At 46.1% G+C, this 1054580-nt stretch overlaps 1 protein-coding gene across 1 annotated transcript; it reads right to left on the minus strand.

Moving 5' to 3' along the window:
• Positions 1–115198: 115198 nt before the first annotated feature.
• Positions 115199–888107, minus strand: LOC138566777 (cytochrome P450 2G1-like). The gene is made up of 9 exons (XM_069644428.1): positions 887848–888107; positions 775845–776007; positions 775523–775672; positions 610972–611132; positions 566691–566867; positions 534611–534752; positions 392062–392249; positions 192433–192574; positions 115199–117615 (listed from the first exon to the last, which is right to left on the minus strand). Exons 1-9 carry the CDS (start codon positions 888022–888024, stop codon positions 117434–117436), a joined length of 1482 nt encoding a protein of 493 aa, XP_069500529.1. The 5' UTR covers positions 888025–888107; the 3' UTR covers positions 115199–117433.
• Between the last annotated feature and the right edge of the window lie 166473 nt (positions 888108–1054580).

The raw sequence follows: 1054580 nt of genomic DNA on the forward strand, positions 1-1054580 counted from the left end.
TGGAGCAATATTTTTATTACTCATTTATAGTGAAAATTACTCTATTTTTTGATAGATTAACGTGTTTAAGAGATAATATGGAATACTGATGTGAGTATTACTAATAGAGGTTGTTAATTATGATTTTGTCAAACCATACATTTTTAAATGTGATTTAATAGAAATAAAGCTGTGAGGGTCGTTTTGCATTAGCATTCATCTGCAACTGCAGTGTCGTGGTCTGTCACTGTTGATCGTTGATTGTTAATGCCAACATGGGATTACAGAACTCGAGGTGCTGAGTCAGTAATGAGAACATGGAAAACAAAGACAGCTTCAGAAGGCCTTTGTGGGTCTAATCCTATGGCAATAGTGACGGATGCCACCAACATCTCTGCCAGAGACGAATAGCATTTGCTCACGAATAAAGCCTGCTCTGAGCAGTGTGTAACCAGGAACATGATTCAGAATGAAACACGACGTTGCGCAAAACAAGAAAAGAAAAAGTGAGTGGTGCAGTGTGAACATATATTCATTGCAAATTGTCAATTTACAGTATTTGACATGCTACACAATCATTATTATTTTTATTTTTATTTTACTTGCAACATATAGTTTGAACACAAACTTCAATTACAATTCTCTTCAGCAATTTGTTCATTTTTTCTTAAACATGATCACTACTCCATATAAAAAAATTCAGATAAAAGGTGATTGCATGCAAAACAACTACAATGGTAACAGAGACAGATCTGAATCAAAACAGAGAAGGAAGATCAGTAGAGCCATCGTAGAAGTGGCTAGATAAAGAAAAAAGATAGCTCAGATGATCTACATATTACCGTATGTTTAACACCATCTGCAGGGAAATATCTCGGTTATCTAGCTAACTGTCAAGATTGTAAGTAGTCAACAAAATCTTTCCTAGAAAATTCACAACGGCACATGTCAGAGGAATGAGATTGCTTGATAACACATAAAACCACCACTCATCCAAATTCCCATTCAATGGAGCAAATGTGCCCAAAAATGAGGATTTTAACTGTGATAATTCTAAATTATGATCAAATGTTTTAAGGACTCCACTGCATCTCCACAATACCGACAGATGTTGTGAAATGTTTCCTTATACTTTCTGTGAAACACAATTTCTTTCGTTTTGCATGCATTCAACCATACCCTTAAAAATTGATTTTGGTGGGTTCTCGTCGGAAATTGTGATACTTAGGTAAATGATCAAGGCCATTTTCTGCAATCATTATTATACCGAAAAAAGGTGTTTTTCATCTGAGCCAATGCATACGGATGAGAATAGGAAAAAGCTAGTGTCAGGCGTCCACGTGGTCTTACAACACTAGTTTTCATCAAGCCAAACAAAAAGGGTCTTAACCTTTCAGTGAAACCATCCACTTAAAGTGTATTTGTGAATTTGTGCCTACAACACAAAGTACGACATTTGTAATTTCAAAATGAGCCCACAAATGTTAATAAAAGTGACAACATTTACAAAGAAAACTTTAGTGTTGCTTTCGAAAATTAGATGTTCACAACTATACCGGGTCGTTTTCTTAAAACATGAATTGCCTGCAGTGGAACACTAAATTTAGACGTGTTTTGGTTCCCTACCTGCAAACAATTTTAAACGTTTACAAGGCAAAGGTGAAAACTCTTTAATTTTCCTCTCTGACTCATGAAGAAGTAAATGCCACTTGCTAATTACACTTTGCAGACAGTGGTTACTAATAGATTTGAATGGAATCCACCTACTTTTCAGTAGATGCAAAACCAAGGCGGATTCCTTAGGAATACATATGTTTCACACTTGCATGAAAATGTCATCACTTTGTCACTGCTCAAACATTGTATAGAAGAAGAAACAGTGGCAATAAAAGCATTAGGCCTCATTTTCTGTCCAGCTTTATTTAAAATGAAATCCACTCATGGCTTGAGCAAAGGAGGGTGCACTCGCCTGGCCTTTTTTGATTTTTTGTAAATTAAATGAATGATGGAAGATCAACCTCCAAAAATGTGTCAGCACACATTTTCCCTGATCACTGCACACCAAACGCATAGTCACGTGTATGAAGGACAGTGAATGGCATTTCTGGGTCCACTATTTACCGTATGAAAGCCCTGCAGAGCGGACCCCTTTCAGAGGGATGAAGTATGTGATTTAAGCGAGAAAGGAAGTCTGCTCTCGTCACAAGCTTCAAATGAGACCTGCACTTTGTTGAAGAGCCACAGATGGCTTAGTTAACCAAGGAGACTCTTTGATCTACAACAGACAGGAACATGGGTGGGACTTAGGAGTACATGTTGTCACCTCTTACCTTTCCTGTTGCACAGCACTCTGGTACTGACCTCACACATAACAGAAGATTATAGGTAGGGTCCCAGGATTGGTTCATTGAGGTAGGCTTAGCCTGCACCAATCACTGGGGCCAATTTGGCTTTAAAAGAGGACTGAGCTCCTCACTTAGCAGATCATCTTATGACTTTGAAAGGAGTAAGAAGAAAGACTCATTGGACCCTGGCTGAAGGTACAGTTTTCCTTAAAGCATCCACCAGTGAAGGCAGGCCAGGATTTATAGAAGATTATAGGTAGGGTCCCAGGATTGGTTCATTGAGGTAGGCTTAGCCTGCACCAATCACTGGGGCCAATTTGGCTTTAAAAGAGGACTGAGCTCCTCACTTAGCAGATCATCTTATGACTTTGAAAGGAGTAAGAAGAAAGACTCATTGGACCCTGGCTGAAGGTACAGTTTTCCTTAAAGCATCCACGAGTGAAGGCAGGCCAGGATTTCCAAGAGGGAAGCAAGATCCCTCCCCTGAACATCTCCCATGGAACAGAGGGAGTTACCAGACTCAGAGGACACATCCAACAGTTTCAGAACTGTTACCCCGCCAGAACACAGCGTACCCTAATACGTTCTGCCAGCAGGATTCCTAGGTGGGAAGTGCCAGAGAGTCTCCGAACAAAGGGCAAGGCTTTTGCCTGCAAACACACTCCTCAGCTTTGGGCCATCGCCTTAAAGGATGACACAAGCCCTGCGAAGAAGCTAGGAAGAGTGCCACAACAAGCATCAACCACATCCATCTTTTAAGGACATTTTTGAGACAGTCAAGCCCTTGAACCGCGAACGGGTGCACGTTGTAGTCACCAAAGCAGTCTGAGATGCCTCGACCAGTGTTCCAGATCTGCCAAACAGAAAAGAGACAAAGATTCTTGACCCCGAGCCACTGTGTAGGCCAGCCTGCAGCTGTCCGTCCAGTCTTGCTTGCGGAACTGCCTGCCGCCTGATCCCTGCAGGTGTCTCTCGTCTTGTTCTCTGTCGCATGAGTTGCAAAGCATCCTGGAACCGACTCGATGCTGTCGAGCATCAAGATCATTTCAAGAACCAGCTACATTGTGGTTCTATCCCTTCTCCGGAGGTCCCTAGTGACATTTACGACCCTTTGCTCCATTGGTGCTAAAAACCAAATAACCTTGAACAGTTAAGACTGATTGCTTTGCCGACTACCCTTCTGTCAGTGTCCAGAGTGCATCACTTTCCTTCGTGAAATTGTCTGTTCTCTGTGTTTCGTTACAGGGTTGGATGTATTTTCTAGTGTGCTAGAACTGTCTGTTGTAATAATAATAAAGTAGACATTTTTATACAACCTTGACTGGACAGTCCCTTTTATCATTGGGTAATAATTGTATTTTCTCTGTGTTGCAACTAACCAACCACCCACGAGCCAGATTTATAATTTACTTCTATTCCAATCTGTTCGGATCCCTTCTGGTGTACTAGAGGTGTGGGGCCGATTGATGGTTTAGAAACCTATATTCATCCCTTGACCACTGATGCTACGGAGCTTGATTAGTCACAAGCAGCTTACTCAGTTAAACGTAGTTTCAATCAGCAAAGCATCAACACATTTATGGTGGATTTAAAAAAGCTTGAACAAACCATTTCACCTGAAAAATGAAAGTAGAACAATCCATTTCAGCCAGGTCACACATGCCACAGCGCCACCCATCACTGGAATTTTACCTCCAGTTCAGCGAAACACCAGCAATGCATTGTGCGTATGGCAATTAGTCCAAAGGCAAGTGTGCTCTTACAAGGCTGTTCTTCTTCATACATAGCATTCAAATACATTGCTTTAACAAAGTCTGAAATGGTCATTGTATTCATAGCAGTCAGATACATATTTGTTTTGTCACCTGGGCCGCTGGGGGAAATCTTTTACTGTTACTTTTTTTATTATGATTATTAGTAGTTCATTTTTATAATGCGCCCCAAGCCAGTAAACCACATGGGGCACACAAAACAAACAATTATAGAAGCCTAACAGTTAGGAGCAGGAAGATGGACCAGAGAGTGACTTTTCAGTCTGGTTGTGAGGTAAAAAGGCAGGTTTTGATGGCTCTTTTAAATTGTGCCAGGGATAGGGACATCATTATGGAGAGAGCTAAGGCATTCCCTTGGTGCTTGTACATCAAAGCAGGGTCTTCCAAGTTTGGTCAGTGTGAAACGTGGCTGAGCCAGTGTATGATGGTCATTAGAGCATAATATACGCGTGGGGTTCTTAGGGATGAATCGATCAGATTGGGGAGCAACCATACTCCAAAGGGTATAGGGTAGGGAGAGTATGTGTATGTATTTGCCTTCTTAAATGTTATTTTGTCAACCTGCAGCCACACAATTACACGATTTGTACAACGCTGTTTTGTAGCAAGGAAGATATTTGGCATGCTACCTAATTACAGAGGTATTTACCAAGGTAGGTTGTATCAGGAATTGCCAAACATAATATAGAATGACAATCTGCACTCAATCCAGGTAAGAGTAACTACAAATATATTTGCTTGTATGGAGGGATGGGTGGGTTTTTCAATGAGTTCCTATTTCATGCAGCATGAAAATGCATGCCTTCACCATTTAAGGGGACGGGGATGGGTTAAATCAAGACAGGACCTGATCCCATATCCTTCTAGATAGAGTGCTACCAAAGTACTCAATATAACAGAAAAGACCATGCTCCAGTTTTAGGCTTTCTTCTTACACATTCATAGCAAATGGGCACAAATGTAGTGAACCGAATTTGACAGCCCCCACAATTTATGTTTGGTTGTTGAATGAAACTTTCAATTATAAATATTAGAATTGATGCCCAGTGTGACAATGAGCCATCTGATGACCGTATATTTAGTGGTATTTCAATATGGTAGATGTTACGACTGACACCTGTGTTTCATTTCTTGGAAACAACAATTAATGGTAGTGTCTCACCGTCATGGACCAAGTACATGAGTACCCATCTAAGCAAATAATCATTGTTAATAACACATATAGGAAAGTATAATACACAAATATATTAGCTACATGGGTTGTTGTGCCTTGGAGTGGACCTTAAAACAACTGCTACTATTTGAATTGAATAAGGGCTCTATCATGATTTGGGTGGTATCCGGGCACTAATTGTGCCAGGATAACGTTCAACGCAATTAGCGTTACCACAACTCAGTCCAGTGAAATTTGCTCCGGATCCCATGTTGCAGGGAGGCACGAAGTCCCCATTCCCATTGGGTGGACCAATGGGGTTGGGGTGCGATATTACCACTGGCGATAATAGCACCGAAAATGGTCTTGAACCCGGCGCATTCACCTCCAGCTCAGAGCTGGAAGTGAATACCCCGGAACACGGGATTGGGTGGATCGGGAAAATGTGGCAGTAATAGCATTTTACCACTCTGGCCAACTTGTTATGACCCTCTAAGGTTTTAATGTGGACTAGGCCATGTTTCATGGCAACTTTCCAGAAGCTAGTTATCTTGCCCAAAAGGGCTGGCTCCAAGAAATTGAAAATGTCCTTAAATTGAAATAGAGCAACTGTTGTTAAAAACGTTGCGCCCCTGAATTAAATACTGGTCATGATTCCAGCATCTGCTCTACCTGGAGACTCAGTCAGAGTCTTATAGGGGCACTATTATGTAGCATTTTCTATTTCACACACTTAAGTAATCACCAGTGCAACCACATAGAGTAGCAACACATTTTAATAAGCATTGACAATTACAATAGGTTTTGGTTGTCAAATGTACATTGCAGTGACAAATGCTCTTAATCACCAGTGCAACCACAGAGAGTAGCAACACATTTTAACAAGCAGTGACAATTACAATAGGTTTTAGTTGTCAAATGTACATTGCAGTTTCAAATGCTCTAATAATGCCACACTATGCCTGGTACAGCCACACTATGTATGCATATGTTGTCCTTATATTTGCACCCTGCACCTTCACTGTTCCAATTATGAATTAATATTACTGGAACTGTCATTATTTGTAAGGTATAGGCCCCAGGTGTTATGCCAACTGTAGCTTAATATGCACCAATAGTGCCATCATATGCATGACAGGTCACCTGTTGGATGTTGCTATCACGTGCCAGGTGTAGTATCAAATGTCTAGCTCTAACATAGGAAGAAAGGCTCTTGAATAAACACTACAGCTCTACGATTTTGATTTTGATTTCGATTTTGAACACGTTTACCGTGCTCCAAACAGACTTAACTGTGGGCAGGCGCAGATGGATAGAGCCTCAAGATGAGGTACTAGACAGCACGTGTACAGATGCGGATCCTGAGCTGAGAAAATCTATTTGAACAGGTAGGTTTGAAGATCCTTCCTAAACTGCAATAGTGACTGGCAAGATCTAATCTCCACAGGGAGGGTGTTCTAAAGTTTGGGCCCGAAAACTCAAAATCTCCCATTACCTCTGGAGACAAATTTTGTAGGTGTAATATTCAGCAGAAGCTTATCTTCTGAGCGTAATGCTCAGGCAGGGTGATATTGATGACATTTGGCACTGAGATACTCTGGGGCGAGCCCATTGACACATTTTTAAATTAAAAGGCTTACTTTAAATTTAATTTGGTCCTCAAACGCCAGCCAATGCAGAGATCTTTGAAGCGGTGACACCTGCTATTTTTTACCAAGCCACCCGACCAGTCTCACTGCAGCATTCTGAGCCTTCTGCAGTCTATATATCTGCTTGGTATACTCAACATCAGACTATTGCAGTAGTCCAGTTGGGTATTCGTCATGACCTCCCACAACAACTGCATGATCTACTGATGGTAGGAATGGTAATACGTTCCTAAGCATCTGTAGCAAGCAGTAAACTGGCTTGACCTTAATCTCCACCTGGGCTTTACTGCCTAGTTTCTCCTGCCAGACAAAATCCAAGTTCTTTAATTTTTTTTGGCAAATTGTAGTTTCTTATCAAGAATATATGGAGAGAAAGATTCCTTGGCATACGCAACTCGCTGCTTGTGACCAAGCAAAATGATCTCCGTTTTTGCTGCGTTCAGCTGGAGCTGATTGTTAGCCATCCAGCGATCAATGTCGACCTGGCACAGATTAAATCTGGTAAATGCGTCCTCAATGATCTTAGTCTCAATATAGATTTGCGTATCATCAGTGTATGAGTGAAAACTCAATCCATTACACCTTACTATATTTAGGACTGGCATACAGAGATTAAAGATCAGGGGGGAAAGTGATGATCCCTGAAGGACCCCACATCTAAGAACGATCGGTTCAGAAGTGTAACACTCAAATAGTACCCACTGGGTTCTGTCCGCCAGGAAGGCTCAGAACCATTATCCGTCATTCTATCTTCTGCAGGAGTTTCAAAAAATGTTGCTTGTGCTGATTAGCAGTTATTTTTGTTTATCCTCGTGCACATGTAAATAGACAAAAATAGTATTCCTATGCACATAACCAAAAATAAAATTAAATGTTAATTAACATTTTGTTTCATGCTTTAAAGTACCATGTCAGTGCTGTTTAACGTAGGAAGCATTCTATTACTAAAATAAAAGGGGACACGTTCACTGGCTAGTACATTTAGGTACCAGGACCCAGGAACATCCCCCTTGGTCTTACACTAGGTGAAAGATGTGTGCTCTGATAAAAAAAAAAAAAACATACATCTATCACTTAGCACTGCCCCTGCAGCAGAATGATCATCATGAACATTCTTCACGCATGGTGGTCCAGGCCGGCCTGGAGGTTTGTGGGTTCCATTTTTTGTTGGAGGGCATGGCATGGAGGGGGGGAGTTCAGCATGGCTTGCATTGTTCACCCAAAGTTTATGTTACAGCACTTATCATGGTGGTAGGTTTAGCACATTGCACTGGATTCAAACTTGTGCCAAACATTTGCGGAGCTTTTCTGTCTAGTTCAGGGCACAGGCTTGGTACTGTATGGTTAGGAAGTCAGGGCAGGCACTCAGTGTTGTAATGGGTAGGCTTAGAGTGACAGGGACAAGGGAACTGGGGATTTAGGTTGCTTCACTGTTGCTTCAGAGGGGTCCGCTCATTCCCTCAGAACCCTAATGTGGGCACTGGGAAGATAGGCAGAACACCCCACCCCCCACTCATGACTATGGGACTGGGATGGGACTGAATTGACTTGTAGGATGTTGATTATGTGTCATGTCATTAATTTCACTACTGTTTGTCAATGAATGTGGCCAATATGCCTTCCAAAATTATTCATGCGTTATGTCCCTCTGTTTGCCTTGCCATCTCCATCGGCAATCCCATGCACACATGGCTTGGTGAAAAGCCCAAGCTGTCTCCCACTAATTCACCACTTGAGCACTTCACCTATGTGGCCCTTAATAGTATGTCAATGAGGCAGCATGCAACTCAGTTGTTTCACAACATGCACCTAATGTTTGATTACTCTCTTGCTCCCTTAATGTACCATCATCCATGAAATTGTTACTTTACTGTAATGTTTTCCCTCTGTTTACCTCTTAGCAGCTTTGATCCAGGGCTGCAGCTCAAAGACCTAAATGCACCTTCTCCAGGATCTGGAGCTGAAGTGATGTTACCCAATGTCGGTCCTCAGAGTGCTCCTCGACAGTGGTTATGATTTCAATGGTTCCTCATGTGTCCCAGTGACTCTTGATTTTCTTGATTGTATACACTGCCAACCCCTCTGCATTGATGGCAGCCGTAATGTCTTCCCATACCCAATGATGGGCAGAGGCCCCAGGCTGCTTGTCTGTATCAAAGATAATGCATCAGGACCTGTGCACCCAAGATGGCAACTTCAGTGGCAGAAAAATTGTGCTGTTGAACATGGTGGGGTGCACGTGGGTCCTTACAGTACCTCTACAGAGGATTTGTGATGGTACTAGGGAGGTGTGGTAGTACTAATGAGTTAGTTGAGGTGCTCAGAGTGTATCAAGAGATATGCTGCTCAGGGGACCTGCATAAGTTGACAGGCTGGTGGCGGGAAAGCAGGTACTCCAACACAGTGCAAGTGGACACCAACCAGCGACACACTCGCAGTCAGTGGAAATTATGCATATCACGCGCTGCGCATGCATGATGTAAGTGCATGGAATTTTTCGCAAAGGACAAAGACGATGCAAAGGTTTATGGATATGGTGCACACATGCAGGATATCTGTGACATTGTGAGTGTACTGAGGCAATTGCAGGTTGAGTGAGGGGGAGTCATGAGAGGTGAAAGGCCACAGAAGGAGAAGGGGACACCAACAACATATGGGTATAAAAGTTACAGAAGCCCCCAGTACCACCACAGCACACCAAAGAGAAAAATCCCCCAAAACACGCACAGGTCTCGGAAGAAATGCATTACTAATGACTAACACTAACTCATGAATTTTGTGGATGAACATCATGGTAATCTCTATATTTGAGCTGGCAGTACCCTGGCTATTGCCCAGTGGTGGAAAATGTGGCAGGAGATAACCGATAACCAAAATGACTAATGCCTGTGTGGCTGGGAAATACACCTGAAGATGGGTGGGCAAATCTGGTCCTTATGCCCGCCACATGACTTTCAACATGAAGGCAGAGAAACAACAGGTGTGCCTTACTTTTAGGCCCATCGCCACAAACTTCCTTGCAGGTGTGAGAAACGTTATTCGCTCAGACAGACGTTCAGACCATACCCATTCGTTGCCTTGGCTGACATGGAAATGACATTGATCGAGCAAGTCGACTGACTGCAAAACCAGAAATCAATGACGTCATTGCTGACATCACGACATAGCTGCATTATTTATGAAGTACATTTATTTCCATTCATTAAGTTAGACGAACATGCACTTGTATATTGAATATAAGCATGAAGCACATGTTTATGACTAATGTAGGTAGAGGATGGATACAAATACATATCTTTATACTCGTATCTTTCGCCAAAGCTGAAACTGCAAGATGCAAAGTACTTATATATTTAGCTTGCACATGATTGACTGCTACTAACATGGAGAAGCCATAAGGAATGATATAGAAGCAATCGGTCTCTAATATGGATGGCAAAGGAGAGACATGCATTAAGTACATGGAAAAGATGACATGATCACCAGAGGCGATCAGAAACAAGGCGCTGAGCCAAGGACAAGTGGAGATGGGAAAGTTCCAGTTACCAAGACAATGAGCCACCTGAAGAAAATCAGGCTACAATCCTTATAATCTCATGCAGGACAGCTTCATTTTGTGGTCCTCACACAAATGACCCAGCCAAACAGGACTCTTCCTGTGGAACCAGAGGAAAATAAGCTACAAACAGCTAACCGAATGCACTCTCCCACGCTTAGGTGATCAGGGATGGCAATATTAGGGAACACTTTGCACCTCCATGTTAATTTCCATTGCCTTGGAAAAAGGTGCACTCGGTCTGGTAATTGTCCAGGGTCCCAGGGATGGGACGACACACTATGGCCAAAACAGATTCAACTTTCAAGTGGGGATATCATTTGTTTCAAGAGCCAATGGTCTCTCTGCGACCCTGCAACACTGACGATCAACATTAGTAGAGGGGGTCCTAGGAGGAACCACAAAGTATGGCTTTCCAATTGCAGAACTAACATGTATATGTTCTATATGTATCCTACCAAAACTGACCAATGCAAATGTGTGATAGGTTTCTGGGGTGGATCCTGGATTTGTGAAGTCACACTGGGATAAAACCGGGTGACGCATGCTTAGAAGACAAGAGCTTTGGAGGATACATGTTCATCTGGTGTGATCCATGTCATTTTGTTTGTTAATAAAAGCTTTGGCCCAAGGCTGAGTCTTCAGTGCTTGTGGCGGGCTCAAGTGTTCTCTGCTGATAATTGAGGTGACTGCTGTAAGGAAGAAAGGGTCTTTTTTTCAACCCCCCTCCCCTATATTCCAGTTCAAATACGCACACTATACTCACACCCAGGCTGACCATGTGCCCCCGGCCAGGGTGCTGGACTGCCCCGGGGTGATCCGTATGTGTTTAGCTAACATAGTTAGGACCAACTACAACTCCATTTTGTATTAGGCCTAGGCAGGCCCATAGAAACACCAAGCTGCAGACGGGCACCTCTCCGCATCAGCGTTCGCGCAAGGCCCGAAGGCCAACCCCCCTACACCTCCCCTCTGCTGTCCCTGTGACTGTCCCTTTTCTCACGGAAAATGGGGCCTGAAAAGCTACAAACTAAACACTGTATCTCTTGCCTTCCTCCTTGCATCACTGCCCTGTGAACGACCAGGCCAGGGCCTGGTCCTGAAAAAAAACATCCATCTCCAACAACCTGCCTCTGAACTTGTAGACCCTACTTGAAAGACATCCTACCCACACAACCCTTAACCTCACACCTTCTTTGGTGTAACAGATGTATGCCCCCCAACTATGTGCCACTCAGATTCACCCCTATCACTAATCCTGCGTGTGATCATATACCCTACCTTGTACTAATATATGATAACGTAGCCTTCACGAGATCTAACTGAGTGCTTGATCAATGTGTTAATTGACTTATTGTAGTAGATAAGCTGAATTCGAGCCCAGGTGCCCTTGCCTCATGGTTCAGGTCAGCTAAGTTTAACATAGTGTATGCATATGTACATTGTTAGAAGAATCATGTGACATGATGTAAATTATGTAGCCCAACGGGCAGAAGTTGCCCAGAACGTTTGTGCTGCAAATTGGACATTGTTAGACTTATGTACTATATTGTATAATGCACATGAAGATGCAACCCCAGCCCTAATTGAACCTCTCACTTGCTCTATACAGACAAGGCCCATGCAAAACCCACCGAGACCCCGGTTTTGTTTTCCTCCAATCCCACTGTTTAGGCTAGGCCATGCTCTGACAACCACAGGGCCTCCTTTTCCCCACAGAAGTGCCACGCACAGCAAGCACAGACGTCCCCCTCCTTTTTCCCTCCCACATCTGTGCTGCCAAAGCTCATGTTCTACAGATGTCTCAATGCAACAAATGTGTCCTTTCATCCCTCCACTGGGTCCGTGCTCCCATTCCCCCTGAAAGAGGTGACCCCCACACCCTTCACCTGGTCAAAAATAAACTACTTAAAGGGAACATGCAAAATATAGTTTTCTCATAAATAAAACTGACATTTGTTTATTGCATATTCTGAAGTGATGTGTAGATTAGAGAGTTAGCACCAGTCACCTCACCCAGAACCAACATGACCTTCACCTCGCATTGACCAGCCCTGCTGATGCACGTGATGTCCGCCGTCCCATCAAGCCACCTTCCAATCACATGAAGATGGCGTCTAAGGACATATACTGGGCCTGCTACCCCACCAATTGACATGTAACTTTTGTACTGTCTGTTTTTCATCATCAATGATGTTCTAACCCCTTAAAATGTAATGACAGTGTATTGTTTGGCAGAGCACTCTCAGAGTAAGCAGAGTGCTCTGCATGCCCTATCTTGTCTAGATACAGTTTACCTTTTTACATTCACCCGCACTTGGTCTTGGTCTCATTCCCTATTGGGGTGTTTCCGTTATTGACTCTCATTGGGGAGTTTGTATTGTATTTTGGGGAACTTCTCACTTTCACTGCCAAAGGACCCCGTCCACGTAGACACAACGCTGGAGAGGCACACAAATGTATGGGTGATATGACTAGGCAGATGATGGCCAAGCTGAGTCACAATCTTAGCTCTTTCCAGGCTACAGATGGCAAAGCTAACCACCTTTCCAGATGTGGCTAGTTTGGACTCAATAGAAGTGAGCAGTTTTTGGGTGTGTGAGGCATTGTTATCTATGCTGGAACACCAAGTGAAGAACATTTGTGCATGATGCATTGGTTGTTATTACCACATTCAATGCATGTGAATGGTCAATTTGCCTGTGCCATTTTCTTCCTGCCCTCGATTCTCCTATAATATATTCACAGCACGTTCCATTGCATGGGGTGCTATGGCCATGGTGGAGGCATAATCCCAGGGTCCTTTTGACATACCTGTTTTTTGACACAACTGTTTTGTTTAACCATTAGAATGGGAGTGAACGATAATGTGTTTATTGGATACAACACATATGGTACAGCAGAGAATCCCAGTGTTATGCCTGTGAATAGGCATGTGGCCTCCACAACAGATGCCTTTTCATGGCTCACACTTTGCAGCGGTTAATATATGAGACATTTCTTCATTGCCCCTGGCAGAGACTAGCCGAGTAAGGGGTATACTGCATGTAACATGTGGCATGTGTGTTCTCTTGTTTGGCAAAATGTCTAGTTGCGCCAGCAAAGGAATTTCTGTGATCATCCCTTCTAAACATTTAGATTTTGATGCATATAGGGTGTTAGAAAGTACACTCTGAGTAGATTTTTTATATATATATATAAAACTTGTTACAGGTGCATAGGAACATGGGCAAGGACACCAATTTACTTAGGCATGAAGGAAAACAGGGTATTGAGGATGTCTGTCCCACATTAGGCAAATCATTGATGTGTCATAATGCCATTGCCTTTTGTTGCAAGTGCCATACATATGGATGTACATATGGTGAGGTACACCTCCTATAAGTGGGCTAGTGCAGGCCCATAGTCGGCTCACAGGATGATATTGAGTCTTCTATACAATGTCACTATATTTGGACATTATATTGGGTGTGTTTAGATGGTGTGCAGTACATGTACGTACCTCTGCAACAACTTACCTTACATTGTACAAGTCAAATCATTGATATGGTGTACACATTGAGGAGTTACTGCTGTTCAACCAACCACAGACTGGGATGTGTTGTTGCTGCAGTCAGCACACATATATGGGCATCATTACGAGTTTGCCGGTCCAGAAATAAGGGTGCCAGTAGCAAGGTACCAGCACCCTTTCCCGACCAGCAAACTCTAAGTATGCCAGAAGGGACAACAGAACTGCGGGCAGGCCTGACCGGTTGGAAATTCAGGCCCCTACTGGCAGATTTCTCACTGAAGCACCGGCACCGTTACAACCATTCCGCTGCAACTTGTGATATCCCTGTGGCACTGGGATGGCAGCGGGATATCAGGAGGTGGAATCAGTGTTATGGGGTTGGTGGCAACCCGCCGGTAGCACCGGCAGGTTACATACCATCCTCATAATGAGGCAATAGTGTTGCTCAGTGTCTGAGACGAGATGTGTCATGTCACATTAGTAGCCATGAATGATCTTAAAGTAAAGAGAGTGACAGGGTTATGATCATGGAATGACTCAAATAATCTGATGCTCAAAAGGGAGGCAATATCATGCTGTAGGCACCAGAGAGCTGTCATGGGCTCTTGAAATCTGTGTTTGTGCATGATTGGCATTTTTGTTCCACTGTAACTTTGGCATGGTGTGTATGAACTTGACATTCACAATACATTACATATTGCATATTAAATGGTTTATTAGGCTGTGAGAGTTGGTCATTTGTAAGAGTCGTAAGTGGGCATTAGGGTGTTCCAATGCATATGTGGCTTGCCCGTTTTGGGCATATGTATTGTCATTGTTGCATACATGCAAGCCTGTAGAGGTGTCTGATAGTTGTTGTCTGTCATTTTACAGGTGACGAGGCAGCAGTAGATGAAGAGGCTGGAGCATCCACCAGAGGTGGCCAGGCAGCTGCGACCGGGGAGAATCCATTCTGCTTACAGGCCATTATCAGCAGGCTTGAGGACTCTTCATATCTGCAGATGGTGGTAAATCAGAAGTTGGGGGTTTCCTCAGGGACATGATGTATGGGCCTGACCTTAGTAGTTGGAGCAACTCCACTTCCTTTAAGCAGTTGATTCTGAATCTTGCCCTTGTCTGTTTGCGAACACTGCAACATTGTCTGCTTTGTTGTCAGCATCTTTGAGATTTCTCATCTTGGAGCTCTGGTGGGTGATGGCAGTAGCTCTGGTGTGGAATGGCTGTCACTGACAGTGGGATCCCTGAGACAGGGCCTGTCCTTTCATTCATAGGTAGAGCATGTACACTTGGGAGCTATTTGCCTGCCAGACTCTTGAAATGGGAGGATGGGTTGCTTCAGGCAAGTGCCAGACACGCCAAAGTCCTCCACAAATTATCCAGGAACATCTGCCAGATGGCCAATGGTGTGATTTCAATCCAATGTCGACATTGAGGGTGAATACAGCTTTTGAAACAGGAGAGAAAAGAGGACATGTTGAAAATGTGGCAGTGCATTTGCCAGGAAATGTTGGCCCCAAGGGTTGCCCTTCATGAGTAGTTGTAAGCCTTGAGTCAATCCCTGCATGAGGAGATGTTGGCCTAAAGGGACACTCTCCAGCAAGAGATGTCAGCCTTGAGACAAACACTTAACATGCAAATTATGTATTCAAGGGACAGCATGCACGGGGACATGATGTCCTCCAGAGAAAACATGCATCAGGACATAGCTTCGTTTGGGGCTGTGATGCATTCCTCACTCTCAGGATTGGCACTGTCTAATGAGTACCAGGCATTGGCCAAGCATGGTCTGAGTGGACCCCCAGTTCAGGGTCCAACACTGGATGGTGGACTGCAGTGAAATACAAATGATGGTAAGCTTCATGGCCATGTCCCCACAAACACCCCTTCTGCAGCCCACCCCTCCATTTAACTTCACCTTCAGTTTACATTTGTGAAAGTGTTGTGTTTCCCAAATACATGGTGACCATGATCCAGTGGATGCACTGGATGGCATATGTTGACATTTGTCCACCCAGGACATCGTTTTCATTTGATGAGGGAGTCATTGTGCTCCATATCCCAGTTAGACAACGTGGTGTTAAACTGTGCCGAAAAGCATCAGCTGGGTGACCTTGTTTGTCAAAGTTCAGTGACATTAAAAGACTTAAGTAAACATGTAAACCAACAATGGGTATTATATTTGTTGTTTGTTGGGCACAACCCTCTAGATCCTCTAAATGAATCTCCACTTTCATTTCAGGTCTCATTGCACATCTGGCAAACACCTTGACAACACCTTCCAACTTTTGCATTGCTATTGAAATCAAGTTACAGAGAATGGACTGATGTAGCACTCATAAGGGTGCCTATATATGTGTTATGCTGTTTCATGTTGGTTGATGGTCGCTTGCACTGATATAAGAAGTTGTCATCCAGAAAGAAGTGTGCTCATATGATTTTTTTTTCATGTTCATGGGATTTATGTTCTTGTTTTTCAGTCTGGGCCTCTACAACATGTTGGTTGAAGGCGTGCCTTTGCCTGATGTACCTGTGCTACTGTTGTTTATGCAAGCTGGTGCAAATCTAGGTGATTTGGTGGGTGCTATGTTATGTTCACTTCTGTGATGTTATGCTTGCATACCATCTCTTGCCATATGTCATGGCATGTACGAACTGTATGATGCATAATAATGCAGCACACCATACTCCTCAGAAGCTACCAGAGATGAACAGCCAGATGCATGCAGCTGAATATGTGTTTTCCCACCGTCCCGTATGCTGAGAGGTAAAATATGATGTCTTTTGCAGGCTAAGTGAGGATGGAGAAGAGGCATCGTGTATATGTCTGTAGATAGCAGTTCTGTTGCAGCTGTGTTGCATTTGTTGAAACATGCTTTCACTTTCTTATAGATAAACAATGTATTTATTGCATTCATGTAACACCCAAATCCTGGTCTACCACAGCATTTGTAAACAAGTAAGAAAACAATATGTACAGCAGGTGAAATATTATTCATATTTGTTGAACAACCAAGTTTTCACTTTTACATGACGCCTAATGCATTAAACCCATGTCAGTTTAATTTGGTTTGCAAGTAAAATACCTAACTTGTGAAGTAAATATTGTTATTTAAGCACTATTTAAATACTGAACAATAAAAACACATTTTATTTACAGAGTTTATCTATTTACTTTACATATTAAGCCACTCAAAAGACCTTGCAGGACAAGGCCGCAGTATTGAGCAATGCAGGTGCGCTTGCGATGCTGTCTGACAATTTGTAGCACGCAACTCTATGTCCACACTTCTGAGCCTTTAAGAACTGAGGATTGGACCCTCTGAGACAAAGACTTCGCAGGACAAGGCAGGGGTGTTAAGCGACAGAAGTGCGCAGGAGACTCTGCCGTGCAACGCTATGTCCATGCTGCTGAGCCTTTAAGAAACAAGGATCTGGCCCTCTGTGGCAAAGCCCTTGCAGGACAAGGGCATGGTATTGTGCGATGTAGGTGTTTGGTGGTGATGGGGTAGCGGCACAAATTGTGAGCGCAGACGACTTCACCCTCCATCTGCAGCGGCAAGGTAAGAAGGTGCGGGGAGGGAGAGTAGCATTGCTACACTACATGCAACACCCTGACCATACGCGTCTGTTCCAATTTCCCTCTTGCACATGCCTTGTATCCCCTGCAACTGTGCGATGCTTCCCCAGCCCGCGTGTCTTCCCTTTTCACCCTATCATGCTCGCTCCCTTTGCAAGCCACGTGTGATGGCTCGCAACTTGGCCCATTCCCCCCACGCCACATACATCCCCACGTAACCTGTCCTTGCTCCCCTCGCGCATCCCCCTCAGCAATGCTCCCCATGCAATGGCCAGACTCCCACAAACTAGCACATCCCTCTATGCATTGCCCCCCAAGTAGCTTTTCCCTGTAACCTTGGACTAGTACACCTCTCTGTGCATTGCACCCCAGATAACTGGTACCCGCCCCCCTGATCTAGCACATCCTGTTCTGCGCTGCTCCCTGTGCAACTGCTTAGACTCCCCTGGCTTAGTGCATCCCTCTCTGCATTGCCCCCCATGCAACTGCCCCGCTCCCCTGGCCTAGTGCTTCCCTCTCTGCGCTGCTCCCCACACATCTGCCCATGCTCCTCTGGCTTAGTGCATCCCTCTCTGCATTGCTCCCCACGCAACTGCCCCTACTCCCCTGGCCAAGTGCATCCCTCTGTGCGTTGCTCCCCACGTAACTTGTCCCCGCTCCCCAGGACTTGTGCATCCTTCTCTGTGTTGCTCCCCACACAGCTGCTCCCGCTCCACTGGCCTAGTGTATCCCTCTTCCGCATTGCTCCTCACGTAACTTGTTCCTGCTCCCCCGGCCTTGCACATCCTTCTCAACATTGCTCCCCACTTAACCCAGGCCTGGTTCCCACATCTTCTCCTCTCCCTCCTCGTATTGTGGTTTTCATTTGTAATGTTACTTATGTATATGTGCTGCATCACTTGCATTTCTCTTGTTCTCCCCTAGCGCCCCGTGACTACAAACTTTGTATTATGTACTGCACTTGCATTCTCATGCCTTTGAATTCCATTGTAGTGTATTCTTGCTTTCATTCTTTGTTTTCTCCACTCATGTCAGTGCCCCACAAGTCTCCAGTGATCTTGTTCTGTGGTGTACTTACTTGCTGTCCCTTGTTTGTGTTATTATCCCCTGTGTGCCTAGCTCCTGATTTCCCCTAGCCTGTGCCCCCCTCCCTGCTTGGGCTGCCATGCTTACTCTCCGCCCACATCCTCTAGGGTGCTCTCTGTCTCCCCTATCTTCTCTAACTGATATTCTATCGACTATCCTATCCCTCTCATTAAGTCTGAAGAGAAGAAGCACAAAAGGGACCTCCAACCCAGGTCTCCCTATCGCTGATACCACCACCAGTACTTCCTCCAGACAGACCCTCACCGACATCCTCTTTGTTATTCCCTCTCCAGGCCAATGGACCCCCCATATGGTCTCTGTTCTCTCTCCTTTTTACTCCTCTCCCATTAATGGTGGAACTCGGTGGGAGGCCCTCCTGGCCCACTTTCACACCTCCAAGACCATCATTAATGTCTACTTAAATGGTACTGTCTTGGTCCAGGGCCCTCAGTCCAATCTCCTCCTTTTCATTAGATGCTTCCTGTGTCTTATCAACTTCCTTTCCTCTCCTGCTACTCCCATCTACACTTCACTGGCTCCTCTGCCTCCTCCTTCCTCTGCCACCTCTCTGGAAACCTCCCCGGCTTCTCTGTCAGCTCTCCCCCATCCTCCCTTCACCACTTCTCTGGAACTCTCTGCTTCCTCTCTGACAGACTTGTCAGCTCCTCCTTCCTACTCTGACCATTCTCGGGCACCTCTAACACTTCCGCAGGGCAAATCTCATGCCTGTACCACTCCACAGAAGTTTTGCAAAGGAGTCAGTCTGTTCACATCGCTACTCTTAACTCTCGATCTGCTGTCAAACACTCATTGGATATCTGCCATCTCCTGTAAGAGCTTGATTTGGATGTACTCAGTCTAAACAAGACCTGATTCAGGGACAGCTCTTTCACAAGTTTTGACAGAAGATCCTCTCTGAACCCAGAACCAACCATTGTGGTGCGGGAGTAGCCCAGATATTTCCGGAGTGGATCCCTTCTTCTGTTATTCATACGCAGAGCTACTCCTCCTTTCAATGCCTGGTCTACAGGCTCTCTATCTCTCCTGGCCTCTCTCACCGTGGCCACCATCAACAGTCAGCATGGCCAGGTCGCCCTCCTCACCTCTGAGTGGGCTGACCTCTTCTCCTCCATCCTTGCCTCTAACTCTCACCTTCTCCTCCTCAGAGACCTTAACATCCATTTGGATGCTGCTAACCCCTCCTCGGGGCACTATTGCAAGCTCTGTGACTCTCTCTCTCTCTCTCTCTCTCTCTCTCTCTCTCTCTCTCTCTCTCTCTCTCTCTCTCTCTCTCTTCTACCCACTGTCCCGACTCACTCTGCAAGACACACCTTGGATGTTCTGATCTTGCCAGACCTCCCCCAATCAAACCCTCTCACCACTCCCATCTTGGGCTGACCACTTTCCTCTCTCCTCTCACGTGTCACTCTCTGCCCCACAGTTTAATCCAACTCCAGCACTGCCATCCACCTTGTTGGTCATCCAGTTCACACAGTGTGTGTCAGTGAAGGCTTTTGCCGCTACTTTCTTTCCCCTTCCTACACATTTGGCTGACTCACACTCTGACACAGCCCTTTCCAAACTTCATCTCTGAATCTCTAACACTCTTGAAGTCCTGTCATCTTTCATGAGAATCCGTATGAAGCCTGCATCGAAGTGCAACTCTAGGTACAATTCCAACCTTGCCACCCTTAAGCAGAAGTGTAGGGTGGCTTAGATGAAGTGGAGGGCATCAGGCACATTCTCTGACAAACTGGCCTGCTACCTGATCCCAAGGCAATACATACTCTCTGTCCTCTCTAAGAAGAGCACCTACCTCCAAGCACCCATCTCGAGGGCCTCTAAAAACTCAGCCAAACTTTTCAAAATCTACCAATTGAGCTGGCCAATTGTGCTGCAGTCTTTACCTCACCTGTTCCCTCCCAGGATCTTTTCACGTCTTTGGCATTTCATCTCACCACTAAAACTCAGAACATCTGTCCACTCTCGCTTCCTCTACCTCCTCTTCTTCTCCCTCTACCATTCCAGGCTCCTCTCTGCCCGTATCTCCTCTTCCTTTCTTCTCCTTCCTGCTGTTCACTCCCGACAATATTTCTAGACAATTCCGATCTATGAAAGTCTCGCCAAAGCAGGTGCTCCCCTGCTCAGATCCAGAACCAATAATAACCACATCAACGCCCTTGCTCCAGCCTTGGCTAATTACTACACTTACTCTTTTGCCATTATAACCTTCTACCGTCCCCTTAACCACTCCCTTGTGAACCCCTTCTTAAGAAGCCCTTTGCCTGCCGTTCCTTCCTTTCCAGCAAACTATTGCCCGATCTCCAGCAACCCTTTCCTGGGCAAACTCCTGGAAAAGCTGCCCATCTCCCAGCTTAATATACATACTGAATCTGTTGGTTGTATCCATGACCACCATTCTGGCTTCAGAGCAGACAGAAGCACATAAACTGCTCTACTAAACACTTTTGAAGACTTGCTCCCCAATCTTGCCTCTAACCTTCCTTCTGTCCACATTCCCCTTGATCTATCCTCTACTTTCCACATGGTCAATCATGCCATCCTGCTCAGTCATCTCCGTGGCAACCTGGGTATCTCTGGTCAAGCCATTGCCTGGTTGACCGCCTATTTCACTGATCAACCTTCCCAGGTCCAACTTGGGTCTTTCCTCTCTTCTATCTCTCTCTTTACTTGTGGTGTTCCCAAGGGTCTAACCTCTCTCCCTGACTCTTTAACCACTAGCTGGCACCTCTGTCCCATTGCATCTCTACCTTCTTCTCTAACGTTCAGTGTAATACAGATGGCACCCAGCTCTCCTTCAGGCTCCCCTCATTCTCTTCTGCCCGTTCTCGCATACCAGACTGTCTGCCTGCAGTTCAGGAATGGTGTGCATTCAACAATCTCTGCCTTAATGACAGTAACACTGAGATCCTCCTCATTAGGACACCGGCTCCTGCCTTTCCTCTATTGCGCTGGCAGCCCACCCTTGGCCCTCTACCTGATCCTTCTTGTGAGGCTAAGAACCTTGGTGTCATCTTTGACTCCACTGTCTCCTTCTCTCCTCACATCTCTGACATCTCTAAGAAGTCACACTATCTGCTGCACCTCCTCAGAGCTATTCTTTCTTTTCTCATTTTCCCCCAGAAGCTCATTGATTCCAGAGCCCTGGTCATCTGTAGGCTAAACTACACCAGCCTCTTTCTAAATCTGCCTGCCTCTTCTCTTCGTCCTTTACAACTAACCCCGAAGAAGACTGCAAGACTTTTACTTGGCCTCAAGCCAGGGGGATCGTATCTCTCCAGCCCTGAAATCTCTCCACTGCCTCCCTGTGGCTGCGACAATCAACTGCAAGACCCTATGCAAAATCCACAAGGCCTTCTGGGGTCAGGCACCACACTACATACAACGTTCTCTTCTTAAGCATCTTCCTTCTCAAGCCCTTTGCTTATCTACCTCCAACTCTCCGAGGGTCAGACACTTCCCAAGGTCGAGAGTGGTGGGTAGATCACTGTCCTCGGCTGGGGCATCCCTCTGGAACAGTCTCCCTGCCTCTCTCAAACCTGAGCAGGGCTATCTAAGGTTCCAGAAGCAACTCAAGACCTTCTTTTTCGCTTCCACTTTCTCTCCCCCTTTCCCATGCTGTGCCCCTGTCTGCTGCGCAAACTGGTTACTTGGTCGCCCACTGAACCTACTGGACCAGGATCCTGCATGACCAGTTGCCACTCACTGCCTCTGCGCCTCCCAACTGCTTAAGGTACTGAATCTGCAACCCTACAGTCCCCTGACTCCTTGCACTGATGAGCCACCTCCCGGCAGCACTTTGCACTCTCCCTTCCCCCCCACCCCGCTAGCACTTCTTCATCACCCTCTCCCCAGCACTTGAGCGATCTGAATGACACAAGACCTAGTGTCTTGCACTCCTTTTGTCCTCCCTCCCTTGTCTTGCTGCGCCTAGAAACACTTGTGTACAAGCACATTAAAAATCATTAATAAAAGTAACATTTTTACTTCACCAACAAAACTCCAAAACATATATTGCAACTACTGCTATATGCTAATAGCCCTACAGACCTCACAAGCAGTCATCATCACTTGGGATAGTGACCCTTCCCCAATTTATGACTCTCTGCTTTTCCTTGGTCCATAACTTGGTGATGGGTCATTATCCTAAAATAAGGACCCCCTCCCACGGTCTATAAGGCTATATGATTTTAGAAATATGATTCTAGCAGACCTGGCTTCAAAAAGCAATGGAGTGCTTTACAATCATAGGGTGAAGAACACAGTGAACACAGTTGGGAGGCGCAGAGGCAGTGAGTGGCAACTGCATGACCAGTTGCCACTCACTGCCTCTGCGCCTCCCAACTGCTTAAGGTACTGAATCTGCAACCCTTCAAAAAGCAATGGAGTGCTTTACAATCATAGGGTGAAGAACACAGTGAGGGTAGCATAAACATGCATACGCTTGGAGCTAACAGGGGAAGGGTATGGCAGCCAATTGTCAGCAATGAATGTACAATCAACCAGTGGATGAAGCAGGATGGAGCTGCTCACACAGTATCTGGTAGGGTGTTGAGTGGAGGGTGTGTGGACCTAAGTGTTAGAGAGGAGTCTTTTCTTGAAGAGGGGGATCTTGATCTCCTTCTTGAAAGGAAGGGGGCATGTCTGATGTTGACGGGGAGGACATTCCAGAGTCTTGGGCATAGAATAATAATGTTTGTCTTCTAGTTCTTTCCTTCATGCACCGGCTGAGACCAAGTCTGCGGAGATGCTGAGTTTCTCATTGAGATAGCTAGAGGACGTCCGGGTAAACACCTTGTAGATGATGCAGCAAGATTTGGAGATTATTCCTGATTGCAGTGAGAGCCAGTGCAGTTTGATGAGGGTCAGGGTGATATGGTCTCATTTGCAAAGTCCTTTTATGCGTCACAGAGCGGCATGCAGGACACATCTCCGGGGTACCAAGTTACTCATCAAAAAGCCTTCCAAAAGAGCATTGCCACTCTCCAAGCAGGAGAAGACCAAGGCTTGGACGGTAGATTTTAAGTTGCTTTCTGGTATGAAGTGATTCACTTTCCACAGTAGCAAAAGTTGGTTCCAGGCCATTTGTGTCTTCCTTGCATTCTGCTGTTTGAAGGAGAGATATGTGTCAATATTGGCTTTAAAAGGTGCTAGGCTGTGAAGCCCTCAATGCATATTGCAGAGAGCCAGGTGCCAATGTCAAGGTGTTTTGGTTTTGTTGGTCAACTGTAGGAATTCAGTCTTGGAGGGGTTTTACTTCAGGTGAGCACTAGACCTCCGCAATTGAATTAATGTGAGGAAGGGATTGGGCCTGTGCATGTCTTCAATAGAGGAAGTCATGAGAGACATCTGCATTGCATCTGCATATTGAGGATGTGGTGGTTGTGTGGAGCAAGGACGTTTCCAAGCAGTACCATGTGAACATTCCAGATCACAGGGGAAAGCATGTATCCTTGTGGGACTCCACAGGTGATGAGTACAGTTGGCAAACTGGAGTAATCCATTTTGTAGGAACTGGTGGTGATGAGCAAGGTTGAATTTGGACCAGCAAAAAACGACTTTGCAGATCCCCATTTTGCAATGTAGGTTTGCTGTGAGTTTCTGGTGGTCTACTGTGTCGAATATATGCAGTGTTTGTGCACAGTGGATGTTATGGTCTTACATGCAATTGCGTTTGATCTGTTCTCTTTCCTTGGCTAAGCACTTTTGTTGATGCACACCATTATGTTGTGGACTGAACACTGCCCTCAGAGCATTGTACAAAAGTGTGTGTTGAAAGTATTGTCCGTAATACGTGATTCAAATAATCATTTACTTCATAGTGAAACTTGGGAGCATGTTTTTCCCTAGGGAGGGGGGATAATCTGATAGTGTCCCGCAGTGTGGGTGTGGTTGGCTCCTTGTGTGGTGTGATTGATAGGGCCGATGAAAGGATTTGTTCATGGTTATATTTGTATTCTTGTGCTAATGGATCAGGATGTGTCTGGCATTGGGGGTGTATCTATGTATAGTTTAAGGCAGTGGGCGATGTTATTGGGGAGTTGGCCAGCCAAGGAAACAGGGGATTGGACCGTCCAATGATAAACTATTATAGTAAGCCTACATCCCCAACGCTGGCCTGTTGCAGACTGGTAGACCTATGACCAGGGGCTAGATCCCCTACTACTGTCTGTTCCCTTGCAAATATATTGCCACTAGATTATTCAACTTTAGTTTTCTTCAAATAAATGCAGAAGGGTCCACATATGAGCAACGCAATTCAAATTATTTTTTAAATTAAAAAACATTTTTAATAAGGAAAGTAAATTAGGAAAAACAAAAGTCCAATACATTTTGGACTGTAAGAAGTCCTTTGTCAGGGACCAAATCAATGTATTTCCTAGTCACTCACTTTCATCAGTCCATTAGCTGATAAGACATCTGAGAGACAGCACATGCTGTCATAACATAAAGCCCTCAAGCTATTTATCTGTTTCTCCCAGTGACAGCATTAACAGGCAGAGCAACATTGGGTAGCTTATTGACTAGAAGAAAGATGACGTTCGTCCCTGATAAAGAACTTCTTGCAAATGCATTGGATTTCTGTTTTTCATAGTTTTATCTCCTGATTAAAAATGTATATATATTTTTTGGGGAAAAAAACATTTGAATTTTCTCGCACATATGTGGATAACAAAAGTTTAATAATCTAGCTGCAATATATTTGCATGGGAGCAGACAGCACTATGGGATCTCACCCCTGGTGTCAGGTCTATAAGTGATTGCTCAGCTACAGTCTGCGATGGTGAGTTGCTATCGTGGCCCAAGTGTATACAAAAAGAATCAAATTAACAAGAAAGTTTTCATTTTCATATTTTGTTTCTTCACATTTAATAGGTGGTGCCCAGTTCTCAGAGGGAATTATTGCAGACTGGTCCCATTATTGGACAATCTCTCTCTCTCTCTCTCTCTCTCTCTCTCTCTCTCTCTCTCTCTCTCTCTCTGCAACATGAGCAATACTCATTTGCATGAGCTGCATGCAAAGGTGTTCGTGAGGCAAGTTCCTTTAGTTTTGATAAAGTGTTACCGTAAATCTGAGTCCACAGTCACCTAGTTCGCTGTTTTGAGTATGTTGTTTTGCAGGATGATGGAAAACTCAGAAGGCTGTCTGGCATGCTCATGTGGTGCAATCATTGACATGCTGGTAATTGTATGCCTCAGGAACAGGGCTGCTCTTCTGCTTGGCTCTTGCATTTGTCTGGCATTCATAATGTGGACAGGGCCGTGCCCTGAATCCCTATTCGCTTCTCCTAGCATTCTCCCCTTCTGGGGCAGTAGGGGAGAACATCCCAGAAGGATCAACTGTCTTTCCATTCACTCCAGGCCACACAACCAGTTATCTACATGTTGTGAGGGGTCTCCAGGACGTGTGCATCAGAGAGATGCTGCAGTGGGTTTCAAAATGGAAAGAGAGGAATCATAGATGGAAGGTGCAACTGCAGCGGTGTGTTTGCCAGTTATGGGGCGAACCAGGTGGACAGCCCATGGGAAATGGAAACAATAATTGTGTATTTCATGTGCTCCTTACTAAGTAAGGGTGTATGTCCCATATCCGGAAAAAAGATTTGCAGCAGTCAGAGCAAGATAAAAACAGCCATGGTTCATTGATGTAGATATAATGGGCCTCATTAGGACCCAGGTGGTAAGGGGTTTACGGCGGCGTAAACAGCGCCGACCCTTACCGCCTGATTCCGAGGTCCCTTAGCGCCATGGAGGATTTAACACCTGCAGGTGTTAAAATCCATGGCGCTAAGGGACCATGTTGTTAATTACGCCACCGTAATTTACGGTGGCGTAATTAACGCCTTCCCCACTCCCATTATGCCCTATGGGGCAAAAATGGGAATGGGGAAGGGTAAATGGGGATTGGGGACTTACCGCCCCGCCAACCTCGGAATGGGGCGGTAAGTCCGCCAACCACCATGGCGTAAACGTAGTTTACGCCATGGTGGTAAAGGTACGACCCAGGCGGTAACTTACCGCCTGGGTCGTAATGAGGCCCAATGTGTTGTCTTTCCCTGGTGAGGACAGGGCGGGATTATGATATGACCAAGGTGTGAGGTCCTCCACACAAGAGTTTCTGCAGCGGGATGGTTTAGCCTCAAACATTCTGTTGTACATGCCGCACAAAAGGATCAGAAAGGAATCCTTTGAACATGTTCATGTGCTGTCGAAGGAGGAGTTAATGTCAATGGCGTGTATTGTCTTCCTCAGGCAAGTGTTACCTTTCAGCGCATTTGTTGGGTATTTGGGCTGGCATGTAGCCCTTGTGTTTTGTGGCTAGTGATGTGATGAGGCATGTGTAATTGTCATCTTTTGTGTGCTGGTGTGTGATTGCAATGCATGGATGTAGATGGGCTTGCATTGTCTGTTTTTAATTAAACAGGGTGTTATGTATGGGCAAGCATGCCCTTTGTCATCAGTGAAGCTCATCAGGGATATAGTGTGCGTGCACAACCCTGAATGTGATTTATGGGAAGTAGTTTAACATAACATGGTTGTGTGTGTACTGTCCCCACGCCTTTTGCACTGCTTAGGGTATGGGTGCTGCCCAATGAAATGTTTCACCCCTATGCAACTTATATGGCGCCAAACCCACTAACCTATCCCTGTAGGTTTTGTAAAGTGAGATTATGTTATGACATTAATGACACTGTATCACGGTTTAAGCTATTGTTTTTTTTATGAACATCCCAACGCCGACAATATTTCAATGCTTGTATGATCTCCCTAATTTATTTTGATGATAATAAAGCTGGGTTTTGCCTTGCACTTTGTCTTCTCCGTCATTGAGTGTGGTTTAGACTGACTCTAATTCCTCTGGGGATATTTGGGACAGTGAGACCAACTTAACAAATGTTTGGCCCTTTTAAGCTTTTTCTGTGAGTTTGCTGAGGTTTTCACTTGAAGGGAGTGTTTATAGGTGTGCACAGTGCCTCCCCATCCACACCCATGTTGTTTCCCATTTTCCTCTTTTAATGAGGCTCTTTGCACATTCCAACCCATTCTCATGCTTTGTTCTGGCCTTTCCATCATGGTAATGTGTTGATAGCGCTATGTGCTAGGGCCATAAAAAAGTAAGCTCTGTCAATCTACTTCAGTAATTCATTTTACAATGATTGCAATGTGGGAAAAATGAATAGCATTTCTGGACTGCCAATTCTGGAGGCAAGATGAGGCAAGATGTGGCCTGGTTTCGGAATTCTTTGTGAAAGTTGAATGCAGTTGGAGAACAGTTGGGTATGAAGGGGTTTTGTGTATCTTCAAACTTATTCTATGATAGATGCAAGCCTGACACTAATAAAGGGACAGGCGATCATTTCATATTATGATAATATATAGTCCGTACATTTAGAGAGGTGTGTGTGCTATGTGACAGTTAATATAAGTTCAACAAGGCAGAAAGAGGCTGGAGACCACAGCGCTTGTACAGGCAATAGTCAAATACAAACGTATCAAGAACAAATAATTTGGTAGCTGGTGGTGAGGCTTCAGCGGGTGATTGCGTGTGGACGTGGGAACCCTGCCCAGGAACTCCATCAATTGGTAAACTAAAGGAATGATGCAATCACACTGTGCATGTTCACCAACAGTTTTTACATGAGTAAGATCAGTAAATTAGTTAAAGCCCGACAGGTGTTTCGACCACAGGTCTTCTTCTGAGGCTGAAATTAACCAATGTATGTATTTCATCATACAATTGCTGTTACATTTGAAACAAAAGTCACACAATATGTATCATCTAAATGATAAAAAAACAAGAATTCACAGTACCCAACAGAACCCCAGTATGCAACAGGAGTCCATTATCAATCAAATATTAATAATAAAAGACAGCAGAAATTATTCAAACAAATTCATGCATAGTACATATGCATGTTCAAATCACTGCATCATTGGATGCTAAAAGGATACGTTGCTAATCTAAAAAAACATAATGCAATAAGGAATTGGGTAAAAGTGTGGGGGGTGGTTAATCACAGAATTACTTTACCATCACATGTCAAAACTCGAATTTCACATATAAGGTATCCAACAATTTGTAAGTGACCATGCTCAATCACATTTTAAATTATGCATGTTAAACAGATTGGGTCACACCATAACATTCAGTTATAAACCTTATTGGTCTCAGCATCCCACGATCACTAATCCAAACCCATAAAAGTAACAATCTCATTCTGAATGAAAGAAATGTAAAAGGTGCATACCTTAACCAATGTGTCACTCCCACTCATGTTGGATAGATACTGAAATTACATGAGCCTAGCATGATCTACATTAACCTAAACCTTGTGTTAGGAAAAAATAGTAGTAGTATGAATTGCTAAACTGGTTCGCCTCACATGATAATACTCATTCTGACCATGTCATCCACTTACCTAATACCATTAGCAATTATTGCCAGTCTGCATTTGCAAATCTGAAAGAATTATTATCCACAATGTTTCCAGTTAGCCTTATTTATATTGTGAAATATGAAACGCATTTACAAACCCCTCCTGGGGCGTCATGTGCAATGTCTGCCGGCGAGCTCTTACCTCAGTTAACAAGAATATATATCCCCAGGCAATTGCGGAATACCGGTCTGGTGTTGTTAAAGGACAAGAGGGAACCACATGCAGCATGGGTGAGGGAAAAGAAGAGAAAGGGAAATAATGTTAGTACCAGTGTTAGAACGCCCACCTACCAGATCAGCTAACCTATCCGGCTCATTGAGTGTGACACGACCTTACCTAGTGAAAGCTTTTCAGCCGCAACATTATCAAACAAGCTGCGCCTGCCTACAACATCTGTATTCAAACTTCTTTATACTTATACTGTTTTTATTACACTAGACCAGGTGTCTTTTAGGCTGGACTAAACCTAACATGCCCGCCATCTTGGTGAGGTATATACCAGACTACTACAGTCTAAGCTCACAATTCTAACACCTATTTCCAAACATGTTTTGTAAACATCGGGATTCTGACTTGTAATTACAAAGGCAGCAATTTGCAAACAAGTTTACACCCATCTCAACCCCACACTCATTTATTGGCAGATTACGCCAAGTGGTTCTCAGTAGATGTCCGAGAGGTTCCCAATCACATTTATTCAATTACTATGTTCCATTTTCTGTAGAGCTACTGTGATGCTGGAAATGCATTAGCGGGAGAGGGCCTCTGCATCCTTGTCCTTTATTGCCTTATCATGTATGTTCTGACTTTTTGATATGTGCCAGAGTTCATGTGGGACTCTGGCGGTGCAGCTCTTCCTGTGTTTGGTTTGGTGAACAGACCCTTGGGATACCCTTATGGCACCCATGGGTGGGAGTACGACCCTGTACTCCTAGTGTATGCTTTTGGGCACCTGTGTGTGGCCAACAGAGCAGGGTATGGGCTGGTGGCAGCTCTGTGCTAAATTGACAGGTGCCCTGAGTGTCCTCCATTTTGGGATACCCAGGCCTTATCATTGGAATCAGTGGATTCCTGATGGAGACAAGATGGCCCCTGTGGCCTCTTGCCATCCATCGCCTGTTAGCTTGGTTTTCCCGCACTCTCGGGAAGCCCTGACTCTGTCCCTTCCCCCTGACTGGCTGTTGGGTGGAAGTTCCATATATGGTGTTGTGGGGAAGTCCAGGCCAGACTGGCTAGAGCCTTCCCAATGACTGTATGCTGTGGGTACACCTGTGTGGTGGGACCTAGGTGAAAGAGTGTGTGACGAATATGCATTCTGTGTTATGGGTGTCTAGTATCTGCACTATATGAAAGGCTGCCAACCGGAGAAGGGGACCGGGAGGAGAACGAAGTGAAGCACCAGACAGCCGTCCACCATCAACGGCCGCCGTCGCCGACCGGAGCCGTAGGGCTCCAGTTTGCCTAAGAACATTTGATCCAAGGAATCCCTTGTTCATCACCATCGAATGCTTTCGTCCTGCTGGAGGGAATTAAGGTCATCGACGACCGAGGAGAATCCGCAAGTGGGTTGGTTTCCGCCACCCGAAGACCTCAGAGACACTGACGAAGCTACTGAAGCCTGCCATGGTCATGTCCCTTTTGTGGACGTCAGACACCGATGACTCGACGCGCTTGCTGGGCCAAAGTTCTTCACTAACTCTTTGCAGCAGCGAACCATCATTGTCGAGGTGTAGCGCATGCCTCACCTGTTGCAGGACGTTTTTGATCACTGGTCAACGAGCATCGCAAGGAGCCAAGCTGTGGCCTCAATGACAATGTTCACCCTTTCTTCATCTTGGAAGTTCGACGACCCGTGGCTCCCGCTTGAAAGGGAGCACACTCAAGAAGGGCCAGTCTACAACACAAGGTACATTTGGGTTGCAGAACTATAGAAGAAGATAAGACTCTAGTAGACAATATATTGACTGGACGTGTAGTGCATCTTCATTTACAGGTTGCCAAGGTGGGGGGATCCTCACACAGTACTGTGTCTAGGTAAAAGGGCCAGTATTCTGCCAATTGTCTAAACAACTTGTCTTCCTCCTAAGTCTATGGTTGGGTTTCGAAGGAAATGTCAGAATAAAAATTACTGACCCCACCTAAAGACCTAAAACAGACACCACGAAAAATTCTAACTACCAAAAGTTCAAACTTTTCATGGTATGTGTTTAGGTGTTTAGGTGGGGGTCAGTATGGCGCTGGGGGCTGGTCCCCCGCAACACCCCACTCACTAGAGTGAGCAGGGGTTGTGAGGGGTACCCCCACCCAGCCCCCCACCAGAAGAAAAAAAAAAGAAAAAGCTGGGGGCTGCAGGGGCGTCCCCCGCAACACCCCGCTCTCTATACAATACAGTATAGTGAGCGGGGTGTTGCAGGGAACACAGCAGCAGCTCACCCGAGCAAAAAAAAAAAAAAGCTGGGGGCTGCAGGGGTGTCCCATGCAACTCTGCGCTCACTATACTGTACAGTATAGTGAGCAGGGTTGTGGGGGAAACCCCTGCAGCTGCCAAAAATAAATAAATAAATACATTAAAAAAAAGAAAAAGACCCTGTGGAGCTGGTTCCTGATCACTGAAGTGAAAGGGAACCAGTGCTGCAGGGACACAGCGCAAAGGAAGGAAAGGTAAGTAGGGTGATGGGGGTATGTTGGGTGTATGGGTCGGGGTGTGTTCTGGGTGTGTTCTCGGTGTGTTGTGGGTGTTGGTGTATGTATGGTTTTCTATTGGATGTTCACATGGGAAATGTATGAACATTTGTAGTGCGTACATTTCCCATGCAAACTTTTCCGTCGCTGACTTTTCAGCGACGGAAATATCACACAGATCCTATGGTTGATAGCATTTTGCTGTGTTGATTCATATGCTATGTGAACTGAGTACATTTTAATGGAATCAGAGTAATCGTGGTACCACCTAGGAATGTATATATTTACCATTGTAGAATTGTCAGAGCACAAAGTGTATTATCGTGATAGTGTATATAGCATTGAACCTTATTTATTTAAAGAGCTGTGTTTTAACTAACATAGCGTGTGGACATTCCGTTGTGGGTGCTGTTCTTAATAACCAGCCTGGATTACCTCCTGAGAGGCTAGGCCTTGATTGCTCTCCATTGCTACCAACAATAGAGAATCTTGTCTGGGGTACTCTGCGCCTCCTCTCTGCCGTATAGAGATCAGGAATACAGACAGCCCCTTCCAGTCTATACAGCTACTATTCAATTACCACGTGCATGCATGTATCCCCATAATTTGATAAAGGTACCAATTGTATACATCAATGCTGAATAATAAAGGGGGGGTTCCCAATTAATCCCCTGCTACCTGATATTTATTTTGTGCACTATGTACATGTGCACTGTTGTATTATTTCTGGTGTGACTCCATACAGTACATGATATGATATGATATGGCATTTGTAACGCGCCTATCCACAAGTGTTTCAAGGTGCGGAATGCCCTTAGTACCACAGTAATAACCGTCTGTCTGGGTGGAGTGGTGTAAAACAATGCATTGAATATCCTTGAAGAGATACGTTGCATAGTACATCCACAAATGGTACACTACAGTTCAAAGGAATAACATTGGGCTTCATTATGAGTCTGGCAGTAGCTGCCGCTGGAATATTTTTTTTTCGATGCCTAGGAATTGGCAATTACCAGGGCATTACGGCCCCGGTGGACCCGGTAATTGCCCATTCCCGGGCGAATGCCCCGGTGGACCCGGTAATTGCCCATTCCCGGGCGCTGGAAAATATTAGTCCACATTCCCATTTGAGTCCCATTGGACTCAATGGGATTGGGGAGGACGGATGCACCGGCACCATTTGTGAATGGTGCCGGTGCATCCGACCTGGTCTGCTCGCGGATGCCAGTACGCCCACCAGGTCAGGCCTGGCTGGTGGAAAGGCACCCGCGAGCAGACCTCATAGTTTGCCATTCCGGTAACAAAGGTACCAGCAAGCTAACCCGTACTGTTGTTACCGGGCCGTCAAGCTTATAATGAAGCCCAATGTCTCAAAACGCCTTACAATTACAATTAACTTAGTTCACTGCCAAGGCAGCGTTTTTGCAATTTGACAATTTTTAACATATATGATGGTCCCAATGCGTCAGTTACAAAACAAAACGAGTGTTCATGATCCGTGTTCAGCCCAGTATCGGTCGTTATATGCTTGCATATAAAACGTGCCTCTAATTGTCATGTAGTCTTGAATAATAAGTTACACCACCTCTAGGTACCTCTAGCTAACAAAGTGACTTTGGCAATACCAACAAAGCATATGTCCTTTGTATCATCCATTTGATGATATTGTTGCCAATGAGTGGCAAGTGGGTATTTGCAATCCTGGCTAGAGATGGTGCTCAATTGCTCTCTAATCCTAATCTAAAGTGCTCTGATTGTGCTGCCAATGTAATGTGCTCTGCGTGTGTAGATGATACAGTAAACTACACATTCTGAATTACAGTTGATGAAAGCATCTACATAATGTGTGCCCATCACCCCAAAGTTAACCTTCTTGGTCTCTAGCACATAAGGGCAGATGGAACATCCAGCACATTTATGAAAACCCAAGTATTTCATGCATTGTAATCAATTACCTTAATTGCTTGGGTTACTCATAAATGAAGGGCAAAGTATACTCCTGAGTGTGTGTGTGCCTTGCAATAGGTTTGTTTGTTTGTTTGTTTGATTGTTTGTTTGTTTATTGATTTATATAGCGCATCAAACTCCGGGATCTGGGTGCATTACTGCAAAGTTACAACTTCGCATAAGCAAAAATGACCGGCAGTGTATAGAGAGAATGTACAACGTATAAAGAGCAGGCATTAAACAGGCAATGTATACAGCATGAAGAACACAGAAACAGCATGGTGAACTAAATTGTCAGTGGAGGTTATGGTATCCTAACCTCATCATTGGTCCATCTTGGACAACCAGGTTATAGAATTTCTCCTAAAGTTAGGGAAATACTGGTTAGTTCTTAGGGTGGATGGGAGTGAGTTCCAGAACTGGGCTGCCATAACTGGGAAGCTGCTCCCCCATGTTTTTTTTTAGTTTGTACCTGGGAACAAACAGGCAGGAAGAGTTTGATGACCTGGTGACGCGAGAGGAAGATTTTAAGAAAAATGTCTGTTAGGTATGATGGGGCAACATGATTAAGACATTTATGGGTAAGAGACATCATTTTAAACAGAATCGTATCCTTGATAGAGAGCCATTTATTCTGTCTCCTTGACTCAGAGATGTGTTCTCTCCTAGATATGCTCCGAACAGTCCTCAGTGCATTATTTTGAAAAATGTGGAGTTTATTGACAACGTACTTTCTTGCACCTAAGTAGAGTGTGTTGCAATAATCCAGTTTTGACAAGATGAGGGCTCTGACTAGGATGAGGCAACTCTCTTTAGAGAAAAAGGGTTTGCATGCCCGTATCAACTTGCAAGTATATGCTGTTGCTGAGGCCGTGGAGTTAACTTGTTTGCGTAGGTTAAGTGCTGAGTCTAGGTAAAAGCCTAGCGTTATTACCTCTTTACCCACTTTAATGTTGTTGCCATCAATGTTAAAGAGGAATATTTTTTACTAAGTTTGTTTAGGTTAGCTGTGGAGCCTAGAATCAGGAGCTCCCTTTTATCGTCATTCAGGCAGAGGGCACAGGTGGCCATCCATGCCTGAATGATTAGATACATTGTATTCACTATCACTACATCAGTGTCATAGTTTCCAGTGAGCAGTAAGAAGTTCTGGGCGTCATCTGCATAATTAATGTAGATGACACCCAGATGATCAAGATCGTCAAACAGATTCTTTGTGAAAATGTTATACATTGTCGGTAACACACACGAACCTTGTGGTACTCTGCATGTAATTGGGATAGCGTTGGCTGCCGCCAATGGGGAGAAGACTCTCATGGTCCTATTGTTCAGGAATGATTGGATCCATGCTATAGCATCCTGGGAGAAATGGACTCTTGAGGCAAGGTGATTGCACAGCACTTTGTGGTCCACCAGATCAAAGGTGTCCGATAGATCCAAGAGTCTATTTCACCTTGTCTTTGAGTTCATCAATATGGGTCTTTAGGTGAATCAACACCGTTTCGGTGCCATGTTGAGGCCTAAAGCCAGACTGTCGAACTTCTAAGAGATGATTGGCCTCAAGGTATTCCTGGATGTGAAGGTATGCAACCCTGTCTAGTATCTTCAATAAGAACAGGACTGTTGTGATTGGCCTGTAATTAGTGGGGAAGTAGGGTCCAGGCATTGTTTTTTAGGAGAGATAGGACCCATGACTCCTTTAGGTTGCTAGGGATGGTGCCAGATGAGAAAGAGACATTGGTTAGTTTAGAAATGAAAGAAGCCAGGTCTCTGGCAGCCTCTTTGATTATCTGAGCCGGACAGCTATCTCCTTGGCACCTTGAAGGAGAATTTGAAGCCTTGAGGAGGTTTTGTGGAGTGCCCCTGGGTTGTATGGGAGGTACCTATGTTAGGTACGTTCAATCTTTTGACAGCTATTTCGTTTTGGAGGGTGACAATCTTGTTAGTGCATTCGGGATAGTACACCAGAGTTTATCCTTTAAACTGGTGTCAGTAGGGGGTATAGATGGGCCTACATTTCTCTAAGGATAACAAAGAGTTCTTTATTACTAGAACTAGCTTTGTTTATCCAATTCTTGTAGGTCTCATGTTTGTTAAGTAATATTTCTTGTTTATTTATTTTTAGCTAAGAGATTCAGCAGGTTTGTTTTATTCTCTGCAGATGGGATGTGTTTCCATAAGCCTTCCAATTTTCTTTTTTCCGTTCGCATGGCTTTTAGTTGAGGTGTGAACCATGAGTTTAGGTGAGCTCTTGGTTTGCCTTCGCGCATTTTAAGTGGGGCAATGATGTCTAGGGCTTTAGTCATTGTTGAGTTGCAGACATCTACTAGAATGTCTGGATTAGCTGTATCCTTCAAAGAGTTGAGGATAGGGATTGCATGTGGTAAGATAGTCTCCACCGTAATGTTCCGTTTATTCCTAGTAGGGAGTGGAGGCACTGTGGGGTTAGACTTATTTATGAGGATATTGGCTGAGAGAGTAAAGGACAGACATAGTGGTCTGTCCAGGATTGTGGTACAATTGACGTGATTACTGTTTCGCAGTTAAGATCATCTACCCAATCTAAGGGCCTCCCTTTATCATGAGTAGGCTGAGTAATTCTTTAAGGCCATATTCAGTAAGGGTATTGGATACTGCTACTGCTTGGTGGTCATTAGGGTTGTTACATCCTAAGTTAAAATCTCCTAACAGTAATATTTGAGAGGAGGCTTTATTGTTAACCGATAATAGGGTCATAATATTTTCCCCGAAGCTGCCTATCGGCCCTGGAGGTCTATAGATAATGTGAACAGTTAAGGTACAGGAGTTAGAGATGGGTATTTTAGCAGTGAGTCATTCACATGATTTGAGTGTTTGGTGAGATGGCTACTATTAAGTTTAAGTTGGCCTTAGCAATGAGGGCTATGCCTCCGCCTCTATAGTCTCCTCTATCTGCTCTTATGATAGTGTACTTGTCTGGTACTGTAAGAAGGAGTGGGGGACGTGCTGCTTCATGAAGCCAGTATTCTGTCATTGCTAAGAAGTTGAGGTTTTCGCTGTGAAGAGGTCAGCAATGTCAGTGGCATGTGCAACCACTGATATAGCATTGATTAATATACCTTTAATTGTTTGTGTGGGGGAGTTTGCGGGGACAACACTCAGTTTATTCTGTTGCCGTCTCTTACTAATGTTGTCCAAGGTTTTGGGCATATGTTTGCTATGTGCAATTCCGTTATCATTGGTGGCAGTGATTTTAGATCTATGGTTATTCATCGTAGGTGCTGGATAGCTTTTATGTAGGGTATTGAGCAGCGGCTCATGGTATTTAAGTAATCTAGAGCTGAGTTTGTTATTTCTATGTGGTGTGGTAAAGGCTTTGTTAGGTGCAGGTTGGATATGAGGACAGTTCATTCTTTGTTTAGAAGATAGCAGAGGGCCAGGGCTTCTGCAGCTAGTGTGGACTTTTTTGGAAGACTTGGTATCTGGATGTAATTTTGGTAGGAACTTATTGGGCCTTATTATATTCAAGTGGTCATATTTAAGCGATGGTAAGAAGGTTGTTGGTTTGATCCCAGGTATCGACCATGTGAGATTCGACATAGTTATATACTGAGGATTAGTATGTGTTGAATAAGCAACTTTAGGTTGCTGATTAGTCTCCAGAAGGTAGCATATCACACATGTCAGTAGTCTGGTAGCGGCATATATATTGTATGTAGTAGGCCAGTGTGATTGGCTAGGACCTAGTGAATCAGGTGTCTAGTCAGAGTATATACAACATGATATCAAAGGCATACTAGACATTTAGGCAACAAAAAACCTGGTACAAATGTGACATCGTTGGCATGTTAGATTACAGTAATGTAAACACCAGATATGGTCATAAGGCAGTAGGTCTATGAGGGGCTAGTACATAGGTGAAAGCATAGGCATGCTAGGTGGTGTTGGCTATATACATATGAGACAGTTAGAGGTAATGGTCACCATAGACGGCAGTGCAGTGATGCGTGCAGGTGAACGTTTATAATTAGAGTCAGCCTGGCCTACTCAGAGATAGTAATGAGGAACACACTACACACAATGCCGTGTTTAACCATAGGGATCGTGGCCTCAGAGGTAGAGTGAAATACACAGTCCATAGTGATCCTATGGTCTGCACCGTTAAATGTTTACTATTAGACTCATTGCAGCACAAGACACGTGGCAACGTTGGGCCCATTTGGGCCGATTATAGTGAAACATGTGATATGGTAGAATTAATAAAAGTGGTCATGGCATAGCAAGGCACGCAACAGAAGAAGGCACAATCAAGAGTAAACTCCACAGAGCACAACATGTAGTATTGGAGATGTTGTCTCAACCTCATTCGGCGGGAGGATAAACGCAATGCAAACAACGGTGGTACTATGAATCGCACTGTGCAGATTATGCATGGTTTCTTGTCAATGCAGTCACCGAGATCTTTGTGTAGTTGCAAATGGTGCCATTGTCTGCTGATAATCTTAAATAGCCTCTGGCTTTCTGCATCGTACCTTGTGATGAACATGAGTTTGTTGAATGTACATTCTGGTAGCTTGTCTTTCGATGTCAAAACATCAGCTCTCTCCATCTTATTAACTTGTTGTTGTGCCTTGTCCAATATCGCTATTTTAGAGCCTCTTGCCTAAAAACTCCTTCTGATATCTTCACATTCAGTGAGAAAATCACAAATATGGCTGCAATCACGTCTATCCCTTATATATTCCCCCTTGGGGATATTAGATATAACTGACTTTTTATGGCAGCTGGATGTGTGTAACACTGCATTAAGAGATGTACTTTTCCTGAATGTATGTGTCAATTACGCTGTTGGTGTCAAAGAAATGTTAAGTCTAAAAAATCAATACTGGTGTTGCTATATGTATGAGTGAAGGAAAGCCAATCATTGGAGTAAAGCTTGTCAAGGGTTTTGACCCATGTTGAATCAATAGACTGGGTAGATGTGGGGATGAGCTGTCGCCCATTATTCTATCCCAGAACAAACTAAATGAATAGACTGGGTGGATGTGGGGATGAGCTGTCGCCGCCCACATTCACGCCACAATCCAGGAGAACTGCGCAGTTTGCGCACACCAAAATGGTCACCTAATCTGCCACCCACCAGTGCAAAGAAAGGTGGTTCTGTTCAAAATCTGTTTTTTTTTAATGTCAAAAAGTTGCTAATATCATGGGCACAAGACCACTCTAAAGATACAACCTTCTTGTGGGGGGTCCCACATCACCACTCTACTGTAAGGATGCCATCAAAACAATGTTAAGCAAGGGTCCTATACTATCAAGCAAAAGACCACTCTATTGAAATGCATTAATTCAAGACAGATCCCAAAAATGGGTGCAGTACCAGCTTTGTCCACAAACCGGCGCTAGTGGTCTAAACTCTGACAGTAGAACTGTATCTCAGGAGTGCAAGAGGATCCAGCCTAACTGGGACTTCAAAGCCTGTTGGTTAATTAAAAATCTTAGCCACCTGCTGTTCCCAGAAGCCAAGAGGCTGAGAACTCTTAACACCCCAGATACTCACAACAGGAGGCAGGATATCACATGGCCCTTCTGAGTGAGAGGGAATCGGTTTCCCCTTCAGCCTGGAGGAGAGAGACAATAGCCCCTTTCAGTTGAATGGGGTATGTTAATTTTGAATGTTGACAGAGAGCTGCCTGTGAGCAGAGACATGTGATCCCTGACCCACCAGCTTGAGGGGGCGGGCCAGACTTGAGTGTGGATTCCTATTGCAGCAAATATATATTTTATAGAAACATTGACAACTTATTGTAACCAAATGACAGGAATGTACAACTTTGAGATTCTTAGTATGAAAAATGCCCTCACGATTTGAGTCCAAACTCCTATTTCTACGGTGTTCTAGGACAAAACCCCACTATTTATTGATATTACAGACACCAGGTTTATGCTAGAAACCTAGTAAATAGCTGGAATGTGTGTAGAAGGAGGGTGTACATTGGTGTAATTTTTTATACAGATTTAACATTGGTAAACCAATTAAAAACGAAATTAAGTTGTCATTTTTTAATGCAAGCCCCCAGAAAGATCAGGGTCGGACAAGCATGGACCATAAGGAATCTGTAATATGTACATGTAATTTCAACAAATTGTGTATCTAGGAAATATGTATTTGGGTCAGAAATAGATTTGTGTGCAATTTGACAAGGGGAGGTTCCTCTGACCATAAAACCTACAGCATCACTCTGACACTCCATTTCTTCCCCCCAATCAAGGGAGAGAGGAAAGCTTGGCCAATGACAAGTGAGAGGGGCAGGCTTAGCTAGGCCCGGGCACACACCCATTTTCAAAACACATAAAAAGTGCCACTGAAACCCAGGTAGAGAGATTCACTTTCCACTTTCTTGCGGGACGCTTTGCCGGGAGACTTCAGACTTCACATCCAGAGATCCAGACTTCAAATCCATCAATCTCCAGAGACCAGAAATTAACTCCAGAATTTGTAGCAGAGAGGCCTGAATCCACAAGCTGAATCCTCTTCAGCAGGCCTCAGAACCAACCAAACTATTCAACAGCCGGGCGAGCTGTTTGCATTCTTTGCCAAGAACTTTTGCAGGAACCTCTAGCAGTATCCAGAAGGCAGTGCTGTATCCGGAACCAGAGAGAACCACAAACCAGACCGTTTTGAGCAGAACCGGTGCTTGACAGACCCAGAGAGCAGAGCTGACCCAGATAGCCGGGACTTCAGAACCACCCGCCGGAAGTCCCGTCCAACCTGACCAGACCTTGACAGCTTATGTCAAAAATATAGTGTGAGTACTCACTGTGCAAAACCAATCTCTTAGTTTAAAATAATCTAATCCAAACTATTTTAGCCTATTAGAACTGCCTCATAAAATTGTGTCATTCTGTCATTTTTAAAACTGAAAACTGTCATCTGTCATTCTAAGCTTTAAAATTTTAAATCCGAAAAACTACCTTTACTAAATCGGCCGTATCTCCGGAACCGTTTGGGCTAGGAGAGAGTTTTGCACAATTTCAGCCACATGTATAAATCAGCAGCTCTTTGCTTTCCTTTGCTAAAATTCGTTTTAACCTGCTAGTTACTCATAGAGCATTGCTAAAGTGAGCCTGAACTAATATAAACTAGATATCATCCACCCTGAACCTCTAGAGGGAAATAAAAGCATTTTTAGCACATTTGTCACTTCATTGTCATCACATTCAAAGCATTTTGGGCCTGTGTTTCAAACTTCTACCTGTTTTCCTCTAAGCTTGCTGGGGGGGAATTGAATTTCGTATTGTATTTGATTGCATTCCTGAGAACTGTGTGCTCTCCTTTCCATCTCCTTATATGGCATAAAGGGGGGGGGGGGGTGAATTATCAAGGAAAAGTGATTTCATTGTCTTTTGTTGAAGCCATTTCCAGTTATTTCTGTACTGCATTTCATTCATCATTGTGTTTCCTTGAACCATATAAAGCATTCTTTCCCACCTTATTCTTCTGTTCGTATTCATAAGTAACCAAGAACTGTGCTACTGTAGGATTACCTCTTGCTGATTACTGCTCATATTCACAAGTGTACTATCCATTATCAATTTATTTATAGAAGTGTGATATATATATATATATATATATATATTGTTTAATTTTCAAATAAACCTTTTAAATTTGCAAAACAAACCTACTTCTTGGCTCAGCGGGGTCAAGGGGGATTCTAAGAGAGGGGTGTTATACAAGGGTTCATCATCCAGATTATAACTTGCCATAAAATACATAAATATGGGCTTCCCTTGGGCATCCCAGACAAGGCACTGACTTAGTGGGATTGCTTGATCGTAATCACTTACAAAGTGGGGGCTCGTCAGAGATATTCTGGGTTAGAGTTACCACTTGTGCAGCTTAATACAGTGTGCCAACTGACCGGATACACATACCCGGTTAGATCACCACGCTGTTTTACACTGTGAAAGCACCCCTCAAAGGAACGCTCTAAGGAAACGGTCTGTTTTGCAAAATAAAATACAAACTTCGGTAAGTCAGGAAGGAACTCAAATCTCCAGAATGACGACACTGGTAGACATCAAAATAGCCAGAGAACACTTCTTACATAAGCTATTTGTGAGAGGTGAGTGGACTCATCAGGACCAAACGGTCTGGTTGCAGGCAATCGCGCAACAGATCACTGAAACAGGGTCAGCTATATGGAGAGATCCGGGTCCATTACATGTGGCCCTGAGTGAATTATATATGGCCCCTAAAGCCAAAGATGAACACAATAAGATTGTTAGGATAGCGGCATATTTGTATCTATATATGGGAGCCATGCACTATAAATGTGCTGAAGGCCAAGATCTGGCAAATAGGCCACAGATTGCGTTAGAGAAGGCCCAATCTGACCTGGACTCTTCTGAGCAGAGGCTGCTCAGGAGCCAGGAGTCAGAAAATGACAGCAGACAGTACATCACTAAAATAAAGGAGGATATGGATATGCTGCAACAGGAAAAGGCTGACCAGGATACCAGATTTCTGGCCTTGCAGAAGGAGTACCAAGAAGGTTTGGACTCCCTACTGCAGAGCCAGAAAAAGCTGGAGCAACATCTGGACTTCAACAGGGCATGCACAGAGCAGGTAGCCACCCTGCGAATTCCATTAGACAGAGAGAAAGAGGAAAGCAATAAATTGATTCTGAAAGACCTGGATACCCAGGCAGAGTTTGATCAGGAACGCCAGAAAGCTGGTGCCTTCCAAAGGCAAAGGGACGACCTGGTGGCACAGATGCAGACTCTTAGTCAGGAAAGGGACACCTTAGGCCAAGAAGTCTGCCATTTAAAAAGAAAAACTGCAGAAAATCACGTGGCCCTCCGGGGGCTGGGTGACCTCCAAAAAGAGCATCAGAACCAGGAGGGTGGAAGAGGCTCTGGCAAGAAAGGAGCAGTCCAGTAGGGATGGGACTCAGGAGGTAACCCCTCCTGCAGCAAAGACTGGCCCAGTACTCCAGGACCAATCAGGAGGCAGAGAGAGAGAATGAGGCTCTCCGCCAGCACAATGATAGGCTCCAGCAACAGGTAGCGATGAAGGAGAGACTGATAGAGTCTAGTAAGGCCTTAACTGAGGAACTGAAGGCGCAGGCTCTTGCATTGCATTGCAACAGGGAGCAGGGGCTGACAGAGATGAAGTTCGCTGGGAAAGGGAAACGCCTGAGCATAACCTCAGGAGCCCTAGTACCGGAGGCCTTCATCTCTCTCAGTCCCTGGATACTGCCGCCCCCATGTCCCCTGGCGCACATGAGCACAGGGCCACAGGGATGGCAGATTACTATCCAGCCAAAAGTATGGGGCTCATAAACCAGTACCACCCAGGAATGGAGGGGCGGGCATCCGGGTATGGGCACCCAAGCACAGTGCAATTTAGTGGGGAACCCCAGGAGAGTAGGCCCATTAAGGGCATCCTGAAACCTCTGCCCAGTTAGGTCAGTGGGGGGGTACCCATCAAATCCTGGCAGCAAGGAGGGATCTGAAGACTCTTCTGAGCGTCACAGGACACAGGAGACCAGGTTCCCACATTCTGCCAGCCATTCCCAGGCGTGCAGAATCCGGGAAAACCTGCAAGATCAGACGGGCACTTCTGAGAGCAGTGCTTCTGAGTCGGAGGATGAATGGACCAGGGTTACCCGAACCAAAAAGGCCAATAAGGCAAAAAGGGTCTTGCTTAAGGACCCATTGAAACAAATAAAGGCAATAAGGAGTGCCATCCTTATCAGAACACCAAGTATTCTGTTTGGGAACACTTGGAGGTCTATGAGCAAATGGTGGAGACTTTCCATTTGAAGGACAGCGGTAGCTGCATCCAGTACGTCAAATGGACATTCTCCCCAGAATACTCCAGTTTCTTTGCAGGGCTGGAGGACCGAAACCATTCAAGATGGTCCGCATATACGGCGGCCATCTTGAAACATTTTTCTGTTCATAGAAATCCCCAAGAGGCTTGCAAGGCAGCCTACAATTTGCAATGTGGGGAGGATTAGGCCCCACAAGAATTTGTGCAAGAATTGAAGCGTGCCTTTGCGCAGACCACCAAAAGGGTGCGCACAGACAGCAAAGAGTTTGTCAATACTTTTTTCCATGCCTTGCCCAAATACATCATGACCCAGCTAGTGAGAGATTTTCACAAGAAGAGGTCACTAGACTGGGTCATTAAACAGGCTACCCGGATCTATGAGGTGCAGAAGCCCATAGAAAATAAAAAGAATGCGCAGAAAAACCCCAAAACCAACAGCACCCCTGCTGCTGCCAAGGTGGCAGAGGTAAAGGTTTCCCCTGTTTTACATTTGGAGAAGGGGGGGGCCTAGAAACCTGCCTGTACCAAATAATTCACAGCCCAGAAGCCCCTCAGGCCAGTCACAGACAGGGAGTCGAGAAGGTAGTCCCACAAATGGGGTCCGCCGCTCCCCTGACTATGTAAGTCCCCGCTACAAGGGAAACAGACCAATCCTGGGTTATGTGTGGACTCCCCCAGCCCAAGGGGGGGGATCCAGCCAAGCACCTGACCCAGGGAACTTCCCTCCTAACTTCCCACAGGAGGGCAGAAATTCCCCAAACACTGGGCAGAACTTTTTTCCCAGTTATCCACCCAATTTCCAACCCCAAAACCATCCATCCTTCTTTCCCCAATTCCCTGAGCCCAGACCACCTAATCCGGGAGAGGGGAGGCCAAGGGTGGAGGGGTACCCAAATCTTCCCAACCCAGGGTATTACCAGAGAAGGGATAGCTACCCTTCACGGGATCAGCCCAGGGCGGGAAAACAGAACCCTGTATCAATCTGAGCGGGTTTCCCCACTTGAGCGCCAGGTCCAAAATATGGCACGGGATCTGGGTCACATACTGAGGGCTCAACAGAACCCTCAGATGAGAATGCCACCGCAGAATGCCCCAAACTCTGGGCCTGGTGCTCCAGAACAATGACAGGGGCAGCACCCCGATAACCCACCGGTTCCCAGTGAGGAGGCACAAGGGGAAGAGGGGTGTAAAGCCTTGGAGGAAGCTTCCTTCCCAACTTGTAAACAGCCCCTGGAAAAGCAGGAACCGGAAACAAAATCTCCTGCCCCTGAAAGTCTGCCACCCAAGGAGCAGAGAGGAGGTAGGAGAAACAAAGGACCCAAACAGACCCACTTTGTGGAAGAGGGATCCTCAGAGGACGCTGGGAAAAGGATCTTCTCCTTCAGAGATGGGGGAACTCCTCCCAAGGAAAAATGGGTCCCAAGAGATTCCAATCCAGACTGGGTGGATGTGGGGATTGAGCTGTCGCCGCCCATCATCCTATCCCAGAACCAACAATACCAAAAGCCCCTGGTTCAAACCGATCCTGGTGACTGCCTCCAAAGAGCGGGGGGCGGCCCAGAACCGGAACCAGGGGAACCTAAAACCGAATCAATAGACTGGGTAGATGTGGGGATTGAGCTGTTGTCGCCCATCATTCTATCCCTGAACCAACAATACCAAAATCCCATGGGTCAAACCCATCCTGATGACTGCCTCCAAAAAGGGGGGGCAGCCCAGAACCCGAAACCATTTCCAGTTGCCAACTTTTTCTTTCAGATTCCCCTGGCTCTCCACAGAATTCTGCCCAAATCTCTTCTCTCGCCATGTCCAAAACCAGAAAATTAGCCCACCAGTTGTCCAAAAATGTGCATTATCTGTGCCCCCTTGAGGAGAAGGAGGGAAGATACTATGCCCCAGTACAAGTATCGGGGCAGGGTACAATTTTAGCACTGGTGGACACTGGATCCCATGCTACCCTTTTGTCCAAAAGCGCCTTTGATGAACTAAATGCAGGAAGGGGGGAGAATTACCGTATTCCTCTCACCTCTCTTCCTGGACAACTGCAGAACTTTGACGGGAAGGAAATTCCTGTCAATGGGAACGGCAGATTTGGACATCAAAATTGGGCGACACAAGGTGAAACACCCGGTCATAGTAGTGACTCCAGAGGGCACCCCTTGTTTACTAGGGAATGACCTCCTGAGAAGGTTGTCACCCCTAATAGATTGCATAAACAAGGTCCTCTGGACCCAGACTAGCCGACCAATAAAATTAAAACATGTTAGTTTAAATGGCACCTGCCACATGGTTGAACAAAAATCTGACCAAGTAGAATTTCACTTCCAGAACAACCAATTCCAGACGTGACAGTAATAGCAGTAGGACAACAGACTGGTGATGGGGGGTCCTCTCTATTTCTGAAAATCAACCTTCCTTCCAGTTTAAGGTGGTATTCCACACTGGAAGGAAACACTCTGAAATTCTTTACCAATCCACAATCCGACGCTCCCACTCCTATAGTCCAGAAAGATGTGAAATCAGCTCAGAGCCTGGCTGATATTCAGCAAATTGGAGAGCAGTTGTTCATCCCTGTTCAGTTAAATGATGGGAAGGTCTCTGTTCTCGCCCGAGTGTGTGTGAACAACAGTAAGAGCTTTATCAGCGAAGCCATGTTCCGCCAACTCCCAAAAGATCCAGCCATTCCCACATTCAAACTGATAGACAAATGGGAAATGGATCTGGAAACACCCAATTCCAAACATCTCCTGCCAAGCAGGTGTATGCTCAAAATCTCCATTGGCAACAAGAGCATAGTCCATAATTCTTGGGTCGTGGGAGACGTCACTGCCGCCTTTTACTTAGGCAATGACATTCTCAATCGCTTCGCCATTGGTTTGGACCTAATAAACTTCAAAGCTTGGTCCCGATTAGCGGATAATCCCATGGGTTTTGATGATCAAGAAAAAGCATTTAGGTCAGCTCAATTGCTACCTTATGCAGTTGAAATTTAGCTTAAAGAGGAAGTTACCATCCCAGAAAGGACCCAACAATTCTCCCTGCAAGTGAAAGTTAAAAGAGGACAAAAATTGAAAAACCCTGATGCTTATATTCATCTAAATGTTTCTCTCCAACAACAAGGTTTAGGGGTAAACCCAACACCATTAGTCAACATAGAACATGACACCATTCCAATAGAGGTGGATAACAGTGACTTACAGAGTATTACTCTAGCCGCAGGCACCATCATTGGAATGGCGGTTGATGACCGACATTTCTCCATTGATTTAGGAAATGAACTGTTAGGACAAATCCCCAAGGACTGTTTTGACAATGACAGTGATGACAATACAACACCAGACAGGATTTTCACCCGGCATGGGGGAACTTCCTGGTGTACACTTCTTGCCCTTATGGTAAGGAAGATGTGACTTGTGACTTCAGGAGGGATGAGGTGATTTTCCAGGTCCATGAGGGCTGCCTTTCCCACCTGAAGCCTCCAGTCCAAATCAGCACTCTGACCAGGGACTTCTCCACCCAGCTGGAGGAGGCTGCTGAGATAGCCAAACCAGAAGTCTTTCCAGGCTTCAGGCAGATGGTGGAAGAGAGAGTCAACCTAGCTGATGCCTGTGTGACTCTGGAACAGAAGCAAAAGTTGAAACAAGTTTTCTTGGATTTCCAAGACCTCTTTGCGGTAGACTCACATGACTGTAGTCGCATCGACATCCACACAACAACAATTCCCACGGACCCTGGAATGACTCCAGTGTTTGTGAAGCAATATCGTTTGCCTCTCGCATCCATGGAGTCCCTTACTGAAATAATTAAGAACCTTGAGTCCCGGGGAATAATCCGTCCAGTACACAGCACTTTCAATAATCCGGTGCTGGGAATATTGAAGCCAAACGGCCAGTGGAGACTCTGCGCTGACCTTAGGGAGCTCAACAAACGGGTCCATACTTCCTTATGGCGTCTGCCCTACATTGACCAAGGGCTGGCCCAGATCCAGGGGTCACAGGTATTCACTGCAATAGACCTGACCAATGGATACTGGACAATGCCTGTCAGTAGGGAGGACCAATACAAACTGGCTTTTACCTTTGGGGGCCAGCAGTACACATGGACCCGGACTCCCTTCGGATACCTCAACTCCGGCAATGAATGCAACATTTTCCTACATAAGCCCATGCCCGACCTGGGTGCGAGAGGTAACCTGTCTTATGTAGATGATGTCCTCATCAAAAGTTCATCTGTGGAGGAACACATAGCGGAGATCCGTTATGTTCTGACGCAGTTGAGGGCCGCCGGAGCAAAACTTTCCTTTCAGAAGGCACAGTGGTGTAGAACCCATATTAATTTCTTAGGGCATGAGATTACTCCTCAGGGTCTCTGTCCCCAAAAAAAGAAAGTGGAAGCACTTCAGAAACTGAAGGATCCCACAACTCTGCGGGAACTAAGGAGCCTCCTTGGACTGACTAATTACAGCAGAAAGTTCATTGAGGGCTACGCAGGGATCACTAGACCCCTGATTCATCTCCTGAAGGGGGGGTCAAGTGGGAATGGGGTCCAGAACAATCCGAGGCAGTAAGACAACTCAAAAGAAGCCTCTCACAAGCGCCTTACCTAGCTTACCCTGACAGAAACAAGGAGTTCTTCCTAGAGACAGGGTTCTCTAATACGTGCTTGACGGCAGTATTATACCAAAAGCATGACAAGATCAATAAAGTAATCTCCTATGCGAGCAAAACTTTATCCTCTGTGGAGGAAAAATTCAACGATTGTGAGAAGGCACTCCTGGCAACGGTGCGGGCATTGAAGAATTACCCCCCGTTTATCCAGGGGGAACACATCATAGTGGAGACTCCACACCAGCCTCTGCAATGTCTCCAAAGTGACAGAATCCGGGCCGGAAATGTGAGTAATTCCCGAATTACTTCATGGATTCTGCCAATGCAAGGCTTTCCTGTGGAGGTCAGATATGGCCAAAACAAGAAGAGTCCCCTCGCGCAATGTCTGGCTGACTTGCATGATTGTGCCAGAGGAAACTGTCTCGCGGACGAAAGTCTTAAAAATCAAGGACAACATGGAGGCATACCTTAATTACCCCCGCAAAGTCTTTGAAGAAGACCAGTGTGAGGGAATGCCCACTGTCTATGAGGATGGATGCTCTTACCATGTTGACAACAACGGGGAGAAAGAACTGGTGGCCGGCATAGAGAATGCATGGGTGAATGAGTTTCCGGAACCCTCCGCTGGGTACAAAATTGGTCCCTGAAGTAGTCAGGTGGCAGATTTGATGGCTGTGCATCAGGCCATCCTCACTGCTGTCCAACATCAACTCCATGAACTGGTCATAATCACAGATTCGGATTATGTACGGAACGGGTTCATGGAGCACCTGGTTAATTGGAAAACCAGAGGCATGTTATGTGCTAATAACAAACCCCTGAAACATGGGAAGTTAATCCAAAACATTGATGATCTGGTCACATCGAATGGGATGACCATCTACTGGAAAAAGATCAAGGGTCATTCCAAAGTAGAGGGACCAGACAAAACTGGAAATGACTTAGCTGATCAGCTGGCCAAAACCGGGGCCATCCGAAGGGATCTAATAGAAATAGAGTCCCTGTTGGGGGAAATCCAGGTCACTGCTATCACTAGGTCCCAGACAAATGCTCACAATGATCTTTCAACTGCACAATGGAGTAAGGAGACCCCTGATGCTGATTTAATTACGGCTCAAAAGGGGGATCCAATAATTGGTAAGTTTTACCAACACATCGAGGACTTTCCCCTGACGGATACCGATTACATTGGGAAAGAGGACCTAAGAGTGTTGATGAAATGTCCAAAAAGGTTCCGAATCCAAGACGGTTTGTTGGTAAGGAAATCCCAAGCTGGCCATGATCAGTGGGTGGTCCCTACCTCATTCCAAAACCTGATGTTAAGTCACGCCCATGATGCGGCCACGACCGGTCATAGGGGGTTTCACACAACTCTTGAGATCTTGAGAGAGGTTGCATACTGGCCACACATGGGGCAGGACCTCGACCAATACTTGAAGGGGTGTCTTGTGTGTGCACAATTTCAGCCATCATCCCTCACACACCGTGCGCCTCTCCAAAAGAGGGGGATGACACTGCCATGGTCAGATTTGCAAATCGACTTCGTAGGCCCAGTAATTCGCTTGTCTAGAGGAAACAAGTACATGTTGACCGTCACATGCTTGTTTACCAAGTGGGTGGAATGTCTTCTGGCCCCAAACTGCAAGGCAGAAACAGCAGCTGCCCTGATGATTAACCACATCTTTTCCCGTTTTGGTCTACCTCAAAGGATTGAGTCAGACAGAGGTAGACATTTCACCAGTGAGGTAATGACAAAGATGTGGGAGATACTGGGGGTCAAAAGGAAGCTACATATTGCTTACCGGCCAGCTTCTTCTGGAGCAGTAGAGAGATACAACCGAACCATTGTGAGCATATTAAAAAAGTTTGTGGCAGATTCTGGGCCAAGTTGGGATATCCGATTACCTCTGGTCCTAATGGCCATCAGATCTACCCCTTCATCTGCAACTAAAATGTCACCATTTGAGTTGATGACCGGATGCAAGATGGTGCTTCCCCAGCATTTGCTCTACAGGACCCAAGCGCAGACACTGATAAATGCCTCCACAACTCATGAGTATGTGGAGAATTTAAGGAAACACCTCCAACATGCTTTTGCCTATGCTCAGCGGAATCTAGAAAGATCAGCTGATATCATGAAAACACACTACAACCTGAAGACCACCAGGAAGGAATATAACCTGGGGGACCGGGTCTATCTATACAATTTCCAAAGGAACCAGGCCAAACAGCGAACATTTTTGCCCACATGGAAGGGACTATTTGAAATTATAGACAAGATCTCCCCTGTAGCGTATAAGATCTGCATCCGCAAAGGTAGTCTGGCGGAAGGGGAAGACAAGTGGGTACATATAAATCAGCTAAAGTGTTGCCATCCCAGGCACACTCTGCAACAACTGGAGGAGTCCTCTGCAATACCAGAGGGGACCGCTCCAGATTAATTCAGTTCCCATCCTAAAATATCCCACATATAGTCTCTAAAATATTATGATTTGAAAAAAAAATAATGTTTCATATTATATCTTGTTTTTCAAAATAAGAATGCTATGTCTCTTGAGTTATAAAATGTACATGCCGCCCCACTAGATCAATAGTGGTGGAAAAATGTCTATGAATAGGTATTGCCGCTTTTGCTTTATCATCCTAGGAAAGAGGAAACCATGGAGACTGACCAAGGAGGACGACTGGGGAGCAGGAGCAGAGACCCGAGGGGCCCGGGGTACCGCCCAAAATTCCCATCAGGACAGGCGAGGAGAACCGAATGATCCAACCGGATGGAGGAAAAGATGCTGAACTGTGCCACCTATGGAATTGGAACAAGATGATGCGGACATACAAGCGCGTGGATCAAAACATCCTTTGCACCTGACTCACCCTCGACTAGAAATCAAAGCGCAGTCGGGCGGGGGGGCTTGTCAAGGGTTTTGACCCAGGTTGAATCAATAGACTGGGTAGATGTGGGGATGAGCTGTCGCCGCCCATTATTCTATCCCAGAACAAGCTAAATCAATAGACTGGGTGGATGTGGGGATGAGCTGTCGCCGCCCACATTCACGCCACAATCCAGGAGAACTGCGCAGTTTGGGCACACCAAAATGGTCACCTAATCTGCCACCCACCAGTGCAAAGAAATGTGGTTCTGTTCAAAATCCGTTTTTTTAATGTCAAAAAGTTGCTAAAATCATGGGCACAAGACCACTCTAAAGATACAACCTTCTTGTGGGGGGTTCCACATCACCACTCTACTGTAAGGATGCCATCAAAACAATGTTAAGCAAGGGTCCTATACTATCAAGCAAAAGACCACTCTATTGAAATGTATTAATTCAAGACAGATCCCAAAAATGGGTGCAGTACCAGCTTTGTCCACAAACCGGTGCTAGCGGTCTAAACTCTGACAGTAGGACTGTATCGCAGGAGTGCAAGAGGATCCAGCCTAACTGGGACTTCAAAGCCTGTTGGTTAATTAAAAATCTTAGCCACCTGCTGTTCCCAGAGGCCAAGAGGCTGAGAACTCTTAACACCCCAGATACTCACAACAGGAGGCAGGATATCACATGGCCCTTCTGAGTGAGAGGGAGAGGGTTTCCCCTTCAGCCTGGAGGAGAGAGACAATAGCCCCTTTCAGTTGAATGGGGTATGTTAATTTTGAATGTTGACTGTAAACAGAGAGCTGCCTGTGAGCAGAGACATGTGATCCCTGATCCACCCAGCTTCAAGGGGCGGTCCAGACTTGAGTGTGGATTCCTATTGCAGCAAATATATATTTTATAGAAACATTGATAACTTATTGTAACCAAATGACAGGAATGTACAACTTTGAGATTCTTAGTATGAAAAATGCCCTCACGATTTGAGTCCAAACTCCAATTTCTACGGTGTTCTAGGACCAAACCCCACTATTTATTGATATTACAGACACCGGGTTTATGCTAGAAACCTAGTAAATAGCTGGAATGTGTTTAGAAGGAGGGTGTACATTGGTGTAATTTTTTATACAGATTTAACATTGGTAAACCAATTAAAAACGAAATTAAGTTGTCATTTTTTAATGCAAGCCCCCAGGAAGATCAGGGTGGGACAAGCATGGACCATAAGGAATCTGTAATATGTACATGTAATTTCAACAGATTGTGTATCTAGGAAATATGTATTTGGGGCAGAAATAGATTTGTGTGCAATTTGACAAGGGGAGGTTCCTCTGACCATAAAACCTACAGCATCATTCTGACACTCCATTTCTGCCCCCCAATCAAGGGAGAGAGGCAGGCTTGGCCAATGACAAGTGAGAGGGGCAGGCTTAGCTAGGCCCAGGCACACACCCATTTTCAAAACACATAAAAAGTGCCACTGAAACCCAGGTAGAGAGATTCACTTTCCACTTTCTTGCGGGACGCTTTGCCGGGAGACTTCAGACTTCACATCCAGAGATCCAGACTTCAAATCCATCAATCTCCAGAGACCAGAAATTAACTCCAGAATTTGTAGCAGAGAGGCCTGAATCCACAAGCTGAATCCTCTTCAGCAGGCCTCAGAACCAACCAAACTATTCAACAGCCCGGCGAGCTGTTTGAATTCTTTGCCAAGAACTTTTGCAAGAACCTGTAGCAGTATCCAGAAGGCAGTGCTGTATCCGGAAAAAGAGAGAACCACAAACCAGACCGTTGTGAGCAGAACCAGTGCTTGACAGACCCAGAGAGTAGAGCTGACCCAGATAGCCGGGACTTCAGAACCACCCGCCGGAAGTCCCGTCCAACCTGACCAGACCTTGACGGCTTATGTCAAAAATATAGTGTGAGTACTCACTGTGCAAAACCAATCTCTTAGTTTAAAATAATCTAATCCAAACTATTTTAGCCTATTAGAACTGCCTCTTAAAATCGTGTCATTCTGTCATTTTTAAACCTGAAAACATTCATCTGTCATTCTAAGCTTTAAAATTTTAAATCCAAAAAACTACCTTTACTAAATCGGCCGTATCTCTGGAACTGTTTGGGCTAGGAGCAAGTTTTAACTGTCATCTTAAAGCTAAGAGTCTAAGCTTTCCAAAGAGCCTAGAACCGACTTCATATATACTCCTTAAAGTACCTCCATAATTGCGCTCGACGCACGTGACTAAATTTGTCGCGATTTGACATTTTGCACAATTTCAGCCACGTGTAAAGATCAGCAGCTCCTTGCTTTCCTTTGCTAAAATTCGTTTTAACCTGCTAGTTACTCATAGAGCATTGCTAAAGTGAGCCTGGACTAATATAAACTAGATATCACCCACCCTGAACCTCTAGAGGGAATTAAAAGCATTTTTAGCACATTTCTCACTTCATTCTCATCACATTCAAAGCATTTTGGGCCTGTGTTTCAAACTTCTACCTGTTTTCCTCTAAGCTTGCTGGGGGGGAACTGAATTTCGTATTGTATTTGATTGCATTCCTGAGAACTGTGTGCTCTTCTTTCCATCTCCTTATATGGCATAAAGGGGGGGAGTGAATTGTCAAGGAAAAGTGATTACATTGTCTTTTGTTGAAGCCATATCCAGTTATTTCTGTACTGCATTTCATTCATCATTGTGTTTCCTTGAACCATATAAAGCATTCTTTCCCACCTTATTCTTCTGGTCCTATTCATAAGTAACCAAGAACTGTGCTACTGTAGGATTACCTCTTGCTGATTACTGCTCATATTCACAAGTGTACTATCCATTATCAATTTATTTATAGAAGTGTGATATATATATATATATTGTTTAATTTTCAAATAAACCTTTTAAATTTGCAAAACAAACCTACTTCTTGGCTCAGCGGGGTCAAGGAGGATTCTAAGAGAGGGGTGTTATACAAGGGTTTATCATCCAGATTATAACTTGCCATAAAATACATAAATAAGGGCTTCCCTTGGGCATCCCAGACAAGGCACTGACTTAGTGGGATTGCTTGATCGGAGTCACTTACAAGATATACAACAAATTCCATTAGAAGCTCTGTTGAGCCGGACCAGACCATGATCACATCATCTATATAGTGTCATCATAAATTAATTTGAAAATTAAAAACATGGTGACTCAGTGCAAATTGCTGCTCGAAATGATGCATGAAGATATTGGCCCGTGTCAAGGCAAAACTTATAGCTATGCCCACTTCTTGCTTGTAATACACATTGTTAAACAGAAACACATTATTTTCTAGAGTGAATGACAACAGTTCTTTCAACTTTTCAATATGAACATAGTATGATGCAAACATGTCCCTGTAAGTATAGTTAACACTGCCAATTGCTCGTACATGATTAATTGTATTATAAAGGGTTCTAACATCCAGTGGCCCTAGCACATGCAGTTGTTCTATAGTAAGATCTTGAAAAATCTGCAGTACATGCATAGTTTCCCAAATATATGTGGGTGTATGCAGTACTGCAAGCATCAGATATTCATTAATGTATACAGCCAAAGGCTCCATAGCCCCTCCTTTCCCACGGACAATCGGTCTCTCTTCTGTTATTTGATCAAATTGTTTGTGTATTTTGGGGAGAAAGTAAATGGTGGGCGTTGTGGGGCAATTAACCAGTCAAAATGGTTTCTCTACATCTGTCAAAAGACCTTTCTTGTGCCACTTATTAATTGAGGAGCTGCAGCAATGATACTTTTGATCGTATTGGCCGGTAAAACGGAATAACAGCCTGGTGTGTTGAGGTGATTAAGCACCATTCGCACATATTCTAATTTCTCTACGATCACCACATTCCCTCCTTTGTCAGATTCTTTAATAATAAGGGCTGGATTGACCATGAGTTTTTGAATAGCTTGTGATACTGCCAATGTAAGGTTAAAACCTTTTTTACAGTTTAAACTACCTGCTAATGTATGCATGCCCCCGGGCACTGCCTTATATAAAGTATCAATGACATTTTCACTAGAAAAAACCTGTATGAAGCCTGATATTTTTGTTAATTATTTAATCTGCAAATACTGTTCTATATTAAGATCATGAAATATATCATGTACGGTAATTTCAGGCTTGCACCTCCTGTCCTCCTTGGACATTAATACATATGTGGGAGGCATTGCAGTTTGTGGTGTTGTAAATGATTTGACTTTTGTTGCAAAAAACCTTTTAAGCTTAAGTTTCCTTATGAATTTGTACAGATCTATTTGAATATCGACAAAACCTGCAGGAGCAAATGACAAACCCTTATTAAGAACCGCAGTTTCTTGTGGTGAGAGCTGATAAGTTGACAAAGTAAACACTAGTTTGGTCATCTCTATTGACTCTGTTGTTGTTGTTGTGGCACTCTCGTCACTCTGCGAGCGATTGAATGTGCGTTTTTGCCTACAGTGTTTCCTCACTCCTGTTGCCCCTGGGTTTATGCCTGGTATGATAAGATATGATATGATATGGCATTTATAACACACCTATACACAAGTGTTTCAAGGCACAACGAGGCAAGGGATGGGAAAACAAAAGGGACGTCAAAACAACGATCTTACTAGGCCTGGTGTCATTCAGATCGCGCAAGTGCATGGGAAGGGGGAAATGGGAAAAGTGTGAGGGGGGATGGGAGAGAGGAAAGTGCAGTGAGGGGTAGTAGAATAAATAAGATAATAAAACAGCCCGGTGGTGGCTAGTGCAAGGTAAGTGCAGGCATAAGTGCTGGTAGAGGCACTGTAGGGAGACAGAAAACTGAGCCTAAATGCAAGGGTTGCCAGGGAGGCAGTACAGGTGTGTAACTTGCGGTGTCTGCGCCAGAGATCACACAGATTGGCCAGGTAGTATTGACCAGTGCAGTTTCAGCCAGAAATTCAGCAGTTGAGAGAGGGAGAGAAAACAGAAGCAAAGAGGAAGGTTTTGAGGTGCTTACGGAATCGGAGATGGTTCTCTTCAAATTTCTGGAAGGCAGGAAGGTTGTTCCAGAGGGAGGCCCCTGCCGAAGGAAAGAGATCTACCACCAACTCGTTGCTTAGAAAAGCGACTGACCCTGAGGGAGTTGGAGGCGATGAGCGAAGAGCTCGAGAAGGAAGATATTTGGGAAGAGAGAGTTGAAAGTATTTCAGGCCCAGGCCCCAGAAGGCCTTGTGGACAATGCAGAGGGTTTTGAAATTAATCCTCGCAGCCACTGGGAGCCAGTGCAGAGATTTCAGTCCTGAAGAGATACGAGCTTGAGGCCAAGGACAAGTCTCGCAGTCCTGTTCTGGATAAGTTGCAGAGGGCGGAGAGTAGAGGCAGGCAGATTTAGATAGAGGTTGTTACAATAGTCCAGCCTAGAGAGAACCAGGGCTCTGGAGACAGTGAGCTTCTGGGCGAAGGAGAGGAAAGGAAGAATACCTCTGAGGAGGTGCAGCTGGTAGTGTGACTTCTTAGAGACATCAGAGATGTGTGGTGAGAAGGATAGTGTGGAGTCGAAGATGACCCCAAGGTTAGCCTTGAAGGTGGGAACAGGAAATGGGCCCAGAGAGGTTGGCCAGAGAGCTGCAGGGAAGGAGGGAGTGGGTGTGCCGATGAGTGGAATCTCAGTCTTACTGGCATTAAGTCAGAGGACATTGGCGGCACACCAATCCTGGATAACAGACAGACAGTCAGAGATGAGGGGAGGAGGAGGCCGAGGGTAGCCTGAAAATGAGCTGTGTATCATCCGCATAGCACTGAAAGTTGGGGCAGAGAGCGGCAATGCGGTGGGCAAGGAGTGCCAGGTACTGGTTGAACAGCCAGGGAGAGAGGTCAGATCCCTGGGGGAAAACACAGATAGAGAAAAAGATATCGGAGAGGAAGGACCCAAGTTGGACCTGGGGGCGTCAGTCGGAGAGGAAAGAAGTCTGCCACGCTAGAGCCTGACCGGTGATACCCAGGTTATAACCGAGACAGTTGAGGAGGATGGCATGATTGACAGTGTCAAAGGCAGAAGAGATATCAAGCAAGATGAGGACGCAAGGGGTATTGGAGTGAAGGTTAGAGCGCAGGTCTTCATGGATGTTTAGGAGAGCAGGTTCTGTGCTTCTGGCCGCTCTGAGGCCTGACTGAGTTCATGGAGACAACCAACAGATTCGGTGTGAAGATTTCGCTGGGAGATGGCCGGTTTCTCAAGGTGCTTGCCCAGGAAGGGAGTGATGGAGATTGGGCGATAGTTAGCCGGGCAGTTAATTAGTTAATACCATACTATTGGTATTAAAATATTGGTGACAACGGGATCTTGAAACCTCACTTGTTTTACAGGTACTCTGCAATTGCCTTGTTTGAAGCGCCAAATTAGCTCCAAAAATGGCGAGATTGCAGGTATGACAGCTATACCTAATTCTGTAGAGGGAACTGTCACTGAACCACTTGTGCCAGCTTGTTGGGAATCAGGGTCACTCTCTACATCCGAGCTGGCGGGTGAAGATGCAACACTGCTGGTCCTGGATCTGGACACATCATCATATTTGGGTTGGTAGGTGTAGACTCTATTGTCACTATAATCACGATCATCCCTTGAAAATTTTGGAGATTTGTGAAGTTTAACCCCTTAAGTGCCAAGGACGAGAAACCTCCTCCTTTTTAGCACTTTGTGTGATCCAACCCCCGGGCGATGTAAGGAAGAGGTTGCTCCTCAAGCTCCTGGGGTTGGATTTCCGTCAGAAATAAAAGGTGAATTTCCTTCTTTCCCTCCCTCGATCTCCGGCACTATTGTACCGTTCAGATCAAGTAATGTGCCATTGGAAAGAGGAGACTTCCCCTTTCTAACGGCACCTTCTTTGAAGTATTGTTGGGCACGGGTTGGGCACGGATCAGGCGTGGGCTACTTGATCCTCGCTCAGCAATGCCACTAGACAAAAAGGGATCTGTTTGTGAAGAGGGGGGTGGGGGATGCTTACTATGTAAGCGGCCACCCCAGCCCCCTGGCCCCCAAAGCATGGGCCAGCATTTTTCTGCCTATTCTGGGGCAAAACAAAAACAAACCAAAACAAATCTGTTTAGGGTGGGGGTTGGGTGCGGGGACACTAAACCACCAGTGATTATATTCAATGAAGAGGGTGTAGCCCCCCACTCCAAGTGGATGGGGGTAACAAATGTAGCCCTCCCTGGGGGCAGATGGCTAGTGCAAGTGCAGCAGCATTCCAAGGGAGCTCCAGCAAGGTCCCTGACCTTTACAGGAGGAAGAAGCTGTAATTCAGGCCAGTCAGAGCTCCAGGATAGTCAGGGGTAATGTGCCCAGCCTTGAGTGGCGGTTCCTCATGTGTGTTGACCATCCACAAGCCCAGCAGCGACTCCATGGAGCACGTCATGGTCCTTGTCCTTTCCCACAGGGAAAAGCTCTAACGAAACCCAGCCAATATCCAGTGTGGTAGGGGTCACATCCCTGGCCTTTGTTGGCTGACTCCCATGTGGATTGAACGTCCCCAAGCCCAGTGGTGGTTCCAGGGAGGCCCGGGACATTCTCCTTCCTTTCCTGGAGGGATTGGGGATGGTAGACTCACATGGGAGACAGGTGCCCAAGGCCAGGGACATTGCCCTCAACTGTCCTGGAGGTCTGGCTGGGATGTGTTACAGAATCTACCTCTGCAAAGGGAGGAGGGCCCTGCCGGGGCTCCCTGGGAATGCTGCTGCACTTGGGGATGGTCAACCCACATCAGAGATGGGTGCCCAAGGCCAGGGACATGACCCCCAACCATCCTGGTATTCTGGCTGGCCTGGGTTACAGCTTCTCCCTCCGGGAAAGGTTGGGGACCCTTCCGGTGCTCCCTGGAACCACTTCTGGGCTTAGGGACAGTCAAACCACATGGGAGACAGCCAACCAATGCCAGGGAAACCCCCACCTACCCTGGAGCACTCGCTGGGCTGCATTACAGAATTTCCCTCGTGGAACGGACGGGCACCCTGCCGGGGCTCACTGGGACTGCCGTTGGACTTGTGGACGGTTGACACTTTATCTTTTCCTCCCAGGTAGGTGCTATTAGGGAGAATTCTCAAGAATGTGCTAATTTCCCTTACCTTTTGAGACCCCCAGGAACTTTGCTGGATTTCTAGGATTTTATTTTTTCCTGGGAAGAGTGTGAGCCTTTTTTCCACTCTTCCATGTGTTTTGATGTGTGCTGTGTGCTTTATGTTTGTGTTCTTTGGTTATGGAGTTTTAAAACAACTCCATAGGGATCATCTGTTTCTGTGTGTCACACAGCGCTTTCAGTGCAGTGGCACAGGGATGTCTTTCAGATTTCCCAAGGTTTAAATACCTTCTCTGGGACTGACTACTGTCTCCCAAAGCATGTAAAGTTAAATTGACTTTACTAGTCTCTTTAAATTTACACACCCAGCACACGCTATGTTCCTAGAGAGTGCAGGCGGGGTTGCCTAGCATCCCCTGACTCAAAACACTCATGTAACAGTCAAATGTTACCCTTTCCTACTTGAAATGACTGGTGGCAGTGGTTTAGATCAAACTACCATGATTTATCCCGACCGCAAACAACGGTAGCAAAAAATCGGGGCAGCCATGTTATTCAAGGTGGCGCCCAAGACCTTTTTGTAAAAACAGACTCTGGTCAATTTTTTCCACCATTTCTTTTAGGAAAGTTCCTTCTTGTGTTTGTCTCTGCGCGCCAAATCAGGTTTGGTCCCTTTGTTCGCTGGTGTTTGGCAGGCTTCAGTGCTGAAGCTCTCCTCTAGCGCCTGAGTGTCTGGGATGGACAGGAAGTGAGGGAGGTGCCCGAAACTCCCTGTGCTTATTCTTCTATGAGACCTGAATGCACTCTGTCATGATTGGCCAGCTGGCTGTCCGGCAAGAACAGCTACCCTGCTGTGTGTTAGGCAATCCTCTGCACACCGATCCACTGCACACCAGAACACTGCTCGCATTTCCCCAGCACCTCCCTCCAGGGTTTGAGGCTCATGTGATTCGGTTAACCCAAAGGACCGAAAGCTCCGTACCAGGTATGGTGTACGGGCTCGATTGCAACCCTTCCTGCACTGGCAGTTGCCATGGAGAACATACAGCAGAAGGGGCGGCGTTACATCTCCACGCCGATCACGTGATCCAGAGTGGCGTTCCTCACGTGACCTTGGTGGACGTCACATGACCCAGAAACGTCACATGACCCAGAAACGCACAGTATATAAGGCTTGAGACACAGAACACTCATTGCTTCTCAGCTGTCTTCAGACCCTGTTTGGCGTTACGTTTTGCTCTACTGTTTACCTTGATCTCGAAACTCTATCTCGGACTCCTTCGGATACTCCTTTGTACCTTTGCTTGGAACTGTTTACCTGTTGCTGGATTTTGGACACAACCCTGACTTGCCTTTGGATCATCCCTTGGTACCTTGCTGAACTCCTACGCCATTTCCCTTTGGGATTCAAGTCACGCCTTCAGTCCTACAGGTGGCTTATCCTGCATCCACGCTATTCTGCGGTTCTACTGTTCTAGGGACCACCTCATCTGAGTCTCGAACCTCCCTCCTAGGTTTCCTGGGTTTTCCTAACACCAGATAGGTAAGACTATTCAGATCCTTTGGTTAACGTGATATATTGTAATTGCCTGGTACTTAGCCTCGTTCCTTTTTGACAGCAGCATCGGTGTTCCAGAGGTTCCGTGGATCCGGGAAATAACATCTCCCACCTGTGGCCCCAAAGGTCGCAAAGCGGGTTTCTTTTAGTTCCCCTGTGCGTCACTTGAGGACGGAGGTTTTAACGGTCTACACGAAACTCAAGTCAGAACAGACTGAGAAGCCGTATAGTCGTGTTAGACAATGCAGGGATCCACGGAAGAACCCATAGCTGCTTTAGTCCAGGCGATTACAGTATTAAGGGCAGATATGGCCGCCACGAATACGGTGATTCACCAGAGATTAGATTCCATACAGAGTGGTCAGCATTCTCTTCCTGCAGACCCCGAATTCGGAGATGCTAGCACTTCAACCACACCTCCTCCCTTGGCAAATACCCCAGCTCCAACTCCAGTGGTCCTCCCAACCCCTTCCCCCCTGGCCGCTCCTGAACGTTATCAAGGTGACCCCAAGAAATTCAGGACCTTCATCAATCAGTGCAAATTACATTTCTTGTGCAGACCTCTGGCCTTTCCTAATTCCACTGCTAAAGCCGCCTTTGCCCTTTCCCATTTGGCTGGGACTGCTGCCGCTTGGGCTAATCCTTTATTGGAGAATAATAGCCTGGTTCTTTATGATTTTGATTTGTTAGTTCTAGAAATGTCTCGAGTCTTTGATACCAGACCCAAGGCACAGTCTAGGGATTTGGAGTTGTTAGAACTAACTCAGGGCAGAGGGACTTTGATAGATTACATCACCCGGTTCAATCAATTGGTTGCTGAGACATCATGGCCAGAAAGCAAGCGGGCAGTTATCTTTTATAGGGGGTTGAGTAACGTAATGAAAGATGCTTTAGCAGTGATACCTTCCATGCCCACTCAGTATCAGGAACTAGTGGATCTTGCTCTGCAGGTAGATGCACGGCGATCGGAGCGTAGAGCTGAGTTCGGGGTTTCTTCCCACCCTACATTCGTCAGTACCCCTGCTTCTAGTACGGAAGAACCTATGCAAGTAGGAGTTTTATGTAGCCCTATTACAACATCTGAGAGAGAACGTAGAAGGGTGGATAATGCATGCTTTTATTGTGGCACCACGGGACATTATGTGAAGGAATGTCCTCGACGTCCCAAGAAGAGTCAGGTTTTTCGGACAGCTCGACCTTAGATCCGGAGATCAGATCGAGTGTTCAGTCTTCATCTCCGGGTACCCCTCTTGCCTTTGCTCGTGTTCAACCCATCTTTGTAAAGGCCACTCTTTGTCCCTCTACAGGTGTTTTTCATGCAGTCACGATCTTCATTGACTCAGGTGCTACTGGGAACTACATAGACATTGCGTTAGCCCATTCCCTCAATCTACCTTTAGTGGTAAAAACCCGACCTGAACCTGTTCAGGCCGTAGATGGCACTGCATTGGTCTCTGGACCTGTTAGACACCAAACTGCACCTCTATTGTTGACCATACAAGACATTCACACAGAGACGTTAAGTTTTGACTTGATTACCACACCTCAATTCGGTATCATATTAGGAATACCATGGTTACGGGAACACAATCCTCTGATTAATTGGCAATCAGGCACAGTGCTCTTCGAGTCTGAGATTTGTCAGAACTATTGTCTCCCAACCCATCAAGCAACCAATACTCCTTCTCGGGCCTTGGGAGCCTTAGCTCAACTCATGCTGAATGATGATGGATCAGAGGTTGTGAATTCCCATACCATTGGGGGGGTGGTGTCAGGGATTCCATCTGAGTATAAAGCATTCGAATCAGTTTTCAATCGTGGTTCTTCCGAGGTACTTCCTCCACACAGACCATATGACTGCCCAACTGAATTAATCCCTGATTCCACCATTCCTTCGGGCAGGATTTATTCCTTGTCTCCTTCGGAAGAACAAGCATTGAAACAGTATGTACAGAACGCCCTACGATTAGGACACATCCGCCCCTCTACTTCACCAGCTGCAAGCCCTATATTTTTTGTGCCTAAGAAAGAGGGGGATTTACGTCCTTGTGTGGATTATCGGCGTCTTAATGTTATCACGAAAAAGGATAGATATCCAATTCCGTTAATCACACCCCTTCTGGATCATTTATCTCATGCTTCTGTTTTCACCAAGCTGGATCTTCGCGGCGCATACAATATAGTGCGCGTTCGCGAGGGCGATGAGTGGAAAACTGCTTTTTGTACCCGTTAAGGCTTGTATGAATACCTAGTCATGCCCTTCGGCCTATGTAATGCCCCGGCCACATTCCAGCGTTTTATGAATGACATATTCAGGGACATTCTGGATGTATACATGGTTGTGTATTTGGACGACATCTTGATCTTTTCACATAATCTTGATGACCATGTAAAGCATGTCCGAGAAGTATTATCCCGTCTGAGGGAACATTCCCTATTTGCCAAACCCGAGAAATGTCAGTTCCATAAAACGTCTGTTGAGTTTCTGGGATTCCACATCACCCCTGGGGCGTTATCCATGAACTAATCCAAGGTTAAAGCAGTCCTAGATTGGCCAGTACCTCAAACACTCAAGTCCTTCTAGGCCTTTTTGGGCTTTGCCAACTTTTATAGGCGTTTTATTTCCTCCTTTTCCACAATTGTTGCCCCGCTCACGGCCCTGACCAGCCCTCAGGTACCCTATCGATGGCAGAGGGAACATCAGGAATCTTTTGAGGCTTTGAAAACCACTTTCACTACTGCACCGGTGCTCCAGCACCCCAATCCTGATCTTCCGTTCATAGTTGAGGCCGATGCCTCTTCTTTTGCTCTTGGTGCGGTATTGTCTCAGACATGTCCTACAACAGGCAAATTGCACCCGGTGGCATACCATTCCCGTAAGTTCTCCAATACTGAGACCCATTATACCGTAACGGAGAAGGAACTCCTGGCTGTCATGGACGCCTTTCGTGTCTGGCGCCATCATCTTCTGGGGGCTAAGCATCCAATCACTGTATACTCAGATCATCGAAATCTACAGGATCTGGCCTCATTGAAGTGCATCAATAGCAGACAGGTCCGCTGGCATCTTTTCTTTTCCTCTTTTGATTTCCATATTATGCATCGTCCTGGAACCTCTCATGGAAAAGCGGACGCCTTGTCACGTTCCCCGGGTGGGGGCGAGTTGCCAACCTTCCCTGACACTGTTCTCGGAAAGAGTCATGTGATTTGTCTCTGCACTCCCTCTTTGTCATTGTTAGATTCTGTACGATCTTGGACTAGCAATCATTCCGACCAATTATGAGATTGGGACCCTGTGTATTCTGATGGTTTGCCTTTCGTGCATGAACGTCTGTTTCTTCCCACACCTGACACTCGTAATTTGGCCCTTGAGTGGTCTCATGATGCTCCCTTCAATGCCCATCCGGTCAAGAGCGTACTTTGGATCTCCTAAAGCGCTGGTGTTGGTGGCCCTCTATGAAGCGCGATGTGGAATGCTATGTCAATTCATGCGCTGTTTGTGCTCAGGCTAAACATCGAAGAGGACGACCGGTTGGGCTGCTGCTTCCGCTTCCGGTACCTCCAAAACCTTGGCATACACTAAGAATGGATTTCTTAACCGATCTCCCCAAGTTACAAGGTTTTGACACCATCTGGGTGGTGGTGGACACGTTCACAAAAATGGCTCGTTGTGTTCCTTGTAAGGCTATTCCTTCGGCCCCGATCTTGGCAGACTTGTTTTTTGAGCATGTGTTCGTGTTATTTGGACTTCCTTCGGTCATCGTATCGGATCGAGGGTCACAGTTCACCTCTCGTTTTTGGAGGTCATTGACTAAATTACTGGGCATCGATACCAGTTATTCTTCGGCCTATCATCCTGAGACTGATGGGCAGACCGAAAGGACGAATCAATCTATGGAGCAGTATCTTCGGTGTCTTATATTGCAACAACAGACCTCCTGGTTGACCATTTTACGGCTTGCTGAGTTCGCATACAATAACGCGGCTCATTCTGCTACAGGTTTTTCTCCATTTTACGCCCTCTACGGTCAACATCCCAAGGTCTTGCCTGTCCCTGATGCTTCTGTTTCTTCGAATCCGGCGGCCACGGCTTGTTTTAGGGATCTGTCTGCTGTTCATGCTAGTACTGTGGTCCATCTCACTGAAGCAAAGGCTTCTATGAAGGCCCGTGTTGACGGCAAGCGTCTGGCTGCTCCTCCCCTGGTGGTGGGTTCTAGAGTGTGGTTGTCTTCACGTCACCTTCGCCTAGTGGGTTGCCGGAAACTACTACCTCGTTTCGTTGGCCCGTATGTGATCTCTCAGGTTGTGAATCCGGTGGCTTTTCGTCTAGTTCTCCCAAGTTCTTGGCGTATCCATCCTGTATGTCATGTCTCTCTCCTCAAGCCTTGTCCTGATTCTTTCCGCCTCCGAGCCCCTGTTGCTCCGGTGTCCCTGGCCTCTCCTGATGTTTTTGAAGTGTCGGCCATTTTGGGTTCCCGTTGGTTTAGGGGTAGGCTCCAGTATTTGGTTGATTGGAAGGGTTACGGACCGGAGGAACGTTCTTGGGTTTCCGCCTTGGATCTTGACGCCCCTCGGTTGGTAGCTCGCTTCCATAGGGATCACCCGTTCTGCCCACGGGGTCGTGGGCCGTTGGGGGGGGCTATGTTAGGCGATCCTCTGCACACCGATCCACTGCACACCAGAACACTGCTCGCATTTCCCCAACACCTCCCTCCAGGGTTCGAGGCTCATGTGATTCGGTTAACCCAAAGGACCGAAAGCTCCATAACAGGTATGGTGTACGGGCTCGATTGCAACCCTTCCTGCACTGGCAGTTGCCATGGAGAACGTACAGCAGAAGGGGCGGCGTTACATCTCCACGCCGATCACGTGATCCAGAGTGGCGTTCCTCACGTGACCTTGGTGGACGTCACATGACCCAGAAACGTCACATGACCCAGAAACGCACAGTATATAAGGCTTGAGACACAGAACACTCATTGCTTCTCAGCTGTCTTCAGACCCTGTTTGGCGTTACGTTTTGCTCTACTGTTTACCTTGATCTCGGAACTCTATCTCGGACTCCTTCGGATAATCCTTTGTACCTTTGCTTGGAACTGTTTACCTGTTGCTGGATTTTGGACACAACCCTGATTTGTCTTTGGATCATCCCTTGGTACCTTGCGGAACTCCTACGCCATTTCCCTCTTGGGATTCAAGTCACGCCTTCAGTCCCACAGGTGGCTTATCCTGCATCCACGCTATTCTGCGGTTCTACTGTTCTAGGGACCACCTCATCTGAGTCTCGAACCTCCCTCCTAGGTTTCCTGGGTTTTCCTAACACCAGATAGGTAAGACTATTCAGATCATTTGGTTAACGTGATATATTGTAATTGCCTGGTACTTAACCTTGTTCCTTTTTGACAGCAGCATCGGTGTTCCAGAGGTTCCGTGGATCCGGGAAATAACATCTCCCACCTGTGGCCCCAAAGGTCGCACAGCGGGTTTCTTTTAGTTCCCCTGTGCGTCACTTGAGGACAGAGGTTTCAACGGTCTACACGACACTCAAGTCAGAACACTGTGTGAGAGTTGACCACTGAAACGAAAGAACTGTAACGAGCTGAAGGAAGAGGACTGCAGCAACTCCTGGACAACCGGTGAAGCCCTGCTGCAGGCCCGAATTGCCTGAAACTCCATCGACAGAGAAGCACTTCAAGATTAACTTCTTCCCTTGATTTTGGTGGGAACAACCAACTCGCATGCCACCTGGACACCATCGCCATCCTGGTCGAATTTTCTTCAGAGTGCTGTTGAAAACCAGATAGCCAGGGGGAAGGAAACCAGTTTGTGGTCTTTAAGGCACTCACACCTTAAACCTACGCTTTGCCAAGCTTGTGGCCTCATCCCTGGGCAGTGCAGGAACATCCTGACGTCCTCCTTCTTGTCCCCACGACTGAAGCTCAGGAACAGCGAGATCTGCTCAAACTGCCAGGAACAACTGCCTCAACTACTGCTCTTCTTCACTTTAAAGGTACTGTGCAAACGCGGTCCGTAAATCCTTTCGGCCACGGTGAAAGTTTGTGAAACTTTCCTGACTTCGAAGGCTTGTCCTTCCCTAAACATTTGTCTAACTTTTCACCTGACCAAATTCTTCTAAGATGCGTGGCAAAGACTTAACTGTTTACTTCCAGAACTGTGCTATCCTATACAAAGACTCTGAACCATTGACTTTGGCCCAGGCCTATGAACTGAATTGCTAGTTGTAGTTTGCTGAAACCCTTTGCCCTGCCTACGAAACGTATTTGTGTTGTTGATTCTTATAACCTTGTCTTTTTACCCCTTTTTAAAGTATTTGAAGTGCCATTTTGCTCCCACTTTTGGGGGAGCTGAACTTGTTCAGTAACTTATTGGGTGTGTATTTGTAGTATATTATTATATGATATTGAGCTGCTCTTGCTAGTGTAATGTTTTCAAACTGACTGTGTAAATGAATGTATGTTCTTTTACCAAGAAACCTTGAGTAACTATTTGTTTGAATCACTGTATTTGTTGGCCCTTTGTCTAATTTGTTCCTCTACTCACTCAACTCTTGAGATAAGTCTGGCTGCTCAGCCACTGCTACCACATTACTGTGTTGTACAGGCTTGTACCAAAGGTGAAATTGTACTGACACATGTAGTCTAAATTACCCAAGGGTACTGCATGTGATTCTGCCTAAAAGGGGCACCCACACATGTGAGGTACTGTTTTCATCCGGACAACTGTGGGAATGTGGGAAGGTAGGACATGTTTTATTGGCTGTGTGTTTCAGTATTTTCCATATGGGAAATGTCTGAAAATTGTGTTTTGTTTCCTAAATTTGGGACTTTGCCGGAGCTTTTGGGTGATACATTCTAAGGTGATTCGCTCAAGTCAGTCCTATGTGGATTCCCACAGGTGCCTTCTTTTCGTAAATGCATGGGGTGCCCTGTTTTCCTTGGTGGCTGCAATACCCCATACCCAAATCTGTAGGTTGTCTACAAAAGCAAAATCCTGCAAAATCTGCTCTGCCGAAAGGCTTGGGCTTACCAGTGGTTTATCCTTTTCCCTTTGCGCCCAGGTAGGTGCACCCAAACAAGTGAGGTACCGTTTTTGTTGGGACACCTGTGGGAACGCTGGAAGGTATGACATGTTTTGTTGGCAGCATGTTTCGGTGGATGAGCAGTGGCAAATATCTGAAAATTTTGTTTTTTTTGTGCAAAATTTCAGACTTTGACTGGGCTTCTGGGAAATAAATTGTGGGGCGATTCGAGCAAGTCAGACCTCTATGAATTCCCATGGGTACCTTCTTTTTGAAATGCATGGGGTTACCTGTTTTCCTTGGTGGCTGCGACAGGCCCAAATCTGTGGGTTGTCCACAAAAGCAAAATCCCGCAAAATCTGCTTTGCCGAAAGACTTGGGGTTACCATTGGTTTAGCCTTTTCCCTTTGCGCTCAGGTAGGTGCACCCACACATGTGAGGTACTGTTTTCATCGAGACACTTGTGGGACATATGTTGTTGGCAGGGTGTTTTGGTGGGTTGGCGCTGGGAAATGTCTGAAAATTAGATTTTTTGTCACCAAATTCTGGATTTTGCCTGGGCTTCTGGGTAATACATTTTGGGTTGATTTGCGCAAGTCAGACCTCCGTGGATTCCATGGGTCTCTACTTTTCAGAAATGCATGGGTTCACTGTTTTCCTTGGTGGCTACGACACCCCATGCCCAAATCTTTAGGTTGTCCACAAGAGAAAATCCAGCAAAATCTGCTCTGCCGAAAGACTAGAGGATACCAGTGGTTTAGCCTTTTCCCTTTGCACCCAGGTAGGTGCACCCACACATGTGAGGTACCGTTTTCGTCTGGACATCTGTAGTAACATGGAAAGATAAGACATTAGTTGTTTGCTTGGTTTTCATAACGTTTTCATACATTTTCTGCTGCACTTTGTCACACAACCCTTTCATTTCCGAAATGTGACCTACATTTAGTCACTGCTTTAGCCACTATACGCTTTAGTAACCTGCACAAGTCACCTACTCTTTAAAGGGTCTGCCTGTGCTCTTTCAAAAAATGTATGCTTGCCATTCCTCACTGTAAAGACTGGAGGGGGGTATCTGTACTCCTGCTCTCTATATGGCAGAGTACAAGCACAGAGCACCCCATTCAAGATTCTCTATATGGTAACGTTGGATGAGCAATCAAGGCTTAAGCTCTCAGGAGGTGATGCAGGTGGGTTCTTAAGTACAGTGTCCAAGCCCCCACAAAGCAATGAGCCTCATTACGGGTCTGGTGGTAGCCGGGCCTGTAACAAAGGCAAGTATGCTGCCGGACCAGGTGCTGGCAATAAGGGTGCTGGCAATAAGGGACTCCCCACCACCAATCGGCCCCATAGGTCTGAATGGGAATGGGGAAGGTGGTAGCACTGGTATCGTTAATAACGGTACCAGTGCTATAGTGCTGTTCTGCTTGCTGGTGCCGGTACGGCCACCAGGTCAGACCTGGTCGCTGGAAGGGCACCCGCGAGCAGAACTCGTAGGATGGTGGTACGGTAGCAACGGTGCCTGTAGCGCTACCGGCACCGTTGTTGCCTTACCACTGTTAGGCAGAATTATATGCAGTACCCTTTGGGAACACCACACACAATTAAGACTACAAGTGACAGTACAATGTCACCTTTGGTACAAGCCTGTACTACACAATTAAAGTGGTAGAAGTAGCGGAGCAGCCAGACTTATCTCAAGAGTAGGTGAGCAGTATCAAATAATTACACAAGGGACAGCAATTACTATGATTCGGGCACCACTGACTCAAGGTTTCTAAGTAAAAGAATATATATTTATTTACTCAATAGTTGTATAACATTTCACTATTATAAGATGAACACCCCGTGAAAAGTGAAAGATTAAGGAAGATCCGCCTGAGATTCAAGAACTGGTGCAAGAGTAGGAGGGCCATCAGATCACAAAATGACGCTGAACAAGTATTAAGAGCAGACTGTGCAAAAAAGTCAAAAGATAACTGGGAGCTAATCAACAATGGGGGTCTTTTTCAAGAAGCAAATATGTTGAACATGGTCTCTGAAGACGACTGGGTTAAACATTATTCTTCCTTCCGAATAGGAGGGAGCAGGTAGAGCCCAAGTGTCCCTGCAATAGATGGAACTTTGTATTTGATGACCATGACGCGGACATGATGATAGGCAATTTGAGCTTATCTCGAGCAGCAGGCCCAGACGGCCTATCAAATAAAGAACTGAAAAAGAACAGAGCTCGATGGGCCAAATTGCTTGTCGCCATGTTCTTGCAGATCATGGAAAGTAGGGTGTTTCCAGCATCCTGGAGAGAGGCCATATTGTTCCAATCTTTAAAAAAGGGGAACGGGCAAACCCCTGGAATTATCGCCTGATTGCCCTGTTAGATTCCATAGGGAAGAGCTTTTCTACAGTTCTTCTGAGAGTACTTATGGCATGGGCAGGAAAGAGTGGTATTCTAGATCCCCATCAAGCTGAGTTTGTGAAGCGGGTGGGTACTTCACTAAATCTCTTCATATTAAATCTACTAAAGAAGAGGCCATTGGACACAGGGAACCACTATATCTATCGTTTATGGACCTAGAACAGGCCTTTGATGGTGTTATCAGGGGGAAATTGTGGGCTAAACTATGGAAATGGGGCAGTCCAGAGGATTTAGTTGAAGCCATGGAAGCCCTTTATACCGGTACATCTGTTAGGATCCACCTAGCTAACAAAGGGAATTTATCAGACAAAATAAATACATCTAGGGGATTAAAGCAGGGGTGTGCATTGGCACCTCTACTATTTTTCCTATATATAGTGGGTGTGGCAGAATCACAAGAATTAATAAGGGTCTTCCCGCCAAGGATCAATGGGAAGGAGGTTTCATGGGTCCTTTTTGCGGCGATCTGGTCTTTCTAGATGAGATGCAAATAGGTCTGCAAAGGAGGTTAACTGAATTTGTGTCCTTCCTTAGCTGGCATGAAGATCAATGCCAAAACACCAAAAGACATGATGATGAAAGCACTAGGTAAAAGAAGGTGTAACAGATTTACCTGGTCAGTAGAGGGAATCCCCTTAGAGATTGTTGACACCATTATATATCTATCTGTAAATATTAATAAGAGCAGAAGTGAACAAGATCATTACCTTTATCTCAGATCCAGGCTCTCAATATTAATAAAAAAGGGAAGCACCGTTCAGAAGAAATATGGGAAATTTACATTGAAACCAATAATTGCTTTTTTATAAGCAGAAAGTTGCTCAAATATTAATTTATGAGCAGAAGCAATCCTCCATCTGTCCTTTTCCTTATGAGATAAGCTCGAGGGTCTGTTCTGGCAGAAGGTTTTGGGGCTTCCTACTAGCTTGCCAACCGGAGTGTTAAGGCTAGAATTGAAACTACAATCCCTCGAGTCCATGGTGGTATGGAAGACGATGGTTCTATACCGTAAGTGTACTGAAAATCATACTACTCGCCCGTTTGAATTATTGAAAGGGGAGCATGTGATCTGCAATGAATATCTGGGCTATTGGAAACAGAAAGTAGAGAATATTCTGAAGGAGAGGTACATTGAGATTGGAGATCTATTGACAAACCCCTGCAAGGTGAAGAAACATCTCCAGGCTTGTGACTGGATTGATACTGAAGAGCGATGCTGGAAAGATAAATTGGGGCGTTTGGTGATTGAGGATGGCAAGGGTATGAATGTGTTCCCAACCTACTTGCAGAAATCCCCCTCTCCTAAGATCCGTGACCTCCTACTCTGCTGCCATCTAAACATATTGGAAACAAGGGAAGTACAGTGCAGAGGAAGATGACGGGTGTCTTAAACACATGGTGTAGGTTTTGTAAGATGCCGGAAATGGTGGAATGTCCAATGCATTTGATAATGATCTGTCAATCGCTGGTCCAAGTAAGGATTTTTTTAAAAATACTATTTGTATTTGTTCTTGATTTCTAATGTTTTTTTAAGCCAATAAAACATTACAAAAAACTTATATATATATTCTACTACCTCAACGTCCCGGGTTTAGCAGAGTTGGATGACGGGTCGTCAACGGATCCTTCTTGATTGCACTCCCTTTAAGGCCGAAACTATTGATCATCGAGATTCCTCAAAGAAATGGGTGAACAATGTCATTGAGGCAGCAGCTTGGTCCTGGCAATGCTTGTTGAAGATCAGTCGTGGACGTCCTGCGAAGATGTGTCATTCGGTGCACCTCGATGCCAAGTTTGTTGTCGCAACGAGTCAATGAAGAACGTAGGCCCAGCCAGGGTGTCGGGTCATCATCGTTTGGTGTCGGCGATTGAGACTCGACCACAGATGGCTTTCAGATCTACGTCAGCAACTTTTTGGACTTCGGGTGGTGGGAAACCCACTGGCAGATTCTCCTCGGTTTATTGGCGACCTTGACTTTCTGCGGCAGGACAAAGTGGTCGATGGTGATGAGTAAGGGAGTCCTTGATTAAAAGTGTTTTTAGGCAATGGAGCATTGCGGCTCCGGTCGATGATGATGGTCATCGATGGCGATGGACTTCAATGTCCGGATGCTTTGCTTCAGATTCCTCTGCGGTCCCCGTCTCCGGTCGACAGTCTTTCGAAGGCTGACTTCCAGGGAGCCTTGGTGAAGGTTAGCTGGTGCACGATGGTCCCTCGTAGCTCGGGAAGAGGTCTCCTATCCAGGTCCTCTCTCTCGTTTTGCTCTACTGTTTACCTTGATCTCGGAACTCTATCTCGGACTCCTTCGGATACTCCTTTGTACCTTTGCTTGGAACTGTTTACCTGTTGCTGGATTTTGGACACGACCCTGATTTGTCTTTGGATCATCCCTTGGTACCTTGCGGAACTCCTACGCCATTTCCCTCTTGGGATTCAAGTCACGCCTTCAGTCCTACAGGTGGCTTATCCTGCATCCACGCTATTCTGCGGTTCTACTGTTCTAGGGACCACCTCATCTGAGTCTCGAACCTCCCTCCTAGGTTTCCTGGGTTTTCCTAACACCAGATAGGTAAGACTATTCAGATCATTTGGTTAACGTGATATATTGTAATTGCCTGGTACTTAACCTCGTTCCTTTTTGACAGCAGCATCGGTGTTCCAGAGGTTCCGTGGATCCGGGAAATAACATCTCCCACCTGTGGCCCCAAAGGTCGCACAGCGGGTTTCTTTTAGTTCCCCTGTGCGTCACTTGAGGACAGAGGTTTCAACGGTCTACACGACACTCAAGTCAGAACACTGTGTGAGAGTTGACCACTGAAACGAAAGAACTGAAACGAGCTGAAGGAAGAGGACTGCAGCAACTCCTGGACAACCGGTGAAGCCCTGCTGCAGGCCCGAATTGCCTGAAACTCCATCGACAGAGAAGCACTTCAAGATTAACTTCTTCCCTTGATTTTGGTGGGAACAACCAACTCGCATGCCACCTGGACACCATCGCCATCCTGGTCGAATTTTCTTCAGAGTGCTGTTGAAAACCAGATAGCCAGGGGGAAGGAAACCAGTTTGTGGTCTTTAAGGCACTCACACCTTAAACCTACGCTTTGCCAAGCTTGTGGCCTCATCCCTGGGCAGTGCAGGAACATCCTGACGTCCTCCTTCTTGTCCCCACGACTGAAGCTCAGGAACAGCGAGATCTGCTCAAACTGCCAGGAACAACTGCCTCAACTACTGCTCTTCTTCACTTTAAAGGTACTGTGCAAACGCGGTCCGTAAATCCTTTCGGCCACGGTGAAAGTTTGTGAAACTTTCCTGACTTCGAAGGCTTGTCCTTCCCTAAACATTTGTCTAACTTTTCACCTGACCAAATTCTTCTAAGATGCGTGGCAAAGACTTAACTGTTTACTTCCAGAACTGTGCTATCCTATACAAAGACTCTGAACCATTGACTTTGGCCCAGGCCTATGAACTGAATTGCTAGTTGTAGTTTGCTGAAACCCTTTGCCCTGCCTACGAAACGTATTTGTGTTGTTGATTCTTATAACCTTGTCTTTTTACCCCTTTTTAAAGTATTTGAAGTGCCATTTTGCTCCCACTTTTGGGGGAGCTGAACTTGTTCAGTAACTTATTGGGTGTGTATTTGTAGTATATTATTATATGATATTGAGCTGCTCTTGCTAGTGTAATGTTTTCAAACTGACTGTGTAAATGAATGTATATTCTTTTACCAAGAAACCTTGAGTAACTATTTGTTTGAATCACTGTATTTGTTGGCCCTTTGTCTAATTTGTTCCTCTACTCACTCAACTCTTGAGATAAGTCTGGCTGCTCAGCCACTGCTACCACATTACTGTGTTGTACAGGCTTGTACCAAAGGTGAAATTGTACTGACACATGTAGTCTAAATTACCCAAGGGTACTGCATGTGATTCTGCCTAAAAGGGGCACCCACACATGTGAGGTACTGTTTTCATCCGGACAACTGTGGGAATGTGGGAAGGTAGGACATGTTTTATTGGCTGTGTGTTTCAGTATTTTCCATATGGGAAATGTCTGAAAATTGTGTTTTGTTTCCTAAATTTGGGACTTTGCCGGAGCTTTTGGGTGATACATTCTAAGGTGATTCGCTCAAGTCAGTCCTATGTGGATTCCCACAGGTGCCTTCTTTTCGTAAATGCATGGGGTGCCCTGTTTTCCTTGGTGGCTGCAATACCCCATACCCAAATCTGTAGGTTGTCTACAAAAGCAAAATCCTGCAAAATCTGCTCTGCCGAAAGGCTTGGGCTTACCAGTGGTTTATCCTTTTCCCTTTGCGCCCAGGTAGGTGCACCCAAACAAGTGAGGTACCGTTTTTGTTGGGACACCTGTGGGAACGCTGGAAGGTATGACATGTTTTGTTGGCAGCATGTTTCGGTGGATGAGCAGTGGCAAATATCTGAAAATTTTGTTTTTTTTGTGCAAAATTTCAGACTTTGACTGGGCTTCTGGGAAATAAATTGTGGGGCGATTCGAGCAAGTCAGACCTCTATGAATTCCCATGGGTACCTTCTTTTTGAAATGCATGGGGTTACCTGTTTTCCTTGGTGGCTGCGACAGGCCCAAATCTGTGGGTTGTCCACAAAAGCAAAATCCCACAAAATCTGCTTTGCCAAAAGACTTGGGGTTACCATTGGTTTAGCCTTTTCCCTTTGCGCTCAGGTAGGTGCACCCACACATGTGAGGTACTGTTTTCATCGAGACACTTGTGGGACATATGTTGTTGGCAGGGTGTTTTGGTGGGTTGGCGCTGGGAAATGTCTGAAAATTAGATTTTTTGTCACCAAATTCTGGATTTTGCCTGGGCTTCTGGGTAATACATTTTGGGTTGATTTGCGCAAGTCAGACCTCCGTGGATTCCATGGGTCTCTACTTTTCAGAAATGCATGGGTTCACTGTTTTCCTTGGTGGCTACGACACCCCATGCCCAAATCTTTAGGTTGTCCACAAGAGAAAATCCAGCAAAATCTGCTCTGCCGAAAGACTAGAGGATACCAGTGGTTTAGCCTTTTCCCTTTGCACCCAGGTAGGTGCACCCACACATGTGAGGTACCGTTTTCGTCTGGACATCTGTAGTAACATGGAAAGATAAGACATTAGTTGTTTGCTTGGTTTTCATAACGTTTTCATACATTTTCTGCTGCACTTTGTCACACAACCCTTTCATTTCCCAAATGTGACCTACATTTAGTCACTGCTTTAGCCACTATACGCTTTAGTAACCTGCACAAGTCACCTACTCTTCAAAGGGTCTGCCTGTGCTCTTTCAAAAAATGTATGCTTGCCATTCCTCACTGTAAAGACTGGAGGGGGGTATCTGTACTCCTGCTCTCTATATGGCAGAGTACAAGCACAGAGCACCCCATTCAAGATTCTCTATATGGTAACGTTGGATGAGCAATCAAGGCTTAAGCTCTCAGGAGGTGATGCAGGTGGGTTCTTAAGTACAGTGTCCAAGCCCCCACAAAGCAATGAGCCTCATTACGGGTCTGGTGGTAGCCGGGCCTGTAACAAAGGCAAGTATGCTGCCGGACCAGGTGCTGGCAATAAGGGTGCTGGCAATAAGGGACTCCCCACCACCAATCGGCCCCATAGGTCTGAATGGGAATGGGGAAGGTGGTAGCACTGGTATCGTTAATAACGGTACCAGTGCTATAGTGCTGTTCTGCTTGCTGGTGCCGGTACGGCCACCAGGTCAGACCTGGTCGCTGGAAGGGCACCCGCGAGCAGAACTCGTAGGATGGTGGTACGGTAGCAACGGTGCCTGTAGCGCTACCGGCACCGTTGTTGCCTTACCACTGTTAGGCAGAATTATATGCAGTACCCTTTGGGAACACCACACACAATTAAGACTACAAGTGACAGTACAATGTCACCTTTGGTACAAGCCTGTACTACACAATTAAAGTGGTAGAAGTAGCGGAGCAGCCAGACTTATCTCAAGAGTAGGTGAGCAGTATCAAATAATTACACAAGGGACAGCAATTACTATGATTCGGGCAAACACTGACTCAAGGTTTCTAAGTAAAAGAATATATATTTATTTACTCAATAGTTGTATAACATTTCACTATTATAAGATGAACACCCCGTGAAAAGTGAAAGATTAAGGAAGATCCGCCTGAGATTCAAGAACTGGTGCAAGAGTAGGAGGGCCATCAGATCACAAAATGACGCTGAACAAGTATTAAGAGCAGACTGTGCAAAAAAGTCAAAAGATAACTGGGAGCTAATCAACAATGGGGGTCTTTTTCAAGAAGCAAATATGTTGAACATGGTCTCTGAAGACGACTGGGTTAAACATTATTCTTCCTTCCGAATAGGAGGGAGCAGGTAGAGCCCAAGTGTCCCTGCAATAGATGGAACTTTGTATTTGATGACCATGACGCGGACATGATGATAGGCAATTTGAGCTTATCTCGAGCAGCAGGCCCAGACGGCCTATCAAATAAAGAACTGAAAAAGAACAGAGCTCGATGGGCCAAATTGCTTGTCGCCATGTTCTTGCAGATCATGGAAAGTAGGGTGTTTCCAGCATCCTGGAGAGAGGCCATATTGTTCCAATCTTTAAAAAAGGGGAACGGGCAAACCCCTGGAATTATCGCCTGATTGCCCTGTTAGATTCCATAGGGAAGAGCTTTTCTACAGTTCTTCTGAGAGTACTTATGGCATGGGCAGGAAAGAGTGGTATTCTAGATCCCCATCAAGCTGAGTTTGTGAAGCGGGTGGGTACTTCACTAAATCTCTTCATATTAAATCTACTAAAGAAGAGGCCATTGGACACAGGGAACCACTATATCTATCGTTTATGGACCTAGAACAGGCCTTTGATGGTGTTATCAGGGGGAAATTGTGGGCTAAACTATGGAAATGGGGCAGTCCAGAGGATTTAGTTGAAGCCATGGAAGCCCTTTATACCGGTACATCTGTTAGGATCCACCTAGCTAACAAAGGGAATTTATCAGACAAAATAAATACATCTAGGGGATTAAAGCAGGGGTGTGCATTGGCACCTCTACTATTTTTCCTATATATAGTGGGTGTGGCAGAATCACAAGAATTAATAAGGGTCTTCCCGCCAAGGATCAATGGGAAGGAGGTTTCATGGGTCCTTTTTGCGGCGATCTGGTCTTTCTAGATGAGATGCAAATAGGTCTGCAAAGGAGGTTAACTGAATTTGTGTCCTTCCTTAGCTGGCATGAAGATCAATGCCAAAACACCAAAAGACATGATGATGAAAGCACTAGGTAAAAGAAGGTGTAACAGATTTACCTGGTCAGTAGAGGGAATCCCCTTAGAGATTGTTGACACCATTATATATCTATCTGTAAATATTAATAAGAGCAGAAGTGAACAAGATCATTACCTTTATCTCAGATCCAGGCTCTCAATATTAATAAAAAAGGGAAGCACCGTTCAGAAGAAATATGGGAAATTTACATTGAAACCAATAATTGCTTTTTTATAAGCAGAAAGTTGCTCAAATATTAATTTATGAGCAGAAGCAATCCTCCATCTGTCCTTTTCCTTATGAGATAAGCTCGAGGGTCTGTTCTGGCAGAAGGTTTTGGGGCTTCCTACTAGCTTGCCAACCGGAGTGTTAAGGCTAGAATTGAAACTACAATCCCTCGAGTCCATGGTGGTATGGAAGACGATGGTTCTATACCGTAAGTGTACTGAAAATCATACTACTCGCCCGTTTGAATTATTGAAAGGGGAGCATGTGATCTGCAATGAATATCTGGGCTATTGGAAACAGAAAGTAGAGAATATTCTGAAGGAGAGGTACATTGAGATTGGAGATCTATTGACAAACCCCTGTAAGGTGAAGAAACATCTCCAGGCTTGTGACTGGATTGATACTGAAGAGCGATGCTGGAAAGATAAATTGGGGCGTTTGGTGATTGAGGATGGCAAGGGTATGAATGTGTTCCCAACCTACTTGCAGAAATCCCCCTCTCCTAAGATCCGTGACCTCCTACTCTGCTGCCATCTAAACATATTGGAAACAAGGGAAGTACAGTGCAGAGGAAGATGACGGGTGTCTTAAACACATGGTGTAGGTTTTGTAAGATGCCGGAAATGGTGGAATGTCCAATGCATTTGATAATGATCTGTCAATCGCTGGTCCAAGTAAGGATTTTTTTAAAAATACTATTTGTATTTGTTCTTGATTTCTAATGTTTTTTTAAGCCAATAAAACATTACAAAAAACTTATATATATATTCTACTACCTCAACGTCCCTGGTTTAGCAGAGTTGGATGACGGGTCGTCAACGGATCCTTCTTGATTGCACTCCCTTTAAGGCCGAAACTATTGATCATCGAGATTCCTCAAAGAAATGGGTGAACAATGTCATTGAGGCAGCAGCTTGGTCCTGGCAATGCTTGTTGAAGATCAGTCGTGGACGTCCTGCGAAGATGTGTCATTCGGTGCACCTCGATGCCAAGTTTGTTGTCGCAACGAGTCAATGAAGAACGTAGGCCCAGCCAGGGTGTCGGGTCATCATCGTTTGGTGTCGGCGATTGAGACTCGACCACAGATGGCTTTCAGATCTACGTCAGCAACTTTGTGGACTTCGGGTGGTGGGAAACCCACTGGCAGATTCTCCTCGGTTTATTGGCGACCTTGACTTTCTGCGGCGGGACAAAGTGGTCGATGGTGATGAGTAAGGGAGTCCTTGATTAAAAGTGTTTTTAGGCAATGGAGCATTGCGGCTCCGGTCGATGATGATGGTCATCGATGGCGATGGACTTCAATGTCCGGATGCTTTGCTTCAGATTCCTCTGCGGTCCCCGTCTCCGGTCGACAGTCTTTCGAAGGCTGACTTCCAGGGAGCCTTGGTGAAGGTTAGCTGGTGCACGATGGTCCCTCGTAGCTCGGGAAGAGGTCTCCTATCCAGGTCCTCTCTCGGATCAGTTCTTGGAGACACGACAGCTTTCGAATTGTGTCAAAGGAAAGCAGCAACAAAGCCTTCTTCCAGCTGGGCTTCAAGGTTAAGCATCAAGATTCGACTTCAGCTTCTGAATGATTCCAGTAAGTGAGAGGTCCCCAGATATATTGTTCTGTCTCTCATTCATACTGCTGAGCCAGGCTCAGGCAGCAAATAATTCAGAAGGTCATTCAGCAGGCAGGGATCCAATCAGGCTCATAATGCATTCAGGCCATTCTTCTCCATCCAGACACTCACAACAAGGAATGCGGATTGGGACAAACACCCAGCCATTCAGCACTCCACACTGCATTCAGACAAGTTTCAGGTAGGGCTCACTCATTCATTGTGTTACACACCAGAAACCAGCCACCCATATAAAATGTGTATTTTTCACACACTCCATTCACCCAGGTCCCACCCCAAGGGTGTACCCACAACATACAGTCATTGGGAAGGATCCAGCCAGTCTGGCATGGACTTCCGCCCCAATACCATAATTGGAACTTCCACCCAACAGCCAGTCAGGGGAAGGGACAGAGCCAGGGCTCCCCATGACTTTGGGAAAACAAGGTAACAGGCAATAGAAAGCAAGAGGCCTGAGGGGCCATCTTGTATCCTATCAGCAATCAACTGATTCCTATGGCAGGGCCTGGGTATCCCAAAATGGAGAATACTCAGAGCACATGTCAAATTCAGCATGGAGCTGCCACCAGCCCGTACCCTGCTCTGTGGGCCACACACAGGTGCCCAAAAACATGCACTAGGGTTACAGGTCTGTACCCCCACCCATGGGTGCCATAAGGGTATGCTCTGCCAGGAGTCCCACATGCACTTCGGTGCAGAAAATAACACAGAACATACATGATAAAAGGAGTGTAGGACAAATACAGGGAGTGTCCCTCCAATGCATTTCCAGCATGACACTCGCTACATTTGTTTTCCTTATTTACACATGCTAAGTACGTCTGTTTAGGCCGTAAGCATAACAATCCTGTGTGTCATGGCCCAGTTTTTGGCTTGTGGTATTGCTTGTTTTGTGAAACATTATGAAAAATGTGTGATATCCTAACTGAAAGAATCAGGGGAATGTAGCGCAGAATAGCTTTTCTCAAAATTCACAGAATTCATTTCCATACAGGGCCAACCATGTTCACCACATACCTTTTTTATCTGTCATTTTTCTATTTTTTCCCCAAACGATGAGAATCTTCCCTACATACTTGTAGCCTGACCTGCGCAAATCACCCAATCTAAACTTGGAATTTTGTCTACTTTTCAGAAATGTATGCATTTCTGTCTTCCCATTCAGCTTTCATACCCTCCTCTTCCATTCCGGCAGTGCATTGGAAAAAAAGGTCAACGTCGTCTACGTCTCACAAAACGGATGGAAACCATATAAAAATGTTTTTTTGGTTTCTACTCAACCTGTTATTGAAAGACTGGAAAACGGCAAATTAAGCAGAGCAAACCATTTGGTCCAAGCTCTTACAGGAACTAAAAAAGACACAGGCTTCTTTGTACATCATTGTATTGGCATTTGAATTTTGTCTACTTTTCAGAAATGTATGCATTTCTGTCTTCCCATTCAGCTTTCATACCCTCCTCTTCCATTCCGGCAGTGCATGTCCTATTGGAAAAAAAGGTCAACGTCGTCTACGTCTCACAAAACGGATGGTAACCATATAAAAATGTTTTTTTGGTTTCTACTCAACCTGTTATTGAAAGACTGGAAAACGGCAAATTAAGCAGAGCAAACCATTTGGTCCAAGCTCTTACAGGAACTAAAAAAGACACAGGCTTCTTTGTACATCATTGTATTGGCATTTGAATTTTGTCTACTTTTCAGAAATGTATGCATTTCTGTCTTCCCATTCAGCTTTCATACCCTCCTCTTCCATTCCGGCAGTGCATGTCCTATTGGAAAAAAAGGTCTACGTCGTCTACGTCTCACAAAACGGATGGTAACCATATAAAAATGTTTTTTTGGTTTCTACTCAACCTGTTATTGAAAGACTGGAAAACGGCAAATTAAGCAGAGCAAACCATTTGGTCCAAGCTCTTGCAGGAACTAAAAAAGACACAGGCTTCTTTGTACATCATTGTATTGGCATTTTCTGAAAAAACACAAAATTGCTCACTTTTCTGGTTATTTTCTCTCATCCCCATACAGCAAACTAGGATTCCTTAGTGTCGTTATGACCGGCGACAAGTGGTAAGAAAAGGGGCCAAACTTGCCCGAGATATCTCATGTAACAAAAAGGTTGCAAGGGATTGAACAGCGACATACCGAAATCGTCAAAAAAGTCCTTGGCACTGGGGGGAAAACCCTTGGCAGTTAAGGGGTTAACTTCATCTTGGTGTTGACGCAAGATAGAATACATGGTTCTAAATTTGTTTTCCTTAGTCGCTATTGGTGCACCAAAGGCTTCAATTTCCTGTTTAAGAAGATCTATTTGAGTAATAATGCGCAAATACTCACGTTCCGCAAATTCGATTTACCTCATGATCATGTTTTTAGAACTAGTTGATAAATTCTCTACCCATTGTGTGGCTAGGTCACTATCCAATGGGCTTTCAAAATCTGGTGACATTAGAATACAGAGACCTCTGGGCATTTTATGCTGTTCAATGTAGTGCTTAAGCGTCATCATTTCCCAAAATGTGTTGATTTCTTTAAAACTTGTAACGAGTCCTCATTAGTAGAAGCTAACCTTTTAAAAGGATTCAGTGTGGATCCTTGTGTTGGGAAGAGTATTTTTATGTCATCAATACGAGTCCGTAAATGTTCTGTAGTTTGTGCCATCTTTGTGTGTAGAATCAAATACTAATGTTAGTGAATTGGTAGAGCTGCTGGATTTTACTGCTAAGAATGATATACGGTCGAACAAGACAGAAAGAGGCTGGAGAGCAGCGCTTGTACAGGTAATAGTCAAATACAAACGTATCAAGAACAAACAATTTGGTAGTTGGTGGTGAAGCTGCAGCAGGTGATTACATCTGGACATGGGACCCCTGCCCAGGAACTCCTCCAATTGGTAAACTAAAGGAATGATAACAATCACACTGCGCATGTTCACAAACAGTTTTTATGTGAGTAAGATCAGCAAATTAGTTACAGCCCGACACGTGTTTCGACCACAGGTCACTTTCTGAGGCTGATATTAAGCAATATGTGTATTTCATCATAAAATTGTTGTCACATTTGAAACGAAAGTCATACAATAAGTATCATTTAAATGATAAAAAACAAGAAATCACAGTACCCGTCATAAACCCAGTATACAACAGGAGTGCATTATCCATCATACATTAATAATACAACACAACAAAAATGAGTCCAACAAATTCATGCATAGTACATATGCATGTTCAAAATCACTGCTTTTATATTGGAAATGTATCATTTTTGCATGCAATGATAATACATATTGTGTGACTTTTGTTTCAAATGTGACAACAATTGTATGACCAAATACACACATTGGTAAATATCAGACTCAGGTGAAGACCTGTGGTCGAAACACGTGTCAGGCTGTAACTAATGCACTGATCTTACTCGCATAAAAACTGTTGGTGAACATGCGCAGTGTGATTGTATCATTTATTCAGTCTACTTGAGGAGAACCATCTCTGGTTCCGGAAGCACCATAAAAACCTTCCTCTTTGCCTCTGCTTTCTCCCCCCTTCTACACTGCTGAATTCCTGGCAGAAACTGCACTGGTTACCTGGCCACCCTTTCTGATTCCCGGGCCCTCCCAGTTGCCCTCCTGCACTGACTCCCTGGCACTCCTTGCACAGGGGGACTGTTTTCTGTATCCCTACAGTGCCCCTACCAGCACTTATATCTGCACTTACCTTGCACTTGCCACCATTGGCCGTTTTTATTTATCTTATTTATTCAATTATCCCATGCACTGCACTTTCCCCTCTCCCTTCCCCCACACACTTTTCCCTTTCCCCCTCCCCTGCACTTGCACGATCTGAATGACACCTGGCCTAGTAGGATCGCTGTTCTGTCTTCCCCTTTGTTCCCCCGCCCTTGCCTTGTTGTGCCTTGAAACACTTGTGTATAGGCACGTTATGAATGCCATATCATATCATATCATATCATACAGCTTTTAACACCACAGCATGGACACTTCACAGGACTGCGATGATGATATGTAATTGTAGCATTCTGTGATGCTACTGGGAATGTTGTATATGATTAAATGAGAATGTAAGTGTTTATCTGGTCAGTTGAAAGGAGCTGTGGACAAGGCCAGTGGGGCATATTGCAGATCTTAAGTTTATGTAAATAAATAATCTTCACTGCCCTTCTCTGTGAGAAGAATCATTACACTGGCGATGAGAATCAAAGGAGTTGATGTTTCACCACAGCAGCCCCACTGAGTAGCCGTGATGCCAGGATTTTATGGATCAAGTAACTGTATCTTCTTTCATCAAGGACTAGAGAGTAAATACCAACCTGCAATCAAGAAGGTGAGATTGCTGCCAGTGTGCTAAACTGCTAAGTGTAAATGCAGCCCAAGTTCCCTATACAGCGTAGTTAAAGTGTGCTGTCCCCAAAGAGTATTTCTCAAATAAAAAAGACTTTCATTTATTCACAGAGTGAAAATGCCATCTGCAGAACAACTTGCGCCTAGATGCCTGAGCGTTGGGTGCGCACTACAAATGTAATAATAAAGCTTTATCACTGCTGTGTTGTTAAAGAAAAAGATAGCATTGCTTTCACAAATCCATTACAAAGACAAACCCAGCGTGACTGTTTCCACTAGCCATTTTAAAGTAAACAGTGAGTCCTCCTGAAAAGCACCTGTATGGTTCTATGTGTTCAGATTAAGTTGCCCAGCAATCATACTTCAAGAACAACAAATGGACCTCTACATTCCACTAGCATCAGCATAAGCTAGAAATAACTCTTACATGTCATAGTGAGGGAAAGGAATGTTCAATTCCAGTTTATGTCACAGATAGACAAAATAACTTTCAAGACTGTTAATATTATTTTCAAGGAATGTCCAGTGCCAACCCATGTCACAGATAGGCACAGGAACTTTCAAGTCTGGTAATATTCCTTTCAATTGTTACATTGTCCATAATAGTAAAGGAATTTGTGTCTTCTTAGTATTCCTTTGAGAATGGAATGTTCAAGCCAGCACACACCACACATAAATAAAGGAACCTCATAGACTTGAGAGTGTTCATCACTCATGGGACTAAAACCCATTCTGAGCGCAAGTCACAAGGGGAGAAAGGAGCTTCAACGTATCTCTACTGTTTCAGGGTGCTTACAAATATATCCAAGTCTTTGTCACCTGGATACAAAGAAAACTGTTATTACCAATTAAGAACCTACTCCTTTTGTGTGCAAACATTGCCGTACTGCTCTCAGACATTCTGAAACATAAGAGGATCCAAGAAGATGTTGGTTCTACAAGTGTGTAAAGTGCACACTTACACTCACAGAGTGTCAACATGAAAAGCTTCATTTTATAAGAGCCACACATCAACTGATCACAGCAAAGGGTGCCAATACAACCAACACTGCAATATTGCAGTACAATTAAAAGCCAGCCACAGTGCCAGCATCAGAGTGAGCATCTCTATTTTCAAGACTCAGCGAGCAAACCCAGTTGCAAAATCAGTACTCCTACACCACAGACAGAATGGCTTTACAAGGAGTACCACAGCCTAACTATTTTATGGGAGAGGCAAGGAGAGCCAAGTATACCTCGGAAGAGGTGGAAGAAGAGGTTTGATCACTATGTTTTACCTATGCATGGAGTAAACCTTGAAGGAGAAAGGAAGAAATGTCTCCTCATGCACTGTTTTGGAAATTATGGACAAGAGAAATTTGAAAACCTACCCGCTCTACTGGAAAAAGAAGCCATTTGCTTATCAGAATATGAGAAATGCATCAAGATGTTGGACAAACACTATGACAAATGCACACATATTATATTAGAAAGATATCACTTTGGAAAAAGGAAACAGGGAAAGGGTGAGTCATTGGAACAATATATCATGGCCCTGAGAAGATTAGCTGCTTCGTGTGAATTTGGTCACACTTTGAATGAAAGGTTGCATGATCAATGAATGCTTGAATGTTGCAATGAAAAGGTGAGAGAAACACTATGGGCCAAGAACAACCCAAACAACCCAACCATTGACAAGGTCATAAGGGTAGTGAATGAAGTGGAGCATACCCATGGATGTGTCAAGGAGTTGGAGAACCAAGTTGAAAGATATGAGAAGAAACCGGTAGAGGACCGGGTCATGGAAGAGACCAACGGTCAGTACAACAAGAAACAGAATCTTCAGAAGGATAATGGAAAAAGGAGAAATACAGGGAGCAGGGGTAGAAAGGATGAATCCGGCAAGAAAAGATGTTTTCGTTGTGATAGTCCTTCCCATTTTGCAAGCAGTGACAGTTGCCTGGCAATTAAAGCCAAATGCAAAAGGTGCAACAGGCGTGGAATTTTACCTCTTGTTGCAGGACAAAAAGTGAGAATATTGCTCTGTTGGATGAACTATGTGAGGACATGGAGGACTGCACATGTCTCATTGACTTTACCTCGGATGATGTCACTATAGTACAGGATGATGATGCTGACACCGAAAAACCCATGGCTGCCATTGAACTTCAAGGGATGCATCTTAATATGGTGATAGATTCAGGGACAAAGTATACGTTACTACCCAATCTTTTGTTTGAAAAGGGCTTTCGAAGTTCCATATCTCTCAATGCAGTTTATATCTGCCCTGTTGCCTATGGTGGAAAGAGAATAGATTTGGAGGGTTGGTTCAGGGCTTTATTGAAGATCAAAGACAGGTCAGCAAAGTGCAAAGCGTACTTTTCTATGAAAGGTAGCAATCCTCTACTTAGTTGGGCCCATCAGAAATGGTTTTATATAAAATGAGGTCCTAATGCTGAGGAAACTGTGTATACTGTAGAAGGCAATGTTGATATGTCCCAACATGCTGTGTTTTGTGATGAGTTAGCCAGCCTCAAGGGTTTTATTCACAAAATAAGAGTAAAACCAGAATCTGTTCCTGTTGTACTGTTATGCTTGAGCTAAAACATGGCGCTGGTGCGCAGTGTATTCTGGGAGCACTCAGAGCCGTAATGGATATTTACTTCATGCCGCAGTGAAAAGCTGTACTCATTTTGCTGAGAGCTGGATTTACTATGCTGAAGAAAACATGCTTTCCAAACCTGGTATGCAGTCAAGGACATTCTGCTGGGAAAGCTGGCTTTGTTATGTCTTGTTATGAGTTATGGGACTGTTTTCCGTGGCGCTTGTTTTTAGAGGAGGGAAGCACTTTGCTCCTTGAGGTTACTATCGGTTGACCCAGCTGGCAACCAATGGTTGCCCATCAATGCGCAAGTGCGTTGCCAGAAGGTTTGAGAAATTACCACCCCTTTTTGAGGCGTGCATATATGCGGAACCCCTTAACGGTCAGACGGGACCTCAGTCGGAGGGAAGACGCTTCCGTCCAGCATACCTGTGGGCTGTTGTGCTCACAGCCTGGCTGTTATCGGGGTGTTCCAGCCGCTTCTGGCGAGATGAGGGATTCAGTTACGCCCACGGTGATGTATTTTCTTTTGAATTCTCTGTTTTTTCTGTGATTTATTTCTGTGTTATCACTTGTTGCTTCCAAGCTTTGAATAAATAGCCGTATAAGTGCTCATTATTTTCTAAGAGTGTGTGTGGTTGTAAGTCATTGCATCATCTACCTGCGTTTAAAGTATTGGCTCCGTAATTGCACTGGTGATTAATGACTGTCCATGCACTCTGGGCGAGCAATACATTTTGGTGTCACGAACAGGATATTTGTGATGAATTGTTCCAAATATTAAAGAATCTGTTTGAACGCAGATAGGATTTGTTTACATTGCAAGCAAAAGAAATTTGCCAGTGAGTGTTGAACTGTGTTAAGCTGTTGTTTTTTTTTCCTCCTTTGTTGGTGTGTGCGTGCCTGCGCGAGTGACTGCAGTGTGGAAAGAAAAAAAATATAGATATAAAGAGGTTTTGTACAGTATTGCAATGATGAATTGTTTGTTCAGGAAAAAGAGCGTTCCCGCTGGCGGTGAATGTTCTGATATTATCATTCCAGGCTGGACTAAGAGCCCATACGATAAATTGGCCCAGGTGTGGGCATGCAGCGCGGGGCTAAGTGAAACATGGGATCAGGGATTGGGAGATGCTGATCCGTCTGATGTAATGTTGTGCTTACAACAAGTTTCAGTGGAACGGGGCAGGATATGCGCTGCGCTGGGTAGACGGGGCTGGGTCCTCCTGCATGCCTATAGGAAAATACATCAAAGGAATTTGGAAATGAAAAATGAGATTTTGCAGTTGGAAAGAGAGCTGGCTGCAGAAAGGCAGACTGCGTTAATGCAGCAGATTCAAATGAAACTTTTTAAAGATAAGGTTGACACATACCAGGCTATGGCCGAGAGGGCAGCAGTCAGAGTAGCCCGGTATAAGTATAGGAAAAGACAGGGAGGGGTCAACCAAAGAAAGGTGGCAGCTGTAATCGCTACCGCCGGTGTGGACTGGGATCCGGATAATTGGGATGGTGACATTTTTGACTCAACCAGTCCAGAGTGTAGTTCAGCAAATGAGTAAGACCCCAAAATGGAAATTAAGCAGAAGACAGTGGTTGCTAAGCCAGTTAGAAGACGGCAAGTCAGGCCCCACCCACAGAATCCTGCAGGCGGGGTTGTGGATTTAACCACACTGGAGGATTACACCTAGCAGGAGGTTGGGGAAATTATTACCCATTTGAGGCAAAAATCTGGGGAACCTTTTTTGACATGGATGGTGAGGTTGCTAGATGGGGGCGCTGCGGGGTTGTTGGTAGATTCCACGGACTCACCGCGCTTTCTACCATTGTCAAATGGCACCAATGTACAGGAGGTCTTAAGGGCAGGGCCGCCCCCTGATGAGAATGGTCACGATTCACAGGTGTCTTTGTTGCACCTAGCAGCCCAAGCATGTAACCGTAAATACCCCATTACCACAGATTGGCCTAGCGAGGAAACAAAGTGGTATACTTTGAAAGAGGCAATTCAAAAGGTCAGAGAGCATGCTTTGAAAGAGGCAATTCACGTAGATGCTCCAGGACACATGGGGGCCGTGCCGCTCTCAGTTTCAACTAGAAACATGGTGATCAGAACTGCACCACCCGCATACAAAAGTGTCATTATGACTTTGCTCGTAGGTATGACGGGCAAACCCACTGATGAGGTAGTGGATGCCATTCGGCAACTGGCAGATTAAGGGGAGTGGGACAAGAGTGATGACAAGCCACGGGAGAGAGAGGGGCGTAGTGAGAGAAGAACTGAAGGCAGGAGGCAAGATGGTAGAGACTCCCGAGTGTCCAGAAAGGACATGTTTTTGGCTTTGTTAAAAGATGGTGTGCACGATAAGAAATTGATGGCATTGAAACTAGGGTAATGTATGAATTACACAAAAAGAGAGGGCTTGCAGCCAAAGAGCGCTATAAACAGGTTAAGAAACTGGTAGTAACCAAGCCACAGGGAGAAACCTCACCTTCCGCTCCTCCTGAGGAAGAACAAGAAGAAGGGTCTATGGGGACACCTTCCCCGTACCAGCCAACATACGCTGATTTGAGGAAGGTGGTGAGTGCAATGCTAGAGGCAGAGTCAAGTCACACTCATTCAAAATTTGACTAGGGTTACGGCCAAGCTCCGGCAGCGTCTGCTCGCATAAAAGTTGATAGGCGGCCCCATGTTAATGTTAAGATTTTTTGGGGGCCAGGAAATACGCAAGGGGTGCGAGCATTGATAGACACCGGGGCGGAGGCCTCTCTGATTCATGGCAATCCAGCACGATTCAAAGGCAGACAATTTACTATTACAGGTCTCAGGGGAAAGGAGACCCCCGCAGTACAAACGGAAGTGGAGATGAAAATAGGCAATTTGAATAGGCAGAAATACCAAGTGTTGATTGTCCCGATACCTGAGTACATAATTGGCTTTGACATTCTGGAAGGGTTGACTTTGGGACTTGGAGGTAAAACGTACCAGTTTGGGGTGAGTGCATTGATCTGCACACCCATTACGTAGGCAAATTGAAGATGCCCCCAGTGCAAGTGCCTGTGGTAATCAAGCGGGTAGCAATGAAGCAATACCGCATTCCTTGGCGGACAAAAGGACATTTCAGACACCATCAAAGGGTATGTGGAGGCGGGTGTGTTACGCCCTATCACCACTGCATGGAACAATCCGTTCTCTGGCCTATTAAAAAAGGGGATGGGTCTTGGAGGATGACGGTGGATTACCGTGAGTTGAATAAACACACTCCTCCCTTAGTGCCCGCGGTCCCAGATGCCATTACCTTGATTGAGAATGTCCAAAAGTTTGAAGGGACTTGGTATGCAGTGGTAGATTTATCCAATGCATTTTTCTCTGTGCCAATTGCTGAAGAGTGCCAAGAGCAGTTTGCATTTTCTTGGAACGGGCGTCAGTACACCTTTACAAGGTTACCTACAGGGTACATACATAGCCCGACTATCTGTCACCGGCTGGTGGCAGCGCACTTAGACAAGATACCGTGTAAACCTGACATACAAATCTCTCACTACATTGATGGTATTTTGATTCAGGGCAAGGATGAGCACAGTGTGCAAAACCAGTTAGAAGTCATTATGGAAGGATTGAAGAAGGAAGGGTGGGAGATTAACCGAATAAAATTCAAGGCCCAGCTGAAACAGTGATATTCCTAGGGATTCAGTGGCACAATGGGCATCGAGAAATGGTGCCGAAGGCCCGACAGAAAATACTTGAGTTCACCACTCCAATGAACAAAAAGCAAGCTCAGCAGTTTATAGGGCTGTTTGGGTTCTGGAGACAGCACATTCCCCATTTAGGGCAGATACTGGCCCCCCTCTACAAAGTGACACCAAAGAAATATGAGTTTCAGTGGGGGGAAGAGCAGCAGAAAGCATTTGATTTGGCGAAAGACACTGTGCAGCAGGTGCTTGATTTATGGCCATTGAAGGAAGGCGAAGAGCAATTGAACAAGACAATTATGCTAACTGGAGTGTGTGGTAGAAACAGGACAGGAAATGTGTGCCATTGGGGTTCTGGAGTCGTAAATTACCCGATGCGGGTAACTCATACACTCCGTTTGAGAAGCAGTTGCTGGCATGTTATTGGGCCCTTGTTGATACCGAGCAAATGACAGTGGGCCATGATGTATTGATAAGGCCAGAAATACTGATCATGCACTGGGTACTGAGCTCTGCTAAAACACATAGAATAGGACATGCTCAAGAAGCCAGCATAATTAAATGGAAATGGTACATTCAAGACAGAGCCAAATCAGGGAAGGGTGGAGTTGCGAAATTACATGAGCATGTAGCCAACATACCGCCCTCAGATTACATACCACCGGAAGTGCCTGAAAAACGCGAGTCTCCCGTGAAATGGGGAGTACCTTATGGCGATTTGACCGTGGAGTAAGCAGAGCATGCCTGGTTCACGGATGGCTCAGCCCGATATGTGGGAACTGAGCGATACTGGAAAGCAGTGTCGTACAATCCCAAGACAAAAAAGATTTTGACAACGTCAGGGAAAGGGAAGAGCAGACAGTTTGCAGAGCTTTACGCAGTTTACCAGGCATTGAAACAAGAGACCCCTGGTCGATGTCATGTGTACACGGATTCATGGTCAGTGGCGAATGGGTTGGCGGTGTGGTTGCCAACCTGGCAAAAGAATGGGTGGAAGATTCATTCAAAAGAGTTGTGGGGAAATGAACTGTGGCAAGATATTGCAGAAATGTTATCACAAAGTGAAGTCACTGTGTATCATGTGGACGCGCATTGTGCTACAGACTCATTAGAACGTTGGTTTAATTCTGTTGCAGATGAACACACCAAGATTTCATCTGTGGATGCGGAGGCTCAGGAAGACGATTTGGAGGGTTTGGCCAAGTGGGCTCACCAGAAATGTGGGCACCTTGGAGAAAAGGCTACTATCAGGTGGGCACAAGCTCGAGGAATCAGTATTCCTTTAGAGGTAGTGAAAACGATAATTTTGAAATGTCCAGTGTGCCAACACCAACAGCATAGGCCTATCCCTCAGATTGTTCGGGGTACATTGCAAAGAGGAAAACTACCAGATCAAATTTGGCAGATTGATTATATCGGTCCCCTGCCAATCAGTAAAGGTTGTCAGTATGCATGCACTATTGTGGATACATACTCAGGATACATGATGGTTTTGCCGTTCAAGCGTGCCACAAAACTGAACACCATAGGTTTGTTAGATCAGATCATATTGCATTACGGAGTGCCTTTGCAGATTCAAAGTGACAATGGGTCACACTTCAAAGACAAATTGATACAGGAATATTGTCAGGGAAAGAGCATTGAGTGGCTCTACCATGTGCCTTATTACCCTGCTGCTTCAGGGCTGATTGAACGAATGAATGGGTTGTTGAAAGAACAGCTGCGTAAATCTGGAGATGGCAATTTGGCAGGCTGGCGTGATCGTGTGTTTGATGTGGTGCAAGTGCTAAACAATAGGTCTGTGAATGAGCATGAAACTCCTTTGATGCGGCTAATGACTCATGCTTTACAGATTCAACCCAATTCAGTCAGAGAAACCCTATTGTACTGGGAAATTACCCCGGGTTCTTTAGCTCCCTATCGGGCGATTCCAGAGTCAGCAGGGGTAGACTTGCATTCCCATGAGGAAATCAGATTAGACCCAAGAGGGATTATTGTACAAATTCCCACAGAGCATATGGGATGGATTGCCCCTAGATCTGGCCTAGCATTGAAGGGAGTTCAAGTGTTGGGAGGGGTAATTGATGTCGATTACCAAGGCGAGATCAAAGTCATCCTGATGAATAGTGGGGACCAATTGTTACCGATCCACAAGGGCAATCGGGTGGCCCAACTGATTATTATCCCCGTTAAGTTGTCCATGATTAAGAAGGCGGAGCCTCCTACAGTGTTAACTACCCGTGGGGATCGTGGTTTTGGCTCTTCAGACAGTATGGTACCGGGTGCGAAGGTGTGGGTAGAAAGGCAAAGTGGCCCACCAGTGCCCGCAGATGTCATTGCATCAGGCAAAGACCGAGTAGTTTTAGTAATGGATCCTGGTAGAAAGAAATGGCAACATGTGCCCGCAGACAAATGTTCCCTGAGAGAGTGATGTGCAACACTGATATCTCTTTTCTGGGTTTGCCTTGTAGACCCTGTGTCTGGCTGGTGTAATTGTGGGACTAAATGGTCTCCGTTCGGGAGAGTTAAACGGCATGCTGCTACCAATGAAAAATGTCACATCTGTGCCAGAGATCAAGGAGAAGCTGATAATGATGAGCAATGATGTCCAAAAGCAGCCCTATGCCGATGCCGAAAAGCCAGCCAGACCTGAGACATGGATTTGTGAAATGCGGCAAACACGTCAGGCGCAAGTGAAAACAATATTGATGCCAGTTATGCGAGAGGCATCATCAGGACGGCGAAAACATTCTCCCATAATCACCCAAACGGAGAATATGTGGATATACCTGGCACAACAGGTGCTCAACATTACGTACTTTTGCCTTACTGACGTGCCCAATGCTGAAGCCTTACTGACTACGTGCTTAGTAGCAGTGCCGACGCCAGTTCCGGTTCTAAAGCATATTTTCGGTGTCACGCACAATGATTCTTTGGTTCAAGATTCTGATTTTAGGCAATCCTTTTCCGTCTACGAGTACTGCAGGTTTTGCCAGGAAACAGATCGCAAATGGAGAAATTTGACACGTATTATAACCTATAATATAACTCAAGGTGATGTGTGTTACCTTATGACATGCAATGCAAAAGAAATTGGCAAATGCCAACAGCTCAATTTAACCAAACAGCAAAATCAAACTCTGTTCGAGAAACAATTGTGTTCGCGAGTTCCACGCACATGTACCAGTGTGAATAACACTATGTCTTGTAATCATACAGTGATAGCTGCCAGTCATTTGAATCATGTGAAACTTCCAACAGGATGGCTCTTTTCATGTGGCAACATCACATACACTTATATTCCAGCTAACATTTCCGGAGGTCCATGTGCCTTAACTCGATTAGAACTAATGATGTTACACTCAGCGATAGCTCGAGGCAAAAGGTCAACTTTTGAGTCTGTGGGTCTATCCCCTGATTGTGATTCACATGTGCATTTGCTATCAGAAGTTGAGGTCCTAGCATTAACCCTTTCATTAGTGGGAGTTTGGGGTTTAGCTGCTGGGGGTTACAAATCTTTGATCAAATTAGCATGTTTAGTAGTCAAAGGACTCAATCATACTTCTCCGGCATTAAAAGAGTTACTCCTTGATAGCAAAGTTATTAGAAAAGCAACTTTGCAAAACAGGGCTGCTGTTGATTATCTATTGCTAAAGCATAATTTAGGTTGCAACGCAGTTGAAGGTATGTGTTGTTTCAATCTAAGTGACCATTCACGATCCATTGAAAGTCATATTCGAGGTTTGAGGGATCTCATTTCTCAAGTGTCCCAAGATCATACTGGGAATGGGTGGGATTGGTTATTTTCATGGATTCCTGATATTGGGGGTAGACTGTGTTACGCTTTTGCTTGTATTTGCATTATATTAGCTATCATAATAGCTTGTTGTTGTTGTATTCAATGCATTCCCAATTTAGTTTTGATATTTTGTCGGTTTCAGAGACCGGCTCCTCTGACCCTGGGCTATGGAAGATAAATATCCAAGGGTGGAATTGTTATGCTTGAGCTAAAACATGGCGCTGGTGCGCAGTGTATTCTGGGAGCATTCAGAGCCATAATGGATATTTACTTCATGCCGCAGTGAAAAGCTGTACTCATTTTGCTGAGAGATGGATTTACTATGCTGAAGAAAACATGCTTTCCAAACCTGGTATGCAGTCAAGGACATTCTGCTGGGAAAGCTGGCTTTGTTATGTCTTGTTATGATTTATGGGACTGTTTTCCGTGGGGCTTGTTCTTAGAGGAGGGAAGCACTTTGCTCCTTGAGGTTACTGTCGGTTGACCCAGCTGGCAACCAATGGTTGCCCATCAATGCGCAAGTGCGTTGCCAGAAGGTTCGAGAAATTACCACCCCTTTTTGAGAAGTCCATGTATGCGGAACCCCTTAATGGTCAGATGGGACCTCAGTCGGAGGGGGGACGCTTCCGTCCGGCATACCTTTGGGCTGTTGTGCTCTCGGCCTGGCTTTTACCGGGGTCTTCCAGCCGCTTCTGGCGAGATGAGGGATTCAGTTACGCCAACTGTGATGTATTTTCTTTTGAATTATCTGTTTTTTCTGTGATTTATTTCTGTGTTATCACTTGTTGCTTCCAAGCTTTGAATAAATAGCCGTATAGGTGCTCATTATTTTCTAAGAGTGTCTGTGGTTGTAAGTCATTGCGTCGACTACCTGCGTTTAAAGTATTGGCTCCGTAATTGCACTGGTGATTAATGACTGTCCGTGCACTCTGGGTGAGCAATACATGTACATAAACTCAGGAGTGTGTCACTAGCCATAAGGGATGCAGTTAAAGGGTAATTGCTTACCATGGGGAAGAATTATGTTATTGAAAATGTAGAGGCTGCTCAACAGGTGTCTCCTTTAGTAGTGGTGCATAAGCCTAATGGAAAACCGAGATTATGCATTGCTTTAAGATCTGTTAATCGTTGTATAATCCCAGATAGATATCCCTTACCCAACATCTCAGAAATGCTGGGTACCATCAAAGAAGCAAAGATTATGAGCACATTAGATTTGAGGTCTGCCTATGATCAGATTGTACTCCATCCTTATTCCAGGAATATGACAGCACTAATTACGCCGGAAGGCCTATTCTAATGCAAACACATGCCTTTCATTAGTTTCATCTGCATCAGTCTTTTAACGCATCATGTACCAGTTATTTAACAATATGAATGGCGTTCTGTGTTTCCAGGTTGATGTGTTGGTATATGGTAAAGATCATGAGGAACATGGTAAGAGGTTGAAGAAAGTATTAAATATTTTTATGGAAGCAGGTTTAAGCTTGAGTAAGGACAAATGTAAGTTTAGTAAGACTGCTATCCAATATGTGGGACTTACTCTATCTGAAAGGGGCATTGAGCCTAAGGCTGAGCCAGTGGACAATATTGTAAATTTCCCCAGTCCTTCTGACAAGGAGAAAATAGTATCTTTTTTAGGCATGGTGGAATACTATTCCAAGTTTGTGCCAGGTCTAGGGCGCAAACCCACTCACATGAGGGAATTAGTAAAGAAAGGGGTAAGATTCCATTGGTCCGATCAATGTGAAAGAATTCCAAGAGCATAAGCTTGCTCTCACCAAGGCACCCATTTTGAAGAACTTTGATTCTAGGAGAAGTACTATAATCACCACTGATGCTAGTAACCATGGTCTGGGTGCAGTGCTGTCACGAAAGGGTCCCAAAGAGGAGTACACTATTGCATTTGCATCTAGGATGTTGAGGGCTGCTGAAATAAAAATGACTCCACAATAGAGAAAGACATTTTAGCCATAAAATGGCTAATAGAGAAGTGTTGTCCCTTTTTGTGGGGATAAGGTTGTCAGTAGATTGGACCATAAGCCTTTGAAGGAAATTCTTATGTATAAGGGATTGGATAAGGTGCCATCCAGGATGCACAAGTGGGTGGCTGGATTACAAGACTTTAATTGGGATGTTGAGTACCTACCTGGTGTTAAGAATAAGACAGCAGATTGTTTATCAAAGTTCACTAATGTGGTTGAGAATGAGGAAGATCATGAGGAAAGAGATTAACACATTTTGAGCATAGACCAGGCTGTAGTGACACATGATGATTGGTGTGAGGCTATGTTGGCTGATGAGGTCCTCATCAATGTTAAGGAAATGTTGGAGATTGCTATGAAAGGTGCTGAATTAAGAAAAGGGGTGGTGCTTGATCTCTTTAGGCATGTTTTCGATGAATTCTGCACAAATAGGGATTTGATTTTAAGGGGTGATAAGATATTACCCCCAACAGGTGTTAGGAAGAACTTTCTTGAAATGGCTCACGAAGGCCATCAAGGAATGACTAAAACTAAACAATTGGTTTGATTGGACTATTACTAATAATGTATTAATCTGTCACAGTTTATAAATAAACTTTTCACATAATTGCATATTGTATAAACACATTCGAACAATGAGAAACTATTTAAATATTCAGAATTAGTACTCATAATACTTTCTAAAACCATATCAAAATGCCTAAAATACAATAAATACACTAAAATATATAAAATGAGACATTATCCTATGTGCGCCCATGAATATCCCTTCTACATTCAATTCCCAAAGCCACCTACTATACATGAGAATACTTCCCAAGCACAACAGTTGTATGAAATAGAGATACCTAATCATCTCTCGATCACTAACCACACATTATACATTGCTATTAAGCATTTCAAATTTGTGGAATTCAGATTCCACCTCCAGAATATTTCTTCCTTTATATGCTCTATATTATGTACATATTTCTCATAATGTCTTTTATCGGTATTTATCATTCTTGGGCAGCAGGTCAACACATGTTGCCCTGATTCAATTGTTTCTTTATCTTCACATAATCTACAGCATCGCTCCTCATCAGTTAGTTTATTTATTACTCCGGTGTTTTCCAGAACTGGCAAATAATTAATTCTAATAAGTAAAATAAATCGTCTCAGTCTAATACCTGGACATAAATGTAAATACTGTTGAGGCTTTTTGTGTGTATAAAGAATGTACTTCACAAATTGATATTTATTCAGTTGTTCAAGGTGAGCATAGTTATCTATCCAGTCCTCCAAGTCGATTTTCCTTGACAGAGCAGATTTAACTGCTAGGGAAAATTTACCCTGGCGACAGCTCCAGTTTATAGTGTACAACATATTCTCAATGCAGCTTTTTAGGAGCGACCTCTTGGATTCCATACACAGTTCTTGCCACAAAGAGACCAGTAGTTGGTTACTGGAGGTACTATCAAGCTTCAGAAAAAGTTCTGTCCTTTGAGCACCATTGATTTCAGAGATTGCAACCCCAGTTCGAGTCTGATGTTGGCCATCGGAATACAGGTGGGGAGGCCCACAACTTTTTTCCAAAATTTGCCCTCCACCACCTGTAGCACTTAAGATCGATTTTTTGGAGCACCTCGAGGCCGTAGATCATCATGGGGGTAAAAACCTGTTGAAAAAATAGTCGAGCCGCCCAAATACTAAATCCCCATGGGACAGAGTAAAACGATACACCAGAGCCATGATTTGAGCTGCTCTAATTTTGCGAGCTTAAATACAGCGCAAATAGTCGTTGGACATCTCAAACTCAATGCCCAGATATCTGTAGGAAGGTGTATATGATATGACCAATTCTTGCACTTCAAGTCTTATACGAGCAATCTTTTTGCTGGAGGAGACCATCACTTGGGTTTTTTCCAGATTAATTATTAGCTCGTTCCTCTTACTATATGAGAAAATTGCTTCCGCAGATCGTCGCAGACCACTAAATGTGTGGTCAAGAATGACAAGATTGTCTGCGTATGCAAGTACCGGGCATTTATCCTCTCCTATACAAGGAGGGCAGTTATGTACCTCCAAAATCACCTCGGGGAGGTCATAAACAAAGATATTGTATACAGTTGGTACAGTAACACAACCTTGTTTAACCCCTCGATTCTGTTCCTCTTGTGCAGTCATGTTACCTTGTGAATCAAGCTTTAGGCAAACTGTATTCTTATCATGAAGAAGTCTTAAATAATAAAGAAGACCTTGCAGACAACCAAGCTTTTCTAATTTAGCCCAAAGTAGCTCTCTTCGTACTCAGTCAAAATCTGCTTTGAAGTCGACAAATAGGCTGAAATAGGAGGGGTCCCATTTTTCCTTACTTTCATGCGCAAGGTATCCAAAACAAACACGTTGTACGTAGTGGAATAACCCTGCCTGAAGCCACTTTTAAGGATTAAGGATTCCCCTCAGATCTATCCATCTTTGCAGTTCATTTAATAAGAAACTGGCAAAAATGTTGCCAGTACAGTCAAGCATAGAAAATAACCTATAGTTTGCAGGCTCTAGCTTGTCACCCTTTTTATGTTTAGGTATTAATATTGCCTTCTACCATGAATTTGGGATTTTCCCTTCGCAAAATACTTTTTCGAACAGAATCTTTAGGAGCTCTGCCCAGAATCTAGGCTTATTTTTCAGTGTAACATTAACCAATCCATTCGGCCCAGCTGCACAAGATGATTTTAGTTATTTATTTTATTAATAAGTTGGTCAGCCGTGACAGAGAAAGGAGGATCTGGGTGGATAGGCATCCTTGTGGAACTACCTTGCTCTCCCACAGTGATATTATGTTCCAACAGAAATCTTTCCCAAGTCCGAGCACCAATTGGATTAATCAAGGAGGTTACCCTGTTACCCCGTGCTTCCCCCAGTATTGCCCATATGTTACAGGTATTCTTAGTACATAATACCCGTACAGTATCCTGCCATTGCTTGAGTTTATTTAAGTATCTTTTTCGCTTAATCCAAGCTTTATATTTATTCTTAAGCAGTCTACTCAAAGTATGGTAGGACAGTATAGTGAGACGTGACTTCTTGGCATTACAGATTGCTGTTCTAAGTGATCTTTTAGGGTCCCTAATTTCCATATCATACCTGTTTGTCTTAAATTGTTCAGTCCAAGCTAGCCCCATGCTCGATGAAGCATGTTCGATGAAAAATGCAGATATCCATTTCTCAATGTTATCTATTGTCCTTTCCTGGAAAATGGCTATATCTGGATGACACGTCTTTGCTATGGCCAGGGCATCTTTAGCTATGTTTTTCTCAGACCAGCTGATCCGTGTGGCCACATGATTTACCCTCAAGTTCCCCAGCGATTTAAGAGTATGTTTAGTATTATACAGGGCTACTGTCAATGAGAGCAATGCATGATCACTCCAGTTATTTTCTAACACCACAAAATCTTTAACATAGGCTGCCAATTCCGGGGTGACAAAGGTATAATCCAGAGTGCTCTTACATTTACCATTTACCCACGTTTCGTTACCAGGATTATCACCCAATTATCTTCCATTTATCATTTCCATATCCCAAAGTTAAAAAAAAACTCAACCATTGCTGTCCCACCAAGTCACTTCTCTTCTGACACATGTAACTCTCAGCTCTCAAAAGAGGATTACTAGAAGACCATTTCCCTCCCCACATGTGACAATTATACATGATAGCAATAGACATGATAACAATAGATTTATTTCCCTGCTTTATAGACCATTTTATCATGATCTCATCCAGGGATTCTTGGATTGCTTCATTATTGGCAGCACCCAGCGGGGAATAAAGAGTGATTAACAAGATGTTTTCTATATGATCAGCAGACCGTAGTTCAAATTCCCCTGCAACAAGAAATTTTTCCAAGTTAGACTCAATCTGTCAGGATTTGATATTATGCTTAATTCCCATAATCATCCCCACATAAGGTCTCCCACAAGGTCCCTTATTAGCCATGGATTGATACACTGTGTATCCATTTAGCACAACTTGAGAGGTTAGCCAAGTTTCCTGCAAGCAAAAACATGGGTACTTAGGTACCCTAGATAATGAGCCTCCTACTTGAAACAGGTGGTTAAAACCCCTGCAATTCCAGGACATAATAGTGAAATTTCATTCTTTATTGAGAACCAATAGTAGTGCTTCCACCAACCACTTCAAAACATTCTGAATGTCCTCTATCTTAGAAGATTTCTCTTTGGTACCACAGGCGTCATAGTCCTGTTCTTGGTCTCTATAATCTTCTTCCTAGGGCACGTATAGTCTTCCTTTTCCGGATCTGCGTCCAATTGCACATCAACCTCAGTTAAGTTGTCTTTATGCACTCTCATCAATTGTATGGTAGATTGAAATTTACAGTGGACAGCAGATACATTGGTATTCATACAAATCAGTGGTTCGATAAATTCAAAATCCTCAGATCTTAACACTCTCAGTTGTGGAATTCAATACAATCTCGTTAGAAATTCTGATCTCGAGAGTCAGTCAGATTCAGTCTTTTGATAGCGTTTCTTAATAATGCATATGTTCCTCTTGATCCCTGTCTGACTAGGGTCAGCCTCATTCATTGTTAAACTAACATTTTCTCTTGTGTGGGAGGTCATACTTCTACTGCAACGAATAGAAGAGATCTTGTCTGGGTCTTCCTCCATTAATGAATCTGAAAGCACAATTGAGTTTTCCTCGACCGTCTTAACTTCGTTGACGTTCTCAGTGATCAACCAGCTGGCTAAGTGCCCCTCCTTTGCTAACATTCACTTCTTTGCCCGTATCAATTTTTTCTTAGCTTTTTTTGTACTCTTAATAGGTGCAGCAGTCACAGGAAGTGGTGAGGCCACAACACACAGTCTCTTCCTCATGGTTGCCCTTCTTGCCAATCTCCTCTGTTTACGGGAGAAGAAAATCTCAGATTCAATAGGGGCATTGATTTCCTGAACAGAGTTCTCTGCCTCCACCACATTCAAGACAATGGAAAGATTGTTCTCTGCATCATCCGTCACATTGCAATTTGCCTCATTTACCGCAGCAATACTAATGGTATTCTCCAAAATACACCCACACATTTTTAATAATATTTCAAGTGCAAATTGCAGTGACGCTCCTGAGGCCTATAGCTTCTTAACCCCACCCGTCGTAGTATAGGAGTCGCTAGTTGGTTCCAATGCGGAATGATCAACTAGTGCCTCCAAATTGGGTGAGGCAGATAACCTAGCTGCCACATTCAGTGGCTGCTTCAAATTTGGAGACAAGGTATTCGAGACATGGCATTCCGACACTCTCGATACAGCTTGAGTCATTTGCCTCTGCATTGAGAGACACAACTCTGAGAGGGAGTTATTATCAATCTCTCCAACATTAGTCTGATCCAGGGAGTGGTTATTTAGCTCAATGGGTGGTACCACAGATTGTTCTTGTGTCCAATTGTTCTCTACTGGTGGATTGGATTAAAAAAAAAGTAATGGCTCCCATTGTTACAGGGACTGGTTTCTTGGTTTTACCTTTTCCCATCTTACTGGCCAATCCCACTGTAAGTACTTTGTCTTTCGTTCTGCATAGGTTGTAACTTACTCCTGCCGGACTGGTACTCATTGTCTCTCCTGAAGTTCCCTTTAGCGGTCCCCACAGGGATAATAGCTATGTCGTCCAACTGTCTACAGCCGTTTACTTAATTGCTAGCACCTCAGTTAGGTGGTGCGTCAATCTGTTTCAACATACCTAGCATAACCATAAAGAGGAAATAAGCAGAAAAGAGTAGGTAGACTGCGAGAGCCAAGAACTCGCCCCCGTCAATTACAATTGATGCTTGATAGGGTTAATCCCTTGCAAAAACGTGTTACAAGCCAAGTCACTACACTATGTCCAAAATAAGGCAAAAGGAACAGCACAGCCCACTATATTGCAAGAGGGAGACAAAAGCTCTTACTCTTCATTCACTCACTGCTGTGTGCCCATTGTGCCAAATGCTGGCATACCCGGACTCCAAAATAGGGGCCCGCGGTCTTACAATTGCAGTTTCAAATTACTGCTCAATAAAACCACTCTGCCTCTAGCTGGCGCAAAAATCCAGCGCCGTACCTCCGAGGCTGGCCACGACGAGTAAAAGAGCTCTCCCATCCCTCTCTCGATGCCGGTGTTTAGAGTAGAGGACCCTGGGCACTGGAGAAGGAAGCAGTCACAAGCCTTCCAGCTGACGTTGCGTGTCAAGCCACACCTCTCCACCGGTCAGCGGTGGAGTGGATAGGACTATTGGTGGCCAGGGATGGACATACATATAGAAATGATTATCAGGGAATTTAGTGTCTGTGAAGAAGCAGCAAAAGGGTGTGTTTCTAGAGCTGAACCTATGACCCTTATCTCTATTCCCTCTGTTCCCTGGGAAAGAGTAGGTTTTGATATCATTGGTCCTGCAAGGTCTCAAGGAGTCAATCGTTTCGGTATAGTACTAGTTGGTATGCTGTCTCACTGGGTGGAATTGTCATGGGTTCGAAATGTGTGTGCCATGGACTTTATTGCATTTTTGGATAATATATTTAGGAGGGAGGGCTATCCCACTTCCATTGTCACTAATAATGGAGTGCAGTTAGAAGATGATGAGACAAAAGAGTAGCTAAGGACCAATGCATTGAACATATGACAAGTTCCATTTACCACCCCGAAACCAATGGGGTAGTCGAACGGTTTAAGAGAGTTATTAAGAACAGTATAAGGGTGGATATCTCGGAAGGCCGGGATTGGAAGCAGGCTGCAGAGCACACTGTGGTAGCATACAGGTTCACACCCCATGTTACAACAGGTATCTCTCCTTTTGAAATGTTAAGAGGAAGGAAGCCTAACACAAGAATCTGGCCAGTTTGGTTAGGTAGGGCATGTCAAAGGAATATTGATTTAGATAATGTCAAGGAGAGACTAACTGCTAGAACATTGAGCAATAAGGCTAGATTTGATTTGAGTAAATAGACCGAGCAGGTTGTTGTTAAAGAAGGTGAGTGGGTGTGCATAAATCTCCCTGATCATAGCATGGAAGGGGGTTTGAGATGGTCAGTGCCCACAAAGTTTATTAAGAAATTACATGGCACCGTGAAGGTGTCTGATGGGTGAGTGTGGAACTTGAATAGGGTATGTAAAGTCAACAAGGAGGTTAAGGAGAAGGAGATGGTGAGTGATTCAATAATTACTAAGCCATATGGCGTGAGCAAACGTTCTTATTTGTTGCACCAGACTGACAATTTGAAGTGTTTCAGTAAGAGGGTTCTCCCCAGTAGGAAGTGTGGGTTACTATCCCATTTAAAAGATTATGTGGAATGAGAAACAGTATCTTTATCTTTGTGTTCAGATGAGCTTTCACGAAGTACCTCTCAGTATTCATGGCTGTTAGTTATTTACCTATTTGTGCATCACTGCAGTTATTCAGTTCCAATGTATTGTTCTTAGATAAGTTCTTCATTTTTGGTTGTTGCTTTTAATAAGGCTCAGGCATCTGTTCATTTCATTTTCTGCTTTTCTTCTTCATTATTATTATTATTATTATCTTTGCTGTTATGGAAAAAAGGGAGATGTGTAGCATCATGTGAGGCTACTGGTAATGTTGTGTATGTAATATGTGGAATGTGGAACTGACAAAGGTGGAAGGAGAATGCCAGTGTTTATCTGGCCAGTTGAAAGAAGCTGTGGACAAGGCCGGTGGATCATATTGTAGATCTTAAGTTTATGTAAATAAATAATCTTCACTACCCTCCTTTGTCAGAAGAATTATTTCAGTAAATGTTTCAAGCTGCAAGCCAACAGCATTAACCTCAGTGCACCCAGAGATTATTACTGAAGGACCCTCAATCAGCCACCAAATGTAGGGAGAAAATTAATGAAAGAATTGGTGAGTTGGGCAGCTTGTACACCTAAAACCCGTTTTAATAACAACAATCTTGAGTGGTTGTATGTTACAATTGTGAATTGGTCATATTCGTGAATACCTCCAAAATGTGCAACATATTTAATGTAACTTTTTTTATTTTATGTCACTACGTTTTTAAAGAGTACCAAATCGCTGCCATGGTTGTATCACCAACATACTCATTTCAGGGCACCTAGGCTTGCCAATGTAATGGCATACTGTGCCCCACCAGGGGTATACAGACATTGGCCCTCATTACAACCCTGGCGTTGGACCATTGTGCTAATAGCACCATGGTCCATACCGGTAATTTACCGACTCCGCCATGGCGGAATGGGGAATTACCGCCCCATTCTGAGGTTGGCGGGGCAGTAATTCCCCTTGCCGCCATGGCCCTTCCCCATTCCCATTTTTGCCCCATAGGGCTCAATGGGAATGGGGAAGGCGCTAAGTACGGTGCCGCAAATTGCGGCACCGCACTTAGCACCAAGGTCCCTTTGTGGGTTGGTTTTTAACGCCTGCAAAAAGCAGACGTTAAAATTGCCAACCCGCAAAGGGACCTCGTAATCAGGCGTTAAGGGGTTAACGGCACCGCCACCTTTTACAGCGCCGTTAACCCCTTAATGCCAGGGTTGTAATGAGGGCCATTGTCCTTAGCCGGAGGAAAGAACGTGGAAGATAAGAAGATCGGAGAGCGGGAAACATGTACTGCAAACACAGGGTGGTATGGATGCAGCAGGGCAAGAATATTGTATAATGGCATGTTTGCGTGACAATCCTGTTAGAAGGGCTATATTACTGCCACAGGGAGGAGGCGGATATGTCTTCACGGGTTGTGTTTAATAGGATGTTTTCCCAGGGCAGATTTGGAGAACTGTAAATTAGTCCACAAGGTAAAGTTGGATGAATGAGGTGCCTGAAAGTAGGCTCAGTCAAACTCCAGAATGCTAATTCTGAGACTGCCAAGCCTGATCCAAGAGTGGCATAGTCAAGGAGCCATAGCCAAGGATAAACTCTGTATACATGTAAGTGTTGTTAGTAACAACATGTGAGGGAATGGACGACTCAACTAGTATGTCAAAACTGAAAACAACTATCACCTTGATATAAACAAGTTTAATATTAATTGTTTGTTCTGTGGTATATCATGCTGGACTTTATTGTAATGCACAGCGAGAATATATGCCCTGACTTCCATTGCATCCGTGGTCGATGTGAAACAGACAGGGAAGATAAGTAGAGAAGGGATGATGTCTGTACTTCTGTCTGTCTGCAGTGACAGTCTAGCACCCTTCTGGCATGTTATGTTACTAAGCTTTTGAACTATGCCAAATCACGACAATAGTAGTTTCAAAGTGTGAATCCCTGTCTGTGGCATATTATGCACTTGACTGGGGAAGCAAGATCTTAGTCTGGTGGAGAAGAGCACGAACAATAGTGAAGTAAGGCAGTTTTTAAACTGAATATTCTGTTTACTTAAAATAATAAATGAAAATGAATAGCTGTCCCCTACTTTGAAAGATTTGCTGTAATGGAAGTACAGACAGAGTTTGTACATGCATGTAAGGAGTTAGGCAGGGGAAATACTTTTTTATAATTGTAGTTTATGTTAGTTCACTATATATGCAGAACCTTTGAGATATTGGAGCAGGACATTTAAAATGAGGCAAAAAAGGAATAATATGTGGCACATTTGTATTTATTGCAGCATTTCGGTGGCACATTTTATATTAACTGGGGGTTAGAAGATTGGTAGGTACAATAATTAGGCATGTGTGTGAGACTACAAGAGAAACAGTTTGTAATTATATTCACCTTTTGTATTAATTTAATAGGAAGAGTTAAAGATGTTCCTGGCTTGACAGAACAGTGCATGATTTGCACTACCTTTTCAGTTTATACTGCGTGTCTATTTAAAATGATTAACTTTATTTATCATTATCTGTTTTAATTGTCAAAATATATCATTTCTATATTCTCCACTCTGCGATTAATCATGCAGACCTCACTAACACCTCAATACACTCACCAATTCCCATTCACAACACACACTCCTAAACCTCTTACTCTGCCGGTCATGTGCAAATTCACATGCTCTGCCATCCTGCATAGTCACAGTCTCCAGTACCTGCCACATTCCCAACCATACTCACAGCTCACACATGATGCTCACCAGTTCCTTGTGCAGTTTACAGTCCTTCATGTCAATCTGCTTGTTAGGCAGAATTATATGCAGTACCATTTGGGAACACCACACACAATTAGGACTACAAGTGACAGTACAAATTCACCTTTGGTACAAGCCTGCACTACACAGTTAAGTGGTAGCGATGGCTGAGCAGCCAGATTTATCTCAAGAGTAACGTGAGCAGTATCAATAGTTACACAAAGGGCAGCAATTGCTATGATTCAAACAAACACTGACTCAAGGTTTCTGAGTAAAAGAATATACATTTATTTACACATCAGTTATAAAACAGTTCACTATTATCAAGCAGTCGAACAATCACAATCTTACTACACTACACTACACCCAATAGATTCTGGACAAGTTAGGCTCAAAATGAAGTGTGAGCAAAATGGCACTCCAGTGATTTAAAAGGGAGGGAAAGACAAAGTTAGACAGAAGTTGAGCAGCACCAACAAGTAAGTAAGCAGGGCAATCTACAATAAGGTTAATTGTAGGTAGAGATGCACACTACTATTCTTAAGTCTGTTCCAACTACCCGTTTCCAAGCAATTGCATATAGTAAGAATACTCGAGTCTATACTTAAGGTGCGCCCAGTTAGTAAAGTGCTACCTTCACTGTATCAACTATAGAGACTGGGGAGGTTCACCGCTAGACCACGATGAATAAACTGGGGCACAGCAATCAGCAAATAAATTGCACTCATTTCATAGATATATATATAGGGCCTCATTCCGGGTTTGGAGCTAACCATGGAGTAATTAGCTCCATGGTTGCCTCTGAAACCGTCCCAAATCCGGCATGGTGAATGGAGTAATTACCGGTCCATTCCAGGGTTGAAGGGGCCGTAATTCCCCATTCACCTTTTGCCCTTCCCCATTCCCATTTCTGCCACATAGGGCTCAATGGGAATGGGGAAGGAGGTAATTACGGCACCATAAATTATGGTACCGTAATTACCTCCGAAGTACCTTTGCGGGTCCCGTACTTAACTCCTGCTAAAAGCAGGAGGTAAGGAAGGACCCGCAAAGGGAACTCGGAATACGGAGGTAAGGGATTACTGGCATTGGCACCCTTACCGGTGCCAGTAATTCCTTACCTCCAACCTCGGAATGACCCTCATAGTTTCAATAATTCAAGAGTCACACAAAATCAACTTTTCTCAAGATACTCTTGCACCTACACATTTTTCAGTATATTGACTAAAGGATTACTTTCAAGGAATATTCATTTAGTTTTTAATTATTGATTACAGGCGATACATTAAAGAACAGTCATCCAATATTCAAACCTGAAGAAGTGCGGCATAACGCCTGAAACGCGTAGTTAGACGAGAGGACTACGGTTACAACAATATCAGATAACTGATTCCTACTCAAATATTTGGACTTAAATACAAAACTTTATGAGAATTTGATATGTGAATGATATATTTAAGTGATGTTCAAAGAAAACAATTTATGTTGTAACATTGGAGTATATTTTTATTGAATTAGAACCTGTGTATGACATTGAGAAATACACGAATATTATGATTTAAAACATAATTTACAGAAAAATTGATTTTGTGTGACTATTGAATTATTGAAACTTTATATATATCTATGAAATTAGTGCAATTCATTTGCTGATTGCAGTGCCCCAGTTTATTCATTGTGATCTAGCGGTAAAACTCACCAGTCAATCTAGAATAAGGAACTACAGTGTGGAAATCAAATCAAGAGGCCAGGGCCAAAGTCAATGGACCAAAGTCTTTGCAGAGGATCACACAGTTCCGGGTAGTTCGCGGTTAAGTCTTTGCCAAGAGTTCAGAACGAAGTTGGTCAGACTAAAAGTTACTTTAAAGGATAAAGATGGACAAGCCCTCAGATTGGCGAAAGATTTCACACACTTTCACCACGGCTGGACTAAACGAACAACAGGGTATGCACAGTACCTTTAGAGCAGAAGAATGCTGTAGCTGAGGCACATGTTCCTGGCAGGTCCTGCAGGCTCACGTTTCCTGAAGCGACTGTTGGACTGACAAGAAGGAGGAATGCTGGAGGGTCCTGCACTGCCCAGGGAAGAAACCAGCAGCGGAGCAAAGCGACAAATAAAAGGTGCGCTCCTTAAAACCCAAGCAGGATCTGTTCCTCCTGGCTACCCGGGTCACTGTAGCTGTGCACAGCAAATTCGACCAGAGGATGGAGGCCTGGCTTGCAGTTTGGCAAACTGGTTGTTCCCACCAGCTCAAGTGGAGAAGATTTCTTGCAGATCTTCCCTGTCCTCGAAGTTTGGAGATTCAGACCCGCAGCAGGACTTCACTGGGAGGTTCAGTCGTCGTAGAGGTCCTCTTTTGTCAGCTTCTCTTCAGTTCTCTCGATCCAGTGGCGACTCTGCCTTCTCTGTTTCTACGAGAATCTTGCTTTTTATGTAGTTTTCCCCCATTCACACAGCCAGGCTGTCAATCACACAGCAGGGTGGCTGTCCTGGTGGGACAGTCACCTAGCCAATCAAACAGGAGTGCGACTTGGGTTACCAAGGGAACCCATGGCAGGGGTCCTAAAACCCCTCCCAAACATCTTACCTACCCAGACTTTCAGACACCTAAGGAGACCCACCAAAGGTCAGCGAACAAAGGGACCAAACCTGGTTTGGCGCGCAGAGTAATACATGAGAAAGACTTTTACAAAAATAAATGGTGAATAAACACAGCCGGAACCATATAAAAACATATATGGTCCAGTGGGTTTAAGTTCGAAGCTACTAAGATAGCCTAAAACAATACCAAGGCTTTTTAAAATAACTGCGGTAGGAAAAATAGGGTAGTTACCATTGCCACCAGCCAAATCTTAATGAAAAGAAATGAAAGAATGTTCTATGAGAAACAGACAAAAAGGGATGGCTATTAACTCTTTTTATTACTCTATGGAAGATAGTTTGTACTGTGTCTGTGGTTTTAAAAAGACTAATAAAGCCAATGGCATCTTTACAGTTTCTGGCAGACAGTAGTCAGTCCCAGAAAATTGAGTCTTGAGTTGGGAAGTCTAAAAGGAAAACCCTGTATTACTGCACTGAAGCTGCTGTGTAACACACAGTAAAAAGATGATGTCTATGGAATAAGTGAGGCTCCACAGTCTATGAACACAAAAATGTTAAACACACACAGCAAAACACATGTAAGAGTGGAATAAAAGGCTCACACTCTTACCAGGTGAAACAAATAAATCCTAGAAATCCAGCAAAGCTGCTGAGGGGCTCAGTAGGTAAGGGAAATTAGCCATTTTGGAGAATTCTCCCTGACACGGCTCCTTCTGCATCTTGCATCCTTTCTCCCAGGCGTTCACCTCATTCATCCAATCAGCAGCTGGCTGCCACTTTCGGGACAATCTCTCCCTCTCTTCTTTTTTGCCCACTGTTCCCCTTCTAGCCTGCTGCTTCCTCTGCTTTCTAGCCCACTTCTTCTCTTTCTGGTTTACATCCTTGCCCTTCTTTCTGGTCCACCGCCCCCAGCTCTAGCCCATTGCTCCCTCTCCGGTCTCTTGTCCACCGCTATCCCCCTCTGGCCGACTGTTCTACCACATGCTTTCCTACACATGACGCCCCATCTGGCTACCACTCCCACTCACTCTCTTTTCCCTCTCATATTGTGACTATTTCTTAATTTATTTTAAGTATATATTTTGGGCATGTTTCTTAAAAAATGGATCATCTAAAAATAGAGCGCAGGATGTGCTGTTTTTTGATGCTCCTATTTTTTAAATAAGCAGGTCCCCTCATTCTCAAAGGTGACGTGCACATTTCCAGGGGGCTGAGCTGTAGTGCAAATGATCCGGTGGCCAGCCGGCTTGAATATATCAATGTCAGGACCATGCACCTGACATTAAAGTTCTATAGGCTCCCAAAACGCATTTCACTTTGATAGGCCCCTAAAGGGCCTGTAAATATAAAATGCAATCCAAGCTACATATTTATATCCCTGTTCGAGAAATAGAAATGGAAGTCAGACAGCAGCACAGCAGCAGTTCATACTTATATTCTCACACTTAAAAATATGTTATATGATGGGGTCAGGAAAGACCCTGGGCCTCATTCCGAGTATGGAGGTAGTCATGACGCTACTTGCGCCATGACTACCTCCCATACCGGGTCTGACCTGGTCCAATGGGGACTTACCGGTCCATTTCGACCCTGGAGGGACCGGTAAGTCCCCATTGAAAAATCCATTCCCCATTTCCATTTGAGCCCCCATAGGCCTCAATGGGAATGGGGAAGTAGCTAATAACGGTACCGCAATTTGTGTTACCGTTATTAGCTCTCTGGTCCCTTAGTGGCTCCCGCTAAGGGCGCCTGGTAAAACCAGACGCCCATTGCGGGACCCGCGAAGGGACCTTGGAATAGGGCGCAAAGATATTACTGGCACCAATGTCCTTAACGGTGCCCAGTCAGGGCCGGTGCTATCACTAGGCAAGGTTAGGCGCTTGCCTATATGTGTAAACGGTAGAGTGGCAAAATGTTGCTTTAACTCCTCCACACTAACTGTATAATACTAACTCTCTTGCCTGTGATAGCACTGGCCCTGACTGTCTGCAGGCTGAGGCTGACTGGAGCAGCAGCAGACCAGGTGGCGCCGTCACGCTGCAAAGTTTGGGGTCGGGTCAGTGTCATGAGTGGCATGGGCGGGCAGCGCTGGTAATGTCCGGCACATGCGCATTTGCACTCCACATGCCAGGCCATGAACGAAGCACCATACGTGCCTCCTCGAGTCTCGACTGATCATCGGGATGGTCATGGTGTGAGTCTATCAGGGAATGCTGCAGTGCACTGTTCAGCCTGGCTGAGCACCCTGCCCTGAGCCTGTTAACCTGAATTGGTCCACCGTTCTGGACCGTCCATCAGATGTGGTGGCCTGCATATCCTGGCTGGACGCCAGCAGCAGCCTTTTGCTGTGCGGCGCCGGTGTACCAGGCCAGTGAGTACCTGTCACTTAGGCCATCCCATCCTGGAAGCAGCAGCCCCTGCTGTGCTGTGAGAGCAGCCCTGGGGATGGGCCTTGCCTGTACTGGAGCCTGTGCTGAGAACAGTCCGACGTCATGCAGGTGAGGACTCCACACTAATTTTATACTGCCTTGCCTTGATAGGATCAACCCTGCTTCCTTCTCACACTCCCTCCTCCTCTTCAAATCCCCCTAGCAGGAACTGGTAGCTGCGTTAACATGTGTGCTCTGCTGGACTGCGCGTGCAACACTAGAAGACTGACAATGTGCAGATTGCATGCTCGTGTGTGCCCTGTGTCTCTTTCCCACTCCACTACACAAGTCAGTGCAAACACCTTTAAAACATAGTTCAGGTTGCACGCCCATTTGTACCCTTAATCTAAATGCACTGACAATAACAGTGGAAAATAGCACAGAGTGTAGGCAGAGGTGCATGTGTGCAATATATCATGCATTAACTTAGCTCACTTTGTTAACACGCCTGCTGTAGACGCCCTGCCTGTGTGCAGTGCAAACCCTTCCTGTCAACGGCACTGATGCAAGCAGGACCGACTCCACCTTTCAACCTTCCAAGGTCAATCAATAACATGGCTGCCATTTCCATCCTTGGAGCAACATTTGGTCTTGACAGAGCCAGGACCTCAAATAATGTAGCCAGTCCCCCTCCTTTCCTGTCACTCTCTGGCCGGCCCTCTTCCTGCTCCCACCTGTGAGGCGAAAAACCTCAGGGTCATGTTCGACTCCACACTCTCCTTCTCTCCTCACATCTCTGACGTCTCTAAGAAGCCACACTACCAGCTACACCTCCTCAGAGGTATTCTTCCTTTCCTCTCCTTCGTCCAGAAGCTCACTGTCTCCAGAGCTCCGGTTCCCTCTAGGCTGGACTATTTCAACAGCCTCTTTCTAAATCTGCCTGCTTCAACTCTCCGCCCTCTGCAACTCATCCAGAACAGGACTGCAAGACATGTCCTCGGCCTCAAGCCCAGGGATCGTATCTCTCCAGGACTGAAATCACTTCACTCGCTCCCAGTGGCTGAAAGGATTAAGTTCGAAACCCTCTGCATTGTCCACCAGGCCTTCTGGGGCCTGGGGCCTTAATACCTTCAACTCCCTTCCTAAATATCTTCCTTCTTGAGCTCTTTGCTCATCCGCCTCCAACTCCCTCAGGGTCAGTCGCTTCCACAAGCAAAGAGTTGGTGGTAGTTCTCTTTCTTCGGCTGGGGCCTCCCTCTGGAACAGCCTCCCTGCCTCCATGAAACTTGAGGAGAATCATCTCTGGTTCCTTAAACACCCCAAAACCTTTCTCTTTGCTTCTGCTTTTTCTCCTCTTTCCCTTGCTGAATTCCTCGCTGAAACTGAAACTGCACTGGTTACCTGGCCACCCTCTGATCTCGGGCCCAGGTCCCCACCCCTGCCAGTAGCACTCCTGCACTGCCTTCCAGGCAACCCCTGCACTTGGGGACTGTCTTCTGTATCCCTTCAGACCCACTTCCAGCACTTGACACCCGGTGTCTGCACTTACCCATGCACTTGCCACCAGCTGGCCGCACTTTTACCTATTGTTATTTATTCTTTTATTCCATGACTGCACTGTCCCCTCCCCCCGCACTTTTCCCTTCCCCCTTGCACTTGAGTAATCTGAATGACACCTGGCCAAGTAGGATCGTTGTCTTGGTCTTCCCTCTGTTCCCCCTCCCTTGCCTCCTCATGCCTTGAAACACTTGTGTATAGGCCCGTTATAAATGCCATATCATATCATACCACGCTACCCATTTGGGGATTCAGAATATAGCTGTTAAATGCTTCCAGGGGAGCTGGAGGCAAGACATTCACGGAATGCCTCACGTGGAATATATATGGGATGTTTACTGAGACCCTGGAATGCAGGCAACCCCAGTGCCCCTGCAGGTCGCAGAGTCTGCCTGATTCTCAGACATTGTTTTGGTGATTACATCAAATGCGAGGAACATGGACGGGCCGAGTTGCCCCATCTGCCTTCGTGGGACACTTGTGCCCATTTGAGATTGCATGCTAATCCCTATGGCCAGCCATTCCCACCCAATTCCTGCCCAAAACGCATCCACTCCTGGGATGTCTTTGAGCTCGCTTTACTCAAGCCAATAGCTCCATATCGCCTGAGGTCATCTCAGTCAGCCTTCGGCCCCATCAGTCAGGCTGCACCAACGGCAAAAGATGTTTTGAGTAAGTGCAGTTCAATACTGCTCGGTTACAGCTCTGCTCAAGTAGGTCACTTTGAAATACAGTTGTTGCTTAAAAAAGAAAAAGGGGAGCTGGGGGCTGTGAGGGGCTGTGAGGAGTGCCGGCTCATCACACTTCCTCTAGTACTGGAGTGCAAGGTAACCTATTTAAGGGAACATCATGACATTATTTGTACTTATTTTATTGTTTGTTTACACAGCGCTTATACACAGGTGGAGTGCTTCAAAGTGCTTCAAGTCGGGAAAGGAACAAGGAAATACAGTAATCACTCTTAGGCTTTGAAGTTTCCGCGAGATTGACAGAAAAACTAGCATACTCAACCTGACGGCATTTCAACTAGTGCAAGTGCATTAAGTGTTACAGTAGCGACCAAGTTAGGGAGAAGGGACAGAAAAGGGGGCTGGGGGGACAGGACAGTATGCAGTGATTATCATGAATACCAAAAATAATAAATACCATTACAACAACCCTAAAATAACAAATTCTTAAAATATTAATTTTGGAGCAAAAAAACGAAAAGAGGGGTTGGGAGAGGGAATAGTGGTTTTGGGGTTGGGGGAAAAGTATTAAGAACAAACATATGGTGGGGTTTTGGGGCGGAACCCCCCCAAAAAGAATAATGAAGGCATTTGTTATTTGGGAATTCGTTATTATGGTATTTGTTATTATAATATTAGTTATTTTGGATTTGGTATAATTACATGTAACCAACAGCACAGACAAAATAACTAGTCCTGGTACATTTAGGTCATGCATGCAAACTGATGGAGGAGCGAGGAAGGTTGCCATGGAGGAACAAATGAGTCCAGTCCAGCAGGGCCCTGGGTTAAGTGCAGAGAGGTCGCCACGCTCATGGAGCATGATCTGAAAGTGCAGTAATGGTGAACATAGTGCAGTAGCCCGGAGGCAAGTGCAAAAGAATGGAGGGGGAGCCTGGGACCTGTAAGGTTCTGGAGGTGAACCAGGCAACGAGTCAGCAAAACTGAACTATGTTAGTTAGGAGATGGAGGGTGGAGAGAAAAAGAACAGCTTTTAGCAGGGGAGAGGGAGAGAGAAGGAGGAAGAGAAGAGGAAGGTCTTGAGGAGTTTACAGAAATTAAGGTGCTCTGGATCAAGACGGAGAGAGGCAGGGAGGCTGTTCCAGAGGGAGGCACCTGCAGAGGATAGAGATCTACCCCCAAATCTCTGTTTGTGAAAGTGGCTCATCCGCAGAGATTTGGAGGATGACGAGTGGAGGACTCTAGAGAGAGAGTATTTAGGAAGAGAACATTGTAGATAGTGCAGGCCCCAGAAAGCATTGTGGATTATGCAGAGGGTCTCGAACTTGATCCTTGCAGCCACGGGGAGCCAGTGGATGCATTACAGTGCCGGAAAGATGCAGTCCCTGGGCTTGAGTCCAAGGATATGTCTTGCGGTTCTGTTCTGGATGCATTCTAGTGGACAGAGAGTACAGGTAGGAAGATTGAGAAAGAGACTGTTGCAATAGTCCTGCCTAGATAGAACCAGGGCTTGCAAGGTGGTGAGTCTATGGGGGAAAGTGAGAAAAGGCAGAATACCTCTCAGGAGGTGAAGTTGGTGGTGGGACTTTTTAGAGATGTCTGAGATGTGAGAGGAGAAGGAGAATCCTCCTGATGACCCCTAGATGGTTTGCCTCATTGGTAGGTGAGGGCGCAGGGCCTACGAAGGTCGGCCAGTGTGAGAGTGCTAAAGCGGCAGCAGGGGTCCCAATGAGCACAATCTCTGTCTTACTGGCATTCAGGCAAAGATTGTTAGCGGCAAACCAAGACTGACCTGCAGATAGACCATCAGGAATGAGCATGGAGGAGGAGGAGGCCTGAAAGAGATCTGCGTGCCATCCACATAATACTGAAAGTTAGAGGTAAAGGTAGAGATCTTGTTGGCCAAGGGGGCCTGAAAAACCAGGGGGATAGGTTACATCCCTGGGGGACACCACAAGTAGAGAGAGTAATAGAGGAGTTAAAGGACCCAAGGTCCACCTGGGAGGGCCGGTTAGAGAGAAAGGAGGTGAGTCACACCAGGACCTGATCTGTGATGCCCAGGGTATCACGGAGACAGGTGATCAGGATGTTGAGGGTTACCAAATTGAAAACAAAAGAGAGGTTGAGAAGAATGAGGACAGAGGGAGAGTTAGAGTCAAGATTTGAGAGCAGGTCTTCACAGGTGTTCAGAAGAGCATTTTCTGTGCCTCGGGATGCTCTAAAGCCAGACTGATGGTCACTGAGACAACCAACATATTCAGTGTGGAGGGTAAATTGAGTGACAACAAAACAAAAGAAAGCCAGACTGTGTTTACTTTACTTTATCAGCAGCATCAGTCATCAATACAAGCTAAGCATCCCTGTGTACAAGAAGTGTCACACTGACATGAATGCTCCATGCACTTTGAAAGAGGCCCTTTGAATAATAATCCTTTACAAGCGATTAGCTCTCGGTTGCTGTTCCTGGCCATCTCCCGCTGCAAGCATGTGTTCAGCTGATAAACAACTGCATCCAAGAGCCTTCACAAGGCAGCCAGCCTGCCTGGATACAGTGTACCAGCGGCGTGCTAGTGCCCTTGGAGTTTAATGTGAAGAAAGTGCATTGGAATCCATACAGAGCAGAAGACGTGAGCAATGTGTTATGTGAGGGTAATGTAATGGGTTGCAGCAATCAGTAACATTGATGGTTGGGGGTGCCAATCTGACAGTTTGCCTAGGGTGGCTAAATTCCTTGCACTGGCCCTTTGCCCAGTATCCCTTTGCGCCCACCTCGGAATGAGACCCCCTGTCATGCAATGCATAGCCCCTGCGCCTATGCCAAGCAGGCTGATGGGATGTCTTAGTTTTCTAAACATTTAAAAGTGTATCCTGTTTATGAATTCAGGATGCACTATTAAATTAATAGAAACACTCCCTGATTTGCACAAATGTGCAAAGGGGTGAAAAAGAACCTCCTCATGGCTGCATATAAGACGCGCCCATTTACATGTCTTTTGTGGCTAGGGCTGCTCAAAATCAGTTTTGGAACCTTTTAAAAGGGCCTTTTTATTGGTGTTTTTGAACAACAACAGAAATGTCGACCGTGAAATTGCAATAAAAGGGAAGGTCTGATATACGGTCTATCATCTAGAGAGATAAGAACCTGGATAGTTCGTGTTGTGTTTCTATTTTTATTGGGATTCCACTAAAGCTTTGGACACATTGTAGGTTAGAGATCAGGTGGCTGTGTGAAGGGCACAGGAGTCTGCGTAAGAAATTCTGCCAGATATGCTGGCTTAAAATACCTGCACTTTCTGTTTGTGGTACCACATGTGCGTTCACAAATGTATTTCTTGAGACTGACAGGCCAACTCCAGAAGGTGACCTAATCCAAGATTAGAACGTGTAAGAAGGTGAATGTTGTTTGTAACAAAAGTAAAGGGCGTAGGATCAACGGATTTATAAAAGTAAAATATGAGCATCCATTGCCCATAGATGTGGAGGTAATCGATTTTTACGGGTTCATTGTTCTTCTCATTTGATTTACAAAGTAATGCCTTAATGCAGCTGGGATTTTTCAAAAGGGTAAGACTCCCCTAAAAAAGAAACCATTTAATGTGGTTACAAGATCACAATTGGGTGCAGCAGGGTTAGGTTTAGCTGCAGAAGGGTATACGGTGCACATGAAAAACATGCATTCCAGTTAACAAGCATGTTGACATAGGAACAAAACACATATTGACCAACAAATACTTGGAGAGTAAACATGACATGGTGTTGCATAACATGCACAAACAAGGGGGGGTCCTGGGAGTGTCTTTCTACCAGCCTATATCCCGGGTTAGAGTCTCAACCCGAGTCTTTAGCTCACCATCCTTTCACAGAAGATAATTTTCCACTACATATCAGTCTTTGTCCTGCTGAAGGGCAGTCCAGAAATGCCAGGCAATTCTCTTCTGAACAAGAGTACCAACAGCAACCCCAGACACCTGTTTCAGCCTAGTTGGGATGGACATTTGCCTCTCTAAGAACAGTGAGAAAGGGTTCCACTTAACAGTGTTGGAGTGGGGGTGTGGGGCATGTCAAATCCAACAGAGCACAGAATTTCAAAGCAGGGCAGAGCATGGAGAAGCTAGGATAGTACAGCCACATAGTAAAAACATGAATATTCATAGCATAACATAAGAAATTAGAGTGGGGGATTAGTGGTGGGCAATCCTGCCTTCTATCCACAACTGCAACCAGACAGTGCTTTGTTAGAAAATCCAAATCCCTTGACCAATTAATTTTCGAAAAACCATTCAGTGCTGAAACAGTAGTAAATATACCCATTCAATGTCGCTTAATATGTATTCTGAAAAAGAGTCAGTTTAAAAATAAAATGTATTTCCAATATAGCCTAGTCATATGTTTGAGCAAAAGCAATTATTGATTATCTGGTGAACAATTTTTTGTATACCTATATTCAAAATGCATAGTAACATTATATGATATAGTCCAATATCTGAAGCCGTTTCCTTTCAGTCAGTCCAATGTGCAGCGCACGCTGTTCAAATCATGCCACTCACAGTGTACTACGTTCCTAACGAGGAATGAAACATAACTCATATGGTGGTGGCAGATTTTCAAACCCACTCTCAATGGGAGTGAGGTCAAGTTCATTTAGGTCAGTGAGAGATTTTAGGTGGAAGTTCTTGAGGATGGAGGTTAGGAGTAGAAAAAGCTCGGTTTGAGCCAAGGATATTCCTGGACAATTCCGTTTACCTGGAAGGAAACAAAAATGAAAAGTATGAGTGTATATTTATTTTTTGAAGGCCCATCAAATTACCCTATTCTTAACATTCTTATGTCAAGATGTCGCTTGATATTTAAATATAGATTTATAAAAAACCTGCCATTTACCATATCGCTAAAAAGTTATAAGTCAAGGTTCATATTTCAACTTTTTATTGAGCAAATTCTGTGCACGTTTTTCCATGTAAAATAAATAGGGCAAACATAAAGTGCATATAAGATATGAAAATGTAGACGCAAGTAATGCCAAAGTTTTCTATCACCCCGTTTGTGCAAAGGCTATCTAGATGAGGTTACAGGAATGCTCTCTTTCTGAAAGCTTATTTAGCTCAGTAGTCATGTGGGTAGGTGGGATGTTTTGCCTATCTGTTTAGTGTTGCTTGATTCTTTCAGAAGGTTGCTGCCACATTGCAAACTAACTTAGCCTTCATCCTGCAAATGGAGTTTTCAGTGCCTTTTAGGTCCTTGCCATAGTATGTTTGTATGTATTTATTTTATTAATTTTTTTTTATATGTGTCCATACACAATGGGCCTCAATAGGACTCTGGCAGCTGCGGAATGAACGGTGCCAGTAAGGGACTGGCACTGTTCATTCCGGGCTGCCTTATTATGAGGTCTGCTGCGGGTCCCGCTCAGATCACCTGGCCAGACCAGGCGTCCTTATCGGGACCTGCTAGCAGACCAGGATGCTAACAACGGGCCCATCATTAACGGGCCCGTTGTTAGCATCCTCCCCATTCTCATTGAGCCCTACGGGGCTCAAATGAGAATGGAGATTAATTTTTACCGGAGCCTAGAAAAGGGCAATTACCGGGTCCACCAAGGTCGGCATGACCCGGTTATTGTCCTTTTCTGGGCTCCGGTAAAATAATAAGGGCACGGCTACTGCAAGGGTCGTAATGAGGCCCAATGTGTTTCAAGGCGCAACAAGGAGGGGGGCGGGAATGACAAAACAAAATGTTGCTAATTCTTGTGACATTCAGATTGTGCAAGTGCAGTAACAGAAGTGCATGGGAGAGGAGGGAAGTGCTGGACGGTTACAAGGGGTGCCTGGGTAGGCTAGGTGGACACAGAGCTCGGGAAGAAGAGAGTGCAGGGCAGAAGGTCCACGTATTACGAGGAACGTGACTGGAAGGGCTCAAGGGGGGAGGCCCAGCTGGGCTAGTGCAAGGGGCAGGAGGGCAGAAGGGCAAGTACAGGTGGGGTGAGTCAGAGGAGACCAAGCAGAGGGTAGACTGGTCGGGGAGGGCAAGGTGCCTGTAAGAATCTTAAGGAAACAGGTAGCCAATCAAGAGGCAGATGAGGAGCATTAGCTTGAAAGGGAAGGAGGAAGAGATAAGGAGGGTCTTGAGAAGCTTCCAGAACTTAAGGAAATCCGGCTCAAGTCTTAGAGGGGCAGGGAGGCCATTCCAGAGGGAAGCACCTGCGGAGGAGAGAGATCTACCCCCGACTCTCTGCTTGGAGAAGCATCTGATCTGCAGATTGTTGGAACAAGAAGACCTAGGTGTCTAGCAGAGAGGTATTTAGGAAGAGATAATGTACTGGATGTAGTGGAGTCCAAGGCCCCAGAAAGCCTTGTCGATGATGCAGATGGTTTTGAACTTGATTCTCGCAGCAACCGGGAGCCAGTGAAGAGATTTTAAGATTTTAAGGCAGGAGAAATGCGACCAAAAATAAGTAATGCATCCTATTCTGGATTAGTCGAAAGGGGCAAAAGGAGGAGCTAGGCAGGTTGAGGAAGAGGCAGTTATAGTAGTCCAGCCTGGAGAGGACCAGAGCTCTGGAGATATTGAGTTTCTGGGGAAGGTGGAGGAAAAGGAGAATGCTTCTGAGGAGGTGCATTTGAAAGTGGGCCTTCTTAGCAAGGTCTGTGATGTGTGGAAAGAAGGATAGAGAGGTTGAAGATGACACCAAGGTTTCTTGTCTCACATGAGGGTGAGGGGAGGGGCCCTTGGAGGGCAGCCATAGTGTTGGAGGGAAGGAATGAGCTGGGGCACCGGTGAGAAGGATCTCAGTCTTACTTGTATTAAGGCACAGATCATTAGCAGTGCACCATGCCTGGATAGGAGCAGACAGTCTGGAATGAGAGAGGAAGAGGATGAGGCAGAGAAGAGAATCTTGAGCAAGAGTTGTGGGTCATCCTCAAAACACTGAAAGTTAGAAGAGAAGGCAGAGATCAGATGGGCTAGGGATTTGGGGTAGATGTTGAAAAGCCAATGCGAGAGAATAGAGGCCTGTGGGACACCACAAGTCGAGAATGAGATGGAGGAGTGCAAAGGGCCCAGTTAATCCTGTGAGGCTGGTTCAGAGACGAATGAGGTCAGCCAGCCCAGAGACAGGTCTGTGATGCCAAGGTTACCACGCTGTCGATTTATAAGGGTGGCATGATAGACCATAACAAAGGCAGAGGAAAGGTCAAGAAGGATCAAGACGGAAGAAGAGTTGGAATCAAGATTAGGGAACAAGTCTTCACAGGCGTTCAGAAATGCAGTTTCCGTGCCTCTGGCTCCGGCAGCTCTGAAGCCAGACTGTTGGTTGTAGACAGACAGCTTGCACTAAAGCAAGTAAAAAAAGAGATGACAGAAAACCAATGTTGTCAATCAGGCCCAGGAGGAGTCACGAGCAAGGGAGCTGAGCAGCGAGAGACAAATAGCTGCAGACGAGACACCCGAGAAGCAGCAATGGTATCCCTTGCAGGTTTTAAGGAAGAAGCCCTAACTGAAGGCTCACCAAGCAGAAGATCAGTAACGCGAGGAAGGCATCCAGCGTGGTCTTGGAGAGACCTGATGAATGTGAGATGCCAGAGGCTGTGGAAGCCCCAGAGCGTCCCAGAAGACCACAGAAGCTCAAAAAGGACAGAACAGACATAGGGCTGTGGCCAACATCTGCATGGATCAGAGTATCAAACACTCCATGCAGGGACAGGCAAGAAGGCCCATAAGAAAGTGAACCCAGTGGGAGTAACCCAGAGAAGGGAATTTGCAAATAGGGGTCAGCAGTAAGACCCTATACTGAAACTGAGAATTAAGGAGAGAGATTGAGGACATCTTTCTTATCTGAGTTGGCAAGAGGATACATGGAACAGCAAAGAAGGGGCAGACACCCCCATAAACAAGAATGCATAGGGTAACAGAGAAAAACGAACACTTAGCAAGTTAGCAAACCAACCAGCATAGCTTTGGGCAGAAGAGAAGACCTTAATTACCTCGTGTTTTTGTAAACTGTAAAATCAAGTCTGAGGAAGACCAGGGGAACGGAGACATTGCCCCTGGTGTTGGTGGACACTGAAACCAAACAGAAGGAAAGCCTAGGCAATGGAGATATTCCTCCAGGTTAAGGGAATTACAGTGAAAAGAGTATACCAGGAGAAGGGAAACATTATCTTGGAAGTGTCAAGCCTGCAGAACTGTGGTGTGTGAAACCCATATACCAGGAGAGAGGAGGAGATCTCCTGATAGTGTTAAGATTGCAGAAAATGGCCAAGAGACCTGGGGAAGGATGTCATTCCCAAAGTTGAAGAAAAGCTACATTCAAGGGGAGGGGAGTCACCTCTTTGATTACCAGGAAGACTGCATATAAAGTCTTGCGACCAAGGAAAGGGCGGAACAAGTACTGTGTTGTGAGATAAAGTGATCCAAGGAGAAGGGAGTCATTTCCCCTAGAGTGAAGTGAACTTTCTGATATAAAAGTGTTATACGATTAGAAATCCTTTGTTGTAGAATACTGTGGCCAGTCATTCCCCCTGTGAAGACCCTATAAAAAGAACAAGGCTACCCAGTTCATTCTCTTGTATCAAGAACATTGAAGAAGCAAATACACCCTTATTGACATGCTGTCTAGCTTCTTCCATTTCAAGTTTGGACATCTCCATATTTGAATTTGATGGATTTCAGAAAAGATAACTTTGCAGCTGGAAACAGTTCCATTTGGCTTTTCAACATGTCCTGTATGGCAAACTGCAAAGATCCTGCAGTCATATAGCCCAAACTGTTGCCTCCACAATGCACAATAATGATATCTGGACATTTAAGTTGAGAGATACTCTCACAGAATGGTAACCAAGTCACCCACTTTAATCCACAATCTGCATACCACAAAACTTTCACTTCTTCCGATCCAATAGTAGCAGAGATGCCATGATCCTTCAGTGAATGGATTCAAGAATTTCCCACAATACAAACACTCTGCTTCTTCATAGCCATAGCCATCTTCACTACCACAACACACTTGCTATCCTGTACTCCTGTACACTTCAACTCCTCCTCCACAACATCCAAAATCTGATTGGCTAGTCCCGTGATATCATCTTTCCATGCCAGGCATCCTTAATAGACCAAGTTGCTGATGTCATGTGTATTAGTCCTTGCAGTGCACAGTGGTAGCGTGAGTTATGGTTGCGTAGCGTACCATTACTTGTGAATTTCTGGGGGTTTTAGGTTTTACCTGTAACCATAACGTTCCTGTAGCAACGTTTTTCCATTGAATTTCATAGGTTTTGTAGTGGAGCAACTTAACCATAACGTCCCTTTAACAAGGTTTTTTGCTAGTGAATTTCATAGGTTTTTAGTAGGGCACTTTAAGCATAACGTTGCTTTAGGGTCGTTTTTTAGTAAAGGGAAAAGGTTTTTAGTACTTGGTTGGCGGATGTGCAATTACACGGTGAAGTGGGAGAATGGAAGAACAGACTCCCGCCCTTCCCCTCTCGCGCTTGGCCTAGAGGATCACGGCCTAGACACCCGCCACGAGAGGAGTTTGCCTATCTACCAGACGACCAAATACCCTGGTACAGGAACATACGGATGTGCCCACCTACCTGCCCAGCAGCCCGCCCTGTCCATGCCGACACCTGCGGCATGGATCAACTCGACTAAACCTACACGACGTTAGAGATGCCATGACGACCTAGCCAACGGTCAGCACACCTGTGCACACATGCACACCGGACACTCCCACACCAATCCACACGAAGAACATACTCAGTGCTATGACATAGGCGACAGACATACCCACGGACGTGCATCTTTATTATTTTCCACATAGGCTCTCAAAATGCAGAAACGCAAGACGCATAATGAACTTATCTAAAAAGGCTTGCTCACGCTTCTTCTAAGAACCATGTACCATAATGAAGAATATAACGGAGACACGATACTGAGGATAGAGCAATATGATACCGTAACCTAAAGCGCTCTGCATCAAACGGTTCCACCTATGCACCAGGCCCAAGTAGGCCGCAAGCAAAAGCTTCCATGAACATTGAATAAGCAAGAGCTCGGTTGCTGACCCTGCAGAATGAGCCCGGCGAAAGCACACAGCCAAGGGCATGATGTTGCAATCTCGCACGCCGCAAGCCGACGCCAAGGTCGCACCTGCAAGATAAACCAGGCACACAGTGGGAAAAACAATATTAATTGTGCTGAATTCTGCCTCAAACACGGTCCCACCTCACGTGACAAAGCCAAACCTGACAGGATGCCAAGCCCAGGAGGAAGGAGACGCCTGAATCCCACGTTTCAAGACACAGGCAGATACAATTAAAAGACTCATTGGACATCTGCAGCAGTGGGAGTAGTCGACCTCCCAACATATGAATAAATCCTCACATTGTTTACACCTACCCATAATAAAACATTGTTGCAAATTACAGGTGCACCGCGAGCTGGGAACAGACTGGGAGGCTCGCGAGTGGACGAATCAGAACATGGGGCTCTTATCACTGACGCCATTAACATTGACCAATCCTCAGAGGTCTTCATGTAACAATTTTCATGTATCAAATTGAAGGGACAGCCCAAGTATATCACCTGACTAACCCTCAACCACTAACACCGTTCTCTATATGTATGCTATACTAACCCTACCACTCAAGTAACCAATCCAGAGTGGAAATAGGTTTTTTGCTAAACTTTGTAAGATGACGCAAGTAGCGCGTCATACTAAGGTAAAAAGGGCCTGCGAGCCCCACGATTGTGTGTGTGTCAGGACGGACGCGTACGATCCTTGACCCATCCCTGCCGGTTTGTCTAATAAACAGCAGAGTCAACTTGCTTCTTGCGTGTGTCTCATACTCTATCTCTTTTGGGATATACGGGAGGAGTTGGGGCCTCCCTGCCCAGAGGTCTACGGACGGCCCGGCCGACCCCAGCAGAATTTCCCCCCGACAAGTTGGAGGCACTGCTGAGATCTGTTTAAGATCTGCTTTTTTATTTTTATTTTTTTCCAGGTACTCCCGTTGCGATTAGGCCCGGCGGCGCGGCCCCCTCTGCCGTTGCACCCTTCTGAGGACTACAGGAACATCGCGGAACTGCGAGAAGACCGGACAGCGCAATCCGGATATTGGCCTTCGGGAGCCGGTTGAGAAGTATCCCGACCGCGGTTGGCGAGTGTCCAGACGTGGTCCAGACGAGGGGAGGTGGCGAGCCGCTTGGAGGGGTGCATGCAGTCGAGCGGCCCCGCATCAAGAGAACTTGGTGAGCATGCCACGCACAACAAGCAATGTGAAATTGTGAGGGAGGGGGGAGGAATTAAATACGGGAGGTGGGAGGTGTTGCACAGGTGCGCAGCGAAGGTTTGACAATTTAGTGTTGGCAATGAAATGAATGGTAGCCGAACGAGTGCGAGAGCAGTCGGCTACGTTACGCGAGAGAGGGGGGTTGAGCACGAAAACATCACGTGCGGCCGCTCGTAGACACTGATTGGCCTAGGTCGCGACTACGTGTAAGGGTGTGTGTGTGTGGTTTCCTACGATTTGGCATTTATTGATCAATGAGTAGATGAGGATCCCTATTGTTCGAGCAAGAAACTCGATAGGTAGATGACGTTTCCCTGTAGGCGGTAGCTAGTTAGTTGCCCAATACGGAAGATAATTGGCTGGTTAAGCCCTCCTGTCGAGGGGCGTATCACACGCGAGGCGACGCAGCGTGCGCAGTCCGATTATATTATTGATTAACTTGTTCCAGGAGTGACAGGAAGACCGCTGTGAGGTTAACGGGGGTAGATTACAAGTGTATTTTGGACTTAAAGAATATATGAAGAACTTACCAGTAGCTCGAAGAGATCGGTGACGTCACCAGTAGGGCTTTCATAGGATATCCCGAGCACAAGGCATCTTTCTTTCTGAGAGTGGTGGGGAAGAGAACTGTGGTAAGGGAGTGGAAACGGAGATAAACGGTAATGAGTTGATCGGGGAAAGGTGAAACGGGGGACGTGGCTGCGCACAGAGAATGCCGGCCACGGCAGTTGTAGAAGAGGGAGGAGGAGCAAGTGACAATAGGGCGGCAGTATAAGAATGTCACAAGGGGCACGCAGCCGCAGGGGGCTGCGTGCGCCTCGGCCGCAGCGGGCTGTAAGGGTGTTGTGTAAAGGAAGAAAGAAAGAAGAAAATATACAAATGTAAATACTATATTTTAATAATTTTCCTTAGCGGACTATCGCACGTCCCCAAACTTACGGGGCCAGGTAAAGATATAAGGCTGTATATTGTAAACTGCTAGTGAGATAACCGCTACCAAATAGGGGAAGGGTAACAAGTGGGGCGCTACTATGTCACACGGGACAGGATCGGGAGGGTGGGGGAACACCCTCACTACCCCACTACAACACATATGTACCACACTGTCACCCCATAGGGAGAAACTGATCAAGTATAGCATAGAATGGACACAGGGGACGGACAACAAAATGATAACACCATGGCCGCCTAATGGTAGCTTCGATCCATATACCCAACATTCACTATTAAACCATCTGCATAATACATACAAAGGGAAGAAGTTGACAAACCACGTGGAGGTGTTTAACTTATGGAGGATGTTCCAAGGGACCCGACCAGGACCAAATGGAATGTTCACTGTGGGGGAAATACCGGAAGAAAAAGAGATTAAGGAGGAAGGAGAGAATGGGAAAAAGGGGAGTGAAGACCCAAAGAACACGGGGAACGGACAAGAGGGAGGAGAAAAGAATAATAACTCAAAAGAAAATGAAATAAAAAAGGAACAGAGCAACGATATACCCCTAGCAAAGGTAGTGAAAACAGAGGGAGGGGGGTTGTACCCTTTAAGAGAATTAGGAGAAATAGAAAGAGGACAGTTAAGGGCAGCTGAGGGGTACTCGAACCCGGCATACAGCCCGCCAACATGTGTGGCTCATAGGAAGATGCCAGCAGGGGAGGGGAGGACTGGAGAAGAACAAACTGTGGAAATAGGACATGATGAGTGGGTAGCTGCGCAGATACTATTAAAATTACGAGGTTCATTAACAGGAGAAGAGAAGGAGGTAGTAAGGAAAGTAGACGAGGATAATACCAGGGAGAGTGGAATGAGAGGGGAAGAGCTGTAACGACAAAAGGAAGAGATTTTGGAGGAACGACTAGCAGAGTTAAGGGATGAGCAGAATGAACTGATAAAACAGCTCGAGAGGGAGGAAAGAGAGAGAGCGAGGGAAAGGAAAGAAGGTAAGAACGAATTGGAAAAAATAAGGGAACGAACTGAGGAACAAAGGAGAGAAGCTGAAAGGGTAAAAGCAGCAGCAGAAAGGGTATCAAGAGCAGTACTACGAGAGAGGAAAAAGGAAGAAGAAGAGAAAGAAAAAGAAATGACAATGTGGAAGAAGAGATTACTATCAGAAACGACTAGGAAATACGAAGAAGGGAGGGTGATAGAGAGTATATTAGAAAGGGAGAGGGTGAGATGGGAAAGGAAGAAAGAGAATGAAAGGATATTGGAAAAAATGAGTAGTGAAGTAATAGAGGAATTAAAAAGGAAAAGGGAGGAAATTGGTAGAGAGATGGAGGAGAGAAATGAAGGGGAAAGAGAAGGTAGGAGAGGGGAGAGTGAAGTAAGGGGGTATGTATATAGAGACACAGAAGTAGCAACAACATCAGCGCAGAGGGGAGCGGTTGGTAAAGGAGAAAAGGGAGAACCGGACCTAATAGACTTAAAAACAGTAACAATCAAGGGGAAAAAGGCAGAGTGGGGACTGCCATTTACGAATGACTTTTGTAGTGAGGAAGAAGAAGGAATGGAGAAGGAAGGAAGACACAGTGAAAGGGAAAGCCTACATAAACTATACACCACCCGGACCAACACAGACTCACCATGGATCTGTAGGAGAAAGGGTGAACTGGAGAGAAGTGAGGAGGAAGAGCAAGGAATAGCGGAAAGACAGACACATGAAGCCACACCGTCACCATCACACCCTCTCCCATCCCACCCTACATGCTAAACCACCTCACGCTCATTACGTACAATCAAACTTGCGCCCTTCACAAACGATCTGACACCCTATGCAGGTCGGCTTAGAGACCTCCCTAGACGCAGGCAGGAAGGACGAATACACACGCCCACATTAAATACAGGAAATGATGGAAGAAGGGGAAAAGATGGAGAAGAAAGAGTTACGAACAGGGGAGATACGAATGAAATTGACGATGTAGGAGAGAGGGAAGAAGAGGAGGGGTGTGAGGACTCGATTTTATGGGACCCAAGGGGTAAAACGAGACACAACTTAATGCCACTTCTGGAGAGGGGAGGGGTTAGACCGCAGTACGTCCCTTGGAAGCATACAGACAAAGAAAATATAAAGTGCAGGCTCCCATCATTAAGTGGAGGTGCGGGTAAATGGATATATGAAATGGAAAAACACACCGCAGGACAGAAACTGGCAGTGGGAGATGTAAAGGGCCTTCTAATATCGATATTAGGGGATGCAGCGGATGACATTTGGAAGAGAGCGGGATTCCCTGGGGTAACAATAGCAAACACATCGCATGATGGGGCACCATTCGCAAACTGCAGACATGCACTATGGCAGGCACTGAGGGTACAGTACCCAGACACATCAGACATAGGAGCAATTACCTCACGCAAGATGCGTGAGAACGAAGATCCTGTTGATTATATCCAGGAAATCCAAGAGAAGTGGCGCATGGAAACTAGAGAACAATGGGACAAAACACCAGCAATATTTTATCATATACTAGTACAAGGGCTCCCAGAAGGAGTTCAGAAACAACTGAAGAAAGTAGTGGGAATGGAAGCAAAAGCATGGCCAGAAATACAACTGACAATAGTGCATCATTCAGGACATGGCAAGGAAAAATGAAACAAAAGGAAGAGGACAGAAAAACGGAAGAGGCTAAACTAGTACAGAAAAAACTTACTAAATACACAATGGAAGGGGCACTAATAACTACACCTACAACAATGACCCAAAGCCCCACACAAGTAGTGGCTGCACAAGATCCCTCCCAAATACCACCTTCACAGACTATAACACAACAGGTGCCGCCACTCCAACCATACACGACCAACATGGGAGGAGGATACTCAATGCCAGGAGCTGGGTATTATAATTACAACAGTGGAAGAGGAGGAATTATGAGAGGGAGAGGATACGGATATAACACACAACAGCAGGTGGGAGGACTTAGAAATTCCTACCCCACCGGACAACCAGTATACCAGGACAACACAGGAAGCTTTCCATGGCAGAGTAGGGAACCACCGGTGTGTTGGAGTTGTGGGTTAGTAGGGCACATATCACGCACGTGTAGAGTAAGACCAGGAACACCATCATGGAGTGAACAGGGACAACCAAGGCCCACACAGGAACAGCAGGGCATACAGCAACAGCAGACGTTGCAACAAGGAAATGAACAGCAACAACTAATAACACAACAACAGCCACAGACATATTCACTGCCGCAACAACAGGTAGCGATAACACAACAACCCCAAGCACAACAAACACAACTGGGTAGGGTGACGGTCCTGGGACACAACCCTTACACAGGAAATGGTCAATCGTTGTACCCTCAATAGGACAGCCCACAGACGGCCTTGGTGTGTCCCATCCTGTCAGTAACACCTAATAGTGCGGAGGAACCACGCATAGAGGTAACGATAGGTGACAAAAAATTATCATTCCTTGTTGACACCGGGGCGACCCGGTCTTGCATAAGGGAAGGTAAATTTAAGATGTCGGGCGAAGCCATGAACACCCAAGGATTCTCTGGGGCTAGAGGGTTGGTTCCCTTTACTGATAACATTCCTTTATCTATAGGAGATTATGACATGTCAGTCCCACTTTTATATTATAGTGCCTCACCAGTAAATATACTGGGGAGAGACATCATGAACAGGTTGAATATGACGATCTCCTTTACGGAGGACGGCATCATTTGCTCTACTCCAGGAATTAACATTCTCACAGCACGACAGATTATGCAAGCATACTGCGGACAGACAGCGATTATGGCTGAGCCAGTAGATGGTAAACTATTCCAGTACGGGACAGACATGGCATTTGCATGGATGCCAGGGATAGAGGGAAAGATATGCAGGAGGCCAGCCGCCTATTTGTTCAGACCAGAAACACCAGTCAATGAATCAGAAGGAAAGGTGGTTCCAGTGGACATTGAGAGCATTATAGCAACAGCTGATTACATTGTGGTACATGCCCAAGACAGAGAAGGAAGAGCATGGAGGGCAGTGATAGCACTAGCAGAAGGATGTAGACTCACCCAGGTGTCAGATGAGGAGCTGTTCTCAGAAGAAAAGGAGGAAGGTGAAATGGTGTTTATGATGAGTGTGGAAATATGGCTAAGAGTGGCGTACAAACAAGTGGCACAGAAAATTGCAATGGCACTTGAGACACCCACATCCACCCCAGTTCCCTTCTTTGAGGAGGATATGACAAAAGTACCCACATCATTATGGACTACCGGCCCCTATGACGTGGGGTGCATAAAAAATATAGGGGGAGTAAGGATAAAATTGAAGAAAGGTGCAATACTCCCCAGAGTGAAACAGTACCCACTATCAAAAGAGGCAGATGAGGGCATATATGAAACCATAACGGCCCTTATAAATAATGGCATATTGGTCCCCTCAGAATCACCATGTAACACGGCTGTATACCCAGTGCGCAAGGCTAGAGGGGGGTCTTGGCGCTTCATACAGGATCTCAGGCCCTTGAACAACATAGTAGAAGCAGAATACCCCATAGCCGCAAACCCGGCCACAATATTGTGTGGCATTCCGGCAGAAGCATCACGATTTACAGTGATCGACCTTAAAAATGCTTTTTTCTCAATACCATTGCACCCAGACGCACAAGATCTGACAAGCTTTACTTAAAGAAACACAAAGTGGAAACACACCAGATTGCCACAAGGGTACTGCGAATCACCCTCAATATTCAACAGAGTAATGCAGATGGATTTGGGTAACATTGAAGTGGAAAGCACAGTGTTGCAGTATGTCGACGACATAATAATTTGCAGTACAAACGAAAGAACATGCAGAGAGGACTCATTAAAGATGCTGACAATATTGGCTGAAAAAGGTTACAAGGTAGACATGGAAAAGTTACAGTACTGTCAAGAACAGGTACTTTACATTGGTCAGCTCATATCCCAACATGGAAGAAAGATTGCACCACAAAGAGCACAGGCCATTTCAAAAACGCCAGTGCCACAAACAGTGAGGGAACTGCAGCAGTTCCTGGGTCTGTGCAACTACTGTAGAGCATGGGTATTTGATTACAGCTCATACATAGGACCCCTGCTTGAGGCGTTAAAGGAAGCTAATAAAGGGGAGAAAAAGTTGGGGTGGACAATGGAAATGAAAGAGGCTTTTGATGAACTGAAAGATGCGATATCAACTGCTCCGGTACTGGCAACCCCAGACTATGAGCGACAATTCTTTATATTTTCACATTGCGACTCAGCAGTAATGAAAGCGGTGTTGGCTCAAAAAACAAGCATGGGCTACAAACCAGTAGCATTTTACAGCGGCCACTTAGATCCTGTGATGTTAGGTCATTTCCCTTGCGAACAAGGTCTCGCCGCAGCTGCTTTTGCGGTAGAGAAAGCATCAGCAATCACCATGGGGTACCCAACCACACTGTTTGCTGTTTGTGGAACATGCACTATTTGCAATATTGAATAAACCTAAGTCCACCCTAACCACGCAAAGGGCATCAGGTTATGAGATCATCTTATCCAGAGCTGAACTATCAGCACGGTCAACCCTGCAAGGTTCCTAGCAGAAGTACTTGAGGAAGGTGATTATGCACACGATTGTACGCAAATCACTGAAATGTACTCATGTACTAGAAAGATTGAAGAGAACGCACTAGAGGGAGGTGAGCTCCTGTTCATTGTTGGGTCATCAACTATCGACCAAAGGGATGGTATAAGGAGGACTGGGGCAGCAATGGTAAAAATGATGGAGGTACCAGTGTGTGTGGCAATGAAATGTGTACAACTACCACAGCATTATTCCGCTCAGGCAGCAGAATTAATTGCACTAATCTTGGCGTTGAAGGAAAGCTTTGACAAACGAGTGACCATATATTCCGACAGTGCATATGTTACGTCCACTGTCCACTCAGGGCTGTCGAAATGGAGAAGAAGAGGGTTTAGGAGAGCTGATGGCACTCCAGTGCAACATGCCCTCCTATTGGCTGAACTAATTGAAGCAATAAATGACCCCCAATAATTAGCCTTGGTCAAATGCACCACACACACCAATGGTGAAGACCACATTTCAAAAGGGAATGCAGCAGCGGACGCACATGCGTAGTATACTGCATATTTTGGTGAGATATGGAACCCCCCAGAGTCAGAGAGAGGGAGAGGGAGGGGAATGGCTAAGGAGATGTTGATAAGAGAAGGGTACACCCATCTCCCAGCCACACAGATAATGGATCTACAAGCGGCTGCACCAATGGCAGAAAAAGAATTATGGGTAAAAAGAGGATGCACAATGTCACCAACTGACGCACCATGGCGCCAGGGTGACACTGGAAAGATTGTAATACCACTGGCACTATTGAACACTGCCCTGAGCCAACTACACCACCCAGCCCACACAGGCAAGGAAGTAATTGCAGCACGAATTAGGGAAGACTGGTTCTGCCCTGAGTTAAATTCTCATGTGTCATATTTTATCAGCAATTGTCTCACATGTCAACAGTTTACGGCCGGTCACACTCTGAAGGTGATAAGAGGTACTATGCCACGGCCAGAGGGACCCTTCCGACATCTCCATATTGACTATGTTGATATGATCAACGTATGTCAAGGAAATAGGTATATGATTGTAGTAGTATGCCCATTCTCAAGGTGGATTGAAGCAGGGCCCTGTTCACACCCAGATGCATTCAGAGCAGCTAAATTCCTAGTGAGGGAGGTCTTCCACAGGTGGGGAGTGTGCGAGGTACTGCGGTCAGATAATGGCCCACATTTCGCAAACGAAATGTTCCAGCACATCACATCCTTACTGAATATCAAGCACAAATTTGCATGTGCATACCACCCACAGGCCAACGGTGTATGTGAACGCCTGAATGGCCTATTAAAGGAGGCAATTGCAAAAATACAGCAAACAACAAAGAAGAGTTGGTTGTATTGCCTTCCACTAGCCCTATTTGAGCTAAGGAATAGACCAGGTTCCGACCACCACCTCACCCCTCACGAGGTGGTTACCGGACGCCAAATGCGCCTTCCCCTAACGCCAACATCAAGAGCATTTACCGACCACGAGAGTACTGCAAATGTCCTTGGTGATGAAATGTACCAATATGTGTCTTCTTTGATTACTAGTTTAGTGTTTGTGTCGCAACAGCTCGAGCGCACGCGGGGCGGGTCTAACAGCGATCAACAAGAAGACGCGGATAAAGAATTGGAAAAGGAAAGACTGTGCAAAGTTGCTAAAGGTGACCACGTACTACTTCGCAATTTCAACAGAAAGTGGAACAGCCCACGCTTCACTGGTCCCCATCTGGTAGAGGAGGTATCAACGAGAGCAGTAAAGCTACAGGACAAACGTGCCTGGAACCACCTACACGACGTAAAGATCTACAAACTCCAGACCCGCCCCAGCGACACCGACAGGGCCACTGGAAGAACAACAACAGCGTCACCAACGGAGGAAGAGACTTCTACCACAACTAACGGCCTAAGTGTCCCCATACCCTGCCACCCCTCAGATTCCCCAGAGACAACTACTAGAAAAGAAAGGGGTGATCCCCATACCGCCCACCCCATGGTTACACGATTAAAGAGTAAAGAGACCTCCGCCAGTTGAGCCCCAAGCCCTCTGCCCATTGACCCCCTACCCACTGTAGTAATAACTGAACTGAAGGACATTGTCGTGCACATATACACATGTAAACACCTGAATGTTCTCTTTCTTTTCTCTCGCACATGCAGGTACAGCGTATTATTGTACTACTAAGAAAGTAGATAACTAACCAATTCACTGCCCAAGAGTAGATGGTACCCTCAGACGATAATTACCTGGAAGAATTGTCACACCAATTTGTATATGAAATAAAAAGGCCAACGTACCTGAAAAGAAGGAGGGTACGTGTCTACTACACAGCATTCCTCTTGGCCATAGAACATTCAATGCCCCACCTCCAACCATACTTGCCTGCCCTAAGAGATAGATCGCTTAGATTGGCGTAGGAACAGGTCTTTGCCTGGGCACTGAATGACTACTTGATAGGGAGAGCTTAAAAACAACAACTAACACTAATAACAAGCATATTAAGACTTTTCAGGCGGGCAACTGTAACGTCGCAAGAATAAGCTGCCGGACTGCAGCGAGGTAAGAGCAAAATGCCGGTGAAATTAGCATTTGTAATAAAATTGATAGGGCTTTTAATGATCACCGGATTCTTGGCTGCCTCTGTATGGCAGTACAGTTATGCTATCAATATTGTTGCTGTACCCAAACCTAATACACCCCCACCCCCAGCTGCAACAGGTGTTACGTCAGGTGGTACTAGTAAAATCCCACACAAGGAAAATAGAGTTAAACGCAACACATACTCAGATAATAAAGGTATTGACAACTACATACAAGATTCAGCACACGTCTCAAACAACATATGGTACCAACACATGACCCACATAGGTAAGCAGACAACAGAAGACAGCTGCTACGTTTGCTCATTAATCCCATACGCCATGAGCGCTTCTCGAACATTTGTTGCCACGGAGATAGATGAAAAAGTAGCACAATGTATAATATACCTGGCACTGTTCCAGACGAAAGGAAGATTTCAAGGGACAGTGGTGCAACTGGTGTGGAAAACATGAGATACATATCCATATGAAAACAACTTCCTCAAGACTTATTTGAGTTACCACAAGAGCAGTTTACATGCTGAAGGATTCAGATACATAACAAGTGGTCCTGAAAAAGGAGAAACAAAGAAAGTAACACTACAGTACCTACCATGTGATTGGTACGCCACTGAAGTCCCTGGTAAGAACGGATGTTGGGAAAGACCACTGGTGATAATAACAGGGAAGGTGTACATGAACAACAAATTGGACATAGGAGTGGTTGGCAGCAACATGGTAACAAGAGAAAATATTTCAACTATTGATGAACACAACCATAGATGTTGGATGACTTGGGTCAAGTACGTACCCATGCTCACGTGGATGGAGAAGGATGAAGACCCAATAACAATACTGCCGCTAACTGCGCCTAAGGTATGCTACCAACATAGAGGGAAGGTGGACGTAGGATACAACACCAACTGTGCAAGCGTGATGGAGTTACCTGAGGGGGGAGCAGGAACAGCAGTAGTAATGGACCATTACTGGGCCTGTGGAGAAAAAGCATACCACACACTGCCCCCTCTGTGGAATGGTATATGCACAATGGTGGACGTTAATGTACCATCACTAGTGGTACCCCAGAAACATGTCAATGTGGCGAACCTCCCCAAAATGGATGAAGGGAACAAGAGGAACAAGAGATCTGTACAACCTCAGAAGGGGCCAGAGAGCAAAACCAACGGCAATAATACTGTCCTGAATAGAAAGAAAAGACAAGGAGAACCTCTGACAGGAAATTACCTATGGGGAAGGTCGGAAACAGCACTCACTTCAATTCCACCAGAGCACAGACTATTCAGCAGAGCAGCAATGTTCTTCTCCTCAATAATACATCCAGGACTACAGGCTTACGCAAATGCAAAATGGCTCCATATAACTCGATGGGAACTAATGATGACTATTAATTCTACGGTAAATGGATTCAACGCAATAAAAGAGGAACTGCGAGCTGTGAGGATGGTAGCACTTCAGAACAGATATGTACTGGACCTCCTCACAGCAATGGAAGGAGGAGTTTGTGCTAAGATAGGACAATCATGCTGCACATTCACCCTGCCAACGATGCTGACAATGGTACACTGACAGAAGCAGTTTTACAATTGGCCCAGATGCATTCAAAAATGATGGATGAAAGTAAAGGTGTGAAAAAGGATGAGAGCTGGTTTTCAATATTATGGTCATGGATGCCATCTTGGCTGTCAGATGGACTGAAGATTATAGTTGGATGTACTATTTTGGCTGGAGCTACACTGATCATAATAAGATTTTGGAAGGCCCGGAAGGCACGCACCACAGACGAGATGATCAAAATGGTTGGTATGCACCTCTTGATGCCAACAGACGATGGCCAACACACAGGCACAATCATAAAAGAGAGAGAGAAGTTGCGCAACCAGATCATCACAAACCACCTGGACCCACCATCTGTGAAGCTCGAAAACCCAAGAAACCCAAGGAGCTACATAGGGAAATGGGTATACTGCACTCCTGGAGGAACCTGTGCATATATGTATTGGTCATTTGAAGACCATGTTAACCACTATGGACATTTGGGAGGAATAACTAAAATATGGAGAGTGGGAGGAGATAAAGAAAAGGATATGTTTGTGGTCGACAAGTCGACCAGAGGGGGGACTGAAGTGGGAGAATGGAAGAACAGACTCCCGCCCTTCCCCTCTCGCGCTTGGCCTAGAGGATCACGGCCTAGACACCCGCCACGAGAGGAGTTTGCCTATCTACCAGACGACCAAATACCCTGGTACAGGAACATACGGATGTGCCCACCTACCTGCCCAGCAGCCCGCCCTGTCCATGCCGACACCATCGGCATGGATCAACTCGACTAAACCTACACGTCGTTAGAGATGCCATGACGACCTAGCCAACGGTCAGTACACCTGTGCACGCATGCACACCGGACACTCCCACACCAATCCACACGAAGAACATACTCAGTGCTATGACGTAGGCGACAGACATACCCACGGACGTGCATCTTTATTATTTTCCACATAGGCTCTCAAAATGCAGAAACGCAAGACGCATAATGAACTTATCTAAAAAGGCTTGCTCACGCTTCTTCTAAGAACCATGTACCATAATGAAGAATATAACGGAGACACGATACTGAGGATAGAGCAATATGATACTGTAACCTAAAGCGCTCTGCATCAAACGGTTCCACCTATGCACCAGGCCCAAGTAGGCCGCAAGCAAAAGCTTCCATGAACATTGAATAAGCAAGAGCTCGGTTGCTGACCCTGCAGAATGAGCCCGGCGAAAGCACACAGCCAAGGGCACGATGTTGCAATCTCGCACGCCGCAAGCCGACGCCAAGGTCGCACCTGCAAGATAAACCAGGCACACAGTGGGAAAAACAATATTAATTGTGCTGAATTCTGCCTCAAACACGGTCCCACCTCACGTGACAAAGCCAAACCTGACAGGATGCCAAGCCCAGGAGGAAGGAGACGCTTGAATCCCACGTTTCAAGACACAGGCAGATACAATTAAAAGACTCATTGGACATCTGCAGTAGTGGTAGTAGTCGACCTCCCAACATATGAATAAATCCTCACATTGTTTACACCTACCCATAACAAAACATTGTTGCAAATTACAGGTGCACCGCGAGCTGGGAACAGCGATAGTCCCAGACTGGGAGGCTCGCGAGTGGACCAATCAGAACATGGGGCTCTTATCACTGACGCCATTAACATTGACCAATCCTCAGAGGTCTTCAAGTAACAATTTTCATGTATCAAATTGAAGGGACAGCCCAAGTATATCACCTGACTAACCCTCAACCACAAACACCGTTCTCTATATGTATGCTATACTAACCCTACCACTCAAGTAACCAATCCAGAGTGGAAATAGGTTTTTTGCTAAACTTTGTAAGATGACGCAAGTAGCGCGTCATACTAAGGTAAAAAGGGCCTGCGAGCCCCACGATTGTGTGCGTGTCAGGACGGACGCGTACGATCCTTGACCCATCCCTGACGTTTTGTCTAATAAACAGCAGAGTCACCTTGCTTCTTGCGTGTGTCTCATACTCTATCTCTTTTGGGATATACGGGAGGAGTTGGGGCCTCCCTGCCCGGAGGTCTACGGACGGCCCGGCCGACCCCGGCAGAATTTCCCCCCGACAACGGCAAGTATCCATAGGACTCCATTAGTGACTGCACGTCTGCATCTTCAAATGAACTTTTAAGTAGTTGTGGAAGTGCACGTGTTTAAGTTCCACACCTAGACCCATGCATAGGTCATGCACTGTATGCTGTTGACACAGCCCCTGCTGCCAGCCCTACGTAGTCATGCAGTACGCTACTGCATTTAAGTATTGCTGTCCACTCCGTGGGTGGCTCTGAAAATTTAGCAATGTGTGGCTAAAGTACTCCTAACTGTATAACGGCCACTGGTAAACAAAATACAGCGACCTGCACTGTGACGTGGGCGTGTTAAATGTGGCATTACTTTGATTTATCTGCTGCTTACCTTTCCATCACCCGTGAAACAGATACATTGTGTGTGCACTCAGCAGTGTGACAGAAAGTATGAACAGGTTGTGTGCCAGTTATACAGTTGAAGAAAACATGTAACTGCAAGTGGGATAGTTTGTAGTAAGGCTGCAAAATTGCAAAGCTGGTGCACCTTCCTCACATACATCCTGGTGCATGTAAAGGCAAGTAAGGAAACAGCAGAATATGCAGAGCGCAAACAATCTTACTGGTGGTTAGAAAAGTGCTGTATGTGCATGCATTGCACAGAATAAATGGCTTTGTGGTATACGTAAAGAAGCTGTGGTTGGCGTTGTTGTAAACATTCTTGTATTCCACAATGTATGTGTATCCGTGAATGGTACCGCTAACACTAATGGCATAGCATAAAGTGTTTGTATTGCATGTGACGACAAATCAAATGAAAGGACAAAGGAGCAGTGGGCCAGCTACTGCCTTTCTAAGAATGACGTTGGGTACTTTCATGTATAGCATTTGCCACGTCTGCTGCGGGCAACAAGAAGGGCACTCCTGTAGGGCAGCGGAGCTGTAAAACAACCTTTCCAAAGCATATGCTGCGCTACAGACCCTTACCCAGAAAAGGGCATTGCATTGTACATGTAGTGCAATGCGCTTCTGTACACAGAGAAGGTGCTTGGAAGAATGCTCGTTACAGGAGCATTGCAATGAGTGCCGCCTATATAGGCGAGGCCCACCCAAATAATTCCACCTTCCAGCACGTTCCCTATAGTATCTAGGCAGGTCCTGCCCCTTCTGTACTAGACCTTTCTTGGCTTTCCTTCTGTGGCATTTGTGAGAACACAATAATAAATAAAAATGCACTGGGGAACAAAAAAAGGTAAAAAAAAGAAAGCACCTTTCACAGATGAACAACGGAATTTCGAATGCACGCATGCAGGGAGGGAGGCGTGGCATTGTGGAGAACACTGTAGTGCAATCAGTTAGAAAGGAGGGTGCTGTTCAAAAAGGTTTCTTTACGTGTTGCAGAGCATTTTCAAGAGAGTCACAGCGCAACATTTACTACAAGAAAATATCACTACTTGCAAGAAAGGCACCAAGCCAGTTTAGATGGGGTGTGCAGAAATCGAGATAGCTGGCACAGTAAGATGAACGTTGTAGCTAGGGAAATGTATTTGTGCTGTGAAACATCATAATGCCATGGGTGAAGTATGCCATTGGCACATGAAAAACAAATGCACAAATACACTTCTTTGCAATGTACCGCACTGTCTCCATTGACAGACCAAATATAAAATTACGCTGCCACATCGGTAGCTGCATACTGCGATATAAAGTTATGCAAGAGATTGCAAAGAAACGCATGAACTGGGCAAATGCCTCCTTCATCGCAAATGGCACTGAAACTCGTGTAAGATGCTGTGCAATGTTCCCTGCACAATGAACAACAATAATATCATCATGATTGCGTATCACACACATAAACCAAAATCAGGCACTTCATTGTACCTACTCCATAGCACTACACATGCACATCACAGATTAGGAAATGAGTGCTGAGTGCAGTGTTTTGCTTTCACTTTCACTGAATGTATGTCGGCATACCCTGCAATCCGCATGCTGTGCATTGTAAAACACACAGCCACAATGGCACCCTCTGCATTCTGTGAACAAATACAGAGTGTAGCACCTTTGGTCCATACACACCACACCCACAAACATTATTGCCCAATCCCATAGCCTCTGCAGGCCCGTTTCTATGGGCAACTTAAATACAAAAAGGAGGTGAGGGATACATTTTTAAACTGCTACACCAAGAGCAATAACCCCAAGATGGGTAGAACCTATAAATCAACACGACGAGTGCTGATGAGCAGTGTTCAACTACAAGTGGGAACACTCGGACTCTCTACTACACAGAGAGGGAACAAAAATATGAAACATTCCACAACCAAATGATATGTGGTGACCAAATGTTCTAACAAAGAAAAATTAAACCAACTGTTAGACCACACAAATAATTAAAAAAAATACAATTGTATTCAAACACATCAGTTAAAATCTCAAAGTCACAACACAATATAATTCAATATAAATTGCATTTTCTGTTGATTTAACAAACATTTAACATGCAAAAAAGAATGCACAGGGAGACAAACCAAATTAAAAAGGTTTTCAGGCTTGACAAAACAGTATGTCAATCTCCTCAGTGAACTAAGAGTTTCAATAGTTAACCAAAAGTGTGCTAAAATCTCAAATATCCATTTATTGCCATTCCACTCAATTCCCATTCAGCCCAACATGTTTCATTCCTCACTCACTTCTTATACACTAAAATCAGGGGAAATTCTTCAGGAGCGCTAGTTTTCCTGTGAAGAATTTGCAATGTGTCATATGACGAAAACGAAAACCACAATGATCTTCAAATTAAAGACCATAATGTGAGTCAAGGAGTAGGTAATCCAGCAGCGCAGTCCGCTTGTTCCTACTGTGACGACCCTTGTCGTTTGGTCGGCTAGAGAGAGGACATTTTCCAACCTGTGGGAGGATAGGACAGGGGTAAATATAGAGCCTATTGTCCTATGGAGCTGATAAATCGGCCATCTATTGGGGGGGTTGATTATGACTATCAACCTTAATAATGGAGTACTTAATACGCTAAGGCCACAAAGGTTACCAACTTGCTGCATCAGATTGTAATGTAGGAAAACAGTCCCTCATTTGTTCACATACTACTGATACGTTAGCTTCAATCAACTGTGTGTCTTACAATAAAGACAATGTAATGGAGAAATACATTGGATGTAAAGAACAATATGTTTCTAGAAATTGTCAGGCTTGAACCAGTTGGTTGGCGAGTTCATCTGTTTGAAAAGCTTCCTTAACCTTGTTGCCCTGCTTACACAGTGGAGATACATATAGGTCTTCACTCACCGGCAAGATTCTCAGTGAGGAGTGCCGTTGAGGTGGAGTGTGCTGCTGTACTTAGAGGCCTCACAGAACTTAGCTCGGCTGACGCCGTACAAGGCGTCTTTGGCTAGGACTGGTTCTGTCCCTAGTTAGTAATGAAAGAAGCAAGCATGGCAAAAACACTTTAGTGGGACAGTCCATCCATGTACAGCTGTTAACTGTTAATGCAAGACAATCACTCAGCGGCATTACCTAAAGCTGCGCACGCTGGTTCGCAATCTCATTCTCAAATAAAGTAGGGCGGCGGTGTGCCGACAAGGTCACACCTGGTTTGTGGTCCAGACTGAAAATGGAGAATGTCGGGAAACATACACCAGAAACGTGTTAAATTGTATCGTCAGGACAAGAGTATCGGAGTGAAAACATGAGTTTCTGAAAAAGCATTTTATAGGAAAAGGCAAACAAAATGTTTATTCATGAATGACCAGCGTTGAAAAAAGGAGAAGAATATGCTGGCCGTGATCTGTGTAGTCGGCTGTTCATTGCTGTTGGCGCGAGTCTGTCTAGGGCACCGTCAAATGGGAGGGCGCCTAAAATTAACCCAAGTCAATAATTTAGATCGAAGCAGTTGCTCAAGGGGGCCCCCCTACATTCGCATTGGACTCTGCCGGGCCGGGATGTAGCCCAGACCCAGCACACTGTGTACGCACTAGCTACTGAGGCAGGGATCGCATTGCGCTTACCGTTGGTCCAATGTAAATTGTGAATCACAGATCATACACCCTCCGTCAATCACAGTTACCAGAGGTAGCTGCACAGCTGTGTTCGGTATCATGTCACTCGTACTCTGTTCATGATCATCTATGAGGTCGGTGTTGGCTTAGTTATTTATACCCTACTGTCCTACACATGACATTCTGTTGCTCGGCAACCAATGTAATGCACGTGAATAGCCAAGATACTGCTTGGTTAGAGTCGTAAGGCCTGATAGTATCTGTAGTTTACAATGGACACACCTTTTCATCGCCATTACGGTACTAGTTACTTGTGAGGGAAAACCTGTATCTTGTTGAGAATCAGCACATAACACGGGAAATCACTTGCAGAAAACAATCTCTGCGCAATCTGCCTTAGGAACCAAAGGTAAATAAACTGAAAGCTACAGACAGGAAATGAGTAAGTGGCTCAATCGTACAAACAGCTGATTGGAACATTTCATGGGATTTGCTGGTCGATGAACATTCATTATGCCTCAAACAGTCCAGTCAAATTTTTCGTTTAGCCCGTTAACCGAGCATTTGGTCAAAAGATGAGCTGCTGTTCTCTTTTCAACAGTGTGACATTATCTCTGTTCCCATCGCTAGACGGGTTCAATTTCCAAATAACTGTCCAACGTAGATCCTCTACTTTGTGGACATGTTCAACCCAATGGTCTACCTATGGGCGTCATCTGCAAGAAGGGCGTATGTACCACATGCCACCCTGCAACTATCGTGATATTTGCTGACTTTTTGTGCTGCGTGCATGCAGGAGTGGGGTAATAACTTGCTCTTTTCTGTAACGTACACCCTGACCACCTGATTAGCCAAAGGGTATAGTCCAATTTTCATTGGGCAGCATGGTGAGAAGGGCAGAATGTAGCATGTGTTTTTCTCCAAGTACTGCGAGCGATGCGCCCTAGTGAAGCAGGAATAGTCCTTCTTCCTATTGGTGCGCTTTCCTGTGATGCACACCCTGATAAAACAATCGCTACAGTCCCATTGCTAGGGCTGCTGGTTGAGAAGCGCCAAATATGGCATGTGCCGATCCCCAAGTATGTTAAGGGCCAGCCCTGAGTGAAGCAGTAGTCCCTCTTGCTATTGCCAGACAACGTAAGCATGTGCATGGACAATCCCCATCATTTTGTTTAGATGTCCGCCACCTGCATATTCCCCGGATATGGCTTTCATGTTGCGTGCATGCGTGGGGGAATAACTTGCAACCAGGGTAAGGGGAGGTTGAGGTAAAGAGCGGCTCTTACAAGAGGCTGTGTGTTTTTTGTAATGCTTCTACAGAAACACCTTTGTTTCTGTTTTTATTAGCTTTTGTGCTGTCTTGTGCTACCATTAGTACAGTAAACTCTTCACAGCATCCTGTACAGGAGCAAACAAAACTTCTTTCGCAATTTGTGTCAATAAAATGCCATTTTGTTTGAGAAACTCTGAATTTCCACAACTAATGAGGTTAGTATTGCAGAACAACATTGCAGGAGCACACAAAAAAGTAAACACGCTTCTGTTGATGAGACACCTTCCTACATGAGCCTTGGAACAATATCCATGAGCAGTTGCCCATACTCTTTGTCGTATTATGGATGAGAAAAGCACATTGGTGGTGGGAAAATGTGTCCTCACGACAGCTAGCAATCTCCTCAGTCTACGGAATAAATGTAAGCAAGCCAGGTAACCCATATGCACAGCACCGTAGTAGATGATTATAACATCTACTACTGCAAAATTGGCAAGGTCTTTGCAAAGTGCATGCATATTGGTGAAATTGCACTCATAAACATTGTTCCACAATCCGTCCACTCCTTCCAAACGAAAAATGCTGTCTACATGTCTTTTCAGGGCCTAGTTGTGCAGATGTATCACAACGTGATTACCTATAGTGAACACAATGCCTTTCGCTATGTCAGCCACCCTCAGTACGCACAATATAATGTACTGCACTTTCACCTCCCCTTCCTGTTAACCACACCCACAATACCTCATTGGCTAATCCCCCCACTGCCATGTCAATTAGCCAAGGTGGTGTAAAGGGCAGGTTTTGGCACGTGCACCTCCCAAAGTAGCGTGAGAGCCACACCCCTCTAAAGCTAAAACAGTCCTTCTTCCCTATCCACTATCTTCTCTGCAGCTGTACTACATTGGGTTACGCGTAAATAGGCACATGCATCCACCAATCACATTGACAAAGCCGCCATCACCCTATAGAGCCACTCCTATAGACCACTTCTAGTATACCATTACACATTTACAGTACAAATGGTGTTCCATTCCAAAGCACATGCATTACAAAGTTCAATGAAAGTATGCACTATTTCTCCATTCCCATACATACACATAGCCACCCATCATGTGGCACGTGTAATCCTGAATATACCCCATAATGCACATCTTTTTCCTGATAGTTAGGGTTTGGGGGGTGTTGGCAGGTGAAGCAATATCGAGCAGGATAGGGCATTCAGTCTTCCATTGTAGTTGTAGAAAGGTTTTTCTTTTTATTTGTGTGCCCGCAACCTTTTTGTTTTTTTCTCTTTATATGCGTTTCTGTTTTGCTCTCCTCACATTTTCACCATATTCTGCTCAAGGCTTTTTGCACAGTGTGCAAGAAAACGGCATTGCCACTGAAATAAATGCCATTTCTACAGAACCACTGCATGCTTTGCAACCTCATAATCTCATATTGCGTGGAGAACATGCCAGAAGTTTCCATAAATTCAGACATGCTTCTATTTATAACACACCTTCTGACCTCTGTCTGGGTACAAATAACACCGACATGTGCCCATACTCTACTTGGTGGTATGCATGAGAAAACTACCTTTGCAGTAGGAAAAATCTGCATCATTGTGTTCAGCAACCTCTCCAGATTAAACCTGGAGGATTAAACGTCCACACAACAATAATCCAAATGTACACTTCCATAGCGCACCACGACACAGTCAATGTTCATTACAGAGGCCACATATCTGCAAAGGTCAACCATCCCGCCGAAACTGCAGTTATATTTACAACCCCAAAGAGTGTCCACTCCTTCCAACCCGAAATTACCAGCTATGCCTCTTTCCACACAACACCTGTGCAAATGGCGCACAAACGTATCACCGACGATAAGCACTGTTCATCTCTCCATGTCCACTACCTTCACAACACAGTATTGGGACGATTTCATACCGCCCCTTCCTGTCAACCACACAGTAAACTCCTAATTGCCTATTTCCCACAATTCCATTTCCCTTTCCACCCAGTTCATAATGGCAGGATGTGGCATGTATGTTTTCCCATCTACAGGGAAGGGCATGGGCCAGTAAAGCACACACAATACGTCTTTTGTTTGCACAGTCATTTTTGCAGCACTGCCCCATTGGGTGCTGTTAAAATTTCAAACACACATGCACCAATGACATACAACACCTCTGCGTTGCACACTGTAATGTCTATGCAGCCCTCCATATTTACTGTTACACGCTCTCGGTACACGTTCCTTTTCATTGCAAAGCCCCTCCAGTGGAAACTTCTTATAAATAATGCACACATGCAGCATCCACACACATCCTAATACGCACCCAGCACACCTTTAGCCATTTACACAACCGTGCAGCCCTTTGCACACCCACCACAACAGTATACATCCAAGCAATCAGCCATGTGGGCACCTAACATTATGCAGAAACGTAATATACATAGCAGCAGTTCTACCAAACTCCCCTACACCATAAAACACCCATTCACGAAAACGTGTCACACTTAGCAAAAATCCACAAACATACCACAGCCTGCACCACACCTACGCACTGCCATTCAGAACGGATTGTTTTACTAGCAACCTATGCACAACACCTTCACAACATTAGGCCTACTTCAATATATCTGCGCACAACAGAGTAACCAACCACATGAAAGCTGGACTTCAAGCATACCCACTTCCATACTCACATTACACACACACACTGCACCCTGTGACCACACTACACACCTTCTCATTGCCCAATCTCCTACTGCACAGTAAATATTGTAGCATGTTGCAAGTATCACCACAACCATGGAATGCACAATGCATGCTTTGCAACTCACTTGTAGTGCTCTAGCAGGTTGACAATGTACTCCACACCCATTCTCCAAACATCACTACCCTGTGCCTCGGGCACTATCAAACCTACATTGCTGCAGTGGCTGTGCTACTTGCACACATTCCCCACACCGTAATGCAACCATACATTTCAGCATGTCACCAACTACCACTATGCACATACGCTCAACTGGCACCAGCACTCCTAACCAACCTCCACACTGCAATGGACATGCACAGTGTTACATGCAACAAGTACCATAATGTATACACATTTCACTGTCTCCGGCACCCCTATGCCCTTTCATTCACATACATTTGTGTTACCCACTTCCACTCAGAAAGTATTGTGTGACTGCCAACTCAACCACAAAATGTTTACAACATTGGCCACAATGCAAGCATTGTGCACACAGCACACTATCCAAACCCATACAAGCTGCCCTTCAACCATACCCTGTACCATACTGACAGTATTCAACAGTGCACCCATTGGCCACACTGCATTACTTTTCACTGCTGCATTTCCAACCGCAATGCACCGCCATGGAGCTATGCAGCAACAAATTGCAACAGTTACCATAATCCCAAAAAAAACACTCTGTCCTGCACCCCTGTGCACTTTCAATCACATACTATTGGCGTACCCTCTTCCATGCACAAAGTATTGTGCCACTGCCAATGTACCCACATTATCTTTGCAACACTGGCCTATAATGCCTGAAATGTGAGCTACAACCATTCCCTACATCTCAGCACCATCTAACAGATGCACAGTTAAAAATGCATTACTGCCGTGGGTGTCATCAAGGCCTCGGCTCATGAGTGCCTGGCCTACAGCCTACACCCTTCACCCATGCACCCAATAGCCTATTCCTTCAACACACCCAGTAAAATGCAATAGAGGCATGCAAAGTACCATGTGGCCATGTAACTTTGCTGCCTACCGGTACGTATGCGTACACTAATAAAGTCAGAGCACGCTACATTCTCCAACTTACTTCCAACCAGTGGGCAGCATAAAGACACATGACCACTTAGCTATTCTGTCCAAAAGTACATATGTGTACAGTAATGTACCCATTGAAGGCAACTTTCTGTTACCTATCTCCAATCAGTGCCTACCCTGGTCCAAGGGCCCCAGCCATGCCCACAAAGCAATATGGGTTTTAGAGGCACAATACAAAATATCACTCTGACTGCAAATTTCATCTCCAATGCACTCACCATCCTCCATGTACTCTTCCAGCACTCACCCAAAAAAAGGAAGTCACCTCCACCACTACCCACCAATAAAGTATATGTCAGTACCTGTGTACACATTCCTTCCATGTTTCAATGTCTCACTGCCGTCCCTAAAGCAAGTCTGTGACCAAGCCCTAGCCTCTACATAGCACTCTGAGTGCAAATACCCTCATATGGTCTCCAATGCACTCCCCATCCCTAATGGAGTCTCCCTACACTCACCATATAAATTATAGACGCATCCACAACTGCCCACGTAAGTACCTGCATACAAATTCCTTCCATGTACCAATCTCTGACTAGCCCCCCTAAAGAAGGCTGTGGCCAAGCCCTATGGCCTCCGTCCATGGACCCAATTGCCCAGTCCTGCTACCAACCGAATGGAACCCAATAGAGGCATTCATGGTAACATTTCCCACTGTGCTTCCTGCCTACAAGTACATATAACTACACGAACAGACTCAAACAAGGCAACATTCTCACACCTACTTCCAACTTCACACAATGCAGAAGGGCCTTTGCAGGCACAACACAACATAATACACCAACTGAAAATACCCTCATATTATCTCTAATGCACTCCGCTTCCCCTACTTAGTCTGCCTACACTGACCAACATATCATCGTCCCCTGTGCACCTAACCACCAATGCAGTGTATGTCATTAGCTGCGACATTGGTCCATATTGTTACAGTGTGCTGGCAAACAAGTCTTCCATTTCTCCATGTTGTTGTCGCTTCACTTGCAGCAACGGTGTGACCAAACTCGACCGGATACCTAACCACTAAGTGCCTCACTGCTCTCCAATGCATGGAGGCATTACATTGTGGGGAGTGGTGGTCAAGCCCTAGGCTCTTCCTACATACCATACCCATGCTGTAAAAAGGCTACGCCTTACCCACAACCACTACAAGGCAAGTCACAGAAGCATGGGAACATTTCGCCACAAACCCACCGCCGCAAAACAATGCAAACACAGTATGTCAACATAACCACCGGCAGCCTATGGCATCCACCCATGCACCCAATATCCTACTTCTTCAACACACCCTGTAAAATGCAGTAGAGGCATGCATAGTAGCATGTGGCCACGTACCTTTGCTGCCTACTGGTACTTATGGGTACACTAACAAAGTCACACCACGCTACATTCTCCAACCTACTTCCAACCAGTGGGCAGCATAAAAACATGTGGCCACTTACCTTTTCTGTCTACAAGTACATATGTGTACATTAATGTACCCATTGAAGAAAACTTTCTGTTACCTTCTTCCAACCACTGCCTACCCTGTTATGTCTAAGGGCCCAAGCCATGCACACAAAGCAATATGGGTTTTACAGGCACAATACAACATAGCACTCCGACAGCACATATCATATTGGGCCTCATTACACGGTAGGCAGTAACCAATGGCCTATTAGCGCCATGGTTGCCGCCGATATTTTACCATGTCTGCCTTGGTGGATGGTGGAATTACCGCCCTACTCCAAGGTGAGCGGGGGCGGTAATTCCCCTTTCACCAAGGCCCTTCCCCATTCCCATTTTTGCCCCCATAGGGCATAATGGGAATGGGGAAGCCGCTAATTACGGTACCGCAAATTGCGGTACCGTAATTAGCACCAAGGTCCCTTTGCGGCACCCTACTTTAACGGCTGGTAAAACCAGCTATTAAAGTCGGGTCCAGCAAAGGGAACTCGTAGTAAGGCGGTAAGGGTTAACGGTCACCAGTAGCATTAGCGGTGACTGTTAACCCTTACCGCCTTCCGTGTAATGAGGCCCATTGTCTCCAATGCACTCACCATCCCCAATGGACTCTCCCTGCACTCACCCAAAAAATGACAGTCTCCTCGACAACTGCCCACCAATAAAGTGCATGTGAGCACCTGCGTACACATTCCTTTCATGTGCCAATGTCTCACTGCCCTCCCTAACGCAAGTCTGTGCCAGGCTTTAGCCTCTACATAGCATTCCGACTGCAAATACCCCCATATTGTCTCCAGTGTACTCCCCATCCCTAATGGAGTCTCCCTGCACTCACCAAATAATGATAGATGCGTCCACACCTGCCCACCAATAAAGTATATTTAAGTTCCTGCATACTTGTCCTACTACACACCCACTTGAACCCAATAGAGGCATTCATAGTAACATTTCCCACTGTGTGTTACTGCCTACAAGTGCATATAGCTATACTAACCACCCAAGCAAGGCAACATTCTCACACCTACTTCCAACATGCACACAATGCAGTAGGGCTTTTGCAGGCACAACACAACATAGTACACAGACTGAAAATACCCTCATATTATCTCCAATGCACTACCCATCCCCTACATATTCTGCCTACACTGACCAACATATCATCGTCCCCTGTGCACGTAACCACGAATGCAGTGTATGTCATTAGCTGCGACATCGGTCCATATTTCTACAGTGTGCTGCCAAACAATCCTTTCATTCCTCCATGTCATTGTCACCTCCCTTGCAGCAACGGTGTGAGAAAACTTGGCTGCATACCTAACCGCTAAGTACCTCACTGCTCTCCCAGGCATGGCCGCATTACATTGGGGGGGTGGTGGCCAAGCCCTAGGCTCTTCCTACTTACCATACCATGCAGTAAAAAAGAATACGCCTTACCCACAACCACTACAAGGCAAGTCACAGAAGCATGGAAACATTTTGCCCCCCACCCGCATGAAACCAAGCCCAAATTGGCGAAAACATTCAGAGCCAGCCACACACTTGTTTTGCAAAGTTTGGTGGGTGTCCGTCCAGGGGGAGCAAAGTTATAATCCACTGAAAAAGTGCTCTTCCTATGAGTTTAGCAACTTAACCATAACTACACAGCCGCTACCGCAGGTCGTGTAATATATATGGAAGAGAGAGGGGGGATTGATGAGCTTTTTCTTGCTGATGAAAATGATGAATTGCTTAGTTACAGTCAAATTCATGGAACAATCAGCACTATTGTTAGCCCCATTAAATGATATGAAAAAGTTTAAGGGTGATCTGAAAGGGAAAATGAAATAGTCGCTGGATGAAATACTGTTTAATTATCTCTGCTCCAGGTGAACCATTAGTCTTTCCTTTCGTAATAGATTGATAATTTGCATCAGGTACTGAAAGAAATCCAGGGAATTCATCCCATCTCCCCAAGAGGGATCCATCCCCTTTTAGACCAGGAAGGTTAGCCTGCTCTGCTTAACACCCCCTAGAGGATAGGGCAAGTAGGATTTCACTGGGGGTGAACCCATTTAGGGTCCCCAGGTAAAGATTTGTTTACACTTCCCTTGCAAAACGAAAGTGAAATGTTTTTGGACTACATGGTAATGGACAATGTAATACTGTGCAGGGGCCCATGAATGTGAATGGCTTGGTTTCTGACCCCAATCATTTGACATTGATTCCTGAAGCTCAAAACCTATGGTGTTTCCTCTCTTGTTTCAGCTTGTTTCAGCGAGTACCATAAAAAGGCCAAGGCCAATGCATACTGTGGAAAAACCAGCCTGAGAGTGCAAAGCCTTCTTTTTACTTTGATGAAACTGAGTTACTGAGAATATGTATTCTTGTCCGTCTCCGATGTCTGACTTACCACAGTACTTGTATACATTTTAAAGTTTAGCAGAGTGACATTTGGATGAAATGAAATATGAAACCAATTCATTATGATATTTACTATACATTTAATTAATTTGGGGTTACAGAAAGTAGTATCTTAAAATAAAATTACAATGAATATGGAATGTGAAGAAAAAGATAGACACTACTGAAGCTCTGGCAAATTCACAAGACACATATAGTGAGGTAGTCTGTGAGAAAGAACATCAATAGTCGAACATCATTAACAGAACAAGTCTATTTTGAATGAATGTGCAGGAGACAATTTAATAAGTAAAACCCAATACGTAACCAGAATAACTCCAGACAGGAAGTGTGTAGGAGATGAAGAGGCATCAGAAGAGATAATAATAGTAAACAAGAAGATAATAATTGCAATTTAAAGTCACTAATATTGAACTAAGTGTAATGGAATATGAGGATATATTGCAAGATATGGCAGCATTGTTTTTCTAAGACCCAGTAGAAGAAAGACAATGTAAATAAAAAGCCAAAGTTGGCCAGATACTTGGAAAAACTTCACGAAAATGAAAAAGGTACATAGAGTTAATTTCTTCTCATCCTTTTTTATAGAAATAAAGAAGACAAAAGGGTAAGAAGAAAAAGTCCAAAGTGCAATCAAGAATCGATAACGCTAACATTATAGTAAAGAAGAATCTAGAAACGATAATGGCAAAGCAAATTAGAAATCAAAGTATAACGAAAAAGTCAATACTGATTAATAAAAATCAGACTATTTTGTAAAATAATATAAATATGTGCTGATATAATAGTTTATTTATGTAGCACCTATACACAATGGGCCTCATTACGAGTCCAGCGGTAACCGAGTCGGAAAAACCGACAGGTTAGCGCCGGACTCGTATTATCATTCCGCCTCCGTGATTCCCGGAATTACCGGGGCATTATAACCCCGGTGACTCGGGAATTCACCCATTTCCCCATGGGAAAGTCCCCATTCCCATTGTGTCCCATAGGACTCCATAGGAGTGGGGAAGTGGAAACACTGGCACCATGTTGTAATGGTGCCAGTGTTTCAATGTCCACCTGCAGGCGGGTGGTGTTAAACCCGCCAGGTCAGACCTAGCGGGAGTGACACCTCCCGCCTGCAGAATTCGAGATCGGCCGGTCCAGAAAGAACAGTGGTGGCAGATTTACCACCACCTGTCTTTCCGGACCGGATGACTCGTAATGAGGCCCAATGTGTTTCAAAGCGCTTCAAGACAAGGGAGGGAACAAGGGAAAATACAATGACATTCTTACAGGCCATGAACAATAAGGATGTGAAATTAGCTATCATACTCGGCCTGACGACATTTCAGATAGTGCAAGGTTTAAGACATAGATAAGGAAGGGAGGGGGAGAGTGGGAAGGAATTGGAAACAGACAGGCGCCTACCGTACTAGGCCTGATGACATTGCTGGTAGAGCCAGAGAAAATCAAAAGGTGAGGGAGAAGGGTGCAGAAAAGGAGGGGAGGAACAAAACAAGCAACTATTGTACTAAGCCTGACGGCATTTCAGATAGTGCTGGAGGGAACTGGGGGTTCAAAAAAACTAGTAAGGGGAGGAGGAAGGAGACAGCCGAGGTTGCTATCATACTAGGACCAGGGAAAATTCTGATAGAGTAAGTGCATAGACGAAAGCAAAAAGTATTATAAATATGCATCTAACAAGTAATAATAATAATAATAATAATAATAATAATAATAATAATAATAATAATAGTGTGACCTCAGGAAAGGATTTAATTTGAAATGTCACAGAGATGCTTGCTGTTATTCCTATCTTTATTTGAAGGTATAATATCCTGCAGTTTCTATTCAAGGTACATTTACTAAGAGTGGTTTCCTCAAAGTATTTGCTCTGGGTGTGTTTCACCTATGTGAAAGGAGCCTCGGATCTGGCAAGAAGAACCAGCAAGAACCTTGGTGGAATTATCGTCAAAGTAGATTTGGAATCGTATTTACAATATGAAGGCAAGTATCAGGCAACCTGATTTGATTGCAGGTTAGGAAATAGCATTTTGACTCATACAAAATTACATTCATACATTCACAGCAGAAGAGCGAGGAATCATTTTGGAAATTTTGGAAATTGAATGGCAGATTTCCCTTTAATGAAATTGCAAAAAGAGATGGCACCAGACATATAATTAGTATGATATCATTTTATTTATATCATTATCCAATAAAACAATGGATAAGGTAAAGAACTGGGCATGGATAGACAGCACACTTCAACCTCACATCATCAATCATCCCAGCACACACAAAATGAAAATACAAAATAATTGTTGGCTTTTGCATTTTGGTATGTAGGTGGTGACTAAATGCTAGTGAACAATGATATTGAACAGTTGTTGTACAGATATGAGATGTGTTGCTTTGCAGGAGGCTTGGCTCACAGCAGAAAGTACTGTTGGCATGCTGTATTCATATTCTTCCTGTGCTGTACCAAAACGTGGATGATTAACTATGAGAAACTGTGATAAGATAGCATTCTACTAATGTCTTTAAGCAGAGTAATAAACTGTACAATAATTGGGCTTGCTGTGGGCAATATTTATATATCATCAAGACAATTTGAGATGTTGGCACTCTCCACTTTGCCAGTGTCATGTAGTAATCACTTTGTTAGAATGTTTGTGTTATGGTTCATCAAACTTTGTGACTTATCATCTATGGGTTCCAACTTTGCTATTCAACATCAGTGAGCCCTTCTCACTATTCCCTTGGATGACTTCAAGTTTGTCTTGTCTCTCGGCGAGTACAATGTTTGGTGCAATCTATTTCTAGAAGAGTGTCAAATGGTATTTCAAGTCGCTGTTGATTGACATTCACCTGCCAATACATTAAATAATATAAGCCTTTCAAAACCTGTACAGACCAAAATTAAAAACCATGAATCAAGATTTGAGAAGAAAAGAAAGACATTGATGATGATCTCCAAACTCCCAGTCACTATCACACATTAAAGAGGCATTCCAATCTACAATAATATATATAACTAATGGCACATGACTATTTCTTCATGAACGGGTTCACCATGCCTTGAACAAGTCTGAAAGGGCTGTTCTCTATAATCAAATGTATAGTTAACCAAAGGTTCCTGTTGTTAAGGCCACCCTTTGTTACAATTGGCAAATTATTGGAATGTGTATTTTATAGAAACAAATCGATTTAAACTGAAAGAACCTTCAAAGGGATATCTTGTTACCCATGGTAGAGGATGTGGGACATATGCCCTTGCCAGCTTCCGATTTAACTTACAAGAAGTAACAGAGAACACAGTTCTTCAATTATTACAAACCCTTAATGTGACTCTCTCTACATGTAAAACATGCTACATTGGATCCCGTTGTACTGAACAACTGCTACCCTATTGCAAGCTCCAACTGAATTGCCAAGATCTAGAGAAAGTAGTTACCACAAAACTTTCACAATTTGTAAAACAAAATCATTTTTTAGGTACCCATCAATCAAGTTTTCATTCCAAACTTGAAATAAAGTCATAGTTGGTTTAAGTTTGGGACGATTTTCAGAGAAATGCTGATGAACATCATCTGTCCCTGCTAGTTATTTTGGACCTCTCTGCAGAGTTTGAAAGTGTAGTTTTTCTGCAGTTTTTTGGAAGGTAGATTCCAAAGCATCATAACAGATGCATTTGTGTCCCATCCCAACTCTATTATGTGTGAAGTGACACAGCAAACTCCCTTATTTCCACTACTATTTAGGGGGTAATTCATAGAATTCAGCGCACAAGTGGCACACGCGGCTGGCGCACAGTGTGCGCGTGCGAATCCCTGCGCCAGCCGCGTGCGCCAAAACCCATTTCCGCGCACAGCGTATTCATGGATTCCAGCTACCAAAACCAGCCGTGGTGCACAGAGGCGCAGCAACCCTGCAGCAGCGCCAGTTACGCCCCCAAGAACGCCTCTCGCGCAGGGAAAAGCCATCAAAATCCCCAATCCAGCGCAAAGGGCTGCGCTAACCCTGTACAAGCACGGCAAGCAGGCTACGTGTATCACTGGGGTGCGCGGGAAGTACCTCACGTCATATAAGCTGGGTACGTGCATTTCAGGGGTGCGCGGGAAATTTCACACGCGATTCCATCAGGGTACGTGTATTTCAGGGGTGCGCGGGAAGTTCCACACGCGATTTCAGCATGGTACGTGTATTTCAGGGGTGCGCGGGAAGTTCCACACGCGATTTCAGCAGGGTACTTGTATTACAGGGGTGCGCTTGAAGTTCCACACGCGATTCCATCAGGGCACGTGTACATCAGGGGTGCGCGGGAATTTTCACACGTGAATTCAGCAGGGTACATGTATATCAGGGGTGCGCGGGAAGTTCCACACGCGAATGTACAGGCTACGTGTATTTCGGGGTGCGCGGGAAGTTTCACACGCGATATCAGCAGGGTACGTGTATTCCAGGGGTGCGCGGGAAGTTCCACACGCGAATGTCCAGGCTACATGTATTTCGGGGTGCGCGGGAAGTTTCACACGCGATATCAGCAGGGTACGTGTATTCCAGGGGTGCGCGGGAAGTTCCACACGCGAATGTCCTGGCTACGTGTATTTTGGGGTGCGCGGGAAGTTCCACACGCGAATCTCCTGGCTACGTGTATTTCGGGGTGTGCGGGAAGTTACACACGTGAATCTCCTGGCTACGTGTATCTTGGGGTGCGTGGGAAGTTTCACACGCGAAGTCAGCAGGGTACATGTATATCAGGGGTGCGCGGGAAGTTACACACGCAAATCTCCTGGCTACGTGTATCTTGTGGTGCGTGGGAAGTTTCACACGCAAAGTCAGTAGGGTACATGTATATCAGGGGAGCGCGTGAAGTTCCACACGCGAATGTCCTGGCTGCATGTATTTCGGGGTGCGCGGGAAGTTTCACACGCGATATCAGCAGGGTACGTGCATATCAGGGGTGCGCGGAAAGTATCACACGCGATTCCATCAGGGTACGTGTATTACAGGGGTGCGCGGGGAGCACCACACGTGAATTGCACGTGTGGGTCCTCCCAGGTGTTCCCTCTACACCCTCCACGGCCCCAGCAGGTGGCTCACACCACAGGGGCCTACCCTGCACATGTCCTGCAGGCACCCTATCCACCATGGCCATGCCCTCCAGCCAACCCACATGTCAACTTGCACTACTGCCCACCAACGCATGTCCCCCTGCACCCCCAGCCACCAGGGGCACCCTCCACCAGGCCCCCACCCATGTCTCCCACCACCCCCACCCCCCAGCAGTGCAGGGGCAGCCTCCACCAGGCCCCCACCCATGTCCAACTCATGTCCCCACCACCCCCACCCCCCAGCACTGTGGGGCACCTGCCAGCAGGCCCCCACCCATGTCCAACGCATGTTCCCCACCACCCCCACCCCCCAGCACTGTGGGGCACCTGCCAGCAGGCCCCCACCCATGTCCAACTCATGTTCCCCACCACCCCCACCGCCCTGCAGTGCAGGGGCACCCTCCACCAGGCGCCCACCCATGTCTCCCACCCCCCCACCGCCCAGCAGTGCAGGGGCACCCTCCACCAGGCCCCCACCCATGTCTCCCACCACCCCCACCCCCCAGCAGTGCAGGGGCACCCTCCACCAGGCCCCCACCCATGTCCAACTCATGTCCCCACCACCCCCACCCCCCAGCAGTGCAGGGGCAGCCTCCACCAGGCCCCCACCCATGTCTCCCACCACCCCCACCCCCCAGCAGTGCAGGGGCACCCTCCACCAGGCCCCCACCCATGTCTCCCACCACCCCCACCCCCCAGCAGTGCAGGGGCACCCTCCACCAGGCCCCCACCCATGTCCAACTCATGTCCCCACCACCCCCACCCCCCAGCAGTGCAGGGGCAGCCTCCACCAGGCCCCCACCCATGTCCAACTCATGTCCCCACCACCCCCACCCCCCAGCAGTGCAGGGGCACCCTCCACCAGGCCTCCACCCATGTCTCCCACCACCCCCACCCCCCAGCAGTGCAGGGGCAGCCTCCACCAGGCCCCCACCCATGTCCAACTCATGTCCCCACCACCCCCACCCCCCAGCAGTGCAGGGGCAGCCTCCACCAGGCCCCCACCCATGTCCAACTCATGTCCCCACCACCCCCACCCCCCAGAACTGTGGGGCACCTGCCAGCAGGCCCCCACCCATGTCCAACACATGTTCCCCACCACCCCCCCAGCACTGTGGGGCACCTGCCAGCAGGCCCCCACCCATGTCCAACTCATGTTCCCCACCACCCCCACCCCCCAACACTGTGGGGCACCTGCCAGCAGGCCCCCACCCATGTCTCCCACCACCCCCACCCCCCAGCAGTGCAGGGGCACCCTCCACCAGGCCCCCACCCATGTCCAACTCATGTCCCCACCACCCCCACCCCCCAGCACTGTGGGGCACCTGCCAGCAGGCCCCCACCCATGTCCAACTCATGTTCCCCACCACCCCCACCCCCCAGCACTGTGGGGCACCTGCCAGCAGGCCCCCACCCATGTCCAACTCATGTTCCCCACCACCCCCACCCCCCAGCAGTGCAGGGGCACCCTCCACCAGGCCCCCACCCATGTCTCCCACCACCCCCACCCCCCAGCAGTGCAGGGGCACCCTCCACCAGGCCCCCACCCATGTCCAACTCATGTTCCCCACCACCCCCACCCCCCAGCAGTGCAGGGGCAGCCTCCACCAGGCCCCCACCCATGTCCAACTCATGTCCCCACCACCCCCACCCCCCAGCAGTGCAGGGGCAGCCTCCACCAGGCCCCCACCCATGTCCAACTCATGTCCCCACCACCCCCACCCCCAGAACTGTGGGGCACCTGCCAGCAGGCCCCCACCCATGTCCAACTCATGTTCCCCACCACCCCCCCAGCACTGTGGGGCACCTGCCAGCAGGCCCCCACCCATGTCCAACTCATGTTCCCCACCACCCCCACCCCCCAACACTGTGGGGCACCTGCCAGCAGGCCCCCACCCATGTCTCCCACCACCCCCACCCCCCAGCAGTGCAGGGGCAGCCTCCACCAGGCCCCCACCCATGTCCAACTCATGTCCCCACCACCCCCACCCCCCAGCACTGTGGGGCACCTGCCAGCAGGCCCCCTCCCATGTCCAACTCATGTTCCCCACCACCCCCACCCCCCAGCACTGTGGGGCACCTGCCAGCAGGCCCCCACCCATGTCCAACTCATGATCCCCACCACCCCCACCCCCCAGCAGTGCAGGGGCACCCTCCACCAGGCCCCCACCCATGTCTCCCACCACCCCCACCCCTCAGCAGTGCAGGGGCACCCTCTACCAGGCCCCCACCCATGTCCAACTCATGTTCCCCACCACCCCCACCCCCCAGCAGTGCAGGGGCACCCTCCACCAGGCCCCCACCCATGTCCAACTCATGTTCCCCACCACCCCCACCCCCCAGCACTGTGGGGCACCTGCCAGCAGGCCCCAACTCATGTTCCCCAGCCAACATGTCATCACAATCTAGATCCCTGGTCCCTATGTTCAGCCTCCAAATGCAAAACACCCACCCAAGTATTGCATCTACCCACTCAGAAATGGCAATTACATGACAGAACACCAATTGCAAGTTTCGAAACAAACACATGTCCCTCACATACACCCAATGGGTGTCAGTGAATCTCAAAACCCATATCATGATATGCATGAAACCAATGAGATGATACTACACATTGAAGTTCGATAAAAAAATATGTATTAAAGGAAACATAAATAGATTCAAAAATAAAGAAACAGAAATGGGAATGTACAAAAATGAAAAGAAGCATGTCCGTGAAAACAAGCAAAACCAAAAAATCATAATCCAAAGTAATGGTGTCCAAAGTCACTGTCCACAAAAGAAAATCCAATGGGAAATAATAATTGAAAGCCATTGCTCCATGGGTAAATTGTGAAAGAAAAATAAAATCCAACAGTGAACTATGTACAGACGAACAAGCCAGGGTCCATTATCCCAACAAAAGAAATGAAACCTATCTAACAACACTAACTAATAAAATAAACTATATACAAAAATGTGGCCAATGTCTAAAAGGTCCAAAATAAATCAAAAAACAAAGGAAACCTAACACTAACTACATAACTATGTACAAGGGCAGCGGGCTAGTCTGACGGCTCACTTTTGGATGTCCCGGGCCAGGGCATCATCGAACTCCTGCTCAATGTCCCGGAGGCAGTCCTCCTCCATGGCCCCGAGGTTCTGCAGGGCCGTCGACGTGTCCACCTCCAACCCCCTGCGGATTGCCAATAGAGGCATTCATGGTAACATTTCCCACTGTGCTTCCTGCCTACAAGTACATATAACTACACGAACAGACTCAAGCAAGGCAACATTCTCACACCTACTTCCAACTTCACACAATGCAGAAGGGCCTTTGCAGGCACAACACAACATAATACACCAACTGAAAATACCCTCATATTATCTCTAATGGACTCCGCTTCCCCTACTTAGTCTGCCTACACTGACCAACATATCATCGTCCCCTGTGCACCTAACCACCAATGCAGTGTATGTCATTAGCTGCGACATTGGTCCATATTGTTACAGTGTGCTGGCAAACAAGTCTTCCATTTCTCCATGTTGTTGTCGCTTCACTTGCAGCAACGGTGTGACCAAACTCGACCGGATACCTAACCACTAAGTGCCTCACTGCTCTCCAATGCATGGAGGCATTACATTGTGGGGAGTGGTGGTCAAGCCCTAGGCTCTTCCTACATACCATACCCATGCTGTAAAAAGGCTACGCCTTACCCACAACCACTACAAGGCAAGTCACAGAAGCATGGGAACATTTCGCCACAAACCCACCGCCGCAAAACAATGCAAACACAGTATGTCAACATAACCACCGGCAGCCTATGGCATCCACCCATGCACCCAATATCCTACTTCTTCAACACACCCTGTAAAATGCAGTAGAGGCATGCATAGTAGCATGTGGCCACGTACCTTTGCTGCCTACTGGTACTTATGGGTACACTAACAAAGTCACACCACGCTACATTCTCCAACCTACTTCCAACCAGTGGGCAGCATAAAAACATGTGGCCACTTACCTTTTCTGTCTCCAAGTACATATGTGTACATTAATGTACCCATTGAAGAAAACTTTCTGTTACCTTCTTCCAACCACTGCCTACCCTGTTATGTCTAAGGGCCCAAGCCATGCACACAAAGCAATATGGGTTTTACAGGCACAATACAACATAGCACTCCGACAGCACATATCATATTGGGCCTCATTACACGGTAGGCAGTAACCAATGGCCTATTAGCGCCATGGTTGCCGCCGATATTTTACCATGTCTGCCTTGGTGGATGGTGGAATTACCGCCCTACTCCAAGGTGAGCGGGGGCGGTAATTCCCCTTTCACCAAGGCCCTTCCCCATTCCCATTTTTGCCCCCATAGGGCATAATGGGAATGGGGAAGCCGCTAATTACGGTACCGCAAATTGCGGTACCGTAATTAGCACCAAGGTCCCTTTGCGGCACCCTACTTTAACGGCTGGTAAAACCAGCTATTAAAGTCGGGTCCAGCAAAGGGAACTCGTAGTAAGGCGGTAAGGGTTAACGGTCACCAGTAGCATTAGCGGTGACTGTTAACCCTTACCGCCTTCCGTGTAATGAGGCCCATTGTCTCCAATGCACTCACCATCCCCAATGGACTCTCCCTGCACTCACCCAAAAAATGACAGTCTCCTCGACAACTGCCCACCAATAAAGTGCATGTGAGCACCTGCGTACACATTCCTTTCATGTGCCAATGTCTCACTGCCCTCCCTAACGCAAGTCTGTGCCAGGCTTTAGCCTCTACATAGCATTCCGACTGCAAATACCCCCATATTGTCTCCAGTGTACTCCCCATCCCTAATGGAGTCTCCCTGCACTCACCAAATAATGATAGATGCGTCCACACCTGCCCACCAATAAAGTATATTTAAGTTCCTGCATACTTGTCCTACTACACACCCACTTGAACCCAATAGAGGCATTCATAGTAACATTTCCCACTGTGTGTTACTGCCTACAAGTGCATATAGCTATACTAACCACCCAAGCAAGGCAACATTCTCACACCTACTTCCAACATGCACACAATGCAGCAGGGCTTTTGCAGGCACAACACAACATAGTACACAGACTGAAAATACCCTCATATTATCTCCAATGCACTACCCATCCCCTACATATTCTGCCTACACTGACCAACATATCATCGTCCCCTGTGCACGTAACCACGAATGCAGTGTATGTCATTAGCTGCGACATCGGTCCATATTTCTACAGTGTGCTGCCAAACAATCCTTTCATTCCTCCATGTCATTGTCACCTCCCTTGCAGCAACGGTGTGAGAAAACTTGGCTGCATACCTAACCGCTAAGTACCTCACTGCTCTCCCAGGCATGGCCGCATTACATTGGGGGGGTGGTGGCCAAGCCCTAGGCTCTTCCTACTTACCATACCATGCAGTAAAAAAGAATACGCCTTACCCACAACCACTACAAGGCAAGTCACAGAAGCATGGAAACATTTTGCCCCCCACCCGCATGAAACCAAGCCCAAATTGGCGAAAACATTCAGAGCCAGCCACACACTTGTTTTGCAAAGTTTGGTGGGTGTCCGTCCAGGGGGAGCAAAGTTATAATCCACTGAAAAAGTGCTCTTCCTATGAGTTTAGCAACTTAACCATAACTACACAGCCGCTACCGCAGGTCGTGTAATATATATGGAAGAGAGAGGGGGGATTGATGAGCTTTTTCTTGCTGATGAAAATGATGAATTGCTTAGTTACAGTCAAATTCATGGAACAATCAGCACTATTGTTAGCCCCATTAAATGATATGAAAAAGTTTAAGGGTGATCTGAAAGGGAAAATGAAATAGTCGCTGGATGAAATACTGTTTAATTATCTCTGCTCCAGGTGAACCATTAGTCTTTCCTTTCGTAATAGATTGATAATTTGCATCAGGTACTGAAAGAAATCCAGGGAATTCATCCCATCTCCCCAAGAGGGATCCATCCCCTTTTAGACCAGGAAGGTTAGCCTGCTCTGCTTAACACCCCCTAGAGGATAGGGCAAGTAGGATTTCACTGGGGGTGAACCCATTTAGGGTCCCCAGGTAAAGATTTGTTTACACTTCCCTTGCAAAACGAAAGTGAAATGTTTTTGGACTACATGGTAATGGACAATGTAATACTGTGCAGGGGCCCATGAATGTGAATGGCTTGGTTTCTGACCCCAATCATTTGACATTGATTCCTGAAGCTCAAAACCTATGGTGTTTCCTCTCTTGTTTCAGCTTGTTTCAGCGAGTACCATAAAAAGGCCAAGGCCAATGCATACTGTGGAAAAACCAGCCTGAGAGTGCAAAGCCTTCTTTTTACTTTGATGAAACTGAGTTACTGAGAATATGTATTCTTGTCCGTCTCCGATGTCTGACTTACCACAGTACTTGTATACATTTTAAAGTTTAGCAGAGTGACATTTGGATGAAATGAAATATGAAACCAATTCATTATGATATTTACTATACATTTAATTAATTTGGGGTTACAGAAAGTAGTATCTTAAAATAAAATTACAATGAATATGGAATGTGAAGAAAAAGATAGACACTACTGAAGCTCTGGCAAATTCACAAGACACATATAGTGAGGTAGTCTGTGAGAAAGAACATCAATAGTCGAACATCATTAACAGAACAAGTCTATTTTGAATGAATGTGCAGGAGACAATTTAATAAGTAAAACCCAATACGTAACCAGAATAACTCCAGACAGGAAGTGTGTAGGAGATGAAGAGGCATCAGAAGAGATAATAATAGTAAACAAGAAGATAATAATTGCAATTTAAAGTCACTAATATTGAACTAAGTGTAATGGAATATGAGGATATATTGCAAGATATGGCAGCATTGTTTTTCTAAGACCCAGTAGAAGAAAGACAATGTAAATAAAAAGTCAAAGTTGGCCAGATACTTGGAAAAACTTCACGAAAATGAAAAAGGTACATAGAGTTAATTTCTTCTCATCCTTTTTTATAGAAATAAAGAAGACAAAAGGGTAAGAAGAAAAAGTCCAAAGTGCAATCAAGAATCGATAACGCTAACATTATAGTAAAGAAGAATCTAGAAACGATAATGGCAAAGCAAATTAGAAATCAAAGTATAACGAAAAAGTCAATACTGATTAATAAAAATCAGACTATTTTGTAAAATAATATAAATATGTGCTGATATAATAGTTTATTTATGTAGCACCTATACACAATGGGCCTCATTACGAGTCCAGCGGTAACCGAGTCGGAAAAACCGACAGGTTAGCGCCGGACTCGTATTATCATTCCGCCTCCGTGATTCCCGGAATTACCGGGGCATTATAACCCCGGTGACTCGGGAATTCACCCATTTCCCCATGGGAAAGTCCCCATTCCCATTGTGTCCCATAGGACTCCATAGGAGTGGGGAAGTGGAAACACTGGCACCATGTTGTAATGGTGCCAGTGTTTCAATGTCCACCTGCAGGCGGGTGGTGTTAAACCCGCCAGGTCAGACCTAGCGGGAGTGACACCTCCCGCCTGCAGAATTCGAGATCGGCCGGTCCAGAAAGAACAGTGGTGGCAGATTTACCACCACCTGTCTTTCCGGACCGGATGACTCGTAATGAGGCCCAATGTGTTTCAAAGCGCTTCAAGACAAGGGAGGGAACAAGGGAAAATACAATGACATTCTTACAGGCCATGAACAATAAGGATGTGAAATTAGCTATCATACTCGGCCTGACGACATTTCAGATAGTGCAAGGTTTAAGACATAGATAAGGAAGGGAGGGGGAGAGTGGGAAGGAATTGGAAACAGACAGGCGCCTACCGTACTAGGCCTGATGACATTGCTGGTAGAGCCAGAGAAAATCAAAAGGTGAGGGAGAAGGGTGCAGAAAAGGAGGGGAGGAACAAAACAAGCAACTATTGTACTAAGCCTGACGGCATTTCAGATAGTGCTGGAGGGAACTGGGGGTTCAAAAAAACTAGTAAGGGGAGGAGGAAGGAGACAGCCGAGGTTGCTATCATACTAGGACCAGGGAAAATTCTGATAGAGTAAGTGCATAGACGAAAGCAAAAAGTATTATAAATATGCATCTAACAAGTAATAATAATAATAATAATAATAATAATAATAATAATAATAATAATAATAGTGTGACCTCAGGAAAGGATTTAATTTGAAATGTCACAGAGATGCTTGCTGTTATTCCTATCTTTATTTGAAGGTATAATATCCTGCAGTTTCTATTCAAGGTACATTTACTAAGAGTGGTTTCCTCAAAGTATTTGCTCTGGGTGTGTTTCACCTATGTGAAAGGAGCCTCGGATCTGGCAAGAAGAACCAGCAAGAACCTTGGTGGAATTATCGTCAAAGTAGATTTGGAATCGTATTTACAATATGAAGGCAAGTATCAGGCAACCTGATTTGATTGCAGGTTAGGAAATAGCATTTTGACTCATACAAAATTACATTCATACATTCACAGCAGAAGAGCGAGGAATCATTTTGGAAATTTTGGAAATTGAATGGCAGATTTCCCTTTAATGAAATTGCAAGAAGAGATGGCACCAGACATATAATTAGTATGATATCATTTTATTTATATCATTATCCAATAAAACAATGGATAAGGTCAAGAACTGGGCATGGATAGACAGCACACTTCAACCTCACATCATCAATCATCCCAGCACACACAAAATGAAAATACAAAATAATTGTTGGCTTTTGCATTTTGGTATGTAGGTGGTGACTAAATGCTAGTGAACAATGATATTGAACAGTTGTTGTACAGATATGAGATGTGTTGCTTTGCAGGAGGCTTGGCTCACAGCAGAAAGTACTGTTGGCATGCTGTATTCATATTCTTCCTGTGCTGTACCAAAACGTGGATGATTAACTATGAGAAACTGTGATAAGATAGCATTCTACTAATGTCTTTAAGCAGAGTAATAAACTGTACAATAATTGGGCTTGCTGTGGGCAATATTTATATATCATCAAGACAATTTGAGATGTTGGCACTCTCCACTTTGCCAGTGTCATGTAGTAATCACTTTGTTAGAATGTTTGTGTTATGGTTCATCAAACTTTGTGACTTATCATCTATGGGTTCCAACTTTGCTATTCAACATCAGTGAGCCCTTCTCACTATTCCCTTGGATGACTTCAAGTTTGTCTTGTCTCTCGGCGAGTACAATGTTTGGTGCAATCTATTTCTAGAAGAGTGTCAAATGGTATTTCAAGTCGCTGTTGATTGACATTCACCTGCCAATACATTAAATAATATAAGCCTTTCAAAACCTGTACAGACCAAAATTAAAAACCATGAATCAAGATTTGAGAAGAAAAGAAAGACATTGATGATGATCTCCAAACTCCCAGTCACTATCACACATTAAAGAGGCATTCCAATCTACAATAATATATATAACTAATGGCACATGACTATTTCTTCATGAACGGGTTCACCATGCCTTGAACAAGTCTGAAAGGGCTGTTCTCTATAATCAAATGTATAGTTAACCAAAGGTTCCTGTTGTTAAGGCCACCCTTTGTTACAATTGGCAAATTATTGGAATGTGTATTTTATAGAAACAAATCGATTTAAACTGAAAGAACCTTCAAAGGGATATCTTGTTACCCATGGTAGAGGATGTGGGACATATGCCCTTGCCAGCTTCCGATTTAACTTACAAGAAGTAACAGAGAACACAGTTCTTCAATTATTACAAACCCTTAATGTGACTCTCTCTACATGTAAAACATGCTACATTGGATCCCGTTGTACTGAACAACTGCTACCCTATTGCAAGCTCCAACTGAATTGCCAAGATCTAGAGAAAGTAGTTACCACAAAACTTTCACAATTTGTAAAACAAAATCATTTTTTAGGTACCCATCAATCAAGTTTTCATTCCAAACTTGAAATAAAGTCATAGTTGGTTTAAGTTTGGGACGATTTTCAGAGAAATGCTGATGAACATCATCTGTCCCTGCTAGTTATTTTGGACCTCTCTGCAGAGTTTGAAAGTGTAGTTTTTCTGCAGTTTTTTGGAAGGTAGATTCCAAAGCATCATAACAGATGCATTTGTGTCCCATCCCAACTCTATTATGTGTGAAGTGACACAGCAAACTCCCTTATTTCCACTACTATTTAGGGGGTAATTCATAGAATTCAGCGCACAAGTGGCACACGCGGCTGGCGCACAGTGTGCGCGTGCGAATCCCTGCGCCAGCCGCGTGCGCCAAAACCCATTTCCGCGCACAGCGTATTCATGGATTCCAGCTACCAAAACCAGCCGTGGTGCACAGAGGCGCAGCAACCCTGCAGCAGCGCCAGTTACGCCCCCAAGAACGCCTCTCGCGCAGGGAAAAGCCATCAAAATCCCCAATCCAGCGCAAAGGGCTGCGCTAACCCTGTACAAGCACGGCAAGCGGGCTACGTGTATCACTGGGGTGCGCGGGAAGTACCTCACGTCATATAAGCTGGGTACGTGCATTTCAGGGGTGCGCGGGAAATTTCACACGCGATTCCATCAGGGTACGTGTATTTCAGGGGTGCGCGGGAAGTTCCACACGCGATTTCAGCATGGTACGTGTATTTCAGGGGTGCGCGGGAAGTTCCACACGCGATTTCAGCAGGGTACTTGTATTACAGGGGTGCGCTTGAAGTTCCACACGCGATTCCATCAGGGCACGTGTACATCAGGGGTGCGCGGGAATTTTCACACGTGAATTCAGCAGGGTACATGTATATCAGGGGTGCGCGGGAAGTTCCACACGCGAATGTCCAGGCTACGTGTATTTCGGGGTGCGCGGGAAGTTTCACACGCGATATCAGCAGGGTACGTGTATTCCAGGGGTGCGCGGGAAGTTCCACACGCGAATGTCCAGGCTACATGTATTTCGGGGTGCGCGGGAAGTTTCACACGCGATATCAGCAGGGTACGTGTATTCCAGGGGTGCGCGGGAAGTTCCACACGCGAATGTCCTGGCTACGTGTATTTTGGGGTGCGCGGGAAGTTCCACACGCGAATCTCCTGGCTACGTGTATTTCGGGGTGTGCGGGAAGTTACACACGTGAATCTCCTGGCTACGTGTATCTTGGGGTGCGTGGGAAGTTTCACACGCGAAGTCAGCAGGGTACATGTATATCAGGGGTGCGCGGGAAGTTACACACGCGAATCTCCTGGCTACGTGTATCTTGTGGTGCGTGGGAAGTTTCACACGCAAAGTCAGTAGGGTACATGTATATCAGGGGAGCGCGTGAAGTTCCACACGCGAATGTCCTGGCTGCATGTATTTCGGGGTGCGCGGGAAGTTTCACACGCGATATCAGCAGGGTACGTGCATATCAGGGGTGCGCGGAAAGTATCACACGCGATTCCATCAGGGGACGTGTATTACAGGGGTGCGCGGGGAGCACCACACGTGAATTGCACGTGTGGGTCCTCCCAGGTGTTCCCTCTACACCCTCCACGGCCCCTGCAGGTGGCTCACACCACAGGGGCCTACCCTGCACATGTCCTGCAGGCACCCTATCCACCATGGCCATGCCCTCCAGCCAACCCACATGTCAACTTGCACTACTGCCCACCAACGCATGTCCCCCTGCACCCCCAGCCACCAGGGGCACCCTCCACCAGGCCCCCACCCATGTCTCCCACCACCCCCACCCCCCAGCAGTGCAGGGGCAGCCTCCACCAGGCCCCCACCCATGTCCAACTCATGTCCCCACCACCCCCACCCCCCAGCACTGTGGGGCACCTGCCAGCAGGCCCCCACCCATGTCCAACTCATGTTCCCCACCACCCCCACCCCCCAGCACTGTGGGGCACCTGCCAGCAGGCCCCCACCCATGTCCAACTCATGTTCCCCACCACCCCCACCGCCCTGCAGTGCAGGGGCACCCTCCACCAGGCGCCCACCCATGTCTCCCACCCCCCCACCGCCCAGCAGTGCAGGAGCACCCTCCACCAGGCCCCCACCCATGTCCAATTCATGTCCCCACCACCCCCACCCCCCAGCAGTGCAGGGGCACCCTCCACCAGGCCCCCACCCATGTCTCCCACCACCCCCACCCCCCAGCAGTGCAGGGGCAGCCTCCACCAGGCCCCCACCCATGTCCAACTCATGTCCCCACCACCCCCACCCCCCAGCAGTGCAGGGGCAGCCTCCACCAGGCCCCCACCCATGTCTCCCACCACCCCCACCCCCCAGCAGTGCAGGGGCACCCTCCACCAGGCCCCCACCCATGTCTCCCACCACCCCCACCCCCCAGCAGTGCAGGGGCACCCTCCACCAGGCCCCCACCCATGTCCAACTCATGTCCCCACCACCCCCACCCCCCAGCAGTGCAGGGGCAGCCTCCACCAGGCCCCCACCCATGTCCAACTCATGTCCCCACCACCCCCACCCCCCAGCAGTGCAGGGGCACCCTCCACCAGGCCTCCACCCATGTCTCCCACCACCCCCACCCCCCAGCAGTGCAGGGGCAGCCTCCACCAGGCCCCCACCCATGTCCAACTCATGTCCCCACCACCCCCACCCCCCAGCAGTGCAGGGGCAGCCTCCACCAGGCCCCCACCCATGTCCAACTCATGTCCCCACCACCCCCACCCCCCAGAACTGTGGGGCACCTGCCAGCAGGCCCCCACCCATGTCCAACACATGTTCCCCACCACCCCCCCAGCACTGTGGGGCACCTGCCAGCAGGCCCCCACCCATGTCCAACTCATGTTCCCCACCACCCCCACCCCCCAACACTGTGGGGCACCTGCCAGCAGGCCCCCACCCATGTCTCCCACCACCCCCACCCCCCAGCAGTGCAGGGGCACCCTCCACCAGGCCCCCACCCATGTCCAACTCATGTCCCCACCACCCCCACCCCCCAGCACTGTGGGGCACCTGCCAGCAGGCCCCCACCCATGTCCAACTCATGTTCCCCACCACCCCCACCCCCCAGCACTGTGGGGCACCTGCCAGCAGGCCCCCACCCATGTCCAACTCATGTTCCCCACCACCCCCACCCCCCAGCAGTGCAGGGGCACCCTCCACCAGGCCCCCACCCATGTCTCCCACCACCCCCACCCCCCAGCAGTGCAGGGGCACCCTCCACCAGGCCCCCACCCATGTCCAACTCATGTTCCCCACCACCCCCACCCCCCAGCAGTGCAGGGGCAGCCTCCACCAGGCCCCCACCCATGTCCAACTCATGTCCCCACCACCCCCACCCCCCAGCAGTGCAGGGGCAGCCTCCACCAGGCCCCCACCCATGTCCAACTCATGTCCCCACCACCCCCACCCCCAGAACTGTGGGGCACCTGCCAGCAGGCCCCCACCCATGTCCAACTCATGTTCCCCACCACCCCCCCAGCACTGTGGGGCACCTGCCAGCAGGCCCCCACCCATGTCCAACTCATGTTCCCCACCACCCCCACCCCCCAACACTGTGGGGCACCTGCCAGCAGGCCCCCACCCATGTCTCCCACCACCCCCACCCCCCAGCAGTGCAGGGGCAGCCTCCACCAGGCCCCCACCCATGTCCAACTCATGTCCCCACCACCCCCACCCCCCAGCACTGTGGGGCACCTGCCAGCAGGCCCCCTCCCATGTCCAACTCATGTTCCCCACCACCCCCACCCCCCAGCACTGTGGGGCACCTGCCAGCAGGCCCCCACCCATGTCCAACTCATGATCCCCACCACCCCCACCCCCCAGCAGTGCAGGGGCACCCTCCACCAGGCCCCCACCCATGTCTCCCACCACCCCCACCCCTCAGCAGTGCAGGGGCACCCTCTACCAGGCCCCCACCCATGTCCAACTCATGTTCCCCACCACCCCCACCCCCCAGCAGTGCAGGGGCACCCTCCACCAGGCCCCCACCCATGTCCAACTCATGTTCCCCACCACCCCCACCCCCCAGCACTGTGGGGCACCTGCCAGCAGGCCCCAACTCATGTTCCCCAGCCAACATGTCATAACAATCTAGATCCCTGGTCCCTATGTTCAGCCTCCAAATGCAAAACACCCACCCAAGTATTGCATCTACCCACTCAGAAATGGCAATTACATGACAGAACACCAATTGCAAGTTTCGAAACAAACACATGTCCCTCACATACACCCAATGGGTGTCAGTGAATCTCAAAACCCATATCATGATATGCATGAAACCAATGAGATGATACTACACATTGAAGTTCGATAAAAAAATATGTATTAAAGGAAACATAAATAGATTCAAAAATAAAGAAACAGAAATGGGAATGTACAAAAATGAAAAGAAGCATGTCCGTGAAAAAAAGCAAAACCAAAAAATCATAATCCAAAGTAATGGTGTCCAAAGTCACTGTCCACAAAAGAAAATCCAATGGGAAATAATAATTGAAAGCCATTGCTCCATGGGTAAATTGTGAAAGAAAAATAAAATCCAACAGTGAACTATGTACAGACGAACAAGCCAGGGTCCATTATCCCAACAAAAGAAATGAAACCTATCTAACAACACTAACTAATAAAATAAACTATATACAAAAATGTGGCCAATGTCCAAAAGGTCCAAAATAAATCAAAAAACAAAGGAAACCTAACACTAACTACATAACTATGTACAAGGGCAGCGGGCTAGTCTGACGGCTCACTTTTGGATGTCCCGGGCCAGGGCATCATCGAACTCCTGCTCAATGTCCCGGAGGCAGTCCTCCTCCATGGCCCCGAGGTTCTGCAGGGCCGTCGACGTGTCCACCTCCAACCCCCTGCGGATTGCCTCGAGGCACTCGGCCCGCCTCAGGGCCCTCCGCATGGAGTTCTCCACCCTGACCATTGTGAGCCGTGCCTCTTCCGCCCGCTGCCGCTCCGCATCTATGGCGTGGCCCAACCGCTGCCACACGGAAGACACTCTCTGTCCTGGGTCCTCCTGCCCTCCGGCCGATGCCTGCCCCTCTGATGTTGAAGGCCCCGAGCCTTCATGGCTCCCACCACGTTGCTGCTGCTGCTGTGCCTCTGCCCGTGCACTGCCTCCTGCTGCCTGCACATCCTCCGCCGGCTGGGGTGCAGTCGTTGATGTGGCCACCCCTGCTGGACGTCCGACTCCCGACTGTGGCAGGGATGCCTCCTCCACCAGCCTGGCCGCACCGTCAGAGGCAGCTCCACAGGGCACCCAGGTGACTGATGGGTGGGAAGATGGCACGGAGGACGACTGGCGTGTAGGGGGTTCAGTTGAGGAGGGGGTCGTAGCAAGCCCCATCAAACGGAGGAATCCAGCCTGGGTGACCTGTCCCAGTAGGCTGACGTGGTCAACGAGCCATTAGAGATGACGTGCAGTCTCCTCATGAAAAGACTGCAGGTCAACTCGCATGGCCCGTTGACGCAACGCCACACCAGTCAGGACAGGCTCAACCCGGACCCGGATAGCCACATCCGCAGGCAGAGGAAGGCCAGTTGTCGTTTGCTCATCCCCTGCCTGAAAACGGGTCTGGACGTAGGCATCCCTGCTGGTGCAAGATGATGCACGGACAGGATCAGGGACAGGATTGCACACAGGCACCTCCGCGGCGGCCTGTGCTGCCTCCTGTCCCTGGTCCTGCACTGCACCACTAGCACCAGTGGGATCCCCACCTCCAGGCCCCGTCTCTGTTGCTTGCACGGCCTCCTCCTCCACCAATCCCCCCACCAACCTGGATGACTCCGTGCCATCTTACCCCGTTGGGCCCTGTGGGGTCCCAGCTGCCCCTTCTGCTGCCGAGGAGTACAACTCCAACCTCTGCCTCTTGGACCTCCCCCCGGCAGCTGCGGCCTGGGACGCTCCACCGGACTCCTCACTCCCCGACGAGATGACAACATGGGAGGGGAGCCGGGCCTTGGGTCTCCGGCTGGCGGTGGGATCCCCGCCGCTGTGCTCCACAGCACCTTCTCCGCCCTCTTCATCAGTTGACGCTGCAGACATGGAGAAATAAAACACAGGCATCAGGGCACTGTACAATGGACACATACACACATGACAGTTGTACATGAGTGGCATTGGCAAACTTCAGACATGCCATCACAATCCCCAACACACATGTCATTTCAACTCGCACACATGAGCCATACCACAGCCATATCGCAACTGCCAGCACCATCCATACACATACAACAGCATGAGCAGGCAAAGCTGAGCCAGACATCACATGCAACACAGGAAGTGCACCACACATGTACACACACCACCACACTTGCATGCATGTGTACACCTCTGCCAAGTGTCGCAGTGTTCAGATGGGCATCCATGTCACATCTGCCAATCAGGCTTCCACATCCCGCTGTCACATGCATCCATGTTGCATCACTGTTGCACCCTTGTCAAATACACACAAATGCACATGTACACAGTGCTGATACATCAGCTGAAAACAACATACATGCGTGACATCACCGACATGTCTACTTACATACACATTCATCCAAACATGTGTGCCCACACAACTGCATTTGGCATGCAAGCCTACACACACAAGCACCATCCATGTCTCACACATTACAGCCCTCGCATGTGTTAGCCCCATGGCCCTGTACACCCCCACCCATACTCGACCCCATACAAACAGATGTGCAACCTGCACACTACTGAAACATCACCACACGCACAGCTCACATTCAGGATGCATGTACACTTACCGCTCGACTCCAGACGGGTCTGCCTCTCAAGGACCTGGACGTGGAGCGCTGGGGATATGCGTTCCAGGACCCTCATCTGATCTTCCGACAAGTGGCCCCGGCGCCCCTTGGCATCCGCTGCCTACAAGAGGCGCCGGTCCTTGTTCAGGGTCCTGGACCTGAAGTCCTCCCAGCGCTTCTTGACATGTTGGAAGTCGCGGACTGCCACCCCCTCCGCGTTGATGGCAGTCACGATATCAGTCCAGATCCGAGTCCGTCCTTCCTTGTCGGCGCGGGAACTTCCGAAGAGGGCATCATATTGCCCCAGGACTTGCTCCACCAGGACACCAACTTCCCTGGCACTGAAGCTGGTGCCCCTCTGCCTCTCCGGCCTGGGGTTGTCAGTGGTGCCAGATGTTGCAGTGCCCAACATGACAACCCCAGAGGCAGGAGTGGGTGGGCAACTGGGTCCTGGGGCTGGGCTGTGGAGCGATGGAATCCCAGTCGGGAGTCTTCGGTTCCAGCAGTGGTGGTCACAGCAACAGCACCCCTGGCTGATGTGCAGGCAGCAAATGACAGGGCACGTGGGCAGCAGGCAGTCAGGCAGCAGCAGATGGCAGGTGGGAGCGTGCTCGGTGCTCTGGGGGGCAGTAGTTCGGCCTTCTGGGCAAGAGCGTGGTCTTCCGTGTGCTTACGCGTGGCCAGCTTGATACGGAGTGATTTGGCACGTGAACATTTGGCACGCCAGCGTGTAATTCGAGGAAAGGCCCTTAGCGTATAAGCGCGTCTGCACGCATACGCAATTTCATTGGACAGAAGGCCCCTAAAGCGCAAGCGCCCCTGTGACGTGACGCGCACAGGCGTGCATGGGCATTTCAGCGCGCGTGAAAAACTGCACGTCCGCGTGTAATACGAGGAAAGGGCCCATGCGCGTAAGTGACGTGACGCGCGCGTGCATTTCCCTCAGCACGGGTTAAAGGGGAGCGGGCCCAGCAGTTCGCTGTACGTGCCTTTCGTGGAGACCGACGTGTGTTGCTGCTTCCTGTTGTTTCGCGCGCCATCACAACTTCACAGCTATCAAGGACGTATCTCTTCTTTTGGCGGGGGTATTGGCTACGCATGTTTCTCTGCATCGCGCTAGTCAGACGGTGAGTCGCACATGCTCTTTTTCCCACTGCGGGTGTATCGCACCCATTTTCTATGTCATAGTAGCCTGCGTGTCCCACGCATACGCGTTATTCGTGTTACTGGGTGCCACCGCGTACTACGGGAGGTTGAATCCACGCACGTAGGCTGCAGGGTTGTGTGCACGGTTTTACTGCAGTTTTGGGGTGCCTGAGCGTTGTGTGACCTGTCACTACATCACCGGGATCACATACAGCCTTGCAGGTGCAGGGGGGCTGTTAACATCTTGCTTCCCACCCCCTTCACCCCAATTGCCCAGGTCAATTGTGGTGTACACCTCCCATTGGCACCACTCCATCTGTGCCAGCACTACTACATCTGTGCCATGGTTGGGAGGCCACCAAAGGTGAGGGGCGCCTCAGCTGGGCGTCCTCCTCGTGGCGGGCGTGGTCGGGGATGTGGCCGTGGTGGCCAGGGAGTAGGGGGACTCCAGGGTGTCCAGGGCGGCCACAGAGGGGGAAGAGGCAGGGGTGCGCCACTTGAGCACAATGTTGTGCCATGTGTCGGTGCAGTCATGCCACCACCCCCTGTGGTTCCGGGGGATGCAGCTTCTGCATCTGGCACTGGCGCCCATGTGACCCGGCAGTCCGTTCCATCGACTGCCACGGGCCCAAGGGTAGTGGTAGCTGCAGGTGCAGCTGTGGACACCGCCACCCAGGCTCGGGGTCTGTCATCGCAGGCTGCGTTGGCACTTGAAGAGCCCTTGGTAGATCTCCAACAGGCCAGGGGGGAAACCATAGGGGCAGGCCGGGCTGCTCAGACCAAGACACGTGTCCCTGGGGCAGTCATGTCATCTGCTGCCCCGAACAGCCGGGTGTTGGCAAGTGCAGGGGCAGATGCACTCAAGAGCACCCCGGTTGTGAGTCTGCCAACCAGGACCATTGCGATCAATGACCCTGCCACAGCTGATGTTGCTGCGCAGTGTCCATTAGTGGGCACCCAGCTGCCACTGACACAAGTCAGGCCTTTGGTCATCCCTCCACCTGCCACTCCCTTGGCTCAATCCACCGAACCCACTGGCCATACAGGTCAGGGCGGCATTAGCCAGCCAGGGTCTGCGCCACAGTCCAAGAGGACGAAGGTTGCACCTGCAGCACAGGCTGGGACCCCACACACAGCCACGACCTCCTGCACGTCGAGGAAGAAGCCTTTCTGTAAGCAGGAACTGGACTTCCTCGTGGACTACGTGCGGGGCCACAGCCGTGACATGCTAGTGGGTGCCAATAGTCAGACTACGGCTGCCCAATGTGACACCCACTGGAAGCATGTTGCGGAACATGTCAGTTCATTCGGCCATGAGGTGCGCACGGCGCAAGAGTGCAAAAAGCGTTGGAATGACATCAAACGCAGCACTAAGGCTAAGCGTGCCTCTAATTACAACTTGACTCTGGTGACTGGCGGTGGGCCTGCACCAGAGGAGGAAGAGCTCACTCCGCATGAGGCACTCGTTGCAGAGTTTATACCACCTGAATTGGTCGAAGGAGTGGGAGAGATGCTGGACTTTGATGCCCAGTCCAGTGAGTGTTGATGCGTGTTTGTTGAGGACGTGTGTGTTTCACTTGTGGGATGTGTTGTGCATGATTGCCGCTACATGTGACGTGTACATGGTTCTGATGTGTAAGTAATGCAATGCTTCCGTCATGCATGTCTCCTCTGCCTGCATGCGGGGACTACATGTAGGCATGCTCCCTTGCCCCTCCTCTGCCACTCTGCACCCCAGTTCCACCTTTGCACTGGTGTTCTTCAATCTTGCCAATGTGTACTTTCTTGTTCATGTGTCCTGTGTAGATGCTTACTTCCAGCGTAGAATCTGCCAAACATATGCCGTGTGGTACAGCCTTAGTACTTGATGCAGGGTATCTCACTTGTACTGTGCATAGGTCAGATGTCCCGCAGGGACATGAGTGCCCATTCATGCTCCATGTGCATTGCACGCATGCCCCTATGTGTCCTTGAATGGATGATCACTGTAATACAAGTCCTTGGTTACATACATTGCCTGCCATCTCATCAGCCTTCCCATGTCAACTCTGGCTCAGTCTTGCGTTGCACACATGTTTAGGGTCTGACAATCTGTGTGGCTCACAGGCCTCAGCCTGTTCAATGGCCAATGACTCTGTCCAACTGTTGTTGTGTCTTCTTCACACATGGGCGGAATCCAGGGTTTTCATCATGTGTCCTGCTTACTGTCCCAGCATCATTTGCAGTGTTGTCACTTGAATCACATTAAGCTGTTGATGCCAGCCAAAACTGCCTGTCAATACACAGGTGTATGGTCAGCCTTTTGATACCATGCTAGGCATCCCTGCTTTGGTACTGGGGTGGAGGGGTGCTTGGCTTCTAGATATGGTACACATTGAATGCACAATGCACGTGATGTCTGAATTTGACATTGCACTGCCTTCACATTTCCTGGCACACACCATGGAGTCCTTGTACATGTCGGTAGTGAGTGGCGTACACATTTTCTGCACTGCATAGACCCACTTCCATGGAAACTGCCACCTTTCAACAGGTCTGATCACAGAAGCAATTCAAAATTGACCCAGCATGCATGCCAGGTTATATGTTGTGTGTCACATGTCTGCCTGATGCGTTTGCTGTCGGTGTGTGTGTGTTGTGTGCTTCTGACATGTGTAGTGACCTTTTTTCTCTCTATTTTTCAGGTGATGACGCAATGGAGGCGGCGGATGGTGTTGTCATGCCAGACACAGGGTTGTTACCACTACATCAACCCGGCACTAGTGGGGGTCGTGGGGTGGTAGGCCACGAAAACCCCCAAGTTCTACAGTCCATCTTGTCTCTGGCTGCCTATGAGTCCAGCCTTGATGACGACTCTGACGTCCATGTTGAGTTGGATGAGCATCAAGTCCATGTGTCAGGGGTGAGTGATTCTGATGTGGACACTCCTCTGTCTGCGACACCTGCACTGAGGGATCAGACAGTCTTGGTTCCTCCGCCCGTGGTGGATCGGGACGCAGGGTCACCCTCCACACCAGTCACTGATGTGCCTGGGACATCACGCCGATGGGGGCATGTAGTCGTGCAGCCGCGGGCGGTGCCAACACAGCGAGGACCCCCGGTCCTTGGGTCCCGCAGGGGTCAAGCCCGGCAACGCGGTCGCCGTGCGCAACCGCAGTATACTGAGTGGGAGCAAGACATGACTGCCAATTCAGAACGGCAGGGGGCAGCAATGGAGAACATCGCTGAGAGCATGGAGCGTGTGGCCCGATCTGTGCTCCCCCCTGCTAGGCAGGTGCTTCTCCAGCAGCAGGCGGCACGGTCCACGGCCCGCTCGCTCAGGCTGGGCATGGCGGCCTCAGACAGGGCACGCCAGGCTGAAATGTCGTCTCTGCGTCAAGCAATTGCTGCTCACGCAGAGGCGCACATGGATGCCCTGAGGGAGGAGTATGCTTCCCTCAGATCCACTCTGGGTGTCCTTATGATGTCCCAGAGGCAGCAGGCAGAGGAGAGGTTTGCACAGCTTGAGCGTACCATCTCGGCTGAGCTACAGGCTTGCCGGGAGGTGCAGCGGTTGTCCAGCCAGGCATTGCAGGAGGAACTCCGTGTTACACGTGCTACCTTGCAAGAGGAAGCACGTGTATCACGTGAGGTTCTGCATGCAGACCTACGTCACATCGTCACACAGAACCAGGCTCACCCGTCCGGCAGACTTGCTGCCGACGAGGGGCAACCTGCGGCTATGTGTGGCAAGGCTACTGTGCCACGTCCTCCTTTCCAGGATGAGCCAGACTCGGACGACCATCTATCTCCCACATAGGTCGGGCTGTGCAGGCTTTGAGCCCATGGAGGTTTTTTTTTTTGCTCAGCATCATCGCATGTGGATGTTGAGCAGCACCCTGTACCTCCCCCCTCCTGGGTGCCTCCCCTCCCCCCCGGGTCGTATGTGGCCATTTTTGATTTTTCTTTTAGTTTAGTTAGTTAAGTTTCTGTTTGATAGTTAGTTTAATTAGGTAATGTAGGTTTTCCGTAGTTAGTGTAATTAGTCAATAGTTACTATAGTTTAAAATTGCTTGTCTATTCTGCTTTCATGTGACGGTGTGGTGCTTTGTGGCTTTTGAAGGCATCCACTGTCTGTTCCAGCTGGGCCCTTCAGGCTTGTCTTGTGTATGTGTTTGCTGCTTGGGGTCCTTGACTCACATATGCCACTCCTGCCTCCCTTATCCATGGGCTCGCAAGGATGGTTCGGTGTCACAAACTTTTACACAAGGGCTTTGGACTGTCATATCTGTGGCATGACTGGTGCTGTGTGACTTGTGTTTACACCCCTAGTGGGGATGATTTCGGTGTTATTGTCCACTGTTCAGCTTTTGCTAGATGGGGTGTTTCATGATTAATGTGTACATTAATTGCTATGCATTGTGTAGTATGTTTCTTATCTTTACTGTACACGTGCTTGTTGCAATTCATGCTGTAGATAGTGTTCCACACTTTGGATGTGAAAGACGGACTGATGGTGTGATTTATGATGTGACTCTCTGACATGGTCAAGTAATGAGATGCCTGAAGAGACACACACAGATGACTTTGAAGCATTAAGCATGTGTTTCATGCCCTTTCTGCAGGGGGATGAGCCTCCAGAGCACCTTTGCCAGCAGACATGGCCCATTGGACGACGGAATTCTGGACACGTTTGTTGGTGCCCACATGCACATGTGTGCACAAGCAGAGGCACAGGGATTGCAGACCTACATCCTAGAACTGCTGACGTGTTCCAAGGAACTCCAGGCAAGGTGAGCAGCACAGGGGGGGCCACAACACAGCAAAGCTTGCACCAGGCGAGTTGCACATGCAGGCTTAGTCACAGCACTGAGGGTGAGCTTGGGCGAATATTGGTGTTGAAGCACACAATGCAGCTCAGATGTGTTGGTGGACTGATGGCTGTTGATTGTAAGGTTGTCTGGGACACCTGCAGGGGCAGTGGCACATACCCTCCGGTACACCAAGGTCCATTGAGGCACTTGTATCAGCCATGTAGCCTTCCGAGACATGGAGAGGGGCAGCTCACAGGGACATACAGCAAGGGACATACTCGGGTGCAGTGCATTTCATTTCCATGTACTTTATGATAAATGCACTGCCAACTTTGTTTCGGTCATGGTGGTACGCAACTTGCTCTGAAGTCATGGCTTGCTATATGGGTCTGTCTACTTACCCAGGGAACATTGCATGTTGTGTGAATTGTGACACATTGTTGTTCCATTTGCCACGCACCCACCGGCGGCTGACTTACTGCATTGACTGTGTATGACCCGTCACAGGGGTAATGTTATATATGGGTATGAAGCATCTACACCAGATTGTCTGTTTGTAGAGTAGTTTGTTGCTATGGGGCATGTTTGGTGGTGTGTTTTTGTGTAATTGGCACGTACAGGTTGTTGACTGTGGCTCTCTTTGCAGCATTGCAGTGCTCCTGTAACCGGACCTGAGAGTGCGCAGGCAGGAGGCCAGCACTCAAAACCAGAGCTAAGTGTCTTGTTGTTTTTCTTTCAAACTGCTCTGCATAGGCTTGCTGGGGGGTGCACTAATGCATGGATGTATGTGTGATTCAATTTGGTATGTTTTTTTCCCCCTAATCACCCGGAATCCTATGCAATTTTGAAACCTGTACCCTCTACCCGGTGTTCCTGCTTTTAGTACCTATCCAAGCAAGGTTCCCTAACCCTCTTTCCCCGCTGGGGTTGTGGATGCCTGTGTAAGCCCCAAACTTGCAGGCGCCAAAACCCTAGAGGGGGTGGTTGGTTCGTGCCACTCCTACGCCTGGACTACAGAAGGCCATGACAATGATGTCCAAGTTTGTTTGGATTGTGTATGTGTTCATGCAGGTAGTACATTTTCGTGCATTCCCTACTTTCATGTGTCATTCCTCCTCCCCTCTCCTGCCACTCATTCCAGTTATCCAGTGTGCCAACACCTGTCCCGACTGCATATCCCTGAACCTCCTTCCCCACCAGGGTCTCAGGGGCCTGTGTGAGTTTGACCTTGCAGGCACCCGGGACACGGTGGGGGTGGTTGTTTCGTGACACTCCCGCGCCTGTACACGGGACCTGTGACAGTAGACATCCGTTCATGGTGCATCATCCTATGTTATGTACCACACATGGTTCACATCCTGTTGTGAAATTGTTTTACTGTGCTACCTTGGTTGTTGCATCATTGTGGTAGTACTTGGCCTTTGTGAGGTACTGCTACGTCAAGTCATCTACTGGAGGGTGTTCGGGTTCGTTTTTATGCCTTGGATTTTGTGATTTTGGAAATGAGTGTGGATTCTGAGGGTGCAGGCACCTTTTTACACACAAGGTGGGAGATGGTGAGGAAGGGTACAGGTGATCCTGTGGCCAGGCGGAATTGAGGGTTGAAGGTTCCATGACCCAGGTGCAGTTGTTCAGTGGGTCATGGTCATTTGTGAGGGAGGGGGGGTTGTTGTTGATAGTTGCCTTGCCCTGCAGTGTGATGGGAACTCTGACATTGTAATGGTGGTATCCTATGTACATGTTGTGTTCTGCTGATCAATGCCTGTTCATGTGTTGTGTTTACCTTTCAGGTGCGAGGGGATAGTTGTGGTTTGACATGCTGGGGTGTACACATGGTGAATGTTCACATGTGATGTGTAGAGAACACTGATGGTCACTTGAGTGCACATGCATATGTTGAGTGCATGTCCTTGCAGACCCCCACACTTGCACTCTGATGCACTACATGTACTCCCACCCTTGCATATCCACGTGTACACTGTTTGCCTTCTGGAGGCCACTGTGTCCCTGCAGCACATGTTCTGTGACCAATTATGGATCCTGTACATGCCTAATTTGCTTTTTGATGTGGTCTGTCGCTTAGATGTGATGCTCAGGGTGTTCATCATACACAATGGCTGTTCACTGTGCTGTGCGCTGAGCAGTGTGTTGCAGGAGTAGGACACAGCACACAGAAGCTGCAGTGTTGATTTTGCAATGCACAATGTGCATGTAGACAGGCATTCATTGTTATGTTACGTCTACAACTGTAACGCTCACCTGATTCCCGTAGAGGCGCCGGTCTTGACTGGGCGTATACCGTATCTTCAAAGGTGATGTGTAACACACGGCTGGCTCTTTGGGCTTGACCTCTGTGCACTGTATGTCTGGCTCGAAGGGTAAGATGTCTTAGGTAAGTGAACGCCATGCTCTCCATCTGCCTCGAGGCAGGGTGCTGTAACCAGTTTCTTCACTGGATAAGGGGAGCAGGCCTCTTGACTTCAGAGGACTGCTGTCCGTCGTTTACTGCACGAACGGTAAGTTTCGAGTAATTCTAATGTCTTTAAAGTCTTTAGTAATGATGTCTCTTGTTTTGCAGGGTTCCGGCGATGGCGGATGGCGGGCTGAAGTGAGTTGAAGATGGAGCCCGTGTGATGAATAGAAGCGCCTGAAAGCACGTAAGTAAGCGCTTGTTGCCTGCTTCACGATGCGCTCTAACTGTCTTTTTATTTTGCAGGTACAAGTTCGGGGCGGCTGCAGGGTGCCGGAATACCCACTGGGTTAGATGTGGAAAGGAGTAATGGCACGTGAGTATTAAAGTTCCCCAATGTCTTTAAACGCACCTTGTTTTGTCTTTCAGATGCGGGATGCAGCCCCGAAGGCCTCCGGAGCGTGCAAAGAGTTGGTAAGCTTTTGTCTTTCAGATGCCGGAATGCAGTGTGAAGACCTCCGGAGCGCACGAAGAGTAGGTAAGCCTTTGTCTTTCAGATGCTGGAATGCAGCGCGAGGCGTTGGTGACAGCCGATGGACCAGGTAAGTGAAGAGCTGTCACTGAAGACCGTAATGCTAACCTGTTCTTTCTTGTCTTTATAGGCGTTGCTGAAGACTGGATTCAGAATGGTAAGCCTTTTTCCTTAGGCCCAGGATCAGATGCAGAAGACACGATGAGCGTTCTGCTGCTGAGGATGCAGAATAATGCAAAGCAAGATTCATCCATCGGGTGTGGTTTAAATAGCCTCCTGTAGTGCTTAGGTGTCTCCTTCCACAGCCACGCCTAAGAAAAGAGTTCCTGCTTTCCAGAAGAGTTCCAGTGTTCTGAATCTAGGGAGTGGCTCCTGCCCCACCCAACAGGAAAAGTAGTTCCAAACAGAAGAGGATCAGAGACTCAACTGGCGGGCAAGTAAGCAGCATGGTCTGCTGGAGGTAAGTCCACCCAAGCATTATGAGCCCGGCGCTTCCAGCGCTGGGACTGGGCATATTTATGAGCCTGGTGCCACTGGCGCCAGGACTGGGTCCAAAAGGTCCCAATTGGGACTGATTGGCACTCGGAACCTGGGTTATGGATCTGCTTCCAACGGAGTTGGGAAAACCCTGACCTTTTGGAAGCAGAGATCATGACAGTACCCCCCCTCAAGGCCCCTCCCAAACCGGGCTTCTCCGGGGGTTTTGGCTTGTCAGGAAATGTTCGGTGAAATCTTTTGATTAGGCGAGGAGCGTGGACATATTCAGCAGGTTCCCAGGATCTCTCTTGGGGGCCGTAGCCTTTCCAGTCAATTAGGTAGAATAGTTTAGATTTGGAGATCTTGGAGTCCAGAATGCTTTTGACTTCAAACTCGATTTCTCCATCAACTAGGATAGGTTTTGGAGATTTGGTTAGTCGGGTTTGAGGTTGCACGGGTTTTAATAGAGAGACGTGGAAGACCGGATGCATCTTCATGTGCGGGGGCAAGTCCAACTTGACTGCTACTGGGTTTACTATGGTAGTGATGGAATAGGGACCAAGGTATCTTGGGTTGAATGTGCGTGGCCCTTTTAGAGGTAGATATTTGGTGGATAACCAGACTTGATCCCCTACTTGATATTGAGGGGCTTCCTTCCGATGTTGATCTGCTCCTTTCTTGTATTGTTCTTTAGCCCTTTGAAGGTGAGAAACAGCTTCCTTAAAGGCTTGGGTGATTGTAGAATGCAGGTAGTCTACTGCTGGTGTTTCAAGATCTTGGAGGGGATCCAACTCCGAGGTTCGAGGGTGACTGCCGTACAAAAGAAAAAACGGGTTTTCCCAGTTCCCGAATGGACAGAGTTATTGTAGGCATATTCGGCTATCCAAAGGATGTCTTTCCAAGTTTTTTCAGTTTGTTGCAGCATGCAGCGTAAATACTGTTCCATAGTTTGATTGGTCCTCTCGGTTTGTCCGTCGGTCTGAGGGTGGTGACTGGTCGATAGTCTCACATCAATTTGAGCCGACCAACAGCAACTTCGCCAAAAATGAGAAATAAATTGACTACCTCGATCCGAAATTAGAACTGAAGGAAAACCGTGCAGTCGGACGATGTTTTCGAGAAATTCTCGGGCCAGAGTTGCTGCTGTTGGCAAGCCTTTGAGCGGAATGAAATGCGCCATCTTGGAGAATAAGTCCACGATTACTAGAATCGTATTGTATCCGGAGCATGGAGGTAGATCGGTGATGAAGTCCATAGAAAGCGTATGCCAAGGGCGAGGTGGGATGTCAATAGGGCGTAAGAGGCCTGCTGGTCTTTCCTTTTGACTCTTGTTTTGGGCGCATACTCCACAGGACATTATAAAGTCTCTGATATCTTTTTTCCAAGACGGCCACCAGAAGTAGCGCTTGATCTTTTCTGAGGTCTTGGCTATACCGGGATGTCCTTCCATTAAAGAATCGTGATAACAAGAGATTACTTTTTTCTGTAAATCTGTACTGGGTAGGTATAATCGTTCTTGGAAATACAATAAGTTGTCCTTTACTGCAAAGTCCTTTCCCTGCAGATGCCAATTCTGTATGTCTGCTGGAGTTACAAGTTGCCTGGCTTTATCCTTAACTTCCTCTATGGATTCTGTGGCGATTACACCCAGAATTCTTTGTTCGGGAATGATTGGTACAGGTTTAGGGTTGATCAAGTGTTCTTCCACTCCCATCCGAGAAAGGGCATCAGCTTTACCGTTTTTTGTACCAGGTCGATAGGTAATTATGAAGTCAAACTCGGCAAAGAATAATGCCCAACGGAGTTGTCTAGAGGATTGGGCTTTTGCGGTTTTCAAATATTGCAGGTTTCGGTGATCCGTAATCACAGTAAGGGTGTGTCGGGCCCCCAGCAGATAATGCCGCCAAGCCTTAAAGGCAGACTTGATAGCCAGAAGTTCCTTGTCAGTAATCGTGTAATTGATTTCAGGAGGCGAGAATTTGCGGGACCAAAATGCCACGGGATGCAACTGATTGGTTACCGGGTCCTTTTGTGATAGAACTGCCCCCATGGCAAGGCTTGAAGCATCAGTTTCCACGATGTAGGGGAGTTCGGGGCGAGGGTGTTTTAAGATTGGTGCAGAGATAAATTTAGTCTTCAAATCCTGGAAAGCTTGTTCCGCCTCGGTAGACCATTCAAAACGTTTGTTTTTCTTTAACAAGGCAGTGATGGGCTGGACTATTCGAGAGAATTCGGGGATAAAACTGCGGTAAAAGTTAGCGAAGCCTAACATGCTTTGCACACCTTTTACGGAGGATGGTGATGGCCATTTGAGAACTGCATCGACCTTCTTTGAATCCATACGCACTCCGCCAGGTGATAATATGAATCCCAAGAATTCAACTTCAGTCACGTTGAAAACACATTTTTCCAACTTAGCGAAAAGTTTGTGTTGACGCAATCTTTCGAGGACCATTTTCACGTGTTTCCGATGTTCAGATTCCGATGAAGAATAAACGAGGATGTCGTCAATGTAAACAACAACACACACATCTATGAGCTCTCTGAGGACATCGTTCATAAAATATTGAAAGGCGGCCGGGGCATTTCAAAGTACGAAGGGCATGACCTGATATTCAAATAGCCCATATTTGGTGCGGAAGGCCGTCTTCCATTCATCGCCCTCTTTTACTCGTACCAAGTGGTAAGCTCCTCTAAGATCCAGCTTTGTATATATGCATGCTTTTCTGACTTGGTCCAGGAGTTCAGGGATCAAAGGTAACGGATATCTATTCTTAACGGTGATCTGATTCAGGGAGCGATAATCTATACAAGTTCTAAGGTCTCCTTCCTTTTTTGGAACGAAGAACAAAGCTGAAGAAGCAGGGGACTTGGAAGGACGAATAAACCCATTTGCCAGGTATTGATCCAGGTATTGTCGAAGGTGAAGGTTCTCAGGCTCGGTGAGGGCATAAATTCTACTACAAGGAGGAGTAGATCCAGGTATCAGGTCGATCTGGCAGTCATAAGACCTATGAGGAGGTAGAGAGTTAGCCTGATCCTTCCGGAAAACATCTTGGTATTCTAGGTATTCGGGAGGTAACTGGGGAGTCTCTGAAGAAATTGCTGCCAGTGCAACACCAGGTGGAGGGTGACAAGTAGAGACACATTCTGGAAACTGGACCGTTCTTGCTCGCCAATCGATCAGAGGATTGTGTTTCTCTAACCAAGGTATTCCTAGAATAATCTGAAACTGAGGGGCCTTGATCACATCGAACACGATCTTCTCATGGTGTCCATCTTGACTTACTAGCGTCACTTCTTGAGTGGTATGCGTTACTGGCCCTGAGGCTATCTCCGTACCATCCACCGTAGTAATGACGTCCTTTACAGCCTTGGGACAAAGAGTTAGATTCATCCTCAAAACCATTTCATGATCCACATAATTGCCGATGGCACCGCTGTCGACGTAAGCTTCAATTGCATGTAATCGATCCGGATTATCAGGGCTAATGAGGACCATAGGTATCACGAAATGCGAGGTCACGGAACTGGTTTTCACGCTCGGCAAGAGGACCTCTATTCTTGTCGGGCGAGGTCGTTTCCCTGCTCAGAGTTTGTAACTTTGGTAACTGCAGCTCCTACTGCCTTCTTGGCAGGCTTCACCGGACAGTCTCGAAGAAAGTGCCCTGAGTTTCCGCAATAGAGGCATAATTGCAACTGTTTTCTCCTTTCCCGCTCCTTTTGTGTTAGAGGACCTTTCAGACCCCCTTTTTGCATGGGTTCCCCGGAGTCTACTCCTTTGGAAGGAGTTGGCGGTTTGGAAAATACTCGAGCATCAAACTTGGAACGATCGGCCTTCCTGTTCTGCAGTCTGTGATCTATTTGAACGACTAAGTCTATATAGTCCGAACAATCTTGTGGGGGATTCACTACTTGGGCTAACACATCTTTGAGCTCTCCGCGTAGACCTCTATAAAACAGCGTAATCCTTTTGTCCTCAGGCCAGTGAGTTTCCACTATCAGTCTGTTGAAAGACGCAATATAAGCCAAAAGGTCTTGATTACCTTGTCGCAACGAAAGAAGCTCATTGTCCAAGGCCTGCCCCTGTGAATGTCTTGCGAACAGTTTTTCCATACTGAGCTGAAAAGCTTGAAAATCATGGAGGACCGGATCATCTTGATTTACTAGAGGGATCGACCAGTCTGCCGCATTGCCACTAAGGTACGAAAGCACGAAAGCTACTTTAGCTTGATCAGTTGGAAAGGCTGCTGGCCGGCATAAGAAATGCAACCGGCACTGATTGATGAATACTGCAAACCTCTTTGGGTCACCAGAAAATCGTTCGGGCGGAGCCAGAGGTACATTCCCAGGTAGGTTGATCTGCACTGGATTCATAGAGGATGTAGAAGGAAGATTTCCCCCAGATGCGGGTAACGGGGTCTGTCCGGCTTGTGACTGTAGCAATTGTCTAGCGAGATCATCTGTTCGCTCCTTGGAAATAATCAGTTCCCTTCTTAGAGCGTTCGTTTCCTGACGGGCTGCATGCACTTCTGCCCTTAGTTCCCCAAGTAACTGGGCTAGCTGGTCGGTATCCGAGGTTTCCATAGCGCCTGGACGGGAGTTTTGTGGTAGGCTTTGCGTTCTGTAACGCTCACCTGATTCCCGTAGAGGCGCCGGTCTTGACTGGGCGTATACCGTATCTTCAAAGGTGATGTGTAACACACGGCTGGCTCTTTGGGCTGGACCTCTGTGCACTGTATGTCTGGCTCGAAGGGTAAGATGTCTTAGGTAAGTGAACGCCGTGCTCTCCATCTGCCTCGAGGCAGGGTGCTGTAACCAGTTTCTTCACTGGATAAGGGGAGCAGGCCTCTTGACTTCAGAGGACTGCTGTCCGTCGTTTACTGCACGAACGGTAAGTTTCGAGTAATTCTAATGTCTTTAAAGTCTTTAGTAATGATGTCTCTTGTTTTGCAGGGTTCCGGCGATGGCGGATGGCGGGCTGAAGTGAGTTGAAGATGGAGCCCGTGTGATGAATAGAAGCGCCTGAAAGCACGTAAGTAAGCGCTTGTTGCCTGCTTCACGATGCGCTCTAACTGTCTTTTTATTTTGCAGGTACAAGTTCGGGGCGGCTGCAGGGTGCCGGAATACCCACTGGGTTAGATGTGGAAAGGAGTAATGGCACGTGAGTATTAAAGTTCCCCAATGTCTTTAAACGCACCTTGTTTTGTCTTTCAGATGCGGGATGCAGCGCCGAAGGCCTCCGGAGCGTGCAAAGAGTTGGTAAGCTTTTGTCTTTCAGATGCCGGAATGCAGTGTGAAGACCTCCGGAGCGCACGAAGAGTAGGTAAGCCTTTGTCTTTCAGATGCCGGAATGCAGCGCGAGGCGTTGGTGACAGCCGATGGACCAGGTAAGTGAAGAGCTGTCACTGAAGACCGTAATGCTAACCTGTTCTTTCTTGTCTTTATAGGCGTTGCTGAAGACTGGATTCAGAATGGTAAGCCTTTTTCCTTAGGCCCAGGATCAGATGCAGAAGACACGATGAGCGTTCTGCTGCTGAGGATGCAGAATAATGCAAAGCAAGATTCATCCATCGGGTGTGGTTTAAATAGCCTCCTGTAGTGCTTAGGTGTCTCCTTCCACAGCCACGCCTAAGAAAAGAGTTCCTGCTTTCCAGAAGAGTTCCAGTGTTCTGAATCTCGGGAGTGGCTCCTGCCCCACCCAACAGGAAAAGTAGTTCCAAACAGAAGAGGATCAGAGACTCAACTGGCAGGCAAGTAAGCAGCATGGTCTGCTGCAGGTAAGTCCACCCAAGCATTATGAGCCCGGCGCTTCCAGCGCTGGGACTGGGCATATTTATGAGCCTGGTGCCACTGGCGCCAGGACTGGGTCCAAAAGGTCCCAATTGGGACTGGTTGGCACTCGGAACCTGGGTTATGGATCTGCTTCCAAGGGAGTTGGGAAAACCCTGACCTTTTGGAAGCAGAGATCATGACAACAACTCTTGTAATTCATTTGAAAATGACTTATTTTGGGTGGGAGGTTGTTGGTCTGTCATTTCATCTGATTCCAGGTCAGGCATCATTGTCTGATGCCACTGTACATTTGGACATGGCAATGTGTACCTTATTGTTACTGTGTTGGTGTATGGGTATTGCTTGCCATGTCATGTTGTGGTTTGGGAGGATTTGGGTGACATAACAGTGATGGCCATGGCCTGTTTTGCAGGTGTGTGTGATGCACACCTTGCATGTCAGGGTCATCCGCTTCTCACAGCAACTAGCTGGTGGTAGATCTCTCTCTGCGGCAGGGTCCTCCCTCTGGAACAGCCTTCCTGCCTCACTTGAACTTGAGGGGAACCATCTCCGGTTCAGGAAGCACCTCAAGACCTTCCTCTTTGCTTCTGCTTTCTCTCTGCCTCTCCCTTGCGGAATTCTTCACTGGAACTGCACTGGATCTGCAACTGGGCCACTCTCACCGACCTCGGTCCCTGGCCCAGCCACTCTCCACTTGCACTGCCTCCCTGGCAACCCCTGCACTGCGGTACTGTCTCTCTATCCCTACACCCCCCCCTTCCCAGCACTTGTCTGCACTTACCTTTGCAGTTGCCACCAGCTGACCTATGTATTTGTTTTTTGGTCTACTTCCCCTGTACTGCACTCCCCCCCTCCCCTTCCCCTTGCACTTTTCCCTTCCCCCTACCCCTGCACTTGCACAATCTAAATGACACCTGGCCTAGTAGTACCGTTGTCTGTCTTCCCTTGTTCCCCCCTCCCTGCCTCATCGCACCTTGAAATACTTGTGTATAGGCCATATCATGTCATATGTCATATGTGTGCCTTTTGGTCACACAGGATAGCTTGTGTTTAAGCAGCTAGGGATGCAGACGATGTGGCACTTCCATGGCAACTATCTCAGGGTGGTAGGGTTGTGACAGTTGACTGTCTCTTTGTCATCATCGATTGTCACCTGGTATGTGCCAGGCCTGCGTGCACTCCGCAGGAGTGGGAGTTTAGGTGAAAAATGTGGCCACAAGCTGGGTCCGGGCTTCCTCGCCACGTGCCCTGTCCCCTCCCATGGGCAGCGGCTGCGCCTGTGGTTGAGGATGTGGGGGCACCACCATGTCCACCGGGACGCCCTGCCGTGTTGCAACATTGTGCAGGACACATGCTGCCACAATGATCCTGCACACAACTGGTGGTGCATAGAGTAGTTGCCCGCCAGAGCGGTCAAGGGAGCGGAAACGTGACTTGAGCACTCCGAAATGTGCGCTCCACTATGGCCCTGGTTGCAATATGGGCGGCGTTGTATCTTACCTGGGGTGGGGTGGTGGGGTTCCAGATTGGCGTCATCATGTGGTTGCTCAGAGGGTAGGCACTTCCTAGGTGGACGTAGGGCCACATGGGTGCAATCTATGGCACCGAGCACTTTGGGGAAGTGTGCCACCCTGAAAAAATCCAGGACAACGGCCTGCCTTTCTGCGGGTGTTCTGGGCATGTATATGTGCCTGCGGACTGTGGGGCGCGCTGTCATGATTGCCAGTACCTGGTGTAGGCAGCGTGACTGCGTGGCCTGTGAGACCGCCCCCACTATGGCAGTAGTCCGCTGAAATGACCCAGTGGCCAAAAAATGCAGAACATTGAGCACCTTCTCCAAGGGGCTCAATGCTTGGGAGCAAACGGTGGGGGATGTAAGGTCATCTTCCCACGCCCTGACCAGGTCTAGGATGATGTGGGGTGGAAACCTATACCTGCCATAGACCTGGTCGTCAGGCATCCCAAAAAGGGTTGTCCGTGGTGCGAAAATGCGTGCCCTGGCTATTCTCCTCCTCCTGCGGTGTCCCACGATCAGTGCTGCGACAAATGGGGCATTCATCGTAGCTGTATATATGTGTTTGTTGTTTGCGCGCACTTTTGTACTGTGCGCGGGGACGCTTCCGCCTGCCTTCGTGTGGCGGACGCGTTGACGCCTGTGTGCGTCTTTTGCCGTGCACGGGTTTCCCGTATTCGGATCCATGAATACGGGTTGTTCGCGTGCATGTGGGCGTTCCGTGTAGTTCCCTGCAGTACTTCCCCAGTTATGCCTTCTTTTTCACGCGTTGTTCCCCATTCCGCGTGTTACGCCCACTGTTCCGCCCACTTTGGTTGTGGGCGCCACGCTATGTGTGCTTTTGCTGTGCGCGTAGCGCACGCCGTGTATGCCTGCGTGTGCCATGGCTGGATTGGGCGCACGGACAGCGGGAAACACGTGCAGCGTCTTCCTTGAATCGCACACATGCGCGTGCGCTGCATTTCTCACACTTGCGCTCCCTTGCGCCTGCTTGCGCATGGATTTTCGGCGCACGTTTGTTCCATGAATCGGCCCCTTAATGTTTATCTGCAACATTTTAGGAATATCTTTTGGAAATATCATCTGCCCTTCCACACTTAAGCCGTTGATACACAGATTTATATAAAAACAACTGATCCAAAATTGAATTTTTCTCAATTAGAGGCGTCTCTTTGTGAGGTCAAGCAGAGGATGACCACTAACACACTCAAATTAAATCCCTACAAAACAGAGCTGATGTTACTGAGGCCAAAACAACTACTGATGAAGCCCCTCTCAACTGAAGCTGTTTGTGTTGCCCACTCCTTTTTTTTAGGAAGATTAAGAACCTGAGGGTAATTTGGTAGCCCAATCTCTCACCTACTGCTTAGATAAATGAAGTAGTTAAATCCGGTTTTTTTTCATATCCAATACTTACAAGTATTCTTTGTGACGTACCAGGAGACCAGCAAGCCACAGGGATGGAGCAAGGCTTGATTTCTAGTATTTAAATGTATTCAAAATCTTGCCTTAGTCTTTCTCAGGTCCAAGATGTTGCTCTACATCAAGCGTGATGCCTTCATTCTACATAAAAATACTTGCTGTCCATCCCTCAGAAATTGACGTGGTACTGCAGTGTGAGTGAGTATGTTTGTTTGGTGAGTGGTAGAATGTATAGTGTAGGGAGTGACTGTGAAGGGTATGGTTCAAAGTGAAAGGTGAGTGGTTTTGTAGAAGTAGTAGTGTTTAGGAGGGAGTAGTAGTGTGGTGGATCAACAAAGGGTGCAAGGAAGGTTTAAAAGGAATGAGAGACAACAAAGGGACAGGCAAGTAGAGGGAGGGGAGAAGAGAGGTGGGTGGAGTTGAAGGAGGAGGTACAGAGAACGCAAGGCAGAGGTGAGCATTGTGTGACATATTCAAGAACAAAGTTCGCACAATATCTGCAAGGCACATTGCCTTTCCCTGTAGAAGACAAATCGCTGGATAGAGTAGGGACAGTTTTGGGAATTCCTGAGGGAGTCTAGTTAGAAAAGGCACCTTGCCTTTAGGTCCCCACAACTAGTATAAGGCCGTGATTAGACAGTTGGGGTTAGCATTTGCTATCTACTTATCTGGTGCCAGGGACATCTGGTTTATGAAGTAATAAACATGTACCGTATTCAACTGCGCTTGTCCTATTGTAATCTCTTCAAAGTTATAGTATGGAGTCAGTCTGGATTCATTTGATGTTTAATTGACACAGACTGATAATACAATGAGTTCTTGAGTGTTAAGGTCTTCAAAACTTAAACAATGTGCACAAATTGTCACAGCCACAGCCAGCATGTGTTTCGACCACCGGTCCTTGTCAGGGCTAACAATTGGCATAAATCCCAAGTCTAATATGAGTGATGTTCAGTGCTTCTGTTGAATGGTCCTACATATTGCTTTTGTCCCTTGACGAGTGAAGTGTCTCCTATTGTTCTTCATACAGTTTATATGGTTTTAGTATTCAAAGATGAAAGAAGAATCTTTCTTGTATTTGAGGATAAACCCTTGAGATTTGAAATACAGAGTGTTCGGCAAGGAATCAATTGCACAGTGGAAGAGGTGTTTCTCAAGATGAGATAGAGAGGGAAGTCTGTATGGGCCCTTGAAAAAAAAACAAGTTAAACCTCTTGAACTGTGTCTTGAAGATTCCTGTGACACAAATCAGAATATGTGTCTTCACATTTTGAATGACTATGTTACCACTCTGGGAAAGAGAATGGACATGGCATGGGTTGACTGGATTTTGCACTCTCTGCACTTTTCAAATACAATCAACAATACACATGTTTTAGAACGCACTGAGCTCAAAGTGGCTGGAGGAATTTGATAGTCTATATTTGATTGTAACCAATTCATGAAAATGATTTAAACAAAGGGAAAATCGTGCAATCATAGATTGAGGATTTTCCTTTCCTGTATGCATTGTTTTAGATGAATGGTCTGTTTTAAACCTGATATCATTTCAAATAAATACATTCATTTATACATGCCTGCCAGCATTATCTATATGTTTTCCATAGAACGGGTAATTGATAGTTTTTTGGTGTGTTGTTTGTGTAGGAGTAACGTGTATATTCTTTAGGACCTTGCTTAGAAATTCCTTTTTTTTTTAATTTTATTTTTACATATGATGCACTCTAATTATCTGGAAACTTCAGATGCTGGCTCAAAGCTTTGAAAAGTATACATGCTTGTGATATAGAAGCGAAGGATGTACACTATTTGCTTTAAATCTGTTTTACCTTTATTAATGGAACATCTTTGAGGCAAGTCCTGGTGCAAAGAGCGGACATGTGCAGAGGAATTTTTTCCTCACCCATGTACTTCTCCTGGCTAGTTTACAAATTCATCACACACCCTGGGCTTCTTGTAATGATTCTTCTTGATCTGATCTTTTGGAACTTCAACTGCGACTGTTCAATGCTTAATGTGCTGTCCATAACATGCTGTATTTGAGCCTTTTCAAAGGTTATGCTTGTTTTCAATTATTTTGTATGTAGCCGAATACATTAATTTCTTATATTGCTATCAAAATGAAGTTGTGTCGATCCTTCTCCCTCTGTGGTGTTATAGACTGAAAGCAGATTGTGTTCCAAACGAAAGTAACCAGGCTATCTCATATTGATGGCTGGAAATGAGTGCATCAAGATGGGGATTGGCCATGCTTTTCTCTTGGTTGTGTAGACCTCCTCTTTTCCTGTTGTCTGTTCTATGTTCTTAGATCCCCACAGAGACACATGGATGTATTCGTGGTTGCTGCATCACTCACAATGTCTGATGACCTTTACTGTGCATCCTTCAGTAGGATCAACATATTGCCATTAACATTGGAGAACATCTAGATGAATTGCATGTCAACCCTCCGTTTTTAAAAGTAGGGCACACTCTATTGAGCAACAGTCGCCACATAACATCACATTTATTAGCATGACATGTCAGTTAAGCAGTCTAGCCTAATAATAATATATATGAGAATATTACATTGTTGTGAGGAAACAATACCTTCCTGCCATGTCAAGAAAACACGTACTGATACCTCATTGGTGACACACTGGGCAGTAAGTTACATGCAACAGAGTAGATGTCAGCTTGGAACAACACTCGTCCAATGCTAAATGAAATAACAGCTTCAGAATGGATACATACCAATTGAGAAGGGCATAAAAGCATCATTTTTCATGAAGTTCCCTTTGTCATCCAGAAAGTGTTCAGGGTTGAAGTTGTTTGGGTCACGAAAATATGTGGGATCTTTGTGTGCGGTGGTCAGCATTGGGAAGATATCTGTTCCCTTAAAAGCAAATACAGGCATATTAAAAAACAAACACTGAAACCATTTTCGTTGCAGCAGAGGATAACATTATTCTGATTTCAAGGTAGAAGGTTGTACACACCTAACATGTCCTTGATTACTCCACTGTTTATGTATTTCATTTTCTTGTACAAAAGAAGCAGAATAAAGAATGTCTTAAGCGATCCCAAATAATTGTTGAAGAATGTCATGGAACCACCTTTTAACTGTATTTTGTTTATATATATTAGGAAAAGGTAACTTGGTGAACTTCTATGTGAGAGGATGTGGATCTCTGGAGGACAGGGTAGGCCACCTGCTCTGTGATGCTACACACTGATGTGGTAAATTGTGGAACCCCTAGAGATCTCCAGTCCATTCATGGAGGTGACCCTAGATGTCAGGGCAACCAAGGGCAATCCAATATCCATATAATAGTTGTAAATATACAAAATATGGTCTGGGAGCCCCTCTACCAAGAACGAACACACCCAAATAACCTGTTCTCTGGGAAGGTGCCTACTCAGGCGGTTGTACAACCAAGTTTTAGCACACTGTGGGCCTCATTACGACCCTGGCGCTAAGGGATTACCGGTACCGGTAAGGGTACCCGTACCGGTAATCCCTTAGCGCCTGATTACGAGGTCCCTTTGCGGGTTGGGGAATTTAACGCCTTCTTTTTGCAGGCGTTAAAAACCAACCCGCAAAGGGACCTTGGTGCTAAGTACGGTGCCGCAATTTGCGGCACCATACTTAGCGCCTTCCCCATTTCCATTGAGCCCTATGGGGCAAAAATGGGAATGGGGAAGGGCCATGGCGGCATGGGGAATTACCGCCCCGCCAACCTCGGAATGGGGTGGTAATTCCCCATTCCGCCATGACGGAGTCGGTAAGTTACCGGCATGGACCATGGTGCTATTAGCACCATGGTCCAACGCCAGGATCGTAATGAGGGCCTGTATCTTTCACAGAGGATATATATGCTAGGCAATTCTCCTCTGATCTAGTGTACCAAGAGCAACCTCAGGCATGTGTTTCGGCATAGTCGGGCCTCATTAGTGAGGTGAAGCTGTGCCTCTCTAGACTGATATGCTAATGGATATTTCTCCTCTGTGAAGGGTGCAGTGAGCCAAAACGTGGTTGTAAACCGTCCTGAGTAGGAGGAATTCCATAGAACAGGGTATTTGACCCGTGTTCGTTCTCAGTAGAGGGGCTCCCCCACTCATATTTAATTTGTAATAGAGATAACCCAAGATCAATAGAAAAACAGGAGACTCAGAACATAGCCCCATGTTTAAAGGAGGAAATGACACCAATTAGAAACACCAGGGAGGTGTGTGCACACCACAACTTAACACTCTTTCATTCACAGTACAAAAATGTGTGGACTGCACATTTTGTCCATGAATTTACGAGTGAGGTACAGACTAAGCACCTTTGGGTGTCTTGAGCAGCATGCACTTGTGTATTCCGCTCGAAGCAAAGAGAGGAGAGCAGAATGCAGTGGGGCTCAGTTGTGAGCAAGGAACCACTGACAGACTTTTTTCCAAATCTTGAAAGTAACCAGAGAGTTCCCAGAGAGCCAGAAGCGAAGGATGTGATCGTCTTGAGACCACTTGTAACCAACATGACAGATGCCTCATTTAAAGCATCAGCTCATGGAGACATTGCAAATGACACACAGCTGATACATCGTGAATGTAGAAAGAGTCGTCATCTAATAGGAGGTACAGATAAAGATGGGAGAAGGTGGTACTGCTTAAACAGTACCAATCATGCACGTTGGCACTGGCAAGGAAGTTTACCCAGCATTCATGGAGCTAATTACATGTTTGCTGGTATCCCACCGGTCAGACCGGCGGGATACTGGCATACTTACCGTTCTCGTTGCCTTATATCCCGGTATTATCAGGACATTTCAGGTGCCTGTAAGGGCCGCTTTCCCCATTCCATGGAGTCCCAAAGGACTCCATGGATGGTAATACCAAAAATGCTTTGCCGGTGGGAGACTGATTTAGCTCCAGCAAATCAGTGAACCCCACTGGCAAACCTGTAGTTTGGCACTGTGGTAAAAGTGACTGTAATGTATTTACTGCCACTTCGATATTCCCATTTTTGGTCCAGTGTTACCATTAACATTAATAGATTTTGTAGTTAAATGCCACCTATACTATAAGCAGCAAAATGTGTCTGTACTGTTACAAAATATACTAGAGGATTACAAAATGTGTCTCGCACAAATAAAGGATATCTTTATTTAAAAAACGGTTGCCATCCCCTGCTTGTCCACTGACATATAATAGTGTAGGTTTAAAGTAAATCTCTATTTCATGTATCAAATTGATTCAACTGTTTCTAGCAACTTGGTAAAAATGTCTTTTTGTTCAGAGTTTAACTGGCCAACTAGTTGTTCTAAACTATGTTTTTGTTTACCATCTTGTTACATTGCAGCAACTACATACTGCTTTGCTAATTCTACATAATTTCATTATATCAGTTCTATTAGTGGTTCTATTGTATTGCATGTGAATTTGTTTTGAGTTCTTGAATATATGTTTCTGGTTATGTTTGGGATACCGCCCAACTTGTGACAGAGCCCCTAGGTCTCTTTTTCTCTGGCTAACTCCTGGCTGTCAGTAGTGTTTGCACTCTGGTGGTCCAGGTGGTTCCCTGAACACGCCTGGCATCTTCCTGTACTCAGGGAGATTGTCAAACTCTGTCCCCCCTGTCTCCATACTCTCCTCCAAACCTGGGTTGGAACTGGTGGCAGGGCTGCAACAATGACTTCTTCCAAACCCAGTGAACGGGTTCCAACCATCCTACGCTGAAATAGGATATTTGGAAATAGCACTGCCCACTCTCCCTCAGAAGAGTGTTCCACTGGGGAACAGCAGACTGGCAATCTATAGTGGCCAGGCCATATTCTAATCAAGTGGGGGTGTACGTTTCCTTTTGTGTTTCCTGAAGCCAACCCTCTCTCAGTGCTTGCTCATCAGATTTGCTCCAGGTTAGAGTAACCATTCCTTCCAAGCCAAAGTCTAACTACCTAGGTCACTCTAACTGGGAGTTGATCAGTTATCCTCATAGAGCGGAGTGAAGCAATAAAATCCTTCTCAGAAGCCTTTGGGGTACAGGTTCATCATCTAAGTTCCTAACTTCCAGATCTATCATTGTCCAGGTTAAGGGAACACATGCAGGATGATTCTACAAGGCCTCACTACCCTCCACATGCTGTCCCACCACTAATGTAAGTAGCAGTAGCAATTTGTGTTGGGGTCTCTTTAAAAGAGATCCCTGTGGTTCACAAACCATCCTCTCATCTGATAGACCACAATACAGTGATCCTTCCCAGGGCTCACAGCCATATATATCCATTTGGACACCGAGATAGATGGATATAAGTACACATCGGGCAACTAAATACTTCCTTATGTGTTGTAGACATATTGAAATTTCAGACATGAGGACAGAAATTTCTCAGTGAGTCATGTCACAAGTGAAAAAACAGGAAACATTTGCCTGACCTAAAGCTGATTTCTCCGCACAGGTTTGTAAAAGGTTTATATAACAGTAACATATGGAATGATTTCCACTCTGCAATCTAGATAGGACTATAAAAATCCATTTGCATTTACATGTAGGTTAACATTTTTTTCACGGAAAATACTGACAAGTATGTTCCCATATGAAATAACCAATGGTGAATATTTCAAAATAGCGCAGACAATGCTTTATCTTTTTAATAATGTAATGCTTCAGCATTCTTTCTAAAAGCTATACATTTGATTATTCCTAAAGAAATATGAGATTCTTTACAAAATACTATTGCATGGGGCGGAAGTAAACCGCAGTTCTGGAATACAATGTGGGAAAGATGTTCTTGGGCTACCAATGTGCCTTTCAATGTTTAACATCAGATTTGAACTGGGTTTAAGATCTTTGAAAGGGCAAATGGTTTGGAAATTAGTCTCACTCTTTCGCTTCATAACAAAAGCACAAGAAGGAACACTCTATGCAGACATAAGGAACATGTCTATGCAAACATAAAGGTCGATATGGACAATAACAAATCAAAAAGGCTGAGAAATCTATATGCACAAGTGAAAGTTTGCATAGCTGAGGCAAATATTGAGATCCAAACATTAATTTACAATCGGCTGAAAGCTAAAAAAAATGGGGTGAGATGGATTGGATCAAAACGATTGAGGTAAGTGTTTTCCACACCCCGCCCCACAAACCACCAAACAATCCCCTAACCGCCCTCCCAACCCCCCTTACCTTTTTTTCTTCTGTTTTCGAGAGCAAACACGCTGTGAACAGTTCTGTCCCCAGCGCGTCCGTTCTGTACCCAGATGTACAGGGTCTGGGTACCTGGAATGGGGAAATACCGGGCCCTCCAAGGTCAGAATGGCCCGGTATTTCCCCATTCCAGGAACCCGGACCCGGTACCCAGAATGGGGGTAGCCATGCCGCAAATAGCACCATGGCTACCTCCAGGGTCTTAATGACCCCCAAAGTCCCCATTCCCATTGAGGCATACGGCTCAATGGGAATGGGGAGGATGCAAACAACGGGCCCATTAATGACGGGCCCGTTGTTTGCATCCTGGTGTGCTCGCAGGACCCGCTAAGGACGCCTGGTAAAACCAGATGTCCTTAGCGGGTCCCGTGAGGAGACCTCGTAATGAGGTGGTAGGGGGTTAACGGGGGCGCCAACTCTACCCGCCCCGTTAACCCCCTACCGCCAGGTTCGTAATGACACCCTATGTTTTGTTCTCAATAAAAAATATGTTTTTGTAATAGGTGTGTGCTGACATATTAGGCAATATATCTTTAGCCTTAAATGTTTTCTTAGAAAGACTTGTTTGATCTGAAATTATTGATTAATAGTGGTTTTGGATCCGCTCTATTAGAGAAAGGTTCCAAAAGGTATTAGGGTTTAAAATTGAGTTGTCTTGACACTGGCCCTCATTAGGACCCTGGCGGATTTTTTCCGCCATCCACGGACTTTCCGGCCATGGCGCAAAGTCCCTTTACGCCATGGCCGATGGCGGACTTACCGCCCCATTCCGAGGTCGGCGGGGCGGTAAGTCCCCATTGTCCCATTTACCCTTCCCCATTCCCATTTCGGCCCCATAGGGCTCAATGGGAGTGGGGAAGGAGTTAATTACGCCACCGTAAAATACGGTGGCGTAATTAACACCAAGGTCCCAGAGCGCCATGGTTTTTTCCGCCCGCAAAAAGCGGGCGGAAAAGTGTCCTTGACGCTCTGGAATCTCGTAGTTGGCGGTAAGGGGTCGGCGCAGCTAACGCTGGCGCAAACCCCTTACCGCCAGGGTCCTAATGAGGCCCACTGTGTTTTACAAATATTTGGATCTGGCTGGAGAGTCAAGACAGATTACTAGGTACCTCACCTATGTTTGCCCTGCCTTACAGCTATGCAACAACAGTAACCTCAACACTGGTGCGACTTCCACATTGTGGTGGCAAAGTTTCCATTTGAAGCACTTTTTCCCTCCTGGTCGCCAGTATATATGGTTAGTGTTATAGATGGCTGCTGGTAGGTTCAATTAGGAACCAATAGCCTGCAGGCCCATCTGGCAAAGGTTCAATTAGGAACCAATAGCCTGCAGGCCCATCTGACAAAAACCCAACAATGCCAGTTTGGAAAACACAGAGTGATGTCTAAAATTGAGACTGTTTAGCAGACCTGATTTTCATGGCAGAATCCATTTACTAGAGGTTCTAAAATATCATACAAACTAGGAGACTGCCCCTATCATAAGTAAATCTGTCACAGTTTGCGCCTGCCACCTGGCCTTTCTCCAAATTGTCCCTTTTCACCTTTTTCACCTTTTTACTCTTCACCGCCTTTTACTTCTCCTCCCCCTCTGTTCACCTTTCCTTAGCCTCCTTCATCCTAATGCAACACTTTCCTTTCTACTCTCACCTTGAATTATATCCAAAGCAACTGCTACCACTCCTACAAATACCTGAACACAGAGCCTGAGATAGATATTCTCTTTATACTGGCCAAGCCCTGATTCCTGGGAAGTAACTCTTTGTATTTTGAATGGCTATATAGCATAATTCTACGCCAATTACCATACTGCGACATGAACTAGCGATCAACTCGCTGCATATGAAAATGGTTTGGAATTCTATCGCAACAATGAGGAAAATGCAACTATCATCACCGGCCCCAGCCTACAAATTCTTTGCCAACAATCAGTTGCCGAACAATCATGATCTTCTCAGCATATGGTTTTGTAAATTGTCGGCCTTTCTCTCTGCAGCAAATATCACCAGCAAGGAGTTGATAAACCGCTCACAATATGCAAAAAAGAAATTTGATAACTGGGCTTGGACTACCAACAATGATGCGAGATCTAAATTAAAATCGATGAAACTAATGGAAGGTGTGCATAGGAAGCTAAATGAACCAGCACGTTATCTACTGCACTGTCCCTCGAGGCATCATCGAGCCCAATTTCTTAGGTTTCTAATAAATGCTCTAAAGACCAAAGAAATTCTTTGGCAAAGAAAGGACAATGCCATCAAAGACAATCTTTGCCGCTTCTGTAATCAGTCGATCGAATCAGCTAAACATCTGTTAATCGAATGCACCAAGACGATTACTCAACGCACACTACATCTGGGTAATTTTGCACCAGTAGATGGAGACATGGAGCGAAGGTGGGGGCGGATCATCACTGGTCACAATATAAAACTTGTATGTGCCACTGTGAATTATTTTGACTCGATACTGAAAGAAGAGAGCTAAAGCTAAATTTTTGTATCGGGTGGAAGGACGGTGTGGAATCTTGATGGTGTCGGTTACTGAATACTTGCATCTGCATTTTTTGCTTGTAATACTGTATCTTGTTTCTTGCTTGTTTTTTTCTTTTTCTTCCTTTCTCCTGTTTTTGATGGATTTTGATTACTCTTATGATGTGAGAATTGAGGTCTTGTTTGAAACAAAAGTTTGTTTCTTGAATTCAAACTGTAGTTTTTCAATTAAAAAAAAATATAGCATAATTCTATGCTCATAAATATTGGCTCCATGGTTGGCAGGATCCAATGTGCTCAATGATTGGGCACCACCTTGCCCAGCAAAACAAGCCATGGCTATTTTAGGCTAAGACATTAACTGTGATTCCTTGATGCTTATCACTCCTCTGATCCATACATTCTCCTATGTGCCTTCTGGCAGAGCAGCAAAAACTCACCATGCAGTACAATTTGATGGGTTCAGAAATGGTTGACTGGATGTTGGTCTAAGCCATATTGTATAATAACGATACTGTTGCTCATTGTTAAATGCTGCCTCCACGTTTTCATTAACCTCTTATCAGTGGGATATTTGAATATCTGACCTTCATCCTGTATTCTGTTGAGATTTTCTCTGAACAGTGGATTGAATGCATGTTCTACTGTAGTATATTTTGCAGTGTTTTTACCATAGGGTTGCCTAGTCTTGCCTAAGGTGACAAGCTCTGCCAGCCTATTATGGCATGGTGTGGTAGACCAGGGGGTCATCCTTGAACTGCCCACCATATTGGATGCTGATAGCCATCCACTTGGCCACCTCATCCTCTATTCTAATGTTAAGTCAGAGAACATTGTCTCTACTATCCTTGCCATGCAACTCTACAATGTGCTACTAAGGTCAACTCCTTATGGGTGTTTTCTGTAATGAGGATAGAGTTGATGATTTTACTCCAAAATCAAATTCCCATTCCCAGATCCTCAGCGACTTTCCCAGCCAACAATCATCCTTTTTTTTCTGAATCCTTAGTGGATTTTCAAGCTCTTCTCTTGACTTTGGTCAAACCACTTAGGTCAGTTGGTCGTGCGTTGTCCTCCTCTGATAACCCTGACATAACCATCATTTCAGCTTTGAGCTGTTGCATGCATGTATAGAATGTCAGCTGGATCTTGGAATAAAATGCCTGCTGTACATGGACACACAACATAGGTATCAACCAGCAACTGCTCCTTGTAGACAACGTCCACACAGATAGCCATCACAGTTGGCTCCCTGAGTCTAAAGATCTAAGTGCAGTTAATATGTGCCCTTACTGATCCCCTGGGCTTACATGTTCCACTTGCTATAATCTTCTCAGTCCTCCCAGAACTCTGTGTCTGACCACCAAGAATACTCATAATTCCTGTGCTCTGACAGGTAGAGAGTAGCTGTAAACATTGTTTTTGGTGGTGAGTTATTTTGTCGAGAATTCCATTATTATTCAGATATTTCATTTCACAAGGAAGTTCTAGTGTTGGAGACACTGGTTTCTTGGTTGTGGGTGTGATTGGTAGTCAAGATAAATGACTCAAATGCTTGTTGGGCTTGTTGAGAGGCCCCTGTGTAGAAATGGATAACAGGGTTGACCACATTGAATCACAACAGGGAGTATGTGCAATTTTCTTTGTTATATATTGATAGCAAGTCACAATTCACAGCCTGTGATAAGTAAGCCTTGCTTCAGGTTCTTCAGCACTTTCATTGTTCTGTCGTCTCAAAGCACGTTGAATTCCTTCAGCTACCTGGTCTTGAGAACTTCTTTCTTCATAATGCTGATCATGTTTCAGGTTTTGATATTTTCTTTTGATTAGGGTGGGATAATGTCATCTTCATATTGTTTCAATTTCCCATTTGATGTCATGAAGGTGAAGTACCTGTCTGTTACAAAATGTAGCGATATAAATTAATCAGTTGTTGATCATGCTTCAGTTTCAAGGTGCGATAATGACCTTTAAATTGCAGTGTAGCACCACAAAATGTAATCTATAAAAACAAAGCCGTATAACAAAAAAGAAGAATCATCTTGGGAGCGGGATGACCTATCGAGCCAGATATTATTATTGACACCAGACCTCACTGTTTATGAGGAGATACGTCCCCACGAACACCACATACAAACCCACAAACTCACAAGCAAACACATCTATATTTTATATATATATATATATGTATATATAGATTTGTGGTACATTATTGTGTGGCAGACTGTTCTATTGACATGGTCATTGGGGAAAAGTCCATAAAGGATTAAAAAGAAATATTCTAATTGTGTGAGTGTAACTGTGATAGTATGTTTGCTGGAAGTGTGTTGTAATTAGAGCAATGTTTTAAGTATGTAGATACCTAAATAATAAATAAAATAAACAAATAAATAAAATACCTGTTGGCGTATTCTAACTATAATGGACTTTAGAAGATGTGATGCATATTGGAAGCGCATTGTAATTAAGGGTATTTTGGAAATAGTTAGATACCTATTGAATGTTGTTAGATACCAGGTTGGTGTATTCTAGCTGTTCATTATACTATAGTTTAGTGAGAAAATGTGGGGTGAAGGAATATTAAGGATGCATTTTTTACATTTGGTGTTAATGTTGGCGTATTGTAATTATATGGGATTTTATATAAAGTATTGTAGAAACAAAAAGTGTGATGGCATGTTTGAAATGTATTGCAATGAAGGGTATTTTTGAAGTAGTACGATAGCTGTTGGCATATTCTAACTATCTTGCCTTCTAAAAGTACCTTGTAGAATTAAGTATGTAGTTTGATACCCGTTGGTGTATTCTGTTTCTTGTGCTACCGTTTAGTGACTAAATTTGGGTTGAACTAATATTAAATAGGGATGTGTTAGATTTGCTGCCAATCTATGTTTTGGAGTAACCAAGGTGTTATTACATTCAAGCCAACCACTTTTTTCTTACATATTCAGTATATTGGCCTGAAGTGGTTGTAGCACCAGTGTGGTAGATTATGCCGACTGTTGTAAATGTTTTCTTGCCAATAGATAATTGCCTGTGTGTGAAACTAGTAAGTGTACAATTGATTTTGGTTCCATTTGCATTGTACCTTAGAAGCATTAGTATGACATATTGGCTATGTGAGTTTATTTGTATGTTTGACCAATTGTCTGAATTGGAAAAAGTCCATAATATGCTATGATTTGCATTCTCAGGAAGCTGTTGAAATGGAATCGATTCAGAATTTTTTATGGATACATACACAAATCATTAATTAGGGATGTGCTCTAGGAAAACATGGCTGCACAGAGTGCATGCATATTTCCACGTGTATAGAATCTGTAATAATGCATTAATAGGGATGTTTTTTGTTTCCAGTGTTTGTAGTAAGTACATTTTACCATTACTGTACGGTAGTCCAATTCTTGCCTTATACTTTGAGACACTGTACATGCTGTCAGGATTATTTGTGGCATATCTATGAAGGACAAGCATTTGCAAACACAACTGATCTGAACCGTTTAAGTAAATGCTGTGAACAATTGTTGGCAATTGGAAGAGAAGATTGATTGCTACATTTGCATAGCAATTTACTCCAGTTGTGTTGCTGTATTTAAATGGACCAGAGAGTTGTGCCTCTGTGTCCTCTGATAGGCCTGCAGTTGTTTTTTGAAAAGAGACATTTCTCTCTTTGTATTCTCATGGACGTGCAGTTCATTTTGTACTGGACAGTTTTGTGGTTGTATAATTTGGTGGAGCAGTAGTTGATCTTTGTTTCTTCAGTGGTATTGTTAGGAGATCTGTAATAGGTTCTGTTTGTATTAGATTTCTTTTTAAAGGTTCTATTTTCCAGGTACCGGGTACATATCTAGATGGGGTGTACAGTGCAAATAGCCTATTGTATTCTAGAATGCAAGGAATGTCAGCATTGACTTTGTTATTTGCATCAAAGTTAACTAGGAATAGACCATTGAATGTTCGCCGACGCGAAAGTGCTATGTAACTCATACCTTATTTAAATACTGTGCTGCCAATATCAATCCATGCCTGATCTTGGGTTAAACCTTGTGATTTGTGAATAGTGACAGCATATGTAAGAGATAGAGAGAATTGTTCTCTGCGTATGTACATGTATTTGAAAAGAAGGAAACTTGCTATTGGGGGGCCAATTTATTTTAATTCTGCAAGTTTGTCAAAGTGGATGTTGACAAACTGAATGTTGTTGTCATGTGGATATGTTTGTAAGCCAACAAGTGTACCAATAGCTCCATTGACTACACCTTGTTCTAAGTAAAGGTTACATTTTAGAATTACTCTGCAGTTTATACACAAAGTTAATACTTTTTCTAAACAAGCGGCCCTAGAGATACATTTTTTATAAGCTATTTTGTCATGTTGTTGCTTGTTGACACATAGGGAGTGTCATGCTATGCACTTTTAGTTTGTCTGTGGAGCTGAAATACAGTATGGATTGAATTTATTTTTTTAACACAGTATCATTAAATTGACAGCTTGCAAGGGATGGCATTAAAGACATGCATTTTTTTATTTTGCTGAGCTAATTGTTCCATGACATGCAGCGCAGATGTGCTTTGCCCATAGAGCTCATGGATTAGTCTAGTATTTAAGATGCTCAAGAAAAGATCTTGGCTTGGAAGGTTTGGTCTAACTTGGCGACATCTTATAGTAGTAAATAAGAAAGAAAGAAGTTGATTCAATCAATACATTGAGTCCCATGAGTCCATTGAGTCACGTCTCACCAGGTATGGGGTTTAGCCAAGTACAAGACCCCTTGATAGCTAGTAGGAAGTATAAGTAACCTGGAAAAAGACTGCGCCAAATCCTTGTAGAGTAAATTTATTGCTCAAAAAGAAATTGCCCTTATAACTGATGACACGTTTTTCGGTCCTCCAAGGACTTTTTTCAAATCAGGGCTAGTGATTTGTCTTGTAGTCATGTAAGGTGCCCCATCACATAATGTGAAAAATGAGCTTCCATATATTGAATGGGTAAATCCCTGCTGTTCACAATAAAAGCGTCCGATCTCGAGATTCTTAGCAACTTTGCGATCGGACACTTTTATTGTGAACAGCAGGGATTTACCCGTTCAATATATGGAAGCTCATTTACAAGACAAATCAATAGCCCTGATTTGAAAAAGGTCCTTGGAGGACCAAAATGCGTGTCATCAGTTATAAGGGCAATTTCTTTTTGAGCAATAAATTTACTCTACAAGGATTTGGCGCAGTCTTTTTCCAGGTTACTTATACTTCATACCAGTATTTAAGATGGATTTTGCATCTTTTCCATCTTTTGGAAGCAGACCATGTCTAATGCTTTTTAAAATGTTAGCGTAGGTGAGATCTGCAGATTGACACATGTTTTGAGTTAGTTTTCTGTAGCGAAAACATTGCCAGAGATTTACATTTCCAATGCTGCCGAATGTGTTACAGCATTGTTTGTGTCCTAATGTTTTATAAATAGGTTGACCTTTTGCTGGGGTTAACTGTAGGAGGCCTCCAAAAAATAATGTGCATTCCTCCAAGCAGTTCTTTGTAGTCAAATTGTAGGACTTCCTGCATTCTGAGATGAATTAAAGCCAACATGAGGTTGGAAACCATGCTTACTCTATCTTTCATTTGTTTCAGCATTCTGCGCACTTCAGTAGGAGATTCTGCTGATAATTTGTAGTATTCTAATTTGTTTTGATGTTCTACTGGGAAGTGCAGTAGTCAGTATAAAGTCACACCTCCTATATTGTAGTCAGCTAAACCTGTGGAGGCTGTTACCAACGCCGAAAGGTTGTTGTTGGTTAAGTCTTGTAGAAATGTTCTGATTATTTTAATTAAGTACATTTTGACAGAACCATCTTCACCACTTACATACAGAAGCACATGTTTATAATGTTTACAGCTGCAAGTTTTAGTGTCATGTTTAAAATCATGTTCAATTTCTTCAATGACTTCTAGATAAATGGTTGATCATCATTTAGCTGTGATTTGATCATTGACAAGATTGTTTAGATTGATAAATGATATTATCTACCTCAGTCATGGCTATCTCTGCCTCATTTGAAATGAGTGGTTCTCCAAGTTGTTCTTGGCTTCCATTAAGGAAGGTTGACTGCCATCAGGAGTATCTTTATCTAGTAGAACTTCAATGTATTATTCTTGTTGGCATTCATTGTCCAACATTATTTTGTATTTTTTGAAATTGACATGTTGGCATGACATCTTTTCATAATGAAAATATCAAATTTGATATTGTCAATATTTTTTGAATGGATGGAGTGTATCTGACTGATGTGGGCAATCAGAAACGTTCAAAATGCATTGCAGCACATTTTGGGAACAAATACAAGATGTTGGGTGGGCACCAAATTTAAGGTAGGTCGCTGTGTTTCTTGCGCTCCGTGCCCACAGCCTCAAAAGCACTTCCCAACTGCGGTACAAACATAGTATTGTGAACCTCAAAATGTAAGGGTCAACAGCATTCCGTATGGCCTGGCAGGCAGCTACTGGGATCCTCTGCCCCAAAGGAGTAGCCAGTGTGGTTGCAGGAGCGGTCGAGGAAGGTGGAGTAGAGGCAATCAACCTGCTTCTCCCTGAGAAAGGAACAGCCTTTCTCAGAGCACTGAGTTGTTGGATCTGGTGTGGTGGCACATGGAGGTGGTAAGCCAGGTTTTCCGTGACTGAGTACGACCCTGCACTCAGTGCATCTCACTCTAGCTACCCAAGCCTTTGGTACACCCCCAATGGTGGTAAAAAACCATCAAACCCAGGACTCACTTCGGATATTAGAGGTAGGCACTTCATGTACCTCATCTTCCTCTTCCTCTTCAAACTTGTCTGCATCTCTGCACCTGTTCCTCTTTCCAAGCCCTCCAGATGGTTTGGTGGTGGTGGTGGGAGCATCTGAGGAGGAGGAATGGCCATAGAAGATGCCATTTTCCAGGTATATGGAAGATTGGTGAATTTCTGCAATGCAGGTCTTTACTGAATAGCCAGATTGAGAATAATTGAAACGAACGGGTGGGTCCCTACAGGGGAAATACCTGTGGACTGTGTGACTGTCCATGGACTATCAAATTGAAAAAGGCCATGGAAAGTTGTAAAAAGTTGCCAGATGAACTAAGGTTGGGTGTAGGAGCTCTGTAAGGATAAGCTTTCAACTTGAAATACCCTAGATTTGCATAAAAGCAGCTTTAAACTGTCTGTGGTGACAGACACTGTTCACAGACAAATGTTCACACCACACAGGTGCATTGGATGGGAGACATCTGGGCGCATGCTCCTGGGTGTCCGCAAATGGGAAAGCTGCATGCAGACTAACTAAAAGTGTGTGATGTAAAACCAGACATGTCTGGACAAAGAGCAATGTCTGCGGACACCCCATATTGTGCACGGACACCCCCGACAGTCATATGGTCCACCAACTATTAATTGGTGTTTAAAAAAACATGATGACATACCAATACACAACATATTTATAGTACACAAAATAAATGTATTGTATATGAGGGATGGTGTGTCGGAATCGGAAACATAAATAGGAGAATTTGGAATTACTATACAATTATCATCAGGGGAGGGAGGGAGTGAAGTTTCATCAAAGCATTTTTTATTTACAATTTGGGAATTTTATGGGGGTGAATGCTGGAGGCAAGGAGGACAGGTACAAGAATGTCAGTGATAATGAACATTTCTAATAACATGATTTTTAACATAATTTCATTCATTATGTACAGTTGGGGAGATATATTGGGCCTCATTCTGACTCTGGCGCTAAATACCGGCACGGCTGCCATCGGAGTCATGAATTTTCCAGGGCCAGGGAATGGGCAATTACCTTGGCATTACAGCCCCAGCAGACCCGGTAATTGCCCATTCCCGGGCACCAGAATATATTTTTCCCCATTCCCATTTCAGTCCTATTGGACTCAGTGTGAATGGAGAGGATGGATGCACCGGCACCATTCATGAATGGTGCCGGTGCATCCGTCAAGGTCTGCAAGTGGGTGCCATTTCTTCCCACCAGGTCAGACCTGCTGGGCTGAAAGACACCCGCTCGCAGACTCATAGTTTTCCGGTCCGTAAACAACAGTAATGGCAAGCTTACCAGTAACGTTGTTTCCGGACCGGCAAACATATAATGACCCCCCCTTGTCTTTGTGATTCTTGTAAAGTATGTTATGTAAGAAAAGAAGATAATATTTATTTGTATTGATTAGTTATAGTTCACATGGAACTTTTCACATATACACACAATAAACTTTGAAAAAACAAATCTATTACAGACAAGGTTAAAACATGCTTCAGCACTTATCAAATAAAAGAACCTGTTACAGGTGAGGTTAAAACACACACTTGCACTTTGCACGTACAATAACAAGGACTCTTTACCAAAAGAAAAAACCTTCCAATTTATCTTCCCAATGCAGACATAATAAAAACACACACAAATCTGCAATTTACAATAACAATATTTTAGTGGCTTATCACGATCCTCAGCCACGACAGCTGCAAAAATGATAATTATTATAAGTCAGGTTAAAACACAAGTAAAACAAAATTAAGACCAGTAAAATAATTCAATATATACCCATAGAAAATGTACCCCTTACAGAGACAAATAGGAGTTGCAACAGTTCATGAAAAGCTGTAGGAATAAAGTTTTCTCAAGGTTTTTGTCGCAAATCCCAATAAATAGCTAATCAGCTAGAACAAATGTGGCTGCAAGGCTAAAAGACATAAACCCACAGCCACCGCCCCGCCACAACACAATCGACATGGTCATAGAGGAACACAAGTCACTTTGCTCCTGTGCTCGTCCACGAGTAAGTACTCAGGACTCCCAAGCCGGCCGACCCCACCTCTGATGTTCAGCACACTTCCAATGGCCAACACTGTAAAACGGCAGGCCTCTTCCTTCCACACTGCCTCCTACCAATTAAAGAGATGGTTCAAAGGTAATGTACCTCTGTGGTAATACCCGCAGTCACTGCTCTACTTCACCATCACACACAGGGAAAGTGCTTGCAGCAGTCACTTGAGGGGAAATTTCAGTCAAGATAAAGGGCAGCAATCCAAACAGTTCAAGTGCGGGCCTCCACCCCCTGCTTTGTCCGTTTTAAGGAAACACTATAAAGTGCTGGTGTAAATTGTTTTTGTTATTACCCACAAACAATAAAGCTGGAGGCCAGGGGCTCACACAACATATATAACGTGTTGATTACTGGGCAGTGAAAATTGAGGCAACTCTTTCACTTCCACTAGAGGGTCTCCCCTCAGTCACACGAGCAGCATCGCAGGAGCAGCGGGAAGTCAACAGAAATCAGGTCAAATCAGCGGCATGCCGCACAGCCTGCAGCCAGCACAGACTGCACAGACTGCTTCAACTCTCTTTCGAACTCTGCTCCGCTATGGGGTAGGAGAGGGTTTTTCAAGGAAAGCTCCTCCTACTTCAATAAAGATAGGAAAAACACTCAGGGTACTCCAGCTGCACAGACTGCTCAGCTGTCTCTCCAACCGAAATATTATTTCAATGAGCTCTGTATAAATTACATTATTTGTTTATATTTAAAGATGTATTGTTTACCATCAGAGATGTTATCATCAAGCATTTCTTCTTTTGGGAAGTTTTCTTCCAACCACTGAAGTGTGTTTGACATTTTTGTTAAAATAAAGAAAAGGAGTGCTTTACGCTTATAAGCAATGTTTATATAATGAATGGTAATAATAGAGATATAAATTCAGTGTGCTTACTATTTGGTAAGAGGTTGTTTTTGAATTACCGCCCAATGTATGTGAGTCTGTATGAAGAGTTGTACTAAAGTGGTAAAATGAGGTGTACAGTTATGCTTTGTGCTTGGTGCATTCCATTATATTGTGTGCTAAATAAAAAACATAACTCGCACCATCACTGTGCACTGCTAAGACAAACACCCAGGACATTAAAGATGACATCACAAATGTCATTGATGACATCACTGATGGCATCACATATGCAATTCATTTTGATGAAAAGTCCCTACAACTGGTTGTGTTTATAATGTTGGTTACAAGATGTCCGTGGCGATCGATCGGGAGACCTATCATGAACTACTTCATTTATTAAAGAATGTACTCATCGAAACAAATATCATATTGGAGTTTTGTTGTTAATACAGGGACCTAATCATACACACAGATATGCAATGGCTGCAGCATGCACCATAGAAGTACAATATATTTAATCTGGTAATTTTGGCCTGTAAAATAATGAATGCTACCGTATCAGAGTTTCGAGTAATGTTAAACATGGAAATAATATTTCATAATTCAAGACGTACTACATACTTGTGTTAGTACAAACAATACATATGAAGACCCACAATGCATACACATCAGAGGCACATTCAGGGAAACTAAAGTAAGGAAGAATGAAACAACATGACCAGAAAATGTAAATAACATTAAAGTTCACCATCATTTATACAAATGAATTGTGTGTTTGAGGCCAGCTTATCGCTCCATATATGTGCACCATAAGTTAAGACCAAACCATAAGGAAAGTACTTTAAGAACATACAAGAAAGTTAACGTCTAGATACATAGCACCTTTTCAATTTTCATATGTTGACTGTCAGTGAACAACACCACCTCAATTACATATGTCAGTGAACACAAACAAGTGGCACAGATATGTGATGTCATCAGTGATGTCATCAATTGCATTCGTGATGTCACCTTTGATGTCCTGGGTGTTAGTCTTTTCAGTGGATGGTGGAGGTGCGAGTTATGGTTGCTTAGCTTATCATAACTTGTGAATTACTGGGGGTTTTCGGTTTTACTTGTAACCATAATGTGCCTTTAACAAAGTGTTTTCACCGAATATATATTACATGGCCTGCGGTAGTGGCCGTGTAGTTATGGTTAAGTTGCTCAACTCATAGGAAGAGCAATATTTGGGTGGCTTATGACTTCACTCACCCTGGATGAACCTTACCAAGCTTTGTAAAAAAAAGTATATGGCCCGCTCTGTTGGCAAGTTTGGTGACGTTCCGTCAAGAGGGTGCAAAGTTATAGGGGGGTCCCACATTTGGCTTTTTCCAAAGACATGATGGAAATAACCTTTTTCTCATGGCTACAGCCAAAACCGCTGGACGGAGTTTCACCAAATGCGTGGCAGGAGCAGCGGCTTGGTCCTGAATGCATGCTTTTGTAAATTTGGTGTAAATCAGACCAGTAATTTTCTTTAAAACAGGCAAAATGTAGGTCCCAAAAAATTAGTGATATCTCGGTGCGCTATGTGGACTCATTTCCCTGTTTGCTCCGCGGACAGGACTCCGATTGGTTGTGAGGGCTGTGTGATGTCTGTGTACAACCAACAAACCTGCTGATTGGCTGGTGAAAAGCATGATGCGCGTCATATTTTTGTGAAACACCCGCCATGTTCTATCCCCGAACAGCCACGGCTGTCCGTGGATAGCGAAGTGGGAACAGGGCGGAAAAACATGTTTCTGGGGCATCTGCTGTTGGGAAGAGGAGCTGGGAAAGGTGTGGGAGTTAAAGATGGTTGAGATGATGTATTTGTTTAGGTGGAAGAAGACTGTGCTGGGTGTGGCAGTCTGTGGACACTGCGGTAGTACGCGGACAGGGCTTTGGGCAGACAACTTATCTACTGATTGCAGGCAGGCTTCATTAGGGTAGGGAAGTGGAATGTAGATGATATGAGGATGTTTGTAAAGGTTAAAAATAGGCCATGCACTGAAGAATCAAGGCTCTGCCACAACTACTGCATTATCATATGACCATGCAACCCAAGAATTTGCCAACAACTATTGTACTAGTTAGTGTTTGGTGGGCACTTGGAGGAACATGTTTGGGGTTATTTGGTGAGTGCACGCCAGCTTGTTAGACTAGGGGAGTGGAATCTAGATGATATGGTGATATTGGCATTGGTGAAAAAGGGCAAATTATCATGTGTTGGCCAGATTGTTGGGTGCATAGGCGTATTATGCTGTGGTGGTTGTGGGCAAACCTTTGACTCTTAGGTGCATGGCCAGAGGCCATAGGTCATAGGCCATGCACCCAAGAGTTTAGGGACTGGCCACAACCACCACAGCATAATATGCACATGCACCCAAGTATCTGGCTCTGGCTGAAAGTACTGTAATAATATGTATACAGAAGTGGAATTTGGCCATTTGAAAAGACCATTACAATAATATGTGTATATTAGTCCATAGACCAGGCCTTCAGACACATAGCTTATGTGGTGAGTGCCGGCAGGCTTTATTAGGGTGTGGAGTGGAATTTAGATGATAGGAGGATGCTTGCATAGGTTATAAATAGGACATACACCCATGAATCCAGGCACTGTCAGAACGACTGCAGTATCATACGGCCATGAAACCAAGACTTTACCCACAACCATTGCAGTAGGTAGTGTTTGGTGGGCAGCTCGAGAAACATGTTTGGGTTTGTTTGGTGACTGTATGAGTGTGTCTTACAGTAGGGGAGTGGAGTCTGGATGATAAGGTGAAATTGGCATTGGGGAAAAATAGGGTTGGTGGTCTACTTCAATATGTGCAGATGGTGTTCAAATTGGGAAGGTAAGGCACATTGTTATATGTGGGTTGTGGCCACTGCCCAGATTCTTGGGTGCATGGCCATATTATGCTGTGTTGGTTGTGGCCAGCCCTTAGACTCTTGGGTGCATGGCCAGAGACCGTAGGCCACTGGCACAAACGTTGCACTAATATGTGTATAACAATGCAATCTGCCCATTGGAAATAAGCATGACACTAATATGTGTATACTTATTATATATACTGTCCAGGCACTGTATAGTTTTTGGAACTCAGTGACAGAATACCATCAAAGTGGAAATAACACTTTTAATTGATGTGCCACTGCGGGCAAACATTCTGTTTCTTGTACATGGTAATATAGGAGACATTTTTGCTTCTTTCTCTGTGAAAAAAAACTGAATAATATGTTAGGTAAGGTACTTCATAATGTCGTATTCTACACAATTTCACATATTCATGTACTTTGTAGACCCTCATAATTAGTACATTACAAGCACTGTACGTCAAACAATTTGACTGTGCAATGTGCACAGTTCATGTGTTTGGTTGCATAATCATTGGGTCATTTTTTTTAAAACCTAGTACATTTGTTTGACGTTACGTATCACACTATGTTTCATTGAAGTGTGCAGTACTTACAGAAATGTTTAAGGTGCACAACTACATGCTTTTGCTGTTATAAGCACTGTTGCAGTAGTAGGAATTGGAATGGCGTATGTGTTTTGCTTTTCGAAAGTGGTGGTACTATGGTTGCAGTTAGATTCCAGTTGGCATATTCTAACTGTTCATCGTTTTGTAATTTTTAACACTATCCCTTGATGGACTTTGATTCCTGTCAGTGAATTGCAAGTAATGCACTATTGAAAACTAATATTGCAGTACTGTGGGGGCAGTTAGATACATGTTGGCATATTCTAACTATTGCTAGTTTTACAGTTCTCAGGGGTATGAAGTAGTTTGATTCCAGAAGGTGGATTTTAGCAATTTCACTACTGGAAGTAATATTGCAGTACTATGGGTGCACTGAGAAAGCAGTTGGCGTATTCTGACTGTTGATACTTTGCGAGTCTTGGAGGGCATCTTCAGAAGTACTTTCATTTTTGCTGGTGGATTTTACCTTTCATAGTAATGGAAAGTAATATTGCAGTATTATGGGTGCAGTAAGATACCAGTTGACGTATTCTCACTGTTCATAGTTTCACAGTTTTGCAGGGTATGTTTCAAAGCACTTTCATTCCCATTGGTGGATTTAAAGTTTTTCACTATTGCAAGTGATATTTCAGTATTATGGGTGCAGCTAGATGACAGTTGCCATATTCATTGGAATGGTATGGGCACAGGTAGACAGCAGTTGGCAAATTTTAACAGTTGCTAGTTTTACAGGTTAGTGAATACAGTTTGTAGACCCTTATGCTAAGTACCGTTTAAGTACAATGGGTGTAACAATATTAGTGCGTGTTTCCACAGTTGTTGTTTCGGTGTCTGTAATCATTGGGTCATTAGGGAAAAAAACTGTACAGCATTATGGAAAATGTACAACATGCACATCTGTTGCCATATTCAAACTGTTTTCCATTTCAGAAACAGCATTCTAGCACTATGGATGTACTCTTGTACCAGCTTGTGTATGCTAAATTGTTACAGTTTAAGAGGTCAGAAGGGTATTTTTCTTTTGCACTTACATAACTGTTGATGTCTATCGGGCAGCCGATTATGTTTTTACAGGTCAGTCAGTAAATTTAGGTTTGAGCAATGTTAAGTAGACCTTTGTTAGATTTGCTGGTAATCTCTTTTTCAGAGTAACAAAAGTATCATTGCATTCAAAACACCCACATTTCTTTTAAATGTATGCAGTATAGTGACCTGCACTCGTTGTGGCCCCCGTGTGGTAGATTATGCCTATTGTTGTGAAGGTTTTCTTGCCAAGCAATACTTGCCCGTATGTGAAGCTAGTAAGCTTGCAGTTGTTTTTGGCACCATCTGTGTTGTATTTTAAAAGCATTACTATTATGTATTGGCTATGTGAGTTTATGTGTAAGGTTGAACGGTTGTCTGAATTGCAAACAGTGCATAATATGCCTTGATTATTCATTTTGCACCAGCTGGTGTAATGGAATGGATTTACAATTAGGTATATATACATACACAAAACGGACGTGCTCCTGCGCAACATGGTTGCAGAGTGCATATATGTTTCCACATATGAAATCTGGAATATTTCATTTATAGGTATATTTTTGCTGTCTAGCAGTTGCAGTAAGTACATTAAATATTCATGTGGCTCTTCTTGTGTGTTTATGGTAAATCTCACCATTCCCACACTGTAGTCCAATTCCAGCCTTATTCCTGAGACACTAAGAGGCCGATTCATGGAATAATTAGCGCGGCGCAAGTGGGCAAAAACGTGCGAATCGCAGTGGAATAGCGAAAATCGCAGTGCAAGTGCGAAAATCGCACGAAAAGCAGCGCACGTCGATTCATGGAAGGCCGTGCGCGAGAAAACCAGCGGATGTGCGATAAAAAAGTGCGCGGCGCACGTTGGCGCACAGGCCATCTATCAGCGTGCGCCAGGTCACAGCGAAAATCGCACAGGCCACAGCGAAATTCGCACATAGCGCGGCGCACGCAACAAAAGTAGGCGGAACACGGGCGTAACACTGGGAATGGGGAACAACTTGCCAAAACGTGGGCGTCACGGGGGAAGTACAGGGCACAAGTGCGCGGAACGCCCACATGCTCGCCTACAACACGTATTCATGGAATAGAATAGGGGAAAAAAGCGCATGCTCAAACCAGCGCACAGGCACAAACACGACCGCCACAAGAAAGCAGGCGGTAGCGTCTCTGCGGCTGTAAGAAATGTGCGCCAAAAGGTGCACCAACAAATAGCACCTATATACTGCCATGATGAATGTCCCATACTGTGGCCCTCCAGGAAAAATGACGTGCAAAGGGGTACCCACAAACACGGACACCCGCTGACAAAAAATACGTGTGCGTGTATACCGGGGTGCGCGGGAAGTCTCACACGCGATTTGCAGGGTACGTGCATCACAGGGGTTCGCGTGAAGTTATTCACGCGATCGGGCCTGGGGGAGCGGGCTACGTGTATTTCAGGGGTTCGCGTGAAGTTTCTCACGCGATCGGGCCTGGGGGAGCGTGCTACGTGTATTTCAGGGGTTCGCGTGAAGTTTCACACGGGTTCGCGTGAAGTTCCTCACGCGATCGGGCCTGGGGGAGTGGGCTACGTGTATTCCAGGGGTGCGCGGGAAGTTCCACACGCGAATAGCCTGGGCGCGTGTATTTGAGGGGTGCGCGGGAAGTTCCACACGCGAATAGCCTGGGCGCGTGTATTTCAGGGGTGCGCGGGGAGTTCCACACACGAATAGCCTGGGCACGTGTATTTCAGGGGTGCGCGGGAAGTTCCACACGCGAATAGCCTGGGGTCGCGTGTATTTCAGGGGTGCGCGGGGAATTCCACACGCGAATAGCCTGTGTGCGTGTATTTCAGGGGTGCGCGGGAAGTTCCACACGCGAATAGCCTGGGCGCGTGTATTTCAGGGGTGCGCGGGAAGTTCCACACGCGAATAGCCTGGGCGCGTGTATTTCAGGGGTGCGCGGGAAGTTCCACACGCGAATAGCCTGGACGTGTGTATTTCAGGGGTGCGCGGGGAGTTCCACACGCGAATAGCCTGGGCGTGTGTATTTCAGGGGTGCGCGGGAAGTTCCACACGCGAATAGCCTGGGCGCGTGTATTTCAGGGGTGCGCGGGAAGTTCCACACGCGAATAGCCTGGGCGCGTGTATTTCAGGGGTGCGCGGGAAGTTCCACACGCGAATAGCCTGGGCGCGTGTATTTCAGGGGTGCGCGGGAAGTTTTACACGCGAATAGCCTGGGCGCGTGTATTTCAGGGGTGCGCGGGAAGTTCCACACGCGAATAGCCTGGGCGCGTGTATTTCAGGGGTGCGCGGGAAGTTTTACACGCGATTTCTGCACGGTACGTGTATTTCAGGGGTGCCGGGGAGTCCCACATGTGATTTGACAGTGTGGGTCCTCCCAGGTGTACCCTGTACACCCTCCACTGCCCCTGCAGGCAGCCCACACCACAGGGGACTACCCTGCATCCCTGGTCATGTCCCGCAGGCAGCCCACCCAACATGGGCATGCCCCCCAGCAAAGGCACATGTCTCCTTGAACTAATGAACACCAACTCATGTCCCCTTGCACCCCCACCCCCCAGCACTGTGGGGCACCTGCCAGCAGGCCCCCACCCATGTCCAACTCATGTCCCCCACCACCCCCACCCCCCAGCACTGTGGGGCACCTGCCAGCAGGCCCCCACCCATGTCCAACTCATGTCTCCCACCACCCCCACCCCCCAGCCACCAGGGTCACCCTCCACCAGGCCCCCACTCATGTCTCCCACCACCCCCACACCCCAGCAGTGCAGGGGCACCCTCCACCAGGCCCCCACTCATGTCTACCACCACCCCCACCCCCCCAGCCACCAGGGGCACCCTCCACCAGGCCCCCACTCATGTCTCCCACCACCCCCACACCCCAGCAGTGCAGGGGCAGCCTCCACCAGGCCCCCACTCATGTCACCCACCACCCCCACCCCCCAGCCACCAGGGGCACCCTCCACCAGGCCCCCACTCATGTCTCCCACCACCCCCACACCCCAGCCACCAGGGGCACCCCCACCAGGCCCCCACCCATGTCTCCCACCACCCCCACCCCCCAGCCACCAGGGTCACCCTCCACCAGGCCCCCACTCATGTCTCCCACCACCCCCACACCCCAGCAGTGCAGGGGCACCCTCCACCAGGCCCCCACTCATGTCTACCACCACCCCCACACCCCAGCAGTGCAGGGGCAGCCTCCACCAGGCCCCCACTCATGTCACCCACCACCCCCACCCCCCAGCCAACAGGGGCACCCTCCACCAGGCCCCCACTCATGTCTCCCACCACCCCCACACCCCAGCCACCAGGGGCACCCTCCACCAGGCCCCCACTCATGTCTCCCACCACCCCCACACCCCAGCCGTGCAGGGGCACCCTCCACCAGGCCCCCACTCATGTCTACCACCACCCCCACCCCCCCAGCCACCAGGGGCACCCTCCACCAGGCCCCCACTCATGTCTCCCACCACCCCCACACCCCAGCAGTGCAGGGTCACCCTCCACCAGGCCCCCACTCATGTCTCCCACCACCCCCACACCCCAGCAGTGCAGGGGCAGCCTCCACCAGGCCCCCACTCATGTCACCCACCACCCCCACCCCCCAGCCACCAGGGGCACCCTCCACCAGGCCCCCACTCATGTCTCCCACCACCCCCACACCCCAGCCACCAGGGGCACCCCCCACCAGGCCCCCACCCATGTCTCCCACCACCCCCACCCCCCCAGCCACCAGGGTCACCCTCCACCAGGCCCCCACTCATGTCTCCCACCACCCCCACACCCCAGCAGTGCAGGGGCACCCTCCACCAGGCCCCCACTCATGTCTCCCACCACCTCCACACCCCAGCAGTGCAGGGGCAGCCTCCACCAGGCCCCCACTCATGTCACCCACCACCCCCACCCCCCAGCCACCAGGGGCACCCTCCACCAGGCCCCCACTCATGTCTCCCACCACCCCCACACCCCAGCCACCAGGGGCACCCTCCACCAAGCCCCCACTCATGTCTCCCACCACCCCCACACCCCAGCAGTGCAGGGGCACCCTCCACCAGGCCCCCACTCATGTCTCCCACCACCCCCACACCCCAGCAGTGCAGGGGCACCCTCCACCAGGCCCCCACCCATGTCTCCCACCACCCCCACCCCCCAGCCACCAAGGTCACCCTCCACCAGGCCCCCACTCATGTCTCCCACCACCCCCACACCCCAGCAGTGCAGGGTCACCCTCCACCAGGCCCCCACTCATGTCTCCCACCACCCCCACACCCCAGCAGTGCAGGGGCAGCCTCCACCAGGCCCCCACTCATTTCACCCACCACCCCCACCCCCCAGCCACCAGGGGCACCCTCCACCAGGCCCCCACTCATGTCTCCCACCACCCCCACACCCCAGCCACCGGGGGCACCCTCCACCAGGCCCCCACTCATGTCTCCCACCACCTCCACACCCCAGCAGTGCAGGGGCACCCTCCACCAGGCCCCCACTCATGTCACCCACCACCCCCACCCCCCAGCCACCAGGGGCACCCTCCACCAGGCCCCCACTCATGTCTCCCACCACCCCCACACCCCAGCAGTGCAGGGGCACCCTCCACCAGGCCCCCACTCATGTCTCCCACCGCCCCCACCCCCCAGCCACCAGGGGCACCCTCCACCAGGCCCCCACTCATGTCACCCACCACCCCCACCCCCCAGCCACCAGGGGCACCCTCCACCAGGCCCCCACTCATGTCTCCCACCACCCCCACACCCCAGCAGTGCAGGGTCACCCTCCACCAGGCCCCCACTCATGTCTCCCACCACCCCCACCCCCCAGCAGTGCAGGGGCAGCCTCCACCAGGCACCCACACATGTCCCCCTGCCCCCAGGTCCTGACGATACTCAATCATGGCAGTAATGGGCAGCATACCCAGCACAAACACCCAGGCAAGGATTGCATCCACCCACATAGTGAATGCAATTACATGATACAACCCCAATGGCAAGTCTGTAAATGAACACATGTCCGTCACACACACATACACAATGGGTGCAAGTCAATGTCAAAACCCATATCATGACATGTATGAAACCAATGAGAAAATACCACAAGTGAAAGTTAAAAAGAACATGCATTAAAGATGAAAAATAAGTAAAAAAATCAAACATACAACAATGGGGATAACAAAATAAATGGTCCATGTCCGAGAACAAATGTAAAAATTAAAAAAACAAAGTAATCCAAAAACAAATGTTGTCCAAAGCAAAATCATGTGGAAGTAAAATAATGAAAAACCATTTCCTCATGGTGAACACAATAATTAATAAAAAAATGTTTCTTCAAAAAGCAAACTATATACACGAAAATTCCAGGGTCCATGAGCCCAACACCATAAATGAAACCTACTACTACCTAATGAAAATAATATATACAAAAAAGTGGCCATTGTCCGAGCGGTCCAAAAAAAAAAAAAATTAATAAAGGAAACCTAACACTAACTAACTAAATAACTATATACAAAGGCAGCGGGCAAGTCCTGCGGCTCACTCGGTGATGTTGCTGGCCAGGGCATCATCGAACTCCATGTCGATGTCCTGGAGGCGGGACTCTGTCCTGGCCCCGAGGTCTCGCAGGGATAACCCCATGTCCAGCTCAAACTCCCTGCGAGCTTCCTCGAGGCACTCAGCCCGCCTCAACGCCCGACGCATGGAGAACTCCGCCCTGACCATGGTGAGCCGCTCCTTTTCCGCCCGCTGCCGCTCCGCACCTATCCGCTGGACCAACTGCTCCCACACGGAAGACACCACCATCCCAGGGTTGCCCTGCCCTCCGGCCGATGCCTGCCCCTCTGATCTTGAAGGCCCCGAGCCATGATGCCTCCCATGTCGAGCCTGCTGCTGCCTCCGACGCCACTGCCTCTGCCAGCACGACGGCATCCAGGCTGATGGAAACCACCGACGCCGTCGTGCACGTGCCCTGCCTGATGATGCTGTCACATCTTCCACCTGCTGGGGTCCAGTTGCTGTGTTGTCCACCCCTGCTGGAACTCCGACTCCCAACTGTGGCAGGGATGGGATCCCCACCGAGCTGGCTGCATTGGTCGGGGCAGGTCCACAGGGGGCCCTGGTGGCATCTGGGCCGGAAGACGGCAAGGAGAACGACTGGTGTATAGCCTGCACAGAGGAGGAGAGGGCCGCCAGATTGGACAACACATGCAGAAAACCCCCGAACATGGCCAATCCCAATTGGGCCACGTCGGCACGGTGCACTTCGTGATGACGTGCGTCGTCCTCCCGGGAAGCACGCACGGCATCACGAATCAAAGCCGTGCGCATCGCGACCCCAATCAGGACCTTCTCCACACGGCCAGGGGTTCCCACATCCGCAGGTGGAGGGAAGTCAGGTGACATGGACATCCCCTCTACCTGCGGACGGGCCTGGGACGGGGCATCCCTGCTGGTGCATGGTGGTGCACTCACAGGGTCAGGGACAGCGACATGCACAGGCCCCTCCACGGTGACCCGTGCTGCCTCCTGCCCCTGGCCCTGGACTGCACCACTTGCACCAGCAGGGATGCCCCCACCAGGCCCCATGTGTGCCCCAGTGGCGGCCTCCTCCTCCTCTGTGCAAACCACCAACCTGGATGGCTCCTCACCGTCTCCCACCATAGCAGGCCCCTGTGGGGGCTCACCCACCCCTTCCGCTGCAGCCGTGGGGGCATCCCCGCCGCTTTGCTCCACAGCGCCGTCTCCGCCCTCTTCTTCACTAGCCGCTGCGTAGAGGGAGACAAAGAACACAAGCATCAGGGCACTGTACAATGGTCCCCTAGACAGGAAGCAATAGCAGATGAGCACCACTGTCAAAGTACATTTCCATCATGTCCCTCCACAACACATGGGTCAGTCCAGGCAAAACACACACAGTAACAGTCATGGTGCATGCCATGGACATTTCCATGCATGCCCAATGGACTCTTGAAACATTCAATGATATGTAACTCACATGCATCATGGCTCATGCCTATCACATGCACACACTTCACCTCAGTCACATCCATCTGGCCCCAAACACACCAAACACAGCGGATACAAGGGTAATTTGGCTGCTTCACTGAATCTGTGCATTGTCACACACATGTGTCATGCATCCATGGCATGCACAAGTCACAGACACGCAGGTCAGGCACACAGACATGGCTACCATATATGTACCTGGCATCAGCACCCATCCCTCACCCCCACCCATGTCCAAGTACAGAGACTGGCATGCTCTCATGTTCAAAAAACTGCATAGGGCTCCCCATGCGGCATTTGAACACATGCAACAACCATGTGGGTCACACATCACTGGTCGCACATGCATTACCATGATGTCCCTGCACACATACATGCATACATGGCCTATGGCACACATACAGGCAAGTATCATAGAATCAGCACACCGCAACATGCCCTGTCTCACACAGTAATGCTTGGACACTTATCGATCAACTCCAGACGGGCCTCCCTCTCAAGGATCTGGGCGTGGAGCGCTGGGCGTACGCGTTCCAGGACCCTCATCTGGATGGAACTCATGCGGCCCCGGCCCCCCTCCACGAGGCGCCGGGCCTTCACAAGGGTCCTGGACCTCAAGTCCTCCCAGCGCTTCTTGATCTTCAGGACGTCGCGGGTTGCCACCCCCTCCGCGTTGATGGCAACCACACAGTCGGCCCAGATCCTCTCCCGTCCTTCCTTGCTGGCGCGGGACGATCCAAAGAGGGCATCATACTGCCCCAGGACATGCTCCACCAGGGCACCAACTTCGGTGTCAGTGAAGCTGGTGCCCCTCTGCCCCTCTGGCCTGGGGTTGCCACTGGTGCCAGATGTGGAAGTGCCCGACATGGCAACCCCAGAGGCAGGTGTGGGTGGGCAACTGGGTCCTGGGGCTGGGCTGTGGAGCGATGTAATCCCAGTCGGGAGTCTTCAGTTCCAGCAGGGGTGGACACAGCAACTGGACCCCTGCAGATGGCTGATGTGCAGGCACCAAATGGCAGGGCACGGTGGCAGCAGGCAGGCAGGCAGGCAGGCAGCAGCAGATGGCACGTGGGAGGCTGCTCGGGGCACTGGGGGGCAGTAACTCGGCCTTCTGGGCAGGAGCGTGGTCTTCCGTGTGTTTTCGCGTGGCCAGCTTGATACGGAGTGATTTGGCACGTGAAAATCCTGCACGTCAGCGTGAAATCCGAGGAAAGGCCCTTAGCGCGTAAGCGCGTCAGCACGCATACGCGATTCTATTGGACCAGAGTCCCTCAGCGCATAAGCGCGTCTGTGACGTGACCCGCACGGGTGTTCCCCACTCAGCACGTGATGACGGGGCACACGTGGAAATACTGCACGTCAGAGTGTCATCGCGTGTAATTGGACAAAAGTGCGCGTACACGCGATTGGCCTATGTACGTGTATTTCATGGGTGCGCGGGCACTTACACACGCAAGTACGTCAGCGAACCTGTATCCCGTGGTGCGTGTGAATTTCCACACGCTATTGGACTGGGAACTGGATTCCAGGGGTGCGCGGGTCACACGCTCGCCTAGAACACGCGCAAAGCATAAATTTGCGCACTTTAACAATAACAAGCTCAGACGCCAGGATGAACATACCGTTCCTAGCAGCAGTGGCAGTGGGCTACCAAAGGAGGAGGAGGTGGATAGTCAGGGCCAGAATATTCACACCCAGAACCAGCCTTTTCGGGATGCCTGATGACCAGGTGTATGGGAGGTACAGGTTTCCACCACACATTATACTGGACCTGGTGAGTGAGTGGGAGGATGACCTCACATCACCCACCCTGTGCTCCCAAGCACTCAGCCCCCTGGAGAAGGTCCTCAATGTAGTGCACTTCTTAGCCACTGGATCATTTAAGCGGACAAGTGCCATAGTGGGTGGGGTGTCACAGGCCACCCAGTCACGCTGCCTACACCAGGTCTTGAACATCATGACTGCACGCCCATCAGTCCGCAGGCACATATACCTGCCCAGAACACCTGCAGAAAGGCATGCTGCCGCCCTGGATTTTTACGGTGTGGCACGATTCCCCAAAGTGCTAGGTGCCATCGACTGCACCCATGTGGCTCTACGTCCCCCCAGGGCATCTGAGCACATCTATAGGAACCGCAAGCACTGGCATTCCATCAACGTGCAGGTAGCATGTAATGCCAAGGGAATCATCACCTCAGTATATGCCAACTATCCCGGCTCCACCCACGACAGCTTCATTTACCGAATGTCCACCCTAAGCCGGGACCTAGAAACTGGGCGGCATGGCGATACATGGCTGCTTGGTGAGTATGTATGCCACTGCACATGCATGCATGTTGGATACTGAGCAAGGTCACAACCCCACCAATGATACCAATCACCACCTCCACAGGGGACAGTGCCTACCCTCTCAGCCCCCACATGATGACGCCAATTCGGAACCCCACCACGCCACCCGAGGTAAGATATAACACAGCCCACATTACGACCCGGGGCATAGTGGAGCGCACATTCGGAGTGCTAAAGTCACGCTTTCGCTCCCTTGACCGTTCTGGCGGGCTGCTGTTATACGCTCCCCCAGTAGTGTGCAGGATCATAGTGGCAGCATGTGTCCTGCACAACGTTGCAACATGCCGGGGCCTGCCCGTGGACATGGTGGTGGCCCCACATCCCCAACCACATGCACAGCCGCTGCGCATGGGAGGGGAAAGGGCACGGGGGGAGGCAGCCCGTACACAGCTAGTGGCTAATTACTTCACATAGAAATCACACCCCTGTGGAGTGCACACTGCCCTGGCACATTCCATCTGACAATCAATGATGACTCAACCTGACACTGATCCTGAATGTCTGGAGAATGAACCGTGAATACCATATCAGCCTGAGATTGTTCACCTGGAAGTGTCACAATGTGTTCATCCCTACCCACACAGACACCACCAATGCAGTTTTGTGAAGTTACACATTCAAGCAGCTAAAATGAATACCCACTTGCAAAATGCAACAAGAGGACAGTGCCATGTCAGCCAACCCAACCCCAGCACCGCCACATGACACACCGTGCCATGTCATGCTAATTGCAGGTAAACAAAGTAATCCCCACAACATGACACTAGTCTCACTATGTACAGTGTCCCTATTAGAAACCTGCAACACCTGAAATGCTCACAGCAATGCCGGACCAACAACATACTTGAGCACGTAGTACCATTAACATGACATCACAAATGTTACATATTAGTAGTCTCACCACCTGGAAATGCCTGCACTCCCACCACTACCAACTGTGCAGTGTTGGCGCCATGTAGAGTTGTAGGTGCACTGCTGCCAACATGGACCCCATCTCCAGACTAGAGGTCCTTGTGTAGACATGAGGAAGGGACCTGCAAATTGGGAGGTAGACACAGAAGAAGAGTTACACATCAATGCAACATGCAGTGTACAACACAACAGCAATATGCACTAGGAATGTATACACAGTATTGACTACAGACTGCCCACACAGCTCATGGGTGTCCAACGTCACTGTGTAATTCACTGTCACTTGGGCACACCCTTTGCAAGCCCATGGAAACGGGAAGCAGGAGGGGTGTGTGTGACTCAAACCCAAGCATCTGAACCAAATACATTACAAGCCTGCATGTGCCCAGCCACAATGCAGCGTATGCCCACAGTAACCACGGAAGCCAACAAATCGTCCCAAAAAAATTGGGAATAAAAGAAATCAAAATAAAAATAAAAATAAGAAACAATCAAAAATGGCCATTGATGGGCCCGGGGGGGTTGGGGAGGCCACCCAGGAGGTCCGAGGACAGGATGCACCCCAGAACCCACCTGCGTGGATCCTGGGAAGATAAAACACCTCCATGGGCTCATGGCCCACACGGCTATCCTATTGTGGGAGTATCACTGCTCCATCCGGAGGTGGTTGCACTATGGGAGGCAGCCCACGCAAGGCCCTAGTCTGCTCCTCCAGGGCTGCAAGCATGCGGGTGTGGTAGGTCTGGTTCTGGAGGATGAGTGTGCGGAGGTCCCCATGCAACAACTCACGGGATGCCCGGACCTCCGCCCTCGTTACCTGCATCTCAGCTGAGAGCGTACGGGTGAGACGCTCCAGCTGCTGTTCTGTCCTTTGGTGTGTTGAAGCCTCAAGCTCAACAAGAGTCGTCCTGAGGTGAAGGAGCTCCTGCCTCAGGGCTTCCCTGTGGCCCTGGGACTCAATGGAGATGGCCTCCTGCAGAGTCGCCAGTGCCGCCCGCCTGTCCCTGTTGGACCCCAACATGTCCTCCCTGTGTGACTGGCAGATGGAGTCGGTTGCCTGCTCTAGTCGCTCCATCAGCCTTTCTGGGGGGACAATGGAAGTGGCCACCCTATCCATGGCCTGAGCCATCATCTCGGATGATGCAGCCTGTTGGGTTGCCATACCGTAAATGGATTGCTCCCATGCGGTATTGCCGGGTGGCGTACGGCCACCACGTCGGCAGGCACCACACCTGTCTGGGGCAAGGCGAACTGCGCCTTGCTGTGCCGGCACTGCCTGAGGCTGCAGGACTGCATTCCACCTCTGATCTGCTGGCCCAGGAACAGGATCAGATGTCGCGGAGTGTGACCCTGCATCCGTAACCACCGAAGGCGTAGCTGCCAACACTGACATCCCCATGGAGGGTTCTGACCCTGGTGCAGGTGGGTGAGACAGAACAGAATCCCTCCCTGGAACACTCACCTGCGATGGCACGTAGGTCTCATCCGAATCAACACCTGAGTACAGCTCGGGGGAGGTGCAGCCAGAGACACCCCTTGAGAGCACGACCTGCAGCACTTGTGGGTTCTCCCCCACCACCACACCACGTCCCTCACTGGTGGTTGGTCGGCCCTCGGACCCCTCCTGGGTCTGCACCATCTCCACAACCCCAGCAGTATCAGGTGCGTCTTCCCCTGCAAAGACATGAAAACAAAGAAAGGGAAACAGGCATTAGCACCATGGCACACAATGAGGGCTGAGAAGCAAGAGAACCAGTACTTGATTGACACATGTCCCACATGACTGAAACCCTCCCATGCATGCACCCTCACTGCGTATGAAGTGCAGGCAAATGGCACACACTGATGACACCAAGATGGAAGATGAACACATTTTCTGCATGCTGCCTGGCAGTAGCATCACACATTGGCCTGTGATTGCCAGGTGATACACACATGCCATCACACAGATGGCATGTACCATTGCTATTGAGTGAAGATGGAGAGGAGGGCAGCACCTATTCATTCAGTCCAGTTCCCGCATGTAATCGCTTTTCTAATTCTAACAGGTCAGATTTTTCACCTGGAGCTGCCAGTCTGAAATGGTCCAATTGCACAGGGACATGTGTGTACAAATTATATCCAGGTAACAAAGTCACTCCACATGTCAGACATGTGACTAGTGGACAGCGACATGCCTAGTGAAAGTGGTGGAATGCAAACAAACTGACTGAATGAACTGTGAAAAATAAGCAACTATGTTGTGGCAAGGTGACACTTCAAGGGCAACTGGCGTGCACTTGGGCTAGATGTCTACTGTTGGCAGAAGGGATACTGCTATGGCCAAATGCAGCTGCGCAGGAAGTATTGCATGAAGCACATGGCTGACCCATACGACTCAGGCGCACACACTCTCACCTGGCACACAAACAGAAGTCCTCACACACACACCATGCACATGGATGACACACACATGCATGTGCACTCACCGGACAATGCCTCGTAATCAGCCAGATCTCCCACGCCTTGGATCTGTTCCTCCGTGACGTAGGTCCCAGCGACTGACTCATGTGGAGTGAGTTCCATGTCTACTACTGGAGACCCACCTCCAGTCACTAGAGTTGCGGCATGACTTGAGGCCAGCTTACTCTTTGCCCTGCGCTTTAGGTCATTCCAGCGCTTATAGCAATCATTGGCTGTGCGCCTCACGATTCCAAGGGCACTTACGATGTCCGCAACGGTCTGCCAGTGTGCCTGGCGTTGTGCAGGTGTGGTCTTGGATCCTGCAACAATGACCATCTCGTTGTCATGTCCGGACACATACTCGACAAGTGCATTCAGTTCGTCATCCGTGAAGCTGGGCTTCCTGGATGGGCCGGACTGTGTAGCCGTGTCTGGGGCATCAGCCTGTGCCGGACGAGCACTCTTCCTGTTCCGCTTGGAAGGTGGTGGTGATCCTGAGTGTCCTGCGCAGCTCTGGACACTAGGGGCAGGAGCCCTGGTGGACTCTGTATCAGGAGTGTGGGATTGCACACTCAGCATGGGAGTTGGTGCAGGCATTGGCTCTAGTGTGATGGTGTCAGGGGGAATGTCATCAGCATGGACTAGGACCGACACTGTCCTGGCTGGGTGTGTGAGGGCTGGGGTGGATGGAGCCGCAGCTGCCCCTGCAGCCTCTCCGCCCTGCCTCCTTGGTGCAGCAGATGACCTTGCTGGCCCAGATGCACGTGGCATGGTGACATCAACGTGCACCAGCGCACGTGTCATAGGCCTGCTGACCTGGAAGTCAGAAATGGAGTCAGCCAGATCTGGTGCCACAATGGGCTGGTCCAACAAGGGCTGAGCATGGATGGTGTCAGCCACATCAGCCTCAACGGGAGGGGGGGGGATTATGGGTGCCCTTGACTGGTCCTCCACACATGGGGGGACAGGCTCACCCTGCAAGTAACGACCACGTCCCCTACCGGATCCACCACGGCCACCACTTGTGGCTCTTCCACCTTTGCCACCCTTACAGAATCCTCGCCTCCTAGCCATGGCACTGATGTAAATGTGCGTATGGGAGTGGCTGTAAACTATTGTCCTGGGCAATTGGGGGTCAAAGGGGTTGGGTACCAGATGGTTATTGTACCCTAGTGCTCTTGCAAGGCTGATTGTAACCCCTGGGGAAAGATGACGGGTCACGCTACGCACAGGAGCCCCAAAAAAGGGAGATGACGTGCACGCAACCCCTCCTAGACCACGTGTGCAGAAAGAAAAACCTGCACTACGCTGTGGCACCCAGTAACACAAGAATGAACGTATGCGTGTCACACGCAGCCTTGAGTGACCTCTGAAGGGGTAGGCTACACACGGGGCAAGCACAGATGTTAGATACGTGCGTGACTCACCGTCTGCCTGGTAAACGAGCGTGTAAAAGGAGCACGTTTGGTTGGCAACACCCCCGCCAAAAGAAGATTTGTACGCTGTCTGAGGAGACAGGACAACAGTAGAAGGGAACACTGTTTGAGGGAACAGGCCCAGGTAAACCAGTAAAAGCGAAAAAAGAGAAAAAGCTGTCAGAGGTAACAGGGAATACGAACTTGAAACGCCGTGAAGTAAATCGCGTGTGAAACGACAAGAAGTACAGAATTCACCCACTCGCTCTCCACGAAAAGCACGTACAAGGAAAACGTGTTCTACACATACCTTTTATACAGGGCCACACGTCCAGCGTCACTTACGCGGCGTGTACGCGCTAGGGCCATTTCCACCAATTACACGCTTTGTCACTTCTGCGTGTAGGGCCATTTCCACCAATTACACGCTTTGTCACTTCTGCGTGTAGGGCCATTTCCACCAATCACACGCAATTACACTCTGACGTGCAGTCTTTCCACGTGTGCTCTGTCATCACGTGCTGTGTGGGAAACACCCGTGCAGGTCACGTCACAGACGCGCTTACGCGCTGAGGGCCTTTCCTCAGTTTTCACGCTGACGTGCAGGATTTTCACGTGCAAAATCACTCCCCAAGCTGGCCACGCCTACGCACACGGAATACCATGCTCCAGCCCGGAAGGCCGAACTTCTGCCCCCCAGAGCCCCGAGCATGCTCCCACCTGCTGCTGCCTGACTGCCTGCTGCCCCTGCACTGCTGGGGGGTGGGGGTGATAGGGGACATGGGTGGGGGCCTGGTGGAGGGTGCCCCTGGTGGCTGGGGGGTGGGGGTGATAGGGGACATGGGTGGGGGCCTGGTGGAGGGTGCCCCTGGTGGCGGGGGGGTTGGGGTGATAGGGGACATGAGTGGGGGCCTGGTGGAGGGTGCCCCTGGTGGCTGGGGGGTGGGGGTGGTGGGTGACATGAGTGGGGGCCTGGTGGAGGCTGCCCCTGCACTGGTGGGGTGTGGGGGTGGTGGGAGACATGAGTGGGGGCCTGGTGACGGGTGCCCCTGCACTGCTGGGGTGTGGGGGTGGTGGGAGACATGAGTGGGAACCTGGTGGAGGGTGCCCCTGCACTGCTGGGGTGTGGGGGTGGTGGGAGACATGAGTGGGGGCCTGGTGGAGGGTGCCCCTGGTGGCTGGGGGGTGGGGGTGGTGGGTGACATGAGGGGGGCCTGGTGGAGGCTGCCCCTGCACTGCTGGGGTGTGGGGGTGGTGGTAGACATGAGTGGGGGCCTGGTGGAGGGTGCCCCTGCACTGCTGGGGTGTGAGGGTGGTGGGAGACATGAGTGGGGGCCTGGTGGAGGGTGCCCCTGCACTGCTGGGGTGTGGGGGTGGTGGGAGACATGAGTGGGGGCCTGGTGGAGGGTGCCCCTGGTGGCTGGGGGGTGGGGGTGGTGGGTGACATGAGTGGGGGCCTGGTGGAGGGTGCCCCTGGTGGCTGGGGGTGGGGGTGATAGGGGACATGGGTGGGGGCCTGGTGGAGGGTGCCCCTGCACTGCTGGGGTGTGGGGGTGATAGGGGACATGGGTGGGGGCCTGGTGGAGGGTGCCCGTGCACTGCTGGGGGGGTGGGGGTGATAGGGGACATGGGTGGGGGCCTGGTGGAGGGTGCCCCTGCACTGCTGGGGGGTGGGGGTGATAGGGGACATGGGTGGGGGCCTGGTGGAGGGTGCCCCTGGTGGCGGGGGGGTGGGGGTGATAGGGGACATGAGTGGGGGCCTGGTGGAGGGTGCCCCTGGTGGCTGGGGGGTATGGGTGATAGGGGGCATGGGTGGGGGCCTGGTGGAGGGTGTCCCTGGTGGCGGGGGGGTGGGGGTGATAGGGGACATGAGTGGGGGCCTGGTGGAGGGTGCCCCTGGTGGCTGGGGGGTGGGGGTGATAGGGGACATGGGTGGGGGCCTGGTGGAGGGTGCCCCTGGTGGCGGGGGGGTGGGGGTGATAGGGGACATGGGTGGGGGCCTGGTGGAGGGTGCCCCTGTTGGCGGGGGGGTGGGGGTGATAGGGGACATGGGTGGGGGCCTGGTGGAGGGTGCCCCTGGTGGCGGGGGGGTGGGGGTGATAGGGGACATGGGTGGGGGCCTGGTGGAGGGTGCCCCTGCACTGCTGGGGGGTGGGGGTGATAGGGGACATGGGTGGGGGCCTGGTGGAGGGTGCCCCTGGTGGCTGGGGGGTGGGGGTGGTGGGAGACATGAGTGGGGGCCTGGTGGAGGGTGCCCCTGCACTGCTGGGGGGTGGGGGTGATAGGGGACATGGGTGGGGGCCTGGTGGAGGGTGCCCCTGGTGGCTGGGGGGTGGGGGTGGTGGGAGACATGAGTGGGGGCCTGGTGGAGGGTGCCCCTGCACTTCTGGGGGGTGGGGGTGTTGGGAGACATGGGTGGGGGCCTGGTGGAGGGTGCCCCTGGTGGCTGGGGGGTGGGGGTGGTGGGAGACATGAGTGGGGGCCTGGTGGAGGGTGCCCCTGCACTGCTGGGGGGTGGGGGTGTTGGGAGACATGGGTGGGGGCCTGGTGGAGGGTGCCCCTGGTGGCTGGGGGGTGGGGGTGATAGAGGACATGGGTGGGGGCCTGGTGGAGGGTGCCCCTGCACTGCTGGGGGGTGGGGGTGCAGGGGGACATGAGCATGTGTGCAGGGTAGTCCCCTGTTTTGTGGGCTGCCTGCAGGGGCCGTGGAGGGTGTACAGGGAACACCTGTGAGGACCCACCCAGCCTAATTGCGTGTGATAATTCCCGCACACCCCTGTAATACACGTACCTGGCCAAATCGCGTGTGATAATTCCCGCGCACCCCTGTAATACACGTACCTGGCCAAATCGCATGTGAGAATTCCCGCGCACCCCTGTAATACACGTACCCAGCCGAATCGCGTGTAGAACTTCCCGCACACCCCTGTAATACACGTACCCTGGCCAATCGCGTGTAGAACTTCCCACGCACCCCTGTAATACACGTAGCAAGCCAAATCACGTGTGATAATTCCCGCGCACCCCTGTAATTCACGTACCCTGGCCAATCGCGTGTAGAACTTCCCACGCACCCCTGTAATACACGTACCAGGCCACATCACGTGTGATTATTCCCGCGCACCCCTGTAATACACGTACCCAGCCGAATCGCGTGTACAACTTCCCGCACACCCCTGTAATACACGTACCTGGCCAAATCGCATGTGAGAATTCCAGCGCACCCCTGTAATACACGTACCCTGGCCAATCGCGTGTAGAACTTCCCACGCACCCCTGTAATACACGTACCAGGCCAAATCGCGTGTGATAATTCCCGCGCACCCCTGTAATACACGTACCTGGCCAAATCGCATGTGAGAATTACCGCGCACCCCTGTAATACACGTACCCAGCCGAATCGCGTGTAGAACTTCCCGCACACCCCTGTAATACACGTACCCTGCCCAACCGCGTGTAGTACTTCCCGCGTACCCCTGTAGTACACGTACCCTGGCTAATCGCGTGTATGACTTCACGCGTACCCCTGATATGCACGTTACCCGCTTTGCGTTCCTTGTTTGGCAGCCCTGTAGACTGGTCCAGGGTTAGCACAGCCCTTTGCGATGATTTAGCGATTTTGATGGCTTTTCCTTGCGTGAGGGCGTTCTTGGGGGCGTTACTGGCGCTGCTGCAGGGTCGCTGCGATACTCTGCGCCATGGCTGGTTTGGGAGCCTGAAATCCATGAATACGCTGTGCGCGGAAATCGGTTTTAGCGCACGTGCCTGGCGCAGGCAATCGCACGCGGACACTCTGCGCCAGCCGCTTGCGACACTTTTCTGCGAAATTCTATGAATTACCCTGTATGTGTTGTCAGGATTGTTTGTTGCATTTCGATGAAGGAGGAGCATTTGCAAACACAACTGGTATGCGCCGTTCAGGTACATGTGGCAAGTGGAACAGAACATTGATTGCTACATTTGCATAACAATTTACACCAGTTGTGTTGGAAAATTTAAATGGACCTGAGAGTTCTGTGTCTGTGTCATTTGATGAAGCTCCACTTGTTTTTTAGAAGATATAGTTCTCTCTGTTTGTGCTGTTGGATGTGGACATGCGTTTGCACTATGTCCTTTTGTGGTTGTGCAACTAGGTGGAGTAGTAGCTGCTTTTACTTTCTTGGTGGTACTGTTGGGAGATCTCTTATAAGTTCAGTTTGCATTACTTTCCTTTTAACAAGGTTTCATTTTTGAGGAACAGGGTACATATTGAGATGGGGTGTATAGAGTGCACATAGTCTGTTGTACTCCACGATGCAATGAATGTCAGCCTTGACTTTGCTTATATCATAATTGACTAGAAATAGTCCTTCCAGTGCTACGTAATACATACCTTCTTTAAAGACTGTGCTGCCAATGTCAATCAATGCCTATCTCGGGTTAGACCTTGATTTATGAATAGTGACTGCAGATGCAAGAGACAGAGAAAATTGTTCTCTGCGTACATACATGTCTTTGAAAAGAAGGAATCCTGCAGTTGAGTGGCCTATCCTTTTAACTTCGGAAAGTTTGTGAAAGTGGATGTTGACAAACTGAATATTGTGGCCACGTGACTATGTCTGGAAGCCAACAGGTTACGTATTTTAATTACTCTACAGTTGAAACACAATGCTAACATTCTCTCCAAACCAGTTGTTTTGGAGATGCAGTTTTCAAAGCTATTTAGTCGTGCTGTGGCTTGTTGAGACATAGGGAGTGTCATGCTCTGCACTTCCAGTTTGTCTGTGGCGTTAATTTGCACTATTGGTTGCATTTCTTTTTCTAACATTGGGCCTCATTCCGAGGTTGGAGGTAGTCATGGCGCTATTAGCGCCTTGACTACCTCCAATACCGGTACCGAGTCCACCCTCGTTCAATGGGGACTTACCGGTCTATTCCGACCTTTGCGGGACCGGTAAGTCCCCATTGAAAAAGCCATTCCCCATTCCCATTTCATCCCCATAGGGCTCAATGGGAAGGCGCTAATAACGGTACCGCAAATTGCGGTACCTTTATTAGCTCTGAAGTCCATTAACAGGCCCCGTCCATAACGCCTGGTGAAACAAGGCGTTAAGGAAGGGACCCGCTAAGGGACCTCGGAATAGAGCACAAAGGGATTACCGGCACCAATGTCCTTAACGATGCTCGGTATCCCTTTGCGCCCACCTTGTAATGAGGCCCATTGTCTAATTGAATTGTGTACAGCTTGCTTGGGTTGGCATTAAGGACATACATTTTACATTTTTGTATGCTAATTGTTCCATGACATCAGCAGCAGATGTGTTATGCCTGTATAGCTCATGAATTAATCTACTATTTAAGATATATTGTGCATCCATAGAAAGTAGACCAATCCGAATGCTTTTTAAAATGTTGACATAGGTGCCATCTGCAGACTGGCACATGTTTTGAGTTAGTTCTCTGTATTGGAAATCCTGCCAGAGATTTACATTTCCTATGCTGCCAAGTGTGTTACGGCACAGTTTGTGTCCTAAGGTTTTAAAAATGGGTTCACCTTTCACTGGTGTTAATTGTAGGAGATCTCTGTAAATCAATAACATGTTTTCCTCCAAACCATTATTTGTAGTTTGTTTTAAGGATCTCTTGCAATCTGAGGTGAATTAAAGCCAATATTAGGTTGGACACCATGGTCACCTCATCTATTAGGAGCATTTTCATTTATTTGAGAATTATGTATAGCTCCATAGCAGCTTCTGTTGAAAGTTTGTGGTACTCTAATTTGTTTTGCTGTTCTACTGGAAGGAGCAGCAGTCGGTGTAAAGTAAGACCACTTATGTTGTAGGCAGTTAAACCTGTGAGGGATGTTAGAACAGCTGAAAGCTTGTTGTTTGTTAATTTTTGGAGGAACTCGATGATGATTTTTTTAAATAATGTTTTGCCTGAACCAGCTTCTCCACTTACATACACTAGTACTAGTACAGGTTTATAATTTTGACAGCTACAAGTTTTAGTTTCGTGCTCACAACATGTTCAATTTCTTTAGTTACTTCCAGGAAAATGCTACATTGCTCATCATTCAGTTGTGATTTCAGCAGAGCAAAGTTTTCTTCAGATTCCTCATATTGACACATGGTGTTTTCTACTTCAATCATGGCTAATTCGGCTCCATTTGCTATGAGTGGTTCTCCAAGTGGTTATTGCTTTCCTGTAACAGTATGTTGACTGCCCTGAGAAGTGTCTTAAATTAATTGTGCTGGAACCTCTTCCTCTTGTTGGCGTTCATTGACCAACATCTTTTTTTACTGCTTGAACTTGATATTTGTTATACTGCTTTTATTTGCATTGAAAACATCTTCATCGGAGTCATGGGTGCCTAATAAACCCTCTTCTTTTCTCTATGGTTTAAAAAGTTGGAGTATGGCCATGTAGTGAAGGTCTCTATGTTAAGGAGTTTTACATGATAGCTTCATATGATTACTAAAGCTGGGTATGGTAAGTTTACCAAGGCTGCCTTTACAAGTTTGACTATGTATTTACTTTTTTTTTCATCAGCATTAATGTTATTCTTGTATGAGACATTTGGGATATGTGGTATAGGCACATGTTTTCCAAAGCAGTAATCCTGTTTGGGTAGTATGTGTCCAATACATTCTTTTTAAAAATGTCCAGGCTGTTGGAATCGTTTTTGGCTATTGTTTCTATGTCTTGTTACGATTTGAGCACTCTGTTTCTGGATGCAGCAGGACCAATGCTTAGCCAGACTATGTTTTCTGATTCCCATATAAGGCTGTGCCTGTCGAATGGTCTGCAGCTTTGTAACAAAACAATTTCCATGGGAGAGTATTTTTCTGCCAAAGCTGTATCATTTTTGTGTCAGTGTTTTGTCAGATGATATTTCATCCCAGAAGTCTTTCAGCTCTGTTTTCTCAGCTTGGTTAGGTGAGCTATGACATATCGTGCCACAACAGTACAACTGTCTTCAATGTACTGTATATCTTGCATTCCATAAGAGGGCAATGACTGCATTATAATCATTGAAGTACTTTGAAGCTTCGCTTCTTTAAATGCAGTTTGTGTTCTTAGGTGATTTGCATTTCACACTGTTTCTAACAGAAGACATGACACTGTTTACTTGTCTTTTTTCTGAAATTGGTCTAGGGAAACCAAAGTGGCATTTGGTGTAGTATTTTCGAGATGTTTTTCTATCTGCGTTGACAATATTTGCCACATGTATGTCTTTGATACTGTAAAATGTGTGTATGTATCTCACTATGTGTGCTTTTGAAGGATTGTTGCAAGTTACATTTTTGTGAATGAACTGCAAAACAGTGGCATCACTGTCCTGACCAAATTTTGGAGCATATTTTATCCACAAAAGCATGTGGATGGGTGGTGCTCCTCTGAATTGATATTCTTTTATCTGAAAGAAGTGTTGCACTTCTCTGAGGGGAGGAATTGCATTATTACAGATGAAGTGCAGCATGGCAATAAAGCAGTCGTGGAATTACCTTGATACATTTACAGGGTCAAGAAAATAGAGTTCTCCTGGTGTTTTTTTTTATGTCTTTCCCTGCATTGTTTTAGTTTTGAATGCGTAGAAAGTCGTGCAAGTCTTCCCGTGCATACTCTGCACAACTTAAAGTGACAAACCATATAGGAGGGCCAAGGTTCCGTGGCATACACCGTACATCTGCGTGATGTTGGAACCAGTATTCTTTTGTACCACGCATGTTTGTCAAGAGATTTGTGATACTTGACTGCAAAACTTCATCTTTGTCTCATACCTTTTGAAGTAGTTGCTTAGCAGACATATTAAAAACATTGGAACCTGTTTCCAATGTGTGTGTGTAACTCCGTAACATAGAGTTGCTAGTTCACAACTGCAGGTGGAATATGTATTCAACGTTTTGTCTGAATTTGGGGTATTCAAAATATATTTGTAAAGAGCGGTATTCAGATGCTGTTATTTGCATGCATCTTTCATCCTACCTTCCCCCTTTTCCAGTAGGAAAGAGCAGTTGAAAGGCTTATGCTGCTACACTTTTTTCTCATATGCTGATTGGAGATCCTTTGGCTTGCCTCATTTGATATGTTTCTAGTGCATCGTCAATGCTGTCTTTGGAGTGCAGTGGGTGAATTGTCTACTGGTCTGTAATATTGGATGCTGTTATAGGATCTACACATTCAAATGGGCCTGCTGATAAGGAATCCTGAATTATTTTGTGGTTTCCCTTAGGTTTTCCTCAATGTTTATTCATTTGTAGTATTCATTGTTCACTTTATGTTAGTGTAGGGCTTCTCTAACTTAGTTTAAGTCTACTCGTAGCTGCCAATTATTTTTGTCTTTCATATGTACACCATTTACTAGAATAATCAAAGATTGATCTATTGGCCGTTGCACTCCTAGAGTGTCTACATTTTCTTTAAAATCTAATGGCAAATAAACTATTTTGCCACTAATGCCTTTTGGTAATTCAGAAGGAGGCAACTTGGCTGTTTTAGGTTGAAGGTGTATTATAGCTTGAAATGGATGTACTGTTTGGATTATAATGCTCTCATACAAATTAAGCTGTTGGAACGGTTTTGGAAGTGGGAATATTTCCAAGTTATCAGTGATGCCCGTGAAGACATTTGGTTATTATCAAGCTTTGTAGTGCAGTATGTGAAAAGTATTGAAGCTTTAGTAATTTCATATGTGTTTACTGGTGTAAGGTCGAGAGCTAATTGGAACCATTGGTATTCCTAATTGTCTTCTATTTTGTATATTATATCTACAGTTTTGGTGCTCTTTGTATAAAAAGTTCTGCGACAAAACACACATAATTGGTTTTGTACTTCAGCAGATGTGCTTTTAACCATTCCTATTTCTTTTTTGTACATGTGTTTTAGAAGGTTGTTGCTACTCTTCTCTAAATTTACTGGATTTGTTAACTGCTCTTCACTTCCAAAATATTTGCTTTGAATGTGGTCTATTTCTTCAAGGAGTTTTTGGCTGTGCTGTGTAGGAGAATGTGATTAAAATGTTCCAGTTCTAAAGCAGGAATTGTTGCATAGTACAGTCTCTGGACAAGATTCTGTATAGTGGAATGGTGTGTCGCTAACATTTTGATGTGGTGGAAGGTGCTTGTCCAAGCAGGCCCAGAAATGCAGGCTAATGAATGTCCTTGCAGTCCTGTGTATTTGCGCACTGGACAGAAGTCCATGGTTTGCAACATTTTCATTCTCATTTTATCTTTTGCTTTTACATAATAATTGAGGAATTGCCGTACAGATTTGAAGGATTGTTTTCGTACATTACACATTGAGGTGCAGGGCCATTTGTAGATGGGACGGATTGGTTCGATGGAATGGGGAGTTGTTTGTAAGTTTGTTGAGGACATTCTTTCAATGAAGGTTTCTTCTGCCATAATGGTGTTGTCTACACTTTCCTTCCCTAGGCCACTGCTATGTATGGCAATTGGGTTTGTCTGCTCTTGTTTGTATGCCTCTTCATTGAAATATGGCTCTGTGCCTGTTGTGTGAATTCACCCACCTGCACAGAAGTTTGCAAAGGTATCTATGTTGATATTGCACATTTTGCCTAGTACTTTTTGTAGTTTAAAGATTAATTTTGTTATTTGTTTCATTCTGTTTAAAATGTAATATAAACAATTTCCTTTTGAGGAGCATTGCACTGTCAATACGAGATTCCAAGATTAGTTTTCTGCGATAAGTTTTAAGGTTTGAGCTTGATTTCTCTGCTGTTTTTATAAGATTCTGAAGGACGCTACGTTGTTACACTTTTAGTCAAATTAATTTTGGGAATGCTTCACTGTGGCTATGTTAACAGTGCTAGCCCTACTGGTAGTTTTATTCTTCTTAATACATTTCTTTTTATTTTGATATTTTGGAGAGGGGCTATTGAGATGACTATTGTGCATGCTTTTAGTTTTATCTGCTCTATTTTTTAGTTGTTTTGTACGTAGTTGCTTTTTGGTAGGCATTCTCCTTTGGCTGTTGGAGAAAAAAGGAAAGTGTGCGTTTCAAAGTTATTCAATGTATTTGTGTGCACTGTGCATGAGTGTCTGAATATCAGGGTGGGCATACATAGAGGGGTGTATGATTATGAAATGGGATGTTAGTTCTGGTTGGGAAGGTTGTACATGTGTGTTGATGTGTGAAAAGTTTGTTTCAGTGTGTATTACAGTGTACTGTGCATGAATAAGTAAGGACAGTACAATGTTTTCACAATAATAGACGGTGTTACGATACTAGTGTTCAGATGAGAATAGAAAGAGTGTACCTGCTGAGGCGCAATGACTAAGAGTGAAGCAAATGCTGTTGGATTGGATAGAATTTTGTAGGCTACTATACAACAACACTGCACTGTATGAGTAACAGGAAAAATACTACTACACTACTGCACTTACTTTGTTGGATGTGAAGAGTAGTTTTCTTCAGAATTTTATCTTCTAGTAGAGACGTTAGTGGCTTTCAGAAGGCTGTTCTTCACTGCAATTGTGAATGAAGAGAATTAGTGGGTATGTGTTTTATTGGCAAAATAATTGTAGTAGGAGAACACATTATTTTACACCAGGATCATTTTTTGGGAAGAAGAGTTAGTAACATTGGATGTGATTATGAATGTGGTTGTAAATCTGCGGTTGGTGCAGACCTGTTACCACTAGATTCCTAATACTTGTTTGACAGCAAGCTCCCCAGTGTCACTAGGATATTACAGGCCATGTTGGCCTGGAAAGACAGGCGTTGCAAAATGTTAGTCTGTATGTGTGTGCAGCACTGTATAGGAATTGGGACTTGGGAGCATAAGCATTGTTGGTATTGGGGCTGGTGGTCCTTTGATAAGTATGCCCTACTGGGCTGCAGTTTTTCAAGTGTGAGAGTTGTTGTTGGATGGTTTGTATTGGAAATGGAGTAGGCTGAAAAAAGGCAGAAGCTCAGAATGATATGCAGATTAGAAAGAAGAATGTTAGTGTGTGCAATTTAATTAACTTTCCCACACATGGATGCTGATACATGAGCCCTACTGCAGTATGTTAGAGAAATCCTTTCCTGTTCCTTTCTTTTATTTATTCAGATTTACAGACAGCAGTGTTGTAAATGTACACATGCATTAATTTGGTTTTCCTTTAAACAGTGCTGAAATGAGTAGTTGTAAGCGCAGTGCATTTTGTTAATTTTTCAATCCATGTCCCTGGCATGCTTTGGTAACAAACATGCACTTTTAGTTTTCTGTGTGCATTGTGGGAGTTTTACTGCGGGTGTGTTAGTGGGAGAAGTGGTTTTAAAAGTGACAAAATTCAAGAAAAAAATAAGAGTTTGCACATTAGAATGGGTGAGGTGGGCAATGCATGCTTGCAATGGTGAGGTGGGCAATGCATGCATATTGTGATAATATATTGAAGTTTCACATAATACCTGGCACTTGAACATGCACTGGAAATGTTCTTTCTTTTGACAAAATAATCACTAGAGTGCAGCTAAAATTGAAATATGTGGTTTCAAACTGTTATGAAATTGGGCATTAAAAGAACATTTTTAAAGCACACAGCATTGTAAGTGACTGCCACTTGATGTCAGGAGATGGGACAAATGAGAGTAGGATTATTGAGTAGGTTATGTGGAGTAAGTGGCAGGAACCCTGCTCAAATGCATTTGTAAAAGAGTTAGAAATGTACTGTACAGAATATCTGTATACCTGTCATTTGTGTTGATGGATGCAGATGTGGATGAATCTGGAAGTAGAATTCTTGGAGAGTTTTACAGTAGTTTTTGATGGAGGTGCTTTGGAATAACGGGAGACTTGTACTCTGATTGTTGAACAGTAGAAAGTGTTGAACTGTGATGACAGAGTTAGATGTAGAGTTCTTGGATGTTCTTGGATGTGATTGGTGGATGGATGTGTTAATACTGAACAATAGCTAATGAGGGAGTGCTGCAAAAGGTGAAGTGGAAAGGAAAGAAGGGCTGCCCTGCGTTATGGGGTCCGCAGACACCGCAGTAGTATGTGGACAGGGCGTGTCACATCCAGGTCTTCTCCGCATGCCTGGCATGGAAATGAGAATGCAGTGATTAGCCAATCAGGTGTTCAGGTTCTGCTTTATAGGAAGAGAGGGTAATATTTTTTTTCATTGCTGTGTGCAGTGACGATGGCAGAGATGCAGAGAGTCAATGTGTTGATGGTGGGAGATTCCTTTGTAATTTATCTGCAGAGGTTTGCGGAGGGAAGAGCATTTCTTCCAATCGTGGATTTCAAGGAGCAGAGGCTTTGTTTTGTGGGTGCGAGAGAAGTAGCGTGTCGGAAACTACTTGGAAAAGCGAGTTAAGCAAGCATTGGTAGCTCTACATTTGAATGTCATTGATGATGTGTGCATTCTACTAAGGCTGGAAGACATCTACCAGCACTTGTCCTGTCCACAAAGCACCACTCTGTATGTGGAAAAATTCCTTTTGGACACACGCAATAAGGACCCACAAAAGGTGAGGGCGAGATCCACTTGGATGGACATAGGAAACACCCTGTGGAGGCAACATTCACGCTGAACGAACCATTGGGGCAGGGTGACACCAACCTGAAAGGAATTGGTTATAGCCAGAAGGCGGAAACAAACTGCCCAAGAGGGAAGTCCCGGCAGGCATTGTCAGCTAGCACAGATTCAGTACACGAAGTGCATCAAATTGATAACGCTTTGGCCCCCAGTGTGCCCAGTCTCAATCTAGCCATTCCTCTTCTTCCTCCGCTGTGGAGACTCTCACAGTGTGACCGACCGAAGCATGAAACTCTGCTGAAAATAGAAAGAAGTTATATTTTGAGCACCTAGATGACACACATTACATATCGAAATGAACTATGTTGATATGAACTGATGTTTTTTGGTATCTAACAATGTATATGTCCTGATGAGGTGTACCAGATAGAAACAGTATATGTCTATTGTGGTGCCCGAAACTCGAGCAGACAACATCATAGAGCCCACCTCGTGGAGTTGGGTCTCTTTGAGTTTCTGTAGAGTATATAGGCATTTAATAACATGCTCATGAGTAAGTTCTTTTTGAACATTTGTCTTGTTTAACCACATGAAAAGAGAAAAAAAGTAAAAAAATGTTTAGTGTCAAATAGGCTTTGTAATCTTATAATAACAATCGAGTCCTAACAGATGGATGTTCTACTTCTAGAACAGAGTGATTAGAACGGCGATTTTTTGCACAGTACGAATGGTGCATGGTATGGATGTGGATGTGAGTAAAGGATGGGTGAAATGTGATCACTGTTTTTTGATATGATAGGTGTTTTTTCTAGATGTGACATGTGTATCTTCAAAATTGGTTTTTAAAATATGAAATGTCATTGTGCTATGTGTGGTTTTTCTATAACTGGATATGTTATAATGAATTTTGAGCAATAAATGCAATAAATAAATACAAAGCATACATATTGTTATTTGTCTACAACACTTGCCCTTTGAGTAGGGCTCGTCTTTTGGAAAGGATGTTTGTCAGCTTTACCTGGCATGGAAATGAGACTGCAGTGATTAGCCAATCAGGTGTTCAGGTTCTGCTTTATAGGAAGAGCGGGTAATACTTTTTTCTTTGCTGTGTGCAGTGACGATGGCAGAGATGCAAGAGTCAATGTGTTGATGGTGGGAGATTCCTTTTTAAGTTATCTGCAGAGGTTTGCGGAGGGAAGAACATTTCTTCCAATTGTGGATTTCAAGGAGCAGAGGCTTTGTTTTGTGGTGTGCCTGGCTGCAATTTGCAAGGAGTGCTTGCACTTTGCGGAGATATGGCCACGTTCAGTACTCCTGATGTTGTAGCGGTGCATTGTGGAGCACTTCATTTTGGGTATATAAGTGCTCCAAGTTTGCTCAGTGCACTGAAGGACTTGGTGAAGGCACTTATGCTGTTTATTTTTCCAGTGAAAAGGTGGTTTTATCATACATATCGCCTAGAGCAGATTGGAACAACCCCAATGTCTTCTGTCCTTAGCAAGATGCCGGAAGGGTTCTTGTAAACAGAGGCATGTCCGCGTGTTTGCGTAGTGCTGGGATGTCTCTTTCCACAGTGAGAACATAAACTCTTTTAGTGTGAAGTTTTTCACTGCAGATGGCATTTCTTTGTCCACCGTTGGAAATACCATTTTCTTTTACAAAACTAAGGGATACTTTAAAGAGGTTCATGTAAGACTGTAAGGAAGAAAAGAAGAGAAAATGCCACAATAAAATACAAAACACAAGGTATTTGTTTCCAAGCAACAAAAAAGGCTCTTTTCATAGCCACCATTAAAGAGGACATCTCCTACCCTGGGTTACATTTCTGTCCCCACCCCCTTGAATTGGCAGATGTATCCCTAGACATCGCTGAAGTTGGCGGATCACAGATGCCAAATTCAGGGCTATTGAGGATGGCAGGCATGGAAATTGGTCTGTGGAGGCCAGGTGATTGGCCAATAAGGTTCCCTGGCGTGGTGTACAAGGAGAGAGTGTGGCAGAAGGTCTGTTTGCTGAGAGGAGTGCAGATGGCTATGGCTATGGCTGTGTCTTTCAGGAGGCAGCGTGTCTGGATTTTTGGGGGATGTGTGGATACATTGGTTGCAGGTGTGTGCAGAGCACTGTGGAGTGTCCACACATCTTGGATTTGATAATGTGGATGTGCACTTATGTGGAGTGCGCGGCATGAAGTGGGTGGACTTGCTTCACTTTTCTGCCACGCCATTATCCAGCCATTATAATAGTTCATTGTCGAGGGAACGGTTTAGGCCATGTTACCGGAATCTCACTGCAGTTCGCGATGGGGGAGGCATTTGGGAAAGTCATGGACATGTTTCCTAACTCCCAAGTCATTTTTTCTTCGCATTTCCCAGACAGATGTAGCTGCGCTCCTCTTCATTTGGTCCCTAAATTGAGAAAGCGAGGTGCAATGTCAACAAGGCTGTATGCAAAAAAGTGTAATTGTTCAGATGGTGCCACCACCCACATTTTTTAGATGTTCGCTGAATAACGCGCTGTCTGCGGACTTCGCAGGCTGCACAGGGGCCTGCACCATTTTTTTGGTACTTCTGTTTTTCAACTGTGAAAAGTGGCTCTGAAAAGAGTTGTTTTTTCTTTAGATTTTTGTGTTTAGTACATTTGTGTGGCTTTTTTTTTACATGGCAGAGAAGGGAGAGAAGGGAAGAAAGGGTAGGGAAGCAGCACCAACCACAAGCATGAAGGAGCAGGTTGAGAGAGGAAATGTTGGGGGTGCTCACTTAGGTTGGTGGCAGTCTTTCTCGTTCTCCCAGACTGTAGCCTTGAAAGCACTTTAAAGTTGCTCCCCTTGCAGAGTACTGCATCACAGTACATACACATTACAGTCACCGTCGAAGGTAAGGGTCCACTGCATTGTGTATGGCCTGTGAGGCCTAGTCAGGGATTTGCTGCCCCACAGGAATGTCTCTTTTGGTGACACGAGCAGATGTGCAGGATATGATAGAGGAACTCAACCTACTTCCGCCTTCGAAGGGGACGACCCTCCAAACTGCTGCCTTGTGGTTTGACCTCAGATGTCACCGCATGGAGGTGGTCCCGTAGCTGTAAAGCCCAGCCTTGCTGTGACTGAGTACTCAGTGCAGTGAACCATGGGCGCACGTGCCTTGGGTACGCCTCCAACAGTGGTAAAGAGCCTCCACACCCAAGACTCACGTTGGAAGCTGGTAGTAGGGACTTACACCACCTCATCCTCTCGCTCTTCCTCTTCTTGATCCCCCTCTAGATCACCATGCCTGTTCTCGTCTTCAGACCCTCCATAAGATGGTGGTGTTGGTGGTGAGGGTGGTGCTGAGACAGAGCAGGAGCAGCCATGGATGCCATAATCCAAGTAATCAGGAAACCAGCAACACAGCAATCTGGATATCAGCAAAACAGAAAGCTGTAGCAGTGCTCAGTAGTCCTGGTCAGCAGAAACAGAATGAGGAGCAGCAATGGGGTGTGGCCTTTTCTAGGATGCAGGGGAGCACTCCATGGACAATTCAAGCCCTGAAAAATTGCAAAATGTCTCTAGATCAACCAGGGTATGGTCTAGGACCTCTGAAGTTTGAGCTTAAAACGGCTTGGATTTGCTAAAAAAGCACTTTTTAGGTTTTCAGGGGTACAAACAGTGTCCGCAGATATGGACTGATGGTGAGCATGGGTGCGGTCACATGGTGACGTCACAAATGTTTTCTGGTGGGACGGCTGTCCGCAGGACAGCTATTGCCTGGGGTGCAGTGTGCGCATACGCCCAGGTGTCCATGGGACAGGGTCGGGATCCCAAAATTAATTAAAAGTGCAACATGTGCAGCAGACAGTTCCGGGCAGGCGCGTTGTTCGGATGGCTCGGATGCGCATGCGCTAAGGTGTCCATAGGACTGGTGCGGGACCCCCAAACTGATCATAGTATGTCACATTTGTACTGACATCTGAGACAAGCGCAGTGTTCAGAGGGCACAGGGGATGACATGCGCATTCGCGCAGGTATCCATAGGAAAGGGGCGGCATCCCCAAAACTAATTAAACGTGTACCACAACTTTAAAAACATCTGCAGAAAGGTGTGATATTCAGAGGGCACTGAGGATTGGATGCGCATTCGCCCAGATGCCAGCAGGACAGAGTCTTGGTCCCTGAACCATATAAAGGGGCATCATGATTTTGCAGACATGTCCGGACAGGCGTGCTGTTTGAGGTTACCTCCATTTTGATTCCAGACAGGCAGGACAGTTGCTTTGTAAAAGAAAAACACACACAGCAACAGTAAACATGTAGAAATGTATTAACACAGACCAAAACATGCAATTAGGAAAGGGAAGGTGAAGCAGAATGCGAAACATATACAGGGTAATTGGGGGTTTGCACAGGCTGGTCATCAGGGGAGGCAGGGAGTGAAGTCTCATCATAGCATCTTTGACTAAAGGGAATTTGTTGGGATTGTTGGCTGGGACAGGGGGAAGGGGCACAGTTACAAGTGGGGCAGTGTTACTTAATAGTGTACAATATATGCTTTTCTACAAATAATTTCAAGTCTGCAAAATTGGTGTTCAGCTGACCCATTTTTGCACACATGCTTATCAGTTAATTTCCCACATTTGCACTTTGGGTCTCTCTGTGCTCATCTTCTTGCACATTGGGTGGTGCTTGTGGCCCATTTTCTTCATTTGCAGTACTGTTAAAAAAGAAGCATGTTTCAGTCACATGTGTAGCAATGTGCATTACATTTCCTTCTTTAGAAATTGTACTGTGTACCATTAGAGTTGCTATCTTCACTAATTTCATCATGGGGGAAATATTCCTCCAGCCACTCCAGGCTGCTTGCCATTTCTGTGTAAAAAATTAATGCTTTTTAATAGTCATATACACGCAACAAACTACACTGTTAAAGGCAGAAATATAGTGTACTTACTATTTTTTGTATGGTTCTCTTCTTAGTACGTTGCACTTCCTTGTGACAGTTCCTTCTCACTGTGTATGCTAAGCTGCACTGAGGCAATATTGTTAGATGCACAATTTATTTTTCGGCTTGGTGCATTCCATTTTGTTGCACAACCTATGTAATTGCACTTCTGCTTTTATAAGTACTGAGTTTGTAGAATTACTTAATTTTTTCTTCAAGTATACATATGTGTCGCTCTTTAAACATCTTCTGTTTGTTAGTTGCACGCTACAACAATGTGAGATAACCCCTGGGCTTTTGGGCAGTGTGGATGTTGCCCGAAGTGCGCAGACAGTCGCACAGTCCTTGGACTCTGTGGCTATCACCTTGGGCCAGATTGTTCAGTATGTTGTATGGCACATGTACACAAATTAAGGGTATCCTGGTAAAAACCTGTGAAATTCAGTGAAAAAAACGTTGATAAAGGGACGTTATGGTTAAGGTCTCTGTCGATGGAGTTTCAGGCAATTCGGACCTGCAGCAGGGCTTCACCGGCCATCCAGGAGTTGCAGCAGTCCTCCTCCTTCAGCTTGTCTTCGTTTCTTTCGTTCCAGTGGTCAACCCTGCTTTCCAAGTCCCAGAGACCTGCTTTTAAACAGTTTTCCCCCATTCATTCCAGCCTGGCTGCCACTCACACAACAGGGTGGCTGTCCTTGACAGACATCCAGCCAGCCAAATACGCCAGAGTGCATTCAGGTCTCCTAGGAGACTAAGCACAGGGAGTTTCAAGCACCTCCCTCACATCCTGTCCATCCCAGACACCCTCGCACCAGAGGAGGGATTCAGCACTGAAGCCGCCAAAGGCCAACGAACAAAGGGACCAGACCTGGTTTGGCGCACAGCGACAAACACAAGAAGGACCTTTCCTAAAAGAAATGGCGAAAAAAGATGACCTGAGTATGTTTTTACAGCTAGGTCTTGGGCACCATGATGAAAAACATGGCTCACCTGATTTTTACCTACCGTTAGCGGTCGGGTAAAATCACGGTAGTTGATCTAAACCACTGCCACCAGCCATTTAAAGTAGGAAAGGGTAACCATTTACTGTTACATGAGTGTTCTGACTCAGGGGAAGCTAGGCAACCCCTCCAGCACTCTATAGGAAGATAGTGTGTGCTGGGTCAGTACATTTAAAGAGACTAGTAAAGTGAATTTAACTTTGCCTGTTCTGGGAGACAGTAGTCAGTCCCAGAGAAGGTATTTAAACCTTGGGAAGTCTGAAAGACAACCCTGTGCCACTGCACTGAAGGTCCTTTGTGACACACAGAAAAAGATGATGCCTATGGAGTTGTTTTAAAACTCCAAAACCAAAGATCACATAAGTAAAACACACATAAAAATGCATGAAAGAGTGGGAAAAAGGCTCACACTCTTTCCAGGTAAAAAAAAAAATCCTAGAAATCCAGCAAAGTTGCTGGGGGTCTCAAAAGGCAAGGGACATTAGCAATCCCCTAACTCCAGTTGGTCAAACATCCTGGAGAGACCATCAGCATGTTGGTGGTGTCACCCTGACCTGTGATCAGTGGTATAATCAAACCCTTGCAGGCTGATTGACCATCTCAGTAGTTTTGGATTTTCCCCTTTCATTTGCATCAACCATCTCAAGGGTTGGTGTTCAGTCTGACTCACAAACGTAGATCCATACAAGTATGGCCTAAACTTCTTCAGTGACCAACCAATAGCAAAGCACTCATGCTCTATGGTTGCCCACCTCTTTTCTGGTTCCTTCATCTTCCTGCTGATGAAGCAAACGGGGTGCTCCCTACCTTTCTCATCCAGTTGACTAAGGACTGCACCTATACCTGTATTTGAAGCATCTGTCTCCACGATGAAGGTTTGGTTATAGTCAGGAGCTCTTAGGACTGGAGTGTGACAAAGGGCTTTCTTTAGGCCTTCAAATGCTTGAGTGCACCCCTCACTCCACCTGACCCTTTTAGGGAATTTGGGAGAGGAGATCACATTCAAGGGAGAAGCTATGGTTCCATAGTTCTCAATGAAGTTCCTATTGTACCCAGTGAGGCCCAAAAAGCCTCTCACTTGGGTTTGAATGGAAGGGGTGGCCCCACTTTGTACAGCTTGTACTTTGCTCAGCAATGGCCTGATATTACCTCCTCCTACCTCATGTCCAAGGTAGACCACTTTACTCTGACCAATTTGACATTTAATAGCCTTTATGATCAGATGGACCTGCTCAGGAGCCTGAAAAATATATCCTAAGTGGTCAACATGTTCTTTCCAAGTAGGGCTGAACACTGCAAGGTCATCCATGTATGCCATGTAGAAGTCCTCCATTCTATTCAGAACTTGATTAACCATCCTTTGGAATGTAGCAGGTGCATTCGTTAGTCCAAAAGGCATTACCTTAGACTGGTAGAGGCCTGCTAGGGTGGAGAATGCTGTATACTCCTTGGCATGGTTTGACAGTGTTATTTGCCAATAGCCTGAAGTGAGATGAAATGTACTGAGGTACTTGGTTGAACCAAGTTTATCCACCAGTTCATCTGTCCTTGCTAAAGGATGGGTATCAGTCTAGGTGACTGTATTAAGAGCTCTATAGTCCACACAGAATCTCAACTACTTGGATTCTGCCTTTGGTACTAGAACAACTGGACCAGACCGTAAACTGGTAGATGGCTCTATTACCCTGAGATCAAGCATCTTGTTGACCTCCTCCTTTATATGGGATCTTACAAGATCTGACATCCTGCAACCTCTGTTCTTGACAGGTAAACAGTCACCAGTTTGAATATGATGCAGGGCGCAAGGGGTCAAGCCTGGTGATAGTGAAGACAGGGAGGCAAACTGATTTTACAGAAACTTGCACTCTTCCAGTTGTTCAGGTATCAAATTAGAAGAGAGATTAACTCCTTCTATTTTCTCATCTAAAGGCCGGCCTTCTGAGAAGGTCAGGAGGAGGTTCACTCTCCTCCTCCGCTTGAGCTGAAGCTAGAAGCAAAGTTTCCACTTCTGGTCTTGAGACATAAGCTTTTAAACAGTTGGGGTGAAAGACTCTGGGAGCCTCCTTAGGAGTCCACCAGATAGTTGACCTCTCCAAGTTTACCCACAACCTTGAAGGGTAATATCCACCTATTCTGTAAGGCCCTCTGCCTTGTAGGTACCATAACTAGAACTAGCTGGTCTTGAGAAAACTCAGCCATGTTGGCCTTCTGGTCAGGCCTATGCTTCACCAGAATCTGACCTGCTTTCAAGTTGTCTGATGCTTCTGCCATCATGTGTGACATTCTCCTCTGGAGACATATTACATAGTGAGTGACTCTATGTGGCTTGGGGGAAGGAACACTCTCCAACCTCTCCTTAATTAGGGCCAAGGGGCCTCTAACTGGATGGCCATAAAGAGGTTCAAAGGGATTATATGCAACTCCCTCCTGAGGGACTTCTCTATATGCAAAGAGAAGGCATGGCAGTAGAAGGTCCCACTTTCTTCTAAGGGGTTCCTCTAAAGCACCTATCATGCTCTTCATTGTACGGTTAAACCTCTCTACCAATCCATTCGTCTGAGGATGGTAGGCAGTTTAGAACTTGTAAGTTACTCCACAGTTTTTCCACATGGCCTGCGTGTAGTGGGACATAAAAGTGGTTCCCCTGTCAGAGATAACCTCCTTAGGAAAACCTACCCTGGTAAAAATACCAAGAAGGGCCATAGCAACAGCCTGAGCTGTAACAGTTTTCATAGGTATTGCTTCGGGATACCTAGTAGCATGGTCTACTACAACCATAATAAACCTGTTTCCTGAAGATGTTGGAGGGTCTAAGGGACCAACAGTGTCGATTCCTACCCTCTCAAAAGGGACGCCCAAAACTGGGAGGGGCACCAAGGGTGCTACATTCTTGGCTCCACTCTTGCCAGATGTTTGGCAAGTGCGAGAGCTTCTACAGAACTTATCTACATCAGACCCCAAATTAGGCCAGTAGAAATATATAGAGAGCCTTTCCTTGGTCTCCTTGAATCACAAGTGACCAGCCAAAGGTATCTCGTGGGTTAACTGTAGGAACTGGAGTCTGCTTTCAAGAGACACTAAAGTCTTCTGTAGTACCCTGGGATAGACTCAGTCGGTTCACTGTAGAAGAGGCCATCTTCACAGTACAACCTATGCTTCCTGGCTCTTGCCCATCCAGCAGGGAAGCTGCCTGTTGGCAAAGACCTTCAAGAGGAGGACACTCTCTTTGACCTCTGCTGAAGTCTGCCCTATGGGGTCCACCTTCTGCCAGTAAAGACTGCAGCTCAGGGTGGTCTTCAGGATCCAGATCTCCAACAGGAGCAAGGTCCTCTTCCAGCTCTGATTCCTCAGCAGCTAATTCAACCACACAAGGTTGTTCCACACATTCAGCCTCAGTTGGTGGAGGAGTCACAGGTGTGACTTTGGACAGTCCTCTCGGGGATATCCTTGTTTGTAGCACAGGAGTGCTGGCTGATTTCTTCCTGGAGGTTTTAGGTTGCCCCTTTTCCTCCATCTTCTTTGAAATTGCAGTCAGTGAGTCCTGTGGACTGGAAGTTATAGTTCGCCCTATAATCTCCTCTGGAGAGCACCTTAAGGTACTCTCTCTGGCCTTCCTAGTCTGCTCCAGTTTCCTTTAGCTGGGAGGCCTGGGGGTGCTTGATACAACTCCTTAGCAACATCTTCTTCCTTGAAAAATGGTTCATCAACTACAGTTATGCTGGCCCCAGTGTCTCTGATGGCAGGGTTCTCCTGGCCATTTTCAAAAACATTGTCTTTGAAATACTCTTTAGTATTGCCTGGGATAGAGTTATACACATCTAAGTTCTGTTGTTCCCACAGACCCAGGGATACTAAAGAAACACTGGCTGAGCCTTTCATGGATTTCCACTTTCCATTGGTACTTCATCCACTGGGGAGAAGGCGAAGGTGACAGTGCGGACCCCTGAAGGTTTACCCTTACATCTGGGATCCCCTTTCACATGGTCATTTGACCCCCAAACATAACATTTACCAAATGTTTTTTATGAATGGGGGTTTGTTCTGACCTCCTTCTGGTTTGTCCGCAGAAGGTACACTAGCCTGATTTGTGTTCCCTTGTGGCTTACCCTTGTTATGTTTGTGGCCCTCTTTTGGAGTGGAAGTATTTGAATTCTCTTTGGTATCTTTCTTCTGCTGCTTCCCCTCATCCTTCTTCTGATTTACCCCAGAATCCTTGTGAGTAGCCCTGTTGGCAACCCACAAGTCAGCAGCCCTTGCCAACTTCTTTGGATCAATTTTCTTAGAGTCAGCCAAGTGCTGTCTCAGCCCAGGAGAGCAGGCATCATAAAACGATTCCAACATAAACAGATTTCCCATACCTTCATAAGTGTTCACTCTGTAACCCGTAACCCATCCCTCTAAATTTTTCAAACATTCAGTGTCCCAGGTAGCCCAATTGGTACCATCATGCTTTTTTGAGGGTTCTAAACCTCTTAAGATACAGAGAAGAGGTCTTCCCAAATGTAGCTTCACAGTTTCATACTCCTTTCTGTCTATATCCCCCAACTCCATTACCACATCAGTTGCAACAGAGGGTTGTCTAGAAAAAAGCCAAGGAATCAAATGATTCCCTGTAATGTCGTGAATCCCATGGTTATATTCAAAAGCAGGAAAACTATTTGGCAGAGAAAGTCTCTAATCAACAGTGCTTGTATCTTGAGAGTTAAGAAGGAGGCACCAAAGCTGCTGGTGTCTGGGAATTGTGGTTATACTGCCAGTATAGATCCACTAAAGTAAGTACAAATTCAACACGAGCGGGCCCCAGTCACAGTGTGCCAAGGAAGAATGCAATTATGGGTTGTAGTCCAAAAGATTTATTCAACACAGTGAATTGAAGAGCTGGTTCAGGCCTGACACGTGTTTCGGGCCTGAACCAGCTCTTCAATTCCAGTTAAAAAAGAATAAAATAATCAAACAAAGAGTGGCATAACATACAGGGGCAGGATCAAGGAGTAAGTATGCCAGGTTGCATGAATACATTATACACATAAGTTAGTGCAAAAGCAATAAACATAAACAGTTAACAAGCAGAAACAGAAAAAAATCAGCACCGCATTAAGTCGAAGTTCATTAGTTGGTAAGTGTTCAATAACCGAAGGAAGAAAAGAGGAACAAAAAATGCTAAATTACAATGTGTGTGACTTCAGCAGCGCAATCAAAAGACAAGAAACCTATTAGGTATTTGGATTTCAACTTATATTGGAAACAACATGAGCCCAAGGGTATTACCTTGACTTGAATTAATAAACTTGTAATTGCAATATGTGGATAGTGCCAAGATACCATAAACTGTTAACAAGCAGAAACAGAAAAAATCTGTACCGCATTAAGTTGAAGTTCATTAGTTGGTAAGTGTTCAATAACTGAAGGAAGAAAAGAGGAACAAAAAATGCTAAATTACAATGTGTGTGAGTTCAGCAGCGCAATCAAAATACAAGAAACATATTGGGTATTTGGATTTCAACTTATATTGGAAATAACATGAGCTCAAGGGTATTACCTTGACTTGAATTAATAAACTTGTAATTGCAATATGTGGATAGTGCCAATATACCTCTGCAGAAAAAAAATGCCATAAGGGAATTACCAAATTGAATGAACCAATGTAAAATAGAGTAGCAAGAGAAGTAATACAAAAGCATACCACAATGCTTTGCAATTGCGGTCGTGCTAAAATGAGAATTGGAAAATAAAAGGAACAAGAAATCTATGTCGATATACTTAAAACAACCCATTACATGGTGATTTGTAATTAGGTTTAAAAATGCAATGAAAGTCACGGCATCATAGAAGACTAAGTAGGAATACCAATAATTGAATAAGTCAAGGCACGTAACAACAATGCGTATCAATTGCCAGGCAGAAATTGATTGATTGAGTGAACTGAATATACCATTTGAACTAGATTATAGATGCAAAGACCACAAGGAATGTACAAAAACGTCTTACCTAGACGGCCGTGGGAGATTAGCAGCAAGGAATGAAACACAACAATTGCGAACATGGAAAAGGCACTTAAAAAACAAAGCCTCTGAAAGGGAGGCAGTAAGGTATGGGTTTTACGTTGCCGCATAGTGACTGCAATTGGCCGCCATGTTGGGTGTACCAAAAAGATGAGTAGGATTCAAATGGTATGCCAAGCCTTGTGCCAAATTGAAACCATAAATACTACCATAACCGGGAATTAGAGAGATAAATGAAATGACAAATCTAATATAAATTGAACCTTGATAATTGAAAAAGAAAAAATAAGAAGGACGTCAATTCCTAAAAATTAAAAGTTACACTTGTAATTACGTGCACATGAAAATGCCAAAGTAGAGACTTTGAAAAAGAAGATTGAATTCAGGAAATACTCAAGATTACTAAGTGTGACTGAAACCGCAACAAAGAGGATTATGAAGGCAAAAATGAAGGGGGAAAACATGGTGTGGGGGTAATAACCCCAGCTCAGACAAAAGGCACTGTTTTTGAGTGTGCTGCTGAAAGCCAAGCAAATTATGTACATAGAAAATTCAAATACAGTGATTACACTGACACCAGTGAACATAAACAATGAAACAAAAATAGTTTAAAGGAAAGTGGCGAATTCATGGTCCGAATTTAATCCAAGATATACAGTTCAATATTTGCATATTAATCTGGCTTCTAATAGTCATAATTTCAAGGTTAAATTACCGCATATAGGGGGCAGTGTAACTTTACATAAACTCACAAAACGAATTTCATCCTTACAGTCCAGTTGCTGTGATTGTTGCCAATGATTGGCGAGAAGGTATTTCGCATCTTGACTGCCAATAGTAGCTAGATGTTCACGGATGTGTATCTTGAGTGGTCTAATAGTACTGCCAATATATTTAAGGCCACACGTACAATGATGCAATAAACTACAAATTTGGAATTGCAATTAATGAACAACTTGATTTCATGATCACCTCTTGTTCCAAAGGAGACCTTAAATGTTTCCAATGTAAACTTGCACATATTACAGCATCCACATTTGTGAAAGCCTGTAACTCATGCAGAGTGCAACCAGGTAGTAGTCAGAGTTGGCATACTCATGAATGAAGGACAGAGTTTGTTTTTGAGAGACTTCCCTTTGCTGAACGTTATACTGACGTGAGGATCAAGCCAATTAGCTATATCTGAGTCAAGATGTAACAGGTGACATATTTTTCCGCAAAATATTGTGGATTTTATGGCTGTCCAAATTGAACCTTGTAATCAACCTGATTTTATGAGGACTGATGACTTATCACGATTTTTAGGCACTAACAAATCCGATCTCTTAAGCTGATGTACTGTAGCAGATACTTTGTCAAGGAAGTTATTGTGATAGCCTCTCTCAAGGAATCGTGATTTGATAAGAGTACTTTCATGATTAAAATCCTGCAAATTAGAGCAATTTCTCATGGCGCAAATAAACTCTCCTTTTGGGATATTCGCTAGTACATGATTTTTGAGGCAACTTTCTGCATACAGTGTTGAATTAACAGATGTAGATTTATGAAAAGTTTTGGTAACCAGGTCATTTGGAGTTAAATGAATGGAAAGATCCAAAAAATCAATGTGTGTTTGGCTAAAGGTTGACGTAAATTGTAAGCCCCAATCATTATTGTTCAAGAAGGAAACAAATTCAAGAAGCAGATCTTGTGTAACTGTCCAAATCAAAATAACGTCATCTATATAACGTTTCCATAGATGTATAAATGGAAGATAGACAGAGTTAGCAAACACAAATGACTGTTTAAAATAATGCATGAAGGCATTCACAAGCCCTGGTGCAAACCTTGTCCCATTGCCACACCAATCAATTGCTTGAAATACAGATTGTTGAATACAAAGACATTGTTTTGCAAAGTAAATATCAAAAGTTCTTACACCATTTCAATGTGATCAAAGTAAGATGCAGAGAATTCACAAAATAGGAAAGCTACACTTTGTAGTGCTTTTGAGTGGTCTATCGAAGTATATAATGCTTTAACATTTAAGGTGACCAACCAGCATTTGTTATGAAAATTGAGATTGTCAAGAATGTCTTATGTGTGCATTGTATCTCTGATAAATGTGGGGGTCTTCAGTACAACTTGTAACAATAATTAATTAATGTAGACCGAAATAGGCTCCAACACACCACCACCTCCACTGACTATTGGTCTCCCTTCTGGAATATCTTCAAATTCTTTATGAATTTTTGGGAGAACATCTCCACATCAGTGAGCAGACCCAATTTATGCCATTTCAAGATTACTTGGTTAGCTGCTGCGTGGATTGTCTGCAAAGGATTATTGGGAAGTATGGAATAGCACCCTACTGAGTTAAGGTGCCGCATGCCCATAGTAATATAATCGAGTCTGTTCATAACAACAACATTGCCACCCTTATCAGCCTCTTTGATGATTAAATCAGTATTCAATTATTGGTATTCCTACTTAGTCTTCTAAGGTCTTATTTCAAGTGAAGGTAATACCCTTGGGCTCATGTTATTTCCAATATAAATTGAAATCCAAATACCTAATAGGTTTCTTGTCTTTTGATTGCACTGCTGCAGTCACACACATTGAGCCTCATTACAACCCAGGCGGTAAGTTACCGCCTGGGTCGTACCTTTACCACCATGGCGTAAACTATGTTTACGCCATTGTGGTTGGCGGATTTACCGCCCATTCCGAGGTTGGCGGGGCGGTAAGTCCCCAATCCCCATTTACCCTTCCCCATTCCCATTTTTGCCCCATAGGGCATAATGGGAGTGGGGAAGGCGTTAATTACGCCACCGTAAATTACGGTGGCGTAATTAACAACATGGTCCCTTAACGCCATGGATTTTAACACCTGCTAAAAGCAGGTGTTAAATCCACCATGGCGCTAAGGGACCTCGGAATCAGGCTGTAAGGGTCGGCGCTGTTTACGCCGCCGTAAACCCCTTACCGCCTGGGTCCTAATGAGGCCCATTGTAATTTTGCATTTTTTGTTCATCTTTTCTTTTTTCCTTCGGTTATTGAACACTTACCAACTAATGAACTTCGACTTCATATGGTACTGACTTTTTCTGTTTCTGCTTGTTAACTGTTTATGTTTATTTCCTTTGCACTAACTTATGTGTAAAATGTATTCATGCAACTTGGCATACTTCCTCCTTCGTCCTGCCCCTGTATGTTATGCCACTCTTTGTTTGATTATTTTATTCCTTTTTAACTGGAATTTCCTAATAACAATGTTTATTGTGATTTTTGTTTGTGGCAAACCAATAAGTTTCGCAATTGTAGTCAAGCCTCAGATGAAGAGCTGGTTCAGGCTTGAAATACGTGTCAGGCTGTTCCTGTGTTGAATAAATCTTTTGGACTACAAACCCATAATTGCATACTTCCTTGGCGCAGTGTGACTGGGGCCCGCTCGTGTTGAATTTATATGGAAAAGCAGCCAACCAATCCAAAATAGCAAGCTTAACCTCATACATACTTACTGCATCTATGGGCATGTGAGGCCTCTTAGGACTGGAAGACCTACAGGACTCTGGGAGAGAACCAGATTCAAGAGGCAACTTTTTCATTTCATGTGCATGATCCAATTCCATTTCTAAGCTCTTGATGCTTTGTCTCATTTTGAGCTTGGATTCTTTTAAATTCTAACTCCAGTCTCATCTTTTCAAGTGAGACAAATTCAGGGCATCGATTTGGACCTGATGGGGTCCCTGTTCAAAGGTTTAGGCCTATGAGCAGGTAGAGGTAAGACAGGGCCGACATTCTGAGTCTCTTCTGCCTCATCTAACTCATCCACAATATTACAGCTGGGCTCTGACATATTATCATCCTCACCAACATCAACATATTCTATATTTGCTGCAGGTGTGGGCGTTTCAGACCCACTCCTCAGACTTTGGTATTCTAATAACTTTTCTATCAATTCAACCTTTTTGCCTTTTACAGTGAGATTCCTAGCTTCACAAATATCTCTCAATTGATCAACAGTTAAAGTCACTAGGGTCTCCTGTCTGTAGCTTTCCATATCAGTCATGATAAAACAATTGCTTTACTAGTTTTGCTTTGCCTTGAGAGGATTACTTGAACAAAGGTAAAAGTAGCACTCTAAATGTAACATGTACACTTTATCCTCACTGCTGTACACTAGTGTTAGGAAGAATCACCTGCAGTACCCTTGAGGAACACAACAGGCAATTAGGACCACAAGTATAAGCACAATTTCACCTTTGGTAAAAGCCTGTACTACACAGTAAAGTGGTAGCGATGGCTGAGCAGCCAGACTTATCTCAAGAGTTTAAGTGAGCAGTAGAACAAGTTACAAAAAGGACCAACTAATACAGTGATTCAAGTAAACACTTACTCAAGGTTTCTTGGTAAAAGAATATACATGTATTTACTCAGTCAGTTAGAAACCTAGCATAAGCAGCTCAATATCACACACTAATAAACCACAAAAATCCAACCGGAAAGTAAATGAACAAGTTTAGCTCCTAATGAAGTGCGAGCAAACTGGCACTTCAGATACTTAATAAAGGAGGGAAAAGACAAGGTTATAAGAATAGACAGGCCAAATAGATTCATAGGCAGGGCAAAGGGTTTCAGTTAAATACAACCAGCAATTCCTCTCACTAGGATAGCACAGTTCTGGTAAGTAACGGTTAAGTCTTTGCTACAGAGATTAGAAGAATTTGGCTAGGCGAAAAGTTTGATGAATGTCTAGGGAAGGACAAGTCTTCGTAGTTGAGGAAAGTTTCACACACTTTCACAATGCCAAAATGATTTCTGGACCGTGTTTGCACAGTACCTTGTCAATGAAGAAAGCTGTAGCTGAGGCATTTGTTCCTGGCAGTTCGAACAGATCTTGCTGTTCCTGAGCTTCAGTCGTGGGGACAAGAAGGAGGACATCGGGCGGTTTCTGCACTGCCCAGGGAAGAGGCCAAAAGCTGTACCAAGACATTGGTTTACAATGTGAGTGCCTTAAAGTCCACAAGCTGGTTTCCTTCCCTCTGGCTATCTGGTTTTCAACAGCACTCTGATGAAAATTCGACCAGAATAGGATGGTGTCCAGGTGGCTTGCGAGATGGTTGTTCCCACCAAACTCAAGGGAAGAAGTTAACCTTACAGGGCTTCTCTGTCGATGGAGTTTCAGGCAATTTGGACCTGCAGCAGGGCTTCACCGGTCGTCCAGGTGTTGCAGCAGTCCTATTCCTTCAGCTCGTCTTCGGTTCTTTCATTCCAGTGGTCGACTCTGCGTTCCAAGTCCCAGAGACCTGCTTTTAAACAGTTTTCCCCCATTCCTTCCATCCTGGCTGTCACTCAGCAGGGTCGCTGTCCTTGCTGGACAGCCAGCCGGCCAATCATGCCAGAGTACATTCAGGTATGTTAGGAGAATATGAACAGGGAGTTTCAAGCACCTCCCTAACATCATGTCCACCACAGACACCCTGGCACCAGAGGAGGGCTTCAGCACTGAAGCCCGCCAAAGGCCAACAAACAAAGGGACCAAACCTGGTTTGGCGCGCAGAGACAAACACAAGAAGGACCTTTCCTAAACCATTGCCACCAGTCATTTAAACTAGGAAAGTGTAACATTTTACTGCTACATGAGTGTTTTGACTCAGGGGAAGCTAGGCAACCCCTTCAGCACTCTATAGAAAGATAGTGTGTGCTAGGTTAGTAAATTTAAAGAGACTAGCAAAGTCAATTTAACTTTACCTGTTCTGGGAGACAGTAGTCAGTCCCAGAGAAGGTATTTAAATCATGGGAAGTCTGAAAGACAACCCTATGCCACTGCACTGAAGGTGCTGTGTGACACACAGAAAAAGGTAATGCCTATGGAGTTGTTTTAAAACTCCATAACCAAATAACACAAAAGTAAAACATGCATCAAAATACATGAAAGAGTGGGGAATAAAGGCTCACACTCTTTCCAGGTAAAAAATAAAATCCTGGAAATCCAGCAAAGTTGCTGGGGGACTCAAAAGTTAAGGGAAATTAGCACATTTTGAGAACTCTCCCTAACAGCCAGCATCAGTAAGATGGCCTCCATCTCTGCGAAAATGTTGGTACTACGAAACGTAATGTTTTCATTGTGGAAGGAGAACATGGCAACATATCGCAAAAAGGTGCAAACAGCCTTGTTCACATTGTGTCTCGCTTCCTCCATTTGCGGACCAAATGAGGAAGAGCGCTGCCACATCTGTCACTGGGCAATGCAAGAAAAAATTACTCGAGACTTTGGAAACATGTCCATGACTTGCTGAAGTGTCTCCTTCATCGCAAACTGCAGGGAGATTCCCGTAACATGTCCTAAACTGTTCCCTCCACAATGAATAATAATAATGTCTGGATGATCGAGCATCACCAAAGTGGCACAAATAGGAACCACATGCAGCCACTTCATCTCACGTACTCCGTACCAGTGGACATTCACATGATGGAACCCAAGGTGTGCAGCCACTCCACAGTATTCTGCATGCACTTCCAACCAATGTATCCAGGAGTTGCCCAAAAGCCATAGACTATGCCTCCTGAATGACACAGCCATAAACATAGCCATCTGCACTCCTATTTGCAAACACACCTTCTGCCACAATCTCTCCTTACACACCACACCCATGAAACCTTATTGACCAATCCCCATGCCTCCACTGTCCCATTTCCATTCCTGAGACCCTCAAATGACCTGCATGTGGCACGTGCACTCCTCCAACTGCTGCGGTGTCCACTGACATATTGTCCTTTGTGCGTGGGTGCAGGAGCACATTTCAACCAGGGTAGAGGATCCCCTGTCTATTGGTAGCTCTGAAAAGATTTTTTTTAAATGTCCTTCTAATCAAACACTACTTTTTGCAATTTTTGGGGATTCTTCTCTTCTTCTCGTCCTTACATCATTACATGAGCTTCTCCAAAATAGATTTTAGATTCTGCAACACAAGAACATTTTCAATCTGGGCCAAAACTAAATCAGCTCCACCGAAAAACCCCACATTAAAAGCACTAGGGTTCTCATGGGCACAGAAGAACATCCCAGCAACAAACAGAAATGCAGAAATGCCACTGTTTACAAGACACCTTTCCTTCTTTACCTTGGAAGAAAGTACATTGGGATTGTTCCACACTGGTCTAGGTGGTATGCATGAGAAAATCACTGTTGCAGTGGGAAAAATACACATCACTGCTTTTATCAACTCCGTTAGTTCTCAGAGAAAACTTGCAGCAGTGCTCTACAATGCAGAACTAGTATGTCAACAGTACTCCAAGTGGCCACATCTCGGCACTCTGCAATCATAGATTGCAAACTCGGCAGAGTCACACTGTGCCACAAAGCGTGCACACTTTCCAGACCAAAATTCTAATCAACGTTGCTACCCTGGGCATATCTCTGCAGATCACCCACAAACAAATCACTGACGATGGATACTCTGACTCTCTGCATCTCTGTCATCATTACGGTACACAGCAATAAAAAAGGTATTACCACCCCTTCCTGTTAAGCACACCCTCAACACCTGATTGGATAATCTGCAGTCCCATTTCCATGCTAAGCATACTAAGAAGGACAACATTTGGCACGTGCGCTTCCCCAACTACCAGTAAAGCAGGGGCCATCCTTCTTCACTTTCTACTACTCTTTTTCCAGCACTCCTTGATTGGGTACTGTTAAACAGTCACACACGCATCCACCAATCACATCCAAGACCTTTGCTTCCAACACTATCATCTCTGTTCAACACTCCATACTTATCGTTAAACACTCAGAGTACACGTCTCTTGTGATTGAAAAGCACCTCCACTGAAATGTACTGTAAAACTATCCAAGATTTCTGCATCCAGATTCATTCACATCACCACCCATCACCACAATCTACAGGTATCAATATTTTTTATACAGTACATTTGCAACTCTGTTTTAAGTGCCTCTCAACAGGGTACCTGCAACTGAACCTCCATAATGTACTCAAAAAGGATACTGTTATTTCTCCCATCACCTACCATCAAATGCCACCTAAAATGGTATTTGCTTTCAAAGTTTGCATTTATCCATATCAGCCATTGTAGTATCCAAACGGTTACTCTCTTCTTTTTTTTCTGTCAATTTTATGACCTTTCCCCCACTAACGCAACTCCTATAAAATTTATAAAATTCTCACTGAAAAGGATCACTGAATGTATCTTACCAAACTAAACCAAGTACATTCATTACATGCATACCAACAGGGTGCCTGCCACTTACCTTGCACACTTCACAGAATGCAACATTACTTAAAACCCCAAAAAATGTATGTGTGCATTGACATTAACACATGTGGATAAATACATCAAACAACTGTAATAATTGCTCCACTCATGTAGCAAGTATATATCTGTACAAAAGTAAATGGAATTGCAAACATGAAAACACTCTCCTTTCCAATCTGTTAATCTGTCTGAACCTTTTTCTCACCCTTCTACAATTAGGACTAATCCATTTTCAAACTAAATAGTTTTACACCAATGCTCACACTTGCTAAAGTGCACGTCATACAACAAACTTACAAATAAATCACTTACCCCCTTGCCAAACATGCTGATGCTACCAAGTCCCCATTCATATACAAAGCCATCCAATTACACACACACACTAACTCTTCCTGCCAAGACCCCCCTACACTTTTAAATAATGTATTCTCCAAATGCAATCACTATGCCATTGATAAACATATTTTCTTACGATCTTCTTGTACAGTTGCAGGACCCGCCTCTGTCCTGAAAGCCACTAGTGCGTGAACTTGAAAATACAACCTAGAATAAACCTACTCTCAACAACCAACAAAGTAAATACAATACCATCATAGTGTTTTACAGCTTACTGAGAGAGTGCAGTGTTCTTGTATTGTAAGATACACAATTCCAGCAACCCCCCGGTTTTTGCTTAATTCTTACTCATTACATCTCTACAGTTCCTCACTTTGTATTATCATTGCGCCATAGAAACCCCACATAGCAATATAGCGTTCCCAACCTAAAGTTACAGCCCTCTTACACAATGACACACCTCTATGTATATGCCTATCCTCATATTCAAACACCCATGCCCATTGCACACATATACATTTATAAATCTGCACACCCACACTTTCCTTTTTTCTCCAACAGCTACTACAGAATGCCTACCAAACAGCAACTCCATAGAAACAACACAGAAATAGATCAGCTCAACCTAAAAGCATAGAAAGTAGCCATCCAACCCTAGAAGAATTTGTACAGAAAGTTCAATGAGAAGAGCTAATACAGTCACTAATGAAAATGAAAGCACATACCAGTAAGGAAGAAATGAAAAGAAATTTACTAATAAGAGTGCAACTCACACTACTGCTAACAGAGCACATACAAATGGTAATGTCACCACAAGGAAGCATTCCAAAAAATGTATTTTACAAAAAAATTCCACCACACAGTCCTTCAGAACCTTATCAATAGAGGGGAGAAATCACGCACAACCCTTAAAACTTACTGCAGAAAAGTAATACTGGAAACTCTTGTAAACAGTGCAATGCTTGCCAAACGGAAATTGTTTATATTAATTTTAAACAGAATGAAACCACTAACAAAATTAATTTGTAAACTGCAACCACTACTTTTAAACACATGCAATATCAGCATAGATATCTTTGGCAACATCTGTGCAGGTGAGTGGAGTCACACCACCAGCACAGAGCCATACTTCAATGAAGAATCATACAAACAAGAGCAAACAAACCAAATTGCCATACAAAATGGTGAACGAGGGTATGAAACGGTAGACAATACCATAATGGAAGAAGAAACACTGCTTTTACAAATATCCCCATCAAACTTCGATTCCACTCTCCATCCCACCGAACCAATACGCCCCATCTACAAATGGCCTTGCATATCAATGTGTAACGTTTGCCGAAATTCTATCAAATCTTTGCAGCAGTTCCTAAATCACTATGTGAAAGCCAACGACAAAGGAAAAATTAAAATACTTCAAACTATGGACTCCTGCCCAGTGCGCAATTACACAAGACTACAAGGACATTCCTTAGCCTGCATTTCTGGACCTGCTTGCAAAAGCACCTTCCACCATATCAAAATGTTAGCAACACACAATTCTACTGTAAGAAATCTCGTTTACAAACTGTACTATGTAAAAAGTCCAGCTTTAGCACTAGAACATCTAAATGATATTCTCCTACACGGTACAGCCAAGCAGCTGCTCAAAGAAATATACCACATCCGCAGGAAATATTTTGGAACAGAAGAGGACTTATAAACTCCAGCACTTTCAGAAAACAGTAGCAACAACTTTGAGATGTCAACTTTCTATGTCACACAAACAAAAAAGAAATACGAAAGTTCAAAAGCACATCTGCTGAAGTGCCAAACCAAGTATGTGTGTGTTGTCGCAGAACTTTCTATAGAAAGAGCATGAAAACTATAGATATAATGCACAAAATAGAAGACAATGAAGAATCCCAATGGTTTCAATTAGCTTTCTACCTTATAGCTGAAACAAATACGAAATTACTAACACCTCCATACTGTACACATACTGCACTGCAAAACTTGACAATAACCAAATGCCTTCACGGGCTATTAGTAATAATTTGCAAATATGCCCACTGCCAAATGCACTATAGCAGCTTAATTTGTATGAGAGCATTATAATCCAAACAGTACACCCATTTCAAGCAATAATATGACAAACAAAAAAACGCAAAATTGCATCCCACCAAATTACTATGAGGCATTGGTGGGAAAGTAGTTTATTAACCATTAGATTTCAAAGACAATGTAGACACGTTACGGGTGCAAAGGACAATAGAACAATCTTTGATTATCCTGGTAAATGGCGTACCTACAAAAGGCAAAAGAAAATGGCAGCAACTAGTGGACTTAAACAAAGTTAGGAAAGCCTTGCAATACCTTAAAGTCAACAATGAATACTACAAAGAAATAAACGTTGAAGAAAACCTGAGAGAAACTACCGAAATAATTCCGAACTCCTCAACAACTGGCCAATTTGAACTTCTAGATCCTACTGCAGCCTCCAATATTTTAGTTCACTATACAATTCACCCCCTACACTCCAAAGACCTCATAGACAATTCACTGGGAACATATCAAATGCGGCAAGCCAAAGGATCGCCAATCAGTATATGGGAAAAAACTGTAGAAGCACAAGCCTTTCCTCTAGTCTTTCCGACTGGAAAAGGTACAAGATACAATGAAAGATGCACACAAATAACAGCATCAGAATACCGCTCTTTTCGAATGCATTCTGAAGACACTAGATTTAGACAAAACATGTAATACGTATTCCACCTCGTCTTTGAAAGTGAACTAGCAACGCTGTGTTATGGAGTTGCACATACATTGAAAAAAGGTTACCATTTTCAAAACATGTAAGCTACTTCAAAAGGTGCAAGACAAAGACAACGTTTTACAGTCAGGTATTACAAATCTCTTAGCAAACATGCGTGGTACAAAAGAGTAGTGGTTTTGATGGCACGCAGATGTACAGTTTATGCTATGCAACCTTGGCCCACCCACATGGTTTGTCACTTTAGGTTGTGCAAAGTATGCATGGGAAGACTTGCACACTTTCCTACGCATAGCAAACAAAAAGTAAACAGGCATAGACATGAAAACACCAGGAGAACTCTCTTGATCCTGTACATGTATCAAGGTACTTACATCATTGCGTCATTGCCATGCTGCACTTCATTTGCAATAAAGCAGTTCCTCCCCTCAGAGAAGTGGAACACTTCTTTTGGTGAAGAGAATATCAAGCCAGAGGAGCACCACACATCCACATGCTTTTGAGGATTAAAAATGCTCCTATATTTGGTGAGGACAGTGATGCAACTGTTTTGCAGTTCACTCACACATATGTCACTTTTGAAATCCCTTCAGAAAGTACACATAGTGACCTACATGCACACATTATGCAGTTTCAAAGACACAAGTGTGCTAAGCATTGTCGGCGCAAATATAAAAACAAAGGCAAATACTACACCAGTTGCCACTTTGGTTTCCTTAGACCAGTTTCAGCAACAGGGCAAGTACACAGCTTCATTTCTTTGGTTAGACACAGTGTGAATGGGAAATCTCCTGGGAACACATACTGCATAAAACAAACCCAAGCATCAAAGTACATCAATGATTATAATGCAATAATTGTCCTCTTATGGAATGTAAATGTAGATATACAGTACATTGCAGACAATTCCACTGCACTTGCACGATATGTCACAGCCTACATAACCAAAGCAGAGCAAACGGAGCTCAAAGACCTCTGGGATGACATATCATCTGACAAAACACTCTCACAGAAATTGTACAGCTGTCATGATCTCTGCTTCCAAAAGGTCAGGGTTTTCCCAACTCCCTTGGAAGCAGATCCATAACCCAGGTTCCGAGTGCCAACCAGTCCCAATTGGGACCTTTTGGACCCAGTCCTGGCGCCAGTGGCACCAGGCTCATAAATATGCCCAGTCCCAGCGCTGGAAGCGCCGGGCTCATAATGCTTGGGTGGACTTACCTGCAGCAGACCATGCTGCTTACTTGCCTGCCAGTTGAGCCTCTGATCCTCTTCTGTTTGGAACTACTTTTCCTGTTGGGTGGGGCTGGAGCCACTCCCTAGATTCAGAACACTGGAACTCTTCTGGAAGGCAGGAACTCTTTTCTTACCAGGAACTCTTTTCTTACTTAGGCGTGGCTGTGGAAGGAGAGACCTAAGCACTACAGGAGGCTATTTAAACCAATGAATCTTGCTTTGCGTTATTCTGCACCCTCTGCAGCAGAACGCTCATCGTGTCTTCTGCATCCGGTCCTGGGCCTAAGGAAAAAGGCTTACCATCCTGAATCCAGTCTTCAGCAACACCTATAAAGACAAGAAAGAACAGGTTAGCATTCCGGCATCTGAAAGGCAAAGGCTTACCTACTCTTCGTGCGCTCCAGAGGTCTTCACACTGCATTCCGGCATCTGAAAGACAAAAGCTTACCAACTCTTTGCACGCTCCGGAGGCCGTCGGCGCTGCATCCCGCATCTGAAAGACAAAACAAGGTGCGTTTAAAGACATTGGGGAACTTTAATACTCACGTGCCATTACTCCTTTCCACATCTAACCCAGTGGGTATCCCGGCACCCTGCAGCCGCTCCGAACTTGTACCTGCAAAATAAAAAGACAGTTAGAGCGCATCGTGAAGCAGGCAACAAGCGCTTACTTACGTGCTTCCAGGCGCTTCTATCCATCACACGGGCTCCATCTTCAACTCACTTCAGCCCGTCATCCGCCATCGCCGGAACCCTGCAAAACAAGAGACATCATTATTAAAGACTTTAAAGACATTTGAGTTACTCGAAACTTACCGTTCGTGCAGTAAACGACGGACAGCAGTCCTCTGAAGTCAAGAGGCCTGCGCTACCTATCCAGTGAAGAAACTGGTTACAGCACCCTGCCCCGAGGCAGATGGAGAGCTCGGCATTCACTTACCTAAGGTGAGAGCGTTAACCTGTGGGGGTCTACAGGAGAGGAGAAGGGGAAAGAGATAGGGACACCCCAATAACCCCAGTTCATTAACCCCGTATTTTCTATCTGCAGACATCTTACTCTGCACGTCAGGCATACAGGGCACAGAGGTCCAGCCCAAAGAGCCAACCGGGTGCTGCACATCACCTTTGAGGATACGGTAGTCGCCCAGTCAAGACCGGCGCCTCTGCGAGAATCAGGTGAGCGTTTGCAAAACTCTCGCCCAGGCGCTATGGAAACCTCGGATACTGACCACCTAGCCCGGTTACTTGGGGAACTAAGGGCAGAAGTGCATGCAGCTCGTCAGGAAACGAACGCTCTAAGAAGGGAACTAATTATTTCCAAGGAGAGAACTGATGATCTTGCTAGACAATTGCTACAGTCACAAGCCGGACAGACCCCGCTACCCGCATCAGGGGCAAATCTTCCTTCAACATCCTCTATGAATCCAGTGCAGATCAACCTACCTGGGAATGTACCTCTGGCTCCGCCCGAACGATTTTCTGGTGACCCAAAGAGGTTTGCGGTATTTATCAATCAGTGCCGGTTGCACTTCTTATGCCGGCCAGCAGCCTTTCCAACTGATCAAGCTAAAGTAGCTTTTGTACTTTCGTACCTTAGTGGCAATGCGGCAGACTGGTCGATCCCTCTAGTTACTCAAGATGATCCGGTTCTCCATGATTTTCAAGCCTTTCAGCTTAGTATGGAAAAACTGTTCGCAAGACATGCACAGGGGCAGGCCTTGGACAATGAGCTTCTTTCGTTGCGACAGGGTAATCAAGACCTTTTGGCTTATATTGCATCTTTCAATAGACTAATAGTGGAAACTCAATGGCCTGAGGACAAAAGGATTACGCTGTTTTATAGAGGTCTACGTGGAGAGCTCAAAGACGTTTTAGCCCAAGTAGTGAATCCCCCACAAGACTGTTCGGATTATATAGACTTGGTCGTTCAAATAGATCACAGACTGCAGAACAGGAAGGCCGATCGTTCCAAGTTTGATGCTGGAGTATTTTCCAAACCGCCAACTCCTTCCAAAGGAGTAGACTCCGGGGAACCCATGCAAATAGGGGGTCTGAAAGGTCCTCTAACACAAAGGGAGCGGGAAAGGAGAAAACAGTTGCAATTATGCCTATATTGCAGAAACTCAGGGCACTTTCTTCGAGACTGTCCGGTGAAACCTGCCAAGAAGGCAGTAGGAGCTGCAGTTACCACAGTTACAAACTCTGAGCAGGGAAACGACCTCTCCGACAAGAATAGAGGTCCTCTTGCCGAGCGTGAAAACCAGTTCCGTGACCTCGCATTTCGTGATACCTATGGTCCTCATTAGCCCTGATAATCCGGATCGATTACATGCAATTGAAGCTTACGTCGACAGCGGTGCCATCGGCAATTATGTGGATCATGAAATGGTTTTGAGGATGAATCTAACTCTTTGTCCCAAGGCTGTAAAGGACGTCATTACTACGGTGGATGGTACGGAGATAGCCTCCGGGCCAGTAACGCATACCACTCAAGAGGTGACGCTAGTAAGTCAAGATGGACACCATGAGAAGATCGTGTTCGATGTGATCAAGGCCCCTCAGTTCCAGATTATTCTAGGAATACCTTGGTTAGAGAAACACAATCCTCTGATCGATTGGCGAGCAAGAACGGTCCAGTTTCCAGAATGTGTCTCTACTTGTCACCCTCCACCTGGTGTTGCACTGGCAGCAATTTCTTCAGAGACTCCCCAGTTACCTCCCGAATACCTAGAATACCAAGATGTTTTCCGGAAGGAGCAGGCTAACTCTCTACCTCCTCATAGGTCTTATGACTGCCAGATAGACCTGATACCTGGATCTACTCCTCCTTGTAGTAGAATGTATGCCCTCACCGAGCCTGAGAACCTTCACCTTCGACAATACCTGGATCAATACCTGGCAAATGGGTTTATTCGTCCTTCCAAGTCCCCTGCCTCTTCAGCTTTGTTCTTCGTTCCAAAAAAGGAAGGAGACCTTAGAACTTGTATCGATTATCGCTCCCTGAACCAGATCACCGTTAAGAATAGATATCCGTTACCTTTGATCCCTGAACTCCTAGACCAAGTAAGAAAAGCATGCATATATACAAAGCTGGATCTTAGAGGAGCTTACCACTTGGTACGAGTAAAAGAGGGCGATGAATGGAAGACGGCCTTCCGCACCAAGTATGGGCTATTTGAATATCAGGTCATGCCCTTCGGACTTTGCAATGCCCCGGCCGCCTTTCAATATTTTATGAACGATGTCCTCAGAGAGCTCATAGATGTGTGTGTTGTTGTTTACATCGACGACATTCTCGTTTATTCTTCATCGGAATCTGAACATCGGAAACACGTGAAAATGGTCCTCGAAAGATTGCGTCAACACAAACTTTTCGCTAAGTTGGAAAAATGTGTTTTCAACGTGAATGAAGTTGAATTTTTGGGATTCATATTATCACCTGGCGGAGTGCGTATGGATTCAAAGAAGGTCGATGCAGTTCTCAAATGGCCATCACCATCCTCCGTAAAAAGGTGTGCAAAGCATGTTAGGCTTCGCTAACTTTTACCGCAGGTTTATCCCCGAGTTCTCTCGAATAGTCCAGCCCATCACTGCCTTGTTAAAGAAAAACAAACATTTTGAATGGTCTACCGAGGCGGAACAAGCTTTCCAGGATTTGAAGACTAAATTTATCTCTGCACCAATCTTAAAACACCCTCGCCCCGAACTCCCCTACATCGTGGAAACTGATGCTTCAAGCCTTGCCATGGGGACAGTTCTATCACAAAAGGACCCGGTAACCAATCAGTTGCATCCCGTGGCATTTTGGTCCCGCAAATTCTCGCCTCCTGAAGTCAATTACACGATTACTGACAAGGAACTTCTGGCTATCAAGTCTGCCTTTAAGGCTTGGCGGCATTATCTGCTGGGGGCCCGACACACCATTACTGTGATTACGGATCACCGAAACCTGCAATATTTGAAAACCGCAAAAGCCCAATCCTCTAGACAACTCCGTTGGGCATTATTCTTTGCCGAGTTTGACTTCATAATTACCTATCGACCTGGTACAAAGAACGGTAAAGCCGATGCCCTTTCTCGGATGGGAGTGGAAGAACACTTGATCAACCCTAAACCTGTACCAATCATTCCCGAACAAAGAATTCTGGGTGTAATCGCCACAGAATCCATAGAGGAAGTTAAGGATAAAGCCAGGCAACTTGTAACTCCAGCAGACATACAGAATTGGCATCTGCAGGGAAAGGACTTTGCAGTAAAGGACAACTTATTGTATTTCCAAGAACGATTATACCTACCCAGCACAGATTTACAGAAAAAAGTAATCTCTTGTTATCACGACTCTTTAATGGAAGGTCATCCCGGTATAGCGAAGACCTCAGAAAAGATCAAGCGCTACTTCTGGTGGCCGTCTTGGAAAAAAGATATCTGAGACTTTATAATGTCCTGTGGAGTATGCGCCCAAAACAAGAGTCAAAAGGAAAGACCAGCAGGCCTCTTACGCCCTATTGACATCCCACCTCGCCCTTGGCATACGCTTTCTATGGACTTCATCACCGATCTACCTCCATGCTCCGGATACAATACGATTCTAGTAATCGTGGACTTATTCTCCAAGATGGCGCATTTCATTCCGCTCAAAGGCTTGCCAACAGCAGCAACTCTGGCCCGAGAATTTCTCGAAAACATCGTCCGACTGCACGGTTTTCCTTCGGTTCTAATTTCGGATCGAGGTAGTCAATTTATTTCTCATTTTTTGCGAAGTTGCTGTCGGTCGGCTCAAATTGATGTGAGACTATCGACCAGTCACCACCCTCAGACCGACGGACAAACCGAGAGGACCAATCAAACTCTGGAACAGTATTTACGCTGCATGCTGCAACAAACTGAAAAAACTTGGAAAGATATCCTTTGGATAGCCGAGTATGCCTACAATAACTCTGTCCATTCGGGAACTGGGAAAACCCCGTTTTTTCTTTTGTACGGCAGTCACCCTCGAACCTCGGAGTTGGATCCCCTCCAAGATCTTGAAACACCAGCAGTAGACTACCTGCATTCTACAATCACCCAAGCCTTTAAGGAAGCTGTTTCTCACCATCAAAGGGCTAAAGAACAATACAAGAAAGGAGCAGATCAACATCGGAAGGAAGCCCCTCACTATCAAGTAGGGGATCAAGTCTGGTTATCCACCAAATATCTATCTCTAAAAGGGCCACGCACATTCAACCCAAGATACCTTGGTCCCTATTCCAGCACTACCATAGTAAACCCAGTAGCGGTCAAGTTGGACTTGCCCCCGCACATGAAGATACATCCGGTCTTCCACGTCTCTCTATTAAAACCCGTGCAACCTCAAACCCGACTAACCAAATCTCCAAAACCTATCCTAGTTGATGGAGAACTCGAGTTTGAAGTCAAAAGCATTCTGGACTCCAAGATCTCCAAATCTAAACTATTCTACCTAATTGACTGGAAAGGCTACGGCCCCCAAGAGAGATCCTGGGAACCTGCTGAATATGTCCACGCTCCTCGCCTAATCAAAAGATTTCACCGAACATTTCCTGACAAGCCAAAACCCCCGGAGAAGCCCGGTTTGGGAGGGGCCTTGAGGGGGGGTACTGTCATGATCTCTGCTTCCAAAAGGTCAGGGTTTTCCCAACTCCCTTGGAAGCAGATCCATAACCCAGGTTCCGAGTGCTAACCAGTCCCAATTGGGACCTTTTAGACCCAGTCCTGGCGCCAGTGGCACCAGGCTCATAAATATGCCCAGTCCCAGCGCTGGAAGCGCCGGGCTCATAATGCTTGGGTGGACTTACCTGCAGCAGACCATGCTGCTTACTTGCCTGCCAGTTGAGCCTCTGATCCTCTTCTGTTTGGAACTACTTTTCCTGTTGGGTGGGGCTGGAGCCACTCCCTAGATTCAGAACACTGGAACTCTTCTGGAAGGCAGGAACTCTTTTCTTACCAGGAACTCTTTTCTTACTTAGGCGTGGCTGTGGAAGGAGAGACCTAAGCACTACAGGAGGCTATTTAAACCACACCCGGTGGATGAATCTTGCTTTGCGTTATTCTGCACCCTCTGCAGCAGAACACTCATCGTGTCTTCTGCATCCGGTCCTGGGCCTAAGGAAAAAGGCTTACCATCCTGAATCCAGTCTTCAGCAACACCTATAAAGACAAGAAAGAACAGGTTAGCATTCCGGCATCTGAAAGGCAAAGGCTTACCTACTCTTCGTGCGCTCCGGAGGTCTTCACACTGCATTCCGGCATCTGAAAGACAAAAGCTTACCAACTCTTCGCACGCTCCGGAGGCCGTCGGCGCTGCATCCCGCATCTGAAAGACAAAACAAGGTGCGTTTAAAGACATTGGGGAACTTTAATACTCACATGCCATTACTCCTTTCCACATCTAACCCAGTGGGTATCCCGGCACCCTGCAGCCGCTCCGAACTTGTACCTGCAAAATAAAAAGACAGTTAGAGCGCATCGTGAACCTGGCAACAAGCGCTTACTTACGTGCTTCCAGGCGCTTCTATCCATCACACGGGCTCCATCTTCAACTCACTTCAGCCCGTCATCCGCCATCGCCGGAACCCTGCAAAACAAGAGACATCATTATTAAAGACTTTAAAGACATTTGAGTTACTCGCAACTTACCGTTCGTGCAGTAAACGACGGACAGCAGTCCTCTGATGTCAAGAGGCCTGTGCTACCTATCCAGTGAAGAAACTGGTTACAGCACCCTGCCCCGAGGCAGATGGAGAGCTCGGCATTCACTTACCTAAGGTGAGAGCGTTAACCTGTGGGGTTCTACAGGAGAGGAGAAGGGGAAAGAGATAGGGACACCCCAATAACCCCAGTTCATTAACCCCGTATTTTCTATCTGCAGACATCTTACTCTGCACGTCAGGCATACAGGGCACAGAGGTCCAGCCCAAAGAGCCAACCGGGTGCTGCACATCACCTTTGAGGATACGGTAGTCGCCCAGTCAAGACCGGCGCCTCTGCGAGAATCAGGTGAGCGTTACAACAGCTTTGGCATAAAAATGCTGTCGCATGGAGAATGTGGCTGCTACGAAGCCGCAGACCATTTGAACAGCACCGCCTTATATGGGAAATCTGAAAACATAGTGTGGCTAAGCCTTGGTCCTGCTGCATCCACATAAAGAGTTCTGAAATCGTACGAAGACATAGAAACAATAGCGAAAAACAATCCCAACAGCCAGGACATTTTGAAAAACCACTTATTGGACACATACCACCCAAACAGGAGTATTACTTTAGAAACCTGGTGCCTGCACCATGTAGCCCACAACATCTCATACAAAAATAACATTAATCCAGATGAGAAAAAGGGTAGAAACAGAGTTGAAATTTGTGAAGGAAGCCTTGTGAAACTTACCAAATGCAGCCTGATTAATCATATGAAATTGTCATTAAAAACTCCTCAACACAAAGAACTATACTAGATGGCTCTACTGCAACTTTTCAAACCATGGAGAAAAGAAGAAGATTTATTAGATACCCATTCCTCCTATGAATATGCTTTCAATGCAAGTGAAAGTACCATAACAGATATAGGAGGTCATTCCGAGTATGGAGGTAGCCATGCCACTTAGCGGCATGGCTACCCCCATACTGGGTACCAGGTCCGGGTTACCTGAATGGGGAAATACCAGGCCATTCTGACCTTGGAGGGCCCGGTATTTCCCAATTCAGGGAACCCAGACACTGTGCATCCCCATTCCCATTCAAGCCCCCGTAGGTAAAACTGGCAAGGCTACCTCCAAACTCGCATCTGGGTCTGGCTCCCGTGAATGGGCAATTACTGGGCTATTCTGGCCCAGCCAAACCCATTAATTGCCCTTTCATGGCTGCTGGGCCCGGTACATCCCCATTCTCTTTTGAGCCCCATAGGCTCAATGGGAATGGGGCTGGTGGTAGCACCGGCACCGTTAAATAACGGTACCGGTGCTACCATCATGTTCTCCTCACGGGTGCCGGTACGGCCAACAGGTCAGACCTGGTGGCTGCAAGGGAACCTGCGAGCAGAACTCATGCAGAACTTGTAGTATGGCAGTACGGTAGCAATGATGCCAGTAGCGATACCGGCGCCTTTTTTGCCTTACTGCCATACTTGTAATGAAGCCCCATGTGTCAGTATGAGCAATCTGTAGAAGACTTTGCTCTACTAAAATCACAACTAAACAATGAGCAGTGTACCATTTTTCTAGAAATAAGTAAAGAAATTGAACATGGTATACAGCACAAAACTAAAACTTGTACCTGTGCACACTACAAACCTGTACTGCTAAATCCTACTGGTGAAGCTGGTTCAGGGAAAACATTCTTAATACAATTCATCAGTAAATTCCTCCAACAATTAAAACCAACAACCTTTCAGCTGTTGTAACCGCCCCCACAGGTTTAGCTGCCTACAACATAGGTGGTATCACTTTACACTGATTAGTACTCCTTCCAGTAGAACACTAACACACATGGGAGTACCACAAACTTTCAGCAGAAGCTGCTATGGAGCTACGCAGAGTTTTGAAACAAATGAAAATGCTCCTAATGAATGAGGTGAGCATGGTTTCCAACCTAATGTAAGCTTTGATTCACCTCAGATTGCAAGAGGTCCTCAAAACAGACTACGAAGAACTCTTTGGGGGAAAACGTGTCATTGTTTTCAGAGATCTCCTTCAATTAATACCAGTGAAAGGTGAACCTACCTTTAAAACCTTAGGACACAAACTGTGCTGTAAAAGTCTTGGAAGGATCAAGAATGTAAATCTCTGGCAACATTTTGAATACACAGAACTAACTGAAAACATGTGTCAGTCTGCAGACCTCAGCTAAGCCAACATATAAATAAAACATGCAGATTGGTGTACTATTGAAGGAAGTGCAGTCTACCCTAAATACCAGACGCATCCATGAGTTGCACGGCCATAACACATGTGCTACTGCTGTCATAGAACAATTAGCACACACAAATGTCAACTGTATGTCCTTAATGCCAATTCTAGCAAGTAGTGCACAATTCATGCTATAATGCTGAAAAAAATCCAACTACTAGTGGAAATTCACTCCACAGTAAACTGGACATACACGGTATGACAATACTTATGTGCCAACAAGCCATAGCACAGCTAAATACCTTAGAAAGCTCTATCTCCAACACAGCTGGTTTGGAGAAAATGTTAACATTATGTGTAAACTGTAGAGTAATGCTAAAACATAACCTTGATGTAGAGCAAGGTTTAGTTAATGGAGCACTTGGTACAGTTGTTGACTTCCAGACATACCAATGTGACAACACCATTCAGTTTGTCAACATCCAGTTTGACAAACTTTCAGAAGTTAACAGGATAGGATGCAAAACAGCTTCATTCCTTCTTTTCAAAGACATGTATGTACACAGAGAACAGTTTTCTCTGTCGCTAGCTTACGCAGTGACTATTCATAAATCGCAAGGTCTAACCTTAGATCAAGAATTAATTGATATTGGCAGCACAGTTTTTAAAGAAGGCATGAGTTACGTGGCACTGTCACGCCTACGTACACTTGAAGGACTATATCTAGTCCATTTTGATGGTAGTGCAGTCAGTGCTGACATTCCTTGAATCATAGAGTACAATAGACTACGCGCACTCTACACACCCTATCTCAAAATGTATTCTGTTCCTCAAAAACACAAAGGTTTTGAAAGAAAACTCTGCAATCAGAAGTTCTAAATGATCTCCCAACAGTACCACCAAATAAATTAAAATCAGCTCATACTACATCAACTACCAAAAAACACAGAAGAACTGACTGAAAAGGGCAACACATTCCCAACTCCACACACAAAGAGAAGTACTTCTTCAAAGAAACCACGTGCACTTTGATCAAAGTACTCAGACACAGAACTTCCTGGTCCATTCAAATTTTACAATACACTGGTGTAAATTGCTATGCAAATGTAGCAATTAATGTTCTATTCCAAATGCCAGCAATTGTTGAAAACATGTATTTAAACAGCTTGGACCAGTTGTATTTACAAATGCTAAGCCTTCACAGAAATGCAGCAAACAATCCTAAAACACTTACAGTGTCTCAGCAATAAGGCATGATTTTGAACTACTGTGCTGGAATGGTGAAATTCACGTTACAAAGACAAAAAGATCCACAGGAATGTCTAATGCACTTACTACAAACAATGGAAAGCAAAAACATACCCATAAATGAAGTAGCCATAATCTACCACACAGGCGATCTAGTGCAGGTCACGATACTGTATACATTAGAAAGCAAAGGTCATGGTTTGAATGCAATGATATACCATTACTCCAAAGAGGACGTACATGAAGGGACATCCTTGGATTCAGAGAGCTTTGCTTTCTATGCATTAAATGGTTATGGTATCTCCACCAGAGAGAGGGTGGCTGGCCAGTCTTCTCCCAGGTCTTGGATTGTAGGAAAATATCCCATTCTGATTGTCAGATTTGCCCTCATTATGAGTTTCCCAGAAAAAAGTTGGTAATTCCCTCAAGCCGGTAGGACCGTTACAAGCCGGAAATTACCAGCAAAAAGCATCATTGCAGGAACGGGAAGCTATCTGGTGGCCATTTTGAAAAACATAATCCACTTAAAACTAGCTACTTCCTGCTACCGTCCACCTCATCTGACACAGCAGACATGCCAGGAAGTGGTAAATCCAGATTGGCCGAGGTCTGTCTTCACAAGCCATGTTTCACCGAGCCCGACCTGCCTGCCCTCACAGACAATTTGGTGGCAAATGCAGAGGCACACTTTGGGTCTGGCAATCACAGGATCAACTAGAGGAGGAAGATGCCCATCTGGCAGGAGGTGGCCAATCAGATGACTTCAGTGGGTCCCATCCCATGCATGCCACATAATTGCACAAACACTGGATGGCTTGCGGCTGAAGGTCAGGAACATCCTGGCCAACCATCAGAGGGAATCTGCTGCCACAAGAGGAGGGACAGAGGAACCCCTGACCCTGATTCCCTGGGAGAAGTTGTGCAGCTCCATCCTACACATGGAGGGGATTGAGGGAGTTGGGGCAGTAGAGGCTGTAACCGGGATTCAAGGCTATGGTGGTAAGTACAGCAAACCTCATGTAAATGCCAATTTTGTGTCCAAATTAATACATCCCCAGGCATAGAAACATTAAATTGGGAAGGGAACCGGTCTAACACATGTCAGTCACAGCAAGAGCGCCAATATCACACACATATGCCTTGTACGTAGTCATGTACAAGTTCCATAGAAACAATACGCTGCCCCACGCATGGACACATGATGAGCGCCTCTGTGCAAGCTATCTTGGCAGACCAACAGTCAATGTGAACTCCCACAACCCTCATGTAGAAGCACACATTGGAGCAAACAGACCAAATGAATAGCATGACAAGAGCAGGGCAAACACAGTGTAGCATGAGTGTAATGCAAGCCCGCAGATGTGACTCAGGCTAGGCATGTGCAGACTTGAGGGCCGCACCACCACCTCTGGCAGCTCAAACACCACCACATGTTGTGGCAGCTGCACAGCCGGCACCACCGCTGCCACCTGGTCGCAAGACCACACCTGTCACCAGTGGCACCGCCATCCCTCCCATGCCCTACACAACAACATTGATACACCCGCCACTGCCTTATCATGGCAGGTACGGCACAGAGGTAGAGGAGGATGAGGATGAGCGCACCCCCTACCCAACCCCATCGTTTAGCCTGGCCACTCTGCACAGCACCCCTCCAACTCCCATGCCCAACATTCAGGACATGGACGTGTGACTCAGTTCCATGGAGGACCAGCAGGTGGCAATGGCAAAACTGTCCTGAAACAGCTGAATGAGTTGCAGCTCCTGCGGAGTGCATACAGGCCAGCAGCTGCAGGAACACACAGGCCCTGGGACATACCACCGCTGCCCTGGTAATGTTTACCCACATGGCCCGAGAGGGGAATGAAGTGATCTCAGCCATGTCTGAGTCCCTCTCCCACACCCTGCAGGTCACCCTGGAGTACAGGGGGCCAGGGGTCTGACCCACTGCAATCATCACCACCTCATGGAGCTCACAGCAGGGCAGCCTGAGGTGCTGCTCCCAGCTGATTGCAACCACACCTCGGCGATCCAAGGGCTACATGTCCAAGAGGCAAAGAAATGACTCCTGCAGTGACACTTTCATGTTTGACACTTTCACTTTTGGGTGTTTGGGGTGTGTAGGGAGGGGGTGGGGGTATGCGGGGACAGGGTGTGTGTGGATAGGGTGGTGGAACATGGTGTTTGTGTTTTGTGGGTACAGGGTGTGAACGGAGGGGGAAGGGGCACAGGGTGTTTTAATTCCAATACATAATAGTTTACACTTGAAACAATGAGTGGACATTCCTTATGTTTGTATTTATTGTGTGTGTGTGGATCATATGCAGTAAGCTGCAAGGGAAGTGCAGAATGAAAGGGGTACTCAGAAAAAGTTCTCTATTAGTTGTTGAACGCTCATGCACCCATTCCTGGCTTCCATACGCCTGTGTATGGGCATGCTTGCCACTGCATCATCAGCGTCAACATCCTCTGTTGGAGGAATGTCAAGATCTGGGGGCAGGGGTATGTTGCATTGGACGCATATGTTATGCAACATTGCATAGGCCAGGACTATCTGCCCCGCCTTCTCTGGCCTGCACATGAGTGCACCCCCATACCAATGTAGGCATCTGAAACGTACCTTCAAGAGAATGAAGGTACGCTCGATGGTCACCCTGGTCCTCACATGCGCCCTGTTGTATGCCATTTCCTCTTGCATCTGGGGATCCCTCAGAGGGGTCATCAGCCACAGAAGCAGTCAGTATCCTGAGTCACCTGCAAGGGGAAAGGACACAAGGTTAGCCTTATCTTGCATGTAGTCAAACTGTGCGTAGGTTAGCCACATTGTGCATCTGGTCTGATAGTATAGCTAGGCCTTAAGCTCCCTGCTGCACCATGAGACAAGCACGGTGAAACATCTATATCATGCTGAGTTCTGCTCCCTGAAACATTTTGTTGAGGACTCGAAATGTATCACATCTAGATGGAGTGTTTCTGGGTGGCAAGTGTGTCACACTTGGATGGATTGCTGGGGGTTGGAAATGTATTACACTAACTAACCATACATAAAAGTAATCATTCTGCATACGCACCCTCAAACTCTCGACTGAACACAAACATACCACTACCGCATCACTGACCGCATGCAATTCACACTGCCTGACATGAATACAAACCATACCCAATCATGCACAAAAACCACATTCCAGCTACCAACCATAAATGCTGCAAGGCTCAGTGACCGGTTTGTCCGAACTGAAGCACCAAACCTCTCTTGCTCTTCTCCCTCTCAATCCCACTGACAGTCGACCCCAACATTCTTTCCCTTCTAGACTCGTCAGGCAACAGTGCACGATACAAGAACCATTAATATTGACATTGACTTTTACATGTGCATAATGATACTCGGCAGTGATGTTGCATATGATAGCAGAATCTCAACAGTCAGTCTATGCATGCACGCCCTATGTCTCAACAGGAGATACATTCATGGCCCCAGATGGCCTAGTCTACAGATAAACTGGCATTTGAAGGGGGTGGGTGTTGCATTCTGGTACCTGTAGTATATTACACGTGGATGTCCTTTTGGTTATGAAATGGCCTGGTCAGTGACTGCCTCATCTCCAGTCATGTGCTACTCCTGTCTGTTGTGTCCTGTCAACTGAGGCGTGCGCTGGTTGGTCGGGCATGAGCACGGTGCTTGCTGAATATTCATTTGTGACATACCCCCGCCCCCTGTCCATGTGACCCAGAGTGCAGTTCTGCAGGACTATGCAGTCGTGAGTTGATCCTGGGAACTGGGCACAGCAGTGCATGATGGTCAGCTCTGCATCCCAGGTCATCTGGACTTTGAGGGACTGGAACTGCTTCCAATTCCTGTAGACCTCCTCTGAGGCGTGGATGGCCACCAGCTCTACATGCATGCAGTGCAACGCTTCCAACACATCGGTCATGCCCGCAATTGCATAGAAGCGGTCCTTAGTGGTTTATACCTGTGCCTTAGTGGTTGGGAGAATGATGTGCTAGCCCAATGGTGCAGGATGGCCTCCAGTACCTGAACCAGCACTCTGGAGAAGGCAGGCTGTAAAATGTCATGGTGGTGGTGATATGGCTGTCCTGATGCCGATCCAGATTCCAATGCCATCCTGGATTAGGATCAGGAGGTCATAAATTGTCTCCCTGTTTAGGCAGTACAGGGTGTGGATCTGGCTGTCTGTGAGGGAACAGGGTGTGACCTTGCTTGAAGGATCACAGCACGTCTATGCCTCGCCACCTGCATCACCTGTTTCCCCATCATCATCCACCTCCTCCTCTTCTTCCACCTTTTACCCCTGGCCTCCTGTTACCACTGCTGCTTCTTCAGCACTATCAGGTGCACATCAGCATGCAACGCCTCCAGGTCCATTATAGCTACAATGAATGACAGCGTGTTCTTGGGGTGGGTGTGGTGCTTTAGTCGTGTTCCTGTGTGCATTAGGTGCACCTAGATGGATTGGGTGCACCTGTGCCATTATTTCTTTCACCTGGGTCTATTTTCCAGCAGCTTTGAGGTGGTGGTAATACTGGCTTGAATCTGCTAGTAATACCTGCAATGTTCTGCCAGTATTACTGGCCAGTCTATGCTCAGAAATGCTGGTGATACAATTGCCCCGGTATTGCCAGCAATTGTTTCCAGCATTGCAGTACATCTTTGGCCTGTGTTACAGTGATTCACGCAACTGAGTTCCATTGAAATCCTACTTGTTACGGACCGTTAAAAGTGCCTGTAAATGCTATTATCCAGGACTTTTAAAGGATAGCGGCAAACTCATAATGGGATCCATTGTCTTTAATTTAAACTTTGTCTTCTGTATTGGATGTTAGAGTAATGTATTCCACGTGAAGCATTGCAGATAGAGCCACCATTTGTCAGTGTCAATGTCGATTTTGCCCACATTCGAATTTCAAATATACTGATTCTACTGTATTCACACATTTTGTGCTGCACAAACTAGTATTGTATTGTATCTTATTTCTAAAGCACGAAACCAAGACCCAAAGGCATCGGGGCACTGACAGCATTTGTGAGGCAATAGGATATCATATCTTAACAAATAAAGGTTTTAATAGATTTTCAAAAGAGCAGGTTATCAGAGATCCCTCGCAGTTGTGGGGGTTGACAATTCGACAGTACCAGAGTGAGGACCAGAAAAAAAGTCCTCCAGGCCTTGGCTTGCGAAAACCCGGGACTACCAATACATTTTGGGTGGCCGATCGCAGATGTTGTGAGGGGACATAGCAGATGAGCTTTTCTCGAAGACAAAAAGGGCTGACAGAGTGGAGAGCTGGGTGCGCAATACACAGAACCTTCAGCTTGATACGCATTCTCACTGGAAACCAGTGAAGCTCAGTCAGCAGTGTAGTAAAATGGGCAAGCCTAGGAGCATGTAGGAATAAGCATGCTGCAAAAATGTGTAAAACATGGAGCTTCTAGACTAGGAATACAGACTGCCCAAGGTAAATGCCATTGGAATAGTCCAGAAAGCCCATAATAGAAGCAGCAACTACCAAGGAGTGACATTGAAATGGCAAGAAAGGAAGATTTTTTCTCAGAAGTTTCAGCCCAAGAGACCCGGTGTTACAAACAGAAGCAATCTACGCCTCATGTGAACGTGTAGGGAGAAGCTGTATCCCTGGACTCTTCACAAAGCACTGGGGGCTGGACAGGGGTCCAAGGAGTCTGGCCAAAAGGCTGAGTTTCACAGAGAGCTGGGATTTGGAGAACTGACCACCAAGATCTCAGTTGTCTGCCTGTTAAGTTTCAGCTAGTTTCTCGACATCCAGCTCCCAATCTCAGTTAAACACTCCTTATATTTGAAGGGAGGATCTGAGACCGGGCCCCCAAGATGAAAAACCAACTGGGTATCATTGGAATATGTGTAAAGGTGAATACCATAAGAGGAGACATGGTCAGCAAGAGGCCATAAGTAAAGGTTAAAAATTAGAGTCAACAAGGAAGACCCTTGAGGCACCCTGCAAGAGATAGAGGATGATCCCTACAGAAAGGAAAAAGAAGGACAGTCTATTGGCGCTCAGAAAGGAAAGAGGTCAACCAATCTTAACATCCCAGAGTCCTCCATGCATAAGTGGCTTCAATCCTGCTTGAAATGGATGTAGGTGGTCTTCTGTCTCCAGAAATCTAGATAACTGGGGGGTAACAATAACCTATATAAGTTTCATAAGAGCAACAAGCAGCAAAATGGGGCAATAACTGTCAGGTACTGCAGGATTGAGTTGGGGCTTTTTTAAAAGAGGTGAGACAATTTCGTGTTTTAAAGATGCAGGGACCACACCATTTTAAAAAGAAAAATGGAGAGCTGCTGTAAACTGCTCAACACAATCAAGAGAGAGAGCTTGAATCAGATGCAAAGGGATAGGGTCAGAGGGCGATGCCGATTTAAGTTTGCAGTCTGCTTTAGAAACAATCTAATCGGTAACCTGGTCCTAATCTTGGAAATCCTGTCCAGAAAAAAATTAAGTAATTTGATCACAGATCTCCTGGGAGCGTGAAGGGTCAATCAAAAGGGGAGAGCACCTCAGAAAGTTCTTAGACCACTTTGAAAAGTTACTGAGAAGGACAAGTGGCTGAAATTATACGATCAGTGGCTGTGATGTGGCTATCTTAATAGCCTTCTGATAGGCTAGGAGAGCTTGCTTATATCTAGACCTAGACTCGAGCTCCAGGGCAAGGCATCACTTATCTTCAGCACGATGAGAAGTTTGCTTCAGCAGTCGCAGACCAGGAGAGAACCAAGGGGCGGGTGGCTTAGCACAGCAAGTTCCCGAATTAACAGGAGCCAAAGTGTCGGCTGTAGTCACCATGGCTTTGATCAAAGCTGAACAAGGGTTAAAGGGGCCTTCTTTAGAACATTAAGCTTTGACATGGTGTATTTAAGACACCCTGCTCGTTGGTCATAGGCGACCTTAGACAAATAATGTAGATTAGTATGTATGCATGATTTCAATTTGGACAAGGATGGAGAAAAAATAAGAAAAGGAAGGAGGTAATGGTCTGACCATGAAACAGGTTTAAAGTGGTCGATAGTTAGTCAGTAGAAAAAATGAGATCAATTCTGTTTCCTCTGTTATGCATAGGGAGAAAGTTTGTGAATGCAGATGAAGATCAGCAAAACCTGATGAACATGTAGATGCCTGAGCATCATTAACATCATTCAAATGCACATAAAAATCCCTGTAGTGTGCGTTCGCTTTGTGTTCACTCCCCTTGAGACATAAGTGCCTGTTGTCACATGGGAGGGTGTCGCTTCAGTGGACAACAATGGAAGAGAGACTTCCCGATGTTGTAAAAGGTTAAAAAACAAAACAATATTTGCACATCTAAAATTTAAAATCCCCAAGTATGGATAATATCATTAAATCAGTTTAAAATACGGCAGGCACTGTCTACAAAGTAAGTGCAATACAATACATGAAGCACAACTAAAACATGCGGCGCCCTAATATAAGGATAGCCTCAGGAATTTCCCAAATTTGTGGTGGTTCAGAGTACTTTTGAATTTTTAACAACTATTTCAGGTGATTTGTCTAGAAACATATGAGGTTACCCACTGGTAAAAAATCAGAGACATGAGGGTCCATTCCCGACCTCATGTTGCACACTCTAATTACAGTTGCAAGCGGCACATACCGCAGAGTGTGAAGAATCAGCGTCAATCATTTCTGCTACATGTGTTTGCTGTTATGTGAAATCCTATATGCAGGGGAAAGGCTCGATTCTGTCACATACAAAGAGGAACAACAACACATTATACAGAGCAGTGATTACATTTGATGACATTTGGTAAACATTGATTTGGAAAACATTGATTACATTTGGCCAATCAATGTAAATTTGTTTCAGACAGCATTTTTTTTGTATTGCTGTCTTTTATATAGGTGCCCAATTCTATTAGTGCTGCAAGGCACCAACGTCATCTGCTCACAACCAGAATGTAAAAGCATGAACAGACCATTGACATTTAATTAGGGTTAGTAAGCAAATATTTTCAAGGCACAAGAGCGTATGCTCCAGAATTGCTAAGGAGATTTAGAGGTGGGAAGGGAGAGTTGGTGGACAGGGAGAGAAGCACTGAAGGTTGCAATGAAAGTAAGTGCAGTTTACTGAAGAGGCAAAAGGTCACAGGTGAGCTGGAAGGAGGGTGAGAACGGGTTGGAGGGAAAGTGTAACGAAGGTAGAAGGAGGGGGAGTAGGGATGGGTATCCAAGGTGTCTAACTGATTAATAGTTGAAAAAGTGATGTTTACAGAGGGTGTGGAGTTTGGAGTAATGCAGGTGAAGTGTTAGGTGTATGAAGGTTGGAGCAGTTGGTGTTTTAGGTTTGTCGTTGAAGGTGGGCAGTTTGAAGGTGTTGAATAAGGGTTCTTGGGAGATGTAGCCTGGTAGTTTGTTTCATAGGGTGGGGTAAATAGAAGAAAATGATTTGCCTGTGAGTTTTTTGTGGCAACATTTGAGAGGTGTCAGTTTCGATTTTTTATGACTGTAGGTATCCGTTTGGGATGGCAAGATTAAGGAAGGATTGGAGGCCCGGAGCTAGAAAAGTGGATAGTCTTCTGGGTAATGTTTAGGATTTTTTGTTCTATTTTAGTGTTGATGGGTAACAAGTTTAATGTTTGTAGAGCTGGAGTGATGTGATAATAAGGTTTGAGGTTTAGCATGCAGTTTTATTTTGAATAATTTCCAGTGATTTTATTGGCATAAAATCTAACATTGCTTTAAAGCTAACATTCTTTAGAAAAGTGTCTGCCGGCCACATCCTTCTGTTCCCATATTATAAACATGGATGTCAGTACTGTGATGCATCAACCCTTCATGAACTCATTTAAATTGTGTAGGGTTGGTGCCATACAGGTTATTGTAGGAGGGGAAATGAAGGCCCTGCATTAAGAAATAGAAGCAGTTATTGCTTTTCTGAAAATGGAGAGTCTTTTATAGATTGACCTCTCCCTCTTTGAGTAGACGTATTTGAGCAATTTTGAATCCAGCTGTGTTGAAGAGACATTGGGCCTCATTTTGATTTTGGCGGTGTGATAGAAAAGTGACAGTAATTCTGTTATTGACACTTTTACCGCACTGCCAAATTAAAAGAACACAAAACAAGCTGTAATTTCACCAGCGGAATTAGCGCTGGCAGAATTACCATTAAGAAAACCTGTCATAATTCCGTCAGTGCCAAATCCGCCGGAAGAATTACTGCTGAAAAAAGCAATGGTAATTCCACCAAATTACAAACTAGAATACTGCTAATTGCCAACAAAAATAGGCAGTTATATACTTTTCAGTTCCTCCACCTCAGAGGTAGAGGTAAATGAATGCAGGTGTGCAAAATAAGCCATAGATTCATATAATTCCATCACAAAGAATATTTAAGGCACACACACTCCACTAAACCCACTTCGAAGCACAATGCAGCTTCCTGCAGACATTAATTATGGGTTCCACAACATGATGTAATATATTGAGCTGAAGAAGCATGCATTGCTGCTGCTGCCAAGGAGACAGCCTCAGCAAAAGCATTGGAAGCGTGCCATGAGGAGACAAGCCAGACCCCGAGTCAGACCCTCACCCTGGACAATGATGGATGACCAAATAACAACACTCTACCAGCTGAATAGGGACACCATCGCTGACCTGCTTAGACTCATACTGCTAGATCTCCACACTGGGATCCGAATGTGGACAGCAATCCCACTGCTGAAGCTGGTGGCAGTCCTGCACTTTCTAGCTATGGGCATGTATCAGCACACCATTGGGATGCTACAAGGCTTGTCGCAGCCTACTTTTTCTAGATTATTGGCACAGGTGCTTGATGCATTAATGTGACATGCACCAAATCACATTGCTATGCCCACATCCCACAGCAGGTGCATGTGGGATGTAGAAACACTTGATGTACATGCACGTTATAAATTACTTAACATGTCATATCCGGCAACCAAGATTTCTATGCCACTGCAGACTTCCCCAATGTGATTGCCGCTCTAGACTGCATGCATGTGGCCTTGGTATCACCACTGGCACAGGATCAAATACACCTCAACAGAAAGCCGTACCACTCCATGAAATCCATGAATGTACAAATGACACGCAATGCTGGTCTGACAGCGAGACTCTGCTGCACCCATTTTCCAAGTTCAAGACATGATGCCATGGTTCTGAAGAACATCGCTCTGCACGTGTTCATAGACTCCAATAGGGAGCATCATGGATAATTGGTAAGTAGCAACTGTGTAAAAGCTATGCACAATGTGGGCCAAAACATGTGAAGAGGTGAAAGGGGGGGGGGGTGTCATCGGAGTACTGCAATACAAATAAGACACATATAAAAACAAATGCAAGAACATGATACATGAAAGTGCATCATTGCAAGCGGACATGTTACACAAGCTCTGCAATCCAGATTGAACAGCCCTTTGCCCACATCACACCATCCCATTGGAACAGTGACATGAGTGGCCCTCACTGATGCACACCCCTTGATCCCTGACAATGACCACATCACAAAAACAAACACAAAGTCATACAATTGACAAGACTGCCCAACTATGCCCACTCAATGCCTTATCCAAAGTAGCAGTAGGCCAGTGTTAGTTTGTGAAAAGGAAGCAACAAAGGAGACAGACCCATTCACCATGCAACTGGATCAACAGCACTCCTCTACCATCAACCTTTGTAGGGTCGACAAACCCCTAATGTCATGAATAGAGAGGCTCCCTGTATTCCCGATGATGTACCTGATGTAATTGTTTCACATGCTGCAATGATCAATGAGGCATGTGTACATAACAATAAATGCCATCATTAATTACGACCCTTACCTATTGAAGGTGACAGGCTATCCTGTGCTGCCATGGCTAATGACACACATCATAATGCCAGGAACTAAACAGGAGATGACATACATCAAGGCACATGCACAGACATGGGTGTGCATTGAGTGCACATTTGGACTGCTCAAGGGGAGATTCTGGTGCCTCCATCGGACAAGTGGGGCAGTCATGTACAGTTCTAAGAAGGTGGGGAAGAGGGTCATGGTCTGTGCAATGAAGCACAACATGTTCATTCAGAGGAATGTCCCTATGCCTCCTGAGGAAGACATTGGTCACCCAAAATCTGACTCTAACACTTATGATGCAAGTAATCAGAGGTTACTTTGGGGTGGGTGTAGGGATGCAAGGGAGGGATGCATCATCCATCATGAACTGATTCAGATCTTTTTTGATTACACCTATGTATGCACTGTAACATAATAATAATAATAATAATGTTAGTACACTGAATGACTACTGTACTCATTTGCTAGAGTGAAGTATTCTGCTGTATGTTAACAGTCCCTTGCCCACCCACCACCCACACACACACTGTCTTGTTTCCAGAGGAAATTGACTCTGTCAACTCCTGCACCCTGTGGCCCACTACTGTCACTGCCGCTGTGGCTTCAGCAACCCTCCTGCTCTGCCTCTCCACAGCAGTGGCTACCCTTCTTGAGGCACCCTGAATGGTATTCCGTATGACCTGAGTATGACCCCGGTGCTCCTGTGTGATAGCCCCATTCATTCTTGCTTCTGCTCAGTCTGGCTCAGTCTTTGCCATATAACATCCAGTGTTGTTGTGGGGACTGGTGATGATAGGTCATGGGGCTTTGCCCCCCAGATACACTTGGTCCACCATCGACAGAGTCATCATCATTAGGAGTGGAATCACTCTCCCAATCATGATGCCACTGTAGAGGCTGTCCAGTGTATATGGGGTAAGACATGTTGGTGAGAGGGAGAGGGAGGGAAGTGGTGGAGAGTCAAGTTGATGGGGTAGGAGTGTTGGTAATGTTTGCCTCAGTTTCACTACCAGCCTTGTTGCAGAGCTGTGCATTAACCCACTTGTGGTCTGAGGCAGCTGTGCAGGTGGCCGCCACTATGTCTGTCATCGAGCCACACATGCCAGAGGTGGGGATGGCACTGATGACACCAGTGCTGCCAAACACAGCTGCGGTTGCTGTGAGGGCACCAGGCACTATAGTGGCTGAAGCAGATGTTCTGCCTTTTTTCTCTTGCCAGCAGTCTGGACTGCATTGCTCTATGTGTGCTGGGAGGGAGGTGCTGAGGTTGAAGTAGTGGTACCAGAGCTGCCTGCTGTGCTGCTGCTGTCCTCTTCCTGCTGGCTGCCATGGCTACCTTTGATGAGATAGGTGACATGTCATCAGGTTCAATGTACAAAAGGGGTTGTTTGTGCAGTGCATTACAGTGTTGTTCTTAGCCCAAACACCCAATACATTACTTCTGGGGAAGGGTGTAGGGGTTTTACATGTGGGAAGAGGGTATTGCAGTTACTGCACTAGACTTGTTTCAGGCATTCTTAAACTTGCGTATCCAGTCGGTCTCTGTCTGTCCTTTTAGATCTGCACCATCCGCTATTACATGTGGGGTGTGTTCAACCGTTAGCCAGCCTCATTCATTCTTATGGATTCTGCTTCTACTCTTATGCTGATGATACACAACTGCTTCTCATGCTTGATCTAGATCATGAGAGCTCTGCAAAATTTCTCACAGACTGTCTTGAAGCAGTAGTTAACTGGATTAATTCCAACTGGCTCAAGCTTAATACCGACAAGACTGAGACTGAGTTGTTGATTGTGGGTCCTGCACATTGTGTACTTCTGACTTTTGGCCTTCTTTTGGCCTTCTTCCTTAAGTCCCTTGCCTACTCCTGTGTAAGTGGTGAAAAACCTGGGTGTTAAGATAATGTTATCACTCGCACATGATGCCACGATTGATGCGGTTTCTAGTTCTGGATTTTTCAAACTTAAATTGTTGAAAAGGGTGCTCAATTTGTTCACAGGTTCAACACTCTGATCATTGCTGATACTATCAATGGCAGCCGCGATTACTGCAATGCTGTGCTGCTGAGCCAACCTTCCGTTCAGCTGAACCATCTCCAGGTTTGGCAAAATGCGGGTGTCAGATTGGCCTTTGGAATTCCTTCTCTTTTTTTTTTATTTTATTGAAAAACTACAGTTTTAACATACAGAAAAAACTTTTGTTTCAAGACATTGTCACATCATTTCTATACAGCGGCACCATCGATTGCTGAGTACATGAGTACATGTCTCATGCTCATCGGAAGCTGTACTGCCTTCCTGTCTGTGCCCGTATTCATTTCAAGGTACTGATTCATCAAGGTTTTCCTCATAGTGGCTGCCCCTCTCTTTAGAACAAAGTCAGAAAGTCAGGCCATAGATTCCTTCTTGTTCACTTTGATCAGCAAATCTAGCACTTTTAGCTGTTCCTCGCTACCATCTAGAACACTTTGAAGGTCGAGCATTCTCTGTTTGAGGGCCTAAACTATGGAACTCCCTCCCCGACACTCTGCATGCTCTCTCTGATTTTAAAATTTGTAAAATCAAGCTTAACTCCTTTATTTCTGTTTAACTGACCACCTCTATCAGTTTTGTTGGTTTGGCATCCTTTTAGCACTTTGATACCTCTGGTGTACGATTCTGCATGTTACAAATGCGAAATAGATAGTCAGATGTGACATCAGTGACTTGAAAGCTTTTCCCCATGCAACTGGTGAATGTGATGTGTCTTCACTAACTCAATACAATAGGTGGTGTGGCCATAAAGGGATTGTGTAGTGACAACCAGAAGTGATCATATCAGTGAGTCTGGTTGCAGCGTTTCATTTGGGTAGTCTTTTACTGATGTGTACAGCATTCCTACAGCCCTTCATGAGACTTGCTTGTGCGTGGATAGGAGGCATATGCCCCACATATGTTTTTCTGACCTATTGCATTGCATGTTTTCCTATGTCTTTTTTATTTAAAAATGTTTCAGTTTAAAATAAACTTTTCATTTTATCTTATCAAACTTCTTACATTTAAGTTATACATTTCACTCAATTCACATTTTCAATTCTTTCCATAATCTTCTTCCAAAAATGAAAGATTATGTAGATCATTTGTTTCTCAGTACCTGACAGTATCCAGGCCCATCTTTGCTCCGGGCTCATTGTCTTATGTGCGCACTCAAAGAAGGAACGACATACATTTCTTTCTTGGTCAGGGACAGGACATAACATTGTAAGATGATACAAGCTTTCTGTTTCCATCTGATTTTTGCATATCCGACAAGAGATTTCTTTGTTTTCTTGCTGTTTAGTTCTTACTAATCTTTCCTATGTCTCTGTGTGTGAGGGTGATGCTGTGTGCCCATGCACCAGAGAATTGTTGGTTCATTCACAGTACATATGGCAATGTACATGTTACACATACAGTAGTTGTTTACACTGTCATCTCGTTGCCCGTTAAGTGTTCTTTGGAATGAGCTGCCAGGTGGTCTGTTTATTGATGCGAACCATTGGGCATTGTATTTCCAGGCCCATAGTAAGCAGGTTGAAAAGCAGTGGAGGCCTTGTGCTCTATGTTGTGAGTCTGATGTTTCACATTGCACGTACCAGCCTCAGGTTGGCTGGCAGCTACACACTGAGCTACGTGCCTCTTACTGTGGCAGCTGTCTCGCTGTGGTGTTGTGCAAGGAGACTGCGCACTCTGGCCTTCAGTGCATTCCATTATTTTGTATGGCCTCAACGTCCCTGGGTAGTTTTCCCACTGCCACCACCTAGTCACAGAACTCTGACTAGATGGAGAACGGTTCATAGACATAATTTCGAATACAAAATATTCGAAAGTCAAAAAGTCGGAAAAAAAACGTCGAAAAAAAAAATGTCGAATTTTTTTTTAATGACGTTTTTTTTCGATTCGAAAAAAAAACAATTCGACATTTTTTTTTTCGACATTTTTGATTCGACTTTTTTTACTTTCGAAATTATGTTTTCGAAATTATGACTGGACACCATGGAGAACATACGCTGCAGTTTAGTCTTCCTGCTGCTGTCCCCATACAACACATCTATTTTATGCATTTATAAAGCACACAAACAGCCCTTGGGCATTGTGGCACTGTTACAGGATGCTTACTTAGTTACGTAAGTGCTTACAGAAACATACATGGTGCCTAACCCCATGTTGCAGGCCGGCAGCGGCATAGAAGTGCAAAGTCAATTAGGCAGCAGATACATGGTGCCTAACTTCATGCTGCAGGTTGGCAGCAGCATAGAAATGCAAAGCCAATTAGGCGGCAGATAGAAGGTACCTAACCCCATGTTGCAGGGCAGCAGCAGCATACAAGTGCAAAGTCAATTAGGGGGCATATACATGGTGCCTAACCCCATGTTGGAGGGCAACAGCAGCATACTGTTGCAAACTCAACTAGGCGGCAGATACATGGAGCCTAACTCCTTGATAAGGGCGGTAGAAGCATACAAGTGTGCAAAGGTCAATTAAGCGGCAGATAGGTGGTGCCTAACCCCATGTTGCAGGGCGGCAGCAGCATTAAAGTGTGCAAAGGTCAGTTAGGCGGCAGATACATGGGGCCTGATCACGACTTTGGCGGTAACCCTTAAATCTGGCGGTAGCGCTATTACCGCTGGATTTAAGGGTCCGCCAAATCAGGACTTCGGCGGATTTCGCCCCAGCTCTGAGCTGAGATGAAGAAAGTCAATTAGGTGGCAGGTACATGGTGTCTTGACGTATTGCAGGGCAGCAGCAGCAGCATACAAGTGCAAAGTCAATTAGGGGGCATATACATGGTGTCTAAACCGAAGCTGGAGGGTGGCAGCAGCATACAATTGCAAAGTCAATTAGGAGGCAGATACATGGAGCCTAACCCATGAATCAGGATGATACAAGCATACATGTGTGCAAAGATCAATTAAGCAGCAGATAGGTGTTATCTAGCCCCATGATGCAGGGTAGCAGCAGCATAAAAGTGTGCAAAGGTCGGTTAGGTGGCAGATACATGGTGCCTAACCCCATGTTGCAGTGCAGCAGCACCATACAGATGATAAAGTCAATTAGGTGGCAGGTACATGGTACCTGGCCCCATGTTGCAGGGACTTCAGCAGCATACAGATGAAGAAAGTCAATTAGGCAGCAGGTACATGGTGCCTGGCCTCATGTTGCAGGGTGGCAACAGCAGACAAAGGCAAAGAGTCAATTAGGAGACAGATACATGGTGCCTAACCCCAAGATGCAGGGTGGCAGCAGCATTCAAGTGCAACGTCAATTAGGCAGCAGATACATGTTGCACAACCCCATGTTGCAGGTCGGCAGCAGCATACAAATGCAAAGTCAATTAGGCGGAAGATGCATGGTGCCTAACCCCATGTTGCAAGGCAGCAGCAGCATACAAATTCGAAAAGTCAATTAGGGGGCAGATGCATGGTGCCTAACCCCATGTTGCAGGGTGGCAGCAGCATACAGTTGCAAAGTCAATTAGGTGGCAGATACATGGAGCCTAACCCCATGATGCAGGGTGGCAGCAGCATACAAATGCAAAGAGTCAATTAGGAGACAGATACATAGTGCCTAACCACATGATGCAGTGCAGCAGCAGCATACAAGTGCAAAGTCAATTAGGCAGCAGATACACGGTGCCTAAACCCATTTTGTAGGGCTGCAGCAGCATACAAATGCAAAGTCAATTAGGTGGCAGATACAGGGTGCCTAACCCCATGTTGCAAGGCGGCAGCAACATACAAATGCAAAAAGTTAATTAGGCGGCAGATACATCGTGCCTGACCCCATGTTTCAGGGCAGCAGCAGCATACAAGTGCAAAGTAAATTAGGTGGCAGATACATGGTACCTAACCCCATGTTGCAGGGCATCAGCAGCATACAAATGCAAAGTCAATTAGGCGGAAGATAGATGGTGCCTAACCCCATGTTGCAGGTCGGCAGCAGCATACAAATGCAAAGTCAATTAGGCGGAAGATAGATGGTGCCTAACTCCATGTTGCAGGGCAGCAGCCGCATACAAGTGCAAAGTCAATTGGGGCAGATGCATGGTGCCTAACCCCATGATGCAAGGCGGCAGCAGCAGACAGTTGCAAAGTCAATTAGGTGGCAGATACATGGAGCCTAACCCCATGATGCAGGGTGGCAGCAAAATACACATGCATAGAGTCAATTAGGAGACAGATATATAGTGCCTAACCCCATGATGCAGGGCAGCAGCAGCATACAAGTGCAAAGTCAATTAGGCAGCAGATACAGGGTGCCTAACCCCATGTTGCAGGGCAGCAGCAGCATACAAATGCAACAAGATTAATTAGGCGGCAGATACGTGGTGCCTAACCCCATGTTGCAGGGCAGCAGCAGCATACAAGTGCAAAGTCAATTAGGCAGCAGATACATGGTGCCTAACCCCATGTTGCAGGGCTGCAGCAGCATACAAATGCAAAGTCAATTAGGCGGCAGATACAGGGTGCCTAACCCCATGTTGCAGGGCAGCAGCAGCATACAAATGCAACAAGTTTAATTAGGCGGCAGATACATGGTGCCTAACCCCATGATGCAAGGCAGAAGCAGCATACAGTTGCAAAGTCAATTAGGTGGCCGATACATGGAGCCTAACCCCATGATGCAGGGTGGCAACAGCACACAATTGCAAAGTCAATTAGGAGGCAGATACAAGGAGCCTAACCCTATTGTGGAATCAGAAAAATACAATATTAAGGCTTTTACACCATGCGAAAGGAAAATACACCGACACGGGCTTGTAAAGATTCCCAGAATCATTATTACAAAACTGAACAGTTATAAAACAAAGTACACAAATAGCTATTTGGCCGTCAATACATCACAGAGACCACCAGCAGGGTTCAATATGAGCAGTGAGCAGGATTTGCTAGGTGGACATCGGTGTATTTATACATTTTCGTTATAACGATGTCCAGCCTCTTTCAAGTTAATCATGTACTGGGCTAGGGTCACGCCAGGTTCGTTCCTAATTTACATATCTCGTGCATGCGGTATACTTTTCAATACATTTACTAACAAACGTTATTATTCTCTAAGTTTATAATTACACATTACTTTTATACAGATTCAAACAAATGTTTCGCATGTCATATTTGGATAGCGTTATTGTTCTTGTATACATGTAGGTTAACATCGCTGATTCAAGTAATCCCCTTTTTTATTTTACATTTATAAAGCGCTCACACAGCCCGCAGGCATCGAGGCGCTGTTACAGGAATTGTTTGTTTTTCTTAGTTGCGTATTGTGTTTTTTTTTTTGACTTAGTTACGTATTTATAACGCGCTTAAACACTCAGAGGTTTCTAAGCGCAGACCTGTTGTTGCTTCGTGTCGTCTTGCTTCCAAGATGCGCACGCTGCCGTTGAGCTATCCTCCGGGGACTCCCTGATCCCGAGGTCAACAAAGGACAAGGTATACATGACCCTAACATGTAGCCTGAAGGCAGGTTGAACATTAACTCTCCTGTAGAGGTTGAAGAGGTTAAGGCAAGAACAAGAGCACACAAGACGGCCATTTTAGGCCACAGGGTGACTTTGTATAATAAACTAAAATGGCGGCTCTAACCTAAAATGGAGGCTTGATTCACTTGAGGTCACGACCTTGTAATACGAATTTCCTCGCAAAGCGACTGGGCATAGGCCAACATATACAACGAGAGCGAAACAATATTATATCAGTTCTAACACCATGATGCAGGACGATAGAAGCATACATGTGTGCAAAGATCAATTAAACGGAAGATAGGTGGTGTCTAGCACCATGATGCAGGGTAGCAGCAGCATAAAAGTGTGCAAAGGTCAGTTAGGTGGCAGATACATGGTGCCTAACCCCATGTTGCAGTGCAGCAGCACCAGACAGATGAAGAAAGTCAATTAGGTGGCAGGTACATGGTGCCTGCCCCCATGTTGCAGGGCTTCAGCAGCATACAGATGAAGAAAGTCAATTAGGCAGCAGGTACGTGGTGCCTGGCCTCATGTTGCAGGGTGGCAACAGCATACAAAGGCAAAGAGTCAATTAGGATACAGATACATGGTGCCTAACCCCAAGATGCAGGGTGGCAGCGGCATACAAGTGCAACATCAATTAGGCGGCAGATACATGTTGCATAACCCCATGTTGCAGCTCAGCAGCAGCATACAAATGCAAAGTCAATTAGGCGGAAGATACATGGGGCCTCATTACAACCCTGGCGTTAAGGGGTTAACGGCACCGTAAAAGGCTGCGGCGCCGTTAAACCCTTAACGCCAGATTCACACTTTAACGACTGCTTTTTACAGGCATTAAAGTCCATCCCGCTAAGGGACCTTTGTGCTAATTACGGCACCGTAAATTAGCGCCTTCCCCATTCCCATTGAGCCCTATGGGCCAAAAATGGGAATGGGGAAGGGGCCATGGTGAATGGGGATTTACCGCCCCGCCAACCTTGGAATGGGGCGGTAAATCCACCATCCACCATGGCGGAATCCAGCATAGACCATGGTGCTAATAGCACCATGGTCCAACGCCAGGGTTGTAATGAGGCCCATGGTGCCTAACCCCATGTTGCAAGGCGGCAGCAGCATACAAATTCAAAATGTCTATTTGGCGGCAGATACATGGTGCCTGACCCCATGTTTCAGGGCAGCAGCCGCATACAAGTGAAAGTCAATTAGGGGGCAGATGCATGGTGGCTAACACTATGTTGCAGGGTGGCAGCAGCATACAGTTGCAAAGTCAATTAGGTGGCAGATACATGAAGCCTAACCCCATGATGCAGGGTGGCAGCAGGATACAAATGCAAAGAGTCAATTAGGAGACAGATACATAGTGCCTAACCCCATGATGCAGGGCAGCAGCATACAAGAGCAAAGTCAATTAGGCAGCAGATACATGGTGCCTAACCCCATGTTGCAGGGCTGCAGCAGCATACAAATGGAAAGTCAATTAGGTGGCAGATAGGTGGTGCTTAGCCCCATGTTGCAGGGCGGCAGCAGCATACACATGTGTAGGGGTCAGTTATGCGGCAGATACATGGTGCCTAACCCCATGTTGCAGGGCAGCAGAAACATAGAGATGAAGAAAGTCAATTAGGCGGCAGGTACATGGTGCCTTGACGTATTGCAGGGCAGCAGCAGCAGCATACAAGTGCAAAGTCAATTAGGGGGCATATACATGGTGCCTAAACCGAAGCTGGAGGGTGGCAGCAGCATACAATTGCAAAGTCAATTAGGAGGCAGATACATGGAGCCTAACCCATGAATCAGGACGATAGAAGCATACATGTGTTCAAAGATCAATTAAGCGGCAGATAGGTGGTATCTAGTCCCATGATGCAGGGTAGCAGCAGCATAAAAGTGTGCAAAGGTCAGTTAGGCACCAGATATATGGTGCCTAACCCCATGTTGCAGTGCAGCAGCACCATACAGATGAAGAAAGTCAATTAGGTGGCAGGTACATGGTACCTGGCCCCATGTTGCAGGGACTTTAGCAGCATACAGATGAAGAAAGTCAATTAGGCAGCAGGTACGTGGTGCCTGGCCTCATGTTGCAGGGTGGCAACAGCATACAAAGGCAAAGAGTCAATTACGAGACAGATACATGGTGCCTAACCCCAAGATGCAGGGCGGCAGCAGCATACAAGTGCAACATCAATTAGGCAGCAGATGCATGTTGCATAACCCCATGTTGCAGGTCGGCAGCAGCATACAGTTGCAAAGTCAATTAGGCGGAAGATACATGGTGCCTAACCCCATGTTGCAGGGCAGCAGCCGCATACAAGTGCAAAGTCAATTAGGGGGCAGATGCATGGTGCCTAACCCCATGTTGCAGGGTGGCAGCAGCATACAATTGCAAAGTCAATTAGGTGGCAGATACATGGAGCCTAACCCCATGATGCAGGGCAGCAGCCGCATACAAGTGTAAAGTCAATTAGGGGGCAGATGCATGGTGCCTAACCCCATGTTGCAGGGTGGCAGCAGCATACAGTTGCAAAGTCAATTAGGTGGCAGATACATGGTGCCTAACCCCATGATGCAGGGTGGCCTGCAGCATACAAATGCAAATAGTAAATTAGGAGACATATACATAGTGCCTAACCCCATGATGCAGGGCAGCAGCAGCATACAAGTGCAAAGTCAATTGGGGGCAGATACAGGGTGCCTAACCGCATGTTGCAGGGTGTCAGCAACATACAAATGCAAAAAGTTAATTAGGCGGCAGATACATGGTGCCTTACCCCATGTTTCAGGGCAGCAGCATCATAAAAGTGCAAAGTTATTTACGCGGCAGATACATGTTGCATAACCCCATGTTGCAGGTCAGCAGCAGCATACAAATGCAAAGTCAATTAGGCGGAAGATACATGGTACCTAACCCCATGTTGCAGGGCGTCAGCAGCATACGAATGCAAAAAGTCAATTAGGCGGCACATACATGGTACCTAACCCCATGTTGCAGGGCAGCAGCAGCATACAAGTGCCACGTCAATTAGGCGGCAGATACATGTTGCATAACCCCATGTTGCAGGTCGGCAGCAGCATACAAATTCAAAGTCAATTAGGCAGAAGATAGATGGTGCCTAACCCCATGTCGCAAGGCGGAAGCAGCATACAAATGCAAAAAGTTAATTAGGCGGAAGATACATGGTGCCTAACCCCATGTTGCACGGCAGCAGCCGCATACAAGTGCAAAGTCAATTGGGGGCAGATGCATGGTGCCTAACCCCATGATGCAAGGCGGCAGCAGCATACAGTTGCAAAGTCAATTATGTGGCAGATACATGGAGCCTAACCCCATGATGCAGGGTGGCAGCAGAATACACATGCAAAGAGTCAATTAGGAGACAGATACATAGTGCCTAACCCCATGATGCAGGTCGGCAGCAGAATACAAATGCAAAGTCAATTGGGCAGAAGATACATGGTACCTAACCCCATGTTGCAGGGTGTCAGCAGCATATAAATGCATAAAGTCAATTAGGCCGCAGATACATGGTGCCTAACCCCATGTTGCAGGTCGGCAGCAGCATACAAATGGAAAGTCAATTAGGCTGAAGATACATGGTACCTAACACCATGTTGCAAGGCGGCAGCAGCATACAAATGCAAAAAGTCAATTAGGCGGCAGATACATGGTGCCTAACCCCATGTTGCAAGGCAGCAGCCGCATGCAAGTGAAAAGTCAATTAGGGGGCAGATGCATGGTGCCTTACCACATGATGCAAGGCAGCAGCAGCATACAGTTGCAAAGTCAATTAGGTGGCAGATACATGGAGCCCAACCCCATGATGCAGGGTGGCAACAGCATACAAATGAAAAGAGTCAATTAGGAGACAGATACATAGTGCCTAACCCCATGATGCAGGTCAGCAGCAGCATACAAGTGAAAAGTCAATCAGGCAGCAGATACATGGTGCCTAACGCAATGTTGCAGGGATGCAGCAGCATACAAATGCAAAGTCAATTAGGCGGCAGATACAGGGTGCCTAACCCTATGTTGCAGGGTGGCAACAGCATACAAATGCAAAGAGTCAATTAGGAGACAGACACATAGTGCCTAACCCCATGATGCAGGGCAGCAGCAGCATACAAGTGAAAAGTCAATCAGGCGGCAGATACATGGTGCCTAACCCCATGTTGCAGGGCAGCAGCAGCATACAAGTGCAAAGTCAATTAGGCAGCAGATACATATTGCATAACCCCATGTTGCAGGTCGGCAGCAGCATACAAATGGAAAGTCAATTAGGCTGAAGATACATGGTACCTAACACCATGTTGCAGGGCGTCAGCAGCATACAATTGCAAAAAGTCAATTCTGCGGCACCCATGAATAAGGACGATCGAAGCATACATGTGTGCAAAGATCAATTAAGCGGCAGATAGGTGGTATCTAGCCCCATGATGCAGGGTAGCAGCAGCATAAAAGTGTGCAAAGGTCAGTTAGGCGGCAGATACATGGTGCCTAACCCCATGTTGCAGTGCAGCAGCACCATACAGATGAAGAAAGTCAATTACGTGGCAGGTACATGGTACCTAACCCCATGTTGCAGGGACTTCAGCAGCATACAGATGAAGAAAGTCAATTAGGCAGCAGGTATGTGGTGCCTGGCCTCATGTTGCAGGGTGGCAACAGCATACAAAGGCAAAGAGTCAATTAGGAGACAGATACATGGTGCCTAACCCCAAGATGCAGGGCGGCAGCAGCATACATGTGCAACGTCAATTAGGCAGCAGATACATGTTGCATAATCCCATGTTGCAGGTCGGCAGCAGCATACAAATGCATAGTCAATTAGGCGGAAGATACATGGTGCCTAAACCCATGTTGCAGGGCAGCAGCCGCATACAAATGAAATGTCAATTAGGGGGCAGTTGCATGGTGCCTAACCCCATGTTGCAGGGTGGCAGCAGCATACAGTTGCAAAGTCAATTAGGTGGCAGATACATGGAGCCTAACCCCATGATGCAGGGCAGCAGCCGCATACAAGTGCAAAGTCAATTAGGGGGCAGATGCATGGTGCCTAACCCCATTTTGCAGGGTGGCAGCAGCATACAGTTGCAAAGTCAATTAGGTGGCAGATATATGGAGCCTAACCACATGATGCAGGTTGGCAGTAGCATACAAATGCAAATAGTCAATTAGGAGACAGATACATAGTGCCTAACCCCATGATGCAGGGCAGCAGCAGCATACAAGTGTAAAGTCAATTGGGGGCAGATACAGGGTGCCTAACCCCATTTTGCAGGGTTGCAGCAACATACAAATGCAAAAAGTTAATTAGGCGGCAGATACATGGTGCTTTACCCCATGTTTCAGGGCAGCAGCAGCATACAAGTGCAAAGTAAATTAGGTGGCAGATACATGTTGCATAACCCCATGTTGCAGGTCAGCAGCAGCATACAATTGCAAAGTCAATTAGGCAGAAGATACATGGTACCTAACCCCATGTTGCAGGGCGTCAGCAGCATACGAATGCAAAAAGTCAATTAGGCGGCACATACATGGTGCCTAACCCCATGTTGCAGGGCAGCAGCAGCATACAAGTGCAACGTCAATTAGGCAGCAGATACATGTTGCATAACCCCATGTTGCAGGTCGGCAGCAGCATACAAATGCAAAGTCAATTAGGCGGAAGATAGATGGTGCCTAACCCCATGTTGCACGGCAGCAGCCGCATACAAGTGCAAAGTCAATTGGGGGCAGATGCAGGTGCCTAACCCCATGATGCAAGGCGGCAGCAGCATACAGTTGCAAAGTCAATTATGTGGCAGATACATGGAGCCTAACCCCATAATGCAGGATGGCAGCAGCATACGCATGCAAAGAGTCAATTAGGAGACAGATACATAGTGCCTAACCCCATGATGCAGGACAGAAGCAGCATACAAGTGCAAAGTCAATTAGGCGGCGGATACAGGGTGCCTAACCCCATGTTGCAGGGCAGCAGCAGCATACAAATGCAAAATGTTTATTAGGCGGCAGATACATGGTGCCTAACCCCATGTTGCAGGGCAGCAGCGGCATACAAGTGCAAAGTAAATTAGGCAGCAGATACATGTTGCATAACCCCATGTTGCAGGTCGACAGCAGCATATAAATGCAAAGTCAATTAGGCAGAAGATACATGGTACCTAACCCCATGTTGCAGGGTGTCAGCAGAATATAAATTCAAAAAGTCAATTAGGTCGCAGATACATGGTGCCTACCCCCAAGTTGCAGGGCAGCAGCGGCATACAAATGCAATGTCAATTAGGCGGCAGATACATGTTGCATAACCCCATGTTGCAGGTCGGCAGCAGCATATAAATGGAAAGTCAATTAGGCTGAAGATACATGGTACCTAACCCCATGTTGCAGGGCGTCAGCAGCATACAAATGCAAAAAGTCAATTAGGCCGCAGATACATGGTGCCTAACACCATGTTGCAGGGCAGTAGCGGCATACAAGTGCAAAGTCAATTAGGCGGCAGATACATGTTGCATAACCCCATGTTGCAGGTCGGCAGCAGCATACAAATTCAAAGTCAATTAGGCGGAAGATAGATGGTGCCTAACCTCATGTTGCAAGGCGGCAGCAGCATACAAATGTAAAAAGTCAATTAGGCGGCAGATATATGGTGCCTAACCCCATGTTGCAAGGCAGCAGCCGCATACAAGTGAAAAGTTATTTTGGGGGCAGATGCATGGTGCCTTACCCCATGATGCAAGGCAGCAGCAACATACAGTTGCAAAGTCAATTAGGTGGCAGATACATGGAGCCTAACCCCATGATGCAGGGTTGCAACAGCATACAAATACAAAGAGTCAATTAGGAGACAGATACATAGTGCCTAACCCCATGATGCAGGGCAGCAGCAGCATACAAGTGAAAAGTCAATCAGGCAGCAGACACATGGTGCCTAACCCCATGTTGCAGGGCTGCTGCAGCATACAAATGCAAAGTCAATTAGGCGGCAGTTACAGGGTGCCTAACCCTATGTTGCAGGGCGGCAGCAGCATACAAATGCAAAAAGTAAATTAGGCGGCAGATACATGGTGCCTAACCCCATTTTGCAGGGCAGCAGCAGCATACAAGTACAAAGTCAATTAGGCGGCAGATACATATTGCATAACCCCATGTTGCAGGTCGGCAGCAGCATACAAATGGAAAGTCCATAAGGCTGAAGATACATGGTACCTAACACCATGTTGCAGGGCATCAGCAGCATACAATTGCAAAATGTCAATTAGGCGGCAGATACATGTTGCCTAACCCCATGTTGCAGGGCAGCAGCGGTATATAAGTACAAAGTCAATTTGAGGGCAGATACATGCTCCTAACCCCATGTTGGAGGGTGGTAGATGCATACAAGTGTGCAAAGATGAATTAAGCGGCAAATAGGTGCTGCCTAGCCCCATGTTGCAGGGTGACAGCAGCATAGAGATGAAGAAAGTCAATTAGGCGGCAGGTACATGGTGCCTGGCCCCATGATGCAGGGCGGTAGAAGCATACAAGTGTGCAAAGATCAATTACGCGGGAAATAGGTGGTGCCTAGCCCCATGTCGCAGGGCAGCAGCATAAAGATGAAGAAAGTCAATTAGGCGGCAGGTACATGGTGCCTGGCCCCATGATGCAGGGCGGTAGAAGCATACAAGTGTGCAAAGATCAATTACGCGGGAAATAGGTGGTGCCTAGCCCCATTTTGCAGGGCAGCAGCAGCAGCATACTAGTGCAAAGTCAATTAGGGGGCATATACATGGTGCCTAACCCCATGCTGGAGGGTGGCAGCAGCATACAGTTGCAAAGTCAATTAGGTGGCAGATACATGGAGCCTAACCCCATGATGCAGGACGGTAGAAGCATACAAGTGTGCAAAGATCAATTAAGCAGCAGATAGGTGGTGTTTAGCCCCATGATGCAGGTCAGCAGCTGCATAAAAGTGTGCAAAGGTCAGTTAGGCGGCAGATACATGGTGCCTAACCCCAAGATGCAGGGCGGCAGCAGGATACAAGTGCAACGTCAATTAGGCGGAAGATACATGGTGCCTAACCCCATGTTGCAGGGCAGCAGCCGCATACAAGTGCAAAGTCAATTAGGGGGCAGATGCATGGGTCCTAACCCCATGTTGCAGGGTAGCAGCAGCATACAGTTGCAAAGTAAATCAGGTGGCAGATACATGGAGCTTAACCCCATGATGCAGTGCAGCAGCAGCATACAAGTGCAAAGTCAATTAGGCGGCAGAGACAGGGTACCTAACCCCATGTTGCAGGGCGTCAGCAGCATACGAATGCAAAAAGTCAATTAGGCGGCACATACATGGTGCCTAACCCCATGTTGCAGGGCAGCAGCAGCATACAAGTGCAACGTCAATTAGGCGGCAGATACATGTTGCATAACCCCATGTTGCAGGTCGGCAGCAGCATACAAATTCAAAGTCAATTAGGCAGAAGATAGATGGTGCCTAACCCCATGTCGCAAGGCGGAAGCAGCATTCAAATGAAAAAAGTAAATTAGGAGGAAGATACATGGTGCCTAACCCCATGTCGCAGGGCAGCAGCGGCATACAAGTGCAACGTCAATTAGGCGGCAGATATATGTTGCATAACCCCATGTTGCAGGTCGGCAGCAGCATGCAACTGCAAAGTCAATTAGGCGGAAGATAGATGGTGCCTAACTCCATGTTGCAGGGCAGCAGCATACAAATGCAAAAAGTAAATTAGGCGGCAGATACATGGTGCCTAACCCCATTTTGCAGGGCAGCAGCAGCATACAAGTACAAAGTCAATTAGGGGGCAGATGCATGATGCCTAACCCCATGTTGCAGAGCTGCAGCAGCATACAAATGCAAAGTCAATTAGGCAGCAGTTACAGGGTGCCTAACCCCATGTTGCAGGGTGGCAGCAGCATACAAATGCAAAAATTCAATTAGGCGACAGATACATGGTGCCTAACCCCATGATGCAGGGCTGCAGCAGCATACAAATGCAAAGTCAATTAGGCGGCAGATACATGGTGCCTAACCCGATGTTGCAGTGTGGCAGCAGCATACAGTTGCAAAGTCAATTAGGCAGCAGATACATGGAGCCTAACCCCATGATGCAGGGCGGTAGAAGCATGCAAGTGTGCAAAGATCTATTAAGCGGCAAATAGGTGGTGCCTAGCCCCATGTTGCTGGGTGGCAGCAGCATAGAGATCAAGAAAGTCAATTAGGCGGCAGGTACATGATGCCTGGCCCCATGATGCAGGGCAGCAGCATACAAGTGCAAAGTCAATTAGGGGGCATATACATGGTGCCTAACCCCATGCTGGAGGGTGGCAGCAGCATACAGATGCAAAGTCAACTAGGTGGCAGATACATGGTGCCTAACCCCATGTTGCAGTGCCGCAGCAGCATACAGATGAAGAAAGTCAATTAGGTGGCAGGTACATTGTGCTTGGCCCCATGTTGCAGGGCTTCAGCAGCATACAGATGAAGAAATTCAATTAGGCAGCAGGTACATGGTGCCTGGCTTCATGTTGCATGGTGGCAGCAGCATACAAAGGCAAAGAGTCAATTAGGAGACAGATACATGGTGCCTAACTCCATGAAGGGGGGCGGCAGCAGCATACAAGTGCATTGTCAATTAGGCGGCAGATACATGGTGCCTAACCCCATGTTGCAATCCGTAAGCAGCATACAAATGCAAAAAGTCAATTAGGCAGCAGATACATGGTGCCTAACCCCATGTTGCAGGGCAGCCGCTGCATACAAGTGCAATGTCAATTAGGCGGCATATACATGTTGCATAACCCCATGTTGCAGTTCGGCAGCAGCATACAAATGCAAAGTCAATTAGGCGGAAGATAGATGGTGCCTAACCCCATGTTGCAAGGCGGCAGCAGCATGCAAATGCAAAAAGTCAATTAGGCGGCAGATATATGGTGCCTAACCCCATGTTGCAAGGCAGCAGCCGCATACAAGTGAAAAGTCAATTAGGGGGCAGATGCAGTTGGCCTTACCCCATGATGCAAGGAAGCAGCAGCATACAGTTGCAAAGTCAATTAGGTGGCAGATACATGGAGCCTAACCCCATGATGCAGGGTGGCAACAGCATACAAATGGAAAGAGTCAATTGGGAGACAGATACATAGTGCCTAACTCCATGATGCAGGGCAGCAGCAGCATACAAGTGAAAAGTCAATCAGGCAGCAGATACATGGTGCCTAACCCAATGATGCAGGGCTGCAGCAGCATAGAAATGCAAAGTCAATTAGGCGGCAGATACAGGGTGCCTAACCCTATGTTGCAGGGCGGCAGCAGCATACACATGCAAAAAGTAAATTAGGCGGCAGATACATGGTGCCTAACCCCATTTTGCAGGGCAGCAGCTGCATACAAGTACAAAGTCAATTAGGCGGCAGATACATATTGCATAACTCCATGTTGCAGGTCGGCAGCAGCATACAAATGGAAAGTCCATTAGGCTGAAGATACATGGTACCTAACACCATGTTGCAGAGCGTCAGCAGCATACAATTGCAAAAAGTCAATTAGGCGGCACATACATGTTGCCTAACCCCATGTTGCAGGGCAGCAGTGGTATATAAGTACAAAGTCAATTTGAGGGCAGATACATGCTCCTAACCCCATGTTGCAGGGTGGTAGATGCATAAAAGTGTGCAAAGATGAATTAAGCAGCAAATAGGTGGTGCCTAGCCCCATGTTGCAGGGCGGCAGCAGCATAGAGATGAAGAAAGTCAATTAGGCGACAGGTACATGGTGCCTGGCCCCATGATGCAGGGCGGTAGATGCATACAAGTGTGCAAAGATCAATTAAGCGGGAAATAGGTGGTGCCTAGCCCCATGTTGCAGGGAAGCAGCAGCATACAAGTACAAAGTCAATTAGGCGGCAGATACATATTGCATAACCCCATGTTGCAGGTCGGCAGCAGCATACAAATGGAAAGTCCATAAGGCTGAAGATACATGGTACCTAACACCATGTTGCAGGGCGTCAGCAGCATACAATTGCAAAATGTCAATTAGGCGGCAGATACATGTTGCCTAACCCCATGTTGCAGGGCAGCCGCTGCATACAAGTGCAATGTCAATTAGGCGGCATATACATGTTGCATAACCCCATGTTGCAGTTCGGCAGCAGCATACAAATGCAAAGTCAATTAGGCGGAAGATAGATGGTGCATAACCCCATGTTGCAAGGCGGCAGCAGCATACAAATGCAAAAAGTCAATTAGGCGGCAGATATATGGTGCCTAACCCCATGTTGCAAGGCAGCAGCCGCATACAAGTGAAAAGTCAATTAGGGGGCAGATGCATTTGGCCTTACCCCATGATGCAAGGCAGCAGCAGCATACAGTTGCAAAGTCAATTAGGTGGCAGATACATGGAGCCTAACCCCATGAAGCAGGGTGGCAACAGCATACAAATACAGAGAGTCAATTAGGAGACAGATACATAGTGCCTAACTCCATGATGCAGGGCAGCAGCAGCATACAAGTGAAAAGTCAATCAGGCAGCAGATACATGGTGCCTAACCCCATGATGCAGGGCTGCAGCAGCATAGAAATGCAAAGTCAATTAGGCGGCAGATACAGGGTGCATAACCCTATGTTGCAGGGCGGCAGCAGCATACACATGCAAAAAGTAAATTAGGCGGCAGATACATGGTGCCTAACCCCATTTTGCAGGGCAGCAGCTGCATACAAGTACAAAGTCAATTAGGCGGCAGATACATATTGCATAACTCCATGTTGCAGGTCGGCAGCAGCATACAAATGGAAAGTCCATTAGGCTGAAGATACATGGTACCTAATACCATGTTGCAGGGCGTCAGCAGCATACAATTGCAAAAAGTCAATTAGGCAGCAGATACATGTTGCCTAACCCCATGTTGCAGGGCAGCAGTGGTATATAAGTACAAAGTCAATTTGAGGGCAGATACATGCTCCTAACCCCATGTTGCAGGGTGGTAGATGCATGAAAGTGTGCAAAGATGAATTAAGCAGCAAATAGGTGGTGCCTAGCCCCATGTTGCTGGGCGGCAGCAGCATAGAGATGAAGAAAGTCAATTAGGCGGCAGGTACATGGTGCCTGGCCCCATGATGCAGGGCGGTAGACGCATACAAGTGTGCAAAGATCAATTAAGCGGGAAATAGGTGGTGCCTAGCCCCATGTTGACGGTCAGCAGCAGCATAAAGATGTAGAAAGTCAATTAGGCGGCAGGTACATGGTGCCTGGCCCCATGATGCAGGGCGGTAGACGCATACAAGTGTGCAAAGATCAATTAAGCGGGAAATAGGTGGTGCCTAGCCCCATGTTGACGGTCAGCAGCAGCATAAAGATGTAGAAAGTCAATTAGGCGGAAGATACATGGTGCCTAACCCCATGTTGCAATCCGTAAGCAGCATACAAATGCAAAAAGTCAATTAGGCGGCAGATATATGGTGCCTAACCCCATGTTGCAAGGCAGCAGCCGCATACAAGTGAAAAGTTATTTTGGGGGCAGATGCATGGTGCCTTACCCCATGATGCAATGCAGCAGCAACATACAGTTGCAAAGTCAATTAGGTGGCAGATACATGGAGCCTAACCCCATGATGCAGGGTTGCAACAGCATACAAATACAAAGAGTCAATTAGGAGACAGATACATAGTGCCTAACCCCATGATGCAGGGCAGCAGCAGCATACAAGTGAAAAGTCAATCAGGCAGCAGACACATGGTGCCTAACCCCATGTTGCAGGGCTGCTGCAGCATACAAATGCAAAGTCAATTAGGCGGCAGTTACAGGGTGCCTAACCCTATGTTGCAGGGCGGCAGCAGCATACAAATGCAAAAAGTAAATTAGGCGGCAGATACATGGTGCCTAACCCCATTTTGCAGGGCAGCAGCAGCATACAAGTACAAAGTCAATTAGGCGGCAGATACATATTGCATAACCCCATGTTGCAGGTCGGCAGCAGCATACAAATGGAAAGTCCATAAGGCTGAAGATACATGGTACCTAACACCATGTTGCAGGGCATCAGCAGCATACAATTGCAAAATGTCAATTAGGCGGCAGATACATGTTGCCTAACCCCATGTTGCAGGGCAGCAGCGGTATATAAGTACAAAGTCAATTTGAGGGCAGATACATGCTCCTAACCCCATGTTGGAGGGTGGTAGATGCATACAAGTGTGCAAAGATGAATTAAGCGGCAAATAGGTGCTGCCTAGCCCCATGTTGCAGGGTGACAGCAGCATAGAGATGAAGAAAGTCAATTAGGCGGCAGGTACATGGTGCCTGGCCCCATGATGCAGGGCGGTAGAAGCATACAAGTGTGCAAAGATCAATTACGCGGGAAATAGGTGGTGCCTAGCCCCATGTTGCAGGGCAGCAGCATAAAGATGAAGAAAGTCAATTAGGCGGCAGGTACATGGTGCCTGGCCCCATGATGCAGGGCGGTAGAAGCATACAAGTGTGCAAAGATCAATTACGCGGGAAATAGGTGGTGCCTAGCCCCATTTTGCAGGGCAGCAGCAGCAGCATACTAGTGCAAAGTCAATTAGGGGGCATATACATGGTGCCTAACCCCATGCTGGAGGGTGGCAGCAGCATACAGTTGCAAAGTCAATTAGGTGGCAGATACATGGAGCCTAACCCCATGATGCAGGACGGTAGAAGCATACAAGTGTGCAAAGATCAATTAAGCAGCAGATAGGTGGTGTTTAGCCCCATGATGCAGGTCAGCAGCTGCATAAAAGTGTGCAAAGGTCAGTTAGGCGGCAGATACATGGTGCCTAACCCCAAGATGCAGGGCGGCAGCAGGATACAAGTGCAACGTCAATTAGGCGGAAGATACATGGTGCCTAACCCCATGTTGCAGGGCAGCAGCCGCATACAAGTGCAAAGTCAATTAGGGGGCAGATGCATGGGTCCTAACCCCATGTTGCAGGGTAGCAGCAGCATACAGTTGCAAAGTAAATCAGGTGGCAGATACATGGAGCTTAACCCCATGATGCAGTGCAGCAGCAGCATACAAGTGCAAAGTCAATTAGGCGGCAGAGACAGGGTACCTAACCCCATGTTGCAGGGCGTCAGCAGCATACGAATGCAAAAAGTCAATTAGGCGGCACATACATGGTGCCTAACCCCATGTTGCAGGGCAGCAGCAGCATACAAGTGCAACGTCAATTAGGCGGCAGATACATGTTGCATAACCCCATGTTGCAGGTCGGCAGCAGCATACAAATTCAAAGTCAATTAGGCAGAAGATAGATGGTGCCTAACCCCATGTCGCAAGGCGGAAGCAGCATTCAAATGAAAAAAGTAAATTAGGAGGAAGATACATGGTGCCTAACCCCATGTCGCAGGGCAGCAGCGGCATACAAGTGCAACGTCAATTAGGCGGCAGATATATGTTGCATAACCCCATGTTGCAGGTCGGCAGCAGCATGCAACTGCAAAGTCAATTAGGCGGAAGATAGATGGTGCCTAACTCCATGTTGCAGGGCAGCAGCATACAAATGCAAAAAGTAAATTAGGCGGCAGATACATGGTGCCTAACCCCATTTTGCAGGGCAGCAGCAGCATACAAGTACAAAGTCAATTAGGGGGCAGATGCATGATGCCTAACCCCATGTTGCAGAGCTGCAGCAGCATACAAATGCAAAGTCAATTAGGCAGCAGTTACAGGGTGCCTAACCCCATGTTGCAGGGTGGCAGCAGCATACAAATGCAAAAATTCAATTAGGCGACAGATACATGGTGCCTAACCCCATGATGCAGGGCTGCAGCAGCATACAAATGCAAAGTCAATTAGGCGGCAGATACATGGTGCCTAACCCGATGTTGCAGTGTGGCAGCAGCATACAGTTGCAAAGTCAATTAGGCAGCAGATACATGGAGCCTAACCCCATGATGCAGGGCGGTAGAAGCATGCAAGTGTGCAAAGATCTATTAAGCGGCAAATAGGTGGTGCCTAGCCCCATGTTGCTGGGTGGCAGCAGCATAGAGATCAAGAAAGTCAATTAGGCGGCAGGTACATGATGCCTGGCCCCATGATGCAGGGCAGCAGCATACAAGTGCAAAGTCAATTAGGGGGCATATACATGGTGCCTAACCCCATGCTGGAGGGTGGCAGCAGCATACAGATGCAAAGTCAACTAGGTGGCAGATACATGGTGCCTAACCCCATGTTGCAGTGCCGCAGCAGCATACAGATGAAGAAAGTCAATTAGGTGGCAGGTACATTGTGCTTGGCCCCATGTTGCAGGGCTTCAGCAGCATACAGATGAAGAAATTCAATTAGGCAGCAGGTACATGGTGCCTGGCTTCATGTTGCATGGTGGCAGCAGCATACAAAGGCAAAGAGTCAATTAGGAGACAGATACATGGTGCCTAACCCCATGAAGGGGGGCGGCAGCAGCATACAAGTGCATTGTCAATTAGGCGGCAGATACATGGTGCCTAACCCCATGTTGCAATCCGTAAGCAGCATACAAATGCAAAAAGTCAATTAGGCAGCAGATACATGGTGCCTAACCCCATGTTGCAGGGCAGCCGCTGCATACAAGTGCAATGTCAATTAGGCGGCATATACATGTTGCATAACCCCATGTTGCAGTTCGGCAGCAGCATACAAATGCAAAGTCAATTAGGCGGAAGATAGATGGTGCCTAACCCCATGTTGCAAGGCGGCAGCAGCATGCAAATGCAAAAAGTCAATTAGGCGGCAGATATATGGTGCCTAACCCCATGTTGCAAGGCAGCAGCCGCATACAAGTGAAAAGTCAATTAGGGGGCAGATGCAGTTGGCCTTACCCCATGATGCAAGGAAGCAGCAGCATACAGTTGCAAAGTCAATTAGGTGGCAGATACATGGAGCCTAACCCCATGATGCAGGGTGGCAACAGCATACAAATGGAAAGAGTCAATTGGGAGACAGATACATAGTGCCTAACTCCATGATGCAGGGCAGCAGCAGCATACAAGTGAAAAGTCAATCAGGCAGCAGATACATGGTGCCTAACCCAATGATGCAGGGCTGCAGCAGCATAGAAATGCAAAGTCAATTAGGCGGCAGATACAGGGTGCCTAACCCTATGTTGCAGGGCGGCAGCAGCATACACATGCAAAAAGTAAATTAGGCGGCAGATACATGGTGCCTAACCCCATTTTGCAGGGCAGCAGCTGCATACAAGTACAAAGTCAATTAGGCGGCAGATACATATTGCATAACTCCATGTTGCAGGTCGGCAGCAGCATACAAATGGAAAGTCCATTAGGCTGAAGATACATGGTACCTAACACCATGTTGCAGAGCGTCAGCAGCATACAATTGCAAAAAGTCAATTAGGCGGCACATACATGTTGCCTAACCCCATGTTGCAGGGCAGCAGTGGTATATAAGTACAAAGTCAATTTGAGGGCAGATACATGCTCCTAACCCCATGTTGCAGGGTGGTAGATGCATAAAAGTGTGCAAAGATGAATTAAGCAGCAAATAGGTGGTGCCTAGCCCCATGTTGCAGGGCGGCAGCAGCATAGAGATGAAGAAAGTCAATTAGGCGACAGGTACATGGTGCCTGGCCCCATGATGCAGGGCGGTAGACGCATACAAGTGTGCAAAGATCAATTAAGCGGGAAATAGGTGGTGCCTAGCCCCATGTTGCAGGGAAGCAGCAGCATACAAGTACAAAGTCAATTAGGCGGCAGATACATATTGCATAACCCCATGTTGCAGGTCGGCAGCAGCATACAAATGGAAAGTCCATAAGGCTGAAGATACATGGTACCTAACACCATGTTGCAGGGCGTCAGCAGCATACAATTGCAAAATGTCAATTAGGCGGCAGATACATGTTGCCTAACCCCATGTTGCAGGGCAGCCGCTGCATACAAGTGCAATGTCAATTAGGCGGCATATACATGTTGCATAACCCCATGTTGCAGTTCGGCAGCAGCATACAAATGCAAAGTCAATTAGGCGGAAGATAGATGGTGCATAACCCCATGTTGCAAGGCGGCAGCAGCATACAAATGCAAAAAGTCAATTAGGCGGCAGATATATGGTGCCTAACCCCATGTTGCAAGGCAGCAGCCGCATACAAGTGAAAAGTCAATTAGGGGGCAGATGCATTTGGCCTTACCCCATGATGCAAGGCAGCAGCAGCATACAGTTGCAAAGTCAATTAGGTGGCAGATACATGGAGCCTAACCCCATGAAGCAGGGTGGCAACAGCATACAAATACAAAGAGTCAATTAGGAGACAGATACATAGTGCCTAACTCCATGATGCAGGGCAGCAGCAGCATACAAGTGAAAAGTCAATCAGGCAGCAGATACATGGTGCCTAACCCCATGATGCAGGGCTGCAGCAGCATAGAAATGCAAAGTCAATTAGGCGGCAGATACAGGGTGCATAACCCTATGTTGCAGGGCGGCAGCAGCATACACATGCAAAAAGTAAATTAGGCGGCAGATACATGGTGCCTAACCCCATTTTGCAGGGCAGCAGCTGCATACAAGTACAAAGTCAATTAGGCGGCAGATACATATTGCATAACTCCATGTTGCAGGTCGGCAGCAGCATACAAATGGAAAGTCCATTAGGCTGAAGATACATGGTACCTAATACCATGTTGCAGGGCGTCAGCAGCATACAATTGCAAAAAGTCAATTAGGCAGCAGATACATGTTGCCTAACCCCATGTTGCAGGGCAGCAGTGGTATATAAGTACAAAGTCAATTTGAGGGCAGATACATGCTCCTAACCCCATGTTGCAGGGTGGTAGATGCATGAAAGTGTGCAAAGATGAATTAAGCAGCAAATAGGTGGTGCCTAGCCCCATGTTGCTGGGCGGCAGCAGCATAGAGATGAAGAAAGTCAATTAGGCGGCAGGTACATGGTGCCTGGCCCCATGATGCAGGGCGGTAGACGCATACAAGTGTGCAAAGATCAATTAAGCGGGAAATAGGTGGTGCCTAGCCCCATGTTGACGGTCAGCAGCAGCATAAAGATGTAGAAAGTCAATTAGGCGGCAGGTACATGGTGCCTGGCCCCATGATGCAGGGCGGTAGACGCATACAAGTGTGCAAAGATCAATTAAGCGGGAAATAGGTGGTGCCTAGCCCCATGTTGACGGTCAGCAGCAGCATAAAGATGTAGAAAGTCAATTAGGCGGAAGATACATGGTGCCTAACCCCATGTTGCAATCCGTAAGCAGCATACAAATGCAAAAAGTCAATTAGGCAGCAGATACATGGTGCCTAACCCCATGTTGCAGGGCAGCCGCTGCATACAAGTGCAATGTCAATTAGGCGGCATATACATGTTGCATAACCCCATGTTGCAGTTCGGCAGCAGCATACAAATGCAAAGTCAATTAGGCGGAAGATAGATGGTGCCTAACCCAATGTTGCAAGGCGGCAGCAGCATACAAATGCAAAAAGTCAATTAGGCGGCAGATATATGGTGCCTAACCCCATGTTGCAAGGCAGCAGCCGCATACAAGTGAAAAGTCAATTAGGGGGCAGATGCATTTGGCCTTACCCCATGATGCAAGGCAGCAGCAGCATACAGTTGCAAAGTCAATTAGGTGGCAGATACATGGAGCCTAACCCCATGAAGCAGGGCGGCAACAGCATACAAATACAAAGAGTCAATTAGGAGAGAGATACATAGTGCCTAACTCCATGATGCAGGGCAGCAGCAGCATACAAGTGAAAAGTCAATCAGGCAGCAGATACATGGTGCCTAACCCCATGATGCAGGGCTGCAGCAGCATAGAAATGCAAAGTCAATTAGGCGGCAGATACAGGGTGCATAACCCTATGTTGCAGGGCGGCAGCAGCATACACATGCAAAAAGTAAATTAGGCGGCAGATACATGGTGCCTAACCCCATTTTGCAGGGCAGCAGCTGCATACAAGTACAAAGTCAATTAGGCGGCAGATACATATTGCATAACTCCATGTTGCAGGTCGGCAGCAGCATACAAATGGAAAGTCCATTAGGCTGAAGATACATGGTACCTAACACCATGTTGCAGGGCGTCAGCAGCATACAATTGCAAAAAGTCAATTAGGCGGCACATACATGTTGCCTAACCCCATGTTGCAGGGCAGCAGTGGTATATAAGTACAAAGTCAATTTGAGGGCAGATACATGCTCCTAACCCCATGTTGCAGGGTGGTAGATGCATAAAAGTGTGCAAAGATGAATTAAGCAGCAAATAGGTGGTGCCTAGCCCCATGTTGCTGGGCGGCAGCAGCATAGAGATGAAGAAAGTCAATTAGGCGGCAGGTACATGGTGCCTGGCCCCATGATGCAGGGCGGTAGACGCATACAAGTGTGCAAAGATCAATTAAGCGGGAAATAGGTGGTGCCTAGCCCCATGTTGACGGTCAGCAGCAGCATAAAGATGTAGAAAGTCAATTAGGCGGCAGGTACATGGTGCCTGGCCCCATGATGCAGGGCGGTAGACGCATACAAGTGTGCAAAGATCAATTAAGCGGGAAATAGGTGGTGCCTAGCCCCATGTTGACGGTCAGCAGCAGCATAAAGATGTAGAAAGTCAATTAGGCGGAAGATACATGGTGCCTAACCCCATGTTGCAATCCGTAAGCAGCATACAAATGCAAAAAGTCAATTAGGCAGCAGATACATGGTGCCTAACCCCATGTTGCAGGGCAGCCGCTGCATACAAGTGCAATGTCAATTAGGCGGCATATACATGTTGCATAACCCCATGTTGCAGTTCGGCAGCAGCATACAAATGCAAAGTCAATTAGGCGGAAGATAGATGGTGCCTAACCCAATGTTGCAAGGCGGCAGCAGCATACAAATGCAAAAAGTCAATTAGGCGGCAGATATATGGTGCCTAACCCCATGTTGCAAGGCAGCAGCCGCATACAAGTGAAAAGTCAATTAGGGGGCAGATGCATTTGGCCTTACCCCATGATGCAAGGCAGCAGCAGCATACAGTTGCAAAGTCAATTAGGTGGCAGATACATGGAGCCTAACCCCATGATGCAGGGTGGCAACAGCATACAAATACAAAGAGTCAATTAGGAGACAGATACATAGTGCCTAACTCCATGATGCAGGGCAGCAGCAGCATACAAGTGAAAAGTCAATCAGGCAGCAGATACATGGTGCCTAACCCCATGATGCAGGGCTGCAGCAGCATAGAAATGCAAAGTCAATTAGGCGGCAGATACATGTTGCCTAACCCCATGTTGCAGGGCAGCCGCTGCATACAAGTGCAATGTCAATTAGGCGGCATATACATGTTGCATAACCCCATGTTGCAGTTCGGCAGCAGCATACAAATGCAAAGTCAATTAGGCGGAAGATAGATGGTGCCTAACCCCATGTTGCAAGGCGGCAGCAGCATACAAATGCAAAAAGTCAATTAGGCGGCAGATATATGGTGCCTAACCCCATGTTGCAAGGCAGCAGCCGCATACAAGTGAAAAGTAAATTAGGGGGCAGATGCATTTGGCCTTACCCCATGATGCAAGGCAGCAGCAGCATACAGTTGCAAAGTCAATTAGGTGGCAGATACATGGAGCCTAACCCCATGAAGCAGGGCGGCAACAGCATACAAATACAAAGAGTCAATTAGGAGACAGATACATAGTGCCTAACTCCATGATGCAGGGCAGCAGCAGCATACAAGTGAAAAGTCAATCAGGCAGCAGATACATGGTGCCTAACCCCATGATGCAGGGCTGCAGCAGCATAGAAATGCAAAGTCAATTAGGCGGCAGATACAGGGTGCATAACCCTATGTTGCAGGGCGGCAGCAGCATACACATGCAAAAAGTCAATTAGGCGGCAGATACATGGTGCCTAACCCCATTTTGCAGGGCAGCAGCTGCATACAAGTACAAAGTCAATTAGGCGGCAGATACATATTGCATAACTCCATGTTGCAGGTCGGCAGCAGCATACAAATGGAAAGTCCATTAGGCTGAAGATACATGGTACCTAACACCATGTTGCAGGGCGTCAGCAGCATACAATTGCAAAAAGTCAATTAGGCGGCACATACATGTTGCCTAACCCCATGTTGCAGGGCAGCAGTGGTATATAAGTACAAAGTCAATTTGAGGGCAGATACATGCTCCTAACCCCATGTTGCAGGGTGGTAGATGCATAAAAGTGTGCAAAGATGAATTAAGCAGCAAATAGGTGGTGCCTAGCCCCATGTTGCTGGGCGGCAGCAGCATAGAGATGAAGAAAGTCAATTAGGCGGCAGGTACATGGTGCCTGGCCCCATGATGCAGGGCGGTAGACGCATACAAGTGTGCAAAGATCAATTAAGCGGGAAATAGGTGGTGCCTAGCCCCATGTTGACGGTCAGCAGCAGCATAAAGATGTAGAAAGTCAATTAGGCGGCAGGTACATGGTGCCTAACCCCATTTTGCAGGGCAGCAGCAGCATACAAGTACAAAGTCAATTAGGCGGCAGATACATGCTCCTAACCCCATGTTGCAGGGTGGTAGATGCATAAAAGTGTGCAAAGATGAATTAAGCAGCAAATAGGTGGTGCCTAGCCCCATGTTGCTGGGCGGCAGCAGCATAGAGATGAAGAAAGTCAATTAGGCTGCAGGTACATGGTGCCTGGCCCCATGATGCAGGCGGTAGACGCATACAAGTGTGCAAAGATCAATTAAGCGGGAAATAGGTGGTGCCTAGCCCCATGTTGCAGGTCAGCAGCAGCATAAAGATGTAGAAAGTCAATTAGGCGGCAGGTACATGGTGCCTAACCCCATTTTGCAGGGCAGCAGCAGCATACAAGTACAAAGTCAATTAGGCGGCAGATACATATTGCATAACCCCATGTTGCAGGTCGGCAGCAGCATACAAATGGAAAGTCCATAAGGCTGCAGATACATGGTACCTAACACCATGTTGCAGGGCGTCAGCAGCATACAATTGCAAAATGTCAATTAGGCGGCAGATACATGTTGCCTAACCCCATGTTGCAGGGCAGCCGCTGCATACAAGTGCAATGTCAATTAGGCGGCATATACATGTTGCATAACCCCATGTTGCAGTTCGGCAGCAGCATACAAATGCAAAGTCAATTAGGCGGAAGATAGATGGTGCCTAACCCCATGTTGCAAGGCGGCAGCAGCATACAAATGCAAAAAGTCAATTAGGCGGCAGATATATGGTGCCTAACCCCATGTTGCAAGGCAGCAGCCGCATACAAGTGAAAAGTAAATTAGGGGGCAGATGCATTTGGCCTTACCCCATGATGCAAGGCAGCAGCAGCATACAGTTGCAAAGTCAATTAGGTGGCAGATACATGGAGCCTAACCCCATGAAGCAGGGCGGCAACAGCATACAAATACAAAGAGTCAATTAGGAGACAGATACATAGTGCCTAACTCCATGATGCAGGGCAGCAGCAGCATACAAGTGAAAAGTCAATCAGGCATCAGATACATGGTGCCTAACCCCATGATGCAGGGCTGCAGCAGCATAGAAATGCAAAGGCAATTAGGCGGCAGATACAGGGTGCATAACCCTATGTTGCAGGGCGGCAGCAGCATACACATGCAAAAAGTAAATTAGGCGGCAGATACATGGTGCCTAACCCCATTTTGCAGGGCAGCAGCTGCATACAAGTACAAAGTCAATTAGGCGGCAGATACATATTGCATAACTCCATGTTGCAGGTCGGCAGCAGCATACAAATGGAAAGTCCATTAGGCTGAAGATACATGGTACCTAACACCATGTTGCAGGGCGTCAGCAGCATACAATTGCAAAAAGTCAATTAGGCGGCACATACATGTTGCCTAACCCCATGTTGCAGGGCAGCAGTGGTATATAAGTACAAAGTCAATTTGAGGGCAGATACATGCTCCTAACCCCATGTTGCAGGGTGGTAGATGCATAAAAGTGTGCAAAGATGAATTAAGCAGCAAATAGGTGGTGCCTAGCCCCATGTTGCTGGGCGGCAGCAGCATAGAGATGAAGAAAGTCAATTAGGCGGCAGGTACATGGTGCCTGGCCCCATGATGCAGGGCGGTAGACGCATACAAGTGTGCAAAGATCAATTAAGCGGGAAATAGGTGGTGCCTAGCCCCATGTTGACGGTCAGCAGCAGCATAAAGATGTAGAAAGTCAATTAGGCGGCAGGTACATGGTGCCTGGCCCCATTTTGCAGGGCAGCAGCAGCAGCATACTAGTGCAAAGTCAATTAGGGGGCATATACATGGTGCCTAACCCCATGCTGGAGGGTGGCAGCAGCATACAGTTGCAAAGTCAATTAGGTGGCAGATACATGGAGCCTAACCCCATGATGCAGGGCAGCAGTGGTATATAAGTACAAAGTCAATTTGAGGGCAGATACATGCTCCTAACCCCATGTTGCAGGGTGGTAGATGCATACAAGTGTGCAAAGATGAATTAAGCGGCAAATAGGTGGTGCCTAGCCCCATGATGCAGGGCCGCAGCAGCATAGAGATGAAGAAAGTCAATTAGGCGGCAGGTACATGGTGCCTGGCCCCATGATGCAGGGCGGTAGACGCATACAATTGTGCAAAGATCAATTAAGCGGGAAATAGGTGGTGCCTAGCCCCATCTTGCAGGGCAGCAGCAGCATAAAGATGAAGAAAGTCAATTAGGCGGCAGGTACATGGTGCCTGGCCCCATTTTGCAGGGCAGCAGCAGCAGCATACTAGTGCAAAGTCAATTAGGTGGCAGATTCATGGAGCCTAACCCCATGATGCAGGACGGTAGAAGCAAACAGTTGCAAAGTCAATTACGTGGCAGATACATGGAGCCTAACCCCATGATGCAGGATGGTAGAAGCATACAAGTGTGCAAAGATCAATTAAGCATCAGATAGGTGGTGTCTAGCCCCATGATGCAGGTCAGCAGCTGCATAAAAGTGTGCAAAGGTCAGTTAGGCGGCAGATACATGGTGCCTAACCCCAAGATGCAGGGCGGCAGCAGCATACAAGTGCAACGTCAATTAGGCGGAAGATACATGGTGCCTAACCCCATGTTGCAAGGCAGCAGCAGCACACAAATTCAAAGACTCTATTAGGCGGCAGATACATGGTGCCTAAGATCAATTAAGCATCAGATAGGTGGTGTCTAGCCCCATGATGCAGGTCAGCAGCTGCATAAAAGTGTGCAAAGGTCAGTTAGGCGGCAGATACATGGTGCCTAACCCCAAGATGCAGGGCAGCAGCCGCATACAAGTGCAAAGTCAATTAGGGGGCAGATGCATGGTGCCTAACCCCATGTTGCAGGGTGGCAGCAGCATACAGTTGCAAAGTAAATCAGGTGGCAGATACATGGAGCCTAACCCCATGATGCAGGGTTGCAACAGCATACAAATACAAAGAGTCAATTAGGAGACAGATACATAGTGCCAAACCCGATGATGCAGGGCAGCAGCAGCATACAAGTGAAAAGTCAATCAGGAAGCAGACACATGGTGCCTAACCCCATGTTGCAGGGCTGCCGCAGCATACAAATGCAGAGTCAATTAGGCGGCAGTTACAGGGTGCCTAACCCTATGTTGCAGGGCGGCAGCAGCATACAAATGCAAAATGTAAATTAGGCGGCAGATACATGGTGCCTAACCCCATTTTGCAGGGCAGCAGCAGCATACAAGTACAAAGTCAATTAGGCGGCAGATACATATTGCATAACCCCATGTTGCAGGTCGGCAGCAGCATACAAATGGAAAGTCCATAAGGCTGAAGATACATGGTACCTAACACCATGTTGCAGGGCGTCAGCAGCATACAATTGCAAAATGTCAATTAGGCGGCAGATACATGTTGCCTAACCCCATGATGCAGGGCAGCAGCGGTATATGAGTACAAAGTCAATTTGAGGGCAGATACATGCTCCTAACCCCATGTTGGAGGGTGGTAGATGCATACAAGTGTGCAAAGATGAATTAAGCGGCAAATAGGTGGTGCCTAGCCCCATGTTGCAGGGCGGCAGCAGCATAGAGATGAAGAAAGTCAATTAGGCGGCAGGTACATGGTGCCTGGCCCCATGATGCAGGGCGGTAGAAGCATACAAGTGTGCAAAGATCAATTAAGCGGGAAATAGGTGGTGCCTAGCCCCATGTTGCAGGGCAGCAGCATAAAGATGAAGAAAGTCAATTAGGCGGCAGGTACATGGTGCCTGGCCCCATTTTGCAGGGCAGCAGCAGCAGCATACTAGTGCAAAGTCAATTAGGGGGCATATACATGTAGCCTAACCCCATGCTGGAGGGTGGCAGCAGCATACAGTTGCAAAGTCAATTAGGTGGCAGATACATGGAGCCTAACCCCATGATGCAGGACGGTAGAAGCATACAAGTGTGCAAAGATCAATTAAGCAGCAGATAGGTGGTGTTTAGCCCCATGATGCAGGTCAGCAGCTGCATAAAAGTGTGCAAAGGTCAGTTAGGCGGCAGATACATGGTGCCTAACCCCAAGATGCAGGGCGGCAGCAGGATACAAGTGCAACGTCAATTAGGCGGAAGATACATGGTGCCTAACCCCATGTTGCAAGGCGGAAGCAGCATACAAATTCAAAGACTCTATTAGGTGGCAGATACATGGTGCCTAACCCCATGTTGCAGGGCAGCAGCCGCATACAAGTGCAAAGTCAATTAGGGGGCAGATGCATGGTTCCTAACCCCATGTTGCAGGGTAGCAGCAGCATACAGTTGCAAAGTAAATCAGGTGGCAGATACATGGAGCTTAACCCCATGATGCAGGGCAGCAGCAGCATACAAGTGCAAAGTCAATTAGGCAGCAGATACAGGGTACCTAACCCCATGTTGCAGGGCGGCAGCAACATACAAATGCAAAAAGTTAATTAGGCGGCAGATATATGGTGCCTAACCCCATGTTGCAGGGCAGCAGGAGCATACAAGTGCAAAGTAAATTAGGCGGCAGATACATATTGCATAACCCCATGTTGCAGGTCGGCAGCAGCATACAAATGCAAAGTCAATTAGGCGGAAGATACATGGTGCCTAAACCCATGTTGCAGGGAGTCAGCAACATGCAAATGCAAAAAGTCAATTAGGCGGCAGATACATGGTGCCTAACCCCATGTCGCAGGGCAGCAGCGGCATACAAGTGCAACGTCAATTAGGCGGCAGATATATGTTGCATAACCCCATGTTGCAGGTCGGCAGCAGCATGCAACTGCAAAGTCAATTAGGCGGAAGATAGATGCTGCCTAACTCCATGTTACAGGGCAGCAGCCGCATACAAGTGCAAATTTAAATAGGGGGCAGATGCATGATGCCTAACCCCATGTTGCAGAGCTGCAGCAGCATACAAATGCAAAGTCAATTAGGCAGCAGTTACAGGGTGCCTAACCCCATGTTGCAGGGTGGCAGCAGCATACAAATGCAAAAATTCAATTAGGCGACAGATACATGGTGCCTAACCCGATGTTGCAGTGTGGCAGCAGCATACAGTTGCAAAGTCAATTAGGCAGCAGATACATGGAGCCTAACCGCATGATGCAGGGCGGTAGAAGCATGCAAGTGTGCAAAGATCTATTAAGCGGCAAATAGGTGGTGCCTAGCCCCATGTTGCAGGGTGGCAGCAGCATAGAGATCAAGAAAGTCAATTAGGCGGCAGGTACATGATGCCTGGCCCCATGATGCAGGGCAGCAGCAGCAGCATACAAGTGCAAAGTCAATTAGGGGGCATATACATGGTGCCTAACCCCATGCTGGAGGGTGGCAGCAGCATACAGATGCAAAGTCAATTAGGTGGCAGATACATGGTGCCTAACCCCATGTTGCAGTGCCGCAGCAGCATACAGATGAAGAAAGTCAATTAGGTGGCAGGTACATTGTGCTTGGCCCCATGTTGCAGGGCTTCAGCAGCATACAGATGAAGAAATTCAATTAGGCAGCAGGTACATGGTGCCTGGCCTCATGTTGCATGGTGGCAGCAGCATACAAAGGCAAAGAGTCAATTAGGAGACAGATACATGGTGCCTAACCCCATGAAGGGGGGCGGCAGCAGCATACAAGTGCATTGTCAATTAGGCGGCAGATACATGTTGCATAACCCCATGTTGCAGGTCGGCAGCAGCATACAAATGCAAAGTCAATTAGGCGGAAGATACATGGTGCCTAACCCCATGTTGCAATCCGTAAGCAGCATACAAATGCAAAAAGTCAATTAGGCAGCAGATACATGGTGCCTAACCCCATGTTGCAGGGCAGCCGCTGCATACAAGTGCAATGTCAATTAGGCGGCATATACATGTTGCATAACCCCATGTTGCAGTTCGGCAGCAGCATACAAATGCAAAGTCAATTAGGCGGAAGATAGATGGTGCCTAACCCCATGTTGCAAGGCGGCAGCAGCATACAAATGCAAAAAGTCAATTAGGCGGCAGATATATGGTGCCTAACCCCATTTTGCAATTTAGCAGCCACATACAAATGAAAAGTCAATTAGGGGGCAGATGCATTTGGCCTTACCCCATGATGCAAGGCAGCAGCAGCATACAGTTGCAAAGTCAATTAGGTGGCAGATACATGGAGCCTAACCCCATGATGCAGGGTGGCAACAGTATACAAATACAAAGAGTCAATTAGGAGACAGATACATAGTGCCTAACTCCATGATGCAGGGCAGCAGCAGCATACAAGTGAAAAGTCAATCAGGCAGCAGATACATGGTGCCTAACCCCATGATGCAGGGCTGCAGCAGCATAGAAATGCAAAGTCAATTAGGCGGCAGATACAGGGTGCCTAACCCTATGTTGCAGGGCGGCAGCAGCATACAAATGCAAAAAGTAAATTAGGCGGCAGATACATGGTGCCTAACCCCATTTTGCAGGGCAGCAGCTGCATACAAGTACAAAGTCAATTAGGCGGCAGATACATATTGCATAACTCCATGTTGCAGGTCGGCAGCAGCATACAAATGGAAAGTCCATTAGGCTGAAGATACATGGTACCTAACACCATGTTGCAGGGCGTCAGCAGCATACAATTGCAAAAAGTCAATTAGGCGGCACATACATGTTGCCTAACCCCATGTTGCAGGGCAGCAGTGGTATATAAGTACAAAGTCAATTTGAGGGCAGATACATGCTCCTAACCCCATGTTGCAGGGTGGTAGATGCATAAAAGTGTGCAAAGATGAATTAAGCAGCAAATAGGTGGTGCCTAGCCCCATGTTGCAGGGCAGCAGCAGCATAGAGATGAAGAAAGTCAATTAGGCGGCAGGTACATGGTGCCTGGCCCCATGATGCAGGGCGGTAGACGCATACAAGTGTGCAAAGATCAATTAAGCGGGAAATAGGTGGTGCCTAGCCCCATTTTGCAGGGCAGCAGCAGCAGCATACTAGTGCAAAGTCAATTAGGGGGCATATACATGGTGCCTAACCCCATGCTGGAGGGTGGCAGCAGCATACAGTTGCAAAGTCAATTAGGTGGCAGATACATGGAGCCTAACCCCATGATGCAGGGCAGCAGCGGTATATAAGTACAAAGTCCATTTGAGGGCAGATACATGCTCCTAACCCCATGTTGCAGGGTGGTAGATGCATACAAGTGTGCAAAGATGAATTAAGCGGCAAATAGGTGGTGCCTAGCCCCATGATGCAGGGCGGCAGCAGCATAGAGATGAAGAAAGTCAATTAGGCGGCAGGTACATGGTGCCTGGCCCCATGATGCAGGGCGGTAGACGCATACAAGTGTGCAAAGATCAATTAAGCGGGAAATAGGTGGTGCCTAGCCCCATATTGCAGGGCAGCAGCAGCATAAAGATGAAAAAAAGTCAATTAGCCGGCAGGTACATGGTGCCTGGCCCCATTTTGCAGGGCAGCAGCATACTAGTGCAAAGTCAATTAGGTGGCAGATACATGGAGCCTAACCCCATGATGCAGGACGGTAGAAGCAAACAGTTGCAAAGTCAATTACGTGGCAGATACATGGAGCCTAACCCCATGATGCAGGATGGTAGAAGCATACAAGTGTGCAAAGATCAATTAAGCATCAGATAGGTTGTGTTTAGCCCCATGATGCAGGTCAGCAGCTGCATAAAAGTGTGCAAAGGTCAGTTAGGCGGCAGATACATGGTGCCTAACCCCAAGATGCAGGGCGGCAGCAGGATACAAGTGCAACGTCAATTAGGCGGAAGATACATGGTGCCTAACCCCATGTTGCAAGGCGGAAGCAGCATACAAATTCAAAGACTCTATTAGGTGGCAGATACATGGTGCCTAACCCCATGTTGCAGGGCAGCAGCCGCATACAAGTGCAAAGTCAATTAGGGGGCAGATGCATGGTTCCTAACCCCATGTTGCAGGGTAGCAGCAGCATACAGTTGCAAAGTAAATCAGGTGGCAGATACATGGAGCTTAACCCCATGATGCAGGGCAGCAGCAGCATACAAGTGCAAAGTCAATTAGGCAGCAGATACAGGGTACCTAACCCCATGTTGCAGGGCGGCAGCAACATACAAATGCAAAAAGTTAATTAGGCGGCAGATATATGGTGCCTAACCCCATGTTGCAGGGCAGCAGGAGCATACAAGTGCAAAGTAAATTAGGCGGCAGATACATATTGCATAACCCCATGTTGCAGGTCGGCAGCAGCATACAAATGCAAAGTCAATTAGGCGGAAGATACATGGTGCCTAAACCCATGTTGCAGGGAGTCAGCAACATGCAAATGCAAAAAGTCAATTAGGCGGCAGATACATGGTGCCTAACCCCATGTCGCAGGGCAGCAGCGGCATACAAGTGCAACGTCAATTAGGCGGCAGATATATGTTGCATAACCCCATGTTGCAGGTCGGCAGCAGCATGCAACTGCAAAGTCAATTAGGCGGAAGATAGATGCTGCCTAACTCCATGTTACAGGGCAGCAGCCGCATACAAGTGCAAATTTAAATAGGGGGCAGATGCATGATGCCTAACCCCATGTTGCAGAGCTGCAGCAGCATACAAATGCAAAGTCAATTAGGCAGCAGTTACAGGGTGCCTAACCCCATGTTGCAGGGTGGCAGCAGCATACAAATGCAAAAATTCAATTAGGCGACAGATACATGGTGCCTAACCCCATGATGCAGGGCTGCAGCAGCATACAAATGCAAAGTCAATTAGGCGGCAGATACATGGTGCCTAACCCGATGTTGCAGTGTGGCAGCAGCATACAGTTGCAAAGTCAATTAGGCAGCAGATACATGGAGCCTAACCGCATGATGCAGGGCGGTAGAAGCATGCAAGTGTGCAAAGATCTATTAAGAGGCAAATAGGTGGTGCCTAGCCCCATGTTGCAGGGTGGCAGCAGCATAGAGATCAAGAAAGTCAATTAGGCGGCAGGTACATGATGCCTGGCCCCATGATGCAGGGCAGCAGCAGCAGCATACAAGTGCAAAGTCAATTAGGGGGCATATACATGGTGCCTAACCCCATGCTGGAGGGTGGCAGCAGCATACAGATGCAAAGTCAATTAGGTGGCAGATACATGGTGCCTAACCCCATGTTGCAGTGCCGCAGCAGCATACAGATGAAGAAAGTCAATTAGGTGGCAGGTACATTGTGCTTGGCCCCATGTTGCAGGGCTTCAGCAGCATACAGATGAAGAAATTCAATTAGGCAGCAGGTACATGGTGCCTGGCCTCATGTTGCATGGTGGCAGCAGCATACAAAGGCAAAGAGTCAATTAGGAGACAGATACATGGTGCCTAACCCCATGAAGGGGGGCGGCAGCAGCATACAAGTGCATTGTCAATTAGGCGGCAGATACATGTTGCATAACCCCATGTTGCAGGTCGGCAGCAGCATACAAATGCAAAGTCAATTAGGCGGAAGATACATGGTGCCTAACCCCATGTTGCAATCCGTAAGCAGCATACAAATGCAAAAAGTCAATTAGGCAGCAGATACATGGTGCCTAACCCCATGTTGCAGGGCAGCCGCTGCATACAAGTGCAATGTCAATTAGGCGGCATATACATGTTGCATAACCCCATGTTGCAGTTCGGCAGCAGCATACAAATGCAAAGTCAATTAGGCGGAAGATAGATGGTGCCTAACCCCATGTTGCAAGGCGGCAGCAGCATACAAATGCAAAAAGTCAATTAGGCGGCAGATATATGGTGCCTAACCCCATGTTGCAAGGCAGCAGCCGCATACAAATGAAAAGTCAATTAGGGGGCAGATGCATTTGGCCTTACCCCATGATGCAGGGTGGCAACAGTATACAAATACAAAGAGTCAATTAGGAGACAGATACATAGTGCCTAACTCCATGATGCAGGGCAGCAGCAGCATACAAGTGAAAAGTCAATCAGGCAGCAGATACATGGTGCCTAACCCCATGATGCAGGGCTGCAGCAGCATAGAAATGCAAAGTCAATTAGGCGGCAGATACAGGGTGCCTAACCCTATGTTGCAGGGCGGCAGCAGCATACAAATGCAAAAAGTAAATTAGGCGGCAGATACATGGTGCCTAACCCCATTTTGCAGGGCAGCAGCTGCATACAAGTACAAAGTCAATTAGGCGGCAGATACATATTGCATAACTCCATGTTGCAGGTCGGCAGCAGCATACAAATGGAAAGTCCATTAGGCTGAAGATACATGGTACCTAACACCATGTTGCAGGGCGTCAGCAGCATACAATTGCAATAAGTCAATTAGGCGGCACATACATGTTGCCTAACCCCATGTTGCAGGGCAGCAGTGGTATATAAGTACAAAGTCAATTTGAGGGCAGATACATGCTCCTAACCCCATGTTGCAGGGTGGTAGATGCATAAAAGTGTGCAAAGATGAATTAAGCAGCAAATAGGTGGTGCCTAGCCCCATGTTGCAGGGCAGCAGCAGCATAGAGATGAAGAAAGTCAATTAGGCGGCAGGTACATGGTGCCTGGCCCCATGATGCAGGGCGGTAGACGCATACAAGTGTGCAAAGATCAATTAAGCGGGAAATAGGTGGTGCCTAGCCCCATTTTGCAGGGCAGCAGCAGCAGCATACTAGTGCAAAGTCAATTAGGGGGCATATACATGGTGCCTAACCCCATGCTGGAGGGTGGCAGCAGCATACAGTTGCAAAGTCAATTAGGTGGCAGATACATGGAGCCTAACCCCATGATGCAGGGCAGCAGCGGTATATAAGTACAAAGTCCATTTGAGGGCAGATACATGCTCCTAACCCCATGTTGCAGGGTGGTAGATGCATACAAGTGTGCAAAGATGAATTAAGCGGCAAATAGGTGGTGCCTAGCCCCATGATGCAGGGCGGCAGCAGCATAGAGATGAAGAAAGTCAATTAGGCGGCAGGTACATGGTGCCTGGCCCCATGATGCAGGGCGGTAGACGCATACAAGTGTGCAAAGATCAATTAAGCGGGAAATAGGTGGTGCCTAGCCCCATATTGCAGGGCAGCAGCAGCATAAAGATGAAAAAAAGTCAATTAGCCGGCAGGTACATGGTGCCTGGCCCCATTTTGCAGGGCAGCAGCATACTAGTGCAAAGTCAATTAGGTGGCAGATACATGGAGCCTAACCCCATGATGCAGGACGGTAGAAGCAAACAGTTGCAAAGTCAATTACCTGGCAGATACATGGAGCCTAACCCCATGATGCAGGATGGTAGAAGCATACAAGTGTGCAAAGATCAATTAAGCATCAGATAGGATGTGTCTAGCCCCATGATGCACGTCAGCAGCTGCATAAAAGTGTGCAAAGGTCAGTTAGGCGGCAGATACATGGTGCCTAACCCCAAGATGCAGGGCGGCAGCAGCATACAAGTGCAACGTCAATTAGGCGGAAGATACATGGTGCCTAACCCCATGTTGCAAGGCAGCAGCAGCACACAAATTCAAAGACTCTATTAGGCGGCAGATACATGGTGCCTAACCCCATGTTGCAGGGCAGCAGCCGCATACAAGTGCAAAGTCAATTAGGGGGCAGATGCATGGTGCCTAACCCCATGTTGCATGGTGGCAGCAGCATACAGTTGCAAAGTAAATCAGGTGGCAGATACATGTAGCTTAACCCCATGATGCAGGGCAGCAGCAGCATACAAGTGCAAAGTCAATTAGGCGGCAGATACAGGGTACCTAACCCCATGTTGCAGGGCGGCAGCAGCACACAAATGCAAAAAGTTAATTAGGCGGCAGATATATGGTGCCTAACCCCATGTTGCAGGGCAGCAGGAGCATACAAGTGCAAAGTAAATTAGGCGGCAGATACATATTGCATAACCCCATGTTGCAGGTCGGCAGCAGCAAACAAATGCAAAGTCAATTAGGCGGAAGATACAGGGTGCCTAACCCCATGTTGCAGGGAGTCAGCAACATGCAAATGCAAAAAGTCAGTTAGGCGGCAGATACATGGTGCCTAACCCCATGTTGCAGGGCAGCAGCGGCATACAAGTGCAACGTCAATTAGGCGGCAGATATATGTTGCATAACCCCATGTTGCAGGTCGGCAGCAGCATGCAAATGCAAAGTCAATTAGGCGGAAGATAGATGGTGCCTAACCCCATGTTGCAAGGCGGCAGCAGCATAAAAATGCAAAAAGTCAATTAGGCGGCAGATACATGGTGCCTAACTCCATGTTGCAGGGCAGCAGCCATATACAAGTGCAAATTCAATTAGGGGGCAGATTCATGATGCCTAACCCCATGTTGCAGGGCTGCAGCAGCATACAAATGCAAAGACAATTAGGCAGCAGTTACAGGGTGCCTAACACCATGTTGCAGGGTGGCAGCAGCATACAAATGCAAAAATTCAATTAGGCGACAGATACATGGTGCCTAACCCCATGATGCAGGGCAGCAGCAGCATACAAGTGCAAAGTCAATTAGGCAGCAGATACATGGTGCCTAACCCCATGTTGCAGGGCTGCAGCAGCATACAAATGCAAAGTCAATTAGGCGGCAGATACATGGTGCCTAACCCGATGTTGCAGTGTGGCAGCAGCATACAGTTGCAAAGTCAATTAGGCAGCAGATACATTGAGCCTAACCCCATGATGCAGGGCGGTAGAAGCATACAAGTGTGCAAAGATCTATTAAGCGGCAAATAGGTGGTGCCTAGACCCATGTTGCAGGTCGGCAGCAGCATAGAGATCAAGAAAGTCAATTAGGCGGCAGGTACATGGTGCCTGGCCCCATGTTTCAGGGAAGCAGCATACAAGGGCAAAGTCAATTAGGGGGCATATACATGGTGCCTAACCCCATGCTGGAGGGTGGCAGCAGCATACAGTTGCAAAGTCAATTAGGTGGCAGATACATGGTGCCTAACCCCATGTTGCAGTGCCGCAGCAGCATACAGGTGAAGAAATTCAATTAGGCAGCAGGTACATGGTGCCTGGCCTCATGTTGCATGGTGGCAGCAGCATACAAAGGCAAAGAGTTAATTAGGAGACAGATACATGGTGCCTAACCCCATGAAGGGGGCGGCAGCAGCATACAAGTGCATTGTCAATCCGGCGTCAGATACATGTTGCATAACCCCATGTTGCAGGTCGGCAGCAGCATACAAATGCAAAGTCAATTAGGCGGAAGATACATGATGCCTAACCCCATGTTGCAATGCGTAAGCAGCATACAAATGCAAAAAGTCAATTTGGCAGCAGATACATGGTGCCTAACCCCATGTTGCAGGGCAGCCGCTGCATACAAGTGCAATGTCAATTAGGCGGCAGATACATGTTGCATAACCCCATGTTGCAGGTCGGCAGCAGCATACAAATGCAAAGTCAATTAGGCGGAAGATAGATGGTGCCTAACCCCATGTTGCAAGGCGGCAGCAGCATACAAATGCAAAAAGTCAATTAGGCGGCAGATATATGGTGCCTATCCCCATGTTGCAGGGTGGCAACAGCATACAAATACAAAGAGTCAATTAGGAGACAGATACATAGTGCCTAACCCCATGATGCAGGTCAGCAGCAGCATACAAGTGAAAAGTCAATCAGGCAGCAGATACATGGTGCCTAACCCCATGTTGCAGGGCTGCAGCAGCATAGAAATGCAAAGTCAATTAGGCGGCAGATACAGGGTGCCTAACCCTATGTTGCAGGGCGGCAGCTGCATACAAATGCAAAAAGTAAATTAGACGGCAGATACATGGTGCCTAACCCCATTTTGCAGGGCAGCAGCAGCATACAAGTACAAAGTCAATTAGGTGGCAGATACATATTGCATAACCCCATGTTGCAGGTCGGCAGCAGCATACAAATGGAAAGTCCATTAGGCTGAAGATACATGGTACCTAACACCATGTTGCAGGACGTCAGCAGCATGCAATTGCAAAAAGTCAATTAGGTGGCAGATACATGTTGCCTAACCCCATGTTGCAGGGCAGCAGTGGTATAAGTCAATTTGAGGGCAGATACATGCTCCTAACCCCATGTTGCAGGGTGGTAGATGCATACAAGTGTGCAAAGATGAATTAAGCGGCAAATAGGTGGTGCCTAGCCCCATGTTGCAGGGCGGCAGCAGCATAGAGATGAAGAAAGTCAGTTAGGCGGCAGGTACATGGTGCCCGGCCCCATGATACAGGGCGGTAGAAGCATACAAGTGTGCAAAGATCAATTAAGCGGGAAATAGGTGGTGCCTAGCCCCATGTTGCAGGGCAGCAGCAGCATAAAGATGTAGAAAGTCAATTAGGCGGCAGGTACATGGTGCCTGGCCCCATTTTGCAGGGCAGCAGCAGCAGCATACTAGTGCAAAGTCAATTAGGGGGCATATACATGGTGCCTAACCCCATGCTGGAGGGTGGCAGCAGAATACAGTTGCAAAGTCAATTAGGTGTCAGATACATGGAGCCTAACCCCATGATGCAGGACGGTAGAAGCATACAGTTGCAAAGTCAATTAGGTGGCAGATACATGGAGCCTAACTCCATGATGCAGGTCAGCAGCTGCATAAAAGTGTGCAAAGGTCAGTTAGGCGGCAGATACATGGTGCCTAACCCCAAGATGCAGGGCGGCAGCAGCATACAAGTGCAACGTCAATTAGGAGGAAGATACATGGTGCCTAACCCCATGGTGCAAGGCGGCAGCAGCATACAAATTCAAAGACTCTATCAGGCAGCAGATACATGGTGCCTAACCCCATGTTGCAGGGCAGCAGCCGCATACAAGTGCAAAGTCAATTAGGGGGCAGAGGCATGGTGCCTAACCCCATGTTGCAGGGTGGCAGCAGCATACAGTTGCAAAGTAAATCAGGCGGCAGATACAGGGTACCTAACCCCATGTTGCAGGGCGGCAGCAGCATACAAATGCAAAAAGTTAATTAGGCGGCAGATATATGGTGCCTAACCCCATGTTGCAGGGCAGCAGCAGCATACAAGTGAAAAGTAAATTAGGTGGCAGATACATATTGCATAACCCCATGTTGCAGGTCGGCAGCAGCATACAAATGCAAAGTCAATTATGCGGAAGATACATGGTGCCTAACCCCATGTTGCAGGGAGTCAGCAACATGCAAATGCAAAAAGTCAATTAGGCAGCAGATACATGGTGCCTAACCCCATGTTGCAGGGCAGCAGCGGCATACAAGTGCAACATCAATTAGGCGGCAGATACATGTTGCATAACCCCATGTTGCAGGTCGGCAGCAGCATACAAATGTAAAATCAATTAGGCGGAAGATAGATGGTGCCTAACCCCATGTGGCAGGGCAGCAGCCGCATACAAGTGCAAATTCAATTAGGGGGCAGATGCATGATGCCTAACCCCATGTTGCAGGGTGGCAGCAGCATACAAATTCAAAAATTCAATTAGGCGACAGATACATGGTGCCTAACCCCATGATGCAGGGCAGCAGCAGCATACAAGTGCAAAGTCCATTAGGCAGCAGATACATGGTGCCTAAGCCCATGTTGCAGGGCTGCAGCAGCATACAAATGCAAAGTCAATTAGGCGGCAGATACATGGTGCCTAACCCGATGTTGCAGTGTGGCAACAGCATACAGTTGCAAAGTCAATTAGGCAACAGATACATGGAGCCTAACCCCATGATGCAGGGCGGTAGAAGCATACAAGTGTGGAAAGATCAATTAAGCGGCAAATAGGTGGTGCCTAGCCCCATGTTGCAGGGCAGCAGCAGCATAGAGATGAAGAAAGTCAATTAGGCGGCAGGTACATGGTGCCTGGCCCCATGTTGCAGGGCAGCAGCAGCAAAGAGATGAAGAAATTCAATTAGGCAGCAGGTACATGGTGTCTGGCCTCATGTTGCATGGTGGCAGCAGCATACAAAGGCAAAGAGTCAATTAGGAGACAGATACATGGTGCCTAACCCCATGAAGGGGGGCGGCAGCAGCTTACAAGTGCATTGTCAATTAGGCGGCAGATACATGTTGCATAACCCCATGTTGCAGGTCGGCAGCAGCATACAAATGCAAAGTCAATTAGGCGGAAGATACATGGTGCCTAACTCTATGTTGCAATGCGTAAGCAGCATACTAATGCAAAAAGTCAATTAGGCGGCAGATACATGGTGCCTATCCCCATGTTGCAGGTCGGCAGCAGTATACAATGCAAAGTCAATTAGGCGGAAGATAGATGGTGCCTAACCCCATGTTGCAAGGCGGCAGCAGCATCAAAATGCAAAAAGTCCATTAGGCGGCAGATACATGGTGCCTAACTCCATGTTGCAGGGCAGCAGCCGCATACAAGTGCAAATTCAATTAGGGGGCAGATGCATGATGCCTAACCCCATGTTGCAGGGCTGCAGCAGCATACATATGCAAAGGCAATTAGGCAGCAGTTACAGAGTGCCTAACCCCATGTTGCAGGGTGGCAGCAGCATACAAATGCAAAAATTCAATTAGGCGACAGATACATGGTGCCTAACCCCATGATGCAGGGCAGCAGCAGCATACAAGTGCAAACTCAATTAGGCAGCAGACACATGGTGCCTAACCCCATGTTGCAGGGCTGCAGCAGCATACAAATGCAAAGTCAATTAGGCGGCAGATACATGGTGCCTTACCCCATGATGCAGGGCAGCAGCAGCATACAAGTGCAAAGTTAATTAGGCGGCAGATACATGGTGCCTATCCCCATGTTGCAGGTCGGCAGCAGCATACAAATGCAAAAAGTCAATTAGGCGGCAGATATTTGGTGCCTAACTCCATGTTGCAGGACAGCAGCCGCATACAAGTGCAAATTCAATTAGGGGGCAGATGCATGATGCCTAACCCCATGTTGCAGGGCTGCAGCAGCATACAAATGCAAAGTCAATTAGGCGGCAGATACATGGTGCCTTACCCCATGATGCAGGGCAGCAGCAGCATACAAGTGCAAAGTTAATTAGGCGGCAGATACATGGTGCCTATCCCCATGTTGCAGGTCGGCAGCAGCATACAAATGCAAAAAGTCAATTAGGCGGCAGATATTTGGTGCCTAACTCCATGTTGCAGGACAGCAGCCGCATACAAGTGCAAATTCAATTAGGGGGCAGATGCATGATGCCTAACCCCATGTTGCAGGGCTGCAGCAGCATACAAATGCAAAGTCAATTAGGCAGCAGTTACAGGGTGCCTAACCCCATGTTGCAGGGTGGCAGCAGCATACAAATGCAAAGTCAATTAGAGGGCAGATACATGGTGCCTAACCCCATGTTGCAGGGCGGCAGCAGCATACAGTTGCAAAGTCAATTAGGCGGCAGATACATGATGGCTAACCCCATGTTGCAGGGTGGCAGCAGCATACATAAGCAAAAGTCAGTTTGGTGGGCACCATCAGGCTTGGAAGAATGGGATAAGGGGAGGGGGAGGAAGGAGAGGGATACAGGGAGGCCGGGATGGGGAAGGACAGCAAGAGAGAATAAAGGGGGGTAGGGATCACTCACAGCATCACGGGCAACCATGGAGGGCACACACAGCATAACAGGCGGGAGGGTGGGGGTCACACACAGCATAACAGGCCACCAGGGGATGTGGGGGCACACAGAGCATATCAGGTGACCAGGGGGTGGGGGCACACAGAGCATCACAGGCTACCTGGGGGGTGGATGTTTACCTGAAGCGGACAGGGAGCAGACAGGAGCCTCGTTGTGGTCCTTGGTTCAATGGGCCGGCTCCTGCCTCCCGGTTGCTTCTATTGGCTAATGAGGTCAGGGGCAAGCAATGGGAGGGGGAGCTGGGCCAGGCCGAGGTGAGAGGCACAAGAGATCGTGGTGCGGCCATGTTTGAAAGGCCAAGGCACAGTGGGAGAACAATTAGCAGAAAGCACCAAAGTCAGAAGAAAACAAAACAAAAGTCCTTGTAGGTGCAGATGTTCATTTTCAGAGGTCGTAAGATTACAGATTAGAAATATGGGGGCAGAAAAAACACATTTACAAAACACACGGCACCGGCATGAACAATTCAGAAAACAGACCCTGGCTTACCATGTGGTAGCTGATGTGGAGGCAGATGGTGAATCCAGCGCTGGGCAGGCTGAGGGAGGCAGCGTGCTTCGTCTTCTTCGGATGCAGGGAGAACAGAATAAATGCAAAGGGCCTTGTTGTGGGCTTTGGTTCAAGGGGTCAGCTCCCACCCTCCAGTTGCTGCTATTGGCTAATGAGGCCAGGGGCAACCAATGGGAGGGGGAGCTGGGCCAGGCCGAGGTGAGAGGCACACAGAGATTGTGGTGCAGCCATGTTTTTACATTTGCGTTAGCCAACACCTCACCAGCCAATACTGTTAGGTCTGCCTCTGTGAATGTTGGCTTATGCTGCCTCATTTCTGGGACACAGGATTTAGATTGGTCACTTGACATGGCTGGTATCTTTATTTGTCTTGGACGGATGCTGCAACTGGTGCTATTCAATGGATTGTGTTTTTCAAAATGTCCGCCATTCAGCTTCCCCTTTTCAAGGGGAGGCTATTTCTACCTGGTGTTCAATTCACTGATTTTTGGCGGAATTACTGTTCACCATTTCCTCAATTTTTGATGACGGTAACAGCAATTCTGCCAAAAATCAGTGGGTTTACCACTCAATGTTGGATTTTGGTGGTAATTCCGCCGGGCGGAATTATCATTATTGCAAGGTGTTTTTTTCCACATCGTCGACTCATAATATGGAGGTCATCTTGCCAACTACATTGGTGGTAATGATAATTCCGTATGGCAGGTTTATCGCCATTGTTAGCTCCAAACTCATATTGAGCCGCAACTTTTGGGAGCACAGTATGTTATTGAAAACAATTAGTGGAGGTATCAGACTTTGGTATAAAATGAACAAAACAGAATAATAAGGGAATCATTTTTAAAGTGATTTCCTTTTTGGCACAACACTTTGTGCGATGCCTGCAATGCAGGGTTTGCACAAAAGTGAAATCCAACCCCAGGTCTATGTGAGGAGGAGGTTCCTCCGCACATCCCTGGAGTAAAATTCCCTGTTGAAGCCATTTTTGGCTGCAACGGTGAAGCAGAAGGTAGGTCTTTGCCTTTCCCTCCCTCGATCTCAGGCATTTTAGTGCCCTTTTTGATCTAGGGAGACTCTCCCCTTTTCAACAACACCTTGTTTGAGGCATTGCTGGGAGCGGATCGTGCGCGGATCGCTCGATACACGACCAGCAATGCCACTAGACCACCAGGGATCTGTTTTAGATGTGGGGGGAAAGGGCGGTGCTTACTATGTAAGGGACCTTTTCCCCCGACCCCCATAGCATGTGACAGCATGTTTTGCCCACCCTGGGGGCATATGGGCACACTAATGTGCCCATCTGCCCCAAGGGGAGTGTAAAAAAAAAATAAATAAATGTGTGCATGGTTGTGATGGGGATGGGGGGCACCCTAAACCACCAGTGAGTTCTGTATTTAAAGGTTGGGTGGCCCTTTCCCTCCCACCTCAGGTGCATGGGGGGCATCTCCTGTAGCATTCCCTGGGGGCAGATTTATGCCCCTAGGAAGGGGTACATGATATGCCTCCATCAATTTGCAGTGGGGGGAGAGGGCAACCAGAAAACTTAGAACAGGCCCCAAAAGGATGGGACTGTATGTTCTGCACACTCTGGGGGCAGATGGGTACACTAATGTGCCCATATGCCCCAAGGGAAGTGGCAAAAAAAGAAAGAAATGTTTGTGCACAGTTTGATGCAGGGTGCATGGGGGGCATCTCATGTAGCCCTCCCTGGGGGTAGATTTCTGCCCCTAAGAAGGGGTACATGAGATGCTCCCCTATCCATTTGCAGTGGGGGGAAAGGGCGACCAGAAAACCTGGGACAGGACCCCCAATGAATGGGGCAGTAGGTTTAGGCCTCCCTGGGGGCAGATAGGCACACTAATGTGCCCAACTGCCCCTAGGTATTTGTATTTGTATTTTATTGTATTCTATATATAGCCCTTTTATCCAAAGTGCTGCACATTATTAAAACAGGGTACGGTACAGAATAATGATGAGTAATAAACGTCAAACATCAGTTCATCAGTTCTAGTAGCAAGCAATCAGGTGCAATGAAGGAGATGATTTTTCAGAGAGAGACCAAAGAAAGAGTAAACAGAGAGAAAGTGGGAGCGCGTTCCAGTGTAGGGGAGCAATAAGCTGAAAAGATCGAAAGCGAGACTGAGCGCATGAAGGACGGGGAATGTTCAGTCGAAAGTGACAAGAAGAATGGAGAGAACGGGAGGCAGTATAAAAATATAGGAGTAAAGCGAGATAGTCAGTTGGGAGAGAAACGGTAAACAGCCGAGAGAGGTAAGTGAGGAGCAAATAGAATCTCGATAGGAGAGAGAACACAGTAAAAGAACAGAAGAATTATAAATAGATTTTAAAGGAGCAAGACGGAACTCGGAAGATCATAAAGAGAGTTAGAGCAGGAGAACAGCTGAGAAAAGATTAAAGAAGATATATACAGTTTAATGGCTTCAAAAGTGAGGAAATGACAAACTTTGCGAATGTTATAGAGGTCAAAACGACATGAAAGAGAAGTGATATAGATATGGTGAGCAAAAGAGAGATTAGAATCAAAGTAGAGACTAATATTGCAAGCTGTGGAAGAAATAGAGAGGTTAGAGTGGGGCAAAGATGTAAAAAAGCTGAAGGATGGGGAGGAAGAGTGTTAGCAGGGAAGAATAGTACTGCAGTTTTCCCTGCATTTAGGGTGAGAAAGTGCAAAGCCATCCAGGATTTAATAGCAGAAAGACAGGCAGTGGGAGTGTGATGAATTTCAGGGGTAAAAGACGAAAAGGATAGAAAAAGTGGTGTATCATCAGTGTAAAAGTGATGGGAAAGATCAAAACACAAAATTATAGCAGCAAGTTGGGAAGTGTACAGAGAAAAAAGGGGTAAGTGGCAAAAAGAAAATAAGACATAAAAAAGGATTGCTTTTACGGGGGCTTGGGTTCACCCTATACCACCAGTGTTTATTGTAATGGAAAGGGGTGGCCGTCTCCCCCAACCCAAAATGGAGGAGGGGCATCTCATGCAGCCCTTCCTAGGAGCAGATTTCTGCCCCTATGAGGCCCTAGGGAAGGCTACATGAGACGCCCTCCATCGATTTGGGATAGGGTGATAGAGGGCCAGTAGAAAACTTGGCACAGGCCCCCAAAAGCATGGGGCAGTGTGTTTTGCCCACCCTGGGGGGCAGATGTGCACACTAATGTGTGTGTGTGTGGGCAAAAAGAACAAAATTCTTTTATTTTTTTCTGTTGGTGTTTTTGGGGGTTTGGTGGGCACACTAGACACCAATGATTATGATGAATTGATGAATGGAAGGGGGCTGGCTGCTTTGCAAGGAAAGCAAGTGCATTGCTGGGTGAGGATCGCTGGATCTGCGCCTAGCAATGGCACAGCAAATTGTTGTGGTGCTTACTTCCTGTGCACAGTGTTCGGACAGGGGAATTGAGCATCATAGTAAATGTGCATTGGACGTTTTGAAGGAATGAACATTGTGACTACCCTCGGTGCTCAGTAGCGGAAGTTGCAAATGGGAGCATGGCAGTATGGGTTGGTTTTTGCTGGGCTGACGCTGAAAATAAATGTGTGTTTTTCCGTTTACAGGTCTAGTACAGTTCAAGCTTCTCCTTTCTTATGCCAGTATTGACTTTGCGTTTTTTCAACATTGTATATTACGCAGGGGGGGTGGATTGTTAGTGGGGTGGGTGGGTCTGGGGCGGGATTGTTGCTTGTGTGAGCAGGAGTAGGTGCTTGGGGGAGTTATTGTGGTGGCCCGGCAGGGGCAGGCTATGAATTGCCAGCAGAACAGTGCTTTTCCCCTGGCAGGGCAGTTTGCCACTATGCCTTCTGCACAATGTTTAGTTTGTGGTGGGGGTTTTCATACGCCCATTGGCCTTATTCCCATTTCCTATCAGTTTGCAGTCCATGCTTCCGTGGTGGTAGAGGACTGGGATGTGCCATGTGTCTGGTTCAAGGAATCAAAAAGTTTGCAGATAGCAGCCTGAAAGTTTGGACATGTTATTGGTGGGATGAGTACAGATTGTAATTCTTTTTTGTTTCCTTTACAGTTGTGGCTAGCCGAAAGCTTTCGCTGACTTATGTAAGTAGTACGAAATGTGCTTTTGTTATTATGCATTGTAATGGGGGGTGGGTGTTTAGTGTGGTGGGTGGGACTATGGCAGAAGTGTCAGTGGTATGAGTAGGAATGGGTAGTGGGGAGGTAATGTGGAACATGATGGATGTGCCCCGAATAGAGAATGTTGGCTGCTTTGTATGAAAACAACTTTAGTAAACTTAATGACTACCATTTTCTGAAACATGTTTGCGATATTAATTCAGATTTTCATTTCTTCTGAGCATGCAATGCACACTTGGTATGGAGCGCTTTCCTTTTATTAGAATGGTCACCAGTTGTTTTGTCCAAGTCCAGCAGTGGTCCTGTGAGCCCCGTCAGGGTCCCCATCCTTTCCCATGGGGCAAAGCTGTAACGCAGGCCAGCCAGATGTCCAGGATAGTCGGGCGTGTTGTTGCTGGCATTGAGCACCCGTCTCCCATGTGGGTCTTTCGTCTGCCAAGTTCAGTAGTGGTCCCAGGGAGGCCCAGCAGGGTCCCCTTTCCTTCCTGGAGGGGAAAGCTGTAGCGCAGCCCAGCCAGAGCTGTAGGATGGTCGGGGGTTGATGGCCCCAGCCTTGGGCGCATGTCTCCCTTGTTGGTTGACGACCCCCAAGTTCAGCAGTGGTCCCAGAGAAGCCCACCAGGGTCCCCATCCCTTTTCCGAGTGAATAGCTGTAACTCAGCCTAGCCAGAGGTTCAGGATGGTTGGGGGGGTGATGTCCCCAGCCCTTGGTGCCTCTTTCCTATGTTGGAGGACCAACCTGTCCTTCAGCGGCGGTCCCAGTGAGTGCCCAGCAGGGTCCCCACCCTTTCCCAGGGGCAAAGGTGTAAGGCAGGCCACCCAGAGTTCCAGGACAGTCGGGGGTGATGTCCCTGCTCTTGGGCGCCCCCGTATCCCATGTGGGTTGACCATCCCAAAGTCCAGCAGCTGTCCCAGTGAGCCCTGGCAGGGCCACCATCCTTTCCCGGCCAGCAAAGCTGTAACGGAGGCCACCCGGAGGTCCAGGGAAGTTAGGGGTTTTGTCCCTGGCCTCGGGGGACCCTCTCCCATGTGGATCGCTGTCCCCAAGTCCAGGGCCGGCCCCAGAGAGCACAAACAGTGTCCCCATCCTCTCTCTCCCGAGGGGGAAAAGCTGTAACACAGGCCACCCACAGATCCACTACAGTGGGAGGTGATGTCCCCGGCCTTGAGTGCCTGTCTCCCATGAGGGACAAACATCCACAAGTCTACGAGCAGTCCCAGTGTGGCCTGGCAGGGGCCCCATTCTTTCCTGGAGGGAAAAGCTGTAGTGCTGCCCAGCCAGAGATCTAGGATGGTCATGGGTGACATGCCTTACCTTGAGAGCTTGTCTCCCGTGTTTTCTGACTGCCTCCAAGTTCACCAGTGATCCCAGGGAGCTCCAGCAGGGTCCCCCTTCATCCACGGAGGGACAATCTGTAACGCAGGCCACCCAGAGGTCCACAACAGTGGGGGGTGATGTCCCTGGACTTGGGTGCCTGTCTCTCGTGTTGGTCAACCATCCCCCAAGTCCAGCGGCCATCCCAGTGAGCCCCGGCATGGTGCCCATCCTTTCCCAGGTGGCAAAGCTGTAACGCTGGACACCCAGTGGTCCAGGACAATTGGGGGTGATGTCCCTGGCCTTGGGGTCCCATGTGGGTCACTGTCCCCAAGTCCATTGGTGCTCCCAGCGAGCCCCGGCAGGGTCCCCATGCCTCCACTGAGGAAAAAGCTGTAACGCAGGCCATCCAGAGGTCCACAGCAGTGGGGGGTGATGTCCCTGGCCTTGGGTGCCTATCTCCCATGTGGGCCGATGTTCGCAGAATTCTCAAGTATGGCTAATTTCCCTTACCTAGTGAGTCCCTCAGCAGCTTTGCTGTATTTCTAGGATTTTTTTTTTTCACCTGGTAAGAGTGTGAGCCTTTTTTTCCCACTCTTACATGTGTTTTGCTGTGTGTGTTTAACATTTTTGTGTTCATGGACTGTGGAGCCTCACCTACTCCACAGGCATCATCTTTTTACTATGTGTTACACAGCACCCTCAGTGCAGTGACACAGGGTTGTCTTTTATACTCCATTTTCTGGGGCTGACTACTGACCCCAGAACATGTAAAGTTGCTATTAACTTTACTAGTCTCTTTTAAAACCACAGACCCAATAAAAACCATCTTACATGGAGTACCAGAAAGGGTTAATTCTTATCCCTTTTTGTCTGTTTCTCTTGGAGCATTGTTTTGCTCCCTTTGCATTAAGACTTGGCTGGTGGCAGTGGTAACTACCCTATTTTCCCTGCCGTGGTTATCTTAAATAATCATGGTACTGTTTTAGTCTATCTTGGTAGCCTCTAACTTAAACCCACTTGACCATATTGTTTTTAATATTGTTCCGGCTAGGTTTGGTCGCCATTTCTTTTTGGAAAAGTCTTTCTCATGTTAGTCTCTATGCGCCAAACGAGGTTTGGTTCCTTTGTTCAGTGTCTTTTCGCGGGCTTCTGCACAGAAGCCCTCCTTTAGGCCCCTGAAAGTCTGGTTAGGCAGGATGTGAGGGAGGGGTTTTTGGAGCCCTGTCATGGGTTCCCTTGGTAACACAAGTCACCCTCCTGTTTTATTGGTTGGGTGACTGTCCCCACCAGGACAGCCACCCTGTTGTATGATTGACAGCCAGGCTGAGTGAATGGGGGAAAACTGCATAAAAAGCAAATCTCTGGGTCTGGAAGAGCCTAGTCGCCACTGGAACGAGAGAACCGAAGAGGAGCTGACAGAAGAGAACCCCTACCATGCCTGAACTGCCCGGTGAAGCCCTGCTGCAGGTCCGAATCTTCAGACTCCAACGACAGAGAGGATCTTCCAAGAATCGTCTTCTCTTGAGCTGGTGGGACGAACCAGTTCACCCAAACCCCCTTTTTCTGTTCGAATTCGCTGTACAGAGCTACAGTGGGCCGGATAGCCAGGATGGTCGGACCCTGCTTGGGTTTTAAGGAACGCACCTTTTATTCATTGCTTTGCTCTGCTGCTGGTTTCTTCCCTGGGTAGTGCAGGACCCTCCAGTCTTCCTACTTCGTGTCAGTCCGACAGTCGCTTCAGGAACCGTGAGCCTGCTGGAACTACCAGGAACGTCCGCCGCAGCTACAGCTTCTTCTCCATTTAAGGTACGGTTCAACATCCGGTTGTTCGTTTCATCCAGCCGCAGTGGAAGGGTGTGAAACATTTTGCCTATCCAAGGGCTTGTCCTTCTCTCCTCCTCTTTAAGCTAACTTTTCTGCCGACCAACTTCGCTCTGAACTCTTGGCAAAGACTTAACCGTGAACTACCCTGAACTGTGTGATCTTGAGCAAAAGACTTTTGTCCTATTGACTTTGGCACTAAGCCTATTTGACTTGATTCCATCACTGTAGTTCCTCTTTCTAGATTGCCCTGCTTACTTACCTGTTGGTACTGCTCCCTTTCTACCTAATGTTGTCTTTCCCTCCCTTTTTAATTAACAGAGTGCCATTTTGCTCCCACTTCATTTGATGAGCTTAACTTGTCTGGAAACTATTGGGAGTGGTGTGGTATATTAAGAGTGTGATTTTTGAACTGCTTTACTTTAGCGAAATGGTATACAACTGAAGAGTAAATAAATGTGTATTCTTTTACTTGGAAACCTTGAGTCAGTGCTTGCTTGAATCATAGTAACTGCTGTCCTTTGTGTAACTATTTGATACTGCTCACTTGCTCTTGAGATAAGTCTGGCTGCTCAGCCATTGCTACCACTTTACTGTGTAATACAGGCTTGTACCAAAGGTGACTTAGTGCTGCCACTTGTAGTCTTAATTGTGTGTAGTGTTCCCAAAGGCTACTGCACATAATTCTGCCTAACAACCGACCATCCCCAAGTCCAGGAGCGGTCCCAAGGTGTCCAGGCAGTGTGCCCATTCTTTCCTGGAGGGTAAAGCAGTAGCGATGCCCAGCCAGAGGTCTAGGAAGGTCGTGGATGATGATCCTGACCTCTGGGCCCTTCTCTCCCTTGTTGTCCGACTGCCCCCAAGTTCACCAGTGGTCTCAGGGAGCCCCAACATTGTTGTAACGCTCACCTGATTCCCGTAGAGGCGCCGGTCTTGACTGGGCGTATACCGTATCTTCAAAGGTGATGTGTAACACACGGCTGGCTCTTTGGGCTGGACCTCTGTGCACTGTATGTCTGACTCGAAGGGTAAGATGTCTGCAGATAGAAAATATGGGATTAATGAACTGGGTTATTGAATGTCTCTCTCTTCTTCCCTTTCTCTTCTCCTGTAGAAACCCAAAGGTCAACGCTCTCACCTTAGGTAAGTGAACGCCGTGCTCTCCATCTGCCTCGGGGCAGGGTGCTGTAACCAGTTTCTTCACTGGATAAGGGGAGCAGGCCTCTTGACTTCAGAGGACTGCTGTCCGTCGTTTACTGCACGAACGGTAAGTTTCGAGTAATTCTAATGTCTTTAAAAGTCTTTAGTAATGATGTCTCTTGTTTTGCAGGGTTCCGGCGATGGCGGATGACGGGCTGAAGTGAGTTGAAGATGGAGCCTGTGTGATGAATTGAAGCGCCTGGAAGCATGTAAGTAAGCGCTTGTTGCCTGCTTCACGATGCGCTCTAACTGTCTTTTTATTTTGCAGGTACAAGTTCGGAGCGGCTGCAGGGTGCCGGAATACCCACTGGGTTAGATGTGGAAAGGAGTAATGGCACGTGAGTATTAAAGTTCCCCAATGTCTTTAAACGCACCTTGTTTTGTCTTTCAGATGCGGGATGCAGCGCCGAAGTCCTCCGGAGCGTGCGAAGAGTTGGTAAGCTTTTGTCTTTCAGATGCCGGAATGCAGTGCGAAGACCTCCGGAGCGCACGAAGAATAGGTAAGCCTTTGTCTTTCAGATGCCGGAATGCAGCGCGAGGCGTTGATGACAGCCGATGGATCAGGTAAGTGAAGCGCTGTGACTGAAGACCGTAATGCTAACCTGTTCTTTCTTGTCTTTATATGTGTTGCTGAAGACTGGATTCAGGATGGTAAGCCTTTTTCCTTAGGCCCAGGATCAGATGCAGAAGACACGATGAGCGTTCTGCTGCAGAGGATGCAGAATAACGCAAAGCAAGATTCATCCATCGGGTGTGGTTTACATAGCCTCCTGTAGTGCTTAGGTGTCTCCTTCCACAGCCACGCGTAGGTAAGAAAAGAGTTCCTGCTTTCCAGAAGAGTTCCAGTGTTCTGAACCTAGGGAGTGGCTCCTGCCCCACCCAACAGAAAAAGTAGTTCCAAACAGAAGAGGATCAGAGGCTCAACTGGCAGGCAAGTAAGCAGCATGGTCTGCTGCAGGTAAGTCCACCCAAGAATTATGAGCCCGGCGCTTCCAGCGCTGGGACTGGGCATATTTATGAGCCTGGTGCCACTGGCGCCAGGACTGGGTCCAAAAGGTCCCAATTGGGACTGGTTGGCCCTCGGAACCTGGGTTATGGATCTGCTTCCAAGGGAGTTGGGAAAACCCTGACCTTTTGGAAGCAGAGATCATGACAGTACCCCCCCTCAAGGCCCCTCCCAAACCGGGCTTCCCCGGGGGTTTTGGCTTGTCAGGAAATGTTCGGTGAAATCTTTTGATTAGGCGAGGAGCGTGGACATATTCAGCAGGTTCCCAGGATCCCTCTTGGGGGCCGTAGCCTTTCCAGTCAATTAGGTAAAATAGTTTAGATTTGGAGATCTTGGACACCAGAATGCTTTTGACTTCAAACTCGAGTTCTCCATCAACTAGGATGGGTTTTGGAGATTTAGTTAGTCGGGTTTGAGGTTGCACGGGTTTTAATAGAGAGACGTGGAAGACCGGATGTATCTTCATGTGCGGGGGCAAGTCCAACTTGACCGCTACTGGGTTTACTATGGTAGTGATGGAATAGGGACCAAGGTATCTTGGGTTGAATGTGCGTGGCCCTTTTAGAGGTAGATATTTGGTGGATAACCAGACTTGATCCCCTACTTGATATTGAGGGGCTTCCTTCCGATGTTGATCTGCTCCTTTCTTGTATTGTTCTTTAGCCCTTTGAAGGTGAGAAACAGCTTCCTTAAAGGCTTGAGTGATTGTAGAATGCAGGTAGTCAACTGCTGGTGTTTCAAGATCTTGGAGGGGATCCAACTCCGAGGTTCGAGGGTGACTGCCGTATAAAAGAAAAAACGGGGTTTTCCCAGTTCCCGAATGGACAGAGTTGTTGTAGGCATATTCGGCTATCCAAAGGATGACTTTCCAAGTTTTTTCAGTTTGTTGCAGCATGCAGCGTAAATACTGTTCCAGAGTTTGATTGGTCCTCTCGGTTTGTCCGTCGGTCTGAGGGTGGTGACTGGTCGATAGTCTCACATCAATTTGAGCCGACCGACAGCAACTTCGCCAAAAATGAGAAATAAATTGACTACCTCGATCCGAAATTAGAACCGAAGGAAAACCGTGCAGTCGGACGATGTTTTCGAGAAATTCTCGGGCCAGAGTTGCTGCTGTTGGCAAGCCTTTGAGCGGATTGAAATGCGCCATCTTGGAGAATAAGTCCACGATTACTAGAATCGTATTATATCCGGAGCATGGAGGTAGATCGGTGATGAAGTCCATAGAAAGCGTATGCCAAGGGCGAGGTGGGATGTCAATAGGGCGTAAGAGGCCTGCTGGTCTTTCCTTTTGACTCTTGTTTTGGGCGCATACTCCACAGGACATTATAAAGTCTCTGATATCTTTTTTCCAAGACGGCCACCAGAAGTAGCGCTTGATTTTTTCTGAGGTCTTGGTCATACCGGGATGTCCTTCCATTAAAGAATCGTGATAACAAGAGATTACTTTTTTCTGTAAATCTGTGCTGGGCAGGTATAATCGTTCTTGGAAATACAATAAGTTGTCCTTTACTGCAAAGTCCTTTCCCTGCAGATGCCAATTCTGTATGTCTGCTGGAGTTACAAGTTGCCTGGCTTCATCCTTAACTTCCTCTATGGATTGTGTGGCGATTACACCCAGAATTCTTTGTTCGGGAATGATTGGTACAGGTTTAGGGTTGATCAAGTGTTCTTCCACTCCCATCCGAGAAAGGGCATCAGCTTTACCGTTTTTTGTACCAGGTCGATAGGTAATTATGAAGTCAAACTCGGCAAAGAATAATGCCCAACGGAGTTGTCTAGAGGATTGAGCTTTTGCGGTTTTCAAATATTGCAGGTTTCGGTGATCCGTAATCACAGTAACGGTGTGTCGGGCCCCCAGCAGATAATGCCGCCAAGCCTTTAAGGCAGACTTGATAGCCAGAAGTTCCTTGTCAGTAATCGTGTAATTGATTTCAGGAGGCGAGAATTTGCGGGACCAAAATGCCACGGGATGCAACTGATTGGTTACCGGGTCCTTTTGTGATAGAACTGCCCCCATGGCAAGGCTTGAAGCATCAGTTTCCACGATGTAGGGGAGTTCGGGGCGAGGGTGTTTTAAGATTTGTGCCGAGATAAATCTAGTCTTCAAATCCTGGAAAGCTTGTTCCGCCTCGGTAGACCAATCAAAACGTTTGTTTTTCTTTAACAAGGCAGTGATGGGCTGGACTATCCGAGAAAATTCGGGGATAAACCTGCGGTAAAAGTTAGCGAAGCCTAACATGCTTTGCACACCTTTTACGGAGGATGGTGATGGCCATTTGAGAACTGCATCGACCTTCTTTGAATCCATACGCACTCCGCTAGGTGATAATATGAATCCCAAGAATTCAACTTCAGTCACGTTGAAAACACATTTTTCCAATTTAGCGAAAAGTTTGTGTTGACGCAATCTTTCGAGGACCATTTTCACGTGTTTCCGATGTTCAGATTCCGATGAAGAATAAACGAGGATGTCGTCAATGTAAACAACAACACACACATCTATGAGCTCTCTGAGGACATCGTTCATAGAATATTGAAAGGCGGCCGGGGCATTGCAAAGTCCGAAGGGCATGACCTGATATTCAAATAGCCCATATTTGGTGCGGAAGGCCGTCTTCCATTCATCGCCCTCTTTTACTCGTACCAAGTGGTAGGCTCCTCTAAGATCCAGCTTTGTATATATGCATGCTTTTCTGACTTGGTCCAGGAGTTCAGGGATCAAAGGTAACGGATATCTATTCTTGACGGTGATCTGGTTCAGGGAGCGATAATCTATACAAGTTCTAAGGTCTCCTTCCTTTTTTGGAACGAAGAACAAAGCTGAAGAAGCAGGGGACTTGGAAGGACGAATAAACCCATTTGCCAGGTATTGATCCAGGTATTGTCGAAGGTGAAGGTTCTCAGGCTCGGTGAGGGCATAAATTCTACTACAAGGATGAGTAGATCCAGGTATCAGGTCTATCTGGCAGTCATAAGACCTATGAGGAGGTAGAGAGTTAGCCTGATCCTTCCGGAAAACATCTTGGTATTCTAGGTATTCGGGAGGTAACTGGGGAGTCTCTGAAGAAATTGCTGCCAGTGCAACACCAGGTGGAGGGTGACAAGTAGAGACACATTCTGGAAACTGGACCGTTCTTGCTCGCCAATCGATCAGAGGATTGTGTTTCTCTAACCAAGGTATTCCTAGAATAATCTGAAACTGAGGAGCCTTGATCACATCGAACACGATCTTCTCATGGTGTCCATCTTGACTTACTAACGTCACTTCTTGAGTGGTATGCGTTACTGATCCGGAGGCTATCTCCGTTCCATCCACCTTAGTAATGACGTCCTTTACAGCCTTGGGACAAAGAGTTAGATTCATCCTCAAAACCATTTCATGATCCACATAATTGCCGATGGCACCGCTGTCGACGTAAGCTTCAATTGCATGTAATCGATCCGGATTATCAGGGCTAATGAGGACCATAGGTATCACGAAATGCGAGGTCACGGAACTGGTTATCACGCTCGGCAAGAGGACCTCTATTCTTGTCGGGCGAGGTCGTTTCCCTGCTCAGAGTTTGTAACTTTGGTAACTGCAGCTCCTACTGCCTTCTTGGCAGGTTTCACCGAACAGTCTCGAAGAAAGTGCCCTGAGTTTCCGCAATAGAGGCATAATTGCAACTGTTTTCTCCTTTCCCGCTCCTTTTGTGTTAGAGGACCATTCAGGCCCCCTATTTGCATGGGTTCTCCGGAGTCTACTCCTTTGGAAGGAGTTGGCGGTTTGGAAAATACTCGAGCATCAAACTTGGAACGATCGGCCTTCCTGTTCTGCAGTCTGTGATCTATTTGAACGACTAAGTCTATATAGTCCGAACAATCTTGTGGGGGATTCACTACTTGGGCTAACACATCTTTGAGCTCTCCACGTAGACCTCTATAAAACAGCGTAATCCTTTTGTCCTCAGGCCATTGAGTTTCCACTATCAGTCTGTTGAAAGACGCAATATAAGCCAAAAGGTCTTGATTACCTTGTCGCAACGAAAGAAGCTCATTGTCCAAGGCCTGCCCCTGTGAATGTCTTGCGAACAGTTTTTCCATACTGAGCTGAAAAGCTTGAAAATCATGGAGGACCGGATCATCTTGATTCACTAGAGGGATCGACCAGTCTGCCGCATTGCCACTAAGGTACGAAAGCACGAAAGCTACTTTAACTTGATCAGTTGGAAAGGCTGCTGGCCGGCATAAGAAATGCAACCGGCACTGATTGATAAATACTGCAAACCTCTTTGGGTCACCAGAAAATCGTTCGGGCGGAGCCAGAGGTACATTCCCAGGTAGGTTGATCTGCACTGGATTCATAGAGGATGTAGAAGGAAGATTTCCCCCAGATGCGGGTAACGGGGTCAGTCCGGCTTGTGACTGTAGCAATTGTCTAGCGAGATCATCTGTTCGCTCCTTGGAAATAATCAATTCCCTTCTTAGAGCGTTCGTTTCCTGACGGGCTGCATGCACTTCTGCCCTTAGTTCCCCAAGTAACTGGGCTAGCTGGTCGGTATCCGAGGTTTCCATAGCGCCTGGACGGGAGTTTTGCGGTAGGCTTTGCGTTCTGTAACGCTCACCTGATTCCCGTAGAGGCGCCGGTCTTGACTGGGCGTATACCGTATCTTCAAAGGTGATGTGTAACACACGGCTGGCTCTTTGGGCTGGACCTCTGTGCACTGTATGTCTGACTCGAAGGGTAAGATGTCTGCAGATAGAAAATATGGGATTAATGAACTGGGTTATTGAATGTCTCTCTCTTCTTCCCTTTCTCTTCTCCTGTAGAAACCCAAAGGTCAACGCTCTCACCTTAGGTAAGTGAACGCCGTGCTCTCCATCTGCCTCGGGGCAGGGTGCTGTAACCAGTTTCTTCACTGGATAAGGGGAGCAGGCCTCTTGACTTCAGAGGACTGCTGTCCGTCGTTTACTGCACAAACGGTAAGTTTCGAGTAATTCTAATGTCTTTAAAAGTCTTTAGTAATGATGTCTCTTGTTTTGCAGGGTTCCGGCGATGGCGGATGACGGGCTGAAGTGAGTTGAAGATGGAGCCCGTGTGATGAATTGAAGCGCCTGGAAGCACGTAAGTAAGCGCTTGTTGCCTGCTTCACGATGCGCTCTAACTGTCTTTTTATTTTGCAGGTACAAGTTCGGAGCGGCTGCAGGGTGCCGGAATACCCACTGGGTTAGATGTGGAAAGGAGTAATGACACGTGAGTATTAAAGTTCCCCAATGTCTTTAAACGCACCTTGTTTTCTCTTTCAGATGCGGGATGCAGCGCCGAAGTCCTCCGGAGCGTGCGAAGAGTTGGTAAGCTTTTGTCTTTCAGATGCCGGAATGCAGTGCGAAGACCTCCGGAGCGCACGAAGAGTAGGTAAGCCTTTGTCTTTCAGATGCCGGAATGCAGCGCGAGGCGTTGATGACAGCCGATGGATCAGGTAAGTGAAGCGCTGTCACTGAAGACCGTAATGCTAACCTGTTCTTTCTTGTCTTTATATGTGTTGCTGAAGACTGGATTCAGGATGGTAAGCCTTTTTCCTTAGGCCCAGGATCAGATGCAGAAGACACGATGAGCGTTCTGCTGCAGAGGATGCAGAATAACGCAAAGCAAGATTCATCCATCGGGTGTGGTTTAAATAGCCTCCTGTAGTGCTTAGATGTCTCCTTCCACAGCCACGCCTAGGTAAGAAAAGAGTTCCTGCTTTCCAGAAGAGTTCCAGTGTTCTGAACCTAGGGAGTGGCTCCTGCCCCACCCAACAGGAAAAGTAGTTCCAAACAGAAGAGGATCAGAGGCTCAACTGGCAGGCAAGTAAGCAGCATGGTCTGCTGCAGGTAAGTCCACCCAAGCATTATGAGCCCGGCGCTTCCAGCGCTGGGACTGGGCATATTTATGAGCCTGGTGCCACTGGCGCCAGGACTGGGTCCAAAAGGTCCCAATTGGGACTGGTTGGCCCTCGGAACCTGGGTTATGGATCTGCTTCCAAGGGAGTTGGGAAAACCCTGACCTTTTGGAAGCAGAGATCATGACAATTGTCCCCATCCATCCACTGAGGAAAAAGCTGTAATGTAGGCCACCCAGAGGTCCACAACAGTGGGGGGTGATGTCCATGGACTTGGGCAGCCGCCTCCCATGTGGTCTGAACGTCCCCAAGTCCAGGCATGGCCTCAGGGACCCCCGGCAGGGTGTCAATTCCTCCCTGGAAGGAGAACCTGCAATGCAGGCAAGCCAGAATTACAGGATAGTTGGGGATGATGTCCCCGGACTTTGTGCCTGTCTCGGATGTTGGTGGACCATCCCCCAAGTCTAGCAGCCGTCGCAGTGAGCTCCGCCCGGGTCCTCATCGTTTCCTAGGCGGCGCAAGTGCAACGCAGGCCACCTAGAGGTCTAGGATAGTCAGGGGTGATGTCCCTGGCCTTACAAACAGCCACATTCTGAAGAGGCTTGATAGTGTTTAAACACTAGCTAGCCTGTTCAAAAATTGGCTTTTAGTAAGGTGTTTAACTGCTTTAACTGGATTAGCATAGCATCTCCTGTTCAGTACTAGAAGGTCTTATGTACATTATCTATAACATTTACCTGGAGTACATCTACTGTTACTATTGTTATCATTGAGATGTATATTTTGTACTCTATGTTGCTGTTGATCAGGCTAGGTGGATGCAATGTCATTAGTGTCCCACCATTACACTCCTTAGCTCTACTATGCTTATATACCAGTTTGTTAATGCCGGATGTTCCTGTCTATACATATTAATAGTTCCCCCGACACCTACAAAGTGTTATTGCACTTCCATCTGCATGCGTATGGGCAGAGTTTATATCAAGTTCAGTTTAGCACTCTACATCTTAAGGTGGCAGTCACTGGGTTCCTCTTTTTCAGCACCTAGTGCGAACATTAGACATCGACAAAGGACTTCCACGCTTATGGGTAACTATAGTGAGGCGACCATCCCCAAGTCCAGGGGCAGTCCTAGGGTGGCCTGGCAGGGGCCCCTTCTTTCCTGGAGGGGAAAACTGTAGTGCTGTCCAGCCAGAGGTCTAGCATGGTTTGGAGTGGCGTGCCAGACCTTGGACGCTTGTCTCCCTTGTTGTTCAACTGACCCTAAGTACACCAGTGGTTCCAGGCAGCCCTGGCAGAGTCCCCATCACTTCACCTGGTGCAAAGCTGTAAGGCAGCCTAGCCAGAGCTTCAGGATGGTTGGGGGTGATGGCCTCGGGCTTGGGAGTCTGTCTCCCTTGTTGGGCGACCATCCCCAAGTGCAGCAGCGTTACAGCCTATCCCTCTGAGGGGGGATGTGGACCCTGCTGTGGCTCTGTAGAACTGCTGTTGAACTTTGGGACGGGTGACCGACATGGGAGCGAGGCACCCAATGCCAGGGACAGCATCCCCGACCGTCCTGGAGATTTGGCCGAAGCTCTCACAATAAAACTGTCCAATATTGTATCTATTTGTGATGATTGGCACACATTCTGTCAGGGTGCCTATATTGACAGAGCATTCAATGCACACTTGCTGTTGAGTTAATTTCATCTTTCAGAATAGTCACCTTGCCAAAATGTGTTCAAAATATTGAACTGTTTTATTGGTTGTGCTTGGACTGTAGTGGGAAGGTAGGAGACAGGTTGGATTGGTGTGATACACTGTTGGAGGATGTGTGGAAGATCTTGGGGCACTGTGTGCAGTGTATAGTGGTAAGGAGTGTTGTGTTGTGTGTGGTGTAAAGAAGGCAAGTCGGTTGGATCTGGGAGAACAAAGCAACTTGTACAGTCTTCTAAGCAATGTTAGGCATGGGGACTTCACTGAACCTTAGTCTTCCTTTCTGGCTGAATCTCACTCCCATTTACCTTACCTGATACCTACATCTCATGGTGCAATACGTGCAACTCACCTTACCACTGTGCAGTAGAAACGGTGAGCCACATGAACAGAAACCTTCACTGATTACAATTGTGCCAGCACAACTGTGCCATTGACAAAAGGTGACATAATGTGTCATTCACCTCTTTCCCTGAAAAGTATGTGCCAATTGCGTAATGATCTACTCTTCTCTCACATATGAAGTGCATGTGAGATCGGGGGAAGTGTGTTCCCGGGATTGTTGTAAGAGACATGTGTTGAAGCACTTGCTGTCCTGATTGATAAACTGTATGTCTGCCCATATTCATGTGCATTTTTCATGTTTCCATTTCCTAGTGAGGATGAGGGTTGTATGGATTATCTGGCACCCTTTCATCCAAAGGGCTGCAGGACATTTCAGAGGGCCAAGCACATCTGGGTCTAAGATGGATGCTCTCTCGGTCCACTGGTTTGGTGTTGTGGGAATGCGCCTTCACCAGCTCAGAGGAGTCATCTGCGATGCCCAGGCAAAATGAGATGTTCCCCCTCCTCTCCTCAATAGTGGTGCATCTGGGAGGAAATTATACGTCTTCTATGGGACGGAGAGGGGTACGGGAGCTACTGATGGCGGAACTGCAGTGGATTTCTGTAAAATTCCCAAATACTTTGGTGGCATGGTCCCAAATGATTCCCAGGATGGTTTGGTGAACTCCAGGGAAGGAAAGGGCCATCAACTCCTCAGTGAGGAAACTGAATGGTGAGCTGGCAAGACTGATGAAGGACAAGGACAGAATTTGAACAATTCACCATGGCTTCATCAAAGGTGAACTGATCTTTCACCGAGACAAAGTGCACCTTTCTAAGAGAGGCAATGACGTTTTCATCACGGACGTTATGAACTTTGCCTAGACGTTATGTTTGGGTCGGGGGTCCGAATAATTGATGGCATGGTATTAAAATGGTGACTAAATCTGTTGACAGTGAGAATTTGACTTCCTAGCAATTGCACAGTACTTTATTTTGGTATTTTGGTGGAAGAAAACCATCTCCGCATTTAGCAGTTTCATTCCACATGCTGGACCTTGCAGTTGTTCCGTCCTTGTGACCTTCCCCCTTCAAACTCAGGACCGTACGTGAATGAGCAGGGGGTTTTGTGGAAACTGTGGCAACAATTGTACGAAAGTGTACGAAAGTGTACTGTTGGACTGGCTGCTGTGTCGGCGTGCTCTGCTTTCAAGCACTGCATTTTTGGACTTTCTAGCGGTAGACTCGTGGACTTGCTGACAATCACTAGTCTGCAAGAGGAAGGGCTGTGTCCCTCTAAACACGCTGCCAGCGCCGTTAGCTCCCGAGGAAAAAAAAAAAACACTGCCCCACACCGTCATCAGTCCCTCCTCCCTCCTGGATTTTGATTGGCTGTGACCACTACAAACACTCCGGTCACGCGCACCGCGCGCGCACCGAAAGTGTACGAAAGTGTACTGTTGGACTGGCTGCTGTGTCGGCATGCTCTGCTTTCAAGCGCTGCATTTTTGGACTTTGTAGCGGTGGACTCGTGGACTTGCTGACAATCACTAGTCTGCAAGAGGAAGGGTTGTGTCCCTCTAAACACGCTGCCAGCGCCGTTAGCTCCCGAGGAAAAAAAAAAAGTAATTATTCTTTGTTAAAATAAGTACTTGCTAATAGTACTTACCAGTGGTACTAGTGGTACTTGCAGGCAGTACTTTTGAGAGTTGTTCTCCTTGCGAGAACTTGTGTTCACTAAAATACTTTTTTCGCTTTTGTCCCCTCCCTAGACACTGCCCCACACCGTCATCAGTCCCTCCTCCCTCCTGGATTTTGATTGGCTGTGACCACTACAAACACTCCGGTCATGCGCACCGCGCGCGCACCGGAAGTGTACGAAAGTGTACTGTTGGACTGGCTGCTGTATCGGCGTGCTCTGCTTTCAAGCGCTGCATTTTTGGACTTTCTAGCGGTGGACTCGTGGACTTGCTGACAATCACTAGTTTGCAAGAGGAAGGGTTGTGTCCCTCTAAACACGCTGCCAGCGCCTTTAGCTCCCGAGGAAAAAAAAAAAGTAATTATTCTTTGTTAAAATAAGTACTTGCTAATAGTACTTACCAGTGGTACTAGTGGTACTTGCAGGCAGTACTTTTGAGAGTTGTTCTCCTTGCGAGAACTTGTGTTCACTAAAATACTTTTTTCGCTTTTGTCCCCTCCCTAGACACTGCCCCACACCGTCATCAGTCCCTCCTCCCTCATGGATTTTGATTGGCTGTGACCACTACAAACACTCCGGTCATGCGCACCACGCGCGCACCGGAAGTGTACGAAAGTGTACTGTTGGACTGTTTGACGGTGTGGCGAGTGTCGGGTGGACGTATATATAAGTACGTTGTTTTTTTTTTTTTTCCACATTATTGCAACTCGCACGTTGTGCCTCTAATCCTGTTGTTTGACCATGGTTGGGAGCTTGCGTAATGGAAAGAGTGTCTCTAGAGATAAAACAGATACTGCACTCGATGGTAATGCACCTATTCAATTACATGACTCTATACTAAACGAATCTGTTCCAATATTGTTTAAGGTACATGGAAGGAAAAGGGTGATGGATGTTAATACGGTACCCTATAGCCTCCAGTCTTTGTCTGTCGAACCTAATGATGACACGGAGACAAGACTGGATGCAACCTCAGCAACCGCTTTTGGAACTGCACAAAAAGGGACTGCTCTTAAGATGCCCATATATGCGACTCCTTTTAAGGGGAAAAATCCCCCATCCTCATCTTTTAAGATCGCTAAAAATGAGCTGTCAGATGTTTCTATTATGGCGCCAGCTTTAATAAACGAATGGGAAAAACGCTGTCGCATCTCCCTAGGGCCTTCTTCACCTGCATTACTGCATCCTGGGGACATTGAAAGCATCTATTTGCACAATGAGGAAAATATGTGACATGTTGCGTTCTCCTCTGAGCATGATATTCCGGTGATACCACCGCTTATAGGCCACTCCACTAGTTCACCAACAAACCAAACTATGGGGGAAATTTCTCGAATTGGGGTTTCGGGGGCTCATGCGCCCAGAACCCCACATGTGAATAGTGGAGGGGGTGTTGATGAAATCGGTCAACTAGCCGAAGACACAATGAATAATCAGTCTGACACAGTTCCAAACAGTACTCTTAATCCACCAATTACGGGTAATGAAAATGCAGTATTTCCGGTGATCACCTCTATTTTGAACCTATTACATAAGGGTCATGACCTTACACATGCTCATTTAAACACGATCAAGAGTAATTTGGCAGATTTGTCGGGAAAAATATGTAAAATTGAGGGATTTATGTTGGCCTATGTTACGTGTCAAAACGAAAAAATTATGCTGATTGACTCTCAGCTAACAAATATGGCACAACCCATACAGACACGAAAACAGGATACCTCCTCCCAGACTGAGGAAGCATCATATGCAAAGGTTTTGACTTTAGGGGCAAATGTTCAAAATCTAGCACCTACAACATCTACTAATGTGCTTTTAAAACTAATCCAGGCAAACTCTGTAAAAATAGAAAAAGTGTTATATCGTTTAACAGTACAACAATGTCTTGCGCGACAGGCCTGTGAAATGGACATTGGTGAGATATCCCCACCGATTACAGCTGAGGCAAATCACGATGTGGACATTAATAGTCCTACGCCTCTTGTCGACCTGATAATGGGTGATGACTCAGATCATGGAGAGCTAGTGGGTGACAAATTGAGCACTGACAGAATTGTATCTCGAGAAAATGATTCAATTAACCCGGAAAGCAAAACTAAATTCAGTGAAGAAAATCCAACAACTTTTATATCTCGAAAGATGAAACGTGCACAATTAAAAGCCCTAAAAAAAGTAAATAAAAAAAATAAAAAAATTCTTGCCCAGACTACTCAAGAGTCCTCTAAAGTGCAAAAAAAAAAATAATAAAAAAAAAGAAAGCAATCAAGGACAACAGAATATTCCTAATGATGGCCAAGATGAAATTCATGTGATGAATGAGAACGAGTCAGTCAACGAGTTAGTGATTGATCTATTACAACTGAACGATGAATCAAAAGCACTGCTAAATCTGGCGCTTCCAAATGAACAGAAATTAAAAGGGAAGGAAGAGTATAGAAAAAGATATGTATGGCCATACGGTGATGGTTTCTGACGAATCTAATGCTCAGAAGCAAGGGCGTCTCTCAGCTTTCTACCCTGTTATTAAAATAAAGACGAGCAGAACAGATTCTAATCATGATGTAGTAACCAACACACAACATAAAGAAACCTCATACTCGACTGTGAGTGAACTTGTTGCTAAGGAGCTGCAGAAAACTAGAGAGGATACTCGGATAATTACACAAAAGAATGATGCGGATAATGAAATTAAGCAAAGTGATGAAAGAACTGAATTGGTCAATGCGGTAACTAAAAATATTCTGGAAAGCATTGAAAACGCTCCCTCTCACCAAGAACAAATTACCCATAAATTGAGTAACATATTAACGAACAATATACAAGAAGAAACTGAGTTGGAAAACCAGGCACACCAGGCACACATAAAGTTAGAGGTAGCTAGGGAACAGTGTTCCTTTTCAAGGGACAAATGCTACATATTGGGTTGGCAGAGCGATCCCCAGATGAATGGTCAGCAAAGATTAAACAGATCATTCATGTTTCATAACATATTCAAAGGGAGTCCGCAACTAAGAACCCTAAACTCTAACGACATTGAATGGATTAGGCTTGCAAATCATAACAATTTGCGTATGATATGTGCTCCTCAGTCACAAATTATTACGAAGCTATTATGGGAACACAGGCAGGACTTTGAGTTGCGTGGTTTGGAACTATCTCTATTGCGATCTATTGAAGAAGCAGAGGTTTTTTTGGATGCGCCATCTGCATTGGATGTGAGCAAATCTGGTGATAAGAGTCATGCTGGTAGTCAAGAACAGGCAGCAGACCTTATCACACAGATCACTACACTTGTAGGTGTGGCATCCAATATAACCTAGCTGGGGCCCCTAATGACATCTATCATCGACATGGCGACAAATAAAAAACAATCCTAATGAGGCTGAACTAAGATTCACCTCTTGGAATTGCTGTGGGATGAAAAACCTTGGCGATTGGCTTAAAGTGTCTGTGGGTATACAATCGCCTATGGTCATATTCCTACAGGAAACAATGGCCCTCATTACGACCCTGGCGGATTTTTTCCGCCATCGGCGGACTTTTCCGCCATGGCGCAAAGTCCCTTTACGCCATGGCGGATGGCGGACTTACCGCCCCATTCCGAGGTCGGCGGGGCGGTAAGTCCCCATTGACCCATTTACCCTTCCCCATTCCCATTTCGGCCCCATAGGGCTCAATGGGAGTGGGGAAGGTGTTAATTACGCCACCGTACACTACGGTGGCGTAATTAACACCGAGGTCCCATAGCGCCATGGATTTTTACGCCCGCAAAAAGCGGGCGGAAAAGTGACCATGGCGCTCTGGGAACTCGTAGTTGGCGGTAAGGGGTCGGCGCAGCTAACGCTGGCGCAAACCCCTTACCGCCAGGGTCCTAATGAGGCCCAATGTGTTTAGATTCATTTTTTATTGATGGATTCAATACGATTAGTGTACCTGCTCGCAAAGGACTAGCTGGTCGTCCTTCGGGAGGCGTGGCAATCATGATTGGTAACTCTATTGATCATAATGCGAAAACCCTATACGCAACAGATAACCTACCAGTAATTGAATTTTTTGTGTGTGAACACCCCAAGCATATGTATCTTTTGGTCTGTGTTTACTACAATCCTGCTGATTGTCTCTTAGAAACATTTTTGGAACTAATAGATGCGATCTTTTTGGCTGCTATGGAACGAAACCCGAATTATTCGATACTGATTGGTGGGGATCTTAATTCTATTTGCATTGATTCAGGGTTACTTGACAGACAAATTTGCAGTTCTAAGCATAAAATCAACCTAATAAATAGGGGTGATAAATTGTTGCAGTATTTTAAAGCGTGGAACATTGTCCCGGTGGATTTTGAAACCGGGGTATTGAATGGTACCTGGAGGAGGGGTGGAGCTGAATCTTATCTTGACTACTTTCTTGTCTCAGTCAACCTTATGGGGCGCGTGAGTAGGGTCACTATAACGGATACACCATATAGTGACCATGCGCCTATAAACTTGACTATTAAGATTATTTATTTGTTTATTTGTTTGCATTTATAAAGCGCTCACACAGCCCAGGGGCATCGAGGCGCTGTTACAGGAATATGTCTTAGTTGCATATTTATAACGAGTTTAATACCCAGAGGTTTCGAGGCGCGAGCCCGAGGATCGAACCCGGGGATGTGTCGTCTTGTTTCCACGGCGAGCACGTTGCCGCTGAGAGCACTTCAGTCAGCAGTGCAGTTCAAAAACAAAACAGGCCGACCCTGTGCAGCTCTCGCCATGGCCACATTGCTCGAGACAGCATCAGACACCAAACGGGACTGGCAGAGGCCCTGCTATCACTGGCCCCACTGTTATCCTGGTCGCCACGAAGGCCACGAGACAATTGCGGGGGGGTGGGGAGGGAACCTGCTGACATGCCGTAAAGGAAAAAGCAATCATTTGCAAACTGCTGGAGGGCAAGCAAAGGCAACTTACTTAAGGGCAAGCAAAGATAGCTTTTACAACTCTGGAAACTAGTTCTATTCTTAAAATGATTAACATCAAGAGAGTCCAACACTCAGTCAGGTGGCATCCCTCCTTATGTAGATGTTTGAACTTCCTGGTCCATAGTGTAACGCTCACCTGATTCTCGCAGAGGCGCCGGTCTTGACTGGGCGACTACCGTATCTTCAAAGGTGATGTGTAGCACCCGGTTGGCTCTTTGGGCTGGACCTCTGTGCACTGTATGCCTGACGTGTAGAGTAAGATGTCTGCAGATAGAAAATATGGGGTTAATGAACTGGGGTTATTGGGGTGTCCCTATCTCTTTCCTCTTCTCCTCTCCTGTAGACCCCCAAAGGTTAACGCTCTCACCTTAGGTAAGTGAATGCCGAGCTCTCCATCTGCCTCGGGGCAGGGTGCTGTAACCAGTTTCTTCACTGGATAGGTAGCGCAGGCCTCTTGACTTCAGAGGACTGCTGTCCGTCGTTTACTGCACGAACGGTAAGTTTCGAGTCATTCAAATGTCTTTAAAGTCTTTAGTAATGATGTCTCTTGTTTTGCAGGGTTCCGGCGATGGCGGATGACGGGCTGAAGTGAGTTGAAGATGGAGCCCGTGTGATGAATAGAAGCGCCTGGAAGCACGTAAGTAAGCGCTTGTTGCCTGCTTCACGATGCGCTCTAACTGTCTTTTTATTTTGCAGGTACGAGTTCGGAGCGGCTTCAGGGTGCCGGAATACCCACTGGATTAGACAAATCCTGGAAAGCTTGTTCCGCCTCGGTAGACCATTCAAAACGTTTGTTTTTCTTTAACAAGGCAGTGATGGGCTGGACTATTCGAGAGAACTCGGGGATAAACCTGCGGTAAAAGTTAGCGAAGCCTAACATGCTTTGCACACCTTTTACGGAGGATGGTGATGGCCATTTGAGAACTGCATCGACCTTCTTTGAATCCATACGCACTCCGCCAGGTGATAATATGAATCCCAAGAACTCAACTTCAGTCACGTTGAAAACACATTTTTCCAACTTAGCGAAAAGTTTGTGTTGACGCAATCTTTCGAGGACCATTTTCACGTGTTTCCGATGTTCAGATTCCGATGAAGAATAAACGAGGATGTCGTCAATGTAAACAACAACACATACATCCATGAGCTCTCTGAGGACATTGTTCATAAAATATTGAAAGGCGGCCGGGGCATTGCAAAGTCCGAAGGGCATGACCTGATATTCAAATAGCCCATACTTGGTGCGGAAGGCCGTCTTCCATTCATCGCCCTCTTTTACTCGTACCAAGTGGTAAGCTCCTCTAAGATCCAGCTTTGTATATATGCATGCTTTTCTGACTTGGTCCAGGAGTTCAGGGATCAAAGGTAACGGATATCTATTCTTAACGGTGATCTGGTTCAGGGAGCGATAATCGATACAAGTTCTAAGGTCTCCTTCCTTTTTTGGAACGAAGAACAAAGCTGAAGAAGCAGGGGACTTGGAAGGACGAATAAACCCATTTGCCAGGTATTGATCCAGGTATTGTCGGAGGTGAAGGTTCTCAGGCTCGGTGAGGGCATAAATTCTACTACAAGGAGGAGTAGATCCAGGTATCAGGTCTATCTGGCAGTCATAAGACCTATGAGGAGGTAGAGAGTTAGCCTGATCCTTCCGGAAAACATCTTGGTATTCTAGGTATTCGGGAGGTAACTGGGGAGTCTCTGAAGAAATTGCGGCCAGTGCAACACCAGGTGGAGGGTGACAAGTAGAGACATATTCTGGAAACTGGACCGTTCTTGCTCGCCAATCGATCAGAGGATTGTGTTTCTCTAACCAAGGTATTCCTAGAATAATCTGAAACTGAGGGGCCTTGATCACATCGAACACGATCTTCTCATGGTGTCCATCTTGACTTACTAGCGTCACCTCTTGAGTGGTATGCGTTACTGGCCCGGAGGCTATCTCCGTACCATCCACCGTAGTAATGACGTCCTTTACAGCCTTGGGACAAAGAGTTAGATTCATCCTCAAAACCATTTCATGATCCACATAATTGCCGATGGCACCACTGTCGACGTAAGCTTCAATTGCATGTAATCGATCCGGATTATCAGGGCTAATGAGGACCATAGGTATCACGAAATGCGAGGTCACGGAACTGGTTTTCACGCTCGGCAAGAGGACCTCTATTCTTGTCGGGCGAGGTCGTTTCCCTGCTCAGAGTTTGTAACTTTGGTAACTGCAGCTCCTACTGCCTTCTTGGCAGGTTTCACCGGACAGTCTCGAAGAAAGTGCCCTGAGTTTCCGCAATATAGGCATAATTGCAACTGTTTCCTCCTTTCCCGCTCCCTCTGTGTTAGAGGACCTTTCAGACCCCCTATTTGCATGGGTTCCCCGGAGTCTACTCCTTTGGAAGGAGTTGGCGGTTTGGAAAATACTCGAGCATCAAACTTGGAACGATCGGCCTTCCTGTTCTGCAGCCTATGATCTATTTGAACGACCAAGTCTATATAATCCGAACAGTCTTGTGGGGGATTCACTACTTGGGTTAAAACGTCTTTGAGCTCTCCACGTAGACCTCTATAAAACAGCGTAATCCTTTTGTCCTCAGGCCATTGAGTTTCCACTATTAGTCTATTGAAAGATGCAATATAAGCCAAAAGGTCTTGATTACCCTGTCGCAACGAAAGAAGCTCATTGTCCAAGGCCTGCCCCTGTGAATGTCTTGCGAACAGTTTTTCCATACTAAGCTGAAAGGCTTGAAAATCATGGAGAACCGGATCATCTTGATGAACTAGAGGGATCGACCAGTCTGCCGCATTGCCACTAAGGTACGAAAGTACAAAAGCTACTTTAGCTTGATCAGTTGGAAAGGCTGCTGGCCGGCATAAGAAGTGCAACCGGCACTGATTGATAAATACTGCAAACCTCTTTGGGTCACCAGAAAATCGTTCGGGCGGAGCCAGAGGTACATTCCCAGGTAGGTTGATCTGCACTGGATTCATAGAGGATGTTGAAGGAAGATTTGCCCCTGATGCGGGTAACGGGGTCTGTCCGGCTTGTGACTGTAGCACTTGTCTAGCAAGATTGTCTGTTCTCTCCTTGGAAATAATTAGTTCCCTTCTTAGAGCATTCGTTTCCTGACGAGCTGCATGCACTTCTGCCCTTAGTTCCCCAAGTAACCGGGCTAGGGGGTCAGTATCCGAGGTTTCCATAGCGCCTGGGCGAGAGTTTTGCGGTAGGCTTTGCGTTCTGTAACGCTCACCTGATTCTCGCAGAGGCGCCGGTCTTGACTGGGCGACTACCGTATCTTCAAAGGTGATGTGTAGCACCCGGTTGGCTCTTTGGGCTGGACCTCTGTGCACTGTATGCCTGACGTGTAGAGTAAGATGTCTGCAGATAGAAAATATGGGGTTAATGAACTGGGGTTATTGGGGTGTCCCTATCTCTTTCCTCTTCTCCTCTCCTGTAGACCCCCAAAGGTTAACGCTCTCACCTTAGGTAAGTGAATGCTGAGCTCTCCATCTGCCTCGGGGCAGGGTGCTGTAACCAGTTTCTTCACTGGATAGGTAGCGCAGGCCTCTTGACTTCAGAGGACTGCTGTCCGTCGTTTACTGCACGAACGGTAAGTTTCGAGTCATTCAAATGTCTTTAAAGTCTTTAGTAATGATGTCTCTTGTTTTACAGGGTTCCGGCGATGGCGGATGACGGGCTGAAGTGAGTTGAAGATGGAGCCCGTGTGATGAATAGAAGCGCCTGGAAGCACGTAAGTAAGCGCTTGTTGCCTGCTTCACGATGCGCTCTAACTGTCTTTTTATTTTGCAGGTACGAGTTCGGAGCGGCTGCAGGGTGCCGGAATACCCACTGGATTAGATGTGGAAAGGAGTAATGGCACGTGAGTATTAAAGTTCCCCAATGTCTTTAAACGCACCTTGTTTTGTCTTTCAGATGAGGGATGCAGCGCCGAAGGCCTCCGGAGCGTGCGAAGAGTTGGTAAGCTTTTGTCTTTCAGATGCCGGAATGCAGCATGAAGACCTGCGGAGCGCACGAAGAGTAGGTAAGCCTTTGCCTTTCAGATGCCGGAATGCAGTGTGAAGACCTCCGGAGAGCACGAAGAGTAGGTAAGCCTTTGCCTTTCAGATGCCGGAATGCAGTGTGAAGACCTCCGGAGAGCACGAAGAGTAGGTAAGCCTTTGCCTTTCAGATGCCGGAATGCTAACCTGTTCTTTCTTGTCTTTATAGGTGTTGCTGAAGACTGGATTCAGGATGGTAAGCCTTTTTCCTTAGGCCCAGGACCGGATGCAGAAGACACGATGAGCGTTCTGCTGCAGAGGGTGCAGAATAACGCAAAGCAAGATTCATCCACCGGGTGTGGTTTAAATAGCCTCCTGTAGTGCTTAGGTGTCTCCTTCCACAGCCACGCCTAAGTAAGAAAAGAGTTCCTGGTAAGAAAAGAGTTCCTGCCTTCCAGAAGAGTTCCAGTGTTCTGAATCTAGGGAGTGGCTCCAGCCCCACCCAACAGGAAAAGTAGTTCCAAACAGAAGAGGATCAGAGGCTCAACTGGCAGGCAAGTAAGCAGCATGGTCTGCTGCAGGTAAGTCCACCCAAGCATTATGAGCCCGGCGCTTCCAGCGCTGGGACTGGGCATATTTATGAGCCTGGTGCCACTGGCGCCAGGACTGGGTCCAAAAGGTCCCAATTGGGACTGGTTGGCACTCGGAACCTGGGTTATGGGTCTGCTTCCAAGGGAGTTGGGAAAACCCTGACCTTTTGGAAGCAGAGATCATGACACATAGGGACCTATGGAGAAGTCCCAAAGGAGAGGATGCAAAACAGAATGCCAGTCTTCGTGAGGCATGGAACAATTTGATCATAAAAAAACACCTTCAATCAATTATAAACGATGCAGGGACGCATAATCTTTGTAATCCATACACGTTTAATGTTGAATTTGCTTCATTGAAACGTGAAAAAAACTGGTGTTTGAGAAAATTGCGTAAACTGAATTTAACTATCGATCTGCATTCACTATGCAAAAAAAAAATCTGTCTAAAATACACAAATAAGAACAAAAGTATTAAATTTAGAACTAAGCTAATGGAGAATCAGCAAATCATGAAAGCCATTATTCGAAATGACACCCGTAGGCTCTGGTCGATTATTAATGATACCAATGGACGAGAGCAGCATGATTTAAGTTCCTCGGTTTCTTCCGAAACTTGGAAATCATTCATGATTGAGAAATTCAAATTACCATTAAAATTTCATAAAATCATCTCAAACATTCATACTGAAAAGTGCACTGATAATTTAGTACTAACTATGGATGAGATCCTGGATGCTATTAATTTACTTAAATCTTCAAAAGCTGCAGGTCCTGATGGGCTGCCTGCATGTGTTTTAAAGGATGATCCGACTTTCTGGGCTACAATCCTTTATACCAAATTCTCAAATATTTTGGAATCAAATTGCATTCCCAATTCTTGGCGGAATGCGATAATTATTTCTATCTATAAAAAGGGTGATCCGACCGACCCTGCAAATTTTAGACCGATTGCCCTTATGGATGCTTCCACAAAGGTCTTCGCCATTTGTTTACTAAAAAGGCTACAATCTTATATTGACAACAATGATATTTACTCAAAGTTCCAATCTGGATTTAGAAAGAACATCGGAACATCCCTTAACGCTATTATTCTTGCACACTTTATTTCTAAATCTAAATTACCTGAGTCTGGATCAATATACCTTGCATCGCTTGACTTAACTAGTGCATTTGACTGTGTAATTCGCGAAGTGCTTTGGAAAAAACTGTTGAACTTAGGTTTTCCTCATCGACTTGTGCAACTTTTGGCAATGCTACATACTAACACGTCTTTCCAAATCAGAATAAACAGGGAAGGTGCTCTTACGTCCCCCATTAATACCGAGACTGGGGTAAAACAGGGCTGCAACTTAGCTGCAATCTTGTTTAACTTATACCTCTCCGATATGGATAGATTGTGGACAGGTAATGGCATATATCCGATAAAACTTGGTAGTCTTAAATTAGATTGGCTTTGTTTTGCCGATGATATTATTTTGATTGACAGGACTCCCTCGGGACTACAGCAAAAATTAAATCTCTTTTATGTCTATGCTGTTGAACACAATCTCATGGCAAATTCTAAAAAAACTCAGATCATCATTTGCCATAATAAGAAAATAATAAGATCATATTATTGGACAATTGCTGGTGGCAGGCTTGAAATGGCAAATTCGATTAAATATTTAGGATATCCTCTGACTAACAGCTATACCCTGAATTCATGGAAGGAGTTCTTAACTTTAAAATCTCGCTCTCTCCTATCAATGATGAAGATAATCTATGCTAAGTACTGTATGTTTTCGATCCTGCCCTTGTTGGATTTCTACTTGTTAAAGGTCGAACCTATCATTCTCTATAGTTTAGATATCTGTCTAATGAATATCGAACAGATTCTAAATGGGATTCAAGGGTTTCTTTGGAAAAAAACTTTGTGCTTGTCACCATCGATACCAAACTCGATAATTTGCCATGAACTGGGGCTATCTACATTAGCGGCAAAATGGAGATGGCATCAATTAATGAGTTATACAAAAATGCGACTGCCACCCAGAAACTCATTATATGTAGATCTGCACATTTTATTAAACAATGGTGGTGTTAAATCATTGGATTTGTTTAAAAAACAAATGAATACCCTTTTGGACACCATTAAAGTAACAATTGAGGATTTAGAAATTGGTTTAGCTAAAAATAAACACAAAATGTATGAATGGGACTGGAGGATGATAATTGAAAAAAATCAGCAATATGTCTCATTTATGGAGTGTGCAAGTAGACTCCGGAAGAGGGGCACTTGCCCCCTATATCTTTCTAAATGTCCTGATCACAGAATACGTAATATCTATCTAAGATTCAGATTAAATCAATTCCCTACTCTGGAAAGTATTCATAAATGGAATCATGGTAGCGAATTGATTACACATCCAAATTGTCGGTTTTGTAATCCAACTTCCCAAACTGAATCAATAAGACATCTGGTGGTATATTGCATATATTTTGAGGAAAAGAGATGCTTGTTATTAGGCGAATTTAATCCAGGCCTAACATATATTGCACGGGCCGCCTTTTGGGAACGTAGCATGCAAGGGGATAGTATTAGTTTTATTCTTGCTTTATCAAGGTTATTATTCAACATTGATGAGGATTTGAAAATTAAAAATCTGGATTTAAATATGCCTGTAGTTGATGAATGACAGAAAATTAATTGATATTGGTGAAAGTAGGATGCAACTGATGTAATATATACTCTACTTATTCAACTGCATTATAATGCTACTTCAATCATTGTGTCTGAATGTTCTACCGACAAGAGTGACATGGGTGTTTTCTTTGGTCATGCATTAGGAAAAGGTTACCTGCAAGACATACAGTCATGGAAAGAAACCATGTAAACCTCAAAACGTTACCTTGTATGAACGATGAAAAACCGCAAAATAGAAGTGAAATATGTTAATTTTATTATGAAGTGAACAAAGAAAGGAAATGACTTTTGTATGTGGTTTTTAAGAAATCAAGTGTTTTAAAGTTGATGAAATAATTGTAAAAGTTTATAAATCTGATGTAAACTATAAACAATTTTTTTTAAATAAAAAAAAAAAAAGAAAAATTGTCTGGAAGGGCCTGCCCTGCACTTTCCTTATCTTCACTGTATGCGTCTACATCTCCTCTCCCACCTCACCCAGTCACTAATGCTGTACCTGATTGCTTCTCACCAGATTTTCCCATCCACCTGTACCCCATGGGGGAGGGGAGGGTGCAACGCACAGTGGCTGTCTTTCAATTGGTATTGTGGGTTCCATCCTCATCCCCACACTTGTGTTTGTGTAATGTATTCCTGAAGATGACATCTTGCTTAGAGTTTTTGTTGTCTTTGTTGTAGGTGCAGGTGTTTTGTAGCCGTCTACCCACTTGTAAGAAAGCAGTGAGCTGGTCCTTAGCATTTCACGTGAGTCTTTGCAAATTAATACTCTGTTTTATTTTTAGCGTGCTGAGAGTACATCACATTGCAGAGGGCTGCCACAGTTTGGGAGCAGAGTCTGGACATTTTGACGTAATTGTGTGGTCTTGGTCTGTGGCATTCAATACCACTTACTCTAGTAGGTTCCATACTTTCAGAAGCAAAGATTTTTACTGTTTCAGCCTTTATCTGTTCTTTGGGCTGTAAAGGGTTACATCACGACAGTCGTCATGGCTTCTCATTGGATGTCTAGTGAGGGTGCTTTCGCCTTACTGATGCAGTCTGACTCAGAGCAAGGCACAGAGCCAGATGTGGAATCTGAAAACGAATCTGCTTCTGAGGGTGAGCAGGAAGTTGATTCGGGAAGTGAGTTTCGATTGAGGCTAGTTCCATGATGAAGAGAATGATAAGATATGATTGGTTATTTATATAACGTGCTTAATACCCAGGGGTTTCTAAGTGCGGAGCCGCGGATCGAACCTGTGTTGATCTGGTCATCTTGCTTGCAAGGCTAGTACGTTGCCCCTGAGCTATCCTACCGAGACAGAATGAAGGAGTACGTGCACCTATTTTGACACTTCCCACGGACATGTCACCTGTAAGAGTAGGAGAACATGCAGGACGTGCAAGGAATGTGCCGTTCATGACATGGCTGATGATTCGCAGTGGGTGCCTCCAGCAATAGCTGAGCCTTTTGTGCCCACTTTCACTGGAATATCAGGGTACAGAGTGATACAGGTGGGTTTTAGCCTATTGACTTTTTCAACCATTTTGCGGATGATGGGTTTACTGCAGATGTGGTTCAGCAGACCAATGTATACACTGTACAGTGCTTGAGGTCTCAAGGTCCCACTCTCAAACCCCTTTCCAGACCACAATCTTGGGTTCCAACTACCAATGTTGAAATGAGAACATTTTGGGGTCTCATTCTGCTCATGGGAATATCACTGAAGCTGTCTATCTCAATGTTCTGGTCTACTGAAGTGGTATTTACAACCCCTTTTTTTCCAGCAACAATGAGCAGAAATCGGGCTCAAACACTGCAACGTATGTTGCATTTCAATGACAACTCTGCAGCATTACCCAGAACTGACCGAAATTGTGATAGGCTTTTCAAAATTCTGCCATTTCTGAAGCAGTTTACGCAGCGATTTTCAGAGTTGTATGTTCCTTGCCAGAACATATCCATTGATGAATCATTGTTATTGTTCAAAGGTCGGCTACTGTTCGAGCAGTACATTCCGACCAAGAGAGCACGATATGGGATCAAGGTGTACATGTTGTGCGAAGGTACCACTGGGTATGCCTATAGCATCAGAGTCTACACTAGAAAAGACTCGACTCCGGGTTGCCCAGCCCATTTAGGGATAAGTGAGAAGATTGTTTGCAATCTTGCCACATCATTGTTCCACAAGGGTCACCATTTGTATGTGGACAATTTATACACAGGAATTCCACTCTTCAAGGAATTGTACAATGTGCGAACACTGGCATGCGGACAATCCGCAGTAACTGCAAAGGCTTCCCCAGGCACTTGTAAACTGGTCAAGGGAGCATGTATGGCATTGCGTTGGTATGAACTGTTGGCAGTAAAATTCTGCGACAGAAGGGATGTGCAAATGCTAAGTACTATACATGATGACAGTGCTTCACTAGTCACTGTGAGTGGGCAGGCTCAGCAAGTGCATAAGCCCAACTGCATTCTGGACTACAGCAAGTACATGGGTGGAGTAGATAAAGCAGACCAATTGCTTAAGCCATACCATACTGCATGCAAGTTTCGCATGTGGAACAAGAAGTTGGCCATGCACATTATGCTTGTAGCTATACACAATGCTTATATGGTATACCGTGCAGCTGCTCCACAAAACAAATTGGCCCTCATTACGACCCTGGCGGAGTGGGTCTACGCCAGCGGTATTCGCGGCGGACCCGTCCGCCCTACTACGAGTTCCCGTAGCGCCAAAAACCAGGCGGAGAAATCCATGGCGCTACGGGACCTTGTTGTTAATTACGCCACCGTATTTTACGGTGGCGTAATTAACGCCTTCCCCACTCCCATTATACCCTATGGGGCAAAAATGGGAATGGGGAAGGGCAAAATGGGGATTGGGGATTTACCGCCCGCCAAGGTCGGCATGGGGCGGTAAATCCGCCAACCCCCATGGCGGTATCGGCAGCTTTCCGCCGTGCTCCATGGTGCATATTGCACCACGAACTCCGCCAGGGTCGTAATGAGGGCCATTGTCATTTATGAACTTTGAAAAATAAAGTTGTACAATCTCTGACCATTGTCCATGTACAAACTCCCTCCTTTCCAGAGGTAGAAGATGTGGCCAGATTGAAAGGACGACACTTTGCTGATTATGCTCCTGCCACACCCATGAAGACAGAACCATACAGAAAATATACGGTTTTTACAAAACAAGGAAAGAGGAGGGATACTCGGGTGTACTGTCCCCAATGCCCTTCAATGCCAGCCCTCTGCTTACAGCCTTGTTTCCTTTTGTATCATACAAAGGAAAAGTATTGGGAGTTTGACTGATTCCCTGGATTCCCATCATTCCTTGAAAAGGACTCATAGGTGCTCAATTTGTGCATGCCTTACAAAGGACCGGCACTCCGGCTCGCTGCACTGGAGGTGTGCCTTCAATAAAAATGCAACACCATTCCACTCACTTCACTTTAGCATGCCTTCCCGAACATTGCTATTTCTGCTCCCTCCACTTGAGGCCTACCTTGGAAAAACACGCCACGCCGGCACCTTTCACTTGAGGCATGCCTTAGAAAGAAAATCAGTCTAGCTCCCTCTGCTTGAGGCGTGACTTGCAAAGGAACACAATTCAGACTCCTTCCACTTGAGGCGTGCCTTCAAAAGAAACTTCACTTCTGCTCCCTCCACTCGAGCTATGCCTTAGACAAGAAAGGAACACCATTCTGGTTCACTCCCCTTTGGTGTGCCTTGGCAAGCAATGCCTGTCCTGCTCCCTCCACTTCAGGCCTGCCTTAAAACGGCACACCACTCCGACACCTTTCACTTTAATGCCTGCCTTAGAAGGAAAGGTCAGTCTAGTTCCCTCTGCTCGAGGCGTGACTTGCAAAGGAACACAATTCAGGCTCTTTCCACTTGAGGGGTATCTTGGAAAGGAATGCCACTCCAGTTCCCTCCACTTGAGGTGTGCCTTGGAGCAGAAAGGAACACCACTCTGGTTCACTCCCCTTTGGGGTATTCTGGCCTGCCTTAGAGAGAAACATCAGTGAAGCTCCCTCCGCTTTAGGCGTACATTGGAAAGGAATTAGATTCCAGCTCCTTCCACTTGAAGCGTGCCTTACATTGAAAGATCAGTCCAGCTCCCTTCACTGGAGGCGTGCCTTGGACAAGAAAGGAACACCATTCTGGTTCCCTCCACTTGAGGCGTATCTTAGAAAGGAATGCCACTCCATCTCCCTCCACTTGAGGCCTGCCTTAGACAAGAAGGCAACACCATTCTGGTACCCTCCACTTGAGGCGTATTTTAGAAAGGAATGACACTCCATCTCTCGACCCTCGAGGCGAGCCTTGGACAAAACGTGAACACCACTCTGCTTCCTTCCACTTTAGGCATATCTTAGCAAGGAATGCCACTCCAGCTCCCTCCACTCGAGGTGTGCCTTGGACAAGAAGGGAACACAATTCTGGTTCATTCCCCTTTGGCATGCCCTGGCAAGCAATGGTAGTTCTGCTCCCTCTACTTCAGGCCTGCCTTAAAAAAAGCACACCACACCGGCACCTTTTACCCTAGGCCTGCCTTAGAAGGAAAGGTCAGTCTTGATCCCTCTGCTCAAGGCGTGACTTGCAAAGGAACGCAATTCATGCTCTTTCGGCTTCAGGCATATCTCAGAAAGGATCACCACTGCAGCTCCCTCCACTTGGGGCGTACATGGGAAAGGAATGCGATTCTGGCTCCTTCCACATGAGGCATGCCTTACAAAGAAAATTCCCTCCAGCTCCCTCCACTGGAGGCGTACATTGGAAAGGAATGCGATTCCGGCTCCTTCCACCTGAGGCTTGCCTTTCAAAGAAACATCAGTCAAGCTCCCTCAGCTAGAGGCGTACATTGGAAAGGAATGCGTTTCTGGCTACTTCCACCTGAGGCTTGCCGTACAAAGAAACATAAGTCCTGCTCCCTCCACCTGATGAGTGTGTTGGACAAGACAGGAACACCATTGCGTGTCTTTAAAAATGAGTACACTCCACTTTGGCTCCCTCCCTTGATGTCTAAGTGTCATGAAAATGGTACCTGGCTACTATCTATATGGTGGTGCTGTCTTGTGTATCTTATACCACCGTGCCTTTTTTAAACTAATGTCATGTTAGCCTTCTAGTCACAGACCTTCTAGTACTGAACAGGACGTGCTATGTTAATACAGTTAAGGCAGTTAAACACCTTCCTTACAGCCAAATTCTGAACAGGCTAGATAGTGGTTAAAAACAGGCTAGATTGTGTTTAAACACTATCTAGCCTGTTCAGAGATTGGCTTTTAGTAAGGTGTTTAACTGCATTAACTGTATTAACATAGCACGTCCTGTTCAGTAGTAGAAGGTCTTATGTACGTTATCTATATCATTTACCCGGAGTACATCTACTGTTACTATTGTTATCATTGAGATGTATCATTTGTACTCTCTGTTGCTGTTGATCAGGCTAGGTAGGCACAATGTCATTAGTGTCCCACCATTACACTCCTCAGCTCTACCATGCTTATATAACAGTTTGTTAATGCCGGATCTTCCTGTCTATACACATTAATTATTCCTCTTCCATCTGCAGGCAAAAGGGCAGGGTTTATATCGAGTTCAGTTTAGCACTCTCCATCTTAAGATCGCCTAGTGCGAACTATAGACATCAACAAAGGACTTCCACGCTTATGGGTAACTATAGTTACCGGCACGCTTGCCCCGTGGCTTCTTCCATTAGTCAGAGACGAGCCGGTATTGCATACAGGACAAGGTATCTACATACTGTACGCCGTGACCCTGAGGGACCTTTTATTTTTGAGGACCGATCGTATTTACTCAAGACAAGCGCTGTTTATATTCTCGAGATACACGCATTATACGCTGCAAGATTCGGTACCTCATAGCTTGCTTTTACTGTTTCCTCACAGTGGGGTAGTCAGCCTGGCATTCTGGCACTGTGCTGCATGACCACTGAAGATCGCGAGAGGCTGTTTTCTCAGCCTAGAGAGACCATAGACTTTATAATCGTTTGGAAGCAAGCTTCTGACCTGTCCTCCAGTACTTTTTCTCCTAGATTCAGCACCTGATTGTACTGCTTTTTCTACTACAGGTATATTATGAATATTTCTATATATATAATTTTTCAGACTTTTGACCTATTCCGAATGGGGCCGTGTAGTATCATTAGGTTACGCCCTGCGAGCCTATATTTATGTAATTGCAGGTAACGGCGCTGCCACGAGCCGCTCCCCTGATGGATTAGTTCCTTATCTAACACTGGCTATTCCACGCACAATACGGGAACCTACCCGTGCCACACTGGCGAGACTCCTCCTTTGCTGAGTTTGCAACCTATGCCATTACTACAGGTGGGTCCACAACGTAACCTTCAGTACTGCCATCTGCCTACCCTATTATGTCTGTCTGAAGAGAGTTAGTCACTCTTAAGGAATATTTAATTATCCTTCTACAACCCATCTCAAGAGTTGTACGCCCCCACAAGAACATTTTAAAGGTAATTTTAACCCTTGAGAGTGGGTTCTATGTTCATTTGCGGAATGTTTTGGGATTCAAAGTAGCACTGGTAGCTTACCTAGACTCTATTTCCGTTAATTTTGATAGGTCTTTTGTTCGTTGCGCACACACAAGCTGCATGCTCGATAGGAATATGATGTGAACCCCTTTCTCTTGAAGAACGTTCTGTATATGTGACACCCACCAACTGAAACATGCTGAGACTTTATGTCTCTGTATAACAACAGAGTCACTCAACAAGCACTATTTTTTAATGTATTAACTTGTGCAGACAGTGATTTATCACTGTGCATCTTCCTACTCTGCATCTTAGCTTTATGTAGAATTATATGTATGTTGATTTAATACTTGTTTTATCCATCTCCTAATTTATTAAAACTGTTGTGGTTTTCTGATATTGAATGTTACTAGCTCCCTATATGACCTGTCATTCATTGTTCAATTTTCTTAATATTTAACAGATACGGTTGGTGCCACATGAAATTTGAATGCAGACACATTTTATATACAAGTACATGAAGTTGGTGTGAAAGATATCACCTGGAGACACGTTTGCAATGTGAGCAGATGTCCACTTGCTATAAGTGTGCAGATACGGTTGCTGTGGAGCTAGTGATTTGGTAGAGGTGTGACTGCTGAAATGGATGCCTACTGACTACAGACACCAAAGGTGTATGTACGTCCAGTAAAATTGTTGGTGCCTTGACACGGCTTTAATGCTCATGTGAAGTTTATTTCATCTGCCAAACCAACCCTGCCTGTTCTATTGCTTTGTGACCTGTATGTATGAGGAGTGTGAGCAAAGGTGCCAGTGAATGGGCTTGAAGAGGAAAAACATGGTGCCAGTGGGTAGTTCACAGTGATTCTTGTATTCCCAGAGCACTTAACATATGGTTGATTTACCCATTCTGATCCAGGTGAGGACATCCACATATACAAGGTCTGCCTTTCATTGGGACATATGTGGAATCATAGGAAGGTTGGACAAGTATTGTTGGCGGCGAGTTTTGATGTTTTCCCAGTGGAAAATGACAGAAAATTGTGGGGTTTATCCTTATTTTTGGACTTTGCCGGGGCTTGTGGGTAATACATTCTGGGCCAATTTGCGCAAGTCAGATCTCTGTCGATTCCCACAGGTTTTTTTCTTTTCGGAAATACATGGCGTTCCCTGTTTTCCTTGGTGGCTGCAACACCCCAGGCCCAAATCTGTAGGTTGTCTCCCCAAATCTCGTTGGGGATAACAGTGGTTTAGCCTTTTTCTCTTTGCGCCCAGGTAAGTGCAACCACACATGTGAGGTACCTTTTTTGTCAGGACACGGTTGGGAATACGGGAAGGTAGGACATGTGTTGTTGGCGGTGTGTTTTGGTGGGTTGGCGGTGGGAAATGTCTAAATATTGTGTTTATTTTGCCAAATTTCAGAATTTACCAGGGCTTGTTGGTAATAAATTATGGGGCGATTTGAGCAAGTCAGACCTTTGTTTATTCTCACGGGTGTCTTCTTTTCAGAAATGCATGGCATTCCCTGTTTTGCTTGGTGGCTGCAACACCCCAGGCCCAAATCTGTAGGTTGTCTCCCCAAACCCCTCGGGGGATAGCAGTGGTTTAGCCTTTTCCCTTTGCGCCCAGGTAGGTGCACCCACACATGGGAGGTACCGTTTTTGTCAGGACACTTGTGAAAACGCAAGAAGGTAGGACATGTGTTGTTGGCGTGTTTTGGTGGGTTGGCGGTGGGAAATGTCTGAAATTTCAAATTTCGGATTTTGACGGGGCTTGTGGGTAATACATTCTGGGGCGATTTGTGAAAATCAGACCTCTGTGGATTCCCAAGCATGTCTTTTTTTCGGAAATGCATGAGTTCCTTGTTTTCCTTGGTGGCTGCGACACCCTAGTCCCAAATATGTAGGTGCGACCCATGAGCAAAAAAAATCCTGCTAAATCTGCTCTGCACCTCCCTTTGCGCCCAGGTAGGTGTTAAGGTAGGACATTTGTTGTGTTTGCTTGGTTTTCCTAACATTTTCATACATTTGCTGTGCACTTCGTTACACAATCCTTTCATTTCCCAAATGTGACCTACATTTAGTTGCTGCTTTAGGCACTATACGCTTTTGTAACTTACACATGTCGCCTACCCTTCAAAAGGTCTGCCTACGCCCTTTCAAAAAATGTATGCTTTCCATTCCTCACCACGTTTGTTTTCCTTATTTACAGATGCTGAGTACGTTTGTTTAGGCCGTAAGCATAAACATCCTGTGTACCGTGGCTGTTTTTGGCTTATGGTATTGCTTGTTTTTTGAAACATTATGAAACATGTGTGATTTCCTAACTGGAATACCTTTTTTATCTGTCATTTTTCCCCAAATTATGGGAATCTTCCCTGCATAGTTGTTGACTGACCTGCGCAAATCACCCGTTCCTAAACTTGTAATTGTGTCTACTTTTCAGAAATGTATGACTTTCTGTCTTCGCATTCAGCTTTCCTACACTCCTCTTCCATTCCGTCCAAGCATGTCCTATTGAAAAAACGCCAAAATCGCCTACCTCTCACAAAAAGGATGGTAACCATATAAAAATATGTTTTTTTGCTTTCCACTCAACCTGTTCTTGAAAACATGGAACATGACGAATTCAGCACAGCAGACCATTTGTTCCTAGCTGTTACATGGAAAATATCAGAGGCTTCTTTGTACATCATTTTATTGCCATTTTCTGAAAAAAACACAAAATGTACTCCCTTTTTGTTATTTTCTCTCACCCCTATACAGCAAACTAGGATTCCCTGGTTGGAAGGATTTCTTGGTGGGGAGAAAAGGGGCCAAATTTGGCCGAGATATCTCATATTACAAAAAAGTTACAGGGGATTGAATGGCGACATACCGAAAACACACAAAAAGGCCTTGGCACTGGGGGCCTTGGCACTGGGGGAAGGGGGGAGGGGCTTGGCATTTACGGGGTTAAGGGTATTTTGGTGATGATGAGAACGTTTCAAGCTAGCACATGAGGAGCTTCTGAAAGTGTTATAGAATTCCCATTTTTCAGTACTGTGCATGAAATATTGTATTTTCCTGTTATAACAAGAGGGACGAGTATTATCCAACCCTACTACAATGTTGGATCTAATGATGATAACTATGTCAAGATCCAGGTGACTTTATTATCGACTTTGTCTCCCTCATTCAGTTTTATAGCACTCGCCTGGCATATTCCTTGAAGATTGTCCAACTATAGGGATGGTTTCACCTTACTATGACCTGATGTTATTATAGCATTTGCTAGGACGGCATTCTGACAACACATGCCTGTCAGGCAGTGTGTGTTCAGTTGGGAGTTAAATGGAGGCTCTAGGTAAGGGAGGCTGCTCCTGAACCACTCTAGATATTGTTTTGTTTCCTTGTCTGCCACTTGCCAGCCTTATCTCGTGTTATGAACCTGGCTACCGTCTCACTTGTTAAATGGATTCTCAGCCTGCTTTGTATGCTGACCAACCTCTGTATTGGAGCCTAGCTGCCATTGCTCTTGCTCCTCTGAACCTACTCTTTTCTATGTACAAAAGGATTCTGATTATTTACTATCCAGATCTGATGTGGTCCATGATTGTGCCTGCTTTGGTTTGGGATCAGCCAGTCCCTGAACTTGGTATTGTATTTGTTTCTGAATTTGTGCTGTAGTCTATCTTCTCTGACGACCGCCTACTCTCCCAGAAATGTGCTGTACTCCTTGGATCCTACAATGAAAATCCTCTTTAACCTTGGCTACCATCTTGTATTGCCTGTCCCAATCCTCAGTTGTGCCTCTTTTCCTGATCTCTATCTTATCTGCCTACCTCCATCTCACTCCTTCTGGGCATCTCTCCTCTTCCATCACTTCCAGCTAATACGTTCTTCCTTTCCCTCTTTTCCCGTGGAGCTACTTTCTTTGGGTGGAGCTTTCCTTCCTCGTGGTCCAATATGAGCATGCTCTTTACTTAATTCCAGCCCATTAGATTATTGAATTCAGACTGTAATGCTGGAGCGGTCATATTCTGATTTATGGAGACATGTTCATCTCTGAGGGAGTAGATTTCACCTAGGCTCTGCTTTTTAGCAATCCCAATATTAGGTATTATAAAGGTCTGGGGACATTGGTATTTGATGATGCCTTTTCAATGTGTTAATCTGGTTTGCATTAATTTTGTCTCATATAGACTGGAAGTGGGATAATGTTTTCTAAACACGATTCCTGCCTTATAGTCTCAGTCGTGAATCAGGTGCATCCTTGAGGTCATTCCATGTGCCGGCTCTGTCAACAGCCGAAACATATTTGCCATTTCGTACAAAGAATAATGTTAATAATAGACTGCCACAATTGTGGGATCTACTCTAATGAAAATGAATCCAGACAAATAACACATCTTCTAAGATGGTTCTGACTAAAGAGAGTATACAACCATGTTTTAGCTAACTGTACCTTTCACAGAAGAGAAATATCCATATGCATACCCGTATTGTCCCAACAAGGACAGGCCAGCTCCACAAGGCTAGGTCATTCTCCCCTGAACAAAACAACCACAAGCAAAACTTTGCATACCAGTCTGTTCTCTTCCCACCCACTAGGACAGTACAGCTCTCAAATGCTTGGGAATTCTCTTCTCAATAAGAATATCACTAGCAAAGCCAGAGATGTGTTTCCACATTTTTATAAGTTTTGCAGCCCCTCTAATGAGAATAAACATAATTACGAATAACGATTGTAGACCATCCTGAGAGGGCACCATCCCACAGACAGGCCACTTAAGCTGTGTTCATCCTCGCAAGAGGGGCTCCTATATTCTTGCCTTATTATTAGAATTAAATGTTTTGGCATTTTTGATCATGTTGTTTTTCCTCCGTGCTAATGAATGACTTGGCTACTCGATACTCAAAGCTGTAGATTGTAAAGCAGTGCACCCCCGAGTTGCACCTCGACTCCAACGACCCAACAAAACAAGCAATGAGCTGTGACAGAGAGTGGTGGTTAAAGAATACGGCCATTGAAAGGGACAGCGAGCTTACTTCTAATTAGTACCCGGCGTGGGTGTGTCCACGGGATACACGTAACGTGATTGGCTCGTTTCCAAGCCATACCACGGTGTAATCCTGTGGACGCACCACATGCCTGCGTTAGTTCCCGGCGGGGGGTGTGGCAGCCTTAGCCAATGAAGAGGCTCGACACTTGGCAATCCCCGCTCCAAGCCTCCCCAAGGCTGGAGGCTGCCTTCGTCCCCAGCCGGGGACTCATGTCATTTATTTTTTTCCTCCACCCCCTCCCCTCCAAACTATCCCCTCCCCACCCTCCCAACCCCACTTACCTTCTTGTTTTTTCTTTCCACTTCTGTTCCCAGCGCGTCCGCTCTCGATGGCCACCTCGGAAAGGGAAAACAGACTACATTTTCCCTTTCCCGGCAGCCATTTTATTTGACTTTATTTTATTTTTATTTTTTTTCTGTTCCGAAACGCAGTTATGCTATTAGTACCCCAGTCTAATGGGCCGGGGTACTGTAAGCGACTTCAATTCAACACTACAGCTAAGTCAATGCCTAGTCTGGGATGCTGATTGAAGCCCTTATTGATGTATTTTTATGTCCAGTTCATTTACTCTGGATGACAACCCTTATTTAAAACCCCTCTCTCAGAATCCACCCGACCCCGCTGAGCCAAGAAGTAGGTTTTTTTTGCAAATTTAAAAGGTTTATTTGAAAATTAAACAATATATATCTATCACACTTTTATAGTAAATTAATATTTGATATCACACTTGAGAAGATGATGCTGATCAACAATGGATAATGTTATAGTGGTACACTCTTTTTAATGGCTTAGAAGTTGATATAGAGAGGATAAAGTAGCTGAGAATGCTTTTATGGCTTCAAGGACAATGCAATGATGAATGCAAATGCAGTACAGAAAATAAACTTGATATGATTTCAACCAAAACAATGCAATCACTTTTCCCCCTGGTAGCAATTCACCCCCCCCTTATGCAATGTAAAGAGATGGAAGAAAAGCACACAGTTCTCAGGAATGCAATCAAATATAACTCAGTTCTCCCCCCTAGCAAGCTTAGAGCAACAGGGATGATTTTAAACACAGGCAAAGTACTTTAAAGGTGGTATGCAAAGAGGTGAAACATATGCTAAGATGGTTTTAATTCCCTCTAGAGGTTCAGGGTGGGTGACAGCTACTTTGTATTAGTTCAGGATCACTTTAGCAATGCTCTATGAATGATTGTCAGGTTGCAAACGAATTTTAGCAAAGGAAAGCAAGGACAAATATATTTACACGTGGCTGAAATTTTGCAAAATGTCAAATCGCAGGAAATTTAGACGCGTGTGTCGAGCGCAGTTACGGAGGCACTATAAGGGGTTTTAGGTTCCTTGGAAAGCTTAGAATCTTAGCTTTAAGATGACAGTTAAAGCTCGCTCCTAGCCCAAACGGTTCCGGAGATACGGCCGATTTAGGAAAAGTAGTTTTTCGGATTTGAAATTTTAAAGCTCAGAATGACAGATGACAGTTTTCAGTTTTAAAGATGACAGAATTACACGATTCAGGAGGCAGTTCTAATAAGCTAAAATAGTTTGGATTAGATTATTTTAAACTAAGAGATTGGTTTTGGCACAGTGCTAGCTGGGTACACACACTAGATTTTGGACAGGAATGCGACTTCGTCACCGATCAGGTCAGGATTGGCTGGACTTCTGCTAGCGGTTCTTCACAGCGATCTGGTCTCTGGGTCTCTGGTTCTGTTATCGGTTCTGCTAGCGGTTCCGGATACAGCACTGCTTTCTGGATACTGCTACAGGTTCTTGCAAAAAGTTCTTGGCGAAGAATTCAAACAGCTCGCCCGGCTGTTGAATAGTTTGGCTGGTTTTGAGGCCTGCTGAAGAGGATTCAGCTTGTGGATTCAGGCCTCTCTGCTACAAATTCTGGAGTTAATTTCTGGTCTCTGGAGATTGATGGATTTGAAGTCTGGATCTCTGGATGCGAAGTCTGAAGTCTCCCGGCAAAGCGTCCCGCAAGAAAATGGAAAGTGAATGTCTCTACCTCAGTTTCGATGTTCCTTTTATGTGTTTTGAAAATGGCCTAACTAAGCCTGCCCCTCTCACTTATCATTGACCAAGCTTTCCTCTCTCCCTTGATTGGGGGAAAGAAATGGAGTGTCAGAGTGATGCTGTAGGTTTTATGGTCATAGGAACCTCCCCTTGTCAAATTGCACACAATCTATTTCTGACCCAAATACATATTTATCTATGTACCATTTTTCTAATATTATAGGTCCAGTTAACATATTTTCTGTAGCACCAAACCATCCGATCCCTGTCTTTGTACGATGTTGTGTCCACTTATGACAGAATTCTCCCCTTTTCATCCAGATAACGACCTCTAAACCTTTCCAGATTTTACACAAATGTGCACCAGGGATATGGGTTTCAGATGATAAAGTGTCAGATTTTTAACATGCATACATTTGGAGTAACAACCTTTTTTTCCGCTACTATCCCCAAGAACATACCACAGCGTCCTAACACCTCTTAAAATGTGCACAGAAAAATCGCAAGAATGATGATGTTATTTATATAATTTTGACAAGTCCGCACTGTGAATTATCCATCTTTTTAAAATCATGCTCTGGCCCCAAAGGGGTGTGGTTTTCCAAAGCACATGGTGGAATTTCTGGTTTATCCACTTCCCCCAAGCTCAGCTTGCTCTCACAGATGCAGTGCCACTCCCAGTTTCTCCCAAGAGGAAGCCATTTTACGAATCCCCCAATATAACATTTGCCTGAGCCAGAGACAGTGCTTTGTTTAGTTTCCTGTAGTCCCCAGGTGCTCCTCCCCTAATTCAATCAGAGAGGTGCCATCTCCTTTTGGCAGGGGCAGCAGGATGCATCCAGGCCTGGGAAGAGTTGTTGAGCCAGTTCAACTCCTGTCGGGGGTAGTTGTCAGGCAGAATTCAATCTCTTTTCAAGCCAGGCTTCAGCTAAATGTCACTTTAGTTCCCAGTTTTCTACATTCAAATCACACTGACAATTTTTACACATGCAGCTAGAACGCTGATTCTAAGTTCAAAACTATGACATTTCAACATTTGCAAACTATGTTACACTCAAAAGTAGGTCACTCATTTAATTTAAACATTTCGATTTTAGTGGTTTTAAATCCAATTTCCCTTAAACTGCTGACATCCCCAGCTATTTTTTATATATACATTAAATAATTACTTCCTTCAAGTCATTTCAGAATATAGTTTTACATTGTATCCACCTCTTAGCAAGTCTTTCCTTGGCCTGGTTTGGGTTCATTTGTTCAGTTCTACACAAAAGTCTGGTGGTTTTAAAACGCCGGCTTTCTGATAGTGGTGAGCACCAGTATTGCATCCATTTTTGACATTAAGAAAATGAATTACCCAAGTTCTGGGTTGCTTTTGGCAATCAGCATTGCCATTCCCAATGGTTTCAGGCTACTGTGTGTGTAGCCCAATGGTGGTTTTAGGCAGTGCCCTCCTGTGCTCACAACATAGGCAAAAATGGGTGGCAGCGTATTCTTCATATTTTCCCTGTGCACTCTCTGGGGAAGTCTGGCCATCATGATGTTTTCAATGCCAGTAATGCACAGTTTTATGGTAGGGATTGGATGCATGGGTAAAAACAAATCACAAGCCCCCCCCTCTTGCGATGGCCATTCTGACCTTTCACTGATGGAACTCGCAAGATCTGGGATGTTCGCCTCATCTTCTTCCAGTTCCGTAGATGGCACAGTTCAGCATCTTTTCCTCCCTCCAGTTGATCAATCAGTTCTCCTTGCTGGTCCTGATGGGAGGATTGGGCGGTACCCCGGGCCCCTCGAATCTTCGCTCCCGGTCCCCAGGTCGCCTTCCGTGGTCAGTCTCCCTGGTTTCATCTCTCCTAGGATGATAAAGCAAAAGCGGCAATACCTATTCATATAGATTTTTCCACCACTATTGATATAGTGGGGCGACATATACATTTTATACATCAGGATACATTTTGCAGTCTTATTTTAAAACAAGATATAACATAAAACATTTTTTTTTAAAATCATAATATTTTAGAGACTATATGTGGGATATTTTAGGATGGGAACTGAATTAATCTGGAGCGGTCCCCTCTGGCATTGCAGAGGACTTCTCCAGTTGCTGCAGAGTGTTCCTGGGATGGCAACACTTTAGCTGATTTATATGTACCCACTTGTCTTCCCCTTCCGCCAGACTACCTTTGGGGATGCGGATCTTGTAGGCTACAGTGGAGATTTTGTCTATAATTTCAAACGGTCCCTTCCATGTAGGCAAACATTTTCGCTGTTTGGCCTGGTTCCTTTGGAAATTGTATAGATAGACCCGGTCTCCCACAGTATATTCCTTCCTGTTGGTCTTCAGGTTCATGCTATCAGCTGATCTTTCTAGATTCCGCTGAGCATAGGCAAAAGCATGCTGAAAGTGTTTCCTTAAATTCTCCACATACTCATGAGTTGTGGAGGCATTTATCAACGTCTGCTCTTGGGTCCTGTAGAGCAAATGCTGGAGAAGCACCATCTTGCGTCCGGTCATCAACTCAAATGGTGACAGTTAAGTTGCAGATGAAGGGGTAAATCTGATGGCCATTAGGACCAGAGGTAATCGGATATCCCAACTTGGCCCAGAATCTGCCACAAACTTTTTTAATATGCTCACAATGGTTCGGTTGTATCTCTCTACTGCTCCAGAAGAAGCTGGCTGGTAAGCAATATGTAGCTTCCTTTTAACCCCCAGTATCTCCCACATCTTTGTCATTACTTCACTGGTGAAGTGGCTACCCCTGTCTGACTCAATCCTTTGAGGTAAACCAAAATGGGAAAAGATGTGGTTAATCATCAGGGCAGCTGCTGTTTCTGCCTTGCAGTTTGGGGCCGGGAGACATTCCACCCACCTGGTAAACAAGCATGTGATGGTCAACATGTACTTGTTTCCTCTAGATGAGGGAATTACAGGGCCTACAAAGTCAATTTGCAAATCTGACCATGGCAGTGTCATCCCTCTCTTTTGGAGAGGTGCCCGGTGTGTGAGGGATGTTGGCTGAAATTGTGCACACACCAGACACCCCTTCAAGGATTGGTCGAGGTCCTGCCCCATGTGTGGCCAGTATGCATCCTCTCTTAAGATCTCAAGTGTTGTGTGAAACCCCCTAAGACCGGCGGTGGCCGCATCATGGGCGTGACTTAACATCAGGCTTCGGAATGAGGTAGGAACCACCCACTGATCATGGCCAGCTTGGGATTTCCTTACCAACAAACCGTCTTGGATTCTGAACCTTTTTGGACATTTCATCAACACTCTTAGGTCCTCTTTCCCAATGTAATCGGTATCCGTCAGGGGAAAGTTCTCAGGGTCCTCAATGTGTTGGTAAAACTTACCAATTATTGGATCCCCCTTCTGAACTGTAATCAAATCAGCATCAGGGGTCTCCTTACTCCATTGTGCAGTTGAAAGTTCATTGTGAGCATTTGTCTGGGACCTAGTGATAGCAGTGACCTGGATTTCCCCCAACAGGGACTCTGTTTCTATTAGATCCCCTTGGATAGCCCCGGTTTTGGCCAGCTGATCAGCTAAGTCATTTCCAGTTTTGTCTGGTCCCTCTACTTTGGAATGACCCTTGATCTTTTTCCAGTAGATGGTCATCCCATTCGAGGTGACCAGGTCATCAATGTTTTGAATTACCTTCCCATGTTTCAAAGGTTTGTTATTAGCACATAGCATGCCTCTGGTTTTCCAGTTAACCAGGTGCTCCACGAACCCGTTCCGTACATAATACGAATCTGTGATTATGACCAGTTCCTGGAGTTGATGTTGGACAGCAGTGAGGATGGCTTGATGCACAGCCATCAACTCTGCTACCTGACTACTTCGGGGACCAATTTTGTACCCAGCAGAGGGTTCTGGAAACTCCTTCACCCATGCATTCCCTACGCCGGCCACCAGTTCTTTCTCCCGGTTGTTGTCAACATGGTACGAGCATCCTTCCACATAGACAGTGGGCATTCCCTTACACTTGTCTTCTTCAAAGACTTTGTGTGGGGAATTAAGGTATGCCTCCATGTTGTCCTTGATTTTTAGACTTTCGTCCTCGAGACAGTTTTCTCTGGCACAATCATGCAAGTCAGCCAGACCTTGCGCGAGGGGACTCTTCTTGTTTTGGCCATATCTGACCTGCACAGGAAAGCCTTGCATTGACAGAATCTAGGAAGTAATTCGGGAATTACTCACATTTCCGGCCCAGATTCTGTCACTTTGGAGGTATTGCAGAGGCTGGTGGGGAGTCTCCACTATGATGTGTTCCCCCTGGATGAACGGGTGGTAATTCTTCAATGCCCACACCGTTGCCAGGAGTGCCTCCTCACAATCGTTGAATTTTTCCTCCACAAAGGATAACGTTTTGCTCGCATAGGAGATTACTATATTGACCTTGTCATGCTTTTGGTATAATACTGCCGTCAAGCACGTATTAGAGAACCCTGTCTCCAGGAAGAACTCCTTGTTTCTGACAGGGTAAGCTAGGCAAGGCGCTTGTGAGAGGCTTCTCTTGAGTTGTCTTACTGCCTCGGATTGTTCTTGACCCATTCCCACTTGACCCCCCCCTTCAAGAGATGAATCAGGGGTCTGGTGATCTCTGCGTAGCCCTCAATGAACTTTCTGCTGTAATTAGTCAGTCCAAGGAGGCTCCTTAGTTCCCGCAGAGTGGTGGGGTCTTTCAGTTTCTGAAGTGCTTCCACTTTCTTTTCCTGGGGACAGAGACCCTGAGGAGTAATCTCATGCCCTAAGAAATTAACACGGGTTCTACACCACTGTGCTTTCTGAAAGGAAAGTTTTGCTCCGGCGGCCCTCAACTGTGTCAGAACATAACGGATCTCCGCTATGTGTTCTTCCACAGATGAACTTTTGATGAGGACATCATCTACATAAGCCAGGTTACCCCTCGTACCCAGGTCGGGCATGGCCTTATGTAGGAAAATGTTGAATTCATTGCCGGACTTGAGGTTTCCGAAGGGAGTCCGGGTCCATGTGTACTGCTGGCCCCCAAAGGTAAAAGCCAGTTTGTATTGGTCCTCCCTACTGACAGGCATGGTCCAGTATCCATTGGTCAGGTCTATTGCAGTGAATACCTGTGACCCCTGGATCTGGGCCAGCCCTTGGTCAATGTAGGGCAGAGGCCATCGGGAAGTATGGACCCGTTTGTTGAGCTCCCTAAGGTCGGCGCAGAGTCTCCACTGGCCGTTTGGCTTCAATATTCCCAGCACCGGATTATTGAAAGTGCTGTGGACTGGACGGATTATTCCCCGGGACTCAAGGTTCTTAATTATTTCAGTAAGGGACTCCATGGATGCGAGAGGCAAGCGATATTGCTTCACAAACACTGGAGTCATTCCAGGGTCCGTGGGAATTGTTGTTGTGTGGATGTCGGTGCGACCGCAGTCATATGAGTCTACCGCAAAGAGATCTTGGAAATCCAAGAAAACTTGTTTCAACTTTTGCTTCTGTTCCAGAGTCACACAGGCATCATCTAGGTTGACTCTCTCTTCCACCATCTGCCTGAAGTCTGGAAAGACTTCTGGTTTGGCTATCTCAGCGGCCTCCTCCAGCTGGGTGGAGAAGTCCCTGGTCAGAGTGCTGATTTGGACTGGAGGCTTCAGGTGGGAAAGGCAGCCCTCATGGACCTGGAAAATCACCTCATCCCTCCTGAAGTCACAAGTCACATCTTCCTTACCATAAGGGCAAGAAGTGTACACCAGGAAGTTCCCCCCATGCCGTGTAAAGATCCTGTATGGTGTTGTATTGTCATCACTGTCACAGTCAAAACAGTCCTTGGGGATTGGTCCTAACAGTTGATTTCCTAAATCAATGGAGAAATGTCGGTCATCAACCGCCATTCCAATAATGGTGCCTGCGGCTAGAGTAATTCTCTGTAAGTCGCTGTTATCCACCTCTATTGGAATGGTGTCATGTTCTATGTTGACTAATGGTATTGGGTTTACCCCGAACCCTTGCTGTTGAAGGAAAGCATTTAGATGAATATAAGCATCAGGGTTTTTCAATTTTTGTCCTCTTTTAACTTTCACTTCCAGGGAGAATTGTCGGGTCCTTTCTGGGATGGTGACTTCCACTTTAACCTGAGTTTCAACTGCATAAGGTAGCAATTGAGCCGACCTAAATACTTTTTGTGGATCATCAAAGCCCATGGGATTATCCGCTAATCGGGACCAAGCTTTGAAGTTCATTAGGTGCATACTAATGGCGAAGCGATTGAGAATGTCACTGCCTAAGTAAAAGGCGGCAGTGACGTCTCGCACGACCCAACAATTATGGACTATGCTCTTGTTGCCAATGGAGATTTTGAGCATACACCTGCTTGGCAAGAGATGTTTCGAATTGAGTGTTTCCAGATCCATTTCCCATTTGTCTATCAGTTTGAATGTGGGAATGGCTGGATCTTTTGGGAGTTGGCGGAACATGGCATCGCTGATGAAGCTCTTACCGTTGTTCACACACACTCGAGCAAGAACAGAGTCCTTCCCATCATTTAACTGAACAGGGATGAACAACTGCTCTCCAACTTGCTGAATATCAGCCAGGCTCTGAGCTGATTTCACATCTTTCGGGACTATAGGAGTGGGAGTTTCTGATTGTGGATTAGTAAAGAATTTCAGAGTGTTTCCTTCCAGTGTGGAATACCACCTTAAACTGGAAGGAAGGTTGATTTTCAGAAATAGAGAGGACCCCCCATCACCAGTCTGTTGTCCTACTGCTATTACTGTCACGTCTGGAATTTGGTTGTTCTGGAAGTGAAATTCTACTTGGTCAGATTTTTGTTCAACCATGTGGCAGGTGCCATTTAAACTAACATGGTTGACACTCTGTTTTAATTTTATTGGTCGGCTAGTCTGGGTCCAGGGGACCTTGTTTACACAATCTATTAGGGGTGACAACCTTCTCAGGAGGTCATTCCCTAGTAAATAAGGGGTGCCCTCTGGAGTCACTACTATGACCGGTTGTTTCACCTTGTGTCGCCCAATTTTGATGTCCAAATCTGCAGTCCCCTCGACAGGAATTTCCTTCCCATCAAAGTTCTGCAGTTGTCCAGGAAGAGAGGTGAGAGGAATACGGTAATTCTCCCCCCTTCCTGCATTTAGTTCATCAAAGGCCCTTTTGGACAGAAGGGTAGCTTGGGATCCAGTGTCCACCAGTGCCAAAATTGTACCCTGCCCCTGTACTTGTACCGGAGCATATTATCTTCCCTCCTTCTCCTCAAGGGGGCACAGATAATGCACATTTTTGGACAACTGGTGAGCTAATTTTCTTGTTTTGGACATTGCTAGCGAAGAGATTTGGGCAGAATTCTGTGGAGAGCCTGGGGAATCTGAAAGAAAAAGTTGGCAACTGGAAATGGTTTCGGGTTCTGGGCCGCCACCCCCTTTTTGGAGGCAGTCATCAGGATGGGTTTGACCCATGGGATTTTGGTATTGTTGGTTCTGGGATAGAATGATGGGCGGCGACAGCTCAATCCCCACATCTACCCAGTCTGTTGATTCGGTTTTAGGTTCCCCTGGTTCCGGTTCTGGGCCGCCCCTGCCTTTTTGGAGGCAGTCACCAGGATGGGTTTGAACCAGGGGTTTTTGATATTGTTGGTTCTGGGATAGGATGATGGGCGGCGACAGCTCAAACCCCACATCTACCCAGTCTGGATTGGAATCTCTTGGGACCCATTTTTCCTTGGGAGGAATTCCCCCATCTCTGAAGGAGAAGATCCTTTTCGCATGATCTTCTGCGGATCCCTCTCCCTCAAATTGGAAGACCTGTAACTCCTCCATAAAGTGGGTCTGTTTGGGTCCTTTGTTTCTCCTACCCCCCCTCTGCTCCTTGGGAGGCAGGCTTTCAAGGGCAGGAGATTTTGTTTCCGGTTCCTGGTTTTCCAGGGGCTGTTTACAAGTTGGAAAGGAAGGTTCCTCCAAGACTTTACACCCCTCTTCCCCTTGTGCCTCCTCCCTGGGAACCGGTGGGTTATCGGGGTGCTGCCCCGTCATTGTTCTGGAGCACCAGGTCCAGAGTTTGGGGCATTCTGCAGTGGCATGCTCATCTGAGGGTTCTGTTGAGCCCTCAGTATGTGACCCAGATCCAGTGCCATATTTTGGACCTGGCGCTCAAGTTGGGAAACCCGCTCAGGTTGATACAGGGTTCTGTTTTCTCCCCTGGGCTGATCCCGGGAAGGGTAGCTATCCCTTCTCTGGTAATACCCCGGGTTGGGAAGATTTGGGTACCCCTCCACCCTTGACCCTCCCTCTCCCGGATTAGGTTGTCTGGGCTCAGGGAATTGGGGAAAGCAGGATGGATGGTTTTGGGGCTGGAAACCTTGTGGATACCTGGGAAAAAAGTTCTGCCCAGTGTTTGGGGAATTTCTGCCCTCCTGTGGGAAGTTAGGAGGGAAGTTCCCTGGATCAGGTGCTTGGCTGGATCCCCCCTCCCCTTGGGCTGGAGGAGTCCACACATAACCCAGGATTGGTTGGTTTCCCTTGTAGCGGGGACTTACATAGTCAGGGGAGCGGGGGACCCCATTTGTGGGACTACCTCCTCGACTCCCTGTCTGTGACTGGCCAGAGGGCCTTCTGGGCTGTGAATTATTTGGTGCAGGCAGGTTTTTAGCCCCCCCATCTCCAAATCTAAAACGGGGGCAACCTTTACCTCTGCCACCTTGGCAGCAGCAGGGGTGCTGTTGGTTTTGGGGTTTTTCTGCGCATTACTTTTATTTTCTATGGGCTTCTGCACCTCATAGATCCGGGTGGCTTGCTCAATGACCCAGTCTAAAGATCTTTTCTCGTGAAAATCTCTCATGAGCTGGGTCATTATGTACTTGGGAAGATCATGGAAAAATGTGTTGATGAATTCTCTGCTGTCCGTGCGCACCCTTCTGGTGGTCTGATCAAAGGCACGCTTCAATTCTTGCACAAATTCTTGTGGGGCCTGATCCTCCCCACATTGCAAATTGTAGGCTGCCTTGCGAGCCTCTTGGGGATTTCTATGTACAGAAAAATGTTTCAAGATGGCCGCCCTATATGTGGACCATCTTGAATGGTTTTGGTCCTCCAGCCCCGCAAAGAAACTGGAGTATTCAGGGGAGAATGTCCATTTGACGTACTGGATGCAGCTACTGCTGTCCTTCAAATGGAAAGTCTCCATCATTTTCTCATAGAGCTCCAAGTATTCCCAAACAGAATACTTGGCGTTCTTATGATAAGGCGTGATAACACTCCTGATTGCCTTAATCTGTTTTAAGGGGTCCTTAAGCAAGGCCCTTTTCACCTTATTGGCCTTTTTGGTTCGGGTAACCCTGGCCCATTCATCCTCTGATTCAGAAGCACTGCTCCCAGAGGTGCCCGTCTGATCTTCCAGGTTTTCCCGGATTCTGCAAGCCAGGGAATAGCTGGCAGAATGTGGGGACCTGGTCTCCTGTGTCCTGTGACGCTCAGAGGAGTCTTCAGATCCCTCCTTGCTACCAGGATTTAATGGGTAACCCCCCACTGACCTAACTGGGCAGAGGTTTTCAGAATGCCCTTAGTGGGCCTACTCTCCTTGGGTTCCCCACTAAATTGCACTGTGCTTGGGTGCCCATACCCGGATGCCCGCCCATCCATTCCGGGGTGGTACTGGCCTATGAGCCCCATCCTTTTGGCTGGATAGTAAACTGCCATACCTATGGCCCTGTGCTCATGTGCGCCAGGGGACATGGGGGTGGCAGAGTCCAGGGACTGGGAGAGATGAAGGCCTCTGGTACTAGGGCTTCTGAGGTTAGGGCTCCTGCTCAGGCATTTCCCTTTCCCAGCGAACCTCATCACTATCAGCCCCTGCTCCCTGTTGCAATGTAAGAGCCTGCGCTTTCAGTTCCTCAGTTAAGGCCTTACTAGACTCTATCAGTCTCTCCTGCATGGCTACCTGTTGCTGGAGCCTATCATTGTGCTGGCAAAGAGCCTCATTCTCTCTCTGTGCCTCCTAATTGGTCCTGGAGTACTGGGCCAGTCTTTGCTGCAGGAGGGTTACCTCCTGAGTCCCATCCCTACTGGTCTGCTCCTTTCTTGTCAGAGCCTCTTCCACCCTCCTGGTGTGCTCTAACAGGTTCTGATGCTCTTTTTGGAGGTCACGCAGCCCCTGGAGGGCCAAGTGATTTTCTTCAGTTTTTCTTTTTAAATGGCAGACTTCCTGGCCTAAGGTGTCCCTTTCCTGACTAAGAGTCTGCATCTGTGCCGCCAGGTCGTCCCTTTGCCTTTGAAGGGCACCAGCTTTCTGGCGCTCCTGTTCAAACTCTGCCTGGGTATCCAGGTCTTTCAGGATCAGTTTATTGCTCTCTGCCTTTTCCCTATCTAGGTGGCTTTGCAGGGTGACTACCTGCTCAGCACATGCCCTATTGAAATCTAATTGTTGCTCCAGCTTTTTCTGGCTCTGCAGTAGGGAGTCCAAACCTTCTTGGTACTCCTTCTGCAAGGCCAGAAATCTGGTATCCTGGTCAGACTTTTCCTGTTGTAGGATACACATGTCCTCTTTGATTTTAATGAGATACTGTCTGCTCTCATTTTCTGACTCTTGGCTTCTGTGCATCCTCTGCTCAGAAGAGACCAGGTCAGATTGGGCCTTCTTTAACGCGATCTGTTTCCTATTTGACAGATCGTGGCCTTCAGCACATTTGTCCTGCATGGCTCCCATATATAGATACAAATATGCCGCTATCCTAACCATCTTGTCGTGTTCATCTTTAGCTTTAGGAGCCATGTATAGTTCACTTAGGGCCACATGTAAGGGACCCTGATCTCTCCAATATCTAACCCAGTTGCAGTGACCTGTCGTGTGATTGCCTGCAACCATGCATCCTGGCCCTGCTCAGTCCATTCACCTCTCACAAATAGCTTATGTAAGAAGTGCTCTCTGGCTATTTTGATGTCTACCAGTGTCGTCATTCTGGAATTTGAGTTCCTTCCTGACTTACAGAAGTTTGTATTTTATTTTGCAAAACAGACCGTTTCCTTAGAGCGTTCCTTTGAGGGGTGCTTTCACAGTGTAAAACAGCGTGGTGATCTAACCGGATATGTGTATCTGGTCAGTTGACACACTGTATTAAGATGCACAAGTGGTAAATCTAATCCAGAATATCCCGGCTACGAGCCCCCACTTTGTAAGCGACTTCAATTCAACACTATAACTAAGTCAATGCCTAGTCTGGGATGCTGATGGAAGCCCTTATTGATGTATTTTTATGTCCAGTTCATTTACTCTGGATGACAACCCTTATATAACACCCATCTCTCAGAATCCACCCGACCCCGCTGAGCCAAGAAGTAGGTTTTTTTGCAAATTTAAAAGGTTTATTTGAAAATTAAACAATATATATCATTCACACTTTTATAGTAAATTAATATTTGATATCACACTTGAGAAGATGATGTTGATCAACAATGGATAATGTTATAGTGGTACACTCTTTTTAATAGCTTAGAAGTTGATATAGAGAGGATAAAGTAGCTGAGAATGCTTTTATGGCTTCAAGGACAATGTAATGATGAATGCAAATGCAGTACAGAAAATAAACTTGATATGATTTCAACCAAAACAATGCAATCACTTTTCCCCCTGGTAGCAATTCACCCCCCCCCTTATGCAATGTAAAGAGATGGAAGAAAAGCACACAGTTCTCAGGAATGCAATCAAATATAATTCAGTCCCCCCCCTAGCAAGCTTAGAGCAACAGGGATGATTTTAAACACAGGCAAAGTACTTTAAAGGTGGTATGCAAAGAAGTGAAAAATATGCTAAAAATGATTTTAATTCCCACTAGAGGTTCAGGGTGGGTGACAGCTACTTTGTATTAGTTCAGGATCACTTTAGCAATGCTCTATGAATGATTGTCAGGTTGCAAACGAATTTTAGCAAAGAAAAGTAAGGACAAATATATTTACACGTGGCTGAAATTAAGCAAAATGTCAAATCGCGGCAAATTTAGTCGCGTGCGTCGAGCGCAATTACGGAGGCACTATAAGGGGTAGCAAGTCGGTTTTAGGTTCGTTGGAAAGCTTAAAACTCGCTCCTAGCCCAAACAGTTCCGGAGATACGGCTGATTTAGGAAAGGTAGTTTTTCGGATTTGAAATTTTAAAGCTCAGAAAGTCAGAATGACACGATTCTAGGAGGCAGTTCTAATAAGCTAAAATAGTTTGGATTAGATTATTTTAAACTAAGAGATTGGTTTTGGCACAGTGCTAGCTGGGTACTCACACTAGATTTTGATCAGGAATGCGACTTCGTCACCGATCGGGTCAGGATTGACTGGACTTCTGCTAGCGGTTCTTCACAGCGATCTGGTCTCTGGGTCTCTGGTTCTGTTATCGGTTCTGCTAGCGGTTCCGGATACAGCACAGCTTTCTGGATAATGCTACAGGTTCTTGCAAAAGTTCTTGGCAAAGAATTCAAACAGCTCGCCCGGCTGTTGAATAGTTTGGCTGGTTTTGAGGCCTGCTGAAGAGGATTCAGCTTGTGGATTCAGGCCTCTCTGCTACAAATTCTGGAGTTAATTTCTGGTCTCTGGAGATTGATGGATTTGAAGTCTGGATCTCTGGATGTGAATTCTGAAGTCTCCTGGCAAAGCGTCCCGCAAGAAAGTGGAAAATGAATGTCTCTACCTGGGTTTCAATGTTCCTTTTATGTGTTTTGAAAATGGGTGTGTGCCTGGGCCTAGCTAAGCCTGCCCCTCTCACTTATCATTGGCCAAGCTTTCCTCTCTCCCTTGATTGGGGGAAAGAAATGGAGTGTCAGAGTGATGCTGTAGATTTTATGGTCAGAGGAACCTCCCCTTGTCAAATTGCACACAATCTATTTCTGACCCAAATACATATTTATCTATGTACCATTTTTCTAATATTATAGGTCCAGTTAACATATTTTCTGTAGCACCAAATCATCCGATCCCTGTCTTTGTACGATGTCGTGTCCACTTATGACAGAATTCTCCCCTTTTCACCCAGATAACGACCTCTAAAACTTTCCAGATTTTACACAAATGTGCACCAGGGATATGGGTTTCAGAAGATAAAGTGTCAGATTTTTAACATGCATACATTTGGAGTAACAACCTTTTTTTTCCGCTACTATCCCCAAGAACATACCACAGGGTCCTAACACCTCTTAAAATGTGCACAGAAAAATTGCAAGAATGATGATGTTATTTATATAATTTTGACAAGTCTGCACTGTGAATTATCCATCTTTTTAAATTCATGCTCTGGCCCCAAAGGGGTGTGGTTTTCCAAAGCACATGTTAGAATTTCTGGTTTATCCACTTCCCCCAAGCTCAGCTTGCTCTCACAGATGCAGTGCCCCTCCCAGTTTCTCCCAAGAGGAAGCCATTTTACGACCCCCCCAATATAACATTTGCCTGAGCCAGAGACAGTGCTTTGTTTAGTTTCCTGTAGTCCCCAGGTGCTCCTCCCCTAATCCCATCAGAGAGGTGTCATCTCCTTTTGGCAGGGGCAGCAGGATGCAGCCAGGCCTGGGAAGAGTTGTTGATCCAGTTCAACTCCTGTCGGGGGTAGTTGTCAGGCAGAATTCAATCTCTTTTCAAGCCAGGCTTCAGCTAAATGTCACTTTAGTTCCCAGTTTTCTATATTCAAATCACACTGACAATTTTTACACATGCAGCTAGAACGCTGATTCTAAGTTCAAAACTATGACATTTCAACAGTTGCAAACTATGTTACACTCAAAAGTAGGTCACTCATTTAATTTAAACATTTCGATTTTTGTGGTTTTAACTCCAATTTCCCTTAAGCTGCTGACATCCCCAGCTATTTTTTATATATACATTAAATAATTACTTCCTTCAAGTCATTTCAGAATATAGTTTTACATTGTATCCACCTCTTAGCAAGTCTTTCCTTGGCCTGGTTTGGGTTCATTTGTTCAGTTCTACACAAAAGTCTGGTGGTTTTAAAATGCCGGCTTTCTGATAGTGGTGAGCACCAGTATTGCATCCATTTTTGACATTAAGAAAATGAATTCCCCACAGTTCTGGGTTGCTTTTGGCAATCAGCATTGCCATTCCCAATGGTTTCAGGCTACTGTGTGTGTAGCCCAATGGTGGTTTTAGGCAGTGCCCTCCTGTGCTCACAACATAGGCAAAAATGGGTGGCAGCCTATTCTTCATGTTTTCCCTGTGCACTCTCTGGGAAGTTCCAGTCATCATGATGTTTTCAATGCCAGTAATGCACAGTTTTATGGTAGGGCTTGAATGCATGGGTAAAAACATCCCACAGTAATGGCCATAAGCCCCTCGACGACGGGCCGATACCGCCCACAGTAATGCCCCACAACCTGGGGCGGTATTGCCCCGCCGTCTTGTGGCATATTGCCACAGTTGTGCCACATATCAAAGCAGAATGGAAGTATCATCGACTTGTTTTGAATTGGTGTTTTATCCATATTTGTTTAAGTGCATTTTTGCAAACGTTTAAGCTGTTGTTTGATGCTCTGTGTTCAGTAGAGAAGGGCAGCGCATAATAGAAGGCTCTAGTCCTACATGTAGCAGATTGTTCATATCTCACCAATATGCGTATGAGCTATAGTTCAAATCTTAAACACAAATGTGTGCTATTTTCCTAACCAAGGTTGGTGTAGGGAATGCTGCACAGATTCTAGACTTAATAAAATAGAAAGTCATTTACCTTAGTAATGACAAACTCCCTGAATGGGATGTCACGTGTCACGGAGTGAGCAGCACCCAATGGAACAATATCACTGAATCTCTGAATCTCGTGCACCACCGCATTTGTGTAAGGCATCTTGAGTCTGTCTTCAAACGCAGGGGTACTTCTTTCACCAACCACGTTGTCAATCTCCTCTTGGACCTTCTCTGTCAAAAAAAATCACAATGTATACTGAAATGCCTCATAAGCTTTGCAATACATTCATAATAAACACTATGAAGTAATATGGTGGTAAACTGATGCAGTTACGCAACATCTCAGTTCCATTTTAGAATGCCCATGCAGTAAAAGTCAAGATATTCACAATGTTGCTCCACAGAGCACTGATTCATGAATTGAAGAGAAAAACAAATACTACTAAGGAGCTCGTGTTCCAATGCGTCATAACGTAAGTGGAAGGCATAATAGACTTGCATAATGCTTTTATGACTTCCATGGGACTCCACAGCTTATTTTCAATCATTTGTATGGTTGAGAGGAGGAGAGGAACGCAACTTGTATTTCCGCCGTCCTCCTTCCTCTCCACCATACAAATGTTCCAGCATTTCCGCATACATGAATTTTTATGCTAACACAAATGGGGAGATCACTATGGGGTCCACTAGCTTTATGCACCAGCATAAAGCAGCAGCACCCACTAGAGATCCATTCTACACATGCTGATTAACATGTGCGCAGTGTTCACAAGTAAATATAAGCGTTGCCTGACATGTTCTCATGCAGTGCAGCATTTAATTCTAATTGTGAACAGTGCTTACTTGTAATGCACGGTAAGCAGCCTTCACTGTTACAAGTAAATGCTGCCTACCACGAGAGCATGCTAGGCAGCATTTACTCACTTTGCATGTTGAAGTGCAAAAGTGCTGTGCAAATGGCGAACATTTGGCGGTGGGGTCCTGGGCATGCCTCAGTGCAAACGTACCAGATCCCCATTGTCAAATTACGTATTTATATAAGGTGAGCTCTTAAATGTTTAATACATTAGTAGGTCTATGTGTTTCCAGTAACATGGGATATCCCAGCTATATCTGGTTACACGAAGTATCATTTTGCAGTTGAAAGTGTTCTGCAAGTTACCTACTTCTAGATGGTTTCTGGTGTTGAGCGATTGTGGTTAAAGATACAGTATCAGTCATTGAAACATACAAAAGATAATGAATGTTTTTACAATTGGGATTTAGTGAATAGGGGCAGATAGCCCAGAACTGGCACAGTTCTTCATTTGTTGTACAATACGTAGGCGTTTGGGGTCTAGTTGGACATTCGGACAGCACGAACATGGAGACTATTTCATTTTTTTGACATTTGCATTCAATAAAATCCTGTTATAAAACAAAATACTTACTTTCTAAGAACTAGAATTACGATTGTGTTTTTAATTAGTAATTTGAGATGAGTGATTTAGGTAAAGTATGAATATTCTACGTGTTTGTCAAATATGTTGGTAGCAGAGGATTCCTTTTGAAAGGTTCTCATGAATATGCCTGTTCTCTGCGAGCAGAAGGAATGGATTAATGTCGATGATTAACAAACCATCCTAATCTGTACAGTAATCATGGCAAGTAAGGCAAAATGTACCTTTTATCTAAAAATTCCAGCTGCTGCAATAACTACAAATATTATCACTGGCCTATGATATTCTACACACTACAACATGAATTCCATCTTGGTCATTTCATAATTTATTAGTACATTAGTATCTTGCTAGGGTGAACATCATACATCCCACACGTGAGAGGAAATATACATTAAGAAACCCCATAAAACACAAGTCTGAACCTACACCAAAGGCCAAAAGAATCAATGCTCACTTAGAATCAACATAGCATAGAACCACACACATGTAAGAAGAGTAGACCCCAAGAGACAGGGAGCAATTTATGCAAATAGAGTAAGCATTAATTTTATAAAGCAAGCTGTAACAGATACAGACAATGTACATGATACATTAGCATTTCTGCCAGTCCCCTTCATTGTGGGATAGACAACAGCCAGCAAGAAACACACACACACTTACATTTAGACTTTAGGTTATGTAGATAGGGGTAATGGCAAGTAACATATAGGTTAACAGTAGGCTCAACCACACATGTACACTCAGGTAAGCTAGACCAAAAGACAAGACATGAAGAGAGAGTTTCAAAGAAGATAAAAGCATTCATTAGAAACCCTAAAATGTATTGAATATGAGTCACGATGTATCCAAGCTAAGGTGAGTCAGACTTTCATAGGAACCCCTCAAAATTCTATTGTTAATAACTTTTGATTTGAGTACCAGATTTGACAGAAATTTCGAAAGTGATTAGGGACTACCACCTCTGACCCCCCTCCTACCCCCGTACCCCCACCTAAATCCCCAGGACCGCAAAGTGCCTTAAAGATTCATTAAAAGATAAATAAGTTATTAAGAAGACAAATATTTGTATTCCAAAAGTACAGCCTACTTCCCATTCATTTTTCCATAGACAAACAAGGTACCTGTTTGCCAGAGTGCACAGCCCAAACCGCTGGATGGATTTGGACCAGGTCAGAAACAACTTGGGCACAAAGCGTTGAATCACGATCCATGTGTGGTTTGGGGTTAGTTTTTTAAATATAATATTTGCTGGAGTAGGGGTGCCCCAATTAAAAAATAGATAGCTAGATTTCCGGGACCTATCCAAAACAGGGTATTTTTAGAAATTAAACAGTTACCACCTTGTTTTTCTCTCGATGCCAGAGATACCATGGCTATAGCCAAGGATATGGGAAAATTCAATTCAGGAAAAAAGCTATTTGTAGGTAAAGAAACATGGGGTGGGGAGGTGGCTAGAGGGCACCAAGTGACATTTGGGAGTTGGATGGGGTCTACGGACTGAGTTTGCAACACAATGCCTTCTGTAGCCTCGGCTATAGCCTGGAATAGCTGACATATCAAAGCAAACTGTGTCACAGAAACAGCATGTGTTGTGGGGGGAAGGGAAATGGAAGGGAGTTGAGGAGGCCATCTGGGGAGTTGGCACAGATGAGTGGGCCATTTGTTGAGGGCCTGGGGGCAGAAAAAGATTTTCAGCCATTTTCCCATATTCTCGCCTATAAAGGAGCACAAATAGCCTCGGGTTTGTATAGTTCAGTACCTGCATATACACTTTTTTTTTGTAAAGATATCTGTACAGCTATAGTGATGTCAGGGGTGAAATATCAATGCCCATGGCCATTATGACAATTGCCATCCAGGTCTCCCATCCATGCAGCAACCAGGAAAAACCTTGCTTAGGTTCAAAGTGAGCAAGGGGCCAGCCTTCTCAAGCCATGTTGCCTAATAAATGAGCCAAAGTTATAAGACCCCTGAGAGAAACAGGCAGGCTCTTTCCTTGCTGGGAAAATAAACAGGGTCTGTTCCGGTTACTGCATGGATGGGAGACCTAATGGGCATCCAAATTATTATTATTTTTTAAACCGTGTTGAAAGTTTTGCACTGAGACCATTTTTTGCCTTTTCCTGAATTGCATTCTGGTATTTGGAGTCTCCCAGTCACTAATACAAATATTTATATATACATATATATTTCCAGCAACAGTGGGTTTCCCATCCTGGAAGTAACTTGGCCCAACGCTGTTTAGCTTCAAAGCAAGGAAGGGGTCCGCCCCCTAAGGCCATGTTGCCTAATAAATGAGCCTACCTTTTAAGACCACTTAGAGAATCTTGGCCTAAGGGAGCTGGATCCTTCCTCGCTTTGAAACTAAGCAGAGCCAGTCCCATGGATGGGATTCAGTCCACAGTCCCGAATGTTGTGTGTTTTGCACTCAGATACCACTTTTTTTGCCTTTTGCTGAATTGTATTCTGGTATTTGTAGTCTCACAGTCAAGATGGAGGGAATAATGCCATAGTTGTACACCTTTTGCCTAACAGTTCTGTAAGGATTCATATATTTGAGTGACACTATGGTATGTGTACTTTTCAAGTTAGCTTTATAAAGCAGAGTATTGTTGAATCCCAGAAATGGGGCTGAGGAGGAGAAAAGATGAGAGGGCAAGTAAGACATGAGTATTTGCCCACAATGTGGCAAGAAAGTTTGCAAGCCTGGACATTGGTGCAGTTATTTCCCCCTGAGTGTGGCTGCTTTTTAGGGCACCAGTAAAGGACACATGTGGGTGTACAGTACAACTTTTTTTCAGAGGGCAGGCGCAACCCCTTGTTTTTTTTTATGTTGGCAAGCTTGCTGAATTATTTGGATACCAGGATTTTACTCAGGTTGTCATGTTCCCAGTGCAGGCACTTACCCACAAGACCACAAACACTTGGTTCGTATTGAGTTTTTGTTTTCCATCTAATATTTCCCTACAGATTGCTGGGTTTAAAAGGTGAGCACTTTTTATACTTTGCCAGCATATTTATCAGAGGATATCCTCTCTCAGGTTATTTTTCTGGTGTTCCTTATTTGTCCAATGCTATTTTGTCTTGCACGCTTTCTTATAAGGAGAAGGTCAAGTGAATTACATTTGTATAGTTCACTTTAAAATATATGGTCACTTACTGTGCATATATTCATGGGTGCCACCTTTTGGTTTTCGTTATGGGGGCAAAAGTAACTGGGAAAATGTTGTCCTTGCAGCTGATTGTTTTCTACCCTTTTCAGTGCTGCTTAAATGCGGTCGGTTGGGTTTGTGCGATGTATCACAACAGTCACTGGGAGACCAACCATGAAACAAGCGGCTTGTAGCATGCTGCTTAACCAAAGTGTGTGATCCTCGGAAAATGATTTAATCTCACTGCACATTTACTGAAAACATTATGAGTTCTCAAAGCCTACAATCGTTTATACATAATAAACAAAAATAGATATGTTAATAGCTATAGTGGGTTTCCCATCCATTCAGTAACCAGGACCAACCCAGCTTAGCTTTAAAGTGAGAATGGAGCAGGGCCCACTGAGGCCATGTTGCCTAATAAATGACCCTCCTTACAAGACCACTTAGAGCATCATGGCCTAAGGGGGCTGGATCCTTCCTCGATTTGAAACTAAGCTGGGTGGGTCATCGTTATTGCCTGGATGGGAGACAGTTCACAGTCCCGAATGCCATGTGTATTCTTAGTTTTTAATATCTCATAACACTCAGCATCGACATAACTGTGCTACTGTCAGTCCTTGATAGTTTTGCACTGATAGACAATGTTTTGCCTTTTGCTGAATTCTGGTGTTTATAGTCTCCCAGTCAAGATGGGGGCAGTGGGGCAAATAATGCCTCAATTGTAAATGTTTTGCCTAACATAGTTCTATAGGGATTTATAGATTTGAGTGACACTATGGTATGTGTAATTTTCATGTTTTCTTTATTAAGCAGAGCATTGTTGAAAGTCAGATATGGGGCTGAGGAGGGGAAATAATAAGAGGGCAAGTAAGTTATGAGTATTTGCCCACAATGTGGCAAGAAAGTTTTCATTCCTGGACACTGGTGCAGTTACTATCCCCTAATTGGGGCTGATTTTCAGGGCACAAGTAAAGGACACATGTGGCTGGACAGTTAACTTGTCTTTAGAGAGCGGACGCAGCCCTTTGTGTTTTTTTGAGGTTGGCAAGGTTGCTCAAGTATTTAGGGGGTAATCATAGAAATTGGTGCACAAGTGGCGAACGCGGCTGGTGCACAGTGTGCGCGTGCAGCAGTCTGCGCCTGCTGCGTACGCCAAAACCCATTTCAGCGCACAGTGTATTCATGGATTTCAACATCCATAACCAGCCGTGGCGCAGAGTGGCGCACAGACCCTGCAGCAGCGCCAGTAATGCCCCCAACCCCTCCCTGTGCACCAAAAACATCGCACAATTCTCCTACATGGCGCAAAGGCCAGAGGACCAGCATACAGCCCCCTCAAGCACGAAAATGCGTGTAAAAGTCCACACGCACCCCTCGGAATAAACATACCGCTGTCACGCTATCGAAAATGCGTGGAAAACTCCCGCAGACCTCGGAATACACGTACCCCGCTCGCGCAATCGAAACGTGGGTAAAAATCCATGCACACCACTCGGAATACGAATACCCCTCTTGCGCTATCGAAAACGTGTGGAAAACTCCCTGCGCACACCTCGGAATACACGTACCCCGCTTGCGCTATCAAAAACGCGTGTAAAAGTCCACATGCACCCCTCAAAATACACGTACCCCTCTTGCGCTATTGAAAACACGTGGAAAACTCCCCGCCCACCCCTTGGAATACACGTACCCCACTCACGCTATCGAAAATGCATTTAAAAGTCCATGCTCACACCTCGGAATACACATACCCCTCTCGCGCTATCGAAAACGCATGGAAAAGTCCCTGCACACCCCTCGGAATACACATACTATGCTTGCGCCAGCCAAAACATGTGGAAAAGTCCACGTGCACCCTCGGAATTCACATACCGCATCCCACGAAGAGCATGTATAGAGCTATGGAAACCCACGTGGAACCTTCAACCAGTGGTGAGGGAAATGCCTGCGCATTTTACGTCACAGACGCGATTACGCGCTAAGGGCCTTTCCTCAAATTACACGGTGACATGCTTTTTTTTCATGTGCCAAATCACTCTGTATCAAGCTGGCCACGCAACAACATACGGAAGACCACGCTCCTGCCCAGAAGGACGAATTACTGCCCCCCAGAGCCCTGAGGAGCCTCCCATGAGCCTTCTACTGCTGCCTGCCTGCCTGCTGCCACTATGCCCTGCCATTTGGTTCATGCACATCTGCCATCTGCAGGGGTCCAGTAGCAGTGACCACCCATGCTTGAGCAGAAGACTCCCGACTGAAGTACCATCACTCCTCAGCCCAGCCCCAGGACCCAGTTGCCCACCCACACCTGCCTCGGGGGTTGCCATGTCTGACACAACACCTTCTGGCACCAGTGGCAATCCCCCAGTCAGAGAGGCAGAGGGCTACCAGCTTCAGTGAAAAGGAAGTTGGCATCCTGGTGGAGCAAGTTCTGGGGCATTATGATGCCCTCTTCACAACATTGCGTGCCGACAAGCAAGGACGGAAGAGGATCTGGAAGGACATAGTGGGTGCCATCAGCGCGGAGGGGGTGGCACCCCACGACATCAAACACGTCCAGAAACGCTGGGAGGACTACAAGTCCAGGACCCTCAAGAAGGCCCGGTGCCACTTGGAAGCAGAGGATGCAGTAGGGCGCCAGGGCCAGCTTACCAACCAGCAGATGTGGGTCCTGGAGCGCATTCGCCCAGTGCTTCACCACCAGATCCTCAGGATGCAGGCCCGTCTGGAGTCAAGCGGTAAGTGGCCATGCACTTATGTTAAAAAAGGGCATGTTGCAGTGTGCTGGTAGTTAGCTACTTGGCTGCATGTGTGAAATGGGTCATGTTTGGATGTGTGTGTGCAGGGACATGATGATGCCACATGTGAGTCCAGTCAGGCGTGACCCACATGGATGGTGCATGTGTAACAATGCATCATGCAGAGCAGCATGCGGAACGCTCACATGTATGCATGATGCATGTCTGTGTCTGTAATTTGACATGTTTGGGGTGTGAGAGTCCGCGTGTTTCAGTAGTGTGTGCTCCATGGATGCATGACACATGTTGGTGACGATGTGTTGATTCACTGATACAGCCTAGTCATCCCTGTATCCACTGTGTCCGGGGGTATACCGAGCCAAATGCATGACCCTCCAGTGATGCGTGGGCATGTGATCAGCATGTCCCATAGTGCATGTGAGAAAAAGCCCACCATTGGATGCAACTACGGTGCCTTGGACATGGATGCCAATGTATGTTGCATGTGCCATGCCTGTTCCTGCATGTGTGTTGCCTGCACTGACCCATGTGTTGTGGAGGGACATGATGGAAGTGACGTTTGACAGTGCCACTCATATGCCATTGCTTTGTGTCTAGGAGACTATTGTTCAGTACCCTGATGCTTGTGTTCAATATCTCCGTTTACACAGCAGCGAGTGAAGAAGAGGGCGGAGACGGTGCTCTTGAGGAAAGCGGCAAGGATGCTTCCACCGGCTGGCGATGCAAGGCCCAGTCAACCTCCCAGGGAATACCATCATCCGGGAGTGAGGGGACTGGTGCTGCGTCTGCCACTACGGCTGCAGCGGAAGGGGCGGACGAGCCCCCACAGGGGCATGCAATGGCGGAAGATGGTGCGGAGCCATCCAGGTTGGTGGTGGGCATAGAGGAGGAGGAGGCTACTACACAGCCGCTCATGGGGCCTAGTGGGGGTGGTACCACTGGTGCAAGTGGTGCAGTCCAGGAGCAGGGGCAGGAGACAGCACAGGTTGCCACGGAGGTGCCTGTGCATGTCTCTGTCCCTGACACTGTGACTGTATCACTGTGCACCAGCAGGGATGCCCCATCCCAGGCCCGTCCGCAGGAAGGGGGGAGGTCCATGTCATCTGGCACTCCTCTACCTGTGGACGAGGGGACCCGTGACCGGATGGAGTCTGTCCTGATTAGTGTTGTGTTGCGCACATGTGACATTTGTGATGACGTGCGTGGTTCCCAGGGGGACCAAGAATGTCATCACGAAGAGCTGTATGCCAATGTGGCCCAGTTGGGAGGGTCCATGGTTGGGGGTTTCCTCCATGTGTTGGCCACACTTGCAGCCCTCTCCTCCTCTGTGCACACCATACGCCAGTCATTCTCCGTGCCATCTCCCAGCCCAGATGCCACCAGGGCCCCCTGTGGATATGCCCCAACCAACGCAGCCAGCCTGGTGGAGATCCCATCCCTGCCACAGTCGGGAGTCGGAGGTCCAGCAGGGGTGAACACCCCACCAACTGGACCCCAAAGGATGGAGGATGTGCTGGCATCATCAGGCTGGGAACGTGCACAACGGTGCCGGTGGATTCCATCATCCCGGATGCTGTCGTGCTGGCAGCGGCAGTTGCGTCGGAGGCAGCGGCAGGCTCAGCGTGGGAGGCATCATGGCTCGGGCCATCAACATCAGAGGGGCAGGCATCGGTCGGAGGGCATGGGACCCTGGATTGGGAATGTCTTCCATGTGGCAGCGGTTGGGCCAGCGGATAGATGCGGAGCGGCGGCGGCAGGCGGAGGAGACACGGCTCACTGTGGTCAGGGCGGAGAACTCTATACGCAGGGCACTGAGGCGGGCTGAGTGCCTCGAGGCAACTTGCAGGGAGTTGGAACAGGCCATGACTGCATCCCTGCAAGACCTCGGGGCCAGGGAAGAGGCCCACCTCCGGGACATCGACATGGAGTTCGATGATGCCCTGGCCCCAAACATCAACCAGTGAGCCGTTGGACTTGCCCGCCACCATTGTACATAGTTCATTAGTGTTAGGTTTCCTTTGTTTTTACTTTTATTTTGGAGTTCATGGACATTTCTCCACTTTATGTATATAGTTCTTTCGTCACAGGACTTTTTTGTAGGTTTCCTTTTGTTTGTGGATCATGGACCATTTGAACTTCCACTGTATATAGTTACAGACTTGTACATATGTGTCAGTTCATAATGATGTAATACATTTAAGCTATCTTCAAGATTGGTGTTGTGTTCTATCATTGGTTTTGTGCATGTCTCAATGAATATTGCCTCAGTCATGTGTTGCCACTGTGTGGCTCCGTTGGGCATTCCTGCATGGGCATGGTGGTCCATTCAAGGCTGTCATGGCATGGGTAATTTGGGAGTGGGTTCTGTGGATGGTTGCATGCTTGTACTGGGGGCAAGGGGAAGTAGGGTTGGCATTGGTGACATGGGTCTGTTTTGTCAGGACATGTTGTTTGGTGGGCCATGTGTCAGGTACTGCTGGCAGGTGCCCGTCATGGTGGGTGGAGGTGCAGGGGGACATGAGTTGGGGCCTGCTGGCAGGTGCCGTCAATGGTGGGTGGGTAGGGGTGCAGGTGGACATGAGTCGGGGCATGCTGGCAGGTGCCCGTCAATGGTGGGTGGGTGGGGGACATGAGTTGGGGCCTGCTGGCAGGTGCCCGTCAATGGTGAGTGGTGGTGCAGGGGGACATGAGTCAGGGCCTGCTGGCAGGTGCCCGTCAATAGTGGGTGGGTGGGGGTGCAGGGGGACATGAGTTGGGGCCTGCTGGGAGGTGCCCATCAATATGGACATGAGTCACGGCCTGCTGGCAGGTGCCCGTCAATGGTGGGTGGGAGTGCAGGGGGACATGAATCAGGGCCTGCTGGCAGGTGCCTGTCAATGGTGGTTGGGGTACATGTGTTGGGGCTCACAATTGCATGGTGCCATGTGGGCTGCCTGCGTGGCATGGTCAGGGGTGTAGGGTAGTACCCTGTCGTGTGGGCTGCCTGCATAGCAGGGGGAGGGGGGAAAGGGCACACCAAGGGCCCACACTACCAATGCACATGTAAAGGTCCACGCGCACCCCTCAGAATACACGTACCCCGCTTGCATCAGGTAAAATGCGTGTAGAAATCCATGCACACCCCTCGGAATACATGCAGGCAGCCCATCCTCCCTCCCCATGCACCACAGGCAGAACATCCTCCCTCCCCATGCCCCACAGCCTGCTCATCCACCCTCCCCATGCCCCACAGGAAGCCCAAACCGCAGGGTGGACTTTTTCCAAGCATTTTACCTAATGAGAGTAGGGTACGCTGTTAGGCAGAATCCTGTGCAGTGCCCTTAGGGACCACTACACACAATCAAGACTACCAGTGGCAATACAAGTTTAACCTTTGGTACAAGCCTGTACTACTATGTCAGAGTGGTAGTAGTGGCGGAGCAGCCAGGCTTATCTCAAGAGTATATGAGCAGTAGCAGAGATAACATATATACACCACAATTACTGTGACTCAAGCAAACACTGACTCAAGGTTTCAGGTACAAAAATATAAGTACATTTATTTTTAAACCATTTGTTATAAACACAACACTTCTATTAAATTTAAAACCACATGAAAAATATAGTACATCTAAAGCAATTCACTTTGTACAGTATGTATCAAGGTAAGTACCCTGTGTATGAATGGACCGGTGCTATCAACAAAACACGTTACCGTGAATACAATTGCGATCACTTTTTGACAGTTCGTCTACTGAATAAACGCGTATCCGTAACATGAAATGCTACCGGGACAAAAACACACTTAGCACCTGAGATACCCAAGGGGAGTTGGAGGCAAAAATCACAGGCAATATTATAGTTAGGCAGACAGAATCGAGAATCACTCGTTGACAGGAGTTCAAGAGTCAGAGGGCTAGGGCCAGGGTCAGGTGACACCGGGGACTGTTGTCGAGGATCACACAGTCAGACAGTTCACGATTCAACGTAGCCAAGAGTAGTTTGATATTGTCAATGTTCGGAAACAAAAGTTATAAGAAGGATGGAAGACAAGGGCAAGCCTTGGAGATGAAGAAAAGGGGTTCACCCTGTTTCCTCAAGCAGAACACAGTACCTTATTCCAGTGGTGCAGCTGGTGCCCTGGCAGTTGTTCCTGATGGCTTCCTGCAGACCCACGGTTCCTGGAGCTTCGAGGTGAAGGAGGACGTCTGAAGGGGTCTGCACCACCCAGGGATGAAGCCGGCAGCAGCGACGGTGAATAAAAGGTGCGCTCCTTAAAAACAGGAGAGGCTCTTCAGATGGTTATCCGGACCCCTACAGCAGTGTGCAGCGATTTCGACCAAGGAAGAGGATCCTCTGGCTGTGGAAGATGAGCTGGTTATCCGCACCAAGCTCAAGGGAAGAAGACTCCGGACTGCATCTTCTCTGGTCAATGAAGGGTAGATAGCTCAGGACTGCAGCAGGGCTTCACCGGGAGGAGATAGTTGCAGCAGTCATCGTTCTCTCCGCTTCTCTTCATTTCTTTGTAGTTCCAGTGGCGACTCTGACTTCTAGCCCAAGAGACCTGCCTTTTATGCGCAAAACCCCCATTCACATAGCCTGGCTGTCAATCACCCAGCAGGGGGGTTGTCCAGCCTGGAAAACCACCTCAGCCAATCATGGAAAAGTGCGACTTGGGTTTCCTAGGATACCCTGTGCAGGGGGTGACTACACCCCTCCATCACATTCAGCCCGCCTAGACACCCAGGCGTCAAGAGGAGGGCTTCTCTGCAGAAGCCCGCCAAAAGACGGTGAACAAAGAAGGCGAACCTGGTTTGCCGCGCAAAGTAAAACGCAAGAAGGACTTTAACAAAAAGAAATGGCGAATAAACCCGATCTGAGCCAAGAGAAAGACAATTTGGTCAAGCGGGTTTATGTTTGAGGCTAATATAATAGCCTAATACAATACCACGTTTATCTAATATAATCGCGGTAGAAAAGTTAGGGTAGATACCACTGCCACCAGCCAAGTCTATGGCCCTCATTACGACCCTGGCGGAGAGGGTATTACGCCGGCGTAGTGCCTGGCGTACCTCTCCGCCGTACTACGAGTTCCCGTAGCGCCATGGAGGATTTTTACGCCTGCTTTTTGCAGGCGGTAATATCCATGGCGCTACAGGACTTGTTGTTAATTACGCCACCGTACATTACGGTGGCGTAATTAACGCCTTCCCCACTCCCATTATACCCTATGGGGCAAAAATGGGAATGGGGAAGGGTAAATGGGGATTGGGGATTTACCGCCCCGCCAAGGTCGGCATGGGGCAGTAAATCCGCCTACCACCCTGGCGGAATTGGCAGCTTTGCGCCATGGACCATGGTGCAATTTGCACCATGGTACTCCGCCAGGGTCGTAATGAGGGCCTATATGTTCAAAGAGCGAAACAATGTTCTGGGAGGTACAGATAAAAAGGGATACAAAGTAACCCTTTCCAGTACTCCATGGAAGATGGGGTGTCCTGGATCTGTGGTAGATTGACTAAGTAAAGTTAATGGCAACTTTAGCCTTTTCTGGGGGACGGTAGTCAGCCTCAGAAATGGAGTTGGTGGGAAGTCTCAAAGACAACCCTGTGCCACTGCACTGAAGGTGCTGTGTGACACACAAAAGAAGGGGGCTACTGAAGTGGTGTACTCCAGAATCCACAATGACAAAAACAGAGGAAATACACATGGCAAAACACAGGTAAGAGTGGGGGAAAAGCTTACACTCTTACCAAGTGGAAACAAATACACTCCAGAAGTCCAGCAAAGCTGCTGGGGGACTCACTAGGTGAGGGAAATTAGCCATCAATGAGAATTATCCCTAACACTCGCCCCCCCCCCCCCAAACTAAGGGACAGGAGGATTTAATCCACTCCTGGATGGACCTCATACCTCTAGTCGGTTACACACAACCTAGAGAGACCATCAGCATTTTGGTGGTGACTTCCTGCTCTGTGCTCAATGGAAAAATCAAATAATTGAAGGCAGATTGACCATCTGAGTAACTTTGGGTTTTCCCCTTTCATTTGCATCAGCAATCTCAAGGGTTGGTTCTCAGTCTGAATAATGAAGGACGATCCATACATGTATGGTCTAAACCTCTTCAGTGACCACACAACAGCAAAGCATTCTCTTTCTATTGTTGCCCATCTTGTCTCAGGATCCTTTAACTTCCTGCTGATGAAACAAATGGGGTGTTCTTTACCTTTCTCATCCAGTTGACTAAGGACTGCACCTATACCTACATTAGAAGCATCAGTTTGTACAATGAAGGGTTGGTGATAATCAGGAGCTCTTAGGACTGGAGCTTGACAAAGGGCTTTCTTTAGACCTTCAAAGGCTTGATTGCACTCCTCATTCCACCTGACCTTTTTAGGAAATTTGGGAGAGGACATGACATTCAAGGGAGAAGCTATTGTCCCATAGTTCTCTATGAATTCCTGTAGGACCCAGTGAGACCTAAGAAGGCTATCACTTAGGTTTGAGTAGTAGGGGTGGGCCAGTTTTGTACAGCTTGTACTTTGCTAGGCAATGGCCTTATTTCACCTCCTCCTACCTCATGTCCAAGGTAGACCACTGAACTCTGACCAATTTGACATTTGCTTGCCTTTATGGTCAGATGGACCTGTTCAATAGCCTGCAATACATAACCTAGGTGTTCAACATTTCTTTCCATGTAGGGCTGAACACTGCAATGCCATCCAAGTATGCCATGCAGAAGTCCTCCATCCCATTCAGAACTTGATTGACCATCCTCTAAAATGTAGCAGGTGCATTCTTTAGTCCAAAAGGCATTACCTTGAATTGGTAGAGGCCATCTGGGGTGGAAAATGCAGTTTTTGTCCTTGGCATGGTCTGTCAGGGCTATTTGCCAATAGCCTGACGTTAGGTCAAATGTGCTGAGGTACTTGACTGCACCAAGTTTGTCCACCAGCTCATCTGTCCTAGGCAAAGGATGGGAATCAGTCTTTGTGACTGCATTTAGAGCTCTATACTCCACGCAGAACCTCAACTCTTTGGATCCTGCCTTTGGTACAAGCACAACTGGGCTAGACCATGTGCTAGTAGAGGGCTCTATAACCCCGAGATCAAGCATCTTGTTGACCTCATTCCCTAAGTGGGATCTTACATTGTCTGACATTCTGTACCCCCTGCTTTTGACAGGCAAACAGTCACCAGTAATTATGTCATGCTGGCCCCAAAGGGTCAAGCCCGGTGAGAGTGAGAACAGGGAGGCAAACTTAATTAACAGTAACTTGCACTCATCCTGCTGGTCAGATGTTAGACTGAAAGAGAGATTAACTCCTTCCACTTGCTCATCTAAAGGTAAGCCTCTGAGGAGGTCAGGCAGAGGTTCACTCTCCTCCTCCTCCTGAGCTGAAACTAGAAGCAAAGCTCCTATGTCAGGTTTGGAGACATAAGCCTTTAAACGGTTGGTGTGAAAGACTCTGAGAGCCTCCTTAGGATTGCCTAAGTCCACCAGACAGTTCACCTCTCCAAGTTTACCCACAACCTTGAAGGGTCCTATCAATTTGTCCTGCAAGGCCCTCTGCCTTGTTGGGACCATAACAACAACAAGCTCGTCTTGAGTAAACTCAACCATGTTAGCCTTCTGGTCGTGCCAATGCTTAACCAAAGCTTGACCAGCCTTCAAGTTATCACTTGCCTCGGCCATCATGTGTGACATTCTCCTCTGGAGACCTATCACATAGTCAGTCACTATGACTGGCTTGGGGGAAGGAGTACTCTCCAACCTCTCCTTAATTGGGCCAATGGACCTCTGACTGGATGGCCATAGAGAAGTTTGAAGGGACTGAATCCTTCTCCCTCCTGAGGGACTTCTCTATATGCAAAGAGAAGTCATGGAATTAGAAGGTCCCACTTTCTTCTAAGGGGTTCTTCTAAAGCACCTATCATGCTCTTCATAGTTCTGTTAAACCTCTCTACCAACCCATTGGTTTGGCGATGGTAGGCTGTTGAGAACTTGTAGGTGACTCCACAGGTTTTCCACATGGTTTGCATGTAGTGGGACATAAAATTTGATCCCCTGTCAGATATCACCTCCTTAGGAAAACCTACCCTGGTAAAAATACCAAGTAGGGCCTTAGCCACAGCCGGAGCCGTAAAGGTCCTCATAGGTATGGCTTCAGGAAATTTAGTGGCACGGTCCACTACAACCAGGATGAACCTGTTGCCTGAAGATGTGGGAGGGTCAAGAGGACCAACAATGTCAGTCCCAACCCTCTCAAAAGGAACTCCCACCACTGGGAAAGGCACCAAGGCTGCCACATTCTTGGCTCCACTCTTACCAGACGTTTGGCAAATGTGGCAGATTCTGCAGAATTTGTCTACTTCTGAACCCATCTTAGGCCAGAAGAAGTGAAGAGAGAGCCTTTCCTTGGTCTTCTTAAAACTTAAGTGACCAGCCAAAGGTACCTCATGGGCTAACTGCAGAAACTCGAGTCGGTTCACTAAAGGTACTGTAAGTCTTTTGTAGTCTCCAGGGGTTGACTCAGTTGGTTCACTGTAGAAGAGGCCATCCTCCCAGTGTAACCTATACTTCCCAGGCTCAGTCCCATTGAGCTGAGAAGCTGCCTGTAGGTGAAGACCTTCTAGGGTAGGACACTCTCTTTGTCCTTTGCTGAAGTCTTCCCTGTTGGGTCCACCTTCTGCCAGTAAAGACTGCAGCTCAGGATGGTCAACAGGGTCAAGCTCTCCTACCATAGTAAGATCTTCTTCTTGATCTGATTCCTCAGTATCTAGTTGAACCATACAGGGTTGAACCTCACACTTAGCCTCAGCTGGTGGAAGAGTCACAGATGTGACTTTGGACAGTCGTGGAGATGTCCTTCTGGGCACAGGAGTGCTTGCTGGTTTCTTGCAGGCAGACTTGGGTTTCCCCTTTGTCTCTTTCTGACCTGCAGTAGCAGTAAGTAAGTCCTGTGGACTTGGGGTGATAGTTTCCTCTATCATGTCCCCAGGAGAGCCTCTGAAGGTTCTCTCCCTTGCAGACCTAGTGAGCTCTTGCTTCCTTCTGCTGGGGTGCTTGGGGGTACTGGACACAACTCCAAGGGTTTTAAGGTAATTAACCAACAGGACCCTCCCTCTACACTGGATTAGAGCTGGTAACTGGGGAACCATTTGCACAGGGCCTCCAGCTAACTTGGTTAGGTGTTTGGGTGTATTAGCAACATCCTCCACTGAGAAAAAACATTCATAAACCACAGTTATGCTGGCTCCAGTGTCTCTGATGGCAGGGGTCTCCTGACCATTCACAAGAACATTATCTTTGTAATACTCTTTATTATTATCTGGGATTGAGTTATAGACATCTAAGTTATGTTGTTCCCAAAGACCCAAGGACACTAAAGAAACACTAGCTGAGACTTTCATGGGCTCATCAGCTAGTAACTGAAAGGTTCCAATGGTCATAGGTACTTCATCCACCTGGGTGAAGGCTAAGGAGACAGTGTTGATCCCTGAAGGTTTACCCTTACATCTGGGATCTCCTTTCACATGGTCAGGTAGCCCACAAACAAAGCATTTTCCAAATGCTCTCTGGAATGGAGGTTTACTCTGACCTCCATATGGTTTGGGACAAGATGGTACACTAGCCTGATTCGGTTTTCCTTGTGGCTTACCCTGGTTATGTTTTGGGCCCTCTTTTGGATTGGAATTATTTAAATTGTCTTTGTTGTCTTTCTTTGGCTGCCTTCCCTCATCCTTTTTCTGAGTTGCCCCAGAATCCTTGTGAGTGGCCGTGTTGGCAACCCACAAGTCAGCAGCCTTAGCTAGTTTCTTAGGATCTATTTCCTTTGAATCAGCCAAGTGCTGTTTAAGCTCAGGGGAACAGACATCAAAAATAGACTCCAACATTACAAGATTCCTCAACCCTTCATAAGTGTTCACTTTGTAACCCTTAACCCAACCACCTAAGTTTTTCAAACATTCACACACCCAGGTAGCCCAAGGGGTAACATCATGCTTTTTGAGGGTTCTATACCTCTTAAGATATTGGGAAGGGGTCTTCCCAAATCTAGCTATTAATGCTAGCTTCACACACTCATAATCCTGTTTATCCTCCTCCCCCAACTCTATTACAGCATCACTTGCAACAGGGGGCAGCCTAGAGAAATGCCAGGGAATCAGCTGATTCCCTGAGATACCTTGAATCCCATGATTGTACTCAAGCATTGCTAACCAATCCAAAACATCAAGTTTAGTCTCATACATACCAATCATTTCCTTTGGCATACGGGGTCTCTTAGGGCTGGAAGTCCTAGAAGTCCTAGAAGTCCTAGAAGACTCTGGGAGAGAAGCATTTTCTAGAGACAATTTTTTCATTTCTATTTCATGATTCAGCTCCATTTCTCTGAGCCATAACTCTTGATGTTTCATGGCAGTTTGTGCATCAATACGTTTCACTTCCAATTCAAGTCTCATTTTCTCAAGTGCAATAAATTCAGGAGTAAGTGTAGGACCTGTGTGGGTCCCTGTGGACAGAGGTTGTGCATTCTGAGCAGGCAAAGGAGTTGTAGGGTTTCCTAACAAGGACTCGTCTACATCTTCAAAATGAACACTCTCAGAATTAGAAACATCAGAATCCACATTTGCAGCAGGGGTAGGCCCTTCTGACCCTCTCTCCAGACTTTGTTTTCCTATTAAATTTGCAATCAATTCAGATTTCTTTCCTTTACCGGAGAGACTCCTCTCTCTACACATGGTTCTTAAAACCTCAGCAGTGTAGTTCAAGAGACCCTCTTCGGTGTAGTTTCCCATATTTGACATGATTTCTCAGTTAAATAGAATTAGTGGTGTTAGCCTTGTGGTTAGTTGAACCCAAGCAATAGCAGCACTCTAAGTGTAATCACTCTACTTTCAAATCCTCACCGCTGTACACCAGTGTTAGGCAGAATCCTGTGCAGTGCCCTTAGGGACCACTACACACAATTAAGACTACAGGTGGCAATACAAGTTTTACCTTTGGTACAAGCCTGTACTACTATGTCAGAGTGGTAGCAGTGGCGGAGCAGCCAGGCTTATCTCAAGAGTATATGACCAGTAGCAGAGATTACACAAATAGACCACAATTACTGTGACTCAAGCAAACACTGACTCAAGGTTTCAGGTACAAAAATATAAGTACATTTATTTTTAAACCATTTGTTATAAACACAACACTTCTATTAAATTTAAAACCACACAAAAAATATACTACAACTAAGCAATTCACTTTGTACAGTATGTCTCAAGGTAAGTACCCTGTGTTTGAATGGACCGGTGTTATCAACAAAACATGTTACCGTGAATACAATTGCGATCACTTTTTGACAGTTCGGTCTACTGAATAAACGCGTATCCGTAACATGAAATGCTACCGGGGCAAAAACACATTTAGCACCTGAGATACCCAGAGGGAGTTGGAGGCAAAAATCACAGGCAATATTATAGTTAGGCAGACAGAATTGAGAATCACTCGTTGACAGGAGTTCAAGAGTCAGAGGGCCAGAGCCAGGGTCAAGTTACACCGGGGCCTGTTGTCGAGGATCCCACAGTCAGACAGTTCACGATTCAACGTAGCCAAGAGTGCTTTGATATTGTCAATGTTCGGAAGCAAAAGTTATAAGAAGGAGGGATGACAAGGGCAAGCCTTGGAGATGAAGAAAAGGGGTTCACCATGTTTCCTCAAGCAGAACACAGTACCTTATTCCAATGGTGCAGCTGGTGCTCTGGCAGTTGTTCCTGATGGTTTCCCGCAGACCCACGGTTCCTGGAGCTTCGAGGTGAAGGAGGTCGTCTGAAGGAGTCTGCACCGCCCAGAGATGAGGCCGGCAGCAGCGAGGCTGAATAAAAGTTGCGCTCCTTAAAAACAGGAGAGGCTCTTCAGATGGCTATCCGGACCACTACAGCAGTGTGCAGCAATTTCGACCAAGGAAGAGGATCCTCTGGCTGTGGAAGATGAGCTGGTTATCCCCACCAAGCTCAAGGGAAGAAGACTCCGGACTGGATCTTCTCTGGTCAACGAACGGTAGATAGCTCAGGACTGCAGCAGGGCTTCACCGGGACGGGATAGTTGCAGCAGTCATTGTTCTCTCTGCTTCTCTTCGGTTCCTTGTAGTTCCAGTGCGACTCTGACTTCTAGCCCAAGAGACCTGCCTTTTATGCTCAAAACCCCCATTCACACAACCTGGCTGTCAATCACCCAGCAGGGGGGTTGTCCAGCCTGGACAACCACCTCAGCCAATCATGGCAAAGTGCGACTTGGGTTTCCTAGGATACCCTGTGCAGGGGGTGACTACACCCCTCCCTCAAATTCAGCCCACCTAGACACCCAGGCGCCAAGAGGAGCTCTTCTCTGCAGAAGCCCGCCAAAAGACGGTGAACAAAGAAGGCAAACCTGGTTTGCCGCGCTAAGTAAAACACAAGAAGGACTTTAACAAAAAGAAATGGCGAATAAACCCGACCGGAGCCAAGAGAAAGACAATTTGGTCAAGCGGGTTTATTTTCTATGCTAATATAATAGCCTAAAACAATACCACGTTTATCTAATATAATCGTGGTAGAAACGTTAGGGTAGATACCACTGCCACCAGCCAAGTCTAAATGTTAAAAGAGCGAAACAATGCTCTAGGAGGTAACGATAAAAAGGGATACAAAATAACCCTTTCCAGTACTCCATGGAAGATGGGGTATACTGGATCTGTGGTAGATTGACTAAGTAAAGTTAATGGCAACTTTACCCTTTTCTGGGAAACGGTAGTCAGCCTCAGAAATGGAGTTGGTGGTAAGTCTCAAAGACAACCCTGTGCCACTGCACTGAAGGTGCTGTGTGACACACAAAAGAAGGGGGCTACTGAAGTGGTGTACTCCAGACTCCACAATCACAAAAACAGAGGAAATACACATGGCAAAACACAGATAAGAGTGGGGGAAAAGCTCACACTTTTACCAAGTGGAAACAAATACACTCCAGAAGTCCAGCAAAGCTGGTGGTGGACTCACTAGGTGAGTGAAATTAGCCATCAATGAGAATTCTCCCTAACATACAAGTATTCTGAGGTGTGTACAGGGAGTTTTACACACATTTTTGCTAGCGCGGGTGGGATAGGCGTATTCCGAGGGGTGTGTGGGGAGTTTACATGTGTTTTGCTAGCGTGGGTGGGGTAGGCCTCTTCCGAGGGGTGGGTGGGGAGTTCTACACGCGTTTTTGCTAGCGCGGGTGGGGTAGGCCTCTTCCAAGGGGTGCGCGGGGAGTTATACATGCGTTTTTGCTAGCGCAGGTGGGGTAGGCCTCTTCCGAGGGGTGCGCGGGGAGTTTTACACACGTTTCTGCTAGCGCGGGTGTGGTAGGCCTCTTCCGAGGTGTGTGCAGGGAGTTTTACATGTGTTTTTGCTAGCGCGGGTGGGGTAGGCCTCTTCCGAGGTGTGTGTGGGGAGTATTAAATACGCATTGGCAGTGTGGGCCCTTGGTGTGCCCTTTCCCACCTCCCCATGCCCTGCAGGCAGCCCACACCACAGAGGACTACCCCACACCCCTGACCATGCCCTGCAGGCAGCCCACATGGCTCCAATGACTTGTGAGCCCCAACACATGTCCCCCGTGACAGGCACCTGCCATCAGGCCCCGACTCATGTCCCCCACCCACCCCCCCCTTGACTGGCACATGCCAGCAGGCCCCGACTCATGTCCCCCTGCACCCCCACCCACCAAGCTGTGACGTGCACCTGCCAGCAGGCCCCGACTCATGTCCCCCTGCACCCCCACCCACCAAGCTGTGACATGCACCTGCCAGCAGGCCTCGACTCATGTCCCCCTGGACCTCCGCCTACCCACCCTTGACGGGCACCTGCCAGCAGGTGCCGACTCATGTCCCCCTGCACCCCCACCCATCCAGCAGTGATGGGCACCTGCCAGCAGGCCCCGACTCATGTCCCCCTGCACCCCCACCCACCAAGCTGTGACATGCACCTGCCAGCAGGCCTCGACTCATGTCCCCCTGGACCCCCGCCTACCCACCCTTGACGGGCACCTGCCAGCAGGTGCCGACTCATGTCCCCCTGCACCCCCACCCATCCAGCAGTGATGGGCACCTGGCAGCAGGTTCCGACTCATGTCCCCCTGCACAAACACCCACCCACCCTTGATGGGCACCTGCCAGCAGGCCCGACTCATGTCCCCCCACCCTACACGTCATCACACTCCAGACCCATGGCCCTTATGGCCAAATACCACCCCACGCCACCCAGTCCAAACACCCAACCAAGCATTCCATCCTCTCCACATTGAATTTCCAATGTCATGATAGAAAATAAATAACCAGCATGCCCATGAATGCATGTCCCTCTGACCCACACAATGGCAACATATGACTGTGAAAAAGCACATTGTGACATGCACAAAACACATGAGAGAATCCACACAAGTAAAGTATAGAAAAAAAGTGCATTGAAGAATAAAACCAATGAATAAAACCAACGCAGACAATAATAAAATAAGAAAAATTCCAAGTCCGGAAGTCCAAAAAAGGAAAAAAAGAAATGAATGCTGTAACCAATAAAATCCAAAGTAAAATGGCCCCAATGAGTCCGTCCATGAAACAAAAATCAGAGTTCACAAAAAGTAAAGTATTCCACCATGGGTCCAAGAAAAAGAACATCCAAGGGTCCATGAGCCCAACAATCCAAAGCAGGAGGATCTAGCTTCCCTGTTAGAGCTGCGCAATCATGGAACATACTCCCACCTGACCTCAGACGCCCATCACCCTACACTAGATTTAGAAGGAACGCTCTTAAATGGCTGCATAACAACGACATGTAACCTCACCTTTATCTAGTTAATCATGATATACATTTGTTAATACCGTATCTTTCTAATGCTTACCCTTCATGACCCTACATGTACTGTATCATTTGTACCACTTGTTGTAAGTCACTTCTGTTTGTAGTAGCCTGTGTCAGGCACTGTAACTAAGCTTCGAGTCTACTTGTACTGTTTGCACCCAGCTGCACAAGGGCTTGGCGCGCATTACCAAATAAATAAACAAACAAACAAACAAACAAACAAACAAAGCAAACAACCTAAATCCTACCTAATAAATAACTATACACAAAAAGGCGGGGCATAGTCCATGCGCCCCAAAGGAAAAAAAAAGACAAAGGAAACTTACACCTACAGAACTATCTACAAAGGCGGCGGGCAAGTCCAACGGCTCACTTGTTGATGTTCCGGCCCAGGGCATCATCGAACTCCTGATCAACGTCCCGGAGGCGAGCCGGTTCCCTGGCCCTGAGGTCTCGCAGGGATGCAGCCATGGCCTCCTCCAACTGGACCCCAGCAGGAGGAGCACATGCAGGCATCATCAGGCAGGGCACGTGGCCAGCAGGCAGGCAGGCAGCAGCAGATGGCAGGTGGGAGCGTGCTCAGGGCTCTGGGACGCATGAAAATAGCCTTCTGGGCAGGAGCGTGGTCTTCCGTGTGTTGTGGCGTGGCCAGCTTGATATGGAGTGATTTGGCATGTGAAAAAACTGCACGTCAGCGTGTAATTCAAGGAAAGGCCCTTAGCGCGTAAGCACGTATGTGACGTGATATGCACGCATGCATGTTGATGTGTGTAATCCGAGGAAAGGGCCTAAGCATGTAAGAGAAGTGATGCGCATGGGCGTTTCCCTCAGCACGGGTTAAAGAAGGTGAGCGGGGCCAGTAGTTTGCTGTACATGCATTTCGTGGAGACCGACGTGTGTGTTGCTACTTCGTGTTGTTTCGTGTGCCATCACAACTTCACAGCGGATCAAGGATGTATCTCTTCTTTTGGCGGGGGTGTTGGCTACGCGTGTTTTTCATTATTATGCTAGTCTGACGGTGAATCGCGCATGCTATTTTTCCCACTGCGGGTGCCCCTGTGTATCGCGTACCCGTTTTCGAGGTCATAGTAGCCTGCTTGTCCCACGTGTATGTGTTTTTCGTGTCCCTGGGTGCTAACACGTACGGGAGGTTAATTCCACACACGTGGGCTACCGGGGGTTGCATGCATGGTTTCACTGCAGTTTTGGGGTGCCTGAACGTTGCGTGATCCGTCACTTTATCACCAGGGTCACATACAGCCTTGCAGGTGCAGGGGTGCTGTTAACATCTTGTATCCCACCCCTTCACCCCAATTGCCCAGGACAATTGTTGTGTACACCTCCCATTGGCACTACTACATCTGTGCCGGCACTACTACATCTGTGCCATGGCTGGGAGGCCACGAAGGTGAGGGGCGCCTCAGCTGGGTGTACTCCATGTGGTGGGCGTGGTCAGGGACATGGCCGGGGTGGCCAGGGAGTAGGGGGACCCAGGTTGTCCAGGGTGGCTGCAGATGGGGAAGAGGCAGGGGTGCGCCAGTTTGGCACGATGTTGTGCCATGTGTTGGTGTAGTCATGCCACCACCCCCTGCGGCTCCGGGAGATGCAGTTCTTGCATCTGGCACTGGTGCCCATGTGACCCGGCAGTCCGTTTCATCGACTGCCACGGGCCCAAGGGTAGTGGTGCAGCTGTGGAGACCACAACCCAGGCTCAGGGTCTGCCAGCGCAGGCGGCGTTGGCACCTGAAGAGTCCCTGGAAGATTTCCAGGCGGTCAGGAGGCACACCGTAGGTGCACGCAGGGCTGCCCTGACCGAGGCAGGTGTCCCTGGGGCAGTAATGTCATCTGCTGCCCCGACCAGCCGGGTGTTGGCGAGTGCATGGGCAGATGCAGCCGACACCACCCCGGTTGTGAGTCTACCATCCAGGACAATCCCGGTCATTGACCCTGGCACAGCGGATGTTGCTATGCAGGGTCCATTCCATGGCACCCAGCACCCACTGACGCAAGTCAGGGCTTCCGTCCTTGTTCCACCTGCCACTCCCTCGGTTCAACCCACCAGCGCCACTGCCCATACTGATCAGGGCGGCATTTGTCAGGCAGGGTCCAAACCACTGTCCAAGAGGAAGAAAGTTGCAGCTGCAGTAGAGGCTGGGACCCCAGACACAGCTCCGGCCTCCGGCACATCGAGGAAGAAGCCTTTCTGTGTGCATGAACTGGAATTCCTTGTGGACTGCGTGTGGGACCACAACCGTGATGTGTTAGTGGGGCCAAATTGTCAAACTACGGCTGCCCATCGTATGTCCCACTGGAAGCAATTTGCGGATCGTGTGAGAGCATTCGGCCATGATGTACGCACAGCTCAAGAGTGCAAAAATGGTTGGGATGACATCAAACACAGTACTAAGGTGAAGCGTGCCTCTAATTACAACATGACTCTGGTGACTGGCAGTGGGCCACCACCTGAGGAGGAAGACCTCACTTCGTACAAGTCAGTTGTTGCGGGGTTCATTCCGCAAGGAATGGTCGAAGGAGTGGGAGAGATGCTGGACTTTGATGCCCCGTCCAGTGAGTGTTGTTGCATGTTTGTCGAGGCCATGTGTGGGTTGTTTGTGTGATGTGTTGTGCTTGACTGCCACTACATGTCATGTGTACTTGGTTCTCATTTGCAAGTCATGCAATGCTTCACTGATGCGTGCCTGCTGTGCAGGATGCTGGACATGTAGAGCAGACAGGGACTGTCCTCTTCGCCACACTTGCACCCTACTCACATTCTACTCACCCTCTGGTCCATGTTCCAGCTCACTGGCACTTCTACATGTAGCCTGGGGTGTCTTTCCTCTCAGCACTGAGACTATGTCATTGCATGACTGACGTGCATGTGTCTTCTGCCTGCATGTGGGTACTCCACGTAGGCATGCTCCCTTGCTCCTCCAAACCCCCTGCAACCCTAATTTCACCATGGCACTGGTGTGCATCATGTTGGCGTGCTGCAATGGCCTGTTCAAGGTTCCTGTGTACATGCAAACTTCCACCAGCCAACCTGCCAGAAACATACAGTGGGGTACATCCTTTGTCCTTGATGCAGGGTGTCTCACTTGGACTGTGCAGAAGGCAGATGCTCCACAGGGACATGAGTGCCCATTCATGCTCCATGTGCATTCCATGCATGCCCCTATGTGTCCTTGTCTGGATGATCATTATAGTACCTATCCAGGATGACCTACATTTCATGGCATTTGATCATCCATTCCATGCCCACTCTGGCTCAGTCCAGCATCACACACAGGTTTAGGGTGTCACAGTCTGTGTGGGGCACAGGCCTCCCCCTGTTTCAGGCCCACTGACTCCGTTCAACTGGTGTAGTCGCTTCTGCACACATGGGTGTACTACTGAGGGTTCATCATGTGTCCTGCTTATTGTCCCATTATCATCTGCTGTTGACTCAGATGATGCAATTGATGCTAGTCAACACTGTCTGCCAATACACAGGTCTCTGGTCACCCTTTCACTGCCATGCAATGCCTCCCTGCATTTTCACTTAGGCGGGGTGGGGGGTTTGCTTGTAGCCATGCAACCCATTGCATGCACATTGCACGTGATGCCTGAACTTGCCCTTGCACTGCCTTCACGTTTATTGATATACCTCATAATGTACTTGTTCATGTAGATAGTGGGTAACATATACATGTTCTGCACTGCATCAACCCACTTCTGAGCTGTGTTACAGCGTTCTACATGCCTACTCACTGATGCAATGTCAAAGTGAACTGCCATGTATAGCTAGTTTTTCATCCCTTCTCTGTCATGAATGTGACGGGCACAGGTGCATCCTGTGACACATGTACTCAGTATTGGATCTCCCTATATGTTGTTTAGATGAGTTGATTGGTCAATCTGTGGCCTATACCAACTGGCATAGGGTGCTGATTGGATGTAGCCTGCCAATCAGGTTGTAATGACTGTAGAGCTTCCATCACGTGTGTATGTGTGCACTTCCACATACATCAAAGCAAGCAGCGTTGTAGCTGCTTGCTTTGGTGTATTGGATGCTGGTCATGTTCACAATACAGGTGTATGGGGAAATGGGTGTTTTTGGATGCTTTCACATGTGCATATGCAAGCAGCTTCAACGTTGTGTAGTGCAACATTGCGAGTACTCACTTATGTGTTTGTGAAAGTGTTCATTTACACATGTGTCTTCCGCAGCTTTTTTGTTGACTGACTAATATTTAGTTGATTGACGTTTATGCTGGTGAGATTTCGGCATTGTGCACGTTATGTGGAACTGGCATGATCCAGAAGGTTCACTGTTGTGCAGTATGTGTATGGCCAGGCGCACTTAGCTAATTTGGTGGGTCCTGGGTGTGGAGATTTTATACAAGGAATGATGGAATAGGGCACATTCATAGGCCAATGTGCTCTATCAGGCCCTGAGGGATGTTGTGGCGGCCTCATGTCCTGCAGTTCGGATGGTACTGGGCGTTATAGTCCCTCATGCCTGGTTGCAGGCCCTTGCTTTGCTTGTGACATTCACTATATCTACATGGCCCATGCCACCCGGTACGGGCCGAGCTGGAGATGGATGGAGCTATTTTGCTGATGATGCTTTAGTGATGCATGTCTACATGCATGTTACCTGTGTCATTGTGTGTTTGGTTTCACTTGCAGCAGTGGTCAATTTGCAGTTAAAAAATGCTTATGGTGTGTTGCATCTCTTAGTTGCCATCTGTCTTTTCTGCCTGTGACATGTGCCTGACAGAGGTGGTGTCTGATGGAGTTCATATACTACATTTTGTACTATTATAGGCTTTGCTATTTAGACACATCCATTTCTGCTTTTGGGATGTGTTTGCATATCAAGGCCACTGGATGCAGGCCAGGTTCTCATTTGTGTGTGACATGTGTGCTTCATGTTTTGGCTGTCAATGTGATATCTATGTTTGTGTGTGTTATGTGCTTCTGACATGTGTATTAATGTTTATTTTCTCCACTTCTCGATGATGACGCAATGGAGCCAGAGGATGGTGTTGTCATGCCAGACACAGGGTTGCTATCACACCAGCAACCCAGCACAAGTGGGGGTCATGGGGTGGTAGACAACGAGACCACACTTGTATTCCAGACCATCGTGTCTAGGGCAGGCAATGAGTCTAGCCAGGATGATCACTCTGACGACAATGTCGAGTTGGATGTGCATCGGGTCCCTTCGTCAGGGGTGAGTGATTCTGATGTGGACGCTCCTATGTCCGCGATGCCTGCACTGAGGGGCCAGATGGTGGTGGGACCTCCACATGTGGTGATCGGGATGCAGGGTCACCCTCCACACCAGTTGCTGATGTGCCTGGGGCATCACCTCAACAGAGGCATGTAGTCCTGCAGCCGCGGGCAGTGCCAACTCAACAAGGATGTCGGCTCCTTGGGCCCTGCAGGTGTCAAGCCCAGCAACGTGGTGGGTGCGCGTCACTGGGGTATACTGAATGGGAGCAAGTCATGGTTGCCAATTCCAAACACCAGGGGGCAGCAATTGATAAAATCGCTGAGAGCATGGAACGTGTGGCCCAATCCATGTTACCCCCTGATAGGCAAGTGGAACTCCAGCAGCGGGCGGCACAGTCCACAGCCCGCTCGCTCAGGCTGGGCATGGTGGCCTCAGGCAGGGCACGCTGGGCTGAAATGGTGTCTTTGCATCAAGCAATTGCTGCTCATGCAGAGGTACACATGGATGCCATGAGGGTTGACTATGAATCCCTCAGATCTACTCTGGGTGTTCTCTTGATGTCCCAGAGGAAGCGATCACAGGAGAGGTTGGAGCAGCTAGAGAGTACCATCTCGGCTGAGCTACGTGCTTGCAGGGAGGTGTACCAGTTGTCCAGCCAGGCCATGCAGGAAGAACTCTGTGTTACACTTGTTACCTTGAAAGAGGAAGCACGCATATCACGCGAGGTTCTACATGCTGACCTACGTGTCATCGCCACACAGAACCAGGCTCACCTGTCCCACAGACTTGCTGCCGACGAGGGGCAAGCTGTGCATAGGCGTGGTCAGAGTACTGTGCCACGTCAACCTTTTCAGCCAGAGGGTGATGAGGACGACAAGTTATCTCCCACACAGGTCGGGCTGTGCAGGCGTTGAGCTCATGGAGGTTTTTATTTTTTTGTCTCAACATCATCGCATGTGGGTGTTGAGGTGCACCCTGTACCTCCCACCTCCTGGGTGCCTTCCCACCCCCCGGGTCGTATGTGGCCATTTTTTATTTTTATTGTTAGTTTCGTTAGTTAATATGGTTTTTGATAGTTAGTTTAATTAGGTAATATGGGTTTTTTATAGTTAGTTTAATGAGTTAATATAGTTTAAAATTGCTTGTCTATTGTTCATTCATGTGACAGTGTGGTGCTTTGTGGCTTTTGAAAGCATACACTGTCTGTTCTGGCTGGGCCCTTCAAGCTTGTCTCGTGTATGTGTTTGCACCTTGGGGTCCTGACTCACATAGGCCACTCCTACTTCCCTTACACATGGGCTCGCAAGGATGATTTGGTGTAACAACCATTTACACAAGGGCTTTGGACTTTCATCATATCTGTGGCCTGTCTGCTGCTGTACTACTTGTGTTGACACCCCTAGTGGGGATTAAGTGGGTTTTATCCACGGCAGATCTGTAATCAATTTGGGTTAGTAAATGATTGATATCTCCATTAATTGATGTGGATTGTGATGTATGTTCTTTTCTTGCCTGTATATGTGCTTGATGCACATCATGCTGTAGACAGTCAGTAGCCTGCACCGTTTTCCTGTCAAAGTCACACTGATGGTGGGAGGAGTTTGGATGTAGGTCTCAAACATGGCTCAGTGACAACCAGCATGAAGACACACAAAGGGAACTTTACAGTCTTATTAATATCTTTTATGCCCTTTCTGCAGGAAAATGAGCCTCCAGACTACCTTTCCCAGCAGACACAGGGCCAGGTACTACTGAAACATGGCCACGTTTGGTGGTGCAGACGTCCGCATGTGTGTGCAACCAGAAGCACAGGCTTGTGTTCAGACGTCCGACAGAAGCAGACGTGTTTCCAGGAGCTCCAAGCAAGTTGAGCAGCACAAGGGGCTACACTGCAGCCAACCTTCCACCAGGCCACTTGCACATGCATGCTGAGTAGCGCCAGTGTTGGGGAGCTTGGCCAGGCATTGTTGTAGAAGTGCACAGTACAGCTGAGATGCATTGAGGAACAAATGCCAAGTAGCTTTACAAGTTGTCAGGGGCACACGCAGGGGCCGTCGCACATATCCTCGACGCCCCCCTGCTCCATCGAAGCTGAGTTATTAGCACAGTAGCATTCCTATCCAGAAACTAATACAGCGCACAGGGGCACCCAGCGAGGCACAGACTCGAGTGCAGTGCATATCATTTGCATTTGCAAATTGCCACGTGCACTACCTATTGAAATCCGCGGCTGCCAGAACACGACTTGTACTGAAGTCGAACCTCGCTATACGCGTCTAGCAGCTCACCCAGGGACCATTCTATCATGTGTGATTCTTGACACATTGGTCTTTAATTTACTGCGCGCCCACGTGCGCCTGCGTTACTGCATTGACAGTGTATGAACCATCACAGGGGCAAGCTAACGTATACGTACAAAGCAACAGACAAGAGTGTTTGTTTGTGGAGAAGTCACTTACTTTGGGGCATTAATGGTGTTGTGTGTGTGTTGTAAACAAACACAGATTAGTAACTGACACTCTCTTTGCAGCATTGAACTGATCCTGTTACCGGACCTGAGAGTGCGCGGGCAGGAGGCCAGCACTCACCCCAGATAGTCTCTCTTTGTCTTGCATTTGACTCATTTAGTACAATGTGCATGTAGAACATGGTTTCTCTGATTGAGTATGTGTTATTGTCAATAGTTGTATTTTGTATTTTGCCTACTTTCCCTTGCCAATCCAACTCCCCTCTCCTGACCCTCATTCCGGTTATCCTGAATACCAGTGCCTGTCCAAACAATGGATCCCTGACCCTCTTTCCCCACCGTGGTCTCAGAGGCCTGTGTAAGTTTTAGCTTGCAGGTGCCCAGACCACGGAGGTGGTGGTTGTTTCGTGCCACTCCTGCACCTGGAGACCGGAGCTGTGACACTACCCATCAGTTGGTGCATCCTCATTGTATATTGTGTCCTGAAAAAGGTACCCATCCTGTTGAACCATTGTTGAACTGTGCTACCTTGGTTGTTCTATCATTCTGCTTGTACATGTGCTTGGACATTTTTTGCTACTTCAAGTCATCTACTGGAGACCCTTCCAGGTTTTTTTTTTGTGCCTAGACGCTTTTTCCCTGGTTTGGGGGTGTGGCTCCTTGGAGTTCTCTGCAATTTGGTATTTTTACTAGTCAAGGTGGCCTCTGAGGGGGCTGGACCCTATTTACATGCAAGGTGAAACATGAAGAACAAGGGGTAGGGGGATCCTGTAGCCAGGTAGACTAGAAGGAAGAAGGCTACACACCCCAGACACAGTTGTTCAGAAGGTCATGGTGATGTGTAAATGAGGGAAGGCCTTTTGTTGTTGGACAGTAAGCCTGGGCTACAGTGTTTGGGCAATCTCTGACAATGTCATTGTGGTGTACTATGTACATGATGCTTTCTGCTGGTCAATGGCTATTCCTGTGTTGTATTTACTTTTCAGGTGTCAGGGGATTGTTGTGGTTTGACATGCTGGGGTGTACACATGGGCAATGTTTGCATGTGATGGGTAGAGGACACTGAGTATCACTATCACTTGATTTCACATGCATATATTGAGTGCATGTCCCTACTAACACACACAGTTACACAATGCTCCACCACACGTACAACCACCCTTCCATGCCCACAGGTGCACACAGATTGCCTTCTCGGGCACGCTGTGTCCCTGCAGTGGATGATCAATTGACATTTGGGGATCGTGTAACAGGTTGTTTATTTTGTTTGTCCTTTTGATGTGATGCTCAAGGTGTATCCCCAACACAATGGCTGCTCACTGTGCTGTGTGCTGAGCAGTGTGTTGCAGGAGACACACACAGCACACGGGTTAGAGAGTAGCCATTTTGGCTTGCTCAATGTGCATGTGAACTGGCATTCAGTCTTTTGTTCATGTTACCACTGGTGGAAAGCATTTGTGTATCACTTGGTATGTGTGGGAGGTTGTTGGTCAGTCATTTCATCTGATTCCATGTCAGGCATCATTGTCTCTGGGCCACTTTCCATTTATCACATGTCACTTTGTATCTTATTTGTCATGTGTTGGGCTTTTGCTGTTGCATTCATGTCATGGTGTGGCAGACAAGGGTGATGTGGGTTGGGAGGGTTTGGGTGACATACCAGTGATTGTCATGGTCTGTTTTCCAGGGGGTGGTGTGACACACATCTTGCATGTGTTCCTGTTGGTCACACAGGATTGGTTATGTTTAAGTAGCTAGGGATGCACACAATGTAGCACTTCCATGGCAACATTCTCAGGGTGGTAAGGTTGTAACAGTTGACTGTCTCTTTGTCATCATCGATTGTCACCTGGTATGTGCCAGGCCTGTGTGCACTCCGCAGGGGTGGGAGTTTAGGTGAAAAATGTGGCCACAAGCTTGGTCCGGGCTGCCTCACCACATGCCATTTCCCCTCCCTTGGGCAGCGCCTGTGCATGTGGTTGGGGATGTGGGGGCACCACCATGTCCATCGGTATGTCCCGCCGTGTTGCAACATTGTGCAGGACACATGCTGCCACAATGATCCTGCACACTACTGGGGGTACATACAGTAGCTGGCCGCCAGAGCGGTCAAGGGAGTGGAAGCGTGACTTGAGCACTCTGAATGTGCGCTCCACTATGGCCCTGGTGGCAATATGGGCAGCATTGTATCTTACCTGGGGTGGTGTGGTGGGGTTCCGGATTGGCGTCATCATGTGGTTGCTCAGAGGGTAGGCACTGTCCCCTGGGGAGGTGATAATGGTTGTGATTATTCGGGTTTGTATATTTGTCTGTGTGTGACATGCATGCATGTGCACAGGCTTTTGTACTCACCTAGGAGCCATGTGTCGCCATACTTCCCAGCTTCCAGGGCCCGGCTCAGAGCAGACATTCTCTAAATGAAACTGTCATGGGTTGAGCCAGGGTAGTTTGCATAGAGCGAGGTGATGATTCCCTTGGCATCGCATACAATCTGCACGTTAATGGAATGCCAGTGCTTGCGGTTTTGATGGATGTGCTCAGTGGCCCTAGGTGGACGTAGAGCCACATGGGTGCAATCTATGGCACCAAGCACTTTGGGGAAGTGTGCCACCCTGTAAAAGTCCTGGACCACGGCCTGCCTTTCTGCGGGTGTTCTGGGCATGTATATCTGCCTGCGGACTGAGGGGCACGCAGTCATGATTGCCAACACCTGGTGTAGGCAGCGTGATTGCGTGGCCTGTGAGACCCCCCCACTGTGGCAGTTGTCTGCTGAAATTACCCAGTTGCCAAAAAATGCAGGACATTGAGCACGTTCTCCAAGGGGCTCAATGCTTGGGAGTACAGGGTGGGGGATGTAAGGTCATCTTCCCACTCCCTGACCAGGTCTAGGATGATACGAGGTGGGAACCTATACCTGCCATAGACCTGGTCGTCAGGCATCCCAAAAAAGCTCGTCCGGGCAAAAAAATGCAAGGCCTGGCTATTCTCCACCTCCTGTGGTGTCCCACGATCAGTGCTGCGACAAATGGGGCATTCATCGTAGCTTTATATATGTGTTTGTTGTTCGCGTGCACTTTTATACTGCGCGCGGGGACGCTTCCACCTGCCTTCGTGTGGCGGACGTGTTGACGCCTGTTCGTGTCTTTTAGCGTGCACGGGTTTCCCATATTCGATTCCATGAATGCCTGTTGTTTGCATGCGTGTGGGCGTTCCGTGTATTTGCCTGCAGTACTTCCCCAGTTACGCCTTCTTTTTCACGCATTGTTCTCCATTCCGCGTGTTATGCCCAGTGTCCCGCCCCCTTTTTGGTGTGTGCGCTGATGTTGTGCGCTTTCGCTGTGCGCGTCGCGCACGGCGTTTGGGATGTGCTATGACGTGTGCACCTGTGCGCGCCACGCACGTATTTGGCGCACATCCCGCAGTAAACACGCGCAGGCCCTTCCATGAATCACACACGTGCGCTTGCTTTTTCACGCTTGCACCAGCTTGCACCAAGATTTCCGGCGCACATTTGTTCCATGAATCGGCCCCTTAGCGGCAGGATTTTACCCATGTTGTCATGCTTCCAGTGCAGACGCTTACTCACAAGATCAGAAGTCTTTTTTCGTATTGGGATTTTGTTTTCCAGGGAATATTTCCCAACAGATTGCTGGGTTTAAAAGATAAGCACCTTTTAAACTTTGCCCGCATATTAACTGGAACATTTCCTCGCTCTGGTTATTCTTCTCGTGTTCATTACTTTTTTAGAAGTCCAATGCTATTTTGTCTTGCACACTTCCATCTGTGGATTAGGTCTTTTGAACTATATTTCACTTTAAGATATATTTTCACTTACTGTGCATATATGCCAGCATTTGAATTTCACTATCGTTGCATAAGTACCTGGGTACAGGTTATTTCTGCAGCTGACATCGAACAAGTCCCCGGAAGACAGCCATTCAGTCATCTTGGTGGATGAGCAGAGGGAGACCTGCTGCGGTGTCAGGCAAGCTGCGTAATATCAAATCAGGCCTCTCACAGCCCAGGCGCCCTGATCATGGGAAGAACACAAGGACACCTCCACACACAGTGGGTGGCTGGCGGAGCAGCATCCAGCCTGCCTGGGAGAGTGCAGGGAAGCACTGCTGTGAGCAACAGCAGCTGGCTGGAAGGACAGCCACAGCAGGTGAGAAAACGGGGAAAATACCAGTGCGGGCCCCGTGAAGTCTGAATGAACAGTGCGTGCAATGTGGAGGACAGAAGCCGGGAGGAGAGAGGGGTTAACTGCCAGAAGTACCAGGCCAGTGGGGAGCATGACTGGCATTTACTGATCAGAAAAGGACCCGGACAGCTAGGTCTGCATTAGGAGCCATAGGGTCGAGGAAGCAAACTGCAACCAGTATAGAGGGGAGGCACCGCCTGGCATTCCCCATTAACAGAGAGGGTTAGCGTCCGCGAGAGGATTGGCCAAACAATTTGAACACTGGTGTCACCTCCACCAGTGCAGAACCCAAGAGGGGAGACCCTGATTGGTGAGAGCATGCAACTAAAGGACCCTGGAGATAGGATTGGGCCAGCAAAAGATCGTACTGAGAATCCCAAGGCACTGGATTAGGTTGCATGAGAGAGTGAGAGCATCAGCAGAGTGGACAGGACTAATCTTCAACAGTATGGGGTGCACCTCTATAAGTAGAAGGGATGGTGAATGGGCAACATAATATGGAGACGTACATGGTGGCAAAATCAAAGCAGACTGCAGACCAGCAGGAGGATGTTGCAGGCACTGAGCAAGCAGCAGGAATGGTCACTATGGAGAATCTTATGGTAGCAATACAGGACTCAGGGAAAGCACTGGAGACCAAGATTCATGAGATAGAAGTGGATGTATCACTGGTGTGAGAGGACCTGAAGAAGATAAACGACAAAGGCCCTCATTACGACCCTGGCGGAAATCGGAAAACGATGGCGGAGATGCAATACCGCCATCGAATAGCGCTCGGTGCGACTATGACCCGCCACCGCAAAGTACGAAGCCATTAGCGACACCGTAGTGAACGCCAACGCTAACTGCACCAAGTACGCGCGCGCGCCATGCCAAACCGTAAATACCACCATGGCGCAAGGGTACGCCAATTCCGACCCTAGCGGACATGTACCTAACGCCATCAAGCATGGCGGAAAGCACCATTCCGCCATGGTGAGAAGTACGGCATCGCAAATCAACCGTAAACGGCCCCACTGAGTGCCTGTACACCGCTCCCTGCCCACAAAGTACAACTCCTCGTAGGTGCAATGAAGTCACAATGCTACCAGTGAAATGTACAAGTCACCCATGCATGCCAACGAACAAAAGATCCACAAGAGGGGCCAATGGGAGCTGCAGGGGACAGATGGCACGAATACAGAAGCCATTCCAATGGACATGACCACATTCCCCCCCCCCCGAAACGCACGCAAACACAGGCACCTGTGACCAGCAATATTCCGAAAATCACAACATACCACCAGTCCACCTGGCTGACCGGCGTCTGTTACACAAAACCCAATCCCCCGCCCCTGAGCATGACAACATTCAAACAGTCATATTGGCAGCCCCCATCCCTGACCTCACTGGGCTCCGTAGGCAAACGCGTCCAGCACAGTACCACGCGACTATACTCCGAAACCGAAACCCAATGCAGATCTCCTCACAACACATGGCTCCCCAAATAGGAATATGCCACATCACTCGCAAAGAAGAACGCTACACGTCCCATTTCAGAATAGAAATTTAATGCACAACCAAATCACCAAGCTCATACAGCCATTAGTCCATGAACTACAAAACACATATCACCATCGTGGGCTGCATCCGCAAGGAATGACCAGCTACTACTCGTGTGAGGCCCCTTCCATCATGGTACACAGAGCCACATTCACGTACGAAAAGGCAACATGGAAGCGCACAGAACCGCAGGCCCGTCCCAATGGGGAGGCACTAGTCCAACTGAAAGGCCGAAATGTTGCTCCGAGCCACTAGTACTGCGTAAGGGCATGTGGGCCATTGGCGATCGTCCCATAAGATCGTAATGCTGCTCCACTGATGAACACGAAGCAGCAGGTGTCGGGAGTAAACGCCATCTGCAGGAGTGGCATACAGATGGCAGTGGCAAAAGGGCAGGAGATACCTGTCAACCAAAAGAAAAGAAAAAGAACAGAATGCCCATCAGAACTACATTCGAACAACTCACTCCAATGACCACACTAAATCCACAGCCATATGCATGCTAGCCCACTCCAAAGGATCATCACCACCCCAAAACCACTTGCGACTCTCAACTATCTATATCGAGGTGTAAACACCATCCCAAACGAGTGTACCTGTGCATGCGTCTGTCAAAACAGATTCCATCAGATGGGAATGTTAACGTGCATGGACACAAGTGTCTGAAGGCGCGTCGAGACAGGGAGGGCTCAACAAGGCCAGATAGACGATGGTCCCACTATGGCAGCCCTGCATCACATAGCGCAGGGGAGGCGGATAGATCCCAAGAAGCCCTGTACATGGCAAACCCTGTATCAAATCACCTGCCCATGCATCCATTCATCATTCCCTCATCCTGTTATAAAAACGCCTGAATATTTACTCACAAAACATTCGGAATTTCCATTGAGTCTGTGCGTCATGCAGCCTGCAAAATCCACAGTGTCCCAGCCCGTAATTTCAGTGATGTGAAGTTACATGAATTTGGGAACGTCCGGCCTCATCGCCCACGTCACAATGGCGCATCCCAAACTATTCATATCAATCATTGCTTCCTCGCCATGGCCTCTGTCTCAAGGACATCGAACAATAGAACGTTATATTTGCAGTCAGACCTGTGGGCATCTCCCCGGCGCTAGCTGAAAACCGAAAGCGCCGGCCTTCGAATTCCTCATTTGCAACATCACGTCGAAAAGGCATCTGTGGCCGTTTGAAATCACATATTAATCCATCTAGTGCAGCTGTGTGTGAAAATGTCAACTGCCATCACCCAGTAATGGGACGCCCCGCCCGTCGTTGCAACTCGGTACAGTGATGCATGAGGGCCCACCGTTACTCGAGTACTACGTTCCACTAACCCATCACAAGTCTGTTCGCGACTGCAAAGATTGTATGTGAAACAATGGGACCATAGTCGATTGTACATATCAACAAATGTTACACGGTCATCGGGTACAAATACATGATTGCAATAGCAAGATGCCGTTCCTCGAATAGCAGCGTTGTGTGCGGGACGTGCTCGCCCAAAGGGGAGAGCAGCTCGCACAGGTGGAATGATTCACCACAGGTGGAGGCCATACAGCCTGAAAACACATAAAATGCACACCCAGTCTCCTCCCACAACCACACCCACTCCGAAATGCTACCGGCAGGACTCGCGATGTTGGCCCTGGGGGACCTGATAGCACTGCAAGTACTCCAACTCCAAGAAGAAGACGAACACCAACTACAACCGGCCGCACGGAGGAGACGCAGGAGGAGGAGGAGGCCAAGGCAGGGCCCGCAAGGGCCGCCAGCACAGCCACTACCACCACGCAGGCAGCCCGCAATCCCACGCCTCCGAGCACATCCGTTCAACCTCACTGATGAGCAGATCCACACCCTCTACCGTTTGGACCGGGACACCATAGCCGCAATAGTGGACATGACACAGGCTGACCTTGTCAGCATGATAGACAGCCCAACCGCCATCCCACCCCTACTGAAGGTGGTGTCTGTACTCCACTTCCTGGCCACGGGCACCTACCAGCACACAGTCGGACAGTTGCATGGCATTTCTCAGCCACTGTTCTCACGGACACTGTTGCAAGTGCTCGATGCCCTCCTGAAGCACGCAGACGACTACATCTCTCTACCACGCTCGGAGCAGGACATTACCAACACCAAAGTGGGATTCCATGCACTTGCCGGCATACCGGGTTGCATTGGTGCCATCGACTGCACCCATGTGGAATTGGTCGTCCCACATGCCATGGAGGCCCAGTACCACAACCGAAAACAATATCATTCCCTGAATGTACAGATGGTGTGTGACTCCAACAGGATCATTACACATTGTTGTGCCAGATTCCCTGGATCAACCCATGATTCTATGGTCTTGAGGAACTCTACTATACCACGCTACATGGAGCGACACGCAGGGAACAGATCCTGGCTACTCGGTGAGTCTCTTTTCATGCATGATGATGCGGGGTATGTGATGCGGCAATGACCTGGCAGGGAGGGGGTGGGGGTGTGCGTACGTAGCAATGGCATTCCACATCATACGTTTATCGTCCACATACAGGTGATGCTGGGTATCCACTGAAGAGATGGCTCCTCACACCAGTTCGGAACCCACGGAACCAGCAAGAGCAGGACTACAACCATGCCCACTCACGTACCCGTGTAGTCATTGAACAGGCATTCGGCCTACTGAAGACTCGTTTCCGCTGCCTCAGCAGGTCTGGCGGGGCACTCCTGTACCGCCATGAGAAGGTTGCAAAGATGGTGATGGCATGTGTCATGCTCCACAACATGTGCGTACGTAGAAATGTGCCCATGCCCCCTGACGCAGAACTGCAAGCACCTGATGATGGTCCGGATGAGGGTGGGGATGTGGCAGCACCTCAAGGAGTCTGCGAGGCACCGGAGGGCCGTGACATTCGTCAGCATCTCATTGATGCATGCTTCTAGCACTCACGCCTGGTGGCTGATACATGGACACGGGACTCGTGGCACTGTGTGTGTCTGGTACATGCACAATATGCACTATACGCCTAGGATGGCCTAGTACATAAAGATCATTGTCGACACATCTCATTGGTTGATCATGCACTTGTTTATGGCATATGTGATATCATGTTGAACACCCTATCGACCCGCCACCCAAGTGAGCCCAACACACCCCCTCCACCCTCCTACCTCCCCCCCGAACAACAGTGTCCAAAGATGCTCATTGTCAGTGGGCTGTCGCTATTGCAAGCCCCCTCTGCGGGTGTCAGGGGCACCCCTGCCTGTGGAGCGCAGGTTCCTCCCAGATCTACGTTGGGGGCTGCCCTGGACGGAACTAGCAACGGAAGATGTCTCTGCCTGCTCACGTCCATGCATGTCCCTAAGGGTTTGTGAGAGCTCCGTGAGCACACGGCGCACTGCAGCAAGTTCGGCACATACGTCTTTGGACGTCGCATGCAGTTCCCCCCTCAGGCTCTCGGTGCTTCTCTCCATTTGGACTCTCAGGCTCTCGGTGCTTTTCTCCATTTGGACTCTCAGGCTCTCGGTGCTTTTCTCCATTTGGACTCTCAGGCTCTCGGTGCTACTCTCCATTTGGAGTTTCAGGCTCTCGGTGCTACTCTCCATTTGTGCCCTTAGTGTCTCTGTACCTCTCTCCATTTCTGCCCTGAGTGTCTCAGTTGATGTTTCTATGTCTGCCTTAGTGCGCCCACATTCATCGGCATGGTCCTTGAGGAGCGTGGCCAGTTGCTGCTGTTGCCCGATTAACTGGTCGAGGGACTGTTGCCTCTGCTGGGCCATGGCCATTTGCGGGGGTGTCACAGAGGGGCTGTTGACCTCATGTTGCCTTGCCACAGGGCTTGGGGGGGATGGCCAGTCGTCGTCTTGTGGGTGCCCCTGCGTGGTATTCTCATGTTGTACGGGATGGGACAGACAGGGGGATTGGGACAGGTCATGGATGGATCTGACTTCGACATCCCCGTCTTCTGTGTCGGAGCATGCTGCCATCAATGGGGTGTCACCTATGGTGCTGCTGCCACCAGAGCCAGTGCCTTCTGTGGCATCCGTTGGGGGGACCTGTGGTGGTGGTGTTGTGGGCATGCTGGCTGCTGGGGTGCCTGTTGATGTTCCCTCCTCTGTGCTGCCACCTGATTTGTGCTGCTGCCGTGTCTTGATGCGTGCAGCTGAGGTGGAGGGTCTTTGGCCGTTGGTCTTGGCCCTCTTTGCAGGTGTGCTGGTAGGGGTGTTCTGTTGCTCGTCGTTTGGATCGGACCCTGTGGTGGAGTAAAGGAGGGCGAGGGTTATTATTGGGTCTGTGGGTATTGGAATGGCATTGTATCACTTGCTTTGGGGTGGTAAATGAGGGTGATTTGGGTCGGGGCCTTGGAGGTGCTTTCATTTGTGTGTGGGGTGAGGGTGCAGTTGTTTGGCAGCCTGCAGTTAGGGTGTGCCTGCTGGACGTGTGGTGGGTGTTTTAGGGGTTTTTAATTATTTATGTATTTATTGTGGTTTTGAAGTCCGCTATGAGGGCGATGTGTGTGGACGTTCTCCTGGACATGTGTTTCTGTTGCACTATGTGGACACATGGTTCTTCACATGATTGGACATTGTGGATTTGGCATTGTTTTATCTGGCCCACCTACCTGATTCTTCTGATGTCTGCACTCCTTTCTCCATCCCTCCGACTCCCTCAATGCTCTCCATTCCGATGGTGGAGGCACAGATTTCTTCCCAGGGGGTCAACTTGATGGGTGACTCAGGACCTCCCCCGGTGGCTGTGGCAATGTTGCGGTTGGCAGAGAGTATGCTGCGGACGCGTATCCGCAGGTCGTCCCACCGCTTTCTGCATTGCTGTGGGGTGCGGGGTGCGGTCCCCACCGCGCTTACCCGCTGTGCCACCAGAGCCCATATGGCCTTCTTGTTCGCAAGTGCCGTCCTGGTCATTTGCGTGGAGAAGACGACGGCAGCATTCTCCTGGAGGGTCTCTGTTAGCACGGTGAGTTCCTCACGGGAGAAGTGGACCTGCCGCTTGCGGTCGCACGCTTTCTTCGCTACTTTTCCCATTTTTCTTGCTTTCGCTAGGGTGGATGACGGGTTGGGGTGTGTCTCAGGGTAGTGTTTTTGGTGGTTGTGTGGTTTTAGTGGTTTTATAGGTGTACGGCGGGATGTTTCCCGTTCCGGGGCCATGTATTTGCTTCCGTTTCCGTATATTTCCGGTCACCGTACTTTCCGGTAGGCGCACTCTGCGGTTTCCGCTGTGATGGGTGGCGGTATTGCACCTAGGGCGCCGTACGGCGGCGGTGTGGGCCGTTTTGGGGTCATTTCGCCATCGCGGACTTTGCACTTCCGCCATGGCGTGGTGCTCGTGCCCGATGGGTCGGAATGGACCGCTCTTTGCTCCTTCGTGCAATGGCGGAAACGCTATTTACGCTGTTGCGGTCCGGTCAGTCACTTTCCGCCAGGGTCGTAATGAGGGCCAAAGTGTCGGAGGCAGAACAGCGGGTCAGCGATTCGGAGGACACAATGGTGCTGCTCCCGAATCAGGTTAAGGGCTTGGTGGGTATGAAAAGAGTCCTTGAAGAGAAAGCGGAAGATGTGAAAGGCCGTTCCCAGAGATGTAATATTAGATTAGTGAGAGTGCCTGAAAGAGAGCAGGAAAACTGCACTGAACATTTTGTAGATAAACTGGCACTGGTAGTCTTATGCCTACGAGGCCTGTCAAAGTTGTTTACAGTGGAGTGAGCACACAGAGTTCCAGGCCACCAGCCGCACCCGCAAGGGCAATAGGAGCTAAAATCCATACATTTCGAGACCGGGACGTGATCTTACAGGAGGCAAGATTGGTTGGCTGTGTACAGCGAGGGAATACAAGGATCCTCTTTTCACTGATTTTACTCAAGAGGTACAGAAATAAAGGCAGCCCTCCAATGCAGTGTAACAAAACCTTCACAATAGCATTCTGAAATACATGACGTTTTTTCCGAGCGAAGTTGAAGGCACTAGCAGACGGGAAATCACATTTTTTTCTTTCTGCATCAGAAGTGTGGTCATAGCTGGAATCCAGGAATGACACAGGAAGAGGCCCAAAAGATCAGCATGAAAGGGAAAACACACAAGGATGGGAGGAATAGCCCAATGGGACACCTCTGCAATGATGAAGACTGTTCAGTAGAAAGGGATTTTCTGGCTGAGGTTTGTACAGCAGTCAGATCACACAATGGAACAGGGCTCCGTAACATGCAGTACTGGGGGGGTGGGGAATTATCAGGGCAGGGCACAACATCCCAAGGCACCAAACAGGAACGAGAGCCCAGGGTATGTCCTGATGGGAATGGATGGTAGTTAAGATGGGGACATGGAATGTCCGGGGATTAGCCAACAGGTCCAAGTGAGCCAAAATATGGACTATCTTGAAACAACCTGGTGTCCAGGTAGCTCTGCTGCAAGAAACACATTTAAAAGGACCAGACCTGGGAGAGGTTTGTGGAAAATGGGGAGGGGCAGTGGTGGTATCCACTGTCTCATCATGTGCTAGAGGGGTTTTGATCTGGGTGGAAGATAAGGAGCCCTGGCACTTGAAATCAACTAAAGGGGACCCTCAGGTTAAGGGGGACTTTGGAGGGGCAAAGCCTCTGCATGATAAACTCATATGCACCCAACACAAATCATGAGGAATACTTCCAGTCGGTGCCAGTTCTAGCAGGAAGGGAAGGGCGGACATTTTAAACTGGGGTGGGGACTTTAACTGTTACTTGGATCCATCCAAGGACCGGTCAAGCACACACCTGGAACAAAGGTGAAATTCACACAGGGATTACAGGGAATACTCCATTCACTCACCAGTTTACCAGTCACACTATAGGCTGGATTATCTATTTGTGGGTAGGGAATATGCACAAAGATATGATCACACAGAATACCTTGATAAGATTCTATCCGATCATGCACCGATCACAATGTTTAGTGGAATTACCAAACGCATGGTTATACTGACATGGAGATTGAAGGCAGACTCCCCAGAAGATGCAACATTTAGAACTACTATATGAGAGGAATTGATGGCCTTCCTAGAGGACAATGTTGGGTCGGTAGAGGAAGAAGGTGTTATGTGGGAGGCCCTAAAAATAATGATCAGAAGGGTCTGTAACTCTAAGTCAGCGATAATACAGAGAACAACATTGAATGCCATGAAAGAATCTGAGGAATGGATTAGAGGCTTAGAGAATGACATGAGTAGTGGGCACAGGGTGGGGAAAGACCTAGCAGAATCACCCTTTATCCAGCAGGAATACCAAGAGGCATTGTCCAAGTTTGACAAGAGTCAATACACGAGGAGGATGAATGGCTGAATGCAGGTTGCGAAAGAGTCCTGAAGAAGAGCTGGTAGCATCCAGGTGGATGTTTAAGGAGGATAAGTTGAGAGGTAGAGACAAGGAGCGAGAAGGAGAGGTCAGCCCACTCAGAGAGGAAGAGTGTAACCTGGCCAGGTGGCCTGTAGATAGTGGCCACACTCAGAGGCCAGAAGAGATAGAGAGCCTGCAGGTGAGGCATTCAAATGAGGAGTAGTACTGCATCGGAATGATAGAAGCAGGGATCCAATCTGGGAAAATCAAGGCTACACTCCGACCAGGACGGTTGGTTATGGGTTCAGAAAGGAACTTGTAGCCATCGGGAAGGAGAGTGTTGATACTCGTGACAGAGCTGGCCGTGAATCAGGCCTCTGTGAGACCGAGTACATCCAAATCAATCTCTTCCAGGAGCTAGCAGATGTCAGATGAGTGTTTGGCAGCTGAATGAGAGTTGAGAGTAGAAATGTGGAGCAGGTTGCCAAATTGAAAGACTTCTGGGGAGGGTTACAGGCAAGAGGTACACCCTGCAGACATGTTGGAGGTGCCCAATGGTGCCCAAGGGTGGGCAGAGGAGGAAGGAACAGCAGGCAGGGTAGTCAAAGGGGGAGACTGACAGAGTAGTGGCAGTGGTTCATCTCTCAGCTTAATCTACATGCTGAATCTGTTGGTTGCCTCCATGACCACCAGTCTGGCTTCAGAGCTGCCAGAAGCATGGAAACTGCTCTCCTGAACACCCATGAAGACTTGCTTTCCAATCTTGACTCTAATCTCCCTTCATGTCCTTCAACCATGCCATCCTGCTCAATCGTCTCTGCGACAACCTTGGTATTAGTGATCAGGCCATAGCATGGTTGACCTCCTTTCTCACCCACCGACCCTCACAGGTCCAACTGGGGTCTTCTCTCTCTTCTATCTCTCTCTTTACTTGTGGTGTTCCCCAGGGGTCTAGCCTTTCTCCCCGGCTCTTTAACCACTACCCGGCACCTCTTGCCCACTGCATCGCTACTTTCTGCTCCAATTTTCAATGTTATGTGGATGACAATCATCTCTCTTTCAGGCTCACTTCAGCCACTTCTGCTACTTCTCTCATACCGGACTGTCTGGCCGCAATACAGGAATGGTGTGCCACCAACGATCTCTGCCTTAATGCCAGTAAGAATGTGATCCTCCTCATTGGACACCCACTTCCTCCTTTCCCCTCTCTCTCTCTGGCTGCCCACTCTGGGCCCTCTTCCTGCTCCTTCCTGTGAGGCTAAAAACCTTGGTGTCATCTTCGACTCTGTTCTCTCAGTTTCTCCTCACATTTTTGATGTCTCTAAGAAGTCAAACTATCAGCTGGACCTCCCCAGAGGTATGCTTCCTATTCTCACTTTCCCCCAGAAGCTCACTGTCTCCAGAGCTCTGGTCCTCTCTAGGCTGGATTATTGCAACATCCTCTTTATAAATCTTGCCTCTACTCTTTGACCTTTACAACTTATCCAGAACAGGACTGCAAGACTTGTCCTAGGCCTCAAGCCCAGGATCATATCTCTCTAGCTCTGAAATCTCTTCACTGGCCCCCGGTGGCTGCAAGGTTGTACTTCAAGACCCTCTGCATCATCCACAAGTTTTTCTGGGGCCTGGGACTGCTCTACATCCAACTTTCTCTTCCAAAACATATTCTTTCTTGAGCTCTCTGCTCATCCACCTCCAACTTTCTGTGGGTCAGACTTGTTTTCCAAACAGAGAGTAGGGGGCAGATCTATCTCCTCGAAAGGGGCCTTCCTCTGGAAAAGCATTGCTGCCTCTCTCAAACTTTAGCAGAACCACCTTCGGTTCCGGAAGCAACTCAATACCTTCCTTTTTGCTTTTGCTTTCTCACTTTCTCTCCCCTGCTGATGAGCCTGACTGCTCTGCACACTGGTCACCCTCTGAACCCGGGGCCAGGCTCCTGCATGTCCAGTTGCCCTTGTAATGCCTCCCAGAATTTAGGGGTATATATATATGCAACAGTACTGTCCCTTTTCTCTGCACTTATGAGCCATCCGCTGGCTGCACTTGTGAGTTAACTGAACTTCCCATTCCCCTCCCCCCTAGCTGCTCTCCCCTTCCCTACCCCCCGGCACTTGTCCCTTGTCCCCGCTATTGCATTATCTGAATGACACAAGGCCTAGTAAGATCGTTATTGTGTCCTCCCTTTATTTCCCCCTCCTTGTCTTGTTGCGCCTAGAAACACTTGTATACAGGCGTGTTATAAATGCCATGTCTTATCATATCATATGGCAAGGGGGACAAGGATGTATGCCTATTATTTTGGCTGATATGGAAGGAATCTCCTAGCGGGGCTATTGCACATATACATGATGATTTAGGGACATGGGCAGTCACACACCAACATATTAATGAAGTATTCCAGATATATTATAAAAAGCTATACACCAGTTAAGACACATACACACAGGAGGAAGCAGAGAACTTGCTGGATATATCACAGATACCATGGCTGCCAACACACCAAAGGAAGGAGCTAGATGCTCCAATAGAGGGGGAGGAGATTGGGAGGGTGCTCTAGACTATGCAAAGGGGCAAATCTCCAGGAAAGGATAGGCTGCCAGTTGAATTTTACCTAACATTTGCAGACATAATGATCCCCCAGTTAAAACAAGTGTATGAGGAGGCATTTGTGAAAGGCACCCTTCCTAACACGATGCGAGAGGCGCGGATTATAGTGCTGTTGAAACCTCAAAAAGACATGAATCGTGAGTCATTTCGGCCTATCTCTTTCATTAATATAGATGCCAAAATATTAGGGAAGGTGCTGGCAATAAGGCTATCTAGGGTGGTCCCGTACCTTGTACACCCCGATCAATGTGAATTTGTAGGTTGAGAAATACCTCCATGAATATCAAATGATTACATTATGTAATGCTGCAGGTAAAGGGCTCTAAGGAGAGCTAGCGATAATAACCATTGATGTAACTAAGGCTTTCAATTCCCTGACCTGTCCGGGTGCGACAGCCATTTGGCCTGGGGCCCAATATCCAGAAGTGGATCCACATACTGTATAGGGATCCAGTGGCGCAGGTTAAGATGGGGGGGCTGGATCTCTTTGCAATGGACATTAGAAAGGGGTACTAGACACTAAATATAAGAAACATGGATAAGGATGCACGGTATCATCCACAACATATCGCTCTATGTGGATGACACACTGTTATATGTCAGTAACCCAAGGGAGAACATCCTGATAATCCTGGAAGTGCTAAGCAGTTTCAAGCAGCTCTCAGGCTCCCTAGTAAACAAGGAACAATCATTATTGTTCCCCACTGGCAGCCTTACAAGGATGACCGAGGGAAACACTTCCTCATTCGGAGTTGAGATGGGAACTGGAATCCTTCTGCCTATTGGGCATCACAATTTTCCATACAATGGAAGAGACCTCTGTTTACAATACAGGCCGGACGGTATCTAGAATAGGAGATTCAGTGGAATTTTTAAAAGTTTTACTATTGTCCTTAATGGGGAGAATTGCCTTATGTAAGATGGTAGTATTGCTGTGTCTGCTATACTATTTTGGTAATATACCATATCCCATGGTAGACCATATGCCACACAGATAAAAAAGGTCTTTTTAAAACTACTGAATGCGAAAATAGGGGAACTGCTTTGGTAGTCGGGTCGCAGACGAGTGTTCCTAGACACATTGCGCTGCCATGGTATTGGCGGGTGGCTCAGACACCCAGATTTCGAAGCCTACTTCATTGCAGTTCAATTACAGACAGTCACACACTGGAATGCCTCGCCAGAAGAGGATCAGTCGAGGCTCCTACAGGGATTGCTGTGAAATAGGGAAGGGAGTGAGTTATTAGGGGATCTGATGGGTACAGTGAGGAAGAGCCGGATTAATGCGGTCATAGGGGTGATTTGCAGCACTCTCCCGAGGACATTACATAGGCCCAGGATTTACAGCCCGAATTTGCCATTATGGTTTGATCCAAATATACAGGACATGCTGAAAAGTGTACACATTGGTAAACAGCGTAGCAAAAGCTGCACCAGAGTGGGGGACCTATACACGGGATGGAAACTTTTGCCATTTGAACAGTACAGACAGACATACGACATGCCGAAGGAGCGCCTTTCTAGGGTAAGGTATGCATGACTAGTAAAGAGGCTGGCAGACTTGTGGGAGGAAACTCCAGAGGAGCCAGAGGCGCAATCTTTGTTGCAGCAGGTTTTATGCTTGGTTCAGAGCAGTGGAGCAATATCAAGTATGTACAAGGGGATAGGGGAACAGAGACAGAAACCTGCATTAGGGATTAAAGTGAAGTGGGACAGAGACATGGGCTACAAGATTCCATAAGACAAATCAACCCTTATCTGGCAACAGTTAAACATTACATATAGGAATGCAAGGTTTTGTTTTCTTCAATATAACTTCTTACAAAGAGTTTACACGACTCCATCTAGACTTCATGCGATTAACCCACACATTTCTCATTGCAAGATTTGCTGTCTGACCTTGGACTGCCCAGTTATTTTAACTTACCTGATGGAGGTTTTAGCAAAATTGAATGCATGGACACATAGCACATACAACTGTGCCCTGTGCCCTGTAAATATGTGTACGGGGGTTGAAACCTTGGGGGAAACGTGCCAAACAAAAAAAGAAGAAAGTGGGATTTCTGTTGATATTAGCCAAACAGCAGATTGCAATGTCATGGAAATACCCCAGAGTTCAGTTGGTGCAATCCCGGGTGAGGCATATGTATCGCTGAGGGACCGCAAAAGTGGAGGTCTTGAGGAGGTATAGGGACCTTGGGGAGGGGAGGAGGAGTTTTTTTTTACTGGGGACAAATGCTTAACTAACTGGTCAAGACGCCAGACTTACATCCACCCTGAAGTGGGGGTCTCATGAGTAAACAAAGACCTAAGTATTGGCTGGGAGGTCCATATGGGGTGGCGGGATGTGCACGGGAATGGCTGGTACCCACTTCAAATATATACCCAGCTGTAGTACTGATTTTGAGTAGAATGGCATCATGCATGGTACATAGAAGAGCTATAGTAGATTGTTTTGTACAATGGTTAAGAATTCAAATATTTGAACGCATTCATATACAGTTTGTTGTCTCATGTAGAACACTAACAAAGAAATGTATTTAGAAAAACAGTTGCAAACATGTTCAGTTCAACCAAATAAAAGTGTTAAGTGTGACAGAGGAGGAGGATCAAGGATTGTCTGAGGGAGAAGGAGACTGTCACATAGAAAATATTAGAGTCAATGTTATTCCGCGTTTAGATGAGGAAGAGTGTGAGAACCCATATGCCCTGATAAGTGTGAATGGCAAAGCAGTATCAATGATGGCTGATTCCGGGGGGTCAAAGATATCGCTCATGTCTACAGATGTGTTTGAACATGTAGTTGGTGGTGATGTGTGGAATTTATTAGAGCCGGTTGTGAGTCCTGGTGGTTGCAATTGCAATATAATTGAGTTATTAGGATATTTTAATGCCCAATTTGAATTTAAAGGAAGAAGTGCCCATGGCAAGCTCTACATAACGAGGAAGGGAGCAACCTTGTTAGGATGGTGTGATAAAAAATGATTACGAATAAGACTAGACCCAAACACACATGAACAAGTGCTACATGTGAGTAAATCAGTATGTGAAAGTTAGAAAGGCATTAAAGAAGGGTGTGGGTAAGATAAACAGAATGAGACATCAAATTATTTTGACGAGGGGATGTGTGGAGACAAAGTTACATGCTGTTCCATTAGTATGGAAGAACAGTGTGAAGAAAGAACATGATAAATTACTCAGCATGGGTATAATTGAGAGGGCAGGTGGAGTTCAATTAATTTCACCTTTGGTAGTTGTAAAGAAGTCACCTGCAGAGTTGAGATGTTGTGTTGATCTCCATAAAGTATATAAATGTGTGGTGGTGGCTAGGCATCCCTTGCCCAACATGAATGAAATGTTAGCCATGATATGGCATGGAAGTTTTTTTTTTCTAAATTGGATATGATTTAGGAATATCAGAAGTTGGAACTAGAAGTGGAGTGTAGGAAATTGTTTATTGTTAATGTTTATAACACATGAGGGAATATTCCAATTTTGGATCATGCAATTTGGGCTGATGTTGGCATCTTCTGTTTTCCAAAAAGTGTTGGATACATTGTTTAGAGGGATGAAAGGTGTGTTCGGTTTACAGGATGATGTGCATAGAGACTGAGGTTGAACAACCAAAGATCAATTTATTGAGGAGGTGTTTGCAAGACAAATGGTACCTGGAAGCATTTTGACTGATAATGGAACAGAGTTTATGGACTGTACTTTCTGGAATATGTGAAGAGGTGTGGAACAAAACATAAAAGATCAGCATTATACCATCCAGAAAGCAACAGCCTGGTGGAGAAAATGAATAGATGTTTGTTTATTTATGTATTTATTTTATTTATTTGCATTTTTAAAGCGCTCACACAGCCCGCAGGCATCGAGGCGCTGTTACGGGAATTGTTTGTTTTTGAGTTGTGTAATTGTTTTGTCTTAGTTGCGTATTTATAATGCGCTTAAACACCCAGAGGTTTCAAAGCATGGACCTGTGGATTGAACCTGTGTTGCTTCGTGTTGTCTTGCTCCCAAGGCGCACACGTTGCCGCTGAGCTATCCTCCCGGGACGATTGTGTCATCCACAATCCTGTGGTGTTGTGGATGCCATCCGCATAGCTGATGCATGTGGCAAAGATAAGAAAGTGGCCATCCAGGAGAGATTGTACGCATTACGTATGTCGCCACATGAAAAATGTATCGCTAGCCAACTTTTGTATTTATGTTCTATATCTGTTTTGCCTATTTGTATCATGTAATTTTGTGAAATGTAGTGTGAATCCTGCTGTTTCTACATGTAAATGTAGCGTGAATCTTACTGTTTCTATATAATCAAGATGTCTGTAACTACGCTGTGACACCTCCGGGTTTGGCATAAAATAGATGCAATAAATAAATAAATAAATAAATAAATAAATAAATGTGGTTACAGGCATGAGCCCATTTGAATTAATGAGAGGCCGGAAAACAAATACCAATGTGTATCATCCGTGGTTCAGAAGAGCGAGGGTCTTAGATTGTTTAGTGGAAGAACTGAGGATGAAATTAAAAAAATATGGGTGCTGAGAGAGTATAAGAAACATGTGAAAAAGGAATTGAGAGTATGGTGATTGGTAGAGAATAAGGAACGGTGTGGTGAAAAGAAAGGGAGATATGTTGTATTCTGACCCTGTGTAGGTGTAGGATGTGTTGAAAGGGGCTGTAAGGGTCCAAAATGCAATGAAACAGTTTGTGTGAACATGTGACATTTGTAGTGAAGCATTTTCTAGTAGTTGTAGTACATAAACAGGAAAAACAGAAAAGAAAATTAGAAGCAGTTTTTGTGACAGTTAGAAAAAATAAATAAGTTCAGTAGAACATTTGTTATTTTATTATGTAAAAGCCCCCACAGAGGTTCTTTAAAGTACATTTATTTTACTTCAGCTCCTCTGCAACTGGAATTTTCGAGGTGTCGGCTGACTATTATAGTGTTTGCAGACTATGCATTCTGCAGGTGATTATTCTGTTCTATTGTTAACTGTAAAAGGTGGCTGCAAACGGAACATTTTTTTGTCTGTCTGGCTTTTATATTTTTGGGGGATTTTGTTTTTTGTAGTAGAGGTGAGGAGGTAAGGTGGGGGAAGGAACAGAGGGAAGGGGCACTAAACACAGATACAGAGGGGCAGGTGGACAGGGGAAGATGTTGGGCATGGATTAAATCTAAGGTAGGGGGCAGTGTTTCTTGTGCTCCTTGACCGAAACCTCTAAAGCACTTCGAAACGGCTCCCTCCTTCAGAGCGGTGTTTCGCAGTACAAACAGAAAACTGTGACCACCAAAAGGTAAGGATCGACAGTGTCCTGTATTGACTGCAGGGAAGCCAGTGGTATCCTTTTCCCCACCGTGTGGTGGCAGGAGCGGTTGAGGAAGATGGGTAGAGGAAGAAAGTCTACTTCTCCCTGAGAAAGGAACAGCCTTTCTCAGAGCACCCGGGTAGTTGGGTCAAGTGTGGTGCTGAATGGAGGTGGTCTCAAAAGAGTACTGGCCAGGTTTTTTGTGACCGAGTATGACCACACATTCAATGCATTTCACCTGGGCAGCTCAAGCTTTTGGTACACCTCAAAGGGTTGTAAATAAACACCACACCCATGACTCTCTCTGAGTGCTGGAGGGAGGCACTTCCTTTACCTCATCTTCCTGTTCATCATCACCCCCCTCCACATCATCGCTTCTGTTCCACTGCCCAGCTCCTTCTGCTGGTGATGGTGGTAGCCCCTGAGGAGGAGGAATGGCCATGACTGAAGCCATAGATGAAGGTTAGTTATCTGTAAAGCAGGTTCTCACCATGCACAGTGGTGGCACAAGTTATGGTTGCTTAGCTTACCATAACTTGCGAATTTCTGTTTATTTTGGGTTACTTTGAACCATAACGTACCTTTAACAAAGTTTTTTTTAATGATTTTTACAGGTTTTTAGTAGCGCAACTTAACCATAGCGTCTCTTTAACAAAGTTTAACGAAGTTTTTTTCACTGAATATCATAGGTTTTTAGTAGCGCAACTTAACCATAGCGTCCCTTTAACAAAGTTTAACAAAGTTTTTTTCACTGAATTTCATAGGTTTTTAGTAGCGCAACTTAACCATAACATCGCTTTAACAAAGGTTTTTTCACTGAATTTCATGGGTTTTTAGTAGTGCAACTTAACCATAACGTCCTTTTAACAAAGTTTTTTTTTCACTGAATATAAATATAGTGGAAGCCCCGTGCAAGTCCCGCTTAGCCACTGACTTTAGCTTTGCTGCCTGTCTTTTGGATTTAATCCACGGCGCTTTTGCATTTTGCAAAAGGAAGGAACTTCAAGCCCCAGAAGGTGAAGATCACCACGAGATACTGTATATATACTGACTCTTATTGTTATACACAGACTTACAGCATCTTTCTTATTTTGTTTAGGCTTTGCTTCCTACGACCTCTGGGCGTGATTATAAAACTGTGGTTGCGCGTGCACCATGCGTGCGCACCTGTGGAAGACCCGTGCAAGTCCTGCTTAACCGCTTTGCCACGCTTGTCGTGGTTCGTTGCGGGTTCGTGAGACTAGCAGCTAGTCTTTGTTATTTTTCTTAGGGTTTTGTGTGTTGTGATAATGAAACGTGGCATCCAAACTTTAAAATCGGGTATGCCCGCAGTGACCTGCATTCACTGTACTAACGGTGAAGGTCCCGTTTCCAACTCGCCACATCGTCCAATTAAAGGATCCCGCTTAAGTTCTACTCCCCGTGAACACAATCAAACCCAAATTAAGAACTAAGGCAGAAATATTACTGGGCATGGATATTTGACCATTCTGCTGTGATACAATCCATCTGGACTCCAATAATTTGGAAAGTGAAAGTAATGTACCCCTGCCCAATTGTCCATTAGAAAATCTAACTGCCTTAAATAGATGTCTTCAATACGGCTTTCCACATGGTCAATCCATTAATAAGGTCACTATGGACGCGGAAACAACAGATGGTCAGGTGAAACATGCGACAGAGGCTGCTCCCACGGTAACCTTTGCTAAAGAAAATGTATCTCTTACGGATAGCATTTTGCTGAAGAATGTGTTAACTGGCTCTGGTCCCATACCTGTTAAAGTGCCTGTTTTTTCTGTTTCATCTGATGCTGACATTTTTAACTCAAAATGGTCTAAAATATCTATTACTGGTGATATGGCTGGAATTGATTTGGATACAAATGCATCATGTTTCTCTGCTCATACCTTATCTGAAAATCTATCAAAACCACCGGTTTTATTTACAAATATCAGTGAAATGAACTCAGTGGAGCATGTATCCTTTATTGGCCCAACCCCATGGAAATTTGGTGTAAATCATCTTTCTTCAGTTGAGCAGGTTGAAAATATGAACGGTTTAACCGGAATTGCTTCAACATCTATGAACACAGCAATTCACTCTTTGGCTAAACTGTTTGAAGCTTTAGCCAATAAGGCTGATGTTCATTCACATCAACTTAATCTGATCTTGACTTGGCAATTGTCTACCACAAATAAACTTGAGAATTTATGGGGTCGCCCCATACCGCCCCCTCTGTACATGTCGGTAAGTTCTCAAACCTACACACAGATAGGGGAGTTTTCAGAGAATTTTCAGAACATTCATCATATACTGAACCCTATTATTGACTTGGCAGGCATAACAAACGAAACTATGGGTGATCAGAAAAAAAAAACAAATTATGCACTTTTTGATGGTACAAGGACAAATATATTTAATTTGCCCGCGAAATTAGGGTTTAAGAAGGGTGACTTGGCCAAGATATCTAAAAATTGTAGATCCTTGGCCAAGCGAACATCAATCGTTTGTTAACAATCTTTCGCTACCACCAACAGCAACCAACACTGCTTCTAAGGTCATAGCAAATAAATACTTGTTGCAATCTCAGTCGAAGAAATCTAAAGCTTCTTCAGAAAAGAGTAGTCTGGCTTAATCGTACAGTCCCTCAAATGCTTTGGTAAGTGCAGCTGTGGATACTGTTCAAGAATCTAGCCAAACAAAATCCTGTGAAGTACAACATTCAATTCCTTCAACAGTTTTGGAGGATCAGGGCCTTATTGCCCGTCGCAGAGAAATAAGACAGGCAGTGGATGATTATATGGCCTCTAAACCAGCTCTTAAGAAACTGACCCTGGCGATAAATGATACTACAGTATCCATTCCAAAAACACTTTGCGCCAATGCAAATCTAGGCATGAGTGAGTCTGGTCCCCTTGTGGCACAAAAAGCTCAAATAGTTCCAACTCAAGTTCCTCATACTACCCAACAAATACCATCATCGATGCAGATGCCATATCGAAACAAGAACATTGAGCTATCATCCCAGATCTCCTCTTCTTCTGCTATTGCAGAGGTAATTAAATCTACCTTATCGAAGTTCGTTGACACTCGCAATTCTACAAATGGCAGTGACCTTGGAACTAAGGTTTTAGACAATCGAAAACTGAATGATCCTTGCAATTTGTCTAAACAAAAAATTCCAATTCCCAGTATCAAGCAACCAGCAGTTCACTCTTTGCTCGTGAGATGTAGGCCTGCCCCAGCTCCTCAGTACAATCTGAATAGAGCCTCAGTTTTATCCATTTTCAGTGAAGTCCCCGAGCTCGACGATATTGGTACGATTGACATTGAGCTAATTAAATTCACTGATGACTCGAAATGGTCATCATTCGCCTTATGGATAAACTCGAGGGTCGTAGTTAACACCATCTGGGCAGTTAAGTCCCAGCTTTTTGACCTTGGATTTATCGTACAGGCAGGACTAGGCTCTTCTGAGCATATTCCCCTTGAAACTGGGAATCAAACCTCACAGCAACAATCAAACAAAAAGCTAACCATCTGCTCACATAACTGCAATTGCAATCCAAAAAATGCACAATGTTAGCATCTGGATGCTCATGAAACAGCTTTGTCATTGATTAGCTGGAATTCTATAGGGCATAGGCATCTGATGAATAACCAAGCCATTAATGTGGAATAACTATGATATCCTCCTGACTCCAGCGGTCAAGGGCTTTTCGGGGCGACCGGTATCGGGTTTGCTTATAGCAGTTAAGCAAAGTTCCTCTTTAAAAGTGGAATCATGGTTTTCGCCAAATCCTTTTATACAAATGGTCAGACTTATTGGTGATAACATCCACTGTGCACTTATTAATGTTTACTGGAATCCGTTGGGAATTACAGATGACATGTTTCTGGACCTAATGAGCCAAGCAATGGATCTCATAACTATGGATGGCAATGTTGACACTATCATCATAGCCAGTGATTTAAATCTGCATTGTTTGGGGCCAAAGCGGAAATCTGAAACGGCTCGTCTAACTAAATGGACAAGCTTTGTAGAGTCCAGAAGCCTATTAATGTTAAATGGCTCTTTCTTCACTGATGTCCCTGCTAAGGCAACTTGGCATTGAGCCTTTAGCGAGGGAATCATTGATTATATATATGTCAATTTAAATATGTGGAACAAAATAAAATCTTTCCACATAATACACAATGAAGCGAGTGATCATAACATGCTTAACGCGACCTGGACTACCAAATTTAATAATATCCAACGGCACCCACAACATCTTAAGGGTTCAATGATAATAAACACTGCAAGGAACAGGTTAATTTGGTCAGAGTCATCCCTGGAAGCGTTTATGACGTTGAGCTAAAGTGTGAGATTGCTGGAACCCAAGGTTCAACAGTTATTTACCATGAACCCATGCAGTTATTTCAACCTGCTTCTATTAGCCACAAACAAAAACAAACACCTTATTTCCATGTTTTCAATATGAAGTAAAAACTAAGAAATCACTGGTTCGGGCTGAAAAGAGAGAGGCACAAAAACTGCCTGGTGATAAACGGATGCTAGCGTAGACTCATATCAAGACTAGATATAGGAATTGGATAAGGGGAATGCGGGCTAAATTGTATCAAAGTGATGGTAGCAGTATGTTAAAACTGCTGTCTAGTAAAAATTCTACTGAATCATGGAAAATCATCAACCAAGCAACTGCAGGTCATCAGATAGCAGTCCAGTCCAATGATGTCACAGAAAAGAGATAGGTTCAGTATTATTCCAAATTATATGCTGCATCTATAGAGGAAAGTTATTCATTTAGGCGTTTGTTTCAAACTAATTTCCATCTAAGTTTTGACAAAGATGACATTCTACACTTCATCAATAAAGCCAGTCGTTCTAGAGCGCCTGGTCCGGATGGACTGTCAAATATGAAATTGAAACAATTTCCAGTCATATGGGCCGAAATACTGTATATCATGTTTAAGAACATACTTTCATCACAAAAAATACCGGAGTCCTGGAAACATTCTATAACTATTCCAATTTACAAGAAAGGAGACAGGGCGAATCCAGCCAGTTATAGACATATCTCTTTGCTAGATGTTCCCGGGAAGATCTTCTGCCGTCTAATTTTAAGAGATATGAACAACTGGTCGAAAAATCACTTTAAGAGAGATCCCTTCCAATCTGGATTTGTCAGTGGGCTCGGTACTGCACCCAACATTACTGCCATTAATATGCTCAAAGCCCAATATGCAGCCCGGAAACAATCATTGTATTTTGCATTTATTGATTTCCGTACTGCATTTGATTCAATAAACCGTGAATTATTATTTTAAAAACTAGAACTTCTTGGCTGTCCATCACCTCTACTGGCACTATTAATCCAGCTGCATATGGAGACTACTATGCAGGTGAGATTATCTTTGGAGGGACTTTTGTCACTGTCTTTTAGCACCCATGTGGGTCTTAAACAAGGTTGTATTCTAGCGTCTATCTTGTTTAATTTATTTATCCTGGACATGGGCAAATCTTTCCTCCAAGTTGTCTCTGATGCGCCTGAATTGGGGGGTCAGCGCATTGCGTGGTTATTGTATGCTGATGATTTGGTCTTGATCTCGCAAACCCCTAAATGTCTTCAAAAGCTGCTGTCTGCTTTATCCTCCTATGCTGAACTGAACCATCTCATTGTGAACCTGGACAAATCGCAAATATTAATTTGTAAAAATCGAACCAAAAGCAGAATTGATAATTGCATTTGGTCCATCAGAAATGAACCCTTGAAATCTGTCATAGAATATAAATATTTGGGGGTCATAATGCAGAATACGGTCACCGATAATCTTTATCTAATCAATATTCAGTCCAAATTATCTACCCTGATCTCACAGGCTAGAATTCTAATGTATAAATATGGGAAATTTACCTTGAAACCTCTTCTACTTTTCTACGAGCAAAAGATAATCCCCATATTAATTTATGGTATTGAGTCGAAACTCTACATCAATGATAAAATATGGGATAAACTGGAGGCACGTTTTTGGAAATCGGTATTGCCTCTGCCGAATTGTACATCTATGCCAATATTGCGATTCGAACTAAGCTTGAACTCATTGGCTTGTAGAGTAAAGTGGAGGATGTGTGCCTTCTTTCGTAAGTGTTTTATGGGTCTTGAAAATAATAGCATCTTAAGCACTGCTGCACACTATTTGACTACATCAAATCATGTCTTTCCGTTAACATGGCATAATTGCATGCTGAACACCTTGGCTGAAGCCAATATAACGCTAATGCTTCTGATTGAAAATCCATTGCATGCTAAAATGAAGCAAGATCGGTGGGATTGGATAAAAAACAGAGAGTCCTGCTTAAAATACAAAGATTTTAACTCAGATAATTTAGGCAATAAAAAACTGGGTCAAATGGCAGGGTACCTACTGAAATGTCCATCCTCGATTGTACGGAACAAATTCTTACAAGTCAGATTGAATTTATGGCTTACTAGGGAAGTGCTTGCTAGGCGAAATGTCATTCCAGCTGAGATGAATTTCTGTCAATATTGTGAGCATTTAAACGAAAAGGAAACACTCCAGCATCTGGTGATATCTTGTAATATGCTAGTTGACCAACGAGCCAAATTTTTCACCAATCTGTTAAATTTGTATGAGGAATTGGATGAAAACCAAATCTGGAGTTTGTTAATCTCTAACAACAAGTTCACTGTGATACAATCACTAGTACAATACTTAGACGTAGTTCTGCCTTGTGAAATCAAGCTGTAATGACATCTAGTTATTATCTTTTTTCTCTTTTTTAAATGTAAAAGGTGCATTGTGTACTTAGGAATGAGAATTTTATAGATTTTGTTAATCTTTTAAGTAACGTTTCTTTGCATTTTAATTGTACTTATTTTTATATAATATGCAAATGAAATGTGATTTTTGAAAAGTTGACTTGTTCAGCTATATCAAAATAAAATAAAAAAAAATATATAGATAATGGAAATGTGACAAATGTTTACTAAGACTCCTTACCTTACATTTATATAACATAGAAAATACTAAACCCCCTGCCCCGCAAGTGATTTTGATGTCCGCGGACCGTGTGCATGTCCGCATGCGCACGCGGTCACCATCAGCACTATCCAAAAACTTAGAGGGTATCTTCCATTATTGTATCATACAATAAAAACACACAAACATATTCAAAAAGCACCACATAAATACAATACATTTAATATTAAATAAGAAGTGAAAACTGTATATGTAAGACACCAACCATCCACTGAAGTCGCATTTCCAATATAATGGAATATATCATAACAAAATAAATATGCCTCCAACTGAATTACCTCACAGAAACTGCACAGCAAGAAACAAGAGCATACTTACACACCAGTAACAGCAAAAGTTTGTAAAAAAAAGTAGTAAGTACACTACATTTATTTCATATACTTATACATTTTCTGTATTATGTACACTAAAACTAATATATATATATATATATATATATATATATATATATATATATATATATATTTATTTTTAACACAGAAATGTCCAGTACTTAGGAATGGCTCGAAGAGAATTTCCCACGAGATGAAATGAGTGAAGAGAGTGATAATAATGGTAGACACAACATTTCTCTATATAAGCCAATTAATAACCAATACTTTATATGTACTTATCACATTTATTTTTTAACAGACCAGACAACCAATAAAACTAATATACCAAAAGAGATAATAGAAGATCCTCTCAAACGAATGGAACTGAAAATGGATTTAATATTACAACATTTCAATCAACTAAAAGAGTGAATTGTGGACCACATGTAAGAAAACATTAAATACCACTGTCCCACATGTACCTGTTCCCCCTCTCATATCCCAGCCAACTATCCCCAAAGCCTCCCCACCAAGAAAAATGGTACAATGAAACTTCCATCCCTTCCTCCCCTCCCATACATCACGTCCAACCCCCTAATCCCCCTGTATTTGTTTCAGTTTCTGCTTCCCCCTCTCTTTCCTAATTTTTCTACTGTTGAACAATAATAAAATATTAAATGTGTTCTTAGTATATGCCCGTGTCTTCTTTTTTTTTTTTAAAGGCAGTCACGGTGTCCGTGGCCAGCGCGGCTGTCCGGAGTGTTCTCAATTAACCAACATGGGTGTGTCCCAAGAACATAGTACCTGTTTGTCCTGTCCTTAATTCAAATGGAAGTGTCCTTAGAACACACAGGATGTCCGCCTGTCCATAATTAACCAAAATGGGGGTGTCCTAAGAACAATATACCTGTTTGTACTGTTCGTAATTGAAATGCTCATGTCCTCAGAACACACAAGATGTCCGCTTGTCCGCAATTAACCCAAACGAGGGTGTCCTAAGGACAACATACCTGTTCGCACTGTTCTTAATTAAAATGGAGATGTCCTTAGAACACACAAGATGTCTGCCTGTCCGCAATCACCCAAATTAGGGCTGTCCTAATAACATCCCCGCTGTCCGGAAGGTCCGCAACCAAAATGAATATATCCGTAGAACACATATCCCGTCCGCCTGTCCGCAAAGTTTGACGCACATTTATTTTATTCGGGGAGTTCAACATTGTTTGTAGAACACACGCGCACAAGCGCATCACACACTTGGGTCCTACGAACATCGTGCCTCTTCGCAACTGTCCGCCGCACGTGTGTCACACTTTTAATTAGTTCCGGGACCTGAACACTGTCCGTATAACACCCGCGCGCATGCGCACAACCGTCACTGTGCATTTGGTGTCCTACGGACAGCCGTCCCATTTGCGAACGTGTCCGCAATGTCATCATGTGACCGCACCCACGCTGAGCATGTGTCCTTATTTGCGGACACTGTGCTGGCCCCCGAACATTTAAAAACTGCTTTTTTGAGCAATCCAAGGTATTTTACAGTAAAAGTTCACCATTGCACATGTCGCAGACAATGTCACTGACAATCTACATACTTTTTGGAACTTTTTGTTCCCGTTTTTGATGTTCAAAGTGTTCGAGGATGGCGCGGGTGTCCGCAAAGCGTGCCCCAGCACCCCTATAAAAGGCCACACCCCAGAGCTGATCCTCATTCTGCTTTTGGATTTCCAAGATTCACAACAGGACAATTGTGCAGGTTGCTGTTCTTGGTTCCTCCTTCCTAGTTCCTGGTTATCATCCAGATGGCATCCCAAATTGCTTCTGCTGCTCCTGCCTCAGCATCAGCACCCCCGCCCCTCCACCGTGCCATGTCCCCAAGGTCCTTCAGAGGGGAACAGGCGTGAGGATGCAGAGGAGATGGATGAAGAGGATGAAGAGGATGAGGTAGTGGAATCCCGTACTACTAGCACTCATCGTGAGTCTTGGGTGTGGCGGTTATTTACCACAATTGATGGAAAGTCAAAAGCTCAAGCAAACAAGGTGATCTACACTCAGTGCCACATGGTGCTGAGTCGTGGCAAGGCTGGTTCGTATAGCTTTGGTACTACATCAATGAAGCGATGGGGCTATTCGTAAGGTTGTACCTTGCGATAAACGTAGTAGGTTGAGTTCCTCTGCAGCATCCTCCATTTCCACTCCTGTCACCACAAAAGACACTCCTGTGGGACAGTGTATAACTCCAGCTGCCTCACAGGCCATTCATGATGCTGTTGACCCTTACCTTTCGAGGGTCACAATATTGTGCATTTACTGCGACGCAGTACTCTGCAGGGGGAGAACCTTCAGAATGCTTTCGAGACTACGGTCAAGGAGCAACAGAAGGTCTGCGACCTACCTGAATAAGGCCCACCCTACATCTTCCTCTCTCCACCTGCCCTTTCTTATCCCCGTGGTTGGTGTCCCTTCCTTACCCTCCTTTCCCCTCCTTTCCTTATATAAAAGAAAACAAAGGCTCTTTTCAGAGCTGCCTTTCACAGTTTAAAATCAGAAGTGACAAATAAATAGTGCAGGAACGTAGCCACATTTGCAATACAGGAAAAAATTACTCTCGAGATTGGATACATGTCCATGACTTTCCCAAGTCCTTCTTTCCTAAACTGTTCCCTCCACAATGAATAATAATGTCTGGATGACGCTGTGTCACCAAAGAAGCACAGAGAGGTACCAAATCCACCCACTTCATTCCACGCACTCCATGCCAGTGCACTTCCACATGAGAGAATCCAAGAAGTGCAGCCACTCCACAGCGATCTGCATGCACCTTTAACCAATTTATCCACAAATATCCCAAAATGCAAACAATCTGCTTTCTGAAACACACAGCCATATCTATCTACTCTTCTATCAGGAACAAGACTTACTGACAAACTCTCTCCTTACACAACACGCCCAATAAACCTTATTGACCAATCCCGTGCTCTGCTCAGTTTCATTTGCATGCCACACAACCCCAAAATCCCCATATGTAATATGCGCTGTCTGCGGACAACCGCGCTGACCACTGACAAATTGAAAAATCTGAGCGTGGGGGATGAAAAATTAAATAGTGTGCCCCATTTCCCCTTTGAGGTTGGCTCTGAAAAGAGCCTTTTTTTGGGGGTTTTTTGCAGATGCATCAGAAACACCTTTTATTTTTCTATTTTCCTCCAAAAATCTTCACATTAGCTTCTACAAAGCAACCCTTACGTTCCAAAACAGCAAGGTATTTCAAATAACGGATAAATAAATGCCATCATTCTTAAAGTAATCAATATTACCAGAGTCAATGTTGTCATTGTTGCAAACAACATGCCCGATCTACTCATAAAACCATATTTCCCACGGTTGACTAAGCACCTAGCAACATTTTTCTGAGGACAAAAAACAGAACTATTGTCACATATTGCCGTAGGTGTCAACCCAGAAAAAATAACCTTGGCATTTGGAAGGACTTTCATGATTGCCTGAACCAAATTTTGCAGATCTTGCAACAAAGTAGGGCCAATACCATAGCCCAAATGCACAGCACCACAATGTAGGACAACTACATGTGGACTATGAAACCTAGCCACATCCTGACAAACTACTAGAATTGCCGGAAAATTCAAATCAGGCCCAGTACTCCACACCACATCCACTCCTTTTTTGTCAAAATGGTTAGCCACATTCCTAGCCATTCACAAACATATCTTCAACCACCAACATCCTGACTTTCTGCACCTCCACCATCTTCACTACACACAGCCTCTCTCAATATGAAGCAGAACCTCAACACCTGATTGGCTAATCCTCAAAATGCACTCCCACTTCATGCTTGGAAACGAATTTCCTCATTGGCTACTGTTAAGCAGTCACACATTCATAAACCAATCACATCCAAGAACTCTACATCTAACTCTGTCATCACAGATCAGCACTTTAGATGTACTATTGACCACTCTCAGTACAATTTGGCTGTCACTGCAAAGGACCTACAGCAACAACTACTATAAAACTTCCCAAGATTTCCACTTGCAGTTTCAAGCACATCTACATGCAAGAACACAGACTACAGGTAAATGTACACCTCTTCTAGAAATACAATACATCCCGGGAGCATAGATCAGCGGCAACGTGCGCGCCTTGAAAGCAAAACGACACGAAGCAACACAGATTCGATCCCCGGGTCCGCGCTTAGGGTGTTTAAGCGCATTATAAATACGCAACGAAGACAAAAAAAATACACAACTAAAAAACAAACAATTCCTGTATCAGCGCCTCAATGCCTGCGGGCTGTGTAAGCGCTTTAAAAATGTAAAACAAAATAAATAAAAATATGAACAAAGTAAATGCCACTGACCCTGCATAAACCATCTGCTTTGATGAAGTGTCACTTCCAAAGCTTTCAGCTCTCCAAATTTTTGTTTACACACACACACCTATCTATAAAAATATTGTTTCATATTATAAGATGTGAAAAATAACAGCATAATTATGAAAAAGACTCTCCAGTGTGTTATAGAATTACACGCAGCCAGGATGAGTACATTCATCTTCATCATCTTCATCAAGTACACACACAGACAATATCATTAGAAAGGCTCCCAGATCAAACAACTCCACTGCCTCTATACCAATTCCTTCTGCTTTATTACTCACACCTTCACAAAGGCATACATTGAATGCTTTTATGTACAATGTCTGCCATTTACCCTGTAGAAATAGTACAAAATGCATATATTTATGTCTTCTATCTCTTAACATCCATTAACATAACATTAAAAAAACAAGTGTGCTCTATACGTTTACTATTATACTCATTCGAAAAACATATTCAACTAACATATTCTAAATAAAATATACAGGATGCACATAGGCAAAGAAAAGTGCAAAACAATGTGTACATTAACAAAAATGCTATAAACACACATATGCACTAACTTCTTTCTTTTATACTTTCAGTGAACACCAGTCTCCTAAAAAGCAGCAGCGTCTGAAGTACGAACAAGGACTTAGAAGAAACCTACTCTTTCCATACAAAAAAGTAAGTACAAAACTAACATAATGTTCTAACTGTTACTCAAACACACTAGCATTTTAGTGTTGTAGAAGAAACAAATATATTAACCCTTTACCATTAGATGTATTATTAGTGCCTCCCCTTGCCAGCTACACACTTTATAATGTCATCTGAAGCCCATTTTAGTAACACACAAATACAAGAATAGCCTTTCAAACTTGATGCTCATTGCACAATCACACACCTCCACAATCATTCTTACCATCAGACACTCATGCGCAAAGCACGCATACACTGCACAACAGCCCAACCCACACTTTTTTTTCTCGAACAGACCCCAAAGAATGCCTACCAAAAAGCAACTCTGTAGAAATCAACACAGAAGTAGAGCAAATCAAAATAAAAGTGTGCAAAATAAGCATCCATCTCTGGCAGATTTTGTACAACAAGTTCAAACAAAACAGCTGTTAGGCAGAATCCTGTGCAGTGCCCTACAGGACCACTACACACAATTAAGACTACAGGTGGAAATACAAGTTTTACCTTTGGTACAAGCCTTTACTACTATGCTAGAGCGGTAGCAGTAGTGGAGCTGCCAGGCTTATCTCAAGAGTATATGAGCAGTAGCAGAGATTACACAAAGGGACCACAATTACTGTGACTCAAGCAAACACTGACTCAAGGTTTCCGGTAAAAAATATAAGTACATTTATTTTTAAACCATTTGTTATTAACACGACACTTCAGGAATTCAAGAGTCAAGGGGCCGGAGCCAAAGTCAAGTGACACCAGGTGCCTGTTTCGAGGATCACACAGTCGGACAGTTCGAGATTCAATGTTGCCAAGAGTACTTTGATATTGTCAATGTTCGGAATTAAAAGTTTTAAGAAGGAGGGAAAAGTAAGGACAAACCTTAAAGTAGAGAAATATGGATTTCACCCAAAATTCCTCAAACAGGACACAGTACCTTTCTCAAAGAACAAAGCTGGTGCCACGGCAGTTGTTCCTGTTGGTTTCCCGCAAACCCACACTTTCCTGCAGCTTCAGCACGAAGAAGGACGATGAGGGGGTCCGCACCACACAGGGATGAGGCCGGCATCAGCGACAATGAATAAAAGGTGCGCTCCTTAAAAACAGGAGAGGCTCTTCAGGTGGCTATCCGGAACACTACAGCAGTGTGCAGCGATTTCGACCACGAAGGCGACCTCTGGCTGAAGAAGATGAGCTGGTTATCCCCACCAGGCTCAAGGGAAGAAGACTCCGGACTGGATCTCCTCTTCGTCGTTGAAGGGTAGATAGCTCGGGATTGCAGCAGGGCTTCAACGGTACGGGGTAGTTGCAGCAGTCAACCTCTCCTCTACTCCTCGTCAGTTCCTTGTAGTTCCAGTGGCGACTCTCTGACTTCCAGCGCCAAGAGATCTGCCTTTTATGCGCAAAACCCCCATTCACACAGCCTGGCTGTCAATCACCCAGCAGGGGGGTTGTCCAGCCCGGACAACCACCTTGCCCAATCATGACAAAGTGTGACTTGGGTTTCCTAGGATACCTTGTGCAGGGGGTGACTACACCCCTCCTTCACATTCAGCCCACCTAGACACCCAGGCGCCTTGAGGAGGGCTTCTTGGCAGAAGCCTGCCAAAAGACAGTGAACAAAGAATGCAAACCTGGTTTGCCGCGCAAAGTAAAACACAAGAAGGATTTTAAAAAAAGAAATGGTCAATAAACTGCACCGGAGCCAAAAGAACAAGTATTTGGTCGAATGGGTTTAAGTTCGAGGCTAACATAATAGCCTACAATATTACCACGGTTATATAAGATAACCGCGTTAGAAAATTAGGGTAGATACCACTGCCACCAGCCATGTCTAAATGTTAAAAGAGCAAAACAATGCTCTAGGAGGTACAGATAAAAATAGTTAAGAGTTAACTCTTCCAGTATTCCATGTAAGATGGTGTTGTACTGGATCTGTGGTTAAATTTGACTAAGTAAAGTTAATGGTAACTTTACCCTTTTCTGGGGGACGGTAGTCGCCTCAGAAACAGGGTCAGTGGGAGTCTGAATGACAACCCTGTGCCACTGCACAGAAGGTGCTGTGTGACACACACACAAAGAAGGGGGCTACTGAAGTGGTGTACTCCAGAGCTCACAGTCACAAAAACAGGTCAAAACACATAGCAAAACACAAGTAAGAGTGGTGAAAAGCTCACACTCTTACCAAGTGGAAAGAAACAACTGCAGAGATCCATCAAAGCTGCTGAGGGACTCACTAGGTAAGGGAAATTAGCCAAGAAATGAGAATTCTCCCTAACACTCGCCCCTCCAGACTAAGGGACAGGAGGATTTAATCCACTCCTGGATGGTTCTCTTACCTCCAGGCAGTTAAAAACATCCTAGAGCGACCATCAGCATTTTGGTGGTGACTTCCTGCTCTGTGCCCAATGGAAAAATCAAATCCTTGCTGGCAGATTGACCATCTGAGTAACTTTGGGTTTTCCCCTTTCATTTGCATCAGCCATCTCAAGGGTTGGTGTTCAGTCTGAATGATGAAGGTAGATCCATACAAATATGGTCAAAACCTCTTCAGTGACTACACAATAGCAAACATTCTTGTTCTATTGTTGCCCACCTTGTTTCAGGATCCTTTAACTTCCTGCTGATGAAACAAAAGAGGTGTTCCCTACCTTTCTCATCCAGTTGACTAAGAACTGCACCTATACCTACATTAGAAGCATCCGTTTGTACAATTAAGGGTTGGTGATAGTCAGGAGCTCTTAGGACTGGAGCTTGACAAAGGGCTTTCTTCAGACCTTCACATGCTTGATTGCACTCCTCATTCCATTTGACCTTTTTAGGAAATTTGGGAGAGGAGATGACATTCAAGGGAGAAGCTATGGTCCCACAGTTCTCTAAGAAGTTCCTATAGTACACAGTGAGACATAGCAAGGTTCTCACTTGGGTTTGAGTAGTAGGGGTGGCCCAGTTGTGTACAGCTTGTACTTTTCAAGGCAGTGGCCTTATTTCACCTCCTCCTACCTCACATCCAAGGTAGACCACTGAACTCTGACCAATTTGACATGTGCTTGCCTTTATGGTCAGATGGGCCTGTTCCACAGCCTGCAATAAATAGCCTAGGTGTTTAATATGTTCTTTCCATGTAGGGCTGAACACTGCAATGTCATCCAAGTATGCCATGCAGAAGTCATCCATCCCATTCAGAACTTGATTGACCATCCTCTAAAATGTAGCAGGTGCATTCTTTAATCCAAATGGCATTACCTTGAATTGGTAAAGGCCAGCTGGGGTAGAAAATGCAGATTTCTCCTTGGCATGGTCTGTCAGGGCTATTTGCCAATAGCCTGACGTTAGGTCAAATGTAATGAGGTACTTGGCTGCACCAAGTTTGTCCATCAGCTCATCTGTCCTGGGTAAAGGATGGGTATCAGTCGTTGTGATTGCACTTAGAGCTCTATAGTCCAAGCAGAATCTCAACTCCTTGGATCCTGCCTTTGGTACAAGCACAACTGGGCTAGACCATGGGCTAGTAGACGGTTCTATAACCCCGAGATCAAGCAACTTGTTGACCTCATTTTTATATGGTTTCTTACATTGTCAGACATTCTGTACCCCCTGCTTTTGACAGGCAAACAGTCACCAGTGAGTATATCATGCTGGCCCCAAGGGGTTAAGCCTGGTGAAAGTGAGAACAGGGAGGCAAACTGATTTAACAGTAACTTGCACTCATCGTGTTGGTCAGAAGTGAGACTAGAAGAGAGATTAACTCCTTCCACTTGCTCATCTAAAGGTAAGCCTCTGAGGAGGTCAGGCAGAGGTTCACTCTCCTCCTCCTCTTGACCTGAAGCTAGAAGCAAAGCTCCTATGTCAGGTCAAAAGACATATGCCTTCAAACGGTTGGTGTGAAAGACTCTGGGAGCCTCCTTAGGTTTGTCTAAGTCCATCAGATAGTTCACCTCTCCAGGTTTACCCACAACCCTGAAGGATCCTATCCATTTGTCCTGCAAGGCCCTCTGCCTTGTGGGGACCAAAACAAGAACAAGCTGGTCTTGAGTAAACTCAACCATGTTAGCCTTCTGGTCATGCCAATGTTTGACCAGAGCTTGACCAGCCTTCAAGTTATCAGTTGCCTCTGCCATCATGTGTGACATTCTCCTCTGGAGACCTATCACATAGTCAGTCACTCTGACTGGTTTGGGGGAAGGAGTACTCTCCAACCCCTCCTTAATCAGGGCCAATGGACCTCTGACTGGATGGCCATAGAGAAGTTCAAAGAGACTAAATCCTACTCCCTCCTGAGGGACTTCTCTATATGCAAAGAGAAGGCATGGCAGTAGAAGGTCCCACTTTCTTTTAAGGGGTTCTTCTAAAGCACCTATCATGCTCTTCATAGTTCTGTTAAACCTCTCTACCAACCCATTGGTTTGGGGCTGGTAGGAAGTTGAGAACGTGTAGGTTACTCCACAGTATTTCAACATGGCTTGCATGTAGTTGGACATATAATTTGATCCCCTGTCAGATATCACCTCCTTAGGAAAACCTACTCTGGTAAAAATACCAAGTAGGGCCTTAGCCACAGCCGGAGCCATAACAGTCCTCATAGGTATGGCTTCAGGAAATCTAGTGGCATGATCCACTACAACCAGGATAAACCTGTTGCCTGAAGATGTGGGAGGATCAAGAGGACGAACAATGTGAATCCCGACCCTCTCAACATGAACTCCCACCACTGGGAGAGGCACTAAGGGTGCCACATTCTTGGATCCACTCTTGCCAGAGGTTTGGCAAGTGTGACAGCTTCTGCAGAAGTTGTCTACTTCTGAACCCATCTTAGGCCAATAGAAGTAAAGAGAGAGCCTTTCCTTGGTCTTCTTAAAACTTAAGTGACCAGCCAAAGGTATCTCGTGGGCTAACTGCAGAAACTGGAGTCGGTTCACTAGAGGTACTACAAGCCTTTTTCAGTCTCCAGGGGTTGAATCCGTTGGTTCACTGTAGAAGAGGCCATCTTCCCAGGTTCAGTCCCATTGAGCTGAGAAGTTGCCTGTTGGAGAAGACGTTCCAAGGCAGGACATTTTCTTTGTCCCTTACTGATATCTTCCCTGTTGGGTCCACCTTCTGCCATTAATAGTGCAGCTCAGGATGGTCAACAGGGTCCAGATCTCCTACCAAGGTAAGATCCTCTTCTAGATCTGATTCCTCAGTATCTAGTTTGACCATACAGGGTTGAACCTCACACTCAGCCTCAGCTGGAGTGGGAGTCACAGATGTGACTTTGGACAGTCTCGGAGATGTCCTTCGGGGGACAGGAGTGCTTGCTCGTTTCTTGTTGGCAGACTTGGGCCTCCCCTTTGTCTTTTCTTGCCCTGCAATGGCAGTAAGTAAGTCCTGTGGACTTGGGGTGATAGCTTCCTCTATCATGTCCCCAGGAGAGCCTCTCAAGTTTCTCTCTGTTGCAGACCTTGTGTGCTCTTGCTTCCTTCTGCTGGGGTCCTGGGGGTACTAGACACAACTCCAAGAGTTTTAAGGTCATTACCCAGCAGGACCATCCCAGGTACGTTATTTTGCACACTTACAGGTATCCTGACAGTCATGTCATTACACTGGATGAGAGCTGATAGCTGGGGAACCATTTGCACAGGGCCTCCAGCTAACTTGGTTAAGTGTTTGGGTGCCTTAGCAACATCCTTCACCTTGAAAAAACATTCATCAACCACAGTTATGCTGGCTCCAGTGTCTCTGATGGCAGGGGTCTCCTGATCATTCACAAGAACACTATCTTTGTAATACTCTTTAGTATTATCTGGGATTGAGTTATAGACATCTAAGTTCTGTTGTTCCCAAAGACCCAAGGAGACTAAAGAAACACTAGCTGAGACTTTCATGGGCTCATCAGCTAGTAACTGAAAGGTTCCACTGGTCAAAGGTACTTCATCCACCTGGGTGAAGGCTAAGGAGACAATGTTGATCCCTGAAGGTTTACCCTTACATCTGGGATCTCCTTTCACATGGTGAGGTAGCCCACAAACAAAGCATTTTCCAAATGCTCTCTGGAATGGGGGTTTACTCTGACCTCCACCTGGTTTGGGACAAGATGGTACACTAGCCTGATTCGGTTTTCCTTGTGGCTTACCCTGGTTATGTTTGGGGCCCTCTTTTTGATTGGAATTATTGGAATTATCTTTGTTGTCTTTCTTTGGGTGCCTTCCCTCATCCTTTTTCTGAGTTGCTCCAGAATCCTTGTGAGTGGCCCTGTTGGCAACCCACAAGTCAGCAGCCTTAGCTAGTTTCTTAGGATCTATTTCCTTTGAATCAGCCAAGTGCTGTCTAAGCTCAGGGGAATAGACATCAAAAATAGACTCCAACATTACAAAAGATTCCTCAAACCTTCATAAGTGTTCACTTTGTAACCCTTTACCCAACCATCTAAGTTTTACAAACATTCACACACCCAGGTAGCCTAAGGGGTACCATCATGCTTTTTGAGGGTTCTAAACCTCTTAAGATACCGGGAAGGGGTCTTCCCAAATCTAGCTATTAATGCTAGCTTCACACACTCATAATCCTGTTTATCCTCCTCCCCAACTCCATCACATCATCACTTGCAACAGGGGGAAGCCTAGAAAAAAGTCAGGGAATCAGCTGATTCCCTGAGATACCTTGAATCCCATGATTATACTCAAACATTGTTAACCAATCCAAAATATCAAGTTTAATCTCATACATACCAATCATTTCCTTTGGCATACATGGTCTTTTAGGGCTGGCAGACCTAGAAGACTCTGCGAGAGAAGTATTTTCTACAAACAATTTCTTCATCTCTAGTTCATGATCCAGCTCCATTTCTCTGAGCCTTAACTCTTGATGTTACATGGCAGTTTGTGCATCAATACCTTTCACTTCCAATTCAAGCCTAATTTTCTCAAGTGCAATAAATTCAGGAGTAAGTGTAGGACCTGTGGGGGTCACAGTGGACAGAGGTTGTGCTTTCTGAGCAGGCAAAGGAGTTGTAGGGTTACCTAACAAGGACTCATCAACTTCTTCCAAATCAACACTGTCAGAATCAGAAACATCATTATCCACATTTGCTGGAGGGGTAGGCCCTTCTGACCCACTCTCCAGACTTTGCTTTCCTATTAACTTTGTAATCAATTCAGATTTCTTTCCTTTACCAGAGAGACTCCTCTGCCTACACATGGTTCTCAAAACCTCAGCAGTGTAGTTCAAAAGACCCTCTTCAGTGTAGCTTTCCATATTTGACATGATTTCGTAGTTAAATAGAAATAGTGGTGTTAACCTTGTGGTTAGTTAAACCCAAGCAATAGCAGCAAAATCCCACCGCTGCCACAAGTGCTAGGCAGAATCCTGTGCAGTGCCCTTAGGGACCACTACACACAATTAAGACTACAGATGGCAATACAAGTTTTACCTTTGGTACAAGCCTGTACTACTATGTTAGAGTGGTAGCAGTAACGGAGCAGCCAGGCTTATCTCAAGAGAATATGAGCAGTAGCAGAGATTAGACAAAGGGACCACAATTACTGTTACTCAAGCAAACAATGACTCAAGGTTTCTGGTAAAAAATATAAGTACATTTATTTTTAAACCATTTGTTATTAACACAACACTTCTATTAATTCGAAAACCACACGTAAAATATACTACAACTAACCAATTCACTTTGTACAGTATTAGTCGAGGTAAGTACCCTGTGTTTGAATGGACCGGTGTTATGAAACAGAACACGTTACCGTGAATACAATTGCGATCACGTTTTGACATTTTGGTCTACTAGATAAATGCGTATCCGCGGCAAGAAATGCTACCGGGCTAAAAACACACTTAACACTCGAAGTACCCAGAGAGAGTTGGGGGCAAAAATCACAGGCAATATGTTGGTTAGGCAGACAGATTCGAAGAACACACATAGACAGGAATTCAAGAGTCAAGGGGCCGGAGCCAAAGTCAAGTGAGACCGGGTGCCTGTTGTCGAGGATCACACAGTTGGACAATTCGAGATTCAACATTGCCAAGAGTACTTTGATATTGTCAATGCTCGGAAGCAAAAGTTATAAGAAGGAGGGAAAAGTAAGGACAAGCCTTAAAGTAGAGAAATAGAGATTTCACCCAAAATTCCTTAAACAGGACACAGTACCTTTCTCAAAGAATGAAGCTGGTGCCACGGCAGTTGTTCCTGTTGGTTTCCTGCAGACCCACGCTTTCTTGCAGCTTCCGCATGAAAAAGGACGATGAGGGGGTCCGCACCACACAGGGATGAGGCCAGCAGCAGCGACAATGAATAAAAGGTGCGCTCCTTAAAAACAGGAGAGGCTCTTCAGGTGGTTATCCGGACCACTACAGCAGTGTGCAGCGATTTTGACCACGAAGGCGACCTCTGGCTGAAGAAGATGAGCTGGTTATCCCCACCAAGCTCAAGGGAAGAAGACTCCGGACTGGATCTCCTTTTAGTCGTTGAAGGGTAGATAGCTCGGGATTGCAGCAGGGCTTCACCGGTACGGGGTAGTTGCAGCAGTTGACCTCTCGTCCACTTCTCGTTGGTTCCTTGTAGTTCCAGTGGCGACTCTCTGACTTCCAGCCCAAGAGACCTACCTTTTAGGCGCAAAACCCCCATTCACACAGCCTGGCTGTCAATCACCCAGCAGGGGGGTTGTCCAGTCCGGACAACCACCTTGCCCAATCATGACAAAGTGTGCCTTGGGTTTCCTAGGATACCCTCTGCAGGGGGTGACTACACCCCTCCCTCACATTCAGCCCACCTAGACACCCAGGCGCCTTGAGGAGGGCTTCTTGGCAGAAGCCCGCCAAAAGACAGTGAACAAAGAAGGCAAACCTGGTTTGCCGCACAAAGTAAAACACAAGAAGGATTTTAACAAAAAAAAAATGGCGAATAAACCGCACCGGAGCCAAAAGAAAAAGTATTTGGTTGAGCGGGTTTAAGTTCGATGTTAACACAATATTACCACAGTTATATAAGATAACCGCTGTAGAAAATTAGGGTAGATACCACTGCCACCAGCCATGTTTAAATGTTAAAAGAGCGAAACAATGCTCTAGGAGGTACAGATAAAAAGAGTTAATAGTTAACCCCTCCAGTACTCCATGTAAGATGGTGTTGTACTGGATCTGTGGTTAAATTTGACTAAGTAAAGTTAATGGTAACTTTACCCTTTTCTGGGGGACGGTAGTCGCCTCAGAAACGGGCCTGTATCGGGTACTTCACACTTACTTACATTACTCATCTCAATACCATCTTTTGCCAGATCTACATTACATAGTGTATATTTGCTTTCCCGTTTTTTAGAATTCGCTTGCAGCGACTAATCCTCATGAAAATATAGAAGTTTTCGTAAACGCTGTGCAAGGCACTTTCAGCTACGAGTTTTCTCTACAATTGTGCAACTGCCTGATAGCCACATGAGTGAGTTTTTGCTCAAATTGAGCACTGATCATTCCTGCATACAATGGAATACTGTTGTCCTAGTTTAAACAATTCAGTGAACTCATGCTCAACAAATTGGTGCTCATCGGGTTCCCTTAAAGACATTTTAGTGTCTAAAAATAGCGGGATGCTGAACACTGGTATTACCGCCCATAGAATGTATAGCAGCTCATTTAACAACTACCCAAATTTTCTTTATTGTTTATATTTAACCATTACCGCTGGGTGTTATCCCCCATCATCTGCTCTATAATGTTTATTTTACACAACTATGAAAAACATCCTCATGGGATCTACCCCTTTTTTTTCTCTCGCCTTATTTTATTTTTCCCATATTTGTCTTGAATGTGTCCTAGTTCAATTAGGCTCAAGAAGAAGAGATATATTACAACAACTATATTTATATGAGAGCATCATAATTCAAACAGTGCACCCATTTCAAGCAATAATATGCCTCCAACTAAAAACAGCAAAATTACCTCCCTCTGAATTAGTCAAAGGCATTTGTGGCAAAGTAGTTTATTTATCATTAGATCTCACAGAAAATATAAACACTCCAGGAGTGCAACGGCCAATAGATCAATCTTTAATTGTCTTAGTAAATGGCGTACCTACAAAAGACAAAATAAATTGGCAACAACTCATCAACTTACATAAAGTTAGACAAGCCCTGCAATATCCCCCCAAAAAATAGGAATACTACAAAGAAATTAATATTGAAGAAAACCTGAGAGAAACCATTGAAATAATTCAAGAGTCACCAGAAACTGGTCAATTTGAACGTCTAAATCCTACTAAAGAATCCAATATTTTAGACCAATATACAATTCATCCTTTACACTCTAAAGACGCTATAGATGATGCACTTGAAACATACCAAATGGGACAAGCCAAAGGATCTCCAATCAGCATATGGGAACAAAGTATAGAAGCACAGGATTTTCTGCTACTCTTTCCTACTGGAAAAGGCGGAAGGTATGATGATAGACCGAGTCAGATAACAGCATCAGAATTTTGCTCTCTACGAATGTATTCTGATGACCACAGATTCAGACAAAACGTGTAATACATATTCCACTTTCTCTTTGAAAGTGAACCAGCAACTCTAAGCACACACATTAAAATCAGGTATTTCAAAATATGTCAGCTACGCAATTATTACAAAAAGTGCAAGAAAAAGATGAGGTTTTACAGTTAAGTATTACAAATATTTTATCAAACATGCATGGTACAAAAGAATACTGGTTCCGACTTCACAGAGATGTATGCTGTATGATAAGAAACCTTGGGCCACCCACTTGGTTTGTAACATTATGTTGTGCACAATATGCATGGGAAGATTTACACGATTTCCTACGCATAGCAAACAAAAATAAAACAAACATAGATATAAAAACACCAGGAGAACTCTGCTCTCTAGATCCTGTAAATGTATCAAGATATTTCCATCATCGCTTCATTGCTATGCTACACTTTATTTGTAATAAGAATGTTCCTCCCCTCAGAGAAGATTAACACTTCTTTTGGAGAAATGAATACCAAGCCAGAGGAGGAACACACATCCACATGCTATTATGGATTAAATATGCTCCCAAATTTGGTCAGGAGCCAAAAGAAAAAATATTTGGTTTAGCGGGTTTAAGTTCGATGTTAACACAATATTACCACAGTTATATAAGATAACCGCTGTAGAAAATTAGGGTAGATACCACTGCCACCAGCCATGTTTAAATGTTAAAAGAGCGAAACAATGCTCTAGGAGGTACAGATAAAAAGAGTTAATAGTTAACCCCTCCAGTACTCCATGTAAGATGGTGTTGTACTGGATCTGTGGTTAAATTTGACCAAGTAAAGTTAATGGTAACTTTACCCTTTTCTGGGGGACGGTAGTCGCCCCAGAAACGGGCCTGTATCGGGTACTTCACACTTACTTACATTACTCATCTCAATGCCATCTTTTGCCAGATCTACATTACATAGTGTATATTTGCTTTCCCGTTTTTTAGAATTCGCTTGCAGCGACTAATCCTCATGAAAATATAGAAGTTTTCGTAAACGCTGTGCAAGGCACTTTCAGCTACGAGTTTTCTCTACAATTGTGCAACTGCCTGATAGCCACATGAGTGAGTTTTTGCTCAAATTGAGCACTGATCATTCCTGCATACAATGGAATACTGTTGTCCTAGTTTAAACAATTCAGTGAACTCATGCTCAACAAATTGGTGCTCATCGGGTTCCCTTAAAGACATTTTAGTGTCTAAAAATAGCGGGATACTGAACACTGGTATTACCGCCCATAGAATGTATAGCAGCTCATTTAACAACTACCCAAATTTTCTTTATTGTTTATATTTAACCATTACCGCTGGGTGTTATCCCCCATCATCTGCTCTATAATGTTTATTTTACACAACTATGAAAAACATCCTCATGGGATCTACCCCTTTTTTTTCTCTCGCCTTATTTTATTTTTCCCATATTTGTCTTGAATGTGTCCTAGTTCAATTAGGCTCAAGAAGAAGAGGAAATTACCTCGAAACGCATCAGCCAGGAATATTGAATCGACGGATGCTTTTCTTTTCTTTGCATTTAATGCCGACATACTTATAATCTACTGTAATAAGAAAAACATTAGTGTTTTGTTTTTCCTTTATTAAATGCTTCTACTTTTTTCAAAATTGAGACTGTCATTAGTTAATAATTGAATGTGCTTTAATGTGTAATTCTATTTTGAACATTTTAATGTCTTTTTAACAACATTACATAGTGTGCAGGGGACGGGAGAGATCCCAATCTGGATCCTCTTACTCTTCCTATTTTTTGCAATACTGGTCTTGTGCCAAGACCCTCTTTTCTCCCCCGCACCTGAAAAATTCTAGAAACTGTAAAATCCAATAATGGAAAATTTACTTTGAATTACTAGTGTGCACCGATAACCCCAAGTCGTTCTAGATACCACTGACACCAGCCATGTCTAAATGTTTAAAGAGCAAAACAATGCTCTAGGAGGTACAGATAAAAAGAGTTAAGAGTTAACCCTTCCAGTACTCCATGTAAGGTGGTGTTGTACTGGATCTGTGGTTAAATTTGACTAAGTAAAGTTAATGGTAACTTTACCCTTTTCTGGGGGATGTTAGTCGCCTCAGAAACGGAGTCGGTGGGAGCCTGAACGACAACCCTGTGCCACTGCACAGAAGGTGCTGTGTGACACACACAAAGACAGGGGCTACTGAAGTGGTGTACTCCAGAGTTCACAATCACAAAAACAGGTCAAAACACATAGCAAAACACAAGTAAGAGTGGTGAAAAGCTCACACTCTTACCAAGTGGAAAGAAACAACTCCAGAGATCCAGCAAAGCTGCTGAGGGACTCACTAGGTAAGGGAAATTAGCCAAGAAATGAGAATTCTCCCTAACAACAGCTAATACAATCATTAAGTGAAACAAAATAAGCTTCCAGTACAGAAACTTTCCCTCCTCTATCAAAATTTAAAACCAAACAGAAAGTGATTAACAAGACTTCAACGACCACTACTGTTAACACTGCACCTATAAATCTGGAAGTATTGGCAAGTAAGCATACCAAAAGAAATGTTTTACAAAAAATGATCCGCCACAGAGTCCTTCAGAACCTTTTAAAAACAGGAGAGAAATCATGCACGACCCTTAAAACCTACCATAGAAAATTAATCCTAGAAGCTCTCGTAGACAGTGCAATCCTTCTCAAAAGGAAGTTATTTATTTTAGTTTTAAACAGAATGAAACCACTAACAAAACTAACTACTACAATACAAATAAGACTTCGCAATAAATGGAATGTCACCAAAAATAGCTTCTTAAACATCTGTGTAGGTGAATAGAGTCACACCACGACCACAGAACCATATTTTAATGAAGAAGCATATAAACAAAAGCAAACTAACCCAATTGCCATACATAGCAGTGGACGAGGGCATGAAACACTTAATAACACCATTATGGAACTCTGCTCACAAAAATATCCCCAGAAAACTCAGGAGCACCTCCAAATCTACTGAACCAAAACGTCCAGTCTACAAATGGCCATGCACATCAATGTGTAACATTGCCAAAAAATCTTTCAAATCTTTATGCCAGTTCCTCAATCAGTATGTAAAAAGCAAAGACACATTCAAAATGAAACTACTACAAAATATGGATGCGTGTCCAGTGCGCAAATACACAGGTCTGCAAGGACATTTATTAGCCTGCATTTCAGGACCTATTTGCAAAAGCACCTTCCATCATATCAAAATGATATCAACACATCATTCAACTATAAGAAATCTAGCCCAAAAACTCTACTATGCTAAAAGTCCTGCTTTAGCACTAGCCAACCTAAATAACAATCTTCTACATGGTACAGCCAAACTACTCGAAGAAATAGACCATATCCAGAGAAAATATTTTGGAATTGAAAACCACTTACAAAATGAAATAGATGTACAACAAACTAGCAATTACTGTACAAATAGCAACCTTCTATTAAACACATACATAAAAGAAATACTGAAGTTTAAAAGTACCTCCGCTGAAATACCAAACCATGTCTGCGTGTGTTGTCGCAGGACTTCTTATAAAAGTACCACTAAAACTATAGACATAATGTACAAAATAGAAGACAATGAAGATTTGAAATGGTTCCAATTATTCTCTACCCTGTAGCAGAAAACAAATACGACATTACTGACCCCTTTATACTTTGCAATTACTGCACTGCAAAACTTGACAACAACCAAACGCCTTAACATGCTACCACAAATAACTTGGAATTATTCCCACTACAAAAACCCCTGCAACAACTATATTTATATGAGAGCATCATAGTTCAAACAGTGCACCCATTTCAAGCAATAATATGCCTCCAACTAAAAACAGCAAAATTACCTCCCTCTGAATTAGTCAAAGGCATTTGTGGCAAAGTAGTTCATTTATCATTAGATCTCACAGAAAATATAAACACTCTAGGAGTGCAACGGCCAATAGATCAATCTTTAATTGTCTTAGTAAATGGCGTACCTACAAAAGACAAAAAAAATTGGCAACAACTCATCAACTTACATAAAGTTAGACAAGCCCTGCAATATCCCCCCAAAAAATAGGAATACTACAAAGAAATTAATATTGAAGAAAACCTGACAGAAACCATTGAAATAATTCAAGAGTCACCAGAAACTGGTCAGTTTGAACGTCTAAATCCTACTACAGAATCCAATATTTTAGACCAATATACAATTCATCCTTTACACTCTAAAGACGCTATAGATGATGCACTTGAAACATACCAAATGCGACAAGCCAAAGGATCTCCAATCAGCATATGGGAACAAAGTATAGAAGCACAGGATTTTCTGCTACTCTTTCCTACTGGAAAAGGCGGAAGGTACCATGATAGACCGAGTCAGATAACAGCATCAGAATATCGCTCTCTACGAATGTATTCTGATGACCACAGATTCAGACAAAACGTGGAATACATATTCCACTTTCTCTTTGAAAGTGAACCAGCAACTCTAAGCACACACATTAAAATCAGGTATTTCAAAATATGTCAGCTACGCAATTATTACAAAAAGTGCAAGAAAAAGATGAGGTTTTACAGTTAAGTATTACAAATCTTTTATCAAACATGCATGGTACAAAAGAATACTGGTTCCGACTTCACAGAGATGTATGCTGTATGATAAGAAACCTTGTGCCACCCACTTGGTTTGTAACATTATGTTGTGCACAATATGCATGGGAAGATTTACACGATTTCCTACGCATAGCAAACAAAAATAAAACAAACATAGATATAAAAACACCAGGAGAACTCTGCTCTCTAGATCCTGTAAATGTATCAAGATATTTCCATCATCGCTTCATTGCTATGCTACACTTTATTTGTAATAAGAATGTTCCTCCCCTCAGAGAAGATCAACACTTCTTTTGGAGAAAAGAATACCAAGCCAGAGGAGGAACACACATCCACATGCTATTATGGATTAAATATGCTCCCAAATTTGGTCAGGAGCCAAAAGAAAAAGTATTTGGTTGAGCGGGTTTAAGTTCGATTTTAACACAATATTACCACAGTTATATAAGATAACCGCTGTAGAAAATTAGAGTAGATACCACTGCCACCAGCCATGTTTAAATGTTAAAAGAGCGAAATAATGCTCTAGGAGGTACAGATAAAAAGAGTTAATAGTTAACCCCTCCAGTACTCCATGTAAGATGGTGTTGTACTGGATCTGTGGTTAAATTTGACTAAGTAAAGTTAATGGTAACTTTACCCTTTTCTGGGGGACGGTAGTCGCCTCAGAAACGGGCCTGTATCGGGTACTTCACACTTACTTACATTACTCATCTCAATACCATCTTTTGCCAGATCTACATTACATAGTGTATATTTGCTTTCCCGTTTTTTAGAATTCGCTTGCAGCGACTAATCCTCATGAAAATATAGAAGTTTTCGTAAACGCTGTGCAAGGCACTTTCAGCTACGAGTTTTCTCTACAATTGTGCAACTGCCTGATAGCCACATGAGTGAGTTTTTGCTCAAATTGAGCACTGATCATTCCTGCATACAATGGAATACTGTTGTCCTAGTTTAAACAATTCAGTGAACTCATGCTCAACAAATTGGTGCTCATCGGGTTCCCTTAAAGACATTTTAGTGTCTAAAAATAGCGGGATACTGAACACTGGTATTACCGCCCATAGAATGTATAGCAGCTCATTTAACAACTACCTTTATTGTTTATATTTAACCATTACGGCTGGGTGTTATCCCCCATCATCTGCTCTATAATGTTTATTTACACAACTATGAAAAACATCCTCATGGGATCTACCCCTTTTTTTTCTCTCGCCTTATTTTATTTTTCCCATATTTGTCTTGAATGTGTCCTAGTTCAATTAGGCTCAAGAAGAAGAGGAAATTACCTCGAAACGCATCAGCCAGGAATATTGAATCGACGGATGCTTTTCTTTGCATTTAATGCCGACATACTTATAATCTACTGTAATAAGAAAAACATTAGTGTTTTGTTTTTCCTTTATTAAATGCTTCTACTTTTTTCAAAATTGAGACTGTCATTAGTTAATAATTGAATGTGCTTTAATGTGTAATTCTATTTTGAACATTTTAGTGTCTTTTTAACAACATTACATAGTGTGCAGGGGACGGGAGAGATCCCAATCTGGATCCTCTTACTCTTCCTATTTTTTGCAATACTGGTCTTGTGCCAAGACCATCTTTTCTCCCCCGCACCTGAAAAATTCTAGAAACTGTAAAATCCAATAATGGAAAATTTACTTTGAATTACTAGTGTGCACCGATAACCCCAAGTCGTTCTAGATACCACTGACACCAGCCATGTCTAAATGTTTAAAGAGCAAAACAATGCTCTAGGAGGTACAGATAAAAAGAGTTAAGAGTTAACCCTTCCAGTACTTCATGTAAGATGGTGTTGTACTGGATCTGTGGTTAAATTTGACTAAGTAAAGTTAATGGTAACTTTACCCTTTCCTGGGGGACGTTAGTCACCTCAGAAACGGAGTCGGTGGGAGCCTGAACGACAACCCTGTGCCACTGCACAGAAGGTGCTATGTGACACACACAAAGACAGGGGCTACTGAAGTGGTGTACTCCAGAGTTCACAATCACAAAAACAGGTCAAAACACATAGCAAAACACAAGTAAGAGTGGTGAAAAGCTCACACTCTTACCAAGTGGAAAGAAACAACTCCAGAGATCCAGCAAAGCTGCTGAGGGACTCACTAGATAAGGGAAATTAGCCAAGAAATGAGAATTCTCCCTAACAACAGCTAATACAATCATTAAGTGAAACAAAATAAGCTTCCAGTACAGAAACTTTCCCTCCTCTATCAAAATTTAAAACCAAACAGAAAGTGATTAACAAGACTTCAACGACCACTGCTGCTAACACTGCACCTATAAATCTGGAAGTATTGGCAAGTAAGCATACCAAAAGAAATGTTTTACAAAAAATGATCCGCCACAGAGTCCTTCAGAACCTTTTAAAAACAGGAGAGAAATCATGCATGACCCTTAAAACCTACCATAGAAAATTAATCCTAGAAGCTCTCGTAGACAGTGCAATCCTTCTCAAAAGGAAGTTATTTATTTTAGTTTTAAACAGAATGAAACCACTAACAAAACGAACTACTACACTACAAATAAGACTTCTCAATAAATGGAATGTCACCAAAAATAGCTTCTTAAACATCTGTGGAGGTGAATAGAGTCACACCACGACCACAGAACCATATTTTAATGAAGAAGCATATAAACAAAAGTAAACTAACCCAATTGCCATACATAGCAGTGGACGAGGGTATGAAACACTTAATAACACCATTATGGAACTCTGCTCACAAAAATATCCCCAGAAAACTCAGGAGCACCTCCCAATCTACTGAACCAAAACGTCCAGTCTACAAATGGCCATGCACATCAATGTGTAACATTGCCAAAAAATCTTTCAAATCTTTATGCCAGTTCCTCAATCAGTATGTAAAAAGCAAAGACACATTCAAAATGAAACTACTACAAAATATGGATGCGTGTCCAGTGCGCAAATACACAGGACTGCAAGGACATTCATTAGCCTGCATTTCAGGACCTATTTGCAAAAGCACCTTCCATCATATCAAAATGATATCAACACATTATTCAACTATAAGAAATCTAGCCCAAAAACTCTACTATGCTAAAAGTCCTGCTTTAGCACTAGCCAACTTAAATAACAATCTTCTACATGGTACAGCCAAACTACTCGAAGAAATAGACCATATCCAGAGAAAATATTTTGGAATTGAAAACCACTTACAAAATGAAATAGATGTACAACAAACTAGCAATTACTGTACAAATAGCAATCTTCTATTAAACACATACATAAAAGAAATACTGAAGTTTAAAAGTACCTCCGCTGAAGTACCAAACCATGTCTGCGTGTGTTGTCGCAGGACTTCTTATAAAAGTACCACTAAAACTATAGACATAATGTACAAAATAGAATACAATGAAGATTTGAAATGGTTCCAATTATTCTCTACCCTGTAGCAGAAAACAAATACGACATTACTAACCCCTTAATACTTTGCAATTACTGCACTGCAAAACTTGACAACAACCAAACGCCTTAACGTGCTACCACAAATAACTTGGAATTATTCCCACTACAAAAACCCCTGCAACAACTATATTTATATGAGAGCATCATAATTCAAACAGTGCACCCATTTCAAGCAATAATATGCCTCCAACTAAAAACAGCAAAATTACCTCCCTCTGAATTAGTCAAAGGCATTTGTGGCAAAGTAGTTTATTTATCATTAGATCTCACAGAAAATATAAACACTCTAGTAGTGCAACGGCCAATAGATCAATCTTTAATTGTCTTAGTAAATGGCGTACCTACAAAAGACAAAAAAAATTGGCAACAACTCATCAACTTACATAAAGTTAGACAAGCCCTGCAATATCCACCCAAAAAATAGGAATACTACAAAGAAATTAATATTGAAGAAAACCTGAGAGAAACCATTGAAATAATTCAAGAGTCACCAGAAACTGGTCAATTTGAACATCTAAATCCTACTACAGAATCCAATATTTTAGACCAATATACAATTCATCCTTTACACTCTAAAGACGCTATAGATGATGCACTTGAAACATACCAAATGCGACAAGCCAAAGGATCTCCAATCAGCATATGGGAACAAAGTATAGAAGCACAGGATTTTCTGCTACTCTTTCCTACTGGAAAAGGCGGAAGGTACCATGATAGACCGAGTCAGATAACAGCATCAGAATATCGCTCTCTACGAATGTATTCTGATGACCACAGATTCAGACAAAACGTGGAATACATATTCCACTTTCTCTTTGAAAGTGAACCAGCAACTCTAAGCACACACATTAAAATCAGGTATTTCAAAATATGTCAGCTACGCAATTATTACAAAAGGTGCAAGAAAAAGATGAGGTTTTACAGTTAAGTATTACAAATCGTTTATCAAACATGCATGGTACAAAAGAATACTGGTTCCGACTTCACAGAGATGTATGCTGTATGATAAGAAACCTTGGGCCACCCACTTGGTTTGTAACATTATGTTGTGCATAATATGCATGGGAAGATTTACACGATTTCCTACGCATAGCAAACAAAAATAAAACAAACATAGATATAAAAACACCAGGAGAACTCTGCTCTCTAGATCCTGTAAATGTATCAAGATATTTCCATCATCGCTTCATTGCTATGCTACACTTTATTTGTAATAAGAATGTTCCTCCCCTCAGAGAAGATCAACACTTCTTTTGGAGAAAAGAATACTAAGCCAGAGGAGGAACACACATCCACATGCTATTATGGATTAAATATGCTCCCAAATTTGGTCAGGACAGTGATGGCATTGTTTTGCAGTTCATCCAAAAATATGTCACTTGTGAAATCCCTTCACAAAGAACAAATAGTGACCTTCATGCACAAATTTTACAATTTCAAAGACACAAATGTGGGAAATATTGATGTTGCAAATATAAAAAAAAAAGTGAAATACTACACCAAATGCTGCTTTGGTTTCCCTAGACCTGTTTCAGCAACAGGTCAAGTAAACAACTTCATGTCTTCAGTCAGACATAGTGTTGTCGGGGTGATAGCCCGGGGTCGGCAGGGCCATCAGCGGACCTCCGGGTGTAGGGAGGCCCCAACTCCTCCCGCAGTCCCCAATGAGTATGAGACACACGCAAGAGCAAGGCGTCACTGCTGTTTATTCGATGAAAACGGCAATGATAGGTTCTGGGATCACAGGTCATACGGGAACACCTCTCAGCAAGAGTGGGCTTTTTCTAAATCTAAAAAAAAGGGTTCTCAAACCATATGAGGACATGGAAACAATAGCCAAAAATGATCCCAACAGCCAAGACATTTTGAAAAACAATTTACTGGACACATATTCCCCTAACAGGGGTACCACTTTGGAAACCATGTGTCTCTACCACATAGCCCAAAACTTCACATACAAAAATAATGTTAAACCAGATGAAAAGAAAGGTAGATACAGAGGGGTAAATTGTGAAGGCAGCTTAGTGAAACTTACCAAATGCAGCTTAATTAATCATATCAAATTGTCATTAAAAACTCCTCAACCTAAATAACTGTATTACAAGTCTTTGCTACAACTTTTTAAACCATGGAGAAAAGAAGAAGAGTTACTGGATACATATGACTCCTATGAAGACGATTTCAAAGCAAATGAAAGCACTATAACAGATGTAAACTTTACACAGTACCTACAATGCTGCACAATGAACAGAAACACGAAGAAGAACTCCAGGCCCAACTACAAGTGGACACTCCCGACAGTAGTCAACCTTCTGTAACAGGAAGCCAAGAACACTTGGACAGCCACTAATAGCAAATGAGGCAGAATTAGCCATGACAGAAATAGAAAACACAATGTGTCAGTATGAACAAGCTACAGAAGACTTTGCTCTACTGAAATCACAACTGAACAATGAGTAGCGTAGCATTTTCCAAGAAATAACAAAACCAATTGAACATGGTGTGCAACATGAAAATAAAAACTGTACCTGCCCAGACTACAAACCTATACTGCTATACGTTAGTGGTGAAGCTGGTTCAGGCAAAATATTCTTAATCAAAATCATCAGTAAGTTCCTTCAACAATTGACAAACAACACACGGTCAGCTGTTGGACCTGCCCCCACAGGTTTAGCTGCCTACATTATAGGCGGTGTCACTTTACACTGATTACTACTCCTTCCAGTAGAACACCAAAAGAAATTAGACTATTACAAACTTTCCAAAGAAGCTGCAATGGAATTATGCAGAGTTTTCAAACAAATGAAAATGCTGCTAATAGATGAGGTGAGCATGGTCTCCAACGTAATATTGGCTTAATTCACCTCAGATTACAAGAGGTCCTCAAAACAGACTACGACCAGCTCTTTGGAGGAAAACATATTTTTGCTTTTGGAGATCTTCTTCAATTGACACCTGTGAAAGCTGAACCTATTTTTAAAAGCTTAGGGCACAAATTGTGCCGTAAAACTCTTCCCAGCATAGGAAATGTCAACCTTTGGCAACATTTCCAATACAGAGAATTAAATGAAAACATGTGCCAGTCTGCAGACCTCACATACGCCAACATTTTAAAAAGTAGTAAAGTTGGTGTACTATCTCAAGAAGCACAATCAATATTAAAAATCAGGCACATCCATACACTCTATGGCCATAACTCATGTGCTACTGATGTCATGCAACAATTAGCACACAGAAATGTCAATTGTATGCCCTTTATGCCAACTCTTGCAAGCTGTTCCAAATTCAATGAAACAATGCTGAAAAAAGAAATGCAACCAATAATTGAAATTTGCTCCACATATAAACTGGGCGTACATGGTATGACACTACCCATGTGTTAACAAGCCACAACAAGACTAAATACCCTAGAAAACTATCTCCAACACAGCTGGTTTGTAGAAAATTATCTTTAAACTGTAGAGTAATGCTTAAACGTAACCTTGACGTGGAGCAAGGACTAGTTAATGAAGCACTTGGTACAGTTGTTGGCTTTTAAACATACCCACGTGACAACAACATTCAATTTGTCAGTATTCTCTTTGACAAACTATCAGAAGTTAAAAGGATAGGACGCTCAACAGCCCGCATCCTTCTTTTCAAAGAGATGTTTGTACGCAGAGAACAATTTTTTACTAACACCTAACTCTAACATACGCAGTGACCATTCACAAATCACAAGGTCTTACCCTAGATAAAGCATTAATAGATATTGGTAGAACAGTCTTTAAAGAAGGCACGCTTACATACACTTGACGGGCTATTTCTAATCAACTTTGATGCAAGTAAAGTAAATGCTGATATTCCTTGCATTCTACAATACAATAGGTTGCATTTACTCCACACCCCCATCTGAAAACCTATCCTGTTCCACAACAAGCAAAATGTTGTAAAAGAAAACTACTTCAAACTGAAACGATGCAGGATATCACTACAATTCTTCCAAAGAAAAAAAAAGAAACTAATACTTCATCAAGTACCACAATAAAACAAGAATCTAGTGGTCAAAGTAACTCAACTACTTCTTCAAAGAAGCAACACACACGCCAAACAAATGACTTCCACACAGAACTATCAGGTCCACTCAAATTTTCAAATGTAACTGCTGTGAATTGCTATGCAAATGTAGCAATACATATTCTATTCCAGTTGCCACTAATTATTGAGATCATTTACTTACACAGTACAGACCAATTGTGTTTGCAAATTTTGGTCCTTCATAGAAATGCAACCAACAATCCTGACAACACTTACAGTTTTCATGGAATAAGGCAAGAATTGCACTTCTGTGCTGGAATTGTAAAATTCACTAGAAACTCACAAGAAGATACACAAGAATTTCTAATGTACTTACTACAAGTACTGGAAAACAAAAAACATACCTACAAATGAAATCTTTCAGATTTCATACATGTGGAAACATACATGCACTCTCTGCAACCATGTGGCACAGGAAGAAGTCCGTAATTAATGCTTTGTGTATGTATCGATACCTAACTGTGAATCCATTCCATTTCAGCAACTTGTACAAAATGCAAACCATGGCAGATTATGTACTATCTGCAATTCAGATAATCGCTCCACCTTACAAATATAGACACATATTAAAGACGTAATAGTAATGCTTTTACATTACAATGCAGATGGTACCAAAAACAACTGTAAACTGACAGGATTCACACATGGTCAAGTATCACTTGGTAAGAAAACCTTCACAACAATAGGTATAGTCTACCACGCAGGAGCCACAACCAATGCAGGTCACTACACTGCATATATAAAAAAGAATTGTGGATGGTTTGAATGTAATGATAGTACCATTACTCTAAATCAGAGATTGCCAGCAAATCTTGTAAACGCTTACTTAATATTCTTAAATCCAAAATTTAATACGTATTCTTTGTATGAACATAAGCAACATTTCAACTTCAAAACTGTGCACAGTTAGAGTACACCAACATGTATGTAACTGGTTTATAGTGATTTTTTCAAATGTCATATTTTCGAAATGCCATTTTGTCGGCACAAAAATGCCGAAAATGTTTTTTTCAAATGTTTTTAAAAAAAAAAAAAATTAAATGGGGGTTGCCCCCAACACCCTGTTTTTTTTAATAACACTTTATTTTACTTACTAAACAAAAAAAACATAAAATAATTAAAAAAATAGTGATATCTATGTCTGCTGCGCGTTCACACTTGTTCGCTCCACAGACAGGACACCGATGTGTTCGCCGATTGGCTGGGGTGAGGCCTGAGGTGCATCATATTGTTTTGATGTGCCCACCATCTTGGATCCGCCGACAGCGCAGCAGCAAACAGAGGCAAAATGCAATTTTGGGGAGTGTGTTAGTGTGTTAGTGAGCAGAAGTGCTTGGGGAGGGTTGGGCAGTAAGAGATGGGTCAAATACTGTATTTAGTTATGTTATTGGATGGTAAGAGGTAGAAGAAATAATCATATGCATTTTCTGCTATTTTTACAGGGTAAATGGCAGAGATTGTACAGAAAAGCATGCAATGTATGCATTTGTGAACGTGTGGAAAATAAAGGAGTAGGATTTCATATAGAGGCAGTGGTGTTGTTTGAGCTGGGAGCCTTTGTAATGATATTATCTTTGTGTGTGCTTGAATGAAGATGCATGTACTCATCCTGGCTGTGTGTAATTCTATAACACACTGGACAGTCTTTTTCATAATGATACTTTTATTTTGCCATATTTTAATATGAAATAAAACATGTTTAGATAGCTGTGTGAGTAAACAAACATTTGGAGAGGAGACAGGTTTGCAATTGACACTTCATCACAGCAGATGGTATAAATGACATTAAGATAATTTTACAGTTTATACAGGGTGTCAGTTACTCTGTTTATATGTATTCTTAGAAGAGCTGTACGTGTACTGTGTAGAAAATATTCATACCTGTAGTCTGTGTCCATGCATGTGGATATGCATGAATCTGCAAGTAGAAATATTGGCCAGTTTTATAGTAGTTTTGCTGTAGGTCTGTTGCACTGACAGCCAAATTGTACTGAGTGTGATCAATAGTACATCTAAAATGCTGATGTGTGATGATAGAGTTAGATGTAGAGTTCTTGGATGTGATTGGTGGATGACTGTGTGACTGTTTAACAGTAGCCAATGAGGAAATGGTGCAGAAAGTGAAGTGGAAAGGGTAGAGGGCTGCCCCAGTGTTATGCGCTCTTTGGACACTGCGGGTGTCTGCGGGCAGTGCGTGCCACATTCGGGGTTTCTCAGCAAATGCTGCATGTAAAGGGGACTGTAGGGATCAGCTAATCAGATGTTGAGGTTGTGGTTTGTGTTGAAAGAGGCTGTGTGTAGTGAAGATGGTAGAGGTGGAGAAAATCAGGGTGTTGGTGGTTGGAGATATGTTTGTGCATGGTTGAGTAGCATGCCAAATGTAGGAATGTGGCAAACAATTTTGATGTTAAAGAAGTGGAGGTGGTGTGGAGCACTGTGCCTGGTTTTAATGTGCAGGGAATTGTTCAAGTTTGTGGAGATATGGGCAGGGTCAACATTGCACAAGTAGTTGTTTTGCACTGTGGTGCTTTGTATTTGGGGTATGTCAGTGCCCCTACTTTGTTGGCATATTTGGAATATTTGGTTCAGGCAGTAATGAAAATGCTTCCAAATGTCAAGGTTATTTTTTCTGGTTTAGTACCTAGGGCAATATGGGACAATAGTTTTGTTTTTTGTCCTCAGCAGGTGGAAAGAAGAAGATGTAGGATGTGGTTTATTGAGGTAGGTCGGAGACCATCTCATTCTCTGTTTTACAGTAATGTTGGTATCATTATATTTGACCCATCTACACTTCTTTGCTATATATGCAGTGTAGTGATGTGTATTGGTTGTGGCTGCTGCGTGGTAGATTATACCTACTATTGTGAAGGTTTTTTACCAAGTGATAGTTTACCATGTGTAAATCCAGTTAGCTTTTAGTTGCTTTTGGTACCATCCGCATTCTAACCTGAAATCATAACTATTATGTATTTACTATGTGTTTGTATTTGTAAGGTGGCAAGACGCCCACACCGTTCATCTTGCTAGTGACCGAAAGTGGGATAGTACAAATACACGTGTGCAAATTATAGGCCACTAATATATAACTTCAGTCATTGGGGTCAGGGTCTGCGGCGTGGCCAGAGGGGGTTGCAGCAGGGTTTGCACCACTTTTTGTCAGGGCTTGAGACTTGCTCCTTTCAAAAATGTTTACGTGATTTGCCGTGTGAAGAGGAGATGGGATGAGGTGACATGTGGAGTGGCCTGACTGTGGGAGTCGCTGGGAGAGTGCAAAGTTCTCCAGAGGAACAAAATAAATCCGTAGAAATGTCGCCCCCATTGGTGAATGGTAGCAAACAACTCATCTTTTTTTCAAGAATATTTGTCATGCGACTGTGGTATGAAGGGCTATCGGCTCCCCTTCTGAGTGAAGGTCAGTGCTGTTGAATTTTTGTTTCCTAGCTGAGAAACCCACGCATGGTACACAGTATAAGGTTCAATAGTTTTTCGACCTTGAAACAAAGGGAGGATTCGAAAGGAATGCATGAAGGGAGGGATGTAAGACTTTCAAATATGATAATGTTTACCATTCAAAAATTGGACAAAGGAACATGTAATTTCGTTTCATGAAAATTCGTTGAACTGAACGGAGTGCCTGTGTTACGCCGATAGAATGGAAATGCTGAATATTATGTAAGTTTTACTTTGGATGATTTTATACACAAACTAGTCAAATTATCATTCGGTGACATTATTGGTGGGTTACATTGTATTGTTTGTTGTGTGTGGCATATAGCAACGACACGCAATTACAACTTGTGTGTGTAGTTTCTTTTGTTCTGGGCACATGGACAGTGCTGCATCGAGATGCGTGTAGTCCAGTAGTGGGTTCCCCCAAGTTGCACAAATGCGTAATTCAACATTAATATTTAATAAAAATTCCATCTGTGTTCTTCTTGGTTTTATTTTGCTGCCTGATTGCAGCGTTAGCCTCAGCATCCCGTTTCGAGCTGACCATAGTCCAAAAAGTAATTTCTAAAGCAAACTGAAGAGTAGTTTGCACATTGTTTTGTCTGAGTTGACATTATTTCATGCCCGTGTTTATCAATAGTTGTAAAAGGGGGCCAAAGTAATGGTTAAATTGTAAACTGTAATAAAGATTGGCTACTGAGACACATTCCTGTTATCTTTTTTTAAACAGCTACATCTTGGCTTTCTGCGATTGTCATGGATTCCAGATACCAAATGACATTTATTTTTAACTGTCAGCTACAGATACACGTGAATGGGTGGATCACAGTGATGCTTTTCTGGGATGATCACCACAGGCCCATATGCCTGTACGCAGTACCACCCATAAGGAGCAGCTTGACATCGTTTACGATGGCCTAGCACCAAGTTCATGCCAAAGTCTTGCGATTCACAGTGCGTCCAATGCGTTCTGATACCCAAAAGGAACACCGCGTGACTTACGATAAACATTTGCGGATCGAGAACGAAGAAAAAAATTACCTATTTGCTTGAATATGGCAATCGCTGGATGTTCTTGGAGCGTTTATTGTGAAATAAAAGTACTATACAAATTGTACAGTTTTGCTATTTCCTTTAAAAGTATGGTTTTATATTCAAAATTGGGACGCGCTGTGTTGTGAGATGATGTGTGTAGATATTCCGGGTTCTGCGTCAAGTAACGTTATCACATAAGTGATGATTGGGTGCGTTTTACTACGCTGTATAGTAATGTAATGGAGATAGGTGGAGAATATCACTAGGTTTGGTGATGTCAGCCTCAGGGGCGGGCCATATGAATTAGTGTCGCCAGTGCAGTCCACCATGGGCAATGCAGCAACGGATAAGATTATCACAAGATGGCCGCACCCTGGTGCATGATTTCGCATGTGTAAAAAAGAGAAAACCTACGGTAAGGTGCATAGGAAATATTTTTACGATCGATCAACGTATGCTTAGAAGCACATGCCCGAACACTTGGGAAAATAATATTTCTGAGTGCACTATTCTTTTAATAGATCAATTTTTGCTGCATTCGCTCCAGATGATTTTCTAACGTCTGTTTCTGTATTATTTTTAATGTCTGTGTGATGTGTTTGAAAAAAAAACAATTTGGTAATTTGACATAAAGTAATGGGTAATAATTTGTTTATATAGAGAAGTGTAGTGTCTTCCATTAGTATCAATGTTTTCACTTATTTCATCACGAGGAACATTTTCTTGCAGCCATTCCAAAGTAGTAGACATTTCTGTATAAAAAGAAATAAATATATTATTTTTACTGTACCTAATAGAGAAAGTTTACACATATATAAAATAAATGTTGTCTACTCACTAGTTTGTTGCTAGGTTTTGGTGTTACTGCTGCTTACGTGTGCTGCTGATTTTTGCTGTGCAGTTTGTGTGAGGTAATTCTGTTGGAGGCATAATTATTTTGTTTTGGTATATTGCATTATGTTGCATATGTTATGTAATTGGAAGGTTGGTGTGTTACATATTCAGCTTGCACTTCTTATTTATAATTGAATGTAATGTATTTATGTGGTGCTTTTTGAACATGTTTGGTGTTATTATTGTATGATGCAATAATGTAAGATACCTCCTGATTTTTTGCAGTCTCGATGGTGACTGTGTCCATCTGCGGACATGCGAGTGGGTTTAGTATTTTCTATGTTATATGTATGTAAGCTAAGGGAGTCTTAGTAAACATTTATAATATTTACATTATCTATATCTATATTCAGTGAAAAAAAACTTTGTTAAAAGGATGTTATGGTTAAGTTGTGCTACTAAAAACCTATGAAATTCAGTGAAAAAAACTTTGTTAAAGGGACGTTATGGTTATGTTGCACTACTAAAAACCTATGAAATTCAGTTAAAAAAAACCTGTTTAAAGGGACGTTATGGTTCGAAGTAAAACCAAAAAACCCTGGAAATTCACCGGTTATGGTAAGCTAAGTTCTTCTCGTGATCCTTGACTGCAGTCTCGAAAGCACTTCGGAGATTCTCCCCCCTGCAGAATACTGCATTGCAGTACATGCACAATATTGTGACCCTCAAAAGATAAGGGTCAACAGCATCATGAATGGCCTGCAAGGCAGCTAGAGGGATGCGCTGTCCCACAGGAGTGTCTCTTGTGGTGGCAGGAGCGGAAATGGAGGATGCTTCAGAGGAACTCAACCTACTACGTTTATCGCAAAGGTACAACCTTACGACTAGCCCCACCATGGAACGACCTCAAGTGTCGCTTCATTGATGTCGTACCAAAGCTATTCGAACCAGGTCTTCCATGACTCAGCACCATGCAGCACTGATTGCAGATCACCTTATTCGCACAAGCTTTTGGCACTCCATCAAGAGTGGTAAATAACCGCCACAACCAAGACTCACGGCGAGTGCTGGTAGTAGGGACTTCCACTACCTCATCCTCTTCATCCTCTTCATCACTCTCCTCTCCATCCTCACGCCTGTTCCCCTCTGCAGGCCCTTGGAGAGGTGGTGGTGGTGGGGGTGGGGGTGGTAATGAAGCTGAAGCAGCCATGGTCGCCATCTCGAGGACATCAGGCAGAAGTCAGCAGCAATGCAGTGAATGCAGGTCAGAAGCAATGCTCTGTCAGGTAGCCAGAAGCACAATGAGGGTCAATTCTAGGGTGTGGCCTTTTATAGGGGTGCAGGTGCGCGCTCCATGGACACCCGCGCTATCTGCGGACAGATAGAACACCAAAGAAATGCTTAAAAAGTTCCAAAAAGTATGTAGATCGCCAGGGACATTGTCTGGGACATGTACAATGGTGAATTTATACTGTAAAACGCTTTGGATTGTCCAAAAAAGTACTTTTAAAATGTTTGGGGACACAGAGAGTGTCCGCAAATAAGGACACACACTCAGCATGGGTGCGGTCACATGATGACGTCGCAGACACGTTCTCAAATGGGGAGGCTATCCATAGGACACCAAATGTGCATGTTCAGTTGTACGCATGCATTCGGGTGTTCTACGGACAGTGTTTTAGTCCGTGAACTAATTTAAAGTGCCACACGTGCGATGGACAGTTACGAACAGGCGCAATTTTCTTAGGACCCATGGATGTTGTGCGCATGTGTGTAGATGTTCTACGGACAGTGTGGAAGACCCTGAATAAAATGAATGTGCGTCATAACATTGCGGACAGGCGGACAGGTTAAGTGTTCTACGAACTTATTCATTCTGGTTGCGGACATTGCAAACAGGGTGATGTTCTTAGGACACTTTAATTTAAATAATACAGACATGCAAACGGATATCTTGTCCTGCGGACACTCCCATTTTAATTATGAACAGTACGAACAGGTATTGTGTCCTTAGGACACCTTCATGTTGGTTAATTACGGACATCCCGGACATCGAGTATGTTCTAAGAACAGTTCCATTTTGGTTGCGGACAATACGGACAGGTATAGTGTCCTTAGGACACCTCCATTTTGGTTAATCGCAGACATCCCGGACACCGGGTGTGTTCTAAGAACAGTTTTATATTGATTGCGGACAGTACAGACAGGTATAGTGTTCTTGGGATACCTCCATTTTGGTTAATTGTGGACACGCCAGACATCGATTATGTTCTAAGAACAGTTCCATTTTGATTGCGGACAGTATGGACAGGTATATTGTTCTTAGGACACCTCCATTTTGGTTAATTGTGGACATCCCGGACATCGAGTGTGTTCTAAGAACAGTTCCATTTTGATTGTGGACAGTAAGGACAGGTATAGTGTTCTTAGGAAACCTCCATTTTGGTTGATTGTGGACATCCCTGACATTGAGTGTGTTCTAAGAACAGTTCCATTTTGATTGCGGACAGTGCGGACAGGTATAGTGTTCTTAGGACACCTCCATGTTGGTTTATTGCGGACATTCCAGACACCCACGCTGTCCGCGGACACCTTAACTGCCTTTTTAAAAAAAAATAAGAGGAATAAAGTAACAACACACATAATATTTTATTATTACATACATATATAAAATTTATGAAAGAGAGGGGAAGCAGAAACTCCCCTGGGAATTAGGAATTTGGAGATGATGGATGGGAGGGGATGAAGGGATGGAAGTCTCATCATATCTTTTTCTTGGTGGTGAGGGTTTGAGGATAGGTGACTGGGACATGGAGAGGGGGAACAGGTACATGTGGGACATTGATATTTAATGTTTTCTTTTATGTGGTCTGTTGGGAGAATTCTCCAGAATGGTTAATTTCCCTTACCTACTGAGTCCCTCAGCAGCTTTGCTGGATTTCTAGGATTTTTTTTTTTTTTACCTGGTAAGAGTGTGAGCCTTTTTTCCCACTCTTACATGTGTTTTGCTGTGTGTGTTCTACATTTTTGTGTTCATAGACTGTGGAGCCTCACCTACTCCACAGACATCGGACCTCATTACGAGTCCGGCGGTAACCGCGGCGGTAAAACCGCCTGGTTACCGCCAGACTCGTATTACCATTCTGCTCCTTGATTCCCGGAATTACCGGGGCATTACAACCCCAGTTTTCTGGGAATCACGGAGGCGGAATGGTGTTAATCCCCATTCCCATTGAGTCCTATGGGGCTCAATGGGAATGGGGATCATGTAAACACCGGCAGCATCTCGTAATGCGGCTGGTGTTTCCTCATTCGCCTGCAGGCGGGCGGTGTTAAACCCACCAGGTCAGACCTGGCGGGAACATCACCTCCCGCCTGCAGGAGTTGTGTTCGCCCGGCATGGAAACAACGGTGGCGGCGGGTTTACCGCCACCGTTGTTTCCATACCGGGCAATTTGTAATGAGGCCCATCATCTTTTTACTGTGTGTTGCATAGCACCTTCACTGCAGTGACACAGGGTTGTCTTTTAGACTTTCCAACTCAGACTCCATTTTCTGGGACTGACTATTGTCTCCCAGAACATGTAAAGTTGCCATTGACTTTATTAGTCTTTTTAAATCCACAGACCCAGTACCAACCATCTGGAAAGGGTTATTACCTATCCCTTTTTGTCTGTTTGTCTTGGAGCATTGTTTCGCTCCCCTTTCATCCAGATTTGGCTGGTGGCAGTGGCAACTACCCTATTTGTCCTACTGCGGTTATCTTAAATAACCTTGGTATTGTTTTAGGCTGGTGGTCGGTCAAAATACCGAAAATAAAATCTCGAACTGCAAAAATCTCGAATACAAAATCTCGAAAAAAAAATATCGAATTATTTATTTATTTATTTATATGTGTTTTTGGGGTCAGGTAAGTAAAAAAAAGGGTTAAAATTAAAAAAAAATAGAAAAAAGGGGGTTGGGGGAGAACCCCCCCATTTCGAGAAAAAAACGTCATAAAAAAAATTCGATATTTTTTTTTTCGGCCTTTTGTTTTCGAGATTTTTGTTTTCGAGATTTTTGTTTTCGGTATTATCACTATAAACCTTTAGGCTATCTTGGTAGCCTCAAACTTAAAGCTGCTAGACAATATATGTTTTATTTCAGTTCTGGCTGGGTTTATTTGCCATTTCTTTTTGAAAATGTCTTTCTTGTGTTTTACTCTGCACGACAAACCAGGTGTGGTTCCTTTATTCACTGTTTTTTCACGGGCTTCTGCGCAGAAGCCCTCCTTAGGCGCCTTTATGTCTGGGGGGATAGGATGTGAGGGAGGGGTTGAGGACTCCCTGCACAGGGTCTCCTTGGAGACCCATGTCGCACTCTGAACTGATTGGCTGTGGTGACTGTCCCGGCGGGACAGCCACCCTGCTGTGTAAATGACAGCCAGGCTATGTGAATGGGGGAAAACAGCATAAAGAGCAGGTCTCTGGGTCTGGAAAGGCAGAGTCGCCACTGGAACGAAAGAACCGATGAGGAGCTGACGGAAGAGGATCCCTACCACGACTGAACCGCCTGGTGACGCCCTGATGCAGGTCTGAATCCTCGAACTCCAACGACAGAGAAGATCCGCCAGGAATCTTCTTCCCCTGAGCTGGTTGGACCAACCAGCCTGCCCAAACTGTAAGCCAGCACTCCCTCCTCTGGTCGAATTTGCTGTGCAGAGCTACAGTGGGCTGGATAGCCATGAAGGTCGGACCCTGCTTGGGTTTTAAGGAGCGCACCTTTTATTTGTTGCTTTGATCTGCTGCTAGTTTCTTCCCTGGGCAGTGCATGACCCTCCAGTCTTCCTACTTCATGTCAGTCCGACAGTCGCTTCAGGAACTGTGAGCCTGCAGGAACTGCCAGGAACGTTCGCCTCAGCAACAGCTTTTAAAGGTACTGTGCAAATCTGGTTGTTCATTTCGTTCAGCCACGGTGAAAGTGTGTGAAATATTTCTCCAATCCTAGGGCTTGTCTTCTCCACTCTTTAAACTAACGTTTCTGCCGACCAACTTCGTCCGGAACTCTTGGCAAAGACTTAACCGCAAACTACCCTGAGCTGTGTGATCTTGAGCAAAAGACTTTTGTCCTATTGACTTTGGCTCTAAGCCTTTTTGATTTGATTCCATCACTGTGGTTCCTCTTTCTAGATTGCCCTGCTTACTCACCTGTTGGTGCTGTTCAATTTCTTCCTAACATTGTCTTTCCCTCCCTTTTTAATTTCTGGAGTGCATTTTGCTCCCACTTCATTTGTGAGCTTAACTTGTCTGGAACCTATTGGGAGTGGTGTGGTGTATTAAGAGTGTGATTTTTAAGCTGCTTTACTTTAGTGAAATGTTATACAACTGATGTGTAAATAAATGTATAGTCTTTTACTCAGACACCTTGAGTCAGTGTTTGTTTGAATCATAGTAATTGCTGTCCTTTGTGTAACTATTGATACTGCTCACTTGCTCTTGAGATAGGTCTGGCTGCTCAGCCATCGCTACCACTTTTATTGTGTAGAGCAGGTTTTTACCAAAGGTGAATTCGTAATGTCACTTGTAGTCTTAATTGTGTGTGGTGTTCCCAAAGTCCCAAAGTGTACTGCATATAATTCTGCCTAACACTGGTGTACAGCGGTGAGGATCAAGTATATTACACTTAGAGTGCTGCTATTACCTTGGATCAACTAACCACAAAGCTAACATCACTAGAAAGCAATATTAATCATGTCTGATATGGAAAGCTACAGTCAGGAGACCCTCCTTAGTTACACTGTGGATTATTTAAAAAATCTGTGTAGAGAAAGGAACCTCTCTGCCAAAGTCAACATGTCTGAATTGATTGAAAAGTTGTTGAAGAACCAAAGTCTGTGGAGTGGGTCTGAAATGCCTGACTCTAGAGCAAATGTGGAAAATAATGAGGATGATAATGTGTCTATTATTGATGAGTTAGAGGAAGTAAATGTGTCTCCTAATGTAGGCCTCACTGCTCCCTTGTCTGCTCAGCAACCTCAACCTTTGTCCACTGGGACCCCATCAGGTCCTCCACTCAGTCCTGAATTCATTGCTCTAGAAAAGATGAGACTTGAATTGGAATTCAAACGTGTAAATTCTCAAACTGAACGAAAACACCAAGAACTTAAACTCAGAGTAATCATGAACTAGAAATTAAAAGGTTATCTCATGAAAATGCTTCTCTCCTAGGTCTTCCAGTCCTAAGAGACCCCGTATGCCTAAAGAAATTGTGGGTATGCATGAGGTTAAGCTTGATATTTTGGATTGATTGGCAGTGTTTGAATATAACCATGGGATTCAAGGTCTTACAGGGAATCAGTTGCTTCCCTGGCTCTTCTCTAGGCTACCCACTGTTGCATCTGATGTTGTGATGGAGTTGGGGGAGGTGGATAGGATGGATTATGATTGTGTGAAGCTAGCTTTAATTGCTAGATTTGGGAAGACCCCTTCCCAGTACCTTAAGATGTTTAGGACCCTCAAAAGCATGATGGTACCCCTGGGCTACCTGGGTATGTGAATGTTTGAAAAACCTAGATGGTTGGGTTAAGGGTTACAGAGTAAACACTTATGAAGTTATGAGAAATCTTGTTATGTTGGAGTCAATTTATGATGCCTGCTCTCCTGAGCTCAGACAGCACTTGGCTGATTCTAAGGAGATAGATCCCAAGATGTTAGCTAAGAATGCTGACTTGTGGGTTGCTAACAGGGCTACTCACAAGGATTCTGGGGTAACTCAGAAGAAGGGTGAGGGAAAGCAGCCAAAGAAAGGTAACACAGAGAAATGTTAATACCAGCAATCCAAAAGAGGGCCACAAACAGCAACATAAGGGGAAACCACAAGGGAAACCAAATCAGGCTAGTGTACCGTCTGGACCCAAACCAGATGGAGGTCAGAACAAACCCCCATTCCTCAAGACATTTGGACAATGCTATGTTTGTGGGTCACAGTAAAAAACAGGAGCAACAGAGGATACCAGGTTCACCTCTGCACTATGATCTAATCTGGAGAGAACCGTTATATCTACTTGAACAAAAAAAGATCATAGTACATGTGTTTCTGTCGGTGAGCTCAAAACAAGTACACACGTCTATACAACCATTAACTCATATATAAGTACCATGAGGTATCATTAAGTCAAAATGCATGAACATGTGATGTGAAATAATTCAATTCACTTCACTACCAATTTAGAAATGTATCAAAATTTGTATTAAATCGTACACAAATTCAACAAATTATTATAACGAGCTCATTCTAAAAGTCATCAAAAGTGCCAAAACAAATGCACCTCTAAAAAAGTTAGAAAGGACAGTTGACCTGTCTAATCACACACACAACTATCATCCTCTCCCTGAAAACATACTGCTGACATACCTCATTCGCATTCAAACAGACAACCTAACATCACTCTTATCTCATCCACTAATAACATAATAATCTAAGATAATCTGAACGTACGCTCCCTACCTGCACATGCCCTCGAGATAAATTATCTACTATCCTCACTTAGGGCCTCATCACGACTTTGGCGGTAACCCTTAAAATCGTCGGTATCGAAATACCGCCGGTGCAAGTACAGCCAGCGCAAGTACATCCGGCTGTACAAGCACCGGCCATAACAGCGCCAGGAACCATTCGCGCTAAAACATCAGCAATCACGAGTCCGGCGTAGGCGCTATTAGCGCCAGAAAAGCGTCAGATAATCCGCCGAAAATACCTCCAGCAGAAAGCTGGAGGTAACAGAACACAGGCCACAGCAATTAGGGCCCAGGTGGAACCAATGCAAATCAGAGGCCTACAAAGGAGCCGCCCATGCACAACACACCCTCCCCAGCACCATTACACCAGCAGGAGCAGGGAGGAGACAGCAATCAGGGCCCAGGTGGAACCAATGCAAATCAGAGGCCTATAAAGGAGCCACCCATGCACAACACACCCTCCCCAACACCATGCTGCCATTTGGAGCCGGGAGCCTTGATGTTGACTTCTACCTGCTGCGCCTGTCGCTACAGGTGCCAGCCGACCAGGCCAGGGCCCTGGGAGGGCAGGGGGCAGTGGGGATGAGGAGAAGGAGGAGGAGAGCAGCACCAGCAAGGCGGCCAGCCATCCCCAGGGTCAGGCCAACACCCTGGGCCCTGACTGATGGTCAGTTGGTGACAGAATATCGGCTGGACAGGACAACTATCACCCAGTTGCTGGACACAATCCAGGGTGACATTGGCAGCCGTATAGCCACCAGCACGGCAGTACCTCCCCTAGTGAAGCTTGTGTCTGTGCTACAAATTTCTTGGGACTGGCAGCTACCAACATACAGTTGCCATGATGCATGGAATGGCCCAGTCCACATTCAGTGCCATGCTGGGACAGGTGCTTGATGCACTGTTGAATCATGTGAACGAACACATTGCATTGCCAGCCACACAGGCACAGGTGCACCAGCTTAAGGGTCAATTCTATGCCATTGCCCAAAGTCCCGAATGTAATAGCAGCCCTGGACCGCACACATGTGGCACTTGTACCACCCCAGGCACATGAGGCTACCTACAGAAACCATAAACAGTACCATTCCCTCAACGTGCATATGACATGTGGACCTGACCTCACCTTCAGCCACTGCTGTGCTAGCTACCCAAAATCCACCTACGACTCCATGGTCCTGCGCAACAGTACCCTGCCGGCGTACATGGAAAGGCACCATGGCCAAAACACATGGCTACTGGGTGAGTACAAATGTATACCATAAAGCATGTCAATCCACAACTGATGGTGCCTGTCACCGAATCCATTATTCCCAATAGGCAGCAGCATTACTGCAGCATTCACATTCAAGCACCTTGCACGATAATCCTTGGACATGTCCAACACAGCAGAACACACCCATGCAGGATGTAAGACATGTGGCAGCACAGTGACATATGGAAGCCCCACCACAATAAAGCCTCATGTGTGAGTAGCACCATGGCTCCAAACACTGAGACAGTACAGAAATCCCACCCTGGCCATCCGACAGTAATGAAATTCCAAACCATAAGCTGGCACATCCACAAATGCACCACACATAAGTAGGCCGAGTAATGACAATGTACATCTCACGAACACTGTCCCCAAAATGGCCAGGGAAATGCATGGAGAACAGTACAGAATAGTGACGACCAGCAAATGCAACTGTAGCCAAATGGATTTGCAATGACACATGAGGTATCCACTTCTGTCATGCAGAAGTAGATGGAAGGGCCCCCTTATCCTGCGACAAGTGAATGAGTACTGTTACATACAGAAACATAGGCGTCCCAAGTGGAGAGTACCCCATTAATTCAATCGTGCCCGTAGGACAGCACACTCCACAATGTCATAGGCCAAATGACAAATATGGCAAAATCACACTGATGACAGAGCTCTGTACACCCACTGGACTTACCTTGTCCCCATACCGGCTTTCTCTCCCCTGCAGGTGATTCTGGATATCCCCAGTATACGTGGCTCATGACCCCTGTGCGTAACCCACAAACGGCGGCGGAGCGGGCATACAACGTTGGCCATGCCCGTACACGGATCTGCATGGAGAGGGCATTTGGACTGCTGAAGGTACGCTTCCGGTGCCTCGACCGCACAGGAGGGGCAATGATGTATGCACCAGAAAAAGTTGGCAAAATTGTACTGACATGTGCCATGCTGCACCACATCTGCTGTCGCAGAAATGTGCCACTGCCCCCTTATGCTCATGTGCAGCCACCTGAGGATGGTAGTGAGGGCGATGAAATGCCAGAAGGTGTTGAACATGAACAACGGATTGGCAAGACAGGGATTGATAGATGGATTCTTTTAGAAATGGGTAATGGGTAAATTGGAAATATGTCACTTCAACATTAAATTGCATTAGTAACAATCACTACTGTCCATGCATTGTGATTTTTCTAAGGTGATTTATTTTCCATCCAACAAACGCCCCACCCCCCAGTAAACCCCCAGCACACAATCCCCCCTCCCTAGTAAACACCCAGCACACAATCCCCCCTCCCCTCAGTAAACCCCCAACTGCGCAGATAGGCACATGTGTCTTATCAGGACACCAACAACGATGCCATGCACCACTAGGATGGTCGTGGGCACTTTCCTTTTCTGGGCCCCTCTGGTGTGCGTGCCCTTAGGTGGCACATGGACCGGCACTTAGGAGATGGCTCGAGGGATCCCTCCGTGGGTGTGGTCGATGTTGAAGGGACTGAAGGGGCGGCCATCATGTGCTGTCACATGAGGTTGTTTCCCTCCCTTGTTTGCTCAGCAAGTGCTGAGACTGCCTCCATCAACTCCCTCACTCGTTGCCCAAAGCCTGTCAGGGCAGCGGTACATTGTTCAACTACTCTGCTTGTGCGCGCATTGTCCTGCGCTATGTATTTGCACCCATGCAGTATAGATGCACTGACAGCCTTGATGCGCCTGTCCAGGGCAGGCTTGCCCCTAGTGCGCTCCTGAGACATGTTTTGGGGTTGGATGGCGTGGATGGCTTCCAGGGGCTGTGATATCCGACGGATTGTGATTTCCAAGATGGCCGTCGCTTTATTTCCCGTTCCGGTGGTGACGCGTTTCCCGCGCGCTATGAGCGCGATATGGCGGTAGCGCACGGTGCACCGGATTTAAAGGTTCGCGCTATTCGCGATACCGCCATGGACCGGGGCGCGTGCACAATAACTCGTGATCTGGCGGATTATCTGCCGGGGGCCTTGGCGTTATCGCTATTTACGTCCGGCGGATAATCCGCCTCCTTACCGCCGAAGTCGTGATGAGGCCCTTAATCTGGACTTACTTTGCATCACCGAATCCTGGCTCAATGATGCCTCCTGCCCAGCCATCGCACTAGCCCTACCCACAGGCTACACCATCCTTAGACAAGATAGATGTGATAAGATTGGAGGGGGAGTCGCCCTTATCCACAAAGACTCACTCACTCACAAAGACTCACAGCAGACCATAGTACATGGGGTGGTAATGCTGATAGCCTATCAGCCAAGCTTACGCTCTCCCCCAATAATCTAATCAACATCCACATCCTATACAGACCTCCCAGACTCCCAGCTGACTTCCAAGAGCACCTCTCCCATCGACTCAGCAACAACATTAAAAAGTCCTCCAAAATCCTTCTATTAGGATACTTAAATTTAGGATACAATGATCCTAAGGATAAACCCGCTGCAACCCTAGCTAAAGAACTCACAGACTTAGGTTTCTCCCAAAGAGTCCTCACCCCTACTCACTCCAAAGGCTGCACCCTTGACTGGGTCATGGATCACAACTGTGCATCCAGCATTACCTCAAACACCGCCCTTCCTTGGACGGACCACACATGCATCGAATTCCTCATCCCCACCAACCCTAAACCTAAGACTCTCACCCACGCACCACCTGCCACAATAAGAAGTTCTAAAAAACTCAATGCAGACAACTTGCGTCCCCACCTTAAAAGCCCCTGCCTAGCACCACCTTTCTCTCAGGACCCAAATATACTATCAGCTATCTTCAATGATACTCTCACCAATGCCATAAACTCTATAGCCCCACTTGAAAGCAAGAAGGAAAAAAATAATTTCACTGCAACTCTTGGTTCTTGGAAGAACTCCAAACCCTCCGAGCTCAAAAGCGCCAGCCGCTTAAAAACTGGCAAATGGATCCGAGTGATCTAAATAAGAGCCTCTTCAAACAAATAGCCCTCCAATATAAAAAAGCCATCTTAGCAGCAAAATCCAACTCCTTCAATGATAGGATCTCAAAGGCCAACTCCCAAGCTAAAGAACTATTCGCAATCTTTAATGAATTAGTCACTCCTCCGGCTACCGCTGACGAGATAACTAAAGACAAAGGGCCTCATTACAGGTCGGGCGGTCCAGAAATAACAGTGGCAGTAAACCCGCTGCCACTGTTAATTCCGGACCGCCCGATCCCGACTTCTGCAGGCGGGAGATGATGTTCCCGCCAGGTCTGACCTGTAGGCGGACGTGGAAACACCTGCACCATCACGAAATGGTGCCGGTGTTTCCACTTCCCCATTCCCATTGAGTCCTATGGCTACTCAATGGGAATGGGGATTTACCGAATTCTGCCTCCGGAATTCCCGGGACACCAGGGTGGTAATGCCCTGGTATTTACGGGAGTCACAGTGGCGGAATGGTAATACGAGTCCGGCAGTAACCAGGCGGTTTTACCGCCTCGGTTACCGCCGGACTTGTAATGAGGCATCATTCAGTGCGCCATGCTCAACAAAATCAAACTCCTCCAAAACAAAATCCAAAACCACTGCAAAGTCCTCCCAAACCAAAAAACCAACCGCCCTAAACAAGACAAACATAGTTATCTCAATCACGCTCAATTCTCCTTCAGAAACTTCAGTGAACCTGAGGTCCTTAATCTCATCAAAAACCTCAAACCATCCCTCTGCAAAGCAGACATTTGCCCTCCCAAAATCATCAAGGAATGCGCCAATGACCTAGCACCCGTGATTTACTGCCTTCATTAACGCATCTTTCCAAACAGGAACTGTCCCAAACAATCTCAAGGTAGCCTGGGTGCGGCCATTTCTAAAAAAGGCCACACTTGACCCAGCACAACCCAACAACTACAGACTGATAGTGACAGTCCCATTCCTCCTAAAAATCCTGGACAAAGCAGCTCACATCTAGATTCAATCATACATTGAAGCTAACTCCATACTAGGCAAAAGACAATCTGGCTTCCGTGTCGGGCATGGAACAGAATCCGCCTTATTGGACTTAAAAAATAAAGTCTCACAGATCATGGACAAAGGCAAACCTGCCTTGCTCCTCCTCCTCGATCTATCAGCTGCTTTTGACCTGGTAGATCACCAACACTCACCACCCACCTCACCCATGCAGCCCATTTCTCTAATCAAGCAGCATCCTGGATCACTTCCTTCCTTGAAGGAAGAGCCATAAAGGTCTACTACGACACACCTAACGCAGATCCTACCACTATAAACTGCAGTGTCCCCCAAGGATCTTGTACAGCCCCCACCCTCTATAACCTCTTCACAAAACCCCTCTTCGACTTACTTGACTCCATGGGTGTTGCATATACAAACTATGCAGACGACACTCAAGTACTTTTACCCCTATCTGGACTCTATCATCAAGACGCCACAGCCCTTCACAACATCTATGCCACTATGCAAGCTTGGATGGCAATCAATGGCCTCTGTCTTAACGGGGAGAAGACTGAAATTCTCATCCTGGGCCAGACAAACACATTTTCGAAACTAAGCCCCCAATACAACACCTTCAACATAGACAACTCAACCATCTCCGTATCATCCTCTGTCAAGACTCTAGGTGTTCACATTGATGCAAATCTATCGATGAACAAACAAGTCAGCGCCATAGCCTCTGGATCAGCGTTCAGCACCAAACTAATCAATGCCATTAAATCCTACTTATCCACCCCCAACCGCTTGGCCATAGCTAGAGCAACTATAGGAGCCAAACTCGATTATTGCAACGCCCTTCTAGCTGGCACCTCTTAAAAAAAATGTACAGACTGCAAACCACACAAAACAATGCCCTCAAAGCCGCCATGAGCATCCCTAGAAGAGACCATATATCCCACGCCAGATGTGAAGCCCGGTGGCTCCAGGTCAAAGATTGTATTACTCTGAAAATCCTCACCATCACTCACAGGTGCATCAACAAAACCGCTCCAGCATACCTATCTGAAGCAATATCAAGGACCACATCCACTCGCCCCACCAGAGCTCAGTACACCAACCAGCTTCACATACCACGCATAAAGAGAGCCACAGCAGGAGGTCTAGGCTTCTCCTATATTGCACCGAAACTCTGGAACTCACTCCCTGCCACCCTTAGAGCTGAAACTTCCATCTCTGTCTTCCGCAACAACCTCAAGGCCACTCTCCTCAACTAGCAAGTGGAGGACTGCCTCCTCCACTTCTGCCATGTATATTGTAATATAACACAAATGTAATGTAACTATATTGTAACCTATATATATATATATATACTGCTAATGAGTATGTAACTATATTGCAACCTGTACATATATTGCTAATGACCATGTAACTAAGTAATTAAGTTTTGTACTGTAACAAGTGCCACGATGTCCTCTGTCTGTTGTGCGCTATATAAATATGAATAAAACAAAAGAAACACAAATAAGACATGAGACAACACTCTAAACTACAATACATTGTACTAACACTAAAGAACAGTAGATCTTCACAGGAAACCAATATACAAATATCAAATTGAATCTATTCAACACAATTCACTGTGATAAATAATATAACCTAGAACAAAATCAAATTCCTCGACCCCATGTGAAAGGGGATCCCAGATGTAAGGGTAAACCTTGAGGGATCCACACTGTCTCCTTAGCCATCTCCCCAGAGGAAGAAGTACCTATGGCAAGTGGACATTTTCACCTACTGGCTGATGAACCATGACAGTCTCAGCTAGTGTTTCTTTAGTGTCCCTGGGCTTGTGGGAACAACAGAATTTAGACGTCTATAATTCCATCCCAGATAATACTAAAGAGTACAATAAAGATAGTGTTTTTGTGAATGGACATGAGACCCCTGCCATCAGAGACACTGGAACCAGCATAACTGTGGTGGATGAATCATTTTTCAAGGTGGAGGATGTTGCTAAGGCACCCACACGCCTCACCAAGTTAGCTGGAGGCCCTGTGCAAATGCTTTCCCAGTTACCAGCTCTCATCCAGTGTAATGATATGACTGTCAACATACCTGTTAGTGTGGAGAGTGAAGTACCTGGGAGAGACATGTTGGGTAATGACCTGAAAACTCTTGGAGTGGTGTCAAGCACTCCTAGGGCTCCCAGTAAAAGGAGACAGGAGCTCACTAGGCCTGAAAGATAGAGGACCTTGAGAGGCTCTCCAAAGGAATTGATACAGGAAACTATCACTCCCACTCCACAGGAGTTGCTCACTGCTATTCCTAGGAAGAATGATGCAAAGGGGAAACCCAAGACCTCAAGGAAAAAGTCAGACTGCACCCAAGTGCTACCAAAAAGGACATCCCCAAGATTGTCCAAGGTCACACCTGTGACTCCTCCACCTGCTGAGGCAGAGTGTGAGGTGCAACCTTGTGTGGTTGAGCCAGTTTCTAAAGAATCAGATCTGTAAGAAGACACTGTCCTAGTTGGAAATCTTGACCCTGTTCACCATCTTGAGCTGAAGTCTTTACTGGCAGAAGGTGGACCCAACAGGGGAGACTTCAGCAGAGGACAAAGAGAGTGTCCCACTCTGGAGGGTCTTTGACAACAGGCTGCCAACCAATTTGATGGGCAAGAAGTTGGCAAGCATAGGTTGAGCTGGGAAGATGGCCTCTTCTACAGTGAACGGACTGAGTCTATCCATGGGGATTGCAAAAGAATTGTATAGTCCCTTGCCAACAGAATCCAGTTCCTACAGTTGGCCCATGAGATACCTTTGGCTGGTCAGTTGAGTTTCAAAAAGATCAAGGAAAGGCTCTCCTTATACTTCTACTTGCCTAAGATGGGTTCAGAAGTTGACAAATTCTGTATGAGCTGTCACATTTGCCAAAACTCTGGCAATAGTGGATCCAAGAATTTGGCACCCCAGGTGCCTATCCCAGTGGTGGGAGTTCCTTTTGAGAGGGTGGGCATCGACAGTTTTGGTCCCCTTGACCCTCCCACATCTTCAGGGAACAGGTTTATCCAGGTTGTAGTAGACCATGCTACAAGATACCCAGAAGATATACCTATGAGAACTGTTACGGCTCAGGCTGTGGCTAAAGCTCTACTTGGTATTTTTACCAGAGTAGGGTTTCCTAAGGAAGTGATATCCGACAGGGGATCCAATTTTATGTCCCACTAAATGCAAGCCATGTGGAAAAACTGTGGTGTCACTTACAAGTTCTCTACAGCCTACCATCCACAGACAAATGGACTGGTAGAGAGGTTTAATCGTACTATGAAGAGCATGATAGGTGCTTTAGAGGAACCCCTTAAAAGGAAGTGGGACCTTCTACTGCCATGCCTTCTATTTGCTTATAGGGAAATCCCTCAGGAAGGAGTTGGTTACAGTCCCTTTGAACTTCTCTATGGCCATCCAGTCAGAGGTCCATTGGCCCTGATTAAGGAGGGGTTGGAGAGTGCCTCTTTCCGCCAACCCAGTCAGAGTGACTGACTATGTGATAGGTCTCCAGAGGAGAATGTCACACATGATGGCAGAAGCTAGTGATAACTTATAAGCAGGTCAGGCTCTGGTCAAACAGTGGCATGACCAGAAGGCCTTCATGGATGAGTTTACTCAAGACCAGCTTGTGTTGGTTATGGTACCAACAAGACAGAGGGCCTTGCAGGACAAATGGATAGGACCCTTCAAGGTTATGGGCAGACATGGAGAAGTGAACTATTTGGTGGACTTATTCAGACCTAAGGAGGCTCCCAGAGTCTTTCACACCAACAGTTTGAAGGCATATGTCTCAGGACTAGAAGTGGGAGCTTTGCTTCTAGCTTCAGCTCAATTGAAAGAGGAGAGTGAACCTCTACCTGACCTCCTCAGAGGCCAACCTTTGGATGAGAAAATAGAAGGAGTCAATTTCTCTTCTCAACTGACTTCTGAACAACAAGAGGAGTTCAAAATTCTGTTAAATCAGTTTGCCTCCCTGTTTTCACTATCACCAGGCTTGACCCCTTGGGGACAGCATGATATTCTCACTGGTGACTGTTTACCTGTGAAAAGCAGAGGTTACAGAATGGCATGTGAGATCCCACATCAAAGGAGAGGTCAACAAGGTGCTTGATCTCGGGGTTATAGAGCCCTCTAGAAGTCCATGGTCTAGTCCAGTTGTTCTAGTACCAAAGGCAGGATCCAAGGAGTTGAGATTCTGTGTGGACTATAGAGCTCTAAATGCAGTCACTAAGACTGATTCCCATCCTTTGCCAAGGAGAGATTAACTGGTGGATAGACTTAGTTCAACCAATTATCTCAGTACATTTGATCTGACTTCAGGCTATTGGCAAATAGCCCTGTCAGACCATGCCGAGGAGAAAACTGCATTCTCCACCCCAGCAGGCCTCTACCAGTTTAAGGTTATGGCTTTTGGACTAAAGAATGCACCTGCTACATTCCAAAGGATGGTCAATCAAGTTCTGAATGGGATGGAGGTCTACCAGAGTTCAAGGGCCAATATTTAACCGCTAGGCCACAATTGCTTGGTGTTTCATATGGCATACATTTCATACTTAGCCTATAATTCCATATGTTCAATGATAAAAGGCTAGGTATGAAACTTATAAAAATCCAAACAATAACATAGTTGTTGCATAATGGTTAAGTGCTGTGTCTCAAACTCCTAAAGGCCAGTGTACTCGGATAGCAGTGTTTAGCATAAAGGTGATTATTTTATTCACATCATCATTCAGTTGCCAATTGGTTGAGAAAGATGAGATGGAGGAAGACAGCCTAGTACTTCCCAAGAACGTTACAACCTTTATTAGAGCATTGCAGTGATTGGATTTGGTGTGGTGGTGCACAAGTGGAGTACCGTAGGAGTACTGTCCAGGTAGATCGCAATTAAGTTGCACTCAGTGCATTTCACTTTGGTAGCTTTAGACTTTGGTACATTCCCAACAGTGGTAAAGAACTGCCACATCCATGATTCTCTCTGGGTGCTAGATGTAGGCACTTCCTCTACCTCATCTTCATGGTCCTTTTCATTATCTTTTGAAAATTGGTGGTTGTTTTGTCATGTAGGTCCTCCAGTTGGTGGTGGTGGGGGCTCTTGGGGAGGAGGGATGGCAATAGCTGATGCCATTTTTAAGATAAATAGCACATTTGCTAATATTCTTCCATGTTCGTGCTCTGTGCTAGCTGGATAATGGGTAATGAGTAAGAATACGTGTAGGCACTGTGCAAATGTATATTTTGAGCTTCAAAGTTCCTAGAGCAGCTGAAGATACATTTCCGAATTGTCTGCGAAGCACAGACCAATTTGTGAAGTGCGGACGCATTTGCGAACACATCATCATGCCACGGGCACGCGCGTGGTCATGTGACTCTATCCAGATAGTCTGCAATTACATCAGACATTCATGAACATCGATGGTTGCAAAAACAGTGGAAAACAGTGGAAAAAGTTGCAAAAAGTGTATAGATGTGTTACAACTGATGCTAAAAGTTGGTAAATAGTTTTGAAGGTGAAACTTTGTAAATTGGACAAAAATTTTGTTAGATTGGGATAAGTATGATATTAGCAAGTTGTAGGAAATTAGCAAGCACTCTTAAAACCCCATGACATTCACTGAAAACACTTTGTTAAAGGGACGTTATGGTTGCAAATTAATAACGAAAAACCACAGAAATTCACCAGGAAACTTTATTTTAGTTTTTATATATTTTTTGCAGGAGAGGTCAGAAAGTAAGGTATGGAGGGAAATGATGGAAGAGGTGCCAAACAGTAATATGGAGGTGCAGGTGGACAGAGCAGGATGTTGCTCGTGTGTTACATCTAAGTTAAGGGGCAGTGTTTTTCATGTTCCTTGATTAAAGCTTCAAAAGAACTTCAAAATTGCTCCTCCCTGCAGAGTGGTATGTTGCAGTATATACAGAGTACTGTTGTCTATATGGATCAACATATTCTTTTATCACTTGCAAGGTAGCTGGTGGGATTTTGTGTCCCACAGAAGTAAGCTGTGTGGTTGCAGTATTGGTTGAGAAAGATGAGGTGGAGGAAGACAGCCTAGTACTTCCTAAGAAAGGAACAACCTTTCTTAGAGCATTGCAGTGGTTGGATTTGGTGTTGCGGCGCATGGAGGTGGTACCATAGGAGTACTGTCAAGGTAGACCTAGACTGAGTACACAATTGCACTCACTGCATTTCACTTTGGTAGCTTTAGCCTTTGGTACATTCGCAACAGTGGTAAAGAACTGCCACACCCATGATTCTCTCTGGGTGCTAGATGTAGGCACTTCCTCTACCTCATCTTCTCGGTCGTCTTCATTATCTTTTGAAAAACTGTGGTTGTTTTGTTGTGTAGGTCCTCCAGCTGGTGGTGGCTCTTGGGGAGGAGGGATGGCAATAGCTGATGCCATGTTTAAGAGACATAGCAGTTTGATAATATTGTTCCAAGTATGTGTTCTGTGCTAGATTGGTAATGGATAATGAGTAATGTTATTGAGAGATTTGAGTAAGAATAGTTGTAGGGGCTGTGCAAGGGTACATTTTGAGCTCAAAGTTCCAATATCCTTTGAAAATGCATTTCTGAATTGACTGCGAAGCACGGAACCATTCCCGATGTGCTGACGTGTTCGTGAACACGTCATCATGCTGCGGGGACGCGCATGGTCATGTGACACTATCCGGCTAGTCCGCAATGAAGTCAGACACTCACGAACGTCGACAGATGCAAAAACAGTGGGAAAAGTTGCAAAAAGTGTATAGATGTGATAAAAAAATGATGCTAGAAGCTAGGAAATGGTAGATTTCTAAGGTAAAACTTTGTAAATTGGACAAAAATGTTGTTATATCGTGGTAAGTATGATATTAGTAAGTTGTACAAAATTAGCATGCACTGGTAAAACCCCATGACATTCAAAGACAACTCTTTGTTAAAGGGACATTATTGTTACAAGTAAAACTGAAAAACCACCGAAATTCACCAGGAAACATTTTTATTTGAAGGAGAAGTTAGAAAGTTAGGTTGGGAGAGAGATGAGGGAAGAGGTGCCAAGCAGTAATATGGTGGTCAGGTGGACAGAGCATTATGCGCTTGTGTGTTAAATCTAAGTAATGGGACAGTGTTTCTCCTGCTCCTTGATTAAAGCTTCATAAGCACTTCAAAATGTCTCCCCCTTAGAGAGTGGTGTGTTTCATTATATACAGAGTACTGTTGTCTTTGAAAGATATGGATCAATAGCCTCTTTTATCGCTTGCAAGGTAGCTGGTGGGATTCTGTGTCCCACAGAAGAAGGCTTTGTGGTTACAGTAATGGTTGCGAAAATGAGGTGGAGGAAGACAGCCTACCACTTCCTAATAAATAAACAACGTTTCTAAGAGCATTGCAGTGGTTGGATGTGATGTGACAGCGCATGGAGGTGGTACTGTAGGAGTACTGTCCAGGTAGACCACGACTGAGTCTTTCACTTTGGTAGATTTAGCCTTTGGTACTTTCCCAACAGTGGTAAAGAACCACCACACACATGATTCTCTCTGGGTGATAGATGTAGGCACTTCCTCTACCTCATATTCTTGGTCCACTTCATTATATTTTGAAAAACTTTAGTTGTTTTGTTGTGCAGGTCCTCCAGCTGGTGGTGGTGGTGGCTCTTGGAGAGGAGAGATGGCAATAACTGATGCCATTTTTAAGATAAATAGTAGTTTTGCTAATATTCTTCTGTGCTAGATTGTTAATGGATAATGAGTAAGAACAGGCATAGGAACTGCGAACGGGTAAATGTTGAGCTTCAAAGTTCCTAGATCAGCTGAAAATGGATTTTGGAACTGTCTGCTAAGCACGGACCTATTCATGAAGTTCAGAAGCATTCACGAACACATCATAATGCTGCGGGCATGCGCATGGTCATGTGACACTGTCCGGATAGTCTGCGATGATATCAGATGTTCACGAACGTCGACGGATGCAAAAACAGTGGAAAAAGTTGCAGAAATTGTATCGATGAGTTAAAAAGATTGCAGAAGGTGTGAAATGGTAGAGTTTTAAGGTGGAACTTTGTAAATTGGACACAAATCTTGCTATATTTGGGGTAGGTATGATATTAGTAAGTTGTAGGAAATTAGCATGCACTTGTAAAAACCCATGACATTCACTGAAAACACTTTGTTATAGAGATGTTATGGTTACAAGTAAAATTGAAAAAACCTCAGAATTTCGCCAGACAAATTTCTTTTTTTTCTTTTTTTCTTTTTTTCTGCAGGAGAGGTCAGAAAGTAAGGTGTGGAGGGAAATGAGGGAAGAGGCGCAAACCTGCAATATGGAGGTGCAGGTGGACAGAGCAGGATGTTGCAAGTGTGTTACATCTAAGGTATGGGGCAGTGTTTCTCATGTTCCTTGAATAAAGCTTCAAAAGCACTTCAAATTGCTCCCCCCTGTAGAGTGGTGTGTTGCAGTATATATAGAGTACTGTTGTCTTCGAAAGATATGGATCAAAAACCTCTTTTATTGCTTGCAAGGTAGTTGGTGGGATTTTGTGTCTCACAGAAGAAGGCTGTGTGGTTACAGTATTGGTTGAGGAAGATGAGGTGGAGGAAGACAGCCTAGTGCTTTCTAAGAAAGGAACCACCTTTTTGAGAGCATTGCAGTGGTTGGATTCGGTGTGGGGGCCCAAGGGGGTGGTACCGTAGGTGTACTGTCGAGGAAGACTGTGACTGAGTTCAAAGGTCCACTCAATGCATTTCACTTTGGTAGCTTTAGCCTTTGGCACATTTCCAACAGTGGTAAAGAACTGCCACACCCATGATTCTCTCGGAGTGCTAGATGTAGGCACTTCCTCTACCTCATCTTCTTGGTCCTCTACATTGTCTTTTGATATGATATAATAATGATAAGATATGATATGGCATTTATAACGCGCCTATACACAAGTGTTTCAAGGTGCGACGAGGCAAGGGAGGGAGACAGAGGGGAGACAGACAATGATCTTACTAGGCCAGGTGTCATTCAGATCGCGCAAGTGCAAAACCTGTGATTGTTTTGTTGTGTAGGTCCTCCAGCTGGTGGTGGAGGTGGCTCTTGCAGAGGAGGATTGGCATTAGCTGATTCCATTTTTAAGATAAATAGCAGTTTTGCTAATATACTTCTGAGTAAGTGCTTTGTGCTAGATCGTTAATGGATAATGAGTAAGAATAGGTGTAGGAGCTGTGCAAGGGAAAGCATTGAGCTTCAAAGTTCCTAGATGAGCTGAAAATGTATTTCTGAATTGTCTGCAAAGCGTGCACCCATTTGCGACGTGTAGACGCGTGCGTCTGGTAATGTGACACTGTCCGGATAGTCCTCAATGACGTCAGATGTTCACAAATGTCGACAGATGCAAAAACAGTAGAAAAAGTTGCAATAAGTGTGTAGATGTGTTAAAAATGATGCTAGAAGGTGGGAAATGGTCGAGTTTTAAGGTGAAACTTAAATTTGACAGAAATGTTGCTATTTTGGGGGAAGTATCATATTAGTAACATGTAGGAAATTAGCATGCGCTGGTAAAAACCCATGACATTCACTGAAAACACTTTGTTGAAGTTATTTTATGGTTACAAGTAAAACCGAAAAACCTCGGGAATTCGCCAGTTATGTAAACTAAGCAAGCATAACTCGCACCACCACCATGCATTGCTAAGACTAACAGCCAAGAAATCAAATATGACATCACAAATGGCACCACTGATGACATCACATATGACATCACTTAGGACATCATATGAAAAATCAGTTATGACACCACCTATGACCTCCTCAGTTACTTTACTGGTAAGACTTACTTTTAAGGACAGCCATTGGGAAACATTCTAGACTGTATTTAAAGATATACCAGAGATGCAATATACCATTTCTTTGATCAAGGTATGAACAAGCATTGTAAATATTCTATGCAGTGGGAGTCTGAAACCTTTTGATCTCCATGGGTTTTACATTACAATTCCACTAGCCCTACTCAGCCTAGGCAATGGTGAGGGATCATGGGAATTATAGTCCAAAACATGTAGCCACATTCCTGCTTTAAGTCACAGGACTAAAACAATCACAACTTGTGTCTGTCCAGTACGTTAGCAACTCTAGTCCTGATAACATTGTGTCCTGACAACATGAACGTGTTTTTTAAAACTGTTGAACCTTGCAGGCCACTTGCTCTAACCTTTACCATTAGACACTGTCAAGGCCTACCTTTTGATTTGGTGTACTGACAGTAAGTAGTACGATATATGAAGACACCATGATTTCTGAAACATTCTCATGTTTTTTGTATTCCTTGGTGGTCTGGAGAAAATCATAACGGTGCTACCCAAAAGTCGTCTTTGCCTAAGGGAGTGCTTATAGAACAGATGATAAAAATACTATAATATTTCATTGTAGTGAATGTTGATTCAATACAGGGCAACTAGTCTGTAAGAATACCCTGATTGTAAGTGAACAATATTTTAAAATGCAAATCTCACTCAAGCTTTGCCATTAAATCCCCCCGTAAATGGAGAAACACCCTTTTTAAATGTTGCTTTACGCTATACAGTACTAGTGATACAATTGAAGATGCTATAAGAGATGTGAGATATGTCATTTGTGATGTCATCAGTGTGGTGAGGGTCTGCACAATGGGGACATCGAAGTTTAGATGGCATAGCTTCCAACACCTTGTTAATTTCAGGTGATTTGAGAATTAAATCAGCACCTTAAAGTCACTTCAAGTACAGATTTTTCACTGAATTTCAAGGGTTGTGTTGCATCTGTTTTTTTTCCCCTTAACAATGCTTCAACTAAAACCTTCTCACTGAATTCCAAGGGTATTGTTGCACTCAATGTATTCACCTTAATTGTCCCTTAGCTAATGTTTGTTTAATGAATTTCAATGGCTTTGTTATGCTATACCCCCGCCAGCTGTTATGCTGTATTTTCTTCTGATCACATAACTGATGTAATATTTGTTATCAATACCTATTCGTCTGCTGCACAACATCGCGTTCATAAAATAATTAACCCTTTTTTACTGTCCACTTGATAAGAATAGATTACTAATGGTGAGCTGTGACAAGGAAGAGTAAGGTAAGTGCAGTGGGGGACTGTGACAAGGATGACTAAAGTGAGGTAGTTGAGCACTGTGACAAGGATTAGTGAGGTGGTGGTTGTGGGGTACTGTGAAGAGGAAGAATGTGGTGGTGGTAGTGGGGTACTGTCAAGAGGAAAAGTGGCATTGTGGTAGTGGTTGACTGTGAAGAGAAAGAGTGAGGTGCTGGTAGTGGGGTACTGTAATGAGAAAGACTGAAGTGGGCTATTTGGGGACTATGATGAGGAAGAATGAGGTGGGACTACTGAGGGACCTTAATGAGAAAGTGTGAGGTAGCGAAATGACGGACTTTGAAGAGGAAGAGTGAGATGGTGATAGTGAAGTAGTGTGACTAGAAAGAGTTAGGTGGTGGGATTGGGACTGTGACATGGACAAGTGAGATGGTGGAAGTGAGGGACTGCAGCAAGGAAGAGTGATATTATGGTAGAGGGGGACTGTGATGAGGAATAGTGAGGTGATAGTACTGGGGTACTGTGACAAGAAATACTAACTTGGCGGTAGCAGCTTACTGTGACTAGGACGAGTGACATGTTGGTAGTGAGGGGGCTGTGAAGTGGAAGAGTGAATTGGTGTTAGTAGGGTACTGTGATGAGGAAGAGTGATGTGGTGGTAGTGGGGGGCTGTGAAGCGGGATAGTGAGGTGGTAGTAGTGGGGGACAATGATAAGGAATAGTGAGCTGGTGGTTGTGGGGTCTGTGATGAGGAAGAGAGACATGGTGGGTGGTAGTAACAAAGAAAGATGTAGTGGTGGACTATGATGAAGAAGAGCGAGGTGATGTAGTGGAGCACTGCGATTAGGAAGATTGAAGTGGTGTAGGTTGGGACTGTAATGAGGTAGAATGAGGTTGGGTTGTAGGGACTGTGAAGATGAAGATTGAGATGGTGGTAGTGGGGTACTGTGGCTAGGGAGGAAGAGTGAGGTTGTAGGAATGGGAGACTGTGACATGGAAAATTGAGATAATGGAAATGTGGAATTATGATGAGGAAGAGTGATGTGGTGGTAGTAGGACACTGTGAAGAGGAAGAGTGAGTTGTTGGCAGTAGGGAACTTTCATGAGGAAGAGTGAGGTTGTGGTAGTGGGGTACTGTGACGAGAAAGAGTGCGTTGTAGTGAGGTATTGTGATGAGGAAAACTGAGTTGGTACTAGTGGCTTACTGTTACCAGGAAGAGTGATATGGTGGTAGTGAGGTACTGTGATGACTTACTGTGACTAGGAAGAGTGCTCTGAAGATGAAGAGTGAATTGGTCGTAGTGGGGCACTGTGATGAGGAACCATGATGTGGTGGTAGTGGTGGAGTGTGATGTGGAAGGTTAAGGTGGTGCTAGTGGGGTACTGTCATATCAAAGATTGAGCTGGTGGTAGTGGGGTACTGCGATGAGGAAGAGTGATGTGGTGTTAGTGGGGACTGTTACAAGTTAGGGTGACATAGTGTTACAGGGAGACTGTGACTGGGAAGATTGATGTAGTGGTAGTGGGGGACTGTGATGAGGAGAAGTGAGTTGTTTGGTAGTGTGGTACTGTAATGAGGAAAATCAGATACCTCCTTTCTTTCAAAACCACCATTCATCTCTTAATGACTCTTCTCTTTTCTAAACTGGACTACTCTGACAGCATCCTCTTTGGTCTCACAAACTATGCTTTCTGTCCTCTCAAGAAGTTCATTTATTTTGTGACCAGGGATCTCTTTGAAATCCCTCACTTCACATCTTCTTCCTTGTACTTTCACCAGGCTTGATGGCTGATCATGCAAAACAGGGCCAGATTTGAATTTCTTGTCCTGATTCACAAATCTAACCACGTTTGTATTTTTTGTATGTTGTATTTATTTGGCATTTATTAAGCATTTTACTAAGTGCAGAACATAAAAAGGTGACAGTACAATAAAGTAAACATTGGTTGGATTACAAAGTATATCCAGGTACAATATTTGGTACAGTCAAGTGAGTATTAGCTAGGATACAAAACAGTTCCAGGTAAACGTTAGGACTGAAGAAGATAGGTCTTTAGAGAAGTACGAAAGGCAGGGTAAGAACCAGTAGAATGGAGAGAGAATGGAAGAGAATTCCAATGATAGGGAGAAAGAAGAGAGAATGATCAGAACTGGGATTGGGCACAAGGAGGATGAGGAACTGATAGTAAAAACTGAGATTGAGAACAAAGGGAAACAAGTGGGGCCATAGAATGAGACAATGGAAGATAGATAAATGGGAGCAAGACCGTGTAGAGATTTGTATACCATACAAAGAAAATTGAATTTGAGCTGGGAGGAAACAGTCAGACAATTAATCGAGGACGAAGATTGTGAAATGAAATTGTGAGGGGATAACTGGTAGAGAAGACAAATAGAAGCATTCAAAATGGATTTAAGAGGGGCTAACGGAAAGAGGAAGACCAATTATAGTAGAATAATAGTAAAAAAGGCGATAAAAAATAAGAGATGAGATCTGGAGTTTGGTGGCACCAAAGGTCTGGAAAGAGCGGGCTCTATGAATATTAAAGAGATGAAAGCGACAAGACCGGGAGATAGTAGAATTGTGGAGAGAAAAGGGTAAATCTGTATCAAAGTAAAGAGCAGTAATGGAGAGAGGTAAAGAAGAAGGGGGGAAAAAGACAGAGGAGAGAGGAGAAATGGGGAAAAGTGGTGGCAGGGAAGAAAAGAACTTCAGTTTTCTAGGAGTTTAGAACAAGAAAGTAGTATGACAGCCAAGATTTGATAGCAAGTAGACAGGAAGATAGGTTTTCATGAATAGTGGGAGTAAAGGAAAGAGAATAGAGAAAACGTTGCATGTAATGAGCGCATCCCAAAGGATGAGTTAATAGCAGTGAGAGGAGAAGTATAGAGGGAAAAAAGAAAAGGACGAAGAACCGGGCCTTGAGGGACACCATGAAGAACGGGAAATATTTGAGAAAAGGAACCAGCCCAGGAAACAAAATAGGTATGATTAGAAAGATAGCAACAAAAGCAAGCAAGAACAGAGTCATCAAACTCAAAGGAAGCCAGAAAAGCCAAGAGGAGAGTGTTATCAACAGTGTGGAAAGCTGTGGAAAGATCCATAAGTAGGAGAAGATAGTAAGGCTTAGTGTAACAAGCAGGAAGCTGGGAATTGCAGACAGAGAGAAGGGCAGTCTCAGTTGAGTGGGTGGGATGGGAACCAGATTGGAGCGTAGGAATAATAGAGTTGTCATTAACAAAAGTAGAAACCTGAGTATAGACTAGTCTCTCAAGCAGTTTTTAGAGATGTGGGAAGAAGTGAGATTCGGCAAAAGTTAAAAGAGAGTGTAGGGTCGAGAGAAGGCTTCGTAAGAATAGGGAGAATAGGAGCATGTTTGAAGCAAGAGGGAAAGATTGATGTGAGGAGAGAGGTGTTGAGGAGAGTGGTAAGATAGGAGACAAGAGAATTATAGACTTTTGGGAATTAGAGAAGATGGAATGGGATCACAAGGTGACCCAGTGGGATGGGAACGAGTCAGCAGAGAAGAGGATTCTAAATAGGTAATGGGTGAGAAAGAGGAGATTAAGGAGGTAGGAGAAGACGGAGCAGGAACACTTTTTACAAGCAGTGGTCGAAGGGGGCAGGAGCAGTTGGGAGTGATGCTCCTCTACTTTTTTAATTACATTTGACTGGTCGTATACTTTTCTTTTTAAAAGAATCCATTCCAAAATGAAAGTGTAGGAAGAAGTCGAAATTTGCACTGCAGTGCAATGCACTGTTCAACCTTAAAACATTATTAAACGACTGTGTGGGGGTGAATTGGACAGGAGTAGTGGAGTGCTTCCATCTTTGGATTCCCAAGTGTTTCGGGTTCACCATTCGGAGACTCATCCCTCGCAGTCCCAGGGGGACAAGAATTTCTGCCACCCACAAATTGAAAAGGATGATATGTCTGCACATCCCTGTGGCATATACAGGATCCAATTTTCCCTGAGGAAGGCTCTTCAATCAATGCCAAGAAAGATGGCAAAAGCCGAAACGTGCCTTTAGTACAGTGCATATCAAAACTGCAAGAATCAATGTTTCTGTATGCATTACTACCTACCCATAGTTTCAATACTGGCATGTAGGCAGTTTCACACAACATGATCATAGCTTGATCATGAATATACACAAAGGATAGGAACCTTTGATAAAAGACAGTCTGGATAATACTGTACAAATACAAAATACTGAGTTGAAATTTGCAATCTGTATGCTAAATTGATTTTTTGTTCCTGTTTTGAACAGATCTCTCTCTCAGTATGTTTTAACCGTTTACTTTTGACATTTTTGTTTTCACTGTTTCTGTCTCGGAACAATTTATGTACAAAATAACCTTTATTGCATTGTTCAGGATTATTTTCTTTCATTTTTGTTGTACACTGAACATTTTAACTTATTTACTTCTCGTTTTCATTAAAATTTATGGTCATTTACTTTTCAGCTCCAGTTGTTCTTCTTGGTTTTTTCCTATTTCTCTGGCTCTCTAGGAGCAGAACACACATTGGTCTGGCAAATTTAGCACAAATTAGACCTCAACTCTTTGGTCAACTTACAGTGTGAGTTACATTTTCTATGTTTACTAAATGTTACCTTAAACAGCAGGTGCATGTGTTTGGGGGATTGTATTGCATGTGGGAGGGGGGAGGCAATGGGGTTTGTGGAGATTGGGGGCAGGCCAGTAGGGAACATAGTTACACTACTTCTTTTCGTACATTTCAACCACTGGAACTTATGAGAACAATGGCTATATGAAGAGAAGCAACTTTGTTAGAAAAATACTCATCATAAAGAGAGTGATAGGAAGAAAAGCTTCAGTTGTTCTTCTTGGTTTTTTCCTATTTCTCTGGCTCTCTAGGAGCAGAACACACATTGGTCTGGCAAATTTAGCACAAATTAGGCCTCAACTCTTTGGTCAACTTACAGTGTGAGTTACATTTTCTATGTTTACTAAATGTTCCCTTAAAGAGCAGGTGCATGTGTTCGGGGGATTGTATTGCATGTGGGAGGGGGGAGGCAATGGGGTTTGTGGAGATTGGAGGCAGACCAGTAGGGAACATAGTTACACTACTTCTTTTTGTACATTTCGACCACTGGAACTTATGAGAACAATGGCTAGATGAAGAGAAGCAACTTTGTTAGAAAAATACTCATCATAAAGAGAGTGATAGGAAGAAAAGGAGAGAGAATCAGACTCAGAATGGGACTTGCACCATCGACGTTCAAGATGGCGAAGAACTCTCTGCATTTATTGGAGACAGGAAGAAAGCCAGGGTTACCGGCATTTGCAAGAGGGAGTGAAAGAAGAAGCAGGATGAATGTCACAAGTGACGAGGGAAGAGAGGAAGAGAGAGAAGTTGCAGCATCATCAGCTGAGAGGGCAGAGAGTGTGGAATGAGAGAAAAGAGTAGAAATGCAGGATGAGATAAATAGAGGGGTATTAAAAGCATGGAGATCATAACGGAAATAGGTGGATGCCTCCGAACCAGCTAAGAGAGGTGAAGTAGGAGGAGGGACAGTAGAGAACGAGAGAAGAAGATGATCAGGGGAATAGAGAGGCAGGGCAAAGATGAGAGAGCGCTGTACTGAGGAAACAAATATAAGGTGCAGACTGAAGCCATAAGCATGAGAGGCAGGTGTGAGAAGAGAGGAGAGGTGTTAATATTGAAGGTTAGCAAGAAGTGGAAGTGGGGAATGGATAGAAGAGAGATGAAGATTGAAATCTCCCAGGAGGTTGAGCGAAGTGGAAGAAGGTAGAACAGTGGAGAGTAAGGCCTCAATAGCCTCACAGAAAGTAGAAACTGAGCCGGGAGAGCTATAAACCATTAAGAAAGGAAGAGAATAAGGTTTTAAAAAGGTGGTATAAGATTATTCAAAAGATGGAAGGGTGGGTAGAGATGGTGGGGGAGAGGTATCAAAATATAAAGAGTAAAGAATGCCTGTGTCACCCCCACGTGCCACAGAATGGGGAGTGTGCATGAAAGCAGTAGCAAACGTAGGAAGAAAAGCAGGAATCGAGGTATTGGAAGAGGAGAGCCACGTTTCAGTAAGACACAAAAGAAGAAAATGTAGACGATTACAAATATCAAAAACTGATTAGGACTTGTTACATAAAGAAAACGCGCTCCAAAGGGCGAGGTTAACAAAAGTAGAGTAGGGGAAAGAAGGAAGATAGGTAAGGTTAGAAGTCGAGGAGTTAGATATGCAGAGAGTAGAAATATGAGAAACAGCATCATACATGATAAGAAGAGAAGGGAACACAGATTGCAGGAGTATAAATGTAGCCAGCATAAAGGTGAAACAGGGTCTGAAACTAGGCACTGAACGGGCTGGGTGTGCAGTGTTCAAGGAAGCCAGAGAGTCAAAATGTCCCCAGAGATGAAAACAATTTGGTCGCCACATTGAGTCAAGAGCCACATTTCACTCTGGGGGTTCACCCAGGCAGATGTTTATGGAGGCAGAGCCAATGTCAGGCCAAAGGGGGCAAATGAGATCAGATGATCAGCCCTTGTAACAGGGAACTGCAGAGTGCAGAATCAGTTAGTTGGAAGACATTGCCCAGATCCATCCATGGTGCAAAGGTGTAAAAGAAGTCAAATGCAACTACTGTGGCTGCTCCACCACAGATCCTGTCCCTGCTGTGATAGCAGTGTAGAGACCTGTCCTGGGTTCACCGGGTTCACCGGGAGTATCACCCAGACAAAATGTTGAGAGGGCAGAGTGCAATAAGACAGCAAGAAAGGGGAGTGGTCAAGAGTCACAGTAGCAGGTAGCTGGTAGCAGGAGCCAGATCTTGAGGAGCAAGTGGCCAGCCCCCATGATGGGTGAGGGAAGTGCTGCAAGGTCAATTTATCAGCACCTACAACCTATATCCTTGAAACAGAACAGCAAAAGCTCAGGAGTCAATGATGTAGCAGATAATCTCCCACAGGTGAAGGAGTAGCAAAGTAACTGTCCTGACTTCACCGTGGGCTGTGACCAAGGGTGATGATAGGAGGACAGGTGGGAGGGGGAGGACGTTAAGGCAACACTGGGCCTCATTACAAGTACTCCGGTCCGGAATTAACACTGCCGGTAAAACCATACCGGCACCGTTTCCATGTCCGCGCAATCATGACCCGCGGCCCCGGTAATAGCACCACCCAAAACCGCCACCGCGGAAATAGGGTTCCCGTTAAGTCCGTCTGCACGGAAACCCCTCCGTTACCGTCAACACGAAACACCGTGAGCATCACAACTAGCGCGGACACGGAAATACCGGCAAAAAAATGGCGGAAATACCGTGATCACGGTGGCGGAACCGCCGCCACCGCGAACATGGCGTTATACACTGCCTGCTGAACTGAATCAGGGCACAGGTGCACCAAATCAGCCCAGCTGGACCTAGCAGGCCATTGGGAGCCTACAAAAGGGCCACACCCAGCCCAACACAACACAGAACCATGCAGGCAGCAGGTCTAGTAGCACTAGGACTGGGCCTACTCAACCAACAGGCAGCACTGCACATGGTGGCAGTAATGGCGCAGAGGAGGAGGCGTAGGCGGAGGAGGCGCAGGCGGCAACCAGCCAACCCTGCAGCTATGGCAAACCCCATTGCCCAGCCAGCCCGACCCCGCCGCCAGCCACCAATACCACGCATCAGGGCCTCACCCTGGAACCTCACCCCAGGACAGATCCACACCCTATACCGGCTGGACCGTGCAACAATCCTGCACATCACCGCCATGATTGAGGACAACATCAGCAGCCTAATTGACACCCCCACCGCCATCCCCCCCCTCTTGAAGGTTGTCTCAGTTCTGCATTTCCTTGGCACTGGCACCTATCAACACACGGTTGGTGAGCTGCACGGCATATCACAACCGTGTTTCTCAAAAATCCTGGTACAGGTACTGGATGCCCTGTTGCGCCATGTGTCGGAACACATAGCCCTACCCCGCACCCTCCCCGAGGTCATTGCCACCAAGTTGGCCTTCCATGCCATAGCAGGCATGCCAAATTGCATAGGCGCAGTTGACTGCACCCACGTCGAGCTGACAGTTCCACATGCAATTGAGGCGGTGTTCCGCAATAGGAAACAGTATCACTCTTTGAATGTCCAGATGGTTTGTGATGCCATGCAACTGATTACACACTGCTGCGCACGTTTCCCAGGCTCATCACATGACTCAATGGTACTGCGGAATTCCACGTTTAGTTTAGTTTAGTTTAGTTTAGTTTATTCATTTGTATTGCGCACCAGACCCAAGGGTATGAGGGCGCATGAGCAGCAAGGTGATTCAAAGCTTGGTTACAGGTTGCTTATACTTTACATTACATAATTATACTTTACATTACATAATTACAGTGTGACGAAGAAGGAACATGTGCACAGTTTGGCAGGAGAGAATGCAGTAAATGTATTTAAAGAATTACAAATATATACAAGTTTAGTATTACAAATTTACAGATTCACTTAAAGCATGCAACGCGGAGAGCAGCTGTGTGGTGTTAGAGGTGTTAGTGGTTCGTGTTCTTTAACCAATGGATGTAGTTGCGTCTAAAAAGTGAGTAAGGTTGGGGAGTTCTGAGCGATGGTGGTAGGGAGTTCCAGTGTTGAGGTGCTTTCACCTGGAAGCTGTTGCCACCCATTTTGGTGCGTTTAAACCTGGGGACGGTGAGCAGATTAGCATTGGAGGTTCTGGTGGGTCTGATGGGGGTGTGTTTGCATATTCTGTCTGCCAGATAGCGTGGGGCAGCATTATTCAGGCATTTGTGGGTGAGCGATGCTACTTTAAGCAGGATTTTGTCTGTTGTGCTGAGCCAGTTATGGGATTTCCTGATATTGGAAATGTGTTCCCTCCTGGGAATATTGAGTGCTGCCCTAAGGGCGTTGTTTTGAAGTGTCTGAATTTTGTTGGTGATTTGCTTGGTGGCTCCTATGTAGAGGGCGTTACAATAGTCCAGTTTGGATAATACCAATGCTCTGGCTAGTGTAGTGCAGCTGTGAGTGGAGAGGAAGGGTTTGGCTGCTCTTATGAGCTTACATGTGTAGGCCGTAGAGGATGCCATCGAGCTAACCTGTTTGTGGAAGGTTAGGGAGGAGTCGAGGTATATTCCTAGGGTTTTTACTTCTTTCGAGACCTTGATTAGGTTCCCATCTATGATGAAGTTGGCATAATTGTGGTCGAGTTTGGTTAGGTTGGACGTGGAACCAAGGATGATGAGTTCAGTTTTGTCATCATTCAGGCATAGACTGTGCGAAGCCATCCATGCCTGGATGATGAGAAACACCCTGCTCACCAAGGCAAAATCCTGGTTGTAATCTCCCGTCAACGGGATGAGGATCTGTGTATCATCGGCGTAGTTAGTGAAGGTGATACCCAGGCCATCTAGATCATCAAACAAGGGCTTTGTGAACACGTTGTACAGAGTGGGGGAGACGCACGAGCCCTGTGGGACTCCACATGTAATGGGGATGGGTTCGGCGGCGGCAGAGGAGGAGAAGACTCGCATGGATCTGTTGTTGAGGAATGACTCAACCCAACTGATGGCTTCTTGTGAGAAGTGGGCAGCTGAGTCTAAATGATTACATAGGATTTTATGGTCAACTAGGTCAAACGCCGCAGAGAGGTCTAGCAGGAGTAGTAATGCAGTTTTCCCGTTATCTCTAAGGACGTCTATTTGGGCTTTCAGATCTATTAGGGCTGTTTCAGTTCCATGTTGGGGTCTGAAGCCGGATTGTCTTATTCCTAGAAGGTGGTTTGTTTCAAGATACTTTTGGATTTGTTGGTATGCTGTCTTGTCTAGTATCTTGAGCAGGAATGGGACGGTGGTAATCGGTCTGTGGTTGGGATGGACGGGTCAAGGGAGGGTTTTTTGAGGAGAGGGAGGACCCAGGACTCTTTAAGGTTACTGGGGACTGTTCCTGAGGAAAAAGAGGCATTGATGAGTCTGGTGATGAATGGCGAGAGGTCTCGTGCCGCGTCTTTAATGATTTGTGGGGGGCAGAGGTCACCTTTGCAGTTGGAGGGTTTAAGGCCAAGAATTATTTTTTCTACTTCGAGAGAAGAGACTTTGGAAAAGCTGAAGCGAGCAGTGTTAGGTGTGTGGTGTGAGGGTGGAGGGCTCGAGTGGGTGTTGATGGGGTTGGTAAGATTGGTGAGGGAGTCTTTCTTATTTTTAATTTTTGTTTGAAGGCCAGTGACTTTGTTGTTTAGTGCATTTTGGACACTGGTGCACCATTGTTTGTTTTTAACGCAAGTATCTGGGATTGTTACCGGGGTTTCCAATTCTTTCAGGATAGTAAATAATTCTCTGGAGTTGGATTGGGAGATTCTCTGGTTATAGGATTCTTGTTTGGCCGCTATGATTTCTTTTTTATAGTTGGCCGTTATTTTGTTAAGCAATAGTTTGTTGTGGTCAGTCGGAGATTGTCTCCAGACTTGTTCCAGTTTACTCTTTTCCAATCTAAGGGTTTTAAGATGGCTGGAGAACCATTGGTTGAGGTGCTTTTTTGGTTTGGATTTTCTAAGTTTCAATGGTGCAATGGCGTCTAAGGCTATGCGCATGGTGTTGTTATAGCCTTCTACGAGGTCATAGGGATTAGAGTCTTGGAGTTGGCTTAGTGTAGGAAGAATGAGCGGGATCAGTTTTTGTACTGTAATATTTTTTTTGCTTCTCGTGTGGATGGCTGGGGCTAGTGCCATGTTGGTTGTAGGGCTTGAGGCCTCAAGTGAGAAGGAGAGGAGGTGGTGGTCGGTCCAGGATTGGGGGGTGTTGTTAGTGATCGATACGGCACAGTTATAGTCTGCTATCCAATCAAGGGTTCTCCCTTTGTTATGGGTGGGGCTGGTTACTTTTTGTGTGAAGCCTAGTTCAGACAGGGTGTTACTGATGAGAGTGGCTTGATTGTCTTTGGGGTCTTTGTAGCCTAAATTGAAGTCTCCTAAGAGAAGGCATTGTGAGGAGTTTTTTAGGTTGTCGGTAAGGATGGCATTGAGGTCTTCCTCGAAAGATCCTGGGGGTCCGGGCGGTCTGTATAGTAAGTGAATGGATATTGTTTGGGAGTTAGCGATGGGTAGCTTGGCTGTAAGTGATTCACATGATGGGAGGTGTGTGGCGGAGTTGAGTCTGATGTTAAGGTGGGTCTTGGCAATGATGGCCAAACCACCGCCTTTAGCTTCAGTTCTGTCCGCTCGGATGATGGTGTAGTCAGTGGGGATGGCTAGCGAGAGGGCTGGGCCTGCGGCTGCATGAAGCCAGGACTCTGTTATGGCTAGGAAGTCTAGATCTTCAGCTAAAATGAGATCAGCGATGTCCGTGGCATGGGCAATCATGGAGCGTGCGTTGCCACGGTACATGGAACGCTATGCCGGACAAAGCACATGGCTATTGGGTGAGTACAGCTGACGATGCAACAACCCTGTCGCAGTGGTGTGTGTGTGTCCAGGCCAATGAGCATTGTGAGTGTGCCGCTGTGACCACACATGCATCACCCCCTTCCATCTACCAAATACACAGCGGATGCCAAACATCATGAAGGAAGACATGACAGGGCACCACAATGTGCCCGTGCACACGCTGCCACAGCCAATCCCGTCACTGTCCCATGAACCCTGTGCCACTGTAGACACCCACCCTCAATTGAAACACTGCCCCAAAAAGCATGAGAGGCGTGTAAATGAGACGACGTGTATTTACTACTTCCGTACAGTGGAGTCACTCTGCCATGTGTGGACAGCACTGCACCATGACATGCACACAATCAAATGTCACCCGCAGGGCACAGTAAACATGCAAGTTAATGTGTAGGCCCATATGCAGTCAGCGACATACCTCGTGATGCCCAAGACATACCTCCATACACTGCATGGTACATATGCATGAATGAATGATGATACACGAATGCACAGCAGCAGATGAGGACATGATGCCACAAACACTGACATGTTCCCCCATCTACATCCCATGTAGGTGATGCGGGATATGCACTCACGCCATGGATGATGACACCTGTACGGAGACCAAGGAACAGGCATGAAGAGGCATACAATAGGGCACATATCCGCACACGTGGAATGATTGAGAGGACATTTGGACTGCTGAAGGCCCGTTTCCGCTGTCTGAGCAGATCTGGCGGATCACTGCTGTACAGCCCAGTGAAGACGGGCAAAATCACGCTCGTATGTGCCATGCTGCACAATATATGCCTGCGCAGGAACATCCCAATGCCACCAGACGCAGATGCGGAAGATGGGGATGGGGATGGGGATGGAGATGGGGATGGGGATGGGGATGGGGATGGGGATGGAGATGGGGATGGGGATGGAGATGGGGATGGGATGGCACCGCCTCCCCCTGGGGGTCCACATGATGGCCAGAGAGCACGGGATGCCCTGATTCGCATTTACTTTTGAGTCACAGCACATTCACAGAAATGCACAAACATGGTGACGACAATGAATTAATAGTTGCACTGCAAAATAAATGATCAATGTCCACACATGTATGTCTTGATTTGAAATGGTGATGTATTGATGTAATAACAACAGGGAAGAAGGTGCATTGGTTAGGGAAGCTGTACACCCGGGGCCACCCACCACCCAAACGTGCCCACCCCCACCCAGAGCCCATTGTCTAAACCCCCAAAACTACCTACCCCACCACCCAAACGTGCCCACCCCTCTCACACCCTTGTAGTCCACATGTGTCCTGCACTGCCCCACACACATGCCATCACTTCCGTGTGCGCTTATGTGCCTGTGCAACCTTGCCCGAAGGACCCGTTAGCCTACTCGAGCGCCTCCTGGACTGGCAGTAGTGGAGCTGGATGGGGTGGTAGTGTTTGATGGGCCAGAATCTGGGATTGAGGGCATCCGTGCCAGATTTGCCTGTTGGCCAACCAACATGGCCTCTACAAGCCTGGAGGTGTGGTTGTTGCCCTCCCGCACATGGCGTGCAAGGGTCACTATGGTGCTCGCAAAGCGTCCAATGGACCTTGACAGGCGCTGTAGCTCTCCCTCTGCAGCCTGGATTCCTCTAGCTGCCTCTCCACCAGCTGGGTGAGGGTAGCCTGCTGGTCCTCCATCCGCTGCATGCGGGCATTCAGTTCGGCCATGGATGGGGTGGGCGACCTCATGGGACTCCCCAGTGAAGTGGGGCTGAACCCCAGCTCATGGAAGGAGCCCAGGTCTTCCAATGTGGGCATCTCCCCCTGTGGCCCCGTTTCCGAGTGCTCTTGCGGGGCACTGTTATCACTGCAGGCCGCCCCCTCTGCAGTGCTGCTGCCTTCGGTGTTGTGTTGGGTGGCCATGATAGGTTCCCGTGGCACCTGTCTAGACTCAGCCAGTGTGGAGACGGTGGGGATGTCGGTGGTGGTGGTGTGCCGCACATCTGTAGTGGCTGGTAACGTGGCCAGAGGTGCAGAACTGCCGGCAGCATCCTCCTGTGTGGTGGCAGTGGCTAGTGTACTTGCCGATGCAGATTGGCTGGCCTGTTGTGCAGTATCACTGTCACTTGAAACGGCTGTGGGGACACAAAGGGCATGCAATTAGTGTTGTTGTGGTGGCAGATGGGTGCATCACATGCGTCATTAAGATTGTACATTGAATAGTGTTAGTCACATGCATCTGATTGCTGGTGTCTGCATTCAGTGATATTGGTTGCCATACGGATCATGATGGGTCCTTTGGCCCACACATGCACTGCCTGAGGGGGGGGGTTGTTGATGGGTCCTTTGGCCCACACATGCACTGCCTGGGGGGGGGGGTTGTTAATGGGTCCTTTGGCCCACACATGCACTGCCTGGGGGGCGGGGTTGTTAATGGGTCCTTTGGCCCACACATGCACTGCCTGAGGGGGGGGGGGTTGTTAATGGGTCCTTTGGCCCACACATGAACTGCCTGGGGGGGGGGGTTGTTAATGGGTCCTTTGGCCCAGTACTCACAACTGCATATTTACATGTGGCATTCATGTTTGGGCACTTACCGGCATCTGCAGGTGGGCTCACTCCTGCCTCAGCCTGCCCAATCCCATGGATTCCCTCTAGGTGGAGGACGCTGCTGCAACGCTCCTCCCATGCTTGCAGCCTCAGTGGTGAAGGGGGTCCTCCGCCTGTCCCACTGCTGCGTTGGCGGTGCGTGGAAATGAGGTTGCGTACCCTCAGCCTCAGGTCGTCCCAACGCTTGTGGCAGTCCTTCACGCTCCTCACTGCCACGGCCACGGCGGTGCACTTGCGTGCAGCTTCGGCCCACACCTCCTTCCTCCGCTGCTGTGTGGCACGCCGTTGGTCGGCGCTGAACAGCATCTCAGCATTGTCCACAATGTGCTCCACCAAGACGGTTAGCTCCGCCTCGCTGAAGCGCTGTTTGCGCTGCCTCTGAGCAGGAATCCTGGCAGACATGCTGGTGGTCCCTTTTGGCTTCTCATAGTTAGGATTGTGCTTGTGCTGGCTCTGGATGGCAATGGATTGTGCTTTTATATGATGGCCGCCTCTCTGTTTCCTGTTTTGGCGATCATGGTATTTCCGGTTCCGTGTCCGTGGTGGCGGAGGCGGAAACGGGTTTTGCGCCACTTGTGGCTTCGTTATTTCCATTTCCGTGGGGTTTTCCGTGATGGCGGTAACAACGTTTCCGAGTCCGTGTGGTGCGCGCGACCGACAGCTTGTAATCAGACGGTTTTTCCGCAACCTTGCGGACACGGAAACGTTTTTACCGCCGTCACGGATTTTGCACGGTCCCGGACTGGCAGGTTGTAATGAGGCCCACTGTGTCTATCCAGCTCTGTAAGCCGTCTTGTAACACAACTCTAAAGTCTGATCAACTGTTCTTACATTGTTTAATCTAAGAAACAGGAATTTCTTTTCATAATAGCAGACTGAAGGGGAAAAAAACATGATATAGGTCCTCCAACAAACATGCATTTTCTTTTGAATCAGGATGTGCTTTTGAAATGTCTCTCCTTCGAATCCATGCATTAAACAATAGAGCATATGAAGATGGGGAAGGGTTAGAACATATATGATGCACACAGATGGAGGTCTACAAGAGTTCAAGTGCCAATATTTAACCACTATGCCACAATTGCTTGGTGTTTCATATGGCATACATTTCATACTTAGCCTATAATTTCATATGTTCAATGATAAAAGGCTAGGTATGAAACTTGTAAAAATCCAAACAATAACATAATTGTTGCATAATGGTTAAGTGCTGTGTCTCGAACTCCTTAAGGCCAGTGTTCTCGGATAGCAGTGTTTAGCATAAATGTGATTATTTTATTCACATCATCATTCAAATGCCAATTGGTTGAGAAAGATGAGGTGGAGGAAGCCAGCCTAGTACTTCCCAAGAATGTTACAACCTTTAGTAGAGCATTGCAGTGATTGGATTTGGTGTGGTGGTGCACAAGTGGAGTACCGTAGGAGTAATGTCCAGGTAGATCACAATTAAGTTGCACTCAGTGCATTTCACTTTGGTAGCTTTAGACTTTGGTACATTCCCAACAGTGGTAAAGAACTGCCACATCCATGATTTTCTCTGGGTGCTAGATGTAGGTACTTCCTCTACCTCATCTTGATGGTCCTCTTCATTATCTTTTGAAAAATTGTGGTTGTTTTGTCATGTAGGTCCTCCAGTTGGTGGTGGTGGGGGCTCTTGGGGAGGAGGGATGGCAATAGCTGATGCCATTTTTAAGATAAATAGCACATTTGCTAATATTCTTCCATGTTTGTGCTCTGTGCTAGCTGGATAATGGGTAATGAGTAAGAATAGGTGTAGTCGCTGGGCAATGTTCTTATATTGGGCTAAGTATGATATTAGCAAGTTGTAGGAAATTAGCAAGCACTCTTAAAACCCCATGACATTCACTGAAAACACTTTGTTAAAGGGACGTTATGGTTGCAAATAAAAATGAAAAACCACAGAAATTCACCAGGAAACTTTATTTTAGTTTTTATATATTTTTTGCAGGAGAGGTCAGAAAGTAAGGTATGGAGGGAAATGATGGAAGAGGTGCCAAGCAGTAATATGGAGGTGCAGGTGGACAAAGCAGGATGTTGCTCGTGTGTTACATCTAAGTTAAGGGGCAGTGTTTTTCATGCTCCTTGATTAAAGCTTCAATAGAACTTCAAAAATTGCTCCTCCCTGCAGAGTGGTGTGTTGCAGTATATACAAAGTACTGTTGTCTATATGGATCAACATACTTTTTTATCACTTGCAAGGTAGCTGGTGGGATTTTGTGTCCCACAGAAGTAAGCTGTGTGGTTACAGTATTGGTTGAGAAAGATGAGGTGGGGGAAGACAGCCTAGTACTTCCTAAGAAAGGAACAACCTTTCTTAGAGCATTGCAGTGGTTGGATTTGGTGTCGCCGGCACATGGAGCTGGTACGTATGAGTACTGTCAAAGTAGACCTCGACTGAGTACACAATTGCACTCACTGCGTTTCACTTTGGTAGCTTTAGCCTTTGGTACATTCGAAACAGTGGTAAAGAACTGCCACACCCATGATTCTCTCTGGGTGCAAGATGTAGGCACTTCCTCTACCTCGTCTTCTCGGTCCTCTTCATTATCTTTTGAAAAACTGTGGTTGTTTTGTTGCGTAGGTCCTCCAGCTGGTGGTGGCTCTTGGGGAGGAGGGATGGCAATAGCTGATGCCATGTTTAAGAGAAATAGCAGTTTGATAATATTGTTCCAAGTATGTGCTCTGTGCTAGATTGTTAATGGATAATGAGTAATGTTATTGAGAGATTTGAGTAAGAATAGTTGTAGGGACTGTGCAAGGGTACATTTTGAGCTCAAAGTTACAATATCTGTTGAAAATGCATTTCCGAAATGACTGCGAAGCACGGAACCATTCCCAAAGTGCTGACGTGTTTGTGAACACGTCATCATGCTGCGGGCACGCGCATGCTCATGTGACACTATCCGGCTAGTCCGCAATGAAGTCAGACAGTCACAAACGTCGACAGATGCAAAAACAGTGGGAAAAGTTGCAAAAAGTGTATAGATGTGATAAAAAAATGATGCTAGAAGCTAGGAAATGGTAGATTTCCAAGGAAAAACGTTGTAAATTGGACAAAAATGTTGCTATATCGTGGTAAGTATGATATTAGTAAGTTGTACGAAATTAGCATGCACTGGTAAAAACCCATGACATTCACTGACAACTCTTTGTTAAAGGGACTTTACTGTTACAAGTAAAACCGAAAAACCACTGTAATTCACCAGGAAACTTTTTTTTGTACGAGAAGTTAGAAAGTTAGGTTGGGAGGGAGATGAGGTAAGAGGTGCCAAGCAGTAATATGGTGGTCAGGTGGACTGAGCAGGATACCGCTCGTGTGTTAAATCTAAGTTAGGGGGCAGTGTTTCTCATGCTCCTTGATTAAAGCTTCATAAGCACTTCAAAATGTCTCCCTCTTAGAGAGTGGTGTGTTGCATTATATACAGAGTACTGTTGTCTTTGAAAGATATGGATAAATAGCCTCTTTTATCGCTTGCAAGGTAGCTGGTGGGATTCTGTGTCCCACAGAAGTAGGCTTTGGGGTTACAGTAATGGTTGCGAAAATGAGGTGGAGGAAGACAGCCTACTACTTCCTAATAAAGGAATAACGTTTCTGAGAGCATTGCAGTGGTTGGATGTGATGTGACGGTGCATGGAGGTGGTACTGTAGGGGTACTGTCCAGGTAGACCACGACTGAGTATTTCACTTTGGTAGCTTTAGCCTTTGGTACTTTCCCAACAGTGGTAAAGAACCACCACACACATGATTCTCTCTGGGTGGTAGATGTAGGCACTTCCTCTACCTCATATTCTTGGTCCACTTCATTATATTTTGAAAAACTTTAGTTGTTTTGTTGTGCAGGTCCTCCAGCTGGTGGTGGTGGTGGCTCTTGGAGAGGAGGGATGGCAATAGCTGATGCAATTTTTAAAATAAATAGCAGTTTTGCTAATATGCTTCAGTATGTGCTCTGTGCTAGATGGTTAATGGATAATGATTAAGAATAGGTGTAGGAGTTATGCAAGGGTACATTTTGAGCTTAAATGTTCTTAGATCAGCTGAAAATGTATTTCCGAATTGTCCACGAAGCACAGACCCATTCATGAAGTGTGGACGCATTCGGGAACACAGCATCATGCCACAGGCACGCGCATTGCATGGACACGGTCCGGATAGTCTGTGATGACTTCAGACATTCAAGAACATTGATGGATACAAAAAGAGTGGAAAAAGTTGCAAAAAGTGTACCGATGGGTTAAAGATGATAGTAGAAGGTGGGAAATCGTAGAGTTTTAAGGTGAAACTTTGTTAATTGGGCAAACACTTTGCTATATCGGGGTAAGTATGATATTAGTAAATTGTAGGAAATTAGCATGCACTGGTAAAAATCCATGACATTCACTGAAAACACTTTGTTATAGGGACGTTGTGGTTACAAGTAAAACCAGAAAAACCTCAGAAATTCACCAGGCAACATTTTCTTTTTTCTTCTTGCATGAGAGGTCAGAAATTAACTTGGGGTGGGAAATGAGGGAAGAGGTGCCAAGAAGTAATATGGAGGGGAAGTGGAAAGATGAGGATGTTGCGTGTTTGTCACATCTACGGTAGGGGGGCATTGTTACTCATGGTCCTTCGTTAAAGATTTAAAAGCACTGCAAAATTGTTCCCCCCTGCAGAGTACTGTGTTGCAGTATATACAGAGTGCCATTGTCTTTGAAAGCTTTGGATCAACAGCCTCTTTTATCACTTGCAAGGTAGTTGGTGGGATTTTGTGTCTCACAGAAGTAGGCTGTGTGGTTACAGTATTGGTTGAGGAAGATGAGGTGGAGGAAGACAGCCTAGTACTTCCTAAGAAGGGAAGAACCTTTCTGAGAGCATTGCAGTGGTTGGATTTGATGTGGCGCCGCTTTGAGGTGGTACCATGGAAGTACTGTCCATGTAGGCTGTGACTGAGTACAAAGTTGCACTCAGTGCATTTCACTTTGGTCGATTTTGCCTTTGGTACACTCCCAACAATGGTAAAGACGTGCCACACCCATGATTCTCTCGGAGTGCTAGATGTAGGCACTTCCTCTACCTCATCTTCTTGGTCCTCTTCATTATCTTTTGATATGATATGATAATGATAAGATATGATATTGCATTTATTTCGCGCCTATACACAAGTGTTTCAAGGTGTGACGAGGCACGGGAGGGGGACAGAGGAGAGACAGACAATGATCGTACTAGGCCAGGTGTCATTCAGATCACGCAAGTGCAAACACTGTTATTGTTTTGTTGTGTACGTCCTCCATCTGGTGGTGGAGGTGGCTCTTGCGGAGGAGGGATGGCAATAGCTGATTCCATTTTTAAGAAAAAAGCAGTTTTGCTAATATTCGTCCGAGTAAGTGCTCTGTGCTAGATCGTTAATGGATAATGAGTAAGAATAGGTGTAGGAGCTGTGCAAGGGAAAGCATTGAGCTTCAAAGTTCCTAGATGAGCTGAAAATGTATTTCTGAATTGCACGCACCCATTTGCGATGTGTAGATGCGTTCGGACATGTCATTAAGACGCAGGCGCATGTCTGGTAATGTGACACCGTCCGAATAGTCCTCAATGACGTCAGATGTTCACACATGTCGACAGATGCAGAAACAGTAGAAAAAGTTCCAATAAGTGTGTAGATGTGTTAAAAATGATGCTAGAAGGTGGGAAATGGTTGAGTTTTAAGGTGAAACTTACATTTGACAGAAATGTTTCAATTTTGGGGGAAGTTTCGTATTAGTAACTTGTAGGAAATTAGCATGCGCTGCTAAAAACCCATGACATTCACTGAAAACACTTTGTTGAAGTTATTTTATGGTTACAAGTAAAACTGAAAACCCTCAGGAATTCGCCAGTTATGGTAAACTAAGCAATTATAACTCGCCCACCACCATGCACTGCTAAGACTAACAGCCAAGAAATCAAATATGACATCACAAATGGCACCACTGATGACATCACATATGACATCACTTAGGACATCATATGAAAATCAGTTATGACACCACGTATGACCTCCTCAGTTACTTTACTGGTAAGACTTACTTTTAAGGCCAGCCATTGGGAAACATTCTGGACTGTATTTAAAGATATACCAGAGATGCAATATACCATTTCTTTGATCAAGGTATGAACAAGCATTGTAAATATTCTATGCAGTGGGAGTCTGAAACCTTTTGATCTCCATAGTTTTTAAATTACAATTCCACTAGCCCTACTCAGCCTAGGCAATGGTGAGGGATCATGGGAATTATAGTCCAAAACATGTAGCCAAATTCCTGCTTTAGTCACAGCACTAAAACAATCACAACTTGTGTCTGTCCAGTACGTTAGCAACTCTAGTCCTGATAACCTTGTGTCCTGACAACATGAACGTGTTTTTTAAAACTGTTGACCCATGCAGGCCACTAACCTTTACCATTAGACACTGTCAAGGCCTACCTTTTGATTTGGTGTACTGACAGTAAGTAGTTAGATATATGAAGACACCATGATTTCTGAAACATTCTCATGTTTTTTGTATTCGTTGGTGGTCTGGGGAAAATCATAACGGTGCTACCCAAAAGTCGTCTTTGCCTAAGGGAATGCTTATAGAACAGATGATAAATGCCCTATAATATTTCATTGTGGTAAATGTTGATTCAATACAGGGTAACTGGTGTTTAAGAATACCCTGATAGTAAGTGAACAATATTTTAAAATGCAAATCTCACTCAAGCTTTGCCATTAAATCCCCCCATATATGCAGAAACACCCTTTTTTTAATGTTTTTTTACGCTATACAGTACTAGTGATACAATTGAAATGTTATAAGAAATGTGAGGTATGTCATTTGTGATGTCATCAGTGTGGTGAGGGGCTGCACAATGGGGACATTGAAGTTTAGATGGCATTGCTTCCAAAACCTGGTTAATTTCAGGGGATTTGAGAATTAAATCAGAACTTTAAAGTCACTTCAAGTAAAGATTTTTCACTGAATTTCAAGGGTTTTGTTGCATCTGTTTTTTTTTTCCCTTAACAATGCTTCAACTAAAGTCTTGTCACTGAATTCCAAGGGTATGGTTGCACTCAATGTGTTCACCTTAATTGTCCCTTAGCTAATGTTTGTTCAATTAATTTCAATGGCTTTGTTATGCTATACCCCCCGCCAGCTGTTATGCTGTATTTTCTTCTGATCACATAACTGATGTAATATTTGTTATCAACATCTGTTCTTCTGCTGCACAACATCGCGTTCATTAAATATTTAACCTTTTTTTTACTGTCCACTTGATAAGAATAGATTACTAATGGTGAGCGGGACAAGAAAGACTAAGGTAAGGTCAGTGGGGGACTGTGACAAGGATGACTAAAGTGAGGTAGTTGAGCACTGTGACAAGGATTAGTGAGGTGGTGGTAGTGGGGTACTGTGAAGAGGAAGAGTGTGGTGGTGGTAGTGGGGTACTGTCAAGAGGAAAAGTGGCATTGTGGTAGTGGTTGACTGTGAAGAGAAAGAGTGAGTGCTGGTAGTGGGGTACTGTAATGAGAAAGACTGAAGTGGGGTATTTGGGGACTATGACGAGGAAGAATGAGGTGGGACTACTGAGGGACCTTAATGAGAAAGTGTGAGGTAGGGAAATGAGGGACTTTGAAGTGGAAGAGTGAGATGGCAATAGTGAAGTACTGTGACTAGAAAGAGTTAGGTGGTGGGATTGGGTCTGTGACATGGACAAGTGAGATGGTGGAAGTGAGAGACTGAGGCAAGGAAGAGTGATATTATGGTTGAGGGGGACTGTAATGAGGAATAGTGAGGTGATAGTAGTGGGGTACTGTGACAAGAAAGACTACGTTGGCGGTAGCGGCTTACTGTAACTAGGAGCACTGACATGTTGGTAGTGAGGGGGCTGTGAAGAGGAAGAGTGAATTGGTGGTAGTAGAGTACTGTGATGAGGAAGAGTGATGTGGTGGTAGTGGGGGGCTGTGAAGAGGGAGAGTGAGGTGGTAGTAGTGGGGGACAATGATAAGGAATAGTGAGCTGGTGGTTGTGTGGTCTGTGATGAGGAAGAGAGACATGGTGGGTGGTAATAACAAAGAAGTAGTGGTGGACTATGATGAAGAAGAGTGAGGTGATGTAGTGGAGCACTGCGATTAGGAAGATTGAAGTGGTGTAGGTTGGGACTGTGATGAGGTAGTATGAGGTTAGGTTGTAGGGGTCTGTGAAGAGGAAGATTGAGATGGTGGAAGTGGGGTACTGTGGCTAGGGAGGAAGAGTGAGGTTGTAGGAATGGGGGACTTTGACATGGAAAATTGAGATAATGGAAATGTGGAACTATAATGAGAAAGAGTGATGTGGTGGTAGTAGGAAACTGTGAAGAGGAAGAGTGAGTTGTTGGTAGTAGGGAACTTTGATGAGGAAGAGTGAGGTTGTGGTAGTGGGGTACTGTGACAAGAAAGAGTTTATTTGTTGTAGTGAGGTATTGTGATGAGGAAGACTGAGTTGGTACTAGTGGCTTACTGTTACCAGGAAGAGTGATATGGTGGTAGTGAGGTACTGTGATGGCTTACTGTGACAAGGAAGAGTGATCTGATGGTAGTGGGGGCTCTGAAGATGAAGAGTAAATTGGTCGTAGTGGTGCACTGTGATGAGGAACCATGATGTGGTGGTAGTGGTGGAGTGTGATGTGGAAGGTTAAGGTGGTGCTAGTGGGGTACTGTGACATCAAAGATTGAGTGGGGTACTGCGATGAGGGAGAGTGATGTGGTGTTAGTGGGGACTGTTACAAGGAAGAGTGACATAGTGTTACAGGGGGACTGTGACTGGGAAGATTGATGTAGTGGTAGTGGGGGACTGTGATGAGGAGAAGTGAGTTGTTTGGTAGTGTGGTACTGTAATGAGGAAAATCAGATACCTCCTTTCTTTCAAAACCACCATTCATCTCTTAATGACTCTTGTCTTTTCTAAACTGGACTACTCTGACAGCATCCTCTTTGGTCTCACAAACTATGCTTTCTGTCCTCTCAAGAAGTTAATTTATTTTGTGACCAGGGATCTCTTTGAAATCCCTCACTTCACATCTTCTTCCTTATACTTTCACCAGGCTGATGGCTGATCATGCAAAACAGGGGCAGATTTGAATGTCTTGTCTTGATTCACAAATCTAACCACGTTTGTATTTTTTGTATGTTGTATTTATTTGGCATTTATTAAGCATTTTACTAAGTGCAGAACATAAAAAGGTGACAGTACAATAAAGTAAACATTGGTTGGATTACAAAGTATATCCAGGTAAAATATTTGGTACAGTCAAGTGTGTATTAGCTAGGATACAAAACAGTTCCAGGTAAAAGTTAGGACTGAAGAAGATAGGTCTTTAGAGAAGTACAAAAGGCAGGGTAGGAACCAGTAGAATGGAGAGAGAATGGAAGAGAATTCCAATGATAGGGAGCAAGAAGAGAGAATGATCAGAACTGGGATTGGGCACAAGGAGGACGAGGAACTGATAGTAAAAACTGAGATTGAGAACAAAGGGAAACAAGTGGGGCCATAGAATGAGACAATGGAAGATAGATAAATGGGAGCAAGACCGTGTAGAGATTTGTATACCATAGAAAGAAAATTAAATTTGAGCTGGGAGGAAACAGTCAGACAATTAATCGAGTACGAAGATTGTGAAATGAAATTGTGAGGGGATAGCTGGTAGAGAAGACAAATAGAAGCATTCAAAATAGATTTAAGAGGGGCTAACGGAAAGAGGAAGACCAATTATAGTAGAAGAATAGTAAAAAAGGCGATAAAAAATAAGAGAAGAGATCAGGAGTTTGGTGGCACCAAAGGTCTGGAAAGAGCGGGCTTTATGAATATTAAAGAGATAAAAGCGACAAGACTGTGAGATAGTAGAATTGTGGAGAGAAAAGGATAAATCTGTATCAAAGTAAAGAGCAGTAATGGAGAGAGGTAAAGAAGAAGGGGGGGAAAGACAGAGGAGAGAGGAGACGTGGGGAATAGTGATGGCAGGGAAGAAAAGAACTTCAGTTTTCTAGGAGTTTAGAACAAGAAAGTGGTATGACATCCAAGATTTGATAGCAAGTAGACAGGAAGATAGGTTTTCATGAATAGTGGGAGTAAAGGAAAGAGAATAGAGAAAACGTTGCATGTTATGAGCACATCCCAAAGGATGAGTTAATAGCAGTAAGAGAAGAAGTATAGAGGGAAAAAAGAAAGGGGCGAAGAACCGAGCCTTGAGGGACACCATGAAGAAGGGGAAATGTTTGAGAAAAGGAACCAGCCCAGGAAATAAAATAGGTATGATTAGAAAGATAGGAACAAAAGCAAGCAAGAACAGAGTCATCAAACTCAAAGGAAGCCAGAGAAGCCAAGAGGAGAGTGTTATCAACAGTGTTGAAAGCTGTGGAAAGATCCATAAGTAGGAGAAGATAGTAAGGCTTAGTGTAACAAGCAGAAAGCTGGGAATTGCAGACAGAGAGAAGGGCAGTCTAAGTTGAGTGGGTGGGACGGAAACCAGATTGGAGCGTAGGAACGATAGAGTTGTCATTAACAAAAGTAGAAACCTTAGTATAGACTAGTCCCTCAAGCAGTTTTTAGAGATAGGGAAGAAGTGAGATTTGGCAAAAGTTAAAAGGGAGGAGAGTAGGGGCGAGAGAAGGCTTCTTAAGAATAGGGAGAATAGGAGCATGTTTGAAGCAAGAGGGAAAGATTGATGTGAGGAGAGAGGTGTTGGAAGTATAGACTTTTGGGAATTAGAGAAGATGGAATGGGATCACAAGGTGACCCAGTGGGATGGGAACGAGTCAGCAGAGAAGAGGTTTCTAAATAGGTAATGGGTGAGAAAGAGGAGATTAAGGAGGTAGGGGAAGACGGAGCAGGAACACTGGTTACAAGCAGTAGTCGAAGGGGTCAGGAGCAGTTGGGAGTGGTGCTCCTCTACTTTTTTTAATTACATTTGACTGTTCGTATACTTTTCTTTCAAAAAAGAAACCATTCCAAAATGAAGTGTAGGACGAAGTTGAAATGTGCACTGTCAGTGCACTGCACTAAATGTTCCCTTAAACAGCAGGTGCATGTGTTCGGGGGATTGTATTGCATGTGGGAGGGGGGAGGCAATGGGGTTTGTGGGGAGTGGGGGAAGGCCAGTAGGGAACATAGTTACACTACTTATTTTCGTACATTTCAACCACTGGAATTTATGAGAACAATGGCTAGATGAAGAGAAGCAACTTTGTTAGAAACATACTCATTATAAAGAGAGTGATAGGAAGAAAAGGAGACAGAATCAGACACCAGCAACGTTCAAGATGGCGAAGAACTCTCTGCATTGATTGGAGACAGGAAGAAAGTCAGGGTTACCGGCATTTGCAAGAGGGAGAGAAAGAAGAAGCAGGATGAATGGTATCAAGTGACGAGGGAAGAGAGGAAGAGAGAGAAGTTGCAGCATCATCAGCTGAGAGGGTAGAGAGTGTGGAATAAGAGGGAAGAGTAGAAATGCAGGATGAGATAAATAGAGGGGTATTAAAAGCATGGAGATCATAATAGACATAGGTGGATGCCTCCGAACCAGCTAAGAGAGGTGAAGTAGGATGAGGGACAGTAGAGAACGAGAGAAGAAGATGATCAGGAGAATAGAGAGGCAGGGCAAAGATGAGAGAGCGCTGTACTGAGGAAACAAATATAAGGTCCAGACTGAAGCCATAAGCATGAGAGGAAGGTGTGAGAAGAGCAGAGAGGTGGTAAGAATCAAGGTTAGCAAGAATTGGAAGTGAGGAATGGATAGAAGAGAGATGAAGATTGAAATCTCCCAGGAGATTGAGCGAAGTGGAAGAAGGTAGAACAGTGGAGAGTAAGGCCTCAATAGCCTCACAGAAAGTAGCAACTGAGCTGGGAGAGCGAAAAACCATTAAGAAAGGAAGAGAATAAAGTTTTTAAAAGGTGGTATAAGATTGTTCAAAAGATGGAAGGGTGGGTAGAGATGGTGGGGGAGAGGTATCAAAATATAAAGAGTAAAGAATGCCTGTGTCACCCCTGCATGCCACAGAATGGGGAGTGTGCATGAAAGCAGTAGCAAACATAGGAAGAAAAGCAGGAATCGAGGTATTGGAAGAGGAGAGCCACGTTTCAGTAATACACAAAAGAAGAAAATGTAGACGATTACAAATATCAAAAACTGAGTCGGACTTGTTACATAACGAAAACGTACTCCAAAGGGCGAGGTTAACAATAGTAGAATAGGGGAAAGAAGGAAGATAGGTAAGGTTAGAAGTCAAGGAGTTAGACGCGCAGAGAGTAGGAATATGAAAAACAGCATCATACATGATAAGAAGAGAAGGGAACACAGATTGCAGGAGTATAAATGTAGCCAGTGCGAAGGTGAAACAGGGTCTGAAACTAGGCACTGAATGGGCTGGGTGTGCAGTGTTCAAGGAAGCCAGAGAGTCAAAATGTCCTCAGAGATGAAAACAATTTGGCTGCCGCATTGAGTCAAGAGCCACATTTCGCTGTGGGGGTTCACCCAGGCAGATGTTTATGGAGGCAGTGCCAATGTCAGGCCAAAGGGGGGAAATGAGATCAGCTGATCAGCCCTTGTAGCAGGGAACTGCAGAGTGCAGAATCAGTTAGATGGAAGACATTGCCCAGATCCATCCATGGTGCAAAGGTGTAAAAGAAGTCAAATGCAACTACTGTGGCTGCTCCACCACAGATCCTGTCCCTGCTGTGATAGCAGTGTAGAGACCTGTCCTGGGTTCACCGGGAGTATCACCCAGACAAAATGTTGAGAGGGCAGAGTGCAATAAGACAGCAAGAAAGGGGAGTGGGCAAGATTCACAGTAGCAGGTAGCTGGTAGCAGGAGCCAGATCTTGAGGAGCAAGTGGCCAGCCCCCATGATGGGTGAGGGAAGTGCTGCAAGGTCAATTTATCAGCACCTACAACCTATATCCTTGAAACAGAACAGCAAAAGCCCAGGAGTCAATGATGTAGCAGATAATCTGCCACAGGTGAAGGAGTAGCAAAGTAACTGTCCTGACTTCACCGTGGGCTGTGACCAAGGGTGATGATAGGAGGACAGGTGGGAGGGGGAGGACGTTAAGGCAACACTGTGTCTATCCAGCTCTGTAAGCCGTCTTGTAACACAACTCTAAAGTCTGATCAACTGTTCTTACATTGTTTAATCTAAGAAACAGGAATTTCTTTGGCATAATAGCAGACTGAAGGGAAAAAAAACATGATATAGGTCCTCCAACAAACATGCATTTTTTTTTTTAATCAGGATGTGCTTTTGAAATGTCTCTTCTTCGAATCCATGCATTAAACAATAGTGCATATGAAGATGGGAAAGGGTTAGAACATATATGATGCACAAATTCAGATGTTCTTTGCAAAACAGATGCATCTATTTTCCTTTCACATGCTAATCCATCCTTTACTTATGTGGACTAATTATCTGTGAATTAGCTCCATAACATACATGAGAAAAAGAGAATAAAGCTTCTGACAGACATACAGGCAGATAGGTGTTTTTTCAGTCAACCTTATGTTTTTAATCACTTTCTACCTTGAACGTCAGGGTACTTCATAAGAATCAATAATCCATATTTCATTGTTGAGGTTATGGTCTCTGTGCCACCAAAAATGATATCCATTACAGTCATGACTAAGTTCATTCTGTCAGATTTTGTTGATGTGTTTAGCTTTCCCTAAGGATTCAAAGAAAGAACATGAAACGTGGTGGGCAGATGAACAGAGTAAAAAACAATAACAATATCATGTCAAAGATAGCACTGCAGTTGGAGACCAACATCAAAGATTTGTATCGTGAAATAATTCATTAGTAAACGGGAATTGGTATGTCTAAACGTAAATTGTAATTGCTTAAAATGGTTAAACTGTTTCCATTCATTGTCTGTCATGCATAGTGCCTTGTATGCATTGTTGGTTTACTTTTGGTCAGATCACTAATCCAGATTGTTTGTGTGGCCTTATTAAACTAGATTACACTTACCAGCTTTTCCTGTAACATCACTCTTTTTTTATTCCACAAACACATCTCACCACTATTTCTGCGACAATTTGACACCAATACATAGCTGAAAAAATTTGTTTGAGAATCTATCATTTTGCATTAGCTAAATCCTGGTCATTTGATAGTCATTGAAGTGACTGCAAGTGCATGCCCTGGCCACAGAATGAAACAGGTCTACCATTTGCAGGCATATAAGCATGATGGAGTTCAAAACTAAGTGCTGCCCTGGTAAAGCGTGTTAGGCAGAATTCTATGCAGTACACTTTGGGAACACTACACACCATTAGGACTACAAGTGGCAGCACAAATTCACCTTTGTTACAAGCCTGTACTACACAGTAAAGTGGTAGCAATGGCTGAGCAGCCAGACTTATCACATGAGCAAGTGAGCAGTATCAAATAGTTACACAAAGGACAGCAGTTACTATGATTCAAACAAACACTGACTCAAGGTTTCCAAGTAAAAGAATATACATTTATTTACTTTTCAGTTGTATAACATTCACAAAAGTTAAGCAGTTCGAAAATCACACTCTCAATACACCACACCACTCCCAATAGTTGACAGACAAGTTAAGCTCACAAAATGAAGTGGGAGCAAAATGGCACTCTGTTAATTAAACAGGGAGGGGAAGATAAAGTTAGGCAGAAAGAAGCAGTACCAACAGGTAAGTAGTCAGGGCAATCTAGGAAGAGGAACTACAGTGATGGGATCAAGTAAAAGAGGTTTAGGGCCAAAGTCAATAGGACAAAAGTCTTTTGCTCAAGATCACACAGTTCAGGGCAGTTCGCGGTTATGTCTTTGCCAAGAGTTCAGCACGAAGCTGATCGGCAGAAAAGTTAGCTTAAAGAGAAGAGAAAGACAAGCCCTCAGATTGGTAAAAGGTTTCACACCCTCCCACCGCGGCTGGACGAAACGAACAACCGGATGTTGAACAGTACCTTAAATGGAGAAGAAGCGGTAGCTGCGGCGGACGTTCCTGGTAGTTCCAGCAGGCTCACGGTTCCTGAAGCGACTGTCGGACTGACATGAAGTGGGAAGACTGGAGGGTCCTGCACTACCCAGGGAAGAAACCAGCAGCAGAGCAAAGCAACAAAAAAAAGGTGCGCTCCTTAAAACCCAAGCAGGTTCCGACCTTCCTGGCTATCCGCCCCACTGTAGCTCTGTGCAGCAAATTCGACCAGAAGAGGGGGTCCTGGCTTGGAGTTTGGGTGAACTGGTTGGTACCACCAGCTCAAGGGAAGAAGCTTCTTGGAAGATCCTCTCTGTCGTTGGAGTCTGAAGATTCGGACCTGCACAGGGCTTCACCAGGCAGTTCAGTCGTTGTAGGGGTCCTCTTCTATCAGCTCCTCTTTAGGTTCTCTCGTTACAGTGGCGACTCTGCTCTTCCAGATCCAGAGACCTGCTTTGTATACAGTTTTTCCACATTCATACAGCCTGGCTGTCAATCACAGAGTAGGGTGGCTGTCCTGGCGGGGACAGTCACCTAGCCAATCAAACAGGAGTGCAACTTGGGTTACCCATGCTCCAAAAGAAACAGACAAAAAGGGATAAGTAGTAACCCTTTCCAGTACTCCATGTAAGATGGTTTGTACTGGGTCTGTGGTTTTTAAAAGAGACTAGTAAAGTTAATGGCAACTTCACATGTTCTGGGGGACAGTAGTCAGCCCCAGAAAATAGAGTCTGAGTGGGAAGTCAAAAAGACAACCCTATTTCACTGCACTGAAGGTGCTGTGTTACACACAGTAAAAAGATGATGCCTGTGGAGTAGGTGAGGCTCCACAGTCTATGAACACAGAAATGTTAAACACACACAGAAAAACACATGTAAGAGTGGGAAAAGGGGCTCCCACTCTTACCAGGTGGAAAACATAAATCCTAGAAATCCAGCAAAGCTGTTGAGGGACTCACTAGGTAAGGGAATTTAGCCATACATGAGAATTCTCCCTCACAAAGTGATCAATCAAATGCGATCCAGGGTTTGATCCAAGAGAACCCCTCAAACAACTGGGTGAACCCCTTGAAAGGAGTACACTGCAAGATTAATGTTGTTCGGTACTCCTTTATTTCATCTACATAGCTGTTAACATCTCCAACCGCCGTCCCTGGAATCTCTCCCCAAAGCATAGTGATATCAATTGGAGTGTCAGGGACTAGTCCACCCTACAACACATCCCCATACACTGAACAATGTACATTATTTACATACAGTTTTTCAACGTTGTTGACATCTTGACAAGATTAGTTGAGCCAAAACAATTTGCACCAGAGCGGCTCATATGTCAAGGTTTTTTCATTCAAGTAAATTACGACTACACAGTTGCCCTACCACTGGTTTGGGTGTCAGAGACCTTTTGGATAACAGGTGGCATGGATTGGGATCGATGTGACCCTATCTTGTACAGTTCACTGGTGGGAATCATAGTCTGGCAAGTCACCATCAGTGCTGCATTTCACCAGCATCCCGTAGAATATACCTCTCCACCTTCCAAAACCACTACATGTTTCTTCATGGCAGACAATGTTAGGACCTAGAAACCTTTCCCTTTGGAACTTGGGGTTCAACCTCGATAAACATACAAAGACCATGTGTCCCACCTTCCATTGTTGAGCTTTTTCTTTATGATCTTCAGTGAATTGGGCTCTTTCTCCAGCAAACATAATTACCTTTAGGCCCACTACTAGACTCTGGGCATTACCTAACCAATTTGGTGAAAGTAGCATGCCAGGTTTTCTGCCTTTGGTCTCAGAGGGAGTAGTCCAATAAGCCCAGACCATGTATTTCAAGACCTCCCACACTGACAGGTAGATAGATGCCACTTTTAAGTCAATTGCTTGCTATGTGCACACGTCCATTGTTCTGGGGGTGGTACAGGTTGGTGCTGGTATGTTTTATGGCAGTGCTCTGCAGAAAATATCTCATTGTGTCTGAGGCATACTGTTGTCAGTAATATCTTTGCATGGAAAATCCTCCCTGAACAATATGTTTTTCAAAAACAATCATCTCAGTGGTGGTAGCTTTTCTCACAGCCTTCTATTCAATACTGTGGTAATCAGCCTTGACCAGCATGAATATAGCATTCCACCCCAAGTCTTGGATAAGCCTCATTACATTGACTCCCTCTTTGACCAATGGCTTGGATGGGGATGTTTTCAGACTAAGGTGAGCCTCCCTGTTGATTTTTGACTTGTCACTCTTCACATATTCCACACAAGATCTGACCAATCTCTCTACAATGGCATCCATGCAACCTTTTAATTAACGTAATACTCTGATGATTATTATAGGCCAAACACACCATGGATTAACATAGGCTCTTTTGGGGAATAATCTGACTGTTCCGTTGATACAAGGCCTGTCATTGTGCCAGCACATGCTTGCAAAGATTTATGCTATGGATTTGTGGTCTACGCTGACTATGATCGTGTAGTCTCAGATATATATTATACAGTTCTGAACATACCAAACCACTTCTAAGGCATCCTTTTCCACTGCCAAATAGTTGACCGTAATCCATTTAAGAGTTAATGAGCACTCTGGAGGTCATGACAACTGCATTGTCACCAGTGTTTCCCAGCTGTTTGTGTATCGCTCAACTCCAATCCACTGGCATCAACAGTAATGGTAATTGTATCCACAGCAGACAATCTACCCAATGTGGATGAATTGGAGATATCATATTTAATGTGGGTGATTGAAGGACTGCATTCAGATGACCTATCATATCCTTCCTCTATAATATTCAAAGTCCCAAAAGGTTTGTTCAATTGTAAGCATGCGAGGAATTGCCATCTGGCAATGGTGGCAAAGGCCAGGATTTTTTTTTATTTGTAATGGTTAATACAATGATGCAGGTAATTTATTCCAGGAAGGGAAATCTGCTGATCAGATTTCCCTTTCATAAACTCCAGGATTGTTTGCACCTGTGCCCAGCTGCATCAGTAGCACAATCTGCAGCACATGTTCTCCAGTGGCACAGAGCAGGTTCAGAGGTCACAGGTGCCCATTTGACAGCTGCAGTGACACCCACATATATGCAGCAGATGGGATGCATTTAAGATATGCACCTTGGTTAAAAAAATGACTTAACTATGGAATTTCTGAGAGTATTGCTGAGAGTATGGTGGCAAGCATCTCTTAAGGTTATCCAAGCAACTTCAATTTGATATCAAACATGTGTCAGAAAAGTGAGCCCGGTTGAGCTGTGGATGAGTTTTGTGCATTCACTACCCGACAGGCTGCATTTGCTACTGCTAGCAAGACTATAGCATTGAGTGGTGTCTCTCTTTGTTCTTTTGCAAGGGCAGGTAACACCCTCACTACAGAGACAGCCAATCCACAAGAAGCTGTGCTGAGAACAGGAATAACAAGGCACACCTATCCTCAAACGAAGTAGCCTCACAACTGGATAGCCAAAGGCCTTTGAATCTATTGAGAAGTGAAGAGGGCAGGGTGCAGTGTAGCCAGCGGGAGCTATACACAGCTGGCGGAAGCATCCACAATTTTGTTTCTCTCTGATTCTGTCTTTCGTTCCTGTCTCACCCACTTCCTGTAGCACAACACATTTTGGGTGTGATGTCAGAATGCAAAGTAGACTTGTTCCAAGATCAGGGATTGGTTCCCCAAAGCCAGCCAGCTTTCACTCAATCATCTGGGTTGCTTTGCATCATTTAAATGACTGGGTACTCCACTATTTCTTTGAATAATGTCTGGACTTCAAACATTCAAGAAGATTTCATTGGACCCTGTTGGGAGAGCAGGCTTTACCCCAACCCATATGGACCACTGGGGATGAACTGCTGCTGGAACAAGACCTGCATTCATGCAAACTGCACTGCTGCCCAATACCTCGACGTGTTGAAGGCCTCCCCGTGGTGGGAGGCCTAGAAACAAACGCATATTGCTGTTGAGACCCTGTAGTCTGACTCATACCTCTTTAGAGCCAAGACAGACAGACTCCTGCCTTTTCACACTAAAAATGCTTCAAACCGTGATTCAAGCATGTTTGACCCACATCAAATTTCCAGGACATTCCTTTGACATTGTTGTCTCAGCTCGATGCAAGTACTGCTGCAATTCCACTGCTTCAACCACTGTTCGGACCTCCAGCTTCTTTATCTCTGAACAAGTCACCAAACAAATCGATCCCACTGTTTTTCATAACTTGCTTAGAACTGACTCCCGTCATCAGCCGTCCGCCATCCAACCTCGACTACCAAACCGACACTCATGCCGTTCACGTTATGCATCATTTAAGTAACCTTTTGAACCACAGCCTTTTTTAGTTCAACCCTACTTCATCATCTGCTTGCTGTTGGGCCTTCACGACTGTCGCATTTGGAACTGCATCGAACAGCGAACAGCACCAAAAAGCCAGCTTAATTGTTCTTGCACTGGTAAGATATTGCTGACTGATATATGTCCCCAGAGATGTGCAAGGTCACATTAATCCCCTTTTGCAACTCAAGAATATATGCTCTAAAAAATGTTTTTTTGTGCCTTTTATGCCCCTGTCTCATTACCCAGAGTGTTGCATCTTGCTATTTTTAGTTATTAATTCAAATGCTGTGTTAAAGTATATATATATTTTGATATAACCTTGATTGGACATTCCTTTATTTTGGAATATTATAGTTCGCTGTTTGGGTTGTAACTGAACCACGTTCAAACCCCTCCTGAGAGTATAGCCTTTCCTCAGCACACGTTACACCACAAGTATATCTCTTAACTCTGTTTTACCTTTATGAATGTGTTGGCTCTTGATTTGTAGAAGTGTGAGGAGCGAGTAGGCACTCTAGCCTCTGCTCACCCTGTACATCTGCAGGAAAGAAGCCAATTCATCATAAAGCCCTTTAACATTCGAATCCCTAAAATGAGTGCAGTTGATCTACGTGTCATACCAACTAAACACCTCCCTAAGGGAATCATTATGCTTGAACTCTGAGGCCCTTTATTCAAGTACAGCTTCTTCAAATCCAACAATGTTGGAAACTCCTTTCAAAATCTGTTGCATCACACTTTGAAAACAGCTGCAGCAGAATATGTCCACACAAGCATGAAACAATATTTGAATTCACCTGGGGTGTAATGTTTTTCAGTAAAAAAACATACTTCAACATTTTTTGATAGAATACAATTCTTTCAATTGAGAAAACAACTTGCAGCATAATAATATTCTATTAAAACCATTTTTCATCAAGAAACAATTTAAAATTCAGTTAGAAAAAGTAAAGCTTTTCATGTAAACCACAATCCTTTTTAACACCTAGCAATCACATTACAGTGCATAACAATCCTGCAATAAAGTGGATTGGTTGCTAGGATTAGCTGTTTAAATAGAACTACACAAACTACAGAATACTCCACATATCTTTAAAAGCATTAAGATAAATATAATGACATGGGCCTTATCACGAGGTTGGCGGTATCCTGACAGTTATACCATGGGGATACCACCAACACAAATAGCGTTACCACTACTCAGTCCGGCACAATTTGCGCTGGATCACAAGTAGCGGTAAGGTGGTTAAGCCCCATTACCCATTGGGTCCATTGGACCCAATGGGGTTTTTCGGTGCTATCAGCGCCTGCGCAATTAGAGCCATGATAATAGGGCTGCGCTAACAGCACCAAAACCGGGCAGAATGTGGAGATATTTACCTCCAGCAAAAAGCTGGAGTAAAAACTCCAAACATTCTGCCCAACTCATGATTGAGCCAGCACCGAAAAGCAGCGGTAATAGCGTAACCGCCACATTTCACCGCCCAACTCGTAATGAGGCCCAATGATTTAATAAAACCTGTCACAGCTAGAACCAAGCAGGTAGTGCGACCAGCCAAAAATAAATATTCTTTTTCATTCATATCCATTTTAGAGTTTGCAATAAATCTCCAAACGTATTGGGAATGCAGGCCCACGAGTCCTACACAGGAAGTTAAGAGATGTTTTAAGGACTCTATCAGACCGTCCCCATTACAGAACCTGCAGTTTGCCATGGCCAATGTGAGCAAGCTTTGTTTCATAATGACCACTCTAGTTGGAATCAAAATCCATTTAAATCTTAGGAATTCAGGCATTATGTGTTTGGTCGAGTAGATAGTCAAGTAAGGTGCCAATACCCCAATGTTTTTGAAATCGAGATAATTAAGTGACAGGTAATTTTGCATAGTATCTACAGTAAAAGCCCAGTCTGTGTAATATAATATTTTTTTACATGACTCTGTTTTTGTATAAGATCATTTGACCTCAATCCCAAGTATTTCAGCAAGGAACGTTCTCCTTAATAAAAAGATGACCTTCCTTGCAGCCATGCTCTTTAAATCTACAAGAAGAGAGTCTTCCACCGGAGGTACAATTTTATGAAAAAGGAAGATATGCATTTCCACTGGGCATTTGAGTGAATTAATTCCCAGTTCGTATCTCAGTGCTGCAGTGGGAAAAGAGCTTGGAATATCCAGCAAAGGCCACCAAAGCTGGCTCTCGAAGAGAATGAACTGATCCAAAATCGAAGCGGGATAGAGCTCTACACCATAGAGCAATTTAGGTGAACCCTTCCCCTCATAGAATTTGACGATTTGGGATCAATGAGAACTTTCTGAAGCGGAAGTCAATCTTCCTCATTGGACAATAGAAGGCACTTGCACGTGTTACAAGCCAATACTTAATTATGGATGTATTATCTTTAGCGCTAATAAGAAAGCCGAAGTACAATTCCTCTCTATCCTTTCCAGACCCTCCAAACCCACGTTTTAAACAAATTTAGGCCTCTTCCTCTTTCTCTCAAAGACCAAAACCTGAGTTGTAGAAGGATCAACAGAGACGGAGTGTGAATGTGCATACTTAGAAAAGGTAGCGATAACACGTTGAAGGCTGATTGGTGTCTGATCAAAAAAAAGAAAGTCGTCAGCGTATGCCAACTAAACAGGCTAAGCCATTGCCTTTTAGGGGGGGCAAACACAGACTAGAACCACAATCACATAAATAAAGGTTAAGCAGGCAGGGAGCCAATACACAACCCTACCTGACACCTCTATATGTATGCACCTACGGGAAAGATAATCCTTCTTGTCAGGTCTTATTTGAATACTCAATCCTTCATGCAACCCAACAATAAGGTGTAAAACACATATGGGTATTCCCCAGGACTGTAGTTTAAATGACAACAATCCGTGGTCGACTGCGTTGAATGCCACAGATAAGTCAATGTAGGCTACGTACACCTCCCAGAAATCCTCCGCCAGGCCTCACTCAAAATAGATTTTAATAGGAAGCCATTAAGGGAGGTACCCAATGACCTCCAAAAGCCGGTCTGCTATTTTGGAATTTACCCGCTAGACTGTTGCACTCTTTCTAGTTGCTCCAACAGCAAGGCCACAACGACCTTGTTATCAGCTGAAGTATAGCTATGGGGTGATAATGTGCTGGTTCAGAACGTCAATCCTTTTCAGGACTCTGAGAATGTGTATGATGCCACCACAAAGTTAAATAGAACTGTAAGGACAGAGGCCCACGCATTCAGGCTACCCTTAAACAACAAATTGGATAGCCGATTTGGGCCGGATTCCCTGGACAAGCTTATTTTCCAAATTATCTCTTCTACATACTCCTTTTCTACATACAACCTCCACCCCCTCCCTCCTTCATCTTGGGGAGGTTCTCTACGTAAACTGTGGGCAGGGTAGAGCAAAATCCCTCTGAGAATATGCAACCCACTGTACTTTAGAGACAGCATTGATCAATAGAGAGGCCTGGGGAGTCTCACAGTTATTTAATAGGTTCCAAAAGGCTTGACTATTTTTGTTGTTCAAAACCTTAAGCATTACCTCGGCATCACTCTGCAATTCTTGGTCTTTTTTCCTTGTATACCAGTTACGGTGTTTTTGATTCAAGATTTTACTTTTTAGGCTAATTTCAGTCAATAATTGTAATTGCCTTCTTGGGTTTCCCTTGTGAGTTGCAATCTCTGAATTATAAGCATGGATGTGTCTCCTCCAATAAACTGTGAAGTTCTGTTCTTGGTTGCCACTCTGCTAGCCAACAAGTCAAGATAGTGATCTAATTTTGAAGTTACCCTTGTCACTGAAGAGGGATTCCACCCAAAGTTCTCTTGTGCAGAGGCTGCGTGGCGGGAAGCAGGAATCCTTTGCAGACACAATGCTTGAGGTCATAGACTGACACAAAAAAGGCAACCGCTCTGCAGCACGCAGTCGCTCTGGTGTCTCTGCTGCCCCTCAATCTCAGCTGCTGCTGTAGCAGGGAGTCACAACTAGTACTCCACCCGTTGCTCCTTATGCCAAAACCTCTGCAACCTAGACCACAAAATCTGCTTCTACTGCTCTTTCTGGACTGCACCTGGGGGGGCTCTTTATACTCCTGAATCCTTCTTGGATGGATGAGGGAAAGCAGCCAAAGAAAGATAACAAGAATAATTCTAATACCTCCAATCCAAAAGAGGGCCCCAAACAGCAACATAAGGGTAAATCACAAGGGAAACCAAATCAGGCTAGTGTACTATCTGGACCCAAACCAGAAGGAGGTCAGAAAAAAACTCCATTCATCAAAACATTTGGGAAATGTTATGTTTGTGGGTCAACTGACAATGTGAAAGGGGATCCCAGATGTAAGGGTAAACCTTCACTGGTCCACACTGTCTCCTTAGCCTTCTCCCCAGAGGAAGAAGTACCTATGGCAACTGTAAACTTTCACTTACTGGCTGATGAACCCATGAGAGTCTCAGCTAGTGATTCTTTAGTGTATCTGGGCTTGTGGGAACAACAGAATTTAGATGTCTTTAATTCCATCCCAGATAATACTAAAGAGTAGTATAAAGATAGTGTTCTTATGAATGGCCAGGAGACTCCTGCCATCAGAGACACTGGAGCCAGCATAACTGTGGTTGATGAATCATTTTTCAAGGTAGAGGATGTTGCTAAGGTACCCAAATGCCTAACCAAGTTAGCTGGAGGCCCTGTTCAAATGCTTCCCCAGTTACCAGTTCTCACCCAGTGTAATGACATGACTGTCAAGATACCTGTTAGTGTGCAGAGTGAACTGCCTGGATGAGGCCTGTTGGGAAATGACCTGAAAACTCTTGGAGTTGTGTCTAGTATCCCCAGGCCTCCCAGTAAAAGGAAACAGGAGCTCACTAGGCCTGCAAGGGAGAGGACCTTGAGAGGCTCTCCAGGTGAATTGATCATCCCACCCCACAGGAGTTGCTCACTGCTATTTCAGGAAAGAAAGAGGTAAAGAGGAACCCCAAGAAGAAAGCAGATAGCACCCCTGTGCTACCAACAAGGACATCCCCAAGATTGTCCAAGGTCACACTTGTGACTCCTCCACCTGCTGAGGCTGAGTATGAGGTACAACCCTGTGTGGTTGAACCAGCTTCTGAAGTGTCAGATCTGGAAGAATACATCACTCTAGTTGGAGATCTGGATCCTGTTGACCATCTTGAGCTGCAGTCTTTACTGGCAGAACGTGGACCCAACAGGGCAGACTTCAACAGAGGACAAAGAGCGCGTCCTACTCTTGAAGGTCTTCGCCTACAGGCAGCTTCTCAGCTCGATGGGCAAGAGCCTGGGAAGCATAGGTTGCAATAGAAAGATATCCTCTTCTACAGTGAACCAACTGAGTCTATCCCTGGGGACTGCAAAAGACTTGTAGTGCCCCTAGAAAATAGACTCCAGTTCTTACAGTTGGCACATGAGATATCTTTGGCTGGTCACTTGAGTTTCAAAAAGACCAAGGAAAGCCTCTTCTTATACTTCTACTGGCCTAAAATGGGTTCAGAAGTTGACAAATTCTGTAAGAGCAGTTACACTTGCCAAACCTCTGGCAAGAGTGGAGCCAAGAATGTGTCACCCTGTTGCCTCTCCCAGTGGTGGGAGTTCCTTTTGAGAGGGTGGGCATAGACATGGTTGGTCCCCTTGACCCTCTGACATTTTCAGGAAACAGGTTTATCCTGGTTGTAGTAGACCATGCTACTAGGTATCCTGAAGCAATGCCTATGAGGACTGTTACGGCTCAGGCTGTGGCTAAGGATCTAATTGGTATTTTTGCCAGAGTAGGGTTTCCTAAGGAAGCGATACCCGACAGGGGATCCAATTTTATGTCCCACTACATGCAAGCCATGTGGAAAAACTGTGGTGTCACTTACAAGTTCTCTACAGCCTACCATCCATAGACAAATAGGCTGGTAAAGAGGTTTAATTGTACTATGACGAGAATGATAGGTGCTTAAGAGGAACCCCCTTAAAAGAAAGTGGGACCTTCTACTGCCATGCCTTCTCTTTGCTTATAGAGAAGTCTCTCAGGAGGGAGTTGGATACAGTTCCTTTGAACTTCTCTATGGCCATCCAGTCAGAGGTCGCTTGGCCCTGATTAAGGAGGGGTTGGAGAGTGCTCCTTCTCCTAAGCCAGTCAGAGTGACTGACTATGTGCTAGGTCTTCGGAAGAGAATGTCACACTTGATGGCAGAAGCAAGTGATGACTTGAACGCAGGTCAGGCTCTGGTCAAACATTGGCATGGCCAGAAGGCCAACATGGTTGTAGTTTACTCAAGACCAGCTTGTACTAGTTATGGTGCCAACAAGGCAGAGGGCCTTGCAGGACAAATTGATAGGACCCTTCAAGGTTGTGGGCAAACTTGGAGAGGTGAACTATCTGGTGGACTTAGGCAGACCTAAGGAGGCTCCCAGAGACTTTCACACCAACCGTTTGAAGGCATATGTCTCGAGACCAGAAGTGGGAGCTCTGCCTCTAGCTTCAGCTCAAGAGGAGGAAGAGAGTGAACCTGTACCTGACCTACTCAGAGCCCAACCTTTGGATGAGAACATAGAAGAAGTCAATCCCTCTTCTAATCTGACATCTAAACAACAGGAGGAGTGCAAGTTTCTGTTGAATCAGTTTGCCTCCCTGTTTTCACTTTCACCAGGCTTGACCCCTTGGGGCCAGCATGATATTCTCACTGGTGACTGTTTACCTGTGAAAAGCAGAGTTTACAGAATGTCAGAACATGCGAGGTCCCACATCAAAGGAGAGGTCAACAAGATGCTTGATCTCGGGGTTATAGAGCCCTCTACAACTCCATGGTTTAGTCCAGTTTTTCTAGTACCAAAGGCAGGATCCAAGGAGTTGAGATTCTGTGTGGACTATAGAGCTCTAAATGTAGCCACTAAGACTAATGCCCATCCTTTACCAAGGACAGAAGGACTGGTGGATAAATATGGTGCAGCCAAGTACCTCAGTACATTTGATCTGACGTCAGGCTATTGGCAAATAGCCATGACAGACCATGCCAAGGAGAAAACTGCATTTTCAACCCCAGCAGTCCTCTCAGTTTAAGGTTATGCCTTTTGGATTAAAAAATGCACCTGCTAGTTTGCAAACGATGGTCAATCAGGTTCTGAATGGGATGGAGGACTTATGCATGGCATACTTGGATGACATTGCAGTGTACAGCCCTACTTGGAAAGGCCCATATGACCAGAAAGGCAAGCAAATGTCAAATTGGTCAGAGCAAAGTGGTGTACCTTGGTCATGACGTAGGAGGAGGTGAAATAAGGCCATTGCCTAGCAAAGTACAAGCTGTACAATACTGGGCCTACTACTCAAACCCAAGTGAGAGCCTTCCTAGGTCTCACTGGGTACTACAGGAATTTCATTGAGAACTTTGGGTCCATAGCTTCTCGTTTGAATGTAGTCTCCTCTCCAAAATTCCCTAAGATTGTTAGATGGAATGAGGAGTGGACTCAAGCCTTTGACAACCTGAAGAAAGCCCTTTGTCAAGCTCCAGTCCTAGGAGCTCCTAATTACCACCAACCCTTCATTGTGCAGACAGATGCATCCGTTCCCCTTTCTTTAGGATTTGGCTGGTGGCAGTGGTATCTACCATATTTTTCCTACTGCCATCTATGTAAATAGCCTTGGTACTGTTTTAGGCTCTTAGTAGCCTCAAACTTAAACCCGCTGGACCCCATGTACTTTTATTTGGTTCTGGCTGGGTTTATTCGCCATTTCTTTTTGTAAAGGTCTTTCTCGTGTTTTACTATGCGTGTCAAACAAGGTTTGGTTCCTTTGGTCACCGTCCTTTTGCGGGCTTCTGCACAGAAGCCCTCCTTAGGTGCCTGAGAGTCTGCGTGGACAGGGTGTGAGCGAGGTGTTTTAGGCCCCCTGCACAGGTTTCCCTTGGAAACCCAAGTCGCACTCTGGTTTGATTGGCTAGGTGACTGTCCTGCCAGGACAGCCGCCCTGCTCTGTGATTGACAGCCATGCTGTGTGAATGGCAGAAAACTGCATAAAAAGCAGGTCTCTGGGACTAGGAAGGCAGAGTCACCACTGGATCAAGAGAACCGAAGAGAAGCTGAAAGAAGAGGACCACTACCATGACCTGCTGCCAGTCCAAATCTCCAAACTTCGACGACAGAGAAGATCTGCAAAGAATCTTCTTCCATTGAGCTGGTGGGACCAACCAGTTCGCCGAACACCAAGCAAGACCTCCCTCCCCTGGTCGAATTTGCTGTGCATCGCTGCAGTGAACCCGATAGCCAGGAGGCTCGGACCCTGTTTCTGTTTTAAGGAGCGCACCTTTTAGTCATTGCTTTGCTCTGCTGCTGGTTTCTTCCATGGGCAGTACAGGACCCTCCAGTCTTCCTACTTTGTGTCAGTCTGACAGTCGCTTCAGGAACCGTGAGCCTAAAGGACATGCCAGGAACTTCTGCCTCAGCTACAGCCTTCTGCTTCATTTAAGGTACTGTTCTAATCCGGTTGTTCATTCCGTCTGACCGCAGTGAAAGTGTTTGAATCTTTCACCAATCCGATGGCTTGTCCTTCTCTACTCTTTTAAATAACTTTTCCTTCGACCAACTTCGTTTTGAACTCTTGACAAAGACTTGACCGTGAACTACTCTGAACTGTGTGATCCTCTGCAAAGACTCTGTGCCATTAACATTGGCCCAGGCCTATTGATTTGAATCATCAATGTTGCAAGCCTTTTCTAGATTGCCCTGCCTACTTATTTGTTGGTGCTGCTTCATTTTGTATAACCTTGTCTTTCCTTCCATTTTAAATTGCTGGAGTGCTATTTTGCTCACACCTCATTTTGAGTGTAACTTGTCCAGAATTCATTGAGTGTTGTGTAGTATTTTAAGAGTGTGATTTTTCTGCTGCTTTACTTAGTGAATTGTTTTACAACTGATGTGTAAATAAATGTATATTCTTTTACTCTGAAACCTTGAGTCAGTGTTTGTTTGAACCATAGTAATTGCTGTCCTTTGTCTAACTTCTGATACTGCCCACTTTACTCTTGAGATAAGTCTGGCTGCTCAGCCATCGCTACCACTTTACTGTGTAGTAAAGGCTTGTACCAAAGGTGAATTTGTACTTCCACTTGTAGTCTTAATTGTGTGTGGTATTCCCAAAGGGTACTGCATATGATTCTGCCTAACATCTGCGGACATACTAAACACTGGGCACACTACTGGCTATTTTAGTTTAGTATTATGTTGGTTTTGGGTCGCTAGAAGAGCATTGGGTGAAGAGGGTATGTATTGAAAAGTTTGTACGTTGGTTGTAATAATTTTTTAGAATGTTAATTGAAGTGCATGGTTTTGCGGTGGCTGTATTATGTTTTTGGGTTGTGGTCATTTGGTAGGTGTTTGTTTCTATGGGTGTGTTATGCTGCAGCGGTTGTGGCCAGGGCCTAGAGTAGAGAAGGCCGTAGGCCATGCACCCAAGACTCTAGGCCCTGTCCACAACCACTGCAGCATAACTCTACAATGCTACCAAATATTTTGATTGTGGTATGTGGTCTGCATAGGGGAAATGTGTTCAAAAATGTGAGTACTGATTGGTAGTAGTGTAATAGTGTTCAGAGTGCAGACCGTATCTCTCCAGGACTGAAATCGCTACACTGGCTCCCTGTGGCTGCGAGGATTAAGTTCAAAACCCTCTGCATTGTCCACAAGGCCTTCTGGGGCCTTGGGCCAAAATACCTTCAACTCTCTCTTCCTAAATATCTTCCTTCTCAAGCTCTTCGCTCATCCGCCTCCAACTCCCCCAGGGTCAGCCGCTTCTCCAAGCATGAGTTGGGGGGAGATCTCTCTCCGCAGCAGGGACCTCCCTCTGGAACAGCCTTCCTGCCTCCCTGAAACCTGAGGAGAACCATCTCCGGTTCCGGAAGTACCTCAAAACCTTCCTCTTTGCTTCTGATTTCTCTCCTCCTCTCCCCTGCTAAATCACTGAAACTGTACTGAATCAGCAACTGGGCCACTCGCCAAGCCACTCTCCCCTTGGCCAAGCCACTCTCCCCTGCACTGCCTCCCTGGCAACCCCTGCACTACGGGACTGTCTCTGCATCCCTACAGCCCCCCCTCCCAGCACTAGTCTGCACTTATCCTGCACTTGCCACCAGCTGGCCCTTATTATTTATCTCTATTTACTAATCACTTTGTACTGCACTTTCCCCTCTCCCTTTCCCCTTTGCACTTTTCCCGTCCCCCCTACCCATGCACTTGTGCGATCTGAATGACACCTGGCCTAGTACTATCGTTTGTCTGTCTCCCCTTGTTCCCCCCCTCCCTGCCTCGTTGCGCCTTGAAACACTTGTGTATAGGCGCGTTACAAATGCCATATCATATCATATCATAGGATAGTGAGATGATGTGTGTTTGTTTGTTGGATTGTGTTCAGATTGTTGGTATTGAATACTCTAGGCATTTTGAGTTGTATTTATTGGTGAGGTGTTTGTTTGCATGGGTGTGTTATGTTGCAGTGTTTGTAAGTTTAATTATTATATACATACTCTTTCCTTTGTTGAGGCTTTATCAAGAGTTCTGGTCAGGCCATGCAGTCAAGATTGTAGTGTTTGGCAACAAGAGCTGCAGCATAAGATACCGATGGAAGCAAACATTTTGGATTGTGGTTTATGGTCAGGTGTTTGCTTGAATGGGTGTGTTATGCTATGGTGTTTGTGAGTCCAATCATTATATATTTACTGGTGATTTTTGTGGTTGTATGCAGTTTTTACATGACATGAATAGTTGGAGCACACATTTTTTTCAATCACTGTGATAAAAGAAAAAATCACATGTTTGTGTAGGTCGTTTATAATGAGTATTGCATTAAATCGTAGATATTACTGTTTTTTGTCAACCCTCATAGTTAGTACTTTAAAAGTATCATAGTTAAAACCAGTGTACTGTGCAATTTGCTCAGTTCCTGTGTTTGTTGATTAAATCATTGGGTCTGTGGGAAAAGAATCCATGCTGGATTAAAAAATAAACTTTCTATGTTGTGGTACAATATATTTCTTTCATTGATTTCAATAGGAGGAATTGAATAGGTGTATGGTTTTTCATTTGGAAGTGGTGGTAGTATTATTGCAATTAGATTAGCAATTATCAGTTGGTGTATTCTATTTGTTTTTTTTTCCATTTTAGTGGTATTCATCTATCTGTTGGCGTGTTGCAGCTTTTTGGGACAGTTATATACCTGTTGGTGTATTCTAACTGTTTTTTTCTTGTTTAATGTTAGTGATATTCATGTATCTGTTTCTTTGTTGCAGATTCTTGGGGCAGTTAGCTACCTGTTGGCGTATTCTAACTGGTCATACTTTTGAAGTTCAAGTTTTGTTTATGTTCATCCACAGATTAGTTATTACATTTTGGTTTTAAGAATATTAAGTAAGCGTTTACGAGATTTTCTGGTAATATCTGCTTTAGAGTAATGGTACTATCATTACATTCAAACCATCCAGAATTCTTTTTTATATATGCAGGGTAGTGGCCTGCATTGGTTTTGGCTCCTGCATGGTAGATGATACCTATTGTTGTGAAGGTGTTCTTACCAAGTGATACTTGACCATGTGTGAATCCAGTCAGCTTGCAGTTGTTTTTGGTACCATCTGCACTATAATGTAAAAGCATTACTATTACGTATTTACTACGAGTCAGTATTTGTATTATGTATGGAATGATTTTCGGAATTGCAAGTAGTACATAATCTGCTATGGTTTGCATTTTGGAAAAATTGCTGAAATGGAATGGATGCACAGTTAGGTATGGATACATACATGAAGCGTTCATTAGGAACTTCTTCTTGTACTACATGCCTGCAAAGAGTGCATGTATGTTTCCACATGTATGAAATCTGGAAGATTTCATTTATAGGTATGTTTTCATTTTCTAGTACTTGTAGCAAGAACATTAGAAATGCTTGTGGATCTTCTTGTGAGTTTATAGTGAATTTGATCATTCCATCACAGTAGTCCAATTCCTGCCTTAATCCAGAAACACTGTAAGTGTTGTCAGGTTTGTTGGTTGCATTTCTGTGAAGCACTAACATTTGCAAACACAATTGGTCTGTACCGTGTAAGTAAATGTTGTCAATAATTGGAGATAATTGGAATAGAATATTTATTGCTACGTTTGCGTAGCAATTTAGACCAGTTGTATTTATGTATTTAAAAAAAAATGTAATGGACCTGTTCTGTGTCCAAGTCATTTGTTGGGAGTGTGTGTTGCTTCTTTTAAGAGGTAGTTGAGTTACTTTGAGCAGTATATTTTTCTTTGATTGTGGTCCTTGATGAAGTATTACCTTCTTTTACTTTCTTTGGAGGAATTGCTGTGAGATCCTGCATAGATTGAGTCTGAAGTACTTTTCTTTTACAGCGTTTTTCTTTTTGCGGAACAGAATAGGTTTTTAGATGGGGAGTGTAGAATGAATGCAGTCTATTGTATTTTAGAATGCAAAAAATATCAGCATTTAATTTACTTGCATCAAAGTTGATTTGAAATAGTCCATCAAGTGTACGTAAGCATGATAGTGCTACATAGCTCATGCCTTCTTTAAAGACTATGCTACCAATATCTATCAATGCTTTATCTAGGATAAGACCTTGTGATTTGTGAATGGTGACTGTGTATGCTAGAGTTAGAGAAAATCGTTCTCTGCATACGTACATACATGTCTTTGAAAAGAAGAAAGCGGGCAGTTGACCATCCTATCCTTTTAACTTCAGATAGTTTGTCAATGAGAATATTGACAAATTGAATATTGTTGTCACGTGGGTATGTTTGAAAGCCAACAACTGTACCAAGTGCTCCATTAACTAGTCCTTGGTCCACATCAAGGTTACGTTTAAGCATTACTCTATACTTTAAAGATAATTATTATATTTCCTCCAAACCAGCTGTGTTAGAGATAGAGTTTTCCAAGGTGTTTAGCCTTGCTGTGGCTTGTTGACACATGGGTAGTGTCATACCATGTACGTCCAGTCTGTCTGTGGAGGCAATTTGAACTATTGGTTGTATTTATTTTTTTAACATTGTTTCATTACATTTTGAACAGCTTGCAAGAGTTTGTATTAAGGACATACAATTGACATTTTTGTGTGCTAATTGTTCCATGACATCAGTAGCACATGAGTTATGGCCATAGAGTGCATGGATGTGCCTGGTTTTTAATATAGTTTGTGCTTCCTGAGATAGTACACCAACTCTAATACGTTTTAACATGTTGGCGTATGTCAGGCCTGCAGACTGCCACATATTTTCAGTTAATTCTCTGTTTTGGAAATGTTGCCATAGGATGACATTTCCTATGCTGCCAAGAGTTTTACGGAACCGTTTGTGCCCTAAGGTTTTAAAAATAGGTTCAGCTTTCACTGGTGTTAATTGAAGAAGATCAACAAAAACAATAATGTGTTTTCCTCCAAAGAGCTCTTCGTAGTGTGTTTTGAGGACCTCTTGTAGTCTGAGGTGATTTAAAGCTAACATTAGGTTGGAGACCATGCTCACCTCATCTATTAGCAGCATTTTCATTTGTTTGAAAACTCTGCGTAGTTCCATTGCAGCTTCTGTAGAAAGTTTTTAATAGTCTAATTTGTTTTGGTGTTCTACTGGAAGGAGTCGTAATTGTTGTAAAGTGACACCGCCTATTTTGGATGCAGCTAAACCTGTGGGGGCAGTTACAACAGCTGACAGTTTGTTGTTTGTCAATTGTTGGAGGAACTTGCTGATGATGATTTTGATTAAAAATGTTTTTCCTGACCCAGCTTGATCACTCATGTATAGCAGTATAGATTTGTAATCTTGGCAGGTACAGTTTTTATTTTCATGTTGAACACCATGTTGAATTTGTTTTGTTACTTCTTGGAAAATGCTACGCTGCACAGTGTTTAGTTGTGATTTCAGTACTGCAAAGTCTTCTGTAGATTGCTCATACTGACACATGGGGCCTGATTCATGGAAGTGTTTTATAATGGCGCAATACCATAGGAAAACGTTCCATGAATCAGTGCCATGGTGTTTTCTACTTCTGTCATGGCTAATTCTGCCTCATTTGCTATTAGTGGCTGTCCAAGTGGATGTTGGCTTCCTGTTACAGAAGGTTGACTACTGTCAGGAGTGTCCACATGTTGGGCCTGGAGTTCTTCTTTGTGTTGCTGTTCATTGTGCAACATTGTTTGGTACTGTGTAAAGTTTACATCTGTTATAGTGCTTTCATTTGCTTTGAAAGCGTCTTCATAGGAGTCATATGTATCCAGTAACTCTTCTTCTTTTCTCCATGGATTAAAACATTGTAGCAGGGACATTTAATACAGTTCTTTATGTTGAGGAGTTTTTAATGACAATTTGATATTATTAATTAAGTGCGTTTGGTAAGTTTAACTAAGATACCTTCGCAATTTGCTATTCCGTATCTACTTTTCTTTTCATCTTGTTTAATATTATTTTTGTATGTGAAGTTTTGGGAAACGTGGTAGAGACACATGGTTTACAAAGTGGTACTCCTGTTTGGGTAGTATGTGCCTAATAAATTGTTTGTCCAAATGTCTTGGCTGTTGGGATCATTTTTGGCTATTGTTTCTATGTCCTCATATTATTTGAGAACTCTTTTTCTAGATTTAGTAGGACCAAGACTTAGCCATACTATATTGTCAGATTTTCCATACAAGGCAGTACCGGTTAAACGGTCTACAGCTTCATAGCATCCACATTCTCTATGCGAGAGCATTTTTATGCCTAAGCTGTATAATTTCTGTGAAAGTGTTTTGCCAGATGATATGTCATCCCAGAGGTCCTGAAACTATGTTTTCTCTGCTTTGGTTAAGTAGGCTGTGACATATTGTGCAACTGCAGTGGAATTGTCTGCAATGGACTGCACATCTATGTTTGCATTCCATAGGAGGGCAATGATTGCTTTGTAATCATTGATATTTTTTGATTCGTGTGTTCTTTTTATGTAATATGTGTTCTTAGGTGATTTACCTTTGACACTATGTCTAACTGAAGAAGTTGTTTATTTGACCTGTTGTTGAAACTGGTCTAGGGAAACCAAAGCAGCATTTGGTGTAGTATTTCCCTTTGTTTTTATATTTGCAACAACAACATTTCCCACATTTGTGTCTTTGAAATTGTAAAATTTGTGCATGAAGGTCACTATGTGTTGTTTGTGAAGGGATTTGACAAGTGACATATTTTTGGATGAACTGAAAAACAGTTGCATCACTATCCTGACCGAATTCAGGAGAATCTTTAATCTTTAAAAAAGCATGTGGATGTGTGGTGCTCCTCTGGCTTGGTATTCTTTTCTCCAAAAGAAGTGTTGGACTTCTCAGAGGGGAGGAACAGTTTTATTACAAATGAAGTGTAGCATAGCAATGAAGCAATGATGGAAATATCTTGATACATTATCAGGATATAGAGAGCAGACTTCTCCTGGTGTTTTTATATCTAAGTTTGTTTTGTTTTTGTTTGCTATGTGTATGAAATCGCGTAAATCTTCCCATGCATATTCTGCCCAACTTAATGTCACAAACCAATTGGGTTGGCCAAGGTTTCTTATCATACAGGTTACATCTCTGCGACGTCGGAACCAGTATTCCTTTTTACCACGCATGTTTTCTAAAAGATATGTAATACTTGACTGTAAAATCTCATAAGTTTTTTCCACTTTTTGTAGTAATTCCATAGCTGACATATTTTGAAAATGGGTACCTGATTTCAATGTGCGTGCAACTCCATAGCATAGAGTTGCTAGTTAACTTTCAAAGAGAAGGTGGAATATGTATTCTACGTTTTGTCGGAATCTGGGGTCTTCAGAATACATTCGTAAAGAGCGGTATTCTGATGCTGTTATTTGTGTGGGTCTATCATCGTACCTTCCTCCTTTTCCATTTGGAAAGAATAGAGGGAAGGCACGTGCTTCTTTACTTTTTTCACAAATGCTGATTGAAGGTCCTTTGGCTTGTCACATTTCGGACATTTCCAGTGCATCATCTATGGAGTCTTTAGAGTGTAATGGGTGAATTTTATAATGGTCGAAAATATTGGATACTGTAGCAGGATCTAGAAGTTGAAATTGACCAGTATCTGATGACTCTTGAATTTTTTCTGTGGTTTCCCTCAGGTTTTCTTCAATATTAATTTCTCTGTAGTATTCATTGTTGTCTTTAGATATTGCAGGGCTTGTCTAAATTAAAGATTGAACTATTGGACGTTGCACTCCCATAGTGTGTACATTTTCTTTGAGATCTAATGGCAAATAAACTACTTTGCCACAAATGCCTTTCACTAATTCAGAGGGAGTTATATCTGCTGTTTTTGGTTGTAGGCGTATTATTGATTGAAATGGGTGCAATGTTTGAATTATGGTGCCCTCATATAAGTTGAGTTGTTGCAGGGGTTTTGGTAATGGGAATAATTCCAAGTTATCTGTGATAGTATGTGAATGTGTTTGGTTGTTGTCAAGTTTTTCAGTGCAGTAACTGCAAAGTATTAATGGGTCAGTAATTTCGTATTTGTTTTCTGCTATAAGATAGAGAGCTAATAGGAACTATTTGGAAACTTCATTGTCTTCTATTTTGTACGTTATGTCTATAGTTTTTGTGCTATTTTTATAAAAAGTCCTACGGCAACATAGACACAAATGGTTGCACTTTTAAACTTTTAAACTTTAGTATTTCTTTTTTGTATGTGTATAATAGAAGGTTGCCAGCTGTACAGTTGTTGGTAGTCTGCTGTACATCTATTGCATTTTGTGAGTGGCTTTCAATTCCAAAATATTTTTTCTGGACATGGTCTATTTCTTCGAGTAGTTGTTTGGCTGTACATGTAGAAGATTGTTATTTAAATTGGCAAGTGCTAAAGCAGGACCTTTGGCATAGTACAGTTTATGCACCAGATTTCTTATAGTTGTATGGTGTGTTGATATCATTTTGATAAGGTGGAAGGTGCTTTTGCAAATAGGTCCAGAAATGCAGGCTAATGAAAATCCTTGTAGTCCTGCTTATTTGCGCACTGGACAGGGGTCCATATTTTGTAGTAGTTTAATTTTGAATTTGTCTTTGCCTTTCACATACTGATTGAGGAACTGGCGTAAAGATTTGAACAATTTTTTGGCAATGTTACACATTGATGTGCACGGCCATTTGTAGACTGGACGTATTGGTTCAGTGGAATGGACAGGTGATTCTAAGTTTTCTGGGGATATTTGTGTGAGCAATGTTTCTTGTTCCATAAAGGTATTATTATGTTGTTCATACGCTTGTCACTGCTATGTATGGCAATTGGGTTTATTTGCTTTTGTTTGTATGCTTCTTCATTGAAATATGTGTCTGTGCTTGTGGTGTGACTCCATTCACCTCCACAGATGTTTGTGAAGTTATATTTGTTGATATTCCGTTTATTGAGAAGTCTTTTTTGTAGTTTAGCACTTATTTTTGTTAGTGGTTTCATTCTGTTTAAAACTAAAATAAATAATTTCCTTTTGAGAAGGATTGCACTGTCTATGGGAGCTTGTAGGATTAATTTTCTACATTAGGTTTTAAGGGTTGTGCTTGATTTCTCTCCTGTTTTTATAAGGTTCTGAAGGACTCTGTGGCAGAACATTTTTTGTAAACAAATGTTTTTGGTGTGCTTACTTGCTGCTACATCAAGATTTATAGGTGCAGTGTTAGCACTAGTGGTAGCTGCAGTCTTGTTAATCACTTTTTGTTTCATTTTACATTTTGAAATAGGAGGCAACGTTTCTATACTGAAGCTTGTTTTGTTTTGTTTGATGACTGTGTTAGCTGTTTTATTTCAACATTTTGTACAAATTCTGCTAGAGGTGGATGCTTATTTTGGAGAGTTTTAGTTTGATTTTGTTTACTTTTGCGTTGCTTTCTACAGAGTTGATTTTTGGTAGGCATTCTTTGGGGTCTGTTGGAGAAAAAAAGAAAGTGTGGGTTGGGATCTTGTGCAGTACATGTGTGCTTTGTGCAGGAGTGCCTGAGTATGATGGTAAGGATGTATGTAGAGTTGGGTGATTGTTCAATGTGTTGCTACATCAGGTTGGGAAGGCTATTCTTGTATTTGTGTTTTACTATACTGGTGTTCAGATTGCAATAGAAATTACGGAGCTGGTGAGGGGAAGCACTAATACTGAATCTAATGTTGCAGGATTAATACAGTTGTTGTTCTAGAATACTAGAATTCTACAGTGTTTGAGTAACAGTTAGAACATTATGGCAGTATTGCACTTACTGTTTTGGATGGAAAGAGTAGGTTTCGTCTGAGTTCTCGTTCGTACTTCAGACGCTGTAGCTTTTCAGGAGAGTGGTCTTCACTGCAATTGTGAAAGAAAGAAGTTAGTAAATATGTGTGTTAATAGCACTTTTGTTAATCTAGACATGGATTTCTTTGTTTTTGCAGTAGTAGTGCTTTCTGATAACTGTGAATAGCATGTACATGCACTTTTCTTTGCCTATGTGCATTCTGTATGTTTTATTTAGACTCTGTTAGTTGAATGTGCCTTAGAAATGCGTACAATAGTAAGCGCACAAAGCACACTTGACTTCGTAAGGCGGTGTTACTGGATGTTAGGAAATAGAAGAAATAATCGTATGCTTTGTTTGTTATTTTTACAGGGTAAATGGCAGGAACTGCATGGAAAAGTATGCAATGTATGTATTTGTGAAGGTGTGGGAAATAAATCAGAAGGATTTGATGGGGTCAGCAGCTTATTACTCAGTAGGCGATTACTAAAGTACTCGGTGATTCTGTGGTGCTTGGAGATGGTACAGTCTGAAATAAAGTAAAGGTTGCAAGGAAGGACCTGGCGCTTGTGTTGTAGGCTGAAGGGAAGAGGGGAGATGCTGTATGTCTAGCTTTAAAACACTGTACATAGCTGTAGATGATGTGATAGATATGACTGCACCTGTACATAGTTGAATGCTGTTGTGAAATATAGAACGGAATGGGCAACCAGCTGGAAAGAGAGAGCTGTGTAGATTGGAAGAACAGTTGTAGAGGCATTGGTGTTGTTTCAGCTGGGAGCCTTTCAAAGGATATTGGCTATCTGTGTGCATAAATAAAGATGCATGTACTCTTCCTGGCTGCGTGTAATTTTATAACACACTAGAAAGCCCTTTTCCATAATTATACTGTTATTTCTCCCATCTTTTAAGATGAAATGACACTTTGTTAGATAGCTGTGTGTGTTGTGTCTGTTTACTAATATATTCATTTATAAAGGAAGTTGAAATGATAGAACGTTTGTGAAATATGCTGAATGTATAGAATGGAAATTGTATGTACATCTTATGCACTATAATGCATTAAATGCTATCATGGTTGAAATGTGGTTAAATACATGGCAGTCGTTACAGAAATGATAGAATGAATGAAGAAATTAACAGTTTGCACATTGCAGTTAATAATATGGGTAAATAAACATTTGGAGAGCAGACAATGTTGCAAGTGACACTTGATCATATTGGATGGCAGACATGACACTAAGCTTGTTTTACAGGTTACACAGGGTAAGTGGCAGTTACTCTGTTTATATGCATTTATACAATAAATGTACATGTACCATACATGCCAATCCTCCCGATTTAGGTGGGAGATTCCCAATTTCTCAGTGAAAAATATAGTTATTTTTCACATTCTCCCGCCGAAAATACATCTCTGCCCAATGCATTCTTAGGACACAAATGTTGTCTCCCGATTTTTCGGAGGAAATGTCCCTCCCAGGTGGGTTGGAATTTTGGCATGTATGATGTACAAAATATATTCATACCTGTACTTTGTGTTCATGCATGTGGATGTCCATGAATCTGCAAGTAGAAATGTTGGAGAGATTACTAGTAGTTGCTGTAGGTGCATTGTAGTCACAGCGCAATTGTACTTGGAGTGATCAACAGTACATCTAAAATGCTGAATTGTGATGATGGCGTTAGATGTAGAGGTCTTGCATGTGATTGGTGGATGGTTATGTGACTACTTAACAGTAGCCAATGAGGAAATGGTGCAGAGAGTGAAGTGGAAAGGGTAGAAGGGCTGCCCCAGTGTTAATTTCGGGCTCCACGGACAGTGTGGCTGTTCACAGACAGGACATGCCACATCCAGGGTTTCCGAGAATGAAATGGGAGTGTATTTTGAGGATTAGCCAATCAGGTGTTGAGGTTCTGCTTTGTATTGAGAGAGGCTGTGTGTAGTGAAGATGGCAGAGGTGGAGAAAGTCAGAGTGGTGGTGCTTGGAGATATGTTTGTTAATGTTTTGGCACAGTATGTTAAATCTAGGAATGTGGCTAACAATTTTGACACAAAAGGAGTGGAGGTGGCGTGGTGCACTGTGCCTGGTTTTAATTTGCAGGCAATGCGAGAAGTTGTCAGGATATGCTAGGTAAAATAGTCCACATGTGGTTGTTCTGCACTGTGGTGCTTTGCATTTGGGCTATGTCAGTGCCCATACTTTTTTGCAAGATCTGCAAAACTTGGTTCAGGCAATCATGAACGTGCTTCCAAATGGCAAGGTTATTTCTTCTGATTTGGTACCTAGGGCAGTATGGGACAATAGTTCTGTTTTTTGTCCTCACCAAAATGTTGGTAGGTGCTTAATCAATCGAGGCATGTTAGTTTTTATGACTAGAGCTGGCATGTTCTTTTGCAACAATGAAACATTGACACTGGTAAAGTTGATTACTTTAAAGAAGATGGCATGTCGTTATCTTTTTATGGGAAATTCTATGCTGTTTTGGAACATAACAGTTGCGGACAGCGCATATTACATATGGGATTTTTAAGATTGAGAGGGATACAAATGAGATGCAGCAGAGCAAGGGATTGGTCAATAGGGTTTACTGGGTGTGATGTGTGAGCAGAGAGTTTGTCAGTAAGTATTTTTCCTGAGAGGAGAGGAGATAGCTATGGCTGTGTGTTTCAGATAGCAGATTGCCTGGATTCTGAGATATTCGTGGATACATTGGTTGGAGGTACATGCAGTTCACTGCAGAGTGGCTGTACATCTTGGATTCCCACATGTGGAAGTGCACTAGCATGGAGTGTGTGGAATTAAGTGGTGGGATTTGGTACCTCTTTGTGCTACTGTGGTGACACAGTGTCATCCAGACATTATTATTATTCATTGTGGTGGGAACAGTTTAGGACATGTGCCTGGAATCTCTTTGCAATTTGCAATGAAAGAAGGACTTGGGGAAGTCATGGACATATATCCAAACTCCAGAGTAATTCTTTCCTTTATTGCGCAGAGACAAATGTGGCTGCGTTCATCTCTCATTTGGTCCAAAAATGGAGAAAGCAAGGCGCAATGTTAACAAGGCTGTCTGTGCTTTTTTGAGAGATGTTGGTATGTCCTCTTTTCACAATGAAAATATTATGTTTCTTATGCACACATTTTTTGCAGAGATGGAGTACATCTTACTTATGCCGGCAATCAGATTTTTCTGCAAAATATACAAAATGCATTGCAACCTTTTTTGGAATTACAGCAATCCATTTTGCAGTAGGTGTTGAACATTTGAAATTTTTGAAACACAAAAGGTTTCTTTTCAGAGCTACTACTCCCTCCCAGAGAAATGTGCACTGTGCACATTTTAGATGTCCGCGCATATTCAGAAGACTTCTAAAAATGTGCAAGGCCCTGCGCATTTCATTGACACTTATCTTTTTGAACTGTGAAAGGCAGCTCTGAAAAGAGCCTTTTTTTTTGATTTTTGTTATTTTATTTGTTTTGGTTTTTTAAAGAAAACACACAAGGAAAGGAAGGGAAAGGAGGGTAAGGAAGGGACACCAACCACGGGGATAAGAAAGGGCAGGTGGAGGGAGGAAGATGTAGGGTGGGCCTTATTCAGGTAGGTAACAGTTCTTCTCATGCTCCTTGACCACAGTCTCAAAAGCACTTTGAAGGTTCTCACCCTGCAGAGTACTGTGTCGCAGTACATGCACAATACTGTGACCCTCGAAATGTAAGGATCAACAGCATCATGTATGGCCTGCGAGGCAGCTGGAGGGATGCGTTGCCCCACAGGAGTGTCTCTTGTGGTGGCAGGAGCAGAAACGGAGGATGCTCAAGGGGAACTCAACCTACTACATTTATTGTAAGGTACAACCTTATGAATAGCCCCACCGTGGAACGATTTAAGGTGTCGCTTCATTGAGTTAGTACCATAGCTGTACAAAGCCGGTTTCCCATGACTCAGCACCATCTTGCACTGATTGCAGGTCACCTTGTGTGCACATGCATTTGGTACTCCATCAACAGTGGTAAATAACCTCTACACCCCAGATTCACGGTTAGAACTAGTAGTAGGGACTTCCACTACCTCATGCTCTTCATCCTCTTTATCACTCTCTTCTGTATCCTGACGCCTGTTCCCCTCTGCATGCCCTCGGGAAGGTGTTGGTGGTGGAGGGGTTGGGTTGGTTGCTGCTGAGACAGCAGTAGCACCAGCAGCAGCCATAGATGCATTCAGGACAGCTCTTTCAAAGAGCAATAGCAATCCAATTCAACAGGAGCAGTCTCTGTCCTGGAAGCCCAAAAACAGAATAAGGAGCAGCTCTGGTGTGTGTCCTTTTATAGGTGTGCTGGGGCATGCTTCACGACACACGCGCTGTCCCAGGACATTCGAACACCAAGAAAGGGCTCAAAAAATTCCAAAAAGTATGCAGATCGCCAGGGACATAATGTGGGACATGTGCAAGGGTGAACATTCCCAGGAAAATACCTTGGATTGCTGAAAAAAACACTTTTTAGGTGTCCAGGGGCCCGCACAGTGTTTGTTACGCTTAGCGCGGGTGCGGTCACATGATGATGTCGAGGACATGTTGGCAAATGGGACAGCTGTCGGTAGGACACCAAATGCATGGGGTCGGGTCTACGCCTGCATGGCGGGTGTTCTACGGACAGTGTTCCAGTCCCCAAACTAATTAAAAGTGCGACACAAGTGTGGCAGACAGTTGCGCACAGGCACAATGTTTGTAGGGGCAAGGGTGTACAACGCATGCATGTGGCTGTTCTACGGACAGTTTTCAGATCCCCGAACAAAATAAATGTGCGTGACAAATTTGCAGACAGGGGGAGGGACTATGCGTTCTACGGACATATTTATTCTGGTTACGGACAATGCAAACAAGGGGAATGTTCCTAGGACACTTTATTTTGGATAGCTACAAACATGCAGACATCTTTAGTGTTCTGCGGACACCCCATTTTGACTACGGGCAATTCAAACAGGTATAGTGTCCTTAAGACACCCCCATTTTGGTTAATTACAGACAGGCAGACATCTTGTGTGTCCTAAGGACACTTCCATCTTGATTGAGGACAGTGCAATCAGTGTCCTTAGGATACCCTCATTTTGGTTGCCAACAATACAAACAGGTATAGTGTCCTTAGGATACCCCCATTTTGGTTAATTGAGGACATCCCGGACAGCTGCGCTGTCTGCGGACATCCTAACTGCCTTTTTAGAAAAAATAAGACACATAGGAATATACCAACAACACACTATTTCATTATTGTATAAAAGTATAAAAATTATGAAAGAGAGGGGGCAGCAGAAACGGATACAAATACAGGGGAATTAGGGGTTTGGACATGATGGATGGTAGGAGCGGAAAGGAGTGAAGTCTCATCTTAAAGTTCTTATTGCTGGGGAGTTTGTGGGGATAGTTGGGTGGGACATGGAGAGGGGGTACAGGTACATGTGGGACAGTGATATTTAATGTTTTATCTTATATGGTCCTCAACAAAGTTTTTTAAAACAATGAGCCTCATTATGACCCGGGCGGTAAGGGATTACCGGTACCGGTAAGGGCACTGGTTCCGGTAATCCCTTACCGCCCTATTCCGAGGTCCCTTTGCGGGTCCTCCCTTAATGCCTGGTTTTACCAAGCGTTAAGGTCAGGACCCGCAAAAGAACTTCGGAGGTAATAACGGTACCGCAATGTCGGTACCGCTATTACCGCCTTCCCCATTCCCATTGAGCCCTACGGGGCAAAAATAGGAATGGGGAAGGGCCATGGTGAATGGGGATTTACCGCCCCCGCCAACCTCGGAATGGGGCAGTAATTGCTCCATTCACCATGGCGGAATCGGTAATGTTCCGGCGGCAACCATGGCGCCAATAGCGCTATGGTTACCGCCTGGGTCGTAATGAGGCCCAATGACATTGTTCATGAACAGGTAAATTTTTTAGCTCCATTCGCTGCAGAGGATTTTCTAACATCTCTGTTGTTATATTATTTGGAATGTCTGTATGGTCTATTAAAACATAAAATGTGTTAAGCACACATAAAGTAATGGTTATTAATTGGCTTATATAGAGAAGTGTAGTGTCTACCATTAGTATCACTGTCTTCCCTCATTTCATCCTGAGGAAAATGTTCTTCCAGCCATTCCAAAGTACTAGACATTTCTGTGTAAAAAAAAAATAATAATATTAGTTTTAGTGTACCTAATAGAGAAAGTTTGTACATATATACAATAAAAGTAGTGTACTCACTAGTGCTGTTACTGCTGCATAAGTGTCCTGTTGATTTTTGCTGTGCAATTTCTGTGAGGTAATTCTGTTGGAGGCATATGTATTGTGTTTTGGTATATTCCACTATGTTGCATATTCTATGTAATTGGACTGTTAGTGTCTTACATACACAGTTTCACTTCTTATTTATTATTGAATGTAATTTATTTATGTGCTGCTTTTGAACATGTTTAGTGTTTTTTTTGGATGATATAACAATGTAATATACCCCCTGAGTTTTTGGATCGTGTTGATGTTGTCCGAGTCCGTCCGCGAACATGCACATGATCCGCAGACATCAGACCCACTAGCGCAGGTAGGGGGTTCAGTATGTTCTATGTTATATGTGTATAAACTAAGGGTGTCCTAGTAAAGATTTATCAAATTTACATTATCTACATATCTATGTTCAGTGGAGAAACTTTGTTAAATGGACGTTATGGTTAAGTTGCACTGCTAAAAAACTATGAAATTCAGTGAAAAAACTTTGTTACAGGGACGTTATGGTTCCAAGTAAAACCGAAAAACCCCTGAAATTCGCCAGTTATGGTAAGCTAAGTAACCATAACTCGCGCCACCCCCGTGCACTGCTAAGACTAACACCCAGGACATCAAAGATGACATCACAAATGTCATTGATGACATCACTGATGACATCACATGTCTGGTTCCCTCTTTTTTCCTTTACTGACATATCTAGGCCAGTAACGGTCAGGAACAAAAAATTCAGTAAAAGTAGTATTTTTGTAGACTTATACTTCAAAAATGTTCTTACAGTAATTCACTTCGGGTACTGTGGCTGTGTAATATATATATATATATATATATATAGTTTTTCATTATGACTTTGACCTCTCATTCAAACAAACACATTGTCAAGAAGACCCAAGTTCATTGTAGAAGCTTAAACGTGTTTGAAACTCAAGCCTTTCATCTATGTCATCGGTTTTCAGAACAGTTGTCCAATCCCTGGTTATGTCCCACCTAGATACCGAAATACCTTACTCACAGGAGACCCATATACCAAATTGGTACCTTTGAAGCCCATCCATCAAGCTGCAGCACTCCTCATGCCAGGAATGAGAAAATTCAACCAACTATACCCATCTTCAAGGACCTGCACTGGCTACCCTTTCAATCATATAGTATGTACAAAACAACAAGCATCACCTATGTAGAAATCACAGCCAAAACAACACTCTACCTAGCCGAGATGATCACCATCACTGCTATGCCAGTGAACCACCAGAATGTACAATATTTTCAGACGGAAAACAAGGAAATGCAATAGGGATAGAACCAGAAATATTTCTTTCCATGCTTTGTACCCTGTCACTGGAGCAATGTACCAATGCAGATGAGACTGGCCCTGTTCATTCTACACTTCCGGAAGGAAATGAATACTTTATATTTTAAGGAACATCTCACACATTACTGATCACTCCACTCAAATCTACTTCTCCCCTTCCAGACCTCCCCCCTCCATTCCAGACTTCAATCTTTGCTGCTCCTCTGTTACCTCATTACTCTACTTGTTACCCCTGGGTGTGTCTACATTGTACAGCACTCTGTTGATTTGCTGCTAGGTTTGTGCATTATATATCCCATACATGTATATACAGAAATGATTATTCTTCAGAGTTTAATGATAAATTATGTATTTGCCAAACTGTTCATTTAACCAGTATGTGAAGGTTAAAGTAAAATATTTATCAGTCACTGACTAACAAGGCACTTTTCTTAATAATGAAGCATTTCTTTAAACATGAGTTATGTTTGTTGTTGGTATATGATGTTACAGTACCTGCTCCTTGCGGATGAAATAGCAGTCAATGAAATCACGTGGAGAGTTGGCATCCAGGGTTTCCAAATTGATGTCCACCCTTGCTTGGATAAAATCTTCGAGATATTTGAAAAGTTTAAACATTCTCCTGTGAGGTCCGGGTATGTAAATCATGAATTTTGGAAACATTTCATACAACTGTAAAGAAAACACAAAAATCAAACATTATCTGTCAAAACATTTTCAAAAAACAGTTCTCAACAGTCGACTGATTTTGATCACAATTTGCTTTGCTGAGCCGTGCCACCATGCCAGAAGTGGTCAAATGTCCATGTGATGCTTTGGCATGTTGTGTGGCAGACAATAGTGTGATAAATAATGGTAGGCTCTGGGGAGAATTTATCTCTGTACGTAGTGCAAAATAAAGTACTTCCCCTGAGCATTATTGGACAGGAATATTGCTGTTGACCTACACAAAGATTATCTAGAACCAGTTCATGTTAGCCTTGTGTAAATGATTACCATTAGATGTAATTAATAACAGATATACTCAGGTTGTATTACTAAAACAAACAGTAGTTACATTTTCAAAATATATAGATCCTTTATGTACTTGCAAATAGAAACAATCAAAGAATAGACTCAATCTTTTATTTAGCATATCTGTAATTTGATTCTCTTGTAGAGATAATGCGTGAGCATACAAATACTAAAGTCAAAGAATAGTCAGTGCCTACAATTAGCAATAAAGTGGCAATAATGTCATGTTAGCACTCTGCTCTTCTCCTATTCACTTCTAGGCATTACGAACATATACCATTCAGCAATGTATACAATTAAAACATGTACAGACAGCAGTATTATCAGAATTGGTGAGTCAGTGGATAGATTAGTTTATACAAACCACTGTAAAGCCATTAATTGGACACAGCTAAACAACATTATCAAAAGCAAATTACATCAATGGGTGATTACATAAAACTAAAGGTAAAGCAATGGAATACAAATGCAGATTAAAAAGGTTGAAATACACCTGCTGGATTCATCCCTTCTAATCACTAACACACATGTGGTTTCACTTACCCTAGCGGGGGAGCTGTAAAAACTTGTGAAGGTTTTTAAATATTGGCTTGCCACAGATCAACCTATACTGAGAATACTTGGCAGCTAATCAAATAAAATGCACCATGGACCTTATTGGCTATACAAGATCACAGGAAGGAGAATATGTTCTATTAGTAGGGTTAAAAAGGCCTAAATAACACCCAAATCAGCCCCAAATTATATAAGCAGGCAAAATAGTAGAACTTGGAGAAATACAAGGCAAAATGCCAGCTTAAGGCCCTTAGACAATAATTATCCTGCTCTGGCAAATGCTATACAATATCTGTTTCTTCTTCATAGAAACATTGGTCGGGGATCCTATCCACCCCTGTGGTTCAGCTCTGCCTGCCAACTCTACCACCTCACTTTAGAACTCTTGAAACTCTTTCATTATAGAAAGCCTGAAGTATGACTAATCTAAATATCACCTATATATCTATCTATACTAAACTCGGTCCATCAATGGGCCAAATTATAAGTCTGGCGGTAAGCCGCCGGTGCTACCAGCGGGTTGCTGCTGGACTGAAACACTGGTTCCGCCATCAGATAGCCTGGTTCCACCCGGACATTACAGGTTCCGGCGGTACGGATATCAGGCAGCGGAAAATGTTGTTCCCCGTTCCATGGAGACCAGTAGGACTCCATGGCAGTGGGGAGACAGAAGAACCCGGCACTGTTACTCATGGTGCCGGTGCTTCAGTGACAACTCTGCTTTCCAGGGCAATTGGGCCTGGCGTGTTAGCATCCAAATGAAAATAAAATCAAGAAAATGGCTCCCTTGTCCTGGTGAACTGACTCAATCTTTAACTTTTCCCAATCAATCTTTTGTTCTAGTTTCTGATTCAACAAAGAGAGGATGGTCAGAATAATGACTCCCTTCTCCTGACCTACCTCATACAGACTCGAGGGCTGCCTTGGGAAATCCTTTGACAATAGTCATCAAATGTCACTTCAGTTCTTCCCAGGGGCTTCTGAAAGCTTGCTTTACAGTTCAAGCAATTATTCCCTCTCTTACAACATTATAAAGATTATCTCCAGATAGCTCTTGTTGTTTAGAATCCTCTTTCATCTTACTTGGATTATCAAGATTCCTCCCAATGCACTCTTGATTTTTAGACCTTTTGATATCACTACTGTCCACAATTCCAGAGATTGTCTTGACTCTTTCTTCTCTGGGAATCACTGCCGTGATGAAGGAGATTACTCCCAAGACTTTCTTGACTCTTGTTTCTCTGGGTATCACTACTGTGATGAGGAAGATTACTCCAAAGGCTTTATTGACTCTTGGTTCTCTGGGTATCACTTCTGTGACGAGGCAGATTACTCCTGTGGCTTTATTGACTCTTGGATCTCTGGATATCAAGGAGATTCATCTTGATGCAACTTACACTCTCTGTGTCTCTTTGGTAATTACTGTGACAAGGGAGATTACTCCCAATACAATTTCCACTCTCTGGGTATTCTTGGTAATTACTGTGACATGGGATATTACTCCTGATGCAACTTCCCCCTTGTGCTCTCCCCGGACACCACCCGGGTTTCCCGCAGTTACTGTTAGCATGTTTGTATTGGGCATTTGTATCTGATTCTTCATTTGGTTGCGGGTGGTTAGATCGCTCATCGCTTCCTTCTAGTTCACCTGCATGACTCTGCGTAGGCGTGGGGCTGGTGGTCTCAGCGTTATTCTTGGACCGAGCGGTCCACCTCCCAGAGGTAATGTCACCACCTTGACTTCCACAGCACTGAAGAAAGTCGGTTCCCTGCTGGCTCACGCGATTCTTCTGCGTCTTCCACTTTTCTGCATCCTCTCTTCTGAGGACCTACTTCTCTGCAAAATTGTCAGTTTCCCGGGTTTGAACTTCTTGGACTTTGTTGGCACCTTGTCAGCTTTGCTCTTCTTCCTTCAGTCCTTTCTCAGTTTATATCACTACTAGTTGGGCCCACACAAGTGCAGTGCCATAGTCTTTTGGTTGTTTCCATGATGTACTCTTCATGCCTCCTTGAGGCCACTTCTTCCCAGTACTCTTAGAAAAAGGTGTGCCAACATTCTAGTTCTTCCTCGTCTCAGTGGTGTCAAGTCTGAAGGAAGGAAGGGAGGGAATATTACAGTAACACACAGTCGTTCTTTCAGTTGCTCTCTCTACAGACCTTAGGGATTTTATGAGTGCAACAGCGAAAGGGTTTCTCCCTGTGACTAACCGCTTTCCATCACCACTATGGGGACAAATGGGTAGCAGCCTCACCTTCTTAGCCTCACAGGGAAGGGCTTCCACATGGGAAGTGATGAGATCATGTGAATTGTGGCAATTGTCAGAGGGGGGGCTCATTGAGAGAGCACTGAAGACCAGGGAAGAAAATGTGAATATGAGATACAGGGATTTACCTTGGGTATGAGTGGAAAGGTAAGGTAGGTTGTGTAGGGAGATGAAAAAGGAGGATAGTTAAGTTAAAGATGAAGGCAACTAGCCATGTTGGAGAAATAACAGTCACACTTTGTGACTCCAGGGACATTACCTGGGAGCATGTTGAGTAAAAGGTTGAGATAAGAGTAGAAGAGGTAGGGGAAAGTAGATGAGAATAGTAAAAGGCATGGGAGCAAGAACATAAACAAAAATATATTCTAAGGAAGATGAAGTAAAGTCAGTAGAGTCGAGAGGCCAATGATGAATTCTTGCTGTTAAAAAAGACTAAACCACTGCCATTATTTCGAGAGACAAGGCAGTGAGCGCAAGAAGCAAAGTTAGTGTGATGTGCTGCCAGGGTGGTGCTGTCATGAGTTGGGATCCAAGTAACAGTAGTATGAGCTATCCCAGAGAGTTTAGGGCAATGAGAGTAAATGATCAGTGAGAAAGGAGATTTTACAGAAGAATTGGGTGTTCAAGGGACCAATGGTAGTCAGATGTGGTTGTGAAATGGAAGAGTAGTTCAATGTTGCTAGTTATGGTAGACGTGACTGAACTAGGTGGGAAAGGGGGAGAGTAGAGCTCAGAGTGGTAGAGTGGTATTCGGGAGGATAACGGAAGATGGGTATGAGGAGAAGGTGAGAAAGAGATAGTGTGGCATTAGGTGGTGGCTAGAGGCCATGCGTTGGGAAGGTGTATCCAAGCTCTTATGATGGGTGTGACGAGACATAGCCTTAGTAAAATAAAAGGGTTTCCACCAAGTTATATCCAACTATCACAATGTGTAATGTAGAGGGGCAATCAGGCTTTCCACCGGAGGAGATGTGATGGTATCAGAGTACAATTAGTCCTGTACACATAAACACTAAAATACACCATGTATGATATATTGTAAATTATATGTATATATATCAGCTGAGGAAGCTTGTGATAACAAACGGAACGCATGGCGTTTTCCACCCGGATGGGTGAGTGTTTTTAAATGACTTGGTCTGTCATGTTAGTGGATATGTATACTATTTTCACTGCCTTATATGTGATGCACTTATATTTTGAATAAAGAAACTAACTTTTTATCAAACGCAGTAAGGTCTTGAGTGCTTGGGTTATTCTACATGTCTCCCTTAGTTTGTTTTTTTGAAGAACTACAACCTTTGAAGAACAGGTGTTTTCTGCATATACATATATGCATATATGCAGAAAACACCTGTTCTTCAAGAAAACAAACTAAGGGAGACATGTAGAATAACCCAAAACTATGATGTGTTTCCCTGCAAAGACTTCTTCGTTGTTACTTTTAAGTACTTCTTGCAATCTGAGGTGAATCAGTGCCAACATTAGGTTGGAGACCATGCTCACTTCATCTATTAGTAGCATTTTCATTTGTTTTAATACTCTGCGTAATTCCATTGCAGCTTCTGTAGAAAGTGTGTAATCGTCTAATTTATTTTGGTGTTCTACTGGCAGGAGTAGTAATCGGTGTAAAGTGACACTGCCAAAGTTGTAGGCAGCTAAACCTGTGGGTGCAGTGACAAGAGCTGAGAGTTTGTTGTTTTTCAATTGTTGAAGGAACTTACTGATGATTTTGATTAAGAATGTTTTGCCAGAAGCAGCTTCACCACTGACGTACAGTAGCATAGGTTTGTAATTTTGGCAGGTGCATTCTTTGTTTTCATGTTGTACACCATCTGCAATTTCTTTTGTTACTTCTTGAAAAATGCTACGTTGTTCATTGTTTCGTTTTGATTGTAGCATAGTTAAGTCTTCTTTATCTTCATACTGACATATGGTGTTTTCTACTTCTGTCATAGCTAATTCTGCCTCATTTGTTATTAGTGGCTCTCCCAGTGGTTCTTGGCTTCCTGTTTCAGAAGGTTGACTACTGTCAGAAGTGTCATTATATAGTTGGCCCTGGAGTTCTTCTTCGTGTTGCTGTTCATTGTGCAACATTGTTTTGTACTGTGTAAAGTTTACATCAGTTATAGTGCTTTCATTTGCTTTGAAAGCGTCTTCATATGAGTCATAGTTATCTAGTATTTCTTCTTCTTTTCTCCATGGTTTAAAGAGTTGTAGCAGGGACATGTAATATAGTTATTTATGTTGAGGAGTCTTTAATGACCATTTGATATGATTAATTAAATTTCTTTTGGTGAGTTTTAGTAAGCTGCCTTCACAATTTGTCACTCTGTATTTACCTTTTTTTTCATCGGGTTTTATATTATTTTTGTATTTGATGTTTTGGGCTATATGGTATAGACACATGGTTTCCAAAGTGTTACTTCTGTTTGGGTAGTAAATTGTTTTTTATAATATCTTAGCTGTTGGGATCATGTTTGGCTATTGTTTCTATATCTCTGTATGATTTTAGAACTCTTTTTCTAGATTTAGCAGGAGCAAGACTTAGCCATACTATATTTTCAGATTTTCCATACAGAGCAGTACCAGTTAAATGATCTGCTGCTTCATAGGAGCCACATTCTCTATGCTCGAGCTGTATAATTTCTGAGACAGTGTTTTGTCTGATGACAGGTCATTGGTCTTGGAGCTCTGTTTTTTCTGCTTTTGTTAAGTATGCTGTAACATATCGTGCAACTGCAGTGGAATTGTCTGCAATGTACTGCACATCTATGTTTGCGTTCCATAAGTGGGCAATGATTGCATTGTTATCATTGATATATTTTTCTTCTTCTGTTCTTTTCATGTAATATGTATTTTTAGGTGATTTACCTTTAACACTATGTCTAACTCAATACATGAAGTTGTTCACTTGACCTGTTTTTGTAACTGGTCTAGGGATACCAAAGCGGCATTTGGTGTAGTATTTCCCTTTGTTTTTGTATTTGCGACGACAATATTTGCCACATTGGTGTCTTTGAAATTGTAAAATTTGTGCATGAAGATCACTATTTGTCGCTTCTGATGGAATTTCACAAGTGATATATTTTTCAATAATCTGTAAAACAGTGGCATCACTGTCTTGACCGAATTTAGGAGCAGCTTCAATCCATAAAAGTATGTGGATATGTGGTGCTCCTCTGGCTTAGTATTCTTTTCTCCAAAAGAAGTGTTGCACTTCTCTGAGGGGAGGAGTAGTATTATTACAAATAAAGTGTAGCATAGCAATGAAGCGATGGTGAAAATATCTTGAAACATTAACAGGATCTAGAGAACAAAGTTCTCCAGGTGTTAGTATATCTATGTTTATTTTGTTTGATATGCGCAGGAAATCATGTAAATCTTTACCATGCATATTCTTCACAACTTAATGTAACAAACCAAGTGGGTGGGCCAAGGTTTTTTATCATACAACGTACATCTCCATGACGTTGAAACCAGTACTTTTTAGTACCATGCATATTTGCTAATAGATTTGTAATATTTGATTGTAAAACCTCATCTTTTCGTTGCACTTTTTGTAATAATTGTGTAGCTGACAAATTTTGAAAAGTGGGATCCTGATTTTAATGTGTGTGCAACTCTGTAACATAAAGTTTCTAGTTCACTTTCAAAGAGTAGGTGGAATATATATTCCACATTTTGTCTGAATCTGGGATCTTCAGAATACATCCGTAATGAGCGGTATTCTGATGCTGTTATTTGAATAGTCTATCATCGTACCTTCCTCCTTTGCCCGTAGGAAAGAGTAGAGGAAAAGCATGTGCTTCTATACTTTTTTCCCATATGCTGATTGGTGATCCTTTTGTTTGATGCATTTGGTACGTTTCTAGTGCATCTTCTACAGTGTCATTAGAGTGCAATGGGGGAATTGTATAATGGTCTAAAGTATTGGATATTGTAGCAGTATCTATGAGCTCAAATTGACCAGCTTCTTGTGTCTCTTGAATTATTTCAGTGGTATCCTTCACGTTTTCTTCAATACTAATTTCTTTGTAGTATTCATTATTGTCTTTTAGATATTGCAAGGCTTGTCTAACTTTATGTAAATCTACCAGTTGTTGCCAATTATTTTTGTCTCTTGTAGGTACACCATTTACTAAGATAATTAAAGATTGCTCCATTGGATGTTGCACTCCTAGAGTGTGCACATTTTCTTTTAGATCTAATGGTAAATACACTACTTTTCCCCGAATACCTTTCACTAATTCAGAGGGAGGTGATTTTGCTGTTTTTGGTTGAAGGCGTATTATTGCCTGAAAGGGGTGCACTGTTTGAATTATGATGCTCTCATATAAATTGAGTTGTTGTAGGGGTTTTGGTTGTTGAAATAATTCCAAATTATTTGTGATAGCACGTGAAGGAGTTTGGTTGTTGTCAAGCTTTGTAGTGCAGTAACTGCACAGTATTAAGGGGTCAGTTATTTCGTATTTGTTTTCTGCTATAAGGCAGGGTCGGACTGCGACAAGAAATAGGCCCGGACAACAAAAAAAAAGTGGCCCACCACTCCCCTCAAAAAAGTGGCCCACCCCTTGCCTCAGAAAAAGTGACCCCTTTCGGGATACCAATGCCCCTATGCCCTCGACAAAGACACTGTGGGGTGCTTCCGAACTGCACACAGTCAGCAACAAAGGCTAGCTATCATCCGGGGTCAGACTGGGCCATGCAATTGTCTCAGGCACCAAAGAAAAAGTGGCCCGCAGTTGCAAATGGCTTTTCATTTCTTTTGTGATACTGTTTGAATAGTACCCAGGGGGAGCTTTTTGATAAAGTGACATGCAAATTGTACATTTTAAAGAATATTTATTCAGCAACACTGGTCAAAACTACTAGTCGCACAGTGAATTAACTCATCAAACTGCCCTACGTGGGCCTAGCCCAATAAGGGTCCCACTTTGGCCAAAAGAACGGGGCCACACCAGCATTTTGTGTTTTTGGTTGGCCTTGGGCCTATTGTCCTACAGGCCAGTCCGAGCCTGCTCCCAGCTCGACTGAGTTTTCAGTACTGACACTTTTTCCCTCATTTTTTTCCCAAAACAGTTGGGAGCAGAGAGACAGCATACGCAGGAGCGCCATCAAAGTCAGAGGGCACAGCTAAAAGGAACGGGCTGTCTTATGTAAGGCACAGGCTATGTTATGTTGTGTTACTCGGTCATGCACCGCACCCTGTCGCCACTTGCGTGTCCCCTCTCAGCGCTATGATGGGGGACATGCAAGCATTTGGCGGTCGCTGGATATTCTGTCACTCGAGGCCCCACTTTCAACCTGCTTTTTAAAACTGTCCAACAGCTCCCAACCCTAAAACATCTGAGGCCGGCTCCGCCCCTGCTCCTGCTCAGAGCTGTAGGAAATGGGTGCAGGGGGGCGCCTGCAGCAGGGGAGCTATGGGAAATGGGTGCAGCAGGGGACGCCTGCAGCAGGGGAGCTATAGGAAAGGGGTGCACTTGGTACCCCTCATAGATCCCAGATACATGCTGATGTCCTGATCCACAAAGTAGCTTACGTACATGGTGTGCTGGGGCTGCCTTGTGAGTCTACACCTCCTTCTAGGACATACTGGGGGGGGGGGAGGGATGCCGCTATCTCTCTGTTGGAAATGGGCGTGGCTCCTTCTAGGACATACTGAGGGGGGAGGGATGCCGCTTCCTCTGTTGGAAATGGGCGTGGCTCCTTCTAGGACATACTGGGGGTGGGGGAGATGCCGCTTCCTCTGTTGGAAATGGGAGCTTCTGGGCGATACAGTATCATCTACAGGCCAGCTGGTTTGCCGATGGTAATGGTTTACCAAGTTCTTGTCTGATGTCAGCTTAATTGCCTGCCCAAATGACATTTGCATTCAAAAGAACTACCGATCTTCTAGGCAGCCGCACCTTGCACATCTATTTCTCTTAAGAAAAAAGCCTGTTCTAGTTACTTTAACAACCATTGTGTTGGCAGCTCTCTAATGTAGATGTGCTGAAAAGACATTTATTGCACGTGAATTATGCGCTGTACAGGCACATTACACATAACAGTCCTGTCTTCTGGCTTATCTATTCCACCAAAATTGTCAGGGGTGGCAGAAGTGACCTACCACCACCCTGGACCTCTCCCGAAGTGTCATCCCCGGAAGCGATGAGACGCGACCTTTCACCTTCTGACCCAACCGAAGTGGCATCACCCAGCATTGTTTCCGCTTACACTACACATTTTATTCCAGGCTGGACCACCATATGTCTTGTTAATATCAGCAAAATTAGGCCCATTTGCTAAATTACTGTGAATGCAAGCAGACGCCCAAGGGCTCGATAATGACGTTTTGTTATGTAGCGTGATTATACTAAGCCAGGGCTATACCCGGTTAGCGATTTGTTAGGCATACCGCAATTATTCAATTGCAGGAGTGAAATTCGGCCCCTAAACTTATTATGCGTGAACAGATCACTAATGTTGGTTCCCCAATATCTCAAAAGCTCCAAGTCTAGAAATAAGCATGCTAAATTAATCCAACTCACACAAGAGCGTATTACTGCATTTTCTATATTTGTTTGAAAATGCGGTGCGGCAGCCCTGTAATACGTCCCATCGCCATCTACCCAGTCACAAGTTGCTCCTAAATGTTTACATGCAATAAAACGACGATGCACAACACAGGCCGACTGCCCATTCTCATCTTAAGCGCTTTATATAGAACAAATATGCATACAATATCACCCAAGCTGTGCTACCCTTAGTGATCTATCTAAGCTGCAGGCAGTGTCAGCTGAGATGCTGCGACATGAGCCAGACGTGGTCACCCATGTACCATTAAGGAAGGGGGCATCTCATTCCCAATAATAAATAATGACAGCATAGTCTTTCTGCCCCATAGATTGCTTTCCACGTTGCCATCGACGAAACCTGTGAGATGGGGCCGCTATCGCCATTTTGTGCAAGGCCGCGCCATTACCTCAATAACCACCCGAACACAAGACGAATGCATTCCGTTCTGCCTTGCCCCGCTGAAATCGCAGATGAACTTGGTCAACTTTCTCCCATTTGCTGACCCGCAAGACCACACTACACGTCATTACTATGTTCTAATGAGCCCGTAACGGATGCACCAAGCAATCTCCTGCACACATAATGCCACTGACCTGCAAACAGTGGTCCTTCCTTAAGGAATTGGCGTGCCCTTAAAATTCGGCCATGTCCGCACATCTGGGGATGCCACAACCGCAACCACGTGTGCAGGCCCACACCTCAATGGAATCCCACCCTCCCACTGCTCTTTCCCACACACCAGGGATTGGTGTCCAGTCCATACTTCAGTTAACAGGGGGCTCAGCCTGCCACTCTACCAGCATTACATCTGCACAACCCCCCCCCCCCACCTGTCAGATAGGCACACAAAATTGCCCCAACGCGACCCACCGGGCGCTACGACGACAACTACTGCCCACACCGTGCAGCATTCAAAAGGGCGAGGCGACCGCTCCTAAGCCAAAAAAGACATATGCAGAGGGCTTACCCAACCAGGCAACAAAGCATCACGAAAACCCCATATTATAACCTTTACGTCGCACAGGTGAGTTTTACAAACATATCACCGAGTTGATGCAGACGACAATACACCATAGTACAGCTCTGTTTTCCGCTCTTGACATGCCCTGCAGGGGTTTGGAGCAAATCTTTCAGGTTCCATACGTTCCTCTTTACTGCGACGTCACCCCCACCCCAGTGAGTTCACATCCCCATAGCAGTGAGGCTGCTAACCCCCTTGGCACCTCTCAGAGACACTGGATTCCCCTGCAGAAAAACTAACCGTCGCCCCAGCCAACTTCCGCCTACCCTCACCCATCTCCCCTACATTCCGTGGCCCCTCAAATGAGCCTCCTCGTGCAGTCAAACCTCAAACTGATACAAGCTGAAGTGAAGACCTTTTGAAGCTCCCTGTTCTCCATGCATATTTTGCGGATATAAACCGCCGTTGTTACATAATTAAACCCACTGCGTCTTATATTTGCAGCACCTGAAAGCCAGCTGCACGTGCTCATTTGAAAGCAGTCTGGTAAGGCCGACCTACCAGAGCGATACGGCCAAATTCACCGCCACTAGGTATAGTTGGTGGCAAAACCTTTCCCCCCCCTTTGAATCACTTCTTGTTACTCGCCAAAGCTTCGATTCCCCTTCCCAACCTGGGGACCACAAATACCATACTGCACAGAGGTAGAAGCGCAATTCTTGTGAAGGGAAACCTTCATGCCCTGTGCGATCCCGGGTCACAGGCCGTTCCTTCATCTGCTTGCGATTGGTGAACTTTGACCCATGATCATATCATCTTTCGGTTAACGCCAGCCGAGGCAAAAGGCCCCACATAACAATGGAGTTAAATGGTAACGAAAGTGGACACGGCCACCGCCTAAACATTTGGGGGGAATGTAATGTTTGTCGTCAACACAGATTGTTAATTCGGATAGAAAATTCATCCAACTCAAATAAACAAATCCGGCAAAGCAATCCGACAATATTAAAATCAACTACAAGTACAAAACTAGACTAATAAGGCACATGGGTCTAAAAAAAATCATATATCTCATATATTCGTGTATGTAGGCCCAGAAGTCCTTTGACAGTGCAGACTATAAAAACAACCGTAATAATCTAATGAACTAGAACGGGTCAGACATTCTTTTTTGATAGTCTTTTGTTATTTGAAACCGGACAGTTTTACAACGTAGGAACGACAGCAATATACAGAGAGGCAAGGCACCCTGGGGAAGCACATCCAAAGTTGGTTTCAAAGCCGGAATAGACGCTCCATGCACGCAAGGGAGCACATGCATGTACACACGGGATACGGGCTAAATTAGAGCAAGGCAAGGGTTTTGGTTTGAGTTATAAAAAGAGATAGGGAGGCAGGTTGGGATAAATTTAGAGGGTACGGAAGGGGACGCCTGCAGCAGGGGATCTATAGGAAAGGAGTACAGGGGGGCGCCTGCATTTAAACCCATTATACCTGCGAGAATACTAGTCTAGGAGTCCTTACCTGATTGATGGCTGCTGTGGCCTGGGTGGGCACTGTCTCCGACTCGTCGACGGCCTCGCCTGCTGCCTGGCTGGGTGGTGGTCCACTGGTCCTCCTCAGTCAGTGTGGCTGTGTGTGGGCAGTGCACTGCCACTGGGCACTGGGCTGGCACCTGGCGGCCTCCAAGTTGTGGTGAGGACAGTCCACTTGTGCTTGCAGTGCACTGTGTTGGGGCTCAGCTCAGCTGGTGCCTGGTGGCTCTCTGTCTCTCTGCCCACTGCGATGCAACATCATGTGCTGCCTGTTGCGCTATTTGGTGTGAGCGGCGGGCGTGCCCATAAATCATGCACAGGGCCAGGGGTGGGTTAGAGGCGCAAGGCAATTAGCAACGGCGCCGGCACAGAGTCTATCGGGCGGGCATGGGCAGCCTGCCCTCCTCCTGGAGCCGAATTTACATTGGCTTGTTCTGCGCTGCGGCGGCCCGCCAGGAGGCACAAGTTAAGTTCAATTTTGCAGAAGTGCCAACAACTGTTGTTACTTCCTGCAAACTAGTTGGCAACTGTGTGAAATGTGTCAGTTGCTGCCAGCCCAAGCCCCAGCTCAGCCCTGCAGGCAGGCTGCCCGCAGGGTCAGGACTCGGAGGGAGGCAGGTGTTACAATTGCTTTAGTGTTTGCAATTGCTTCATCCTGTCTCCCTCCAGATCCAAGTAACTTTACTGAGGCCGCCGTCAGCCCGAGCTGAGCGTGAGCCGAGCACACCACACAGCACCGGCCCCCTGCAGTGGCGGCACGGCCGCCGGTGGCCCACCGTGATGAATGATGCATCTGCATCTGCATGCATCATAAATTATGATGCATGCATGATGCAGATGCAATCATCATAGCAAGGTAACACATCTAGTGTTACCTTGCTATGATGAATTGTGTGCAGTCTGCAGACTGCAGACAGTGCCAGCGCGCGCCTCCCTCCTGGCTCCTGCCCTGCCCAGCCCAGCGCGGCGGCCCAGCCCCCCCATTTTACTTCCCGGACGTGGGCGGCCTGCTGAGTCTGTGTGAGTGACTGACTGTGAGCCTAGCGAGCTGCTCGTGCGGGCTGCGGCGCCGCACAAACACAGACAGTGACACTGTTACTGGTGGGCAGGCCGGGCCTGCCAATAAAAAAAAAAATTACATTGTAATTTTTAAACAAAAAAACGGCCCAGAGGTGGCTGCCAAAAAACCGGCCCCCTGGGACCCCAAAGTCGTTCGGCCACGGGCCGAAAGACCGAAAGGGCCAGTCCAACCCTGCTATAAGGTACAGAGCTAATTCAAACCATTTAGAATCTTCATTGTCTTCTATTTTGTATGTTAGGTCTACAGTCTTTGTGTTACTTTTATAAAAAGTTCTACGGCAAGATACACACACATGGTTTGGTACTTCAGCAGATGAACTTTTAAATTTCAGTTTTTCTTTTTTGTATGTGTGTAGTAGAAGGATGCCATGCATAGAATTGTTGATAATTTGCTTTAACGATATTTCATTCTGTAAGTGGCATTCACTTCCAAAATATTTTTCTGGATATAGCCTATTTCTTCAAGTAGGTCTTTTGCTGTGCCATGTAGAAGAATGTTATTTAAAGTGGCTAGTGCTAAAGCAGGAATTTTAGCATAGTACAGTTTACAGACTAGATTTCTTATAGTTGAATGATGTGTTGATATCATTTTGATATAATGGAAGGAGGTTTTGCAAGAAGGTACTGAAATGCAGGCCAATGAATGTCCTTGTAGTGCTGTGTACTTGCGCACTGGACAGGTATCCATATTTTGCAGTAGTTTAATTTTGATTTTGTCTTTGCCTTTCACATATTGATTGAGGAATGGGCGTAAAGTCTTGAAAGATTTTTTGGGAATGTTACACATTGACGTGCATGGCCATTTGTATACTAGATGTTCTGATTCAGTTGAATGGAGAGGTAGTTCTAATTTTCTGACAATATTTTTGTAAGCAGTATTTCTTGTTCCATTATGGTATTATTAACTTTTTCATAACCTGGTCCACTGCAATGTATGGCAATTGTATTTGTTTGCTTTTATTTGTATGCTTCTTCATTAAAGTATGGTTCTGTGCTCGTAGTGTGACTCAAATCACCTCCACAGATACTTAAGAAGTCATTTCTGTTGTCATTTTGTTTATTGAGAAGTCTTTTTTGTAATTTAGTCATTAGTTTTGTTAGTGGTTTCATTTTGTTTAACACTAAAAGAAATAACTTTCTTTTGAGAAGGATTGCACTGTCTATCAACGCTTCTAAGATTAATTTCCCACGATAGGTTTTAAGAGTTGAGCCTGATTTCTCTCCTGTTTTTATAAGATTTTGAAGGACTCTGTGACGGAACATTTTTGCTAAAATACTTTTTTTTGTATGCTTACTTTGCACTATATCAAGATTTATAGGAACAGTTTTAACTGTAGTGGTAGCTGATTTTTTGTTAATTGTTTTGTGGTTCGTTTTACATTTTGATAGAGGATGTAAAGTTTCTGTACTTGAAACTTGGAGACTCTTGGAGACTTGTACAGTATTTCTTGTAGAAGGTGCTTTCCAGTGATATGACATTTGTACTCAAAGAGATTAACAGTACATTTGATGTGCTGATCTATGATGATGCAGTTAGATGTAGAGGTCTTGGATGTGATTGGTGGATGGTCATTTGACTTCTTAGCTATATCCAATGAGGGAATGACACAGAAAGTGAAATGGAAATGGTAGAAGGACTGTCCAAGTTACGATATGTCCGCGGACATGGCGGTAGTCCGCGGATATCGGGTGTTACATCCAGGGATTTTGGGTTGGGAAGCCATGCAAATGAGTATGAGCAGAGAAAGGGATTGGTCAGGAAAGTTTAGTGGGTGTGTTGTGCCAGGAGAGAGTTTCTCAGATACTCTTTTTGCTGAGAGAAGAACAGATAGCTATGGCTGTGTGTTTCAGAAAACAGATTGTTTGGATTTTGGGAGACTCGTGGATACATTGGTTGAAGGTGCATGCAGAAAGCTGTGGAGTAGCTGTAGATCTTGAATTCCCACATGTGGAAGTGCACTGGCATGGAGTACGTGGAATGAAGTGGTTGGACTTGCTACCTATCTGTGCTACTTTGGAGACAGAGCAACATCCGGACATAATTGTAATTCATTGTGGAGGGAACAGTTTAGGACATGTGTCTGGAATATCTTTGCAATTTGCAATGAAAGAAGGACTTGGGAAGGTCATGGACATGTTTCCAAATGTTCAAGTAATTTTTTCACAGATTGCGCAGAGAAAATGTGGCTTTGTTCTTCTTCATTTGGTCCACAAATGGAGAAAGCAAGCCGCAATGTCAATAAGGCTGTTTGTGCCTTTCTAAAAGATGTTGGCATGTCCTCTTTTCACAATGAAAATATTATGTTTCGTAGTACATACATTTTCGCAGAGATGGAGTCCATCTTACTTATGCTGGCAATCAGATTTTTCTGAGAAATGTGCAAAATGCATTGCATCCTTTTTTGGAATAACAGCATCCATTTTGTAGTAGGTGTTGAGCATTTCAAATTGTTCAAACACAAACAAACACCACCAAAAGGCTCTTTTCAGAGCCACCACTTCCTCCCAGATAAAACTGCAATGGTTATGATGGGGCAGCACTCCAAAATTTTAGATGTTTGTGGACTGTCTGCGGACTTCTAAAAAATACACAAGGCCCTGCTTCATTTATTTTCACTTCTATTTTTTAACTGTGAAAGGTGGCTCTGAAAAGAGCCTTTTTTAAAAAAATGTTGTTGTTTTGTATTTTTGGGTTTTTTTTATACACGACACACTAGGAGAGGAGGGGAAAGGAGGGTAAGGGGGGACACCAACCACGTGGATAAGAAAGGGGGAGTGGAGAGAGGAAGATGTAGAGTGGATTTTACTTGGTTAGTGAGCAGATTTTCTCGTGCTCTGAGACGATAGCCTCAAAAGCACTACAAAGTCTCTCCCCCTGTACAGTACTGCGTCGTAGTACATACACACAACTGTGAACCTCGAAAGGTAAGGGTCATCAGTATTGCGTATGGCCTGTGAGGCAGCTTGAGGAATACGCTGTCCCACAGGAGTGTTCCTTGTGGTGACAGGATTGGAAATGGAGGTTGAAGTAGAGGAAGTCAACCTACTATGCTCCTCGCAAGGTACAACCTTGCGAATGGCCCCAGTGTGGAATGACCTTAGGTGTCGCTTCCTGGTAGTTGTCCCAAAGCTGTATGAACCAGGCCTCCCGCGACTGAGTGCCATTTTGCACTCGTTGCAGGTGACTTGGTTCGCACGCGCCTTAGGACCATCACCACGAATGGTAAGTAACCGCCACACCCAAGATTCACACCAAGAGCTGGTAGTAGGGACTTCCACTACCTCATTCTCGTCATCCTCTTCATCCTCCTGTGCATCCTCACTCCTGTTCCCCTCTTCAGGCCCTTGGGGAGGTGGTGGTGGTGGAGGGAGTGGGGGTGGTGCTGAGGCAGATGCAGCACCAGGTGGCAATAGTGGAGCCATGGATGCCATCAGGTTCGAGATGAAAATCTGCAAAGTTGGCAGCAAAATTTGCTGTGTTCTGTAGGATAGCCAGAACACAATGAGAATGAGCTCTAGGGTATGGCCTTTTATAGGGGTGCTTGTGCACGATTCGCGGACATGCGCGCTATCTGCGGACAGATTGAACAGAAAAAAGGGTTCAAAAAGTCATGCAAAGTATGTAGAAACTCAGGATTACTATGGTGAGTTTTTATTGAAAAATATTGTAGATTGCTTGAAAAATGTAGTTTTAAATTGTTCGGGGACACAAACAGTGTTCGCAATCAGAACACACGCTCAGCATGGGCGCGGTCACATGATAGGTTCGCGAACATGTCCGCAAAGGGAGCGGGTGCCGCAGGACACCAAATGCACTGAAACTGTTTTGCGCATGCGCGTTGGTGTTCTACGGACACTGTTTGGATCCTGAAGTGATTAAAAGTGTTCTTGGAACAGTTTCAACTTGCCTGCGAACAATACGGACAGGCATAGCATCCTCAGGACACCCCCAATTAGTTTATTTACGAACATCCCAGGGCACTTGATGTGTTCTTAGAACAGTTTCAACCTGTCTACGAACAGTACTGACAAGTATAGTGTCCTCAGGACACCTCCATTTTGTTTATTTATAAACATTTCAGGACACCGCGTGTGTTCTTAGAACAGTTTCAACTTGCATGTAAACATTACGGACAGATATAGTGTCCTTAGGATGCTCCCATTTTCGTTTCTTTACGGACATTCCGGACACTTGCGCTGTCGGCGGACACCTGAACTGCTTTTTAAAAAAAGACAAGAAATAAATTAGGACAAAATATAATAATTTTACTTTATTTTATATGGAAATTAAATTTATGACAGAGAAGGTGAGGCAGAAACTGAAACAAAAACAGGAGAATTGGGGGTTTCAATAGGATTTATATGAGGTGAAGAAGGGATGGAAGTCTCATCAAAATGTTTTGGTTCATGGAGATGGTTTGGGGATAATTGAGTGGGATATGGTGAGGGGGACAGTTACATGTAGGACAATGGTATGTAGTTGTTTGCAGAGAAGTGGCTAGTTTTGCTACTGTTCTTGTTGTGGTCATGCACTATTGCAGCATGCATTTGGGTTACGTGGCTTGTTCACATTTGTTCCATCAACTAAAGAGGTTGATGAATGCAGTGAAGAAGCTTTTTCCCACTGCCCAGGTGATTTTCTCATCCATACCACCAAGAAGAGTATGGGACTATTCTAATGTACGTTGTTCCCAGCCAGAGTTTCGAAGGTGTCTCATCAACAGAAGCATGTGTAATTTTTTTGGTCCGCTGGTGGGATGTTCTTCTGTAACAATGACATAATTCATTCTCGAAATGTGGAGCTTTTCCATTCAAATGACATTTCTTTGTTGACCATTGGTGATGCTATTTTGATTGACCATCTACAGGATGCGTTGAAGAGTTTACTGTAAGAATGTGAGGGGGAGAGGAAAACACAAAACCGTAAAGATGAAATCCCCTACCCTGGTTGAAATTTATTCCCCCACGCCCGCACACAGCACGAAAGCCAAATCCGGGGTTTTTGAGAATGGCGGGCATGGAAATGGAACTGTGGAGACTAAGGGATTGGGCAATAACGTTTCTGGGTATGGTGTCTACGCAGAGGAGTGTTGCACAGAACTGATAGTGTTACATGGAGAGGTCTTTAATGTGATTGGTGGATGTGTGTGTGATGATTTAAAAGTACCAATGAGGGTGTGCTGGAAAGAAGATAGTGGAAATGGAAGAAGGACTATTCCTGCTTTACTGGGGCGCGGCCCTCGTGGTACTTGGGGAAGCACAAGTGCCACATAGTACCGTTTTCAGCATGCTGACCATGGGAATGGGACTGTGGGGATTATCAGTACTGAGGATGTGGTTCACAAGAAGGGGCGTTAATTATTTTTTCCATTACTGTGCGTAGTGAGCCGGGCTGACATGGCTGCCATTAGATGCAAAGGTAATGTAGCATAGCAGAATCTGTCCAAAATCAATCACAGCTCAAAGCAATGTGGCACACTACTCTGTTCTGAAAAGCTACAAACAGAATGCGGAGCAGCTCCGTGGTATGGACTTTTGTGGGGCTGCAGTAGAAACCTTGCAACCGGAAAAGAGGCCTACATCGTTAAAACAAAAACATACATGTGCTACAGCACATTCTGGAGTGTTTTTAAGCGTGTACTTTCCCAATAACCCTCCCTGGACTGCATAACACTGTAGGTTTCTGCTGTCAGAGGGTTCGAATCGTGTCTGTGAAATAAGGGCCCACGCACAGGTGGGTGCAGTTGTATGGTGACATCACAAATGTTTCTCGGTCAGGACGGCTGCCCGCAGGACGCGTTTGGGTCAGAATACTTTGTGTGCATGTGCATAGGTGTCCTATGCACATCATTGGGATCTCTGGACTGATTAATAGTGCGACGAACTTGCGCCAACCATTTAGGGACAAGCTGGGTGTTTGTAGGGTATAGAAGGTGGGATGTTTATGTGTACAGCTACCTATAGGACGTGGGTGGGCGCCTCAAACTACTTAAAGTTTGTCAACTTTATTTGCATATGCTGGACAGGGGCAGTGTTACCAGGAGACAGAGGAAGAGATACATATGCGCTTACTTATGCAACGGACAAACATTTTTTGATGTCATGGGTGTTAGTCCTTGCAGTGCACGGTGGTGGCACGAGTTATACTTGTTTAGCTTACCATAACTGGCAGATTTCTGGGGGTTTTTGATTTTACCTGTAACCATAACGTCCCTTTAACAATGTTTTTGTTAGTGAATTTCATAGGTTTTTAGTAGGGCACTGTAAGCAGAACGTTGCTTTAGCATAGTGTTTTCTGTAAAGAGGATAGGTATGTGGTATGGCAACATAACCATAACGTCCCGTTAACAATGGTTTGTTACTGATTCCTTGGCTGCCCCCATGTTAAACGTGTGCAAAGGGCAAATTGTCTGGTGTATGTATCCATTTGTGCGACCCCTTACTTTTCCGAATAGTGTTGGTGTATCGTACCAATTAGAGATGTACATAGTAAATGATGTTTAGTGCGTCAGGAGGCTCTCTTTTTGTGTTAACAGTGCAAGATAAATCTGTGCCACACACTACTGGCCGAGATGACTACAGACGAGCAATATGGATGTTTCCTAGGGACACTGCACCTGGTTGGCTTATTTGCAATCACACTGCAACTATCCGTAGGCCTCCATTAGTGGCTGCATGTCCGCATCTTCGAATGCACTTTTAAGTAGTTGTGGAAGCACACATGTTTCCGTTCTACACCTAGACCCATGGGTGTCCGCTCATTTGGTAGAAAAAAAAAGATTGAATGCCCATTTGGTCGAAACCAAATGGTCGAAAAAAAAAATGGTAGAATTTTTTTTAAAAATTATTTATATATTTGTTTGGTTAAAAAAACAAATGAATATATAAAAACAGGGGTTGGGGGGGGCACCCCCCCCCCCAAAAAAAATGTAAAAAAAAAAAACAAATTCGACCATTTGGATTTAGACCATTTGGTGTCGGTGGCTCTGCAAACCTACCAATGTGTGGCTAAAGTACTCCTAACTTTATAACTGCCACTGGTAAACAAGGAACAGCAACCTACAGTGTCACCTTGGTGAGTTACATTTTGCATTACTTTGATTTATCTGCTGCTTGCCTTTCCTTGATCCGTGAAACAGATACATTGGGCCTAATTCCGAGTATGGTGGTAGCCATGGAGCAATTAGCTCCATGGCTGCCTCCCATACTGGTACCGCCTCCGGCTTGGTGCAATGGGGACTTACCGGTCCATTCCGAGCTTGGAGGGACCTGTAAGTCCCCATTGACAAAACCATTCCCCTTTCCCATTTCAGCCCCAATAGGGCTCAATGGGAATGGGGAAGGAGCAAATAATGGTACCGGAAATTGCAGTACCGTTATTGGCTCCAAAGTCCCTTAACGGGTCCCGTCCACAACGCCTGGTCAGACCAGGCATTAAAGGAGGGACCCGCTAAGGGACCTCGGAATTTGGCGCAAAGGGTTTACCGGCACCAGTGTCCTTACTGGTGCCTGTAATCCCTTTGCGCCCAACTCGGAATGAGGCCCATTTGTCTGCACTCAGCAGTGTGACGGAAAGTATCATGAGGTTGCCTGCCGGTCCTACAGTTGAAGAAAACATGTAACTGCAGGTGGGACAGTTTGTACTAAGTCTGCAAAATGGCAAAGCTGGTGCACCTTCCACATGCACATACTAGTGCATGTAAAAGCAAGTAAGAAAACAGCAGAATATGCAGAGTGTAAACAACCTTACTGGTGGTTGGAAAAGTGCTGTAGCTGCATGGGTCGCACAGAATAAATGGCTTCCTGCTGCACGTAATGAAGCTGTCTTTTGTGTTGTGAACATTCTTGTATTCCACAATGTATGCATATCCGGGAATGCTACCCCTAACACTAATGGCGTAGCATAAAGTGTTTGTACTGCATGTGATGACAACTGAAATGAAAAAAACAAGGGACCAGTGGGCTGGCTACCGGGCTTCCAACAACTACGTATGGTACTTTCATGTACAGCATTTCCCACATCTGCTGCGAGCAACAAGAGGGGCACTCCTGTATGGCAGTGGAGCTGTAAAACAACCTTTGCAAACCATATGCCGCGCTACAGACCCTTACCCAGCAAAGGGCATTGCATTGTGCATGTACTGCAATGCGCTACTATACAGAGGGAAGGTACTTGGAAGTGCGTGGGAACAGTCCTAATGGGAAAATTACAATGACTGGCACCTATGTAGGTGACAGCCACCCAATAATTCCGTCTCACGGCATGTCCCCTATAGTATCCAGGCAGGTGCGGCCCCTTCTGTATCGGACCTTTCCTGCCGTTCCTTCTGTGGCGTGTGTGAGAACACCATAATAAATTAAAATTAACTGGGAAAGGAAAAAAGGTAAATAAAGAAAGCACCTTTCACAGACCAATAATGGAATTTCCAATGCACGCGTTCAGGGTGGGAGGCATGGCAGTTCGGTAAACACTGTAGTTCAATCGGTTAGAAAGTGAGTCGCTGTACAAAGAAGTTTTTTTTACCTGTTGCAGAGCGTTTTCAAGAGAGTCACAGCACAACAATAACTACAAAAAATATCACTACTTTCAAGAAGGGCACCAAGCCAATTTAGATGGGGTGTGCAAAAATCGGGATGGCTGGCAGGGTAAGATGAACGTTATAGCTGGGGAAAAGTATTTGTGCTGTGAAACATCATTTTCCCATAGGCGAAGTGTGCCATTGGCACTTGTCGAACAAGACAAAAAAGCACTTCTTTGCAATGTACCGCGCTGTCTGCATTCACGGACCAAATAGAAAATGACGCTGCCACATCGGTGGCTGCATAATGCGATAGAAACTTATGCAAGAGATCGGAAACAATCGCATGAACTGGCAAGTGCCTCCTTCATCGCAAACGGCACTGAAACTCATGTAACATGCTGTGCAATTTTCCCTGCATTATGAGCAAAAATAATATCGGCATGATTGCGTTTCACCAACGTGTCACACAGAGAAACCAAAATCAGGCATTTCATTGTAGCTACTCCATAGCACTACACATGCACATGATAGATTGCAAAATGAGTAGCCACTGCACAGTGCTTTCGGTTCACTTTTAGTCAATGTATGTCGGTATCCCCTAAAACCTGCATACTGTGCCTCGTGAAAGACACAGCCATAACCGCACCCTCTGCATTTATTTAGACAAATACACTGTGTAGCACATTCTGTCCATACACACCACACCCACAAACTTTATTGCCCAATCCCGTAGACTCTGCAGGCACATGTCTAAGGCCGTCATCTGCAAAAGGGGCATATGTAACACGTGCCACCCTGCAACTATCACAATATTCACAGACTTTTCGTGCTGGGCGCACGCGGGAGTGGGGGAATAACTTTCAAACAAGGGAGCGGAGGTCATTATTTGTGGTGGCTCTTAAAAGAACCTTTAGGTTTTTTTTTTTAGTTTTTTTTTTTAAAGGTGCTTCCCTAGATACACTTTGTTTGCAGGTTTCATACGTAAATGTGTGTTTTGAACGTCAGCTCACAGTCTTACAATAGGGTCTTCAGTGCAGTGTGTAGGTTGTGATACAACATTTCATTGCCACTGTGCGACAAAGACATGCCATTTTCTTTGAAAAGGTGTATGTATTGCGTACCAATGTTCTCATTCTCACAGTAGAACATCCCAGCAGCACTCAAGAAGTCACCAATTCTTCTGTTGATGAGACCCCTTCTGACCTCTGGCTGGCGACAGGAATCATTGGAATACTTCCACACTATTCTCGGGGTATACATGAGAAAAGCATCTTGGCAGTAGGAAAAATGCACTTCACTGCTTTAATCATAATCTTTTTTTTTTTTAAACCTTTATTTTTATTGGCAAAGGCATATAGCATCCACTTACATCAGAGCAAACCAAACATTTCGTACATGTGTAGGTAGTTACAGAAGCATACAAAAAGCATTGAGACAACAGCGGTAGGGGAGTGAGAAATCATGGAGCATCAAGTTCTACAGCACTCAACAGAGAAGGTTAGGAAGAATCATTCACAGTACAGTGGAGGTATCGTCCAGACTGTTTAGGTAGCTGTTGAAAGCGGACCATATATTTCTGGGGCGGGAGGGGGCTGGAACCGTACCAAGGAACTCCTCTTCACAATTTCGGGACCACGTGAGTAGATTTAACCATTTCTGGAATGAGGGGGAGGGTGGAGCGATTCCAATTCTTTAAAATACATTTCTTAGCTACCACACAGCTTACATTCAGGAACTTAGCCACACTTTTAGCCGCATCTGTCTGCCACACCCCAAACAGAATTCCCATCGGGTCGGGATCAATCACAGAATCAGTGATTTCAGATAGTGTTTCAGGATCTTGCCCCAGAATGCAGCTAGCCCCGGGCAGTCCCAGAACATGTGTAGATGGCCAGCACCCTCCGCGCCGCATCTAGGACAGAGCCGCGGGTCAGAGCGTGCAAACCCAGAGATCCTGCACAGGGTGTAGTACAGCCTGTTCAGTAATTTATTCTGTATGGTTCTATAGCGAAAGTTTAGGGAAACCCTGTTGGTATGAGAGCACATCTTCTCCCACCGATGGCCAGTGAGTTCCAACTCCAGCTCGGTCGCCCAGTCGTCCCAGGCCCTGGAGGGCTGGGGGGGGGCAGTGGTCAGTAAGAGCTTGTATAGTGAGTAAACCACCCCGTGGGCACCACCCAAATTGGCGATGTAGGTGATCCCCGGGGAATCCGGGGGTTCGTTGGGGAAGTCAGGCCATGCATTGCGGAAGTCGACGCAGAGTCGGTAAAACTGCAGAATTTCCAGGGCGGAACCCGAGTGACCCGGCTTCCACGTTTGTGGTGTTATGAACTGCCCATCTGGGTAGAAATCAGTTAGAGCGAAGTACCCCAGGGCCTCCCAATGTCGCACCAGGGCGGTATCGTATGTGGGTTCCAGCCCGGGAAAGCGCCAGGCGGGGAGCCACTTGTAGTATGGGTGTTGTTCGGCACAAGTCTCAAGTAGCCGACCCCAGGCTTGTACAGTGGTTCGGACCGGGTCAATAGGCCAGTCCGGTTCATACTGCTGGTGTAGAATTTGGGACATAACGTTGGTGCCTGCTGCCGCCAGAGTTTCCAGCTTGACATGGGGACGGGATGGGGGCCCAGGATACCAGTAGGAAGCGAATTGTGCCTGTGCTGCGATCCAGTATCTTAGCATATCAGGGGCGGTGAAACCCCCTCTGTCGTAAGGGAGTGTCATGTTAGACCATTTTTTACGCACCACCCCAGAATGCCACAAGAATAGAGCGCACAGTTTGTGTAGGTTTGTGAAGTATCTCTTAGCGGGCCAGATAGGTACATTACTGAATACATACAGCAACTTGGGGAGCAATATCATCTTCACCAGTGAGAGTCTCCCGGCTAGTGATAGAGGGAGGGTGCGCCAGCGCACCATTTTGGCTTCGGCTTGCTCTGCCACGGCCAGGTAGTTGTCTGCTAGTAATGTATCTTTGGACAGGGACTCCTGGACTCCAAGGAACTTGATCCCGTCAGGGGATCAACGAAGCGGATATTCAGTGGCGGGCTGCGACGTGGAGCTGGTGAGGGGGAAGATCTCAGATTTGGTATAATTTATGGTGAACCCAGAGTGTGTGCCTATAGGGGTGATATCGCGTAGGATTGGGTCCAGATGGACAGCAGGGTCTCTTATGAACAATAGCACGTCATCCACATAGAGCGAAATCATTTCAGGGGTGTCTATCAGCCGTATCCCTTTACGTGAGTGTCGCTCCCTGACATAGTCCATCATTGGCTCTATTGCCAGGGCGAATAGAATCGTGGAGAATGGGCAGCCTTGTCGGGTGCCTCTGAAGAGAGGGATTAGACCCGATGTCTGGGAGTTAACTCGAACTATGGCCACCGGGGAGGTATACAATAACTTGATATATGCGATCATGTTAGGCCCTATGCCCATAGTTTCCAATACCAGCCACATATACTTCCAGAACACCATATCGAATGCCTTCTGGGCATCTAGTGTGACCGCGACTGCACTTGCACCCTGGTCAATTCGCAACATGACATTGAGCAACCTTCTAATGTTGTGGGATGTGGATCTCCCGGGGACGAAACCTGACTGGTCGTCATGGACCATATATGACATTACCGGGAGGAAGCGGTTGGCGATTACCTTGGCAAAGATTTTAGTGTCCAAATTCATAAAAGAGAGGGGTCTATATGATCCGCACTTGTCGTTGGGCTTACCAGGTTTGAGTAGGACCGTTATGACGGCCTCGCGCAATATTGGGGGAGGGACCCTAGGTGGAGAGACTTGTTCCATACTTCAAGTAATTTGGGGGCTAGTATAGCCATGTTCTCCTGGTAGAATTCTGCCGTCAGCCCGTCAGGACCCGGCGCCTTTCCCTTAGGAACCTTGGATATGGCCTCAACTATTTCATCTTGTAGAATGGGGGAGTCTAGTTGGTCTCTGGTTGCGGGGGAGATATAGGTTGTGGGTATCTGCTCGAGGAGGGCTCGCATATGTGAATCACTGTGCTCAGGGGGTTGAGAATATAGTTCCGAATAGAAGTCCGTGAAGACTTCCAGGATCTGCTGGTCGGACCACCGTACTTTCCCCAGGCTATCCTTAACTCAAGTGATCTAGGCTTGGCCCCACTCTCCCCTAGCCAAGGCGGCCAGTGTTTTGCCAGGTCTATCCCCTTTGCCCAAGTATTGGACTTCCCTAATGGCCTGTTAATTAAATAATTGGAGTTCTTTACTAATTTGAGAAAGAATAGCGGGGTCGACAGACGTCGGGTGCGCCCTCTCTAATTCAAGTAGTTTGGCTTCGGAGCGGCCTAGGGCTGCTCCTATAGATTTAAGGACTCCTACCTCCCTAGATATGGACATTCCTCTGATAAAGGCTTTGAAGGCATCCCATCGGACTCCCAAAGATGTGGATTGGGGTGTATTAAGCTCAAAATAGGAGTGGATGTCGGCCAGAATTTCTGCCTTGACTACGATATCTTGTAGGGCGGAAGACTTGAATCGCCATGTGTTAATGGTAGTGGCAGAGGCTCCCAGTTTTAGGGAGAGTAAGATTGGTGAATGATCCGATACAGTGCGAGCCAGTATTTGTGTTTCTACCACTCTTCCCATCATCATGCTTGACAGAAGGAACATGTCAATTCTGGACGAGCTGTCATGTACTGAGGAGTAGTGAGTGTACTCAGGTGTTTGTGGATGCAATGCCCACCATGTGTCTTGAATATCAAGTGTTGTACTGTGCCCTCGGAGTCTACGTGCCGCGCCGGACAATGGTCTGGGAGATGTGCCTGACCTGTCCAGTGTAATGTCTAATATGAAATTCATGTCCCCCCAGATGATCTGCACCCCTACATAGCCAAGCAATATAGATACCACCTGGTTGACAAAGTCAGGGGAGTCCACATTGGGGCCATAGGTATTCACCAATAAGTATTCTCTATTGGCTATTGCGCAGTGCAATATGATGTATCTTCCCTCTGGGTCAATATAGCTCTTGTGGAGTAAAAACTTAAGTGACTTGTGGATCATTGTCACCACCCACCTGGCCCGAGTTTAGTATGAGGTGGAATATCTGTGGGGTCCCCACGATGGTGCCGTACATTTAGTCAGAGGGCCAGTGGAGTGTGTTTCCTGTAATAGTAATATTTTGCAGCCGTGTCTGTTGGCGTAGGACATGATCCTACGAGCCTTGGTGTAGTTACTTAAGCCCCGAATGTTCCAGGACATCACTGTTGTAGACATTGTAAGAGATTAGGGAACATCCCAATACTGTCGCCGTAGATTACATGTAGGGCGGGATACGCCCCTATGTGGGCGCTCCGATGTCGTGTGATCTGCCAGTCTGCCTCTGCCTTTTGTAATAATGTTTCCCCAGTCCCTAACATTACCTCCCCCCACCCTCACTGCCCACCCCCAACTTGCAGTGTAGAACCCACCACCCCAGATGCAGGTGACACCAATTAAACCGACTCTTACTGGGAAATAGAAGTCAGAGGGCAGAATCCAATGGGGATATGCCCCTTTTAGGGCCCAACAGGGGCCAACAAATAGTAACATCCAACAAAACATAAGCATTGCAATTGCAGTCAGGTGTGCTATTGCTGTGCGGTCGGCAATATGAGCGTCATGTAGGACAGCGTAAACTGTTAAAGAGAGGTTTCTGCGGCAGACAGACCTTGTGTCAGGCCCCTAACGCCAGTAGGTTGTTAAAGGCAAGGTGGCTCTGAAAAAATATTTAGGGCTCATGGCCAGCTCCATGCCCTGGAAGAAAAAAAAAGGGCCAATCAATGACAATACTACAAGAGCTGAGCCATAGCCCGGATGCCTGTGATAGGGGCAAAGATCTCTAAGTTTGCATTACAACATTGCCATTGACACATTCAGAATCAAGGATCACTAGATGGATTTTGGCCACGTAGGGCCAGGTCGGGAGCCAAGTCTGCTGAGTGAGCAATACTACTTTGCCATTGACCCATTGCACCTCAAGTGTCAGTGGGTAGGATGAGGCTCCTCGTGCTAGGCAGCTCTTAGTCAATAGTCATTAGCGCTATCGCCTCCTGGGTTATGAAGTGGTATTTGCGACTTGATGAATTTCACTGCTTCATCTGGGACAGTGAAGAAATATAATTTGCCGTTGTGGGTGAGTTTGAGTCGCGCCGGGAACAGGATGGCATATGGGATGTTGCGCTCCTTAAGCAGTTTCTTGACGCCGAGGAATTGATGCCTCTCTTGCTGTACCGCTATGGAGAAGTCTGGGAAAATTCTAATGGTGTGGGCCTCAATGCGTAGGTCTCCCTTCTCGCGTGACAGGCGGAGGATGAGGTCTCTGTCCCGGTAATTAAGAATGTTGTCGATAATGGGCCTGGGGATATCACCCGGTTTAGATCATGGTGATAGGGCCCGGTGAGCCCGCTCTACGGTGAAATACGGTGAGAGGGCTGGGTTATCCAGCAGGTATTTGAGCAGTTTTTCTACTGCGTCTTCCATCCAACCTTTGAGGGCATTCTCGGGAACCCCAATTATGCACAGGTTTTTTTCTGCGAGAGCGAGATTACAAATCATCACATTTTGCCTTTACACTTTTCATATCTCGAGACAGAGAGGCCACCGTGTCTTGAAGCGTGTGTATTTCATCCTCATTGGTAGAGCGTCTATTTTCTGCTTCCGTAATCCTGGACCCCGCCTGGTCAACACGAGTATTTAGTGAGGCAACATTTACGTTGATGTCGTCTAACTTTTCATGGAAAGAGGCAAAGTTTTTAGCCATTGACTCCATCAGTGTAGTAAGGTCTGGCGCAACAATCCCAGAATGCGGTTCCGACTCAGACTCATCTTGCAGAGATGAGATGTGGCCCACCTCAGCCCTCTGTACCGCTTTAGCAAATTTGTCCACAGCACCCCCCTTGGCGGCTCCCTTGGATCGGCTCGACATGTTGGAGTAGGCCTAGGTGTGGTAGGGCCCGCTAGAGGAGAAGATAGTAGTGCAGAGGGTATAGGTCTCAGAGAGATTGAGGGCTATCTAGCTTTGTCCCCGTGGTGGCAGGATACACAGGCCGCAGCCAGGGCATCCAACGGTAGTGAAGGTGCAACCAAATGCGCAGCATGGGTCGCCCACGGGCAGCCAGGGGCAGTTGTAGAATGATGGGTACAGGTAGAGGGTGAAGCAGTAGGTGTGGTGTACTGTCCCCTTCAGTGTAGAGGCCACGTAGGTGCGTCAGCAGAGGCAGGTTGGACCATAGTCATTAGCACCAAAGTACTTCAGGAGGGGGGCGGGTGTCACTCACCCCTCGCATGTAGAGGCCAGATGGTGAGGGGCCATGCATGAACAGAGGGCCGCCGCTTGGATCAAAGTCGTTTAGGGCCAGTAAATATGTGGTCTTGTCAGGCAGAGTAAGCCTGCAAAGGTTTACATCGCAGTTTAAAATCTCCCATGCAGAAAACAAAAGGGTCATCAGAGCCGGCCCGGGGGGGCCCAATGTCAATAGTGAAGGATGGTGTCTGGGATCGTGAGGCCGGCAGTGCCCCCAGACACCCACAGCCACGGGCATCAGCCAGAGCCAACACTCCATGCACCTCCCCCCGCTCCTCACCTGTTTCGCCGCAGGGACGGCGCGGACAGCAGAGTCGTTCCGCCTGGAAAGCAGCCGGGCTCCAGAAACACAGCCAGGGCGCCGCCGCCAGTAGATGGGAGCGGGCTCACAGTGCAGGGGGCGAGCCAAGCTCCGGCGCAGGTCCCTGCAGCGGCCCGGCCCGCACAGCCATCCGGCCCACGTGGGAGAGCAGAACCGCCGCAACAAAGCCAGGCACCCTTTCTCACAGATGGTTCCGGGGAAGGGAATCCAGGGGTGCCACCCCAGCGGCCCCAGCACGGGAGCGGGAGAGATGAGCCAGGCAAGCGAGACGGGGAAGCTGGATGTCAGGCGGGCGCCGGGGCCAGGGAGCTCACACAGCCCGCAGTCGCCACAGAAGTCACCACCGGGCTTCAGGATAGGGCCCAAACTTGCTGGGTGCACGCCCAGTGGTGTAGTTGGCTCTATGGAGAGGCGATGGCAGTATTAATCATGGCAGTCTGCAGATGTGGATGGATTAGTGCAGAAACCGCACAGAGCTGGTAAGCTAGGCAGCCATCTTGGGCTGCTCAACAGCACCTCCCTCCTTTCATCATAATCTTCAGTTGTCGAAACACACAGGAACAAGGCATGTAACCCATAACAAAGGCTCCAAAGTGCACGATCACAACATGTACAGTTGCCGAAGAGGCCATGCGTTGACATTCTATGAGCAGTCTGCTGAAACAGCACACTTTGACACTACACCACAAAGCATCCACTCCCTCTGAACCGAAATTGCCAGACAAGTCTTCTTGGAGGGCATACACGCAAATGTCCTCCACAAAGCCATCACCCTCGACTTAAACTGTGCGTCCTGCCATGTTTGCCAGCCACAGTACACAACGTAATGGAAAATGTGAATGCTGCCCTTTCCTGTGACGCACACCTAGAGCACCTGATTGGCCAAAGGCCATACTCCAATTCCCATTGGCCACCATGGTGAGAAGGGAAAAATGTGGCACATGCCTTTGCCCAATGACCGCAAGGGCTGCACCCGGTGAAGCAGGAGGTCTCCTTCTCCCTATTGGTGCTCTTTTCTGTGATGTACACCCTGAGCACCTGATTGGCCAAAGGCCATAGTCCCATTTCCATTGGCTAGAATGCTGAGAAGCGCAGATTTTGGCACGTGCCTTTCTCCAAGTACTGATAGGGCCGCACCCCAGTAAAGCAGGAGGAGTCCTTCTTCCTATTGGCGTGCTTTCCTGTGACGCACACCCTGAGCACCACTTGAAAGGACAATCGCTAAAGTCCCATTTCCATAGGCCAGAATGGTGACAAGCGCCGAATGTGGCACGTGTTGGTCCGCAAGTACATCGAGGTCTGCGTACGAGTGAGGCAGGAGTCCCTCTTCCTATTGCTGCACATCCAAAGCAGTTCAATTTTCGTGGCCGCCACCCACAAAATCCCCAGATTTGGCTTTCGTGCTGCATGCGGGCATGGGGGAATAACTTGCAACCAGGTTAGGGGTAGTTTGTGGTAAGGGGAGCCTGTTGTTTTTTGTTTAGTTATTTCTACAGAAACAACTTTTTTCAGTTTTTATCTGCTTTTGTGTTTTCTTGTGCTCACATTAGTACAGTAAACTCTTTACCGCATCCTGTAGACAAGCAAACAAAACTGCATTGCCAATGAGTGGCAATAAATTGTAATTTTCTTGGAAAAACTGCATTTCCACAACTAATGAGGTCATTGTTGCAGAAGAACATTCCAAGAGCGGACAAAAAAGTATAAATGCTTCTGTTGATGAGATACCTTCCTGCGTCTGGTTCGGAACAACATCCATGAGCACAGGACCATACTCTTCATGGTATTATGGATGAGAAAAGCACCTTGTTGGTGGGAAAAAGCGCCCTCACAAAATTCAGCAATCTCCTCAGTCTACTGAACAAATCTATGCAAGGCGGGTAACCCATATGCATGCCGCAGTAATGGATGACGATAACATCTACTACTGGAAAAGTGGCGAGGTCTTTGTAAAGTGCATGCATATCGGCGAAACTGTGCTCATGCACAGGGTTCCACAATGCGTCCACTCCTTCCAAACCAAAATTGCAGTCAAAGTGTCTTCTTTGCAGGGCATAGTTGTGCAGATCTATGACAAAGGGATCACCTACAGTCAACAAAATGCATTTTGCCATGTCAGCCACCCTCAGTACACAGAGTAAAATGTACATCAGTTTCACCTCCCATTTCTGTTAACCACACCCTTCTAGGCAGAATCACCTGCAGTACGCGTTGGGAACACTACAGGCAATTAGGACTACAAGTGTAAGCACAATTTCACCTTTGGTACAAGCCTGTACTACACAGTAAAGTGGTAGCGATGGCTGAGCAGCCAGACTTATCTCAAGAGTTTAATTGAGCAGTAGAACAAGTTACACAACGGACCAACCAATTCAGTGATTCAAGTAAACACTTAATCAAGGTTTCTTGGTAAAAGAATATACATTTATGTACTCAATCATTTATAAAACATTACACTAGAATAAGCAGTTGAAGATCACACATGAATACACCACAAAAATCCAACCGGTAAGTAACTGAACAAGTTTAGCTCAAAAATGAAGTAGGAGCAAAATGGCACTTCAGATATTTAGAAAAGGGAGGAAAACACAAGGTTATAAGAATAGACAACCCAAATACATTTATAGGCAGGGCAAAGGGTTTCAGTTAAATACAACCTGCCAATCTTCTCAACAGGCCTGGGCCAAAGTCAATGGTTCAGAGTCTTTTGTATAGGATAGCACAGTTCTGGTATATAACGGTTAAGTCTTTGCCATGGATATTTACATAATTTGGCTAGGCAAAAAGTTTGACGAATGGTTAGGGAAGAAAAAGCCTTTGTAGTTGAGGAACGTTTCACGCACTTTCTCGATGGCCGAAAAGATTTCCGGACTGTGTTTGGACTGTACCTTTTTAAATGAAGAAAGCTGTAGCTGAGGCAGTTGTTTCTGGCAGTTCTAGCAGATCTCGCTGTTCCTGTGCTTCAGTCGTGGGGACAAGAAGGAGGATGTTGGGAGGTTCCTGCACTGCCCAGGGAAAAGGCCAAAGATGTAGCAAGACGTTGGTTTTAAGGTTGGAGTGCCTTAAAGTCCCCCTGGTTTCCTTCCCTCTGGCTATCCAGTTTTCAACAGCACTCTGCTGAAAATTCAACCAGAATAGGACGGTGTCCAGGTGGCTTGCGAGTTGGTTGTTGCCACCAAACTCAAGGGAAGAAGTTAACATTGAAGGGATTCTTTGTCGTGGAGTTTCAGGCAATTCGGACCTGCAGCAGGGCTTCACGGGTCGTCCAGGAGTTGCAGCAGTCTTCAGTTCTTTCGTTCCAGTGGTTGACTCTGCTTTCCAAGTCCTAGAGACCCACTTTTAAACAGTTTTCCCCCATTCATTCAGTTGGCCGTCAATCACCCAGCAGGGTGGCTGTCCTTGCTGGACAGTCAGCCAGCCAATCACACCAGAGTGCATTCAGGTCACCTAGGTGACTAAGCACAGGGAGATTCATGCACCTCCCTCACATCCTGTCCACCCCAGACACTCTGGCACCAGAGAAGGGCTTCAGCACAGAAGCCTGCCAAAGGGCACAAACAAAGGGACCAACCCTGGCTTGGCACGCAGAGTTAGACACAAGAAGGACTTTTCGTAAAAGAAATGGTGAAAAAAGATGACCAGAGTCTGTTTTACAGATAGGTCTGGGGCGCCATATTGAAAAACATGGCTACCCCTGATTTTGCGCTACTGTTGTTAGCGGACACAAAAAATCAAGGTAGTTGATCTAAACCACTGCCACCAGCCATTTAAAATAGGAAAAGGTACCATTGTACTGTTACATGAGTGTTTAGACTCAGGGGAAGCTAAGCAACCCCTCCAGCACTCTATACTAAGATAGGGTGTGCTGGGTCAGTAAATTTAAAGAGACTAGTAAAGTCAATTTAACTTTACATGCCTTGAGAGGCAGTAGTAATTCTCAGGGAAGGTATGTAAACCTTTTGCGGAGTCTGAAAAGACATCCCTGTGCCACTGCACTGAAGCTGCTGTGTGACACACAGAAACAGATGATGCCACTGGAGTTGTTTTAAACTCCATAACCAAAGAACACAAAAAGTAAAGCACATTGAAAATGAAACTTTCAAAGCCCCAAAATATAGCAAAAGAGCTGGCGGGCTCTAAGGTAGAGGGAATTAAGCACTTGTGTGAGAATTCTCCTTAACACACTCACACTACCTGATTGGCTAATTCCCACACTGCCGTGGTAATTGGGCAAGATGGTGTGAAGGGCAGATTTTGGCACTTGCGCCTCCCAAAGTAGCGCAAGGGCCACACCCATGTAAAGTTGGAACAGACCTTCTTCTCTCTTCTCTGCAGCTCTACTTCATTGGGTTACACGTAAATAGGCATAAGCACATCCACCAATCGTATCGAAGCAGCAATCATCCAACACTGTCACACCTTTACAACACTTGAAATGTACCGTTACACATTTACAGTACAAATGTCGAGCCATTCCAAAGCATGTCCACTACAAAGTTCAATGAAAGTATGCACGATTTCTCCATCCGCATACATCCAGGATGTGGCATGTGTAATCCTGAAAGTACCGCGTAAACCACTACCTTTTCGTGATAGTGAGGGGGTGGGGAGTAAACAATACCAACTGGGTAGGGGATTCAGTCTTCCAGCGTAGATGTATAAAGGTTTTTTTTTTTTTTTGACGTGCGTGCAAGCAACTTTTTTTGTATTTTCTCTTTATATGCGTTTCTGCTTGCCTCTCCTCACATTTTTACCACATTCTGGTCAATGCTTCTTGCACAGTGTAAAAGAAAATGGCATTGCCAATTGTGCTCAAATAAATGCCATTTCTAGGAACCACTACATATTTAGTGACCTCATGTTTGCATAGTGGGTGGAGAACATGCCAGCAGTCTGCATAAACTCACGCATAATTCTGTTATAGCCCACCTTCCGACCTCTGGCTGGGGACAAATTACACCGTCATAGACCCACACTCCTCTTGGTGTGTAGGGATATATGGCAGTATTTTTAAAGGCAGCTATTACAAAGTGTATGCAGATGAAGGGGTTTCAGTAGCAGCCATCAAATGGGTGCTCATTTTAAGAAACACCCAACAAAAGATGCAGTCACTTTAAAATGGAAATGGGTGCAAGTGATGGCAAATTAGGGTTACAGATTAGCAGGTTAATGGCATCAGCCTGGAGGTAGAGATAGGATTACATGAAGCAGGCGAAATGCCACATTAGGCCTGCAATGACAAAACAGTGTTTTGCAGAAAAGACAGTGGGTTCAATGTGTATCACACATACACATTATGAGGATTCCAATCTGTGTACATTGCATTGGGAAATAACCTATATAATAAAACAAACTTCCCAAAGTCCCAACTAATTAGATTTCCTGATTAACATGGCAATGCAATTTCAGCAGACTTGGATGGATTCTGTTTAATATTTCTCCATGAAGGGGGAATGGGTAAAAAAAAAACAAAAAAAACACCATAAGTGATGAATAGCTGTTTCTTATGCAAAACAGAGGGGGGCTCTGGGAAACTGTCTACCAGCACGAACACAGCCCATTGACTTGTTCTTGGGTGGATGGCCCCTGGGAGAGTCTCAACCAAGTCTTTAGCTCACTGTTCTTTTCACAGAGAAGAAATTTCCCTGCATGTCAGTCTTTGTCCTGCCCAGGGGTAGTCCAGCACCAAAATGCTAGGCAATTCTCCTCTGAACAAGAGTACCACAGCAACCCGATACACGTGTTTCAGCCTAGTTAGGCATCATCAGTGAGGTGAAGCTGTGCCTCTCTATGAGCAATGAGCAAGGGGTCCATGTCTGGATTCCCCTGGTAACTTAGTTTGAGACCCAAAGTTACTTGGTATGCAAAACGGAGTGGGGTCTGGGAAACTCTCTACCAGGACAAACAAAGCCCATTGACTTGTTCTTGGGTGGATGGCCCTTGGGAGAGTCTCAACCAAGTCTTTACCTCACTTTTCTTTTCACAGAGAAGACATTTCCCCTCATATCAGTCTTTGTCCGCCCAGGGCAGTTCAGCACCGAAATGCTAGGTAATTCTCCTCTGAACAAGAGTACCACAGCAACCCCTTACACATGTTTCAGCCTAGTTGGGCATCATCAGTGAGGTGAAGCTGTGCCTCTCTAAGAGCAGTGAGCAACGGGTCCATGTCTGGATTCCCCTGGTAACTTAGTTTGAGACCCAAAGTTACTTGGTATGCAAAACAGAGGGGGGTCTGGGAAACTCTCTACCAGGACGAACACAGCCCATTGACTTGTTCCTGGGTGGATGGCCCCTGGGAGAGTCTCAACCAAGTCTTTAGCTCACTGTACTTTTCACAGAGAAGTAATGTCCCCGCATATCAGTCTTTGTCCTGCCCAGGGGCAGTCAAGCACCGAAATGCTAGGCAATTCTCCTCTGAACAGAGTACCACATCAACCCCATACACGTGTTTCAGCCTAGTTGGGCATCATCAGTGAGGTGAGGCTGTGCCTCTCTAAGAGCAGTGAGCAAGGGGTCCACGTCTGGATTCCCCTGGTGACTTACGGTGAGACCCAAATTTACTTGGTATGCAAACAGAGGGGTATCTGGGAAACTCTCTACCAGCACGAACATAGCCCATTGACTTGTTCTTGGGTGGATGGCCCCTGGGAGAGTCTCAACCAAGTCTTTAGCTCACTGTTCTTTTCACAGAGAAGAAATGTCACCGCATATCAGTCTTTGTCCTGCCCAGCATGTTTCTTATGCAGTTTGAAGCCTTCATTGATCGCACAGGAAGAAGTAGTTACATGAAGGCTCTTGTAATGTGTTTGGCAAAAGCTTAGGTGGTGTCAAGCATGTCAGGAGAAAGGCAGGGTTATTCTTGATTGACAGCCAGATAGAATATAGAATATAGGTAGTGGAGCTGAGACGCATGGGCAGTTCTGTTCCTGCCTGCGACTTTGCTGGGTGCTGGGTTCCTGCGCTGCAGTCGGAAGACAGTGCAGAAAGAGAGATGACGCTCTGTCATTGAAGTGGCTGTGATTCCAAGGCTGAGCTGTGGGCAGTGCAGGGTGTTTGCGCAGATAAGCCCCAGCAGAAAGAGATTACCAAGGCGAAACGTGGAAGCTTCATAAATAATTGTAAGTGAGGTTTTTTAATTGAGGAGAACGTGTGCATATTGTTTCAGTCAGCACAGAGGTTTATTTTTAAAACAAAACTTGGTGTTTTCAGATTGCATGTCCTAAATGATGACAGTGTAAAATAACAGGTTAACAAATGATATCAATGCTTTGCAATGACTGTTTTGTATTTTCTCTTAGGAGCTTCAGCAGAACTAATGTGGGTAAGATTGTGGGGAATGTATTTTTTTTATTGGATTACATTGTTATTGTAAATCACATGGTGCTTAACAGAATCATAAAAATGTTGGATTAGTTTTCTGTAAGGATTTTTCGTTTATCTCTCCAAAGTTTCATGTTTCAGTGGGGAAAGATATCTAGGAGACTCTAGTGTTCACACCACAGTGGTAAAAATACCGCCAGAGGTAAAATCAGAGAAAAGCAGATATATAGGCAAGATAGAATGTGTGTGTGTGGACATGAATGTGCCCCACTCTGCATGGTAAATGGGGAGCAAAGCCTTTCCAAGGCGTAGGTCTTTGGTGTAAATAAACCACTGACACAATTTACATGTGACAAGTGATATTATTCATGATTTTACTGGGTTCCCTAAACATGCGCTAGGTCTGGGAGAGGGTTTACAGTCACCCCAGGGTCTATCATATTTATAAAGAGAGAAGGTTTGTCTTATCGTAGGGCTATATTATAGAAGGTATGCTCACCACTAAAATTACCACAGAATAAGATACTGCTAAGATTACCACAAAAATAAGATACCAAATAGGATAATACTAAACCACTACCAAAGTAAGCTAACACTAAATTACCACCAAAATTAGGTAAGGCTGATTTACTGCCAAAATACTGTCAAAATACCACGATACTAAAACACTGCCAAATCAGGTAATATCCCCAAAGACAACATTTCTTACAGGTGTTATGTAAACTCCGGCAGTAGAAAAATACAAATCACTTGGTCAGCAACTTCTTCAGGTGACCGATTAATTGTCCACACGACATGTAACCCAAATGTAGACTTCCATAGAGCCCCACGAGAAAGTGCACATTCGTGACGGACGCCACATATCTTCAAAGGAGAACCATCCCGCCGAAACTGCAGTCACCCTGACAGGCCCAGAAAGCGTCCACTCCTTTCAACCCAAAATTACCAGCAACGCGACTTTCCACACAACACCTGTGCAGATGGCGCACAAAGGTATCACCTACGGCAAGCACTGTGTGTCTCTCCATCTTGACCACCCTCACGACAGAGTATTGGGAAAAATGGTAGCGCACCTTCCTCTGAACCACGCCCTAAATTCGTAATTGCTTATTTCCAACAATTCCTTTTCCCTTTCCTCCGTGCTAATAATGACAGGATGTGCACGTGCGTTTTCCCATCTACAGTGAGGGCCATGGCCCAGTAAAGCTCAGACAACACTTCTTCCCTTTGCACGATCACTTTTTGCAGCACTCCACCATTGGGCGTTGTCAAATTGTCAAAGACGCATGCACCAATCACATACAAAACCTCTGCATTGCACACTGCAATTTCTATACACCAGTCCATATTTACCGTTAAACACTCTCAGTACATGTTCCGTTTGATTGCAAAGCCCCTCCACCAGACACTTCTGCTAAAGAATGCACAATTTCAGCAACCAGAAACATCCTAAGACGCACCTAGCACACCTTTGGCCATGCACAGAACATTGCAGCCCTTTCCACACCCACCACATTACTATACATCCAAGCAAGCGACCATGTGGGCACCTAACATTATGCACAAATGTAACAAACGTAGCAGCACTTCCACCCTACTCCCCCACACCATAGAACACCCATTCACGAAAATGTGTCACACTTAGCAAAATCCACAAACATACCACAGCCTGCACCACCCCTACGCACTGCCATTCACAAACTATTGTGTCACTGGCAACCTTTGCACAACAGTTTCACAACATTGGGCCTACTTCAGTAAATCTGCACACAGCAGAGTAACCAATCACATTCAGCCATACCCACTTCCATACTCAAATTATGTACAAACTGCACCCTTTGGCCACACTACACAACTTCTCACTGCACCATCTCCTGCCACACACCAAATACTGTAGCATGTTGCAACTATCACCACAACCATAGAATTCACAATACACACTTTGCTACTCACTTTTGGTGCTGTAGCACGTAAACAATGTGCTCCACACCCATTCTCCAAAGATCACCACCCTGTGCCTAATGCACTGTCAAACATGCATTGTTCCAGTGGGTGTGCTCATTGCACACATTCCCCCCACCGTAATGCAACCATGCATGTCAGCATGTCTCCAACTACCACTATGCACATATGCACCACTGGCACCAGCACTCCTAACCAACCTCCACACCGCAATGGACATGCACAGTGCTTCATGCAACAGTTACCTTAATGTATCAACATTACACTGTCTCTGGCACCCCTACGCCCTTTCATTCACATATCATTGTCTTACCCACTTCCACTCATAAAATATTGTGTCACTGCCAACTTAACCACAAAATGTTTACAACATTGCCCATGCTGCAAACATTGTGCACACAGCACACTATCCAAGTACATATAAGCTGCCCTTCAACCATACTCTCTACCATACTGATAGTATGCAAACACAGCACACAGTGCCCACACTGCATCACTTTTCACTGCAGCAACTCCAACCACAGCGCACTGTCATGGAGCTATGCAGCAACAAATTGCAACAATTACCATAATGTACAAACAAAACACTCTCTCCTCCATCCCTGTACACCTTCAATCACATACTATGGGCGTACCCACTTCCATTCACAAAGTATTGTACCACTGCCAATCTACCCATATTCTGTTTGCAACACTGGCCTATAATGGCTGAAATGTGCTCCACAACTATTCCTTACATGTCACCACCCTCTAACTGATGCACATTCAAAAATGCATTACTGTGTGGGTGTCCTCAAGGCCTAGATTCTTGAGTGCTTGGCCTACCGCCTTTGGACATGCACCCAAATGTCTAGGCCTTGCACACACCAACAGCAACGTAATGCCACCATGCATTTCACCATGTCAGCAACTACGACAATCCACATACACACCAGTGCCACCAGCACTCCTACCCAACCTGTACATCGCCATGGCGCTATGCAGCAACAAATTGCAACAGTTAACATTATGCCCATGTGGGTAGCTAACATGATGCACAAACGTGACATACATAGGTAGCAGCACTTCACCCCAACTCCCCCACACCATTAAACACCCATTCACAAAAACAGATTGCAATTAGCAGAATCCACACACATACCACACCCTCCACCACCTCTACCCACAGCCATTCACAAAGTATTGTGTCACTAACCACAACATTTTCACAACACTGGGCCTACTTCAACAAATCTGCACACAACATAGGCCTTGAACACACCCACAGCAACGTAATGCCATCATGCATGTCACCATGTCATGTTACCATCCACATACACACCACTGCCACCAGCATTCCTACCTTACCTATGCACCGCCATGCAGCTATACAGCAACAAATTCAACAGTTAACATAATGTACAAACAAAACACTCTCTACTGCACCCCTGTGCACTTTACTTCACATACTACTGGCCTACCCACTTCCATTCACAAAGTACTGTGTCACTGACAACCTACCCACATTCTGTTCGCAACAATGGCCCTACTGCAACCAATCAGCACACACCACACTATGCAAGCACCACCCTCTACCGAATGCAGTTTCAAACATGTGTTACTGTGGTGGGTATGTTGCAGCCCTACGCTCTTGAGTGCATGCCGTACACCCATGCACCCAATAGTCTAATCCTTCCACAGACCCACTGCACCTTCATTCACCCACCCATGCATGCCACCATGTGCCCAACTACTGCATTCCATCCGCAGTGCACAGCCACCCACACTCCCACCCAAGTTAAATACATGGTTTTTAATTTATGTCATGTGCAATTCACTCCCCTTCTGCAATTGACCTGACACCATTGAACACGAAAAGAGGTTGCCGTAAACAGGTTGTGTCAGAAGCTATGGGGCCGTTATGAGAGCTGCCTCCAATCACCACACAAAGTACTTGCCTACATATGTCACATGAACTACATCTCACTCCCCCACCAGTTCCCTCCTGCCAACACATTCCGTACGATACATTTTCCAGACCCTTCCGCCGCCGCACTGTCCTCCGATACACCATGGCGACTTTCCCAAAAAATGTTGACGCACACCACGCTTCCCTCCAGCCAACCACCAGCGCATCCAAACTTCTTCGACAACATGCCGTACAGCGAGCCAATGACACTTTTGTCCATGGAGCGAATGGAGAAATGGGTCCGCACAGCGGACCCAGATGTCACGAATTTGTTGGGAGTGCATTTCAGTTCTTTGCAAGAGAAAAACTGTTTGAATTTCCAACAAACACATAAAACCACGTTTTCTGACCCACGCTTCTGCCGCAGAATTGTGAAAATCCATCCAGCCATTCGGCCTGTAGCAATGCGCAAAGTTTTTCCCCATTCAGTCTATGGAAAAGAAATTGCCACTCCCTATAACTTTGCCTCCCCCGCTCACAAAATCTCGTCCAACTTGGCGAAAACATTCTAAGCCAGCCATATACTTTTTTTGCAAAGTTTGGTGAGAATTTTTCCAGGGGGAGTGAAGTTATAAGTCGCCGGAAAAGTGCTCTTCCTATGAGTTTAGCAACTTAACCATAACTACACGGCCGCTACCGGAAAAAACTTTAGTTACATGGCTAAAAATTCAATAAGCTTATAGTCACGAATGTTAACTACTCCGATGAGTTTTGAGGATGTATGGATTGTAAGAATCATTCTAGATGAGCATTTATTCCACATTAAAGTATTTTTTATTTTGTCAATTGGTTTAAAGGGTATATAAGGAAAAGGTAGTGGCAAGAGACGGAGTGCATAAAATAATCATAGGCACTATAATAATTTCAAAAGCATTTTTACAAACAGACCATCTCAAAAATAGGGGAGACCAAGTACTAACTGCATGGAAATTACATTATTTTCAATGGTTTCTTGTATTTTATTAGGAAATAGCACACCTAGATATTTTTATGTTGTTGTTCCTCACATGTCATTTAACTTGTCTGGAGTTCAAAGTGGTTTAATTGAGAAAAGAAAACCTCTTCCGCTAATTCAAAGAATTGCCAGAAATCGGTGAATGCACCTCAATACTATTCAGAGTTGCGACAATTGACTGCACTGGATTATACGCAAACAAGAATATGTCATATGAATAGGTTGATCATTTTATTTCTAAATCTTTAATCTTAAATCAGAGCAATCTGTAATTTGATCTTAATTTTCAAAGTAGGGGTTTGCACTAACAAAAACAAAAGTGGCAAAATGGGTTCTCCATAGCTGTTTCCTCTATGAAGAGCGAAGTAATCTGATTGAAACCCATAACACAACTGCAGCCATAGTAGAGGTATAGAGAGCTTTAAAGCAGATTCAGGCAGACACAACGCGGTTGTGTTGGAAAACGCTGCAGTTTTTCTTTCCGAGTTTCTCAGGCTCCTTCCTGCTCTGGTCTCCGGTCCGCGTCCTCCGAGTCCCGGCACTAATGAAGGGAAAGCCACCCAGCGGTAGACTTTGTTTACTACAGCTGGCTGGCTTTTCCTTCATTAGTGACGCAAAAGCAAAAGCCAGCACAGGAGGGCCTCCATTTCACAAAATGGCTGCGCCCCTGTGCTTGCTTTTTCGAATTTTGAGCTTCAATAGCTCAAAACTTTACATAGGAAGTTTTAAAACGGAGGATGCTAGTATTTTTTTTTATGTGGCCTATCTATTTTTTAAATAAAATTTTTTACTAGACCATCCCTTTAATCTATTTTGCTAGAATTCTAATTGATTTAAATAGATATCCATACATCAACAAACGTGTGTACCCCACAGACTGTCTGTAGGTTCCTGCAGGTATTTTCTTTTTAAGACAATGCTCAGCCAAATATACTAAATAAAATGTTACAATTAGCCATACAACATTTTTTTATTCTCATTACAAAAATGAATCAATTAAAAACAGCATAGTGTTGCTGACACAATTTTAACAAAATACTCCTGCAAAAATGAAATTGTTAAACATGGCGATGGGGCATCAAAGGTTTCAAAAGTTACCAATTCTTCTGCAAGGTCTCTTCTACATTACACCATACTTTTGTCCCTCCTGCTTTACAGGAAAATTAATAGCAACATTTATAATATGTTGCTTGATGTGTTAACATGGTGTCAGCAACAATATGCTGTTTTTAACCAATTCATTTTTTGTAATGAGAATAAAACAATGTTGTATGGATAATTGTAACATTGTTTGTCATATGTTTGGACGAGCCTTGTCTAAAAAGAACAGATCTGCAGGTACGTGCAGTCAATTGGTGGGGTACAATTGTGTTGATTTGTGAGTTGCTCCTTCCAAGACATTACACCATAGTTTATTTAAAAAATCAGGTTCCTCCTTTGGTGTATTAAGTTTAAATAGATATTTACACATATTTAACAAATCAGGTTCCTCCTTTGGTGTATTAAGTTTTAATAGATATTTACACATATTTACAATACAGGCGGACTATGTTAAAACTAGGCTAGCACATTTTGATCGTACGTCCATCCTCAGAGAAAAAATATTCTTCTAATTCCTCACACCTAGTGGACCAATAGAATATGGTAGGTGTGATTGACATATTGTATCCAATGGCAACTCTGGATCGCGTAATTAGAATGGATGGTATTAGGATTCCAAAAGATCCTGCAATGCAAATATTGAAGAAATAGCAGGGGACTTGCTAAGCACCAAATTGCAGTATTCTGTGGAATCCTAAGAATAAGCACACTAATCAAGAGATCCAGGGTTTCCATTGGTGGAAAATAGGTCAATCAGGCCTCCATTATTTTATTGGCACCAACCATCATCCTCTATGTTTAGCACTATCTGAAATACAATGGTTGGCTGCTGGCCACCCTTCTTGTTCTTACCCCTGCTAACACATGAAAACATAGCTACAGCCATAACTCCAGTTTTTCAAACGAATTCCCAAAGCACTTCTTATACTCTGAAGTTTTATAGCTATTTGTGTTTGAAGTGGTCACTTTTCTGGCTTTTGTTATTTTTTTACTGAATATCACAAGTGACACTAACATATACACAAATGATAGCCTTATATATGTCTCAGAGTGAATATGAAACACTTGCTACCAATTAGTTGTTGTCCTGAAAAACATTCAATGAAGATTAAGAACAGAACTCCTCATTGCTACCTTTAACATTTCTCAAACTTGATGCTACATTTGGGATGTTAAAGAGGAACCAAGATTCTTCTTATATCACATTTTGAATAGCTATTCTTAAATATCCAATAATTTACATGTAAAATTGATATTACAATCTGAAATTGAGAAACTGTTGTAAGAATGAGATGGCATGTATTGCAAAAGTACCTCCACTTGATGGACGCCATCTCACTGTCCCTAGAAAGTTACCTGTCCCCAGAAAGAGCTCATAATATTGAAGCCCTCTCTGATATTAAGGAGAATTTTGTTGAATGTTGTGTCCTCATAGTCAAAGCGCTTCCCCACAGTGATCGAAAAGATGATATTGGCTGCTGCATGAATAAGGGCAGATGTTGGTTCAAATGGAGACCCTGGTGGAAGATTAAAGAAATTATGATTAAATCTCAAAAGAAAAAACACCTTTTGTGGATTACGGTAGAAGTAACATGTTGTTGAGCTTTTGTATGTGGCATTAGGTGTCTCCTTTCATGTGGTCTAAGAATAGTGCAAGTCAATAAGTTATTACTTCATCATATTACAGAGAAAAAAAACAGAAGTTGAAGTGCCGTTAAATGGTCACAAAAGCCAGAAAACCTTCAATTTCAGTCGATAGTTGTGTACACTGTGTGATACTCAATTACAAGGAGTACTTACATGAAAATCCTAACAAACTCCCCTTTTAATGTCTGGTACCATACTCCATCTCAAGAAAGAGATCATCTGCTTCATTTCTGCATATAAATTGTAGATAACACTAGGGAAATCCAATCTTTCTGCAGCAAAATTATACTGGCATGAAATAGTATATATGTTATTCTAATTTGTGCTTTCAAAATATCTACTCCACAATTAGGTTCTGGGCCTGTGAGTAACCAAGTACTTTGTAATCATGCATCTAATTACAAAACAGAGCAGTAATTGTATATAATATTTAATAAAGATTTCCTTGCAGAACTAAATTCCAGAAGAAGTGTTGAAAAAAGCAAATTAAAAATTGTTTTCTTAACCGCTCATTACTGTGACTTCCCAAAATGTTTGCTGGAAAACTATCTGAAAGACAATGCAAGGCCTACTTCACTAATCATGTGATTTAAAGATGTACTTTTAACCGTGTGGATCTCTACACGTTATTCATATTTCACGCAGCATCTCTGCATAATTGTTGCAATCAAAATGTGGTGTAGTCCAATTACAACATGTTTTACTGCACACCATGCATCCTGTTTAAGCCAGGATGAATCTACATAGCCCCACACCCCCTTAAACCAGAGCAGGCTAAATTGCCGCATTTGGGCAAGCCCACAGTAGCCCACTGAATAATAGCTGTGTAGTCTATATCTATCTTGTGACTTTGGTTGTGACAGTGAAGCCCATACGCGGGAAAACCATCATGCAAGGATTGGGCAGTGTACTTCATTGCGAAATAAGATGTATGTATTCATGTATGGATTTGGGTGAGTTCTTAGGCAGAGAACCAACAACTTATTATTTCCTTTGTGGATTTTCTTTGGCTGCAGGAAGGCAAGGCACGGCTGATCAACATTGGGAGTGAGAGAGAGAGAGAGAGAGAGAGAGAGAGAGAGAGAGAGAGAGAGAGAGAGAGAGAAGAGAGAGAGAGAGAGAGAGAGAGAGATTCACAGGAGTTAGGCTGGTTTCCATTATCTTTGGGGTCTGTTTGTGTAATGTGTGATTTAAAAATGCTTGTTTTCAGCTAGCTAAGGAAACCTTAGTTTACTTGTTTTGCTTTGTGTGCCATACACTTAGGCATTATATTTGGGAATCCATTTCAATTGTTTGCAAAGGAATATATATCTTTTGTGTTTTGTTTTTAATTTAAAAACATTGATATTTATTTGGTAATAGTCTTTTGCCTTTCTTTGGTAGCCAGGATGAGTGCATCAGGTTCCACCCAACCAAAGCCCAGAAGAGTGATGATGATGATGATGATGAGACTGCAGCAGGTACCTCTCAGAAGGGCATAAGGGAATGGAGACATAATTGTCAGAAGATTAGACTTCTCTCAGCAATGAACATGTCCGGCTCACACCGTGTTGGGTTAGTACCTACCTACACAAAGCCCCGGCTAATCCCAGGCACCATGCCAGGGAATGTGGGACACAGGGTTCATGTCCTAGAGGGGAATCTTAACATTGCAGATCTTTACATTGTGCCAAGTGTTTGGGTAAATCTCCTCCTGGGTAGAAGTGGTGCATGATTCAGTAATGGCCAGTGGACAGCATCGGTTTAAGAAGCACCACTCTGAGTGCATATCAAAATGCTAAATGTTTTGCGGTGAGGACATGGCAAAGGAGAAATGTGTAAATAGTGTGTGTTTTATTTCTGAAGGGGGAACTATTTATGTTGTTCTTATTTTGCTCTCCCCTTCCTTAAACAAATAAAATACAAAAGATCAAAATTTCACTTTAAAATTATCTAAAATACAACAAATAAACTTTCAAACAATGACATGTTATAGTTTTTTCAATGTAGTTTTGGGTAATGGTTTGGGTTTTAAAGAATAAACATTCAATTGAGTTTTTTTTTTTAAAAGAATGTGTCGTATTTCAGGGTTCAGGATGGAATTCTTTTGGAAAACATTGGGACTCACACAGAGACTTTAGTCTCTCTATCCTCTTTTGATAGGTGTTGCAACATTCACTTATCTAGAGAAAGAGAGGCTGTAAGTAGGGACAGTTTCCATTTCCTAACATTACAAACTAATAATTCAGGATGCTTGAGAGTCTACCCTCTCACAACATTGTTGTATGCCTTGTTGAGATATACCAATGATAGTTGTCAGTGAGTCCTACCGTGTGATTTTAGGCAGCTCAGACTTCAGAGCAGTTCATTAACTAACTCTACTCTATTCAGTTTCATGTCTTCTCAGAGATGTACATATTCAGGCAGACAAGAGAGGCAAACAAATAAAATACAAAAGATCAAAATTTCACTTTAAAATTATCTAAAATACAACAAATAAACTTTCAAACAATGACATGTTATAGTTTTTTCAATGTAGTTTTGTGTAATGGTTTGGGTTTTAAAGAATAAACATTCAATTGAGTTTTTTTTTTTAAAAGAATGTGTCGTATTTCAGGGTTCAGGATGGAATTCTTTTGGAAAACATTGGAACTCACACAGAGACTTTAGTCTCTCTATCCTCTTTTGATAGGTGTTGCACCATTCACTTATCTAGAGAAAGAGAGGCTATAAGTAGGGACAGTTTCCATTTCCTAACATTACAAACTAATAATTCAGGATGCTTGAGAGTCTACCCTCTCACAACATTGTTGTATGCCTTGTTGAGATATACCAATGATAGTTGTCAGTGAGTCCTACCGTGTGATTTTAGGCAGCTCAGACTTCAGAGCAGTTCATTAACTAACTCTACTCTATTCAGTCTCATGTCTTCTCAGAGATGTACATATTCAGGCAGACAAGAGAGGCAAACAAATAAGTGTGTAACATAACCCCTGTGAGACAGAAGAGACATATTCATATAAGCTGTGCCCCACCTCTGTGAAACAGGAAAGATATAACATTGAGTGTGTGCCCTCATCCTGTGGGACAGGAGAGATTTAAAACTCAGGCTGTGCCCCCGCCCCTGTATGACAGTAGAGGTTTACCAATTGAGTGTGTACCCTCACCCCTGAAAGACAGTAGAAACCTAAAATTCTGTCTGTGCCCTCACCGCTGCAGGGCTAGAGAGCTATACAAACTGGGTGTATGGCCTGAACACTTAAGAACAGGAGAGACATAGACATTGAGTGGGACATGCAAACACAATTGGCTCTGTCCAAACATTGAACATGTCTATTACTACCTACAGTTTGTGGTACAGATCCAGCAATCTGTATAGGATGTAGAATGCAGATCATCAGTATTTGTATCCCACAACCAGGTACAAACAGTACGAAGTCAGGTGAGAGACCCGTTGGGGACTCTGAGTGAATGGGAAGTACACTGAACCGTATGAGCTTTGAAGGCTCAGCATGACAATGCCGGACCTGTTGAGATGAGATTATCCAGATGCTTTTTAATATGTACCCTGTGAAAAACCCAAGGGTCTTTCCCTGCTTACTCCCTGGGGATCTTCTACACAGGGAGCCAGGGGAGGGCCATCACTTTTGGATCCTGACCCTGGGGGTGGACTTGCGGAGTACGATCCCTTGGGCAGAGGGTCCTCAGGGATTGGGGAGGGAATACTGAAGTGCGAGACATGGTATCCCAGCTTTTCTGATCCTGACCTATCCTACCCTCCCTCTACTGTCATAGGATTTAGTCACTCATGTCCTGTCCTACCCCATGATTGTCCATCAAATACTCCAAATAGAAGAACAGGAAAGAAATCTAAAAGGAAAGGTTGGCAGCTCAGACGTCAGAGCAGTTCATTAACTAACTCTACTCTATTCAGTCTCATGTCTTCTCAGAGATGTACATATTCAGGCAGACAAGAGAGGCAAACAAATAAGTGTGTAACATAACCCCTGTGAGACAGAAGAGACATATTCATATAAGCTGTTCCCCACCTCCGTGTGAAACAGGAAAGATATAACATTGAGTGTGTGCCCTCATCCTGTGGGACAGGAGAGATTTAAGGTTGGAAAAATAATGTTTCTAACTATGATGCTGACCTTTCCTCCCCTCCCTCAACTCTTGTAGATCATTGTGAAACACAATCCTTTCCTTCCCTGTTATCCTCATTTACAGAATGAAAGGACCAGAACATACACCAATTTACTATCAATATAGTAATAAGAAAAGAAGGAGAGGATTTGATGTGTCACCCCCTTACCATTATGAATAATGCTTTAACATTGAGGTGGGGAAGAGAAAACTAAATGTGTTACAACCTTCTTATCATATGTACCCGTCAAGAACTGATACACAGTATCCCCCCTTTTCTGACATTGACCTACCCAACCACCCCTCATCCTGCTTGGGATCTATTAAGGCACACCGTCTTTGTTTCCCAAAATGCCACTCAAGTACTGTGACGAAGAAGATTGAGTCAGGAGGAATACAGATTCCTATGTGAAACACCACTATGGTACTGGGAAGAAGAAGATGCAAACAGAGGCACACCAGCATTCTCAATGTAGATGTCTAAATAACCAGGCAAGATCAGGCAATTGAAACTAAGTATACCCACCTGCAACCCATCAACCAGTCACAGGTGCATAAAAATGAGGGAGAAAGCAGCAACAGAAGTAGCAGTCTTGGGGGTGACAGAAGCAGACATGGTTGAGAAGCCAGAATCAAAGAAGAAAGTTGGCAAGACTCTGAGGGGGCGATTGTGTGCAGTGCTGTAGCCTGGAAAGCGCCCACACCCTGGGGACTTGGAAGGCTGTTGGCCCTGGCAGGCGTGGCTTAGGAGCTGGAGCTCCTTGAGACATAGGTGAGGCAAAGGAGGGAGGCAGGTTGAGGGACCATTCTTCCACCAACCAAGATGAGTGCTTGCCCTACTGGGGCACTGTGATAGTGTTTGAATGCCTGAGGGGTAGAGGAAGAACCCCTAGAGGCATTTTGCAAACATTGTGGCAAGCAAAATAGAAAGGACAGTCTTCAAAGGGGAGCCAGTGATTGTGAAAGGCTGAAAAACCCTGTGTGATTTTGATTGCGAGTGCTACAGGAAGAATTGCTATTCTATCCAGTTTTAAAGTATACGTGTATCAGAGTGGTGTCTTTCTTTCAAAGAAGGGAAGGGATGTTTTCGAAATTCTCCATGGGAAATGTACTTTAAGGTAAACAGCCTCTGTGTCAAGAAGGAAGACCTTTAGAAAATGGGACCTGTGTGAAGCTGTGAAGTGTGAGCAAAAAGGCATTGAGAGACAAGGTGGGCTATGAACAGAGATGAAGTGTGAGCAACATCCCCAAGAAAAAACTATATTATAAATATGCATCGGGGTGGCCCCCAGCCAGAAAAGTGATCCAGGAGAGCCACAGAGACCCCACCATGAAGAAATACGGTCACTTGGAGGTTTCCAAGCAGTGGAGTGACCCAGCAGAACCACAGAAACGCGGTAAAGAAAATATGAATAAACAATAATTTATAAAGAAAGTGTATGTTAAAAGCAAATCTTATTTTTGCTAATAAACTTCAACAAGGGGGCACAGCGGAAGCCCAGAGCACCTCGTTGCACAACTTGTAGTGTGTGTGCTGTGCGCTATGAAAACTGCACCACGAACCAGGAAGCCCCATTGAACAAGTAAATTGCCGCACAAATTAAAGCAAAATAAGCGTAGAGGAGCTATTGAGAATGGTGATGGGATCCATGAAGGGAACCCCTTGAAATGTCATGGTTTTGCAATTGCACTTTTGTATTAAAGAAAGTGAAACTTAACCAGTTGAACATTGGTATTTTGAAAATTAACTGTTTTGAATCCAAAAGGGCCTTAGCTTGGGCAAGGGAAGCCTGGAAGACCTATTGAAGAGTGTAAAACAAAGAGCTCTTGGGTTCGGGGAGAGGCAACCCGAGAAGCCAAATAAGGTACTGTGAACATTTTGACAAGTGAATCCTGTCCTGTGAACTTTTGATAAGTGAATCCTGAGAAACCTGTGGAACTTTGCAACCCCTCGTGCCTTGAACTTGGGAAAGGAAGTTACAGAAGAACTCTATTGCCAAACTATTTTTACTTTGAACACTATTGAGTGAGGGGAAGCATAGGTTTTGACACAGACAATATTTTTTTTGGACAGACTTTCCTTGGTTTACTTTCCGATAGGGAACATTCCCACCTTAGATCTAGGGCAAGATAGGAGTTACACCATCCTGACCAGTAAAATAACGTTTTTTCCAACTATCTTTAATTGTCTTTGTGTCATGATGCCTACCCTCAGGCATCCGGATCAAGCCCATCAGCGCCGGGAGCAGGCATCCAGACATTTACAAAAACCCCAGCAGCCCCAGCTAGGGGCTGTCTGGGTTCAGTCCTGGCGCCGTAGGCACCAGGCTCATAATAGAAATCAGTCCTGGCGCCATAGGCGCCAGGCTCATAGACATTACTTACCTCATGCAGACCATGCTGCAAATAAATCCAAGCCAACGTGAGGCCTGGATGGGACTATTTTACTACAGGGACTATTTTTTACTCGGGTGTGGTCCTGGGGAACTTCTTTCCTGCGACTACTTTGGAGGCTATTTAAACCACGCCCGAACAGCAGCACATGCTTCGTGTTATTCTGCATCCAGCAGCGTGACTCTCACTGTGCCTGCAGCCAGCATCCAGTCTTCTGCCACGCCCGCGTGCCTGCAGCCAGCATCCAGTCTTCTGCCATGCCTGCCTCAAATCCGGAGCTCCTAGAATAAAGAGGAAGAAAAGGACAAGGTTATAAAACAAACTTATTTCAAATTCCTCACCTGATTCCGGATCCATTTCATCTCCCGACCTGGAAAGTACATCAGTCCTGCACGCGTCGCTTCGCCAGCTCCAGCACGGCGCCATACTCACCAGTTCTCACAGCATCTTTCGATCCGGCACTGTCTCCATAATTTCTTCGCCGTACTCTGGCACCCAGGGGCACAAGAATAACAAGGTGAGCCAAGGGAATCAACAAATACATCTTACCACCATAGACTTACCTGATTTACCACCGGCGGTATTATTCTCCATATCTTCATATGCCGCATCTGTAAAGAGGGAGAAAAACAACACGTTAACGCATGCAATAGTTACTGGACAGCGTTGGGTAACACAGACTCTTACCTGAACGCCAGCAGCAGCTACGAGACCTTCTTCTCACGAACTCAGTTGCAACTTAAGGAAGGGGACAAGAGTGAACATCGGGCACATTGAACTCTTTGAACTTGATACTTACCAATCCCGCCTGGGACTTCAGAGTCAATGTTTACCGGAACTCTCCCAACACCTTCAAACCAGTGAAGTAACTGGTATCTACGCGCCCCTGCAAGACACGCAGGATGGAGAGCTCATCTTTTACAAACATAAGGTGAGGTTACTAAGGGGATATCGGAGGTGATTAGTGGGGAAGAGCGAGAACAGTTGGGAGGCCATCACTAAAGCCCACAGGTGGCTAATCCCTGTCTCCACTTGCAGGAAAATACTTCTTCTGGTCCAGCAGACAAGACTAGGCGGGCCAGTCCAGACAGTCATCTCTGCACTACGCATCACGTTGACGGAGACCGCAGCTGTCCGGTCCGATCGACACCCCTGTGGGGTCCAGGTGAGCGTAACAGAACACAAAGCATTTCTAAAAATACCTACCCGGCTGTTATGGAAACCTCGGAAACTGACCAACTGGCCCAATTATTGGGGGAACTTAGGGCGGAAGTACATGCCGCTCACCAAGAGACTAATGCCCTCAGGAGAGAACTGATTGTCTCAAAGGAGCGCACTGATGATCTGGCTAGGCAACTACTGCAAAACCAAGCTGGGCAAACGCCCCTACCTGGATATGGGGGAAACCCAACCCCCTTTTCATCAAGCAATCCTGTCCAAGTGGTTTATTCCGTTAGCTCCACCCGAACGCTTTGCTGGGGACCCCAAAAGGTTTGCCGTGTTTATGAACCAATGCCGCTTGCACTTTTTATGCAGACCGGGAGCCTTTCCAAATGACCAAGCCAAAGTAGCCTTTGTATTGTCATGTCTTAGTGGCAGCGCAGCAGATTGGTCCATTCCGTTAGTCAACCAGGATGATCCTCTTCTCCGGGATTTTCAGGGTTTTCAAAGGAGCATGGAAAAACTATTCGCCAGACACTCACAGGGTCAAGCCCTGGACCACGATCTTTTATCCTTACGACAGGGTAACCAGGATCTGCTAACCTATATTGCAACCTTCAATAGGTTGGTGGTGGAAACCGGGTGGCCGGAGGAAAAACGAATTACATTGTTTCATCGTGGACTTCGGGGAGAACTCAAAGATGTCTTGGCTCAAGTTGTGAACCCACCTCAGGATTGCACAGAATTTATAGACTTAGTGGTCCAGCTAGACCACCGACTTCAGAACCGAAAGACTGATCGAGCTAAGTTCGAGAATCGGGTATTGGTTAAACCCAACGTTGCCCCCAAAGGAACAGATGCATCTGAACCTATGCAGATCGGTGGGGTTAAAGGACCCTTAACTCAAAAAGAAAGAGAAAGAAGACGGCAGATGCAGTTGTGTCTATACTGTGGAACCTCAGGACATTTTCTACGGGATTGCCCTACAAAACCACCCAAGAAGGTGGTAGGAGTTGCTGATAAAAGCCACATAGAGCCAGATTCGGGAAACAACCACGCCCCACAAGCGTAGAGGTCTGCTTGCCGAGCTTAAAGAAGGACACTCAGACCTCACATCTGATCATCCCAATGGTCCTACTTGATCCCAGGCAGCCATCACGTATGCACGCAGTAAGGGCATACATAGATAGCGGGCCGTAGGAAACTATATGCACCACAAATTGGTGTCAAGGATGAATCTACCTCTTTGCAAAAAGACCACTTCGAGATGTCATCACCACAGTTGATGGAACTGAGATTGCCTTGGGGCCTGTAACTCATTCCACTACAGAGATGACACTGTTGAGTCAAGATGGGCATCGAGAGACTATTGTGTTTGATCTAATCAAAGCCCCACAGTTCCAGATAATACTGGGGATGCCATGGTTGGAAACACATAATCCTTGTATAGAATGGCGAGAGAAGAGAATAACCTTCCCGGATTGTGCGCACACATGTTACCTGGAGAAAACTTTGAACAAAGGCCTGGCTACAGTCGTTAACCCAATTGTGCAGTTACCTCAGGAATACCAAGAATTTCAGGATGTTTTTCAAAAAGAACAGGCCAATACATTACCTCCTCACAGATCATACGATTGTCAAATCAACCTCCTACCCGGTGCACAACCCCCATGCAGTAGAATCTACGCCCTCACGGAACCTGAAAATCTTCACCTACGCCAATACTTGGACCAATACCTTGCTAATGGCTTTATTCGTCCTTCCAAGTCTCCTGCATCCTCAGCTTTATTCTTCGTGCCAAAAAAGGAAGGTGACCTTAGAACTTGCATAGATTACTGCGCATTAAATCAGATTACGGTAAAAAACCGATACCCATTGCCTCTGATCCCTGAATTACTAGACCAAGTAAAGGATGCTTGTATCTACACTAAGTTAGATCTCCGAGGGGCATATCATCTGGTATCCGTCAAGAAAGGCGACAAATGGAAGACTGCCTTTCGCACCAAGAATGGATTATTCGAATATCAGGTGATGCCCTTCAGGTTGTGCAATGCACCAGCAGCCTTCCAGTATTTTATGAACGATGTCCTTCGTGAACTCATTGACGTCTGTGTCGTCGTATACATAGATGATATTCTAGTGTACTCCTCCTCAGAATCAGACCATGTTAAGCACGTGCGTGCAGTCCTTGAGAAACTACACCAGCACAAGTTATATGCAAAATTGGAAAAAAGTGTTTTTCATGCTACGGAAGTTGAATTTCTTGGATTTATCCTGACTCCAAAGGGAGTCCAAATGGACTCTCGAAAGGTGGGCACAATTCTCAAGTGGCCATCACCCAGTTCAGTCAAAGGGGTACAAAGCATGCTCGGATTTGCTAATTTCTACCGCAGATTCATTCCGGACTTCTCCCATGTTGTACACCCGATCACAGCACTTTTGCGAAAAAACAAACGCTTTTTGTGGACTGAAGAGGCTGAAAAAGCCTTCTAGCTGAAAGTGAAATTCACATCAGCACCTGTCTTAAAGCATCCACGCCATGAGCTTCCATACATAGTAGAAACTGATGCATCCAGTTTAGCCATGGGAGCTGTCCTGTCCCAGAAGGATCCTGAAACCGGTCAACTTCACCCAGTAGCGTTTTGGTCCAAAAAGTTCTCAGCACCTGAGTTAAACTAAGCGATTACCGATAAAGAGCTATTAGCTATCAAATCCGCCTTTAAGGCTTTGCAGCACTACCTTCTTGGTGCCAGGCATACCATTACCGTAATCACTGATCACCAGAACTTGCAGTATTTAAAAACAGCCAAAGCCCAATCATCGCGACAACTTCGATGGGCATTGTTCTTTGCCGAATTCGATTTCGTGATCACTTATCGACCAGGCCGCAAAAATGGCAAAGCAGATGCCTTATCCCGAATAGGGATGGGAGAAGCATATGCAAACCCGGAACCGGTGCCAATAATTCCAGAGCAAAGAATTCTTGGCATAACTACTCTACAGACATTAGAAGATATTCATTCAAAAATCCAACAACTCTCCGATCCAGCAACCCTGCAGGACTGGGTAAAGAAAGGCCTGGACTACTCAGTCATCAATGACCTACCTTAATATCAAGGACGACTATTTCTACCACACAAGGAAATACAAGAACTAGTCATCTCCAATTACCATGACACCCTGATGGAAGGGCACCCAGGTATCGCAAAAACTGAAGCGAAAATTAAGAGACAGTTCTGGTGGCCCACTTGGCGAAAAGACGTAAAGTCATTTGTGATGTCTTGTGGCATTTGCGCCCAAAACAAAAGCCAGAAGAAAAAACCTGCTGGCCTTTTACAACCTTTGGATATTCAGCCTACACCATGGCACACCTTGTCGTTAGACTTTATTACAGATCTACCTCCATGTAATGGATTTAACACCATCCTAGTTATTGTGGATCTTTTTTCCAAGATGGCCCATTTTATTCCTTTAAAAGGATTACTTTCCGCTTCAATTTTGGCCAAGGAGTTCCTCGAAAACATTGTTTGAATACAAAGATTTCCTTCCGTATTGGTCTCTGACCGAGGCATTCAATTCATTTCACAATTTTGGAAGGAATGTTGTCAACTGGCGCAAATCGACGTGAGGTTATCAACCAGTCTCCATCCCCAAACCGATGGTCAGACGGAGAGGACCAACCAGACCCTTGAACAGTACCTACGTTGCATGCTGCACCAGACCGAAAGCAATTGGAAGGATATTTCATGGATTTCCGAATATGCATACGATAACTCAGTACATTCTGGAACCGGACAAAGCCTCTTCTATACCATATACGGACATCATCCTCGAACCTCAGAACTTGATTCGCCTCAGCACTTAGAAATGCCTGCAGTTAGTCATTTACACTCTACTATTACACAAGCCTTTAAGGAGGCAACAGAACATTTGAAACAAGCGAAAGAGAAATATAAGAAAAATGCTGATCAACATAGAAGCGATGCTCCACGATATCAGATTGGGGATCAAGTCTGGCTGGCTACGAAACACATACCTCTAAAAGGAACTCAGACTTTTAATCCTAGGTATTTGGGACCTTACACTATTAAGGCCATTGTCAACCCGGTGGCCGTCAAGTTGGAATTACCCTCTAATATGCAAATCCATCCTGTCTTTCATGTTTCACTTCTGAAACCAGTTCAACCCGGGACAAGACTTGCCAAACCACCTGCCCCCATCCTAATAGATGGAGAACCTGAATTCGAGGTAAAGAATATCCTGGACTCTAAGTTGGTTAAATCAAGACTTTTTTATTTGATCGACTGAAAAGGTTACGGACCACAGGAAAGGTGATGGGAGCCTAGTGACCACGTTCATGCACCTCGGTTGGTGAAGAAATTCCATCGGAACTTCCCAGACAAACCAGGGCCAAGGGGAAGAACAACTTTAGGAGGGGCCTTGGGGGGGAGTGCTGTCATGATGCCTACCCCTGGGCATCCGGATCAAGCCCATCAGCCCCGGGAGCAGGCATCCAGACATTTACAAAAACCCCAGCAGCCCCAGCTAGGGGCTGTCTGGGTTCAGTCCTGGCGCCGTAGGCACCAGGCTCATAATAAAAATCAGTCCTGGCGCCATAGGCGCCAGGCTCATAGACAATACTTACCTCATGCAGACAATGCTGCAAATAAATCCAAGCCAACGTGAGGCCTGGATGGGACTATTTTTCTACAGGGAATATTTTTTACTCGGGTGTGGTCCTGGGGAACATCTTTCCTGGGACTACTTTGGAGGCTATTTAAACCATGCCCGAACAGCAGCACATGCATCGTGTTATTCTGCATCCAGCAGCGTGACTCTCACCGTACCTGCAGCCAGCATCCAGTCTTCTGCCACACCCGCGTGCCTGCAGCCAGCATCCAGTCTTCTGCCACGCCCGCCTCGAATCCGGAGCTCCTAGAATAAAGAGGAAGAAAAGGACAAGGTTAGAAAACGAACTTGTTTCAAATTCCTCACCTGATTCCGCATCCATTCCATCTCCCGACCTGGAAAGTGCATCAGTCCTGCACGCGTCGCTTTGCCAGCTCCAGCACGGCGCCATACTCACCAGTTCTCACAGCATCTTTCGATCCGGCACTGTCTCCATCATTTCTTCGCCGTACTCCGGCACCTAGGGGCACAAGAATAACAAGGTGAGCCAAGAGAATCAACAAATACCTCTTACCACCATAGACTTATCTGATTTACCACCGGCGGTATTATTCTCCATATCTTCATATGCCGCATCTGTAAAGAGGGAGAAAAACAACACGTTAACGCATGCAATAGTTACCGGACAGCGTTGGGTAACACAGACTCTTACCTGAATGCCAGCAGCAGCTACAAGACCTTCTTCTCACGAACTCAGTTGTAACTTAAGGAAGGAAGGGGACAAGAGTGAACATCGGGCACATTGAACTCTTTGACCTTGATACTTACCAATCCCGCCTGGGACTTCAGAGTCAATGCTTACCGGAACTCTCCCAACACCTTCAAACCAGTGAAGTAACTGGTATCTACGCGCCCCTGCAAGACACACAGGATGGAAAGGTCATCTTTTACAAACATAAGGTGAGGGTACAAAGAGGATATCGGAGGTGATTAGTGGGGGAGAGCGAGAACAGTTGGGAGGCCATCACTAAAACCCACAGGTGGATAATCCCTGTCTCCACTTGCAGGAAAATACTTCTTCGGGTCCAGCAGACAAGACTAGGCGGGCCAGTCCAGACAGTCATCTCTGCACTATGCATCACGTTGACGGAGACCGCAGCTGTCCGGGTCCGATCGACTCCCCTGTGGGGTCCAGGTGAGCGTAACACTTTGTCATATCTCTATACCATGCCTGTCTCACAACCCCAAGAGAGAACCTTTGGTTTATGAATAAAATATGCTTTAGTCTTAGAATTGTATTTATGTCTCTTTGCGTCCCCACTCAGCAATATGACAGCACATTTTACTGAACACATTAAAAGTAACAATATTGGGGAGGATTGAATCCTATGAAGCAGTTGATTTAGTATTCACCCAGTTAGTAAGGGTCTATTACTGGTGCAGCAGGTAGCATTTGCATCCTGTAGCCATCTCTGCTGCATAGCATTTCGGGTGCATGAATGCCTATATTATACAAAGGGTGCATGCTTTACATTCTCCTCTCACATGCAGCATGCATCTGACTAGAACCAGCGCATGAAGTATCCGTCCACCCACAATGAATGTCAATGATCCACATAGTTGTGAAATAAAAAACAGTTGCTCCTCATTTTAAATCGACTGGTTCAGTAAAAAAGTGGCAGGATTCATGGATACTGGCACTTGACTGCAGGGGCCGACTACGAGTTTGCCGGTGGAGCACCTGGGTTTCCTACAGCTAAATGCTGAAGGTAAGCCAGGTGATCCACCTGCCCTCATTCCTGGCACTGCCATTGCTGATGCTAGTAATGACAGCAAATTCCCTTATCAAGTCATATGGGTCTCCATGAATGGAGATTTACACCGTCACTCCGGCACCCGTAATTTAGTGGCAATGCCGCTGGATCGGGTGCTGGAAACCGTAACTACCTCTATACCGGCAAAGGTAGAATGAGGCCAGGTGTCTGAAAAGGCTCTATACAACCTGCATTAAAGATACAATGGGGCCAACATAGAATTGAGCAGTGTGGACGATGAGTCTAATGTATCTGATTAAAAAAGTCATATGCACACATGTCCCTCTCAGGTATTGTACAATGTAATACAGCTACCCAACAAGTTGCAGAATTTGAACAAGCATGGCATTTTGCATGGAAAGCCATTTAATGTTGAAATAAATATAGGCGAAACATAAGGAGGGGAGGAGGGATAGATGGAGGTTTGTCCGAAGTGATGGAGGAAGAGATGGAACGAGGAAGGTTTGGATGGATGAGTGGAGAGATGTAGAGATGGAGGGAAGGATTAACAGCGGGATGAAAAAGCATAGGTGAATAGGTGGATGAAGGGATAGTTTGAGGAATTTGGAGGGAGGAAAAAGGGAGAGACATTGAGGAGGGACGTGGGTAAAGGGAGAAATGGGGAAAGGAGGGTTGGTGGAGGATGGATGGAGAGGAGGAAGGAGCGTTGGTGGAAGAGCTAGGTAAGGTACGGATGGATTGCATGAGAGGTGAAGGATAAAGGGATGGAAAGCCTGAACTGACACATGTGAGCAACACTGAGAAATATGCACATGCAATACTGATACACCCGCATGCATCACTAAGACAAACGCAAGCACAGCACTTATACAGAAGCACGCATGCTCAGCAGCGAGAGACAATCATGTGCTGAACTGAGACGCATAGACATGCAACAATGAAACACAAGGCTACAGACACTGAGACACAAGTCTGCACAGCACTGAGGCACAAGGCCATTCTCATTCCTAAGATACAAACACATAAGTGTGCACAATATGGCAAAGCACTGATATGTGTGTGCATGCACTGAGAGGTGCACACGCACAGAACTAATGCAGGCATAGGCAGCATTGTCACACAGGCATGTACAATACTGAGACACAGGCACATGCAGCACTGAGACCCAGGCATATGCAGCACTGAGAGACAGATTATTGTCTACATTACTAAGATAAAGATGTGCGCACAGCATTGAGACAGATGCCTTCATCACTGAGCCAGATGACTGTAGTTCTTAAACAGTTGCACCCAGTACTGAAACGCTGATAAACAGCACTAAACACCAGGGCAGGCTGCAAGGAGATGCACATGTGGGAAGCATTGGGAAGAGAAGTGCATGTGCAGCACTGGGACAGATCCATGAATGCAGCACTGAATCACATACACAATACTGAGACACCAACGTACGTGCATGACATTCTCACATACAGCACTGACAAAAGCATTCATGTGCAGCACTGAGACACACATGCAATCTGAGCACTGAGAGACAGATGCACAAGCCACACTGAGATGGGTAATTGCAGCATTGAGACACACGTGTCTTCAACCGTTAGATATTTAAACATGGAACTCCCTGTCAGCTGAACGTATATGCAGCCGAGTTCAATGGGGTGCGAGAGTGTATCTGCTCCTTTGTAGACATGATGGTGTGATACAATACAGATATGTGTACAGTGCTGAGACACATTTGCATACATGCAGAACTGCCACACAGAAACACATGTAACAGTGTAACAAAAACACATGCAGCGCTGAGACACAAGCACGCAAAGCAATGAGACAGACAAGCATGCATAGCACTGAGATACAGTTGCAGGATCACAGCACAGAGGCAGACACATGTTCAAATGCCTCATTCGTTGCCTTCAGTTGCTTCAGAACCTGTCTGCTCAAGTAGCAACGGCCACCCCATACGGCTCTCACATCAGGCCAGTCTTGAGATCACTTCACTGGCTGCCTGTAGAGAAGAGAACATCTTATGAATCTCTTTGTATTGTCCATCAGGCCTATTATAAGATCGGGCTGTTTTTCTCTAAGACAAGTTTGTACCTTATGTCCCCGGTAGGGTTCTTCAATCTGCAATGACTGCTTGTTCGTGTTTTCCAACCTTCGTCAGAGTAGGGTTGGCAGAAGGGCCTCCTCTGTGGCTGCTGGCAAACTGTAGAACTCCCTTCCTGCTAGCTTGAGACGTATCAGTGACCACTTTCACTTTTGTCGCTTTCTCAAAACCTTCCTTTTCTAAACTTCATCGGCTGCTGCTTTGTTGGGCTGCATCCTCGCACCAAGATGCCACTGGCGAATGTGCACGCTACAAATACACCTAACATAACATAACATAACACAGCACAGAGACAGGTATGTGCAGCACTGAAAAGGATGTACACAGCACTGAGGTACACATGACTGACTCTGGGAGGTTGGGTAAGGTCTCCCTGCCTGCTCCAGTGACTCACAGCAGAGGATTTCCTGAGAGCCTAGATTCAATGAGGACAATGCCATGCATTTTTTGCAACAATTGAAGAAGACAATACAGAACTCACAGCATCAGAAATTGAGTACAAAGAATTCAAACCTAAAAAGTACCTTTATACCTCCTATCAACTATCCCATAATTGATCTGTTCCAAAGAATGGTTACTACTGATTTGAAGAAGCTTTCATATAAACCACCACAGCATGGAAACTTTAGCAAACAAGATCTGAGTGCTATTCGCAGATTATTTTCAAACAAAAACATCACATTTAAACCTGCTGACAAAGGGGGAGCGATGGTAATACAAAACACTGAAGATTATCACCAAGAGTGCATGCAACAACTTATGGATATATCAGTATATCAACCTATAGATAAAGATCCCACTGATGAGATTCAACAGAACTTAGAATATATATTGGACCTAGCAGAGAGCAATAAATGGATTACAGAAAAGACCAGACGTTTCTCAACAACTACTAGTCCAAGAACACCGGTGTTTTACACTATCCTGAAAATCCATAAAACACTAATAAAACCAAACCACCAGGCAGACCTATCGTATCAGCTACCAACAGTATTCTACAACCTCTAGGAACATACTTGGACTATTTTTTGCAACCTATAATACAAAATACCAATACCTACATCAAGGATACTACTCATTTTTTGAATATTCTTACTAACATATCCACGAACGACAATGTTATTCTATTCACTGCAGATGTACGCAGTTTATACAGCTCATTTCCACATAACCAAGGACAGGAAGCAGTGGAATGGTTCCTATTAAACACCAGAGGGGTCGAAGCATCGAAAGAATTCTTAATGATTCTTTTGGATTTAATTTCACAAAACTCATACTTCAGATACCGTGATCAATATTATTTGCAGACAAGTGGCATCTCCATGGGAGCCACAATGGCTCCAAGTTATGCTAATAGCTTCATGTACAAATTCGAAACAGAGCACATCCTAAATCATGATACTTGGAAACAACATCTTCAATATTGGGGAAGATACATCGACGATGTATTCGGAATTTGGCAGGGAAGTGAAGAACAGTTTATACAATTTACAGGATTTCTTAACACCATCGACACACATATACAATTTACAACAACTCACAGTAAAAAGGAAGTTAGTTTTTTGGATGTTACCGTGTCACATCGAGATTCCAAGCTTGTTACCACTTTGTATAGTAAATCCAGTGATCGTAACAATTTGCTACATCGTTTGAGCTTTCACCCTCAGAACACCCTTACTAGTCTCCCTTACAGTCAAATGCTAAGGGTTAAGAAAATAGTACAAGACGAAGTAGAATGTGGAAAACTAATACAGGAGATGGCAATGAGATTTTCACAAAGAGGATATCCAACACAATAGAGATCAATGAATCCATTTCTAAAGTGGCAACAATGGATAGACAAGAGATCCTTGAAAAATCCCCAGTAATTAAAGAAAATCCGCTTATCTATGTGACTAAATATTCTATAGAAAGCAATAAAGTCCCAAAAATTATTTTGAAACATTGGCATTTTTTATCAGAAGACAGGACATTGGGATATCTCTACACTACTCCACCAATGTTTGCTTACACCAGAAGTAAGAACATTAAAGATATGCTCATACGTAGCGATGCTCAAGAACAAAGACAAAGATCAAAGAAAAAGGGAACTTATCCATGTTTAAATTGTTCAAATTGCAACATGGTTCAGAAGGGGAATGTTGTGTTTCATCCAAACACAGGTCGTAAACTCTATTTGAAAAAATGTGCAACATGCAATACCACAAATGTTATATACAGCATTAAGTGCCCGTGTGGCAAATTCTACGTGGGACAAACTGTTCGCAAAGCGAAAATCAGATGGAACGAACATTGTTCGAACATTCGTACAGGCAACATCAAATCTCCAGTAGCGAGACATTTCAAAGAAGCCCAGCACCAGATAGCGCAAATGAAATTCCAAATTTTGGATGTACTTGAAGTTTCACAAGGACAGAGAGTGGACATTAGCAGACTCTTAAACCAGAAAGTAACCTTCTGGATTGAAAAGCTTAACTCCATGCAGCCGGATGGTCTCAATGAGGAATGCAATTTTGCGTGTTTTCTTTAAAGTATATTTAAAAAGATTAAGTTGAAATTATATGTTGCATGCTGGAACGTGAGTATGCTGTTAACTATTGAATGTCTACCAATATGTGTAGAAGGTTGAACCATATGGCAATAGAGTTGGAACAAGTATGTAATTGGTTTGTATTACCAGGAGTGTATATTGAAGAACATCAACAGTATACTGGTGTGCTTTAATGATTTAGAAAACACATGTATAACTTTAAGTAGAGTTATAACAGTCAACATAATTATCAGACCATATTCTTAATTTGAGTTTATTCACATACCGAATTGTCACATATGATATTTTCAGCTGGTTCTCCAGTTTAATAATGAGAAGTTCTTATCTAAGATGTTTGACACATGTGTAAACAATGCATGAGCACAAGTACATATATGAGATCAGGTAATGTTCAATCGACGTTTTTTACCAATCCAAAATGGCGCCGGCAAGCAACGTGGTGACGTCATCACGTCACCACGTTGCGTGCCGGCGCAATTTTTTTCAATATAAAAGCAAGCGGGGCAACCAGCAACGCGTTTTCACGCGAGCAAGGTGCCCTGCTGCTACTACACTGGTTTACATATCAGGTAAAACTCCCCCTGTGGGGAGGTGAAACTCTAGCTCACAAAGTAATTTGTAAATAACATTTGTCAGAATTAAAACCCTTATTGGTTAATGTTTTCATTACTAGGAAGTAAAAGAAGCCATATTAAGGACACGCAACAGCTAACATAAACTAGCATGCTTGAGCGAAGAAGAATTGGATAAATATCCAACAAGGAAATACAATAAATAAGCCCAAAGACTTAATGCAACGTTTTACACAGGTACCTTTCTTGTAATATGTATAGCAGAGCTGATTCTAAGCACAATTTAAAATACAGGATTAGTTTATTTGTGAATGTAAGGTTATACAAATACCTTAGTTAATTTTCATTTTTTATTTTTTTATTATCAACAGTTCCTGATGAAGGTCTAATATTGACCGAAATGCATTGAACAATATAACGTATGCCAAAGGCCTCAGAAAGGTGTACATTGTCAAATAAAAATATCTTTTACTACAAATTCATCGAAATTATTAGTACTTTTTCAAGAATTATTGGAAAATACAAAACACTTCCAAAAGAAATTTAGTGGGTTACCCACGCAAGTCCTTCCAGCAGACTGGTGACAATTAACCAGTCAATAGCATATTAGTATTTCCTACCTCCCTAAGCAACGGGGAGGAATCTAGCGACAGGACTAAATATCTTACCAAGTATAGATTACCTCAACAATTAACAAGTAGTGCCCACTCTTCTCTTTTTAGACAACTGGTAACTTTTGTCTCACTAATGATAATGGAACGGGTGCTCAGGAATGTGAAGCTCCTCTACAAACTTGGTCTGGAAGTTTTTATGTTTGAGTCTGTGAACTCTTGAGAGATAAGAGGGTACCATGCAGAGGTGGGAATGTGCAAAAGATGGATGCATCAAGTCAAAAATGTGCCCCATAGTGCCTGCATTCTGTTTGTGACCTAAAACTATATAAACACTACTAGAATACAAGGCAGATGGCTGAAAGCCCGAAATGAGGAAGGGTCGACAATGAATCCTGGAATACACATGGCCACTTCTCCTTGTTGGTAAATCCTGTAGGTTGTCACAAACCTGCAAATGTATGACCTATTTGTTGTACAGGAAACATGGCTAATGACCTCTTTTCACATGGATGGGTTCTCTACACATTTTTGGCTCTATATGTCAGTACTTAGCGGACGTCCCAAAGGGGGACTATGCATAGGGGCAAACAATGTGTACATGCTCAGACAGTATTAGAAAACTAGGGAACTCGAGAACCTACTAGCAGAGGTCCTGGTGGGCTTCCCATGCACCCCAATAGATACTCAGGTACTGGGCCTATATGATCCTCTGGGGGAAAATCACTTGCAAACTCATTGAGGTTGCCCTTGATACACTCCATTCATGGGTGGGACAAAATAAAAGGGGTGGCATCCTGTTGGCAGGGGATTTCAACAAAAGCTTTTTGCAGGGCTTGCCTCTCTACACTGATGGGGGGATGGGCAAATCTAGCATGGGTTGCAATACAGATTGGAATATTATTTGAGATGAGTTTGATTTGGTCTCTGCTCCCCATGGTGTCGACAGGGACAGATTACACTTGGTCAAATGGTATCTCCTCTTCTCTGATCAATTTCATATTTGTGAAAGGAGTAATCAGTGATTTGGGCCGAAGGACGACCACGTTACTCTAAGAAAGACCCTTCTAATTCTCAAAAGTATGCCAAGGAAGAAAATGGAATCAAACCCTACTTTGATCTGTTGGTCTCACCTGAATATAAACAACCTCAATGAGGAAACAAAAAGCTGAGGAAATAACAGGGTTACGTTACTTATTAAATATGGTTGGGACCTAACATGTATGGTAACAACAATTAGAGCGCATGATAAGTGGAACTGGACGGCCAAATTGAAAGGCCAGAAACCATGGGCTCCCTTTGATGCTGTTATCACAGAAAAAAAACGATTGACTAATACGGAGTGCCAAGAAGTGAGGAGGTGTCGAACAATGTCCACAGTGGACATCAATAGCAGATAGTCTGCAATAAAGCAGGCTTACAGGCGGTGGCTTGTTGAATACCACTATGAAGACACAAATGCAAAATGGAAGTATAATAACAGGATCATTCTAACACATGATTCTAAGATATTTTGGCACATGATTCGTTCAATCAGAAGTGAACAACTTAGAAGCCAGTCCCATCTCTGCTGAGGACTGAGCTACCCATGTAAAGAAAGGCTACTGGTCACGGGAAGCCAGCTTGCCAAGCCTCAAAGACTGCCCAATGGTGGGCACATCTGTTTTGGGGAACTAATTAATAAAGTTAATCCTTCTAGGGCTATGGGTCCAGATGGGCTCTCTGACATCGTCCTAAAGCAAGACCCCACTATTTGGGCTGAAATTCTGAAAATGCTATTAACTCGTATTTGCCTAATGGGAATTGTCCCGTGTCCATGGCGAGATTTAATCCTGATCCCGGTTTATAAACCGGGTCTCAGGACTGGCCCAGGCTGCTATAGGCTATTGGCCATGCTGGATAGCAGCTTATAAATCTTTGCGGGTATCCTGCTCAACATGCTCACCCAGTGGTTGGAGGAAAAACACCTCCTCACCAAGCATAATTTGGGCTTTAGAAAGGGCTTTGGAACAAAGCATGCTCTGTGCGTCCTCATGAATCTCATCTCTGCTCAGCCTTTGGCACAGTTATTCGATCAAAAATCTGTGGGACAAGCTGAATGGGTGGGGCATTGATCCCTCACTCCTTTATTTTATTAGACAACTACACAATAAAACAACGGTGCAGGTTCAGTTGTCCCGGGATTGAGACAAATGTTGGCCTGAAGCAAGGCTGCGTTTTGGCACCATTACTGTACATCCTGTCCGATCTGCATAGGGCATTGTTGGCCACTCATAACCATCCTCCCCAATACGGTCATGAAGTAGTAAACATCCTTAGATACGGTGATGACATTGTTATACTGGACAGAACACCAAAAGGCTTACAACGCTCCTTGAATGCATTATTAACATATGCAGAGCAGAATGGCCTAAGGATAAACATGGGGAAAACAAAAATAATGGTGTTTGGTAAAAGGAGACTGATGAGTATTAAATTCAACCGGAAAATGGGGGCAAACTAATTGGACCAAACAAATACTTATAGGTATTTGGGGATAAAGGTAAAAGCTCCCTCCTCCTTCACCCACTTGTATGACTCAGTAAAGCCTAAACTCTGGTCCAGGTGGCTGGGTCTGAAGAAAGTGATTGATAAGTGGGGTGGATGATCACTGGAGGCTAAACTGATTGCCTACAAAACTGCAATTGTTCCCGGGATCCTATATGCCTTGGATATCTCTCCTAGGAGGGCAATCAACCGGTTGCCAAAATGGCAGGGCAAAATCCTGAGATCACTGTTGGGTCTACCGGGCCCAGCATCAATTGAGGTGATAAGACTGGAAATAGGCTTGCAGTCACTCATATCTAGCTGGACTGTTGCTGTTTGCAAACTTTGGGTATTGAAAGTGAGCGTCCCCCAAAAAGGCATTTAAAACTCCACAATGTGAGTCAATGATAGACACACCCTAGATGGGAATGAAACCAAGACCAAGTGCGGGTGAAGTCAAAAAGTTTGTCTAAATCAATATAGGGCAAGCAAAGAACTCTGCAAACTCCGAGAGCGCTCTGCCAAACATCAGCAAACATCTACATTTTGTTACAAATCCACGTCACCTATGACGTGGAAACTAGGAATTATATGAATCGATGAGATTGGGCAAAGGTGAATAAACATTATAGATTCTGTAGGGTCGGCGCTCCCGATTGGTGAGACTATGCATGGTGTTGTGATGATGCTTGTGGGTCAGCTGGGCCTATCGGGTGGAGTACCAGGTCAGGAGATGTTCGAGTTGATACATCATGGCTGCACAAACATTTTGCCCTTCTGCCCACACATACAAATTCATTGTTAACTTCTGCTTCGAGTTGTCTTATAAATCAGGCACGTTGTTAATCTAACATCACACAAAAAATAATACATAACTTCTAGGTGCTCTTAATGCATCAGCATAAAAAACATTATTCAAAAAGGGGCAGCTTCATGAGTCCAGGGGCCTTATCAGGGGACATATGTCAGGGTACCTTTATCACTCTACTTTGTTAGATTTAGTAGGAGATAACTTTATAGTATGTTAGTACAAGAGTGAATAAACCGCCACCCTGGTCAGTCAAGGTTCAGGTGAACCAGAATACTATCAGGTCAGGGGGCACATAACTAGTTCATCAAAAGGCGGTGGGATGTGGAGGATTGCTGCCCATAATTCTTTTGACCAGAGCATGGAAGTACAAAGTGGTTTTATGGTGGCATCGTGTGTCAGGGGGCATGTGGGACGGCAAATACCTTGTGCGGGTTCAGCAGGAAGACGAGGAGGTATGCCTGTATTATTTCAACATCAGTAAGACAAGGGCCTTCAATTGTCAGCCCAGCCAGAGGAGGGAGGAGGGTGGGGGCTGAATCCGCAACTCTGCAGGAGAAGGGAGAGATGGCCCCGTGGTTTCTTGTGCGTCTACGTTATAGGGTTGCATACACATCATTATACATCGGAGAAGGGATTATGCCAGTATAATTACATATATATCGAAGGTCATGCGAGCTTATGAACATTCTATGTATTACACATTTTCGTATTTCATGAATACCATGCTTGCAAAATAACTTCTATCAAAAAAGGTCTTGTTAACATCACATCATTCACAGGGCTAAGGTTTTACATCAGGGTACGAGACACACGAGGAACTCTAGCATTAAAAAATGAGGTAGAAAGAAGTTGGCTTCTGTACTAGCATAGGAAAGAGTCTGCAACATCCTGCTTATAATGCACTGTGTATACCATAATGCACAAAGAATAAACTAAAAATAGGCTTCAGAAGACATTCTATTAATATGGTCGACACTCATTACCTCAAGAAACCCGTACATATTACATCGCTTAGTTGTCTACTTATAAACTTGTAAATTTTTAGGCAGTTATAGAGTTCATATGGACATCACACATTGCTTTTAATTATTGTGCAGCAACAGTAATCCTTGATTAGTAATGGCAGGTTCGGATAAATATATATATATATTTTATAACTTCACGTGTGGGTGATGTGGGATGGGAGAGGGCCGTCTTGTTTCAATATGAACAATCAATCTCATGGACTTAAGGCTAAGTTATCGTTCTTGCAGATGGCTTAGTAACATGGGTGAAACTGGGTGGCATATGGGCTTTAGCATACATGTCTGGCACTTCAAACGGGGAACAGGGTTGGGGGTTATTCACAGCATATATTATAGATGCAGGGGTCTGTGAGAGGACAGGACAAGTTTTATAGAGGCAGCTTTGGTTTTCTCAGACCCCAGCTTTGGCCCGGTCATCATTAGGTCAATGATGTACTGCAGAAGGAGAGAGAAACAGTGTTTGTAATGTAGCTTGTTCGCGCCTAGTCTCCCTTGAGAACAGACCTTCAGCTGAGCCGCCGAGGTGTGGAGGGTGAGGGAAGTGCTGGCTCGCTGTGCGCGGTTAGGTGGGGAGAGCTGCAGCCCTGCAGGCCGCTTGTGCCAATGAGGCCTAGATTATTATGTTCAAAATGGAGTCTGGGTGTATTACAAAATGGAGTCTGTATCATGCTATGGGAGTAGCCGTGCAGCCTTATGCATCGACCCGCAGCCATCTCGCATCCTGGGGCTAGGTGCATGGATGGCTGCCGGCGAGTCACAGGTCTCAAGCAGGTGAGGAATGTAGGGGGAGGGGGATCCTAGAGACCGTTCCTCCTATACAGTATGTATTAAATTTGGCGGGGAAGGCGTACCTCCTTACTACACACGAGTGTGCCCACGTAGAATGACACTCTCGCAGTGTTTGGTTCAGAGAACTGGAGAGCACAGTGCTCACACACTGTCAAGCTATAGCCCTAACATGCTCTTTTGAGCAAGGGGTCCCTGTTTTCTTGGGAAAAATTGATGTTGGGAGCAAGAATTGTGACAGAGCACTGACCACTGCTCACTGAGAAGGAAGGCATACAAATATGCAGTTTGCCCAACAGGGGGGGGGTTTCTCCCTAGGCCCAAGGCAGTATATAATAAAGTGGCACTTCCCTGCATTGATACGTTTTGTCTTACTGATGAAGGAAGGCATAAATATATGCAGTTTGCCCAACAGGGGGGTTTCTCCCTAGGCCCAAGGCAATATCTAATAAAGTGGCACTTCCCGGCATTGATTAGTTTTGTCTTACTGATGCGCATGGGTATTCTGCCAGTTCTTGGAGTCTGGGGCACCTGGAAGGGCATCCCACTCAGAAAACACCACTGCTGGCTATGTGGTGGTCACATTGAAACTGTAAGACATGTCTTAACTTCCTGCTCCAGTCTGAGCACCTATTACGCCAAAGCATATGCAAATATTAGACTCTATCAGAGCAATCAATTCTGGTGTCTACTCTTTGCGGCCAAGTCATACGTGGCAGCCTCTGCTGCTTATTATCTCTGGCTATGAGCATATTGGAGGAAAAAAAGATGTCTGCTGTCTCCTGCCTGTTGAATAATAAGGCATTTGTTTGAGAACATAATAACTCTGTGTTGATGAAATATGTATGGTTGACCAGTAAGGTTTCTTCTTTTCTTATAATTTTATTATTTCGTTTTTATATGTTCTCAATTATTTTGCGAACTGGTCTCTCTTATAATAGTGTTTTCTCTTTTCTCTTGGGCTCTCAATTTAAAATTATATTATAATAACTTCTCTTTTTTAACATTGGTAGTGTAAAAAGTTGTTTTCAATTGTATACACTTAAATTAAGAAAAACAAAGTGTGAGTACATGATGTCCTTGCAGGAGACTATACCAGGCGATTATCAGTGTGTGAATGCTGGAAGCCCTGGCAGGAGAGTGTACCAGGCAACTACAAGTGGGTGAATATAAGAGAACAGAGAAACCCTGGCAGGAGGGTACACCAGGTATCCTGATAATTCAAAAGCCAAAGGTAATTGTGCATGATGTTTGGTACTGACCAAGAGGAAGGACATGAGCTACTATTTCCAAGAAAACATGAAGAAGGATCCATGGGAATGGATTAAGGAGAAATATCCTTGAGATACTTTCTGTTAGAGTTACTTATTGCTTTGCTCATTTTCAAAAACACTGAAGGCCAAAGACATTATCCTTTTTACTTTAAACTTAATTTCCTTAGATTATGAAGGTCAGAATAGTACTTTGGACACAGGACAGTTTTGTTTTGAACACTGTGACACTGACAGATCCTTAGTTTTTAGCTTAGGAAGAGAATCACCTCTAGTGCAGGGAGAGCGAGGCATTTTACCAACCCCTTTTTATTTATCAATAAAGGTCTTTAGCCAAAACCATGTCCAACTTGTGTACGAATTTCATTTCTGACTCCTCACACTACCCTTTTGTTTTCTCCATCCCTTCTAGAAGGTCCCCCTACATGTTCTGGGTATAACTCTGGCAGTCCCTTGTGCAGATTAATTCCAGAAGTCTCCTGAACCCCCGGATTCTGAGACTCAGTTACAGTTAATTGGGAATGCCTAGGCTAACACTAGATATATTAACTCCTAAATATTGGGCACGGAGACGTGTTCCACATTTTAATTTTCAAACTCTGCAATCCTACATCTTACTCCATATTTCATAGCCTATTGATTGATAGAAACCTCAAAGCAAAAGTTCATAGTTTATTGTGTGCAAAATTAAACAAAATTAAACAAGGGATTCATGTTACCCTAGCTTATGTAAACCTTAGTTAATCTTCCCTTAAAACTTGTTACTCCCAACCACAAACAGGGCCTCCTACGTGGCAGGACATAGTCATTCACAATTTCTGTGGGAGTCAAGGAAGCAGAGTCTTTGGTGTTTCCATGACTCAACGGTGTTCCTGTGTGGTATTGCTGTAAGAGGCGGGCAGTCCTCTTTTGCTGTTTAATTCCTTAAAACAGCAGCCAGACCGTGGACCGGGCCGCAGAGTTGGGAAGCAGAGTCTTTGGTGCTTCAACAGCTCAACTGTGTTCATGTGTGCTATTGCTGTAAGAGGCGGGCAGTCCTCTTTTGCTGTTTAATTTCTTAAAACAGCAGCCTGACCGCAGAACGGGCCGCAGAGTTGGGAAGCAGAGTCTTTGGGTCTTTGGGCCCTGTGGGCTCGCGGCTCGCTGGACCACCACATTTTTCTATCTTTTGCCACCGATTTTCAACCTTGGAACTCTATTCTTGGGCACAGTGCTTATAGGATGGGTTGGACTTTATAACCCCTCCTTTGATCCAGTGCGGAGCAGCCTCAGAAGCAAGGAATACTGGCAACTAGATTTGGTTGGATGGTACTTGGAGTCGGAGGCCGGGCTTGAGAAGCAGCGCACCGCACCTTACCAAAGCCAGCTCCAAGCAGGATGCAAGTTCCAGGACACAAGTAAGATTCAAGTATTGTAGGATGCAAGTAAAAAGGTTTCGAAGGGGGAGTACCTACAGTGCAAGCGGCAAGGATGCGTGGCAAGGATGGCGTGGGCTGGGGGAGCAGCAAGACTACAGTGTCACGCTGGCCCACTGGGGCTGAATTGTATCTGAGGCTTGGGGTTTCCCAGACAGTGAAGTAGGTGGCATGCAGCAGCCATCTCTAAAGAACGGCTTAGCTCCAAAATGCCGCCACAACCAGAACTATGACATCCACAACCTTTGACTGTCAATAGGCTCCAGGGGGTCTTCAAGTCCACAGCATACATGGAGGCAGTAACCACAAAGGCAAGGAGACGTATGTCATGGACTCTGTTCATACTTTTTTCTGTCCATCCACTGGACACTTACTGACAAACAATTAGTTACACTATATCATGTGAACAGGCATACTATTACAGACCAACTGACCCTTATTGAGGCAGTCCTTCAGAGCACCATCAAATCAGAACTGCCAGCCACCTCTGGTGAAGCTGGTGTCTGTCCTCCACTTTTGTGCCACAGGTGCACTGGTGAGATGCTGCAACATTCTCCAAAGTGGTGGCACACGTATTGGATGCACTCAAGAAGCTGGTCCATCAGCACATCTCACAAACCATCACCCAGACACAGGTTCTTGCTGCAAAGGCACTTTTCTATGTCACTGTTCAGTTCCCTAATATCATAGTAGCACTAGACTGTACGCATGTGGCATTAGTGCCCCAGACAGAGCAACTGGTATATTTGAACCAAAACATTATCATTCCATGAACATTCAGATGACAGATGATGCAGATCTCACAACCATCCACTGCTGAGCCCGATTTCCAGGTTCAACTCATGCCGTCCCATGGTCCTGAGGATCAGCACCCTCCCAGCTTACATAAATACACAGAGAACAGTCTACCTGACGTTTGTGTACGTTTTCAAACTGACAATAAATCATCACAAAGGTACACATGGAGATAGGTACAAGAACAAATGTGACCATATTTCAAATCCCATAATGCCTAGTCTAAAATGCATTACATTGGCTGTGGCCTATTACCAACCTTCCTCCTGACACAGTGTGACTTGAGCAATTATTATAGTAGGATATCCAGGAAAGCAGCTACATGATTGATTTAGGGTCTGTATGAAAACCTACAATACAATACCAGGCAATGCACAGGGATATGCTAGGAAATGGCCAGGCCCCAATGTCATAGTATTACCTTTAGGGGTGATGACCAAATAGAGATAAATGCATGAACGTTGATGCAGGATACACTGCATTCTTCTGCTTGGGCCCATTCAAGGCCATAGACTCCCAAGTGATGTAAAGGGTGTCATCCACAAACACATATCAGCACTCAAATGCCACTGACACAATAATAATAGTAACAAGCACTTTGACAACCAACAAACACACTGAACATTGCCCTTTCTACCTTTTGTAGCTGACTCAGGCTAGCTGCAGTTACTGTGGTTGATGACACCTGTTAAGAACCATGTTACACCACAGTAAAAGCCTATATTTAGGCACACAAGAGGACCATACAATACATTGAGCACACATTTGGACAGCTGATGCAAAGGATCAGACTAGTAAAATTTGGAAAGATGGCCATTTAATGGGAAATGCTGCACACCATGTGAATACAGCAGATTATTACAATGCCTTCAGTTTAGGACAATGTACTCCCAGGTACTGATGATGAAGAAGGCACGGGTGATAAAGGAGCACCTTGGGATGGACTTGGGGAAGTGAGAGAAGAACGCATAGTCTGCCAGGAGCTAATGGACCACTATTTTTTTAAACACAAATATAAAATAGGAGTACACAATTTGTATTTATTGAATAAAGTTATTTTTATGAGCCTGAGACTCCAAATTTAACACTATTGATTCCCTAAATCCAGCCTGCCCGTTTGGGAAAAGAAACACATAGGGTTACACAGAAAGCATATGTATTAATAAAATAGAAATACATTAATCAATTTAAATATCAACCAATTATGCATCTGTGAAAATTTAACTTCAATGAAGAATGATCAGTACAATGTCAAATCACTGTTCTATGCTACATGTTCTTGAATTGACCTTTGTAAACACATATGTCACCATCTATATAGTTGGTTTACCCAGAGCGCCTATCCACCATGGATTGAAAAAAGAATGAGGACTCCTGATAAAGTTTTCATTTGATTACATAAAATTAAATCTGAATATCCCTTCCTGAGTCTCTTTACTTCTACTTCTTATTCATTGCAAATAAACATTTCCCCCTCCCACACAATGCACATGTCAAAAACCTCAGAAACATTCTAGAAAGTGCCATTGCAAAATAAGCTACTTTGCATTCCTGCATGTGAATTATTAACATACTTATAATAAGTTTGCTAGATTTCTGTAAGTGGTGTTTGATCACATTAAGGTGTAAAAGTGTACATTTCCCAATATCAATGAGCAGCTTAAAGGTTGGAAAATGGGTAACAAATAATTACCCTTTCGTCTTAAATTGTTCAGTACCAGTAACAGAACTCTGCTTGGTGATGTACCAGGAAATTACTTTAAAATGTTACTATTCAAGGTATGCACAAAGTGAGATATTATTTTGACTCCCAGAATATTTCTTCTGTGTTTGACAATTACAAAGAGGAGGAGGTAGGGGATTTGCCATTATACACACCATATACCTATGATATCAAATAGTTAATTTCAGAAGCACATACACTTCTGAAATATTCCCTATCTTCTCACAATGTACAGTCCATGTGTGTATCTCAACCCCTCAAGATTATTTCCCCTTAATATTATACTTACAAATGAATTCGTTTTTGGCTGTCTCACAGACAAGTGCGCACCCTCTTAAGCACTAGTGTTATTCTTCCCCTCCGGATCCATCAGCAAGGTGATGTCAGCTTCGCCCCACAGACTTTTTCCATTCATCCATCTGTATTTAGGCCTGTCTGCTGTCTTTCCCATTGGAGAAGGTCTAGGAATTTAACTCCAGGTAAGCAACTTGGAGTGTACTGTTAGTAATCCAGAATGGGTCCAAAGAAGGAAATCTATTCCCATCACCTTTCTGTTGTAATCAATTTTTCTCTCTCTCCTTCCCCTGAATCAGCCAGCTAGTTAGTGACTAAGCATGTGAGTGTGACCCCACAATCTATAGGTTTTCTTTTCTTTTATAGAGCAGAAACCCCTCTCTTTAATGGTGGGAATAATTTATCTCATCTAATTGGTCAATGAGTGTGACTGGACAGGGTTCCAAAAGTGATATCACATTAAACCATCCTCTTCGTACTCATTGGGCATATTAATGAAGATGGCAGTCTAATGGGAGTGACTTATACACCCAATTTCTCTCCCATTTGATATGATGTCATCTTGGATAATGCTACATTAAACAAAAACAATTGCAGTTCTCAGGGACAGCATGATCCTTACATGTGATCCAATTATTAATATGTTTCTAAAGATTACTCTCGATTAGGCGAACCAAACAATGCATTTACTTCTCAACACCACATATGATAGATCAGTTACACCTTTTTACATTTTTCCTTACAACACATTTATACCAAAATAATATTTCTATTTCACATGAAAAGGCTAACCGGCACAAATGCTAGGATATATATATTACTAGCTTGTGCCGTTTGTACGTGATGTTATTCCCATTTGCCTCATTTACGTAATGAAAATAATATCACAAAAATATAGTTTTACATTCAGCTGATAGAGCTTTTCAACTTGGACAATTTTAGATAAAATTAAATTGAAACATTTCCATACTAATTTTTTTCTTATTTCTAAAATATTGCATGGCTCCAGCAGTTTCTCTTCCTGTTAACAGAACATCTGGTATCAGCTCCTTTTGGAGCTCAGGGCTAGGGCATTTATGACCCAGAGAAGCCTGGTTGTCATGGTGCAAAGTCTTTGAAATTAGGCCAATGGCAAGGATGTTTGTGAACCAGTACCACCCTCTTAAGTAATTACAGCTGTAAGGGAGGAAGGGTCTCCCAGGCCCCCCTCATTCCTAATAAAGCACATGATATGATTATTCCACCGTTGACAACATACCTGTGGCCAAGGTGTGAGGTTACAATTGAATGACCCATAACTTTGTATGGCCTATGAGCCGCAACACTCCATTTTGTGTTAACTACAAACTCCATTTTCTACTAGGCTGCATATAAATGATGAATGCAGGCCTGCACCTCTCCCCTTCATTCTCCGCGCAGAGCCAGCATGACAACCCTCCACCTCCTCCCTTCTGCCGTCTCCACGACTGTCCTGTTCTCACAGAAGTTTGGCCGTGAAGTGTACCGAGCTAAACACTGTATCTCTCCTCTTCCTTTTACATCATTGCCCTTTGTGTGACGGGGCCAGAGCCTGGTCCTGGAAAAAAACATCCCTCTCCACAAACCTGTCTCTGCACCAACAGACCCCTTCTAAAGAAATATAGACTGCAAGCCCCCTAACCCCACACCTCTTTTGATGTAAGAGTTACATGCCTCTTGCCCATGTGACACTCTAGTTCAACCCAATATCACTAATGCCCTGTTGCCATATATTCTTCTTGTACTAACAAAGAGTAAAACACCCACATTAGATTCAAAGAGATACTTGATTAATGTGTTTTTGAAATACTGTGTTAGATAAGGCACCTGGGCCAATTTACCCTCATTCCTGGTGGCTCAGGTCAAATGCTTACATGATATACACTGTGTATTGAAATGTATGTATTATACGAAAATGTGTGTGGCCAAAAGTGCAACGAGTTAGATAGTATGAAATACAGCAACATGGACTTCGCCTGACCATGCACTCCTCCCAGATGAGCCCATCTAATCCGCATACTCCACAAAGTTACAAGTGCAGAGTTGACCAATCCAGGAGCAACACCCCTACACAATAGATACTGACCAGTCTCCTTTGTCCAGTGAGCACAACGTATTGTATCCCCTATAGTACACATCTTAGATGACATGTTTTTGTAATATAATGTGTATTTTCTGTTGTTTGGACAGAGCGCTTATTTATTTATTTATTATTTATTTATTTATTCGCATTTGTTAAGCGCACATACAGCCCATCGGGCATCGTGGCGCTTGTTACAGAGATGACTTGTTATACATACAAAGAAGTCATTACTTAGTTACAAGAGAGTAGTAAGGAGAAGATAGGAAAGGAAGAGTAGATGGTGTTGTACGACGAGCTAGTTGAACAAGGTGGTTTTCAGTTTTTTTCAGAAGGCAATGAGAGATGTTTCTGCTCTGAGTGTGCTAGGAAGTGCGTTCCATAGCTTCGGTGCAATGTAAGGGAAGCTTATTCCACCTGCTCTGGCTCGTTTGATGCGTGGGACCCTAAGCTGGTTGGTGTGGCATTGTCTGGTTGGTCTAGTGGAGTGCGATCTGACTAGCGTGTCAGACAGGTAGGAAGGTGCAGATAGGTGAATACATTTATGTGCAGTGGTAAGTATTTTGAATGTGATGCGCTCTTTGACAGGTAGCCAGTGTGCTGCCTTTCTGGCTTGCACGATGTGGTCCCGTTTAGGTATATTGAGGGCTGCTCTTAGTGCATTATTTTGTGTTGTTTGGAGTTTATTGAGATTAGTGATGGAGGTACCAGCCAGTAGTGCATTACAATAATCTATCTTGGCTCGTATGGTGGCTCTTGCAATAGATAAGCAATTATCTTTGGTTAGGAATGGTTTAATGGCATTAATGAGCTTAGTGCTCAGAGCGGAGGCAGAGACAATGGAGTTGACTTGCTTGTCCATGGATAGTGATGCGTCAATGTGGACTCCTAGTGTTTTTACAGAAGGTAGAACTAGGATGACACAATTGTCTATGCAGAAGTTTGTGTAGAGAGGGTCGAGATTCTTGAGAGTGGATTTTTGGCCAAGGATGAGAATTTCGGTCTTGTCACCGTTAAGACATAGGCCATTCGTGGCCATCCATGCTTGGATGGTGGCGTATATATTCTGGAGGGTGGTTGCGTCCTGGAGGTAGTGTCCTGTGAGCGGGAGGAGTACTTGGGTATCGTCAGCGTAGTTGGTGTATGTGATCCCAAGTACGTCCAATTTGTCAAAGAGAGGTTTGGTGAAAAGATTATAGAGAGTGGGAGCTGTACATGAACCCTGAGGGACTCCATACCTGATGGTGGTAGGTGCTGCGTTGGCTATATTGGAGAACACTTTCATCACTCTGCCTTTGAGGAAAGAGGTAATCCAATTTGTGGCTTGTTTGGAGAAATGAGCGGCCTGAGTTAGGTGGTTCGTGAGAATGGCATGATCGACTAAATCAAAAGCCGCTGAAAGGTCTAGGAGGAGCAGGAGGGCCGGCTTACCTTTATCTAGGATTAGGGTGATTTGATTCTTCAGATCTAGTAACGCAGTTTCAGTTCCATGACCTTTACGGAATCCGGACTGCCTTTTGCCTAGGACAGAGTTGTTTTCCAGGTAGGCCTGTATCTGCATATGTGCAGCTTTATCTAGGATTTTTAAGAGAAATGGAACCGTTGTAATGGGCCGGTAATTGTTAGGTTGGGCGGGGTCCAAGGTTGGTTTCTTTAAGAGCGGGCGTACCCACGCCTCTTTAAGGCTGTCCGGGACTTTACCCGTCTTGAATGAGGCATTAATGAAAGCTGTGATGATCGGTGCGAGGGGTGCAGCACACTCTTTGATTATGTTGGGGGGGCAAATGTCGCCTTTGCATTGAGATGGTTTGAGCTGTTTAAGGATGTGGAGAGTGTCCGACTCGGAGTCTCTCGGAGTAGCAGAGTCCTTATCTTTTACCTCACTTGCACTTGGTCCTGGTCTCATTCCATACTGGGGAATGTCCATTAGTGTCTCTTATTTGGTTATTTCACTATAATTGGGGGGAATGCCAGCTTTCACAGCCATGTTCTATAATTTCAGTCAGACTCCTAGTCCTCGACAGTGCAGATTTCCTTCCCCCTGGTAGAGCTATCTGATGGGAAGTTCAGATTATTTGAGAGGAGACCACTGCTCACAATCATTTCTGTAAATTTGTTAAGACATTTGGATAGCTCAATGACAAATGTTTTTTTTTTCTTTTTTTATTGAGTACTATTTGCTTTGCTCTGGAAATCCTGTTCCTAGAACACACAATCCAGGAAGAGTCAGACACTTTCAGAGGTGAGATTCAAAGCTAGTGTTCATACTTTTATCATGGGAAAGCAACCCATCCCCCAGTCCTGATGCTATGTTGCTATGAGTTGGGGGAAGGAATATTCTTTGGCGGTTCAGGGCTAAAGCCTCTGGTTGATTCATAAATGCAGCCTTTCTTTCTTTTCTTCATTGCAATTGTCACCTTAAACAGAACAATATTATAAAGTTTTCTTTGCATTCAAAGTTCTAGCCATTTCTTATATTTTTGATATTTCTGTATGTTTCTTCCTACACAGCTGATTCCTAGTCCTGTAAATGAAAATATGTGCAATGCAAGTCCCAATTCGTTATTTTAATTTCCTATGAACTGTTGTGCTTTATATGAACTGTTGTACTTTATATCCCAGATCGGACTGTTTTTACATATAAGAAAACATTGCTGGATTGTTCCATATAACTGAAAATATTTATTTGTGTATGTCTTTTACTTTGCATATATGCTCATGTTACAGGCTGCTGACCTCACACATTTACTTGCTCATCTTATTTTTCAAATGCTTTGTGCAGGCTGCACTCAAACGTTGGTTTTTAAATTGGAACTTTTCTTTCTTTGCATTCTTTTCTTCGGTATAGATTTCCCTACAGTATGAAGTCAGCCAATGGAAGTGTCTACTTTTTCTTTCTCGAGCCACCTTGTTGAGTCAGAGTGATGGGACAAAGGATGTGTCGTAGAGACCTTGTTGGTGGTGTGCTTGCTACAAATCCCTCTGCATCCTTTGGCTCATCAGTGTGATGCTGGCTGTGCCATCCGCTTATCACTGACACAAATAGTCCAATGCAGTTGCCAATCTCCTGGAGGCAACCTGCACAGCATCTCGGATTACTTGGGAGTTTTCTAGTTGTTCCTGTGCAATGCGTTCTATTCATTACTGCCACTGCTGCATCTGTGAAATCATCCAGGGTGTGTTGCTGAACTGGTCTGGTGGTCTCATAGCAGTGCCAACCCACAGATCCAGAAGCATTTGCACCTTCTGCATTATCATCCTCTGGAGTTGTTGTTGTGTCATCACCATTGTGCTAATGCAGAGAACGGCAAGAGGATACATGGGATGGGTTGGTGCGCAGAGGTGAGATACTCAGAAGGAGAGAAGTGTCCCAAAGATAATTAGCTCACTGTGGCAGCTGCAGACGTTTGGTCAGTGGTGCCTGACACAGGTGTGGCAAGGTGGGAAAGTGAGGCATTGGTGTCATCCATAGTGGGTTGGCAAACAAGCTCACTTGCGTCAGAGGTGGTGTTGGCGGTTTGCACCCCTGACTAGGCACCAATAGTGGTGGGATGAGGCCACTGGCAGGTGCTTCTGCATGCTGTCATATGGTTGGAGTGCTTGCTACAACTGTCAGAGTTTTGCCAGTGGCCCAGGGGTGGCTGCAGTGGTGCTCTTGGACAGCAAGGTCATGAAGGTGTCCTTGTGGCCAAGACAAATTGGCTTCCTGGGTGCTGCATCACTGGACAGTGCAAAATTTGCTGGCGCTGTAGTGGCACTTGCAGGAGCAGAAGTAACCGATGTGCTGGGCCCTTACATGGCCTCCTGGCTTTACTGTGTGCCTGCTCGGAGATATGGAATATGCCATGAATACCTTTGTAGTAATGTTGTTGGGTGTGCTTTGATGCAGTTTAGCAGTCAGCTATAAAAAAGGATTGCTGCCAGGGTCGGAAAGTCCCAAATGGGACTTCTTAGACTGGGTTGATGATTGTTTTCAATTTGAAAGTTTTAGAAATGTGTATGTTTGCTACTCTGTGGTCTTATGGACTTTCATGTCGAACAGGCTCGTGGGTGCTCATGTACACATGGGCCCATGTTGTTTTACAAATTAGTTGTCTTCTAACCTAGAGGTGCACATCTATGCATCACAGTGTGATGGCAACATTTGGGGGATTACACTGTAAATACAGAGGGCTTTCTGCTAACGCTCTGTTGCACATGTTCTCTGTGGGGCCAGGCCACCAACATCTGTTGGATTTGCCCTGTGTATTTTCTGGGTGGGGCTCTTTTTTGGATACATGGGGATGGTGTCTACTGCAAACGGTGGTTGGTGATGTACTTTGTGATTCACTGTCATTCCAGGATACTTTTTCTGATGAATGTCCTATTTTAAGAGGCAACCTCATCTCTAGGGTGGGCTGGATATACAGCTTAATGGTATTGTATGTGTCAGTTGTGCTTGTGCATTGCCTGCCTCATGCTCTTCAGGGTGACTACAAGTGTGTAGGGTGACATTCAATTGGGTTTGGTGGGAAATGAGTCCTTGGAACAATAATGTTCTCACTGGGATCTTCCTGGCTGCCACTTCCAACCTCTGCCACTCCTTTGTACTTCAGGCTCACCATGTGATGCATGCTGCACACAATCTCCCCCTAAGATGCAAGTTGCAGTGGCTCCACTGTCCCTCAGCCTGTTGCAGCAGTCTCTCTATGTTGTTTGGTTACTAGTCAGGTCATTCCATCTTTTCCTGAGGTCCTCAAAATCCTGCTGCACTGTCCCCATTGCCACCACCTTGTCCCTAATCACGATGTATATATTGTTTTTCAGCCGTTCGATGGTCTTTCAGTTTTGTCCGCCATATAGCTCATTTTGATGGGCCACTGCATCCTGACTTCTTTTTTTCAATTTTTCCAGTTTGGATGGAACTTCCAAAATGCTGATTTTGAGTTTATTGTATTTTTAATTTTAAAGATTGCTGCCCAGTTGCTTCCCCTTTCTGACGCTGTATCCACCCCACAGAATTACTGTTCAGTATTTCCACCATATCTCCGGCCATACTGTCAGCAGCAATGGTTATGACATGCACACGTGGCCTGTGACTTGGTGATAATTTTGACAGATGTCATGCCGGTAACAGTAATTCCACCCAACGGAATTAGAAGCAATTTTACTGCCAAAGTCATAATGAGGCCCTTTACCTTGTATGTAGCACAGTGCATTTTCTTGTTGTTTTGTTTCTCTACACCGCCTCTGCATGAACAAATGCATAAACTCATTTTTCCTTCTTAAAAGGTAAATATCTTGAGTTTGGATGATTTGATTTTTTTTTGGGTGGATACATGAGCAACATCGGGAGAAGAGCTAGGAATACACTTAAAATCTCGAAAATCATTACAGACTATTACAAAGTTTGCTGTTTGAAATTGTATTTTTTTCTAGCCCTGTGGAAATCACAATTCAAAAACATGGGTTTTTTACCAATGGTTTTAGATTTTAAAATGTTGATGTGTGAAGAGTCAGATCTGACCAGAAAAAAGCTTCCAGCCGAATTTGGTGAACTTTCAAGGACAAGAATATGGTAAGCTTAACTTAAAAACTATAAAAATATAGCAACTCGGTCTGCTTTGGAATTAACAATTTGGGTTCCACCCCAAATGCAGCAGTGAATCAGCCACCATCCAGATGGTTGACAACACCCTGCAGATTATTGAAAAAGAGGACGTCTAGTCCTCTTGGACCTCTTGGCTGTGTTTGGCACTTTCGATCATCACACATTAGTCACCCTCCATGCACACAGGATAGGATCCTCTTTCATAGTGCTGAAATGGTGCACATCCTACCTATCTGCTAGACACCAAACTGGTAAATTGGATCCATTATGTCCAAACACCACCCTTCCATCTCCCTTAGGGTTCCAATCTCTTCAATGTCATCTTTAGCATGTGTATGGAACTGCTGGGCCCACTTCTATGGAACCCAACATCACAATACAACATGATGAAGATACACAGTTGTGTCTAATTAAAGGTTAACCCCATAAAGACTTAGTTTATACTCCACTGGGCCACAGCTCCAAGAAGGAACCCACTCAAAGGTGGCAAGATAAAATGTGCTTCCATGAGTATAACCCGCAACTACACACTCGGAACAATCCCTAAGCTTCATTGTGGATAGAGGTCTATCATTCTAACAAAACATTGGGAGAAAGGTTCAATTGGCTTGGTATCCGAGATCTCTATTCAGCAAGTTCAAGCCCTTCTTCAGACCCTAGGAGTGGTGGTACAGGCCGAGTGATCTTCTCTATCAATGTGGATAACGCCATTTTCACACATGTTGTGGCTCTCAAATGAAACTGGCTCTCCATCCTACTTAGGATTTGGCTCAATACTGCATGCTTCACCTACAAGGCAACTTCCATCTTTAAACCGGCCTACCTGATGTCCAAACTAAATATACTAGTCAGCATACAGTCAACTCGTAGTAAGAGCATCATCAGGAGGGAAACTTGACTGGCTCACAAGGAGTAAACTAGGAAACAGTACTTCTCCTGCTATGCTCCATTACTCTCGAACTCCATCCTGGTGCCAACCCAGACTGCTCCAAATCTCCTTCCATTTAGTAAAGAACTAAAGACCTTTCTCTATAACAACACCTTGCTGTAACCTAAATTCCAACTATTGTGCGCACACCTCTATTCACATATTGCACTGTGATAATTATTACTAATGCTTACTTGATGACCTGTTAAGCTATTGCTACCAATGTTTTCCTGTATGACCTGTACAGTGCTCCATTACTCCTGACCTAGGATCACGCGTTAGAAATATATACTATGAAAGACTAGCATTCCTTTGCATTAGTGTGCCCACCAATTATATAAACAACCTATGAAACTAACTTTCTATATTGCAGACTGTTTGTGTTTTCTGCAAAACACTTTCCAGACTGGATTTTACACAGACAAGGAATGCATATTTTCATCTTATTTATTTATTGTGCATTTGTAAGGCGCTTATACATCAATACATTGGGCCTCATTACGAGATTCACGGTAAAAACCAAACTGGCTTGGAGGCATTACCGCATCTGTGTAGCAATGAGACCGCTAACAGTGGCTGATTAAGAGTATGCATGCATTTGCGTAGTGGCATGCCAGTATCGTCTGTACCGGCATGCCGTAAATGGCCGTAAAACCCTGTTAATGGCATCATGGAAAGCACTGACACCTCCTCCACCTTCGTCTAGCCCTAAATAATGGGCACTGGCAATAACGGGACCGGCAATACCGGGCCCGGCAATACCAGAACCGGAAGTAACGTCATCACGCCGGAACGGGAAATGCTAAGGTGGCCATCTTGAAAAACACAATCCATTGCAATCCTCGAGATACAGGACCTGGAGCCTCACACCACCAGCTACATCTGCAGCTACACCTCCAGCACAATGCCAAAGGCCTTTAAAAAAGGAGCATCCCGCCAGCGAAAGGAGTGCTTCTCTGAGGATGACCTAAACATACTGACTGACACTCTGGCAGAGAATGGAGACATGGGCCTCATTACGAGGTGGGAGGTAAGGGATTACCGGCACCGGTAAGGGCACCGGTGCCAGTAATCCCTTACCTCCCTACTACGAGTTCCTTTCGCGGATACTTCCTTAGCGCCTGATTTTTGCAGGAGTTAAGGACGGGACCCGCAAAGGGACTCTAGAGCTAATAACGGTACCGTAATTTGTGGAACCATTAATAGCGCCTTCCCCATTCACATGACTGGACATTGCTTATTGTGTATGTGTGCTGTATTGGTTTACAGTGCACAGTGTCCATGTACTCCCACACCCAGTGCCCTGAGTTCCACATCCATGGCACCCTCTGCATCCATGTGTCTTAGAAATATTGGCCTATCACAGACTGGCGCACAGCACATCGCTCCTGTGCATCGCTACCTGGATGATGTGCAACGCCATCTTCTTCACCATCTTTATCCTCAGCTGGTGGTTGCTGTTCAATGTCAGGGGGCAAAGGCACGTTCTATCGGATGCACATGTTGTGCAGCATGGCACATGTCATGATGATCTTGGCCACGTTCTCATGCCCATACAGGAGTGCCCCACCTGACCTACTGATGCAGCGAACCCATGCCTTCAACAGGCCAAAGGTCTGCTCGATCACCACACGGGTACAGGTATGGACCCGATTGTAGTCCTCTTCGTGCACGTTCTGCGGGTTCCGGACAGGGATGAGGTGCCACGGCTTCAAGGGATAGACATCATCGCATGCATGGGTGCAAAATAAGGTATGTGTGAGTCAATTCCTAAAATGACACCAATACTTATCACTCATATGCCTGCAGATATTTGTTGTTCACATGCACATGTCCATGTATGTATGCACACATTTTAACTTGCCACAATGTGTGCTGTCCCAGGGTCTACAGGTGTGGGTTGCGTCGTCCAGATGATGCAGGGTGTCCACTTCCTTGCTGGTGTTCCTGCACTGTGGATGCCTACCGCTGTATTTGCTATCATCTATGTGATGTGGAGTGATTTGTATGTTTTTTAACTAGCAGCATTGCCACAAGTCTCATCATGATTTCTCATTCAGCGCTCATTATTACCATGGTGACATGCAGCACTACTGTGGTGGTGGGCCAGTGACAAGCATTGTATTCCCTTGGTGGGATTGATTTGTGTGCAATTATGGATGCATGTCCTGAGTTGTGTTTTGCTGCGTTCATTTACATTGTGCATACTCACAGCATGTTGCTGCATTGTGTTACAGAGGGTAAGGTCTGATGATGTGCGTTGGACGTGTTGTGGGATGTGGGCTGGTTGCAAGTCAAGCATGTTGTCATTGTTGTGCAGCTTCCATCAGTACTATGAGGTTTGGGTGTCATGTTCAGTTTGGGATGCTTTGGGGCACAGTGTTTTGCAGTATTGGCATTTTTTTTTACTTGTGTTTAATTGTATTACAATGCTTACAAGATCTTTCTGTCACTTCCAAACAAATTCCCTTTGATTATTTGTTTGTTTATATCATCCGATAGTCTTCTATTATATACTTTTCTTCTTAAAAGTTGGCAGTTTTTCTATTTGTTTCCAGTTATTTTTTCTTCCAACTTCAGGCTTTCCAGGAATTTTGCTGTTGCTACAGTCAAAGTTGTGGAATCTCCACACATTAGATTATTCCACCAAATTTCTTCGCTTGCGGTCAAGTGCTTTAATCTGTGTGGACGGAGGTAAGTTTGTCTGAGTTTGTCCGCTCCTGTACAGTGAAGAAGTAGGTGTCGTAATGTTTCAATCTCTGCACTGTTACAATAACGACAGTTATTGTTCTTCGTCTGCTTTCTGAGGAAAAGGATCTCGTTCGTCTTCAATATGTTTAGACGTGCTCTCTGAAAGATTGTTCGCAGTCTTTTATCTGGGAACTTTTTTAGATAGTTTCTTACTTTGTCTATCTTTTTTGTATTAGTTGTGTGATATGTCGAAGCTGTGTGTTCTTCCGCTTTTTCTAGCGTCTCGATCCAGTCTTGTTTTTTCTTTAGTTTTCCTGGGATACGTTCTATGTCCCATTCGGAGCATCCAATTTTTTCTGCTTGTTCCAGTAGGCTGTTGTCCCAAGTTATTATCATTAGGTTTTTTTCCCTCTTCATTTCTTTAAAAATGATGTCCAAGATTTTTGGTCGAGGGTGTCTTAAGATTTTTCCTAAGAGCAGTAGACTGTTTCTCTCTACCACTGATTTTAGTAATTGCAAACTCAGTTCCCGTCGGATGGTTGCCATGGGAGTAGAGTTCGGCAGTCGTAACACCCTACGCCAAAATATGCCTTCCAATTTTGTCCACAACGGCTTCGGGAGGTATGGCATTGCCTCTGCTCCATAGGTCAAGGCTGGGGTGGCTTTTGCTGTAAAGAATTTTATTGTCGGTAGAAAAGAAAATGTACCAAATTTTCTTTTCAAAGACAGTGCTTGGGCTGCTAATGTTTTTGCCTTAGAGAAAAGGTGCTCTTGCATCGTTATTTCGATTCTGCTGCAAGATAGTTTCACCCCCAAGTATGTAAAACTCTTTACTGTGTCCAGTTTTTCTAAGTTTGCGAACCACTGTGATCTTTTACTAGGTCTTGATGAGTTTTCCAAAATCATGATTGTGGTCTTTGAAGTATTCAGTTCCAGATAATTTTTCTTTAGGTAGGTTGTGAGACTATCTATTTGTCTCTGAAGTCCAATGGCCGTTTGGTCCAGCAGTAGAATGTCGTCCGCGTATAGCAGGTGTGCCACTTTCATCTCTCCTTTTTGGGAGGAAATGAACGGGTGTCGTTTTCTGTGTTCACTATGTCTGCCATATATTCCTTGAACAGTGCCGGGGCCAGGGGACAACCTTGTTTGACCCCTCTGGCCGTCTTTATGATTTATGACAACAAGCCAGCTTCATTAAGCCGGACTCTGATTGAAGTGTTGCTGTACAGGGCCTTCAGGGGTTCTAGGAGGAATGATGGACCTTTTTGTTTTTCCAATTTTCTCCCTAGTTTTCCTCTGTTTACGCGGAAGACTTTTGATTTCAAAATGCTGATCAGCATGATATTACATCCAATAGTGCGATTGGCCTATAATTTTTCGGGTCGTCCCTCGGGCCCTTCTTGTAAATTGGAACGATGTTTGCTGTTTTCCACGTGTCCGGAATTGATCTTGAGATCCTGCATCTTTGAAAAATTTCCGTTATTAACGGTGCCCAAGTTTTAGCGTCCTGTTTGAGGTAGGCATTGGAAATTCCATCTGGACCCGGGGCACGAGAATTGTTTAACTTCTTGATCTTTTCCAGAATGGCCTGCTCAGAGCATACTATCCATTTGGATGTGTCTCGTTTGACCAATTTGTTTTCTATTGGCGTTGGTTCTTTAAATAAGTCAGTGAAATGTTCCACCCATTTCTCTACTGAAACACTGTTGGTAATTGTCATGTCTGTGACTGATAGTTTGTTTGTTATTATTGTCCAGAAATCTTGCGAGTTCTTTCTGCACACTGCTCTCAACATGGTCTCTGCATCTTGTTGATACAGTTCCCAACGAACTGATTGGAACCATGCTTTATAACCTTTTTTCTGTGTGGTTGCCAACTTAAGGTTTTCTTGTGTTGGATTTGTTTGTGCCCGCCGTGTAGCTTTTGATAAATTGGATTTCTTTATCCTCAGTTCTTCGTTGTGTTTATGCAGGTGGGTTTTTTCCCGTCTTCTTTTGTGTCTTGGACATAAGTAAGGAATGAGAAGAGGGCGGTTATCCAGTTTTCCAACTCATGTTCCCCACCACCCCCACCCCCCAGCACTGTGGGGCACCTGCCAGCAGGCCCCCACCCATGTCCAACTCATGTTCCCCACCACCCCCAACCCCCAGCACTGGGCACCAGCCAGCAGGCCCCCACCCATGTGCAACTCATGTTCCCCAGCCAACATGTCATCACAATCTAGATCCCAGGTCCCTATGGTCAGCCTCCAAATGCAAAACACCCACCCGAGTATTGCATCCACCCACTCATGATTTGCAATTACATCACAGAACACCAATTGCAAGTTCCGAAACAAACACATTTCCCTCACATACACCCAATGGGTGTCAGTGAATCTCAAAACACATATCATGAAATGCATGAAACCAATGAGATACCACACATTGAAGTTCACCAAAAAAAATATGTACTAAAGGAAACATAAATAGAATAAAAAATGAAGAAACAGAAATGTGAATGTACAAAAATTAAAAGACGCATGTCCGTGAAAAAAAGCAAAACCAAAAATAAAATTCCAAAGTAATGTTGTCCAAAGTCAATGTCCACAAAACAAAATCCAATGGGAAATAAAAAAGAAAGCCATTGCTCCATGGTTAAAAAATATAATCCAACAGTGAACTATGCACATGGGAACAAGCCAGGGTCCATTATCCCAACAACAGAAAGGAAACCTATCTAACTACACTAACTAATAAAATAAACTATGTACAAAAATGTGGCCAATGTCCGAAAAAGGTCCAAATTAAATCAAAACAAAAATGAAACCTACTACCTACATAACTATGTACAAGGGCAGCGGGCTAGTTTCACGGCTCACTTGTGGATGTCCCGGGCCAGGGCATCATCAAACTCCTCCTCAATGTCCCAGAGGCAGTCCTCCTCCATGGCCCCGAGGGTCCGCAGGGCCGTCGACGTCTCCACCTCCAAACCCCTGCGGATTGCCTCGAGGCACTCGGCCCGCCTCAGGGCCCTCCGCATGGAGTTCTCCGCCCTGACCATTGTGAGCCGTGCCTCTTCCGCCCGCTGCCGCTCCGCATCTATGGCGTGGCCCAACCGCTGCCACACGGAAGACACTCTCTGTCCTGGGTCCTCCTGCCCTCCGGCCGATGCCTGCCCCTCCGATGTTGAAGGCCCCGAGCCTTCATGGCTCCCACCACGTTGCTGCTGCTGCTGTGCCTCTGCCCGTGCACTGCCTCCTGCTGCCTGCACATCCTCCGCTGGCTGGGGTGCAGTCGTAGATGTGGCTACACCTGCTGGACGTCCGACTCCCGACTGTGGCAGGGATGCCTCCTCCACCAGCCTGGCCGCACTGTCAGAGGCAGCTCCACAGGGCACCCAGGTGACTGATGGGTGGGAAGATGGCACAGAGGACGACTGGCGCGTAGGGGGTCCAGTTGAGGAGGGGGTCGTAGCAAGCCCCATCAGAAGGAGGAATCCGGCCTGGGTGACCTGTCCCAGCAAGCTGACGTGGTCAACGAGCCATTCGAGATGACGTGCAGTCTCTTCATGAAAAGACTGCAGGTCACCTCGCATGGCCCGTGGACGCAACGCCACACCAGCCAGGACAGGCTCAACCTGGACCTGGATAGCCACGTCCGCAGGCAGAGGAAGACCAGTTGACGTGAGCTCATCCCCTGCCTGAAGACGGGTCTGGACGTAGGCATCCCTGCTGGTGCAAGATGATGCAGGGACAGGATCAGGGACAGAATTCCACACAGGCACCTCCGCGGCGGCCTGTGCTGCCTCCTGTCCCTGGTCCTGCACTGCACCACTAGCACCAGTGGGATCCCCACCTCCAGACCCCGTCTCTGGTGCTTGCACGGCCTCCTCCTCCACCAAACCCCCCACCAACCTGGATGACTCCATGCCATCTTCCCCTGTTGGGCCCTGTGGGGTCCCAGCTGCCCCTTCTGCTGCCGAGGAGTCCAACTCCAACCTCCGCCTCTTGGACCTCCCCCCGGCAGCTGCGGCCTGGGACGCGGCACCGGACTCCTCACTCCCTGACGAGATCACAACATGGGAGGGGAGCCGTGCCTTGCGTCTCCGGCTGGCGGTGGGATCATCAGTTGACGCTGCAGACAGGGAGAAACAAAACACAGGCATCAGGCACTGTACAATGGACACATACACACATGACAGTTGTACATGAGTGGCATTGGCAAACCTCAGACATGTCATCACAATCCCCAACACACATGTCATTACAACTCGCACACATGAGCCATACCACAGCCATATCGCAACTGCCACCACCATCCATACAAATACAACAGCATGAGCAGCCAAAGGTGAGCCAGACATCACATGCAACACAGGAAGTGCACCACACATGTACACACACCACCACACTTGCATGCATGTGTACACCTCTGCCAAGTGTCGCAGTGTTCAGACGGGCATCCATGTCACATCTGCCAATCAGGCTTCCACATACCGCTGTCACATGCATCCATGTTGCATCACTGTTGCACCCTTGTCAAATACACACACATGCACATGTACACAGTGCTGATACATGCAGCCAAAAACAACATACATGCGTGACATCACGGACATGTCTACTTGCATACACATTCATCCAAACATGTGTGCCCACACAACTGCATTTGGCATGCAAGCCTACACACACAAGCACCATCCATGTCTCACACATTCCAGCCCTCGCATGTGTCAGCCCCACGGCCCTGTACACCCCCACCCATACTCGACCCCATACAAACAGATGTGCAACCTGCACACTACTGAATAATCACCACACGCACTGCTCACAATCAGGATGCATGTACACTCATCGCTCGACTCCAGACGGGTCTGCCTCTCAAGGACCTGGACGTGGAGCGCTGGGGATATGCGTTCCAGGACCCTCATCTGTTCTTCCGACAAGTGGCCCCGGCGCCCCTTGGCATCCGCTGCCTTCAAGAGGCGCCGGGCCTTGTTCAGGGTCCTGGACCTGAAGTCCTCCCAGCGCTTCTTGACATGTTGTAAGTCGCGGACTGTCACCCCCTCCGCGTTGATGGCAGTCACGATGTCAGTCCAGATCCGAGTCCGTCCTTCCTTGTCGGCGCAGGACTTGCTCCACCAGGACACCAACTTCGGTGGCACTGAAGCTGGTGCCCCTCTGCCTCTCTGGCCGGGGGTTGTCAGTGGTCTCAGATGGTGTTTGCCCCGACATGACAACCCCAGAGGCAGGAGTGGGTGGGCAACTGGGTCCTGGGGCTGGGCTGTGGAGTGATGGAATCCCAATCGGGAGTCTTCGGTTCCAGCAGGAGTGGTCACAGCAACAGCACCCCTGGCTGATGTGCAGGCAGCAAATGGCAGGGCACGTGGGCAGCAGGCAGTCAGGCAGCAGCAGATGGCAGGTGGGAGCGTGCTCGGGGCTCTGGGGGGCAGTAGTTCGGCCTTCTGGGCAGGAGCGTGGTCTTCCGTGTGCTTACGCGTGGCCAGCTTGATACGGAGTGATTTGGCACATGAGAAATCTGCACGTCAGCGTGTAATTCGAGGAAAGGCCCTTAGCGCGTAAGCGCGTCTGCACGCAAATGCATTTTCATTGGACAGAAGGCCCCTCAAGCGCAAGCGCCCCTGTGACGTGACGCGTACAGACGTGCATGGGCATTTCAGCGCGCGTGAAAAACTGCACGTCCGCGTGCAATACGAGGAAAGGGCCCAGGCGCGTAAGCGCGCGTGAAAAACTGCACGTCCGCGTGTAATACGAGGAAAGGGCCCATCCGCGTAAGTGACGTGACGCGCGCGTGCGTTTCCCTCAGCACGGGTGAGCGGGCCCAGCAGTTCGCTGTACGTGCCTTTCGTGGAAACCGACGTGTGTTGCTGCTTCCTGATGTTTCGCACGCCATCACAACTTCACAGCTATCAAGGACATATCTCTTCTTTTGGCGGGGGTATTGGCTACGCGTGTTTTTCTGCATCGCGCTAGTCAGACGGTGAGTCGCACACGCTCTTTTTCCCACTGCGGGTGCCCCTGTGTATCGCACCCATTTTCGATGTCATAGTAGCCTGCGTGTTCCACGCGTACGCGTTATTCGTGTTACTGGGTGCCACCGCGTACTGCGAGAGGTTGAATCCACGCACGTAGGCTGCAGGGTTGCGTGCACGGTTTTAATGCAGTTTTGGGGTGCCTGAGCGTTGCGTGACCCGTCACCACATCACCGGGGTCACATACAGCCTTGCAGGTGCAGGGGGGCTGTTAACATCTTGCTTCCCACCCCCTTCACCCCAATTGCCCAGGTCAATTGTGGTGTACACCTCCCATTGGCACCACTCCATCTGTGCCAGCACTACTACATCTGTGCCATGGTTGGGAGGCCACCAAAGGTGAGGGGCGCCTCAGCTGGGCGTACTCCTCGTGGCGGGCGTGGTCGGGGACGTGGCCGTGGTGACCAGGGAGTAGGGGGACTCCAGGGTGTCCAGGGCAGCCACAGAGGGGGAAGAGGCAGGGGTGCGCCACTTGAGCACAATGTTGTGCCATGTGTCGGTGCAGCCATGCCACCACCCCCTGTGGTTCCGGGGGATGCAGCTCCTGCATCTGGCACTGGCACCCATATGACCCGGCAGTCCGTTCCATCGACTGCCACGGGCCCAAGGGTAGTGGTAGCTGCAGGTGCAGCTGTGGACACCGCCACCCAGGCTCAGGGTCTGCCAGCGCAGGTTGCGTTGGCACTTGAAGAGCCCTTGGTAGATCTCCAACAGGCCAGGGGGGAAACCATAGGGGCAGGCCGGGCTGCTCAGACCAAGACACGTGTCCCTGGGGCAGTCATGTCATCTGCTGCCCCGAACAGCCGGGTGTTGGCAAGTGCAGGGGCAGATGCACCCAACAGCACCCCGGTTGTGAGTCTGCCAACCAGGACCGTTGCGGTCAATGACCCTGCCACAGCTGATGTTGCTGCGCAGGGTCCATTAGTGGGCACCCAGCTGCCACTGACACAAGTCAGGCCTTTGGTCATCCCTCCACCTGCCACTCCCTTGGCTCAATCCACCGAACCCACTGGCCATGCTGGTCAGGGCGGCATTAGCCAACCAGGGTCTGCGCCACAGTCCAAGAGGAGGAAGGTTGCACCTGCAGCACAGGCTGGGACCCCACACACAGCCACGACCTCGTGCACGTCGAGGAAGAAGCCTTTCTGTAAGCAGGAACTGGACTTCCTTGTGGACTACGTGCGGGGCCACAGCCGTGACATGCTAGTGGGTGCCAATAGTCAGACTACGGCTGCCCAACGTGACACCCACTGGAAGCATGTTGCGGAACAAATCAGTTCATTCGGCCATGAGGTGCGCACATCGCAGGAGTGCAAAAAGCATTGGAATGACATCAAGCGCAGCACTAAGGCCAAGCGTGCCTCAAATTACAACTTGACTCTGGTGACTGGCGGTGGGCCTGCACCAGAGGAGGAAGAACTCACTCCGCATGAGGCTCTCATTGCGGAGTTCATACCACCTGAATTGGTCGAAGGAGTGGGAGAGATGCTGGACATTGATGCCCAGTCCAGTGAGTGTTGATGCGTGTTTGTTGAGGACGTGTGTGTTTCACTTGTGGGATGTGTTGTGCATGATTGCTGCTACATGTGACGTGTACATGGTTCTGATGTGTAAGTAATGCAATGCTACCGTCATGCATGTCTCCTCTGCCTGCATGCGGGACTCCATGTGGGCATGCTCCCTTGCCCCTCCTCCGCCACTCTGCGCTCCAGTTCCACCTTTGCACTGGTCTGCTCCAATCTTGCCAATGTGTAGTTTCTTGTTCATGTGTCCTGTGTAGATGCTAACTTCCAGCGTAGAAACTGCCAGACATATGCCGTGTGGTACAGCCTTAGTACTCGATGCAGGGTATCTCACTTGTACTGTGCATGGGTCAGATGTCCCGCAGGGACATGAGTGCCCATTCATGCTCCATGTGCATTGCACGCATGCCCCTATGTGTCCTTGACTGGATGATCACTGTAATATGAGTCCTTGGTTACATACATTGCCTGCCTTCTCATCGGCCTCTCTATGTCAACTGTGGCTCAGTCCTGCGTTGCACACATGTTTAGGCCCTGACAATCTGTGTGGCTCACAGGCCTCAGCCTGTTCAATGGCCAATGACTCTGTCCAACTCTTGTGTCTTCTTCACACGTGGGCGGCCTCCGGAGTTTTCATCATGTGTCCTGCCCACTGTCCCAGCATCATTTGCAGTGTTGTAATTTGAATCACATTAAGCTGTTGATGCCAGTCAACACTGCCTGTCAATACACAGGTGTATGGTCAGCCTTTTGATACCATGCTAGGCATCCCTGCTTTGGTACTGGGGTGGAGGGGTGCTTGGCTTCTAGACATGGCACACATTGAGTGCACAATGCACGTGATGTCTGAATTTGACATTGCACTGCCTTCACATTTCCTGGCACACACCATGTAGTGCTTGTACATGTAGGTAGTGAGTGGCGTACACATTTTCTGCACTGCATAGACCCACTTCCATGGAAACTGCCACCTTTCAACAGGTCTGATCACAGAAGCTATTCAAAGTAGACCCAGCATGCATGCCAGGTCATATGTTGTGTGTCACATGTCTGCCGGATGCCTTTGCTGTCGGTGTGTGTGTGTGTCGTGTGCTTCTGACATGTGTATTGACTTTTTTCTCTCTATTTTTCAGGTGATGACGCAATGGAGGCGGAGGATGGTGTTGTCATGCCAGACACAGGGTTGGTAACACCACATCAACCCGGCACTAGTGGGGGTCGTGGGGTGGTAGGCCACGAAAACCCCCAAGTGCTGCAGTCCATCTTGTCTCTGGCTGCCTATGAGTCCAGCCTTGATGACGACTCTGACATCCATGTTGAGTTGGATGAGCATCAAGTCCATGTGTCAGGGGGGAGTGATTCTGATGTGGACACTCCTCTGTCTGCGACACCTGCACTGAGGGATCAGACAGTCTTGGTTCCTCCGCCCCTGGTGGATCGGGACGCAGGGTCACCCTCCACACCAGTCACTGATGTGCCTGGGACATCACGTCGACGGGGGCATGTAGTCATGCAGCCGCAGGCGGTGCCAACACAGCGAGGACCCCCGGTCCTTGGGTCCCGCAGGGGTCAAGCCCAGCAACGCGGTCGCCGTGCGCAACCGCTGTATACTGAGTGGGAGCAAGACATGACTGCCAATTCCGAACGGCAGGGGGCAGCAATGGAGAACATCGCTGAGAGCATGGAGCGTGTGGCCCGATCTGTGCTCCCCCCTGCTAGGCAGGTGCTTCACCAGCAGCAGGCGGCACGGTCCACGGCCCGCTCGCTCAGGCTGGGCATGGCGGCCTCAGACAGGGCACGCCAGGCTGAAATGTCGTCTCTGCGTCAAGCAATTGCTGCTCACGCAGAGGCGCACATGGATGCCCTGAGGGAGGAGTATGCTTCCCTCAGATCCACTCTGGGTGTCCTTATGATGTCCCAGAGGCAGCAGGCAGAGGAGAGGTTTGCACAGCTTGAGCGTACCATCTCGGCTGAGCTACAGGCTTGCCCGGAGGTGCAGCGGTTGTCCAGCCAGGCCTTGCAGGAGGAACTCCGTGTTACACGTGCTATCTTGCAAGAGGAAGCACGTGTATCACGTGAGGTTCTGCATACAGACCTACGTCACATCGCCACACAGAACCAGGCTCACCCATCCGGCAGACTTGCTGCCGACGAGGGGCAAGCTGCGGCTAGGCGTGGCCAGGCTACTGTGCCACGTCCTCCTTTCCAGGATGAGCCAGACTCGGACGACCATCTATCTCCCACATAGGTCGTGCTGTGCAGACGTTGAGCCCATGGAGGATTTTTTTTTTGGCTCAGCATCATCGCATGTGGATGTTGAGCAGCTCCCCCCTCCTGGGTGCCTCCCCTCCTCCCCGGGTCGTATGTGGCCATTTTTGATTTTTCTTTTAGTTTAGTTAGTTAAGTTTCTGTTTGATAGTTAGTTTAAATAGGCAATGTAGGTTTTCCATAGTTAGTGTAATTAGTTAATAGTTGAGTTAGTTTAAAATTGCTAGTCTATTGTGCTTTCATGTGACGGTGCGGTGCTTTGTGGCTTTTGAAGGCATCCACTGTCTGTTCCAGCTGGGCCCTTCATGGTTGTCTTGTGTATGTGTTTGCTGATTTGGGTCCTTGACTCACATATGCCACTCCTGCCTCCCTTATCCATGGGCTCGCAAGGATGGTTCGGTGTTACAGAATTTTACACAAGGGCTTTGGACTGTCATATCTGTGGCATGTCTGGTGCTGTGTGACTTGTGTTGACACCCCTAGTGGGGATGATTTAGGTGTCATTGTCCACTGTTCAGCTTTTGCTAGATGGGGTGTGTCATGATTAATGTGGACATTGATTGCTATGCATTGTGTAGCATGTTTCATATCTTTCCTGTACACATGCTTGTTGCAATTCATGCTGTAGATAATGTTCCACACTTTGGAGGTGAAAGACGGACTGATGGTGTGATTCGTGATGTGACTCTCTGACATGGTCAAGTAATTAGATGCCTGATGAGACACACACAGATGACTTTGAAGCATTAATCATGTGTTTCATGCCCTTTCTGCAGGGGGATGAGCCTCCAGAGCACCTTTGCCAGCAGACATGGCCCATTGGGCGACGGAATTCTGGACCCGTTTGTTGGTGCCCACATGCACATGTGTGCACAAGCAGAGGCACAGTGACTGCAGACCCACATCCTAGAACTGCTGACATGTTCCAAGGAACTCCAGGCAAGGTGAGCATCACAGGGGGGCCACGACACAGCAAAGCTTGCACCAGGCGAGTTGCACATGCAGGCTTAGTCACAGCACTGAGGGTGAGCTTAGACGAATATTGGTGTTGAAGCACACAATGCAGCTCAGATGTGTTTGTGGACTGATGGCTGTTGATAGTAGGGTTGTCTGGGACACATGCAGGGGCAGTGGCACATACCCTCCGGTACACCAAGGTCCATTGAGGCACTTGTATCAACCATGTAGCCTTCCGAGACATGGAAAGGGGCAGCTCACAGGGACATACAGCAAGGGACATACTCGGGTGCAGTGCATGTCTTTTCCACGTACTTCATGATAAATGCACTGCCAACTTTGTTTCGGTCATGGTGGTACGCAACTTGCTCTGTAGTCATGGCTTGCTATATGGGTCTGTCTGCTTACCCAGGGAACATTGCATGTTGTGTGAATTGTGACACATTGGTGTTCCATTTGCCACGCACCCACCAGCGGCTGACTTACTGCATTGACTGTGTATGACCCGTCACAGGGGTGATGTTATATATGGGTACGAAGCATCGAGCACAGATTGTCTGTTTGTAGAGTAGTTTGTTGCTATGGGGCATGTTTGGTGTTGTGTTTTTGTGTAATTGGCACGTACAGGTTGTTGACTGTGGCTCTCTTTGCAGCATTGCAGTGCTCCTGTAACCGGACCTGAGAGTGCGCAGGCAGGAGGCCAGCACTCAAAACCAGAGCTAAGTGTCTTGTTGTTTTTCATTCAAACTGCTCTGCATAGGCTTGCTGGGGAGTGTACTAATGCATGGATGTATGTGTGGTTCAATTTGGTATGTTTTTTCTCCCTAATCACCCGTGATCCTATGCAATTTTGAAACCTGTACCCTCTGCCCGGTGGTTCTGCTTCCTGTGCCTATCCAAGCAACGTTCCCTGACCCTCTTTCCCCACTGGGGTTGCGGATGCCTGTGTAAGCCCCGAACTTGCAGGCGCCAAAACCCTAGAGGGGGTGGTTGGTTCGTACCACTCCTGAGCCTGGACTACAGAAGGCCATGACAATGATGTCCAAGTTTGTTTGGATTGTGTATGTGCTCATGCAGGTTGTACATTTTCGTGCATTCCCTAGTTTCATGTGTAATTCCTCCTCCCCTCTCCTGCCACTCATTCCAGTCATCCAGTGTGTCAACACCTGTCCCGACTGCATATCCCTGAACCTCATTCCCCACCAGGGTCTCAGGGGCCTGTGTGAGTTTGACCTTGCAGGCACCCGCGACATGGTGGGGGTGGTTGTTTCGTGACACTCCCACCCCTGTACAGGGGACCTGTGACAGTACACATCCATTCATTTTGCATCATCCTATGTCATGTACCACACATGTCTCACATCCTGTCGTGACATTGTTTTGCTGTGCTACCTTGGTTGTTGCATTATTGTGGTAGTACTTGGCCTTTGTGAGGTACTGCTACGTCAAGTCATCTACTGGAGGGTGTTCGGGTTCGTTTTTATGCCTTGGATTTTGTGATTTTGGAAATGAGTGTGGATTCTGAGGGTTCAGGCATCTTTTTACACACAAGGTGGGAGATGGTGACGAAGGGTAAAGGTGATCCTGTGGCCAGGTGGAATCGAGGTTTGGAGGCTCCATGACCCAGGTGCAGTTGTTCAGTGGGTCATGGTCATTTGTGAGGGATGGGGGAGGGGTTGTTGTTGATAGTTGCCTTGCCCTGCAGTGTGATGGGAACTCTGACATAGTAATGGTTGTATCCTATGTACATGTTGTGTTCTGCTGATCAATGCCTGTTCATGTGTTGTGTTTTCCTTTCAGGTGCGAGGGGATAGTTGTGGTTTGACATGCTGGGGTGTACACATGGTGGATGTTCACATGTGATGTGTAGGGAACACTGATGGTCACTTGAGTGCACATGCATATGTGGAGTGCATGTCCTTGCAGAACCACACACTTGCACTCTGATGCACTACATGTACTCCCACCCTTGCATATCCACGTGTACACTGTTTGCCTTCTGGTGCCCACTGTGTCCCGACAGCACATGTTCTGTGACCGATTATGGATCCAGTACATGCCTAATTTGATGTTTGATGTGGTCTGTCACTTAGATGTGATGCTCAGGGTGTGCATCACACACAATGGCTGTTCACTGTGCTGTGCGCTGAGCAGTGTGATGCAGGAGTAGGACACTGCACACATGAGCTGCAGTGCTGATTTTACAATGCATAATGTGCATGTAGACAGGCATTCATTGTGATGTTACGTCTACGACTGTTGTAATGCATTTGGAAATGACTTATTTTGGGTGGGAGATTTTGTTGGTCTGTCATTTCATCTGATTCCGGGTCAGGCAGCAGTGTCCGATGCCACTGTACATTTAGGACATGGCAATGTGTACCTTATTGTTACTGCGTTGGTGTATGGATATTGCTTGCCATGTCATGTTGATGTTTGGGAGGGTTTGAGTGACATGACAGTGATGGCCAAGGCCTGTTTTGCAGGTGTGTGTGATGCACACCTTGCATGTCCGGGTCATCCGCTTCTCAGTGCAACTAGCTGGGGGTAGATTTCTCTCCGCAGCAGGGCCCTCCCACTGGAACAGACTTCCGGCCTGACTTGAACTTGAGGGGAACCATCTCCAGTTCTGGAAGCACCTCAAGACCTTCCTCTTTGCTTCTGCTTACTCTCTGCCTCTCCCTTGCAGAATTCTTCACTGGAACTGCACAGGAGCTGCAACTGGGCCACTCTCACCGACCTCGGTCCCTGGCCCAGCCACTCTCCACTTGCACTGCCTCCCTGGCAACCCCTGCACTGCAGTACTGTCTCTCTATCCCTACAGCCCTCCCTTCCCAGCACTTGTCTGCACTTACCTTTGTAGTTGCCACCAGGCGACCTATGTATTATTTTTTTGGGCTACTTCCCCTGTACTGGACTCCCCCCAACCCTTCCCCTTGCACTTTTCCCTTCCCCCTACCCCTGCACTTGCACGATCTCAATGACACCTGGCCTAGTAGTACCGTTCTCTGTGTTCCCTTGTTCCCCCCTCCCTGCCTCATTGCGCCTTGGAATACTTGTGTATGGCCCATATCATGTCATATGTCATATGTGTGCCTTTTGGTCACACAGGATAGCTTGTGTTTAAGTAGCTAGGGATGCAGATGATGTGGCACTTCCATGGCAACTATCTCAGGGTGGTAGGGTTGTGACAGTTGACTGTCTCTTTGTCATCATCGATTGTCACCTGGTATGTGCCAGGCCTGTGTGCACTCCGCAGGGGTGGGAGTTTAGGTGAAAAATGTGGCCACAAGCTGGGTCCGGGCTTCCTCGCCACGTGCCCTGTCCTCTCCCATGGGCAGCGCCTGTGCCTGTGGTTGGGGATGTGGGGGCACCACCATGTCCACTGGGACGCCCTGCCGTGTTGCAACATTGTGCAGGACACATGCTGCCACAATGATCCTGCACACTACTGGTGGTGCATAGAGTAGTTGCCCACCAGAGCGGTCAAGGGAGCGGAAACGTGACTTGAGCACTCCGAATGTGCGCTCCACTATGCCCCTGGTTGCAATATGGGCGGCGTTGTATCTTACCTGGGGTGGTGTGGTGGGGTTCCGGATTGGCGTCATCAAGTGGTTGCTCAGAGGGTAGGCACTGTCCCCTGGGGAGGTGATAATAGTTGAGATTATTAGGGTTTGGATATTTGTCTGTGTGTGACTTGCATGCATGTGCAAGGGCATTTGTACTGACCTAGGAGCCATGTGTCGCCATGCTGCCCAGCTTCCAGGGCCCGGCTCAGGGCGGACATTCTGTATATGAAACTGTCATGGGTGGAGCCAGGGTAGTTTGCATAGACAGAGGTGATGATTCCCTTTGCATCACATACCACCTGTACATTGATGGAATGCCAGTGCTTGCGGTTTCGGTAGATGTGCTCAATGGCCCTAGGTAGCCGTAGGGCCACATGGGTGCAATCTATGGCACCGAGCACTTTGGGGAAGTGTGCCACCCTGAAAAAATCCAGTACAACTGCCTGCCTTTCTGCGGGTGTTCTGGGCATGTATATGTGCCTGCGGACTGAGGGGCGCGCTGTCATGATTGCCAGTACCTGGTGTAGGCAGCGTGACTGCGTGGCCTGTGAGACCCCCCCCACTATGGCAGTGGTCCGCTGAAATGACCCAGTGGCCAAAAAATGCAGGACATTGAGCAGCTTCTCCAAGGGGCTCAATGCTTGGGAGCAAAGGGTGGGGGATGTGAGGTCATCTTCCCACTCCCTGACCAGGTCTAGGATGATATGGGGTGGAAACCTATACCTGCCGTAGACCTGGTCGTCAGGCATCCCAAAAAGGCTTGTCCGTGGTGCGAAAATGCGTGCCCTGGCTATTCTCCTCCTCCTGCGGTGTCCCACGATCAGTGCAGCAACAAATGGGGCATTCATCGTAGCTGTATATACGCGTTTGTTGTTTGCGCGCACTTTTATGCTGTGCGCGGGGACGCCTCCGCCTGCCTTCGTGTGGGCAGACGCGTTGACGCCTGTGCACGTCGTTTGCCGTGCGCGGGTTTCCCGTATTCGGATACGTGGTAAGACTGTAGGTCCGAGTGTCATCGCGTGTGATCAGAGGGGAGTGAGCGTACACGCGATTGGCCTGGGTATGTGTGTTTCGGGGTGCGCAGGAAGTTCCACACGCGATTAGCCTGGGTACGTGTGTTCCGGGGTGCCGGGAACTTTCACACGCGATTGGTGGAAATCCATGTGTGTTCTGTCATCACGTGCAATGAGGGAAACACCCGCGCGCATCACGTCACAGACGCGCTCACGCGCTAAGGGCCTTTGGTCCAATGAAATCGCATATGCGTGCTGCCGTGCATACGCGCTAAGGGCCTTTCCTCGTATTACACGCGGACGTGCAGTTTTTCACGCGCGCTGAAATGCCCATGCACGTCTGTACGTGTCACGTCACGGGGCGCTTGCACTTGATAGGCCTTCTGTCCAATGAAAATGCGTATGCATGCAGACGCGCTTACGCGCTAAGGGCCTTTCCTCGAATTACACGCTGACGTGCAGATTTTTCACGTGCCAAATCACTCCGTATCAAGCTGGCCACGCGTAAGCACACGGAAGACCACGCTCCTGCCCAGAAGGCCGAACTACTGCCCCCCAGAGCCCCGAGCACGCTCCCACCTGCCATCTGCTGCTGCCTGACTGCCTGCTGCCCACGTGCCCTGCAATTTGCTGCCTGCACATCAGCCAGGGGTGCTGTTGCTGTGACCACCCCTGCTGGAACCGAAGACTCCCGACTGGGATTCCATCGCTCCACAGCCCAGCCCCAGGACCCAGTTGCCCACCCACTCCTGCCTCTGGGGTTGTCATGTCGGGGCAAACACCATCTGAGACCACTGACAACCCCCGGCCAGAGAGGCAGAGGGGCACCAGCTTCAGTGCCACCGAAGTTGGTGTCCTGGTGGAGCAAGTCCTGGGGCAGTATGATGGAAGTTCCCGCGCCGACAAGGAAGGACGGACTCGGATCTGGACTGACATCGTGACTGCCATCAACGCGGAGGGGGTGGCAGTCCGCGACTTACAACATGTCAAGAAGCGCTGGGAGGACTTCAGGTCCAGGACCCTGAACAAGTCCCGGCGCCTCTTGAAGGCAGCGGATGCCAAGGGGCGCCTGGGCCACTTGTCGGAAGAACAGATGAGGGTCCTGGAACGCATATCCCCAGCGCCCCACGTCCAGGTCCTTGAGAGGCAGACCCGTCTGGAGTCGAGAGGTGAGTGTACATGCATCCTGATTGTGAGCAGTGCGTGTGGTGATTATTCAGTAGTGTGCAGGTTGCACATCTGTTTGTATGGGGTCGAGTATGGGTGGAGGTGTACAGGGCCGTGGGGCTGACACATGCGAGGGCTGGAATGTGTGAGACATGGATGGTGCTTGTGTGTGTAGGCTTGCATGCCAAATGCAGTTGTGTGGGCACACATGTTTGGATGAATGTGTATGTAAGTAGACATGTCCGTGATGTCACGCATGTATGTTGTTTTTGGCTGCATGTATCAGCACTGTGTACATGTGCATGTGTGTGTATTTGACAAGGGTGCAACAGTGATGCAACATGGATGCATGTGACAGCGGTATGTGGAAGCCTGATTGGCAGATGTGACATGGATGCCCTTCTGAACACTGCGACACTTGGCAGAGGTGTACACATGCATGCAAGTGTGGTGGTGTGTGTACATGTGTGGTGCACTTCCTATGTTGCATGTGATGTCTGGCTCACCTTTGGCTGCTCATGCTGTTGTATGTGTATGGATGGTGGTGGCAGTTGCGATATGGCTGTGGTATGGCTCATGTGTGCGAGTTGTAATGACATGTGTGTTGGGGATTGTGATGACATGTCTGAGGTTTGCCAATGCCACTCATGTACAACTGTCATGTGTGTATGTGTCCATTGTACAGTGCCCTGATGCCTGTGTTTTGTTTCTCCCTGTCTGCAGCGTCAACTGATGAAGAGGGCGGAGAAGGTGCTGTCGAGCACAGCGGCGGGGATCCCACCGCCAGCCGGAGACGCAAGGCCCGGCTCCCATCCCATGTTGTGATCTCGTCGGGGAGTGAGGAGTCCGGTGCCGCGTCCCAGGCCGCAGCTGCCGGGGGGAGGTCCAAGAGGCAGAGGTTGGAGTTGGACTCCTCGGCAGCAGAAGGGGCAGCTGGGACCCCACAGGGCCCAACAGGGGAAGATGGCACGGAGTCATCCAGGTTGGTGGGGGGTTTGGTGGAGGAGGAGGCCGTGCAAGCACCAGAGACAGGGTCTGGAGGTGGGGATCCCACTGGTGCTAGTGGTGCAGTGCAGGACCAGGGACAGGAGGCAGCACAGGCCGCCGCGGAGGTGCCTGTGTGCAATCCTGTCCCTGATCCTGTCCCTGCATCATCTTGCACCAGCAGGGATGCCTACGTCCAGACCCGTTTTCAGGCAGCGGATGAGCTCACGTCAACTGGCCTTCCTCTGCCTGCGGATGTGGCTATCCAGGTCCGGGTTGAGCCTGTCCTGGCTGGTGTGGCGTTGCGTCAACGGGCCATGCGAGGTGACCTGCAGTCTTTTCATGAAGAGACTGCACGTCATCTCGAATGGCTCGTTGACCACGTCAGCCTGCTGGGACAGGTCACCCAGGCCGGATTCCTCCGTCTGATGGGGCTTGCTACGACCCCCTCCTCAACTGGACCCACTACACGCCAGTCGTCCCCTGTGCCATCTTCCCACCCATCAGTCACCTGGGTGCCCTGTGGAGCTGCCTCTGACGGTGCGGCCAGGCTGGTGGAGGAGGCATCCCTGCCACAGTCGGGAGTCGGACGTCCAGCAGGGGTGGCCACATCTACGACTGCACCCCAGCCGGCGGAGGATGTGCAGGCAGCAGGAGGCAGTGCACGGGCAGAGGCACAGCAGCAGCAGCAACGTGGTGGGAGCCATGAAGGCTCGGGGCCTTCAACATCGGAGGGGCAGGCATCGGCCGGAGGGCAGGAGGACCCAGGACAGAGAGTGTCTTCCGTGTGGCAGCGGTTGGGCCACGCCATAGATGTGGAGCGGCAGCGGGCGGAAGAGGCACGGCTCACAATGGTCAGGGCGGAGAACTCCATGCGGAGGGCCCTGAGGCGGGCCGAGTGCCTCGAGGCAATCCGCAGGGGTTTGGAGGTGGAGACGTCGACGGCCCTGCGGACCCTCGGGGCCATGGAGGAGGACCGCCTCCGGGACATTGAGGAGTAGTTCGATGATGCCCTAGCCTGGGACATCCACAAGTGAGCCGTGAAACTAGCCCGCTGCCCTTGTACATAGTTATGTAGGTAGTGTTAGGTTTCATTTTTGTTTTGATTTTATTTGGACCTTTCGGACATTGGCCACATTTTTGTATATAGTTTATTTTATTAGTTAGTGTAGTTAGATAGGTTTCCTTTCTTTTGTTGGTATAATGGACCCTGGCTTGTTCCCATATACATAGTTCACTGTTGGATTGTATTTTTTTTTCACTTTTTAACCATGGAGCAATGGCTTTCTTTTTTACTTCCCATTGGATTTTGTTTTGTGGACATTGACTTTGGACAACATTACTTTGGAATTTTATTTTTGGTTTTGCTTTTTTTCACGGACATGCTTCTTTTAATTTTTGTACATTCACATTTCTGTTTCTTCATTTTTTATTCTATTTATGTTTCCTTTAATACATATTTTTTTTTTGGTGAACTTCAATGTGTGGTATCACATTGGTTTCATGCATTTCATGATATGTGTTTTGAGATTCACTGACACCCATTGGGTGTATGTGAGGGAAATGTGTTTGTTTCGGAACTTGCAATTGGTGTTCTGTGATGTAATTGCAAATTATGAGTGGGTGGATGCAATACTCAGGTGGGTGTTTTGCATTTGGAGGCTGACCATAGGGACCAGGGATCTAGATTGTGATGACATGTTGGCTGGGGAACATGAGTTGCACATGGGTGGGGGCCTGCTGGCAGGTTCCCCACAGTGCTGGGGGTGGGGGTGGTGGGGAACATGAGTTGGACATGGGTGGGGGACTGCTGGCAGGTGCCCCACAGTGCTGGGGGGTGGGGGTGCTGGGGAACATGAGTTGGACAGGGGTGGGGGCCTTCTGGCAGGTGCCCCACAGTGCTGGGGGGTGGGGGTGGTGGGAGACGTGGGTGGGGGCCTGGTGGAGGCTGCCCCTGGTGGCTGGGGGGTGGGGGTGCTGGGAGACATGGGTGGGGGCCTGGTGGAGGCTGCCCCTGCACTGCTGGGGGGTGGGGGTGGTGGGAGACATGGGTGGGGGCCTGCTGGCAGGTGCCCCACAGTGCTGGGGGGTGGGGGTGGTGGGAGACATGGGTGGGGGCCTGCTGGCAGGTGCCCCACAGTGCTGGGGGGTGGGGGTGGTGGGGAACATGAGTTGGACATGGGTGGGGGCCTGCTGGCAGGTGCCTCACAGTGCTGGGGGGTGGGGGTGCTGTGGAACATGAGTTGGACATGGGTGGGGGCCTGGTGGTGGGTGCCCCACAGTGCTGGGTGGTGGGGGTGGTGGGAGACATGAGTTGGACATGGGTGGGGGCCTGGTGGAGGTTGCCCCTGCACTGCTGGGGGGTGGGGGTGCTGGGAGACATGGGTGGGGGCCTGGTGGAGGCTGCCCCTGATGGCTGGGGGTTGGGGGTGGTGGGAGACATGGGTGGGGGCCTGGTGGAGGCTGCCCCTGGTGGCTGATGGGTGGGGGTGCTGGGAGACATGGGTGGAGGCCTGGTGGAGGCTGCCCCTGCACTGCTGGGGGGTGGGGGTGGAGGGAGACATGGGTGGGGGCCTGGTGGTGGGTGCCCCTGGTGGCTGGGGGGTGGGGGTGCTGGGAGACATGGGTGGGGGCCTGGTGGAGGCTGCCCCTGGTGACTGGGGGTGTGGGGGTGGTGGGAGACATGGGTCGGGGCCTGGTGGAGGCTGCCCCTGGTGGCTGGGGGGTGGGGGTTCTGGGAGACATGGGTGGGGGCCTGGTGGAGGCTGCCCCTGGTGACTGGGGGGGTGGGCGTGGTGGGAGACATGTGTGGGGGCCTGGTGGAGGCTGCCCCTGGTGGCTGGGGGGTGGGGGTGCTGGGAGACATGGGTGGGGGCCTGGTGGAGGCTGCCCCTGCACTGCTGGGGGGTGGGGGTGCTGGGAGACATGGGTAGGGGCCTGGTGGAGGCTGCCCCTGGTGGCTCGGGGGTGGGGCTGCTGGGAGACATTGGTGGGGGCCTGGTGGAGGCTGCCCCTGCACTGCTGGGGGCCTGGGGGTGGTGGGAGACATGGGTGGGGGCCTGGTGGTGGGTGCCCCTGGTTCCTGGGGGGTGGGGGTGCTGGGAGACATGGGTGGGGGCCTGGTGGAGGCTGCCCCTGGTGACTAGGGGGGTGGGGGTGCTGGGAGACATGGGTGGGGGCCTGGTGGTGGGTGCCCCTGGTGGCTGGGGGGTGGGGGTGCTGGGAGACATGGGTGGGGGCCTGGTGGAGGCTGCCCCTGGTGACTGGGGGAGTAGGGGTGCTGGGAGACATGGGTGGGGGCCTGGTGGTGAGTGCCCCTGCACTGCTGGGGGGTGGGGGTGGTGGGGAACATGAGTTGGACATGGGTGGGGGCCTGCTGGCAGGTGCCCTACAGTGCTGGGGGGTGTTGGTGCTGGGGAACATGAGTTGGACATGGGTGGGGGCCTGCTGGCAGGTGCCCCACAGTGCTGGGGGGTGGGGGTGGTGGGGAACATGAGTTGGACATGGGTGGGGGCCTGCTGGCAGCTGCCCCACAGTGCTGGGGGGTGGGGGTGGTGGGGAACATGAGTTGGACATGGGTGGGGGCCTGCTGGCAGGTGCCCCACAGTGCTGGGGGGTGGGGGTGCTGGGGAACATAAGTTGGACATGGGTGGGGGCCTGGTGGTGGGTGCCCCACAGTGCTGGGGGGTGGGGGTGGTGGGAGACATGGGTGGGGGCCTGGTGGAGGCTGCCCCTGGTGGCTGGGGGGTGGGGGTGGTGGGAGACATGGGTGGGGGCCTGGTGGAGGCTGCCCCTGGTGGCTGGGGGGTGGGGGTGCTGGGAGACATGGGTGGGGGCCTGGTGGAGGCTGCCCCTGCACTGCTGGGGGGTGGGGGTGGTGGGAGACATGGGTGGGGGCCTGGTGGAGGCTGCCCCTGGTGGCTGGGGGGTGGGGGTGCTGGGAGACATGGGTGGGGGCCTGGTGGAGGCTGCCCCTGCACTGCTGGGGGGTGGGGGTGGTGGGAGACATGGGTGGGGGCCTGGTGGTGGGTCTCCCTGGTGGCTGGGGGGTGGGGGTGCTGGGAGACATGGGTGCGGGCCTGGTGGAGGCTGCCCCTGGTGACTGGGGGGTGGGGGTGCTGGGAGACATGGGTGGGGGCCTGGTGGTGGGTGCCCCTGGTGGCTGGGGGGTGGGGGTGCTGGGAGACATGGGTGGGGGCCTGGTGGAGGCTGCCCCTGGTGACTGGGGGGGGGGTGGGGGTGCTGGGAGACATGGGTGGGGGCCTGGTGGTGGGTGCCCCTGGTGGCTGGGGGGTGGGGGTGCTGGGAGACATGGGTGGGGGCCTGGTGGTGGGTGCCCCTGCACTGCTGGGGGGTGGGGGTGGTGGGGAACATGAGTTGGACATGGGTGGGGGCCTGCTGGCAGGTGCCCCACAGTGCTGGGGGGTGGGGGTTCTGGGGAACATGAGTTGGACATGGGTGGGGGCCTGCTGGCAGGTGCCCCACAGTGCTGGGGGGTGGGGGTGGTGGGGAACATGAGTTGGACATGGGTGGGGGCCTGCTGGCAGGTGCCCCACACTGCTGGGGGGTGGGTGTGCTGGGGAACATGAGTTGGACATGGGTGGGGGCCTGGTGGTGGGTGCCCCTGCACTGCTGGGGGGTGGGGGTGGTGGGGAACATGAGTTGGACATGGGTGGGCGCCTGCTGGCAGGTGCCCCACATTGCTGGGGGGTGGGGGTGCTGGGGAACATGAGTTGGACATGGGTGGGGGCCTGGTGGTGGGTGCCCCACAGTGCTGGGGGGTGGGGGTGGTGGGAGACATGGGTGGGGGCCTGGTGGAGGCTGCCCCTGGTGGCTGGGGGGTGGGGGTGCTGGGAGACATGGGTGGGGGCCTGGTGGAGGCTGCCCCTGCACTGCTGGAGGGTGGGGGTGCTGGGAGACATGGGTGGGGGCCTGGTGGAGGCTGCCCCTGCACTGCTGGGGGGTGGGGGTGCTGGGAGACATGGGTGGGGGCCTGGTGGAGGCTGCCCCTGGTGGCTGGGGGGTGGGGGTGCTGGGAGACATGGGTGGGGGCCTGGTGGAGGCTGCCCCTGCACTGCTGGGGGGTGGGGGTGGTGGGAGACATGGGTGGGGGCCTGGTGGAGGCTGCCCCTGGTGGCTGGGGGGTGGGGGTGCTGGGAGACATGGGTGGGGGCCTGGTGGAGGCTGCCCCTGCACTGCTGGGGGGTGGGGGTGGTGGGAGACATGGGTGGGGGCCTGGTGGTGGGTGCCCCTGCACTGCTGGGGGGTGGGGGTGGTGGGAGACATGGGTGGGGGCCTGGTGGAGGGTGCCCCACAGTGCTGGGGGGTGGGGGTGCTGGGAGACATGGGTGGGGGCCTGCTGGCAGGTGCCCCACAGTGCTGGGGGGTGGGGGTGGTGGGAGACATGGGTGGGGGCCTGGTGGAGGCTGCCCCTGGTGGCTGGGGGGTGGGGGTGGTGGGAGACATGGGTGGGGGCCTGGTGGAGGCTGCCCCTGGTGGCTGGGTGGTGGGGGTGCTGGGAGACATGGGTGGGGGCCTGGTGGAGGCTGCCCCTGCACTGCTGGGGGGTGGGGGTGGTGGGAGACATGGGTGGGGGCCTGGTGATGGGTGCCCCTGCACTGCTGGGGAGTGGGGGTGGTGGGAGACATGGGTGGGGGCCTGGTGAGGGTGCCCCACAGTGCTGGGGGGTGGGGGTGCTGGGAGACATGGGTGGGGGCCTGCTGGCAGGTGCGCCACAGTGCTGGGGGGTGGGGGTGGTGGGAGACATGGGTGGGGGCCTGGTGGAGGCTGCCCCTGGTGGCTGGGGGGTGGGGGTGGTGGGAGACATGGGTGGGGGCCTGGTGGAGGGTGCCCCTGTTGGCTGGGGGTGCAGGGGGACATGCGTTGGTGGGCAGTAGTGCAAGTTGACATGTGGGTTGGCTGGTGGGCATGGTCATGGTGGATGGGGTGCCTGCAGGACATGTGCTGGGTAGGCCCCTGTGGTGTGAGCCACCTGCAGGGGCCGTGGAGGCTGTAGAGGGAACACCTGGGAGGACCCGCACTTGCAATTCACGTGTGCTGCTCCCCGCGCACCCCTGTAATACACGTACCCTGATGAGATTGCGTGTGGAACTTCCCGCGCACCCCTGGAATACACGTACCCTGCTGATGTTGCGTGGGATACTTCCCCCGCACCCTGAAATACACGTACCCTGATGAGATTTCGTGTGTGACTTCCCGCAAACCCCCGAAATACACGTACCCCGCTCAATCGCGTGTGTAACTTCCCGCGCACCCCCGAAATACACGTACCCCGCTCAATCGCGTGTGTAACTTCCCGCGCGCCCCGAAATGCACGTACCCCGCTCAATCGCGTGTGTAACTTCCCACGCACCCCCGAAATACACGTACCCCGCTCAATCGCGTGTGTAACTTCCCGCGCGCCCCCGAAATACACGTACCCCGCTCGCACAGGCCCAATTGCTGTATGTTGCCACTTTTGTGATCCGCTGGGACTCTACCGCCTGCCTTCGTGTGGCGGACGTGTTTCAGCTTGTGCGTGTCTTTGGCTGTGCGTGGCTTTGCCCTATTCGATTCCATGAATACGTGTGGTTCGAGTGCGTGTGGGCGTTCCATCTGCTTCCCTGCAGTACATCCCCAGTTACGCCCTTATTTTCACGCGTTGTTCCCCATTCCGCGCATTACGCCTCGTGTCCCGCCCACTTTCTGGTGTATGCGCCGAGGTTGTGCGCTTTCACTGTGCGCGTCGCGCACGCCTTTCGGGATGTTGCAGTGACTTGTGCGCCATGCACGGGTTTGACGCACATCCCGAGGTGTACACGCGCAGGGACTTCCATGAATCGCACGCGTGCGCGTGCGCCTGTTTTTTTCCCCTTGCGTCTGCTTGCGCCTGCTTGCGCGAAGATTTTCGGCGCACGTTTGTTCCATGAATCGGCCCTTCAATCGTGATCTTCATCTGCTGCAATCCCCACTGGGAAGACTCTTCCAAGACGCACTATGCACTTCTCATCCCATCATAATCTCGAGTACGGTGGGCCATCTCTCAAAAAACCAGTAGAGCACAGTGCTTGCTTTACTATCTTCTGTGTTGAAGAATATGCATTTTACGTTCTGGAAGCGTGTTTGCATATCCAGCAATTGCAAACTTTTTAAATGAAAATGTTAGAGGGCTGAAGGGATTGACCGTACTAAGTATTATATACTAATCATTCTTTGCTGTTTGTTTCCATTTGCGGGCAAACTCATTAATTGCAAATGTATTCACACATCACTGCGGCAAGAGTGAGCAGAAAATACATTCCTAGTATTAGGATCAAAGGTGCCTTGCAAATGTGAAAATATAGTTTTACTTCCAACCACTGCTTCTTGTTACCTGGACAACGATTTAAGTATACTATAGCAACATTTTGCAAATGGAGAATGTGTGGCAGATGACTATGCAAAACCCAAAACACATTTGGATTTGCTAATGCTTCTTTTAAATTTATCAATGCACGATATTCATATTAATGTGTTCTCTGAACGAGAAGACCCAAATGCCACCAAGTTCACAGTTTAAAATTTCCAATCCACAGGAGGCCTTGCTAGATATACCTCAGGGAGAAAGGTCATTATTATTTCTAACACCTTACAGAAAGTATGCATAGGTATATTTTTCAGTTTCCCAATGGGGATATTGATGGCCTTTTTTGTCTCTCCTTAGATCTCATTCCCTGTCAATGTCAGATTCTTGGTAGTCCAACAGCTCCCTTAAAAAAAAAATTAAAAAAAAACCTTTCCCGTAGCTTTCCTCCTTCCACCCCAATCAATGAAAATAATCCAAACTGAAACATTTTGTGAAAACTATGCGTCTGTTTCTCTGATAATATCTTTCCTTTACATTTGTTCCTTCCATCCCAACATGGAATCCCTTTGTGCAAAATTGTTGTGTAAAGATTTCCCTTAGTGCCCCACAAATGTTATGATTAAAAATGTAAAAGTAAAACGGATTTCTTTAGGAGCATACCATGTTTGGATGAGGAGGAGGTGGCAATGGTGGGGTACACGGGATCGGGGATGAGCAACCTGTTACATTTGTGGCTGACACCCCATCTAGGGCCACAGAAGAGGAGGGCTTGGATGATGATAAAGTTGGAAAGCCACCATGTGATGGACATGAACAGAGAGAGGAGAAGGTGCAAATGGTGGATGCAACAAAAGGTAATAGGTAATTCTCTCAGGTGGCATGGAAGGAAGTGATGAGATGGAGATGCAGTACACCAGGGGCAACATGAGAATGTAGAAAATGAGGAGGTGGATGAAGGGTAGGCGGAAGAAGTGGAAATAAAGGAGGCAGTAATGGGACTGCCCAGGGAATATGAGAAGGGGAACAAGAGTAGGATGCAGTGGATAAAGACCACTAGGAGGTGATTGGAAGATTCATTTTGATTAATATGTTAATATATGGCTTGCTCATGAAGTAGGAACCCCTATCTCAGGCCTCCTAATATGGAGGTCCTTCTAACAATTCTGAGCAAGAAACAGTAGGTTTGCTCAACTCTCACATTTACTTAAATAGAGGAATCAAAGTTGTCCCCAGACTTTGTGCAGGGGAAGTTATCATAATGTCACACAATAACGGGCAGCTTGTCTACAGAGAGTAAAATTAACCTGCCTGCCTGGATCTGACTATTTCTCACACATATCCATTCATTTCTTTGACCAATTATGTCTATGGGCCTCATCACGACCCTGGCGCTCCCGTAATGAAGGGGGCCGGTACGAGACGGGCCCCCTTCATTACGGGAGCGCTGATTATAAACTTCCCTTTGCGGGACCCGGATCAGATGCTTGGTAAAAGCAGGCTTCCTTTCCGGATACCGCAAGGGGACGAGGGAGGTAATAACGGACCAGTTGAAATCTGCCCGTTATTACCTCCATCCCCATTCCCATTGAGCCCTATCGGGGTTCAATGGGAATGGGGAATGGTTCCTGCAAGGAGGAATTACCGGGTCCTCCTATGTCAGAATGATCTGGTTATTCCTCATTGCAGGAACCCGGTAATGGAGCCTGGTTTGGAGGCAGCCATGGAGCTAAGAGCTCCATGGCTGCCTCCAAACTCGTAATGAGGCCCAATATCACAAGATCTAAAACACACTAGACATTCTTGTTGGTCAGTCTATCAAAATCCTTGACTTCACAAACATATCTACAAATTAAACACAAAGTCACATTTAAAAATGAATCAAAGAGTTTTGCTTTCCCCAATAACACCAGCAATTTATAGAATCAGAGAATTGTTGCAGGTATTACATTTACAATGTAGATCTGATGCTGTGAGCTGCTAATATGCGTCTGCAGTTTTAAGCAGGCATACAATTCCATGCATTCAAATGTTAAGGTTCAGGTTCAGGATTAGTGTAACTGGGTAATTGATTCAGAACACACAACATTTCATCTTCCCACCCAACCTAGAAGAATGGCATTACATTGAATTACACATACATAGGTGTCCCTCCCCTCTCACCTCACTAATAGAGAGCCTTTGTGCATGTTTAAGAATTAGGGGTATATGGGATTTGCATTGTTAGGGAGAATTCTCCAGAATGGCTGATTTCCCTTACCTACTGAGTCCCTCAGCAGCTTTGCTGGATTTCTGGGATTTATTTTTTTCACCTGGTAAGAGTGTGAGCCTTTTTTTCCCATTCTTGTTCAACATTTTTCTGCTCATAGACTGTGGAGCCTCACCTACTCTATAGGGATCATCTTTTTACTGTGTGTTACACAGCAACTTCAGTTCAGTGACACAGGGTTGTCTTGTTCAGACGTCCCAACTCCGACTCCATTTTCTGAGAATGACTACTGTCTCTCGGAACATGTAAAGTTGCCATTGACTTTATTAGTCTTTTTTAACTCACAAAAACCCAGTACAAACTATCTTACATAGAGTTCTGGAAAGGGTTAATAGTTATCCCTTTTTGTCTGTTTCTCATGGAACATTGTTTCGTTCCCTTTTCATTAAGACTTGGCTGGTGGCAGTGGTAACTACCCTATTTTTCCTACTGCGGTTACACTATATAGCCTTGGTATTGTTTTAGGCTATCTTGGTAGCCTCAAACTTCAACCCACTGGACCATATTTACTTTTATATGGTTCCGGCTGGGATTATTCACCATTTCTTTTTGTAAAAGTATTTCTCGTGTATTACTCTGTGCGCCAAACCAGGTTTGGTTCCTTTGTTCACCGTCCTTTCGCGGGCTTCTGCACAGAAGCCCTCCTTAGGTACCTGAATGTCTGGGGGGACAGGATGTGAGGGATGAGTTTAGGACTCCCTGCGCAGGGTCTCCTTGGAGACCCATGTTGCACTCTGATCTGATTGACTGTAGTGACTGTACCGGCGGGACAGTCACCCTGCTGTGTGATTGACTGCCAGGCTGTGTGAATGGGGGAAAACTGCATAAAAAGCGGGTCTCTGGGGCTGGAAAGGCAGAGTCGCCACTGGATCGAGAGAACCGAAGATAAGCTAAAAGAAGAGGACCTCTACCATGACTGAACCTCCCGGTGAAGCCCAACTGTGGGTCCGAATCTTCAACTTCAATGACAGGGAAGATCTGCAAGGAATCTTCTCCCCTTGAGCTGGTGGAACAACCAGTTAACCAAACTGCTCGTCAGGCCACCCTTCTCTGGTCGAATTTGCTGCACAGAGCTACAGTGAACCAGATAGCCAGGAGGAACGGACCCGGCTTGCATTTTAAGGAGCGCACCTTTTATTCATCGCTTTCCTCTGCTGCTGGTTTCATCCCTGGGCAGTGCAGAACCCTCCAGTCTTCCTCCTTCTTGTCAGTCCGACAGTTGCTTCAGAAACCGTGAGCCTGCAGGACCTGTCTGGAACTTCTGCCTCAGCTACAGCATTCTTCTGCTTTAAAGTTACTGTGCTAATACGGTTGTTCCTTTCTTCCAGCCGCGGTGAAAGTGTGTGAAATCTTTTGCCAATCCATGGGCTTGTCCTTCTTCATTCTTTAAAGTAACATTTCGTCTGACCAACTTCGTTCTGAGCTCTTGGCAAAGTCTTAACCGCAAACTACACTGAACTGTGTGATCTTCTGCAATGACTTCGGTCCATTGACTTTGGGCTGGGCCCCTTTAATTTGATTTCCTCATTGTAGTTCCTTTTTCTAGATTGCCCTGCTTACTTACTTGTTGGTACTGCTCAATTTCTGTCTAACTTTGTCTTTCCCTCCCTTTTGAATTACTGGAGTGTCATTTTGTTCACACTTTATTTTGAGCCTAACTTGTCCAGAATCTATTGGCTGTGGTGTAGTGTATTAGTAACGTGATTTTCTACTGCTTAATAATAGTGAAATGTTTAATAACTGATGTGTAAATAAATGTATATTCTTTTACTCAGAAACCTTGAGTCAGTGTTTGTTTGAATCATAGTAATTGCTGTCCTTTGTGTAACTATTGATATTGCTGACTTTACTCTTGAGATAAGTCTGGATGCTCAGCCATCGCTACCACTTTACTGTGTAATACAGGATTGTACCAAAGGTAAATTTGTACTGTCACTTGTAGTCCTAATTGGGTATGGTGTTCCCAAAGGGTACTGCATATAATTATGCCTAACATGCATTCACATAGTTTTTATGGGAGCAGAGATGACTTAAATGAATTAAATACACTCTCCTTTTCCTAATCTTACTAATTAACATTGGCCTGCACAGATCCCACATTTATCACAAAAAATCCTAATTATACTCTACTATGAATGTCTAGATATCACAGCCCAATGTTAGCTATTTCTGTGCAAAAATGTGGGTATCATTTACTCAATTTATGAGTTTTAAAGAGTGGTGGACCAAATGTACAGACTAACTATATAATTAGGCACTCAAATCAGAAAGGTATTCTAAGTTGGATTGAATTGACATCTCACTTACAGGGTAATTCATAGAAATTCGCACAAAAATGGCGCACGCGGCTGGCGCACAGGGTCCCCGTGCGATACACTGCGCCAGCCGCGTGCGAAAAAATCCTTTTCATCGCACAGCGTATTCATGGATTTTAGCCTCCGAAACCAGCCGTGGCGCAGAGTGGCACAGCGACCCTGCAGCAGCGCCAGTTACGCCCCCAAGAATGCCCTCGCGCAAAGAAAAGCCTTCAAAATCCCCAAATCATCGCAAAGGGCTGCGCTAACCCTGGACCAGTTCACAGGGCTGCCAAACTGCAAACGCCAAGCGGGGAACGTGTATTTCAGTGGTTCACGGGAAGTTCCACACGCGATTGTCCTGCGTACGTGTACATCAGGGGTGCGTGGGAAGTAACACACGCGATTCCATCAGGGCACGTGTATTCCAGGGGTGCGTGGGAAGTATCACACGCAAACACAGCAGGCTACGTGTGTTCCAGGGGTGCGCAGGAAGTATCACACGCAAAAGCAGCAGGGTATGTGTATTTCAGGGGTGCGCGGGAAGTATCACACGCAAAAGCAGCAGGGTACGTGTATTTCTGGGGTGCGTGGGAAGTATCACACGCGATTCCATCAGGGTACGTGTATTCCAGGGGTGCGCAGGAAGTATCACACGCAAAAGCAGCAGGGTACCTGTATTCCAGGGGTGCGCGGGAAGTATCACACGCAAAAGCAGCAGGATATGTGTATTCCAGGGGTGCGCAGGAAGTATCACACGCGATTCCATCAGGGTACGTGTATTCCAGGGGTGCGTGGGGAGCACCACACGAGAATTGCACGTGTGGGTCCTCCCAGGTGTTCCCTCTACACCCTCCACGGCCCCTGCAGGTGGCCCACACCACAGGGGCCTACCCTGCACATGTCCCGCAGGCACCCCATCCACAATGGCCATGCCCCCCAGCCAACCCACATGTCACCTTGCACTACTGCCCACCAACGCATGTCCCCCTGCACCCCCAGCCACCTGGGGCACCCTCCACCAGGCCCCCACTCATGTCTCCCACCACCCCCACCCCCCAGCATCCAGGGGCACCCTCCACCAGGCCCCCACTCATGTCTTCCACCACCCCGACCCCCCAGCATCCAGGGGCAGCCTCCACCAGGCCCCTACTCATGTCCACTATCACCCCCACCCCCCAGCAGTACAGGGGCAGCCTCCACCAGGTTCCCACTCATGTCCCCCTGCACCCCCACCCCCCAGCATCCAGGGGCACCCTCCACCAGGCCCCCACTCATGTCTCCCACCACCCCCACCCCCCAGCAGTGCAGGGGCAGCCTCCACCAGACCCCCACTCATGTCTACCATCACCCCACCCCCCAGCATCCAGGGGCACCCTCCACCAGGCCCCCACTCATGTTTCCCACCACCTCCACCCCCCAGCAGTGCAGGGGAAGCCTCCACCAGGCCCCCACTCATGTCTACCATCACCCCCACCCCCCAGCATCCAGGGGCACCCTCCACCAGGCCCCCACTCATGTCTACCATCACCCCCACCCCCCAGCATCCAGGGGCAGCCTCCACCAGGCCCCCACTCATGTCCCTATCACCCCCACCCCCCAGCTGTGCAGGGGCAGCCTCCACCAGGCCCCCACTCATGTCCCCTGCACCCCCACCCCCCAGCATCCAGGGGCACCCTCCACCAGGCCCCCACTCATGTCTCCCACCACCCCCACCCCCAGCAGTGCAGGGGCAGCCTCCACCAGGCCCCCACTCATGTCTACCATCACCCCCACCCCCCAGCATCCGGGGGCACCCTCCACCAGGCCCCCACTCATGTCTATCCATCACCCCCACCCCCCAGCATCCAGGGGCAGCCTCCACCAGGCCCCCACTCATGTCTCCCACCACCCCCACCCCCCAGCATCTAGGGGCAGCCTCCACCAGGCCCCCACTCATGTCTCCCACCACCCCCACCCCCCAGCATCCAGGGGCCCCCTCCACCAGGCCCCCACTCATGTCTCCCACCACCCCCACCCCCGAGCATCCAGGGGCAGCCTCCACCAGGCCCCCACTCATGTCCCCCTGCGCCCCCACCCCCCAGCATCCAGGGGCACCCTCCACCAGGCCCCCACTCATGTCTCCCACCACCCCCACCCCCCAGCAGTGCAGGGGCAGCCTCCACCAGGCCCCCACTCATGTCTACCATCACCCCCACCCCCTGGCAGTGCAGGGGCAGGCTCCACCAGGCCCCCACTCATGTCCAACTCATGTCTCCCTGCACCCCCACCCCCCAGCAGTGCAGGGGCAGCCTCCACCAGGCCCCCACTCATGTCTCCCACCACCCCCACCCCCCAGGATCCAGGGGGACCCTCCACCAGGCCCCCACTCATGTCTACCATCACCCCCACCCCCCAGCATCCAGGGGCACCCTCCACCAGGCCCCCACTCATGTCTACCATCACCCCCACCCCCCAGCATCCAGGGGCACCCTCCACCAGGCCCCCACTAATGTCTACCATCACCCCCACCCCCCAGCATCCAGGGGCACCCTCCACCAGGCCCCAACTCATGTCTACCATCACCCCCACCCCCCAGCAGTGCAGGGGCAGGCTCCACCAGGCCCCCACTCATGTCCAACTCATGTCTCCCAGCACCCTCACCCCCAGCAGTGCAGGGGCATCCTCCACCAGGCCCCCACTCATGTCTACCATCACCCCCACCCCCCAGCAGTGCAGGTGCAGGCTCCACCAGGCCCCCACTCATGTCCAACTCATGTCTCCCTGCACCCCCACCCCCCAGCAGTGTAGGGGCAGCCTCCACCAGGCCCCCACTCATGTGTCCCACCACCCCCACCCCCCAGCATCCAGGGGCACCCTCCACCAGGCCCTCACTCATGTCTACCATCACCCCCACCCCTCAGCATCCAGGGGCACCCTCCACCAGTCCCCCACTCATGTCTCCCACCACCCCCACCCCCCAGCATCCAGGGCCACCCTCCACCAGGCCCCCACTCATGTCTCCCACCACCCCCACCACCCAGCATCCAGGGGCACACTCCACCAGGCCCCCACTCATGTCTACCATCACCCCCACCCCCCAGCATCCAGGGGCACCCTCCACCAGGCCGCCACTCATGTCTACCTCCGCCCCCACCACCCAGCATCCAGGGGCACCCTCCACCAGGCCCCCACTCATGTCTCCCACCACCCCCACCCCCCAGCATCCAGGGGCAGCCTCCACCAGGCCCCCACTCATGTCCCCTATCACCCCCACCCACCAGCAGTGCAGGGGCAGCCTCCACCAGGCCCCCACTCATGTCCCCCTGCACCCCCAACCCCCAGCATCCAGGGGCACCCTCCAACAGGCCCCCACTCATGTCTCCCACCACCCCCACCCCCCAGCAGTGCAGGGGCAGCCTCCACCAGGCCCCCACTCATGTCTACCATCACCCCCACCCCCCAGCAGTGCAGGTGAAGGCTCCACCAGACCCCCACTCATGTCCAACTCATGTCTCCCTGCACCACCACCCCCCAGCAGTGTAGGGGCAGCCTCCACCAGGCCCCCACTCATGTGTCCCACCACCCCCACCCCCCAGCATCCAGGGGCACCCTCCACCAGGCCCCCACTCATGTCTACCATCACCCCCACCCCCCAGCATCCAGGGGCACCCTCCACCAGTCCCCCACTCATGTCTCCCACCACCCCCACCCCCCAGCATCCAGGGCCACCCTCCACCAGGCCCCCACTCATGTCTCCCACCACCCCCACCACCCAGCATCCAGGGGCACACTCCACCAGGCTCCCACTCATGTCTACCATCACCCCCACCCCCCAGCATCCAGGGGCACCCTCCACCATGCCGCCACTCATGTCTACCACCACCCCACCACCCAGCATCCAGGGGCACGCTCCACCAGGCCCCACTCATGTCTCCCACCACCCCCACCCCCCAGCATCCAGGGGCAGCCTCCACCAGGCCCCCACTCATGTCCCCTATCACCCCCACCCCCCAGCAGTGCAGGGGCAGCCTCCACCAGGCCCCCACTCATGTCCCCCTGCACCCCCACCCCCCAGCATCCAGGGGCACCCTCCATCAGGCCCCCACTCATGTCTCCCACCACCCCCCAGCAGTGCAGGGGCAGCCTCCACCAGGCCCCCACTCATGTCTACCATCACCCCCACCCCCCAGCAGTGCAGGTGCAGGCTCCACCAGACCCCCACTCATGTCCAACTCATGTCTCCCTGCACCCCCACCCCCCAGCAGTGTAGGGGCAGCCTCCACCAGGCCCCCACTCATGTGTCCCACCACCCCCACCCCCCAGCATCCAGGGGCACCCTCCACCAGGCCCCCACTCATGTCTACCATCACCCCCACCCCCCAGCATCCAAGGGCACCCTCCACCAGTCCCCCACTCATGTCTCCCACCACCCCCAACCCCCAGCATCCAGGGCCACCCTCCACCAGGCCCCCACTCATGTCTCCCACCACCCCCACCACCCAGCATCCAGGGGCACACTCCACCAGGCCCCCACTCATGTCTACCATCACCCCCACCCCCCAGCATCCAGGGGCACCCTCCACCAGGCCGCCACTCATGTCTACCACCACCCCCACCACCCAGCATCCAGGGGCACCCTCCACCAGGCCCCCACTCATGTCTCCCACCACCCCCACTCCCCAGCATCCAGGGGCAGCCTCCACCAGGCCACCACTCATGTCCCCTATCACCCCCACCCCCCAGCAGTGCAGGGGCAGCCTCCACCAGGCCCCCACTCATGTCCCCCTGCACCCCCACCCCCCAGCATCCAGGGGCACCCTCCAACAGGCCCCCACTCATGTCTCCCACCACCCCCACCCCCCAGCAGTGCAGGGGCAGCCTCCACCAGGCCCCCACTCATGTCTACCATCACCCCCACCCCCCAGCAGTGCAGGGGCAGGCTCCACCAGGCCCCCACTCATGTCCAACTCATGTCTCCCTGCTCCCCCACCCCCCAGCAGTGCAGGGTCAGCCTCCACCAGGGCCCCACTCATGTCCAACTCATGTCTCCCTGCACCCCCACCCCCGAGCAGTGCAGGGGCAGCCTCCACCAGGCCCCCACTCATGTCTCCCACCACCCCCACCCCCCAGCATCCAGGGGCACCCTCCACCAGGCCCCCACTCATGTCTCCCACCACCCCCACCCGCCAGCATCCAGGGGCACCCTCCACCAGACCCCCACTCATGTCCCCTATCACCCCCACCCCCAGCATCCAGGGGCACCCTCCACCAGGCCCCCACTCATGTCTCCCACCACCCCCACCCCCAGCAGTGCAGGGGCAGCCTCCACCAGGCCCCCACTCATGTCTCCCACCACCCCCACCCCCCAGCATCCAGGGGCACCCTCCACCAGGCCCCCACTCATGTCTACCATCACCCCCACCCCCTAGCATCCAGGGGCACCCTCCAACAGGCCCCCACTCATGTCTCCCACCACCCCCACCCCCCAGCAGTGCAGGGGCAGCCTCCACCAGGCCCCCACTCATGTCTACCATCACCCCCACCCCCCAGCAGTGCAGGGGCAGGCTCCACCAGGCCCCCACTCATGTCCAACTCATGTCTCCCTGCTCCCCCACCCCCCAGCAGTGCAGGGGCAGCCTCCACCAGGGCCCCACTCATGTCCAACTCATGTCTCCCTGCACCCCCACCCCCCAGCAGTGCAGGGGCAGCCTCCACCAGGCCCCCACTCATGTCTCCCACCACCCCCGCCCCCCAGCAACCAGGGGCACCCTCCACCAGGCCCCCACTCATGTCTCCCACCACCCCCACCCGCCAGCATCCAGGGGCACCCTCCACCAGACCCCCACTCATGTCCCCTATCACCCCCACCCCCAGCATCCAGGGGCACCCTCCACCAGGCCCCCACTCATGTCTCCCACCACCCCCACCCCCAGCAGTGCAGGGGCAGCCTCCACCAGGCCCCCACTCATGTCTCCCACCACCCCCAGCCCCCAGCATCCAGGGGCACCCTCCACCAGGCCCCCACTCATGTCTACCATCACCCCCACCCCCCAGCATCCAGGGGCACCCTCCACCAGGCCCCCACTCATGTCTACCATCACCCCCACCCCCCAGCATCCAGGGGCACCATCCACCAGGCCCCCACTCATGTCTACCATCACCCCCACCCCCCAGCAGTGCAGGGGCAGGCTCCACCAGGCCCCCACTCATGTCCAACTCATGTCTCCCTGCACCCCCACCCCCCAGCAGTGCAGGGGCAGCCTCCACCAGGCCCCCACTCATGTCTCCCACCACCCCCACACCCCAGCATCCAGGGGCACCCTCCACCAGGCCCCCACTCATGTCTACCATCACCCCCACCCTCCAGCATGCAGGGGCACCCTCCACCAGGCCCCCACTCATGTCCCCTATCACCCCCACCCCCCAGCAGTGCAGGGGCAGCCTCCACCAGCCCCCCACTCATGTCTCCCACCATCCCCACCCCCCAGCAGTGCAGGGGCAGCCTCCACCAGGCCCCAACTCATGTCCCCCATCCAACATGTCACCACAATCTAGATCCCTGGCCCTTATGGTCAGCCTCCAAATGCCAAACACCCACCTGAGTATTGCATCCACCCACTTAGAAATGGCAAAAAAATGATAGAACCCCAATTGCAGGTTTGGAAATGAACACATGTCCCTCACATACACCCAATGGGTGTCAGTGAATGTCAAATCCCATATCATGATAAGCATGAAACCAATGAGATGATACTACACATTGAAGTTTGAATAAAAAATATTTATTAAAAGCAACATAAATTGAATCAAAAATAAACAAACAATAATGGAAATTTTAAAAAAAATAAACCAGCAGGTACGTGAAATAATGCAAAACCACAAATCATAATGCAAAGGAAAGGTGTCCAAAGTCACAGTCCACAAAAGTAAATCCAATGGAAAATTAAAATCGAAAACCATTGCTCCATGGGAAAATCATTAAAAAAAATGAAAATCCAAAAGTCAACTATATACAGATAAACAATCCAGGGTCTATGATCCCAACCGAAGAAATTAAACCTATCTAATAACACTACCTAAAAAAAAGAAAATATATACAAAAATGTGGCCCATTGTCCAAAAGGTCCAAAAAAATGCAAAACCAAAGGAAACCTAACACTAACTACAGAACTATTTACAAGGGCAGCGGGCCAGTCCGACGGCTCACTTCGGGATGCTCCGGGCCAGGGCATCATCGAACTCCTGCTCAATGTCCCGGAGGCGGTCCTCCTCCATGGCCCTGAGAGTCCGCAGGGCCGTCCACATGTTCACCCCAAACACCCTGCGGATTGCCTCGAGGCACTCGGCCCGCCTCAGGGCCCTCCGATTGGAGTTCACCGCCCTGACCATCATGATCCGTGCCGCTTCCGCCCACTGCCGCTCCGCATCTATGGCGTGGCCCAACCGCTGCCACACAGAAGACACTTCCCGTCCTGGGTCCTCCTGCCCTCCGGCCGATGCCTGCCCCTCCGATGTCGAAGGCCCCGAGCCATCATGGCTCCCACCACGTTGCTGCTGCTGCTGCGCCTCTGCCCGTGCACTGCCTCCTGCTGCCTGCACATCCTCCACTGGCTGGGGTGCAGTCGTTGATGTGGCCACCCTGCTGGACGTCCGACTCCCGACTGTGGCAGGGATGCCTCCTCCATCAGCCTGGCCGCACCGTCAGAGGCAGCTCCACAAGGCACCCAGGTGACTGATGGGTGGGAAGATGGCACGGAGGACGACTGGCGCATAGGGGGTTCAGTTGAGGAGGTGGTCGGAGCAAGCCCAATCAAACGGAGGAATCCGGCCTGGGTGACCTGTCCCAGTAGGCCGAAGCGGTCAACGAGCCATTCGAGATGACGTGCAGTCTCCTCATGAAAAGACTGCAGGTCACCTCGCATGGCCCGTTGACGCAATGCCACACCAGTCAGGACAGGCTCAACCCGGACCCGGATAGCCACGTCCGCAGGCAGAGGAAGGCCAGTTGTCGTGAGCTCATCCCCTGCCTGAAAATGGGTCTGGACGTAGGCATCCCTGCTGGTGCAAGATGATGCAGGGACAGGATCAGGGACAGGATTGCACACAGGCACCTCCGCAGCGGCCTGTGCTGCCTCCTGTCCCTGGTCCTGCACTGCACCACTAGCACCAGTGGGATCCCCACCTCCAGACCCTGTCTCTGGTGCTTGCACGGCCTCCTCCTCCACCAAACCCCCCACCAACCTGGATGACTCTGTGCCATCTTCCCCTGTTGGGCCCTGTGGGGTCCCAGCTGCCCCTTCTGCTGCCGAGGAGTCCAACTCCAACCTCCGCCTCTTGGACCTCCCCACGGCAGCTGCGGCCTGGGACGCGGCACCGGACTCCTCACTCCCCGACGAGATGACAACATGGGAGGGAAGCCGGGCCTTGCGTCTCCGGCTGGCGGTGGGATCCCCGCCGCTGTGCTCCACAGCACCTTCTCCGCCCTCTTCATCAGTTGACGCTGCAGACAGGGAGAAACAAAACACAGGCATCAGGGCACTGTACAATGGACACATACACACATGACAGTTGTACATGAGTGGCATTGGCAAACCTCAGACATGGCACCACAATTGGCAACACACATGTCATTTCAACATGCACACATGAGCCATACCACAGCCACATCGCAACTGCCAGCACCATCCATACACATACAACAGCATGAGCAGGCAAAGGTGAGCCAGACATCACATGCAACACAGGGAGTGCACTACACATGCACGCACACCACCACATTTGCATGCATGTGTACACCTCTGCCAACTGTCGCAGTGTTCCGATGGGCATCCATGTCACATCTGCCAATCAGGCTTCCACATCCCGCTGTCACATGCATCCATGTTGCATCTCTGTTGCACCCTTGTCAAATACACACACATGCACATGTACACAGTGCTGATACATGCAGCTGAAAACAACATACATGCGTGACATCACAAACATGCCTACTTACATACACATTCATCCAAACATGTGTGCCCACACAACTGCATTTGGCATGCAAGCCTACACACACAAGCACCATCCATGTCTCACACATGACAGCCCTCGCATGTGTTAGCCTCATGATCCTGTACACCCCCACCCATACTCGGCCCCATACAAACAGATGTGCAACCGGCACATTACTGGCACATCACCACATGCACAGCTTACAATCATGATGCATGTACACTTACCGCTCGACTCCAGACGGGTCTGCCTCTCAAGGACCTGGACATGGAGCGCTGGGGATATGCGTTCCAGGACCCTCATCTGATCTTCCGACAAGTGGCCCTGGCGCCCCTTAGCATCCGCTGCCTTCAAGAGGCGCCGGGCCTTGTTCAGGGTCCTGGACCTGAAGTCCTCCCAGCGCTTCTTGACATGTTGGAAGTCGCGGACTGCCACCCCCTCCGCGTTGATGGCAGTCACGATGTCCGTCCAGATCCAAGTCCGTTCATCCTTGTCGGCGCGCACACTTCCGTAGAGGGCATCATACTGCCCCAGGACTTGCTCCACCAGGACACCAACTTCCCTGGCACTGAAGCTGGTGCCCCTCTACCTCTCTGGCCGGGAGTTGTCAGTGGTGCCAGATGTTGCAGTGCCCGACATGACAACCCCAGAGGCAGGAGTGGGTGGGCAACTGGGTCCTGGGGCTGGGCTGTGGAGCGATGGAATCCCAGTCGGGAGTCTTCGGTTCCAGCAGGGGTGGTCACAGCAACAGCACCCCTGGCTGATGTGCAGGCAGCAACTGGCAGGGCACGTGGGCAGCAGGCAGTCAGGCAGCAGCAGATGGCAGGTGGGAGCGTGCTCGGGGCTCTGGGGGGCAGTAAATCGGCTTTCTGGGCAGGAAGGTGGTCTTCCGTGTGCTTACGCATGGCCAGCTTGATACGGAGTGAAAAGTCCTGCACGTCTGCGTGTAATTCGAGGAAAGGCCCTTAGTGCGTAAGCGCGTCTGCACGCATACGCGATTTCATTGGCCCAAAGGCCCCCATGCGCAGCTATGATGTCACGTGCATGGCCGTAGAGAATGGCGCGTGTAAAAAAACACGTCCGAGTGTCAAAGCGTGTAATTGGTGGAAATGGCCTCATCGCTTATGCGCGTCTGTGACGTGTGTATAAAAGGTACGTGTAGAACGCCATTTCCTTGTACGTGCTTTTCGTGGAGAGCGAGTGGGTGAAATCTGTACTTCTTGTCGGTTCACACGCGATTTACTTCACAGCGTTTCAAGTTCGTACTCCCTGTTACCTCTGACAGCTTTTTCTCTTTTACTCTTTTTCCTGGGCCTGTTTCCTCAAACAGCATTCCCTTCTACTGTTGTCCTGTCTCCTTAGACAGCGTACAATTCTTCTTTTGGCGGGGGTGTTGCCAACGCGCACACTTGCATATTTTTCACGCTTTTGTTCCTGGCAGACGGTGAGTCGCGCACGTATTTAACATCTGTGCTTGCCCCATGTGTCGCGTACCCCTTCAGAGGTCATTCTAGGCTGTGTGTGACTCGCATACGTTCATTCTTGTGTTTCTGGGTGCCACAGCATAGTGCAGGTTTATTTTTCCACTGACATGGTCTAGGAGGGGTTGCGTGCACGTTACTTCCCTTTTTTGGGGTGCCTGTGCGTTGCATGACCCGTCATCTTTCCCCAGGGGTGACATACAGCCTTGCTAGAGCACTAGGGTACGATTACCATCTGGTACCCAACCCCTTTGACCCCCAATTGCCCAGGACAATAGTTCACATCGACTCCCATACGCACAATAACATCAGTGCCATAGCTGGGAGGCGAACAAGCCGTAAGGGTGGCAAAGCTGGCCGAGCCCCAAGTGGTGGCTGTGGTGGATCCGGTAGGGGATGTGGCCGTGACTTGCAGGGTGCCCCTAGCCCCCCATGTGTGGAGGAGTAGTCAGGGACACCCATGCCCCCCCCTGGTTGAGGTTAACATGGCTGACACCATCCATGCTCAGCCCTTGTTGGACCAGCCCACTGTGGAACCAGACCTGGCACAGGGTGACTCCATGGCTGACTTCCAGGTCAGCAGGTCTAGACCCACGTGCACCGGTGAACGTTGGTGTCATCAGGCCACGTGGATCAGGGGCAGCTAGGTCATATGCTGCCCCGCGTAGGCAGGCTGGGGAGGCTGCAGGGGCAGCTGCGGCTCCATCCACCCCACCTCTCACACACCCAGCCAGGACAGTGTCGGTCCAAGTCAATCATGCTGACATTCCCCCTGACACCATCAACCCTGAGCTAATGCCTGCACCAACTCCCATGCTGAGTGTGCAATCCCACACTCCTAGTACAGAGTCCACCGGGGCTCCTGCCCCTAGTGTCCAGAGCGGCGTAGGACACTCAGGATCCCCACCACCTTCCAAGCGGAAGAGGAAGAGTGCTCGTCCAGTAGAGGCTGATGCCCCAGACACGGCTACACAGTCCGGCCCGTCAAGGAAGCCCAGCTTCAATGAGGCCGAACTGAATGCACTTGTAGAGTATGTGTCCGCACATGACCGCAAAATGGTGATTGTTGCAGGATCCAAGACCACACCTGCACAACGTCAGGCACACTGGCAGACCATTGCGGACATCATAAGTGCCCTTGGAATCGTGAGGTGCACAGCTACTGAATGCTACAAGCGCTGGAATGACCTGAAGCGCAGGGCAAAGAATAAGCTGGCCTCAAGTCATGCCGCAACTCTAGTGACTGGAGGTGGGTCTCCAGCAGAGGACATAGAACTCACTCCACATTAGCAGGTTGCTGGGACCTACGTCACGGAGGAACAAATCCAAGGCGTGGGAGAACTGGGAGATTACGAGGCATTGTCCGGTGAGTGCACATGCATGTGTGTGTCATCCATGTGCATGGTGTGTGTGGGAGGGCTTCTGTTTGGGTGCCAGGTGAGGGAGTGTGTGCCTGAGTGGTTTGGGTCACCCCTGTGCCTCATCCTATACATTCTGCACACCAGCATTTGGGTATAGCAGCATCCCTTCTGCCAAGATTACACATCCAGCCCAACACCACGCCAGTTGCCCTTGAAGTGTCATCTTGCCACAACATTGTTGATTATTTACCTCTGTTTATTCAGGCAGATTGTTTGCATACCACCACTTTTACTCAGGATTTCTCAGTCCTATTGTCACATGTCTGACATGGCCATGGTACAGTGGACTGGCTTTGTTTTCTGGACATGATTTGTTTAAACATGTATCTGTGCTATTGGACCATTTTGGACTGGCAGCTCCAGGTTAAACATTTGAACCATTTCAATGAAACAATCCATTTCATGAGCAAACTGGACTGAATGAACAATTGGTGCCCTCCTCTCCCTTTTCACTTCATGGCTAGGGTACATGCCATCTGTGTGATTGCATGTGTATTTGACCTGCCAATCACTGGCCAATGTGTGATGCCACTGCTAGGCAGCATGCAGCAAATGTGTTAATCTTCCAGCTTGGTGTCATCAATGTGTGCCATCTGCCTACCCTTCGCACGCAGTGACGGTGCATGCATGGGATGGTTGTAGTCATGTGGGACATGTGTCAATCAAGTACTGTTTCTGTAGCCTCTCAGCCCTAATTGTGTGCCATAGTGCTAATGCCTGTTTCCATTTGTTTTCTTTTATGTCTTTGCAGGGGATGACGCACTTGATACTGCTGGGGTTGTGGAGATGGTGCAGACCCAGGAGGGGTCTGAGGCCCGACCGACCACCAGTGAGGGACGTGGTGTGGTGGTGGGTGAGAACCCACAACTGCTGCAGGTCGTGCTCTCAAGGGGTGTCTCTGGCTGCACCTCCCCCAAGCTGTATTCAGGTGTCGATTCGGATGATGAGACCTATGTGCCGTCGCAGGTGAGTGTTCCTGGGAGGGATTCTGTTCTGTCCGACCCACCTGCACCAGGGTTAGAACCCTCAATGGGGATGTCAGTGTTGGCAGGTACACCCTTTGGTGGTTACGGATGTAGGGTCACACTCCGCGACATCTGATCCTGTTCCTGGGCCAGCAGATCAGAGGGGGAATGCAGTCTTGCAGCCTCAGGCAGTGCCGGCACAGCAAGGCGCAGTTCGCCTTGCCCCAGACAGGTGTGGTGCCCGCCGACGTGGTGGCAGTCCGCCACCTGGCAATACCGCATGGGAGCAATCCATATACGGTATGGCAACCCAACAGGCAGCGTCATCAGTGATGATGGCTCAGGCCATGGATAGGGTGGCCACTTCCATTGTCCCCCCCGAAAGGCTGATGGAGCGACTACAGCAGGCAACAGACTCCATCTGCCAGTCACACAGGGAGGACATGTTGGCGTCCGACAGGGACAGGCGGGCGGCACTGGCGACTCTGCAGGAAGCCATTTCCATAGAGTCCCAGGGCCACAGGGAAGCCCTGAGGGTGGAACTCCTTCACCTCAGGACGACTCTTGTTGAGCTTGAGGCTTCAACAAACAGAAGGACAGAACAGTAGCTGGAGCGTCTCACACGTACGCTCTCAACTGAGATGCAGGCAACTAGGGCGGAGGTCCGGGCATCCCGTGAGTTGTTGCATGGGGACCTCCGCACAATTATCCTCCAGAACGAGACCTACCACACCTGCATGCTTGCTGCCATGGAGGAACAGACTACTGCTTTGCGTGGGCTGCCTCCCATAGTGCCACCACCTCCTGATGCAGCTGCAGAGGGTGAGGAGAGTGACAGCAGTGATTCTCCCGCAATAGGGTAGCCGTGTAGGCCATGAGCCCATGGAGGTGTTTTTTTTTCGCAAGATCCACACAGGTAGGTTTTGGTGTGCACCCTGTCCTCGGACCTCCTGGGTGGCCTCCCCCACCCCCCCCGGCATTTTTGATTTTTTTTTTTTTTGGGACATTGTTTTGCCTTGTGTGGCTCCCGTGGGCATACGCTGCATTGTGGCTGGGCACATGCAGGCTTGTCATGAATTTGGTTCAGATGCTTGGGTTTTTGTGACACACACCCCTCCTGCTTCCCGTTTCCATGGGCTTGCAAAGGGTGTGCCCAAGTGACATTGACGTACATGGTGACATTGGACTCCCATTCGATGTGTGGGCAGTCTGTAGTCAATACTGTGTATACATTCATAGTGCATATTGTTGTTGTATTGTACACTGCATGGTGTATTGATATGTGCCTCTGCATCCATCTCATCCTCTTAATTTGCAGGTCCATTTCTCATGTCTTCACAAGGCGGTCCACCTTGGAACTGGAGTCCATGTTGTAAGCAGTGCACCTACACTCTTGCATGGCGCTAACACTGTATACTTGAAAGTGTTCGAAGTGCTGGCATCATCAGGTAGTGAGGCTAGCAAATTTTTAAGTCTGTAATGTCATGGTTAAGGTAGGTTGGAGGTTGTGTAGGTGATTGGTATTCTTGGTAAGTATTTGGTAATGTGTGTTGTAGGTCCTGCATTACTGTGAGCATTTCATGTGTGGCCATGTTTCCATTAGGGACACTGTAGCTGGTGACACTTGGGGCATGTTGTGGGGATTAATTTGTTTGCTCTCACATTGCATGACATGCCATGGTGTGTTGTGTGGCCGTGCCGGGGAGGGGTTGGGTGACATGGCACTGTTTTCATGTAGTATTTTGCAAGTGGGTATTCATTTCTGCAGCATGGAAGTGTGTCTTTTGATGACACTGCATTGGTGGTGTTTGTGTAGGTAGGGATGCACGCATTGTGACACTTCCACATGAACAATCTCAGGCTGCTATGGTTCTGACAGTTGACTGTCCCTTTGTTCGTCATAATTGTCCGGTCGAGTCATCATTGCTTATCAGATGGTATGTGCCAGGGCTGTGTGCACTCCACAGGGGTGTGATTTCTATGTGAAGTAATTAGCCACCAGCTGCGTACGGGCTGCCTCATCCCGTGCCCTCTCCTCTTCCATGCGCAGTGGGTGTGCATGTGGTTGGGGATGTGGGGGCACCACCATGTCCACAGCCAGGCCTCGGCGTGTTGCAACATTGTGCAGGACACATGCTGCCACTATGATCCTGCACACTACTGGGGGCGCATACAACAGCTGCCCGCCAGAACGTCAAGGGAGTGAAAGCGTGACTTGAGCACTCCGAATGTGCGCTCCACTATGCCCCGGGTTGCAATATGGGCTGTGTTGTATCTTACCTCGGGAGGCGTGATGGGGTTCCGAATTGGCGTCATCATGTGGGTGCTCAGAGGGTAGGCACTGTCCCCTGGTGAGGAGGTGATGGGTATCATTAGTGGGGTAGTGACATAACTCTGCATCTGACATGCATGCATGTGCAGTGGCATTCATACTAACCAAGCAGCCATGTATCGCCATGCCGCCCAGCTTCTAGGTCCCGGCTTAGGGTAGACATTCGGTAAATGAAGCTGTCGTGGGTGAACCCTGGATAGTTGGCATATACTGAGGTGATGATTCCCTTGGCATTACATACTACCTGCACGTTGATGGAATGCCAATGCTTGCGGTTCCTATAGATGTGCTCAGATGCCCTGGGGGGACGTAGTGCCACATGGGTGCAGTCAATGGCACCTAGCACTTTGGGGAATTGTGCCACACCGTAGAAATCGAGGGCGGCAGCCTGCCTTTCTGCAGGTGTCCTGGGCAGGTATATGTGCCTACGGACTGATGGGCGTGCAGTGATGATGTTCAAGACCTGGTGTAGGCAGCGTGACTGCGTGGCTTGTGACACCCCACCCACTATGGCACTTGTCCGCTGAAATGATTCTGTGGCCAAGAAGTGCAGTACATTGAGGACCTTCTCCAGGGGGCTGAGTGCATGGGAGCACAGGGTGGGTGATGTGAGGTCATCCTCCCACTCACTGACCAGGTCCAGTATTATGTGTGGTGGAAACCTGTACCTCCCATACACCTGGTCATCAGGCATCCCAAAAAGGCTGGTTCTGGGAGTGAAAATTCGGGCCCTCACTATCCTCCTCCTCCTCCTTTGGTAACCCACGGCCACTGCTTCTAGGAACGGTATATTCATCCTGGCGTCTGAGCTTGTTTGTTGTTTGCGCGCACTTTTATGCTGCGCGGGTCGATGTACGCCTGCTTCATGCTGGCGTACGTGTTTCAGGATTGGACCATTTATTTTTCGGCGCGTTGTAGGCGAACGTGTGAATCTTCCCGCCCACCCCAGGAATACACGTAACACGCTCTCCAAGGCCAAGTGGCGAGTAAATATTCCTGCCCACCCCTAGAATACATGTACCCCACTCTCACAGGCCCAGTCGCGTGTGGAAGTTCACGCGCACCCCGAAATACACGTACACAGGGCAATCGCGTGTGGAACTTCCCGCGAACCCCGTAAAACACGTAGCTTGCTGGTATCGTGTGTGGAAGTTCACGCGGACCCATAATACACGTACCCTGATGGTATCGCATGGGGGACTACCCGCGCATCCCAGGAATACACATACCCAGGCAAATCGCACGGCTGGGGGGTGGGGGTGCAGGGGAACATGAGTGGGGGCCTGGTGGAGGGTGCCCCTGGATGCTGGGGGGTGGGGGTGGTGGGAGACATGAGTGGGGGCTTGGTAGAGGGTGCCCCTGCACTGCTGGGGGGTGGGGGTGGTGATAGACATGAGTGGGGGCCGGGTGGAGGCTGCCCCTGCACTGCTGGGGGGTGGGGGTGGTGGTAGACATGAGTGGGGGCCTGGTGGAGGGTGCCCCTGGATGCTGGGGGGTGGGGGTGCAGGGAGACATGAGTGGGGGCCTGGTGGAGGGTGCCCCTGGATGCTGGGGGGTGGGGGTGGTGGGAGACATGAGTGGGGGCCTGGTGGAGGGTGCCCCTGGATGCTGGGGGGTGTGGGTGCAGGGAGACATGAGTGGGGGCCTGGTGGAGGCTGCCCCTGCACTGCTGGGGGGTGGGGGTGGTGGGAGACATGAGTGGGGGCCTGGTGGAGGCTGCCCCTGCACTGCTGGGGGTGGGGGAGGTAGGAGACATGAGTGGGGGACTGGTGGAGGCTGCCCCTGCACTGCTGGGGGGTGGGGGTGGTGGGAGACATTAGTGGGAGCCTGCTGGAGGGTGCCCCTGGATGCTGGGGGGTGGGGGTGATAGGGGACATGAGTGGGGGCCTGGTGGAAGCTGCCCCTGCACTGCTGGGGGTGGGGGTGGTGGTAGACATGAGTGGGGGCCTGGTGGAGGCTGCCCCTGCACTGCTGGGGGGTGGGGGTGGTGGGAGACATGAGTGGGGCCTGGTGGAGGGTGCCCCTGGATGCTGGGGGTTGGGGGTGGTGGGAGACATGAGTGGGGGCCTGGTGGAGGCTGCCCCTGCACTGCTGGGGGGTGGGGGTGGTGGTAGACATGTGTGGGGGCCTGATGGAGGGTGCCCTGCACTGCTGGGGGGTGGGGGGGTGGTAGACATGTTTGGGGGCCTGGTGGAGGGTGCCCCTGGATGCTGGGGGATGGGGGTGCTGGGAGACATGTGTGGGGGCCTGGTGGAGGGTGGCCTGCACTGCTGGGGGGTGGGGGTGGTGGTAGACATGTTTGGGGGCCTGGTGGAGGGTGCCCCTGGATGCTGGGGGGTGGGGGTGCTGGGAGACATGTGTTGGTGATCAGTAGTGCAAGGTGACATGTGGGTTGGCTGGTGGGGATGGCCATGGTGGATAAGTTGCCTGTGGGACATGAGCAGGGGTGCAGGGTAGTCCCCTGTGGTGTGGGCTGCCTGCAGGGTCCGTGGAGGGTGTAGAGGGAACACCTGGGAGGACCCACACGGCCAAATCACGTGTAGCATTCCCTGGCACCACCGAAATACACGTACCCTGCTGAAATCGCGTGTGAATATTCCCACGCACTTCGGAATACACGTACCCAGGCCAATCGCGTGTGGACCTTCCCGCGCACCCGAAGTACACGTACCCAGGACAATCGCATGTGGAACTTCACGCGCATCCCGAAGTACACGTACCCAGGCCAATCGCGTGTGGAACGTCCCGCACACCCCGAAGTACACGTACCCAGGCCAATCGCGTGTGGAACTTCCCGCGCACCCCGAAGTACACGTACCCAGGCCAATCGCATGTGGAACTTCCCGCACACCCCGAAACACACGTACCCAAGCTAATCGCATGTGGAACTTCCCGCGCACCCCGTAGTACACATACCCAGGCTAATCGCGTGTGGAACTTCCCGCGCACCCCGAAGTACACGTACCCAGGCCAATCGCATGTGGAACTTCCCGCGCACCCTGAAACACACGTACCCAGGCTAATCGCGTGTGGAACTTCCCGCGCACCCCGTAGTACACATACCCAGGCTAATCGCGTGTGGAACTTCCCGCGCACCCCGAAGTACATGTACCCAGGCCAATCGCATGTGGAACTTCCCGCGCACCCCGTAGTACACGTACCTAGGCTAATCGCGTGTGGAACTTCCCGCGCACACCGAAGTACACGTACCCAGGCCAATCGTGTGTGGAACTTCCCGCGCACCCAGGAACACACGCACACGCTATTTTTCACACAGCGGGTGTCCGTGTTTGTCGGTACCCCTTTGCACCTCATTTGTGTTAGAGGGCCACTGTATGGACCATTCATCATGGCTGTATATGGGTGCTTTTTGTTAGCGCACATTTTGGCGCACATTTTTTTCAGGCGCAGGGGCCTGCTTTCTTATGACGTACTTGTTTGGCCCTGGGCGCGTCTTTGACCGTGCGCTGGTTTGCCCTATTCCATTCCATGAATACGGGTTGTAGGCGAGCGTGTGGGCGTTCCGCGCACTTGACTCCTGTACTTCTCCCGTGACGCCCATTTTTTCATGCGTTGTTCCCCATTCCGAGTGTTACGCCCCGTGTTCCGCCTACTTTTGTGATGTGCGCCGTGCTATGTGCGAATTCGCAGTGGCCGTGGCGCACGCTGTTGGATGACCTCGGCGCCGGCGTGCGCGGCGCACATTTTTAGTGCACATCCAATGTTTTTCTCGCGCACTGACTTCCATGAATCGATGTGTGCTGGTTTCCCTGCGATTTTCGCACTTGCACTGTTATTTTCGCACTTTTACTGCGAATCGCACGTTTTGGCACGTCTGCGCAGGAATTTTCAGTGCACATTAATTACATGAATCGACCCCTTAATTTTTACATGCAGTGAGATATGCACTATTTGTTCCCCATTTAAATCAATGCATTTTTAATATCACCTTCCCAAACCACCACCTTTCCGGGACTTAGAAAAATAGTTATAGAGAGCATTTATTATTTTGTTTGCTGAAATCTCATACTCACTTTTGATTAGTCTTTAAAGGCAGAGAGCCAGGACAAACACTCAGGTGTTCCATGGGGAGCCTTAGTAATCATCAGCATCCCATACGAGGGTTCACTTGTGGACAGGAATAATTTCCTAAAACAGGAACATTCCCTTTCAGCAGTCCTTAAATTGGTCTCTCTCTTTAATCCATCCAATAGGAACAGGTGATGCTCTTTCCTGCAGTTCTTTTTAGTGTCAGAATGCTCTCATCTGTGCAAACAATATATTTAAAGTGTCCAAAATGGCCTGCTTATACCATAAATATGTCAGACTATTTGATTAGCCTTATCCTTCCATTGGCTTACCCAAAATGCAGATACCCCCATTGAAAACACACTCCCAATATTCTTTGGATGATTTTGTTATGTTATATTATGTTATCTGAATTTCTAGAGCGCACGTGCGCCAGAGGCATCATGGTGCTGGCAGTAAAGTTAAGGCACGTCAAGAAGAGCTAAAAGAGGTGAGTTTTCAGAAGGCGGTGGAATACAAGATAGTCCGCAGTGGTCCGTAGGGCAGTAGGCAGGGCATTCCATGCTTTGGCGGCGGCCACCAAAAAAGCCTGTCCACCGCCACGAGAGAGTCTCACCCGGGGCACTGCCACTACGTAAGCTGACTGAGAAAGGAGGCAGTGAGATGGCACATATTGTAGAATATTCTTTTGAAGATATTCTGCTCCTATGCCAGAGAAAGCACAGTGAACAAGATAGAGTGACTTAAACAACACCCGCTGCTCCACTGGAAGCCAGTGGTGCTGACTGAGCAGATGGGACATGTGTGCCCCATAGGAGGGGCACAACACAGCCCTGGTGGCTACGTTCTGCAGAAGTAGGAGGTGTTTTATAAGAAACTGCGGCTGAGCTAAGTACAACGAGTTGCAGTAATCCACTGCACTCAGCACAAGGGCAGCTACTACATGTGCCTGATATTTTTCCTGGATGTAAGGGAGCACCTTACGCAGGATGCGTAATTAAAAGTGACCGCCTTTGCAGATGGCAGCAACTTGCTCGTGCATCAACAGGGAGGATGTGATAAATGCCCCCAAATTTCAGACCAAGGGAAGCGGAGAGGGAAAAGGCACAGAGATGTGGGCCAAAAATCGCTCGTCCAAAACAAAAGGGGGGTTGTTAATGGAGGACGCGCACACACAGAGATAGTATCAGTGCTTCCTTTATTTTCTAAACTGTAAAACTAACTGGCGCTCAGCGAGCCTTTCCCACAACCCCCTTCTCCCTTCCTCCTCCCGCCGTATCATCGCTCCGCCCCCACAACGGTGGGGGCAAGCACTCCTTAACCCCTGAGTGCTCGGCAACATCACCCCCGAACAATATATCCAAACATCGAAAATTAGCATTCTTCAACAAGTCTCATAGGTTTCCTTACAGTTCTCCGTGGCCTCTCCTCTTGGTCACCTGCCTCTTGCGGTTCCGAGGTCCTCTCTTCTCTGCTTGTCCCTCCTGGGTCTCCTCCTGGTGGAAACCACAGGTCGTCCCGTGGCTCTCGCGGCTCTGGAGAGGCCGATCGATATAGCGGCTCTGTTCCTTCTCGTCTGGAGTAGTGTCTGAATTGCTGACAGTTCCTGGTGACAGCTCTGCTTTGATCCTCGGCTGTCACCATAGTGCCTTTCACTGCGGTCACTCTCATGGGACTTGGAGCAAACCGCGGATCTGTCTTTCTGGGCGTTGGTTGCTGGACGAGTACTTCGTCTCCAATGTGGAAGTCTTGCATCACTGCATGACGGCGGGCGTCTGTCTCTCGTCTCACTCTCTCCTTAGCCTCTGCATCCCTTCGGAGCACGTCCATGTCAAGCGGCTCCTCATCAGATGGGTTGTGCGGTATGCGGGTTCGTACTTTGTAGCGAAATATGAGTTCGGCAGGTGTCTTATTGGTGGCTTCGTGAGGGGTGTTTCTGTAGTCCCGTGGGAGTCGGCACAGCGCCTGGTGTGGGTCGACCGCTTCCACTCTTGCTCTCTGTCTCGTTCTTTTGATTGATGCCATGAATCGTTCAGCCATTCCATTCGCTTGAGGGTGGCGAGGAGTTATTTTCGTATGTGCAAACCCTAGATGTTCTGCCAGTGTTCCAAATTCATGGCCACTGAATGGGGGCCCATTGTCGGATTTGACTATCTTGGGAATCCCCCACTTGCTGAATACTTCTTCTATCGCCGCCGCTACTTGGGGGAATGCGGTGGTGTTGACCGTTTTGACTATTGGGAAACGTGAGTGTTCGTCTATTATGAGCAAGAGGTAGTCACCCTCTTCCGTGGGTCCGTAGAAGTCCATGGCTACCCGTTCCCATGGTCGTTCGGGTATCTGTGTGTGTTGGAGCGGGGGTGGATGTTCCGCAGGGGCTGTGCACTGACAGGCGTGGCAGTTTTTTACCCATTCTTCCACTGCCGCGTCCAGGAACGGGAACCAGACATGGCGCCTCAGCTGCCTCTTAGTGTTTTCTGCTCCTCTATGGCCCTCATGGGCCGTGCTTACCACTTCATTCCTGAGCGTGGCGGGGATGACTATTTTGCACCCTCTGAGGAGGATGTCGTTGTCCTTGATGGCCAATTCACTGTGTACCCTGGCCAGTCTTTCAATTTCTTGTTTGCACGCTCCTGGGTGTGCCAGCGTCGCTCTATGGTGGTCTCTCCATTTGCTGGACAATGTGAGACTGATTGCGAGTGCCATGGTGGGGTCGGCAGCGGATGCGGCAGCCACTCTCTCCAGGGACAACGCCGGAGGTAGCGAGTTCGACGCTATGTACTGTACATAGGCGATGTCTCCCTCACGGGTCAGTGGGGCCCCCACTGGGTGACGTGACAGGTAGTCAGCGGGGTTAAGGTCACCCCCGGGGCGATGCACGATGTCATAGTCATATTCCTGGAGGCGGATTCCCCACCGCTCAATTCTCGGAGGCATCTTGGTGTGCGGGTTGCCAAACAATGAGAGCAAAGCATGGTGGTCGGTTATTAGAGTAAACTTCTTCCCAATGATGAAGTCATGGAAGTGTTTGCACGCCCAGACGGCAGCTAAGCTCTCTTTTTCCGCCTGGGAGTAAGCCAGTTCCGGGGTGGACAGGGCCCTGCTCACGTATGCGACAACGTGTCTCGGGTGGACATCCGCCCCGCTGGTTTGGGCTAGGATGGCACCATGGCCCACCGGGCTCGCGTCCACCACAATTTCAGTGTGCCAAGCGGGATTGAAGTATGCCAAGCGGTGTGCTTCCATCAAAGCTCGCTTGATGTCGGAGAAAGCCTGGAGGCATGCGGGGGTCCACTCAAACACTGTGTCTTTCTGGAGGAGTTTCCGTAGGGGGTCGGTGAGGGACGCGTAGTGCGGTATGTACCGCGCACAGTAGCCAGCCATGCCGAGGAATGAGCGGACGTCAGCGACTTGTCACGGTTCTTCCAGGTTGGTGATGGTGTCAACCTTATCAGGATCCGCCAGCATTCCCTCGCTGGAGAAAATGTGTCCGAAAAATTTCAGCTTGGTCTTGCTGAAACGGCATTTTGCAATGTTGAGGGTGAGGCCCGCTTCTTGGAGTGCTGCACATGTAGCGAGCAGAGCCTTGTCGTGAGCCTCCTGTGATGATCCGAAGACGAGGATGTCGTCACTGTAATTCAGTGTGCCTTTGATGGGTCTGATCACCTGCCGGATGGCCTCTTGGAATATTTCTGCGGCTGATGAGATGCCGAAATTTAGGCGTCTATATCTGTATAGGCCGTCATGGGTCGCGAATGTCGTGATGGGTCTGGATTCCGGATGTAGCTCCAGCTGATGGTATCCTTGGTTGAGGTCGAGTTTGGAGAACATCTGGGCGTTGTTCAGTTGCACGATCATGTCTTCGATGCAAGGGCCCGGGTGCCTCTCGCGCTGAATGGGCGTGTTTGCCACCCTCATGTCCACACACAAACGGATCTTTCCTCCCTCCTTTGGTACAATCACGAGTGGGGAAACCCATGGTGTCGGACCTGTGGCTGGTTCAATAATACCATCAGACAATAGTTGTTGGAGTGCATCTGATACTGCCGTTTGCAGGTGGAAACCCACTCTCCGGGGGTGTTGCGGTACCGGCCTCACCGAGGTGTCAATGTGTAGTCGGATGGGAGGGGTTTTGAGTTTGCCCAGCCCCCTGCAGAGGTTGGGGAAGTCTCTTGTGATGTCAGCCTGCGTCAACAGGTTCTGCATCTGCTGGCATGAGACGGTGCTGACTGCATCTCTCGTGTTCATACTCTCAGAGGTTGCTGTGATGGAGTCTCCTGCCTTCACATGTATTTCAATTAGGCCCAAGCGGGACGCCGTGTGATAACTGAGCAGGCATCGGCTTCTAGCAAGTGACCGGATGATGTGTATTGTAGTGTCTACTTTCCGGCCATTCAGGAGAAGGCGTTGTGTGAAACATCCTACTGTCGGTAGGGGGGTGGTGGCGCCCCACTGAAATATTCTTGAGCGGGACTGTTGGAGTTCCGGTGGGTTCGGTAGCATGGCATAGTCCTGTTCGCCCATGATGTTAACAGTAGCGCCTGAGTCAATCATGAACTGGAACTGTCTATTTCCCATTTTGATGGGGATTTTCGGGGCTTCTCTGGCTTCTTCGGTGTCGAGTATGAGATTGACAAACTCATCTTGGTCATATGAGTCATACGGTATGTCATATGCAGCTCCCTGCATCTCCTGGTAGAACGTTTCAGGCCCATATTCTTCTGGTGGGTGATCATATTCATCGGTGACATATCTGGTCCGATCCGTCTGCTCTGGTTGTGGTGGGTATCCCGGCATGTGGTATTCGTCAATGGCTCTGACGTACCGTCTCTGTTCTTGGCACTGTTGGTAGGATCGGGGTTGAAAATGTCTAGGAGGTGGCGGACGGACGAAAGTCCTCACTGGCGTTTGGGGTCTCACGGGAGGAAACGGTATGCCTTCCCTGCACACTGAGTGGAAATGACCTTCTCTTCCGCAGTTTGTGCATCGTTGCGACAGAGCGGGACAAGATCCTGCGTGCGGAAAGGACATTCCGCAGCGATAGCATTGTCTCTGAAAGCGGGGTGTTTGGATGTTTTGAGTTCTGTATGGCTGAGGCACCCTGTCGCCTGGACGAGATGGTTGTATTGTTGCGATGAGTTCCGCAGCGTCATGTTTGGGGTTGCTTGGGCTGGCCATGGATGTGGCCTGGGCATCGCCCCTCTCATGTATGCGAGCGAGCTCGCTCACTTCCTGGATGGAGAGGGGTTTCTTTAAGAGCTGTTTCCTGAGGGCAGGGGACAGGCAACCTTCAATTACTCTTAATCTTATGGCTTCTTCCAGAGAAAATGCGTCAAATTGACAATTTGCACCTTTTACTCTCAGACGGGTTATGAATTCATCGACTGTTTCCTGTGGCATTTGAGTGCACTTGTTGAAAAGGTAGCGTTCATAGTCGCGATTGACTTCGATGATGAGAAGTTTGTCGAGGGCTTTTATTAAATCCTTGAAAGTGTTCTGTTCAGCTGCAGGAATAGTTTTGACCACAGTCTTTATCTCGCCCCCCACCAGATTGAGGAAAATGTCTCTGATGTTGGGGGAATTTCCATCCCCAGATCCCCTGACGTAATGCTGGAAATCTTCCATCCAATCAGTCCATCTGGGACCTTTCGTTGCTTGTGGGGTCATGGTGAAAGGGGGCGGTAATCGCAGTTGAATCGGCTGCACCACGTGAGCCGGCGTAGGCGACCCTGGGTTGGACCCTGACGCGGAGGCTGGCGTGCTCATGGTGCCGGACAAAATATGTATTTAAATGCCTTATACGGGTAGGCCAGACTCACCGGCCTCCGGCGTGTGGGGTGTCGCAGGAGATGTCCGACCACTTCCCTGCGCTGTAATGCTGTGCCAGGGGCGTGTGTTGGGCCCACAGGCTCCTTTGGTCCACCGACGACCTTCTTGACCTTTTTAGGGATGTGGAGTAGAAAAAAAAAATGTCCTGATATGGGAGGAGGAGAACTTGGGAGCCTTCAGGGCGTGATGATGGAGGTACTGCGAGGAGGAAGAGGGCTTCCGCCCATGTGGGACGCCAGGATGTAAGAGGAGGAGGCCCGGGGCCTTCAGAGCGCGAAAATTGGCAGACTGCCAATGCGGACGTCTTGTGCGCGCTCTGAGGAGGCCTAGGGCAATCAGGGCGCGAAAGTTGGCGGACAGCCAACAGCGGACGTGCGCGCTCGCGGCGCGGTGAAGTGGCGGAAGCCAAAGGAGGAGCGGCGGACTGCCGCGGAGGACTCGCGGAAAGCCAAAGGAGGAGCGGCGGATTGCCCCGGAGGACTCCGTGGGCGCTCAGGGAGAAAACCTCGTCGCCAGTGTTAATGGAGGACGCGCACACACGGAGATAGTATCAGTGCTTCCTTTATTTTCTAAACTGTAAAACTAACTGGCGCTCAGCGCGCCTTTCCCACAACCCCCTTCTCCCTTCCTCCTTTCCTCCTCCCGCCGTATCATCGCTCCGCCCCCACAACGGTGGGGGCAAGCACTCCTTAACCCCTGAGTGCTCGGCAACAGGGGTGTTAGTGCCCACAACCAGAACCTCTGTTTTGTTTCCATTTAGCTTGAGCCAATTTGCTGTTATCCATGCCCCCAGATCTTCCAAACACTTCTTAAGGCGGGTGGCTGTGTCAGTGTGAGCAAGAACCAGACGCAGCAGAATCTGTGTATCGTCTGCGTAAGAATAATAGCAAAAGCCATGAGAACAATTGAGGGACAGGAGGGGTTGAAAGTAAACATTAAACACTGCAGTCAAGCCCCATCGGTTTGGGCTGTAAGGGAGGGAGATGAATTGAGAGCGGTCAGAGAGAAACAACATGAAACATCTCAGCACCTGTCTGGACAGACCGGCCGAGGAAAGGCGGGAGATCAGGGTGAGGTGGTCCACCGTGTCAAATGTGGCAAACAGATCAAGCAGCAACACTGCTCCAACTCCCCCCTGATCCACCAGACGAGCCACGTCATCCATTACAGAGTTAAGGACAGACTCTGTCTCTCTTCCCGGGCGGAAGCCCGATTGAAAAAGGTCAAAGAACCCAGATGTCTCAAGTAAAGTGGAAAGAAGTGGGGATCCCAAGGCTTCCAACAACTTCATGAGGAACGGAAGAGCGAGATGGGGCAGATGTTTGCAAGTATAGCAGGATCAAGAGAGGGCTTCTTCAGAAGAGGGATCACCAGTGCATGTTTAAGAGTCGCAGGAATAACGCCTTCCCGGAAATAGGTGTTAACAGTGGTGGTGAGCAGAGGGATCAGATCAGCCAAGAATTCTTTGCGAAGGGTCAAGGGAATGGGGTCGGCCAGAGAGGCTACTTTGAGGTGCCCAATTGCAAATAGCACATCAGGCTCAGAGAAAACTGGAAAAACTGACCAGTTGTCGCTAGGGGGAACGGGGTCAATAGGGGTAAGAGGTGCGGCATAAGGACCGGCACCCACCTGAATGATCTTACAAATGTCCTTGATCTTGATGAGAAAGAAGGAAGAAAGGGAATCACAGAGGTGTTGAGAAGGTGGAGCCTGGGGGTCGGCTTTGGTTGAGGCAGAGAGAGTTTCTACTAGCTCGAACAGGGCCCTAGTCTGCTTTATAGCTGATTCCACCTTGTGGGCAAAGTATGCTTTTTTAGCTTCAGTAACAGCTTTATGATAGGCTGATAGGGTAAGGCAGAAAATGCGCTTGGCTTCCGGGGAGCAGTCAATGAGCCACTTCCTCTCGGCTTTTCTACATCTAAGTTTAGCAGCTTTAAGCTCTTCTGAAAACCAGGGCTCAGAAGGGAGTTTTTTTGTTTACCAATTTTAAAAGTAGCAAGTGTATCAGCTGCTGCAATAAAGGAGGCTTCAATAGATGCCAGGGATCAGGGGGAGTCCGGCTTGCAGTAGGATGTAAGTAAGGTGACTAATTGCTTGTTACTGAGCTTATTCCAGCTGCGTCGAGGAACAGCAGGTTTGGGAGGAGGAGTAATGTGCTTGGCCTGATGGATCACAAAGGGAACCAGAAAGTGCCCCGCCCACACTATGGGTAGTGTTGAGGAGATAGACATAGGCTCCTTAGGAGCACAGATGAAGTCAAACGTATTTCCTTGCTGGTGAGTAGGCTGGCTGACAAGGTGGGGAAGGCCAAGGTCATCCATCACAGACAGAAAATTAGTGACCTGAGTAGCTTGTGTGGTATTACCTGGGAGATTAAAATCACCCATAATGAGGAGGTTAGGGTATTTAAGCTGTAGGTCCATAGCGAATGCAGAGAACTCCAAGCAGAACAGATTATTGGTGCCAGGGGGGTGATAGACCGCCAGAATGCTTAGTGTCACACAGGGAGAAAACGTAATCTTAGCAAGGAGACACTCCATATTAAGAGTGTGTTCCAGTGCAAGCATGAATGTTTTATATTTGGGCTTGTGTATAATGGCCACAACCCAGTCAGATTGTGCCACCACGTGGTTATGGTGAATCATCTCATAACCGGGGGGAATGGTCTGCACAATTGCTGGCCCGGATGAGTTGCCAAGCCATGTTTTCATGAGGCAGAGAAGATCAAACTGATGATACATAACTGAATAATGACAGTCTATGTTAGGCGGAAACCTGTGCAGTTCCCTCTGGGACAACTGCAAAAGATTTAGGACTACAGGTGTTTGGCAGTAAACCCACTTGGTAGCAGTCTGTACCACACAGATTCACTTGGTAGCTGTGGCTGAGCAGTCAGACTTCCCTCAAGAAGAGTTAGGCAGTATGTGGAGTATACAAAATAGGGCAATCTACACAGTAAGACAAGCAAACACGCAACAAGGCTTCGGAGTAAAGATATATAGTTATTTATTTATAAGAACACATCTATAGAAAACACTCTGGCACTCAATACGGCAAACGATTTCAATCACAATTACTATATGAAGAAAATAACAATCCCCTTAACAATAGTTTGACAAGTCTAGGTTCAACGGCATCACTTATTTGCAGACAGAGGTGTATGCTTTAACCTAGATGGCACCCTAGTATTCGTTAGGACGGGAGAGAAAAATAAGGCAGGTTATGAAGTCAACTCGGTACCAATACTTTACGGACAAATGCAAGGCAAGTAAGGCAGGGTCTACTGCAGATCACAAAGTTCAGAGGCCAGGCCCACTCGGCGAGAGGCAAGGCGATATGTCCCAAAAAGTGTCTCAGTGGAAATGCGCTTCGAGTCTTTATCGCAAATTGTTATGGAAAGATTGGACCAGTTCAGAACAACACGTAAAAGAAAGCTTGGAGGCGACCCAATGGAAAGGCGAGGATTAAGACACCTCACTCTATCCGGCAGAAAGGGAAGCCAGGCGGACACGGTACCTTGTTTGTGGAGAGACAGCTCCGGCAGGGGCAGTTGTTCTTGGTGGTGGATGCACGTCGGGCCTTTGCCAAGAGTGGAGATGATCTCGTCGTCGAAGAAAAGTGAAGTCCGGTGCACCACCAGGAAAGAGACCAGCCGGGGAGTGCTCCGTCACAAGGCACCAGCTTTTGGTCGAGGTACAGGGGTAGTGGCTATCCGATTGCCGAGGTGCTCTGCACGGGCAATTCGACCACTGCGTCCTGGAGCGAAGAAAAAGCAAAGGGGACTGGTTGTTCCCATCAGTCAGGGGAAGAGACTCTCCAGCAGGGAGATCTCCTCTGTCGTCGGGAAGTGGTGAGTCGGTTCCGCAGGGCTCCACCGGAGATGTCGTCGTTGCAGGTCGGCTCAGCTTTACCCTCGTCGGATTCTTAGGTCCTGTGGCGACTTCTGAAGATCCAGTCCCAAAAGTACTGCTTTTATGCAGAAAACCCCCATTCATTCAGCCTAGCTGTCAATCAACACACGCTAAGTGGTGAGTGGGATGGCTCACCACTTGGGCCAATCACACTAGAGTGCGACCGGAGTTGGCAAGGCAACTCGTCCAGGGTGCCTAAACCCCCTCCCACACCCCTGTGGTAACCCAGACAGAATGGCACCACTTTGGAGGGTCTCTGTACAGAAGCCCGCCAAAAGTGGAACAAAGGGCTCAACCTTTGCTCTAGGAGTCACAGAGACGAACACAGACGCATTTTAAAAACCGAGTTCTGGCAGAAAATACCATCCGATAGACTTATTTAAGATAAGTAAATCGGTGGTATGCTAGAGATTAACGAGGACAAGTATCAATCTCCAACAATGGGAAGAATCCCATAGGATTATATTCGTGGTCGAATATAACAAGTAGTTTCCACTGCCACCAGCCAAAACTCGCCGAGGGGGGACGGGACAGTGCCCCCTCAAATAACAGACCTAGGAGTAATCGAATTACCCCTACTAGCACGTTCACAATAAGATGGTGTGTACTAGTTCTGTTAGTAAATTTAGGTCTAGTCAAGCCAATGGTGACTTTCCATGCCCGGGGAGACAGTAGTCAGTCCCTGGGTATGGAGTCTATGATGGAGGTCCGCTAGGACGCCCCAGTGCTACGGCGCGGAGGGTGCGTTGTAACACACATAGCAAAACATATGAGACCCTATGGAGTAAAAGACCCCATAGCCCATTGTAACGCTCACCTGATTCTCGCAGAGGCGCCGGTCTTGACTGGGCGACTACCGTATCTTCAAAGGTGATGTGTAGCACCCGGTTGGCTCTTTGGGCTGGACCTCTGTGCACTGTATGCCTGACGTGTAGAGTAAGATGTCTGCAGATAGAAAATATGGGGTTAATGAACTGGGGTTATTGGGGTGTCCCTATCTCTTTCCTCTTCTCCTCTCCTGTAGACCCCCAAAGGTTGACGCTCTCACCTTAGGTAAGTGAATGCCGAGCTCTCCATCTGCCTCGGGGCAGGGTGCTGTAACCAGTTTCTTCACTGGATAGGTAGCGCAGGCCTCTTGACTTCAGAGGACTGCTGTCCGTCGTTTACTGCACGAACGGTAAGTTTCGAGTCATTCAAATGTCTTTAAAGTCTTTAGTAATGATGTCTCTTGTTTTGCAGGGTTCCGGCGATGGCGGATGACGGGCTGAAGTGAGTTGAAGATGGAGCCCGTGTGATGAATAGAAGCGCCTGGAAGCACGTAAGTAAGCGCTTGTTGCCTGCTTCACTATGCGCTCTAACTGTCTTTTTATTTTGCAGGTACGAGTTCGGAGCGGCTGCAGGGTGCCGGAATACCCACTGGATTAGATGTGGAAAGGAGTAATGGCACGTGAGTATTAAAGTTCCCCAATGTCTTTAAACGCACCTTGTTTTGTCTTTCAGATGCGGGATGCAGTGCCGAAGGCCTCCGGAGCGTACGAAGAGTAGGTAAGCCTTTGCCTTTCAGATGCCGGAATGCTAACCTGTTCTTTCTTGTCTTTATAGGTGTTGCTGAAGACTGGATTCAGGATGGTAAGCCTTTGCCTTTCAGATGCCGGAATGCTAACCTGTTCTTTCTTGTCTTTATAGGTGTTGCTGAAGACTGGATTCAGGATGGTAAGCCTTTTTCCTTAGGCCCAGGACCGGATGCAGAAGACACGATGAGCGTTCTGCTGCAGAGGTTGCAGAATAACGCAAAGCAAGATTCATCCACCGGGTGTGGTTTAAATAGCCTCCTGTAGTGCTTAGGTGTCTCCTTCCACAGCCACGCCTAAGTAAGAAAAGAGTTCCTGGTAAGAAAAGAGTTCCTGCCTTCCAGAAGAGTTCCAGTGTTCTGAATCTAGGGAGTGGCTCCAGCCCCACCCAACAGGAAAAGTAGTTCCAAACAGAAGAGGATCAGAGGCTCAACTGGCAGGCAAGTAAGCAGCATGGTCTGCTGAAGGTAAGTCCACCCAAGCATTATGAGCCCGGCGCTTCCAGCGCTGGGACTGGGCATATTTATGAGCCTGGTGCCACTGGCGCCAGGACTGGGTCCAAAAGGTCCCAATTGGGACTGGTTGGCACTCGGAACCTGGGTTATGGATCTGCTTCCAAGGGAGTTGGGAAAACCCTGACCTTTTGGAAGCAGAGATCACGACAGTACCCCCCCTCAAGGCCCCTCCCAAACCGGGCTTCTCCGGGGGTGTTGGCTTGTCAGGAAATGTTCGCTGAAATCTTTTGATTAGGCGAGGAGCGTGGACATATTCAGCAGGTTCCCAGGATCTCTCTTGGGGGCCGTAGCCTTTCCAGTCAATTAGGTAGAATAGTTTAGATTTGGAGATCTTGGAGTCCAGAATGCTTTTGACTTCAAACTCGAGTTCTCCATCCACTAGGATAGGTTTTGGAGATTTGGTTAGTCGGGTTTGAGGTTGCACGGGTTTTAATAGAGAGACGTGGAAGACCGGATGTATCTTCATGTGCGGGGGCAAGTCCAACTTGACCGCTACTGGGTTTACTATGGTAGTGATGGAATAGGGACCAAGGTATCTTGGGTTGAATGTGCGTGGCCCTTTTAGAGATAGATATTTGGTGGATAACCAGACTTGATCCCCTACTTGATAGTGAGGGGCTTCCTTGCGATGTTGATCTGCTCCTTTCTTGTATTGTTCTTTAGCCCTTTGAAGGTGAGAAACAGCTTCCTTAAAGGCTTGGGTGATTGTAGAATGCAGGTAGTCTACTGCTGGTGTTTCAAGATCTTGGAGGGGATCCAACTCCGAGGTTCGAGGGTGACTGCCGTACAAAAGAAAAAACGGGGTTTTCCCAGTTCCCGAATGGACAGAGTTATTGTAGGCATACTCGGCTATCCAAAGGATATCTTTCCAAGTTTTTTCAGTTTGTTGCAGCATGCAGCGTAAATACTGTTCCAGAGTTTGATTGGTCCTCTCGGTTTGTCCGTCGGTCTGAGGGTGGTGACTGGTCGATAGTCTCACATCAATTTGAGCCGACCGACAGCAACTTCGCCAAAAATGAGAAATAAATTGACTACCTCGATCCGAAATTAGAACCGAAGGAAAACCGTGCAGTCGGACGATGTTTTCGAGAAATTCTCGGGCCAGAGTTGCTGCTGTTGGCAAGCCTTTGAGCGGAATGAAATGCGCCATCTTGGAGAATAAGTCCACGATTACTAGAATCGTATTGTATCCGGAGCATGGAGGTAGATCGGTGATGAAGTCCATAGAAAGCGTATGCCAAGGGCGAGGTGGGATGTCAATAGGGCGTAAGAGGCCTGCTGGTCTTTCCTTTTGACTCTTGTTTTGGGCGCATACTCCACAGGACATTATAAAGTCTCTGATATCTTTTTTCCAAGACGGCCACCAGAAGTAGCGCTTGATCTTTTCTGAGGTCTTGGCTATACCGGGATGACCTTCCATTAAAGAGTCGTGATAACAAGAGATTACTTTTTTCTGTAAATCTGTGACGGGTAGGTATAATCGTTCTTGGAAATACAATAAGTTGTCCTTTACTGCAAAGTCCTTTCCCTGCAGATGCCAATTCTGTATGTCTGCTGGAGTTACAAGTTGCCTGGCTTTATCCTTAACTTCCTCTATGGATTCTGTGGCGATTACACCCAGAATTCTTTGTTCGGGAATGATTGGTACAGGTTTAGGGTTGACCAAGTGTTCTTCCACTCCCATCCGAGAAAGGGCATCGGCTTTACCGTTCTTTGTACCAGGTCGATAGGTAATTATGAAGTCAAACTCGGCAAAGAATATTGCCCAACGGAGTTGTCTAGAGGATTGGGCTTTTGCGGTCTTCAAATATTGCAGGTTTCGGTGATCCGTAATCACAGTAACGGTGTGTCGGGCCCCCAGCAGATAATGCCGCCAAGCCTTAAAGGCAGACTTGATAGCCAGAAGTTCCTTGTCAGTAATCGTGTAATTGATTTCAGGAGGCGAGAATTTGCGGGACCAAAATGCCACGGGATGCAACTGATTGGTTACCGGGTCCTTTTGTGATAGAACTGCCCCCATGGCAAGGCTTGAAGCATCAGTTTCCACGATGTAGGGGAGTTCGGGGAGAGGGTGTTTTAAGATTGGTGCAGAGATAAATTTAGTCTTCAAATCCTGGAAAGCTTGTTCCGCCTCGGTAGACCATTCAAAACGTTTGTTTTTCTTTAACAAGGCAGTGATGGGCTGGACTATTCGAGAGAATTCGGGGATAAACCTGCGGTAAAAGTTAGCGAAGCCTAACATGCTTTGCACACCTTTTACGGAGGATGGTGATGGCCATTTGAGAACTGCATCGACCTTCTTTGAATCCATACGCACTCAGCCAGGTGATAATATGAATCCCAAGAATTCAACTTCAGTCACGTTGAAAACACATTTTTCCAACTTAGCGAAAAGTTTGTGTTGACGCAATCTTTCAAGGACCATTTTCACGTGTTTCCGATGTTCAGATTCCGATGAAGAATAAACGAGGATGTCGTCAATGTAAACAACAACACATACATCTATGAGCTCTCTGAGGACATCGTTCATAAAATATTGAAAGGCGGCCGGGGCATTGCAAAGTCCGAAGGGCATGACCTGATATTCAAATAGCCCATACTTGGTGCGGAAGGCCGTCTTCCATTCATCGCCCTCTTTTACTCGTACCAAGTGGTAAGCTCCTCTAAGATCCAGCTTTGTATATATGCATGCTTTTCTGACTTGGTCCAGGAGTTCAGGGATCAAAGGTAACGGATATCTATTCTTAACGGTGATCTGGTTCAGGGAGCGATAATCGATACAAGTTCTAAGGTCTCCTTCCTTTTTTGGAACGAAGAACAAAGCTGAAGAAGCAGGGGACTTGGAAGGACGAATAAACCCATTTGCCAGGTATTGATCCAGGTATTGTCGAAGGTGAAGGTTCTCAGGCTCGGTGAGGGCATAAATTCTACAACAAGGAGGAGTAGATCCAGGTATCAGGTCTATCTGGCAGTCATAAGACCTATGAGGAGGTAGAGAGTTAGCCTGATCCTTCCGGAAAACATCTTGGTATTCTAGGTATTCGGGAGGTAACTGGGGAGTCTCTGAAGAAATTGCGGCCAGTGCAACACCAGGTGGAGGGTGACAAGTAGAGACACATTCTGGAAACTGGACCGTTCTTGCTCGCCAATCGATCAGAGGATTGTGTTTCTCTAACCAAGGTATTCCTAGAATAATCTGAAACTGAGGGGCCTTGATCACATCGAACACGATCTTCTCATGGTGTCCATCTTGACTTACTAGCGTCACCTCTTGAGTGGTATGCGTTACTGGCCCGGAGGCTATCTCCGTACCATCCACCGTAGTAATGACGTCCTTTACAGCCTTGGGACAAAGAGTTAGATTCATCCTCAAAACCATTTCATGATCCACATAATTGCCGATGGCACCGCTGTCGACGTAAGCTTCAATTGCATGTAATCGATCCGGATTATCAGGGCTAATGAGGACCATAGGTATCACGAAATGCGAGGTCACGGAACTGGTTTTCACGCTCGGCAAGAGGACCTCTATTCTTGTCGGGCGAGGTCGTTTCCCTGCTCAGAGTTTGTAACTTTGGTAACTGCAGCTCCTACTGCCTTCTTGGCAGGTTTCACCGGACAGTCTCGAAGAAAGTGCCCTGAGTTTCCGCAATATAGGCATAATTGCAACTGTTTCCTCCTTTCCCGCTCCCTTTGTGTAAGAGGACCTTTCAGACCCCCTATTTGCATGGGTTCCCCGGAGTCTACTCCTTTGGAAGGAGTTGGCGGTTTGGAAAATACTCGAGCATCAAACTTGGAACGATCGGCCTTCCTGTTCTGCAGCCTGTGATCTATTTGAACGACCAAGTCTATATAATCCGAACAGTCTTGTGGGGGATTCACTACTTGGGCTAAAACGTCTTTGAGCTCTCCACGTAGACCTCTATAAAACAGCGTAATCCTTTTGTCCTCAGGCCATTGAGTTTCCACTATTAGTCTATTGAAAGATGCAATATAAGCCAAAAGGTCTTGATTACCCTGTCGCAACGAAAGAAGCTCATTGTCCAAGGCCTGCCCCTGTGAATGTCTTGCGAACAGTTTTTCCATACTAAGCTGAAAGGCTTGAAAATCATGGAGAACCGGATCATCTTGATTAACTAGAGGGATCGACCAGTCTGCCGCATTGCCACTAAGGTACGAAAGTACAAAAGCTACTTTTGCTTGATCAGTTGGAAAGGCTCCTGGCCGGCATAAGAAGTGCAACCGGCACTGATTGATAAATACTGCAAACCTCTTTGGGTCACCAGAAAATCGTTCGGGCGGAGCCAGAGGTACATTCCCAGGTAGGTTGACCTGCACTGGATTCATAGAGGATGTTGAAGGAAGATTTGCCCCTGATGCGGGTAACGGGGTCTGTCCGGCTTGTGACTGTAGCACTTGTCTAGCAAGATTGTCTGTTCTCTCCTTGGAAATAATTAGTTCCCTTCTTAGAGCATTCGTTTCCTGACGAGCTGCATGCACTTCTGCCCTTAGTTCCCCAAGTAACCGGGCTAGGGGGTCAGTATCTGAGGTTTCCATAGCGCCTGGGCGAGAGTTTTGCGGTAGGCTTTGCGTTCTGTAACGCTCACCTGATTCTCGCAGAGGCGCCGGTCTTGACTGGGCGACTACCGTATCTTCAAAGGTGATGTGTAGCACCCGGTTGGCTCTTTGGGCTGGACCTCTGTGCACTGTATGCCTGACGTGTAGAGTAAGATGTCTGCAGATAGAAAATATGGGGTTAATGAACTGGGGTTATTGGGGTGTCCCTATCTCTTTCCTCTTCTCCTCTCCTGTAGACCCCCAAAGGTTAACGCTCTCACCTTAGGTAAGTGAATGCCGAGCTCTCCATCTGCCTCGGGGCAGGGTGCTGTAACCAGTTTCTTCACTGGATAGGTAGCGCAGGCCTCTTGACTTCAGAGGACTGCTGTCCGTCGTTTACTGCACGAACGGTAAGTTTCGAGTCATTCAAATGTCTTTAAAGTCTTTAGTAATGATGTCTCTTGTTTTGCAGGGTTCCGGCGATGGCGGATGACGGGCTGAAGTGAGTTGAAGATGGAGCCCGTGTGATGAATAGAAGCGCCTGGAAGCACGTAAGTAAGCGCTTGTTGCCTGCTTCACTATGCGCTCTAACTGTCTTTTTATTTTGCAGGTACGAGTTCGGAGCGGCTGCAGACTGCCGGAATACCCACTGGATTAGATGTGGAAAGGAGTAATGGCACGTGAGTATTAAAGTTCCCCAATGTCTTTAAACGCACCTTGTTTTGTCTTTCAGATGCGGGATGCAGCGCCGAAGGCCTCCGGAGCGTACGAAGAGTAGGTAAGCCTTTGCCTTTCAGATGCCGGAATGCTAACCTGTTCTTTCTTGTCTTTATAGGTGTTGCTGAAGACTGGATTCAGGATGGTAAGCCTTTGCCTTTCAGATGCCGGAATGCTAACCTGTTCTTTCTTGTCTTTATAGGTGTTGCTGAAGACTGGATTCAGGATGGTAAGCCTTTTTCCTTAGGCCCAGGACCGGATGCAGAAGACACGATGAGCGTTCTGCTGCAGAGGTTGCAGAATAACGCAAAGCAAGATTCATCCACCGGGTGTGGTTTAAATAGCCTCCTGTAGTGCTTAGGTGTCTCCTTCCACAGCCACGCCTAAGTAAGAAAAGAGTTCCTGGTAAGAAAAGAGTTCCTGCCTTCCAGAAGAGTTCCAGTGTTCTGAATCTAGGGAGTGGCTCCAGCCCCACCCAACAGGAAAAGTAGTTCCAAACAGAAGAGGATCAGAGGCTCAACTGGCAGGCAAGTAAGCAGCATGGTCTGCTGAAGGTAAGTCCACCCAAGCATTATGAGCCCGGCGCTTCCAGCGCTGGGACTGGGCATATTTATGAGCCTGGTGCCACTGGCGCCAGGACTGGGTCCAAAAGGTCCCAATTGGGACTGGTTGGCACTCGGAACCTGGGTTATGGATCTGCTTCCAAGGGAGTTGGGAAAACCCTGACCTTTTGGAAGCAGAGATCACGACACCCATAGAACACATTGACATTCAAAGGAATTACACACATTCATGTCCAAGAGTGGGAGAAAAAGAGTCTCACTCTTGGCAGGATGGAAAAAAACAAACTCCAGAAATCCAGCAAAGCTGCTGGGGGACTCACTAGGTTAGGAAATTCAGCCTAAACAGAGAATTCTCCCTAACACTCGCCCCCCCCCCCAGAGTAAGGAACAGGAGTATTTAATCCACTCCTGGATGAATCTCATACCTCTAGTCGATGACATACATCCTAGAGAGACCATCAGCATTTTGGTGGTGACACCCTGACCTGTGCTCAATGGTGAAATCAAACCCTTGCAGGCAGATCGACCATCTCAATAGTTTCGGGTTTTCCCCTTTCATTTGCATTAACCATCTCAAGGGTTGGTGGTCAGTCTGAATGACAAAAGTAGAACCATACAAGTACGGCCTAAACTTCTTCAGAGCCCACACGATAGCAAAGCACTCTCTTTCGATTGTTGCCCACCTTGTTTCAGGATCCTTCAGCTTGCGGCTGATGAAGCAAACGGGGTGCTCCCTACCTTTCGCATCCAGTTGACTGAGGACGGCACCTATTCCTACATTTGAAGCATCTGTCTGCACAATGAAGTGTTGGCGGTAATCAGGAGCTCTGAGTACTGGGGCTGGGCAAATAGCCTTTTTCAGGTTTTCAAAAGCCTGATTCCACTCCTCGTTCCATCTAACCTGTTTAGGAAATTTGGGCGAGGAGATGACATTCAGTGGAGAAGCTATGGTCCCATAGTTCTCAATGAAATTACTGTAATACCCAGTGAGGCCTAGGAAGGCTCTCACTTGGGTTTGAGTAGTAGGTGTTGTCCAATTTTGCACAGCGTCAATCTTACTGAGCAAAGGCCTTATTTATCCACCTCCTACCTCATGTCCAAGATAGACTACCTTACTCTGTCCAATTTGGCATTTACTCGCCTTTATGGTCAGATTGGCTCGTCCAAGAGCCTGCAAAACATCTCTCAGGTGGGTTACATGTTCTTCCCAGGAATTGCTGAACACTGCGATGTCATCCAAGTATGCCCTGCAGAAGTCCTCCATCCTGTTTAGAACCTGATTTACCATCCGTTGAAACGTAGCAGGTGCATTCTTCAATCCGAAAGGCATCACCTTAAACTGGTATAAGCCAACGGGGGTAGAAAATGCAGTTTTCTCCTTGGCATGGTCTGTCAGGGCTATTTGCCAATAGCCTGACGTCAAGTCAAATGTGCTGAGGAATTTGACGGCGCCAAGTTTATCCACCAACTCATCTGTTCTTGGCAAAGGGTGGGGATCAGTCTTGGTGACTGCATTAAGAGCTCTATAATCCACGCAGAATCTAAGCTCTTTAGATCCGGCCTTTGGTACTAACACAACTGGGCTAGACCATGGACTAGTAGAGGGCTCTATTACCCCGAGATCAAGCATCTTGCTGACCTCAGCTTTGATGTGGGTTTGTATGTTTTCTGACATGCGGTATCCTCTGCTTTTGATTGGCAGACAGTCACCAGTGAGTATGTCATGCTGGCCCCAAGGGGTCAAGCCTGGTGAAAGCGAGAACAGAGAGGCAAACTGATTCAACATGGATTTGCACTCCTCTTGTTGCTCGGGTGTCAGATTGGAAGAGAGATTTACTCCTTCAATTTTTTCATCCAAAGGTAAGCCTCTGAGGAGATCTGGAAGAGCTTCACTCTCTTCTTCTTCCTCGGATGATGCTAGAAGCAACGCTCCTACATCAGGTCGGGAGACATACGCTTTGAGTCGGTTGGTGTGGAAGACTGTCGGAGCCTCCTTGGGATTGCCCAAGTCCACCAGATAGTTGACCTCTCCGAGTTTACCCACAACTCTGAAGGGTCCCATCCATTTGTCTTGCAAGGCCCTCTGCCTTGTTGGGATCATAACGAGAACAAGCTGGTCTTGAGCGACCTCAACCATGTTAGCTTTTTGATCGTGCGAGTGCTTGACCAATGCTTGTCCAGCTTTCAAGTTATCGCTTGCTTCGGTCATCAAGTGCGATATTCTCCACCGGAGACCTATCACGTAGTCAGTCACTCTGACTGGCTTGGGGGAAGGAGCACTCTCCAACCCCTCCTTAATCAGGGCCAATGGACCTCTGACGGGATGACCATAGAGAAGTTCGAAGGGAGAATAACCTACTCCCTCCTGAGGGACTTCTCTATAAGCAAAGAGAAGGCATGGCAGTAGAAGGTCCCACTTACGCTTAAGGGTTTCCTCTAAAGCACCTATCATGCTCTTCATGGTTCGGTTGAACCGTTCTACCAACCCATTGGTTTGTGGGTGGTAAGCTGTTGAGAACTTGTAAGTAACTCTACAGGTTTTCCACATGGCTTTCATGTAGTGGGGCATAAAGCTTGACCCCCTGTCAGAGATTACTTCCTTAGGAAACCTGACCCTGGTAAAAATACCAAGGAGGGCCTTAGCCACAGCCGGAGCTGTAACAGTCCTCATAGGAATTGCCTCAGGATACCTAGTAGCATGGTCTACTACAACAAGTATAAACCTGTTGCCTGAGGAGGTTGGAGGATCAAGGGGACCAACAATGTCAATCCCTACTCTCTCAAACGGGACTCCCACAACTGGGAGAGGCACTAAAGGTGCCACATTCTTGGAGCCATTCTTACCAGAGGTCTGGCAGGTGTGGCAGCTCCTGCAGTGTTTTTCTACTTCGGCCCCCATCTTCGGCCAATAGAAGTAGAGAGATAGCCTTTCCTTAGTCTTCTTGAAACTCAAGTGACCAGCCAAAGGAATCTTGTGGGCTAACTGCAAGAACTGTGGTCTGTTCTCTTAGGGTACTACAAGCCACTTGTAGTCTCCAGGTGCAGACTCGGTCGGTTCACTGTAGAAGAGGCCATCTTCCCAGTGCAACCTGTATTTCCCAGGCTCTTGCCCTTCAGCCTGAGCTTCTGCCTGGTGGCGAAGACCTTCCAGAGTTGGACATTCTCTCTGTCCCTTACTGAAGTCTGCCTTGCTGGGTCCACCTTCTGCCAGTAAAGACTGCAGCTCAGGATGGTGAACAGGATCCAGATTTCCAATGAGTTCATGACCTTCCATTAGCTCTTCGTCAGAGTCTAATTCTACCACATGGTTGTACCTCCCTCTCAGCCTCAGCTGGAGGTGGAGTTACGGGTGTATTTTTGGACAACCACGGGGAAGTCCTGGTTGACTGCACGGAAATGCTGGCTGCTGGTTTCGGGGTAGAAGTCTTAGGTTTCCCTTTGGTTCCTGGTTTCTTCGAGACAGCGGCCGACAATTCCAGTGGAGCAGGAGTGATTTCTTTCTTCGTCATCTCCGGGAGAGTACCGCGCATGGTCCTCTCTCTTGCAGGTCTGGTTAGCTCCTGTAACCGTTTACTAGGAGGTCTGGGAGTATGCGATACAACTCTGAGAGTTTTCAAATCGTTACCCAACAGTACGCCTCCTGGTACCTCACTCTGTATGCTGACAGGTATCTTCACAGTCATGTCGTTACACTGGATGAGAACTGGTCATTGGGGAAGCATCTGCACAGGCCCTCCAGCTAACTTGGTGAGGCGTTTGGGTGCCTTAGCAACATCCTCAGCCTGAAAAAACGATTTATCCACCACAGTTATGCTGGCCCCAGTGTCCCTAATGGCAGGAGTCTCCTGACCATTCACCTGGACACTGTCCTTATAATACTCTTTAGTATTATCGGGGATAGAATTATAGACGTCTAAATTCTGTTGTTCCTACAACCCCAGAGATACTAAAGAAACGCTGGCTGAGACTCTAATGGGTTCATCAGCTAGCAGTAGAAAGTTTCCACTTGCCATTTGGACTTCCTCCTCTGGAGCGAAGGCTAAGGAGACAAGCTGGACCCCTGAAGGTTTACCCTTACATCTGGGATCTCCTTTCACGTGGTCAGTCGAGCCACAAACAAAGCATTTACCGAATGCTTTTTGGAATGGTGGCTTGTTCTGGCCTCCTTCCGGTTTGGCACCAGAAGACACACTATTCTGCTGCGGTTTTCCTTGTGGCTTACCCTTCTGGTTTTGTTTGGGGCCCTCTTTGGAATTTGAGTTATTCGAATTCTCTTTCAAGTCTTTTTTAGGCTGTTTTCCCTCATCCTTCTTCTGAGTTGCCCCAGAATCCTTATGAGTAGCCCTGTTGGCAACCCATAAATCAGCAGCCTTACTAGCTTCCGGGAATCCAATTCCTTCAAATCAGCCAAGTGCTGTCTGAGCTCGGGAGAACAGGCATCATAAATCGACTCCAACATAAAAAGATTTTTCATACCCTCATAAGTGTTCACTTTGTAACCCTTTATCCATCCCTCTAAGTTTTTCAACCCTTCACTCACCCAGGTAGCCCAAGGGGTACCGTCATGCTTTTTGAGGGTTCTAAACCTCTTAAGATACTGGGAAGGGGTCTTCCCGAATCTAGCTATCAAAGCTAGTTTCACACTTTCGTAATTCGTCTTATCCCCCTCCCCCAACTCCATTACCACATCAGTCGCAACAGGGGGGAACCTAGAGAACAACCAGGGAAGTAAATAATTCCCGGTGATGTCTTGGAGCCCATGATTGTACTCAAACAGTTTTAACCAATCCAATACATCCAATCTCGGTTCATACATACCCACTAATTCCTTCGGCATCTGGGGTCTTTTGGGACTGGAGCTCCTAGAGGAACCAGAGGAGAGAGAAGCATTTTCTATAGACAACTTTTTCATCTCTAACTCGTGATTAAGTTCTATTTCCCTGAGCCTCAACTCAGCTTGCTTCTGCTCAGCCTGGGCATTCATCCGTCTGAACTCGAATTCTTGGTTTCTTTCAGATTGAGCCAAGAACTGTTTGTATTCTAATGTTTTGTTAGCCTCTCCTTCCTCTTCAGCCTCTTCATCACTATCATCAGAATTACGATTTAGATCAACACCATCACCGTTATCTACATCTGCTGGAGAAGTTGGTTCCTCTGAACCAGTACCCAGACTTTGGTTTTCCAGCAATCTCGCTATCAGTTCTAACTTCTTGCCTCTTACAGAAAGATTCTCTTGCCTACAGAGAGCTTGTAAACTCTTAGTATTTTCACCTGACAAGGACTCTTGACTGTAAGCTTCCATCGTAGACATGTTTTTGAAAGTTGCTTTTTAGTGCTAAGCTTTGTGGTTAGTTATCCTAAAGTGTCGAAAAGCACTCTAAACTGTATACTCGATACAAATCCCACCGCTGTACACCAGTGTTAGTCGGAAACCTGTGCAGTTCCCTCTGGGACCACTGCAAAAGATTTAGGACTACAGGTGTTTGGCAGTAAACCCACTTGGTAGCAGTCTGTACCACACAGATTCACTTGGTAGCTGTGGCTGAGCAGTCAGACTTCCCTCAAGAAGAGTTAGGCAGTATACAAAATAGGACAATCTGCACAGTAAGACAAGCAAACACGCAACAAGGCTTTGTTGTAAAAATATATAGTTATTTATTTATAAAAACACATCTATAGAAAACACTCTGGCACTCAATACGGCAAACGATTTCAATCACAATTACTATACGAAGAAAATATCAATCCCCCTAACAGTAGTTCGACAAGTCTAGGTTCAACGGCATCACTTATTTGCAGACAGAGGTGTATGCTTTAACCTAGATGGCACTCTAGTATTCGTTAGGACGGGAGAGAAAAATAAGGCAGGTTATGAAGTCAACTCGGTACCAATACTTTACGGACAAATGCAAGGCAAGTAAGGCAGGGTCTACTGCAGATCACAAAGTTCAGAGGCCAGGCCCACTCGGAGTGAGGCAAGGCGATATGTCCCAAAAAGTGTCTCAGTGGAAATGCGCTTCGAGTCTTTATCGCAAATTGTTATGGAAAGATTGGACCAGTTCAGAACAACACGTAAAAGAAAGCTTGGAGGCGACCCAATGGAAAGGTGAGGATTAAGACACCTCACTCTATCCGGCAGAAAGGGAAGCCAGGCGGACACGGTACCTTGTTTGTGGAGAGACAGCTCCGGCGGGGGCAGTTGTTCCTGGTGGTGGATGCACGTCGGGTCTTTGCCAAGAGTAGAGATGATCTCGTTGTCGAAGAAAAGTGAAGTCCTGTGCACCACCAGGGAAGAGACCAGCCGCGGAGTGCTCCATCACAAGGCACTACCTTTTGGTCGCGGTACAGGGGTAGTGGCTATCTGGTTGCCGAGGTGCTCTGCACGGGCAATTCGACCACTGCGTCCTGGAGCGAAGAAAAAGCAAAGGGGACTGGTTGTTCCCACCAGTCAGGGGAAGAGACTCTCCGGGAGGGAGATCTCCTCTGTCGTCGGGAAGTGGTGAGTCGGTTCCGCAGGGCTCCACCGGAGGTGTCGTCGTTGCAGGTCGGCTCAGCTTTACCCTCGTCGGATTCTTAGGTCCTGTGGCGACTTCTGAAGATCCAGTCCCAAAAGCCCTGCTTTTATGCAGAAAACCCCCATTCATTCAGCCTAGCTGTCAATCAACACACGCTAAGTGGTGAGCGGGGTGGCTCACCACTTGGGCCAATCACACTAGAGTGCGACCGGAGTTGGCAAGGCAACTCGGTCCAGGGTGCCTAAACCCCCTCCCACACCCCTGTGGTAACCCAGACAGAATGGAACCACTTTGGAGGGTCTCTGTACAGAAGCCCACCAAAAGTGGAACAAAGGGCTCAACCTTTGGTTTAGTAGTCACAGAGACGAACACAGATGCCATTTTAAAAACCGAGTTCTGGCAGAAAATACCATCCGATAGACTTATTTAAGATAAGTAAATCGGTGGTATGCTAGAGATTAACGAGGAAAAGTATCAATCTCCAACAATGGGAAGAATCCCATAGGGTTATATTCGGGGTCGAATATAACAAGTAGTTTCCACTGCCACCAGCCAAAACTCGCCGAGGGGGGACGGGACAGTGCCCCCTCGAATAACAGACCTAGGAGTAATCAAATTTCCCCTACTAGCACGTCCACAATAAGATGGTGTGTACTAGTTCTGTTAGTAAATTTAGGTCTAGTAAAGCCAATGGTGACTTTACATGCCTGGGGAAACAGTAGTCAGTCCCCGGGTATGGAGTCTATGATGGAGGTCCGCTAGGACGCCCCAGTGCTACGGCACAGAGGGTGCGTTGTAACACACATAGCAAAACATATGAGACCCTATGGAGTAAAAGACCCCATAGCCCATAGAACACATTGACATTCAAAGGAATTACACACATTCATGTCCAAGAGTGGGAGAAAAAGAGTCTCACTCTTGGCAGGATGGAAAAAAACAAACTCCAGAAATCCAGCAAAGCTGCTGGGGGACTCACTAGGTTAGGAAATTCAGCCTAAACAGAGAATTCTCCCTAACAGTCTATAGAGTGTGACACCAGGGATCGAGTATTTAGCAGGCCGCCTTTCAGGCCAGCCGCAGGGGAAGTGTTGAGTAAAATAGGGTGTTTAATGAAACCCATAGGAAAAATGGTGTTACAGGGTGCAAGGGACAACAGAGTAATGCGGTCTAGCTTACCTTGCCCAGTAGTCCCCTTAGCTATAGTCCCATGCATGACTTGTGCACGGAGGGGCACAGACGGGCTTGCCTTAAGCGGCCCTTCGGCGCGCAAAAGTCATGCCCGTTGTGGCCGATCACTGTGCGGGCAATCTCCTCAGCACATAAATGCCGAAAAGAAACCCACGTGACAATTGGCCCTGCCTCCTCAAGAGCAGAGAGAGGACTGCCGGGGGCTCAAAGAAACCATGTAAGCGTCCTAGCAACGCGTTGGAACAATTTAAAACACTATCAGCACAGCAGAAATTTTAGAAGCACAATTGAATAAAACCAGTTCAAATGTGCAGAGGTACCCAATTAACATAAATAACTGCCAGAAGGCTTTATAGCGGTCTCGCAAGCGAGAGCCTCACCTTCGAGCCCGCAGCGTTCCAGTACGGCAATAAATGCCAAAGAGAAACCCACGGGACAACTGGCCCCGCCTCCTCAAGAGCAGAGAGAGGACTGCCGGGGGCTCAAAGAAACCGTGTAAGCATCCTAGCAACGCGTTGGAACAATTTAAAACACTATCAGTACAGCAATGTTTATACTTGTGGTCAGAAAATGATGGGGCACAACTACTTCTAAATTCTCTACATGCTAAATCATTGTTCTTTTATAATTCAGGGTAGCAACATTTGAACTGAACTAAACCACAAATATCGGAATTAGTGCTCAGATGCACACTTGAATATTCATCATTACTAGCATATTGATTCATGAGTTATTCATTTTTCTCACTTGATTCTTCATTAAACATCACAGACAATTCAGTGTCAAAATGAAGAGAAGACACTTAGCTTTGCAACATACTCGTTTTTTCTCACATGGCTGCAGAATAATAAGCTTGATTAGCTTTTCTATGTAAAAGGTAATATTTGAATCATGCCCTGAATTTCAATTGTTGGCTAAATGGAAAATGCTATGAATACATTGAGATCTTGTTATTTTTATGGGACACTAAAAGTTACCATCTAATTGACTCTTCCAGGTGCACCACTTCATCCCACATCCTGATTCCCATACCCGCTAGCCAAGGGGCATTTTGAAACCGCCTTGGTGCCATGCAAGTGCCTCACTGGGTCAGGCCGATTTCCCCAGCTCCAACAAGCAGTCGGGGGACTGGCTCACCGTCCTTGATCACATCATTCAGTGCTGCTCAGAGCGACTGCCATCTGCTGGAGATGAGCAGCCTCAATTAATCTTTCCCCCATCCTGATGCTGAGACACCTGGGCCATGAGTGCTAAGTGGGCCTACATGTTGATACCCACTTGCAGCGTCCCCATGGGGAGCACCTACCTGTGGTTTCACCTTTCTCGCATATGTTCAGAAAGCTCCATGTACCTGTGTCATTTTATATACAGAGTGTATCCCGTGTTCTCTCCCCCATAGGAGGTGTCCTAGCCCATCCCCCTCATTCAGGCAATTGGTAGTTGCGCCCCCCTATCAGGCACTGAATCAGCACCTTCATTACATTCCCCCTTCAATCGATCTTTGGATCAAAACTGTTTTCCCCATCATTTCCCTACATGGTTCCTTGGGCATCCATAACTTTGTTACCATGTCCAGGTCCCCTCCTTCTCCAACATGGGTTCTGGCATGGATTCACATGCTTATAAATATTCCCCATCATCAGACCGGGAATCCTCGGTAAAAGAGAAAACAGTTTCACTTTCACTTAGAAAATGTATTTCTCCTCTAAACCAATCACTTAGCTCTGTGTCATACTACCCCCAGCCAATGACTGCCCTCTCCCTAAGCCACTCCTCTGGCAGATATCTTCAGATTTTTACCGCACGTTCAAGTGATGGGAGTCCTCGTATTTTGCCCTGTGAGATGATCTATGTTTTTTGCGTTTTTTTAGGTAAAAAGTTCGATTTTTTGTCAAACAGCCCCTGTGCGCGTTCTCTACATCGGCTAACAAGCGGGGATCCATTTGTCATTGAATTTCAACGCTCCTCAAGGGCAAGAATCCATGTCATAGGTGAAGAAAGAAGGAAGACCCCTTTTCAGGCTCTACTCCAGCTGCGGACCGCGGAACGTGTTTTTGGAGGACAAAAACCTTCAATGCCTCTACTGTCTCCATCCGGAACACAGGGAAGCAGATTGTGAAATCTGCTTGGGGTTCTCCAAGTGAACCGTGAAGGATCATCACAGTAGGCTGGCGGCATGGCTTAGTGCCAAGACCTCTGCCCCATGTGGGAAGCAGGGGCATGCCTCACCCAGGACTGGACGGTCTGAAGAGCAGGCTTCTAATCCTTCGAGGGTGCTCCATCTGTTGGGTCCCAAGACAAGGCCAAGCACTGCAAGTCCGTTTCCGTCAGGTGCGCCGCGCAAGCGGGTCCCACGATGGGAAGGGTGTGCTCATCTTCGCCATCTGCCTCCATCTGCCGCCATCACTCCAAGAGGAAATTGGCTAACCCGGCGAAGCTGCAGGAAAAAGCCTGAGAAGACGAAGGTGCAGGAAAAGACGAACAACCTGCCCCAGAAGGCCCAGGGGGGCCAGGTGAAGTCATCATTGACGATTGATTTGGTGGCACCCAGCCTCTCGTAGGCCAATGAGGCTGACCCATGCAAGGTAGTCCCGGCAGTGCCCAGAATATCCCTGCCTCCGAAATGGGAGGTATCTGCTAAGCCAGTGGAGAGGACACCGGAGAAGAGGATGCCATCCCTGAGCCCGAACCGAACTCCCCGGGATGCAAAAAAGGGGCGGGGGTAAAGAGACCTTAACCATACTCCAGGGTATGGATATTTCTTCCTCGGACGAGGAGGACCAGGCATTCATCCACATGATCCAGGAGGAGTTGGGAGACGATGACGCTGATGGTGAAAATCCCGATGGGGACAACGATGACGGAAGTGATGGCGGCGGACCTGCCTCTGTCGAAGGCATGGGACCCAGTAGGCCTACTGCCCGACCCCTGCGAGGGATGTATCACTAAACTTCGTTTCGACCCTGGTGTCAGAGATTCAGAAACAGATGCCGATGACACTGCAGGCCCTGGCACGGTTGCTCCAGACCAGCCTCCAACAAAAAAGAGGAAGTGGAACCCTGCGCCACCACATCAACCTCCACATGTGCTGTCTCCCCCAGAGACACGGGGATGGACACGACAACGGACACGAACAACGGCATGGGCACAGCGGGCAGTTTGCTGCAGCCAAGGGCTTCATCCGCGAACGAGGTAGGGTCTTTCAATGCCATGGTCGCCAGAGCGTGAGAACTCTTCCAATTGACACCAGATGAGACAAGGAAGAAAGGTTTCCTGCATCAAAAACGAGAGGCAAATAGGAAGACCATCTTGGCAGTGCCTCTCCTGGACTAGGTTTGGGGGGAAATCCTGGCTTTGTTGAGGAACCCAGCCACAGCCAAGAGGTATTGGATTGAGATGAAATACTAGGTGCCTGAGTCCGCATTGAAGTGCCTATGTTCCGTTCACAACCTTACCTGGACTCAATGGACTCAGCGGCAGCAAGGAAGAAATCGTCTAACCCCTTGTCTTCATCCTCCATCCCTCCGGACAGCGAGGGGAAGAAGTTGGATGCCATGAGAATTAAAGTAATCTACTTGGCAGCGTCAACAGTCAAGGTGGTAAACACCCTTGCTATCCTGGCCAGATACGTCAAGGAGCTGTGGTATAAGATGGCCCCAATGCTGGAGTTCCTACCGACGACAATGGGTCAAAGCACTTTCCATCCTCCATGAGTGGGAGATGGCATCGGACCATGCCATCACGGTGGCCCTGGACATCGCGGACATGGGGTTCTGACAGATGGGGAACGGTGTCTGCCTCCATCGTCGTGGCTGGCTAAAAGCCACCAACATTCGTCAGGAAGTCCAGACGAGGGTTCTGGACATGCCCTTTGATGGGGACAACTTCTTTGGGATGGCCGTTGCAGGCCATTAAGACTGAGACAGCCGATGGCTTGGGCACTCTTCAACACTGCTCGTCCTTTCGTGCCTCCAGCAGGAAGTCAGGCAGCTCGTCCAGGGGTTTCGGCAGAGGGTGCTATTCGTACCACCAACCCTCCTGGTCCTCGACCCAGGAAGACTACAGAGGCTTTTCCAAGGCTTTCGGTAGAGGTGGCCGTCATTGTCGTTGCTCCCAAAGCAGGATGCATGCCTGAAGCACGATTGAACCGGCCAGGACGTTGGGCCCCCATCCATGCACTTCAGTGGAAGGTCGGCTGGTGGGCTATGACAGCCAGTGGCAGACTACTCAAAACCACTCTGTTCAACTAACCCTCTCCACCCTCCTCTTCTTCTACTGTATATGACAACTATATGTATCTATGATATGTCCTCTCTAAAGTACTGTACCCAATGCTTGTAAGTAACACCCGCTACTACTTTCCTATTGTACTCTATGCACCAAGCAGGACTACTTTCAGCGCCACGATGCCCCCGGGCAGATGTGCGCTATACAAATTCAAATAAATAAATAAATACAAATAAAAAGATCTCTACCAATCGATGGGTGCTGGATGCTCTTGTCCATGGACATACTTCAGAGTCCAAGCAGAAGTGTCCGCAGATACCACCTGGTGGCCCGGCAGTAGCAGCACATCCCTAAGCTCCTGCAGAAAGTACAGGCCGTGATAATAAAAGGGGTGATAGAACTGGTTCCAAAGCAACTCAGTTGGCAACTCCGCTCGGCCAACTGGAGGAAGGACACTGCTTGACATCACTGGATCTGAAGAATGCATACTTCCACGTCCCTATTCACGAGAAGCATCAGAAGTTGCTGCCCTTGTAGTACAGGGAAGGCAAACCAATTCAAGGCCCTCCCTTTTGGGCTGAAGTCGGTGCCCAGGGTGTTTCCGAAGTGCCTGGCACCGGTGGTGGCTCATCTGTGTCTACAGGGGATACATTGAACCCGTACCTCGACGACTGGCTCATCCGGGCCATGTCAAGGGAGGTATCCGTCCAACAAATGGAAAGGACCGTCCGGCTGCTGACGGATCTGGGGTTCTCCTCCAACTATCCAAATTGCTGCTTGATACCATCACAGAACACTGTGTTCCTGGGCGCTAGGCTCAACAAAGTATCCTGCATGGTGGCCTCCTCGGAAAAGAGAGTAGCAGCCATGCTGGGCAAGGTGCAACGGCTGTTGGCATTGAAGATCGCCATGGTGCGGACCATCAAGTCGCTGCTCGGCATGATGTCGTCATGCATCTACCTGATCCAGCTCTGCAGGTTGCAGCTGCAACCCCTTCAAGAATTCCTGGATGCCCGGTGAAACCAGGTGCCTGTAAGCTACATAGACAAGATTGCTCTTGGCGAGGAGTTCCGTCAAGCAATAAGGTGGTGGGGCATATGCTTCAACAAGGCTGGGGGCACAGGTTTCCAGAGCCCCCATACCAGGTGACGGTCACCATGGATGCTTCCCTAGAGGGCTGGGGAGCCAACAGCAGACGTCTCCCCACTAGAGGCCTGTGGCTGCCGGAGGAGAAGGATCTTCACATCAATGTCCTTGAGCTGCAGGCTGTGATCTGGGCCCTCAAGTCGTTTCTTCTGTCCTTCAAGGGCAAAGTGGTGAGGGTCTTCACGGACCATACCACCACAATGTTCTACATCAGGAAGCAAGGGGACACCAGATACACAGCGCTCTCCAGAGAGGGGTAGGGCTTGTGGCACTGGGCCATCACCCAAGAGATGTTCCTCATCCCATTTCACATGGCGGGAGTCAAGAACACTATCGCTGACTCCCTCAGCAGAGATATGCGCTCCTGCCACAAGTGGAAACTTTGACAGGATGATCTGTTTCTGACGGTGATGAATTCCAAATGCCAAAAATTCACCAGCAGGTTCCACCAGTTGAGGAGCATGGGGACACATTTTCCTTTCCGTGGGAAGGCCTGTTCCTGTACCCGTTCCCTCCATTTCTTCTCCTGCTGCAAGTCATCAATCAACTCAAACGGTGCTGATGCACGATGATCCTCTTCGCCCCAGCGTGGCCGTGGCATTTTGTAGCTGGATCTTCTAAGCTTATCAACCTCACACCCAGTAAAGCTGTCAGTGGTCGCAGATCTGCTCGCCAGGGAAGGAGGTGCAATTCTTCATCACGACCCAGGGTCACTGAACCTGAATGCTTGGCTTCTGAAGCCTTAGAGTGTGGATGGTACAAGTTTCCGGCTGACTGCAGGGAGATCCTTGTCAGTGCCAGAGTGTTGTCAACTCTAAAGTACTACGGGCACAAAGGGAAGCGTTTCGCTATGTGGTGCTGTGCGCAGAATATCAATTCTCTGAGGGTCACGGCCCTGCAGATTTTTCTGTACTTGCTGTGCTTGGCCAAGGTGGGGCTGGCACATGCCTCTATCAAGGTGCATCTGGCGGCTATCGCCCGCTACACCAGGTCTCCAGAACAGTCTTCTGTTTGGTACCACCGTCTCATAAAGCAGTTACTCAAAGGACTGTTTTGATTGTTTCACAATTCAGAACAGCCATGGTGACCCATTGCCTCATGAAACACAAGGATGGTGGTCCCACATGCATCCTCCCATCACCATCCATGCCCATGTGTGCATATGTGTGGGCTCACACTACGTACCATAGGAATTTTGTCTTGCATGCCAAAACATGTGGGGGAACCAAACCTGACAACATTCCCTATGTCCCCTAGAGGTACTAAGGCATCGGCAGAAGCTTCGGAGGAGGAGGAGGCTGCCGGCTCATCACGCAGTGGTGCTTCAAGACCCTCATGGTCTGCCACCACCACCCCACATAGGTGCACATGATTTGCCCCTAGACGCACAGACCACTGTGCAACGTCTGCACCCAGCAAGGCCAGGCCTGCAGGTGGCCTGCAAGCCCTGCCCCAACACCAGCAACCAAAGCCACAGAGACAGAGGCAACACCTGCTGCCACAGACACTGAGGAGCCGCAGGGGGACAGCAGCCCAGAGTCACCACTTGCTTAAGGCCATCCATCACCAGGGAGTACTTCTCGCCGCCAGAGTGTGATGATACTCAAACCGGACGTGGACACCCCAAGATATGGCTCACTTGCCCGCAGCCCTGGGGCAGTGCAGAGCACCCCTCCCAGACACTGTATCCATATCGCAGCATGCTTCTACAAAGGCTGAATGTGATGGAGCGCAGGCAGTGCGAGATGGAAGTGATCGGGCACGCTCACTCTGCACACCTGCAGGACATCAGGGACTGTATTCAGGGGGCCACCCACAGGGTAGTGCATCAGATGGTGCAGAACAGGGCCGAGATCAGTGCAAACATGTCATGTCTGCCCTGATAGTCTATGTGCAACATGTCCATGAAATGACAGAGGGAGTCTTAATGTAGCAGAAGCCATACAGCAGGGCAATGAACTGCAGTGGCAAGGGTACCTTGTAGCGGAGTCAGTCCCATCCACCTCATCCATGCCCATGCAGGGTTCACTGCAGGGCATGCCACAACGACAGTCGCAGTGACTACTGCACCTGAGATCACCTGGTGCCGGCAGAGGGAGGGGAGGCAAGGCCCTGACAGTGAATGACACTGGGACATCGGCCACCATTAGTGACCATGCTGGGAAGTTGGGAGTGGGGATAGTCTGGTGGGGAGTTGGTTGTGGGATGGGGAGGGGGGATAGTGGGCTGGGGAGTTGGTGGTGGGAGGGGGGATCATGTGCTGGCAAGTTGGTGGTGGGAGGGTCACAGGCTTAGCCACTGCAGCACTACCTCCTCCTTGTTCACCCAGATGTCAGCTAAACTAATGCCCCTGCCAGTAAGGACTTGCATACTCAAAAGGAGCTGGTGCTGAAGTGCATGATCATGGAGCCTTCTAAAATTATTTTGGGATTGGGGCCCTGTCAACTGGCATTAGAGTGGAAGGTCAACAAGTGTAATTATTGTTTTTTGGAATGATCCACATCCATGCCATTATTGGTGTGTGAGGGTGTTTATATGTTCCTGGCCGGTCTGATCTAATGTCTGTTCCAATGGGAATAGTACAGCTCCAGTGTAGACTTGCTTGAAAAGTAATGTCCACTGGGAATTCCCCAGAGTTGATTCAATATGTCAGAAACGAAGGCAATTACCTCTATTTCTCTTAAACATAGACAGAAACTGTACACAATGTTTCAACCCATCAATGAGGTCAATGTATTGATTCATGAGATCAAAGGGCTACTGTACAACATCGACTACTCAGAGGTTTCAAAGGGTCTAGTGGGAAGTAAGGGTTTGTCTGGCAAAGGTGCCCATTTGATCTGTGCAATTAAGTGATCAAGCTATAGAGCCCATCAGGGGCATTTCTGATAAGTCTGACAACCAACCCACCACCACTAATGTGCACTAAACCTGTAAGCCACAAAAGGATCTGCTCCAGGCATATCAGGTGGAATAGAGGAAGCGGTAAGTGGGAGGGAAAAGTATGTGCTCCCTATGAATGGGCCTGAGGAGGTTCACAACATTGCACCCGATACAGTGGTACTTCATGACCTACAGGGGGATGTTGACCTTATTGACCTCATGGATCCCCTGCTTCTGGCAGTTATTTAAAATTTGAGCAATGTAGAGGAGGGTAAGGAGGGTGAGGAGGGAGACGATAACCCGAGTACTGTGGTGGTGGGAGAGATGGGAATGGTGAAGTCCCAAGAGTATTGGGTGGTTTTTGTGTACCCTTCTATCTCCCTATACAACTGGTTTTGGCCTCTAAGTGATTCCCCAATGACGGTTAGTATAAAGTCTAAGAGCAAAAAATGGTGTCAGTCCAAACAAAAGGAAGCAGGCACGTAGATCACTAGGTCAAACCTGTAAGCCGAGAAGTTAATGGAGAGCCCGATGTATGGCTGATAAGGGTGCAGACGTCCTAGAGACCAATATCAAGCCCTTCCCCTAGACAGCTTGAAAATATTTTGCATAAGCTATTGATTGAAATCAAAGCCCTGAAAATGATTGAGCTTAGTGGCATTCTCCAAGAACTTAACAGTGAAGACAAAGAGTTAAAAGAAAGGTTTGCAGCATCAGTGGTTGGATGTAGGTGATTTGACCGAATCCAGGTTTCGAAAGAGTGACCAAATGTGTTTGTTGTTATTGTGGGGGAGACCACTGCACCACCTCCTCCTTCCTCCAATGTTTATTAATATCCCCTTACACCATAACATTGATAATGTTTTTGGTAAAAAAATTAAAAAGAAAAAAACATCACTTCTTCCGTGAAAATATTGGACTCGGTCACTCAAATGTTATCATCAGTGGTTAGTGCGGAACAACAGAGGCAAACTGTTCCCTTTGCTTCCAGCATTAGTGTGGGGACTGGGAATGCTTGGCATTGGGATGGGAGAGGGAATTGTGTGAAGAGTAGGCCGCAAGTGAATTCTACCGAAAAGAACCAAGTTAGGCAGTCAGACTCCTGTAATTCTTGCTCATTGGTAGGTCTTAGGGGTAAGGTCATCAATAATCAGATAGATAACACACAGGGCCTCATTACGAGGCTTGCGCTCACGGAATGAAGGTCAGGGCTGATTACAGGGTTCCCATCGCGGGACCCGGATCGGACGCCTGGTAAAACCAGGTGTGCTTTCCGGGTCCCGCGAGGCAAAGAAGGAGGTAATAACAGAACACTTATAATGTGCCCGTTGTTACCTCCATCCCCATTCCCATTGAGCCCTGTGGGGGCTCAAATGGGAATGGGGAATGGTTCCTGCAAGGAGGACTTACCAGGTCCTCCTATGTCGGAATGACCCGGTAAGTCCCCATTGCAGGAACCCGGAAAAGGAGCCCGGTTTGGAGGCAGCCATGGAGCTAATAGCTCCATGGCTGCCTCGAAACTCGTAATGAGGCCCACAGTATCTACCGGCCAGAATGGAACCTATTGTATATAGTCTTGGCAGTTTTGAGGCTAAGAATTCCCTGAGTTTACTAGGATTAGGCAGCCAGTAATGGTGCCAATAATGGTGCTAAACTGATTGCCCCAAGGGTTAGCTCTGGAACAAACAGTGCCCCATTTGTGACAGTGTTTAATGTCCCTAGACTTACCTGAGTGGCTTTTGAAGATCAGGAATTGTTTATAAACAAGTGCACCCACTGGATCAGATCAGTTAAGTGGTGTGTCTCTATTATTAGGGATGACATTGTTAAATGCTCACGTGTGAGGATTACAAATCATCTGTTTGATTGCATTCAGATCTTCTTACAGTGAAGAGATTAGGTAGATGGGCTTCTGGCTATCGACTTTCAGACATACCCTCGAGTATGAATCAGAATTACTCTTAGAGCTTATGCTACTATGCAGGAAGAATACAAGTGAATATTTGAACAGGGACAGGATTCTAGGAGTGGGTTAGGATTGTCTGCTGTGATTACATCTATGCATCCATGTCCAGCCTCCAGGCCAGGGAGTAGGGATGATCCAACTGGAGAAAATGGGTTTTAGAGTGTTGATTGGCTTTCCCAAGGAAGCAATAATCATTACACTAGTAACCCATGCAGGAAGGCCTCCTGGAATATTGCAGAGCTAGTAAAAAATCTAGAGGAACCCAGTTGCAATGATTTTGTGATGGGCTTGCAAGTACTGTTTTTTTCAGGAGACATAGTTTTCTAAATGAAAAATGTCCAAAAAACACATGTTAAAAAAGTACATGCAGTTATACTTTGTGATTTATTATAAGAATTCTAAGCATGGACATTCTAAAAAAAGTATTAATGCTACATAATTACATCTATAGAAATGTAATGAAGCTTAGAAATTGAAGATTTACTTTTAGACATGCAAGTGGATTTATATTGCTTTCAGTTAGGGCTTTTCTACATTAATTATGACTTTTTATTCCAATTTAACAGATGACATGACAGAGGAAATGAATCTGTGCATACTATACTATTGTTTGTTGTACTCATTATTGTATGTACAAATTGGGAACCACACACTGAATTTAAAGACATTACAGCAGAATAAATTGTACTATAAATTAGTACCCAGCGAGGGCGCAATCAGAATGAAAGAGCCATTCAGATTGGCCCTCGCCGAGTCATTACCAGGACAGGAATCCCTCAGTCGGTATTCTACGGCCTTTGTCCCTGGTGGGGGACATGGCAGCCCCTCAGCCAATGAGGATGCTCGAAGCAGGGCCATCCCTGCCGGGCACTGGGGTAAGGCTTTCTTTTTCCCTCCCCTCACACCCCTCCCCTCTCCTCCCCTTTCCTCCCTCCTCCCTGCCCTCCCCACCCCTCTTACCTTCTATCCCATGGTCCCCGGTGGGGGCAATGGCAGCATCCTGCCGTGTGGAGACTCAGAGCAGGGCCATCCTGGCTCCGAGCCTCCACACGGCTGGAAGCTTCCATTGTCCCCCGCCGGGGACCCAGGTATTTTTTTTTTCTCCCTTTCCCCTCCCTACCGCACTTTTTTTTGGGAGCGGACGCGCTCGAAACGCTTCTGTTTCCAGCGCATCTGCTTCTGATGGCCGCCATGGAAAGGGAAAACGGACTCTGTTTTCCCTTTCCCGGCGGCAATTTTCATTGTTGTCTTTTTCCGCAGCGTTTCAGGACAAACAAAAGCTTTTAGTGCCCCGGTCACGCAGTCTTTGCGGGCCAGGGTACTAATAGCTATATGCCCTCATGGCGGGGGTATTGCCAACTCTGGTAATGCCCCGGGCCTTCGTTACCGCCCTTGCTTCGCTCGGGCCTATAACTATGGGCCCCCGGGCATTACCTGAGTCAGTAATGCCCTTGCCGCTCGGGGCATATTGCTTAAATATATATATATAAATTCAGTCAAAAAAACTTTGTTAAAGGGAGGTTATGGTTAAGTTGCGCTACTAAAAACCTATGACATTCAGTGAAAAAACGTTGTTAAAGGGACGTTAAGTAAAACCGAAAAACCATAGAAATTGGCCAGTTATGGTGAACAACCATTCATGACATCACTGATAACATTACATGTCTTATTACCTCCGCTTTTTTGTCCACTAACATATCTAGGCCAGGTGTTTTTTTCAGTAAAAGTCACGAAGTAAAAATGCAAAAGGTACTATGTTTCTATAGCTTACTCTTCTTTTATGTACTTACACTACTTTCCTTAGAATTCACTCACATTATACAACAAGGAATAAGCAGCTTTGAGATACAGCAATCATGTCTGTGCATGAACTTAAGTAGGCAGGTTATGAACACTTTCTGGTAATGCTGCTGTTTTTTTGCTTATTTTACTTTCATTGTATATGCTCATATTTCTATGCATTGTGGTCTTTTTATATTGTATGTGTACTACTACAACTATGCAGTAAGGAAGGCATTGTTAGGTACTTAGTATATGTGTCAGGTGTCTGGTCAAATGTTTGAATGCAAAGGGTCGAATGACCTTTTGATCGAAAGTAAAATGACCGAAAAAAAGGATAACATGTTTTATTTATTTGTTTATTTATATTTTTTTAGTTTAGCACATATAAAAAAAAACTATAAAAATAAAACGGGGGGTTGGTGGGGGAACCCCCCATAAAAAAAAAATAATCAACCCTTTTTTCGGTCATTTTACTGTCGAAAAAAAGGCATTCGAGCCTTTTGTTTTCAAACTTTTAACCTAGAACCTGTGTGTCACAGTGCACAAAATTCTGAAATGAAAGGATTCATCATTTTACTATCCAACATAGTAAGGTATTGAATTTTGCAGCACTATGGCACATCCCATTTTAGCATCAGATATCAAAATAACATCCAGGATCACATGTAATACCACACACATGGTTTATGTACTCACCTGTCCATGTGATAAACGGTACGTAGGTAGTACCATTGGTAAATTGAAACTGAGGGTGTTGCAACACATGAGAACTATTAAAAATGTGAAACAGAGGGGGGTCTGGGAAACTCTCTAACAGCACAAACACAGCCCATTGACTTGTTCTTGGGTGAATGGCCCCCGGGAGAGTCTCAACCAAGTTTTTAGCTCACTGTTCTTTTCACAGAGAAGAAATGTCCCCATATATCAGTCTTTCTCCTGCCCTTGGGCAGTCCCGCACCGAAATGCTAGGCAATTCTCCTCTGAACAAGAGTACCACAGCAACCCCATACATGTGTTTCAAACTTGTCGGGCATCATCAGTGAGGTGAAGCTGTGCCCCTCTAAGAACAGTGAGCAAGGGGTCCACGTCTGGATTCCCCTGGAAACTTAGGGTGAGACCCAAAGTTACTTGGTATGCAAAACAGAGGGGGGTCTGGAAAACTCTCTACCAGCACAAACACAGCCCATTGACTTGTTCTTAGGTGGATGGCCCCTGGGAGAGTCTCAACCAAGGGCCTCATTACGAGTTGCCCGGTAAAACCGTGTTCATTAAAGGCATGCCGGAATGAGCGGGTCCATGCTCGTATGAACCCGCTAATAGCGGGTGATTACGAGTGCGCGAGCACGCGCGTCCCCCTATGCCGGTAGTGGCAATACCGCCATGCCGCTAAAGGGCCTCCAACTCCCCTATACCGGCATCGCGGGACACGCCCATAGCGGTACCGCCTCATACCAACCCCTAAATACCGGCATGGTAATACCGTGTTCGCCAAAAAACTGACCCGGAAATTACATCATCGCGCAGGAACGGGAAATGGGCTGGCGGCCATCTTTAAAAACACAATCCATTGCCATCCTCCAGAACCACCAGCCGATACTCGGAGAGCACAGTGGAAATCCATGGAGGATGCCAAAGGCTACCAGGAACACCACCCCCCGGCTGCGTAAACAGCGTTACTCAGACTCAGAGCTCACCACATTAGTGGACACTCTAGCTGCACATGCAGAGACAATACAATCCCACGACAAGAAGCGGGAGGTGCAGCAACAAAAGTGGCAAATCTGGCAGGAGGTAGCTCGCAAGGTATCAGCCGTAGGTCCCACCCCGCGCAGTGTGAGGGAATGCAGGAAGCGGTGGGATAACCTCCGGTTGAGGGTACGCAATATCATGGCCACCAATCGGAGGGAGGATATGGCCACATGCGGGGATGCCCACCCCCCTGCCAAATTGATGCCCTGGGAGGAGACGGCCAGCAGATCCATCGGACCTGAGTCCATCGAGGGATTATGCGAGATGGAGACGGGTGGGGCATCAACCGCGGAAGGAGGTGAGTGACCCTGCAGATCCCTGTAGGGGAGACCATGAAGTAGCACAAGTCAAGTGGTAGAGAGTCTAGGCAAGGCAATGGGACTTCTTCCTGTCCAGAGGAGGCATTTCAGTGTGCCTTGCACTCCTACGTGTGTGGCGCACTGGACTGGTGGGGACAGATGAAGCTGGTGTAGAGGTAGTAGGTGATTCGCTGGCAGGTTCCACACCTCCTACAAGCCGTGGCCGCTGCATATGAAGCAGCATTGAGGTCAGCACCTGTGTCACCGCCTCCAGGAAGTCCCTCATTAGCCGAGCTGATGCATTGAGAGCGGCTGTGTTTGCTTCGATGGCCGCTGTGGTCCCTGCAATTGCTGGGGCAATACCCCGCCTGGTTTCCTCCCTGTCTTCTATGTACTGGCGGAGTAGGTCTAGCATGGCCTCCTGTTGGGCCTCCACCATCGACAATTGTGTCTCCAGGGTTCTGGAGGTGGCTGGAGTGGTGGGTTGTGCAGTCACGTGGATGACATTTTCGGGACTGGACTCCTCAGAGGTGGGTAGGTCACAGTCACGGAGGCAGGGATCAACTTCACTGCAGGTGGGTGACTGCAGGTGTTGGGGCGAGGGGGTGGGCATGGGGCGCGGGGTGGCCGGGCATGTCACCTCAGTGTCTCCCTCAGACTCCACACTGGCATCGAGTTCTTCCCCAGTGGAGGCAGGTGCTTCCAGGGACTCCCCTTGGAGAGGTGTGGGTGTGGCCTGCTTGTCTCCAGCGGAGGTGGTGGTAGTGGTTGCCCTCTTCTTACAGTGTAAGGTGGATGTCCTTGCAGTTGTCTCCTGGGTTGCTTCTTCCTAATCAGTGCCTGGGGGGGTAGAAGAGATGCAGGGCATCAGTGATGGTGTGACATGGCAGTGGCGGTACTGTTCATTATTCATTTGATCATGCTTTCATGTCTTACAGGTGTGTCACGCAGGGTATTCAGAGGAGGCATGTAAGCATTCACTGCATGGCAGGTGGCATGCCATTGATGTTGGGTTTGTGTGAAGTATCACATGGGCAAGCTCCAGGTGTGTCGGCTGTGTGTTGGTTAAGGGATGGGCACTCAGCATTCATTTCAGTGTGGCAGTGTTTGGCCCGCCATCTGTATTTGGGTATGGTCATGTGGGTGTTGGGACATGCATTGCCTTGCCTAGACTCTCTACCACTTCACTTGTGCTACTTCATGGTCTCCCCTACAGGGATCTGCAGGGTCACTCACCTCCTTCCGCGGTTGATGCCGCACCCGTCTCCATCTCGCATAATCCCTCGATGGACTCAGGAATGATGAATCTGCTGGCCGTCTCCTCCCAGGGCATCAATTAGGCAGGGGGTGGGCATCCCCACCTGTGGCATGGCCTCCCTCCGATTGGTGGCCATGATATTGCGTACCCTCAACCGGTGGTCATCCCACCGCTTCCTGCAGTCCCTCACACTGCGCGGGGTGGGACATACGGCTGATACCTTGAGGGCTACCTCCTGCCAGATTTGCCACTTTTGTTGCTGCACCTCTCACTTCTTGTCGTGGGATTGTATTGTCTCTGCATGTGCAGCTAGAGTGTCAACTAATATGCTGAGCTCTGCGTCTGAGTAATGCTGTTTACGCAGCCGGGGGGTGGTCTTCCCGGTAGCCTTTGTCATCCTCTATGGATTTCCACTGTGCTCTCCGAGTATCGGCTGGTGGTTATGGAGGATGGCAATGGATTGTGTTATTAAAGATGGCCGCCAGCCCATTTCCCGTTCCTGTGCGATGACGTAATTTCCGGGTCAGTTTTTTTGTGAACACGGTATTACCATGCCGGTATTACCATGCCGTTATTTAGGGGTTGGTATGAGGCGGTACCGCTATGGGCGGGTCCCGCGATGCCGGTATAGGGGAGTTGGAGGCCCTTTAGTGGCATGGCGGTATTGCCACTACCGGCATGGGGGGACGTGCGTGCTCGCGCACTCGTAATCACCCGCTAATAGTGGGTTCATACGAGCAGGGACCCGCTCATTCCGGCATGCCGGTAATGAACCCGTTTTTACCGGGCAACTCGTAATGAAGCCCTTGGTAGAGTCTCTCCCAGGGGTTATTCACCCAAGAACAGGTCATTGGGCTGGTTTGTGCTGGTAGAGAGATTCCCAGACCCCCCTTTGTTTTGCATAAATTAACTTTGGGTTTCACCCTAAGTTAACAGGGCGATCCAGACGTGGACCCCTTGCTCACTGTTCTTAGAGAGGCACCAGTTTTACCTCACTGATGATGCCCAACAAGGCTGAAACACGTGTATGGTGTTACGGATGGTACTCTTGTTCAGAGGAGAATTGCCTAGCATTTCGGCACTGGACTGCCCCTGGGCAGGACAAAGGCTGATATGCGGGAAATTTCTTCTCTGTGAAAGGGACAGTGAGCTAAAGACTTGGTAGAGTCTCTTCCAGGGGTTATTCACCCAAGAACAGGTCAATGGGCTGTGTTCCTGCTGGTAGAGAGATTCCAAGACCCCCCTTTGTTTTGCATAAATTAACTTTGGGTTTCACCCTAAGTTAACAGGGCGATCCAGACGTGGACCCCTTGCTCACTGTTCTTAGAGAGGCACCAGTTTTACCTCACTGATGATGCCCAGCAAGGCTGAAACACGTGTATGGTGTTACTGATGGTACTCTTGTTCAGAGGAGAATTGCCTAGCATTTCGGCGCTGGACTGCCCCTGGGCAGGACAAAGGCTGATATGCGGGGAAATTTCTTCTCTGTGAAAGGGACAGTGAGCTAAAGACTTGGTAGAGTCTCTCCCAGGGGTTATTCACCCAAGAACAGGTCATTGGGCTGTTTTTGTGCTGGTAGAGAGATTCCCAGACCCCCCCTTTGTTTTGCATAAATTAACTTTGGGTTTCACCCTAAGTTAACAGGGTGATCCAGACGTGGACCCCTTGCTCACTGTTCTTAGAGAGGCACCAGTTTCACCTCACTGATGATGCCCAACAAGGCTGAAACACGTGTATGGGGTTACTGATGGTGCTCTTGTTCAGAGGAAAATTGCCTAGCATTTCAGCGCTGGACTGCCCCTGGGCAGGACAGAGGCTGATATGTGGGGAAATCTCTTCTCTGTGAAAGGGACAGTGAGCTATAAACTTGGTAGAGTCTCTGCCAGGGGTTATTCACCCAAGAACAGGTCATTGGGCTGTGTTGGTGCTGGTAGAGAGATTCCCAGACCCCCCTTTGTTTTGCATAAATAAACTTTGGGTTTCACCTTAAGTTAACTGGGCGATCCAGACGTGGACCCCTTGATCACTGTTCTTAGAGAGGCACCAGTTTCACCTCACTGATGATGCCCAACAAGGCTGAAACACGTGTATGGGGTTTCTGATGTTACTCTTGTTCAGAGGAGAATTGCCTAGTATTTCCGTACTGGACTGCCCCTGTGCAGGACAAAGGCTGTTGTGCGGTGAAATTTCTGCTCTGTGAAAGGGAAAGTGATCTAAAGACTTGGTAGAGTCTCTCCCAGGGGTTATTCACCCAAGAGCAGGTCATTGGGCTGTGTTTTTGCTGGTAGAGAGATTCCCAAACCCCCCTTTGTTTTGCATGAATTAACTTTGGGTTTCACCCTAAGTTAACAGGGCAATCCAGAGATGGACCCCTTGCTCACTGGTCTTAGAGAGGCACCAGTTTTACCTCACTGATGATGCCCAACAAGGCTGAAACACGTGTATGGGGTTACTGATGGTACTCTTGTTCAGAGGAGAATTGCCTAGCATTTTGGCGCTGGACTGCCCCTGGGCAGGACACAGGCTGATATGCGGGGAAATTTCTTCTCTGTGAAAGGGAAAGTGAGCTGAAGACTTGGTAGAGTCTCTCCCAGGTGTTATTCACCCAAGAGCAGGTCATTGGGCCTCATTACGACTCAAGCGGTAAGGGGTTTACGGCGGCGTAAACAGCGCCGACCCTTACCGCCTGATTCCGAGGTCCCTTAGTGCCATGGAGGTTTTAACACCTGCTTTTAGCAGGTGTTAAAATCCATGGCGCTAAGGGACCTTGATGTTAATTACGCCACTGTAATTTACGGTGGCGTAATTAACGCCTTCCCCACTCCCATTATGCCCTATGGGGCAAAAATGGGAATGGGTAAGGGTAAATGGGGATTGGGGACTTACCGCCCCGCCAACCTCGGAATGGGGCGGTAAGTCCGCCAACCACCATGGCGTAAATGTAGTTTACGCCATGGTGGTAAAGGTACGACCCAGGCGGTAACTTACCGCCTGGGTCGTAATGAGGCCCATTGGGCTGTGTTCGTGCTGGTAGAGAGATTCCCATACCCCCCTTTGTTTTGCATGAATTAACCTTGGGTTTCACCCTAAGTTAACAGGGCGATCCAGACGTGGACCCCTTGCTCACTGTTCTTAGAGAGGCACCAGTTTTACCTCACTGATGATGCCCAACAAGGCTGAAACACGTGTATGGTGTTACTGATGGTACTCTTGTTCAGAGGAGAATTGCCTTGCATTTCGGCGCTGGACTGCCCCTGGGCAGGACAAAGGCTGATATGCGGGGAAATTTCTTCTCTGTGAAAGGGACAGTGAGCTAAAGACTTGGTAGAGTCTCTCCCAGGGGTTATTCACCCAAGAACAGGTCATTGGGCTGTTTTTGTGCTGGTAGAGAGATTCCCAGACCCCCCCTTTGTTTTGCATAAATTAACTTTGGGTTTCACCCTAAGTTAACAGGGTGATCCAGACGTGGACCCCTTGCTCACTGTTCTTAGAGAGGCACCAGTTTCACCTCACTGATGATGCCCAACAAGGCTGAAACACGTGTATGGGGTTACTGATGGTGCTCTTGTTCAGAGGAAAATTGCCTAGCATTTCAGCGCCGGACTGCCCCTGGGCAGGACAGAGGCTGATATGTGGGGAAATCTCTTCTCTGTGAAAGGGACAGTGAGCTATAAACTTGGTAGAGTCTCTGCCAGGGGTTATTCACCCAAGAACAGGTCATTGGGCTGTGTTGGTGCTGGTAGAGAGATTCCCAGACCCCCCTTTGTTTTGCATAAATAAACTTTGGGTTTCACCTTAAGTTAACTGGGCGATCCCGACGTGGACCCCTTGATCACTGTTCTTAGAGAGGCACCAGTTTCACCTCACTGATGATGCCCAACAAGGCTGAAACACGTGTATGGGGTTTCTGATGTTACTCTTGTTCAGAGGAGAATTGCCTAGTATTTCCGTACTGGACTGCCCCTGTGCAGGACAAAGGCTGTTGTGCGGTGAAATTTCTGCTCTGTGAAAGGGAAAGTGATCTAAAGACTTGGTAGAGTCTCTCCCAGGGGTTATTCACCCAAGAGCAGGTCATTGGGCTGTGTTTGTGCTGGTAGAGAGATTCCCAAACCCCCCTTTGTTTTGCATGAATTAACTTTGGGTTTCACCCTAAGTTAACAGGGCAATCCAGACATGGACCCCTTGCTCACTGTTCTTAGAGAGGCACCAGTTTTACCTCACTGATGATGCCCAACAAGGCTGAAACACCTGTATGGGGTTACTGATGGTACTCTTGTTCAGAGGAGAATTGCCTAGCATTTTGGCGCTGGACTGCCCCTGGGCAGGACACAGGCTGATATGCGGGGAAGTTTCTTCTCTGTGAAAGGGAAAGTGAGCTGAAGACTTGGTAGAGTCTCTCCCAGGTGTTATTCACCCAAGAGCAGGTCATTGGGCCTCATTACGACTCAAGCGGTAAGGGGTTTACGGCGGCGTAAACAGCGCCGACCCTTACCGCCTGATTCCGAGGTCCCTTAGTGCCATGGAGGTTTTAACACCTGCTTTTAGCAGGTGTTAAAATCCATGGCGCTAAGGGACCTTGATGTTAATTACGCCACCGTAATTTACGGTGGCGTAATTAACGCCTTCCCCACTCCCATTATGCCCTATGGGGCAAAAATGGGAATGGGTAAGGGTAAATGGGGATTGGGGACTTACCGCCCCGCCAACCTCGGAATGGGGCGGTAAGTCCGCCAACCACCATGGCGTAAATGTAGTTTACGCCATGGTGGTAAAGGTACGACCCAGGCGGTAACTTACCGCCTGGGTCGTAATGAGGCCCATTGGGCTGTGTTCGTGCTGGTAGAGAGATTCCCATACCCCCCTTTGTTTTGCATGAATTAACTTTGGGTTTTACCCTAAGTTAACAGGGCGATCCAGACGTGGACCCCTTGCTCACTGTTCCTAGAGAGGCACCAGTTTCACCTCACTGATGATGCCCAACAAGGCAGAAACACGTGTATGAGGTTACTGATGGTACTTTTGTTCAGAGGATTGTTCAGAGAAGAATTGCATAGCATTTTGGTGCTGGACTGCCCCTGGGCAGGCCAAAGGCTGATATGCGGGGACATTTCTTCTCTGTAAAAGGGACAGTGAGCTAAAGACTTGGTAGAGTCTCTCCCTGGGGTTATTCACTCAAGAACAGATCATTGGGCTGTTTTACTGCTGGTAGAGAGATTCCCAGACCCCCCCTTTGTTTTGCATAAATTAACTTTGGGTTTCACCCTAAGTTAACAGGGCGATCCAGACGTGGACCCCTTGCTCACTGTTCTTAGAGAGGCACCAGTTTCACCTCACTGATGATGCCCAACAAGGCTGAAACACGTGTATGGGGTTACTGATGCTACTCTTGTTCAGAGGAGAATTGCCTAGCATTTTGGCGCTAGACTGCCACTGGGCAGGACAAAGGCTGATATGCGGGGACATTTCTTCTCTGTGAAAGGGACAGTGAGCTAAAGACTTGGTAGAGTCTCTCCCAGGGGTTATTCACCCAAGAACAGGTCATTGGGCTGTTTTCGTGCTGGTAGAGAGATTTCCAGACCACCCTTTGTTTTGCATAAATTAACTTTGGGTTTCACCCTAAGTTAACAGGGCAATCCAGACGTGGACCCCTTGCTCACTGTTCTTAGAGAGGCACCGGTTTCACCTCACTGATGATGCCCAACAAGGCTGAAACATGTGTATGGTGTTACTGATGGTACTCTTGTTCAGAGGAGAATTGCCTAGCATTTTGGCGCTGGACTGCCCCTGGGCAGGACAAAGGCTAATAGGCGGGGACATTTCTTCTCTGTGAAATGGACAGTGAGCTAAATACTTGGTAGAGTCTCTCCCAGGGGTTATTCACCCAATAACAGGTCATTGGGCTGTGTTCGTGCTGGTAGAGAGATTCCCAGACCCCCCTTTGTTTTGCATAAATTAACTTTGGGTTTCACCCTAAGTTAACAGGGCGATCCAGACGTGGACCCCTTGCTCACTGTTCTTAGAGAGGCACCAGTTTCACTTCACTGATGATGCCCAACAAGGCTGAAACACGCGTATGGGGTTACTGATGGTACTCTTGTCAGAGGAGAATTGCCTAGCATTTCAGCGCCTGACTGCCCCTGGGCAGGACAAAGGCTGTTATGCGGGGACATTTCTTCTCTGTGAAAGGGAAAGTGAGCTAAAGACTTGGTAGAGTCTCTCCCCAGGGTCATTCACCCAAGAGCAAGTCATTGGGCTGTGTCTGTGTTGGTAGAGAGATTCCCAGACCCCCCTTTGTTTTGCATAAATTAACTTTGGGTTTCACCCTAAGTTAACAGGGCGATCCAGACGTGGACCCCTTGCTCACTGTTCTTAGAGAGGCACCAGTTTCACCTCACTGATGATGCCCAACAAGCCTGAAACATGTGTTTGGGGTTACTGATGGTACTCTTGTTCAGAGGAGAATTGCCTAGCATTTCGGCGCTGGACTGCTCCTGGGCAGGACAAAGGCTGATATGTGGGGTAATGTCTTCTCTGTGAAAGGGACAGTGAGCTAAAGACTTGGTAGAGTCTCTCCCAGGGGTTATTTACCCAAGAACAGGTCATTGGGCTGTGTTCCTGCTGGTAGAGAGATTCCCAGACCCCCCTTTATTTTTCTATTAAAAATGAGGCTCCATTTTATCCAATGGTGGTACATTTTAATGCTAAGCATGCCAAAAAACTAGACAGGTTTGGCTACTTGGGCATCTTCTAGGGGGGTATTCGTGAACTTACTTTGAGACAACTGGAGACTAAATACATCCTGGACCTCGAAAACAAAAGTCCAAAAGAACACAATTTGGATGAGGAACTTTATTCCTTTTTGGGTAACTGATTTTATGTATACATGTTATCCACCTCTCCATGTTTTCTTGATTTTTTGGTTTTCTGGTGCTAGATATGACCAGGTCCTCTTACCTTTGTTGTATAGGGGGCTTTGTCAGATTTATTTGTATATCATTATTGATATAGTTGACACAGGCTTTGCAGGTCTGTTCCCTTGGAGGGTTATTTCAACTCTTAGCTCAATTTACACATAAGACTCCATAGAACATTGCAATTTATGGCTTGGAGCCTGGCTTTCTGGACAATATGAAGGTTTGCATTGGCCGGAGGTCACTTAGTCAACCACATACAATGGCCCATATATTTGAATTCTCTGCTGATTATCTAGCATGGTTTTACCGGTCCTTCCCTCTTTTTATTATATGTTAATGTATGTCTTTGATGTGCTATTCATCCTGTTTGTATACTGTATTTTTAACATGTTTATATTATAGGCATGCCATTCTGATATGTGGAGTCCAGAAATCGAGGTTCATTTTGGCATTTGCATTAGCACTTTATTAACATGCACTTAGCACTTTATGGTTGCCTATTTGCCCATATGATAAACACTTAGCACTTTGCCAAATACTGCATTTCTTGCACAAATTTGCATTTTTGCACATAGTATTGCTATCATTGCTTTTTGAACCTCCAAGTGACACTCTGAAATGATATTTGCAATCAAAACCGCATACAAACAAAAATCCATTTTACATTCAGAATGGGATTGCTAAAGCATTAGTCATCAAATATTATAGTTAGCTTCCATCAAGCTATTTACCTGTTTTTAATATTCAGGGATAGTATTCAAGGTTCCATGCAACCCACTTGGGTTTTAACATTATATGCGGCTCGCTGGTTATATTTGCATGTACACACACAAAGTGATCGGGCAGCACAATGGAAAAGCATCACATACGCTCCATTAGTGGTTTCGTGCAGCTTACGCTTTTTGCCAGTTTACGGCCAGGATCTGACTAAATGATTATTTGTAGAGTACCAGTAAGCTAGCCATACTGACAGCATTTGTATTGGTTGCTTAGAAGGCAGAATGGTGTTTGTCAAAATGATGAATGCTCTTTTTAAGAGCTGTGGTTTATTGGTGAACCATTTCATTTGAAAAAAATGTGCAAAACATGCATATGTTTATTTTGTGCAATGACTTCATTCGGATTTTATTTATATGAACTCTTTATCCATGTGCTGACTTCTGCTGCAAACACTTTGTGGACGTGCTCTAACTTTGAAAATAAATGTGACTGTTCTATGTAAACATGCTCTACTGCAACATGTCCGCACATTTTGTACACTAGTACTGCCCGAATGTTAAAGCCATTTTTAAAGACATTCTGGCAGCCAGACCATAGAGACTTAGACATATTTATTAGTCCATTGTTTGCGTTAGAACCTTTAAATGTGAACAAGCGGTTTGTTACCGCGAAATGCGTTGTTGCCAGCAGTTTTCGTTTCCCACAGCACAATTAATAAAGGATATTTGTTGATGTGGATACTTTGGTCGTTTGTCTGGCAGTGTTGGGTACTCATCCACTCATCCAAACTGCTGCTCCTAGAGTGCTGTCCACTTTTTTGGACTTTGTGCAAGTTTCTTTTATGTGACAATAAATAGTCCTACATGTTGAAAATGTTATTAATGTAATAAGTGATTTTTATCCAAGAGAAAATAGATTTTATTTGGCCATTGAATCCATAAACACAGTTAGAATCACAATAATCCATACAGTAACATCGTACAGAAGACAAAGCCCTAGCCAACACATTGTAAAACATCATACAAAACTAGATAGTCATCTTCCATAAAATATGTGATACTTTAAATTTTTCCTTAATAAAATTAGATGCGTCGGATAAACATGTGCCATTGTTACTGTTTATAAAAAAATTCATTGCACTGATACATGTTCTTATATTATTCTGATTAAAATGTTGCCTCAGCCAGCACTTCCTCATCTGAATTGTAAACCAACAGACTTTTAAAAAATGAAGGATATCCCCCCCCCCCCCCCCCCCGCAACCCAGGCAACAGGGAACATTTCCTCTAATCTTAATCATGGTATTCTCGCTTGCAGAGAAAGTACGTTAATACATGCCATAAGGAATAGCCTACGGCTGTCATGAGCTTGTAATATATCTATTGTTGGTAGGGATATCAGGAACACTAGTGCCAGATAGTAAAACCTCAGCGAGGGGAGCATAAAAGCTTGTGCAGAAAAGCCCCTCACTTCAATCTTAGCTGCCCTTTTTTAAGCAAGGATTTACGAGAAGATTTTAAATGTGTATCTTGTACTTCCTCAGCTGTCCATCTACAATGGGATATTAGGTTCAGTCCGCTAAAGAAACAGTTTTTGTTGACTTTACTTGAGTCTTTGCCGAGTTCCGAGACCACCAGAGAGAGATTAGGGTTCGGTAAAGGGGTATATAAACATTTTAAGAAGAAGTCCAGAAAACGCTGCTCTGCTAAAAGGGTAATATGTACCACACCCAAATCATAGCGTAGAGCATCTGCTGGAGTATTTGGTGGTAAACCTACCAGCCTGTGGTATTTTGTACCTTTATTTATAGAGGAGTACAGGGAGCAGAGCCCTGTATTTCCACCCCATAATGAATCAATGTATTAATCTTAGCCTGCAGTTCCTTTAGACAGTCATCCAGGTGTTTTACTCCAAATTGATGATAAAAACGCATAAGTCCGCCCAAAGCCAACGGAGCCTGCTCAGGGATTATACTTATATGATTTTTCCAAAGCCCGCTATTTGAAAAAAGCAGACCTAGATATTTATATTCATGCTCTACTACCATTGATTCTAAATTGACCAATTAGGGGTGCACATCAGATAATATAATACGTATATAAAGCAGTAAGAAAATTCATATAATAGGAGTAGATTGAAATAGAAACATGTTGAATCCTGTGTATTAGGAAAATGCTAAATATACAGATTTAGATGTTCTATTGTGCTTATTATAAAAATAGCATATAAACGAATTGTTTTATAAATGAGAAGTGTCCTAAAAACACATGTACAAAAAGTATATGCACTTATGCATTGCAATATATGATAAGAATTCTAAGCATGGGAATTCTAAAACAATGTCAATCCGACATAATTACATATACACAAAAGTAATGAAGCTTAGAAATTGAAGATTTACTTTTCGATATGTAAGTGAATTTATATTTGACATGACAGAGGAAATAATCTTTACATACTATACTATTTTTTATTGTTCTCATTATTGTACGTACTTCAAATTAAAGACCGTACACTGAATTTAAAGTAATTACAGCGCAATAAATGTACTTTGAAAAAATGTGTATTTATTTTATGGAAAATAAATTGTCCTAAAAGTTGAACATGTAATTAATGTAATCAATGTTTTTATCAGGCAAGTCATATTTGATGTTATGTCTGATGACATCAGTGATGTAATCTCTGAGGTCATTATTGTGGTCATACGCTCTGCAATAAGGGGCAAGTAGTTAAGGTGGCTTTGCTTGAATTGTCTGCTGAATTTCAAGGGATTTTTTTCGTTGTATTTTCATAGCAATTACTTTTCAACTGAATATATATATATATATATAAATTAACAGAGTCACACAGCAGAAAATCAATACTTTTCCTTGATGTACTGGTTAAATCAAGCCAGGGGGAATTGTAACAGAACTCCATTGTAAACCCACAAGTTCCAATTTGCCATTATATGCAAGCAGTAATCATCCAACATCATTAAAGTGGAGCATACCATAAGGTGAATTTATAAGTATACGTCGCAATTGCTCAAAACTGGAATGTTTTGATAAAGAATGCCAAATATCTGCACAAAACCTTCAAAAACAAAGATACCCTAATGATATCTTAGAAAGAGCATACATGAAAGCGAAAAGTCTCGACAGGGATTCATTATTATCCACCAATAAAATGGAAATTGAATCAGTGGAAAACAATCAAACCAGACTAATTCTCACCTAGGGAACCCACTTGAAAATCATACACACATTTTTCCATCGTCAATGTGTTACAATTGGATGAAGTACTATCTCCAGTCCTTGGAGAATGAGTGAACATAACTTTCAGGAAATCAGTGTCTCTAAAAGACTAACTGGTTTGCAGCTTTATGCCTCCTATAATAAAGACCTTCGCTGCAGATCTCTGGCTAAATGCAAAATCGGCTGGTTTCCATAAGTGCACAAAATCTAAGGCCTGTACACCATGCCATGAACAAAACAAGCTAGAAACATCCTGTACTGGGCCGCTTGGTCGAGCTGAAAACTAATATTACATGCAACCCAGAGCTTGTGGTGTACACTCTAGTGTGTCCATCTGATCTATGGTCGAAAATTGAAACGAAGAATCTTGCAGCACATGAGAGTGATTAAGAACTGTTGACCGCTCCTACCCAATAACCATACATATGAGAGACAAACATGCGGGAAAAGTAGAAGGTTTGATATTCTTTGGATTACATCACATCAAGAAACATTCTCGGGGTGTAAATCAAGAGCTTGAACTGCAACAGATGGAGACAAAATTAATATTAGATCTCGAAACCAAGAGGACATAACCTTGACGAGACGGGGAGCTTTATACATTTTTAGGCACCAAAATTGTGTCAAAAAGGACAATACAATATATATGCCCCCTTGTTTTTGACTCCAATACAATGAATTGTAAAGCTTAGATTCTGTAATCATTCTGAAAGAATGTTGTAATTTGTACTGCACTTCATATATATTTCTTCCTCTCTTGTTGTCCCCTCCTTATTTTTTTAAATATATTTTTCAATAATATTTTTTCACTTTTTCCATTTTCCATTTAATGAATGTTTCCCATCTTTCTCTATTCTCTATTTACTCTTCTTCTCTCTTTGTTCTTTAATTTCCTTTCTTTTCTCATTCCCACCAAAATTTGGAAAATTGAATCAATAATGTTCAGATTTCCCTGTTAGTAAACTAATTTATAATTAAAATATATACTGAGTGATGTTCACCTTTTAATAATATTCAGTGCTTGGGATCCCCCCTCTTTTTTCCATTCCCCTATTCTTTGTTTGTTTATCCCTTCCTGTGTTTTTCTTTCACTTAATTACCTCTAAATTGTAGAACATTTTCCAATCTAATAAAAAGTGGTTTGTAATGTTTACCTCAGATAGGCAAGAATAAGGTGTCAAACACTATGCACATTTTAGAAACAATGTTGCTTAAAGTACAATGCACTTTATTGAAACATTGTTACTAAATAGCACAATGGATTGTATGGTGTTACATTTCTTGAAAGGTTGCTGCTAAGACATTTAAAAATGTTGTACTTAATTTGACCTGTGCAGTAATATTCAATTTAACAAGAATTAGGTATCAAGCACTATGCACTTTATTGAAATAATGCTGCTTAAAGCACAATGCACTTTACTGGAAAAATGCTGCTAAATAGCACAATGCACTTTATGGTATTGTATTTTGAAACATTGCTGCTAAAATTCTCAAACATTAGGACCAGTGCTGTATTATTTAATTGTCCATGAGACCGGAATTCATCTGGATGGATACGAATATCTTGCAAAGCACTATGCACGTTATGATAATATGCTGCTTAAAGCACCATGTATCTTTTATTCAAGAAAGTGCAATATATATTGTTCACGATACTAGAACTCATACAGATAGCAATATTTTGACATATACGGTGCACTTTACTTGATTAATGTCGCGAACAGTATCAAACATTTTATAGATCTGGTAAAAGTGATCTAAATCATTGCAAGAATTTGGTATTGCACATCTCATTGTATTTGTCTGCCAAATTAGTCAAGCACTTTGTGCTTTAGAAAATGTAAATATTCTGTAGATAAATTCATTATTAGAATATACTGTGCTTATAAATAAGTCAAAAATGGCCTCCACATTTCACAATGGAATGTACACATGCTGCACTATAGGAAAAAAAAACAAAATAGTGAAAGGACATTGGAAGGGGAGTACCATTGAGTCTGTAGGAAAATTCTATAAAGCGCAAACACAACAAAGAATGAAGAGGCAGCGGAGAAAACGGTAGCTACCGAGAACAGAACGTCAGAGCAACTACAAAAGTTTATGTTGTAATTGCACATGTCCGGTAGTGTACAATAATAGCAAAGCATGATATTTTCTGTTTGTGTGTAGCAATGGCTTCCACCCTAGAGTGACTGGAGGAGAATGCTCTGCATGAAGAAATGAGTGATGACGATACACCCATTGTTACCTGCCGCACTGTTAAAAGGGAAAGAGTTACTGCAAGGGCAAGCACCCTGGAATGGCTGGAGGAGAATTTGCCGCATGACCAAATGAGTGAGCATAGTAACCCCATATGTAGGTACCGCGGTGGCAAGAAGAACACAATCACAATGTAATACTTCATGTGAATTAACAGAACATACCGGAATGCAAAGCAGTACACCAGAAGCAGCACCTTTTCCACAGGAACATACGGCCACCAAAACTGAAGTAAACGCTGGGTATATAAAAGTTGACCGCCTGGACGCCAAAATCGAGCAGTTGCTCCTCAAATTTGCCTGCTTGAGAAATTTTGTAGAAGAACATATAATGCTACCGTCAAGACGACTGGTGGTCCAAATTAATGAGTGGAGAAAAAACCAGTTGGGTGATAGCTGTGGTCGGCTTCTTTGAAAAACCTAGCCTAAACAGGCCCACAAAGGCTACACCAACAACAATGGATCCCACAATACAGGAGAATGGAGCAAACTTCCCCGGTTGAAGTGGATCACTGGACTGCCCTATTCCACAACTTTCATCTATCCAAGAGGGCCTCCCAATATGGAGTCTCTTAATTAAACTGGTTTATTTATTGATTAGGGTTAAAGCTGCGTGTAAATTTGGAAATGAGTTTTTCAATTAAATCAAGGAAATAAAAAAATCATAATAATGGGGAAAATAAGATATCACTGCCCAACTTGCACATGCCCACCTTCCCCATTTCCCAGCACCCCATCCCCGCAAATTAAGTGTCATGAAAGACGCTTTGATGAGACCCCAATCCCTTCTTCCCCTCACCAGCAGCTTGTTGAAATGGGAAAATCCCAATATATGCATCTGTTTCCTGTCCCCCTTCCCTTTCCGAATAGTCGCTATGAAAGTGTGCTAATAAATATTGATAAGTTAATTTGTACTGATTGTGCTTGTCCCTTTTTTTCATTTAACAAGGCCATTGTAAGTGTGAAGGGCATAGCTCTAGTGGGGATGATTGCAAGAGAGAAAAATGGGTGCTGCACCTGGTTGCCCTATGCGCAATCACAATAAAAGCATCCATAGTTCGTCACTACGGGCCACATGTTTGCATTCACACAACTGTCTGTAAATAGTTGCAGGAGCGTCCGTTTATCTGTGGCACAACTGCACACATGTGAATATCGTCCTGTATTGCCTGGTAAATAAACGTGTGCTGTAGTTGCAGTAGCTGGAAGCGTGCACCCATGTCCTGCGAGTATTTATCCAGGTAAACATTGCACCTACTGTATCGTGCTCACAGCAATCGTAGGTAGAAATGTGCAATGTACGTGTGCCATATGGTTAAGTAGTCCGGGGATGGCAAGAGTATTGGTGCGTGAACTATGCACGTTCCACAAAGTATAACGTCCAATATATGTCCGGCAGACAAGCTTGCAAATGGAGAACAATTGTGACATCACCATGGTAACGGATCAACGTTGCACGTGGTCCCTTATTTGGCGGACACGTCCCAGATCCATACACATAGAAAGAGGACATTTTTCTGCAATGTATGGAGTGTTACAGTGATCCTCCACTCTTCCTTCTACATGTACATGTTGTAGGGAAAGGGTTAGTGCCACTTTGTGATGTCACATGCTGCACATCAGCCCCAAAAAAGAGCACACCCCACAAGTGCTCTGTTTGGCTTTCTAGAGAATAGCACCGGTGCACATCGGTTCGGGCAGACATTGCTTTCTCACCAATTGTGTGCCTGCAAACTAGTTCTCCAAGTAATGGCCACCTGAGCTTCTGCTAGTAGCTCTGACTCAGGAGCACCCACACCCTCACCACCAACACCACCTTCTAAAAGTCCTAAGCAAGGGAACAGGTGTCATAATGTGGAGGGACATCAAAAAGGAAACGAGAATAAAGCAGAAAGAATCCCCATTGCCTACAGCCAGTGGCAATCCTTGGTGTGGAAACTATTTAGGACTGTTGGAGATGGGCCAAAATCTTGTGCTTACCAGGTACAGTGCACTGAGTGCAACATAGTACTCAGTCATGGAAAATCGGGCTTGTACAGCTATGGCACCACCTCCAAACATCGGCACCTGAAAGTGAACTATCAGGCAGCTATTTGGAGGGTTGTCCCCTTCCAAGCAGGCAGTAGGTTATTGTCCTCTACAGCATCCTCCACATCTGCTCCTGCCACCACTAGGGACACTCCAGTGGGCCACGGCGTCCTGCAAGCAGCCTTGGAGGACATACGCAGTGCAACAGACCTCTATCTTTCAAAGGACACTGTATTGTGCATATACTGTGAGGCAGTACTGTGTAGGGGAGAACATTTGCAAAGTGCTTTTGATGCTGCAGTCTGGGATGATGACAAACACTGCCCCCTACCCAAGTAAAGTGCACCCCTCATCTTCTGCTCGCCACATATGATTTTTTATCCCTGTGGTTGGTACCTTTTGCCAAATATCCCTTCCACTGCTGGCTTTTCTGGCATGTCTTATAACAATAGGAAAAATACTACACAGCCAGAGAGGGGGGGGAAAGACTCTTTTCAGATCCCCATTGCACTGTTCAAAAATAGAAGTTGAATGCAAGCATTATGCTGGGTGTATTTTCAACGTTAAAAGTGGTGAACAACCACAGGGATAATGCATCCTATACTTGCAGGAAGCACTGCACAGCATTTTGGATAATACCCAGAAAGATTTCATTGCCAGCATCAGTCAGATGATCTCCATCTGAACGAAAAATGTTCCTACTATGAAATGTAATGTTTTCATTGTGAAAGAACATGCCAACGTCGAGCAAAAAGGCGCAAACAGCCTTGTTCCCATTGCGCTGCACTTTCTCCATTTGTGGAAAAGAGAAAGAAGAACACAGCCACATCTGTCCTTGGGCAATGCGAAAAAGAAATTATGTGTGATTTTGGAAACATTTCCATAAGTTGACGAAATGTCTGCTTCAATGCAAACTGCAGTAAAATGCCGGTAACGTGCACTAAACTTTTCCCTCCACAATGAACAATAATACTGTCTGGATGAGCAAGCGTCACCAAACTGGCACAAAAAAGACTCAAATGCAACAACTGCATCCCATGTATTCTGCACCAGTGCACATCAACATTATGGAAACCAAGGTGTGCTGCTAGTGCACAACGCTCTGCCTAAACTTGTACCAATGTATCCACGAGTCGCCAAACAGCCACATAGTTGGCATCCTGAATGGCACTCCCATCCCCGTAGCCATGTCCACTCCTATTGGCAAACAGACATTCTGGCACAATCTGTTGCTTCACACCACACCCACAAATTCATATTGACCAATCCCAACTCCTGCACAGTGCCAATTCTATTCCAGCCACCCTCAAAAGACCCGTATGTAGCACGTACACAGCCCCAAAAGGCGCAGCAAAACACAAACACATTTTAAGAGTTATAGAAAGTGGGTGTCTTCGTAGAAGTTGCGCAAAGTGTTTTTTTCTAATTTTGCTAAAGGGACGTGTAAATAATTACCTTTATGTGTGCTCCTTGTTAGGGGTTGCTCTCGGCTTGTCCTCCGTACATTACTACATGTGTGTCTGCAGCATACATTGTACATACTGCAACAGATTTTTAATTGCAGTAGGGGGGAAAATGTGCTGCCACTGACAAACGTTACACTACAAGCACTAACGTTGTCTAGGGCAAAAAAGAACATCCTACCATGGAACACAAAAGCAGAAACACACGTGAATCGCCAAACCGTAGTCCCATTTCCATAGCATGGACATTACAAAGGACAGCAGGTAACACGTGCGATTTCACCAACTACCGCGAGGGTCATGGCCCAGTAAAGCAGGGCCAGTCCTTCTTCCCTTTCAAGTTCTCTTTCAGCAGCACTCCCTGATTGGCTACTGTTAAAGTATTACATACGCACCCACCAATTACATCCAAGAACTGTGCATGTAATGCTATCACATCTAATGAACCGTGCATAACAGAAGTTACACACACAGAGGTGACATTTCCTGTAAATCAAAAGCACGTCTACGAGAAAGTACTGTACAACGACCTCCGCATTCTGCATCCACAAACATGAGCATCGCAACCCATCACCACACCCAGTAGGTATTACTATTTTTTCTACAGTACAGTTCCAACTGTGTTATATGTGAGAATAGCTCTCAACTCACATGCTTTTGGCGGGTGTCACCCGCCACTTCGGCAGCTCTCTCACCCGCCAAGCTCTGTAAACGCCCATAGAAATCAAAAGGCTTTCACACGCCAATTACAAAATCTGGTGTTTTCACCCGCCCAAGGGCCATGACAGGTGAAGAGCTATGTGTGCGTAGCAACAGTGTACCTAGGAGTATGTACTCAAAATTTGTACTGTTATGTCTACCATCACCTACCATTAAATCGCTCCAACAGTGGTAGGTGGTGCAAAAGGTTCCATTTGCCCACAACAGGCATTGGTATACGGAAAAGGTTACTGTGTTCTTTTGTTGCGTCATTTATGCAATGCTTTCCCCCATTAAAGGACTTCCTAGCAAATTTGTACAAATCACACATACAATTATCAGGCAGCCTTTCTGACCAAACTATGCAAAGTGGGTACATTTCAAGCACAACAACAGTGTCCACCTGCACGTCATACATAACCACAGCAGTTAAGCAATAAAAAAAGTTATTGCCACATTCACAACAGTAACATTCGTAAATGTGCATAATGAAATTAAAACCCTGCAGCAATGCCTGCACTCATGTACTAAGCATACATATGCAAAGACCTGCATGCAAATGGACACCCAAAAACACTGTGCTTTGCACTCAGTACATCTTTCCGCACCTTTGTCTCATCCTTCCAAAATGCACAGTACTGCATTTGTCAAGTAAATAGGCCTACACTAATAGAGACACCTTTTTCATAACCAGTGATACACTAAACTCCCAAATTGCCCACCTACTCCCTTAACAAACATGCTTTTGCTCCAAAGCGGCCTTCATATTGTACACCTTCCATTTATACACAAACACTTCATCTTCCTACCAAGACATCCCCCTATAGTTCTGAACAATGTAATTTACAAATGTAAGCACTATGTCATTAGCCAACATATTTTCTTACCATCTTCTTATATAGGAGCAGTACCCACTTGTCTCTGGAAAGCTACTGGAGTGTGCACTTCAAAATACAGCCTACAATGAACCTACTCTATGCAATCAACAAAGTACAATACCAGCATGCACTTGTATGTCTTACTAAACAAGTGCACTATTGTTGTACTGTAGCATATAAATGTGTGCCCATCCAGCAGTATGTACTTCATTGTTACTGATCACACGTCTACAGGTGCTAAGTGTTTGTTATGTCGCCACCATTAGATTAATGCCCACATACTAACATAGTGTCCCCAACCTAACCTTACACACAACTTCACAGCCACACACTTGCACTTAAATAGTTACCTACCCTCCCATTCACCCACTGACGCACATTGCACACATATACATGTGAAAATGTGCACACCCACACTTCCCTTTCTTTACCAAGAGCTACTGTACAATGCATACCAAATAGAAATTCCGTAGAAAGCAACACAGAGAGCCACACAACCTACAAACACAGAAAGTAGCCATCCACTGCAATCTCAACGTGAACAGAAAAGTAAAAGAGAAGAGGTAATTCAGTCATTAAGGAAAACTAATGCATCTACCAGTGTAGGTGATCTGACAAAATGTGAGAATGTAAAGAAAAACAATAAATACAGTGCAACAGAGATCACATAAAAATGGTAATGTAATCACAAGCAAGCATTCTGAAAAGGTAATTTTACAAAAACATTTCCACCACACAGTCCTTCAGAACCTTACAAGTAGAGGGCAGAAATCACACTCAACCCTCAAAACCTACCACAGTAAAAGTCATCCTAGAAGCTCTTGTAGACAGTGCTATAAGCGTGAAGCGGAAATTGTTCATAGTAATTTTGAAGAGAATTAAACCACTAAGAAGATTGATTGGTAAATTGCAAGCGTTAGATCTCAAAGAAAATGTAGACACTCTACGAGTGCAAAGGCCAATACTTGAATCTTTGATTATCCTGGTAAATGGTGTAGTTACAAAAGCCAAACAAATTTGGCAACACCTAGTGACTTTAACCAAAGTTAGTGAGGTGTTGCAGTACCTTAAAGAAAACAATTAATACTACAAGGAAATAAACGTTCAAGAAAACCTGAGAGAAACAACCAAAATAATTCAGGACTTCTCAACAAGTGGCCAATTTGAATGTCTAGATCCTAGTGCAGCCTCTAGTATTTTAGACCACTATACAATTCACCCACTGCACTCCAAAGACACCATAGATGATGCACTAGAAACATATCAAATGCGGCAAGCCAAAGGAGCGCCAATCAGTATATGGGAAAAAAGTGTGGAAGCACAAGCCTTTTCTCTACTGTTCTCCACTGGAAAAGGTGGAAGATATGATGAAAGAAGCACACAAATAACATCATCAGAATATCACTGTTTACAAATGTATTCTGAAGACCCTAGATTTAGACAGAACGTGGAGGATATCTTACACCTGCTCTTTGAAAGTGAACTAGCAACGCTATGTTATGGAGTTGCCCACACATTAAAAACAGGTTCCCATTTCCAAAACATGTCTGCTACACAACTACTTCAAAAGGTGCAAGAGAAGGACGACGTTTTACTGTCAAGTGTTACACATCTCTTGGCAAACAATGCATGGTACGAAAGAGTACTGGTTCCGATGGCACGCAGATGTACACTGTATACTACGCAACCTTGGCCCTCCCACATGGTTTGTCACTTTAAGTTGTGTTGAGTATGCATGAGAAGACTTGCACACTTTCCTGCGCATAGCAAACAAAAGCAAAACAGGTGTAGATATGAAAACACCAGGAAAGCTGTTCTCTCTTGATCCAGTAAATATGTCATGCTACTTTCATCATCACTTCCTTGCCATGCTGTACTTCATTTGCAATAAAGCACTTCCTCCCCTCAGAGAAGTGGAGAAAAGAATATCAAGCCAGAGGAGCACCACACATCCACATGCTTTTGTGGATAAATAAATGTTCCTAAATTTGGTGTGGAAAGTGATGAAATTGTTTTGCAGTTCACTCACAAATATGTCACTTGTAAAATTCTTTTGGAAAGTACCCATAGTGACCTACGAGCACATATTTTGCAATTCCAAAGACACAAGTGTGGCAAGTATTGTCAACGTAAATAGAAGAACAGAGGCAAATAATACACCAAATTCCACTTTGGTTTCCCTATACCAGTTTCAACAACAGGCCAAGTAAACAGCTTCATGTCTTCGGTTCGACACAGTGTGAAAGGAAAATCTCCTAAAAACACATACTGCATAAAAAGGAGCAAAGCTTCAAAGTACATCAATGATTACAATGCAATTATTGCCCTCTTATGGAATGCCAATGTTGATGTACAGTACATTGTAGACAATTCCACTGCTCTTGCACGATATGTCACCGCCTACTTAACCAAAGCAGAGAAAACAGAGCTCAAAGACCTCTAGAATGACATATCCTCTGATAAAACACTGGCACAATAATTGTACAGCTTTGCCATTAAAATGCTGTCCCATAGATAATGTGGCAACTATGACGCTGCTGACCGCTTAACCGGCACAGCCTTATATCGGAAATCTGACAACGTGGTGTGGCTAAACTTAGAGCCTGCTGAATCCAGAAGAAGAGTACTTAAATCATACGAAGACAAACAAACAATAGCCAAAAGTGATCCCAACAGCCAGGTCATTTTGAAGACCAACTTACTGGACACATACTACCCAAACAGAATTAATACTTTAGAAGCCTTGTGCTTGTCCCAGGTAGCCCAAAACGTATCATGCAAAAACAACATTACATCAAATGAGGAAAAAGGTAGATACAGAGTCGAAAGTTGTGGAGGCAGCCTGGTGAGACTTACCAAATGCAGCCCAATTAATCATATGAAGTTGCCTTAAAACCTCCTCAACACAAAGAACAGTACTACATGGCTCTATTGCAACTTTTCAAACCATGGAGAAAAGAAGAAGATTTATTAGCCACCTGCACCTCCTGTGAAGATGCTTTCAAAGCCACTGAAAGTACAATTACAAATGACAAATTTACATGGAACAAAAACATATTGGACAATGAACACCAACAAGAAGAACAACTTCAAGTACAAATAACTGTAGACAATTCTGAGAGCAGTGAACCTTCGCAAACAGGCAGCCAAAAACCACTTGGAGAGCCAAGATACTGGTTGGTGCTGGAGAGTAAGGTGTAGTAGGTTTGTAGATCAATGAGTACATTTTGGCTTCAAGAATATTAAGTAGGCATTTGCAAGATTTGCAGGTAGTCTGTGCTTTGGACTGATGGAAGTATCATTGCATTCTCACCATGACAAATGCTTTCTAATGTATGCAGTACAGTGGCCTCAATTGGTGGAGAACCTGCTAGTGCAGAATTCTGACGGTAGTTACGTATCTGTTGGTGAACTGTAACTGCTCATACTTTGAAAGTGTTTGACGCTATGTTTTTGGAACAGTAGTTATTTAAGGTTGAATTGGGTAGTATTGCAAATAACATTGTCATATTCAGGTTGCAGTTAGATACTAGGTGGCTACCAGGGAAAGTGCTAAGTATGAGGGTTCAAAAGTATCCTCAATAACCTCTAAAATCACCACTTATGCAAATCAGTCATCAGCTCTATATTCATACAAATCCAACACATATGGACATATCACTATGTAAATCTGCAAAGGGACAGTACCACTTCAAGATGTACACAGATGTCCAAGTAACCACAGGAATGCACACGCTTCCCTACGTACCCTTTACGTACCCTATATGAACAGGCCACCTGGTATCTAACTGCAACCTGAATGTGACAATGTTATTTTCAGCATCACAACTACCCAACTCAACCTTCAAAAACTACTGTGCTACAAACATAGTGTCAAACACTTCCAAAGTATGAGCAGTTACAGTACCCCAACAGGTACGTAACTACCATCACAATTCTGCACTAGCACAGAACAATGTCATAATACTTGAAAACCACCAGCAGCAACCAAATGCATAAATAAACAGTGGTACAAAAAGGAAGCAGGTAAGCATTTACAAATCACCACCTGCCCTACAACACCACCCATCCTACCAACATGTATAGTCCAGATATTGTACACCATTACATTTCCTCCTACTTCAAGAGTACACCTTAAAAAGTGCTGGAACCACTCCAAACATCACTATCATTCATTGTACACCATAGCAGCAACGAAATTTCGAAGGTTTCTTTTTAATCCAGCATGGATTTATTTTTTCTTTCACAGACCCAATGATTATGCAAAGGACCACAGGAACTGTGCTGATTGCACAGTACAGTGGTTCAAAGCATAGTACTTAGGAAGTACTAGTTATGAGGGTCCACAAAATAAAGAAAAGTATGCTATGTAGTGGACTGCAAACTAATGAAATACCTGCGCTAACATATTCTGTTTTCTTTCACCACAGATAATGTAGCAACCAGTACCACATAATTTTACACTCCATACACAAAACACAGTGGAGGCCTTCCTCAATCCAAACAGTAAGTCTGCAACGATTGCTATTATACTTCTCCACAATATCCACAGTGCAATAAGTGCACTTATTTGTACTATACACATACCAATACCACCATTTACAATGCACAAGGGTTTACACAATGCAGCTTGTGCCTATGCCCTACACGCTTCACTACACCTTTTACATTGAAGGGCCTCCAGCCATGCACTTAACATTGTACACCCTGCCCACTATTGCCACTGCACTGCAGAACTGTACAGACAATCATACATACACGTATCACTAACCCCACTCATAACACAGCCACCTACCCTTTAGCCACTACAGTTGACATTGGCTGCTATTTCTTCAACAGAATACATAACCTGTTTTCTACGTACACTGGTCACCTAAGCCTATCATAAGTGCACACACTGAATTTACAACATGACAGTAACCTACCCTACAATCTGCACAATAATAACAATACAACTTCATGCATGCATCAATACATATTACGTAACTGTTGTAACTGCTGCAACATTTTGCTCCATGCTTTCCACTGGCACATTGTAGGCCATTAGGTCATTTTCATTGTCATGTACACCATTTCCAAGAAACGTATCCAACCCATATTTCACTGCAGTGCATAGATCATAGCTCCCAGCCATATTGCAACCACTGCCATAATGCTTAACTTTTTAAATGTCTGTTTCCCTTTTTTATTGTGTATAGACAACACCATTTAAAGCCCAAAACCGCCTTACAATGTTACACAAACATTCACACTAACTGCTTTCCATTCCTGAGCAGCAGCCCCAAACAAGGTAATGCAGCACGGCACCAAACTGCGTACGATGGACAACCCACCCACATCTGCTAAAGCGGCAAACATAGTCTGACATCCCCCACCGTTGCCTCGTAACACACTACACATAACTGTATTACCCTTACCAATTGTAAAAGCACATTTTATATATTTTGCCATCTGTACATTCATGGCACCATTTGTACCGCACCATCATATCAACTTGTACGTTGCACTACCTTCACCGTAATCACACTACCAACATTCATAAATACATGCTACAATCAAAACACATTGCCGGCTGATTCCTTTCTTTCTTTCCTGCATCATCTCTAGAAATCGAAACCTAACATACCCTTCCTTCAACAGGGCACAAGCTCATTATAAAACAGCCTTGAGGGGGAAGCATTTTTAGCTCCAAGGTCAGATATTGTATAGAAGTGTAGCAAAAAAAAATACATCATTTACACTGCAGTTCCTCTGTCCATGTGCCCCAAAGGTAATCTGCAACAATCCCATGCGCTGTACACTGCAATTTAACGCCTACTCAATAGAAGCATAGAATTTGCCAAAATGATGTAAGTACACCTTTACATCACATGTGTATTACGATTAACATTTATTAATGTGCTCCTCAGAATGCATATTTAAAAATGTACTCTACCGCTCACTTTGACTCTGTACATTACACGTACCTTTCTGATGGCAGTAACAAAAGAAAAACGCTGTTACACTGCCATGTCTCCATCATTCCCATTAAATTGCAACTGTCATTGTGCTTTCTTTCGCTGCTATTCTTCCACACCCCCTCCAAATGTAGACATTCAGGGCAAGACGAAAATGGAACGCAAGTCATACACTAAAGCACCACCCCTTCTGCGCACTCGTACACTGCTACATTCCCTGTTTTGCACTTTGTATGCCATTTCACACAATTACTATGTCTACGCCCCCTCAGTGTACTAAACATTACAATGGCCACTGGTGCACGCAGCAATCAACCAGCATAAAAACATCTACCACTCACATTTCATTGACGCACTTCTTACCAAAGAAGCTCCTCTCCTCCTTTCTCCAGCAATCCGACGTGACCCCCATTAGGTTTCTTGTTGTATTACTTTTTTTGCAGACCCACAGACACAATGTGCCATGGGTCCAACTACACTCACTACCACTGTCAACTTTTGTGAAAAGAAAACACATGAAAACAGCATCTAGTCCCAAAAGGTTCCAAGACATTTTCTTGAGTGCAGCCGTACAATCACAGTATTACCTACAAGCCAGAGGCCAAGCCAACGGGTTAACATATGACACTATGCACTATCACACAGTTCATGGTCCATCAGGCAGGCAGCTATTACTACATTATCCTTCCCGCAAAGTTTTGTCCTGTACGCTGCAACGAATACCCGCTACTTACATCTGCTCTTATTCCTCTTTCTACTTAGATACCTTGCACCTTACTGCGCGTGGCACTCCATCCACTTTCCAATAGACAGCTGGTGGACCATCCATTGGAATATTACCATAAGCAATTGCTTTTCCATCTTTATTATCTGGGCTGACTGATATGGCCCGGTATGTCCACTTGCGGTTCCTGCTATACGAACCAACCTGCAAACCTTTATTCTGTAAAGCATCCCAGAGTCACCAGATGCTACCTTCTCTACCTTTCAAAGAAAATGTATTCTTCCACATGGGCCACCAAGCACCGATGCGTACTCCTTTTCCCACTTTGCTAGGCGAGAACAGAAGTACAGAACTGCACAGACAGCATTGGTAACTGGATTTTGTTTGAGAAATTAAAGAGTGGTGAATGCACCAACTGGAACAAATGTTCTCGAACCATATACTCTGTGTGCGCATGTCTGCTTTTGCTTTTTTTAATGTTGTTCCTTTCCAGAGCTAGGTGCTCACATGACAGAGTTTGCTATGCTTGGCAAGCATATAAAATAAATACCTGGAGTGCACGCCGTGAGGAACAACTGCCCACAAGTAAAGTCACTGATGCCAGTGACTTCTCCAATGTTGTATGCGGCAAAAGGCATAGCTAATGGAAGCGATGCACACATTAAAGTTGCATACACTAAAAGCTCTAACTGCTTCCGTTGCCCATCTCAACAAGTATGCCAAACAAAGGTAACAGTCAGATGGCCTGCCATCCTGTATATGGCTGGACTTAACGGCGTTCATGATGTTGTCGGATGCAAATGTATGTGTGTTGGACTGTACATTATCCATACTTTACATGTGCAATACTTATTAACTTGTGTCATGGCGCACTAACTTCCTTCCCTCTCAAAGTGCAGGGTATTATGAGAGGTATACGATACTTCACAATAATTGTGGCATCTCAGTCTGTGAATGGCAACAAGGCCAATGACGTACACGGTATTCAAGTGCAGTCACTTCACGCCACCTGTACTGGTGGGCCAACTGTAAAATGTCCTCTACAACCATGCTGTGACAGTGAGCATCCACAGGAGACATACATATTTCCAACCGTGTACGCTGGAGTTACACATTAGTATAAGAACTGACTCAAAGAAAGTAACATTCTGAAACCTACTTCCGAACAATATCCACATTGTTATGTCAAAGGCCCATAGCCATCCATACAAGGCAGTAGGCGCTTGCCACTCCCAGCACAACATGGTACACTGGTTACAAAAATCCCTATATCATCTACAATACACTCCCCATCCCCAATAGCCTCTGAAGGTTTTCGCCTGCGCACCAACCCCACAACGCTTTATGTGTTAATATGTGCGTACATGGGTGCAGTAAAACAATCCTTTCATGTTCCACTTTCTTACTGCACTCCCTGAAGCTAGGCTCTGCTCATTGCCACACCACTCCTAATGCAAATGGTGTCTTATCTCACCAATGCTCCTTTACGAACTACACCATGTCCTTCACAGTGATTCTGCAAAAGTGCAGACCTTAGGACACTTTCATATTTACAAGTCTATTGTATGGCACACAGTTTGCTTATAATAACGTATGCAAATGACCTAAGGCAAAGTGAAAGTACTCTTTGTACATATCTCTGCATCCATATACCAATATCACAGTACTCCCATACATAGCAGCATTGCGGTGTGGGTTTGTTAGCAACAGCCTACTCCTTAGCCACATCCACTGCAAAGCAATAGACCCATGCATGGAAACATGTCACCACTTACCTTTTCTGTCCAAAGGTACATATTGGTACAGCAATGAACCCAATCAAAACAACTTTCTGTTACCTACTTCCTACCAGTGCCCACAGTGTTATGTCCAAGGGCCCCAGCCATGCAAACAAGCCAGTATGGATTTTGCAAGCACAATACAACATAGCCGTCCGACTGCAAATATCCTCATATTGTCTCCAATGCACTCCCCATCCCCAATGGAGGCTGCCTGCACTCACCAAAAAATAATAGTCACCTCTACAACTACCCACCCATAAATAATATGTGAGTACCTGCGTACAAATTCCTTCCATGTGCCAATGTCTGACTGCCCTCCCTAAAACAAGCATGTGCCCAAGCCCTACACTCTTGGGTCCATACAACCAATAGCCTACTCCTTCAACACACCCACTAAAATGGAATAGAGACATGCATGCTACCATGTGGCCACGTACCTTTCCTGACTACCGGTACATATGGGTACACTAACTAACTGACACAATGCTACATTCTCAAACCTACTTCCAACCAGTGGCCAAACTGTTACATCGAAGAGCCCTAGCCATGCACACAATCCAGTACACCTTTCCAGGCACAACACAACATAATACATCAACTGCAAATATCCTCACATTACCTCCAACTCACTCCCCATCCCCAATGCACTCTACCTGGGCCCAATGCACTATTTCTACGTATGTGTGCAATTCACACACCATCACTGTCCTCCCATACATGCCTACATTGTGTTTCAGGTGCTCTGCCGAACACCTACACTACTTTTTGTACATATGTGTGCAATCCACATAGCAATATCACAGAACTTCCATACATTCAGCATTTCGTTCCGGTTTTGTTGCCAACAGCCTAATCCTTTGCCACAGCCACTGCAAAGTAATGGAGCCATTTATGGAAACATGTGACCACTTATCTTTCCTGTCCACAGGTACATATTGGTACAGTAATTAACCCAATCAAGGCAACAATCTATAACCTACTTCCAACCAGTGGCCACCCTGTTATGTCCAAGTGCACCATCCATGCACACAAGCCATTAGGGGTTTTGCAGGCACAATACAGCATAGCACTCCCACTGTAAATATCCTCATATTGTCTCCAATAAACTCCCCATCCCCAATGGAGTCTGCCTGCACTCACTGCAAAAATGATAGTCTCCTCCACAAATGCCCACCAATAAAGCATATGTGAATACCGGCATACACATTCCTTCCATGTGACAATGTCTGACTGCCCTCTCTAAAGCAAGGCTGTGCCCAAGCCCTAGGCTCTTCGGTACATAGGCGGAGGTTGCCTAGTCCTACTACAAAACCAGTGGAAGGCAATAGAGGCATGCACTTACCTTTTCTGTCCACAAGTACATATCAGTACAGTAATGAACCCAATCAAGGCAACTTTCTGTTGCCTACTTCCAACCATTGCCCACACTATTATATCCAAAGGCCCCAGCCATGCACACAAGCCAGCATGGGGTTTGCAGGCACAATACAGCATAGCACTTCAACTGCAAATATCCTCATAGTATCTCCAATGCACTTCCCATCTCCAATGGAATCTCCCTGCACTCACCAAAAAATGATAGTCGCCTCCACAACTGCCCACCAATAAAGTATATGTGAGTACCGGCCTACGAATTCCTTCCATGTGCCAATGTCTGACTGCCCTCCATGAAGCAAGGCTGTGCCCAAGGCCCAGGCTCTTGGGTACATAGGCAGAGTCCTACGGCCTCCACCCATGTGCCCAATAGCCTACTCCTTCAACACGCCCAGTAAAATGCAATAGAAGCATGCATGGTACCATGTGGACACGTACCTTTCCTGACTACCGGTATGTATGGGTACACGAACGAAATCACACAATGCTACATTCTCCAACCTACTTCCAACCAGTGGTCAGCATGGAAACATGTGACCACTTACCTTTTCTGTCCACAAGTACATATCAGTACGGTAATGAACCCAATTAAGGCAACTTTCTGTTACCTACTTCCAACCAGTGTCCACCCTGCTATGTCCAAGTGCCCCAGCCATACACACAAGCCAGTATGGGTTTTGCAGGCACAATACAACATAGCACTCCGACTGCAAATATCCTCATAGTGTCTCCAATGCAGTCCCCATCCCCAATGGAGTCTCCCTGCACTCACTAAAAAATGATAGTCACCTCCACAACTGCCCACCAATAAAGTATATGTGAGCACCGGCGTACAAATTCCTTCCATGTTCCAATGTCTGACTGCCCTCTCTAAAGAAAGGCTGTGCCCAATTCCTAGGCTCTTTGGTACATAGGCGGAGGCCATAGGCCTCCGCTCATGCACCCAATTGCCTAGTCCTACCACACGCCCACTGGAAGGCAATAGAGGCATGCATGGTAACATTTCCCACTGTGCTTTCCTGTCTACAAGTAGGTATAGCTACACTAACGGACCCAAACAAGGCAACATTCTCACACCTACTTCCAACCAGTGCCCGCACTGTTATGGCCAAGGGCCGTAGCCATGAACACAAGGAAGTAAGGCCATTGCAGGCACAACACAACATAGTACACCAACTGCAAATATCCTCATATTATCTCCAATGCACTCTCCATCCCCTATACAGTCTGCCTACACTGACCAACATATACAATGCAGTGTATGTCAGTAGCTGCAGGAAAGGTCCATATCGCAACATTGCGCTGACAAACAATCCTTTCATTTATCCATGTCATTATGACCTCCCTTGCAGCAATGGTGTGACTAGTCTCGGCTGCGTACCTAACCACTAAGTGCCTCACTGCTCTCCCATGCATGGAGGCATTACATTGCGGGGGTGGTGACCAAGCCCTAGGCTCTTTCTACATGCCATGCCCATGCAGTAAAAAAGCTACACATTACCCACGACCACTACAAGCCAAGTCAGACAAGCATGGGAACATTTTGCCACAAACCCACCGCTGCATAACAACGCAAACGCACTAAGGCAACATAACCACCGGCAGCCATAGCCTACAGCACAAAGCATTGCCAAATATCTTCGCTTCGCCCTCTTTCACCCAGCCGTTCCTATAAACCATGTTTTCCAACGCCTTTCGGCATGCCACTATCCTCTGATACACCATGGTGGTGATTACCAAAAACTTTGACGCACAGCACACTTTCCTCCAGCCAACCACCGGCCGCGTACAATGTATGCTGACATCACGGTGTACCGCAGGCCAATGACATTTTGGTCCGTGGAGCGAACATGAAAATACATTTCAGTATTGTGCAAGAAAATTACTGGTCAGATTTCCACCAAACACACAAAAGCAGGCTTTCCTACCCAAGCTCCCGCTCCTGCCGCAAATTTGGTGAAAATCCGTCCAGCCCTTCAGGCTGTAGCCGTACGCACAGTTTTTCCCCATTCAGTCTATGGAGAAAAAAAATGTTGGGACCCCCTATAAGTTTGCTCCCCCCTGCATGAAACCTCACCAAAAAATTCAGAGCAGGCCATATACTTTTTTGCAAATTCTGGTGAGGATTCCTCCAGGGGGAGCGAAGTTATAAGCCACCCAAAAAGTGCTCTTCCTATGAGTTTAGCAACTTAACCATAACTACATGGCCGCTACCGTGGGCTGTGTGATATATATATATATAATATACAGCGGTGGCCACCATCCTATAGTTAAGGTGAGTCGAACTCCCATCGGAATCCCTTCAAAATTAATTGCTAATATCCTTTGGCCTGTGTGATAGATTTGGCCGGTATTTTGAAGTCAGTTATGGACACGCAGGCCCCCCCGGACTGCAAAGTTTGGTAAAGATGTGTTAAACAATTTACAAAAAAAGTTTCATCCTAGTTTCCATTAATTTTCATTTGTGGTTTGGGGTTATTTTGTCCAGTAGTTTTTTCAATATTTGATTGAGAAGGGAATGCACCTTCTCTAAAATAATTGGCTGTATCTTGAGTAAATTGCAGAGAAACCGGGTGTTTATAAACAAAACAGCCTCCATCTTTGTTTTTGCTCGATGCAGGAGACATCAGCGGAAATAGCCGAGGGTATCGGAAAATGAAACGCAGGTAAAATGCTGTTTGCAGGTCAATAACATGCAAATGCCATCAGTTTAGAGGTGAGGGGTTACAGCCAGTGACATTTGGGAGTTGGAGGGTCTTGGGACTGAGTTTGCAACACAAAGCTTTTCTGTAGCTTCGGCTATGGACAGAATAGCTGCAAATAGCTGACATTTCAAAGCAAACTGCATCTCGGAAATAGTGTGTGTTGTGGGTGGAATGAGAGAGGACAGGCAATCAGGGCAGTGTGGGAAAATGGTATAGCTGTTGGGGGCACATGGTGAGGGCTTGGAAGAGTAGGAAAGCATTTTATCTTTTGCCATTTTTCCTGAAAGCCGTAGCTATAAAAATGACTATAGATATGATATGATATGATATGATATTTATAACGAGCTTAATACCCAGAGGTTTCTAAGCGCGGACCCGGGGATCAAACTTGTGTTGCTCTGTGTCATCTTGCTTTCAAGGCGAGAACTTGCCCAAGAGCTATCCTCCCGAAGATATCTGAAGTTCTGGACCCACGGCTAAGGATAAAGACATTATTTTAATATATATATATATTTTTTTTCTTTTCTTTTTTTTTCTTTTTTACAGCTACTGTGACATCGGGGTAACAAATCACTGGCAATGGCCAGTGACATGATAGACATCCAGGACTCCCATCAATGCAGTAAACAGGACTCTGCTTAGCATCAAAGCGAGGAAGCGGCTGGCCCCCTCAGGCCATGTTGCCTAATAAGTTAGCAGATGTTAAAAGGCCACTTAGAGCAACATGGCCTGAGGGGTCTGACCCCTTCCTTGTGTTCCCAGTTCTCTCTGGAAGCTCTGAGAGAATTTCTTTTTGCCTTTTGCAGAATTGCATTATAGTATTTGTAGTCTCTTAGTGAAGATGGGAGAATAATTCCAAAATGTTACACTTTTTGGCCAGACGCCATGGCCAATGACATGATAGGCATAATGGACTCCCATCGATGCAGTAATCACTGTGTTGCCTTTTTCTGAATTGCATTATGGTATTTGTAGTCTCCTACTGAAGTTGGGGGAATAATGTCACAATTGTATATGTTTTCGCCTAACGTATTTCTACAAGGATTTATATATTTGAGTGACACTATGGTATGTGTACTTTTCAAGTTATCTTTATAGGGATGTCAAGGTTGCTACCAGGGTTTTACTCAGGTTGTGTTATTCCCAGTGCAGACGCTTACCCACAAGACCAGAAGCACGTGTTTCTTTTTGGGATTTTATTTTCTAACTAGTTATGTTTTTTATGTTTAACAGACTGAAAAGTGCAAATTATGACATAATCACTGTGCACATATTATTGTGGCCATGGCTAGTGTCTTTATCTTTGCACACCTACTGTATCCCACCTTCTCTAACTCCACCCAACCTCCCCTCACCCTCTGTACCCCAACAACCCACCATACTCCATCCCTCTTTATTCTCTCTCATTTTGCCTAATCTTGACTACCCCACCTACTCACCATACTTACATGTGTTGTCTTTCTCTATCCATACACTTTTCCCACACCCTAACTACCCTTAGCCAGCTTAGTGCCTTCTTCTTGACCACTACCCACTCACTCTACTGATACAGAATCGATTCATGCTTTTGCACTGTTCTCACATTATCTCTTATACTGTATATATCTCAAAATACAACTTCCAAGGACAACTGAATAAAAACATTTATACATATGTAAAAATTGATAGACCCTGTTATGTAACACAGCGCAGCTATGTAGCAAGCAATGTGCATATACTGCGAAAATGCAGATTTTCAAGTTTTTAAAATACTTTTTAAATGCCTGTCCATCCATTTGTGGGACTTAAAAATTAATATACTATGCTACTGTGCAATGTATGAAAAAACACAGAAGGTTCAATGATGGCCCTTAAATGCACTCAAAATAAAGGGCATGAGAATTTGATTTGAGAATCTGAATTGGCCATATATCTCTCCGTTTGCGGGCTCCCTGTCGACATTTTCTCTATGTAGTTGAAGGGAAATCAACACTACACAAAAACGCTAAAAACATTTTACCTTGCTACGATGGCTGGGTTGATATACGTGTTCCTTTTTAGTTATAAAATTAGCTTCCTTTTCATCCTCATAATCATGCAGTATTTACTGCATGCAATATTTCTCGAATACTGTATGACATAAATACGTCACGAAACAGTAATACAGTAGATGTAAACGTAGGTGGTATTTCAATTACCGGCTCTATTTATGGATATCGCCTAATTTATCCTCTGGGCTTTAGGAATTTGTAGAACAAAGAAAACACAGTGAAACTAAATAGAACAAGTCACATTGAAATACTTGCAAATGCACATTTCCCATGAAGACAATATAAGGAAAAGGACTGGGTCTATACACTAATGCACCTTTGGTTTTTCTCAGCTCTTTCATCAAGTACTGGGCTTCCTCTTGGATACGTTCCTCGATGCTTCTTTTTCCCATACCAAAATTTCGTAAGGTCATGACGGAAAACCGTCGAATCTCCTTCCATTGCTCTCCATTGAGAACCCCGATCCCTGCAATGAAGACATATAAGGATTTGCACACTTCAGATGAGCCCCTTTTGCAAAAGGCATTGTTAACAAAGAAAGTACACAACCATTACTAATGGCAATTACCAGAGGAGGAAATGGGGCCTTTCATTCTTATACTGGCCATATATCGCCTTAATGTTCCTTAAGCACTCACCATAACCATGAAAGATCATTTCAAATGATGGAAGTGATCCCCTTGTGATGAAATCATCTCCGTGGTCAATCAAAGCTTCTTTAATTGCTTCATATCCGCATAGTGCAACCACACGCCGGGGGCCCAGATACATGGTGAACACTGGGCCATAGATATCACGAAGCTGCATGGAGGAAACATAATACAGTCATGCTCTTTCTTAGCCTACATTTACCACATGCACATTGTTATGTTTTTAATAAATGAAGTGTTTGTGTAATTCAACCACGCTGCCAGCAAAGACTAATCGCTAAAAGCAGGCCCATTTAATCCCCAAAGTTCTTTCATTTCAACACCACATGGCATATGCTGAGCTTCTTCTAGGCCATTTTGAATTCAGAATAGTTCCATTCTCCTGTTCTGGGAAGCGTTCTTATATTTACTCCACGATTACCTGGCAAGAGATTCTGACGGACTTGTTTCTTTACATGAATGTTACTTAGTGTATTGTTAAAATGTGTCTGCTCATATATAGTTTGACCATCTTTCTAGACAGTTGCCTAGATGAAAGCTCTTTCCAACATGAAGAAATGGAACTATATGTACCGCAGAGTATCTCTACTAAAGTCGTATAGTCGTGGTCAAGATGTCGCTTCCTACACGCCCGAGACAAACAGACAGTGGTGGCAGCAAACTAATATATCAGACTCCATTGAGCAGCGGTCACGCACTGGTGGATGCACGGTGGGGTTGTGTCTGTGGGACTGGGGCCGCGAGGGTTGGTGTGAAAATCCAGACGGGCAACAGGCCCGGGAGGATAGCTCAGCGCAACGTGCTCGCCTTGGAAGCAAAATGACACGAATCAACACAGGTTCTATCCCTGGGTCCGCGCTCAGAAACCACTTGGTGTGTTATAAATAACATATCATCATACAAGCCTCAAAGAAAAACACAGGTCAATGGGTTGCACTCCGATAAATGAAGGGGTGGGGGAAGATGTACAGAAGGGAGCAATGTCAGGAAAAGAAAATGTTAAAAAGCATCATAGATGAGGGCTACGACAACGTGTGGGGGAACGGAGGGCCAAGTTTGTTTTTTGTTCTGAGGCGTGGCAGGACAGAGAGCAACAGCGACCACGCTGGAAATGGCACAAAAAGGTACAGCAGGATTTTGAAGATACTGCCACTGTGTGATGTATTCGTCTGCAGAGGGAAGAAGGCATGCAAGAGATAGTGACTGGTAAGTGGTCATTTGGCCACTTCTGTTCAACATTGCGCTATGCCCCTCTAAGGATCTGCATGACCAGAGGAATGTTTGGCATCTGTAAACTGGAATGTTTGGCATCTGTAAATTGCTGGTGTTCTGTCCTTTTCAACAGGATATTCTGAATGCCATTTAAGCTACACTGATGCAGCAAATAGTGTGCCAAATGAAATAGATGGTGATGTAATGTGTGGGTAGAAAGCGTAACATCATGAGATCCGGGAGCCCAGAAGTTGTACGGCAGTGTGGGAGAATGGGGATGCTATTGAGAGTTAGGCAGTTGACAGTGACATTATGTACGAGCTGTGCATGACTACAGCTCTGTGACTGCGAACTAGAATGAACCTCCTCTACAGCAAGAAGGAGAGTCCAAGGCAAGCATCAATGTCTTTTTTATAATTCCTTTCTTTTCCTGTTTTTTCCATTTTGCATGAAGCAAGCAATACCTAAAGGCAAATGAAGGCAATGGAGAGACCTGGGAACAGAGTGATGGTAATATTAAGGGCCTTGTGAGATGGAGGAACATATGTGCTCTAAAGGGGCACTGCAGTTGGGCACATGCAAAAGGTAAAGAGTGGTGCTCAGCAAAAAGAACACAGTGCTGAATTGTGGCCACCTGATAATAGAGAAGAGATATAAAAGCAATCTGGCAGAAGGGGGAAAAGTGACTTGTAGTCAGGGATTTGCTGGGTTTGAATTGCCTTTTATTTGTATTTTATTTTGTATTATTACTTTTATTTATTTGAGGGTGATATAGTGTTTCTACTGGAAATACCATACAACATGATATACACAGGCAGGCGAGGAGTCCCTTGTCTGCAGGTTTTACAATGGTTAACGTTAGGCAAGATAGATAGTGTGCAGTATCCTTTGGAAGACTACAGCAACCTTGACCTCCTGGCAATAGGAATCCAACCTTTGGTATAAGTCTGCACTACACAGGTTGGTAGTGTGGCGCAGCAGCCAGGCTTATCCCAAGAGAGGTCAATGTGAGCAGCAGGGTTGTAACACAGAGTTTCACAGTGACAGTTATTCAAATAAACACACTTAGTTTTTTTTGATTAAACAATTATTAATTTATTTAGCAGTCAGTTATACAAGCCTTCTTTAGAAGGGAGCAAAACATGTAACAATTATAATACACTCCAAAACACACTCTTAGTTTCTCAAAAACTGCGAATGATGACCAGTGCAACACTTGAATGGAAAGGTGATCACTAGCCAGCCTCACATCTAGACAGAATATTTAAAATTTAGCAAGCGCCACACTCCGATGAAATAGTGAATGGCAATTAACCAATCCACTAACAATTTCAACCCTCTGCATACACCTCTCAAACTCTAACCAAACACAACCACAAGCCTAAAATGCAGCAATCTGCACAAACTTCACTACACTGCAACAACAAAACAAACCGCACACAGACTTGCACAACAACGCACGACGACTACCGGCCGTAAAAAACCCCAAGCCCAGCCAATGGACCCACCGGGCTGGGGCTGCCAACAGCACATCATTGCTATCTTGCACTTTTTCAGCTCATTCCCACTAACTGCCTCCCCTCCCTCTTTCAGAGCCGCCAGAGCGCCATTAACATTAACATTAACATTAAATCAGATGATACCCATTGGGGATGGCACACAGACACTTCCCACATCCTCAGGTGACTTAAATAGCTAGGACACTGTGGACATGGATCTATCACTGGTATAGTTAGAGCAATACTGAGTTTGGTGCAAAAGGTTAGATATAGGAATAAAACAAAGGTTAACAAAACATTCATAAACTGGTAAGTACTTTTAAAACCCTTCAATGCAAAGAAAAGTAACCCTTTCCTGGGGAAAAGGCAAAAGCACAAAGTCAGAGGTAGAAGAGTCTCTCAGGGAGCCAGGGCAGCCAATGTTAGTTGAACAAAGTCTAGGGGAGCTTAAGATGTTTTTTGCAGGTAAGTAAAAGTCTTGCACAATGTTTTTAGAAAAGTTTGTAGAAATAAGGTCACTTGAAGGGCCACAAGCTGGGACGCTTGTGAGGGGCAAAGATGCAAGCAACTCTGCAAGGTTAACCAAGACAAGTCTTAACTGAGAACAAGTAAGGCTACACCACAAGAGGTACATTCTCTTAGACTTTACAGTACCTTTGATTAGAAGAAATGGTTCCAGCTGGATTCTGTTCCTGTACAGCTCTGCAGATCCTTGTGTTCCTGTGCCTCAGTCGTGGGAACAAGAGAGAGGATGCCTGGGGACTCCTGCACTGCAATGAGAAGGTCGGCGGCAGCAATGGGCAAACTTCAATAAAGCAGCACTTTATCGCCTGACACCAAATAGCAACACTGCGGTTCTCGGATACCACTTCAGACTTTCCTTGCATATGGGGTCCAGCACTCTGTTGAGGTGGCTCAAGCTTGGTCGGTCCTGCTTCAGGGAAGTCCGGAGGATCTTCATGGTGCTTGGGTCTGACTTAAAAGCAATCCTCTCGATTTGGTGTTACTCTCCCTGGCACTTCGGTTCCAGCAGCAGCAGCAGTGGAAGTACAGCAAGCTCTGACAGGATATCCAAACGAGTTCACTTTGGAGTTGATTGTCCGACCAACTCAAGGGGAGAAGTTGTCCTTGTGTTATGCTCACCTGGTATCCACAGGGACGCCACCCAGCTGGGTTACTCGCTGGTATGCTTCTCAGCTTTGCCCTGATGTGGTCTGCGGGGAAGGTTCTGCCTTGTGGTAGAATTAGGTGTGCTCTCCGTCCTGCCTTCTTTGCAGGGGCGCGTTGTCATTCATGGGCGAGTGCGATCCAGTTACTTCACTGACGCCGGCCCATTTGATATTGTTCAGGTAGGTCTTATTTCTGTTCTTTAGTTGTGTTGCTATCCTGCATGCCTTTCTTTGTTTAAAATGTCTCTTTTTTCTCACTTAGGTATGCAGAGCTTCAGCGGGGCGAACTGGCTTGGTTGAGCCCCGCTGGTAAATGATGGTGCATTAAGAGCGCTATGATGCGGTAATTAAGCGCTATGTGCAGCACTGCAAAGTCTTGCCTTTGCTAACCTGTGTTTTCCTTCCTTGTAGGTCGCCGTGTTCTTCAGCGTGAGTGGAATGTCCGGAGTGGTGCCAGCCAAAGGCGACCAGCCAGGTAAGCCTTTTGAGCAGTTTGCATTTTGTACATGTCTCTACAGCTTTCTTTAATTCTGCCTCTATCTTCCTCTTTCAGCTTGTTCTGTCCGGGAGGCGTGCAGATTCGAGGAAGCTGTTCCCAGTAGCTGTGAGTGTTTAAAGATGAAGACTGCAGGTAAGATGCTGCTGCTAATGATGTTCCTTTTGTCTCCTTGCAGGTTCTGCTTCTCAGAGGTTCGAGGGAATAGCTGGAGACGGTGAGCGTCACGTTGCAAGCTGCAAAGTAACATGGAACAGGTTCTGCAGTCAGGGTGTGGTTTATATAGCTCAGGTAAAGTAGTACCAGGGAAAGTAGCTCCAGGCCTGCCACACCCAAAACACTAGACCGCATAGCTTGGTTCTTGGAAACCAAGCTATGTGGATGCTTCCATGTTGGCTGACAATACAATAAAGTAGTTCCCAAGCACATGCCATAGGCGCCAGGACTGGCTTTTGAAGATGATGCCAGGCTCTAGAGGCCCGAGTCCTGACTCCACCTGGCCAATGGGTTTGCCAGAGGGGGTTTTGGGCGAGGGTCGTGACAGCACTCCCCCCTAAGCACCCTCCCATGGTGTTCCTTCTGTCTGGCCAGGTTTGGTTGGGAAGTTCCGATGGAATTTCCTGATAAGACGTGGTGCGTGGATATTCTCACTGGGCTCCCAGGATCTATCTTGTGGTCCAAATCCTTTCCAATTGACAAGATAATATAGCTTGGTCCTAGAGTATTTAGAGTCCAAGATATCTTTGACTTAGAATTCTGGTTCCCTGTCAACAAGTATGGGCTTAGGTGGTGTCCCAATACGTGTGCCGGATTGCATTGGTTTCAGGAGGGACACATGGAATACTGGGAGGATGTGTAGATTAGGTGGTACATCCAGTTTCACGGATGCTGGGTTGATAATTGCCTTAATAGTATAGGGACCTAAGAATATGGGATGAAAGGTCCAGGTACCCTTGATGGGTACGAATTTAGCGTCTAACCAAACTTTATCTCCTACTTCATAATCAGGGGCCCTTTTCCGGTGTTGGTCGCACATCTCTTCTGTTTTTCTTTGGCATGAATAAGGTTTTCCTTTGCCCTTTTGAAAGCCTGAGTATTGGTTGTGTGTAGAGTCTTTACCGCTGGCATTTCCAAGCTGACTGGAAGGTCTAGTTCAGAGGTACGTGGATGCATGCCATGGAGGGTATAGAAGGGCGTTTGTCCCGTGCTTGAATGCAAAGAATTGTTATATGCATATTCGGCTATCCATAGTAGGTCTTTCCAATTCCTTTGTTTGTGGTGCAGCATGCACTGTAAATATTGCTCGAGTGTCTGATTGGTTCTCTCGGTTTGGCCGTCCGTTTGGGGATGGTGACTGGTAGATAGCCGAACATCGATCTGCACCATTGCACATCATTTTTACAAACAAACTGGCTGCCTAGATCAGAGACCAGAACCAAAGGGAAGCCATGTGGCTTAACCACACCCTCCAGGAACACTTTTGCTAAAGTGGCTGCATCTGGGAGGCCTTTGAGAGGAATAAAATGGGCCATCTTCGAGAATAAGTCCATAACTACAAGGATGGTGTTGAACCCTTGGCTTGGAGGTAGATCAGTGATGAAGTCAAGGGAAAGAGTGTGCCATGGAACTGGAGGAATGTCCATTGGTTGTAGGAGACCAGATGGGTTTTGTTTCTGTGATTTATTTTGTGCGCATACACCGCAGGACTGAATATACTTAATGATGTCCTTACGCCAGGTAGGCCACCAAAAGTTCTCTTTCACCTTAGCTAGGGTTTTGGTGATCCCAGGATGCCATTTGATCAGTGAATCGTGATAGTTTGAAATAATATGCTGTTGTAATTCCTTTTTGGGTACATATAGGCGATCCCTAAAAAAGGGTAGGTGGTCCTTGATGGTATATTGTTCTCCATGAGTTTGCCATGCGAGGTAGGCATCAGGATTCATTGTCTGTTGGATTTATTTTCGTAGTTCTGCTTGTGTTAAGGCTGTTGTGATACCCAAGAGTTTGTCTTCAGGCATAATAGGTACTGGGTCTGGAGTTGTATATACTATTTCATCTATGCCCATGCGAGATAAGGCATCCGCCTTTCCGTTTCTGACTCCTGGTCGAAATGTGATTACATAATCATATTCGGCGAAGAAAAGGGCTCACCGTAATTGGCGTGAGGACTGGGCCATGGCTGTTTTGAGATATTGCAGGTTCGGTGGTCTGTGATGACTGTAATGGTGTGTCTCGCCCCCAGAAGGTAGTGCCTCCAGGCTTTAAAGGCGGATTTGATAGTCAGGAGTTCCTTGTCCGTGATGGCATAATTAATCTCTGGAGGTGAAAACTTTTTCGACCAGAAGGCCACAGGATGTAGCTGGTCGGTTTCCGGGTCTCGCTGTGAAAGGACCGCCCCCATTGCGAGACTGGACGCATCAGTTTCAACGACTTAAGGGAGGTCTGGACAAGGATGTTGCAGGATTGGAGCTGAGGTAAACCTTTGTTTAAGTTCCTGAAAGGCTTCTTCTGCTTCTTCGGTCCAAGCAAACTTTTTATTGTTTTTTCGTAATTGTACTGTGATTGGGTGCACAACCTGAGAGAAGTCTGGGATGAACCGGCGGTAAAAGTTCACAAAGCCCAGCATGCGTTGTACCCCTTTCAGAGACGTCGGTGAAGGCCATTTCAGAATGGCGTCCACCTTGTGCACGTCCATTCTGATGCCTCCTGGAGTACGGATAAAACCAAGAAATTCTACTTCGGTGACGTGAAAAATCATTTTTCAAGCTTTGCAAACAAGTGATGTTGACGGAGCTTGGTGAGGACTGAACGAACGTGCCTGACATGATCTTGTTCCAAGGCTGAGTATACTAAGATGTCGTCTATGTACACTAAGGCGCACACATCAATTAACTCCCTTAAGATGTCCTTCATGAAATATTGGAATGCCGCAGGAGCGTTGCATAACCCGAAGGGCATGACTTGATATTCAAACAAGCCGTACTTAGAACGGAAGGCGGTTTTCCATTCATCTCCTTTTCTGACTCGGACCAGGTGGTACACTCCTCGAAGGTCCAATTTGGTATAAACCTGGGCATCTTTAACTTGGTCTAGCATCTAAGGGATGAGTGGCAAGGGGTAGCGGTTCTTCACGGTGGTCTGGTTCAATGCGCGGTAGTCAATACAGGTTCTCAAGTCTCCTTCCTTTTTCGGTAAGGACTGGCTGCAGGGGACTTCGAAGGACAGATAAATCCGTTTGCAAGGTACTGGTCTAAATAGGATTTCAAATGAAGGTTTTCTGGTTCTGTGAGAGCGCAGATCCTGCCGCAAGGGATTTGTGCACCAGGAACAAGGTCGATCTGACAGTCATAGGGCCTGTGTGGCGGCAATGTATTGGCTTGGTCCTTTTGGAAAACATCCTGGAAATCATGTTATTCACTTAGCAAGGTATTAGTTGCTCCCAGGGTTGATACTGTCGCTCTGGGAGTCATGGGGATACAGACGTTGCGTTTCTCTTCTTGGTAATAGCAGGCAGGGGAGCAGTCACTGGGGAAGGTTAATTTTCGTGCCCACCAGTCTATCTATTCATAAACTGGTAAGTACTTTTAAAACCCTTCAATGCAAAGAAAAGTAACCCTTTCCTGGGGAAAAGGCAAAAGCACAAAGTCAGAGGTAGAAGAGTCTCTCAGGGAGCCAGGGCAGCCAATGTTAGTTGAACAAAGTCTAGGGGAGCTTAAGATGTTTTTTGCAGGTAAGTAAAAGTCTTGCACAATGTTTTTAGAAAAGTTTGTAGAAATAAGGTCACTTGAAGGGCCACAAGCTGGGACGCTTGTGAGGGGCAAAGATGCAAGCAACTCTGCAAGGTTAACCAAGACAAGTCTTAACTGAGAACAAGTAAGGCTACACCACAAGAGGTACATTCTCTTAGACTTTACAGTACCTTTGATTAGAAGAAATGGTTCCAGCTGGATTCTGTTCCTGTACAGCTCTGCAGATCCTTGTGTTCCTGTGCCTCAGTCGTGGGAACAAGAGAGAGGATGCCTGGGGACTCCTGCACTGCAATGAGAAGGTCGGCGGCAGCAATGGGCAAACTTCAATAAAGCAGCACTTTATCGCCTGACACCAAATAGCAACACTGCGGTTCTCGGATACCACTTCAGACTTTCCTTGCATATGGGGTCCAGCACTCTGTTGAGGTGGCTCAAGCTTGGTCGGTCCTGCTTCAGGGAAGTCCGGAGGATCTTCATGGTGCTTGGGTCTGACTTAAAAGCAATCCTCTCGATTTGGTGTTACTCTCCCTGGCACTTCGGTTCCAGCAGCAGCAGCAGTGGAAGTACAGCAAGCTCTGACAGGATATCCAAACGAGTTCACTTTGGAGTTGATTGTCCGACCAACTCAAGGGGAGAAGTTGTCCTTGTGTTATGCTCACCTGGTATCCACAGGGACGCCACCCAGCTGGGTTACTCGCTGGTATGCTTCTCAGCTTTGCCCTGATGTGGTCTGCGGGGAAGGTTCTGCCTTGTGGTAGAATTAGGTGTGCTCTCCGTCCTGCCTTCTTTGCAGGGGCGCGTTGTCATTCATGGGCGAGTGCGATCCAGTTACTTCACTGACGCCGGCCCATTTGATATTGTTCAGGTAGGTCTTATTTCTGTTCTTTAGTTGTGTTGCTATCCTGCATGCCTTTCTTTGTTTAAAATGTCTCTTTTTTCTCACTTAGGTATGCAGAGCTTCAGCGGGGCGAACTGGCTTGGTTGAGCCCCGCTGGTAAATGATGGTGCATTAAGAGCGCTATGATGCGGTAATTAAGCGCTATGTGCAGCACTGCAAAGTCTTGCCTTTGCTAACCTGTGTTTTCCTTCCTTGTAGGTCGCCGTGTTCTTCAGCGTGAGTGGAATGTCCGGAGTGGTGCCAGCCAAAGGCGACCAGCCAGGTAAGCCTTTTGAGCAGTTTGCATTTTGTACATGTCTCTACAGCTTTCTTTAATTCTGCCTCTATCTTCCTCTTTCAGCTTGTTCTGTCCGGGAGGCGTGCAGATTCGAGGAAGCTGTTCCCAGTAGCTGTGAGTGTTTAAAGATGAAGACTGCAGGTAAGATGCTGCTGCTAATGATGTTCCTTTTGTCTCCTTGCAGGTTCTGCTTCTCAGAGGTTCGAGGGAATAGCTGGAGACGGTGAGCGTCACGTTGCAAGCTGCAAAGTAACATGGAACAGGTTCTGCAGTCAGGGTGTGGTTTATATAGCTCAGGTAAAGTAGTACCAGGGAAAGTAGCTCCAGGCCTGCCACACCCAAAACACTAGACCGCATAGCTTGGTTCTTGGAAACCAAGCTATGTGGATGCTTCCATGTTGGCTGACAATACAATAAAGTAGTTCCCAAGCACATGCCATAGGCGCCAGGACTGGCTTTTGAAGATGATGCCAGGCTCTAGAGGCCCGAGTCCTGACTCCACCTGGCCAATGGGTTTGCCAGAGGGGGTTTTGGGCGAGGGTCGTGACAGCACTCCCCCCTAAGCACCCTCCCATGGTGTTCCTTCTGTCTGGCCAGGTTTGGTTGGGAAGTTCCGATGGAATTTCCTGATAAGACGTGGTGCGTGGATATTCTCACTGGGCTCCCAGGATCTATCTTGTGGTCCAAATCCTTTCCAATTGACAAGATAATATAGCTTGGTCCTAGAGTATTTAGAGTCCAAGATATCTTTGACTTAGAATTCTGGTTCCCTGTCAACAAGTATGGGCTTAGGTGGTGTCCCAATACGTGTGCCGGATTGCATTGGTTTCAGGAGGGACACATGGAATACTGGGAGGATGTGTAGATTAGGTGGTACATCCAGTTTCACGGATGCTGGGTTGATAATTGCCTTAATAGTATAGGGACCTAAGAATATGGGATGAAAGGTCCAGGTACCCTTGATGGGTACGAATTTAGCGTCTAACCAAACTTTATCTCCTACTTCATAATCAGGGGCCCTTTTCCGGTGTTGGTCGCACATCTCTTCTGTTTTTCTTTGGCATGAATAAGGTTTTCCTTTGCCCTTTTGAAAGCCTGAGTATTGGTTGTGTGTAGAGTCTTTACCGCTGGCATTTCCAAGCTGACTGGAAGGTCTAGTTCAGAGGTACGTGGATGCATGCCATGGAGGGTATAGAAGGGCGTTTGTCCCGTGCTTGAATGCAAAGAATTGTTATATGCATATTCGGCTATCCATAGTAGGTCTTTCCAATTCCTTTGTTTGTGGTGCAGCATGCACTGTAAATATTGCTCGAGTGTCTGATTGGTTCTCTCGGTTTGGCCGTCCGTTTGGGGATGGTGACTGGTAGATAGCCGAACATCGATCTGCACCATTGCACATCATTTTTACAAACAAACTGGCTGCCTAGATCAGAGACCAGAACCAAAGGGAAGCCATGTGGCTTAACCACACCCTCCAGGAACACTTTTGCTAAAGTGGCTGCATCTGGGAGGCCTTTGAGAGGAATAAAATGGGCCATCTTCGAGAATAAGTCCATAACTACAAGGATGGTGTTGAACCCTTGGCTTGGAGGTAGATCAGTGATGAAGTCAAGGGAAAGAGTGTGCCATGGAACTGGAGGAATGTCCATTGGTTGTAGGAGACCAGATGGGTTTTGTTTCTGTGATTTATTTTGTGCGCATACACCGCAGGACTGAATATACTTAATGATGTCCTTACGCCAGGTAGGCCACCAAAAGTTCTCTTTCACCTTAGCTAGGGTTTTGGTGATCCCAGGATGCCATTTGATCAGTGAATCGTGATAGTTTGAAATAATATGCTGTTGTAATTCCTTTTTGGGTACATATAGGCGATCCCTAAAAAAGGGTAGGTGGTCCTTGATGGTATATTGTTCTCCATGAGTTTGCCATGCGAGGTAGGCATCAGGATTCATTGTCTGTTGGATTTATTTTCGTAGTTCTGCTTGTGTTAAGGCTGTTGTGATACCCAAGAGTTTGTCTTCAGGCATAATAGGTACTGGGTCTGGAGTTGTATATACTATTTCATCTATGCCCATGCGAGATAAGGCATCCGCCTTTCCGTTTCTGACTCCTGGTCGAAATGTGATTACATAATCATATTCGGCGAAGAAAAGGGCTCACCGTAATTGGCGTGAGGACTGGGCCATGGCTGTTTTGAGATATTGCAGGTTCGGTGGTCTGTGATGACTGTAATGGTGTGTCTCGCCCCCAGAAGGTAGTGCCTCCAGGCTTTAAAGGCGGATTTGATAGTCAGGAGTTCCTTGTCCGTGATGGCATAATTAATCTCTGGAGGTGAAAACTTTTTCGACCAGAAGGCCACAGGATGTAGCTGGTCGGTTTCCGGGTCTCGCTGTGAAAGGACCGCCCCCATTGCGAGACTGGACGCATCAGTTTCAACGACTTAAGGGAGGTCTGGACAAGGATGTTGCAGGATTGGAGCTGAGGTAAACCTTTGTTTAAGTTCCTGAAAGGCTTCTTCTGCTTCTTCGGTCCAAGCAAACTTTTTATTGTTTTTTCGTAATTGTACTGTGATTGGGTGCACAACCTGAGAGAAGTCTGGGATGAACCGGCGGTAAAAGTTCACAAAGCCCAGCATGCGTTGTACCCCTTTCAGAGACGTCGGTGAAGGCCATTTCAGAATGGCGTCCACCTTGTGCACGTCCATTCTGATGCCTCCTGGAGTACGGATAAAACCAAGAAATTCTACTTCGGTGACGTGAAAAATCATTTTTCAAGCTTTGCAAACAAGTGATGTTGACGGAGCTTGGTGAGGACTGAACGAACGTGCCTGACATGATCTTGTTCCAAGGCTGAGTATACTAAGATGTCGTCTATGTACACTAAGGCGCACACATCAATTAACTCCCTTAAGATGTCCTTCATGAAATATTGGAATGCCGCAGGAGCGTTGCATAACCCGAAGGGCATGACTTGATATTCAAACAAGCCGTACTTAGAACGGAAGGCGGTTTTCCATTCATCTCCTTTTCTGACTCGGACCAGGTGGTACACTCCTCGAAGGTCCAATTTGGTATAAACCTGGGCATCTTTAACTTGGTCTAGCATCTAAGGGATGAGTGGCAAGGGGTAGCGGTTCTTCACGGTGGTCTGGTTCAATGCGCGGTAGTCAATACAGGTTCTCAAGTCTCCTTCCTTTTTCGGTAAGGACTGGCTGCAGGGGACTTCGAAGGACAGATAAATCCGTTTGCAAGGTACTGGTCTAAATAGGATTTCAAATGAAGGTTTTCTGGTTCTGTGAGAGCGCAGATCCTGCCGCAAGGGATTTGTGCACCAGGAACAAGGTCGATCTGACAGTCATAGGGCCTGTGTGGCGGCAATGTATTGGCTTGGTCCTTTTGGAAAACATCCTGGAAATCATGTTATTCACTTAGCAAGGTATTAGTTGCTCCCAGGGTTGATACTGTCGCTCTGGGAGTCATGGGGATACAGACGTTGCGTTTCTCTTCTTGGTAATAGCAGGCAGGGGAGCAGTCACTGGGGAAGGTTAATTTTCGTGCCCACCAGTCTATCAAAGGGTTGTGAGAAACCAACCATGGCATTCCTAGTATTAGCCTGAACTGAGGTGCCTGGATGAGATCGAATGAAATAGACTCCCGATGTCCGTCCTGACACAGCAAGTTTACCCTGGCTGTGCACTGGGTTACTGGTCCGAAAGCAATTTCTGTCCCATCCACGGTGGTTACCTTGTCAATAGTTGGCTTAGAACACAAAGGAAGCCCCATCTCTGCTGCCAGTTCTTGATCAATATAATTTCCAACTGCTCCGCTATCGATGTATGCTTCAACGGCATGCATTCTTGACGACTGTTGGTGGTTAATTAAGATCACTGGTATTGCAAAGTGCGAGGTCAGCAACTCTTTCTTCTCACTCTACAAACTGACCTCTATGTTTGTCGAGCTTGGTAGTTTCCCGATTCCTTAGCTTCATCCTTCTCTGTGGCCCTGACTGTTCTTCTTGGGGGTTTTACTGGACAGTCCTTCAGGAAATGTCCTGGTTTCCCACAATACAAACAAAGCTGTTGTTGTCTTCTTTTGTCCCACTCTTGTTTTATTAATGGAGGCCGTATCCCTCCAATCTGCATGGGTTCTACAGCATGTTCAGGTACACAGGGTGTGTTTTCCCTTGGTCGAACATACACAGTCCGAGGGTCCATCTTAGTCTTGTCTGCCTTTCAGTCCTGCAACCGGTGGTCTAGATGCACGACCAGATTTATGAATTTTGCACAGTCTCTGGGTGGATCAACCACCTGGGCTAAGACGTCCTTTAATTCGCCTCGTAAGCCTCGATGGAATATCATGGTTCTTTTGTTTTCTGGCCACCTAGCTTTGGCAACCAGTCTGCTGAAGGTAGCAATGTAGGTTAACAAGTCCTGATTCCCCTGTCGGAGGGACAAGAGTTCATTGTCTACTGCTTGTTCCTGGGTATGGCGAGCAAAACGTTTTTCCATTTCTCTCTGTAAACCCCCAAAGTCATGTAATAGAGGATCGTCATGGGTTACCAACAGCACCGACCAATCTACTGCACTACCACTCAGGTATGATAAGACAAAAGCTACCCGAGCTTGGTCGTTTGGAAATGCTCCAGGCCTACAAAGAAAATGAAGGAGGCACTGATTGATGAATGCCGCATACTTCCGTGGGTCACCTGAGAACCTTTCTGGTGGTGCCAGGGGCACTGTTCCAGGTAACGTGATCTGTACCAGAGTGGGTGGTATGGCGGGGTTTTGCATCGTTGAATTGCTTCCAGGTAGAGGCGTCTGTACTGCCTGTGATTGCAAGTATTGCCTGCTAATCTTTTCAGTGTGTTCTTTGGTCACTATTACGTCTCTCCGGAGGGCATTAGTCTCTTGTCAGGCAGAATTAACCTCAGCATGAAGCTCTCCTAGTAATTGGGCCAATTGGTCCATTTCTGATGTCTCCATGGTGCCCAGGTGGATTTGTTATGGTAGGCTTTGTGTTCTGTTATACTAACTTGATATCCACAGGGACGCCACCCAGCTGGGTTACTCGCTGGTATGCTTCTCAGCTTTGCCCTGGTGTGCTCTGCGGGGAAGGTTCTGCCTTGTGGTAGAATTAGGCGTGCTCTCCGTCCTGCCTTCTTTGCAGGGGCGTGTTGTCTTTCATGGGCGAGTGCGGTCCAGTTACTTCACTGACGCCGGCCCGTTTGATATTGTTCAGGTAGGTCTTATTGCTGTTCTTTAGTTTTGTTGCTATCCTGCATGCCTTTCTTTGTTTAAAATGTCTTTTTTTTCTCCCTTAGGTATGCGGAGCGTCAGCGCCACAAACTGGCTTGGTTGAGCCCGTCTGGTAAATGGTGGCGCATTAAGAGCGCTATGATGCGGTAAGTAAGCGCTATGCGCAGCGCTGCGAAGTCTTGTGTTTGCTAACCTGTATTTTCCTTCCTTGAAGGTCGCAGTGTTCTTCAGCGCGAGTGGAATGTCCGGAGTGGTGCCAGCCGAGAGGCTACCAGCCAGGTAAGCCTTTTGAGCAGTTCGTAATTTGTAAATGTCTCTACACCTTTCTTTAATGTTGCCTCTATCTTCCACTTTCAGGTCGTTCTGTCCAGGAGGCGTGCAGATTCGGGGAAGCTGTTCTCAGTAGCTGTGAGTGTTTAAAGATGAAGACTGCAGGTAAGATGCTGCTGCTAATGATGTTCCTTTTGTCTCCTTGCAGGTTCTGCTTATCCGAGGTTTGAGGGAATAGCTGGACACGGTGAGCGTCACGTTGCAAGCTGCAAAGTAACACGAAGCATGTTCTGCATTCAGGGTGTGGTTTATATAGCCCAGGTAAAGTAGTACCAGGGAAAGTAGTTACAGGCCTGCCACACCCAAAATACTAGATTGCATAGCTTGGTTCTTAGGAACCAAGCTACGTGGATGCCTCCATGTTGGCTGACAATACAATAAAGTAGTTCCCAAGCACATTGTTCATGGTCTATGAGCCTGACACCATAGGCGCCAGGACTGGCCCCATGAGGGCTTTTGAAGAGGATGCCAGGCTCTAGAGGCCCGAGTCCTGACTCCACCAGGCCAATGGGTTTGCCAGAGGGGGTTTTGGGCGAGGGTCGTGACACTTTGAAGGGCTTCTCTAGTCGATGCAAATTTGGAGTTTCAGCACAGCAGCAGGGCTTAACCGGGCAAACCAACAGTCCAGGAGTTGCAGCAGGTGTATCTTACAAGTTCCTCTTCAGATTCCTTCATCCAGTGGTCAACTCTGCCTTCCAAGGCAAAAGCCTCGGCTCTTATGCAGGTTTCTAAAATTCATTCCAGCCTAGCCGTCAATCACACAGCAGGGTAGCTGTCCTTGCCGGACAGCCAGCCGGTCAATCACCGTTGGGTGCATTCCTGTAAGCAAGGGAATTAAGCACAGGTAGTTTCAGGCACCTCCCTCCCATCCCACCGCTGCCACCATTGTTGGGCAAGATTGTGTGCAGTATGCTTTGGAAGATTACAACAACAATTGGCAATAGAAACTCAACCTGTGTAGTACAGACTTATACCAAAGGTTGGGTTCCTATTGCCAGGAGGTCCAGGTTGCTGTAGTCTTCCAAAGGATACTGCACACAATCTTGCCTAACAGTGAACAACAATATTAGACCATTTCAATGGCCATCTTGCAGAGGGCTAATTTGGAAACATGAAATGGAGCTGATGTAAATAATATGTTTTTCACACATTTGTACAGGTCCGGCCTTGGTTGGGGAACACAGACAATTATGATTCTTGAGAAATATTGTCTGCACTCATGGTTCTGTTCCTTTTGGTTTTGGCACATTTTGGTGGTGCAGCCACCAACATATCACCAACATCATTGCTACAGACATTAGAGAGAGTAAAGGAGTGCCAGAAAGCTGACTTTGTGGTTGGCATGAGAACGGAAAATGCTGTGGCATAATTGGCCAAAACATTTGTTGGGTTGAGTGCCTTACATCCCACACTTGAAAGTAATTATAAACTAAGAAAACACATAATGCACTGGCAGAACACACATTCAAGGCTAAAGGTCCAGGTCGTAAGCAGATCATCCTGTCATTCCCACCATATTCCTTCACTGAGAGATAAATGTACAACAGCAACACACACACAAGTGCACACATGCATTTTGAGTGTAGATGCACAGAACGATGGCAGACACTACCAACCAGCAATCGTACGCCAAGTATCAACTTGCCACACACACAGATATAGCTGCAAGCGAGTGGGCCCAAGAGACAGGGGGCACGGTAGGTAACAGAGTAAGCATTCATTAGATAAAGCGAGCATTAACAGATCTTGACAACAAACACAACATAGCAGCTGCAATGATAGTTCCCTTTGTGATGCGAGATAGGTAGCAGCCAGCAAAACTCACACACACAGACACGTGCATTAATAGGTAGGCCTTAAGCCAGGGAAGGAATGGCAATGATAAGACAACAAAGAGACAATAATGCATGCATGTATTTATTTACAGGAGGAACAATGCTCTTCTGATCACAAAAGAACGTACCATAGATAATAAATCAGATTTGATAGGAAGCAGTGAGCTTCTTACAATGGGGTGAGTTTGAGGGACATTCTGACCAGGTCGTGGAGGGGAGTAAATGGAACAGTTACCAGGGACAATACATAAGGGGACATACATAGGTTAAGGACAACCAACAATGGACATTTCAAAGTGCAGGTAGGCCATATGGCCAGCTGTGCTCGGAACTTGACCATGATGGGTAAAGTGCTAGAATGGAGACAGAGGAAGTGAGAGACAGAGGCAGGTTAGAGGTGAGGGACAAATGTTAGCCAGCAGATAGATGAGAGGTAGGTGAAGAGGATAACTCAGAGGTGAGGCGGTAGGTTTTTAGTTTGGTTTTGAACAAATCCATGTGGACTGTTTCTCAGATGTCTGGGGGAAGATAATTCCATGCAAGTGGAGAAAGAAGAGAGAAAGAGTGGAAGTGAGGAATCACAGGGAGGCTTGAGAGCCGCAAGGGTAGTCGAGGAGGCAGAGCCAAGATTACAAGAATGCTTATAGAGTTGCATAGAAGAGCATAGATACAGTGGTGAATTACCGTGGATAGATTTGTGAACCAGGAGAAGAAATGTAAATCTGGCCATGTTTTGCATCATCTGGCAGCCTAGTGACGGTACGAGGAAGTAGATGTGAAGAGAGGGAGTTCAAATAGAGTCCTGGTAGCAAAGTTAATGATCTTGTTGAGAGGACAGAAAGCATATTTGGGGAGACTAAAGAGGATACAGGAGACAAGTTAGCCCAACTGAATACACACACGTCAGCAAAGACTGGAAGAAACGAGAAACCCACCAGGTAGCTGTGAGTGTGGAGTACAAACACTAAGGAGTAGAGAATGTATCACATGATATATATACACATATGCATACATTAATGCTTCTTAGGTTCCTGAAGCTCGGCAGGAATAAAAATTGAAGGCCACACATGGGCCATTTGAATAGCAGGCCTCAAAGCATCAGAGATAGTTTTTCACAGCAAAAAGGCAGTCAGTTCAAGCCTGTGCATGAGGAATGTGCTGGCAAGGCCAGTAGCCTTGAACACGGTGTAAAGTCGCACAGGGATTAATTAGGAATGCCTTAGCATCTAAAACAAAGCAATAAAAAAAAGCATTGAATGCATTTTTTGTTTTCATTTTTTTTATGGGGGAGTCCCCCAACCCCTATTTTCTTACCCCTTAAAACTCATTATAATTAAAAGAAAACGTTTACCTTTGAAAAAAAATGCATTCAATGCTTTTTTCGATGCTTTTGGCATTCATTGGTTTGTATTCGATGAAATTACTGGATACCGAAATATATAACTAATAACCATTTCTGCCCATGTTCTTAAAACTAACAAGCACAAGGTCACAGGCCTGGTGAGAAGAAGACCACTTGTAGAAGCATGCACAGGACGTAGTCAGTCATACAGAAGAAGCACATCACCCCCTGTAGGAAAACCTCTGCCCAGGAGTGGTGACACATACCATGGATAATGTAAGTTCTCAGCCCAGGGAGAATTCAGTATCCAGGACGAAGGAAGTTTCAAAGGCTATAGCTCAGCACAGAAGATGCAATATTGATTGTACACCGATTAGGACACATCAATGAATTACAGGAATGATTTTCGTCATCAGACCACACGACCAGACAGAGGTAATGCCACACATAATCCCAACAGGTGTACGGTCCAAAGGCAAAGGGGTGAGGAGAACATCACATGAGGTCATGCAAAAAAACGTGTGAAAGGAATGGGAGAAGTTACATGTTTCCAATCAATACTATGCTGCTGGGTGATACAGCTGGAAGGGCGAGAACAGTAAGATGGTGACAAAGTTTAATTCTCATGAGAACAGGATGCCAATAATTGAACTTTTCACATACTGTTCACACCTCACAATTTCATTAGTCAGCAATGACTGATTCAGCTCACCCTAAAAAGGCCAGAGGAGCTCCACCAATTGAACACCAAGGATTAAATTAAACATAATACAAATGTTGATTATCCAATCATAAGTCTGTGAAACTAGAATAGTACTATCATGAAGTCATTATTATGAAGTAGCTAACAGGGTGGTCATGAGGGGTAGGATATGCCAATAAGGCTAGGCATTGTATAGAGCGATCTTCAGCAACCATTCAGCAAATAATATTTTAAAAGTATTCTGAAATAATGTTTTGCAATGTCACAGTATTTTGTGCTATAAAATACTGCCATTTTGTATTGTTCGTTGAATTATTTTTTTCAATTACTCCCTGCCTTGTTGCATGCAATAAACTCTTGCTCCTGTGCACTTTATTGACTCATTTGTATTATTGATACATTCTAAATGTTATTTTTTGTTCCATTATGCCAATTTAATCCAATCGTGGCTTGTCTAATATTTCCCAATCAGGAGTACTGAACCATGTCACGTGTCTGTGTCACTTTCAAAGCTGGGGCTGTGTTGTGATCTTCCTTTTCACAGCCAGAGTGATTTTGGCTAGTTGAGCTACGGGCTACATGTAGGCTTCCCGTTCTGGATACTGTTACCAGGCTGCAAAATTGGCACTCGAGATTGGAAGGAAGAATAAGTCTAGAGCGACCATGTAATTGTGCTCATATGGAGGTTTGGTCTTCATGTGCACAGTACGTGTATGCACACCTGCACGTACAACGCGTACTGCTAATTGCAGATAGTTTACCGGAATTGAGCTAGATATTTGTGTTTATTAATTTTTGGCACTCCTCGTTTTTTGGGGTCTCCAGGTGTGGGAGCTGCTAGATTGTGCCATAATATTAGCAGCACAATGCCTTGGAGGTGAATATTCTGTCTAAGAGCATGTTGCAAAATAGGCTGATTTAGGAAAAGGTCTGCTAACATTAGACATTTTCTTTTGTTGTTATTTTTTGTTAGAATCTCTCCTGACGAACCATAGGAAATGAACTATGGTGAAACACGTTTTGAGCGTATATATAAGCATATAAAGAGAAATGTAACAGCAAATGAGAGAATTACAAGTTCATGCAGAGGAACTACAATAATAAATATGAGTTACACAATGAAGTGAATCATGAGTGATTATTGAAGACTAAATTGACTACTGCATAAAAGATCGTTAAAGTTGGCGCACAGATAAAGGACACTGATTGGAAAAATAAAGGTTTTAGGGTATTGAAACGGTCAAAATATAGGTGCTCTATGGTGCAGACAACTAAAAACTATAATCAAAATTAAGGACTCACCCAGGAAAAAGAGCCAATATTGACCGAAATCTGTACTTACCAGATACTGTCAAGTCATGGCTGTTACATACAAACGTGCTCCTGCTGTTCATTAACTGTGATGTGTGAGCAAGAGCCCAGAGCCGACTGTGCAGGGTTTCATGCTATGATATTTCATTTCTACCATGCAGGTTCTGACATCACTACTGCTGGATTCACAGCGCTTTGGTACACTACTGACTCTGCCTTTTATTAGAGGGAGAGTTAATAAGTAATGCTTGGGCTGACAAGTTGTTCTGGTGCCACTAACATATTTATTTGAAGCACAGTAGAAAACTTCAGACCGCCGAAAACATTGTAAATTGTAAGATCCCTAATGCAACAAATCAACTTGAAACATTTGAAAATCACTGATCTTCCTACTCCAATCGACATTGGACACACGCCAACAAACACTGAGGGAAGACCAGGAGATGTCAAGCTAGCTGAGCTGGGCAGGTGCAAACTCGATGTTTAGAGGAAGTGACACCACTTCACCTTTGACCTATGAGGACATAACAGGAATTGATGCCAATTGACCCCACCCCCAAGTGATATCACAGGAAGTGTTGATACCCGACCTCTAGATGCATTCAACACCTGTGTTTCCAGGTGAACTCTTTTCAGAACCGAGGCACAGAAGGAGGCGTGATTTGTCACCAATCACACATTTGGAGAAGGTTATTTTCCAGATTCGATGTGGGCCTATATGTAAAACATACATAATGCTGACCTTGTAACAGGGTAATTGAAATCTCTAATGCAGGCTACAGATAGTTAATGAAACATCTATAGATAAATGGACACAGATGTACTTGTTATCTGTGGCATTGATGTGTTAAACAAACCAAAATATCATGTGGTGTCTGTTTATCTAGGAGCAAAATGCTGCATGAGCAAGGGAGGACAATTAAATGATTGACCAGGATTTAGTGTCAACACAATTCCCTGGTTATACATGTATCAATGAGTCGGCTACCACTTTGATAATAGAAGCCTACTGTGCAGGTGTAGGCTGAGGTCATCTGTCTCAGTGTGCATTTATCTTTAAGTTATCTGACAAACAACCACATGTTGTCCCCCACAGCCCAAAGCCAAACTTAACACTTTAATATCCTAGGCTTTGATAGATGACTCTTCTTTTAACGGGTTGAGGTGTGGTCTGTGGGTCTACACTTCCCTCAAGAGTGGGGCTCAATGCATCTATGGTTTTCAGAGCTCTACGTGTGAGGTGTGTTAGTCAATGACCACCCCCCCCCCAGGACCGGCCCATGAATGAAGCCTCCACAAAGCCCTTTCAAGGAGTATGGATGGGTCACTCCATCGCTCTCTCACTTCTGAGACTCCATGTCCAGTGCCTATTTTTGTAAACAGTGTTGCACCAGAGCAGGGTCCTGGTCGAGTCTGTGCCCCCCCTCAACCATTCACATCACACTTGAATGTGTTCAAGGTGAGCAGAGCCCTATCAGTGGTGTAGCACAAAATTGAGTGCCCCCCAAGCTCCTTGACAGAGCACAGAGCATGCCACACCCCGGGCCGGCGCAGACCGCCAACACGTGTGTGCAATGTCCATGATGATTATGCTGCTGCAGGGACATGCACTACTGCAAGTGAAAGAAGTAAACATGTTTTTTAAGCAAAGCTTAAATGGTTCACCTACCGTAGAAAGAAGAGGGTGGTGTCTGGTCCCCAAATATGCCCCCAAAATAACATAAGGTGGACTAGTAGATAAGGGATGACACGACTCACTATCTCAATGAATTCAATATATTCTACACATTTTATTCAATAAATCCAATATGTACCAAATCTAAAAAATACAAATCACATCTCATAATCACAATTCTCCACAACTCTACACAACTCATCCTCAAATACTCAATTCATTGAGATAGTGAGTCGTCTTATCTACTGGTACACCTTATGTTTTTTTGTTGCCTATTTTACCTGAAGGACCAGGGATTCTAGTTCAGGTTACCCCTTTTTTGTATAGATTCCCCAAATATACCAGCCACCAGTGGTGTTTGGTGAGTTGTTTTATTTGAGGGTGTTAATATTAGCCACAAGTATGTGATTGCAACCGAGCATAGCGATGGGGCCCGAACTGACAAAAACGGGTTTGTGTTGCCGGGGGTTGAGGGAGGAGGGGTCCTTTCCCCTCCCATGAGAATATCTTTTGAATAATGGGTAAATATGGTGCATTACACAGCACACTTTCTGTAAACATTTGAGTAAAAGGCCACACAGTTTGCAATTGGTTTTGTAGGATGTAGGGTAACTCATGAAAAAAAGTACAATAGATGCAATTCACCAAATGTCACACGCACATTTCCCAATGCATTGTCATGCAGGTGCCTTCAAAATATGCCAATAAATAAAACATGTTCATGCGGGCGGCACCAACATATGCTAGTATTCCCATATAAGCACATACTCATGTTCACTTTGAGAGTTTTTTTTACAGTATCATTGCAGGCACTAGGCACAAAGGAAGCTGGAGGAGAAGGGGTTGGAGCTGAATGTAGCACGTGACACGTGCCACATTTCAAAGTCAGCTCCAACTCCTACTGAGCACTTCCTTCTCGTGCTGCAAGCCCCAGCTCAGCCTTTCCCCTGATGGGTGAGGATTGGGCTGCCCCCCCCAGACCTGGTGTGGCAGGGCGCGCACACACCAGGGGCTCTGGTTTCCCCTACTACTCCAGTACCCAGGAGCTTCAGCAAGGGAGACTGCAGGGGTAGCAATGGAGACTTCAGGGATAGCAAGAGAGACTACAGGGGTCATGCAGTGTCCCCTGGCTACCACCAAATGACATCCAAGAGCTGGACACATTTTTCTTTTACGGTTACAGGATCCCTTAATCAAACATTCTACACAGGGCACACACCAGCTCCAAATTACAAACAGTCATTGTGTCTTATTGATCTTGGACTGTTGTTGGGTTGTATTGGCAATGGAAGGGTTTTGAATCCTGTACAGTCTCTTGTCCTCCTGGGGGTTTCCCTCATCCTCCAGTGCTGTCCAGCTGCCCCCATGCACTGTCCCTCCTCACACCACCTGCACTGTATCTGCTACCTCTTGAGCAGGCCCACCGTCCCCCTTGCACTGTCCCTCCTCTACTCCTGTGCTGTCCCTCCTCCACCCATTGCACTGTCCTTCCTCGACCCCTTGCACTGTCTCTCCTTCCCCTTACGCTGTACCTCCTTCCCCTTGCACTGTCATTCCTACCACTGTGCTGTCGCTCCTCCCTTTTTTGCGCTGTCGCTCCTTCACCCTTATGCTATTGCTCCTACCTTCTTTGTCCCCCTCCCCTTTGTGCTCCCCTTGCTCTGTCCCATCTCCCTGCCATGGTGCTGTCCCTCCTCATCCCCTTGCGCTGGGCCTCCAAATCCCTTTGTGCTGGCCCTCCTCCCCTTGTGCTGCCGCTCCTCCCACTTGTGCTGTCACCCCTCCACTTGTGCTGTTGCTCCATCCTTATGCTATTGCTCCTACTTTCCCTACTCCTGTGTGCCTTTCCTTCTCCCCCATGTGCCTTCTCTCATCCCCTCTTGGGCTGTTCCTCGTCCTCTTCCCTTGTGCTGTCCCTACACACCCCTTGCACTTTCCCTTCTCCCCATTGACCTGTCCCTCCTACCTCCTTGTGTTGTCCCTTCCCCACCTTGTGCTCTCCCTCCAACCCCTTTGTGCTGTCCCTCCTTCAACCGTGCCCTTTCTCCTCTCCCTTTCACTGACCCTCCTTTCCCTCTTACACTGTCTCTCCTCCCAAACCTTGCTATGTCTCTCCATGGCCCCTTGCACTGTCTCTTCTTCCTCCCTTGCACTGTTGCTCCTTCCCCCTTGTGCTGTTGCACCTCTCACATAGCACCTCCCCATTGAGCTGTCACACCTCCCCCTTGCAAAGCCGTGCCTCCCCTTACACTGACACTCCTCGTTCTTTCATCCCTTGAGCTATTGGTCCTTCCCCATTGCACTTTCACTCCTCACCTATATCGCTGACGCTGCACCCATCATTGAGCTGTTGATCATGCGCCCCATTGGTACTGTTACTCCACCCCCTTTGCCCTGTGACTCCTTCCCCCACTTGTGCTGTCACTCGTCCTTCAAATGTTTTACAATGCTCCTGTGCACTGATGCTGGATTAGCTTTCATCTATTGCATTTTTGTATTCACCCTCATGTTGCCAGTTATTTCTTATTCCTCGCCCCATAGTGTCTTCTTCACTGCCTGGTGCTGCCCCCCCACCGTACCCCCATGATGTCATGTCTTCCTCCATGTGCTTTCATTCCTCATTCCTTCCCTTTCTACCAAAAGTAAAATGCTTGTTTTCAAAGCATATGGCACTCCAATGTTTTAGAAAAATAAGCTAAGGGTCCCAGAATCGGGAGACAGTGCCACCTGTTTTTAACAGATTAAATATTGCTTTGGAAGTGGTTTGTGCGATTCCTCCGAAGATCTCGTGTGTACATTTTTATGTAAATAATTATTTGTCCTATGCCAGCTACTTGACAGTCGAGACAAATGCTTTGTTTCAAAAAGTGAAATTGTGCCAAGAAGCAATGAGTGAAATTCGTTTTTTTTTTAAACAATGGCACACTTTACTAACTCAACAATTCTGTGTGATCACTGAGTTGTATTTTATGGGGTGTTTATGCACCCTTTTTTAGGTTTGCAAATTTCGTAGCATATATATATATATGTATTTGTGTAGGGCATGATACATTAATACAGTATATTTTTTGTATATGATAGGCTGTGTCTGCTCCTAAACATTTGATATGTTCAGTATGAGAATGTTTTGAATGGTGACATAGAATAGAGGGCTAAAACCGAGAAATGAGTGTCTCTTGTAGTTGTTTTGTTTTTGCTGTGCAAGCTGCCGCCATAAACACCTAGAACCAAAGCTTTCCCAGGGGGTATCCCATCAGGTGAACCTATGGTAGGAAGAGGAACATAGGGTATAGAGGTTGGGGTTACTAAGAGATTAGTACATGTGACTTAGTTAATAGAATCAGGATATAGGCAAAGTTTGTTTTGCTTGGATGTTAGGTATCTTGAAAAAGCTGGATGGAACAAGAGGAACCGAGGAAGCAACATTGTGTAGTTTAGTGTTTTAGTTTAGTTTTTGCCATTAGTTGTGGAAATTATTCCACTGTGAAACTATTCTATTACGATTTGAGCGGAGACAGGTCTTGTGAGGAGTGACAAACAGCCTTTGGGTATTGTGTTGTATTTACCCACCCATTGACTGCCAGTGACCATGCTGTTCTCCATGGCCATTCCCACTCCTGACCAGACACACCAAAAACACACCCTCCTGGGATTCTTTTGGGGTAGATCCAATAAGCAGTAACATCAAATTGTGTGTTGTAAATAGTCTGCCAGTGTTATTGCTTAGCAAACTTCTGAAAGTTAAGTCAATGTGCCACTGGTGTAATACAACATTTCTTACGCCAGTGTGCCTTCCACCAAATCGTTTGCAACAGTGTTTCGTTCCTTGCATTTAAGTTTGTTAAAACCAAGAATTAAAAAATAAAAACAACAGTTTTGAAACATTTCTGTGTATTTAATATACATTTGCCAGGTACTGCTATTATATTTCCATGTATACACACCATTCTCCAGCTGTTGTCATCTTATGGCTATGTAGCAACATTAAGGCAGTGCCTGGCAAATGTCTCTTCCATGTGTACCGAAAAGCCATAACTGTTGGCTTAGTCAATGCTTGATATTAAATGTTGGTAGTTTGGGAGATTCTGGGGCTACCAGTGCCTATGCAGTAGTTAAAAGCTAGATCTAGAGTTGACCATGGAAAATGGGGAATGTGTTGAAGAAAGAGGAAAATCGCGAAATGAGAATGGGAGGTAAGAGCAAACGGATAGCCAAACATGCATATCACTGCATGACAGAAGATTTTACGTATATGGGTTCATGTCACTTCACCTTATATGTTGGCCTGCTGCCTGCATTTACAAAGGTGAGAGAGAATACATGGATGAACATTAGAGGTATGAAAAATCCAAGCAAATTGGGGAGGTCGAGCGAGGAGTGAAGTGAACCATATATATAATATTATAGAGAAGTAGACAAGTAGAGACAGATTCACTGTTATACAAAGGTAAAGTTGCAGATAGAGTTGTAATAAGATTAATAGAAGTGATGTGTAAGTTTGTTTTCAATTCACAATGCAACTGAGTGCAAAATAAAAAGCTTAATTCTGAAGGACTTCTGTGTGTTGGTGTTATCTGGATAAGGTTACAGAAAGGGAAGACAAATGGTTAATCATGGGTGAAATAAATTAGGGGCCTGTGAAGAAAAGGATGCAGCACTGTATATCGCAGTTGTAGGCTCAAAAGTAAACATCTTTTTAGAGGAAATGAAGGTAAAGCGTCATAGCATAGTAAGAAATTAAAAAAGTTAAAGAGAAGAGGCATATGCATGAAAAAAGAAGTTAACAAAAGGAAATAATGATTGTGAAAACATTAAAAGCGTCAGTTAAAGAGTAATTTAAAACATAATGGCCCTCATTCCAAGCTGGGCGGTAAGGGATATAGGGCACCGGTAAGGAGACCGGTGCCAGTAATCCCTTACCACCCTACTACAAGGTCCCTTAGCGGGTCCCTCCTTTAACGCCTGGTCTGACCTGGCGTTATGGACGGGACTCGTTAAGGGACCAGGGCGTAAATAACGGGCTTGACATATGCGAACCCGTTATCTGCGCACTCCCCATTCCCATTGAGCCCTATGGGGGCTCAAATGGGAATGGGGAATGGCATTTTCAATGGGGACTTACCAGTCCCGCAAAGGTCGGACTACACCGGTAAGTCCCCATTGAACTAGACCGGGGCCGGACCCGTTATTAGTCGCAGTCATGGCGCAAATAGCGCCATGACTACCACCAACCTTGGAATGAGGCCCAATGTCTCTTGGGGTGATCAGGAAAGGTCCCCATGATGAAGAGGGATTCATATTGCATGTGCCACATTTGTGACGAAGGGTGCAGCGAACTGGGCATGATGTTGGAATTGTATAGGTATCCAGTGTAGGTAAATGTGAATGAGATATGTTACTTACTTTAGAGCTAATTTTTGTTTAAGTTGATACATATTAGATTTGCACACATGTAGAAAGATAAAATGCTAAAACCGCCAAATGAAATATAAACACGATTCAGAGGTGGGGTATCTGACGCGACAAAGAGTTTCATACTGCGCATGAGGTGAAGGGCGGCCCAATGATTATCCAAGCAGATGGTCAGCCATTGAACAGGACACAATGGGCCTTTTATAAGGCTGGTGCTCCCGTAATGAAGGGGGCCAGTACGGGACCGGCCCCCTTCATTCCGGGGGCACCGATTACGAGCTTCCCATTGCGGGACCCGTATCACATGCCTGGAAAAACCAGGTGTACTTTCCGGGTCCCGCGAGGGGAAGAGAGAGGCAATAACGGGCCAGAAGTAATCTGCCCTTTATTACCTCCCTCCCCATTCCCATTGAGCCCTATGGAGGCTCAATGGGAATGGGGATGGATTCATGCAAGGAGGAATTACCTATGTCGGAGTAACCCGGTAAGTCCCCATATATACTTCTTGTACCTTTAAGAATGCTGTTAGTACACCTCTTGTTACTACACTTGTGTGGCAAGTAGCCATATCTTGCATCTAGCCTAAGTTTGTTAGGTACCCATATAATGCATCTAACCTGATTGAGTTGGCAAACCGTAAATCTTAAGTGTCACTGCGCTTACTGTTGTGCCCCCATAGTAGGCCACTCTGCCTCTGCCCAGGTGTCCCTGATCAAAGTGTTATTGTATTGGCTACTGTGCCCCTCTTTAGGCCTGTCTACCTCTATTCAGGTGTCCCAGGTCTAAGGTTGCTGCATTTACTGTTGTGGATCTCTATTTGGGTGTCCCAAATCGAAGTGTTACTGCATTGACCGTTGTGCACCCTCTTTGGGCCTTTCTCTCTCTATCAAGGTGTCCCAAATCTAAGGCTGCTGCACTTACTGTTATGGTCCTCTATCCAGGTGTCCGAAATTGAAGTGTTATAGCATTGACTCTTGTGCCCCCTCTTCAGGCCCTTCTCCCTCTAGCCAGGTGTCCCTAATCGAAGTGTTACTGCATTGACTGTTGTTCCCTCTTTAAGACCGTTCTTCCTCTATCCAGGTGTCCCAAGTCTAAGGTTGCTGCACTTACTGTTGTAGCCTTCTATCCAGGTGTCCCAAATCGAAGTGTTATTACATGTACTACTGTACCCCTCTTTAGGCCCTTTTCTCTCTATGCAGGTGTCCCAAGTCTAGGTGTTACTGTGCTGATGGTTCTGCCTCCTCTTTACTTTTAGTGGCTCCCTTTCCAGGTGTCCCAGGTCCAAGTGCTGTTGCAATTACTGCTGTGCACCTCTCCGCCATCTCCCTCTAGCCAGGTGCCCCAGGTCTAAGGTTGCTGCATTGACTGAAGGGCCCCTATTTAGGCCCCTCCCCCTCTATCCAGGTGTCCCGAATCTAGGTGTTACTGCATTGACTTGTTGGGCTCCCACACAATCCCCGATAGCTAAGGTACCAGTCCCCTTTGAACAATCGCTGTGTCTCCAACCCAGACGTATCCACCCACAGCATTTTCGCACATGAGAGCCTGAAAGAAAATACCACTAAACAACCAAACTGCAAGGGTTTACTAACATTATTTTAACAACACAACCAAAGGACCCCTAAGATAAATAACAACACAATACACAGGAGCCAGAAAGGAGAGAGCCATAAACAAACCAAACCACAAAGGTCTTCAACCAAGATCCATTACCTCACCAACTACAAACAACAACAAAACACAAACAAGAAAGACTAAACCCCAATGACCAGGAAATGCATCAATCCAAAGAGGATGCGCACTCAAAGGGGTACAACCCAAAACTCAAACACCATGGCTCACAACAAAAATACAAAGAAGCCAGAACAGGCAAGATAAATAATCATTTTTTAAACATTTCATTTGCATTTGTAAAGCGTGCAACGGACCTTCGGCATTGTGGCGCTGCAACGTATATTGGCTTAGAACAACATCAGGACATGTACACTTACTTACATAGGCATACAGCAGAGTAGACATACATTTCGGGTTGTGATCTAGGCATGCCTAACCCCACTGGATGGGTGCAGAGGTGACTCTTTATCTGGGGTGTGTCTGGGTATGTTGTTAGTGTAATAGTTGTGTTTTCAACATCTTGCGGAAGGCTGAGCGTGAGGTCTCTTTCCTTAGAGTAGGTGGTAGCGCGTTCCAGTTTCTTGGTGCAAGGACTGCAAAGCTAGCGCCTCCAGCTTTAGCTCTTTTGAAGGTTGGGATGGTGAGCAGGTTGCAGTGTAGGGTGCGTTTGGGTCTTTCTGATGTGGCGTGGTGAATAGTTTCTGAGAGGTAGGGGGGTGCTGTGTTTGCTAAGCAAGTGTGTGCAATGCAAAGGGATTTGAATAGGATGCGCTCTTTGACTGGGAGTCAGTGGGCATCTTTCTGGGCTTGGGAGATGTGTTCCCTTTTAGGTATGCTGAGGGCTGCCCTAAGGGCATTGTTTTGAATGGTTTGGAGTTTCTTTAAGTTCTTGGCTGAAGTGCCTAAGGAGAGAGCATTGCAGTAGTCCATTCTAGCCCCTTCTGTGGCTCTGGCTATGGACAGGCAGTTTTGTGGTGAGAGGTACGGTTTGACGGCATCTATGATTTTTGTGGTTAGAGCTGCTGAGGAGGCAATGGCGCTAACTTGTCTTGACATGGATAGGGTTGAGTCTATGTGGACTCTTAGTGTTTAGGCTGTTTCAGCTGTGATGATGAGAGCGCTGTCTGTGATGAAGGAGGAGTATTTGCTGTCCACTTTGTTGAGGGTTTGTTTGGTGCCTGCTATGAGTATTTCAGTCTTGTCTTCATTGAGACAAAGGCCATTGGCCGCCATCCAAGCCTGGATGATAGCATAGATCTCACTGAGTTTGGCAGCGTCCGGTTCGTATGAGCCGGTGAGTGGCAGTAATACTTGCGTATCATCAGCATAATTGGAGTAGGTTATGCTGTGTTTGTCAAGGTCGTTAAAGAGAGGGAGCATGTTGTAGAGAGTCGGTGATGTGCAGAATCCCTGCGGGACTACGCAATGGATGGGTGTGGGGGTGGTGCATGCTTGGTCTGAAAATATCCTCATTAGTCTTCCTTCAAGGAAGGAGGTGATCCATGTGGTAGCTTGCTGTGAGAAGTAAACTGCCTTCTTGAGGTGTCTGCATAAGTTTGTGTGATCTACCAGATGAAACGCTGCAGACAGGTCAAATAGCAAGGGTAGCGCTGGTTTGCCTTTGTCTGTGGTTTGTTCAGTTTGCATTTTTAGATTGAGTAGGGCGCTCTCAGTTCCATGCCATGGCTGGAAGTCTGATTGCCTCTTACCCAAGATGTTGTTTTCTTCCAGAAATTGTATCTGAAGGTATGCTGCTTTGTCCAGTATCTTGAGCAGGAATGGTACAGTTGTTATGGGTCTGTAGTTGTTGGGCATATCTGGGTTGAGTGAGGGTTTTTTGAGCAGCAGGTGCACCCAGACTTCTTCGAGAGCAGGGGGGACTATGCCCGAGGAAAGATGGCCATTAATGATGGCTGTAATCAATGGTGCTAGTGGCTCTCTACACACTTTGATGAGCGCTGCGGGGCAAATGTCGCCCTTGCATGAGGAGGGTTTAATGTGTCCCATGATGGCTGTAACTTCAGATTCCATGACTGGTCTGAAGGAGAAGGCTTTAGAATCTTTACTGTCCAAAGTGGGTGCTAGGCTAGATAGGGGCTTGGTTTTAGGCAAGGCATTGCAGTGTTTTTTTATTTTCTCTTTGACTGTGTCTATATTGTGCAGCATGGCTGTTTGTATACTGTTACACCATGTTTTATCTTAGACTGCTTCTTGGGTATTGGTGGGTGGGTGTGCAAGCTCTTTGTAGATGGCAAATAGTTCCTTCACCTCAGAGTGAGCATTGGCAATTCTGGAGTTGTATGAAGCAGCTTTGGCTAATGTGATTTCTTTTTTGTAGTGGGAGGCAAGGGATTTGTCGGCATCTAGCGTGGGTTAGGACAGGGCTGCTTTCCATGTGGCGAGTGCTGTACATTTTAGGGATCTTAGGTCTGATAACTCTTGGGTGAACCAGGAGTTGGAGTGTTTCCTCAGTTTGGCTTTTTTTTGGTTAGAGGTGCAATGGTGTCTATGGCTGTTTTGATGACTAGGTTGTATGTGTCAACCAGAGGAATCAGGTCTGTGGAGAAGGGAGGCCTCAGGGATGGAGCGGCCTCTATGAGGGGGAGTATTCTTTCTTTAGTGAGGAGTCTGGCTGATCTGGTGGCAGCTGGTGGTATAAGTGCCATCGGTTTAGGTAGAGGTTTGGTTGGGATTTAGAAGTGTATGAGGAAGTGATCAGTCCAAGGGCATGGTGTGACGAACTGATGTCAATGTAACAGTTGTGGTCTGTTATTCAGTCTAGTACTCACCCTTTGGTATGTGTAGGGTCATTGACTCTTTGGATGAATTTTAGGTCATAAAGAGCTTTGTCAAGGGCTTTGCTTTGTTTGTCTTTGGGGTCTCCGAGGCCCAGATTTAAGTCACCTAGTATGATGGTTTTGCTATTGTTTTTTAGGTTGTGTCCTATCTGCTGGAGCAGATTGGCTTGGAATTCTAATAGTAGGCCTGGTGGGTGGTATATGGCATGTATGGTGATCGTCTCGCTAGCAGAGATGGCAAGCTTGATAGATAGAGCATCTGTGTGTTCTTCGAATGTAGTGCTGATCTGTTTATGGACAGTGAATCTCTGGCGATGATCGCAACTCCCCCTCCTTTGTTGGTAATTCTGTCTTTGTGGAACACGGTGTAGCCTGTTGGGAATGTGAGGCAGAGGGAAGGGCCAGAGGCTTCGTGAAGCCATGTTCGGTGAGGGTGATGATGTCTAAGTCAAGATCAGTGATTAAGTCGTGAATCTCTGTGGCGTGGGCTTTGGATTCGATAGCTGCATTGTTGCGGGAGGGTGTGGAGGTAGGAATGGTTGAGGTGGGCACTTTGAACTTGTGTGTGGCAGGTATGATGGCGTGCATGATGCGATTAGGAGCTATTACTCTGTTGCAGAAGCGAGTTCGTAGGAGCTGGTTTCTCATGGATGTGGGTCTGAGGTGGGAGCTGGAATAGCAGTTGGTCTTGGTTTGTGGTCTATTATGTGGGTTTGTAGGCGGTACATGTGGAGAGGGTGTTTGAGTGAACGAGTCAGGTGGACTTCTACTAAGGGGGGGCAGAAAACTTGCAGGTGGTATGTCCTCTGAGTGTCGTGGTGCCTGTGGTGCTATATGGGCGATGCAGATTCGAATCTGTGTGTGTAGCAGCTGAGCAAGCGTAGGGCAAGTATGACCTAGATTGTTAGGGCACTAACTGTGAGTATGGAGTATAAGCATGGATCATATCATAGCAGCAAGGTCTAGATGCACAGGGTGCACATGGGCATGAACACAATAGCACTTTCTATCACAGGGTGCAGCTGAGAATGAACACAATAGCGCTTTCTATCACAGGGTGCACATGGGCATGAACACAGTAGCACTTTCTATCACAGGGTGCACCTGGGCAAGAACACAATAGCACTTTCTATCACAGGGTGCACATGGGCATGAACACAGTAGCACTTTCTTTCTTTCTTTTTTTTTTTTTCTCGCGTTTCATGCCCTACCAGGCACTTTATTACATATACATATCCTTTATCCTAGGGGGTGGTGAGGGACCTTTATTACATATACATATCCTTTATGCTAGGGGGTGATGAGGGACCTTTATTACATATATATATCCTTTATCCTAGAGGGTGGTGGGGACCTTTATTACATATATATATATCCTTTATCCTAGGGGGTGGTATGGGACCTATGGGTGGTGCAAGGCGTGTGCGCACCGCACCCGGCAGGAATCTCCATTTTTTTGTTGTTGAAACTTTTCTTTATTGGCATGGTGAGAGAACAGACAATCAACACACTGTACAACATAGCAAAAGTGACAGGTATATACATAGTAGTGCAATACATGGGAATGTTAGGTAGATATCGGTGGGGCCATTGCCCAGCTCCAAGCGGCTCAGCAGTGGATTAGATTACATCACCAGGAGGGTGGGAGGACAATAGTTCTAGGTCGTCCTTGTTATTTAAATATGTACAAAATTCTGTCCACACATTCCACAGAGCGGGAGGCCAGCGGGAGGGTATTGATATAGTCCTCCTCGCACGATTGAATCCAGGTGAAGGCCCTCATCCACATCTCAAACGAGGGGGGGGGATCGGCGCTTCCAACATTGTAATATGCATTTTTTGGCTATTATGGTGGCGACATTGTGAAACCTAGACCTTTTCCTCAATTTTGGGCTATCCCACAGGCCGAAGAGTACAGCTAGGGGTTCTGCAGGGATACGGGACGCTGTAATGTCTGAGAGAGCATCAATTATGGCCTTCCAGTATGGGCCCAGCGCGTCACAGGACCAGAACATGTGTGTATGATCAGCAGCAGGAGAACCGCACTTAGGGCAGGTGCGGGCCTGGGTGTGTGCAAACCTGTCCAGTCTTTGAGGTGTATAATATAGTCTGTTAAGGAGCTTGTATTGCATACAACTATGCCTGGCATTTAGAGAGGTGGACCGGGTGTGTGTGCACATTTTCCCCCACATTGTGTCCGTGATGGGGAGGCCCAGCTCCTCACTCCAGGTATCTCGCGCCTTGATTGGCACGTCTGTGGGGTCGGCCATCAACAGTTTGTACAGCGCAGATACTATCCCCCTAGCACCAGCCGAGTTGGATATATACTGGATCTGAGGTGAGTCTGGAGGCTCATCTGGGTATAAGGGCCACCAGGCGCGGAATGCCGCTCTCAGCCTGTAGTATTGTAGCAGTTCCAATGCAGTACCTAGGTGTCCGGGGCACCACGTCTGCGGAGTAATAAACTTCCCGTCGGGGTAAAAGTCGGTCAGGGCTCGATAGCCTAGATCATGCCAGAGTTTCATCAAAAGCTTATCATGTGTGGGGCTGAGGCCCGGGAGCTGCCAGATGGGCAGCCATTTGTAGTACGGGTGGTGATCAGGTTGTGTCTGCAAGATATGTTTCCAGGCCCTAACAGTGGCCGCCACGGGGTCTGCCGGGGCGTCGGCATGATATGTATGATGGAGGATTAGGGAGAGGGTGTTAACGTTCTCGCTCTCTAGTTTCTCGAGCTTCACATGCGGGGGGGGGGGTCTGAGAACGTGTACCAGTGTGTAGCATTTTGGGCCTGCGCAGCTGTCCAATATTTGGCAAAAGTGGGGGCGGTGAAGCCCCTGTTACCATAGGGGAGAGTCATGTGTTGCCATTTCTTGCGAACCGCGCCCGAGTGCCACAGAAATTGGGCACACGCAGCGTGTAGATTCTTGAAATATCGTTTTCCGGGCCAGATCGGCACATTTGCAAAGACGTAGAGAAATTTAGGGACCATAATCATTTTGATTAGAGATAGTCTACCCGACAAAGAGAGTGGGAGACTGCGCCATTTCAACATTTGAGCTTCAGCAAGCTGCGCCACAGCCGCATAATTGTCAGCCAACAGTGAATCTTTAGTGAGGGACACCTGCACTCCAAGATACCTGATGCCTCCCGGTGACCATCGAAGGGGGAATTCGCAGGACAGTTGTGTAGTGGAAGGGGTGAGCGGGATTATTTCGGATTTGGAATAATTTATGGTGAAGCCGAGAAGGTGCCAATTTTGGTTATGTCTCTTAATATCGGATCTAGGTGGGCAGTCGGGTCTCTAATATATAGGAGCAGCTCGTCGGCGTATAGAGAAATGATCTCGGGAGTATCACGGAGACGTGTACCTTTGTGCGTATGTTTGTCCCTTACGTTATCAGCCATGGGCTCTACGGCGAGCGCATAGAGTATCAGAGAAAATGGGCAGCCCTGGCGGGTACCTCTGTGGAGACCAAAGGGGGCCGAGGCCCTGGAGTTGACCAGGACTCTGGCAGCAGGGCTTGTGTAGAGGAGTTTGATGTACGACCTCATGCGTGGGCCAATTCCCATTTTGTGGAGCACCGCGCAGATGTATTGCCAGGACACCATATCAAATGCCTTTGGGGTCAATACTAGTCAATACTAGCCAGGACATTGAACAGGCGACGGATATTTAGGGCGGTAGATCTGCCGGGCACGAAGCCACTTTGGCCAGGGTGGACTAGGTGGGGCATAATGGGGAGAAACCTATTGGCAATGATCTTGGCGAATATTTTAGTGTCAGTATTGATCAGAGAAAGGGGCCTATAAGACCCACATTCATCCAATGGTTTGCCACTTGCGTAGCACAGTTATAAGTGCCTCACGCATGGATGGGGGTAGGATGTTTGACTCTAGGGATTCGTTCCACACCTCCAGGAGTCTGGGTGCCAGAATGGCTACATGCTCCCGATAGAACTTCGAGGTGAGGCCGTCGGGGCCCGGCGCTTTGCCCCTGGGGCAGTTCGAGATGACCGTGGTTATTTCATCGAGGGTGATAGGGGCCTCAAGGAGGTCACTGGTCGCTCGGGAGAGGAGGGTCATGGGGATCTGAACTAATAGGGCGTCGGTGTCTTGCAGACTGTGTTCTTGCTGTGGGCCATATAGGGTCGTGTAGAATGTGATGAATGTCCCGAGGATTTCCTGGTCGGACCAGCACATGGTGCCTCGTGTGTCCTTGTCACAATCGATGCGATTCCTGCCCCCCTCAGTACAGACCAGTCTGGACAGTGTTCGACCCGGCCTATCCCCCTCACCATACTTCCTGGCCGCCACAGGGTGGGCGAGGAACCAAACCTCTCTCAGGGCGTGGGACTGGAATGTTTCTAATTCCGCTCTAATCTGTGCCAGTGCAACCGGGGAAGAGGAGGAGGCATATGCCCTCTCTAGCTCTTTTAATTTCGCTTCTGACTGTTGAAAACTATTTTTTATGGCCTTGAGGACCCCAGCCTCTCTAGATATGCACATCCCTCTGATGAAGACCTTGAATGCCCCCCAGTGCACTCCATTAGAGGTGTCATGCCTGTTGTTGCACTCGAAGAAGGTGTTGATATCAGCTAAGATATCGGATTTAAAGACTATGGGCCTCATTACGAGTCCGGCGGTAACCGTAGTTCGATATGAGGAACAGGTCGATCCTGGAGAGGCTATTGTGTACCGATGAGTAGAAAGTGTACTCCCTAACTTGTGGGTTGAGAGCTCTCCATGCATCCCTAAGATCCACTGTGTCCATATGGGCGTGTAGCCTGTGGGCTCCGCGTGACGGGGCTCTGCGGGCCGTCCCAGATCTATCCAGGTTTTTGTCTAGGATCAAATTCATGTCCACGCCCCAGATGATGGGAATCCCAATGTATTTCAGAAGCGTGGTGGCGATGGTGTCAAAGAACTCAGGGGCATCAAAGTTCGGGGCATATGTGTTCACTAGGAGGCATTCCATATTGGCGAGTGAGCAATGTAGGATCACATATCTACCCTCAGAGTCAATATGGCTGGAGCGCAGGGAAAACTGGACTGATTTATGAATTAGGGTTTGGAACCCCCATGGATTGGGTGGAGTACTTCGTGTAGAATATGTTGTTGCCCCACGTGGGGGCGAGACATGCTGCTAGGCGCCCGAGAGCGTGGGTCTCTTGGAGAAAGAGGATTTTGGCGCTGTGTTGCTGGGCATAGGCAGTTATCCTGCGGCCCTTAGTGAAATTGCTTAGGCCGCGAATATTCCATGTGACAATGTTTAAAGCCATAGCAATATATTATGGAACATCCCAGTAGTAGTATTCATAAGGATTGTCCCTCATGCACCTGCCGTGTGCACATCAGCGTTGAGTTAAGGTCATGCGCCTCTCAGCCATGTTTTTAACTGTTAACACAACCCCAATTAACCTACCCCCCACCCTCACTGCCCAACCCCAACATGCAGTGCAGATCCCCCACCCCAAAACACACCCGATGCCCCATGGGCTCGCTCCGACCGGGAACCAAAGGTCAGAGGACCAGATCCAACGTGGATAGGGCCCCATCCTAGCCCAACAGGGTCCAGTCAATGGGAAGAACAAAATAAAAGTGAAAGCAAACATTGCAACTGCAACGGGGGGGCGCTAGTGCCGTGCGGCCGGCATGTGTGGCTTGATGTGGGGCAGCAGACGCTGTCCCGAGTGTATTGTTGCGGTAAAACAGGTATCGTAGACATCCTCCGAGAACCAGAGAAGACGCTCTGGTAAGATGACAGCGCAAGAAAGAGCGGGGCACAGGGATAGCTCCAGGGGGCAGGTGAAGGAGAAGTCAAAGAAGCAGTGCAGGAGCTAGCCCGTGGGCCGCATACACATGGCAAGAGGCCGCCGTTATTGAGTGGACATGGTGGGGTTGCTATCAACACATCCAAAAGTCACGGATCCGTGGACACTTTGAGAACATCGTAGGCTGTGTAGTCTATGGCGTGTGGTCGGCTCGCGGCCCGGGGAGAGGTATATGTAGTTCAATAAACTTCACCGCTTCGTCAGGGACAGTGAAGAAGAAGATCTTACTGTCATGGGTAATCTTTAGTCGTGCCGGGAACAGGATGGCGTAGGGAACGTTGCGCTCCCTGAGCAGGTTTTTGACGCCTAGGAACTGGCGCCTTTCCTGCTGCACCGCCAGTGAGAAGTCTGGGGAGATTCTAACCATATGGGCTTCAAAATCAGGTCTCCCTTTTCCCGCGACAGGCGGAGGATGAGATCTCTGTTGCGGTAGTTGAGAATCTTGGCGATAATGGGTCTGGGGATGTTGCCGGGTCTGGGCCGTGGAGCCAGGGTCCGGTGAGCCCGCTCGACCGTGAAATACAGAGAGAGAGCAGGGTCGTCCAGCAGGTCCTTGAGGAGTTTCTCCACTGCGTCCTCCATCCGCCCCTGGAGGGCATTTTCGGGGACCCCAATAATGCGCAGGTTGTTCCTACGGGAGCGCGACTCCAGATCGTCACACCTCGCCTTGACTCCTTTCATGTCACGCGTTAGGGAGGCCACAGTGTCCTGGAGCACGGTGATGCTATCTTTGTTCCTGGAGATCCTATTTTCGGCTTCGGTGATCCTCGATCCTGCCTGGTCCACTCGAGCCTTAAGCGAGGCGACGTTAGCGTTGATGTTGTCTAATTTTTCATGGGAGGAGGCAAAGCTTTTAGCCATGGATTCCATTAGTAGGGTGAGGTCAGGGGCCTCGACCGCACGGTGCTGGGTTAAATCTGGCTCGTCCTGTAGCGATGACGTGCTGGCTGGGTCGTCTCGAGGGACCGCTTTAGTGTATTTGTCCATTGTGCCTCCTTGGGCCCCTGCCTTATTTCTGCTAGGCATTGTCGTTGTGATGGGTATGGTTGCAGTGAGGGCCCGCTTAAGGGTAGGATGGAGAGCTGGGATGGGCCAGGACCAGCTGGCTCAAACGCAGTGTCCTTCGGTGGTGGTAGGCAGTTAAAGGCAGGTGGGGGACCGCCGTGGATAACAGAGAGTCAGCGGTGGAGCAGCAAGGCTGTGATGGCGAGTGATCGCGGCCCCCTTATGTGTACAGATTGCATTGGGGTGCCAGCGGGATCTTTCTTGGGGGGCCGCGGGCAGAGGCGGCAATACTGTCAGTGGAAGGTGGCCAGGCAGTATGATGAGGGGCGCTTCTTTATGACAGTACAGGCCCGTAGTATCACAGATAGTGGGCAGAGGTCTGGACGCCCACCGCTCCAACCCCCGCTCACCTGGTTCACAGCAGCAGGACGATGGGATCCTCCATGTCGTCGGCGCCGGGGAGGTCGCGATGATCGCTGATGCAGCAAGTGGCATCCACGGTGTGGCGGCGTCCGCAGCAGGACCCCCAGGCTCTTGCCGCGATTTCACAGTGCAGCGGGCAGCGGGAGCGGGGAGGGGACCCAGGAGACAGGCAGGCCAGGCGGGAGGGCCAGATGTTAGGCAATCGCTGGGGCCGGATGGAATGCTAGGCCCAAATCCGACAGGGCCGCCAGCCAGGTACCAGGTGGGCCAATCGAGACCAGAATTGCACAAAATGTCCAGTGCAGTGGCAGAAGCAACTCGGCCAGCTTATAGTCCTTCACAATATCGAGATCCGCAGATGGGAGCAGATGATTGACAAGGCCGCACGGAGCTGAAAGGCTAGGCAGCCATCTTGGGCTGCTCCACAGCTCCATCCCACAGTAGCACTTTCTAACACAAGGTGCACCTGGACATGAACACAATAACACTTCTATCACAGGGTGCAGATGGGTATGAGCACAGTATGTCTTGCTAGCTTGGAGGCACTAAAGTGCATAGAAAGCAAGGTCGTAGCAGCTCATTCTGGATTTACAGGGTGCACATATGGTATAGTTACAGTCGGTGTATGGCATGTTGTAGCAGTTCGTGCTGGCTATAGAGACAATGCGGCAAGCGGCATGTTGCCTTGGGTGACCGGTTTATGGGATGGATCTGGTCTGCCGTGGGTTTAGTGATGGTGAGCGGCCGAGATGCTGTAGGGGAGGTTGGATGCTAAATGCAGCGGTAGTGTTTAGACCGTATTAAGGTCCGGGTGTGCCCTGGATTGATTAGCAGGTGTGGTTAATGAGATGCGTGCTGTGTGTAGTGGCTGGTGCTGGGCAATATAGGGGCAGAGGAACTGGTTTTAGTAGTGGCGATGGGTTGCCACGCATGTGTAATGGATATATTTATGGGGCGGGGGATGAAGGAGTGGCTGTGGGAGGTGATCGTAGTGAGGATGGGCTGGCTAATGGATGGCTCATGTGTTGACAAGTGTCTATGGGTTATGGGGAGGAAGGGATCAGATGAATCTCACCATAACAACGTATGGTGTAGGTATGCACAGATAGTGCAGAGCCCGATCGGTGCCTTTGTGTTGAGAGTCCCATTAACCTTGGCCAGTTCCGAGGTTCATGGGTATGAGAGGATCGCATGCAGTGCTCTCTTTGCTCGGTCAGGCTCAGTCATGGGAGAGCCTTTTTTGGTTGACCTCATCGGGGCCGGCTTTCGCCTGCCAGTTCCCCACGATTGGCTTTCAGGGGAAGGCTTGCGAATCAGCTGGCCCAGGCTTTCTTCAGTGTAGCTGTAGGTGTCGAGTCAGATTTCAGGGTCGGCCATCTTGAGATTGCAAACCTCGTGGTTTGTGGATGCCGGGGATAAAAATTAAAGGCTGCAGAGATGCTTACATGGATTTAGCCCTGGAGAAAGGGTATTGTGGCATTGTGTAGATTAAAATGTAGAAGTTGTGCGTCAGATGGTCAGATTTTCTTGCAAACAGGTCTAAAAAAACACAGGGCTTACCTATGGCTTGCTTGGAACACATAATGAAACACAAACCCCTCAGGAAGGTGATGACCAGCATGATTCCACAACTCCAAAAAAACTGTACAAAGAACAGCCCAGATGGCACAAGGACATATACAAAGAACAGAGCAAAGACAGACTACATGGCCCGCTAACACTCCACATTCGACTGCGCGGTAGGCAAAGATGGACCAGCGACAACGAACGGACAAGCAATAAGCGCTACTAAAACATAGCCCACCAGGACACCAAATGCACCATGGCAAGTAATAAATCACCCCAACTTGGTCCACACCATGGACAATACCCCATCCAGGATCAGGGACAAACTGGAATCCTTTACCCTCAACACAGCCTACATCACAAAAGACTGGAACAACGGACGCGTACCAACACTACTCACCAACCGGAACAAACCAAAACAAACCAATCCTGGCATAAACAATATCAGTATACTCGACGAAGAGACGAACCACCAAAGAACCACGCCGCCAAACAGGTTCAACCCAGAAAATCCCACCAGCAACGGAATCCCAACCTAAAACTCACCAAACCGAGCCAACAACCCAAAAGGAAAATCAAACAAACTAGACTGCAGCCTTCTCAATGTTGATCCATGGCAAAACATTCAATAGAAATACATGATCTTCTAAGCGAAGGAGGCACAGACATGCTCTTTCTTACAGAAACCTGGTTATCAGATAACTCAAAAGCCATCCCGAACAAAGCAATACTGAACAATTTTGAACTCAGACACGCAAACAGAGGAAACCAAAGAGGAGTTGGAATCACAATTATACAAAAATAACACATCCAAGCATCTCAACTCATCACAACCAACATAGAAGACTGTGAATCCCTCCTCTTCAAGATAAAACTCAACGACCAAATCAACATAGTATTCCTCCTGATCTACAGACCACCTTCTTACAACCCCAACTTTGCAACAAAACTATCGCACGCTGCCACCATTTTATCAACCTACCACGACAACCTAGTCATACTGGGAGACTTCAAACACCTAAGATCAAAAATAGATACAATCCAGGAGACAATCAACCTAGCCTGGGAAAGTGCAACCACGACTGCCTGACCACAGATACCAGGTAAAATGCAGATTACAGCAAAATTCACCTGCCTAGAACCAATCACAGAAAAAACCTGTTCCACTTTGATCAAGGACACCACCCTTGCAAGATCCCCAGGGGACCCTTGCCCCCCTGACATCTACAAAGGAATCCTCAACTTCAGAACCCCAGAAGCACACTTATGGAACCTAATGAATCTATCACTCAAAAGAGGAATAGTGTTGTTCTCCTTAAAATCAGCATACATTAAACTGCTGATAAAAAAGGAATCAGAAAGTGCAGAAGACCCAAGCAACTACAGGCCGATATTTAACCTGCTCTACCCAGGAAAGATCCTGAAGAGCCAGATGTACCAAATCCTTCATAAATACGTTGAAACAAGCGGATTACTTGACCAGTCATAAATTGGCTTCAGGCCAATAAGAGAAACATAATCAGCACTTGTATCAATATGGGATGACCTGAAAATAAACACAGACAATGATGCCCAATCAGCCCTTATACTGTTGGGCATATCAGCGGCATTTGACACAATCAGCCATGCAACACTGATTCAAAGATTGATGGACTGAGGCATACAGAAATCTGCACTAAAGTGGCTTACCTCATTCCTCACAAACAGAACTGAAAGAATATACCTACCACCCTTCATCTCAAACACCAGAAATATATCCTGCAGAATCCCACAGGGATCCAGCCTCCCACCTCTGCTCTTCATCATCTACATGTGCCCACTGATGAAACCCATTTGAACCCACTGACTTACCACTAAAATGATGAAGATGACCCACAACTGATTGTGAAAACAAACAGAAACCAGGAACAAAATAAAAGCCTCAACAACTGCCTCACAGACGTCTGAAACTGGATGACAACAAATTACCTTAAACAAAACTTGGCAAAAATGGAAATGATGCCGTCACCGCAAGTTTTAATGGAGAGAACCCACAAATAGACTTGCGGACCGGCATGTGAACGCAACGAGAAACTACGGACATAGTAAATAACCTAGGAATACTCATGGATAGCGGACTATCCCTGGAACTGCAAATCAATGCAGTCACCAAAGAATGTTTCCTCCTCCTACGACTGCTGAGAGGATTACTCCCCAACCTTTCCTTTGCTCAAAGAATCCTCACAATCTTATCCATGATAGAATTGACTACGCAAACAGCCTCTACCTAGGAACACCAGAAACACTCACCAAGAAACTCCAAATGGTCAATAATACTGCAGCCAGGATCCTGCTAAGGCTAAACAGAAGAGACCAGATCACTCCAGCAATGAAAAGCCTACACTGGTTACCAGTAAAAAAGTGCATCAAATTCAAAGCACTCTACATTGCCCACCAATCCTTGCACAGACAAGGATCTGAACTCCAGCAAGACACGATTTGCCGGTATCGCCCAGGAAGGAACCTGAGATTCAGCAACAACCTACAAATAGAGGCAAACCATTACGAAAAAAGAATATTCGGCAGAACAATGTTCTCATGTCGAATTGCTAACATCTGGAACATCATGGCCAAAGAAATTAGAACCATGGAAGACCACATCACCTTCAGGAAATGGCTCAAAACCTGACTTTTTAACAGACAATGACAACCTCAAAGGACACTGGCAACAATAACACCATAGACATATGACTAGAGTGGAGATGAGATTGGCCAAAGAACCACCAAAGAACCACAACCAATAACCGGGCAACCAAAGAGCTGCGCCAGAGGCTTCAACAAACTGATTGACTTACTAACCCATTCTCCCTCTTCCTACTCCTCCAACATAATTGATGCCATACAATAGCTTGGGATAGCCACACTACACATAAACAAATCAAGAATCACATCTTTTTTTAAAACCTTTATTTATTATCGCAAATTTAGAGTTCAACAGATGGATTATGATCTCAAGCAGTTATAGTTTGTGCATAACAAAAAAACATAATAGAATGAAACAGTGTATTGTGCATAATCTAGTGCTGGCAGACATGTTCATCATAGGTTCAGGGATACTGTATATCAGGTGTGTCCTAGACAATAATTTCAATTGTGGCCAAGTAGGAATGGAATCCCATCTAGATTTCACAGGGTCCGAATGAGGGAGGAAGGGTGCAAGCATATCATTCTTCATTTTCCTGAAGCCAGGTCAATGCTAGCAACCATTCTTTCAAATTGTTTTATTTTATCTTTCCATTTTAAAAGGATAGCTCTCCTGGTGATCATGCAGCCCATATTTACAAATGCACAGTGTCTTTCACCCTGAATTTCCAGCCATATACCGAATAATGCTCTGAGTGAGTTTCGTGCCACAGTGGAGCTCACCACTACGGATAAGGTACCTAGAATGTTTTCCCTATACTCACATAGTTGGGCAAAAGCACATGCAAAGCTGACCAGCAGGTATGTGTTGCCATCTTGGGCAGCAATGTTCCACCGATGGGGACATCTTGATCAACCTGGCAGGTGTATAATATAGTCTATTCAGTAATTTAAACTGCATGAACTTAAATCTGAAGTTTAGTGATACTTTCCTGTTGAGTTTACACATATGTCCCCATTGGGCATCAGTGAGGTTAGAACCCATTTCTTTAGACCACCCGTCCAGTGCACGTGTAGTGGGGGAAGCCATTTTATCGAGCATCAGTTTATAAGGTGTAGAGAGAATGTGTCTGCAATCCCTAGAGTTAGCAATATAGGCCAGAATAGTAATCTCAGGGGCTTTACAGGGCTATTCGGGGCATCTAGCTGACCCTGCAGCATGGATTTGTAGTATTGGAGGCGCTCCCCACCCGATGACACATGCCCCGGTTTCCATGTAGAAGGTGTAATGAATTTTACATACGGGAACAAATCTGCCAATGCTCTATATCCCAATCCCTCCCATATCAATTGAACTGTCCTATCCCAAGTTGGTTTCAGCACAGGGGAATTTCCACAAAGGGAGCCATCGATAATATGGGCAATCAACACCTATAAGGGCTAATATTGACAGCCACACCCTAAGTGTGGAGGCAACCAGCTCCAAGTGTGGTGCTATGAATCTACCTTTCTTGTACGGAAGGGTCATCTCCAACCATTTCATGCAGACTGCCCCTGCATGCCACAGGAACTGCCCCAGGAGACCATGCATCGTGACGAAGTAGGGTTTTCCCGGCCAGACTGGGATGTTGGCGAACGTGTATAGTATTTTGGGAAGCAGCGTCATTTTGATCAGTGATAACTTAGATGCAGGGAAAATAACTATGCAGAGGGGCACTCAGGGTGTAAGCGGTTTTATGTTTCCCAAAATATGGTACCTTACACGTCAACATTATTCATTTATATTTAGGTGCCACAGATGCTGATCTTGGGCTACAAGATCGATATGGGAAACAAAGGTGAAATGAGGGCCACGGAGTACGGTGGTACTAATGATCTGTGCACAATATTGTAGCAAAAAACAATGCTAAAAGAAGTTCAATGTAATAAGGGATACAATGTTTAATAGAGTAAAAAGTTAAATAAACAGTTACACAAACATGGTAACAACGATATTCATAAAGTCAATTCACGCTTCTTAATGATTTGCACACTTCAGACAACAAAGTGCTTGCAATAAAACAAGACTTCAAATATACAATCATCACAATTTCAAAATCAAATTATATTCAGTGAGAACAGAATGGTTCAGAGTCCATTAATGTGAGATAAGTCCAGATATACATAAGGGTGATTTCAAATTATATCTCTTTGTCTCTAAACAACGCGTTTCGGGCTTGCTTGTCCTTCATCAGGTATGGACAATTCAAACCAAAATTTCTGAAAATTAAATAAATAAAAATATATGTAAATCTATTTGTAAAAAAAAAATCTCATTTAATGTATTTTATAATTCAAAGTTGGAATTAAAACCTACTAATCTTAGTGTTCTGGCAGAGACGCCTGATTGAAGCTTGATAAATTCTAGTCAACTTGTGTGTTGGTCTTCGCTCGAAATTCGAGAGTAAGATCTGAAAATAAGTAAAAGTGACCTCCATGAGTTTAATCATGAAGGGTGGGCTAGAATTTGGACCCAATTCTATGGCCTGTGTTGTTATAGTGCACAAACGTTAAAAGTTAAGATTAGGAAACACTCACCTCGATGAAAATGCACTGGGTGTAGGAGGCTTGTAACAAGAGTCAAACTTTAGTTTCTGCCTGGGCTCAAGAACGAGGTATCGTCAGTGCTCTTATTTCTTGCTTGTTTCTGCACGGAGTTACCCTAGTAGATGGGTATGCCTAAAAGCAGGAATCTCTATTTAGTAGAAGACTCATGATCACGGTTCAATTTGTATTTCTTCATAATGGTTGTACCTTATTAACAACATACAAGTTCACTGCTTCCTGTTTCTGTGCTGCGCGCATTTCTTTTTCAGGAGGTGCAACCGCGTTGTCTGATTGCTGCCATGCCCTTGGCAATCGCAAAATCGCCTTACATTGAATCTGAAATGGAAAGATACAGGGATGTATCTGTTCAACTGCCGTGATCTTTGGGTTGAGTGGGGCATGTTAAATTCATATTCTTACCTAGTGCTGGCTCACCATGTTCTTACATTTCTTCGTGTTCTTCGTGTTCAACGGTGACAGTGTTGATCCAAGTTACTATGGTAACGGCGTGCATGCGCACAGGCTTAAACACTGATGCTAAAGCGGAAAGTACTTCTGTGACGGCGCGTGTAGAGCGCTATGTTCGAATTGCATATATAAAATGTATGATTCTTTACTGTTGTGCCCCATAAGGCTGCAATAGAATATGTATCTAATGTCTCTTCAATGTATTCATGACATGGTACTCGTACAGTACTTGATCTGTAAATATGTACTTCAAGTTTGGCATGAACATTTTCAAATTGTAATGACATCAGAATTCATTGCTGTGTTCCATTACCAACATTTGGAGTGTTTGCCTACAAAGATTCCTCTCAGAAGTAACAGGAAACAACTTAGATCCCACTCCATGTTCATCCCATTAGGGGACATGGAGTTACGGCGATCAATCCAGTAGTTTTCGCGTTGCAGTAGCAACCTATTTAGGTTGTCCCCTCTTAGCTGCAGGGAACAGGGGAAGAGTTTTCTATTTAATAAGTTTGTTTTCCGTATGGGCCGTGATTGCATCATAGTTGTCCCGGAGTAAGGAGGCACGGGTTCTATGAACCAACACCCCCATATATTTAATGTGGTCAGGGGACGGTGCCACCATACTCCTTGGTAGTAAGAGGGAATATTTCAGTCTTGGAAAGGCTAATTGCAAAGCCAGAGACTCCACCAATATGCTTAATGTTGTGTAGAATAGGGTGAAGGTTAGTATGAGGGTCTCTGGCGTATAAGAGCACATTGTCTGCGTATAGGGATATGATCTTGGGAGGGCCAACATAGCAGATACTGCAGTGCCCATGGTGTTTCCTGATATAATCTGCCATGGGTTCAATGGCCAACGTGAATAGGATAGGGGAAAGTGGGCAAACTTGTTGGGTGTCTCTTCACAGTTGGAATTGTTTGGATGTACATGTGTTGACCAGAACTTTGACTAGTGGTTGTGTGTACAGTTACTCAATATATCGAATCATGTTGGGACCCACCCCCATCCTTTCCATTATAGCCAATAGGTACTCCCACAACACCATATTGAAGGCCTTCTGAGTGTGTATAGTTACCGCCATTGCTTTGGCCCCTGGGTCTATTCTGGCCATTACATTGAACAGCCGCCTAACGACTTGCGCAGTGGATCATCCCGGGATAAATCTCGCCTGATCAGGATGGATCAGATGTGGCATCAACGGGAGGAGATGGTTGGCCAGGATCTTGTTGCATATTTTAGTGTCACAGTTCATGAGGGATTGGGCCCTGTATGATCTGCAATTATTGCTCGGTTTGTCAGGTTTAAGGTGTATCCGTGATCACAGCCTCCCGAAGTGACTCGGGCAGGAGGGACTCTCGAAGGGATTCCTCCCACACTAATAACAAGATGGCATATTCCTGATAAAACTCAGGAGTGAGGCCATCCGGGCCTGGGGCCTTCCCTTTGGGCAGACCAGTGATGACTGACATAATTTCTTCCAGTGTGACAGGGCGCTCAAATGTTTTCCTGGCTTAGGAGCTAATTCAGAAAAAAATAGTGTATGGCATGTTCACCACATGGTTGTTTGGTGGTGTATAATGTACGGTAAAAGTCACAGAAAGCCCCAGCCACTTCCGTGTCTGCCCATTTAGTATTCTCCTGCTCATCTAGGAAGCTATCTACCTGGGACCTCCCCCTCTCAGCCCGGACCACTCTCGCCAATGTCTTCCTGAATCTGTCTCCTTCCCCATACTTCTTGGCCACCTAAGGACAGGAGAAGTGACAAATTTACCTAGAGGAATGGGCTGCACAATTTTACAGCTCCCCACATATTTGTGCTAGCACCAGGGGATCAGAGGAAAGGGAGTACTCTATTTTGAGCTTTTTCAGGGCCCTTTCGGACTTCTCCAAGTCTATCTGTATATTTTTAAGAAACCCAGCCTCTCTTGACATTGCCATACCTGTAACATATATCGTAAAGGCCTGCCACTGAATGCCGTGGGATGTGGAGCCCGGAGCATTGCAGGTAAAGAAGGGCTCTGTCAGCCTTAATGTCAGCATGGAACACTATGTTCTTCAAAGGTGCTAACTTGAACCTCCAGGTACAGCCCGCACGTCGGCCTCCCATATTTAGTGATACTATCACCGCAGAATGTCAGATAATATATGCGGTCTGATGTCGGCTTCGAGTACTTTCCCCATTGGTGAATCAGTAAGAGGAACAAATCAATCTGGGAAGACATGTCATGAACCGGGGAGTAGAAAGTGTATTCCCTTGATTGAGGATGAACTATACGCCATGCGTCACATAAGCCCAGCGATTGGATGAGGGACTTCAGTCTACAGGCGGCTCTGGATTGGGGGCGAGATGCTGTGTTTGTTCTATCTAGAGAGCAGCCTAGGATCAGGTTCATGTCTCCGCCCCATATTTGTGGTATTCCAAGCTACCCCGCTAAAATATCTGCTATGTGGTCAAAGAACTCGGGGAGTTGATGTTGGGACAATATGTATTCACAAGTACCAGTTCGGTTCCCTCCAGAGTGCAGTGAACCACCACGTATCTCCCCTCGGGGTCGATATACACTCCTATTTCCAATTACTTTAGGGACTTTTTTATGAGAATCAGGACTCCTCTGGAGGAGTATAAGCTGAAGTATCAGTTCTTCCCCCACAAAGGGGCAATGTTGCGACATGTACCTTCCTTAGCATGGGGTTCTTGCAGGAACAAAAAATGTGTTCTATGTCTTTGTACATAGGATTTTATTTTACAAGTTTTAGTGAAGTTCTCTAGGCCCTGGATATTCCAACTAAATATTTTCAGCTGTTGTGCCATGAACCTCATAAAAAATCAAATTGTACACTGAATTTAGCATCGGTATATCTATTTATGCACTACAGAACAAAAACCTCTGAGTACTCAATCACCAATCTTTTAACTGTTTTCTTCCCCTGTTCCCCTGTATTGTGCAACTGGTGCTCAACTATCTGACAGCTAACTATCTGAAAGGGGCCCCTAGGGGTCCCTCGCAATATGGAAACAAGGCAATAACCATACACGAAAGGATGCGCCAGACACGAGGTTCAAATTCCCAATGCTAGGGTTTATTGTAAGCAAAAATAGTCCCAATTGGCCAACTGTGGTCTCACGCCCCGCAACGTGTATTTTCTAGACCTCGAGGGACGCAAGAGAGCGAATTACGTACATCAGTTACATATATACAAATTGCATATCATAAAATCAGCTATGTCATGTTTAACACCCCCCTTTTATTAAGTTTCTTTGAACTCGGGATGATGATGGACATTTCCGACGAGTATGACAATTATGACACTTTCGATGTCTATTCTAGTAACAATGTGCAATTTAGAAAGTGCGGAGGCATCTTCTAGTTGTTGAACAGAACACGGTGCTTCTGTTCTTGGAAGCAAGCTGCACATGGGGGAAGAGCCACATTCCAAGCTTTGCTATCTATGAGGTGCTATTCGTGTCCTGGGAGCCGACACGCTCTAAAGGGTTTTTGTGAGGGGGGGCGTAAGAAGAGCATAATTCAATCCTTTAGCTGCTTTATTCTAACCACAGTACGAGACTGGCTGGCAGCTGTGAAATGATTAAATGCCCTGCAGCTCTCCCTCAAAGCTACAGAGAGGGAGCGTGGGCATTCCTTTCTGGGCTACTCATGAGAAGTTTCAACAAACTCCTCAGTTGAGCAGAGTAAGCAGAATTTGCAAGAATTGCAAGCTGCAAAGCAGTTTTAGACAGAAAGCAATGAGCAATGGTTAACAAGCAAAATGGCGATTCTTGCTACATTTAAAATGGCCGCTTGTTCGTCAAGCATAGCAGTCTGTATTTCTATAATTCTGTGCATAAGACGGTTGGCCTTCGGCCATCAAGATACGTCTATCATTCAAATGAAGGGTATTCACTTTTCCAGATTGACAAACCCACCTTTTGGCCGTATGCCAAACGTCTTATTCATTCATTGTATCCTCCTCTGATGAGGATAAGTCTGGGGTATCTATGTCTGAACCTTTCATGTTATCATGAGCATCATCTTCATCATTAATGTCTATAGCCATGAATTGTTTTACTGTTTTTGTTTCATCAGTGTCTCTGTTATTTCGGCCGTGCGTTTGTTTTCCTCTTGACACCATGTGCATACATCCCTTAGTACATCCCTCAGTTGTCTCAGTACAAACTATTGGTAGGCATTGTATGCAACAGCAACATGTTATGAATATACCAAGTACCAACATTAGTATCGAAATTAGCTTCCATCCCCAGGACCGCAATAGTCCCCACAACCAGGATCCTATCCCCCAACCCCCTTCTTCAGTAGAGAGTGTGGAACTTAGGACATGTAATTTCCGGATTGCTTTAAATATTGTAGGGGAGCAATCCTCTATAAAAACACAGCATGCAGTTTTTACGAGATTGCAAACTCCCCCACGATCAACTAATATTATATCGAGAGCCATCCTGTTTTGTAGTGCCATTAGTCTTATTCCTTTCTCTTCTAACGTCATATTGAATAAAATATCCGTTGTTGAATCTATTGTATTTTTTAATATTCTAGACAGTTTTCTTATGTTATAGGAATTTTCTATTTGGGCCAAGAATGGTATAAACGATTTGGCTACATCCATTGCTATCATTCCATCTTCACTACTCCTTTGGGTTCTACCTTTTGTTCGTCTGGCTACTTCTGCTGTCTCCAAGAGGAACACTCCTGGAAACAGTAGACCTAGGTAGCATGTACCTCCCCAGTTCCCAGGTAACCATGGATATGCTTTTGCCCCACATATAAAGTAAACAGGGTCCCCTACGTACACGGGTTCTATTTCGTGCTTTAAAACCACTGTGTTCAGGCAGCTGCTAAACATTCCTACTTTATAGGAACCTTTTTTCTGTAAACATAGGGGAGCAGTTTTGGGGCTGTGATCCACTGTATAGGCAGGGGGCACAGCATCTTTATTCCATTCATCCCTCTTTTGAAATGTCATTACTGATGTTTCTTCTGTTGGCGGGGTCGGTCTATTCTGCCTATGTAATCTATCTAGTCTTGTTGTCTTTCGAGTATTTTTACTCATGGGATCTGGTGAAAACACGCAAGCTTTGTGGAATATGGAACAACCCACAGGTCTCATGATCACTTCCTCAAATTCATTCATATTGGTCTCATCTAGCTGACCCGTATTACTCTTGTTCCATTTCCCAAAGAACATTGCATTCAACGATACTTCACATGAATAAACCAACGATAACGGTTGTACATACCAGCCTATCCCTTTCCCACTGTGCTGTGGTAAATGGGCACAAACCCAGCAATCTTTTTTCTTTAAAACTGCATGGGTCATGTTCATTATGAGCAACAATGTATTGTTGCCATATCCTTCTCTATGTCTTTCTTCCATTGGGGACAAAGTACCAGTGATTACATGAACCGGGCTTTCAGTAGCTGCTTTAGGCAAAAGTGTTTCTAATGGGAGCGCGGACTCCAGGAACCATAGTGTAATGGCTATTATTGTTGGTACTACCATACTTAGAGAACACAGGACCAATGTCCAAATCAGTACCTTATTCCTTTTACCATGCTTTTTCCCTAAATTTACAGTCTCTAAAACTATCATCTTTTCAGCCGGGGTGCAGTGTCAAGGGTTTTGACCCATGTTGAATCAATAGACTGGGTAGATGTGGGGATGAGCTGTCGCCGCCCATTATTCTATCCCAGAACAAACTAAATCAATGGACTGGGTGGATGTGGGGATGAGCTATCGCCGCCCACATTCACGCCAGAATAGGAGAACTGCGCAGTTGGCACGAGACCACTCCAAAGATACAACCTTCTTGTTGGGGGTTCCACATCACCACTCTACTGTAAGGATGCCATCAAAACAATGTTAAGCAAGGGTCCTATACTATCAAGCAAAAGACCACTCTATTGAAATGCAGTAATTCAAGACAACTCAAAAATGGATGCAGTACTGACAAATTCCCCCAAGGTGGCGCTAGCGGTCTAAACTCTGACAGGGAAACTGTATTTAGGAGTTGCAAGAGGGGCAGGGACTTCAAAGCTTGTTGGTTAATTGAAAATCTAGCCACCTGCTGTTCCCAGAGGCCAAGAGGCTGGGAAACCTTAACACCTCAGAGATTCCCACACTAGGAGGCAGGATATCACATGACCCTGTTGATTGATTGAGGAGAGACTTCCAGGCAACCTGCTGGAGCCCACACAAAAGGCTCTTTCTGTTGAATGGGGTATGTTAATTTTGAGTGTTTCCTGTCAACAGCCCTCTGCCAGCAAAGAGACATGTGATCACTGACCCACCCAGACTTCTGGAGGCGGACCCAAACACTTTGGGGGAGTTGAATTGCAACAAATATATAGTTTATAGAAACAGTGATAATTTATTGTAACCAAATGACAGGAATGTACAACTTTGAGAGTCTTAGTTTGAAAAATGCCCTCACGATTTGAGTCCAAACTCCAATTTGTACCATGTTCTGGGGCAAAAACCCGCTAATTATGATTATTGTAGACAATGTGTTTAAGCTAGAGACATGGAAAGTTATTGAGATATATGTGGAAGGGAAATGTACCTTTGTATAATTTTTGATGAAAAACCAATGTTGCAAAACCCACTAAAATCGAAAATAAGTTGCCATTTTTTAATGCAAGCTCCTAGAAACGCCAGAGTCGGGACAGGGACTATCTTTAGTAATATATGATGTGTGTATGTGATGTCAAACAACTGTGTACCTGGAAAATATGTATTTGGATCAGGAATAGATTTGTGTGCACATTGTCCAGGGGAGTGTCATTTCTGCAGGGCATAAAAATGACATCACTCTGACACACTATCCCTTCCCAAATCAGGGACCAAAGAATCTATTGACCTATCAAATCAAGAGAGGGGCAGGCTTAGGGATGCTAGCCTCTCCACCCACTTTTTAAAACACATGAAAAGAGACTGCTGGGACAGGTAGGGACATTCAATTCCATTTTCTGCTGGACGCTCTGCCGGGAGACTCCAGACTTCACATCCATCAATCTCCAAAGACCAGAACTTTACTTCAGAACTTAAAGCAAGGGCCTAAACCCACAAACTGAGAACTCTTCTCAGCAGGCCTCAGCATCCTTAAAATCATTTGCAAACTATTCCACAGCCGGGCAAGCTGTTTGAATTCTTTGCCAAGAACAATTGCCAGAGACCAGACCAGAGATCCAGAGAACCACAGACCGCTGTATCCAGAGAGCTGACCCAGATCGCTGTGAAGTGCCGAGACCAGAACCGGAATCCAGTCCAAAACCTGACCAGATCCGTGGCGAGGCCCATTCCTCCCCAAAATATATTGTGAGTACCGCCAGAACTGTGCAGAACCCAATCTCTTAGTTAAAATAATCTAATTCAAGCTATTTTAACCTAATTAGAACAGCCTCCTAGAAATCGTGTCATCTGTCATTTTTAAAGCTGCAAGCTGTCACCTGTCATTTTGAGTTTTACTTTAAATCCGATAATCTACCTTTATTAAATCATCCGTATCTCCGGAACCGAGATTTAACTTTCATCTGAAAGCTTAGAATCTAGGCTTTCCAATGAACCTAGAACCAACTTCTTACTCCCTATACTTTTTCCGTAATCGCGAGACACGCACTCGTGAAATTTACCGCGATTTGCGATTTGGCCCGATTTCTTCATCTGTAGAAATCAGCAGCTTTTTGCTTCTCTTACTAAAATTTGTTTGCAATCTGCTAATCATTCATAGAGTATTGTTAAAGTGAGCCCGAACTAATATAAAGTAGCCATCACCTACCCTGAACCTCTAGAGGGAATTAAAAGCAATTTTAGCACCTTTTCACTTCCTTGCAAACCACATTAAAGTAATTTGCCTGTGTTTAAAACTCATCCCTGTTTTCCCTAAGCTTGCTGGGAGAACTGGAACTGTGTATTGCATTATAAAGTGTGATTTGTTGGGATTCTTGAACACTGTGTGCTCTCCTTCCATTTCCTGTATTGCATAGGGGGGGAGTGAATTGTCAAAAGAAAAAGTGATCATATTACCTTTTGCTAAAATCATAACAAGTTATTTCTGTACTGCATTTTATTCCACCCTGTGTTTCCTTGAACCATATAAAGCATTCTTTCCCACCTTATTCTTCTGTTCCTATTCATAAGTTAGCTCTTTTTATTTATAGAAGTGTGATATATATATATATATATATATATATATATATATATATATATATATATATATATATACATATATATATATATATATATATATTGCTTAAATTTTGAAATAAACCTTTTAATTTGCAAAACAAACCTACTTCTTGGCTCAGTGGGGTCAGGGGGATTCTAAGAGGGGGGTGTTATACAAGGGTTGTCATCCAGAGTACTGAACTGGATATAAAAATAAATCAATAAGGGTTTTCCTCAGCATCCCAGACTAGGCATTGACTTAGCTGTAGTGTTGATTGAATATCGCTTACAGCGGGAGGAGGCTGAAACCGGTATTGATTTGTTCTTCATCGTCCTTCTTCTTGCTGGCAAAGTTCGTCGCAAATGTCTCTCGTTCTTGATGCCAGAAAAGTTCAACGAAAATGTCACAGATCAATTCTGCCAACCCTTTCACAGCCTAGATCACTTATCCACTCCGAGCAAGATTAGTTGTTCTTTCTCCCACTGCTCAGACGATTTCTGAACAATTCTTTATTGATAGAGTACTATGTGCATCCAGCTTGTCCTGCTCTGCCTTAGGACACATGTACTCTATCAGCCTTAGTACTTATGTGCGACCAGCTTGTCCTGCTCCTTACACATGTACTTTATTATAAGCGCACAGAGGAGCCGTGAGTCTTGAATTGTCCGACTTGCACAACTCTCACACTTCTCTCCTCTACGTCCCTGGTTTCTACTCCGTCTGTGAGTGGAACCAAAGGCAAAAGAAAAGCACCAAAGATCTGTGGATCACTTTGCCTGTCGAGGCTGCAAATTATACCGTTTCACTCCTGGTATTGTATGATCCGTGAATAGTGCCGTTGCACTTCCAGTATCAGGCTCAGTGTCAGCCTACGGCACAATGATGGGTAGTGATGAGCGCCGTGGCAATGATGTAGTTTCTTTCTTTGGCTTTGGTGCGTTTGCAGAAACTGGCGGGTGCCAAAGGGGTACACGCGTTGTTTCTGCTGGTGTTTACAATGCAGAGTTTGTGTCGCTCGGCAGTGATGTTGTTTCTGCTAAGCAACGTTGGGGCACTTTTCGCCCTTTCCCTTTCTGGCAGCCTCCTCGGGCTCTGTTTCGAGTTTCACTTCTCGCGTAGGCTTTGTTTCATCTTTCACTTCTCGCTCAGGCTGATGCTGTGGCAGTGGACTGGCAAGAGTTTCTCTCGTTTCCGAGACCGTCTCCTTTCTCTGGTCGTCGGAAGTTGTCAGCAGTCCTGGGAATTTTGGCATGTGTCGCATGGATCCATGCTTTGCGACCGTCCACTCGAATGGCCGTTTGCGTCACCAAAAGTACTTGGTAGGGGCCTCTAATGATGTCTTCCGCTCAAAGTTCTTAATCAGGACCCAGCTTCAAGGCTCCAGCGAGTGCCCCGGTCCGGTGTATCGCACTGGTAATGCCTCCTGGACCTGCTGATGAATCAAACGCAACTTCTGCATTAACAGGCCACAGTACGTACTTAACACAGGATGCTCGACCACACATAATCTTTTGGGCTGCGGTGCGCACCATACATTTGCCGGTCTCCCCATTATAATTTCATAGGGGGAGAGCCCAGTTTTAGCCTGCACAGACGTGCGCATGCACAATAGCGCTAGGGGTAATGCATCCACCCAACTCAACTTGCTCCCAGCACAGATTTTAGCTATCTTTGACTTTAAGATACCGTTATGTCTCTCAACAAGCCCGGCAGAACTGGGATGCCTGGAACTGTGGAATCGTTTCTCTATCTGTAGACCTGCACAGATCTGTATTACTACTGCGCCCACAAAGTGTGGGCCGTTATCTGACCACAGGACACGGGGCAGCCCGAACCGGGAGAACCGGGAGAAATACTCTTTCAACATTACTTTTGCCGTTGACACGGCAGTACAGTCTTTTAAAGGATATGCCTCCACCCACTTGCTAAATGCACAAATCACCACTAACACATATTTGTGGTTCTGGCACCTTTCCATTTCTATGAAATCAAAATGGATCACCTCGAATGGCATGGAGGGTGGGCCAAAACAACCTACTGGAGTCACGGTTCCCTTCCCATTGTGGTGCAGGCACGTAATACAATTCTGCACTAGCCTTTCTGCATTCTTTTTTTATGTGCTCATTTTTCCATACTGTGGATAAATGCTGTACCATCTTCTTTGCGCAAATGTGGGTAGGGCTATGCGCCATTGTAACCATTGCGGTTACGTAACAATTTGGCAACATCCAGTTCTTGGTCTCTTTGTCCACCCAACATCCTTCCAAATCTAACTCAGCAGAGCCCTCAGCCCACCCCTGAATCTCTTCGTCGTGGCCTCAGTCTGCATTTCTTTGACTGTGGCAGCTCCATTCTCTATCATACAAGGTACTTCCTCTGTTTGTATTGTCATCATTCTAGTACTCAAATCAGTGGCTGTTTGTTTCGCAATCCTGTCTGCAAATGCGTTTCCCTCTCTCACTTTGCATGATACTTTTTTATGCGCCTTGCATTTTACTATAGCTAAGCGCTTTGGAAACGTGAGTGCAGACAACAATCGTACAATCAAAGGGCCATGCTGAATCTTGGCCCCATGTGATGTCAAGAAGCCCCTCTCAGCCCAGAGTCGGCCAAAGTTATGAACCACGCCAAAGGCGTACTGGCTGTCAGTATAAATATTCACGTTCAAATTCTCAGAGAGTTCACAGGCTCGGGTCAGTGCTATTATTTCTGTGGCTTGTGCCGAATTGTAGGGGATTCTTCTGCTTTCTACAACACTCTCTAGGGGAGTAATTGCATATGCGGCCGTAGATGTGCCATCAGGTAATTTAAAACAAGAGCCGTCACAAAACAACTCCCCATCTGGCTCTTTCTGTGGGATGTCGCTCAAGTCAACTCTTCCCTTTGTTTCTTCTTCAGTGACCATTAAACAATCATGGGGTGGTGATTCGTTGTCACCAATTTCTGCTATGGTCAGTGGCATTAATTCTGCAGGATTCAATGCATTACACCTCATAATTTGGATGTGGGGTGCAAACAAGATGAGCTCATATCTTGTTAGTCTAGCAGAGGTGAGGTGTTGCGTCTGTGTTTTGTTTAATAGAACGTCTATGGCATGTGGCACCATCAGAATTAAAGTATGCCCCAATACCATTCCTTCCGTTTGTTTCACTGACGCAGCAGCCACTGCAACAGATCGCAAACATCGTGGTAGTGCGCGTGCTACAGGGTCCAGCGCGGAAGAATAATAGCCGCACGGCCTATTTCTTCCACATTGTTCCTGTGTCAAAACCACCAATGCACATCCTTCACTCTCAGTCACAAATAGTCTAAAGATCTTTTTATAGTTAGGAGTGCCTAAAACTGGCGCAGCACACAATGCATCTTTCAATTGCTCAAACGCTTTCTGACATTGCTCATCCCACTGTAAAGGCATCACTGCATCCTTTTTAGTTAATTTTATCATCGGCTTCACAATCAACGCAAAATTACTGATCCACTGCCGACAATAAGAGGCCATGTCTATTACAGCTCTCACTCCTTTTTGAGTTTTTGGAATAGGGATACTAGAAATACTTTCTATGCGTTCTGGTGTTAATCTTCTCCCTTCTTGCGAAAGTAGGTAACCCAAATAAGACACCTCCTTTTGATTATACTGGAATTTCTTCAAACTTGCCTTGTGACCATGGGTCGCTAGGTGTATCAATAGTAATATAGTACTTTCTTTGCAGATCTCTTTTGTGTCAGCAGCTAGTAACAAGTCATGTATGTACTGCAAGAGTACGCAACCTGTTGGTAGTTCTAGCATATCTAGCTGTTCTTTTAGTGCCCTGCTGTAAATGCTCGGGCTTTCTGTGGATCCTTGTGGAATGCATGTGAATGTGAATGATCAACCTCCTAGAGTGAACGCGAACAGATATCTACTGCTTTTATCCACTGCAGTATTCTGCAGTGGCCTGTATCATTGTCAGTATTGTTGTGACATCTGGGACCAAAGGGAATTGTGGGTCTACCACTTTGTTCAATGCGGGCAGATCAATTATGAAACAATATGATACTTCATTGCCTACTTTCTTGTAAACTGGAAGAATCGGGCTGTTGCACGTGCTACCTGCAATTTCTTCAACCACCCCCAATCTCACCAGGTCAGTAACAATACTCTTTAATCCCTTCTCACCTTCAACAGACATTTTATACTGGGGAATTTGTGGTAACACCTTCTTTCAAAGTTATTTTTGCTGGCTCTATTTTCAAACATCCTACATCGTTGTCATTTATTGCCCACAGACAGGTTGGTACTCTACTTAGCTCTTCTGGTAACGCTTTTGACATAAATTCTGTCACTGGTGCATCGTGAGGCCAAATCGTGAGGAATACCCCATCTGCCGTACATGTATAACTGCCCCCAATTTTCTCAACAAGTTTAATCCTAGCAAGTTCTCCCCACAATTTTCTGTCAGATGAAATGGACACTGTTCCGTAAATGGTCCTATCGTAATTGGGACAGCTTCGGACACGGGGTTAATTACTGGTGTACCTGCGAACCCTACAGAAACATTCTTTTGCCCCGACAGTGGCATCTCCGGAACCAAGTGGTGGTCTATCGAACACTTCTGTGCCCCTTTATCTACAAGGAAACGGTGCTCCTTATTCCCGACTCTCATTTCTACATAGGGTCCTCTCTGATTCACGGGAATAGACACTGGTTCCGACCCCTGCCGTGGGCTGTCCTATTGTGAACATAACACATCATCCGACGTGTAGTCACCTCTGCTGCTATAATACGTGTTTGGCTGTGTATCAAAAATATTCCCATTTCCCCCCCGGTGTCCTCCACTCTGATCATTTCTCTGTTGGCCCTTCCCGCCCTGATTTTGGTTCGGAACACTTTGGTTCAATGCCTGGTTCTGTTGAGCTTGGTTTTGACCATAGGATTGGTTTTGATTACCTCCACTGGTATATCCCTGTTGCTGCTGCATGCTATTTCTGCTTGGGCCATTTGACCCCTGATGTCCTCTATGAGGCCTTCTCTGGCCAAACCCACCTCTATTCTGTAGGTGTGGGCATTGCGCTCGCCAGTGTCCTTCCTCTTTACAGTACGCACATTGATTTAATCCCAATGACACCCTGTGCATATTATTCAAATTTCCTCTGCCTTGTGCATTTCCTTTACCTCTATTGTATCCAATTACCTGCTGCAGTAACACTCCTACTATCGTTCGCATCGCTACTTTTCTCATCTCCAATGGGTACCCATTACATATCTCACTTACTTCCTTCACTGAAGTTCTTTTGTTCGACATTCCATCGCATTGTTTCCCCCACATATGCCTGCAATCTTTGTTTATCACCTATTTGTCCCGGTGCCGGCAAATGCTTTGCACCACCTGGAAAAACTGTTGGCCACGATTTTTGCATATACAACTTCGACGCCTCCTTCCTACTTTTCTTAATACACTCCTGACAATATTCAGGTGTAGCAAACATTTCAGCATATCTATCTTCCATTTAATTTTTCAGTTCAATGAGTTTGTACACATGTTTTCTTACATCCTCATCTCTTTGCTCACTGCGTGCTAACTTATTCAAATCTAACAATTGTTGTGGCGGTAAATTCCCAAGTATCTTTTTCCATTCTCCCACCAAAAATTCCCCCATGCATTCCAACACTACCTGTCTCTCGGTGCTTCTTCGGTACCCATATAATGAGGCCAATGCTGCCGTCCCATCATTTCCTTCTATGTACATTTCTGCCTCTTGCTGTAATTCAATCTTTCTTTCGTTGCTGATCGTGCTGCGAGTTACCCGTCCAAATCCTGTTCCTTCAGCCCCGCCTCTGGCCTCCCCGGTCTCAATTTCGACTTCAGGAGGGGCGGATGGTGCTGAATCTGTCTCTGGAGCGGGAGGTGCAGATGGGACAAGTGACACAGGTGGCATCTGAGAAGGGCCTTCCTGGGTGCTGGGAAATTGTGCGTCTGCGCTTGTGGGAGGGCTCGAGCTGTGGTTGGGGTGTGGGTTAATGCTTGCGTGCGGGGAAGTGCTTGGGCTTTGGGAGGGGGTATGAGAGCTACTGGTTGGGCCTGCGCAGTCACTACTGGCGTGTTTGGTTTCGATCCTGGTTTTGGGCCTCAACCCGTATGGGTTAGCAAATGTTCCATTAATTCGTCTGCTATGTGTAGTTCCTGCTGCGGGTATATTCCTTCTATGTTCATTTGCTCACGTCTCCCTTCCCGTCTTAAACCTGCCGTCCACTCCTCCTCCTCCTTTTCTTCTGCTACTTCAAGCTTCGATTTGTGCCTACGCGCATGCTTCTCTCTACTCCTAAATTGGAGCATTGCTTCCCTCCTCCAATCCTTGATAGTCTCAAAAGCTGCGGGTCACGCTTTTTTCCTAATCAGCACCCTTTCTAGGTTATCTATCCTCGCAATCTCAAAGCTACCATTAATCGGCCACTGATGGTCCTGTTGCTTTCTAGTTTGCCTATGCCAAATTTGACAAAATATTATCGCACCCACACCATATTTTGCATACATGTCATAAGCCGGCGTTCCCCCAGGCGGTGAACTTTGGCCATTTTCCAAGGACTGTCTACCGCAGCGGAAAAGCCCTGCTAAAGTGGACAGTACTCCAGGCATGTTTTTAACCTTCCCCTTGGTTAACTATCCTTAACCTGGATGTTTGAATTTGCAAAATCAACACTCTACCAAAAATCAGGTTTTCGTTTGAATCGGGGAATGACTGACATGATAAAACAGTCGCCTGTTCTGACGCAACCTCTCCCAACGTCGTGTCTGCGCTTCTCTGGCTTCTGCCTCGTTTGGGGACCCTCGCCTCCTTTGCCCTCTGGCCCGGTACGTCGATCAGGGATCAGATGTGTGCAGATCTGCGAAGGAATCTCTCCTCACTTCTACAGGGCGCCCCGTACACCTCTTGATCCCGGCTCGATCGTCCCGTCCTCGCCGTTCTTCCGCCTTTACTCCGTTACAACGCACCCTATTCGGGCGCCATCTTGAAAGGGGCCCCTAGGGGTCCCTCGCGATATGGAAACAAGGCAATAACCATACATGAAAGAATGCGCCAGACACAAGGTTCAAATTCACAATGCTAGGGTTTATTGCAAGCAAAAATAGTCCCAATTGGCCAACTGTGGTCTCACGCCCCGCAACGTGTATTTTCTAGACCTCGAGGGACGCAAGAGAGCGAATTACGTACATCAGTTACATATATACAATACGCATATCATACAATCAGCTATGTCATGTTTAATACCCCCCTTTTATTAAGTTTCTTTGAACTCAGGATGATGATGGACATTTCCGACGAGTATGACAATTATGACATTTTCGATGTCTATTCTAGTAACAATGTGCAATTTAGAAAGTGTGGAGGCATCTGCTAGTTGTTGAACAGAACACGGTGCTTCTGTTCTTGGAAGCAAGCGGCACACGGGGGAAGAGCCACATTCCAAGCTTTGATATCTATGAGGTGCTATTCGTGTCCTGGGAGCCGACACGCTCTAAAGGGTTTTTGTGAGGGGGGGGCCGTAAGAAGAGCATAATTCAAGCCTTTAGCTGCTTTATTCTAACATATTTTACGACAGTATGAGGCTGGCTGGCAGCTGTGAAATGATTAAATGCCCTGCAGCTCTCCCTCAAGGCTACAGAGAGGGAGCGTAGGCATTCCTTTCTGTGCTACTCATGAGGAGTTTCAACAAACTCCTCAGTCCCGCGACCTTGCCCTTTCACATTCAGACAACAATGTTAACAGTTGAGCAGAGTAAGCAGAATTCGCAAGAATTGCAAGCTGCAAAGCAGTTTTAGACAGAAAGCAATGAGCAATGGTTAACAAGCAAAATGGCGATTCTTGCTACATTTAAAATGGCTGCTTGTTCGTCAAGCATAGCAGTCTATATTTCTATAAATCTGTGCATAAGACGGTTGGCCTTCGGCCATCAAGATATGTCTATCATTCAAATGAAGGGTATTCACTTTTCCAGATTGACATGGTGGGCCTCGTCCAAGGACCCTGAGCCCCCCTCCCACACTATCTCTCCCCAACCCCTACCTCCCCGACCCAGCAGTGTAGCTACCCCGTGTCCCACCCCAACTGGCCCCTTGTTCCAACAAGGCACAGGGAGTATTTTCCCCCAATCCACACTAAGCAACTGCAATGAGGTGCGCTGTTACTGTGCAGCGTATTGCCATTTATTTAGAATAGCACGTCCATTGGGTAAAGAACAACTAGATGGTAAGTACTATAAATATACTATTATTGACATGTATTACCTATGGGATAATTGAAAATGAGACAGGGTTACAGAAACAATTGAACAAGTGCATTCCTAATCCACAGGTTCAGCAGGAGGATTATTTAAAGGGATCTGTGTTCTATGAACTTCACTGCTTCACTCGGGACCATAAAAAAGTAAAGTATGCTCCAAAATTGGAGCTTCAGACACACCGGGAACAACATAGCATACTGGATGTTACGCCCTTGGAGCATTTTCTTTACCCCCATGAACTGCCAGCGTTCCTGTTGCACCGGGATGGAAAAGTCAGGGAATATCAAGATGATTTGGGAACCTAGTCAAAGAAGACGGTCTCAGTCTCGATAGCTCAGTACTTTCGCGATGATGGGCCTGGGAAATTCTCCTGGTTTGGGTCTGCGGGATAGGGCTTGGTGGTCCCACTCTATAGCGAAGAAAGGGGAAAGGTCTGGGTGGCCCAGTAAATCTGGGTGTAGGTTTTCCACAGCCAACTCCATGTCCCCAGTTAGGGCTTCCTCGGAGAGCCCGACAATGCAAATATTTTTTCTTTGGGAGCGTGATTCGAGGTCCTCACATTTGTTTTTTATATATTTCATGTCTTTGGTGAGAGCAGTAACTGAAGAGTATGCAGTTTGTCCTCATTTGCCCCTATTCTAATCTCCACCTCTCTGATCCGCGCTCCCTCCCAAGCCAGCTGGGTTTGCATTGAAGCCACATTCGCCGTAATGTCGTCTAGTTTATCATGCTCCCTGGCAAATCCCTTTGCCATTGCCTACATCATGTTTGACAGGTCTGGAGTGAGTGAGGGACCAGGGGCCGAGGGGGCTAGGATCAACTGGGTCTGGCTGGGCTGTCGCTGTTCCTCAATGGGGGAAACTTTTACAAATTTGTCCTTGGCACCTAACTACTTTCCTTCTAGTGAACGCTTAGTCATGGCTGACAGCAGAATCTTGTTCTGGGGGACCAGCTAGTGGTAGAATGGCAGATTAGGCCCGAACAATGACACCAAGTAGGTGTTGTGTAATCAAGGACAATGTTTAACTGAGTGTATGAGGGTGAAAAATGGCAGCCAAATCAGAGGCTCTGTATTCAACCACCAGTTCTTTGTTCTGGCCTCCCTCCCACCGCTCAGGCCTGATTTGAATGAGAGTTAGTAACATGAGGTGGGCAAGAGACATGGTATATGCACTGTAAGATTATTTAGCAATTTTTTTCATGCAGCCCCACTGCCTAGGTTGGTGCATATTTGTGCATCTACCAATACAGTTCTGATAATATGAGGAGAGGTTTAGACAGTGCAATTGTCATTTTTAAGGTAGCTAAAAATAAGACTTGACGGTAGCTGTGTGCATGATTCCATTTAGTATATAAGTGTGTGTTTTCTGAACGGAACATAATAATAAAATAATGAAATAGCCTGCTGCTGGAGGTACATGAGTCAGCAGAAAGAGAGGCCCTGGACATAGTTCACTGATGTAGATAAATTGGTGATGAATACCATATGTTAGCTCGCTGCCGTAGATAAGTCAGTGAGGACAGCCCATGGTGGCACTCCAATTGAAAAGGTGGTGTTCCTGAAATGGCAGCCTGAGGCCTCTCTAGTGATCACTCGAACAAACTAAGCAAAAATAAGGGGTTCTGGATATTGGGGCCACATATAAAACAAAGGAATTATGCTCACCAGAAATACCACCAATAACACATACCAACATAATGTATACCACTATATGTATCTGTGTGCTGAAATAATGTATGTATACTGTAGTACTATATACCAAATATAATCTGAATGCAAAGAGTGATTATTACTGAATTATGTTCATTTTGGCGGTAAGAAAATACCGGTAGGCCCCAAATCTATACAAAATACCCAACATATTTATGGTGCGTTGCAGGCCGGGAAAGTGATCATGGAGCACCTACTGGGCGTGGCAAGCGTGTTTCACACTGCCATCTGTACATTAAAGGGAACCCATTTCATAATAACAGTGTGTCACCAAAAACGGATTTCAGAATGTCACAAAGGGAAACCACATTCTCAGACCTAGGGCAATATTTAGAGGCAAAGTTGTTTGCACATGGGACGTGGTCATCAAACAGTACCTCAGAATGGCATGACCGCATTCAGGGTGAGGTGTAGAAAGAAAAACTAGACAATATTTTTGCAGAAGGCAGCATAATTCAGGTCTGCCTTACAAGGTTATTGAATGCAGCCGATAAAAGTGCAGAGAAAGACTGTTTAATACGGCTATGCGCCAAAATATGGTTTATTTTGAATAGGTCCCTGCGAATGCAAGAAAATGATACCCAGATAATTAACAGGTTAAAGACTGACTTAGATTGGGCAAGTAAAAAAGAGGAGATGTTAAGAACAGAATTGGAAGAATGCCAAAAAGACATGCAATTAAAATGCAGAGATTTTGATATTCAGTTGTCCAAAAGCAAGAAACAGTTTGAAGACAGTGAGCCAGAATTGGTACACTTAAAAGCCTTAGTGGATCACATTAGACAGGATAAAGATGGGATTGTTTCAGAAATGCATATTTTACAAAAAGAAAATTTTGAAAAAGAAAGTGATCTCCAAGGTGCAGAGCAAGAAATGGTTAGAATGATTCAAGAAAGAGACAAGAGAAACAAAGAATTCAATGAATGCCAAATGCAAATGTGCGACATGCAGGAGGTAATAAATAAAATGAGTGATGAAAACAACTATCTGCAAAATGAAGCACACAGGCTCCTTAAAAAGTGCAAAGTCTTAGAACAGCAAATGTGCATTCCCAGGTCCCAGGAGAGGCAGCAGGGTACTACTTTCAATGGAGTGGAGGTGAATTCTATTTCTACCCAAAGAGCTAGTGCTCCAGTGACTGGGCTGGTGACTGAACTTGGTTGCAGCGCCCTTGGGGGATTTGATACCCCCATTGGGGGCCGCTACCTATCCCATACACCTGGAACCAGGATTGAGTCACCAAGTAGTGCAATTCCATGCATTGCAACAAGTAGCCCCATAAAAATAATGAAATCTATTAAAGCTCTGATCAAACCATTTAAAAAAGGAGGGGAATGCTGCATTGAGGATCACTTAGAGGCGGTTCATGACATTTTTAAAGCACTCCAGATACCTAAGGAACATTACAGACAATATTTTCATTTAAATTTAGATGCTCCGACGGCCAACATCATAAGGGGATTAAATGAACAGCATAATATGACATGGGTGGAGTTTGAAAAAAGAAATTAGGTGTCATTTTTCTCCTTTCCAGTCATTACAGGAGGCAAAGAAAGTTGCTTACACACTTACTGCTGGGCCTAATACATCCCCTCGCCAGTTTTTACAAGACTTAAAAAGAGCATTTTCTCGCTTTGATCTATCTTTTGACCCCAATTCTAATGAATTTAAAACCGCTTACTTCTATGGGCTACAGAAAGACATCATATCCCAATTAGTTCGTAAATTTGATCGTGACAAATTCCTTGAGTGGATTGTGCATCAAAGCACAAAACTATATGAGGTACTCTATTGTCAGAGTAGAGAAAGTGATAAAATGAAAGATACTAGACCTAAATCTAAGGACCCTCAGCAACAGTGATGGAAATCAGGTCAGCCAAGATGTCCCTTGAGTGTGCTCAAAGTCCAGGTAAAAATAATTTGCCACCTGAACAAAGGGTTAATCAACAAATGTCATCACACTCTGTACCAATGTTTCAATCACATGATCCTAGTGTTAGGGAGAGCTACATCAGTCCTAGGTATTTAGGAGATAGGCCCCGGGCAGGCTATTGGCCTGATATGTCAGGTATGAACCATAATCAGAGACAAAATCAAGATCAAAGAAATGATGGTCCCTACCGGACATTGGGGACACAGACGAAATTTGATCCCAACACCATGATATATGGTAATCAGGATAGACCCCGATATGTGGATCGATTTGCTGATAATGGGAATCAACATAGGGGCCAGTACCCACAACATGAGAGACAGGACATGAGACAGAACATGAATTATACTCCACGTCAGTACAATGATTCCCCACCAGGGGACTACAACCAAAGGATGGGTGCACCACGCTCCCCTCCACAAATGAATCAAGAGTTCAGAAACTATCCTAATAGAAATCACTCACCTGAGAGGTATCAGAATAGATCCAATCAGGGAGAAAGCAACCAATATCGATCTAGGCCACAAAAGGAGGATTCTAGAGAGATGGAAAGGTTCCAGTGCCTTGGGGTCCAAGTGAAAATGTTAGCTGAACAAATAGGGAAGCTTTGTACAGCACAAAAACAGTCATCAAAGGAGGGGGCAGATGGCCATAGCAATGACCGGGGGGCTTCTTCTGAAAAGTGACTAAGTACTCAGGAAACATACAGCGCCGAAAAGACAGATTGCTCTGATGTAATTTATGACTCTGAGATGTCTAATGATTTAAAAGTGAAAATGCCAGTAAATGAACATATAACTGAAAGTGCAAATACTTCTAAAAGAGAGGTATGGTTTAACCTAGAGCTAAATCAAACATTGAAGATTTGTACAAATGAAATAAGAAAACCTGAAACTCCAAGAGAACAAAGAGACAGATTTAAGAAAAATGACTCATGCATGGGGAATACCAGTAAACAGGGAGTAAATGGGGATGCTATAATTCCTTCCCTGGGCAGTCAAAATAATGACCAAACACAGGCAGAAAAAGGAAATACTCCAAAGGAGGGTACATGCCAATCACCTGAAGAATTCTTTGAGCCACATATCTTTGAAGAGGCTGAAAGGGCCCGTACCACAATAAATGATCACAAATGCACAGAATTAAACAATGACAGATTGCTGAATGAAGTTGTTACACATGTTCAGTTGGAGGGTTGTAATGTGGCCCCTGATGATACCTGGATGGATAGGCGAACAGTGGCCACACTCCAAAAAACCTCTGAACATGGAGAAATGAATAAAGTATCTCGCGCAGAAATGGGTAAAAAGGAGGGAAAAATGTCTTTCCATTTACCAATGTGCTTAGCCAAAAGTGAAAAAGGCCTGAGAAAGGTGAGTCCTGAAATCAGTAAGAATTCACACTTCTTATGTTTATTAGAGGAAGTTGAGGACAGGTATTATGCTCCCATCACTGTAGAAGAAAAATGCCAAACATTTGCAATGATTGACACTGGCGCACAGGCCACAATTATATCCAAGGAGCTGGTAAAGAGTATCAATGAAGGGAGATCCCCACAGAATCAGATCACAGTGAAGGAAAATCAAAGTCCAGTGCATAACTTTAATGGGGAGGAGGTGCCCATCATAGGTGTAACTGAGGTTGACATACAAATAGGAAAGCACAGAATGAAACAAGAGGTATTGATCACATCTATTTGTGAAATTCCATTTCTGATGGGGACAGATTGCCTGAAAATATTGTCTCCTCTCATAGATGGGGTGAATGGAGTGCTGTGGTCCTTAACCAAAAAACCATTGAGACCTAAGAAAATAAAATCACAAAACAGCAACATAAATGAATGTCACACTGTTGCCAAAACAAATGATGCTGTGGAGGTATATCTCCAGAATAGTTGCATACCTAGTGTCACTGTTATATTAATGTGTCAAGACAAAATGCAGAGTGACAATGAAAAACTACCTGTACAAATATACTTGGGCCCAAGGAAAAATTGGCAGACCACCATAGATGAGCACACATTACGTTTTTATTTAAAAGAAAAGACATGCAAATAAAATATTACTCCTAAAGCAGATTCAGAAAAACACATTACCACTCTTGCTGAAATACACATGGAAGATGACCAACCATGGGTTCATGTTGGTATAAATGACTGTTTTAAAACAATAAAAGCCACTTTAGCGCTTGAGCAGGAGAGGAGCTTCATTAATGAGAAATTGTTGCAAAAAATAATGGAGAGGGAGGAGATCCGAAATTTAGGATTAAAAACCAATATGTTTCTGGGTTGGACAGTCCAGACTTTGAAAACCGAATTGCAAGCAGATGCATGTTAAAAATTAGCATTGGTCAGAAAACAATTTACCATAATGTATAGATAGTGAGTGGAGCACAAAATGATTTTTACATGGGCAATGACATCATGCACAGAATGTGTATGGTGTTAGATTTCCTTAATCAAAATATAGGGTCACGCCTAGGTGGGCCGGCACCTGAATTTGAAGACAAAAGAAGGGCTTATCATTGTGCACAACTGGTTCCTTATGCAATCGAACTACAAATGAGGAAAGATACTATTATTCCTGCATTTACAAAACAGTTTGCAATAACACTGAAATGCAAAAATGGACAGCAGATGAAAGACTCTGATGCATTTGTGTGCCTGAATGAATCCATAAAACAGCAAGGCCTGGATTATGAATACATTCCATTGGTAGATATTGGTGAAGGGCCTGTAAGAATTATGGGGTCACGCCTAGGTGAGCCGGCACCTGAATTTGAAGACAAAAGAAGGGCTTATCATTGTGCACAACTGGTTCCTTATGCAATCGAACTACAAATGAGGAAAGATACTATTATTCCTGCATTTACAAAACAGTTTGCAATAACACTGAAATGAAAAAATGGACAGCAGATGAAAGACTCTGATGCATTTGTGTGCCTGAATGAATCCATAAAACAGCAAGGCCTGGATTATGAATACATTCCATTGGTAGATATTGGTGAAGGGCCTGTAAGAATTATGGTAAATAATAAGGGTTGTCAAGATATTCATTTAGAGGAAAACTCCTCACTAGGAATGGCCATACAAAAATCACATTATACTGCAGATCTAAATAACATGGTGATTGGACATATCCCTGAAAAGTAAGTAGATGCCAAGGGTGAGTTGCGAGAATACCTGGACTCTCAGCCCAAAGGAATATTTAAAATTCATTCTGTGTACCCTTATGATTCAAGTGAGACAGTGTGCTGTTATCAAGAGAGTTGTATAACATTTGATTTAAGTGAAAATGAAATGGAATATCAGGCCATTGAAATGGAAGCTGACATGACAAAAGTGGCAGCTTTACAAAGAGACAGAGCCACACAGCTAGAGGAAAGCGCTGAGATTCCACTACCAGAACATTTTCCAGAATTTTCCAAAATGGTAGAAGAGCAGATCTCCTTAGCGGATGCCTGTGACAACGGGGAGAGGTTTAGACAGTGCAATTGTCATTTTTAAGGTAGCTAAAAATAAGACTTGACGGTAGCTGTGTGCATGATTCCATTCAGTATATAAGTGTGTGTTTTCTGAACGAAACATAATAATAAAATAATGAAATAGCCTGCTGCTGGAGGTACATGAGTCAGCAGAAAGAGAGGCCCTGGACATATTTCACCGATGTAGATAAGTTGGTGATGAATACCACAGGTTAGCTCGCTGCCGCAGATAAGTCAGTGAGGACAGCCCATGGTGGCACTCCAATTGAAAAGGTGGTGTTCCTGAAATGGAAGCCTGAGGCCTCTCTAGTGATCACACAAACAAACTAAGCAAAAATAAGGGGTTCTGGATATTGGGGCCACATATAAAACAAAGGAATTATGCTCACCAGAAATACCACCAATAACGCATACCAACATAATGTATACCACTAAATGTATCTGTGTACTGAAATAATGTATGTATACTGTAGTACTATATACCAAATCTAATCTGAATGCAAAGAGTGATTATTACTGAATTATGTTCATTTTGGCGGTAAGAAAATACTGCTAGGCCCCAAATCTATACAAAATACCCAACAGTACTTGGCAGCAGACGAGAGGGGTCCGGATCCACAAGGTGGCCAGCGTGTTCCCTGTTATCTTGTGAGAGTGGGGGAGCAGGGTGCCACCCCCACCAGTGTTTACACAGACTGCCCAGGCTGCCCCACCAGCCCTGAGCACTCGATTTAACTTGTCTCCAAGAGGGGGAATATTCCTAGATCCAGGGGACCTGAGCCGGGAGCAACTGTACTACCACTCCTCCTGGGGGGACTAGGCAGGGTATACCAGGTTGGAGGATTGTCCACGCTGTGACCCTGCCACCAAGGACGTGTCTGCAGCCTTTAGGGGCTGTTCCTGACTGTCAGCCAGGCCCAGGGGCCACTCAGTCCATCAGGGGTGGCGTTCCACACCCCGCACCACAGGTAGGGGGGAGTGCCCTCTCCCAGTGTGCAGCAAGACCCCCCCATCCACGCACCCCAGTCCGACAAAGCAGGGTATATAATTCTCCCAACGAGGAGGGAAGAGCACCGACTGCCATCAGGCCATATGCCACCTGCTTGGGTGCCCGTCTAGGCTGGTGTCTGGCTGCTGAGGGCTCACAGTGTGATCCCGGAGCGGGGTTGTGGCGCTCACCTTAATTTGCCGGCTTGGAAGGGAGCGCGCCTCACCCTGATGCTCTGGTGTCTGTACAGCATTGATGGGCCAGGCCAGCCTCAGCGGGCTCAATATTTCTCTGCAAGGAGGCAGCACAGGATGGTGACGGGCCAACCAGCCCCTCCAGAGTGTCTCAAGGACATGGCGTATTGGCATAGGCAGGTTGAATCCACGAGGGGCTCCAGCCCGGGTTCAGCTGTCCATGTGAGTGCCTGCCGATCGGGGCTCAGCATGCAGGTCGCTGGTACCGTGGGGATCTGTAGAGCAGTGGCAGTGTTCCCCCCAGCCGCAGGGACAGTGGGCAGCACATGGAGTCGAGTCCGGCCGTTTGTGATCACCGCACCAGGCAGATTAGGGACGCTCCACGCAGTTAGCAGTATCTCCTCCTCCGGAGCTGCAGGAATCCCAATCTTCAGCACATGTATGCCCTGGAGGTTCGTAGGCTCTGCGGTATAGCGATTGCTTAATTAGTATCAGATTGCGATGTCTTCTTTATCAATATGCAGGCCATAGCACAGAGCTCAACGGCTAAGCAGCCATTACGCTTGGCTGCTGAACAGCACCGCCACCAAGAATCAGTTCTATGTTCATACCCAGCATCTCCAAGATGCTGAAGTACTCCTAGAATGACCCACCCACATAATCCATAAAACCATCAACAACGCAACTACACAGCAAGACACTGTATAACATTACAGCAACAGCCACCTATGACTCTGGATCCCTTATGGACACTATCTAACCAGTGTGCATTACCAATCCACCACAACCCACAAAACACACTAACAACAACAAAAAACACTACCACACACATGAAGCACCGAATCTTACCCTTATGGTTACAACCCAAGTGGCATCCTGCACAAACTCCCACATGCAAAACAACACTCACAGAAGCCAGCTCCTCCTGGTAGAGAACCTATCTTCTCACCCTATCCTAACTAACTTCCCCACCCACCTCTTTTGCAGAGCCACGCAAGTGCCTGGAGACTGTCCCTGGGTGGTAGTGGTGCACAGTATAAATCAACATAACATAACTTCTGGCAACCACCCACTGATTCACAGCCAGCATCTTTATATGTGTTCTCGCTACTTGTACTCGGGCAATAACCACCATCACATTTCTCAATGGCTTTCTCCTGAGATCCCCCCTCCTGAGAACTACCATTCCAATTAAACTCTATATTAGGTCTATATAGTTTGTCCAATAGAGCACAGTGGTAATAACTGTGGGTTCAGAATTCAAGATGTACCTTTCCACCCCACCTTTCAGAGTAGATGAACCCACAGGTTTCTCAAATGCCCTCAGTCCCAACAATATGCCATATATGTACATTAAATGAGCTTAAAGCTGGCCTCTCTATTTGAACTGTGGCGTTTAGTGGGCATTGCTCCCTTAGACATCTACATAAATCATCTTCTTTATTACCCACTAATGTATCATACTTCTAATTTGCAATATTAAATTGCACAACTGTCTTTGATGGTCTTGTGAGTAAGTCATCTGTCTAGGATGAAGTATTAACAACTCTATTCTCTAATGAACCATGCAATGGCTCCTCCTACCTGTTGCAATTTATACTTGGTGTATGTTCATTGATTCACCTTTGCTGGAGGGTGTCCGAAGTAATTTGCCTGTTCGGCCTGAAGTACAGAAGGCAGCATGTTTAATTACTACCTTTCTTTGATTGTGGTCTTTATCAAGTTCTGTCATAGCTTTGTTAGTACGCTTAAAGGATTCTGTTATTGTTAAATTTCTCAGGAATTTACATGAGGATTTACCCATGGTTTTTACATGTTTGATGTTTTGGTTTTCTTATGTTGTTTCCCAATCCCCTTCATAGTTAAACCAGTATCAGGTACACCACATTTCTTCCACTAGATCGGATACCTTGACCAAGGCCATTTCTAGTGATGACACTTGCAGGGCTCTGAATGTGTCAAGCTCAATGTTGACATCACAGTGTCCTGGACATGTTTTGTTTTACACTTTTTATTTTTCCCCACACATTACATGACCTGACTGGGCCGCACAATATTCTTCCTCTTGTCCATTTACCTCGTTTTCCAGAACAGACAAATCAACCTCAATAATCTGGATGTCTTGATCACTTGTGTCCACATCTATAACTGCTGAACCCATATGCATGCATTAGTAATGGCCGAACCCCAAACCCTGTCCCATAATGATAGGCTCACAACTTGTATCAAGTGTTGGCAATAAAAGGCTGTAGGATTTTATTGTACAGATATGGGTTATGGCAATAACAATATCACATATCATGATGGTATCATACTTTTGGGCACCGGGTCCTGAGGTTACCCCCTCGGACCCGTGCCGCCTTCTTGTGTCCCACGACTTGTTGTGGGCACCGTACAGTGCCTTGTACTTCTTTTTGTTATTCTCCCCTTTTTGTAGGGTGGGCGGGTTCTGTGGTAAAGAAACAAGAAGATTTGGAAGACATGAGTAAACAGTGAACCTCCTGTTTGCTTGGGTCCCCGTTCAGGGTCCACAAACAGATTGTGTTTGCTCTGAGCATGCTGCTCTCGTTTATAGGACCCAGGGAGGCCCTGGGTCTTTGTTGTGTATGTGGTGGGGGCTGCTGTTTTCTCAGCCCCTGGCCGGATAGCCGACTGTCTGACCCACTGGTGGGGGCAGATCCTTTGAACCTGGGGCCTGCCTGATGGTTGTTTTCCTTATGGCGCTTAGCACCTTGCTGTTTGGAGGAAGGGTGAGATGACTGTTCGCACCTTACCCTTCTGTAGCTTTTGTGCTGCTGAGACTGCGTGTCTCCATAGCTGGGGGGGGGGAGGAGAGGAGCAGGCACGGGGACGTTGGGGCTGCCCCTCTCCCAGCTACTGATGGTAACAGCAGTTACCCTGCTTCGCTTGTGGGATGCCCATGCAGCATTGCCCATAACCGAGTTCTTTCCCACATCTGCGCAAAACCAATTCCCCTTGTTAAAGTATTTTGAGGTACAACATTCAAATAATCTTTCCTATTATGTGGCACAGCAACATACCACTCCTCAGGATCTTCCACCTTAAGCTTGATTTCATTCAGTATCGAGGTATGGGCCTTCAACTGTCCCATATGTTATCATACATTTTGACAGAAAAACACATAAGGGCAGAGATAGTGTGAGATGTTAGCCTAATTCGTTCATACATCTCTCTTAAGTTATGATGAATTGACCACCCCGGCTCTCTCATTTAATCCATCCTTTCCATCCACCTTTTCCACTGAATTGTCTAGGTCTATAAGATCTGTCCACTCTGTGGGAGAGCCTGGTATTAATGTACCATGTGTCTTTTGTTCATCCTCCCTTCTCAGGTTATTCTCACTCTCACACTCTTCACCGCATTCACAACTACGTTCATCTATGCACCCTTCCATACCTCCTTCCATGCTACCTACTTCAACATCTACAAATTCAATCATACGCAAGTCATTAATGTGGGACATTCTGTTTTGTGTCAGGGCACTGACAGTCTTAACTGAACGTGTTTCAGTGCTAGTTCCAGATTTGTGGAAAAAGTCAGTGATTTTGTATCCAGCTATTGGAATGCAGACTGATAATGTGACCGCATCTGACTTATTCACCAAATATAAGTCTGAATGCATTACATTTCTGCCAGGCCCAACCAAGTTTTGTCGCAATTCAGCCACCAATGCATCGTCATTAGTCAAGCCTTCTTTAGTCTTTGCTTTTTGCTTTTCAGTGCTGTTTTCCACCAATGGCTTTCCTACTAAAGCGATCAGTTCCACGTTTGCTGTTATATTTGCTTCGCTCTTGAAGCTGGTGGACAGTAATGCCATTGCTACCTAGGAATGCGACTAGCATTAGTATTAACGAAAAAACACGGAACAGTTGCCGCACACGGCTCCAGGGACGTATTGAAAGTGTGTCTGAAATTACCAGTCAACTAAAAAAAGGACACACTAAATCCCACGTGTCTTAGTTCCAGCGAATTAACAAAGGTTTTGATTCAATACGCTGCTCTTATTAAAGAAGAAAGCAAAATTGCACATTTACTCCATCGGTCTCCAGTTTGTTGTTGAGGATTTTGTTGGTATCCTAATACCTCTAGAGTGCCGGCACAGTGCAGCACACAGAGGACAACAGCCGACCACTCTTGCCACCTCTCTCTGCGCCAGAATATAGTATAAGAGGCTTCTCGTATCCACTTTTTCAAAACCAGACATGCACAGCTAAATAAGCACTGGAGAAACACTCCTTTAGATGTCTGTAACAGCCACCACAGCAGACCACTCTCGCCGCCTTCCTTCGTGCCATGCTCCGTGCTAAGTATAAGAGGCTTTGTGTCTCCACTTCCTCGAAACCAGGTACAACCGGCACAATAAGTACTGAAGAAACACTCTGTTTGATGTGGGTAGCAGCCTCCACAGCAGACCACTCTTGCTGCCATCGCCCACTACTCCTCATCACAGTCCACTAATATGACACCTCTCACTTCCTGGTCACAATCCCCACTACCCCAACTCACTTTTACTCCTCAAATACCCTAACTATACCCCCTCACTCATCCTCTCCACAGTGCCCCACTGCTCCCACCTCCCTCTTCCTCATCACAGTCCCCAACTACCACAACTCCCTCTTCCTCATCACAGTCCCCCTCTACCACACATCAATATTCCTTGTTACAGCTACCCATGTCTGAACTCAGTCTTTCCCATCACAATTTCCCACAAGCCCCACTTCACTCTTCCTAGTCACAGTCCCCCACTATCCCACCTCACTCTTCCTCATCATAGTCTGCCACTACCCCTACCTCACTCTTCCTTGTCACAGCCCCTGACTTCCACACCTCCCTGTTCCTCCTTACAGTCCCCTATTGACACAGCTTCCTCTTTCTCCTTGCAGTCTCACACTAACCCCACTTCACTACCTTGTCATAGTCCCACAATAACACCGGATGAGGAAGATGTGAGCTTGCTGGGCTCTGTCCATGTATCCGGGTAAATCCTGAAATACATTCCTTCATCAGACTTTGCCAACTACCGTTTTGTATCGATCCACTCTCTGGCACGGTGTGGAGGTTACCCTATGGAGGAAGTGTGCTGTGGTATCAACTGTGGTTGGCGAAGATTGGGCTGCCTGTGTGGTGTGGCCACCATTTTGTGGCTTCACACTGAGAGGTGCCGAGTGGGAACTGTTGGTTAGTCGCTTTCTGGATTCCACTAGAAAGCACCACCGAAGACTGTTGTCGATGGCAGCAGTTTGTGGCGCACCGAAAAGTTGCATCTGCTAAGTTTTGTACGTTACCCGGCTAAGTCTATAGGGCTATTGCTGTCTCCTTTCTGCTGGCCTTGCACGTGGTGTGCTATCGTACTGCTAACTTTCTGGGATCGTCAGTATGATGAAAGGACAGCAGAAATTGGACCAGCCTAGAGACCCTGTAGATCCACATAGCAGTGACAGCAGCCAATAAGGAGCATTTGGCAGCAGCCCCTGTGGTGGGCACAATTTTGCTGGATGGCCTTATGGTGGCCATCCAGTACTTGAGGACCTCACTGGAAAATAAGGTGCAGACGGTGGGCATTGAAGTCTCCTGGTGCGGGCGGATCTTAAAAAGGTGATTGAGAGAGTTAGTGAGATCGAACAAAGGGTGGGCAACACTGAGGACCTGCTGTCAGTGTTGAAGGCTAGGGTTGATGCTCTCACAGCTACTATGAGATGGTTGTAAACCAAAGCAGAAGATGCAGAGGGCTGCTCATGATGCTGTATCTTGAAAAAGATTTGACTGACACATTGGGTATATGGGTATTATGAAAATGGTTGACCCTTGAAAGGGCTCACAGGGTGCCTGGAAGGAGGCCACCTGCTAGGGTTCCCACACATGCCCTGATTGTGAAGTTTTTGAACTTCAGACACAGGTACGCTGTGCTTAAAGATGTCAGGCTGCGCTCCTTTTATCATGTGGGAAGATCAAGGTTCTGATATTTCCAGACTTAACGCAGGAGGTACATAGGCAACGGAAGTCCTTTTAGGTGGACAAGAGGATACGGACAGAATGTGATTGTAAGTACATGATGTTCTACCCAGCACGGCTGTAGTTGCTGACACAGGGTAGGTCCTTCTTTTCCTACACCGTGCAGGAGGCATTGGAAGGGTTGGAGAGCTGGGTAAAGAGCCACGTTCCACAGAGGAAGGCAGATGTGGACAACCTTTGGACTGTCCATGAAAGTTCACATTGTGCTTCGGCTCTTGTGCCCTGGAGGGTGCCTTCAGGGAGGGTGGTGGTGAATGTTTATGGGATATTTGATCTCAGCAGGGATGAGAAGGGTTTGGGGATTGTGGAATGATAGGCTGAGTGGCCACTTTGTTACAGCTTGCTGATTCTTCTGCTGTGATGGTGATATTGCTTGGGGCTCTGTGGGTTCTGGTGATGTGGGAAGACATGCTGGGGACGTTCCATCGGACCATTCCACATATGCATGAATCGACATTATGATGGGTATAGTTATTATTTCTTTCTTTAGGCATGGTCTGATGTGGTAGCTGGTATTTGCAGATGGCGGCCTTCCCCCAGTCCAGGTTGCAAGCCTCTTGGGCAGGCAATTGATGTTATGGTGGGAACTGCTGATTGGACGAGTTGTGTTGGGCCTGTTGCCTGTAATGTGTGGCGAGGGGGTTTGTGTCGATGAGTTGGGGGTGTGGATGGCACAAGGGTTGGAAGTTGGGTTTGTACTGTCCTGTTGTCTTTTTTGGTTTCTGCTCCTGGAGCAATTATTGCTGAAATGCAGAAGGGGTGAATAGTAATTTGTATTGGAATCCTTACTGGGGGGCGGCAAATGCACTGGTTATGGGCACATTGGCAAATTAAGAATTATTAGCTGGAATATCTGAGGGCGTAATAATGCTGTGAAGTGTAGTAAAATATATTCATATATATTTATGAGGCCCAACACGGATTTGGTTATACTGCAGGAGATTCACCTGATGAGTGCAGAGCTGGATAAACATTCTGTGAGGTGGAGGGGCATTTGGTGGTTTCATCAGTCTCCTCCTACGTGCAGGGAGTTCTCATATGGGTTATGAATTCAGTGCCTTCATTGACACATGGCCCACTGATTGACCTGTACGGGAGATATGTGGAGATACTGTATTGATTATTGTTGAGCACTTATTAGTCCAATTAGGCATCTTCGAAAGTACGAAAGCATTAATTATAACGCATCGGGTGGATGGGGTGGGGTGGTTTGGTGACTTTAACTGTGCCTTATAAAAGGATTTGGACGCACTGATCAAATGTACTAGGTCGCCCAACTGGGCGACTAAGACATTCTCCTGCCTTACATCTGATTTGCTACTTATTGATGTAAGGCGACTAAAACATGGGTCGAAGCATGATTACTCCTATTATTCTGTAGTCCGTGGCTCCTTTTTTGCGTATTTATTATACATTCTGTGGGGAAGGAGCAGCGAGTTTGGTTGTCAGTGCAGAAATACTGGACAGGACACTATCAGATCATGCATCGCTTTGTTTGGAAATATCAAAGTGGTTCCAGGTGGCCCCTATTCCAATGCAGAAGTTCCTTAATACTGTGCTGCAGGATCCAGCATGCAGATCTTCCCTTGATAAAGAGATTACTCAGTTTCTTGAGCATAACTGGGGGTACACTGATGATTGGTGTACTGAATGGGAGTCGCTGAAGGTGTTTATCAGAGGCCTCGGTCTTTCTGCCAGGAAGGGGGTATGGAGAGCACTCACTGATACTGTTCAGTGGCTGCAAGGAGACTTGGTTTGGTTGGAAACATGAGAAGAGAGGTGGGAGGATGTGCAGGATTAAAAGGGTCATGTGGGGAGAGATTTGGCAGAGACTCGGAATTGTGCGGAATATTGGCATAGCAACACTTTGAAGGGTATAGGGTGGGCCTGCTCCTTACACGGTGGGTGAAGAGGAAGGGGGCAAGCAGTTGTGGGATGTGAATGGCACCATGGTGGTTAATCAGGAAGATATCTGCAGGAAGTTCAGGGACTTTTACAAGAGATTGTACTCTAGAAGGGATGGGTTTGCTTTGGATCATGATGTCGGATGGTTGCATGAGCCAGGATTAAATAAGCTGACGGTTTAACAGGGGGATGAGCTTGGTGCATTTATAGGACTGCAGGATGTGTTGCGTGCAATTGATAGCCTAAATTTGGGTAAGACTCTAGAAATTGGTGGCCTAACCCTGGATGTTTACAGAGTGTATAAGGATTTATTGCTCCAAAGCTTCTAGAGGTTTATCTAGCAGGAATTACCTTGGGTAGGTTTCCAGGTTCGATGCTGGAGGCCTTGGTGGTAGTCCTCCCTTAAGCAGGCAGGGACACAGCTGAGAATATGTGTACCATACTAACCCATTGTCTTTGACAGGTAGTTCAGGAGCTTGCACAACCAGACCAGACTGGATTCATACCAGGCAGGAGCACTGCTTATAATTTCAGGAAGCTTTTACCTATCCTCAAAAAGTTCAGGGACTCATTGGATGAGGTGGCAATAGTTTGTTTGGGCACCTATAAGGTGCTTGACTCCATTTGTTGTGTGTTTCTGTGGCTGGTTTTGTAAAGGATGGGATTGGGTTCTCGATTTATGGGATGGGTTTAGCTGTTATATGAAGGGTCTACTTCTAGGGTGTGGGTGAATGGGCTTGCATCATCAAATGGCCAGTTCAGAGGGCACACGCCATGGCTGTCCTCTGTTACTGACGATTTTTGCCTTGGTGATTGAGCTATTGGAAAGAGTTGTACGTAAGAGGCATACGTCTGTTTGTTTAGCAATGGGGTGAGTTCCACATTGCATTTCCCTGTACACTGATGGTATATTGTTATTCATCCAGGACCTGGTCATTACTTTGTAGTTTTTGTTGGGATCAGTTAGTGAGAATGGTGAATTGTCTGGCTTGGAGGTCAATCAGATGAAATTGGTCATTTATACCTTTACTGCAAGAGTGGGGGATGGACTGCAGACATTTTGGATGGACAGTCTGAGTGATGGCTTTAAGTTCCAAGAGAATAAGGTGGAAGCTGATTGGTAATGGGTGTATCAATGCAATTTGGAAGATGGTATGTTAGTTTTCTGCAAATTGACTGATTTGTGCGTGAAATTTCCTTTGTCGGTTGCAGGGTGAGTGGCGCTTGTAAAAATGATAGAGGGGGAACTCGGGCTGCTTCCTTCTCAGGTAACCATGCTGATACTAATATGGAAACAAGCTACTAGAGGGGAGGGACAGAAATTACTATTTTTTATCAGAGACGAGTCTCTCTTTTGTTTGAGCTAGGGTATGTGTTGGGTAAGAGGATGGTTGGGAGTGTTGAACGGATAGGATGGGGAGGTCAGATTTAGATCTGGTATAATGGTAATAGGGCCTCCACATATTAAGCTTTCAGAGAAGCGCATGCAGGAGTGCGACTTAACTTTTTGGAGTTTGCCAGGTTGATGGCTAAGGTCAGAGGTTTATGGGTGGGGTTGTCGCAGAGATGCAAGTGATCAATGTCACGCTAAGGCACTTGGCCGAGAGTGGCAGACATTTAATGGCGATCTAGGCTGCTGCCATTTTGGCCAGATTGGATGGTGCAGCAGAGCTGCTGAATAGAAGGGGAGAAGACCTTGGTTAACCGCTCACTGATGGTGAGTTGGTTTTGATTCTTGCTCACGCAAAGCATGTATCTAAGAATGTTAAGTTCTAGTGGATCTAGTATAAATGTGTGATGCATACATACATCACATCCATGTTAGTTGCCAACATGGTCCAAGGATCAGACCCTTGCAGGATATTTAGGAGGAAGGTGTGAACATATTTGCCCATGTGGTGGGGCTGTGCTGGGTTCATGCATTCATGGAGCTGGTGATTGGAAAATTGGTGGAACTTACTGAATTACTGATAAAGACCACTGTCCAACAGTGTATAATCAGTTAACACCCCTGTTAAAGGGAAACAAGGCATAACATGCTCATTTCAGTTCTGCCCCTGGGGTTGATTATTGCTAAGCATGCCATCCCAATGGCCTGGAAGTCACCGGGGATACTGCTGTTTTGCAACTGGCTCAGGGATTTCAAGAAGTGGACCAAAGCAGAGTTAGATGTCAGTTATAGATGGAAAGAGGAGTTAAGGGGGACGCAGGGTCCTTCAGTGTGCGGCATGAGGGGTGGGCCCTGCTGCCCACCTCATCCGATCTCAGACCACCCCTGAAAAGGAATACATGGTTTCACTGCGACTTGGGTTGAAAAACAGGACTAAGTGTTATGGGGGATGAATGGGTATTGCATGTACTGAATGCACATCAGTAAAGTGAATGGGACCTTCTATATGGTCAGCCATGGCATATTCACTGTTGGGAAGGCGTGCATCTAACAATGGTTGTACTGTTATTTACCATGTGATTTGGCTTCCTACGTTCTGTATGATTTCCTCATGTTAATGAACTGTAATCAGTGGGGTACAAGACTATGGGTGGGTTGTGTAATGTGTGGAGTTGGGTCAGAGAGGAGGTCTTGGATGTGCTTGGATGACGTTATCCATATTGATTTTGCTATCTAACTGCTGTGGTATTATGTTATGTAATGCAAAGAGGCGATGCCAAAGGAGTCTCGCCATATTATGTTATTTTGTCTCCTTCTATGATTGTTTTATTGTGTATGCTCGTTTTTGCTTTCATGTACATTGTAGTAAAAACAATAAATAGCCCTTAGAAAGTAATGATATGTAAGATGTCCATGATCAGTCCAGACATAGGCAGACACCCCTCAGGGCAGGTAACATCAATAGTACCCAAATACACAGGGGATACAGTATTGCACATTTGATATATAAAATAATATCTTACTAAAACAAAAGTAAGACAAATTACAAATATGTAGGCATCACATCTTTTATCTATAGTGGGATGCTTTAATCAGGCGTAATCTAGTTCGAGGGAACTTTCCACCCACCCCAAATCAGGCATGTGAAATTTTTAAGTATTTAACCTGGGAAACACTGGTTTAAAAGTGTTGATTATCTACAGCCTATGTCCCTTTATGGGACAAGAAACTCAAAGTGCTGCACAGAAATTCTATTTAATAATGAAATAGAAATAAATCAAATTAAACTATAAACAAATTGTACATTTTCATCATTCACAATACAATCCCAATGTCAATGCTTGCTATAATGAAGAATGATCAATACACTGGTGAAATGATTTTTCACTTCGTCATTTAATAATAAATGCATATTTTGTTAAGCACACACATGACCATATCTACATGTGGTTTAATCTGAGCGCACATTGACCATGTTTGGAAAAGTGAATGAGGATTCATGAAAGAGCTTTAATCTGAAAGGAAACCAAATAAAATCAGAATATAGCTGCCTATCTAAGTATCTCTATTTTTCACTTAATACAAACAAATACTTCCCCCTTGCACAATAGACATGTCAGTATTTCAAACATTATTTGAGAAAACTCAATTTAAAGAAAGACTACTTGACATTCCTGCATCTATATCACTTACAATAAATAAAATGTATATTCAACATGTATGTTTACTTGGTTCTCTTCAATGGTGTTTCTGTTGGTGTACTGTGGAAAAAGTGTACAGTCATCATGCATCAATGGGCAATTTGCGTGTCAATTATAATCCATCTCCCTATTTTGTTGAGTTGTTTAGAGCTAGTAACCAGACCCCGTGCTTTCATTTAACTGCAGAAAGACTTAAATTACATCATGTTTTTAGGTATGTGCAAAGTAGATTATTATATGGCTCCCACCATGTACTTGGCCGTTGCACAGAAAGGTCTCAGGGGTCTCCCAAAATAAACACCACCTGGGCTTACAGCTTCCAGAAGTTTTTACACTTTTGAAATATTTTCTAATTTCCCAGGATGTACAATGTATATGCCCCTGCCCTTTCAGTACTTACACAAATAAGATGGGCTGGGATTTAATGTAATCCCTTTTAGAGGATACTTTCCCTCAGAATAATATTTGTCCTTGTCATTATATTTAAATATTAATTTTTTTTGGCTGTCTCAAGGACAGGTGGGTACCTTCTCAATTACTGGTTTGAGTCTCCCCATCTAGTAACATGTGGGCCTCCATCAGCAAGATGGGTCAGCTTCCCCCACTGCTGGGTTTCTCACCTAATGCATTGGGCATCTTTGCTTCCTTTTTCCACTGAGGAAGGCCTGGGATTGAACTCTATATAATCCTTTCAAAATGGTCTGCCAGCAATCCACGATGCATACAAAGGGAAGCAAGCTATTCTATTCTCTCTCTTGTTGTTGTCAATTCTTCTTTCTATCTTCTTCTTCCAGTCAGTCTGTCAGTGAGACCATTTGTGAGAGATTCAACTGCAAGCTGTGTGTTTGGACTTTTATAGAGTTGAAACCACTTCCTTTAAATGGTTTATCACCTCTGTATTTCAATTGGTCCGTCTATATGATTGGACAGTGTTTCAAAAGTGATATCAAACTAAACATCCCCTTCATACTCAATGGGCATATTAATGAGGAGGGCAGTCTAATTGGAATAACTGCTAAATCCAGATTCCCTCCCATTTCATTTAATGCTATCTAGGAGATTTCTACATCAAACAAGCATGCATTTCTAATACAATATATTCCTTAAATGTGATTAAGCTACTTCTTCATTTGCTATATCAATCTCACTCAGGTTAATCACATCTGATACGATATAAAATGTGTGTGTGACAGGTAATTTGCATTTTATGCCCTGATACTTTAATATACATATTCTATTTGGATCCCAGAATATTAGTCTAGGTGTCACAAATGCTAGGATGTATGAATAACCGGCATGCACAGATTCCACAAAAAAATACCTACATTCCTATAATTTGCATAACAAATATAAAAAATATTGTTTTACATTCAGCTTAAAGTTTTTCCCCTCAAACAATAAAGAAACAAATTAACTTGCTATGACATTCCTATACAAAATATATTCAGTAAAATCTGATTGCATATGTAAACTTAATTTTCCATGTTTCATTATTATATTGTTTTTTTTTAATGGAGCAACATTGTAACACTTTTACAATCAAGCTCCTGTCAAAGATGTGTACATCAAGGCTCTGTCGGATTTGATTTTATAATGTTGATTCGCAGTCCTGTAAATAAGGAATCAGAAACAATGTATGCTGTCAGGGTTCACATGGATAGCCCCTTGGATCTGGTGCCCCGCCCAGTCATCGACTCCCATGAGGGCCTTTCAAGCCCCCAGAGCCTCTTGGACTCACTCCTGGTGCCGTTGGCACCAGGCTCATGATATGCAATGATTCATGTAGAACTACTTGCCCAGTCTAGGCAGGACTGGACCTTTCTGTTTCCTCAGGGTGTGGCTGAGGGAATATTTTGTTCCAGGACAGGGAGTGGTAAAGGGACTACTTTACCTGGGACTACTTGTGAGGCTATTTAAGCCACGCCCTGCATACAGAACACGCTTCGTGTTATTTTGCACTCCTGCAGCGTAATGCTCCCCGTGTCTGTTCTGTTCCCAAACTTCTACAGCCACACCCATCCTGGACTCTAACCATCGGCATCTGGAAGGGAAAAAGACAGAGAAAATACGAGTCAGCGCAGCGGCGAAGCCTTACCTGCAGCATCCTTCAACCGGCAGCATTTTCGGCTTCTTCGGCCGCTCCCGGGCCCTCACATCAGCCGACTCACTTCGTTCAGGCTGAAGAGCCCTCTCGGGCCCATTATCCTTCCGGAGCATCTTCGGAGTGTTCCTCCATTCTTCATTCCGGCGCCGCACCGCCTCTGCAATAGAAGAATAGTGACAGGTTAGTCGCGCACAGAAGGAAAAGACTACACTTCAGATAACAGCGCTTCATTCTTGGGGCAAAATAACGACTCAAGGACTTTATACCAAGCAGTCATTGGCATAGAGACTTACCTGTTCGTCCAAGCTCTGCACGACTCAGCATTCGCTCTTCGGATCAGTGAAGTAACTCGATCATGGCCAGTTGCAAAGGTCTAATCTGGCGCCCCTGCCAGACTGCAGGATGGAGGGCCTGCCTTACAAAACTACAAGGTGAGAGCAAGCGGAGAAGGGGATCAGATGGTAGCAGAGAGGGGGTCCAACTCAACTCTCACCCAGCTGCTAATACCTTATTTTAACCTTGCATACAGCGCCTCGGGAGGGTGGTAACCGGGGAAAAGCCGCAGCAACATCACCAATCACGCATCACCACACCAGCGCAGACATAATTCGTGCAGCAACGTGCTACGCCCCCGTGGAGATCAGGTGAGCGTGACACATGCATCAATTCAGTTTTTACTTTTCTATAACATATGTTTTTTGTATCATAAATTTGACATTTCTCCCTTTAATAAAGGTTATTGAATACTTTCATATACCTGGAAGAGTTTATTTTTTGCCTCATCCTTTACGGTAGACAAATGCATTTTTGTTCAAATGAGCTGCTTACATCACAATATCTACTTGCATGTGTTTCTTTAAAATGCTTTGCAGAGGATGCAGTCTATATATGTATTCTAAATGTAGAGTTGACCTTTGCATCTTTTTCTATTGTAGTGATTTCTATACGCACACCCTTTTTCTCCTGCTAGTTGCATCAGAAAACATGGATTTGGGACTCTTTTTCTTAATCTGCACTGTTTGCGAATGGCTATGGATAACTCTCTCTTCCATAGTCGTTTCTTCCTTTTTAGGGAACGATGGAATTCCTATCATGGATTTTTCCCCTCTCCTGATTTTCCTTGCAGAGAATCTTACCCCATCCATCAGGCCCTAGCAAGAATGTGCTGGTTAACCAAAATAGAGAGGAGCAGAACATCTGTTTTAGTAACACATTTTAAAAAGTAATTATAAAATTTAAACTAAAAAGAAATCATGATAGGATGTCATTTAAAAATAAAATCACATACTATTGTGATTTCTTTTTTAAAAAAATGATATAATTACTTTTTATAATACTGATACTTTCATCCACTCATACACCTGCACTCTAATTTTGTTTCTTACCAGTTATTTCCCCTTTGACTTCTTTCCTTTTGCTGTTCTCCAGGTTTCATTCTTTAGGATTTTCTTCAACCTTGACTTTGGATGGTTCCTTAATAATAATAATAATAATAATAATAATAATAATTCAGCATTTATATAGCGCTACGAACCCTCAAGTATCTGAGCGCTGCTTATTACCCACAGTATGTGGTGCTCATTTATCGACCTCGGAAGGATGAAAGGCTGAGTTTGGCCCTGCCGGGATTCGAACCTGCATCAGCAGGCTCAGCACAGATGTCAAAGTGAGGGGTCTACTCGCTGTGCTATCGGACTCAATCATTCTTAACGTTATATGGAGTTGACACCTTTTCAATTGATTGATGTGGAGCCAGGTTTCCTCTATCAGTTCTCCTTTTGGGATCTGGTTCTTACAGAGGCAGGTGAGGTTTCATCAACAATCTCAAAGTCACCCATACTATGAGGGTAAACATTCTTTTTCCTTGGATTTGTCCCTCAGAATGTTACAGAGATATCAAGTCACATGTTTTGTATTCCCTTTTCGTTGTTCTCAGGTCATCCAATGTCTTCAAGCATGATGTAGGTGCCTTATGAGATTCTCTACATATTCATGAGTAGTTGTAGGTTGTATCAGCATCTGCTCCTGAGCTTGGTAAAGCAGGTTTTGAGGTAATGCCATTTTTCATCCCGTCAGATGGCCATCAGGAAAAGCAGTAATCAGATGTCCCAACTTGGTCCAGAATCAACCAGAAACTTCTTCAATATACTCACTATTGTTTTGCTGTATCTCTCCACACATTTGCTTGATGCTGGGTGTTAGGCAATGTGGAGTTTTCTTTTCACCCTCACATCTTAGTGAATTGTAAAATGACTATCTCTGTCATACACAATCCTTTAAATCAAGAAATATGTTGATGAACATCAAACTGGTGGCTGCCTCTGTCTTATAATTTGGAGCACTTTGTGTACAATCCAATTTGTGAAGGGGCATGTCACCATCAACATGTATTTGTTTCCTCTGTAAGAACAAGTTACTAGTTCAACACAATCTACTTGCAAATTAGACCACGGTAAGGTCATTCTGCTTTTCTGTAGAAGAGCTATGTGCATGATGGACTTCCTTTGGAAGAGATCACACACAAGACACCCTTTTAAACATGCATTACTATCTGGGCCCAGACATGGCTAGTAACAGACTTTTCGCAGTAAATCTAGAGTAATCTGAAGTCCTCAGTGACTTGCAATAGCCATGTCATGGGCGTGGTTTAACATCAAACTTTGATATAAGGTAGGCACTCCAATTGGTCATCCGCAGATTGGGGTTTCCTCAGCAACAGTCTGCCTTGAATCCTAAAAAATAATCTGACATTTCATCAGAACTCAGAGGTTTTATTTTTCTTGATTATCTGTTCCTAACACAGGAAAACTGATTGGGTCTACTAAATAATAAAATAATTCCCCAATAATAGTATCCTACATTTGAGCACTGATCAAGCGTGCATCAAGAGTATCTCTATTCCACTGAGCAGCTGATGGTTCACTGTCAGTGCAATTTTGTGAACTGCTCACTGCTGTGATCTGAATTTCTACCAGGAGATGTTCCATATCTATGAGGTCCCTCCATAGAGCTTCTGTTTTGGCCAACTGGTAAGCCAAATCATTTTCATTTTATCAGGATCCTCTATCTTGGAGTGAAGTTTGATCTGTGTCTAATAGATGGTCATTTCATTTGACATCTCTATCATCAATAGTAGGGATCAGTCTAACATGTTTCAAGAGTTTATTTGCACAAATCGTGCCTCTTTTTTTCCAATTAATCATGTGTTCCACCAACCCACTTTGCACATAAACAGTTATAATCAACAGTTCTGTGAGCTGGTGGTTTTGACAGTCAGGACAGCTTGATAAATGTCCATCAGCTCTGCCACCTGACTAAATCAAGGACCTATCGTATAACCAGCAGAGTATTTAGGAACATCATTCACTGATGTGTGTGTGAGGCCAGCAGCTAATTATTTCTCCATGTTGTTAATAATATGGTAGGAACAGACATCCACACAAGCTGTGGGTATCCCCTGTATTATATTAATTGTAGATTTTGTAACCATTGCTGGAGGTCTCTACAATGATGTGCTCCCCCTGGACAAACAGGGAGTAGTTTTTCAATGCCCTCACCATTACCAGAAGTAATTTCTTTCAGTCATTGAATTGTTCTTCCAAGGAGCATAATGCTTTGCTCACATAGGATATTACTTTGTTGACTTGTCATGTTTTTGGTATACCACTGCCATTAAGTAGTTATCAAATAAACGTGTCTCTAAGAAACCTCCTTATTCTTGATGGGGTAAGTCAAACACAGAGCTTGTGAGATGCTTCTCTTCAATGTATTTTACTGCCTCAGATTGTGCTTTGCCCCAAACTCACTTTTCACAAACCTCTAATAAGAGGACTAAAGATTGAGTGATCTCTATATAATCCTCAAATAATGTTTGTCAATTATATGTCAGTTCAAGGAGGCTTAACAACTCATGAAGAGTTATGGGGTTCTTTAATTTAAGTAGTGACTCAACATTCTTTTTCTGAAAATTGATACCCTCTACAGTGATTTCTGGCCCAAAATGTTCACTTTGAGTTTTCATTATTGGATTTTCTGGAAAGGTAATTTCTCAATAGACCTTTGCAACTGGCCAAGAACATGTTGTGTTCTGCATGATATTCTTCCACATTTGAGCATTTGATCAACAGGTCATGGACGTAGGCCTGGTTTCCTCTTTTGTCAAATAAGGCATGGCCCTGTGAAGGAAAATGATTAAATCATTTCCTGAATTGTTGTGTGGAAAGAGCATACGGGTCCAAGTATATACTTGCCCCCCAAAAGTAAAGGCAGGCTTATAATGATCTTCCCTATTCACGGGTAATGTCCAGCTAACCGCTTGTCAGTGTTACGCTCACCTGGACCCCACAGGGGTGTCGATCGGACCGGACAGCTGTGGTCTCCGTCAACGTGATGCGTAGTGCAGAGATGACTGTCTGGACTGGCCCACCTAGTCTTGTCTGCTGGACCCGAAGAAGTATTTTCCTGCAAGTGGAGACAGGGATTAGCCACCTGTGGGTTTTAGTGATGGCCTCCCAACTGTTCTCGCGCTCCCCACTAATCACCTCCGATAACCCCTTAGTAACCTCACCTTCTGTTTGTAAAAGATGAGCTCTCCATCCTGCGTGTCTTGCAGGGGTGCGTAGATACCAGTTACTTCACTGGTTTGAAGGTGTTAGGAGAGTTCCAGTAAGCATTGACTCTGAAGTCCCAGGAGGGATTGGTAAGTATCAGGTTCAAAGTGTTCAATGTGCACGATGTTCACTCTTGTCCTCTTCCTTTCTTAAGTTGCAGCTGAGTTCGTGAGAAGAAGGTCTCGTAGCTGCTCCTGGCGTTCAGGTAAGAGTCTGTGTTACCCAACGCTGTCCGGTAACTATTGCATGCGTTAACGTGTTGTTTTTCTCCCTCTTTACAGATGCGGCATATGAAGATATAGAGAATAATACCGCTGGTGGTAAATCAGGTAAGCCTATGGTGGTAAGAGGTATTTGTTGATTCCCTTGGCTCACCTTGTTATTCTTGTGCCCCTAGGTGCCGGAGTACGGAGAAGAAATGATGGAGACAGTGCCGGATCGAAAGATGCTGTGAGAACTGGTGAGTATGGCGCCGTGCTGGAGCTGGCGAAGCGACGCGTGCAGGACTGATGAGCTTTCCAGGTCGGGAGATGAAATGGATCCGGAATCAGGTGAGGAATTTGAAATAAGTTCATTTTCTAACCTTGTCCTTTTCTTCCTCTTTATTGTAGGAGCTCCGGATTCGAGGCGGGCGTGGCAGAAGACTGGATGCTGGCTATAGGCATGCGAGCGTGGCAGAAGACTGGATGATGGCTGCAGGCACGGTGAGAGTCACGCTGCTGGATGCAGAATAACACAAAGCATGTGCTGCTGTTTGGGCCTGGTTTAAATAGCCTCCAAAGTAGTCCCAGGAAAGAAGTTCCCCAGGACCACACCCGAGTAAAAAATAGTCCCTGTAGTAAAATAGTCCCATCCAGGCCTCCTGTCCTTCAGTGCTCAGATTGTGATGGTGTGTCCATCCAATTACACATGCCAGTCCTGGCCACCTACTGTTCCATGCCGATTTTGTCCCTGTATTGGCATGGTGGCTGTGGGCCATGCACTTGTGACAGTGGATTTACACACTGTGCCCTGTTTCACATGAGAATAGGTGTGTGTGTTGATGCTTTCACTCACACAATAGCCAGGTCTGCTGTTGCCCATAGCCTGCCATGTATGCAGGGTGCTGTTCCACAGGACCATGGAGTCATGGGTTATGATATGATATGATATAAGTCATTTATAACGTACCTGTACACAAGAGTTTCTAGGACAAGGAGGGGGGGGCAGAAGGAGGACAAAACAACAATCTCACTAGGCCTTGTGTGATTCAGATCATGCAAGTGCTGGCAGGGAGGAGGAAAAAAGTGTCATGGGGGGAGGGAGAAGTGTAGATAACTCAATAAGTGCTGACGAAGGGTGTATCATAAGTGCAGAGAGAACAGGGACTGTAGTGTTTCAGATACAGACCCTTAAGTGCTGGGGGAACCTGGAGGCAGTGCAAGGGCAACTGTACATGCAGGGCCGTGGGCCAGAGTTTTAGTGGGTGACCAATTTGCGGAGCAGTCTGGGAACATCAGCAAGGGAGAGGAAGAGAGAAAGCTGAAGCGTGAGAGGGAAGGTCCTGAGTTGCTTCCAGAAGCAGAGGTGGTTCAGCTCAAGTTTGAGAGAGGCAGGGAGGCTGTTCCATAAGGGAGGCCCCAGCAAGGAAAGAGATCTACCCCAAACTCTCGGCTTGGAGAATCGTGTGACCCTCAGAGAGTTGGAGGTGGATGAGCGGAGGGCTCGAAAAGGAAGGAGTTTAGGAAGATAAAGTTGGAGGTATTGTGGTCCCAGGTCCCAGAACGCCTTGTGGATGATGCAAAGGGTCTTGAACTTGATCCTTGCAGCCACAGGGAGCCAGTCGAGAAGCATACACAGCAGTGGGGTCAGCATCACAGACAACCTGCACATCCAAGGAGTGGTACAGCTTAAAGTTTCTATACACCTCCTCTGTGGGGTAGGCAGCCACAAGTCTATATGTGTGCAGTCCACTGCTCCCAATACATTGGGCATGCCTGAAAGTGCATGGAAGCGGACCTTGATGGCGTTGACCTGTGTTTGTGTGGTTGGTAGGGTGATGTGCCTTGACACATGGCACAGAAGGGCATCCAGAACATGCACTAGCACAGTTGCGAATGCAGGCTTTGAGATGCCATGCAGCTCGCTGACTGAGTGCTGGAATGTACCAATGGCAAGACAGTGCAGCAATGACACCATCTTCAACAGGGGTGGTATGGCAGTCTGGATGCCTATGATTCTCTGGATCTCGTCCTGGATGATCTCAACAAGTTCCAGGATGGTCTCCCTGTTCAGGCGGCCTGTCAGTCAGGACCCAGGGTGTGGCCCTTGTGAGGGGTATAGGTGCACACCTCTGTGACACCACTTGCATGCCATTGTTCCTCTGCATTCTCCTTTTCATCCTTCTCCTCTTCCACTGCCTGTAATCCTGTTGCCACTGATGCAGCTCCTGCTCATAAAGCTGCACTTCTGCATGCAGCACCTCCAGGTCCATGACTACTGCTCCGAGGGGCAGCTTTGTTGTGTTGTCCAGTGTGTGTGTGGTATTTGTGTGGTCCTTTTCAGCAGTCCTAGTGCTCATTGTGTGCAGCTGGGTGCATTGGGTGCATCTGTGGCCTGTTCCTCCACAACTGGGCCTAGTTACCACATGCTCTGTTGTGCCAGTGTTTCCGACACAGTTTACTCATGGGACCAGCATTATTGTGTCTGTGTTTCTATGAAAATCACTGTCAGAGTGCCCCCTTGTTACCATGGTGCTCTTAATTTCCGCCACAGCTTACAGAGGTTCCCAGTGTTTCAGTTCACAGTGCTACCAGCGATGGTAGCACAGTGGTTGATGTTACTGGCAACCTTGTTACCTCCATTCCTTCTCATAGTGGTGCAGTCTGGAAACAGTGCCAGTAATCAGAATTACTGACACATTATTTCCGGACCGCCACACTTGTAATGAGGCCCTATATTTTAAATTTTAGGTTTTCAGACCAACTTCTCATTTATTTGTGAAATTAAAAGAGGGACAGACCTGATCTATTTGGGGTTGCTGAAACATGGTTTGCTTAAGATGCTTTTTACATTGTTTATAAAGACTATGGCAAGCACAGGATCTTTCTCTCCATTTATCTGAATGTCGAAGAATGTGTGTTCGCCTTTGTTCTGAATGTCACTCATAATGTGAATATGTTTTTTCTGGGCTCTTTTAAGGAGAACGTTGGTTTTCATTGTTGTCCTCCTGAGAGTGGAACTTCAAGATTTCTTTTAAAGTGGAAGACCACTGGTTGTTGGAAGGGAGATGCATTTTAGGAGTTGAGATGAGGTTTCCTATCACTCTGTCGTCCTGCTGAGATGTGGTGCTTTTGGGAACCTGATGGTTCTGAAAATGAAATTCCATATGGATGGGGCATCCTTCATTCAAGTGACAAGTGCCATTCATGCTGACTTAATTGGCATTCCTCTTATGCTTGATGGGCCAGTTTGGGTACATCAAAGCTTCTTCATGCAATCAATCAGAGCGGAGAGCATCCAAAATAAATAATTCTCCAGTAAACAGTATGTACCCTCTTCAGCCAATACGATCATAGGATGATTCAAATAGAATGGCCCCATTTTGAAATCAATATTCACAATCCCATTGACAGAAATATCCTTTTGCATACAAATATTGCTACAATATGCTTGAGATGGATTTTATTACTTTCCCTTTTCATAGATTAACATTAAGAGACATAAGAAAAAATCCAGGCTTTTTGAATATTATTAATATGAAGGTTTCTTAGATTTTGTTTTGGTATCTTTGCCATTTTGAATTGGATTTCATTTCTGCCACACTCTAGAGAGCATTTGGGTTGCCAAGTATGTGGTGGGGTGGAAGGACGACACAAACTATTACACACTATGAAATAACATGTTTAGTCCTTGGCAGGTGCAAACTAGAATACAGTAGTAACAAGGACACTTTCGAACATGGAAGAGTAGCAGATTTTGAGGAGTAGCATTGGTTGCCAAGATTTCTGGTCACATGGGATAGAATAGCAGACTATCTAGTTTATTGCTTAGGTGGTAGATTTCTCTCTTCTTCCTAACTGCACATGATTAGGTTGGTTGTTTTACTAACCAATCAGGCTAGGTCATGCATGCTGGCTTAGGTTTTTATACAGGCAGCAAATAATTTGAGGGATGGGCTTTGCATATACCTAACATCTAGAATATACTCTAATTTTGTGGTCTTTGTTTTTAAATACTGTTGCCCGATGTGGAGGGGTGAGGTCTCCGTTTCTCGGTCTCATGAGATTGACTGCCCTCCCGGCGTTGATTGCATTGGATTAAAAACTGTTTACCTGCAATTCGTGCATCTCACCTTTGTTTCCAGAAGTTACTGAATCCCAAACAAAGCAGTGACCCAACGTGATCTCCAGCACTTCCCGAGGATGACATGGATCCCCCTTCATATGCCCCAGGCTGCAGCACCTGTCTACAGAGAGCAGTGGTATGCACATAAAATGGAGAGGTGAGCAGATGCAGTGTTTCTCTAAATGTCTGCCTGATCTCTTGAGGAGGAGCGTCAGGCCTGGGCTGTGCAGGCAGTTGATAGGGGTACGTCATGGGGGACTCAGACGACACATAGTAAGTTGAATGCCCGTTCTGTATGAAATACAGAGGTGTTTTGATAGTTTGCTTTTGCCTGTGAATTGATATTTCGTTATTGCTTGTGAATTGATGAATTAGAGGGGGGAAAGATCCTCTCAGTGAGGAAAGACATTGTTGTATTTGACATATCTGGTATTGTTTATGAAGTGGTGAATTAATTTTGGGAAGGTGGTGAATTAATGTTGGGAAGGTCCTCTTAGTGGATAAAGACAGTGCTATATACAATAGTCCTATAATGAAAGGATGGATAATACCTCAGTTCTAGAGTGAAGGGAACTTCAGGAGGTTTGAGTACCCTCATCTTGAAGTAAAGAGTCAGAGGAAGGATCTACATCATTGAGCAAATACATGTGTTTTAGTGCAGATGTTGTTAACAATTGCGTACATGAAAGTGTTTCACTGTAGGTATTGTTAGCAATTGTGTATATAGAGGTGTCTGGTGTTAGGTATTGTTGGCAATTGTGTAAAAGAAGGTGATCAAAGTTAGGTGTTGACAGCCGTTGTGTTAATAAACCGTTTTTAGGTTGTGTATTTTTTAGGCAGGATTGTTTGAAGTCTTATGGTCAGAGAACAGCCTGTATTGGTAGATTTTGTTTTGAGTTTGGTCAGAGGCTTTTGGAAGTATGGTACACCATTGGAGCATACGTGTAAAGCGCTTCCACAATGTAAGGAAAAGGTTTTATCATAAGGAATGGGTTTAGGGGATTGTGGGTAAATTATTTAAACCATGGCCTGAAGATGGCATGCACGATAAAAAAAGAATTGGAACATATACACACGCATTTGCTGTCAACCTATAAAGGGAACAAATTGAAAAATAGGCAGAGCATGCTTGACCTATTGAACATGTTTGTGGAAGAAGACAATGGGCCTCATTATGAGTATGGAGGTAGCCATGCCGCTCTTACCGGCATGGCTACCCCCGTACCGGATACCGGGTCCCAGGAATAGGGAATTACCGGGCCATGCTGACTTAAGTGGGCCCAGTAATTCCCATTCCCGGGACCCGGACCAGGTACATCCCCATTCCCATTTAAGTCCCCATTGGGCTCAATGGGAATGGGGAGGATGCTAACAATGGGCCCGTTAATGACGTGCCTGTTGTTAGCATCCTGGTCTGCTAGCAGGTCCCGCTAAGGATGTCTGGTCTGGCGAGGCATTCAGAGCGGCACCCGGTGCAGGCCTCGTACTGTGGTGGCCTGGAATGAACGGTGCCGGTCCCTTACCGGCACCGTTCATTCTGCGGCCGCCTATGTTGTATTGAGGCCCAATGTCCCTAATATTACTCTGACAGACAGAAACGCAACAGAACCACCACCCTGTATGTGTTCTACTCCCTGCAGCCTGCTGTAGGGCACACTAACCCTCTTTCTTCTCCCACAACTGAAGATGGCAAGGACACATCAGGGAAACCTGGCGACATCACTAGAGACCCACTGATTTTAGAAATTGAGAATAAGGCTTGCCGACAATTAGAGCCTGCATTACAAAAGCCAGAGCACAAGATGGTATAAGCCATGAAGAGACAAAATCGTCAGCAGTTGAAAAGAGAGGGGCAGTGCACTTGGATAGATATAGACAAATGGAGGGTGGGACAGATTCTTTTTAAGAACGACAGTAAAGTTATTCAAGATCCATTGCACTCAAATGAGACAACCCCAAACTTAGGGGCAGCTACTGGATGTCTGCAAGGTATGACTGAAAACAGCAGTATTACAGACCATGAGTCTGAATATACAGACTAAGTATTAGAGGAGCATGCATATGAGTTGGAGTGAGATACATTGGCAGAGGTGACACCATGGGGCTAAGGCTTTGACCGTCGGTCGGCCAAATGGCCTTAGCAAAAAATAAGAACTGAGGGAGCGACCTCTCACTTGCTCCACCCAAAACTGTATGGGATGCAATTCCCATTGTTACAGAGGGATTGTGAGGGCCTCATTATGTGCCTTGGCTCAACATGGATCGAGTCTACTTAATTAATATCTTGCCATCTCTTACAGCGGGAGCAAGCAAGTGGATTTACACCCTTGAGACGCATACCTAAGGCATCACCTTAGATGTGTGGAAAGTAAGGAATGTTTTGCCTCACTGCTAGGGGAGCAGATGGATGAGATATGGCAAAAAGGCAGGGTACACAAGGGCAAACTTGAGCAACACTGCCTTTATGGCACTCCATTTAACATCTGTCGAGGGTAATTATGTAAAGTTGGAAGACACATGTACCCCAAAAAACCCAACACGAATTCTATCATGGCTCTTACTATGAAGGTCGATGATGATCCCTCAAGTTATAAAGAACAGATACAGGAGATGTGGTGGTTAGAGGCATACATAACACATTACTCTAGGCAGTAAATGGACAACGATAAAGATCAGGTAGAGTAAACACAGAGGGCAAAAGTAAAGTTAGTGCAGAATAAATGAGCAAAGCTAAGTTTAGAAGCGCCAGTAAATACTAGTAGTTCAGAAGGGCAACCTGAACACAGCCCCTTGCAGGGTTGGGCAGAAGGGCCTAGAGATGTTAGAAGGGACATTGCAGTTTTCTAGTGAGCACAAGAACATTTCCAGAGAGGTAGAGGGGGTGGGTCTGGAGGAAAGAGACCGTAATTGGGAGTACAGTGCCGTCCTGTGGGAAGATAGGCCATTTTGCACACAAGTGTAGAAGTACACCGATCACATCCTTACATCACAACGTCCCAGCATATCAATATTACCCCACCTTTAATCCGCAGCCCCAATCCCTGTACCATAGCAGCAAATACAACCCCAGGAAGAAAACTTTACCCCGTCACCACCACAACTGTCACCTGCTCAGCTGTGGGAGAATAACTTCTTGCCTCAGGGCACAGTCACTCACTATACAAGGACATGTGTAATAGGGGGAAATCATTTCCTACTCCCAGGATCAAGTGTTCACTATCGATAGGACATCCCACAGGGTGCTCTGGGCTGCCTCGGTATTATCAACACACCTCAGACTACCAAGCTCAAGCAGATGCAGCAGTTCCTAAGTTCACGTAACTACTGTCGAGCATGGATATTTGATTATTTATCTTACATCAAACCCATAAGCACGGGCTAAAGGTGGCACAGAAATTAAAAGAACCCATTGTTTGGACAGCTGAGATGATTGAATCCTTTCAAGAGCTCAAAAATGCAATAAGTAATGTACATGTCTTATTAACATCAGACTATAAAAAACAACTCTTCTCATTCTCACATTCAAACAGTCAAGTGATGATAGCAGTTCTCACACAAAGGACCACACTGGAACATGAGCCTTCAGCTGATTACAGTGGGCTCTTAGACCTGGTCCTGCAGGGACACTTCCAATGTGAGCAGACTCTGCCAGAAGCTGAATTTGTCATACGAAATTCATCAACCATTACCATGGGGTGTCATGTCACCCTCTATGTGGAGCATGCTGTTTTTGCAATCCTAGAGAAATCAAAATCTACTCTCACCACTCAATGATCATGAGTCTATGAGGTAATGTTCTCAAACTCCTCCCTGCACATTGTGAGGTGTCACACTGTTAAACGAGCAACATTATTTGCAGAGCCAGTAAAACCAAATGACTCAGTAAATGCTTTGTATGGGGACACTACTGATGACTCTGCCCACAAATCGGAAGCTGTGCTCGAAAGAGGGAAAGTGCTCGTCAGTGACGGTTTGTCAACAATCAATCAGAACACAGGAAAAAGGCACAAGGGATCAGCAGTAGTCAGCCTCGACTCGTGTAGCAAAGGTACCAATGTCCTTGCATTATTCTGTGTTGGCGGTATACCTCATGGCTCGAATAACAGCTTTACAATTCTCCTAAGGAAGACTCAACAATTACCAGTTCAGCAATAACACATCATGGCGAGTGGGAGAGACCCACTTCATAATCAGGGGTCAACATTGGTTTGTTTCTAAAATGTTTGTATGTTTTTTGCTGAACTAAAATGATTATCTCTTTTTCTCTAAGGTTGTAGTATATTTCATTCTACCTCATTGTGCCAGTAGTGTGCAGTTTTCTGCCACCAAACTTAGTTTTAATTGCAGGTCTGATGGAAAGGGATACAGAAAGAGCTTACAGACCTTATGTTTATATTGGAACAGTATTTTTATATCTTTAGTTTGAGGCGACGTTTTGCTCTGTATCAAATGTCCTTTTTGTCTAAGGGACCCATTAACTCATATGAGTCCACACCTCACCATCCCAATATGCACCCTTGCTTCCTGATTTCATAGCTGTATTGTCATGCTCATTTTTTAGGGATACTGCTATCCCTATCACACCAGCACTTCTTGCTCCTGTATGCTGAATCTTGCATGCCCCTTCAAAGCCCATTGAATTCCACCCTACTCCAGTCATAACCTTTGCTGCTCTGAATCTCCCACCACACTTGTGCACTTCTTCTATCAACAGTATTTCTGCTTTATGTGATAGCTTATAGTAAACATAAGTGATCAACAACATTCAGAAGCAATACGTACGGTAATGATGGCAATCGTTATTGTTCAGTGTTGTAAAGAATGTGCCTTGCATAATTCATAGAAACAGATTAGATGAAACAGATTTCCTTTTTTTGACAGCTCTTTGACTTGTGGGGTGAATGTCAGGAGACTGTTAAAACTAAGAGGTTTTTAGACAAGCAGTGATAGGTAGGACGGTTCCCATGTGAATAAGAGGGGAGGAAAAACAGAGGTGCTCATATAAAATAAAAATGTGCTTGTGATGTTGCAGATAAGATCAAAACCAGGTGTGGCTCCTCCCTAGATGTTTGCAAATGTGAACGTACATATAAGCTGACAAATATGATAAGGGACCTGTAAACAGTTAGTTTAAACATTGGGGACAATGAAGCCACCATAAAGTGCATGTTAGGTTGCACCACTCAAAGTAGGGCCTAAAGGTAGAGAACACACACAAGTCTAAAAATGTTGCAGCAGACCGACATAGGGTTACTCAAAGTAACATAGACATGAACAAAGGTAGAAGTAAATGGCAGCAAATATGGGCAGGGACTGAATTCATGGCGGCATGCAATGCACGAGACACAAAGAACATTAACATGGTGGAGAGTGAGCCTATGTAACAACATTTAGATGGAATCTGAAATACTGAATCCTTACATAGAAACCACGCAATATTCAGAGAGATGCTTGGGCCTCAAGGTTATAAAACAGGGGGGACCTGCCAAGGAATGAAAACCACTAGAGAACATTTCCCAAAAGTACACAGCATGAAACGCTATAAACATGATTCTTTTTTTCTATTGGTAGCAGTGTGAAAATACAGATAGCTTTTGATCTCCAGGTCTAAGACGCTATCATGCCAAACAGCCTCTTAATAAATAAACACACAGACACCAAATCTTGGTTAGAATAGCAGAAAACTCAACAAATAAATGAAAATTAGGTCAAAAGTAGTGGTTGCCTAACACGCGATTGGTACAAAACCATTGACTACATAGCACACCTGCTATTTCCGTGGTGCATCCAAGCACAGGGGCAGTGTCAAGGCCACAAGCAAATTGCCAGATGAAAGTCTCAAGCTTGAAAATAGGAAGGGAGTTGACATCTTCAAAATGAATCTCAACAGTCTGCCCATCTCTCCTTAATTACGAAACTCTATGAAGATCAAGATATGATGATTCCCTCAGCAGATAAAGGAGGAGCACCCATAATAATGGAAACAAGAGGAATGCTGTAGGCAATTACATGACACCAGAACCTACAAAGTCTTACCAGTGTATCCAACACAAGAAATTAAATGAAAGATTGAAGCTATATTACTATCAGTAGAAGAGAAGGAATGGATTTCAACCGTAACCAAAACATTCTTGACAACACAATGTCCAAAGGTTCACATTTCTATCTACTGCTGAAGATACAGAAGCCCCTACAGAAACCGCCAGGAAGAACCATCGTAGCTGCAACCAAAGGATTATTACAATCACTAGGTATCTACATATATAAAATTCTACAACCTATTATTCAAAAATGTCCATCATACATCAAGGACACTACACATTTTTTGAACAGACTACATGCTATTGAAATAGAACACAATGACATTCTAGTTACCATCGATGTATGCAGCTTGTATACTTCAATTCCGCATGATTTAGGAACACAAGCAGTGGATTGGATTCTGCTGAAAGAGGAAAATAGTGGAGCTTCCAAAGAGTTCATTATGATCATGCTCGAAATGATAGCCCAGAATTCATACTTCAAATTTGACAAAACGTTCTATCAGCAAATAAGTGGGACTGCGATGGGGGCCACAATGGCCCCAGCATGCACAAAGGCTTTTACGATCAAGCTTGAGTAAGATTATGTTCTACACTATCCAGTTTGGCAGAAATACATGAAGCACTGGGGACGTTATATATACAATATCTTTATGATTTGGAAAGACACATCAGAGAATTTGGATCTCTTTTTGAATTACCTTAATTCATTAGACACAAGAATACAGTTTATCTCGGAAATAGTAAATCATGGTCTACACTTTTTGGACGTACAGATTATACCATCGGTGCCCAACTTTGAAACCAACATCTACCACAAACCCACTGATAGAAATAACCTTCCACATAGATTAAGGTTTCACCCTCCTGCCACAATCAAGAGTTTACCATACAGTCAATTGTTAAAGGTCAAGAGAATTGTCAACGCCAGCAACAGTTGGGAAATTGAATCAACCAAAATGCTTGAAAAATTTCAGTCTAGAGAGTATCGAGAATCAAAATTACAAGAAGCAAGATCTAAAGTCAACCAAAAAGAATTCAGTCAATTATTAACATCAAAGAGACAGAATACCAAAACGTTCACATCAATGGTGTTTGTAAGCAAATACAGTGTTCAGACACATACAATTAAGCAAGCTGTCCTGAAACATTGACCTCTCTTGACATGTAATACAAGATTACAGAACAATTTTAGCACCAAACCAATCTTTGCATTTCAAAGAAGTCATAATCTTAACGATCCTCTTGTTAAAACTCATCCAGACCATCCAAAGAGACAATGTAGCAAGCACCCGGGCACTTACCCATGTCTTGCCTGCAATAACTGTAACATTGTAATAGAAGGAAATATTATCACACATTCAAAAATGGGAGAAAAAATACAACTGAAAGATTATTATTATGCAACATGTGAATTTCAGAACAACGTCCATGCGATTAATTGTCCATGTGGTTTGACGTATGTTGGACAAACTGGCCATAAAGCTTGAATACATTGGAATGAACACAAGTCCAACATAAGAACAAACAACCATCACTCACCAATTGCAAGACATTTTCATTACTATAGACACCAACTTGCACAAGTGTGCTTTCAAATTTCAAGTGATTAAGACCAAAGATCTACGCATGAACATAACGAAAAAGCTAGAACAACGAGAGATGTTTTCAATCGATAATCTTGACACTGTTGCCCCATCAGGTCTCAACGAAGAACTTGATCTAACTTGTTTTCTGTGTATATTGTATGAGCGGACTGCTAAATATGAACATTGAACACTAAATACAGATCGTTGCCTGTACATTAATAGGGAAACCATAAAGTATTCCCATATACACAACCATAGCAGCTGATGTATAACAAGAAATTGAGGATGAAGAAATGATCTGTATCACCTGCTGTATATATCTCTCAAATAATATCAGGTTGACAAGCGGCGCTATTTGATGACGTTGTTTGAACATTGTCTAATTGCACGTTAGTAATTTTGAATTAGCATAACATTTCAGAATGCACAAGTGTATATCATTACTTACGCTATGATTGAAAGGTTCAATACAAAGTTTATAACATTGACATAAACACAGACCGAATTATGGTCAAATGATTGACAACACTAAATATGTGAGTAAAGTTGAAACCGGGGGGCTAATTGTCCGAACACTGAAATTATTTACTGAAATAAGTTAGTGCATTAGAGAGTAATGACTCATTCTAATGATCTGACTTTCAGAAATAAGTAATACACGTTTCCACAAATCATGTTTTATAGACATTTATCAGTAAAAACGTTGCCAAAGGTAACTGTGCATTAGAAGATCTTGTTTTAAAAAATAATGGTATATTTGCGCCAAACAGAAAATCAATTAAATAACTATACGCAAAGTATCGTGATTTTGAGTGTACTAAGACGTGGGAACTACAATTCCCGATAGACGGGATATACATAGAAACGTCACTGCGCACATGCGCGATGATGTAGCAATAAATAACTTGATTGTGGGTCCCAGCGTCCTGCTGTCAAGTGGAACTGCTGTTGCTGTAGACACAACAACGCTGCCGAACCCTCGATGCGAGCAACAAACAATATATACCAAGTAAGTGCTTTTCTAAGCAATGCACAAGCATTTCAGAAATACAGTTAAACACTCATATTCAAGCACTAACTTGCGTCTCCTTGACTTGAAAGGACTCGCATTTTTTAATCAGAAGAAATCATTGCCTCCATTATCGTGTCGAATTGGCAGCATATTCCGTGCAGCATATTCCTCAGCAGCGGTAAGCGCTCTTGGTTATAACAAACAGTTAAAGAAGAGACAATAGAAGTGAACATCAAATTGTGACTTCATATTTCATTATAGTTGTAAATTGGAATTTTCCCTTTTTTTCAGGGTGCAACCTAAAATTGTGACACGCACATTCCTGCCAAATAAACCAACATAATGGTTAATAACACATGCATTGGACCTACAATAGATGTGTGCAAGAGATATTTGAGCTACAGCATGCAGACTTTGGTTTTAATGGCTTGACAAATGGTCAAATGTGTCTAAAGGGAAATTAAAGATATAATTGGCAGCAGAACATGCAATACGTTGGCAGGTATGTTTGGCTTGATGATATGAAGAAGTATGTTGAATTTGAAAAAAGTGACATTTTATGTAATTGTATTCCATGAGGAAAGGGGTGATGTTAACCCCATTTCTGTTAATGTTTTTTTAGAGCCCGCCCTGAGGAAGGAAATCAAGTCAGAAATGCATTGGCAAGGGCCACTGCTTTTTAACTCTTGAATCAAGACTAATTGTATGCAAAATTGAAATCTGAATCCAAAAAGAGTGAATTATTTTGTCAGTCTATTGAGATTGACTACACGAAAAGAATCACAATGTTGCATTTCTAGAATCAACAATTCCTAAGTAGTATTTACTACAGAACAGGCGTCTTCAAGCTCAGTGGCAACTCCACTGAGCAATTCTTGCCTGCCCATCTCTTCTTCCCCACCACGTATTCTGGCATTTCATTACAGTGCCCAAGGTCGGGTGAGCAAACCACCCACCAATTAGTATTGTGCCTTCAAGGTTGGCCACTGGTGCATGGTGCCAACCAATAGGGTAGCACAATGTAGTGTAAACACTTTTAGTAGGAAAAGCCATAACTTTGCTGTCATGTGTGACTTATTTTGGACGTAAAAGCTTGTGTTTTACATTGTTATGTTGAGATTGGGTTTTTGTGTTTTCCCAGCCGATTCATGATTGAATGAAGCTGGGTGTTTTCATGCACTTGTTCTACTCAATTTTCTTGTGTTTGTTTATTTATTGATTATTGATTGGGACCACCTTTTTAAACATACATTTGTAAAATATACATTATAAATCTTTGTGCTGGATTGATTATTACATAAGAACAAATAGCAGACTTACAATAATTATAATAATTTACCAGAAAACTGGGTACAAATGTATTTTTCATTCACAAAAACAGAACATTGGTCTATTACTTGTTAGTATTTATATACGATAGGAACAATTTATTGTGTGTAATAATATCTGTAAATGATATGGTTATTAATTATATATTCACAGTAGGGATGCTTAACAGTTACAATATTTACTGACTATTCGTTTAGGATCTTATGTCTTAGGCTTTGAGGTTAATGCAGCATATTTTAATATTGTTATGTAAGCTACTTTATTGCTTTAACATGGTATTATCTTGCAATATTGGCATTATCTTATGCACATATTGTCCTGATGGTCCATTGCAATATTTTTAATATTATGACAATGAAACTGTTAACCATGAAAACAGAACATAGCTGAAAGTACTGGCCACATATACGCTGCATCAAGAATGTAGAATAGATTTTATGGCAATCATTTTACCAATTTGTAGTCTCTACTTATAACCATCAGAGCACTGATACCCTTGTTTATTTTCCTTTAATATCTTACTAAATACAATATCTATTTGAGATGTTTGATTCAAGTATGATTAGAAGCACACTTCCATAGATACAGATAAGGTAAGGCACACCAATATTTCACAGTTAAGAATGATGATAAAATAAACATATCCAGGAGCTAATGGACAGGCGTTTTTCCTACCACTGAACAGTTAACCTAAGCCACTTTCAGTTACTGATCATTGTTAATTAACCGTCACCCAATTTGAAATTATTACCACCCAACTTCGAAAAGAAGTTTTCAGCAATCTTTTCTTTAAGAATAAAAAGGTGTGATTTTCTGACTTTGCTTTCTACCATTCCTCCCATGTCAATGGAATAGGTTAAACTGGATCCGCAATCATGTAATTCACAAACATGAAGATGAAAACTGTTATTTACTGCTTCAAAGAATGTAAAATACAATATGTCTGATTAAAATGTAAGCATATGACAATTGTGATCGAATTTGAAAATATTGAAATTATGTATAAGTGATTGAAAAGGTCAGCATATTTTTTGTATTTGTAAAACAAAAATGTGTTAGTCACAATTTCCTATTTAGTAGAAATTATGTAATGGCCAATAGGATATTCTAAATTAGATTGTGGTGGGCAGACCAAGGGGGCGATTCATGGAATATTCTGCGTAGAAAAAAGGGGACTTGTGCGCAAAATCCCTGTTCATCGATTCATGGAAAGCAATGCGTGGGGCTTACCTGGGACTTGCAAGGATACGGGGCCCGTCTGCCACATCACTGCGAGCCAAGGAACGCCTTGCGCGAGACTGCTAGAGGGTGGGCCGGGCCTAAGCAGCCACCCAAAAAGGGGGCAGAACACAATGAATGAGGTAGAACAAGCGAAAATGTGCGTGACAAGAGATGTCCAACCATCAAGCAATTGCACCGCCCATATGCGGTATCCAAAAATAAACAAATTAATAGAATTTAACTGGGATTTTCGGGTCGCGAAAAAGCATGCGCAATACCCGGCACACCTACACCATGCAATACCAGGTGTAAACGTCAACATGCACCCTAATAAATGCCTACAAAGCACACAAGACACACCAAACGAATGGATACAGCCACTAAGAATGTTGTGCAATGTTTCATTGGTCTCCACCGCATGCCTGTTGTTCTCCGTGATCAAAGATGGCCTCTCCCATTCCTTTACACTTTGAAGGTCAAATCAATTCACTCTCAGCTAATAAGCATTCTCAAGGATAATTCTGGTGATCAAGCACATTTTTTAAAATATTTTCACCCTATTTAGATTGGCATCATCCTGGAACATAATCAAATGGATGACTGCAGATTTTATCATCCATAATGTAGACACCAGATACAGCTTCTAATAAACGGGAGTGATACAGCAGGTTTTGTTTGCCCCAAAAATGTCTTCCATGTAGAGCATGGTTTGACTATGATTTTGATCGGGGTTTAAGTGAATCATCCTACTTACTGGGCTCTTTTCTAGGGCCTGAGTAGCCAGTCCATGATGCTATTCTGTTATTCCCTGCAGTTCGGTTGACCTCTCCAGCCCACTGCAGCGAATTTTACTGTATGAACAAGCCTCTAGTGGTGCAAGTGCATACAAAGAGTTGTCCGAAATATCTGATGATGATGATGACAAATTCAAAACCTGAGCCTCAGGCTCAACCTGCCTTTTCCTCCTGTTGCATTTCTCCCACATTTTCAGGAGGTCACACTGTTCAGGTTATTTTTCTTTTTTTTTTCTTTTTTCTTTTTCTTTCCCAAATGGATTTTAAGGAGTGACCCAAGATCATGGACAATGACTTCTGTTTCAATCAATACACAATCATCACACTTCTTTGAATGATGGTGAGGATTATTTTACTATATTCACAAGTGCCCGTATTGGATCTCATGGGAAACGTGTGCCTTCTGTTCTTCTTTTTCTTTCAGAGCATCTCCAGTAGCAATTGAGTTTATCTGGAGCACTGTGCCACTATCATTTGCTTCTCCGAATTGGGATTCATCTGATGTTTGTATATTGTCTTCATCAGGAGGCTCATCTAAATCAGGAATCAGATGAGTTGTGCGATTAAGGAGGGTGATGGGTGTGTTTATGCACCTGGACTGGTTTCATCAAGCCTGCAAGCCGGATTATCGAGTTGCAGATTTGCTAGCAACTGATTGCATAGATGTCTTACTGAGGACACAGATACCCCTTGATGTTGTTACTCTTTGGCCATAGAATTGGAATAGGGATTTTACCATGAGATGCAGAGCTCGTAGAGAAGAGGGAGTTGGAGTAACTGATCTGGCCACCCTTCAATTAGAGTAACTAGATGTATCCAGGTTTGGTGTACCGGATAACATCGATTCATTAAATGGTTTGTAAGCGCTACCTTCTATGGAGGAATGGTCCAATTCTATTTAGAAAGCCTCCAGTGGTTCTTGATGAAGGTCTCCCGAAGGTGGATCCACACTTTCCTCCACCCCTGAATCCCATACCTAGCTTCCTGACTGCACGACAGAAAGGGTCACCCACAACTTCATAAAAGAGTTAATATTTTCCTTCAAAATATTGGACCTACACGCCCCTAGTTGGTTGTCTGGGGGGGGGGGCAAAAAGAAATGTGCCATTTTCTTTAACCCTGTGGAATGCCACTTTTGTTTACTCTGGGGGTTACGTGGTGAGGAAGCTGCATGCTGTCCTGTTTCATCCTCATTTTTTGAAAGCATGCTTAGCAGATGCTAACTTGACAGGTCAGTGGGTTTAGGGGTGATAGTTGTTGTGTAGTTTATACTTCATTCTAATAGACATAACAGTGATAGGGAGGCTCTTACCAAAGGGTCAGTCAGTTCTTTCAGGTCCTCACTCACTGTGGGCCTTTTGCCCCAATTGCACATAATGCAAAACTCTGCTTTGTCGCACCTCACTTGCGCGGCTACATTCAGCTGTTCTCAAGAGCGTCCACCTACACTTGGTTAAAGGCACAGGCTGCCTTACTTTCAGCCATAATCGGAGCTCTCGTCAAATGCTGCCTGTCACCAGCCTCTCCTGGAAAACTGCATATTTTAGCACTTCGCTCGAGCGACCATAACCAAGTGTTATCGAGGACCTCCATCTCTGATTAGTAAAAGGTACAGACTCCCTTACTTCCAGCAGTGATCAGAGCACTCATCAAACGCTGCCAGCCCAGGGACGTCATTTAGGGGTCGCTTTTTTTTGTTTTTTTATTCTTTTTAATACAAGCTCCTGGGCTGTGGCCAGCACCATTTGGCTCTTTACTTCTAAAGTGGCTGGCTTTCTTGTTCAGGCCCCTTAAAAAAAGAAGGAAAATAAGAACAGGAGTGCCTCAAGTTTAACACTTTCATACTGATCTTAACAATACATATGGAGATCCATTCTTGTATGAAATGTTCATCACATTATAGTGATATCGTGCCCATATTTTTCGTAGTGTACAATGCTATGTGTTGCCACTTCCTGTTTTGTCAACGGATGAAAGGTCGTGTTCCATCACTTCCCGCGATATCACTTTGGGGTGGGGTCAAATAACATCACTTCCTGTGATGTCATCAGGGGGGTCAAGGGTCATGTGATGTCACATCCGCTACCCCTGGCATGTTGGTGAAATGACGTCCCTGTGCCAGCCTCTCCTGCAAAATGGCCCTTTGTCCCGCTTTGCCGACTACAAGATGTAGTCAAGCGCGTTCACCAACAGATCAGAGCTCTCAACAAACACTGCCAGCTGGTTTTCATTTTAGCATACTATTCTGTTGGTAGGTATTTCACTCATATGTATTGTATTAGGTGCCAGGTGAGTTGTCTCATTTACAGATGAGACCATCCTATCCCAGTTCTAATAAATTGGTATTGTGGGGAAGACACAGTCACCGCATATTTTCTAATAATTGAAACATTAACTAATGTCAGTCATCCAGTCCTAGAAGTGTGAATTGCTTCTCTAAACATAATAGTGGTCAGTGGCCACACCTTTCAGGCTGATAGGAATGTATCTGTCATTGACATGTGCTTTAAAGGTTCGGGAGAATGGTGCAATGAGGGTGGTCCAGGTAGTATTAGGTGTTAAAGAATCAAGGGAACAGAACTGACTTTTGGAAGACTCCAGTTGTAATTTCCTGACTCTGAAAGGAAAGGACCAGATCATACTACCACCTGTCTGTGGTGAAGGAAGGAGCAGATCCACATTAGTACACGGTGACGGGGGTGTGGTGGACTCCCAGCCAATGGGGAGGCTCAGAATGCGGGCATTACCACATGGTAATCCCGCTGCCCTGAGCCTCCTCATGGTCGGCAGCCACCATCTCCCCTCACCGGGGAATCAGGTAAGTCTTCTCCCCCAACACCCTCCCCCATCCACAGAATTCCCTTACCGCCCTCCCACCCTCAGTTACCTTCTTTTTTGTCCATTTCGAGAGCAGACACGCTGGGAACACTTGTGTCCCCAGCATGTCTGCTCCGGATCTGCGACAGGTCATCATGGAAAGGAAGAAGGGACTACATGTAGTCCCTTCTCCCTAGTGGCCATTTTATTTGTTTACTTTTCTTCCTATCTTTTTAATGGGCGCCATGGACTTTGTTTTCCCTTCTCCAGCTGCTATTTGTTTGACATTTTGTTTTCCTGTTCCGAAACGCGGAGAGTTTCGGAACAGAAAAAAAATGCCTTTAGTAATGCAGTGTAGCGAGCCGGGGTACTAATGGCATAAAGCCCCTCAACTTCCGCCCATTACCGCCTATGGTAATGCCCACTGGGCCTTTGTTAACTATGGGCCCCAGGGCATTACCTTAGGCGGTAATGGCCCGCAGTCTCTGGGCGTATTGCCTAATTAGTGCATTGCTTCAATGTCAAAGGATTCATTCGAATGCATTGATGCAGTGGCATTGGTAACAATGTCAAATGCAGCTAACAAGTGGAGTAGAATGAGAATGTCAAGTGACCATATCAGTTCATCTTTCATGAAATGGTTCATTCAGTACCTCTGATGGTCTGGAACACAGATTGGTGTTCATGACCAGATTATTGTTTTTACTGATGTCAAGCAGTTGTCTTCTAGGCATGTTCTTGTGTATTCTGCCTCTTTGTGCCAAGGGGTGCAAAGGGGTGGCCATTGTCAAGGCTAGCTGGGTCATCAGAAGTTCTCGGCACTAGAGGGGAAATGTGTGTTATCTGTTTAAAAGTGGAATAAAGTGTATTAGGCTTATTGTCCAGTACAGGAGGGAGGAGGATCTCTGGTGGAGTAGAATCTTTGGTGGCCCACAATGTAGGTCAGTATTGGCTTGATCTTGTCAATGAAGACGAAAGATAGGTTGTTATCCTGTACCTGAGATGCAGCAGTCGTAGTGTTGCTTTTAGCAGGAAACCTGAAAAGGCTATTAGGGATTAAAAGCATGATAAATGTGTTTTTGGAGGAAGGGTTGTTTTCCATTTTTTTCTGGCATACTATATCTCAAAGGTCTTAAGCAGTTGAGATGGTCTCCATGCTCTCCCAATTCATACACGTGATGATCCAGAGCTCAGTTTTTAATTTTCAGACGGTCATATTCAGTAACAGAGCAGTTATTACATTTTTGCTAAAAGCGCAAGGGCTTCACATAAACTGGAGATCTCTTTATGCAGGTTGTTATGTAAGAGGTCTGGGCACCCGAGATCGTGTAGGGGTGCTGGAAGCTCTCAAAATACAAAGCAACAGAAACACATGTTCTGGCTCTGCTTAAGAAACATTGTTAATGCCACACGAGTGTGGGGACAGGAACGTTATCTGGTCTGGAATGTCGTGATAACACAAGGTGATGATCAGGCCTTGGAAGAGGGTGTCATATAAAGTAATCTACAGGGCCAGGTCATTGAGGGGATAGTGTTGAAGGTAGGACCCCTGACAAGAGTGGGGGTAGATGGCCAAATGTTGATGGAGCCGGGTCACTATTGACACTCTCTGCATCACATTGTAAATCGGACGAGACGATATGTGTCTGAGATCAGTGTACCCCAGTTTTCAAGGGAATCCCTGCTGAATTCCTTCACTTCAGGAAAACATATTTTTCGTGTAAAAATTATTTAAAACTTCAGTTTTACCTCTTGGTTGGTGGCGAAAAATGAAGTTATTTCTATGATAGACGTGACCTCATAATCACTGCTATTTACTTCATGGGGTAGCAACTGGTGAGAAGAGTAAAAATGCAGACATTTACTGAAACCATTTGGTAATTTAGTTCTGGCCGACTGGTGGGGATAGCCAAGGCTATACCGAGACCCATTAAATGCACCCATGGATGAGCCCTGCTCTGAGCCAGAAGAGCGTTTAACAATGTCCGATAACGCAGGCCAGCGAGAGCAGCGCGAGTGAACGCTGCAATGTGAAATTTCATTCACTGCAAAATGGCAAACACGCCTTCAAAATGGAACACCTTATGCCCACAGAAAAAAGGTTAACATTGAAAATGTCCAAGCGGGCCAGCAAAAATGTCAGACAATTTTCAGCGATTCAAGTTATTTTCGAAATTCGACTTTAATAAGCAATAAAGGACATGAGACCATTTTTTAGCGAAGAATATTTGTTCGAAAGATTGATGTTGGCATCATATTCTGGAAGGACAGGTATATGTTTTAGTCATCTTGCTCACTGTGGGCAGCCCCTTATTGTATACATCTTTGTGTATATATTTGCGTTGTTGTATGTTACAATATGTGTGCACAGTTCTGTCGCAGTGCAGCAGATGTTTTACATGCTACCTAATCACAGGGGCTTTTACCAATGGGTAGGTCAGGTGGTAAAACAACTTTCCAGAAATAGTATACAATTTCAATCAGGAATCCATCCATAGAATAGTGACTGCACAGATATTTGCTTAGCTGAGGGATGGGTGGTGCTTTCAATGGTTTCCTATACCATAACTATTATGGCAGGTTTAAAACACAGTTCTACCTGTTATGTAAGAGTAAACACCATTAGCGCTAATAAAACATACATGTGCTGGGGCATATTATTTTTCTTACATGTGCTGGTCTTCTTTTTTGAAACAGTGTTTAGATGAGTAAATAATATCAAGCAGGTTCATTCCTAATTGTTTTCTTTATTCCAGCCGACGTTCCTATTCCACAGTTGGTTCAACATTTGGCTTTGACAAGGCATGTTCCTTATTCTTTGCTTTAATTGACATGCACCGATTGAGACGCAGAAAACTGCTATCGGGCACTTTTTCATACCGAGATCGCGTGGTATCAAGTGATTATTAAATCTGTGTTTTCCTGCTTATTCGAAGCATACGTTTGAGAAATGAGTTGTTGCCATGGGCGGGGTTGGTCCAACCCATGGTGGAAGCATACAGCTACTCGTCCCTTAGGCATCTGCATTGATGACAGACATTCACAATAAAGATTTGCAATGCATTTAATGGGCCAGAATGCCAGAGATTAGGATTCCAGATGCTCCTGTTAAATTTCAAATTAGCCACCGGACAAGTGGCCTATAAAGACAGTCCTCAAGAAGGGCAGGTCTTGCTTCTTCAAAGACAAAGCAGTTTCTGCTATGCTACTACATTAAACTGATGTGTAAGATATGTTTCTCTGACACATGGCACAGCACTACATAACAACGAGTGGCAGTTCACATAATGATCAGAGCCTGACAGCATGCATCGTGGGAATGCAAATTAGCTGAAAAGATTGCTTTTTTTTCACAATGCCCAATTTCTTATTGGGCTGCAATATTTTATAAGGTGTTACCAACACAAGAATGATAGTTCTGGGAAATCTCAATAGCTTGCTATGCAATCAGGGAGGGAAATATAGGCACATTGCATTTAAGGGATTACAGTCTCATATGGACTTGTAAATATCTTTACCACATGACTCCATGTAACAGAGGACACCATTCCCCATGCTTGAGCTTTCAGTTGATATTGTTCTAGGAAATTGGCTCATGCACCAAGTATATATTCTTCCACAATAGATGTGGGTTGTAAATGCATCTTATCATTACGATTATAAGAAATGATATCCCAGTTGGCAATGAGTTACCTGATAATACTACATTCAGTGACATTTCAATATGGTAGATGCCCAAAGGAAATGACAGATACCAGAAAAGCGTGCAGACAGGAAAAGTGTTACCTTCAGAATGGACTTTACAATTTTCCCGTTTTTCACTTGGAGAATGTTGCCCACCAGAGGCAAGGGCGTGGGCCCAGGGGGCAGCTTGCCTTTCTGAAACACCTTCCTCACATTCATCAGCAGCAGGGTGAAGATGAACGTGATCAGCAGGAGACAAGTTGTTGACCCAACTTCCATTATGGTAAAAGAGTGGGAAGAGTTCTCTTCAGGGACGCAAACAAATGTCACTTTTCGGACGAAGCCTATTATTTCTGCTTCTGTAATCCACCTCCGAAAAACAACTGTGTGAGCATGTTGCAATGCACCCCTCAGCTGCTTTTACTATCAGCATGGCACCATCACATCAATATTCAGACACAACTTGTTAACTATTGCCAGCTGGCTTGCATGTGTTTGGAACAGAGGTTTATGGTGTTGGCAGAACAATTTGTCCCAGATCAAGGATCTCTTGGCTAAACTGATGATGATTATTGCATCATACAGGCAGATGCGGAATTATAATGGGTAAATAAATTATACAAAATGATTGTTCTGCCTGGGAGGTAAATTTAAAAACAACTACAACTACAATATATTCCAGTAACTAAGATTTCAAACACATCTGACCTTGTGTTAAATGACAACTTCAATCAATTAAACATGTTAGCACCTGAAAACGAGAAAATGTTGCTGAAATGTTGGCTGTGCTGCCTTAAACCCAGAGAATCATTCCAGCATATGCCTTGCCCTGAAACTTGGCAATGTTTTTAAATGGTCACACCTATGAATCATGTTCCTCTCCAAACACTAAGGAAATACCTGTGCAAACCCAAAGAATAGCAACAGTTAAACATGCATTGACAAAGCCAATAGGTGTGTGCAGAAATATGTGGATTGCAATCCCCAACTTGGTGTAGCCACCATAGGCAAAGTGCAAGGCCAAACAGACACGTGCAAGTGCTGCCAGCATATGTTGAATGTGCCCTCAATTTCCCAATAATGCCTCCCTATAAATTGCACAGCTACTGTCTGCAAGGTGTAGGCTGTCAGGAGCTACCAATGTGCCAACTGCAGCTTCAAATGCATCACTATTTAGTGAAAGTCACTTATTAGATGTTTCCTGAATTTGTCGACTGAAGCTACACACCTGGATACTAAAGAGGAAGGTAGCACCCGGAAAAGAAGAACTACAGCAATCAGAGTCCCTTCTTAGCCTGCTGGGGATCCAAACCATTTGACCGGTGTTGACTAATATCTAGATACGGTTGGTTGGAGTTTGGAGGACAAGTGAGCCCTGCGCTAACTAGTGATAATTAGATTTGTTACTGTAATAAGACCTGCAGCCTAACACATGGTTTGTCAGGAAAGCAAAACTCAAAGATTCCCAATGAATGAGTTTAGAGACGGTTGGTTGGCAAACCTTGTTGAGTAGAGGCGCTGGTGAATGGTTTTAACCAATTGTTGTAGCCATGAATTACTTGGTTCTTGGTTGTCGAAATATTTGAGCAACTCCTGACTTGTTGTCATCAGTTAAGGTTTTAATGTTGTTTCACAAGTAAACCAGAGGGCCTAGCAGAAGCTGCTAGGCGCATGTGGGAGGGGAGCCAATACGTTTTTCGACCATAGTCTTTGTTAAGGCTTTGATGGGTGGTGGGGTGAAGTGACAATTGTGGAGGCATATCAGCGCATCATTTGGGGGTCATCCATATTGTAAAATTGCCTACAGTATTATAGGTCACACAAAACACGAGTAGTTGGTGGTGTGTGAAATGCAGTGGTGCTGAAAGGGCAAGTTGACGTTTGGAAGCAACAAAATATTACCAGAGGGATATGGTAGAAATCTGGTATTTGTGCACCAATATCAGTTGCCACTGGCATGCTTGGAGTCACTGGCAGAGATAATTAAGCATTTAGATCCGAGAGGAATTATCAGACCCATTCATAGTACCTCAAACACTCCCATTTTGGGCATATTAAAACCAAATGGTCAATGGCATTTGTTTGCAGACTTGAGAGAATTAAATAAAAGGGTACCCGTGTCTAGATGGTCACTCCCATTTATTGATCAAGGCCTCGCTCAGGTGCATGGGTCAAAGGTGTTTCCACATTAGATCTTACATCTGGGTACTGGTGTGTGCCATTGGCTGGAGACATTCAAAATGTGTTCGCATTTTCATTTCATAAAACGCAATACGCTTGGTCCAGAACACTGTTTGGGTATGTTAATAGTGGGAGCAAATTTGGCATATTTTTGAGAAAAGCACTTACAGATGTGGCAGAAAGGGGAACCATAGTCTATGTAGATGATGTTCTAATTAAAAATGAAAGTCTGAAAAGTCATTTTGATGAGATTAGACATGTGCTTGGCCAATTGCAGAAGGCAGTTGCCAAAGTATCCTTGCAGAAGGCCCAATGGTGCAAAACGAAAGTGAATTTCTTAGGCCTTGAAGTGACTGAACATGGATTAAATGCGCAAAAGAAAAAAGTGGAAGCAATACAGAAATTGAAAAATCCTACTAATATGAAAGGTCTAAAAAGTCTATTAGGGATGACAGGATATAACAGGAAGTTTATTGAGAATTACCCCGAAATCACTCAACCCTTGACTAAATTATTGAAGCAGAAAGTACCTTGGAAATGGGAAAAAGAGCAGTCTGAGGCAGTGGAAACATTGAAAGAATGTCTCATGAAGGCGCCATGCTCAGCCTATACCATAAAGAATCAAGATTTCTTTGTAGAAATACGATTTTTCACAACAGTGTATGTCAGCTGTGTTATCTCAGAAGCATGATTTGAACCATGGAACTATTGCCTATGCAAGAAAGGTGTTTTCTCAAGTTGAAACTAAATTCAGTGAATGTGAAAAGGCTCTCCTGACCACTGTCTGGCCGTTACAAAATGTTCATCCCATTATTCAGGGAGAGAAAGTAATTATTGAAACAAGTCATCAGCCTTTGCAATTTTTACAAAGTAAGAGGATTAGATCAGGTAATCTGGCACAATCTAGAATCTCTTCCTGAACCTTAGGATTACAAGGATTCCCTGTAGAAGTAAGATATGGACAGAACACAAAGAGCCCAATTGCGCAAGGTATAGCAGATCTGCATGACTGTGTGTCTGAATGTGTTTCAGATGAAATAGAAGTAGAACCCAGTTTGAATGAATTTGAACAATCACCACACAAAGCTTGTAATGATTTGCCATCTGTGTATGTAGATGGATGTGCTTATCATATTGATAAACAACTCGTGGCAGGGATAGAAAATGTCTGAATAAGCTATGAAGGCACCCCTAGTATAGGGCTGAGAATTGGAGCCGGGAGTAGCCAACTAGCTGGGTTAGCTGCCATTTATAAAGCAATTGCTACTGCAGTTGAAAACAAATTCAAAGAAATTGTCCCAGTAACTGATTCTGATAATGCCCGAAACAACTTCGTAGAGTATTTACCTGGCTGGAAGACAAAGGATATGCTCAAATATATATTAAAAAAAACTAAAATATGAGAACATGATCCAGCTATAGATACATTAGTGTCAGAGAATGGTTTAATAATACATTGGAGGAAAATTTGTGGATATTCAAAGAGACCAGGAGAGGATAAGGAGGGAAATGACAAAGCAGATCAATTAGCCAAAAATGGGGCTGTCATGGGGGAACTATTGGCTTTTGAACACCTAATTGGTGAAATACAGGTGGATGCAGTTGCCCACTCCAAATCTCCAAAAGAAGTTGAACAACCTGTAGTGCAATGGAGTTGTGATACGCCAGATCAGGATCTGACTAAGGCACAACAAGAGGACCCAGTATTGGGTGTTTTATATAATCATCTGATAGACCCTGAACAAAATCCCTTAGCTGAAAATGATTGCAAAGGAAATGAAGAGCTGAGAGTGTTGTTAAAGAACAAAAAAATAATCAAACTACAGGATGGTATGATGATTAGGGAGTCTAACAGTTCAGACACAGTTGGTGGTGCCTCTTTCACTCAGAGGGCTAATGTTATACCACACATTCAAGGTTTGGGTTACCCCAAAGGATAGAATCAGATAGGGGGAGTCATTTCACAAGTGCCTTGATGAGCAAGGTGTGGCAGATATTGGGGGTAAAAAGGAAATTGCATATCTTCTATAGGCCGGCTTCTTCTGGAACTGTAGAGAGAAGCAATACATCCTCTATATACTGACACCATGTGAGACTATGTTGTCTGGAGGGATTTATAGCAGCATAAATGAGGTCTACCCCATGTTGTATCATGTATCATGGCCAGATCCGGAGCAAAGGATGCATGCATACTCACACCCTTCGTTCGTACAACTGCTGTTTAAATATGGAAAACTCTCAGACATTGCCAGTCAGATGCATTTAAGAATAAAATTGGTGGGTATTGTCTACACTGAGCCTTGAAGGTCTAAAAATCCTCTCAGAGATGGTAGGAATTCTGCTTGGGGAATGGTGGTATAACGGGCCTCTACATCCAATGGGGCCAGAATGACAGGTTCCTTAGGCTAATTTCATGTGTGTGTATGGCATCTGTTGCATCTTTAACAAAAGAGACTATATGGGTCACAAATGGTTCCAAAAAGTGTTCTCTTTAGAGCGATAGAGGCTCCAATAGGGAATCAATGACTGATATGATAAGGTGTCCGGGAGGTTGCTTGTATTTCTGTGTACTTTTGGCATCACATAAAATGCGTATTTAGAAATGTTGCCTCCTCAATGCAAATAAATCCCTCTCGTTATGCATGTTTTGTGAGTCTTGACATTTCTTCCTGTAGCCTCTTCGTTAGATTACATGTTGATTTCTCATAGGCTTTTTGGTCTGCTAAAAGGCACAGGCATTCTATATCATAGTATATGGTGTTGAGAATGACAATAACACCACCCTTGAAAGCCGGGTTGATAGTGCAGTCTAGCAGATGGAGTACTATGTAGTGAAATGACACTGGGGTGCACATGAGGGTGTGTTACTGTGTTATTGCACCATTGTGGGCACACATTGTCATCCCACCTCTGCTTATTATTATTAGGGGATACATTGAGCATAGGCATAGCTTCGGAAAGCAACTGAGTGCCTTACTATCATAGGGTGAAGAACAAGAATAGGGAGCAGAGAAACAAGAGAGTGGGGATCTAAGAACAGGGGAGGGAGGGAAATTATCAGAAATGGTTCTACAAGTAACCAAGGCAGGAAGGTTTGGGGATCAGATCACCCAGTCTCAGGTTTGGTGGGGTGTGGATGGTGGTTGGACCTAGGTGTTAGAGAAGAGGGTCTTGAGCTCCTTCCTGAACTGTAGAAGTGATGAGGCGAGTCGGATGTTGATGGGGAGGAGGTTCCACAGTCTTGGGGCATAGACAGAGAAGGCCTGTTGTCTGTGTTTTCCTTCCTGCACCGACAGAGTTCAAGTCTGCAGATGCCCTTACTTCTGGTGGATCGTTGGCCTCCAGAGATGCTGCGTTTCTCAGTAAGGTAGCTTAGGTACTTCAGGGTGACAGCCTTGAAGATGATGCAGCAGGATTTGAAGATGATACCAGCTTGCAGCAGGAGCCAGTGCAGTTAAATGAGGGTTGGGCGATGTGGTCAAATTTACAGAGTCCTTTGATAAGTCCTGCTGCAGCATGCAGGGTACATCTTAGGGGAGCCAGGGTAGTCACCAGAAGGCCTTTCAAGAGGGCGTTGCCACCATGCAGGTGGCAGAGGACTAAGGCTTGGATAGCAGATTGGAAGTTGTTTTCTGGGATTAAGGGCTGTGTTTTCCGAAGGAGAGCAAGTTGGTAGAAAGCCGCTTGTGTCTTCCTTGCTATGTGCTGTATGAAGGAGAGTTTCCTGTCGAATTCAAACCCAAGGGACATGGCATAGGTGGCCAACTGGGGAGTGAAGCCCTCGATGTGCATAGCAGAGTGCCAGGTCTGGATGTCTGGGTGTTCGGTGTTATTGGTCAGCAGTAGGAATTCCGTCTTGGAGAGGTTGAGCTTCAGGTAAGGCTGGACATCCATGACTGGATCAATGAGAGGCAGGGCTGGGTCTGTGAATGTCTTCAAAGGAGGATATCTTGAGGCAGCTGGATGACCCCAGTCTCTTTCCACACAGCTTAAAATGGGGCGTTTAGTGAACTCACCCGGCAAGACCATTACAGATATCTACATTCTGCCGTGGTGCTAATTGTACCACATCTCCCGTTAACAAAGAGACACCAACGCTTGGTTTTCTCTTCGTCTGGTCTTGGTAGGACAAAGTCAAAAGCTTATAAAGAGTGTCTGACTTTAAGGAAGCATTACTGAAACATCATTGTGTGCACATGACAAGAAGAGACCACATCAGCATACAATGAGTACAAAGGCAACTGAAATTGTCTCTGAGCTACTGTTGTTGAATACCTCAACCTTCCTTGCTTTTACTAATAAATCTAAAGTTAAATTGTGTTCTGCTTCCTCTAGACCCTATTTGCATGTGTTGACACTATAGTTGCTCTGGTGACCATACTGGACAGCTGCACTGCACCGTAAAGTCAGCAGTTCTTGTTTCTTGAGAAGCCTGCATCCCCAGTGGCCTTGCCAATGCCCTACTAGGTGGCAAATCCCTGACAGCTGGTCTGCCACCATTGATGACGAATTGAAGCAAACGGAACCATCTTGTTGATTTCTGTCTTGCTGTTAACCCTACTCTAGAGGCAAACAATTCAGAATGTTCATTCATAAGACCCGAGCCTTCCTGATACCATATTCCAGTACTTATTTATCGACATGTGTGTTATTGGCCCACATGTAATGCACCCTTTACCATGAAACAAGGCACTTGTAGACTCTGTCTTGGCATGTACACTCCAAAACATACCAATCACTGATAGGCATAAAGGGAAACAACCTGCAACACTCAACTCTCTGATTGGTGTGGCTCTAGAGGCAAATTATATTGCACAGGGCAAGAATGTTACCATGCCCGCTACATTATCCACTAACCTGAAGAGTAGGCACTCAGTACCATCTTCACGATGGTGCAAACGCATTGTGATATACCATCCTGTGCTTAAGCTTTAACTTGCTTGGGGTTTATACGCATAGTATTGGTAGAAAAGAGGTCTGAACACTCGACGAAAAAGTGGGGTCAGCTTGGTGGATGGGTTTGTATTTCTTATTCAAAACCTTGTATTTGGTGTGAACTGGTGTGACCGAAAATGCCTGGGAAAGGGCACCCAGTCTATGAATTCACACCTTAGTTTCTAAAGCAAACTCAACAACATCAAGCATGCTAAATTCATGGCTTTCAGATGTTGTAGGTGGCTGAGGACGTAGAAGGCTACCAGGTATCTGAAGTGGCAGCTCTAACGTGGCTCCAAATGTGGACTAATGTCTCAAAACAGTTTCAAATCATTTTTAAATGAAAGGAGTGAAATGTTGGGCATTTTAAAATGACCTGGGTTCAAAAACAGTTGCCTTTGAAGAAATACAGCCCTACTCTTTTCTTCCAAAGACAGAAAAGTTTGCCAAAGTTAGTTGCAGAACTCTTCCTCCTTCAGCTTTTGAAAGCAATTGGTTGCAGCGTCTTAGCTACAGTTAGATTTGAGTTCTTCCAGCAAGCAACATGTGTGTGCCTCAAAGGTTTAAAAGGAAGAGTTTTGAAATCGGTTCCATGAATGTATCTTTACCCCCTAATTAACTGTCAACAATTAGAGCAATTAATCAGCACAGTGATTGGTAAACTCATGTTATATCACTGCACCCTAGTAGGAGATTGGTGAATAAAGCACTCTGATAGGAGACAATCTTTTTCAATATTTAATTAAGTGGCTTTTCTCTTTTGCATGTCATGCCGTTTGCAATTAGTCATGTGGAGCAGCAGGGAGTAACACAGGAATACTAAACATGTCAGATAGTTTCTTTTCTTCGAAAGTTGCTCCCGGGCAACTGCTAATCCATCTCCTCCAGTTTCCCGTAAATCACGTAGATTCCTTGTAATGATCTTCCTTTTTGTCCACCCACCCCCAAACTAGCAGCTTCGTTTGAAGTGTAAATGGCTCAGCCTTTCCCAGGAATCGGAGTGAGGTCTTACATTCTCAATTGAGGCTACACATCCTTTGCTTAGTGTAGCTGGGCATGCGCTTTCAGTTTTGATAATTGGCGAATGCTTTTATCATTTGTCTCTTTCAGCTGAGCCAGCTATGATTGGTAGCAAAATAGTAAAATAATCAGCAAATTTGAGATTGGTAGTTGCTTCAATTCTCTGTATACCACAATATCCATCATTGGTGGGATATTGCTTTGCCTTTACAATACTGCAACGTGTGGTCTTAGACACCGTTATGTTTGTCATATGCACACGTTTAATAAAGTTACATGAAAAAATACCCATATCATTATTTTTGTTTTGGTGCGCACTCTTCAAAGGACACTTCTAGCACTCATATATTAAAACCATTTGCCAATGTGGGGAACATGGCCTACATTATTTTATTTTCAGTTCATGGCTACTAATGCTCATTTTGCTCTGGCTGACTATTCAAAAACCACGTCACATTTTCCCTTTTTTCATAAGATCGGCTTACTACGGTGGTCTTCAAACTGTTTTAGCATGGGTCCCCATGTAGGCAGACAGGGCCACAAAAATGCCAAATGGCTATGAACGATTGCGTGCCGTTGCCGCACCCGGCTTCCAGTATAATCCCTGGGCTCTCCCACCTGCTCCCATCACAGTCTCTGGACTCCCTCAATACACTCCTAGCCCAGTCCTTGGAATCCCCCGACCCCACCACAGACCCTAAGCTCTCCCCAACCTGCTCCCACCAAAGTCCCTGTGCTTCCCCCCACTCCCACCACTATCCCATGGCTACCCCCATTCTGCTCCCAAGACAGTCCCTGGGGAACCCCATCATGCTCCCAGCACAGTCCCAGGGCCAGTGATGACTGATGAAATATTTAAGTGGAGGCGCACAACTAGTTCCCCCAGAGTATATGAGATAGATACCGAATGTTGTGAGGGAGCCAGAACCAATCAAGAGCCCCCCCCAAACATCGATGACAGCTGCTGTATTTCTCTATGATCCATTAATGTTCTAAAAACGGAGAATTCCACTAATACGAGTATGCTAAGAAACAATTTCTATTATTACTAGAACTTAAAAAGTCTGAATGGAACGTTTCAGTATGTCACCAGTGTGCATGGTATGAGGACCCTTTTACCCAAAGGGAACAGCATTAAATATAGGTTTTAAACAGCCACAGCTATTTAGTAGGGTTTGGAATATTAGGAATCCGATGAAAATGGAGTATTATTTTTGCTCTTTAAATTCAAACATTAACACATAGTTGCATTGCTAGAGTAGAGGAGCTATGTTATCAGGTTTCTAAAGTGGAGATTGGGACAATATCCAGGCGACACTCTGTGATTTTGAGGGTCTGGGATTTGTGGTGGGAAGGCAGGATGCCAGCAATGGGTTTAGTGTTTTGGAGGGTGAGCTGGCAGAATGCCAGATGCAATGTGAGGTTTTTATTGTGGGGGTGGGGAGGCAGAACAGCAGGTAAAGGTTTGTGTTTTGACAAATGGTTTATCGTGGTTCTTTTGCCACCTTGGGTTCAGTTTGGCTTTTAGATTCAAAAATTAAAATCATAATAATTATTATTTAATCTGGTAAAGTGGCTCAGCGTGTTAAATGCTTGTTGCAGTTTTCTGTTTTTTCTCTGCAGGTCGCAGGTTGAAATCTCGGCCAGGCCAACTTAGCCATTCATCCTTCCGAGGTCAATAAATGAGTACCAATTTCGATTGGGTAATAATAGTAATGTATGTAAATATGTGCACTGTAAAGCCCTTTAGATTAAAGCCCTTTATAAGAAAAGAAAAAAACAAGAAACAAATTATGTAGCGCTTTCGCCAACGTGCTCTGTATAGAGCCTATTTACATATAATTATCATCCCAACCTAAATTAAAACTCATATCAGTGGCATGACCACGGGCACACACACATACATTGTAATCACTGTTGAGTGGTTTAAAGAGAAAACAAACATTTAGCTTCTCTTGTACCAGGTAAAACCAAAAGTCTCAAGGTAATATTGATGTTGTCTACATTCCCCATAACATTCTTCCCATTTTACACCCCTGATGCCAGGACTTTTTATTTATTTTTTGAGTCTGGAATCTAGATTCTAGACAAATATATATATATATATTTATTCTTTTATTTTTCAAACTGTGGGTACACAACCCCTGGACATGAGGCCGTGGCCCCCCCAGGGGTTGGCGCCCCACTGCTTGAATACCACTGCCTTCATAGAATACAAAGTGGCTCATAATGAGTTAGGTGGTAATAGAGAATTACTGTTACTGCTGTGGTGCCGGGTGGATTTACTGCCATATTACAACTTTGCGGGAGCACGCACTCACATTTGGCATTAACGGTAATTCCATACAGCAGAATTACCACCAAAACTGAGTCTACAATGTTAATTCCACCCGTATTCGGAAGAATTACTGTTACCACCGTACATTTGGTGCTAATTTTGCCAGCGGAATTCCCTCCAGCAGAAATAACATCATCGCCAGAACAGGAAGAGCAGCGGCACTATTTTAAAAAACTCAACCGGATATGAATCCACCACTTCCTGTAACCAGTCAGACCCACAGAACAGGGAAATCATGTCCCAGAAAAATTCCAAGGGGAATTTGTTTCCTCAGCCGGACCACTGGCTGAGGAAACAAAAGTTTAGTGAGGCTGGGCTACAGGTCCTCACTAACCAGGTGGTGGCCCATGCTGAGGAGGTATATGGCTTCCGACACCGCAAAGCATCTGTGCAACGAAAGGCAGCCATCTAGTCGGGTATCAGTGAGAAGGTCACAGCTGTAGGCACAGTCCCACAGGATGGTGAAGACTTTTGGAAGCAGTGAAATGACCAGCTTCATCGTCAAGGGGATCAAGGGAGTTGGGAGTGCTGAGGCCGGAGCCAGCAACTAATTAGAATCTGGTGAGTTTGAATGTCATCCTCTTCCCCTGACAAAGCACTGGCCAAAAGACCATCCCAAGCATGTGTCCCTCAGCATAGATGAGCCCAATGGACAGAGGAAGATGTCACCACAAGGCAATGCTCCCAAAGGAAAAGCCATCCAATGCGTATTCAAGCAGAGTCGGGTTGAGGCATGGCCGATCTGACCAGTCGCCCGGGCACCACATCAGCCCCTCTTACACACCAGCTTGGAGTAGTCTAACAAGGGCTCCCCCTTTCTGGTGTGGTGAAGGATCCCTATCGCAATGTAAAGTGCCCAGCTCCCGTGCTGGAGCGGGGAATCAAAACAGCCATCAGAAGGCTACCCCATACTGGTATAGCAACAGCCCTTAGTTCAAATCATTAAGTGGGGAGCTCCAGCACAGGAGCTGGGTGATTTCCATTGCAATACAACACCAGAGCTACACCAGGCTGGGTCTGCAAGGCTGCCTCATGCTGCTGTGACCCCAAAACACAAATGTAGTGCCACACCACCCCATGATGGTGGGGCACCAAATATATGTTTTTCTCATGCACTGCCAGGTCTAATGCCGGCACTGTATGCAGCGGTAGTGTTACGCTCACCTGGTATCCACAGGGATGCCACCCAGCCCTGGTTGGATGGTTTGCACTCTCTAACCCTCTCCCGGTCCCTTGGTAAGGCCTCTGGTTAAAGATGGGTCTGCAATATAGGAGAGCTGGATTCAATGCCAGATTGTCTTTATGTTTTCCCACCTCCCTTGGCCTCAACTCCTTCCTCCCCCTTGGGCCCTCTCCTCACCTTAATATTGTAAAAGGTGGATTCTCCGTCCTGCTCCTCATGCCCAGGGCGCGTAGATGTGGGGGGCGAGCAGCGACCAAGTTGATTCACTGGTACAAGAACCCCTGTGAGAATTCAGGCCTGCTGCGATTCCGTAGGTTTGCTGCTTTACAGTCTTTGTATTCTTATGTTCCTCTTAGTTTGAATAATAATGTCTTGCTTCTTTTCTTTTAGGTGTGGAAAGGTATTTTGGTGTTGTCATGCAGTTTGAAGATGAGCATGGGCCAGTAGGCAAAAGCGCGGTGTACGCAATGCTGTCCGGTGAGTAATGCGCAATGAGCTGTGCTGTTTTGCCTTTTATATTGCTAACCTGCGTCTTTTCTCTCCTTGCAGGTTGTGATGGTCCTCGCCGAGTGCCGTAATGTTCCAACAGTGATACTGACCAGGAGATGACCACCCAGGTAAGAATTTTGTGGCTTTCTTCATTCGGAAGGAAACGTGAGTAAACGCTTACTAATGCTGTCTTTCTTTCTCCTCTTTCCAGGTTATGGTATTCCAGGATGCATGCGGTGCCAGATGATGGAGTTCATACCTTCAGGTGAGCGGAACTGAAGTCGGCGATGGATTGAAGACAGGATACTGTTCCAGGTAAGTTTCATAGTGTTCTTTCTCTCTCTGCAGGTCCTTGGTTTCAGGTAAGCTGGCATCAAAGAACTGGACATGGTGAGGGTTACGCTGCCCACAGCAGAATAACCTAAAGCATGTTCTGCTGTTTGGGTGTGGTTTAAATAGTCTCAGGTAAAGTAGTCCAGGTAAAGTAGTCCCAGGCCAGCCACACCCAAAAGACTAGACTGGATAGCTCAGTTCCTTGTAACTGAGCTATGTGTGAGCCTCCTTGTTGGCTGAACCCCCCCAAGTTAAATAGTCTCAAGTAAATAGTCCCATTCTAATGTTGGTCTTCATGATGTTTATGAGCCAAAGGCGCCAGGACTGACTCCAAGAGAGTCTTGGATGAGGTTTTAAGGCCTTTGACCTGGCCCTAACTGGAAGGCTGACTTGCCAGTGACTTGCCAGTGAGGGCCAGGCGCATGGGTCATGACAGCACTGCACCCCAAGGCCCCTCTCACGGTGGCACTTCTGCCTGGTCCTGGTTTGGCTGGGTAATTCTGATGGAACTTTTTAATTAAGCGATCTGTCTTGAGGGCTGTATCCCTTCCAATCAACTAAGTAGTATAGTTTGGATCTGGCGTATTTTGAGTCTAGGATATCCTTTAATTCAAACTCTGGTTCTCCGTCAACTAATACTGGTTTTGGTTGTGTTGTGACCTGAGTACCGAGTTGTACCGGTTTCATTAAGAGGGATCCATTAAGAGTTGGATCTTGTTTTAGAGTTCACCCTGTGTCAATGTTGTTGTAAGACCCAGGAGTTTGTTTTCTGGAATGATGGCTACTGGATCTGGAGTTATGTATACCTTTTCATCAACACCCATGCGGTACAAGGCATCAGCCTTTCCGTTTCGGAATCCTGACCAGTAGGTGATCACATATTCAGCGAAGAAAAGAGCCCACCGCAGTTGACGGGATGATTGAACCTTTGTTGTTTTTAGGTATTGCAGGTTTTGATGATCAGATATGACCGTGACAGTATGTCTAGCACCAAGGAGATAGTGTTGTCATGCCTTGAAGCTGATTTTATAGCCAAGAGTTAATTGTCTGTGATAGCATAGTTCAGTTCGGGAGGTGAGAATTTTCGTGACCAGAAGGCCACAGGGTGTAACTGGCCAGTTCCTAGGTTTGTTTGTTTGTTTGTTTGTTTGTTTATTTATTTAGTATAGCGCGCAAAACCCAGGGGTAACAGGGCGCAACAGAGGTCAGGAAGATAGGATTGCATAAAAACTTGGTTACAGAATAAGATAGGCATGAGAAAAAGAGCATTGCATTTACAGTTACATTGTGTGGGATGTGCATATATACATATAATTGAGCGAAAGCTTACAGGTTTACATATTAATACTGTGCATAGAGGCAGTTTGGTTGCATTTACATATTTACAAATTAAGGCTGTACATGGTAGTCAGGTTATAGCACTGGCATGATCAGATTAGATGGCAGGGTTAGTCGTGAGGATCATTGGCCCGCAGCCAAGTGAGGGTGTTTCGCCTGAAGCTAAAGTAGGATTGGTCAGTCCTAATGTGGAGTGGGAGGGCGTTCCAGTGTTGGGCTGCCAGGACAGGGAAGCTGCTGCCGCCGGTTTTCTTTTGTCTGAAATTGGGTACTTGCAGGCAGTAGGAATTGATCGATCTGGTGGGGCGGGAGGACGTTTTTTTCTTTATTCTGGATGCGAGATAGGGGGGGGCTGTGTTGTTTAAGCATTTGTGGGTGAGTGATGCCGTTTTGAGGGAGATGCGGTCATGGATTTTAAGCCATTTGTGTTCTCTTCTTTTGTTGGAGATGTGTTCCTTAGAGGGTAGGTTGAGGGCTGTTCTGAGAGCGTTGTTTTGTAGTGTCTGTAGTTTGTTGGTTATGCATTTGTTGGCTCCTAGGTACATGGCGTTGCAATAGTCCAGTCTGGATAGTATTAGGGCGTTGGCTATGATGATGCAGCTAGCTTGGGTGAGGAAGGCTCTACTTGCCCTAATTAGCTTGCATGTGTAGGCGGTGGAGGATGCTAGTGAGTTGACTTGTTTTTTTAGTGACATGGTTGCATCAAGGTGAAAGCCTAGTGTTTTCACTGTTTTGGCCACTGTGATGGTATTGCCATCAATGTTGAAGGCCTTGTAGTTAGAACTGAGTTTTTTGAGATTGGTATTGGATCCGAGGAGCAGGATTTCGGTTTTCTCATCATTTAGACATAGACCGTGTGTGGCCATCCATGCCTGAATGATGAGATATATTTTGTTTACCAAGGCCGTATCTGAAGCGTAGTTGCCTGAAAGGGGTATGAGGATCTGGGTGTCATCTGCATAATTGGTATATGAGACACCCAGTCTGTCCAGCTTGTCAAATAGGGGCTTGGTAAAGATGTTGTAGAGGGTGGGAGAGACGCAGGAGCCTTGGGGCACCCCACAGGTTATTTTAATGGGGTCTGCTGAGGCTAGGGTGGAGAAGACCCTCATAGTTCGGTTGTCCAGGAATGATTGGATCCAGGCTATAGCCTCTTTCGAGAAGTGGGCTGCTGAGGCCAGGTGTTCGCACAGGACTGCGTGATCCACCAGGTCAAATGCTGCCGACAGATCGAGGAGTAGTAACATGGCAGTGTTCCCTTTGTCGTTAATCTCATTGATCTGGGTTTTAAGATCGATTAAGGCTGTCTCGGTGCCGTGCTTCGGTCTGAAGCCTGATTGGTGGGTGCCTAGTAGTTTGTGAGTTTCAAGATATTGCTGAATCTGCAGGTATGCTACTCTATCTATTATCTTTAACAGGAATGGCACCGTGGTGATGGGCCTGTAATTGGTGGGGATAGCGGGGTCTAGGGTTTGCTTCTTGAGGAGAGGCAGGACCCAAGATTCTTTGAGGTTGCTTGGTATGGTGTTGGAGGAGAAAGATGCGTTGATCAGCTTGGTTATAAAGGGGGCTAGATCCCTAGCAGCATCCTTGATTATCTGGGGAGGGCAGTTGTCGCCTTTGCAGTTAGATGGTTTAAGTGAGGCTATAATTTTTTCTGTTTCTGGGATAGATATTTTGGTAAATCTGAAGAGATTATGGCCTGGGCGGTTGGCTGTTTTATCGTGGTTGCTGGGAGATGTTTCATTGGTGGTGAGAGAGTCTTTTTTCAGAGCGATTTTGGTTTGGAGACTTTTGATTTTATTAGTTAGTGCGTTTTGGACGCTGGTGCACCATACTTTATCCTTAATTATATTGTCTGGTGGGGGTATCGGGGATTCTAGTTCCCTTAATATAGCAAATAGTTCTCTGGTGTTGGAGCTCGATTTTTCGATTCTTTCATTGAATAGTTTCTTTTTGGTGAGTAGGATTTCTTTTTTGTAGTTGTTTGCACAAAGTTTGAGTTGTGATTTGTTCTCTTCTGTGGGGGAGTTGCGCCATTGGCTTTCAAGTTTCCTTTTGTGCAGTCTAAGTTCTTTCAGATGTGGGGTGAACCAGGTGTTCAGGTGGGCTTGCTGTTTGCTTTTTTGCAGTTTTAGAGGGGCAATGATGTCTAGTCCTTTTTTTATGGTATTGTTATAGTTTTCTACTAGGAGTTCTGGTTTTAGATTATCGGGGAGAGCATTGAGGGTTGGCAGTAGTAGTGGTAGGAGGTTGTCGGGGGTTATGTTTTTTTTTGCTCTAGTGGGTAGTGGTGGTGCCATGATTTTTCCTTTGATGACTTCTTTATTGAGAGATAAGGTGAAGTCAATGAGGTAATGGTCTGTCCAGTGCTGGGGAGTGGTTTTGGTAATGACGGTGTCGCAGTTTAGAGTGGCGATCCAGTCCAAGGTCCTACCTTTATTATGGGTGGGGGTGAGCACTCTTTGGATTAGGCCGTGTTCATCTAGCATGTTGGCTATGGCTTGTGCTGATTTGTCGTCAGGGTCGTTTAGTCCTAGATTCAAGTCGCCTAGCAATAATATTTGGGTGGTGTCTTTTATGTTGTTGGCTAGGAGGCTGGATAGGTCTGCTTCGAATGAGCCAATGGGGCCGGGTGGCCTATATATTAGAAGGATGGTTAAGGTGCGACAGTTGGAGATGGGTAGTTTGGCTGCTAGGAGTTTGCAGGATTTGAGAGGTGCTTGAGGCAGTGGTCTTAGCTCGAGGTTTGTTTTAGCTATGATGGCTAGGCCGCCTCCTCTGTTGTTGGGCCTGTCCATTCTGATTATTTGGTAATTTTCTGGAATGGCTATTGAGAGTGCTGGGCCTGCTGCTTCATGCAGCCATGATTCAGTGATAGCTAGGAGGTCGAGGTTGTTTGAGGATAAGGTGTCTGCTATTTCTGTGGCGTGGGCCATTATTGATCTGGCGTTGATCAACGCTCCGGATATAGTGGTAGTGTTGGGTGTATCCTGGATTGTTATAGGGATAAGTTTGGGTAGGGTGGAGTTGTAGCAGGGTGTGATGTGGCTCGGGTGGATTTTGGTGTGTTGCAGGGTGGGTCTCTTGTTGTGGTAGATGGGCTCGTAGAGACGGGGTAGTCTGGCTCGTAGTCTAGTGTTTCTTTCTAGGGTTGGACAAGGTGCATTTTCTGCAGGGTACATAGTTATGGTGGCAATGAAGGTGGTAAGGTGTAATATATGTATGAGGAGATACAGTAGGGTGGTTGTTTGGCTCTTGCTGAGGTACATTGTATGGTTTGGCATGTGTAGTTAGGCAGGGGGTTTACCTGAATTCGCAACTCAGGCTAAGAATGGCATGTGCAAGTAGATGCAAGTAGGCAAGGGGTTCACCTAAGAACAGTAATCACATTTAGGTTGAAAAATGGCATGCGCAAGCAAGTGGTCCGTTAGCGACCATAAGGCACAACATAGTTCAAGTGGTCCGTTAGCGACCATAAGGCACAACACTGTTCAAGTGGTCCGTTAGCGACCATAAGGCACAACACTGTTCAAGTGGTCCGTTAGCGACCATAAGGCACAACACAGTTCAAGTGGTCCGTTAGCGACCCTAAGGCACAACACAGTTCAAGTGGTCCGTTAGCGACCATAAGGCACAACACTGTTCAAGTGGTCCGTTAGCGACCATAAGGCACAACACAGTTCAAGTAATCCGTTAGCGACCATAAGGCACAACACAGTTCAAGTGGTCCATTAGCGACCATAAGGCACAACACAGTTCAAGTAATCCGTTAGCGACCATAAGGCACAACACAGTTCAAGTGGTCCGTTAGCGACCATAAGGCACAACACAGTTCAAGTAATCCGTTAGCGACCAAAGGGCTCAACTGCATAGGATCATGGGTACCTAGATTAAGTTAACAAGGGGGTAGGTACAGTTCAGAGACATCTAGATGCGAAGAGGCACAGATGGGCGATCAGCAGCAGTGCAACGCAATTTGCTGGGCACAGTGTAAAGTGTTCTAGGGTGTAGCCAGGTGGCACGTTCATAGGCAGGGGCAGCAGAGATATATGCGAACGTGTGAGGTGGCAACAAGTTAGGTTAGGCAAGAGCGTAAGTAATATTCTGTAAAATTAGACTTTCTATGCAGCAGGTGGCTTACCTGGAGCAGCACGGGCAGAGTTTGTGGCCCCTGGCTCCTGAGGCTCCAAACAGGCACACAACAGGCCTTAGGATGGCCTTTGGGTTGGCCGGCGATCCGCCTGCCGGCGGTTCCTGTAGTGAAAACGAGGTTTAGCCTCGCTTTCGTGCCGCGATGCGCCCGGCATGGGCAAGTCAGGCACTTGTTGGGACGGGGTCAGGCAGGCCCTGTCCCTCGGCGCGCTCGCTTCCTCTTTCTCCTCGGGAACCTCTGCTGGGCTGGGGTGCTGGGGGGGCTCCTGCCCTCACCCCTCAGGATGGATGTTAGGAGTGGGGGGGTGTGTGGCACACAACAGGCCTTAGGATGGCCTTTGGGTTGGCCGGGGATCCGCCTGCCGGCGGTTCCTGTAGTGAAATTGAGGTTTAGCCTCGCTTTCGTGCCGCGATGCGCCCGGCATGGGCAAGTCAGGCACTTGTTGGGACGGGGTCAGGCAGGCCCTGTCCCTCGGCGTGCTCGCTTCCTCTTTCTCCTCGGGAACCTCTGCTGGGCTGGGGTGCTGGGGGGGCTCCTGCCCTCACCCCTCAGGATGGATGTTAGGAGTGGGGGGGTGTGTGGCACACAACAGGCCTTAGGATGGCCTTTGGGTTGGCCGGCGATCCGCCTGCCGGCGGTTCCTGTAGTGAAAACGAGGTTTAGCCTCGCTTTCGTGCCGCGATGCGCCCGGCATGGGCAAGTCAGGCACTTGTTGGGACGGGGTCAGGCAGGCCCTGTCCCTCGGCGCGCTCGCTTCCTCTTTCTCCTCGGGAACCTCTGCTGGGCTGGGGTGCTGGGGGGGCTCCTGCCCTCACCCCTCAGGATGGATATTAGGAGTGGGGGGGTGTGTGGCACACAACAGGCCTTAGGATGGCCTTTGGGTTGGCCGGCGATCCGCCTGCCGGCGGTTCCTGTAGTGAAAACGAGGTTTAGCCTCGCTTTCGTGCCGCGATGCGCCCGGCATGGGCAAGTCAGGCACTTGTTGGGACGGGGTCAGGCAGGCCCTGTCCCTCGGCGCGCTCGCTTCCTCTTTCTCCTCGGGAACCTCTGCTGGGCTGGGGTGCTGGGGGGGCTCCTGCCCTCACCCCTCAGGATGGATGTTAGGAGTGGGGGGGTGTGTGGCACACAACAGGCCTTAGGATGGCCTTTGTGAGAGAACAGCTCCCATAGCCATGCTAGAGGCATCTGTTTCAACTCTATAAGCGAAGTCTGGACGAGGATGCCGTAGAACTGGAGCAGAAGTGAATTTTTTCTTAAGTTTTTGAAAGGCCTTCTTTGCTTCTTCAGTCCAATGGAACTTTTTATTGTTTTTTCTCAATAGTGATGTAATTGGATGCACTATTTGGGAAAAATCTGGGATGAATCGGCAGTAAAAGTTTGCAAAGCCTAACATACTTTGGATTCCTTTAAATGAAGTTGGTGACAGCCAGTTAAGAATGGCATCTATCTTGTGCCTATCCATTCTGATACCTTTTGGTGTGAGGATAAAACCGAGGAATTCCACTTCAGTGACATGAAAAGAACATTTTTCGAGTTTAGCATACAGTTTATGTTGGCGGAGTTTAGTAAGGACGGAGCGGACATGCCTGACATGGTCTTCTTTTCTAGCAGAATACACCAAGATGTCATCAATGTAAACCAGGGCGCAAACGTCGATTAACTCCCGAAAATCATCATTCATAAAGTACTGAAATGCAGCAGGAGCGTTGCAAAGTCCAAAAGGCAAGCCGTATTTGGTACGAAAGGCGTTTTTCCATTTGTCTCCTTTCTTCACGCGAACAAGATGGTACGCCCCCCTAAGGTCCAATTTGGTATAGATTTGGCATCTTTGACTTGATCCAATAACTCAGGAATAAGGGCCAGTGGATAACGTTTTATTGTGATCTGGTTTAATGCACAATAATCGATGCAAGTCCTCAAATCTCCTTCCTTCTTTGGTACAAAGAATAAGGGACTGGCTGCCGGTGATTTAGATGGGTGGATAATTCCATTTGCCAGGTACTGATCAAGATAAGATTTCAAATGGAGGTTTTCTGGTTCAGTAAGTGCATAGATTCGACCACAGGGAATTTGCGCACCAGGTATGGGGTCGATTTGACAATCGTAGTGCCTGTGCAGTGGTAGAGTATTGGCTTGTTCTTTTCTGGAATACATCTTGAAAATCTTGGTATTCATTTGGTAGAGTACTAGTCACACCTAGTACAATCGCCGCCGTACTGAGAGTAGCAGATGTACATAAGCCTGTTTTCCCCTTTTCTTGGTAATAACAGGTGCGAGCACAATCATCGGAAAAGGCCAACTTCTTGGCATGCCAATTTATTAGAGTTGTGAGCTATCAACCATGGCATCCCTAAGATTAGTCGAAACTGAGGAGCTTTGATGAGATCAAATGCAATAGATTCTCGGTGTCCATACTAGCACAGTAGGGTTAGTGCTGCTTTGCATTGGGTTACTGGTCCCATCAACAGTAGTAACTTTTTCAGTAGTTGACTTGATCTTGGTCTACATAATTCCCAACTGCTCCACTGTCTATGTATGCTTCGACAGCATGCGTCCGAGACGGTAATTGGTGATTGATCAAAATTACTGGTAATGCAAAGTGTGAGTGTGATGCTGGAAAGGCATCGGAGGGACAAGGCCTCCGTATCCTTGTCCTTTACTGCTTTTTATTGTGTGTTCTGTCGTGTTTTCCGCGCAGGAGTTCATGTGGGACTCCTGGCGGTGCAGCTCTCTTTCTTTTGGTTTGGTGAACGGACCTGTGGGGTACCCTTATGGCACCCATGGGTGGGGGTACAACCCTGTGCCCCTAGTGTATTTTTTTGGGCACCTGTGGGTGGCCCACAGAGCAGGGTATGGGCTGGTGGCAGCTCCATGCTGAATTTGACAGGTGCGTGGAGTATCCTCCATTTTGGGATACCCCGGCCCTGCCATTGGGATCAGTTGATTCCTGATGGAAAACAAGATAGCCCCGGTGGCCTCTTGCTTTATATTACCCATTACCTTGTTTTCCCAAAGTCCTGGGAAGCCCTGACTCTGTCCCTTCCCCCTGACTGGCTGTTGGGTGGAAATGCCATATATGGTGTTGTTGTGAAGGCCCGACCAGACTAGCTGGAGCCTTCCCGGTGATGTATGTTGTGGGTACCTCCTGTGGGTGGGACCCGGGTGAATAGGGTGTGTGATGAATATGCATTCTGTGTTGTGGATGTCTAGTATCTGGTGGTTAACACAATGACTGAGACAGCCCTGCCCGAAACCGGTATGAATGCAGCTTGGAGTGTTGAATGGCTCGGTACTTGTCCCAATACACATAACTTGTTGTGAGTGTCTGGAGAGAAGTGAATGGCTGAATACCTTGTGTGCCTGATTGGCTGCCTGCCTGCATGAATGCCCGTAGACATGATTGGATGCTTGAGTGTGACCCAGCAGAATGAATGGGAGATAAACAGTATATCTGCAGACCTCTCACTGCTAGGAATCGTGTTCAGAAGCTGAAGTCCACTACGAAGAGTAACTGGAGTAACTGACGCTTGACCTTGAGGCCCTGCTGGATGAGAAGAATTGCTGTTGCTCTCCTTCACAATCTGAAAGCTGCTGTGCTTCCAAGGACTGACCCAGAGAGGACCTGGTAAGGCGCCCTCTTCCCGAGCTACGAGGGACCATCGCGCACCGCTGATCTTTGCCAACGCTCCCTGGTAGACAGACCTTCGACAGGCTGCCGACCCGATACGGGGAATGCTGCGGAACTCCAAGGAAAAGCACTCAGACTGTTGTCCGCCACTGTTGACGACCGCCATCGCCGACCGGAGCCGCCGTGCTCCCGTTTGCCTAAGAACTTCAATTGATCATCGGACGCTCTCATCTGCATCGTCATCCGCTTGTCTCCCGCTGGAAAAGGCCCGACCGTTGACGCGCCGAGGAGAATCCGCCGGTGGGTTTCCCGCCACCTAAAGACCACAGAGACGTCGACGACTCGACGCCCTTGCTGGGCCACAGTTCTTCATCCTCTCTTTGCGGTCCAGAACTATTGTCACCGAGGTGCCCCGCACGCCTCTTCCTTGCAGGACGCCAACGCTCTGTCGTCGACGAGCACCGCTTGGAACGAAGCTGCAACTTCACGGCCGTAGTTCAACCTGTTCACCGTCGGACGTTCGACGACCCGTAACTCCCGCCTTAAAGGGAGGGCTCTCAAGAAAGGCCGTCGATTCCCCGACACCGAACACCGAGGTCCTCGACACCTCTCGACCATCCGTGGCTCCTGCCTGAAAGGGAGACACTCAAGAAGGATCGGTCGACGCATCGTCTGAGACCTCTACTCCACCAGGTACATTGGGGGGGTAAAACCTTAATAGGAGGAAGTGAGACTATTAAACATATGGACTGGGCTTGTGCTATATATCTTTTATTTACAGGTTGCCCAGGTGGGGGGATCTCCACACAGAACTGTGCCTCGTGGTCGGGGTCAGCATTCTGCCTATTGTTTCAACCATCTTACATTCCTGCCTATCTCTATTGCTGGTTTTCTCGTTATTAATCTGTGTGGCATTTTAACCGTACAGTTGGTGCACTTTAATGAGATTGGATAACATTAGTGGTACCACTTTAGCATTGTATATATTTATCATTATTGACTTCCGAGTACAAAGTGCGTTATTGTGATCGTGTACATACCTTTGAATATTAATTATATAAAGACTGTGTTTTCAGTAATACAGTGTGTGGACATTCCTTTGTGGGGATTCGGGGACTACACTGTACTTAAGAACCAGCCTGCATCACCTCCTGAGAAGCTAGGCCTTGATTGCTAGATCACGTACCAATAATAGAGAATCTTGGCTGGGGTCCTCTGTGCCTCTCCTCTACCATATAGAGAGCGGAAGTACAGACACCCCCTACCAGTCTTTACAGTGAGGTCCATGGCTTATCCTTCTCACTTGACAAGCAGACCTTTACGCTTGCCGGGCTTGGTATTTTTCTGACTCCTTATTATTATCTTCCTTCTCTGTGGCTCCAACAGTTCTCCTTGGTGGTTTCACTGGACATTCTTTCAGGAAGTGGCCTGATTTTCTGCAATATAAGCATAATTGCTGTTGCCTTCTCTTGTCTCTTTCAGTTTTAGTTAAAGGGGGCAGTACACCTCCAATTTGCATGGGTTCTACTGTATTTTCCAATGTACGTGGAACGTTATCCTTTGACCGGACATTCACAGCTCGAGTGTCTAACCTTATCCGGTCCACTTTTCGGTCTTGTAATCTGTGATCTAATTGCACCACAATTTAAATAGTCTCAGGTAAAGTAGTCCAGGTAAAATAGTCCCAGGCCTGCCACACCCAAAGTAGTCCAGGTAAAGTAGTCCCAGGCCTGCCCCACCCAAAAGACTAGACCACACAGCTCAGTTCCTTGTAACTGAGCTATGTGTGTGCCTCAATGTTGGCTGACCCCCCCCCCAAGTTAAATAGTCTCAAGTAAATAGTACCATTCTAATGTTGGTCTTCATGATGGTTATGAGCCTGGCGCCAAAGGCGCCAGGACTGACTCCAAGAGAGTCTTGGATGAGGTTTTAAGGCCTTTGACCTGGCCCTAACTGGAAGGCTGACGTGCTAGTGAGGGCCAGGGGCAAGGGTCATGACAGGTAGGTAGGCAACTGTGCATGTATCCATGCACAGCAGTATGAATGTGCATGAGAGCACATACAACTATGTGCAGCACCCATGTGTGCTGAGAAAAGTCAATCCAAAGTGGACCCCCAGCACAACCGTATGTACAGGTCACCTTGGCAGCACAAGGGGCATAGAACACATGCCAATGGGGTGTACACCCTCAGCATACACATCCACACCTTGCTTTGGCCATATTAATTGGCTTGCAATCAACCATACCCTTCACACCACATGTGTAGGATCTGCCTCCACCATGTAGCAGGTGTGAAAAGCAATTCCACAACCAAGTATGCATGATGACTAACAGCATGTAATTGTTCACCCAACAGGTTCACAGGCGACTCAGGAGGAGGATGCAAGCCCATCTACATCCCATGGCCGGGCATCCAGGGCAACATCAACAGCCACCATACCTGCACCACCCACTGATGGGAAGTCAAAAGGGCAGGATTGTGACACCAGGGCACAGGACCACCACGCATGCCCCCACCAGCACAGCACCTGATGTCAGCGACAAAGACACAGTTAGAGGTACTTGACCCATGGCACCTGAAACCATCCCCAACAGTTGACCACAGTGGTCGTGACAGAGAAGCCAGCTGCTGGCAGGTGCCAGTAGTCACTGTGAATGCACTCACCCAACTGGCATATGATACCCTCCTGTCACATGATAACAACATGGGCAGCATGGCCAGGAGTCAGAGGGTGACACAGATGACAGGTTGCACCGCTCAACCTGCTTCAACCCCAGCCCTCCCCACAGCCCTCAACCCATACCCCATGCATCACAAGATGCCATGTAGCGGGGAATGGATGCTATAGAGTCTTGCCAGGTGTGCTTGGAAGCACTTGCCAACACTCAAGTCCAACAATTTCAGGCTATCTGTTACTTTGTTCAGGTCGACTCATGGAGAACAGCGAGGGCCACAGACCTGTAAAGAGGAAGGCAACACAAAACCTGAATGGCAAAAATAATTTCAAAAAGCAAATAATCATTGCACCTCTTTGAAAGGGAAAACAAGGTTTAATGCAAAGGTCCCATATGGTCCCATAGAACTGAAGTGGCACAAAGGAACTCACTTCCCAAGAAGTTACAGGTTATATAGTGGTAAACCACACATTCTGAATACAAAGGTTACAATGTAATCCCACCACCCTCATTGACTACCACCTATAGAACATGCTAATGTCCCCCTCTAGTCCCTGGACGGATTGGCCACACCTTATCTACACCCATTCCTCTAAACACGTGCCTACTACATCATCACTAATGAATCCAGATACAGGATTGGTGGTTTGCACCTCTTGACACATTAATAAATCATCACCGTCAAGAGATGTGCACCCGTCAGATCCAGATGCAATCAAAGTAAATTAGTGAGGCCAACTCTGCTTTGATAAGACAATAGGCCTGCTGATTAAACCAGACACAGCAGCACACACAAGCTGCCTCCCTGACCTTGTACTAAATGTATTGGCATCATTTCTTCTCCTTCTATCCCAAATCATGGTATGTTCCAGACACGACTCCCCCTTATCTCTTTCAAACCCTAGGTGCCCAGTAATGACGGGACTAGGGCAGTGCTCTTGAGTCTGAATTTATTGGATTTTTTATTTCTTTTGGTTGTACGTGTGTTTGGAATTCAAATGGGATGACCGTTCTTAGGAGAGGGCATTACTGATCTAAATCTTCTCTTTGCCCATTGGCATCACTCAATTTTATGCCCTATTCTAATGAATTTGTCCTTCAAAGGGTGCATCCCTTCCTGCTTCTCCCTACTCTAATATTCCATTCCCACCACGTTCAGACCCTGCAACTGCATACAATTAGCATTTGTCTATGCACTGCCAGTGTCTCTGACCTTGGCTTCTCTCCTGGGGAATGGAGAAAGGATTTATTTTTGAGACTGAACTAAATGGAGCCACATCTATACATCAGGGCCTACATTCTATTCTGTTCATGGATAGCACACTGACCTGACTTCTATCAAAGTACCATTCTGACTCCATCTTCCACCTGTTTCTGCTCTTCCCGTGCACCTCACTTTAGACCATAACTTTGGATACAACAACTAAACAGAGGGCCTATAATACTGTCCTATATATAACCTCTACAACCACAACATTTTTACATTTCTTGCTCTTTCTGTGTTTCAATATGTGAGTATCTAATATGTGTCAGACCTACACTAAAAACAATGCATGCGCCTTCTGCTGCACAAACCTACTAACAAAACTACTACAATGATGGTACCTGCTAATAGGTTTTTCTCAGACTGAACCTTTTAACCTGGCTTGGATGCTGTATGTGCTTCCCAACATTCCCCCCTTTAGTTAATACTCCATTAACTAACCGTGCGGCCTCCTTTTTTCTATAGTCCACATCCCTGGGTATCCATACCCTATACACATGATGTAAACCTCCCCCCAGGCATATTCGTCCAGGTTACCCATCATAAAGCAACACCCTCCATCTCCCACTAGATCAGCCCATTGCTCTACATAATTATCTGGTTCTGGTGGGGTGTGGTCAAGGAACCCAGAGGTCCAAAACTCTGCTCTGTTTTGACCATCCTTGTTCTTGTAACCTAGTCCCATCTATCAGTCTGGTGTACTTGTGTTTTGTGAGACGAGAACCTCTACCCACTGTTATTGACACCATCATCATGGCACTCTTCAGCAACATTTTCATACAGCACCTCAATTGGAGCCAGCAATTTTCTGGCTATGTCTACCCACGATAGGGCCCATGAAAACATTGAATCTAACCAGTGGCCAGTGTTTACTCTAGCTTCTTTCTCCATGGCAATCCTCAAATTGTGAAGGGCCCCTATTGCCTGGGTAAAAGACCCAGTATCCGCTTCATTTTGGGTGTATATGTGCTGCGAGACAGATCAATTTTCTTGCACATGTCCCCCTCCAGAGCCGTAAGCAAATCCAGAACATATCTGTTCTGGAGAGTCATGACTGATTGCCCGTAATTCACTTTTTATCGAATTGAGACCCTGCTCCATCTGGTTCACCAGCTGGAAGCATCCTGGTGACCTGCATCCACTGGGCGTTTGCTGCAGTCTGGATACCTGGCACCAGTAGGGAGGTGAAAAAAATCACAATTTTAGTAAATAATTTATATTCATACGTGATTGCCTTTAGTTTTTTTGGAGAAGTCTTTGGCCAGATAATTAGATCATTTCTAACGTCTAACCCTTAATGAGCAAAGGGTATGCTTGTCAGGTGGGTGCTTAGTTGAATCTAGGTGCAGTACATTTATAACAGTCAGATTGGTGTCAGGAACAACCAAAACTGCAAGAGCCGGGTGGTCAGTGAACATATGCCCCTCCATGGTGGCGAGAGGTGTTAGTTATGCATATTGCCCACACATCCGCTACTCATCCATCAACGCTGCTGTGCCTTTCAGTCAAATCAAGTATGAAGAGTGTCTAATTACAATGAATGTTTGCTCCTATATATATAGTGTCATTTCCTCTGAAGCAAAAGGAATACTCTGCTGGCCTCAGTACTTTTGCAGGTGTTTTACTTAACTTGATCCATGTCAATTTGAGTACATAATTTACCCATGACCTGCCACAGAGCTGATTCAGGCATGCCACTACATCTTCTTAAAACCACAGTTAACCCCCTAATGCACCGCTCACTACTCATGTCACCCACCTATTGTTGGAAAACAAAGCTCCTTCCATCTTCAGCAATAGTCTAATTTCATAACGGGATTGTTCTTTCTTCCTGGCACATTCTTCATAATTTCTGTCCAGTATTACCGATTGACTGTGTGCTCATGGAAAAGATTTTGTACTATGCACAGGGCCAAGTGTACCAAACACTGGGCTGTAAGAGGCAGCATTTCTTGAGGAATAAACAATGTGGGTGTGCCCGTCGCATGAGGTATCAAAAAGCATACATAGCAGATCTCATTTGACCTCTCCCTCCCCACTTCACGCATATGATTAAACACATGTTATCTGATTCTGGGTGGTGCACATCCATACCAGTGTCAAGTATTACCCCTTTATATTGATTATATCCTATCTCTGCCTCAGTTTCCCTCGCAGTTCGTGTCATCCAAAGATACATTTGTTTTGTTGCCATAGCCCCCTTGTATGTGCCCAAACCATATAAAATAACCACACAAAAACATTATACCTACTCCAAAAAGAAAACAAAATATACAACATAACATATGTATTACACAACGTTTGTAGTGCTGAACTTGCTGAGGGAGAGAAAAAATGGATAACCATGTAGAAAAATGCAAACTCTTCATCATAGTATAAGGATTGATACATTTCAATATCATTAGGACCTGTGCTGCAAAATACACTTAATATCACTCAGTAATGTGTTCATTCTTGTGAGAAGGTGGGGCTGTGCTAGGTGCTTTCAACACATCAGATAAGTGGAACCAGTACTGCAACTCCTTCACTGACTGTAAAAGGTGTGGCGTAAATAACAGTGAAAGTCCCTTGGAATTTCTGCTCATTCCTGCGACGGACAAAATTTCACACAAATACTTGGTCTCCTGGATATAGCTGTGGTGCTGGTAAGTTCAGTTCATCTGTCGGACAAAGTTCAACTGTGTCTTCTATTCTAGGAGCAATCTGGCGAGACAAAAATGGTATACTTTTTGTTAGCTCCCTCAAATGCGAATCAAGTGAAGAAAGTGTCCTTCGTTGATGGACACTTGTGTCCCTTGCAAGTATTCAAAAGTGTTAAGTAGTTGTTTTCCTGAAAATCTGTTCAATAAATATTCTACAGTGAGCAAATTTGTCTGTCTGTTTTTAAATGCAAAAAACTGTTTTTTACTACTTTTCAAAATTAGAAAGTAAGTGCATAAATAATAAAATCAAGGAGCTCTATGTGTGTTACTACCTTTGAATACCGACACAATTTGACTGACACCTTCCCGCATATAAGGTGTTCAAGGGATGCAAGTGTCCCTCAATGAAGGACACTTTCTGCACATGATTCATATTGGTAACTTTTGTGCCAGAGGTATAATTTTCTCCCTTGCACCCAATAATTGCATTTATACTCAATAAATTACTGACTAGATTATCAAGAAAAGGTTTGCGCCTTATGGTCCCTGTGCTTGAGGGCAAGGATACGTCTAACAGTCCTGTTCTGGAATAGGTGGCGGGGGCAGAGAGTAGAGGAAGGCAGATTGAGAAAGAGGCTGTTGCAGTAGTCCAGTCTAGAGAGAAGCAGGGATATAAACACAGTGAGCTTCTGGGGGAAGGTGAGAAAGGGATGAGTACCGTTGAAGAGGTGCTGCTGGCAGTGGGACTTCTTGGCGACATCTAAGATGTGAGGAGAGAAAGAGAGAGTGGAGTCGAAGATGACACCAAGCTTTTTTGCCTCATGGGAAGGTGAAGGAAGAGGGCCCAAGGAGGGTGGCAAGACTGCGAGAGGGAAAATGGGAGCAGGAGTCCCAGTGAGAAGGATCTCAGTCTTACTGGTATTAAGGCAGAGATAATTGGAGGTGCACCAGTCCTGAATCATGGTTTGACAGTCAGGAATGAGCAAGAGAGGAAAGGAGGCTGAGGGTAGCCTGGAAGAGAGCTCAGTGTCATCCACATAACACTGAAAGTTAGAGGAGAATGTGGAGATCAGGTGGGCCAAAGGGGCCAAGTAGAGGTTGAAAAACCAGGGTGTGAAGATAGAGCCCTGGGGAACCCCCACCGGTGGAGAGAGAAGTGGCAGAGAAAAAGGAACCAAGTTGGACGTAGGAGCAGGGGTCAAAGAGGAAGGAGATCAACCAATCCAGGGCCTGATCTGTGATGCCCAGGTTCTCAAAGAGTCGATTAATCAGGGTGGCATGGTTAACCCTATCAAAGGCAGAGAAAAGATCAAGAAGGATGAGGACTGTAGGATCCTGGAATCAAGATTCAAGAGCAGATCTTCACGGGTGTTCAGGAGAGCAGTTTCCATGCCTCTGGCAGCTCTGAACCCAGACTGATGGTCATGAAGACAACCAACAGATTCAGTGTGGAGAGTAAGCTGGGAGATGGCCAGATTATCCAGGAGTTTGCCCAGGAAAAGGGTGTTAGTGATTGGGCGATAGTTTGCCAGACAGCTAGGATCTGCAGACGGCTTCTTGACGAGGGGTGTACAACCATTGACTTTGGCCCAGGCCTATTGAATTGAATTGCTGGTTGTAGTTAACTGAAACATTTTGCCCAACCTATGGAAGTAATTGTGCTTTAACTTCATTTAACCTTGTCTGTCTACCCCCTTTGAAAGTAACTGAAGTGTCATTTTGCTCCCCCTTCGGGGGAGCTTAACTTGTTCAAAAACGTATTGGTTGTGTACTGTAGTACATTAGTGTGTGATATTGTGATATTGTGTGATATTGAGCTGCTTTCTCACTAGTGGAATGTTTTCCAACTGACTGTGTAAATTAATGTATATTCCTTTACCAAAAAACCTTGAATAGTGTTTGTTTGAACTACTGTGATTGAAAGTCCTTTGTCTAACCTCTTGTACTGCTCACATTACTCTCAAGATAAGTCTGGCTGCTCAGCCACTGCTACCACATAACTGTGTAGTACAGGCTTGTACCAAAGGTGAAATGGTGCTTACACTTGTAATCTTATTTGTGTGCAGTGTTCCCAAAGGGTACTGCATGTAATTCTGCCTAACACTGGTGTACAGTGGTGAGGATAAAGTATAGTTGTTACATTAGGAGTGCTGCTCTAATCTTTGTTCAAATAACCCTGCCAATGCTAAGCACCACTAGAGAAGCAATTGTTTTATCATTTCTGATATGGATAGTCTTAAGTGTGAAGATCCACACACTTGATTGTGCTTAACGTATCTTTATTAAGCTTATATCTATAAATGAGATCCCTTAGCAGTGACAGCACAACACCACCGAGGCAGACTGAAGTCAACTGACATAAAATGGAACACAAGTGAAATTAAACACATACATCATAAATACAGTACATCCAAATTGGAATGTTATATCTTTGATCCAGAATCTGCCATCATACAAACATCTTTTCCATTTACTTTTACACTGGCATAGAGGTGTTCACAATCATCATCCTCATCTCCACACACTGCATTTATTGTATTAACAATATTTTTTTCCACTGGGAAATCGCCCTCTTCATCTGATGATCTCTGAGCTTCCTCCTCATTGACGTATGAGACTTTTCTTTCATAAAATGATTTTTGCAACAGTTAGCAAAATGTCCTCTCCTCTTGCATTTTAAACACATAGGGCCTCATTACGACTCAGGCGGTAAGGGGTTTACGGCGGCGTAAACAGCGCCGACCCTTACCGCCTGAGTACGAGGTCCCTTAGCGCCATGGCGGATTTAACACCTGCTTTTAGCAGGTGTTAAAATCCATGGCGCTAAGGGACCATGGAGTTAATTACGCCACCGTAATTTACGGTGGCGTAATTAACGCCTTCCCCACTCCCATTATGCCCTATGGGGCAAAAATGGGAATGGGGAAGGGTAAATGGGGATTGGGGACTTACCGGCCCGCCAACCTCGGAATGGGGCGGTAAGTCCGCCAACCACCATGGCGTAAACATAGTTTACGCCATGGTGGTAAAGTCACGGCCCAGGCGGTAACTTACTGCCTGGGTCGTAATGAGGCCCATAGGCCCTCATTACAAGTCCGGCGCTGGACCATGGTGCTATTAGCACCATGGTCCATGCCGGATTCCGCCATGGTGGATGGCGGAATTACCGCCCCATTCCAAGGTGAGTGGGGCGGTAATTCCCCATTCACCATTTGCCCTTCCCCATTCCCATTTTTGCCCCATAGGGCACCGTGCCGTAATTAGCACCACGGTCGCTTAGCGCCTTGGACTTTAACGCCTGCAAAAAGCAGGCGTTAAAGTGTGATTCAGGCGTTAAGGGTTAACGGCACCGACGGCGCCGTTAAAACCTTAACGCCTGACTTGTAATGAGGGCCATAGTCTTCCTTCCCGGGCAAGAGCGTGATGCAGCATAATTGGAGCTACTTGCATAACGATAACACAATCGTTCCTCTCTACCACTCTTTCAATTTTTCAGATGTTCACTTTTAAAATCACTATTGCCGTGAGGTATTTGCTTCTCCTTCTCTTTCACCTTTTTCTTGTTCTTATTCTCATTCACACTTAGAACCTCTGATTTCGGGATTTCCTTGAAAGCTTTGCTATGCAGGCCAAAGAGTGTTCTACTCCGCAAGCAATATTTAACACTTTGTCTAATGTCGGCTCATCCTTGTGCCACAATTCTTCACGTATCCTATCCGAGCTACAATGCGTCCTAAACTGATCTCTCAAGTGCTCATCATATGCTCCCTGAAATTTGCAAGATGATGCTAACTGGTGCAGAGCAGTCACATATTCTTTTATGAATTCTCCAGGTTCCTGAACCCTAATTCGGAAATTATACCTTTCAAGGATGGTGCTTGTTCTGGGGTTAAAGTGGCCATCTAATTTGGCAAAAGCAGTTTCCAGTGCATTCAAAGCATCCCCTTCACCTTCGCTGGGTATAGCGGGCAGATTCTCAAAAATCCTTTGGCCCTCATATCCTAGGTGATGCATCAAAAGAGCAAGTTTCCTATTGTTAGAAAAAGAGTTTCCTCCTGCTGCTTTTAGATAATAAAGAAATCCCTTCTTCCATTGTGCCCACTTAATTTTTGTTGGACCAGACACAGCCATGAACAATGGAGGACCACTAACATTTGACATTGCCATCTTGTTGTGTCACAACATAGATTTCTTCCCGGTGAAGCTCCCACGGCAAATCTAAACCTATTGCAAGTTTCAAAGTACACCAAAGTACACCAGGCTCAAAATACAATAAAGTACGCCCAATCTCTCTCTTCCCTTGGCTGAGACACTTGCACCCACGGTCCCCTTCCTTTCCTTGCTCTGCTCTTGACTCCATTTGTTTCCATCTTCGGTGGTTAATATTTGTGTAATTCTTTGTCTTTTTCTCTCTCCTCTCGATTTTATGCACTTCTTCACCTTCCAGCTCCTCTCTTTCAGCTCTCCCTTCAGTCCTTCCACCTCCTCCCTTTTCCTTGCCCCTGTGTGTTGCTTCCTCTTCTTAACTTCTGTGCTTCTAACTTCTCCAGTGGGTTGCCATTTTCTGCTCGTTCTTAATGCACCTCTATACCAAGTCAAACAACTCTTCTACGTTGCAAACTGGATCACGCCTCCATACCGTGGTATACGGTACTCCTATCTCTGCGCAGGACGTGAACAGGAAGACGCTTTTTATTTCACAGGCGGGCGGCGCTGGGCAAGGAAAGAAGGGCTTGGTTTGCTTAGACGCGCGAGTTTATTCCAGCGGTGCGCAGGTTCAGGGCAGGGCGGGTAGGGACCGTGGTGCAGAGCTTTTGATCCATGGGAGGGTCGCTGAGAATTACCTTGAGGTTGTCCGCCACCTCGCTGTAAGAAACGGCGGAGCGGATGGGTGAAAGCAGACGTGCTGGCCTCTTCGTGGGCTGCTACAATGCTCGGGGCAGTGGTGCGGCACCACCTGTTGCTGACAGGGAACAGCAGGGCATCTGTTGGGGGTCAGCTCTCTGAGATCCTCGTCACCAATGTTAAGTGTGAAGGATCCACACGCTTGATTGTGCTTAAAGTATCTTTATTAGGTTTATATCTATAAATACGATCCCCAGTAGTGCCAGCACAACACCACCAAGGCAGATTAAAGTGAACTGACACAAAATGGAACACAAGTGAAAATAAACACATACATCATAAATACAGTACATCCAAATTGGAATGCTATGAGCAGCAGATGACATAACACAATTCCAGCCATCAGCAGCATTATACTTGCTAGGAAGCCACATCATAACAGATAGCTACAGACAGGAGACCTTAGTCATTTTAACAGTTGATCAGCTGAGAGGAATGTGCAAAGCTAGAAAACTCACTGATAAAGGCAAGAAAAATTAACGGATAGAAAAGTTGTTGAAATGTCAAAGTCAAAGAATAGGTCTGCTGTACCTACTTCTGATTAAAATGTGGAAAATGATGACGAGGATGATAATGTTTCAGAGTTCACCTCACATTTTATTAATGAGTTAGAGGAGGCAGAGGAGTCTGAAGATGTAGGCCTCACTGTACCTCTACCTGATCTTAGGCCTCAATCATTTGCCACAGGGGCCCTACCAGGTCCAATGATGAATCCAGAGTTTGTCTCTCTTGAGAAAATGAGGCTTGAGTTAGAATTAAAGAGAATCCAAGCCCAAACTGAAAGCAAACATCAAGAACTTAAGCTCAGAGAAATGGAGTTGAAGCATGCACTTGAAATTAAAAAGTTGTCTCTTGAGAATGGTTCTCTCCTACAGTCTTCTAGGTCATCTAGTCCTAAGAGGCTTTGCATGCCCAAAGATACAGTGAGTATATATGAGGTTAAGCTTGATATTTTGGATTGGCTGGAAACGTTTGAGTATAACCATGGGATTCAGAACCTTACAGGGAATCAGCTGCTTCCTTGGCTCTTTTCTAGGCTACCCCCAGTGGCATCTGATGTTGTAATGGAGGTGGGAGAAGTTGACAGAATGGAGTATGAAAGTGTGAAGCTAGCTTTGATAGCTAGGTTTGGGAAAACTCCTTCCCAGTATCTTAAGAGGTTTAGAATCCTCAAAAAGCATGATGGAACCCTTGGGCTACCTGGGTGTGTGAATGTTTGAAAAACGTAGATGGCTGGGTTAAGGGTTACAGAGCTGACACTTATGAAGGTATGAGAAAACTGTTTATGTTGGAGTCTATCTAAGATGCCTGCTCTCCTGAGCTGAGACAGCACTTGGCTTACTCTAAGCAAATTGATCCAAATAAGTTAGCAAGGGCTGCTGATTTGTGGGATGACAACAGGGCTACTTACAAGGATTCTGGGGCAACTCAGAAGAAGGATGAGGGAAAGCAGCACAAGAAAGATAACAAGGGGAATTTTAATACATCCAATACAAAAGAGGGCCCAAACATAACAAGGGTAAGCAACAAGAGAAACCGAATCAGGCTAGTGTAACCTATGGTGCTAAACCAGAGGTGGGTCAGGCCAACCCCCCATTCATGAAGACATTTAGAGAATGTTATGCTTGTGGGGAAACTGACCATGTGAAAGCGGATCCCAGATGCAAGGGTAAACCTTCAGGGGTCCACCCTGTCTCCTTAGCCTTCTCCCGAGAGGAAGAATTTCAAATGGCAAGTTGAAAGATTCACTTACTGGATGAGGAGCCCATGGAAGTCTCAGCCAGTGTTTCTTTAGTGTCCCTGGTTCTGTGGGAACAGAACTTAGATGTCTACAATTCCATTACAGACCATACTAAAGAGTATTTCTTTTTTTTAATTTAAAGGTTTTATTGGTTCGAAGTCAAATATGTAAAAACAATCATCAACTTAAAAGAAACCTTTAACATTACATTTCCAGAGAGCATCTATAACCAAACAGCAACACATTCTGATCCCCTACATTCCCACTTAGTAAATCAGACCAAACCATAGGTAGTTAAATAAGAGTCGATCAACTGATTTCAATTAATCCTCACCCTCAATCTTAGGTGGTCGCTCCCACTTTGATAACACAACATTAAGCATTTTCATCCCCGCAATAACCACCGGGAACTTATCACGAATTAACATCTACTTCCACAATTCCACACTTGTAAGAGGTGATCCCTTCCGTAGAAAATCCTCAAGAAAAAGTGCTTGCGTCTCCCTCAAAGCTTTGCAGTTCATTACTAAATGCTCCGGGGTTTCCACATGCTGTATCCTCTTACAGTACTGACAGGTTGCATTATCAACACCCACCATCTTCCTCCTAAACAGAACCTCTCGTGTATGGAGGATGTTCAGACACATCTAAGGAGTAAATCGTGATATTTTGGGGAGGGGAATTTGATCATAAATTTGGGTAGTTCGTTGACCCTCTGTTAGGCAGAAACCTGTGCAGTTCCCTTAGGGACTACTGCAAAAGATTTAGGACTACAGGTGTTTGGCAGTAAACCCACTTGATAGCAGCCTGTACGACACAGATTCACTTGGTAGCTGTGGCTGAGCAGTCAGACTTCCCTCAAGAAGAGTTAAAGAGTTAGGCAGTATATAGAGTATACACAATAGGTACAGAGATATAGTAGCACAAGCAAACACTGACCAGAGCTTTGGTGTAGAAGTATATAATTATTTATTTAAAGACACACTTGTAAATTACACTAGCACAAAGAGGTAAGTAAATTCAGCACACAGTCACTATTATATATATACAACCCTAATTACTTATTAGACAAGTCTTAATGAGAAACACCACTTATTTTCAGACAGAGGTGATCGCTTAACATAAGATGGCACTCTAATAAGTTATTAAACAGGGAGGGAAAAAGGCAGAGTTATGGAAGCACACACATTTCAATACTTTTTAAAGAACCACAGTAAGGCAGGATAGGCAGAGTTCTACTGGAGAGCAAGGAAGTCAATTGCAAGGCCCACTCTTGGAGAGAGCAAGCAGAAGGGGTCCAGGTTCACACAGTGGGGTTATGCCCAAAGAGTCTTGTAGATAGTTTGCACACAAAGAATTAAATTAAAGTCAGGCAGAGTTAGCTAGGTTGTCCCAGGCCAGCCCAGGTTAGAAAGTCGAGACTTTACTGTCACCCCGAACGATCTGTCGCAAGGGAAGCCAGGCGGGACACAGTACCTTAAGTGGGAAGGACGCTCCAGCAGAGGCAGTTGTTCCTGACAGCGGGTGCAAGTCAGTGTATCGTCCAGAGGAAGAGGAGGTCTCGACGTGGAGGAAAGATGAAGGTTGTTGCACTGCCAGGGAAGAAACCAGCCGCGGAGTTCTTCGGTTAAAAGGCACTGCCCTTCTATTCACGGTAGTGGTAAGCCATGGTATTCTGGTTGCCGGGGTGCTTGGCACGGGCAAGACGGCCACGAGATGCTCCAGGAAGGTGGAAAGAAGGCAAAACTTGTTATCCCCATCAGTCAAAGGAAGAAGACTCTCCGGACTCGAGATCTCCTCTGTCGTCGCGAAAAGTGGTGAGACGGTTCAGCAGGGCTCCACCGGTGGTGTCGTCGTTGCAGGTTGGCTCAGCTTCTCCCTCCTCGGATTCTTAGGTCCTGTGGCGACTTCTGAAATTCCAGTCCCCAAAGCCCTCCTTTTATGCAGCAAATCCCCATTCATTCAGCCTAGCTGTCAATCAAACATGCTAAGTGGTGTGCCGGCCGGCTCACCACTTGGGCCAATCACACAAGAGTGCGACTTGAGTTGCCAAGGCAACTCAGTTCAGGGTGCCTAAACCCCCTCCTACACCTCCTGGGGTACCCAGACAGAGTGGCACCACTTTTGGAGGCTTCTGTGGAGAAGCCTGCCAAAAAGTGGAACAAAGGGCTCGACTTGGGTTGGAGTCACAGAAGAGAGCACAAACGACATTTTAGAATCGAGTTCTGGCAAAAAATACCAACCAGTGAATTAATATTAAATAAATAAACAGGCGATATGTTTGAGGCTATAGGAATTAAATAATTAAAGTTGGTAGACTCGAACAATGGGAAAATCCCTTAGAGATATATTCGCGGTCGAATATAAAAAGTAGTATCCACTGCCACCAGCCAAAACTCGATCAGGGGGGACGGAGACGTGCCCCCTCGAACAACAGACCCTGGGGCAATCGAATTGCCCCGACAGTACGTCCACAATATGCTGGTTTGTACTGGTTTCTGTTAATAATTTGGGACTAGTAAAGCCAATGGTGACTTTACATGCCCTGGGAGACAATAGTCAGTCCCAGGGTATGGAGTCTATGTTTGGGGGTCGCTACGACACCCCTGGGTTACGGCACGGAGGGTGCTGTGTAACCCACATCAAAAACACATGAAACTCTATGGAGTAAAAGACCCCATAGCCCATAAAACACATGGAAAGACAAAGGAACACCTCAAATCATGTCTAAGAGTGGGAGTAAAAGAGTCTCACTCTTAGCAGGAGAAGAAAATAAACCCCAGAAATCCAGCAAAGCTGCTGGGGGACTCACTAGGTTTGGGAAATTAGCCTTTACAGAGAATTCTCCCTAAGTCCCCCCCCCCCCAGACTAAGGGACAGGAGGATTTAATCCACTCCTGGATGAACCTCATACCTCTAGTCGATGACATACATCCTAGAGAGTCCATCAGCATTTTGATGGTGACGCCCTGACCTGTGCTCAATGGTGAAATCAAACCCTTGCAGGCAGATTGACCATCTGAATAGTTTTGGATTTTCTCCCTTCATTTGCCTTAACCATCTCAAGGGTTGGTGGTCAGTCTGAATGACAAAAGTAGAACCATACAAGTATGGCCTAAACTTCTTCAGTGCCCACACAATAGCAAAGCATTCTCTTTCGATTGTTGCCCACCTTGTCTCAGGATCCTTCAACTTTCTGCTGATGAAGCAAATGGGGTGCTTCCTACCTTTCTCATCCAGTTGGCTAAGGACTGCACCTATACCTACATTAGAAGCATCTGTCTGCACAATGAAAGTTTGGTGGTAGTCAGGAGCTCTCGATACTGGTGCTTGGCAAAGAGCTTTCTTCAGGTTTTCAAAGGCCTAATTGCATTCCTCATTCCATTTGACCTTTTTAGGGAATTTTGGAGAGGAGATTACATTCAGTGGAGAAGCTATGGTCCCATAGTTCTCAATGAAATTCCTGTAATACCCAGTGAGGCCTAGGAAGGCTCTCACCTGGGGTTGAGTAGTAGGTGTTGTCCAATTTTGCACAGCTTCAATCTTACTGAGCAAAGGCCTTATTTCTCCACCTCCTACCTCATGCCCAAGGTAGACCACCTTACTCTGACCAATTTGGCATTTACGTGCCTTTATGGTCAGATTGGCCTGTCCAAGAGCCTGCAAAACATACCGTAAGTGGTTCACATGTTCTTCCCAGTTTTGGCTGAATACTGCAATGTCATCCAAGTATGCCATGCAGAAGTCCTCCATCCCATTCAGAACCTGATTCACCATTCTTTGGAATGTTGCAGGTGCATTTTTCAATCCACAAGGCATAACCTTAAATTCGTACAAGCCAAATGGGGTAGAAAATGCAGTCTTCTCCTTGGTATGGTCCGTCAGGGCTATTTGCCAATAGCCTGACCGAAGGTCAAATGTGCTGAGGATCTTGGCTGAACCAAGTCTATCCACCAACTCATCTGTCCTTGGTAAAGGGTGGTTATCAATCTTGGTGACTGCATTAAGAGCTCTATAGTCCACGCAGAATCTCAGTTCTTTGGATCCTGCATTTGGTACTAACACAACTGGGCTAGACCATGGGCTAGTAGAGGGCTCTATTACCCCGAGATCAAGCATCTTCTTGACCTCCCCTTTGATGTGGGTCCTTACATTTTCTGACATTCTATATCCTCTGCTTTTGACTGGCAGACAGTCACCTGTGAGTATATCATGCTGCCCCCAAGGGGTCAAGCCTGGTGAAAGTGGGAACAGAGAGGCAAACTGATTTAACATGGCTCTGTACTCTTCTTGTTGCTCAGGGGTCAGATTTGAAGAGATATTTACTCCTTCAATATTTTCATCCAAGGGTAAGCCTCTGAGGAGATCAGGGAGAGCTTCACTCTCTTCTTCCTCTTCTGTTGAAGCTAGAAGCAAGGCTCCTACTTTAGGCCTGGAGACATACGCCTTTAGTCGGTTGGTGTGGAAGACTCTAGGAGCCTCCTTGGGATTGCCCAAGTCCACCATATAGTTCACCTCTCCAAGTTTACCCACAACCTTGAAGGGCCCCATCCATTTATCTTGCAAGGCCCTCTGCCTTGTTGGGATCATAACTAGAACTAGCTGATCTTGAGTGAACTCAACCACGTTAGCCTTCTGGTCATGCCAATGCTTGACCAAAGCTTGTCCAGCTTTCAGGTTATCTCTAGCTTCTGCCATCATTTGTGACATTGTCCTCCATAGACCTATCACATAGTCAGTCACTCTAACTGGCTTGGGGGAAGGAGCACTCTCCAACCCCTCCTTAATCATGGCCAATGGACCTCTGACTGGATGGCCATAAAGAAGTTCAAAGGGAGAATAACCTACTCCCTCCTGAGGGACTTCCCTATAAGCAAAGAGAAGGCATAGCAATAGAAGGTCCCACTTCCTTTTAAGGGGATCTTCTAAAGCACCTATCATGCTCTTCATGGTTCTGTTGAACCTTTCTACCAATCCATTTGTCTGAGGGTGGTAGGCGGTAGAGAACTTGTAAGTAACTCCACAGGTTTTCCACATGGCTTTCATGTAGTGGGATATATAATTTGACTCCCTGTCAGAGATTACTTCCTTAGGAAAGCCAGCCCTGGTAAAAATACCAATGAGGGCCTTAGCCACAGCCTGAGCTGTAACAGTTCTCATAGGAATTGCCTCAGGGTACCTAGTAGCATGGTCTACTACAACAAGGATAAACCTGTTGCCTGAGGAGGTTGGGGGATCAAGGAGACCAACAATGTCAATCCCTACCCTCTCAAATGGGACTCGCACAACTGGGAGAGGCACTAAAGGTGCCACATTCTTGGACCCACCCAACCTTACCAGAAGTCTGGCAGGTATGGCAGCTCTTGCAAAACTTATCTACCTCAGCCCCGATCTTTGGCCAATAAAAGTAGAGAGAGAGCCTTTCTTTGGTCTTCTTGAAACTCAGGTGACCAGCCAAAGGAATCTCATGGGCCAGTTGCAAGAACTGGTGTCTGTTTTCTTGAGGTACTACAAGCCGCTTGTAGTCTCCAGGTGCAGATTCAGTTGGTTCACTGTAGAAAAGGCCATCTTCCCAGTGCAACCTATACTTCCCAGGCTCTTGCCCATCAGCCTGAGAAGCTGCCTGTTGGCGAAGACCTTCCAGAGCTGGACATTCTCTCTGTCCCTTACTGAAGTCTGCCCTGTTGGGTCCACCTTTTGCCAGTAAAGACTGCAGCTCAGGATGGTCAACAGGATCCAGATCTCCAATGAGTTCTTGGCCTTCCACTAGCTCTTCTACAGAGTCTAGCTCTACCATACAGGGCTGTACCTCCCTCCCAGCCTCAGCTGGAGGTGGAGTTACATGTGTAACTTTGGACAACCTAGGGGAAGTCTGTGTTGGAAGCACTGGAGTGCTTGCTGTTGGCTGTTTCTTGGAAGTCTTGGGTTTACCCTTTGCTTCTTTTTGTTCAGTGATAGCAAGTTGTAACTCCAGTGGAGAAGGAGTGATATCTTTCTTCATCATCTCCTTGTGAGTACCTCTCATGGTTCTCTCCCTTGCTGGTCTGGTGAGCTCCTGTAAGCTTTTACTAGGAGGTCTGGGGGTATGTGACACTACTCCAAGAGTTTGCAGGTCATTACCCAACAGAACCCTTCCTGGTACCTCACTGTGTATGCTGACAGGTATCTTCACAGTCATGTCATTACACTGGATGAGAACTGGTAATTGGGGAAGCATCTGCCCAAGCCCACCAGCTAAATTGGTGAGGCGTTTGGGTGCCTTAGCAACATCCTCAGCCTGAAAAAAAGATTTATCCACCACAGTTATGCTGGCTCCAGTGTCCCTAATGGCAGGAGTCTCCTGACCATTCACCTGGACACTGTCCTTATAATACACTTTAGTATTATCTGGGATAGAGTTATAGACATCTAAATTCTGTTGTTCCCACAGACCCAGAGACACTAAAGAAACACTGACTGAGACTCCAATGGGTTCATCAGCCAGCAGTAGAAAGTTTCCACTTGCCATTTGTACTTCCTCCTCTGGAGCAAAGGCTAAGGAGACAAGTTGGACCCCTGAAGGTTTACCCTTACATCTGGGATCTCCTTTCACATGGTCAGGTGAGCCACAGAAATAGCATTTACCAAATGGTTTCTGGAATAGTGGCTTGCTCTGACCTCCTGGTTTACCACCACAGGGTACACTACTCTGATTTGGTTTCCCTTGTGGTTTACCCTTATTGTTCTGTTTGGGCCCTCTTTGGGATTGGAATTATTAGAATTCTCTTTGGAGTCCTTTTTTGGCTGTTCCCCTCATCCTTTTTCTGAGTTACCCCAGAGTCCTTGTGAGTAGCCCTGTTGGCAACCCACAAGTCAGCAGCCTTAGCTAGTTTTCTGGAATCTAATTCCTTTGAATCAGCCAAGTGCTGTCTGAGCTCAGGAGAGCAGGCATCATAAATTGACTCCAACATCACAAGATTCTTCATTCCCTCATAAGTGTTCACCTTGTAACCCTTAATCCATCCCTCTAAATTCTTCAAACTTTCACTCACCCAGGTAGCCCAAGGGGTACCATCATGCTTTTCGAGGGTCCTAAACCTCTTAAGGTACTGGGAAGGGGTCTTCCCAAATCTATCTATCAAAGCTAGTTTCACACATTCATAATCCTTCTTATCCTCCTCCCCCAACTCCATTACCACATCAGTTGTAACAGGGGGGAGCCTAGAGAACAACCAGGAAAGTAACTCATTTCCTTTAATGTTCTGGAGCACATGATTATATTCAAACAAACTCAACCAATCCAACACATCCAATTTAGGCTCATACATACCCAACAACTCCTTAGGCATCCGGGGTCTTTTGGGACTGGAACTCCTAGAGGATTCGGAGAGAGAAGCACTTTCCACAGACAATTTTTTCATTTCTAGCTCATGGTTGAGCTCCATTTCTCTGAGCCTTAGTTCTTGGTGCCGTTGTTCTGTTTGAGCACTAATTCTTTTAAATTCTAATTCAAGCTTTGTTATTGAGGATTAAGTGTGGGACCTGTTAAAGGTCCAGTAGGTACAGCTGGTAGGGCAGGTAGAGGCCCAGGGGAGACAACTCTATCATCTTCCACCTCCTCTTCTGCTTCTGACTCAAAGTTCTCAATACTAACATTCATATCAATATCAAAGCTGTTATCTACAGTTGCTGGAGTGGTAGGTTCCTCCGAACCACCATCCAGACTTTGGTTTGTTAACAACCTTTCTATTAGCTCCATTTTCTTGCCTTTAGTCAGGAGATTCTTATGCTTACAGAGAACTCTTAAACAATCAGCAGTTTTTGTAGCAAGGGACTCTTGACTATAACTTTCCATAGTTGACATGTTCTAGAAAATAACTTCTTTAGTGTTAAGCTTTGTGGTTAGTTCCACTAAGGTATCTATAAGCACACTAAAATGCATACTCAATACAAATCCCACCGCTGTACACTAGTGTTAGGCAGAAACCTGTGCAGTTCCCTTAGGGACCACTGCAAAAGGTTTAGGACTAACGGTGTTTGGCAGTAAACCCACTTGGTAGCAGTCTGTACCACACAGATTCACTTGGTAGCTGTGGCTGAGCAGTCAGACTTTCCTCAAGAAGAGTTAGGCAGTATATAGAGTATACACAATAGGTACAGAGATACAGTAGCACAAGCAAACACTGACCAGAGCTTTGGTGTAAAAGTATATCATTATTTATTGAAAGACACACTTGTAAATTACACTAGCACAAAGAGGTAAGTAAATTCAGCACACAGTCACTATTATATATATACAACCCTATTTACTTATTAGACAAGTCTTAATGAGAAACACCACTTATTTTCAGACAGAGGTGAGCGCTTAACATAAGATGGCACTCTAATAAGTTATTAAAAAGGGAAGGAAAAAGGCAGAGTTATGGAAGCACACAATTTCAATACTTTTTAAAGAACCACAGTAAGGCAGGATAGGCAGAGTTCTACTGGAGAGCAAGGAGGTCAATTGCAAGGCCCACTCCTGGAGAGAGCAAGAAGAAGGGGTCCAGGTTCACACAGTGGGGTTATGCCCAAAGAGACTTGTAGATAGTTTGCACACAAAGAATTAAATTAAAGTACGGCAAAGTTAGCTAAATTGTCCCAGGCCAGCCCAGGTTAGAAAGTCGAGGCTTTACTGTCACCCCGAACGATCTGTCACAAGGGAAGCCAGGCGGGACACAGTAACTTAAGTGGGAAGGACGCTCCAGCGGAGGCAGTTGTTCCTGGCAGCGGGTGCAAGTCAGTGTTTCGTCCAGAGGAAGAGGAGGTCTCGACGTGGAGGAAAGATGAAGGTCATTGCACTGCCAGGGAAGGAACCAGCCGCGGAGTTCTTCAGTTAAAAGGTACTACCCTTCTATTTGCGGTAGTGGTAAGCCGTGGTATTCCGTTTGCCGGGGTGCTTGACACGGGCAAGGCGGCCACGAGATGCTCCAGGAAGGCGAAAAGAAGGCAAAACTGGTTATCCCCACCAGTCAAAGGAAGAAGACTCTCCGGACTGGAGATCTCCTCTGTTCTCGGGAAAAGTGGTGAGACGGTTCAGCAGGGCTCCACCGGTGGTGTCGTCGTTGCAGGTCATATCAGCTTCTCCCTCCTCGGAGTCTTAGGTCCTGTGGCGACTTCTGAAGTTCCAGTCCCCAAAGCCCTGCTTTTATGCAGCAAACCCCCATTCATTCAGCCTAGCTGTTAATGAAACATGCTAAGTGGTGAGCCGGCCAGCTCACCACTTGGGCCAATCACACAAAAGTGCGACTTGAGTTGTCAAAGCAACTCGGTCTAGGGTGCCTAAACCCCCTCCCACATCCCCTGTGGTACCCAGACAGAGTGGCACCACTTTTGGAGGCTTCTGTGGAGAAGCCCGCCAAAAAGTGGAACAAAGCGCTCGACTTGGGTTGGAGTCACAGAAGAGAACACAAATGCCATTTTAGAATCGAGTTCTGGCAAAAAATACCAACTGGTGAATTAATATTAAATAAATAAACCGGCTGTATGTTTGAGGCTATAGGAATTAAACAATTAAAGTTGGTAGCCTCGAACAATGGGAAAATCCAATAGAGATATATTCGCGGTCGAATATAAAAAGTAGTATCCACTGCCACCAGCCAAAACTCGATCAGGGGGGACGGAGACGTGCCCCCTCGAACAACAGACCCCAGGGCAATCGAATTGCACCGACCAGTACATCCATAATATAATGGTTTGTACTGGTTTCTGTTCATAATTTGGGACTAGTAAAGCCAATGGTGACTTTACATGCCCTGGGAGTCCCAGGTTATGGAGTCTATGTTTGGGGGTCGCTACGACACCCCTTGGTTACGGCACGGAGGGTACTGTGTAACCCACATCAAAAACACATGAGGCCCTATGGAGTAAAAGACCCCATAGCCCATAAAACACATGGAAAGACAAAGGAACACCTCAAATAATGTCTAAGAGTGGGAGTAAAAGAGTCTCACTCTTAGCAGGAGAAAAAATAAACCCCAAAAATCCAGCAAAGCTGCTGGGGGACTCACTAGGTTTGGGAAATTAGCCTGTACAGAGAATTCTCCCTAACACCCTCCCACTCTCAGTGTACATCATTTCTCTAGACTTTAAACCACCACATTGATCCATGATAAAGATCCAATCCCAAGACAACAATTTCTTAATCACACTCATTGGACAGGACAGAAACAATTCCACAGAGACATTCTTATCCAAGAAGAAAGCTACCACCTTAATCCACCATTGTTCCAATTGACCTTCTACCACCCTGCTATCTAATGCCAAGATCTTAAAAGGCGTATTAAAGAGTATTACAAAGACAGTGTTCTTGTAAATGGTCAGGAGACCCCTGCCATCAGAGACACTGGGGCCAGCATTAGTGTAGTGGATGAATCTTTTTTCAAGGTGGAGGATGTTGCTAAGGCACCCAAATACCTCACTAAGCTTGCTGGAAGCCCTGTCCAAATGCTTTCACAGTGACCAGTTCTCATCCAGTGCAATGACATGACTGTCAAGATTCCTGTTAGTGTGCAGAGTGAAGTACCTGGGAGAGTTCTGTTGGGGAATGACTTAAAAACTCTTGGAGTTGTATCAAACACCCTAGGCCTCCCAGCAAAAGGAAACAGGAGCAGACTAGGAAGGCCAGAGAGAGTACCTTAAGGGCTCTCCGGGGGAACCTATAGAGGACACTATAACCCCCAGTCCACTGGATTTACTGACTGCAATTTCGAAGAAGAAATAGGAAAAGAGGAAACCTAAAACCTCAAAGAAGATGTCAGAACTCCTGTGCTACCAACAATGACATCCCCGAGAAGACTGTCCAAAGTCACACCTGTGACTCCTCCACCAGCATAGCCTGAGTGTGAGGAACAACCTTGTTTGGTTGAATCAGCTGCCGAGGAATCAGAGCTGGAAGGGGCCTTGCTCCTGTTGGAGATCTGGATATTGCAGACCATCCTGAGCTGCAGTCATTAGTGGCAGAAGGTGGACCCTGCAGGGTAGACTTCAGCAGAGGTCAAAGAGAGTGTCCTACTCTTGAAGGTCTTCACCAACAGGCAGCTTCTCAGCTGGAAGAGCAAGAGGCAGGGAAGCATAGGTTGTACTGGGAGGATGGCCTCTTCTACAGTGAACCTACTGAGTCTATTCCAGGGGACTACAGAAGACTTGTAGTCCTCTGGAAAGCAGAAAACAGTTCCTACAGTTAGCCCACAAGATTCCTTTGGCTGGTCACATGAGTTTCAAGAAGATTAAGGGAAGGCTTTCTCTGTATTTCTACTGGCCTAAATTGGGGTCTGATGTAGATAAATTCTGTAAGAGCTGTCACACTTGTCAGACCTCTGGCAAGAGTGGAGCCAAGAATGTGGCACCCTTGGTGCCTCTCCCAGTGGTGGAAGTCCCTTTTTAGAGGGTAGGAATCGACATTCTTGGTCCCTTAGACCCCCCAACTTCTTTAGGCAACAGGTTTATCCTGGTTGTAATAGACCATGCCACTAGGTATCCTGAAGCAATACCTATAAGGACTGTTACAGCTCAGGCTGTGGCTAAGGTCCTACTTGGTATTTATACCAGGTTAGGTTTTCCTAAGGAAGTCATCTCTGACGAGGGATCCAATTTTATGTCCCACTGCATGCAGGCATGTGGAAAAAATGAGGAGTGACTTACAAGTTCTCAACTGCCTACCATCACCAGTCAAATGGATTGGTAGAGAGGTTTAACCATACAAGGAAGAGCATGATAGGTGCTTTAGAAGAAACCTTTAGAAGAAAGTGGGACCTTCTACTGTCATGCCTTCTATTTGCTTATAGGGAAGTCCCTCAGGAAGGAGGTGGATTTAGTCCCTTTGATCTTCTCTATGACATCCAGTTAGAGGCCCCTTGGCCCTGATTAAGGAGGGGTTGGAGAGTGCTCCTTCCCCCAAGCCAGTGAGAGTCACTGACTATGTGATAGGTCTCCAGAGGAGAATGTCACACATGATGGCAGAAGCATCAGATAACGTGAAAGCAGGTCAGGCTCTGGTGAAGCATTGGCATGACCAGAAGGCCAACGTGGTTGAGTATACTCAAGATCTGTCATGATTCCTCTCCCTGACCCCCTCAGTTGCAACAGCCCTCTGGCAGCAGTCAGGTTTCATCCCGCCACAGTGACTCCAGGGTCCAAAAGACCCATCCACAGCAGACATGGAGACAGTCCTGGCGTCTTTGGTGCCAAGCTCATTATCCGGTATAAGGCAAGCCCATTCTGGGCCTATATCCAACATGGAGGCACTTCCTGTAGCTTAGTTCCATGAACTGAAGCATGTAAACTAGTCTTTTGGGTGTGGTCGAATCTTCAGGTGTGGCTGGCTATATAAGCCACGCCTGAACTGGGATTCACGCTTCGCGTTATTCTGCATTCCTGCAGCGTAACGCTCACTGTGTCCAGCTCCAGCTCATCTGCTTCTCCCGGTGACCTGGTTCTGCAGCATCACTCCTGGATTCCACCAGCAACCTGCAAGAACAAGGACAACGTTATCAAGAACCTGTAAGTAGTGGCTCCAACTTCCCTCTGCTCATCAGCCTGTTCACCCGTCTTCGGAGCACTCCGCAACCTGAAAGAACAAGAACAGCATTAGCGGGAAACAATTACCTGTGAGTAACAGCCTCTTCCTCCATTTGCGCTCGGTGGCTTCACCATCTCCAGAGTGCTCAGATACCTGCAAGGTAAAAGACAACATTAGCAGCAGGTTTTGACATTGCACTACGCTAAGCTGCAACGGCGACGGAAAGACACGCAAAACCCATTAACCACTTACATGCATACCCGACCACCACATGACCTGCATTCCGGATGGTCAGCACGGGGTCTCCTGCGTGAAGGAGAGAAAGGAATACAGGTTAGCAAACTGGCCTATGTTGTGCAGCACCGCGCTTCACGCTAAACTACTTAACTCAGCCTTAATAATCCGGCTCCACAACAGCAACAATTACTGTGAAAGGCAGAAAGAGACATTAAGAGCCAGGAAGAGGAAAAAACAATGAAAAGCACAAGGAACGAAAGACTAAAAGACACTCACCTGCGCACTTTAAACAAGTCAGTGTCACAGCCGGACTGGACCGGATGCACGGGCAGAAGACCAGTGAAGTACCTAGGCCTTCAGAACACCCTCAACTAACACGCACCCCTGCACTGAGACGCAGGACGGAGAGCTTCACGCACAAGAAAGTAAGGTGAGCATACCCTAAGGGAAGGGACTTGGTCAGTGGGAGGTGGGAACTCCCATCACGGGCTCAGCATCTAAACCTCCACTCTCCTGTTATAGAACCTGCCCTCTAGTCAACACACAAAGCAGCGGAGAGGGGTCCTGTCGGCGCACAGCCTCTCATCCAACATCGTGTGGCTTCCCGGTGGATATCAGGTGAGCGTAACAAGACCAGCAAGTTCTAGTTATGGTACCTACAAGGAAGAGGGCCTTACAGGACAAGTGGATAGGACCCTTCAAGGTTGTGGGCAAACTTAGAGAGGTCAACTATCTGGTAAACGTAGGCAATCCTAAGAAGGCTCCCAGGGTCTTTCACACCAACCGTCTAAAAGCTTATGTCTCAAGACCAGAAGTAGGAGTTTCGCTTCTAGCTTCAGCTCAAGAGGAAGAGGAGGAGAGTGAACCTCTACCTGACCTACTCAGAGGCCAGCCTTTAGATGAGAAAATAAAAGGAGTCAATCTCTCTTCTAATCTGACACTGGAACAACAGGAGGAGTGCACGTTTCTGTTAATTCAGTTGCCTCCCTGTTTTCACTATCACCAGGCTTGACCCCTTGGGGCCAGCATGATATTCTCACTGTTGACTGTTTACCTGTTAAAAACAGAGGTACAGGATGTCAGACCATGTAAGATCCCACATAAAGGAAGAGGTCAACAAGATGTTTGATCTCGGGGCATTGAGCCATCTACAAGTCCATGGACTAGTTCAGTTGTACCAGTGCCAAAGGCAGGATCCCATGAGTTTAGATTCTGTGTGGAATATAGAGCTCTTAATGCAGTCACCAAGACTGATGCCCATCCTTTACCCAGGGCAGATGAACTGGTGGACAAGCTTGGTTCAGCCAAGTACCACAGTACATTTGATCTCACTTCAGGCTATTGGCAAATAGCACTGACAGACCAAGCCAAGGGGAAAACTGCATTCTCAACACCAGCAGGCCTCTACCAGTTTAAGGTAATGTCTTTTGGACTAAATAATGCACCTGCGACATTCCAAAGGAAGGCTAACCAGGTTCTGAATGGGATGGAAGACTTCTGCATGGCATACTTGGATGACATTGCAGTGTTCAGCCCTACTTGGAAAGAACATGTTGACAACTTAGGATACGTTTCGCAGGTTCCTAAGAGGGCCCATCTGACCATAAAGGCGAGATTGTGTCAAATTGGTCAGAGTAAAGTGGTCTAACTTGGACATGAGCTAGGAGGAGTTGAAATCAGGCCATTGACTAGAAAATTACAAGCTGTAAAAAACTGGGCCACCCCTACTACTCCAACCCAAGTGAGAGCCTTCCTAGGCCTCACTGGTTACTATAGGAACTTCATAGAGGACTATGGGACCATAGCTTCTCCCTTGAATGTGATCTCCTCACCCACATTTCTTAAAAAAGGTCAGGTGGAATGAGGAGTGCACTCAAGCATTTGAAGGATTTAAGAAAGCCCTTTGTCAAGCTCCAGTCTAAAGAGCTCCTGACTATAACCAAACCTTCATTGTGCAGACAGATGCTTCCAATACAGGTATAGGTGCAGTTCTGAGTCAGCTGGATGAGAAAGGTAGGGAGAACCCCAATTGTTTCATCAGCAGGAAGCTGAAGGACCCTGAAACAAAGTGGGCAACCATTGAAAGAAAATGTTTTGCTATTGTGTGGTCACTGAGGAAGTTTAGACCATACCTGTATGGATCTACATTTGGTATTCAGAATGACCACCATCCCTTGATATGGTTGATGCAAATGAAAGGCGAAAACCCTAAAATTCTGAGATGGTCAATCAGCCTGCAAGGGTTTGATTTTTCCATTGAACAAAGGTCTGGGTGTCACCACCAAAATGCTGATGTCTCTCCAGGATGTTTGACCGAATGAAGTAAGGAGATTCATCCAGGAGTGGATTCAATCCTCCTGTCTCTTAGTCTGGGGGAGACAAGTGTTAGGGAGAATTCTCAAGAATGTGTTAATTTCCCTTACCTTTTGAGACCTCCAGCAACTTTCCTGGATTTCTCGGATTTTATATTTTACCTGGAAAGAGTGTGAGCCTTTTTTCCCCACTCTTTCATGTATTTTGATGTGTGTTTTACTTTTGTGTTCTTTGGATATGGTGTTTTTAGACAAACTCCATAGGCATCATCTTTTTCTTGTGTGTCACACAGCACCTTCAGTGCAGTGGCACAGGGGTGTCTTTCAGACTCCCCAAGGTTTAAATATCTTCTCTGTGACTGACTACCATTTCCCAGAGCATGTGAAGTTAAATTAGCTTTACTAGTCTTTTTAAATTCATAGACCCATCACATGCTATCTTCCTATAGAGTGCTGGAGGGGTTGCTTAATATCCCCTGTGTCTAAACACTCATGTAAAAGTCAAATGTTACCCTTTCCTCTTGAAATGGCTGATGGCAGTGGTTTTAGAACAAACTACCATGATTTTTCCTGACCGCGAACAATGGTAGCTAAAAATCGGGTCAGCCATGTTTTTCAATATGGCGACCATGACCCCTCTGTAAAAACAGACTCTGGTCATCTTCTTTCACTGTTTCTTTTAGGGAAGTTCCTTGTGTTTAACTCTGCGTGCCAAACCAGGTTTGATCCCTTTGTTCGATGCCCTTTGGCGGGCTTCAGTACTGAAGCCTTCCTCTGGCGCCTGAGTGTCTGGGGTGAATAGGATGTGAGGGAGGTACCCAAAAACTCTGTGTGCTTAGTCTCCTAGGAGACCTGAATACACTCTGGCGTGATTGGCTGGCTGACTGTCCGACAAGGACAGCCACCCTGCTGGGTAAGAGGCAGCTAGGCTGGGATGAATGGGAGAAAACGTTTTAAAAGGCGAGTCTCCAGGACTGGAATGCAGAGTCGATCACTGGTACAAAGAACCGAAGACGAGCTGAAGGAAGATGACTGCTGCAACTCCTGGACCATTGGTTCGCCGGTGAAGCCCTGCTACATGTCCGAATTGCCTGAAACTCCATCGAGAGAGAAGCTCCTTCAAGGACAACTTCTTCCCTTGAGCTGGTGGAAACAAGCAACTCGTAAACCGCCTGGACACCGTCTCCATACTGGTCGAATTTTCTTCAGAGTGCTGTTGAAAACTGGATAGCCAGTGAAAAGGATACCAGTTTGTGGGCTTTACGGCACTCATACCTTAAACCAACGCTTAGCCAAGCTTGTGGGCTCTTCCCTTGGCAGTGCAGGAACCTCCCAACATCCTCCTTTTTGTCCCCATGACTGAAGCTCAGGAACAGCGAGACCTTCAGGAACTGCCAGGAACAACTGCCTCAGCTACAGCTTTTCTTTAAACTTAAGGTACTGTGCAAACGCGGTGTGGAACTCGTTTCTGCCACGGTGAAAGTTCGTGAAACTTTCCCAACTTTGGGGCCTTGTTTGTTCCTAAAACGACATATAACTTTTTTTCTGGCAAACTACTTCCTACAACATTGGCAAAGACGTAACCGTTTACTACCAGAACTGTGCTATCCTATCCAAGACTCAGAACTATTCACTTTGGCCCAGGCCTATTGAATTGAATTGCTGGTTGGAGTGAACTGAAACTATTTGCCCTGCCTATGGAAGTAATTGTGCTTTAACTTCTTTTAACCTCATCTTTCTACCCCTTTTGAAAGTAACGGGAGTGTCATTTTGCTCCCACTTCAGGGGAGTTTACCTTGTTCAGAAACTTATTTGTTGTGTACTGTAGTATATTAGTGTGTGATATTGAGCTGCTTTCTTACTAGTGAACTGTTTTCCAACTGACTGTGTAAATAAATATATATTCCTTTAATAAGAAACTTTGAATAGTGTTTGTTTGAACTACTTTGATTGCAAGTCCTTTGTGTAACCTCTTGTACTGTTCACATTACTCCTGAGATACGTCTGGGTGCTCAGCCACTGCTACCACATTGCTGTGTAGTACAGGCTTATACCAAAGGTTATATTGTGCTTACACTTGTAGTCTTAATTGTGTGTAGTGATTCCAAAGGGTACTGTATGTAATTCTGCCTAACACAGAGTGTATCGGACTAGAGGGCAGAATGGAGGAGAAAGATGCCTATCAAACAGGAGGAGATTGGACTGATGGCCCTGGATCAAGACAGTGCCATTCAGATAGACATTAATGATGACCTTCGAGGAGTGGAAGGAGGCCAAGCGGACCTCCCACCGAGTGCCACTAACAATGGGAGAAGAGGAGATAGGAGAGAGAGCCGAGACCATATGAAGGGTCGATACGTCTGGTGAAGGCACAACAAAGAGGATGTCTGTGAGAGTCTGTCTGGAGGTGGCACTGATGTAGGTATCAGCAATATGGAGGCATGGGTTGGAGACCAAGATATCCCTCTTGAACTTATTCCTTCCAGACTTAGTGAGAGGGATAGGATAGGAGATAGAAGTTGAAGAAGATGAGAGCACCATAGAGGGGGCAAAGATGGAAGGTGCGGGGAGAAGTTTGCGAGAGAAGAGATGCAGACACAACAGCCCAGTGCCACACAACTCAGGATGTGCAGAGGGGGCAGAGGCATCACAACCAGGGGGAGACACGGGAGGAAAAATTAAGTGACTCACCACAGTAAAACAGCACCCCTTCCAGGGTGTGGGACCTCTGGAGTGGGAGAGATCCTAATGGGGCATAGTTAACAGAACTACAGTTACCACAATGTAAAACACCCAGATCCAACTTACTGAAAAGGAGGAAAAAGGCTTTGTTTCTTTTAAACACAGCAGAAATGTAAAACATCCAGATGCAACTTTCCAAAAAGGGGGAAAATGCCTAGTATCTTTTAAACACAGCAGCAATGTAAAACATCTAAATAAAACAGCCAACAGACAGAACTGATAAATTCAATCCTTTCTGTTACAACCAATCTGGCTGAGGAACCACATTTATGACTATAGGAAACAAGACCTTTTCCTGTCTTGTGGATATGGGGTGACTAGATCCTGTATAAGGCAGGGGAGAAACCCAATGTCAGGCATTGCCATGAATGCACAGGATTCTCTGGGGTCACAAATGTGGTTCCTTTTACTGACAAATTTCCATTCTCCATGGGATCTGACCATGCCAATGTTATATTCCTAACAGACACCAGTAAATATAATGAATAACGACATAATAAGCTGACTTAACATGATCATTTCATTCACCGACGAAGGGATAGCGTGCACAATGTCAGGGATTCATTACATGAATGTGAGGGAACTCGTTCAGGCTTATTGTGGCCTGATGATAAAGAGGGGGTGCCAGTGGAAATTTAACTGTTTTCATATGGGGTAGAAGTGTTAATCACATGACTCCCACTGATACAGGGCAGACTGTTACACATACTCAATAAATTCTTATTCAGAGCAGAGGTTCCTTTAGATGATAAAAAAGGAAAGGTTAACCCAATAGAACTTGCGGCAGTTATATTGAGAGGCGAGAGAATAGTACTCAATGGGACTGATGATACAGGCTGATCATGGAGATCTGTAATTGCAGTGGGAGAAGGGTATAGGTGGACTGACTTAGCAGATGAGGAGTTATTCCAAGACGATCGATCAGTAAGCGAGTTGTTTAACATAAGCATTACACAGTGAATGGAAATAATACATTACATGGAAGTACCGCAGAGGAATGGATGTGCTGTGAAACCCGCTGCTACCATTTTTTGGGGAAGACTTAGGGAGGGTACCCAGTGTCTTATGGACCAATAGACCCTATGACATGGGGCTGTTAAAAGTGATAGAAGATTGGCCACCAGGGGGCGCACGGATGAGCAACTTCCCTGTGTGAGCTCCGTCCCCACGGGTCCATAATGTGACTTGAGCCCCCACATTATGCCCCCCCTGAAAGCACTGTAGAGTAATGAGCATCTGAAGACCCCCTCACCAATCTACAAGAAAATCCGATGAAAAACGGTCAACAGAATCAGGAGAAAGCTCTGAATGAAGTTTCCTGTCGGTGAAGAAAAAGTAGGAACATGGAGAGACGCGAAGCTTCCATAGCTTGACGCCGAGGTTCGGAAGACAAACCCCTGGCGCCTGCTGTGTGCTGAAGGAGTGTGTGGTGACCGCCCCCCCCGCAAGCTCTCCTGGGCCCCTGAGCCCGATGCGAGCCTGCCGTGGAGTATAGGACCTGACAGCATCCACCCGGAAGCCCCCCCATGTGTGTGCCTCTCCCCCCCGAGTTCTGCCAGAGTTTACAAAAGGCCCTGTCAACATCGGAGGTGGGTCACAAGTCCCCGGCCGCGTGGCACTCGCGGCATTGATAACAACCGGGGCCACGCGGCGCGGAAGCCCCGGCACCTGCGGTCGGTTGGGTGGAGGCTGCCTGTGTCGTGCGTGGCTGTGGTGTGTGTGTTGCAGCACACGCCGCCCGCCAGAGGGATGCAGTGAGGAGCGGAGCCGGGGCACATAAAATCCAGGCCCCTGACGTGCGACACCCCCCACCCCACCTAGCGAGTTCAAGACATAGGGACACAAACCCACTGCACAGCCTGGGGCCTGCCTGCTCGACTGTGCAGGAGGTTCCCACTCAGAGCCTCCCCAATGAGCCCAATAATGCAGCTCTGACAAAGCAGCCCATACCAGGACACAAGCCCTATGCTCAGCGCCTGAAGCGCTCTACATAGGAGGAGAACGGGATCCCACCTCTAAAGATTCCAAAGACCCTCTCCCAGCAGGACCCGTGAACGTGCCGCTGCAGCGCCTAGGCGGAACATGGGCTATCCCACACGAACACACGTCCGGAAGACGCAAGGCCACCCTAGACCGCCCACAGACATTCTGGAGCCCTGAAGCTCACGCAAATCCAGCAATTTAAAGTGCTGGCCGGTAGTGGTGACACAGGGGGAAGGACCTGCAAACTAAACCATAGTTGCCACAGGCCGGGAAACAACATTTCACACACAGATACCAGACAAGTCTGTGACCACACGGGTCCTCTGCCCCGTAAAGCGCCCTCAGGTGGACCACAAGCCCAACAGCACCACAGATCGCTCATAGAGCCTTCACATCAGCCCACCACCCCCGCAGCGGGCCGCACACCAACCCACTGACTTGGGTCTATCTCACTACCACCGGACCACGCAGCGGCACAGAGGGTAGGGCCCCCGAGATAGGGGCGTGTGCCTCCTCTGACCCAAGAACTACCTTATGAATGCAAAGAGCAGGCTAGCCAGATACGCCTACGCCCCATTTCCCCTGGCCCTCAATTATAAAGCCATAATGTCAACAGACACTGCAGAAACGGGTGTAGCTGCCACCAAGGGTGATATCGCTGCACTGATGCGTGAAATAAAGAACATAGGAGCCAATCTGAGCGGTAAGATCGATAAGATCACTCAGAGAATGGACAACATTGAAGAGAGGCTGGAAGGTGTGGAGAATAATCAGGCCTCGATTGATACCATCGAAACCCATTTGGATCTGAGGATACAAAATATAGAAAAGAGGGAGGAAGAGATACGTCTGAAGATGGACGATTTAGAAAACAGGGAAAGAGGAACAATTTACGATTTTTCGGAATACCGGAACACGAGGGAGAAACAGAGGAAGACCTCAAAAGCACAATACACGACATCATTAAAATCTTGACAGCAGATGAGGACATCGATGGGCCTAAAACTGAACGGATACACAGAGTGGGAGGTCCACCTGGCAGCCCAAGATCGGTTCTTGCCAGATTCCATCGAAACCATGATGGAACCAGGTTCTTGGAGAAGGCCAGATCCGCGGGCACCTAACACTAGGAGGAGCCCAGATAACAGTTTTTCAGGATCTATCCTCGCTCACCTTTACCCTAAAGGCGTCTCTGCAGCCCCTTGATGAAATGGCTCAAAGACCAGGGCACGCGGTACAGGTGGGGATATCCTTTCTCCCTTGCCTTTGAACACGGAAGCAGAAAAATACGCCTACGATCCGAAGAGGAGATCAGAGACTGCATCGCGGACATCCTCGGAGCGGGTCCAAGAGAGGGGGAACGAGGTGAAAATGAACAGAATGGAATGCATTGGGAGCTCCAGGGCCCCAGAAGAAAAAGAGTGAAGGGGTCAAGAAAATACAGGCGCAGCAATAATACGCCCAAAAGTGGAAAATGAAGATTTATTTCATGGAGCAATTGGCCAAAACTGACAACTAAAGAACCTGATACAGGCATTCATCAAGGAAAGAGCGGCACGCATGCCTTCAGCGCAGGTCCAACTGGATGAAGAGCCCCCCCGCCCCGAAGTAAGGTGGGGAACGAACTGCCGAAGAAGGGGCTGAAAAATGCAGGTATCGTTATACTTTTGTTTTTTATTGTTATTGTTGAGACATAAGATGTTGGAGGGGAGGGAGGGGGGATGGGTAGGGGGCTCAAATTCATGATAAGATAGTAAATATGACATGGACCGTGAGGCAACAGTCCCCACCGGTGGTCCCATATTGGACTGAAAACTTCTACCAAGTCCGAGTCGGACGCCGTAAAGCAACGTTGTAAGCCCTTATTGAGGCATCGAGAAACCAAGTAAAGATGCAGAGGGCAAGAGGTATCATGTTGGATGCCTCAAAGGGGAGGGAGAGGGCAGGGTTGGAGAAAACATTAAAGTTCAAGACGGCCACTAATCCTTACCTGATTAATACAACTACCTCCGCACCCAACGACGAGACACGGGACCTGAAGAATGTATCAAGAAAAGACACACATGATTGAAAATCATGAAACGATGAGCAGCAGGCTAGGCACAATAAAAATTGGCTCACTAAATGTCAAGGGACTAAACTCCCCCACCAAGAGGTCGCTAGTGTCTAGAGAATTCGAAAGGGCATACTCTTTGTGCAAGTAACCAGTATACCAGAGGAGAAGAAAGATAAGTCCTCTACGCCAAGACAGGCGCACTGGAGCTCCGCCACACTTAAGAAAACCGGAGTCGGAATCCTGGTCAACAAACAACTATGCTTTGAAATAATGAAAACCTGGACAGATGTAAGTGGCCGGGCACTCGTACTGGTTGGCAAGATCCAAGGTACAATAATCTCTCTCGCATCAGTATACGCCCCCAACTCAGGACAGTCCAGGTTCCTACAACACATAGTCCCCAAAGGTATGCTCTAAGCGGAAGGCGAAGTGACCATGGGAGGCAACCTCAATATGTGGATGGACCCAGCCCTGGGCAGACAAGTGGGAAACACAACAGCCTCCATTCCACCAGAAGCCGGTCACACTCAGGCAATAGAAATGATGCATACCTACAAACTTAAAGACGCATGGTGCCATATGAACCCTCAGCAAGCAGGCTTCACATTCTACTAAGCGCCTCACGCCACATATACCAGAATTGACTACATCTACCTCAGTCCGGATCTCATTACGGCGATGTGAACATCCAAAATATCACCTATAACGTGGTCGGACCATGATATGGTCACAGTCACTCTCAATCGTCAGTCAACGAAACGCTGTGGAAAGACCCGATGTTCCGAGAACAACTCAAGAATGACATCGACCAGTACTTTGAGCTAAACAACACAGACGAAGTTCCGGCGAACACAGTATGGGAGGCAGGGAAAGCCACATGGAGGGGGATACTCATCTAGGAAGGAGCGGCAAAGAAAAGAGAACGACAACTTATAGAAAACAAACTCCGAAATGACATAACCCTATTAGACCGTCTTGCCCAGTCCGCTGGCCTGACAGAGCCCAAAAAATAGACGAAGCTAACAGCACGAGAGAGGAATCGCGTCAGTTGAAAGCAGACCAAATCATCCGCAAGCTTCAATACTTGAAAAAAACGCTCCCGAGTATGCCACTGGACATAGCCCAGACCATCGACTCCCCCATCACTGGAGAAGAGATAGCAAAAGCAATCAAGAGACTCCCAACAGGGAAAGCCCCCGGAAATTATGGCTATACGGCCGGCTTCTATAAAACCTTCATTGACGTCCTGCTTCTCTTCATGTTCGAGCTCTTCAATAAAATCCTCCAAACTGGGACCGCCCCTGAATCCTTCTCTGATGCATTAATCACGGTCATCCCCAAAGAAGGTAAAGACCGCAAACTGTGCACATCCTATCACCCTATTTCCCTACTGAATAAGGATGCCAAAATCTATGCGAGAGTCCTCACGGCAAGGCTAGAACTGCATATGCCAGCTATAAATCACAACGATCAGGTGGGATTCATCCTCGGCAGACAGGGAGCAGACTCCACCCGCAAGACCCTCCATCTAATACATGAAGCCAGGAAAATGTCGAACACACCAGTACTGTTCTCAATCGACGCTGAGAAAGCGTTCAACAGAGTCGAATAGCCTTCCTAGAGGCCACGCTGAAGAAAATAGGACTAGGTCCTACTCTGAGATGAGGAATCAAAGCTATCTACACCACGCCACGGGCATCTGTCGCGGTGAACCCCCAGTACCCACGCTGGCTCCACCTGACCAGGGGTACAAGTCAGGGATGCCCCCTTTCTGCTATAATATTTGCATTATCATTGGAACCACTGGCACAGAAGATCAGAATGAGTGAAGGTGTTGAGGGACTACGCGTATGTGGTCGCGAATACAAGCTGGCCCTGTATGCGGATGACATCTTACTACATGTGCAGAACCAAATGACATCAGTTCCCTTGGCAATCCAGCTTATAGAAGAATACGGGGCACTAGCAGGCTTTAAAATGAACAAAACCAAATCCATCCTCTTTCCGCTGCACGAACCATCGTCGGAGCAACAAATGGAACTGGAACGATTGCGGCTCATCATTGGCGAGTCGACACTGAGGTACCTAGGCATTAACCTGACCAGAGATGTCACCGATTTGTATGAAGCCAACTTCCCCTAACTTCTCGCTGCTCTAAAACCAGATCTCACAAAGTGGCAACCTCTTAAAATTTTGTGGATGGGGAGTCTGAACGCCGTGAAAATGGTCAGTCTCCCACGCTTCTTGTACCCTTTCCAGGTACTCCCATTAACGGTTCCAGAGCACTTCTTCAAACAAGTTAGAACGGCTATAACTAGATTTCTATGGGCGGGGAAAAAACCCAGAATACCTTACGCAACCCTAATACTACCCAAGGACCGAGGAGGAGTTGGCCTCCCCGACATTGAACAATACTACCAGGCAGGTCAATTACGAATCCTCATCCCCCACCTCAGGGACAGGAAAGATCTCCAATGGGTTCAACTGGACAATGACAACATAACCCCGGCGACCCTCGCAGAATGGATATGGGTCCCCCAGCCATAGCTCACACGAAGACTGCGCAACCACCCAATTTTAGAGACAGTATGGAATATATGGAAAGAAGGAAAAGGAATTGTGGGCATAACTAACCGCATGGCCCTCCCCCCTGAGCCACCTCTGGGCCCCGGGAGTCAGAGAAGAGATCCCGGAACATCCAAGATATCAATCGTGGTTCGAAGCACGTCTTGAAACAGTGGGCCAGCTATGGGGGAATGACAAATTCATATCAGTCACAGAGCTAGAAGAAGCCCTCCAGATACATCCCATACAGACTTTCCTATATCTGCGCTTGAAAGGCGTCATGTCCAAGAAGGAATGGAAAGATAAGATGAGCAGAGAGCTAACGCCCTTCGAAACAATCCTAGACACGACCACCACAAGCAAAGGGCCAATAGCACGTATGTATAGCGCCCTAATCTGTACTGATCAAGCATCTAGCCCCCATCTAAAAAGCAAATGGGATAAAGACTTTTGCATGGAATTGGATCAATCCACGTGGGACAAGATTTGCAGCACACCGTTCCGGATATCAATCGCCTCACAATAAAAGCTACATGCAACAAAACTACTCCATCAATGGCAGTACAACCCACTCAGACTGTCGGAAATGTATCAAAACAATAGCCCACAATGCTGGAGACAATGTGGAATGGAACCAGATTACTGGATCAAGCAGATCAACGGCATCGAGAGGAAACCAGCCCCCTTCCTAATGTTGTTTGGCCTAGAGGAAGAAGAGGAGGAACTCACTAGGGTCAAAGAACTGGTGTCAATGATGCTGTTAGCGGCGAGAGCATGCCTAGTCATCCAATGGAAGTCCACTCGTCTCCCAGTCAAAAAAGAATGGACCAATGTTGCCAGAAACATCCACACAATGGCAGCCCTCCATGATAAAGCAACGCGACATGAAGAAATGTGGTGCGATTTTGTTAATCAGTATATAGCGAATAAATAAACAAAAGAGCTGAAAACCAAAACTGGCGAAAACAACCTCATTGACGAAGAACAAAAGAACCGTGGACACGTTGTAAAGAAACCTAGCCTGCCACGAAACTTAAGCGCAAATGTATTGCAGGAAATCAAAGTCCCACTCTACGTTCAACACGAACAAAGCAATTGCCGACAAAAAGGTAGAACTTGAAACGCCGTCTGGGGAAGGGAGGGTGGAGGGAGGGAGTTTAACACTTAAATCTGGAAGGGAAGGGAAGGGAAGGGACGAACAATAATACACTACTGCAAGACGTTTACCCAATCGATGTGTCAAACTGCTCTACCAATGTGAATTAACATTGCATGTATTTGTATGCACTTCCCATGTGATATAAAACCAATAAACTTAAATAAAAAAAAAAGTGATAGAAGCTGTCAAGAAGAAGCTTAAACCGGGGGCTTTTTTTTATTGTACAAATTATTTAGCTCATAACAAACTTCAATTTACATTTTGACGTCATTTTATCATGTCAGATCCATTCATCACAAAAGAAAAGTAAAACAGATATCTGCATCATGTAGTTATAGCATAATTTAGAACATAATAGCCAATATTTTTGGTATGCTTAACTATTTCACCAATATGTTGTCAAAATAGTCATATTAGCTTGAAGCTCCTGCCTGATAGCAGAATCTGCCACCATACGTCCATATTGCGATTTAGTGGGGCATATTTGCCTAGAAAGCGACTTCTTTGGATTGCCAGAGATCCACATTCGGCACCCAGGTGTTTAAGCGATTCCACTTCCTTTGCACAAAATCGACATTGATAATTGCCTACATCTGGCTGATATTTCAGAAACAACATTTTCTTTGTCGCATATAAATTTAGACATAGGGCCTCATCACGAGTTTGGCAGTAACCCTTAAATGCGGCGTTAGCGCTATTACCGCAGCATTTAAGGGTCCGCCAAATCACGGCTTCGGCTGATTTCCCCCCAGCTCTCAGCTGGGGGGAAATCCACCAAAATTTCGCGCTCTTACCACCTGCGGGAAATCCGCCGGCGATAAGAGCGCAAAATTTGCCCATTTAGCCCAATGAGGAATGGGGCATTCCCAAATGAGCTCAATGGGGAATGGGGATTTCCCATTCCGCCAAACCCGTGATCCGGCGCTAATAGCGCCGGTGCGTTTGGCGGTAGGGCAGATAACGCCGATGGTATCTGGACGGAATTTTTTCAGATACTTTGGAAGGATGTTCAGTGGTCTTTTTTCTCCACTGAGGTATTTTGGCAGTGAGAAAATAAGCGCGTTACACACTCCAAGGTGCTGTAAAACACAATATATTACTACAGGTATAAAGTTGTCACAAATTCACCTCTTTTATTATGCATAGCTATCCCGTCGCAGGCTAGCAGTTTTTTTTGTTGATGCACATGGATTTGTAAGAGAGTTTCTGTGTCAATATTGGCAGAGGCTAATTGTTCTTGTAACTTCATGGTCCATTGTTTAAGTAGCCCTCTGTATGACTTTCCCCGTTGAGGAGCTAGAAGCTGATGCGGCGTTGCTGCTGGTACTAGCAGCATTTTTCTCCACATCGCGATCGATTTTCAAAGAACCACAGAGAATAAAGATCGCAGTCCAAGTTCATATCTGATTGATGTGATAGGGACTCCTCTTGGCAGATGCAGCATTTTCTACAAAAATTGGCATTCGAGTGCTACCAAATGGATCTTCTGATGTTTAATCCAGCCTCCTGACAAATGTGATTGTCGCCATGACCTTTTGGCGGTAAAACATGATGATTGGTTTCACAGTAAATTTGCCATAGGCGATGTGCAGTTTCATTCCTTGTAGGGTTAGATTTTTCATCCAGATTTTAGGTCTTGTGTCCATTACCATTCTTTTGATTTACCAAATAAGATACCCAGGCACCAGATTGAGTCCATTTTTTCAAGTTGTTTCCCCGCTACGTACCACTTGAACTGCTTTCCTTTTTTTACCCAGCTTAGTACCAAAGGCCATGATTTTTGATTTGGCCAAATTGATTTATAAGTTATGTTACAGATAAACCATCAGTTCATTTATTAACCCCTGGAGGCCAATTTGCATAGTGTCCAACAAAACAAGGTAATCTGCGTAGATGGCCCACACGGTTTGTTCACTGTTTAGGCTTGGTGGGAAGGAGTTGGTTTTCTTGAAGGCCATTTGCAGGTCTGCCATGTAAAGCTTACATAATAGTGCAGCAAGTGGGCAACCTTGCTTGACCCCGTTCTCTGTTTTGATGTTAGCGGAATGATCTCCCTCAGCATTTAGTCTCACTTTTATGGAAGTGTTGGTGTGTAGGGCTTTGATTGCCTGTAACAGGTCTGGTGGACAATTCCAGTTTTCCAGTTTTCTCCACAATGTGTCTCTGTTTACGTTGTCAAAAGCTTGACGTAGATCGATAAAGGATAGGAAAATATTCTTCCCATCCTTTATCATTTCAAGCTTAAGCAAATTTAGTAATACGAGATTGAGTTCGATCCCCCACTCCTCTGGTGAATCTCAACTGCCTGAAGTCCATGATTCTGGCCTCCTCTGCCCATCGGACTAGTCACTTTTGGAGAAAGGAGGCGAACAACCTGCTGTTAGGGAGAATTCTCTGATTAGGTTGAATTTCCTAACCTAGTGAGTCCCCCAGCAGCTTTACTGGATTTTTGGGGTTTATTTTTGTCTCCTGCCAAGAGTGAGACTCTTCTACCCTCACTCTTGGGCATGATTTGAGTGTGTTTCTTTGACTCTAGATGTGTTTAATGGGCTATGGGGTCTTTTACTCCATAGGGCTTCATGTGTTTTTGTGATGTGTGTTACACAGCACCCTCAGTGCAGTAACACAGGGGCGTCATAGTGACCCCCCAGTATAGACTCCATACCCTGGGACTGACTACTGTCTCTCAGGGCATGTAAAGTCACCATTGACTTTACTAGTCTTGAATTCTGAAAAGAACCAGTACAAACCATCATACTGTGGACGTACTGGCTGGGGCAATTCGATTGCCCCAGGGTCTGTTAGTTGAGGGGGCACGTCTCCGTCCCCCCTGATCGAGTTTTGACTGGTGGCAGTGGATACTACTTTTTATATTTAACCGCAAATATTTCTCTATGGGATTTTCCCATTGTTCGAGGCTACTATCTTTATTTATTTCATTACGATAGCCTCAAACATACCGCCGGTTTATTTATTTAATATTAATTATCTGGTTGGTATTTTTTGCCAAAACTCGGTTCTAAAATGGCGTTTGTGTTCTCTTCTGTGACTCCAACCCAAGTCGAGCCCTTTGTTCCACTTTTTGGCGGGCTTCTCCACAGAAGCCCTCCAAAGTGGTGCCACTCTGTCTGGGGTACTTAGGAGGGGTGGAGGGAGATTTAGGCACCCTGGACTGAGTTGCCTAGGCAACTCAAGTCGCACTCCTTCCTGATTGGCCCAAGTGGTGAGCCGGCCTGCTCACCACTTAGCATGTTTGAGTGACAGCTAGGCTGAGTGAATGGGGGTTTTCTGCATAAAAGCAGGGCTTTGGGGACTGGAACTTCAGAAGTCGGCACAGGACCTAAGAATCCGACGAGGGAGAATCTGAGCCGACCTGCCACGATAACACCACCGGTGGAGCCCTGCTGGACCGTCTCACCACTTTTCCCAACGACAGAGGAGATCTCCCGCCGGAGAGTCTTCTTCCTTTGACTGGTGGGGATAACCAGTTTCACCGTCTTTTCGCCTTCCCGACACGTCTCATGGCCGCCTTGCCTGTGCCAAGCACCCCGGCAACCGGAATACCACGTTTTACCACGACCACGAAATAAAGGGTAATACCTTTAACCGGAAAACTCCACAACTGGTTTCTTCCCTGGCAGTGCAACGGCCTTCATCTTTCCTCCAAGTCGAGATCTTCTCTTCCCCTGGACGACGACGAGACTTGCACTCGCTGCCAGGAACAACTGCCACCGCAGGAGGATCCTTTCCACTTAAGGTACCCTGTCCCGCTTGGCTTCCCTTATCACCGACTGTACGGGGTAGATTTAGCTCCCGGCTTTCAAACCTGGGATAGCCTGGGACACCCTGGCTAAACTTTTCTGAGCCTCTCTAAACTCTTTTCGAACTCTCTGCAAGACTTTCTAAGCCTAGTGTAACTGTGTGATCTTGGGCGCATTTGTGCCCCGTGTGGCTTGCTGCTGAGGCTGCCTCCCGAGCCCCGTTGGGCTCCAGTTAAGCCTCCAGTTATATTATTTTCTGAATCGTTTTTGTTTTCTTGCTGCCAGCGCTCCGTGCGCGTCTGTGTGCTGCCCCCTGCCCCCTCCCTCCCCCTCACTTCCTGGTCCTCCTTCTCCCCTCTCCATTCCCGCCTCCCTTCCCGCCCACACCCCCCTCTGATTGGCTGTCCTTGCAGCCGCTCCGGGACTACGGCTCGACCGCTCACCACGCTCGCTTCCTTGTTGAGCCTGAGCGGGTTGGAGCGGTCGCCGTAGCCCCGTGTGGCTTGCTGCTGAGGCTGCCTCCCGAGCCCCGTTGGGCTCCAGTTAAGCCTCCAGTTATATTATTTTTTGAATCGTTTTTGTTTTCTTGCTGCCAGCGCTCCGTGCGCGTCTGTGTGCTGCCCCCTGCCCCCTCCCTCCCCCTCACTTCCTGGTCCTCCTCCCCTCTCCATTCCCGCCTCCCTTCCCGCCCACACCCCCCTCTGATTGGCTGTCCTTGCAGCCGCTCCGGGACTACGGCTCGACCGCTCACCACGCTCGCTTCCTTGTTGAGCCTGAGCGGGTTGGAGCGGTCGCCGTAGCCCCGTGTGGCTTGCTGCTGAGGCTGCCTCCCGAGCCCCGTTGGGCTCCAGTTAAGCCTCCAGTTATATTATTTTTTTAATCGTTTTTGTTTTCTTGCTGCCAGCGCTCCGTGCGCGTCTGTGTGCTGCCCCCTGCCCCCTCCCTCCCCCTCACTTCCTGGTCCTCCTTCTCCCCTCTCCATTCCCGCCTCCCTTCCCGCCCACACCCCCCCTCCCCTTCCTCTCCCTCTGCTTTTTATCCCACTCCCTCTGGGCAGCCCCCCTGCCCGGCAGCCCCCTAGGCCAAGGGCCCCTTAGGCAAAGGGCGGCTCCTACGACTGCGGCTCCCTTGTGTGTCTGCAGGTGTCCGCAGGGGACGCCAGGCGCCAGTTCCACCTGCTCTCCGCTCTCTGGCCCCCCCCTCCTCACCTTGCTCACCTCATCCACATGATGCCTCGCCCCCCCCTATTCCAATTGTTTGGTAAACTAGGGTGTTTTTCTCCCCTCGCAGGATTCTCAAACTTAGGTGGCCCTGACCTACTACGCATTACTGTTTGCTCTGCATTGTGGTAAACTAGGGTGTTTTTCTCCCCTCGCAGGATTCTCAAACTTAGGTGGCCCTGACCTACTACGCATTACTGTTTGCTCTGCATTGTGGTAAACTAGGGTGTTTTTCTCCCCTCGCAGGATTCTCAAACTTAGGTGGCCCTGACCTACTACGCATTACTGTTTGCTCTGCATTGTGGTAAACTAGGGTGTTTTTCTCCCCTCGCAGGATTCTCAAACTTAGGTGGCCCTGACCTACTACGCATTACTGTTTGCTCTGCATTGTGGTAAACGAGGGTGTTTTTCTCCCCTCGCAGGATTCTCAAACTTAGGTGGCCCTGACCTATAACGCATTACTGTTTGCTCTGCATTGTGGTAAACTAGGGTGTTTTTCTCCCCTCGCAGGATTCTCAAACTTAGGTGGCCCTGACCTACTACGCATTACTGTTTGCTCTGCATTGTGGTAAACTAGTGCCCTCCACTCACTTCCTGTCTGCATACTCGTGTCGTCCACCTCCCAACCTACTCCATGGTGCTCTCTATCTCGCCTATCTACTCGAACTGCTTCTCCATTGACTATCCTGCTCTCCTCACTAAATCCGGTAGGAAAAAGTTTAAAAAGGACATCCTGGTCTCCAACCCAGGCCTCCCTATCGCTGACACCTACACGAGCGCCTGCTCCAAGGAAACTCTCACTGACATTCTCTTTTTCGTGCCTTCACCTGACCTATGGACCCTTCACATGGTCGCTGTGCTCTCTCCTTTCTCCACCTCTCCCATAAATGGTGGCACCCGTTGGGATGTCCTCTTGGCCCCTTTCCACTCCTCTAAAGCCATCATTAATGTCTATGCTAACGGGACCGTCTTGGTCCAAGGCCCTCAGGCCAACCTTCACCTCTTTGATAGACGCTTCCCAAGCCTCATCAACTTCCTCTCCGCTCCCGCTGTCCCCCCTCCTCTGTCCTCGGCTACCTTGCCTCTCCCCTCCCTCCCTGCCCCTTCTCTTGCTCTCTCTTCAACTCCTTCTCTAACACCTCCGCAGGGCGTACCTCTGATCTGTACCCCTCCCCGGAAGTTTTTCAAGGATGGCAACCTTCTCCACATTGCCACTCTAAACTCTCGCTCTGCCATCAAGCACTCCTCTGATATCTGTCGCCTTCTTGAGGAACTGGACCTCGACGTCCTCGGTCTCACTGAGACTTGGTTCACTGCCAGCTCTGCCACCAGCTTTGACACACTCCTACCTGACGGCTACAAGATCCTCTCCGTGCCCAGGCCCAACCGTTCAGGGGGTGGTGTTGCCCTTATCTTCCCTGAGTGGATTCCTGCCACTGTCACTCCTACGCAGACCTACTCCTCTTTTGAATGTCTTGTCTGCCGACTTTCTCTCTCTCCTAGCCATTCCCTTACCGTGGCTACTATCTATCGGCCACCTGGTCAAATTTCCTCCTTCCTCTCTGAGTGGGCTGACCTCTCCTCCTCACTCCTGTCCTCAACCACCCAACTCCTCTTTCTCGGTGACTTCAACATCCACCTCGATGCCTCCTGTCCCCCCACTGGTCTTTTCCGCGAACTCTGCAACTCTCTCTCACTCTCTATTCTCCCGTCTGGGCCTACTCACTCTGCAGGGCACACTCTTGATGCTCTGATCTCTTCTGACCTTCCCCTCTCCCTTCCTCTCTCCACTCCTCTCTCTTGGAGCGATCACTTTCTCCTATCCTCCCACCTCTCCCTCCCTACCCCACAGGCAAAGCCACCCTCTTCACTGCCACCCACCTTCTCGGTCATCCGACCCATGAAGTGCGTGTCAGCTGAGGCTTTCGCTGCTACCTTCTCAGCCCCTTCTCCCCCCTCGGCTGACTCCCACCCTGACGCAGCCCTCTCCATGCTCTATTCCTCTATATCTGATACTCTCGATATCCTTGCCCCCGTCATGAGAATCCGCCTGAAGCCCAAAGCCAAATGTAACTCCTGGTATGACTCGGATCTCGTCACCCTAAAACGCAAGTGCAGGGTGGCAGAGAGGAAATGGCGTGCTTCATGTTCATCCTCTGACAAACTGGCCTGCCGCCTGCTCCAAAGGCAATACCGGCTCTCCGTTCTCACCAAGAAGAGAGCCCTTATCCAAGCCCGCATCTCTGAGGCATCCAACAACTCGGCCGAACTCTTTAAAATCTGCAAGGAGCTGGCCAACCCTGCTGCAGTCTCTACCTCTCCTGTCCCCTCCCAGGCCCTCTGCACTGCACTGGCCTCGCACTTCATCTCAAAAACTCAGGACATCCTGTCCTCGCTCTCCTCCTCTCACCTCCCTCCCTCTCTTCCCTGCTCTTCCTCTTGCTCTCTTGCAGCCGCCCCTCCGCCCTCCTTCTCTGCTTTTCCACCTTTTTCTGCTGATGAGGTTTCCAGACAAGTCCGATCTATGAAAACCTCGTCTAAACAGGTTCACCCCTGTTCCTCCAAAACCATCAAGGACCACATCGACTCCCTGGCTCCTGCCCTAGCTGACTTTTGCAACCACTCATTCGCCTCTGGAGTCTTCCCATCCCCCCTCAAGCACTCCCTTGTGCACCCCCTCCTCAAGAAACCCTCTTCCGACCCCTCCTGCCCGGCCAACTATCGCCCAATCTCCATTACTCCCTACCTGGGCAAGCTCCTGGAGAAACTGGCCATCTCCCAGCTTAACCTCCATGCTGAATATGTTGGTAATCTTCATGACCATCAATCCGGCTTCAGAGCGGCCAGAAGCACGGAAACTGCTCTCCTGAACATCCGTGAGGACCTGCTCCTGAACCTCGATTCCAACACTCCCTGTGTTCTCATTCTGCTCGATCTCTCCTCTGCCATTGACACTGTCAACCATGCCATCCTGCTCAACCGTCTCCGTGATAACCTGGGTATCACTGGTCAGGCTCTGGCATGGCTGACCTCTTTCCTTTCCGGTCGACCCTCCCAGGTCCAAATGGGCTCCTTCCTCTCTGACATCTTTTTCTCCACCTGTGGTGTCCCCCAGGGATCCAACCTCTCTCCCTGGCTTTTCAATCAGTATCTGGCACTCCTTGCCCACCGCATCGCCGCTCTCTGCCCCCACTTTCAGTGCTATGCGGACGATACCCAGCTCATTTTCAGGCTACCCTCGGCCTCCTCCTCTCCTTCCCTCATCTCCGACTGTCTGTCTGCTATCCAGGAATGGTGTGCCGCCAATGACCTCTGCCTTAACGCCAGTAAGACTGAGATTCTACTCATCGGCACACCCACTCCCTCCTTTCCTGCAGCTCTCTGGCCGGCCTCCCTTGGCCCTCTTCCTGCCCCTACCTGCAAAGCTAAAAACCTCGGGGTCATCTTCGACTCCACACTCTCCTTCTCTCCTCCTATTTCTGACGTCTCTAAGAAGTCACACTACCAGCTGCACCTCCTCAGAGGTATTCTTCCCTTCCTCTCCTTCCCCCAGAAGCTCACTGTCTCCCGAGCCCTGGTTCTCTCAAGGCTGGACTACTGTAACAGCCTCTATCTTAATCTGCCTGCCTCCACTCTCCGAGCTCTGGAACTTATCCAGAACAGAACTGCGAGACTTGTCCTTGGCCTCAAGCCCAGGGACTGTATCTCTCCAGGACTGAAATCTCTTCACTGGCTCCCAGTGGCTGCGAGGATTAAGTTCAAAACCCTCTGCATTGTCCACAAGGCCTTCTGGGGCCTGGGGCCACAATACCTTCAACTCTCTCTTCCTAAATATCTGCCTTCACGAGCCCTTCGCTCATCCGTCTCCAACTCCCTCATGGTCAGCCGCTTCTCGAAGCAACGAGCTGGGGGTAGATCTCTCTCCGCAGCAGGGGCCTCCCTCTGGAACAGCCTTCCTGCCTCCCTGAAACTTGAGGAGAACCATCTCCGGTTCCGGAAGCACCTCAAAACCTTCCTCTTCGCTTCTGCCTTCTCTCTCCCTCTCCCCTGCTAAACCTGCTAAACTCCCCACTGAAGTTTGCACTAAACCTGCATCTGGGCCACTCTGTGACCTCGGTCCAGGGCCCAGCCACTCTCCACTTGCACTGCCTCCCTGGCTCCCCCTGCACTGTGGGACTGTCACTGCATCCCTACAGCCCCCTTCCCAGCACTTGCTCTGCACTTACCACGCACTTGCCACCAGCTGGCCCTTTTATTATTATTTATTATTTTATTACGCTACTTACCTTGTACTGCACTTTCCCCCCCACCTCCTCCCCCTGCACTTTCTCCTTTTCCCCTTACCTCTGCACTTGCGCGATCTGAATGACACCTGGCCTAGTAGGATCGTTTGTCTGTCTTCCCCTTGTTTCCCCCCCTCCCTGCCTCGTCGCGCCTTGAAACACTTGTGTATAGGCGCGTTACAAATACCATATCATATCATATCATATCATATCTCTCTAAGAGTGGGCCCAGCCTATGGACTTTGGCTCACAAGTGACTTTTGCTCTTCTGCCTTGCTATTAGTGTTCCTAAATCTTAGAGTGGTGTACCTTTCGATATTCTGTCTTTTTCCCTCCCTTCTTCATAAACTTATTGGAGTGCCATCTATAGTTAAGCGCTGACATCTGTATGGAAATAAGTGGTGTTAACTAAGACTTATCTGATAAGGAATAGGGTTGTATATATTATAATAGTAACTGTGTTTAGAGTGTTTTACAATAAGAGTGCTGGAGTGTTTCAAACAGTGTGTTTTTAAATAAATAATTATATACTTTGATACCAAAGCTCTGGTCAGTGTTTGCTTGTATTATTGTGTCTGAGTACCTATTGTGTATACTTTGCATACTGCCTAGCTCTTCTTGAGGGAAGTCTGACTGCTCAGCCACAGCTACCAGGTAAATCTGGGTGGTACAGACTGCTACCAAGTGGGTTTACTGCTAGCACCTGTAGTCCTAAATCTTTTGCAGTGTTTCCAAAGGGAACTGCACAGGTTTCTGCCTAACACCTGTCTATCAAATCTAACAGGTGAATTGGACGGTAGTTGTTCGGGTCGCGTCCATCTCCTTTTTTATATATAGGAACAACTACCGCTGATAGCCAAGATGATGGGATTGTTGCAGAGGCACTGATCTGTTTAAACAGAATTTGAATGAATGTTGCCCACTGCTCTTTGTTCATTTTTAAAGTTATGTTGCTCATTCATTCAGGTCCAGCCGCACCTGCATTTTTCAATGTACTTATTGCCTCCAAAATGTCAGGTCGTCTTGTTTCTACTGACCATGTTAATTTCAATTTACAGGCACGTTTAACTTCTGTCATAGTGGGAGCTTTAAAGACAGCTGAATAATGCCTTTCTCATTCATCTGCATTGGCGCGCATTGTCAAATGTGCCTGCTGCGATAAGGAGCCTTCATTTAGAATAGGTGATATGTCTCTGCTGTGCTTTGCAAAGATGGATTTGAACATGATCTCTCCTCTCTCCTGATCACAAAGCATTCTAAATGCAATGAACCAGTTATATCTTTGTCAGCGTTTTTTGATTGTGCTCCCTTGGTTCAGGTTTTTGTTTGATTTTATCAATTTAAAGTCATTTCTCATTTTTTTTTTCGCTGCTACTTTTTTACTAAATGGATATTTCGCGATTTGATGCGCTACTCGAAATCCACTTTTCGGTGTTTGGAACTGCAGTAAAAGTGACACATATAGTTTACTACTCCACTCACTTTATCACTGAGTACGGAGAGTTTCTCACAGAGTGACCCAGTTTCCATTCGGTTGAGCCGCAGGTGATTTAATCCTTGATTTATTCGAAGATTGTTTACATAAAGGTTTGGACATGGGCGACTTTCAGTTATCCAATTTAATTTAAGGGCATCATGATCACTGTTAGACATCCTTACTACTAAAAGGGTTTTAATTATTGGAATACAATTTTTTGTGGCCCATAGGTAATAAATTGCTTCCTGACTACCAATCCTTATGCCACGTTGGGTGGTCTGGAATGACGCCCTCCTGAAAACCATTATATTCACAATAATTGGACAGCTCATAACTAAAATATAAAACAGCAGTACTAGCAGATAGCAAAGTGCTTTCAATCAAGGGTGAGTGGATATGCACAATGACCCAGTCTGATCATTGTTCTGACACGTATTCCACTGTGTCAATGACCTCAGTCGTAATTGTTCGTAGTGACGAGACTGAGTGCAACAGTTTCAATATGTTGTACCTATTCAGATTTACTTCATTTCTTGACCCAGCAATGTTTTCATCTAGCAGTTTTCGCTTGGATCTTGTTAGATTATTTCTATGAGCGGTTGCTGCCACCTGCGTATCACCTTTCCACCGCGCCTGAACAGCAGTGCATTTGGTATTTAATTTTAGAGTCTTCACCTTTGCTGTGTTGTCTTCTTTTATATAATGAACTTTTTTCAGTTTCAAGCTTCAGCAAATTTAGTAATACGAGATTGAGTTCGATCCCCCACTCCTCTGGTGAATCTCAACTGCCTGAAGTCCATGATTCTGGCCTCCTCTGCCCATCGGACTAGTCACTTTTGGAGAAAGGAGGCGAACAACCCGCTGTTAGGGAGAATTCTCTGATTAGGTTGAATTTCCTAACCTAGTGAGTCCCCCAGCAGCTTTGCTGGATTTTTGGGGTTTATTTTTGTCTCCTGCCAAGAGTGAGACTCTTCTACCCTCTCTCTTGGGCATGATTTGAGTGTGTTTCTTTGACTCTAGATGTGTTTAATGGGCTATGGGGTCTTTTACTCCATAGGGCTTCATGTGTTTTTGTGATGTGTGTTACACAGCACCCTCAGTGCAGTAACACAGGGGCGTCATAGTGACCCCCCAGTATAGACTCCATACCCTGGGACTGACTACTGTCTCTCAGGGCATGTAAAGTCACCATTGACTTTACTAGTCTTGAATTTTGAACAGAACCAGTACAAACCATCATACTGTGGACGTACTGGCTGGGGCAATTCGATTGCCCCAGGGTCTGTTAGTTGAGGGGGCACGTCTCCGTCCCCCCTGATCGAGTTTTGGCTGGTGGCAGTGGATACTACTTTTTATATTTAACCGCAAATATTTCTCTATGGGATTTTCCCATTGTTCGAGGCTACTATCTTTATGTATTTCATTACGATAGCCTCAAACATACCGCCGGTTTATTTATTTAATATTAATTCTCTGGTTGGTATTTTTTGCCAAAACTCGGTTCTAAAATGGCGTTTGTGTTCTCTTCTGTGACTCCAACCCAAGTCGAGCCCTTTGTTCCACTTTTTGGCGGGCTTCTCCACAGAAGCCCTCCAAAGTGGTGCCACTCTGTCTGGGGTACTTAGGAGGGGTGGAGGGAGATTTAGGCACCCTGGACTGAGTTGCCTAGGCAACTCAAGTCGCACTCCGTCCTGATTGGCCCAAGTGGTGAGCCGGCCTGCTCACCACTTAGCATGTTTGAGTGACAGCTAGGCTGAGTGAATGGGGGTTTTCTGCATAAAAGCAGGGCTTTGGGGACTGGAACTTCAGAAGTCGGCACAGGACCTAAGAATCCGACGAGGGAGAATCTGAGCCGACCTGCCACGATAACACCACCGGTGGAGCCCTGCTGGACCGTCTCACCACTTTTCCCAACGACAGAGGAGATCTCCCGCCGGAGAGTCTTCTTCCTTTGACTGGTGGGGATAACCAGTTTCACCGTCTTTTCGCCTTCCCGACACGTCTCATGGCCGCCTTGCCTGTGCCAAGCACCCCGGCAACCGGAATACCACGTTTTACCACGACCACGAAATAAAGGGTAATACCTTTAACCGGAAAACTCCACAGCTGGTTTCTTCCCTGGCAGTGCAACGGCCTTCATCTTTCCTCCAAGTCGAGATCTTCTCTTCCCCTGGACGACGACGAGACTTGCACTCGCTGCCAGGAACAACTGCCACCGCAGGAGGATCCTTTCCACTTAAGGTACCCTGTCCCGCTTGGCTTCCCTTATCACCGACTGTACGGGGTAGATTTAGCTCCCGGCTTTCAATCCTGGCATAGCCTGGGACACCCTGGCTAAACTTTTCTGAGCCTCTCTAAACTCTTTTCGAACTCTCTGCAAGACTTTCTAAGCCTAGTGTAACTGTGTGATCTTGGGCGCATTTGTGCTCGGATCTCTCTAAGAGTGGGCCCAGCCTATGGACGGTTCCGGAAGCACCTCAAAACCTTCCTCTTCGCTTCTGCCTTCTCTCTCCCTCTCCCCTGCTAAACCTGCTAAACTCCCCACTGAAGTTTGCACTAAACCTGCATCTGGGCCACTCTGTGACCTCGGTCCAGGGCCCAGCCACTCTCCACTTGCACTGCCTCCCTGGCTCCCCCTGCACTGTGGGACTGTCACTGCATCCCTACAGCCCCCTTCCCAGCACTTGCTCTGCACTTACCTCGCACTTGCCACCAGCTGGCCCTTTTATTATTATTTATTATTTTATTACGCTACTTACCTTGTACTGCACTTTCCCCCCCACCTCCTCCCCCTGCACTTTCTCCTTTTCCCCTTACCTCTGCACTTGCGCGATCTGAATGACACCTGGCCTAGTAGGATCGTTTGTCTGTCTTCCCCTTGTTTCCCCCCCTCCCTGCCTCGTCGCGCCTTGAAACACTTGTGTATAGGCGCGTTACAAATACCATATCATATCATATCATATCATATCTCTCTAAGAGTGGGCCCAGCCTATGGACTTTGGCTCACAAGTGACTTTTGCTCTTCTGCCTTGCTATTAGTGTTCCTAAATCTTAGAGTGGTGTACCTTTCGATATTCTGTCTTTTTCCCTCCCTTCTTCATAAACTTATTGGAGTGCCATCTATAGTTAAGCGCTGACATCTGTATGGAAATAAGTGGTGTTAACTAAGACTTATCTGATAAGGAATAGGGTTGTATATATTATAATAGTAACTGTGTTTAGAGTGTTTTACAATAAGAGTGCTGGAGTGTTTCAAACAGTGTGTTTTTAAATAAATAATTATATACTTTGATACCAAAGCTCTGGTCAGTGTTTGCTTGTATTATTGTGTCTGAGTACCTATTGTGTATACTTTGCATACTGCCTAGCTCTTCTTGAGGGAAGTCTGACTGCTCAGCCACAGCTACCAGGTAAATCTGGGTGGTACAGACTGCTACCAAGTGGGTTTACTGCTAGCACCTGTAGTCCTAAATCTTTTGCAGTGTTTCCAAAGGGAACTGCACAGGTTTCTGCCTAACACCTGTCTATCAAATCTAACAGGTGAATTGGACGGTAGTTGTTCGGGTCGCGTCCATCTCCTTTTTTATATATAGGAACAACTACCGCTGATAGCCAAGATGATGGGATTGTTGCAGAGGCACTGATCTGTTTAAACAGAATTTGAATGAATGTTGCCCACTGCTCTTTGTTCATTTTTAAAGTTATGTTGCTCATTCATTCAGGTCCAGCCGCACCTGCATTTTTCAATGTACTTATTGCCTCCAAAATGTCAGGTCGTCTTGTTTCTATTGACCATGTTAATTTCAATTTACAGGCACGTTTAACTTCTGTCATAGTGGGACCTTTAAAGACAGCTGAATAATGCCTTTCTCATTCATCTGCATTGGCGCGCATTGTCAAATGTGCCTGCTGCTATAAGGAGCCTTCATTTAGAATAGGTGATATGTCTCTGCTGTGCTTTGCAAAGATGGATTTGAACATGATCTCTCCTCTCTCCTGATCACAAAGCATTCTAAATGCAATGAACCAGTTACAACATCTTTGTCAGCGTTTTTTGATTGCGCTTCCTTGGTTCAGGTTTTTGTTTGATTTTATCAATTTAAAGTCATTTCTCATTTTTTTTTTCCGCTGCTACTTTTTTACTAAATGGATATTTCGCGATTTGATGCGCTACTCGAAATCCACTTTTCGGTGTTTGGAACTGCAGTAAAAGTGACACATATAGTTTACTACTCCACCCACTTTATCATTGAGTAACGAGAGTTTCTCACAGAGTGACCCAGTTTCCATTCGGTTGAGCCGCAGGTGATTTAATCCTTGATTTATTCGAAGATTGTTTACATAAAGGTTTGGATGTGGGCGACTTTCAGTTATCCAATTTAATTTAAGGGCATCATGATCACTGTTAGACATCCTTACTACTAAAAGGGTTTTAATTATTGGAATACAATTTTTTGAGGCCCATAGGTAATAAATTGCTTCCTGACTACCAATCCTTATGCCACGTTGGGTGGGCTGGAATGACGCCCTCCTGAAAACCATTATATTCACAATAATTGGACAGCTCATAACTAAAATATAAAACAGCAGTACTAGCAGATAGCAAAGTGCTTTCAATCAAGGGTGAGTGGATATGCACAATGACCCAGTCTGATCATTGTTCTGACACGTATTCCACTGTGTCAATGACCTCAGTCGTAATTGTTCGTAGTGACGAGACTGAGTGCAACAGTTTCAATATGTTGTACCTATTCAGATTTACTTCATTTCTTGACCCAGCAATGTTTTCATCTAGCAGTTTTCGCTTGGATCTTGTTAGATTATTTCTATGAGCGGTTGCTGCCACCTGCGTATCACCTTTCCACCGCGCCTGAACAGCAGTGCATTTGGTATTACATTTTAGAGTCTTCACCTTTGCTTTGTTGTCTTCTTTTATATAATGAACTTTTTTCAGTTTCTCAGTAGACAATGATCCATGCGGCCTTTGTGAACGTGGCACGATGCGGGCTGAGTCAGACAGTCTTGACATTTGCTTGTTGGTCTCCTCTCGTGAATGTTATTGTTAATGTCCAGTTTGCTGAACCACTCTCTAGTTGTCTTCGTTGGCTGAATCATCCACTATATTAACTGATTTTTCGTCTGCTATTGAGGAAGTTGAAAGGTTTGCCAAATCTTCGATGTGAATGAGTTTGTATAAATATACTCGTCAGCATCTATTCTATGCCTTTTTTTGCATTTCCAATCATCTGTGACGTGTCTGTTTCTCAAAGGTAGTCGTCATTGATTGGGTTATTGTTTTAGGTTTTGCAGGGAGAGGTAACTGCTTGAATAATGCTGTCGGTGGTGCAGTGGTTAAATTCCAAATAAAAGCTTTTGAGCCATTTGATTTTCTTTTCTTGTTCACAGGAGTTGTAGTGTTCTGTGTTTTCCTTGGGGTAGTTGGCACATTCTGATCTTTTGACTCGGAACTTTCGAAAAGGTTGTATTAGACCTTTTTGCAAAAGATGGAGCCGGAGACTGATGAATTCTTCACTACTTGTTCTAGCTACTACTCTCTGTTTATCATTGTTGGTTTCTCTGTTAAGCAGATTTTTTTGGGGGGGGGGGTTCTACAGCGTGTGGTTTTTTGAAATGCCACATTTCTGATGGTCGTTCAAGGTCGATTGTGAGGGAAGGTAGTGGGTCCACTGGTGTTAGTGCCACATTGCTAGAAGCGCTTATTCAGGGTTTTCCCACTGTCTTACCCTGGTTGCCTGTTTTTGTTCAGATTTGCAGTTGTTTCCCAGGGTTCCTCATGGGACCCGTACTGGATAGATCACCTTCATCTTGTTCAATCTTCGCACAGTGACAGTGACTTCCGGTGCATTTTAACAATGATTGATGAGGGTTGTGTCGTATCCATTTAGCGCATTCCAGTACCGCCTCCATTATCTCAGTTTTCCCCTCAATTTCATTTTGTGTTAAAATGCTTAGTCTGTTCTGCCACCTCAGTGACGACTGAGCTTTAAAATCTAGCCTTTGTTGTATTTGTTTTGCAAAGGCTTCTAGAGATGAAATGTTTGCGTTCATTAATCCAAGTAAAGAAACTTGGTCTTTGACGTTGTCATTCAAGGTTTCATACAGCTTTACAAATGGCAACATTGCTGTTGTGGTGGCAGCCAGTATGTTATTATATGTTTGCATGCTTGTTGTGACTGATGACAGTCCCTGCTTCTCTGGTTGTTGACTGTCGTCATTGGATGCTGGGATTTCAGGTTCTTTCTCCATTTCTTGTGAAGTTAAATTGAGAGAAAATGCATGTACAGGAAGTGTAGCTGTTGGATCCATCCCGTGTTCCATGCTAGGCTGTCTACTTGGTCTATGCAGTGGAGGCATTTTTCTTCCTTGTGTGAGAGGTGTCAGAATTGTCTTGTCATTTTGCAATGTGCTTGACGAGACATAGTTGTGACTTGATCCTTTTGACTCTCACAAAGTTCAACAGGTGTCATGGCCTCATTTTGGTGAGGATTTAGTCACGTTGGATGGCCGCCCTGGTAGTCACCAGTTGAGTTCCCCATTGCCGTAGTGTCAAAACTGACGTCAAGCTTTGCCCTTAGATGTGCAAAGTTGACCTTGAGGCACCTCGCTAGCCGTGCCTCTCTGTGGGCCAGATCGTCATAATTCCTAATTTGGGTTAATGATATCATTCCAACTTGACTTGACCTAGGTAGTCGCATCAGAGACTGTATTTTAGAGTGTCGGGAATTAAGAACTTCAGTGTGGGCTGCCATATGTGTAGGGAACTTACATCCTACTGGTAGACTTAGCCCAGACGATATGAAGTTCTGTCCCAACGCGGGACTTGCTTGTGGCCCCAGCGACATCAAGGTTGAGTCTTTACTTTGCCTGCTAGGACTGGGCATCTCTACTAAAACAGGTAGTCATTCCTGAGAATCAATTCTCACAGTTGATGCGCATTGCACTACAATTGATAGTGACGAGTCTCGATATCTGTGTCACTCTGTGTCTGTATCCTTTAGGTGTATTGATTTTACAGCACCCATCAGGTTATCAGGGGCATTTACAACTGGGTCAGCATTAGCAATAGTCCTTGTTGCCATTTGTCACCAGTCCTTCTATCACTCTGCATACTCACTTCTAGGAGCTCAGCATCAGTTAAGTCGACATTTTCTCTCACACGTTCCATTTGAAAGTTTACAGCCTTGGCGGCAGCAGCAGCGACCGTAATTGGTGCAGCAGACATCGGTTTGATTGACTCGCTTGTCAAGTCATGATCGTATGCAAGTTCGGAGTTGACTTGGTCATTCATTGCAATCATCACATTTAACATTGGAGGAGCATTGTATGGTAAACAACTGTTCATCGTTGATGTTGCTGGTGTTGCAGTTTCCTCATTATTTGCTAATGGAGTCTCAGTCACCACGTTTTCCTCATTTACTCATGCACACAGTCAGACTGCACAGTCGGAATAGCACGTGGTTCGGATTCATTCCCACAGCACAGCTTTTGCCACGATAATGGACGTGAGCTTGACATAGCTTCAATTTCCGATGTATTCCAATGTTTTCCAATGTGCATTTCTAATGTATGAAACAACAACAAGGATCAAGGTGTACAGTTCTCACCTTATATTTCCGGAAGAACAGATGGCCCGGACCACTCCGGAGCAGTCACTGGTGCTGAGCCGAGACTGGAGCAGGCACTTTCTACAAACGTCTAAAAATGTCGGAGGCGAGAGGCTTCAGAGCACGGCTGTGTCGGCTGCTCGAGGCTGCTCAAGGCTGACTGAGGCAGACTGAACTCACTGCCGAACTCTGCACGCCGGTGCTGCATGCCTCGATGTCCTTTTCTAGGCAGTCTTTAAGAATTAAAGAGGCAGCAGCTCATACACAATCCACTGAAAACAATGAATCCAACAGAGTACCCAGCAAAAATAGCAGGCAGACTGAACTCGCTGCTGAACTCTGCCCGGTGGCTATTTTTACCAAGGGCAAGACAGTATCCTCTTTTGAGGGAAGCAGACAAGGGTATTAATGAGACAATCACCACATTAGTGAAGCAAGGCATTCTGGTTCCCTCAGAATTGCTGTGCAACACCGCAATGTATCACCTTAGAAAGCAACACGGGGATCATGCTGTTTTATTCAGGATTGGCGCCTGTTGAACCAAATTGCTGAAGCAGAATTCCTGTTAGTTCCAAACTCAGCCACAATCTTATGTAGCTTCCCAATGGAAGCTATGCACTATATGGTAAAAGACTTGAAGAACACCTTCTTTTCTATACCACTTCATGAAGAGTTACAGGAATTAACTTCCTTCCTATATAGAAACCGGACGTAGAAACACATGAGACTCAAAAAAGGGTACTGTGAGTCACCTTCCATCTTTGATAGGGTCCTTCAGATGGCTCTAGGCAACATACAGATTGTTAGCACAATCATACAATACATGGACAACATTTCAATTTGCAGCAAATCAGAGGAACAGCGTGAAAATGACTCTGTATATTTGCTGACAGTAGTAGCAGAAAAGGGTTACAAGGTGGACAAGGCAAGATTACAAAAGTGACTCCAGAAAGGGCTGAGGCAATCAGTAGAATGCTGATGCCAAAGACAGTGAGGGAAATGCAGCACATTTTGGGCCTTTGCAATTATTGCAGAGCCTGGGTGTATACACCAGACCCTTGATGAGCAGGCTCAGGGAGGCATAGAGAGTGAATGGTGAGTTGGTGTGGACACATGAAATGACAGAAGTATTCGAAGAGCTGAAGAAAGCAATATGCACAGCTCCAGTACTAGGGATCCCAGACTATCATGACAAATATTATTTGTAATCATACTCCAACGGATTAGTGATGAGTGGTATGCCTGCAGAAGACTACCCTAGGGCACAAGCCATTAGCTTAGTATAGTTGATGTTGTGAGCAAGTTCTGGCAGCTGCCACATTCGCGGTACAGAAGTCTGCAAATATCAAAATGGGGTGCAACACCCCATTTTACATGGAGCCCACACTTTTTACAATTCTCAAATGACCCAAAAGTATGTTGGCCAAGCAGTGAGATTCTGGATACAAGGTAATTATATCAAATACAGTGATCAATGGCATTAGAAGCATGCAGGGACCAGGAAGTCCCAGTGTATACAAATCTGGCCTATGTGACATGTAAAATACACTCTGGGCTGTCATGCTGTCAGAGGAGGGGCCTCAGACGTGCTGACAGCGCACCGGTGCAGCACGCGCCCCTATTGGGTAGGCTCATAGACACGTTTGAACTCCCAGCAGCAGTGGTGGTCGTGAAGTGCCAGGCCCATACGAGGGGGGAGGATGCAGTCTCCCAGGGCAAATAGCAGCAGACACAGAAGGAAAGTGCGCATCATATTTCTCAGCAATAACAGACTTCAATACACCATCAAACATACATATCCGTGTGAATAATATGATTCTAAAGCAAGGCTATAATACGTCACCAGCCACACAGATAATGGAGTTTCAGGGAAGGGCTGAAACAGAGGCAAAAGACTTATGGGTGAAAAGGGAATGTTCAATATCTCCTACGGATGCTCTGTGGCAATGGTAAATCCTGGCAAGCTAGTACTCCCAATGGCCTTACTGCAGATTGCACTCACGCAACAGCATTATCCCACTCATATAGTTGCTCACATTGGGGACGGTTGGTTCTGTCCTAATATGTCAGAGCATCTAGCAGCATTTATGGAATGCCTTGTCACTTGAAAGAAGTTCACTGCAGGACATATTTTAAGTGTAGTGAGGGGAGCTATAACTCGCAGAGTTGAGACTTTCCAACCTCTCCACATCCACTATGGTGATATTATCCAGATGTGCCAGGGCTACTGCTACATGATATTGGTTGTGTGCCTGTTCACTCAATGGATTGGAGTGAGCCCCTGTTCACACCCTGATGCCCTCAGGGCGGCAGAATTTCTTGTTAGAGAGGTATTCCCATGATGGTTGGTGTGTGAGGTCCTGCGGTCAGACAATGGGCCTCATTTCATGAATGAGACTTTTGAGCACATCACAACCCTACTGGGGAAACAGCACATATCACCCACAAGTGAACACCTTGTGTGAGAGCCTCAATGGACTGCTGAAAGAAAGAAATAGAAAATAAAATCTGCCTCAAAAAAGGGATGGCTTCATTGTTTGCCCTTAGCTATGTTTGCACTGCACAACCAGCCCTGAGCTGACCACCACTTAATGCTCCATGAGGTGGTAACAGGACAGCAATTGGAACTAGCCCTGAATCCTCCCACCCTAGCATTGGCAGATGCAAATACAACCACTGATCTGTGTGGAAATGTAATATACGAATATGTGGCTTCTTTGATGGCGCCTTTTATTTCTCCTCAACTGCAGGTGCAGGGGGAGAGGTCGAAGAACATTGAGGAAGATATCATCCCAGCGACAAGTCTAACCACTACTACTTTATCAGGGGGATAAAGTTCTACTACAGAATTTTGTACGGCCCTGGTTTAAACCCAGATTTGAGGGCCCCTATACCCTAGAACAAGCAACAGATCATGCAGTGAAGCTGAATGGAAAAAAAAGCTCTGAACCACATTGTAGACATTAAGCCCTGCCAAGGTGAGACCTTTTCCTGTCTAAGAGGAGACAATTTGATGCAAGAAGAAGACAAAGACAAAGAAGAACAACATCTGCAGATAACATGGTCCAGGGCAAGATAATCAGGGAAGGACAATAGGCAAATGTATAATAGACACACTACCTTTTTCTTACAAAAGGCATTAATCGAGAAAGTAAGGACAGTCCAAGTCATATGGTGCATAGTGACGTAAACCATTTCAGGAATGCTTTATCCGTTTTGTGATATGGACAGAAACTGAACAAATGTTTCCACCACAATTATGTTTTCATGCCTTTCTGTTATATGTTGCCCCCATGTACCCACAATTTACCCATGGAAACCTGTCTATCATTACCCTGTTTGTTGATTCAAGAATCCATATAGTGTGGGTTTGCTTATTCTTCACAGCACTCACCCACTACTATAGGCATAGATCTTGTTCTAACATACACTACCACAACAGTAACACATTTCTCAGGCTGTTCAAGTCAGTTGCACAAACCCTTGGATCAACACAAAGAAGCACCCAAAAATAACAACATGGAAAATGTAATTCGTAATATTGTGATACTATTTCAGGCCTTCTGCTGTCTCTACCTCTTCACACTCCTTATTCTACAAAGATTGATGTTTTCCCAAGCACACAATTTTACCCTTACTAAAGTAACCCCGACCCATGCTGTTAGGGAAGCCGTATCTCTGAAGGCAACAAGCACTGCTAAAGAAGTGAAGAGAGTTAGGCGCTGTGCAGAAACAGATTTTAACCAGGTAAATTCCTACATAACTGATTCCGCCTGTTTACCTAACAACATGTGGTATAGCCACATGGCCAAAGTGGGGAAATAAATGACAAAAGAGAGCTGTTGTGTTTGCTCTCTCATCCCCTATGCCATGAGTGCATCCAGAACATTTGTGGCAACAAAAAAAAAAATTCCAGCGGCAAGAACGCAATGCCTCATGCATTAATCGCAATGCACCACAAGAGGACGCTTTCAAGGGAAGCGTGCCACACTATGGTGGATGTCCAAGAAGATGTTCCCATACGTAGACTACTACATAAATACTCAGGAAATGTTGGACGATTACTGGAATGCAGATAAAAGCATAGAGTATATCACACAGAGCCTGCATAAAGGGGAAGTACAGACAGTGACACAGATGCTGGGAAAGACTGCAGATTTTGGTATATGGACAAGTATACACAACAGACAGATGGAAAGAAGGAGTTGTTGGGAGCAAAGCACATGTTCCCCTAATGGTTCTAGTGGAAGTAGTACAGCAAGAAACTGACAAGTGCCTCAAGGAATGGGCAGCAAGTGCCAAACTGCTGACATGGGTAGAACATTAAGCAGAGCCCATGCCTAGCATACAGCTCAATGGAGCAGCTTTATGTTTCCAGAATGATGACAAAGTAGAGATTGGAGAAAATGAAGGATGTAAGCAGATTTTGAAGATACCAGGCATGAAGGTCAGAACAACCATTGGTCATGGACCACTAGTGGGCCTGCAGGTCAAAGGCATACATGCAGCTGCCACCCAACTGGGGTGTAATATGTTCACTTGTACATCGGAACACTCCAGCATATATAGTGCCTCAGAAGGGCATACAAATAGTGGGGTTCCCTAAAATGGATAAGAGCACAATGAAGAAGAGATCTATAGGTCTGACCAGAGTAAAAAGGGGGAACTATGCCTCATCAGAAATGGAAAAGGCACTGAATGCAATACCACCAGAGCACAGATATGTTCTTTGCATCTATCGTTCAAGCAGCATAGACAAATACGAATGCTAAATGGCTCCAGATTACATGGTGGAAGCTGATGCAGACGATAAACTCAACCATCAAGGGATTCAACGCCTTCAAGATGGAGCTGAGGGCAGTTAGGCAAATGGCCCTCCAGAACAGATGCGTTCTAGATCTATTCACAGACATGGATGGAGGTGATTGCACCTGGATCAGGTCTTCTTTCTGTACATTCGTTCCAGCCAATGACAAAGGCAACGGGACATTGACAGAGGCCATCAGCCGACTCTCCGAACTGCACACAAAGATGGAGGCAGAAACAAAAAACTTTGGAAAGTCCGAAGGTTGGCTGTCTTACATATTCTCATGGATCCCAGCATGGAAGGCCAATGGATTGAAAGTACTGGCAGGAGCTTTGATATTAGTCTTGCTGACATTTTGGGTCATCGGGATAAACCTTACGCAGTGTAGGAAGACAACAAAGAAGACTTTAGGGATGAAAGTGCTGATAGAAGTAGAGACTGAGGAAGATGTAGAAACAAAAACACGAATTGCACTGCAATCACAACTGGCACAGTGTCCTCGACAGTGTTCCCGACAGGAATGGTGTTCGAGTATCTCTAAAACACTGTGACTATGGGTGAAAATAGGTTTGGTGCAACCCTGATGGGGACTGCAGCTAGGGGACATGGAGCCTGGATGACCATGCAAAACACTATGGACATTTTGGAGCAATAACAAATGTCTGGCTCCCGAAATTGCATACAACTCAAGAGAGTTGTGCAAGCAGCGTGATCGACAGGTTGACCAGAAGGGGGATTGTAGATGGAGACAAATCTGACCCCCATGCCCCCCACACGACTCTCAACACAAAGGGGGGTCATTACGACCCAGGCATTAACCATGGCGCTATTAGCGCCATTCTTGACGCCGGAATCCGCCATGGTGAATATGTGGAATTACCACCCCATCACAAGGTTGGCGGGCGGTAATTCCCCATTCAACATTGGCCCTTCCCCATTCTCATTTTTGCGCCATAGGGCTCAATGGGAATGGGGAAGGTGGTAATTACGGTGCCGCAAATTGCGGTACCGTAATTGCCTCCAAGGTCCCTTTCCGGGCCCGTTCCTTAACGGCTGGTAACACCAGCCGTTATGGTAGGGACCCGCAAAGGGACCTCGTAATTAGGCGGTAAGGGGTTAACGGCGCCACAACCTTTTACGGCGCCGTTAACCCCTTACCGCCTGGGTCCTAATGAGGCCCAAAGGCAGAGAAACGACAGATGTGTCTCACTTTTATGCCCATCACTGCAAACTTCAATGTATCACAGGTATGAGAAATGTTATTTGCTCATACAGCCATTCAGACTATACCCAATCGATGATTTGAACGACATGGAAATGACATTGATCGAGCAAGTCGACTGACTGCAAAAACAGAAATCAATGACAACATTGCTGGCATTATACATGAAGTACATATTCTTCCATTCATAAAGTTACACGAACATGCCCTAGTTTATTGCATATAGGCATGAAGTACATGCTTATGACCCACGTAGCAAGAGGACAGATACAAATACATATCTTTATACTCATATCTTTCGGCAAAGCTAAAACCGTAAAGTACTCATATATTTAGCTTGCACATGCTTGACTGCTACTAACATGGATAAGCCATAAAGAATGATATAGAAGCTATAGGTCTCTAAAATAGATGGCAAAGGAGAGACAGGTTACAATTACATTGAAAAGCTGACATGATCGCCAGAGATGAGCAGAAACAAGACACTCAGCCAAGGACAAGTGGAGATGGGAAAGTTCCAATTACCAAGACAATAAACCACCAGCAGAAAATCAAGCTAAAATCCTCATTCTTGCATGCAGGGCAGCTTCATTTCCTAGTCCTCACACAAGTGACCCAGCCGAACAGGACTGTTCCTGTGGTCCCAGAGGGAAAAAAGCTACAAGTGTTGCCTACAAGAGGTAAACTGAATTCACTTTTCCATGCTTAGACAATTAGTAATGGCAACATTATGGATTACTTTGCACCTCCATGTTCATTCTCATTGCCTTGGGTAAAGGTTCACTCAGTCTTGTAACTGTCGAGGGTCCCAGGGATGGGACGACACACTGTGGCCAATACAGATTCACCTTTCACGTGGGATATCATTTGTTGCAAGAGCCAATGGTCTCTCTGTGACCCTGCAGAATTGTAGATCAATATTAGTAGAGGTGGTCCTAGGGAGAGTCACTAAATATGGCTTTCCAATTACAGAAATAACCTGTATATCTTCTATATGTATCCTACCCAAACTGACCATTGTAAATGTGTGATAGGTTTCTGGGATGAAACCTGGAACTCTGACATCACACTGGGATAACACTGGGTGACGCATGCTTAGAAGACGAGAGCTTTGAGGATACTTGTTTATCTGGTGTGTTCTCTGCCATTTTGTTTGCTAATAAAAGACAGTAACTTTGCCCCATCGCTGAGTCTTCCATTCTTGTGGCAGGGAATCTTTGATGGGTCCAAGCATTCTCTGCTGATAATTGGGGTGACTGTTAAAGGATCCCACCCACATATTCGCACCACTGGAGAGGCACACACACTTATGGGTGACATGACTAGGCAGATGATGGACAAGCTGAGTCAAAATCTTATCTCTGTCCATGCTACCTTGAAGAGGTGGCTAGTTGGGCTCAATACCAGTGAGCAGTTTGTGGGTGTGTGAGGCATTGTCACCTATGCTGGAACACCAGGTGAGTAACATTTGAGCATTGGCATTGGCATTGGTTATTATAACCACATTCAATGCATGTGAATGGCTAGTTTGGCTGTGCCATTTTCTTCCTGCCCTCATTTCTCCTATGATATATACACAGTGTGTTCCATTGCATCGGGTGCTATGACCATGGTGGAGGCATGACCCCAGGATCTTTGTGGCATACCTTGACACATAACTGTTTTGTTTAACCATGAGAATGGGAGTGACAGATAATGTGTTTAATGGATACAACACACATGGTACAGTAGACAATCCCAGTGGCATGCTTGTGGATAGGCCTATGGCCCCACAACTGATGCCTTTTCATGGCTCACACTTTGCAGGGGTTAATGAATGAAACATGTCTTCATTGCCCCTGAGTAGCTAGGTATGGGGTATAATGCATGTAACATGTGGCATGTGTGTTCTCTTGTCTGGCAAAATGTCTAGTTGTGCTAGCAAAGGAATGTTTGGGATCATCCCCTCTAAACATTTTGAGTGTGATGCATGTATAGTGTTAGAAAGTACACTGTGGGTTTAAACACCTTAGGGTCATATCAGACTTAATACAGGTGCGTAGGAACATGGGAAAGGACACCAATTTACTTGGGTATGAGGGAAACGGAGGTAATGAGGCTGCCTGTTCCACATGTCCAACATGATGTGATATGGCATTTATAACGTGCCTATACAGACTTGTTTCAAGATACAACTAGGCAAGGGAGGAGGAACAGAGTGAAGACAGAGACAACAATCTTACTAGGCCAGTTGACATCGGGATCTTGCAAGTGCGGGGGAGGGGGAAGGGGAAAAGTGCTAGGGGAAAGTGGGAGGGGCAGTGCAGTACATAGGAAAAACAGTAAAATAAATAAAAACAATATATAAGAAGTGCGGCCGGCTGGTGGCAAGTGCAAGGGTAAATGCAGACATCAGGTGTCAAGTGCTGGTAGGGGGCTGTAGGGATACAGAAACAAACCCCAGAGTGCAACGGTTGCCAGTGGGCAGTGCAGGTGTGCAACTGGTGGGGAGGGGCACGAGAACCTAAGGTAGCCAGTTGATCAGTGCAGTTACAGTTTAGGCCAGGAGTTCAGCATGGGACAGGAGGAGTGAAAGCAGAAGCAAAGAGGAAGGTCTTGAGGTGCTTCCGGAACTGGAGATGGTTCTCCTCAAGTTTCTGAGAGGCAGGGAGGCTGTTCCAGAGGGAGGCCCTAGCCAAAGAAAGAGATCTGCCACCAATTCATTACTTGGAGAAGCAACTGATCCTGAGGGAGTTGGAGGCAGATGAGCATAGAGCTCGGGAAGGAAGATATTTAGAAAGAGAGAATTGAAGGTATTGAGGCCCCAAGCCTAAGAAGGCCTTGGGGACAATGCAGAGGGTTTTGAACGCAATCCTCGTAGCCACTGCAGGAGGTTTCAGTCCTGGAGAGATACGATCTCTGGGCTTGGAGCCAAGGACAAGTCTCGCAGTCCTGTTTTTGATGAGTTGCAGAGGGCGGAAAGTAGAGGCAGGCAGATTTAGAAAGAGGTGGTTGCAGTAGTCCAACCTAGAGAGAACCAGAGCTCTGGAGACAGTGAGCTTCTGGGGAAAAGAGAGGAAAGGAAAAATACCTCTGAGGTGGTGCAGCTGGTAGTGTGACTTCCTAGAGACGTCAGAGATGTGAGGAGAGAAGGAGAGTGTGGAGTCGAAGATGACCCTGAGGTTTTTAGCCTCACAGGTGGGAGCAGGAAGAGGGCCAAGAGAGGCCGGCCAGAGAGTGACAGGAAAGGAGGGAGTAGGTGTGCCGATGAGGAGAATCTCAGTCTTACTGGCATTAAAGCAGAGTTCATTGGTGGCGCACCACTCCTGGATAGCAGACAGACAGTCAGAGATGAGAGAAGGAGAAGATGTGGCTGAAGGGAGCCTGAAAATTAGCTGAGCGTCATCCGCATAGCACTGAATATTGGAGCAGAGAGTGGCAATGCGGTGGGCCAGAAGTGCCAGGTATTGGTTGAACAGCCAGGGAGACAAGTTAGACCTGTGGGGAGCACCACAGGTAGAGATAGAGATGGTGGAGAGGAAGGTTTGCATGGTTTGGTAGTAGGCCACGATGGCAGTGCCTCTGTTGTAGTACTTACATATTACATATTACAGCTATTACAGATTTAGCCATTAGGCAAATCATTAATGTGCCATAACGCCATTCCCTTTTGTTGCAAGTGACATATGCATGGATGTACATTCCGCTCACATGATGATATTGAGTCTTCTATGCAATGTCACTATGTTTGTAGATTCTATTGGGTGTATTTTAGATGGTGTTCAGTATATGTACTTACCGCTGCAAAAATGTACCTTACACTGTAAAAGTCAAATCATTGATATGGTATAAATGTTGAGGAGCTACTACTGTTCAACCAACTACAGACTGGGATGTGTTGTTGCTGCAGTCAGCACACATAGGGCATCATTACGAGTTTGCCCTTCCAGAAATAAGGGTGCCGGTAGCAACGTATCAGCACCCTTTCCAGAACGCAAACTCTAAGTCTGCCAGTAGGGGCCACAGAACTGCCGGCAGGCCTGACCTGTCGGAAATAAATTCAGTACCCTACCGGCAGACTTCTCACTGAAGCACCGGCACCTTTACTAACAGTGCTGGTGCTTTAGTGTGCCCATTTCCCATGGAGTCCTGTTGGACTCCCTGGGAATGTGGAGAAACCATTCTGCTGCAACTTGTGATATCCCAGTGGCACCGGGGTGGCACTGAGATATCAGTGGGTGGAATCAGAGTTATTGGATTGGTGGCAACCCACTGGTAGCACAGGATGGTTGCATACCAACCTTGTAATGAGGCAACAGTATCAGTGTCTGAGACGAGATGTGTCATGTCACATTGGTAGCCATGAATGATCGCAAAGTAAAGAGAATGACAGGGTGATGATCATGGAATGACTCACATATTCTAATGTTGAAAAGGGACATCATATCATGATGAAGGCACCAGAGAGCTGTCATTAGCTCTTGAAATCTGTGTTTGTGCATGATTGGCATTGTTGTGCCAATGTAACTTTGGCATGGTGTGCATGAACTTGACAATTCACAGTACATTACATATTGCATATTAAATGGTTAATTAGGCTGTGAGTGTTGGTCACGTGTAAGAGTTGTAAGTGTGATTAGGCTGTTCCAATGCATATGTGGCTTGCCAATTTTGGGCATAGTTATTGTTATTGTTGCATACGTGCAAGACTGCAGAGGTGTCTGATAGTTTTCTGTCACCTTGCAGGTGACGAGGCAGCAGTAGATGAAGAGGCTGGAGCATCCACCAGGGGAGGCCAGGCAGCTGCGACCGGGGAGAATCCATTCTGCTTACAGGCCATTATCAGCAGGCTTGACGACTCTTCATCTCTGCAGATGGTGGTAACTCTGAAGTTGGGTGATTCCCCAGGGACATGATGTATGGGCCTGAGCTTAGTAGTTGGAGCAACTCCACTTCCTTCAAGCAGCTGATTCTGATTCTTGCCCTTGTCTGTTGGGAACACTGCAACATTGTCTGCTTTGTTGTCAGTATCTTTGAGATTTCTCATCTTGGAGCTCTGGTGTGGAATGGATGTCACTGACAGTGGGATCCTTGAGATAGGGCCAGCCTTTCCCTTCATGCATAGATAGAGCATGTACACTTGGGAGCCATTTGCCTACTGGACACTTGGAGTGGGAGGATGGGTTGCTTCAGGCAAGTGCCAGACCGGCCAAAGTCCTCCAGGAATTATCCAGGGACATCCACCATATGGCCTGTTAGGCAAGATTGTATGCAGTGCCCTTTGGGTGCACTACAACAACCTTACCTCCTGGCAATAGGAACCCAACCTTTGGTATAAGTCTGTACTACGCAGGTTGGTAGCGTGTTGAGCAGTCAGGCTTATCTTAAGAGGGGTCAATGTGAGCTGTAGGGGAGTTACACAGAGATTCACAGTGACAAGTATTCAAATAAACTCTTACACGTAAGGTTTCTTGATTAAACAATTATTAATTTATTTATCATTCAGTTAGAGTAAGCCTTCTTCTGGAGGGAGTAATATAAAGCAACAGACAAATGCACTTCAAAATACACACTCTTAGACTTATAAATTAGTAAGTATCCTTTTGGGAGGGCCCACAGGCACTATCTACACCCTCATGTGACTTCAATAGTTAGGGTCGTGGGCACATTCACATATCACTGTGGCATTTAGAATCAGACTTAGGAGTAGGTCAAAAGAAAAGGTTATTAGAACAGAACACAATATCACACAAATATTCTGAAGCAGGTACGTACTTTTGGTAACCCCCAATGCAAAGTTAGTTAACTCCTTCCTGAAAAGAAGACATAAAAGATAAGCAGAGGAAAGAAGAGTCATTCAGGGAGCCAGGCCAGCCAATGTTAAGTTAGCAAAAGTCAAGGTGGACTGAAGCACTTCTTGCAGGTAAGTAAAAGTCTTGCACAATGTTTTAGAAGTCTTTGTAGAATAAAAAGAAATCAAAGTAGGGCCACAAGCCGATTAGGCTTGTGAGGTAAAGAAGCTGTTAGCCACTCTACAGATGCAACCACGACAAGTCTCCAACGAGGACAAGTGAGGTTACACAACAAGAGGTAAATTCTCTTAGACTGTACAGTACCTTTAGGTTGAGGGAAAGTGCAGCAGATGGCTTCTGTTCTTGTGCAGCTCTGCTGATCCTGGTGTTCCTGGGCCGCAGTAATGGGGACAAGAGGGAAGACTTCCAGGGACTCCTGCACTGCAATGGGATGGTCACTGACCACAACAAGCAATCTTCAAACAATTGGTACTTCGGTGTTTCAGCTCCTCGCGTCTACCACAAATAGTAATATTGCCGTTCTTGGCAGTCGAGATGGACTTTTCTTGCATCTGCGGTCCAGCACTCTGTTGAGGTGGCTCAGGCTCGGTCAGTGCTTCCTGGGAGTCCGGAGGATCTTCCTGGATCTCTTGGCCAGCTTAAAAGCAATGCACATGATCTGGTGTTGCTCTCCGTGGCTATTCCGTTCCAGCAGAAACTGCGGTGGAATTTCAACCAGCTCCGAGAGGATGTCCAGGTCGCTTACTTTGAAGTTGATTAGTCCCACCAACTCAAAGGGAGAAGTAGTCCTTGCGGGGCTTCTCTGTCGATACAAATTTTGAGTTTCAGCACTGCAGCAGGGCTTCACCGGGCAAACCAACGGTCCAGGAATTACAGCAGGCGTCCTCTTCAAGTTCTTCTTCGGATTACTTCGTCCAGTGGTCGACTCTGCCTTCCAAACCAAAAAGTCTCACCTTTTATGCAGGTTTCTCCCATTCATTGCAGCCTAGCTGTCAGTCACCCAGCAGGGTGGCTGTCCTTGCCGGACCTAAGAGTGCATTCTTGTCCCCTAGCAGACTAAGAACAGGGAAATTCGGGCACCTCCCTCGCTTCCTGCCTCCGCCAGACACCCTGGAGCCAGAAGCAGGCTTCACTCTTGAATCCTGCCAAAGACAAAGCGAACAAAGGGACCAAACCTGGTTTGGCGCGCAGAGAAAATCTCAAGAAGGACTTTTCCACAAAGAAATGGTGAAAAAAGAAGACTGGGGCAATTTTGACAAGAATGGCAACCTTGGGTGCTTTACTGCAGCTGCAAACGCAGCCCGCGGTAAATGCACACCACTGTAGTTAAAAGTAAACCACTGACACCAGCCATTCATAGAGGAAAGGGTAACATCAAATTGTTACATGATATGCTAGACAAAGGGGATACTAAGTAACCCCTCCAGCACCCTATTGTAAGATAGGGTGTGCTCGGTCTAGAAAGTTACACATGTAAGTAAAGTCAATTTCACTTCACTGCTCTTGCAAACAGTAGTCTGTTCAAGCGAAGGTATTTAAACATTGGGAAATCTGAAATAGTTCCCTGTGCCACTGCAGTGAAGGTGCTGTGTGACACAATGTAAAAAGATGATGCCTATGGCGTTTGTCAGACTCCACAATCAAAAGAAACAGAGCTCAAAATCACTTCAATATACATGAGAGAGTCCTCCATCCCATTCAGAACATGAATTACCATAATTTGGAATGTAGCAGGTGGATTTTGTAGTCCAAAAGGCATAACCTTAAACTGGTAGAGGCCTCCTGGGGTTGAAAATGCAGTTTTCTCTGTGGCATGGTCCGTCAGATATATTTGCCAATAGCCTGAGGTCAGGTCAAATTTACTGAGGTACTTGGCTGAACCAAGTTTCTCCACCAGCTCTTCTGTTCTTGGTACCAGGTAAAGGATGGGCATCAGGTGTGGTGACTGCAGTATGAGCTGTACAGCCCACACAGAATCTCAACTCCTTGGATCCTGCTTTTGGCACTAGTACAACAGGACTAGCCTATGGACTTGTAGATGGCTCTATTACCCCACAATAAAGCATCATCTTGACCTCTTCCTCTATGTGGGTTCTTACATGGTCTCAAATCATGTAACCCCTGCTTTTGACAGGTAAGCAGTCACCAGTGAGAATCTCATTCTGGTCCCAAGGGGTCATGCCTGGTGATAGTGAAAACACAGGGGCAAACTTATTTAACAGAATGTTGCACTCCTCCTGCTGTTCCAGTGTCAGATAAGAAGAGAGATTAACTCCTTGTATCTTGCCATTGAAAGGTTGTCCCCTGAGAAGGTCGGTAGAGGCTCACTCTCCTCCTTCTCCTGAGCAGAAGCTAGACACAAAGCTCCCAGTTTGGGTCTAGAGACATAGGCCTTTAGGCGGTTGGTATGAAAGACCCTGGGGGCCTCCTTAGGATTGCCTAAGCCCATCAAATAATTGACCTCTCCAAGTTTTCTGCACAACCTTGATGGGTCCAATCCATTTGTCCTGTAAGGCACCATGCCTTGTTAGTACCATAACTATAACTAGCTGGTCTTGAGTAAACTCAACCATGTTGGCCTTCTGGTCATGACAATGCTTCACCAGAGCCTCACCTGATTTCAAGTTATCAGAAGCTTCTGTCATCATGTGTGTCATTCTCCTTCGGAGACCTAACACATAGTTAGTGACTCTCACTGGCTTGTGGGAAAGAGCACTCTCCAACCCTTCCTTGATTAGCGCTAATGGACCTCTAACCGGATGGCCATAGAGGAGCTGAAAGGGGCTGAACCTTAAACCTGTCCACCAACCTATTGGTATGGGGATAGCAGGCTGTTGAGAACTTCATGCATTGGGACATAAAATTGGTCCACCTGTCTGAGATAACCTCCTTAGGAAAACCTACCCTGGTTAAAATACCAAGGAGGCCCTTAGCCACGGGGACGTGGCCTGGTGTGCATGGCGTGAGGTGGCTGCAGTGCTGAACTCCAGCCAAGATCCTTAATTACGATCCTGTACAAAAGGTTTGACTGCGTGAAACGGCTTGCAAGACACATCTTGAGGCAGGTGGAATGCTTCTCCTCACCTAGGTCACGAAATCAATTCAAATCGGTGCCAGGAAACAAAAGAAAAAACCTTTGCATGGACTCCCCCAGGCGGCCCAAGATGGCAGATGTGACCGCGTACTGAAGCAGAGGTGGGGGAAGGGCTGTCCAACACTGCGGGTACCCAGACAACATGGCAAACAACAACGGAAAGGAACAACATTGATCACCCGCTGTGGCACAGGACGACTCCCCGATTCGGACTTGGAGTCACAGGGATGTAGGAGCACCAAGAGAGGGTGATGACCGGTGTTTGGCAAGTGGGGCTCTACCACAAAGGCACACACGCATCAAGGCGAGCGCTGCACCCTGCAGTGGTAGTGGGGCGGTCCAGCAACCACAAGAGTAGCCAGACGGTGGGAAGCACTGGCTGCTTTGTACAACGGAGCAGGAATAGGGTGTACCGGATGCCAGCAGAGTGGCATGGAATGGGGAGGTGCCAGGAGAACAGCAACGGACCTCATTGATATGATCGGGAGACGATCAAGGTGAGGCGCAGAGCGGACTCTGGAAGCTATGGGTTGGCCTTGCCGAACACGAGTTGTTCAGCCAAGAAGCATTGGTGGTGCAGCCTGAGGCAAGAAGAGGGAGTCAGCCAGACTCAATGTGAGATGGGATTCCTAGCTTGAACATGCCTCACACAAGGTGAGAGGTTTGTTTAACAGAGAGGTGACAATGAGCTGTAGCAATAGCAAGCAAGCAGTCAATAAGTGCACATCCCAGGGCGTGCAGAAGCGAGCAGGGACCCCATGTGGATGCGGGCACATGATTCAAGGCCCATGACCCTGGCCGAGGCGTTTGGATGACTGGTGCAACGCAAGAAGCCCAACAAGTTAACAAATTACTTGCAACTGCGGTGCAATAGGTCATCCTACCTTAAAATCCTGGACAAATGTCCGCTGCACTGGCCAACACTACAGGCCTGAGTAGCACTGTGTTGCACCTCGGACGAAAAGTTAATTGAGCCAAGGCCATTGGCTGATCAGTAAGAGCCACACAGGAACAAGAAGCTGCACCAGGGAGTGGCAGGTGGGGGAACTGTAAGTGGTGCGTATCATATTCCTCCTGTCAGTTGGCCCGGCTAGCAAAGGACTCCTCAACTCTCCCTGATTAATGTGGCTACACGGAAAAACACAGGCTGACAGGGCAAGATAGAGAAACAGCCTGGCATTGTGGCTCGTGAACAACAAACAAGTTAGTTGAGCATTAAGAAGCAAAGATTGGCAAAGGGTTAAAGCAAGTCCTGGCAACTTGGAGCACACAACTAAGGGGGTCTGATACAGGTGACTAAAACATACCCGAGCCAAACGGAGGTGCTGGAATCGCAGGGACCGCCACAAACACAAGTCCCTGGTCCCATTGCATGTGCCTCTGTGGAATCTCTGCATAGATGCTCGAAGGTTCTTGGCATAACTGAACAGCTGCTACACGACACCCAAACTACCATGCTACCCAACAGGAATAAGGACAGAGCAAAGTCGACAATAATGAACTAATTTGTGGCAACAAAAACGCAGCCCTCGCAACAAGATGAGAAAGTCACACCAGAAACCTGCAAAACAACAGAAACAGATAATCAAGATGGGCAAGTACTTGAGGCCATAGAATCCCTGAGGACCTTTATCGACATGGTGAGTGGGTGAGGAAGGTCCATGTTCATAATCTACAACTGAAAGGGTGTACAGCAGGGGAGGGGGTTACTATCGTGACTGCTGGGGGAAAACAAGGGGGGCGGGATGCGATTCTCGGGTGTGTCTGTGGCTGAACATGGCTATGCAACTTAAAATTTTGATGTGGAATATGTGTGGGATGGGCACCTACTTGCGCAGAAACAGAATCAAATCCTATTTACATAGGAAATGGGTGGACATAGCACTACTCCAAGAAACCCATCTCACAGCGGAGGCCATGGTCAAATGGAATGAATGGTGGAGGGGGCCAGGGACACGGGCCACCTACTCCAAATATGCAAGAGGAGTGTTCACTTGGGTCAACACGAGGGTGCCTTTAGTCTGCATGGGATAGAAGCAGACACAGAAGGTGGATACCTAGTATTGTGGGGCGCCATTGAACAAATTGAGATTTGCATTGTAAATTCATACTTCACGAATCATGGCATACCTGTGCACCTTAATATGCTGTACATTAAAATAATCCAACACCAACAGGGCTTATATATCTGGGGTGGAGACTTTAATTGTGTAAAAGATATTGACTTGGATAGATCTGAGCCGCCAAGAAATCGGGCAGAAGCGGCCCTGCTGGCGCTGAATGCCATGCTAGAACAACTAGGTTTGGTAGATGCCTGAAGAGAATGTCACCCCACAGTTAGAGCCTACTTGCACTATTCCTTGCTGCACGGCCTGTACACAAGAATAGACTATTTTTTATTGACAAAACACACCTGGCACAAGTCGAATCAATACAATAAATGGGCAGATCAATGTCTGACTATTCACCCCTACTCATGCAATGGGCGATGACGGGCCTCAGGCCCCCTATACCGTTATGGTGAATGTCCACAGAAACACTGACTGACCGGACCTTCAGAGGGGAACTCGAGGATGAAGTAGAGGATTACATTATGATTAACCAAGGCAGTGCTGACCACTGGAGCACAATGTGGGAAGCCCTGAAAGTAGTAATATGAGGTCATAGCGGGTGCGGGAGGCATCAGGAGAATGCTGAAAGGGGAGCTGGAGAAGTGGGAAGAGGGAATAAAACAGATGAAATCTGCCAACCTAGGAGCCAAGCAGGAGGAAGCGAAACTAGCGGAGGCCAGTACCGATTGCCAAGAGGCATGGGGGAGATTATCTAAGTTTGACTACATAACACGAACCGCCAGAATACATAAAGAAGGGGATAAACCCAGCAGACTGTTGGCATGGCTGTGCAGGCGAGAGCCCCTGGAACACCCACGACAACACTGAAAGGGCAAAACGGGGTAATACACAAGACCAGAAATCAATTCATGACACTTTTGCAACCTTCTACGCTAAATTATATGACCATGACACCCCGGTGCCGTTGGCAGATATGCGTGACACAATAGAGGAAATTGAACGCCCTACACTGGGTAAGTCACAACGAGAGTCCTTAGATGAGGTAATCATTCCAGAAGATGTGACAGACACAATCAGATCACTGTCCACTTGCAAAACCCCGGGTAGCGATGGACTCCCTCCCAAGTTTTACAATGTATATGAATGGACACTGACCCCAGTACTCCACAAGGTGTTCCGAGAGGCATGCAAAGTTAGAACATTGCCAAAAAGTATGAGGGAAACACTAATAGTTCCGATACCAAAGCCGAATAAACCAACAGACGAATGTGACTCGTACCACCCTTTAGCCATGCTAAACTACAACGTTAAAATATTGACCACTATACTAGCCAAATGCAAAGTGATAGGGAGCCTGATACACGAAGATCAAATCGGTTTTGTGCCAGGACACAACACGACTGCTAACCTACGCAGACTACAGCACATTATGGCACAAACACAGCAAGAGGGGTGACACTTAGCAGTGATGTCGCTAGACACCATTAATGCATTTGACTCCATATACTGGGAATGGCTGATAGAGGTCCTGTGGGAATTTGGGTTTGGGGAAAGCTTTGTGAGGTGGATTGATGTGCCATATAAAGACCCATTGGCAAGAGTAAAAATGGGTAAAATGGTGTCAATGGGCCTGGGACATACAGAGGGGCACTAAACAAGTATGCCCACTATCGCCCATGCTTTACATCCTAGGACTCGAACCCATTGTGCTATACATCAGAAAGCATTTATTTGATTTGATGCTGGTATAAGAATAGGCGGGAAGAATCATGTAATATCACTTTATGCAGATGATGTTCTGCTCGTGTTGAGGGACCGACAGCATAATGCTCTGACAGTTCTAGAAGTACTGGATAACTTTACACGCTACTCCCTTTAGTAAACAAAAATCTTGTTGCATGTTCCCACTGGCCCCAATGGCAGCCGTGAAGGGGATATAAACTGGGAAACTACCAGAGGTGGGAATACAATGGCAACTGGACACGAGCCCTGATGACAGAATTATATTACCTGAGTGATGGATGGAGGTCTGTGTCAATACTGTATGCCCAACTAAATGACAGGCCTAATCCCCACCATACCACGTTAAAGGCCTAATGGGAGAAGGACCTAGGAGTAGCTATCACAGAGAAAGAATGGGAGAGAGCATTGATGCACCCCAAAGAAGTGCCTAGGAATGCTAGGTAAAGATCGATACAGATGAATGTCCTATACAGAACATATATGACCCCCAAGAAGGTAGCGAGTTTCAACAAGCAAACCAGGTAGGTATGCCCTGTGGTGTGGCAATGAAGAGGCTGACTTAATGCACATGTTCTGGGGGTGCGTGAAAGTACAAAGTTTCTGAGCAAATGTGTAAGAAGGCTGGAGTCACTAGGTATGACTAGTCCCCGAAGGAAAGTTTCTTGAGCACTTATCCCAGGCTCAGCAAAATTAAGCACATAGTGAAACTCATGGGCATGGTATGCATATTAGCAAAAAGGGTAATAGCCATGGCATGAAAATCGAAGGTGGGCCCGCAATATGCAAGGTGGAAAAGGGAAATGGGAAGATGGGCCGCAGCAGAGACAGAGGCTTGGGGTGCGGGGACTGTTGGAAATAATGAAGATGTTAGTATCACATTTGAAGCATGGAAAGCCCTGATCAGAAACATGTTCCTCCCATACAATGATAGGGCCCCCTGAGCATATGGAGGTAAATCGACATACACTAACTACTGTAAAGGCACAAATGGGGAATTAACCCATCTACGCTGTCACCCTTGAACTCAGTAATGATGGACTGGAATTATACTCCCATAATGGCAGAACAGGCAAGGAGACGTGATATAGCAGAAGAAGACAGTTACTGTTTATTGTTAGTTCTATGTTGGAATTCTATCACAAAATATGCAATGGCACTGTAATGATGATTAAGGTTGAATACTCTGTAATGTACAACTTATAAAAACCAATAAAAAAAGTTTTAAAAAAAGAGGGCCTTAGCCGCTGCCTGAGCAGTAACAGTCCTTCTAGGTATGGCTTCAGGATACCTGGTTGCATGGTCTACCACAGCCGAGATAAATCGGTTGCCTGAAGATGTGTGAGGGTGTAAGGGACCAACAATGTCGATTCTTACCCTCTCAAAAGGGACTCCCACTACTAGGAGACGCACCAAAGGTGCCACGTTCTTGGATGCACTCTTGCCAGAAGTCTGACAAGTGTGACAGGTTCTACAGAACTTAACTACTTCAGACACCATCTTGGGCCAGTAGAACTAAAGGGAAATCCTTTCCTTGGTCTTCTGTCATGGCCACACAAAAACCACACCATCTAGTGATGGGGCAATGGGTCACTTGACTCTCTTATGTCCCTTTGGGACCCATAAACACAGGGGCTCTGGCTGGACTCAGTCCTGGCGCCTTTGATGCCAGGCTCATGTAGCGATGTGATCACGAACACTTTATTTCAGTGCAGGAGTGCTTTTACTTTATTTCAGTGCAGGAGTGCTTTTATTTTACAAGAACTTTCCAGGAGCTGAAAGGCTGAAAGCCTTTTTTCCAGATACAATCCTCATGTGCTGACTCATCGGGTGTGGCTCCCTAGGCCTGGTCTTCAGGCAGGCTGAACCTGGTGGGCATGGCTTCAGAAGCTCAGCTATATAAGCTGCTCCACCCTTAAGGCTGGTGCTTCGCGTTACTGTGCACTCACCGTGATGCTCACCGCCGCTTGGACCAGTTTACTTACCTCTGAAACCAGGCGTTCTCCTGCATACGCACCTCCAGGAAACCAGTGCTTCATCGCTTCATCTGCAGACTCATCTCCTGACATTCAGTGATCTTGATCCCGATGCTGCAGCACCGCACTCCGCATCCACGAACTCGGACCCTGTGAAGAAGAAGAAAGACAAGATTACAACATCCGTCCCAGGGCCTCGCCACATTTGAACCCCGCGGACCCCCTAGTTAACAACTTACCAATTACTGTACCGCTGCAGCTTCGTTCCTTATTACCTCCGGCTGCCGCCTCGAGCTCCACAGCTTCTGTCGGGCCAGCAACATCACCTGCAAGGGAAGAAAGCAAAAGAGAAAACATCAAAAGTGGACTGGACAGCAATAAAAGACAACAGACTTTACAATACAACAAAAATAGACGAGGAAAGACAAAGGCAAATAGGAACACTTACTTGAAGTATAGTGGCTTAGTCGCAGCAGGACTGGACTACCACGTGCAAAGGACCAGTGAAGGAACTCGGTCCAGATGATACAAGTGCCCCTTGCCAGAAGCAGCAGGATGGAGTGCTCGCCAAAACTAATCAGCAGGTGAGCTTTCCAGGGACAGCGCATCCCACGGGTACCACGGTTTGATAGAAGGGGTCTGGAATGGGATCAGGCACACAAGCTGGCATACTCATGCCCCCTATTCTCCATGCAGGAGCAGTCCTGAGCAGCAACACCTATTACCACCAGTCACCACATAAGCGCAGAGAGCAAAGTCAGACCCGAGCGACCTCATCCCTGGGTGGGCCGCAACCGTGCCCCAACATCTCCGCAGAGACCAAGTGAGCGTAACAGAACGCGAACCCTCTTCGAATCTCTGCCTGGGCATTATGGAAACTTCTGAAACTGACCAGTTGGACCGATTTCTGGAGAGTTACGGGCTGAAGTTCATGCCTCAAGACAGGAAACCAATGCCCTAAGGAGGGATCTAATTGTGAACTGGGAGCATACAGATCAACTAGCAAGGCAAATGCTTCAGGCACAGGCAGGCCAGGTCCCACTGCCAGGTTATGCCCCTCCTGCTGCGCCTCCACAGCCCACGTCAGTACAGGTGGTTCTTCCAGGGGGGATCCCCTGGCCCCACCAGAATGCTTCACAGGCGATCCAAATAAGTATGTCATCTTTATGAATCAATGTTGCCTACATTACTTGTGCAGACCTGGTGCATTTCCCAATGATCAAGCAAGAGTGACATTTGTACTCTTATAGTTGGGAGGTAGTGCAGCGGACTGGTCAATACCCTTGTTAAAACAGGATGATACTTTGCTTTGAGACTTTGGAAGTTTCCAGCGTGAAATGGAGACATTATTTGCATGGCATACTCAAGGGTGGGCTCTGGAAAAGGAACTGTTATCACTAGGGCAGGGTAATCAAGACCTAACATATATATCGCTTCCTTCGATCATCTGATAGCACAAATTAACTGGCCAGAAGAGATAAGAACTACACTCTTTTACCGAGGCTTGCAAGGAGAACTTAAGAACGTATTAGCCCAAGTAGTAAATCCCCCAGAAAGATGTGCTGAATACATCGACCTGACAGTGCAGCTCGATCACAGAATGCAGCATCGGAGGATGAATCGGGCCAAGGCCTAGGGGTGGTCGGTCTATGTGCAACCCCATGAGAATCAAACCAAACCATACGATCAGTCTGAGCCAATGCAAATGGGAGGCTTGGGGAGCCCACTCACCAAGGCAGAAAGGGAGAAAAGGAGACAACAGCAGCTTTATTTGTACTGTGGTAAGAATGCCCGGTGAAACCACCCAGGAAAACAGTTGGAGCAACTGACAAGGGGGTTGAAGAAGAACAGGACTCAGGGAAACTCCAATGCCTGACAAGCGTAGGTGTCCACTTGTCGAGTGGTGAAAATGAACCTATACAGACCTCACATCTAGTCATCCCTGTCCTCCTGGTAAATCACAAGCAACCACCGAAAATACATGGCTTGGAGGCATTCATTGACAGTGGGGCTGTGGGAAATTACATGGACCAAGATCTGGCGACCCGGATATGCCTTCCTCTCTGACAGAAGCAGGTTTCTGAAAATGTCACAGCAGTTGATGGATCTCAGCTATCATCCAGCCCAGTGAGGCATTACACCGAGAAGGTCATGCTTCTGTGTCAGGACGGTCACCAAGCGGACATCACCTTCGATCTCATCTGCGCTCCTCAGTTTCAGGTGATATTGGGAATGCCCTGGCTGGAGACCCCCAATCCCAGGATTGACTGGCGTAAACGAGTTCTGACCTTTACCCAAGACTGTGCCAACACCTGTTATAGCAAGGCATTCTCATTAAAAGGTCTTACCAACCCAGGTTTGTCGAAGAAATAAACCATACTGGGCCTCACCAGTTCACTTCCACCTGAATGCTTGGATTACCAAGATGTCTTTCAAAAAGAGCAAGCAAACACCCTACCTCCTGCATGACTGGCAAATTGATCTGATGCCTTGAGCTCAGGTTCCCTGCAGCCGGATTTACGTCCTAACAGAACAGGAAAACCAGCATCTAAAAACCTACCTCGATCAGTATCTGACAAATGGCTTCATTCGTCCGTCCAAGTCCCCTGCATCCTCGCCCCTCTTTTTTGTGCCTAAGAAAGAGGGAGACCTGAGAACTTGAATTGACTACAGAGCACTTAACAAGATCACAGTAGAAAAATGGTACCCGTTACCGCTTATCCCTGAGCTCTTGAATCAAGTCAAAAACGCTCAGATATATACAAAACTAGACTGCGAGGGGCCTACCACCTAGTAAGATTCAAAAAAGGAGACGAGTGGAAGACAGACTTTGGCACAAAATATGGCCTTTATGAATATCAGGTTATGCCCTTTGGACTATGTAATGCTGCAGCGGCGCTCCAATTTTTTATGAATGAAGTGCTCCATGAACTGTTGGACGTCTGCGCTCTTGTATATATTGATGACATTCTTATCTATTCAACTACCAAGGAGGACCATGTCAACCATATCCGGGCAGTTTTGGAGAAACTGTGGCAACACCGGCTATATGTCAAATTGGAGAAATGCTTCTTTCATGTGATAGAGGTAGAATTACTCAGCTTTATTATCAGATCATGGGGCATACGCATGGACACGCGCAAGGTAGACACTATCCTTAACTGGCCCTCAACGACATCCATAAAGGGAGTACAGAGTGTACTCGGGTTCGCCAACTTTTATCACCGGTTTATTCCTAGGTTCTCCCAGACTGTCCACCCAATCACTCTTTACTACGGAAAAATAAACAATTTAATTGGTCCGCATGAGGCAGAGAAAGCCTTCCAGGAGCTAAAACAAGTATTTACCACAGCACCAATTCTACAGCATCCTCGACCAGAACTACCATACGTGGTTGAGGCTGATGCTTCCAACATAGCAATGGGAGTAGTCCTGTCACAAGACCCCAAAACAGGTCAGTTGCATCCCGTGCCATTCTTCTCCCGCAGGTTTTCAGCCCCTGAATTGAATTATGCAATCACTGCTAAAGAACTGCTAGCAATTAAGGCAGCGTTCAAAGCCTGGAGACAGTATCTTCTTGGAGCTAGACATACAGTCAGCGTTGTCACGGATGATCGCAGTCTACAATATCTGAAGACTGCTGAAGCACAATCATCACAGCAACTCTGCTGGGTTCTCTTCTTTGCGGAATACGACTTCGTCATCACCTATAGACCCAGAGTATGCAATGTAAAAGCGGACATCCTGTCTCGCATGAGTGAGGGAGAAGAGGCATTCACTACACCAGACCCCGTGGCCATCATCCCGGAAGGAGAAATCCAAGGCATGATTGCCGCAACCACCACTCTAGAAAACTTAAAATCTGCCCTGCAACACTTGATGAGTCCACCAGCGCAACAGGAATGGCTAGGGAAGGGAGAACGGTATACGATCGTGGACAACCTACCATACTACCAAGGACGATTGTACATCCCGGATTTGAAATTACAGAATCAAATCATCGCAAACTATGATGATTCATTAGTATAAGGGCATCCTGGAATAGCCAAAACCCAAGCTAAAATAAAGAAAAATTACTGGCGGCCAACTTGGCGAAAGGACATTGTCCAGTTCATCGCAATCTGTGGCACCTGTGCACAACACAAGTCCCAAAAACAAAGTCGCACAGGTCTGCTACGTCTTTTAGAAGTACCCCCAGCATCTTGGCATGCAATATAAATGGATTTTATTACAGACCTTCCCTCCAGAAATGGATACAATACCATCTTTGTCATTGTAGATCTGTTTTCCAAAATGGCCCACTTTATTCCCCTGAAAGGTCTCCCAACTGCTTCTACTCTGGCTACTGTGCTTTTGGAATAGATTGTCTGGCTACACGGGTTCCCATCAATATTGATATCAAATGGAGGAACTCAGTTTGTCTCTGCATTCTGGAAAAGGTGTTGTAAAATTGCCAAAATCGACCTCCGGTTATCTACAAGCCATCACCCTCAAACCGACGGCCAGACCGAACGGACTAACCAGACCTTCAAGCAATACATAAGGTATATGCTGCAACAAACCAAGGATACCTGGAAGGACATACTTTGGTTAGCAGAATGTGCATATAACAACTCCATTCACACCAGTATAGGACAAAGCCCATTCTACATAGTGTACAGTCGACATCCACGGACATCCGTTTTCAACCCACTCAAATCATTAGAAATGCCCGCTGTAGCGACATTACACAAAACCATCACCCAGGTTTTTAAGGAAGCAGCAGAGCATCTTGCCAGAGCCAAAGAGAAACAGAAGCAGTTTGCGGATCGACACCGAAGGGAAGCTCCCAACTACCAAGTCAGAGACAAAGTTTGGTTAGCATCCAAAAACATCCCCCTGAAAGGACCACAGGCATTTCATCCCAGATATATGGGACCCTACACCCTCAATGCTGTGATCAACCCTGCAGCCATGAAATTAGAATTACCGGCCCACATGCGGATCCACCCAGTGTTTTATATCTCCCTCCTAAAACCATTGACCAAAGTACGCGGATCGATACTCCACCAGATCACTAAATAGTTGAAGGAGAACCAGAATACGGAGTTAAAAGGATCCTGGACTCTAAGATGGTCCGTTCCAAGTTATACTACCTTATAGACTGGAAAGGTTCTGGACCCCAAGATTGGACCTGGGAATCCAGTGGGCATGCCCACACTCCACTATTAATCAGGCAGTTCCACCACAATAACCCCACTAAACCAGGGCCAGGGGGGAACCACCCATGAGAGGGGCCTTGAGGGGGAGTGCTGTCATGGCCACAGCCCCAGAACACAAAAACCACACCATCTAGTGATGGGGCAATGGGTCACTTGACTCTCTTATGTCCCTTTGGGACCCATAAACATAGGGACCCTGGCTGGACTCCGTCCTGACGCCTTTGGCACCAGGCTCATATAGAGATGTGAGCAGGAACACTTTATTTCAGTGCAGGAGTGCTTTGATTTTACAAGAACTTTCCAGGAGCTGAAAGCCTTTATTCCAGAGAACATCCTCATGTGCTGACTCATCGGGTGTGGCCCCCTAGGCCTGGTCTTCATGTGCTGACTCATCGGGTGTGGCAGGCAGGCTGATCCTGGTGGGCGTGGCTTCAGAAGCGCAGCTATATAAGCTGCTCCATCCTTAAGACCAGTGCTTTGCGTTACTGTGCACTCATGTGAAACGTGACGCTCACCGCCACTTGGACCACTTTATTTACCTTTAAAGCCAGGCGTTCTTCTGCATACTCACCACGGGTACCACGCTTTGGGAGAAGGGTTCTGGAAGGGGATCAGGTGCTCAAGCTGTCATACTCACGCCCCCTATTCTCCACGCAGGAGACGTCCCGAGCAGCATCACCTATTACTACCAGTCACCACATAAGCACAGAGGGTGAAGTCAGACCCGAGCGACCTCATCCCCGGGAGGGTTGCAACTGTGCCCCAACGCCTCTGCAGAGACCAGGTGAGTGTAACATCTTCTTAAAACCTATGTGACCAGCTAAAGGAATCTCATGGGCTAACTGTAGAAACTGAGGTCTCACCTCCTGAGGCACAACAAGTCTTCTGTAGTCCCCTGGGGTTGACTCAATAGTTTCACTGTAGAGGAGGCCATCCTCTCAGTACAACCTGTGCTTCCCTGGCTCTTGCCTTTCCAGCTGGGAAGCTGCCTGTTGGCGAAGTCCTTCAAGAATAGGACACTCTCTTTGACCTCTGCTGAAGTCTGTCCTACAGGGGCCTCCTTCTGCAAGCAAAGTCTGCAGCTCAGGATGGTCTATAGGATCCAGATCTCCAACAGGGGGAAGGTCTTCTTCCAGCTCTGTGTCATCAGTGGATGATTCACCATCCTCTGGTTATTTCTCCAACTCAGCCTTAGCTGGTCAAGGGGTCACTAGTGTGACTTGGGACTCGGGGATGTCCGGGTTTGTGCACAGGAGTGCTTCTCTTCTTGTTTCCTGGACCTTGGGTTTCCCCTTTGTCTATTTCTTCCTGGAAGTAGAAGTGTGTTCTTCCTGTGGACTGGGTGTTATAGGTTCCTCTGTAACAACCACCTGAGAGTCATCTAAAGTGAGCTTTCTGGCCTTCTTAGTCTGGTCCTGCTTCCTTTTACTGGGTGGCCTAGGGGTACATGATACAACTCTAAGAGTCTTTAACTCATTCCCCAGCAGAACTCTACCAGGCACCTCATTTTGTACACTGATAGGTATTCTTACATTCATATTGCTGCACTGGGTGAGAGCTGGTAGTATTAGAACCATCTGAAGAGGGCCTCCAGCAAGCTTAGTGGGGCCTTTGTGTGCCTTAGCAACATCCTCAGGTTTGAAAAAGATTGCATCCACCACTTTAATGCTGGCCCCAGTGTCTCTAATGGCAAGGGTCTCCTGACCATTCACAAGTACACTGTCCTTATAAAATTATTTTTTGTTATCTGGTATAGAGTTATACACATCTACATGCTGCTGTTCCCACAGACTCAGGGACACTAAAGAAACACTGGCTAAGACTCCAATGGGGTCTTCAGCCAATAGGTGAACGTTTCCACTTGCCATATATACTTCTCCCTCAGGGATGAAGGATAAGGAGGTAGTGTGGACCCCTGAAGGTTTACCCTGACATCTGGGATCCCCTTTCACATGGTTAGTAGACCCACAAGCATAACATTTACCCAATGATTTGACAAATGGAGGTTTCTGGTGACCTCCCTCTGGTTTGGCACCAGAGGTTTCACTAGACTGACCTGGTTTCCCAAATGGCTTACCCTTCGTATGCTTGTGGCCCTCTTTCGGGTGGGAGGTTTTAGAATTTTCTTTATCATCTTTCTTGTGCTGCTTCCCCTCATCATTTATGTGAGTGGCCATGTTGGCAACCCACAAGTCAGCAGATTTTGCTATTTTCTTAGGATCAATCTCTTTTGAGTAAGCTAAGTGCTGTCTCAGCTCAGGAGAGCAGGCATCAAAAATAGACTCGAACAGAATTACATTTCTCATTCCTTCAAAGGAGTTCACTATGTAACCCTTATGCCAACTATCCAGGGTTTTCAAATATTCACACACCCAGGTAGCCCAAGGGGACCATCAGTCCCATCAGTCTTTTTGAGGGTCCTAAACCTCCTAAGGTACTGGTAAGGAGTTTTCCCAAATTTAGCTATCAAAGCTAGCTTCATATTTTCATACTCCAATCTTTCAAGTTCCCCCACCTCCATTACAGCATCAGTTGCAACCTGGGGCAGCCTAGAAAAGTGCAAAGGAATGATTCCCTGTGAAACCCTGAATCCATAGTTATATTCAAAACCACCCAACCAATCCAAAATATCTAGTTTCACATTCAACATACTCACTGCTTCATTAGGCATGCAAGGTCTCTTTGGATTGGAAGACATAGAAGATTCGGGGACAGAAACATTTTCATGAGACAATGGGCCTCATTATAAATTTGCCGGTCCGGTAACAACGGTACCGGTTAGCTTGCCGGCAAACTACGAGTTCTGCTCGTGGGTGCCTTAGCGCCCGCAAGCAGAGTGTGTTGGATGCACCAGCTCCATTCACGAATGGTGCCGGTGCATCCAACCTCCCCATTCCCATTGAGCCCTACGGGGCTCAATGGGAATGGGGAGCATTTTATTCCGGCGCCCGTGAATGGGCAATTATCTGGCAGGCGGTAATGATCGGGTAATTGCCCATTCACGGGTGCCGGAAAAAAAATGATACCGGCGGCAGCGGTGCCATTTATACCAGCACGGCTACCACCGGTATTGTAATGAGGCCCAATGTCTTTATTTCAAGAACATGTTTCATTTTCATTTCCCTGAGTTTGATGTCCTGAAGTTTGGTTTCAGCTTGGATCTGTAATCTTTTGAATTCTAACTCATCTCATTTTCTCAAGAGACACAAATTCTGGACTCAGTGATGAACCTTGTGGGGTCCCAGTGGCTTAAGGTTACTGCAAAAGGGCCTGTTGAGGCAAAGAGGGGCTCTCTTCCTGAGACTCCTCTCCCTCTTCTGACTCTTCTAAGACATCCGAGTTAGACTCTGCATTATCAGCCCCAATATCATTTTCCACATTTCCTGGGTTGACAGGCCGACTACCTAGACTCTGATGATTCAACAATCTTGCAATTAGTTCATCTTTCGTTCCTTTAACAGGTCGATTCCTGGCTTTACACATTTCCTTAAGGTACTCTTCTGTTAAAAATGATCAGGGCTACCTGACTGATTTTATCCATATTTGGCATGTTACAATTGCTTTTCTAGTGGAGCTTAGCCTAGTGAAGGTTTGTAGTTGAACAAAGGCAAAGTACATTCTTAATGTAACAACTCTACCAATATATCCTCACTGCCTGCCACCAGTGTTAGGCAAGATTGTATGCAGTACCCTTTGGGTGCACTACACCAATCCTGACCTGCTGGAAATAGGAACCCAACCTTTGTGCATTTTTGAAGTGTATTTGTGTGTTGCTTTATAGAAGAAGGCTTACTCTAACTGACTGTTAAATAAATTAATAATTGTTTAATCAAGAAACCTTGTGTGTAAGAGTTTATTTGAATACTTGTCACTGTGAATCTCTGGTAACTCCCCTACAGCTCACATTGGCCCCTCTTGAGATAAGCCTGGCTGCTCAACATGCTACCAAACTGTGTAGTACAGACTTATACCAAAGGTTGGGTTCCTATTGCCAGGAGGTCAGGGATGTTGTAGTGCACCCAAAGGGTACTTCATACAATCTTACCTAACATGGCCAATGTTGTGATTTCAATCCAATCTCGACCTACAGGGTGAATATAGCTTTTGAGACAGGAGAGAAAAGAGGACATGTTGAAACTGAGGCAGGACATTTGCCAGGAAATGTTGGCCACAAGGCTTGCCCTTCATGAGTAGGTGTAAGCTTTGAGGTAATCACTGCATGAGGAAATGTTGGCCTAAAGGGACACTCGCCAGCAAGAGATGTCAGCCTTGAGGCATACACTTACCATGCACATTTTGGATTCAAGGGACAACATGCACAGGGATATGGTGTCCTTTAGAGAAAGTATTCATCAGGACATAGATGTGTTTGGGGTTCTGATGCATTCATCACTCTCAGGAATGGCACTGGCTAATAAGGACCATACATTGGCTAAGCATGGTCTGAGTGGACCCCCAGTTCAGGGTCCAACAGTGGATGGTGGACTGCAGTGAAATACAAATGCTGGTATGCTTCATGGCCATGACCCAACAAACACCCCTTCTGGAGCCCACCCCTCCATTTAACATCACCTTGAGTTTACAATTATGAAAGTGTTTTGTTTCTCAAACCCCTGGTGGACATGATCCAGTGGATAAACTGGATGGGATATGTTGTCATTTGTCCCCCCAGGACATAGTTTTCATTTGATGAGGTAGCCATTGTGCTTCATATCCGAGTTATAGAACTTGTTGTTAAACTGTGCCGAAACATTAGCTGGGTGACCTTGTTTGTCAACGTTCAGTTACATTAACAGACTTTGGTAAACATGTAAACCAACAATGGGTATTGCTTTTGCATTGCTGTTGACATCAAGTTACAGCGAGTGGACTGATGTAGCACTCATAGGGGTGCGTTTATGTGTTATGCTGCTTCATTTTGGGCGATGGTCAGTGGCACTGATGTAGGAAGTTGTCATCCAGATAAAAAGTGTGCACATATGTTTTGTTTTTCATGTTAATGGGATTTATGTTCTTGTGTTTCAGTGTGGGCCTCTACAACATATTGGTTGAAGGTGTGTCTTCTCTTGATGCACCTGTGCTACTGTAGGTGATGAAAGCTGCTGTAAATCTAGGTGATTTGGTGGGTGCTATGTTATGTTCAATTCTGTGATATTAATCTTGCATACCATCTTTTGCCATATGTCATGGCATGTAGGAACTGTATGATGCATAGGAATGCAGCACACCATACTCTCAGAAACCACGCACGAGGGACAGCCAGATACATGCAGCTGAATATGTGTTTTGCCCACTGTCCCGTATGCTGAGAAGTAAAATATGCTGTTCTTTACAGGCTAAGTGAGGATGGAGAAGAGACAAGGTGTATATTTCTGTAGATAGCCATTCTGTTGCAGCTGTATTGCTTTTTGTTTTAACAAAGTTATTTGCTATGGGTTTAAATCCTATACAAGTACATGGAGATTATTATTGACCTTCTCTCAACGAATCAGAATGTTCAGAGTGCAGTCAACAACTACTGGTTGTAATTGAATTCTGAAAATGTTGACTTGAAAAACAGACATAGAATCAGCAATGCAATTTCTTTGGAAGGTGACTTTAAAAGGGCACTTCTTTCTGGGAGGCCTTTTTTGCTGCAACATTCTATTTAACAGAAAGCTAAAACATAGAAATACGCTTTCACTTTCTTATAGATAAACCATTTACTTTATTTATTTACTGCACTTATGTAACACCCAATCCCTGGGCTATCACAGCATTTTGTAGAGAAGTAATAAAACAATAAGTACAGCAGGTGTTATATTATTCATATTTTTTGAACAACCAAGTTTTCACTTTTACATGACGCCTAATGCATTAAACTCATGGCAGTTTAATTAAGTTTGCAAGTAATATGCCTAACTTGTGAAGTAAATTTTGATATTTAAACACTATTAAAATACTACAAAATAAAAACACATTTCATTTACAGAGTGTATCTATTTACTTTACTCATTAAGCCACTCAAAAGCCCTCACAGGACATGTTGAGCGATGCAGGTGCGCTTGAGATGCTGCCTGACGATATGTAGCATGCAACACTATGTCCACACTTCCCAGCCTTTAAGATAAAGTGCTGAGGATCGGACCCTCTGCGGCAAAGCCTTCGCAGGACAAGGCCTTGGTGTTGAGTGACGCAGGTGCACAGGAGACACTGCCCGATGATACATAGCATGCAACACTTTGTCCAGGCATCCAAGCATTTAAGAACCGAGGATTGGACCCTCTGCGGCAAAGCCTTCGCAGTACAATGCTTTGGTACTGATGAATGCAGGTGCGCAGTAGAAGCTGCCCAATGATACGTAACACGTAATGCTAAGCCCATACTTCTGAGCTTTTAAGATCTGATGATTGGACCCTCTGCCTCAAAGCCCTTAAAGGACAAGGCTGTGGTGTTGAGTGATGCAGTGATGCAGGTGTTTGCCAGCGATGGGGTAGCAGCGCAGAGTGTGAGGGCAGATGACTTAATTCTCCATCTGCGGCTGTAAGGTAAGAAGATGCGGGGAGGGAGAGTTGCATTGCTACACTACACGCAACCCCCTGACTTTATGTGTGTGTTCCATTCTCCCTCTTGCACATGCCTTGTTCCCCCTGCAACTGTTCAACACTTACCCGGCCCATGCATCTGCCCTTCTCCCCCTCTCACGCTCACTCCCTTTGTAACTTAGGACCCGCCCCCCTGCCTATATGCGCTCCTTCGCAACTTTACCCAGTCCCCCTGTCTTCACGCCATGTGCATCCCCACATAACCTGTCCACGCTCCCCTGGCCTAGTGCTTCCCCTTCAGCGTTACTCCCAATACAACGGCCCTGCTCCCCTGACCTAGCACATCCCTCTCTGCATTGCCCCTCACATAACTTGTCCCCAGGTCACATGTCTTTACATCGATATCGAGTACATGTTTTACCTATTTTCTTTTAACCGAAAACTGTTTTACCAAATTTACATTCAGAAAGTGAAAAGTGTTTAGATACCAAAACTCTTTTAATGATAAGAGTTTTGGTATCTAAACACTTTTCACTTTGTGAATGTAAATTCGCTAAAAGAGCTTTATGTAAAAAAAATTCTGGTAAAACATGCACTCGATTTGCTCAAATAAATGTAGTTTGTTTGTTTGTTTGTTTGTTTATTGATTTGTAGGGCGCACCAAACCCGTAGGTAACTGGGCGCAACAAGGTATAGGAATACTTAAAGCTTAGGTTACACAATGACATAGATACAATACAGTGTCAGGAATAATACAAGGAAGTACAGCAGCAAGGTACATTAGGTTACATAGACAAAAGGTATATACATCAGCGTTGGGTCCGGTATGGATCATATGTCATTGGAACGCAACCAGCTCAGGGTATTGCGCCTAAAGCTGAGGTAGGATTGACCAGCTCTGAGTGCTAGAGGTAGTGTGTAGTGTGTTCCAGGACTAGGCAGCTTTAACTGGGAAGCTATTTCCTCCAGATGTTATTAGCTTATATCTGGGTATCTCCAGGCAAAAGGAGTGAGCCACTCTAGAGGGGTGGGTAAATGTTCTAACCATTCTCTCAATTAGGTATGGGGGTGTTGCGTTGTTCATTCATTTGAATGTCAATGAGACTGTTTTGAGTAGGATTCTGTCATTTATCTTTAGCCACTGTTGTTCCCTTCTGATTTTAGAGACATGTTCTCCGTTGGGGATGTTCAGGACCATTCTAAGGGCATTATTTTTTAAGATTTGGATTTTGTCTAGGATATATTTGTTAGCCCCTGGGTATAGAGCGTTACTGTAATCCAATTTTGACAGTATTAAGGCTTTGGCGAGGATAATGCAGCCTGCTTTGGATAAGAATGATCTGCAGGCCCTAATGAGCTTGCAGGTATAGGTAGTAGATGATGCCATTGAGTTTACCTGTTTCCTTAAAGTTAGGGTGGAGTTGAGGTAAAAACCTAGGGTTTTTACTTCATTCGCTACCTTGATAATATTTCCATCTATGTTGAACGCAGAATAGTTGGAGTTCAGTTTTTTTAGGTTGGTATCAGGATTTCTCTTTTGTCGTCATTCAGGCAGAGGCCATGGGATGACATCCATGCCTGAATGAGGAGGTATATTTTATTTACCAGGGCTGTATCCTTGTCGAAATAGCCCAAAAGGGGGATAAGGATCTGGGTGTCATCTGTGTAATTCATGTGGGTGACACCTAGTCTGTCCAATTTGTCGAAAAGAGGCTTGGTAAATATGTTAAACATGGTTGGCGATACGCAAGAACCTATGGAACGCCACATGTAGTCTGGATAAGGTCGGCTGATGTGGAGAAAACTCTCATCGTTCTATTGTCAAGGAAGGACTAAACCCATGCTCTTGCATCCATCGAGAAGTGGGCTGCCATGGCTAGGTGTTTGCACAGGACTTCATGGTCCACCAAGTCGAAGGCTGCCAACAGGTCGAGGAGGAGTAGCATGGCGGTTTTCCCTTTGTCCCTGAGCTCATTGATTTGTGTTTTTAAGTCAATTAATGCTGTTTCCGTGCAATGTTGTGGCCTGAAACCAGATTGGCGGGAACCTAGAAGGTGGTTAGCTTCAGGGTAGTTTTGTATTTGCAAGTTTGCTACTCTGTCGATTATTTTGAGGAGGAAAGGCACCATTGTAATGGGCTTGTTTGTTGCGATGGAGGGGTCCAGAGTCGTTTTTATAGCAGAGGTAATACCCAGGACTCTTGTAGGTTACTTAGGACAGTACTAGTCATAAATGAGGCATTGATTAGTTTCGAGATGAATGGTGCTAGGTCTCTCGCTACATCATTGATTATTTCAGAGGGGCAGTTGTCGCCCAGGCAGTTAGATTGTTTCAGGGATAGAATTATTTTTTCCGTTTCCAAGATAGATACTTTGTTGAAGCTAAATGGTTCAGGCAGGCTGGTGGATTCAATGAGGCTGGTAGGTTGCGGTTCGGTGGGACGCAGGAAATCTTTTATATTGGCAATCTTAGTTTGAAGTGTGGTTATTTTGTTGGTTAGGGCATTCTGAATACTAGTACATCATAGTTTATCCTTAGGTGCAGTGTCTAGTGGAGGAATGGAGGATTCAAGTTCCCGGAGGATCGTGAAGAGTTCCTTTATATACGAACTGGCATTGGACATTCTTTGATTATAGAGGTCTTTTTTATTGTGCAAATTGTTTCCTTTTTGTGATTATTAGCAAAGTGGGTCAGTTGTATCTTGTTTTCATCTGATGGGGTGTGACGCCATATGGATTCTAGTTTTCTTTTCTGTAGTCTGAGGTCTTCGAGATGAGGTGTAAACCAGGCATTAAGGTGTGCACGCTGTTTGCTTTTAAGTAATTTGACCGGTGCAGTAGTGTCTAAGGCTTTAGACGTGGTATTGTTGTATGCTTCGACGAGGTGGTTGGGGTCAGTCTCACTAAAAAGAGAGTTAAGGGATGGAAGGATATGCGGGAGCAGCTGTCTAATGTGATATTTTTTTTCTCCTATTTGGAAGGGGTGGTGCCATGACTATATCTTTGGCTATTTGTTTGTCTAATGCTAGCGAGAAATCAATCAGGTGGTGGTCAGTCCACAATTGAGGGGTTACTTTAATAATAGTCGTTTCGCAATTCAGGTCGGCCATCCAGTCAATGGTCCGTGCATAGACTGTTTGGGTAAATCCATGTTCTGAGAGAGTAGTGGCTAGTGACTGATCATGTTTATCCTCTGGATCATTAAATCCAAGGTTAAAACCACCCAGTATTAATATTTGCGAGGAGTTTGTTGTGTTATTGGCAAGAAGGCTGGATAAATCCTCCACAAAGGTACCGATGGGCCCTGAACGTCTGTATAGCAGGTAAATGTTTAGGGCGCAGCAATTAGAGATAGGTATTTTGGCAATAAGCATTTTGCAAGATTTCAGTGGGGGTGGAGACAGGAGTCTTATAGCGAGGTTAGCTTTTGCTATGATGGCTAGGCCGCCTCCTCTGGCATTGGGTCTCTCCGCTCTAAGTATTTGGTAATTGTTGGGAATTGCTAGCGTAAGGGCTGGGCCTGCTGCATCATGCAACTGTGATTCAGTGACAGCTAGAATGTTGAGGTTATCTGTGGATAAGAGGTCTGCTATATCAGTGGCAAGAGCCTCAAGTGCTCTAGCATTGATTAATTCTCCAGAGATAGTGGTCATGTTTTTTTGCTCCTGAGGTCTGGTGGCATCAAGTTTGGGTTGTTTAGTTATAGTTTTGGGTTTAAGGGGAGTGTAGGAGGCTGGGTTCAAGGTTTTTGGCAGTGTTTCGAGGTTGGGTCTAAGGGCTGATTCGCAGCACGGGACATTTTTGTTGTAGTTAAGGCACGGATTCATATTCAGGCATAGCCTATTTAGGCATAGGCATGGGCTATTCAGGTATAGGCATAGGCATAGGCTATTCAGGCATAGGCATGGGCTATTCAGGCATAGGCATAGGCATAGGCTATTCAGGCATAGGCATAGGCTATTCAGGCATAGGCATAGGCTATTCAGGCATAGGGGCTTTTCAGGCATGGGCATAGGCATAGGCTAGTATGCAACAAAATAATGGGCGACAGAGTGGGCTGATCATCTGTACAGTACTAGAATATATCGAGACATAGCAGGGTCAATGAATTATGTAGCCTGTGTGCACCAGAAGTTACATAGGGGCATAGGCGCATCACGTGGACAGAGTGGCTGTAATGTAGGCTGAGTCAGAGCTTACTGTAGGTTTGGCAATGCTGCTGAGAGCTGGGGCGCCTGGTGATAGGTAGGACAATGTACCTGTACCACGTAGGGTACGGGAATGCGCATAGAGTGTTGTGCTTGTGAGAATGCTACACTCTCAATGAGAGAGAGATCAGGATTATTGAGGGCAGCACAAGAGGGTTCAGGACAGCAAGTGTACTCACAGTGGTGGCCAGAAGGTTTGTGGCCAGCTGGTCTGGGTGTCGGCCGACATCAGCCACGGACAGACACAGACAGGCCGTTTTACCGCAGCCCTTTGAATGAGCGGCCGGCTTCTGCCTCCAGTCATGGGCAAGAGAGTAAATATTGCGGTTCGCCAATCATTGGCTGGCAGGTGCAGCAAGCTCCAGCCATTTCAGGCAAGCGGGGCGGCCATTTAGGAGTGGTCGAAAGCGCACGTCGGGTCGTTGAGGGAGATATAAGCGGCAGGTATTTTCAATGCACATGCAGTGCCATATCCAGCATTAGATGCAAGCTGGTTCTTACTTTTGCATAATGATGATGATCCACCTCTAAATCCACCAAAGGGAGGGGGTGGGACAGTTGCAAGCTGGGGGCCGTTGCAGGAAAGGGCTCCACTCCTACCTGGGTCAGTGAGGGAAAAAATAAAATGCTAGCTATATGACAGATACTGCTTCAAGGTTTCTGAGTAAAAGAATATACGTTTATTTACACCATCCGTTATAAAACAGTTCACTAATGTAAAGCAGCAGAAAATCACAATCTTAATACACTACAATGACCTCCAATCAATTCTGTACAAGTTAGGCTCAAAATGAAGTGTGAGCAAAATGGCACTCCAGCAATTTAAAGGGAGGAAACGACAAGGTTATCAACAATCAAACAGGACCAACAAGTAATAGGCTTGGCAATCTTGAAAAAGGCTTACTACAACTAGGATTCAAATCAATAGGCCTGGGCCAATGTTAATGGTTCAGGGTCTTTGCAGAGGATCACAGTTCAGAGTAGTTTGTGGTTAAGTCTTTGCCGGCTTCGTTCAAGACAAAGTTGGTTGGTTGGAAGAAAAGTTATTCAAAGGAGAAGAGTAGGGCAAGCCTTCGAAGTGACTAAAGATTTCAAAGACTTTCACGCGGCCAGACGGAACGAACGACTGATTTGGCACAGTACCTTAAATGAAGAAGAATGCTGTAGCTGACGCGGTTGTTCCTGGCAGTTACTGCAGGCTCATGGTTCCTGAAGCGACTGTCATGGTGACAAAAAGGAGGAAGAATGGAGGGTCCTGAACTGCATAGGGAAAAAGCCAGCAGCAGAGCAAAGCGTTGAATAAAAGGTGTGCTCCTTAAAAGCACAAACAGACTCTCTCTTACTGGCTATCGGGTTTCCTGTAGCACAGCAAATTCGACCAGGCTGAAGAGGAGGTCCAGAGACTTTATGTGCTGGTTGGTCCCACCAGGCTCAACGGGAGAAGACTCCTTGTGGATCTTCTCTGTCGTCAGAGTTTCGAGCAATTCGGACCTGCGCCAAGGCTTCACCAGGATGTCCAGTAGTTGCAGCAGTTGTCTTCCTTCAGCTCCTCATTGGTTCTCTCATTGCAGTGGCGACTCTGCCTTCCAAGTCCCAGAGACTTGCTTTTAAACAGTTTTCCCCCGTTTACACAACCTGGTTGTCAATCACACAGCAGGGATTGAGTTTTAGAAGGAAGTCTAAAAAGACAAGCCTGTGTCACTGCACTAAAGGTGCTGGGTGACACACAGTAAAAAGATGATGCCTATGGAGTAGGTGAGACTACATAGACTATGAGCAAAAAATGTACAACACACAGCAAAACATATGTAAGAGTGTGAAAAAAAAGGCTCACACTCTTACCAGGTGAAAAAAATAAATCACAGAAATCTGGCAAAAATGCTGCGTGACTCAGTAGGTAAGGGAAATTAGCCATTCTGGAGAATTCTCCCTAACAACAAGTACTCTATCCACTATGTGGAGCGTTGCAGAGAGCGGGGAGTGTTTCTTGTGTTTGGGATACTGCTTGGAACATTGTGTATTTCCTGAACTCTTGGTGGCTGAACAAGTGTTTCTTCACTCTCCTTACCTGAGTAGGAGGAGCACCGGACACAAGTACTCTTCCCACTATGCAAAGTATCAAAGAGTGCAGGAAATGTTTGTTGTGCTTGCATGGATTGGAGTATGGCTGCGGCTCACCCTTCGAAACATTTTGGAATCTCTCGACCTGCTCTGGAACACAGCCAGCAGTCACAACTTCCAGTACACCCACAGACCAGATTGAAATAATGGCACTGTCTGAGGGGTTGAAGAAAGAACACTGTACAGACCGAGTGCACCAAACATTCCAAGTAAGCGAGATGAATGACTTAGCTGCAGCTGATAAAAACAATCATTTGGGTTTAAATCTGCAGTGCCGTGAAAAGAGCGTACCCCCTCCCATTTACTTCACGACACATAACCTGATTCTAAACTTGGGAGGTCCAGCAGGAACTCCATGTGGCGAGGTGAGAGATGGGGGTAGTATTCCGGCTGTTGACTGTCCACCCTTTACAGTTGGCCCCTCAGCACCTTCTTCGATCCCCCGGTTGCGCGTTTTGACATGGAGCGCCTCTGAGGCTCCAGGCTTGCACAGGTGTATACAAGGTCACAATAAGGATTTGCTGTCTCATATAGTGCAAGATAATACATTGGCTCTGCTCTGCTCCTGCGATTTGACACTTCTGACAAAGTTCAGGCTTCTGGGCAGAGCACTGAAGCAGATTTTGATGTTCCGCCTTATGCTGGCAAAGGCTATACGAATTCTGCAGCCGTACGAGGTGAAACGTATACCGAAATTACGGAAATTTTGAATCAACTGAAACAGGTGCTTGATCCCCAATACAATGAGCCAATGACTCCTAGGATTCCCCAGGCACCTACTATCACAGATTCAATTGTAAACATGAACAATACTGAACGTATTGAATCACTCAGATGGTCAGGTGCTTTTATACCAAAAACATAACCCTCGGGATGATGTATTTAAAGTCGTGCAACCTGGTACATACCCACATCTATCGATCGAAGAAACGAAAGAAGGAGGTGGGACTGTGTAAGACCCGCGCAAGCAATACCTTACAAGGTAAAAAAAACCTAAAAAACAACCAAAAGGCAGGAGTCATAACGCTAACAACTCTCTGAAATTTCTCCGGAACACCAGGTCCCTGAATCACACAGTTGATCCATCTAACATTAAAAACATCCGCAAATCCACCGAAAGTGCAGAATGGAATCAGATCCATAAGAATAACACCTGCAATATCAACAAATGACCAAGAGTCTAAAGACGAAGAAATCATGTTTCAGTTACTAAACCTATCAACTTATGACAGATGAGGAAGATGTGGCTGATGACCATGAAAATAACACCCAAAAGGCCATTTGTATTGAATCTGAAGAGGACCAAGATTCATCTTATTGTGAAGGCCCAGTTGAGATCATTGAAGATGACTCACAGAGAGTATGTGAAACTATCCCAAAGCTGGAACTTAGACCTAGAAATGAAAATGAGATGATAGGCAGCGACTCAAAACATCCATATTTTTGAAACATGGTGGAAAAGAGGGTCACATTAGAGGCTCAAAGCCTCTAAAGAATAAATGAGCTCTTACCAAAACAGGATCACTCATCCTAATGCAGAAATGAAGCGAATAAAGACAAAGTTAGATCAACAAGCTTGTCACATTTGCAAAAGCTGCCAAAAAAGAGGTGGCCAGCAACGGGGAGCACCACCCATGCCAAGGACACACAGCATGATGATAAACAAAAATTGCAATGCTCTTCACACTCAAATAAAAGAGAAATACAAAAAGCCTGGTCCAATTACTCCCTCGTATTAGAACGCATTTTACCAGCCAAAGATGGTCTCATCCTGAACAGGAAAAACATTATATGTTTATTACATCACGTCCCAAATCTAAGAACAATTGTATCGGATGATATCAGAACGGTGGAATTCCTGGATGAAGCATTGCATGATTGGGTGATTTTACATATTCAGTCCTTAATGATGTGCAACAAGCTATTGAGTGCCATGCCCTCCCTCAATCCACTTGGGTTTGACATTTTGGAAATCAGAGCCAATGGCGGAATTGAGAAAAATCGTCCTAACTCAATGTGCAATGATGAACATGAGCAATATGAAAAATCCTTGAAGGCTACACCATCAAAGCAAAGTGCGAACATGCCCAGTTCAGGAAAATCGGGCCTGAAGATTCCCAAAACAACAGAGCCCAGGCTTACCCTGAACAGGTGCCTATGGGTGAACGAATAAGAATAACCATAGCATGCAGTAATAAAGAAAGTGAAGTAAAAAACAATAAAAAGGAGCAAACTACTGCAGATAAAAAAGATGACAACTGGAGTTGGATTGCTGGTGTGCTGGGAGGATGTAACTACAGCTAATGTCAACCAGCATCTCAAAAAACTAGATATCACATTGGTACATGGAATACAGGGGGCTTTGCGCATTTGTTTAACAATGGTTCTCATAAACTGAAGTTGATAGACATTGTGTGCCTGAAACCTGGCTCACTGTGGCCCCCATAGTGGAAGGCTACGAGATAACCCTAAATCCACCAATAAATAGAACTAAAGGTCATCCTATGGCTGGCCTCTTGATGCTGTTAAAGAAAGAGAGTGGCTTCTGTGTTATCAGCACAATTTCTCTCCCTATATACAACTGACCACGATCAAATTACCAGCTCAACTGCAAAGCATTGGGGATAAAATACATATTTTAATGTGTACTGGCAGCATCAAGCCATTTCTCGTCCATTGACCAGATGTCCGAGATAATAGATAATATCAAGTCTACGGACCTGAGTTCAAACATCATACTATATGGTGATCTAAATATTGATTGCGGACTTACCATGACATCTGAAAAGCCCAAAATAGGAAGGGCTAAAAGTCACATGTCAAGTAGCAACTCGATGGCTGGAAGAAATGGAGGCAAGAGAACTGTCCTTGTTAAACGGAAACATCACCATCGCCCCACAAGCTACTTGAAAAAGAAACCAACAAGAATCAATTCTTGACTTTTTTTTTGTGTCGGACCAAATTGCCAAGAGAATTGCTACATTGCATCAGAGCGATCATAATCTTGCATAAATAACTCTCCTTGGACAGTTAAACAGCAACAAAGCCACATGGCCACAACCAATAACTATAGAACCCAGCAGAAATAGACTGCAGATGGATGCTAATAAAGTGGATCACATCGCAATGACACAAACAAGAATAACTGAGATCAAATTGAATAGTGTGCCTTGCTAGACCAATACACTGAGAGCATGGAAGGCTTGCACAAATCAATGTTTAAAAAACAACATATTTATGACATCAAGTTTCTAAAAAAGAACAGAGTCCTCAAAAAAAAAAATGAGATCCATTATGAAAAGTGGCATAATGAATAGACAAAAAGGGTAAAAAAAAGGCCAAACAAAAGTACAAAAATTGGTTCATTTCATACAGACACATACTAGAACAGCGTGTTGCAGAGGTCACAAAAAAACTCAATGGACTTCTGGAAGCTCCTAAATGGCATAAATGCTCCTCAACAAAGTATTGTGAGCAATATGGTCTCAGAGACACAGTGGGTACATCACAACAATGTGCAATTCCCGAATCATGGATCCATACAAGACCCAGAACTTCCAGTCCTGAAGCGATGGGAGATCCAAATAGAGAGAGGAGACATCTTGATGAACATCACCCAAATCAGCTCCTCTCGAGCCCCAGGTCCCGATGGATGCACAAACCAAATGCTTAAAGATAATCCTGAGAGGTGGGCCAATTTTTGCACCGTAATGTTCAACTTGATTTTGAACAACTGTACAATCCTGCAGTCGTGGTGCCTGTATTCAAAAAAGGACTTAGGTCAGAGCCAAAGAATTATTGCCCGATTGCACTCAACGTCGTAGGCAAGATCTTTGCCAGCCAACTACAACATCATTTGACATCTTGGATGAAAACCTCCTGCACATATGACTTAAGGCAAACCAGGTTTGTTAAAGGAGTGGGGTGTGGGCTGAATCTGTTAATAATGAACTTGCTGAAGATGTAGGCAATTCGGCAAGGAACACAAATATATCTTGCGTTCGTCGACCTGGCTCACACCCTTGACAGTGTGGACAGGGAGCTTCTGTGGACAAAGTTGAAACAATGGAAATGTCCAGCAAGTTTGATTGGAGCTCTTAAAGAACTGCACTCAGAAACTGAAATAAGAATTTGCCTTGTTTGTGCAGGAAGACCTACAGATGTGTCAAACAGGGGTGCCCGCTGGTCTCCGTTTTGTTCAAACTTTTCATTTCAGACATCAGTGCAATTTTGGAAGAAGTGGCCGCGTTCCCACCTAAAATCAATGGGAACCGTCTTCGATTGGATGTTATATAAAGATAACCTGGTTCTTCTCGATGTCATCCCTAGTGGCCTCCAACAGAAACTGTCTGCACTTGAAAAGTATGTGAACATAAATGAGCTTAAGATAAACCAAAATTTAAATCATCCAAAACCTAAGAGGAAAAAAGAAATGTCCAATAAAGAAGCTGCAGTGGCACTTGGGGAAAGAAACCCTAAGATGCGTGAATCAAACCCAATATCTAGGTATGTGGATCAACAGCAGTATTAATGATGCCCCCTGGGTGGAAAAGGCAAAAGCAAAATGTAAACAACTATCAGCCCACGGCTTAGTAATATGCAAAAAATACAGCAAATTTGTATTAAAGCCAGCAGTCGACTTCTACAACCAAAAAGTCGTGCCAACCTTGATTCATGGAGCGGAATATGCACTAGGCATTGTGGACACTTTTTCAAAACACGTTTTGGCGAAGAATGATGTGGCTTCCAAGGAGGGTTCCAACTGCATGCATTCGATATGAGCTACAAGCTCCCAAACAAACACCAAATAGCCATATTTATGAAATGTTGGTTGAACATATTTGAAACCAAAGAGTTGATGAAACTCTGAAGCACTTAACGTTATATTTCTCGGCACTCAAAACCTTGAGAACTAGGCATCTGGGAGTCTATATACGAGAAAGACCATCCATGTGCGGTGAAGATTGGTGGTTGGTGCTCTCAGATGGAACAAACATAAAACTAACCGGTGTTCTGACCTTCTACTTAGATCCAGTGAATGACCTGCTAAGAAAAGAAGACACAGAGATAAAAACTTGAGTTATGTGTAAGAAACAGTAAAAAGGACTAAACTGTGAGCCTATGAATTTGCAAAGATGGACGTTTGAGGAAGAATTGTAAACATCAAACGATATGTGAGACTTAATGAAATGTTTTAATGAGAGCAGAGATGAACGTAGTGTATTTTAAAAATTTGTAATCAACTGAATACAATATATGCCATGGGAGGAGAGATGCATTTATTGGCTCTTCTTAAGGAACCGTATGCTACTGAGTTTATTTGGTCTAGCGCTCTGCTTTTATTTACAGGTATACCGACCATATAACAAATTAATTTATCTCAAGTACTTTTTCACTGAAAAATATTTATTGAATGACTTTTACATCGAAATAAATATTGTATTGAATTTAATATCAGCAATAAATTAATTTGTTATATAGTCTGTATACCTTGTCAGTGTTTCCCTAATCTAGCAACCCTTCTGTGCATTACACCCCATGTAACTTGTCCACGCTCCCCCGACCTAACGCATCCCTCTATGTTTTGCCCCCCATGTAACTTGTCCCCATTTCGATGGCCTAGCACATTCCTCTGTGCGTTGCCCCCCACATAACTTGTCCCCACTCCCCCTGCCTTGCAAATCCTTCTCTGCGCTGCTCCCCATGAAACTGCCCTCGCTCCCCTGTCCAAGTGCTTCCCTCTCTGCATTGCCCTCCACGCAACTGCCCCTGCAACTGCCCTGGCTCCCCTGGCCTAGTGCATCCCTCTCTGCGCTGCTCCCCATGCAATTGCCCCCACTCCCGTGGTGTAGTGCATCCCTCTGTGTGTTGCTCCGCAAGTACCTTGTCCCTGCTCCCCCGGCTTTGCACATCCTTCTCAGTGCTGCTCCCCACCCAACAGCTCTCGCTCCCCTGGCCTAGTGCATCCCTCTCTGCATTGCCCCCACACAACTGGCCCCACAACTGCCCCATCTCCCCTGGCCTAGTGCATCTCTCTCTGCGCTGCTTCCCACGCAATTGCCCCCACTCCCCTGGCCTAGCGCATCCCTCTGTGTGTTGATCCCCGCGTAACTTGTCCCTGGTCACTCGGCCTTGCATATCCTTCACAGCATTGCTCCCTATGCAACCCAGGCCCGGTTCCCTCCTCTCATTCATCTTCAGGCTCCCCTGAGCCATATCCCTGCCTGTGTCTCGCATCCAACACCCTTGCATACTTTGACCATTGTATTGTCATTCCACTGTATTACAATCATTACTGTATTGTCAATGCCTGCATTTCCTCTTACTTCTGGGTTCCTAGGACCACCATTGTTTGTGTTTTTTTTTTGTTATGTAACTATTGTAGTGTCTACGTGATGCATCACTTACATTTCTCTTCTTCTCCCCTAGGGCTGATATGGCTACCAGTTTTGTATTCTGTACTGTACTTGCATTATCAAGCCTTTAAGTTCCATTGTAGTGTACTCTTGTTGCTTGCACTCTTTGTTTTCTTCACTCACGTCAGGAACCCACAAGGCTCCAGTGTGCTTGTTCTGTTGTGTATTTACTTGCTGCCCCTCATTTCTGTTGTGACCCCCTGCTTGCCTCCCTCATGTTTGCCCCTAGCATGTGACCCACCTCCTGCTTGGGCTGCCACACCCTTACTCTCTGCCAACACCCTCTAGGGTGCTCTCTGACTCCCCTATCTTCTCTAACTGCAATTCTATCAACTATCCTATCCCTCTCACTGTGTCTGGTAGGAAGAAGCTCAAAAGGGACATTCTGATCTCCAACCCAGGTCTCCCTATCACTGATATCTATACCAGTGCTTCCTCCAGACAGACCCTCACAACATCCTCTTTGTCGTTCCCTCTCCAGGCCAATGGACCCCCCATATGGTCTCTGTTCTCTCTCCTTTTTCCTCCTCTCCCATTAATGGTGGCACTTGGTGGGAGGCCCTCCTGGCCTCTTTTCACTCCTCCAAGACCATCATTAATTTCTTCTGAAATAGTACCATCTTGGTCCAGGGCACTCAGGACAAATTCTTCCTTTTTGAAAGAAACTTAGAAACTTCCTGTGACTTAACTTCCTTTCTTCTCCTGCTACTCCAATCTACCCTTCTCTGGCTCCTCTGCCGCCTCCTACCTCCTCCACCTCTGTGGCACCCTCTGCTGCTTTTCTGGCCACTCTGCCTTCCCCTCCCTCTGCCACCTTTCTGGTAACCTCCCCTGCTTTGCTGTCTGATCTGCCTTCTCCTCCCTCCACCACCTCTCTGGCACTCTCTTCTTCCTCTCTGACTACCTTGCCAACTCAACCTTCCTCCTCTGCCCATTCTCGGGTACCTCTAACAGTTCCGCAGGGCATATCTCATGCCTGTATCCCTCCATGGAAGTCTCGCAAAGCTGGCAATCTGTTCCACGTTTCTACTCATAACTCTCACTCCACTGTCAAACACGCCTTGGATAGCTGCTGGCTCCTGTAAGAGCTTAATTTGGATGTACTCAGTCACAAAAAGACTTGTTTCAGGGCCAGCTCTTTCACGTGTTTTGACACTCTCTTGCCTGATGGCCAGAAGATCCTCTCTGAACCCAGAACCAACCACCCTGGTGGGGGAGTAGCCCTGGTTCTCTCAAGGCTGGACTACTGCAACAAGCTCCTTCCCTACTAAGACTGTAGGGTCAGTGCAGGATGCTGAGGCATTATTGAGAATCGGAAGGATAAGAGGGAGGAGTTTCTCTCTAGTAATGTCCTTCTTGTTTCTGGTACTGATGGCGGGAGCAATGTTTTCTTTGGGGCAGTCAGTGTTGGATTTAATGTTCAAGGTTATATTATGGTGGTCTGACAGTCACAAGGTGTATTAGAGATATTGGTGATATTACAATTGAAGGCAGCAAGCCAATCAAGAGTCATTCTTTTAATATGTGTAGGTTGAAGAAGTATGTGATGAGAGAATCCTAGGTCAGTGAGTGTGTTGGATAGGTTGAGCGCTTTGAGGTCATTAGGGTCTTGGAAGCCCAGATTAAGGTCTCCAAGTATTATAATTTGAGAGTTAGTTTTGGTGTTTGCTGCTAGAAGGGAAGTGATATTTTCTGTGAATGCAAAGCTGGGGCCTGCTGGCCCATAAATAAGGTGCAAGGTGGCCGTTTGATTAGGTGATATGGGTATTTTGACTGAGAGTTGTTCCGCTGAGGGGATCTGCTGGTTTGGGATGGGTCTAAATTCAAGGGATTTTTTAAATATGAAGGCAACGCCTTCGCCTTTAACTGTGTAGAGTGTCTGTCACATCTAATGATGTCGTAGTCATTGGGGATAGCCAAGGAGAGTGAGGGTCCGGCTGCAGCATGCAGCCAGGTTTCCGTAATTTCTAGGAAGTCCAGATCTTGGGTTTCAATAAGGTCAGCAATATCGAGTGCATGCGCTGGGAGGGACCTTTTGTTAACAAGGGCTCCTTAAACTGATGTGCTTTTAGTGTTGATGGTACTGTAGGGGAGGACTGGTCCAAGAGACCCCTCTCGCCTGCGTTTCTTCCCCAGGTGAGGGCTATGGCCCATTGGGCGTTCCCTCATGCCACCCGGGCCCAGGTGGTGGAGGGTTCACCCACTGGAGACATTGCCCACACGTATCGAATGCCCACATCTATTGATCACAACACAAATTTAGTTAGGCCCAAAAACCATTCTCTGCCCAGCAAAGATGGTGTGAGCTCAGCGCACTGTAGCGCGGCCCCCACCCTTGGAGAACATCCCTGTTGCCGCAGCACCCTGGCAGATCCGCTGCGAGCACGTTCCCACGAACAAGACGGACATGAGCTAGCGCAATACGCTAACATTGTAACAGTTCACCTCCCGCAGTGTACCATCACTATCAGCATGACCCGGCCAGCAGGCCTGAACAATGGGAAGAACAGTAAAATGGTCCCCTGATGGCAGACTGTCTTTATATATATATGTATATATTAATGTCAAGACCTCTTGCATTATTTCTTTCTTCCATAAAATACAAACGCCTGTAGAATGTATTAAAATGAGAGAGTATGCTCCTATGATATAAGCTATGGCGAGCTCGCACCATTGCAGGTGGATGCTAATGATAAAGGGACGCTCCAGGGATCTGTTTGTTGCGTGTATCACTGGGCAGCCTACCTCACATGGTTTCGCGCCATAAATAAAACTAATGCTGTTAGAGTACGCGAGAACACGGATGCAACTATAATATGAACTCATGTCAAGAATGCGCGAGAGTGCACGTATCATGTGTGAATATCTGAGCCCCTCATATGCCACCACCGTCACGTACAGTGGCGGGTCGTTTTCTACGTACTCCACTTATCTAACCACTACCTCATTTACTACGAATGTATATGCATGTGACTGAAACACTGTAGCTGCTAGAGTCTAATGTACAAATATGATGCTCAAACTGGGTATAATCGAAACGCACCCACCAAAGATTAAATGCATGTTTCAAAGTGATCGTAAATAAGTATTATAGAAAGTATTCAAATGTTTGTGATGTCTTTACTTATATTCCGCAATGCACGAGGGAGTTACCTTTGTGAAAGCGTACAAGGTCTCGATGTATCCCCCTCCCTCAGAAGACTGCCAAGACATGAGAACAGAGCCCCGCTCTGTGCTATCACGCCTCCCCCAACCTGACTGGAGCTGCTTCAAAGACTTGTAACCCCACTGCAGCACCCAAGGCCGCGGCCAGCCACCTGCATTATTTACAGCACAGCAGTAAACCTTAGTTTAAACTCAAGCGCCCCCTCGTAAACCCCACAACCCACCGGACTGTCTCAGACTTATGGCCCTGTGCAATCAGGACACCCAACACTTTGACGACACACAGTGAAACATCTATAACCACTTCTAACAAGACAGAAAGACCTGTACCACCCGTCCCAGTCCCCGAAGCTTAGCCCCACGACCCACGGTCCCCGTCAACAGATCACAAGTAACCCGGCCTCGATATATTATCTCCAGACCCCTCACAAGGTGCATTCCTCCTGTGTTGCATTAACCTATTGAAAGATTTACTAAAGAGAATAGAACTGTAAATGACTGAATGACTGCGGGGTGCATGGCAGAGGGCAAGCAAGTCAGGAAAGGCATTCATCCCTGCCACAGGCTGCCTCAGCACACCAACACCGCCCGGATGAACTCAAGCCGACCTGCCAGGCCCAGCCCAACCCACGAGGGTGACCAGTGACGTCCTCCAGCCAAGACCAACCACACCGCAGCAGCACCTATAGTTAGTCGTCGCCACCCAATCCCAATGAACTTGTGCCCCCTATAGTATGTAGGTTTTGATGACGTTTTTTGTAAATATATACGCCTGTCTTTGCTATTGTCAGACAGAGCGCTCTCGGAGTTTGCAGAGTTCTTTGCATGCCCAATTCTGATCGATAAACTCCCATTTACGCTCACCCGCACTCTGTCTTGGCCTTATTCCCATTTTGGGAGAGTCCTTCACTGTCTCTCATTGCGGGGAGGATCGTGCTGTTTGGGGACGCATGCTTTCAGTGGTGACCCCGATAGCGTGATAATTATTTCTTCCTAAACTCCTTATAACAGTCCCCGTTTGGCACGAGAATCTCCGGTCGAAAAGGGATACGCACGGTGAGCCGGCTCCGGGAGGCTGCCCACCAACGGCGACCGGTACACTAAGAAGTGCGCACTCAATAGAGAGGGGGTACGGGATCCCGGTTGAAAAATCCCCTTTGAGTACCGCTCGCCGGAGCCGGGGCTGACCGTTGAGCTGACGGCGACACTGCCTGGACGGACCCAGTTTCGGAGAATATCGGTTCAAGACGGGCACGTGAGTACTGAGTGCGAGCGATCTTAAGGGGAGCAGGGAGTGAAGTGTAGGACAGGAAACGAAGAGGGGGTACGCAGATCTACTGAAGATCATCTTAAATTTTCCTTGCTTTTTCTTTGCATATGGCCATTAGGATTAAGAGGTGAATAAGAGATAAAAGTGAAGGGAACCTAGCTCCGAAAGGGGGTGGAAGGCGGCGCCGCATAGTGCTATCTCAACTAGTACTGGGAATATATGAAGAAGTGGAGTATAAAATAAAAGTGTTCAGCAAAAGGGGACACTGAGAGTACATTAGTGATCGCTATTACTTTTTTCCTTTTCTTTAAGGGTAGGGGGGGGAGAATAAAGAACTGTGATTAGCACAGACTTAGGTAGAGAGTAAGAGAAAAAGAGTCCTATTAGAAGGAGGGGAAAACGGGTCAATATCTATATATATATATATGGGTATCTAGATACTCAAATAAGGCGATTAGGGACAGCCGGCTAGGGAGGAAAGGGAGGGCAGCTTGAATGGTGAATGGTGCCAAGAGATGTGTGCACCTCGTATGTGCTAGAAGAGATTTTGATGCTGTGAATGTGTGAGCGATTATAAGTGCATAATAGTTAAATGGTCATGATAAGTGTGGCCGGATAAAAGTTTTTTTTTTCTCTCTCTCTAGACAACGCCAATATAAGTGGAGTGAGTGAGTACCTTTTTGATTTCCAGTCTGACATTGTCAAACCAAAGGATGGGTTGCTCTTGTATGTGCCCCTCAAAAAGAACATAATAGACATTGTGTACGGCCAGTTTTGTATTGTGCAGACAGGGAGGGGGAGAGCCCAAAGGGACCCAACATTGCATGTGAAGTAAAATATAAAGAATAATATTGATACTACATTCACGTTGTAGTTGCAAACGCACGAGGCACATCAGCACTAGGAGGGCACAGAGATGGGGGCTGAAACACCCTTATCACATATTTGTAAGAATCTCTCGGGATACGTGGAGCGGATTAAAAAATATCACGACCAATGGGTGACCGAGCTAAAGGGGGAGGGGTTACCTCAGATTTGGCCCGAGGGAGGGTCGTTTGATAAAAGTGTCCTGGATACAGTGGCCACATGCATTTATCTAAAATACAAAGGAAAGCAGCTGCAAAATAGGAGGGAAATATTAGATCTCTGGAGGTTATTTGAAGAGGTACCACCGCCTAAGACACCAGCACTAAATCTTGATCTCCCGTCCACCACAGACAATCCACTGCTAATACAAAAAGATGTCAAAGAAGGCTCAAGTGTAGCGCCACCAGTAGAAGTAATAAGTTTGTACCCGATAATAAAGAAGCCTGTGCCCGCAGAGGGGTACAGTGATCCCACTTACATACCTCCCCCGAGAGATACCACACCCCTCCGGCCCACGGCACCTCCGCCATACGAAAGCACGAGGGAGCGAGCCCAGGCAGGCGCACAAAGGGTGGATATAGAGAAGCTCACAGATGATTTAGAATCGAGACTGACGATAGCAAAGGATGAGCTCTCGAGGATAAAAGACATATGTGAACGAACAGCACTAGATGCAACTAGATCTGGGCGTACGTCCAGAGCGCAAGGTGAAAATAGAAAGCCCGAAGAGGGGTGGAAAAAGGGCGAGATTTTGTTCAGAATTGAGGAAGAACCAACGCGAATAATAGAAGTGGGGCCCGGAGAGGGAGATATTGCAAGCGAAGAAAGGCGGGGGGGAATTAGAGAGGAGTTGCTGTGTGACATAAGAGACGAGGTAGAAGAAAGCGATAGGTTGAGTATGGCGATAGGAGGGGGAAGCGAAGGGGGGGAAGGTACGTGTTCACTGAGAACCCTGGACGATGAGTGGACGGGGCGACTAAGGAACAGAGTGGGAAAAATGGCATCACTAGGGACATCAACAGATCAAACGGGTCCGGACGGAACGACAAAAGGAAGGCTACAGCTCCCATTGATACACAGGGGAGGAGGGAGGCCTAACTATATCCCATGGGCACAGATGGATAAGGCCAATTTATTGAAGCTGTTGCCCCCCTTGTCAGGAGGGGCAAGTAAGTGGATATATGCCTTTGAGAAACATACTGCCGGGGTACCCCTAGCCATAGGAGATGTGAAAAGTCTACTCGTATCAGCGGTAGGTGACCAGGCTGAAAGGGTATGGGTTAAAGCCGGTTTCCCGGGAGTAACGTTAGACTGCGACCGCCATGATGGGGCATCCTTTAACACGGTGCGTGCCAGGGTGTGGGATGCCTTACGCGAAACATTCCCTGACACACCGGACTTGCAGTCAGTGATGCAGTGTACAATGAATGACGGGGAAGAGGCTATGGATTACATTTTTCGGGTCCAAGAGATGTGGAGAGCAGAAACGGGCACGCCCTGGTATCAATCGACATCGTTATTCTATTTCATTATAAAGAGAGGGCTCCCAAAGGAAGTGCAGAAGGCGCTTGACAAGATAGCAGGTATTGAAGCAAAGGGATGGCCAGAAATTCAAAGCATAATAGTACACCATTGTAAAAGAATCAAGGAGAGGGAGAAGGAGGTGGCGCAGAAAAGATTGGCAGACGAGGCGAAGTTAGTACAGTCAAAGTTAGTGAAGGTTGCAGCAGCAGTAGCCGCGCTCCCACACAGTAGGGAGGGAGATGAGGAGGAGGAGGGGCTGATAGCACTCCAAGGAAGGGTAGCAACTAATTGGGCAGGACTAGCACAGCGGCAGTGGACTGAGCAAGAGCAAGGTGGAAGCCCACCGTGGCAAGAGTGGACCCCTCGAGGGGGACGAGGTGGGTACAGGGGCCGGAGAGGAGGTGGACAGGGGTATGGAGGAATGGGAGGAAATGGATGGCAGGGTCCCAGGGGCCCCCAAGGGAGTTGCTGGAACTGTGGACGATGGGGACATTACTCCAGGGAGTGCAGAAGTAGAGCAAACAGTGGGTTCCAGGAGGGGGAGAGTTATGGTCATCCACACCCGGGAAGCCCATATGGTCTCCCAATGGGACAGCAGCAATTAAGAAACCCCGGCCAAGTTACCACGGGCCAGCAACAAGGACACCAGTATAGGACACAGAACCACCCCCAAGACAATGACAGTATGCAATACACACCAGGTAACCCTTTCGCGACAACAGCAAACGGGGCCCCCGTGCCAGCGCCGTACAGCGGCATGTCGGTAGTTTCCGGAAATGTCTTTACTGAGGGAGGGGCAACGAGATACCCCGCATAGGACAGCCCACAGAGAACACTTGCGTGTCCAGTTCTATCCACCACCTACAATGCAGCAGAGGAACCATTGGTAGGGGCGCAGATAGGAGACAAGCAGTTTATATTCATGGTTGATTCGGGAGCGGAGAAATCATGTATCAGAGAGGGCCGATTCCCGTTATCTAACAGGAAGTTAGAGACGCAGGGGTACTCTGGGGCTGTAGTTGAAGTTCCTTACACAGAAGCTTTGGATGTGACAGTGGGGGGTAAGACAGTGAAGGCACCCTTATTATATTACGAACATTCCCCAATTAACTTGCTAGGGAGGGATCTCCTGAGCAAACTCAACATGACCATATCATTTGCCGAGAGAGGGATAGTGTGTTCCACACCCGGGATATGCCCCTTGCGTGCAATGCTGGTAGTGCAAGCCTACACAACCACGCAGGAAATACGAGGACTGCCACAAAATGAGGAAATGTTTATCAAAGGGCTAAAGACTCTGGCCCTCATAATTCCCGAGCTGAGAAGCATGGACTGGAGGATCCCGGCAGAGTTCCTCTTCCGCCCCATAGTATGCCCCAACGCAGCACCAGGGTCAGTGGTATCGTTAGACTTGCACGCTGTGCAAGTGTCAGCAAAAAGAATAGCTGTGATCGGAGTGGACGAGGAAGGGTGTGAGTGGCGCACAGTGCTATGCACAAACGCCAACATCGCCCTGCGAGAGGTGACAGATGAGGATCTCTTCTCAGACTCAGAAGGGGATGGCGAAATAGTGATGGAAATAGCGATGCCCTGTGATATTTTAATACAAGCCAGGGAGACTCCCGCCCAATTGATGACAGTGGTAGGAGCACCACCGTCGTTTTTTGATGACGACATGAGGCTCGTACCAAACAACTTATGGACAACAGGCCCCCATGATGTGGGGCTGTTGCATGGAGTACAGCCAGTGGTAATAAAGTTGAAGCAAGGAGCAATTTTACCACGAGTTAAACAGTATCCTCTGTCTCGTGAAGCTGAAGAAGGGATAAAAGAGACAATAAACGCCCTACTAGCACAAGGGATAATAGTGCCTTCAAACTCCCCATGTAACACTTGTATTTATCCGATCAAAAAAGCAAAAGGGGGGTCGTGGAGGATGATACAAGACCTACGCCCCCTCAATGATGTAATTCAGAAGGAGTTCCCTCTAGTCCCGAACCCCGCATCAATACTATGCAGCATCCCGAAAGAGGCATCACATTTCACAGTAGTGGACTTGAAAAACGCATTTTTCTCTATACCCCTGGCTGAAGAGAGTAGATACCTTACCGCCTTCACACTGGGGGGTAAAAGGTATGAACATTGCAGATTGCCACAGGGTTACTGCGAGAGCCCGAGCATCTTCAATCGCGTATTACATGAAGACTTAGGAAACCTATCAGTTGAGAGCACCATTTTTCAGTACGTAGATGATTTACTAGTCTGCGCACGAAACAAAGAGACATGCAGAACAGATTCAATGACATTATTGACTTTTCTGGCCAACAAAGGGTACAAAGTGGACAAGGGAAAGCTACAATATTGTCTGACAGAGGTCCTGTACCTAGGACAGCTGATTTCGAGAGATGGGAAAAGAATAATACCAGACAGGGTAGAAGCCATAAGATCAGTACAAGAACCCACAACAGTAAAAGACATGCAGACATTTTTGGGAATGTGCAATTACTGCCGAGCATGGATATTAGATTATGCAGCATACACCAGACCCTTATTACATGCACTAAAGGTGGCCCAACAGGAGAACAGGAAGGTGGAATGGACGGAAGAGATGAGTTCCTCCTTCCAAGCACTAAAAGAGTTGATTTCAAGCGCCCCAGTACTCGCAAACCCTGATTATGGACGCGAGTTTTACCTATTCTCACACTGCAAGGAAACACTGATGACAGCAGTCCTGACACAAAAAACATCCTTAGGACACAAGCCATTGGCTTACTATAGTGGCACTTTAGATGCCGTGATGCAGGGCCATTTCGCGTGCGAGCAATCACTCGCTGCAGCCGCGTTTGCGATTGAGAAAAGTGCCACAATAGTAATGGGCTGCTCTGTGACATTGTTTGTGGAACATTCATTATTTGCCATACTGGAGAGATCAAAAAGCACACTGACCACACAGCGGGCAACTGCCTACGAGGTTATACTGTCCAGTCCCAACATCCATATAGTGAGGTGCAAGACAGTGAACCCCGCCACATTCATTACAGAAGCGTGCACACTCGAAGACATGCAGAACCACGATTGCGCAACCTACACAGGAGGAAGTGGGGAGGAGACAGTGGTGTGTGAGAACGCTCTAAGCGAAGGGGAAGTGTACTTTGTAGATGGGTCCGCATCTATTGACATGGACACGGGAGAAAAACACGTTGGCATGGCAGTGGTGAGGTTAGAAGACGGTGAGTATGAAACACTGGTACAATATCGTCTCCCATCACATTACTCCGCGCAGGCAGCAGAACTGATTGCGCTAATAGAAGCACTACATGCAGCAAAGGGTTGTGCAGTGACGATATACACAGACTCAGCCTACATGACAACGACAGTACATGGAGGCCTAGCGAGATGGGGGCGGAGGGGCTTTAGGAGAGCGGATGGAACACCTGTACAGCATGCAGAATTGTTAAAAGAGTTAATTGAGGCCCTGCAAAACCCCACTGCAGTAGCAATAGTCAAATGCCAAGCACATACGTCCAACACAGATGTTGTGTCTTTAGGGAACGCGGCAGCGGACGCTGCCGCCAAGGAGGCTTCCTATTTTCAGAAAAATGACACAGGTGAATACATGCTCAAGGACAAAACAAACGAAGAGCCCACAGAGGGATATAATGCCATGCCCATACCACAAATAATAGAATTACAGGAAGGAGCCAGTGCAGAGGAAAAACTATTGTGGACAAAGCGAGGGTGCAGCAAGTCAGGAACAGACCTGCTGTGGAGGCAAAATAACTCGGGGAAGGTGGTAATGCCAATTCAGCTACTAGAGATTGCATTCCAACAGCTACACTTCCCTGCACATAACACCAAACAACACATCGCAGCAGAAATACAGGAAGAATGGTTTGTGCCCTGTCTCCAGGAGCATGTGTCTCGATTGGCAATGGAATGTACAACATGCCAAATATACAATTCAGGGATGACATTACGTACTCTCCGGGGAACAATCCCTAAGCCCATTGGCCCATTCAAGGAACTACACATAGATTATGCAGATATGGGGGAAAGGTGTAATGGTGCACGGTACATGACTGTGGTCGTGTGCCCATTTTCAAGGTGGGTGGAAGCAGGACCCTGCGCGCGCCCCGACGCCAAAAGCGCCGCCAAGTTCCTAGTAAGGGAAGTATTCCCGCGCTGGGGAATTTGTGACGTGATCCGCTCAGACAATGGCTCTCATTTTGTGAATGAGCTTTTTAAGGAAGTAACTACATTGTTGGGAATGAAACACAAATTATGCTCAATTTATCATCCTCAAAGTAACGGCGTAGTGGAAAAGATGAACGGACTGTTGAAGGGCAGGTTATCAAAACTATGCTTTTCATTAAAAAAGAATTGGATTTACTGCCTACCGCTTGCGCTATTCGAGTTACGAAACCAGCCAAGCAAAGACCACCATTTGTCCCCGCACGAGATCGTGACTGGGAGACGGATGAACACAGCACATTCACCACTGCGCGAACACTCAGACGCTCACAGAAGCGCCGCGATATTGGGAGATGAGTTCACAGACTATTTAAAGAAACTAACAAGGGCAGCGCGCGTGATAGCAAAGCAATTATCCCCACTATTCACTAGAGAAGAGGGAAACGCAACAGGCGCTGGCACGGAGCCAGGGCAACAACTACAGCTAATGCCCGGCGACTGGATATATGTCAGAAGTTTTGTGCGTCGGTGGAATGCACCACGATTCCATGGCCCATATGAAGTAATATTTTGCACGCCTACAGCGGTAAAGGTCAAAGGGTTGAGGTACTGGGTGCACTTGACCGATGTACGGAAGGCATATAGCAACGTACAAGAGGAGGTAGATGAGGAGGCACAGACAACAGCAAACGCTGCGACTGAACAGAATGACTGAATATGAACTTGCGTGTATGTGCTGGTATTGAATTTTAAGAAATGCACAACTGATAAATTTTGTTTTAACTTTCATCTTGTTGAGTGTAAATATATATATATATATATGTTTTGAATAAAATGCCAAACTATGAGCTTGTATACACCCTTGTCTGTGAATACCCCTCCCCGTATCCCCACCCGCTTCCATTCCCCGTCATATGTATACTGGCACTGATGGTGCCAACAAAAATGTTTACATGTATGCACTCAATGCACTTTTATATCTTAAAACAGGAGCTTCCATGGCATCTAACGGGCGGCCTGCAACGGATAGATTTACTAGACTTAGAGAATGGTTAACTGTGAAATGTATATATTCGTATGAATGTGGACTATCTGCGTGCATTATATTGTTTTTTACAATTATTATTTGGTCTGGTTACATACTGGTTCATAGCGTTCATCTCTATCGAGATGAACGAGGGGGGAGGGAGTAACACAACTACTGGGACCAATACAACTGCAAGTGTCAATGCAACTACAAGGGAAGGTGATTTTTTGATATGGGATGGAACTAAACTTGTGTGGGGCTACTATACTACGTCATCCAATGTTGTCATCTCACACGATGGAGGGCCAAAGGGTGAAAGACAAAACAACACACTGTCCCCACCTGAGATGTCTAATTACAATGCTCACAGCTTAAACGACCGAAATCCCTCTGCCATATCCTGGTTGTATAATACCCCCACCAGCCAACCTGCCCCCACGGCCATAGAGAATCAAAGAATGAGAGAAACACATGAAATATTATATGATGACTGGGTGAAGGGGGGCGGGAATGAGAAAGGGGGGTCTAGTTTGTCTCCAGCCCAGGGAATTGGGAAGTATATGAGGAACAGGAACAATAGACGGAAGAGGGAAGCAGGAAGGAGGAAGTATGATGAGTACTACGGGCTAGGTCTAGATAAGATGGAAGACCCGCGACACCCCCACCAAACAAATAAGTGGTATGCAGACATGAGTGCCACAGCTAGACAAACAACAAACGAGAGCTGTTATGTTTGCTCCCTCATCCCTCACGCATCAGGTACACCCAAGGTACTGTTACCCAAAGAGTTGCCGATTATAGATGCCCAATGTCTCCTTCATCTCACGTTGTGCAGAATTAAGAACACCTTCCAGGCACATGAAGTGACTTTTCAAATGCTGCAGAACGAGAAAACGTGCTACCCGAAACCGTCAGGGGTTGTATGTCTGAGAGAACCATTTTTTGCAATCGAAGGGACACTTTTTTCTGATAACAAGTGGAAGAATGAAGAAGTAATGTGTAAAGCTGAAGCACTGAGGGGTGTGGCACCGGAGAAATTGCAATGGATAGAAGAAACATGCACACCTGTATGGAGAGAACACATTTCAAAACTGACCTGGGTCACGCCCATCGAAAAGCCTTTCAAGTTGCAGAATGAAATAGACTATGAACTATGTTTCAAAGGAGAAGGGAGAACGTCCATGGGGACGAACAAGAAGTGCAACAAAACCCTCACTATCCCAGACCTAAGAAAAGGGACTGCGGCCCTTATGGACACGCATTGGGTATGTGGAAAACAGGCATACCTACACCTCCCCCCGTCGTGGAGTGGCAGCTGCTCAATGGCCTCTCTGCACTCAGCTCTGATGGTGATACCAGAAAGCCACATCGAGGGGAGCCAAAGGGCACAGGAGCGCATGCAGCAGAGTATGGCCCAACCAACTTCAGAGTCACAAATCTATGTCCTGTCTTCTGGAAGCAAGGAAAAGGTGCTGACCCGCAACAGACGAGCATCAAACTATATATCAAAGGAATCATCAGAACTATTGGCCCAGATCCCAGACAAATATCGATTATTCAGCTCAGCAGAAACATTTTTTGCTTCGCTCATATCAAGTGTCCAAGCAAGGGCTAACGCAAAATGGCTCCAGATAACCCGCTGGGAATTAATTCAGCTGGCGAACGACACCGAAGAAGGTTTTAACATAATAAAGGTCGAACTAAGAGCCTTGCGACTGATGACCATGCAGAACAGGTATGTCCTGGACCTGTTGACGGCGATGGACGGCGGTGTTTGCCGAAAAATAGGAAGTGCCTGCTGCACTTTCGTACCTTCTGAAGACGCAGAGAACGGCTCCCTGTCCCATGTGATCGAAGCAGTCCACAACCTAGGGGAAAAAATGAAGATGGAAGGCGGAGCAGTAGATAGTACATGGTTCGATAACCTCTTCTCCTGGGTCCCCTCATGGCTTGGAACAACGATGAAACTTTTGATGCCAGCTGTGGTGTTCCTCCTTTTGATTTTCTGCCTATGCCAGGTGGGTCTTCGAGTCTGTGCTAACGCAGTACCAAATGGTGCAATGATGATGGTGACAATGGGCAACTCACACGGTACAATAAAAACGGTGCAAGAAGCACAAGTGCAAACAGGGGTAGACAACACACCCAGGTACCAACTGGTGCCCATGTACCACGACAAGGATATTGTAGATAAGCTTTGGCACACCACCATCAAAGAGCCCCGCATACTAGAATGGTACGAGGAAGTGTGGGTGGATTTGGAAGGAGATGGTGGGTGCATATATCTTACGTGTACTCCAGATGAATACGCCAGGAGAGGTGAGAGTTTAAGGGGGGTGTGCAGAGCATGGATGCCTATCAAAGGAACTCCTGCATGGGACGAGGCGGTGATGGACGAAGCAGAATGTAGAAGGATAGAGGAGTTAAAGAATTCGTTACTTAAGTAACGAAAGGGGGGAAATGTAGGGGAGGACTGGTCCAAGAGACCCCTCTCGCCTGCGTTTCTTCCCCAGGTGAGGGCTATGGCCCATTGGGCGTTCCCTCATGCCACCCGGGCCCAGGTGGTGGAGGGTTCACCCACTGGAGACATTGCCCACACGTATCGAATGCCCACATCTATTGATCACAACACAAATTTAGTTAGGCCCAAAAACCATTCTCTGCCCAGCAAAGATGGTGTGAGCTCAGCGCACTGTAGCGCGGCCCCCACCCTTGGAGAACATCCCTGTTGCCGCAGCACCCTGGCAGATCCGCTGCGAGCACGTTCCCACGAACAAGACGGACATGAGCTAGCGCAATACGCTAACATTGTAACAGTTCACCTCCCGCAGTGTACCATCACTATCAGCATGACCCGGCCAGCAGGCCTGAACAATGGGAAGAACAGTAAAATGGTCCCCTGATGGCAGACTGTCTTTATATATATATGTATATATTAATGTCAAGACCTCTTGCATTATTTCTTTCTTCCATAAAATACAAACGCCTGTAGAATGTATTAAAATGAGAGAGTATGCTCCTATGATATAAGCTATGGCGAGCTCGCACCATTGCAGGTGGATGCTAATGATAAAGGGACGCTCCAGGGATCTGTTCGTTGCGTGTATCACTGGGCAGCCTACCTCACATGGTTTCGCGCCATAAATAAAACTAATGCTGTTAGAGTACGCGAGAACACGGATGCAACTATAATATGAACTCATGTCAAGAATGCGCGAGAGTGCACGTATCATGTGTGAATATCTGAGCCCCTCATATGCCACCACCGTCACGTACAGTGGCGGGTCGTTTTCTACGTACTCCACTTATCTAACCACTACCTCATTTACTACGAATGTATATGCATGTGACTGAAACACTGTAGCTGCTAGAGTCTAATGTACAAATATGATGCTCAAACTGGGTATAATCGAAACGCACCCACCAAAGATTAAATGCATGTTTCAAAGTGATCGTAAATAAGTATTATAGAAAGTATTCAAATGTTTGTGATGTCTTTACTTATATTCCGCAACGCACGAGGGAGATACCTTTGTGAAAGCGTACAAGGTCTCGATGTATCCCCCTCCCTCAGAAGACTGCCAAGACATGAGAACAGAGCCCCGCTCTGTGCTATCACGCCTCCCCCGACCTGACTGGAGCTGCTTCAAAGACTTGTAACCCCACTGCAGCACCCAAGGCCGCGGCCAGCCACCTGCATTATTTACAGCACAGCAGTAAACCTTAGTTTAAACTCAAGCGCCCCCTCGTAAACCCCACAACCCACCGGACTGTCTCAGACTTATGGCCCTGTGCAATCAGGACACCCAACACTTTGACGACACACAGTGAAACATCTATAACCACTTCTAACAAGACAGAAAGACCTGTACCACCCGTCCCAGTCCCCGAAGCTTAGCCCCACGACCCACGGTCCCGGTCAACAGATCACAAGTAACCCGGCCTCGATATATTATCTCCAGACCCCTCACAAGGTGCATTCCTCCTGTGTTGCATTAACCTATTGAAAGATTTACTAAAGAGAATAGAACTGTAAATGACTGAATGACTGCGGGGTGCATGGCAGAGGGCAAGCAAGTCAGGAAAGGCATTCATCCCTGCCACAGGCCGCCTCAGCACACCAACACCGCCCGGATGAACTCAAGCCGACCTGCCAGGCCCAGCCCAACCCACGAGGGTGACCAGTGACGTCCTCCAGCCAAGACCAACCACACCGCAGCAGCACCTATAGTTAGTCGTCGCCACCCAATCCCAATGAACTTGTGCCCCCTATAGTATGTAGGTTTTGATGACGTTTTTTGTAAATATATACGCCTGTCTTTGCTATTGTCAGACAGAGCGCTCTCGGAGTTTGCAAAGTTCTTTGCATGCCCAATTCTGATCGATAAACTCCCATTTACGCTCACCCGCACTCTGTCTTGGCCTTATTCCCATTTTGGGAGAGTCCTTCACTGTCTCTCATTGCGGGGAGGATCGTGCTGTTTGGGGACGCATGCTTTCAGTACTAGTGGTGATCGGATTTACTGCTACATTAGGGATGGCTGTGGTGAATAATGAAGAATTAGGTTTAATAGTGTGGGGGCCCTGGTGTGTGTAGGAGTTATTATTAGTAGGTTGATATGTTTTGGTGGTTGAATCTAGAACCCAGTCTAAGGTTTCTGAGGTGGAGATTGCAAGGTTGGTTGGGGGTGGGTTTGGTGGCAAAGTGTTCCAGCCATAGTGCTGGTGAGTCTAGGTAAGAGTTAATGCAGATCATGGTGACCACGATGTTGTGGATGCTCACAAGATCAATAGCTGATTCAGATGAGAAATGAGGGTGGAATATATTAAGCTAGGCAGCAGGTCTGATCACTTGAAAGGTTATGCACAGGAGCATTATGAAGCAAGATGATGAGCATGAGTGCATTGTAAGGTGGCGCTGTGGGGTTTTAGGGATGGCTACGGTGAATCTGGCTTTAGGGTGCCGGTAAGCCAGTATGGCAGTGCTGAAGGTAATTGATTAACCCCCAAACAAGGCACGATTTGCGGCAATGAGGAGTTAAGTTAGTGACACAAGGTACAAAGCAAGGGGAATCCAGCAATGAGGTCACTAATGCTAAGGTGACAGGCTGTCAGGCTATGTAAACATGTCAAGACTAGGCATGGGTGGAATCAACACGACTGGCATCGACATTGTTAATAGATTGGTCAAATATAAGAAAAAGGTTACAATTGCTAATGCTGATGCTAGAGTGAGACACTAAGTAAAGCTAGTATGACTAGGCATAGAAATAGAGTCAGCATAAAAATAACATTGTCAACGGATTGGTCAAATAGAAGGAAATAGTTACAATTGCCAATGCTAGTGCTAAAACTGCCAAGTCTAAGCATAGATGGAGACAACTGCATGGTCGTGCCTTATGCTCTTGGAAAAACTGCAGAATCGTTGTCAAACCTATTTTAAAAAAAGTAGCAGGTGCTCCTCTCCAGAAAGAACATGGCATGATAACCTGTTCTGGGAAGCGAATTTGCAGCACACAGATGGGAAATATCAATTTGCACATCAGTCTTTGTCCCGCCAACATGGGCAGTCCAGCACCAATTCCTCTCTGAACAAGAGTACCAACAGCAACCCCATACACGTCTTTCAGCCTTGTTGGGCCTCATCAGTGAGGTGAAGCTGTGCCTCTCTGAGCACAGTGAGCAGGGAGTCCACGTCTGGTTGCCCCCAGGTAACTCAGGGTGACCAACCCCAAGTTCCTTGCAAATATTTCAAAAAAGGTAGCAGGCGCTCCTCTCCAGAAAGAACATGGCATGATAACCTGTTCTGAGATGAGCGTTTGCAGCACACACTTTTTTGCTCGTTGTACCTTTCACAGATGGGAAATATTCATTTGCGCATCAGTCTTTGTCCCACCCACATGGGCAGTCCTGCACCGAAATGCTATCGCAATTCCTCTCTGAACAAGAGTACCAACAGCAACCCAATACATGTGTTTCAGCCTTGTTGGGCCTCATCAATGAGGTGAAGTTCTGCCTCTCTGAGCACAGTGAGCAAGGATCCAAAGGCCAGGGGCTATGGTCGTGACAGCACTCCCCCCTAAGGGCCCTCTCAAAGTGGTCCTTCTGTCTGGTTGCAGCTTGGTGGGATACTCCTGATGGAAGCATTGTATCAGAAGTGGGGCATGAATGCAGTCACTGGGCTCCCATGTTCTGTCCTGCGGGCCATATCCTTTCCAGTCTACTAGATAATAAAGTTTCGTTTTGGCATACTTTGAATCAAGGATGCCCTTTACTTCAAATTCTGGCTCCCCATGAATTATTACAGGTCCTGGTGGGGTAGTTAATTGAGTTCCAGAAGAGATACATGAATCACTGGGTGTATCCCCATGTTGGTTGGCAAGGTCAGCTTTACAGCGGCAGGGTTTATGATGGACTCGATGGGAAACGGCCCTAAAAACCATGGGCAGAATGTCCGGGTTCTCTTTAGAGGCACATGCTTATTTGGAAGTTGAAGGCCTTTTCACAATGCTGGTCCGCGTATTTCTTCTGGCGAACTTTGGCTTGGCACAGATGTTCAATGGCTCCCGTGAACACTTGTGAAATGGTCGCGTGTAGGTTCTTGATGGCTGGCATTTCCAGAGTCGTAGGAATGTCCAGTTCTAACGTGTGTGGGTGTCTGCCATACAAAGTAAAGAATGGAGTCTGCCCGGTACTGCTGTGTAGTGAATTGTTATAGGCATACTCAGCGATCCACAATAAATCTTTCCCGTCCCTTCCACTTGATGAAGCATGCAGCACAAGTATTGCTAGAGCATCTGGTTCGTTCTCTCAGTTTGACCATCCGTTAGGGGGTGATGGCTAGTGGATAATCAAATGTCTATTTGGGCCATCAAGCAACACTTCCTCTAGAAATTAGACACAAATTGGGTACCCCTATCTGAGATCAAGACTGATGGGAACCTGTGCAACCATACCACGTGTTCAAGGAAGGTTTTAGCTAGACCGGATGCGTTTGGTAAACCTTTAAATGGAAAGAAATGGGCCATCTTGGAGAAAAGGTCTACGATCACCATGATGGTGTTGTAACCTAGACAGGAAGGGAGATCGGTGATGAAGTCAAGTGACAACATGTGCCACAGAGCCTGCGGGATGTCCAGTGGTTGCAGGAGCCCAGCAGGTCTTTGCTTTGACTATTTAATTTGAGCACAGATACCGCAAAAGGTGATGAATTGAATAACGTCTTTGCGCCATGTTGGCCACCAGTAATTTCATTTCACCTTGGCCAGAGTTTTAGCAATTCCTGGGTGGCCTTCCATGAGAGAGTCGTGGTACTCCGAGATAACCTGTTCTTGAAGTTCTTTTATAGGCACGAATAGCCGATTCCTGTAGTAAGGTAATTGGTCCTTGACGCTATAGTGTTCGGCTCTCGAATCCCATTCTTGTAGTTGCTCCTGAGTCAATACTTGTCAGACTTCATACAGCAACTCGTCTTGAGTTATGGTGGTTGTAATGCCTAAGAGTCTGTCACCCGGAATGCTGGCCACGGGGTCAGGAGGTGTATGCACCAACTCATCCGTGCCCATGCATGAAAGGGCATCAGCTTTGCCATTTTTGAATCCTTGCTGGTATGTGATCACATAGTCATACTCTGTGAAGAAAAGGGCCCAGCATAGTTGTCGAGAGGATTGAGCCTTCGCACTCCTCAGGTATTGCAGATTTCGGTGGTCCGTTATCACAGTGATGGTGTATCTGGCTCCCAGCAGATAGTGTTGCCAGGCCTTGAAGGCAGATTTTATGGCCAGCAGCTCCTTATCAGTGATGGCGTAGTTGAGCTCAGGTGGTGAGAATTTACGTGTCCAGAAGGCCACAGGATGTAACTGGCCGGTCTGAGGGTCCCTTTGTGATAGTACAGCACCCATCGCCATACTGGAAGCGTCTGTCTCCACCACATACGGAAGGTCTGGGCGCGGATGTCGTAAGATTGGAGCGGTTGTGAATTTCGCCTTGAGTTCTTGAAAGGCTTTTTCGGCCTCTTCTGTCCCTTGGAATGTTTTGTTGCACTTCCTTAAAAGCGAAATGATCGGGTGTACTATTTGGGAGAACCCTGGGATGAATCGGCGGTAAAAGTTTGCGAAACCTAGCATGCTCTGGACTCCCTTGAATGAGCTTGGGGCTGGCTAATTGAGGACAGCATCAACCTTGTGCATATCCATTCGTATTCCTGTTGGAGTGAGGATAAAATCCAGGAACTCTACTTCTGTAACGTGGAATGAGCATTTCTCAAGCTTGGCGTAGAGATGATGTTGACGGAGCTTGGTAAGGACAGTCCGTACATGCTTAACATGATCGTGCTCTGAGGCTGAATATACCAGGATGTCATCTATGTAGACTAAGGCGCAGATGTCAATCAGCTCTCTCAGAACATCGTTCATGAAATATTGGAAGGCAGCCGGGGCATTGCACAGGCCGAACGGCATCACTTGATATTCATATAAGCCATATTTGGTACGGAACGCCGTTTTCCACTCATCGCCCTTTTTAATGCGCACAAGATGGTAGGCCCCTCTAAGATCCAATTTCATGTAGATCTGGGCATCTTCGACTTGGTCTAGCAATTCCGGCATCAGGAGTAGGGGGTAGCGATTCTTGACAGTGACTTGGTTCAATGCGTGGTAGTCGATGCAGGTCCTCAATTCTCCTTCCTTCTTTGGCACGAAGAATAAGGGAGACGCTGCTGATAACTTTGAGGGACGGATGAAACCGTTGGCCAGCTATTGTTTCATATATGTCTTTAAATGTTGGTTCTCAGGTTCCGTGAGTGCGTAGATACGGCCACAAGGAATTCGGGCACCCGGTATCAGATCGATCTGGCAATCATAGGGCCTGTGGGGCAGCAAAGTATTTGCTTGTTCTTTTTGGAACACATCTTGAAAGCCCTGGTATTGAGTTGGTAAGGTAGCAACCACACCTAAGACACTTTTCAGACTTTCCTGAACGGATGAGCCGGCGTGTTTACCCTTCCTTCCTTTGGGATAGCAGGTATGTGTGCAGCCATGGGAGAAGACCAACTCTTGGGCTCGCCAGTTGATCCGTGGGTTATGTGCAACCAGCCACGGCATCCCTAGTATTAATCGGAAATGCAGTGCTTTGATGAGGTCAAAAGTGATGGATTCTCGATAGCCATCTTGACATAAGGGTGAGTTCAGTGGTACATTCGGACACGGCACCGGAGGTGATTCCGGTGCCATCTACCGTGGTTACAGTTTCTGTGGTGGGCTTGGAGCAGAGTGGGAACCCCATCTTTGCTGCAAGATCCGGGTCCATGTAATTCCCCACAGCTCCGCTATCAATGTAAGCTTCTAATGAATGCATCTTTGATGGCTGTTGATGGGTGATCAGGATCACGGGAAAAGCAAAATGGGAGGTCTGTAATTGGATTTCTTTGCTCGACAATTGGACCCCTACAATTGCCGGGCTTGGTAGTTTTCCGACTCCTCACTTGGTGTCTCCTTGTCTGTGGCTCTCAAAGTTCTTCTTGGTGGTTCTACTGGACACTCCTTGAAGAAATGGCCTGCCTTTCCGCAGTACAGGCATAACTGCCGTTCTCTCCTCTTGTCCCGTTCTGCTTTGGTTAAAGGGGGTTTAACTCCTCCTAGTTGCATTGGTTCTATGGAACTTTCTGTTCCCGGCTGAGCATGATCTTTGGGGCGCACGAACATGGGGCGTTCATCCGGTTTACTTCGATCTGTTCTCCGATCTTGCAACCAATGGTCTAGTTGTACTACCAGGTTAATGAACTCAGCACAGTCCTTGGGTGGGTCCACTACTTGGGCCAGTACATCCTTCAACTCCCTTCGCAAGCCCCGGTGGAACAAGGTGGTTCATTTGTCCTCTGGCCATCCTGCTTCAACCACCAGCCTATTAAAGATGGATATGTATGTCAACAGATCTTGGTTTCCTTGACGGAGGGACAGAAGTTTGTTGTCCAAGGCCTGTCCATGAGAGCAACAGGCAAAGTGTTTTTCCAGCTCCTGTTGAAAGCCCCCAAAATCGTGTAGCAGCAGATCATCCCGGCTAATGAACGGCACCGACCAGTCTGCTGCACTACCACTCAAGTAGGTCAAAGCGAAGGCCACTCGCGACTGGTCATTGGGAAACGCCCCAGGTCTGCACAAAAAGTGGGGGCAACACTGATTCATAAAGGTCGCATATCTTTGAGGATCCCTTGAGAAATGCTCCGGTGGAGCTAGTGGAACTGCCCCAGGTAGGTTGATTTGCACCGGATTACTCGTGGGGCTGGTATTGATGGGCTAATTCCAGGCAACAGGTTTGTCTGGCCTGTGATTGAAGGAGTTGTCTGCCAAGGTCATCAGTTCGTTCATTGGCCACAATTAGTTCTCTCTGCAAGGCGTTGGTTTCTTGTCGGACTGAATGTACCTCTGCGCGTAACTGTCACAACAACTGAGCCAACTGGTTGGTTTCCGAGGTTTCCATGCTAGGCGCCCGGGTGGATTATAATTTTTGGGCTTCGCGTTCTGTAACGCTCACCTTGTATCCACAGGGACGCCACCCGACTCAGCTGGATCCCTTCTGAGTTGGATTCACCTCCCCCGGGGATGTGCACTGCCGTGTGACTATTCTGGAAGACAGGAGTTCAGTTTTAGCCACAATCACCTTCTCTCAGGGCCCGCCTCCCAAGTGCCCCCCTAGTAATCCCCTTAGAGCCTTCCTCACCTTGTAATTCGATAAGGTGAGCTCTCCGTCCTGCTGTTCTGTGCAGCTGCATGTTGGGGCTGGGCACCTTACGGCCAAGTTACTTCACTGGCGTGGACCCGGGAGTCCAGTCCTGCTGCGATTCCACTTTTGAGGTAAGTCTTTAGTTCTTAAAGAGTATGTGTCTGTACTAGTGATTGTCCTGGTAACCTCCTCCTTCTCTCCTAAGTGCAAAAGGGATGAGGAAAACGTTGAGCTGATGGAGAGGGCGGTGCTTGAGAAGGTAAAGGAATGCGCGAAGCGCGCCGCTATGAGCATCTTTTGAATCGGGCTAACCTGTGCTATTCTTCTTTTCAGGTTGCCGAGATGTTCCTGGAAGAAATGTGGCTGGATGGAAATGGAACGTAGCGTGGAAGATGTCCGGACCATTGTCGAATTCCAGGAGAGCCTTGGTAAGTAAGCGTGAGTCTTAAAGGCGACGGAATCGGAAGACAAACACTTACTAATTGTCCTCTTCTTTTTGTCTAGTCCCTAGGATGTTGCTTGCGGGTGAGGAAGAGCTCCTGAGAACACTCCAGAGCGATTGAGGAGCTGGTTGCTGAACAGGTAAGGAGGAATAATGGCGTTCTTCTTCTTCTCCCCTTGAAGATGCAGGGCAAGGATGCTGCGAGCAGGTCTCGGTGAACGTCATGCTGCGAGTGCAGAACAACGTGAAGCGCGTGCCTCAGCTCGGGCGTGGCTTAAATAGCCAGCAGATATCCCCGGGTGTGGCTTAAATAGCCAGCAGATATCCCAGGTGCCTCCAGGGCGGACCACGCCCTAGATGCTAAACTGCATGGTGCAGTTTCACGTCGAACCTTGTGGGGGCATCCATGTTGGTCAATTCCCCAATGGAAACTCCACCTGCCATATGAGGCTCCAGGACAGCTGAGAGGGGCATGATTGGGCCTTTGGGGCCTTGCAGGAACACTGTGGTGAGGGCCAGAGACCCTGAGATCCGAGGCCAGGGGCTATGGTTGTGACAGTTACTGGGATCAAGTGATGTTTTTTTGATAAGTGGCATGACCCACACATCCGTGAGGTTGTCTGGAACAGTTCCTGATTTGAACGAGGCATTTATGAAGGAAGTGATGAAGGGTGCTAAGTCATGAGCCGACTCCTTGATGATAGGGGCGGGGCATGAGTTACCCTGGCAATTCGAAGGTTTGAGTTTTTTAAAAATGTTTTCCACTTCCTCGATGGAAAGGGGTAAGAAGCTGAAGGGTTTGAGAGAGTGTGTAGACAAGTTGGTTGTGCTTATGGTGGCGGCGGACGGTAGTATGTCCTTGTGTAAGCATCTTTATTTTACATTGTTTTTATTTTGAAGGGTAGAGATTTTGTCAAATAGCGCTTTTTGGATATTCATGCACCATGTGGAGTCGTTATTGCATTTGTCTGCGGGAGTAATAGGAGATTCAAGTTCTTTGAGAATCAATTCTTCGGTGTTTGATTCTGCCAGCAGTATCTGCTTGTTATATGAGTCTATTTTTACTGAAAATATTGCCTCTTTGTAGTTGGCAGAAGCTGTCAAGAGGGAGATTTTGTTGACATCAGAGGGAAGTCTTTTCCAGTAAGCCTCTGCATTTCTTTTGGCTTTGCGTAGTTCTCTCAAAAGGGAAGTAAACCACAAGCTGAGATGAGCGTGGTGTTTAGATTTGCGGAGTTTCATAGGGGCTATGATATTTAGAACGTTTAGTATAGTTTGGTTAAAGGTATCAACTAAGACTGTAGGGTCAGTGCAGGATGCTGAGGCATTATTGAGAATCGGAAGGATAAGAGGGAGGAGTTTCTCTCTAGTAATGTCCTTCTTGTTTCTGGTACTGATGGCGGGAGCAATGTTTTCTTTGGGGAAGTGAGTGTTGGATTTAATGTTCAAGGTTATATTATGGTGGTCTGACAGTCACAAGGTGTATTAGAGATATTGGTGATATTACAATTGAAGGGAGCAAGCCAATCAAGAGTCATTCTTTTAATATGTGTAGGTTGAAGTATGTGATGAGAGAATCCTAGGTCAGTGAGTGTGTTGGATAGGTCGAGCGCTTTGAGGTCATTAGGGTCTTGGAAGCCCAGATTAAGGTCTCCAAGTATTATAATTTGAGAGTTAGTTTTGGTGTTTGCTGCTAGAAGGGAAGTGATATTTTCTGTGAATGCAAAGCTGGGGCCTGCTGGCCCATAAATAAGGTGCAAGGTGGCCGTTTGATTAGGTGATATGGGTATTTTGACTGAGAGTTGTTCCGCTGAGGGGATCTGCTGGTTTGGGATGGGTCTAAATTCAAGGGATTTTTTAAATATGAAGGCAACGCCTTCGCCTTTAACTGTGTAGAGTGTCTGTCACATCTAATGATGTCGTAGTCATTGGGGATAGCCAAGGAGAGTGAGGGTCCGGCTGCAGCATGCAGCCAGGTTTCCGTAATTTCTAGGAAGTCCAGATCTTGGGTTTCAATAAGGTCAGCAATATCGAGTGCATGCGCTGGGAGGGACCTTTTGTTAACAAGGGCTCCTTAAACTGATGTGCTTTTAGTGTTGATGGTACTAGTGGTGATCGGATTTACGGCTACATTAGGGATGGCTGTGGTGAATCATGAAGAATTAGGTTTAATAGTGTGGGGGCCCTGGTGTGTGTAGGAGTTATTATTAGTAGGTTGATATGTTTTGGTGGTTGAATCTAGAACCCAGGTTTCTGAGGTGGAGATTGCAAGGATGGTTGGGGGTGGGTTTGGTGGCAAAGTGTTCCAACCATAGTGCTGGTGAGTCTAGGTAAGAGTTAATGCAGATCATGGTGACCACGATGTTGTGGATGCTCACAAGATCAATAGCTGATTCAGATGAGAAATGAGGGTGGAATATATTAAGCTAGGCAGCAGGTCTGATCACTTGAAAGGTTATGCACAGGAGCATTATGAAGCAAGATGATGAGCATGAGTGCATTGTAAGGTGGCGCTATGGGGTTTTAGGGATGGCTACGGTGAATCTGGCTTTAGGGTGCCGGTAAGCCAGTATGGCAGTGCTGAAGGTAATTGATTAACCCCCAAACAAGGCACGATTTGCGGCCATGAGGAGTTCAGTTAGTGACACAAGGTACAAAGCAAGGGGAATCCAGCAATGAGGTCACTAATGCTAAGGTGACAGGCTATCAGGCTATGTAAACATGTCAAGACTAGGCATGGGTGGAATCAACACGACTGGCATCGACATTGTTAATAGATTGGTAAAATATAAGAAAAAGGTTACAATTGCTAATGCTGATGCTAGAGTGAGACACTAAGTAAAGCTAGTACGACTAGGCATAGAAATAGAGTCAGCATAAAAATAACATTGTCAACGGATTGGTCAAATAGAAGGAAATAGTTACAATTGCTAATGCTAGTGCTAAAACTGCCAAGTCTAAGCATAGATGGAGACAACGTTGAAGGCATCAACAGTGTCAAGAATTGTTTATTTAGAAACAGTAAGTATTGTAAAGTCATGTGGATAACATAGAATACGTGCGTGTTGAATCAATATACGCTATGTAAACATTTTGCGGTTTGCTAGTGCAGCTCTCCCTATCCTGTCCGGAGTCTGTTTTCCCATCCCTCTTCTTCCTCAATCACCCGTGGTGTTGTCCATTGCACTTGCTGTTTTCCCCCTACAGCCTCCTCCTCAGATTCTTCAAAATCCCTCCAACATTCTTCGTCCCTTACTGAAGCCACTGTATCATAACCTACACTTTCTATCCCCCTCTCTCTTTCCACTCGCACTGTTCATATAGGGGCACTGTCTATTCTAAAGAGAATGTCCCTTGATTTACATTCATCTTCTGGTATGAGAGAGGAGCTTTTTAAGGGTGGTGGGAGCTCTCCCCCAGAGGGTTGAATTGTTTTACATATTGCTCTTAATCATGCTTATTCTGTCTGGGTTGATGTTAATGCTACTTCTAGATCTAGAGTGGATGGTCATAAGAAGATGGGGGTGCTGTGCCAGGTGTGGTTGGCGTGCTTCCTCCTGGTAAATAAGCTGGGTCTGAGTATCCCTCTGCGGGTCTCGTGAGCAACGGGTATATTTTCTTGCATTCTTCATTCCCTTTTTCTACTCTCTCCGCACCCTCCTTTATCTCTGCACTCGCTCCCCCTTCCTTTCCTTTACTAGGCATAATCAGTGTATCCTGGAGCATCTTCCAAAGATATAACACCTCCCGTCTATTCTGGAGTTGTTTTCCCTTGTATTTCACCATTAAGTAAGTTGCCACAATGTCTAATATTCTCTTTTCAAAAGACCCTTCTTCTGGCCCGGCATGAGGTGATCCCTCCCCCTTCCTTTCTGCTATCCATTGAGCGTGGTACTTTTTTATCCTATCACTGTACAAAGGGAGGTGCTTACAAATATCTAATAGTGGGATATTCTTCCTCACGATTTCCGAAAGACAGCTTTTTTCTTTTTCCCTTTACCTCTAACTATGCTCAGATTTTAATCTCTGTTTATGAACAACAAGACCCTAATGCTCTTCACTTCAAAACATTACTTGTACGTTTTCAAAACAGACACATGGAACATAAACCATTGACCATTTTCTTCAGGACAAACCAACAAATAAGTCAACAACACGCCCTTTCTTCCAAGAGCCTCCATTCACGGTCTATCCACAATACCTGAGCCTCCCCCTCGTGACCACACCCGGCTCAGGCAAGCAGTGGGGTATTCGCAAAGCCGGGACCAACAAAAACATTCTCTTCCGCATATGCATTTTGTTTGGGGACTGGTCAGCAGTAGGTGGGGCTGGCCCTTCCGGGGAAGACCTGGATCTCGCAGCAAGAACGGGGTCTTAAGGAATATCACCCAAGAGGGGTCACCAAATGAAGGCACACACCCAAAAATGCATGTAATATCCGAGACCAAATATTACAAACACCCTGCAAGGAAATGAGACCAGGAGAGTAATTGCAGGTAAACCAAATTTATATGAGATGAATGCTAGCAAAGAACTCAGTGGCCCAAAGAGCGCTCTGACAACATATACACAGGCAGCACATTAAAAAGGCACCAAGCATCATGAGCTGATATCACATACAAGTAACAAACTAACAGAATCGATTGGCTGGGTGCATATACTAATCCCAGCTCCATATCGGATGCCTCGGTCCCATTGGTTGCTGTCTCTTCATCAGTTGCAGTGCACATGGCCAGCTGAGCCCATCGTCGAGGTGAAGGTCAGCCAAGAGAGGTGCTACAAATGCAGTCTAACTAAGCTAAACAACAGGAACTTATTGCATAAGAATGATGGCAAACATAAAAATCATTGCATGAATGGGGGTACTTTCACGTCAGTGACAAATATATTAGCATGTCAACCCTTGCTCTAGGGGTCCATACAATGTGTGGCTCTCTTCCCAAGGGCCTCCCTCTGCAGGATTAATCTACCTGATGCCTCATGATACAGAGGGACGTGCTATTTTTGGGTTGAATACATTGGTGCATAGGATTACATCTATGGTGGGTGTCCCGGAATGGTCACTGCAAGGACTAGATGTGTATCTACATCCAACGGCATAGGGGCGAGGGCCTGGTGGACCGTGGCCTGATAGGGCCTTCTCAACTTCCCTGCCTTTTCTCTGCACACTTTGCACTTCATCTAGAACAGAAACACAAGACATATGCTTGGCCTCAAGGCTAGGAAGACATCTCTCTGGCGCTGAAATCCTTCTACTGGCTCCCCATGGCTACAAAGATAAAGTTCAAGACCCTTTGCCTTGTCCTCAAGGCTTTCTGGGACCTAGGACCCACCCATCTGCATCAGTGCTTTCCCAAAAACTGTCCCTCCCGAACCCTCCACTCATCTACCTCCAACCTTCTGCGAGTGAGCCGGTACTCTAAGCAGAGATTTGGAGGGAAATCTTTATCCTCAGCAGGGGCCTCTCTCTGGAACAGCCTCCCTGCCGCCCTCCATCTTGAGCCTGATCTCCTTAAGTGGTGGAAATTCCTCAAGACATTCCTCTTCTCTTCTTCCTTCTCTCTCTCTGCCCTGCTAATCCCCTCTCTCTGCTCCCCCTCCCCTTTCACACAGCATGCAGACTGGCCACCGGGCATAACTCAGAGTCTAAAAGGTCCCTCGCTCCCTCGCCAGTCATCCAGCGCTTGCCTCAGAGCCTGCATTTCCCCTCTGCTATTGCACTTGGTCTATGACCCATGAAAACAACTTCTTCCACCACTTACCAGCACTCTGACTAACCGGTCACACTTGTTCCACCCGTTCCTTCTCTTTCCCTATCCTGTTTCTTGCTGTTCACTTGCACAATCGGATTGTACCATGCCTTAAGATCACCTATCATTTCTCCCCTGTCTCCCCTCCTGCATGGTCGTGCTTTATGCTCTTGGAAAAACTGCAGAATCGTTGTCAAACCTATTTTAAAAAAAGTAGCCGGTGCTCCTCTCCAGAAAGAACATGGCATGATAACCTGTTCTGAGAAGAGAATTTGCAGCACACAGATGGGAAATATCAATTTGCACATCAGTCTTTGTCCCGCCAACATGGGCAGTCAGCACCAATTCCTCTCTGAACAAGAGTACCAACAGCAACCCCATACACGTCTTTCAGCCTTGTTGGGCCTCATCAGTGAGGTGAAGCTGTGCCTCTCTGAGCACAGTGAGCAGGGAGTCCACGTCTGGTTGCCCCCAGGTAACTCAGGGTGACCAACCCCAAGTTCCTTGCAAATATTTCAAAAAAGGTAGCAGGCGCTCCTCTCCAGAAAGAACATGGCATGATAACCTGTTCTGAGATGAGCGTTTGCAGCACACACTTTTTTGCTCACTGTACCTTTCACAGATGGGAAATATTAATTTGCGCATCAGTCTTTGTCCCACCCACATGGGCAGTCCTGCACCGAAATGCTATGGCAATTCCTCTCTGAACAAGAGTACCAACAGCAACCCAATACATGTGTTTCAGCCTTGTTGGGCCTCATCAGTGAGGTGAAGTTCTGCCTCTCTGAGCACAGTGAGCAAGGATCCAAAGGCCAGGGGCTATGGTCGTGACAGCACTCCCCCCTAAGGGCCCTCTCAAAGTGGTCCTTCTGTCTGGTTGCAGCTTGGTGGGATACTCCTGATGGAAGCATTGTATCAGAAATGGGGCATGAATGCAGTCACTGGGCTCCCATGTTCTGTCCTGCGGGCCATATCCTTTCCAGTCTACTAGATAATAAAGTTTTGTTTTGGCATACATTGAATCAAGGATGCCCTTTACTTCAAATTCTGGCTCCCCATGAATTATTACAGGTCCTGGTGGGGTAGTTAATTGAGTTCCAGAAGAGATACATGAATCACCGGGTGTATCCACATGTTGGTTGGCAAGGTCAGCTTTACAGCGGCAGGGTTTATGATGGACTCGATGGGAAACGGCCCTAAAAACCGTGGGCAGAATGTCCGGGTTCTCTTTAGAGGCACATGCTTATTTGGAAGTTGAAGGCCTTTTCGCAATGCTGGTCCGCGTATTTCTTCTGGCGAACTTTGGCTTGGCACAGATGTTCAATGGCTCCCGTGAACACTTGTGAAATGGTCGCGTGTAGGTTCTTGATGGCTGGCATTTCCAGAGTCGTAGGAATGTCCAGTTCTTACGTGTGCGGGTGTCTGCCATACAAAGTAAAGAATGGAGTCAGCCCGGTACTGCTGTGTAGTGAATTGTTATAGGCATAATCAGCGATCCACAATAAATCTTTCCCATTCCCTTCCACTTGATGAAGCATGCAGCACAAGTATTGCTAGAGCATCTGGTTCGTTCTCTCAGTTTGACCATCCGTTAGGGGGTGATGGCTAGTGGATAATCAAATGTCTATTTGGGCCATCAAGCAACACTTCCTCTAGAAATTAGACACAAATTGGGTACCCCTATCTGAGATCAAGACTGATGGGAACCTGTGCAACCATACCACGTGTTCAAGGAAGGTTTTACCTAGACCAGATGTGTTTGGTAAACCTTTAAATGGAAAGAAATGGGCCATCTTGGAGAAAAGGTCTACGATCACCATGATGGTGTTGTAACCTAGACAGGAAGGGAGATCGGTGGTGAAGTCAAGTGACAACATGTGCCACAGAGCCTGCGGGATGTCCAGTGGTTGCAGGAGCCCAGCAGGTCTTTGCTTTGACTATTTATTTTGAGCACAGATACCGCAAAAGGTGATGAATTGAATAACGTCTTTGCGCCATGTTGGCCACCAGTTATTTCATTTCACCTTGGCCAGGGTTTTAGCAATTCCTGGGTGGCCTTCCATGAGAGAGTCGTGGTACTCCGAGATAACCGAGATAACCTGTTCTTGAAGTTCTTTTATAGGCACGAATAGCCGATTTCTGTAGTAAGGTAAATGGTCCTTGACGCTATAGTGTTCGGCTCTCGAATCCCATTCTTGTAGTTGCTCCTGAGTCAATACTTGTCACATATACACCAACTCATCCGTGCCCATGCATGAAAGGGCATCAGCTTTGCCATTTTTGACTCCTTGCCGGTATGTGATCACATAGTCATACTCTGTGAAGAAAAGGGCCCAGCATAGTTGTCGAGAGGATTGAGCCTTTGCACTCCTCAGGTTTTGCAGATTTCGGTGGTCCGTTATCACAGTGATGGTGTATCTGGCTCCCAGCAGATAGTGTTGCCAGGCCTTGAAGGCAGATTTTATGGCCAGCAGCTCCTTATCAGTGATGGCGTAGTTGAGCTCAGGTGGTGAGAATTTACGTGTCCAGAAGGCCACAGGATGTAACTGGCCGGTCTGAGGGTCCCTTAGTGATAGTACAGCACCCATCGCCATACTGGAAGCGTCTGTCTCCACCACATACAGAAGGTCTGGGCGCGGATGTCGTAAGATTGGAGCGGTTGTGAATTTCGCCTTGAGTTCTTGAAAGGCTTTTTCGGCCTCCTCTGTCCCTTGGAATGTTTTGTTGCACTTCCTTAACAGCGAAATGATCGTGTGTACTATTTGGGAGAACCCTGGGATGAATCGGCGGTAAACGTTTGCGAAACCTAGCATGCTCTGGACTCCCTTGAATGAGCTTGGGGCTGGCTAATTGAGGACAGCATCAACCTTGTGCATATCCATTCGTATTCCTGTTGGAGTGAGGATAAAACCCAGGAACTCTACTTCTGTAACGTGGAATGAGCATTTCTCAAGCTTGGCGTAGAGATAGATGATGTTGACGGAGCTTGGTAAGGACAGTCCGTACATGCTTAACATGATCGTGCTCTGAGGCTGAATATACCAGGATGTCATCTATGTAGACTAAGGCGCAGATGTCAATCAGCTCTCTCAGAACATCGTTCATGAAATATTGGAAGGCAGCCGGGGCATTGCACAGGCCGAACGGCATCACTTGATATTCATATAAGCCATATTTGGTACGGAACGCCGTTTTCCACTCATCCCCCTTTTTAATGCGCACAAGATGGTAGGCCCCTCTAAGATCCAATTTCATGTAGATCTGGGCATCTTCGACTTGGTCTAGCAATTCCGGCATCAGGAGTAGGGGGTAGCGATTCTTGACGGTGACTTGGTTCAATGCGTGGTAGTCGATGCAGGTCCTCAATTCTCCTTCCTTCTTTGGCACGAAGAATAAGGGAGACGCTGCTGATAACTTTGAGGGACGGATGAAACCGTTGGCCAGCTATTGTTTCATATATGTCTTTAAATGTTGGTTCTCAGGTTCCGTGAGTGCGTAGATACGGCCACAAGGAATTCGGGCACCCGGTATCAGATCGATCTGGCAATCATAGGGCCTGTGGGGCAGCAAAGTATTTGCTTGTTCTTTTTGGAACACATCTTGAAAGCCCTGGTATTGAGTTGGTAAGGTAGCAACCACACCTAAGACACTAATCAGACTTTCCTGAACGGATGAGCCGGCATGTTTACCCTTCCTTCCTTTGGGATAGCAGGTAAGTGTGCAGCCATGGGAGAAGACCAACTCTTGGGCTCGCCAGTTGATCCGTGGGTTATGTGCAACCAGCCACGGCATCCCTAGTATTAATCGGAAATGCAGTGCTTTGATGAGGTCAAAAGTGATGGATTCTCGATAGCCATCTTGACATAAGGGTGAGTTCAGTGGTACATTCGGACATGGCACTGGAGGTGATTCTGGTGCCATCTACCGTGGTTACAGTTTCTGTGGTGGGCTTGGAGCAGAGTGGGAGCCCCATCTTTGCTGCAAGATCCGGGTCCATGTAATTCCCCACAGCTCCGCTATCAATGTAAGCTTCTAACGAATGCATCTTTGATGGCTGTTGATGGGTGATCAGGATCACGGGAAAAGCAAAATGGGAGGTCTGTAATTGGATTTCTTTGCTCGAAAATTGGACCCCTACAATTGCCGGGCTTGGTAGTTTTCCGACTCCTCACTTGGTGTCTCCTTGTCTGTGGCTCTCAATGTTCTTCTTGGTGGTTCTACTGGACACTCCTTGAAGAAATGGCCTGCCTTTCCGCAGTACAGGCATAACTGCTGTTCTCTACTCTTGTCCCGTTCTGCTTTGGTTAAAGGGGGTTTAACTCCTCCTAGTTGCATTGGTTCTACGGAACTTTCTGTTCCCCGCTGAGCATGATCTTTGGGGCGCACGAACATGGGGCGTTCATCCGGTTTACTTCGATCTGTTCTCTGATCTTGCAACCAATGGTCTAGTTGTACTACCAGGTTAATGAACTCAGCACAGTCCTTGGGTGGGTCCACTACTTGGGCCAGTACATCCGTCAACTCCCTTCGCAAGCCCCGGTGGAAAAAGGTGGTTCTTTTGTTCTCTGGCCATCCTGCTATAACCACCAGCCTATTAAAGATGGATATGTATGTCAACAGATCTTGGTTTCCTTGACGGAGGGACAGAAGTTTGTTGTCCAAGGCCTGTCCATGAGAGCAACAGGCAAAGTGTTTTTCCAGCTCCTGTTGAAAGCCCCCAAAATCGTGTAGCAGCAGATCATCCCGGCTAATGAACGGCACCGACCAGTCTGCTGCACTACCACTCAAGTAGGACAAAGCGAAGGCCACTCGCGACTGGTCATTGGGAAACGCCCCAGGTCTGCACAAAAAGTGGAGGCAACACTGATTCATAAAGGTCGCATATCTTTGAGGATCCCTTGAGAAATGCTCCGGTGGAGCTAGTGGAACTGCCCCAGGTAGGTTGATTTGCACCGGATTACTCGTGGGGCTGGTATTGATGGGCTAATTCCAGGCAACAGGTTTGTCCGGCCTGTGATTGAAGGAGTTGTCTGCCAAGGTCATCAGTTCGTTCATTGGCCACAATTAGTTCTCTCTGCAAGGCGTTGGTTTCTTGTCGGACTGAATGTACCTCTGCGCGTAACTGCCCCAACAACTGAGCCAACTGGTTTGTTTCCGAGGTTTCCATGCTAGGCGCCCGGGTGGATTATAATTTTTGGGCTTCGCGTTCTGTAACGCTCACCTTGTATCCACAGGGATGCCACCCGACTCAGCTGGATCCCTTCTGAGTTGGATTCACCTCCCCCGGGGACGTGCACTGCCGTGGGACTATTCTGGAAGACAGGAGTTCAGTTTTAGCCACAATCACCTTCTCTCAGGGCCCGCCTCCCAAGTGCCCCCCTAGTAATCCCCTTAGAGCCTTCCTCACCTTGTAATTTGATAAGGTGAGCTCTCCGTCCTGCTGTTCTGTGCAGCTGCATGTTGGGGCTGGGCACCTTACGGCCAAGTTACTTCACTGGCGTGGACCCGGGAGTCCAGTCCTGCTGCGATTCCACTTTTGAGGTAAGTCTTTAGTTCTTAAAGAGTATGTGTCTGTACTAGTGATTGTCCTGGTAACCTCCTCCTTCTCTCCTAAGTGCAAAAGGGATGAGGAAAACGTTGAGCTGATGGAGAGGGCGGTGCTTGAGAAGGTAAAGGAATGCGCGAAGCGCGGCGCTATGAGCATCTTTTGAATCGGGCTAACCTGTGCTATTCTTCTTTTCAGGTTGCCGAGATGTTCCTGGAAGAAATGTGGCTGGATGGAAATGGAACGTAGCGTGGAAGATGTCCGGACCATTGTCGAATTCCAGGAGAGCCTTGGTAAGTAAGCGTGAGTCTTAAAGGCGACGGAATCGGAAGACAAACACTTACTAATTGTCCTCTTCTTTTTGTCTAGTCCCTAGGATGTTGCTTGCGGGTGAGGATGAGCTCCTGAGAACACTCCAGAGCGATTGAGGAGCTGGTTGCTGAACAGGTAAGGAGGAATAATGGCGTTCTTCTTCTTCTCCCCTTGAAGAAGCAGGACAAGGATGCTGCGAGCAGGTCTCGGTGAACGTCATGCTGCGAGTGCAGAACAACTTGAAGCGCGTGCCTCAGCTCGGGCGTGGCTTAAATAGCCAGCAGATATCCCCGGGTGTGGCTTAAATAGCCAGCAGATATCCCAGGTGCCTCCAGGGCGGACCACGCCCTAGATGCTAAACTGCATGGTGCAGTTTCACGTCGAACCTTGTGGGGGCATCCATGTTGGTCAATTCCCCAATGGAAACTCCACCTGCCATATGAGGCTCCAGGACAGCTGAGAGGGGCATGATTGGGCCCTTGGGGCCTTGCAGGAACACTGTGGTGAGGGCCAGAGACCCTGAGATCCGAGGCCAGGGGCTATGGTTGTGACAGTTACTGGGATCAAGTGATGTTTTTTTGATAAGTGGCATGACCCACACATCCGTGAGGTTGTCTGGAACAGTTCCTGATTTGAACGAGGCATTTATGAAGGAAGTGATGAAGGGTGCTAAGTCATGAGCCGACTCCTTGATGATAGGGGCGGGGCATGAGTTACCCTGGCAATTCGAAGGTTTGAGTTTTTTAAAAATGTTTTCCACTTCCTCGATGGAAAGGGGTAAGAAGCTGAAGGGTTTGAGAGAGTGTGTAGACAAGTTGGTTGTGCTTATGGTGGCGGCGGACGGTAGTATGTCCTTGTGTAAGCTACTTTATTTTACACTGATTTTATTTTGAAGGGTAGAGATTTTGTCAAATAGCGCTTTTTGGATATTCATGCACCATGTGGAGTCGTTATTGCATTTGTCTGCGGGAGTAATAGGAGATTCAAGTTCTTTGAGAATCAATTCTTCGGTGTTTGATTCTGCCAGCAGTATCTGCTTGTTATATGAGTCTATTTTTACTGAAAATATTGCCTCTTTGTAGTTGGCAGAAGCTGCCAAGAGGGAGATTTTGTTGACATCAGAGGGAAGTCTTTTCCAGTAAGCCTCTGCATTTCTTTTGGCTTTGCGTAGTTCTCTCAAAAGGGAAGTAAACCACAAGCTGAGATGAGCGTGGTGTTTAGATTTGCGGAGTTTCATAGGGGCTATGATATTTAGAGCGTTTAGTACAGTTTGGTTAAAGGTATCAACTAAGACTGTAGGGTCAGTGCAGGATGCTGAGGCATTATTGAGAATCGGAAGGATAAGAGGGAGGAGTTTCTCTCTAGTAATGTCCTTCTTGTTTCTGGTACTGATGGCGGGAGCAATGTTTTCTTTGGGGCAGTGAGTGTTGGATTTAATGTTCAAGGTTATATTATGGTGGTCTGACAGTCACAAGGTGTATTAGAGATATTGGTGATATTACAATTGAAGGCAGCAAGCCAATCACGAGTCATTCTTTTAATATGTGTAGGTTGAAGTATGTGATGAGAGAATCCTAGGTCAGTGAGTGTGTTGGATAGGTCGAGCGCTTTGAGGTCATTAGGGTCTTGGAAGCCCAGATTAAGGTCTCCAAGTATTATAATTTGAGAGTTAGTTTTGGTGTTTGCTGCTAGAAGGGAAGTGATATTTTCTGTGAATGCAAAGCTGGGGCCTGCTGGCCCATAAATAAGGTGTAAGGTGGCCATTTGATTAGGTGATATGGGTATTTTGACTGAGAGTTGTTCCGCTGAGGGGATCTGCTGGTTTGGGATGGGTCTAAATTCAAGGGATTTTTTAAATATGAAGGCAAAGCCTTCGCCTTTAACTGTGTAGAGTGTCTGTCACATCTAATGATGTCGTAGTCATTGGGGACAGCCAAGGAGAGTGAGGGTCCGACTGCAGCATGCAGCCAGGTTTCCGTAATTTCTAGGAAGTCCAGATCTTGGGTTTCAATAAGGTCAGCAATATCGAGTGCATGCGCTGGGAGGGACCTTTTGTTAACAAGGGCTCCTTAAACTGATGTGCTTTTAGTGTTGATGGTACTAGTGGTGATCGGATTTACGGCTACATTAGGGATGGCTGTGGTGAATCAGGAAGAATTAGGTTTAATAGTGTGGGGGCCCTGGTGTGTGTAGGAGTTATTATTAGTAGGTTGATATGTTTTGGTGGTTGAATCTAGAACCCAGTCTAAGGTTTCTGAGGTGGAGATTGCAAGGTTGGTTGGGGGTGGGTTTGGTGGCAAAGTGTACCAGCCATAGTGCGGGTGAGTCTAGGTAAGAGTTAATGCAGATCATGGTGACCACGATGTTGTGGATGCTCACAAGATCAATAGCTGATTCAGATGAGAAATGAGGGTGGAATATATTAAGCTAGGCAGCAGGTCTGATCACTTGAAAGGTTATGCACTGGAGCATTATGAAGCAAGATGATGAGCATGAGTGCATTGTAAGGTGGCGCTGTGGGGTTTTAGGGATGGCTACGGTGAATCTGGCTTTAGGGTGCCGGTAAGCCAGTATGGCAGTGCTGAAGGTAATTGATTAACCCCCAAACAAGGCACGATTTGCGGCAATGAGGAGTTCAGTTAGTGACACAAGGTACAAAGCAAGGGGAATCCAGCAATGAGGTCACTAATGCTAAGATGACAGGCTATCAGGCTATGTAAACATGTCAAGACTAGGCATGGGTGGAATCAACACGACTGGCATCGATATTGTTAATAGATTGGTAAAATATAAGAAAAAGGTTACAATTGCTAATGCTGATGCTAGAGTGAGACACTAAGTAAAGCTAGTACGACTAGGCATAGAAATAGAGTCAGCATAAAAATAACATTGTCAACGGATTGGTCAAATAGAAGGAAATAGTTACAATTGCTAATGCTAGTGCTAAAACTGCCAAGTCTAAGCATAGATGGAGACAACGTTGAAGGCATCAACAGTGTCAAGAATTGTTTATTTAGAAACAGTAAGTATTGTAAAGTCATGTGGATAACATAGAATACGTGCGTGTTGAATCAATATACGCTATGTAAACATTTTGCGGTTTGCTAGTGCAACTCTCCCTATCCTGTCCGGAGTCTGTTTTCCCATCCCTCTTCTTCCTCAATCACCCGTGGTGTTGTCCATTGCACTTGCTGTTTTCCCCCTACAGCCCCCTCCTCAGATTCTTCAAAATCCCTCCAACATTCTTCGTCCCTTACTGAAGCCACTGTATCATAACCTACATTTTCTATCCCCCTCTCTCTTTCCACTCGCACTGTTCATATAGGGGCACTGTCTATTCTAAAGAGAATGTCCCTTGATTTACATTCATCTTCTGGTATGAGAGAGGAGCTTTTTAAGGATGGTGGGAGCTCGCCCCCAGAGGGTTGAATTGTTTTACATATTGCTCTTAATCATGCTTATTCTGTCTGGGTTGATGTTAATGCTACTTCTAGATCTAGAGTGGATGGTCATAAGAAGATGGGGGTGCTGTGCCAGGTGTGGTTGGCGTGCTTCCTCCTGGTAAATAAGCTGGGTCTGAGTATCCCTCTGCGGGTCTCGTGAGCAACGGGTATATTTTCTTGCATTCTTCATTCCCTTTTTCTACTCTCTCCGCACCCTCCTTTATCTCTGCACTCGCTCCCCCTTCCTTTCCTTTACTAGGCATAATCAGTGTATCCTGGAGCATCTTCCAAAGATATAACACCTCCCGTCTATTCTGGAGTTGTTTTCCCTTGTATTTCACCATTAAGTAAGTTGCCACAATGTCTAATATTCTCTTTTCAAAAGACCCTTCTTCTGGCCCGGCATGAGGTGATCCCTCCCCCTTCCTTTCTGCTATCCATTGAGCGTGGTACTTTTTTATCCTATCACTGTACAAAGGGAGGTGCTTACAAATATCTAATAGTGGGATATTCTTCCTCACGATTTCCGAAAGACAGCTTTTTTCTTTTTCCCTTTACCTCTAACAATGCTCAGATTTTAATCTCTGTTTATGAACAACAAGACCCTAATGCTCTTCACTTCAAAACATTACTTGTACGTTTTCAAAACAGACACATGGAACATAAACCATTGACCATTTTCTTCAGGACAAACCAACAAATAAGTCAACAACACGCCCTTTCTTCCAAGAGCCTCCATTCACGGTCTATCCACAATACCTGAGCCTCCCCCTCGTGACCACACCCGGCTCAGGCAAGCAGTGGGGTATTCGCAAAGCCGGGACCAACAAAAACATTCTCTTCCGCATATGCATTTTGTTTGGGGACTGGTCAGCAGTAGGTGGAGCTGGCCCTTCCGGGGAAGACCTGGATCTCGCAGCAAGAACGGGGTCTCAAGGAATATCACCCAAGAGGGGTCACCAAATGAAGGCACACACCCAAAAATGCATGTAATATCCGAGACCAAATATTACAAACACCCTGCAAGGAAATGAGACCAGGAGAGTAATTGCAGGTAAACCAAATTTATATGAGATGAATGCTAGCAAAGAACTCAGTGGCCCAAAGAGCGCTCTGACAACATATACACAGGCAGCACATTAAAAAGGCACCAAGCATCATGAGCTGATATCACATACAAGTAACAAACTAACAGAATCGATTGGCTGGGTGCATATACTAATCCCAGCTCCATATCGGATGCCTCGGTCCCATTGGTTGCTGTCTCTTCATCACTTGCAGTGCACATGGCCAGCTGAGCTCATCGTCGAGGTGAAGGTCAGCCAAGAGAGGTGCTACAAATGCAGTCTAACTAAGCTAAACAACAGGAACTGATTGCATAAGAATGATGGCAAACATAAAAATCATTGCATGAATGGGGGTACTTTCACGTCAGTGACAAATATATTAGCATGTCAACCCTTGCTCTAGGGGTCCATACAATGTGTGGCTCTCTTCCCAAGGGCCTCCCTCTGCAGGATTAATCTACCCGATGCCTCATGATACAGAGGGACGTGCTATTTTTGGGTTGAATACATTGGTGCATAGGATTACATCTATGGTGGGTGTCCCGGAATGGTCACTGCAAGGACTAGATGTGTATCTACATCAAAGAGCAGAGGGCGAGGGCCTGGTGGACCGTGGCCTGATAGGGTGGGTGTTGAAGGGGTAATGGGCAGGTTAGTGGAGATGGATGGGCACATGGGCTGCGGCCTGCTCAGGTCTCACACAACGCAATGAGCTCACCTGACACGAAGGGATACTAAATGTTACAACAATGAACGGCTGGACTTCTGTGAGAACAAGTCTAGTGTGGAGCTTCCGAAAGGCGGAAGGGGCTTGTGTTGTCTGTGGGTGGCGCTGAGAAAGGGAGAGCCGTGGTTAAAGATCATTTCTTGGCCTAGTACAAGATGGCATTTCGTGCAGCACAAAATGAAGTTGCTAGGTCGTGACAAATACTTAGTTATTTGTTTGTTGTCTAACATGAATAGGTGTGAATTGTCGTCCTGTGGGTGGGGCATTTCTTTCCATAGCTCACACCTGGTCTCTCTGCTCTGGGAATGGTGAGGAGGGTGCAACCATGACCACCTCTCCCCCAACACTACTGCACCAGCCTCTTTCTAAATCTGCCTGCCTCTACTGTTCTTCCTTTACAACTAACCCAGAACAGGACTGCAAGACGTGCCCTTGGTCTCAAGCCCAGTGATCGCATCTCTCCAGCCCTGAAATCTCTCCACTGCCTCCCTGTAGCAGTGAGGATCCACTTCACTACCCTCTGCTTCGTCCCCAAGGCTTTCTGGGGCCGGGGACCACACCACATCCAACGTTCTCTTCCTAAGCATCTTCCTTCTCGAGCCTTTCGCTCATCCACCTCCAACTCTCTGCGGGTCAGACACTTCTCCAGGCAGACAGTCGGGGTTAGAACTCTATCCTCAGCTGGGGCCTCCCTCTGGAATAGCCTCCCTGCCTCTCTCAAACTTAAGCAGGACCATCTAAGGTTCCGGAAGCAAATCAAAATCTTCCTTTTCGCTTCCACTTTCTCTAACCCTTTCCCTTGCTGATGTCCCTGTCTGCTGCGCATACTGGTCACCTGGCCACTCACTGAATTTACGGGACCAGGCTCATGCATGCCCAACTGCCGTTGCACTGCCTCTGTGCCTTCCAACCACTTAAGGGACTGTATCTGCAACCCTACAGTCCCTGGACTCCCTGCACTTATGAGCAACCTACCAGCAGCACTTACGAGTTACTTTGCACTCTCCCCTCTGCCCTCACCCTCCCTGGCACATCTCCCCCTCTCTATCCCCCCCACACGTGCACGATATGAATGAAACAAGGCCTAGTAAGATAGTTGTTTTGTCCTCCTTCTGTCCTCCCTCCCTTGTCTTGTCGCGCCTAGAAACACTGTACAGGAGCATTGTAACTGACTTATCATATCATATCATTAATAAAGGTAAAATGTTTACTTCACCAACAAACCACAAAACCTATTTATTTATTTATTCATTATTAACATGTATAAAGTGCGCAGCAGCCCGGGGGCATCGCGGCACATGCTTAGTTACATAATACATTCTTGGTTCACTGATGCATACAAGAAGGAGGGGGAGGAAGGGGAAAGGGGAGGGAGCAGGGCGGAGGGAGTGTTAGTTGAAGAGTGTAGTTTTTAGTACTTTCCGGAAGGCTGGGAGTGAGGTCTCTGCTCTGAGTGTGTTGGGTAAAGCATTCCAGAGTGTAGGTGCTAAGTATGGGAGTCCTAACCCACCCGCTTTGACTCTTTTGATAGGTTGAAGGCAGTGCTTAATTTGTAAAAAAATAAGTGCCAGTCCCCAAAAAATATTGGCCCTATAATACCGGGCGGGGCACCGCCTGCAGTGCGGGGACGGCACCACACGCCGCCCGCACCAGTTCAGTGCTAGACCTAGATCGGCCCACCACCAGCCCATCACACTGCATCTGCTTCATGTCACATGTTTGGCACTGCATGAGCAACTCCTGGCACAGGCTAGTAGTGGGATGGATGGGGAAGGGCACACATGAGTTGAGAAAGTATAATGCTTTAAAGTTGGAAAACACTTGTTATGGTAGGTGTAGTGGTTCCATCATTCAGGCAACCCCAGAGGCAAAAGAGTGCCAAAAAATGCCAGAGGCAAAAGAGTGGGGTTATAGCCCCCTCAATCAATCCCCCCTTTAGCAACGCCTGCTCCTCCTCACCCCCGCCCACAGACTCAACTGTCCCAAATGTCAATAAGGTAATGCCCAAAGGCCTGGTCCAACAGGGAAACAGGGGTCTCTTTTGTATGCTACCGTGGGCATGTTTCATCACTTAGTGTTAGTGCAATGTGCTGTCGGCAGTATTGACCAATTTCACTTGCACAGTGTGCATGAAAAAGCAACATTAAACACGCACTTTCACCAAAGTAAAATCTCAGTTGCTATGAATTAAGGTATACATTATTATAGGTATTGGTGAATTATACAGATTAACTATTCAAACGCGCCACTGGCATCCAAAGAGCACAAACTGAACATTATTCGGTGTTCCATGAAGTAAATGTTGCTATCGATAAATCGTTCATTGTGTTTGAAAAGGCATTTTAAGTCCAATTGCCTATATGAGTCCCCCCTTCTGGCCTTTCTGATCATTACCCGCAGGTGGACAAATTAGGGCAACTGCACCAGTGTCACAAACTCACAAATGAAGAATGCAGTGCTGCATTGCATTTTTTGGCTATTCTGCTCCACTGGTGCTAAACTGCACTGAGCACAAGGCAATATTGTGGATGATGGGGATGAATTGCTCTGGGTGAAATGTTCAACTGCTTCATTTTCATTTTTTCTAAAAATATTAATGCGTCATTGATGCCGGCTCACATCCACCACACATTAAAAAGAAAGCCACATACCAAGATGAACGTCTGAACCACTGATATATACCATCACCATGTTTAATAATGGCCTGGTCGAATTAGTGGCACCTGACAAGAGTATAATAACACAGAACTGCCATTTAGTGCTTTTATTGTTTGTATATATTTGCTTGCATAATGATGTGAACGGTAGGGTAGCCACCTAACTTG

This window comes from Ambystoma mexicanum, chromosome 2p (genome assembly GCF_040938575.1).
Source record: "Ambystoma mexicanum isolate Mex_15411 chromosome 2p, UKY_AmexF1_1, whole genome shotgun sequence".
Classification (NCBI taxonomy): Eukaryota; Metazoa; Chordata; class Amphibia; order Caudata; family Ambystomatidae; genus Ambystoma; species Ambystoma mexicanum.

What these genes read in the sequence shown, in the direction of transcription:
- LOC138566777 (XM_069644428.1), bottom strand. Translation starts at nt 888,024, where the DNA reads ATGGAAGTTGGGTCAACAACTTGTCTCCTGCTGATCACGTTCATCTTC. An exon ending in TTGTAAAGTCCATTCTGAAG is followed by an intron (nt 776,008 to 887,847) that starts GTAACACTTTTC and finishes TCCTCCATGCAG; the next exon opens with CTTCGTGATATCTATGGCCC. An exon ending in ATTTCATCCGCAAGGAGCAG is followed by an intron (nt 534,753 to 566,690) that starts GTACTGTAACAT and finishes TTGAATCCTTAG; the next exon opens with GGAAAGCTAAACACATCAAC.